Source organism: Apodemus sylvaticus, chromosome 8 (assembly GCF_947179515.1).
Source record: "Apodemus sylvaticus chromosome 8, mApoSyl1.1, whole genome shotgun sequence".
In the NCBI taxonomy this organism is placed as follows: Eukaryota; Metazoa; Chordata; class Mammalia; order Rodentia; family Muridae; genus Apodemus; species Apodemus sylvaticus.
This window is the reverse complement of record NC_067479.1, coordinates 87173391-88307061: the sequence shown is the minus strand read 5'-3', so window position 1 is coordinate 88307061 and position 1133671 is coordinate 87173391. Positions and strand designations below refer to the sequence as shown.

Here is a 1133671-nt window from a genome sequence, read left to right as displayed (position 1 = left end):
TTTTAAGATTGGGCTTAAGATCATTTTCTTGTGTTTCTTTAGTGTTAGGATATCTATGGCTTGATATAGTGGGGTGTAGCTGTACTTTGGAGGTGTCATATTGCCCTGGCTCTTGTTTATTGTGTTCTTTCCAGGGCCCTTAGCCATCTGGACAGTTTTGGTCCCTGGATGTTCTTGTTGTAGTAGGCAATGGAAGGGGGATGAACTTTAATGGTCCTAGTGTGTCAGGTCTCTCATAGAGAGACCTCTTATTATATTTTCAAGCACAAATTATGTTTCATGTTATGTATAATTCAAATTCTATGTAAATTTGGATACATAATTCTCTTTAAAATAGCTGTAAGAATTTTTCATACTATATACAAAACTTTCAAATTTGGAGGAATTAAAAAAATTCACAATATAATAGAGTGAGGAGGTAGAAAATAATGTATTGTTCATATAACACTTTTTAAAAATGGCCATTGAAACAGCAGTCAATATAAAGAGCAAATAATCTTACCAATTCTTGAAAAATGTTAACAAGAACATAACATCCCAATAAGAAAATCAAAACCAAAACATCCAAAAGCAAAACTCCCCCCAAAAACTCAAACACAAAATTAAGCTAAGCAGCATTCTCTCACTGAAGATTTAGTAGCACCGACCTGGACCTGCCCCTGGTGTTGAACACTTAATGACTGGGCCCTCACGCCAGTTCTCTCAATGGGAGTTGTCAGAAAATCAAAGGGAAACAGGCCCAGAAGCAGGCTGGTGGCTCACTGGCTACGTAAAATTAGGACCTAGTCACACTGAGGAAACAAAATATGTGGAATAAAATCCATCCAAGGGATTCTGTGGTTGCTGGGGGAGGAGGGAACTCAACAGAGGGCTCCTGATACAGGTTATTCTACAGAAGGCTCTCTTCCTGGGCTGTGGCCAGTTCCTTCTCATGCTGCAGTTTCTCAAACCTTTAAAAAGAAGGAAGTTAAGCCACTGGTAGGGACCTGCCATGTTAGCTGTCAAGCTGATACCTCCCACCACTTCCTTCACCACCAGTGACCTGGTCATTCAACATGGATCATTTACCTGAAGTCATTGTTTATGCACCAAAAGAATAAGACTCACACAGTAGGTGGGCCTACAGATTATCTCCACCTTAAACACATGACAGAATTTGATCGAGCTACTGTATGTTCTCTGTTCTATTAGAAAGTATAGGACTTTCTCCTGCAGTCCAGGAGCATCATTTTGTAAAGGCAGCCTACCACAGTGGACGGCATATGATATGTGATTATTTATGGTGAGTTAATGATGTATCACAGCATTAGAGAGACATAATAGTCTTTCATCCTTGGTACCTGAGCAAGGTCACGAGGATAGCTAAGTCCTCCTGCTCAGGAGGCACCTTGCACCCAAGCAACATGCAAGATAGAGCCTGTCATTCTGAAGCAAGTTTCTGGGGAAGTAATCACTGTTTCAAGGTAGAGACTGGAAAGAAAGAAACCCAGTGTTCTCCTCTAGCCAATGAACACATGCATGAAGCACTACAAGCATACACAAAGAACTGAGCAAAAAGCAAGATCATTGGAGATACGCATGGGAGTTTAGACAAAGCACTCCAGGTCTTTCAGAAGAAGTTCAAATCTCTGCTATCCATCCCTTGGGAAATCTGCCATGGGAAGTATGCTGTGTTTGGCTAGACTGTGTTGAGGTGATTAGAGAATGTTTTCCTCTGAATCTACAAGTCTCCAAACCAATCCTTTAAAAGACATTCTTGGTCATGTAGTCAATTCCAGATTGGAAGTTCCTGGAAAAGAGAACAACACCCACAAAAAACACAGCTGAAGAGTTGCTACTATGGCTTCTGTCACTGTGAACCAAGAATTAATCCAAGAGAAGAGACCTTCTTGGGTTCCAGGAAGAAATGAGAAAAACCACAGGACATACAAATACCAAAGAGAAGCACTTATTTGACATTTGGACTAGGCTCTTCCTGCAAGCTGCTTTCTACCTGTGATATTGATGACACCTTGGCTGGTGTCCCATGTGAGGAACTTCTCCCTCCTCTTGATGGAAGAAGGCTGACAGGCTAATTGGTCTGCAGGTGAGTGTACCCCCATAAATTATGGGGCAGTTCTCATCTAGGTCTAACCCACCCGCTGAGTCCTTACCCCCATATGATCAATTAAAGAAGGCATTATTTACTTTAAATATTTTTAAAAGAAAGTTCCCCATTTATCTCCCTTTCAAAAGCACTGGACCTCTTCCATTTCCTATAGCTTGATTATGGGTCAGGTGGAGAGACCCACTGACTGGAGCTTGGAGAGGGCCAGGCCTGCTCTTGACAGCCAAAAGAGAGTTTGGATGTGTGTTCCCCCCAAATAGAAAGACCAATCTGGATACCAGCCAGAGACATAAAATACTTGCCCCAACAGGGCAATGATGATAATAATCACTCCAAGGAAATGCCCAGCCCTGAGATCCCTCCTTCTGCTTCTCCCACAGATTTATCAAGAAAAAAGAACGAAGACTTCCCTGTTGTTGTTGATGATGATCCTCCAAAAGATTGATGGGGGATTCAATGATCCACGAAAGGCCTGGGGTGTCCTCAACAAACATATGGGAGAAGTGCTGTTTCTATGCTAACTGATCTAAAATTGTTCAAGATAAGATCAAAAAGCTCCAAGAAGACTTAGAGAAGAGAAGCAAAGAGTTTCATGACAACTCACTGTGGGCTGGCCTCTACGGCTTCCTGCCCTGCCTACTTCCCCTCCTTGGCCTATTCTTCCTCCTCACAGTGGGGCCATGTTTACTTAATAAGATCACACAATCCGTCTAACAGCATTTAGAGGTGATAAGGTTTCATCAGGTCAAGGTCCATTATCAAAGGCTCACATCCTGAGAGCCAAAACATATGATTGGCCCTTAAGAGTATTAGCAACCCTCTCCTCTCCATTTGACCAATGATGGTTAAGATCTCAGACATACTGACATCACCCAAGACAGGTCTTAGAGCCAAAATTTGAGCCAGTGTGAGATGTGGTATCCAGAGACGGATAAGATTCCCAGGCGGGGGACAGCCTAAGACAGGTGCCACAGAATCTGCTCATTAAAAAAAACAAAAGGGGGAGATGCTGAGCCCTACTTGGCCTTAGTTTGGGCCTTGAAGACAAACCCAAGCCTGGTCAATTGTCGAGAACAATCATTCTCCTCTGCTTGAGAATGACTCAGCATGGGCTAGATGAAATTGCCTCTGCCTAGCTACCACTGATGTAAAAAATTTTCATAGGCCCTGTGAAGTCACCCCAAGTCCCTCATCATCTCACACTACCCCATACGTCATCTCACCTCATACCCCTATTCCCACCTCTTTGCCCTGTCTATAAAACAAATAGCTGCCTCATTAAAGCGAGTTCCTGCTTCGACAAGACTCCTGGCCTGGCTTGGTTCTTTGTGGGACACCAACACTCACCATTCTGCTCACCCTGGCTTTTCTCCTCGAAGCTATCTACTGGCAGAGAGTGGACGACCCCTACCATGCAAATGACTCACAGGACCCAGAACTCACCAAAGCTCAGGGCTTAGCACCCAACCTATCATGGGCATACATGTACACGTATGACATGTTTGCCCATCTCCCTCACTGGACTGCATCTTCAAGCAGGGCATTTGGGTATGCTTACCAATAATTCATTTTCTCACAAGATACTAACTTCCCAGAACACATGTGCATACACAGAGAAATGAGCAATCACATTACAGGAGGTAGGTGGCTGGTTGGGAGTGTGGATTAGAAAGGGGCTGGGTTGAAGCAGAGGTGGTTCTATGAATAGACAGGAAGGTTAATAGACATATGGCGTGAGACATTAGCCTGACCCAGTTGCCTGTCCCTACCTGCTCTTGCTGTGTCTGGTAGTTGCTGGACTCCTGTTCATTATTATAAATGAGTTTTAATTTCCCTAAGCGCTGCAGCAGTAAGGCACATTGCCACGGTATTTTTTGTTTCCTTGCCTCAGTATGTCCATCTTCTTCTTCAGCTGAGACTACTCCATCAGGAGCTGGTTGTGTGGGTTCCTGGAAACACCCTGCATAGTCAGACTCCACAGCCAACTCCTGCCATTTCTACTTCCAGATTCCATTAATCTTCCAGGCCCATAATTCCCATGAAGCCCTACAAAACATCCCAGTAAAGCCCTGACAGTACACAAAGAAGATCAGAAACAAGAGAACAGTCCATTCATGACAGAATAAACAAATTCTGAAGTTCCACAAACCAACAGGGATCCATGTCCCTCCAAAACAAAGATGAATCTCCACCTGTCCATGACCGGCCAAGGTATGAAGTTCTAACACGACCTGCTTATGCTCCATTTTCAATTTCAAAGATGGGATTGGGCCTGAGGTCCAGGCTGCCCCCAGGAAGATCACTTAGCCTGTGCCCAGGACTGCCACAGCCCACAGATAGCCACTTTCTGTACCTATATACTGGAACATCCTAGTGCCTTTGAACCTTGTTATCCTAGCATCAGACAAGGAGAGGCTAGCTGTCCAGATAGAGGGTACCCTGCCTGCATGAACTCACTCTGTAGGCTTCAAAGGGCAGTCTATCACACTATTGTCTCAGGAGTCTACAACACAGGTCTTGGCCCACCAGAAACTTGTAGTTTCATTTCTCCTGTTTTCACAACAGCATTTCCAGATCCTGGGTAATACTACAGAGGCAGACAATGCAGATAATTCTGTGTTAAGATCCCAGCATCAGGAGAGCTTTATAAACTTATGGAAGAATTCAAATATGCCAAAAATGTGACCACGTAGGCCAAGAACAGTGCTGTTTAAAGAGGGGCTCCCAGACCTCAGCACTGTCATCACCTTGAAACTATGAAACAGACAAACCCTCAGGTCAAGAAACAGACCTCTGGATTCCAAAGTCTGGAGGAACACAACATCATGCAAACATTTAACTGGGCTTGTGGTTGCATGCATGAGAAAACACACACACACACACACACACACACACACACACACACACACACACGGGGTAGAGATGGAGACAGAGTTACAGACACAGCAGAGAGAAAAAAAGAGAGTAGAGTGGGATGCAGAAGAAATGTATGGGGCAATATTGTCTCAGAGTATAAGCCAAAAGACCAGAGAAGAATAGTGATGACCCCGAGCCTTGTAGTCAAGCACAGGAGAAAAAGTAGGACCAGGCTCTTCCAAATGCTACCAGGAGCTTTCAGCTTTCAATCTTTCGCCAGGCCACTAGAAGACTCACCACAAACAACAGCTAGAATCTCACACAATCCATCATCTGCCAAGGTCTTTCCAAATATAACTGGGAACTCATTCTCCAATGCCTCAATCTGCGAGTTCTGTTACTCAGACAACAGGCTCTGGTTTTCATTTGAGGAAAGTTGAAGAGACCATTTCCCATCTCACTCCTGCCCAAGCTTCAAGTATGCCTCTCTTCTGAGAAAAATTTAGGGTCATGAGGTTGGACACAGGGACATCTCGGAGGGGCAGACTCCTAAAAACCAAGATCTTAAAAGGATAAGATGAGGGTGATATTGCAGACCCAAGACTTCCAGATACCACAGTTTGAGACAATGAATATTTATTGTCCAAGGATCCTTCAGTGATGAAGATTAGGCGATCTCACAGCTCATTTCTCTCACTGGTCATCAGGTGAAACTGTGTAGTCAGCCTCTCCAATTCCTTCTCCACCTCCTTGGTGAGGAGGGTTGGGATGTGTGATGGTTTGAATATGCTTGGCCAAGATAGTGACATTATCAGGAGGTGTGGCCTTGTTGGAGTAGGTGTGGCCCTGTTGGAGGAAGTGTGCCATTGTGGGCATGGGCTTAAGAGCCTCATCCTAGTTTCCTAGTCTTCTCCTAGAGGACTTCAGATGAAGAAGGAGAACTCTCAACTCCTCCTGCACCATGCCTACCTGGATGGTGCCATCCTTCTGCCTTGATAATGGACTGAGCTTATGAACCTGTAAGCCAGCCCCAATTAAGTGTTGTCCTTATGAGAGTTGTCTTGGTCACAGTGTCTCTAAACAGCAGTAAAACCCTAATTAAGACAGGATGGGTGGTGGCTGTGCTCCAGCCTCTGTAGGAAGAAGACCTCAGTGAACTTCCATAGTGAAAAGGCATAGAGGATAGACAGACCACCTTGAAGCCTAAAGAGAAAGAGCATACCTGAAACCCAGTTACAACCCAAAGATTTTGACCCAGGCCAAAGATGCCTCCTGTATGGATCTCAGCTCTCCCATTATTCTGTAGCGAAGAGAGTATCAAAGCATCCAGGTATTTTCTCTGCCTCCCTACACATGGTGACCACAGAGATATCCTTTCCACCATTACTAAAAAAAAAAAAAATGCACCGGATGCAATTTGGCTTTAGCACTCTCAAACCCTGTGGTTTTAAAAGCCAGGAGATAAATGGTACATTGCACAAGGACTCAGATGCTGAGAAGATGTCCAGATCTCCAGCCATGTCACTCTAGGCCTGTAACTATGGATTAAAAGTCATGCAGTAGCAGAACATAGCCAACAGACTGATCAATTCACCCCACTGAAAGACCAAAATAACCATGAGCTAGCAATAGAATCTCCTTTCTGTCTTAGTCCACAGCCTTTGACAGTTGTTTGGCTGCATTAGAGAAAAGCCTGCCACCCACAACAGCTTATTCAAAAACCTAAGAGACTACTATCATTGAGAAGTTATTAGAGGAGTTCTGATAATATAAAGTCATATAGCCAGAAGCACATTCCTTTCGCTATTACTACAGGTCAGGAAGCCACTACATCTAAATGAAGCCATTGGGAGTAAAGTTCAGTGATGTTCTGCCTAAAAGTGGGAACCATTAGTTTGTCCCTGACCTTGATGGTCTCCTTTTGTCCCCATGTTATACCCCCAATTCCCAGTAAGAGTAAAAGCAATGAGCTCACAGTAGAATACCATTGGTCTTGCCAGATTCTGGATTTGTGCTAGACAAACTAATGATTTGGAATCCTTGACTTTCAGCAGTTATGATAAGTACCAGAAGGAGATTTACTTCATAGAGGCCCCAATTCCAGTGTCCCATTACTGGAAGACCCAACTCAAGCCCACCTCCTCCAGAAAGTTTGGCACCTTGTTACCAGGACTCACTGTGCCTTCCCTCGGACCACTTCTTTTTTGCTCGACTATGCTGGGATGGAAGTCCAGCTTCCTTCTGCCTTGCTTTGGTCTCTCCATGCTCCCCCATGCTCTCTCCAAAGTATACTCCTCAGTTTTGAAAACATGACTACAGCATGCAACTCTGTATGCATTAATTGAATGTCCTGAGACCGGTTGATGTTGTCACAACACTGGTGACATCACAGGGGATGCCATGGACTCTCTGGGATACAATAGAATGTCCAGAGACTAGACATTCTCTGGTGTCATGGGGGAACAGCCTTTGCTTCCCTGATAATGTTCTCCCTGTACTCGCCAGAAACTGAGGTGTCCTTTCCAGAAGACTCTCCTGTATCTTGGCCATTGAACAAAGACAGACTGCTCTACACTTGATTGAAAATACCTTAGCTCTTCAAAAGTGGGAAACTGAGTTGTTACTTTCCAAACCCTGCCCAGGAATATCTCATTCCATAATTGAATACCTCTATTCAGTGATATGAGCAAGAAAATACTACTGAGAAATCACACCAGGGTGAATGTGGAAGAGGGAAGATCGCCTGTATCATAATCTACAGGTGCTTGAAAGCACATCTGGAAAGCACCTGCAGGGCTTGTGGCAATGTGAAATTTAAGTTAGGGGTGCTGTTAGAGAAACCATGTGCTTAACTTTTAAAAGCTGCTCCACGATGCCTTAGCAGGTAGAGAATTCAGCCATCATGGCATTGGCATCCGTGTGAAGAACTGTTGGCAGAGGAAACTGAAATAGTGGAGCCACCAAGAGAAAAGCCCTTGGGCCCAGTGTGGTAGTGTGGTGCCTTCCTCTCTGCACCAAAGATCCCAAAGCAAGACTGTTTATAGATCTAGGTTAGCTACACTGGAGATTCTGTCTGAAAACAAAACAAAACAAAACAAAACAAAACAAAATAAAATAAAATAAAATAAAATAAAACAAAAACCATCTCCCAGTGTCAGGTGATGTGTGGGACTGTGAAAGGCAGCCTGTGTTCTGGTTGAGCTAGGTTTAAACCCCGAAGACCTACCTGATAATTCTGGAAGGGACAGAAGGCCGTTTGCCATGCTCCCAGACACTAGGCTCCTGACATGAGGCCTCAGCTCTCCATAATTCTGTGGCCATCAGTCATTAGGGCAACTCCCCAAGTCCCTGGCATTCCGTCTGGACTCTATCCTCACAGTCACCTGGCAACAGCCATGGATGCCTGGCCCACTATAAAAGGGGCTTCTTGACCCCTTCTCTCTCTCTTGCCTTGCTTCCCCTCTTACTCTTACTCTTGCCTATTTCTCTCGCCCTCTTGCTCCTCTTATCTCTGCATTCCCTTCCCCCTCTCTCCACGTGGCCATGGCCTGCCTCTATCACTCATCACAACTCTCTGCCAACAAAAACACTTCAAACCATGGATTGCTTCTTCGCATCTGGACCCACTGTGCTGGAGCAATGGAGCAGGTCTTCCTCTAAAGAACCTCATCTAGTCTCTCTCAGGAAACCTATCTCGCTTCCAGACACGGTTTCTACCAAACCAAGCCAAGCCGCTGAACAAGCCAAGGACTCTTGTCTCTGTGGAATCAGCCAGAACTCCCCTCCATACCCCTTTATCCTTCAGCCACAGGCTAGATCCAGCCTGCGGGACCCAATTCTGTTCTCATTTTGTGGCATTCAGCAGCATCGGCAGTGCCCAAGACAGAACCTGTCACCCCTGGCCTCTGTGTGGCCGGGGACCTATGACCCCGGTTTCCACTGTTTCCCCAGGACCTCAGACTATGCTTCCTCACCCCTGGAGCAGGGTCCTGCAGCTTCCCACAGCCTGATGCCCACCTAGCTGCCTCATGGGGTGCGCACAGTCAAACTTCCGCATCTGCCTCACCCAGTGGCCCTAGCCCTGGCCGGACACGGGCCACCATTTTAACCCACAGTGATATAGGACAATACTGTAAATATAGCTCTGTTGACTGAGTGACTATCTACCATGTCGAAAGTCAAGGGCCCAGTGACTAGTGATGTCCTCACTGGATTTGGAGCTCCCACTTGTAATCTTATCTCTTGTGAGTAGAAGCAGGATGATCTAAGCTCAATGTAAACTTGCAAAGCTAATTTGAAGACGGCTTGGGGTACATGAGAATCTGTCTCAGAACAACAACAACCCCCTACACACAAAAGAGCCCTTCCTACCTCCAAGGCCTCACCCACCAATCCTTTTATACTGAAAGGAACTTACCATTCTCCCTACCACACGTTCACTCTAGAAAGACGGAGAAGTGGAAGTGCTCTTTCTAGAATAAGGACCTTGCTCCTGTCTTACCTTAACTTTACACTGAGACCAAATGAAGTTCACCATCTGAACTTCTGAGTAATAGCCACTGCTGCTATCATAGTATGCCTATGACAAATTCTGCCTTCCTGGAGTGATGCTGTACCAGCATCAAGTGTCAGCTGCTAAGGCCAACCCATTGATCTTTTCAAGAGACTAGACAGAAGTCATCAGAGACATTCCACTTCCTTGGCCAGAGATTGCATCAAGATGACCAACCGTAAATTTGGTGGGCTAATTTTTCATTAATTTTATTTATTCACTTTATAACACAATATTGGCCCTTCCCTTCTTCCCAGTGTCCCTCACACAAGTCCTGCCCCCCATTCCCTTTAGAAAGAGAAGCCACGTCTTGGTTTCAAGCCCCATGCTCACCATGCCCTACACTCCCTCTTTTCATCCTCATACCACCCCCCTCAACACTCCATCCATCCTACACTCCATCCCTGTATCTCCCCACTTCACACATTAGGTTCCTCTGGGACTAGGCACATCCTTTCCCACTGAAGCCAGACAAGGCTGTCTGTTTAGGAGAGCAGGATCCACTGGCAACATGCAATAGGCTCAAGGATAGCCCCTGCTCCAGTTTTGTTGTTGTTGTTGTTGTTGTTGTTGTTGTTGTTGTTGTACCCACATGAAGACCAAGCTGCTCATCTCCTACATATGTACAGGGGACCTAGGACCAGTCAATGCTTACTCTTTGGTCAGTGATTCCGTCCCTGGGTGACCCAAAGGATCTAGGTTATTTGACTCTGTTAATCTTCCTGTGGAGTCCTTGTCTAATTCAGGTACCACAATTATTCTCCCACCTCTTCCTTAAGACTCCCTGATCTCCATCTACTGCTTGGGTGAGTCTCTGCATCTCTTCCCGTCGGCTGTTGGGTAGAGCCTCTCAGAGGACAGTTATGCTAGGATCCTGTCTGCAAGCAACACGGAGTATCATTAATTGTATCAGGGATTGGTTTTTGTCAATGAGATGGGTCTCAGTATGGGGCAGTCATGAGTTGGCTACTCCCTTAGTCTCTGCCCCTTCTCTGTCCCTGCACATCTTGTAGGCAGGACACATTTTGGGTTGAAGGCTCTGTGGGTGGAATGCTGTTCTTATCCTGCCCCTGGGAAGGTTACAGGAAGAGGACGCATAAGTATCCATATCATCCACTGCTAAGAATCTTATCTAGAGTTACCCCCATTAGACTGTCTATGGCCTCTCCCATGCCAAGTCTCTGGCAAATCCAAAAGATTACCCTCGAATCCCAGGCAATCTCCATTCTCTCTCCCCTGCTCTCCCTACAAACGATCTCTCCACTACCTCATTAGCATCTCTGGTGGGCTACTTAACCATGAATGATATCCCCACAATCACCCTTCAGATGTCAGTATTGAATGGACTTCAGGTACCTCCATTCCTGATGAGTACTTTGGTATACTTCCCCATAGCCAGATTTATTATCAGACTCAGTGTAGACAAGCAACTGGTAAGAGGTGACCAGTGACAACAATGAGGTGACAATAATGTATTCACTTGAGTACATCAGTGGAAAATCCTGCATAATTGAGGCGTTCACTGCGTCCTGGCCTACGTGGGCCTAGACCTGGTTATGCCATTCTCCGTCATCCTCATTTCAAGTGTGTAATCCAGGGGTAGTATGTACTGTTTGTCATTAGGGAAAACGTGATTAAGGGAGCTGTGACCAGACCTACAATCATCTTGAAGAGAGAGGAGAAACTAGAATAGAGCACGGAGAACAAAGTCTAAAAGCTAGCTGAGGTTTTGGTAAATGAAGAGCCTGCCAACAACCAAAACAACCCAAGTGTGACTCCTGGAACCCAGAACTGGAAAGAGGGAGCCGACTTACCACAAGCAAACCACACATTCCCATGCCTCAAAAGAAATGAAAACTAGAATAACCCCTTGGGTAAACAGCCTTGAAGTACTGAGGTGCCATCCATGCACTCATCCAAGCAGACGAACATTTGTCAAAGCCTTGACAGAAGATCAATCTCATTCCCAGAAGGTCTCAATCAGAATGGCCTGGTGTTTGCCCCACTCTATCCCACTGTTCTTGCTGTAGTGCATCTGTGTGTTCCTGAGTGTAGCCAGGCTTGTTTCTTCTTCCTAGACAATGACGCATGGAAGCATCTGTGTATACATACACATGTGAAACTCTGTAGCTTTCTGAGATCACGCTGGAGGAGAGATATATCCATGGGAATGGAAAGCCTGAGCCAACCCTTAATTCATGGCCTGGATCCATTGTTATTACTCCATGAAGATCATTTGGTAGAAAATAAAGAAAAGGGCATTTCCCCATCACTGATTCTCCGAGAGGTCAGCCTGGTGAATGCAGAGAAAATACAGCCCTTGACTATAAATCTCAGGTCCTGATAAGGCCTTCCTCTGTGGGACAGCCTTGCCTTGATCTTAGGCACTCCTTCGTCCACGAACAGTGGGATAGAATTACAGGTGTATGTGTTCACTCTACACCCTCTGAAGTTTAATTTGAAAACTACGCCTTGTATATAAAAAAACGGTCAGGTCAGGAATTCTAATTTTAGAGCTATGTGTGGTTTGTAGAAGCCTGCACTCCCAGCACTGGGAAGGCTAAAGCAGAAGCATCTGGAGCTGAAGAACCAGCCTGAGCTGGAGAATAAGCATTCTATTGTAAGAGAAAGACATACTCCTTGGCCGTTCAAACACCAATGCCCACCCCGAGCTCCTTAGAGAACTGAACTCAGAGATTAGGAAGTCAACTTAGGTGAACTCTGAATAGTTTTTTTTTCTTTTTGCCACATCTGTCTCTTTAATCATTCAATACATCTATTTAGCTAGCCCGGAACTCTGTGTATACTCTATGGCTTCAAACTCATAGAGATCTGCCTAACTCTAGCACCCATGTTATTTTAGGCAGGTGCCTTTACCAGGATAGACTATTGTTTCTTGCAGGCTTGGGAAGATTAGATCCCCCTGGGTCATTACAGAAGTGAATCTTGGGAATGCAGAGCAAGAAAGAAGGATCAGATCCCTGCTTCTTACATCATTGTCCAGACAGGAAGAATTAAAAAAGAGTAGTCCATGTGGGCAAGAGACAGAAGGAGAATAGACTCAAAGATGCTCCAGAGGGAGGGGGCTGGGACCATGCGCGTATCTTCCTGGTCTTGGGCCAACCGCACTGAACTCATCCAGCACAGAGTGCACATTGTCTCACCAGCAAGGCTTCCAAGACAGTGACTGTCATTGCTCTCCCATGCTGCATAGACCCCCAGGCCCCAAGAGCTCTCAGAAGGGGGAAGTAATTGTTAGAAGCCTAAGAAGTGATAGAAGAATTTGTCCAAGTGTTCTATCTGCCCCACACACACACAAACACACTGTCCATTTTCTCTTGTCAGAATGATTTACTCTTCCAAAAGCCTACTGTTTCTCTTCTGCTTTGAAACTGGTTGCTGCCTGAACATAGGAGAGTAAGTACTGTATGCAACCTTAGGCTCTGGGTGTTTGGATAGACTTCTCCCATATCAGAGGTGTATAGAGGACAGCATACAGCAGTCAAGGTCACTGGAGCAGTTGGGCAGCATCATCCTAGCAACCTAAAGGATGCTCAAAGCTCCAGTGAGAAGTCTCCAAGTCACAGAACCTGGCTTGACTTTGGTCTTAGGAAACTGTCTGTTTTAGACACATACAATAGTTACCCAGGAGCTATAGAAGACCTTTTGGAGGAATTTGAACCCCACAGATTCTGGATGCCCACATTCACATAACCTGTTTCTCGGGGTATGTATGCTCTGAGGCCAGATTTCATGGTCCCTATAGATTCTAGAGAACAAAACTAAAATAACCAAGGTCCCAAATGCATCAAATGGAACAAATATTAAGGGAACACTGAACTATGCGTCACGATGGAACTACTAGGAGGCACCTGGTGGATGTCAGTGTCTGGAAGACCTGGAGACACAGTGCACCTCATCTCTTGCTACAGTGACCACCAGCAATACATCAAACCCAGGAAGGCTTGTGTGCTATCTGGATCTTGGAGAAGAGCAGGTCAGGGAATTGTAATCATTCACAATCAAGTTGTAGAAAGAATAGAAGGAAACCTAATGGGCTGAGTTGAGCTGTAACAACTGGCTCCACAACCTGGTCAGTCACTTAGCAACTGGAAGGAGTACAGTCTTTGCTCTCCCCAGTGACCCCTGACCAGCCCACCTCCTGCCTGCCTCTCCAGGAGATGAAGCTTTGCCTCACCTTAGGGACATCAGCATGTAATATATGGAGCTCTTGTGTTCTCCGTAGTGTTGATGCGCACCACAGCCTTGCTAAGCACAGAAGCTTTGCAGGTTTCAGAGTATAGTAGAAGTAGCCCACCACTTCAGTGTGTCCAGCAAAGTACCCAGAGACATTAGCAACAAAAGTCTGCAGAAGTCCTCAACAGTTGTTTCCCCATGGTCTTCTGAGTCAAATTTTTAAAAAATTATGGTTGGTTCATGGATACACACACACACACACACACACACACACACACACACACACACGCGCGCGCGCGCGAAGCCTAGACGACATTTGTGGGAGGTTTCTTTTGTCTACTGTGTGGGTCCCCAGGAAGGAACTCAGGTTTCTAGACATGGCACTAAGTACCATTGCCTGTTGCATCATCCTGTTGTCCAATCACCTCAACCAAGGAGTTTCATAAGCACTTATCTATATAAATGCTCTTTGTAAAATATATCTGTATCTCTCTATATAAATATCTAGAGAGAGAGAGATTTGTGCTTTTTGATGACATGCAAATTTCTTCCACCCCAAGAATGAATGAAAATATATAACAACAAATGGAGTTCATTCAGGGAGCTGTAGGACTCAGGAGGTTAGAGTGACTTAAAAGCATCCATGGGGACTCTCATGTTGTTGTATGCTATACCTCAGATGTATGTTGCTTTTTCATTTTTCTTTCCCTGGAGCCTGTAGGGCTAAGACTAAACCTAGGGCATTGTGCATGTTAAGCAACCACTCTACCACCGAGCTGCATCCCAGGTACTGAAGCTCATTCACCTTCTACAACGATTACACAGCAGGTTGGATGAGGAGACTCAGCTGTCAGTTTGACACCCAAAGAACTCTCCTGGAGAAGAAGCTGACAGAACTCATTCAAGGTTGAGCATGTTTAGCACTCTGGGAGAGGATAAGAGATGCCTCCGGTCACACTGTGTACTAAGGATCCTTTAGACTAAGAGTGGCTGATAGGAAACTATTGCCTACCAGCACATGTGCCAGTAAAAGATGCCAGGTTAGTCTACCCATCTGGGCACATTTACCAGAACAGCCATACACTATGCTGAGGGCCCACAAGTGAGTAAGGCGTAGCCAGCCACAGGTTCCTCTCAGGTACTCAAATGGACACAGACACACACTCAGTATAGCAGTAACTTGGGGAGAGTTGATTCAGGAATCAAGACTCACCTAGATTCATCATGTCTAAAGATGGCCCTTTCTCTGTCAGGCACAGGATGTACCAACCCAGTATCCTATGGCAGAGACTAACCAAAGCTTCTGCTCTGGGTCTCTGGACATTGAAATTGTAAAATCTCTAGTTTGCCAGCAACTGTCTGGAGACCCACAGGATTATGCCCTCCACACTTTAACACTCTGGCTTACCTCCAATCTCAGAAAGTCAGTTCCATCCAATAAGCCATAAAGCAATCACCTGGAACAAACACTTTCTCAATATACTCTGAGACCTACCATGTTAAAAGGGCAGCTTCAACTGTCCCTATGTTCTAGGCTTGCACAGGGATGCTCTCCACCAGAAACATGTGGTCACCGCTACAAGTTCCCTCCGCCCCCCACAAACACTGCTTAGATGAAGGTACTTTTATTGTTTTCAAGAAGGATTCATTATCCTACTCCATCATCCAGGATAATCTCAATTCTTTATCAGATGTGCCTAAACTAAATTTCAACCCAGATGAGAATTGAGAGATCTGCTCCAAATTTGAAAATAATTGATGCTGAACTCATAAAAAGCACTGGCAACAGCACAGGTCTGCATAAATGTCTGGCATTCTAAGACTCCTAGAATATCTACCCCGTGCACCTGGCCCGACACATCTCCAGAGACTTCTTCAGTTAACTGGGGGTGACCAACCCAACTAAAACTTTACATGTGGTCATCATCTCTAACAGGGTATCTGATTCCCTCTGCTGACCTGTGAGGGAACTGCATGCAGAGGGGCCACAGACAAGTCAGTCACAGACCAAGTCACCAAAAATAAAAATAATGTAAAAATGTTTTTTTTTTTAAGTACACGAATGTGTGGTCGAGGCATACAACCTCCATAAAAAGCTACTTCACAACAAGACTTGAAATGTGATTATCTCTGTTGTGTCATTATCCCTGATGCCTCATTTCAAGAAAAACTGAATCTCATAGCTCTGCATTTCCTGATTTCTTTTAATAACCACATTAATTCATTGACGTAAGCATTTTTACATTTTATGTATGCGAGTACGCTGTAGCTGTCTTCAGACACACCAGAAGAGGGCATCAGGTCCCATTACAGATGGTTGTGAGCCACCATGTGGTTGTTGGGAATTGAACTCAGGACCTCTGGAAGAGCAGTCAGTGCTCTTAACCACTGAATCATTTCCCCAGCCCCCCTGTTTTCTTTTATATACTCCTTTGAATGTTAATATTTCCTGAGACACTGAAGAGCACTAGGGGTGTATTTCTCAATAATTACTTCCACAAGGTTTATAAAGAACATGTGCTATAGAGTACTATATTTTATGGGCAGCAAAATACATGACAGCAAGGATACAGTATGGTACTGATTACATCTTAAAGTGTGGATCCATGGGGTGAAGCATGTTGTCCATAAACAAGATGACATCTGCCTACATGGCCCTGGCTGGCTGGGAATTCACTATGTAGCCAACCCTGCCTGGAATTTACAAAGATCCATCTCTGCCTGTAAGTTCTAGGTTTACAGGAGTGGGACAGCACACCAAATATAGAGGATGGTCCCCAGAGTGAAGAGTTAGAAAAGAGTTTATTATTCATAAAATATACAGTAAATTATAGCAATTTTTGAAAAATAATAACAGATAACATCCCAAAGAGAAAACCAAAACCAAAACATCGTAGAGCAAAACTCAAAACAGAAACCTGAACACAAAATTATGCTAAGCACTATTCTCTCGCTACAGATTTAGCATCACTGACAGACTGTCCCTGGTCTTGGACACAGCGACAGGGTAGTCACCTCAGTTCTCTCAAGGGGAGTTGTCAGAAAGCAGATGCCAAAGCATGGTAGGTTGCTCACTGCTCTACATAAATCAGGGCCTATTCACTGAGGAAATAAAAGATGTGGAAGAAAATCCATCAAAAGGACTCTGGTTTCTAGGAACGGGCTCAACAGGTGACTCCTGGTGCAACAGGTCATTCTGCAGAAGGCTTTTCCTGGGCTCGGACCAGTTCCATCTCATGTTGCAGTTTCTTAGACCTGGGAGAGGAAGGTAGTTAAACCACAGGCTTGGTAGGGGTAGGGAACTGCCATGTTAACTGTCAGGCTGCTACCTCCCACCACCTCAACGGTCCTGATCACTCAACGTGGATCGTTTACCTGAGGTCATTGTTTATACCCTCAACAAATAAGACTCACATGTTAGCTGGGCCTACAAATATTCTCAGCCTTACACACAGGTCAAAATTTGATCGAGGTACTGTATGGTCTCTGCTCTACTAGAAGGTATAGAACTTTCTCCTGCACGCCAGGGCATTACTTTGTAAAGATAACCTACCATACTCAACAGTATATGATATACAAGTTATTTAGGGTGAGTTAGTGATGGATCCCAGCATTATATAGAAAGACATAATTTTGAAGCTTTGGCACCTGAGCAAGGTCACGAGGATAGCTCAGTCCTCCTACTCAAGACTCAGGGTTGCATGCGCCCAAGCAACACACATTATAGAGCCTGTTAGGCAGGAGCTGCATTTATTTCCCCAGTGGTGTTTCTGAGAACAATAGCCCTGCATGGGCTCTGGAACCAAACAGAAAGCTGAAGTTGCTCAGGACTATAGAGGGAAACCTGCACCCTGGCTCTCTATGGGAGTCTGTTGTAGAACACTCCTGGGAAGGGTCTGAACAACCCACCAGCAAAGGCATCTGCTTGGGTTCATCCTGGAAACTGCTCAACCTATCATATCCAGAGACCTCTTATCACAGAAATGGTTAATCACTGGAGAAAGCAGTGTTAAAGAGGTAGAATTTGTTCTCTACATGAGGATGTTCCTAACTAAAATGTAATTTCAGCCAGGGATGGAGGTGTACACTTTGAGAATCCATGACTTGGGAAGGTCAAGCAGGCAGATGTATGTGAGTTCAAGAACAGCCTGTTCAGAACATACTACAGATCACAGAAGGCAGTCCCAATGGCTTACACACAGAGACTATCAATCGTGTGGTTTCCTGGACAGAAGTTCTTAGTCAATTGACTAGACCACCAAAATACATTGAGTCATGCTTTTCCAGGCAGCGGTTCTTAGTTCTACTGTTGAGCAGAAGCCTATATAAGAGAGAGATCCCAGGTACAAAGGACCCAGGCGGCTCTATCTTCTCCTTCCAGCCTGGGATCCTACCTCATTTGGAGGACCTCAAAGTGATACTGCAGCTTTCCTGCTAACTCCTTTTCCTTGAGGGCCATCTCCTTCTGCCTCAGCTCATATTGAAGCTTTTCCTCCATCCTTTCCATGTACGGTTCATTTGAAGATGGTGTTATACACAGGCATGCGTAGACTTTCATACAAGAGCAAACACACACACAGAGTATCCCAAGAGTTCCTGGTCATCCAGGCAAGCCAGAAGCTTCCCCCAGCAAACTTCTGGAGAAGTAAGAATCCCTGTTTCAAGGTTAAGAATGGTAAGAAAAAAACCCAATGTTCTCCTCTAGCCAAGTCACTCATCCAAGAAGCACTACACACACACACACACACACACACACACACACACACACACACACACACACACAGAGAGAGAGAGAGAGAGAGAGAGAGAGAGAGAGAGAGAGAGAGAGAGAGAGAGAGAGAGAAATAGAGAGAGAGAGAATATGAATGAATTTAGGGAAAAGTAACCTCATGTTCACTGAGCACAGGAGTTTAGATTAAGCACACCAGTTCTTTCAGAGGTGGTTCAGAACTCTATCCATCACCTGGGGGAGAGTGCTGTTCCTGGCCAAACTATATTGAAGTGACTAGAGAACTTTTCCCACTTGATTTCCCAAGTCTTCAACCCAAAGTCCCTTAAAGGTTTTTCCCACATCCCTGGTCATGCAGTCAGGTCCATACTGGAAGCTCCAGGAAGGAAAAACTGTCCTGCAACAGTCACAGAAAAGAGGGCTGAAAGGTCGCTCCTCCAGCTTCTGTCAATATGAACCAAGAATTGAGTAAATGGAAGACACCCCATTTGGGTTGCTGGAAGAAAGGATAAGGCCACATGCCACCCAAATAGAAGACAAGAAGTAGCACTCGTTTGACATTTGCGCTAGGCTCTTTCTGCAAGCTGCTCCCAACCTGTGGTGTCCCATGACCCATGCCATACAGATGAGTCATAGGACCCAGAACTCAGTCAAAGCTCTGTGTATAGCACTCTGCCAATCATGATGACACGCACATGTAGACGCACAATTCACCCATGTCCCTCCCTGGACTGCAGTTTCAAGCAGGACAGCAGGGATGGCTTGCCTATAATTTATTTTCTCACAAGACACTAACAAAGAATATTTATGCATAGACAGAGAAAAAAACAATCGCATTATATGTGGTGGGTGGCTGGTTGGGAGTGTGGATTACAGAGGTGATAGGTGGATTATGAAAGGGATTATAGAGCAGAGGTAGATGGGTAAACAGAAAGGCAGTCCAATGGGCAAAAGGGGCTACACATTACCCTAACCCACCTGCCTGTTCCTACCTTTTGGTGCTGAGTCTAGAGGTCACTGGCCTCCTCCTGTTGCTCCTTATAGGTTGACTTCAAGTCCTTGAAGCGCTGCTGTAGTCGGGTACAATTGCTTCGAATTTCCTTGTTTTCCTGCCTCAGCATTTCCACCTTCTTCTTCAACTGACTCATTTCTGCCAGGAAGCAGCTGTGCAGGTTGCTGGAAACAACCTCTGCAAAGTAAGTCCCTGCCACCCTCCTCCTGCCACCCCTATTTCAAGGTTCCATTAACCCCAACAGGAGCCAGGTTCCTATAAAGACCTGGGAAAGAGTCCAATACAAACAAAACAGCTGTACTCAGAAAACCCAAAGCAAAGAGAACAGCCAATTCAGGAAAGTATGAACAGATTCAGAAGTGTCCAACACCAAGAGGAATCCATGTCCTTCAAAAGGAATCTCCACCTTTCTTGACTGTCCAAGAAACATCAAAAAGTAGTGGCTAAATAACCTTACCATAGGACAGGGCACACAAGAGGGGGGCATCTCTGCAAGAGCTCCATAGTAATGGGCTCTGTAAAACTGTGCCTGCGCCCCAGAGGCCCAGGGCACCTGAAATCACCAACGAATAAGAGTCACACAGTGGCTGGGACTAGACACTTTCTCAGCCTAAAAAAAAAAAAAAAAATCAGCATTTCTCTATGTACTAAATGTTCAACATCCTACTAAAGGGAATAGGACTGACATCATTTTGTAAAAGTAACCTACCATTGTCAACAGCATGTGTTATTAAGTTATTCACGATTAGTTATTTATGCATGATGTCATTTTACAGATACACAGATTAAAACCTTGCAGTCTGGTACCTGAACAAGATCAGGAGACTAGCTCAGTCCTGCTGCTCAGGTGGAATGTATCTTGCACCCAAGTAACATGCTGCATCATGCTGGAGCAGCATTTCTCCAATTGTGTGACTGAGAACAGTGGTTCCTGCACAGGCACCAAACAGGAAGCTGTATTTCCTTAGGACTAGAGCTGAGAATCCACAACCTGCCTCTCTATGGGAGTCTGTTAAAGATCATTCCTTTGAAGGTTCTAATCATCCCTGCAGCAGAGGTATCTGCCTGGGCTCATCCTGAAAATTTCTTAAACTATATTATCTATAGAACTCTTTTCACAGAAATGGGTAAACATGGCAGAGGGCAGGGTTAATGGAGTGGACTCTGTTCTGTAAAAGGGATGATGGCAATAAACTATGAATACAGCCAAGCATGGAGGTGTCCATGTGGAGATCATATCAAACTGGGGGCAGAAGCAGAAAGATCTCTGTGAGTACAAACACAGCCCGCCAAACACACAAGAGAGCAGAGAAGGTAGTCACAACAGTTCAGGCATAGTTAGGATCAAACATATAGTTGTTTACTAAACAGAAGGTCATATTAACAGCACAATTCACTGAGCTTTTTTTTCCCTGGCTATGGCTCTTAGACTTGTTTGTGAGCAGAGGCCCATAAAACACAGAGATCCAAGGTACAGTGGCCCCAGGAAGATCAACACTATCTTCCAAGCCTGAGCTCCTACCTCTTCTGGAGGTCCTCAAGGTGATACTGCTCTTTTTCTGCTAAATTCTTCTCTTGGATACCCAGTTCCTTCTGCTTGGGTCTATCCTGTAGCAATTCGTTCATTCTTTCCAGATCCTGTTCAGAAGATGGAGTTATTAGTGGAGGGTAGTACACAGACACGCAGAAATGTTCATACAATACCAACCACCTATACAGGATCCCAAGAACTTGCAGGTAAGCCAGGCAAACCAGAAGCTTCTACAGTATGCTTCTGGGGAGGTAAGAAATTGTGTTTCAAGATAGGGATTTAAAAGAAAAGAACCAATGGTTTCCTCTAGCCAGTGCACACAGGCATGATGCAATACACTGTCCTCTGGCTTCATGCTGATGACCATGAGAGTTTAGACTAAGCACACCAGCTCGTTCAGGAGAGGGTCAAAACTTGCCATGCCAACTCTTGGGAACTAAAACTACTGCAGAATGTTGAGATCAGTATAGAACATTTTCTCCTGAATCCCCACATCTCTCAACCCTTCAAAAGACTTTTTCCACATCCCTAGTCACATGGCTACCTCCAGAGTATAAGCCCAAGGAAGGGAGATGTCTGCAGCAATGCACAGAGAACAACAGACTGACAAGCTTCTCTTCAGGCTTCTGTAGGTGTGAACTAACAACTGGGTAACCGGGAAAGACCTCACTGAGATGCAGAAAAAAAAAAAAAAATAGGAGAAGGCCACATGCCACCCAAATGGATGACAATGAGAAGCACTCATTTGACACTTGCACTATATTCTTCTCCCTGCAAGGTGCTTCCCACCTGTGATGTCACACATCTCCTGCCACATAGATGAGTCACAGGTCCCAGACTTCACTCAAGGATATGGATTGAACACCCCACCTATCATGAGGACATACATGGGTGTGATATATTTGCCTCTCCACCTCACTGGACTTCAGTTTCAGCTAAAGCCTCAGGCTATGCTGCTTGTAATCCAGTTTCTCAAAAGAAACTAACATCCCAGAAGACGTGTGCATAGACAGAGAAATGAACCATCAGTACATGAGGTTGGTGACTGGTTGGGAGTGTGGATTAGAAAGGGAATGGGTGGAAGAACAGACAGGAAGCCAATGGGAAATGCCAAGCAACACTAGCCTGACCCAGCTGCCTGTTCCTACCTGCTGCTGCTCGGTCTGGTGGTCACTGGTGTCCTCCTGATTGAACATCAGTTTCAATTCCCCCAAGTGCTGCTGTAGTAGGGCACATTGCTCCTGAATGTTCCTACTTTCCTGCTTCAGCACATCCACATTCTTCTTCATCTGAGAGTGTTCCATCTGCATCCAGCTGTGCAGGTTGTTGGAAACAGACTGTATAGTAAGCACTTACACCCTCCCCTGGCCACTGCTACTTCCAGATTCCATTAACTGCCCCAGATTCCAGTTCCCATGAAGACCTACAAAAGGGCCCAATACAGCCATAACAGCGGCACTAAGATTAAAAATAGAGAACAGAGTGGTTGTACCAATTTGCAACCCCACCAGCAGTGGAGGAGTGTTCCTCTTTCTCCACACCCTCTCCAACACCTGCTGTCTCCTGAATTTTTAATCTTAGCCATTCTGACTGGTGTAAGATGAAATCTTAGGGTTGTTTTGATTTGCATTTCCCTAATGACTAATGAAGTTGAGCATTTTTTAAGATGCTTCTCCGCCATCCGAAGTTCTTCAGGTGAGAATTCTTTGTTTAACTCTGTACCCCATTTTTTAATAGGGTTGTTTGGTTTTCTGGAGTCTAACTTCTTGAGTTCTTTATATATATTGGATATTAGCCCTCTATCTGATGTAGGATTGGTGAAGATCTTTTCCCAATTTGTTGGTTGCCGATTTGTCCTCTTGATGGTGTCCTTTGCCTTACAGAAACTTTGTAATTTTATGAGGTCCCATTTGTCAATTCTTGCTCTTAGAGCATACGCTATTGGTGTTCTGTTCAGAAACTTTCTCCCTGTACCGATGTCCAGTCTGGCGGTTCCTCCGAAAACTGGGCACCTCACTTCCGGAAGATCCTGCTATACCACTCCTGGGCATATACCCAGAAGACTCCCCACCATGTAATAAGGATACATGTTCTACTATGTTCATAGCAGCCCTATTTATAATTGCCAGATGCCGGAAAGAACCCAGGTAGCCCTCAACAGAAGAGTGGATGCAAAAAATGTGGTATATCTACACAATGGAGTACTATTCAGCCATTAGAAACAATGAATTCATGAAATTCTTAGGCAAATGGATGGAGCTAGAGAATATCATACTAAGTGAGGTAACCCAGACTCAAAAGGTGAATCATGGTATGCACTCACTAATAAGTGGATATTAACCTAGAAAACTGGAATACCCAAAACATAATCCACACATCAAATGAGGTACAAGAAGAAAGGAGGAGTGGCCCCTGGTTCTGGAAAGACTCAGTGAAACAGTATTCAGCAAAACCAGAACGGGGAAGTGGGAAGGGGTGGATGGGAGGACAGGGGAAGAGAAGGGGGCTTACGGGACTTTCGGGGAGTAGGGGGGGCTAGAAAAGGGGAAATCATTTGAAATGTAAATAAAGTATATCGAATAAAAAAAAAATAAAAAAAAATAGAGAACAGGGGGGCTGGATAGATGGCTTAGTGGTTAAGAGCACTGACTGCTCTTCCGAAGGTTCTAAGTTCAAATCCCAGCAACCACATGGTGGCTCACAACCATCCGAAATGAGATCTGACACCCTCTTCTGGGGTGTCTGAAGACAATTTCAGTGTACTTAGAAATACAATAAATAAATAAAATTATGGGGGCTGGAGAGATGGCTCAGAGGTTAAGAGCACTGACTGTTCTTCCAGAGGTCCTGAGTTCAATTCCCAGCAACCACATGGTGGCTCACAACCATCTGTAATGGGGATCCAATGCCCTCTTCTGGTGTGTCTGAAGACAATTACAGTGTACTCATATACATGAAATAAATAAATCTTTAAAAAAAAAATAGAGAACAGCCAATTCAGAGAAGAATAAATGAATTCTGAAGTCCACAACACCAATAGGGATCCATGTCCCTTGATGAGAAAGAGGAATCACCACCTCTAAACTGTCCAAAGTAATGTGGAAACATCAAAATATAGTGGGCACATAACCTCAAGGGAGAGGCAAAAGGAGGACATTCTAAATACCTACTCCATAAGGTCAGCCCTGTAAAAACCCAGCCTGAGCCCCCAGATGACTAGTTTCCACTGACACCATCTCACAGTGTGAATCACTTTTCTGTCTAAAGGCTCCCAAGCATGGCAGGACAACACTGGGAGGAATGAAAGTCTCATTTACACTTTGCTAAACCGAATCCAAAAGGCCCAAGTCATGCTGATCACTAAGAAGCAAAGGGGATAGAACCAGAGCTAGGGACTCTTCAATCCAGGACCAAAGAAAGACAGAAATGGCCATTCCACCCTGTCACGGGTGCCTGGCAGGCACTTACTGAGAGAATTCATTCTCCTCGAGCATCTTGAAGTTCTTGGAGGCCTTGATGTTCTTCTTGTTCAATGTCTGCAGCTCTGACAGGATGTGCTTATGTTCCAAGTGCGATTTTCAAAAAATGTATTTGGCCTGTGGTAGGGTCTGGCCCCAGGAGGAAAGATTTCCATGAACAAAGACTTATAAGATCACTCAGACTATGCCAGGACTGCCCCAGCCCAGGCAATGCCACATTCTGGACCTATTTAGTGGGATATCTGGGTGCTCTGTAACCTTGTTATCCTGATCAGGGCCAGCAGAGCCTAGGTGTCCAGGTGGAGGCTGCTGTGACTGCATGAACTCACTCAGTAGGCCTGAAGGGACAGTAACCCATTATAGTCTCAGAAGCCTATGACATAGGTCTTGGCCCACCAGAAATTTGTTTTCGCTTCTCCTGGTTTCACAACAGAGTTTCTAGATTCTGGGTAACTATTACTGAAGAGGTAGATATTGCACATAATTCCCGGTTGAGACCCCAGTATCAGGAGAGTTTTATAAACTACTGGAGGGATTCAAATGTGCAGTAAATGTGATCACATAGACAAAAAACTGCTGTTTAAAGAGGGTCTCCAAGACCTAAGCACTGTCATCATCTTGAAAGTGTGAGACAGACAAATCTTCAGGCCAAGAGGCAGATTCCTGCATTTCAAAGTGAAGGGAGACACACAAACACGCAAACATGTAGTTGGGCTTGTGATGAACATGCATGACCATACACACAAGGGGGAGAAAAGGAGACAAAGTCAGAGACAGAGAGATGGAGAAAAAGAAGAGTACGATGGGATGCTGAAGAAATGCACAGAGCACTATTGTCTCAGAGTAGAAGGCACAAGGATCAGTAGGAACAGTGATGACCTCAGGCCTGGTAGGCAAGCACTCACAGGGAAAAAGTAGGACCAGGCCCTTCCAGGTGCTACCGGGAGCTTTCAGTTCTCAATCTCCTGCCAGGCAACTAGAAGACTCACCACAAACTTACAACAGCGAGAATCTCACACAATCCATCACCTGTCAAGGCCTTTCTGAACACATGCTAGGAACTCAATCTCCAATACCTCAGTCTCTCACTTCTGTTACTCAGACCACAGGCTTTGGTTTTCATTAGAGGAAGCTGAGGAGACCATCTCCCATCTCACTTCTGCCCTTGCTTCAGATATGCCTCTCCTCTGAGAAGCATTTACAGACATGAGGTGTCATGTCACAAGGCGCAGGGACACCATCGAGGGGCTGTCTCTTTAAACCAAGATTAAAAAAGAATGAGGGTAACATAGCAGACCCATAACTGACAGCATGCAGTTTGAACCAATGAAAATGTATTGTCTAAAAACCCTTCAGTGATGAGGATTTCACTTCTTATTCCTCTCACTGGTCATCAGCTGAAGCTGTGTGGTCAGCCTCTCAATTTCCTATTTCACCTGTTTGTTGGTAAAGACAGGTGTGAGGGATGATGGCTATCCACCAGCCTCTGTAGGTAGAAGATCACATGTGAATTTGTATAGTGAGAAGGCATAGAAGATGGACAGACCAACTTGAGGCCCAGACAGAAAGAGTGCATGCCTGCAAACCCAAACCCAAAGATTTTGGCCCAGGCTTGAGATGCCTCCTGTGTGGATCTCAGTTCTCCCATTGCTCTGTAGAGAGTAGATTATCAAAGCATCCAGGTGTTTCCTCTGCCTCCCTACACATGCTTATGATGACCACAGAGATGGCCTCTCTGTGCTTATTAACAACTGTGTAGGGGGTACTTTGGCTTCAGAGGTCTCAAGCCTGTGGTTTCAGAAGCCAGGAGAAAAAGTATATTCCACATGCACTCAGGTGCTGAGGAGATGTTCAGATCTCCTGTGATGTCACTCTAGGCCCATGACAATGGATTAAAAAGTCATGCAGGGGCAGAACATGGTCAACAGACTGATCAATTCACCCATTGGAAGACTAAAACACCCCTGAGCTAGCACTAGGATCTACTCTCTCTCTTGGTCCACTGCTTCTGACAGTTGTTTGCCTGTCCCAGAGAAACGTCTGCCACCCACAAGAGCTGATTTGGAAACCTAAGAAGATAAACTCTCAGCTAGAGCTTGTCAAAGGAGTTCTTGAAACTTCAGGTCACATAGCCAGAAGCACATTCCTCTCCCTGCTACTGCGGTCAGGAAGCCACTGCACCTAAATGAAGCCATTGGGAGTAAAGTTCAGTGATGGTAGGCCTAGAACTGGGACCATTAGTCAGTACCTAACCCTGGTGGTCTCCTTTTGTATCCATATTATACAACCAATTCCATCTATGAGTAAATGCTATGAGCTCACAGTACAACACCTTTGGTTTTGTTAGATCCTGGCTTTGTTCTAGACAAACTAATGCTTTGAAATCCTTGGATTTCGGGAGTTACGATAAGCTACAGAAGGCCATTTGCTTCCCGGAAGATCCAATTCCAGCGCCCCATACCTGGAAGACCCAGCTCAAGCCCACCTCCTCCAGGAAGTTTGATACTCCCTTCCCAGTACTCACTGGGTCTTCCCAGGACCACTTCTTTCTTGCTGGATTACACTGAGATGGAAGTCCAGCTTCCTTCTACCTTGCTCTGGTTCTCAGTCTTGAAACCATGACTCAGGATAAACTCTGTAGGTACTGATTGAATGCTTTAAGAGCAGTTGGGGGTCACCACAACACTGGAGACAGCGGATGCCAAGAGCTCTCCAGGATACAATTGAATATCCCGAGAATGGACTGCTGATGTCATGGGAACAGCCATTGCCTCCCTGATAATGTTCTCCCTGTACTCACCAGAAACGGAAGCGTGCTTTCCAGAGGACTCTCCTAGATCACACGCAGCCTCCTTTCAAAGGAAACCCACCTTTCAAAGCCAGAGCTTTGCTCTAGGCATGATTGGAAACACCTTAGCCCTTCCAAAGCGGGAAATTGAATCCTTACATTCCAAACCCTGCCCAGGAATATCTCATTCCTTCCTCAAAAACCCCTCTTCAGTGATATGAGCAATTCAATAGTGAGAAATCACACCAGGGTGAATGTGAAGGATGAAGGTCACCTGTATCATCATCTACAGGGGCTTGAAAGCACATCCAGGAAGCAGGGTTCGTGGCAATGTGAAATGTGAGTTAGGGGTGCTGTCAGAGAAGACGTGTGCTTAACTTTTAAAAGCTGCTCCACAATGCTTTAGCAGGTAGAGAATTTAGCCATCATGGTGTTGGCATCCGTGTGAAGAACTGTTGGCAGAGGAAACTGAAATAGTGGAGCCACCAAGAGAAAAGCCCTTGGGCCCCGTGTGGTGCCTTCCTCTCTGCACCAAGGAAACCAAAACAGGATTGGTTACAGACCTAAATTAGCTATACCTGTCTGAAGAAAGAAAAAACTCAGCTGGCGTGAGGGGTGTTAGGAAAATACTGTATAGCTCAGTTGACTGAGTGATTGCCTAGCATGTAGGAAGCCAAAGGCTCAATGACTAGTACTGTCCTCACTGGCTTTGGAGCTCCCACTTGTAATCCTAGCTCATGTGAGTAGAAGCAGGTTCATCTAAGCTGACTGTAAACCTGCAAAACCAGGTTGAAGACAGCTTGGGATACATGAGAATGTGTCTCAAAAAAAAAAAAAAACCTGAATAAAAACCTGTCCTACCTCCAAGACCTCACCTACCAATCCTTTCCGACTAAGAGCAACTTATTCTCCCTACCACACTTTCACTCTAGAAAGATGGAGAGGAAGTGGAAGTGATCTTTCTAGAATAAGGACCTTGCTCTTGTTTTACCTTTACACTGTGACATTCACCATCTGAACTTCTGAGTAATAGCCACTGCTGCTAGCACAGTACTATGACTATGAAGAGGATCTTAAAAAATGTTCAACATCATTAGTCATTAGGGAAATGCAAATCAAAACAACCCTGAGATTTCACCTTACACCAGTCAGAATGGTTAAGATTAAAAACTCAGGAGACAGCAGGTGTTGGTGAGGATGTGGAGAAAGAGGAAAACTCCTCCTCTGCTGGTGGGGTTGCAAATTGGTACAACCACTCTGGAAATCAGTCTGGCGGTTCCTCAGAAAACTGGGCATGACAGTTCTGGAGGACCCTGCTATACCACTTCTGGGCATATATACCCAGAGGATTCCCCGGCATGCAATAAGGACACATGTTCCACTATGTTCATAGCAGCCTTATTTGTAATAGCCAGAAGCTGGAAAGAACCCAGGTGTCCCTCAATGGAGGAATGGATACAGAAAATGTGGTATATTTACACAATGGACTACTCAGCAATTAAAAACAATGAATTTATGAAGTTCTTAGGCAAATGGTTGGAACTGGAAAATATCATCCTAAGTGAGGTAACCCATTCACAAAAGAACACACATGGAATGCAGTCACTGATAAGTGGATATTAGCCTAGAAAATTGGAATACCCAAAACATAATCCACATATCAAATGATGTACAAGAAGAACGGAGGAGTGGCCCCTGGTTCTGGAAAGACTCAGTGTAGCAGTATAGGGCAAAACCAGAACAGGGAAGTGGGAAGGGGTGGATGGGGGAATAGGGAAGGGGGCTTATGGGACTTTCAGGGAGTGGAGGCCAGAAAGGGGGAATCATTTGAAATGTAAATAAAAAATATATCGAATAAAAAATACATTAAAATGAAAAAAAAAGTCAATGGTTCTTGAGGAACAGCAGCCAAGGTTGAGCTCTAAGTTCCATATTCAGAAACACACCCACATGATTAAGCACCCACGTATACATACAACATACAAGCATATCAAACCTTTGTGGCAGGTAGAGTGAAATAGCATATGAATCAAAATGAAGAAAACACACTTGAGATACCCTCCCCTTCAGGGACGCCATTGTGACTGTACTGGCTGGTATTGTGTGTCAACTTGACACAGGCAAGAGTTATCACAGAGAAAGGAGCTTCAGTTGGGGAAGTGCCTCCATGAGATCCAGCTGTGGGGCATTTTCTCAGTTGGTGATCAAGCGGGGAGGGTCCATTGTGGGTGGTACCATCCCTGGGCTGGTGGTCTTGGGTTCTATAAGAAAGCAAGCTGAGCAAGCCAGGGCAAGCAAGCCAGTAAGTAGTATCCCTCCATGGCCTCTGCATCAGCTCCTGCTTCCTGACCTGCTTGTGTTCCAGTCCTGACTTCCTTTGGTGATGTACAGCAACACAGAAGTGTAAGCTGAATAAACCCTTTCCTCCCCAACTTGCTTCTTGGTCATGATGTTTTGTGCAGGAATCGAAACCCTAACTAAGACAGTAACCCATGGTATAGTTTATTTTTTGGTTCAGACAGTAACAGATATCTACTGTGAACGTGCTCTCTACATCTGAGTTTCACCTCTGATTCCTAAAAATCCTCTACAGCAGTATTGATTTATCAGGGAAAGGTCATGAAAAACCTGACATACTACAGTATAGGGAGGAATCAAATACTCTGCAGCTTCTACTACACCTGAGAAGCAAGCTCCTTCTCCCCTCCCCCTCTTACCCCCTCCCTGTGTGTGTGTGTGTGTGTGTGTGTGTGTGTGTGTGTGTGTTGATGGGGCTCATACTTAGAGTCCATGCATGCTAGGCAAGCACTCTACTGCTGAGCTATGTCCCCAACCCTACTCTCTGAAAACTACTAAACAATCAGCACAATAATAGTTAGGGAAACAATACTCCAAATCACAATGGGCATCCTGGTTTTGGCAATGAACAATTTTGCTGTAGAATAAGACTCAGGACATGGGAAAAGCTCTGTTCAAGCATTTCTCTTCCAAAACTGTCTGGGTTAAAATTCTCACACTGGAAATTTACCATTACACCCGACTCCATCTACATACTTAGACTTTTTGATAGACACTTAACTTGTGTCCAGGTCAGTTCTCACACCAGTGTGCTTTACATGATACACAAGCTCTATGGCTCTGTTTGCTAGAGGGCGGGTTTCAAGATCCCCAACATTGTGGGGCTACCCTTCTCTCATACCCTACAGGCCACCTGGTCAGAGGACAGCATCACCTGTCTCCTGAGGATGCTCATGCCACGGCGATCCACTGTGTACTTGATCATTGATGACATGTCTTTGCACAATGTCAAGGCCACAATGCCCAGAATGCCTAGTTCTCCAGAACTAGGAGTGAGCGGAGGCAGCCCATTCTGGGAGCTGGCCTCCATGCTCATGTCCCCGCCCCCCCCCCCCCCCATCGCAGGCTGCACAGGCACACTCTCCAGGTGACCTCTGCCGCAGGTTACCTCCACAGTAGTTCTGCCACATCCCCAACACAGCAGAGAGGAAGTCTGATAACATTTTCTTCTTATCAAAGGGGATTCTTTTCTCAGAAGGGTTTTCTCAATTCTGACTCTTCAAGTTGCCATGGTGACACAGTGATTATTTGGAAACCCTCACATAAATCACCCACTGTGGTTTATGCCAGAAGCATTTGGCTCTAGTTCTTGTGTTGGGGACCAGGATTGTTTTGGTTTGATTTGGTTTCCTATTTATTTACTTTATCTCAATTGTTTCCCCTCTTCTTCCCTTTCCTCCCATCACACAGTCCCTTCCCCTTCCTCTCCCCTTCTTCTCTGAGATGGTGGAGCCCCACAATGGGTATCCCCCTATTGCAGATTGGTTCTAATGCTATTTAGGTTAATTTGGCACCAAAAATGATGTGGGAAGCAGCACATCCACCTGTGAGGTTCTGAGGGTCCCTGCCCCTCGTTGGCTTTGATTGGTGAAATGAAGTGGCAGCAGACACCAGGTCTAGGCAGGGAGACAGAGGCAAGGGAGCAGAAGGAATATTTCGTTTTTAGAATCGCCATGACTGGGAGCATGCAGGAGAGAAAGTGTACAATATGTAAGAATTGGGGAAGAACGGACCCCCAGACTGGGTCTTGAGTAGCAGAGATGTAATAAAGATTTTAGAAAGCCAGAAGAAAAAAGAAAAAAAGAAAAAAAAGTAATAATTCAGGACTATCGGAGGGGAAAGTATACAAATGCCCAGCCATTGCACTGTTTAAGGCATAGTAAATTAAGGCTGCGCATGCGCGCGCACGCACATGTTTTTCATTCATGAATCCAAAACATCTGGCAGATGGTGAAAAGCGCATGCACACCTGCCAGGGAGTTTAGAACGGATTAACTAATTCTGCTTCATCCCGGTAACCTTGGCACATCAAATCTCTGCAGGGCTAATCATAACCTCTCCCACTGAAAGGGAGACAAGGCAGCCCAGTGAGGGAAAAGTGACCCAGAGACAGGCAACAGATTCCGGGACAGCCCTGCCTCTTTTGCTGGGAACCCTGCATGAAAACCATGCTGCATGTCTGCTACGTACGTGGGGGAAGCCTATGTCTAGCCTGCGTATGCTCTTAGGTTCCTGGTTCAGTCTCTCAGAGTCCACAAGGGTCCATGTTAATTAACTCTGTTGGTCTTCCTGTACAGTCTGTATCCCCTCTGGGTCCCCCAGTCCTTCCTTCAACTCTCCCTTAAGGCTCCCCAAGCTCCATCCAATGTTTGGCTATGGTTCTCTGCATCTGTTTCAGTCAGCGGCGGTATGGAGCCTCTCGGAGGACACTTAGGCTAGGCTCCATTCTGCAAGCCTAAGAGTATCATTAATAGTACCATGCGATGGGTGCCAAGTTGGGCCAGGTATAGGTTGGCCATTCGTAAGTCTCTGCTTCATTTTTGTCTCTGCATTTCTTGTAGACAGGACAAATTTTAGGTTGAAAGGTTTTGTGGGTGGGTTGGTGTTTTTATCCTGAATTAGGGTGCTGCCTAAAGACAGGAAATGGCCACTTAAGGTTCCATATCCCCACTGTTAGGAGTCTCAGTTAAAGTCACCCCCATAGACTCCTGGGAGCCTCCTCCATCCCAGGTCTCTGGCAGGTCCATGAGATTCCCACCCCCACCCCCAATCCCCACCAAACAGCCAATTTCCAATCATTCTCCTGGCCCTCTGACCCTCTCTCTTCCCACACCTGATCCAATACTACCACCCCAATCCTCCCCACGCCTTCTCCTACCCAGTTCCCTCCCTCCACCTGCCTCCTATGAGGATTTTATTGCCTTTCTAAGTGAAATTCATGCATCTTTGTTTGGGCTTTCCTTCCCTTTAGCTTCTTTGTTGGTTCTATGGATTGTACTTTATGGCTAATAGCCACTTTTAAGGAGCATATGCCATGCATGTCCTTATTGGTCTGGGTTACCTCACTCTGGACGATCTTTTCCACTTCCATCTATTTTTCCATGCAAAATTCATGATGTCCTCATTTTTAATAGATGAGTAGTAGGATTCTGTTGTGTAAATGAACATTTTCTGTGTCTATTCTTCAGTTGAGAGATATCTGGATTGTTTCCAGTTTCTGACTATTAAAAAATAAAGCTGCTTTGAACAAAGTAGATGATGTGTCTCTGTGGTATGATGGAGCATCTTTTGGGTGTCTGCCCAGATGTGGTACACCTGGGTCTTGAGGTTAGAACTAGTCCTGATTTTCTGAGAAACCACCAGATAGATTTCCAGAGTGAATGTACAAGTTTGCACTCCCATCAAGAGTGGAGGAGTGTTCACACTCACATGAAGAGTGATATTACTGGCTGGAGAGATGGCTCAGCAGTTAAGAGCATTGACTACTCTTCCAGAGATCCTGAGTTTAAATCCCAGCAACCACATGGTGCCTCACAACCATCTGTAATGAGATCTGATGCCCTCTTCCGGTGCGTCTGAAGACAGCTACAGTGTACTTACATACAATAAATAAATCTTTGGGCTGTAGTGAGAGGGGCCAGAGCAGGTGGGGCTGGCAGAAATGGGGGGTGGGAGAGTGATATCACACTCCAACTTAAAACAGTATCATAGTCAACTCATTTCTGATGTGTATGCTGAAGAAGTCGGCCAGGCCTGTTTGGCACTGGAACATCCTGTATGGCTTGAGAACCTGGTTGTTTGGGTTTTATTTTTTTGCTCCAGGAGGCCAGTAGACTGGGTCAGAAGTCCTGGAGCTAGAAATTAAGACCATTGTGAGCCAACCAGTTCAAGTACTGGAACTTAATCCAGGGGCTTCTGGAAGAGCAGCAAATGCTCTTAGCCATTCAGCCAGCTGGGATATGGTTCTGGTATCCCTGAATATCCTACAGCCATTATGTTCCTCCTGGGAAGTAGATGAAGGAAGGATCAAAGAAGTGATGAAAATAACATCTGTCCATACCAGGGTCTCTGCCTCTTCTTTTGGGAGGGGATCTCTGTCTCTTCTGGCTGAGTTATTAACTTCACAATAGACCTTGGGTTTGGAGCCAGAGTAATAGGCACAGAAAAATGAGAACAAGATCTTTCTAGAATGAAGTCAGCTCCAAGATGACTTGATTTCTTCACCATCTGGTATTGACTTAAAAATACAGTCACTAAGACCTTCAAAAGGTACTAGTGTAGAAATGCACATCGGAGCAGAATGAAAAGAAATACTTCCTTCCTTATGGCTTCTTTGCTGAGTTTTTCCAAAAAAGCTACCAGCACACCCAGGTCATTAATATATCACTTACTGCTGACTTTCTTTTTTAAGCTAATTTATCCTCTCATATGTTATATCACTCCTTCCACAATACCTCCCTTCTCCCCATCCACTCCTCCTCTGTTTTTCTTCAGAAAACAGCAGGCCTCCCAGGCATATCCACCAAGCATGGCATATCAAGTTGCAATAAGATTAGGCACCTTCTATTATATTGAGGCTGGATAATGAAAGCCAGTAGAAGGACAAGGGTCCCAAATCAAGATAAAACTTCATGAACAGTCCCTGCTACCTCTACTAGGAGTCCCACAAAAACACCAAGCTACACAACTATAACATATATAGAAGGCCTAGTTAGACTCCTGCAGGGTCCCTGTTGTCTGTTCAGTCTCAATGAGCCTCTAAGAGCCCAGGTTTGTTGATTCTCTGGGTTTACTTGTGGTGTCCTTGACCATTCTGGCTCCTAACAATCCTCCTCTTCCTCTTCAGCAGGATTCCTTGACCTCTGTCCAGTGTTTGGCTGTGGGTCGCCATATCTGAGTCCATCAGTGGCCGTTTTAGCCTCTATAATGCCATTTGGATTAGGCACAAATCTATGAGTTTAGCAGAGTATCATTAGGCGTGGTTTTCATTGACTTGCTTTTTGATTCTTTGGTTTGGTTTGGTTTGGTTTTGATTTGTTTTTGTGTTGTTTTGTATTTTGGTCAATTGGGTCTAATTCTATCCTCAGTCTCTGGGTCATCTGTCCTCTGATTTCTGGCCCTCTAGGTGTGGGCTCCCTCTCTTGCCATAGATATCAAGCTGGAAACAATCTAGATGACCCTGAACCAAAAAAATGGATAAAGAAAATGTGATACATTTACATGAGAGTATTACTAAGCTATTAAAAAAATAATGGCATCGTGAAATTTGCAGGCAAATGGATGGAACTAGATAAAATCATCCTGAGTGAGATAACTCAGTCCCAGAACATAGCACATACTCCTAAGTAAATATTAAATGCAAAGTAAAGGATAATGATGCAATAATCCACAGAACCAGAGAGGCTAAGTAACAATGAGGGCTCAAGGAGGGATGTAAGGAACTCCATAGAAAGAGAATAGATATGTGGATACACTGCGGGACAGGCAAAGGAGGGGTCAGGTGAGGAAAGGATGGAGGAAGAGATTACTAGGGGACAAGTGGAACTGGGGGACTTATTCAGGGGTGAATAGAGACCTAGTGCAATGGAATTTTCCGGAATCTATTAGTAAGACTCTAGTTAAGACCCACTGTACTGCAGGATACAGACCCTACTCAAGTCATCTCCGACAGCCATGAAAGACATCTACTGCAGTGTTTGAACACCAACCCAGCTACAAAATCTTTGGCCTACAGTTTGTCCTACCAGCATGATACCCTAGGGGTAAAGATGGCACCTACAGTTTGTCTTACCAGCATGATCTACTGGGGTAAAGGTGGCACCTATAGTCTGTCCTACCAGCATGATGTTCTGGGGTAGAGGTGGCACAGAATTTGTAGGAGTGGATAAACAATGGCTGCTGACTATCAAAAGGTAATGAAGAGGAAACCAGTTACAGGATATGGGGTTCTTTGTTATGTAATAAATCTATTGATAGCATCATCACTGCTCATCTCTCTGTCAAAGCAAATCTCATAAGTTCATCTGAAGCACTCTGGTCTTAATGGTCATTGTAACTCTAATATGAAATCACGTTGATATGCTCACATTAAACTCAACTTTTGTTGACTGCCAGTCACCCTCCTCCCTAGCTTAATCCCCCTTAGACAAAACGCTTCCTAGATCTGAAGATCATACAGACAGCTGTGGCAGGAGCCCAGTCTCGGAACACCAGCTGGACAAGACCACAAGAGACAACTTTGTGGCGAGATTACAAAAAGCAATGAGGGCCTGTGATCAGTCACCAGTCCCATCAAATCAGACACGGATTAGAGGGTAGGTTGTGAATTCAGACTGTGTTTTCGGTAAAAATGATGTTAATGGTCACCCCAGCTGCAAACAGTTAGTGTACCATGTACCAGGCATACAAAGATCTGTCAACATATGATTCCCTGAACCCCTGTGATGAAACTAAATTAATAATGAATAAATTAATGAAATCATTAATCTCTCTATTTAAAAAACAAAACAAAACTCTTATATGAATCACCTGAAGTGCACTGGTCTTAATGGTCACCATGACTCCAAAGTGGAGCCTTATGGAAGGAATCTTTCCCTTACCCTTCAGGCGGGTAAGGGAAGAACATGCTTGACAATAAATACTCTCTCACCTAGGATTTGAGTCCTCACAATGATTGTGGAAGCCAAAGCTACAAAGAACTCCAACCAGTTGGCAACTTCTATTCATGGGGGGACATCACTGGGAGCCCAGTTTATAGGCTTAGCAATGGGATGACAGTCATATGATTTGTAAAGATGACTAGTGTGATGGTTTATGCTCGGCCCAGGGAGTGGCACTATTAGAAGGTGTGGCCCTGTTGAAGTAGGTGTGTCACTGTGGGTATGGGCTATAGGAACCTCATCCTAACTGCCTGGAAGCCAGTATTCTGCTAGCAGCCTTCAGATGAAGATGTAGAACTCTCAGCTCCTCCTGTACCATGCCTGCCTAGATGCTGCCATGTTCCCAGTTTGATGAAAATGGGCTGAACCTCTGAACCTCTAAGCCAGACCCAATTAAATGTTGTACTTATAAGAGTTGCCTTGTTCATGCTGTCTGTTCACAGCAGTAAAACCCTAACTAGGGCAGAAGTTGGTACCAGGGACTGGAGTATTGCTGTAGTAGGCCTAACCATGCTTTTGTTTGGAAGAATATGGATTTGGGGACTTTACATTTGGAAAGTAGTAGAATGCATTAAGTGGGGCTTAATGAGCTATCCTAGTAGGAATATGGAAGACTTTGTTGCTGTGAGTTATTTAAACTGTGCAGACCAGGCCCAAGAGGTTTCAGAAGAGAAATTTTCAGTATATGGCATACAGGTATTTTGTTGTATTTTTATAAGGAATGTGGCTGCTTTTTGCCCTTGTCTGAAGAGTCTATTTGAGGCTAACGTAAAGAGATTTTATATTAATTGCATTGACAAAGGAAGTCTTAAGCCCAGCAGACTTTGTTCTCTGGTTAAATCTCATGAAAAGCATTTTGAATAAGTGTATCAAGCTTAGAAGGAAAAATATAAAATATATGGTTCAAGAATTAAAGGGGCACCAGGAAGTGAAATGGAGTTGGATCCTAGTTCTAGGAGAAAAAAGTTTAAGGGATTTGGGGGCAAAATTCCATGCAGCTAAGTTTAGATCCAGGCATGGTGGTACACACCTTTAATCCCAGAAGATAAAGCCAAACAGATCTCTGAATTCAAGACCAGCTTGGAACAAGGAAGGTTCTAGGTGAACAAAAACCTAAATCCAGGTATGGTGGTATACTCTTTTAACCCCAGAATTACAGGAGACAGAGCCATGCAGACCTCTGAGTTCAAGGTCAGTCTACAGAACAAGTTCCAGGACAGCCAAGTTTAGGCAGTGAAGGGGTTAGAAAATAGAAAGCTGGTAATAAAATAGGAGGGCCGTGGCTCAACCCTGGCAAGCAGTAGAACTTAGCAGCTTCAACCATGTGTCTCTGATTTTAGGGTCCAGAATAGAAGGGACTATTGGGACAATGGATGCTGGTTATCTGGAGCTAAGAAATTAGTGGCGATTAAGAAGAGACCAGTATCACTGAGGTGCGATCTTCTGGGAAGTGTTTTCTGAGAGCACGAAGAAGCTGTGCTCCAGAGATAGCTTAGGTTTTTACCTCGTGCTGCAGCTGTACTTGGTAATGTGTAAGAGTCACCCAGGTGGTACTGGTTTTGAAGGCACGAAGGGGTCATAAAGAGCAGTTGAGGCTCAGAACTGAAGGGGTCATACAAAGGATTTGAGGCTTGGCACCATGAAGAGAGCCTATGAGAGGCTATTGGTGAAGCCTAGTTGCAGTGGAAGACCCCTGTATATTGGAGATGCCAGTACCATGGGTTGAGCACCAAGAACAGCAGCAGCAGTGGACTGAGGCAACCTGAGTACTACAGACGGCAGTGCTGGAGAAGAGATGCCAGCCCTTTGAAGGAGCCAAGATGATCATGTGTGGATCCCAGACATTTAAACAAGAAACTGTAACATTAGCTGGGCTGTGGTGGCGCACGCCTTTAATCCCAACACTTGGGAGGCAGAGGTAGGTGGATTTTTTAGTTCAAGGCCAGCCTGGTCTAGAGTAAGTTCCAGGACAGCCAGGGCTACATGGAGAAAACCTGTCTCAAAAGAACAAAACAAAACAAACAAACAAACAAACAAACAAAAAGCTGCCTTGGGGACCCCATGATTTTTGAGATGCCAGAGCCATAAGATATCTCCTGAGAAATGCTGCTAACAGGGAGTGGAACCAGCCCAAGAAAAGTTTGTTGCTATCAACAAAGATGAAAAAGGAGTTGGAGATCTGAAAACTGCTTTCAGACATGGAGAAGAAGAGTTTGGAATTTCCCCAGCTGGTTGCCTGTCTTAAGGTATTACAGTTAAGTAATTGGATGACTCTCAGAAGAGACTTTGAACTTTGGACTTTTAACATTGTTGAGACTGCTATAGACTATGGGGACATTAGCAGTTGGACTAAATGTATTTTTTATTATGCTAAGTTTATGTATGAACCCCATAGACATATGTTTGGACAAGCCTATGGGGGCCAGGGAATGGAATGTTATGATTTGTATATGCTCCACCCAGGGAGTAGCACTACCATAAGGTGTGACCCTGTTGAAGTAGGTGTGTCACTGTGGGTATGGGCTATAGGAAGCTCATCATAGCTGCCTGGAAGCCAGTATTCCTGCTAGCAGCCTTCAGATGAAGATATAGAACTCTCAGCTCCTCCTGCACCACGCCTGCCTAGATGCTGCCATGTTCCCAGCTTGATTATAAAGGACTGAACCTCTGAACCTGTAAGCCAGCCCCAATTAAATGTTGTACTTAGGAGTTGCCTTGTTCATGGTATCTATTCACAGCAGTAAAACTCTAAGACAACCAGCCTGGCCCTTTGCTCAGAGTATATGCTAAGCAGTCTCTGTCTAAGATGAAGAGGCCATAAAGGGACAGCCTGGAAGCCAGAACACCACCCACCAGTGTCAGAAGGACCTCTCTCTTCAGCTTGATGGGACCTGCCGCTGTGCAGAGCCTGTCTGCAGGAGAAGGGTCCTGGATGCTGCAGCAAGATCTGAAAGCCACAGGGTGGGAGAGTGAATGACACACAGTGTTTATATCAGTGCACCATGTTTGGTGCGAAGGGGTGTGGCTGTGACTGGGAGGTAGCAGCAAGCCTGGTGATGCCAGGAAGGTACGTAGGGGTGATGTCACATTCTGTGATGTGCTCCTTCCTGCCATCACACTGGCCCATGCAAACTAATTCCCAGAATGTCACACACTGGCTTGTACACAAAGCTCACAGGAACACACCTGTGCACTCCTCCGGAGGGACACTTGTCAGGCACCTGTCATGACATACCTCTCATTTAATGTGGGTATAAAGCAGAATGACCAGGGGTTTGCCCTGCTCCTTTCCACATGCTCTTGCTGCAGTGCATATGCATGATCCTGGGTGTGACCAGACCTGTTTCTTCTTCCCAAATGATAGGATATAAAAGCAGGTGTGCATACATGCACATGTTTAACTGTGAGTTTCCTGGATAACACTGGGGGAGGGATATGCCCATGAGAATGGGAAGCCTGAGCCAACCCTCAGTTAAGGGCCTGCATCCTTTGTTGTGACTCTGTTTAGAGCACTTGGAAGAAGAAAATGAAAAAGTCAGGCTGGAGAGATGGTTCAGCGGTTAAGAGCACTGACTGCTCTTCTGAAGGTCCTAAGTTCAAATCCCAGCAACCACATGGAAGCTCACAACCATCTGTAATGGGATCTGATGCCCTCTTCTGGGGTGTCTGAAGACAGCTACAGTGTACTTACAGATAATAAATAAATAAATCTTTAAAAAAATAAAATAAAGAAAAAGTCATTTTCTAATCACCGATTCTCTGAGACTTCAGCCTGGCAGATACAAGGGAGAGCATAGTCCTTAACTACAAATTTCAGTTCATGATAAGGCCTTGCCAGGTAGGATAGCTTTACCTTGAGCTTAGGCAATCCTTCTTCATCCATAAACAGAATAATAGAATTACAAGTATGTCCCTCCACTCATAAACCATTATGTTTAATTTGAAAACTATGCCTTGTGTATAAAAAGTAATCAGGTCAGGAATTCCTGATTTAGAGCTGTGTTTGGTTAGTGAAGCCTGAAATCCCAGCACTGGGGAGGCTAAAGCAGAAGGATCTGCAGTTGAAGAACCAGCCTGGGCTAGGACATAAAACAGTATCATTGTAAAACAAAAACATACTCAGTGGCTGCTCTAGACTGCCATGGCCACCCTGAGATCCTTAGTAACTTGAGCTCAGAACTCATGAAATCAACTAGGGGAACTCTGAACTTCATATTGTCTAGAAAATATTGCTTCAGTTTTATATCTTGTTTTTGTTTTTGTTTTCTTTTGCCATATGTCTTAGTTAGGGTTTTACTGCTCTGAACAGATACCATGACCAAGGCAACTCTTATAAGAACAACATTTGATTGGGCCTGACTTACAGGGTCAGAGGTTTAGTCCATTATCATCAAGGCAGGAACATGACAGCATCCAGGCAGGCATGGTGCAGGAGGAGCTGAGAGTTCTACATCTTCATCTGAATGCTGCTAGCAGAGTACTGGCTTCTAGATAGCTATGATGAGTTGATGTTGTTGTTTTTTTCCCCACAGAAGTAGATACCAAATTTATTATTCTTTCCAAAGAACAAGTTTTGACTTCCTTTATTCTTTTTTTCTATATTCTATGTTTACATTCCAAATGATTTCCCTTTTCCCAGTTTCCCCCCCTCCCCATAAGTCCCATAAGCCCTCTTCCTTCCACCCGTTCCCCAATCATCCCCCTCCTACTTCTCTGTCCTGGTAATCCCCCATAATGCTATATTAAGCCTTTCCAGGACCAGGGCCTTCTCCTTCCTTCTTCTTGGGAATGATTTGATATGTTAATTGTGTCTTGAGTATTCAGAGCTTCTGGGCTAATTAATATCCACTTATCAGTGACTACATTCCATGTGTATTCTTTTGTGATTGGGTTACCTCACTTAGGATACAGAAAATGTGGTATATTTACACAATGGAATACTACTCAGCAATTAAAAACAATGAATTAATGAAATTTTTTGGCAAATGGTTAGAACCGGAAAATATGATGAAGTTTTTAAAGCCCACACCCACAGTGGCAGACCTACTCCAACAGGGCCACACCTAATAGTGCCACTCCCTAGGCCGAGCATATACAAACCATCACACCATATTTGTCTCTTTAGTCATTAAACACATTTACTGACCTGGCATGAAACTCTAACTACACCAGGTTGGCCTCAAACCTATAGAGACCTGCCTGTCTCTACCTCCCATGTTATTAAGGCATGTGCCACCATACCAGAACAGACTATTGTTTCTTGCAGGATGGAGAGAATTAGACCATCTGGGACATTACAGAAGTAATCCTGGGGCACACAGAAGGAAAGAGGGACCAGATCCCTACTTCTTGTCACATAACTGTCCATGTAGTAAGGACAACAATAATAATCCATGTAGGCAGGAGACAGAAGGACAACAGACTCAAAGATGTGCTCCAGGGGGAGGGAGCTGTGACCATGAACATTTCTTCCTGGCCCTGGGTTAATCCCACTGAACACATCCAACACAAAGGACACATTGTCTCAGGAGCAAGGCCCCAGGTTGATGGTTTTCTTTGCTCTCCTGTGCTGCATGAACCCAGACCCCAAGAGCCCCCAGGAGAGGGAAAGAATTGTTAGAAGTCTGGGAAGTGAAGAATTTGTCTCTACCTGCTCCCTCACAGACCACTTTTAGTGTCAGGGTGATTTACTCTTCCAAAAGCCTACCATTGCCAGCCTGGTTAAAGGCCTACATGTTCAGGTCTCTTCTACTTTGCAGCGGGTGTCTACCTGAACCTAGGAGGGCTAGCGCTATGCATTCTTTGGCTTTGGGTGTTGGGATAGACTGTCCCCATATCAGAGGTGTGTGGATGACAGCATACAGCAGTGCAGTTCATCTGGCGCAGTTGGGCAGCATCATCCAGGTCACCTAAAGTAGGTTCCAATCTCAAGTGAGAATGCTACAGAACACAGGGACTGGCATGACTTTGGTCTCAGGAAACTGTCTCTTTTAGACACTTGGAAGCATACAATAAAAATCATTTAGGCAGGCAGCTTTGGAAGACCTTTTGGTGGAATTTGGACCTCACAAAGGTTTTCCCTCAATTACAAAATACAGATGGCCACATTTACATAACCTGAGACTGGCTTTTTCAATTTCTATAAATTCTGGAGAACAAAACTAAAATAGCTGAAGTCCCAAATCCATCAAATGCAACAGATATTAATGGTACCCTGATCTATTTGTCAAGAAGGAGACATCAGAAGACACCTGATGGGTATCAGGGTCTGTAAGACACAATGTGCTTGATCTCTTGTCACAATGGCCTCCAAAAACACACTTAACTTAGGAGTGCTCAGGCATCTCAGGGAACTGTAACTATTCACAATTAAGATAAGGAGAATAGAAAGAAACCTCATGGGCTGCACTGGGGTGTGAGAGCTGAAGCAAAAACCTGGCCACTCATTTAGCAATATGGTCATGAGAGAGTGCAGCCCTTACTCTCAATAGCGACCCCTAAGAAGCCTATCTCCTGCCTGTGTCTCTATGAGCTGAGGCTTCACCTCACCGTGGAGGTGGCAGCATAGAATACATGGAGCTCTTGCTGCCCCATGGTGGTGATGCACACACAGCCTCGCTGACAACGGCCACAACAATTGCCAGGTTTCAGTGTGCAGTCTAAGAAGCCCACCATTTCAGTGTTTCCAGAAAAAAGTACCCTGAGACATTAGTGACAGAATTCTGCAGGCCTCCTTGCCAGTTGTTGCACCATAATCACCTGAGTCATTTTTATATAAGTTATGGTGTGTTCGTGGATCCACATGTACACACACACACATGAAGATCAGAGTGCAGTTTGTAAGAGGTTTGTTTTCTTATCATGTGCGTTCCAAGGAAGGAAGTCATGTTTCTAGGCTTGGGATTAAGTAGCTTTTACCTACTGAGCCATTTCTTCAGCTGATCACCTCAAGCAAGGGTTGCTATAAGCTGTTTGTCCATATTTACCTTGTACCAATATACATATATATCAATATACATATGTTACCGGGAGATGGTGGCACACACCTGTAATCCCAGCACTCTGGGAGGCAGAGGCAGGCGGATTTCTGAGTTCGAGGCCAGCCTGGTCTACAGAGTGAGTTCCAGGACAGCCAGGGCTACACAGAGAAACCCTGTCTCGAAAAAAACAAATCCAAAAAATCGATATACTATATGTGTGTGTCCTTTATTGATAATGTACAGATTCCTTCCACCCCATGAACTTAGTGAAAATGTGCATTTAGTGGAGTCATGGAGGGAGCTATGGGGAGGCTGGAGGTTAGAGGACTTAAAAGCCACTATGGAGACTCCCTTTTGTCGTGTGCTGTACCTCAGATGTAATTAGGTTCTTAAGGCTTCTTCCCCTGGGTCCCGTAAGGCTAGGTTTGAACCTAGGGCACTGTGCATGCTAGGCAACTACTCCACCACTGAGCTACGTCTGAGATCTGGAACTCTGTTCATCTTCCACAACAAGTACAGGGAATTCTGGATGAGGAGATGAAGATGGTAGGGTTTTTTTTCCAGCCCAATAATGATCCCTAGTAATGACTAACAGAATGATATCAACATTGGGAATATTTAGCTATTTGTCTACCTGCACATGTCCAGTAGAAAAAGTCAGGTTAATCTACACATCTGGGAGAATTTACCCAACCAACCATACACTATGCTGAGGACACACAGGCCATTAAGGCATAGCCAGCCACAGGCTCCTTCTAGCTATGAAAATGGACAAGGACACGAACTCAGTCTAGTAGTAACTGGTAGTGTGGACTAAACCAAGTCTCACCTAGTTCCCAGTGTGTCTCCAGATGCCCCTTTCTGTGACAGGGTCAGCTCAGAAAGACCAAGTGAACCATGGAAGAGAGTAACCAAAGCCTCTACCCTGCTTCTCTGTTGAGGAGGTTTAAAAGCCCTTGTTTGCCAGGGACTGTCTGGGGATCCACAGGATTACTTCCTCCACACATTAATACTCTGACTCATCTCCAGACTCAGGAGTCAGATCCATTCCATTCATCAGAAATCAGCCACCTGAAAGAAACCCTTCCTCAGGATATTCTGCAATCTGATATGGCAAAAGGGCAGCATCACCTGTCCCTCTCACGTCCCAGGCTTGCACAGGCATGCTCTCCACCAGAAACACGTGGCCTGTGCTGCAGGCTTCATGCACTGTGGCTGCTCTGTAGCTTCCTCCCAACACTGCTGAGCTGGAGTTCTTTTTCTTGTTTTCAAGCAGGATCCATAACCCCACCCCAGCCTCCAGGAATGTCATTACAAATCTGTATTTTATCAGATGGGCCTAATCTACATTGTCATCCGAGAAGAGTTCTGATCCAAAACTGAAATTAAATGATGTTGGGACATGATCCCGAAGCCAGAGAGCAGTGGGGACACCTGAACCCTGCACAGACGCCTGGCAGTCTAAGACAGAGTGCCTACCTCGTGCACCTGTCCCTCCATGTTTACAGATGCTTCTCTATTTAATTGGGGGTGATCCAGTCCAACTAACAGAGCACACGTGCTGGAAGGACAAAAAGTCAGGTGCAGGAGCTGGAGTGAGGCTCGCAGGTTAAGATCATTTACTGTTCTCTCAGAGGATACACATGGCTCCTAAAAATCATGTATTAACAGGGGATCTGATTCCCTCTCCTGGCCTCGGAAGGAACTGTATGCAGGGATCCACAGATAATAGAATAGGAAAAACACCCATTCACGTAAGGTAATAAAAATAAATCTAAAGAACAACAAAAGAAGCACATTAAATACATGCACAAAGCCAATAAAATCTATAAAAAAAATTTTCCAACATGACTTGAAAGGTCATTATTTCTATTGTCTGCTGATCAGTGATGCTGTATTACAAGAAAAACTGAGACACATCACTCTGGGTTTCCTGGCTTCTGTTATTCTATCTTAGTGGATGTATTTATTTCTGAAAAACTATAAAGCAATACAGGTGTATTTCTCAATAATTGTTCCACAGGGTCAATAATAAGTGTGTATTATAGTGCACTATATTTTGGGGTAGCTAAATACATGACAGAATGGATCCAGTGTGGTACTATTTACATCATAAAGTACGTATCCATGGAGTAAGCCACACTGTCCACACACGACACCATCCCAACTGGGTAGCCATGCCTGGCTTGGAGCTCGACATGTAGCACAGGCTGCACCTGTGTTACAGAGACCCACCTCTGTCTCTGACTTCTGGGGTTGCAAGCATGGGACAGCACACCCAAATAAAGAAGATGGACTTAAGTGTGGAGAGTTGGAGAACAATTTTTGAAATTGTTTTATTTATTTATTTACATTCCAAATGTTGCCCCCTTTCCCAGCCCCCCTCCAAGAATTGTTCACCCCATCCTCCTTCTCTTTTGCCTCTGCGAGGACTACCCAACCCCACCTCATCCATCCCCCGCATCCCCCTTCCCTTGGGCAGCAAGTCTCTACAGCATTAGATGCATCCTTTTCACTGAGGATAGACAAAGCAGTCCTCTGCTACATATGTGCCAGGGGCTCTTTGGTTCCTGGTTTAGTCTCTAGGCAATCCCAGGGGTCTGACTTAGTAGATACTGTTGGTCTTCGTGTGAGGTTGCCATCCACGTCAGATCCTTCAATCTTTCCCCTAACTCTTCCATAGGGGTCCCCAACCTCAGTCCAATGGTTGGCTGTAAGTATCTGCATCTGTCTCAGTCAACTGGCAGTAGAGCCTCTCAGAGGACAGCCATGCTAGGTTCCTGTCTGCAAGCACAACATAGCATCAGTAAGTGTCAGAGTTTGGTGCCCGCCCACTGGATGGATCCGAAATTGGGCCAGTCACTGGATGGCCTTTCCTTCATTCTCTGCTCTATATTTCTTTTAGGCAGGAACAATGCTGGGTCTAAAATTTTGAAGATGGGTTGGTGACCCCATCCTTCCAGTGGGGGTCCTGTCTATCTACTGGAGGTGGTCTCTTCAGGTTCCATCTCCCTTATGTTGGCCATTTCGGCTAAGGTCCCCATAGAATCCTGGGAGCCTCTCACATCCCAGGTCTCTGGGACTTTCTAGAGGTTCCCCTCACCCCCACCCCTGCAGCTGTACTCATTCTCCTGAACCTCTGGGCTTCTCTCCACTCATACTTGACCCTGACCCCCTTTCCCCTACTTCCCCTCCACAATCCCATTCAAGTTCCTCCCCACTTCTGCCTGCCATGACTATTTTGTTCCCCCTTCTAAGTGAGAATGAAGCATTCTCACTTGAGTCTTTCATCTTGTTAAACTTCTTAAGGTCTATGAGTTGTATCATGGGTATTCTGTAGTTTTAGGCTAGTATACATTTATCAGTGATAAATACCATACATGTCCTTTGGGGTCTGGATTACCTCACGCAGGATGATATTTTCTAGTTCCATCCATTTGACTGCAAAATTCATGATTTTCTTGTTTTTAGTAGCTGAATTGTATATATGCATATTCCATTGTATAAATGAACCACATTTTCTGTATTCATTCTTCAATTGAGGGAAATCTGGGTTGTTTCCAGCTTCTGGCTATTAAAAATAAGGCTGCTTCGAACATAGTGGAGCATGTGTCCTTATGGTAAGGTGGAGCATCTTTTGGGTATATGCCCAGGAGTGGTATAGCTGGGTCTTCATGTAGAATTATTTCCAATTTTCTGAGGAACCACCAGATTGATTACCAGTGTGGTTGCATCAGTTTGCAATCCCACCAGCAATGGAGGACTGTTTCTCTTTCTCTACATATTCACCAGCATATGCATCAAAATTCCAACACAATTCTTCATAGACATGGAAAGGAAAAATAAAAAACCCAGGATAGCCAAAACAATTCTCAAAAATAAAAGAACTTCTTGAGGAATCACAATCCCTGACCTCAAGCTATGCTATAGACCAAAAGTGATTTAAAAAAAAACCCACATGGTATTGATATAGAGATAATAGGTAGATTAATGGAATAGAATTGAACACCCAGAAATAAACTCACACACTTGATCTTTGACAAAGGAGCTAAAACCATAGAGTGGAAAAAAAAGAAAGCATCTTCTACAAATGGTGCTGGTCTAACTGAAGGTCTGCATGTAGAAGAATCAAATTGATCCATTTCTATCTCCTTCTACAAAGCTCAAGTCCATGTGGATCAAGGACCTCAACATAAAACCAGATACACTGAATCTAATAGAAGAGAAAGTGGGAAAGAGCCTCGAATATATTGGCACAAGGGAAATTTCCTGAACAGATTGCCAATGGCTCAAGCTGTCAGATCAATAACTGGCAAATAGGACCTCATGAAACTAAAAAGTTTTTGTAAGGCAAGGGACACTATCAGAAGGACAAAGCAGCAACCTCGAGATTGAGAAAAGATCTTCTCTAACCCTACATCTAAAAGAAGACTAATATCCAAAATATATAAAGAACTCCAGAAAGGAAAAAAACAAATGACCTAATTTTAAAAATGGGGTACAGAGCTAAACAGAGAATTCTCAACAAAGGAATCTCAAATGGTGGAGAAGCAATTAAAGAAATTTTCAACATCCTTAGTCATCAGGAAAATGCAAATCAAAATGACCCTGAGATTCCACCTTATACTAATCACAACAGCTAAGATCAAAAACTCAGAGAAATCAAGTTGTATTCATTTTTTCAAAAGGAGTTTAGGAAAGTCACTATAAAGAGTGAATAGCCTTAGCAAATTTGAAAAACTGTATTTAGAACAATAAAAAATTGAAAGTAGGTGTGTAGAAGTGGGGGAGGGGAGCTGGGGATAGTCACTAGAAAGTCCCAGATGCCAGGGACCCAAGAGATTCCCAGGACCCAACAGGGAGGACATTAACCAAAATACCCAACAAAGGGGAGGTAGAACCTGTAGAGACTATATCCAGTGGGTAGGCATGGCCCCAGTTGAGGGATGGGATCACCCATCCACTGCAAAAATATTAATCCAGAATTCCTCCAGTCAAAAGGAAATGCAGGGACAAAGCGTGGAGCAGAACCTGAAGGAAAGGCCATCCAGAGACTGCCCCACCTAGGGATCCATCCCATCTGCTGAAACCAAACCCAGACACTATTGCTGATGCCAAGAAGTGCTTACTGACAGGACCCAGTGTAGCTGTCCTGTGAGAGGCTCAGCCAGAGCTGGACCAATACAGATGCAGATGTACACAGCTAAACATTGGACTGAGAGCGGAACCCCAACGGAGAAGTTAGGGCAAGGACTGTAGGACCTGAAGGGGTTGGCAACCTCACAGAAAGAACAACAATATCAACCAACCAGACCCCCCAAAGCTCCTAGGGACTAAACCACCAACCAAAGAGTACACAGGGGGTACCCATGTCTCCAGCTGGATATATAGCAGAGGATTGCCTTATCTGGCATCACTGGGAGGGGAGGCCCTTGGTCCTGTGGAGGCTTGATGACCTAGGATCAGGGAACACTAGAGCGCTGAGGCAGGAGAGGGTGAGTGGGTGGGAGAGCACCCTCATAGAGGCAGGGGGAGGGAGGAGGAGATGGGGACTTGTGGAGGGGAAACTGAGAAGGGGGATAACATTTGAAATGTAAATAAATAAAATAACCAATAAAATTAAAAAAAAAACAAACCCAAACACCAAAATTAAAAACCAAAATAAAAATAAAAAGTTATGCTAAGCAGCATTCTTTAACTGCAGAGTTAGCAGCAAAGACCTACAGCCCATGGCTGGACTGGAACAATCAGTGGCACGGCAGTCACCTTAGTTGTCTCAAGAGGTTGTCAGAGAAGGAATGGAATCAGACCCAGAAGCAGGCTAGCTTGCTCACTGCTATGTAAAACTAGAGTCTATTCACACAAAGAAAACCAAATTTGAGGGGAAAAAATCCATCCAGGGAATTCTGTGGTTGCTAGAGATGGGGCTCAGCAGGAGGCTCTCTTTCTGGGCTATGGCCAGTTCCATCTCATGCTGCAGTTTCTCAGACCTGGCAGAGGAACTCAGTTAGCGATCAGGGGACTTGACATGTCAGCTGCAACACTGCTACCTCCCAGCAAGCACTTAAACTGTCCTGGATAGTCAACGTTGACCTTTTAACTGAAGTCATTCTTTGTGCTCCCAAGCAATGAGCCACACAGTAGCTGGGTCTCGAAACTTTCTCAGCCTTAATCACATGTCATCAAGAAGGATTGATTAATCCACCTAAGCCTCGTGGAGGATCGTCTCAATTCTGTGTTTTAGCACATGTGCCTAATCTATATTGGTGTCTTACATGAGAGGTGAGAGATTGCTTGAAAATGGGAAAAAAGTGAAAGTATCTCCATCCCTGATTCCAAGCTACACCACAGAGCAATGGTAATAGAAACCTCATGGTACTGGCATAAAAACGGAGAATCCTTTTCACAGAAATTGATAAACAATTTTAAGGGAGTGGAATGTGATCTCTATAAGGGATGTTCCTAAATAAAAATGTAATTTCAGCCAAGTGTGACACTGCACATCTTAAAATCCCTCCCTGTCTGGGAGGCAGACACAGGCAGATCTCTGTGAGTTCAAGGACAGCTTGTTCAAGGACATAGTAGAGAGGACAAAAGGGAGAAAAAAATGGCTCAGATACATGGAAAGACAAACATGGTTTCCTGAATATCTCTCAGAATGAATAAATAAAGGTAATGCATTTGAATCAATGCATTAGTGTAAAATCTGGCATAACTTAGCAATGGGAAACCAGTACTGTGCCCTATCTTCTATGGGCTAGACCTGACTCACAGGCAGGTTGTGGGCACACCTTAGGATCCTTTGTAGAAACACAGTGAGGTGGCATGGGCCGGGATCAGGCTGAGCAGCACTGTTGAGTTCTCTCAGTGCAAGTAACAAACAGATTCTCAGTTCCCCATCCAAGGATCTCCTGTTGAAGCCATGGACCTGTCTGACCATGGTGAGTTCATGTAGACATCTGTCCTAGTGATTCGAAGTTCTTCCATTCGGCAACAGTTAGGACAGTGCGCCAAGGTCAGGAATGGTGACCTCTTGCCATAAACTATGTGACAAGTGGGATGTGGCTTTTATGCGTTTTAAAGACTGTGGTTTTCCTGGTGGTTTTGGGTCCCTGTTGGCCATGCGCAACAGTTTGAAGAGCCAACTTTTGATGTTTATTGGGATCCCCATGATGATGCACTCAGACATCCCTGGAAACAACCAGAACTGTGCACAGAGAGCCTCCCTTCTCTCACACCTTGTAGGTCACCAGGTCAGAGAGCAGCATCACGTGCCTCCTGTCGGTGCTCATGCCACGGCTGACCACTGTGTATTGGCTCTCATTGATGCTAGGTATCTGAACAGCCTTAATGCCTCAATGACCAGAGTTGTCGCTAAAGGGAGAGCTAGGAGTAAGCAGAGACAGCCTGTTCAGGGAGCTACCCCACTCCAACTTCTCTGCCTTATCTGACAAGCGCATAGCAAATTCTATTTCCCACTCTACTTCCCTTAACAGACTACTGTGTAATTAATTGTTAGGAGAAGAGAGAGCAGATGTCAGGGTCAGGTAACTGTGCTATAAATTGACTGAGGTTCCTAAGAAAATGGCACGTGTTCTTTGTACATCATAGTTGTTGTTTGAAGTGGTCTAGGTACATTTTACACTATAGGTGACCGTGACTCCAGGCAGGCTGTCAACTTCTACTAAAAGCTTGAAGTTCTCCTTCCTGTTCCACTAGTCAGTATGGATGACAGCTTAGACACCTCTGGGATGCCAGAGACAGTGTCCTCTGTGAAGTAACCCCATGAAGTAGTCCCTTCTTTGGACGTTCTATTAAATCCTGAAGAGTTTGTTCTGTCTCTATGATGTCACTATGGTTGTAGCAACACCAGCTGTCCTTAGAGCATCCGTTCAGTGACTATATGGTTCATGCATAGATACGTTGGCAAAACTGAGGAGTCTACTTAAGAGAGAATGGGTAGCATAGAGAGATCAGAGAGAGGCAGAAGAAAGCTGGACTTTCTCAGTATAAAACAGCTAAAGAAGAAGTGGTCCTGACAAAGGTACAGTGAGTCCTGGTGAGGGGCTGTGGAGCTTCCTGGAGGAGGAGGGCTTGAGCTGAGTCTTCCAGTGATGGGGCACAGGAAGCAGAGTCTCTGGAAAGCAAATGAAGTTCCCTGCCTATCATAACTACAAAAAGTGAAGTCTTCCAGAACGTTAGTCTGTCTATCCCCAAAGCCAGGAGCTTACATGGCTGAAACTGTTATGCTGGGAGACTTTTGCTTTAACTCTAAATGGAATTTGGGCTGTAATGTGGGTGCAAATGGAGACCATCACCACGGATTCCTTTAGATACAGTGGCTGTCGGACACTAGTAACAGGGAGAGAAAAGTTCTGCTGGCCAAGACCTTATGGTCTCAGGCTGTACAGAAGAATTCCTCTGACAACTTCTCTCTGCCAATGGCCCCTAAGTTTTCTGAATCAGCAGTTGGGGTGGCAGGGAGTTCTTTTGTGCAGACAACTGTCAGATGCATTGGACCAAGCCCGGACTTTTATTGCCAGCTCAGGGTTCTAGGCTTTCAGTGGTCACTCTGGTGAGCACGTTCTACCCTTGCATGACTTTTTAATCCACAGCCATGGGCCTAGAGAACAAGACAGGAGATCTGGGCATCTCCTCGGCACCTGAGTGCTTGTGGACTGGGCTGTTTTTCTCCTGGCTTCTGAAACCACAGGCTTGAGGGCTCTGAAGCCAAACGTCTCCTGTGCTGTTGTTAATAAGCACAAAGAGGCCACCTGTGTGGTCATCATAGGCATGTGCAGGGAGGCAGAGGAAACACCTGGATGCTTTGATACTCCCCCATCTACAGAACAATGGGAGAGTTGAGATCCACACAGGAGGCGTCTCAAGCCTGGGCTGAGATCTTTGGGGTGTCACTGGGTTGCAGGCATGCACTCTTTCTGTTTGGGCCTTGGGGTGGTCTGTCCATCCTCTATGCCTTGTCACTATGCAAGTTCAATTATGGTCATCCACCCACCAGGGCCTGCTGGTGAGTCTTCACCCTTCCCAACTCTCCTTACCAAGAAGCAGGTGAGCAAGGAAATGAAGAGGCTGATCCCTCAGCTGCAGCTGATGACCAAGGGAAATGAGCTACGAGATAGCCTGATCCTCATCATGGAAGGATCCTTGGACAATAGGTATTTGTTATTTCAAATGGGCTCTATCTAGGCGGTTACACCTCCAGGATGTCCCTGTGCCCTACCTCATGGCCCCAAATTCTTCTTGGAGGAGAGGCAGAACCTTTAGTTTGGGCAGCAGTGACATGGGGGGCAGGGACTCTTCCAACCTTCCAAATGAAAACAGGAGCCTGTGGTCTGAGTGACAGTACTCAGGAGTGAGGCAGGGGAGAGTGAGTTCCCAGAGTGCATTTGGAAAGGCCTTGACAGGTGATGGATTGTGTGAGATTCTCGCTGTTGTTAAGTTTGTGGTGAATCTTCTAGTTGCCTGGCAGGAGATTGAAAGTGGAAATCTCTTGGAAGCACCTGGAAGGGCCTGGTCCTACTTTTTCCCTGTGAGTGCTTGATTACCAGGCCTTTTACTCTGAGGCAATAGTGCTCCATTCATTTCTTCAGCATCCCTTGGTATTCATTCTCTCTCTCTCTCTCTCTCTCTCTCTCTCTCTCTCTCTCTCTCTCTCTCTCTTCTCTCTCTCTCTCTCTCCCATGTGAGCAGGCAGTCTGTGGTGTGGGGGTCTGAGGTTTTGCCCCAGTTTCAAGACGAAGCCAGTGCTGAGGTCTGGGAGCCCCACATTAAGCAGTACTGCTTTGGTCTTTAAGCTCACGGCTGGCACACTGGAATCCCTTAGAACGTTTATAAGGATTCCCAGTGTTGGGTGTCAATCCCAGAATTATGTGCAATGTCTAACTGTACAGTAATAGTTACTTAGATCGAGTAGGATCTAGAATCCCTGTTTTGAAAACAGGAGAAATGCCATCACAGGTTTTGAAGAGCCAAGACCTGAGGCATAGGCCCCTGGGAACACAAAGGGCTAGACTGCCCCCTCAAGGCCTACTGAGTAAGCTCATGAAGCCAGAGCGTGCTCTATGTGGACACACAGCCTCTGCTGGCCTGGAGCCAGGATAACAAGTTTTATAAGCACCAGGATGTCTGAATACGGCATCTTCTTACCTTGGATAGTGCAGGACACAGTCTGAGTTTGCTTGATCCTTGAGACCTATGTTCATGGGGTTCTTTCCTCCTTGGCTCGGTACCTACCATAAGCCAAATCCTTTCTATGAGAAACAGGTTGGAGCATAAGAAGGTCATGTCTGACCTGCAGAACTTGGAGAATGAGAACACTCAGTCCTTAGAGACCTTCAAGGAGCTCGAGAAGGGAACTGACTTCTACCAGTTAAGTGCCAGTTAGGGGCCCCAGCCATGGTGGAGTGGCCATTTCTGACTTCATTTCTGGACCGAAGAGTTTTAAGTCCCCAGGTCTGGTTCTAAGATTTCTGCCTCTTCACCGCCAGCCTGCCTTATGGCTCTGGGATGTGTGTTTCTTAGACTCAGTTTAGCTAAGTGTGAGACTGTTCCCCCTCACAGTGTCGTCCTGCCATCCTCAGGAACATGTAGATAGAAATATAATTTGCTCCATGAGAGTGGTTTCAGGCATCCCTGGGCCTCTGGGACCCAGGCAGAGTTTTACAGAGCTGATTGTTATGTGGCTAGAACGTCCTCCCCTTGGGTCTCCTGTCCTACCTTGAGGGTATGTGCTCCGTGCATGCTGCCATTTCTCGTTACCATGGACAGGTAAGAGTGGGGATGGGAGGGCTCCTCTTGTTCTTGCAGGTACATCGATTTCTCTTGCTTTTGCTGTTTTCTGTACTAGTTGGATCCTTTCTGGAATTAGCTGTTCTCTTGTTTCCATCTTCTGAGTGCAGCTGTCATGGTTGTGCTGTGTTCTTTTCCTTGGTCTTCCTGGGAACCTGGGGCCTGCTGGGGTTGATGGGGCCTAGAAGTACAGTGACAGGAAGAGACTGGTTGGGCCTTACTGTACAGAGGGTATTTGCAGCAACCTCCACAGCTGGCTCCTGATGGAGCAGACTCAGATGAAGAAAAGAGAGGACATGCTGAAGCAGGAGAACAAGAAAGTGTAAGGCAACTGGGCCCTGCTGCAAAGCGCTTTAGGGACTTGAAGCTGATCCCTAAGGACCAACAGAAGGAGATCAGCAACCTCCAGACCCACCAACAGCAGGTAGGGTAGGCAGCTGGGTCAGGCTAGCATCTGGCGCCATTTGCCCTTTGGTCTGCCTTCTGCTCATCCACACATCTGTGCTTCCAACCTCACCTGTCTGTCTCATCCACACTCCCAACGAGCCACCTGCCTCATATAATGTGATTGTACTGGCTGGGTTTGCATGTCAACTTGACACAAGCTGGAGTTATCACAGAGAAAGGAGCCTCCCTTGAGGAAATACCTCCATGAGATCTAGCTGTAAGGCATTTTCTCAGTTAGTGATCAAGGTGAGAGGGCCCATTGTGGGTGGTGCCATCCCTGGGCTGGTAGTCTTGGGTTCTATAAAAAGCCAAGCTGAGCAAGCCAGGGGAAGCCAGTCAGTACGTAACATTCCTCCATGACCTCTTCATCAGCTCCTGCTTCCTGACCTGCTTGAGTTCCATTGCTGACTTCCTTTGGTGATAAAAAGCAATGTGGAAGTATAAGCTGAAGTATAACCCTTTCCTCCCCAACTTGCTTCTTGGACATGATGTTTTGTGCAGGAATAGAAACCCTGACTAAGACAGTGATTGTTCATTTTTCTGTCTATGCACAAGTATTCTGGGAAGTTCTCCTCTTATGAGAAACTGAGTTATTGGCCAGCATACAGTGCTGCTCTGCTTGAAGCTGTAGTCCAGTGAGGATGACAGGTGAATAACACATCACAGACCTGCACGTGCTCATGATAGGTGGGTGGGGTGCTATACACAGAGCTTTAGGGGAGTGAGTTCTGGATCCTGTGAGTCATTTACATGGCAGGGGTCATGTGATATCACAGGTGGGAAGCAGGTTGCAGAAAGAGCCCAGTGCAAATTCCCAATGAGTACTTCTCGTTGATATCTGTTTGGGTGGCCTGTGACCTTCTCCTTTTTTCTTGAAACCCAAGAGGTTTCTCCCTTTGACCAGCTCATGCTTCATACTAACCCAACCCTGAGTAGCAATTTGTCAACCCTGGTTTTTTTTTCTGGATGGTGCAGTAGAGTTCTCCCATCCTGAAGCTTACACTCTGGCTCTGACTCGGTGATGAGAGATGTGGGAAGGGTTCTTTATAGAGTGGAGGGCAGAATGGAGCATTTGGTGTGTCAGAGGAAAAAACTTCTCTAGCCACCTTAACATAGTCTGGCTAAGCAGATCTTCTTTCTGACAGCAGTTTTCATCCTCAAGAGATGTATAACATAGTTCTGAACTTCATCTGAAAGAGCTGTTGTGCTTATGTAGTACGAGGTTGCTTTATGCTTATTTTTTTCTCTGTGTATATTGGTGCAGTGTAAGCACATGGGTGTTATGTAGCTCATGCATACATGTGACGGCTAGCAGAGACCACTGGGTTTCTTTCTTTTTGTCTCTACCTTGAAACCGGCTTTCTTTTCTAGAAGCTTGCTGTCTTGGCTAACCTGGATTGACCAGCAAGCTCTCGCTCTCCTCGGTATGTGCTTGCACTGTGTGAGGATATATTCGTGCCCATCCTCAGCCCTCCACTAAGAACAAATTCCTTTAATGAACAGGAGCAGAAAGACTTCAGTGCCTGCTAAAGCAGAGGGAGTAGCTCACCCAAGAAGAGGACTCGGCCAAAAAGCTGTGGATTCACTTTGAGGTCTTCTGGATGAAACAGGAACCCAGGCTCTGTGAGCCACGTGGGACTCCTGTGCCTGTGAGCTCTATCTTTCATGAGCCTCACTCATTGGTAATATTAAGAGCCACTGCCTGGGAAAAGAACACCTCAGAGTATTGAGCTGGTCCAGTCAACTTCTGTCCAGGAAACAATAGTTTTGATACTCAGTGTATCTGAGGCCTTGTAAGTCCCATTTGTGCACTCTGGTGTCCTTGAGTTCACAAAGATCTGCCTGCTTTTGTCTCCCAATTGATAGGCTCTCAAGGTGTGCACCATCATGCCTGGCTACATTTTACAGAAACTTCCTGCTGTAGTGCATACTCTTCTTGGGCCAGATAGACAAGGCTGTGTATATTAGACCAGCAGAGGGCAGTAATTGTTCAGGAAACATCACTTAGTGTCTCAAAGGGTGTTCTATGAATTACCAAGCAGTGAGAAGCCCCTGGTGAATAGGGACTACCAGTCTTTTGGCTGTGAAAGTTTAAAGTCCAGATGCTCAAGAGTTGCCTTGGGTGTTGTTGGATTATGCAAACATCAACTGAAAGGCATGTGTGTAGAAGGTGCCATTCCAAAATTATCTAGAGGTGGACTGCTACCCTATATCCAGCTCCAAGAGGTTGATTCATGGCCCCATAGATTATGAGGAGGCCCAGATGCATATAAACGAAAGGGGCACGGGACTCTGTTGTGGATCATGTGACCATACAACTAGACAGTAACAACAAATTTCACCTGCAGGCAGCATGGTCTGAGTTTGCTGCCAGTGTTGTGCCTACAACTGATGGGGTTCAGGCAGGACCCTCAGATGACCTGACTTTATCAGCTCAATTGTCACTTGCTGAATTTGGAGGGGGAAACAGACCATAAGGACCCTTCAAATTATTAATCACATAGCTTTGCTTCAAGCAGAGCGAATTGCAATATATTACAAGTCGTATTCTTAACCCCATAAGTAGACTGCAAACGGTGTCATTTGGGGGTAATAAGCTATGCTAAAGAAGCAGATCTGAAGGAAAGTGACCTGATGTTTTCTCTGCCAGTGTGTGCTTCTAAAATATGGAGAATGAGTTAGTATGACAAAATGTGGATGCCCACACACACATCCAATGGATGCTTGTGGGTGACAGAGCAGGATTTATCCAGGATCTGAGGTGTTATGTTAAACTCAGTGCCACAGAGAGGATTCAGGATTCCTGCTTCTCTCTGGATAAAACCCTTGGTTTACAGAGGGATGGTGATGTTTCAGAGTTCCAGAGCGATGACCTTGAAAACAGTGAGTCCCACTGCAAAAGAGCATTTCAGAGACTTCCGCTGCCTCAACATGGACCCCATCTGGCTGCAGATTTCATGTCTCGTGGCTGTAGATTAGGGCCTGGTGATGATTTGTACATAACTGTGTAGACACAATAAGAGTTTCTATAATTCTTCAAGAGTTTCTATAATTCTCCAACCTAAGAACCTTCACTATCAATACCTTAAGTTAAAAGCAGAGAGTTGTGAACCAACCAAGTGTTAAGTGCTTTAGGCTCAGAAGAGAGCCAGAGAGAGCTACGGCTACGTACAGAAGATCTTCATGACTCTGTGCGGGGATATGATAGAAAAATGAACACCACTGTGCGGTTCAGGGACAAAGCACCAGGGCGACTTTGCCTGGGGAGTACTGGAAACCAGGTGACCCCCAACAAAGGTGATGAGTCACGTACCCAGGACCTGGACCACATCTCTATGCTAATGAGGCACCTCAGTATCTTAGTTTTCAGCCAATGACCTTTTCCCACCCTGGATATTCTCACCCCCAAACTATATAACTCTGCTTCTCCCTGGCATACGGTGGTGTCTCTATGGGGAAGAGGCAGACGGTGGACCTGGCCTACTTAGGACTTCACCCTGTCTGTCCTCTCCAGTGTATCATCAGCATCTGTGCACCCCCAAATGAGAGGTGGAACCCGGGCTACAGCTAGGCTCCATTTGAAAAGACTTTTGCACTTGGTGACAGCCTTGCTTCTGCATGTCCAAGGAAAGCCAAATGCTGTAGATCTGTGGTGCCAACTCTGCAGAGAGAGAATCCTGTCTAGTATAATGTTTTGGGTTTTGGATTTGTTTTTCCCCATTGGTTGTTTTGGGTTTGGTTTGGTTATGTGCATGTTATTTCTCCTTGTTATGGTTTTTCATAGTTTGCTAAGGCTATCCACTATTTATATTGACTGCCTTTTTAAAGCTCTTTAGGAAATGAATGTAGTATTTGTGAATTTTTTAAAAGGTGATCTCCAACTCTTTACACTTAATACTAGCTTCTTTAGTCAGGTGTGGTATCACACGCCTGTAACCCCAGAACTCACAGAGATGGATATCTGCAAGTTCCAGGCAGCCCAAGCCACAAAGTGAGTTCCCAGTCAGCCAGGGCTACACAGGGTGATGGTGTCCTGCCTATGGATTAGCTTTATTTACTGTATGGATACACATTTATGATGAAGGAACATACTGACCCCATGCTGTCATGTATTTAGCAACACATGAAATATGGTGCTCTATATACAATTTTTCCACAAGAGGCCATGTGGACCAAATTATTGAGAAATACATTTGTTTTACTTTATAGCTTCTCAGGAAATAGAAACATTGAGAGAATATAAAAGAAGTTGGGAAGCCCAGAGCTTTCTGCCTCTGTTTTTCTTGCAATACAGTATCAATGACAAGCACACAACAGATATAATGAAATTCCAAGTCATGAAGAGATTTTATAAATGCTGTTGGCCTTGGCCGTGGATTGGATGTGCTGTTTGTTTTTAGAATTTTTTATTCTGTCTGATGGGGGTGTCTTGTGTACTGTATGGCTGTGGCTGTCCTGTTATTCCTTCAAAGGCCAGAAGAGGGAATCAGATCCCCTGTTATAGATGATTTTAGGCACCATGTAGGTCCTCTGAGAAAGCAGCAAATGCTCTTAACCTATGAGCTGTCTCTCCAGCTCCTGCACTCAGCTTTTGCCCTTCTAGCACATGTGCTGTGTTAGTTGGACTGGATCACCTCCAACATAATGGAGACATGGAGGGACAGGTGTGTGAGGTAGGCATTCTGACTGTCTTGGACTGCCAGGCATCTATGCAGGGCTCTGGTGTCCTCTCTGCTCTCCAGGGTCATGCCCCATCAGTACTTAATATAAGAGTCGGAGAAGGTCTGTCACCTCTCATCTAGGGTGTCACTGTAGATTAGGCACATCTGATAAATTACAGAACCGAGATTATCCGTCTTGAGGCTGCAGTGGGATAATGAATCCTTGAAAACAAATTTTCTTAATCTCAGCAGTGTTGGGTGGAAGCTGCGGAGCAGCCACAGTGCGTGGAGCAACAGCGCAGGCCACATTGTGTTTCTGGCAGATAGCATGCCTGTGTAAGCCTGGGACCTGAGGAGAGCATGCCTGTGTAAGCCTGGAACCTGAGGAGAGCACGCCTGTGTAAGCCTGGAACCTGAGGAAAGCATGCCTGTGTAAGCCTGGGACCTGAGGAGAGCTTGCCTGTGTAAGCCTGGGACCTGAGGAGAGCATGCTTGTGTAAGCCTGGGACCTGAGGAGAGCATGCTTGTGTAAGCCTGGGACCTGAGGAGAGCATGCCTGTGCAAGCCTGGGACCTGAGGAGAGCATGCCTGTGTAAGCCTGGGACCTGAGGAGAGCTTGCCTGTGTAAGCCTGGGACCTGAGGAGAGCACGCCTGTGTAAGCATGGGACCTCAGGAGAGCATGCCTGTGCAAGCCTGGACCGCGAGAGGGACAGTTGACGCTGCCCTTCTATCCTGGTGGATCCCAGAGGATATTAAGGAAGTGTTTCTTCCGGGTGACTGTTTTATGATTTATGGAATGGATATGACTTTCTGAGACTAGAGGTGAGTCAGAGAGTTAAAGTGTGGAGGAGGCAATCCTGTGGGTTTCCAGACAGTTGCTGATAAACCAGGGCTTTTAAAAGCTCAACATCCAGAGAAGCAGGGTAGAGGCTTTGCTTATTCTCTGCCACAGGACACTGTCTCTTTCTGAACTGACCGGGACACAGAAAGAGACACCTGTAGACACTAGGAAATTAGGTGAGACTTGGTTTAGGAGACACTACCAAGGTACTACTATACGGAGTTGGATGTCCTTGTCCATCTTGGTACCTGGAAAGGAGCTTGGTCCTGGCAAGCCTTCCTCATCTGCAGGTCCTCGGCATAGTGTGCGGCTGGTTTGGTGAATGTTCCCAGGTGGGTAGAATAACCCGACTCACACTTGGGCAGGTAGACAATAGTTTCATATCAGCCTTTCCCAGGCTAAACTGTCCTTAGCACACAGTGTGAGCTGAAGCCCCTCCTTATCTTCCAAGACAGCTAAACTTCTGGAAGCATTCTGTCAGCCAGTCTCAAGGACCATTCTTGGGGTGGCCAAACTGCCAGTTGAGTCTAATCTGCTCCACAATTGTTGTGGAAGATGAATGGAGTTCTCGACCTGGGATGTATCTCAGTGGTAGAGCAGTTGCCTAGCACTATAGAGTAAGAAAACGTAAGAACCCAGTTACATCCAGAGGTGTAGAGTACAGCAAAAGGGGAGTCTCCATAGAGGCTCCAACATCCAGCCTCAACACAGATCTATGGACACCATATATGAAACATGTATTTTCACCATGGCAAACGTTTGTTCCTGGGGTGGAAAGAAATCTACACAACATGAATAAAGGATAGATATATGGGTGTCTTCCCTGGGAACTTTGTGGTATCAAGAACTAACCTTGCACAAATGTCCTCTGGTCTTCCTGTGTGCTTGGGCAGGTGTGCCTATGAACATGCCATAATTTTTAAAATGTGACTCAGAAGACCATCTGTCAAGGGTGACTTCTATTATTAATGTCTCGGGGCACCTGGCTGGTAAAGCCAAAATGGTGGTCTACTTCAACTACACCCTGAAACCTAGCAATGTGGCTGCTCTCGGAGAGGCTGTGCATCACCACCATGGAGAACAGCAAGTACTTCATGCCGCCATCCCCAAGGTGAGGCAAAGCCTTATCTCATAGAGAGGCAGCCAGAAGAAGGGCCTGGGTTGGGGATCACTATTGAGAGCAAGGACCCTTCCCTTCCTGACTTTATCTCCAACTGATTGGCCAGGTTGTTGCGCCAGCTCTCACAGACCAACTCAGCTCAATAGATTTCTTTCTATTCTCTCACTGACTTGATTGTGAACGGTTACAGTTCCCTGAGCTGCCTTTCTCCATGACCCAGACAGCACACAAGCACTCCTAGGTTAAGTGTATTCCTAATGGTCACTGCTGGAAATAGATCAAGGCCATTGTGTCCCTAGGACTTACAGACATTGACACCCACCCAAGAGCTTCTTGGTGTCTACTTCTTACCACAGAGTTCAGTGTACCATTCCTGACCTTGGCTCCTTGCCCTGTCTGCAGCTCGATAAAAGCATTTGGTGCCCCTAACCGAAGTCTGGATAGCGTCACCTGTGTCCTAAGCACAGCTCCTCAGATGGGCAGCGGCTTCCGGCTTCACATGCCTGTACCATACTGAGGGCCACTCAAGGAATGCCTGTCATCTCACCTGTCTATGTTAGCACCATGAGCTCTGGACTGGAGCAGGCCCAGCCAAGTGTTCCTGCATTGTCTGTGTATCAACTGCCAAGGCACGTCCATACCTCCCTACCTGACGATCTCATGCAAATATATTAGTTTATGTTCTTTTAGAGGGATTTGGGATCTTTGTTATTTTACTTTTGCTCCCCAGCAGCTATAGAAACCAAGAAAGCCAGGCTCAAACTATCACCTGAAAAACAGGTTAAGTTAATGTGGCCCTCGAGAATTTGCAACAAGGACTGAGACCTTTGTGAGACCCAAACTCCTCTCTTCTATAACTGCCTTCCCAACTGTTTTTACTGTCTGCTTCTATGGGTTCCCAAGAGATGGTTTCCTGGGACCAAAGTCAAGCCAGTCCCTATGACTGTAGAAGTCTCACTGGAGTTTAGATCCTACTTTAGATGGCCTGGATAATGTACAACTGTTCCAGGTCACCTACAGTGTCTTCTTCTGTCATCCACACACCTCTCATATTGGATCAGTCTATCCCAATACCCAGAGCCAGCACTAGCCCTCCTAGGTTCTGCAGAGACCAGAGGCAAGGTAGAAGAGACCTGAACATGTAGGCACTTACCCAGGCTGGCAATGGTAGGCTTTTGGAGAGTAAATCACCCTGACACTAAAAATGGACTGTGAGGGAGCACATAGAGGACTTGGACAAATTCTTCAATCACTTCTCAGGCTTCTAACAATTATTTCCCTCTTCTGGGAGGCCATGCAGCACAGGAGAGCAATGAAAGTCGGTGTCCTCTGGAAAGTCACTAAACCCTGAAATTGTTATGGATTACATGATGTGCATACTGATAGGAGCCTGTCATGATTGTCTCATGAAGGACCCTGCCAGAGGGTCTTTTCTACAGATACAGAGGCTGATGCTAGTAGCCAACCATTGGACTGAGTGTGGGGTTCCAATGGAGGAGTTTGAGGGCAGACTGGAAGAGCTGAAGGGGTTTGCAGCCACATAGGAAGAAAGACAATCTCGGCCAACTAGATGCTCCAGGTCTCCCAGGGACTAAGTGCTCAGCCAAGGGGTACACATGATTCCAGCCAAAAGAGTGGCAGAGGAATGGCTTGTTGGGCATTAGTGGGAGAAGAGGGCCTTGGTCCTGTGAAGGTTTAATAGATGCCCCAGAGTGGGGAAATCAAGGGGGTTGGGTGAGAGTGGGTTGGGTGGAGGGGCATATTCCTGGAGGCAGGGGTTGGGAAGATGGGTTGGGGGTTTCCTAGAGGTGGGGGAGGAACCAACTGGGAAAGGGTATAACATTTGAAATGTAAATGAAGAATATATTAAATAAAAAAGAAACCAAAGGGGGGGGGGAAGAAAGAAAGTCAGTGTCCTGAAAAAGGGAGGGAGGGGGGAGATGGCTCATTTGTTAAGAGCATTGACTCTTCTTCCAAAGGTCCTGAGTTCAATTCCCAGGAACCACATGGTAGCTCACAACCCTCTGTAATGGGATCTGATGCCCTCTTCTGGTGTGTCTGAAAACAGCTACAATGTACTCATATACATTAAATAAATAAATAAATCTTAAGAAAACAAAAAACAAAAGAGTCACTGTCCTGGAGGATTTGCTCATGAGACATTGTACCCTTTGTGTTGGATGTGTTCAGTGGGATTGACCCAGGGCCAGGAAGAAATGTCCACGGCCACAGCTCCCTCCCTCTGGAGCACATCTTTGGGCCTCTTGTGCTTCTGTCTCTGCCCACATGGATTATTATTGTCCTTCTTCCCTGGACAGTGATGTGACAAGAAGCAGGGATCTGGTCCCTCTTTCCTTTCTGTGTACCCCAGGTTCACTTTTGTAATGTCCCAGATGGTCTAATTCTCTCCGTCCTGCAAGCAACAATAGTCTGGTGTGTGGCGCATGCCTTTAATAATGGGAGAATGGGGCAGGCAGATTTCTATGAGTTTGAGGTCAGCTGGGTTCACATAGGATTCACATAGTGTTCCAGGATTACTGCATGGGTGGGTTAGATGATTAATGAGACAGATGTGGGAAAATAAAATAAAAACAAGATATCACAAAACCGAAGGAATATTTTCTAGAACACATACATTATTCAGAGTTCCCTGAGTTGATTTCCCAAGCTCTGAGTTCAAGTTGAGTACTAAGGAGCTCAGTGAGGCCATGGGTGTTTGGAGCAGCCATGGAATAGAGTTTTCTTTTATGATGACATGGATGTATTCTCTAGCCCAGGCCCGCGCTTCAATTCAAGATCCTTCTGTTTCAGCCTTCCCACTGCTGGGATTACAGACTTGTACTAACCACACCTAACTCCAAATCAGCAGTTCCTGGCCCGATACTTTTTTTCCTGGAGGCACAGTTTTCAAATTAAACTTAACAGGCTGTGAGTGGAGGCACACACTTGTAATTCTATTCCTCTATTCTGGAGGAGGAGGGTGACCTAAGATGAAGGCCAAGCCATCCCACAGAGGAAGGACCTATCATAAACTAAAATTTGTAATTAAGCAGTGTCCCCTCTGCATCCACCAGGCAGAACTTTCTGAGCATTTGTGATGTGAAAAATGCCTTTTTCTTCATTTTCCCTTACTACATGAGCTAGCCTGAGTCGTAACAACAGATCTAAGCCATTAACTAAGGTTGGCTTAGGTTTTTCATTCTCTTGGACAAATCACTCCCCCATGAAATCCAGGAGACCCACAGAGTTACACATGTGTATGTCTACATAGCTGCTTCCATGCAAGAAGACACAGGCCTGGTCACACCAAGGAGCACAAATACATACTATAGCAAGGAGCAGTGGAAAGGAGCAGGAGGAAACCCAGGCTAGTCTGCTTGTGACCCCCTTGAAATGAGAGACAGTATGTCGTGTCAGGTGCTTGACAAGTGCCCCTCTGATTGGAGGGAGTGCACAGCTGTGTTCCTGTGAGCTTTGTGTACTGATCAGTGTGTGACATTCTGGGGATGAGTTTGCATGGGCCATTGTGATGGCAGAAAGGAGCACATCACAAGAGTGTGACATCATCCCTAAGTACCTTCCTGGTATCGCCAGCCTGCTGCCAGTCTCACTCCCAGCCACAACCCTCCCCACTAAACATGGTACACTGATATAAACGCTGTGTGCCATCCATTCTCCCACCCTGTGGCTTTCAGAGCTTGCTGCAGCATCCAGGACCCTTCTCCTGCAGACAGGCTCTGCACAGCAGCAGGTCCCATCAAGCTGAAGAGAGAGGTCCTTCTGACACTGGTGGGTTGTGTTCTGGCTTCCAAGCTGTCCCATTAGGGCTTCTTCCTCTTAGGTACAGACTCCTAAGGATGTGCCCTAAGCAGAGGACCCCCAGGCTGGTCACTCGAACAAAGCCTATGACTGTCATCCTACTTGGTAATCCTCTGAGCAGGGCTGTCAGCAAAGCCCCACCATGAATGGAACTTGACAGCTGGTTGGAGATCTTTGTAGCCTTGGATTCCACAATCATTGTGAGGCCTCAAATTCCAGCTCCTGTTTTCTTGGTGAGAGAGGATGGCCAAGCCAAGCATCTTCTTCCCTTGCCCTCACCTGGATGCCAATGCGATTCCATTTGGAATCATGCTGATTGTAAACAGAGGACTCCAGGTGAATTGGATAAGAGGGTTTTTTTTTTCCTTTTTAATAGAGACACAAACCATGATGTCATTAATACATTTATTACATAACACAGGAATCCTGTTCAGTGTAAGCTCCAAAAGGAATCTACTGGAAACTGCCTGGTGAATAGAGAAGCCAAGTGGCCAACCTTGGTCTATGAGATATTGAGTCCTGAATTTTCAATGGATTTCTAAAACTAGGACAAATAACATGAAATGTCTCATTTATAAGGTTTTATGCTGACTGTTGGAGAAATGACATTTTGATATGTCGTGTTAAATAATTACATCAGGATTAATTTTCCTAGTTCTCTCTTTACTGCACTTACTAAAACAATAATAAATAATGATAAGTATACTATGATTATATTTATATACTATATATAATACAGTATATATTATATGTCACATAATTACTATATAATTATATTAGATATATTATAATTATAATTACTATCATTATTATTGGCTTCTTCAAGACAGGGTTACTCTGTGTAGCCTGGCTGTCCTGGAACTTTTTAGACCAGTCTGGACTTGAATTCAGAGGTCCTCTTGCCTCTGCCCCCTAGTGCCGGAACTAAAGTGATGTACCAGAACATGTCTGTAATTGTCCTACAAGGATAGATTAACTCCACAAGGGAAGGAAGGGGCCATAATAAGCATTGTTCCATACTTAGCTGGTACTTGGGTGAGAACACAGTGGGTTGAAAATGGTGTTAGCTGCTGACTCAACACTTGACAGTCACCCCTTCCTTCCATCAGCCCAGGAATGTTTTAGGTGGTGTCTTAGATAATATTTCATTGTTGTGAAGAGACACCATATCTACAGCAACTTTTCTAACCTTGAATTGAGACTGGCTTACTATTTCAAAAGTTTAGTTCATTTATCAATCATGGCGGACACAACATGGCAGTGTCCAGGTAGGCATGGTACTGAAGTAGGGGCTGAAAGTTCTACATCTTGATCTTCAGATAGCAGAAGGGGACTACATATCCCACTGGGCATATCTGAACATATATAATCTCAAAGCCCCACCTCTACAGTGTCACACTTTCTCCAACAAGGTCACACCTATTTCATCAAGGTCACATCTCATAATAGTGCCATTTCCTATGGCCACACATTCAAATAAATGAGTCTATAGTGGCCATACCTGTTCAAACAACCACAGATGGCTTGCTATTGCTAAGAGAATGTGGTCTGATTTAAATGTCACCTATATACATACATACATACACCTCAGGCCTAACATTTGTAAGAAAGCAAAAGCCCTGGAAATGAAGCATTTGAGGTCTGCCTTACCTTTCTTTTCTGGAGTGGTCCTTGGTCTCACGTACCCCAGCAATGTTGCATGTGTAGGAGCATAATGTGACCTTTGTCAAGCCCAGAATGTGAAAGACTCCCAGGCACCAGGGGCTGAGATATGCCCACTTCCCACCTTCTGTCCCACTGTCTCTTTGCTAACACCAAGGCACCCTGTTCATAGCTAGGCACAGGGCCACCCATTGGTGAAACATTGTCCAGCCTCCCGTGATGAGGCCTGGCTACAGAAGGCCTGGCTGAAGGGATGTAAACAGAAGTGTCAAGTGACTCAGAGGACTCTCCTTAAAGGGCAAGGCCTCCTCTCTGTTTCTCAGGCTGGAAGGCTGGGCACTCAAGAGGCTCCTTAGGCCACAATGCATGAGGAAGCCCCTACCTCATGGGTGGTAGACAGTGCTGGTCATCCACAGTATGACCTCTAAATGGCTGCTGGAGGATTTGTTTAGGTTTGGTTTTTGTGCTGGAAATTGAGCTCAATCTACTGAGCCACTGACCCCTGACCCTCTATGGTTCTTTAATCAGAAAAGAATGTCTTATGTATTCAGGGCTGTGTCAAGTAGAAGTTTGGTTATCTTCCTACTTGAGAACTAGTGCCTACCTTCTTTCTCCTGGTATCCCTAGAAGAGACAACTCCACTATTTTCCAGGCAGAATATTCAAGTGCTTTCTAATTTATTTTACATGTATTATTTCTATATTGGTTTATGCTTGTCTATGTGTGCCCATGCTCACATATGTAGGAGCACACATGCCAAGTCTCCAGTGGAAGGCAGAAGACAACTTGCAAGGGACTGGCTTTCTCCTTTCTCTCAGGTCACTGGGCTTGGCAACACACACCTTTACAGGATGCGCCATCTTACCAGCCTCATTTAGTACATTCTAGGGGAAGGTCAGTTCCAAGATGGCTTGATTTCTTTACATCTGGTGTTGGCTTAAAATACAGTTGGCAAGACCTTCAAAACACCAATATCAATATATCATATATTAAAAAGAAAAATCTGGGTGGTGGTGGCACACACCTTTAGTTATCCAGGTATACACAGGGATAAAGACAGCACAGAGGATCCACACAGATGGCTCAGCTGACCGAAGTGCTGGCCATAAAGCCTGGTGACTTAAGTATGTTCCTGGGAACTCATGTAAAGGTAGAAGGAGAGAAATGACCCCACACAGGTTTCCTCTGACCTTCACATGCAAGCAGAGGTGTGCACACACCTGCACACAATAAAACTAAGTCCAAAGAGACCCTGGCTCAAGGTAGAAGGTAAGAACCAACAGATGGCGTCATCCTCTGCCCACACACACACACTCACACAAACATGTGTGGACATGTATGGACACATATCAGACACATGCAACACACACACACACACTTGAAACAACAAGGAAATGCTCTAACTAGCCTGCAATATACAGATGTCTCAGTTACTCATTCAGCCATCTTTAAATTACTACCTGCCAGATACAAATTTTTTAATTTGACAATAAACCCACTGGTCCAGCAGAAATGGATCTAGACCAGAATGTCAAGTCTCAAAATTCTAATTACCACTCTGCAAGCCCCAGGAGTCCCCCAGAGGCGGAAGTCTGTGTGTATGCTTAAGCAAAACTGCTTAAGCATACTGCTCAGTATCAAGTCTTGGCCAGTTCCCACCTCCCCTCCTCCCTCTCTGGAATTTTCTTGAGCCCATTACCATTACCATGACTGTGACCGTGACTGTGACTATGCACAGGCCTCCCAGCACTGGTGTCATTGCCGGCTACAGCCCATCTAGCCATCTTTAGTCCTCTAGCCATGATAATGGAGCCTCCATCTACGCTGTCGAGAAATTCCTTTGCCAGCTGTCTGTCTCCCCAGGGAGACATAAGCAAGGCGAGGTATGCTGTGCTGCATAGAGTTCATTCTCAGTACTAACTCGGAGCAGAGTGAACCACAGCACTTTAAAGATGCAGGACAGAGCCAGGCATGGTGGGGTCAAGTCTTTAATTCAAGCACTCAAGAAGCAGAGGCAGGCAAATCTCTGTGAATCTGAGGCCACCCTGGTCTACAGAGCAAGTTCCAGAACACCCAAAGAATATACTCTTAAGACACTGTGTTGAAAAGGAATACCAAAAGGGGGTCTGAGAACTGGCTGTAGTTAAGAGCACTGGTTGTTCTTGTAGAGGGCCAGTATTCAATTCCAGGCAACCATATGGAGCCTCGCTCGCAGCTGTCTAAAACTCCACTTCCAGGGTATCCAGCACCTTCTTTCAGTCTTTTCAGGCATACATGTGGTATGCAAACGTACCTGCTGGCAAAACACCCATATGCGTAAAATAATAAATATTAAAAAAGGAAACAAGAATAAGATAATTCAAGCCATGGGCTTATGAAATGGCTCAGTAGGTAAAGGCTTGCCGCGCAAACCTAGAGACTTAAGTTTGAGCCGCAGAATTTACATAAACGTGCAGGAGAAAAAAATGGACCCCACAAAATTGTCTTCTGACCTCCACTTGTGCACATACACAGAACAATAATTTGTAAACTAAAACTCATAAAGACGCATGTCTCTGTTATAGAGCACATGGAAGCCCTGGGTTCCATCCTTAGCACCAAAAATAAAAACACACAAAATACATGGAAAGAAGTGAATTCAAGACCCAACTCCCTCTGACTTTAGCATAAAGGCTCCCTGTGGTCTGGTTCCATAAAGGTCTGGAGCCCAGACCTTCCTAGAATCCCTGTCTAGTCATTTGAAGTTCCTAAGACAGTGTCTCTCATCCTGACCAGGCTCAGGTACCCACTTTGCCATGAAATCTCCCTATTCACAAACTACTATTCAAGAACAAGCCTTGAACTATCTTACAAAAGACCCCATTACAACTGTACCAGAGAGAGTGCTTCATGAACTAGATTCAGAAAAACAGGCTGTGACCCCTCCTCCCTCCAATTTTTGCCTGCAAGCCTGGGCCCCAATCCTGGCCCCGACACAAGAACCAGAGCCAAATGCTTCTAGCATATACCACTATGGGTGATTTATTTAAGGGTCTCCAAATAATCACTTAAGCGTCACCATGGCAACCTGAAGAGTTGCCATGGAGATTGGAGCAGGAAATGTCCCCATGGAGACACCTGGGAGACTCCATAGGAAATCATTACCAGGTGGAGGGGCTTGGTAAGGGGGGTGCTGAACACATAAGGGAGCCCTGTGGTCTGCACTCTCACAGGAGGAGGGAGGCTAAGGGGCCAAGGGAAAGAAAGCTCAGAAAGGCAGGAGAGTTCCTGATTTCCACGAGCACCATTCCATTTGATGCAGAGCTGTTAGAACAAGCATAAGGGAGCTCAGGGAGGAAGGTCAAGCTTGGGTGGCAGTGGTGGCCCCCAGGGCAAGGGAGGGTGACTCTTAAGTGCTTTGTCTTGCATTTGGATTTCTTTTACCAAGGTGCACCATATTAACTGTTCTTACAAATGTGGCTGTTGATCATTTATCATGTTGACTATGTTGTCTCCTCAAAGCAATCTCATATGGCAGGCAGGAGCAAGCTCTGTTTCAGGGGTGTGGAAACACTGTCCACACAGTGACCCACGGTCATCTCACAGAACAGAGGGACCAAACTTGGGCTTCATAGATGCCTTCAGTAAGTCTGCTTTTGAGGGCAACTATATTCCCACCATAGCACTGTCACAGAGGGCATGACTTCAGACTTGGCCTTCTGGGGTCAGTCCTTTTCTTTCAGGCATCGAAAAAAGGGGGGCGTCCTGCACAAGGTGAGTCTGCAGCTCCTGGAACCCAAAGTCGCCACGGCCTCCACCCATTTCATTTCTACCTGAGACTCCATCCTGCACTGCACCTGCTCCACACAGTCCCCACTCTCGCTTCAAAGCCTTGAGCTGGATTCCCAGTCACAGGGAGCCAACCTGTTGTTGAGGGCATTAGGATGCAAGCTGCAGGGGCAGCAGAAGAAGCCTGCCTCTCTCTCTCCTTTGGCCTCTGCAGCCAGCCCTGTGTGTGAGCACTGGGCAGACAGCTCAGCCGACCCACCTGTGCTTCTGCAGACAGTCCACACCCAGATGGTGCCGAGTAAAGCTGGAGAGAAAGGAAAGGTATCAGGAGAGAATTAAGGTGAGGACGTGACTCAGCCCAGTGCTAGCCTGCAGCCATCCGAGAGGAACTCTCCAGAGACAAAGGCCCTGCTAGGCTTGCAATCTGGCCTGCAAGTGTTGCTTGCTCAGTGGGTGAAGGGAAGAGCTAAGCTGTTGCCTTGAACCTGGCCCCCAGAGCAACGGTCAGGCCACACCGCCTCACTCCCATTAAGATGGCTGTTAGAGAGGGTCTGCAATCTCTGCATGTCGGAGGTTAAGACAAGAGGATCTCAAATTGAAAGTTAGACCCTGTCTCAAAAACATATAGGGAGAGTACAAAAAATAATTACTCTTGGAAGAAAAAGGAGAAAGTGGAACCCTTGTGCTTTCTTGGGAGGAAGATAACCAAACCCAGCTATACCCCCAGCCCCTAATACTTTGTTTAATGACAGAAGATAGATCTCCTTCCCTCATCTTACCCACATTATCCTGGACAGAGAGGAAGGGCAGGCCATGACATCTAGACATTATGGGTCAGCAATGACAATCTGTTGGCGGCTTGGTATAAAGTGCTATAAATAGGGACAGAGACAGCCAGGAGCAGAAAGAAACAGGCAGAAATGTGGATCATGGACGAAATGGGGCAGAGCTGAGGGAAGATGAGCAGATCTGACCAGACCAGAGGTTTCTGCTTCTCATACTTAGCACTTTTATGATGTTGCGGAAAATATCTCTGACCTCCATGGGCCTCAATTTCTACAACTGTAAAGGATAATAGAAATACCAGCTCAAAATAGACATGGTAAGTCTGGTAGGTTTTTACTATTACTAAAATGATTTTGTCCTTATTATATTTTGGTTCTCTTTGGACAGTGATTGCAGGTGAAGCTTGGGCAGGTTTGGATTGATGACAAAGAATCTTATATGGACAAGCTGAGATCAGTCGTGGGTCAGGAGCCAGGAGCCTTGGATGGTCTTTGTGGCAAGGACTTCAGATTTCTTTCAGTAGCATGTGAGTGTGTGCCTGGCCTAGATGTGTGCTCACCCAGCGATGCTGGTCTCTGAAGTGATGTTATGTGTCAAAGAAGCTGTAGGCGGGGACTCCTTAGAGAGGCCAGAGAGAAAAGGCCAGACGTGGAAAACCAGACAAAGACTGGAGAAGGAGATTGGCAAGAGCAGAACTGAAAACCAGGCTCTAAAAGTTGCCCTGGCCTGATCTTGTGCAGGTGATGAGGAGAGAGAGAGAGAGAGAGAGAGAGAGAGAGAGAGAGAGAGAGAATAGCAAGCTCAGAGCCCGAGCAACTTAGTGAGATCCCATCTCACATCTCACACTTTACAAAAAGCTGCCCCGATGTGGCCGCTCGCCTGCAATCCAGCACTCACAAGGCAGAACCAGGAAGATCAGGAGTTTGAAGCTTCACACCTCAAGCTCAAGGATGAAGTGTCAGCTTAACAAGACCCTGTCTCAAAAACAAACAAAGCCACAGTAGGAAAAAAGGGAGGAGGAAAGTAGAAAAGATTTTAAAAATTATAAAATGTTTGCTTAGCATGTATGAGGCCCTGGGCTTAATCCCCAGCATCACCAAAAAGAACACACACACATACATACACACATACACACACATACATACACACAAACACACACATGCAAACACACACACACACACACACACACACTTAACCACAGAAGGAACAGTAGAGGCATAGGCATTTCGAACTCAGGAGCTGATGAATGACTCAGTGAGTGAAGACACGGACTGCCAGGCTTGAGAGCCTGAGTGAGATCCCTGGGATGGCCATGGTGGGAGGAGAGAACCAAGCCCTGCAAGTTGTTCTCTGTACTACACACAATCATGCCCACCCACATATATACATCACAAATAAGTAAATCTACTAAATATTTTGGAAACATTTCAAAACTAGGCAACTCTAAACACTGTACTGTCTAACAACATAGACATTTGTGACCAAATGATGGAGAAAGCTCGGGCTCAGGGAAGAGGTGGATGAGGGAAGGAGAGGCTACCAGATGCTGCTAGAGACGGGGCTGAAGAGGGCTTTGGAGGTTCCGGAAGGTTTACCATGCACTGTGGGAAGAGGAAGACAGGGACCTATATATGACAGTATACACATCATCTATGTGTGACAGTATACACAACACCTATGTGTGACAGTATACACACCACCTATGTATGACAGAATACACACCACCTATATGTGACTGTACACACCACCTATGTATGACAGTATATACACCATCTATGTGTGACAGTATAGACACCATCTATGTGTGACAGTGTACACACCACCTATGTATGACAGTATATACACCATCTATGTGTGACAGTATACACACCACCTATGTATGACAGAATACACACCGCCTATGTGTGACAGTGTATACACCACCTATGTAGGACAGAATACACACCACCTATGTGTGACAGAATACACATCACCTATGTGTGACAGTGTACATACCACCTAAGTATGACAGAATACACACCACCTATATGTGACAGAATACACACCACCTATATGTGACAGAATACTCACCACCTATATGTGACAGAATACACACCACCTATGTGTGACAGAATACTCACCACCTATATGTGACAGAATACACACCACCTATGTGTGACAGTATACACACCACCTATGTGTGATAGTATACACACCACCGATGTGTGACAGTATACACATCACCTAGTTGTTACAGAATACACACCATCTATGTGTGACAAGATACACACCACCTATGTATGATAGAATACACACCACTTATGTATGACAGTGTACACACCATCTATGTATGACAGTGTACACACCACTTATGTATGATAGAATACACACCACTATGTGTGACAGTGTACACACCATCTATGTATGACAGTGTACACACCACCTATGTATGACAGAGTACACACCACCTATGTATGACAGAATACACACCACTTATGTATGACAGTGTACACACCACCTATGTATGACAGAATACACACCACCTATCTATGACAATGTACACACCATCTATGCATGACAGAATACACACCGTCTCTGATGTCTTCTGAATGGACAGAGACTTGAAGGAGGAAGCGGGACACCATCGTGACAGTATCAGGGACACAATGTCTGTGCCCCTTCCATCCCACTACCATTCAGCACTCAGGCCCTTCTGCTTGCATTACTGTTAGCTGTTAACAAGTCTGTCTTCTCTGTCATTAGTTCATTGATTCAACTGACAATTAAGGAATGTCCTTAACGTGTCAGCCACCATGAAGGGATGTCACTGAACAGCCGATAAAGAGGAGCCGCCAGGCATGGTGCTGTAGTGGCATGTGCCTAATCCCCAGCACTGAGAAAGTAGTGGCAGAAGGATCGGAGTCCAAGGCTAGCCTGGGCTACATGAGACCCTGTCTAAAACAATAATTAAAACAAAAATAAAGAAAACCCTGGCTTCACAGTGGTAGAAAGGTTGAGAGAAAAATCAATGGAAATGTGTGCGTTCTTAGGGCCTGGCTTCCGCGGAAAGCTTGTTCTGTCTGAAAATCCAGAGCACACCGATCCCTCCATACTCACCATAGGCAAGGCTATGGAGATGATTGTTTGGGCCTGGGGATATGAAGGCCTTAGGTGTAAGTCAGGGGCGACTCACCTAGCTTAAATGCAAGCACAGTCACAAACCGATTTGACTTTTCCTGGAGGGGACTTCATGGGATCCTGGCTCACTGGAGTCTGATACTGAAAAGATTCTCCACGGAGCGCGTGTAAGTTTATTATCCCAGAGGGCCAGGCCAGAGGGGTGGGGCCAGTGGGGGCGGGGCCAAAGCCTAGAAGTGTGGATGTCAGCAGGCCTCTCTAGTGTCATGTGCAGAATCTAGGTTTATATCTGCTCTGTGCTGAAGAAAGGACCTTTGAGGGTAAAAGGTTCTTGTGTACACACAGGAGCACTGGAGAAGCCAGGGAAAGTTAAGCAGGCAGACTTAACCCTTCAAAGAAACGAGGTGTTTTCTAGTCTTCCTCCAGGAATGCTGGGAAAGGAGGTGCTTTACAATCTGGTGATCCTTTGTACTCTGTAAAGGTAGGCTTTACCCATGTCACTCAGAAATTATGTTTTGTTTATCTCATACCCTTTCCTCCTAAATCCTGAGCATTGCTTCTAAGTTTAATAAATCCAACCTTACGAGAGGTGTTACTTGCAGTTGACAGCACCCTAAGTGACTTCATGTTATCTTCAGGCCAGGTCTATCTTGACTCCCACAGACATTGTGTTTACAACAGTCATTCTCTCCAGACCTTAAATCTTGAGCACTGTTTCTCAGGCAACAGTGCCCATCTGTATGGGTAAAGAAATATGTAGTTTGTAAAAAGTTTCAATATAAGCATGTCTTAAGCTTTGTTGTACACACATACTGAGTTCGTTGTTATCCGAAAACTTTTCCCAAAATTGTGCTGTGTTTCAATATGACTAAAATAAACGATCTGGTGTCAGACTCTAGAAGTTTTGAACCAACACTGAACAATTCAGTTGAACTGAAATGAGTTTTAGTCTTGTCTCTTCCTGAATCATTTTGCTTCTGGCCATAAAGCCTTCAGGGACCCCGTGTATATCTCTTTGTCTGAGAATCTATGTGTCTGTGAGACCAAAATGGACAAAGAATAGATGAACAAGAACCCTCCTTCCTCTGAAATACAATTGAATCTTTCAACTCTGGAGCACCCCAAAGAGTCAGAGTCAATTTGTGTATTCCTTTGGAAACATTCCTGGAAGATAAAGCGAGGAAGGAAAGAGCTGGACTTGGGTTTGAAAATTTTGTGGCTTCCACAGGTAGAAGTGTGTGTGTGTGTGTGTGTGTGTGTGTTTCAGTTTGGTTTGAATTTTTTTCAATGCTGAATGCCGAGCCCAAGGCATTGAGTATTAAGCAAGCACTCTACCATGGGCCCAAAATTTAATTCCCCCTTCTTCTTAGCCACGTTAAGGAGCCCCTCATGACTCAGTTTCCCCATTTGCTCAGTAGGCAGGCTAATAATGGTACATATGTCAGAGGGTGGCTCTGAGGATTAAGACTGAGTGATGGAAAGCTGCTGGGACTGGGATCACACTGAGCTACACACCGAGAGTTGGGGTCCCTTTGTTCTTATCTGATGGTGAAGAGGAGGGACGTGTTAGGTCAAAATTATTCTAGGGAGAGCATAGGGTAGGGTACAGCTCACAGTCTCTGAGACCAGAGGAAATCTATGACAAAGGAGAACAAAGCCCACTGACTAAGCCAAGGCAGACCTTTTCTGGTTGGGAAGTTTCCATAGTCCCTGATTTCTGTGTGTTGCTCCTCTGAGCTCTTGCTGCCCATCACAGGGTTAAGCTGAAACTTGCAGAGTTTCCCAAAAGGCTCATAAGTTTGTTCTTCTTCTGGCCAATCAGCAGAGAGGAAAGCGAGCAGTAAATCTGGTTGCTTAGTGACCTCTGGAGAAGCTCACCTGAAAAAGGAAACACATCCAGCCTGAATACCAGGCTCGTCAATGTAATAAAAAGGGAAGGAACTAAATCCTGGGCATGCTCAGAGGAAGAGGAAGTGGACTATATGGCAGCTGAACTGAGGTTAGAGGGTCCCAAGGAATGGGGAAGTATCAGGTGGCTCCCCAACTACCAAGGCTTTTTCCTCCTAAGAGACATATACTGAGAATTATGATCGTGGTTCAGAGATTAGACAACTGAGCCATCCGGTAGGAGGTATGAGAATAAATTTGAATTGTCTAACTCAAATGAGTTGAACGTAGCTACCTGTTCCCAGCTTGCTCCAGTGGAGGGGATAACTTGCTCTCCCTGGCCTTGGGTAAAGCCTTAAAGGACAGGCAAGCTGGTGGTAAAGATAAGAGCGGCTCAGGTGTGCCCTGTTTCTGATCAAGAAGAAGATGGGGTTAGACTAAGTAGACACAGAGTGTGCTGTGTGGCTGCATAGAGTAACAGAGTGGGCTTTTTCCATTTGTCCTTCCTGGGGCCCTGGCTCACTGGAGTCTTACTGATATGATTCTTCATGATCTAAGTTCAGGCTGATTTTTCCCAGGACCTGGCCTGAAGATATGAGCAAAATATTGGGAAAGCCGATGGCGGCGGCAGAATCTGGTGGGTGTTGATGAAGTCTTGGCCATTTGGGAGCAGTTTTTACAGGGCTGTGCTTTGGCATCCTGGCCTGGGTGTTTAGAAAGTGGGTAGCTTTGAAGTGGCGGCTGTGCTTAGCCAGGCACGGTGGCACACACCTTGAATCTCAGCACTTGGGAGGCAGATGCGGGTGGATCTCTTGAGTCTGAGGCCAGCCTGCTCTACAAAGCGAGTTCCAGGACAGCTAGGGCTTCACAGAGAACTTACAATGGTAGGCTACACCCTGTCTCACCAAACAGAGAGAGAGAGAGAGAGAGAGAGAGAGACTGAGACTGCGGGTTCATTTCTTTAAAAATATTTTAGAGTGGGTGGGGGGTGCAGTCATCATGACACAGACCTTTAATCCCAGAATTTGGGAAGCAGAGGCAGGTAAACCTCTATGAGCTCACAGCCAACCTGGTTTAGCAAGTTTCAGGCCAGTCAGAGCTACAAAGTAAATGAGGATGTAGGTGAGGTATTTTTGTTTGTTTGTTTGTTTGGTTTTTTTTAAATTTATTTTTATTCATGTGTGTGTGTTTGTGCACCACATATGTGTCTGGAAGCTAGGAGACATTGGATCTCCTGGAACTAGAGTTATAGGCGATTGCCTGACGTGGGCTGGGAACTGAATCCAGAGTCAGGTTGCAAAAAAAAATCTAGGACAAAAGTATAACTGTGGTGTCTGTGAGCATACCAAAGCGCACTCTGGACGCCAGGCTCACTCAGTCCCTGTAGCTCCCCTCGCTCTCCACTACCCTAAATCCCACCAGCCCAGGGGCCTTGCTTCCCTTCCTTCAGCCCTTCCCCCTTCTTGGTCCTATATAACGCAGCCATTTTAGCCGTGTGCTGTCTTGGTTCCTCTAGCTCTCTTGGTCTCGGTTCAGTCTGTTGGCCATGGTGAAGGTACTATTTTCTCTCCCTCCTCTGATGCCTCTGGCTGTACCCTCCCTCATATCTACAACAAAAACCGACTCCTCAACCACACCCTGGATGCAAAATGCCCTCATTTTACTCACCCAGGTCCTCTTGAAGAGCAGTAAGCGCTTGTAAACACTGAGCTATGATTCCAGCCCCTGGATCTTTCTTTTACTAGTATACCCTGGCCATTACTCTGTGTCTATTTGGTCTCTCAGAAGACTTCACAGCTCTGCACATGGGAGCACACACGCAACCCCTACCGCAGAGCTCCGCACCTTGTGTGTCTGGGAAATACCCCATCAGAATCACCATGCAATTGGCAGCTGCTTTCAGCTGTCGCTTCTATACAAAGGAGGCTTGCTTCGAGGGGTGACCTTAACAGCTTCCTGGGGAGTGTGATCCTATCACTTTCAGGCTTCTCCCTCCTGGTCCAGCTGACTGGCTTCGGTGAGCCTCAGTAGGGCATAAGGACAATTGCTACTGTCACATGTGGATGGAACCACATATAAAGAGGTTGGAAAGAAAGGGTCTGGGCAACATAGTTTCTGCTTAACTCCAGCCAGAGTCTCTAAGTTGCAGCAATTCTTTCAGCAGGCTCCTTCTGTCTGGCTCTGCAGCCCTTCAGCACCTCTGAGAGCCTGACTGGGATCACATGACTATTTGCATCTGGTTTGCATATGTCTACACCCACAGGACGGGCCAGCTCCGGAGTTTTAGACAGTTCCTCCGGAGCTGGGCTTCATTCTTTTGAAAGCAGGGGCTGTTCTTACTGTATTACAGAGTTCTTGTAGACTTATCAGCCATGCTCTGCAGTAGAGAGTGCTGTTTGTTCGTGTAGGATAGGAGGTACACTCTGCCTAAACTGTGAGAAGGGGTCAGAATGCTGAGCCTTGGATTACTCTTCCGGTTATTCTGCCTGTGCTGTCACTTGGGCAGAGGCATTGGAGGCTGCAGAGAAAGGATCAAAATAGGGTCTGCCATGATCTCCGCGTTCAGAAACAGGTACTGCTCTGACGGCTCACGGCCAGAGCTGTGTTTATTCTTAGAGTCACTGGGTTTCAGAGCTGGGTTCTTGGTTGTGGTGGTTTGTATATGCTTGGCCTAGAAAGTGGCACTATTAAGAGGTGTGGCCTTAGCCGGGCGTTGGTGGTGCAGGCCTGTAATCCCAATACTCTGGGAGGTAGAGGCAGGCAGATTTCTGAGTTCGAGGCCAGCCTGGTCTACAGAGTGAACTCCAGGACAGCCAGGGCTACACAGAGAAACCCTGTCTCGAAAAAACCAAAAACCAAAAACCTAAAAAAAAAAAAAAACCAACAACAAGGGGTGTGGCCTTGTTGGAATAGGGTGTGTCACTGTGGGCACAGACTTTAATACCCTCAGCCTAGCTACCTGGAAGCAGGTCTTCTTCTAGCAGCTTTCAAATGAAGATGAAGAACTCTCAGCTCCTCCAATACCATGCTTTCTTGGACGCTGCCATGCCTCTGCCTTGATGGTACTGGAATGAACCTCTGAATTTATAAGCCAGCCCCAATTAAATGTTGTTTTTTAATAAGAGTTGCCTGGATCATGGTGTCTGTTCACAGCAGTAAAACCCAAACTAAGACACTGATCTACATTAGAGAAATGGGGGTGACCTCATTGGAATTCTTGTCTGTATTTCTGAGCAATTAACACGGGTCATCTCTCCTTCCCTTGTTCATCCTTTCAGTAAAAAGCCCAGAGCCCTGCTATGCATGAGGCCAGGGTTGAGGACAAAGGCCAAGGCATCAGTGTTTAAAAAGATGACAAAGTAATAGTCAGTTCACAAGGGAAGGGACACAATTCCCTCCACTGAAGATTACAACAATGAGAACCTCAAAGGGAAGTGCTGGCTTTAATCCCAGCATTCCGGATGATGAGGCAGGCTGATCTCTATGAATTCGAGACCATCTATAGAACAAGTTCCAGGACTCAGGGCTGTTACACAGAGAAACCCTGTCTAAAAAAAAAGAAGAAGAAAAGAAAGAAAAAGGGAAAAAAAGAAAAGAAAAGAAAAGAAAAGAAAAGAAAGAAAAATAATAAAAATAACTACAACAAAAGGAGTGAAAACAAACTTCTCCAAAAGACAGTAGGAGGGTTTTCTTTGGACCTAAGAGTGACAGGAGTGTTCTCAGGAAACAGAGAAGCTGGTAACATAGCAGAAATCACATTATTTTGTTCTTAAGATGTATTCATTCTATTTACTGTATATGAGTGTTTTGCTTGCATGTATATATGTGCACCATGTGTGTACAATGCTCAAGAAGGCCAGAAGATGGTATCAGATCCCCTGGAACTAGAGTTATAGATGGTTGTAGGCTGCCGTGTAGGTGCCTGGCACCAAAGCCAGGTCCTCTGGAAGGATGGCAAGTCCTCTAAACCCCAGAACAGCTTCTCCAGCCTGCAGAAGGCGCGCTATGTGCGGTGGGGTAGAGTAAGCCCCACTTGGAAGCAGTAACAGGGGGAAGCCTGCTTTGTCCTGGTGGCCACCGGGAGCTAGCAAAGACAGAGGAATCTAGAAGCTATTGTTTGGTCTATCTAGACTGCTTTACAAAGAAGACTGATAAGACCTCACTTAGTTCAGCTTACAGTTAAACCACCAGTCCTCTTGGGAGAATTACCTAGGAAGACACTCTTAAAAAGAGCTGCCCCTCTGGAGGAGTGTGACTTCAAATGGGACTCTCAAGAATACACTCCCACTGAGTGGAAAGATAACTAGGGGTCGGGAGCCGAGGATGGGTTGGTGGTGGTGGTTTGTGTGAGTGCCTGCGGGTGGGGGGGATAAAACCTGACTGAGACTCCAGAGGAAAGAACAGGGAGTTGAGTGAGGAACAATAATTGGCTTGGGGTTAGCAAGCTGCTTCTTAGCTCTACCGTTGCAAAGTGCAGTGGGTAGCCTCGGGGCTAGCCTAGTGCCTGGCACTGGGCAGGCACTCAATCAATAATTATTTATGGAGTCATTAACCATTGGGTAATCCTTCCTCTGGTTTAATCCAAGGTTGTCAAAGACTTCCAATCTCTGATTCCAGGATTCTGCCCTGTCTTGTGTCCTCTGGGCAGGATTCTTTACTGGAAATGCGCATGCCCTAGATTCATCTTTTAACCAAGAGCACTTGGCTTCAGGCCAGTTTCAAACTAGGAACAAAGCAAGAGGTAGAGAAATGTCTCCAGGGTTCACAAAGCTTCAGAAAGTCGAAGTAATTCCCCCCCCCCCCCCAAACAGGCCACAATCATTTCAGATAAAATATTCCTTAAAAGTTCTGGGAAACATGGCTCACTCTTTCTTTCTTTCTTTCTTTCTTTCTTTCTTTCTTTCTTTCTTTCTTTCTTTCTTTCTTTCTTCTCTTTCTTTCAGACTTATTTATTTATTTATATGAGTATACTGTAGCTGTCTTCAGACACACCAGAAGAGGGCATCGGATCCCATTATAGTGGTTGTGAGCCACCATGTGGTTGCTGGGAATTGAACTCAGGACCTCTGGAGGAACAGACAGTGCTCTTAACCACTGAACCATCTCTCCAGCCCAACATGCCACTTTCTTACAGAGAATTCCATTCCCAGGGCCCTGGGAGGGAGTATGTGTGCAGGAGGGGGATGAGGGGGGTCCTGGGGGGGGGAAACTCATTCCTTTAAGGGGCACTCTCTAGACTAGACGATACTGCATTTCCCAGGTGGGGTGGATGGGGAAGGGGCCCTAAGAAGGATGCTTTTCCACTCACAGCCTCCATACTCCTGAACTTTGTACCAATTCCACATGCACAGAGACAGCCTTCACCTGTACTTCTGCCTGTCCTCTTGCACACACACACACACACACTCTTACAGACAGCCTGCTTACCTCTAGAGCAGTCACTCCTGTGGGATGTCCTCTAGGGACACCTGAAACTTATCCATGAAAATGCAAGTTCTGGGTCAGAGGCCCCTGCACCTCATCTCACTCAGCCTGTAGGAAGACCTGGTGTCTAGAGTTCTTTATTCAAAAGCTTCTCCATCGATCCATTGAGGATGCTGGGTGCTGCCATTGAGTCCAAAACAAGACCTAGTGAGAGCCTTGTGTCCTGGACTACTTTGAGAGACTGTCAATTACTAGACACTGAGGATTCAGAAGTTATGGGAACATTTTCTGAAGAGAGAGAACAAAATGAATGCTTGCCACAGACAGGGCACCAAAGACAGAAGTAAACGAGCCCATCCAAGTGTAACTTAGTGTGACAACAGGTTTTACTGGGGCTATTTAACAGGAGTATGGACAACTTATGGGTGACTATACTGTTGAGAAAAAGAAATCTCTCCTACCAAGTGTTAAGTGCCTATAAATGTTCAGTGGAGGGCGGGCCTTTTGAGTTCCTCACCAAGGGCAATCTTTACCTGTCTATAAATTCTCAAGGGGCAGGGCCTAAGAAACTCCTCCTTCCAGCAATTGTTAACTACATCTCTACCCTCAAGGAAGGGAGGGAGGTGCTCCCTAAGCCCCTCCCCATGACAGAACTTCAATGGAACCCATGAAGCTTCTACAGGTCTCTTACAGTCATCACAAGTGCTGCGACTTCAAGAGGGAACTGCCATGATCAGGGTCTATCTTAAGGCAGAAAGCAGAAGGTCAAAGGTCAGCTAGGTCCCTGCAGAGTTAGGGCTGAGATTCCTTTTCCTTGTTGGCTGGGAACTGCTATCTCAGAATCTCTCCTGGTACCCAGATCCCTCCATCTAATAGCCAGTAACAGCCAGACCAATGCTTTCCATCCTAGAAAGCTCTTTGCTTTCCAATTTTTTTTTTCCAATTGCTTTGCAATTAGATTGGTCCCTCCTCCGTATTCCAGAGTACAGAGTAGTCTTTCAGGTTGTTTGTTTGTTTGTTTGATTGGTTGATTGATTTTGTTTTCCAAGACTGGGTTTCTTCGTGTAACAGCCTTGTCTATTCTGGAATTCCCTTTGCAGACCAGGCTGACCTCTGGAACTCACAGAGATCCACTTGCTTCTGCCTCCCAAGTGCTGGGATTAGAGGCATGCAATACCACACACCCAACTTTGGTTAATTAAAACCTCAGTTTTAATTAATCCTATAACCTTATCCATGCCAGCAAAAGCACTTTAACCACATAAAAAAATGTATTTGTAGGTTCCAGGAACTTAGGACATGGGTATATTGTGTGCTTGTGTGTGTGTGTGTGTGTCTGTGCGCGCATGTGTCTATGCCAAAGAAAACTAAATCGGCAGTGGTGTCAATAATAGCTGACAAATGTTAATAAAAGGGGAGGGGGGCTAAAAGGTTGAAATGAAAGTAACTAAGAATCCACACACAGCCTTTGCAAACTGGCTGGTAATGACTTCCTCAGGCAGAGTACCTTATAAGCTAAACTGCTCAAAAGGACTCTGAATCAAAGGGTTAACACTCCCAGACAGGTCTGGGCCGGCAGAGAACTTAGAGACTCCCCAGAGCTCCATTTGCCTAATGCTTAGATCAGATCTGCATTTCTGAACAGGGGCACCTTTAGACAAATCCTGTAGCCTATCTGTCTAGGCAGGGAAGAGGAGTCCTGCTGATAGTCCTGCGGTGGCTGCTCTGAAGAATTCTTGGTGCTGTGGCAAGTTTCAACCTGCCATCACTTTAGGGGACATCAGAGAGAGTTTGTGAACCTCCTCTGGGTTGCTTCTGGTGCTTCCTTTTGTAGCAGGTTCCTTCCCTGAATTTCTTGTGGCATTTTTAATTATTAATTATTTTTATTTTTATCGTTGTTTCTTTGCAGTACTAGGGATCAAACTAGACCTTTTTATATAGAAAGTACATACTTCACCACTAAGCTTCAGACCTTGTCCACCAAAAGTGAGCAGTCTTAGTTAGGGCTTAATTGCTGTGAAGAGACACCATGGTCACGGCAACTCTTATAAAGGAAAACATTTAATTGGGGCTGGCTTATAGTGTCAGAGGTTTAGTCCGGTGAGAAGCATGGCAGTGTCCAGGCAGCCATGGTGCTGGAGAAGGAGCTGAGAGTTCTACATCTTTGTTCACAGACTGCAAGCCACACTGGGTAGAGATTGAGCGCGAGACCTCAAAGCCCACCTCCACAGTGGCACACGTCCTCCAACAAAGCCAAACCTCTTAATAGTGCCACTTCCTATGGGCCCAGCATTCAAAGATGAATCCCACAGATGAACCTATGGGAGTCATTTCTACTCAAACCACTACATGGGTCTTCAATTCTAAAAACACTTTAGTTCTTTCATTCACTCATGTGTTCAGTGAGAAATTAAAAAAAAAAATCCATTGGCACGTAACATGAACCATAGGTCAAAGACAACACATTTCCTTAGTTCCTGTGACTTGTATATGAGTTTTGTGATACAACTATACAGACAGTGGTAGGGAGATAGAGCAGGCAACAAGGGGAAGGTCCCCTCCCCCATACCTGCTACCTGAACACTGAGCTAAATGGATCTCTTTCTTTCGGTCCCAAGTCAGTTACTCTTCTGTCAAGAAACTGAAATCGTTTGTGCAAAACCTTCTGCTACCTGCCACCTGGCACTCTGCAGTCTTTCTCAGAGGGAGGCCAGCAGAGCGCCTATCTTAGACTGAGCCCTGGTCTGATACCATTGTCACCATCCCATTTATTTTGCACACAAGAGAACTGAGGCACAGATGGTTACCCAGCTGGGGCATTGTAAAGTCAACCTTTCAGTCAAGCACTCTGACCCAGCAGAAGTTGCTTGCATGAGTGCTGTGCTGAGTTTGAGTCCGCCAAACCTTAGGCCTTGTCAAGGGCTTTAGGGACGTCCTATCATTAGTTTCCTAAGGACTCTACTAAAGAGTGGGAGCGCCCAGGTGAGCGAACTGGAGCCTCAGGAAAGGTAAGTAACCAGCTTGAGGACACAGCCAAGGAGTGAGTGTCCGGGCTAGCTCCCAAATGCTTTCTCTGCAGGAGGGAAGGTGTGTGAGGAGAAAGGCAGAGGACTGGAGCCAGCTATGGAGACAGAAAGGGCCAGTGCAGAGTGGGATGATCAAGGGAGAGACAGAGAGATGATGTGAGGTGCAGCAGAGGCCGGAAGAGGGTGTCGATCCCCTGAAGCTAGAGTTAATAGGCTGCTGTGAACTGTCTGATGTGGGTGCTAGGAACCAAAGTTAGATCTTCTCCAAGAGCAGAGAATTAATACCTGAGTCACCTGGCCAGCCCAGAGAATCATTTTCTGTGGGAACTATAGTCAGAAGATAGATTGCAAAGTGCCAGGCTTGGAGCGCTTTTGCACGGGATGAGATCAGGCAATGATTTCTTCCTGAGGAAAAAAAAAACAAGGCAGGGCAGAAGGCCTCTGAGAATGTGGAGACCTAATCCTGTGCAGGCAGGAGGAGGCCTGGAGGAGCACAAGTGGAGAGGTGTGTGCTCCTGTGCCCCTGTGTGGAAGGTTCAGAATGTGGAATGGCTTCTCTCAAGTAGGAGAGACTCTCCCACACCTTTTTAAGAACTGAAGGCCGGGCAGTGGTGGCACATGCCTTTAACCCCAGCACTTGGGAGGCAGAGGCAGGCAGATTTCTGAGGCCAGCCTGGTCTACAGAGTGAGTTACAGGACAGCCAGGGCTACACAGAGAAACCCTGTCTCGAAAAAACCAAAAAAAAAAAAAAAAAAAAAAAAAAAAAAGAAAAAAAGAATTGAAGGCCGGGGTTGGAGAGATGATGGATCAGCCATTAAGAGCACTGACTGCTCTTCCAGAGGTCCTGAGTTCAATTTCCACCAACCACATGGTGGCTCACACCCATCTGTAATGTGATCCAATGCCCTCTTCTGGTGTGTCTGACAGCTACAGTGTACTCATATAAAAAATAAATCATTCTAAAAAAGGAAGAATCAAAGGGAAGAAAGGTAGATAAATCCAGAGAGAGAGAGAGAAAGAGAGAGAGAGAGAGAGAGAGAGAGAGAGAAAGAGAAAGAGAAATATTTAGGCTGTTGAAGAGTGAGATGATAGAGGTGGTTTCGAACATAAAGACAGCATTTTTTCCTTTATACTTCTCATTGTGATTTGGCATGTATGGGTTTTCTAGAGCTTCCATAACAGTTGGACACAAATTAGGGTTTAAAACAATGGCTTACTGGTTCATAGTTCTTAAGGGGAAAAGTTCAAAACAAGGGGCTTGCCAAGATGGTTCCTCTGAAGGCCACCAGGGAGAATGTGTCCAGACCTTGCTCCTGGTACTTCCCACCATCTTCTCTGGCTTGTATACCCATTATTTCAACCTCTGCTCCCCACTCATATGCTGTCTGTCCCCATGGGCATTTGTTTTTGCTGGAGGTGGTGATACATACCTTTAGTCCCAGTACTCAGGCAGATCTCTGAATTCAAGGCTAGCCTGATCTATAGACCGAGTTCCAGAACAAGCAGGGCTACACAGAGAAACCCTGTCCTGAAAACCAAAACCAACCAACCAAACAAACAAATAATAAATAACAAATAATGAACAAACACATAAGCAAACAAACACATGAATAAAAAATAATTTATTTTTGGCCCAGCAGTGACAGTATATACCTTTAATCTCAGCACTTGGGAGGCAGAGGTGAATCTCTGTGAGTTGGAGGCCAGCCAGGTCTACAGAGTAACTTCCGGGACAGCCAGGGCTATACAGAGAAATCCTGTCTCAAAAAAATAAAAAAAAGTTATGTGTGTTCTCATGTATGAGGGTGTAAGTGTGCCATGGATATGTGTGTACGGTGGTCTGAGGAAAACTTTTATCTTGTACCTCATTGAGGCAGGATCTCTCACATTGTTTGTTGCCATACTGTGTACCCCAGGTTAGCTCAATTGCCCTTGACCTCTGGCAATTCCCTCATTTTACCTCTTGTCTGAGATTATAGCCATGTGCTAATGTCATTACTGTAGGTTCAAGGAATCTGATCTCAAGTTGTCAACACTTGTGCAGTAAGCACCTTCTCTCCAGCACAAAACTCCCTTCCTTTAAGGAATATTTATTTATAAGTGTGTGGTGGGGGCAGGGTTCTGTGTGCATGCGGCACATGTTTATGTGGAGGTTAGGGGATAGCTTATGAGAGATGGTTCTCTCCTTCTACCAGGTAGTTTCTGGGACTTCATCTCTTGTCATTCAGGCTTGGAAGCAAGTGCCTTTGCCCACTGAGCCAGCCCAGCAGCCTCCCTCTTCCTATAAGCACATCAGTCTATTCTAATGACCTCATTTAACGTGATTATGCCTACACAGACACGATATCCAGGGAGGGGAAAGCTATAGAAATGAGTTTATGCCAAGGTGATTGGTTAAAACAACTCTAAAACATTCAGTACGTCCACGGGCTCTCTCATCTAGAATTTATGTTCACATAGGCCTCAAGCATCTTATAAGGGGTTCAACAAAAGCAGGGTGCACCACTGCCCAACCCCTAGGAGGAAGTGCTCTCTTCAAATGCTTCCCCACTGATTCTTAGGAAGGCTTCCTGGAACCAACTCCAAATCTCTTCACCATCCGTTGAGTGTTTCTGGGAGACCATAGCTCTTCTGTTTTAAACACCCTTTGGACATGGAACTTAGTTTGTCCTCTAATCATAAAAAGATTGGTGTCCAATTTTCACCCCTCCCCTCTCTCCACCTTCCCTTCTTCACTATTAATCCAAATAAGAACAGAGATGGCAACCTCAGGGATGAGTTAGGATCTGTGGCTGCTCTCTGGTTAAGTAATGACCAGCCAGAGAGAAGGTATCTTAAGGACAGGGGATTGAGGAAGGGACCAGTGACTCTGTGCAAAACCATGGCACCATGATAACAACCAGTCTCCATTTCCCTAAATCCTTGGGTTCTAGATAGAATTAACTGTCAACCAGATACAGCCTGAACGACCTGGAAAAAGAATGTCAGGGGAGTCATTGTCTTGTCATAAGGTGGGTTTGTGGACATATCTGTGATATGGGCTTGTCTTCATGATAACTGGGCAGGGCAGCCCCGCCCACTGTGGGCGGTACCATTCCCTGGCAAGTGGTCCTGGGCCATAAGAGGAAGCTAGCTGTGCATGAACCTGGCAAGGGAGTCAGCATACCCCATTCCTCAGAGGCTCCTGCTGTGTTCTTCCCTGACGCTAAGTAAGAATTCCTGTCTTGACTTCTCTCGGCAATGGGTCTGTGACCTGGAAGTGTAAGTTAAATACTTTCTTTCCCAGATTGCTTTTGGCCATGGTATTTGCCAGAGCAATAGAATATAATTAGGGCATCTTCTTGGTCACAGAAGCCCAGACTTCTGAACAGAGAAGGGTCTTCAAATAGTTTTGCTCCAGCATATTGGAATCCATGTTGGGTTATAGAAATCTTAAAAAATGATAAAGCTATCAAATTTAGCCCAGAAAACACATGCTCACAGTAATGTTGAGGTTGTTTCAGCGCTGCCCTGACCCTGCTGAACTTGTTCATGAAGTCACAGCTGAGAATCCCTGGTCCGATGCTCTTCCCATCCCGTCTCCTGGGAAATACCAGGTGAGGAAAAGCAATTGGGTCTCTTCTACGTTGAACATAATTCTGAGGCACAGAACCTCAGGGTCTTCTTGTTCTAATTACTCTTCAGAGTTTGTTTCTATAAACATGGCTTCTGTCAAAGAAGGACATTTGAGAAGCCTTTACTTTGGTAACAGTGACACAGAAAGAGTTCTTGGCCCGTAAGTCAGTGGTTGCAATGCAAAAGTTTGAGTCTTCTCTGGGGATGCAGATTTCGTTCCATGTAAGCAGCTGTGCAGAGAGAGGGCTATCGGAGAAGGTAGATGGTCTTGAACTGAAGTCATTATGGGAAGCAAGGTAACTCTGTGAGTTGATATAATCTTGGGGCGACACCGACAAGACGGGCACTTTTCTTGCCAGAAATCTCCAACAGCCCACAGCAAACAGCTCTTTAAGTACACCCAGCTCTTGCAAACACCCACTGCCTTTGACTCTGGAACTCTGATACAGGTGAGCAGGATGCTATTAACTGTTAGTCAGGTTAGGGGATTTTACTGGGGAAATTTTCTAAGAGAATCTTGGAATGGGGACCGATTCTGGAGAGGTCTTTAAGTTGGAGATGTCTAAATTTAGTGGGGGAGGGTTTTGCATTGTGTCTTGGTTTAATTTAGAATTCTCAGAAGACCCTGGATTAGGGGCAGTATGTGAACAGGGTGGGAGATGTTTCTATAGGTAGCTTGTGGGCTAAGGGCCGGTGGGGTCCGGACCCTTCCCTTCCACCCAAGCTTTAGTTGCCTGCTACCTCCTCCAGGCCAAAGGCGGGCCGGGGAGGAGAGAGGCCAGAGGGGCGGGCCGCGGCTGTGCAGGCGGCGGTGCGGGAGCTCGGGTGAGCCGGGCCGGAGCCGTCGGGCGCCCGGCGCCTTTTTCCCCCCCGCGTCGATCGCAGTGTGCGGCGGGGCGGTGGGCGCGGAGGCGGAGCTGGAGGGGGCATGCCTGGCTGTTGCGAGGCCTCCGGGCGCGCCCCGGCCGCCGTCCCCACCTCCGCCTCCTCCTTCTCCTCCTCCGTCTCCTCCTCCTCTTCCAGTCCCGCCGCCGCCGCAGCCAACATGGCTGCGCCCCGGAGCCCGGGAGGCGGCCGTTGAGAGCTGCCCCGATCGTCCCGGCCCCGAGGCGCTCAGGCCCCGGCCCATGGGCCCCGCCGCCTCCCGACTCCCGGCGCGCTAGGCTGCCGCCCAGCTCGGCGTGCAGCCCGCCGGCCTCCGGGAGCTCCGGCGCCGTCCGGCGGGGCGGGGCGGGGCGGCGCGGGCCGCCACCATGGAGCCGCAGCGCCGGGAGCTGCTCGCCCAGTGTCAGCAGAGCCTGGCCCAGGCCATGACCGAGGTGGAGGCCGTGCTCGGGCTGCTGGAGGCAGCAGGAGCGCTGAGCCCCGGCGAGCGGCGGCAGCTGGACGAGGAGGCGGGAGGCGCCAAGGCGGAGCTGCTGCTCCAGCTACTCCTGGCCAAGGAGCAGGACCACTTCCAGGACCTGCGCGCCGCCTTGGAGAAGACTCAGCCTCACCTGCTGCCCATTCTCTACCTGAACGGCGTCGTCGGGCCGCCGCAGTCTGCAGAGGGCGCGGGTGAGTGGCAGTCCCGCGCGGCCCCTCCTGCCCTCCAGCCACTGCTTCTCTCTGCAGCTCACCAAGGGGGGTTGGTGGTGGTGGTGGGGGCTGAGGCTCTGGTCGCGGCCACCAACTCTACCTGTATGGCGCGGTGACACCTTCTCTCTTAACCTACCCGGGGAGGGTAGGATGCCTGGAACCGAATTCACACCTCCTGCCCCTGTCCTGCGGTTTTCTGGGAACAATAACGCCTCACCGAAAGCCTTGTCTTTTCCTCTCCTGTTGCTACTACTGCAGAGTCCTCCGGAGGCCGCTAGGTCCGGTGGCGGGCCGGAGGTCGGACGACACCTCGGAAGGATGTCGGTCAGCCCCTTTTCTAAGCTTCTCACGGTCGGCTAGTCCTTCGGGAGCCCGAGGTTGCAATCAGCAAGAAGGGAATATAGGCCAGGGGCAGATCCCCTACGTTTTGATCCCTGCCACTCTGTTTAGATCACTCGTGCCTTTTCACTTTGTATCCGTGTCCGTTTCCTTCTCGTCCCCTGGATCTCAGTCTCCTAACTCGCCCAGATTTGCTGTGAATTATGCACAACGCCTTCCTCGGTTTCTTTGGAAATTGTGGGCCCGGAAAAGTTGAGGAAGTTGCATTGCACCATGGGAAAATCTTAGTAGTGGTTGCTGTGGCTCAGTTCCCTCCCGGAGAGAGTTCTGAGTTCCCGGTGGAGGAGAGCTGGTGACTGATTCTTCTGAGTGGTGCCCTTTGGAACCCCTGTGTTCTTGCTCTTGGAAGTGACTGATTTGTAAGTGTGTGTAGGGGGAGGGGTACTGCTGGGAGTTTGTGACTAGTGGTAGGCTTGTCCTGACTGGGCTGTGGAGAGAGAAGCCAGCCTCTTTGACAAGGAAGAAGGCAGAGTACAGAGGAAGGATGAGGGCTGGCGTGTATGGTGTCTGTTGTGGCAGGAACTCTGCCTTATCACATTTAATCGCTGTTAACAGCATGTGAACTATCTAGTATTCCTGCTTTGCCAGAGAGAAAACTGTGGCTTGCAGAGGTTAAAATGCTTAAGAAAGATTGAATGCTAAGAGTTCTGACTTACTGCCTATTGCTTAAAAAACAAACAAACAAAAAACAAAAAAAACCCAAACAAACATTCAGAGCCTGGAGACAGCAAGTGGGTCTTGTGTAGGTCTTGCCCTTGTTTTAAGTTGAATCAATACATATAATAAAATCAATAAAGACACATGTAAAAGAACAGTGAATGAAGAGAGCTGGAAAAATAAAACTGCCTTTAGCAACGTGTGGGCCAGAGGTTGAGGAGACCATTTATGGGACTGTTAAAAGCTACACTTATAGAGGGAGTGATTTTATTAGGTGTCTCTGGTAGCAGTTCTCATCTCTATGGTCCAGGCCATCTCAACTCTGTTTTCTCTAGCGGAAGGAAACTGACATGCAGAGAGGCTAAAACTGCAGCCCCACAACAGAGCACTTCGTGGGTACCCTTCTGACTTCCCTTTGGACTTTTACATTCTCCCTCAGACCTGCATGCTGTCCCTACAAGTACGGCTTATTGGAGTTCCTGGGCAAAGCCAATAGTCTGTCTGAATAGCCTATCGAAGTTGCTTGGAAAAGGCCATCACATGCAGCTAAGAGAATAAAGGACCTCATCAGATACCTTTTCCGTTCTAATTACTTCTATTTATTTTTGAAGAAAGAAGTTTGTCAAAAGATTTGCTTCTAGAAGTCTGTGCGAGGAAGCACAGAAGTCAGAATGCAGCCAGGAAGTCCTCACGGGGATGTACACGTCTAAGCCCTAGGATTAATCTCTGGACTAGAGAAACTAGAGGACAGATGGCGATGCGTTAAGCCCATCCTCAGGTCCTGTAGAGAAGGTGGGACCTCTGGGCTGATCTTTAAGGTTTGTCTCTTGCCCTCCAAGGAATGGGATACCATAAGGTTGAGGTTTATCCCTAGGACTGCTGATTTATTATTTTTTTAATCCATTTCCCCACACTTCAGAATTTTATTGCTTCAAAGAGGCTCATGAAATCCTTAGAAAAATACTTGTCAAGGAGTTTAAGTTCATTTTATTAAATAGCTTAGAAAAAATTGGGGTAGCACTTGATATGTCAAGACAACATCTGGAGGCTTTGGTGAATAGTGTGACATGGTAGGGGGTCAAGGGGTGTCTGTATGTCTTTATAATGCTGTGACTGGAGAACACGGGGTTAGGTTAGGGGGAAGCAGGGGCTGCTTTCCTGGACCTGATGTGCTGCTGTGGATCATGGTGTGTCTTATCTTCACCAACTTGTGGCCACCCCAGTGTCACAGAGGGGTGTCTTTACATCTTCATTACATAGAGTTCCCAGGGCTAGTGTCAGGCACCAGGAAGATCAGAGGGCAGGAAGGTGACAGACACCAGGAGCCTCTCTCCTGGGTGGTTCTTCCTGTTGGCTGACCAGGTCTTCTCACTGCCCCTTCAAGAGATTATTGGTCTTGAAGAAATCTGCTGTCTTGCTCACATATGGGTTTGTAGGGAATGAAGCGATTTCCTTTGCCCCAGCTGGTGACAAAGAGAGGTGGGAACTGCCCTTGACTGGGTAATGGGGGTCTCCTGTGTCTTTGATTAGGTCAGAGTTAAATTTAGTGTTTCTCTCGTGAATTTAATTGCAACTTCTGATTTCTCTCACAGAGATCCTTGGGTCCTGCGTCTGCAGTGGGCCTCAGTGGAGCCCAGGGCACCCTGCCTCCTGTCTCAGACCTGGGGGGGGATGTCTTCAGGGAGGGATGGGATCTCCTGCTCCGGGCACTTGGCTTGGGGCCTGGAGTGAGGCAGCCAGGAGTCTGCCCATGTATCTTAAGGTCTTGTTCAGGCAGTGTGACCCTTTAGGGGAGACGGATCTGTTGAGTGACAGCTACAAGAGCAGGCTTTTTGCTTTCTTACAAACTGTGTCCTGTATGGCTTTCTCTAGTACTCTCATCTGGACCTAGTGCGGCTCTGAATAATTGCCATCTAAATGTCAAGGGCTTCTTAAGTTATCTTGTGCCAGGCTTCTCTTGGAAGTCAGCAATTGGCTTCCTGCTGGATCTCACCACCCATGTGCTTAGAATTGTCTTGCCTCTTCCTGTCCCTTCCCTCCTCCTGTGCCTTTTCTTCATTTCCTGCAGAGAGGGAGAGAGATGCTGTCACTAACATGAAGAGACTGTCATAGGATCATCTGCTGAAGAAGTGGAGGGGAAATTGGAGGAGAGACTGGCACTTGAGCCAGAGCTGAAAGAGAACCCGCCATCCATCCATCCATCCATCCATCCATCCATCTATCTATCTATCTATCTATCTATCTATCAATTATCTTTCTATCTATCAACTATCTATAGAGAGGATTTCTTTGTATAATAGCCTTGGCTGTCCTGGAACTAACTCTGTAGACCAGGCTGTCCTCAGACTCACAGAACTCCTCCTGCCTCTGCCTCCCAAGTGCGGAGATCAAAGGTGTGCGCCATCACACCTCATTTTTTTTTTTAAAAGATGTATTTTCTGTGTATATGTGTTTAGCCTGCACTTTGTAGGTGCACCATGTGCATGTGGAGGGCAAGCGAGAGCATCAGATTCCCTGGAACTAGAGTGGGTGTGAGCTGCTAAGTGGGTACTGGGAACTGAGCCTGGATTCTCTGCAAGAGCAGCAGGTGCTCTTAACCACTGAGCCACCTCTCCAGCCTCCTGGGGGACGGGGCTTGGAATGCAGAGAGGGTTGTAGGGAGGACACCGAATACTGCAGGGACTGTAGAGGGTACAGGCTGCTGGAACAGAGAGGATTGCCTTTAAACATGCGGTGAGGAGGCCTTGGGGGTCCAGGGAGAGGTTTGCACGTTCCCTGAAATATAGGCATTGTAGAAGGTGAGGTTGGAAGCATTTTTTGTTTTTTTTGAAATGGAGTGTTCCTTTGTAGCCTGAGCAGGTTTCACACATGTGGAGCTGCTCCTTCTTCAGCCTTCAGAATGCTGAGCTTACAGGTGCGAACCCTCATGTCCACCTAGACCCCCTCCCTGTCTTTCTTTTCATTTAAAAGGGAGTAACCCTGCCAGGCTCTTCCAGAGACTAGTGTGGATGATCCTGTGTTGCCAAGTGTTGGCTATTTTTTATTCCTTGGTGATTACCAGGGTCTTTTGTTTCCTCTGCTGCCTTTGGCCAGGGTGTCCTCTGCCCTGGGGGAATCAATAGGGGAAGAGATAGAAGTATAGCTCAAACCAGCATTTATCTTTCAGAGTTGTGCTATTTGCTGCAGAGGAAACTGAAGACCATGGTTGAGAACAGGTTTCTAATGGGCAGGTTGTAGTTCTCTCCATTCAAGGCACCAGGACAACATAGCTCAAATCATCTCAGGCAGAAAAATGACAACTTACTGATATATAATACAGTTATAATGATATTTCTTAGGGGTCACATGTCTAACAGTGGTCCCATAAGATTATATTAACCTAGAGTGACATTTCTGTGAGTAAACTCCATGGTGGTCATGTAATGTTCAATCACCTAAAGATGCATGTTTAAGAACATTACCCCAGTGTTAAATGACATATAGCTACATCCTCAAACCTTAGCATGATGACCCTTGCCTCCTGAATCTTGTAAGCCTTTCCATAGGTCTGAGATGTAGCCTCAGGTCGACCCTGGGCAGGGAAGGAAGGCAGCTCTATCCAGTCAGCCCGGACAGAAAAATCTTCTGGAAGGATTCTGATTGTCTTGACTAGGGCTGTGCGCGCATTTGAGGCAGAGTGGTTGTCGCTGGGGTTAGAAGGCTAAGGTTGGTTTGGCTTTGTCCCCATTATTAGTGACCTGTATCGGCGCAAGGCAGTTTTTAAAGAAGCAGTTTCTCCAAGGTAGGGTGAGCAGGAGGGGTAGTGTAGAGAGAGAGACATCATGCTCTGCACTGTCCTTGGTCAAATGAGTAGGCAAGCTCGTCATCACTGGCGTGGGCTGTTGGTGGCCAGGCCCTGAGCAGGGCAGCTTCTCTACGCATGTCTCTTGCTGAGTTTAAGTTAATTTAGACAGTTGCTGGTGGTGGGAAAGCCGGTGGTCATCTGAACTTGTAGAATCTTAAATACACGTACCCCTAATGTCAGGTGGCTTGGAGTTTCTGGCCTCGCCCAGCCATGCTGCCTGTCCATCTAGCCTTTCCCCCGGAGGACGTTGTGTTCTGGGCCATAGGCAGGGTCTCTAGGATGTTAATGCTTAGGTTAGCTCTCCTTCATCCCATCACCTCACCCTGCTTCCTGCACCTCCTTGAATCCCCTGGCCCAGGAATGATGATGGCTAAGAAGATGCAGGAGCAAGAAGAAACCTCAAAAAAAAAAAAAGTTGCAGAAACAGCCCAGCCTGGCAAACGTCCTTCCTCTTTCTCCTCATCCCTCTTTCCATCAGTGTCTGTCATTGAACAGGGCCTGGACTGTCCCCTTGAGACTTCCCAGTCCTGCCCTTCTGTCAGTGACCTGGGGAAACTGAGCTCTGTCCTTGACACAGGCAGTCGTCCCTGTTTGGATGGATCTTAGCAGGGGAACTGGATGTTTAGAACTGGGGCGTCTTCTGAGCTTAATGTTAAAGATAACTTTAAGATTCATAAATTAGGATTTTTTTTAAAGTTTCCTTTTGTGATACATGCAGATGGGAGTTTTTATGGAGATTTTACAATAAAGCAAAGCCTGTTCCTTTTTTTGCACACTCAATTTTAGCAGTGCACGCATTTCCCAGCAGGCCTCTTATCAACCACACTGTCAGCAAGCCTGCTAGGAAGTCCAGTCCAGTGGGTGAGTGAGCCCTGCCTGCCATTTTGGAAGCTCTTCTTCCCTCCTGTGTCTCAATATGCTGTCTGGGGTCCTATTCTCCTTCCCCCCAGAGCTTGGCCCTAATACAGCCATTATAAAAACACTCACTGCTTCAGGGTGCTGTGTGATAAATCAATGGTGATCACAAAGGAAGGGCGTTGGGTTAGTGTGGTAAAAACATGCCACATGATAGTGACAGGAGGGACCAGGAATGGACAGATTGCTGCAGGTCGGTTGCAGCTCCTTGTGAGCACTCTAAACAGGTATCAGGGTTGCCCGCTCTGTGGCCATGAGTCTCTCGAGCAGGTGTAATCTCCTGGAGCTACTCCGCTCTGCCATACACTCCCTGCCCCTTTGAGTGGCTCACTATGTCTGCGATGGAAGCTGGTGGTATGACCTCGGTGTCTGAAGTCTTCAAGGTCACTCCACCAGGTCCCAACTGTGGAGGATTGGCTGCTCTAGACCTGTGAGGCAACCTTTCCTTTTCAGATTCTAATATCAGCCAACCGTCCTTGAAGGAGCCCTGTGTGGGATCTGTTTCTAAGTGCTGGCCCTGACCTTGGCTGAGCCTCTTAGCTCCCTGGCCCTCGTTCAACAGCAAACAGAATTAGTGAGGCATTGGATGTGGAGTTTCTCAGTCCTGTGGGGTTCGGAGCACTCCCCAGATGGCTGTTAGTCCCAAGGATGTGTGGCAGTTGTGTTGGAGTGGGTTTTTGGGGACGGTTCCAGCTCTGTGTCGTGGTCCTGGCTACCCTGCTTTAATGTTAGTCTGCGGTGGGTGTTGATACTCTACCTCCACTTCCCGAAAAAGTGAGAAAAGTAGGGGAAATATTTTGTCTCATGTGTGTGTGTGTGTGTTTGTGGTTTTTACCCCTACTTCAAATGAAGCACCTGTTCCTTCTGCAGGCCCAGTGGGAGGGAAGCTATGCAGTGATTTCCTGGGAAGATGTGGGCTGTAGAGACAGCCAGCAGGCACAGAGCAGGAGCACTGAACTACACTCCTGGCTGGAGCTGGGGCTGCCCGGTGTGTTTAGCAGGGAATTTTAAATGGGATAGAAGCAGAGATAACTGGATCTTTTTTTTCTTCTTCATCATTTTCCTAGAACCAGTTGTAAAATCTTTGCACTGTGCCTCAGTTGATATTTTTGAGGTGGAATTCCACAAATGTACTGCAGAAACATTTTTACCTGAGCCAAGTATCTGGAGTATCCCGTGTAGACTATCCAACCTTAATCCTGGGGAGGATGGTGGCAGAGGTTCACTTTAGCCTAGAGCTCAGAATGCATCTGCTCTGAACCGTTTTATTTTTTTAATTGTAGTCAGACTTCCATACCATAAGATGTACCTTGAGCCCTTTTGTTTTCACCCCCACAAGGTGTAAGATGTGGGAACAGCTAGTCTGAGTGTGCCCTTCAGGGGCATCTAGTATTTTTAGACTGTTGGACAACCGGTATCATCATCCGTTTCCAGAACTTCGCCATCATGTAGAAGAGCATCCATTAAACAGTGGTCTGCTGCTCCCTCCTCTCAGCCCCTGACGACCACGGTCTCCTTTCTGTTTGTATGAATGTAACTAGTTTAGACATCTGTTATAGGTGAACTCAGTGTATCTGTCTTCCTCGTGTGTGTGTGTGTGTGTGTGTGTGTGTGTGTGTGTGTGTGATGTATACTCACACATGTGCAGAAGCCAGAGGAGGCTATGGAGTCTCTTCCTCTGTCACTCTCTCTCTGTTCTCTTCTTTGGACCATGCAGCAGTTCCAGATGCAGGCTTTTAAAGAACTGCCATATTGTTTGCTCTCTGTCCTTAACACCTTAGTTTGGGGCTGGGTGGAGGCCTAGTTTAGCATTTTTTCTTTTGTATAAAATGTAAGTGCATGTGCATACATGCAAATGAATGTTCCTACACACACACACACACACACACACACACACACACACAGACCTCCAAATACATGCTGCTAAAATGCGGGGCAGCTCTTTTGGATTGCAAAGGAGCAAATTTCAGAATTTGTCTGTGAGTGACTCCCTTGAGGCTGACCTTAACTGTACCATCCCAGCAGAATTCAGAGAGGCAGTCTTTCCCACTCCTTTGCAGTGCTAATAGCTCCACCCCAAAGGCCTTGACCTATGCTGGACATTTCTGCTTCACAGACCACTCAGGCTTGGTTTGCTTTCTCATTTCGCATCCAGGGTACCAGCTCTATCAGGATGTTCTTTCAAAAGGCCTGGGTCAGCGTTTCCCCCAGGAAACGTCTTCTGAGCACTGGCTTGATGGGATGCAGATGGATGGATGCTGTTTTTGCTTTGGCCCAGCTCTGTGGTCCAGTGCATTCGGATAGTGCTGCTTTGAGCAGGCCTAACTTCTTATTGTTAGGCTTCTGAGAACAATTGTGGGCCAGTGTGCTTTGGGGCTTGGCTAGAATGGCTTCAGAGACAGATTTGATGACAAAGCCCTTTTCTTGGGGACATCTTCAAGCATCTATGTTCACTGGAATACACACGGGAAGCCTCAGCTTTAGACATGGTACTGGAACACAGCTCGGATTACTTATTTTCATTTCCCCTGATCCTCTCGTTTAGAGCACCCAAGGCATAAACATTTCCCTTACATTAGCTTCTGATGCCAGCTGCACGAGACACCTGGGCTCTGGGGCCAGCAGCTGCCAGACTTTAGGTTTGTGTGCTTGCTGGGCCTGATGGGGCTTAACCAGAATGAAGACTGATTTCATGGGCATTTAAGATGCTTTTCTTGAGGATCAAAGCAGCAGGATTGGGTCTTGGGCCTTAGCAGTCAGGGCTTCTAAGGTGCCTTGGAGGATGTGTGGGGAGTGCTCTGGTGGTGCGACTGCTGCAGGTCCGGGGAGAACAAGTGATAATTGTGAACCGAGAACAAGTTTTTGCTGCGCCTCTGACACAGTTGGTCTGGAGAACAGAGAAGAAGGTCTCTGTTCTGAGACTGTCATGGAGGATGATGGGTGACTGGATGAAGGAATGAATGCATGAACGGTCTAGGTGGCTTGGATGTTGTAAGTGGGATTGGAGCTGCCTAACCTTCAAGACTTCCTCTTCCTCATTTGTGAAAGGGATCAGTAGCGTTCTCTGAGGGCTTTTGGTGAGAGCTGCCGTCTCTGTGCCTGTTGGGAGTGACTTGCCCTACAGAGGAGCAATAGCCTCAGACAGTATGCAACCCAAAGCGTCACAGGACACAGGCCATGAATGGGGTTGGCATGACAGAAGCTGAGGGGCGAATCTGGGGTGTCTACCAACGAGGAGAGAACCTGGGGTGTCTGTCAGTGAGGAGGCTGTGCCACTTTGGTGGATTAGTTTCCTGAGGCTTTGGTCTTAAGGAGGTCTCACTATGTCCTTTGCAGTCACCTGTCCTCAGGTGGACACTGCAGAGATAGTGAGGCCAATGCTCCTTGGCTGAGAGAGAAGAGTGCAGGGAGCCCAGGGAAGACATTGGGAGGGAAGAGGGGACTCAGGTTAAACAAAGCCTCTTCTTCCTTCTCTTCTGCCTTTGTCTTTTCGAGCATGTGGAAATGGACTAGATGATACAAGGAGCAACCCTGGACCTCTACTGACCTCTTCCAGCAACCGTAGAATCCTGTAGTAGTTTAAAACAAATCCCCGCTAGCATCTCACTTCACTCAAAAATACTTCAGGTCTGTCTTGAGAAAGCTTACTGGAGCTGATCCCAGTATTGCCTGTTTGTGTGTTGTCCCACAGCCCTTGGTTAAGGGGCAATCCTTACAGATTCAGTCACAGCTTTATCTGTCTGTGTGTCTGTCCCTTCCATCACTTGTCAGTATGTCCTTAGTCCCTGCTTCTATTCTCTTGGCTCTGCTAAGTGCTGGGCTCACAGAGGTCCCCCATACCAGTCGGCATGGTCCATGAAGGGACTCTGAGTCCACTCTGAACACCCTGCTGTGGATGTGGTAAGCCGCCTTATGCCAAGCTGGTACTCAGTTGTCCTTGTGTCACCCGGTAATTTGTTTAAATGCGGATTTTAACAAGATCTAGCTGTTACATTTGACTGATGCCATCATGAGACTCTGGGGAGGTTAGAGGGCAGGGTCTTCTCATGTAGGCTGGTCCTGGAACTCAGGGAGTATCATGCTTAGCTGGAGTCCCCTCCCCCAGCCCCATGCCTGGGGAGGAAGAGCTGCCGCAAAGCCTTACCCTCCTTGTGGGTGGGGGGTGGAGGGGGGGAGGTGAGCCATTTTAAAAATGACAAATGGCCCAATGTGCCTAATGAGAACCCAGTCCCTGCTCCCCGGGATAGTGATGCACGGAGAGGGAACTGAAGCCCTGTTGGACATCTGCTCTGTCATTGTCATTGTGAGGACTGACAACACATTTATTTATTTATTTATTTATTTATTTCTGAAAAATTCTTCTTGAGCTCAAAACAAAACAAAACAAAAAGCTGTCCCTATCCAGCCCAACCCTACATTGCATAAGAGAACCATTATCCTGTTGACACATTAACCAGCCCCTGAGAACTGCCTGTGTAGGAGGCAGCCCCGCTGGGGACAATTGCCTGTGAAGGGATCTGACTTTGGCTGGAGGAACCTCTAGGTGGCTTTCTGTGACAAAGCAACTCTTTCCCCCACCCCCAGCTGCTGCCCTGCTTGTCACTAAACAAAGGTGTGTTGTGGCTGTTTTTATTTTTTTAAGATTTATTTATTTTGCCAGGCAGTGGTGATACACGCCTTTAATCCCAGTACTTGGGAGGCAGAGGCAGGCGGATTTCTGAATTCAAGGCCAGCCTGGTCTACAGAGTGAGTTCCAGGACAGCCAGGGCTGCACAGAGAAACTGTCTCGAAAAAACCAAAAAAAAAAAAAAAAAGATTTATTTATTTTATGAGTATTAATGTTTTTGCCTGTGTGTGTGTATGTTAACTAGAAGTGTGCCTGTTTCCCACAGAGATCAGAAAAGGGGGTCACATCCCTTGGAACTGGAGTTATAGATGATTGCATACTATTACGTAGGTGCTGGGAACTGAACCTGGGTCCACTACAGGAGCAGTTAGCCTTCTTAACCAGTGAGCTGTCTCTCTAGCCCTGTGCCTGGGTTTCTATAGTGCAGTGAGTGCTCTCTCAGTCTACAAGTCTGCATGGTGCGCGTCTGGCTCCTTAAGATTGCCCTAGGCCTGCAAATACATCTGCCTTCTTTTGACTATTGACAAATGTTTTCCACACATGGTGAAGGTCTGTCTAGACATTTTTAAAAATGACAGCATAGCAGAGAGATGGAAAGGAGCGCAATGGTCTGTATTTCTGTATGTGGGGTGGGGTGGGATCATGTGTGCGTAGAGGTCAGAGGACAACCGGGAGGAGTCCCTTCTTTTCGTCCACCGTGTGGATTTGAGGAATAAAACGTTGGTCAGCAGACCTGGAGGTAAGCGCCCTTACCTGCTGAGTCGTCTTGCCGGCTCCCTTTATACATGTTGTGTAATTTAGTAAAGATTTCATAATATTCTGGAAGCAGCCTGCTGACATTTTCAGGAGCTGCAGCCATCTCTGTTCTGTTCTTTCCAAGTCACCTTCATTTTTTTCTTTCCTGGTCAGACTTGTTTTCGTGGTTTAATTTCATTTTAAGTATTTATTGTTTATTTACTTAGTTACTTACTTAATGTGTTTGGATTTTTTTTTGTCTGCATCTCTGTGCACCACATCCGTGCCTGGTGCCTTCAAAGACACCGGATCCCCTGGGACTAGAGCTGCAGAATGTTGTGATTTGCCATGTGGATGCTGGGACTTGAACCTAGGTCTATCAGAGCAGCGTTCAGTGCTGAGCCCATCTCTCTAGCCCTTAGCACTTTCTCTTAAGCGGCCTCAACTGTTGAAGACATGGCTGGAAAGGATCTCGGAGGCGAGTCCAAGTTCCCGTTTTACACTGGAAACCAGCAGTCCAAGGGCACAGAGGGGCAGATCTGGGGCTAGGATCCCCTTTCAGAGTTGGAGTAGCGTGGCTGGGGAGTCAGGGTGTCTGGAAGTCTGGACTGCTTTTTCCTCATGTGGGCCAGGCTTAGCAGCAAGTAACAGGATACCCCAGTGTGGTCAGCTGCGCTCCAGCTTTATTTCCAGGCATTGAACCCAATCCTTTACCAGCCCATGCGCTTGATATTTGTCTTCTACAGTTGGGCAAAGTAGGCCAGTATTGAGCGTTCCCCCGCTCTCTCAGGCCACCAGCTGCTCCGAGGCTGGCAAGCGCTGGAGTCCTTGTCCCTTTCTTCATAAAGGCTGCGTTTGTTCTCTCCCGCAGGCCTTCCCGTGAAAGTCCCCATTGAGATTTCTGGGTCCTGAGCCTGGGATACCCCTCCCCTTTGCATCCCATCACTGAGGCTTTAGCACCTGGGTTCTGAGCACCTGTTGCCACATGGGGATTTTGGATAGTCCTAGAACATGCAGTCTAAATTTGGTGCTGAGTCAGAGAATGGGCCTGACTTTGGCAGGAGCATCTGTGTGGCTTTCTTCCTGTGACACAGCAAAAACCCCCTGTTACTGACGCTCCTGACTACTTGGTGCTTAGTCACAGGTCAAAGTTCAAGCAGGAGTGCTTTCCTGAGTCTCTGGTCTCAGAGGAAAAACTTTTTCCAAAGATAACATGTTGGAGGCCCACAGACCCTGAGTCAGAGTCCACTCAGGTGGCTAGCTCTAGGGGGATGGATCCAGAAGAAAGGGAGAAATTAAGCATAACCCTAACTTGGGGTTCTGCACCTTCCTCCCTTGAAAACAATAGTTAGATCTGGGGGAACCCAATGTTCAGGGGCTTCCTGTGAATTCCCCCAAGTCCATGTTCTCATTTCTGGTAGAAAATGGTAGGTGACCTGTATATATCTTGTCATAGGCCTGCTCTCTTTTACAGACCCATGGAGAGGGAACAGAGTAGTGTTAGCCACCTTGATTCTGTGGGAAGTGGTCAAGCCTCATCTAACTCTCCTGCCCCCAGCTTCCCACATACAAAAAAGCTTCTCATGAGACTAAGTCTAACTGGTCACCCACCCATGTTGGCCTCTTGTACTGGATCCATGCTGGAGCCTAGTCCTATCAGATTTTGTCTGCCTCTCTGTGCCTCCCTCCATTTGTCAGCCTACCTCCTGTCACTGCTTGGTAGTAGACACCTTGACGTGCTAGGCTGTGAGCATAAGAAAGTTTCCAGTACCACCGATGACCCCCATGACCTCTACTGAGTACTGATCTGTTCTCATAGGAATGTGCGTTCTGTTCTGCCAAGGGTTCCCTTCTTCAGGCTCTCTACTTTAGAAACTTCTGGAAGCTGCCAGCCTTGCTTATTGTCTCCTTGCTTCTCACCTATTTTGTAGTTTCTAGGCTATGGGAGGGGCTTTTGTGCGGAAAAGAAGGCTCTTGACCTTCCTCCCCTGCATAGTTTATCATCTCATTGGATGCCCCAAGTGAATGAGTGGCGTCTAGCAATACTGATGCGTGTCTTGGACTCCTGGTCAGGTACCTAAGGAAGGGGACACGCGCAATAAGCTGAGCGGGATGCAGGGCCTGAAGGCTGGAGGGTGCTGGAGAGGAGGAAGGAAGGAGCAGGCCTGGTAAGGATGGTGCTCAAGGCGAAGGCTGGGTGTTCTTGGAGATACGACAGAGAACTTTCTTTCTGTGAATAGAAGTCGGTAGGGAATCCAGGGCTTCTGAACAGGACATTTACTTGGCAGACTTGGGGAGAATGAGGCCAGGTTCACCAGCCTCTGGCTGCAGCCTGTGGAAGATGCAGGCAGTTCAGGTCACCATGTCTAGCCATTCTCAGGGGCTGGATGGGGAAGGATTGCAGTTGCTGTGGTCTGTGTTGTGTGAAAGGAAGACCAACTGCCCTTCCCAGTCGTCTGAGGGGTCTTACGGGCCATCTGTGAGTTGTGAGTGGATTGGAACAGAAGCTTTTCCTAAGTTTCAAGCCTGACACTGTTGGTTGCAGTGTTGGGATGTGAGTATCTATGAATCCTCTGCAGAGACTGTTTCCATGTAGGGATCTTCTCTCGGGGCCAAAGGGAGTGATGGATGGAGCAAAGGGAAGTGAGTGACCAGCTCTCTAAGACTTATCCCCATGATCACTACCTGTAATCTCTCTAGGTCTTGGTGTTCTGATACTGGAAATAGAATCTATTCTACTGCCCCCCTTCAGCTAGGAAAGGTAGAGGGGTTTGTCATAAGTGGCCCCATGCCTCTTGGTGGGGTTCTGAGCAGGTATGCATTAGTGCTGCATGGGTGCCCATTCAGTTATTTTTTGCATTCCTTTTTCCTCCTTCAGTCCCTCCAGCAACCCAGCAGGATTCTTTACCCAGCCTTAGAAGTGGGGTCACAGATGAGGGATGCCCCGGGTACTCTGGAGGTAGTTTGATGGGTTTGAGCTGAGGGTCTGGTACAAGTGTAAACTGTTTGTTTTCCCTCTGTTTCTGTATTAGCCAAGTAGAAAGAGTTATGGAATTTGATATTGTGAGAATTAGGAGAGTTCCCGTCTGTGAGGTTTTGCAAGTGGTGCCTGGCAAATGTAAATGCTGGGTAAACCCAGCTTTTATCTTTGTTATTGCCACAAGCCTGTGGCCCAGTGCCACCCTGGGGACACATGTGTCTATAATGTCACATTTAAAGCAAATTGTTCACCCAGATAATGATTAAAATACCTGTGTTCCCTCCAGCCCCCATACATTCACATTGCAGAAGTTCTGATCCGTCAGAAGTAAGCATAGAGATTATGTGTATTTTGTGATCTTTAGCAGGATCTGACCTTGTGCGGACGCATTGAACAGGTGTACACCACTTTAGGTGTTGGCAGATCATGTGGTGAGTGGCATGTGATATGAGTTTCACGTCACAGGCATTGGTAGTAGGACAAGATGATTGTAAATAAGAGTTGAGCCATTGCTGCTGGGTTCAGCAGTTGGCCTCCTTGGGAGGGGCTTGGTCTTTTGGAGCAGATGGTATCAGAGGCTGCTTGTGGGTCAGTCAGTGTGTGATGTACTCCAACTGCCTGAGGCAACTCAAGGCCACACTACAAGTCTCACAGTGGAGACTTCCTTTTTAGATTTATTTATCTTATTTTTTATGTGTTTTACATGCATGTATGTATACCACATGTAGTGCTTTTACTACACATGGAGGTTACAAGAATGTCAGCTTTCCTAGAGCTGTAGTTACAGGTGGTTGTGAGTCGTAACATAGTGCTAAGAACTGAATCTGGGCCCTCTATAAGAGCAGAAATTCTTTATCCATCGAGCTGTCTTTCCAGCCTGTGGTGGTTTGAATGTGCTTGGCCCAGGGAATGGCACCATTAGGAGGTGTGGCTTTGTTGAAGTAGGTGTGGCCTTGTTGGAGGAAGTGTGTCACTGTTGGGGGTGGGCAATGAGACCTTCCTCCTAACCACATGGGCGCCAGTGTGCTCCTAGCAGCCTTCAGATGAAGATGTAGAACTCTCAGCTCCATGCCTGCCTGGACACTGCCATGTTCCCGCCTTGTTGATAATGGACTGAACCTCTGAACTGTAAGCCAGCCCGAATTAAATGTTGTTCTTTGTAAGAGATGCCTTGGTCATGGTTCACAGCAATGAACCTAAGATACAGGCCCAACAATGGAGGCTTCTCTTGCTTCCATTCTGTGCTGCCAGTGCTTCTCAATGACAGATGCCTCTCTTGCTGTTCTCAGGAAGGTGTGGTGAGGAGCAACACTGAACTAAGCCTTGAGCTCTGGCCCTTTCCTGTCAATGAGAGTGGCAGGGAATGGGTAGAAATTGTCAGTGACTGTGGCAATAGGGCTATGGGAACTCCTGCCTCAGCTGCTGGGGCTGCCCCAGAATTACTTCAGAATGCCCCAGAATGCCTTTACCAAAGCCTTGCCCCAGGGTTTCTGTCCTAGTGTCATTGGCTCTCCTGCAAGTCTGGAGGGGAAGATTGCCATGTCCTGTGTTGGAGAGGAGGCAGGGTGGGTGGGTGTCCATCCCTGCAGAGCAGACTATGCAGATGGATGAGTTTGAGCTTCTAGCCACCAAGGTGATAGTACCATGGGACAGGTGAGATGCATACGTGATAGGCGACAGTGTGTCCCTTAACATTAGTGCTTGCCAAATGTTGTAGTGCACACATTTAATCCCAGTACTTAGGAGGCAGTGGCAGGCAGATCCTTGAGTTTGATTCCAGCTTAGTGTATACAGTTCAGGCAAGCTAAGGCTACACAGTAAGCCCAGTCTTAAAACAACAATGGCAACAAAGAAACAAACAACCTTACTGCTTGGCAGAGGTGTAAGCAACCCAGGAGATGGGGGATGCAGGAAGCAGTAGGGTGAGATGGCTGATACAGACGCCACCTACCTCGCAAGAACACAGACGGTTCTCACATCTGTGCTGCAGGCAGGGAGCTGGGCTGAAGAGGAAATAAAAGGCCAGGGGAAAGAAACACGTTGCTGTCTTGTTGCTGTCCTCCAGAGAGGGCCTCAGTTTGCCCTGTTACTAGCCTCTGACCCTGTGGCGCCTGTGGGACTGGGCTGGGCTGACAGCCTCAGGCAGATTGCTCACCCCAAGGGCCTTACTGTAGTCCTGGCCATGGCTGATTAAGGCACCCAGAAGACGGGTGGAGCGGCTGTGGTTTGCAGGACATTAGATGCAGTGGCATCAGACGCGTTTTAGATAATCATCCAGGCGACTATAGTGCGAGAAGTGAACGGGTGTCACTTTAAACCTGGCATTGTGAACGTGTGTCACCCAGACTTGCAAAACCCGCATTCTTATGGAGGCCATAGTGGAGGAGTATGGCGGTCACCCTTTAAGACATTTCATTGGAGAAACAACTGCTCACTGTCACATGTGGGTCAAGCTCATGATGCTAGGTACTGTGAGGTGTATAACACCTTGGGAAATTTTAGCTCGGGGATGATAAATTTCTCCTCAAGACCAGGAACAGCCTTTTCAGACTCCAGAACCTTGTACCTAGTGCTTCTGGAGAGGGAGGGAGCTCCTTTGCTGGGCATCCTCAGACAGAACCCCAGACACGGCAGGGAGGGTGCCCGCCATGGTCTTGAATAGTAGATATCATTTATGATTCCTCCAGATCCTTTATCACCAACTGAACTGGGTTTTGGGTTTTACGTCATCTGATGCTAGTAATTAAAGTGAAAAGATTTCTTGTTTTAAAAAAATAACCACAGGCTAGATAACCTTGGACTGAAATGTCTGGGACCAGGAGTGTTTCAGATTATAGAGTTTTCCTGATTTGGGAATATTTATATAGGTTTTACTGTTTGAAAATCCCAAATTTTTAATCAAAAATGCTTCAGTATCTAAAGCTTTGGAGTCAGGATGCTCAAATTAACAATGTTTTTTTTAGAGAATTTGCAAGACAGGAGGAACCAAAGGAGAAATAAAGCAGATAGTTTTATCTCCCCCTCTCCCCCCAAAAAAACACTTTTTCTTTTAAATGAAACAAGGTGAAGTGGGCTGGACCATACCTGTAGCTCTAGCACTTGGAAGATAACAGCTCATAGTCCAAAGGCAGTTTTAGCCATATGGCGGGTTAGAGGCTAGCCTGGGCTATGTATCACATACATATGCATCACCCTGTCTCATCAAAACAAAACAAAAAGCCAAAACAAACTATAAATAATTCTTAAACGAAGAAGAAAACCAAAACAAACCTGAAAAAACCAAAAAACCAAAAAACCAAAAAACCAAAAGGACTGCTGGAGAGATGGCTCAGCAGTTAAGAACACTGGCTGCTCTTCCAGAGGTCCTGAGTTCAATTTCCCAGCAACCACATGGTGGCTCACAACCATCTGCAATGAGATCCAATGCCCTCTTTTGGTGTGTCTGAGGACAGTGATGGTGTACTCACATACGTAAAATAAATAAAATCTTTAAAACAAACAAACAACCCTGACCGCAAAGAAGAAAAAAAAAAAAAAACCAGATTGCATCAAAGATGTCTTTGACTAGAAGTTGCTCAGGCTCTGAGGAAGTGAGAGCTCAGCTCCTTACCGGTGGGTCCTTAACCCACATCTTTCCTCCTCTGATACGCCCTGGAAGCAGCGCTGTGAGGTCAGCTTGTGTGCATGTTTCGAGGATGCAGGACTAGATTGCTGAGCTGGGAGCTCGATGTCTCCTCAGCCTCTCCAGGTTCACTCAGTCTTTGGACTGACTCCTTCAGGATCACTTGGGAACTTCTGAAAGTCATACTGTCAAGCTTTCCTGAATCAGAACCCAGGAGTGGGCTGTTCCTCGGGAAGTCATTTTGCCTGTTTGATTTGCAGTGATGTTGGGGATCGAACCGAGGTCTCAGGTGTGTTATACAAGTGCTCTGCTACAGAGCCACACCCCCAGACTCTAGCCCTGGTTGGGATCTGAAGATGTGCGGCATCTGCTCAGTGCCTGCAGCCATCTAAGAAGGGATGCAGAGGTCATGTTGTTCTGTCATGCTCATGAGAGCCTTGGTTCGGCTACCAGTCCCAGGCTAGGTGGATGAGGCCTGCCCAGTCTGGGGACACGGTTCTGCTTTCTGGGAACTGGACGTTTCAGAGTGGCTTGATCAGTCTGAGTGCTCCCGATGTAAACATGACTTTGCTCATTGGCATCACCAGGGGAGAAGGAAGTCACAGTTGGCTTTGGTGCGGTGCTGCCAACTCTGGGAATTGAGCTCAGAGAGAAGTGGGTCAGGACAGAGGGCTCGTCTTTCTGTCTTTCTACCTCTTTCCCCAAAGGGATCTCTGGCTTATACACCACTGGAGCCAGGCACTGTGCCCTAGGCCTGCCTACCCTGGCCTCTGTCACTCTGGCGTCAGAGTAGCCGCATCTACACCTTGTCACATCCTGTGTTAGGAAAGAGGGTGGCAGGGCGCCAGAGTAGGAGGATGCAGAGGAGGCCCCGAAGCCCCTTTCAGGCACGGCTCCCACAGTTCCCTGGGACCACTTTTCTCCTGGTGTGAAGGGGTTTCCTTGGTGACTACAGCTTCATCACTTGGACCCTGCTGTTGTTATTCAAAAGTTTAGCCAGCCAGTGCTGAACTCTGCCAGTGTAACTTCTGGGAGACCAGCCACTCTCTCTAATGCTTGTCTCCGTGAGTGTCAGGTCTGCTGTGCCTGCCCTGAGTGATGGGGTTTGTAAGGCTAGAGGGGTAGCATATGTTTACTTATTCTACAACAGAATGCATGGCAGTGGTGGTGTAGAAAATTTTAATCCCAGTCTAGGGTTTCTACTCTACCTTTGACCATTTAGTTCCCGGATAAAAGACACACAACTTTTTATTATTTATAATAAGCCTTAATCAGCACTAGAGCTGGGCAGATATCTACCCGCTATGCTATAAAATCTATTTTCTATCAATAACCCCAAGTTATTACTTGGTAGTTTCGTTTGGGCTGCTCTTAGCTCCAGTTGACCACCCTCATGTGGCCACTGTTTTCTTGACTTCTAACCCATGGCGACTTTCTCTTCCATTCTTCTCCTTCTCTCCCTTGTGCATCTCCTCCACCTCCCTAGGTCCGGCCAGCATCTTTATTTACCAATCAGCATTAACTTGGGGGCAAGGTCACATAGGTCACCTGGGTCTACGTGCAGACTCTCCTGTCTCTGGGGCCACCTGGCTGAGGAACCAGTATTAGCATTAGAATATAGGCAGCATCAGACCTACAAGGTGGTGTCTGAAAGGTCTATCCAAAGCAGGAAGCTGATGAGGACCAGGCAACTGGGGACTGAGTTGTGCTCTCTTGAGGGTAGAGACAAGACACCTGTGAGGAAGAGGTTTTTTGTTTTTGTTTTGTTTTATGTTGTTTTAAGACACAGTCCGGGGGTGAAGCTCACTCTCATGAGGGAGGTAACTTGAGAGCTGGCCTTTGAGGATTGACAGGTAGGTGATTCAGGCAGAGAGGAAGATTTCTGAGTGTACAGTGGATAACCAGGGCACCGAGATGATGGAACAGTGGCTGGCATGGGCAGGGAGGGATGAGTTGGAGTAGGAGGTAGGGGCCTTGCCTTGCACCTGGCATCCATATCTGCTGCTGCTGCTTCTGGGCCGCATGGCGTAGGCACATGGCTCTCACCTGTAGGATGCAGGTAGCAAGACAGATTGTAGAGGGCCTTTTAAAGGATGTAGTAGACAATACACAGTAATACACAGCAGACGGTCAGATGCTCATCATTTGCCCCTCCTTTCAAATGCTTGGTGACTTAGTATTCCAGAGGAAGCCATGGGAGGCTGTGGAAGAGCAGTTTGATAGTTTGCCATCTCTTTTGTATTGTGCTCAGGTGTGTGTGTGTGTGTGTGTGTGTGTGTGTGTGTGTGTTAAAGACAACCATGGGATCTGGGGGAAGAAGCTGTGGGGCATAGGGTCTTGGGGCTTGTGCTGGTTAGTTTATACCAACTTGACACAAGCTAAGGTCATCTGAGAGGAGGTATCTTCAATTAAGAAAATGTCTCCATAAGATCTGACTGTGTAGTCAGGCCTGTAGGGCATTTTCTTGATTAGTGATTGATGGAGAAGGACCCTGCCCATTGTGGGTGGTGCCATCCCTGGGCTGGTGGTCCTGGGTTCTGTAAGAAAGCAGGCTGAGGAAGCTGTGAGAATCAAGCCAGTAAGCAGCACCCTCCATGGCCTCTGCATCAGCTCCTGCCTCCGGGTTCCTGCCTTGCTTGATTTCCTTTGATGATGAACTGTGATGTGGCATCATAAGCCAGATAAACCCTTTCCTCCCCAAGCTGCTTTGGTCATGGCGTTTTATAATAGAATAGCAATCCTAAGAAGACAGGGCTGAAGACCAACATCAGGTTGGTCTCATTAGCCGGCCTTGACTCTGCTGGCCACTGCAGAGTGCTGGATCCCTGGCAGGGGTTTTGGTGAGAAAGCCTGGGTTGGATATGTATCCCTGGTAAGCCAGCTACTCTTGAAGTAGCCCACAGAGCTGGATACTTGCTGAATGGGAATCCAGCCATGACAAAGAAAGACGAATGTCATCGGTGGGTAGAAAGCTGGGCCGGAACCTATGCACATAGGGCACGCTAGTATGATTGGGTCGTGGTTAGCAGTCTGTGCTGCCAGGAACTCATGTGGACCCTTTATTAAATCCTCTAGCGTTGCTGGAGAAAAATCTGTACTGTTCCAGCTTCACAGATGGGACGTGCTCATCCCATGCTAGTGGGGTCATGCTTTGTCTCCTGGCTCCTGGGGTTCAAGAGCACCCCATTGAGCTGGGGTGGGGATTGAACTACTTAGGGGTGGCGTGAAGTTTGGAGTTGATTTTTTCCCCCTCTGTCTTCTTTTGTTGGAGACAGTGTACCTCACTTTACAGCTCTGGCAGGTCTGGAACTGACTTTGTCAGCTCATCTCAGGTTGACCTTGAACTCTCGCCTGTTCTCCTGTGTCAGCCCTCCAGTGTTGGAATTATAGGAGCGAGCTACATGCCCAGCCAGGGTTTAGAGTTTCTACCCACCGGTTTCTGCTGGCAGGATTCTGTGACCTGCAAAGCAGAGACATGTGGTGGAGTTAGCTGGTCGTTGGTGGGACTGTTACCTCTGGAAATTTCGAGCTCCTCAGCTTGAAAGGCCTGGGTGGCTTTCTGTCCTGTCCTAGCTATTACAAGAGAGGGAACCGGCACCTGTGTGGCCAAGGTGACTGGTTACATCTGGCCTCATCCTTGCTAATCTCAAGACTAAACTCATCCATCCATATGTGTGTATGCACACCCTCTCTCAAAGTCCTTGGCACTGTGCTGTAGCCCGTTGATGTGAACAGGGGTATCCCACTGAGCCAAAGAGATGGCTCAGTGTCCTGGCTAACTGGCTAACTGCAGGGACTTGAGTGGGACAGTGTCCTCCAGGCTGGCCTCTGATCAGCAGGCAGTGTGGAGGAGCGGCCACCCAGGCCATTCTGCTTCCTTCTCTCTAGTCAGTGAGGATTCTCAACTCTGCCGGGCTTGTGTGCCTCTAAAACCCAAGCGGCAGAACTCCAGGAGGAAGATCTCAGAACTGTTACTCAGACCCTTCTGGGGTCTCCATCCTCAGATCTTGGTGTTCAGCCTTCAGTGATCCTGCACAGCCCAGGAGTCTGTCCTTAGAGGGTCAGGGACCACTTCCTCAGGTCCACACAGCAAGGTCCCTGGCCCTGAGGAACAGCCCTGGAGTCCAGCCTGGTGACTCACGTGCCCTGGGGAGTTGCTTCTGCACTGATGCCAGCTGGTGTCTTCCGGGGTTGGATTAAAAGATAACTGTCAGAGGGCTGAAACAAGCTTTAGTAAGCACGCCCTGGGCAGCTCTCTAGAGTGCAGCCCTGTTCCCGTCTCTCTGCCCCCCCTCCCTCGGGCTCCTTCCTTTGCTTCACCTAGAATCCAGTCAGCCAGCCCATCTCCAGATGCTGTTGCAACCTGTCTCCCTCAGTTTTTTTTTTTTTTTTTTTGTCACCAGCCTCTTTGTGAAGGAGTTCCTCAGTCTTAGGGAGCACTTCCAACAGTACTGGTACCCTTTCCCGCTTCATTCCAGGTAAAGCAGAGGCCACAGGGTACTAACTTCCAAGTGTGGTGGGGAATGGCAGTGTGGAAAGGACTCCATTGGGGGAGGGCAGGCTGCAGGGAAGTGCTGGGTCACCTCAACCAGGCCAGGCTAGGTCTGGTGGTCAACTGGCACCATTACCTTGAGGATTACAGGTCATGTGATTTAGGACAGAAAAAGCCAGAAGCATCTTTCAGTAATCTGATGGCGTTCTTCTGCCTTTGGGGTCTGGTAGCTGATCTTAGTCTCTGGTTATCTTGCTTGGTCCTTGATGGAGCCTTTGAAAAACAGCACACAGCCTGGGGTGCAGGAAGGACTAGATGGAAGAGAGGAGGGGGGGAGAGGAGGGGAGGGGAGGGGAGGGGAAGAGGCAGGGGAGGGAGGACATAAGCCTGCTTGGCCTGCTGCATTGAATCAGAGGCCGCTCTGTGTCACTGCTGGTGAAGCAACATGGAGTAAGCCACCATAGGACTGGGTCATTCTGGTGCTGTCACTGTTTCCCTTCCCTTCCCTGACCCAGGGTCACTTCTGAGAGGCTACCCTCAGGAGAACCCAAGAAGAGATGTGGAGCAGTATGTCTTAAGCACGGAAATAGGATGGTGGCCTTGCTCCCTGGGTGGGAAAGATCAGAGAGGGGACATGACGTCTAGGGCGGGATGGGGGGGCACACATATCAGTGGAGTGGGGGTGGGGTGGGTGCAGCAAGTTGAAATTGTGTTCACCAAGAGAAAGAAAGCTGCCAGGCTAGCTAGGGGAGCTCCTTGAAGCGGGAGGGGATCCTGGAGTCTTTGTGGGTGGGTGGGCTGGGGTAGGGTGGGGGTTAGAGAAGGCCTCACCGACTGAGGGAGCAGTGAGCCAGGCTTGCCTCTGCCGGTAGAGCTTAAAGCCTACGGGGTCCAATAGGGGGAATGAGCACTGACTGACAGGGCTGCGTATTTGGAAGAAAGAGCTTACTTGGGATTCTAACTTGTTCTTCTCAACAACAGCAACCAAAAACCATTCCTGTAGGACAATGACACCCCCTCCCCCAATAAAATACATGAAACCCCAGAGGGAGCTGTTTACAGTGCCTGAGGAGGGGAGGGTGGCACTTTAGTGTGTCAGGCATCATGCTAATTGTTTTCTTGGTTTCCCAGCAGTCCCCGGCTGTGGCTACCGTGGCATCCCTGTGTTATAGGTGAAGAGACTAAAGCACAGGTTGGTTAAAGAACGAGCCTGTGATGGTTGGCTCACGAACTGGGTGGGATTCCTCACCAGGTTCTGGGCTCCAGAGCTCACCCCAGTAGCAGCCCCAAGATCCTGGCTGCCTTTGCACCCTTATTGTATGGCTACATGTCCTGGTTCCAAGTGGGTGGTGGAGCCCGTGGACCACCAGGCACTGGACATGATGGACCTGGCGGATCTACACTGTCTCAAGCTTCCTGGAAAGGCCTGGAGCTAGTGACTTGGTGCTTAGGAAGGGGGTTTTTGACCACTTTAGTTCCCAAGGGACAGAAAGGTGAGAAGGACCTGAGATGGGTGCTGTTGGGGAGGGGTGGTGGGACGGGGAGACTCAGCTCAGGAGAGTGCCCCCCCTTGCAGTCTCTGTTACTCATATTCCCTCCGGAGAGAAGTAGGAAGCAGGTGAGACCCAGCCCACAGGGTGTGGTTATCACTGCTCCTTTGCACTGAGTTTCTGGTTCTTTTGTCTCCAAGCATGGAACAATCTGTGGTCATACTTGTCTGCTGCATCCAAGAAACTGGCTGTGGGCATTGCTGCCCAGCCAGACATGGCTTGTGGGCACTGCCAGTTGCATATAGGGCCTTTCAGAGCTACCTCCTAAGACCCAGGTTTCAAGTAAGAATTAATGTGTGTATGGGGAGGGGGGCACTGCAGATCTACCTCTGAAGCCTATTGGAGCCTGCTTTCCCGTACTCAGTGAAGTGGGGCTGATGGTGTCTGGTGTCTGTGCATTCTTATTGCTCAGCAGGATCAGAGAGAAGACATGGTAGCATTACTGGGGCTTTGAGAAGGACTGAAGCAGACGTGTGTGTGTGTGTGTGTGTGTGTGTGTGTGTATGTATGTATTCCTCACTGTACATTTGTGTTTCCTTCTTTCTCCTTTCTGGCCTTGATCCTGGCAGGTAAGAAGGGGAAATTTATCTTCTGATAAAGAATACAAGACACTGAGGCTGAACCCAGATGGCTATATATGATCAGCATCTTAGTGTCAGAGGCAGGATGGGAGCCTGGGGTTGTCCCTGGGCCACACAACCATTCTCACAGTCTTTTCTTCACCCTCTTGTTCAGCGCCCACTTTGCTCAGGCTGAGGAGGAGAAAGCCATGGCTCCAGACTGAGCTTGGCTTCCCCATGTCACTGGCCAGCTGTCTGGGTCACCCATTCACACAGCACCCTGCTTGAGATTATATTTATAGTGCTAGGGAGAGAGCCCAGAATCTTTTTCTTGCTAAGTACTTGTTGTACCACTGAGCCGTACTCCCAGCCCTTAATTAATCTGTAAGACCCTGGAAGATAAGAAATCATGTCTATAATTGTACACAACATGCTGTTTTTTGAACCACAACTACCTTGTATTGGGTACCTGCAGGCTCAGGGCCCTGAAAGAAATGCTGGAGCTATAGAGCTAAATAAAGAACTGCCCTGATGTTTAGGAACTCATTGGAGTGACAGTGGCTGGTTGAGCAGTCAGAGGCAATATGGGACAAAGGTGTAGCATTCAGAGGGGACCCCAGAGGTAGACAGCATCCGGTCCTTCTGGGATCTGTTTCCTTCTCTGTCAGATACCTATACTATATTATTTGGTCTTTGGAGACCTTCTTTTCTGTCTTAACATTCTAAGACTCTCTGGTGACAGTGTCCTCTTAGAGGTTAGGTTAAGTTTTCTGTTGAAGGTACTTCCCAGACAGGAGAAGGAAGAGCCGGGAGTGTTCTAAACTTTTATCTGCCCCTAAGCAGGCTCCCGTTCTCTGGTAGGTCAGCTACACTGCTTTGCCTGTGCAGGGTGTGTCTTTTCTCAGTGCACCTTGGCATCTGCCCGTGTCTCATGCCAGCTTGCTGCTTGTGCTTATGAGCAAGGCAGGAACAGATATTATTTTATTAGCTGGGGCATCTCCTGCAGGCTGCTGCCACTCCTCCTTCCTGAGATCTGGCTTATGAATGTATGTGTGTAGGACCTGGGGCACCACAATTAAAGACCGAGAGGGCAGGGCGAGCTGGACACTTTGGACCCATATTGAGGGGCTGACCTGTAGGGAGGTATAGGGTTGCAGAGGGTTCTGTTCCTTTCTGACTGTGCTGGGAGACTTGGTCCCTGCCACACTGTCAGCAGGTGGTAGAGCTGTCGTGTTCCTAAGTCCTGTGCCTGTGCACTAGTGCTGTGCAGGGTGAGCTGTCTGTATACCTTCTCACCATCCGCTGCAACCCTGTTGGAGAACTCTTGCAATGTTTGAGATGGAGTGCTGGGCTGTTGAGTCTCTCCCCTTCCCTCTCCTCCACTCCCTTCCCTTCCTCTCTCTTCCCTTCCCTCCCCTTCTCTTCCCCCCCCCTCTGTTTCTTAAGGTCTTAGTATCAGTCTGAGTCCCTTCCCTCCAGATTCTCCCTCTCCCCTCCTCTCCGCCTTCTGTCTCCTTCCCTCCTCTCCTCCTCCCCTCCCTTCTTTCCTTCCCTCCTCTCTCCTCTCCTCTTCTTTCTAGTCTTCTTCCCTCCCCTTCTATCCCCTTGCGTTCTCTTCTTTTCTCTTCTCTTCTCCCTGAACTCAGAGTTTTAAGTGTATTAGACAAGCACTCGACCAACTGAACTATATCTCCAGCCATGACCTCGGTTTCTTCTCCTGCGTTCCTAGTGTCTCAAGGCACCATGCTTAGTGTGTGGAAGCAGAGGTGCTATAGCTTGTAATTAACCCCACTGACTCCTTTGGGTGCCTGGAAGCAGAATCCTGCCCATACTCCTGCATGTCAGGTGAACTGCTAGACTGTGTAACTTAATACTACTTGACTAATTATCTGGTGTGGCCACAGTGCACCCTTGTTACCACCCATCCACCAGGGTCACAGTTCCTGACTGGGCCAACTGGTTCCACTAATGCTCTAGGCACTCATGGGAAACAAATGGCCTTTGTGGTCGGTGGAGGGTGTTTCAGTCTGACCACGTGTCTGTACTTGGGGCAGCCGGCTGCGAGCAGGTACCCTGAACAGACTGTTTTTCTCCATGATGCTAGTGTAGAGTCTCAGAGGTTGTCAGCCCTTTTCCTTTGCCACTGAAGACTGTTTTCTGTCTAGAGACTTCATTGGTTTCCATACTCGCCCTCGTCTGGGGGCCCCTGGGTGTTGTGATCTTCCTGGTCAGATGCCTAATCTGTCCCCTTGAATGTAAGGAGCTGAGACTTTTGGAAACTCACCCTGTCAATTTTGGCAGCGCTTCCTCTTAAAAGGGTCTCTTCATCGTCTCCCAAAGCAGTAATGTTACTCACTGGGAAAGCACATGCATTGCAGGTGAACTTTAGTTAGGATAAACCATTAAACTTGAGGAAAATGTCTTTATTAACAGGTCAGGCTGGATCTCAGGAATGTCCTCACTGTAGAATCTATTTTCTCCAAGTGTAGTAGTAGTGGTGTGGGAGTAGATTTTCTGATCATTTCAATTACCTACCAGTGAGAATCTGAGATATTACAGTTGCCACATATCATTTATTTTAGCGCTTTCTAGTATATATATTTTTTGAGACTATTTTAGGAGGAGCCAGGAAAAGGTCTTAGGAGAAAAAAGTAGTGGGCTCTTTAAAATAGTTCCAGAAGAATTGGTGTCACTGACAAACCTTGTCTGTAAACACTAGAGAAATGTTCATCATTCCTTGCCTCTCTGTCTGTCTGCCTCTCTGTATCTGTGTCTCTCTGTCTGTCTCTGTCTTACTTTCTATGTCTCTGTCTCTCTCTGTCTCTCTCTGTCTCTCTCTGTCTCTCTCTGTCTCTCTCTGTCTCTCTCTCTCTCTCTCTCTCTCTCTCTCTGTGCTGCAATTGCTGTCTATATTACTTTTTGATTTCACTAGACTGGGTCATGGACAAGCCCCAGGGATTCTTCTGTCCCCGTCTCTCCCATCACTGGGGTTACGGGAGCCTGCTCTTCTTCTAGCTGTTTGTGTGGATGCTGAGGACCAAATGAGGGTTCTTATCTCATGCCTGTGCAGAAAGCACTTCACTAGCTGCACTCTCTCTGGCCCTATTGGTAACACATTTATTCAAGATGTTCACTATCCTCTGTCACTGTTTGGTTTTTCACGTTCTTTTGTTCTAGCTCCTTCTGTAAGACCTTGCTAAGATAGGGGGTGGGGTGGGGAGGCTGTGGGAGGAGGAGAAGAGCAGGGGTGGCCCCTATATTTGTGCCCCCAGCCTGTGCAGTGTATTCAGCTCTTTCTATATGCAGTCCTTGCCTGCTCTGTGCTGGCATCCTAGAAGCCCTTCCTACTGGCCTGTCTCGTCCTTGATGCGGCCACCTTGTATAAAAAGCTGTCGGAAAACGAAAGAGCAAGTTGGATTCTCGGAGTGTTTGCCCCCAAGGAAACTGCGTGTTTACACAAAATCCTATCTGACAGTTTCCATTTAAGCCAAGAAGCCTGGAGCCCCGCAGGCCCTAGGAAATATGAAAATTGGCACTTTGTAAGGCGGCTGCCGATGGTGCCTCGCTGTTGGAGTCCGTCTGCCATGAGAGATCTGAATTTGTCAGATGAAGGTCGCTGGCGGGCTCAGGGTGTCTGCTGTTGCTTCAAGCACACCCGTTGCTGGTCACTGTGGGACCTCTTTGTCCGCCCCTCAAGGTCTTCTCTTTGTTTTCCTGAAATGTGATGAAATGGGACGCACTTTTAAAAATAGATAATTTCTGGTGATGGCCTAGGCCGGCTTCCTGGCCTCCGTCACCACACTTCTGCCTCCTTTATCTCATTTCGGCTGATGTAACATTGGCAGTGACAACTTGGATTTTTTTTCTCTCTCTTATTCTTAGTAGTCTTTCCAGATACATTCCTTTTAATCACCCAATTTCTTTGCACAGACGCTGAATATCTGAAAGCATATTTTAATTATGTTGGTTTACAGCTCCTACTGAATTTCCCCCCTTTCTATTACTAAAGCAATATAGTGTTAATTAAAAGGAAAAAAGAGAGAGTATAGAATCACTCACAGTAAAGAGCTTTCTGTATGTGTGCGCTTGGGGCTACACCGGGTTGGGGGGTGGGGGTGGGGGGGCTGGGAGGGTGGGGGTGGGGGTGTGAGGCGGGGCAAATGGCTTCAGCCACTGCATCCCTCAGGAATAGCCTGCCAGCCTTGTGGGTGAGGGACAGACTAGGCTAATGCGGGGCTTACAAAGCAGAGGCAGCTGGGTGGTTCCTGTAGACTTAGGGCTAGGAGGACAGTGCATCTAGTGGCTCTCAGTTTTTAGAATCCTGGGTAATTCTGTTAATCTCTGAGAGCCTTGGGGTTCTTAGCTATAGAATGGACCTGGGGCAAGACCCCTCTCCCCAGCACGCTTCAAGTTGAAGGGCGATGCTTCTGATTGACTTGTGTTTTATGATGGGCGTTTATATTAGGGTGGGCTACACACAGCCCGGAGTGCCTCTAGACTCTGAGAGGAAAGAAAGACCAGGGCCTGTCCTCAGAGGGCCAACAGGCTCAAGCTATAGGATTGCTTTGAGTCTTTGGGGACTGGCATACTGTGGTTTCATTTGCTGCCCTTTGTGGTTGCAATGTGGGTTTTTGGTTTTGATTTTTTTTTTTTCCTTACACAAAATAGGGAACTATTTTCATTTATTGCACAAGATCAACCCTCCCTCCCTAGGGCCCCATGTAAAAGATAACCCACATCCTCTTGCGCATTTGAAATACTTCTGCTCCCCTTCCCCGTTTCCTGTGGTTGTCTCTGGGCAATCTGAAGACATGGTGGGGTCAGATTTTGCCTGAGATGGGTGGAGGCACTCCTTTTTTTCTGTAATGGGAAAGAGTGGCTGGACCTGTCAGGGTCCCTGGAGGGTGAGATTGGCCACGTCCTAGGATCACAGTGAGCACTTGGGTGAAACTGGAACTTGATGGAACTTTGCTTTGGGTTTTAGGAAGGTTCTCACCCTGCTTTGGTGGGGCAGGAGGATGACCAGCACTGCTGTGGCCCCTGCCTGAGGGCGTGGGTATGGCAGCACCCCCCCCCCACCCCCCAGTGCTCACCTGGAGATTCCTGCTGTGAACATAGCTGAGAAAACAGGGGGGAGCTAAGTGGATTTGTCTAGGGCTCTAGGTGTCCTTGAGTCCTGCGGTTTTGGGAATGGCCTCTTTTCTCTGAAGCCTACTGTTTGAGAATTCATGCCAGGTGCTAGATAATTGAGAGTGGTGATTTCACTGTCACCTTATCTGAGAGAAAGGCTGGGACTGTGTGCTTTGGCCAGGGCTTTACAGAAAAAAAAAAATCAATGCAAAGAGACAGGTACCATTTTCTTTTTCCTGGAGGATTCCTTTTACTCTTGCTCCTTTAAGAGGTGTGGAGAGGGTTGGGGAGATGGCTCCCAAGTTAAGAGCACTTGCTGTGCAATCACGAGGCTAGAGTTAGGTTCCTAGCACACACCCTGGTGGCTCACAAACACCTCTAGCTCCAGTTTTACAGAGTTCCAATGCCATCTTCTGCCCCTTGTGGGCACTTGCACAAATGTGTGCATACACTCACACAGACCCAGTAAATAAGATAGAACTTAAAAAAGAAAGGTTTGGAGAACAGATTGGATTTTGGAGTTTAATTCCAATTAGCAATTAATTACAGTGAGCCTACTGGGCACTTTTAAAGAGCTTCTGGAGGGGGGCCAGCCCATATAAGCCTGGGGGTGGCACTCAGTTCTCCATCTTGCCCATGATGGAGATCACTAATAGCACTGGGTTCCCTTCCAGATGTCTGCCCAGGCTTTTGGAGCACAGCACTTTGGACAAGGGCACAGTGGTTCTTTCTAGATGCCCCTTTTTGGTTTCTAGTTTTTAACATAAACTCTTTCTGTCCCTGGTGGGAAAACCAAGGCCAGTCAATCATCTACTTACCTGCATCTCTGGGAGAGCCTCTCTGACTTTCGCACCACTAACTCGAGTGTCTTTTGCATATGTGTATGTGTGTGGAGGCCAGAGGACAAGCTCCTGTGAGAGAGGGTCTCTCTGTGGCCTGACGCTGGCTTGAGGAGGGTGACTGACTGGCCAGTGAGTCCCAGGCATCCACCTGTCTCTGCTTCTCTAGCACTGGGATACAGTCACGTGACATCATACCCAGCTCTTTTCTTTCATCATAGATTCTGGGATGGACTGTGCAACTCTATCTTTGGTCGTCATGGAAGTATGGAAGCACATCGCTGACTGAGTCGTCTCCCCAGTTCCCAAAGCAAACTTTGCCCCCCTCCCGACCCTTTGTAGTGTGTGCTGATGTACATCAGCCCTCCCAAGCTCTCCCATGGAGCCTTCTAGAACATTTCACTCTCATTCTTTCTGTGCCTTTTCCAGAGAGTCTTCTTTCTTCTGCCTTCATAAGTGCATTTCCTGGAAGTCTGTCCCCTGGCTTACGCCAGTGTCACTGCCCATCCTGCATCTGGCCTTTCCCTCCTCCGCTTGTGTTTACCAAAGGGCGTCATATCAGCCGGAGGTCTTGGGATTGTGTTGCACATCCTCCACAGTGGGTTGCCGTAGGCTGGCATGGTCTGGCTAGCGCTGGCCTCCAGTGTGAGTGTCAACAGGCTGTCTCCACGGGGGTCTCTGCTGTGAGTTGTTTGCAGTGCTGAGCAGTGGAAAGCAAAGTCTCACAGCATGGGAGGCGAGTGCTTCAGCCTGAACCACCTACCCAGCGTGGTGACATTTGTCTTCAGGTGATTTTATCATTGCATGGACCCGGCCTCTTTTCAGCTCTCTGCCCCTGCTAACTGTGTGCCCTTCTTGGACATCAAATCCTCAGCCTGATGCTCATAGCTCCCTCCTCTGCTCTCCCTCCCACCCCGTCCCTCCCTTCTCCCTCTCTCTTTGCCCTTTGGCTTTTGGACCCCCCTCCCTGTACTAGCAGTTTAGGGGAACATCCTGAGTGGTCTTCTTACTCCCAGGCTCTGTCTTCCTCTCTCCTGTTCTCTTGGAGGCCTAGCCTGTCTCGGTGCCGCCTCCTCCTGCCTTCACTGCTCACGTGCACTGCCTGGCCCTGCTCCAGCTCCAGCTGCTGCTCCTCTTCCTCCCCTCCTCCTCTTCCTCCTTCATCATCATTATCTCATGTGGCTCAAACCTTGAATCTCGACAAGGGCTGGGTTGTAGACCCGGGCCACTCTCTGCTGTGTGTGCTGCTGGGGATTGAATCCAGAGTCTTGTGCATGCCAGACAAGCACTGGTCTAGTTCAATTATGCCCTTGGCTGTTTTTAGTTTTCCTTGTGTGCACGTATATGGGGGGAGGGGTTTTGTTTTATATTTTGAATAAGTATAGGAAGGAAAAGGGGTTACTAGAAGAGGGGTGGGGGGAAGAAATACACACTTTCCAGAGGTTTCTTATCTTGCTCAGAGGAAAGCTTTACATGCTCTTTTGGCCTGTAAGGTCACCTGAACCTGCACTGTGACCTGCAGCTTACTCTAGCCAGACTGTATAGGTCTTCTGACAAGCTGGCCCCAGGGCCTTTGCACTCTGCCCCTGCTGGGAACAGTCCTCTTCCCGCCTTCGACATTTGCCTTGGGTCTTTGCTCAGGTATGAGGTTTGTAGAGAGCCTGCCTGTAGACCTTTATTTCATTTCCTCACTGCTCACATGAGCTCTAGAAGGGCAGAGATTTATCTGCCTCGTTGTCTGTTGAATCCCCATGAACTCCCAGCGTTCTCTGGAAATGTGCATGCTAGTGTGTGTGTGTGTGTGTGTGTGTGTGTGCACCAGCTGTGGCTGTGGTGTGGAGGTCAGAGGGCAACCTGAGGGAGTTGGTCCTCTCCACCATGTGGGTCAGGCTTTCTTGGCCTGTGCCTTTCTTTACCTTCTGAGCCATCTTGGTGGCCTTCTCTGAGCATTCGAGTGAGGACCATCTCCCAGGACAGGCGTGGCCACCAAGGGGAAGCACCGTGGATAGCACAGCACTCCTTCTCTCTTGCTTTGATTGGCCGATGCCCACATGCAGGTGACAATGGAGGGCTGAATTGGAAGGTAGGTTTGTTCAGCATGCAGCAGAACAGTGGGAAGACAGAGCTGGCCTGGAGCTAGCCAGGCTGGCGGAGTGGTGGAAGGGGAAAAAGGCCTTTTGTCTTCTTTTATCTTAGTTACTCTTGCTGTTGCTGTGATAAAATACCCCGGCAACAGTGACGTAAGGGAGGAAGGGTTTGTTTCGGTTCATAGTCTAGGTTATAGTCCATCACAGTGAGGAAGTCTGAAATGGCTAGTCATATGACCTCCAGGGTAATGGCTGCTTGTGCTTACCTCAGTGTCCTCCTGCTCTCCCCCGCCTCGTCTTCTCATTGCTAAATATGTGTCTGGATCATCTTTATCCCAAGTTTCTCCTTTCTTTACAGCTGACGATCCAGCATAGGGAGTGGTGCTACCCATAGTGGGTAGATGGTCTCACCTCCATTAACGCCATCCAGATAATCTTCTATAGGCGTGTCCAGAGTGATAATTGAGAGTAATCATCATCTCTTCCTAGCCTGCAAGAATAGGCTTTGATTTAGACAAGGAGAGAAGGTTGTAATCGGTGGCTCACGGGCCCTTCATAAAGGACTTTCTACCAGCGACCCCCTAGGAGTAAGTAAAGGCTGGATCCTCTGCCTGAACCAGTTCACAGGCCCTGACGTCTGTTTGCTGTTCCCTTGCAGGCATTACCTAGGAGGCCGCTGAGCTGAGATAGGGTTCTGGTGAGCTTAATGAGTGCCCAGCCTTTCTGAAATCTTCCTCATTGAATCCTCTTATCACCCAGTATTCTTCCTATTCAATAGGCATGGAAGACTATGGGAGCAGCTGACTTTGGGCCACACAATGGGCCACACAATGGGCAGGCCCCCAGCCACTTGACATCCTGAGCTGAAGGAAGGCAGTGGAGTCTGTGGGACAGGCAGGCCAGAGACCCAGGGAGGTGTCCTCTTCCCTTGGTGGCCATGGGAACCGAGAGCAGTCTGGGTGCAGAGGCTGGCCAAGTGGAGACTGTTCAGGGATCATCATTCTTTGTGTGTGGCTCCCAGGGCTCTAAGTTTATTTCAAGACATTGATCATTATTAATCATTGATGATACGGACTGGGGCCTGGAGGAACTCGGCTGTCACTTCCCACCTGATGCAGTTGCAGGCCCTGGTCAGGTGTGGCTGCAGTCATCACTAATGAATTCTGGACTTTTTGCACCTGACCCCTGACCTACCTCCCACACTCTCTGTGCCCTCATGCTCCGCCATGCCCAACTGGTTCATAAACAGTGGTCTACCCTCTTCTGGCCTCGTCCCAAGACCCTGGAACCTCTGGTACCTTTTGGGTGCCTATCCTAATGTCACCTATCCTAATCAAGAATGACAGTGGGAAACCAGGCTTGTTTTCATAGTGAAGGCAGTATTAAAGGTTGTCCCTCTGGTGCTGGTGACAGCCTTACACCTTTCTCTTCACCTCCCACATAGAGCTCAGCCTGGTGACACTACAGTGTTCCCAGGCACCTGACTGGGGTGGCTGCAAAGCCTTCTGTTGGTGGGGAATAGCTATCTAACCTGACCTTTCATCAGGATAAAAACAGACACCAAACATCCCGTCCCCACCAGGCCACCAAGTAGCAAGCATGAGGTCGTATGTGTCTCCATTAATTCTGACCTCACTTGCTTTGTTTTCTCCACTGTTTCATGTCATGGCTTCTAAACTGGAGAGGACGTAGAGAACCAGGCCTCTGGGTTTCCTGGAGTCCTGTCTTGCAGCTTCAACAGTACAGTGCAGAGCTCCAGGCACACTGTGCTACAACTGCTCCCCCGTGCCACTGCCACCCCACAGGTGGATGCGCCCACTGCCTGGGCAGTGGACACACTGCCACCTTTGCACGTTAGATTAGTAGTCCTTTCGATGACCCCCAGGGGGTAGAGATAAGCACCATTGCTGTGCTTATCCAAGCAGAAGGTACCTGTCCTCAGACATTGCAAAGAACACTATAGTGTCACCTCTGAGGGTGGAGAACCTATATCAAATCCTCATGTACAAGGTTTGGGTGGGATGTGCACACGGAGGACAAATCAAACATGGACTGAATCACTAGTTGCTGTGCACAGAGGTGGCCAGCATCTTTTCACCCTCAGATGGACCCCTAAGCTGTGTGTGTGTAGGGTGGGGGTAGGGAGGGATCCCTTGACTGACATGCCTTAGTCTGTGCTACATCCTGTAGCCATAGTCACCTCTCTTGTTTTCTGAAATGCCCGAGCTTTGTCCGCCTACAGTGTTGGATCTCAGTAGGTACAGCCTGGAACAGGGGCTGCCCTCAGTACGGTTCCTTAGGAGGCTTCCCTTGTCCAGCACCATAGGACAGGAGTAGCAAACAGTGACTCTCTCCACCCACATCTTCCTCATCTCCATAGCCAGGGAGAGAGGGTGGCTCACCAGTGAGGCTTGCTCAGTCTTCTCCATTCTTCTCTGGGATGTTCTGCCTCCTCAGAGCCCCAAGAACCCGGACTCGAAAGGTAGCATGTGTGGATTATGTCCTTTTGCCATTGGTAGCTCTACCTTAAACAAGCCGAACAATTGAGAGCCTTGGTTTCCTCCTCTGTAAAATGCACCGAATGAGAACCTCAGAGTCATTGTGGGTGTTGACTGAAGCATTGTCTGCAGTGTGAGCCAAAGCAGGCACAGTCCTAGCACCTACCAGGCCGGGGACCCATTAACCGCTGTCATTAACTATTAGAGAGTGCCGTGCAGGCTACAGTTTCTTTATGGACTGTGTCTTCATCACCGTTGTAGCAGTCTTCCCTTTAGGTATTGCAGGAGTAGAGAAGGGCAGGGTGGGAAGGGCCTGCTGCGGGCTGGCTCACCAGAATCTCATCTCAACAGCCCTGTGCTTGGGGCTGGCTACGTTAGGTGTTGTTTCAGACAATCTCTGTGGAGCAGTTCAGTTGATCCTCACAGGACTTTCTCGAGGAAAGCATTCCCGTCATCCCTTATTACAGTAAATGTATGGACACAGAGAGCCTGAGGGCGAGGTACGGGTGGATTTGGGAGAGAAGCCCAGCGGAGCTGCTGGCGCTGGCCTCTGGGCTCCAGTCACTCCATCTCCTTTTGGCTTAGAGGCTCAGATGGGAAGGACTCTCTCTTAGCCCTCCTGGCAGGCGTGCAGCCTCTGGAGCTCCTGAGCCTGTTTCCTCTCAACTGACCGAGTGCCCTGAAGAGACGTGTGTGAGTCTGGAGTAATTGGACATGTGGGTTATAGTTCTTCAGGTGTGAGCGGGAGGAGGACAGCAGGGTGGGGCAGGCACCTGCTGCTGACACCTGCTGCCTTGGGGCCTTGGAGTCCCCTGGGAATAGCAAGCCCATTTCCCAGTGGTTGAGTGGTAGGGGCTAGCCTGTGTGTGGCCATGCTGTCTCAGTCGGTGCCTGGTGGTCATGGACCTTCGCATGCTAGTTCAGCTGTTTTGAGTTTCCATGGCACAAGCATGAGTCACCACCCAGCCCTTTACAATTGCAGGTGACTGGAGGGTGGGTGCCGGGACACTCCCTGGCCTTGCAGGCCTCTGAGAGGGGCCTGGGAGTCTGGGTTGTTCCCTTATCGCCACAGTTCTGGAAGTTCTTTTGAAGTCTTCTTGGTGACCCAGGAGGACTGAGTCACACAGTAAACAGAATTAGCAGGCCTGAGCACCTCTTAAGGATGTAGATAATGCTCGTGTGTGGGGTGGGTGTCAGTCTCCCAAGTGTCTCTAGGTCAGCTGTTTCTCAGAGGTACCTACTTCCCCCATGGCTTCTGTGGAAACTTCCACCCATAGCCCCACTCTCATCTCCCTGCTAACTGTGTTTCTTGCCCTCGGTCCCTGCACTACTGGTCAGTACTGGTCTGTGTCTACAAGTCCCTGGGGCGTCTTAGGAAGGCAGTGCCAGATCCTATCTTGATTTACCATTTAACCAGGTCTTCAAGCAATTCCTCAGATGGCAGACAACTCACATAGGTGACCCTCAAGCCCACACATCCATCTGAAACTGACCTCAAGCTTGTCTTCTGTGGTAATGTTCAGTCTGTTTAGGATCTCACAGGCTAGCCCTCAGGTAGCACATGTAGGGGAAATTGGCCTATTCTACAGTGGCTGGTGGTCTGGGCTTCTGAGCAGAGTATGTTCCTCCACTACAGAAGCTTTCTAGGATGCCTTAGGCTTCAGTTACCTGCAGCAGAAGTCCCTTTGGGGAATTCAGGAAATTGTCACATTTTTATGGCCACTGTAGACAGACAGGCTAGACAGGACATCTGAGTATACTGGGCTGAGGTGGGATTCCTGTTGACCTTCAGGTTTGATTGTAAAACCCCAGAGGGAGATAACACCAGACAGTTGCCCCTTAGGAAGCTATCAGCTTTGAAAAGACACTGTGTAGTGTGTGTGTGTGTGTGTGTGTGTGTGTGTGTCTGTCTGTCTGTGTCTGTGTGGTGGGAGTGGTAGTGGTAGGGGGAGGGGGCTAACTCCTCTGCCTTCTGCTAACAGTTCGGAGCACATAAGGCCTTAAAGACAATAGTTACGAAGACAAAACACTGCTTAGACGGTGCCATCTTTGGGCCCTTTCCCCCAATGACGTCCAAGGCTCTAAGAACATTGTTAAAACTGGGTCTTGTTCAGTCTTAATCAGTTCACAGGCCAGGAACCCTGCCAGCTGCCTGTGGTGAGGGGCCAGGATGATGCCCAGAGACTCAAATAAAGATGTCACTCTGCCCCAGGGAAGGCCTCATAGCCCAGTCAGGGCTTTGGGGACAGGAAAGAGGAACAGAATGTATTGGTTGGAGAAATGTGAAATGTACTCCTCCAGCTAGGGAGGACACCAGGCAGGGAGGAAAAAGTGCATCTGCCAAGCTTAATTAACAGTGGAAATTCGCCATGGGGAGGAGGCGGTGGCGTGTGTGTGTGTGTGTGGGGGGGGGGGTAGTGGTGGTGGTGGTGGTGGTGGTGCGGATGGCTGCTTTACTGGAAGATGGGACAGTGCGGATGCCAGGAAGAGAAAGAAGCGAGCGTTCCATTCTGGCCGTGATGTTTCCAGAGCTCAGGCAGAAGTGCCAGACTGGGTTGAGTTGGGCACAGATTTGTGGGGGTGTGACTGGGAGTGTATATCTGTGCCTGCTTTCCCAAATAGGTGTCTTTTGAAAAACAATCCACCATATAGCAGCTGGCCAGCCTTCCTGATCCCATAGAGAAAACGAACTGAAATATGGTTGTGAGAGTCTTGTGTCTTACAGCTGTCTGCGATAGCCTGGCTGTGCTTGACTTCAAGGGTGCAATCATAAAATCGAGGACTTAAAATCTGCATATAAGTCATGAACAGACCGATTAGCTTGCATTTCTGCATTATACATGCAGGAGCTCACGAGAGAGAGAGAGAGAGAGAGAGAGAGAGAGAGAGAGAGAAAGCACACACTCACACAACAACAACAGTTAAAAAGAGAGACAGGTATAGGAAGGAGTCATGGGGAGGTTTGAAGGAGGAAATGGAAAGGTAATGATGTAACTCTATTATAATCTCAAAATGGAAAAAAAATGTACTGAAAGATGAGAATTATGAGACAATGGACATCACCTGCAGATGATGGTGATCAACCTGTAGCATAGCTATGTGCGTGTGCATTGAAATATCACATTGTACACTATACATGTGTCTAATTAATATTCTAACTCAAAAGCTCTGCGGTGTTCTCTTTCTGGTGTAAAAGCGCACAGATGTGAAGTGCACAGCAAAGCCCTGTTGTGGAGCTGGAAGCCCAGCTCAGTCGTCCAGGTTGCACAGAGCTCTGGGTTCAGGTGCCCAGCACTGCATACACAGGCTGTGACAGTGGACTTAGGAGACAGAGGCAGGGGGATCAGGAGTTCATGGTCAGTTTCAGTCACGTACTTGTAAGCCAGTGGATACAAGGGTAGGTAGGACTTGAGATCCAGGAGCATGAACATAGCTTTTTCCTTCTTTTTTTTTTTTTTAAGTTTCTTTTAGCAGGATCATGGAATTTCACAGATGGATGGAATATTTCTGGTTCTAGTGCCCTGCAAATGATATCATGCCAGGAGAGCGCTAAGACCCCTGCTGCCTTTCCTCCCTCTGCAGATAGCATCATCGCATCATCGCTTGCTGTGGAGTTGCTAGAGGACACATTTCAGCCTAGGACTGTCCTTTTGGAACACTAGATAGCTACCCGCTCCCCTAATCCTCTTACTTCCTGCTAAACACCCAGACTCCCCAGACTCCTAGAACATTCAGTGACGGGGCCACTGGTCACTGCCGTTCACTGGCCTGTTCTTGCTCCCTGCCCTCTGTCCCCAGCCCCTCACCCCTAGAGTATTTTGTTCTGTTTTTTACCTCCTCTTTATCTTGTCAGATATGGAGGCCTGCTGAGTCCCTGGCAGGCCTTGGTATGCGAGCTCCTGATCTCCACTGGGAACCTCATCCCTACTCAGTCTCCTCTGTCAGGGGCTGGGCCTTTGCCCCCATGGCCGCTCCTCACTAGGTGGAGGCTTCCTCACCAAGAAGCTACGGCTGCCCCAAGTCTCCCATCCCTGTTCACCACCCACCCCCACTACATCTCTCTCTTGTCTCTTTTTTCCTTCTGAGAGTTTGTGGGTCTTGGGGACGCAGGGAAGGGTTGAGGTGGAAGACGGGAAGAGACTTTTGCTTCTGGCCTCTTCTGCCCCTGGGTAATTCTCAACAGTGGTCTGTGTCGGAGCCCCAAGGCTTGTTCAGAGGCCCTACAGCAAGGCCACCCTGTGCTCAGCCACCTGGCTCTAGGAACAAGACATTCCTCCTGGTGCCCGTGTTGGGTAAGCTGCCACCCCTGCCTGGCATGCTTTTCTGCAAGCCGCGCAGGCTCCCCTGGCATCGCGTTGGCTCCTTCTTTAATTTTGCATCAGCTGTGGCCTCAGAGAGCAATAGGCACACTTGGTTTTCACTCCTCGGTGTGACATGTCACTGATGCAAGAGGACAGGACCTTGCGTGAGGCCCAGCCTCTTCTTCGCACAGGCTGGATCCAGGGTCCAGCAGTCCAGGTCTGTGCTCAGTGTGCCAAGGGCTGCCCACCCAGCATCTCAACACATAGCTTACTTATTCCCGAGGCTGGCAGGCTGCACCTAGTATTGAAAAACATTTGAGGCCAAATCCTGATGGCAGTAGATTAGTGACACTGGGTGCCCACTTGCCCCCAGCTCCTGTCCTCCCCAAGGTGGGAATAGCACCAAACAAAAGGTGCTGCTCTCGGTTTGGGTGACATTGTGATTGCTCTTAAGTTTTTAGGTAACTTTATTTTTTTTTATTTTTATTACATTTATTCAATGTGTAGGGATGGCTTACCAGTGTAATAGCATGTGGCTGGAGGTCAGAGGACAACTTGCAGGGGACAGTTTTTCTTCCTTTTCGCCTGTAGGACCTGGGGATTGAACTCAGGTCATCAGGTTTGGTGTCAAACATTCTTTCCTTTTGAGCCTTTTTTGTGACCATGTTTTTACTTTATCTGTCTGTCTATCTGTCTATCTATCTATCTATCTATCTATCTCTCGTTTGTTTGAGCCAGGGTTTCTCTGTTTGGCCCGAGCTATCCTGGATCTTGCTCTATAGACCAGGCTAGCCTTGAACTCAGATAACCACCTGCCTATGTCTCCTGAGAGCTGGGATTAAAGGCAGGTGCCTCCACTGCCTAGCTTACTAATTTATTATTATTATTATTACTATTATTATTATTATTATTGTGTGTATGTTTATGTGTGCATGGGCATGTGAGTGCCGGGTGCATGTATGTGTGTGTGGGTCACAGGATAACTTTGTGGATCAATTCTCTCCTCTCTGGAGCTGAAACTCAGATGGTCATGTGGGACAGACGTTAGCTGGCAGCCCTGGTTTCCCTCTACCAACTACTCAGAGCAGTAGGGTGTGAGTGTGAAAGAGAAAGGTGGACACAAGGTGCCAAGTCCAGATACTGCCCACCACATCTCTCCTTGACCTGGACTCCAGGTTCCCAGGCCTGGTGCAGCAGGCTGACATGACAGCGGGCTGTGGCTGAGTGGCCTGTCTGGTTAGTAACTTTGCTGTCCTTTCTGTCCCCAGGCTCCACCTACAGTGTCCTGTCCATCATGCCCTCAGACTCGGAGAGCAGCAGCTCCCTCAGCAGTGTGGGTGAGTGCTTCCTTCCTGGGGACCATGGCTGGGCTGTGGCTGGGATCTTGAGCAGGGATGGGCTGGGAGGGGATCTCTGGCACAGGACAGCAGCCCTCTAACTGATTATATGTGAAGTTCTCCTCTGATAGTACAATTCTCATTTTCTCTTGTCAACAGCAGTCTGGGTTTGGTATTAGAGAGGTGGGTGTGGGAGACACGTCTGTGTTCTTTATCACTTCTTTAGTGAGCAGTTAGTCTGGTGTGAGCAGTTAGTCTGGCCAGCCCCCCAAAGCTCCTTGTTAAGATTGACCCCTCGTGCTTGCCCTCGGCAGTAGGGGTCGTGTGCTGTCCTGGGAAAGAGGCTAGGCTGTGCCGAAATAGATGTTTCCCTGAGCCTAGGAGAACGAGACAGACCAGCACTGACTCAGGTCCTGTGCTGGCAAGAGGCCATGCGATTTTCTAACCTTCCCAAGCTGCTTCCCAAGCTGTGTGTGACCTTTGCCCTGTTTACACCCCTCTATTGGACACCCCAATGTTTTATATGAGTGTGATGGATGGACCCCTCTAGTGGGTCCTGGGGTTTGTAGACTTGAAGGCGCACAAGAGATCTTGGTCTAGTCACTGTGCTTCTTTGCTACAGGGAGATGGGGAGGTTGACACCCACAGAGGGGAAGTATCATGTCTTAGTTTCCCAAACCAGCTGGAGCTGACATCCCCCATCATTTCACGTTCTATAGTGACAATTTTGGAATTTTGGTTTCTTTAAAAAACAGAAATATCATAAGAATGTGTTTTTGACTTAATCCCAGGTATGGGGATATGGGGTTGCTTCACACTGTCCACAGCAGCTGACTATGATTTGTCTCGTGCTGTAGGAGAGGCATGGTTTTGCCAGCTGAAGATAGTTTCTTCAATTGTGTGACATTTGGAATTCTAGGACCTTTTGGGGGTACATAAATGTTAGGGCCCCGTAGGTGAGGTTGGCTGGTCATTCAGAGGGGTTGACTGTAGTTTGTTAGTAGCCGTGCTCAAATAAGAAATAAAATAAGAAAAAAATTTCTCACTGGGCAATGGTGGCGCATGCCTTTAATCCCAGCACTTGGGAGGCAGAGGCAGGCGGATTTCTGAGTTCGAGGCCAGCCTGGTAGGTCTACAGAGTGAGTTCCAGGACAGCCAGGACTCTACAGAGAAACCCTGTCTCGAAAAAAACAAAACAAACAAACAAAAAAATGCTCTCCCTCTTCTCCTCTTCTATCCCTCTTTCTCTCCTATCTAGTATAGGGGGTGAAACTGGGGGGTAAACAGTGGGAAAAGGAAGAACCCACAAAGTAGCAAAGACCAGCTACACCTTTCTGAACTCTTCATACCAGGTACTGTGTAGGGCAAGGGGTGGTCCTTTGACTGCTGCATCTCAGGATAGAAACTAAAATAATCTCTTAGAGCATGGGAGGGCAGTATGATCAGAGGCAAGCCGGTTCCAGGAATGGGCTCGGAGTGGATCTGCCTGGGTTGCCTGAGTGTAGTCTCACGGGATGGGACTTCAGCCATGGCCATGTGTCTCACAGATCTCAGGGGTCAGAGTCCAAGATCAGAGACTTGGCAGGGCCTTGTGCTCTCAAGGGTTTGGGACAGAGTTTGCCAGCAATTCTTATGGTCACCTTCTTCATGAATTGCCTTGCCACCCTTCACCCCTCTTCTCTCTGTCTATCTTTCTCTGTGGGCATGTGTGTACGTGTGTGTGTGGGGGGGGGCGCACACTAAGGACACTAATCACACCAGGTTCACGACCTGTCTTGTCCACCGCCAGCCTCAGGCTGCTCCTTTGTAAAGCACTGTTTCTAAATTTCTAAATAAGGTTCACATTCTCCTTTTCTTGGATCAGGACTCACACATCTGAAAAGGACACAGTCACCTTGTACCTGTCATGGTGTTTAGAATTCAGGAAGGAGGTTCCAACGAGTCTCCAACTACAGTTTGACTGTGGCTCTGGCTCTGGAGGACCAGGCTGTTAGGATAAATAGGAGGATGAAGTGAACCGTGTGCTTCCTCCGCCGTGCTGCTCTTTTCTCCAGTAAATACTGCAGACACATTGGCATTGCCGTCCTGAGCTGGCAATGACAGCTTTCCAAGGAACATGTATGATCTCACAGCGGTCCAGAGAGAGGCTCTGCTTCTTAAAGCATTTCCCGCTCATGTCAGCATGTTGAGAATGAGCAGGAAGGTGAGATTTATATTTTCCTGTGAGGGTCTCTGTGTAGCACAGGCTGACTACAAACTCCTGGTTGGTCTTCCTGCTTATGCTTCCTGAGTACAGGGATTCCAGGCCACGCCTAGGTGATGTACTGCCATGCCTAGCTCAGCGGGCTGAACGTGAAGGCAAGTTAGCCCTTGTGCTGAGGGTCAACAGTGTCCCCAGACACTTGAGAGGCATGAACAGGCTGAGAGCAAATCTTTGATGTGTGTCCCATCTCGAGCTCAGCCTGCACTGGCTGTGCCCAGCTCTTTCACGCAAGAGCTGGTTGTATTCCTGTGGTCAGTCCTCTCAAGCTCACGGGGACCAAGATTCGCTTTTCTTTCTCTTCTGTTCACAGCTGAACACCCACATCCACTCCCTTAACCAGTAAGGAAACGTGTGACCTCATATAGCAGTTATGACTGTGATCAGGCTGTACATGAGGATGGGTCTCTGCGCCCTCAGGCATTGGGCGAGCTGCCTACAACAGCAAGCTAGCTGTCATAGCCAGACCTGACAGCACCCAGGGCTGTGAGGTTCAAGATGGAACTATTACCAAGTGGCTCTTTCCATATAAATGCCTTTAAATGTAGTGACATTTCTAGTTTCTCGTTTTACACGAGTCACATGGAATTGATTCTGTAGCCACCTATGGCCAGGAGTTTCCATCTTGGATATCACAGGTGACAATACAGACGAACACAACAGCTAGTTCTTGTAATGGCTCCATATGATCAAAGACACCTTCCCCAGAAGCCCCGGGAAGGGTCTTTTCTCATTGAGAGCAACAGAGTCACTGGTGTGGCCCTACACCTGTGGCACAAGCCTGACCCTATGCCACATGCTTGGGTACTCACGACGGGTAGAGGCTCTTGACCATCTAATGATCAGAAACTCTGGGGTAGGGCTGTCCATCTGCAGTTAGTCTGCCATGCTTGGGTGAGAAGTGAAATGTCTGTGATTGGCTACATTTATTCCACTGAGAGAACCAGACTAATCTTCCTCGTGGCTGGACAGTTCTTGCTGGGCCAGTGTCTTCCAGTGAGAGGCAGAAGTTGTCGTTGGCACACTGGGGTGGTGGTGCCCAGTAAGGCCAGATGGATGCCCACTTTTATTTGGTCTTTCTATGTGCACCTTAGGAAAGGTAAGAAAAGGTCCTTAGACTAGAGAGGTCACGCCCACTTCCCTGCTTCATCTGCGGATGAAACAGTGGAGAAGGGCAAGCTGTGTTCACCAGAGGAGGCCTTGGTAGGCTAAGCCTGGAGGTAGAGGGCTTTTAGTCACATTCTGAAACAGTCTTGTCGCACTGTGATGAACACTCCAACCAAAAGCAGCTTGGGGAGGAAGGGCTTATTTGGCTTACACTTCCAGGTAACTGCAAGTCCACCCCAGAGGAGCTCAGGAACTCAGGCAGTAGCAGAGGCAGAATTACAGAGCGAGGCTGCTTCGTGGCTCCTTCCCTGCTGCTCCTGGCTAGCTTTCTCACACAGCCCAGGAACAGTTCTGTCAGCAGTGGGGTGGGCCCTCCCATGTCAATCAGTAATCGAGACAGTTCCCCCACAGACATGACAGAGTCTGAGCAAGACAGTTCTTTGATTGTGGGTCCTTTTCCCAGGTGACTCTAGTTTGTGTCACGTTGAAAATGAAAACTAACTAGTCTAAGTGTCTTGTGTATCCCAGGCTGGGTGTGAACTTGCTGTGTAGACACAAATAGTCAGGAATTTCTTACCCTCTTGCCACTACTTGATTAGTGCTGGGGCTTGCAGGTGCAGCACATCTAGTGCACGCTAGCGGTGGGACCAAATGCAGGCCTCCCTACGTGCTGGCAAGTATGCTCCCAACCAGGCCTGCACTTTGTCTTTTTTAAAACAGAATCTTACAGTGTAATCCAGACTGACCTCTCATTATCCTGCCTCAACTTCCTAAATCCACACTCTGCCTAGGAGTATTTTGTTTATTTTTTTTCTAGGTGCATGAAGGCTTTCTTCAGGTTTTTTTGTCAGCGGTCATGGTGGCCACAGTGTCCTTCTGCTGGAGGCCTCTTGGGGGATGGCTTGCATCAGCTTGTCACGTGGCTTTTCTGAGGACCCCCACCATCATTGTCAGTTGTGCCCAGAGCTTCCCTAGGCTCTTAAGCTTCTGACCCAATTCCTCACAAGTCTTTTGTTCCTCATCTTGAGTGAGTGGGGAGGAGACAGTCCTAGCCACTGTCTGGGAAGCCTTCAGCTTCCTGCAGATGGAAGTAGTGGGAGGTTTCTTATGTACCAGAGAGATGGATCCCTGGCTCGTGGGAAGGTCTGCTGTGGAGGGGTTTCCTTGTGTTCCAGGGAAGGTTCCTGGAAAGGGTAATGTGGCTTCTGTTGAAAGAGGGGCCAAGTCAGCCGGGAGGCAGGGAATATTTCCTGTGGTCTCAGCAGTTTCTTCCCTGGACAGCCTTTAATCTCCCTCTCTCTCAATCTCTCTCTCTCTCTCTCTCTCTCTCTCTCTCTCTCTCTCCAGGGCCTCATATAGCTTAGAGTCATCATAGGATGACCTACAGTTGCGATCCTTCTGACTTGTCCACTCTATGACACTGGTTTCTACAGTGCTAGGACTGAACCCAGGGCCTTGTGTGAGCTAGGCAAGTTCGCTACCAGTCGGCTATGTCCCCAGTCTCTGGACACACATACACTCACACACACATACACACACTGCGCGCGCGCGCACACACACACACACACACACACACAAATGCACACACATGCATGTGCGCGCGTGTACACACACACACACACACATACACACCTACCTCACACACACACCTACCTCCTAGTGGTTCTGCTATAAAGCCCCTGTACAGTCTATTGTACCCCAAGGGAAGCTCTTGACATTCTTGCATTTTTGATGCTGTCTAGTCTTCTGGGAGCACCTTCTTCTCTTGCAGGAAGTGCCTTGTCTATAAGGATCACATGAGCATGTTCACAAGACCACACATGAGTGACAGATTTGAACCCAGAGAGACCTGAGAGAGGCAGAAGGAAGCTGGCCTTCAGTCCCTGTGGAATATCGCAAGAAATGCATAGTTCTGGGGAAGGTGCAGCATGTCCTGAAACACAGACCCCAGGAGGATTCCAGAGCATTAGTGTGTCTGGCCAGAGAGCCAGTGCGTGGCAAGGCTCCAGCTGCCGTGCTAGGGGCTCCCTGCTTTCCCTGACTCCAGGAAAGAGGCCAGCAGGAGGCACCTGCATTTCAGCCAGAGGGGATTCTTTTAGGTATAATAAGTGTCTGATGCCAAAACTTTATAGCAGAACCACTATAGGAGGTAGGTGTGTGTGTGTGTGTGTGTGTGTGTGCATGCATGCATGTGTGTTTTTGTGTTTGCTAGTTGTGTTCCCTCAGACTTCTGAGTCAGCGGCTGTGGGTGGTATGCATTCTCTAGAACAGCTCAGGAGCTACAAGAAGCAGTTGCCTAGGAGAAGGACCATGTCCTCCCTACCAGCTCTGGGTGGTCCTGAGATGCCTGTAAGGCTGGTTTGGTGAGTCTGGTGGCCATGTTCTGTCCCTGCTTGGTGTCACCTTCAGCAGCCGGGGCCTAGAGCCATCCGCTCACCTGGGTTTCCCCCTGAGCTGACTACTTTTGGCTAGTGCTAGTTTTAGACTTGGCTTCTGCCACTACAGGCTCAAGGAATCCGAAGTCAAACCTGCGGCCTGCAGTGAATAAGCCTGAGGAATCCTCAGGGTCACCTGGAACATGAACTGAGGGGCGAGGGAGACAGAAGCAAAGAGCCCACAGCCGGTCGTCTATCCCACTGCCTGGCTGCACTCTGACCCTCAGCAGTGGATGGTGGCAGGGGAGCTAGGGCTCTGCAGGGCGGAGGGTGGGACCTGTTTTATCCCTTCTTCACTACTGTGCATGCTCGCTCGCTCACTACCGTGCAATGTTCGCTCACTACCCTGTAATGCTCACTACCGTACAATGCTCGCTCACTACCCTGTAATGCTCACTACCGTGCAATGTTCACTATCCTGTAATGCTCACTACCATGCAATGCTCACTCACTACGCTGTAATGCTCACTACCTTGCAATGTTCACTACCCTGTAATGCTCACTACTGTGTAATGCTCACTACTGTGCAATGCTCACTACTGTGTAATGCTCACTACCCTGTAATGCTCACTACCGTACAATGCTCGCTCACTACCCTGTAATGCTCACTACTGTGTAATGCTCACTCACTACCCTGTAATGCTCACTACCCTGTAATGCTCACTACCGTACAATGCTCACTCACTACCCTGTAATGCTCACTACCCTGTAATGCTCACTACCGTACAATGCTCACTCACTACCCTGTAATGCTCACTACCGTGCAATGCTCGCTCACTACCCTGTAATGCTCACTACCGTGCAATGCTCGCTCACTACCCTGTAATGCTCACTACCGTGCAATGCTCGCTCACTACCCTGTAATGCTCACTACCGTACAATGCTCGCTCACTACCCTGTAATGCTCACTACCGTGCAATGCTCGCTCACTACCCTGTAATGCTCACTACCGTGCAATGCTCGCTCACTATCCTGTAATGCTCACTACCGTGCAATGCTCACTCACTACCCTGTAATGCTCACTACCCTGTAATGCTCACTACCGTGCAATGCTCACTCACTACCCTGTAATGCTCACTACCGTGCAATGCTCGCTCACTACCCTGTAATGCTCACTACCATGCAATGCTCACTCACTACCCTGTAATGCTCACTACCGTGCAATGCTCGCTCACTACCCTGTAATGCTCACTACCGTGCAATGCTCGCTCACTACCCTGTAATGCTCACTACCGTGCAATGCTCACTCACTATCCTGTAATGCTCACTACCATGCAATGCTCGCTCACTACCCTGTAATGCTCACTACCGTGCAATGCTCACTCACTACCCTGTAATGCTCACTACCGTGCAATGCTCACTCACTATCCTGTAATGCTCACTACCGTGCAATGCTCGCTCACTACCCTGTAATGCTCACTACCATGCAATGTTCACTCACTATCCTGTAATGCTCACTACCGTGCAATGCTCGCTCACTATCCTGTAATGCTCACTACCGTGCAATGCTCGCTCACTACCCTGTAATGCTCACTACCGTGCAATGCTCGCTCACTACCCTGTAATGCTCACTACCGTGCAATGCTCACTCACTACCCTGTAATGCTCACTACCATGCAATGCTGATGTCAGCTAAGCACGGTAGTACCAGCAAGAGGCAAAGGCAGGCCGGCCGCAGTGGCTTTGCACTGCCGCAATCCCCACCCCTGCCTCTTGATATCAGAACTGCAGTCCACAGAGAGCGGTGGGACAGGTCTTCTCTATTCAGCTAGTCCTTCCTAGAAGTGCTTCCTCAGACCCACTGAAAGGCATGGCTCTTAGTTTATTCCAGATTCAGTCAAGTTCATAGTCAATTAGGATGAATGTATTTTGGGAGTATTAGATTCAGGGGATGCTAACATGTGCTGGGGTAAGAGCTTGAGGCGTCTACCTCACACCATGACAAATTCAGTTCCTCTGACCACGTGGAATCCCTGTCCGCCCTGGGGCCCCTGGAAGAGATGAGGCTCACTTTTCATTTAATTGACATCTGCTTTGTGTGAGGCATCAGATAAGAAGGATCAGAAGGGGTTTGGTCAGGGCCTTACAGATAGATGGTGAATGTCATGCTCTTCAAATGTCTGGTGCCACTGGGGAGGCAAGTGCCACACCTCGGGGATGAGTCAGCCCCACTGATGACATCCACGAAACGAGATAGGTGCTCTGAGCTCCTCTGACCCGACTCCAGATCTCCAAGACGTAGGTGAGGTGTTAGGTGGACGTGCTGACGGGGCTAACCTAAAAGGGCCATGGTTAAATTCTTATAGATGAAGTGTTCTGTCCTTGGATTCTTAGAGATCTGTTTAGATCTGGTCAGAGACAGCAATGACTTTGTAAACACGTAAGGCATTTGTATGCTTCCGGTCCTTCAGGTGCTTCAGGCACAGGTGATGAGGGCATGGTGTGGCTTAATCACAGATGCCTCAGGATTTACCTGCATCACATAAGCTGTGGACTCTCAGCATCCTCTAAGCCAGCTGGACTGGGCTGGGCTGGGCAGGTCCAGAGGCAGTGGATCTGCAGTAGGGACTGAGTTGCATGCATAGCCATGGTGAGAGAGGATAGGGCTATGACTCGTGGGTCGCAGCCAGCCTGGGCCAGTTGCCCTGCTCCTAGAGGCTTCACTTTGCTCCAGTATGCCGTCTTCCTCAGGCCTCTGTTTGGGGCTCAGGGCCAGTCTGTCCTGCCTCCTTTGTCACATGGGTGATAAGAGCGTGTCCAGATGTCAGGGCAGGTAAGGGTTAGCGACATAAATGATCCATCCTAGAGATGTGACATCCAGGCTGGGGAGGGAGTGAATATGCTCAGGGTCTAGACCAGCAGTTCTCAACCTGTGAACCACAGCCATGAGAAAACACATATTCCTAATGTTCTTAGGAACTGAGATCCTGTTGGTTAGCAAAATTACAGTTGTGAAGTAGCAATAAAAATAAATTTAGGGTTGGGGGTTTCTAAGACCATCAGAAATATATGATTTTTTTTTCCTGATGGTCTAGACCCTGGTGTCAACTTCATCTGTGAAGAGAGCTTGAGGGATTCCTGCTTTTGCAGAAGTGGCGTCCCTGCAGCAGCTGGCAGGGCCTGGTCCCACTTGGAGCCTTGTAATGAGCAATGGGAAGGCCTAGGGCTCATTACTGTTCACGAGAAGCTGGGCAGGCCATGATGTCCGAGCAGTGCTGGCACCTTGGGAGTGTGCCCGAGTGCATGCCAACTTGTGCTTACCTACCCACAGGGACTACAGGGAAGGCACCGTCCCCACCACCCCTCCTCAGCGAGCAGCAGGCCAATGACAAGGTGGAGAACCTCTCCATTCAGCTGCGCCTGATGACCCGTGAGAGGAACGAGCTACGCAAGCGCCTGGCCTTCGCCACCCATGGAGCCACCTTTGACAAAAGGTAGTCATTGTCCCAACTCCCCAAAGGCCATCCAGACACCACGGTGTCACCTCAAGCTCCTTCCCCTTAGCTCCTTGGTTTCTGGAGGTTTCAGCCCCAGGGTTGTGTCCTGTGTTCTAGGGACCTTATGCCTGGGTCGGGGGAGGCTCTCTCTCTCTCTCTCTCTCTCTCTCTCTCTCTCTCTCTCTCTCTCTGTCTGGCATGTGTCTGTCTGTCTCTCTGTGTGTTATGTCTTCTCGGAGTGAAAATAAGAGCCTATGACCTGATCATACAAATTAGGGATCAGGGAGGTCATATGTGTGCTTCCGTCACACATTTGCTGTAACCCGGATAAGCAGTAGCTTCTGGGATAGACCAGCTCTGGGAGCCTGTGATAGAGGAACTAGGCGAGCCTTCCTCCCATTGGTGTTGCCTCACAGGTGACTGTGTGGCAGCTGCTCTCTGGCCCTGCCAGGCCTTCGGGGCTCTAGATCTTCATTCTGCTGCACCCCGCTGTGCATTTGAGTGTGTACGTATGCACAAGCATGCACACACACACACACACACACACACACACACACACAGTCTCTCTGAAGGCTCCAAGCCGCTCTTTTCCCGGAAGACCCCAGCCTACTACATTGCTGACTAGAGCTTTCTGTGCTTTGAAAACCCATATGTCAGTTTTGGCATATAGGTATCTTAATAAAGGTACCTTTTACCTGGTATCCTTTTGTTCTGGAGAAAATCTTCTTGGGAGATTTAGTATCTGTTCCCTTTTGAAACTGTTTGCTCAGCCGGATGTCGGGAGCCATGCAGCAGCGTTCCCCAGAGAGCCTCCTGAAGGGCCGGGTGCAGAGTTCCCTTCTCTGCCCCCCTGATCCCAGGAGTCAGGTTTCTGCGGCAGGGCCTGAGGTTTTGCCTGTCTCTGTTTTCACGTGCTGCCAGTGCTGAGGCCTTGGAGCTTCCGTTGGAGCAGCACAGCTCTCGGTTTGGGTGCTCGATCCCCTTGGCGCCACATTGGAATTCCCTGGGGGGCTTAGAAAACTGTCCTGTGATGTTGAGTCTCCTCCCTGGAAATCCTGATTATGTGTTCCGGGCACCCATGTCATCATAGGCACCTCGGGTGGACGGTCCCTGTTCTGAAGACAGGGGAAGCATCATTACAGTTTCCGATGAGCGCAGACCTGTGGCATAGACGCCTGGGAACTTAGCTAGTCTGCCCCTCCAACTTTCTGAGGGCACTCAAGGCGCCATGGCTCCCTTCATTGGTACCCCTGCCTCTGCTGTCTGAAGCCAGGATAACAAGGTTTATAAGCACCAGGAGGTCACAGTGCATAGGAGCCAGGATGTGGCAACCCCTGGGCTGGGTAGTTCAGGACACAGCCTGCGTTCCCGTGATCCTCGAGGCCTGTGTTCATGGGGTTCTTTGCTCCCGGGGCCAGACCCTACCACAGGCTGAATCCTGATTATGAGAGGCTAAAGATCCAGTGTGTGCGGGCCATGTCGGACCTGCAGAGCTTACAGAACCAGCACACCAACGCCTTGAAGAGGTGCGAGGAGGTGGCCAAGGAGACAGACTTCTATCAGTGAGTGTTGTGCCGGGAGAGGCCCCAGCACTTGTGAAGTAGCCACTTTTTGCCCTTCTCCATTTATGGACAGGACAGTCCAGGCCTCCGGTTTTCCCACTTAGCAGGCGGCCCTCCTGCAAGAGGACTTGTGCCTCTTAGACTCAGTTTTGCTAAGTATGAATGAGACTGTTAGCCCCTCCCAACGCTGTCTTACAGTCTTAGAAGCTGGCAGATTAAGAAAAGAGAGAGATAGATTTAAAACATGAGGCAGGGGTCAGCTTGCCCAAGACCTCTGGATCTCTGGCCTGGGGCTTTACTGCAGCTTAGTTATGAGCCAGGCAGATTGGGTGTTCTCTCCTTGGGGCTCGTGACCTCCCCCAGAGGGTGCTCGCCCTTTGCCTGCCCTGTCGCACTAGGCCCCATATAGGCATAGGTTGGGACTATCTCCTTTCCTTGGGGATATTTGTATCCCCTTTGGTGTTGGGGTTTTCTGAATTGGGGTTGAGTCATTTTGGAGTTGACTTGTTCACTGGGTTTGGCCTCCCTCTGAGCGCTGCGGGCCTGGCTCCTATGGCCACTGTCTTGATCTCTTTGGGGACCTGGGGTTTGTGGTACCTGAAGATGGGGTGTGGGGGAGAAGTCGGTTGGCGCTAATGTTTCTGTGGGGTTTTAGCACCCTCCACAGCCGGCTCCTGAGTGACCAGACTCAGCTGAAGGATGACGTGGACATGCTGAGACGGGAGAACGGGAAGCTGCGGAGGGAGCGGAACCTGCTGCAGCAGTCCTGGGAGGACATGAAGCGGCTCAGAGACGAGGACCAGAAGGAGATCGGGGACCTCCGGGCCCAGCAGCAGCAGGTGGGACGTGGCAGCGGGGGGCAAGGCCGGAGTCTTGAACCTGGTGTGATTAGTGCGCACGGACACACACACACACACACACACACACACACACACTCACTTAGCTTACAATCATTCCCCTTCCCTTCTTTTCACTTTTGTAACTCACTTTTGTGCCCAGTTCTAGCACAGTTGTTTTTGTTTGTTTTCAGTGTGGCCCAGGCTGCCTGAGAGTTTGTCTTTCTCTCACTTTAGCTTCCTGGGTGCTGGGATTACAGGCTCAAGCCCCCAGGTGCAGCACCTCCTGCTGATTACGCTGCAGGTCCCCTGGGTGTCCCACCCCTCCCTCTGGAGCCACCCTCCCCAGGCCCTTTTTGTTCTTTCTGGGTCCCGTGCTCCCACCTCACCCACGGCTCTCCACCCCAGCAGGTTCGATTCCTTGGTGCCCCCGTGTGCAGTCTCCTGTCCTCTTCTGTCTGCATCATTGAATGGTTGCAAGATTCAGTTGTTCAAAAACTCAGAGGGGCATAGCTTTATCTTTGTATAATTTTTAAATATTTTTGTGAAATTAATGTTTTTGAGAAATAGCAAAGGAGTGACTCTGCGGGCGTTCTATAAATAAAAGGAGAGCTTGTACCTTTTCAGTGCGCAGAGGCGACGCCCAGCATGCTTCTGGAGTCCGGAGAGCAAGCTCTTCACATGTGATTTGTCTCACAGCCCGAAATCGTGCCCAGTAGATCATGTGCGCTATTCTCTCTTAGGACAAGGTCCCTCTCATAGGCGATGTTGAGTTCTGGAAAAGTGTTGCAGTTGGTTTAGCTGGCCTCCTACCGATTGATCCTGAGGCCATCTTCAGAATTTTCCCCTGTTTACTACTGTATTCTGTTGAAAATGTGCTTCTGTGGATTGATCGTTTTCTGTCTCGTTCCTCTGTGGAGAACCCAGGGTAGGGCTCAGCGCGGGGAGCACATGTGTAGTTGTCAGAAGGTTCTGCTTGGGGACGTGCTCTTGCGGGATCCAGTTTAGCTGTGCAGAGGTTGTAACTTCCTGTAGCCTCAGCGGGTCTAAGGACCAAAGAAGCTTCCTGGAATGGAACTAAGAGCAGCAGAGCCTGGCTCAGTCTAAGAGCCTTGTAGACAGCGGCGGGGACCCACTACCTCGCCCTGCTGCAGAGAAGGGGCTGCAGCAGGCCAGTGCATGTGTGTGCGTGCGTGCATGCGTGCGGTATTTGTGTTTGTGCATAAGCACTCTGCCAACTGAGCAACAGCTCCAGACACTCTTTGAGAAATTCTGAACGAGGTTGTGCTTCTGGCTTCCTGCATTTCTGTCTAGCGACCAGGACCGTCTCAGGGTGACCCACTGGGTCTCGTGATTGTGGTGGGTGGTATGATGTCAGGTCTAAAGTACTCACCCTGCGCCGTGAGTGTGGTACCCAGTAACTGCTTCTATTCCAAATGTGTTCACTCTGAATTAAAAGGGACGTCTTACAGAGTGGGCAGAAATGAGGACCCTCAGACATTACTGGTGGTGTAAAATACAGTAGCCTTGTGAGAAGCCATTCGCAACTCCTCACAAGTTTGAACTGCAATGACCAGATGACCCAGCCATTCCAGAATTGGAAGTAGGTGTTCATGTAAAGCTAGGGGCAATAAGCATTGCAGTAGCATTGTTCGGAGCAGCCCTGACGTAGACATAACCAGGTGTCCATAGCGAATGGATGAAAAAGTACGATATGGTCCGGCCCTTCAGTGGGGTATTATTCCACTCGAAAAGAATACATTTGGCATATTTTATTTAAAAAAAAAATCTTTACTGTACATGGTGGCCCATGACTGTAATCTCAGCACTTAGGAGGTTGAGGCAAAAGGATTGTGAGCTCTAGGCTAGCCTGAGCAATGTAGTGAGACCCTGTGTCAAATACTTGATGATGATGATGATGATGATGATGATGATGAGGAGGAGGAGGAGGAGGAGGAGGAGGAGGACGACGACGACAACGACACACGTTCAGACATAATCTTTGCCCATTCTCTTTCCTCCCTTTCCTGCTTGCCCCACATGTTCTGGGAAGGCCTTTCTTTTTCCTCCACTCTGGTGTCATTATTTGCTTCCTTTTCTTTGGGGATAACTTTGGTGGCCAGGCTTGGGTGAGCGTGTCGTACCTGGTCCTGGTCCTGGATGCTCCCAGGTCAGGTTGATTAGACCGTGTTCTCAGCAAGTGCCAGCCTGCGACCCCAGCAACAGAGACAGCTGTGCTTCCAGAAGGAGAGGAGGAGAAGGAGGCCAGGAGCGGCTGGGCCCCTTGTTCTACAGGGCTGCCCTCCTCCTCGCCCTCACAGACACTGCCCAGGAAGTGGGAAGAGGTAGCCTTACCTTCAGAGGCAGGTGATGTGGGATGGCCACAGGCTTGCTCCCCACTGGACCTGAAGGCGAAGGTCAGGCTGACTGGACAGGGCCAGTTTTGTTGCCAGGTTCCTCCCACGCCTTGTAAACCTGAAGAAGCCCTTGCAGGGTAAATGGTGCTGTTTGACTTGTATGTTTGCCGGAGGGATTTGTGGGGCCTTCCAGGCCTCTGTATGACTTATCTCAGAGGAAATGAGGCCGCCCCCAGTGAGAGGGGTGGGCCTGGGCCTGGGCCTCATCCCTCGAGAGCTGCAGACAGGTGCTTTGTCCTGTGTGTGGGCTGTGGGGGAGGGGGCGGGCCGGGGGCTGGCCCCTGTCCCATTTCCTTGGTGGGAAATGGGTCATCTTGGATTCTTCTTGGGGTGTGGCAGGCACGCTGAAGAGCTCCTAGGTTGGAAAAGCAAACTCCAGGGGTTTTTGTACCATTTTTCCTTTACTAAACCAACACACAACCCTTGCTTAAAAGAAGAACATTCTAAAAACAGCAATGAAGTTACCCTAAATTGAGTGTGGTCCTGTTTTACAGAAATGACCAACTTCTATCATGTGCACATTGTCCTTGTGACATTTTCTCCTATTCCATGTGTAGCACACACATGAAACTTTCTTTTCTCTCTCATATTTGTCTTTGCTTTTTTTTTTTTTTTTTTTTACTCTGCAACGAATGTATCATGGGCCACCTTACACTGTTTTTTTGAACATCCGGACACCTGTACTATTTTACTGTTAGTGGTATCTGACCTCCATTCTGTGTGTTGACTATTTAAATTGTTAGAAGTCCTGCCATACTAAGTCAGTTGACACAAATGCACACTGTGTGTCACTCTCAGTGTTTTGTGCATGCATTACATTTTTATTATGATAGTTAATTATGTACTAGTTGGAGGATGCTAGATGTGTCCGCAGGCCACAGCGCATGTGTGGGAGTCAGAGGATAGCTGTAGGAGGAGATTCTCTCTGTCCATTGTGTGTGTTTCTGGCATTGAACTCAGGGAGCTAGACTTTACAGCACTGCGTGCTTTTACACACTGTGCCATCTGCTGGCCCTCAGGTGTATGTTAAAATTTTGATTGTTATAAAATATCTGCATCAAGGCAACATATTTTTAAAATCAATTCTACCAGATCATTTGAGTTTCTGCTCTTTGCTCTGTGACTAGTTTTAAAATGTTCTTTTTTGATCGGTGAAAGTTGACTTTCCCCCCAAGCTATCCCAGATATTTTCCTCTTTAATTAATCTAACTGGGAAATTGAACATGTATGGTATGGTATGTATGTGTATCTGTGTGTATATATGCGGTATGCTTGTGTATTTGTGTGTATACCTGTGTGTGTGTCTGTGTGCATGTGTATGTGTTGTGTATGGTGTGGTATGTGTATGTGTGTGTATGTGTGATGTGGGAGTGTGTGTATTTGTGTGTGCCTGTTTGAGTGTCTGTGTCTGTGTGTATATGTATGTATGTGTTTGTGTGCATGTGTGTGTGCACATGTGTGTGTGCATGTGAGTGGGTACATGTGAGAATGTGTATCTGTGTGTGGTGTGTGATTTGTGTATCTGTATGTGTCTGTATGTGTGTATGTGAGTGTGTATGGAGTGTGTGGTATGTATGTATCTGTGGGTATGTTGCTCGGTTTTAACTGTCCACTTGATACAACCTAGAATCATCTGCGAAGGGAATCTGGGATTGTCAGGATTAGTTGGCCTGTGGGTATGTCTGTAGAGGATTGCCTTGATTGTTGATTGACCCAGTGTCTTAGCCAGTGTTCTGATGCTGTGAAGACACATGGTGACCAAGAGAAGAACTCTTAGAAAGAATAACACTCAATTGGGGCTTGCTTCCGGTCCTAGAAGTTTAGTTCATTGTGGCAGCACGGTGACACAGGTAGATGTGGTGCTGTAAGTTCTACCTCTGGATCCAGATCCGCTGGAAGCAGGAGGAGAATGTGACACTGGGCCTGGCTGGAGCATTTAAGACTTTAAAGCCCACCCCCAGTGGCACACTTCCTCCAACAAGGCCCCACCTACTACAACTGGGCCAGGCCCCCTAATTTCTTTCAAGTAATGCCTCTCCCTAATGACCAAGCATTCAAATATGTTAGCCTATGGGGGCCATTCCTACTCAAGCGTCCACACCTAGCCTGCTCTGGGGTGGACCGGTCTCTAGGTCTCTAGCCGGGCCCTGAGCGGAGTGAGAGTGAAGCAAGCTAGCTGAGAACAAGCAACCAAAGCCCTCATGCTCACTTGACCTCTGCCCTTGACTGTGGGTGTGGTCTTTCATGGCTCCGCGTTGCCTTCGGCTCTATAGTGGACTGCAGCCTGGGGTTGTGAGCCAAAGAAACCCTTCTCTTTCCTAAGTTGCTTTTGGCCAGGGTGGGCTTTTATTTTCTTTTATTTATCACAGCAACAGAAAAGTAAGCATGCACCAGTGTGCATTTGTTCCCTTCCACTAAGAACATAATCTTCTAATGATGAACAGGAAACGCTCTAGACTGGCAGATAGCATCTTTTCCAGTTCTTGGGAAGCCACATGACTGCAGCTCTCCCTAGTTTCTGTGAGGCTCTTGATGATAAAGCACAGGCTTGAGTCTGAGCCCTGGTGCGAGAAGTTGAGAAATGCTCGGGCCTGGGGGCCTCTTTGAAGGTCTGGATCCTGTCTTGTGGAAGCCAATGCAGAGGCCGGGAGGTACCGGGAGGTGGAGCTGGGATTGCAGCAAGCAAGACTTACCTCTGCACTCAGGGTTTTCCACCCAGGGAACCCCACTGTGCCCTGGAGGTAACCATGGTGGAAACAGGATAGATCTGCCCTCTCTCACCAGTCTCTTGTGGCCCTACCAACTCACCGCATCGTCCCAGCTGCACTGAGCAGCTTAAAGGACACAGTTGGCTTCAGCATTCCTGTCTTACCAGGAATCAAAGCAGATGCCGACAGCCCGGATCGGTCAGCACACTTGGCTCTAAGTTCCTCAGCGTTAGGGCGATGGGAAGCTGGTTCTCAGTCAAAGGAAGGCCTGCAGTGGTGCAGACTCCAGAGTCTTGTGGACTGGTGAAGACAGTGCTGCTGCCAAGCCGACTGCCTTGGAAAGGAGGGATGCTGAAGGAAAGCTGGAGAGCCTGTGTGCCCACTGCTGCCCTCTTGTGGGGAACTCAGACTATGGCAGCTCTGCCTTTGTTTTGAGTTTTACCATAACCACCTGAGACAGAGTATTGGAAAGCGAGACTTAGGATGTCAGTTTTGTTGTTGTTTTGCTTTTTCTAGACAGAGTTTCTCTGTGTAACAGCCCTATTATAACTCACTTTGTAGACCACACTAGCCTTAAACTCACAGAGATCCCTCTGCTTCTGCCTCCCGAGTGCTAGGATTAAAGGTGTGCACCACCACACCCAACTATGAAGTCTTGAATGGAGTATCTGAGGTATCTGTCCAACACAGCAAACCACTGCAGAAGCCAGACCCTCTGCAGACACAGGAACCTGGAGAGTTCTGGCCCAGGTGGTGGTGAGATAGTCTCATATCTCAGCAGTGGCACTGCTGAGAATGTCCACGTTGTCTGCTCCTGAATACTTCATACAGGTGTCCTTGGTTCCGCATCTTCATGCCCCGTCTACACTGCTCCATGTTTTGTAGGAGAGGAAGAGGATATTATTCTCTGTCCCTCTCAAGGTTTGAATAGAAATATATTTAAAAGAGTTAAAGGGTTTAAATGGTGAAAATAAAAAAGTGCTTTTTAGAAGTCATAACAAGAGGATATGGTTATGATCTCAAGGTAAGAGGGAGAGGCTTTCTCAGCATATCTGAAGCACAGCCCACCCAGGGCATCCTTCTGCTTGGAGTTTGCCAACTCCAAGACTTTAGCATGAAAGACACCGCATGCCACATATGCAGAGGATCATGTGATACATCCACCCAGGAAAGGCAGCTGGAATGTAAAGGTAGCTCCCAGAGGGCTGGTGCGGCTGGCCATACAGTTCTGACCCAGCATACGAGAGAGCCTGGAAAGGAAAGGAAAGGAAAGGAAAGGGAAGGGAAGGGAAGGGAAGGAGAAGGGAAGGAGAAGGGAAGGAGAAGGGAAGGAGAAGGGAAGGAGAAGGGAAGGAGAAGAAAGGAGAGGAGAGGGGGAAGGGAGGGGAGGGGGAAGGGAAGGGAAGGAAAGGAGAAGAAAGGAGAAGAAAGGAGAGGAGAGGGGGAAGGGAGGGGAGGGGGAAGGGAAGGGAAGGGAAGGAAAGGAGAAGAAAGGAGAAGAAAGGAGAGGAGAGGGGGAAGGGAGGGGAGGGGGAAGGGAAGGGAAGGAAAGGAGAAGAAAGGAGAGGGGGAAGGGAGGGGAGGGGGAAGGGGGAGGGAGAGGGAAGGAAAGGAAAGGAGAAGCCAGAGGTCAGAAATGGGAGTTCCTCGAAGACAAAGATAGATAATTCATAAACACAGAAAAGGTGCCCATTCTTGCTTGAAGTCAGGAATAGAAATTTAAAACCGAAGGACCAGTGCTGAAGAGATGTTTCAGCAGTGGAGCACTGGCTGTTCTTGCAGAGATCAGGGTTCTATTCCCAGGACCCACATGGTGTCTCATAAGCATCTGTAATACCAATTCTGGGGATCTGGCGCCCTCTTCAGGTTTCCACAGGCAATCCACACATGTGGTACATATATATTCATACATAGAAAATAAAAATAAATCTTAAAAATTTTAAATGAAGAACTACTTATTAGCTAGTAGAACTGACAATACCTTAAAAACGTGAGTACTGTACAATAGCTTAGAGATGAACGAAAAGTTAGGTGACCACTGACTGTGGAGCAAAATGTGGACTGTCCAGACAGCGAAATGTTCTTAAGCCAGAGAAAGGCTAGAAACCCACCCTTGCCCCAACAGGCATGACTTCCTGCTAAATGATATAAGTTGGAAACCCTCTTTTAAAACCTTTTAAAGAGATGTCTTCTTTTAAAAGGTTTATGTATATATGTGTGTCTGCATGAGTTTGCATGTTTGACATGTGTATAGGTGCTAAGAGAGGATCATAGGTACTCTGGAACTGGAGTTACAGGGGTTGTGAGCCACATGACTGTGTGTGTGTGTGTGTGTGTCTGTGTGTTTCTCTGCAAGAACAGCAGGTGAGCTTAACTATTGACCTATCTCTCCAGCCTATGTTGTCATTTTTGTCACAGGGTCTCATATGACACAGGCTGGCCTCTAACTTCCCATGTCGCTGTGGATGACCGTGAACCCCTGATGGTCCTGCTTCTGGTTCTCTAGCGCTGGGATTGCGGCCTTGCGCTACCAGGACAGAAGTTGCTGCTTCTCTCTCTGTCGCAGCTGCTGTTCCTCTCCCCTCCCCTCTCTCCCCTCCCCCCTCCTCCTAAAAAGAATTTTACTGTCAGAATGGCTCCCAGTTTGTGTGTGTGTATATCAGTGTATGTCTGAGAGTAAAGTGTTTCCACAATACAGTGAGGGCTTTACCTTCTACTTTGTAAATAAGTTTTGTATTTCAATGCACCAAGTTTTCCTTTTGAGAGGAATAGTTTCCGAAAAGAATAGGAAAGAAAGTTAGGGGTCATAGCACACGCTGTAATCCAAGAATTCAGTAAGATGAAACGGGGAAACTGGAATATGTTCAATACCTAGGCTCTAAACATTATAACAAATAGAGGAAAAAATGAAAGATGCAGAGAGGTGAGTGGAGCTGGCTTCTGACAGCCTTGCAGCCCTGGCTTCTGAGCCGGGGGGTGGGGGAGGGGGGAGGCAGTGAGGGGGAGAGGGAGAGAGGGAAAGAGAGAGAACACAGAACACAGAAACACAGAGACATACAGAAATCAGTAGTCTCTATGATTATATTTTCTAAAATACATTTCATTTTTTTTCCTGTGATGTGTGCATGTGGATGTGTCTGTGGGTGTCCACAGAGGCCAGATTAGGGTGCTGGATCCCCTGTAGCTGGAGTTACAGACATTCGAATAGGGACCGGGATCTTCTACGAGAGTCGTGAATGTTCTTATCCTCAGAGCCGTCTCTCTAGCCCCCTGATTTTTTCAGAGATTTATTTATTTTGACTTTATGTGTATGAGTGTTTTGCCTACATGTATGTATGCGTACCATATATATGGGGAGTGACTGTGGAGGCCAGAAAGGGGTGTTGGCACCAGAACTACAGACAGTTAGGAATCAGCATGCATGTGCTGGGAACTGAACCTCGGTCCTCTGCGATCACAGAGCCATTTCTCCCTCTTGATTCTGACTTTTGAATCACTTGTTCCTTCTATATAGATGTTCTGTCTCTGGAGGAAATGTCCCACGGTTCACGGTTGTGGCTGTCTGGGCCGCAAAGATGGTGTTGATAACTCAGGGCCCACACGGTGAACAAGGTTGTTCCCGGGCTGTAGGAGCTGCAGGGGCTAAGCCAGCCTTTCCGGTTTTGTCCTGTTATTTGAGAAATAAGGAAGCAGAGCCACAGAGGTGGTGAGTCACCAAAGAGTGGCGCTCAACAGGCAACCCTTGAAAAACTCAGTCTTCTCAGGTTTGCTAGTGTTTTGTTTTGTTTTGTTTTTCTCGTCTTAAACAGCGTCCCTGGTGAAGCCGAGCCCCTGTAATTCACAGTAGGATGGATTCAGGTGCTCACAGTCTGTTTTTCTGGTTCGGGTTGTTTGGTTGGTTTGGTGGTTTGTTTTTTTTTTTTTTTTTGGTTATTGTTTTTAGGACAGAGTTTGGCTACAGAGCCGTGGCTGGCATATTTGCTTTGTGGCTCAGTCGGCCTCAAACTTAGATCCTGCTGTAGCCTCAGCCTGCTCGAGTCCTGGGGTGCCAGGCCCGCTGCACTGTGCTCTCCAGACTCCTGCACCCTGCTGCACCCTGCTGCACCCTGCTGCACCCTGCACCCTCAGGCTTCGGTCTCCGCGAGCACTGGCTCTCTCGCTGTCCCTTGCATGACCTTGTGAGTCTGCCGTGGCCTTTGTCCTCGCACCCCTGCCTTTGTCCTCGCACCCCTGCCTTTGGCTGTAGCCTTGCTTTTGGCCAGGTTCTTTTCTTTGTTATCTTCACTTTAGAGTTCACTTTCTTAGAAAGTCATCCCCAGGTGGTAGCTTCCCTTACGACCTTCCTCTTTGACCCTGTGCTGCTCAGAAGCACCCTCCTGTCCATGGTACTCTCTCCCTTTTCATTTTCTTGAAAGTCCATGTTAATGTAGGAGGATATTGTTCTTTCTCCAGAGGTGGGTTCATTTCCCCCAGCGCTGGCGCTGAGATTAGTGGACCATAAGGCACAGTCGCTTCCTCTCCTGCTCCATACTGACAATGCCGAGAACAATATTGGACATTTTCCGCCCTTATTAAGTGCCTAACACCATCTCTGAGGTTCTGTGACTTGCTAGGACTCAAAACCAAGACTCAATACATAATCGTTCCCACTGACTAAAATTGTAGCCTTAGGACGCAAGGCGAAATCAACACAGGGAAGAACAAAGGAGAAGGGGTATGTTAGGGGAGATCAGGCCCAGGTTCCATGTCAGTAGCCAGGGGAGTCACACCAGGTACCTTTGATCTTCAGGATGGAGGTGTGGCAGCTCATACAACACTCCCACTTGGGAAGCACCGTAGACAGACCGTATGTAGATTTTCCTGGGTGCTGGTCACAGTCCATTTCTTCTTAGTACAGACCAAAGTTGCACACTTCATGAATGATGACAACAGCTCACCATCACCATCAGGGTCCTGGATGCCAGTTATGCAGGAGGCAACCATGACCCTGGGCCTTTCTAAACTCAAGTCTCAGGCTGGCCACCATAGCCTTCCCATACATAGAATGGTTTGCTTCGTCGTACTTGGGAATTCTCTGTAACACAAATGTTTGAGAAGGAGTGAATCTAAAAGGATCAGCCCCCTGTGAGTATAGCCTAGACAGACAGACACACACACACACACACGCACACACTACCCTCTGAGAGCTGAGATGAACTCTTGCTTTCTTAGAAGAAGGGGCACACTTGCTCTGTCCACCTTGCTCTTTGGTAAGCGTGAGTCCTTGGGGTCCCCAGGTGCTGAAGCACAATGGCTCATCAGAGATCCTCAACAAGCTGTACGACACGGCCATGGACAAGCTGGAGGTAGTCAAGAAGGACTACGACGCTCTGCGCAAGAGGTACAGCGAGAAGGTTGCCTTGCACAACTCGGATCTGAGCCGCCTGGAGCAGCTCGGCGAGGAGAACCAGCGCCTGCAAAAGCAGACGGAGATGTTGACCCAGCAGAGGGACACGGCCATCCAGTTACAGCACCAGTGTGCTCTCTCTCTGAGGAGGTAGGAGGCCGGGCTGGCCACGGGGCAGCGCACATTGTGGGAGGTGAATTGGGTTCTGTTTGTCTAAGGCTCCTGTCTTTGTGGGCCTCTTATTATCTGCAAGGCTTCCCTGAGAGAAACACCTCAAAACGCTGTGCTCCAGTCAATGAGAATATTGAGTTTGATACTGCACTAGCCTTGAAATTATTTCCTTTCCTCCCATGTAAGCATCCTGCTGTGTCCTTAGCACCCTGACTCTTGGATTTCCCTTTAAACTTCTTTCTTGGTCATGGCCATGCACCTTGCATGGGAGTTGGGAAAGGTAGTTATTCTGGGCAGTATGTTCCTTGAAATTTCACTTTTATTAAGAACCATTGGTTTTAGATATGTGATTCGCACCCTGGACAGTATTGTAAGCAGGACATTCCTGCCACGTGTGGGTTCTCTGTGGTGTTCATTGGTTTCCTGTGAAAATTCTCTGGATAAAAACCGAATAGCCAGATTGAACCCAGACTGGTGGTGTCTCTGCTGCAGGATTCAGGAGATGTGGCTGTCACTGTTTGGGGCTGGAGCTCCTGAAGGATGGGTGTTCTCAGGCACACAGCTCAGAAAATGCTGCTGTCCTGTGACAGGCTTTATCTTGCATATTACCTGGGTGCAAGGTGCCTTCTAAGCCTTGTTCAGGTGCCCATGTTGCGTGGTTGTATCAAGCCTATCTATAAGATGAAGTGATTGCTATAAGACAGCATGAGGCCACACTTGTCTTTTTCTATGCTGTGACTCTGGTACTGTATGCGTGTGTTTTTCCCTAGTTATGTAGCCTCATTATAGGAGAAATGTGCTGTTCTTTCTAGTAGAGTAGGGAGCATGCAGGCCTTAGTTCAACTTCTGGCATTTGTCAAAGGCTGAGAAACATTCCAGGCCCAGGGCACTCGGACTCCGTGACCATTCTCTCTAGGGGTGAGAATGACCTCAGTCAAAATTTCATGCTTGACCGTCTCGCACCTCGGGGCTGACGCCGGGGGTAGCAGCCTCCCAGCTGACACGGCAGGTCCCCGCCCCTCCCACCTCACATTCTCCTCCCCAGGTTTGAGACCATCCACCACGAGCTGAGCAAGGCCACAGCCCAGAACAAGGACCTCCAGTGGGAGATGGAGCTGCTGCAGTCTGAGCTCACGGAGCTGAGGAGCAAGCAGGTGAAAACCGCCAAGGAGTCGGAGAAATACAAGGAGGAGCGGGATGCCGTGTACAGCGAGTACAAGCTCATCATGAGCGAGCGCGACCAGGTCATCTCTGAGCTGGACAAGCTGCAGACAGAGGTCGAGCTGGCTGAGTCTAAGCTCAAAAGCAGCACGTCCGAGAAGAAGGCAGCCAGCGAGGAGATGGAGGCCCTGCGGCAGGTAAGCGGTGGTCTAGCAGGGACGATGACCACGGGGTTCTCCAGGGCTGGATGGAAGGTCTGAGCGGCAGGGCCGTCTCTTCACAGGCTGGGTTGTGAGATACCATGGGGTCTGTCTCTGCAGAGCTCAGGCTTGGTGTTTGACATTAGTCTGGGGGTCAGAGAAGAAGTGGGTCAGAATGTCTGGCCATTGTCCTGGATACAGGAAGACATCAGAGGACATGCACATAGGTTACAAGGCTATATTATGTCTATCTATAAATGATAATAGAACATTAAGTCGTCACAAGGCCATGTGTGTCTTACCTGTGCTGTGACACTAACATTGGTTTGTTTGTTTCAAAATAACATAGTTTGATTATAGAAGGAATGTGCAGTTCTTTGTGGTCAAGTGGAGAGAGCTACATAGGAGTAACCAGAGAGCATCTTGAATTGTCTCGGACTGACTCTGATCAAGGTTCCGTGGCCCTAGAGTTCCTAGCTGCGTAGAACTGATAGCCTCATGGGTTCAGAAGAGTATCCTCAGGGCCTTTGTCTGCCAACCATTTGTGTACTCAGAGGAGCTTCTGGTCTCCTTCTTAGGACACTCCAAGTTCCTGTGTGTACAGCTTTCTGCTGACTTGAGCCTTAGGCCTTGTTCTAAAGCCTTGCTCCCTGGGGCTGCCCCTCAAGAGCTGGAGACTGAGGTATTCAGTAGCAGCAGGACCGAAACCTTTAGCTTAACTCCGTGTGCTCTCCTGCCTGGCCAGCTGTACCTCACCACCGATGTCCTTTCTGGTCTAGGTGTGCCCTGATGGGATGTGGATGACAGGCGTGGAGATTGGTCACGGTGTGGCTTTGAAAAGAGTCTGTAGACTTGGAAATACTAGAGTATCCCTCTACCCCATAGAGCTGTTTCCGATCCGTGCTTCTGTGCTTCTCACTTTCTGTGTAGGTCTGTTAGGATGCCGGTGAGCAAAGCGGTGCCTGAGAAGTGGGAGGACGGCCGGGAAGACTGGCATGCTTGCCCTACAGCGATCACTGTACCAGGGCCGAGGCAGGGTGGGTGGTGTGGGGGCGTGGACAGCCAGGGTACCTGCCTCGTTTTCTTTCTGTTGCTGTGATAAACACCATGGCCCCAAACCTGTTGAAGAAAAGGTTGGTTTCACCTTACCGGTGTTAGTCATGAGTGTGGGAAGTTGGAGCAGGAGCCCCAGCAGGCCGGGAGCCTGAAGTAGAGACCCCTGGGAAGTGCAGTCTGCTGGCCTCTTCCCAGGCTCACATGCAGTTCAGGACCACCTGCCTAGATGGCGCTGTTCATAGTGAGCCGGACCTTCCGGATCAATTACCAATCAAAAAAGTGACCCAAAGAGTTGGGAAAATGGTTCAGCGCTTAGAGCACTGGCTGCTCTTCCAGAGGACCCCACACCCACATGGCAGCTTACAACCATCTGCAACTCCAATTATAAGGGAGCTAGTGTCCCCTTCTGGCTCTGTGAGCACAAGGCACACATGCAGTGCACATACATATATGCAGGCAAAATACTTACACACACACACACACACACACACACACACACACACACACAGAGAGAGACCAACACACCAAAAAAAGTGAATCTAAAAAACAATTTAACAAAGAAAGAAATTTTCCCATAGCCATGCCCACAGGCCAATCTGATGGAGGCAGCTCTTCAATTGCATTTTCCTCTTTCCATGTGTGTCAAGTTGACAACCAAGATTAGTCATTCCACGACTGGCCTTTCTACCTGCAATGGCTCCTTCTGTACCCAGGTAGAGGTGAGGTAGTGAGAGAGGGACTGAGGCCCCTCAGCCACATCCTTGCATCTCTCTTTCTTTCCTGCCTCTGTGCCCTTGTGCGCAAACTGGATATATATGATAGTCACATTTGCCCTTGCGGGACGGTTTTCAAGTGACACAAATAGAAAACACAGCAACTGAGTCTTCAGAGAGTTGGGGTGACAGAAGTCTGTTTTATTATTGCCCATTTAGGATGAGCACACCCATGTAACTATATAGGTGACATGGATTAGTAATGACAGTTCCATATAGAGGGGTTGATGTTCCCCAGACCATTGAGGTGAAGGCCACTGCCAAGAGGAACATGTAGTGTGTGTGTGTGTGTGTGTGTGTGGGAGTGTGTATCTGTGTATAAGTGTGTGTGTGTCTGTATGTCTGTGAGTGTGTGTGTGTGTCTGTCTGTGTATGAGTGTATGTATGTCTGTGTGTGTCTACGTGTGTGTCTACGTGTGTGTCTATGTGTGTGTGTGTGTGTGTGTTGAGGACAAGGCCTTGCTTGCAGCATCACCTGCTTTACCTGCCTCACCCAACTTTGATGAAATTTTAGAAAAGAGAATTATGTAAAGGAACCTGCTTTCTTCCCTCCCTCCCTCCCTCCTTCCCTCTCTCCCTCCTTCTTCCTTCCTTCATCCCTCCCTCCTTCCCTCTCCCTCCTTTCTTCCTTCTCTCCCTCCTTCCTTCCTTCCTTCCTTCCTTCCTTCCTTCCTTCCTTCCTTCCTTCCTTCCTTCTTCCCTCCCTCCCTCCCTCCCTCCCTCCCTCCCTCCCTCCCTCCCTCCCTCCCTCCCTCCCTCCCTCCCTTCCTTCCTTCCTTCCTCCCTCCCTCCCTCCTTCCCTCTCTCCCTCCTTCTTCCTTCCTCCATCCCTCCCTCCTTCCCTCTCTCCTTCCTTCCTTCCTTCCTTTCTTCCTTCCTTCCATATAGAGTCTCATTTTGTAGCCCGGGAACGCTATGTAGGCTAGGCTACCCTTGAACTCACAGTGATCTGCCTGTATCTGCTTCCTGAGTGTAAGGGCTGGGATTGTAGGCATTCACTCCCGTGCCAGTCCACAAGGGAATTTTCAATAAGTCAATTTAATGCTCTAGAGCTTGGTAAAAGTCCTAGACATCCAGCCCATCTGTTCCTTTGTGGGTCCTAGTATCTGAGTATTTTCTTATTGCAAACGGGGGTAGGGGGGTGGGGGTATTTAAATATCAAGTCAGAAAAACCACAGTGATAAAACAAGAAAACAAAACAAACCAAAAAACACTTTGGAGAATGACCAAATTGGTCAGCAGACTACAAAGGTCCTGGAATGTTGAATACCCAGGAGGTGAGCTTGTGATAAGACAGCCTGCTCCACGGGCTTCAGATTCCCGATGTTATCAGTGTAGGCTGTGGTCATGCGCACAGAGAAGCATGAAGAACACCCAGGACCCCCTCCCCGTGCCGGCCTCCAGCAGTGAGCATCGTTAATGTGGAGGCCTGAGTACTAGCACCCAGGCAGGCAGGCAGGCAGGCGTGCCCTTCAGCCTGGAGTCAGTCCTCTGAGGCTATGCAGGGGGTGCTGGCTGAGTGACAGGTGGTGTGTCAGCTGAGGCAGGAATCTTTTCCAGGCTTGTTCTGAGTCAGCAAGCAGCAGGGGAGAGCCCGCCGCTCCACTCCTACCCGCTGCCACCAGGATTGACTTTTTCAACCGCTCTGCACTTTGCTCTAGGTTCATCCGCCAACTTGACACTAGCTGAGAGGAAGCCGACTTGTGCTTCTTAGGTGTCATTTGACTCTAGGGAATAATGGCTACAATGCCTGGTCACCTGTTCAGGGCCAGCTGGGTAGGCCTCTGGTTCCCCTGGTTCCCTGATGGTAGAGTGTCTTCATGGAGATTCTTTTTGTGAAGTTTGCCCAGGTCTTGCGTGTTCCCCTAAGTAAAGCCCTGTGCCATAGAAGGGCTATCTGAGGCACCATGGCTGGCAGTGCTTTCCCCCTGCCCTGGCTGCAGCTGTGTCTTCATGAGGAGCCCAGCTCAGCTGAGTTGTGCAGCCAGTGGTGCTTAAGAGGAAAAGAGTCCAAAGAGAAACAACCCTGTCCTACCTGGAAGCCATACTCTCTGCCACACACCACTAATACCATCTTCCTAGGGCCCTTGGGTGGGCAGGGCACCTGCTGGGGAGTGGGGTGCAGCCCCTGGGTCTTCTTGGTGGCCCCTTTCAGGTGAGGTGCTTCTGAAATGGCCCATGTCATCCCAAGCACAGACTTCAGCAGCACCGGGGCCTCAGGGCCACTAAGGATGGCCACGTGAGACCCAGGCTGAGGTCCTGGAGGCTGGGAAGCAGCGTAGAGGTCAGCAGAGAGGGCGGCCGGTGAAATGGTCTCTCAGCCTGGGAAGGACTGTGGGCACGGCATGGCTAGATTCCTGCAGTGTGGCACCTACACAACTGAGGGCAGAGGTCAGGCAGTTGGCCTGTCGTGGCTCCCTAGACCCACAGCCACTTTCAATCTTCCTACTTCTATCTCACTAAAGTGTCAGAGGAGCAGTGGTGTTAGGGTAATTTGTTTCAGTGGGTAGGAATTTTGAGGAGCCCAGTAGGAATCAAAGAGAGGCAGACATGGATGGGAGCTACCCCGTTCTCCAGCAGAGCTCGCTGTGCCCCGGCCCTCCAGGGCTCGGTGAGGCCAGCATCCTTAATAGAGGGGAGAGCCCTTCATGGAGACAAATGCTGGTGTGTTTCAGATGTGATCACCTGGGCTTAGTGTTTCCCTTGAGCCCCCAGCCCCACCTTGAGCCAGTAAGCTTTGCAGCTTGGAAGCGTGGGTAACCCCTTTCACTTATCTCGGAAGTGTGGGTAACCGCTTTCACCAACCTCTTTCCCTTAGATCAAAGACACGGTGACCATGGATGCTGGGAGAGCCAACAAAGAGGTGGAAATCCTTCGAAAACAGTGTAAGGCACTGTGCCAGGAGCTGAAGGAAGCCCTCCAGGAAGCGGACGTGGCCAAGTGCCGGCGGGACTGGGCCTTTCAGGAGCGGGACAAGATTGTGGCGGAGCGTGACAGCATCCGGTAAGGGTGTTCTTGGCTGGCATGGTCCTGTGGTTTTCTTGTCTGTTAGCAGGCTCACCCTCATTGGCCATGTGTCCAGATAAAAAGACAGAGAATGGTTCCTCCCTTCTCCCCCTCAGCTGATTCTCACCTCACCTCTTGGCTTTAGAGATTTCTATTGCATTTCCTTCCCGATTCACTTCTAGACATCTTGAGTGTGAACTGTGTTTCTAGAAACCATTTTTTTGTGAAATGTGTTTTGTTTTTTCTCTCTGTGTTGCTAGACGTCGTCTGTGCCGGCATCTTAGGCTCCTGAGCAGCAAGAGCTCAGAGGAGGCGTCTGTGTGTCTGTACCTAGGGGGCTCTAGGTCAGAGGGCAGTGACAGTACATGAAGGTGACATCTAGGTCCTCAGGCTGTCATGGGCCACTCAGGGTGGAAGGACGTCTCCCAGGCCCATTTGAGCTAGAACTGAAGTCCGAGTGCAGTTTCTTCAATAGGAGAGGAAGTGTTAGCATGGCAGATGGAAGGGGCGGTGCCTGCAGTCTCTGAGGAAGGATTTGGGTGTGGCCAGGTCCTGGTCTGGTCATAAAGAGCTGGGTGATGATGTCCTTGAGTTTCAGTTCTGAGAGTCAGCCGGGTGGTGGTGGTGTATGCCTTTAATCCCAGCACTTGGGAGGCAGAGGTAGGTAGATTTCTGAGTTCGAGGCCAGCCTGGTGTAGAGTGAGTTCCAGGATAGCCAGGGCTACACAGAGAAACCCTGACTTGGGGGGGGGGGGAATTCTGAGAGTCTTGAATAGAAGCAAAGGAGTGTGGATAAGATCCTGTGCCAGGCAGAACCAGGGATGGTGGGAAAGGTACAGTAAGCTGGCCATTGAGGGATTCTGGAACACCCCTGAGACTATGAGGACCTGTGCCCTGGCAGGGAGGCTCAGAAGGTGGAGATAGATGTTAAAAATATTTGGTGTGTGGTATGGGAGGAGCACTAAGGTCTTCTGGGTGCTTCCTGCTCTGGTTCTGGCTCTGGCTTGCTCTTCGCGCTCCTCCTGAGCTGGACTATGACTGAGGCAGTAAAGGTCTTAGGCTGCAGAGGTGTGAAGACCAGCTGTAAGGCACATTATTTAAGAGATGGCAAGCACAGGCCCTTCTGATGTAGGCTTGTGTATCCTGCCTAGGAGATGAATGGTTTGGGTCCCCCACCCACTTCCCCGGGGTCCCATCAGGTTTCTCCATTGTACCCAAATGGGGACAGAGAGCTGAGTCCCGGCTGAGTGTCCCTCAGCCGTTCAGTGGCATAGGTAGAAAGGCCTGTGTATAGTCAATTAAGGAACTTATGGCTGTTGGCTAACTGAAGCTCACCAAGTGGACTGGGTCTCACTGCAAAGGAGAGCGTCCCCTGCTGCCACAGAGCTCCTGCTAGAGGAGTGCGTGGAATGTAGGCCCCATTCTCCGGGCACGAGGGTACTTAGGCCTGGGTGGTGTCTCTGGGTACATAGCAGGCTGGTCTGGGTGGGGTCATACACTCTTTTTGTACTTGCTTTGTTTAGACTGAAACTCAGAGGTAGGGGCTGACAGGTGGCACGGTACAGACCTCAGGCCCTTCCTCCATTCTGGCTGTTCACAGTAACCTTGACCTCAGCTTTCTCTACTAGGACCCTGTGTGACAACCTGAGGCGAGAGCGAGATCGAGCCGTGAGTGAGCTGGCTGAAGCCCTTCGAAGCCTGGATGACACTCGGAAGCAGAAGAATGACGTCAGCCGGGAACTTAAGGAACTCAAGTAGGCTTGGGTGTGACCTGTCTGGGATGGGCTCCGGTCTAATTGTGTTAGAGGGCATGTGGTGGAGGACAGCTGTTCACTTAATGGGGTTTAGGAAACCTCTAGGCAGAAGCAGGAGGATCTCTGAGCTCAAGGCCAGTGCGGTCTACAGAGCAAGTTCCTAAATTACTTTAACCCTCTAGATAAATTTGGGGAGAGCTTCTGTGTTTAAAAAACACTACTATGAGAGCAAAGGGACTTCAAGAAGATGCTGAGGCATAGCATGGCTTGACCCCAAAGCTATGATCCCAGTGACCCAATTGCTCTAGAGTCCCCCACTTTCTACTCTCCACCACCTCCCAATAATGCCATCATATTAGGAACCAAAGAAAGGGTTGGGGCCTGGAGAGAGGGCTCAGCGGTTAAGAGCACTGACTGTACTTCCAAAGGTCCTGAGTTCAAATCCCAGCAAGCACATGGTGGCTCACAACCATCAGTAATGGGATCTGACGCCCTCTTCTGATGTGTCTGAAGACAGCTACAGTGTACTTACTTATAATAATGAATAAATCTTTGGGCTGGAGCGAGCAGAGGTCCTGAGTTCAATTCCTAGCAACCACATGATGGCTCACAACTATATGTACAGCTATAGTGTACTCATATACATAAAATAAATAAATAAATCTTTAAAAAAAGAAAAGAAAGGGTTGATCTGTAGATTAAGTTATCTCATTGTCTTTAGAGATACCCTCATAGACACACCCACAGTTGATTAATCAAGGCATTTCTCAGCTGAATCAAGTTGACAATCTAGACTAATGCCTTGGCTGGAGAAATGGCTCAGCTGCTAAGAGAATGCATTGCTCTTGTGGGGTACTCATGTCAGGCTCTTCATCATCCCCTGTGACTCCAACTCCACGGGGACCCAGTGCTCTTGGCCGCCCTGGGCACCTGAGCACATCTCCCTACCCATAATGTGTTTAAGAAAGACTAATCAGCCAGGTGTGAGTGGTGGTGACACACTCCTTTAGTCCCCACACTTGGGAGGCATAGCCAGGAGGATCTCTGAGTTCAAAGCCAGTGTGGTCTACAGAGCAAGTTCTGGGATAGCCTGGTCTACACAGTGAGACCCTGTCTCCAAAACACAACAACAACAAAAAAACTAACAACCATCATGGTTTTACCTCCGAGCCTTGTCGATGCTAGACAAGCATTCCACCACTGTAGCAAGAGGCTGCATCTCTAGGCCTCTTGCTGGCCTTTGACCTCAATTACTTTGGGCCTCTAGATAAATTTGGGAAGAGTTTCTGTGTTTAAAAAAAACACTACTATGGAAACCCACTGATAATTCTCGAAAGCCTTAACCTAGTTTATCAGGAAGCTTGAATACCAGGAGAAAGAGCCCTGCTTCAATTTCAGGAGTGGCTGCCTTAGTTTTGAGCCGTGATTCCTTGGGATGTTCCCCTTCAAAAGGGCCACTTCCACAGTTCTCCTGTTGACAGGGAGCAGATGGAGTGCCAGCTGGAGAAGGAGGCCCGATTCCGGCAGCTGATGGCCCACAGTTCCCACGACTCGGCCATCGACACGGATTCCATGGAGTGGGAGACAGAAGTCGTGGAATTTGAGAGAGAGACGGTAAGCTGCTTGCTTGGGTGGCTGTGCTTGTCCTCTCTCTTGAGTGGGGGGACTTTGGGGCAGTAGAGGATGCCCCTGGTGGTTCTTGTTTCATGGCCACCTCCCCCAAGTAGTATGCATCTTTTCCTTGTAGCCATCCATCCCAGTTGGGGTTGCTGTTGCTGGGATGAATCACCATGGCCAAAGCAACTTGGGGAAGAGAGGATTTATTTGGTTTATGTTTTCACATCTTTGTTCATCATTGAAGGAAGTCAGAATAGGAACCCAAACAGGGCAGGAACCTGGAGACAGGAGCTGATGCAGAGGCCATGGAGGAGTGCTTGCTGCTTATTGGCTTGCTATCCATAGTTTGCTCAGCCTGCCTTAAATAGAGAACCCAGGACCACTACCCAGGGATGGCCCCATCCAAAATGGGCTGGACTCTCCCCCATCAATCACTAATTAAGAAAATGCCCCATTGGCTTGCCTGTGGTCTGATCTTGTGGGAGCATTTTCTCAAGTGAGATTTCCATCTCCCAAATGACTGTCCTATGTCTAATTGACATAAGACTAGTCAGCATACTATCCAAGCTGGGCTACTTCTGTGCCTTATGGTGGTGCTGACAAATCCCATGGAAGGCAGAGGCCCCAGTGAAAGACCAGGGGCAATGCTCACAGGGATGTCTGCCGTGGCTAGAATGGGCAGGCACAGCTGTCCGTTGATGCCCATCCCAAGGCTTGAGTGCCTTGCTTGGGGTCCAGGGTCTTTCTTCTCTCTGCTTTATAAAGATCTGCTGGTGCTGTTTTGACAGGAGGATATTGACTTGAAAGCACTTGGGTTTGACATGGCAGAAGGTGTGAATGAGCCCTGCTTCCCAGGGGATTGTGGCATATTTGTTACTAAAGTGGACAAAGGAAGCATCGCTGATGGTCGCTTAAGGTAAGAGCTGAGGAGGTCCCGCCCTGAGAGGGCAAGAGGGGCTCCAAGGAGGACAGCTGGCAGCAAAATGAACATGTCCTAGTATCAGAGGACTCACAGAGCCGTCTGAAGCTCCAGCCTCAGCTGGGATGGTCTTAAAGGAGACCACCTCCTGGGTGCCCCCTAAATCTGCCTTTTCTCCAGGTAGCAGGAGCTGTGTTTTTGCTTCTGTGGGAGATCAGGGCTCAGGAGTATGTGATGAGAACAGGTCGTGGCACTGCCTGCTCATTCCGTGAAATTCTGAAGAGGACAGAGTGATAACGCTGTCCTAACTACTGTCAAGTACTGCTGTGCACACTGTATCTTTTAATTGTTAATCTTTATAAATTGAGGCAAGTGCAAATATTGCCCCACCTTACAGATGAGGACACAGAAACACTAGGTGCCACGGCTAGTGAGTGGCAGAGTCAGGATTCGAACCGAGGCAGTCTGTCTTTGGCCAGCATCCGTGAGTTTTAGAACTGTGTACTCTGGAGGCTGCAACCCTTTTGAGTTCAGATGCAGGGAACCTGCTCGCTGACAAGTGAGCCTGGAAATGGGCTAGTGAGAGGCGGCTACTGGCCCCAGGGTCTGAGCGGGTGCCTGACTGGCCTTGTTCGTCCTCAGGGTCAACGACTGGCTGCTGAGAATCAACGATGTGGACCTCATCAACAAGGACAAGAAACAGGCCATCAAGGCACTCCTCCATGGAGAGGGGGCCATCAACATGGTTGTGAGGCGGAGGAAGTCCCTGGGTGGGAAGGTCGTCACACCTCTGCATATCAACCTCAGTGGACAGAAAGGTAGTAGGCCTCAGATGAGGCAGACACCCCGTCGCTGGAGGGGGACTGTGTTTGTGGGGTCACCTTGTTCCCAGGGATGCATGTTGGTGGAGCCCAGGTGCTCTCCTGGAGGGAGGTCACCCGAGTCACCAGTTAGGGGTGTGACGAGCTCCCCGTGGGGATGGCACAGAAAGGGATTCAGTCCCTTTGATAAATTTAGGCAGCAGAATTGGGATGGGGCAGGCAGGCCAGGTCATCCAGTACCCTCTGTGACTTGTAGATAGTGGCATCAGTTTGGAGAACGGAGTGTATGCTGCCGCTGTGGTGCCCGGAAGCCCGGCTGCCAAAGAGGGGTCCCTCGCCGTGGGAGACAGGATTGTTGCGGTGAGTCTCCTGAACAGAGCGGTCGGTCTGCTACGCGTAGGCCTCCGGGAGCCTTGAATAAGAGGTCATGGGCATTGCACTGTATGAACATTGAAAATAATCCCTTTTTCCTAAGGAAAGTGCTGAGTCCTGCGACAGTGAATGTTGTAGCACATTAGGAAGAGCAGAACAGTCTAGGAGGAAGAAGACAAGTGCTCACTGAAGGCAATCAAGCCTTTCTTAAGCATTCCTCAGTATGTGGATGCCTCTCTATAATGGATACTTTTCCATCAAAGAACATCTGGGATTTGTTTTTCAGTCATTTATGTATGTATGTATGTATGTATGTATGTATGTATGTATGTATGTATGTATTGAGAGGAGATAAGGCAATTCAATAATCGTCCTGCCTCAGAGTGACTGTGTCTGGTTTAAATATACTTCTTTACTGAACAGTATGCCTCCTCTATTAACCTTTTTTTAAAATTACCAACATAAATCCTGTTTGCTATAAAATGGTCACATGGTTTAAAAAAACCCACGTAGAGCAAAAGTAGTCGTTCCTGTTGTGTTTTGAATCCACTCCTAGAGATCTGCCCCACATGGAAGGCGCTCCAGCCCAGACCTCTAGTGCTGAAGTAAGACTCTATAGATATATATAGGGTTCTGGCTTTGTGTTTAAACACATCAGTGGGCTCTGCGGTTTGCCTTCTGCCTCGTGGGTGCTCTCTAAGTCAGTCTTCACTAACGGTACCTACCTCACCAGGCTTGATTATGCACACGGAAAACTGCCTCCTCTCGATGATGACGTATAGTCATCATCACCATCTGTGTTGTCCCAGGTCCCACAGTGAGCCTCACCCGTAGTACAGCAGTTTCCAGACCCTAATCTCAGCACTAGATGAGAAATGTCGAACATTTGCTGAATATCAGGGCTTGCATATGTCAGTCTTCAGACCAACCCGCTGATGCGGGAAGCACATTGTGCCTTTCTGTGGCACACATGTAAAATTCCAGTTCGGTGCAAGGCAGTAGTGACAGCCTGCCATCCTGTTCTGGAGCCATCTGTGGACTCCCATGGTTAACAGTGTACTGTCTTTCCTCCCAGCACTGCCCCAAGCATGCCGTCTCTGCTTGTACTGTATTGTATAGCTCTGTTTTACAGCTCATTTGGAACTGCAACATCCTCATTTGTTCACCCTGCCTTTTCCTTTTGACCTCATGACCTAGAGAAATTCATGTCTAGGAGTTCCTTCTAATTTGATACACTTAATCATTTCCTCCTGCAGTTCCTTCTAGATTGATATAATTAATCAGTCGGTGGTATTGGGATGGTACCTCGGGTGTAGACTGTCATGTGTGCTAGGCAAGCTGTCTGTATACAGAGCACATCTTCAGCCCCCATGTGGGTCCTCAGGGATGTCAGCTTATGTTACTGGCCAGCCAGTCCAGTGTGGGCATCTTTACATCTATAAACAGTGCTCAATGGCAACCAGTAACCTCTCCTGTCAGCCTCACCAGAACTTGATGGAGAGAGCTCATCACTGCATACCCCTGCCAGTGTTCCTCGGGTTTGAGGAGAGCCAGTGCTTAAAACCAGCATGGTCATATGGAAAGCTCTTGACACTGGTACCAGGTACCAGAAAATGCACATCAATTGCCCTTCCCAACATAATCATATTCCCTAGATACTTTCTTTTTAGTTTTTGTGTGTGGAGGTGGCAGTGTGTGTCTTTGTATGGGTACATGTATCTGCAGGTGTGTGTATGCATGTGTTCCAGAACATGTGGAGGTCAGAGGTCACCCTTGAGAGTTGCTCCTCAAGAATCATCTATCCTTTTCTTGTTTTTGAATTGTTTTTTAAATATCATACGCAGCATTGTGAAGGCACAAAGGATCTCTGATGCCATAAAAACTTGGCATGTCTTGTTGAGCATTGTGATAAGACGACACATTATGATAGTACAACCGAGAGGTGTTATATAGCATTGTGGCCGCGTACTGTGAAAACGCAGTAGAGCCCTCTGATATCACGGTGGAGCTGTAATGTCACTTGCAGTGTTGTGACAGCATCATGGAACATTGTGATGCCACTTTGGAGCAATGTGATGTTCCAGTGGAGCAGTGACAACACTATGAACCACTCGAAACAATGTAGAAGGTAAAGTGATTTACAAACAGTGATGTGAAGGTTAGCATTTAGTATTTCGTTGGCACACAGGAGCATTGTGATGTCACACACTGGAGCTATGATGTCACAACATGATGTCTTGGCACATTTGCCCATTTGGATATGGCTGTGTATTGTGCAAGACTTTTAAAAAAAAATCTTTTACTTATTCACTGATGGTTTCAGACATGTATACAATCTATCTTCATTCCCCACCCCTGCTTCCCCCGACAACTACCGCCCACATCTGCCATGTCATGTTCAGATGACAGGACTTCACAGCATTGCTCCCTAGCCTCCCCCTTAAATTCTGTCTCCTCTTTCCATGTTCTGAGACTCGGGTAGTTGGTATAGATGATCAATTTAAGGCTGATCACTCAGTAGCTGTTTATTCTCTCCACTTTGGTCAGCTGTGAGTCAATACATTACCCAGTATCTACTGCAGAAAGAGGCTTCACCAGCTAAGGTTGAAAGCAGCATAAAGCCATAGATGTAAACATAAGTATTTAGAAGGTAGTCAGACAACGTGACCATTTAGTAAAACAACAGACCCTCAGAGCCATGAGCTTTGAGCAGGTTTACGATCTCAGGCTTGGATTCCCTTCTCTGGAGCTGACCTCACATTCAATCAGAAAGCATTTAGTAATCCTTCAGACACACAGAACTGTTTCTTTATCATACAGGTTCCCCTTCTGTGCCCTCTTTATAGTTCTCCTCCTGCACACACAGTCTGTCACCCTGGCGGTCAAGTTGACCTATGAATGACACCATACAGTATGTGACTCCATCGAGGCTGTATCTACTCAACACCACCCTATGACAGCCTCCAAGTGTTCTGGGTCCCAACAGTTAGTTCTTTCCATTAGCAGGTGTTTCCGTGGCTTGGGTGTACCACACACAGGCATTCATCACATGATGTGCTTTCTTTAGAGAAAGTTTGACCGTGTCTGTGAGAGAGGAGGACAGATTCCAGGAGAGGGAGTTGAGTCTTTCTCTTTGATAATGGCAGCGCTTCATTTCATGTGGTGCTTTCTGTGTCACAACAGTTTCTCCTTTCCATTCTCCACCCCCCTCCGGGAGGCAGATATAATTCATGAAGGAGTGGACTGGTAGCACACAGTAGGATGTCTCCCCGGGGTCCCTGTTCCACTTGCTTCAGAAGATACTTGTCTATGTCCAGGTGTTGCTGGGGAGGGTCCTGCTTTCCTTCTCTAATCCCTGAGTTTGGCTCCTTACATAAAGAGCCCTAGGATTGGCAGGTGGGCCCAGCCCCTGGCCTGGCAGCCTGGGACCACTGAGGCCACCCCATCAGTAGGCCTGACAACTCTCTCTCTGGCCCTAGATCAACGGTATTGCACTGGACAATAAGTCTCTGAATGAATGTGAATCTCTGCTGCGCAGCTGTCAAGACTCCTTGACCCTCTCCCTCCTGAAGGTGGGCACTGGGCACTTCAGCTACGGCTGGGAGGGTGAGAAGAAGCCTCAGCTTCGTGCTCCTCAGCTGTTTCTAAAGGGTGCCAGGAACTTTGGGGGGGGGGCTATATTGATTTCCAAATGCAGGGGGTAGGAAAACTGACTGGATATAGGTTGAAAAACAATACTGTTAAGAACAGCTGGGCACATTTCAACGGGGACTGGACATTCTGATGGCCCTAGAGATAGGTAGGTTCCTTAGGTCTGGCACCGACCTTGGAATTTAGTGGAGAATGGTCATCTGTGATGGTTCACTCAGAAGATCTTAGCTGAGGAAATACCAAGATATATGGACCTTTCCAGTGCTCTTCATGTCAGCATTGGTGAATATGATAAAGGCTATCTGGTAAAATGGTTGAATCTGGTGGGTGGGTATGTGGGCACTCATACTGCTATATCAGTTCTCCTACACAGTTGGAAAGGTTAGCAATAGAAATTTAGAAACATGAGTCTGTCCGTTTCACTGTGAGATGTTTTCTAAGTTACTCTTTTAAACTGATGGATGTTTGGGGACTGTTTTAGGTCTACAGAGCATCTGGGCTGGCAGGCAGGCTGCTCTTATGTGTTCCTTTGCAAGGGTCTTCCAGCCTAGGCTTCTCCTGGTATTGACACCTTGCATTTGCACGGTCCATTTGGCATAGATGATGAGTCGTCACTGCTGCCTAGCTTAACGGGTTCCCTGGTGATGCTGTATATTGGGTGGGTTTGGACCAGTGGTTCTCAATGTTCCTGATGCTGCGGCTCTTTAATACAGTCCTCATATCGGGGTGAAGAAATTATTTTCCTTGCTACTTTATAACTTCATTGCTGTAGTTTTGCTATTGTTATGGATTATAAGGTAAATCCCACAGGTTGAGAACCACTGGTTTGGACACGTGTACACTAACACGTGGTCATCAGTAAAGTATTCCACAGGTAACTTCACTGCCGTGAAAGTCTCCTGAGTCCTGCTAGGTCGTTTCCATTTTTCTTTTTGCTACCAAGAACCATCAATCCAGATGTCTGCCTTTCCTAGAACACCATCTAGTTGGATCCTTTTCATATATGCTTACTCATTTACCAATGGTTGTTTCTGGGTCTTTTTGTGATGTGAGAGCGCTCCTCTTAGCCCTGGTTAGTTTTCTGTTGCCTGGGTTACCATGAATAATTTACCTTTATGCTTACTGATTCGTACGCAGTGCGCAGGTTGGCTGCAGATGAGTGCTCAAAGCCAAGAGGATTATTGCTCTTATGAGTTTTGCCTAGCCATGCTCATCAGAAAACTTCACTGTTAGACTCTAATATGCACATTCATCTGTATGTACCTGTTGTCTGTCTGTCTGTCTCTGCTGAGGAGCTGTGGCCGTTCTTTTCCACTGCTCCATTCTGGGCATGGTTTCCAATGGCAGTTAAGTAACCACATCTCCCCTCCTCTCTCTCTTGCCCCTCTGTACCCCTGGCTCAGGTGTTTCCCCAGAGCTCCTCATGGAGTGGCCAGAACATCTTTGAAAATATCAAGGACTCAGATAGGATGCTGAGTTGCCGAGCCCACGGCCCAGAGGTCCAGGCACATAACAAGAGGAACTTATTACAGCACAATAACTCCACGCAGACGGACATTTTCTACCCAGATCGGCTGGAGGATAGGAAGGACCTGGGTCACTCTGGGGGCAGCAGTTCCTTTCTGCACAAGCCCTTCTCTGGAGCCTCCTCTCCAGCCTCCCCTCAGGCCTGTCCTAGCGCCTCTGAGCGCAGTCTGAACTCATTTCGCTCTGATACCTCGGCAGAACGTGGCTATGGGCTGGTGGACGTGCAGAGCCAGCGGCCACTGCTGTCTTTTGAGACTGAGGTAGGCCCCTGTGGGGCAGTAGAGGCTCCCCTAGACAAGATGGATCCTGAGGGCTCCCATAGCGGTGGGACCTGGCCCAAGGCTGTGCTTGGCTCCACCTCAGGGCCTGAAAAGCTCTCTGTGTACAAGAAACCCAAGCAAAGGAAGTCCATCTTTGACCCAAATACTTTCAAGCGCCCACAGACGCCCCCCAAAATAGACTACCTGCTTCCAGGCCCTGGCCTTACTCACTCCCCTCAGCCCTCCAAGAGGGTAGGGTCTCTGACGCCCCCAAAGCCCCCCAGGAGAAGTGACTCTATCAAGTTCCAACACAGGCTGGAGACCAGTTCTGAGTCAGAAGCCACTTTGGTGGGCAGCTCGCCTTCCACAAGCCCTCCCAGTGCCCCGCCCCCCAGCATGGACCCCGGCGAGCCCATGCAAGCTTCACCTCCTCGGAAGGCCAGGGTCCGCATTGCCTCCAGCTACCACGCTGAAGGGGACGGAGACGCCTCCTGCCTGCCCGCCAAGAAGCCCTGTGATGAAGACCTCACCTCCCAGAAAGTGGACGAGCTGGGGCAGAAGCGGCGCCGGCCCAAGTCTGCCCCCAGTTTTCGGCCCAAGATCTCTCCAGTAGTGATCCCTGCTCAGTGCCTGGAGGTAGAGGTTGGGCTGGGGCGGAAGCAGTGGGGGTGGAGCCTGCAAGGCAGCCCCCACAGTTTCCCAGGCCTGTACAGGGCTGGTGCCTTTGGTGGCGGTGTGAGCCTTCAGGAGTGCATAGGGCGGCAGGTGGATGCCAGTGAGCACCAGTCCCCTCTAGGAGATGGGAAAGGGTCACGGGACATGCATGGCAGTGGGACACGGCCCCAGGAGAACACTTATCCGAACATAGTGTTTGGCTTGCTTTCCACAGAAGTTTTTGAGCTTGTTAAAAAACAAACAAATAAACAAATAGAAAACCAATAGCTAAGTGACAGAATTGCCCCAGAACATCTGGGGAGATGAATGGTCTACCTGAGGCTGGTAGTTGGGCAGAGCAGCTGCGAGTGCTCGTTTCAGGAAGGGAGAGGGCTTCCTTTGAGCAGGGCACAGCGCACGCTGCTCGCTGCACATCCAGTCTCTGACATGCCTTCCCACCCACCATCCCACAATCTGTTTATTTGAAAGACAAGATTCTTTCTCTGCATTTGCCTTCTGATGGGTCTGGAGAGGAAACCCTTTGTCTGCGTAGGTGGCAGCGTGAGGGCAGTGTCTCCTCGCACTGGTCGGTCTCTCCTCAGCCTGAGTGGGAAGAGCTGGTGCACAGGCAGAAGGCAGCCTCCGATCCTGCTGAGTGGCCACTCTCTGCAGCAGACACCTTTCATTCTGCAGGGACAGGAGTGTGTTCCAGCCAGCGCAGAGCTCTCCCCAGAGGGTCAGGAATGGTCCCCGTACTCACCAGGGCACGCTAGCCGGCATGGCAACCCTCTATTCTACCCCAACCGGCCATCTGTGGGTAAGCTGCTAGGACAGGAGCTGGGAACAGGGTTATTCTGGGCTCACGGGGAAGTCTAGTCTGTGAAAAGAGGGGATATTGTCACACATATTCAGCCCGTAATTGTGGTTGTTGGTCCCGTCTCTGTGAGATGTGTTCTTGGCTCCTTGTGAGGGTCAGTCCTCTCTGACGGTTGGGGAAAGCCCAGAGGTCAAAGCCATGCAGCAAATTCGGTGGCTAAAAGTCTCACCTAGAATCCTTTTCCTTGAAGATGGCGACTGTTGGGTGTTTGTGGGAGGGTGTGGGCCAGTCCAGCACTGGCTGTTCTGGAACCACTGTTCTGACCTGACTCATTTCTAGGCACTGTTCCCCGGAGTGTGACTCCCAGCACCACTGTGAGCTCCATTCTGAGGAACCCCATTTACACTGTGCGCAGCCACAGGGTGGTTCCCTGTGGCTCTCCGCCTGTGCCCCGTGATGCTGGTTCCCAGAGCTTGTCTCCCAGGTATGTCAAGGCACCTATGCTATCCTGAGTACCAGCTGTCCAGCCTCCTGGTTGGAGAGCTATTCACATAGAGGCCTGTGAACAGAGGAGCCTCTTGGCTAGCTAGGAAAGGGCTGAGGAGGCAGAGCAGGGCTTAGAGGATGCTGAGTGAGCTCACGCTGGGATTCAAAGAAACCTGAAATTAAGAAACATGTGTGAAGGGGCTCAGGATCCCCCTAGTCATTTGTTTGGCCATTTTTTTTTTTTAATGAGCACCTACTATGCCCTAGTGGTTGTTCTGGTTTTGAGGTCAGACAGTGGTAAACTTGAAAGACAGCTTTCTACTCATGTGGAAGACAGACAGATTGTGGTGATAAGTGGCCCTGAGACAGTGAAACAGGGTGACAGCTGTGCTGTGACTGGAAAAGGGTCTCTAGGACAGAGTGGTCGCAGAGGGTACTGTGGCATCCGAGCAGCTGTTGTGATCAGAAGAACAGTAATGGTCAGCCATGGGGCCTGGGATGTGGGTCAGTGGTAGAACACGTGCCTGCATTCACAGGGCCCTGGGTTTAATGCCTCAGTGTGAAAACAACAACAACCAACAGTACCAATACAAAAGTTTGGGAGGAGCCTCTGGGAGGAAGCTGCAGGGCTGAGGGCTGGGTGCCTGGGATCATAGGCAGAGTTGCCACAGAGTCAGGAGGAGACCTGGGCAAAGGCATGAACTCTGAAAGACCTACAGGGGAGGCCACGGCAGGGGTTAGGGGGAGTTTTAAGTGGGGGAAGAGATGTTGTCACTACACAGCCTGAACCACTTTGTTGGGACTGACCAGGCCAGTCGGTGTGGATAGTCCCTGGCCGATCCCTGCTAGCCCCAGCTTCCTGGGCATGCTGCCCTGAGGCACGGCCCTGCTGTATCCAGGACCCTCAGTGCACAGCCAGCCTCCCCGCCCACGCCCACTCAAGGCAGAGTCTTGCTCTCCTTGTCCATCTGACCCCAGTATTGGCCCTTGTGTGGTTCCTCTGCGGCTGACAGGTCCTGAATAGATGTTGTCTGTGAGAAGCAACTAGTGCTAGTCTGCTATCCTAGGCCAATAGCAAGGACACCTTTACTCTTCTGTCTAAGGGAGCTCCAGGCCGCTTACTGCGTCTCTCCCTGGTGGTCATGTCTTAGCCCTTCTCCAGGGCCCCTCACCTCTCTGATTCACTCACAGTGTCCAGCATCAGGGACGCCTCAGCCTGGACCTGAGCCACAGGGCCTGCAGTGACTACTCTGAGATGAGAGCCTCCCAGGGTTCCAACTCTCTGCCCTCCAGTGCCCGCCTTGGTAACTACCACTGGTGCCCGAGTTTTGGTATCCAGGACTTTGGGTGGGCTGCCCACGTGACTCCTTTCCCTCCAGAGGCAGAGCTCAGCTCCTTCCCCTGGATGACTGATATCCTGCGAACTGTCCATCTTGTCAATGTTCTCCAAAGCGGGGCCTTTGCCTGCAGGGTCTATGATGGTTGCATGGTTGTTCCAGGTGACTCCTGGTTGGAGTCCTGTTTCCTGACCCTGAGTTAGTCATTCTGGGTGTCCTATGTGGATACATACTTGGGGAAAATGTAACCCAGAGGGGGGTTTCCTGTTGCCTTGTAGCAGGACCCTGGGAGAAGTCGTTAGGGCTTCAGAGAGAAGATAGAACATCCGCTGCAGCAGCTAGGTGACTGTTGCATTTGGGGGCATGTTCTCCTGTTCTGGAATATTCCGGGTCTGCTTCTCTGTAGTCCTCCTCAGATCATGTCCCTCAGGGATAGTCAACAGCCTCTCTGTGTTACTCCACTGCTGAGTGGAGGTGAGGACCCAGGGCTGCGGTATAGTCGCGAGGCCCAACACCTTGTCTCCTCCTGGAACAACAGGGTCTTCCAGTAACCTGCAGTTCAAGGCAGAGCGGATCAAGATCCCATTAACACCAAGATATCCCCGGTCTGTCATGGGCTCTGACAGAGGTAGGAACTGGGCATTCCCTCCTGTGCCTGTCCCCCTGGGTCCCCTTCCAGTCATCTCTGTGGGCTGGTGAAAGGTGACTGAGCCTGTTGTGTGGGGACAGTAAGCAATGACTGACCTAGACAGGGTCCTGTCACAGGGTGAGACCCACACAGCCTGTGTCTAGATGGCAGAGCCAGTCACGCCCACCTCTTCTCTCTTGGCAGGCTCACTGTCACATTCTGAATGTAGCACTCCTCCCCGGTCCCCGCTGAACATCGACGCCCTGTCCTCCTGTAACCAGCCTCAGACCTCAGCCTCCACTCTGCCCAGGATCGCCGTCAACCCCTCTTCCCATGGGGAGCGGAGGAAGGACAGGTGCGTGTCATGGGCACCTGTGGCTGGGGTAACCCAGGGCACTTCCTATCTGCTCCAGTGATGGGGTAGTGCAGAGTGCCTGAGGCCTACTGTAGAAATAGTGGGTGCTGGAGACCTTGTCGATCTGGTGTCGATGGCAGGGACAGAGCAAGGTGGGCTCTTCCCCCCAGGCAGTAACTAAGCAGGATGCTGGAGATGGTCTGATGGTGACAGGGACACCCACGTGCTTGCTGCTTAACTATTTGCCAGGCCCATTTGCAACACTGTTCTAAAAGTCTGGTTGCATGAGTGTTCCTACGATTAAGTCCATTTCACAAGAGTGAGCTGTATCCCAACCATGTGCAGGAGTTACAAACACTGACTGCACTGACCTCACGAGAACAGAACTCATTCTCTTTGACCCCCATGTATAGTTTGCTGCAGTTTTTGGTTCTTTTGCCCTGCCCCAAAGTTTATTTTATTTTATTTTGTTTTGTTTTGTTTTGTTTTGTTTTGTTTTTTATTTTATTTTATTTTATTTTATTTTATTTTATTTTATTTTATTTTACTTTATTTTATTTTATTTTATTTTATTTTTGGAGAAATGAAATGCGCACAGGCAAATGGATCTCGGTGAATTCCAAGATAGCCGAGTAAGACCCTGTCTCAAAAACAAAAACCAAAAATCCCCTAAATCCATAAATAAATAAAATAGGTCATATTTGATTTGAAAATCTCAACCTGTGAGAAAGGAAACTCAGCAAGTATTACCCCGAGAGCCCAGGGGAACAGACACACTAACCCCAGGGCCCTGTCCCAGGGCATCAGCTGGGAGACTAGGGCAGTGTGCAGGGTCCTTTCTGGCTGGCACATGTGAGAATGTGGAGGGATATGCTCAGCTCCAGCTCTGGCTTCTCCAAATGAAGTGTGGCCTCAGAAGTAGAAGGGGCCTTGTCACCAGCACCCTGCTTCAGGAGAGAGCCAGGTAGGTGTGGGTGATCCCTGCCCTGCTGGGGCTCCCAGTAAAGTGTGAGATGAATGACAGGAGGATGGAAGAAGGAGACAGCGGCTGCTCCTCCTCAGATGGCATTGCTCAGTCTTCATGAGGCCCTCCCTCGAAATCTGCCCACGCATAGACACAGACCGGCTTAGTTAGGGTTTCATTGTTGGGAAAAGACACCATGACCAAGGCAACTCTTATAAACATAAAGAAAGGCAAGCATTTAATTGGTGCTGGCTTCCAGGTTCAGAGTTTTAGTCCATTATCATCACAGTGGGAAGCATGATAGCATGCGGGCAGACACACGGTGCTAGAGGAACTGAGAGTTCTATACCTTGACCCAAAGGCAGCCAGGAGGAGATTCTCTTCCATACTGGCCAGAACTTGAGCGCTAGGAAACCTCAAAACCAGCCTAAATAGTGACACATACTTCTATCAACAAGCCACACCTCCTAATGGTGCCATTTCTCATGGGCCAAACATATTTAAACCGCCATACTGACATAACTTAAATAAAAACAAACCCACTGACATAAACATGCATATAGGTCACTAGGAGGTTCTCCCACCCAGAATTTCTCTGTCTTTCCATGTCAGGAAACCCTGATTCATAGGATCATTTGGAAGTTTCTTGGGTGTGTGTCTGTGTGTGTGTGTCTGTGAGTTCGTCTATGTCTATGTCTATCTGTGTCTATGTCTATGTGTCTGTGCCTATGTTTATATTGAGGTATAGGCACATGAGTGCTGGGGTGCCCTTGGAGGTCAGAAGAGGGTATCAGATCCGGTGACACTGGAGCTACAGGTGGTTGTGAGTGGCCCAACATGACTGCTGACAACTGAATCAGGTCCTGAAAGAGCAATACACATTATTAAGAGTGAAGGTAATCTCTCCAGCCCCAGCCTCTTAGCTTTATTGTGACATTATTAGATTTGGTCACCCACTTGTTTTGTTTTTTTGGCTTGTTTTTTTTTTTTTGGAGACAGGGTTTCTCTGTGTAGCCTTGACTGTCCTAGAACTCATTCTGTAGACCAGGCTGGCCTCAGTCTCAGAAATCTGCCTGCCTCTGCCTCCCAAGTGCTGGAATTAAAGGCGTGCGCCACCACACTTACAAGATAAACATACTATGTTAATGTGAACAGAGGGAACTGTAGTCACTGGATGAGGATGGACTTTGCATGGAAACTAGTTCTGCTTCCTCCTTGGTGTGACTCTACTGATCCATCTTTTTAGGCTGGGCTATGAGAATGGTCTTTCATTGGTGTCTGTTTAGAAGGGTCCTTGTGACTACTTGGCACTCTACATGTGCAATGGCAGACCTGACTGCAGAGCTAGAAGGTCGAGGGGAGACCTGTGGAGGGGCGGCTTTGGGAAGTAAAACCACCTGGCAGGGTGTCAGTAAAATGTAAGAAGAATTTCAGGGAGCATGCGTGGTGAGGTGGCTCAGCAGATAAGGCATTTGTTGCCAGGCCTGGCGACCTGAGTTCGATCCTCTGCACCTACGCTGTAGAAGGATAGAACTGACCCCACCCCCACCACAAAAGTTGTCTTATCCCCGAATATGCACATGGCATGCACATCTGTGCGTGCACACACATACACACAAATAAATAAATAAATATAAAGATAAAATATGTTTGTTTTTTTTAACTTAGGGGAAAAAAGCATTTTAGTCACTGCTATTTCGAGACACAGCTGTAGAGACCCAGGCTGAGGTCTTCTGAATGTGTGGGTGTTCTGTTTGGCTCATGGTAGTGACAGGCCTGTCACAACCTGGAACTTTCCATGGGCTCTACAGGGTAATCCCCCCTCCTCAGCCTTTGATGGAGACCAAGAGGCTCTGGGCTGGGCTGGTGAAGCACAGCGAGGGGAGAACGTGGCAGAATCCTGGGTCTTCTGTCTGTTCAAGTGTGTGCTCTTCCCCGAGTATCCCTTCTCTCTAACCTTTACCGATCAATGTGTCTCTTCCACCACAGAATCCTTCTGAGGCTGCCCGTGGCCTTTAGGCCCAGGTCCTCCTCGCTGAGGAGTCTGAGGTTGGCCTGACTTGAGGTTCTCACACCCTTCATGCCCTTGGGTGTGGGAGGCAGCTCCCCGCTAGTAAATGCATGGGCACGTCCTTGCTCCAGTGTCCCTCAGCCCTCTTCTCATGGCTTAAAGCTGCTTCATTTTCATCCTAGGGACCCATAAGTATAAGAACTGGCTATTCCTGTCACTTTGGGAGGGAGAGATTGTATCTGCGGAGCTATCATGGTTCCCCAGTGGGTGTCTGCAGAATCTCCTCCACGGGATATGTATAGTGCTTATCCTGACAGGATCTTTTCATCAAATACAAATGTGTGTGTGTGTGTGTGTGTGTGTGTGTGTGTGTGTGTGTGTGACAGAGAGAGAGAGAGAGAGAGAGAGAGAGAGAGAGAGAGACTTATAGTTCACATGAACCATTCTCTATCTTTTCCGTGTTTGTTTTGCATGCAGATTCAGGAATGTGTGCCTCTGCCCAGAGCTGGTTTGCCATTCTCTGTCACGATCAGAACACCAGGGCTCAGGCCCTCCCTCGCACCGCTGGCTGCATGCTGGACCTCCGCCTCCCCGCTCTCCTGCCTTAGGTCTGAGTCCCTGAAACCTTTGGCTCCTTTTTCCAGGCCTTTCGTGGAAGAGCCACGCCATGTGAAGGTGCAGAAGGGTTCGGAGCCTCTGGGCATCTCCATTGTGAGTGGAGAGAAGGGTGGCATCTATGTCTCCAAGGTGACCATGGGGAGCATCGCCCATCAAGCCGGACTTGAGTATGGGGACCAGTTACTTGAGGTAAGAGGAAGTGCCCCTTCCTTCCTTTCTTCCTTCCTTCCTTCCTTCCTTCCTTCCTTCCTTCCTTCCTTCCTTCCTTCCTTCCTTCCTTCCTCTCTTTCTCCCTACAAAGCGATGCTCCCACGCCCGTGTTCACTGCCTCAGTCACTGCCCTTCGCTGACTCCACCCTGGGCATCTTCCCAGTTCAATGGCATAAACCTGAGGAGTGCCACTGAGCAGCAGGCCCGGCTCATCATTGGACAGCAGTGTGACACCATCACCATCCTGGCCCAGTATAACCCACACATCCACCAGCTCAACAGCCACTCCCGTTCCAGGTGAGCTTCCCCGGGGCTGATGTCCAGGCTGGGGTGGAGAGATGGGTACAACAGGTGAGTACTTACCTGATGCCAGGTCCGAGTTTTTGAGATGGCTCTAGTTAGGGAAGATAAATCACCTTGAATTTGTAGCAAGGGGTATCCAGAGACAGGGTCCTGAAACACTAGAGTATGGATGGCTGGGTTTGAGGGGTTTGGGGGGTGGGGGAGGCTGTAGTAACCAAAGCTGAACTCCTGGCTTGGGATTCATACTCAGTGGTTGACTGTGTGTGAACAAACACTGGACACCTGCCTGTACCTGCCCCTAAATTGTGGGTCCCAGGATAGGCGACAGGAGGGACAGCAGGTCCTGTGCAGAGCCACCAGACATGGATTGGCAGAGAATGAAACAGACAAGAAGGGAGAGTGGCTTTGTGTGTCCTCCAGGCTGGACCCCTTTGGAGAGGGTCCCTCACTGGAGTCAGGACTCGGGGTGTGAAGCCGGGTTCCCTAGCCACTGTCGGTCTCGGCCTGTTGCCAGTGCAAGAGGGGTGGCTCTGGCTGCCTGTGTCATCACGTTCCTCCTGTTTCCCACCCCCAGCTCCCACCTGGACCCTGCTGCCACCCCTCACTCTACTCTCCAGGGCAGCAGTGCTGCGACCCCAGAACATCCCTCTGTCATCGACCCACTGATGGAACAGGATGAAGGCCCTGGCGCCCCGCCAGCCAAGCAGAGCACCTCCAGCTCCAGGTCAGCATAGGCATGCTGAATGCCCATCTGACTCCCCAGCTCCAGTAGCACAGAGCCCGCACCAGGCCTGTCGTTTTCCTCCTCCCTTCCTCCTTCCCCTTCTCTACCTCAGCTGTCTGTCTGTCTGTCTGTCTGTCTGTCTTTCCTACTCCCATTCTGTTTCCAGACATGCCACCTTCATCAGCCCTGGGGCTCTGGCCAGCAGGGGCAGTGCTGATGTATGGCCAGGCCCTGTGCTGGGAGAGGCAGCCATGGCTGAGATCTGTGGCTGACAGAGTTGACAGCTATGGGCATTTCCTGTGAGCAGGCTGGGGCTCTTAGAGAAGCCTGGGAACAGAATGGTATCAGGAGCAGGCTTTTTTTATGGGAGCCAAGTGTCAACCAGTGTCATGCAGATTGGGGCAGTTCTGTGTGGGGACACTCCCACTGGAACTTAGCTGCAGGCTTGTCACCAGGGTTGGGCTCTACCTTCTTATCCTGTTCCGTGTCTGCCTTCCTCACTGTGTTCCCAGCCTCACCTGTGCCTCTTGATGGTGAGAACCTTGCATGAGTTGGCATAGAAACTGCTCCAGTGTGTCACCGAGTGAGCTGCCTCTGAACAGGGAGGCCAGGGCAGGCAAGCTCAGTCCAGGAAGGATGTCTCCTGAGACAGTGAGGGACAGATGGGCCGGAAGCATAGCTCTGTCCCCTCTGGCTTTCTCATTTTCTCTCTGGTTCCTTGCCCTCTTTCTTCTGTCTCTCACAAGGCTCCCCTCAGCCTCTGATTCGGTACTGACCCAACAGAAGAGAGCCCGTGACCAGCTCACCCTTGGCTCTCAGGAAGCCCAGGCCTGTGAAGCAAGCAGGCGGGGCATTGGCCATGACTTTCTCCACTCGGTCCGCCTCTCTCCTTCTACATGTTAAGGACTTCATTTTCCTTCCCAAAAGGATTGTGGGAGATACCAGCAAGAAGACCCCAGATCCCCGAATTGTTTTCATCAAGAAATCCCAGCTGGATCTGGGGGTGCACTTGTGTGGTGGGAACCTGCACGGAGTGTTTGTGGCCGAGGTGGAAGATGACAGTCCTGCCAAGGGTCCTGATGGCCTCGTGCCAGGGGACCTCATCCTTGAGGTGAGTGCTTCCACTGTGTGTGCCAGGCCGTGTTCATGTGTTGTCAGCTTGTGTCCTTTCACATGACACAGGATGTAGAGCTCCCCTTCGCCCAGCAACTTGTCAAGGGAGGTTATTCGTGTCAAAAGCGATGGGTACTACCAAGCCCCTGGGCAGTGAGGTGGGACACTGAAGCATCCCAAGGGCTCAGCCTTGCCTCCGATCTGGGACAGGCAGAGGAGGTGCCAGTCTCATGAGCCCTAGGTCTCTGAGGTGACTAGTGTGGCTTTCTCGCTGCCTGGGGGAGCTAGCACATAGCTGGCTGGCTTAGTTAGAGTTACTATATATAGTTGCTGTGATGAAACACCATGGACAAAGCTACTTTGGGTGGAAAGGATTTATTTCAGTTTACCCTTCCAGATAACAGTCCATCACTGAGGGAGGTCAGGGCAGAGCTCACACAGGGCTAGAAGTGGGAGCTGGTGCAGACAGAGACTGTGGAGGAGTGCTGCCTACTGGCTTGCTCTCTGTGACCTGCACAGCCTGCTTTCTTATAGAACCCAAGTCCAGCAGCCTCACCCAGGTGGGCTGTACCTTTTCCCATCAATCACTAATTAAGAAAATGCTCTTTAGGTTTGCCTACATCCCAGTTTTATGGAAGTATTTCCCCAGCTGGCGTTCCTTCCCCTCAGATGACTCTAGCTTGTGTCAAGTTGATATAAAATAGCCAGCACAGTGCCACAGATACAGTTTCCTAAGCGGAAGTCGAGGTCATCACTGCTAGGTGGTTCTATTCACTCTAGTAGCCATGAAGTCATATAAGGCAGGCGCCCTGGGGAGACCTGTAGCGGGGAGGCAGGCAGAGTCTCAGGCCAGGCACCATCCTGCAACCTTCTGCGTACCCAAGTGATCCCTGCCATTGTCTTTCTGATCCTGGTATCCTGTCCCTGGTCAGTATGGCAACCTGGATATGCGCAGCAGGACTGTGGAGGACGTCTACGTGGAGATGCTGAAACCTAAGGAGAGTATCCGCCTGAAGGTGCAGCACCGCCATGAGGACTTCACCCGGGTCAAGGGCCTGCCTGGCGACAGCTTCTACATCAGGTGCCAGCCTGGGTCAGGGCGCTCTGTGGAAAGTCATAGGGTGACTGAGATGCTACTGCTGCTGCTCCTTCTCCTCCTCCTCCTCCTCCCCCTCCTCCTCCTCCTCCTCCTCCTCCTCCATGGGAGGGATTAAGACTACAGGACTTTTGAGACCTGAAGCCACTTACCTTGTAGGTTGTGTTCCTCCTTCGCTCTCCCTTGAGTGTCTGTCTGCTGTATGCATGGATCCCAGGTGCCCATCCATGGTGCCTATAAGTTATGTGGGTGTCCTGATGTGGGATGGCACCAGGCATCCTCTCTAAATGTTTCGGGGTATCTGTCATGTCCCACAACCTGAGACCATGGAGTCAATGGAAACTTGCATGAGTGATACTCTTCTCACTCTGCAGGTGGAAAGTGACATGTTTTCCTTCCTAGGGAGGTGACAGTTTGCAGGAAACAGTGACGTTGACTTCAGAGACAGGCAGATAGAAAATGTCTGTTTGAAAGGACAGCATGCAGGCAGTCTTTTTCCAGTGGAAATGAGCTCTTAGCATTAGGAAAGGAAAGAGGATTACTCTATCCTGCTCTGTAATGTATGTGAGGGGGCCCCTTTGGGATGCCCCCAAATCCTTTTCTTCCTGATGTCTGGAGGCCATACTGACAGCTGCCAATGGCTTCTTCAACCTGTGTTCTCTATTCCATGGTCCAGGGCCCTATATGACCGTCTGGCAGAGGGGGAGCCTGAACTGAGTTTTAAGAAGGATGACATCCTGTATGTGGATGACACGTTGCCTCAGGGCATGTTTGGCTCCTGGATGGCCTGGCAGCTGGATGAGAATGCCCAGAAGATGCAGCGTGGGCAGATTCCCAGCAAATATGTGTAAGTCTTCTCCATCTCCAGGCAGGGACCACAGGGCAAACCAGTGTGGAGCGGGACCTGCCTCACAGGGGGCCACTCACCTGACTCCTTGGGAGCTGCAACTCCAGCCCATGTGGCCAGATCACTGCCCAGAAAGCTGTTCCTCACAGTAGTCAGTGTACAGAAGTATTACGGCGGATCCAGATGCTTAATCTCTTCTTCCAGTCATGAGGCTAGTTCTTACATCACGTGAGTCTATCCAAGTGACTGAAATGGGAGCCTGTATGTTCACAGTATGTGCAGTCATCTCCACCCTTATTTTATTTACTTACAGGCAGGCAGGCAGGCAGGCACGCGGGCTCGCAGGCACACACACACACACACACACACACACACACACACACAGAGAGAGAGAGAGAGAGAGAGAGAGAGAGAGAGAAAGGGGGAGAGAGAGGAGAGAGAGATTGGATAGGTCCTCATGTAGCCCCGACTGAACTCAAACTTGCTATGTAGACAAGGTGACCTTGAGCTGATTCTCCTGCCTCCATCTCTAAGGCGTACCACTCCTCTCAGTTTGTGTGGTTCCCTGAGAGTGCTAGGCAAGCACTTCACTAACTGGTCACAATCCCAGTTCCTCCAGAGTTAATGTCAAAGTGTGTTCATAACCCCTGACAGAAACCCAGTTAACTGTTACCTGTGTTACCTGGTGACTGTTTTTGGTTGCTGTAACAAAATATTTGAGACGGAGAAATTCACAGGAAAAAGAGGTTTTATTTTTCTCTTGGTTCTGGGGGCTGAATGTGTGAAGTCAGGTGGCCTCATCTGTCCAGCATCTGGCGAAGCCCTTGGTTACGTCACAACATGGTAGGGAAGCAGAAGGAAAGAAGAGATCCTATGGCCAAACAGGAAGTGCCTTAGTGTTCTATTGTTGTGAAGAAACACTATGACCATATAACTCTTATAAAAGCAAACATTTAATTGGGGCTGGCTTATAGTTTTAGAGGTTTAGTCCATTGTCGTCATGGTGAGACACACGGTGGCATGCCGGCAGACATGGTGCTGGAGCAGTAGCTGAGAGTTCTATATCTGGATCCGCAGGCAACAGGGAGGGAGAGGGAGAGAGAGAGAGAGAGAGAGAGAGAGAGAGAGAGGGGGGGGGGGGAGAAAGAGAGACCCTGAGACTAGCTTTGGCTTTTGAAACCCCAAAGCCCACCTGCAGGAGCGCATTTCTTCCAATAAAGCCACAGCTCCTAAATTCCTCTCAAGAAGTACCACGCCCTGATGTCCAGGCATTCAAGTCTGAGTCTCTGGGGGCTGTTCCTATTCAAACCACTACAGCAAGCACTGCTACAACAACAGGCTAGCTCTTCCTTTAACAACCTGCTATTGGGGGATCCTTTCTGAGGGTAGAGACCTAACCAATCTACACAGTCTCTTAAAGACACCTCAGCACTCTAATACTCCTGCAGCATGTGGACTCATATCCAAATCACAGCACACTCTCTTGCTTACACCCCCAGCCCTCAGCCATTCATTCATCTGCACTTAAAATCTGTGGGTTTCTCTTTAGGCACTCGTGCAAATACAGTTGCACGGCACATGGCCAGACTGTAGTGTCTATACTTTCCATGGCAGGAAGCACAGCTAGCAGTGTCTCTGGTGCTTCCTGCCTTGAGCTTCCTGTTGGTAGGAATTTACCTGCTCTGAAGCTGGACCCCAAACTTCTTGTTGCCATGGTGTTGGGGAGGCCTGAGGGTAGCTGGGGGAACCTAGCTTCCTCCCTTCCCGTGGTCCTCCCAGCATTGTCATTCTCTGTGACTGCAGGATGGACCAAGAGTTCTCAAGGAGGCTTAGCATGTCCGAGGTCAAAGATGACAACACAGCCAAGACATTGTCAGCAGCCGCTCGCCGTTCCTTCTTCCGAAGGAAACATAAACACAAACGCAGTGGGTCCAAAGATGGCAAGGACCTGCTGGCCCTGGACACCTTTTCCAATGACTCCATTCCTCTCTTTGAAGGTAAGTGCTGGGCTCATTCCGATGGGCTCCAGGGGTGGGGGTGGTAGGGTACCAAAGCTTCACCATGAGACTTCACACAGCTTACACACCTTTTGGGTTATTATCTGTGGGTCTCCCTGCCCCCATCGGCCAGTTTGGTCCACACAGGCAAGGGAAGCAGAGACATCCTGCTGGGGGTTTGAAAACCCTGTGAGTATATGCTGTGAATGACCACACTGGGACCCGCTGTCAGGAGGCAGATCAACTTTATTTAGGGTGATTCAAGACTTATAAAGTTTTGGGGATCTGAGGGTAGGAACATCCAGGATGGGCAAAGGTCATAGGCTGGAGGCTTAAGGTACCTAACATACCTCAGTAACATGGGGAAGCTTTTCAGGAATCTCAGGTGCTGCTTGAACAAGTTTTATCAGGAGAAAGGAAATTGATCCTGTTAGATTATTGAGGCTACGTGACATTCCTCAGGCAGAGGCATATGTGGCTGGTGGGGGAGGGGAGGGCTTAGAATTCCCCAGACAAGGTCTGTGCTCATAAAGGGAGTCTCCCATATTGCGCCAAACCCAGAGGCTTTCCGGCATGGGGGACTTCGACCTTAATTAGCAGTTTTCCCATACTTGTCTGCTGGTGGACGTTCCGGCTACTAGGGTGGTCCTGAGGGTCTGCCAGTGCAGCCCTGTGAGAAGGGATCCTCAAGGTCCCTTCTCAGCCACCATATTTATTTGGGCCTCCAGTCCTGCTTCAGAAAGGAGAAAGGCAAGGCAAAAGCGGCAAGGGTTTGGGGACTGGAGAGACAGCTCATTGTGTAAAGTGTTCTCTGTGGGAGCTCAAGGACCCAGTTCGGGTCCACATAGCAAAAGCTCACGGCCAACCAGCCAGCTGAACCGTGAGACTCCAAGTTCAGCGCAAGGCCCCGGGTCAGCGTCAGCGGATGTGGTTTCTGCGCCAGGCATGTCTCCCCTGGCTTGTGCTGGCCACGGCTCATCCGGTCTTGCTTCATTCACACACCCATCAGTGATCCTCACAGGATCCTTCCCAGTAGGATGCTGAGGCAGGCTGGAGCTCTGTGCACTAGGAGTGTTAGAGACTCTCCTGGCTGATGGCTCTTTTAGAAGGAGGCCATTGGTCCTGAGAGGTAAGTGGTCCCTGTCACCAACACGGCTCCTGTGACTGGGTGTGTGCTCACCATCCTGGGCAGACAGGCTGTGGGCCCCCTCTCCCCGGGCAGTAGACTGTGGGGATGGGTTTCTTCTTTCCTCCCTCCTCCTTTCCTTCCTTCTCATCTTTTAGATGAAGATCTTGCCAGGCTCTTAAAGGCTTGGTGGTGCATGCCTTTAATCTCCGCATTTGGGAGGCAGAGGCAGGTAGATCTCTGAATTCAAGGATAGCCTGGTCTACATAAAACATAACCAGGTCAGCTGGGGCTACCTAGTGAGACACTATCTCAAAAAACAAAACAAAACAAAAAAACCTAGAACAAAACAAACAAACAAATTAAGCATGCTGACTGTTCCCTGTTGGTTTCCACAGGCCAGCTGATAGACACAGCCCACAGGGAGTCCTAGTCTATTCTCAGTTTCTGTACAACCTATAGCTTTAGTGTGGGATTGTATGCATATAAATGTTACATGTGTGTTTAAAAATACGTAAAAGGCTTATCTTCCCGTGACAATGTTGGCCTCGCCTCCCCTTTTTACCTCTAAAGCTTGAAACATCCTGACATAAGCAGAGTAAGTTGCTGTCATGTTGCTGCGAGGTTTCTCTTGTGGTTCTTAACCGGGTCCACACTCCCGCCCCCTTCCTTCTTTTGGGCTATGCTCTCAGACGCCCACTTCTTTATTCCACAGGCGCCATCTCTCATGTGCTCAGTAAGGGGCTGGTGGGTGTGTCCGTATCAGTTCTGTGGAAGGTCTACACTGATTATTTTAAAAAAAAAATCTTTTAAATATTTATTTTGTATGTGTATGAGTGTTTTACTCGAATGTACTATGTGCACCACGTGTGTGATGTGCCTACAGAGACCAGAAGAGGGTGTGAGATCTCCCAGAGGGCTGGAGTTACAGATGGTTTCGAGCCACACGTGGTGACGGGGAACCTGGAAGGACCCCTGTCTAGTAACCACTGAGCCATCTCTCTAGCCTCACCTCTCATTTGGAACTGGTTTTTATACCAGATGCCTTCTGGATTGTTCTATTTTCCTGCCGCGACCCTTCTGTCACTGAAAAAAACTGTCTTATTTCCAGTGATGGCCTCTTTGGACAATCTGCAATCTGTGATGTTTTCATTTCTAATCCTATTTCCTCTCGCTTAGTCTCCACCCACTTGACCTCTTTCTGGCCACCAGAGTTCATTCCTTGTAGTTTTGTTTACTGTTCCTGGGATAGGGTAGGGTGGGGCTGGGCAGGACAGGACAGGGCAGGGCAGGGTGGGGTGAGCTGGGGAGGGGCAGAGTAGGGCAGGGTGCTTTTATTTCACTTACTGTGGCAGGTGGTGTTTTAACTTGTTGTTTCCAAGTGTGCCCTGAGTCACAAGTGTGGGTAAGTGGTGGACCGGAATGTGAGCACAGCACAAATCTTCTATCACTGTGTAATCAGGATGTTTGAAGTGTCCCTGCAAGTGACCCTGTCTTTTCTTTGTGATCACCCCTTCCTTATACCCTTGTCTATCCTTTTGCTCTACTTTGGGAATAATCAAGTATTTCTATTACCTTACCAGTTTTTAGTTTGTAGTCTGTTGGGGATTTCAGTGGCCTTCACCACCTACCTCTGACTGATGGCCGAGGACATCTCGTGGGCTGGCCCCGCCCCTCCACTCACCAGCACCCCAGCTTCCGTACCATTCCTGTGGTCACCTCAGCTAGTGCACTGGCTGCATTCACAGTTCTTCTTCACCTCTCCTGCTGCTATTCATCCCTCCCGCCCGCCCGTCCGTCCGTCTGTCTGTCTGATCTTGTCATCTTTCTGCTCTTCTTCAGCACTTCTAGGAATGCTTAGTGTACTTGGGGATGCATTTTCTCCGTTTTGTCCAGTGGTGTTTTACCACTTTGCCCTTCTGGATAGAATCTTAAGTTAGCATTCACAGGCACATTGTGGTATGTCGGGAGGTTGGTACCAAGCCTCCACGCTATACCCACATCTATAGGTGTCCTGGTAACTCATGAATCACTGGGACGGGGTTTGTATATGGCCTAAGTTCATCTCTCATATACTTAAGTGCTCTAGGTTACTTATAAGACCTGATTTGAATATTTCTATCTCCAGTTGATTGAATCCATGAACTCAAAACTATTAATGCAAAGGATGGACTGCATTTTATTTAAGAACTTTTAATTACCATTCTAAAAGCTAAAAGAGATGGCTCAGTGTGTAAAGGAGCTTGCGGAGGAAGCCTGGACACTTCCTTGATCTCACATAAAGGTGAAAGGAAAGAACTAACTCTGAATGTTTCTTCTAACCTTCACTCGTGGCATGTTTGCCCATGCACACAGATGGCATGCACAATTCAAAAGATGCTGTTCAAAGCTGACAAGTTGCTCCACAAGGAAAGCCAGTGCTTTACCTGGCACGTGTGGAGGGCCAGAGTGCAGATCCCCAACATTTATGTAAATGCATGGGAGAGCTAGCAGGGAAGACAGCCAATGTCAGCTTCTAGTGTACATATACACGAGAGCATGCATGCAGGCACACACACAGTGCAAGGGGGTATATTTATGGCGACTGTAACAAATTACTATAGTTTAAAACCATGCATATTCATTCTGAAAGCCAGATGTCCAAGACCAGTGCCACAGATCAAAGTCAAGGTGCCAGCAGTCGCCATTGCCCTGCAAAGCTGTAATGGAAGGTCTGTTCCTAACCTCTGTTGGTTCTGAGCAGTGGCTGCCAACATTCTTTTGCTTCTGGGCACATCACTATTGTCTCGAAACCTCTCTTTGCTCCTTCCTATCCCCTTCTCCCCTGTGTGTGCCTCAAAATTCTGTGTTCTGATGGGGACACTTGTGATGACATTTAAGCTTTTCCCAGACAACTCAGGAGAACTTTACCTCTCTAGAAAGGTAATAGTCATAGATTGTTGGGACCAGGAAGTAAGCCAGCTCTCGGAGCACATTTGGACGTACTAGATAATGTTTCTATGAGTGCTGCCACCAATGTTTTCATGTTTAAGGTAACGTGGCCTAGGCCCAGGGGGTTTGGGCATTGTCTCGATCCTGGTATCAGGCCTCGCTTGGCTGCCCAGGCATGCTTTCCTTCTTGTGCTGAGGTCTTCAGCTTATGTTAGAGAAAGTACTAGGCCATCATTTCCTTCAAGCTGCTTCTTTGGTGTCTTGGTTCTCTGACCAGATCTTGTTGGTCTCTGTCTTCTGCTTTCCCGGTCTTTCTGGCCCCATTCCTCTCCCTGCTTCAGTCGGCCGGGCTCCTTCCTGAGGACTCTGCCCTACGCTCTGCCCAGCTCATCCATGCTCGCCAGTGTCTTAATTTCAGAAATTGCCTTATCTAGTGCCAGAGTTTCCATTTGATTATTTGTAATAGGCTGCCGTTCTCCTGCCAAGACTGCACAGATCTTGTTGTCTGTCATAATAAGACTCAGCACTGGTGAGGATTGCCTGGCAGCTGTCCTGACTGGGCGACTCTGAGTCATCTTTGCTCTGCTCCATCCTGCTTCAGTCTGCTTCGTAAACGTGCCTGGAAATTGTCAGTTGAACTTTCAAGAATGCAGAATGTTAAGGCTGAGAGTTAAGCCTTCCAGCGGCACCTCAGGTGCCAGCACTGGTGGCCGCCTATGTCCAGGGAGAGGCTGAGCTGACCTCGGGCCGGACTGTAGCTTCTGTGCTGTGTGCAGTTCACCCTGGAGCTGGCGCCTGGGTCTCAGCCTCACTGCTCTGCAGTTCTGTGCCCTTCTTACACATTCAGCTTCTCGTTTCATAGAGCTTTGGAATTTGGCAAATGCTTCTGGAGACACCTCTAATTTAGACTTAGATTTTTATTTTTTAAATGTTCTTTGTATTTATTTGTGAGTGGGGAGATATAGGTATCTCTATGCACACACATGGCATGCATGCCCTCCCCCTACACACACACACACACACACATACACACACATCATGCACAATTAGAAAAATGCTGCACAAGCAGCTGGGGAAATTGTTGCCTGAGTAAAGCATGTATGGCATGTGCACATGCGTGTTTATTGTTGAGCATGCATGCAAAAGAGGTCAGAGAAATCTATAATCTATTTCTCTGAGACAAGGTCTCTCGCTGAACCTGGAGCTAGGCTGGCAGCCCTCAGACCTCTGTACCCACAGGGCTGTGGTTATAGCCAGGTGGCCACGGCTCTTCACATGGGTCCCCGGGACGTGAGGTCAGGACTCATGCTTGCATGGTCAGCTTCCTGGACTCAAGTCCTCGCCCCTCCCTTTCCACTGCAGTTTGGCTCTTCAGGTTGTGGCTGCTGTGAATACCCTAAACTCCAGTTTTGTCTCACTTGCTATGGGTATAGCCTGTGCAGTCGCCTGAGGTCCAATGTCGTGACAGCAGCTCTCTGCCCAAGTTTACATTTTACCTGTGCATGGAATATTGCAGAGTCCTCAAGAGAGGGACATGACTTCCTGTGAAGCCTTTCAGAAATAATCTGAGAGGGAGATGGAGCTACAAGCCTTTTATGGTATCATGTAATTCTTGTTGGATGTTAGCAACACATGACACACACACAAACATGGGGGGGATATTTACTAGAGTTTTTTTCCTCAGTGTATAAAATCAGTAATTAGTATCATTTGGAAAGACATTCTTCCAACATAATGGCAGCGTCTGAGGAGGCTAGTGTGGAGGGATACATCAACAACATTGGTTATATCTGTGCCTCTAATTGTTTAAAAGAGAAAGTGTGTGGGTGTTCCAAGGTCATGAATGTAGTAGACTAATTGGTCCCAGCGTCATAAGCAAGTCCATAGATGGGCGATTTCAGACAAGGCGGCACTCAATCTTTGTTCTGCCCTTGGGATTGGTCTCTGTACATGGGTGTCTGTGTTTCCAGAACGCTGTGCCACTGCCCCCCACAGAGGTGTGCAGACCCCACAGAGTCCTGGCTTCCCCACATCTACCTGTTACAGTCACCTCCCGTCTTCTTCCAGCCTGCTCTTCCCTGCCGCCATCTTAAGCCTGACCTCATCCAGCTTGAGGCATCTCGCCTCAGCATGCCCTAACTTTTCACTCTCATAGCAGGAGTCCTCATGTAGCATTTGTCTGGGTATCTGGTGTTGCCCTCCTTGGGGGCCCAGTTAGGGTGAGCTTCCGAAGGGCAGACACCAGGCACTGTATCTTTCTGTATTTCTGAGAAGCCAGTGTACACCGTCCGGGAGTCTCTAGGAGTGCAGTTGCTGGCTAGCTTTCTGACCAAGCTTCCTGTGAGAACTTTGTGGGTCTGAGGGTAGGGTTCACATTGGGTTAACTAGGAAGGTGGCTTGATTACTAAAGCTAAACCAGACCAGCAGCTGAAGCCTCACAGAAAGTTCATCCATCTGCAACATACACTCTGACCTGGTGGGCAGCCCAGGGGAAGTGGTCCTGTGTTCAAAACCCAGGTCCCCTCTGTCTTCCGGCTTAGACATTTCCAGTCTGTATGGGCAGAGCTGGCTCAGAGCACCACCTCTTCTGGTCTCTGGGCAGGGGCCAAAGATGTACCTCATCACCTCTATCCTTCTTGTCTATGTCTTGTGGCTTCTGACCCTTGGAGCTGTGTCTCAAGTGAGCGGAGAACAACATGAAGTGGATGTGGTGGGCATGGGATGACTGAGGCAGACCTGGGTCCTCAGAGGCAGAGGGAACTCCTGAGTGACTTCATAGCAGTCATACTCTGGTGAGCCTGAGATGTAGAACTGGCCCTGATAAAGCTAGGCTAGCTGGCCACTATCCCTGGCCTAGTTTTGAGAGAAAAAGAAGACAGACGTGCCCAGGTGAGTAAGGTCAGGTGGGCCTATGTGGATGAACAAGGTCAGGGCATGGCTGCCCAGTTCTGCTTTCTTCTGTCCAGGCTGGGCCCATGACCTGTCCCCCTCTCTCTTAGACTCAGTGAGCCTGGCCTATCAGCGGGTCCAGAAAGTGGACTGTACCTCTCTTCGGCCTGTCCTCATCCTGGGACCTTTATTGGATGTGGTGAAAGAGATGCTGGTAAATGAGGCACCTGGCAAGTTCTGCAGATGCCCGCTTGGTAAGGGATGCCCCTGTGCCCACTGGGTATGTCTGCCCCTATTTATCTGCCTTCCTGGCCATGCAGAGTAATTGGCATACAGAGTCTAAGGTTCTTACTGACCCTAAGACCCTAAGGGCCTTACTGGAGACAGACCCACCTGTGGCCCCTTGTTCTCTCCAGGAGAGCTGATAGTAGTTTGGGTGTCTGTGCTCAGTTGTGCTGTCTGCATTGGGGCCCTCCTGTGTACCCAGCACCTTGACTTTTGTATCTTACCATTCAGAGGTGATGAAGGCCTCCCAGCAAGCCATTGAGCGGGGTGTCAAAGACTGCCTGTTTGTGGACTACAAGCGGAGGAGTGGCCATTTTGATGTTACCACTGTGGCTTCAATAAAGGAGATCACAGAAAAGGTACCTAGGGCTTTGGCCCAAGGACTGAGCTCCTCTGGTATCTGGAACCCTGTGCCCTGGCTCTTAAGTCTCAGCTAGCTCATCTGTCTAGCCTTCTGCACTTGGCCTCATCCTCCTGGATACTCCAGAGTCTCTGCCTTCACCACTAACACACAGATTCCTGAGAAGGACCTAGGTGTTAGCAGCACTGTGGGTACACACAGCTCTGCTTTCTGAGGGGTGCTGAGGAGAGCTTTACACTCTGGGGAGGCCTTCTAGACCATGCTTGGATGGGTCACTGAACACATGGATACAGAGAGCCACCCACCCAGTCCCTGACACCATAAGGCCAAGAGTGTCTCTCCATGCTATTGACATCCTGGAGTCCATATGCCAGGGAGCGAGTTAGCTTGCAAGGCATGCTAGCAAAGTCGGCACGCCTCACTGCTGCTCAGCCCTCTGACCGCTGCCGTCCCAGCTACCGCTCAGGTCTGCAGTTCCCTCTCGCAGACAGTGTGAGCCGCCCAGAGTTGGCAATGCCCGTTACTTTTTTGATGTGGACAAGCTTAGTTAGGAAACACACCCGTCAGTGTGGAGAGAGCTCTATGCAGGGTTTGTCTTAGGCTGAGCCCTCCCTGGAGGCTGAGGGACTCATGGGGTCTATTTGTTACAGCCCTGCAAAGCTGTGTGCTCCCCTCCCCCACCACAGTTCCCCATTCTTGTTCCATGAAACAGATTTGTGAGGCCAGGGTAGGGTGGGGCTCCTAGAAAGTGTCCACATTGAGGTGTGGCTTGCTGGCCAGTTCCCACTCATACCTCAGTAGCCATCGGCAGGTGGGGAGAGAGAGAGATCCCCCAGTGAATCCTCCCTTCCTGTCTTACGTGTTCTTCCAGAAACCTTGCTGACGTCTAGTATTTTTGAGTGTAGAGGAAGGTAGAGGCGTATGGGATGGGGTGGGTCCTCTTCCCTGCCATCCGTGCTCACTGTCTGTCACTGTCCCTCAGAACCGTCACTGTCTCCTGGACATCGCCCCACATGCCATCGAGAGGCTGCACCACATGCACATCTACCCCATTGTCATCTTCATCCGCTACAAGAGCGCCAAGCACATCAAGTGGGTGTCTGGGCCCGCAGGCTTCCTGCCAGGGATGGGGGTGGGCCCGGTACTGGAGCAATAGGCCTCCCCTCAGACCCAGGACCCATGTGCCAAGCTGGGCACAGCCACACTTCCAGAGTATGGCTGGCTCTGTCAGCAGAGCTCCCTTTCCTCTCAGTGCAGCAGGCCAGAGGCACTGGGGTCGCCTGAGCTAAGTCCAGCTCGGCCGCACTCACCGAGGCTCCCTCTCTGCTTGGCATTTCTGTGCTGGTGAGCTCCTGGTGCCAGTGTTTGGAGTCAGCTAGTATCTCTGCCAGCTCTGTTTCTATCCCGGGTCCTGAGGCGCCCAGATTCCCTGTCAGTCCACAGTTCCCCATACAGCCTAGAGGTTGTTGATTCGGGGGAACTCCCTAGATCCCCTGCCCTATCTAGCCAATACCTGTCTTCATGGAGACTCCTGACACCCTGGACCAAGGAAGGAAGAGGGGACCCAGGGGTAGGTTCAGGACTCATCCTAGTTCTCTGCCTGCTCCTGCAGGGAACAGAGAGACCCTGTCTACCTGAGGGACAAGGTGACCCAGAGGCATTCCAAAGAGCAATTTGAAACAGCACAGAAGATCGACCAGGAGTACAGCAGGTACTTCACAGGTAAGTGTGTCTGAGCCCAGCCAGCCAGGGGCTTTCCTCAGGTGACATTCCTAAGAATGACATCAGGGCCACTTTTGCAGACAGGCTGAGCTAAGTTACCCCAAACCCTTCATTACAGACAGTCAGGCCAGGGTCAGAGCTGTTCCAGGTGGCAGAGCTCCACAAACCAGCCTTTGGACATGGTCTGACCACAACATGCAGTAGGAGCCCGCTCAGGACAAACAGCCAGCTACATGATCACAGTGACCCCAGACAGGCTGGGGTGGTGGACCCAGGTGGACCAGTAATGTCGGCTTCGGTCTAGTTGAGCATTTCCAGAGACCCTGGTCTTGTCTCATTATCATTTCTAGCTTATCACAGACCAGAAGACCAATAGAAAAAGGAAAAGGTTTAAAAGAGAAAAAAAAACCCTCCAAACTATATATACTGATTTGTTTTTAAATTAGGTTGAACAGAAGCAAAATTACATAAGCTTTGTTACATTCTAAATGTACCTGGCTCTCTGAGGTTTATTCCCTGTGCCTTGGAGTAGCGCTAGCCTGCCAACCAGGTCCTCCCTCACCTCTAGTCTGTCCCTTGCAGCCTGACCCCCTGCCTCCTAACAGGCCCCCAGGCCGCTTCTCTAGTCCCCAGAACGGGCGAGCCAGCCTCTGCCCCTCCTACCCCCAGCCTCTGCCCCTCCTACCCCGGGCAGTTTGTGAGCAGGTGACTGGGGTTTCTCCTTTGCCCAGGTTCCTGCTGAAAGCAGGAGAGGCATGGGGGGGGGGGTGAAGAAGAAGCCCACACAGGCAGCAGGAGCACGCGCGTGCCAGGCCCTGTCCATGTGTTTCCCTTAGTGGGCAGGAAGGTCTTCCTTAGAGCTGGCCTAACCCGCTTGTGTTTGGTGCACTTCTCTGCAGGGGTCGTCCAGGGTGGAGCCCTGTCCAGCATTTGCACTCAGATCCTGGCAATGGTCAGTCAAGAGCAAAATAAAGTCCTGTGGATCCCGGCTTGCCCACCCTAGCAGCAAGCTGTGCGCCGCCATGCCCGTGGGTGCGGAGAGCTGGCTGGCTCTTTTCCAGCCAGTAGGAGTCTGTCTGTCTATGGACAAGCTAGGAAGGACCCAGAACCAGGACTCCAGGAACACTTCCTTCGTTAGACGGAGAGCCACAAAGATTCGGGCCAGCTGGTGGACAGCACTACTCACATGTGCGCTTTAAAACAAAAAAAAAAAAAGCAGAAACACAGAAGACTTGACCCTCCCGTAGCCAGCCCAGCAGAGGTGCTGCTGTGCCCAGGACCTTCCTGATCACAAGTTTACAAGCCTTTTCTAAGTATTTGGTTGTCTATGTTTACTTGAATGGCTCCATGTCGTCGGTGCCCAGTCCCTCATCCCGACCCCTCTGTTACTCCTCCCTGTTGGTTTGAGGTTACTGTCCTGAGCAGGACAATTCTGGAACCTCGTTGTGGGGTAGGGGATGCTTTGCTACAGGAGGTCCCTGTCAGTGGGACCAGAGCTTTGACAGACTTCCTGCTTCTCGGTGGCCCCTCCCCTGGAAGACATCACAACTGCAGGTGCTCAGACCACTGTTGGTACCGGAACCAGTGCCTTGGTGTGGCCATGTTGCACCGCAGCCCTCCCTCACTGGGAAGGCAGCGTCAGCGTTCTTGCAGATTCACCTCTCAGGCCTTTCTCCTGCCTCCTTGGCCTCTTGTTTCTTCTCCAGCTGCAGTTTCTATTTAAACATCACATTCTAGTTAGTCCTAGACTTCCTCAGCAGGGGGCGCATTACTTCCCCATGGGTCTGAGATGCTAGGCAGGCTGCCTTTGTCAGTGCAAGGTTACAAGGTAGCCCTTACACTGGTGTGGGTGTAGCAGCCCTTTCTGACTTAAAATTCTCCATGTCACAGACTCTGAAACAAGAGCTTCTAGTGGGTACAATGGTCAGAGTCGGAAGAAGGAATCCTGGGAGCTATCACATCTTGATTACAACATTCTCAGCCTGATTCCACAAGGACGCTCCCATTCTTTGCTGGGTTTTCGTTTTTGTTTTGCAATCTATTTTTCTCATCCTCCGCCCCCGCACTCCCCCCCCCCCCCCCGTACCCCCTCAGCTGCACTTCTGATGTCAGACCTATGTGCTAAAGAGCTGATTCAGTCCCTTCAATTGTGTGTCCTGTTAATAGGTACTGTACTGGGTTCCGTGTGTCATTGGGGTAGGACCTATATTTTAATACTGTTCCTAACATTTCATTTTACTAGCAAGAAATCTTTGATTTCATTTTATTCTTTATAATTCTAGACATTAGATTGTAGTTGGCCATTATTGACTTTTTTTTAAAAGGGATATATTTTCTTGCACGGCTGTTTAAGGGGCGCGAGAGAGACAGTTGCAGCCCTCAAGGCTGTTCTGTGCCTTACAGGCACACATTTTCTAGCTCAGACAACTGAGAAGAACCGCAGACCACTCTCAAGGTCTTACTCTGCACAGTCACAGGACAGGGGCTATCTCCCTGGTCATAGGCCCTGTTCAGTGTTCAGCAAGGGGGCAGGTATGGATCTGACAGGTGGGACATGCTGTACTAAAATGTTACTTTGTATCAAAAACAAAACAGACTTCAGTACAACAAATAAAGGTCAGTTTGTGTAACCCCTGTGTGCAGATCCTGGTGGATACAGAGCCTCTGTTCTACTCAACCTGTTTGTAGTTTCTTCTCTCTCCTGGCCTTTCTTCCAGAACCAGGCCTGCCCTGCGCGCCTCTGTGACTGGAGGCCTTGTGTAGTGTAGCTGCTCTCCACTGGGACCCATGTAGTGCTGGAGCCTGCCTTCCTCTGGCTGACGAGGTTCACTGACAATCGGTACTGTTACCTGATGCTCCCACCTCTGCTGAGTCCTGTTGTGCCCTGCCATCTGTCTGCCTAACCCTGCAGCTTGACCAGCCCTCAGGGCCTCATGTTCAAGTCTCCAGGTATCAAGCTGTGCTATGAGAAGAAAAGGAGGAGCATTTTGGGGGGAACACAGAGTGTCCACATTTGTTGTGCTATATGAAGCCTCAGGTTGGAAATGTCCTACCTGGATTGGACCCTGTTGTAAAAGAACCTCAGAGCATCACATTGTAACACCCATAGCAACAGGCCCCAGAAGCAGCTTGCAGAGGCCGCAAGCCCCAGGTGCTGGACAAACTGGGGGAGTAGATGGAGAGGCATGGCCTGTGGTTACATGGAGGCAGGGCTCAGACCTAGAGTGCAACCTGCCTCTACTACTCGTGTTTATTATTTGTGTGTGTGTGTGTGTGTGTGTGTGTGTGTGCATGAGCACACTTGCCTGTGGATGTGTCTGTGAAGGTCAGAGGTCAGCATCCAGAATCTTACCATTTATTTTTTTTCCCCTTTGAGACAGAGCCTCTCATTGAACCTGGGGCTTACTAATTTCTGAGACTATCTGGATTCTCTTATCTCCACCTTCACAGTTCCAGGGTTATAGATTTACATTACCACCTCTTGCTGAGGATGGGCCTGGTGCTGTTTGTATGTTGATGCTAATTCCGCTCTCCTGGAAGGGGCTGCAGACAAGGAGTGAGTCGTGCTCAGGTAACTTCTTGTGAACCAATCCTCTAATGAATAAAGGCACCAATCACAGGACTTCTGGGTTGGAGGGGGAAGAGAGGAAGCAGGAAAGAGTTAGGCCCTTTTAGATGGGGATAATGTGAGGAAAAGATGTAATTATAAGTGTCTCCCCAGTTTCAATGGTGAATCCATCAGGATTTGCCACCAGAGGATTTAGATTTAATGAGGCTTACTAGATTAGGATTTTAGTTGCTGTGCCTGGCTTGTATAGGATGTTTTATCCAGTTTCCCCCAACACCGTTACGTATTGAAGGGGATTTTTCCAACGTGTAGTTTCTGACAACTTTGTTAACGATTACATGGTTGTAAGTGTGTGGGTTTGTTCCTGGGTCTTTTGCTTTATTCACTGGTCTGTTTTTCTGCCATAGCCATACTGCTTTTACTATTATAGCTCTGTAGTGTAACGAGAGTGGGCACTGGGGTACCTGTAGCACCCCTCCTTCAGCTTAGCATTGCTGTGACCAACCAGACTTTTATTTTTATTTCATTTTTTGCTTCCATGTGGATTTTAGATTTTGTTGTTGTTGTTCTTTAAGAAAGTATCATTGGGATTTCAAAGGGACCCCATAGAATCTATGTTCCACTTTAGGTAAGACAGCTATTGTCAGGATTAATTCCATTATTTTTGATTCTGTGAATGGCATCATTTTTCTTCCTAATTTCTCCCTTGGCAAGTTTATTATAGATGTCTAGAAAAGTTATTAGTGTGTTTTCTTTTTCTTTTTCTTTTTTTCTTTTCTTTTTCTTTTTTTTTTTTTTTTTTTGGATTTGGTATTTTCGAGACAGGGTTTCTCTGTATAGCTCTGGCTGTCCTGGAACTCACTCTGTATACCAGGCTGTCTTTGAACTCAGAAATCTGCTTGCCTCTGCCTCCCAGAATGCTGGGATTACAGGCATGCGCCACCACTGCCCGGCATGTGTTTTCTTTTTTTAAGATTTAATTTTATATGTTTGGAAGTTTGCTTGTATGCATGAATGTTCACACGTGTGCATGTTATGTGTGTGTGTGTGGGGGGGGTGCCTGCAGAGTAGAAAAGAGCTTTAAGTCCCCTGGAACTGGGGTTACAGATGGTTTCAAGTCACCATGTGGGTGCTGGGAGCCAATCCTGGGTTTGCTGTAAGAGAGGCAAGTGTTCTTAACCTCTATTGATCTCTTTGGTGTCTTTTAAATATGGGATCATGTTGTCTGTAAATGGAGACAATTTCTTTCCTAAAAGTATCATTTATGTTATTTTCTTGCTTTGTTCTAGGTAAGAGTTCAAGCATTGTTAAATCAGAGTGGAGAAAGTAACATCCCGTCTCATTTTTATTGTAGAAGAAATACTTTGGTTTTCCCCATTAAGCATATAATGCTGGTTACAGGTTTGCTTTGAGATTTGTCTTGTGTTTTTTTTTTTATTTAAGACCTTGAAATATACACAATGTCATTTGAGATTGTGGTGGTGGTGGTAGTGGTGTGTGTGTGTGTGTGTGTGTGTGTTGCACTCTTCTTTGCCTGCATGTGTGGAGGCCAGACTGATGCCAAGAGTCATCCTCCATCACCTCCCACCTCTAATTTTTTAAGACAGAGTCCGTCCGTGAACATGGATCTCAGTATTCTCACTAGACTGGCTGGCTGGTAAGTTCCTGGGACCCACAAGATTGCACCCTCACAGCTCTAGGATTATAACTTGTGACTCCATTCCTGGATGTTGAGTGCTAACAATCCAGACTTAGCCCGTCACTCTTGTGCAGCAAACACTTCACCTACTGAACCACCTCCTAGCCTCAGATTGGATCCTCCTCCCCTCCTCCTCCTCTAACTCCTCCTCCACTGTGTAGCCACAGGTTACATGAAACTCACTATGTAGACAGAGCTGGCCTCAAACTCACAGGGATCTACCTGCCTCTGCCTTTAACTGCTGGGATTAGCAGGGTGCACACCCAACCTGGCCTTGAGATGGTTTGTTTTATTTTGTTTTAATGTAATCATACAGTAAGCTTTATTCTTAGAATGCCCTCGCTGTGTCACACGAGTTCTAGTAAGTTGTGCTTTCATTGTTGTTTGACTCTGGGAATCTTTAAATTTTCTACTAGGCTTCCTCAATGATACATTATTCATTCAAGAGTGTATCCGCGGGCTTCTGGGTATTTACACACTTACTCTGGTCTCCCTTATAATTTCCTTCTATTTTATTTCCCTACAGTCTTTATGAAATAGAAAACATTATTTTGATTAATTTTGTATCTGTTAAAAATTTTGAGGCCAAAAGAATCTGATCTATTTTATGTTCTTTGCCCGTGTGAATGTCTGTGTACCACATGCATGGGGTACCCATGAAGGCCTGAAGCGAGTGCCACATCCCTTGTTAAAGATGCTAAAGACCAGGCTCTCAGATGGTCATGTGCTGTCACAGATGGAAGCTGGGAATCCAAGCTGTGTCCCCTAGAAGAGCAGAATGTATTTTTAACTGCTGAACCATCTCTCCAGTCCCTTGTCTATTTTAGAGGGCTCTATTGTCTTCAGAGAAGTATCTATATTCTGTAACTGTTGGATGGAATATCCTGTAGACATCTGTTAAGTCCATTTGGTCTATTATATAGTTTAATTCTGAAGCTTCTTTGTTAATTTTTAGTCTGGATGGCTGTCTAGCAATGGGAATGGGGTATTGGTGTCTGTCATTCATTACTGCTATATCAGTACCTGTCTGGCCTTCTATGCCCACTGGTGTTTATGAAATCAGAAGCCCTGGTGCTTAAAAGCAGCTGTGTTGTTGTTTTAAATTTGAGTGTTTTGCCTGCGTCTATGTATGTGCACTTCATATGTGCCTGATCCCTGTGGAGGCCAGAAGAGGGAGCTGGGTCCCCCAGAACTCGAATTATGGATAGTTATAAGCTATGCTGTGGATGCTGGAAACCACTCTCATGTCCTCCACTCTTGACTGCTGAACCATCTCTGCAGTCCCGTGTCTGCATTTATGATTATTCTCCTTCTGAAGTCTGTCTTGTTAGAGACTGGAACAGCTACATCAGCTTGTCTTCATCCCTTATTTGTTTTGATCCCCAGTCTGTGGTGGTGGTTTCTAGTCAGATATGGTTTTTGGAGGCATCAGATAGTTGGATGGAGTTTTTTAATCCACTCAGCTAATGTGCGTCTGCCATTTTACTGGTTGCTTTTCTTGGGGTGTTTTGTCCTGTGCCCATTAGTCCTTGGGGTTTTGGAGGCCAACTGTGCCAGGCATGATGGATTCCTTCCAAGTTCTCTGTGGCTTCCCTATCTCTCACAAGCTTTTGCTGAGCTGTTTTTATAGTCTTCCTTCCTTCCTTTTTTTGTGTGCCGTGTCTCTTTAAACATCTTCTGCAGTGCTGTGGGTCACTAGCTGCTTTGGCCTGTGCTTGCCTTGAAACGTCTCCATTTCTCTCTCAATTGTATAGACAGCTTTGCAAGGCACAGCAATCTTGGTTGGTGTTTATTTGCTTGCAGGGCTTGAAATATACCATTCTATTCTCTATTGACTTCTGGTAGAGGTCTGATGGATTCTGATGTTTTGCCTTGGTAGATGAGCTGACATTTTTATCTTACAGGTCCACTCTGTTCCTGCCTGCCCTCTGTCTTGGGGCAGGGATGGGACCCAGGGCTTGCACAAGACGAGATTTTGTTAGAACGAGAAAGCTGATGCCTTTGAGTACTCACAGGTCTGTCTTGTTCCCTGTGCTCTGACGTCATTTGGGAGGGTCAGAGTCATTTGTCATACTTTCAGGGAAGGTGAAGTAACCATGGCATCTCCCCTTCATGTTCTAGCCTTGTTTTATGACCTGGAATTTTTATCACTGTGTTTTTTTCTACTTAATGTTGACATAGATATTGAGGAGAAAGCCTTCAGCTGGAGGCACGGTTGGGAGAAGGAAGATCTGTGGGTCCTTGGCAGAAGGGCCTCGTGGGGGTTTCCTTCCCGTCTCCATACTCTCTATTCTGATGAATAAAACTTTTGCAGAATGGTTAAGGAGACTGGAGCCAAATACCAACAAAAGCAGGATAGCCAGCACAGGTCTGTCTAAGGGAGGGTCCCAGGTGATAGAGGATGCCACAGGGTAGGTTTGAGTAGATGAGAGAAGCTGGATTAGAGAAACCAAAGATGCTCACTGCTCTGCTGTGTTGCAGTGGCCAGAGAAACAGGAGTAAAGTTATATTACATCTCTTGGGGAGGCCGTTTACAGAACAGTGGTTTAAACTTTTAAAGATTTTTAATTAAGTTACTTGCCCCCTTCCCTTTCCTCCCATATCCTCTCTCTCTAGCCTCTCCTGTGTATTTCTCCTCACTCTCTCTCAGATTGATAGCCTCCTTTTCTTGTTATACATGAGTATGTAAATGCATAAATATATAAATACAGCCTGCCGAGTTAACTTAGTGTAATTTGTTTATTAATTATTTCAGTATTGGATAACCAATTAGAGGGCTCATTCCTGGGAAAAACCAATTCTCCCCCTCAGCAGTCAATCATTGCCTGTAGTTCTTTGTCCAGCGGTGGGGCCCTGTGGGACTGACTCCACCCTTCCATATTAGCACATCTATTGGTAGTGCCATCATTCAGTTCTTGTTAAGTCAGCCATATTATTAAGTTATCACAGGTATAATTTACTTGGTATTCCTAGGAGATACAACCTCACAGCAGGTTTCCTTTTCCTGGTTCTCTCGATCTTCCAATGTTTCATCACCTTCTGTAATGTTGCCTTAACCTTAGGGGTGGGGGTTGTCTTATAGACAGATCTGTTGTATCTTGGCACCTCAAGTTCAGTTATCTCTGTGTTATGACCAGTTGTGGCTACACTTATTTATAAATTTTAAAATCCCCAATTGGGAACTATGTGGGCCTAGTAAAGTGACAGTCTATGACCTCACTAGCCTTGGGTAACTGGTATCTAGTATCTGGCATGACTTTCCTCCATTTGAGTAGGCCTTAAGACCAACTAGACTTGTTTGGTTATTGCCATGATAGCAGTGCCACCATCGTACCTAAAGCACAACTGGCCATACCAGCCAGTGTCATCATCATCCGTGGGCATTGTCACGGGGGAGGACTCTTGATTATTTCCCTCCGTTGGCAGCTTATACAGCACCTTCTGGTACTGTCAAAGCTAGACCACAGGAAAGAGCTCTAAGGTCAGAACCAGCTGAGTCCTGAGTCCAAAGTGTGTACTGTCTTCAAAAGTAGGGACTTGCCTTTAACCTCTGAGAGCCAACCAAAAGCAGCAGCAATAGTTGATATTATCTTGGGAGCTGCTTAAATTACCTTAGCCAACAACTTGAAAAGAGATTATTCATACCTGCTACTGGGGTTTTTGTTACTCTATGGCTGACAGGTAGGAAGCATATCAATCTAAGTGGGATAATTTCATTTAAGCTATATATGTGTATACACATATATTTATATATGTAAGTGAATGCATGTAATTTGTGTAAATATAAAATATGATTCCTTAAGATGCTTTCAAACATCCTTAGCATTATTGGTCTTTCTTCCCTCCCTCCATTGCTCTTTTCCTCTCTCCATCCCTCTCCTGTCTTAGTCCCTTTCCCCTCACCAATTAAAACCCCCTTTACATGTAAAGGGGGCCTTTACATCATGGAAAATAGCTTTAGGCCCTTGAGTGGCTTCTAGGACACACAAAGTCCAGTGATTTCCCTTTTTCCTTGGAGACTTTCTCAGGGATCTCAGTATTCTAGGGGTTTAGGTGAATGTGATAAGACTCAGGAGTCCAACCTTGCCAGTGTAAGAAAAGGGAGTATCACCGCTGATCATCTACAAGATCCCTGAGGAAATCTTTGACAGCATCTTTGGGAATGAGGCTAGCTGGGTAATATGAATAATGACTTTTGTGGATTTAGATTCTAGGGCAAGTTTATTGGTTAGAAATGACCACCTACTCAGAGTCTCAAAATGAATAAGCCCTCACTTGTCCTGGGCTGTTGGGGCAGTGCTTCTGACGTACATTAAGGCAAGAGGCAGGAGTAGGACCTATGATGAGTGGGGTTCTGATAAGTATTTTACTAGAAGTTCTCATGAGGTGCTGGAGAGATGCAGCAGTTAAGAGCCTATACTATTCTTTCTGAGGACCCAAATTTGATTGCCAGAACCCATGTGGGGGTGGGTCACAGCTGCCTATGACTCCAGTCCCAGAGGGCATCTGGCACCTCTAGCCTTGACAGGCACCTGCACTCATGTATGTAATTGCATACACAGACACATATTCATAATTTTAGAATAATAGTAAAAATAAAAATTAATAAATCCTTTTAATTATATTTTCATATTGGGTATTCAAGAACACATTCCTGTGTAAAATTAACCATTTTTTGTTAAGGCTGACTCAAGTCTAGGGAGGAGTAGCCTCTGTTAGCAACATGTCTTATAATCCTCTGTAATTATCTTGACCTTCGAGGGCCATGGCAAAGTAATTCCTTTTGTCCTTCTGACTATATTAACATAGGCCTCTGGGTTATTGAACACCTAAAAGGTAAGTTATATCAGTCTGGTACTTCTAATTTCTGTGTAACATTTTCGATAATGTTTGAGCAAAAGCCAAATGCATTTAATGAAAATCCCAATTTACACATACTTTTGTTCTCTTTAAGACGTGGGTCTGGAATCTCAAGAAAATGTTCACACAATCTCAAGTATTTGTGTAAGACAAAACATTTTACTTGTGCAGAAGGGCGCCAAGCGAGCAAGCGAGCGAGCACAACCATCAGAGAGCCCATGCATTTTTATTCCTTATACAGAGGGGTCCTGTGCCTTGCTCTGAGTCGTCAGAGCTCAGCCTCATTTTCTTATGTGATTGGCTAGTTTAAAGAGACCAGCTGATAAGCAGGATGCAGTTTTCAGTCCCAAGTGCAACCCTGAGCACATGTTTGGATTTCAAGAAATGCTAACCCTGAAGAAATTTGAATTTCTTCTTAAAAGAAATTTCTTTCTTAAAATTGCCAGTTAGCTTCTTAAAAAATTGTCTTATTTAATCCTTATTTAATAGACTAGACAGTACATTTTTTTTATTACTGTTCACATTTTCTAAGCCAGTGTTGGCACACACTGGCAAGAGCTTGTACAATAGTGGCACAAATGTTGTGGGAATAACCAGCCATGCTGTAATTGGACATAAGACCCATTCCATGAAATGGGATCCATGCATGACACCTGACATCCATCACTGCTTGGGTGGCTAAGAACCTGAACCTAGATGGGTCATGGGCCTCAGGAAGAACTAAAGACTTGTTCTGCTAACAAAACCTAGCAATAAAATGACTCCTGACAGCATTCTGCAGTACCCATAGATCCTGTGCCTCACTCATCCATCACCAGAGATGCTTCCTCTTGTCGTAGCTAGGAACTAACAGAGACCCCACAACTGGACAATGTGCAGAGAATGACAGATTCTGGAACATTCAGTTATAAGTGGGATGTCTTCACCAAACCCCTCACCACTTGGGGCTTAGGGAGCTCTGCAGAAGATGAGGCAGAAGAATTGTAAGAGTCAAAGGAGACAGATTATGTCAAGGAAATAATGGTCAGGTGCAGTACACATACGAACTCACTGAGACTATGACAGCATGCACAGGGCCTGCAGGGGTTCAAGCCCGATGAGGGCCCCAGTCCTGAGAGGAGGAAGTGGGCATGTGTTCTTGCCCCTAATCATGAAGCTCTCCCCAACTGCCATCAACTTGTAAAGGAATAATTCAGTTTTTCCAGTGGAGTCTCACTGGATATTAACCACACTTGAAGGTAGGCCCACATCCAGGAGCAGATGGCTAGCACACAGTTAACTTAGTGGTTCTTTGAAGACTTTTGTCCCATTTTGCTTTGAGCTGTGTGTGTGTGTGTGTGTGTGTGTGTGTGTGTGTGTTTGTGTCTTACTGGTCTTTTGCTTGTGCAGTATGTGCAAAATGTAAAGACATAAAAATGTAAAAAAAATTGTATTTTATGGGTTTTGTTTTCATGTGTTTTTCTGTTTTTAATCTTTTTTTGTTTGCTTGTTTGCCTGCTATTTATTTGAGAGAGAGAGAGGACATGGAGTTAAGTGAGTGGGGAAGTGGGGGAAGATATGATCAGAATATATTGTATTTAAAAAAGGCAGGTGGATGTCTGCAAGTTTGAGGCCAGCCTGATCTACATAATGAGTACTAGGCCAGCCAAGGCTACAGTATAGATTTGTCTATATCCTATTATTTGCTAGGTCTTCGTTGGAAAAAAGAGGTTGACAAGAAGGTCAATAATGGTCTCCCTACCTGGCTCAGGGTGCTTTTAGGGAGGGAACTCTTGATTTTTGGAGAGTTCTCTCTTGATAACTTATCTTTTGAGGTCATGGGTATGGACAGACCCCATAATCAAGAAGGATCAAACTTACAGAGGCATCTGCCTTTACAAACTGTGTCTACCCACCAGCTACACGTGTTTGTTTAAAAACTGGTAACTGCAATCAACTTGTGCCTATAGTAAGGGGAGATGGAAGACCTGGCAAATGGGATTAATACCCTTTTTACAAAGAGAACTTTATAAAGTTCTAGAATTGATAACATTATGGTTGATAGCCTCTAAAGGTCATTTTTCCTTTTTTCCCCCCTTTCAAATTTATGTCAGACTCAAGTGCAAAAGGACAAATAAATAAATAAATAAAATGTCAGGCCTTTTCTTATAAGGTCCTATGTAGCTCAGGATAGTCTAATTCATTTTTTTTTTTTTAATTTTTGGATTTGTTTTTTTCCAGACAGGGTCTCTCTGTATAGCCCTGGCTGTCCTGGAACTCACTCTGTAGACCAGGCTGGCCTCGAACTCAGAAATCCGCCTGCCTCTGCCTCCCAGAGTGCTGGGATTACAGGTGTGAGCCACCACTGCCCGGCTGATAGTCTAATTCTTAAGGATATAAGCAAAGAGTGTTCCATCTATAAGAGGAAGTGAAGAGATGGGCCTGGAGAGGTAACTCAGCAGTTAAAAGATCATAGCTAAGAGAAGATGACACTGGTTTGATCCCTAATACCACGACTATAACTCCAGTTCAAAAGAACTGGACCATCTCCTCTGGCCCCCTCCATCACTGGGCACACACAGAGTGCAAAATGCCCATTCACATTCAATTTTAAAAATCAGAGAGATGGAATTATGGGCACTCCCTTTAGTCCTGAATCTATTTTCTGGCCTGCATGTCCTGAGTTAGAGGAGATTGCTCTAGGTGTGGCCTAGAAAACATATCTCCTGGGAGACCCCCTACTGGGTGTTGGGAAAAGCCTTGTCTCAAGAGTCAGGCCCCTGCTATTTTCACTTGTAGTTTAAGTTGGCTTTAATTGATTCTCTTTGCATTTTGCCTGGTTAGTTTGCATTTGCCTGTGCAGGACCCACCATCCATTAAAATTCTCTGGAGTAAACATTAGGTCACAAGTGTCAGGGTGTCAATCAATTGATAATGATTAGATGGGGGAATCTTAAGCTTCCATGTGGGTTGAACCTTCAATATTCCCTTCAAATGTCCACTTGGTCCTTTCTTTCAAACTTATCTCTTAATCCATATCACATTTCTCAGTCTAGGTAGGATGCAATCACATCATGGCTTAGGGTGGAATGTCTCATCAGAGACATTAAAGAGGGGCTATCTGTTGGGCTACCTGGCTTAGGACAGCCTCTTTGTAATTTACCATTTTTATCTTGGATTCAATAGCCTGTAATCTAGCAAAGAAAACATAAGCCTAGAAAACAAAAGCACTCCCATGAGAACTCGAATGGAAGTGGTATCAGAATGTTCTCTTATCGGGTCCATGTCACAGCACTGCAGGTGAATGCATAAGCAAGGGTACTCAAGGCATGATGGGAGAAGAGTGGGTAGCAAGGCTCCCATCTCAAAGGGGATCATACCAGCTAGATTTTGGTCAACTTGATGCAAGCTAGAGTCATTTGGGAATCAGGAACCTGAACTGAGGCAATGCCTTACCTATAGGTAAGTCTGTGGGATGTTTTCTTGATTAATGATTGGTATGGGATGTCCCAACCCACGATCAGCCTTGGCACCCCTGGGCAAATGGTCTTGGGAGCTGTAAGAAAGCAGACTGAAGAAGCCGGAAGCCGTGAGGAGCAAGCTAGTAAACACCAATGCAACAGTTCTTGCCTCCAGGCTCTGGCCTAGAGTTCCTGGCCCTGACTAACTCCCTCCCTCAGGAAGTGATTAAATGTGACCTGAGAATTGTACAATAAAATAACTTTCTTTCCGGAGTTTCTCTAGGTCATGATATTTTATCACAGCAATAGAAAGCAAACTATTATAGGGGTAGATGTACTATTTTAGTCAAAGTTAAAGCAGGAGTGGAGACATTGGACAGAGAGAACAAATATCAGATCACAGTGAAACTGGCAGCTTTAGTCTCTCTCTTGTCTGAATAGGTTGATCCTGTCACCGCAGCCATCTCATAGAGGCACTTGTCCAACATTCGGCAAATTATTTTTTGAGTCCCAGGAAGGATCCATATCTTGACCTAGATCCCCAACAGGCTATGAAGTTGAAGCCTGATATTAATCACCACACCTGAGGTTGTCCCTTTTTTTCTTAGTGACAGAAAAAAAAAGAAAAAAACTGGACAAGAGAAGCTAGTTGAATCATCCTACATGCTCCCCATTGGTCCCAACTAGCTCATTCATCTTTGAGGCAAAGGTCATTTATGGGAGGGAGTGGGACTCTGGTTTCTAGTTGATGTCTCTGAAACTTCGAGAAAGGAATGACTAAAGTGACATTTCCCTGGAATCAGGTAAAATACCAAGAGATACGATGCTTCAGGGGTCCTTAAGCAATGGCCTTAAATTTTAATCTGGGTCCAGGAGAGAACAGGAGAGCCAAAAATAGGTCTCCAGGACCTATGAGGGGTGTGTGCCATGGTGCCTTCCCACTGTTAAGATTGTGTGAAAGTCTTCAAGATAGATGGGGGAGACTGAAGCCTAGAGGTGAGGCCCCAGAGCTCATTATTGTCCTTCAGAAAGACTGCCGACACATCTGTCTAGCCTTCTAAGGGTTCCTCCTCTTGTAAGTCATACAGGATCTAAGGCCAAGCCTCTCTCTACTTTGTGAGTTGTCAGAGAGTTGTCAGAAGTAAAGTGACCTTTCAATATTCAATGGAAGCACATTCTTGGGTTGGGCTCAGTCCCTTGGTTGGAAAGAACCTCATTTAGCAGGTTTGGTCTACACAGTGGTCAAGAGTTCCCTATGCTGCTTACCCCACCTCACCCACATTCCACCTTCTCTGGTCCCAATTAGAGAAAACTTCATAGCAGCTTGGACCAAATCATCCAATGATTTTCCTGATTTAACCAATGGCTTTTGGTGCTGAGCTTTCTGTGAATGCTGAGACAGACTAGGTTAAGAATGTAGAGTTAGTGACCCCTGGTAAATGATCAGAGACTCAATCCAATTACAAGTAAAAGATTTTGATTAGATGCCAGCTGGACCAACCAATCATCTGGGCCAAATTTGGGATTTTTGTGAAAGAGGGGTATGGTGGTTTGTATATGCTTAGTCTATGGGAAGTGGCACTATTAAGAGGTGTGGCCTTGTTGGAGGAAGTGAGTCATTGTGGGGGTGAACTATGAGATCCTATGCTTAAGCTCAACCCAGGGAAGAAGAGACTCTCCTAGCTGCCTGCAGAGAAGAGTCTCCTCCTGGCTGCCTTTGGATCAAGATGTAGAACTCTCGGCTCCTCCAGCACCAAGTCTGCCTGGACACTGCCATGCTTCCTTCCATGATGATAATGGGCTGAACCTCTGAGGCTGTAAGCCAGCCCCAATTAAATGTTTGCCTTTATAAGAGTTGCCTTGGTCATGGTGTCCAGTTCACAGCAATAAAACCATGACACAAGGGGTATGGGTAAGGATTTTTAAAGGGTAAAATCACATGGAGACCTTCAAAATCTGTGCAAGCAAGGAAAAATAATTTTGTTTGTCTAAGTTCGCAGATTAAGGCAACTCAAAAAACTTTGGGTATCTGTGGAAGCATGTTACAGAGGCAAAAAAAAAAAAAAAAAAAAAAAAAAAAACAACCAAAAACCAAAAACCAGTCATGTAACAAGTATGTAGTCACTGCTATACATTTTTGAGTGGAGAGTGGAGATACTGGGAACTTATCTTCCAAGGATTGGAGTCAGAGATGAATGACTGATGGGTATCAAGATGGATGCCTAGCATAAAAGGGAAGTTTCTTTAGCTATCACAAATGTCTGAAGAACAGATCTCAGACCAGTATTCCTGATTCTATCATGCCATATCTAAAGATGCAGCTCTTTGAAGCCTTTGGGGGAAAATCACCCCTGGTTCCTTTTTTTCCAGACACATTGTCACAAGTTAGGCATGGTTAATGGTCTTGATCTTCTATTCTCTTATCCCTTCTATAATGTAATATAAGAAATGACACTGGGAAGTGGTAGTATAGCCTTTCATCCCAGCACTTGGCAGAGGCAGGCAGATCTCTGAGTTTGAGACTAGTATGGTCTACAGAGTGAGTTCTAGAACAGCCAGGGCTACACAAAGAGACACTGTCTCAAAAAAAAAAAAAAAAAAAAAACCCCAATAAACAAAAGAAAGGATTCATCCCCAGTCCCTATAGGTCCTGGAGTAGTCCATGGTAGTTCCCAACTGGTAACTTCAAAGGCAACTTGACTGTTAGCTCATGGGAACATTGCCATGTTCCTAGACAGCCACTGGAGAGATGGTACTGATAGTTGTTTGAACATATTGGCCAGGATTATCAGTGAAATTTCTAAGGTCTTTATTTGAGTCTAAATAGAGAAAAATAAGATATGTTTTGGTTTGGACCCCTTTGGGAGAAGTGAGGACCTAGAGCAAGGAGGAGGGTTATAGCTTACTTGAGGGGTCCCTGGATACAGTGCAAGGAGGATACAAATTGTGGGCGAGTGAGTCAGCAGATAATTCTCCCCAAAGGGACAGAAGTTACCCACATTGGGATCTCCATGTGTCCCTTCTGGTACTGAGATTGACTGTACAGAAAGGACAAGGGACCTGAGGAGGATAGACAGCCTCTCAAATCTTCATGGCTGGCCTCCTAAGGACACAGTCATTAGAAGAAACTTAATATTTTACATTCATAAGAAAGAGAAAAAAATCTGCTTGGGAGTTCAGCTGAGATTCATTTAAGAAGTAGTGAGGGGTATAAAAGATCCCAAGTTGGTAGGCCTTACATTTCCTGTAGCTCATTATGAGAGAGAAAGAGAAAAAGAATCGGCCGTGAGTTCCGCTTCACTGATCACAATTTTCCTCTTTGGATCTGAAACCCACAAAGAGAATGCTGGACACTCCTGGTTCCTTCTCCTTATTCCATGTCAGTTAGGCTCAATCATTTTTGACCTTGTATGTGAAGAGGGTTTGATAAAGTATCTTAGGTAAGCATCAAGGGCCCATGTTGAGTGTCAAGACGACACTGTGTGGCAGCATCATTCTTATGCTCTGTCAGTCAATCAACTATCAAACAGGAAAAGGATTGAGGGCAAAGTCCAAGTAAAGTTATTGGCAAATACTACAGACTCCTCCAGCCAAGGAAGGGCTCCCCAAGTCAGACCATGGCTTTAAAAGTGGGTGGGCTCTACTCTTTTATTAGATTTTCCTCCTCTCTCCTATTGGTCCTAAGATGCTTATATGCCTCCTACACACACACACACACACACACACACACACACACACACACACACACTCTGACCTGATAAGGAATTGGGTCTTCCACTTTTATCCAGGAACATGGAAAAGTTATACGGTTACATAAACAACTGCTGATTGCTTGCATTATAATACCAATTCTCTCACGTCCACTATTCTCCCTTTTCTTTCTGGTGTAATGGTGAGATGGTGACTTATTTTTGGGGAGATGAAAGCTTATTGCAGGGAACAACAGCAATAACAAAAAGTAAACAGAGAGGGAAAAGGTCACCACTTTTCCTTTCTCTTTTCCTAGGGCTCTATGGCCTCAACGTGGCACTCAACTTGCCTGCCCTGTGTGTGGACCTTTTACTACTCAAAGGTTCTTGTTAGTGGCTAGGGTCAGTCTGTGGACCTAATCAGGAAGGCCTAGGCTTACTATGTTTCTCTTCAGTGGGCAGATCTGTTCTTGGCCCTCCTTCCTGAGCCTCTCACCTCTCTAGTTCGCTTGCATCATCCAGCACCAAAGAACCCCTGCAGCCTGGACCTGAGCCACAGGCCTGAAGAGACTATTCTGACATGAGAGCCTCCCTCCACTCCAACTCATGCCCTCCAGTGTCCAACATAGTAACTATCACAGGTGCCCATATCGCAGTGCATTCGTGGTGGTTTCTCTTCCTCCATGGGCTAAATTTACCCACTCGGAAGTCAGATGCCTCTTAGTCTATTTGTCATATCTAAACTGCCCAAAGCCTCTGTGGTAGCTATGTAATTATTCTAAATGACTCCTTGGACACACTCTTTCTCCCTGTCCCTGAGATTTTCAGTCATTCTGGGTGGTCACTGACTGCTTATTCTAAGAAACTATATCCATGAAAACATTCATATTGCCTGGCAGTAAGACCCCTGGGGGAACTCTTCATGGGCCAAGGGAAGAAGAAAGAGCAGTTGCCTGCATCACTGCCGTTTTTGTAAAGTTTGGGTCTGGAAATGAGGCATGTATACTTGTTTTGGGACAGTCCTGTCACGGTCTTATTAAAATTCTGTTAATGTCAAGATAACCCATGACTACCTTGGGCTCCAACGATGGTAACACCCCTCCACCCCCAGAACCTAGCCTCCCTCTGGTCCCCTGGGCAAGGCTAGTCATCTCAGTCAGTGGGTGAAGTTACCTGAACCCAGCCCTCACCTGTTGCTATGAGGATGTGAGACAATATGGATCCCAGTATCGAAGAGTATTAAGTCATGTGATGAGGTCTACTTAGGGCCCATGTGTAGATGGCAGATTCAATAGTGTGCTCCCAACTTCCAACCTATCACATCCCAAATGTGAAACTTCATCAACACCCTGTCCTCATGTCACTGGCCTCAGCACTCAGCCTCAACACTGTTCCGAATTGGTGTACCTTGTATCCCGTCCCCCAGGGGAGCAGAGAAAAGCCAAGTGTGCATGAGTGCCTCTGGCTGGGGACATTGATTGAATAGCACACTAGATTGGTGGTAGGGGCTTGAAAGCCAAAGGACCCATATCTGGAAAGTACTATTTGTTGGAAACAAGACCCTGGTGCCTATAGTTTGGGTCCTCCCAGCATCCCATGAGGGTCATGTTCAGCATATCACTTTTCCACATCCCATGGGATATTTTTTTTCAGGAGCTATAACCTGCCTGGCCTCATAGAGAGGTAAACCATGTTTAGAAATAGCAACAGGTACCTGCTGGCTGGCAGGGCCAGAAGTTCCAGACTGCAGGAAGAAATCAGGTGTTCAGCAGTAGCCACATTGTGTAATTGAGGCCTGTCTTATCTTTCAGGTATTGATTACTATCTGCAGAAAAAAAAACCTGTTGACCCCTGAGTTTCTAGACTTTGCAACCATGCAAGTTTCCAGCCAGCCATGGCTTTTCTCTGCACAGCACATTGTTACAGTACTTATAGGCTGCCTATAGAATTCACAGTAACTATCTGAGAAGGGTTCCCCATGAACAGGCCAGCCCAGGATAATGGCTGGGCCTTTAAATCAGACTTTACAATCCTCTCCCTGCTCTGAGGGCCATCCACCATATCATCCACCCTACCCCTAGATGTAGAAGTGAGGCAAAGGAGGCTTGCTCTGCCTACCTTGCTTCTTGGTAAGCAGGATTACTTCCTGTTCCCAGATGCTGAGGTATAATGAGTCATCAGACAACCACAACAAGCAGCATGACATAGCCATGGCAAAGCTGGGGGAAGCCAAGGACTCCATTGCTTGGTGGAAAAGGTACAGCAGGAATGGCACCATGTACACCTCAGATCTGAGTTTCTTGGGGCAACTGGGAGAGAGCTAGAGTCTGCTGAAGCAGACAGACCCAGCAGAGAGACGTGGTGTGCTGTGAACTCTTTCAGAGGAGGTAGGAGCCCAGGAGAGAAGGAAGAAAAGAAAGGAAGCCTAATAGGTCTTCTTTGCCCAAGACCTTTATCCTTTATGTCTTCTGGTCCTCTTCAAGGCTCTCGGTCACAGCCAGGGAGGAAAAACACTTCAGAATATCGTGTTGGTTCAGTCACCAAGAACTTCTGTCCAGGAAACAGTTTGTTCAGCCCTTGATCCATCTTGTATTTTTGTGCCATTTTTCTCAGCTGGGCTTTCTGAGTGTTCTGAGCATTGTATCACTTACATATCCCCATAAACCTTCCTTTCTAAGGTGGCTGTCCACCTAACAGGTGGGATTTGTCAGGGTAGTGTGCTCCCTGGAATTTCATTGCTTTTAGGGATGTGGTGCTCAGCCTCGGGCAGTCCTACCGACCCTGGATTCCTGGGGATCTCTCTGTCCTCAGAAAGCTTATTAGTTTCCCCCTGAATTGTGTTCTCTGTGTAGGAGTAGCTTGGGGGGACTTGAACTTTTCTCAGAGTCTTCGCTGGAGTGTTGTGTAGCTGATTCCCAAAGAAAGGCCAGGATGTGGTTTTCCAAACTCAAGTCCTCAAGAGACACTACTGGTTTTGTTTGGTGCTGGACCTCATGCAAGGTCAGTGTTCCCAAGCACACATTTGGGGAAATGCTGTTCTAAGTGTGGCAGTCTAATCTTACATATTGCCTTGGTGTCTGGAACCCCATAGTTAGGAGAACTAACCGAAAGACCTATGCCTTTGGCCAGTTGCCCAGGTTGTAAGAAGATATATGCAAGAGGAGGAGGTTGGAGAGTAAATCTGGAAAATGGAGCAGAGGCTGCCAAAAAAGAGAATGCTTGCCATGGGATGTAGGCTATCCAGTGGAAGTTTCTGGAAATCCTATGAAAGCAGTGCAAGATACTGTGCCAAGACAGAACATGCTGTCTGCCATATGCAGCCAGGTAACCATGAGCAAGAAGTCATGGGTTTTGTACTGTGTGGATTTTTGAAAAAATATTTTCCCTGATAAATGCTGAGATATTGACTTGGTGCTCTAGAAAACTAGGAAGTACAGAGGCATCTAGGAAGGGAGTGAGCATCATTTCGATTGCATCTGCTCACCCTCAGTATTTAAGTATCTCAGGTATTTCTCAATGTGTGGATGCCTATAATGGATGGGTTTTCCAAGAAGGAGTATCTGTGTGATTTGTTTTTTCCAATTGTGTGTGTGTGTGGGTGTGGGTGTGTGTGTGTGTGTGTTTGAAACAAGTTTTCACTATGTCTCCCAGGCTAGATTCAAACTCTTCATCCTAAGCAATCTTCCTGCCTCAGATTCCTGAGTAGCTAGGACCACAGGTGTGCATCACTCCACCTGACTTCAGGATCTGACAGGAGGCAGCAGATCCATAGAAGATAGGTAGATCCTTGTTTCATACACGTTGTAGACCACTTCTTCACCTAGCTTAGAGGTAATCCACCAAGAACTGGCCAAGGCCATACCCTAGAATAAGGATGCTGCTAATGGGAGCTGGAGCTACTGCAGTCGGAACTGACAGAGCTTGTGGGGGGCAAACTTCAGCATGCTCAAACGTCAGTACCAGCAGAGAAAGACAGAGGTCCAGACACATGTATACATCGAATGCCAGCTCAGAATGAACCAGCATCACCACGTTATTCTTGAGCCAGACAAGCTGCAGACAGAGATGAAGAATCAATGGTAACGTGACATGGACCCTAAGAGAACCAAATGGAAGATTCTGGAAATTTGTCCAACAGCAGTGCAAGATACTGTACTGGGGACTGAAGAAAACCCCCACCCCACCCAGAGGTGCATATGGCCCAGTACAAAGACTAAGACTTTCAGAAGGGTAATATATGATTGATATAAATTGTGACAACATGTGGGACAGGTGTCTGCAGGCAGCTGTGGGCCTATGTCTGTTGGTAGCATCATAATTTGCCATGTGTCCAGGTAAGGAAACAGTGACCATAGTTCCTACCTTCTCTCCCCTAGTGATACTTGCCAGCCTTTTGGCTTTAGAGTTTCCCATTGTGTTTCCTGTATATACATACTAAATTTGTGCTGTATCCATGTCAAGGCCACATTTCTTTGAAGGTGCTCCAAGAGAGAGCAACATAGGGGAAGTATATTTATTTACTGAGCACCTACTGTGCCAGTATCTTAGGTCCTTAAGCAACAAAAGTTTGGAAGATGCCCCAGTAAGTATATGATACCTATATGAGGGGTTCTGGACCAAAGATTAAGATAACTGGTGACAGAAAAAAAGTGATGTCCAGGGCCCTGGCAAAGGCTAAGATTGGATGTGCCTGGCCCTCAGTATAGAAGAGAATTCTCAAGGATAGATGCCCATTTGAGCTAAGTCTTGAAGCAAGCTTGTGAGTTCTGAGGAAGACCACGTAAGTAAAAACTATTTGGGGGTCAGAAAAGTACAAGGAAGAGCCAGATATACATGAGAACAGTAAGCACAAGCTCGTAAAAAACAAAAGAAAATCCAAAAAACAAAAAAACTGCCCCCCATAAAACTACAATAAAAACAACAACAACAACAACAACAAAACCAGTGTAACTGGGTCATCCCTAGCCAGACAGGCTTCAGCTGGTGGTGGAGATCAAAGACAGTGGGGCCAAGGAAGAATGAACAAGGCGGCTTTGTAAACCCTTTGAAAACATAAGACATCGTGTTAGGAGCTGAAGGAAGCCCTGAAGGAGGCGGATCTGGCCATCTCTGAGCATAACCTGGTCTCTGTGTATGTGTGTGTATATAACAAGATCGCTGTCGATTGCCACAGTGTCAGGTATGGCTACCCTCTGGGCAGGCCCTGCTCTCCCCCATGTCTCAGCTAGCCTTCCGCTGGCTGGAGACAATCCATAAAGAGAGTGAGTGAGTCTACAACCAAACGACATTCTGAAGTTGGGAGGTGGTGTGGCTGTGGCTGGAAAGGGCTGAACTGATGACCAGGCTGGAGAAAAACTGGCAGAGAAATGAAAAGCGTAGGTGGACAGTGTGGGCAGCAAATGCCAACAAGTGAGCGAGCCAGACCAAGTCCTCTCAGAGCTGGACAAACTACAGACGATAAATACTGGAGCTAACCAAGTTCCATCTTGAGAGCAGAACTACCGAAAAAAATCAGCCAGTGAGGGGATGGAGACATTGAGCTGTAGGCAGTCCCACAGTGGTGGGACTGTGTGAGAAGGCCCGGGTTAGGGCAGGAGCTCCTTATTGTCGGCCCCAAGGCCTCACCTGGGTCTCTCCTGACCTTGTGTTTCATGCCTGGCTTTAGTATAGGTTCCAGAGGGGAAGTGGCTGAGTATCCTGTCATGGTCCTGGACTTCCAGGAAGATCATCAGAGGACATACTTAACTACATAGTACATTGAAACCTATACTCCAGTAATCATGGGTCATCTTGTGCTGAGTGAGAGTCAGTGATATCTCAAACTGACTCTCTGTGACCAAGATGCCACGGCTCATGGTTCTTGGCTTTACAGACTTGGTAGCCCAGTGAGTTCAAAAGTGCACTCCCAGAGGCATTGTGTGCTGGCCTTCCGTGCTCTCGGTAGGCCTCCTCTTCTTTGACAGAGATGTTCCAGGCTTTTGCTGGCACCATGACTGAGAACCAGCCTCTGGAGGCCAACATACAACAGTGCCTGCATCCCTCCCTTTTCAATACTTCTACACAAGAGAAAGTTTAAGAGAGGTGAGGTCTTAGGTAAGGAGAGAGCCCCAGTCTCAGAGGCTCCAAGAATTCAAACTTGAAGGGAAGTTATATAGTACAGTTAAGGACAACCGCAGGAGACACAGAACTCCATATGATGTCCTGAGGAATCAGGGATCTTAACAATAGCTGTGTGGCCTTTGTTATGCCATGCGCTGTCCCAACCTTCATCCCAGCTCTGTAGGCTTTCTTGGAAATTCTGAGGCACAAAGAGGTTGAGGAACTTGCCTTAGGTCAGAGGTCAGGTGGTCAGTAGCAGGGCCAGGGTCTTCACTGCTTTCCTAGGATGCCTGACAGGGGTGCTAAGAAGGTGGCTATCCTTAGATAGCAGTGCTGAGCCTAGAAGGGCAGCAGCATCTTCAGAACAGGTCAGGTGTGCTGATCTTCAGTGGCCACTGCAAGAGGAAGTCACAGGAGAAGGAGCTATCCATCAGGACCAGGGACCTGTCCTTGAACTAGGGATCTCAGCTAGTCTCAATGGGGAACACAGATTCTGAAGCATGCTTATGACTGGTCCTTAGGACAGTGCCAGTTGCCTTTGTGGTTAGGAAGCACAATCCTAGTCTGTTAGAGTAGTTTCTGTGCTGGCTGGCTAATATCAGGGTCAGAGGCCAGGGGTTGGCAGCTCTGTTAATGCTGTCTGCAATATGGAGGCAGGGTTGCCATTTGCGAGATAGCATGGCACTGCAGTGCACTGTGACCCTGTGTACTGGTAATGTTGGTGCAGTTAGCATCCTGTAGCGTGAGAGGCAATCTCAATTAGGATAACGATGCAGTTAGGATAATGGTGAGAGTTCAGCTGGTCCACTGCAGGCCCTGAGGTTTGGGCAGTCTGTGGTGGCTAACCCCCTCTCCTCTTCTGTCATTCCATTATCATCCCCCAATGGTATGTGTTTCTACAGTGGCTACCACTGACTATCGTGAACTAGGGTTCTAAACAGTCTTTCCATGGGCTTAATTCTAGAAGTTTATGTTAGACTTTACTGTGCCATGATAACCAGCTATCCACATAGGCAGCTGGCTCTCTGGCTGTGCAGATATTCTTTTCAAACATTTTATCAACAAAGTTCTAGTATTCCAACACTACTTCTGGGTATAGGTTGGAACCTGGGTCAAGATCTTCGACTATAGGAGAATGTCAGGAGGGGGAAAAGTCTCTCTTAAATATCTCCAAGTGAAAGGAGAGGGAAACCTCAGCTTGCATTTCACTCGAAAGACTTGGACAAAGCTCTGAGCTCCTGGATACAGGGCACTGTGATTCTTCCTGGGAGGCAATGTTCCCTTGGGTTGAGTCCTAGACCTTATAGCTGAGTAGCACAGCAAAGAAACTGTTATCCAGGGAGGTGATGTGTTAAAGGGGTTTTGGTACCACAGAAGAGCCAAAAAGACAAACTGGGGTGACTCAGTTTAAAAGGGATTGCCTGTGAGCTTTGTACTCTTGCTGGGGGATCTGAACCATCAAGAACACCATCCTATTTGCTAGGAAGCATTAGCAGCTTGCTGTTTGTGGTTGATGGGGAGCCAGGAACTTGGCTTTGAAGCATCTCTAGGTCATGTTAGTGGCCTAAGGCATGGCAGCTGAAATCCCTTCACCACTTAACTTTCTTGCCAGGGGATGCTAAGAGGCTCAATTACTTCCTCAGGAAAAACAAGGTTGAGGTATCTTTGAACTGAAGAGGGACTCTCCAGCACCCCCCCCCCATCAGTGTGCTAATTTTGGACCCAGAAGAAGGCCCTATGGGTTTAAATCAAACACAAAGTGCGCTGTGAGCACTCAAAGCACAACTGACCCCCAAGTAATACAACACCCCAAAGCATTTTAGGAAGACAAGGTAAACACTACAAATACCCAAAGGTCCATCAGAGCCATTCCCCAACTCTAATCAAGTTCCTATCTGGATTTTCTGGTTTCACTTCCACATAGGACTACTCTAGGAAAAACACAAAGACCCAGGGGTACCCTGCCCGAGTGCTCCTCATTGGCTATTTTCAAGTAGGCCACTCTTTGTCAGGGATGCATGGCACTGTTCTTTTTCCTTGTGCCTCACAGCTATACTGTTGTGCCATCCTGGCCATCCAGGAAAGAAACACAGGGCATTCCAGGTCTTCCAACCTTGGCTCCTAGGAATATGGGTTTGAGTGGGTAGAGATCAGCCCTGCTGGGAAGAGATTAAGACCATGTCCTAAGGTGACCGCTGAACATCATACACATTACAACTAAAACATCATCTTAAGTTCTAATTTAATTGTTGTTTCTCAACAGAGCTATTGAAAAGTAGGAGACATGATAGCAGAAAGTACTCCTGGTGAGCTTCCTCCCAAGGCTGCCTGCCTGAGAGAGCTACAGAGCCACAGAGCCACACTGTCGTTTCATCAGTAACTCTGTAAGCCAGCCTGGGGAGTTTGAGGGGTTCTGGTTATGCCCAGGGCGTATCTCATAGGAACCTACTGCATTTGTTGCTTTGGATGCAGCAAATATTGCTCCGAGGACAGAATTCCCTTCTGGTACTAGATCTTTTTTCTCACTAGGACTCAGTAATGAGGGGTCCTTCTTGTGACCTAGAAGGAGTCATCTACTTCCATTGTCTCGGGGATCCCATCCATGAAGACAAAACAAAGAATGCTTGGATTTAGGGTGTGGTAAAGCCCAGAAACGGTCCCAAGGGGAGCATCCACCTTCTACGGCATTGAAGGCTTCATGGAGTTCACTGAGGAACAGGTGGGACGTGTCATCAGACTGCTTCCAGCTCAGGCTGCTAGGCCTGTACCTGGGTCACTGACATTCAGTGGGAAGGCCCCTGGTCTGGGCCCGGCTGAGGTGGATTTCTGGGACTAGCTGCTCAGGGATGAGCCGTTGCATTCTCACTGTGCAGCCAGGCAGGAAACTCAGCAGGTCTGACTCAGCACCCCAACTAGGTCAACTGTCTCATCCTCTGCCCCAGTGCACTGAAGACCCCATTTGCCACCCAGACCCCAATTGCTTCTGCAAGAGACTCTTCCCATAACCTTAGTGCACCCCGATGGGGTTTCTGCTCCAGCTGGTAGGCCCATTAGGCTGAAGAGAAGCATGATTCTTGACTTTTCTTAATGACTAAGACAAGAATGTTGTGTATTTATAATAAAATTTCTCTGCCCAGACTTTTCTGTCCAGCCTAGCAAAGAATAATCCTTGATCAGGACACAGTTTATGTCAAATGTTTGTCTCTGGACTCTCATGGCAAAATAGCCTGAGCCATAGGTTTGTGTGTGTGTGTGTGTGTGTGTGTGTGTGTGTGTGTTTTGAAGCTGGAATTTTTAGACTGTAGAGGTAATAGATATCTGTTGTGGGGCACCAAGACAATATAAAAGAATGAAAAGAGTCAAAGGGAAGAAGTTAAGTTCCAGAACCCTTCAAAGGAAAAAATAAAATAAAAAACCCTCCTTAGTAGGGGGGCTCTGTAGTGACCTGCCCAGATCTCAGTGTAGGCATATACAAACACTGGATTATAGTGTACTATACTTACTTGCTCTTATTTTTTAAAAGGCGAAACTTAGTTTATGTGAACTTACTGCAGTAAGTGTATCACTGTGGCAATGTTTCGGTGTCTCAAAAGAAAAGGCGAGAGACAGAAAGAGGCTGGAGCTTTGGGGGTCTGGGTTCAAGTGTGTTCCTGGCAAAGGTCTGAAGCATATGCTTTAGAACTGCTCAGCAGAGGCAGTGCTGATGTGGGTCTGGGTAAGCAAATGGCTTGCTAAGGTGTGTGAGCCAGTGACCTGAGGAAATGGCCTCACTGTTGCTCTCCTGTTCACACTGTACAGGATCTTGTTCTTGCGTGCAGATCCCTATTTCCATGCAATGTGATGTTCTTTCTGCTTAAACAATTTTCCGCAGCCTTTCCTACCATGTAGTTCTTGGACTTTGTGTGACTTTGCTCAGCCTTTAGTTATTGGAAAGCCACTCTCTTCGTTCTTTTAAGAAATCATTTCAGGGCCTGTGGAGAGATGGCTTAGAAGTTAAGAGCACACACTGCTCTCCCTGGAGACATGGATTTGGCCTTCAGAACCCATGTTGAGTGACTCATGGCTGCCTGTAACTCCAGCTCCAGCATATCCGACACCTTTATCAGGCATCCGTGGGCACCTGCACTCACATGCATATACCCACATAAAGGCACACATATACACATAATGAAAAATTTAAAAATCTTTCTAAAAAAAATCACCTCAGTAAACTTTACTGTTAGGGTTTCTTTGTAGGCATTTTAATGCCAGGAGCCATTTTCACATAGATCTCAAAACCTCCTCCTTTTAGCCATCTTATATGTTTTAAGCCTGTTTTTAGAAGAAAAATACTAGCTCTCAGGTTTGTCAAATAACAAGGTAGTCAGTATATACAGAGCTCACCTGAGTTGGTTAGAACAAATAGAGCTCACCTGTAATTAGGTTATCATAGCAACCTCTTTCCACTTCACTTCCTCTTGTCCATTTTACCTAGCCAACTTCCTGTAGCCATAGCCAGTTTTTCCATGAGATTCTGAGAGACAATTTTGAGAAACTGTTCCCAAGAGACAATGCTTGCCCCCTGAGATTGTTCTCTGAAGACACTGTCTTGTCCCCTTTTCCTCTCCCTATACCTTGTTTTGTTTTGTTTTTATATTGTAGCGTGTGAAAATAAAATTAGACAGCTTGATCAGAATCCTGTCTTGTTGTCCGTTTCTTATGTCTCTCTTGTCCCCCATTTTTTTCTAGGTGGTCTAGGGAACCCCGTTGACTGTCCTGTGGGTCAGGATTTTAAAACCAACCACTATTTCTTAAGCCAACTCTGGTGAAGGCACAAGGCTGTGTATTCCCACAGAATTCCAATGTTTATTAGCTTGAGAGTCTGTACCTGCTAACTCTTAAAGCAGGAAGTTACTAGAAGTTTCTACCCATGACTTTCTATACAGTCCCACTGAGGTAAAGCACGGGACATGAAATCAGGTGGGCCTCCAAGTTACAGCTCAGACACATTGTATACATTTACAGCAGCTGTACTGTCACCTCTGTCTAGTCATAAAACTTCTCCACTTCTACCCCTGGCCCCTGCCCCCATCCCAGGCCTTAGTAGCCATGAAATTTCAGGCTCTATGGGGTTTACCAATTTTGAGTAGTTCAAATAATGGAACTGTATGCATTTTGTTGTCTGGCCTCTTTCACATTTTAGAAGTCCATATGCACTGCGGCATTTGTACCTCATTTTTAAGGTCCATTGTGTGGGTATAACACACCATCCATCTACCAACAGGTGATGTATCACCTTTTTGCTCTTGAGTATACTGCTGCAATCAATGAGCTTGCCCCTCCCCATATAGATTTCATTCCAAAACTGAGACAGTGGGATGAAGTAGTTTACAGCTGATGTAACCATATAAGAGGTCCAAGAGCACACATCTATCAAGAAGGTGAGCTTTGAGCTGACCGTTTCCCCTCCCCTACACCTCCAGGACAGAGTCAAAGAACAGATTGAAGGGCTGGAGGAGACATGGTGCAGTCAAAGTCAGGAGGTTTTCTTTTTTTCTTTCTTTCTTTTTTTTTTCTTTTTCTTTCTTTTTTTGTAGGCTGCAGTTTTTAAGGTCACTGCAATGACAGAATGAAAAACATTCCAGGCCATTCTATACATTGTGTTCACAAAAACGCCCTGTACTGAATTTTATTCAGCCGCAAAAGAGAATGCAATTATGTCATTTTCAGGACAATGCACGGAACTGGACACCATCATGTTAAGTGAAATAAGCCAGACACAGAAAGACAAATGTATTCTTTTATATGCAGAATCTGTGTGTATACATAGAGATACACATACACATATTATGTATATTAACACATATAAATATGTGTGTGTGACATAAAAGCAGATGGGACACTATTTGAGAGGAATAAAGAGATTAGGGAAACAGGAGGAGGGTAATAGGGAGTAGGTGTTTAAGAATCATATATATATGAAAATGTCATATACATATATGTGTGCGCTAACTAAAAAAATAACCCCAAACAAATCCCTAAAGTGATGCTTTCAGGTCGCATGCTGACCCCACTCTGTGTCAGGGGAGAGAGGCTCTTTGGTTGTGGCTTTCGAACCAGAGTTAAGATTCTAGACCAAGTGTTTGCTCTTTGTGCTAATTAGGGTAACCTGACTAGAACATCCTTTACCTCACCTTCAGGTCCCAGTGGCCTGTGTAACTTTTGCTCAGTGACCAGCTCCCAGCCTACCCTCCCCCACTCCCACAGGGAACCTGGTAAGTTCAGACTTAAGCATTCCTGAGGATGATGGGGCCTTTCCTCTTATCCTGGTGGGGGAGGACTGAAGCTGTCTGGCTAGGAGATTATTGCTGAGAAGTACAGCTAGGTCTCTTGGAAGAAACTGGTAGAGGAGTCCACAGGCTATGGGTGTGCTGGAGAGAACCATTTCTATTTTATTGCTTCAGAATACTGCAGGAGAGATGTCCAGAGAGTAAGCTATTGTTTGAGACTGGGGGCTAGAGGGAGTCAAAACTTTAAAACAACTCAATGGGCAGTGGGAAATGTCTCTCTCTTGGTTATTTTGTTTGAGTAGTTGGGATCAAACCAGAGTCTTCCTCAAAGTGTGTTAGGTGAGTATTCCACCCAGCCTCCACACCGCACTGCCTTCTTGAGTTCTTGTCTTCATGGGTTTTAGTTTCTTCTATCCCTAGGGTGGGGTAGCTGGTTCTAGGAGAATTCTTCAAGGTTTGACTTTTGGAGGAGTTTTATCATCTTTTTCCAAAGATGTCTTTCTTGTTAAGTCTCCCCAGGCTCTTGGGTGAATTTTCTTCTGTTACTGCAAAGACAGCATCTGGTCAGCTTCTGAGTTGCAGGGGGTATTGGAGTGTGTAGTTTGAATGTATTTGGAGGGGTGGGGGACCAGAACTGGCCACTACTAGTTCTTTGAATATTTCTGTTTAAACTCTTTTTGAAGCTCCAAATGTTTTAGGCCATCAGGCATGATGGTGAGTGCCTTTAATCTAGCACTATATAGGCAGAGATGGGTGGATTTCTGGAGTTCCAGGTCAGCCTTTCTATATGGAGAATTCTAGGTCATCTAGGGAGGCATAATGAGACCCTGCCATTGTATATACGTGTGTGTGTGTGTGTGTGTGTGTGTGTGTGTGTGTGTGTATTCTGCCAACTCTTTGGTATTATTTTGTGAGTTATTGTTTTTACCTTTGTGTATCAATTTAGATGTCCTTTTTCCTTGTGTATTTGTGTGTGTGTGTGTGTGTGTTAGAAACAGACAACAAAGTGTTTGGAATGTTAAGTTCTCACTAAACTACATCCGGACCCCACAAATTAGATCATTCCTATTGATGTAGTCTTTGAGTTTACTGACTTTCTCCTTACTTTCTGGCCCTCTGCTGTGATGAGTATCAAGTCAATTCATCTCAGACATTAAATTTATGACATCCAGTATTTTTTTTCTTGGTTCTCTTTCCCTGTCTGAGCTGCTAAAGAAGCTCTCTTCCAGTCCTTTGCAAGTGGATTTTATTTTGTTGTTTGAGGCATGGTTTCTCTGGCTGTAGACCAGGCTCACCTGGAACTCCACAGACTACAGGTGTGTGCTACTAATGCTAGGCTCAAGTGAATCACTTACCATATCTGTCTCAAGCATTTGTGTATCTCATCTGCTAGTTTCAAGGTCTTTGTTACCTCTAAGTTCCATGTTGTTTATTATCTTTTAAAAATAACAAAAATTAAAATTGTATTATAATTTGTCAATAAAAAGCATCGTGTATCAAGATTAGGCAGTCCCAGGGTCCACCCATATATCTATATTTCTATACAGTTAAAAACATTTGAAATTTTAAAATTTTTATTGTGACTGTGTATGTGTGCATATAGGGTTTATACAGATGTGAGTGCAGGTTCCTTGCAGAAGTCAAAGGTGTCTGGTACACTTGGAGCTAGTTATAGGCGGTTGTCATCCAGGTACAGGTGCAAAAAACCCACTTCCCATCCTCTGCAAAGGCAGTGCCTGCTCTTAACTCCTGAGCACCCACTGAATTATCTTTGTCAATTACCTTGTAATTTTCATTTAACATTGGTCATCAATTTAGACTGGAAAATTGAATGAAGTGTGTGTGTGTCCAGAGACACCTCTTCTGCCAACTTAGTGTGGAAGTCTGGGATAGCTTCTCCTAGGCCATTTCCCTCAGTAGACTGCAGGCTTAAAAGTCAGCAGAAGCAGACTGCTATTTGCTTTGAGGGACATGGGGGCCAAGAGCATCATTGTGCTCCTGCTCCCCTGGCAGCCTTGTTTGGCCAGATAGGCTCTCTGTCCCTGCCTCCACTTCTTCAGTGGTGGTCAGCTATTGCTTCTTGCTTCTTGGGCAGGCCTTGGATGTGTCTGTCTTTGGAGTGGTCTCCTTCCTGCCCCTGGTAGTTTTGCTCTTCTTGCCCATGGTAACTAATCTCTGCTTCCTGTTTGTGAATGGCCATGGCGGGACCACTTCCTTTCCCAGGGTGGCAAACTCACGTTTGGTATAGAATTCAATTTTTTTCATTGCTGATTAGCATGCCAATACTTTTATGTGTTATAGTCTACTTAGTGGTTCCTCTGGTGATGGAAATGCATGGCACGAGATGCTACAATACTGATAATCAACATTTCACTTATATGTGACTATTTCTCTAAAATGTCCTGAAAGAGAATTTTAGGATAAATAGCCACAGTTTAAATAAACACTAAATTCCAATTTAACAAGGTTTGATTTTTTTTAACCTATTAAAAATGCACTTTTGAGCTGGGCAGTGGTGGTACACGCCTGTAATCCCAGCACTTGGGAGGCAGAGGCAGGCGGATTTCTAAGTTCGAGGCCAGCCTGAACTACAGAGTGAGTTCCAGGACAGCCAGGGCCACACAGAGAAACCCTGTCTTGAAAAGAAAAAAAAAAGCACTTTTCAGTCTTAATTTTTAAAAGTTTTAATATTTTCATTTTAATATGTCAAATAATAAAGATCTCTAAAATGTACACAAAGAGAGGAAATATGTGTAGTTTTTTTCCCTCTCTATTTTCATTCCAAGTCTTCAGCTGGTCTGATGTTCTTATCTCCCCTCTTGAAGATCTGAAATCTCTTGTCATCCTCACTGGTACAGACAGAAGGTCATGGTCACCATTATTCCTTGTTCTCAGCCACAGGCAAGAGCCCAGAGCCAGGACCCCACCCTCCACATACACAGCCCCCAGGACCCCACCCTCCACATACACAGCCCCCAGGACCCCACCCTCCACATACACAGCCCCCAGGACCCCACCCTCCACATACCCAGGCCCCTTTGCCTCTTTGTATCATGCTCTGAGTTCCTCATGCTGCATGGTGACGCATGCATGGTGATAGACAGATGCAGGTCTGATCAAACTCTTCCATGTTAGTATTTGTTATTTTTTCAGTATGGAGGATTGAACCCAGGACTTTGAGCACACTAGACAAATACTGTACTACCATTGAGCTACACTCTCCAATGTTGCTACTAGCATTTTAAGTAGTATTTTTTTCAATTAATTTTTTATGTGTGTGTATGCACGCGTGCGCGCGCGCGCACACACACACACACACACACACACACACATTTGGGTGCCTGCAGAAACCAGAAGGTGGCATTGGATTCCCTAGAGCCAGAGTTACAGATGGTTGGGGGGTTACTTGTATCTTCTGGAAAAGCAGTACACTGAAATACCAAGTCATCTTCCAAATTCCAGTTATTCAAAAATTTAAAAGAAATCACAGAATGTCTTACTTTATATAGCATCTGAGAATATGTAGTGACACCTCATTTGATTATCTTGTCAAACGGTCTGAATTATCTGGAGTAATCCAAAGGAATTGGAAAAAGAATGCTTTTTAAGGCTTGCAGGTGAACACCCTGAAGAACCCTCTCATTAGATGGGACATTGCCTGTAGAAGCCCTCCCAGACCCTTGGATGGCCTTTCATCCTTGTGTTAATCACTGTCCTTGTGTCTCACTTCCAAGAGAGTTGGGTGAGAAAGAGGTTGGCAAGGACTGTCTCAGGTTCCCATTCTCAGCTCTACAACAGCACTGTAGACAGAATGCACACTAGAGACACGATTTGGCTCTCTGGCCTGTGTGTGTGTGTGGGGGGGGGCCTACCTAGTCGCATCTCGCTTACCTACGGCAGGAATGGTATAATTTGGGAGGTCAGTGTGGAAAGTGGCATTGGGCACATATGGCTGCCTCTATTTGGTCTAATGACAAGCTAGTTAGCGCTTGCTATATTTTGTCTATTCAGGGCCCACCATGTGCTAGGCATTGTATACAGATTACTGTAGCCCCACCATGGCTTTGGAAAATAACTGCCCTTTATTGTCATTTAGTAAAAATCAAACCTATGGGCATAAAACTAACTTGATCCTAGATCATTTCTTAGGAAAGTAGGAAACATGAAACTCCAAGGCTAGTATAGTTTTCCCCTCTTCTAGCACTATGGTTTGGAAAAGAAACTGACAAAAGGGTGCCAGGTCCTAAAATGGGAGGCAGGGATTATGCCTGGGGCCTCCAGGTGGGAGACCTCCATGCAGACCCAGATGCTATAAACAGGAGCCTAGGATTCTCTCTTCATCAGAGAAACAGTGATAGATTTGCCTGTGCCCTATCCTTTGCCATAGAATGGTGTGTGTGTGTGTGTGTGTGTGTGTGTGTGTTGAAAGCCACAGTTTTCTTAGTCTCTAGAATCTCCAAATCAACTGTGAAGACATAGCCACAGAAAATACGAGGTCACTATCAGATTACAGTGCTCTTGTCTCCTAGTGAAAGGTCCCGTGTCCTTACCGGAGATGTAGGCAGTGGTGCAGGGTCTCTAGATGGCCCCAAGCCAGCAGAAAAGATTCATAAGTGTTTCCCCCACAGGCTCAGGCTCTTCTCAGACAAGAGGAGGTCAGGATGGGGACTCTGTTTCCAGAGCAGAAGCAGTAGAAGCCAATTGTCTTCTGCTGGAGCTCCTAGATACCCTGACTTCATACTGAGCCAAATTCCCACCCCAGGACACTGGGAGCCATGGCATTGGCCTGGTCCAGCTTTCTTGAGAGGCATATTTCCTGGGTTTTGGAATCCACGCCCCCTGGGGCACTGTCTACCTTCTGCTTCCTGAGAAACTGAACCATTCCCTCAGACAGTGAAGCATTCAAGACTACCTGTGTATCTCTGCATTCCCTATAAGTCAAGGAAGTCAGCATATTAAGGTTTGGCAGGCCAATTCGTCTTAGACATCTTTGTATCCTGGCCACCACCATTGTATTCTGTTTCTGATAAGGGTATAAGAAGTCTGATTGCTTGCAATAAACTTTTTCGAATCCTCAATCTTGCTGACACCCCTTACAACACTGGGCTGTTTTCATTCCCTCTGACCATAGTTGGGAGACCCTGCTAGGCCAGCACTTAGACCAGAGGATGGGGACTATCTTCGCTATGACCTTTAATACTCAATACTCCTGGACCTTGGGTATCAATTGTTGCTTCTCCTCGTTAAACACCTGCTGTGTGCCAGGCACAGAGGGACAAAAGTGAATAAGACATAGTCCCCATGCTTAGAGGTTCATGGTCTTGAATATGGTGCAATGCACCAGCAATTGACTGTCTTCCAAGGCCCAGCATCTGTCCAAGCCTTCCAGGCCTCATCTCAATTTCGCAGAGCTCTTCAGCTTGGCATATTCTGTCTGGGTTTAGAAGCTTCTTCCTCTTTCCCAGAGGAGATAGGAGGCTCATTTCTATTCTAGGATTTTTTTTTTCCTGCTGTTGTGTTTATTCTAGACATGGGACAAGTAGCCAAAGTCCAAAGTGGTTAACCCTGAGTGGGGTTCCCTCAGTTATTAACAATAACCCTCATTGGCATAGGTTTCATTCGTAGAACCAGACAAAAGGTAAAACACCTTAGAAACAAAGGGCCAATAGAGTGGTTGGGGAATGATTGTTCCCCTCCACAAAGCCCCCCGTTTGTTATCATCCTGTGGTGGGTTCCATAGCACATGTGGAAGCGCTGACATAGAGAGTGGTAGTTGAGTTTCTTGGCTGGGGAAGGCTAGAGGGTCTTAACTGTTACTTGAATCTTGGTTAGTGGCAGCCTTTGGAGCATTCTGACGCCCTTAGAAAGGTCACCCGCCAGGGCAACACTGACTTGTGTCTGTATTTAAAGTTGCATCAGGGTCCTCCAGTTACAAGTTTTGTATGGATGGGATACCTAACTATCATGACCAAAAAGAACAAAGGGAGTCTAAGTCATTAGTCTCCTGAGGAGGGGATGAATGTGAGGAAGCAGGGATTCTCTTACACCTTTTCCTTTTCCTGAAAGTGGGTGTGCAATTTGACAGCAATGACTTTATACAAGGGACTATGAGATTTGTAGAGCTCCCAGTGGTGGGAACTAATTCTCATGTGTATTAAGATTTCATAGCTCATAAATGCTCCTCCTTTTCCTTCCCTGCTGTGCTGCCCCCTTCTTTTTCACTCCCTAGTATTAAAATTTTTAAAGGTCTATGTCTAATTTGGGTTACAGGGCAACTATTGCCACAGAACTAGGCAGAGCTAGTTGAGGGAGTCCAAGGTCTTGTGAGCATGGATGCATGTATCAACAAGAGATGTTGATCCAATCCCACTCTTGGCCCTGCTGCAGTTCAGTTTCAGTAGTCTTGTCCATGTTTCTTTAAACACTTGGTATCAGCCCAGCAATCATGCCCATGACTGGAAATGCACTTCAGTGGATCAGGCTTGGGAATGCTAGTGTCACAGCACCAGTAAATCCTACCTCAGAAGAGCCTTGTGTATGTGTGAGCCATGAGACAGGTGGATGTGGTCAGTATTGGCAAATTCTCCCAAGGGGTCTCCCAAGATGCTGTTGGCTCTGGATGCCCATTATTGTGGCATTCAGTGCCCTGCTGTGTATCAGCTTTCTTTTCATCCCTGCTTCCCTGGAAGTGGGTTTGCGGAGCTACATGTGTGGACCATCTTGGGTCCAGAGAGTGATGGTCCCATGCCTTGTGCCTCTCCTCAGACTTGGTTTGATTGCCTAGGATACACCTTGACTATCTGACAATACCAATTGGCACCAAGTGCTCAGGAATCAGACATCAGCTCTGCCCTCCAGATGCTGATTGTTATCTAGTGATACCAATGCCCTCCAGGAGGCCAGTCATTTCACACCCGGAGCAAGGGGCAAGGAGCAACATTCAGTCTCATTCCAGAGTGTCAAAAAAATGCACTCCATTTAACAAAAGGCTGCCAGGAAAATAAGAATGAGAGGAGAGAGAGAGAGAGAGAGAGAGAGAGAGAGAGAGAGAGAGAGAGAGAGAGAGAGAGAGAGAGCCTTAGCCTTCTTTATACTGTTGTTTCCTGTACCCTTTATATTCACCATTCTTGGCCTTTTCAGATTCTGGGTGATTTAAGAGATTCTCACTGACCCTTTTCTACCCACATTTTGAACCCCAGGATTTGGTCCCTATCTCCTATGGTTCAGGTTTTCTACCTGAACCATAGATCCAACAAGCAGTCAAATGATAATCATCTATTGAGGCATTATCTGTCTTGGGCATCAATCATAGCTTTAAATAGATCAGCTTCTCCCTGAATGCTTTTTCTCTCAGACACGGTTGGTGTCCTGTCAGAGAAGCAGATGGCTAAATGCATTGCCAATGTTGGCTGAAAGAAAGAAAGAAGCAAAAATAAGTCCTAAGAGCAGAATCCAGGAGGCTTGCGCCTTAGTCTTGACTCTGGTGTGAGCTGGCTCAGAGGCTTTGTGAGACGCATCAACAAGCAGGAGACTGCAAATGAGAGTATGTTGCTTATGTAATGACCCTGTGTGGTCCCCAAGTGCAAAAAACGCATGGGAAGGGCAAAGAATTCAGTAGCCCCTTCTCAGGAAAGAAGGGAATACATTCTTACAAGTGGAATTCTGCTTTGTGACACGAGTGTTCAGTATTAAGCAACAGTATCTATATAGGAAGAAAATACCAACCAAGGGCGGGTAGCTTGTATAATATGCCTTTCCCTCCTTGGGCTTTATCTGTGGGACTCCTGTGAGACCAGGTGGATCCTAGAGAGCTTTCTGCTCACTTATACCTGGCTCTTTAGGAATATGATAACCTCAGAGATAGCCCAATAGATAAGGCTAGGTGGTATTAAAAGTCCAAACTTTCATAGACACTCTCTGGGAAAGGCTTCTCTCCTCAGAACCCAGACTAAGACAGACAAATTCCTGCTTCCCTGTGTAAACCTTTAAAAGCTCATTCTGTGTCAAGGTATTGCTCTGATTGAGCTCCAATGTTTTGATTTTTGTGTGTGAGGAACATCTTAGTTCCAACAGGCCTCAGCCATGCAGGAGGCTTTTGCTTTCTCCCTGGGTCTATTTAAGGTCAAGGCTTCCATAATGACATCTCCGATCCTTCACACTCCCTCCCCAACCTTTTTAGCAGCTGTCAATAGCTACTTACAACAAGCTGTCCATAGTCCTCATTCCTTCTCCTGTCTAGTTCCTAAGTAGGTTAGTGGTGGTGGTGGTGGTGGTGGTGGTGGGTTCTCTTACCTTCCTGCAGGCTCAGCTATGCATTAAAGTTAGGTTGTTTAAAGAATATCCCAACATTTTGCAGTGTTTTGTTAGACAGTATCGTGCTTGCCCTGATGGCAGAGCAGCAGCTCCCTGGGTTACAAGGGCACTAGGCTGTTGGAAAATGATCCAAAACTGAAGAAAAAAAAACTAGTGAACTTTTCTTGAGCTACTTGGGGTGTGTATGTGCATGGGCACTCAGCCCCCACAGCCTTCATGTTCCATAAATAGAAAAGAACCTTGCTGTCTGACTAGGGTCCCTTTTCTCGGTTTCCAGTTGAGAACAGCTACAAGTATTTGCGCACATTTCCAACCACGCATGGAAAAAGTAAGATTCTTTTGTGCTGACTTCACTGATGCTGGGCGATAAAGTTACCTGCCAAATCTCCAGGGAGCTGTAGCCTCTTACTTTAGGCTAGATGTCTCTGGGCTTATCCAACACTTGGCCTAGGGGATGCCATTTCTTGAGAACCACACCCTCCCCACAAGGGTACAAGATGACTTCTACCTCGTCACAACCAGTCCAACCTCTAGATATAGAAGTGAGAGGGAAGAGGTCCGCCTCACCCACCTGGCCCACTGAAAAGCATGGCCTTCTCTGTTTCCAGGTGATAAGGAACAAGGGGTCATCAGAGAGCTGGGTGGCAGAGCCATGGACAAGCTGGAGGTGGTCAAGACAGACGATGATGCTTTGCTGAAGAAGGTTGCTGTGCACAACTCCCAAACCTGAGCTACCTAGGCCAGGCAGAGACGCTGGCTTGGCAGAGGGGCAAGCCATCCAGGTCAAGCATCCGTGTGTCCTCTCCCTGAGGATGTAAGAGAGGCCTAGAAAAGGAAGAAGGCATCAAATGGATCTTCTCTGCCTGAAGCCCCTATCTTTTGTGAGCTTTGGGTCATCCCTGTAAGGTCCCCAAGTCGCAGCCAGGAAAAGAACACCTCAGAGTATTGCACTGGTTCAGTCAACAAGAGCTTCTGTGTAGGAACTATGTTTGATATGTAGTTTGTCTAGGGAATTGTGTCCCCTTTGCCCTTCTGAGCTCTTTGATGTGTTCTGAGTATCACATCTCTCAGGTCCTCCTTGCTGTGGCCACCCACAACAAGGTGGGCAGGGAGGCGTCCCCTGAAATTTCACTTTGATTCTGTAACATCTTCTTTAGAGGTGGTCCCCACCTTCAAGACAGTATTGCAGCAATCCTTGTAGAGCACAGGCTTTCTGCAGTATTTATCAGTCTCCAGTGAGAAGCATTCTTTACATAAGTAGGTTTGGGAACCATCAGGTTGAACTCAGGCACATGTCTCTGCTGCAGGGCTCATCAGAGCCTTCACTGTAGTAGTGTCCTGAGCGGACCAGGATGTAGTATCCCAAACTCAAGTCCTAAGGGAATATGCCTGGTTATGTTTGGTGTTGGAGTCCTTGAAGGACTAGTGCTCTCATGCATACATCTCATGAAATACTGTGCTAGAGTCATAGGCTCTAACTTACATGTTGCCAGGGTGCTAGGGCCTCCAGGCAGGAAGACCAAGCTAGTTTCATGACATGGCCTCTTGCCTTTCTTACAAAGCTCTCTTACTGCTGTCTGCAAAATGAGCTGGTCAGACAGGCTGGAGAATAGCGTAGATGCTGCCATTACAGTGACCAAAATCTTGTTACCAAACTTCATTATGGGAGACAATATAGTTGTGATGAGTCTTCCAGGGCAGGACAAGCTGTCTGCCGCATGTAGACAGGGAACCTTGAACAAGCAGTCATGGACATAATTTTCATGACCCCTTCTGTTCATGGGAATTGCACTACATAAACATTTAATTTTTTTCTAAAAAAAAAAGTGTCTCTCCAATGGTGCTTAAATATCACAGTGGTTAATGCTATAGAAAGGAAGAACAGCAAAATCTAGGAAGGAATCAAGAGCTATTTCTGTTATAGCCACACACAGATTGACAATGAACATCTCTTATGTGTTCCTCAACTTATGAATGCCTGTGATAGTTCTCTAAAAGTTGAGCAACTGTGATTTCTCTCTCTCTCTCTCTCTCTCTCTCTCTCTCTCTCTCTCTCTGTGTGTGTGTGTGTGTGTGTGTGTGTGTGTGTGTGTGTTGTGTTTGAGACAAGCTTAAAGACACCTTCTTGACTCAGACTCGAGTAACCAAGATTCCAAGTGTGTATCACCGCACATGGCTTAAAATCTAGGGGTTAGCAGCCCCAGAGCTCATGGGGTGAGCCTCTACCCTTCCCATTCCCTGGCTGCTTCCTGGACCAGGTTTGATATATTACACTATCTGAACAGGGCCATGGCCCCTAACAAGGACCTGCTGCAGTCAGAGCTTACAGAAGCTAAGACCAAGCCAGTAAAAAAAAAAAAAATACCCAGGAAGTACTCCCAGAGTATAAAAAGTAACATGCTGTATGTAGCAAGTAGAAGATCACTGTGGGTGAGCAAGTGTGACTAGGTTATCTCAAAGCTGGTTAAGTGGTACAGAGGGGAAGGGGGATCAAAGACAATATGAATGTGGTCTTTGGGCAAGTCTAAAGGAAGTGAAAACCTTAAAAACAAAAAACAATATAAGGCACTGTGCCTGGAGCTGGAGAGCCCCCCCCCCCCCAACTAAAGAGTGGCTGTGCTCAAATGCTAGTGCAACTGCCTTTTGTGGGAGGGTGACAAAATTGTGGCAGAGTGTGACAGCATCTGACGTGGGTGTCCTGGGCAGACTTAGACTTGCAATTCCCCAAGGGTACTGAGGACTATTGCGGGGGCCACATTGTTACCTACATATAAAGGGGATCTTTGTGCTTGTCTACAATGTTATTGGGGCTCTGAACTATCAAGAACACCATCCTATTTGTAGGAAAGAGTTGGGGCTTGCTGGTCATTGTTGAGAGTGAGCCAGAAACTGGCTAAGCAGCAGCTGTAGGTCGTGTGAACCATCACAGCTGCTGACATCTCTGGACTGCCCAACTTTCTCATTGTGGGAAGGGTTCATTCTCTACCCCCTGACCCAGGGAAAAACAACCCTTGAGAGGCCCTTGGACAATTGAAGTGTACCACAGGGGTCTCCAGGAATGATTTTGGACCTTTGTACTAATTGAGGATGCAGAAGGCCCAGTGGGTTTAAATCCAACATAATATACCCCTCAGTGCAGAGGGCAGCTCATTTGGGCATTAACAGTGAAGTCCCAGGTGCCTTGAGGATCACCCTTCCCCCAGAGGCTTTGAGCCACCTACACTCTGCGACAAACCCTGTGGTTGGGAATGAGATAACCGCTACAAATACCTAAAGGCCCACCTGATCCCTCCTCCTTACTCCATTTCTGGTTGCGTCTTTCAAGTCTAGGAGACTCACAAAGGCCCCAGGAATGCTGGCCCCATGCTCTTCACTGGCCATTACAAAGGAGACAATTCTTTGCCAGGGATTCACAGTGCTTGTGCCTTCTCTCTGGGCCTCACAGCCTCGATGTCTCACCCTGGGCTATTCAGGACAGAAACTCGGGGCTTTCCACTCCTCCCAGCCTTGGCACCTGGGAATGCTGATTTGAATGGAAGGAGATCATCAGCCCTGCTGGGAAGAGATCCAGACAGTGTCCAAGGTAGATATGAGGTTTGCTCCATGGGAGGGCACCATTTGAGGGAGAACTTGAAGCGTTTGAGTGAGGTTTCTTCAAGTAAAACTGTGTGGATCAGAGAAGGAACAAGACAGACGCATGTATAGTGCGTCCTAAGGACGGGTCCCCACTACTCCAGATGAGCTGCACACACAGGCGTAGATTAAAGGTAGTATAGCAGTCGGGCACCAGGAGAACCAGTGAACAGTTTCTGGAAATCTTGGGAGAGCAGCGCAAGGTGTCGAGCCGAGAGTTGCAGGAAACCCTTCATGAGGCAGATGTAGCAAAGGGCCCATGTAACTGGGCCTATTGGGAATGGGACAGACAGGAACTGTGGCTGAGGTCCACAGTATGTGGTTTAACTATTTTGACTTTTTAAAAATTTTTTAATTTTTTATTTTTAATTTTTTTATTTTTTATTTTTTTATTTTTTTGCTATTGCTTTTCACAATAAAGCTGGACCCTGGGAGAAATGCGCTGTTCTAGTGAAGAGAGGGCCTGTAGTCCTCTGAGAAACTTCTGGCATGTTTAAATGGCCGAGGAACATTCCAGACCCAGGGCGCTGTGACCAATCTCCCTTCAGGGTATAGGCTCCAGCTAACACAAAAGATCATTCTTGGCTATCTGGCACTGTGGAGCTTGTTGGAGGTAGAAGCTGATGGGGCAGGCCTCGCCTCTCCCACACCCCAGCCACCTTTCTCCCTGGGAAATTAAGGCTGCAGGCCACAACAATAGCCTGTGGTTAGAGATGCTGCTGCAGTCTGAACTGACTGAACTGAGGACTGAGTAGGAGATGGATGGCCCTTGCAAAGCAAGCGGTCTCAGAGGGCACAGGAGGCTGCATGGGCAGGCTCAAGTTGGAGAAGGCTTCTCAAAGTAGGACAAATGTTCAGTGGGGTCAGGAGATACTCTCCAGGCTTGGCATCTTTCTCCAGAAGGAGATAGGGGAGAATGTGTTAATCCACAGCCCTTCCAAGAAGGCCTACAGAAGACACACACAGGCACTTATGACATCCCAACACATCCAAGAAATCAGACTATTTTGAAGTCATTGATGTCTCAGACTGATTCTCTGTGAACAAGATCCCAGGGCTAGGTTCTTGGCTCCATAGATCTAATGGCCTTGTGAGTTCAGAAGAGCACCCCCAGAGAGCCTTGTCTACCAACCTCAGCCACTGGGGTTCACTGAGAAGTGGTGGCAAGATGGCATCAGGGTGCCCTCCAGCTCCAGGCTGCTTGGCCTGTGTGGGGGTCGCTGACACTCAGTGGGAAGGTAGTGATGCTTTATAGCCTCACCTGGGCCTGCTTATAGGGAGGGTCCTGAGGACAGATGATCAGAGGATGAACTGGTGGCATCCTTACTGTGCAATCAGGCCAGGAGACTGCCCACGGCCTCTTCACGCCAGCTGGAGCCAGCATACTAATTTTGATCCAAAGCCAGAGGAGATGTACCTTTGAAGCTCTGCCCATTCTGCCTTGTCCCCTTAGTATCACTCACTGCAGGAGTGGTTGGAGTCCCTCACAAACGTTTGGGGACACTGGACATAAGTTTGTTTGTTTGTTTTTTTCCAGAAAGGATTCTAAACTAGAAAGGGAACCTAGTGATTTTTGCTCCAGTTATGTTGCGGGTGCTGGGAACTTGCCTCCCTAACCTTTCATAATCAGGAAACTAAAGGGCATCTTTTCAACTGAGGTCAGTTGAGAAGAGCCGTACACGTTGAGGCAGATGTCCGTCTTCACTAGAGGAAGGTGGCGTTCTTTGATGTTTGGATGAAGAGCCTTGCTACAAGGATGCCGGACAAGGTTTCGCTCACCAGAGGGATGGGCAACTTCCCGAGTTTACCTGGGGCTGGATGCCTGCGAGCTTACTCAGCACTGGGAATAGGGAACCCTATTCCCCAAGACACCCCTGAGGGCCCGAGATGACTTCTGCCTTGTCGTTAGTCTTCCTCTCAGGCAGGGAAGAGGGGGCCTGCCCCGTTCCCCCTGCCCAGCAGTAAGCAGGCTCCCTCTCGTCCCTAGGCACAGAAGCAAAATGACGATCAATAAGATCTTCAATCCATGTGACAAGGCCCAATCATCCGACACCTCCAAAGAGGCATATTGACATGGCTGCCACATACAACTCAGACCTCAGCCACCAGGAGCAGCTGGGGGAGGAGAGCCAGTATCTGCCAAAGTGGACAGGATGCTGAGACAGCAGGGGACAAGGTGATCCAGGTGGCATCCATTACTCCTCCTTCTGGAGTAGTCTGCTCCTCTCATACCCCTTGGTAAACCAGTGACCCTTGCCAGAGCTACATAGAGGGCCCAATGGCCATTCAGTTGACTTAAATATTTCCATTCAAAGTTTCAGTCACTTTAAGTTCTTCATTAGGGACCTGGCTACATGACCAAGATCCTTTTCTGCTCCTGGTTGAGGATAGCGGATAGCCTTAAGTGTTTGGCCTCATTTACGTCTGAAGAGGGGCAAGGTGGGAGTTCTTTGGAGTGAGACCATTTTAGTGATCAAGAGATAAGAGTTCTGATCCATTGATAATGAACAGATAAGTCACTCAACAAAACCTTGGGGGGGGGGGACTACGGTCCCTTATTTAGAAGACTGGATGCCTGTGAGCATATCCAGCAGTTGATGTAGGGAGTCCCAGGGAACCGAAAGCAAACCAGTTCTTCTTGCTAGATGGGTCATCTTATCCATCAATGCAACAGAGTTGGGGGAAGGAGATGAGCATCGATCCTATCTGTGGCCTTCATGTCCTACTGCATGTGGGTGGCCAAGTGGGACTAAGCAGCCAAGTTACTTTGTTCGGTGTTTCTTCAATTTATGAAGTCAAAGAAAATTCCTACAGCATCGAAGACAGTCAAGAAGAGAGTAAAAGTTAGAGCAGCGTAGATTCAGTCTCTGTGGGGTGATGACCATTTCTAAGGTAAGTGTTGGGGAAGATTACAGGTTTTGTTTTTGTTTTTTTTGTTTTTGTTTTTCTTTTTGTTTTTTTTTTTTTTGTAAAAAGTATGTGACCTACTGCTTGCTGTCAGTTTAAAAGGTTATCAAGCCTTGTGGGATTTCAGAGTTACCCTTGACGGTGACGACTTTTTCTCTGAAATGCCTAAAATGAACACTACATAGTACAAACTGTATTATGTGTATTTGAGCAAGTTCAAAAGGGATGTTCTGAAGCACACAATCTCCCACAAATACACTTTAGTGGTAGAAACTAAAACATATATACACATACACTATTCTTGAGATGAAGTCACTGGCAAGGTTTGCCAAAAAGCGTTCTCCTTAGCTGGTTGCTTAGAACGCATTTGCAAGTGGGAATGTGGGGTTTTGCCTCACTTGAGTGTAGTGTGATGGACTTGTCCGTCCCTCTCTGGGCCCAGCTGCCCACCTGTCTTCTGTCCACCTCTGCTCCCAGCTTCATCCCTACCCTCCTCCTCTTCAGCTTCTGATGCTCAGTATAGTATAGAAATTCATCCCGGACAGAGTACGGAGCATGAAGAAGATTGTAGTAGGTCCAGATCTACTCTCTAAGACCAGACTAGCTCCACATCCTCCCAATTAACACCACCAATGAAAACATGGTTTAGGGTTCCAACCCACTCCACCACCTCCTAGGAAGGAATGGAGACTTTGCCCCACGGCCCCTCTATTCCGTGAGCTGCATCATAGCTGCTGCTATCTGGACCATTCGTTTTCCTCAAGGTTGTCTGACCCGAGGATGCTTGTGACCTCTAAGGACGCTATTCTCTTCAGATGAGTCTGCTGTTTGCAGAGGGACACAGTGGAATAGGAGAGAAGAGGATTACCATGTGGTAAATCAGGCCAGCCATATAAACATTGGAAAGATGGCGAGGCCCAGAGCCCACAGCCCCTCTCCTGGATCCATGGTCCATTTGTCCAGCGGCCAGCCTCAGGCTGGTTCCACTACGTTTGCTTCTGTCTTTTCTCATTTGAGAGTCTACATTTAATTCTTCAGAGGGACCACCTATCTTTTACATCTTTTATATCCTTTTTGATAGCCAACATAGAGCTGGATATGCCAGAGGTTACCAATAAGTGTGTGTTGAATGAATAAATGAATTATCTAATGTTTCTACTCTAGCCCTGAATTCTCAGGCATCAGATGGCCGTTTCTAATGCCCAAATGTCTCAAGCCATCTTAATCCCCCGTGTTCTTGGAGTCCCTTCCCTGCCTCAGTCCCCAAATTCCCCAATCCCATGCAATGGGTTATTTCTATTTTCCTGCACATGGCTACAACCTGGGTTTCCTCTGGTACCTGTGCGCAGGCCCCCTCCTGGTCTTTGTAAACACATCTTACTTGAATCATAAAGTTAGCCTAGGCTAATGGCGTTTAAAACTGGAAACTCAAATCACTGGACTACACTTAAAAATAAGGTCCACAGCTCCTATCATCACTAAAATGTTCAGTGGGTGTCTGGACCACCTAGACTTCCTTGGTATATCCGTTCCTTGTGACATTTCCACCCGGTCTGCCTTGCTCACTGTCTCCCTCTGTAAGTGTTTGTTGTTTGTTAAGCCCTGCACTTTTTCTGCCATGACTGCCCTTTTTACTTGGTCTTTCCAAATCCTCTGAGTCTTCTACCATTGATCTAGACTGAGTCTTCTTTGACATCCATACTGGTCACCTGCTAAGACCAGTTTATTTACACTGAACCTTATGCTATCAACTGCCAGGGAGAGTCCCACACTTGCCAAGCCCAGGCTGGACCTTATGTTTTATTTATATCATATGTATATCATCTTAGGCTTCTAATCCACTCCACCTTCTCCAGAAGATCTTCCAGTATACGAGCAATTCCACAAAAACATGTGCCCACCCCTGCTCCACATCATAGTGTCTCCTGAACTATGGAGGGCCGTCACTTCTAACTTCTTTGATCACTGGGATCAAATTCCCAGTGGCTCATTGAGTGCGTACCTTGTGCAAGATTTAAGAGCTTCCAGATGTTGAAGCAGGGAGGGCTTGGCTCTTGGTATCAAGACACACTTTTTGGGAGTGTCAGGTACTAATAATTGTGAAAGGAGACCAGCAAGGGGTCTCCTTAAAAGGGGTGGAAATACCTCCCAACCTAACTTTTCACATGCAAGGCCATTGGGCAGAGCATTTACTCTTTTCAATCCCCAACCATGTGGGTGAACTTGAGTTTACAAATTCAACCAAAAGAAAAAAAGCTTTAAATGTATAGAGTTTGCCCTGGGGGTGGGCAGAAAGAAGGAGGTGACTCTACTGGGGAATGTTCCCAAGTCTAGAGGTTTGGTATGAGGAATGGGGCCTTGACTTTGGGTCTTACTGTTTTGCGTTTTCTGTTGGGACCCAACCCCACTGTCACTGTGCAGCTAATGTTCTCTTGGCTACTGCTGCTGTGTCAGGTGGGAAGGAGCACAGGGAAGCTGTGGCTCATGCTTTGCTCAGAACTCAGGAGGGTGGTGTCTTTTCCTTAAAAAATAAACGGTGCAGAGGCTTCATTCCACTAATCAAATTATCCAGTGTTACTCATTTGACACGCTCTCTGGCCGCCAAGGAGACGTGAGCCGCACGGTGCACTGTGTAAGGTATAACTCCCACCTCTTGAAGCTAGTGCTTCAACTGCGTTCAACTGCATTTCCCTCCCCCCTTTCCACTTCCGTTTCCTGCTTTCGCACTTTGTTTTAGCCCCCCCCCCCCCGCCCGCCCCTCCCCCAGATTTTTTGTAACAAACTTTGGTTCCACTGTATCTTAAGACTATTCTTATAGATCATATTCAAACACTGTTGAATCTCCATGTCAAGACCAAACTGTCACGGAGCAGCCTTCCCTCCAAGGCTGTCCTCAGCTGTGGCTGGGAACCAGCTCTTTTCAGGCTTAGCAGCCTTGGCCCAGAGGCCTCCTGCGGACTCGCGTGAGGCGCCCGTTTTTTACTGGATAGCTGTTAGGGTCTGATGCCCTAAACCCTTGAAGAAGAGGGACTCCTGCCCCTAGCTTTGCCTGGCTTGGATGGGGAGCAGCAACCCCTGACTCCCTTTGGTAGCTTTCTAGTCTTCTGCTCTTTTCCACATCAGGGAGCTTTGCTTATGAACCCAGGAGGTGGGGCCAGTGCCTGCCAAGCCAGGTTGCCGAGCAACGGAGGTGGGACTAAGCCTACTAACTGCCAATGAATGATTAACAGTCATTCATTGACTTTTCAGTTGCTGGTCACCTGAGTGGGCAGTGACTGTTTAACTGCAGCCTTTAGATGAGGAGTGTGGCGCGGTGGTCAGCATCATTTAAACTGGCACTTGGTATCCTTGCTCTGAACTCATTTGCGGTCCTCACACTTTTCTTTGCCAGCTCCATCTCCAGTACTGCTCTCATCCCTAAATTGGAAATGGTGGGTTTGAGGGAATCTCAGAGGCCAGACGAGATGCCTAAACATGACCTGCTTCGTCATGAAAGCGGAAGGAGATGTAATAATGGTAGGGCATAGGGCTCGTTTTCCAAAGTGCGCTCAGAGGACCCGAGCCAGACTCCTCCAAGATACCTGTATGGAATGCTGAGTCCCAGGCCCTTTTACACACCAAGTTTGTGAAGAAAAGGAGTTTAAGATGAGTTTGACTTATAGAGTGCAGATATAAAGAGAAAGTCGTGTGTGCGTGCGTGTGTGTGTGTGTGTGTGTGTGTGTGTATAATTTTATCGAAGTGTTGAGGACTAAGCTCTATTGAGCTACATACCAAACCCTCATTTATTTTTAGAATATTTCTATGTTGTCCAGACTGGCCTCCAGTTTAGGATCCCCCTGCCTCAGCCTACTGAGTATGTGCTTACCATGCCTGGCCTATGGTTAATTTTTAAACACCAATTTCGTTTTTCTTTTAAAAGATTTTATTTTATATATATACTGAGTACACTGTAGCTGTCTTCAGACATCCCATTACAGATGGTTGTGAGCCACCATGTGGTTGCTGGGAATTGAACTCAGGACCTCTGGAAGAACAATCAGTGCTCTTACCTCTGAGCCATCTCTCCAGCCCCAAACACCAATTTCTTTATCTAGGTATAATTTACATACAGCAAATTATATTCATCAAAAAATGTAGCTTTTGGGGCACAGGGGAGATGGCTCAGAGGTTAAGAGCCCTGGCTGCTCTTCCAGAAGACTCAGGTTTGTTTACTAGCACCCACATGGTGACCTGTAAAGTACCTGTAATTTTAGTTCCAGGGAATTAGACACTTTCTTAGACAAGGCACAAAAGTGCTACCTAAGCCCACATCCATAGGAAACGCCCAACACATACTAAAATTTTAACATACCATTTGAAATAACCATCACTATAATTGAGATAATTCACTTGAGTAATATTCTCCAGCTGCCAATAAGGGCATTGCCTTTCCCAGAGCTTAACAACAGAATTATACAGTGTTTTTAAGTATTTTACTTGACTTATAAATACTGGGTTTCATTGGTCAGAACTTTTTTAAAAAAAAATGTGTATGCACCTTACATTCTCAATTCTAACTACGTGTCCAAGCACTTTGTCTGCATGTGTGTCTCTATACCACGCACGAGCCTGCTGCCCTCAGAGGTCAGGAGAGGGCAGTAGGTCTCCTGGAGCTGACATCATTATAGATGGTGGTGAGTAGTCCCATGTAGACGCAAGAGCAGCCAGTGCTCCTAACTGCTCATGCCCCCCTCCAGTTCAGAAGCCTGGCTTTGATATTATTCATGTTGTACCTGCTGATGATCCACCCCTTTGCTTGCTAAGTGACATACTATTGCTCCCACACAGGACAGTTGATCTGTTCACTTATTACGGCTTGGGTGGTTTCTCATGTGGATGATTATGAATGCAGTCCTACCACACAAGATCCAACAAAGAGAACTTCAGGCCAATTTCCCTTATGAATATCGATGCAAAAATACTCAATGAAATTCTTGCCAACCGAATCCAAGAACACATCAAAATTATCATCCACCATGATCAAGTAGGCTTCATCCCAGGGATGCAGGGATGGTTCAATATAAGGAAATCCATCTATGCTATCCACTACATAAACAAACTCAAAGAAAAAACCATATGATCATTTCATTAGATGCTGAAAAAGCATTTGACAAAATTCAGCATCCTTTCATGCTAAAAGTCTTGGAAAGAACAGGAATTCAAGGCCCATATCTAAACATCGTTAAAGCAATATACAGCAAACCAGTAGCCAACATCAAACTAAATGGAGAGAAACTTGAAGCAATCCCACTAAAATCAGGGACTAGACAAGGCTGTCCTCTCTCCATATCTTTTCAATATAGTACTTGAAGTTCTAGCTAGAGCAATTAGACAACATAAGGAGGTCAAAGGAATACAAATTGGAAAGGAAAAAGTAAAATTATCAGTATTTGCAGATGACATGATAGTATACTTAAGTGACCCAAAAAATTCCACCAGAGAACTCCTACAGCTGATAAATAACTTCAGCAAAGTGGCAGGTTATAAAATCAACTGAGAAAGAAGTTAGGGAAATGACAACCTTCACAATAGCCACAAACAATATGAAGTATCTTGGTGTGACTCTAACCAAACAAGTGAAAGATCTATACAACAAGAACTTCAGGTCTCTGAAGAAGGAAATTGAAGAAGACCTCAGAAAATGGAAAAATCTTCCATGCTCATGGATTAGCAGGATTAATATAGTTATAATGGCCATCTTGCCAAAAGCAACATACAGATTCAATGCAATCCCCATCAAAATCCCAACTCAGTTCTTCATAGAGCTAGAAAAAGCAATTCTCAAATTTGCTAAAACTATTCTCCACAGTAAAAGAACTTCTGGGGGAATTAGTATCCCAGACCTCAAGCAATACTACAGAGCAATAGTGTTAAAAACTGCATGGTATTGGCACAGTGACAGACAAGTGGACCAATGGAATAGAATTGAAGACCCAGAAATGAATTCACACACCTATGGTCACTTGATCTTTGACAAAGGAGCTAAAACCATCCAGTGGAAAAAAGATAGCCTTTTTTTTTTTCAACAAATGGTGCTGGTTCAACTGGAGGTCAAGCATGCAGGAGAATGCGAATTGATCCATTCTTATCTCCTTGTACTAAGCTCAACTCCAAGTGGATCAAGGACCTCCACATAAAACCAGTCACACTGAAACTAATAGAAAAGAAACTGGGGAAAACCCTTGAGGACATGGGCATAGGGGAAAAGTTCCTGAATAGAACACCAATAGCTTATGCTCTAAGATCAAGAATTGACAAATGGGATCTCATAAAATTACAAAGTTTCTGTAAGGCAAAGGACACTGTCAAAAGGACAAAATGGCAACCAACAAATTGGGAAAAGATCTTCACCAATCCTACATCCAATAGAGGGCTAATATCCAATATATACAAAGAACTCAAGAAGTCAGACCCCAGGGAACCAAATAACCCTATTAAAAAATGGGGTACAGACCTAAACAAAGAATTTTTACCTGAAGAATTTGGATGGCTAAGAAGCACCTTAAGAAATGCTCAATATCATTAGCCATTAGGGAAATGCAAATCAAAACAGCCCTGAGATTTCACCTCACACCAGTCAGAATGGCTAAGGTTAAAAACTCAGGAGACAGTAGGTGTTGGCGAGGATGTGGAGAAAGAGGAACACTCCTTCACTGCTGGTGGGATTGTAAGATGGTACAACCACTATGGAAATCAGTCTGGCGGTTCCTAAGAAAACTGGGCATGACACTTCTGGAGGACCCTGCTATACCTCTCCTGGGCATATACCCAAATGATTCCCCAGCATGCAATAAGGACACATGCTCCACTATGTTCATAGCAGCCTTATTTATAATAGCCAGAAGCTGGAAAGAACCCAGATATCCCTCAGTGGAGGAACAGATACAGAAAATGTGGTATATATACACAATGGAGTACTATTCAGCAATTAAAAACAATGAATTCATGAATTTTTTAGGCAAATGGATGGAAATGGAAAATATCATCCTAAGCGAGGTAACACAACCACAAAAGAATACACATGGGATGCAATCATTGATAAGTGGATATTAATTAGCCCCGAAGCTCTGAATACTGAAGATACAATTAGCATATCAAATGATTCCCATGAAGAAGGAAGAAGAGGGCCCTAATCCTGGAAAGGCTTGATCCAGCATTGTAGGGGAGTACCAGGACAGAGAAAAGGGAGGGGGAAAGATAGGAGAATGGATGGAGAGAAGGCTTATGGGACATATGGGGAGGGGGGAACTGGGAAAGGGGAAAGCTTTTGGACTGTAAACAAAGAATATAGAATATATATATATATATATATATAAACATTCTATGAGCCTTCTCAAGTTAATGCTCATGTGAAGTAAATAAAGGTTGAGACCATTTCCCCACCCCACCCCTCCCCAGACATTTTCCATATAGTGTCCCAGGATCAGTCACTGAAGTATCTGGCACTTTTGAATCAAGCAATCATACATATTTGGGGGCCATTTGGGGACCGTATATCCCACTAACTGCATGGCTACCCTTGTCCAACTTCTTACTCTGGCTCTACAGAAAATCTGAAGATCAGGCCGGGTATGGCAGAGCATGGAGCTCACATGGGCTCTTGGAAGGCTGGGTTCACAAGAGTCATAAGTTTGAAACGAGCATGGGGCACCAAGAGCATAGGCTAGCCTTGGCTACACAGTTAGACCTTATCTCAGAAAACTCAGGAAGTGTGTATCTTCCAAATGATGTTCTAGGTTTGTTATACTTTCATATGACTTTGAGAGTCAGATGGTTTTATTTCCATATTTTAAAAAAAAAAACCAAACAGCAGCCTGCTAAGGTTTTGATAGGTATTGCATTGACTCTGTAGGTCAATTTGGAAGAAATTGACAAAATTTGATCCTTTGGTCCATAAATATATACCTAAGTGTACCTAACATTTAAAAAAAAAATCATGGAGGTTTCTTTTAGGAGTCCAGTGTGCAGACTTGCCTGTATTTTAAATCATCTAGGAATGGTTCCCACTTGGCTGCTGCCATGCCCTTGGACACAATTGCTTAATATTAAATGTGTGTAACCCGTGGAAGTGCAGTTGCTTTTTGTGTGTTGACCTTGTGTCCTATAACTTTGTTAGCTGTGGCTGCTCCACACATGTCCCTCAGGACTCCAGGTACATCAATGAGTATAGACAGTTGCATCTCTAATCTGGTGCCCTTTCCTATCCTTATGACCTAGTGTAGTGGTCAGGACCTTCAACAGGATGCAGATGGAGCTGAGGGCCTCCTCCCAGTCTCAGGGAAGGCAATGAAAGACTGATACACCATCAAGTGTGGTATTGGCTCCAGGGCTTTCTCTAATGTCTCTCAAACACAGCACAGTGGAATTAATCTGATATTTTCAGGTTCAGGGTTCTGGCCCACGATTCCTCATTGTATTCAGTAATTGCAAATCTTTAGCATCCTTTCATTTTGACCTGGGTGTCTCATTCTTGTGTTCTGTAACGTGGGCTTGTCTGGAATTTTCATGATTAGTCTGAGATTATGTAGTTTGGGCAAGAGCAACACACACACACACACACACACACACACACACACACAGTCTGCAGCCCTCTCAGTGCATCTTGTCAAGGGTACAGATGTCAATACATCAACACCATGATGTCACCATGGAACTATCGTGTATCCTATAAACCACATCCACTGATAAAATACATAAAAAATCATACTGCTGTACAACACACCAAAAAAAAAACTCTGCAAGGAGAAAAGTAGGTCACAGTAAAAAAGGGTCTTATGCCTCTGACCAGATGCCCTCTGACAGTGAGCATTCCACACCATAACAGCGGTTGATAATGGGAGTCATCACCACTTCAGTCAGCAGGCTTCTGAGATATAGGTTATAGGTTCAACACTCTGCAGAGTGTGTAGCTGAGGTTCCCCTACTTTGGAGATTTTTAGGAGTAGCTTTCCCCAGGAGCCTTTAGGTCATAGAACCTGGCAGCTGGGGATCCCCCCACTCCCCACCTTCTGGCTGAGCTACCAAAAGGTCTTAATTCTTGAGTGGAATTTGAAGGTAAGGGGGTCCTGGGCTGGGGGTGGAGGGGCAGCTCTGGAGAGGGCCCTGGCAGGGAAGAAAGCTCGTTGACAGCTCCAGAAGAGCATCCATCCCATTGGGCCACGCGTAGTCTGCCTGGGCTTGGTGCCATCTCTGGGCACAGCTCCACTGGGCTCTGGGGCAGGGCTGCATTTGCTGCTAGCCATGTCCTTTGGAGCGCTGTTGCTGTTGACTGCATAGGTGTCCATCACTTCAGTGGGGAGCTGTTGCCCACAGGGGTCACCTGAGTCACACTTCCTGTTCTTGCCTTCTTACTGTCGTCGCAGGGCGGGACGCTGGCATCACAGCATGTATGTAGAGTCGGAAGACACCGTTTTGTATTGGTTCTTTCCCGTCACTTGGTGTTGCACCCACCCAGCTCAGAGCACCAGGCTTGTCTCCATCCTTCATGCTCCCCACCAAGCCCTTGAACCACTGAGGCATCTCAGCATCCCATCTGCACACCTCCCCACCCCCGATGTTTATCGTCAGCTTTTGGCTTTCTCCCTGGGATCTGCTTGTGTCATCAAAGGTCATCTACCTGTGTCCCATTTGTGCACTTTCTCCTTAGCTGCTGTGACTTTGGCTCCTGGCATGTGTTGAGCCCTCTCTGCAATGTCGTGGGCGGCATTTGATGATCCTACTTGGGCTTTGTGGGAGCAGCATGTGTACACACCTGCGCTCACAGAACTTGTGATAACTTCAAAAAATGTATATATTTCACTTGTGTGTCCATTTCTCTCTCTCTCTCTCTCTCTCTCTCTCTCTGTATGTGTGCACGCGTGTGAGTGCGGTTGCCTACAGAGGCCTGAAGGGGGTACAGGGTCCACTGGAGCTGGATTTACAGGTAATTGCAAGTGGTGTAACATGCAAGCTCAGACCCCAACTCAGGTCCTCTACCAGAGCAATGGTGCTCTTCACCATTGAGCCCTGTCTCCAGCCTCCCCGTCCCTGACCCACCACAAAGTGATCTTTCTTAAATGGTGCAGAATTTATCTTATCCAGCTGAATGGTAACACTCCCATCCTTAGAGCCTAAAGAGCAGGAACATACACCTATTTTAACACTGTGCCAGTTCAAGTAGTATTCATACTGCATACATAATCTTTGATTTTAGTAACCGACACAAATTCCTAAAATCAAAAGTTTCATTGAAGAAAAAAGAAAGACGGCTGGGATTTAGCCACATTCCAATCTTTGTGCTGAGCAAAACACACATTTATTAAAACTAGCTAAATAAATGCCCCCCAAGCACCTTCAAATTTCAGGGCTCCATTTCTAATGAACTGGAACAAAGCCAAGAATCCCCTGTAAGACTCGGGTCTTTATCAGTTCACATCTGGTTCATTCTATTTTGTATTAGACAGACCTAATGACCATTTCATTCACTTAAGAACCTAAGGTTTAAGATGGACTCATGATAATCCAGGCCGCCCAAGGAATTTGTCAGTTATCTATCTACAGGGCAGCTCTGACTGGGAGGTAGAGGCGGCTCATTGAGCAGGTGGAAAATTTCCAGCTTCCAGCACAGGAGCTGATTAGAGATTGGCAGCGACACATGAGCACAGTTTACCAAGGCAGCAGATAAGTTGTTCAGCCTTGGTCAGCAGCTGTCAGAAAACTCCAGTGCGCAATTAAAATGCCCGAGTCTGTTTTACTCTAACCCACCTGCCTGTAAACTGAGGCAGGGCAGTCAGAACGGCTCTCGCAATTGTAGCTAACACATTCATTAGATTTTTATACTAAAAGCCAGTAGTAAGAATAGACATTCTGAAACCATGTATCCTGCCATATTGCAAAATGAAAGCAATGCTCTATTGAGTTATTTTACCTAATAGGAATCGACGTAATTACAATTGTGAGCCAATGTTTATAAGATGCTGGTTTTAATTGTCTGCTTGACAAATCCACTTGGGATGGAGTCTCAAGGCGGACTGACTCGGATCAGGTTGCCTGTAGACTGCTAGCTGTCTGAGTGGTGTTTCTTCATTGAGGTAATTGAGGTGGAAAGGCCCACGGTGAATCTGGGATGCATGTTTTCATCTGTGGGGCCCTGATGTGCATCACTACAGTGGCAAGAGCAAGCTAATGAGAAGCACACACGAGGTCATGTCTCGCTGCTCTGCTTCAAGCTCCAGCAGATGTGGTGACCCCACAGTGACGGACCTGGAATTGCAAGCTACAACAAACACATCCTTCCCTAAGTTGCCTTTTGCTGGGATATTTTTAACATTAATTTTGTTACATTTTGTTATGTGTTTTTCTTTTCTATCCTATGCAATGACATGACTAAGAGGTGCCCAGCCTGGGGTCATGGTACAGACCTCAAAGTAGAACTGTGAGTTAAGCATCCTAGTCTACCCGACTCTCTCTCTCTCTCTCTCTCTCTCTCTCTCTCTCTCTCTCTCTGTCCCTCCCTCTCTCCTCTCTTTCTCTCCTCCCTCTCTCTCTTCTCTCTCTTCTCTCTCCTCTCCCTTTCCTCTCTCTCTCCCCCTCCCCCTCCCTCTCACTTTCTTTCTCTCTCTCTCTCTGGCTCTCCTGCTCTTTCTCTCTCTCTTCCTTCTTTCCACCCTTCCCCTCTCATCCTAGTCTATCCGACACTCTCTCTCCCCTCTCTTTCTCTCCTCTCTCTCTCCTCTCCCTCCCTCCCCTCTCTCTCCCTTCCTTCTTTCCTCCCTCCCCGTCTCTTCTTCCCTCTCTTTCTCTCTCCCTCTCCTTCCCTCTCCCTCTTCTCTTCTCTCTCCCTCTCCTTCCCTCTCCCTCTTCTCTCTCTCTCTCTCTCTCTCTCTCTCTCTCTCTCTGGCTCTCCTGCTTTTTACTCCTCCTCCTCCTCCTCCTCCACCACCTTGTAATACCAAGGCAGCCCAGGTTTTACTGTTTTCTGAACAGAGTATTTGTGTTAAACTGCTATAAATTCTCCATGATACCCTTGGTAGAATTTAGTGGTGACAACATCTGGGCTTAGAGATTTATTTTGAGGGGGAGTTTAAAGTTAGGAGGTTTTGTTGTTTTTGTTTTCTGTTTTTTTTTTTTCACTAGTTATAGCACATTGAAATTCTATGAACTGAGTGGAAGTAACTTGTGCTTCACCAGGTTATCAGTTAGACCTCCATCACTGTAATATGTGCGGGGACAGCTTTAGGGAGAATTTATTAGGATTCATGTTTCAGATGTTTCCATTATTTGTGATGGGCCAAGTGTCCCAGAGCCTCAGGACAGAAGGATGTCAGTACTTCTTTCTACCAGATGGTGGTGCAGCCTATAGGCCTGGTGGCAGCTGTAGGCAGTATAGCTTGTGCCAGTTTCTGCTGCAATGGAAATGACAAAAGCCAAAGGAAGAGGAATTCATGAGCTTTGTATCAAGGAGGCAAGGGACTTGCTTTCTCTGGATAGCCAGGGTGACTGGGAAGGCCCAAATCAGCAGGACTCAGGGTTGTGCTACCCTCTACTGGTCACCTTTATGAAAGCAAGTACTGTGTATAAGGATAGTTTAAAAAACCATCATCACCACCACCACCACCACCACCACCTACCATCACCTACCACCACCTACCACTACCACCACCACCACCATCACCACCAACTACCACCACCACCACCACTACCATCACCACCACTAACTACCACCACCACCACCATCACCACCAACTACCACCACCACCACCATCACCACCAACTACCACCACCACCACCACCACTACCATCACCACCACTAACTACCACCACCACCACCATCACCACCAACTACCACCACCACCACCACCACCACCACCACCACCACCACCACCATCACATCACCATCACATCACCTAGCAGCTGTGGCTTCTCACAGCCTGAGGAGGCAAGAAAAGCTCTTCAGACAGAACCCCAACTACACAAGGACTTTGCATATAGTTTCCAAACCATAGTATGAGTGCAACCCGGGATGGAATATGAGATGCCCAGGCTAACACAATTTCACCTGTCAAAACACAGGCATTTAGGATGCAGCATGGGGACAGGGTGTGCTCCATGCTAGAGTGTATGTATAGGATATGAGAAGCCCTGGGTTCTAGACCCTAACTCCCTCTTCCCCCTCCGCTCCATACTGAAAAATGGAAGGCATGCAATATTTTAGGTAGTCAATTGTCATGGTTGGCTTCAGTTTGACACAGACCTTGGGCCGCCCGGGAAGGGGGAACTTCAGCTGAGGAATTGCCTCCATCACATTGGCTTATGAGCATGTCCATTAATGTAGGCAGGCCCTGCCCACTGTGGGCGGTGCCATCCCTAGGCAAGTGGGCCTGGTCTGTATAAGAAGAAACAAAACAGGGCAGCAAGGAGTGTTTATAATTATAAGCATGTGCCTTGGGTTCCTTGAGTTCCCTCGATAATGTAAGCCAGATCGACCTTGTCCGTTCCCGAGTCGCTTTTGGTCATGCTGTCTATCACAGTCACAGAAGCTGACCACTAACACCAGTTAAGACTGGTTTCTTCCTTTCTGGATAAGCGGGGTGCCTTGGAAGACAAGCAGCTTGAGCCTCCAGCTACTTCTCGGAACTTTGTGGTGCTAGCGCCCTCTGCTGTCCGTCCCTTATTCTGCAGAAGGAAAGTCAAGGCCCAGCATTGGCCAGCATTCTTCCCTGGGGATTGTAGCTCCTGTAAACTCACTGCAGGGGCAGCTAAGCTCCTCTCCAGCTGTCTTTTTTTTTTTTTTCTTTTCTATATTCTTTGTTTACATTCCAAATGATTTTCCCTTTCCCGGTTCCCCCCTCCCCATAAGTTCCATAAGCCCTCTTCCCTCCGCACATTCCCCAATCACCCCTCCCACTTCTCTGTCCTGGTAATCCCCTACAATGCTGGATCAAGCCTTTCCAGGACCAGGGACCTCTCCTTCCTTCTTGGGAATCATTTGATTTGCGAATTGTGTCTTGGGTATTCAGAGATTCTGGGCCACGTATCAGTGACTGCATTCCATGTGTGTTCTTTTGTAAATGGGTTACCTCACTTAGGATGATATTTTCCAGTTCCAACTATTTGCCTAAGAATTTCATGAATTGTTTTTAATTGCTGAGTATTCCATTGTGTAAATATACCACATTTTCTGTATCCATTCCTCCACTGAGGGACACCTGGGTTCTTTCCAGCTTCTGGCTATTACAAATAAGGCTGCTATGAACATAGTGGAGCATGTGTCCTTATTGCATGCTGGGGAATCCTCTGGGTATATGCCCAGGAGTGGTATAGCAATGTCCTCCGGAAGTGTCATGCCCAGTTTTCTGAGGAAACACCAGACTGATTTCCAGAGTGGTTGTACCAACTTGCAATCCCACCAGCAGTGGAGGAGTGTTCCTCTTTCTCCACATCCTCGCCAACACCTGTTGTCTCCTGAATTTTTAATCTTAGCCATTCTGACTGGTGTGAGGTGAAATCTCAGGGTTGTTTTGATTTGCATTTCCCTAATCACTAATGATGCTGAACAATTCTTAAGGTGCTTCTCAGCCATTCGAAGTTCTTCAGGTGAAAATTCTTTGTTTATCTCTGTATCCCTTTTTTTTTAAAAAATAGGGTTATTTGGCTCTCTGGAGTCTAACTTCTTGAGTTCTTTGTATATATTGGATATTAGCCCTCTGTCAGATGTAGGGTTGGTGAAGATCTTTTCCCAGTTTGTTGGTTGCCGTTTTGTCCTTTTTACAGTGTCCTTTGCCTCACAGAAACTTTGTAATTTTATGAGGTCCCATTTGTCAATTCTTGATCTTAGAGCATAAGTTATTGGTGTTCTGTTCAGGAACTTTACCCCTGTGCCCATGTCCTCAAGGGTCTTCCCCAGTTTTTTTTTTCTATTAGCTTCAATGTGTCTGGTTTCATGTGGAGGTCCTTGATCCACTTGGAGTTGAGCTTAGTACAAGGAGATAAGAATGGGTCAATTCACATTCTTCTGCATGCTGACCTCCAGTTGAGCCAGCACCATTTGTTGAAAAGGCTATCTTTTTTTTCCACTGGATGGTTTTAGCTCCTTTGTCAAAGATCAAGTGACCATAGCTGTGTGGGTTCATTTCCCTAATTTCTTTCTCAGCCTGTTTATCCTTTGAGCATAGGAAGGCTACTGATTTGCTTGAGTTGATTTTATATCCGGCCACTTTGCTGAAGTTGTTTATCCGCTGTAGGAGTTCTCTGGTGGAGTTTTTTGGGTCGCTTAAGTATAGTATCATATCATCTGCAAATAGTGATAGTTTGACTTCTTCCTTTCCAATTTGTATCCCTTTGATCTCCTTATGTTATCTAATTGCTCTAGCTAGAACTTAAAGTACTATATTGAAAAGATATGGTGAGAGGGGGCAGCCTTGTCTAGTCCCTGATTTTAGTGGGATTGCTTCAAGTTTCTCTTCATTTAGTTTGACGTTGGCTACCAGTTTGCTGTATATTGCTTTTACTATGTTTAGGTATGGGCCTTGAATTACTGCTCTTTCTAAGACTTTTAGCATGAAAGGATGCTGAATTTTGTCAAATGCTTTTTCAGCATCTAATGAAATGACCATGTGATTTTTTTTCTTTGAGCTTGTTTATGTAGCGGATTGCATTGATGGATTTCCGTATATTGAACCATCCCTGCATCCCTGGGATGAAGCCTACTTGATCATGGTGAATGATCATTTTGATGTGTTCTTGGATTCGGTTGGCAGAATTTTATTGAGGATTTTTGCATCGATATTCATAAGGGACATTGGCCTGTAGTTATCCTTCTTTGTTGAATCTTTGTGTGGTTTTGGTATCAGTGTAATTGTGGCTTTGTAGAATGAGTTGGGTAGTGTTCCTTCTGTTTCTATTTTGTGGAATAATTTGAAGAGTATTGGTGTTAGGTCTTTTTTGACGTTCTGATAGAATTCTGCACTAAAACCATCTGGTCCTGTGCTTTTTTTGGTTGAAGACTTTCTATGACCCCTTCCATTTCCTTAGGGGTTATGGGACTGTTTAGATGATCTATTTGATCCTGATTTAATTTTGGTATTTGGTATCTGTCTAGGAAATTGTCCATTTCCTCCAGATTTTCCAGTTGTGTTGAGTATAGGCTTTTGTAGTAGGATCTGATGATTTTTTGAATTTCCTCAGATTCTATTGTTATATCTCCCTTTTCATTTCTAATTTTGTTAATTTGGATACTGTCTCTGTGCCCTTTGGTTAGTTTGGCTAAGGGTTTATCATTTTCTTAAAGAACTAGCTCCTGGTTTTGTTGATTCTTTGTATGGTTCTCTTTGTTTCTACTTGATTGATTTCAGCCATGAGTTTGATGATTTCCTCCTGGGTGGATTAGCTTCTTTTTGTTCCAGGGCTTTCAGGTTTGCCATTAAGCTGCTAGTGTATGCTCTATCCAATTTCTTTTTAGAGGCACTTAGGGCTACGAGTTTTCCTCTTAGCACTGCTTTCAGTGTGTCCCATAGACTTGGGTATGTTGTGCCTTCATTTTCATTAAATTCTAAAAAGTCTTTGATTTCTTTATTTCTTTTTTTGGCCAGCTCCTCTGTCTTAAGAATGGAATTCTAGAGAGCAACAGCAGCACAAAGAGAAAGGTAGCCCTCTCCTCAGTGACACCGGTAATCTACGAGCAGCCCGTGGAGCTATATATTTCTTCTCGCAGGGTCTGTTGAGCACCTTGGCAAGGCACCTTACTGGGTCTAAAGACAAAGCAAAGGACCCAACAGACAGGCTATACCTATCCTGTGGGATCAGAGAGCGATCAAGATGCACACTATTAATAAAGAAGCCACAAACAGGACCAAATAAGTAACAGCGCAAACTATTGCTGCCCATAGACACAGGTTAGTCAGCACATGGGAGGCCGAGTGAGAAGCTGTAGGTTAGACGCAGGTGGTTATAGGCAAGAAACACCTCTCCTGAGCCACTGCCCCTCTAGCTGTCCATGTAGTTCTGCTGACCTGTGTGTCTGAGCTGGCTGGTATAGCACTGCCCAGGAGGGTGGGTCACCGGAAGTTGGTCTACTCTCCTGCTGGGCTCTTCATTTCTGTCTCTGCCTGAGACACACAGCTCCCACTGCCACCCTCCTTGTGTCTCCAAGATGCCCTGGTGGATGACCATGGATGGGGTGACCTGTGTCTGCTGGTGTTATGCGGGGACTCCAATGACTTCTCTGGAAGGATGGAGCAGCTGGACAGACTCCCAGGACTCACACACAGTCCTTGTCCCGACAACCTTGTTGTCCTTGTCCTTGTCCTGGGTTATGACCCCAAGCCTCTTCTTTGGTCCTCAGTGCTGTACCAATGAGGGGATCAGCATATATGGCTAGTATATAATGGCTAATTTCATTTCTTGACTGGATAGTATTTTTAAAAACAAGCATCTCGGGCTGGAGACAAGTACAATGCCTAGGAGCACTTGCTGTAGAACAAGAGATCCGTGTTCATATTCCCAGTGCCCAACAAAATGTCAAGCAAAAAGTCCATATGTGCCTTTAATCCCAAAGATTCAGCAGTGGGAATGACAGGCAGACAGGAGGATTTTGCTGCCTGCCAGCCTATGGTGAGCCCCTGACTTCATAAGAAGAAGGCAGGGACACCTAAGAGAACACTGCCATCCTCTTTTGATCTCTGTGCTTGCCCGCACACATGCACACACCACACACCCACAGATACACATGGACACACACACAAATGAACACAGGAAAACACAGTCATAGACACACAGATGCGCATAGACACATGCACAAGCACACACACACAGACATAAATGCACACAGAGATGTGCACAGTCACACACAGATACATGCACATACAAGCATACACAGAGACTCAGACTCAGAGACAGATACACACACACACACACACACACACACACACGAAATGATTTAAGGTAACACCATCCTGTTCTGACTCTATTTTGTGTTTGGTTAGACACTTCTCAGCCCCCTCTGTCTCCCTCCCAACTGTCACGTCTGCCTTGGCAACACATTTGAATGGACTTGACCATGGTCCAGGTGTCTTAATCAAAATACTTGGCAAGTTATGTCTAAAATAACTGCTCTGCTCTGCTAGAAATGAAAGGTTTCAATGTTGCTCTGACCCTGATCTAACTCTGAAGTAACTTGGTGGTTTTTGCCTTTAAAAATTCTCTGTCCCCATGTTTGGGCACTAAGATGCATTTCAGAGGCTCAAGCCTGTTTTTGGTCTCGTCATCAATATAAAAAACTTAAAATTTAGCCGGGCGGTGGTGGCGCACGCCTGTAATCCCAGCACTCTGGGAGGCAGAGGCAGGTGGATTTCTGAGTTCAAGGTCAGCCTGGTCTACAGAGTGAGTTCCAGGATAGCCAGGGCTACACAGAGAAACCCTGTCTCAAAAAAAAAAAAAATCCAAAAAACAAACAAAAAAAAATTAAAACTTTTAATTGGTTTAATTAGTGTGGTTGTTAATAACTATCTTGTGTGGATTATTGAGAGAAAGGGGAGGGCAGTCATTAGTGATGGGCACCTTTGTCTGTTAGGGTGACTCCAGAGATGACTGACTTTAGACTTGTTTTCATGGAGGGATGCTCTGGGGTCCTGGACTGAACAGAAAGGGAAAGAGGAGAAACCCAGGTAAGTTGAGCCATTCCCATCCATAGCTCTGCCTCCCACTCCCTGAGGTGTGCAGAGTCCCACACACATGCTCCCTCTTGCGGCTATGCAGCCATCTGATGCCACGCCTTCCTAGTACTGATGACTTTGTATCCCATGAAACCACACACCCCACTCAACCCCTCCTCCCTGAAGCTGCTTCTTGTCGTATATGCTGCTGCTGCAATGAAAAGGAATCACACCCAAGTGGCCTGGGAAGAATGAGCTAAGCCGGAGGTCTGCTGGGAGCAGAAGGAAGGAAAGAGGGGCGGGCCAATGGGCCGGTGGGGGTGACAGGAAGGGCAGCTGTCCTCAACAGCACTCACATGCGCCTCAGAATCACCCCTGATACTGCTGCAAATGAGCCTCTGCCTGATCCCAGGGGAACCAAGCCAAGGCAGAGTCACCCCTCGGATGGCGGCTGTCATCCTGAAACAGGAATAGAGGTTCAAGCCTGTCCGTTGGCTTTTGCCCCCTTTCCTCCAGTGTGCATCCTTTTTAATGCAGTCAAGCATAGTGAAGAGCACTTGTAATCTGAGCACTTGAGAGGCTGAGGCAGGTGGACGGCGGATGGCAGGCTTGAGGTCAGCCCAGGCTGCCTCTGAGACTCCATTTCAAAGCAGGCAAGCATACAACAGGGAAAAAAAAATAACCATATCGTCACATCAATGTCAAAATAAAATCCTGAGATTCTCCACCCAATGAAAAATACTTGGCAAGTGTCTTTCCAGGGTAACAATGCCCCAAGGTATCTGTTGGCTGTCATGGTCTCTGTGGCAATCTGCTACCTATCTTGCATTCTCATTCTCCTTGGTAATGGGACTCAGGGCAATGTGCCCAAGAGAAAAAAAAAATCATTCTCCAGCTCGGCATCCTGGTGGCCTGCACCTTTGCCCTGATTTTTCACACCTGTGACAGGCTTCTGACTGTAGCTTTCTTCTGGCCAGGCTGGATTTCCAGTAGTCATGACTGGGCCTTGCAGATGGTGGGGCGGAGGGGCAGAATGATCTAAAACCTCTGGTGAGTCTGAGGAGTTGATAGAAGCTTGTGTCTATTTTATGTGAGGGAAAAAACCCTTAGCCCATCTAAAATGTGTATATTTTCTGTTAACACCTGAAAACTATTTTTGTTGTTTCTAGGGTCTCATTGTGTAGCCAAGGCTAGCCTTGAATTCACAATCTTTTCTGCCTCAGGCTCCAAATACAGAGATTATAGACAAGTGCTACCACACCCAGCAATATCTTTTTTTTTTTTTTTTTTTTTTAAAAAGAGTTTAAATAGCTTCAGAATGTAACTCTGACTTCTTGAGACTATTAACATCCCAAAGTGATCACCCCCTTTCACCTACTCACTCACTCCCAACTCACCACTCTACTCTGGGGCATCAAGCCTCCACAGGACCAAGGGCCTCCCCCCCATTGATGCCAGATAAGGCCCCTTCAGCTCCTTCAGTCCTTCCCCTAACTCCTCCATTGGGGTCCCTGCGCTCAGGCCAATGGTTGGCTGTGAGCATACACATCTGTATTAGTCAGGATCTGGCAGAGCCTCTCGGGAGATGGCTATATCATGCTCCTGCCAGCAGGCACTTCTTGGCACTTGCAGTAGTGTCTGGGGTTTGCATCTGCGTGTGGGATGGATCCCCAGGTGAGGCAGTCTCTGGATGGCCTTTGCTTCAGTCTCTGCTCCACTCTTTGTCCCTGTATTTCCTTTAGATAGGAGTAATTCTGGGTTCATATTTTGGAGATGGGTGGGTAACTCCATCCTTCAACTGGGGGTCCATACCTAATCTCTAGATATAGTCTTGAAAGGTTCTCCTTCCCCTCTGTGGGATATTTCAGCTAATGTCATACCCGTGGGGTACTGGGAGGCTCTTGACTTTCCTGGCTACACCTAGTTCCCCAACCCCCATTACTACAGACCTCTGTTCGATGCTGTTCAATTCCCTGACCCTCTGTACATCTCCTCCATCTCCTCCCATATCTGATTCTTCCCCTCTTTTCCCCTCCCCCTGTCATCCTCCCAAGTCCCTCCCACCCTCTACTTCCTTTGATTATTTTGTTCCTCCTTCTAATTAGACTGCAGCATCCACACTTTAGTCTTCCTTCCTCTTGAGCTTCCTATGGTCCATGAGTTGTATTGTGGATATTCCATGCTCTTGCCTAATACCCACGTATCAGTGAATACACACCATGTGTGGTCTTTTGTGACTGAGTTACCTCACTCAGGATGATATTTTCTAGATCTATCCATTTGCCTGCGAATTTCATGAAGTCATTGTTTTTAATAGCTGAGTAGTGGTCCATTGTGTGAATGTACCACATTTTCTGTATCCATTCTTCTGTTGAGGGACATCTGGGGTGTTTCCAGCTTCTGGTTTTATAAATAAGACTGCTATAAATATAGTGGGGCATCTGTCCTTATTACATGTTGGAGCATCTTCTGGCTATATGCCCAGTAGTGGTATAGCTGGGTCTTCAGGTAGTACTATGTCCAATTTTCTGAGGAACTGCCACACTGATTTCTAGAGTGGTTGTACCACCTTGTAATCCCACCAACAATGGAGGAGTGTTCCTTTTTCTCCACATCCTCACCAGCATCTACTGTCACCTAGGTTTTGATCTTAGCCATTCTGAGGTGTGAGGTGGAATCTCAGGGTTGTTTTGATTTGAATTTCCCTGATGACTAAGGATGTTGAACATTTCTTTAGGTGCTTCTCAGCCCTTTGTGTTTCCTCAGTTGAGAAGTCTCTGTTTAGCTCTCTTCCCCATTTTTTAATAGGGTTATTTGATTCTCTGGAGTCTAACTTCTTGAGTTCTTTGGTAAGGAACTTTTCCCAATCCATTGGTTGCCATTTTGTCCTATTAACAGTGTCCTTTGCCTTACAGAAACTTTGCAATTTTATGAGGTCCCATTTGTCAATTCTTGATCTTAGAGCATAAGCCGTTGGTGTTCTAGTCAGGAAATTTTCTCCTGTGCCCATGTGTTCACAGCTTTTCCCCACTTTCTCTTCTATTAGATTCAGTGTATCTGGTTTTATGTGGAGGTCCTTGGTCCACTTGGACTTGAGCTTTGTACAGGGACATAAGAATGGATCCATGTGCATTCTTCTCTATGTTGACTGCCAGTTGGCCCAGCACCGTTTGTTGAAAATGCTGTCTTTTTTCCACTGGATGGTTTTAGCTCCTTTCTCAAAGATCAAATGACCATAGGTGTGTGGTTTCATTTCTGGGTCTTCAATTATATTCCATTGATCTACCTGCCTGTCACTGTACCAATACCATGCAGTTTTTAATCATTATTGCTCTGTAGTACTGCTTGAGGTCAGGGATGGTGATTACCCCAGAAGTTCTTTTGTTGTGGAGAATAGTTTTCACTATCTTGTGTTTTTTGTTATTCCAAATCAATTTGCAGATTGTTCTTTCTAACTCTATGACGGGTGGAGTTGGAATTTTGTGGGGATTGTATTGAATCTGTAGATTGCTTTTGGCAAGATGGCCATTTTTACTCTATTAATCCTGCTGAGAACATAGATTTTTTAAAAAAAAAAGGGCAAGTAAAGTAGTGTGCACCTGTCATCCTGCTGGGGCAGAGGCAGGAGGATCCCTGGTACCCTCTGGCCAGGCAGCCTATCCTGATTGGCAAGCGCCAAGTCAATGGAAGGCCCCGTCTCAAAGGTAATGGCTGACGGAGAGGGACAGACAGTTTTCTGCAGGGACATGGCCCCTGGGAGGCCTCCCAAGCTCCAGTGGCTGGTCCCATACTCATCATATAGGTAGTGCCCAATATGCCTCAGTGGTAGGAGGGAGAGAAAAAGAGGTGTGTGTGTATGTGTGTGTGTGTGTTGGGGATAAATCTAGACCAGAAGTTGGAAGGAAAAAGTAGTAGTGGGGATAGGGGAGAAAAGGGTGGATCTGATCCAAACCCATTATTAAAGAGTTTAATTTAAAAATGTAGATGATAGTTGATAAATGTCACAAAAAATTGTTCCCTCCATAAGAGCACACACATGTACGCAAGTGCCCATGCACACAGGAGCACACAAAGGATTCAAAGGAACATAAAATTTACAGCAATCCGTTATTTATTGTTGGCTATTTGAAAATGCACAATGTCTCAACAGTTGCATTTTAAATCTTTTCTTTGTGAATTCCTTTATAGTCTTTGTATAGCTGTGTATTTTAGGAGGACGTGTGCTCGTGTGCACGTGTCTGCAGGGGGTGGGGCAGGGGGAGGGACAGGAATTGATGTTTGGTGTCTTAAACACTCTAGGTCTTACTTTGTGACAGTATCTTGCTGACCTGGAGCTCATGGATTTGGCTAGAATGGATGGCCAGTAAACTCCACGGATCCATCTGTTTGTGCCTTCCCAGCACTGGGACTTAGAGACTTTTCTGTGGGCATTGGAAACCTGAACTCTAGTCCTCATGCACTTTACTGATTGAGCCAGCTCCCCGGTACTCAGCCTCCACATCTTGCAGGATTCTCTTAGCACGTATTAGCTGGCATATTAGACACACCTGCATATTAAAACACTTTTCTAATTTTTGAAGCCATCAATCTTGAAGGATTAAGACTGTGTTTTAGAGGACCAGCAAGATGGCTCAGTGGTTAAAAGTACACTTGTTACCAAACTGGACCACGTGAATTCAATCCCTGGGATTCACATGGTGGAAAGAGAGAACTGACTCCCACAAATTGACCTCTGACCTCCACCTGTGCACCACAGAGTGTATGTACACACATACACATACACAAACAAAAAAAAACTCAATCTTTTAAGACACATTCTTAAATATTAAGAGAAGGTGTTTTAGATTGAGACATATTACAACATGAATATACATAATCTCAAAACAGCATAAAGGTATATTAAAACTTTATAAAACAAAACCCAAAGTGGCCAAGTTAGGAACTACATTAGCTGATCAGAAGAATTGGGGACCTTTTCCCAAGTGATTAGTTTATTTACCCATAGTGGAATATAACCTGTGGCTAGACTAAGGCCAGGTCCACCCTTTTCTCTTCCTATTGTTTTTACAGACAAAAGCATGAAGAATCCTGTTTGCAGAAAGATTGGGATATGTTTTGTCATGGCTGTTTGAATTTTTAATAATCTATATACTAAAATCACTTGTGGGATCAGAAATTTTTTAAGGATAATTTAATTTCATGCGCATTGGTCTGAGAGAACCTGAGTTACAGACAATTGGGAGCTGCCATGTACGTGCTGGGTGTTAAACCCAGGTCCTCTGGAAGAACAGACAGTGTGCTTAACCACTGAGCCATCTCTCCAGCCCCACTAAAACAAATTTTAATACTGCATCAGCCATTAATTTGATTAGGTGCTTCAATTTTGTTTTAGTAAGGAAACCACTGACTTACAAAGCATTTATAAACCAGCCATTAGAGTAATTCACACTCTCAATTTCTGGGTAAAATTATCAAAACGACTATACCCCATGCTCTGTAAGATGGCTATCAGTTGCCCTGTTTTCCTTCACAAAAGAGCACTGGCTTTGACTATTATTCGCACACATGAAAAAAATAGTTGGGGAAACTGGAAACATGAATTTCTATTTGCTCTATCAGTGTAGTATTTTTTTAAATGATATGGTAGAATGTGAGGGAAAGCCCTTTTCATATTTCACTCAAGCCTTGGAAAATGTCCAGCCAATATCGTAGCTGGCAAATCTAGCTCTCGTGCCAAGCCAGTTAGACCTGTCGAGTTTGCTGATTTTGACAACTGGCACACATTCATAAAAGTGCCCTGAGAAAGCTCGTGCAGCTCAGTGAAGTGTGGCAAAGCAGCCGCGGGCCGTTGTCACATTTTGCCAGCATCCACCGAAGAAACATCTTTCATGGTCCTCGGAACAATATAGTTTGCTTAATTGTGAACATTAATTTTTTTAAGATTTACTTTTAATTTTAAGTGAATGGGTGCATGCTGGGGAGTATAAATAATGCACCACATGATGCAAGCGCTCGAATGTGCCAGCAGATGGCGTCAGATCCCCTGGAACTGGAGTTACAGCTGATTGGGAGCCAGACACCCATTCTGTTGCCGATAGTTGGCTCTCTGTTTCCATGGATTCTGAATCCACAATAAACTCTTGTGTCATCACTGACTCACAGCATAACCTTTATACATACATACATATATATATATAACTTTAATAGGCAATTAAACACAAGACATAGTGTAATTGATGTCTATTGCTAAACAGAAAGTAGCAACACTAGGATTGGCTATGACAAACTGGATAACTATGCTCGACAGCCACCTAGCTGCCTGACAGTGCAATTATAACATTTCAGAGAATTAAAAATCTAAAACTGAGCCTCTGTGACTTGATAAGATATGTTTATTAGTATAATTACAATAGCATTTTAGTCACAAAAGCCTTTCAATATCTCATAATAGCTAAGTTAATAAACAGATGTACTTTTGTAAGAGGGGTGAGGACATTATGTAAACTGGCGTACAAGTAAGTCCACAGAGCATTGTGAAACGGAAAGTTTTCAGGTAAAACAGAATAGCGAAAGGGGAGACAGGAGAAAGAAATGGGGTCTTGGGGGGCTATCCTGCCATGTTTTTATCTTAGATGCACCATAGAATGGTGATAGTTTTCACTTGAATTCACTAGAATGCAAATATTGTCAGGAATTACCTAGGAGGTAAGCCTCTGGCACACCTGAGAGGGATCATGATGATTAGGCTAGCCCCCGGCACTGCTGGGAAGGATTACCTAGATTGGGTTAACTGAATTAAGAGGCTCGGCCTTAATGGTGGGCGGCACCATAATCTGGGCTCAAATCCTGGGCTGTAAGGAAAGGGAAAAGGCAGCAGAGCAGCCATGTTTACAGCGTTCTTCTTTCTGACTGCAGACACAGTGTGATGCACCAGCAGCTGAGGTTGTAGGTTGTGTGCTACCACAGCTGGTGCTCCGTACTAAGAAAGGGTATTGAGCCCCTACGAAAGGGTATTGAGCCCCTACGACAGTGCCTGGGATTACAGGTGGGCACCTCTCTGCCTTACTTCCCTGTGGATCTGTAGAGGTTTGAGGCTCTAAACTTAAACCCTCATGTTTGCTCTGTAAACACTTTATCCATTAAGTCATCTCAGGCCTGGACTCTGTGTGCGTGTGTGCGCATGTGTGTGTATATGTGTGTGTATGCGTTTGCATGTGTGCATGTTTGTACGAGTGCGTGCATGTGTGTGTGTGTGTGTGCACACGCGTGCATGCACGCATACACAATACACACACATATATGGATTTTTGTTTTTGTTTTTGCTTTTGTTTTTACAAGCAGCAGATGTACTCAGCTTAACATCCTCTCAGGGTGACAAGAGGGCAGAGCTGAACGCAGAGGTTTAAGAGGTGACACAAAGTGGTCACATCTTTAAGTCCCTTAGAATTTCCAGGTCAAGTGGTACAACTTGATGTGGCTATTTCTCAAGCCCTGGAATTCTCAGAAAATGATTTCCTCTGGTAGATTCGGATCTGACATATTTGTGGGGCAACCCACCCCTGTCAATGGATGTAAGGCTCCGGAAAGGATTTTTTCCCCTCCCTTGAGCCCTTGAGCACTCTGCAGACATTGTGCTTTTTTTTTTTTTTTTTTTTGGTCACCTACATCTTAACTGAGATGTGTTGGAGATGGCAGAATGTCGTGAGTCATCGTCTGGGACTAGGAGCTTTTGGTTTGTGGCACTTGGATTATGGAGATGGGGAGATGCTCAGTGGGTAAGGGTGCTTGCGGTGCGAGCATGGGGACCTGAGTTCAAATCCCTGGCCTCCTGTTAAGGCTGTGCATGGCTATAAGCACGTCCAGTGACGGGGTGGAGAGGCAGATTCCTGGAGCGTATTGGTCCAGCACAGCCAAAATGGTGAGCTTCCAGCCTAGTGAGAGGCCCCGCTTCAGTTTCCGGCTCCACATTTTCTCCTCCGCTTCCCTTGATGGCAAATTGTAAGTTGAAAGCTTTCTTCTCCAAAGTTGTTTTTGGTCAGTGTTTTTATCAGAGCAACCCAAAGCAAGCTAGGGCATGGAATAGCCTCTGTTTTATGAAATTATCTTTATAGGTTTAGTTTGACAGTTTGTAAGTCTGTTAACAACTAGTGCTTGTCATATCGTTAGAATGTGACAGCTCAGCCACAGATGAGTATTCACTTAGCTACTCATTCTGAGGCTATGGCATACCCCGCTAAAGTGATTAAGAGAGAACTACTGGCAGAGACAAAGACCATAAGCTGGTGAGGCTCCACCTCAACCCAGTCCTTGGTAGCTATGAAACTTTGAGTCTCAATTTTTATCATCATTGGCCTCAAATTTCCTCTCGATTGGTCAGGAACTTGAGTGAATTCAGCATCAGACTGAAGTGCTCTAGAGTGTACAAAGAACCCTTAATGTCTTTCCAGTCCTAGCACTAAGATGCCTCTCAACACTCGTGTTTCTGCCCTTTTACTGATTTCTGTCTCTACTCGTCAGTTCTTGCTCCAGTCACAGCTCCTCATAGACACTGGAATATTCTCCATTACAGAGTGGGGGAGGGGTCAAGGAAGAAGCGGACAAACAAGATCAGAGATGCTCCTTGGAGCATCAACGGCCCTTTCCCTGGAAGAGGTACCCTTTCCCTGCCTCCCAGGACACTGCTGCTTGACCAGCCATTCCCAAATAGTTTAAAAGGTGGATGTGGTAGCAGGCAGGAAGAGCATAAGAGAATACGAGAAGATGAGACAGGCCCCCATTTGGTTCATCTACATTAAGAAGAAAGTCCCGGTGTGTGCTGGTTGATTTAGTATGTCAACTTGACACAGGCTAGAGTCATCAGAGAAAAGGAAGCCTCAGTGGAGGAAATGCCTCCACGAGATTAGCTGTGGGACATTTTCTTAATTAGTGATCAAGTGGGGAGGGCCCAGTCCATGGTGGATGGACTCATCCTTGGACTGGTGGTCTTGGGTTCTATAAGAAAGCAGGCTTAGCAAGCCATGAGGAGCAAGCTAGTAAGCAGTACCCTTCACGGCCTCTGCATCAGCTCCTGCCTCCAGGTTCCTGACCTGCTTGAGTTCCTGTCCTGACTTCTTTGGTGATGAACAGCAATGTGGAAATGTAAGCTGAATAAACCCTTTCATGCCCAACTTGCTCTTTCGGTCATGGTATTTTATTGTAGCCATAGTAACACTAACTAAGACACGGTGTTTGTAGGTTGTTGGTCCTTTTGCCTCTCAATTTATCTCTGTTTTCAACCTAGAGGAAGCTGCTATTCAACCTTTAAACTTGAACAGAGTGGTTGGCTTCCATTGTTTGTGTCTTTCGTCACTACCTACCTCTTGTGAGGGTTTACTCGAGTCATGGCTACGCTTCCCACATCCATGCAGTTTTGTGTATGGATTCTTTCTGATTAGTCTCGCATGTCATCTTTCAAGCCTTCCTGTGGATGAGATGTGATTACTGAATGAAATGAAGAGATGACCTGTCCAAGGTCTGGTCAACATTTTTATAGTAAACATGAGGGAGAATACAGCCAGAAGCATCTGGAAGAGTTCAGAGCAGGGAGAGAAAGTAGCAGGCTAAACAAGGCTAATATTTTGAATTTGGGTCATGAGGGGTTGGGGAGGTGGCAAGAGAGGAAGAGGATAGAGAGGGAGCGAAGGAGTCAGGGAAGACCCCAGAGAGAGTCAGGAACCAAGAGAACATACCGCCAGAATGGCAGAGTTACATAGGAATGAGAAGCTGGGGGAAGGGAAGCCCACAGCCTGGAGAAGGTTGCAGGAGGGGTAAGAAGAGTCAGAAGAAGCTAGGATTCCAGCATGGGACTCTGACAGATATTTGCTGAGAGATCCTAGAGGCCAACTTTCACTTTGGCATGCTAGGCACCACAGCTAGCCGTTTGTCTTGAGTTTCTCCTTGACATGACTTCTTTTTATAATATGGAGACTGAGGCTTGGAGAATCTTAGCAGATGGCTCTTTGTGGAAAGACAAGAAGGGATCAGAGGGCTGTAAGCACAGGCTCATCGGCTATCCTAGGAGGAAGGTCCCAATGAGCCGCCCTGTGCTAGCTGCCCAGGGTCTCTGTAACCCTGACAGGACTTGTCTCAGCACAGGTGGTTAAAGGGAATCTGCTGGGGCCAGTTGTGGTGTGGCCACACTGTGTTAGGATTGGAGAAACAGCATCTGGTTGACTAGCAGGCATCACCAGCAACAGGTTCTGACAGAAACCCCTGGCTTCCTGTAGAAACAGTCACGGCCCACTTGCCCTGTGTTGAGGGATGCTTTGAACAAAACCTCTGGCAGCTGTACTTCAGAGATGGGCTCCAAGACCAGAGAATGCTTTGTGCTTACAGGAGACAGATCCCTCTAGAATCTAGACTTGGGCAGTCAGTCCTACACGTGCGGCCTAGGCCTGAGCGTAGCTTCTCAGTCAGCTCATGTGCTTGGAGGTTGGGAGTGGGAAATATGTTTATACTCATCTCTGTGGCAATGCTTGCTGCAGGGCTCCGGCTTACACGGCACTCACAGGCATGTCTGTGGCCCGGGTTGGAGCTTGGCGGTGAATGAACAGGTGCAGCTAGACACTAGTTGTCGAGTCCTAGGCAAGTTATCTGTCCGTTGCGGTCTCCGCTTCCTCAGAGGTGGTGAGGAGAACCTACCTTAGGGGGGTGTGGTACGGGTTACATTGGAGAGCAGGGAGGTTCCTGCCTGGCCCGTCAGTGGTGGCAGGAGTTACTGAATTGCACAGCTTCAGGGAGATGATGGGGCTAGCCCAGGATACGAGATGATGGGGCTAGCCCAGGATATGGGGCTGCTCAAGACAGGCCTCCCTTTCAAGTCCAGTGGCCTACGCCTACCTTAGACCATGCGTGTGAGATCTGCCAGCGGCAAATTGCAGGGTCAAAGTTAATTGCTCAGAGGTCAGCCTGGAATTTTTGTAGCTCAGAAACATGGGCATTTTATGTGATAAATATCACAGCAAGAACCCAAAATAAAATATAAACAGAGCCAGCACCTTCTGTTAGGGGTAAGGACTAGTAAATTAAACAAAGAAAAAACTTTATTTTCATCTTTTAACCAAAGAAGTTTTAAAGATTTAGTGTGTATGTATATATGTGTGTATGTGTGTATGTGTGTATGTGGGTGTGTTTGTGTATGTGTGTATGTGTATATGTATGTATGTATGTATTTGTGTGTATATGTGTATATATGTGTATACGTGTGTTAATGAGTGTGTATTTGTGTGTGTGTGTGTGTGTGTATCCCACTCCCATTTCTGTTTTTGGGTTTTCCATCTTCTTTACCTAACAAGCTCCTGGTGAGACGGGGGAACCGGAAGCCCTCTCTCTACATCGTTTTATTCCTGTGCACTGCCTTTGACTGCATCCCAGAGAAAAAGATTGACATACCACCTGTAATGGGAGGGGCGCCATGAAAGATGAAGGGGAGTGTCTGGGTGGGCCATCTCCACAGTTAGGAAGGAAACAGTTTTCAAATGAGAGACTCAGGAATGAAGGGCATTCTACTTTGAGAGCAAACTTCATGGAGCTTGGAGAAGAAGGAAAATGAGTTGCCTGTTCTCTGCAGTCACCCAGATTCATCAGTATCTCTCCTCTTGGTATCTAGTATCTAGTCCAGTTCTGTGGTTGCCATTTACAATGGGCAGTATATCATCATCATCATCATCATCATCATCATCACCATCACCATCACCACCATCATCATCTGTCATTGTTGCGATGCCTTTATATAAATTGTTTCTCTTAGTTGTCATAACATCCCAGCATGGCAAGTACTAGTTTATACTGAGTCACAGATAAAAATGCATCATATTATCAAGTTACATACCTGGTGAATGAGAATCCATGGAAGTCATCTGCCTTCCTTGTTGCCTCCCATTCTGATGGAAGGGAACGAAGGAGCAAGAGACAGGGAAGGGAAGGAAACACGGAGGAAGAATGGTCCTCATCCATGTTGTGAGGATAAAACGAGAGATTGCGTGTGCGGCTAAGGATTTTATACAATGGGAAAAATGTAAAAATGGACTACTGTATTGTGCTAGCTAGGCAAAGGGTGTCTCTGGAGAGCTTGAAGCAAAAGGGAGGAAAAGGAGGGGGTTTGATGCTGCTTCCAATGAACACATACCACTTCTCAACAGTACCATACTGGAAATACTTTTATTTTTTTGTCACTACATTGGCCTTTGCAGACATTCGGCATTCAACATCCAATCAATAGCACAGACCTCCACGGATGCTTTGCTGATAGCCCTGATCTTACAGTGTGCATTACAGAAGATTTGGATCAAGCTTGAACAGCAAAAAGCTGGGAAACTGTGGTCTTCTTTTTGCTTAAAATTCTGAAAAGGGTAGGGCTAGAAAGATGACTCAGGCAGTAAAGTGCCTTTCTATACAAGCGTGAGGACCTGAGTTTGGAGCCCTGACACTCACATAAATCCAGGGTGTGGCTATGAACATCTGTAATTGAGCACAAAGGAGGGTGGTGGCAGGTGGATTCCCAGAGCTCCCTGGTCAGTCACTCTAGTTAATCAATAAGCTCTGTGTTCAGCTACAAATCCTTTCTCAAAAGATAAGGGAGAAAGTGGGCCCATTCCTGATGTCAAGATCTGGCTTCTACCTACACATACGCACACGCGTGCATGTGCACACACACACACACTCACACACAAAACATTATGGAAAAAATATGCACAGATACATATTTTGTATTTGCTTCAGAGAGGGGGAAGAAAAAGTTCAAACAGCAAAAATGAAGTACAACTCTTTGTAACTGGGGTTAGAAAATTCTAGGTACCCATAGTCTACCCTATGTTGAGAGCCTAGATGACAGGGACTGTGACTGCCTCTGTCCTGGTTGACGATGGCCTTATGCAGGGGTCTCTGCTACCACCCCAGTCAGCAGAGTAACAGTCCAATCCCTCAGAGGCAAGAAAGTGGCAGTTTGCTTCGGCAGGACTCAGCAGCTGGTGTTGGTTCACACTCTGACAGTCTGACCCTGGTAGTTTATTTTAGGCATATTTAAGCACAGCATAATGTGGCCAAAAAAAAAATTCCTGGTGAAAATTAACTCAATACCACGTGTACAATAAAGCTTAAGATGTGACTACATCAAAACTCTTTGTAAAGTACGTTTTCCATACAGAAGGGTTCTATAGATTGACTACTGATGACACCTTCCATAAGATAGGTTCTATAGACTGATAAGGTCATGCTAAGGAGCTGGGAGAGTATCTGGTATAGTCTCTGGTCTCAAGGTCACCAGGTTATTAACCGCATCAGCTTCCAGCCTTCTGGGCAGATAACAGGGTATGTGTCCCTCTCTTTGAAGGAACAGCCCTGTGTATTTAACATTCTGGGTTCTGCTAGTGCTTATCTGTGAGCACAAGTACCTTTGTGCTGCCTACAGCCTTAACTGCCTTCCAGTGGGTGAGGGAAGGCACACTGCTGGGATAGAGGTGGGGACAAGGGACAAGGATAAATGTCATAGCTCAAGGCCAAAGACATCCTGAACCATCAAACAGGATGGAGGATGGCTTCAGTGCCCAGCGGGATACAACTTATCTGCAAATCCTGGAGCCTATTGTGCCCCCTGCCTCTAGTCTGCTCACTTTGATGTGCACTGATTGACAGCTCAACCAGATGAAAGCAAAAGACACAGGGCAGCTGAGGACACTGCAGCCAGGAAGAAGTCCTGTAGGGGCATGGCTGGGAGAGAGACTCCAGGTGCTGCTAGAGGTAGTAGGAGGTTGACAGGAAGGAGATAGGTGGGATGGGGCAGGGTCTAAAGGGTCACCTGGTACCAGAGGACTACAGATGCCCTTGAAAATGCAAGTCAGTGGTTAGCAAGGCAGGCATCCTTCTCGTGAGGCAGATGTAGCAAAGGAGCCTCTCTGGGCCCATTGGACAGGGCCATGTGTGTGTTGTGTAGTAGAGAAAAGCAGGTGCTGGCCCCAGAGCTGTAACATACTTCTATACCAGAGCCCATGGTTGTTATTTTGTCAACTTGGTATAAGCTAGTCATTTGGAAAGAAGGAACTCCAATTAAGACCAGACCTCCTCCCCCTGTCCCCCACATCAGATTGGCCATTGGGGAATTTTTCTTGATGGTGTGCGAGGTCACTGGGCAGTTGCTACCCTTTGGCTGATGGCCCTAGGGGGGGTCATAAGAAAGCATGCTGAGCAAGCCATGAAGAGTGAGCACACACACACATACACACACACACACACACACACACACACACACACACACACGCACGCACACACACACACACACACACACACACACACACACACACACACGGAGCAACACTCCTCCATGGCTTCCGCATCAGCTTCTGCCTCCAGGCTCCTGCCTAGAGTTCCTTTCCTGATTTTCCTGGATGATGGACTACAAACTGTTAAGATGAAGTCGGCCCTTTCCTCCCCCATGTGGTTTTGATTAGGGCATTAGAAACCTCAACTCAGACAAAGGTTCACACAGAAAACTAGGATGCCTGAGAAGAATGTTCAGGAGTTTTAGGCTGTCCCTGCCCATTCTGGGTTTTTCTCCTGGGCTAGCAGGCGCTGTGGACAGGAGTTGGGACCAGCACTAACTTCTCTGTGACAGTGGGTGAGAGCCACCTCTGGGAAATTCTCCAGGAAGTGAAGATTCCTGAGCCAAGTTGGGAGGGATGTTAGAGATGCTAAGGGCCCTGGTGGCCCTGCAACCAGAGGCCGTGCTGGGCAGCAGGGGAAGTGCTGGCTGTAGACTGGTGGAGATCTAAAGAACAAGTGGTCCAGTGGCAAACCGGCATGCTGGTGGCTAGTCTTTGTCATCTTGATACACTCAGGGAAGAAGAAACTCACCTGAAGAATTGCCTGTCTCAGACTGGCCTGTGGCCATATCTATGAGGTGTTTTCTTAATTGCTAACTGTTGGGGAGGGTTCAGCCCACTGTGGACTGTGCCACCTTTCTGCAGATGGGCTTGGGCTGTATAAGAAAGGTAGCCGAGCACACAGAGAGGGCAAGTTAGTAAGCAGTGTTCTTCCATGGCTTGAGTTCCTACTGTGGCTTCTCTTTATGTAACCTGTAATATGACGTGAGCCTCCCCCACACGTTGCTGTGGCCACGGCATTTATTACAGAAGCAGAGAAACAGTCCAGAACACATGGTGGCCACACATGGGGTCACACTGGAGGGGGCCATTCAGCTCTCAGCTCATTCCAGACCATTCTGATAATACATATAGAGAAGTCTTAATTGGAAAGAATAAAGCCCTTCACGTGGAGGGAATCCGCTCTTAGCACTTACCATCGAGTATCTCTAGGTTGGACTACAGAGCAAGGAACAGTGACACCCACCAGTGCTGGTAATGCTGTTCCAGTTTGTAGGGGAGTGGTGACCTGATTATGTACCATTAATAATAAAAAATAATGGTATAATAATCCATACATATATTACATATATCTAATATGTAATATCAACATTATATATCATATATCTTTTACATATATAATGATAGTAATTAATCTTTAAGAATGCACTCTTTTGGACAAAATAAATATATGTTTCAGAAAAATTGAGACCTATATCATGAAGGAAAGGCAGAATAATTGTAGCCTTAATTTCACAGCACAAAAGCAAGTTACCACAGCGCATGGCCTGCAATGTCCTCTCTCACCTCACTCTGACAAAACCTACAGGGTGAGAAATAGATAAAGCAGGTTCCTTGTAGCTGGAGCTCCACTCAGCTATCATGAAACTTGTCCAACTAGGGTTTGAAATCCTCTTTGGTTTTTACCTTATTAAAATATATGTTTTTCATATATTACATCATGATTTATTTTATCCTTCTTCCTCTATCCTTCCCACTTTCCTCTCCTTGTCCAGATCCACCCCTTTTCTGTCTCTGATTAGGAAATGAATAGACTTCTGAAGGATAATAAAATAATAAAATAAAATTAGACCCAAGAACTGGGCGGCTTGGTGGGCCATCTGTGTGTCAACCCGCCCAGGAGATTGTTAGCACAGCAGACTCTCCCGGAGCTTTCGGGGAGCGCAGACGCGCACGCCGGCCATCCGGGTCACCTGGTGGACCCAATTAACAGTCATAGCCCTAGGGGAACTTTGCTCGGACCTTGGCCTCCCAGGCTTTTGCCTGGACTCAGGGCCTGGGCGACAAGGCTAACCTTGTGTGCGCCAGCCCGGTTGGGGAATCGGCTGCCCAGCGGAGTGAGCGGAACACAGAGGAGGTCACAGCAGCATACACCTTCGGCGCTCCCTGGGGGTGCACACAGGCTCCATCTGGTCCACAGACACAATCTGGGGCAAGGCCTCAGGCAGAAGCCCTCAGCTCAACTCTCTCCACTTCAGATCAGCCTTGGCGGCCGCACCACATCTCCAGGTCCCTCAAGAGGCTAACGGGGGCTTCCGGGCGGCCAGCTGGGAGAAGTCGGTGTGCTCCAGTGAATCCAGCGGGCCCCAGAGGGAGCCTTCGGGTGCCTGCTTCGGGATCTGAACAGCCTGGACAGCAGCACCCTGTCTACAGGCAGTGCAGGGTGTAAGCTGTGCACCAGAGGCCAACGGGGAAGGGGCAGCTTGCATTGGTGAGTCCAGCACTGACAAGACCAAGTAACACCAGTGAGAGCTAGATGGCAAAAGGCAAACGCAGGAACGTCACTAACAGAAATCAAGGCAATATGGCAACATCTGAACCCAATTCTCCTCTACCAGCATGTCCTGGATACCCCATCACACCAGTAAAACAAGATTTGGATTTAAAATCACTGGTCATGATGCTGGTACAGGAACACATGAAGGACATACTTAAAGAAATTCAGAAGAAAATGGATCAAAAGTTAGAAGCCCTTGCAAGGGAAACACAAAAATCATTGAAAGAAATCCAGGAGAATACAAAAGCCAACAAGGAGGAAATGCAAAAAACACTTAAAGAAATACAGGAGAACTTTGGTCAATAGGCTGAGGTCATGAAAGACGAAACACAAAAATCTCTTAAAGAAATACAGGAGAACTTTGGTCAACAGGCTGAGGTCATGAAAGAGAAAACACAAAAATCTCTTAAAGAATTACAGGAAAGCACAAACAAGCAAGTGAAGGAGCTAAGCAAAACCATCCAGGATCTAAAATCAGAAGTAGAAACAACTAAGAAAACTCAAAAGGAGACAACTTTGGAGATAGAAAGCCTTGGGAAGAAATCAGGGGACAGAGATGCAAATATCAACAACAGAATACAAGAAATAGAAGAAAGAATCTCAGATGCTGAAGATTCCATAGAAACCATGGACTCAACAGTTAAAGAAAATGCAAAATGCAAAAAGCTTGTAACCCAAAATATCCAGGAAATCCAGGACACAATGAGAAGACCAAACCTAAGGATTATAGGCATAGATGAGAGTGAAGATTTACAACTTAAAGGGCCAGCAAATATCTTCAATAAAATTATGGAAGAAAACTTCCCTAACCTAAAGAGAGAGATGCTCATGAATATACAAGAAGCCTACAGAACTCCAAACAGACTGGACCAGAACAGAAATACTTCCCGTCACATAATAATCAAAACACCAAATGTTCTAAACAAAGAAAGAATATTAAAGGCAGTAAGAGAAAAAGGCCAAGTAACATATAAAGGAAGACCTATCAGAATCACAGCAGACTTTTCACCTGAGACTATGAAGGCTAGAAGGTCCTGGGCAGATCTCATGCAGACTCTAAGAGAACATAAATGCCAACCCAAACTACTATATCCAGCAAAACTCTCAATCACCATAGATGGAGAAACTAAGATATTTCACGACAAAACCAAGTTTACCCAATATCTATCCACAAACCCAGCCCTAAAAAGGATAATAGGAGGACAACACCAATACAAGGAGGGAAACTTCACCCTGGAAAAAGCAAGATAGTAACCTTTCATCAAACCCAAAAGAAGTTAAGCAATCAAATTTAAAAAATAACGTCAAAAATGATAGGAAGTAACAATCACTATTCCTTAATATCTCTTAACATCAATGGACTTAATGCCCCAATAAAAAGACACAGACTAACTGACTGGATACGTAAACAGGACCCTACATTTTGCTGTTTACAGGAAACACACCTCAGGGTCAAAGACAAACACTACCTTAGAGTAAAAGGCTGGAAGACAATTTTACAAGCAAATGGTCTCAGGAAACAAGCTGGAGTAGCCATTTTAATATCAGATAAAATTGACTTCCAACCCAAAGTCATCAAAAGAGACTCTGAGGGACACTTCTTGCTGATCAAAGGAAAAATACAACAAGAAGAACTCTCAATCCTGAACATCTATGCTCCAAATGCAAGGGCACCCTCTTTCATAAAAGAAACTTTATTAAAACTCAAAGCACACATTGCACCTAACACAATAATTGTGGGTGACTTCAACACTGCACTTTCCTCAATGGACCGATCAGGAAAACAGAAACTAAACAAGGACACAATGAAACTAATTGAAGCTTTGGACCAATTAGATTTAACTGATATATATAGAACATTCTATCCTAAAACAAAAGAATATACCTTTTATTCAGCACCTCATGGTACCTTCTCCAAAATCGACCATATAATTGGTCACAAGACAGACCTCAACAAATATAAGAAGATCGAACTAATCCCATGCCTCCTATCTGATCACTATGGAGTAAAAGTGGTCTTCAATAGCAACAGAAACAATAGAAAACCCACATACACGTGGAAATTGAACAATACTCTACTCAATGATACCTTGGTCAAGGAAGAAATAAAGAAAGAAATTAAAGACTTTTTAGAACACAATGAAAATGAAAACACAACATACCCAAATCTATGGGACACAATGAAAGCAGTGCTAAGAGGAAAACTCATAGCCCTGAGTGCCTCCAAAAAGAAAATGGAGAGAGCATACATTACCAGCTTAATGACACACCTGAAAGCCCTAGAACAAAAAGAAGCTATTTCGCCCAGGAGGAGTAGAAGGCAGGAAATCATCAAACTCAGGGCCGAAATCAATCAAGTAGAAACAAAGAGAACCATACAAAAAAATCAACAAAACCAGGAGCTGGTTCTTTGAGAAAATCAACAAGATAGATAAACCCTTAGCCAGACTGACCAAAGGGCACAGAGAAAGTATCCAAATTAACAAACTTAGAAATGAAAAGGGAGATATAACAACGGAAACTGAGGAAATCCAAAAAATCATCAGATCCTACTACGAGAGCCTATACTCAACACAACTGGAGAATCTGGAGGAAATGGACAATTTCCTTGACAGATACCAAATACCAAAATTAAATCAGGACCAACTAGACCATCTAAACAGTCCCATAAAGCCTAAAGAAATAGAAGGAGTCATAGAAAGTCTTCCAACCAAAAAAAGCACAGGACCAGATGGTTTCAGTGCAGAATTCTACCAGACCTTCAAAGAAGAGTTAACACCAATACTCTTCAAACTATTCCACAAAATAGAAACAGAAGGAACACTACCCAATTCCTTCTACGAAGCCACAATTACGCTGATACCAAAGCCACACAAAGATCCAACAAAGAAAGAGAACTTCAGACCAATTTCCCTTATGAACATCGATGCAAAAATACTCAATAAAATTCTTGCCAACCGAATCCAAGAACACATCAAAACGATCATCCACCATGATCAAGTAGGCTTTATCCCGGGAATGCAGGGTTGGTTCAATATACGGAAATCCATCAATACAATCCACTACATAAACAAACTCAAAGAAAAAAACCACATGGTCATTTCATTGGATGCTGAAAAAGCATTTGACAAAATTCAGCATCCTTTCATGCTTAAAGTCTTGGAGAGAACAGGAATTCAAGGCCCATACCTAAACATAGTAAAAGCAATATACAGCAAACCGGTAGCCAGCATCAAACTAAATGGAGAGAAACTTGAAGCAATCCCACTGAAATCAGGGACCAGACAAGGCTGCCCCCTTTCTCCTTATCTTTTCAATATTGTACTTGAGGTACTAGCTCGGGCAATTCGACAACATAAGGAGGTCAAAGGGATACAAATTGGAAAGGAGGAAGTCAAACTATCATTATTTGCAGACGACATGATAGTCTACCTAAGTGACCCAAAAAACTCCACTAGAGAGCTCCTACAGCTGATAAACAACTTCAGCAAAGTGGCAGGTTATAAAATCAACTCAAGCAAATCAGTGGCCTTCCTATACTCAAAGGATAAGCAGGCTGAGAAAGAAATTAGGGAAATGACCCCCTTCACAATAGCCACAAACAGTATAAAGTATCTTGGGGTGACTCTTACCAAACATGTGAAAGATCTGTATGACAAGAACTTCAAGACTCTGAAGAAGGAAATGGAAGAAGACCTCAAAAAATGGGAAAACCTCCCATACTCATGGATCGGTAGAATCAATATAGTTAAAATGGCCATTTTGCCAAAAGCAATATACAGATTCAATGCAATACCCATCAAAATCCCAACTCAATTCTTCACAGAGTTAGAAAGAGCGATTATCAAATTCATCTGGAACAACAAAAAACCCAGGATAGCTAAAACTATTCTCAGCAACAAAAGAAAATCTGGGGGAATCAGTATTCCTGACCTCAAGCAATACTACAGAGCAATAGTGTTAAAAACTGCATGGTATTGGTATAGTGACAGGCAGGAGGATCAATGGAACAGGATTGAAGATCCAGAAATGAACCCACACACCTATGGCCACCTGATCCTCGACAAAGAGGCTGAAAACATCCAATGGAAAAAAGATAGCCTTTTCAACAAATGGTGCTGGTTCAACTGGAGGTCAGCATGCAGAAGAATGCGAAATTGATTTATCCTTGTCTCCTTGTACTAAGCTCAAATCCAAATGGATCAAGGACCTCCACATAAAGCCAGACACTCTGAAGCTAATAGAAAAGAAACTGGGGAAGACCCTTGAGGACATCGGTACAGGGAGAAAGTTTCTGAACAGAACACCAATAGCGTATGCTCTAAGAGCAAGAATTGACAAATGGGACCTCATAAGGTTACAGAGTTTCTGTAAGGCAAAGGACACCATCAAGAGGACAGATCGGCAACCAACAAATTGGGAAAAGATCTTCACCAATCCTACATCAGATAGAGGGCTAATATCCAATATATACAAAGAACTCAAGAAGTTAGACTCCAGAAAACCGAACAACCCTATTAAAAAATGGGGTACAGAGTTAAACAAAGAATTCTCACCTGAAGAACTTCGGATGGCGGAGAAGCATCTTAAAAAATGCTCAACTTCATTAGTCATTAGGGAAATGCAAATCAAAACAACCCTAAGATTTCATCTTACACCAGTCAGAATGGCTAAGATTAAAAATTCAGGAGACAGCAGGTGTTGGAGAGGGTGTGGAGAAAGGGGAACACTCCTCCACTGCTGGTGGGGTTGCAAATTGGTACAACCACTCTGGAAATCAGTCTGGCGGTTCCTCTGAAAACTGGGCACCTCACTTCCAGAAGATCCTGCTATACCACTCCTGGGCATATACCCAGAGGATTCCCCACCATGTAATAAGGATACATGCTCTACTATGTTCATAGCAGCCCTATTTATAATTGCCAGATGCTGGAAAGAACCCAGGTATCCCTCAACAGAAGAGTGGATGCAAAAAATGTGGTATATCTACACAATGGAGTACTATTCAGCCATTAGAAACAATGAATTCATGAAATTCTTAGGCAAATGGATGGAGCTAGAGAACATCATACTAAGTGAGGTAACCCAGACTCAAAAGGTGAATCATGGTATGCACTCACTAATAAGTGGTTATTAACCTAGAAAACTGGAATACCTAAAACATAATCCACACATCAAATGAGATACAAGAAGAAAGGAGGAGTGGTCCCTGGTTCTGGAAAGACTCAGTGAAACAGTATTCGGCAAAACCAGAACGGGGAACTAGGAAGGGGTGGGAGGGAGGACAGGGGAAGAGAAGGGGGCTTATGGGACTTTCGGGGAGGGGGGGGCTAGAAAAGGGGAAATCATTTGAAATGTAAATAAATTATATCGAATAAAAAAAATTAAAAAAAATTAGATAAAACAAAAACTAACATTAGCATTGGGCAAAACTGTAGGAAGGAACCAAACTGAAGCCATTTTGAATAAAACTTTTATTTTGAATAGGGGTTGTCACGCCCAACCTCACAAGGAAAGACGCAACACCGGGGAATTTCTTCCTTCTTGCAGTTTATTTTGGAAACCTTGAACAAAGCTTGTTTTCTTCTTTTGGCGGCCCTCTCCCTCTCCCCGCCTGACCTTATATAGCCTACTCAGCCCTGCCTGCCATAGAGAGATAGCCCGCCGCTTCCTTATAGGTAAACTAAGTGAATTCTTCATTAGCATGTAAATGTGATAATGAATACAGCACACTGCACATGTACTAAAGTGATTTAATACCAGGGAGCTGCATCTGGCCAGCGCCATCTTGTAATGGGGATGAACAAAAGGTGGCTTACTACAAGGGGTCAAATACAGTTTAAGTTCCCAAGACCTCCCTGGATAACTGATATCCTGTTTGTTGGAAAAAGACTTGTATGTGGGTAACTGACATCCTAGCTGGCAAGTTGAGACAGGAATGCTAGGCAAGTCACCCCGCCACAGTCAGATAAACCAACTGATGGGAAAAGGGTAAGTGTGCCACAAAGACATGTTCCTAAGGAAGCCCCCATCCCTAAATCCCGATTGATGGAAAAATGTAACTCACTAGGCACAGATGTTTGTGGTTTTCAAGCCTAAAAGCTCTGTAACATTCTGGCTTGAGGTCAGACTTCAGCTCCCTAGTCTGGCTGGTGGCCCTGATGGATCAACAGCAGTCTCATTACAATACATTTTTGTCATCTGCACATTACTTTGACCTGGTGTGTGAGTTGTGCTGAACCTAAGCAGAAGCCATAAAGAAACAAACAGACAGAGGGGAAAGAGCCCATGAAAAGGCACAAGAAACAGAAACCAACTCATCTGCACACTCAGGAATCCTATAAAAACCACTCAGCTGGAAGTCATAATACTTTAGGATAAAAATAACACAGAAAAAAAAATAAATTGTATTGTTTGGGGTTACTAGTACTGTGATGAAACACATGACCAAAGAACCTGGGGAGGAAAGGGTTTATTTGGTTCACACTTCCATATCATCATCAAAACAATTAGGACAGGAACTCACAAGGCAGGAACCAGGGGGGAGGAGCTGCAGCAGGGGCCATGGAGGGGTGCTGCTTACTGACTTACCCTCATGGTTTGCTCAACCCACTTTCTTATAGAACCCCGGACCACCATCCCAAGGATGGGTCCGTCTACAGTGGGCTGGGTCCTCCCCATCAGTCACTAATCAGGAAAATGTCCTCCAGACTTGCCTACAGCCCAATCTTATGGAGGCATCTTATTAATCTTGTGGAGGTTCCCTCTTCTCAGATGACTTTATCTTGTGTCAAGATGAGATAAAATGATCCAGCACACAAATAAAATAAAAATAAAAATGATAAGCTTTTTAGAAAAGTCCTGACATAACACGAGACAAGGGACCTCCAAAGATAGCGCTGAGTGTGTTTTCAATTGGCTGTCTCCTGATGGGCGTGCAGGCGACCCTTAAGAGTACTTTGTTTCCCCAGTCAGACTCCTTTGAAAGAAGCTAAAGTTTCATTTGAAAGTGGTTACCAATTGTAGATAGCTTCTGAGTTAGGGATGAAGGCATGTGTCCACTTAGCTCTAGGGCCTCATCTGGTACAGACCTGTGCAGACCTTGTGCATGCTGCCTTAGTCTCTGTGAGTTCATATGTACATCAGCCATGTTGAATCAGGCCTTGTTCTCCTGATGTTCTCTATCCCGCTGGCTCTTATACTCTTTCTGCCTCTTCTTCCAGGGGATTCCCTGAGCATTGGATCCTGATCCCTGAGAGGAGAGATTTGATAGAGATGCCCAGTTTTGGGCCGAGTGTTCCAAGATCTCTCATTCTGTGCATAATGTCTGTCTGTGGGTCTCTGTATGTGTTGCCATCTACTGCAGAAGGAAGATTCTCTGGTGATGGCCAATCAAGGCACTGCTCTATGAATACAGTAGAATACCATTAGGAGTAATTTTTTTTTGCTACATATTTTTGTTTTTAGAATAGTAGTATTTGATCTTCCTGTAGGTCTCTGGGTTATCTAGTCTCAGATTTTTGCTCACCCAAGCAGTGTTAGATATGGGTTTCATCCCATAGAGTGTGTCTTTAGTCAAGGATTTGAAATCTTTATTGGTCACTAGCTACCTGTGGTGCTCATCCCTAGGTATTCCAGGAAAGTGTGGGCAAATCCCAATGTATAACAGAGTTCAGGGGCAGAGCAGGCATGGTGGGTGCAACTGGTTGTTGTTGGGAAAATCAAGACAGTAAGCATTTCACTGCTTGTTTTAAAGCCAAGACTAGATTAGTATTTGGCAGAGGTTTTGTTGTTGGTGTGTGTATGTGTGTGTGTGTGTGAGAGAGAGAAAGACAGAAAGGCAGAGAAAGAGACATACAGAGACAGAGAGAGACAAGCAGAGAAAGAAAGAGATAGAGACAGAGATGGACAGAGACAGACAAACAAAGACACAAACACTAAGAGACACAAACAGACACAGACACAGAAACAAAGATAGAGAGACAGAGACAAAGATGCAGAGTAAGATACACAGAGACACACAAAGAGACACAAAGACAGAGAGATGGGGTAAGATTCAGGATGATGAATCACATGCCCATCATAGATTTGAGATACATTAGTTCCCCATCCCAATCATTATATATTTTGATATATCTGTGACTCGTTTAATTATTTATACACCATTTTCTTTGTAAGTAACTCACTCTTTTGGACACAAGTCATAACATGTTCAAGGAAAATGCAAAATGCATACCACAAATGAGGGCCCAAATAGTTGTGTCATGGTTGAAGAATAACCCTTACACCTACAATCCCCAAAGGGCAAGCTGGAGCAGCACAGCCAGAGCGAGGCTGTTGTATGCTACTGTAGACTTGGGCAAATAATGGTTCCCTTCATAAAGGTTGGGAATGAACCAGTGGTGAGCACCCTCTCCCAGTGTGACTTACCAGATGCCTGGTGGTCCCCATACCAATTTGCCAGTGGACCACTTGTACCTTAAGTGTATTCTTCACGCTGGAGTCTCATCCCTCCAGCTGTAGAATAAGACTGTTGATTGGATAGCAACGGTTGGGTTGCCAGCATTAGCATCTTTAACATTCTTCCCAACTCGACTTGGAAAGCTTCTTTCACTTCCCCGTTTCTCAGGCATGAACCTTCACCTGAGGATTAGGGGGAGTTAGTGCTTGGAGCTGCCAACTGCTTCTTCCATCCCAAGCACCTGCTGAGTCCATGTTTTAAGACCTTCTCAAACCTTTCTGTTTTCCCCACCTTCCTGGCTCCAGTCTGGCCCCCCTGAGAGCCTCACATGGGATAACTGTCAGTTTGAAAAATAGGATTCCATTAAAAGATTACTGTCTGCCTCCTTACTCAGGCTGTGAGATGGAGTCTAGACTTATTTGATTTGGTTCCGGGCCACTTTCTAAGGAATGGGGAAGGGAGTATCCATTTGTCACGGAGAGTGAGACGGGCAGGAAGCTGGTTTCATTTGGGGCTTTGTGGATAACTTGGCACTCATGCTCTGAAATGTTCCCACAGGCAGGTGGTCAGCAGGGGAGATGTCTGAATTAAGCATCTCACCTGCGCCAGAGTCCAGCAGCATCTGGTCTGAAGCAAGTTCATGTTGTGAAGATGAAGCCAGAGGTGCAAAAGGTAAATTAGTAGGTGATTATGTGCTGTGTACGAGAATCAGTGCTGGAAGGAGTTCTTTAAGCAGGCATCCTGGCAAGGTCTGAATAAAATTCCGCAAAACCTCCCCAACTCCAGGTGTGGTAAGGACTTGCTAAGTGGACATTTGGTTTCTACCAGATGCATTGCTGGGATAGGATTCATCTTTAAACTGCAAACTGCTTTCTGCCTGTACATATTGGCCCCTTCTTAGCCTTTAAAAAATTATCTTTTGTGTGTGAGTGGTTTTACCTGTATGTGAGTTTATGTACCACATGTGTGCCCATGAAGGCCAGGAGAGGGTAACAGACACCCTGAAACTGGCATCTGGATTTTGAGTTACCACGTGAGTGCTGGGAACCAAACATAGGTCCCCCGAGAGAGCAGCCGGTGGTTGTTTTTTTATTTTTTTATTTTTTTATTTTTTTAACCATGGAGCTGTTTCTCTACCTTACTATCCCTCCTTTCTCCTTCCCACCCCTACTCTCCCCTCCCTTCTCTTCCTCTTCCTTCCCCTCCTCTCCTTTTACTTTCCCTTCCCTCTCTTTTATTGAAATGAAGCTATTCAATATGTGGCCTTCATGTCAGGTTTCTTCCACTTAGAATCACACTTCCAAGGTTCACTCCTACCCACACTGGCCTTCCCTCACTTGTACGGCTGAAGAATCACGGTCTATGGCACACTGTCGAGATGTTGAGAATTTTCATTTGTTTGTTGGTTCATTGACATTTTGATTGTTTCATGTTTGGGGGAATAACACTGTTGTTTCTATTTGTGCTTACATCTCTGTGTGTGAATATTTGTGTTTTAATTTTGGGGATTGCTAGCTCATAGGGTAATTCTGGGTTCAACTTAAAAACAAAACATAACAAAAACTCAAAACATTTTCCATAGCAGTTGTACCCACCATCCATCAGAATGCAATTGGGGGTTCTAGTCCCCGCCTCCTGTCCCTCTACACCAGCCCTGCAACATGCCCTCCTCCATCTTGTCATCCTGCTGCCTGGGGAGTGATATTTCCTTATGGGTTTGATTTGCATTTTTCAAGTATGCATCTGGGTCTTCCCAGTTCTCTTGATTCCCCCAGACTCTGCTTTATCCACATATCAAAGGACAGAGATGAAGAGTGGTAATCTGGGGAAAGGAGCTGTCTAATGTTATTTCTGTTACAACCAAAGGGAGAGAGGCTTGCTCAGGTTCACTGTGTAAGCATTACATTTAACATAAAGGGACAGAAGAGTGTGTTTAGATAATACAAAACACCGTGGCAGAGAAGATGTCATAGAAGTTCAGATCCAGCTAATTAAAATGCACTAGTAAAACAAAATGAAGTGAAATTCATGTTCCTGTATTTTCACCCTTGTCTAAACTCTCCAATGGTTTGGATAGTACCAGATCTTATATGTGCTATGGTTTCTCCTATGTGTATGTACTTATGGTTTAATTTGCAAATTAGGCATAGTAAGAAATTAACAACAGTATCTAATAATAGAAACATTTATGCTGATACCATGAAGTCATGACATGTAAACACAGCTCCTCATCTGTCAAACTATCTTCACACACTGTACTTGCTTCTATTCCCTATCTTGGGATAATATAAGATGGAAGGAAGCTTATGTTATGCGATTAAGTGGGGTGGATGCTGTGCATGCTTTGATTCTGCATTAAGCATCTATGGAGGTGCTACTAGAACAGAAGCACTGGAATACCAGGGCTGATGATCTGAAAACTGGGCTCCTAAGGGGGTTAGTACATATAGCAAGAATACACTGAATGAAGAGATCACACAGGTCCTGGGAAGGACAGAGACAGATGACAGGAGATCCCATCATGCCACTCAGAGCAGCACATAACTTAAAAGTCTGTGAACTATTTATTTCTGAAACTTTTTTATTTATTATTTTCAGACTACTTTTGAATAATGGAAACTAAAACCAGGGGAAGCTGCCTCTCAGGTAAGGAAGACTCCTACAGCGTCCCGGAGAGGAGATGGTGTGTATGCACACCGCTGATTATGTAAATAAGCATGGTGGTTCTGAAGGGCTCATCCATCCTTCCTTCTGGCCTTCCCAAAAGGCTGGTGTGCAGCCAGCTCTCGTTGGCTCGGGCCTGGCCCCTCAACATGGTTAGGGCAAAATCTGCACCGAGTCTATGGCTATCCTGGGTAACTGTAATTCACAGAACAATTGCGTTTCATTATTTTACAGATGAAGTGTCAATTTTAGTCCCAGAGGGCAAGTAACATTTCTTTTTAAATCTCTAAATCCTTAGTATTTGGATTATAGATTTTTTTTTTTTTTTGCTGAAGGTCTCCGTGCATGCATGCATCCATTCACTTATACATCTATAAATACACCATCCATGAATCCTGCCATCCATGTGTCCTATCTATCTATCTATCTATCTATCTATCTATCTATTCATCCATCCATACAAATATTTAATGATCCATTCATTTACCAATCCACCTATGTATTCATCCATCCATCCATCCATCCATCCATCCATCCATCCATCCATCATCCATCCATCCATCCATCCATCCATCCATTTTTCCATCCATCCTCTCCCACACACTTATCCATGCAAGTATTTAGCTATCAATCCATTATAACACATCTTATTGGGAAAGCTGGAATGTGAAGCCAGGTACATACTACAGACTCATGTGTTTGACCACCATGATAAGGGCCCTGCCTATGTAAATTTTGCAAGAGTTGACTTATGTGACATAAAAATTGGATGGCACAGAATTGATTCAAAAGATCTGCTCTGCTTGGTGTGAGCCTGAAACATCTAATTTGGCCACAATCGAGCCAGACAATTAGAGTAAAGGTAAGGAGAGTCTTTAGGGACCCACTTGGCCATCTTTATCCTGTGAGGCCCATGACCTTATTCCCTTGAACCTAGGTCTCTCTTCCAGCTCCCTTGCTACCCTCCTCCTAAGGGACTTTGTGTCCACATCCACTGCTATGGCATTGAGTAGCTGCGTGGCTGTTTGGAGGCATGTAAAAACAAACTGGAAAACTTCCAGGAATCAGGTGTCTGGACCCCAGGGGAGGTGCAGCATGCTGCGATAATTTAGATGCCATTTACCCTGCTAGAGTTCATGTGTTGGTAGCATGGTCCTTAGTGTGGGGATATTGAGAAGTGGTGGCTTTATCTTTAAAGCTTAAGGGGAACCCACTGATGCCCCCTTCTTCTGTTTCCTGTATTTCAATGATATTGCTCGCTCTCCAGTGGGCCACTGAGGTGACACCCACTGTGAGGGTTTCATGGTGCTATGCACTCAGAACTGAGTTAAATAATTTAAAAAAAATTAAATAAGCTACCCATTCCAGATAAACTCTAATAGAAGTAGAAAAGTTACTGCTGTGTAAGGAACCTTACTATTAAGCTCCTAGAGCATTAAAGCTTTCAACTAAGCTGCAAAATGAAGTTGGTATAACTTATTTACAGCTCTACCTATTGCCTGAGCTATGGAAGCGCGCACATTGGATCTCCATCTGAATGGGAAGTAGATTCTATCTAGTCCTTTCATTGGAAAAAAAGTCGACTTCTTGACCTTTAATCATGCATATTATTATGTGTCTGTGTGTGGGTGTGCATAAGGAAGTGCAGGTGCTAGTGGAGACCAGAAAAGGGTGTTTGAGTCCCTAGTGCTGGAGTAGCATGTATTGAACTCAAGTCATCTGCAAGACCACAAAGTCACCTTTCCAATTCCCAGTCATCAAAGAACCAGTAAGGAACAGGAAAGGGAAATAACTTGGCTTCAAATAACAAATATGAGAACCAGAAAATGGGGTTCTTTCTGTGGCTTCAGGTGGCACGTGTCCTTGGGATACATCTAGGGAGAGCCATGCACCAAATCCCTGCCCTCCCCCGGCTCTGAGATCCAAGCACAGCTGCCAATTAGTAGTCTAAAACAGATAGCTGAGAGGCAGCGAGTAGCCGGCTAACCCTTGCAGTGTGAAATGCTTTCATGGGAGGAGGGGATGGGGACAGTAATAGTAAGGGCTATGATTTATTGAAGACTATCACTAGCCAGGCATTTCAAGCCAACCTCTTTACACCTGTCATTTTTGATTACTCAGCTCTCTTAAGATCTATTAGTGCCCATGATCACATGATTCTGGGTGCCACTTTAATCAAAGCAAAGCAAGGCAAAGCAAAACAAACCAAAGCTCCAGATATTTTAGACTTTAATATTTGCCCTCAGCTTTTCTACATGGATGAGAAATTCACAGTGTGGCTAAGATAGCTCACTAGTTACAGGAAATGTGTGCTCTCTTTTATGCTGTATGGAGTTATCCAAGGAGAGGCTGCCAGTGGGGACTCCATTATAGTGGGTGAAGCCATGCGTCTAATATCCCAGCCAAGGGACTTTGAGCACAGATGATAAACACTACTGCTAAGCCTGTCCCATTGGGACTTCCCATCACCTCTCCTTCATGGTGCCCAGAGAAGGGCTATCTATGCAAACCTGGCCTGTGATATAGGGATGAGAATGTCTTGTTTCGACTGTTCATTCAACATGACCACTACATTGAGTCTTGACATCTTAGGCCTTTTTTGAATAAGTAAAAAAAAAAAAATAGCCTACTTGAATTTATATTCTATATGATTTTTAATGTTATACACTTACTATTTTTATGTGTATGTATGCCTTTGCACAAGTTTATGTACACCATAAGAATGCCCACAGAAGCTGGGCAGTGGTGGCACACACCTGTAATCCCAGCACCTTGGGAGGCAGAGGCAGGCAGATTTCTGAGTTTGAGGCCAGCCTGGTCTACAGAGTGAGTTCCAGGACAGCCAGGGCTACACAGAGAAACCCTGTCTCCAAACAAACAAACAAACAAACAAACCAAAACAAAACAAAAAGAATGCCCACAGAAGCCAGAAAAAGCCTCGGTTCCTTTACAAGTGGAGTTCCAGGCGGCTGTGAGCAGCTATGTGGGGGCGGGGGGACCGGAGCAGGGTTCTCTGCAAGAGGAGTAGGCACTGCTCACCTCTGAAGCACTGAGCCTTTTTGTCCAGCCTCACTGACTTTATAGTCAGATATATTTAGTGTTTGTTTTTGGCACTCTCTATTATTATCCTTTATACCTGTCAGTGAACTTTTAAAAACATGATCACTGTTTCAAGGATTTGTAGGTCTTATGTTATATTTTGAGAGAATCTGTATCTGAAGATTCTTTGTAAATCCATCACGCGACCTTCTTTCTTCTTGATGTTAGGTATGGTCAAACCCAGACCTTTGAGCACGCTGGGCGACTTCTCTACCACAGAGCTAAATCCCTAGCCACTCCTCCCAGGTCCTTCTAGATTGTTTTTTTAAAGTGTGTATGTGTGTGTGTGTGTGTGTGTGTGTGTGTGTGTGTGAGAGAGAGAGAGAGAGAGAGAGAGAGGGGGGGGGGGTAGCATACATTGTTTGTGAATGTTTGTGTATAATGCACTGATCTGTTCTAGTTATTGTAGGTCTAGGACAGATACATTTGAAAAATCTGTTAGGGCACTGCTCTTCGTTTTCTCTATAATATTTCAGGATATTTTCATTTATTTGTTTTTTTCCCCAGATAAACTACAGAATAAGTTTGTTTAGTCAAAAGAAATTGTGCTGACATTTGGTCAGAATTGCTTTGAATGAGAATTATGATATCTCTATAATACTGGAAGTCATATCCAGGACTATGTATCTTTTAACTTCTTTAAGCATCATGGCGATTTCTAAGCAGAGGTTTAACATTGTTTTCTTTCTTTTTTTAAAGATTTATTTATTTATTTTATGTATATGAGTACACTGTAGCTGTACAGATGGTTGTGAGCCATCGTGTGGTTGCTGGGAATTGAACTCAGGACCTCTGGAACAGCAGTCAGTGTTCTTAACCACATTGTTTTCTTTTTAGACCAATATTGCACTGTGCTTGTAAATTTATCCTTAGATGGGTTTCTTTTTAAATCCTTTTTATTCTTATTACAAATGACATTTTTCCCTTCCAGAATATTTTCTTAATCCTCTGTGGTTTGTACCACATGATTCAAATGATTTTTTTTTCTCCTAAAGTTTTTTTGGGCATATGATCAAATCATTTGCAAACCGGGCTAAATTTGCTTCCTCCTTTCTAATACATGTTCCTCTTATCCTTTCCTTGTCTAATTGCATTGGCTTGTGCTTCCTGAACAGTGTTTGACAGTGAAGCTGGTTGTTGTCAGGTGGGGAGCTTGCTGCAGGGGGCCTCAGGGAATGCAGCGGCCCTAGCCAGGAAGGTCTTCTCTGGGAGCTGCGGAGATGGCTCACCAGTTAGGAGCTCTTGTTGAGGACCTGGGTTGGGTTGGCTGAACCCATAAAACCATTTGGTTACTACTACCAATAATCCTAGTTCCTGGGGATCCAATGTCCTCTTTTGGCTTTTGTGGGCACTGTATGGATAGCCACTCAGGTAATACACACACACACACACACACACAAATACTTTTTGAACATTTAGTTTTATGCATATGATTTTGCTAGTATGTATCTCCGAGTACCATGTATGTATGGTGCCAGCAGAAGCCAGACGACGGTGTCAGATCCCCTAGAACTAGATTTACAGATGGTTGTGAGCTACTGTATGATTGCTGGAATTGAACCTGGGTCCTGCAGAAGAGTAGCCAGTGCTTTTAGCCCTAAACCATATCCTCAGCAAACAAATCTTCCTTTTATAAAGGTTTCTCATGAACCCTCACCTGAAGTTGCCACATGCGTCCTTAATCTCTGTGTCTAAGAGTTCAGCTGACTGAACATGTTCTGTAAACATTTGTATCTGTACTGAACACAAACAGACATTTTCTTAACTTTTCACTTTTGCAGCATTCTTGTGTCTGAGCATAATAAACTATCTAGACACAAGTTCAAATACACACATTCTGTGCACACACACACACACACACACACACACACACACCTCACCTTACCTTGTTACGGAATATTATCACCCAAGGTTTAGATGTTCACAGAAAGCCCTGGAACAATGGCAGGTCCTTCATGAACACACACACACACACACACACACACACACACCTCACCTTACCTTGTTACGGAATATTATCACCCAAGGTTTAGATGTTCACAGAAAGCCCTGGAACAATGGCAGGTCCTTCATGAACACTGTGGAAGGACGGTCTCTCCCCTTCACTATATTAATTACATACCCCTGTGACTGTGTCTTTCCCCCATTGTCACTGTGCACATATGGAAAAGAAAGTCTGGAGAGGTTAAGAGACTGGCTTAGTTTGTGAATGGCACCACTGGCTTATGGTTCTTTCTATTGGGTTTCTTCTTCTTCTTCTTCTTCTTCTTCTTCTTCTTCTTCTTCTTCTTCTTCTTCTTCTTCTTCTTCTTCTTCTTCTTCTTCTTCTTCTTTGTTTATTTTAAGTCAGGGTTTTTCTGTATAGCCCTGGCTATCCTGGAACTCACTGTAGACCAGGCTGGCCTTGAACTCAGAAATCTGCCTGCCTCTGCCTCCCAAGTGCTGGGATTACAGGTGTGTGCCACCACTGCCCAGCTGCTGTGCTGCTTCTTAATTGATTGTTCCTTAAAGTAGCAGCTGTGGAGATTTCCCACTTTGACCATGCCTTTTCTTCAGAGATGCCGGCTGAGGGGCAAAGAGGAAAGACATCTTGTCTCTTTCCTCTTAACTTAGCTCTTGCCTACAAAGAGTAAACTGTGTGAAAGTCGGTAAGGCAGGCGGGTCTTCCAGTGGTAAGGTGGCAGTGTGACAGAGACAGAACACGAAGCAAGCAGCCTGGATGTAAGCCTCCACTGCTGGTGCCTCTGGAAACAATGGAACAGATTTGGTGACATTGTAGAGAGTGACTCTGACCTGGTACACTACTCACTGGTTACTTGGTAACCTGTTTGGTTGTTCTAAGAGGGATTAAGGAGCACCCAGCCTTTCTCTTCAGGGGTCTGTGTTCTCAACAGAGAAATAACAGCACCTACTATGTAATTGCCCCCCCTCCCATTTCAGTTGCTCTCTAGTCTATGTCACAAGTTAGCTCTAATGACCTTGAGAAATGCAGCCTCAGAGATGCAGGTCCTTCCTATGTGTAGTGTCAGAATCTGGGGTTCCAAACTAGAGATTCTGATGCCCACGCTCCCCATGGTATTCATGATTCGGTACAACAGGGGGGCAGTTCCAACAGGACAAAGTGAGAAGTGGCTACCCACCCTCCCGCACCCCCAGGTTAATGGGAAGGGAAGAGGTGTTAGGAAAGTCATCAGAAAGAGAGCTAGCTCACCAAGGACAGGGTGTAAACAGTAAACAGTTTTGTCTGGCTGTAAGGAGAGATGAGAGGGATTAAACTGAGGCTCTGCATTAAGGCTAGCTTCTGAGTCAGCAACACTGAAGGCCGTGCTCCTTGAGGGGTGACCTTGGCAAACAACGATGCCAATAAAAGTTAGCCTGTGTGTCACCGGCCATTCGGGGCCAGGCTGGATTCTGATCTTGCAGAGCTTTTCACTTACTGGCATTTACCCTCTCCTCTTAGTCCCCAGCCTGCATCTTCTCCTAGACCTTGTCAAGCTTACACACCCCATCCTGACTTCTTGCATGCCTCTGCAGGTTTGTGTGTCCTTGGAAGTTCCCAGAGCCCACCAAACAGCCCGTGAAGGAGAGATCAGTAATGCGGGCATCTGTCAGGAAGGTCTCCCAGCATCCTAGAAACCTGCAGGTCCAGGAAGATGCAGAGAGTGCTCTACTGGTGGCTTTGAGCTTCCTCGGACCTGGTATAAGACCTTCTGCTACCACTAACTCCTCTCGAGGGAGCTAGATGGAGTGACCACCCTGCATCAAAGCCCTCTGTCACATGCTTCAATGTCACCATCAGACTGGAAAATCTTGCAGGGCTCTGGCTTTCCAAAGACTCTGGCTGTCTTCCATTCCCATCTCCATCAGTAGCTCTTTAACACGCAATTCAATAGTCTGGTGAATGTTGCTGTGAAACTGAACCTGGTGTCAGCCGCCTGGCCCTAATCCCTGTCAGTCTCCTACCCTGCTCAGAGCTGACCCAGCACTGGACTCCTGTGGTTAGATCTGAAAATGACTTGGCCGGAAAGTAACAGTTCATTCCTACCAAGGGATGAAAGGACTGAATGAGAAACCGCTGCCCTAAGGAATCTGGATCCTTTTAAACTAGGTGACAAGTGATCTACAAACTACACGCACAAGCCCTGGAAAAGGTGAAAACCCCATCAGGGAGCATCATGACAGGAAAGGACCCTGCCAAACTGGAAGTCACAGGCTGAAGATTATAGAATGATAATGTGCAAGTCTGCTACTCTCAAGTTTCCTGAGGTCAAGGGCAGCAGGAACTCCCTAACCACAGCTCCTTACCTTTAAATCATGTGTGCTCTGGCCCATGAAGGCACACGTGTGGACTAGAGGTTGACATCAGGGTGTCTCCCTTTCTCATTCCCAGGGGTCTTCAGTGCACTGGAACCTTCTCTTTTTCAGCTGGATTTGCTGGTCAGTGACTCCCCCCCCTTACCCGAGATCCACCTGTCTCCCTCCCCTCAATGGTGGAGTCACAGAGGAAAATCACATGCCTGGCATTTTCTGTGGCCCCTGGGGGTCTGAGCTCAGGTCCTCATACTTGTTCACCAGGCACTTACCTTATCTCTGAGACATCTCCCCCAGCCTTTCCTCAACTCTATCGCAAAGAAACAGAAGCTCACAGAAGCATTATGAAGCCCTATTGCACATACATGCATGCATGCACTTGTGTGCACAACCCCCCCCACACACACACATGGACCTGCCCCTCACTTCCCCAGCTAATTTCCTTTTTACTTCTGAGACAGATGACGACCCTGTGAGGCTATTTTTGCTGAGTAGTTTATCCAGAGGGACAGGGTTTTGACAGATGGGCAGAGCCCTTGACCTGACCTTCAGAAGAACTTCAGTTAATGCCTCCTGTCACCTTACACTCGGCTTGAGGAACCAAAAATAGCACTTCTTCTTGTCACCCAAAGAGTTTATGTAACGTGCAGGAGCATCTCCATCTCCCCACTGCCTTGAACCCCCTTCCTCTTTGCACACTGCTGTTTTCTTTCCTCTTCTGTCCCTCCCTCTCCTCCCTCCTTCCCCCTCCTCTTCCATACCTTCATTATGGTATCCATACTCCTCTTTTCCTGACTCCTCTCTCCTCGCTCTCCCTTGTAGTAGTGAATATTCTTGTTGTGACCAAATACCAGACACAGTTTAAGGGAGGGTGGGAGGGAGGCTCTGCCACAGCTCACAATTCAGGGGTTGTGTCCCATCACACCATCAGGGAGGCAGCAGGGTCCTTCTCACACCAGGGCAGGGGAAGGGGGCGGGGAGCTGGTGCTTGGCTCAAGGGGAAAATGGCTTTCTTCTTTTATTCATCCTATAGATGGTGCCACCCACAGGCAGGGGAGGGCCTTCCTCCTTCTCACATCCTCTCTAGAAACCATTGCAGACAAGCACAGATGGATGTGTCCCCGAGGTGATTCCAAACCTAGTCAGCAGATAATGAGAGCGATCACCACACTGCCTCCCTCTTCTCCCTCCCTTCTCTTCATTCTCCTCTCCCTCCCCATTTCTCTCTCCCTCTTTCTCCATTTTGCTTCCTTCTTAAATTGAAGAATGCCACGGTTTTGTCCACATTGGGCTTGAGACAGTCTTAGAATCTAGAATTGGTCCGCACATTGAAAGGCACAAGTAGAGGCCCTCCAACATCCTTCTTCCTCCGTATCTTTTCTGTCTTCTCATTGTCTTTCTTTCTTGTTCATTCTCTTACATGTTTTTCTTGCCCAGAGAGCCCATCATATGTCTAGTCCGCTCTCTTCTCAGTGAACCTGGAGCCTTCAGAGGTGAGCACCCCCTCATTTCTCCCATTGATAACCTCCTTCTCTCTTGCCTTCCTGGGACACATGGTTTAGGCTTGGAACACACACAAGGCACTCAGGGAATGCTAACCAATACTTTGCTGAGAATTTTGGTTTTAAGAGGTCATTTCTAATTGATTTAAAAAAGAAATATGACCAAAGTGAAATAGAAAAAAAAACATAAGCAGGAGGCATTGAGATATAGGTTATAAAGTGTTGATAGAAAGTTCTGCTTACACGTGCATATGTGTATGTACATGGTGTGGTGTGATGTAAGTGTGGGTGTATGTATGGTTTCTGTGTGTTGTATGTGCATGTGTGTGTTCTGAAGTGCATATATGAGAGGGATATGTGTTTCTATGTGGTACATGTGTGGTGTATGTGTTTGAGGCATGAATATGATAGGTACATATGTGTGCTTGCCCTCGGAAGCATTCATATGGTACTTTAGATCCAAGGCAAAATTAGGCTCATTAAAATGTTTGCCGACCACCTGTGTGTAGGCATGTCTACACAGTCCTTAAAGTCTCCTCATTTAGAATGCCCCTTTTTCGCACAGTAACAAGCCCACAGTAATGATGGAGCGGAGACTAGAATACTAATGAGCTGTGCTGAAGAAATGATGCGAAAGCATCTTGCAGACTGTAATTAACACATGGCCTCTATTATATCCTATCAGAGTCCTGTCTGCCTGCTGACAAGTGATTCCCCCCAAATAATCACGGATCTTTCAACATCTCCACATGAGGACTAATTGCGAAGAATTCCTGCCTAGAAAGGCCACTTGGAGCAATTTGAGGACAATTAATCGGGCACAAGCAGCCACTGAGCACAGTTACCTGGTCTTGAACACATGGTGAGTGAGACGTGGCACAGGGAATGAGGCTTTGAGCTGCTCTTCCGGCCACACCTGCTCACTGTCCACTTACGTAACAATCCTGCAGCCACTGTAGATGCACGGGAGTAGGGGGGGGGGATGGGATGTGCAGATCTGAAGATGGTCGGAATCAGAGGGGTGGCCAGGGCCAGCCCTGGATAAAGCCGTCTTTGTTGTGTAGCTTGTGTACCTAGCTCTACGGCTTCCCTTACTGCACCGGCTCTGTCCACTTTGCTTCCTTCTTAAATTGAAGAATGCCACAGTTTTGTCCCCATCGGGCATGTGAGAGTCTTAGAGTCTAGAATTGGTCCTCATGTTGAAAGGATCAAGTAGAGACCCTCCAACATCCTTAATGTCTACCCAGAAGGCCAGCCAGGGTCCCTGCTAGGCTTGGCTACACAAGGCCCTGACAGAAACCTGAGAAATTAATTGAACTTCTGTTGGGCAATTCTCTGACCAGGCAATGCTCCAGCCCCCTGTGGCTTTTGCATTTGTCTTGGAAGAGGACCAAGCAGGAGGAGAGTTTGACCAAAGTAGGTAGAATCATAAGAGCCAACCAGGGCGGGCACTATAGTCCAGAAGAGAAAAAGATCAGGTGGTGGGGGAGAAATTGCACAGCCTCAATGAAGACACGCTTTCCTAGGAAGAATGCACAGCCACACCCCAGGAGAGGACAACTGGCAGCCCATGCACAATGCTTCATGGGGAGATGAACTTGGGCATCCATCCATACACTGCGAAAAATCCTTTCCCACCCCAGCGAGGGCAACTTGGATCTCTGCTGTCAGGCAGAAATAACCAGGCCATAGAGCCAGGCCCTGCATCTTACATCCAGACATCTTGTGTCCAGCCAACAGGGAGCACAGGGAGACAGTGATTAGCATCATGCTCAGCTCTGTGTGGCAGTCCTCTGAGAAGGGGGCACCAGCAGCTCCACACTTTTCTTCCTCAGTGCTTTGCATTGGGTATCAAAGAGGTGTCAGTAACTCCTACCCCTAACTCATGAAATTGCTGCAGGGCTATACGGTAGAGGGTGTCAGGAGGAATGGCGTTTGCTCTTGGGTGGTTTGGGCATGTACAGAACAGTGTAAGCATGAAGGTTACTGGAGAGAGAGTTCCTCAGTAGAAATGAATGCGTGTATGCTTAGGAAATTCAACTGCTGAGTTGCAGCACTGAGCACAGACTTAATTAGCTCTGAAAACAAACAAACAAAAAACCCCACACCAATATGTATAATTGGGGCAATAGCAAGGATCTGCCAAGATACTAACCAGGGCAGTGGATAGGGTCAGCACCGCTAACTTCTATTAGTTTTGGTTGAAGGTGCCCTGGCTCTCTCATAGTCTCTGGGGACACACAGATATGGAAGGGAGTGGTACCATATTTACTGCCCTCTCTACTCAGCCTCTTGTACACGGACCCTCTGCTCTGTCCTCTACAACCTCCAAATTGTCATAGAAAATTGACAGGGACAATTCGGTTCCAGAGCTTGACTTGGTCCCTGGAACCTGAAGGCCAAAGTCTCCATATCACAGTGTGACTCACAGGTGCAGAAGGCCACTTTAGGTGGACATTACCTACTTGGGTGGGTCTTTATGGAGTTAAACAAGACCCCCTGATGATTTTTACCATAGTAACAGGCCCTGGCAGCCCTTGAGATAACCCAGCCAGTAGTTCAGCACCGATACCCATAACCATCATTGTTCAGGACTGAGACAGGAGGAACTCTTTCTCTGAGCCTCTGACCTAAGCACTTGCTCATTTCCCCTTCTGTCCTGCAAGTCAAGGTCCATCGACGTCTGCTTGCTCCCCACCTGCATCCCTTCTGTCTCCAGGGCAAAGATCCTGCTCTCTCCCTGCACCCCTCATTCCCACCCCTCAAAGTGCTCGATGAGGATCTGGAAGTGAGGGTTCATGAAGGATATTCCGAGTGGAGAAGAGCAGCCACCAGGATGTGCCTGGCACGTGTATAGCTGGAAGAGCACACGGGGGTGGCAAGGAATAGAATTAAAACCCACAGGTGGGAGCTGAATCGGGGCAGCTTCTAGGTCAGCTTAAAGGCACCAACAGCTCCAGTGTTAGGAGTCAAGTAGCCTTTCAAGGGGCTGTCTCTAGACTGTTGCCCACAGTGCTGCTGCCACTGCCTTCCCACTTGCTATCGTGTCTATGAGCACCTGCTCTTTCTAATCTTCCTGTCTCTAACAGTGTCCTGTCCACTTACTGACACCTTATTCTCTCTCCCAAGCTCCTTCTCCCCATCCTCCACCCCTATAGCTTGTGAGCCTCAGGAGCTTAGGGAAAAGAGCCATCACAGACGGTAAGGTCCAAGGAGAGGGCACGGAGGGTGAAGGTGTGCATAATGAACTGCTGGGCTTAAAAGATAAAGGATTTTCTGGTTGCAAAAATAAATCCCCTATGCTATATCTGCCGTCTAGACTCGTCCCTAGTCAAGGAAGAGGATAAAATAACTCATCTGGTTCCACAGTGCCTTCTGAACCCCTTGGCCACACACAGCATGAGATAGCCCACCACTGGCACCCTTCTCGCACCCTCTGCCAGCCCACACAGAAAGCTACATATAGAGAAGGGAGTGATTTACAAGTTTATGTGAAAACTGCAGTTCCTCTTTCAGGAGAATGTTTTTCCTCCAAGCTTGCTATCTCATCCTTCAATGGAAGTTTTTGTTCTTACTGAATGATTGTTTTGGTTCAGAGTGCAAGCTGGGGGCACCAGAGGAAGGATATCGGAAGGTCCTGTTCCCTTTTAGTCACACTACCTGAGCACTTGCCAGTATAAATCAGAGTGGGCTGGGGGTGAGGAGCAATGGCCAATGAGCATCAAGTCTTAGTCTGGGAAGGTAAACCAGTCAGGAAGAAGACAGGATGATGGTTCAGTAACATTGCAAATATACTCACTGCTACTGAATCACATGCACGCTTTTAAAATGCCAAAGACAAAAGGAAAGCGAAGAAACAGTAGCCACTGTTAGCATCTGTGCTAACAAAGTTAGCATCTGTGGACGTGAAGGGAGGGTGCTTGGTGGAAACAACAATGAAGAATCTTTAGATTGCTTCCTTACCTGGTGACTGACAGAGTGCCAAGGGCATTAGCTTGCTTTTCTGTCTCTGATGAGTGCCACGGCTGTAAATGACTTGGGAAAGGAAATGTTTCTTTGGATTGTGAGAACCAATTATAGTCCACATGAAGCAGAGATCATGGAAGAGTGCTTCTTACTGGCTTGCTCAGTCCACTTACTTACATAACCAGGCATGGTGCCACTCACAGTGGTCTGGGCCCTCCCACAACGGTCATTAAGAAATGCTCCACAGATTTGCCTACAGGCAATCTGATAGAGGCAATCCATCAGTTAGGATTCCTTCTTCCCATATGACTCTAGCCTTTGTCACGCTGACCAGAAAACCAAACATAGCTAACCAGCCCAGGCACCATCCCAAGGGACAGTAGTCAGCAATGTTGACTAGGGCCACAGGGACTCAGGTGCTTTGACTTAATGGCTACACTCTGACAGTTTACTCATTTGCCTTTATATGTACAAAATGACAATGACATCTTAGCAATGCCAGGAACAATAGAAGACTGACTTTGGAAAGACCCCAGGTGTTTATATAGGGGAATCTGTTCAAATGTGACTATGGAATATGATGTAACTGTGTGTGCATGAAAGGGAGGGAGAGAGGGAGGGAGGGAGGAAAAGACTTCCTGTATTAATCTTCAAAAGTCTTCAGTAGGATCTGTTCAGAGTAAGAAGCATATAGTAAAAACAAAAATCCCATGAGCAGAATAGAGACACATTGAGCATGTTTGTTTGCAGAAAGGAATGTGGAGGCTAGGAAGGGAGTTAAGGCAGTACTGCACGAGGAGTTGGGAGGAGGGAGCGGTGTATGCTGGCAGAAGTGGGGGGTGAGCTAGACTCTCATCGCATAATCATATATATGGAATTTCTGAAAAAATGGGGAGAAGAGACGCTTTTAAGCTTTAATTTTGACATCACAATCCAATTACATCTCTCCCCTTTCTTTCCTCCCTCCAAAGCCTCCCTCATATCATCCTCCCCTGCTCTCCTTCAAATTCATGGCCTCTTTTCTTACCAATTGTTATTCTAGGCATTTATGTATGGGTTCTTAAATACAACCTGTTCGGTTTGTACAATGTTACTTGTATGTATAGTCTCAGGGCTGACTGTTTGTCACTGGACAACCAATCAGTGTGCTCTTTGCTGGGAAGAACCACCTCTTCCCCTCCCAGTTTTCCTCAGCTGCCTTCGGTTTTTCATGGAGGGCCGAGGCCTTGTGGATGACATTGCCCCATCTAGTCTGGCATATCTATTGTGCTCTCTTTGTTTTGCTTACATTTGGGCTGTCATGTCGATGAGACTTCATGGGTACAGCTTCTGATGTTACTAGGAGACACAACCTTACAGCAAACTCCCTATTCCTTAGGCTGTTAAAATCTTTCCATCCTCTCCTCCACAATGTTCCCTAAGCCTTAGGTGTAGAAGTGTTTTGTAGAGGTGTAGATTGGCACTGGGGTTCACAACTCTGAACTCCATTTGGTGTGGTTTTCTGTACTGGTCCTCTCATCTGCTGCAAAGAGAAGTCTCCTTGTTGGGGGTGGGGTGCAGATCTCACTCATCTGTGGGTATAAGGACAAATGCATAGGGTTTATGCTTGTTTAGTAAATTAGTGATTTTAGATTCTCCCCTAGTCTTAACTAGCACTGAGTAGTTAGCTAGGGTTCCATTATCAGGCATACTTTTCCTCTTGTTGAACAGGTCTAAAGTTCAATTAGAGAGCTGTTGGTTACTGCCAAGGTGTGCTTGTCACTATTGCATCCTCAGAGTTAATTATCTTGCCATGTTGGTCATTGATATGGTTCATATGAGGTCATATCTAGGTAGAACTCTCAGTTGCATGACCTGTTGGTACCATGAAAACTTGTCCCCAGGGATGAGACATTCAGCTCAGTTCCAGCTCAGGGGTCTCTGAGCCCTGTTGGAAGAGTTTTAAGGAAGCCCTAAATTGCCTTAGACAATTTGGTTGTTGCAGGAACATAACTCTGAGATCACAAGACAGTATCTCAAAATGCGATCATTATCAGTGATATGGTCCATTATTGGCTGAAATGTCACTCCATTGTATATGACTATACCACCAGTTACTACTCTCAAGGGCTTACTAAGCTCCAGCTGCTATGTTATGCCTTTCTATTGTCTTCTCCCTTATATAACCCTAGGACATAATGATCTTCACTCTTCTAAATATGGATGGAGACAAACCAGTTAATTAGGCTGTCCAAGGTTCTTTCTCTAAAAGGCCCTGCGCTGGGATTTGAACCCAGATTCATCTGACTATCAGTACATGCTCTTGTTTCTCCCATCTGTTTATTCATACAAATCTACAAAAGCAGATTTTCTAGGGGAACTTGTTTTGGTTTGTTTTATATTTGACAGGACTTCTCTGACTTGACAAGGACGGTTTCCAGGAAAACACACCTCTTTCGGAGTTTTCTCCTCCCTTGGAGCATTCTTGGAAAAGCAGACTGACTCAACAGTGGCCAGTCTGCCACAGGCCTTGTGAGCATTCTATTTTCAGGAGGTTTTTAATCCTCATTTTTCTAAAATATCTGGATAAGTATATGATTAGGGTACAGTGCGGCTTGCGGTTGCTCTAGGCCCTCCTCAAATGCCGGTCCTTCACCATGCTAGCTCGATTACCCTCCATGGGGCCCAGAAGATGATGTTACAGGAACACATCTGTAAGCATGATAATGGTTTAATAATAACTCAGCATGAAATGGTTCAAATACATATGTATGTGCGCACATACATAGGTACACACATATGTACATACACTCACATGTACACACACTCACACATATGTGGCTTTTTCCTGTGTTTGATGATCTCAGAGCCAGGCCCTCAAAACTGCAACTAGAGTCGGGTAATTACATAATCCCAGAGGTGGCTCAACCGTCCAATAAAAATTTGGTCATAAAAATAATTAGATTGCAGACTATTTAAAACTGTGGTCCCAAGGGCACAGCCACAGACTATTCTCTGACAGACTGCAGAGGGAGGGATTCCAAGTTGAGAATGAGCTGAGAAGTTAAAAAAAAAAAAAACAGTATTGAATTAGGGATAGAGATAGCAAAATCTGTGTCTAGGACATAAGCCTATTACTGGTGGGGTTTACAGAAGGACGCAAACCCTTCTCTAAAGATTCTGTGGGGCTGTGAACTGCAGTGGGTGCATGCTTCTGTAGTAAAGCCCTAGCTGGAGGCTTCTAACAACAGTTTACACATGTGATCAGAGATCAGGGTACCTGGCAGGCTAATGATCCCCTCAAGAGGAAAGTTATAGGCTGTCTTCTGGAAGCTGAAAGGCCTGTTTGTTTCAGGATCAAGGTCGCTATTGTGCTGCACAGTTTTCACGTCAGCCACTTTCCCACAGCTGGACCAGTGCAGGTGTAACTTGCAGAAGAAAAGAAGTGCAGAAGAAAAGGGTGTGTATTTTTTTGGTGGTGGGGGGAAGCTAAAGTCAGCAGCTGAAGTATCCTGAAATGTCATCTTTCCCTGGAGCAGAACTCTCCCTTCCCCCAGGATGAAGATGAAAAATCGCCATCCAGCCAGGCTGTCTAAATCAAGTCTCTTGTACGGAAGAAACCTCCTGATGAGATTTGTTCGTGGCTAAGTTGGCTTTTCCTCTCGGTGACAGATATCTTGAGACTCAATGATGTGTTCTACAAAGATGTCAACTGTAACTCTGTAATAGGACACATCAACTCTTTTTCTTTCTCCATCCTCCCTGGACACCAAATATTTCAACCTCTAGACACCAAAATGTGTATTGATTTTTCTGCCTTTATACCAGCCAGATCTCTGACCCCAACTGAGTGTGCTGTAGTTCAATTCAGTTCTGACACTATTTGGAGTTAGAATTATATCTACCAGCTACCAGCTCATTCCTGTCCTCTAGAATGGATACCAGTTGCTTGACCCATGTTATGACCTCTGCCCCTGGTCCTCTGGTTACAGATTTGGTGGTTCCAAAGCTGCTCTGTGAGTTCGGTACTTTGCTAGATACCTCACAGAATTCAGGGATGTATTTTCTAGTTTTCCACTTATTATAAAGGTCCTTGATATAAGGAACAAAAGGAAAAAGAAGGGAGGAAGGAAGGGAGGGAGGAAGGAAGGAAGGAAGGAAGGAAGGAAGGAAGGAAGGAAGGAAAGAAGGAAGGAAGAAAGAGCCCCCAGATGGAGGAGATGCACATGAAAAGATAAGACATGGGGCCTTGGGACATGAGGCATGTGGTATAGAACTACAGAGTCCCCTACAATAGAAATGCCACCTGCCAGTCACCTCCTAGTGTTCAGCAATGTGGAAGCTCTGTGAACCCAGAGGCCTCATGTGAAGCACAAATGCCCAAATCACTGGACAATGGAAACCCAACAGCCCCAGTGGGCTTCTTCCTGGAGGTCAGGGAGTGGAGTTGCAGCTGCCCACCTTCTGACTACATGCTCATTTCTCTTGGCAATTAGCCAGCCACGACAGTGGTCCAGGAGCCAGGAGCGGGTAGCCAGGATTCATCTCATTAGCATACAAAAGAGCTTCATTTTGGAGAAGGTGGAATAGGAGCCAGGAAACCACTTTGGGGATGAAATATCTATTTCTTATTTTCAACAATATTCTCAAATGCTCTGATGGAGACAGGAAGGACTCTGATTAAACAAGACATTCTATCTGCATATTCCATTGGGGATTTTCACTAGAAGTGTTGGGAGTCCTGGCTCCCTTTGTCCCTCTGTTCCTGTTCTGGTCTGTCACTAAGGCTCGGAGGTCCCCCAGGATAGAGGACATGGTTCCTATTTGGCTCGAGCTGTGGGCCATTTCTCTTTCCTATGGCAAACCCCTCAGCACAGTGCTGAGCTTGTGACATCAAAGGTTCTTGATCTTGTTCCCCTCCAGCTCCTGGCATCTCTCTCAGGGAACATGCCTCTTAAAGATGGAAAGTGAAACGGCTGTACAGACACCATTCCACCTGCAGCTTTTTAGCTTAAGGTGATCCTATTCGACTGCAGCAGTGCTTGGTAACACCTCCGAGTTCTTCCTTGTGTCCCACTGCAGGCTATCCAGATAAATCACATCCTACAAAGACTGCTGGTTGTGCTGCTTCCTGGGGATGTTTCTCTAGGGGATGTCTGTGTTTCTCTAGTTTGGGACCAGGAATGCCGAGGAGCTGGGTTCCACGAGCGAAAATAAATTGCAGCTGAGAATGGACGTGGCAATCTGGCTGGGAGAACCAGCGTTCTCTCTGGGTCAAGGCCGACCTCTCCCAGTTCCTTCTGCTCATCCAGTGCAGCTGTGCTGCTGTCAGTGCTGCAGGGAAGGCAAGGCTACTAGGAAGTGTTAGTCTCTTGCTGTGAGCCTTTGTCCCCTTGGCTCCTTGCAGTCCTTGAATTCCAGCCTCTCAACACTGTTTCAAACAAGTCCTGAGTCCCTTTTTTAAAAGTGTGTTACATTCTTTTAATTATTTTTAATTAGTTTTTATATCTTGACTGCATTTTCCCCTCCCATCTCTCCTCCCAGACCGGCTCCATTTACCTCCCCTCCTCTTCAAAAAATAGTGGAACTCCCATGTATATCTACCAAACATGGCATATTAAGTTGCAGTAAGACTTGGCACCTCCCCTTGTATTAAGGTTGGGAAAGGTAACCCAGCATGAGGACAAAGGTCCCAAAAGCCAACAAAAGAGTCAGAGACAGCCCTTGCTTCCACCATTAAGAGTTCCACAAGAAGGCCAAGCTACACAACTGTAAATATCAACGAAGAGGACTCACGTCAGGCACGCTGATTATTGGTTCAGTCTCTGTGAGCCCCTACGAGCCCAGGCTAGTTGGTCCTGTGGGTTTTCGTGTGGTGTCCTTTGAAAGAAGGGGTCTTTTTGGTTTTGAATATTGTTTAGCAGCACCCATCATCTTTGCTTCTTCCTGCAAGATCCCAGCAGCAGCAATAACCTGGCAAGCAGAGATATCTCCACACACGGCCAGGCTGGAACCTGGGTGAGAACCCCTGCCCTCATGCTCTGATGGGATGTCCCGGTGAGTTGCTGGGCAGGAGTTTAGCCTTGACCCTTGGCCCTTCCAGCACACATGCTTTCTTCCTCCCTGTCCTTCCATGGAGACCTTCACCTCAGGGACCCCACTCTTTGATGGCCTCTCTTGCTGATGTCCCCTCTGGACCTTTGCTTCACTCCACCTCAGCATTCACAAAGAGGTTGCCCTGAAGCCTCAGCTCATGAGTCTGTTTTGAGCTTCTAAGGATCCAGGACAAAGCTTCATTGTAGGAAGCAACCGCCCTGGGACCAGTTCAGTACATGGCATATAGCTATACCAGGTGGCATTGCTTAACTGGTCCTGAACAGGAGGCCCACATAGCTAAAAGCAGAATATGGAACGTGTGCTCTCTGAAGGGCTGGCACATCCCAGCTCCTTAAGATGGTTGACTATGAACGGGCCGCCATCTTTCTGAACTGAGCAGAAATACAAGCCTGGGGCTAAGAAGATGCCTCAGTGGGGGAAAGTACTTCCTGTCCAAACAGGAGGCCCAGAAGCTGCATCTCTAGCATTCCTGTGGAAGCTGAACAGCAGAGCTGGAGGACATCTAACCCCGGGGCTAAGGGTGGGCAGGGAAAACTGGATCCTGGGGCTTACTCTCCAGTCTAGCAAAAATGTTGTGTTCCAGGTTTACTGAGAGACCTTGCCTCAAAAAAAAAATCCCTTCTTTATGAAAAGTCATTACTTTGTAAGCTAATTAAAATATTAATTTAAAATGTTTGAACAGAGGCACCTTGCATGAGTGGATAATGTTCTTCCCAAAAGCTTAAGGTTATTAAATGAGAATTCCCGTACCAGGTGTGAGGTACTGCCTTCTGAATACTTAGATCTATAGCCAAAGATGGACTCTGATCTCAGCGTTCATGAGGGAAGCTTTCCCTGTGCAGTGGGTGGTGCTTGATGCAGAGACTTAATAGTCCGGTGCAGAGAACAAGTGTCTGCAGAGGGCTCACGCAGTCTTAAACAGAAGATGTAACTCACCGGTGCCCTTGGAGACTCAAGGACCATTGTGGAAGAGGCGCAGAAAGACTGAGAAGAGCCAGCAGGCAGCCCAGAGTACTTCAGAGCAACACCTTCGGATCATGACACGGCCATGGCACTCAGGAACCCACTACAGCTGTGGTTACTTTCAACAGGATTTGCCTAAGACTAGGCACGTTACCGTGTCACCATGGATGGGAGAGGGCCTGACGGGGCCCCATCCCTCACTGAGGAACTATGGACATTAGTGGGAGTTGGAGGAGAGAGCGTGTCATCTTTTTCAGCTACTGGAAAGATGCCAGGGTTCCAGTAAATAGCTCCCCACTCACGCGAGCAGCCATAACTAAACCTAGGAGATTAAAAAAATATGAAAGGATTTCAGAGTAGGTAGCTTGCTGGGAAGAAAGATTTCAGTGGGAGAGAAGGGGAGGAGAAACGATGGTAGGAAGTGAAAATGACCAAGATTTAACACACACATGAAGTCATTATAGGATAAAAATCACACACACACACACACACACACACACACACACACACACATTAAATGAAATTCTATTGGCTCTCAAGTTCTTGTTCTAAAGATTTTAATGACTTTGAAGAAAAATTGTCAATTTTCTCCACATTTTGCAGTGACTTGAGCACTATTAATCTGTATGTATCTCGAGAATGTGCTCTAATGAAGTTCTGAGTTTGATACTTGCAGAAAGAATGCAGCATTTGTAGGGGGAATAAAATGATGTGACTTCCCACCAGTTCTGTTGTGTCAGGAGCACTGGGCTCTTTGGGCAAGTCCCCTGACCTCTAAGACCTCATTTGTAAATGAGACCAGAAAAATCTCTTGTGGTTTTGAGTAATCTCTTTCTCCAGTAGAAGTGGCTCCTTCTAACACTACCGGAGGTTGATTGTGGGCTTTGATCGTGACCACCCATGCTCTAGGCTGAGAAGGCATTTGACCTATACTGGGCCCGTGATCAAGCCTTCTGAATTCAGCACAAGACGGAAAGTGAGCATATAACCACAGAATGGCCCAACAGAGTCTGTCATCGGGGTTTCTGTTAGGGGCAACCGGCATCTCTGTCTTTACTCATAGCTCAGACTGATTGGAAGTGGGTCTCTGTCATCCATAAAAATTACATAGAACACAGAGCACCTGCATGGCATGGTTTATTTTAGTGATAGCACGAAGATGCAGCCGGCATTTCCATATGTTTGGCTTCTGTGTATGCAAATTCAATCAACTCTGCATTAATTTTTTAAAATAAAAAGTATCTGTACCAAGCATGTACAGATATTTTTCTTGTCATTAGTCCCCAGACAATACCACACCCTATGACAGTTTAAATGGCACTAAGCATTGTGAGTTAATAGGGAGAGCATTTAAAATAGGGAGTGTCGTGTGCAAATACTATGCCATTTTATTTAAGGGAATTGAGCATCTGTGAAGCTTGGTGTTCTAGGTGGATTTGGAACACAACCTCCATGGATTCTGAGGGATGGCTATATATAGGATAGCTGTCTTGATGTCTGCAATCTACATACCCAAAACTATACACTTAAAGAAAACCACAATGGGCTGGGGAGATGATTCTGTGGGTAAAAGTGCTTGCTGCACATGCCCGAGGACCCGAATTGAGGTCCCCAGTCTCATGGGAAAGCCGGGTAGAGCTGCATACATCTTTAATTCCATTGTAAGGGGCGGGGGAGGGCTTGGAGACAGGAGGATCTCCCCGGTCAGCCAGTAGTGGTAGAAAACACAGCAAGCTCCGGCTTTACTGAGCCACCCTGTCTCAAGAGGATATGGTGGAGGGTGATAGAAGACACCCAGTGTTCTCTTCTGGTCTCCTACTGTGTAAGTAGAAACCTGTACCCCACAGGAGCATGCATGCACGCGCGCGCGCGCGCACACACACACACACACACAAGAGGAAAAAATAGTATACTGAGGATTGTAAAATTTAAAAGTCACCTGTGGTACATACCAAATATCTATTTTACACACAAAACAAAACCCCAAACAGACAAACTACATACAAAGCCACCACAACCCAAACCCCACATGGTGGTAGAGTAAGGCAGAGCCGCCCTCTCAACTGACTTAGAACTTTGAGACGTGTTAGGCCCCTTCTTTTACAGTGTCTTAGGTCATAAGATTTTCTCTTCTCTCCATGACTCCTCCTTTCTCAACCATCATTACATTTGCCCATTCTATATCCTTGTGTGTGTGCACACGTGGTATATGTGTTTGTGTATGGTATAAGTGTGTGTGTGGTATATGTCTGTGTGTATGATATATGTGTGTGGTATACATGTGTGCATGTGTGTGTGCAGTATATTTGTGGGTATGTGTAGTATATGTGAGTATTCATGTGCACACATGCATGTGTATGGTATGTGCACATGCACATATGTATATGGTATATGTGTATGTGTATGGTACAAGCATGCGTGTGTGGTACCTGTGCATATGTCTGTGGTGTACATACATGCATTTATGTGGTATATGTGCATATGGGTGTGGTTTGTGTGTGTGTGTGTGCGCGAGTTTGTATGGAGGTCAGAGGTTAATGTTGGGTGTCCTTTTGCATGGCTTTCCATCTTATCTTTTGAGACAGAGCCTCTTCATTGAATCTGGAGTTCACCAATTCAGGTAGACTCAGGCCAGTAAGCCTCTGGGACCAACCCCCTTCCCCCAGCTCTGAGGTTGCATGCAGCCATGACTTTCTTTCATATGGTGCTGGAGGCCTGAGCTCAGGGCCTCCCTCTGCTCCAGTAATTCTTTACCCACTGATTCATTTCTCCAGCACTACGAATTTTTTTTGTGTGTAAAACTTTATTTATATGTTTATTAGTGTGTAAATTGTTTTTTTAAAGATTTGATTAATTGTTATATGTAAGTACACTGTAGCTGTCTTCAGATACCAGAAGAGGTGTCAGATCTCTTTACAGAGGGGTGTGAGCTACCATGTGGTTGCTGGGATTTGAACTCATGACCTTTGGAAGAGTAGTTGGTACTCTTACCTGCTGAGCCATCTCTCCAGCCCATGAGTGTGTAAATTTATGTGGACCACATACTTGAATAGATGCCATCAGAGGCCAGAAGGATCCCCTGGGAACTGAAGTCACTGGCAACTGAGAGAGTGCTTAATGTGGGTGTTGGGAGTCAAACCCAAATTGTCCGCAAGATCAGTAAGCATTCCTAGCTGACGAGGCATCAGTTCAGGCCTCTGTAGTTTGGTTTTGTTTTGGCAGGGACTTGTCCTGCAACTCAGGCTAGTTTGGACCTCACTATGCAGCCCTGACTGGCTTTGAACTCATAGCAATCCCACTGTCTCAGCTTCCTAAGTATGCATGCACCATAACACCCAGTATTTCTCTGTATTCCTAAAGTTTATCTGATCAGATATGGGAATTCTGAAACTGCTTTCTGTTGGTTCAGATTTGTCTGGTGTATCTTCCCCCCAGGTTTCTGCTTTCTACTTTTCTGGGTGCATAAGTTATAGTTATATTTCTAGAAAGCAACCCATTGCTGAGTGATGCAATGCTAGGCAAACATTTCTTTTGGTTGGTGAGATGGATCCATTCGCATTTACTATAACCTATCTTAGCATTTTGCCTTATTTTGTTTTATCATACTGTGGGCTCTTTCCCTACCCTCTATTTTGCTTTCTTTAACATTTTCTTTTTCATTGCCTGTAGATTTGAGAGTCATACTTTTTTTTTATTATTTCAGAAGTTCCTTCCAAAATCTTAATGTGTCGACTGACCTCACAATATTAACTCCATTCATAATTTAACCCTAATGTAGTAACCCTCTCTTTAGTAGGCTATTGCCAACTCGCATGCTGGTTCAAATTTGTTTGACATCACCTAGATCTTTGCTTAATATCATTACTGCTTTAGAAACCAGCGCTGATTCATGCTTCCTGCGGTTATCTGAGCTGTGCACATCCAGGTTCACACTGCCTGCGGTTATCTGAGCTTTGCACATCCAGGTTCACACTGCCTGTGGTTATCTGAGCTGTGCACATCCAGGTTCACACTGCCTGCAGTTATCTGAGCTTTGCACATCCAGGTTCACACTGCCTGTGGTTATCTGAGCTGTGCACATCCAGGTTCACACTGCCTGCGGTTATCTGAGCTTTGCACATCCAGGTTCACACTGCCTGCGGTTATCTGAGCTTTGCACATCCAGGTTCACACTGCCTGTGGTTATCTGAGCTGTGCACATCCAGGTTCACGCTGCCTGCGTTTATCTGAGCTTTGCACATCCAGATTCACGCTGCCTGCGGTTATCTGAGCTGTGCACATCCAGGTTCACACTGCCTGCGGTTATCTGAGCTGTGCACATCCAGGTTCACACTGCCTGCGGTTATCTGAGCTGTGCACATCCAGGTTCACACTGCCTGCGGTTATCTGAGCTGTGCACATCCAGGTTCACACTGCCTGCGGTTATCTGAGCTGTGCACATCCAGGTTCACACTGCCTGCGGTTATCTGAGCTTTGCACATCCAGGTTCACGCTGCCTGCGGTTATCTGAGCTGTGCACATCCAGGTTCACGCTGCCTGCGGTTATCTGAGCTGTGCACATCCAGGTTCACACTGCCTGCGGTTATCTGAGCTTTGCACATCCAGGTTCACGCTGCCTGCGGTTATCTGAGCTGTGCACATCCAGGTTCACACTGCCTGCGGTTATCTGAGCTGTGTACATCCAGGTTCACGCTGCCTGCGGTTATCTGAGCTTTGCACATCCAGGTTCACACTGCCTGTGGTTATCTGAGCTGTGCACATCCAGGTTCATGCTGCCTGCGGTTATCTGAGCTGTGCACATCCAGGTTCACACTGCCTGCGGTTATCTGAGCTGTGCACATCCAGGTTCACACTGCCTGTGGTTATCTGAGCTGTGCACATCCAGGTTCATGCTGCCTGCGGTTATCTGAGCTTTGCACATCCTGGCTGTCTGCTCCTTCCCTCTGGGTTTTGCTTCCTTCCTCCTGAAGTTTGTCCTTTGGATACTTTTTCATTTCTGTGGGTGATAGTCTGCTCACATCTCTTTATCTAAAGGTGCTTTATTTCAAGCCTGTATCCATGTAGTTGAGCACAGATGTCTAGGCTGGTGCTGGCTTTGCTCTGTCCTTTGAAGGGAAGTGCTGTTCTCTGCCTCCCTGGCCGCTGCTATTGTCCTTGTGCTGTCTAATTGTCATTCCTTAGATGTTGTTTTGTTTTGTTTTTGAAACGAGGTTTTACTATGCAGTTGTGGCTAACCTGGAACTTGCTATGTAGATCAGGTTAGCCTGAACCTCACAGGGATCTGCCTGCCCCTGCTTCCTGGGTGCTGGATTAAAGGCACATGCTATTGTACCCAACAAGGTAGCTCTGTTTTTACCATGTGTAGTTTTGTTGTTGCTACCTTTTGCTTTTTGTTTTGTTTTGTTTTGGGATAGTCTCACAATATTGCTCAGGCTGGCCTTTAGCTCACTGCCCTCCTATCCCAGCTTCTATAGTGCTCGGGTTACAGGTATGTGCCATCACACCTAACTCTATAAGGTTTTTAATTTTACTTTCCTTAGAACTTGTGCCTAGAACTTACTGGCCCTGGCTTTCAGCTCTCAGCCACCATGCATACTATACTCCTTCTGTAGTCATCTCCGAGCTCTGTCTGTGATGTGTCTGGCTTTGCTCTCCTTACCTTTAAGATTCTATTTGCTGAGGGTATGTTTCTCAGACGTATGCCTCTTTGACCAGTCACTGAAGGCCAACTGGGATCTAATATGCTAATTGTTATCCTCTGTGGTCATATTTTAAAAGTCTGTAATTCTTATTTGGCATGTTGTTTTCCTTTTATGGTTCTAAATAATTTTTACTGTGCTAGTTTTGTGGTCTCCCATCATATTCCTGGTTTGCCACAAGTTAATGGCAATCCCACACAATTTTTGCTTTCTTTCTGTATCTAGACATTGGGTGTTTCCCCAGTGTTGAGGATATTTCTCCATGGGCTTTTCATCTTAGATTGAATATGTGTCCTCTCCATTTTTATTTTTATTCATGGTAGTTTAATACGTGTTTGTGCATACGTTAGATGCCTAGGAGATACTGGTGCTTGTTAATGACACAACAGCTTCAAAAAGACACTAGATCTGTTGTGTAGCTTTTTGTTCTCAGTTCAAATTAAAGCATTCCATCAAGGCTCAGGAAGTACACACAGCTTGTAAGCCTCATGGAGTCCCTGAAGCTTAGAAGATTTATGATTCCCCTTTCAGCAGCCATCGCTGAGGAGAGGAGATTCTCTGACCAGAGGAGCTGCCTGCAAGTCCTACAGGGAGCTCAAAGGACAAAGCACAAATGCCCACCATGCTGGGGTGGGCATTTCAGTGATACAGCTGCCACGGAGTCATCTCTACTCCTGTAACTAACACCTTATTCACAGCCCCATAAGAAACCCAGATAAACCTACTGACTTACTAATGGTGACTGGGTGAAATTGTTTCTTTATACTGTCGGTGCCCTATCCCCAGGGTGAATAGGTTCTTGTTCTCCTCAGCAGAAGTCACACAATAAACTTGGTTTCTCAACCACATTTCCTCTCTCTCTTTCTCTCTCTCTCTCTCTTTGTGTGTGTGTGTGTGTGTGTGTGTGTGCGCGCGCGCGAGCGCGCACACATACACAGGTATGGGTTCCATCTCAGGGAGCGAGACTTTGCCTTTGCTTTTGATTCTCTAGGAGTTTCATTGTTGTTGAGACTTATGCTCTATACACAAAAGGGAGAAAACATTCTGGAAAAGAGGACGAAAGAATCTCAAAAGCCTGTAGTCACAGAAGAGAAAAATGACACTGAGCAACAAAAGCACGTGGGTGAAGACTGCTACTCGTGAGGTGAGGCAGAAAGTTGCCACTGCAATCCATGTGGTAGAAGACAGCACTCCTCTGCGTGTACCAGACAGCAAAGATGCAGAGATGTGGCAATAGATTTTTAGAGTCATTATTCTGCTTTTACTAGCAGTGGTCAAGGGCACTGAAAGACCAACATCTACCATGTACCAAACACCAGACTGAGAGCTGCACCTGGGTTCTTCTATCTGATCCTCACACTAGCTGCCTCAGGGAGGCCATTTTATTGTCCCTGCTCTGAAGAGGACATTGAACTGTGAGGAAGCAAGAAACCCAGTCTATCCCCTCTAGCTAGAGAGAGGAGCAACAGTGACGTCTGAACGTCTGAATGTAGCTGTGTGCAGAAACACACAGGCTTCAGTTGGGTTGTGATGTCATGTATTTTACTTTACAAGGCTTGGGGCTCTTGGTTATGGTGGGAACATCAGCTGTGGACAGAAGATCCTGTTCAAGGAATCTGTTAGTGCCAAGCCTGAGGAACAGTGTAGGTTATTTAATAAATCTATTCCTAATAAATAAGTAATATGTTTTCCTTTGTAGACCTGAGGACTTCATGCTGGAGCAGCAGAACAGGACATATGGAGACAATGGCCTCCTCTTCTTCCCTTGGTTGTAAAGCACTGCCCACTAACCTAGAGAGACCAATGTTCTGGTCACTTTCCTGGCAAGGAGGCCCAGGCAGGTGGGAGTCCCAGGAAAGGTGTCACCCTTGAAGTCACTGATGCTGGGACAATGCCTGCCTGGGCTGTCTTTTCTGGATGTTGTTTCTGCTGCCTCTTGCTCTTACCAATCCTCATCCTGGTGATGCAAACACAAAAAAGGGAATTCTTGCTATGTCCCCACCTCCTAATACACAGCCCAGGAGTCCCCATCCTCCATTCACAGCCCTGAGGCTGCCCATGCTGTAGGGGTACCCCAGGATGTGCTTCGCAGGCACACCCCACATCTCAAGCATGCATTCTTCCGGAGAAAGAAGAGAATGAGAAGAGAGAGATCTAGCAGTGAGAGCAAGGCAATGATGGATGGATGGATGGATGGATGGATGGATGGATGGATGGATGGATGGATGATAAATAGAAAAACGTGTCAGGAATCTGCCAGCAGCATTCTGTGATTTACTGTGAATACTTGTCTCATCCTTTGGACGCTTTGGGCCTCATCTATTCCAGCCACACACATCTGTGTTACTGAAAAGGATGTCAGGAGGAGGTGATCAACCCTGGGGTTCTATATCCCCTTTTCTTTGTTTTTGGGGCTCTCTAGTTCTCTCTGTGTGTTTTATTTCACTTTTTACCCTTGTTTCTTTTCCTCTCTGTTCTAGAATGTTACCCCATGCCTGCTGCCTCCCCTCCTCTCTGTTCTAGGATGCTGCCCCTTCCCACCACTTTCCTCCAAAGGCACAGTGGGACACCTGCCCTTTCATCCCTCACCATTACCAGCCTCCTCCCCAACCTAGAGAAGATCCTGATTTTCCTGTCACCCCAGGACCCACCCACAGAGGTGCTTCAAAGCTCTTGCTTTGGTCTGATGCTGCATCCGACCCAGTTCAGGGGAGAAGCTCAGAGCTGAGCAGCCAGCTGTACCCACTGTGTTTAAAGCCCAGTGGAGGTGTGTCCTGAGGTTCCTGGGTCCCTGGCCTCAGCAGGTGCTCAGAGTCCCAGATGACATGGGAAAGGACTCCCTGCATGCCTGCTACCAGCCTGGGGACTTGTGAGGCTCTGCATGCTGGTGCACAGCTGGGTGTAGCCACACTGGGGCTCTGTGGGAGCAAAAGGGTCCATGAATTCCAGAGACCCAGATTAGCATTTTAAAGAAAAGTCAACAAGAAAGGAACTTGGAGACCTGCTGGGAACAGGAAGGAGAAGAGGAAGATTCATTGCACAGGCCCCAGCTGGCCCATATGCTGCCCAGGTAGCATTAGAGAGGGCACAAAGGGTACAGGAAAGGTTTCTAACTTCAGCTTAGGTGTGGCAGCAAAGAGGCTTTGGACATTCTGCCAATCATCTTCAAATAGCACTGTCTCAAGTCTAAAAAAGGACATGTCAGACAAAAGCCTCACTGCCATGCCTCTCTCCCTGAGGAGGTCTCCGTGAAGTAGAGAGCAGAGGTCCTAGGGGCCACCAGCCCTGCTGTGCACTGACCTCAGGGGAAACACCTCTGTGAGCAGGAGCTCTCTGGGTCCAGGTGATGTACTTGCTTTACTTGCTAGTGCTTGGCTTTCCACATCTGCGGAGTGGACCCAATAAGAACTCAGCCCAGTAGGAGAGTTCAACCTCTCCCCAGAGCCAACACATGAAGGATGGTTTCATTGTATATTCCCATCTTCGGACTAAATGAGAACAACACACCACATTTTTATCTGACTTGTTCTCAGTTCTTCTATCATGTCCTGTCTTGGAGACACAGTACAGAGACAGATTGGCAACACATAGTCTGTCTAAAGTCCAATGGTTTGGGTGGGAATTCCAGCCTCTTTGTTGTGTGTTCGGGAGCCCAGTGCTTCTTAATCTGCTAGCCTACTGAGATGGTTTTCCCAAACCCAGTTGCCCTCAAGGTGGTCTTTGCCTCAGGTTAGAGGACCCTATGTTCAGCACCGAGTTCTGATGCAATGACATCTTTCTCCTTTATTATTCCAGCTTTTATACTGCCATCATGGACGTTTGTTTTCAAGACATCCATAGCCTTTTAACTCCTATGTGTGGCAGAGCCGATAGTCTTAAGATGTGGTGTCCAGGAATCCCTTTTGAAGCAAACTAAGAGTGTTGGCTGAGAACCAGTGTGACCCAAGCAGTGGTGTGTGTGTGTGTGTGTGTGTGTGTGTGTGTGTGTGTGAGGGGGAACAGGAGAGAGTGTTTGCATTCAATCCAGGAGTCCATGAAGAGTCCATGGTGGTATCCAACCTCACAGGTGGGCTGCCAGCCATGTTTGTGCTGGCCTGGAAGGAAGGGTGTGCTGTATCTTCAGATGATTTCTCTGCCTGCCAACTCTGCTCCAGGAGTTTTCACATAAGTCTCTGTGGAGGAAGCTAGGAGAGAGGGGGCAGAGCCCTCTGGACTGTGTGATGGGAGAGATAAATTCTATATAGTCTTTAGATTGGTTCTCAAATGGACTCAAGTACTCCCATGACTTTAATGGGAAGCCATTTCAGGAGGCCCCACCCTAGGATGAGCCATTGGGTTTAATGGACAGTCATCTCAATAGGCTAGCAGAATAAGAAGCATTGGGCTTCCAAACACATAACAGAGAGCCTGGAATTCCCACCCGAACCATTGGACTTTAGACAGAATATGTCTTGAAATAAAAAGCCATGAACACATACTTGCCAATCTGTCTCTGTACGCTGTCACCAAGACAGGACTTGATAGAAAAGCTGAGAGCAAGTCAGATAAAAAGCTTTAAGCCCACGACTATCCATCATTCCCAGAGTTCCCAGGGCAGCTAGGGCAGTCCGTGGCTTACTTGGCTCAACTTACAGCTTTCAATTTTGTGATAAGGAAAGAACAAAATGAGAATGATAGATGACCAAAAGGAAGCGTCTGCATGCCTTTCTCCAACTGAACATCTTCAGGAAAACTGATGTCACCTGGTGTTCTTAGCATCCATCAAACCTGTTGTTCCTAAAGGGAAGCACTGCAGCCTGTGGGCAGCTTCTGTCTCTAACTCCATCTTGTCCTACCTGTGTGGTGCTGAAGGCATCTTTCTGGAAGTACCTAATGCTTGTGTTCAAAGCTGATGACACTCTCTCCATAGATGTTGCCAAAAGGCAAGGTTTTAGCTCCTGGAATAGGCAGAGTTCATATCTCTCCATCTCTGTCTTTCTGTCTCTGTCCATTTTTGTCTGTCTCTCTGTCTCTATCTCTCCGTCTCAGTCTTTGTCTCTCTGTCTCTTTGTCTCTCTCTGTCTTTGTGTCTCTGTTTGTGTCTCTGTCTCTGTCTTTGTGCCTCTATCTGTGTCTCTGTTTTGGTTTCTCTGTCTTTCTTTCTCTCTCTCACGTGTGTGAACTTTCTCAAGAAGGTCTATACAATTGACGATGTCACCTCTATCTAACTGTCCATTGGATTTGTAGGATAGCCACACCATATACCCTGGAAAATGCCCCAATGCTAGATTTAAGGATGCAAATCTGGGGTAAAGGTGAGACCACCTCTAACGTATCTGTGCACAGGAATAAGCTCTGCTTTTTAAGCTGAATACATTCTGGGATGTTCACAGCGATCTTCTGTGGAAACATGGCCAGTTCCTCGCAGAAACATATTTGATGAACTTCCCTCTGAACTCAGAGACCAGTTTATTGCCGCCTGTCCCTTTTACAGCTCATTCTCTTACATCTCCCAGGGTGCTGCTAAATTGAAATTTTGTTTGGTTTGTTTTAGAAAGATCTAAGCAAAGCTGTGTTTCTTGGTTTCATACAAACAAGCTCACCCCTCATAAAACACCATGGCTCATAACCTTTCTGAGCCATTACAATTGTTCTTCTCTTCGGAAAATAGGATGTTTGATAACTGCGGGGATACTGAAGCCAGGGGTGGGGTAGACTTCCAAGGGAGGGAGCTGTTGCAGATACCAGTGTGTGTGTGTGTGTGTGTGTGCGCACGCGCGTGCGCGCGCAGGTGAATATGCATGTATGTATGTGTGCAAACATATGGTCAGAGGCTGACCATTTAGTGCCTTCCTGCATTGCTGGCCACCTTCGTTTTAAAGACAGGGTATCTCTGCGAACTTGGCATTCAAGCATTCACGTAGCTAAGCTGGCCAGTGACCCCCATGGATTCTGTCTCAGCCTCTCCAGCACTGGGATTACAACATATGGGTTTCTATGTAGATGCAGGGGGATCTGAACTTGCTCATGCTCCAGGCTTGTGCTGCAGGCACTTTATCCACTGAACCAACTGCCAGGCCCCTCAGACTGTTATCACAAAACAAGGTAGGTGCAACACGTACAAATCAGAAGCAGAAGCCAGGAAGCCCATCCCCAGCCACCACGGACATGTTTGACTTCACGGCTTCTTATTTCCAAGAGGGTTTCTAAGCAGGGAGGTTGCTCTCAGCATCATTCTCATCTGAGGAGCAGGAGTAAGTCCTCTGCCCCATCTATATGCTGTCTTGTGTCCCAAGGACAAGGAATTGAGTGCTGGACTCCCCACCTCTTGAGGGAGAGCTTTTGCACAGATGAAACTAGAAACCCTGAAAGAACGAAAAAGAGTAGCCAGTGTTTTGGTCTGGAAGCCTGAAACACAAGGGAGGCACAGAGAGGCTCTTCCTTTGGTTTTCTCTCAGCATCATAGAAGAAAGCAGACTCTCTGGCTCCGGAAGCCTCTCAGAGGCAAAGCTCAAGATGCTAGTAGTCTGCTAGACAATCCTGGCAGAGTTGACAGGGACAGAGGGATGAGCAGAATGTCTACTGGCAGTCCAGCAAAATGGAAGTGGAAGGTGCCTTCCAGCCAGGACGTGGCCCCTGAGTTGACTCCATCAACCAAGACCCAGGCATTGGCGCCATCTTGGACAAGGAAGAGTATATGTTCCTGCTTGTTTCCATCTGGACCGCAGAAGGGTTTATGGTTGAGGACCTTCAAAAACATGCTACTCTTCTCCAAAGACCATGGTTTCTCTCTCTGACACAGGGTTTCTCTCTGTAGCCCTGGTTATCCTGGAACTCACTCTGTAGACCAGGCTTGCCTGGACCTCAGAGATCTATCTATTTCTGTCTCCCGAATGCCTCCTGAATGCATAAGAGAGTGCACCACTATGCCTGACTAAGGCAATAATTTTGATGAGTTAGAAAAGGAGGCAATTACATTGAGACTCTCATGCCCTGACTCAAATTCTTTGCTTGGTATCAGTTGATCTGAGGTCTGTGATGTAATAAGGGGCTGGGAAGGACCCTGTGGCCAGCCAGTCTCAGCTAGACATCTACTGAGGCCCGGATACAAGAATATCAGTGGAGGCCTTCTGACATCTCTCAGCTACTGTAAGAGTTTGCACACAATATTTTCCCCCTTTTTAAAATTTATTAGATATTTTCTTTATTTACATTTCAAATATTATCCCCTTTCCTGGTTTCCCCTCTGAAAACACCCTATCCCATCCCCTCTTTCCCTGCTTAGCAACCCACCCACTCCCGCTTCCCTGTCCTGGCATTCCCCTATACTGGGGCATTGAGCCTTCTCAGGACCAAGGACCTCTCCTCCCTTTGATGTCCAGCAAGGCCATCCTCTGCTATATATGCAGCTGGAGCCATGTGTACTCTTTGGTTGGTGGTTTAGTCCCTGGGAGCTCTGGGGGTACTGATGGTTCATACTGTTGGTCCTCCTACGGGGCTGCAAGCTCCTTCAGCTCCTTTGGTCCTTTCTTTAGCTCCTTCATTGGGGGACCTTGGCTCAGGGAGATAGCTTGCGCACAGTTTTAGAGCTTGCTTTTTATATCAAATTTTAGGATAAATCACACGTCAGTAGTATGCCATCAGCTGCTCTGCCACTCAGGTGTTCTTCTCCGTGTTTTCCAGGCTCTTTAACGACAGAGAAAAACTTTTACAGTTTGATGCTAAAGGAAAGTAGGGTGAACGTTACATGTTCAGACCCATAGGAAAAATCTGAATATATAAAATGTCAAATGGTTAGGTGATCTGTGGGTGGTAGGATGCTAGGGAGATTCAGTGCCCTCTTATGAAGATTCTATAGTTGGATTCTTTGTAATAAGCCTGAATTAATCATATAAACAAAAATAAATGTAAAGCAAGTATTAGTTATGAAAAAAAACCTAACCTACTCAGACCTGCTTCTTAGTCTCTCTTTTCGCCCAGTGAACCTTTTGGAACTCGAAGGCCCTTGGATATGGTTTTGAGGGTTGGGCCACTGTCCTCCTCCTCCTTTGTCACAAGTCAGAAATTGTTCCAGAGGTAGAGGACTCTTGGCATGTCAAGGAACCCGATGGAGAACTCAGCCTCCGTTTCTCGGAGCTGTAAGGAGGCAGAATGGCCACTTCCCCTTCTTCCACCACAAGTAGATGTTAAGGAGGTGAGAAGGAGGGGCGCACCGTAGTAATTGTGTATGTGTGTCTGCCTGTGTGTGTGGGCACATGTGTGCTTGTCGATAGTATGCGTGTATATGCCTACATGTGATTGTGTACATGTGTATATGTGTACATACATGCTTGGGTGGCCACACTTGTATGGGCCAGAGGACAACAACCTCAAGTGTCCTCCCTCGGACACCATCCCACTTTTCTCTGAGAGTTTTCTTATTCCCTGACTCTCATCTAGTGGTCCAGTCTGACTCCCAGGGATCTGCCTGCTCCTGACTGCCCAGATCTAAGATTTTAAGTGAGCCTCATGCCCAGCTTTTTTTTTTTTTTTTTTATAAATATGCACATGAGTTCTGAGGGCCAGTCTCAGGTCCCTGCGCTTGGAAGGGAGCCACTTTGTTGTCAGCTCTCTCCAGCTTTTCAATCATGGTAGTTATGATGTTTAAGTTTAAGGAAGCGTGAAAACACCAATGACAGTCACAGCTAAGATGGAGCATCGGAAAGAACACCAACTGCGTCATCCGTGCTTCTCAAGTATACCAATACTTTATATGGTATGGAACTCATAAATGGATAGTTGCTATCATCCTGGATGTTCTCTTTACTTTTACTTAAAACATTTAATTTATTCATTTTCTAGTGAGTGTTTTGTTTGCATGCATACATGTGAACCACATGAGTGGTTGATGCCTTAAGAGTTCAGAGGAGAGCAAGTGGAGTTCCGGATGGTTGTGAACCGTTATGGGGTTGCTGGGAAACATAGCAGGGTGTCTTAGGAGCAACAGGTGCCTTTCACCGCTGGGACATCTCTCCAGCTTTAACATTTTTAAACGGACAAAATTGCATTTCTTGTATTGCACAGCATTATTTGTAATGTTAATTCTTCGTGGAATGGATAATCAGCAAACTCAAGCTGATTACATATCACCTTTTCCTTGTGTGCATCTGTGGCCAGGACTCTTAGTGTCCCTTCTCAAGTATACCAAACACTGTTAGCTATAGTCAGCAGTGTCCTCGAAGGACTATCATCCAAACCCATGGTTCCCTGTCCTGTGGTTACATTGCTTGTTTGACTATGAAATGTTCCTCAGGATTTTCAAGTCTCAAATGAATGAATCAGCCCCTTTTTGAATAGTCACCAAGTTGTGGTCTACCAGAAGATGCCACCAGAGGGCGCCACATCACTTAGGGAGGCATTACTGAATCCAACAGATTGGTATTTTGTCTTTTTAATATGAGTATCAGGATTCATTAGGTCCAGGTTGGGGCCGGAGAAAAGAGAGCTCAGTGCGTTAACTGTGATGCTCTGCTGACATCTGCGTAAACAGCCTTCCACATTCTCTTTGGACCTCAATCATTTCGCTTTTTTAGTTTGTGTGCTTGTGAATTTTGTCTCGTGAATTTCTTTTAAGTCCGGACGGGAATGCCTAATTTAGGATAAGTAACAGACTTGAAAACCCAGCCTTGCTCTGAAAGTGACCATAGACACAGGTGCATTTGCTGAAGAGTCTGAGAAGCTTTTAGATGTATTTACAGGCAAATAAATGGCCCCTATTGTAAGTTTCTACTTTTGTTTCTGCTGCTTTTAGTTCTTGTATAATGGCCCTAGATACCCAACCTGTAGACACACCTACCAAAGGTAGAGCTGGTGCTCTGGGGTTATTTGTAGATACTTCTAGAGCTTCCCATTTTCCAGGCTAGTGAAAGAGTGCAAAGAGAATGGGTAGGCGTGGGTGACAGATCCTATGCAGGTTGGATGGGTTCTGTCCCTCTGTAGCTTGGCCACAGCCCAGTATGTGGCCCTCTGGGATAAAGGCTACATACAGCAGAGCTCAGGGATTCCGGCAGCTGTGTGGCCCTGCTCTAACTCTGTCTTTCTGAGGGGCTGTGTGGGTGTGCAGAACAGCAAAGTGGAGGAGGCGTAATCCCTTCCCTTCCCACAGACTGCACTATATGAGCAAAGCCCTGGGCCAGAAGATCTGGTCCAAGTTTGTCCAGTTTATGGTGTGTGTGTGTGTGTGTATGATAGGCATAACAATCAAGGTATATATGTTTTCTTCTTCATTCTTCCAGATAACCCTTTGAAGGAGGCCAAGTGGGGTGTGTGTGTGTGTGTGTGTGTGTGTGTGTGTGTGTGGTGTATCCTTGCCCAAGGCAGAGTGCTTGCAGGTCATACATAGGTAAATGCCAGATGTTTTCCTTAATCAGTCTTCTACCTTAATTGAGGAAGGCTCGATTTGGGGCTTACCCCTCCTGGTTAATTTTGTTTTTGTTTTTTGGCTTTGCTGTCTGTCCAGCAACCCCCCTGGTTTCTGCATTTCTCTCTACCTCCCAGCCCCAGCGCACCTCACCATGACTGAATTTGATGTGGGTGCTGGAGATCTCAGGTTCTCATCCTTGCCTGGCTCACCACGTTCCCTCTCCTGCTTCTGCTTTCTGTTTTTGTTGCAGCTTTCAGAGTGAATAGCACAAGCCTGCGATGTCCAAGGCTCCTTTGAATGCGAGGTTCCTCCATGGCTAGGAGGAGCCTCTTCCTAAAAGGCTGGTCAGAGCTGGGCAAAGGCCCGATGATATCTCCTCCTGGTGCTCCGGAATACTTTCATTCTGTGCCTATATCCTGCATGCCCCGAGTCCGCTCAGGAACAGGTGATAATATTGACCCGGGGGTCTCCGATGGATTCTGTATAAGTCATGGTTTTGGACAACACTGGAGATGCTGAAAACTTCAGTCAGGAAAATTAGGATTGGTGAGAGAGCAGACAGAGTGGCGGCTGGGGGTGCCTCATGGGGTTTCCGGGACCCTTTAGATGATAATGGTGACAACGGAGTGGGGACTTCAAGTGTGGGAGGACTGAAGCACAGCAGCCACTAGCCTCTTGTAAGTCACTCTGATAATAGTTTGCAGGAGGATCTAGGTTTTAGGTATTAGCTAGGACGAACTTAGAGGGGGCCACTGGTTGCAAAGGTTCAACTTTTGCTCCTATGGGAATACATTCCGAAGACTCACTGACCCATGGTGGGGCAGGAAAGCACCTGCCCTTTGCTGACTTATGCTTTGAAAGTCTGAGTTTTAAATGTTAATCTTGGACTTAAGGAAAGTCCCCCAGGCTTGTGTTGAGGCACAGACACAGCTATTGAGAAGGCGGATAGAGGAATCTCAGTACCGCAGCCACTTGCACCACTCCCCTGCCTTTCCAAGTTCAACTACCCCAGCCTGATGCTGGAAAAGAGCCAGGGCCATTGAGTGAGTGGGGATTGGGTTGCAATCCTCTGAGCACAAAAGGACAGACAATGCTGGAGGAACCACTGGATGATTTGAGGGGAGACTGAGGCAGTTTCTGCTTCTAGAAATCACCACTTATAGCTCTCTTCTTTAAAGCATAAACTACCTGTGTGTGTGTGTGTGTGTGTGTGTGTGTGTGTGTGTAAACTTGAGTATGCCCCATAGCATGGACATGAGAGAATGGTTAACAGGAGTTAGTTTATTCCTTTGACTATGTGAATTTCAGGGATCAGGCACAGGGAGTCAGGTTTGGAGGCGAGTAACTTGACCAGTTGAGCCATTTTGCTGGCCTTCTGTTGTGTACTATTTTATGGGGAATGTGATTTTGTCCTTACATCTTTTCTAATGGATATGTATACTGAGCCCAAGGAATGTACCAACCAACCTGAGACTCACATATTTTCAGTGTCTGCCAGCCTTGGCCTCCCTCAGCCCTTCTCCCGTATCCTAGGGCCAGGGTGTGGCTGACCAGTGATTTAGGTAGAGACACTTTGCTCAGGTAAGGAGGCTCACTTGGGCCAGTTTACCACGTGAAGAGTCTTGAAAGGAACCTGAGAATTCCAATTAGGCGCTAACTAATGAGCTGGAAACTTTAGGGAAATCACTGTGGGCAATGAGGGGAGAGTGATCATCTTGGTTTTAATTAGCACAGGAAAAAGTTGTGGTCCAGCTGCCAGTCTGGAGAAGTGTCCAGGGGGAGGAAGTTTCTGTGTGCATCGAAAAGGGGACTGGAGGTAGGGTGGGGGACAGGAGCTGCTGGACAAACCCGGACTCCTTCCCTTTAAAGGGAAGAAGCGGAGAAACCAGAAACATAGAAAGGCACGCCTGAATGCAGAATACTCATCATCCAGTCGCTCTTCCCACAGGAGTCTAATGAACAAGGAAGCGACCCTTTGTGAAACCCTGTTGTCCACTCAGTTTGCTCCACACCAACAGCCAGGCTGCTCACATGTTGCTTAATAAGAAAACAACAAACAAACAAACAAACAAACAAACAACAAACAACACACCCACCTGCAGCTGTCGGAGGTCACAGACTACCAACAGACTTTCAGATGCCCCTATTCATTAGTAACTCACATTGTGGCATCTAGGAGACTATCAGTCAGCAGGTGTACTGTACTGGCTAGGGTCTCCCTTAGTCTCCGTGCCTGAGGATCTAGGGGCAATAAGCCCTCTGAATCGAGTTGACAGCCAGCCACTCCTCCCCTCTCCATTAGGGGCTCCTTTGGGAAAACCGGCCTACCCCAGGCACCTGGTGGCTTCCTCTTCTGGCACCCCGCTGAGCCTAGGGGCGCACAACACCTGCTAAGTACTACTTCTGGGCTGGGGGCGCTATACTCTGAATCCTAAAAGGTGTGGGGGGGGGGCGTATGCCCGACCACTACCAAATGACCTGAGGCCCCTACTCAGCCCCAAGCCCTGGCGAGTCAGCCCGGTAAGCCTCCTCCCCTCCCGCTTCGGGCTGCTTGAGCCCGCGCCCGCTCCAGTTGCTGCAGCTGCCACTGCTGGCGGCTGCGGGGAACGCGGGGCGCGCGCCGAAGAGGCTCGGGCCGCGAGAACGGGGACGAGGAGGAGCCCGAGGAGGCAAGGAGGAAGAAGCGAGCGGAGGCCGAGGAAGCTCAGGGTCGCAGAGACCCGGCCCGAAGGGGTCCCGCAGAGGATCGGCTAGCTGGTCGCCGAGGCAGGGCAGACAGTCGCAACCAACCTGCCGCGGCCCGGCGAGCACAGGAGGCAGCGATCGAGGAGCCGAGTGCAGCCCGGGGGAGGAAGGGTAGCGCGGGCACGCCCGGGCAGGAGGGCGCGGATTCTCCGATCCTAACGAGCTGTCGCCTCATCACCCGAGAGAGCTGCGCGGGAACGGGCGGGGGACCCCGGGCCGGGGCGCAGCGCACACGCGTGGCGCACGCCAGGCGGGCCGGGCGGCGGCGAGGGCACGCGGGATCGCGCTCACGGAGCTTCGGGCCGCACAGACCCCGGGCGCGGACGGCCCGCGGCGCCCCCTGGGCTCTTGGTGCTCCGCGCAGCCCCGGGGGCGATCGGGGCCCGGGTCCGGGAGTGGGAGCCACCCGCGCTCATCCCCTCCCCCCCGGGCCGGCCGGCAGCCCGGGGGAGGGCGGGCGGCGGCGCTTGGCTGTATATATCTCCGCACACCCCGCCAGGTCGCGCACAGCGCCCCGAGCCCAGGCGCCTCCCCGCCCCCCTCCCGGCGCTCCGCGGCGGCGGCGGCGGCAGCGGCAGCAGTAGCAGCAACATGGCTGTTGATGGGTGTTCGGGGTGGCGCTGGCGGCGGGAGGAGCTCCCTCGAGCCCCTGCGCCTGCCGCCCGTTGCTAGCTATGGCAAACGGTGGCGGCGGCGGCGGCGGCAGCAGCGGCGGCGGCGGCGGCGGCGGCGGAGGCAGCGGTCTTAGAATGAGCAGCAATATCCACGCGAACCATCTCAGCCTAGACGCGTCCTCCTCCTCCTCCTCTTCCTCCTCCTCTTCTTCTTCTTCCTCCTCCTCTTCCTCCTCGTCCTCGGTCCACGAGCCCAAGATGGATGCGCTCATCATCCCGGTGACCATGGAGGTGCCGTGCGACAGCCGGGGCCAACGCATGTGGTGGGCTTTCTTGGCCTCCTCCATGGTGACTTTCTTCGGGGGCCTCTTCATCATCTTGCTCTGGCGGACGCTCAAGTACCTGTGGACCGTTTGCTGCCACTGCGGGGGCAAGACGAAGGTAACGCGCGCCCCGGGCGCCCGCCCCTGCGCCATCCCAGCTTTTTCTCGGCATCCCCTGCAGCCCACCTCTTAGCTCCGCACCTTGTCTTGCCTCCTGCCGTCCCTGCCAGCCTTGTCTCCGCTCCCTGCCCTTCTCTCCCCTCTCCCTGCGTCCTCGGATTGGGACAGCGGTCTGTGCGCCAGGGGTGAGGAGTTGACCCCAGCTGGTGCGCTCCGGGATGCAGACCCCCGCTTTAGTTCTCTGTTTATTGTACGGTTATTGGTGGCTACGGCCGGGTGGGGGGGACATGTGTCTCTCCGGTACGTTGTTGCAGAGTGAGGAGAAGGAACCTTGCGGGGACACAGAAAGCTGAAAGACCCTGGGTGCGTGCTGGGCACCACTCACTGGCTACGGCCAGGCTCCTCACGGTGGGCAAGTTGGGACAGATCAACTCATACTTTTTTGTTAGGGAAATCAGTTCGTGGGGTCCCAAAGAAGGGAACTGTCCTTTGAGCAAGGGAGAAAAATCTTTTGCATTTGGGAATTCTTGGGGAGGAACATGGCTGGAGAAAGTGGGGGGCCCGGAGATGAACAAAAAGTTGGGAGGACCCATCCTAGAATGGGGTCAATCTGTGGAGAGTCACTTTCTAAACGTGGCATGGTTGCAAGTCTGATGTCACCGCCCACTCGATCCCTTACATTTTCTTTGTGGAACATTTGTCCCTACCCCAAGTACTCTTGCCACCTCTACACTCCCCTCCCAGGCCACCCACTTTGGATCCCAGCAAATTCAGCCAGAAGCTCTAATCTGTAGCACCAGGGCTGCACGCCTCAGAGTCCAAGGGACCTCGGCTCCTCGCAGCCCCCTTTTGGCACTTGATGTGGCTAGGAGTCGCCTTAAGCTATTCCTGGCAGAGTCGCCCACAGTGCTAGGGCTCACTCACATCTCAGATGTATGGTTGCTAGGCTCACTCCTGCGCTGTGGCCACATCCCTAGAGGGGTCCCTGCCCACCACCTCACACTGGCTGGGGGTGGCGGACCAGGGGCGGCCAATGTTTGAGAGAGAACTACAGAGTGAATGGAAGAAAGAACTGGGAAGAAAGAGGCAGTCGAACTGGGTGCCTTCTTTTAGAGAAATTCTCATCCAAGAGGACTGCATAGCAGAGGATATCTCTAGGGGGCTTGTGCAAGACACTCATCTTGGTTCCCAAATGTTCACACCTGCTCTAGTAAAGTTAATCCTGGGACCCTCCTGAGACGTCACAGGGCTCAGCAACTTGTAGCCACGTGCAGCTGCTAAGGAGAAGAGTTAGGCTAAGGGGGGGAAGGCTGACTACGAAACCCAAGGGCAACTGAAGCACTCTGTGTCATTAATTATACATCACCGTAGGTGCTGGGCTCAGCTGTGTTTTGTGGCAGCACATTTGTGTTTTGGAAAATACTGGTGTGTTGGAATAAGGGAGGAAAAAGAAACCCCACCCCCCTTCCTTCTTTGCTTCCTCTTGGCATTGCTCTGAAAGCCTCCAATGGTGAGAGGCCAGCTTTGTTCGGAGTCACCTTCTTGACGATGGAGGTTCCCCCTTCCTTTTCAAGGAGAAAGATCACTGGCCTTCCAGAGAAGCCCTCAGATTAAGCAAGGTTCCTACAGCCAGACCCAGAGATGTTTTCTGCCTGATCAGACTTCACCATAGCCTGGTCATAGCATCCCATTCAGCATTCTTTCTCCTGCATCTTCAGCTTGTCCTGGGAGTGTCTCCCTCCCATACCGAGACTGGGTGACTATCTTTAGTTGCATGCATCTCAATTATTCTCTATATAAAAGTAACTGGGGTTGGCTTTAAAAAAAAAAACCAAACCTACCTTCTGTTTTCAGACAGTGAGAATATTTGATCATAATGAAAGCTTTTTGTCTTTCTGAGGTTTTAAGTGGCGTGCCTAGCATCCTTTTACTCTAGGGGGTACCCTGTGCCAGTATAGTGATCGTCACGAAATGTTTTTAAAGAATTTACACAAAGGATCTCTCTTCTAAATAATGATCAGAGTAGCTTTTTGCCAGTTTTCTCAGAAAATAGGTTTTGTGTAACAGTAACTTAAAAAAACAATCCATACCTATCCGTCTACGTATTTTTTTTAGCTTCAACACCAGTGGAGTGCACACAACTGAGAGTTTCAATACAGAATCATCCTGGAGGGAAAGATGATTGTGGCTGGTCGGAAAGACTGAAAGCCAAAACAGTCAGGATAGCATCAAGCTATTTTTGGTGCTATGATTTAGAATCATGCCTAGTTTTCTTAATACCTGCCTCTTGGTTAGTTCAATTAAATTGTGTGTATACTCAACTCCCTTTACCTAATGATGGTGAGGATTTTTAGGAGTTTCCCCTTCTACCTTCTGGCCTCTGCATTTGTTTTGCAGTTACTCCTTTCCTTTTTGCTTTCCAAGTATTCTGTAGTTTTGTCAAGACTCAGAACAGAATAAAGAGTTCAGCTTGAGTTTAGAACACGTGTAACTGCAATCCTCTGCCACCTTCCCACAGAAATGTCTACCCACCCTCAAGCCTCTTTGCCCACCCTGGCCCTTATCCAGGTCTACTGTGGCTTACTAGGAGCTGGAGTTCCGGGGGAAGGTGTCTTCCCAGCATCTGAAATTCCTGGGGAGACATGTTTCAGCAGGAGCCTGGAATCCTAGACATCTGTTCTCCAGGTCTGCATCATAGATTTTTTTGGTCAAAGGAACCCAAGACTGTAGACATATACCTTGTGGGTCTCTGTTCATTTGTGTCTTTGGTCTCCAAATAATACATAGCTAATGACTTCATTGTTATTATTATTTAAAGGATTGTAAACTTTTGGGGAGAAGTAGGGGAGTAACGAAGAATATGTATGCTAGCTCTGGTGGCGTGTGCCTATAATTTCAGTACTCCAGGACAGTGGCAGGAGGATCGTTAGTTCTAAGTCAGCTTGCACTAGGAAGCCACAGCCTGTCTCAGATAGTAGGAGAGTGAAACGAACAACAGGCGCACACAGATCTCACCACCCTACCTCTCCCTGACTGGAGCACCGTTCTTTGCTGAGGTTTTTCAAACTGCTGCTTCTCTCTACTACCCTGGATTACGTCAGTGTGTGCTGGTCATTTGGCCATGGAATTTTGGGGCTCAGTCTGGTCCTAGATTGTAGCGAGCTGGGAAACTTGTCCAGGCAGTCTCCAAGCCATTTAACCTCTCAGGTCCCTGGGAAATCTGAGGATTGGACCCGGCAAGTCCCAGTCCCCTCCCTGCCTTGAGCTCACACACAGGAGAATGGAAGGACGGAGGGGTTTGGGGATCTTAAGCTCAGCTTTACGGTGGTTCCCGCTCCTTGGACACCTATGAGTCTTCCCTCCTCTCCCCTTGTTTTATTTATCCGCTAGCGTGTGGTCTACTTCTCTTTAAGTGTTTGGGGACATAGGCCACTTGTGGATGGGCCTTTGCTTTGCTGCAGGACCTGCATGTGGCAAGGCGTAGACAAACTGATAATCTCAGTCAGGGCTATCATCCCTATAGAACCTTGGTCTTGGTGGAGGATGGTCTGCATGTTGTGAATTATTGAGGTGTTGTCTCCATGGCTATGTCTGAGAAAACAACACATTTTCTCTGACAAGCTCGTGACTAATATAAATATCAGATCCCATTATGACTTGGTAATTACCCAGGGTCTGGTCTGGTGCATTCAATCAGGACTGCGGCATCAGCACCCTGGAACTCTAGATTCCACACTGGCCTCAGTGCCTGGCTTCCTCTTGTCCTGGCAATTGCCAGCATCGATGACCTCCATGTACTCTTTGGTGGTCAAATCGCTTAGGGCGGCCCTGGAGATACTGTCAGCCCCCAGTCCTGGGGGATCGGACCTGGTCTTGTCCAGACAGCTTGTTCTCATTGGTTATAAAAAATTTTAATTTTGTTTTAGTGTATGTACCTGAGTATATGGAAATGCATCAGGTGCATGTAGGAGCCTGTGGAGGTCAGAAGAGGGGTTGGATTCCCTGGACCTGGAGATTCAGATGTCTGTGAGCCACCACGTAAGTGCTGAAAGCCAAACCTGGGTCTTTTACAAGATGAGTAGGTGCTTCTGACTGCTGAGCCACCTCTCCAGAGCCGCCACTGTATTGCTTATTTTTATTTTATTTTGATATATATTTTAGAACCTACAAATAGACCGAGAACAAAGGCTGTTACCACTCAGGAGGGTGTCTTTGGCTGACAGTGAACCTTATTTCCTCATCTGCCAGAGGAGTCCACGGACACTCACTTTGCAGAATTCCTAGAAGAAGCATCAATACCAAGGGCGTCTAGTGCCCAACAAACACGTGGCACTAGCAGGCCTCTTGGAAGTGAGAGTCACCACAGTTCTACCAAGTCTGAAGCTTGTTTTCACTGATCCGTTAAACAGAAGCTGCAGAAGGGCACGGTCTAGAACAGATAGAATTTAGGAACCAGAGAAGCCTCCAGACCTGATGACGAGAGCCCAGTAACCTGTCCAAAGTCACACTGAGAGTGGGTTTCCTGGCTTTGGATTGCTGTGAGCTAGGGTGATTGGGATCTGGTAGGTGAAGAAAGACCTAGATGCCCTGGCAATATGGTTGATGTGTTGTTGAGGATGAAGGCATGGGTCAGCCCTTGATGGTGTTGGTGTCTCAGAGAACAGGGCTGGCAGAAGGAAAACACTGTAACAGGCACCTGCAGATGTAGCTGTTCAACACGTCCTTGACGAGGGTACAATACACCCCTGGTAGCCCAGGCAGGTCAAAGCTCCCAGAACTACCCTCCCCGCCTCGCAGTATCCTAACCACGGTGCTGTGCAGCCAGACCAGCTTTTCCTTGGCAGTCTCGACAGCAGGATTTCCCAAAGGATGTTCTGGCCCTTGCCCTTGAAGTTACCTTGGGAGAAATGGGTAGTGAGGGCCCTGGCTGAGCCTCTTCTGGGAGGATCTCATCGTAGGCTTGCAGAAGTCTGGCTGGTAGGGAGCTTGCTTTAAGCATCTGTCTACCCCCCCACGCCCCCATCCCCCATCCCCCACCCATACTCCTTGTAGTAGCCAAGAGTCAGCCTGTGACCTTGGCAAGGACTTCAGTGGAGGTGCCTCAGTTTCCTTCCTGTCAGACTGAGACATGATTCCTCCCCTAACTTGAATGCAGTATTCAGGGAAGACATGGGGTTCATGCTTTCCTTGTAAGCCTGGGCCTGCTGCTTCTTCTAGAGGAAAGGCAGAGGCGCTCTGCTGTTTGGCCTGAGAGAGAAGGGAGGTCAAGCCTTTGCCCTCCTTCCCTTGGCCTCTCCTCTTTGCCACAGAACGAGCTTCTGTGTCTTTGGGCTGGGCTGTTCCATAGGTGCATAGTCGTAGGCAGTAAGCGCTTGCCCTAGGCCTCACTTCCACCACCCCCTTCTCTCTCTGCCTCTCTTTGAAGCAGTTGAGATGGCATTGGATTATAATGCCAGGCCTCTTTCCCGAAGTGGGTAGCAGGGGTGCCCAGGCGCTCAGTGGCAACGGCTGTGCTAATCTGTGAATCACAGCAGCCAACACTACCTTCTCAGGACTTGCGAGCTGAGGAGCCTCTAGAGAGACTCCTTTTTGGTTCGTGGGAAAGGGTTGTGTTTGTGCAGTGACACCACAGCCCTGGGGCATCATGGAGAACTCAGAGACTTAGGAAGAAATTTTTCAGGGTCAGGTAAGGCCAGTTTCCCGCAGAACCTCTGAAATTCCATTGCTGTACACAGCAGGAGTAGGCCAACAGTGCCTCCTCCTTCCAGATGTCCCGAGTTGGTGTGTTCCTGGCTTTGGGCTCAGTGAGAAGAAAATTCAGGGTCCCACCCTCATATGCCTAGCTTTGTGAGAAGAAGGTCTGAGGAATGTCAGTTGGGCTCAGGTTTCTGTCTGCAAGGGCTGAAGGAGGAATCTCTAACTTTCATGTACACACGGATTACCTGGAGGGCTGGGGAAAGGGTCTGACAGAAGGCCCAGGGAGCAGCCTGAGGGGTTTTGTTTCCGCAGGAGGCAGGCATTGCTGGTGCTATGCAGAGCTTGATGAGAATGAACAGCTAGGGCAGGTCGTCTCTCAAAATGGCTTATCATGGAGCATGCGCATTCCTAGCTCTCCTATGGCATGAAGGGGCCAGAATGGGCAAGACGAGGACGGTTTGCTAACATCAGGCAGCCAGGGTGAGAGGGTTAGAGGAGGTGTTTTGGGGTGGAGGGTGGGCCTGCTGCCGGGGTTGGATGTTCAGTATTAAGCTGTCTCTTTGGGTGTCCTCTCCCAAAGAGCTTTGGAGCTGGCTTTGTGGTAGCCAGGGTGGCTTTCTGTAGTTTACAGGGAGTGGCATGCCAATGTGTGGGTTCTTCTTGCCAGTTTGGTCACACTGTGAGGGGTGTGGCTTCCCAAAGTCCAGGGTAGCAAGTTAGCCAAACCACCATCTTGCAAAATTAAAGGCTACATCCAGTGCCACATGGTGTGGGGTGGTCCAGGGGCTCAGCTGGGAGCTACTCCTACTGGAAGGGGTCAAGTCAGGGCATTTTCCACAGGGACACAGGGTGGACTTTACCAAATGGGAGGCAGCCTCCACCTTAAAGGTATCTTCGAGGGGAAAGAGTGCCATCATCCTTTGTACTTCAAGGATTCTAGCAGACAACAGTGAAAGTAGTGTCCCCTCCCCGCCATACCCCCCTCACTACTAGAAGGGATTTCACAGCTCCAACTGTCCCGGACTTTCCTTGAGATGTTCTCTTTAGGCTGTTCCACTATCAAAGGAGGGGAACTTAGAAGGAGCGTTCCTCAAGTCTCTGGCAGCCACATGAAGAATGGCCCTGTACCTGCCCCTGGCCCTGGAGGCCCACAGGACTTCTGGTTAATGTTAGCACCGCTGGTTTTGCCTTTATCAGAGCATACGTACTGTGCCAGAAACTGAGCCAGGTGCCGAGGGGGCGGGGCAGGGAATAATGAAGACCGGTTCTGGTTCTCACCTCTTGTCCATTTGGACGCAGAACCATCAGACTGAGCTGAGGCAAAACCAGGTCCCTTCTTGTGGGGTGTGTAAGGCTGTGAGTGACCCTGAGCGGTCTTCAGATTCCTTGAGGGCAGGAATTGAGTTATCTAAAAAAAAATCACAAGGCACTTAGGGTGGTGGGGATAATGGTAGGTGCAGAATCATGTCTCTGCTTGTGTGTGTGTGTGTGTCCAGAGCACAATCTTGAGTCATTAAAAATGATATTTGTTGTTGTGTGTGTGCGCTGTGGCACACACGTGGAGGACAATCAATATTCAGGAGTCTGTCTGCCTTTATGTGGGTCCCAGGGACTACACCCGGGGGTCAGGTTTGCTCAGCCACCACCTCTAAATGAGCCAACTCATCAGCTTCGCCTTGTTTTGATTGAGACACTTTCTCTCTAAGGTCTGAATTCACCAAGTAGTCTATGCGAGGGGGCCAGTATGTCCCCAATGAGCCCGACTCACCCTCTCAGCAGCAGGAGTCCAGGCGCACACATAAGCCTAGCTCTGTAGGTTGGTCCTAGGGATCTGAACTCAGGTCCTCATGTCTGCATGGCAAACAACTTACTGACTGACTGAGCCATCTCTCCAGCCCCATCTTTTGATATTTTGATGCCAATTGTCAGAGAAGCGCTGAGGGGGCGGGGAGGAGACAGAGAGGGGGGGAGGGGAGAGAGAGAAGGGGGAGGGGGAGGGGGATGGGGGGGAGAGAGAGAGAGAGACATGCAGGCTTGATATTTGATGATAAGCTTTGGTGATGAAATTATAGATTACTTGAGTCATCCCAGGTTTTAATTATTCACACCACCCCAGTGTCTTGACCAGTAGGTGAAGAAGGCTTGGTTCGCTTGGGCAACTGTATGTGAGGTGGGGATGAGTTGGGCAAGGGGCAAAAGGAGAGCTTCAAAAGAATTCTTTCATTCAGATGGAATTTGCATTGTGTTTGGCATTATTTGGTAATTGTCTTTGGGACATTATGTCTAATTGCCAATTTGGAAATGTAATTGGCACTCTAGGGCCAGAATGGATATACTTAACGTCCTCAAGCCGAGCCTGGGACCCATCTTCCTGTACAGTCTCATTACCTGTGTGACTGATGCTTCTGTACGTGGCCAGTACTGAAATTATTTAAAACATCTTATTTACTTTCCTTCTTTTCTTTTTTGCCTTTGTTTTTGAAGTACCGAACATAGAACCTAGGGCCTGGAGCATGCTGGGAGAGTACTCTACTATTTGAGCTATGCCCTTAACTGTTTTTCCATTTTAATTTGTGAGTGTGTGTGTGTGTGTATGTGTGTGTGTGTGGTCTTTTCTGAGACTGAGTCTCACTACTATGTAGCCCAGGTTGGCCACAAATTCATGCTCTTCCCACCTCTGCTTCCTGAGTGCTGGCACCACAGGTGTTGCCAGCAACCCTGACGCCCCTGTATTTAGCCCATGCTGTTTCATTTCTTACTTGTTTTTCTTAAGAGCCCAGCCCCAGGGACTTTCCACCTTAAAATGATCACCAGTGTTCCCCTCTTCTTCTCTGCCTTCCATCTGGTTGCGTTCCCCCTCGCTTTCTTTTTCCACAGTGCTCATCCCGGGACACTTCTGTGGAACCTGGTGTCATTTAGTGTTGGTCTTTAAAGATACACACTAGAGCACGATGCTACCATTCAGGCAGAGAGAGTTACAGGAAGGGCCACATGAGCCCTCTATGGCCAGAGTTTAATTTGAAAAGCCAAAGATTGTTTTTTAATGAAAAATTAAATTGTAAAGTTGGGTGTGGTGGTGTAGACCTGTAATTTCAGCACTTGGGAGGCTGAGACAGGAGGATCATTCTTTCTAGGTGGCTCTACAGTGAGACCTTGTAGTGGGAGAGAGGGAGCAAGATTGTGACTTGAAATAAAATCTCTCCCATACGTGATGATATCTGGAGCCATAATTTATATTTTAATATTACTATTTTAAATATTTATCATTATTATTTTTATTTATGTATTCTCACATGTGTCTGTGTGGATATATTCTACCTACAGAGTCCAGAAGAGGGTGTCTGATACTCTGGAGCTGAAGTTACAGGTAGTTGTGAGCTGCCTAATAATAGTAATAAAACTCAGGTCCTCTCAAAGAGCAGAGAGCAGCCTTAACCACTGAGCCACCTCTCAGCCAACCACAATGTCTGCATAATTTTATGAGATATTCTTTTCAGAATTGTAGAGAGCCATTCAGGCATGATGGCTCTGCCTTTGACATACATAGATTACAAGTGGAGAGTCTGAATATTGGTCAGTTCCCTTGCCATATCTTGTTTTTGCTCTCCTGTCCTCCTGAGAGCAGGAAATGCTCTCTCCTTGTTTGGGAGTGAACTTGGGTATGGGAGGACTGGTGTGGATGGTGGCTTGTAAACTAGGGGTTTGGTGGGCAACAAACAGGGACTTTAAGCAAGTGCAACCACAGCTCATGGTGGGTCGGGGTTTGGAGGTCTCCCCAAGTGCTGGTGCTTGTCTGCTTCCTCAGCAAAGTGGGCAAGTGCCCATGATCTCCTGAGGCCACCACTGCCCACCTTAGAATGGACCTGGCAAGAGCTTTCCCATTTCTCTTTGCTTGTGATCCATGACTGGGATACCCAGAACAAGTCCAGACAGAGTAGTAGATTTCCGACCCTGAGTGCATGCCGGGATGGCAGAGACAGGTGATATATGGATATCGCCTACTCTGTGGTGATGTCAAATAACCTGACCTGGGATGCTTCTGTGCAGGCATCTTGTCCTCTCTGGTCATTTTTTGGGTTCCCCTTCTCCTGAGACAGTGAGGTTCCTTGTCTTCTAGTCCTTGACATTGGAAGCCTTTAGTCTCCAGTCTGCCTGATAGCTGTGATTGTGGAGATCAGTTTAGTCTGGCTGCAAGAGTTTGTGTGTGTGTGTGTGTGTGTGTGTGTGTGTGTGTGTGTGTGTGTGTAAGGAGAAATGGGATTATGAGAGGGAGGAAAAGGTCTGAGGGGAGAAAAAGGGTGTAACAAGAGAGGGCTATATAGGTGTATGTGCCATAAAAGCCAAGGGCAAAACTATTTAGAGGGAGGAGGCGGGGACCAGCAAGGGTGAAGAGGAGGATGCCGAGGGAGGACAAACAGGAAGTGGAGCACAGTGGAATATTTGTGTGAAAACAGTGTCACATGGAACCTATTTCTTGGCATGCTAACTAAAAATTCAGTTTAAGGAAGAGCTAGAAAAAGAGAAAACAGACAGACACCCCCAGGAGCATACAGGAGCCAGTAGGTTGTGCAGGATAGAGAGCCAGTCACACCAGCAGCAATGATACTTCTCTGGGAGCTAGCTGGAGGCTGGATCTGTGTGAGACTGGCCGAATTTGTTTCCAGCTCACTCTTCTTGGTCCTATTTGAGTATATTAGGTCGCCTCACCTCCAAGGAGTGGAGCGGAACAGTGGGAAACCGCTGGGCACCAGGATTTTGTCTCTGCAGCAGTGCAGGTTTCCAGGACACTTTGTTCAATTAACTGGGTCCTGTGAGGATCGCCCTTGGCCAGTGGCAGCTCCCCTTTGTCTTCTCTCTGTGCACTTCCTTCTCAGAGTCCACAGGAGCTTGGTGCCTGTGAACCACCGGCACCACAGCAGAACAGGTGATGAATTTTTAAGGGGGCAGGAATGATGTCTCTAACCACACCCACAGGAAAATGCAACAGTTCTCGTAGCTCTTAAAAAGAAGAAATCCGTTTCTTATATTCATTTACAACCTATTTTCCTCATAAGATTTATTTTTTGATTTCAGTGTTTTACATCTTTACTTAATCCTTAGTACTACATGTTCTCTGTACAATGTAGAACATTGTAGAAATGAGGGTGTAGGCCAGACAGAAGCATTTTTTTTAAAGATACTTCACACCTGCTAGGATTAGTATTGTTAAAAAATATCCAGAAAGTTCACAAGTGTTGGAGAGGTAGTAGAGAAATTAGAACCTTGGAAATTAGAAGGGAAGGTTTTCACAAAATTAAAAATTAGCTATCATGGTTCAGCGTTTACATTTTTGGTCTATGTCCCATACCTTATGAACAAGGACCTGAATGATCTCTGTGTGCTCACACTGAGATCTGTGGTACTCATAATAGCCCCAAAAGGCAACCAAGGTGAAGGGAGAAGCCAAGTGTAGCGCGGGCGGGCACACGAGGGCTGTTGTCCGGCTGTATGAGGCAAGGACCTTGAGTATAGACCTCCATTGCATTGAGCTCGGTGATGTAACCTAGACATGAAAGACTGGACTCTGCTCTGGCGAGGCACCTAGGATAGCCGAACTCACGGAAACTGGTGGTTCCTCGGGGTAGGACGATCGCTCATATAATAGACTCAGAGTTTCAGCCTTGCAGATGATAGCGTTCAGAAGAGACTTACACACCAATGTGAATATATTTGTTACTACTGAGATGCTGATAAACAGTTAAGAAGGTAGACTTTACATTTTTGTTTTATTATTTTATGTGTAGGTGTTTTGTCAGCCTGCATGTTTCTGTGTGTGCCATATCCATGCAGTGCCTGTAGAGGCCAGAAGATGGATCTCACTGGGACTGGAGTTACAGAAGGTTATAAACAGCTACGTGGGTGGTGGGCATTGAACCTGGGTCTTCTGGAAGAGCAGCTAAACCATTTTTCCAGCTCCAAGAAGGCCAAAGGCCATTTTATTTGTTTCTAATACTTTTTAATAATTGTTTTTGTAAATCTAACATTTGGTAGGCTGTGGCAGAGGACCTCGATTTCAAGGCTAACCTGGGTGGAGAGGTAACTTCAAAACAGGGCCCGGGGATGCAACTCAGCACTTGCCTAACATGCAGAGGCCGCCTGGTTTAATCCCCAGCACTGATAAGACACACAGACACAGACACAGACACAGACACAGACACACACACACACACACACACACACACACTCACCACACATGCACACTTTTTTCAACAGGGAAAAAAAGTTTCTCCAAATCGAAACACGTCTCTGGAGTTAACAGTACTGTCTGTGGGTCTGTTTACTTCCCTGCCCCCTTCTGCTGTGACCCATTGATCACAGTTTTCATTTTCTTCCTATGGGCATTCAGGCCCTGGAGAGCTTTCTGGCCTTGTTGGGTTGGGTCCTCACAGCCAGCAGCAGAATGAGCAGTGGCCCTCTTTCTGCCCAGAGTGTGTTTTCCTGAGGTTTGCTCTTTGTATTTTTCTGCAGTTTGGGGCACTCAGCTCAGGGTCTTGTGTCAACCACTGTTCCAGTGAGCGGTAACTCCAGCCCACCTCTGCCCTCAGGTGAGAGTTAAGGGCTCAGAATCTCAGAATTTTGATGTTGACACAAAACATAGGGCAGTTATCATGTCTCCGACAAGGCGTTGTCTGGGTCTTGGTCTTCTTAGATATAAATTGTTCTTGATTTAATGATTTTTAAAGTACAAAGCCACTTAGGTCTATTTCAAAGATAACATTTTTACCTGTTGCGAATTCCATTACTTAAAGCTGCAGATCCAGGGAGTGACTTTTGCTCTACTAAAAATCAAAAAAGTAGACTGTGATTGACGTGTTCCCAAAACTTTAGTGCTGACTTTGATGAGGAGACATGGTTGAGGATTTCAGTGTGAAGCAGTATTACAAAGATGCTCGGTGACTGAGAGCAGGAGCTGCTATCGAAGGGAACTGACTTTGGTCCCAGTCCTCAGGCCCTGCCATTACCTGTCGCTCTGGCTCCGGGGGATCTGAGGCTCTGGCTTCTGTGGGAACATGCACTTAAGTGCATGTGCCCGGTGCTCCCACACCCAGGCACCAACACACAATTAATGTGGTATATTTACACAATGGAATACTACTCAGCAATTAGAAACAATGAATTCACAAAATTTTTAGGCAAATGGCTTGATCTGGAAAATATCATCCTAAGTGAGGTAACCCAATCACAAAAGAATACACAAGGAATGCAATCTCTGATTAGTGGGTATTAATTAGCCCAGAAACCCTGAATACCTAAGGCACAAATTGCATAACAAATGACTCCCATGAAGAAGTATGGAGAGGGTCCTGATCCTGGAAAGGATTGATCTAGCATTGGAGGGGAATATAAGGACAGAGAAAAAGGAGGGAGGTGATTGGAGAATGGATGGAGAGAAGAAGGTTTATGGGACATATGGGGAGGGGGGATCTTGGAAAGGGGAAATCATTTGGAATATAAACAAAGAATATAGAAAATAAAAATATTTAAAAAAGCAGTAAAATATAAATATTAAAAATTTTAATCAGAGGACATTGGAAATACTACTATGCCTGCATTTAGAGAAAAAAAAAAACCCAATCAGATCTGGGGTAGAAGGGAGGTGTGTGGCAGGGACCTGGGAGGAGTGGAGGGGGGTGAAGGCTGGGCTTGGGATGTATTGTGTGAGAGAAAAAGAAATAAAAAGAAATATTCAGAGTTAGTTGTTTGTGACCCTATTATTACCTCTGATGACATAGCTGTGTGACTCCTGAAATTTTGTTTTGACTCTTGGTGTAGGGAAAAGTCAAAGTCATCTTAGATTGTAGTCTATAAATAGGCTGGGATTATAGGCTAGCAGGGTCTGATTGAAAAGAAGGCCACGAGAATCAACTCACTTTGAAGTTTAACCTCAACTCATCTTAAAAGGCAGGCCTGAGCCAGACTGATCATCTCTGCACTGCTCAGTGGAGCCTTCCAGCTGCCGAAGCCTCTGTGGCAGGAACAAGCACAGGGAGGGGTGATCCCCAAAAGTCTGAGTGCTCTCCGAAACAAAGTTCCCTCCAACCATAAACAGCCAGCACAATGGGACTTCCTGGAATTACTCTTTTAGATTATATAATATCCATTTGACGTTACCAGGGCCACGTATTAAGTTTTCACTTGTCACAGATAAATGATGTTAACAGTTTGCAGATTCACAGAGTACGAGGCTGCTCTGGGGCACACCAGTCAGCAGCCCACAGCCCAGAGCAAACAAACAGAAACAAAGAGAAGCAAAACCCCTCACACCTGCACAAGACCCTTCTTGGGAAGGGAGTTTAGCCCTTCTTGGGTATGTGTGTGTGTTTGTGTGATATATGTGCATTGTGTGTATGTATGTGGTATATATGTGGTATTTGTGTTTGTGTTTGTGTTTGTGTGTGTGTGTGTGTGTGTGCACAGGTGATCTTGACTATATATTTCTTACAGAACTAACTAAACATTTTGACAGCAGAGACGGCAACCGCAGAATGGACTGCTTGGTTTATGGGAAGGAGGCAGATATGATAGAGATTTTCTGTTTTCATTTTCCCAGTGACATGACGACGTGAGCACCTCATTTTTTTTAACTGATCCCTTTTTTTAAGTCAGCAGCTGAAATGCTAGCATGCTAATCTCTCCTGAGTTGCATGGAAACTAATAAAACCACGAAGGTTTCTATTTGTGCTCTGCGAACACAGACGGTAATGAAACCAAAGCAGCCATCTCCAGGGGTGATGCTATTTAAATGCCAGGCAGGGCTTGAAAATGATTTTAATGGTGGAAACAGAAACCAGCTAGTGAGATGTTGGTGCTCATTCTCCCCAGTGTCTGTTCACCTGTATCTTCTCAGTCAGAATACTCGCGCGCGCATGCACACGCACACACACACACACACACACAAATACACACACCACAGCAGTACTACCACCACCATACACACACACAGGCAGACAGACAGACAGACAGACACCCCCCCCCCACACACACACACACACATACACGAGAGCATGGTGAAGCAGAAAAATTGGATGGCCCTTACCAGCCAAGTCTTCCTGTTAAGCCACAGAGCTGTAAATCCTGATGTGGAACAGTGTCCACTGCTCTCTCCTTTCTGTGTGCTACCCAAGTCTCTCTCAAACTCCGTTCTTTCCTTCTCTCACATGGGTTCTGGGAATCAAACTCACAGTGTCAGGCTTGGCATCAGATGCTTTATCTGCTGAGCAACCTCACTGACCCCCTCTTTTAAACTCTGAGGCTATTGGCGATGGAGGGAAAGTCATGCAAGTGAAATGGATCTGAGTTCTCTGGCTTACTGAAATGATGTCACAGGACAGGGAGGCTCAGGAAACCCCTCAGTGGGTGTGGTCCCCATGCCCTGGGAGGATCACCCCCTGTTCTCTGGACCTCTTTAGCCTGGACATACATTCTTGTACCTCTCCCTCAATCTCTTTCTAGATAGTTGGGTGTCATGACCTTGTGTATTCCAAAGCCTGTGGGCAGAATATTTGGAAGTGTGAAATGGATTGGTCAGTTGGTAAATCTTTACAAACAAGACTGTCCTTTTCCCAGGGAAGTGGGGATCATGTGAGACCTTTCTTTTCTAGTAATGCCAGTGGTCACATTGCATGATTGCAGGGATCCCCCACACATTGTAGTTATGAGCAGTGGCCCCTGGAGCTCTGCAGTGTCCAACTTGTATACCCACATGCCTGTTTTAGCAAGCAACTAGCTGGGCTGGCACAATAAACTCCCAGAAGAAATAAGAGATGCAGTGTACCACCCTCAACCCTTACTGTCAAAATGATTAGGCAGAACACCAAGAGCTTGAGATCCAGAGGAGGGGGAGGGAATGGAATTGGTCAAGGAGGGAGGGGCCAGAGGAGCCCATTGGAACTGTAGGGTTGGGGCCACCCTCCAAGCCTTGCCCCTCAACAGGCTGTTTTTGTGCTTTCTGATCACCATTCTCACGCCCTGGCACAGCAGGCTTCCCTGGTTTTAAACACAAGTTTTGAGGAGGCCTCATGTATACATGTCAGCCAGGTGTGTCCCTATGGCCCCTGGGCGAGGGATAACAAGACCCCGAGGATTTAAAAGGCTCCTCTGCAGTCATCTCTGCTATTTTCAGCTGCCACCCACAGCCTCTCTGCTGTCCCAGGTGGTTGTCAGCCCAGCATCCTCTGTATGAAGCGGAAGTAGCTATCAGAGGCCAGGGCTTTCTCATCCAAGCAACGACTGTCCCCTTCCCAGCCTGGATAGTCAGGATGGTCCCAGAGGCTGGCGGGCTGTAGCCAAGCTTCTCTGAGTTGGGTGAAAGGGGCAGGTGGAGGCAGAGAAAAGATGGTTGTCATTTACCACCTCTCTTAGGTCCTGAGGTGCTGGGTAATTCTTCACCCAGCAGTGGCTTATCAGTCTGCTGGCTGTGGCTACATAGTGCTGCCGAGCTGAGCTCTGTCGCTGTTGCCGGGAGACCTGGTGATAGCATGGTAGAGCATAGTCCAGCAAGGTCCAGATGCAGTAGAGGGTAGAGGTGGCCTTGCATGGCCTTAGGTGGCCCAAGTCTTCCCCTCCAAGCTCCCATCTTCTTACCCCTTGCAGATTAGTTCCACTTATTAGGAGTGTACCTCCCAGGGGGCCATTCTCCCTCGCTTCAGCGGCCTTTCTTTTCCCCCTTGACCAGAATGGGCATCTGCAGCAGTAGGCATCTCTACTCTCATGTGGCGTGCTCCATGTAGACAGAGCTGCTATGTTTTCTCTTTGGCTCTATGCCTGGCTGGTGGTCCTGAAGGGCACTGGTGTCCCTAGGTGTTGGTAGATGACGTGGCTGTTGGTCTTCACAGCGAGCCACGGGTGCACCTCAGCTCTCTCAGCTCCTCTGATTTATGCGATGGCCTTGTTGCTTCTGAATCAAGGCTGGCTGTGAAGTGCTCTGAACCAATGGAATGGGGCAGAAGAGACTTAATATAACTTTCTGGGCTGAGTAGGAAGACACCTTGGTGTTTCTGTTTGTCTCTTGAGATACTTGCTCTCCAGACATCAGTGGCCCTGTGCAGGGTAACTAACTGACTGCTTTGAAACCACCATGTTTAAGTCCAAGGTCCCAGGAGAGGCCCTGAAGGAAGGGATACATATCAGCAGAAAGGAGACAGGAAAAAGACAGAGGAGGTGCAGTGAGTGGGGATGGGGATGGGGGAGTGGGTAGGGAATGAGTACGTGTCTACTAGATGTGCATCTTGGAATTGCATCCTTTAATTCCCACTCATGCAAAGCACACACAAACTACTCAGCTGATTGCTCCGTGCACTCTTGCTTTCAGAATCAGACCAAGAACAAAATGAAATGATTAGTTTTAAGCCACTACATATGTATCGGGGCAGTTTGTCTGCAACAGCTGACTGGAAGAGGCAGTAGTTGCTAGGGCCTTTCCTTAAGGTTCAGCATTTGTTCTTCCACACAGTGCCCTTTACACTGTGCCATGATACTCCTCTGTGGAGAACTGGCGGCTTACCATAAGAGAAGGCAATATGGCTACTGGACCACTCCGCTGCTTCTACATCAGGGCTCTCTCCATGCCATTCCTTGAGTTGCTTCCTCTTCTTATCCAGTCTGTCACAATTACTGATTCCTCATGGATTACATTATAGTCTCTGGTCTGTGATGTGTGCTGTGCTCATGAAAGCACTGAACTAGCTGCAAATATTAGTCAGGCTAGGTCAGCTGCTGTAACAGACAGCCCCATCAGTCCAGTGATCTAGGGAATCTCTGCTCGCACCCAAAATGCAAAGAGGCCTCATTCTGAGCTCGGGCCTCTTAAATTCAGAACATGTGAACCTGGTGGTCTGTCTTGCAGTCAGACAAATGTGACCTTAAAACCCACTCCAACCCTCTTTGGGGGTGTTGACTAATGTCCACTTCAATCTCCGTGCATAAGCTGAACTCCACAGATACCAGCCCATGGAAGTTTTGAGGAAATTTAGAAAGCATTTAGCATCTCGTAAGTGCTGAACAAATGGCTGTTAGTTTAGGTCAGCCGTTCTCAATCTGTGGGCTGTGGACCCCAGGGGGGTTGCATATCAGATATCCTGCATATCACGTATTTACATCACAGTTCATAACAGTGAAATTATAATTGTGAAGTAGTAATGAAAATAATTTTGTGGCTCGGGGTCACAACATAAGGAACTGTATTAAAGGATCTCCATGTTAGGAAGACTGAGAACCATTGGTTTAGATGGTTCCTCTCCCTCAGTCACCATGGCCTGGATAGCCCAAATGAGGAAGAGGAGGGCCCTTCAGGGGACTTGGCATCTAAAGGGCAGCAGAAAGGTGGGGTCTGTCCTCTGGGTGTTAGGAGCAGAGCCACAGCTTTCCCTCAGCTTCTACCACCTTAGAAAGAGAAAAGGAGGGACTGTAGGGAGAGGAGAGGAAAAGGTTTGGACTACAAAACACCTCCTCACTTTAGGGCAGGGGCCCTAGCTCAGTTCGTAGAATCCTAACACTGCATGCAAGCCTGGGTTTAATATCCAGCACCCTATAAACCAGATGTGGTGGAATATGATTGTAATCCCAGCATTTAGGAAGTGGAGGTGGAATTATCAGGAGTTTGAGGCCAGCCTGGGCTACATGAAACTTTGTCTCAAAAACTTGGCTTTAAATGGGTTCAGAGAACTTCAGTTTGGCTCCACCTGATGATTCTGAAGCTCCCCTGTGGCTTTACACATTGCCTGTGTTTTGTGTCAATCTTGATTTTTTTTTCTTCTCCTGAATGGTCTGTGCAGTGCTGCCACCTTCCATGTTCTCAGGCAGATGGAGACCACAGCCAAGGGAGGAGAGGGGAGGCTTTAGAGGGCAGAGGTGCTTCTCCCATAGGACAGAGCTTTGTTAGGTTCTGGAGTCTGGACACCAGACTAAGAAGGGCCAAGTGGCTCTGTGAGCCTCAGGAGCTGTGTTCCCATGGGATTCTGAGAAGGGAATAGGGCAGAAGGACCCTTGGGCCATCCAGGCAAGGAAGACTCGGGCAGTGCCCTACTTAGAAATCTATCTCTGACTCACAGAGCTGGGTCAGGCACCTGCTGCAAGGTCTGCATAGCACCTGGTATTTGTCCTTAAACTTTGCTTCTTTGTTGGGGATTATGTGTACTGAGACACACAAAGCTTGTTTCCATACACTGAATTCCAGGAAGACTTTCTTTCCCACCTCCAGCTCCGTTTCATGTCAGGTTGGCATTGGCACTGTCTGAATTAAGCAAATATTCTGCACATGGGTCTCTTGTCCCACCTTTGGGCCAGCTTGGGGAGAGGGTCCCAAGAGTGTTACTCACAGTGCCTTCAGGGAAGCCTGCAGTAGACTTGAGGCTGTGTGATAAATGGTCAGGGTGGTCTTCTTCATCTGTGTGGTAAGATGGAAAGAAAACACGGTAGCTGGATTAGTTCTCACTTCCTCTGCCAGGGAGCTGATGGGTCCTTACCAGCCCTCCTTCAACTCCCTCTTTCTGTAGCTGTGGGGGAAGACCACAGAGTTTCATGCAGCATGGGAGATATGCTCAGAAGATGGTGACCACCATCAGTATGTTTCCACATACAAGGTAGCACTTAGTGGAAGTTGACTCGAGGCCACCTCATGCCAAGCACTGTGTAGGCGAGGATGAGGCCGGTCCTTGAGACTCCAGAGCACTTCCTGTGCTTAAGGCCCTGGCTAGATTGTAAGCTCCTAATGGGACCCAGTGTGGACTCCGCACTCTGGGCTATGGGGTGCAGAGCCAGGCAGGATGTGTGCCTTTATTTGTCTCAGTGTTCTCAGCACTGAGCATGTGACATGACACAAATGGGTACTCAGGAGACGCTGAGTGAGTCAGAGAACAGATGCATATTCAGCAGTCGCTTGCAAACAGTCCATGTTAGTTACATTTATCTTTTTGGGCGGCGATCCCCCTTGTTGTCCGAGTAGTCTTGAGCTTTGAGGGTATCGAATTCCTTCTGGAAGCCAGAGTACAGTCTTTTTAAACCACCTTCATCCGACTGCAGGCTTTAAGAAGGCAAGACTCTCTCCTGGGCATTAGCAGGATGTGTGGGTATGTGTGTGTGTATGTATGTGTGTGTGTGTGTGTGTGTGTGTTTGAGAGAGAGAGAGAGAGAGAGAGAGAGAGAGAGAGAGAGAGAGAGAGAGACTGACCCGAAGGTGGAACTACAAAGCTACCTTACCTCTATTTGCTGATAGCTTGGTAGAATATTCTGGAAGTGTCTTGAGCTTGACTTGCCCAGAAGAAAGACTGCTTTATGTGCTTTTTTCAAAGTAAGTGTAGGATAGCTGTTCCCACCAGCAGACAACCTTCAACTGTATTAGGTAAAGCCACAAATTTGTTTTCTCTCCTCCACCTTATTCCCACCATGAAGAGACCTCTGTCCAGCTAGCCACCCGCCATCACTGGAAAAGGCCAAGTTCCTCCTTGCACTGTCCTGAGCCCCTTGGATGGGGAGGGGGTGAAGTTAGCCCGAAGAAAAACATCCTGTTGGAGATGAAGCCATGCTGGGCTTTGTTACACATTGGGAAATCAGAGCTGAGAGGTGAGCTGTGGAATCTGACTGGCAATTAGCCCCTCTGTGCAGGCCCCATGAGAGTCTGCAGCCAAGCTCCCTCCTAAGTGGTGCCCACTTGCCAGCCCAAACCAGCCCAAAGGCCTCAGTGGTCTGCCTGCTTCACTGGCTGCCCTGTTGGGTCTGATTTTTAGATCAGAGGATTGCTTTGATGCCAGAGAGTTCTTTAATGGAGAACTGGGTGCACTGGACAGAGGCGGAGAGTGTCACAGAGAGCCGAAAGGTGCATAGAGCTAGCCCACTTGTAGGAGGCCAGAGTTGGTAGAGCTTCAACTTTGCTTCTGATGGGTTAAAAAGCACCCTTGAAGGATAGGTACTGAGTAGCTGACGTCCATCACAATAGCTGCCCCAGAAGGTAAAAAATGAGCCAAGGCATTGAAAAATTCAGTCTTAGTGTGTAAGCAAGAGCTCCAGGCCGCTCGTATTTTGTTTGCACAATAAACAAGTATTGAATCCCCATTGCATACTTGTGTGCAGTGTTGGGTTAGAAGGTAAGGAATTTCCAGAAATGAGTCAGTACCAACAACTTTGTCTTTCAAGGAGTAAATGGCCAGTGTTCCTTGCTGTTGTTGTTGTTGTTGGTGGTGGTGGGGGGGGTACCGGGAGCTGTGCTCAAGGTCTTTCTTGGCTGTTAAGAAATGATACCCCTATTTGAAACAGGAAGTATGGCAAAGATGTTATGGGTCTTTTGCAACGGAAGCGTCCTGTTCATACAGGGTACCTAACCCCAGTCCTCAGGTACAGAGGCTGGGGAAGATCATCTATATGAGTTCACAGGCAGCACTGGTCTTGGGAAGTGAGGAGTCTGGGTTATATCTGGGTGGTCATGTGAGGACTGTGAAGGGTCGGGAGGCAATGGAGTCATGAATGTTTCTCAAAGCTGCTTTCCACAAGGGAAAGGAAGATGAATATTCATGGGCCTTCCACTTATCTTTTGCTTTCCCAAGCTGAAGAAATAACTGTTTCATGCATTCAATTCCTGCAGCGCGGGGAAGGGGTTGGGGGAGGGAGGGAGAAAACAGAGAGGATGGTAGATTCTGTGAGCGGCTGAGTGACGTGGCACCCTTGACCTTGAAGAATTGTGTTTCAGTCTCTGGACATGTTCACAAACTACACATATGACCTTTGGAATTTGTGGGGGCTTGGCTTGTTGGCTGGCCTTTGCTTGGTATCTGCTATTCACTGTAGGGAGGATGGTTTGGCCTGGCTTAGCTAGGGCGTGAGCAGCGGAGCCAGGAGATACCAGGAAGGTAGTGGGATTCTCACCTCTTGAACCCTTTACCTTTTGCGGCCAGGTCAGTAGGATAACACTTGCTTTACTGTTTTGTGGTCTTTGAACTTATCTGGTGTCTTCAAGGACCTACTTTCCTTCTGTTCCTCTGATGTGCTTTCATGATAATTGTCCTCATCTGGAGGCTGGCTTGCCACTGTGGCTCCAGCAGGCCCATGTTCAATTGAAGCTTGACCGGAAAGGAAGCACTTTTGTCCCAGCATTCCTGGTTCGGGATCTGAGGCTTGTTCTAATTGGGCGAGCTGAGACCAGGGCTCATGGACTGTCCTATCTCTTCAGAACTTTAAGGACCCCAGATGGAAAACAGGGCGTTTAAGTGGGAAAGCACAAGGTGGGAGCAGTTGAATCCATTATACATGGAGGAGGTTTGTGAACCCCATGGTGAAGAACAGTTGGGAATGGGGGTGACTGGCCCCTTTAATTTTAATTTCCCCAGTTGGGTCATTCTAAGCATCACCATGATCTGAATCTTCTTTGGATGTGTGTGTGTGTGTGTGTGTGTGTGTGTGTGTGTGTGTGTGTGAGAGAGAGAGAGAGAGAGAGAGAGAGAGAGAGAGAGAGAGAACAGAGAGAGACAGAGAGAGAGACAGAGACAGACAGAGACAGAGAGTCAGAGAGAGGGGAGGAGGGGACCGAGGGAAGGAGGAGGGACAGGAGGAAGTGGAGTATGCTCATCTAAAAGGATGTGGTGGCTCTATGGGGCTTTATCTCTTGTCTGTGGTTAGTTTTGAAATTTAAGCTCTGACATCCTCACATGATTAACTTAGGCTGGAGTGCTGAGAATTTTTTTTCTTTTGAGACAGGGTTTTTCTGTATAGCCCTGGCTGTCCTGGAACTTGCTCTGTAGACCAGGCATGCGCTGCCACTGCCCTGAGAGAAAAATTTCTTTTTAATGGACAACTTGATTGTTCACATTTATGTTCTTTCTCTTAGATATTTGTTGTATTGGCTAAATTTTAGTGACTGTAACCTAATACAAATAAAAATATAGCATCTTGTTTAATTTTTATTTTATTGAAAAATTGGTTTTAAAACTTGTAAGTTTTCAGGGCTGGGTCTGAGATGGCTCAGTGGATAAAGCACTTGCAGCACAAACAAGAAGACCAGAGCTTGAATTCCCAGCATCCATGTAAAAGCTTGTGCGGATAGTGACCCACATGTTATTCCAGCAGTTCGGAGGTAGAGTTAGTAGATCTTTGGGGCGAGCAGGCTAACTAGATTACCTATGACAGATCCTGTTTCAGTAGCTAAGGAGACGAGTGGTCCAGAACAATGCCTAGCATCCACCTCTGGCTGTTGTCAACCACACATAAGCAAGCATGTATATATGCATACCAGACACACCACACAGGTAAGACAAATGAAGGCGACAGATAAGAACTGTAAATGCTTGTCACGTGTACCATGATTGTTGTGTGCCAAAAATGTCTATTTATCCCAGATAAGACATTGACAATGAGGGGACTGGAGAGATGGCTCAGCGGTTAAGAGCACTGACTGCTCTTCCAAAGGTCCTGAGTTCAATTCCCAGCAACCACATGGTGGCTCACAACCATCTGTAATGAGATCTGATGCCCACTTCTACCAACGAGTTTGCTTGGGGTACTTACAGGACCACAGGTAAGGAGCTACTTTCAAGAACACACACACCTAAGAGGCAGCTACATCACTGAAAAGCCTAACCCAGGGTGGGTAGTAACTCAGGAAATCTGCATCCCTAGATCTCCCGAAGAAGTTACAAGGTGCCCAGGCCTGTGGAAGAGGGACAGAGAAGGAAACAGATGCCTGTGAGCTATGGAGAGGTAGAGCGCCATCTGTTAGTCATCAGTTGACCTTCATTGGCTAGAGCCATACAGTTAGTGTGAAGTGTTTCCCAAGTGGGCACCAGTTTCCCTCCCGTGCTGTGACCAATGACCACAGGCTTCAGTACATTAACACAGTGTGATCGCGGGGCATGGTGGTGTATACTTGCAACTCAGCCACTCAAGAACCTGAGGCAAGAGGATTGCAAGTTAACGGCTAGCCTGTGTGATTAATGAGACCAATTTCAAAATAAAAATAAAGAGCTGAGAGAACAGTCCAATTCAGTGCTTTATATAGCCTGTCCAGACCCTGGGTTCCATGTAGTACTAGATAAAAAGGAGAAGATTACCCAGGTCCTACAGTTCAAGAGGTCAGTTTTAAATTGGTTTCACTGGACCAAGGTCAAGGCATCTGAAGGGAGGATTTCCCTCTGGCCTTGTATTTTCTCGTCTCCAGGCCTCTTCCTCTTACCTTTGAAGCACAAGGCTCGGGTCTCCACATCCATCCTAGTTTCTCCCACCTCCTGGTCTAGGCAGGATCTGCGACCACAGATAGGGTTCCCTGTATAACCAAGCTGATTCCCACAAACGAAGATCACTGAAACACATCAAGTGGCACCTTGTGCCAGTCCTAGCCTCCTGGAGTGTGTTAATGGGCCTTTTAGTTGCTGTAACAAAACATTGGACACACATAACTTACAAGAGGAAAGATTTATATTGACTCATGGTGGAGCCTCGTGGCCAGGAAAGGGAAGAGCGATGAGAAGGAAGGTGAAGGGACCTGTGTTATCCAGCGTCCTCCTTCCTCACCCTTCTATTCCCTAGGGACTCCCAGCTTGTTGGATGGTGCTCGATCCATCCAGGATGGGTATTCTCTGCTTAGTTAACTCTCTGGAGACATCCTCACAAACACACCCACAGGTGTACTTCACTAAAGTTTCTGCATATCGATCAGATCAGCACAGTCAAGTTGATAATCAGGATTAACCTAGATTAGGAAGTGGGCCTTAGTGGTACCAGGGTCCAGCACCCTACTGTGTGTAAATGAACGCCCTCTTGAGTGAGTGAAGGGGCTGAGTGGGTGAAGGAATCAGGAATCCTTGTGAGCTGGGGAGCAGGGCTTTGGAAACAGGTCCTTCACCTGGCAGTCGTTCAGCTGGCAGTGACCAGTAGTTCCATGGTGCAGCCCACCACCCTCCACAGTCACTTCTCTTCAGCCTCTCACACCCAGTGAGCCTGGCTGGCTTCTTCAGGGTCTCCCTCCCTCTTCACCCATGCACCTTTCCAACACAGTTCTCGTTCCTCACCCCATGATTTTCCTTTCTGTCATTTTGCCATTTCTAGCAGATAAACCCTACTGAGTAATTTGACAAAGGTCACCTAACAATTGTATTACCCTCTTGGCTGGTTAGGTGAGTCTGAACTATGGTCTGAGGCAGAGTGCTTCCTGGGAATGAATGGAACCCACCAAACCCTGCTTCTGAGGGTCTGTGAATATCACTTTACTCAGAGGCTTTTTACCACTGATTGGGTGTCACAGAGGAAACTTGTCAAGAGTGCATAGGCTGGTTGACATTGGCCCCAGAGAGGTCTTCCTGCTTCCAACAAGGAGGGCTCTGTGTGTTATCCAAGGAGACCCAGAGGTGGGTCGATACTGTGCTTTCTGTCACTATAACAAATACATGAGATAATCAGCATACAAAGGAAAGGTTTATCTTGGCTTGAGATCATTGAGGTTTCTGTTTGTGGTCAATTGGCTTCATTGTTTTGAGCCTGTGTTGGGTACACTGTGGCAGGAACTTTTGGTTAGCAAAACTCATCTCATCAAATCCAGGAAGTAAACAAGACTGAGGAGGTTTGTGGGCTCTCTGATTTCCTTCAAAGATACCCTCTAATGCTTAAAGATCTACAGGAGTCCACCCTTTAAAGACCCTATTCGTTCCTGATCGTATCCCACTGAGATTCAAGTTTCTATCATGTGGACCTTTGGAGGGCACTCAAGATCCAAATTCCACCATACCGTCCTTGGAGGCGTGTCACTGTGGATGCAAACTTGTCTTTCTAGGGTGTTTTGGGTACCTTCTAAGGGTAGGTGGGGTTGCTGCTGCAGGCCTGGGTCTTTCTCTGGAAGAGATACTTGTACATAACTTCTCTATCTCTGTCTTGTAAAGAAGTGATAGAACACTGGTGGGCCTGGGTGACTCCCATACTTGAAGTAAGCCTGGCCTTTTCAACACTTTTGAAAAGACCTAGGGAGAGAGGGCCAGGGCCATTAGCGATCTATGCTCAGAGTGGAGATATCCTATAGATCATTGCTGTGGTCACTGCAGAGGGACTGGACTATGGGAGCGCAGCAGAGTGACAGCTTATCTGTCCCTGATTGGGGAAGAGGAATATGGGTCCAACCCCAGCTCAGTGCTTTGTAGCTGACTGATACTGTGCAGCTCGCATGTCTTGTTTTGTGTTATGTGCATGAGTACTTGTCAGCCTTGGGTGTTACCCCTCAGGTGCCATCCAGCTTGTTTTTGGAGACAGGGTCTCTCATTGACTTGGGGATTGTCAATTAACCAGGCTGGCTGGCTGTGAAACCCGGGGGGATCTGCCTGTCTGCATCTTCCCAACACTAAGATGACACAGATAGACTCCACCTTGTTCTGGGGATTGAACATAAGCTCTCCTGCTTTCAAGGTAAGCACCTTACCAAGCGAGCTATCCTCCAGTTCCTGGAGATCTATGAATCTGGTTCCCTATAGATAGCAGCTTGATCATAGCAACATTTGGTCCACAAAATGGCTGCCGTCTGAGAAGGGCGCTAGTAGTTTGGAAACCCTCCTGAAGGTGAGCTGCTTTCCTTCCCATCACCACCTATGGGCCAGCCCCAGCATTTGTGGAGCCTGGTCTGGAGTGGAGAGGAGGTCTGCAGAAAGTAGAGGAGATGCTGGTGACTAGTTCTATGCTTCAGCTAGGGCTGGAGTGTGGGAGGCTTCTCTGGGCTGGCATCCTATTGAGACACTGCTGGGACTGTCTCAGCCTCAGAAGGAGGTTTCCCAGGAGATCTGGATGTCCTGTGTTTGGAAGATACTAGGCTGAGTCCCTAGTACCTTGATGGCCTATCCTCTAGCCTCCTCAGTAACCTGGGGGCAGAGCACAGCTGGGCTTTAGTATCCTGGCCTGGAGCCCAGCTGCTCCCTAATTGTGTGGCTTTTCAGGATCTTACTTTTCTCCTCTGTGAATGGGAATCAGGTCCAACCTGCTGGGACACTTACAGGGATTAGGTGGGGATGATGAAGGGGACATTTTATAGCCCTTCCTATCAGAGGGCATGGTGCCAGCTCTCTCCTGTTTTCCTCTTGGCCTTCCAGAGTGCTGTCTCCTGTGCCTGGCCAGCATTCAATAAGAAAACCCTTTTTGCTGGGTGGCACTGGAGGGCCTCTCAAGCCTGTGTTGTAACTGGGCAGGGTCTCTCAGTTGGGGAACAGACCTGTCTCCAGAGTTCACAGGGTGGCAGCCAGTGCAGCAGCCAGCTGAGGTCTCTGCTGCCAGAGCAGTGGTTTGTGGCCATTCTGGAGTTCTTGGCCTCAGGGCTGTTTTATGGGGTTCTGTGTCCTTGGAACCACACCCATGATTTGCCAGCCCCTTTATAGGCTGCAGTGCCATACGGTGGGCATCTGAGGCTACTTGCCAAGTGGGAGGTGGTGGTGAGGCGTTGAGAATGATCTGGTGCCAGGTGAGTATCAGGTGGCTCAAAGGAAAGTGCTCCTTTCTAGTCGCCCACTTCTTGTCTGCTAAGTCTTGGGGAGGGAAGCAAGTTGTATGAGCTCTGACGAAGTTACTATCAGGGATGGAAGGAGAGACTGTCAGTTTTTACCACGCTTCTGGATTATTTATTATTATTATTTATATTATCCAACAAGGAAAGCCTTTTTTTTTTCAAGTGATGACCTCATGCAGACTAGTAGTCACCAGCCCCAACCTAGAGCTGAAAAATAACCTGATTCAAATCCTGTCCTCAGTGTCTAACTGCTTTTGTGTGTGGAAATACATATATATTCAAGTGTGTGTGTGTGTGTGTGTGTGTGTGTGTGTCTGTGTCTGTGTATATTGTTCCTTAATAACCTCTGTTTTTGAGACAGGGTTTCCCACTGACCTGGAGTTCATTGAGTAGGTTAGGTTGGCTAGGCAGAGAGCTGCAGAAAGCGGCCTGTGTCCATTTCCTCTGTGCTGTGATTTTAAGTGCCCAGCATAATGCTTGGCTAATTAATTAATTAATTAATTAAGCAATTAATTAATTTGCGTATAATGTGGCTTTAGGGGACTTAATGCAGGCTTCTGTGCATAGGTGGCAACACCTTTACCAAAACATCTTGCCAATCCCTTCAACTGGTTTTATTGATGTCACCCAGAGTCCAGGGAGAGCCTATGTCCTGCCAGGCAAGAAGTGGCTGGCTGAGCAAGAATTTCTGCCTGGCCTTGGATTATAGTTGCGTTTCTGGAGAACATGCTATTAGCAGATCCCCAGTAACACTGGGCGGCAGTTACACATCTGTTTGATCTTCCCACAGTGGCCCCACAAAGTAGGAAACATCATGGGTCTCTCGTTATTAGCGAAAGAACTACAGTTAAGAACCTTGTCCAAAGTCACTCATCTCGAAAGAGGCAGAGGCAGGATTTGAACTCAGGCAGTCCAGCCCTCAGTCACCAAAAGCTGTGTTTGTCACCCAAGTCTGTCCTTGCCCCAGTAGACCATCACTTACTGTCCCAACACAATACTCTTGTGTTGGGGCGAGTAGGGGGTCTGGACCTAAGGAAAGGACTTTACTGTCTTGTTTTGACTTGGTCTGGATGTGAGGTCAGACTCTAAAGAGGGCGTGGTGTGTCTCTTTCCCTTTCGTCCAGCTCTACACACATGCTTAGACCCTGCTCTACAGGGATGCTATCCTTCTTCCACATTTGTATCTTCATCCTCTGGCCACATCCATGATGTGAGACCTCAGAGGGAAGTCCTTCCAGCCTCACGACTGTGTATACATCTCCACCAAACCCTTTCCTGGCAGTACTCTTAAATGGCAGAGGTAGGAAGCCGGGGGGAAAAGGAAGAAGAAGAGGGCCCTTCACAAGTCTAGCTTTGCAGGAGCTCCTGGGAACTCTACCATTGCAAATACCATTGCTTGTTGCTTTATTTTTAGCAATATGAGGGGCCCGGAGGGCAACAGGGGATGTGGGAATCCTATTTTTCGCTCTGTCTTGCTAATGGAACCTCTAGCAGGTTTTATGCCTGATTTACTTCCCTCTGTAGTCGGCCATGCCTGCAGCCCTGAACCAACTGCACTTTCCCTTCCTCAAGGAGGAACAGAGTCGATGATGTCAACCACTGGGCTTGCAGTCTCTTTCCCTCCTGGCTCTAGCTTCTCTGAGAAGGCAGATGGCATCATTCCTGGCTTTCTCCCCTTAGCTCTGGTAAATTCTGGTTGCTAAAGCATAGTCAGCTTCTCTCTAGGATGAATGACTATTCTTTGGAGATATCCTGGGCAAAGGCAGGTTGATGAGGGGGATTGCTGGCTCCACACTGTAGGTCTATAGTGGAGGAAATGGGATACAGTGCGGGAATGACAGTGATAAAATGTGGAGCAGGAAAGTATCTTCTGATGGTTTATCCTCACATCTTGTCAATTAGAAAAAGCAGTCACTCTATGAAGACATTAACCAAATGCTATAAAGCTTCCACAAACTGTGTAGCCACCATTATCTAATTGTGGACCATGTTAACCATCTCCCTTCCCCCAAAACAATCACTTCAAATTCTCTCTTATCTCCAAATGCGGTCACCAATCTGTTTCTAGTCTACCGTTCACTGTGTGGTCATCTCATACGAATGGTGTCTTGTGTTATGTGGCCCCCTTGGTCATGCTACAGTAGTGAGTCCTGTCACTGAATGTAGGTGTCAGTAGCAGACAGTAGAGCTACTAGGACCTGAAAAGCTGGTGACTTCCTCAACCTGGCTGCAGAACTGGGGTGGGAGGAGCAGGTATGACATTAGTCATTGGTGGTTACATGTGTCTCACACACTGGGGTATAGTTAGAAAACCCTTCCGGTCCCTCAAGAGGGTAGGAAATGTATGAAGGGCACATCGTTCTCAGAACACTGGTGTGGGGCAGTTTTGATGGCAAGCCAGGTTAGTATTTGAGGTGGCCTGGATCTTGCAGACAAAGGGACAGAGAGGCTGCATTCTTTTTGCCTTTGTTGTTCAGTTTGGATCGAATCATAAGCATCGTCTGTGGCACCTGCTTTGGTGCTGGATCCAAGTAATTTGCTACCTCTCTGGTCTAGTCCATATCCTTGAAGACCACAGCTTTTGAGGTCCACATGATTTCTGCTTGAGTCACTGACAAATAAACTTCGTGGGAAGCGGAGGCACCATGGTAATGACCTCCAACAATGAACAGATTAGGCTGTGGCTTTTCAAGGTCCCATGACTCCTCATTTGGAACCAATAGTAGAAGCCATTTTATTCTGGGGCTGATGGGAATAACTAGTCCTTAGATATTTTGGTGTCCAGATTTTTAAAGGAGGAAAAAAATGTCCGTTCCAGGTGTCCCCACCTAAGGTGACGTACCAGAGTATGCATGTGGAAGTCAGAGGACAGCTTGCAGAGAATCTGTTCTCTCCTTACACCCTTAGGATCGCAGAAACCAAGCTCAGGTCTTCAGGCTTGCTGGCAAGTATATTTTTTACTAGCTGTGTTGTCTTATCAGTCTGAATCTTTGCCTTTAAATGACACCGTTAGATGTTCTTCCTTTTTACCCAGAGGGCTCTGGAATGCACTGAGATGGTATTTGCTGGCTGCGGTTGCTGGAAGTGAGTTACTGGTCCAGTGTGGGACTCGGGATAAAACCTTCAATGTGATCTTCCAAGGCATCCCAGTCTCTTAAAGGTGCGAGGCTGCTCTGGGCTCCTGGGCTCCCTTTTCCGATGGTGTTTTGGGAAGTGGAGAGGGTTGGTTGTGAAAGCCTTCTTGTCAGGCTTCCCTGTGTGTGAGGGCAGGGATAAAGTCTGGGCTTTGCTTTGCAGATGAGAAAATTGCCTTGGCTCCGTGGGAGGCACCTTGCCCTTGTCAATCTGGGCATGGCCATTAAGCCCCCATTATGTAGCTGATGCTGTATTAAGCAGCCTGACAAGCGGGTTGATTTCCTGTAGCTTGGGAGGCCAAGAGCTAGAGTGGAGTAGGTGTAATGATTGGGATCTGGGGTCCTTGATATCACCTGGGTTCTGTCACCTACTGACTCCGGGACCTTGAACAAGGCTGTTTACGTCTTGTGTTTTGTAAGAAGCCAGTGTATCCTAATGTCTACAAGAGCAGTTTGGAGGACTGAAGGGATGTCAGGTACTTAAGGATGCTAAATCAGTCCTGCCTGCCCTCTTCCCCTCCCCCTCCCCTCTCTCCTCCTCCACATTCCCTTTCTCTTTCCCTCTTCTTCTTTTCTCTTCCCTCCTATTCATTTTTCTTGGCCTCACTGCCACCATTACACAGCTGGGGAGACTCTAGGCCTTCTTTATTAGCTGTAAAGATCTCTTTGTGACAGCGTCCAGGAGGGAATGTCCACCCCTCTAGAAGTAACCAGGAGTCAGAGCGATCTCTTCTGGTCCTGAGAAAATGATGCCATCAATTGCTTTCCATGGTATAAATAAGTTCAGGCTATGAGGGTGGGCTGATAGTGACCTGCATTTGGACTCGGTGTTCCAACCACAGGCTAGGAGGCCTATGGAGTTTTAGGGGCCGGGGAGAGTTTAGGATGGAAAGAAACGAGGTATAGTGAGAGAGGAAGGATACATGCAGATGGGCTGATGATGGTGGGCTACGGTGACTAAGGGAGGGGTGACAGTTTCTCTGGGTCACAGGGCCTGCTCAGCATGACACTGAAAGCCATCCTATCACGTTCTAGGGCTCTACTAACCCAGATGGAGGGAGTCTACCCATGTGCCGATCTCCCTAAGTGTGAGGAACGGTATTAAAGGGTTGCAACATCAGGAAGGTTGAGAACCACTATCGTAGAGGAAGAGAAAGGCCTGGGATGTTAATACCTCCTTAAGGACATGCCCTCCTTCCCTAGTGATTTACCTTCCTTCTGCTCACCACCCAATATCACACAAGCTGGGAACTGAGCCTTTAACACAAGGGCTTTCAGGGGACACCAGGATCCAAACTGTAGCACATTCCATTCTAATTAGGAATAAAACAGTGCCCAGTATCACCTCTCTTTCAACATTGGACTGTAGGTCTGAACCAGTGCAATGAGATAAGAGATGAGCAGGAGAGGCATACACATTGGAAAGGAAGAGATAAGGGTGTCTTCTCTGGCTGCTGATCTGGTCATGTGGCTGGAGGAAAGCCGAGACTCCAAATCTATAAATTATTAGAAGCAAATGGAGTTCAGCCAGGTAGCCAAAGGTCGAATGCCAGATACATGGCTTCCTAAGAGACTGAGGCTTTGTGTAGAGTAGGATCTGGGCATTGCCTAATGGGCCGTTATCCAGGCCATGCTTCCTGACTTCAGTGGGACAAAGTGCTGTCTCACATATATCCACTCACCCGACAAGACAGATTATGTAGTGTGTGTGTGTGTGTGTGTGTGTGTGTGTGTGAGTGTGTGTGTACAGGCTCTTGCCCACACGTGCACTGTGGCCATCACAGGTTGATGTTAGATGTATTCATCAGTGGCTTTCTACCTTATTTTTGTGACAGGGTCTCTTAGTAAAACTGGAAATTTTAGCTAGACCAGGTGGGCAATGGGTCCCAGGACCAGCCTCTCCCCCTTCACCCCACAGCTGGAGATACAGTTATGAGCTGATGCATTTTGTTTTTTATGAGCTGTGGGACATCTGAGCTCAGGTCCTCATACTTGTGTAGGCAAGCATTTTGCGTACTAAGCCATCTCCAGAGTGTGTTTAATTCGCTTAATTGTTTATCTAGTTTTTAGATAGTGTCTCACTATATAACCTTGGCTGGCCTGGAACTTACTAAGTAGACCAAGCCAGCGTTGATTTTGTCGATTTGTCTGTCTCTAGCCCCTGAATACTGGAATTACAGGTGCATGACACAAGGCCTAGAAGACACAGTTTTAGTTTTACAGAGGAAGGACCTGTGTTCTACAGTGGTTACGGTGACCTTGCCCAAGGTCAGTTGGTGAAGAGGCACGGCTGTGGCCTTTCTGTCTGGTCTCTCTCCCAGTCCGTTTTAGACCTGACAGGTTGGAGCGGAGTCTTGTCCCACCTGGTCTTTGGGCTCCATTTCCAGGAGTAGCAAAGATGGAAGGAGGCTAGTCTAGGTGTATTGCTTTTGGGACTGGCATGTACTCTGTGATTGCTTTTGGGACTGACATGTACTCTGTGATTTCTTTTGGGACACTGCAGTCAGACTCTCCTCTTAAAGTGGGCTGCATTTGATGCTGACGAGGTCTGCTTTTCTCTGAAAATGCTGGGCTGAGGTGCTTGAGGGAAGAGGTCTGAGCTCTTCATTTGTCGGCCTGTTTATCCCCTGCCTCTTCTTACTCCTGCTTATACTTTGCTTACCTATGCGTCTCCTACAGTCAGTGAAGTTGGTAAGTCATAATAGTAATACATAGTAGCCTAATTTCATCTTCGATGATTGCTGCTGTATTACTCCTTTCCTAGGGAGACTTCTGTTAGAGTCTTCCACTCAGTTCCTCAGGCTTGAGATATTTCTGTAGGCTTGCCACCCAAACAGTGAGAGTTGTTGAATGTCATCTGCTCTGTGCTAGGTGCTGGGGATTCTGTAGGGAGTAAGATGGGCAAAAGTCCTTTCCCTTACAGAGCTGACAGTCTCCAGGGCAAAACAGCATTCAGAAAAGGGTCTAATGTGCTAGTGAGTGCTTTAGAGAAAGACCAAGGAGGCAAAGACACTTCCCCTTACCTTTTTTTTTTTTACATGTATGTATGTATGTATGTATGTATGTATCTACTGTGTGTGTATGTGTGTGTTCTTCCTCAGGCTTGCAGGCCAAATGCCCTTACCTGTTGATCCATCTTGTTCCCTCTTGTAATTTGAGTTGGGGATTCAAGGGTGGGAATCACCGAGGTAGGTTCTTATGGAGGCTAAAGGACAGGCAGAGGGAAAGCGGCACAGATCTCTGGGAAAGGAGACTTGGGGTCAGTGCCAAAGTCAGGAGGCAGGAAGATACCTGGTCATGACTGGTTCCCTGGAGCAGAATCAGGAAGGCAGAGATGAGGAAGGATGAGAAAAAGCAATAGGAATGAAGTCTCAGAGGAGGAGGAAGTGGAGGAGGGCAGAGAGGAGAGAGCCCAGTGGGAAACGGTCTGGCAAACTTCTTCCAGCAAAGTCTGTTTCTTATTTAATCACCAAGGGCTCTCTTTTCCTTCCAACAACCACAGAACCTTCCTGGGGCAAGTGGCCAGCGTGCCCTCACTCCTCTTTCAGTGGAGTTTGTAGGGTGCCCTCCGTTTCCCACTGAGGCAATGCTGGTACAATGAACAAACCTGCTGGTACGTGCCTTCCCACCTGGTACCTTCTTCTGGGAGAGGCACCTCTGAGTTGAAAGGTGGGTGTTTCTACTTCATTCTAACAGATACTGAAAAATTTCTTCCCTGAAAGGTTGCTGCTGAGTTGGGGGATCAGCTTCTGTCTGTGAGTTCAGCTGCCTGGCTTTGCTACCAGATTTGCAGACTAGCCAGTCTGTGCTGAGCGCTGTTCTGAGGGATGGTTCAGACTCCTTCATCTGGGGGAAGGTGTGTGTGGCCTTTCGAAGCATGCTACTGGGGATGACATGGCTTGTTCATTTTTGGAGCTTGTATTTACTGGCTGTGACGTCAGGACAGTGAGGACGAGGGAAACACAGCTGTTGCCGTGTTGTCTGCATTACGGCTAATGTTCCGTGTGCTTAAAATAAGCACAGCAGCGAGGAAGCTCATGGAGACACATTCACACCTTGTCAAATACTGAATCATGTTCCTGGAGTGTCTTCGGGGTAAGGCTGCCTTGCAACATCCTGACTGGAGGACCTGTGAATGCTGAGTGCCTGCAGACTCCTCCCCCACCCCTGGGTGTTGCAGAACCAGCTCTTGTAAACTCGGAGGTAGACTTTTCATCTGTTTGATGTCCTCATGTGGATTGTACCAGCGGGCATTTAGGCTGTTTTCCATCTGTTGCAGTTCAAACAATGATTAATCTTGCATATGAGTCTTTTCACACATGCACCAGGATACATGTTGGGTCAATTTCTAGGAGATGAGTAGACTGAATTGAAAGTGATTTTCTGGTTATATGCTGATAGACACGACTAAAGTGACCTTCAGAGAGGTGTTCCTATTGGCTGCTTGTACAAGTGAGTATCATCTCCCTATACTACATACAACTTGGAAGGCCGTCCAGTAATTCAACGTTTGAGAATTTGATAAAGGAGATGCCTGCTGTGTGTCATTTCATTTTGCATTGGTTCCTTATGACCAAGGACAATCACCCTTTCCGATGTCCCAAGCAATAGTAGGGGCTGAGGGTATAACTCAGTGGTTGAACGGTTGCTGAGTGTGAAGCTTTGGGTTTCATCCTTAATGCTCCCCAAATAACAATAACAAAACATTAAAACCTGTTTGTTTTCTACTGTGAGCTGCCAAGTCTTTGTATCTTTTTTTTCCTGATAGATTAATGTTCTCTTTCTGACTCCTTGCAGAATGGCTTGCCGATGTTAAAGGGGTATTCAATAGTGTGATCAGAAATGCTAGCTCATCAGTAGCTAGGAGTGGACGTCTGGGTGTTTGAGAACATGAGACCTGGTAAGCTGTAGGTCTGAGTTGTGCTTCTGTATAGTGTAGACTAATCATCAGAGAAGCTAAAAGCAGGCGTTGAAAACTCTTGGCCTCTGGAACCCATGAGCCTGGGTTCGTCTTCTACAGGGTCTCATTTTTTCATCCCTTTACGGGCTTGAGGAAGTGCAAGGAAGCTTGGCTGTTTTCTATGAAATCCCTTTTCTTGTTTGATTGAATTCATAATCACACTAGGTTTTTCTGGCAACCACTTCTGTTGAGTTAATGGGCTAGGCCAGGTGACACAATGACTTTAGTGAATGACCCTTAACTTCGGAACAAAACATGACAATAGAGTGTATGCCACCTTCCTGACACCGATTATTCTCACTAGCTTAGATGCTCCTGAAGGGACATTCTTCAAACATCTAGTGGAGGATGCAGGCTCCTGCTGTTTGGGGATCTGCCCTGTCTAGGTCCCTAGTACACTTAGGGTCCTTGTCTGTAGGAAGGAAAAGAGAGAGGTCGTGTGTATGTGTGTGTGTGTGTGTGTGTGTGTGTGTGTGCACTCATAGCTGCATAGCCCCCAGGCCAGGACCATGATCTGCCTCCCAGAAGAGCGGAGTCCATTGCTGTGTCAGGCCATCAGTCTTGACCCCAGACACACAGTATGCCCTGGTGTTTCAGTGTGGCATTTCTATGTGGCCCTTAGAAATTTGTAAGTGTTTCTTCCAGTATGGTTGCACTGTGTCCTCACAGTTCTGTACAGAGGTAACATCAGTGCTTTCTACTCCATTTGGAACCCTGGAGACTGATATCTGGGAGACACTTATCCTATGGGATAAGCTCGACGCTTAACTACCCACACCAGCTTGGTGGCCAAGCGTTCACACCAGCTTGGTGGCCAAGCGTTCACACCAGCTTGGCGGCCAAGCGTTCACACCAGCTGGCTTTTCCAGGATGACAGTTAGTGGTCATCCACTTTAGGCCTGCCTGGCCAGACACACTCTGTTGATGATGAGTGAGGGGAACTGGGCTGTCTATGGGTGGGGAACTGTAGGCTGGCTGGAGCACATTCCTTATCCTGTGGGAGACAAGAACGGAAGTAGTCTCATGTCCTTTACAAAGAGCAGCCAAATGGTGGAAGGTGACAGAGTTACTACTGGTGGGAAGGCTTGGCCAACTTGTCCTATCATGGTGGGACAGAATAGCTTGAAGCCTGGCATCTCTGTGGGGAGTCGGCCCCCTCCTCCATGCTTGGCCATCTTTCTTTTCTTGTCATTGTGTGGGGTACTAGCATTGCAATCGGCGCTTTTCCTTTACACTCTCACTTCTCTTTATTTTGTTATTTTTGAGACATCTGATGCTGCAGGAGCTCAGCTGTGGTGTCTCATCGGTTCTATTTTGAGCCACAGGGGAGCAAAGGCAGGGTGTTTTCATCTCTTCTCTGAGGGGACAGTGCTCTCAGGGGTCCATTGGATGGACAATGTGACACAGCGTAGGCACCCTTTGGATGCCTTCCTTTCAGATGAGGGAGCACATTCCTCGGTTTCCCTGCGTGAATTAGCCTGGCCACATCCTGTCAAGACAGAGCAATGGGTGGTATCATGAGTGTTAGGGGCTATTGTCATAGCAAGATGGTACCGGGCATTGCGTTACCCATGTTCTGGGATAAATAGTGGCACTGATAATCAAATTTCTGTCCAACTTAGCTTTCTTTTCTGAGCAAGAGAAATGACATATTTCCTGCTGCTCTCACAGGATGCTTATGAGGCTCACATGAGATAATGTGTATAAAAGGGCCATATAAATGGAAATTCAATTCAAGGTATTATTATATTAATAGTAATGATTGTCATCTGTGATTCCAATGACTCACTTGGGGTGGGAGCCCTTGGAGCTTGTCATGGACACTGTCACAACTCCACATTTTACCTTTCAGCTACATTTACCATGCACAATTTCATTTGATATACTCCTCATCACATGATGGGAGAATGGGAGTGGGTCTTGGGGTGAACTAATTGTAGCCTGTTGCTTCATAGATGGAGAACTGCTACCTGGCAGAGGGAGATTGGACAAGGCCTTCAGACAAGGTTTGAGGCTGTCAGCTCTCAGTTGTGGGCTGTTTTGTTTTCAGATTACATCGTCCTATCTTTTCTAAAGGTCGCGAAATTGGAAGCTTTGGGTGGAACGTTTATCCTTTGTCATTTGGTGGAGTTGCAGCCTGACTCATGAGGTTCTGGAGAAGGGTGTGAACAGTGCCCAAAAGAGAAGCTCATATGCTGAGAATATTGGGCCATAGGATCTAAAAGAGATGGAAGAAGGAACATAAGGGGTTTCTGGAAAGAAGAGACCTAAGTTGGTTCCAGACAAAGAAAGAAGAAATGTTTGGCTGTGCACCTTGTTAGGCTCCTGTCTTCTTTATATATTATCTCTGTCTTTTCTAGAGGCTTCATGCACATGGGACACAGCTTAGCACTGTGGGGTTCCATACAAAGAGAAAATTGATCAGAATCCAGCAGAACTGGCTCGGCCTCATTTGCCAAGCCTTTGGTTAACACCTCTGTAGAGAGAATATCTTGTGTAGTCTATGGATGCACCTATCAATTAAAAAGCCTATGGCTTATGACTTAGGCAGAAAATAGAAGGTGGAACATCTGGGAGCAGAAAGAATTCAGGGATAGAGCCAGGCACAGGAAGGCTCACCCAGAAAGATGTGAGGAGACATATGCCTGGTACCCGAGCACAGGTAACCAGCTACATGGCAGACTATAGATCAAAATAAATGGATTATCTTAGGCTATGATTTTAATCAGAGAAGAGCCTAGCCTAGGAGAGTCTTAGGGATTTGTACATATATTTTGAGTCTGAGTCTTATTCTGGGAGCGTGGGGCTGGGAGGATGAACCAGACTTAACTTTTACACATCTCTCCCTGCTCAGGGTCTTGCTCATATGCTAGATGAGGCATCCCCCTGCTTAAATACACAGTTTGTAACAGCTCTTTCTCCTTGGTTACTGCTTCCTTCAGTGGATTCATCATCTAGAGTTTTATCCCCCGAAGTTACCAATTTTAGTAGAGACATCTGGTATAGCCTTTGGCCAGCTTTCCTTAAAGTTCATATCTTATGCAACTGTGGAGCCTGACAGTACTGAAACCAAGGATTTCCCATTGGTGTTAAATTGCTCACCAAAGCCATTGTCTGCAGCTTCCTTGCCAATGCCTTTCCCAGGTTCCACAGCCCAGGACACCATGCAACGTCTACCTGCCATGTCTTCCAAGCCTCCTCCCACCTATCTTTTTGTCCATGGCTTTGACATTTGCTGAAGAAGAAGAAGAAGAAGAAGAAGAAGAAGAAGAAGAAGAAGAAGAAGAAGAAGAAGAAGAAGAGGAGGAGGAGGAGGAGGAGGAGGAGGAGGAGGAGGAGGAGGAGGAGGAGGAAGCTTGTTTCATAGAATGTCCCTGGGTCTGTCTGTTGTCTTTTATTCAGTTGGTGTAATTTAATTGGTATAAATTGGTATAATTTTCGATTGGTATACAAAATAATGAATTTCACCATCACATTTTTTTATACATGTATGGCATTGTGTTTTTGCTGCATCCACTTACTTCTTATAGTTCATATTGTGGCTTATCAAGAGTATTGGCTGGTTTTTTTTTAACAGAATGTCCTTCAGTGTAGGTTTGTTTTTATCTTTAAAACAGTTTTTACTAGTATCTAAAAACAAGTTCCATATAACCTTTTCATACACTTTTCATACTCTCTGTGATTTGCTCCTGTCTGGTATCTTTGCATAGCTGATGTATATGAATTTGATTATGTTTATTGGGTCTTTTGTTAATGGGAATGTCAGCACCTTCAGAGTAAGGATCTTAGTCTTTCTGGTTTGCTTATGTTCACGAACATCTGTGTGCCTGGCACCCACTGTCAGTCAATATTTGCTGAGTGACTGTGGAGGCGGTGAACTCCTGATGCTGGCAGACTGTCTACTCAAGGAAGAAGAAACAGAGGCTTGTCCTTGGCAAAAGCCATATGAACAGCGAGGCCTCTGGGATGTGCTCCCTTTGTCCTTACTGTGTGAGGTCAGTATTGCATTTCATGACATCCTGTGTGTTGGTGGAGTGTGAGCTCACAGTCACCACTCACCCCAAACAAGCTGAGGTATGGATACGTACCTGAGAGCCAGGCCAGGCCATGAGCTTATTCCTTGGCAACCAGAAACAGAGAGATGTACTGAGAAACACCTGTATCTAGTTGCTAATCCAGACCTGGGGCCTCATTTAGCCTTCCTGAAAGCCCCAAGCCTGCTTTTGAATGGCAAGAGAATATTGTTGAAATGTAGAGTTCTGGGACCCAATGTTTGAATACACACTTTGTGAGCGCTGAGGGGCTGAGAAATTGCATTCCCAGTGACTTCCCTGGGTTGTCTCAGTGGCCCTGCCTAATTACAGACACATATTATTAACTGTTCAGAGGGGGGAAAAGGTTACCACCAATAAGCAGGATCCATGAAGACTTCCTGGAAGAAGAGGTTAAGCCTGAGTGGTGTCTTAGTTAGGATTCCATTGCTGTGAAAAGACACCACGACCATCTTATGAAGGATAACATTAAGTTGGGGTTGGCTTACAGTTTCAGAGTTTCAGTCCAATCATCATGGCAGGAAGCATCCAGGCAGACATGGTGCTTTAGCAGGAGCTGAGAGTTCTATATCTTGCTCTGAAGCCTGCCGGAAGTAGATTGTCTAGCCAAGAGGAGGCTCTGAAATTCCACACTCTGAATTCCAAAAGGAGACCTAGCGCTCTAAGCTCTGCCCTGACAGTGACACACGTCCTACAAGGCTGCACCTACTCCAACAAGGTCACACTTCCTAATAGCCCCTGTCCTGGGTCAAGCGTTCAAACATCAGAGTCTTTGGGGCCATTCCTATTCAAACCACCACAAGTAGGGGAACATGGACTGTAGACCTGTGTGCAGTGGCTTGCTGCTGCTGTATGGCCTCTGTGGTGTCTCTTGATGGCATCTGCCCTTACTTGAGGCCTTACCCAACCCTCTTGCACCACGAGCCACCTGAGCCAGGAGACTATGAGCCCCCAGAAAAGGAGGCTGACTAAGGCTCTGATTAAAATTGACCTTGGCTGGGGTCAGTGAAGTCACTCTGAGTCCTGGACGCATCCTTTATTTTTTATGGCTTGCCTTAACGTGTTTATTTGCCCATGCCTGCTTCCTGCCCGTTGGCTCTGACAGAGGTGGTGCGGTTGGGCTCTCTGACTATTTCTGTTTCCATGTCTGGCTCCAGTGCAATGGGGCAGATGAGGCGTGTGTCCATGCTTGCTTTTCTAAAGGCGAGCATCTGAGCTTCACGAGTGTCCTGTATGGAAACAGATGGGCCTATTTCAGGAGGCTCCATGAAAGGTGGAGAACATCTTTACAAGGACGAATTCTTAAGTCCTGTCTAGCTTAGACCATGGTGGTGATGGGTGGTGCTTATATGTGAGGGTTTTTAACTTCTGTATCAGACAGGAAGTTTTAATCCCTCTAAGAGATATTCACACTTACTGCTAGAGGGGGAAAGCAGCAGCTGGAAGCTCTAGAGTCACATTGTACAGTTGGAAGATTCTGGGCCTCAGAATCTCAGGTCCCCTACTGGGACTTTCCTCCCCACTGGTTTCTATCTGCTTTGAACTCCTAGAGATCCCACTTATGATTAACCTCCATGGGGTCAATATGAATGCCTGTCTCATCTTAAAGTTAATAACACTTAACAGCTACTAGTAAGGACTCAAATATTTACTGTAGTATTTTACGTTAATTTCAAATCCTCCTGACTCTATTTTAACTTTTAAAGCATGCTCCTAAAATGCAGTTCTGACCAAAGTTTGATGAGTATTAACTTAAGAGTGCTTACAGCATTATTTTTCTTTCCAATTGGACTATTCCTTGTGTCTCCAGATATACTCTAAACATTTTGCATAGGTAGATCTTCCTTCTTTTTAGAATAGCGTATCTGTACACACCTAAGGACAATGGGATGATTAATATTGTATATGGTTGGCACCTAGAAAGTGTTTGTTGAAGGACACATGTCAGGGGGGTCTTTGGGAAGTCTTTTCAGACCCAGGACTTTACGAGCCTTACATCAGTCGTACTAAACAGGTACTCATTGCTGGACGCCCAGGAGCCCAGAGCTCAGGCACAGAGAGTCCACTTGCTGAGATTCCCCAAACCAGCTGACTCTGGCATGCTGGCTCTGTTCTCACTACTTTGATCTGCAAGCTTATGGAACAAACTTCTCCCTCCCTCCGCCCCAGGCTGGTTCTAAATACACAAAGCCATAGAAGTGCATGCTGTAGAACAGAGTGTGTTTGGACCATTTAGACCGGAGTAGAGGGGTTAGCTTGTAAAATGACTTTCGTTTCCTCACTTAAAATTCACAGAGAAGAGCACAAATGTTCCATGTCTATCTAAGAGTCACCTAAGCCTCCTGTTTATACAAGCCTGTTCTGGGAGGCCTCAGAGGCTTCTCGCTTGCTCGCTGTAGGGTGTTACGGTGCAACCTTGGCATTGAGCCTCTAAGCTAAAGAGGGTGCTTGGACCTCACGTGGCAGAGGGCAGCAGTCCAGAAAACACAAGCTCAAATGGTACTTTGTTTGGAAACATCATGTAAGGTTGTTTAGAACGTGCCATGCCATCATTTTATTAAGCAGGGGGGAAGATGGAATAATAAAAACAGACGGAATAAAAACAGAGTTAGGAGTCAACAGTGTAGGCTCACTTAAGGAACCCCTTCTCCTTCCTTCAACATTCCAGCCATCCAAGGAGAAGATGCTTGCACTCCGGCCAGTTACATTCCCATGGCAGGTACCTTCAAGTTTCAATCTGCTGATTCACCAGCACTATTGTGTATGAGGAAAACATTGCAGATACTGGAGCCCGCTTCCCTCTACCCCTGCTATTCCCCTCCATTAATTTTAGGTTTAATTAGTCTAATTAATTATATTGACTTTTTTGCTTAACTTCAAAAACGAGATGGGTTATTAGCTTCTTAATAAACAATAACAGTCAACAGCTACTAGTAAGGACTCAAATCATTTAAGTCATTATCATATCTCTATTTTTGTTCATGAGATGGGGCAGACATTGTTACTTATCTGAAGTTGGACTTCTTGACCCTTCTGTGACTGGGATGGTGGAGTATTGTCCGTGCAGGATCCAGGATATATTTCATGTGGAGCATCAGAGGAGGCCGTCCAACATACAGCAATCCCCTGCAGCAGTGCTGTTTCTGGTTCACGATCCCCAGATCCATGAGTGCTGAGAGGAGCTCAGTAGAGTGACCATGCAAAGCTGGGTGGGGATTGGAGTCCATACAGTCCCACTGATGACTGTGGAGGGTAACGATTTTCCATTAGATCCAGATGGAGAGCATTGTATGCTCACTTCAGCCGGGTGAGCACCAGGCCCCTGTTAAAACGAGAATCTGGAAAACTTGTATTGAGAAGGATGCTGCTTGGCTTTATTATCACACTACATGTGCGCCTTTAGACTGGCTTCTGACCTTGGAAAACTTGAGGTTCCTGAAGGCCATGCTGACACACGTGCTATGAGAAGTGAGTCTTAGGGGGACTTTTGGAATGTGTCTTTGCAGGAACATCACTGCCTAGTAATAATGATTCTCTCACTTGGCACTGAGGAAAGAGAGCAAGCATGAGACCTGGCCACTGATGTCCAGGTAACATACCTGCACAGAAGGCTGCAGAAAGAGGAGTATAGATCCAGGTCTCTGAATGCCAAAACCAACCACCCAATCTACCCATCCTCAAACACTACAGGAAAGCAGTCCTGGGTGAACTGAATCCTGGAGCCTGTAATTCTCCTTAGAGGATAGCTGAGCTTAGCCTGGAAATGTGTGTGGACATAGTTTTACAATCAGCGGTGGAAGAGGGGATGGAAACAGAACACGCTGGGTACTGTGCCAAGCATGGGCAAGTCAGGTTAATGTGTATCTTAAAAAAGTTAAATAATTGTCTCATTAATTCCATGATAGTTCTACCCAATGAGTTATGATTAGATTCACACCTCCCCAGTCCCCCCAGATCCTCCTCCACCTCTTATTCAATGTCATGTCTTCCCACCTTTAAAAGGCAATGAAAACAAAAATAAAAATAAACAAACCGATCAGTTGAGTTTTCTTTGTCTTGGCTGACTACTCTGGGGTGTGGGGCCTGTCTGGAGTGTGATTGAAATTCCAGGTCTCACTGGAGTGAAGAAAGCTAACATTGCCTGTCCCAGCAGCAACCAGATGACAATGGCTCCTCTGCAAGTCACTCCCACCTGTCCTCCTCCATGCTGGGCTTTTTGTCTGGATTGAATTTGTGCAGGTTTTGTGGCGAGAGAGAAGCATCAGGGCTCACCCAAGCTCCTATTCGCAGGTTTGATGGCTGTCACAGGTCCCTGGGGTTAACTAGGCGGATGGTGAGACACAATGGTCCCTGGGGTTAGCTAGGTGCATGGTGAGACGCAATCTGCCTTAGATCCAGCAGCCGACACAGACTGAGCATCGCTGTGGACTGGCATCATTCTTCTGACCCGAAGTTGTTTGTGTTCAGGGTTACATACAAGTCCTACTCCTTGGGTTTTTATAAGTAAGCTAAGAAATTGAAGAAACCAACAAATATTTACCAAATGGTGTCCTTGGTGAAGTGTAATAAAGCATGACATTGAACCAGAACACGGAGACTACTCAGCCTACTCCATAGATCCAGCCTCCAGCATTAAAACCTACGTGTTAGAAAAGAAACTCCTATTTGATCTACACAGGGTCATGTTCCTATCAGGAAATCATGTCTCCCTGGGTGGAGACCATTGTCTCTCTGTTGAGCCAGCCCAGAGGCTGGAGTTAGAAGGAGAGTGACAGACAGGATAGCTGCCCCTGGAGTAGCTCCACAGCCATGAACAATTAACCATAAATGTATCTCCATATGCTGTGCCACAGTCCAAGGACATTATGCCGAGGGGACCTGGGATCTTTGTTTTGCTTGTCTTCTCAAGTTAGAAGTTCTCAAATCAGTTTCCTTCTTCTGGGCTCTGGAGCTGGTCACCACTGTATTTATATTAGAGATCTTAGAAGATGACAGCAGCCTAGGATCTCAAGGCCATTATACTATTATAATGTTTAAAAATTATCTTTACTTGGGGAAAAACACTCCTGAGCTACCACCTGGTCTCAGAGCTACGATCTGCCTCTGGAATAATATTCCATGTGACATGGGACTGTCCGGTGTGTATCTGCCAGGACGTGGATTCCACCGGCCATGTTTGCCCCCAACCATCTTTCTGCACAACTGGAACACTGAGTGGTTGACCTCAATTTTTGGTGAACCTCAGCTGCTCATTGTGGGATCTGCTGAGGTGAGGTCAGAATCGAGCTGATCAGGGGAGGCTTAGTCTGCAAGTCCAGGGAACAAAGATCACACAGCCAGGGAGGAGCTGGAAGAATGTGAAGTCCAAGAATGAGACAGGCTTTGCTCATGAGCTTGGGGGTTGGTGCCTTTGACCATGATGGTTCTGAGATTGAGTGGTGTAGGTAGCCAACATGAAATTGGGGGTCCCATGGTGTTGGAGACTGAAGCAGGATGGCTAGAAGGTGCTGGGACAACTTTATCTTGCCAAAGCCAACGTTGTCCGTAAACATTGGCACTTGGCTTTGGTGGTAGGTATGAGTAAGGAAAAGCAGGGCTCTGTGAATTTTCTTCTTGAGAATCCTAGTTAGGGGAAGTACTTGAGAGGACCGAGGAAGGACAGGACTGCTTGCTAGTCCCGGCACCTTCAGAGGGCAGTGATTTTTGAGCATATTAAGGTTGGGATTACTTCCTGTTTTCGATACTTTTATTTAAGACCCTACTTGGTGCTGTCTATTGGACAATTTCTCAGCTTATTTAAATACATGCACTTTTTAGTGCATCATAATAACCCCACAAGGCAGGTATCAGTCTATCTGTTTTGCAGGGGAGGAAACTATGCAGAAGCCAAGAAACTTTTTTTTAAGGTAACTTGCTGTAGATTAGGCAAATCAAGACTCAAACCCAGGCAGACTAGCTCCAGGGCCAGTGTCCTGGGCTTGGTGTCAGCAATGACATCATTGGTGACTCTGCTTTTGCTCTGGTGGGTCCAGGGTAAAGATACATTCCCTTTGATCTTGCTGGAGAAATTTCCAGTTTTCTCAGCACTTGGAAACTAGGAGATATGGAATTTCAGAGCTATGTCCTGAGGGCATATCTCCTGGTTTGTGGAATGTTTAAAAGGAGGTTTTATTCTGTGGCAGGCTTTCTTGTCCAGAGGTCAGAGGTGAATGGCAGCTTGTCGCAGCATCGGCTTCTCGGCTTGCTTTCTCTCCCATCCTGCAACTCAGATACTGTTTGAAGTCTCTCTTGATCTATCAAGGATGGAGGTGTCTACACTCAGAGAAGAAGGCAAGCCTGCACATGCATCTTCCAGAGGCCACATCCCAAATAGTAGTGCTGTAGTCAGCAGCATCCTGGAGCCCCCTTGGACTAAGCAGAGATTATGTGCAGAAGGACAAACTCGAAGAAGGCAGGCATATAAGGAATGAGACAATGGGCCACAAAGCCTAGATTGGCCCAGGCCATGCTATCTTTGTCCTGCCTCGGTTAGAAGTATAGATTTGGGTGTCAAATAGGTTCTGCTATCTGACCTGGCATTGCCTTTTGGAAGGATGGAATCAAGCAGGCGCTTGAATGTAATCGCTAATGGTGTCATGGCTGGACACCAGGTACTGGTATCTCATTGCTTGGGTTAACTCCAACAGTACTGCTGATGAGCCCAGACTGAGAACCCCTTGAATGAAGGGAAGGTCAGCTCTCTGTGACAAAGGATCTTGTTATAATACCATAGAGTTTTAGCCTTTCTCCCCTTCTTCCCCAGAGGAAACTATGGCCTTTTACTGGGGTAACTGTATATTGAGGGGGGTGGGAAATGAAACAATCAGACTTTATGGAGTCTAGTGGATACGCATTCTGAATTGACTCTGGTTTCAGGAGACTCCAAGAAGCACTGTGGCCCTCCAGTTAAAGTAGGGACCTGTGGCCATCAGGCAATCAACAGAGTTTTGGCTAAAGCCTAACTCAAAGTTGTTTTAGTGGGTCCCCAGACTTAGCCTGTGTTTATTCCCACAGTCCCCTAATGTAGAATTGAGGTAGATATATACCTAGAAGTCAGCAGAATCTCTGTGTAACCCAAATTGCTTTACTTTGAGTGGAGTTGAATGCCCAGTTTGCAGGGGTCAGAGCAGAATCCAAACAGGGGCCCTTGATCAAGATTCATTATGATTACCACTATGGTGACAGCCAAAGAATATTGAATCAAGCATGGGACATGTATGGTTTTGGGACATGTATGGTTTTGGGACATGTAGGGTTTGGGCCCTGTATGGTGACATGGGTTGTACCTTAAATGTCAGGAAAGCCACAGTAATGGCCCACCTGCAGAGGCCGGTCTAAGCTTTGTCCTGTGTTCTTGGTTGTTTGGCATTTGGGACTTTTTTTTCTTTTGCCAAACACAGATGCCTCACCTGAGGGAGCAAGGGGCATCTCACTGTGCCCAGTCGGTACTGTTCATAGACATCTACCTTCCTGGGCTCTGAGAGGGAGCTCAGGATAGACCGAACCTGCCCTGCATTTACTAATCTGCAAATCTGGAGAAGAGCTAGTAGAGAAAAAGTCAGCTAACCAATATATATGGCATTTTACCCTTTACACTCTTTGTGCTGAAGCTTTTCTTGTGAAAAGTTGATCCAGGTGTGTGGAGAGAAGAAAGATGATCTGTGCTGAGTTACTTTGCAGCATGAAGGGCTGTTACCCAAATGCAAGCTTGGCATGCATGTTCATTTTTAATTTATCACTCATAGGAGGTAGTGGCTTATGATTTTGGCAAAAATGGTTCTGGGATACCTGTTCTCACTCCCCCAGTAGGAGATAAAAACCACTGCACAGGGGATAGCTCTAGGTTTTATTTGCTTTGCTTGGATCTTTCCCTTTACTTAGGCAAACCATGGTAAAATCCTCCAGGGAGTGATGGGCATGGGGTGGGGTGGGGTGGGGACTGGCAGAGGTAGACTGACTGCCTCTCTCTGTCTCTGTCTCTGTCTCTGTCTCTCTCTCTCTGGCCCATCCATGAGCTAAGAATGGTTTATATATCTTGAAATGGTTGGGAAAAGCCAAAAGAAGAAATACTATTTTTTGACACATGAACATGAGAAATTATAATTCCTGTGTCTATAAATAATGATTTATTGGAACACAGCCACACGCATTCAATTTTATATCTTTATGGCTGCTTGTGCACCACCGTGGCAGAGTTGGGCAATCAGAAGACGTCATTATGGAAAAGTTTGCTAACACCTCGGGCTGTGGGATAACATTGTGACTCCTTGGACTGGCTTCTGAGGCCTTCTGTCCCTGGCACTGGCCTCTCTCTTCAGGCCTACCTGGCTCCTGTAATTCTGCAGGTTCTCCAGAGCTGCTAGAAGCTATGAGGTCCCTGGGCTAGCCTGCCCTTGTCTCTATTTTTTTTTTTCTTCAACATCTTTCTGCCTTGGCTAAACACCAGTGAGTCATTCCTGAAGAAAGCTCCTCCCTCTTGCCCTTCCCTCTCTTTTATTTAGTGGCTCTCAATCTGGCTGAGGAAAAGAAGGGAAACCCTTAGAGAGTCTAAAAACTTGATTCTTTTGGAGGGTTCTGAGGGAAAAGTCCTGGCGACTGAGATGGCTCAAATAGTCAACAGTTGGGAACCAGTGCCTGGCACCTGTAAGGTGTTCTAGAGATGAGGCTCAGCCCTGGCCTCTGCCTCATTCACATTTCAGTGGGGGAGAGACTGTGCGCACCAGTGTTAGCCTCAGACCAGCACACAGGAAGTGGTCGGGGAGGGCTGTCTAGATGTCCACGGAGGCCCATGAGGTGACCCCTGAGCCCCAGTGAACTCGGGCTTTGGGATGGCCAGAGCCCTAGGAGAGAGGACAAGGTGTGCCAGCTGTCTGTCCTGCTCCCGTTGTTTGTGGAGATGGCTGGAGGCTGGCCCGTCTTTACTGCTGGAGCTCATGGTGCTGGGGACCTGAGTCCTCTAGTCTGTCCTTGCTTGTTTGTGGTCACACCGCTCATATCTTCACTGTCCTTGCTTGCCGTGATCAGGCTGCTCAACCTCAACCCTTCTTTGGGTCCTCTTGATCTTTCTTCCCCCTCCAAGGATTTACCCGCAGTCCAATGTTGGTTTTTTTTTTTAACTTTTAAATTGTTTTTATCTTTAAAAATTATTATTCTTTCACAACTCCATATATATGTATATGTATATATATATATATATATATATATATATATATATATATATTAATGTGTCCATTTTCACCTCTTCCATCACCCTTTTTTTCTCTTCTACTGAAATTCTCCCCAACAAGCCTCACCTCCTTTAACATCTTTCTATGTGACTCACTGCATTTACTAACAATTCTGGTTGTTCTCATGATCATTTACTCTTGCTCAGGTAACTTATTATCGACCACTAAAGATAACATTCCTTTCCCCAGCAACTGCTCATAGGCTCTGAGGGAGGGATGGGGCCCCCCCAAATCCCTCCCCTGTGCATGATGGGATTCTGACAATCCCAATCTTCTGCAGGTTATCATAGTTGCAGTGAGTTCTGGAGTCTAAAAAGCCATGTCACATCCAGAAGACACTTTTCCAGAACTCCCTATCCCAGCTCTTACATTTCCTTCTTCCTGCTCTTCCTCAGTGTTGTCTGGGCCTCAAGATGGAGTGTTGATAGATATGTCTGGTTTAGGGCCCAGAACTCAGTAGTCACTTGGTCTTAGTCCGTTGACAGGTTGTGCGTTCTGAATTAACAGCTGCTTATTACGAACCAAGCCTGTGCTGGTGAAGGCTGAGGGCAGCAGTGGTCTGCAGATGTGAACACAGGGAGTCAGAGAACTGTGATGATGCCCATTGGGGAGAACAGCTACGGGCTTTCTCTTAGGGCATTCCCAGCCACAGAGTTTGACAAGGTTTTACAGTATCAGGTATAAGCTCCCTCCTGTTGAACAGCCTTAAGTTAGAAACAGAAAATCATTGGTTGCTTCTGTTGATGATAGTCATACCACTGTCATACCACTGGGCATATCTTAACAAGCAGGTGGTTTGGAAGCATGTGAGGTAGGACCAAGCTGGTTAGGACCATTGATACATTTTTCCCCTTAGCATATTATATATATATATATATATATATATATATATATATATATATATATAGCCTCCAAGCTGTCCAGTAGGGAGGAAGCTTGCAGTTTAATTCCAGCTTGGTTTTCTCTTTGTATGGTTTATTCAGTGGTAGGTCCTTACCATCTCATTCTGGTGGGCAGCCCCACTTTTCTGGAGGCTTCTCTAAAAGCCATGGTGTATCTGTGCTACAGGTGTTCAGTTGTACCATCTCAAGCTGGGTACCTCTCTAACCACTAATAACTAACTCACTTAATGTACGTCTAGTCTTGAGGGAGGCTTGCTGCCAGCTTATCATGCTGTCAGTAGCTCAGGTGTACCCCCACCCCATTTGCAGTGAGCATTTACCAGTAGACCCACCTATCAAGGATTTACCACTGGACTGCACAGTTCGTGTGTATTATGTAAGTATGATTTAGACTATCTGAAATGTTAAGAGGAATGAAACTTGGTTATTAACTATCATAGGGAGCGGCATAAGAACAGCTCAGGATACACACTTCCAAGGAGTTCGTCATCTTACACCAAAACCTGGCTCTTAAGATCAATGAGATGACATGGGTGAAGGCATGTGCCACTATGTCCGATGACCACAGATTGATTCCTGGAGCCCACACTGTAGAAAGAGAGAACCAACTTTCCCAATGTATTTTCTGATCTTCCCTTGAATACTGTGGTACTCCATGGTACACCTTGAATACATGTACTCCATGCCCCAGACACATTAAATAATACATTAAAAAGGCTTAGTTCTTGGAAGGACATAGACTTTAGTTCCTCCTAGTTCCCCTCAGTCCTGATTAAGGCAAAGAAGGCCATGTGGCATCTGAGTGTGGGTTCTTTAAGTTGGAATTTAGTTTCTATTCTGCTGTAGTCTGTTTGTTGGTCCCATCAAATCTCTAAGTCCCGTTCCTCCTCACGAAGCGCCACAGTGCTGTGTGTTATAGGAGGTCCCGGTGGGACCCACGGAATCCCACATAGAGTGAAAGTGCAACATTGGTCTTGCCCCTGTGTATGCATGACATTGGTAAGTGCAGCATCCAACCTGCAGATTGGGGCCAGAACCTCAGGAGGAAGAGGGCTGGTAGTCTCAGGAAACTGAACATAGGGGTCTCTGTCTTTTCCCTTGGGCGTCCATCATTCCGGCTGTTCACCCCATTACACATTGGGGCCCATGGTGCCCTCTCTTGCACTGCTGATTGCTCTCTGTTTCTATTTTGGGCCCAGCTGGGGCTCTGAGCAGCATGGAGTGTAAATAGCACATGCTAGGCACATAGGAAGCATGTCCCAGTTCTGCTGTGACATAGAAAGAAGGAAAAGGGATGGAGGGATTGGTTTGCTTTGTGTGGAGGAAGAGAGACTTAAAGATGAACACTTGGGTGGCTTTCCTGTGTGACAGACATAAATGCTCTCCTGTGCCTCCAAGGAGGTCATGAGCATGTAATCATGATCATGTAATCATGGTGGCCTGGACAAGACTGCTTGCAGTAACAGGCTGTGGGGAGCATGTAGACCTAAGAGCCAGACACTCCTGTCCAGAGCCTTGCTACCCACAGTACAGTTGGGTCGGCAGTAGGGGTTGTACTGGCTGGTTTTGTGTGTCAACTTGACACAGGCTGGAGTTATCACAGAGAAAGGAGCTTCAGTTGGGGAAGTGCCTCCATGAGATCCAGCTGTGGGGCATCTTCTCAATTAGTGATCAAGGTGGGAGGGCCCCTTGTGGGTGGTACCATCTTTGGGCTGCTGTTCTTGGGTTCTATAAGAGAGCAGGCTGAGCAAGCCAGGGAAAGGAAGCCAGTAAGGAACATCCCTCCATGGCCTCTGCATGAGCTCCTGCTTCCAACCCTGCTTGAGTTCCAATCCTGACTCCTTTTGTGATGAACAGCAATGCAGAAGTGTAAGCTGAATAAACCCTTTCCACCCCAACTTGCTTCTTGGTCATGATGTTTGTGCAGGAAAGGAAACCCTGACTAAGAACTTCTGGAACCTAGTCAGTGTTCACCACATCCCCAGGCATGAACATAGAGCACCGGGACCAGGGCTTCTCAAGCCAGGACGTTTTCTTCCCGGTCAGAGGAGACAGGGCAGGCAGTCCATGGGCCCTGGGTGCTGATTCTCAATGTTTTAGTTCTTTCCCTAGGTCAGAAGTATCAGCTTTGTTTGGGAGCTTGTTAGAAATGAAACTCTCAAGCCTTACCCAGTGCCGTGAACTGGCCCTCTGGGGTAGGAACGGAACTCACAGTCAGGAGGGAGAGCTCTTCTGCCCAGCTCTGCTGTACACTGGCATCACACAGGGTCTATGAAGCAAATGGCTGGATGGAACTCAAGAGTATCTGGGTGTGTAAGGAACACTGGGAGTCTGAAGAGTTTCCCATGGTTCCACTATGCATCCAGAACTGGGCATCAACACTTTAGGTGGTAGCCTGAGCCTGTTTCCTAGGCTGTCAGTTGGGTTAATGAGTTCCTATCTGCCTTCCAGTGACATGCTGATACCTTGGGGAGCATGATCGTTGAGTTCACTAAGACCAGAAAAAGGCACGAGGGACAGGTTTCCTTCTATACCAAAGAGACAGCTGTGAATCCTGCTTGAGGGAGACCAGATTAGATACCCACTGTGGCCTCAGGGGAGACATACATTAATATAGCTTGACGATTCAGGGATCAAGTATTTCCAAGACTATCCTACTTTATGTAACTAATAACCCTGCTGGAGGAAGGAAAATGCCGGTGCCCAGGGATCTCAGCTTTGTTTGCATTCTCTTTTTACCCTACCCACTCTTTACCACCAATGGGAAGTTCTGGGATTCACTTTGAGTTGGGGCATTTGCTCCGTAGCATTTCATGTTCCCTTAAATTAGGATGATGGAGCTGCTGGGGAGAACTGGCCCACTCGCTCAGCATACTGGGGATGGATGGTGGTAAAGAATGAGGTTTAGAAAAATATTTACCCAAAAGTAATCCCTTTACCATTGCCACCACCCGTTTCCCGGGCAGCTGGGTAACAAACACAGAGGCTGGTCATCATTTATTGACCAGGGTAAGTGGGTCAGAAGTTGTGGTGTGGTCTCCATCTTAGTTCCTCTAGCAGGCAGAGGCTGGGGTCTCCCAGGGGAAGCTACGAAGTATGACAATCAGGAGGCAAGCTGCAGACTTGACGCCAAAGCTCTTGAAATGCCAGATGCAGAAAGACTTCATAATATTATTTTAAGTCGGGCACGGATCTACGTGCCTGGGACTCCAGTAGTCAGGAGGCAGAGGCAGGTAACTGCGGATCTGAAGCTACATAGCAAAGCCCAAGCCTGTCTGGACCATACGTAATGGCCTTTACTCTAAACAAAAACAAAACTAAAATCTTTGTGAGAAACCAATCTGCTCTTAGAATCTGAAGTGTCCAGTGTTCTAAGAACAGACTTGTGTGATTCCCAACCACAGCTGTGGAAGCCAGGACTCATGATCTCCCCTGTTCTACACAAACAGTGCAGACCTTCAGGGGTTCATCTCCACATCTTCCTAGCGGGAAGGCAGAGGCCCGGAGAGCAGACGCATGCGCATCACAGAGACGAATGTCAGGGAGGAAATGAGAAGTCAGGTTCCAGTGTCAAGAGCACAGGCTGGGAAACAAACGATTTGCTGATATCTGCTGATTCTGTTTTTGGTCTGGGATGGCTCTATGGCAGAGGGCTTAGGCTATAGAGTATCTACCCCACCTCCCCCAAAAAATCAACACATCAGATATTTGTGCTGAAATAGTCAGGAAGCCATCACTTGGCATAGTAAAGCTGAGAGTTTTTAGAGCTCATCTTAATGTAGGAAAGCACGTTGCACATTGTGCACCTTGGTATACCAGTGTACATTTATACATACATGCATACATACATACATACATACATACATGCATGCATGCATGTACTGTGGAAGTATATACCATGCTGCAGCTTATACACACACATTGCTCTTAGGGAAACAGCTCATGAGACAATAGCTGATCCTCACATGATGTGCAGCTTGACCTAGCTTCTTAAAAATGACTGGATTATAAGGGATATACACCAAGGGCCAGATGAGGAGTATAGCTTGAGTCTAGGACCTGAGCATGGCAATTTCTCTTCTCATGGAGCTGGGGTGGGGAAGTACTCCATGCCTTCCTACCCTACCCTACCTCATCCCACCCCCCTCTGTCCCATTCCATATCATCATCACTTCATTCCATCCTATCCCATCTTCTTAAAACATGTTGCTTGCAACCCATTTAGTAGACTCCGTGATTGCCCACGATGCCAAGGCCTGGCTGTTCGCAAACTTGCAGTATGGTCCTGCTCTCTACAGTTTGTAAAAGAGGAAGCCAACCATTGGGTCTTACAAGCCATATCTCTTAGTCACAAATCTTGGATAGAATGAAGCTGTCCTGATTGCCATCCCTATCCCCAGTCCACACACACACACACACACACACACACACACACACACACACACACACACACACACGTACCTGAGACGGCTCAGAGTATCCCTGGGCCATTTTCTGTCTTCTCTGTGGTTCTCTGCCTACATGTTCTGTCTCTCCTGTCATGGATACCTTGTATACTGTAGTTCCTGAACCTGGTCGTCCTCCCTCTGGCTGCTGTCTGGTCCAGGCTTCTTTCTCCTACTGGTCATGTTTTCCCCTTCTAAGAACCTGAACATGGCTTTAGAGAGCAAGTTCCCCACCCCCTGCAAAACACAAGTATGAGGTATTTTGAGTGACAAGGTATTTTTGGGGTGTTCAAGCCACCCTATTCTCAACTCTGAAATCCCCACAAACTTTAAATGTGAGCATTTTTACTTAGTTCCCTGGTTCTTTGTGATCTTCATGGATCAACTTAGTCATCTAGATCTTCACGGAGGGGCCACTGTCCAACCACAGCTCAGCTCAAACCTCCAACATTCACTTGATTCCTCAAATCAGAAAGAATGAAAATTCAGAAGCATGTACAATCTGGGAAGTGTGTCCACTTGAGTGCGTTCCTGATGGTGGATATCTGTACTGTGAAGTAGCAGCAGACAGCAGAAAGCACCTGGACCAGTGTTTAGAAAGTTGACTCTGTGGGCTTTTGCAAGCACAGTTTGAGTGACAGGTGTGAAGCTCTTTGGAGAGTCACGATTGTTACCTGCCTACGTGGGGCTGATACCCTTTAAGAATTCTCAGCTATCAGTTCTCATCACACAGCCACTGCTGACTTTCCCTGAGGCCCACTGTGTGCTGTAGGAGAAAGAGTTGCTTTGCCACAGCTGAAGCATGCCTGAAGTACACAGCGGGGGAGAAGGGTGTCTGCAGGCTGTGGATTCTCTACCTCCCTTGGTTTGTTTTTATACATTGTGGTTTTTTCTTTCTTTCTTCATATTTCCATACTTCTTAACTGGGTCTGCACATTCTGTAGCTGCCATTAATCTGTGGGTCCTCAGACACAATCCCCTACTGCTGGGCCTTTCTCCTCCTGCCAGGTCTTCAGATGTTGGAAGTTAGGAAGTTTCTGAGAACACATGGGATCCTGAGACTAGAGAAAGGTGAAAGGCTCTCATCTAAATGTCTAGAAGAACTCAGATTGAGGGTGGGGTGGTCTTTACGTCAGGAGTTAGTTCACTCACAGAACCAGACCCCAGCTCTGGCCGGTGGGGGAGGGCGCTGGAAACTTTAGGGGGCAGAGGCTGTGTCCCAGGAAACAGTTGGTCTATTTTTTTTAAAAAAAATGAGGAGGAATCATTATACTAAGTCTTAAAAATCCTTGGAGGTTTGAAGGAAAACAAATAGAACATCAAGATGTGAAAAACATATGAGCACACAGAAATTATTCCCTTCAGCAAATGGTATATTGGTTTGCCACTTATTCTTTTTATCTTAAACATTAAGATAGGACTTCAATCTTAATGACCAAATCTTCCAGAAGTTTTGTGCTTCTACACTTAAGTGTGCGGTGTTTTGAGTGAGGGGGAAAAAATCTACCAGGGCTTATGCCATCTTGTTTCAAATTCTGAAATCTCCCTGAACTTTGAATGTGAGTCTATCATTTATGACCCCTATGCGGTCAGCTTAGTGTGACACATACTTTCATGGACATTTCATTGTTTGATCATGGTGCATTTTACTCTCCTAGAGTCATCTGATGAACGTCCTAAAACAAGAAAAGGATTAAAATTCTAAGGCATGCATGACCTATCTAGGGATAGGTCAATGCCTTGTTTGTTTGTTTTTTGTTTTAAAGTTAAATATATCATAGGGATTGGGAAGAAAACAGAGTTTGGTCCCAAGAAGGCCTGGTCCCCAACTGCGTGTTTCCCTTCCAGGCTAAACAACTTTCGATTATAATAACTTAGATTATATAGCTTAGATTATAGTAACTTTGGGTTCTCAGTTTTTTTCTTGCATAACTGGACTCTCTACATTTTTGGGAAGAGTTTGATCTAGGCAATTATTCATTTCTCTTTCCCTTTACATCCTTGATTTTAGAGTCTGAATGACCCCACCTAACTCTTTCTGCCCTGGGAAGAACCCTGTAATTTTTGTTGTTGTTGTTTTGTTTTCTGAGACAGAGTTTCTCTGTGTAACAGCTCCCACAGCCCTGGGCCTCCCTCTGTAGACCAAGCCTGGCCTCACACTCCAAAGACTTCCCTGACTCTGCTGCCTGAGTGCTGGGACTAAAGGTGGCCCCACACTGGTCAAACCCTGTTATTCTTTATGTAACTGAATTCACTCCTCAGACCAAGGACGGGAATATTTCCATGATTGCTAGTAGCAGCCCCTCCCCCACTCCAGGACTTCAAGAGTCACTTGTGTTCATCCTGAAGTCAGTGGAAGAGTCTGGTTACAGGGCAGGCTGTCCGCCAGAGAGCCGGCCTGGGGTGGTCAGGCTTTGGCCACTTTTCCCATTCCGGGGAGGTGATGGATGGCGGAGTTGTGATTTTTAAGAGGGACCTGAATGTGGTTAACATGGTGACAGATATGGATCTTAACTGGGCACAGCTTGCAAATTCCAATTAATCTGATCCCAACCCTTGGGAAATCTGCTCTGCATTGAGCTTGCTCTCTGGTCCAGGGCTCAGGGCCCAGTCTGTTACAGTGCCCTGCAAGCACTCAGAGCCTGTCCCCTCAGTTAGGTGTTCTGGAGGACAGGTTCTGCCAGGGTTGTGTCCTCACTACAGTGCCCTAGTCAGGGAGAGGAGGACGAGAACAGAATCTCTTCCTGCGTGTCCTTCCACCCTCCTCTTCCTTTGTCCTCTTTGATTCCCTCTTTCCTTATTCTCTCTGTAGTGGAGAAATGGAAGATTATTCTTTTTTTTTCATACCATAACAGCATCCAGTAAGAAACCAGGGAGTCTCCTCCATCAAGGCCTGGGCCCTGGGCAAGACATGGTACATGGTAAAAACTTAAAAGCAACCAAATTCATTGTCTCAGACAAGTGGAATACTCTTTGACACTTTCCTGTTGTGAGTCCGAGCTGTGATAATGGAGTTCTACCCAGGAAAGAAAGAGCTTATCCCCAGCACTCCCACCTTCCTCTTACCCCAGGGACAGGGGCCTGTGCCTTCAGGGAACCTTATGCTAAGCACAGCTTTGGAACGCAGTGTGGTTAGGCCGACAGATGACGTCACTGGCTTTCCTGGGACAGCTGCAGTCAGCATCAGGACACTACAGGCATGCCAGTGGTAACTGGAAACCCTCTTTTCGAATGCCTCCCCAGCTTTTGTGCATGGTGACAAGTGCTTCTCTTAGGGCGCAAATGCTGTCCCTAGCAGGGTCCTAGGGAGATCAGGACCCTCTGAAGACTAGGGCCGGGGCTCTGTGAGGGTGGGAGGAGGACATTTCCCAGAGGACTACCCTTCTGTCAGTGGGATTCCACTTGAATAGGTCTATGGTGAGCCCAAGGGATACATTCCTAGGTGGCCACTGACAAGGCTGCTTTCTGCAATTTCACTTACAAAAATTGTTTTTTTGTGTCAATCTATGGCCACTGCCTATCTTCTTTGTGTATCAGGGCAGCAGAAGAGGCATACAGCTGGAGACATGCAAGGAGGAGGTTTTTTTTTTTTTTTTTTCAAATTTTATTCTATATGTATAAATGTTTTGCCTACACACACACACACACACACACACACACACACACACTATATTATATACATACATATATACACACATATATATACACATACACATACACATATATACATACATACATACATATATGCAGTGCTTATGAAAACCAGAAGAGGTTTTTGGATCCTCTGGAACTTGAGTTGTAGATAGTTGTGAGCCAACATGTGGGTGCTAACAACTGAACCCAGGTCTTCTGGAAGGCAGCCAATGTTAGTGCTCTTAACTATTGAGCCGTCTCTCCAATCCCCCGCCCCCCAAAGGAAAGTTTTAGTGATCCATAGCCCTATACATGGTTGAGGGTGTGCAAAGCACACGAGATGTTAGATACCAGCTTGTTCATGTGTCTTCAAGATGGAAAGCACAGTGGTCTAGGAAGCCAGGAGAGGGGACCAGGGCTGGGAGGCTCACACTAGGGGAAGTGACTCACAGGACTTCAGTTGCCCAAGGTCACCCAGCTGGTTGGCACAAGGCCTGTTTTGGAACCAAGATGTTCTACTGTGGCCCCGCCAGGATCTATTTCTGTGTATATGTGTGCTACTGGCCATGAAACCCAGGGCTCTGCATATACTAGGCCAGCCTCTGCTCTGGTACTAAGGCCTGCTAGGTCACAGTTGAATCCTCCCAGCCTTTCAGCTTCTCAGTCCATTTTCTTTTGCTCACTCGTGCATTAGCACATTGCTTCATAGAACTGTTGAAAACAAGCACTTGGGGTAAATGGTTTTAAAAGTGGGAACTTTCCCCCCATTCCATTCTTTAAATGACGGGATGATTGTCAGGGCTGTCTGAAAATGCAACTGGCCTGACCTAAACCAAGAACAAAGACGATGACTTGCAGGACCCTGTATTTGGCAGGGGTTGAAAGGACATTCAAGGATCAGTCTAGGGACAGTCCCTGAGGCGGCCTTTGAGGATTTTGCTGTGGGATAGTGGTCCCTCTCAGAGCCTGGCTTATGTGCTTCCTTTTGTAGGTTTCCCTGTCTGCTGCTGCCAGAATCTGCCTCCCCAGAGAGCTGATAATCTGATGCTCCTGAGTTTCTTCACTGCCTCCTATGTTCAAAAGTCTGAGCTCCTCTGACCCAAAGTCCAGGCCTCTGTCCTCTGCCCTCTGCCCTTTGCCCTCTGTCCTCTGCCCTGGGGCTTGCCTCTCCAGATCCTCCTCTTCCATGCTGCTGTGAACACTCACTCTGATGCCCACAGCATGCCCTGTAGGTGCTTTCTAAACTCACATGTGTTTTCTGGGGTTCCTCTCCCCCGCTAAGCTATCCGGGTTCCTTGTTTTCTTCAGACTCTATTTTTTTCTCCAGTTTGCGTACCACTCATCTTTTATAAAGCAGTGTGATTCATGGGGGATGCTGGGAAAACCAGGCTGCATAAAGACAGACAATCTCCTGCCTCTGAAGAGGTCTGGATCTAGGAAAAGGACATGCCTAAAGTACTGAGGCCAGTGCTATGTGAGTCATAGCTATGTATAAGGCCTTCCTCTTACAGGAAGCCTTTCCTGATTGTTTATTGCTGTGGAAGTGCCCTTGCTTCAAGCCCTGTGGATCTTATTCCTTGTTTTCTTTTAGCTTCTTGCATTTTGCCTGATATAAGCCATGTTCTTTATCCATAGTATCTTTTGGATTTTATCTGTAAGGAACAAACTATGCTCCCTAGCTCTGTCCTGTATGCTGAATAATCCAAATGAGTTTTTATTGAACTCTGATTACGAAGCCCCTTCAGATCCCTGATTCCTTTTGTTCGTTATCACAGTTGGTATATATTCATGTGTGTATGTGGGGAGAGGAGATGGAGAGGGGATTTGCACACTGGAGTGAAACTCACTGCCAAGTTTAGAAGAAGCCATTGGATCTTCTTGAGCTGGAATTACAGTGGTCATGAACTTCCCAGCCTGGGTGCTGAGAACGGACTCTGGTCTCTGTAAGAGCAGCACAGACTCTTAACTGCCAAGACACCTCTCCAGACCCATTTTCATCCTAAGTCTGTGGGCATTCAGGACATGTGCAGTGAGTCTGGTTTGTCAGGAGTCAGTGACATATTCACAGGCACACAGTTCTTAAGTGGCATGGTCTTGATTGTGAGTTTGCCAAACAGCTCAGGGTAAGGATGGGTGACAGTGGAAACCCCTCCTGGGCCCTAACACATCATTGAAGGGATGTGTTAGGATAAATGATAAGTCGAGGGGGCAGGATCTCATGGCTGCAAGGCAGGTAGTTCACTGAGGATCACATCAAGTGGGCGGCTGGGTCTGTTTGGGTCAAGGGTGATTCGCACCCGTATTTATTTTTCATCCAGCCATTGCAGGCCTTCCCTTCCTCCATGAGTCTAGGACAGCTGATTGGGGTAAGGGGGGGGGGAATCACAGCACTGGGGTGGGTCTAGAACTGGAAAGGCTCGAGGGGCAGAGAGCCATCTGAGACAACTAACAGTGAGAGGACCCGTCAGGCCGCTCTATGGTACCATCTTGGTGGAGTTTTGGGAGGATGGACGTCAATCAAAGATAAGGATTCCTTGTCATCCATGCAGAGGGAAAGCTCTGGTCCAAGCATTCTGCCAAGCATTCTGCCTAACAATGTCAGCCAGTCTTTGAAGTATTTAGTGGACCTGGGGACAATGTGGACAGACAGTGGAATCCCAGCTCCCTCTCAGCCTGGCTGTTGATTTCAGGCAATGAAAGCAAAGGCGCCACCCTGTGCACACTGGCTGCTTAGAAGGTTTGGGGCTTTTGAAGCTCGGCTGTTTGAGCTACCTATGTGTTTAAAAAAAGTCTTACCTCGATTTAACAAGAACAAAGCCCGTTTCTTCAGCCTGGGCACGAATCAAAAATAGTTGATTTTTTTTGGCTTCAGTTTAAAAATAAAAAAAGTCACCTTTGGGTTGAGATCGAGAATGGAAAATTTCAGGGCATAAGAGTAATTTTTTTTTTTCTGTGTCAGTTCTGGGTGAGGGAGGATGGAACGATTTCACGAGAAGTTGTGTGTATGTATAATACTATGTACCTCACCTCTTCATTGCCCTGTGGTGTCCTCTCTGTCAAGTCGACTCTAGTAAGGGATTCCTCCATCTGTCTAGCACAGCAGAGTGTTCGGAGTACAGGGGACACATATGAAATTGGATATAAGCAACTAATTGGAAGGCAAAGGAGATGATTAAAATTAAGCCGTAGCTTCTACCAAGGTGGCTTTATCGCATAAAGTGTGTTTTAGCACCCGAAATGAGCAATGACTCAGGCTCCCAATTAGAGAGGATGAAGGGCCTAGGGGACTATATTGACAAATGGGATTAAAAATGGAGACTCCTTAGGAGTTCTACTAAAAAACAACAACAAAACAAAACAAAACAAAACAAAAAAACTAAATACAAAGGCATGAACTCCGGCTGGAGTGATAGATCTGTGTAATGTCTGCAGACAACTTTGAGGACACAAGTTCAATTCCCAGAGCCTATATTAAAAATTAAAAAACCTGAATGTGATGGGTGGTGTTTGTAATCTCAGCAGTGGAGTCTGGGGGATGGAGACAGATAGGTCTCCGAGGCTCAGTGGACAGCAGGAGTAGCCTCCTCCCCTCCTGGGTAAACTGCAAGGTCAGTGGAGCAGGGGCGAGGGAGGGAGGTAGCCTGAACCTTAAGCACAATGCCTGAGGTTTCCCAGTGGCCTTCACTCGCACGTGCATATACATAGCCGTCCCCTCTTACGCGTGTACATTTGTCCACCTCCGCAAGTCCGGACGGACCCTGACAGCAGGATGGCTAGAACCTTGTTTGTTTGTGGTCCTCTGGCTTCACAGCCCACTGTTTCCAAGGTGTGAAGAGACAGTTGTTTTGTGTCAGTTTTACTGTTTCTGACAACTGTTCCTGAGGAAATATACATTTGTGCAACAGACCGCCTCCTATGTCAGTTCTAAATTTAGAAACCACCTCCGACAGGTGCTAAAATCAGTCACACAGAATTCAGGGCGGTGCACAGAAATACTGAATACCCATGAGGCTATCGTGGCCCCTGGTAGAACTTCTGTGTCTTAGGCCCCCAAGGTTGACAGGGTGTGGCATATTTTCTGTGGGCCAGGCACCACACATGTATGTGCAGGGATTTGTCTTCATGAAACTGAATCCACACGGCTGGGGGAAGCCATGGCTGGTATGACCCTTTGCTCCCACCTGGGTACCTGCACTTTCATCTCTTCTGTAATACACCATCCGTGGGTCTGGAGCATCCTTACCCATAGATAGAGAGCATTGAATATTTTTTAAATATAAGTTATTTTTGTTTCATGTGCATTGTTGTTTTGCCAGCGTGTGTGTCTGTGCAAAAGTGTTGGACCCTCTGGAATAGAGCTACAGATAGTTTTGCACTGCCACATGGGTGCTGGGAATTGAACTCTGGGCCTTCTGGCAGAGCAGTCAGTGCTCTTGACTGATGAACCAGCCGTACTGATGAATCTTACTCACTGCAGGGTCATTTCCTGAACCTGAGCTCTATGATTAGTATACAACATTCAGGTTGGGAAGAAGAACTTCAGCTTACAGTTCCTTGGGCTTGTAGGGGTCACAGCTGATAACACATTAAAAATTCTTGGTTCTGTCAAGTGGATAATGCCCTTGGTTTTGCCTAGTTTCTGCCCTGGATGCCTACCTGTGAGACAGCACAGCAGGGAGCCTGAGCCCATGGGTCTATTCTTTTTTTTTTAATATTTTTTTATTTACATTTCAAATGATTTCTCCTTTTCTGGCCTCCCACTCCCTGAAAATCCCATAAGCCCTCTTCCTTCCCCCTGTTCTCCTATCCACCCCTTCCCACTTCCCTGTTCTGGTTTTGCCCTATACTGCTACACTGAGTCTTTCCAGAACCAGACCACTACTCCGTTCTTCTTGTATCTCATTATGTTTTGGGTATTCCAATTTTCTAGGTTAATATCCACTTATTAGTGAGTGCATACCATGATTAATCTTTTGAGTCTGGGTTACCTCACTTAGTATGATGTTCTCCAGCACCATCCATTTGTCTAAGAATTTCATGAATTCATTGTTTCTAATGGTTGAATAGTACTCCATTGTGTATATATACCACATTTTTTTGCATCCATTCTTCCGTTGAGGGATACCCGGGTTCTTTCCAGCTTCTGGTTATTATAAATATGACTGCTATGAACTTAGTGGAGCACGTATCCTTATTACCTGCTGGGGAATCCTCTGGGTATATGCCCAGGAGTGGTATAGCAGGGTCCTCCAGAAGTGTCATGCCCAGTTTTCTGAGGAACCGGCAGACTGATTTCCAGAATGGTTGTACCAATTTGCAACCCCACCAGCAGTGGAGGAGTGTTCCTCTTTCTCCACATCCTTGCCAACACCTACTGTCTCCTGAGTTTTTAATCTTAGCCATTCTGACTGGTATAAGGTGAAATCTCAGGGTTGTTTTGATTTGCATTTCCATGGGTCTATTCTTGATGAGTGTGTCTGCCTTACATTTTTAATTTTACTAACTACTTTAGAGGAGGTTTTGAGACAAGGTTTTGTTCTACATCCCTGGCAGGCCTTGAACTCACAGCAGTGTCAGCTTCTTGAGTGAAGGCCCATTTTTTTTGACAGGCTCTCATGTATGTAGGCTGGCTCAGCACTTACTTTGTAGATGAGGATGGGGCCTTTCAACTCCTCATCCTCCTAAGATGTGCACCACTACATGTTTAATTGTTTAATTGTGTGGACCATTCTGGTATATAGGTATACCCTCCTAGTGGAGGGAGTCTCTACAAATGATGTGGTTTTTCTGTGTCTGTTTTTGCACCTGTAAATGAAACTTATCATAGGCAGGGTATGGGGATGAGGGGGCAGTCTAAGTCTGAGTCTAGATTTTGGTCTTTGTTACTTATTAGCAGAGTGACCTTGGGCAAACCATTGAAACCTTGTTCAACTCAATTCCTTCCTTGTGTGTGGGGGTACCTGACAGCACTTTATTTGAGCTAGTGGTGAGACCCCATAATCTATGTAAAGTATTTACCATATAAGAAGCGATAGCACTGTGATAGTTCTCTGTATGTTATCAACAAGGACACGCCTCACTGGGCTTTGTTACAGATGGCCTGTGTAGGTTTCAATGTTACAGACGGTTCTTGTATCCTTCAAATCCTCTATGCATCTCTTGCAAGGCAAGCAAGGTAAGTGTTGCATAAGTAGTTGTGATACTGTATTATTTGGGGAATAAGGACCTGAAAAGGAAGTCTGAATGTGTTCAGCATAGGCACAATTTTGTTGCAACCATTTCCAATCCTCAGTTGGCTGAGTCCGCTGGTGGAGAATTATAGATACCAAAGGCGGCTTGTATACATCAAGTGCGATAACTTCTTTCTGCATCCGGCAAGATAATGCATGTAAAACCCCTAGAATAACTCTTGACAATCAGTTCTCAGTGAACGGTAGCAGCTCTTATCTAAGCAGCTTCTATTGGGAAAATAACAGTCATATTTTTTTGTATCATTTTATTTCAGTTTGTAGCTTATCCAGGATCTATACTAGCTCTGACCAGAACAACACAACACAAAACAACATGACAACAACAACAGCAGCAAAACAACCAGGATTGCCACATTGTCAGGAGAAATTTTCACCTGTTCAGCTTCTCGTCACACAGATGTTCCCTTCTTTTTCTAGAGGGCACTTGGAGATATGAAGTCTGGCTACAGGGCAGAGGGCTTTGGGGAGGAACTTGAGCTGTGAGGGTGGGGAAGGCTCCCCTGGGGCTGTGCTCTCAATGCTTTGTATAGGACTGTTCAGGTTTGGAGGGGGAGCTGCGTGGGAGGAGCTAAGGTCTGGCTGTGGGAATCTAAGGCCTTGGACTGGGTACCTTTCCCTTGGGCATCCTGGCCTCGGCTAATGAGCCAATTGCTCAAGTCTTCTCTGCTGGGGGCAGTCTCAGTGGCTCTAGAGACCACTTGAGCACAACTCTTGGGTGCTGAAGAGCCAGCTACTTAGCATCCAAGAAATCTGATGCCTATGTTCAGAGCCAGGGCCACTTAGAAAAGAAGGCTGCCAGCTGCCTAGACCGAAAACCACCTTATAGGGTTCCACACACTTTCCCCCTATTGTCTTAGGTTGCCCTAAGAGACCACTGCGGGCCACAAACTCTTGTGACTAACTAGGAGAAATCCTTGAACCTCCCAAGTGTTGTCAGACAGCAGACTGGGCTGGGCTGACTCAGGGCTGATTGTGCTCTAGGGCTGAAGTCCACCAAGAAAAATAAGCCATTAGGCCTTAACAAGCATATGGCCGGCTACTCCCTCACAATCTGCTGTATTCTGGATCTTAAGTGTCCCCCAAGTCCTGAGTGTTTCAGGCCCTTGGAGAATCACTATAGAGAGGTAATTATGGGGTTCTAACCCTTTCCTCAAATTCATCCTCTTTCTCAGCTCAGTGGGATGTGTTGGTTTGGCTCTTGCTGCATGTGACCTGCTGACTTGTCACAGGCCCAGAGCAACAGGGTTATTTGTCCGTGGGCTGGAACCCGAAGCTAGGAGATGGGCGTGCTTTCCCTGTCTACACGGTGGCTGTCAGATATTTGTCACAAAGAAAGGTAACGAAGTCATGTTAAATGATTTTTGACTTAATTTAAATGAAGAGAGAATGATGAACATTTCAGGAGTCAACCAGACTTGGCCTCTCTGAGCCTTTCCCTTAACTTCCCAAGGACACCAAGAATACCCACTGACTGATTGACTGTGAAGGCCAGTGGGATCGAGAGCTTGAGAAAGCTTTGCAAATTATTTCTCCCAAATTAAAAGAAAATATTTTCTTGTGATTCATTGAGTTGCTGTTATGTAGTAGTATGAGTTAGCATTTACACACCCAAATGCCTCATGCCTGATTGCCTTTTGGGAACCCAATTTTGGATGTTAGTTTACTTACTTAGGGGACTGTATAACAGAGGAGGTTTTCCTAGGCAGTCTGATTTTAACCAACCCAGATAACCTAAAACATTTTGACTGCATGGGCCTGGGAAGTCCGGAATCATCCAGCCCTTCTTCTGGGTATATCCTGGATGGCTACACGTACTTTCATGAGCTGGACACACTTTGGGTAAGAGAAACTTGCATCCTCCAGGTTGTAGAATGCCCCTAACTCATGAACCCTACATCACAGGGCTAATTGTGTGCCCTGATTCATAGTGGGTCTGAAAGCTCTAGGGCAATATTAAACTGTCCATTGACAGTGACTGACAGCTTTCAAGATTGAAGTAATGAGCCCAGAGCCCCCTCTTGCCTGAAAAGCACTGTGGGGCTAATTTCCTTGAGTAGCTCTCTTTACCTTTCAAAAACCTGCCTCTTGTGCTCTCTGCACTCAGTGGGTGTCACATTCATCTCCCGCTCTTTGACCAGAATTAATTACCAGCATTATCCAAGGGAGTTATTTATATTAGTCTCAAACCAATGAGCTACTGCAGCTGGAGGACCATCAAATACAATGTATGCTGATTGCCTCAGTGACTTCTAATCTGCTTTGGCAGGGGCTATTGGAGACCACTGAGAGGCACCAGGCTTTTTTTTTTATTATGTTTATGATTGATGTCTGGAGGCTGGGGCTGGGGAAATGCCCCGGAATTCTCCTTCTTAGGGAGTCTGGCTTTTATGTGTGAACATCACGATGTGGTTATTGCAGGTTGATGGCTGGTGATCACCTGTAGTTGGATGTGAGGTCCCAGATTGGGAGTCTTCATGCCCTGGATGCCTGGGCTCATCTTTGTCCTCAGAGCTCAGTGGGTCTGCTTCACATTTCCTTCCACGGTCCAGGTTTCTACCCGAGCAGGTATAATCATTGTAGTGCGTCACTGGAGTGACGTGGAGGTTCAGCTCTGTGTCTCTGTCTTCGCTATCATCCCCACTGCAGAGAGCACTTTTGAGGCATTAGCACTCTGTCACATGAGTTAGAACTTTTAATCCCTCCTAGCCACTTCCAGAACTATCCTTACATTCTCATGTGAGTGTGTGTGTGTGTGTGTATGTATATGTGTATGTGTGTGTATATGTGTGTGTATATGTATGTGTGTGTATTTATGTATGTGTGTGTATGTGTATGTGTGTATGTATATGTGTGTGTATGTCTGTGTGTATGTGTGTGTATATGTGTGTATGTGTGTGTATATGTATCTGTGTGTGTATGTGTATATGTGTGTGTGTGTGTATATGTATCTGTGTGTGTATGTGTATATGTGTGTGTGTGTGTGTATGTGTGTGTGTGTGTGTGTGTGTGTGTATGTATGTGTGTGTGTGCGTAGGTCAGAGATTGACACTGGGCATCTTCCTCTATCATTATCCACCTTATTATTTTTTAATATAATTATTTATAAATATTTATTTTTCAATATCTATTTTGTGTGTGAGGAAGAGGAGCACACCCTGGCAAACCCTGATTGATGGTGAGGGAGCTGGTTCTTTCCTTCTGCCATGTGGCTTTGGGGAAGTGGAACACGCATTGTCAGACTTGGTGGCGGGCGCCTTCCCCCACATGAGCCAGCTTGCTTGGCCCCTCCACCTTTGCCGCATGCGAAAGGCCAGTACAGCTGGGTTTATTTCCTGTCGGTGTTCTCTCCCGACAGCGTGGGTGGGAGGGTCAGGAGACCCTCCCCTGAGTGTGCAGCCATCCTTCACAGCCAGTTGAATGCAGTTCTGCCTTATTTGCATGTGGCTTTGGGGTCTCTGAGAGAGGCTAGACGATATGGGGGGGTAAGGGTGGGAGGAGAGTCCCCCCATTTACATAGCCATGGAGAAGTCATCAGTTCTTCCCCTGAGGCTGTTTTAAAGTTAGCCATGCTCTTGCTTGAAACCTCTCCCACACTTTGCTGTAAGGAAACTTAAAAAGCTCATGGGCTCCCCAGAATGCACTGTGGTGGGATCTTACCTAGGTGTATTGTGGGGACTTGGGGAGGAAGGGTAGATGTTTACATCTCCACAACAGAAGGGATTTTAAGAACAGGCACATGACCCAAGTGTTGTCTGAAAACTGCGTGCGGGCTCTGTAGATTCCCACACAAGCCTCACCGAGGGGAGCTTAGGAGGCCTCTGGGAGTCTGCAGTTTGGTATGGGCCCCTCAGAGCTTCCACACTGGTTAATTTTCATGTAGTGATTCAAGGCTGTAATAATGTAATGAGTTTTACCTCGCTGATTCATGAAAACCCCAAAGGCTCCAGAATACAGCCAGGATTCCTGGCTTTGCCCAAGCCATAATTTCATTGGCACAGGGGTCTAACTTGAGCCCCTGTACAGTCTTCCTTTCATTAGTTGTTTAATCTCTAGACTGTTAAACTATACTTTTACATTGATTCCATACATCCCTTCTAAGCTCAGCAAAGGGTTCTGTGCTCCTCTGTGTCACGGTGAGCCACCTGGGAAGAAGGACTCTTACTCGATTGGCTTGTAGCCTTGCCTATCTGTTGTTTTCTTGATTAATGATTGGTGGGGGAAGGGCCCAGCCCATCGCCAGTGGTATCACCTCTGAGAAAAATGGTCCTGAGCAAGCCATGGAGAGCAAGCCAGGAAGCAGTGTTCTTCTGTGGCCTATGCTTCAGTTCCAGCCCCCAGATTCCTACTCAGAGTTCCTGCTCTGACTCTTCCCTTGGTGATGGATTAGGAAGTGAAAGGTTGAGTCATATTTTATCATAGGAATGGAAAACAGAGTAGGACTGACTCTGATTGAAGCTATTGGGAGCTTTGTTGTTGTTGTTGTTGTTTTTAACCAAATAAGCAAAACAGTATTACAACTGATTTTAAAATCCAGTTCAGAAGCAAGCTTGAAAAAAATAATATGTCATAGTGGTTTGCCACTTTAGTAAGTATTTTTCTTTCCTTCTAGAAGGAAGCTTGGTTCTTTCTTGAACCCGATTTTAAGGTCACTTCTTTAGTCCCTGTGTTGCTGGCCCCCTCATCCATGCCCACTTTGCAGGTTCTTTATCTTTAATGCCACCTTTGTAGAATAGCCAGAAGTGATCTTTGATCTCTTGAATTTTATTTGGGCTCAAATCAAGTCCCAAGACACTCTACAGGGATTTGTGACTCTGTCATGGGGTTCCCGTGGCTTGGGAGGGCAGGCCCTCTGACTCCTTCCAGAAGTAGGTCAGTTGTGTGCCCCTGTTCCTCTGGATCCCCCTGCCACCAGGCCACTCCTGCTCCAGGGAAAACACCCTCCTGCATTCTTGATTGGATAGAGGATTCTCTGTTTAAGACATTTTCTTACAGTGGCTACCTGCATGCATATGGAGGGAAGCCACAGTTTGCAAACCAGAGGTGACTAGGCACTTCTCCCCAGGGAATGTTTTTTTCCTTTGAGCAGAGCTTGTGATCACATGATCCTGGTAGCTGAGAACAGCAGTGGCTTTTCAGTATAGTCCCTTAGTTCCTCTACCCTCCTTGTTTAATGTTTTCTACTTTCTCTAGGACTTTTAGGCCTCACTTTGTCCACAGAGTTGTGATGTCATGGTTTTTCTGTATGCAGAGTCTCTGAACAAAATGACCTTCTAGGAGCAGGCAGCCTTGGGAAGGTAGGCTGTCCAGCCAGAGGATTGGGGGTGGGAGGGTCCTTGAACTTTTTCCTTTCCAAACTGCTCACAGGATTTCTGTGTCATCTTGTTTACCTTGCTGGAGATTAGCTATTACATTCTTGTCTGGAACCCTTTGCAGGGAATCATGGTTGTTTCTGTGCTGTACCCCATAGTATCACCCAGGCTTTCAGAGGGTGAAAAATAGCAGACTTGTCATGGTTATGGAAAATCTGGCCTGGCCTGGCCCCAAGGAATTTGTTAGGTCTGCTTTGAAGAGCTGGTGTTGCCAGCAGAGGAACCCTGTGGGCTCCTCCCTTCAAGCGTCCATTCACGGTGACCTTGGTTGGTGGTTCCCTGTGTCCTACTGAAACAACCACAGAGACATTGATCCCTACTTGAACCCTTTCTTTTGGAATGCTCAGAGTGAAACATGAGATCCGTATTATTTAAACTAGATCTACCAAGGCTTCTGTGCCTGGGTAGATCTTCTCCCCCTCTAGGCAGCAGGGGAGGGGAGGGTGACTCTTGTAGGAAGGGACTTTTGTGCTTTTGGTCACTTTGAGTTTGGCTCCTGATAGTATAGTTGTTTGCTGGAAATGCCTTGCTGCCAGTGTTGATCTAAAGGGTTTGGGGACGCTGGGACTCAGTTCTCAACAGGGTAGGACTTGGAAAGAGCCCTGGGCCAGTCTGCTTTCTGGAGGTGGGGTGTCCTGGAGACATGACTGGTGGGCTCTTGACTGAATAGTTCAGGGGTTTCCTCTGGATCAAAGTGTTGCCTGGCCCTGAAAAGGTGTGCACTGTGTCCCAACAACTGGGTTCTCAGTCTTGGTCACCTGGGGACAGTCTAACAGGACACTGCTGTGCACCTTGGGCCTGGCATTTGGAAGCACTTCACCCAAGAGTGCCACTGTCCTCTGTTCTTCCAGATTCTATTGTTCTAAGTGTGGCAGGAGAAGTTGCTTACCTGGGCTGAAGGGCGATTAGCTCATGAAGGCAACGTGGGATCACTTAAAATATGAATGTGACAACTTTTCATAAATGCAAATCAAAAACAGGTTTTCCAAAGGGTCAAAAGATTAAAAAAAGTTTATAATTTAGCTTAATGAAAGACATATGGAAGATGACTGTGACTTATTTATCACGGCTGTGCCAGTGTCTGTACTATTTGTGATGAAGTAATACAATCACTGCTTCCTGTCTTTCTTTACTGGGAATGACATCATGGGCTACCCCAGGAACCCAGGGCACAGTGGTTCTCCAGTCATCTGGGATGAAAGAAAACCATAGAAAGGCAGGGAGGACAAAGCTCTGTTCTTGGAGGGGTGCGTGTTTGAAATTCATAGAACAAAGCAGGGTGTGATGAGCAGGGTGTGCGTCTGCAAGCTTCTCACCACAGCTGCCCACCAGATAAGGCCAGGTGTGGGCTCCGGATTACCTGCGTCCAGTGCCCCCACACTGCACGAGGCATATTGTTTCTGTTTCCCGGAGAGGAACCAGACCCAGAGAAGGACATTGAAATCACAGAGCAGAGAAACAGAGGCCTTAGGGTCCTAACTCAGGGGTGACCACCTCCCCAGACTGCTTGGGTTTCACCCACAGCAGTGTGCTGTCTTTTCCAGAAGCAGCGGCCAGACTTGGTCCAGGCTCCTGCTGCCCACTTCATACCTCCCCCATCATGATTTCTGGCCCCTTTGCACAGGCACATTCTCTAGTGATGGAGTTTCTTTCTCTTCTCCTGCCAGCTAGGCTCCCGGCCTTCTGTACACAGCACCTTTCTGGGATGGTACGTTTGCCTGGGGGAGGGGAGAGTTACCCCCAGTGACTCCCAGCCTCCGCTGCTGACATTTTTCTTTTTGCTCCATACTCCTTTTTTTGCTCCTCTCAGTTAGGCTAGGCCGTGCAAGTACGAATACGTGCAAATGGCTGTCCATGAGAGATGGATCAGATGAGAACTGTGATGTCTCTCCTTTGTGGGAATGGACTTCTAAGAGCTGTCCCCAGGGAAGCTGAGATGGACTAGGTCGTGCAACTGCGACTGCTCTTGGGGAATCTATGCAGACCACCCTGGGGAAGAGGTTATCTATCACTCAGAGACTAAAAGTGCCAGGCACACTCTGTCTAGAATCTCCAAACATTAATGTATTCAAGCAGAAAGATATAATCAAGGGGGTATCTTGGCCATACACTGGCCTCTGGAGGGGGGATAGGAAGGTCAAGGGATAGAGATAGTGATAACAACTGAAAGGGCATCCCGTAAGGTTCAAGGTCTATGGGTCCAGTTTGCTCATGTACTTCTTTTTAGTTGGGGTGAGGGGCTCCTCAATTTCCCCATTTGTAAAATGACCCATAGGAGACTTGGAGGTCTCTAGGACTTCCTGCTGGTGAACATGTCTGTGTTTTTCCATCATGACTGAGAGAACTCTGCATTTCTGTTGCTGACACTGGATAAATTTGAATTTGGATACACACAATTCTGTAAGAGGAACTGGGAATGAAGGTGAAGTGCCCTTCCTCCCATCCATCATTTCAAGTTTAGTGCATAGTCAAGTCTTCTATGCTGTGAGCAGCATTGACTTAATGACTTGTGTATGGGGACAGACACACACACACACACACACAAATACCATTTCCCTGTATCTTTGCATCAGTTTTATATTCCAATATGCTTCAGTTTCCCCCCTGAGTAGCTTCCTATGTTCTTGGAGGCAAAACTTAGGGGCAGAGCCTGTGGCATTGCTTAGCTTGTGGGGGCAACATATAAAAATAGCACTCCACACGGAGTTCTTGTCCTGCACGTCTGGAGTTTTATTTCCATCTTTCCTTCCAAGACTCAACAGCTATGCCAGCGCCTTAGCTTAAAAATGCTCCCCCTCCTCTGAGAATGTGCTCTGAGGGAATCCACACAGCTGTGCTTCTGCCTATAACCAGCCAGCCTCCCCCTTCCCCACAATCCCAGCCCCGGGAGGGGGCATGCCTGCATCTGGAATGCTTGTTTGAAAATGTTCTTGAAGGTACCTTTCAGCTCTTGAGTTCAGTGGGTCTACATGAAGTCACAAAGCTAAAACATGCAGATTAACAGCCTCACAGATGTTAGATGAGGATGCTAAATCCAGAGATAAAGACAAAGAGAGGAAACAAAGCATAGAGTTTCCAAAGGAGCACAGGACCCCAGAAACGTCTCCTTCCTTCCAGAGGCAGAAGGAAGATGGTCTGTCTACTGTGACACTGCTTGGTAGCAGCCAGCGATGTCTACACTATAGAGGCTGGGAGAGGGGTGGCAACCCCAATCAGAGCTCATGTCAGATGGAGCCTTTAGGTGACTGATGTACACCATCTTCTTCTCCACCCTCCTAATCTGGTACTTATTCCCCCCTCATCTCCTTTTTCTGTTGCTTTATCCTGGCTCGGAGTGAACGTTGAAGAGATGAGCCTCTTCACCAGGCTTAGAAGAGTGGCTGGGATAGGAGGTGTCCCTGTGGCGCCCCAGTACTGCACACAGTTCTGCAGGCCTTGTCTTGTCATCTGTCTTCCTCTTCTGAAGGAGAAGCAGTGGGTTATGGGAATATACCACTTCCTGCATGCCCCAGCATTGACACTGGGAACATGTTCTCCGATGTAGTTGAATAGGACCCAAGATTTCACTTTTGCCCTCCTCTGGAAAGTTTCTGCTATCACTGCTACCATAGGAATGCTGGTTTGAAGGTAGTGTCACCTGTCTCAAGCCCTAGTAGTCTAAAATGGCTGCAGGACTTTCCAACCTGATGCCTTAGGTGTTGTCAATCTGGCTGGGACATTTCAGTAGGGCACCACTGAAATCCTGGGGAATAACAAAAGCGAATTAACTGAGGATAGTTAACTCAACTTCTGTCACGGTACCAAAATGCCTGACACAGGGTACTTGTGAAATACAGGGGAGTTTATTTGGGCTCACAGTTCTGGAAGCCCAAGGTCAAGCAGTCCCGTGGAATTGTGAAGCACATGGCTATGGCATTCACAGCATGAGTCAATAAGGGGAGAGCCACAAGTCTTCTCCCGGAGCCCCAACATCTGACAGACTTCCCACTAGGCCATAGCTCTCAAACATCATATTACCCCTCAATTCCTCTGCCCTGGGAACCAAGCTTGAGGGGCAACCATTCCAACCATCAGATAACAGATGAAGGATTTGACACAACTTGAGTTCGCTACTGCCAACCAGTACTGAGATAACCAAAGGATGGGCAAGCACTGGTATTCCTTGTATCGAAGGCAGGGGATCATAGCATTTAGATATATGTGCCTGGTAGCCCGGCTGTGCCTGACTGTCACTGGCACCCCTCTCCCTTTCCAGCTGTGTGATCCTGGAGACCTGGCTTTACTGCTGTGGCTTTAGTGTCTTCCCTTGCTGAGCATGATACACAGAGACCTATCTCAGTGCTGGTGGCTGTGACATTCAGGTTCAGACTTCTATTGAGTTTAGAACTGTCTCCAGTCTATTTGCTCCTTGAGGCCTTTCTTGAAGCTACTCTATCTCAAGTGCCTAAAAAAATGGTCTGGTTCATAGGAGATGCTTTGATGACTTGAGAGCTGGGGATAAACTATCCCATGTGATGTGAACCCATTTGAATAAATAGAAAACTAGAGCCTAGAATCATAAGGGCCAAAAGCCAGGCTTCTCTCAGTTTATTTAGCTTTATGGAGGCTGATGTTTTCAGTTGTCAACTTGACATATGGGAAAAGTGAGAACCTTAACTGAGGAGTTGCCTTCATTGGAATTGACCATGGACATGCCTAGAAGCCATTTCTTAATTGCTAATGGATACAAAAGAGCCTACCTAGCCTGCTGTGTGCCATCCATGGACAGGTGTGGTCCTGGGTTACATAAGGAAGGTATCTGAGCAAGCCCAGAGGGCGCAAGCTAGTAGGCAGTGCTCCTTCATGGTCTCTGCTTCAGTTACTACTTCCAGGTTCCTGCCTTGTGTTTTTGCCACTGTGGTGGTTTGAATGAGAATGGTCCCATAGCCTCATATACTTGAATGTTTGGTGTCTAGTTGGTAGAAGTGTTTGGGAAGGATTAGGGGGTATGGCCTTGATTGGTGAATCCTGGGGGTAGGCTTGAGGTTTCAAAATCCTAGACCATTCCCAACTACCTCTCCTTCTCTGCCTCTCACTTGAGGATAAGGACATATCTCTTAGCTACTGTTCCAGTGCCACAAGTATTTGCCTGCTGCTCTGCTTCTTGCCACCATGATCTTGAACACCAACCCTCTGGATTCACATGTGATCCTTGCCAAATGCTTCCTTTGCTGTGATACCTTGCCATGATCATGGTGACTCCACACAGCAATAGAAAAAGTAACTGAGACAGGCCCCTATGACATAACCTACAAGTCAGATAAACCCTTCCCCCTCCAAGTCACTCTTGGCCAATGTTTATCACAGCAGCAGAGAAGCACACTAGGACAGGGCCTCCCCATGTGCATATCGACCAGAGTTGCTAGAGCTGGTAGATTGTTGTTCGCTGAATGAAGCTCTGCTAAGGGACAGCTCTGGGAAAGCCTTCCTCTGCTCCTGAACTAAGTGCGCATGGAACATGCGATCAGCTGCCCTCCTGAAGCAGGCACCACCTGCCTTAGGCTTCCAGATGCTGAGTGGAGATGGGTGTGGTGAAGCTGTGCTTTAGAACAGGCACACACAACACTTGCTCATCTGGGGTGGAACAATGATCTTTGTGAAGCCATGTCTGCATCCTGAAACCCTAGGTACCAGGTACCTGGTTCCCCCTTTTAGTTTCCTGTGTGGTTGGAACAAGTCTTAGAAATCATCGTTCCTTATCCTTGTCCTGCAATACCAATATATCCTAGAGATAGTATTTACCTTAAAAGGCCCAAGAGGGCTTGGTGAGATGGCTCAGTAAGTAAAGCACTTGCCATGCCACTGTGAGGACCAGAGATCGGATCCCCAGCACCCACATAAATGTCGTCTAGACATGGCTGCCTGCTTTTAATTCCAGGGTTTGGAAGGCAGAGCTAGATGATTCCATGGAGCAAGCTGGCTGACTAGAATTCTAGTGAGGCCTGGGTCCAAAAAAGAGACCCTGACTCAATGAATAATCTAGAGAGTGATCTAGGAAGATCCCTGACATCAGCTTTGGGCAGACACACATCTCTCCACAAATCTACATATGTACACGAATACCACACATGCAAAAAATCCAACCAGCCAACCAGCTAACCAACCAACCAACCAACCAACCAACTAACCAACCAACCAACCAACCAACCAACCAACCAACCAACCAACCAACCAACAAACAAACAAACAAAAATAAAAACCTTAAAAAGCCTCTCACTGAATAGTCCTAACTACCTCTGAAAGTTTTGTAACCCAAGAATCAGCTATTTATTTACTTATATAAAAGCCAGAACATTTTCAGCTGTTGTGGGTCATGCTTCTGCAGCTACTCAGCAATGTCTTTGTAGCATGATATTGACAGTAGACAGAACGGATGAATACAGTTGTTCTAATAAAAATTCATTTCTGTCCAAAGATTGCAGGCAGATTTGGTTCACAGATTGTTACTTTGCTGACCCCTACTTTGATGGTGGTTTTGGGGTCAGCCTATTTTGGCTTGCTATTCTTGGGTATGACTTGAGTCAGATAATCTAAGGAAAAGGCACAGTCATGTATTGACTTTGCCCTTGGACTCTTCTCTACAACCACTTCCAATAAATACACTAAGGAGAAGGTATTGAAGGTTCTAGAAATATGTGCCTTCTTTGAAGACTTGCTATGTTTGGAAAGGCTGGCTTTCACCCCAGTTTCCAGTTTATCTGGAAAGGCACATAGGTGGGCCTGGGTGGGAGGACCTGTCTTGGGTGAGGTTTGGCCACTATAAATTTCCAAATGCTTGGATTCTTGGCCAAGATGAATGAAAGGCGAGGGTTGTTTGAGCCAAGGCATAATATTTAAGGTTGTGTGAAATATAATCAGCCAGTTCTACTCACTTGGCCAAGACCACGACATTCCTTAATAATTTATAGTAAGATGTGCAGGTCTCTGGGGAAGCAACGGTACCCTTTAGCAGCTTGAGTGGATGGCTGGATGTTGGAGGCACTAGCTTCCAAGAGAGAAATCCAGCTCACCGTTGCACAAGAAGTTTGATGGAAACATGGACACTCTGACTCAACACTCTTGCTATTAGCATCTTTCATTTTGATGGTCCTTTGCCCTGGTGGATTGTCTAGGCTGGGATGGTCTCTTGGATCAAGCTATGGGCATGTTTTAGAAAAGGCATTTGGTGTGGTGGTGAAATCGTGGCTTCTAGAACCAGATCGATTCATGGCTGTGTGTCACTTGTGGTGGCCCTCAGGTCCTCAGGCCTTGTCTGAATGAAGAGGGAAGAGGGATGTATGAGATGTGCCCTCATTGCTCTTGGACATTGGGTAGTTATTTGTCACAAAGCAGAGTGACATGTAGCAGATATTTGGGTTCTTACCTGACAAGGAACTACACAGTTCTAATGTTTCCAAGTAGGAATAAGGGTGAAACACTCAGCAGGCTACTATTCCATGGTGAGTGGTCTCTTGTGAGTCAGCTGCCTCTTCAACTCCTCTCAGAGATACCGGGGTATGGGTGGGTGAACCAGGCAGCTTTGAGGAAGGAGATCATACCTGAGGATCATACATGACCTTGCATGAATTAGTTAGTATAAGGAGACAACAGTTGCCAAAGGCCATGGACATTAGAAGCTGTCTTGCCCTGTCCTTGTCTTTGTAGGATCCTCAAGGCTGAACTTTGCCTTGATCACCCCTCCCCCATATGGCAGTCCTTCTGTCTAAGCACGACTTGAATCTTGCTTCTTATGTCTATATTGGGGTTGATCTTTTACTTCCTCTCCTTTTGGGTTTCTCAGGGTTCTCAGTGATGCTGGAGGGGATGGAGTATTTTTTATTTTATTGTGAGTTAGTGAACAGGATCACCATGGAAGAGGGAGGTCTTGAAGGCTTGGAGGAGGACAACAGGGAGGAGGTGGAGATGGAGGAGGAGGGGGAGGAGGGAGAGAAGGAGAAAGCTGCTGTTTGAGATCGCTCTCACTTACGTAGACAGTGTGTGATCACAGCCAGCCCCGCACTGACTTTCCTTCAAACAGGAGGAGAGTGAGAAAATGCAATTTCAGCCTGTGGTTTCTGCCTGACTCCTGTGGAGGCTCCTTCTGGGCTGTGGCTGGTAGTGTCTCCCTATTTTTCCAAGCCTAGGAAAAGTGAGGAAAACAGGGAACCTTGCATATACACTGGGGGTCTTGGACTTTAGGGCACAAAGGAGATGACAGCAGGGACACAGAAGGCAGGATTTAGAGACAGGGGAGCCAGGTCAGTGACCTGACTTAGTCTGGACTGAGCTATATTGGGTCTCGGTTCCTATGCCGAGGCGTGCTCTCCCAGGCATGAGACCATGTTTTCCAGGCCTGGGTCCATAACCCTGTTGCCAGCACAGGTGTGCATTTTGATGGAGCGCTCTGTGCAGAACCAACAGAGTGTAATATTTATGTAGAATTGGGCTTCCCAGAATAAGACCCTGCTGGGAATCTTGCAGTCCTGGGAGAATGTTCCTGGTCAGGCCTGGAATCTATGCCCAGATGCCTTTGATGTTGGCATAGGAAACACCAGACGGTGTGTGTAGCCAGCTGGCAAGGCTGATGCATCTCTATGTGAAGATAGACTCTGGGGAGATTATAATTCTGAGAGGGGCCCCTCCCCCACAACCCTGCAGGGTCTTATCCCTTCCTGCCTAGCCAGAGAGCAAGCACTCAGCAGTTCCTTCTTGGAGGATTCACAGTTGGTGGAAAATGTGCTTAGCATCTTATCCTACTTTCTCCCCTTCACTGTCAGTCAGGGGTGTTATGGGAGTAGAAACACATTTAAATATGAGTAGCTGAAAAAAATATCATTAGGAAGATAAATTGGAAAATGCCTATAATACACTTCTGTGCTAGATATAAATGACTCTTCGCACACTGCCGCACCTACCCATTAACCCGGAGAGCTGGAAGATGTTTGTGGTTTGAAGCTCTCCTAGGAATGGTTCCCAGGGAGCCCAACTACTGGGTATTCCTCAAAGCAGAATGTAAAGGGCTGCATATAGGTAAATGCATGCTGGAAACATCATGATTTTGATTAAATATTTCTCAGTGATCTCGTCGCTCATCAGGAAAGAAATGCAACCTCTTTCCAGTACCTTTTGCATCTGTCATGGGGTCTGTTGGCAAGATGGAAGATCGGCAGGCGAGAGCCTTATGATTTATGACCTTGGATACTAGAAGGCTCCTCCCATTTGGAGGAGTTTAGACCTGCGTTCTCAGAGTCCCAATTACATGACATTAGTTCAAAGTTACAGAGAACCTGGACTGGTTAGGGGTTGGGGTGACGGGACAGAAGACAAGCAAGAGGTATCTCAGCTCTGACTCTTGTCACCCTCATAAAAATCTGTCCATGGCAGCATGTGTCTGTGCCTGAAGGTCTGCCTCTAACCAGCTGAGGACCTTGGGGGGAAATTCACTTTTCTGGACCACTGTTCCTTCCTCAGAAAATTCATGAAACTCTCACAAATCTTCATAACTCTATAGCTTTGCTTTGAGGGTCCAAAGGAGAATATCAGCAGACACCCATAGCTGGTAGTGAAAGGCCACTCATTAATGGAAGGGGTTTTCACCAGGAGGTAGTGGCCACAGCAGCAGCAGCAGCAGCAGGGGACTCTGCAGGGCTGTGACTAGGAGGTTACTCAGCAGTGGACTGCAGCCCAGAGAACTGCCTACAAATCACACCACTGTAGTTTGGGCAATAGCTTGGTGAGTGGCTTCTCAGAACTGTAGTTTGGAGATTCACTGGTACTCTTGCTAAGTCATGTTCACTTCAACCATTTAGAGATGATGAATAAATTGGTTTCAAAATAGTTACTGTAAGCGAGTCAAGCAACAATAACATTCAGGAAGACACTGAACATTCAGACACTGAGAGACAGTCACTCAGTACTTCGCCCCATCCACCCCCCAGTTTGTAAAGTTGGAAGGTATATCTAGATACTTAGATTACAGATTTGTGGAAATAATTTTACAAGAAACAGATTACCTACTACATTTTGATCTTGACACCACATATTAACTTACTTCTTAATTTTCTAAGAGAAAATGAACAAACACACTTGAAGGAAGTTCTGATCTGGGTAAATGTTCTTAGTTGAAATAGGTATTTTCAAAATATGTCACTGTGGTTATAAAAAATATTAGGAAGCTGAAGTAATTGCTTTCTCTTTCTTTTCTTTTCTTTCTTTCTTTCTTTCTTTCTTTCTTTCTTTCTTTCTTTCTTTCTTTCTTTCTTTCTTTCTTTTTTGGATTTGGTTTTTTTCAAGACAGGGTTTCTCTGTGTGGCCCTGGCTGTCCTGGAACTCACTCTCTGTAGACCAGGCTGGCCTCAAACTCAGAAATCTGCCTGCTTCTGCCTCCCAGAGTACTGGGATTACAGGCATGCGCCACCACTGCCTGGCAATTGCTTTCTTTTTTAAAGTTAATTTTAAAATTGATTTTATGGGTTTGGTTTGGCATTTTCATACACACTTTGTTCTTTTAAAAACAGAAATTTAAAAATTGTTATTTTAGGGGGGCGTTTCATATATGCATACACTATATTTTGGTCATAGTCACCCTCCCCACTCCCCCTAACACCTTTCTATCCACCATTCCCCCAGCCTCCTAGTTTCAAGGCCTTAAAAAAATCCAGTTGAGTCCAATTTGAGCTGCCCATATATTCTTGGTGTGGGCCCATCTGCTGGAACATGGTCAGGCCACAGGTGGTCAAACCCTTAAAAAAAAAAAAAAACGGACTCTCCATTCCCTCGAAGCCAGCAACGGTCAGTAGCTCCTTTGTTGGTTCTGGTGTCTTGAGTCTTCTCTTTCCTCCTGGAATGATGGCTGACTCGGCCTTGTGGAGGTCTTAGGTAGGCAGTCAGCTTTTGCCCTATGTAGGAGACAATATTTCACCTGGGTCCTTCAACACCTCTGCCTCTTACCTTTTTATTCCATTTTCCCTGAGGCTTTGGGAAGGATGAGTGAGACTGATGTCTCATTCGTGACTGAACACCTCTTTTCCCTGTGTGTTCTGACCAGGTGTGGGACTCTCAGAACTGATGAGGACGGAGCAGGACAGATCTAGGAGCAAATGCACACATTTCCTGTAGAACTTTGATACTATCTCCATTCTTTATTCTTTCTCGTTTTCCTCCCCAACTCTGTTCCCCCCCATGTCCCTACCCCTTTCCTCCTCTCCCCTCCCCTCCAATCACCTTCTTTCTACTTTGATGTCAAAAGTCACAGCTTTCTGTTAATAACCTATTTAGATTTAAACTTTGGAGATCATGCTGTGCAAGATGAAGTAATTAACACTCCCAGACTCCCCTATCTCCTCCCTTTCCTTATCCAGAAATGGCTTGAGTTTTCCATTCTTAAGATGGACAGACAATACTGGTAAATCCCAGGCCCTTGTTTCTCCTGCAGGAGTTCAATGCCTAGGAGCAGTCTTCCTGTCTAATTTGTTTAGCAGCCTGAAATGTTGTTAAGTTGGTCTATGGCTTGCTTCTTTGACTTGCAGACTAGCTTGTTTCATGACATTGATATTCTTGCTAATTTCTTCTAGAGCGCTAAGCAGTGAGAGGGGGATTTATTGTGTCTTTAGCCTGTTTTCTTCAGGAAAGAGCTCTTCAGCTTTTACATACAGTAGGTCTTATTTTCCCCTTACAAAATATGGTCCAAGTGCTATGAATGCTTTTATCTTTTCTTTTTCTGGGAGCTTTATGTAGTCATAATTGCTTTGATACCATAAACAACTATGTTATGTTCCTGTCCTAAAGCCCTGGCCTTGGTTCCTGAGCTGATTTCTGATGCTGACAGGGGTTTAGGGGAACCTGTGGGGGTGAGGTAAGAACTAGAGATGTGTTCCCTTGTGTGGACCTGTTGTCCTGTTCCACTCTTCACTAAAGCGGAAACACCTTGGGCTGCCCTAGTCATTTTGACCATCTTCTCAAAGAAGCATTGAGCCTGAGCTGCAGCTCCATGCGGAGGGGGTCCTGATTGCTGTTCGCAGTTATCTACCTAACTGTTTTCGACTTGTCTCAATAATTTTTCTCTTTTGAAGGTCAAAATGAGGGCAGTGTGTGTGTGGGCTGTGTGTGTGTGTGTGTGTTAATAATATAGCCACAGTTTGCCTCTCTCCAAAGTGTAGCCATCAGTAGAACATGTTTGGACATGATCATGGCTAATGAACTGTGTGTGTGTGTGCCTGACTGGCATGCCCACCCCTACCTAGTCTTCACTTCAGATCTCAGGACTGTAAGGATGTGGCAGTCCCTTCTTAATTGCCACTAGCCTTCCTTCTTGGTATTTGCTTTTTAAATTTTGCTCAATTATGTATCAAAAAAGGTGGTTATAGTAAACTGGCTCCACTCTGTCATCTTTCCTTATAACTTTCTGAGTACCTTGTTTATTGAAAAACTTTTCTCCTTTATGTACATATACATACACACACACACACACACACACACACACACACACACACACGCACACACACACACACACCTTATAACTTTCTGAGTACCTTGTTTATTGAAAAACTTTTCTCCTTTATGTACATATACATACACATACACACACACACACACACACACACATACACACACACACACATATATATATTTAGATTTGTGCCCCATCCCTGGGGCACAGAGATTTTTTATTTTATTTTATTTTTATTGTCCCAGGCAATTCTATCAGTTAGAGAAGTTTGATATTTTAGTGTGAGGAGCTTCCCCTTATATTCCTTCCAACCCTAAGGTTCTGTGATTCATTGTATTGTCTTTAAGAAGCAGGGATGGACCAGGCATGGTGGTGTACTCCTTCATTCCCAGCTCTGGGGAGGCAGAGGCAGGTGGAGCTCTGAGTTCAAGGCCAGCCTGGTCTGCAGAACTAGTTATTAATAATAGTTGTTAGCACAGGGTTATTTATTTCTCAGTGTGCTGGAGGTTGGGATGCTCACGATGGAGGTGTCTCAGTGTCTGGTGGGAGCTTATGTCCTGCTCCATGGATGGTACCTTGCCGTGTTCCCACAAGTGGAATGGGCAGGACAGCTCACTTGCGTGCCTAAAAGGAGCCTGATCCTGACCCCAAGGGTACTCAGCATACAACTTTGCTGAGTACATTAGCATTCAGATCATAGCAAAGGGGATAACATTGAAGGATCATGTAGTTTCTGTCCTTCACGATCCCAAAGCACTGCCTGCATCTTATAACAGACTTACCCTGGAGCTTGGTGCAGGCCATTTGTGTCAGGGGTGAGCACACTTGTAGGCACTTTGGATGTTTCTTCAAACACTGATTGTCACCAGTGGAGGAAAGTCACATGGTGGTTTGTGGTGGACTCCTGGCAGTGGGACCCATTGCATTATGCAAACACATGGGCAGTGAGAGAATAGGATTGGAAGGGTAATATATCCTCTGAGGACCTGCCTTGGTGACTTTTCTAAGCGAGGCCTCACCTCCTTAAGCTTTCACAGCCTCCATAGACAGTACCAACCAGCTGGGGATCAAGTGTTTAAACACACGAGTCTACGGAGACATTTAGATTCGAATCATAACAGATGGCTTTTTCCTGGTCAGAGGTTACTGAGTCAGGGTCTCCTGCTCCTGATGTCCTAGCCAATAGATCCTCTTCCTTATTTCCTCAGTGATTTAGGACCCATTCTTGACTTTCATTACTCATACTCCAAGCTTTTGCTAGGGGATCATGTATTTTCTACCCACTGGATAGTTCTGAAGGACATGTGGCTGTTGTATTGCAAGCCTGATCTTTGGAGTAATGGAAACCCGAATGTGGATTATTTCCTTGCCCCTGCTGACTGTGTGATCTTGACCAAGTAATATAGCTTCTCTGATCCTCAGGCAAAGTGTAGGGATTTCAATTCTGTCTTGCGAACCAAAATTAATTTGGGGTGCTATTAATTATGAGTGACATCAAGTTTCCTTTGGTTGATAGAGTATTTTTTTCTTCATTGTTGACTGTATTAGTCAGCATTCTCTATAGTAACAGCTTACAGGGTTAATTTCTCTCTCTCTCTCTCTCTCTCTCTCTCTCACACACACACACACACACACACTATTTATTAGAATGATTTACAGAAACAATGGCTGGCTATAAATGGCAAGTTCAAGAATGCAGTAGTTGCTCAGTACTCAGGGCTGGATGTCACAGATGGTCTTCAGAATATGCTGGAATCCCAAAGAATCAGGCTCTAATGCCAGGGAAGTAAAGGACTTGCCAGCAAGGTGAGAGCAAACAGGCAACAGGCAAAAGGCAAAAGCTTCCTTCTTCCATGTCCTTATTTAGACTTCCAGCAGAAGGTGTGGCCTAGAATAGATTAGAGGTGTGCTTCCATACTTCAAAGATCCAGTTTAGAAGTAGATCATCCCACTTCAAATTAAGTAGAAATCCCTCACAGGTGTGTCCAATTATTAAGGCTGGGTTTTAGATGTGCCTTGTAACCAATTTTGTTTAATTTGAAAATCTTGTCTGATGATTCCTATCTTCAAACAGGGAATCCGTTTATGTTTATTAAGATTATAGCCCAACCGTACCAATTTTCCCCTTTTTTTGGGTTATTTTACTTGAGGTGTCTTGGCTTTTCATTTTCTCTGTCCTGGTTTCTGTTGAATGGAGAGTTGCTTTGCTTGCTACAAGCTAAGGATTGTATTTTGTTTTCTTTGTGATGTCTCCTAAAATTTGGAGATAGGTACTTAACCATAAAATTTTCTAGGAACACTGAAAGCAACACAGTTTATTTCTTAAACTAATGTACATAATCTCTAGCACAATGCCTGCCTTAGAAGGCGTAAAGAGTCCAGTGACTCAAAGTCTCTCTTGCTATCGCCAACACTATGATGAATATCAATATCATCATTTTGCCCAGACACACTAAGCCTTATTTTTATCAATGGATATGTTGTAAAGAAGTTGAGAGTCATACACATTATACAGAAGAAATTCAGTCCTGAACAGTACCATTTTTTCCCAAACAAGGGAATGCTAGGAAGGACAGGACCATATCCTACTTCATTTTGCTCCTAAGCTCATGATAACATCTCTCATGAGTTCTCTTGTCTGCAAAATGTTATCCTGAGCTTTTGATAAGTCAGTGTGTGCATGTGCATGTACACGTTCATATATGTTCTGTGTGTAGGGCAGAAGTAGATGTCGGTGTCGTCCTTGGTGCTCTCCACTTTATTATTTAAGTCGCTATCTCTCACTGAGCATCTAAGTTGTAGATTAGGATTAGGCTAGACTGGCTGGCCAGCAGGACCCAGGAATCCTCTTGTCTGTGCCTACCAGAGCCGAGATTACAGGTGTATGTCTCCATGCCTGGATATTTCACATGCACCCTGGGGACTGACCTCAAGTCTTTTGTCACAAGCACTTTACTGACTGAGCCATCTCTTCTGCTCAGTGTGTCAGATGCTCTACTGTACTACATTGCAGGCATGTAATCTGGTAGCTTTTACACAGCAATGAACTGAACTTTCTTCTAAAAGCATCCCAATTTTGGCTAGTTCAGCTAAAATCTGATTCTGCACCTGTCATTCTAACCTCTGACCCAAGGTTGGGGCTCCTCCATACTGCTCTGGCTGTGGCTCTACCTGGCAAGTGGCCCCCTGGGGTGGTGAAGTGGATCTTGATGATTCTGGGAGCAGTTGCAGGCATCTGTGGAAGATATTTTTACATGATGCATCATCTAGGTGTCAATTCTCCACCACCATTGTCCCCCGGGGGCTGATGGGGAGCCAGGTAGGAATCAAGTTCTGCACCTGTACCCCTACTGTTCACCTAGGAATTCTAAGTGGGAGTGAGGTGGCAATGAGTCTCTTGTGGCCCATGTCCTCCAGTGGCCCTGGCAGCACAGATAGTCTGAGGGTAGCAATACTCACATCTGGAACCACTGGGTGAACCTAGGACTGAGAATTATGACAGACATTTATGCACACTGCCCCATGATAGGGGCTGCCAATCTTTAATAGTTCTTGGAACGGCAAGACCTAGGAGTAAGATGGGGGTGTAGTACATTCTGCCAGATGGGTGCCCTCTGTAGGGTTTCCTTTTGAGCCTCCTCTATATCTTACCCATAATTCATTAGGCAGATGTGTTAGTGAACTGGGGTCAGAAGACTCCATGTGTTCTTGGACAAGGCACTCAACTATGGGTGCTTTGTAACATGCACAATGTGGGCTTGCTTCCTCTTCCCGCACCCACTCACAGATGGATGGAGAAGACCAGTGGGAGAATAGTCCTGCAGGCTCTAGAAGGGGAGGGTCAGGCTGACCTGTTGCTTATCTGGGTGAGGAGCTGGTAAATGGATGGAGGAAAGACTCAGAATTTCCAGAGCTTCTTTGAAACCCTTGTCTTCAGCCTGCATTGCATCCATCCATCCCCACCTACTAACAAATGCAGGACTTAAAATGGTGGCATCAGGGAGCAAATCACTGTGAATCAAAAGGTGCCTGGGCTTAGTAGTGCCTGCTGGTAGCTGCTGTACTAAGTGTCCCATGTAGTTAGTACCTGAACAGCCAGTGCTCACAGGTAGGGCACAGCACATTGGATACCATGTGTGAACCTAGAACTATGCCCTAGAACTGCGTCCTCCACTCTAGGGTCAGGGGCTAACACTTGAACTTCTATGTTTGGAGGAGACACAGGGAGTCCCTGGGAGTACGGGGTGCCTAGAGAAGGAACTTCCCAAGGGCTCGTGGCATTCAGGACTAATCATGAGTATGGCTGGTGAATACTAACTGATACTTTCACAGATGTACTTGAGGAAACAGGCTTGGAGAAGTTATTTGACTTTGCCAAGTCCATTCAGCTGATAAGCAGGAAGCTTAGATTCTAACGCAGATAGGATAGACGTACTCAGGAGTCACACAAGGATCAGGAAGGTTCTACAGTTGGAAGAGGACCTCAAGGGGGTCCTCATTGCTTTGCAGTAGCCAAAAATCCTGTTAAGGAATTTGCCCCATGGGAGTGTTGTAAGTTTTCCTGGGAGCTGTTGGCATGAAAATAGATACAAATGTATTGGAGAGTTTAATACTCTATTCTCTCTCTCTCTCTCTCTCTCTCTCTCTCTCTCTCTCTCTCTCTCTCTCTCTCTCTCATACAGTGCCTCTCAAAGTTTCCAAACTGCCCACAGTTTGTTCATTTGTCATAGTACCTAACCCAGAAGCCGGTTTCTTCCCTGCCTGACCCATTAAACAAAACAAAAAGAAAACAACACACACGTGCACACGCACACACCCCAAAACCCCAAACCAAACTAAAGGAAAGCAAACTAAAGAATGCTCAGGGTTGCAGAGGTGCTGACTGCATTTTATGGTCCAAATGGCCTATCATGATGATTTGAGTGACAGGGGAGCTGGCTTGCTTTGGGACTCTACACTTGATCTTAGCCAAAAGGCCGAGAAGCGATGCTTTGGGACTCTAATGGCTTTTTTAGGAGTTGTTATATTCTTAATAACAGACTGTTCCTAGGCTAGTTTTTTTTTTTTAAATTATAGTTCATAAAAAAATTGTATCTCCACTTAAAGGCTGATGAGAGTGGAAAAGAGCAAGAGGCAGTGAGTGGGACGGAGAGATTGTAAGTGACTCCAGGGACAGTCCCATTCAATGACAGAAGAGGACACAAGCTCTCGGTGATTTCTTACTTGGTGCTGGTCCCGAGACTATCAACGTGCACAGTCTCTCTCTAGGTGAACTTGTATCTGAGGTGATGGGAGCCCTTCATGCGATTGTTGGATATTTGTGTGTGGCTTGTGGGAGAGCTGGGATGATGAGCTACCTCAACCTTCTCCAGGGCTATGGACAGGAACATTCATAGTTGGTTCAGACTTGCTTGATGGTGTCAGGGAAGCAGGGGAGGGGCAGAGCCTGCTATACAGAAGCGTACTAGAGGCAGTCAGTGAACTGTGTCTCTAGTCCTCAGGATTCTTGCCTCCAGCCTCGGCTGTCTCACTTCTGGAATGCTGTCGTACTTTGGGGTTTGCAAATGAAGCACATCCCGTGGAAGAGAAATGACTTGTCTAAGGCCATGTAATCACAGAACAGGGATGGGAATCTAGACTAGATGCCTCAGATTCCAGGGTTCCATTCCCTATATCATGTAGGCTTTACAATGGGTTGGCTTGTCAGTGTTTCCTCTAGATTTGCTGTCTGGAGTGAAGGATGTATCTGAACTTCCTGACGCCCATGTGGATGACAAGACCTTGTTAGGACACCATAGACCTACTGACAATGCTCAGAGATTCTCAGAGTAGAGAAGGCTTGGGGTTTTCAGGGCTTGGATGACCAGCCTAAGACTGTCAGCTGCGTATGAAAATGGAGATGGAGACATTTACTCAAAACACACACACACACACACACACACACACACACACACACAAACACCACATTTTCAATGTATCAACCAGTAAAATTTTCAACAGAAGTTATAAGATTAATTAGTACAGATGGTATCAGCACAAGACTAAGAGTGGTTTAGTGTTTTCAGGATAACTTATGTAGAGGACCTGACAGCCTTCTGCGTCCCTTTCAACATCATTATGCTGCTTGGGCTGGAAAGTCAAGGATTCACAATATCAACTGATACTTGCCTGTGTCTTTATTTTGATGCTTGATTTTAGCTCGACTACTGACCATGTGGTTTACTCTTTAAAATGTCATTTGTTTCTTTAATAATGTTTTGTTATATCTGTCTGTCTATCTTTGTCTATATCTATCTATCTATCTATCTATCTATCTATCTATCTATCTATCTATCTATCTATCTAGTATGCAGGGGTACACATAAGTGCCAAAGTGTGCCGGTGTGTGTGTGTGTCTCTGTGTGTGTTTGTGTGTATGCATGTGTGTGTTTGTGCATGTGTGTGTGTATAGTGGCAGAAGGATGACTTGTAGAGCTCATCTCTTTCCTTTAACTTGTGTTGGTCCTGGAAATTAATCTCAGGTTTGGTTCCAAGCACTGTTACCTCTTGAATCATCTCACTGGCCCTGTTTGCTTCTCCATGTGGGTGCCTTGCTTTAGCTCCAAAAGGAAGAGACTGTGAAGACCTGCTGGAACCATCCACCACTGCCACGGTGGAAACAAATTTAGGAAGTCAGAACCCTGCCTTCAAACCATGAAATTCCTGGAATTATTTTCTGTTGTGAACTAGGTAGACTCCCTGGATTACATGAGTACAAAATGGGAGCTTTCCTCTGTTCTTTTCATTTGTAGGACAGTCCCTTCTCTCCTCCCAGCCTCTGGTTCTCCTGGGAGCCCACTGAAAGCACACCTAAGGGTCTCTGGTGTTGGAATCAAGGGGGATGCCTGTTGGAGATCCTTCTGCAGCCGGCATATTGCATGACCAACAGGGGAGTCTCTTCAGGCTGAGATGGTGGCTAGCATCTCTCCCCACAGGCAGGACTCGGTGCATCTTCTTGCTATTGTTCCTCCTCTGGACTATTTCTGATGCTTATTGACTTGCTGCTGGAAAACACTTCCCAGGGATAATGAACTAGGCAGTTTTCCCTCTTCATTTTTCTTTGTTGTTGTTGAATGCATATGGGTAACTGGGGCTCTCCACTTACACTTTATCGATTCCTGAATTTACGAGATAGTGCTGTAATTGACAATTTCATCAGTGCCTCATGGGCAGAAATAAGTGTGGGACCTGTGGCTGCTAACTCTGCATGAAACTGGGACATTCCACGCCTGAGCTATGGCCTAAGATGGCATCACTTCTTTCTAACTGTGCCCTGACGCTTCTAAGTGTCCTTGGGCATGTCATGACTGCCCTTTCTTGGATCTGGCTTTCCCTTTACTGGTTTATGAGAGGTTATATAAGATGACCTTGACCAGCAGCAGCCTTTGTGTGCTGGTTCCTGCGTTCCAGGCTGAGACAGAAGCCCTTTTTGTGGGTGGTTCTGTGCGAGAAAGCTTCGGTATCTCCGTTTTTCAGATGATATCCTTGAGCCATTCATGTGTTCTTGTCTTTGTTTTCTCTGGGGACCTGATGGATGTGGCTGAGTCATGTGCTGGCACAGCCAGAATCCCTTGTGACTAAGCTATGTGTTTGGGGAGGGCTGGCAGAGCCACTGTATAGCATCTGGATGGGGACAGCCTGACTCTAGCATTGCCCTGATGGGGAATAAACCTCAACCTTGCTGGCACGTAGAAGTAGCACCTGTCGCTGTTGTTACACGGGTCAGGACTCCTCCAACACACCCTTCTGATTATGCCTGTCCATGGGCTACAAGCCTGGCCCATGAATACAAGGATCTGTCTCCTTCCAGATTATTGTGGAAACTTTTGCTGTCAAGTTCTTAGGATGGGGTTAAGTCGAATGTGTGATAAAGGTCGGTGCTTGACTTTTATCACACCTGTAGCCTGCAGACAAGCCAGATGCTTACTCAGAAGAGCAGCAAAGTCTTGGGATTTGGAATCAGGCACACATGTATTTGAAACTGAGCTCACTACTATTGCTGGAGTCACCCAAAAGTCAGCCTCTACGCTACTCGGAGTGTATTTTCTAGGAAGGTAGAAAACAGCTTTGATCTAAGGACATTACCATGAAGACCAAGTGTGCTCCTCTTGGGATCCACAGCATCACCAAGCCAGTGGCACATAAGGTGCTGTGGGGAAGGCCACAGACACCTTTCTTATTATAGTTTGTGTGTTTGGATGCGCTTGTGAAAAAATAGAAGCAGCACTTCTGAGCTTGTGATTTCACAGATATTATTGCTCAGGACAACATTATTTTGAAAAAAAACGGAGATAGTTTTGAGTTGATTTAAAGGACAATGTGTAGTGCTTCTTAGAACAGGGCAAGCAGACATGGTCAAAGCCAGTAAGATGGTCACTGCTGTGCTAAGTGGTTACAAATGCCTGGTGTAGACAACACAATAGGAACAGATCAAAATGTCTTTCCATTCTTGTCAATTCCCGGAGGAGGGGATGGGTACTGCTGTAAGAAAGCACAAGAGCAGAGATGGACAGTGGACCAACCCTGGACATTCCATTAGCCTAGCAGGGGACTCTGCCTGGTCATCCAGGCACTTGAGGGTTGCCATAGCATCAGAGCCTGAGAGCTAGGAGAGGTCTTGAAGATGATCTGTTGTTTTGTGTAAAACGTAGGTGGTTTTATACATAGCTATTTTATGAATGGGAAACTGTAGAAAAGACCCAGAGAGAGCTTGGCTCGGCTAAAGACGTAGCAATAGTGGCATAGGTGAAGTGATCTTTCTGTCTTCTCCCGGGGAAGACATTATTTCCTGTCTGGCTTACTATTGTGGTCAGCAGCTTTGTTGTTTGAAGGTCTTAGTGCAAGACCCATCTAGACTCAGATGCATAATCCTATCTACTCTCCATCACTGTGGGCCCTCTGGCCCGCACCTGCTGGAAAGAGGGTGGACAGCCAACTGTGGGAAGAAGCAATGAGCTGTAAAAGTCTCTCTTTTAGTGCCTATGATGTTGAGTCATGAGCTTGTGAGCCAGGATGCCATTGGCCTCTGATTTCTCCCATCTAACCTCTATAGATTTAGGTTGGATCATGGTGGGAGAGGCCAGTGCTAGGTTCCCCCTAGGAAAGGAGTTGAGATGGAATCTGAGGCCAGGAAGACTAGATGAAATTACACATTCAAGCCTCACTTTACTCTCAACCATGACCTTCCTGTCTCCCAGGTCCTCATACTCTGTGTGACATTTTTCAGTTTGAAAGCAGGGGTGGATTGAGAACTTGGACAGAGTGTCTCAAGAGGCCAGTCTTGTCCCAGCATATTCTATGTGCCTAAGAGATACCATTCCAACACTGACATCACATGCTGAGCTCCTGAGTCCTCCCAGTTGAAGCAGGAGGCTGTGTGGAACCCATGTGAGACCCCAAGGCCCAAATAACAGTTTCCCTTTTATGTTTGTTTTCCCTCCTCCTCCTCCTCCTCCTCCTCCTCCTCCTCCTCCTCCTCCTCCTCCTCCTCCTCCTCCTCCTCCTCCTCCTCCTTCTTTCTTCCTTATTACTTACTCTTCTCTCCCACCAGCCACAAACCTGTCTTTTCCTAAGTGGAAAAGGCTCATGGATGGATTCTTCTTGGCATAGGACCATAGAGAGCTCCTGAACTCTGTTATCTTGGAGGGAAGTAGAGGGTAGTGAGGTGTGTGCCCCTTCAACAGTTATTCCAGTGCCCCTAGAACTTCCTCGCCTATGGGGCTGCTCATGGTACTTTAAGGCGACTGCAGAGGTGACACGCTTTGCTCTGACACTGGTGTGCCAGGGTACCTTCTTCCTACCCGATGACCACTACAAGAGAGTGTATCTCCTCCCCAGTGTGTGAGTAGCCCACAAGGAGGACACTCTACCCTGGCATATTAGCTGCTGTTCCAAAAGCCTGTATTACTCTGTATGGCTGAAGGTGGGGATCCTTGGAGAAGGGTATGGCCTGGCCACAGATATGGAGAGGCCCCCTATGGAAGGGAAGAGGTAGCCCCAAACAAGTCTGTCCTGTGGAAGTTGGCTCCAGTGATTATGGCTGGCAATGCAAAGCTGGGAGGGTGCCAGGGCGTGTTAATACTGCATGAGGCAGTAAGGAGACCTGGGCCTTGAAACCAGAGATGTGGCCTAGAATGGAATTGAACAGTGGGCCTCCTCTTAAAGGGGCATGACCATGACGTGCTCACAGAAGTATGCAGTGGCATTATTTCCCTCTAAGGCTACTCGCTGTATTTGCACACAATGCTTCCGGAAGGGCAACGGCTGGATTAAGGAAGGTGTTTTGAGGGAGGCACTGACTGATTGACTGGATGATTGTCTTGTTGCTTTGGCTAGCGACTGAGGAGGAGAAGGAGAAGCAAGGTAGATGGAGGAGGAGAGGAGGCAAGAGGAAAAAAGCAAGCAAGAGAGAGATGGAGCAGAGAAGGGGGCCTGCAAGCTCTTCTTGATTCTGCCACAGTCTTAGCTAGTAACCTGATTAAGAAAGGATGGAGAGGGCTGGAGGTCAGAAGGACCCACACGACCGATTCTGGCCTTCTAGGTGCTGGCATCCACGTTCCCGCTCCTTTCCTTCAAAGAAGGGTTGGGGCCCTGCTCCCATCCCCGTGGAGAGGGGCTAGTCGGTGCTGTATCCTTTGAGAATGACCTAGCTGATCCCACTTGGCCAGGATCCAAGCATTTAAAGACTGTCAGGATCAGACTGGTACTACTGACTGATGTCAAGGATTTAGCAGTAGGGTGGTCTCCATCTAAATGGTGCCTCAGGGTCTTTTCTAGGCATTTGGTGTTAAAGATTCTCCAGAGGGTTTGCATTCTTTCCAAACTGGTGGCTATCTGCATTAGTATGGATACTTTTCACTACTGGGAAACACCAACTCCTATTAGCTAACAATAATAAAGCTGCACTGTGACCCACACCATTACATCAGCACTCTGCCACTTTTTCTTCCTTCTCTGGGAACCCAGAGCATCACATGCCAATATGCAACATTTTAAAAGGCAGCCTCAGGATCCTATGCACATTTGAGTGGTAGAAACACCTAGACCTGTCATGATGCCCATCGGAGACAGGGGACAGCTCTCTCAGACTCAAAGCAAACACCATGCGCAGTCTTGGTCTTTGAGCTCTTGCAGGTTTGAGTGTGGCGCATCTCTTGGAGCCTCTCTTTTTGTATCACAGGGAATGTTCTTGGCTCTTTGATGACTTGAGCTTTCCAGCTTTCGTTTTAGCATCTCACATGCTCCTGGGGTCATCTTTCCTGTAGTGTGTATAGAGCTTAGCCAGATGGAGAGTTTTGCAACATAAATCCCATTCTTCTTATATTAACGCCACTTGGACATTGAAGAGGGAATATAGTTAAATCATCTATCTATCCATTCACCAGTTAATCCACCTGTATGTCCATCCATCTACCTACCCACCCATTTACCCCTCTAGATGGGATCCCATGATTTCTAGGCTAGCCTCAAACTAGCTGTATAACAGAGGGTTATACAGCTTCTGAACTTCTGGTCTCTACTTCCTGAGTGCTGGGCTTAAAGGTGTGTACCATCAGGCCCATTGATTGATGATTGGTTTATTTCCTTTGAAGACTAAGTTTACTATAAAGCCCAGGGTGCTTCTTCAAACTTGAGAAAAAAAGAACAAAAACTCCCAAACCACCACCACCACCACCACCAAATCCTGAGTGAAATCAGACATCAGATCTTCCGCCTTTCCTGAAGACAGTATTTCCATGGAGATGAGGAATGCCTGTTCTTTCATTAGCATCCTTATACTCCATCTTCTCCTCCCAGACTCCAGCCCTGCCTGCACATTGCCCACGTAGGAGTTCCCTACTAACGAATCCTGGTTTAGCTCGTGTCTTTGTCTTCTCTGATCAGCTTCATCCAGATAGGCTCAAAGTAGGAAAAGCAGTGTTTACCAATGGCTTATTTACCTGAGGTAAGTTCTAGGTAACAACACATTTTGTTTGTTTCTATTTTTTCCCCCTAAACATGATGAGTCCCAAGGCAACTCACTTGCACAAGCTATGAATCTTTATAAAGCCCAGCATTCTGGTAGATACTGTGTGTTTGTCTGTGCTATTGATGATGGCTTATATTTTGGTGCTGATGAGGCTGGACTGATGACTGTACAGGGGTTCTAGGACTGCTCTTGACTCTACTGCCAAGATGGAGTGGTGGCGGTGAGGACTAGTGGGGTAGGATGCCCTAGTCTAGCAGAGGAGATGAGAGGCACACTAGCTTCATTGTGATCCTGATCCCTGTGGAAGCTTTGGCTTGAGAGATTTCTGAGCAGGAAAGAGCCACCCCACCTGTGGGGAGAAGCTGTGGAGAACTCTGTCCCTCCCTGGGACCTGAGCTTACACTCTGATGGGAAACATACTATGTTTGGTGGTGGATGCTGGGGTTGAGTGTGTGGAGTTCACTGTAGGAAAAGGCCATGGCTTTAGTTGAACCCATTAAAGCTCTTTGCACTTGTGGTATATTTACATTCACAGTGAAAAGCAAGAGCTTTACGTCAACTATTGGCTGCTCTGAGACCCATTTATTGTGGGACATGTATTCAGCAGAGCTCAAAACTTTGGATAAAGACAGAAATAGGCTGAACACCAGCCCTGCCTCCACACTTGCTTATTGCAGCCCTTTGGGAGTGACAGCTGTGAGGTGTGAGTGAGGGGATGCTGGGAAAATGCTCTGATTTGCTTCTGCTGTCTCACATTCAACTTAGCACTCTTGCCTGTAGCCCCCAACTGCTCCCCGGATCTAAGGTTTCTGGAGACTTGAGGCAGGTAAGGGGTGTTGAGGGGGAGGAGAGGCAAACTACAAAGCAAAACACGGTGGGGGATGCTAAATCAGGGAAAAATTATCTAGGGCAGCACATGACTAGATAGGTGCATATGGTCTCCAGACTAGGGAATTCTCTGATACTGATCTGGCTTTTCTAAGGTGGGAGAGAAAGCCCCTTGAAGTAGGCAGCTGGAAATGGCTCCTCAGGACCTCTGGGAAGTTCTGGGATCTCTTTTAAGTTTCTTCAAAATCACCATAGAGAGTGAAGACTTGGAACTCGGGTATGTGTAGTGGTAACCAAGGCCAGGGGTCTGGGATTTATAAGTTTGGGGAGGGGAGCACAAGGGTGTCATTTATCCATCCAGACTTCATTCATAGGGCACTGGGTAGAAGGCAGAGACTCTGCTGAGATGGTAACGGCCCCAAGAGGGAATAATGCTCGCTCTGTCAGACACCTTCTGTGTGCTGGGGGGCTGAGTGAAAGTCACCAGTCTTGAGAAATGGTTCTCAGGTAACCACAACTGACAGGTGAGGAAACAGGCAGAGAGAGGTTTGGTTGCCTTAGCAATGTCACTAAAGCAGGGACCCTGGTTCCATAGGTCCTAGCATGGAAATCAAGGAAGGCGGAGGAGAGCAAGACAAGGAGGGAGATGGGGGCTCAGAGAAGTTACCTCAGCTGGAGATGGTCCTTTCTGTGGCTCCATGGAGACTATGTCATTGGGTGAGGATGATAAGAAACATTAATCAATCATTAGCGGTGCTCTTTACCTCTAGAATGTTCCACTGAGCACATGCCGTGGTCCATGTACCCCAGAGCCTTTCTGTCTGGCTAGAGTCCTTGTTGCTCCTATTCTTTGTAAATTGGTTTCTTCTTCCCTGCCAAATTCTAATTTAAAGTCATTCTCTATAAAGCCTGGTAGATGCTCAGCAGAAATCTGTTGAGCAAATGAACCAGAAGTTCTCAGGCTTTGAGAGAATAACTACGAAGAGAAGTTGAGAAGACTATTAGAACCGTTTGGCACTTTGATGTCTTATGTAGGCCAGAACCATAGAAGTGAAGATGAGGTTGAAACCAACCTGGACTTTCTTGGTCAATATGCAGACTAAGCCCCTTGCCCTGCTTTCCCCTGCTGATCCTGAGAAAGGTTGTTGTGTGCCTCATGGGCTGAGGCTAAAGTGAGGCTGGAGTGAACGTGGAGACTTGCATGTCTCCTGTAGTTTATGCTGTGTGGTGGCCAGAGCTTTCCTAAGGGACACAGGACCCCCCCCCCCAAACAATAGCTAGAGACATCCCATTTTGAACTCTCTTCTTGGGTTGGCATGGGAACCAGATGCAAGTTTGTCTTTCCTACCTGAGATGTTTTGTGTATTGCCACACAATAGTGGCAGCAGATACTTAGAGGCTACTGTGTATGCCAGGCCTTTAAAGTCTGCCATTTTGCTGAACTCTGCCCTGTCTCCACACAAGGACCTGCTAAATAGCCTGACTCTCTGGGGACGGCCCCGAGCCAGACTGGACCTTGCAAGCTATTTCTTCATGCAAAGTCCCTGTCAGATTTATAATACCACTAAGCAGAAGGCACTTCTCTTGCCAGAAGACTCCAAGCTTGAACGTTAGAACACTTTTTTTCCATCCTATGTGTGACCAAGCAAGTTCTGGCTGCTGTAGTAACCGAAGAATTCCCACCTACCCTCCCATCCCTCCCCGCTTCATAATCACTTGCATTATTTATTGTCCTGGTTATTAGTAATAAAAGCCATAATGATTCAGCCTCGAGGTTGGTGAGGCAGCAGCAGGCGGTGCCTGACCTTTGTGGCGATATTAATATACTTTCACAGCCTCCCTTCAGATGGTCCCAACTCATGCAATGGGAGCCAGCCCTTGAAAATAATCATAAAACAAAAGAATCAATTATCTCCCACTGGGGTGTTGATTGGCAGGTAAGAAGTAAGTGTTTTACAGGAAGGCGTTCAAAACAGGACCACATCTCTGGCCAACTTGTAGAAAGTGTGAGACATGAAAGCAAGGCCGGGGGAGCTGTTGTTTGCCTTGGCCTGTCACCTCTGGGTAGAGATGGTGTGTGGATAGCATCAGCTGCCTTAGTAGGGCCTAGATCTTGTCCCTTTCCCGAAGGTGTTATAGCACGATGTTTTAATCCCCCCTGAGCGTTTGGCTGGCTGTCGAGGCTGCATGGAAAATGTCAGCCTGATGGCCCAGGCCAAAGCCAGCATGCCTCTCGGCTAGCTTTGCAGGGCTGACGTGGCGTGTGGCTGGAAGCTAATGGAAAGGTCACAAAAGCCCAGGACAAGGGAAGGGACGGGGCCAATAGCACTGCCCTGTAACGTGATCTGGAAGATGAAATTGTAGCGTGGAGCTGAGAGATGCAGGGCTGGGGAAAGAGACCTCAGCATTTTCCATGATTAACTTTCTAATAGTAACCCTGTGTGTACAGCGAGTGCTTAGCAACGGGAGGCATCTTCTCAGAGAGTGCATTAATAAAGTGCATGTGGCTTCCCACTGTGATTTGGTTTTCCCCTGCTTGCTGGAGGCAGAGAGATCAGACCACAGACCTGTAGCCCTCGAGGCTGAAGTCAGGAGGCAGCTGAGTGTGTCCCCTTTCCTAATTGAGTTGTCCCTTCCCTGGAGAATCCAACAGAACTGCTCTTGCCTCAAAGTCACAAGGAAATGAATGCTTAGGGAATCCCTTATAAGTTGGGACAGAACCTCGGCTCCTAGCTTTGTGTGATGTGATGTGATGTAATGTATGTGCATATGTTTGCTTGCATATGTGTGAGTGTGTATATGCATATGTTTGCATGCATGTTTAAGCTTGTGTGTGTGTGTATTGCCCTTGTGTTTTTTCAAACCTGTGTGTGTATGTATGCCAGAGGTTGATGTTGGGTATTTTTACTCTTTCATTTCTCACTTTACTTAAGAGGAAAAATAGATATATTTATTTTACATGTACAAGTGGTTTACCTGCACATAGATAGGTGCACCATAAGTTTGCCTGGTGTACTTGGAAGTCAGTCTGGGGCATCAGATCCTCTGGAACCGGAGCCACAGACAGTTGTTATCTACTGTGTGAGTGCTGGGAACCAAACCCAGGTTCTTTACAAGAGAAATAAATGCTCTTGAGTACTGAGCCATCTCTTTAGAGCCTACCTTACTTTTTATTGTTTGATATAAATAGACTTGCAGTAGTTTCGCCCCCTACACCCATCTCTTATCTTCCTTTCCCCCACGCCTTATTTGTCCATCCCAGCTGTTTAACTAGGCCTGAGGACCCTCCTGACTCCACCTCGGCAACACTGGAGTGGTGCCACTCCTCTAAGTTTTTATGCCTGGGCAGCAAGCATCTTATCCACCAGCCATCTCTCCAGCCCTTAGCCCTTAGGGATACAGAGCTTATCACAAGAATATGATAATGGATTGATGTGTTACGCAGAATGCCCAGGCTGGCCCAGGGTTATTGGACCTGGGTTATTGGAAATAAAGAAAAGGTCTATGATGGCATATGGGCCTGAGGCCTTGCTATAGCTTAGTCTGTTGCAGGTGCTAGGGAAGCAGGGTAAGATAACAGACAGGGAGTCATTTGAACTTATGAACTAGTGTAGGAAGTCACAGCATGGCAAGCAGGCAATGGTTTCACTTCCTTTGATATGAAATGATGTGGAATATGAAGCAGGCCATGGGGTAGTCATTCGAGTGTGTGAATGACCAGTCGGGTTCTCTTTGAGGACCAGGAAACCATGAGAGAACTCTCAGCCTGAGGGAACAGTGTATTCAGGTATGTGGAATGATGTATTCTGCAGTGGTTAGAGTTTGGTTGCTGACTGTCTGCTGCCCTGCCCCCTCCCTGTCTTCCTCCTTGTTTTATTTGTTCCTGAGGTACTTGTCATTGTCAATGAATACTTTTACATTTGGCACATCTGTGTGCGTTGTCACTTGCTTCCATGACTGTCCCCAGAAGGCTCCATTTTATCTGTTCTGTCCACTTCCCCACCAAGGAGGATCCCAGAGAGCTGATTCTCTGTATCTTCTGGCTTGAAGAGGAGATGAAAAAAGTTGATGGACAGGAGAGTGGGTGGAGCCGAGTGAGGGGTGAGGAGGTCATGGCACAGGAGTAGAGGAAGGGGCTGGAAATGGGGCCCGCAGATGTCTGTGTCTCTGTCTCACTGCCACTGGGAAGGTATGGCTAGGAATCAGGCTCCTGGGTCTGTGAGCCCTGCCTTGGGCATCTTCAAGTTCCTTGCTTCCAGCTGCTATGAGGCTCCTATGGTACTCCTGTGCCCTGCAATGCCATGATGCTTCAGCTGCCGTGTACAATCTAAATCTGTGATCAACCCTGCTGTCAAGTCAGCGGAGGCTTGGAGCCCTTTGGGAGGATGCCAGGACTCCACCCAGGCTCAGTGTGCTGAAAATGTCCAGATGCAGGGGTTGCTGTACTTCCAGAGGCACTGTGTGTACTTATGGGTACTGTGGTGGCCTAAGCCAGTAGCATCTTTTTCCTGTGCAGCTGTGCAGAGGCCAGGCAGCAAGTGACACAGGGACACATTCTTGCTCACGATCCTGGAGCAGAGGTGTCTGTGGCTGCTGACTCCAGTCCGTGTTTATACCAGGGAGTCACACTTGAGTGCCCATTACCCCTTTTCCTGTCCTTTTCACTGCACACACCTGTGTGTCCTTCAGTTAGTAACCCTTTGCTATCTGCCCCAGCTGTTCTGGGACTGTGTCCATTTGCACACTCGTGGGCAGCTCCTCGAGATGAGAATGGGGTGGCTCTCTTTCTGGTTTTCTTCTCCTTCGCTCACCTCTGCTACTCACATGGGAGAGTTTCCGATCTGCACAGCCACACTGGAACACAGAAACGTGATGAGGCCAGAGTGGAAAGTTCTGTAGGCATCCTGTCCCCTGAGAAAGGCAGGAGCCGGGAGGGGGAGAAGGGAGGGAGAAAGGCAGGAGCCGGGAGAGGGAGAAGGAAGGGAGGAGGGGTGGCAGGAGTCCACCTGCGGCTCAAGCACAGGCTTCAGCTTTGTTCAATGCTCTTTAGAAATTTCTGACTTCTTCATGTCTCATACATTGTGTAGCCACCGTGTGTTTGGGCCTGTCAGAGGCACTGGACGCAGGCAGCAGAGAGTCATGCAGTCAGTTCTGCCTTGGAGAGCTTGGGGTTCCTGCGGTAGGAACAGGCCCTGGACAGAGTGAAGAAGACAAGATGTGGTCAATGGGGATGGCACAAAGGGACCCCTGAAACAGGGATGGGGAGCACTGTATACACGAGGATGCCTTTGTGTCCCATAAGGGGCCTCTCATCAGCCATTGTAAGGACTAGGGAGGAGGAAGCAAGCCTGAGAACGCTGAGATGAGATGGTGTGGTAGGGCAGCAGGGTGGAGTCTCCTTCAATGGAGAGATTACCTCAACATTTGCAAAGTCTGGTCTCTCCAGAGCCCCCCCCCCCGACTGTATGGGGTTCCCTTTGGGCTGGAGCTCAGAGATCATTTGCCTTTTGACGGAGTTACTTGGTTCTGCTAGGAGCTGCTCCTGTGTTTTACAGGCTCTGGGTGTGGCTGCAGGGCCGGGAGTTGGAAAGCCCCACCCTTCCTTGTGGGGCTCCCAGCTGGTGGGTGCTTAAGTGGATGTGTGGGCCCTGGAAGTAGGGTATGTGAAGGAGGATCTGCTGGTGGGGCTGTTGAGTACTGGGAGGGGGAGGAGCCAGTCTTGAGTAGGGCAAGCCTGAGGAGAGGCGAGCCCTGGGCAGTGGCACCTGCACTGTGAGTGGTGATGATTCCCCTTGGGTTCATTTTGAACCTCAAAGTGGATGGAGCTGTGATTGCAGGCTGTCATCTTGGTTTAGATTTGTATGTTTAGACTATAGCCAGGAAGGCCTCCCTAAGGAGAAATAGAGGAGAAAAAAGGCTTTAAAAGTCTTCTGATCATTGTAGGACCACTGATACCCCGACCTGTTTCCTAGGGAGCAAACTCAGGCTCTGCAAATGTATTGGTGGTGTTGGCACAGTAATTTTTTTTAATGAATTCATCATTTCTACTTACAAACCAGAGTTTTTGGATACCTTATCTGGGATGTTCACTTTCCTAACAAAAATGATTAAAGATCTGCACAGATGGCCTGTATCCCTTCATGGCATCTTGACTAATAGGCACAAAAGTTACAACCTACCCCTTGCTCCTGTGCCTTTAAAACAACACTGTCTTTGGATTAAGGAAACAAATGTGTGGTCTGTATATTCTCACAAATGTCTCCTGAGCACCAACGTTCTGCTGACAGCCGGGATGGGAGCCAGCACTGTTTGACTGGCCTCCTTGCTGGAGAGTCCCAGTGAGTCCCTTCTAAGGTCAGAAAGAAACAGGTAGGGACAGACCTTCAAGTCACATCCCTGAACAACACAGAGAACATGTCTCTCATGTCTGTAACAATGGCTTCTACATGTAGGTGCAGGGGGTAAAGGTCAGAGGTCAAGGGCATCTAAAAGTTTAAGCATAGGGAATAGGAAGATGCAAAAGACATATAGAGGGGATGCAGCTTTGAGGGGCAGGTCCCCTTTTCCCCTAGCTCATGCTCCTTAGCTTTTCTTTGGCCTTGTTCTTCTCAGTAAGCCAGGGCCCAGTGTTTATTGAGAGGAGTGGCTAAGATCTGACACCTGTCAGCACTGAGTGTCCTAGACTACTTCCCTTCCCACATCTGGGACTCCTCGCCTTGCCCAACCTACCTGAGGTTTTCTAAACTGCAGGGTTAGAAAAGGCTGGAAGCTTCAAGGGCCTGCCCTGGGCACCTGCTTCCCTTTCAAGTTGGTCTCTTCCTACTGGGCCAGGAGCTAAAGAGGATACTAACACCACACGCTTGGGGTACACTGGCCTAATGTGACCCCATGTGGATCCGGTGACAGAGGAGTGGGCCACTTGGGTGGGTGGGCATGCAGAATGACTTTGTTTCCCTGTTGGCACATCCAGGATTGACTCTTAGCTTGTCTATAGCTTCCCCTGAGACCTGGCTAGTTCCAAAGGATAGAAGAGCATGCCTTGGGGTATAGTGGGGACTGCTGGACCTCAGACAGAAGCACTGTCTTTCCCTTTGGACCTCACAGAAGGCCTGATGTACCAGGGTGTAGCGAGGGAAAGCCTCATATTGCTCACTGATGTTATCAGGAAGCTTCTGGCCTGCGTGCCAGGCAGGTAAATTGATTTTTGTTCAGTCTGTGGAACATCTAAAGATAGGCAAGCTGGTGTACTGCTAGCATTGAGAATGACAGGCCATCTGTGAATCACAAGCCCGCCCACCAAGGTTGTGCAGGCCCCAGGCTGGTGGCAGGAAGGAAGCTCTGCTAGAAGTGGCCAGATGCAGGTGGGTGCCACTCAGGATGGGGTGGGGGTGGAGGGTGGAGGGTAGGGAGAGGGAGGGAGTTGGCCTTGCTGAGTGAGTCTGGAATCCCCTTTCTGGTTCCTAGGAGGGTGCTTAGCTGCCTGACTCAACAGGACTGGAGCTATGGTAGTCACTGCTGTGTGTGCAGCTTCTGTGACTGGATGGGACAGGGTAGCGCCAGCAGGGGTGTGCCTCAATGGGGCTGTCTGTCTTCCAGGTTCAGAGGCCTCACACATCCAGCCTATGGTTGCTTAGTTTATTCCCTGATAGATGTCTTTCCGTCTTTGAATCATTTGGCTAGTTTTTTGGAGCATTTTATATTTTTCAGGGATTTCTCACTCCATCCCCCTCCGTACAGGCAACATGCACTAAGTTCCTTCTAGGCAATGGGCAAAGTACTAGATACAGCACATGCTACAGTACATTAGGCAGCAGTGGGGCATGGCTTTTCGGTGGCGATGTCAGTTTCTGTTAACCTCTGGGAAGACAGCCAGAGAGATATGGAGTAATGGAAACTATTTCCTGATGGTGGGAAAGGCCTCTCTGAGGAGGAGATATCTGGAAAGGAAGACATCCCAGTGGAAATTGGAGGGAAGAGTCTCTCTTGGTAGAACCAGCCTGTACAAAGGTCCTGAGGTAGGAGGGGGAAAGCATTTGCCCTTTTCAAACTGCTCAGACACATCTCTGAGTGGAGTGTATAGCCTATGGTGCTATGCTAGGAGGTTTCCAGGGGCTGTTTTTACAGATCTTTGTGGGCGACAGCAACGAGGTTGACTTTCCACGTCAGTACTAGGAGTGCCTTCGGAGGGTTTTAGCTAGCCATGCATGCAGCCTAGTTAGAACTTGCTAAAGCTCAGTCTGTAGCAATGAACCTGATAAGCCAACAGGACAGGCATGGGAGCAGAACCAGAGCAGGATACTGCCCAGTCCTGGTGAGAGGCAATAGAGGACCACACTGGAGCCCTCTCAACCTGTCCAGCAGTCCCATGGGAGGAAGAAACAGCTCCTCAAAGTTCCAAGGATATGCTCCAGATCGTGCCTACCATCTTAGCTCAAGGACTTCCTTGCCTCTCCTTGCCTTATCCTGGGGTCTCAGGAGGCTAGGTTGCCGTCGCTGTCAGATGGGTGATTGGTTTTGGCTGGGAGCCATGCCTGGGGAGGATGGACGCTGTAACACAGTGCCCAGGAGAGGAGCTAGAGCAGCACAGTTACCTTCTTCCTACTCTGGAGTCCCAGGTCAAGGTGTTGGTGGGGCTGAAGCTGCATTCCTGTGAGATCCGTTTCCTCGGCTCCCAGGTGGCCTGGCTCTTTTCTCTCTGTGTAGTCACATGGCCTTCAACATGGTTCCTAGGACAGCGGTGGTACTGGATGAGGATGGACTCCAGCGACCTTGCTTTGACTTGGTCTGTCCTTTACAAACCCATCCAGTCCCCCACCGAGAGTTAGAGTATACACATACAGTACATGAATGCACTGTGTGGAGACCACACCCCCAGACTGCCTCTCCTTACTGAGCCATCTCAGTGGGTAGTGTGGGGCTCACACATGCTGCTCTTGTCCTCTGAACACTCAGCACACTTGTTTAGTTTATCTCCAGGACAGTGATCAGCCAGCACTAGCAGATCTTTGTGGGTGGCCACGTGCAAGAGTGCCTTCTGAGGACCAGCGGTGTGGGGTGGCAGATAGGGTTGGCAAACACAACAGGTGGGGCATATGCTGGCCCCCGGGCAGTGAGCGTGAGAAAGAACCAACGCGCTGCTTTCATTTAGCCACCAGCTTTAAAACATGTCTCCTGTAAGCACACAGATGTTGTGCTGTTTATCAGGGGAGGTGGTGAGAAACAATGTTATTAAAAATAACCAACACTATCAGTCATTTCTAGATGCCAAGACTGTTGCTGAACATTCTGTGTCATATTTATCTTGATACCAAAGAAATTCAGTGAGCAGGTGTCACCCTTAGGAGTCCTATCTTAGAGATGGAGAAATGACAGCTTGGGAGGAAAAAACCCATAAAAACAAAACTCATCTCTGGTCCCTACAGCCAGGCTCAGGTAGAGCTGGCATCTGCAAACATCAGAGTTCCTTTCCTCTAACCACTATGCAATTTGGACTTAGAGCACTTCCCCCACCCCCCACCCCCCAGATAAATTCCCATGTACCCACATGGCAACCTTACAACCACCTTTAACTCTAGTTTCAGGGATCTGACGTCATCTTCTGGCCATGTAGGTGGTGCATAAAATATATGCAGGTCAAATACCTGTATGTATTAAATATTTAAAAAACACTTAAAGATTTCTTTTTCACAGAAAAGAATGGATGTTTCAAGTTCTTCATGAGACTTGACTTTTCTGTGGTGTGCCATACAAGGCAGGCAGATTGTTCTTATGGTTGTGTATTTCTCAAAATCTGCTCCATCAATTAGCAACTTCTTCATTCTGTGTGTATTTCTTAGAAAGGTATGTTGTCAGGCCCCACTCTAGCTACTAGAACAGATAGTGACCTGGGACCTGGGACTCGGGGTAACTGGCTTTCCATGTAATTCATACCCTCTCTCTAGATTGACAGCCTTGCAGGGCTTTTTGATGCCCCTGGTTCACAGCGATCCTGTTGTACTCCCTTGTGTTCATATTTGCAAATCTGAGGCTGGGTATCTATGGATTCCCCAGACCAAAGGAAGAATTCATTTTTAAGAATTTTCTATCACTTTCCCAAGTTGCTTTCCAGAAAGGTTGTACAGCTTACACAAAACCTTCACCCAAAGTGGGTGAGAAAAAAACAGCCTTTCCAAAGGGCTCTGTCCCCTTTCTTGGGGACTTCAGGGGCTAGGGGGTGGGGAGGATACAGAGAAAGAAAGGCCTGTTCTCAGCCTTAGAGCTGGGGTGCTGCTGCTATGCCCTGAAGCCTGTGAGTGCTTCTGTGCGGAGTTGGGACAGGACTGATTAGCGTGCAGCCACTGACCTCTCAGAGTCTGCCCACGGGAAAGAACAGCCAGTTCACAGGTAATCCCTTGATATCGAGCTCTGGTTCCAGTCTAGCGATTTTTATCTAGACTGATTGCAAGTTCAGCCCTGGCTGGGCCAGGGATGCTCGCTCAGTCCTCAGATCACATTTCATGGCAAGCAGCAGGGAAGGTCCCCCCTGTCTCTCGCCCCTATGCCTGGAGATGCAACATTTCAAGGGATGAGAACCTGGTTCCTCCGACTCGTTCTCCCACTGGACAGGGACCATTGGAAAACACGTTCATTTCCTATTGCTCTTTCTCCCACGCGTTTGCTCTCTTTCGCTTTTTCACAAATGGTTTGGTTGTATGGAGTTGAGGTTTGCAACGTGACTGTGTGAGATCCACTGAAACATCTTTGCCAGCTTTCATAGGGACAAAGGCAACTTATATTTACTGTTAAAGCAGAAACCTTTAATGTGTAGATCTTTAAAGAAAAGAATACGGACACTAGATCGTTGCAATGTGTTTACTCTGGTATCCTTTGACCTTTGGCCTATACTTTATAATTTTCTTTCCCTTCCTTCCTCCTTTGCTGGAAACCTTCATTTCATATTCACTGTGGATTCTAGTGTTTTCTCTCTCTCTCTCTCTCTCTCTCTCTCTCTCTCTCTCTCTCTCTCTTTCTCTCTCTCTCTTCTTCCTTCTTTCTTCCCTCCCCTTCTCTTCTTCCCTCCCTTTCTCTCTCCCTCTCCTTCTCTCTCTCTCTCTCTCCATTTCTCTCTCCCTCCCCCCCCTCTCTCATATCTATTTGTGTGTGTGGCATCATACAATATTTTTCTTGTCTTACCTCACTTGGCATACTGTCCTTTGTATCCATCCATGTTGTTACCAAAGCCACTCACCCTCTCAAAAACAATGGAAGCCCAGTTGGGACTGTGCTTGCTGTGCAAACACGAGTTTGATCTCCAGAACTCATGTGAAAAGGGCTGGGCACTGTGCACATGCTGGTGATCCCAATGCTGGATCAGAGGCAGGGGAATTCTTGCTGCTTGTTGACCAGCCAACCCAACCTACTTGGTGAGCCCTGGGCAAATGTGATGTTTTCTGACAAAACCAAACTGGGGGAATTCCCTGGGGAAATGACACCTAAGGTTGGCCTCTGGCCCCAAAACACAGGCTGCTCCTGCTCCCCAACACACAGAGGAAAGCGAAGAGGCCAGTGGGAAGAAGTGAGAAAAAGGAGGGAGAGGAGAGGGAGGAGAGGGAGGAGGGAAAGGAGTAGAGAGAGAAAGGAGACAATTTAGAAGTTATATAGTTTTTTTTTTTTAAGAAAAATTTAATTCTTTTTGGCAGAATATAGAAATAAAAATTGGCTTCCCACAACCTGTTGGAGAAATAGCATTCTGTCCTTATTTCGAGCTGACAGCCTAAACATTGGTCTGGATTGAATGGACCATTCTGGAATGAAGCTCTGTGATGGCCGTGGGAGGAGTGAGGAAGAGGGTGAAGGCTGGAGATGCAAGTCTGCAGGCTCTCTTCCTCCTTTCTTCCTCCTTACTTGTCTTTTTCTCTCTTACACAAATTCTGTATATAAGAACACATATCCTAATGATGTCCATGGTTTCTCTTGGGTGAAGGAATCCCTGACAAGACTCCATCTTTTGATTCTGGAATATTCTAGAAAGATGACAGACAGGCAGAGTGAGTCAAGGGCCCAACTCTGTCCTTGAGGCTCCCTACTCAGGCCTTTAATTTTGCCGGAAGAAAATATAACTAGCTCTCCATGTGAGTCTGAGGGGTTAACTTTACCAAGAGTGACAAGGGGGCAGGGCACACTACATTCCCTAGGAAATGGTTTTTAGGATTCCCTTCTCAATGTCCACTGAGTGTTCAGATCCTGGCTGCACATCTTTCCTCTTCATGGTGCTCTCTGTCCTGTTGAGGCCTCTATGGACCTTGCTCAGACCATTGTAGTAGTCTTCCAACTGGGCCCCTGATTGTCATGTCCCACCAGCCAGGAGGATTTTTCAGAAGGCTGGCCATTTCATATTCCTCGTTGATGATTCTTCTATAAGCTCCTTGTTAGCTGACGGGAAATAGAAACCCCAGGTTTCCTTTCTTGGAAACCATTTTTTTCAAGGGTCTTAATAATTTCTTCCTGTTTTATCTCAGTCTTTGACTCCAGCTTCTGTCTATTACTGCCCCCTGCCTTAGTGCATTCTACCCTTTTGTTTCCTTGTTTGCTTAGTTTGAAATCCCACTTGTCCATGGCCAGCTTTCCCCAATAGTTCAATTCTGACATTCCAAGAATCAACCTCTTTCTTTATTCTAACAAATCGGCCTTCCCTTCCATAGCCTCTACACCATTTCCTCTCTCAAAGCACTCATCTTTATGCCCTTTGTTAGGAGTCTGTAGACTCCAACCTTACTTCCTTTCATTTTACAAAGCTCTGGTCCGTGTGTGAGTGCTGCACGTTGCAGGATAAGGTACCTTGCACATGGTCAGTAACCCCGAAGGGTTGCTGCATTAAGGGATCCATGACTGAAGGCGTCCTGTGTTGTCCGCTTTTATCTCCATCCTTCCCTGCTGCTTGACTTGCACTAGGCTTTACATGCATGTCCTGTGAGATGTAGCATGGATATGGATTGGGTTAACCCAAGCACAAGGCAGGTAGTGATACCTGAGAGAGGTAGAAAGGGAGAGGGGCTAAAGGCCTGCTGACTCAGGTGCCAGGCCGTGTCTCTTCTGGGCTCTGAATCAATGAGCAATGATGGCATGAATGAACAGATAGCCACAGGCTTGTCCAGGACTCTGGTCTTCTAGATCTGTACTTTGCAACTTTAGAGGTCCGCAGCCTGGGGGTGGGTGGGTGGTCTTCTGGGTAAGGCTCAAAGATGGCAGTATTAAGACAACTCATTTTGCTGCAGAGAAAGATCTTTTGCAAAATTTAAAAATAAATGTTTTAATGTTGAGTCCACTTGATCACAGCACGGAGAAGGGTGAGATTCTTGTGCTTTTAGAAAGACAGACAATACTCTAGACTCTTCCTGCAGTGGAAGATTCACGTCCCTGCTTCCAGCTCCAGGCTGTACCAGAAGCTAAGGGAGGGATGATCATTCTTTTCTTTCTGGATATGAAAGCGGTGAGCTGACTGAAGCCTTCTACAGTTACTAGTTTCCCCGTCTCCAGCCCCCTAGCTGTGGCTGTTTGGGTGTAAGATGCAGCCAGTGGTCACAGGTTAGATGTAGAGGTGGATAGAACTGGGCTCAGATTCCTCCAGCTGTGCAGACACTGCAGGCGGAGGACAACCGGGGTGAAGGGGGAGGACTTTCATTTTCTACCTTCTTTCCAGGACAGAGAAATGAATGCTGAATCTGTGATGCCTCTGCGGAAAAATACATGTGATTACACAGCTGGTGTAGCCCAGGTCCCTGGGTCAGCATCAGCAGAAGAAACTAGCTTTTGTGAGGCAGGAGGATAACAGAGATGGGACAACTGGGAATAATTTGGCTGATAGTGATGGTAGATTGGACCCCAACAAGGAGAAACTTTCTATTCAGCAACCTGTGCCCTGCCCTCCAGTACCTTCCCATGCCTTTTAGTTAAAGCAAACATTGGCACATAACATGCACCTCCTGTGGTGTCTGAACTGTTAAATTACAAACCCCTATGCAGAAGATAGTTGCAATGACAACTCCAGTAAAATATGACATTACAGACACTTGATTTCCTGGTGCTAAGGGGATGCTGACCCCGCCCAGCCATAGACAATTTCATAGAGCCGACTTTGAGTACAGATGTGGGAACCACCAGCCATTTGCTTTTTTAGAGTTCTTAGAAGCAGTTTCAAGGGTGGTTTTGGTTTTCAAAACAAGATCTCATGTAGCCCAGGCTGACCTTGAACTCACTGTGCCATCAAGGATGAGCTAGAACTTCCTACCTTTCTGCCCTCACCTCCCATGTGGGGATTTCTGGTGGGTGTTGTCTTGTTAGTATTTCTATTGCTGTGAAGAGACACTATGACCACAGCCACTCTTTATAAAAAGGAAAACATTTCATTGAGACTGGTGTATAGTTCAGAGGTTTGGTCTATTATTGTCATGGTGGGAAGCATGGCGGTCCACAGGCAGACATGGTGCTGGAGAGGTACCTGAGAGAGTTCTAAATACAAATCAGCAGGCAGGAGAGAGAGAGAGAGAGAGAGAGAGAGAGAGAGAGAGAGAGAGAGAGAGAGAGAGAGAGAGAGAGAGAGAACAGAGACAAAGAGAGACAGAGAGACAGAGACAGACAGACACTAGGTAAGGCTTATTGAAACCTTTAGGAAATACAACATTGTGAATTGACAATGTCATTACCTTAAAATGGAGTTACTGGAATTTTCTGGATCCTTACTGAGGCTATAATTGAGATTTGGATCCATGGAGTACCTCTGCTGAGTACATGGACAGAACCTACATAAAAATGTTTTGAATATGTGCTGGAATAATCATATACCCCAATCCGGTCCAAGATGGAGAGGTAACACGATTGCTCTAAAGATCTGACCCAGTGCTGGGGATAGAGCTCAGTTAGTAAGATGCTTGTGTAGCATGCATTAAGCTTGGTCCTTAGCAGTGCATAACCTGGATGTGGTAGTCCACACCTGTAATCACAGCACGTAGGAGTAGAGGAATAAGGAACAGACATCTAAGGCTAACCCTAGCATATATAGTTCTGGGTCTAGGTCTAATACTTCTTTCTTTCTTTCTTTCTTTCTTTCTTTCTTTCTTTCTTTCTTTCTTTCTTTCTTTCTTTCTTTCTTTCTTTCTTTCTCTTTCTTTCTTTCTTTCTTTCTTTCTTCCTTCCTTCCTTCCTTCCTTCCTTCCTTCCTTCCTTCCTTCCTTCCTTCCTTCCTTCCTTCCTTCCTTTCTTTCTTTCTTTCTTTCTTTCTTTCTTTCTTTCTTTCTTTCTTTCTTTCTTTCTTTCTTTCTTTCTTTCTTTCTTTCTTTCTTTCTTTCTTTCTTTCTTCCTCTCTCCCCCTCTTTCTTGGAGAAAAAAAGCCTCAATTCAGGGTAGTTTTTGTTTGGGAGGTAGATTTTATTATTACATTTTTAAAATCAAAAGTCTGTTATTGCCTTTCCCCTGTGGCCTAAAGGGTTTAAATCAATACACTGACAGTATTTTAGCTGAAGAGGCACCTTGCCTTCTGCTTTAATAGCATTGCCAGGAAACTTTGGGAAACTGAATGGAAAGCCTACATTGTGTGCAAATGGCCTTTTAACCATCATTATTAATCTCATCATTTTTACCAGGTGCCATCTAATTTACCTTTTATTCTGTAGCCCTGGGGACTGAACCCAGGACCTCAGTCTACAGAGAGACATGCTACTACTACTGCCCTCAATCCTTAAAATTATATATATATAATTATATATATTTTACATAATATATTTATATATTATATTTTATATAATATAATACACACACATAAATACATATATGTATATATATGATATGTTTATGTATATACAAATGATATGTGTATAAATGATATATATTATATTATATTATATTATATTATTATATTATATTATATTATATTATATTATATTATATTATATTATATTATATTATATTATATTATATTATATTATATTATATTATATTATGTGTGTGTGTGTGTATTTGTCACTTTTGACACAAAATCTCTCTATATTATCCAGGCAGGCTGGCCTTCGATAAATTCTGTACACAGGCAATGTTTGCCCTTGTGATTCCCTTGCTTCAACTTCCTCAGTGCTGAGATTAGAGGTTGCACTGCTGTGCCCCATTGGTTGGCTGATAGGCCAGTGATACCAGGCATAGTCAGCCCCCTTTGCATTGGAGATGCTTGGAGCTTGTGTACATCTGATCTCATAGAATCCTCACAGTGGTCGAGGAAGATGGTGATCATTATCATTGCCTTTCCCCAGGAGGGTAAACTGAGGAATGGTGATACTATATGGCATGCCCAATTGCAAAGGAAGAATAGCCAGTTGAGGGAAAATTTGAACTCAGGTCAGGATTTCCAACCCTTAGTGTTCACAGTGTGCTAGAGATGTGACCCCTGGGGTCTCAATGTCTTTTTATGGAACAGACTATATATAGGAAATATAAGGATATATTATAAATATAAAGATGTAGGCTATAAGTATTAGGATGATCAAGTCAGATGATCATCTTTTCAGTCCTCCAATGAATCTGGGTTGAGGATGGCCAAGGGCAAGGAGGAAGTTTGCACAGAGAGCTTCCTGGGAGAATAAACTAGTTACATGGATAAGGTGGGTAGCCAAGGGTAGGGACAGACATCCCAGGAGAGGAAGGAGGACAGAGGTAGGTGGCTTGAGGGCTGGCCTTCAGTCTCCCCATCTTCCTCAGCATGAGTGCCCATGAATGAAGGGGTGCTGAGGTGGATTCCCCTTGGAAAAAATCGTGCAGCAGAGAAGAGTCGCTTCCACTGTCAGCTGACATGTGGAAGTGTGTGGGGAGCAGGCCTCGTGATTTTTCTCTTCTCCCAGGTGCCTTGCTGCTAGGTTTTAATGACAACACTAGGCAGGAGTTGGAAGCTTGCTTTGGAACTGGCTGTGGGGTGTAGACCTCACAGGTGGCTCATTCAGTTCTGTGACATCAGTGCTGCTCGAAGCATCTTCAGAGCTTCCTGGCTCTCTTCTAGCTGGAGAGGTCATCCTGGCGATCCCTGTGGGCACTTGTAGCTACGTGTGCGATCTCTGCGTGGTCATACATAGTTGGCAGCTAAGAAATCCGTGACACAGGTCAGATGTGAATTGCATTCTTCTGAACTGAGAGTCATTTCCCGCCACGCAGGTCATTTTGGTCTAACTAGGACACACCCGACCTCAGTCTGCTTACAGGTGCAGAGAATCTGTTGTGCGGTCTCAGCTTCAGTCTGCTTTGATCCCTTCCTGTGTGGGCTGCAGTGCCTGTTTATCACCCGTTCAACCCCAGTGTTACAGTGAGATGCTCACTGACAGCTCCCTCTGATTTCTGAGCGTAGGGCAGAGAGGAGCCTTGAACGTAGCTGTTCTTCCCCTCCCTACCTCAGTGAACCCTCTTCTGCACCAACTCCTCCATGCCCCAGGAGGATGTGCCACCTCTACCCCCCTCTAAGTTCATTTCCATGTCAGGGCTGGTCCTTTGCCTATTGCAGAAGGCAGTACACGAAACCTCCCAGACAGGGCATGGGGTGATAACTCCCTGTCCTCCTAAGGGACCAGCCTTGGTCATGGTAGGACACTGCAGATCCACTGTGCCGCAAGAGGGGAGGACCTGAGTGGGGAGGCAGAGATAGAGGCCGTGTGGGAGGGGAAAAAGGCAGAGATGACAGGATCTGTGAGTGAGTCACCAGCTTCAGGCTCCAGCTGGAGAGCCCCAAGGAGGGGGGGATAAGGCATTGCCTAATGCAGCAGGCAAGGACCCAGGGTGTGTGTGTGTGTGTGTGTGTGTGTGTGACATTCTCCTGGGGCACGGGCACAGAGGAGTGAGTGCAGAAGAGCTGGGGGTGGAGATAACAGTGGGATTCAAGACTGTTCTGCCTTGCACTTGGAAAGCAGAGGGAGGTGTGAGTGAGTACACCTACTGCAGGCTGTGGTTGAACGAACCACACCACCCACACAAGAGGAAGGGGCTAGTGTTGGTCTGCTCAGGAATGGTGGATCTGAGACCCTGCGAGGCTGAGCAGATTGACTGAAGTCACCTAACAGTGGCAAAATACGACGTGATTTAGCTCTGGCCCTCCTGAAGCCTTGGGCTTCATTACTGCAGGTGGTTGGCAGCCTGGAGTCTGCAGCAGAAGCGCCTGGGTAGTGGTTCTCGTGGAGTCTGAGCTATGTTTCCACATGATGGCCGTGTCAAGGTCTGCGGTCCCCCTCTTCTTTATACTCCGTATTCAGCTTCCTGTCCCAGGTTCTCCGTCTGCAGAACACGCTAGGAGCTTGGCATCTCTGCACGCTCTCTCCAGACCACTGGTTAATTGAGTTTCCCATGAATGGCATCCTTCGCAGCCATTCACAGCTGTGTCTAGCTTGAGGACCTAATTTAGGAAAAAGCTGTAGGTGGAAAACATTTTTTTTTCTTGTCATCTGTGTCTTTGGTGTGGAAAGGTTCTGGGCTTTCAGACACTCATTTTGGATTATACTCTAATCAATATGAAACACCGTGCATTCTCTTATGTGATATATTCATTGGAAATCTATCTCTGTGTATTTATACATAGGCATATATAATACATATGTGTGCACACCACACATAGGCATGTGCATTCTTGTGGATACCTAAGTGTGTGTGTGTACAGCTACATCATGTGTGCATAGCTACATCGTATGTGCACAGGTATACTCTGTGTGTATATGTGTGTGTGCATGTGTGTGTGTGTGTTTGTGTATGTGTGTGTGTGTGTGTGTGTGTGCAGGACAGAGGTTTACTTTGAGCATTGTTACTACAGTACTGCCGACTGTCTCCAGCTTGTTTGAGGAAGGGTTTCTTACTAGTCTTGAGCATGCCTGGTTAGCCTGGCTGGGCAGTGAGCTCTTGTCATTATTTGCCCAGTGCTGGGATTATAATGCACATCACCATGCTTGGCTCTTTATATACATTCTGGGGACTGCTTATCATTTATGATTTTGAGACAGTCATTCTATGTGATCAGGCTGGTCTCAAACTCTTGATCTTCCTGCTCTGGGTTCTGGGGGCTGTACTGACAGGTGTACATTCCCATACCCTGTTTCACGCCATCCTACTTAAAATCCACTGCCCTGAATTTTACTTGCTCTGACTCCAGTAGCCCCAATCTGGCACTTAGTTTTTGCCTGACATATTGTATTACTTTTAACCTTATTTTATCTCTCTGTGCAGGGTACATTTCTTACACAAAACACATAATTGCATGCATTAACTTGCTGTCTATTATTCAAGCCATTTTATACTTCATAAAAATGTCATTTAGTTGTATTATTCCAGCGGATACATTTTTGTCCCCCTCCCCCCTTTTAACTGGTTTTCTGCAGCTTCTGTTATGTCTGTGTAATGGGGCATTTTAAAATTTCATCTTAGATGTCTCTCTAGCAAACGGTAATGTTGGCTCTACCTCTGTTACTCTTTAGGTGTGAGGGGTACTGTTTCGCCTCGTTCTGGTGGTGGCTTCTGTACAGGGGGCTCTTGTGGCTTTTTTTCCCTGCCACTCCACCTCTGAGAAGATTGCAGTCAGGGTTGTGCTTTACTGTTTGGGCTGATATTTTAAACTGCTACTGTATAGATATTAGATTGTATTTATTATTTTTATGATCTCGTCTTCTCTTAAATCTTAGCTTTTGTGTTCATTGTTATTTGTGATGTCAGTGTTGACAATTATTTATACTTAATGGGACTTCAGGCTCATTGCTAAGGTTTCATTCCAATGGACATGCATACTGAGCTTTGATCAGTGTCTTAACCGTGCACCTGAAACACTTACCACCTATAGAACATTCTGGAACAGTTTTTCTGGCTCATTGCTCTTCCCCCTGCTTTTGTGGCACTGCCAGGGATGGAACCCAGGACCCCCTCCAGGCAAAGCTCACCCTCTGCCACTGAGTCAGACCCTCAGCCTCTGCATTTTGTTTCTTCTAAGGTTCACGACAGTGTGTGGCCCCACAGCTGTGTTTTGGGAATTAGTCAGACGCGAGCTGATTTTTCTTCCTTTCAAAGGTCAACAGACATCTTCTGCTTGGGTGCTGTAGAATGCCACCATGGAGTCGACAGACATATCTGCTTAATAGCCTGGCTGTCCCTGGATCTTCATAGCCAGGTCTACCCTACGGTCTGGAAAGTGGTTTTCTGCTTTTGTTTTTGTCTTTTCCCAGGTTCTGTTCATAATGATCTGGCTGCCTAGGCCTGTGGTGTATGATTCAGCACCCAGCTTTCTCAGTGCTTTGCCTCTCTCAGAATTCTTCCCCTTCCTCTCGGGAGCGCTTGTGCATACGGTTTCAGGAGCAAGCACTCCTGGCTTTGGCTGCTGACAGGGGCTTGACGCTTGAGTCCTTTCTGAGCCCCGTGCTGGGTGTCTTACCTGCTGCATGTTCCTTCTTGAGTTGGTAGAGCGAGGCTGACAGCCATGTGCTTCGGTTGTGCTCACTCTGTTGACTGGGGAAATGTGTGCTGAGAGACCTCAGGGAATCGTGTGCTGAGAGACCTCGCCTTACTCCTGCCCCATCCAGACACCAAGAGGTAGGCGGACCTGTGCTCTGGGCTGTGACCATAAGAGGTTTCTCTGAAGTCATTCTTTTGTTATTCTTTTTGTTTTCTGAGACCTTATTTTTACTTATGTGCAGGTATGCGTGTCTGTGTATGTGTGTGCGTGGAAGTCAGAATAGGGTATCAGATCCCCTTGGAGTTGGAGTTATATTTGGTTTCGAGCAGCCAAGTGTAGGTTCTGGGAGTTGAACACAGGTCCTCTATGGGAGCAACAAGAGCTCCTAACCACTGAGCAATCTCTCCCGTTTGCTTTTTGAGATTTACTCTGTAGCCCAGGCTAGCCTGGAACGCACTGTGTAGTCAAAGCTAACCTCCTTAAAGCAGTCCTGCCGAGATTCCAGGGCTGCCACTGGAGCCAGCTAAACAGTCATTTTGTTCCAAGTCTTTCTCTGAGTTCTGTGTTCTCTGCTTGGATGTTTACACATGTCTTTACAGGATTGATGGCTGCTTTTCGTGGCTTTCGTCATGAATACAGACAGCGTTTGCCCACGATCAGCGAGAGCCAACTCTCCCGGGCCTCTTTGCTGTTCACCTCATCCCAGGAGAATGCTGTGTGGTTCTGCCATCAGAATGCTGGCTAAGGAAGGGCACCTCACATGGTGCGGCCACCTGTGAGGCCACCCCTGAGAGCCACAGCCATCTGCAGTTCCAGTGGGAGCTCAACCTCAGGACACTTCTCGGACTTGGTAAAGCCACTGCCCTGAGTGCCAACTGTTTTCCTCTGGCTTGCTGTTTGACTTGGCCACCATGCCAGGTACAAACTGTGCTCAAACTTGTCCTCCTTCCTGGAGCTGCCACCTGCTGTGTCAGGGACAGGCCCCTTGTCCTCAGCCAGTGTTCTTCTGATCTACCAGCCATGTGATTCTTGGGGCTTCCTAGTGTTGCTACACACACACACACACACACACACACACTGATAGAGACAGAGAGACACACAGAGAGACAGAGATACACACAGTGGCAGAAATACACACAGATACATCTACACAAACATATACATACATACATATACACACATGCACACACATATACACACACATATACAGATAAATCCAGATATATCCGGACATATTCAAACTCAGATGTATACACATATGAGCGGGGGTGGGAGGAGACAGAAACAGACAGAAAGAGACAAAGAGACAGAGACAGAGAGATACAGAGAGTGAGAGATAGATATGCAGAAAGACACAGATACATCTACACACATACATACACATGTATATATACAGATTATACATATACATATATGTATATATACAGATTAAACATATACATCCAGATACTACAGACACACCCAGACACCCCCCCCCACATGCTTGTGTAGACCCACAGATCCACAAGGACAACAGCACTCTTGCCAGGGCTGTGTCTCTCTCCTAGCCTGGTTGACCTCCTTTCGCAGACCTTACTGACTGGGCAGCTCTGCTCTTTCTTAGCCAGAGACGGATGAACAAGGTAGCCTTTATCTTCTTTATTCAAACACCATGGGGTTTCTTCTAGGTTTGGGGCACATGGATGGCACAGGTACCCAGCTTCTTCTGGGTATTTTAGGCTATCTGTCTTCACTGGACAACTGTCTTCCCTGTAGGTTTCTCAGAGGAACATTCTAGATGTAGATACATGGAGACTTAGCTTTCTCACCTATCATAGATCTTTCTAGAATGCAAAAGCTGAGAGGTCATGAATACTTGCTGGCTAATATTCTTATTGGTCCAGATAACAAAGAGAGAGTCACAAAAATATATTCCTTGTCCAGGCCTTGGGTACCAACCAAGTCCTGCAGAGCAGGACACCTTAATCTTGGACCATGGAGCATCATAAGTGAGAGACAGTGCATATGAGATTTAAGCAACCCTATGTGTATACTTAGTGACTGAACCTTACAAGTGAACACACCGAGCTTGCAAGAAACCCACATCTATTGGTATCAGAAGATCTGTGTGATCTAGGCCCTGAACTGTTTAGATCACAAGGCTACTTAGCTATGTGGGAAAGTGCTCTCTGAGCTACCAGGACTCTGGGCAGCTTCTTTAAGCAGAGAGCACACACCGTGGCCTGTGCGGAAGTCTGTAGACCTTCCTTCCTGGCTCGCCCTTTGAGCAGCTCTTCCCCAACTCCTTTAGCTGGGGTCAGGGGTTAAGGAAGTGAGACTGCACCAGAAAGAAATCTGTATGTCAAGCCCAGTCAGGCAGCGGGGCCACCCTTCTGCATAGCCTTCCTTAGCAGCCACCAAGTACCTATCCTGCCCAGATTAAGGCTGGAGGGGCTACTGAATCATGATATTTGACTCTGTTGTTGAGAAGACACCCAGATGAGCAGAGAGTGCCTTTCAAAGCCAAATACAATGTGATGATGAGTCTCTTTAGCATTGTAAACATCTGCCATGGCTGCCTTGTTGTGGTTATCTTTTATCTGTGTGTGTGTGTGTGTGTATGTGTGTGTGTGTGTGTGTGTGTGTGTGTGTGTGGCTATGTATGACAGTATACCTGTATTTAGGTGTGTTTGCATGAGTATGTGGTGTGTGTATGAATGTGGGGATCAGAGGTTTACAGCAATCAGTTGACTTCATCATTTGCTGTCTTCTTTATTTGTGGAGGCAGGGTCTCTTGCTGATCCCATAAGTCTCTGGTTTGACTGATCTAGAGCCAGGCTGCCCTGAGGATTCCTTGTCTCTGCTTTTTAAGAGCTGGGATTATAGGCTGCCACTCCTGTGAGGCGTTTACATAGATGCTGGGGAGCTGCACACTGCTCCTCATGCTTGTCCAGCATGCATGTTACCCACCGAGCCATCTCTCTAACCTGTGGCTGTCATTTTTGCAATGTTAGCTGCTCTAGTTGATCTCTGCACTCCTAGATAGCCGGGTCCCTCTGTGCATCGGAGAGGAGCATTTGCTTGCGACTATCTCCCTCTACCATCTGCAGCAGAACTGTGCCAGGTGTTTACTGGCATTGCCCAGGGAAGGTATCACAGGCTCTGGGATACATAAGGTCCCCCTGGAATATAATAGGTTCATAGAAAAATGCTAAATTAATTGGCATCACATTGGAGTTTACTGCAATGAATGCTCCCAGAGGCGCTGGCCTTTTCCTTGGCCAAGATCCTACACCAGGAATGACTTTCTTCCTTCAGCTCCTGGCCTCCCTGCTCTGTGTTGGGCACACTCTCCTTCCGGATCACCTATGTTGATTGATTGGTATGGTGTTAAACTTTTGGCTTTTTGTAGGCAACTGTAGGAGGGTGTTGAGATTTACAAATCTTCCCAGTGCCTAAAATTGAACTACACACATAACTCACTCACACACATGGCGCAGTTGGACTTTCCTTCCCCCTTCCTCCTGCCTCCAGCTCACGTCCCATGCCTATCAGGTTGGACTTCTCCTTCATACTGTGGTGTCTGTCTTGGCTGGCTGGCACCAGATTCCTGACCTTTGGGCCTTGGATCTCTGTGGGTACTTTGTTGTCATCCTGAATCCCAGTGATGCTGTTCTAAGTGTCCTACCACATCACTTCTGCATTTTAAGACTAGGACCTGCTTCTTCTGAGTAGAGAGGGATGATGGGCCAAAGGTTTCCTGGAAGGGGCTGCAGGTCTTTAGCCCACAGTTTCTGTTGTCAGCTAGCCTTGCCAGAGCGCACAGTTGTTAAGTGTGTTTAACGGACCCAGCTCAGTGCCAGGAGCAGTGGGGAATCTGAAGAGTTGATGAGTTTGCAAAGACAAGCAGCAGAGAATTTGGGTTAATAAACTCAGACTTGTGTCCCAACTGCTTGGTTCAAATTTCCACCTTCTAGCATTGACCTTAGGTGAACAATTTTGCTTCTCTAAGCTTGATTGCTCTGTAAACTTCTACAAGGTCTTTTGAGCTTCAAATAAGATAATGCATGTGGAATGCTTCAGAATCTTGACTGCTTCATTGTAGGTGACCAATTAATCATACTCTAAACACGCCAGTGCCTCACCTTTACTGCTGTGTGCCAGGCAATGCCGGCAAAGGGGTTTTGTCAGAGTTGGCTGATCCCTTCTGTGTGGGAGCCCAGAAAAAATGGGCCATGAGAAGCTTACCTGAGGTAGAGAACTGAGTTTTAACAATCCTTCTCTGAATTAGTGACTTTAGTGGCCTTGCTACCTGGGCTTGCATAGAGACTTGCCTGCAAGAAAGCTCAATATAGCTTCCCCAGGCCCAGTTTCCTTGTTCTTAAATTCTCTAGGGGAACTCACTGAGTTTTGTAAAGGATTTCCAGTGATACCTGACCCATGTTAAACACTCGGTATCCAGCAGCAGTTTCCTCAGGATTAACTTCATACAGGTGATCACAACTAAAAGCTAAGTCAGGGCGGTGGTAGTATGCACTCGGGAGGCAGAGGCAGGTGGGTGTCTGAGTTCCAGGCCAGCCTGGTCTACATAGAGTTTCAGGATAGCCAGGGCTACATGGGCAAACCCTGTCTTGAAAAACAAAACACTTATCTAAAAAAAAAAGCTATTAGATGACCCACACGGATAAAGCAGAAATTTTATTTTATTGTACATGATAATTCTTCATCCTTCAGGACACAGTGTGGTGTTTAATACACATGAAGTTTTTCTGTTGATCAGATGGACATAATTAGCATACACATCATCTTAAACATTGGTCACTTCCTTATTGGCAGGCCTCCAATATCCCATATTTTAGATAGTTGGTACAATTCAATGCTGCTCTTGGTAGTAACCATGTTGGACAACAGAATACCACAACATGGGCCAACAGTGACAGATATTTTATGATAAGGGGTCGGAGTGTGGAGATCAATGGGAGCTGAGTTCTGAGAAGTGGGAAGACAAGCATTCTCTGTGAAGGCTCTCTTAGGTGAGGGAAAGTGGAGAGTCAGAGGCTGGTGTTCTTGGAGCAGAGCCTGGGTAGAGGCCAGGAGGGATCGTTGTGTGGATTTTGACCTACGAGCAGGCCCTAAGGGTTGTCATTAGCAACGAGACTGTCCCAGAGCAGAGCTGTTTCCGGCAGGCAGCCCATCTGCGAGCAGAGCAGGAGCCACCAGAATGATGGAGGTGTTGAGGCACGTGAGATGGTTGCTTTTCCCCTCCATCTAAATGGGGCTTGGGATTATTCTGAGGGACTAGCCCTTGGCCCCTGGATGCATCCAGAGCTATGGGTTAACTGCCTTTCAGCTGCTGTTTGTGTCATAAATGCCTGTCACACGAGGGGCCTTAAAAATAACCCGGTGGCTAATAGCATTTCTCAAAATAACTGCTTGCGAAGTGCTTTGCTGGGCTGTGTGGCTACTAAAATTACACTCCCTACCAGTGGGGATGGTTTCAGTATGTGCGTGTATGGTTTGTAATCCTATATTTCCAGGGTGAGGCCCACTCTTTATTGTCTTTTGTCCTGTGGTCCCTCTTGCCATGGCTCTGTGTCCAGGAATGGTGTCTTCTAGGTCACTGTGCAGTTCCCTCTGCTGTCCCGTGGCTCTTGGCAGATCGGAGCTGCTCTCCTACGTGGCCTTGTTGTCCTGCCTCAAGGAGCAGAGTTTTGAAGAATCTTGGAGGGCGGGGTGGCCTTATTGTGGTGCTGGCCTGATTCCTTGGTGTGCCAGGTAATAATAGCACACCGTGGGGGGCAGATCTCACTGTGCTATCCAAGGGGGAAACTGGGCCACAGAACAGTATGGCAGCCCCACTCAAGGTGACCTAGTAACTGAAGGTGTGAACACTTGCATTTTCAGAGAGGAGCTCCAGGAATTCTTCAGGGGGTCTCCGAGGCCAATCCTTTGGGTCACCCGGCAACTGGGTCACTCAGATCCCCAGCTCCCCACTTGCAATTATATCCAAGGGGTTGTGGAACCCTTCAAGCAAGCCCATAAAGCTGGGGAGTGGGACTATTAAGAATTTAGGGTGCAGGGCTCAGGTCACTTGAGGGTGGCAGCCAGTTTTCCTGTAATCACTGCTTACATCCGGAGAGGTGGGTCTCCATGGGGAGTACTTAATACAACTAACATGTTCATTGTGTGGGTCCCTGCTGTGGGCATGGCTCTGTAGTAGGTGCTGGAGTTACAAAGAAGTTCAGGGTAACACCTAATCAAGGAATGCTTGCAAGTTAGTGCGTTGTTTGGACACCTAGCTTAGGGTGTTGTGAAAAATGATCTGCATTCAGCAATCGCTGTCCTTTTTATCTTTTCCCAACGAGTGATATGTGACATGAATCTGCCCCATGATGCCAGGCAGCAGCCATGAGCCCTAGCTCCTGGCATGGCTCTCAGGTGACTTGATCATCTATCTGTACTGTCATTAGCTCAGTGTCTAGTAACTGATTTAAGTCCAGGACTTCCAATGCTCTCCAGACCCTGCGTGCTTTTAGCTATATTAATTGTGTGTCCACTCTGGGCTTACATTCTTGTGGGGTATTCCCTGGATCACGTGTGATAGCCAGCACTTACTACTAAACTGGCTTCATATTAGATAGTTCTGCCCACGTATGAGTGGATGTGTGTATTCTGGATGGCTGAAATCTGGCTAGGATGAACCCCACTGCTTGGTAGTGTATGGACATTATGTGGTATTTTTACATACAATATTTTTACCTTATGATGTCTTTACTGAGCCACGACCCTGCCATAAGTAGAGGATGTCTGCGTGTAATATCCTTATAACAAGTGGGGTTCTTAGTATGGTAAAGGTGCCCTCAAAATGTTTGCTGGACCACTGTTTGCTGGACCACTGTCTGCTGGATTCATATAATTCTGGAGAGTAAAGCCCACCCCTGAGATTTTACCCAGAATGGGAAACCAGGAAGCTCCCAGATCCTGCTCCTCGCAGAAGCCGTACGTAAAGAGCACGCTGCTGTAGTGGGAGGATTTCCTGGTTTCCAAATTTAGGCTGACTCTGTGACTTTAGGCAAAGTTTTTAACCTCTCGGAACCTTTTCTTCAACTGTTAAATATAATTTGGCATAGTATCAACTTCTCAGAGTTGTTGGAAAGATTAAATGACCCTCATTAGCCAGGTGCAGGCATAGCTGTGGCAGCACCCTGAAGATAGCTGCCAGTATTGTCTTCATATTAATTGTGAACCCGTAGAAGCTGGTTTTGAAGCCTATGTCATTGCTTCTCATCAGGGTATTGGTAATTTCATGTTTGAATATTGTTAATCTGGGGTGAAGCTCTCAAAGAGTTGGGGCTATTTACTGGCCACTGGCTGGCCACTTCTGGAATGCTGACTGAGGAGGAGGTGAATCAGGCAGGGGTACACGTTGTAACAGTTTGTCATGTAATCAGACCTTGGTAATTCACATCTTATATCAGGCTCCTTGTAAGAGTTCAGGAATGAAGAGGAGTCTTTCCCACAGATCTGTATCTACACGTTGGATATACAGCTGCTCTGTGCAAGAGTTCCTAAGCCGGCATAATGGTCACGTGGCATAATGGTCATGTGACATGTTTGGCACAGGTGAGTGAAGGGCTGCTAGCATCCGATGGGCGAGACACTAGGGATATTGCTCACTGTCCCATCATGTTGAGACAGCTGGCACTGTGAAGGACCCCCTGGACCAAATGGCAGCAGTGTTGGGGTAGACCCTCTACCTGAATCCAGAGATGGAGAATAGCTCCCTAAGGGAAGAAGATGACTTGCTAGGATGAGGAACATCTCTGAGTCAGGGCTAGGAAACAAAGTTAGAGCTAAATATCTGAGGTCGGGACTTCTTGTGTTTCTGGAAGCCCCTGTCCCATTGTGGAAAAAGAAAATCAGATTTCCTTTTATTCATGAGGTTTTGCTCTAGGTCATTGTAGACCATTTCTCTTGTGCCTTCCTAAGTTCTGCTCTGAGAAGGACAGTTCTTGCTGTCCTGGGCTTGCTAATAGGACACAGTTTGCAGAACAAGAGGATGAAAGAGGAGATGGCTCTCTGTCTTATTTGGGTTTCACATAAGTAAGATGTGTTCTTCTTTGTTGTTGTTTCTGTTGAAGTGATGGATGGTAACCCTGAGAGGTGGGTAGTTAGCCCAGCTCCGGGTTGGCAGGCTCCCAGGGGAGAAGCTAGCCATCCATGGTGGGCCAAATCTTCTGTAAGTTGAGAGGGTGGTGAGTAGTCCATTTTTATAACTGGAGGACAGTTCAAGTGAAGTGTCAGCAAGTGACCTGTGTCCCTGGAACACTAGAGCAGATGGAAGTCATGGCAACTCTGTTACTGAACCAGGAGTAGAATGTCCTCTCTTGCTGGCTTCCAGGCCATAGGGGCTGAGAACCACCTGGTTACAGCACCTTCCAGGACTGGGTTGCTGTCCCCATGTGGCCCTTGAGGTTGCAGCTTGCTTCAGGGGACAAAGTTGGACAGCCAGCAGCAGCTGATCCAGAAGGAGAGGACAGCACAGCACAGGGTGATACTCCCTCTGTGCTCAAGACAGCTCCTGTTGCCCAATAGGATCCTGGCTTTTCCTGCTGGGTCCTCTGCATGCCTTGCTTCCTCAGCAGTCCAGACAATGGGCTACAAAGTGGGCAGGCAGGCAGGACCTAGCAGCCTCTGGGCAGCCGTCTCACCTGAGCCTGCTCAATAGTGCAGACAGAAAGATGCTTCCCGGAGGAGCTCGTGTCTACAGCCACTCCTGGAGAATAGCTCTGTCTAAAGTTCCAGCCTGGTAGCATTTCTTCCTATTGGCTTGGAGTTGCTTTAAGAGGGGATTTGGACTGAAGGCTTCTCAACATTCTGAATGGCACACGATGGCTGCTTAGAGGGGTCATCACACTGCCTGCTGTCTTGTGACTGTACATATGATGCCCAGGTATCTGACTGCCATTGACCTTTATGGAGCAGATGTTCAAACATGAGGGAGTGAGTACTTGCAGAAGTCAAGCATTCTAAAGAAAGTGTCTGACAGTACAGGATGACATCACTGGCTTTTAAGTCTAAGAAGGCACCTACACTTTCAGGAGACCATGCACAAACACACAGCCCTGTGTGTGATTATCAGGACTCTACAAATCATAGATCTGGGATAGGAACTGAGATCCTGAATATTGCTATTAATTTGCATATACAGCTACTGCTCCAGGGTCACACTTTGTGAATGACCGCCTTAAGTTAGTGCTCTTTTCCAAAGTTCCTATAGTTCAGGTTTGCTAATTAGTTGACATATTTAAAAGAAAAAAAATCACAGGATATACATCATGTCTCTTGTACCAGATTGTGATGCAAATTGACAGCAGTGGCCCCAACAGTGAGGGAACTGCAGGTTGAGAAATGTTGAAGAGTCTGGTGGTGCACACTTGTAATCTCAGCATTTGTGAGGTGAACTCAGGAGACCTGGTCTTGGCTATTTGATTTGCGGTCAGCCTGGGCTACATGAGAGCCTATTTCAAAACATGAAAAGCTAAAAACTAAAAAAACTAAATGAACAAACAAGCACACAAACAAAAAGCAACTCTCAAAAACCAAAACCCCCAAATTCTGACCTGATCTAATTGCTTTTACTAGGACTTTGTGTTGAAGATGTAACACAAAATGGAAATGTGGGAGGAGTTCAGTGGAGCGGAATCCTTTATCCAATATCTATCCCCACCTTTGTCTCCCATGTAGCTTGTCTCTCCAGTTGACCCACGAGACTGAAGTGAATGCTTATGATGGGAATTTAGCCCTTGAATTCTACTCCATTTGTCTAATTCTAGCACTGGCCTGCAAGGAAGGGACCCTCCTTGCTCCTATCACCAGTGTGTTACCTGAGGTTTGGGCTAATAGTTTACATACAGGGCTTCATGAGACCAGTATCTTTGCTCTGATGAGGCTCTTTTCCAAGAGAATTAAGTCATCCTGAGCTAATGTTTGGCTGGGGCTTGGGCTCATCATGGTCCGAGAGGACAGTTCCTAAGGCAGAATTTTGTCTGTAGTCCTTGGGGCTGGCGAACCAGGAGAACCTCTCTATGACTTGAGCGGAATACTGAGTTCTCGTTAGAAGTTGAATGCATGTTTTATCTGCTCTCAGACTTGGCCTGGCTTGAAGCTTGGCTTTCCCGGCCTCTCTCCTCTTACACATCATTGGCTGACTTTGGGAGTGACAGGTAGGAGCAGTCCCCAGTCTGCGATACTGATTTTAAAGGCTCACTAGTGTGAAAGTTTTTGGTGGGAAGCACTGCCCCTTTAAATTACTCCAGGTTTGTGAATAGATGGAAGATGGCAAAGAACAGTGGAGCTGTACGGAGCGTGTTATCTAAGACACCATGCCAAAGTGGTGAGTGAAGTAGTCAGGTGGGTGTGGTTCTATTTTAAAGACAAGAACACTGAGGCTGTGGAGTTTGAGAAGGGCAGCAAGAGGTTGGATCTGATAGAAGGTCCTATTCTGTTGTCGTCAATGGAGGCAGGAGGTGGAGGGAGTTGCAGGTGAACTGGAAGAAATGTTGCGGTCCATTTGTGCTCATTCTGTCTCCTGCATCCCAGCTTCCTTTAGATCATCCATCCCAGCCAGTTCAGCCTGCCTTATGACCTCTTTGCAGCATCTGTTTTTATCTGATATTGACATTTGATGTGCTGCATGACTTATTTTTATTGTTATATCAGTTCTATCTTCGTAGGATTAGGTCCCCCTTGAGAGCAGCCACCCTCCAGCTCTCTATGAACACCTTACAGCAGAGGTCAGGGTCAGAGTGGAGCTGATAAACACTCCATCACCTGGACCTTGCTGGGTACATGATCCACACTTAACATCACCAATTGCTTCAACTGGCTGGAGCTCTGGGCTGCTAAGGCTTTAGCATCCAAAGTCAGGCATATTAGAAGACCCCTTAATCCTGAGTAACCCAAGCCATATGGTCACTGTATCTTATTTGGCAGCCAAGGATGCTAGTGTCCTAGGGCACACGGTATTATCTGAATGTCGTCCATTTTGTACTGGAGGAGATCCCAGAGACTGCTCTTCAGTCCCCGACTCAGGGATCCTCCATGCCCTCTGAAGGAGGAAGGGTTCCATGTCCTCCTGTCTGCCTTCCGATGACAGGTTTTTAGAGGCAGGTGTCGCCTTTATGTTTCTCATCCTCTTTGGAGAAATGATTCCATGATAAGGAAAAGTTGGCTCAATACTTATAAATGCAATCACTGGATTTGAACTCACAGCAGAGCTCAAGCATAGGGTAGGGCTGATAAATATCCAGTCACTGAACATTGCTAGGTACATGACCCACACAGTTACCAGTTGCTCCAGTTGCATCTAAAGTCTGGCATCCCTTGAGAGACCCCTCAATCCTGAATGAGCCTTAGATTGACATCATCTTTCCTCCAGGGCCTTAACTAATAAGGAAGAAATTGCTTTCCCTCAACCAGCCCTGAGATGTTGGTCCCTACGGGCAAGGGGCAGTTCACAGGCTGTCAAGCCAGTCCTTAGACAGACATAGCAGCACTGAATTCTTGACTAGCACTGTTCAAAACAGGATGTATATGGCTATCTTTCAGAATATAGAAAGAAGATATTAAAATACCAGTTTGTATTTCCCATCATCCTTTTAAATAGATATTTCTGTGTGCATTGATTATCGTATGCATCTTGCCACAATATAACGATATGTGATGGGGCATGGGGTAATATGTGATGGGGCATATGTGATATTCATTATTACATGTTCCTTATCTTTCCAAAATTATGTTGTAATGAGAAAGACATGGTTCATCTGGAGAAAGTGGACATTGCACTTCCTTTTAGAAGAAAAGGAGTTTTAGCATGTATTGGCTCAGCATATCCTTAGGCTGGTACTTACAGCCTCTGGTGCTCAAATGTCATGCATGGATAATGCTGTTTAAGGGAGTGTCTTGTGTTCTAGAGAGGGAGCTATCTGCAGTCATACTTTAGATGGCTTGCTCCCTCACTGCCTTAACTGGATTTTCATACTAAATATTGAATGACAGGGACAGAGTAGAGAGGGCAGAAGGTCTCCAGGGGTAGGAGTGGAGTCCTTCGCTAGTGTTATAAGCATTGACTATGAACCCATTGTCCATGTAGATTCTTAGCCCTCCCCACCCCCCAGCAGGCATCCAGAGACTCTGGGTGTGGCCAGCATCCTTTGACCAGACAACCATTCTTTTGGGTTATTATAATGGGTGCTGTAGATGGAAGACCATTCTGGTAGATATTTGAGGGAGGAGCAGGGTTTCTGTGTTGGTTCTGCCTCCTGCTACTTCTGTGGCCTGGGTTAACATCCTAGGTCCTTGAACATTGATTTCCCCATCTGATAAATGTTCACCACACCTCTCTACGACCTTTGATGTAAAGCTCAAAGCAGGAGCTATCACTGGTATAAAGTCCCTAGTGCTGGGCAGGGCACAGGGGAAGTGGCAGGTGCCTTGGTTGGTTTTATTATTCCTGCATTATGACAGGCTGCCTTTTGTAAGAAGGCCAGAATTATGACAGAATTATGACAATACACATGACATGTCTCTAGAAAATACACCCTCTTTGTAGCCGCCACAGGAGGCTGGGACCCTGTGAGCTTTTCTGGCCTGTGAGTCACAGTCTTCTCTCCCTGTGGTATCTCTGTTCCCGCTGTCCCTGGTCATCTTAGGCCAGATTATGGCCTATCTTATACTTCCCCAGTAGTCCCATATTAGTCCCTTATGAAAATGTCACATACCATTCAAGAAAAGGCCTTTTGGTTTCCAGGATGAGAGGATGGCGACGACATCTCTTTCTGTCCTTTAGCCATTATGATAATTGCTTAGACTGTAGTGCCAAGACAGCAAATAAATTGCCTGCTCTTTCTGACATCCCAGTGCTGTTTTTACAACATGAATTGTCCCAGTGCGGAGATAATCCTTGCTCGTAATTTCACCAGCTTCTTAAGTGAGGAAAATGGGCAAACAGTTTTCTGTTCTCCACACACCACTCCCAGTGTTTCCACAGCAGGGTCCATCTCCAGTGAGAGGCCCAGACTTGCCGGTCCCGGCTGCAGGAAGGTTGCGGTCTAGGTTTTGAGTCTGGAGGGCCTGAGAGGTGAGTACAATGCAGAGACCGGGCGGGTGCATGGGGGCAAGAGAGTCACAGCCCCCAGCTTTCCCTGAGGATGGGAGCATGTGGCTTCCATATACCTGCTTCTACAAGTCTGCCTTACACACCCACCTCCACAACATACCTGCCTCCACAATACACAACTGCCTCCACAACACCCCTGTCTCCACAACACACCTGCCTTATACACACCTGCCTCCACTACACCCCTGCCTCTAAAACACCTCTGCCTCCACAACACACCTTTCTCCATAACACAGCTGTCTCCACAACACACCTTTCTCCACAGCACACCTGCCTCCACAGCACACCTACCTTCACAAACCCTGTGCTGATGAAGTGGGTGATTCTACAACCATTACATCTCTCTATTAAGCTGCTGATGAATAGGGATGAGGAGAAATGAGTTGAGGTCTGCAGAGACATTTCTATACATCGCTAGAAAGCTGCTGAGACATTCATTTCCTGGAAGAGTTAGAGGGAACAGGGAAAGGAGAGTTGGATCAGGAAGATGTCCCTTAAACTTTTTCATTTCCAGACAATTAAAAAGACATTAAAGCTGAAGTGCATGCTGACTGCTGGTGTGAGAGTCTCCTCTACAGCTCCTTCGAAACCCAAACTGTCTGGGTGGATGTTGATCAGATTCTTAGATACCAGCTGTACCATGGTAGACAGAGTAGGAAGGAGAGAGAGGGATGTGGGATAGAGGGAGAGGCAGGAAGACAGCCGGGATACTGGCTTATCATAGTAGACAGAATAGGAAAGGAGGAGGTGGGGGGATGGAGGGAGGGAGGGAGGGAGAGCAAGACAGAGACAGACAGGTATACAGACATACAGACATACACATGCACATGGGAGTAGGTCATACATGTCATGAGTTGAATTTTGGAGTGGAAGAGGCAGAAATTCCACTAATTCAACTTGGAGACTAATGAAAGGGCTGGGGATTCTGCAGTGGAGAGTGGGTCTGTGTGGGACTCATGGCTCCAAGTTATTCAGAAGAAACTCATGACGTATAAGAAAGAAGAACTTTGGTGGGTGGGAGCTAAGCTACTGGAAGAGCTTGAGTGGCCCCAGAAGGACAGGAAGTCTTTCCCCTTGTGTTCTATAGCACATTCTCATGGCCAAGTGGCTGAGAAGAGACAAGAGGAGAAGAGAAGGCTGTGTTCTTCTGAAGAAAGGGAGCTTGGGTCCCACCATGATTTGTGATGACTTTAGCTTGCTGTCCCTAAATTGTATCTTCTCTTATGATTTTCATCAGGAATTCAAGAGGCGTCCACTGTAAACTTTAGCCTTGTATCCCAGCAGCAGTGTCTCAGCCCAGGGAAGATGCAGCATGTTGCAGATGCAGCATGTTGCAGATGCAGTATGTTGCAGAGTCTCCTTGTGTCTTCTGCACTTCTGGTTTCCTTGGCCAGCTGCTCTTCTTCACCAGGAAGGGTGGCAGCCTCCCTGAGAGATCTTTTCTCCACTCACTGGAGCCATAAAAAATTAAACTGCAGGGTTATCAAATATTAAATCTGTCTGATGAATGACTACTTGTGGATTCTTATGAATTCTTTGCTTTGATTAAATAAAAGTGAAGAATGGGAACCGTCTAACCAGCAGTTTAGCAAAAGACAACTCAGGGCAGCCCTTTTGCCTGGCCCCAGCTTCTGAGTCCTGTAGAGTCACCAGGTTCACAATTCCCTTCTCGGGCTCTTGATACTTTGAGTTTTGTACTTTGATGGAATTATGATTAAACAAGACAGTCCTCAGACCGATAGCCCCTTAGTGGTTTCTAAAGCTCTGTCTTGGTAGCTCCCAACTCCAGTGTTCTCAACCTTGGGTATCCCCCCCCCCATCTTTATTCTCTAACCTATCAAATAGAAGGGATAACGAGGATGTTGTCTTAGTCATCTGTATGAGTAGTGCATGCAGAAGACACCAAATGACTGGCATCGCGCAGCAAGAAGGTCCTAAGCAATTGCTAATGCTACTGTTGACTTCTTTTCCAAAGTATTGTGCTTGAGTTGGGCTTCACCTTGGTCTTTCCCTGACCCACTGACAGTGACAAGTGCCTTCATTTGTTTATTAATCCAACGCTCTTAGGTCCCTTCTTCAGTGGGATGTAAGAAGTAGAAAAGATCACCCCTTACACCTAAGGAAAATGTGCTCTTAGCAGAAGAGCACTGTGTTGTTGCACAGAGGTGTGTTAGGGGCTCATCACACAGGTGCAAAAAGTTGGAGAACTGTGGGCAGACAGGGTCATCAGGGAAGCCAGGAGAGGAAACTTTCACAGGGTGGGCAGTGGTCTAGAGTCCCTGAGAAGTTGGCAGCAGTCCCAAAAGACCTTAGCTGGCACTGTTGTTCCTAGTCTTGCTCCCACGTGGAGCACCTTGGGGCATGCTCAAACCTAAAGGATGTCAGCATGAATACCCTGTGCTCTCCCCAGACCTGTTTCTGTTGAATTGTCTGTTCCTAGAGAGTGTACTGTCTCCTTTATTGCACAGTGCTTCAATGGCCTCATAAAGAACACAGCCCCTTCTGGCTGTCTTGGGCTCAGCTGGAGTTACATGGTTCTGCTGGGCCTGCTGGAGGTCCTGCATGTCGCAGGTTCATACCAGAGGTCTGTGACTTGTTTTGACCTGCAGGAGGCCTAGTTCACTGCGCCAGACACTCAACTGCAGATTAGAAACTGGGAGAGAAACCCCGCAGCCAGATGGGAATCAGTGTGGTCAGGCCCTTCCTGTCTCTGACCTGTAGCCAGCCCAGGTCCAGTGGAAAGTAAGATACACATTCTGATTTCCTGGTGTCCTCTTGTTTATTGGTCAGTGGCAAATTAACAGCTTCTATGTTAATTTGTGGGCCAAAATGCTCATAAGGCCATTGTCCTCTTTACCCTGATTTATCAGCTAATCAATGAGCATGTGTCCCCCAAGACTTGAGCTGGCAGGCATTTAAGAAATCTGCAAGCAGCTCTGTGGGAAGCCTAAGGGATTCTAAGGCATGGGCCCTCCAGTAGAAGGAAGCAAGAGTCAGACAGGTAGACGTGAAAGGTTGCCATGTCCTATCATGGAAGACAAGACCCCTGGGGAACAAGTCAGATAATGTTGTAGATAGCAGCAGCTCAGCAGGAGGGCATGGAGTGCCTTTTGTCAATGGCAAACATCCAGAATGAAGAGTGACTAGTTGAGGCCCAGAGGCTACGGTGTACCGTATGGATGGCAGGCACATTTGACACCTTCACTACCTGTCTTGACTTGGAGTAGTCTTAGTCTCCAGTTGTCTCAAACAGGCCCAGCAGTGTTCGCCTCAGGGATGTGGCAAGGATTTAATGGCACAATATATACATACAGAGGACAGACAGAATTCCCTGACAGAGACACAACTGTAGTTTCTCACTGCTGCCCGCTGGGCTCAGAGAGTCTTTCAGGGCACCCTTGAGATGCAGACTGAGCCATGTCTGGCCTCACTCCCTTTGCTGGCTCGTTTTATGTCAACTTGACACAAGTGAGAGTTCTTTTGGAAAAGGCAACCCTAGTTGAGAAAATGATCCCACTAGATTGGCCTGTAGACTAGTCTGTGGTGTCTTGTCATGATTGATTTTTGAGGTGGGAGGACCCAGGACATTATGTGTAGTGGCACCCCTGGGCTGGTGGTCCTGGGTGCTCTAAGAAAGCAGGCTGCATAAGCCATGAGGGAGCAAGTCAGAAAGCAGTACCCTCCATGGCCTCTGCCTCAGCTCCTACCTCTAGGTTCCTGCCCTGCTTGAGTTCCTGTCCTACCTTTCTTCTGTCATAGACTGTGATGTGGAACTTTCCTCCCCAAGTTGTTCATCATGTTTTTATCACAGATATAGACACTGTAAGATATTAAGATTCTGGGTAAGGTAAGAATGAGGCTTTATAAAGAGGAAGATTGGATGTCTCTTGATCCCTCTCTAAGTAGATCTTATTACAGACCTGCTATTTACTTAGTACTGGACTGGTCCTTGGCACGAGAGGGCGTTTGCCTGCATTCATGGTTGGCATTTTTGTGACCAGCTGAACAACATAGAGAGACGCAAATGATCTGTCTCTTTATAAACATTAACAAGGATGGCCGATGTCTACTCACATTCTTTTCTGTCTCCTATGACTGTCCCATTATTTCCAAAGGTCTTGTGGGCACACCGGGAACCACATACAATAAATAAAGGAATGCAAAGAAGCAGAAATAAACAATTCCTTCACAGTCATAGCAGAAACATCTACCATTTTCCATGCTTTGCTTTATTTTCTTTCCGTGTTACTACTGTGTCATTTTCTTTGTAATGCTAAGATCCTAGAGTACATACAATTTGGCATTTTGCTGTTTCTATTGACGTCCTCTGGTAAGCAGTTCCACCTGTCACCAGGACTCTATTTTTGAAATGCTAATATGTTATATAGGTACTCATCTCTTTTCTTTGTTATTGCTTTTTAGTGGTTTTTTGGGGGGGCGGAGAGAGGGATCAGTTATGAGTGTTAATGTGCTATCTTTTTCCAGAGTTATACACATTGTCCTATTTGTTATTGCAATTCCAAGTGTATTCAGTGTGCTCGAAAATGTGCTTTTTAACTCTAAGGAAAATACTTGTCAATATTCAACATTGGCATTGAGACATAGAATGTGAAACCATCTGACATATCAAAAAAGAGCAAAAGGGTACGTAGATAAGATTTAGCTCACAGCATTTTGAGATGCTGCTATCTGTTAAGCATCCCTGGCTCACAGTAGGAGGGTGGGCAGGTGCATCTGGTCTCCATCTGCATTTCAACTTGTGAGGTTTTACAGCTGGCCCCCACCCTGTGCCTGTGGTTCCAACCGCAAGGTGTAGGATTGGTTACTTATGGAAGATACTTGTCCCCCCACTCTCATGACTCACCCAGGCTGTTGATTTGCAGCATTCCTGGGGCACAGATGATGTTTCGGATGGACTTGGACACAGTCTGTTCCCTTTCCTCTCAGTCAGGATCAGAGTGTTCATTTGCTCCGCTCTCCTTCTCCGTGGGGCTGACTGCAGGCTGGGCCTGCCGGCAATTGGTACAGACACCTCATAGTTGTATAAAACCATAAGCAGAACAATTAAGGAAAGACAGACTCTTCGCTGCATCCTGTTTTGCCAAGCGCTACTTACATTTTAAAATACAAACAGTTACTACTTGGACAAATAGAGGAACTCTTGTTATGCTAAGCTTTAATTAAGTTCGGAGAACATATTGTCCTGAGAAAGACATAAAGGCAGGAAGTAGAAAAGTCTTTTTAAAAAAAATGTCATAGCATTTACAGTTCCAGGGCATTTGCTATATGAAGAAACGTACTTAGCTGGGTAGTTCTGTATAATAGTGCGCAGCGACCATGAGCCTCGGATGGTGGACCCAGATTTTCACATTGTTGTTCGCAGCTCATAAACAGCATGCTTGAGACCACCTGATACACATCAACAGGGCCTGAGGGACGACTCATTTTTCCAAAAATAGCTCTTTCTTGCTAGGGGTATGTCTGGCTTTCCTGGGTGAAGCAACTTAATTGTAGTGGGATATAGGTCAGGGGATTGGTAACTATACCTCACTCTTGTGACTAGAGGCTTTAAGAGGAATACGGAAATGTCACTTGCCTAGGCCACAAATGACCCAGGGCCATTCTCCCATTCCTTGCTCGTAACAGTCATTCTTCATTCATCTCTCCTTCTGACTGAGGCAGGATGGGATGTGAGCCCTAAATTCTTTTTAACACATTGCTTTAGCAGTCGTTACCATACTCCAGAGCCCATTTGCTTGCCACTGTAGGCACAAGAGATGTTATTTTGGCTAGGTATCATGGTGTGGGGGAAAACAGATCACCTTCTAGAACATTCTTTGGCAAGCATAAGCAAGAGAAACTGCCTTTCTTACATGCTTGTCTAAAGAGCTGGATGCTTTCAAAATAAGACTCACATGTATGAAGAACACAGGTGCTCTTTCAGCTTACAGCCAGCAGTATCCACTGGGTCATGGGATTGGTGACGTGTTATGTTATCTGTCCTTTGCAGAAAGCCTGTTATGTTTGATTGAGTGTTTTCTATAGTACCATTTATAGGATCTACAATGTCGGGATGGTCTCTGTAGCACAGTTCATAGAGGTTGAGTCAAGACATGTGATGATGCAGAGGCTGAGAATTGTCTCTGCGATGGGTCATAGGTGTCAAGGTCAAACACGTGGTCTGTGGGACATGTGCCATACAACACATAGCTCTTCCTGAGACAATAAAGGATCTACTATTGTTGATTTCCTGTGAGTTACCAGAGGGTGGGACTGTGGCTTAGTTGATTCTATATATTTGACTATTTCAACCTTGAGAACTCTAACAGCTAAGAAATGCTTGAAAAGGTATCAATGGCTCACAGGTCAGCAGAAGACTCAGCCATTGAGCTTCAGGTACTAAAGCAACAGCTAATGATATCATTAGTCCACTGGAGATGGTTTCTTCTCCACAAAGAGGCCAGTCTTTATAACCCTATAGACATCCCAGGACAGCAGCCATGATTACCTCTACCTAGCTTTTCATCTGGATTTAGAGCTGACTGCGTCCTGAGTAATGGCCACCCTGTGCAGAAGGCCCTTGTCTGGGCAGCAAGAGGAGGGAACTTGGAGAGCAGAGACTCCCATGCTGGGACAGCACAGGGCAAGGACATAGGACAGAGGCCAACACTAGCAAGAAGGAATGGGGCTTACAAAGTGGGGATCAATTGCATTCAGGCCTGCAAGGAGGATCAGGAGTCTGAACACTCAAGGTTCCCTGTCCCCTTTCTGAGTCTATCTTTGTTTTCTGGCTTACAATGCATTGCCGTTGGGAGTGTCCTTTTGACATGTGCTAATTATACATTGTCCTTTGGTTCATTTGAGAGTTCTAATAATTAGAATTTCTAATTCCAGCCTTTTGAGCGACTCCCAGCAGTCTCATCCCTGTGAGGGTAGCACTAAGTTCATTTGCTTTCTTGTCCAGAGCAGGAGGCCTGTTTCCTGTGCAGAGTGGGAAGCTCCAGGTTCAGAAGTAGGGGTAGAAGTTTCTCCTTGCAGCACAATACAGGTATTCCAGGAGACCTTGCTCTCGGTGTTTTGTATTTTGTTAAAGAGGAAGCTTCACAACTCAAAATTACAAGGCAGTGTAATCTGGAAATAGAAAGATCCCTGGCCCTAGCCTGCCAGAGACTTGCTGTGGCCCCTGAGCAAGTGACATTTTGGGCCTCAGTTTCCTGGCCAAAATACTGGGGTCATCAGATCTGTGATTGCCAAGAGCCATTTCAATTTGGAGATTATTTCAACCCACCAAATGTTCAAGTGGTGTGTTCTGGGTCATTGTGTTGTGACTCTGCCAATTCTTGCTACGTGATTTTTCTTTTCAAATTATTTGGTAACAGTATATTAAATATCTCTGTTCTAGGTCAAGGTAAGATTCACAGGGTCATTTTTTTACCCTTACCCAACTACATTCTTTTGCCTAGCTTCCCTCAGCCTTAGCTTCTTCATCTGCAAAATGGGCATTGTGACTCCTCGGTGGTAGTGTTACACCCATGTAAAACATACAGTGCTAAGCTTACATAGTGCTGACTCTCTGTAGAGCACTGTAGACATCCCTGGCACCATCTGAAGGGGCTCACTGCAGTGTCGTCACTTCCTCCCTTGGGATGCCCGGATGCTGCAGTATCTCTCAGAGTGTAGCAGTTTAGCAATCAGATCTGTGATGGACCAATGAGGACCATGCCAACTCTACCTTCCTCTGAAAGTTTATCCTGCTTGCTGGGGACACTTCCAGATGTGGTGTCAGTCCTGAGAAGCTTTTAGACACCCACCCTTCCTTCTTGTCTACTCATAAGGGCAAAGGTTGCTTGACTGTTTCATAACTCTGACATTTCTGTGAGCCGGTTTACACATATGCTTCAGGGACATGACCAGGTACTGGGTAGCGTGGATAGGAACTGATGGTACTAGAACTTAGAACAGTCATGACCTGTCACAATGACCCATCATATCCCACTCTCTGCCACAGGGTGTCTCCCATCTGGGTTCAGGTATCATAGCTGTCTTTACTGAGTCTACAAAGCCTCAGAATCGGAAGTGTGGAAGGTAGAGGTCATTTAGTTCAGATTCTAGCTAACTGGTGAGGTAATGAGGACCGAGATGACCACCAACCCTGTGAACCCACCAGCTTTCCTGACTGAGGTGCAATGACCTTTTTCCTCTACCTCCCCTGGACTCTCTTTTCCCTGAAATCACCTCAGAGAGTCACACACAAATTAAGATACAGCCTTTGGAAGAGAGAAAGGGAGAAGTTAAAACCTCCGGATGAGACATGCATCCGCCGCATGTGAGTTTGCCAGGACTGCCTTAACAAATGCTACCAGTGTGCATGGTGGTGATCTTAAACATAGACTTCTGTGGCTACACAGTAATAGAGGCTGGAAGTGCAAGGTCCAGGTCTAGGCAGAGTTGGTGTCTTGTGAGGTCTCTCTCCTTGGCTTGTAGGTGGCTGTCCTCTCTCTGTCTTCACCTAGTCTTTCCCCTATGTATGGGAAAGACTTCCTATAGTGACACTGGTTATGTAGGATTAAGACGCACCCTGTGGCCTCCATTGAATTAATCATTTTTTAAGGGCCCTGCCTTCAAATGCAGACCTATTCTGGGGTCCTGGGTGGAAACACAGCAGAGTGCACCATACCTGTTCATACTACTGGATCTGATGCTCATATTTTTGCTTCCCCTATAGACCATGGCAATTGTGATTCTATCTACTTATGGAATTTCTGGTGAATGATCAGGGGATATTGTGAAATACCAGCATAAAATGAAAGTCACAGCTTTATTAGAGAGGAGAAGGTAAAGGACTGCTCCTGAAGCCCACCTTCATCCCTGTGACTTTTCCAAGGACCGCAACGGCTAAGGTCAGGGAGGAGACACAGCCTGTTTAGTCAAGACCAAGAAGAGAGCTGGTGGTCCCTTCTAGTGAGTATAGCTGATTAAGATAATTATATTAGCTGGCCCTCAAAGACACATATTTATAGCCACAGTGATACGTTATTAAGGAGCTAATTTAGATCAGGGATATGGAAATCTTATTTTTAGACCCAAAGGGGAGCCTGGCAGGCAGGTGACTGGAGGTCTCCAGTGGCTTTCTTATTCTTTCTGTTGAACCAGAGGCTTTCAAGGTTGGAAAGAAATCGAAAGGTCGTGCTAACCCACCATCTAGTGCTTATCCCCAGTGTCCCACTGAGGGGTCACCCAACTCTCCTTTCTACTCTGACATCATATCTAAGAAGTCAGGTTCTACTGGAAAGCAAATCACTGTCCCTTTCTAGACTGCCTGTGCTGTGCTGGAAGCCCCTCAGCAAGAGAGAGGACAGATCTAACCACTTGAAACTCGTCTGACCTTGATGAGGTCAGGGCCACTGGTCCCCTTGACCTTTACAGTCTAGCCGAGGGCTTCCAGTTTAGGAGGGAATTGCAGGAGCTCCTGGCCGCCTATGTTTTTATAGGTATGAATGTCCCATTCTAGGTCCAGCAAGCCCACTGGTGTTTGTTCTATGACAGCTTTGCTCCATGTGCATGTAGAACTTGGTTGTTTGAAGTCAACAGTCTTCTTTGAAAGCCTTTTTGGGGAAACAGATTACATATGAAAGGGCATCAACTAAATGGTCACCTACTGGGGAGAAAGGGTGGTGTGAAAGAAAAAGAAAGCCTGGCTGGGTGCTTACAGACAGGTGTCCCTTCCTTTCTCCCCTGCCCCGAACAGCAGCCTTACCTGGTGACCCCAGTCGGGCCACAGCAAGGCACGAATATAAGCCAGATGCTCTGGTGTATACCTCTCTGGGGAATGAGTTTGATTTGAGACCCTTAATTTGCTCAGCCCGAGAGTGAGGAGTTTCTACACAGAGCCCATGTTGGTCCTGTGGTGCATCCTGTGCAAAGGTGAATCTCCTAGATCACAGTGGACAGAACTGTGTGTGTATGTATGTGAGCATGTATGGTATTGGCATGTATGGTATATGTATATTTTTATGTGTTGGGTTTCTATGTGTGTGAGATAGATAGATAGATAGATGTGGGTGAAGGAGGCATCTTATGTGTGTGGAGCTTCTATGTGTATAGCATACACATGTAGGGGTATAGATAAAAGTTGTTTAGTTTTGTGTGCTGTGCAGTATGTGGTATACGCCTGTAGCCAAGCCAGGGGTGTGCCTCTGGGCAGGCAAGCCCTCTTGCTACCTCAGCCAACACAGTGGTATCCCCGCCTCTTGTGACTGGCATAGCCATGCTTAGATTATTTTGAGAAACAAAGTAGGAGACTCCAAGTTTTGGGTACAAAGCAAGTGTCTAGAAATCATGTCTCCTGGGAAGTAGCTTTTGGTGGCAATTTCAGAGAGACCTGGTCACTTCAAATAAGATGAGAGTTTCCCAACTTAGACCCCAGCGAGGTGGCAGATCCTGTGGACGGGCTTTTGAACTCGATTAAATGCCTTGTTCGGTATGATCAGGATTAGTGTGCAGAGGCTTCTTTCTTCTCTCGGGCCCTGCTTACAGCTAAAATAAGACTTGGGAACTAGTGTTTCTTTTCTCTTCACAGAGGACCCTGTGAGAGCTGGCCAAGTGCTGATGCGACTCATGCTGCAGCCTCAAGTGGCACAGACTCTCTTCCTCAGTAATTTGCTTGGGGCATGGTGGTAGCCTTCGATGTACATTCCTGGGTGACATCTCTTCTAGGACCTGTGTTTCATGGGTGACACTGCCACACCTTTCCTTTGATGTACCCCATGAACAACCTCAATGCCGCTGCTGTTCTGCCATTACCTCCTCAGTTTGTCCAATCGGAATTGTTGCTGGATCCTGAGCAGCATGGGAGCTGGTCCTAGCTTCCTTTGACTTCAGAGGGTGTGGCCTCGTATGAGCTACCCACAGCTATCTGAGGGGTAAACATGAACACATTTCCATTGCTGTGGCCCTCACCACATTAGCTACTTCATCTGCTTTTCTTTCCTGCCTCTCTCTCGCTGGGGGCCAGTGAAGATCTGCCTGTCCCCCAATCTGCTTCCCTCCAAAGATGCTCAGAGAGCTGGGAGCCCACTGCCAGGAGTGTGAGGAGCCCCCAAACCCCGCCTTCGTGCTTAGCATGGCTGGTGAGCCAACAGCCTTTTGGCAAAGATCCTTGGATCTTTGCTATTAACTGATTAAAATTAAAAAAGAATGCTGTGCTGTTCCTTGCCTTAGATGCAGACACTAAAGAGCCCTTAGCTACTTCCTGGCTTCTGTGGCCAATTTTTGGCATCAAATCCATTGTGAATTGTCATTCTTCCCCCCACCCCCATGATCAGGAAAATGCATTAACAAATTAAAATTCTTTCCTGAGTCAGAATGGCTTTGGTTTCTGGGTTCTAAATGACCTGAACTGTAGTCACCAGAGACATTCGGTTTGGGAAAGAGCCACCGTTGCTCAAGCCCTTCTACTTGCTGAGGCAGCAAAGTGCCGGGCTTTGAGTTTAGCCGACATCTGTGTTTGAGAGTGATGTGCCCAGACCTCATTGCCTTCTGAAGGTCTTTGTGCCCCTCCCTTTACAGGCCTGTTTTCAGCTGTTCCTTGGTCAGATGTTCCTCAGTTCACACAGCCCTGAGACTTTCCCACGACCTCTACTAAACTCATTCTGGTCCCTAAGGAGTCCCCTCTGTCAACTTTCATAGTCAATACTCTGATCAGCAAGGCCCAGGTATGATGCTGTCACTACTAGTTTGCCTTGTCCTAGAACATCCAGGGAGTCACCCAAGTAGGTATCAGCTCGTACTTCTCACAGGAACTCCTAGGGAAGGCTTCCGTTTCCAAGCTTCTGTGGGAGGCTTCTCATTTCCATGAATTGGAAGACATGAATAGCCCAGGTCCTTCAGCTGCCTCTGGAGACAGGTGATGTTGCTAACCTGATGATGTGCAGCAGTGGTAGTGATGGTGGGGGCCGGGGGAGGGGTGGTCTTTATTGGGCCTTGGAAGACGTCAGGTGTGAGTCACACTGACATGCCCTATAGCTAGGAGGAGAGTGAGTGCTTGCAAGACAGGAAGTCATATTCTTTGGTTCTGAGAAATGTAGGGTGGAGGGGTAGTGAGGGGAGGGGCTTATGAAGGAATTGGCGATGATCCTGCTCCATGTTATGATGTAGTATAGAGTGGTGCTATTGGCCTTCTTGAATGAGGAGAGCAAGAGAAACTATGTGCAGAGTCTTGGGCAGGTGAAGTCTCATTAGAAATAAGATCACAGGGAATGCATATAGGTTCCTGCTGATTGCCCTTCACCCATTTCTATGAGGAGGGTGCCCTGTGGGATGGCTGGCTATTGTAGAGGTTTGGGGTCTTGCTAGGCCTGTATAACACAGCACTGTGTATGAGGGGCTTACACGACATAACTGATTTTCTTACACTTTACAGTTCCACAGCCCAAGATAAAGGAGTCAGTGTTAGCAAAGGTGAGGACTGTGAGGGAACATTTGCTGCAGGTCTCTCTTGTGGACAGCATCTTCTTGTAGAATTCTGTGTCCTGATTTCTCTTATATAAGAATACCAGTGATGTTAGATTAGAGCCCACCCTATCAACGCCATTCTGACTTACTGACATCTCCATGAAGTTCTAGTCTTTTCACATAGTCACATTCCAATAGATATGGTATGTATAGGGGGGAACTTCCTCATGAAGTCTTTGCAGTGATATAACAGCACAGAGAGGACAAGCAATTTGTCAGCTGTCCCAGGATTAGGAGTCAGCCAATGTCACTGAAGAGGCTCCTGGTTCTTACAGGGTTAACAGAGGAGGAAATGCCAAAGCAGACCTCCTCAAATTACAGGAACAATTCTGGTTTTCACATGGTTAAATAAATGGGCTCTTTGAAGAAAGAAAAAACAAAACCTGAGACACAATAGGAGTATGTTTAGAGAATAATCACCATTTCCAGTCTGGCTGACAATGTGCTCTGTGTCTATCCTGGAGGCCTAGGACAAGCACCAATAGCAGCAGAAAACATTACACTTGATGATTCCCATCTATTCCCCATTCCATGAGCATATCTCTGTGGCTTCATTACTAACCTGAGTGGGCTTATTTCAAGGTCACTGAGGCTCTCGTGGAGGTAGAACTTGGCCAGGGCTCTTCTGTGCCTCTTTGCCACTTAGAACAGCTTTTCTGAAGCTCCTGGGTTCCCTTACACTCTTATTTCTGACTACTGATATGTGACAAGTTGCCCTGACCTTGCCAGGCAACAACAAAGACCATAGAGAGGACTCAGTACTTCGAGCTGACTTTCCCTCCGGGCAAATGAAGGCTCTGGTGCAGAAGATGACCTTTATGGACCTGAGCAGCTCTAGATATCCACACACCTCCGCTGCAGCAATAGAGAGTCCCACTCTTGGGTTGTAAGGATGAGAGTTAAGTTAAACTAAATGCCCATGCCTGGGACCCTGCTGAATTATACTCTGGTTGGCAGTACCCCGCCCCCCACCTTCTACCCAAAGAGAAATTAATTGTATTCAACCTCACATCCACTGAGCTCTGTTCAGCCAACCTGATTGTAGGTGGTGGCTTTGGAGACAGACTTACCATTATGCCCAAGTGCAGTTGATAGGGAGGGATTGAAATGTACTCATTTGATAAAGCCTGGCCCTGCCAATGATGTGGCCATAATCTGTAAATGCAGATGAAAACTGACATGTACACATTGAGTAGAGGCCTCTGGGAAGCATCTGGAGTGGATGGCTCTACCAGGCCATGAGCCCTGGAGGTGGTGGTGTATGCCAGAGGTGGCCCTGGCTTTATAACAGGGTGCCTTGCCCTGTCTGGACTAGAGGTCCCCTTGAGGTCTCTGTTCTTCCAGGTGGAACCACAATGCATGTTCACTGAGACCCAAGTATGGTGTATGGACTCCTCATCTTGTTTCTTCAACCTTCAGCAGAATTGTTTATGCCCTTGGGAAATGCATGTCAGGTGGTCTGCCGTAGAGCCCAAAAAGCTGTAGTCTTGATCAGGGGTCTCAGAACTTGAACCTCACATACCCTTCCTCCTGCATCCCACTTCCCCCCCCCCCCCCCCCGCTTTTACTCTGCTCAACAGCACAACTCAGCTGGTTTTTGGTGAAGCCCCCCAGCCCAAGAGTCTGCTGCTCTGGGCTCATAGCTCCCTCTCCATGGAGAGTTGAGTGCTTGAATTAACTCTCCTGGAGCAGTGAACCACCCTGAGTGCTAACCTAGTTTGTATTTTTAGAGTGTGCTCCATCAATTACTTAACTTGCAGAGCGACTCCTCTGTGCTCACTGGGGAAGCACTGCCAGAGAATGTTCTTCCTCAGGCTTCTGTAAGGTGTACCTTTCCTGGTCCTATCTCTTGGGAAGGAGGTCAGATGGAGTCCTCTCTCCATGGCATTGTGCTCTCAGTGTTGAAGATGGAGAGTTTGCTTCCCTGCCCTGACCCTGTTTTGTACATTTGAAAAAAACTGGGGCCCAGGATGGTATAGAACCAGGTCTGGGTCGTGTAGCACAGCATTGCTATGAATCAAGCTTCCTAAGGCCTGTACTTCTATCCTGAGTCGGGGAAGTCAATAAAATTAAGAATATTTTCCAGCAACATAGGATTCACTCTTGGGCAAGATGGTGCTCTGAAGGGAAGCTGGGCACTGGGGGCATGACCCATGTCACTCTCAGATAGAAGTGAGGTCCAGGCTTGTGGTTTTTATTTGTGGAGAAATGCAGTGTGCTGGGCCAGGGCCAGGACTGGGGCCACATTAGCCAGTAGTTTTTGCCATGTCCTTGCCAGTCCAGGAGACCTTTTGACTCTAGCTCCAGGCAAATGGCCAAATGACTTGGTTTGAATTTCATCATGGTTCTCCCACTTCCGGTAGAGGTGTTAGTGAGCAGCCCTCTGCCAAGAGGCTGAGGTTCCCAAGCTAGGCTGTGCAGGAGAAGGCCCTCATGGGCAGGGCCCAGTACACTTGCTTGGAATCCCAGACATCCTAACTACATGCTTTCCATAGACCTAAGGCCAAGGAGGTGACAGCTTTGCTGATTTAGTTTTGAGTACCAGATGAGCTCATAATACCAAGTAGGATGCTATGGGTAGTACAAGGCCATGGAGAGTAAACAGGATCCAGTTTCTTTCTTAAGGGACCTTATATTTCTTTCTACAAAAGCATAATGCATCTGTCTGCAAGGGAAAAGTTAAAAACATTAGGCAGTAGTTGAGTGTGCTTGTGTGTGTGTGTGTGTGTATGAATAATATGTATGGGTCTCTATGACTGTGTTACTCATATAGAGTTATATATGTGAACATAGATGTATTTACATGCTTCTGTGTGCATATGTGTGTTCATGTGCACATATTTATGTTTATAAGTATACATATTTGTGCCCTATTATGCATGCGTGTTTATGTGTCGTTAACATGTATATATGCATGACCTATGTGTTAAGTGTATACATGTGCCTGCCTGTGTGCTTGTGTAAATGTGTGTGCTTATGCTTAAGTTTGTTTGCCCATGTGACTCTGTATGACTATGTGCATGTGCATTTGTGTTTGCACCTGCACATTTTTCATACAACTATGTACAAAAATGTATGTGCGTGTCTGTGATTCTGGGTCTAATGTATCTATGGGCAAAATACTTTGGACTAGGGTTGTAAAGTCTCCCTCAGTGGTGGGACTGCATTCCCAGCCTACAGGTTCTCTAGAATTCACCCATGAAAACTTGACTATAGGATGGAATAAGACCTCCTGTTCCCTCTGGGCTGTTTCTGTTTCCTTTGGACTCAGTGGACGGGAACAGAGGATGCACACAGAATGCACACAGACTACACTCAGCTTCATTCAGCACACACCAGGACCTTCACAATTCACAACAGATTCAAAAGTGACTTGGGCCTATGCTATGTAGGGAATAAGCTTCAAAAAGTGCTTGACATTTGCAGAAAAGCTGAGGCAGGAGGTCAATGGGGCGCTAAGCTAAGGGTGGGATATCCCTGGGAATGGACAAATTGTGGGGCAGGGAGATCACACTGCCCAGCGATCAGCGCCTTCTCCCTTCCAGTGTGGAAGCTTTGTGAAGTGGAAAGCTACACTGAATTAAGAATCAGGATTCCTGCACTAGTCTTGTTTTTGTCCTTGCTGTGGGACCTTGAGATGGTCACTTGACTTCTCAGACTGTGGCTCTCCTGTCTTTACAGTGAAGACATTGAATAATCTCTTGAAAACAGCAACCAGATTCTCTGATGGAGGACATCATGCTACAAATGGTGGGGCAGGGAAGCACAGAGCAAGCATGGTGCTCTGGGATATGGAAAGGCTTGAAAGCTAACCAGAGCAGGAGGCAAAGGAAACAATGCAGATAGAGTCCGAGAAGCAGGATAGCACAATATACTTTATTATATTGACAAGCACTCATGCAACACCCAGTGGACAACAGGCACCATGGGAAGGGGTTAGCAAACTATTGGCCCTCATGTCAAATGGCCCCCACTGCCTGATCTATAAATAAAGTTTTATTGAAACATGTATGCCTGAGTTGATTAACTTTTCATTCCTACTAGATGCCAGAGAAAACAACTCAAAAGAGAAAGGTTACCTTGCCTCACAGTGTGAGAAGTTTCAGTCGAGATTAGCTGGCTACATTATTCTGGGCTATGGTGGGGAAATCATCATGGTAGAAGGACATGGAGGAGAAAAGCCAATTACTTCCTGGCAACCAGGAGCAAAGAAAAATCCCAAGAAGAGGCCAGGGCTGAGATATACCTTTCAAAGGGTCCTGCTTCCTCCAATTGGCTCTCACATCCTAAATACTTCCTATGACTACCCAAAGCAGCACCATAGCTGGGAAACAAGTTCCACACATGATCTGTGGAGGAGCATTTCATATTAAAGCTATAACAATGCCCGTTTCCCCCTATCTATTGTCTGTGGCCATTTGAGTCTACCATAGCAAAATCAAGACATCAGTGACTGATTCCAAAAATAGTTATAGTCTGGCCTGTTTTGGAAAGGCCTTGTCATCTTTGCTCTAAGATTTCTATGTATGTGAACTGAATACATACCACAGCACTACTGTGCAGGCATTAGTTTTCTGCCCAATTACAGACAAGATATTCGGGGGTCAGGGTATCAGGTAATATACCTAAGACCACAGCTAAGCCACATAGGAAAAAGAAGATGGGATTATGAACTTAGGCTTCCAGACTCCAGAGAGCCTATGAAGGCTATGGGTACCATGTTACGTTGAACAAGCACAGCAATGGAAGCCATGTTTGAATGTTGGTCCCCACAAGGCTTCCTTGTCATTGCCAGGTTTGTGACCAGGGTGGTTCTACTTCAAGGCCTGTTTCAGCAGTAACATGGCTCAGGCTGCTTAATGGGGCTACTCGGTCCCTCTGTGCATGTGAAGCAAGCTCTAGACAGTTCTTAGAGGCAACACAGAAACGCCATTGCTCCCAAAGGCTTGGCAGCATTCCTAATTTAGCTTTTCGATCAGTATTTGTGGTTGTCAACAGCTATAGCTCTGTGTCCTGCTGCAGATCACTATTCTTAGAAGCCTTGGCTGCCTTCCCTCTGTGTGTATCAGAGAGCAGGGATTCTTTATGTGTAGAAACATTTCCTGTGGACAAGGAGCTATGGAAAGAGGTGCTTCCACAGGGACTTTGACACAAGCAGCCATCGTGTGCCAAAGTGCTGGGAACTGAAGTATCCATCTCCCCACGCCCTGCAGCAGCTTCCATTCCTGTTCCAGTGCAGGGGCTTCCATGCTGCTGCTCCGCTCCACCAGTGTGAGCTAGTGAGCAGGACCAGGAGCAGCCCTGGCCAATGAAAGACGTCTACGGGAATATAAATGTATCAGATTCTACCCCGCCCTGGAAGGTACAGTTCTGAAGGACTTTATCCTACACTGGCTTGCCCACAGAACTTTGGTAAAGACATCCCTCTGCTGTGCTGTCTGGTATGGTAGACACCAGACGTATCCGGAAGTGTGACTAGGGTGACTGAGGAACCGAATTTGTTGTTTGGGTGTTTCCTTGAGATAGGGTCTCACTATGTAGCCCTGGCTTGATTGGAGCAATGTATATATATGTATGTATGTATGTATGTATGTAGTATGTATGTATTATGTACACATGTATGTATATATGTATTATGTATGCATGTATGTATATATGTATATATGTATATATATGTATATATATACACACATATACATATACATATACATATACACACCTATACATATGTATATGTATACACACACACACACACACCACACACACACACACACACACACACACACACACACACACACACATATATATATATATATATATATATATATATATCCAGACCAGATGGTGACTTACAGGGATAGATAGATTTTCTAAGCAGACCACACGAATCTCAGGTATGGATAGACCTCAGGTTATCATGTTTTGGGGAGGTACCTTCATGCTCTGAGATGTCTTAGCAGATCTTAGTTAGGACTGAATATTTTTAAAGTAATGTGTTTCATTTAGCCTTGTCTTTCAGAGGTCCCCAGTGTGGTTGAGCCTTGGTCATTTGCAGCAATGCCCTGACTGTTAACACACCCTGTATGGGCTCCTCTGCCTTCCATTCCTATTTTCTATTCTCCTCTCTTGGTTAGGAAAGCCATCCAAACAAACTACTCACTCACACCATATGAAATTTCCATTCCTGAAGCCTAAAAATAGCTGAATGTCAATACTTCATAGCTCAATTTATAATGATATTCTCATCTTATCCTCATCTGGGAGATGAGGCTCGCGCTTGCCCGTGTCTGCAAGCCATAGCTAGGTAGTTGAAATCTTTCCATTCACAGTCTGAGTTCTAACCTCAGCTCTGTCTCTGTATGACTGTGTGAGTTTGGCAAACTGCTAAAACCTTTCTGCATCCCAGTCCTCAGGCACGAGCATCCTGCCTACTCCCCAGCGTGGCGCTCGCCCTGCCTGCTTTAAAGAATTATGGGGAGGAAGAAGGAAGCTCCTAAGTGGGACTGTTAATGACAGATAAGCCAGAACACTGTAGGGGGACCCTGCTCTCTACCAGTGTACAAGAAGTCGCTATATATTCTGTCATACCCCCCCCCCCCAGTGACTCAATATACCTCAGAGAATCCAGTGTATGCCTTTGATGTCACAGGGTCTGGCTCTCCTGCCACACTTTACCTGGAGAGGGGGGATGTAAAGGGAGCGGGAGAGGGAGGAGAGGGAGAGAGAGATTGAGAGAGAATGTCCTGTTTTCATAATCTGGTCTTTTTTAGCAGGAGGTACTTAGCAGCTAGCATGAGCTCTCTAGTAAGAACTGTAGCCAATGTCCCTGGGCTGCAGCCTCATATGCCGGAGTCAGTTAGGTCTGTAGCTGCTTGGGGCCTCACTCATATTCCTCTCCCTTGTCCACAGAGTCAGCTGATAGCTCACTAAGATGGTGCCTGTAGAGCCCTTAAACAATAGCTACTCTTTTGGTGTTAAATCAGCAGGGATGAGGCTGGTCTATGTTCCGCTGTTGTACTCCTGTGAAGAAATACCAGAGAGAAGCTATTGTGAGGACAGAAGGAACTGGGCTCATGGTTTCAGAGGGTTGAGTTCAGCTTGGTGGGGAAGGAGTAAAGGAACAGGGCAGCCCACACAAGGGTGGCCAGGAAGCAGAGAAAAGAAAGCACAAATCAGGAAGAGGCCAGGACAAGGAACTGTCTCCAAGGGCACCCCCCCACCCCCAGTGACCTACCCCAATTAGGTCCCACCTCCAACCTTTTACCATCTCTCAATATGACATCACATTATGAATCTGTCCATTATATCAGAGCCCCCAGGATCTAACTGTCTTTGGGGAACCCTCACAGGTACAGCCAGAGGGGTTGATCACCTAGGTGTCTCTCAATCCAGTCTACCTGACAGTTAAGATTGTCAAAGGGACACGACACTTGAAGGCCCTCCCAACTTCCTGGGGTTCTTAGGGGTTTATTGTTTATTCATCTGTGTACCTGTTCCTGTGCTTGTCCGTGAGTATATATTGTTTTGTGAGTACTTGTATATCCGTGTGTGTACAGGACTTGGGTCAACATCGGACTCCTCCTCACTCTCTCTCTACCTTACTCTGTGGGACAGGGTCTCTCCCTGATCCTGGAGCTTGCCAATTAGGCTAGACTGGCTGTAGAGGAGGACACTGGGTTGCCCCTGTTCCTACAGACAGTTCTGTCTCTGGAAATAGTCCTGTTCTCCAGTCTCTTTTCCTCAGTAAACTCTGCACTTAGATTTGTAAGGGGGTTTGCTAGGTGCTAGGAGTACAGTGCTGATCAAGATATTATCTGTGCTTGGGGTCAGGGACAGCGTAGGAAAGTGAATAAGACAACAGCCACGTGAACACATGCTTTCTGATCCTCCCGTGGGCAGAGAAGATAAGCAGGGTAGATTGACAGCGTGAGGGTGGGGCTGCAGACTCCTTTAGAAAGGGAGAGCCTTGGGAATTGTGAGAGGAATGAGAAGATAATGATGGTTCATTCCCAGGTCCTGAGAGAAAGCCCATCAATGGGGCCAGCAGCCCACAGGAAGGCCTGGGGTAGGTGGGGACAGAATGAGGAAAGCAAAATCGGACAGATGTAGCTAAATTGCCTGAGAACTGCATTATGGGCTTTGACAGTCTGACTCCCCTCATTTTGGTTCATGCAGGCTTCTTGCCTTGTTGAGTGAGTGGGTGTCAAAGACCCTTACCCGAAGTCATGCTCCATTCAACCATGGCACGAGGCAGGTGGCAGGGAACTGACTTTCTGCCTCCTGAAGCCACTTTGGAATTCCTGCGCTGTTTCTAAGGTGCCCGGGGAAGACAGCAGATTGCTTCTGTTCAGTCCATCAGCCACACAAAAGCCCCAGATCAAAGAGCATGGGCTTAATTTATTTTGTTTATTTTCCAGAGGAAATAGTGCTTCCTTGGACAGAAAGCTCCGAAGACTAAAAGCTGAATGGAGAGGGGGAGCTTGGATTAAATGAATGGGCTGCCTCTCTCTGACCCAGTTTCTACCCAGTGCCACCGCAGTGAAGGGGGAGGGACCCATTGTGCTGCCTCTGCTCTGGCCCAGGGGCAGGCACTTCCTAGCCTGTTGTTTCCCAGGGAATGAGCCTTCTGCACAACCAGGCTTCGTGGACATGTCCTTGAAGGTAGCTCGTGAAGGGAGCAGGAGGGAATGAGTGTGGCAGCTTGTGCCTGCCTGATGCTACCCTGTCACCCTGGGGAGAGGTGCTGATCCTCATGGCTGTTGTAGGAACTCACTAAAGGGGATTGCAAAGGGGCATTCCCACTGGGGGGAAGTACAAGCACTTACCACCGTGGCCAGTTGAATGTTGCGATTATAGTGACCTGGCCTAAGATTCTTGCTTCCAGGAGCCCTAAGTTCAAGTTGTGGCTTCAGTTTTCATTTGCTGTGGGACCTGATATTCTTACTCTACCCTTATTCCTACTCACATAGAGGCCCCAGTTCTCACCTTCAAATCAGGGCTAATGACATCGGTTTGTACCTCCTCCCAGAATGCTGTGATGCTCTGAAGGTATGTGTGGTTGGTTAAAAAGCAATGTCCAGATACCAAAGAAATAATTTTCTGTTTAAACTAAAGAAGATGTGATGAGTCAAAGGAAACCGAAGCTGGCATGCTGCTTTCATTTGTCAGGACTGTGGTTCTCAACCCGTAGTTTGTGACCCCTTTGGGAATTGAACAACCCTTTCATGGGGGGGTCGCCTAAGATGTGGTATAGATATCAGTTATTTACATTATGATTCACAACAGCAGCAAAATTGCAATTTTGAAGTAGCAACAAAAATAATTTTATGGTCAGGGGTCACCACAACATGAGGAAGTGTATTAAAGGGTCACAGCATTAGGAAGGTTGAGGGTCACTGGCTTTTGACTACAGGGGCTGCAGATGATTATGACAGGGACAAGGAAGGAGTGTAGGTAGGTGGCCAAAGGGTGTTTGTGGGGGCCACCTCTCCACTGGCCTGGACAGCTATCTTGGGTGTTATCTTTGCAAGGAGACCCAGGGGAAGGGCAGGTTATATTTGATCCTGTCCACATGACATGGATGATGGAGAAACGGTCTTGAGATGCTTGGGCCTACCTATGGGGGTTCTTGCTGTTCTACATCATCCTGGGTCCAATAAGACCTTTAAAAAGGAACATCACCAAAGAGTGATGTAAGGCTCTGACCATGGCAGATTGAGTGCTATCCACTAATTAAAGAATCAAGTCACTAATGCACAGGATGAGAAAGAACACCTGAGGAGGAGACATTTATATGGGATGATCACTAATAAGCTGATTTTGATAGGCAGAGCTTAAATTTTGAGGACGAAAGTTTTTCTAACTAAAAGTAGGCAAAAAGAAACCAGTGATGACCAAGGATGGCTAGTGACATATATAAAATTCTAGGAATGGTGTTGGAAGATGAGTGTGATGGATAGCATCTCTCTCTTGGGATGAGTGGCAGTGTTACTGAGCAGGATGACTGGTATAACAGCAATAACCAAAAAAACAACTACTACTACAACAGAGCCAACGTCTTGCTGGGAGCTGGAGAAGTGCTTTAAAGTACATTTGTGGTACTAGAGAGGTTCTGTGTTGCAGGGTCTTGAACCATATTCTAAAAGTTATCATGAGTTAGGCAGCATTTATTTATTTAAATATTGATTGAGACAGAGTCTTGTGTAGTAGCCTCGTCTGGCCTGTAATTCACTCTTGTTCAAGGTGACCTCAGACTCACAGATCGTCCTGTGATCTCAACCTTGAAAGCGGGAGCCTTTGCATATCTTTTTCAATCACTGGCATAGAGTCTTCCTGATTCTTTGAGCGCTAGTGATTTTTGGTTGGATGCCAGACATTGAGGGTTTTACCAATTTGGGTGCTGGATAGTTTAGTATTCCTATAAATATTCTTGAGCATTTTGTCCTGGGACACTGCAGTTGAGCTGTGTGGCTGTGTGGGAACAGTTTGATCCTCTGGGGGTTTGCCTTTTTTTACAGTTTGATTCTCTAGGTTTTTTTTTTTTAAGGTGGCAAGACAGCACCTTCACCTAAGGCTTCCTTTTCAGACTGCAGTGCTGTGAGGATTTGACCTGGTACTTGGGAGTTTGGAGGTTTCTACTCTGGTGAGGGGGGACATAGACTGTTTGAAGCCCATTGTGAGTTCTGGCATTTACTCTACTCTGCCTTTGGTTGTTGTGATACATGCCTGGGCTGATGAGATTTAGCTGAAGGCTTGGGTCATGGTGTCAATCTCTAGCCTGTTGTCCAGGCCACTCTACTTTCTGGTGCTCCTCCCTTCAAACCCTACCCTCTTCGGCTCTTCTGGAATCCCTCCACCTTATCTCAGTGGTGATGAAGCCAGAGGCCTCTTTGTCTCTTTGTGCTATGGCCTGGATATCTTTTGGTGGGAAGCTGGTGCAACCTGCTCAGGCAGGAATTGCTGGCCTGCTCTGTCTGAATTCCCCAGGAATAAAAACTTGCTCTGAGTATATTTAATCTGATGTTTTTCACTGTATGAGGTAGGAAGGTGAGTCTGGCTCCTGCTGCTTCTTTTGCAGATTCTTTGACTTATAGTAGACTTTCTAACCTTACATGCTTGTGTCTGGTTTTGTCTCAGTGGGTGTGAGAATCTGGGCTCTGGAATAGCCATTCAAATGATCTTAGGCCTTACCTCAAAAATACTGTTTGATTGAATTGCTAAGCTCAATACTTGGGGATCCTGAGTAATAGTTATAGGGGTCAGCCTGAGGTCAGGGTACACAGTACAAGGCAAGATTAGCATTTATTATGGGATCTAGGTGAACTTGTGTGTGAGTCCTTTACCATGACTCCCCTTAAAATGTAACAGTGAGTGACTTGATGTGTAACAGGAGCTGTTCTCAAGGACCAGCTTTGCCCTGGGTGAGCTTTTGTCTTCACAATGTTGTTCTTTCATATAGGCATTTGCATCCTGTTCTTTAGATGGGATTACAGAACCTTCCCAAATATAAGGTCTGAGTTCCACTTTTCAAAGAATGTTCCAGTGTCCAGCATCTTTATCAATGTCTCAGTTAGCATAGACCTGGCAGTAGCAGTTAAATAAGAACCAGGAAAGCAAAATGAAGGGATGAAATACATCAGGTGCTAAAGTTCTGTAAGCATGAGGATCTTGGCTCAATCCCTAGAACTCATATCAAAAATGGTGGTTGTGGTGGTTTACACTTGCAGACCCAGCCTTGGAGAAGCTAAGACTGAGAGGTTCCTGGGGCTCAGTGGCCAACCAGCTTACCTGGCTTGGCAAGCTTCAGGTTGTTGAGATTCTCTGTCTCAAAACAAGGTGGATAGCTACTGATGAAAGACACCTGAGGTTGACCTCTAGCCTCTAGATTCTGATGTAACATGGGTACATGCACACTCATGTGAACTTGTATACACACAAATATATACAAATACACAAAGATGAGATGCTTCCCCATTTCCAAATAAGGATCAGAGATAAGTCAGCATCTTCAGAAGTGTAGAAGAAGATTGGTCACTTCCGGAGAAGTGTCACTTTTAGAATGGAAATTGGAGATTACTCCACCTCTACTGGTCAAAAGTCTGGTACTTAACAGGATCAGATACAAGCTTTCTTGACAAGGTTCCTCAACACCCACTTACAAAGGAACTATGTATTCCAAAGTATATAATTATCCTAGTTGCTGGATACAACCTTGTTGATTATAAATAGATTGTCACCTCGCCTCCTCATCACCCTCCAATATGTCTTTCATGCTCAATTAGATGAACGCACTTAGTGCATTTTCTAATCAAGTTTTGCAAAAGTTAACCCCTGAGGCCATCTGGAAAAGAACTCTGGTGAGATCCCAGTCACATTTCATCTTCTCAGCCTCTGCCTAACTGTTTCCACTCAATGTATCTCTCACCTTGTGATTGGTCATCCTACATCCCAATGTAGGGGCCCACTCATAGTTTAGGTATGACCCTGAAGCATGAGCTTAATGTAGCTTCACAAAGGATTTGGATGATACTGTCCAGGAGTAGAGACCATGACGAGAAGACTGGAATCTGGTAATGCTCTCCTTTTTGTGGGCAGTTATGGCTGAGAGAGGGGCATGGCCTTGTTGGACCTTGAGAGGTCTCCCAGAATGCCATCTCATGTTCAAGACTATGAAGATCACTGAGCAAATACAGGCTGCTTGCTTCCTCTCCACTTTGATAAGCACAGTTGGGGGTGAGGGAAGGAGACACAAACTAAGACGTTTAATCAGAGCCAAGAGCTCCTTAGGAAAACACTTGCTAGACTCGGTTTCTGATGTGGAGAGTCATAGAAATTTTCAATCATATTTTATGATCTGCACATCTATTTTCTCTGGCTTTGAACTATATAGGCAGATAGGTCCTTTAAAATGTAAGTGCCTTAATCTAGCTGTGTCTGACAGCATTCCCCACTTAATGGTAGGGCTTATACCTGGACCTATGGTCCACCAGCGGTGCAGGTTGCCTACACGGTACAGTACACACCTGTCCTATATTGAATGTACCTCAACTTCAAACCCAGTTCATGGACCAGCCACTCTGGAAAGCATTGCTGTGCTCTTCACTGGAAGGGAGTTTCCTTCTACTGCCCCAGCTGCCCACCCTTTCTCCATGAATCTTGAGGCCAGGGCTCTGGTCATTTCTTTTCTGGGGTCAGAGATTACTCTCTGTTTGGATTGTCTCTCCTTGGGGGTCAGTGTCCAAGCCACGGTCATCTCTTTGACCCTACACTACATCATCATGACCTCTCCCTGGTGGACAGATCCCCTGCAGGGCCTTGAAACTCATTATCTGATCAGTGTTCACCAACCACTATATTCTCAGAGTGATGTTGTTGCTTGTTTTAATTTTGGGACCGCTGAGTCAGGCTCACTTTGCATTTCATAAGGCCAGGGCTAAGGGACTATGGTTTCAGCTAGAATTCCAGCTAAGCCAGTCAGGGTTGGGTCTACTGTTTTTTGTTGTAGGTATTTGTCTGTTTCTGGCCCTGAATAGAGGATGCATGGGGCCCTTGTGGCTCTGAACTTGATCCAGTATGATCCTTGGTGAGTCTGATAGAAGACATAGCCAGAAAAATCAAAACCCATTTCTCCAACGTGATTATTAGAGAAAGGTAACTCTTTAAAAAAAACTAACAGAGCAGTTTAAAGTTTGATTGAGCCCTTTAATAACCTTTGAATGGATATATATATATATATATATATATAACCAATGCCATCTGTCATAACTGGGTGTGTTTTATTATGTAACAAAAGTTCCTCTGAAACTTTTTGAGTGGACAATATTATGTAAAACTTTAAAGAACTTGTTCATTAAAAAATCAGGGTGTTTTATGTGATAGTCAAATGATCAATAAAGTTTTAAAGAGTAAGTGAAACTTTTCTATTCTCTCCCCCTCACTCTAGCCTGCAAAGCCTACAGACTTATCTTCTTGTTCATTCTTCTAGGGGAGGGGAGTATGTACCATCACGTGTCTGTACCAATTCTCAGTTTGTTACATCCATTTATTTACTTTGGCTTCGGGGCTCTTACTCAAAGCTCTATGCTCACTAGGTAAGAAATCACTTTATATATGAGTCACAGATTCATCTTCTGTTTGATACATGTACACACGTGCACACACATGCACAACTGCATATGCATGTGCATACTTGTCCCTGCACATAAGAAAGCCAAAAACAGGATGTCAGGTGTCTTCCTCCATCTCTCTGTCTTATTCCTTTAAAGCAGAGTCTGTCTCCTTCTGAACCAAAAGTTTCCTCTTTCCGTATGACTAGTTGACTACTGAGCTCCCAGGATCAGCCTGGCCTTGCTTGGCTTTTTTACATAGGTGTTGGGAATCACACTTACGCAGGTCATCACACTTGCATAGCAATTGGTCTTGCCCACTGAACCATGCCCCCTCTGCCAGCCCATACTTTATTATTTTGAAACATAGAAGCCTGTGATGACATCCAATTGCTACTATTTCAAAAAGCATTTAAGAATCATCAGCACCCCACTCTCCACTGTCAATCACAAGGATATCCTATCTTCATTTTTTTGTTGAACTCTGAAGTTTTTCCATTTTGTTATTTTAGAGCATGTTTTCATAATGTTTTTGAGTAACACTTCAGATGGAATTAAGACACTGCATGCATGAAGACACACACACACAGAGAGAGAGAGAGAGAGAGGAGAGAGAGAGAGGAGAGAGGAGGGAGGGAGGGAGAGAGAGAGAGAGAGAGAGAGAGAGAGAGAGAGAGAGAGAGAGATCAGCACGGGCAGACACATACGCCTTTGTCCACCTCTGCTTCCTTTTTCAGGATAGATTTCTAGAAATGCAAGTCTCATGGCAAAGGATGGAAACTCTACTGTTGTGGGTGGATACTGTCAAGCTGTGACACATTTTTTTTTTCTGTAGAACAGGCATATTTCTCTTACCTCTGAATTATTTCAGTTGTTTTGAAGCTTTATGGAATCGTGTAGGAAAGCCTGCCCCTGCTGTTACAAAACATTTGAGTAATATGAAGGCACTCAAGAGAAAGGTAGACACCTCCTTTCCTTCCAGAAGAAACCCAGGCTAGAGCCTAACCAGGAACCAGAGAGACATGAGTTCAAATTCAGACGTTGTTGCTTCTCTTTGTGTCTCTGGGTTAGTTACCTGCTCACTCAACAGTGGTTTCCTTCTTCCAGAAATAAACACACTTGCTTTTTGTCTCAAGATAAGGTGACTGTGGATGGACAGCCCAGCCGCTGGTAGTTGTTATCACCATTGGTAATGATTGACCAGTTCCCTAAGTTATAATGTGCAGTCGTCGAACTCAGATTAAAATTGTGCTAGGAAACAATTATCTTCCTTATGATGCTAGCTCTTATTCGCAAGATCACTTCAAGATCTAAGCCTATAACAGCTCTATGGTACATGCTCCTAAAAGATAGCATTCCTTCTAGCATAGCCAAGTCTTCACGCTTTAGTTAGGTGACCTACCTCTGGTTAAAGGAGCTTATGGGCTCTAGGTAAACCAGTGAGCCATCCACCTCTGTTTTTCTTACCTCTTTGACAGGCTAGCTTTATGTCAGCTCCATGGGGACAGATACATCCTGTATTGCTATTCCTGAGAACTTTGAACTCTGGGAAAACAAAAGACTCAGACAAGATAAATCCCTGGTGACTGTGTACTTGTTATATGGCCCCTTAGAACATTAGTCTATGGTTGCTGTTCTCAGTTCTGTGAGCATCTTTAGTTGCCCTGAGGTTTGGCTTGTTTTAATGGTAGCTCGGTATATAACCTTTTTAGTATTTACAGTAGGGTCATGCTGTCCTGGTGGATGCTGTGACCAGCAGTGTTGAAGAAATGTCACTGAAACCAACCTTCCAAGGAATAAAAGGCTAGGCTATCACTTTAGACAATAAGGTACCAGGAAGCCAATGTTCTGGATCCTAGGGTCAGAGACATCCAAGAGGTAGTGTCTCTCCATGTGGCTTTCATGCTTTGGGATTCCTGGAATGCTGTCAAGGCAGGGCTCTTATGACTGTCATGTCCCTGGTTTCTAGTCACCTTATCTCCACCAAGAGGGATCTCTATGTGATTATTTATCAAAGACCAGTTCAACATCATCTGTGCATTTAACAAGGGACTGGGCCTGGTGTATAAACACATTCCAAGTTTATCGGGGTCAACAGCCAAGAAGCAGAAGTACCCAGAGGTATCCATGGCGTGAATTCTCTGAGTAACATTGATCTTTGGGGGCTCAAGTCTCTAGGCCTCTGTACCTACTTCAGCCACTTGCCGAGTATTCTGTCCTAGGAAGATGACTTTGAGTGAAGTCTCTCTCTGGAGCTGAGCCTGACACTGAAGAAAGTAACTGCCAGGGGCTATCTGCTGACAGCTTGAAACTGGGCCACAGATCCTGGGGTAGGGGGCGTGGCCTGCTCACTTTGCTGCAGGATCCTGTGGTCCGTCTGAGCCCTGAAGACAAGGCTCAGGAGAAGACAGAGAGGCAAAGGGGTAGCGGAAACTTCCTTACGGGCAGAGCAGTTGAGCAAAGGCGTGGAGGTAGGAAAGGGCAGAGAATGGAGCCCCCATATAAAGCACCACAGAGAAGACTGGGGTGGGAGGCTGTCCCACTGGGACATAGCCAGAGTCACTTCCTTTGATATCTTAAGTAATTTGCCTTCCAGATGATCTGTGAAGTCTGTTGTCCCCAACCCTCTAAAGAAACTCAACTAACCTGTGATGGACTTTCCATATGACTTAGAGTGACCTTCGTGCATTGTCCTCTGGCTAACTTGGAAAGCTGGGCATAGCATCTGCTTCTTCTCATGGAGTCTGACTTTCTAAGATGTAACACCTTCTGGAGATGTCTGGGGTAATTTTTCAGGCAGGCAACCAAGGCCTTTGAACCCCAAAGGTCCCAGCTACTCATTTCCCTTCAGATGTATGCACAGGGAACTTTAGGGTAATATATCCCTGGTCCTAAGCTTGGAGAGGATACTTGATCTTCATGGTTGACATCTGGATCCCTCTCTTTGCTGGGGATCACAAAGCCACTCAGGTGATGACAAACTGGCCTGTCTGAAAGTTGGACTCTAAAATTCTTCAAGGCTCTCATGTCAGAGGTGGTAGATGTTCTGTCCCATCAAATACCAAGGTTCCTTCTTCAGGTTCTTTGGATATCAGAAGTTCCCTTCCCTGGTTACCATTCATTTCCACTGCCTATGTTCCTTCTGCTCTCTAACCCATATTGCCAGACATGGGCCACACCTTGACTTCTGGCACACATAGCTGGGTTTCCTCTGTGTGTCCTCAGAGGACCTGGTTTGACTGCCATCAAGGTATTTTGGGATGTGACAAAGGAGGAGGGATAGAGTGACCCCACAGGCTGGCCTTCCTGATCCTTGACTGATGTCCCTGGTGACTTCTGTTGACAGTAAGCAGGTTCCTGGTGTGATTAGATTTCCTGTTATTCAAGATCAGCACTCACCAAGCCAGGTGGCTCTCTGCTAATTGCCAGTTTGCACCTGGGTGTGGGCTGGGCTTTGGGTCTCTTCTTACCTTTCCCTAGATGCAGGGTGATGTTGAGCCCTGTAAGAAAATCTGAAAGGCTGTGATAACTACTCCTGTACCCTTAGAGCCTCGTGGTAGAGCTTCTCTTAATACAGTCTGGGGAGATAACTCAGCCGGTAAAATGGTTGCTGTGTGAGCATTAGGACCTGAATTCAATCCCTAGCACCACTGTAAAGATTTGGGCCTTGTGGCAGGCAGGTAATCCTAGTGCTAGGGAAGCAGAGACAGGAAGATGCCCTGGCTCACTTGCCAGCAGACTGAGCCTACTCAGCTAGCCCCAGCTGTCCGTGGGGAAGCCTAGTATAAAAAAACCCAAAACACAAACAAGGTGGACAGATCTGGAGAAACGATACTCAAGGTTAATACACACCTGAATGCACATCTGCACATACTTGAAAGATAAACATATCCATACACACGCATGCACGCATGCACGCACACATGCACGCACGCATGAGGTTTCCCTTAATGGACATGTGATGAAACTGCTCTGTGAAGTACTGCTGGTGACCCTTCTCACTCCTCAAGGAAGGAAAGGACTCCTTTCTCATCCAGCAGGGCTTGTCCTGGTCTTGATCATGGCATGGAGGGAGAAACTCTAGGTGCATTTCTGTACTCTCTTGGTGGAGTACCCACTGCTTTGGAAGGTTGCCTAGCTGCTCCCAGAGCCCACCAGGACAAGAATCCTAAGCTGGGAGGGTGCCTGGGCAGTTTGGGGATAACATTCCTAGTGCTGAGAGCCTGGGATAGAGTAGTTGAAAACCAGTGCCTCTCAACATGGCGGACACGCAAGGCACAGTGCATGACATCCTGGCATTTACAGCACACAGCTCCATGGGTAAGACAGTGAATATAGTTGCCAGGTGGCAAATTAAGGGGAGCTTTAAGTCAGCTAGCAGGTGCGGCTTCATTATTAATTCCAATCACAGTGATTAGTTGCTATTTAGGGATCTGGCTGCTTGGTCACCTACACTGTGCTTCATCTGCTGCCTGCAGCTTCTGCAGAGAGATAGCACCCCATCCCCCCAGTCCTTTGCCCCTTTGCTGCTCTTCCTTGAAAGGATTTATTTCTGAGATGCTTCAGGTCAGTTTCAGAACTGAGCCTTTCCCCAAAGCAGGAGTCTGAATAAGTCATCCCAGTAACTGGGCATGCTGGCAAGGGCTGGCCCTAGCAAGTGACTATGTTATGTGTGCTTGTTACCCTTCTATACTGTAGCCTGGTCTCGAGATAGCCTCTTGCAGAAGGCATTTTTAGTGCTTATTATTTCTCAGAGGAAGAAAGTGACCCTCAGAGAGGGTAAAGGGATCCTGGTTTTTGTCTCAGCCAGGGAGTGGCACAGATAAGACTTGCCCCTTGCCCTCTGATTCCAAGCACACACCTTGCGTCACACCTATAGACCCAGATAGGTGCAGGTAAATGGTGATCAGTCTACACGCTAAGGTCTTGCATGTCACAAAAGGATGTCTTTCTCTTATGGCCACATCTCACCGATCTCTGGTCTTTGTGAAGCCTAATCCAACTGAAACCTCCCAAGGAGAGAGATTTTCAGATCATCACCACTACCCTTGGGAGCTTCATGGTGGGTCTGATGGAGATCTGTGGTTGACTCAGTCTGCCTGAACATAGGCTTCAAGATAGCGAGACCTAATCCACTACCTCCAGGCAGGACTCAGAAGCCTGTTGGACCATCACAGTCATCCTTCTGGAAAATAAGCTTGGATCCCTGAGGATACCCTTCTCCATTTCCCCAGCAGAGCCAGCTGGCTTCTCAGTGGGGCTCTAGGTGCCCCAGGAGGTTTTCACCCACAGGGTTGCCTATGGGGGGGTCACCTCTCATATGGAGCCTTTGCCATAGTATTATGTGACTGAGTAAGCATGCTATCAGAAAAGCAAACATGAAGTCGGAAGACAGGCTTTATACCTTGGTCAGCAGTGTGCAGTAAGGGCTCTTGAGCCAGATGGTGGGGGGGGATGTATTCATATTCACACCAAGGTCCAGGTACATAGGTCCAATATGTAAACCTTCTGAGGCAACCTGGATGGTTCTCTGGGGAGAGGGGGGCAGGGAAGAAGGAGAAAGAACAGTGGTTTGGCAGTGTGTGTATGCTTGGGCACAGTGTATCTAGGACTCCATGGGCTCTGGTAGGAGCCATCAATGCCGTACATTAATGATCACGTGGTGGGTGCCAGGCCTTAGTAGCACCATTGCCAGTCTTCTAGTCTCCCAACTGGTCCTCAAAAGCCATGTCGGTGGGGCGGGGGGGGGGGGGGAGGAGGGCTATATATATTGACTATACTATATATACTGACTAGATATATTGACTAGATGTACTATATATATTGACTAGATGAAGAAACAGAAACACTGAGCAAGCAAGACACATTCCCGAGGTCCTACTGCCAGGAAGCCATACTAAGCTCATTTGTGTCCTTGTTGAGGGATTGAGGTTTGGTGGCGAGAACAGCCTAGGATGGGGGACAACATGAAGCTGACTGGGGATGCTTTTCAGAGGCCAAGATAGTGAGGGAAAGAGCACCTCTAGACCCAGGCTTCCTCTTGCAGCCATTGGGGGTGGGGCAGGGTGTCTCCTAGCTTCCATAGCTTATTCATGGAGGGACCTACTCCCTGGAACAGCTGCTATAGTCTGGGAATGGGGCGATGCCAGATATGAACAAGGCAGTGTAGCTGGTGTTGAGGGAGACGAGCCATGGGTGACAGACTAGAATCAAATATGTAGAACCTATGGCTCTCGATAACCAGGAGTATTGCCCAGCACATTTTTAGGCCACAATACTTGTCAAAAAGTTGGACATTCTTGGCAGATCTTGAGCCCTTAAAGTACATGGACTTTTTAAGAGTCCTGGGTGATCTATTCTCAGAAGCCCACCCATTGTAACAAACATGAGAGGTCCTCAATGCTGAGCACTGTCACTTAAACCAGGAATAGGGACTCAGCAGATCTGGGGTGCTTTAGCAATCTGGGATTCAGTGGAGGGAAAATGGGTAAATGCGGCCCCTGGCTTTGTTTTCTAGACTGAGAACAAAGTCTGTTGTCCGGTACTTCTATTTATAGCCACCCAATAATTAAGCCACTCAGGCGGTCCAGGACTGAAGGGTCTGCTTAGCTGGTGGGCCATATGGTGGCTGTGCAGGGTCGGCGCCTGGCTAATGGGAGGAAGCGGGTGGGCTGGGAGAGCCTCATGCTAATGCACACGGTTCACTTCTTCCCAGTGTGTTTTTGGTCAACAGAAAGATTATAAATAGCATTCATAAAAGTTTTTTCTCCTGGATGTAACCTTGTGGACTGTCATGTTGTTTGTGCTCAATTCCTTAATGTCACACGTACCAACTTATACAATCCCACCTGAAAACCTCAGGCATCTCCCTCAGCTGGCACGAGGATTAGCTGCTGCTACGGGTGTATAGCAGGGCCCCTGCTCTAACGCTAACGGCCCTCCCAGGCCCTGGTCTTACTGCAGGGTGTTAACTAGGCCTAAGGCACGGAGAGAAAACTACTTTTTTGAATACTTGAAAAACATCCACATGACCTGGTGGGAACTACTCACACTGTATTCTGTGAGTGTCGTGTCCTGAGGACAAAGGAACCTTCGATGGAAATGTTGGTATTCATTTCTGTCTCATTCTAGGAACTGGCTTCTCAAAAGTGTAGTCTCTCAAGATACCCAGATGTGCCCTATCCAGCCCCAGCCCAACTCAGCGTGGCGACTGAGCCAGCATCTGTTAGGCAAATAGGTCCCAAGTTCTGGAGGCAGGGGTCAGGGAAAAGATATTGAGAATAAGATGAGCATGATCTCACTTTGCTCCCACCTCCAAACCAAAAAGCTATGGCTGGAAGTGGGGAGGAAGGGGCCAAGAATCCCAGCACCATCTGGGCTGATTCTTCGACAAAGCGTTCTTTCAGTGCCTCTGACACAGTGATTAAGTTTTATGAAGTCATTTCCAGAGTTCTGGAATTTTGTGTGTGTGTGTGTGTATGTGTGTGTATGTGTGTGTATGTGTATGTATGTGTGTATGTGTGTGTATGTGTATGCATGTATATGTGTATGCGTGTATATATGTGTGTATGTGTGTATATGTGTGTATACATGTGTATGTGTGTGTATGTGTATGTATGTGTCTGTGTGTCTGTGTGTATGTATATGTACGTGTGTATGTGTGTATGTGTATGTATGTGTGCATATGTGTGTGTATGTGTATGCATGTGTGTATATGTGTGTATGTGTGTGTATGTATATGTATATATGTGTATGTGTGTGTGTATGTGTGTGTGTGTGTGTATGTGTGTTAATTGATAGATATGAACTATATGTTTGGGACTCCAGAGATGGTTCAGTGAATAAAGAGCCCACTGCACAGGCCTGAGGACCTGAGTTCGAGCTCAGCACCTGTGTACAAGCCAGTTATGATGGCTTGGGTCTCGAACCCAAGCACAGGGGAACTGACAGAGGCAGTAGATCCCCAAGACTCAAAGGCCAGCCAGCCAAAATAGTGAAGTCTGGGTTTAGTGATGGATTGCCTCCAAAAATAAGGTGGAGAGTGATAGAGGAACACACACACACACACACACACACACACACACACACACACGAGTTACATAAGTTTACGGCATGCTGTGTACTGACACTCTGCCGTGAGTAGACAGTGGGCAGTAGTCTTGGTAATTAGCATTTCCATTTTTAAAAACATTTTATCATTTCTTCACGATGAGAACCTTGAATTTCCCCCATCCCATCCTAAAATATAAAATAAATTGCTGTGCACTATGGTCACCCGACTGTGCTGTATGTGGCACAGGACAGCTGTGGCCGTCTCAGCAGTTATGCATGCTCATTTTGGCAAACAGCTGTAGCACAGGGTGCCCGGAGGACAGGCTTGAGCCCAGGCTGATGCTAGAATGCCAAGGGCCCTTCCTGCGAAGGTCATGCCAGATGCTGCTGTGAGCAGCCCCAGTTCTGACTGCTGTGGTGGCTGAGTGACCTTCAGCCAGCTCACTCACTTCTCTGTGTCCATTTCCCCTGCTCTGTAGAATGTCGATGCTTAGCCCTGCTGGGAGGATTAATTGAACGGGCACTTACCAGGCAGCCTGCTAACCCAGTGGCGCAGAACTGGGATTTCTTCCTTTCCCAGCAAGTTTCCTCTAAAGTTTGAGATGCTGCCAAGTCGTTAATAATTTGTTAACAAACGTTCAAGTGTCCTGGGTCAGCTCAGACCACAATGCGTTGTTTTGGGTAAGTGAAGAATCTTTGTGAAATGTTAATGGTTAAGACCGACATGAGGTTTTTATCCTGGAAAGCCTCAAGTTCAGCCTAGTGAGTTTTCTCTAGCTCAGCAGTACCAGGGCTGTTGGGGAAATGGATGTGAGGTCAGTATGGATGGAGAGGTGGGGCGGGGACCGGGTGCTGGTTTCGAAGGCAGGATTTGAGGAGCTGTGCTGGGATGGGCTCCTGCAGGACCCTGGCAGGGCTGGGGGGGTCATTGTTTTGCAATACAGATGTGTTCTGTACCTATGGGCCTCCAATGACTGAATCATTGGCTTTTGTTGTTGTTTGTTTTGTTTGTTGATTGGTTTGATTTTATTCTTTGTCTTTTGGAGGAAGAGTCTTCCAGTGATCCTCCTGCCTGTGCTGCACACCCAACTTATCCTTATTTATTTATTTATTTATTTATAGACAAGTTCTTACTATATAGTTTTGACTGTCTTAGAACTCAACATATAGGCCAGGCTGCCTTCAGACTCACAGAGATCTGTCTTCCTCTGCCCCCCCAGGGTCAAGGCATACACCACCACATCCTGCCTCTTCTCCAGGGCTCCACCCCTCCCTCTGCAGGCCTAATCTGCATATCCTCTCTGTTTTTATGGTCCTTGACCTCACTGTGGGGCAGAGGATGGTGGACTGTGAGGTTAGTCACAGAAGCCTCCCTGGCCTTGTCTGTGCTCAGCATGCTGATTCCCATGGGCAGCCGCCCCCTTTGCTGAACCTGCATTATAGATGTGGCTATTTAGGGAAAATTAGAGTTTGTTTAAGGTTCGTGGCTTCTTGAAGCACACACTGCTGGATGTGACAGCTTCCATCGAGCACCTAGGAAATGGTAGCTACAGTCTCAGTTTTCTTCACTCTTGTTTGAACTCCGGGCACCTTCCTGCATTTTAGAACAAAGAGTCAACCTCCAGCAAGGGCTCTGTGCCACCTGTTAGTGACATCTAGCTGAAGCCACCCAACCTACTTCTCTTTGGGGCTATGTTTGTTTTGGAAGACTGTCTTCTATTTTGAAAAACTAATTTTGTAATCAAAAGTAATTATTTTGTGTTGTGAATGTGCGCATGTGTGTATGTGTGTGGGCACCTGCGTGGACCAACACAAGCATAGCATGGATCTCAGAGGACCCGTGGGTCCCAGGGACCATGATCAGGTCACCCTGTTCAGCAGTGTCCTTCTTCATCCACCGAGCAGCTAGCTAATAATTCCTTCCCTCTTAAAACATGCTATCAGTGCAGCCTTCACCCGTGAAAGCTTCAGTAAATTGTATTCTCTATAGCAAAGAGAGGACGGTGGTTAGTGGTGTGGGTAGTTAGTGGTGCAAGTGGTTGAACATAGAAGCTGTGAGACGTGCACGGGTGAAGTGCTCAGGAGACGCTACATCCTTCTGATTCAATCAAACCCTACTGGCCTAGACTCCTTTTCAGAACATGTGGCTGAGTCCTTCAGTTACGTCGTGGCTCTTCCACTGAGCCTGCACTTCATCCATGACTTTATTTATTAGACATGTGTTTAACGGCTTGTGTCCTCTGCCTAAGGTTCTAAGGTTCCATTGAGGGGAGAGGTATATCCTGGAAGAAGCTGAGAGGTCAAGGTCAGGAGTGTGTGTGTGTGTGTGTGTTTGTGGTGGGTAGTGGGTAAAGAGGGACATCACTGTCCATAAAAGAGATGCAAAGTTCATTTTCTCAAACTGAGTGCTTTTGTTATGTCACACAGCACGCAGGTTGGCCTGCTTCCCCTTGAAGGGGTGAGGGGCTCTTGATGAGGGGCTCTTGCAGCTGTCAGTCAAGTGCATGTGTCTCTCAGATCTCATTGCCACTGGTGCTCTTCTGCACTGCTCAGAAAGAGAGGCATCCACTGGAGCCCATTTTCTCCTCAAATAACAAAATAATACTTGATGCCAGTCCATTTCCTATTGGTCAGTTCCACCAAGGGAAGTATTTGTCAGGGTGTCTCTTGCTGTGAGAAAACACCATCACCAATAGCAACTTGGAGAGGGAAGGGCTTATTTCAGCTTATACAGTTCCACATCAAGTCCATCACTGAGGGACATTAGGGCAGGAACTCAAACAAGGCAGGGACCCTGAGGCAGCAGCTGATACAAAGGCCATGGATTGACTTGCTCCTTGTGATTGGCTCAACCTGCTTTCTTATAACACCCAGGGTCACCAGCCCTATGGTGGCACTGCCTACAGTGATAAGCTGGGCCTTCCCCCATTAATCAAGAAAATGCCACAAACTGGTCTACAGGCTAATTGCTGAGGACATTTTCTCACCTGAGGTTCCCTCTTCCAGAGTGACTCTAGCTTGTGTCAAGTTGTCATAAAGCTAGCTGGCTGTGGGAACTTGCTCCAGAAGGTGAGAGTTAGGCCTTTTGGCCATTCCTGGCCATGTGTCCAATCTTCCCATGGTCAACAAGACTATTGGGCTAGCTTGGGTACGTGGGTAGCTCCTCGTCTCCTGTGATTGAAGCTGAAGGAAGCTTGAGTCCCAGGGCAACTAGCAGAGGAGTTCTGTGTACAGGATAAGAAAGGGAGAACGTGGAGGCTGGGACACATTGTTGAAAAAAATTTCACTGGGAAAATTATTTAACACTAACATCGAGCCTGGGGGGGGGGCGTCCATTAACTAGAGGTGTTCATTTTCTTCCCACATAAAGCTTTTGTCCTAGAGTTCTTGACAACCAGAGGCATATGGCACAAAGACAAGCATACTCTACTTTGGGAGACATTTCATCTGGGACAGGTTCGTATGGGGGAGACATGGCCTAATATGATTCTGATCACATGAAATTAAAGCAGACACTGGGACTACTGCCTCCTCCCCTAATAGCCTCCTCTCTGACCAGCCCAGCTTGGGAACAGGAAGCTAAGCTTTCGCTGATGCTATTCTTTCCTCTTGGAGCTGGAAGAGGTTTTCTGAAGCTTTGTTTCCCTAATTTCTGATTCACCTGAAACTTCCCAGATCCTCTCTTGGTCCCTGTTCATTCCCTTTGTCCTGTTGTGACTCTATTACTGGGTCTAGGATAGAAGTCTTTTGCATTTTACTTACTGATTTCAAAAAATGTTGATTGCTTACCTTTTTTTTTTCAATTGTATCTAAACATCCCAGCCTCAAAGCGACTGTCAAAAGGACTGTGGGGCAAATACCAAGTCAAAGTCATGGATTGCAGGAATTTTCTGATGGTGGGCTTGGTACTGCATTGTGCCCACATCATGTATATCTGACTTTGCCTTTTCTGTTTTCTCATTTTTGAGTGGAATGTGTTGACCCCATGGGAGCCAGCATACTCAGTCCTGCATGAGGGTTTGCTCCCTGGCAGGAAGTGAGTCTAGCCAGTATGCCCAACCTTTTCTTCAAACAATTTTTTTTCATTTTGATTTAGGTTTAGGTGTGTCTATGGGGGTATAGACCATGATATAGGTGTTTAGAAGAGGTCACCAGGTCCCCTGGAGCTGGAATTACAGGCAGTTGTAAATCACCTGACATGGATGATAGAAGCTGAACTCAGGTCCCCTGCAAGACTTACATGGTCACTGAACCTCTGGGTTGTTTCTCCAGCCTGTACCCAATCTTTTAAGTGGGCATCTTTGCCATCCCTAAAGTTCATGCTCGAAAACTGTGCATTCAAATTATAAAATTAATCACAAAACATTTCATAATGTTTCACATGAGTTTAGCTGGGCTCAGACACACGTAGCCTACAGAATGCATTTTGGACAGTCTAAAGTGATCTTGGAGGAGTTGTGAGTCTTGCACACTCTCCAAGACTTGCATGTACACATGCCCAAGCTTACGTGGCTGTTCCTGATGGCTTTGGAGGTCTTAGGAGGGCACCATAATGGAACAGCAGCCTGTGGACAAGGGCCCTCTTGTTTTGGACACTAGCAACTACCTAGTACCTAGAACAGGTCAGTAAAAGGTAGCTGTGTGAAAGAATGCACTACAGTGGTCTGGTTCACTGCCCTCAGTCATCAGGGAGGCAAAGTCCCTCTGGCTTGTCCTTTGGTGTTGCCTAACTCTGGTCACCTGAAGGTGCGGGAAAGAGAGGAGGAAAAGAAGAAGGATCAAGGAAAGTCATGAATCTATATCCTGCATGTGAGAGTGAACCTTCTGCTCCCTGGCCCAGAGTCACAGCAGCAGCATCTAGTCCTCTGTCCTTTGTCCTTTGTTTGCCTTGCAACACAGGCTCCACAAAACCTGCAAATCACTACCATTTGCTGCTGCATTTACCAGGAAGGCTGGTCTCTGGCCATGGAGCCTTCAGCCTCCTCTTAGGGGCCTGCCAGTGCTGGCCATGTCCTCTGCTCTGTGGCCTGGCTGGAGTCAGGTAATGCAGGAGAGTTGTGACAACCAGCCCAGTGACTCATGTCCTTTGTATTTCTTATATCCTTGGAGCTTTCTGCTTGGAAAGGTTCAAGGGAATCGCAGAAATCCCTGAGACACTGCTGTCCTTCCATAGGACTGTAAGAAGACCCTGAGGATATCAGAGCTGTGGAGGTTGATTATATACCAATCCCTGTACAAAATCAAACGGCACCCTGTTTGGTTTATTTCCTTCCTAGACTGTTACTATTCTGCTTTGCAACCTGAGCATGGGACGTTATCTATGGCTTCTTCAGTGCTATGTGTTGGCTACTGAAACCATCAGTACAGTAAATAACCAGTCAGTGTGTGCTGTCTGGGCCAGAGTGGCAGAAGCCTGCACCCTGAGGTGCTGCTTTTGGGGTAGTGGACAAGCTGGTTTGAGTTAGAAATTGGTCTCTTATCTCTTCCAATGGCACAACCACAGAGGGGGACAGTGGCCATTCCAGGGATCACAGAGCTGCTATTGTAAAAGGCAGCGTTGTAGCCTGGGATATGATCCAAGAAATGTGTTATTGATGACCTGTGAATTGTAATCAAGGCAAGTTGATAGACAAGGCCTTGGCCTTTGTTGACTGACAGTTTATTACTTCCATCAGACTTAATTGCCAGCATTGTCACAAAGGTGTATTGTAGAAGGCTCATGGGAATTACTCTCAGATTGTCATGTAAGCAATGCAAGGATGAACCGTGAGCAGATAAGATCTCAAAGCCTCCTTAAGCTGGTGCCATAGGCAGGGCCTTCTCATACTACCCATGCAAGGTGCCTGCTTTGTGTGTTCTCTGAGGCAATCTGTAGAATGCTTAGTTACTAAGAAGAGGGGGCAGAAAGGAACAGAACTGTGCAGTGGCTCTGGGAAGATACTTTTTTTTTTTTTTTTTTTTTTTTTTTTTTTTTGCATCTTGAGTGCTGTGGGTAATACCTAAGTCCTTTGTGTACCAGGAGGGGCTGGACTGCACTGGAAGTTCTAGGCACAGCTTTGCTACACATTCACAATAGGGATTTTAATGGGTGTCTTACTTGTTGCAAGATCACTGGTCAATGAGGAAGTTGGGTGGCCTGGTATGTTATGTGTATCTAAGATTCCATAACATAGCCTTTGGAGCATTATCACCTTTGAAAGATAGAAGGAAATGTTTGAAACAAATATTAGGAATAGGTCCTTGTGGGAAACTATGTAAAATATGAGGCTAAACAAAGTTATGACACAGACTCTTCTTCTAGAACATTCCAAAGCCATTAGTATATTCATGTAACATGTTAATTATTTTTCTCACACCTATGACTAAAATATCTGACAGAGGGATTTGAGGAAGGAGAGGTTTTATTTTGCATCATTCTTGAAGATAGGATATGATCTACCATGGCAGAGAAAGGATGGTAAATAGATCTGAGATGCTGGACACATCACTTCAGCAGTCATGAAGCAATGAGACAGGACAGGAAGCAGGGCCAGGCAATACAACCTTAAGACCCATCCCCAGAGTGATCCAGTTCTTCCACTGAGGGTCTTTCTCCAAAAGATTCCACAGTCTTCCAAAACAGGCCACCACCTGAGAACCATTGTGTGTAGGAAATCATGAGTCTATGAGGACGTTTCACATTAGAACTGCAACATACACAGAAATCACCAAATTATACATAGGTGAGAGGACACTGTCATATCCATCTTTTGATTGAACTCATCTTTCTCGTGAACACTGGCAATCATGAGGCTGGTCTGAGCAAGGGGTGCGGGGGTGGGGGATGGGGGTGGAGGGTGGGGAGGGTGGGGGTGGGGGAAAGCAGCTCTAAAGTGGTGATGGCTTTCCTACTGAGGAGACATTGGATAATTACCAGAAACATTTTAGCTGTTATGAATGTAAGTTGGGGTTGTAACTATCATCTAGCAATGACACCCAGAAAATGCTGATAAGCCTCCTAGAGTAGAGAGACAGCTCCTTAACCTGCCTGTGTGCCGAGGCTGACAAAACGGGGCCAGTGTTAGGGTCTCCATACCTAAGACCCTAACACTGTGTGACTTGGTGACCCTGCACAACCTGATATACCACCTAGCTTACCCAGATGTGAAGTCTCTGATTTATACTCTTCCCTAGAAGGCAGGAGAGATGTGGTCCTCTATCTCATCCTTGCAGATATTCTGACATTCCTGGCTTAAGAGCCACATGCTCATGTGTCCACGTACTTAGTGACCACGGCCTGGCCCTTCTCCAGTCCAGAGGCTACAAAGAGGTGAGAAGGCCAGGAGCAGCCCCCTTCCCTGTCTGTGTTCTCACCCTAGTGCTAAGCTAGGGGCTGACCTTGTTCTGTTGCCTGAGAAACTTGGATTTCAAAGCTTTCTCCGTTTGCCAAGAGCTGTTCCTGCAGACAGAACCTGAGATTCCAAGATTCTGTCTCTCAGATTAATCATCCTTATGAAGTTTTGAGATCCCAGATGGTCTCTGTGAACACTATGGGTACTCAGGCATCGATGATTCTGCTGGTGCCTTTTTCCCCCTAGTAACCTAACCAGAGGAAGTTGTGGAAATCCCATCAGAGGCTGGCCTGCAGACCCAAGTGGGACCTGGATCAGTATGCGCTGCAGGGCTCTGTCAGGACAACTTCAAGGAAACCAGTAGGTGTTGTCTGTGGCTTCACTCTTAACTCGCTTCTCTAAGCCCTGGCTTCTGCTCCTGGTAAAGGCTTGTTCTTGCTGTGGGGCCATGCAAAAGCCAAGATGGCAGCTCTCTGCTTGACTGCCTGCCTCTGTATCAATCCTGGGTTTATTCTCATCAGGTTCTACTAACCTTTAGGATACCAGCCATCCATTGGGTGATTTGCTTTTCTCTTGAAAGGCAGGAAATGGAATAATTGACCCCTAGGGCTTGGTCACTAACCTGTCCTTTATCAGTAACTTCCAATGACCATAATCACGTTTGACATCTACTATCAGCTAGGAAACAAACCTCTGGATGTATTTGTGAGGGAATTTCTAGATAGTGTCACTATGGTGAGAAGACCTGCCCTAGATGGGGGTAGCAGAGTTTCATGGGCATGGGTCCTAGGGACCCAGAGCCCCAGAGGTCAGTGCCCCACTTCCTGGATGCAGAAGCATTGTGACTACCTGCCACTGTGCTTTTCTACCATGGCGGCCTATGCTCATCTACTGACAGCCAGCGCAAACCTTCCTTTCCTGAAGCTGCTTTTGTCAGGCCTTTTGTCACAGAAAGGAGATTCACCATCTGCAGGGCAGTGAGCGTTGTCAGAGGAAACTGAATGAGTGAAATTCACACAGCAGACTTTCTCATTCTCCAGGATTGGAGCGGGTGGTGGAAAACATCTTCCTTGGAAATATCTTCCGTGATAGATGATGATAGTGGGCCAAAGCCTGGGCTTCGCCTTCATGGGCTCAGGCTCTGAATGCACTCGTGTTCTGTGTTGCTATTTCTTCTGCAGTTGTAGAGTTGGTAACTATGGGAATGGGGGGGGGGGATGAAAGATGCTTGATCAGGTTTGTGAGAAGGTGAGAAGGGTGGGCTTTCCTGTACCAGCGACCATCATAGATTCAGCATTACATAGCTGCGATCTCTGGTCTCAACTGACCCTCAGTCACTGTCTACAGTGATTTTGAATACCACCCTTTCCCAGTAAGTTATTAACCTTTGAGGAAGGCTACAGACCTGTCTAAGGATGCATGAGTCAGGATGGGGATTTGAACCAATTTGGATGCTATAACTAAGCTCTGTATTTTATATCTCTCATGAGAGCTTCTTGGCATCCAATTGACACTGATTTTCCAATATCTCAGAGCTCTAAACATGGTTTGGTATTTCAAGGGGGTGGAAATGAATGGCTGCCCCGCCCAGGATGGCATCTTGATACTCAAAGACAGCCTTTAGGAAGAATTTCTGGGCATTGTACTCAGAAACTGCTTGGGCTGAATATTAGAACTCAATTCCCCTAGGAAAAATTGCCAAGCAACACCCCTAAATGGATTACAGAATCAAGTTAGTCCATTGAAACCCATGTTAATAAACAAAAATAAAAGATAGCAAAGAACATCCCTTAGAATAGGCTAGGCAGCATCCCCCGAATCCCGTCATATACTTACTGATGTAGAAGATATAGATGGATTGCCATGTAAGACATGCATTTTTTTATTTTGCTTTTTTTTTTTTTGTTCAATGCACAATGTCTGTACGTATTTATGGGGAACAGTGTGACATTTCAGTATATGCATTCATTATGTAGTAATCCAGTCAGGGTAATTAGCATAGCCATCAATTCATGCATCTTTCATTACTTTGTGGTACAAATATTGAAAATATTCTAGGTAGGGTCAGGCATGGTGGCATATGCCTTAAATGCCAGCACTCAGGAGGCAGAGGGCAACCTGATTTACTGAGCAAGTTCCAGACAAGCCAGGAGTGCATAGTGAGACCCTGTCTCAAAAACAACCTTCTAGGTATTTGGAAACTCTGAATATAGTGTTTGGTATCATCACCTTACTGCAAATAGAACCTCAGACCTGATACTTCTTACCTATCTGAAATTCAGGCCCGTAGAATGGTCTCCAGCCACGCCCCTCGTTCCCCCATCTCCAGTCTCTGACTACTGCTCTTCTACTCCCTGTGCCTCTGAGACTGTCTACTGCCTGTGCTCTGTGCACTGAATAATGTTCCATTAAGGATATATGCCATCTTTCCTCTTCCTTCCCACATCCTGGCTCTTGTTGATGCAGTGTGCGCTCCTTACTTAGGTCAAGTCAGTGGATTTAGATGCCCTGGAGGGAAGGTGGGCTCATGACAGATGTTCCTGCAAAGGTGTGTGGTGCTTGATCTTCCGGTCCCCACTGAAGGCAGTGATAGAGAAGGTATAAGGGGGCTGCAGGACATGAGACCTGTCGGGAAGAAAGCATGGGAGCCCCTCTGCAAGGCTCAGTGAGGTGCTGTGGGGCTTTAGAGGTGTCCCAGACGAGGACTCTCCCTTTTACATCCCTTTCCCCTTCTAGTCAGAGACCAGCTCTGCTGAAAAAGGGAAGAGTCTAGGACAGGAAACCTAGACCAGAAAAATAACACTCCGTGCATGTACCTGTGCTTCCCCATGAGCTAGAGGACAGACTGACTGCATGGGAGTGAATCTCAGCTGTGTCTCCTACAACTGTGTGGCCTTAGGCAGTCCAAAAATCTCCCTGTACCTAGTTCCCCTTCCTTATTGATACTATGTAGTGAGAGTTCATTTTTTATGAACTTATGAGGATTCCATGGATTGATATTTTAAGGAGGCCTCAGGATAAAGCATTGTCGGCCACCCTCTTATGTTGTTCTGTTGTGTGTCTCATATATGTGTGTGTATGTATGTATGTATGTATGTATATATATACACACACCAATAAGTAATGGTATATATATATATATATATATATATATATATATATACACACACACACACTCAGTAAGTTTTGAGTGTTTAGTAGAAAATCTTCTCACATCAAGCTGTCCATTTGAGGTCTGTCTTCTCATAATTAGTATCAATAATTACTATTTGGAGAACAGTAGGTATGTTCTAGATACCCTACTGAACTCTCCATGTATGTCCCATAATCCAGCTGTATGGGGAAGACATTGTGCCTACTCTACAGATGGGGAAATGAAACAAGGTATGGCAAAGCAGGCCCAGACTCTGGGGCCCATGACCTTTTCCCAACCATCCCAGCTTGCCCACCCCGTGCTTGTCTTTGATCTGCAGGGTAGGAGGGTATTACTGTCTCTTCCCCCTGCTGGACAGAAGGAGAGTTTGAATGCCCCTGTCCTGCACGATGCCCAAAGCTAGCTTAGAGATTTGCTGACGGAGCCAGTTGGCCCCGTTCCTCTGGGCTGTGGTCTGAAGATGCTGTACTGTTGCTCTGTTGGGCTCTTGGCTCCGCCTCTTTAGACTCAAAACCGCAGGCTCTGTCTGGACAGAGAGACTCATGACAAACAGAACTCTGTGTTATCCTGCCAGGATGCTCAGCCCAACAGATTCAGGTGTGTTCAGACCCTTGACTATGGAGGAAGATCCAGAAGAACTGCTGGACTTTCTAGGGCATTTAGCTAAAAGATTCCATACCGGAGAACTAAAGATCACCCTCTGTTCTCAGACATCTCGGGAAAGTTCATGTCTTCTCTAGGCCAGGATAAAGTGAGGCCCCACGGAGCCAGAAGAGAATACAGTGAAAGAATTCTCCCCAGCTTGGAGTCTGAGGAGGGATATCAGTGTTAAACAACTCAATCTGCAAATATGTCATGGCATTAAAAGTGCAGTGAGCCTGCAAGAGGAAATGGATGGCTTGCTATGAGGAGGAAGAATGAGGGGCCCTAATTTAGACTCAGCCGTGCTGTGTGCATCTGTCAGAACCAAGCCCATCCTTCAAGGCTTGCAGATATACCACCGCCCTCATTAAATCTGCCCACCGCCAACACTTATCTCCTGCCATCCTCAGGTCCCTCACCATGTTCTGTCTTCCTCGCCAATGTCACATTCAGCCTGTGTTCGGTTTGAAGCACTTGTCATATTTACCCTGATGGATCTTCAACTCCTGGAGAGAAAGAGAGACTGTGTTCCCTTGTATGTGAACCTGCAGTGAGCACCCTGGTTTTTGGGAGAGGCACAGCCAAATGACTAAGTAAACACAGGCATTCATTCCATAACTCCAGCAGTCCGTTTAGGAGAGGAACGGATCTCCATAGTGCGGGCAGAGGCTCCAGAAGCCACTTGCCTGGACTTGGCTCTGCTTCTCACAGTGTGATGAAGTACAGGTGACCTATCTGAGCTCCCAGGACCTCACTGGTCCAAGATGTCAGCAATGTTAGGAGGGGCAGAAAGGCTCCTCCAGGTGCATTGCTTAGACTCAGTCTTGGCACATAGTGCTTTACAAATTAGTCGTCACGTGTCTAAAATATCTAAATCTCTCAAAATCCTCCTAAAGCCACTACAATGTGTTTATAATTATTCCTATTTTGTAGCTCAGAAAACCAAGCTTTCAGAGGGTTTGGACCTGTTCTAGTTTGTGCAGCAAATTAAATTTAATACAAAAACAAACAAAACGAGGCCCAGGTGCAAACCCAGGAGCATGAGTATCTGAGTATCTACTAAAAATAACTTTATCCTCACCTTCCCCAACCACAACCCCAGTGCTGAGCAGTGAACCTAAGGCCTTACACATGTTAGGCAAAGGTCCTACCACTAAACTGTGACCTCTGACTTTTGGTTACTTTTTATTTTCAGACAAGATCTCACTAGTTTATCCAAGCTGCTTTGATCACTCTAGCTAAGCCAAGACTTAAAATTGTGAGCCTTCTGTCTTCCTCTCCCAGTTAGCTGGCATGGCCATCCCGCTTCCTGTGGATTTTACTGTGGTGTGCCAGTTTTCTGGGTAGCTAGTCTTTAATTCCGTTCTCAGAGGCTGGGATGTTTGTGTCTCAGAGGTCCACACTGCTGGCCAAAGACTAAGATTGTACTTCTAAAGCCACTGGATATTTGAAATGGATGCTGTTTCCAGGAAGCACAAGGGTTAGGGTTCCCAGCTACCAGGGGAAAGGGCAGGGGGTCTGGTCTATCAGTTTCAAAGTATCAGATCCCTTTCCATTTTCCCATGGGTCCTGAAGTGGGAGATGTACCCAGGAGTCCGGTGGCCTGCTGCAGTAGAGGATCATTGAAACAGCTAGAAGCTTCCAGGTTCCTGCAGCTGCGCGAGAGTAGCCACCTCTGGGTTGGTGTGGGTAGAAGAATGAGGAAGGCATTTGATTGTTCTGATTTCTTTATTCTGTGGCCTTCAGTCTTGAGCCTGCCAAGTCCCCACCTCTGGAGGTTTCCTTCCTCTCCATCACCAGTGACAAGCTGTGTCTACATTCTTTTATTTTGGATCCTTCTTAAGGTACCAGACCCATAGCTCTGTCTGCTCTAATCTTTTTGAGAATAAAAAATTATACCCCTTATTTTTTCCCCAGGAGGAGAGGGGTATAATTTGTGACTAAAACCAGGGTGCTCAGGCTGTGAAAATATCTACTGCTTAGCTGTTGCCATGTGGATTAGAGATGGCATTTATAGCTCAGACCCAGAGGACAAGCCGTGTCTTTGTCACTGAATATCCTCTCCTGGAGGTTCCCCATGAAAGTATAGCTTGCAGAGCACAGGATGAGAGACAGCCAAACCTCATTAATCTGTTCATTCATCCCCACATTCTCTCCCTCCCTTCCCCTGTTTCCTTCCCACTATGCCTCCCTTCTCTCCCCCCCCCAAAAAATAATAACACAATTTTTTTTGCTAAGTTCAACCTCAAGGTACAAACCCTACAGAACATCCCATTAATTAGATATCTAGTTTCCAAAGAGAGACGCCCATGCAAACACCCACTGGTTAGCTTTGGTGATAAAAGGAGGAGAGGACGAAGCCCATTGTACCTTTATCATTCACATGGTCTCTCAAAGAGGAAAAGGCACTGGTGTGCAGTACAGTTTCAAAGGAGAGTTCTGTTGCTTAGGGTTACAGCAGTGATATGCTACAGAGTGACGACTTCAAATCACAGAAACTTATTACCTTCCAGTGCTGCAAACCAGAAGTTTGGAAACAAGGTATGGATGAGCTAGTGCCTCTGGGTCATCTATAGAGATACTTCTTCCTGTCTTTTCAGTGTTTCTGCTGGTTGCAAAACCCTGGGCATTCTGGATGTTGTTTGGCTTATAACCTGTTTAATTCCCCTGTCTGTCCTTGTTACCTTGTGGTCTTTGTCTGGGTCTGTGCCTTCACATGGCATTATCCCTGTGTGTGCACCTGCATTTGTGTCCCGTGTGTGTCTTTTCCCTAGTAGGTTTGTATCTGAACTTGCTTATATCCATCCACAAAAGACCCTGTTTCTGAATGAGGCCACCTTTGTAGGTTTTGTGGGTTAGGATTGAGGCATATCTCTTGAGGGAATACATTGCAAACCATTATAGATAACATATTGGAGGGGTGGATCAGGGTTTCTTGTGCTAGTGAGGGGAAGTAGAAAGGTTGGAGTTTGTGCTGGTTTCTATTTTGTCAGCTTGGGACAAGACATGGTCGTCTGGGAAGAAGAAACCTCGACTGAGAAAATACCTCTATGAAGGCAAATCTATGGGGCATTTTCTTGATCGATGATCAATGTGAAAGGGGCCAGCCCAGTGTGGGCAGGCTTGGCCCCCAGCCCATGATGCTATTTGGACATGAAGGACCTGTAGAGGTAAAGCCTAGTAGAAAAAAGTTGGGATACTGGAGAGTTCTCCTGAATGGGGGGTTAAGACTTTAGCTCTTAACCTCTTGCTCTTCCTTTTTTTTCCCCCTGACTGCTATGTGGTAACCAAGCCTCCTCTGCCACATGCTCATACAATTTTGCTACCACAGGCCCAAAGCAACAGTCCAAATGACCACAGACTTAAATCTCTAAACCCTTGATCTTAAATACCCCCCCCAACCTTAATCTGATTATCTCAGGTATTTTGCTATAGTAACAGAAGCTGATTAACAGAGATACTAATCTTGTGTTTGCAAATGCTTTGAGAAAGTGGGAGGAGAAGTTGGGGACCATACAGTTGGGAGGCTCATCAAGTCCTGGTGATGCTAGAGTCGGTGGAGAGGTTAATATAGGTCTTGAAGACAAAGGTCTTAAAGACTAGGAGAAAGTCGATAACTGGGCTGGTTGGAGAAGGGGAGTAATGCATAAGGAAAATAGAGGCATGGGAGAAAGTTCAAATGTAGCTAATGCTCAAGGAAGAGAGACCAGACTGTTTTTATTATGAGATGTTCCGCAAATGTCAGTCACTCCAGAGCATGTCTGAAGAAGTTAAGTGTTGATGGCTAATCTTCATTGTCAACTTGACATACCTAGGAGGAAGGAGTCTCAACTGAAGAACTGCCTCCATTAGATTAGCCTGTGGGTCATTTTCTTGATTGGTAGCTGGTACTGGAGGGTTCAGCCCCTTGAGAGTGGTACCATGCCTAGGTTTGTAGGCCTGGGCTATACAAGAAAGGCAACTAAGCACCAGTATAACAGCAAACAGTAAGGAGTAGTCTCTAATGGCTTCTGCTTCAGTTTCTGTGTCCAGATTTCTGCTTTGATGTCTCTCAATGATAGACAGGTTACAGACTCAATGACTGTAACCTGTAAAAGAACCTAAACCTTTTCTTCCATGTGTGGCTTTTGAACATGGTATTTATCACAGGAACAGAAACTAAGGTAGGACCCTAAAGATCCTGACCTTCGCCCAGGGAATTATGGATATCTCTAAGGAGTATAGCACAGGTATGGGTCAGATGCTGTGAAGTCTCTTTTGTGCCATCACAAAGAATGGCTACAGCCTGGAGCAAGTGCGGGCTGAGTGGTCACCTGGGGAGGAAGGCAGAATGGACTGCCGATGTTCAGGCTCCTGATGCTTCTCTTTTTTTTAAACCATTACTAATTTTAATTTAAAATAACATAAATTAGATATCAATCATTAATCTTTTGCTAATTTTATTATACTACAATCTGTATTTCTTGTGATTCAAGAGATATCAAAAATCTAAAATTTGTTCTTAAAAATACAATATTGTACTTTAATTTTGGCAATTTAATTAAGGGATATTAGAGTAAAAAATCATATATGTACAATTTTGTCTTGATTTATAATCAACAAATAACTCTGTATTAAAGTAGAAGTACCCTGGATCAAATTACATACAGTGTAGACATAACATCTCACCTGTGAGGGAGGTCCACCGTTCTGCATGTATACAAAGACTGTCTGTTAAACTGAAGCGCCATCTATCCCAATTCTACTGAATGTACTTAAGCCAAAGGGTATGGATGAGAAATATTTCTCATTTGTCAAGATAACATAAACAAAGGAAGTTTGTTCTTAGTGCAGCAGTGTCCTGATGCTTCTGACTCTCATCTGTTGGTCTATACATCCCTGACAACCTGAAGTCCTTATTTCCTGGTCTCTGGCTCTGCACTCTTAAACTCCAACTTAATGATAAACATTAACTCCTTGTTGCTCACCTACTATGAAGGCATAGTTCCTGTGTTTTGACACTCTCCAGGGCATGATCATGACATTCTTCCCTGGTGATTGATGGATTTGGCCATACGACTCTAATATAAATGAGTTAATGACAGGAGACCAGGTTATACAGAGGGACAGGGTGAGTGGGGGTTGGGGGACTTTTAAGTAAACACCCCTGGGAGACATTGACTATGATCCAGATATCTTGGAAGCCTTTCTAGTAAGGGCAGTCTTTAAACTGTGCCTTGAAGAATGTGTACAACTTGGCAAAGGGGGAGTATAATAATTAATTCAACAGGTGCTTAATGACTAGTGACAGCATGTCACAATGGGTGCAGGGTCGATCTAGGGAAGCAATGAGCCTGGTCAGGGCTGCAACAGTGGTCCTAGGGCTCTCTACCTGGTTTGGAAATGTGAGGAGATACTTGAGTGCTTCATGTCATCATTGCTGTAATCCAAGGTGGCAGGAAGTGTCCACTCATGTGCTCCAATGCTCCTCCCTCCTCACCACCCAGGGGCGTGCTTGTTTCATTTCACAGCCTTCCCAGGCAGGTGCCAACCATGAACCACAACCTCCTACCATGAACTTGTTTATAGGCATAGCCCTTAGCAGGAGCCAAAAACACCTGTCACTTCTGCAAAGTCCTCTGGGGTCCTAGCCTATGACTTTTTGTCTTTACCTCTTACCTCTCAGTTTCCCCTTCTGGCTGGTGTCCTAGCCCCTGCCTGTGTTCTAGGATCAATGACTTTCATCGAAGTTTTCTCATTCCTACCCCTGCTGTACAGGGCCAGTACACAGGGTTATCTGTGTGTCTGAGCCTTCCATCCTATGCCAGGAGAAACTTCATAAATCCTGGCAGTGGATCCTGGATAAAGAGCAGTTTGTCCAGTTAATTTATTAAAGCCTTATAAAAATAGTGAAGTAAAACAGATCCACAGAAAGGAATGTTTTTAAAGTAAAAAATAGTTAATAATTATGAGAAAATTTAAGTCGTTATCAGCTGTGTCAAAAAATGCAATGCAGCTGGCTTTTTGTATCCATGGGTTCAACCAACAACAGACTGAAAATATTCCAAAGAAAATGGGTGTGTATTGGAGATATTTTTTCTCGTAGTTGTTCTATTGATATAGTATTTACATTGTACTAGATATGGAAAACAGCCAAGAGAAGAATCAATGTGTTCAGGAAGATTGTGTGGGTTACACGCAAGTACTATGCCATTCTATGGAAGGATTCATTCATTTTCTGTTCTACACCTAGGAGCTTTATAAAGATGGCATCTTAGCGTCTCTATTGCTGTGAAGAGACACCATGGTCATGGCAACTCTTATAAAGGAAAACATTTTAATTGGGGCTAGTTTATAGCTTCTGAGGTTTAGTCCATTATTATCATGACAAAAACCTTGGCAGTATGCAATCAAACATGGTACTGGAGAAGTTGCTGAGAGTTCTACATCTTGATCCACAGGCAGCAGAAGGAGACTGTAAGCCACACTGGGCATAACTTGAGCACATGAGACCTCAAAGCCCGCCCCAACGGTGACACACTTCTTTCAACAAGGCTACACCTCCTAATAGTGCCACTCTCTATGGGCCAAACATTCAAACACACAAGTCTATGGTGGGGGGGTCCTATTTATACCACTGCATGTGGCTCATAGAGATTCAAAAGCATCGGCTTGGCTCCTGTTAGGTCCCCTTGGTAGACCCCTAACATGGAGGACGGTATTATGATGGCAGCACATGGAAGAGCCAGAGAGTGCATGGTGATACAGGAGGGTGGAGGGGTTCAGGGTCCAGGCTTGCTCTTCTGTTCCATGTCACTATTAAGGGAACCAGCTTTATTTCCTTGAGACCAAGAGTAACCTAACTACTTCCTCCTTCCTTCCTTTTGTAAATGCTATCACATTGGGGACCAGCCTTCCAATAGACAAACCTTGAGGAGACAAACTGTAACAGAACATGAACATTTGAGGATTTGAGTATCCTGAGGGTACAGGGTCCAAGAACCAATCCCAGGTAGTGGCCAAAGGAGAGTTGTATTAATGACATTCTCAGAAGCTTCCATACAGACCCCTTCTTCTTGGCTGATTCCTCATGTTTGATGTTATAAGAGTAAAAAATATTAGTTGCCATAATCTTAGACAGAGAGAGAGAGAGAGAGAAAGAGAGAGAGAGAGAGAGAAAGAGAGAGAGAGATGGAGAGAGAGAGAGGAAGGAAAGCTGAGATTTAGAAGTAAAGCAGTGATCTGACTTCAGGAGTTACTCCCAGAAAAGACATCTTCCTATCTGTCAATCTTAGAGACAGGACTAGCAGTTGCTATAGAAACATGAGGCTGGTGGGATGCTTGCCCAGGTGATGCCCCACAGTGTTTAGACAGCAGCCTCTGTCCTGTCCGGCTTCTCTCTCTGCAGTTGTTACATGGTTGCAAGAGACTTTTGAGAGTTGAAACTTTCCCCATCCTGCCCTCTTCATCCAAGCACTCACAACCATTCTATGTCACAATAAACCATGCACCTTTTCTTGGTGTCTAGGGAGTTAGTGGGTCCTCACGTGGAAATCTGGATGAACAGACAACAGTTTAAAAATAACACACAATTAACTGGACAAGTTACAGATGGTTTGGAGACTGTATTTCTAACAGTTATGGAGGGGTTTCTCTGGGGTACAACTTGTTTTTGTAGAAGGTGCTGTATCTGAGCAGGAAGACAGCTTTCACAGGGACAGCAATCTACAGGGCTCTTCACTGACTTCTAGAAAAGGTGTATGTGCTCCATTTTAGAGCTCAGGTACAAAACTGCTTTCAACAGTAGCTCTTTTGCTATTTAGAATGGGTGTGCTACATACAGTGAGATCCACAGGTTCTCAAAATTGAAGAGAAGAAGGGAGGCTGGTGGAAGAAAGTCTCCGTAAGCAAGTGTGTGGGATAAGATCTTCTGGCTTCCCATTTTCTCTGACTTCATCCAAGGGTTGGACCCGCTACTTGGCAAGCCTGTCTTCCTGACCAAGGTCTGGAGACAAGGAAAGGGTTTTAAGTGCACCCAGTGTTGCAAACTGATGCCTCCAGACGCTCAGCGAGTTCTGTCTGGGTGGAAAACTTCATCCAAAGCCAGACTGAATCACATCAGTTTCTAAGACATTCCTCAACCATGTTAGGCAAGCTGGGTTAGAAGGAAACCTGATATAATTTTGGAAAAGCCTTCCTAGAGAAAGGACACTCACAGCTGCCTAGCTTCTTCCAGTGTCCAGGCTTGGAGGGGTCTCGGGCTCCACAGAGGAGCTCAGTGGGCCTGGGGCTGACAGGGAGACAGCTTAAGTTCTGAAGGCTATTCTTAGTCTCCTTTAAGGAATAGAAGTTTTCTGATCCCCATAGAAATGAAGGTCAAGTTACCTCTCCTCTAACTTTAAGTAATTGTTAAATTTTATAATAATACCAGAATCTCCTATTTGACTGCTATGCTAGGAATCTAGATTCAGTTAGAGTGAGGACTCAGGCTTTTGGGTAGCTGAACTTCCTGACCCCAACTAGAGCCTGACTGGGATAAGTTTGGTTGGCTTAGAGCAGTAGCTGCCTGCCTTCCATATGCCTGATCACTGATAGGGCCATCTTTCTGTCTCATCATGCCCCTTTGTCCTACTAGGCTTTAGTTTCCCAAATGGAAATGAAAGGAAGTCTGATGGGTAAACTATAACAGCTTTCTGACCTATATCCAGACCCCATCCAAGATCAGTAAATGGGAAAGATGGATAAATGCTCTGCTGGTGAGGCACATTTTTTTGACTAGGTCCTAAATCATAGTGGGAATTTTCCCGAGATGGGATGACTCCTTTTGTAAACAAGGGCATTCATCTTGTTGTGATGGACGTGCCTGGTGAAGCACATGCCTCTCTGAGGCTTAATGTTGCTTGATCATGCCTGAGGCAGGGTTTGTGTTGAACAATACAGTTGCAAAGGAGTGACAATTAAGGAAACAGCCGTAGGTAATGCTGGGAGTCCTGGAAGCTGGCCTGAATTAGCTAGGTGTTCACTGCTGGGGTCTGGGCTTGCCTCTTCAGTGTCTACTGAGTGGGAGTTCTAAGTTCATCAATGGATGGATCTTCATCATTTTGCTACATACCATGTACTTTGGTTGGATATATATGTACACATATACATATATATGTATATATGTATATATATATATATATATATATATATATATATATATATAATATGATAGTATATTATGACAAAGAATTAGGGAGAAAGCTCCTTGGGTGAGATTGATTGCTGTACAAACAAAGTCCTGCATTTGAATCCCTGGTATTTATGTCCAAAACATGGCATGGGTATATGTGCTTGTAACCCCAGTGCTAGTGAGTAGAGAGAGGTATATCCAGGGAGCTTCCTTGGCCAGCCAGTCTCACTAGAAAATGTGATGTACACCTCAGTGTGAGACCCTGCCTTAAAAATGTATGGTAGGAAGTAATTAGAGGAAGATACTGAGTCCCTCTTCATGTTGAAGAATCCTCACAGCCATGTGCATGGTATAGCATACTTGTCTGCATGGGCCCATGCGTGTGCACATTTGTGTGTGCATAGACACACTCTCTCAAAGAGCTTCCAGAATTGAAACATTACAACATGAAGACATGAAAAGAAAACAAGATCTTCTAGCCCTGTTTAGTATTGAAATACCAGAGAAGGCCGGGGGGCACTAGAGGAAAAATGGGAGAAGAGAAAGGGAGCTGTAGAGAAATGGATCTAGGTGGAGGACTTCATTGGGTCACTGGGATTTGATCAGGGAAGATGAAGATGGGGGGAAATGGAGAGAGGGTATCCCAAGAGAGGAATGACATACACAAAGGTGTGGAAGTCAGCTGGACTAGGTTCAGTCAAGTCATTTGAGACAGAGCAGTTCAGCACAGAGCTTGGGAGGGCACAGCCAGGCTGCATCTAGAGGATGTGCAGACTGGGCCTCAAGTACTTCTGGTTCTGAGCTTTGGACAAGAAAAAAATCTTTGGCAAGATTCCAAACAATATGAGTAAAGACTGGAGACAAGAACAAAGGAAGGTCTTCTACTCAGTCCTCTTAGCACACTGCAAGGAGCCTGCTGTGCTCCAGGGTCATGGTTCAGGACCCTAAGGATGTAGCTTGAACATATTAGGGAAAGACCCTAGCTAACCCTCATGGAGATTTTGCTTTGTGGTGATTTCCAGAGAATAAACAGTTGCAAGGATAAGAGCAAGTGTCAAAGAGGTGGAAGTCTCTGTGTCACTTTGGACACTGGGCATTGACTTTGATAGTTTATGAGTTACTCTTTTCCTTCTTTGTGTTCTTCCCTTATATAAAGGAGTCCCTCCTTGCCATTCACCATACTTGGCTGTGAGCTGATAAATACTTTATCACTGGTGCCTCTCAAATGATGGCATGGGACCACAGGGACAACTGCAGTGTTTACAGAGAAGCAGTCTTAGCTCTGCATATTTCCCTAGTACATCAAGGGCACACAATGCTGGAAACTGAGGACCCTGTAGAGTATCACTAAACTCTGGGGATTATGTGGTCTCTTCTCTCTATCCTGTGGGCAAGGTTCACCAAAAGTTCAAGCTCTGAGGCCCAAGAGTGTGTCCATGAGATTCAGACTTTTCTGGTCACGTCAGGTAACAGACACAGCCTGGGCTCCACAAATGTGGGTGTGACATCTGTGTGCCTTCATTTCCCCATCTGTGGAATGAGGGTCTGGACTATGTAAGTGATGTCTAGACTTTTCCTGGGAGAGTCAATTAAACTTTAAAACACAGAGAATTTCACAAGGCTGCCAGCTTCTTATTTTGACAAGCAAAGGCCTAACAAAGAAACTGTCAAATGCCAACTCCACCATCATTGTCATTTCCTTCAAAGGGCAAGTTAATACCCAACCAAGAAGTGATGGCCACAATGTCAGAGAAAAGGACAGTTCTTCCCTGGAGAGAGCGTCAGCTGTCTTTCACTGGCTTTCTGCATTTAGTTATTTAGCTATGTTGGCCTCTCCATTGTAGATAGCATCCTGGACAGTGCGGTTCTGTGTTCATGCTGCTCCTATAGAACAACCACACCCAAGAGCTTTTTGATGTGTAGCGTGAGGTCCCTTGAGAACCTGATGACCTTCATCCTAGTGGTCTCCCTGGGCTCACTTTCTTCTCTCCCTTTCTCACTCTTGACCGGCTCCCTGTCCCTATGACTTCTCTCTGGAGGCTGGCTGACCAATTGTCCGAGCGCTAAGAGAACTTTAGATGTGAGGAAGCTGTAGTCTTTCTGACACTGAACAGACCCATTTAATGCCCATAAGACTCCCCTGTTCCTCAGGACCTTCAGTCAGTCCCTCTATTATTTAGTCTCCTTGTCTCTGTGGCAGGATACCTGCCAAAATCAACTTAAGGAAAGAGAGGTTTGTTCTGGCACAAAGTTCTGAGGCACAACCCATCGGACAGGTCTGACATAGCAGCAGGTATATGAACCAGGCAGTCACATTACCTGTGCAGCCAGGAAGCTGAGATAAATCTAGATTCTAACCATCATCTCACTTCCTTTTGTTTGCATGAGGTAGGGCTCTAGTCCAGGGAATGCTGTCGCTCACCCTGGGGTAGGTCTTCCCACCTCAGCCTAATGTAGATAATTCCTCAAACCAGGGGACAAACCTTTGTAGTGTTATTAGATCTTGTCAAGTTGATAAATACTAGGTCCCACCCACATTCACACCCATGTTTTCACAATTTGTCTTTTCTCCCCTCATACTTGAATTAAAAAAAATGAATATGACATGGGCATGAAGATCCCTGATTTCTTTCCTAAGCATGTGACATTGAGATTTCCTGTGGATCTCAGTGGTTCATACTCTTGTTTATCTCAACAAGCTCTTGCTTCTGCTTTGAAGAATTTGACAGAGATCAGATTTGCTACTTGGTATATAATAGATTCTAACCTCTTGGTAGGCAGAGCATGGCCAAACTCATACAAGGGCATTGTCTGGCACTGAGAATGCCAGTTCCTTATCACAGACTTCTCATTCTCTTACTGTTATAGTCATTATGGCGACCCTCACAGGGACCACCTGAAGAAATATTGGGCCTGGTTTGCCATCGAGGAAATGAAGACTAGAATAACTTGAGAGGGCTTGATCAAGGTTGCACAGTTCAGTAAGGTGGAGCCAGGGATCAGGCCTTTAATGATTCTGATACGTCCTGGCTGTCTCACATCTCTTTTAGGCACTTTTCATCCGTGGGGACTCTATATAAGTTACTTATGAATACCTTATTTTCCAAATCTGCATCTCCTACATTGTTCATCTCATTCCTAAAGGCCACGAATGTTCCAAGGTCCCTGGTAGCTCTCTGTGTACAGCATGGTGACTCTGAGAATCATTTTAATTTTTTTTTCAGAAAAGAAAACAAATTTTGTAGGGTTACATGGTATCCTTGAGACAAAGAAAGTGCCCATAAAATGCAAATTATAAGGAAAAGGGATTTGTGGGAAATGAGCTTCGGGCAGCTTTGTAAGGCCACTGGGCTACATAAGGACTTCTTAGTACTCAGCTACTCATCTTTAACATGGGAAGAGTAGCGTTTCACTGTGGGCTGGGTAATCAGTAACAGCATTCACAGAGATAGCACAAAGCATTTGGACAATTGTCTCCATTATTAAACCAGCTGAACCTCTGGCTTTGCCCCAGACCTGCTGGGATTAGATATTGGAGCTGGTCTTCCAACTGGGGCTCTCAGATGGTTCTGTTTTTTAGCTAGTTTAGAGCCATTCTATCTGGGTGGTGCCCATGGGGTTGCCCTACAGATAGACAGTTTTGTGTCTGCCTCCTTGCAGGTCAGATAGCTGCCTTAGACTTGCCCAAGGATACCCTGACTCAGGAGTCATTGAAGATACATTTGTTAAACCATTCCAGATCCCCAAGGTCCCAACAGAGAACTCTAGACTTCCACTAGTATTATTAAAGGAGTTAGTCATCATAATTCTGCAAAGATACCTGTATTCACCACCAAAGCTTGAGGGATGACTTATTAATTGAAAGTAGCAAAGGTTGGTGTTTGAGAACATGTCGAATGTTTCATGGGTCAGCTTGGCGGTCCCTCTTTTAGGACATATCTCCAAATCCCTTTCCATATATGTCTGACTACAATCAAATTTAGGTTCCATACTATGTTGATCTTTAGAAGCTGTGAGGTGAAAGACAATCAGTGGTATTAACACCAGCCTCTTGGAGAGAACACCTGATTCTTGATACATTGTGTCTGTATGGGCATCATGGGATAGAAAGAAAAATCTGGCCTCTATACTTAGGTTAGATCAGATTTAAGGATCAGTTGGCCTATTCACGAGAATGGTCTCTCATGCTGATGTAAAACAACCAAGTAGAGAGCTTGACCTATTGCTGAGATAGAGGGGACCAAGAATTTTCTGAGGGCCAGCTGTCCCTTTGCTCTTTAGTACTGGGTGTAGCTTATCGAGCACTCTGAGAAGAACTGGATGGATTCCCGCCCCATTTCTTCATGACCCCAGTGAGGGAAACGACATGCAGTGGCAGAGCTGAGCCAGCAACAAGCACAGTGAGGGACCCGTAATCCAAGCTACAAGGTCAAGGTAGTTCAGCACCAGACAAGACCCTTGGGGAGAGTTTACACAGCTCCTTCGATTCTGAGACATGAGAGTGTGAGGCCCAGAGCTTTTGTTAAAGGTCACTCGGCCTTTCTCTACCTTTTTTGTTTTTTTATATACCACAAAGACTTCCGAAGTGCACTTGTTCAAACAGGTGCTTTGGAGAAAGAATGTCTGGTATACCTGGACAGCAGTGACGGAAAATGCCTGAAGCATGTGAGTTGTGGCAGGGATAACTGGTATACCCTAGTGCCATTCTAACTCCAGAACAGTAGGCTTTGTCTGAGCTTATTTTTAAGCTTCTGTGTTCCAGATCTGTAGACAAGGTGCCCATCCCTGGATCTGTAGCCCAATAGTTTGCAAGAACACCAGCTGGTCATTTGGGATGGCCTCATTAGATGTCCCAAGGATCACTGGGAATGGTTTTCTTTTCGGCTATTCTGAGGAACATTCTAAGCAGCCAGGGAGAGGATGCATAGGTAGGTTTCCCAAGGGCAGGAATGAATTCTGCTGCCCTCCCTCACCAGCTCTGGCTGGGACCTGAGGGCTCCTCTGCCCTACTTCTCTCCTGGAGTCTCCTGTGGCTGCCTCCTCTCAACCGTCCATTCATAGAACTCTGGCTAGGAACACCCCAGCTGGCGGCACCCACTTTGTGCTTGACTTGCTTGAGCTGCTTTTGGTAATCTGCCTAATGCCCTAATATGCAGGATTCCTGGTACCTGGGGAAATGCCCATGTTCTGCAGTCATCCCGCCCAGGATGTGTGAGAGGCTGTGGTGGGTTTTCCTCTCCAGTTTCTGGCCGTGGGGTGGGCAGGAAAGAAGGAGGACAGTTCTGACTGTAGGTCTTGGGGAACCCTAGGGGAACAGGATCAGGATGACGGCTTATATGGAGGCATGGAAGTATCTCCTCCCCTTGGGGGGGGGATAATGTGAGTCATGATATTTCAGGGTTTTCAGCCAAAATAGGCTGCAGAATGTCATGGTCATTCTTGTGAAATAAAGCTGAAATGGCTATATGGAAATTACAGACTCCCCCTTCCCTTAAAAATCACATCCACTTATGTGTAAATGGCACAGAGCCTTGATGGGGAGGGTAAGAGCTCAAAGATGCTTTGATCAGAGTGCCACAGAGCTTGGGCCTCCCTCCCCTGTCCTCCCAGCATGGCCCTCTGTAGTCCCTCATAAGACTGGGCCTTCTAGGACACAGAACTATGGGTTTAACTCACTAGTCCTTGAATCCCAGGTGAGGTATCTGCTCAGAGAAACCACTCAGGCTGACACTGGGATATGGACTTCCCAAGGACAGGCCCAGTTTCACCACCTGTCACCATCTGTCTGGCAGGACAGAAGCTCCTTGTGCTGTATGTCCAGCTGAGGGCATCTGTGTGCAGGTTCCTGGCTCAGCTTGAGAGATGGGGAGGGGGGCAGAGGAAGGCATGGGGTATGGCTGGGAAGGGGTTTAAGCAGATGGAACAATAAAACTCAGAGGGGAGCCTGTATGTTCAGGCTCAGGGAAAACAGTTTATTATGTAAACCTGGAAACTGTGAAAACACAGTGGGGCCACAAGGTCCCAGAGATGAAAGTTCCTTGTTCCTGTCTTCCACAAAGGCTCTCTGGAGCGGATGGTCTGGTCTATCCCTTGGTCCTAAGGCCCTAGGCTCCATACATTTCCCAGGATGGGAGATGCAGGTAGCCCCTTGGATGGTCTAGAAGGAAACAGAGAAGTGATTTTCTTTCAGACCACAGCCTTGGGGCATACAGGACCCAGCCAGGGAAAGAAAGGCCGAGCACACGGAAGCCCCGATAAGAGAAGCTGAGCCTCTGAGGATGTGAAGGACAAGGGATAAAGACAGATCTTCTCCTGCATGGAGCTCTCAGCAGGAAGGCTGCCCAGCCTGTCGGCCACCCATGTTCATTTCTGGTTTGACATTCAACTCCTTGATGTAGTAGGATTTATGGTTCCGGAGTGGTTCTTGGAGGACAGAGGATGGAGTTCTTCTGACCTTGGTTTAACCAAACTCCCGAGGTATAAGGACCTTGAGGAAGGTCCCCTGAGGTACACGCAGTGCCAGAAGTGGCTGCATGCAGTGCACACTTGGAATGATGACAGACTGTTCTCAGACCCTAACAGAGTCAGTCGCCCCCACATTCATTCCGTCCTATGGCCACCTGTCCCTGAGACGGCAGCACAGATTTGTGTGCCCGCCCCTCCTTTTGCTGTCAGACAGTGGGGTTTAAATTCTGACAGTGCCTTCTTGGGCCAGCTGCTTAGACCTGTATCTAGTAAATGAGGACATTAGCACCTACCTCATAGGACTGCTGCGATCATGCTCATAATGGCGGCCAGTGTCATTATCATTACTGTGCTTTTTACTAATATTAGCCAGATCCTGTGCCTGCCAAGAACTGACTTTCATTTACTGCGGCTCTCTTCCCTGCTCCTCCTTCTTCTCTCTTCCTCTTCGGTTCTCCCTTTCTTTCCTTCCCCTATTCTGCCCTTCCCCCTTCCTTCTCCTTCCCACTCTCTTTCCTCCCTCTTTCCCTTCTTTGATCCCCTTCCCTCTCTTCTTTCTCTTTCTTCCTTCTCCTCACCTCTTCTCTCCTCCCTCCCTCTTCTTCCCCTCCTTTGCTCTTCTCCAAACCCCCCTCCACCCTCCTTCCCAGCCCTCCTTTTTCTTCCCCCACCCCATTAAAATGGATCTGTCCTTACTGGAGCCTGCAGTGTTCAGGCTGTAGCACTGACTGTGGTCTCTCCTGTGGGGACTCACTGCAGTGTGAAGTACACCGGCTTCTAGGCAGACGTGAAAGTCTTAGCTAGGCAGGGATGGTGAGTCCAATAGGGTGGCTAGGAAAGGGTCAGGGATCAGATGAGCATCTCAGCCAACACCGAGTGTGTGGATACTGGGGCCAAGGGAGCTACCAGTGCTAACGGCCTCTATATAGGAGTAGCCCTGGACAGTTCTGGCGGCACAGGGAATCCAATGCAGCTGCAGTGAGAGGAGTGGGTTTCAGACCCTCTGATGACATATAGCAGTGGGTGGGACAGTGTGAGGACTGCCTTGTCTTCAGAGAAGAAAGGGGAACCTTCAGAAGGGTGTTAGGCACAGTGACAAAATGATCTGGTTAGCTTTAAAAATCTGTATTCTCCTTTCCGAATGGCCACTGCCTAAACCACTCTTGAGGCTACAGCTGGTCTTTGCTATTGCGTGGGTTCTTTTTCCCACTCTTTAGACTCCCTACCAGTTTCACACCCAACACTAGTAGACAGAAGAGAAAAAAGGATGGAGAGAGAGAGAGAGAGAGAGAGAGAGAGAGAGAGAGAGAGAGAGAGAGAGAGAGCGATCCCTGAAGCTAATTTCTTTCTTTTTGTTTCTTTGACTATGGCTGCTAACAAACCAAATTCAACCTCCCTAAATTACCAACAACCACATTCACCCTGCCTGGCAGGGACCCTAGCATTTATAAACCCTCTGAAAAGTTCCCAGAATTCTAAAAATCACACAATCACAGAAATTATCTGCAGCTGGCAAAACTACATGTCTGTTAGAGCACGAGGCAAATCATAGTCAGCTGCTGCAGACAGTCCAAAGCAGCCCCACATCCTACACCTGGGATTAGAATGAATGGTCATTCTTTTAATATTTCTGTGCTTTTTAAAAGAACCCAAAATTCCGGAATTGTCAAAAAAAAAATGTCACTATATCAGGCAGGGGATGGGGAGAGTGTAACCAAAGTCTGAGGTATAATTAACCCATTGCAGTTTTGCAGCTTCTGGCATGGTCTTTTTCAGTCACTTGGACCAGCTGTTTCCCCATCTTTGTGTATCTGCTGGGGCGTGGTGTCTATGGTGACCTTGGCTTCTGGCTGTGTCAACATGTGTCTATGTGCAAGTCCTGGTTGGGGGTCAGGGGGAGCCTGACCAGGCAAGGACAGGAGAGATGTGATGGCTGCTCCTACCCCACCAGGAAGTTCTGCTAGCACAAGGCCTCTGACTGCACTCATTGCAACATCCTGGTGGTAAGAAGAGAAAGGGCCCTACTTTATTATATCTTGCAGCAAGGTAGAGAGCTACATTTCAGCTTTGTGCTTTGTGAGGCTGCTGGCTTTGGGCTGCATCTTGTTCCTGAGAACTGAGAGCAAGCCTGTATCTGAAGGCAGGGGTGCTTGCCTGCCTTTCTCTTTACAAAACAGCTGTGTTCGGGGAAGTGCTTTTCTCTATATGACCAGAGGCTCCTCAAGAATCACTGGGCAGAGAAGGTGGGATTCAGGAGTTACAGATTTGGGGGACATGAAATGATTCACCTAAAGCTACCCAGAAGAACTGGCCTTCTGAAGGTCTCTAGTGTCTGGCTTCTCAGAGATCTTTCTCCTGATTCACAGACCCGAGATCTCTAATGCACTGTGTCCAATTCAGGAAGTCTGGCAGAGAGAGAGAGAAAGAGAAAGACTCCTCAGATCTGAGGGCTGGGAGCTGGGGAAGAGGGAGTCCTAGGTTTGAATCTAGATTTTTCTCTCATATGTCAGGCCAGGGTGGTCCGCACTTCCAGGAAACCAAACCCCTCCAGGAAAGGTGTGGTTTCTTCCACAGGCCCCACACTCTAAGACAAGGCTTCAGCCTTGGGTAGCATGGGGAGCATCTTGGCAGTGACTGTATCTGAAGCAATCCTCTTGCTGTGTAAACACAAGAGCTAATCGAGTCAGTTGAGGGGCTGTGCTTCAACTGGAGCAGTGTTTGGCTCGCCTGGGTGAGGGGCCATGTGATTTTTTCCGTAGCCTTCTGTCTCTCCTCTCTATAGCAAGGGAAAACAGTTGTATCCTAAGACATTGCCAGCCCATTTCCGTTTTAGCATTACTTTTAAAAACATTGACACACAAAGTAATAGGTTTCACCATGATGTCTTCATGTATGTATTCGTATATATACTTGCTCGCCCTTCTGCCTGGCCCCACTCTTCCCCTCAAATTGTTCTACTTCCATGTCATATTTAAGTATGCATATTCAGATCTAGATTCCATACATTAGAGAAAACGTGGTATCTATCTTTCTGAGTCTGGCTTTTTCTGCTTAACATTAACATTCTGAGGTCCCTTCTTAAGTTATATTGCTGTTTGGTTGATAGTCGATAGGCACAAATCCCCCAACAGATGTTCTGTATGCTGGCCACCAGTGACTGGGGTCCAATCAGGCCATTGGCCACAGGTGACATAAAAGATGTGGGTCCATCTGTGTCCATGCTGGTGGGAAGTCATTGTGAGAGCAACATTAAAAAGAATGGGGTAGTGCTCACTTTGGCAGGATATACACTACAATTGGAATGATGTGGAGAAGATTAGCATGGCCCCTGCACAAAGATGACATGCAAATTGGTGAAGCATTCCATAATTTTTCATGAAATAGTCAATTTTAACATGTTTTTCTACATATTTATTCAATTTTATCAGAGATATTCTCCATGTAAATCTTCAATTTTATCAGAAAATGTTTATTTCACTTTTAATCAACTTAGAAATATTTTATGCCTACCATTTTATCTGTATAATTTTCCATGATAATCTTCAATTTTAACATGATATTCTATATTTTTCTACAATTTCATTGGAAATATTTTCCACGTAAATCTTCAATTCTAGCATAAAATGTTTCTACTTCCCTTTTCAATTAATTTACCAATGTTCTTTATGTCTACCATAAATTTATGTCTACTATAAGTTACTCTTTAATTTTCCATGAAAATTGTCAATTTTAACATGTTTTTCTTTATATTTTTTCAATTTTGTCAGCAATATTTTTCATGTAAATCTTCAATTTTATCATAAAATGTTTTTACTTCCTTTTTCAATAAAAAATAAAAGAATAGGGTAGAAAAAGAAGAAGATAAAAGAAGCCATCACCCAATAGGGTGTGTGCCAGAGGGGACTGAGACCATTCCGCTCTCAGGTGTCTCTCAGCTTCCCATGCCTACAGTCTGGCTTAGAGACTTTCTCTCACCTCAGACTGCAGCACCCAGGTTAGCTGCAAGCCCAGCATGCAACTGTGCCTGGCTAAGTTGAGTTGTTGGGTAGGGCCTGGGACAGATAGGACTCAGGGGCCTCTGAAAGAAAGCTGAGTGACTTTACTGGGACTCCTCCTAAGGTGGACATTGGTGACGGGGAATGGGAGAGCTGTAGCACAGACTCAGGACTCAGGGTGGGAGCCTGGAAAGCACTACTGCCACACTGCCACGGGTTTCTGTCTCTTCTGTATGCTTCTGTCTCCTTTTCTAAGCATCTTTCCATCTGTTTCCATGTCTGGTGGTCGGTCCTCTTCAGGCTGGGGCCTTGTAGCCCAAAGTCCACAGCGAGCATCTTTCTTGGTAAGAGAGACGTTCACAACAAGGTCACTCTCTCTTGGCAGTGGTGGAGTCCTCTCTAGGGAGGTGGCGAGTTTGGGGGAGCTGGACAGCTGCTTTGCCATTCAGGACAAAGTGCGTCTCCCTTCTCATGCAGTCTGCCATGAAAGATAAGGGAAGGAACAAAGTCTCAGGACCCAGAAACTGCCTCACTGTGACCCCATCTCTCCTTGGAAAGGAGAGCTTGGTCTTATGCAGCTGAGAACCAGGATGCATTTAAGACAGCACTTGGTTTAGCATGCCTAGTGTGGGAACTCCTCCCTAGCTGTACTGGGTAGGGTTCCACAGTCTTTCTGGGTCCTGCAGAAGTTTTCTGTTCTGTTGTCACGTTACGGAGGCTTACTCTAGACCAGTGGCCCTCCCAGGGCCCAGTGGTCCTGGGAAGCAGTGACAATTGGGGCTTCACCGAACACTGCTCAAACCCTTGTGCCTCTCATACCTCTCCAGAGATGGGATGCTTCTCCCAGCTCTGCATAGAGGAGGCAGATGCTCAGAGTTAACATGACCGAAGGGAGTCAAGTGCACCTGAGTCCTCGTGGGCTCTCTGTTCATACCCTGAGCCCTCAGACTCTCTGCTGTCCTAGGTGACACCTGCTGTCAGTTAACTGACTCTGTAAAATGGTCTGTAAAATGCCACATATCTGCTGGATTTCTATAGAGCTTAAGAAAGATGAATGAGCAGAAAAATTTTATATCCTAATTGTTGAAACCCAGTTCTGACTTCATAAATGGGGACCATCACTGCTCTAATAAACTCTATTTACCCTAATACCTCACATCTCCTGCATGTCCCCCAGCAAGGCCATTCAACCCTCCAGGTCCCACCCCTTTCCCTCTGGTATTATAACATTAGTAGAGGGGTGTGGGACTTTGTCTTCTAAGCACAGAATCCCCCCGCTAACCTGGCAGGCTGGCACAGGGCTTGCAGTAGCTTTCTGATTCTGTGGCCCCTCCCCCAGTCCTGCCTCCCACATGTGGTAATTAAGCTCACAACATCTAGTGTAAGCAAATAATAACAAGGGCATTATCTTCTGTTAGTTTGTGTTTTTCCTTGCCTATCATAAAGCAATTAAAATAATGAATACCTTGTAAAACAATAGGTAAGAGGGTTGGTGAAATAGCGTGCTATGTGCTGTGTACCTCATGTGCAGTGAATTATAAATGCATTAAAACCGTGGCGGCTGCAGGGGACTCCCTGCCTCTGGGCCTTTCCAGGCTGAAAAGTGTCTGTCCTTTGAGACACCAGGCTCAAGCAGCAGGAAATTGACCCTCCGGGTGGCAGCCAGAGACCAGTTGGCTGGTGTTATGTGTAGCTCAATTGTTAGTGTGCTTGCCTAGTGCACAGAAAGTCCTGCCCCTGATTTTTAGTACTGCATAAAGTGGTAGTGATGGTGTGTGCCTATAAGCCCAGCACTCAGCAAGTAGAGGTAGGGGAGCTCAGAAGTTCAAGGTCATCTTAAACTTCTACATATCTACATATCTAATTTAAGGCACTTGAGGCTACCTGAGACCCTGTCTCAAAAACGTTGGGTGGAAAGCAAGCACATCTTTCCCTTAGCCCTCACAGTTCATTGGCCTGTTCTGAAAGCATCAGGTGATTCCAGCTGAAGAAGATTCTAGAAACATGCTGGAGTTAAGGTCTGCCATCTATTTGGGATGAATAAGGGCTGTGGTTCTCTAAGTTGACCTCTGGAGTGAACATCAGATAAAACTGTGGGTTCTGGAGCGGTCTGACACTCCGAGTAGCTGAATGCACCTTGCCCTTTTGATTTTGGTGCTAGTTCCAGCCTGAGAACCACTGCACCCCAGTGTTAATGTCAAATGTGAGGTGGAGGAGGTGGGACATTCTCGGACTTGGTACTGACTCCCCGTTAGGTACTGTTGGCCACGTTCTGGGGAGCAGGCAGTTTTGCCACTGTCCCAGTCTTCCAGGGCAGTCTCTGAAGTGGTAGGAGGGCTCGAATATGTTTTGAATATGTACCTTGTCTACCATGGCTGCCAAAGATCACATCCTCCCAGTCTTCCGGGAGAGCCAACCCCTGAGTCTCCAGGCACCAGGACAAGAGTTACAGACCCCTGAGACTAGCCTAGGAGGCTTGAGCAGCAGATGTCACACAAAGTGGTAGGTGGCCCAAGGCCTCCTTCCCCCAGGCTCCCGCTGGGGTTGTTCCAAATCCTGCAGCTTAAAACACTGGAGAGTAAAATACCATGCTCATCCAGTCCTACCACCCCAACTTCCCAGTCCTACTCTCTGAGAGCCAGGGTCAGCCAGCAGGAGAGAAGCAGGAGTCAGGGACCTCCCCAAGCCTAGCAATTCACCCAGTCCTCCTACCTGCACTTCCCCGGTCTCACTGCATCCACCCCTCTCCTCACAGAAGGTTTCCATCTCTGCCTTTGGTTCCCCCTCCCCAGTCCCACATTTGTCCAAAGCACAGTAATCCCCAATGTTTGTGTCTCTTTGAAAATGAATACCAGGATTATAAGTGATGAGTGCAATTTACTGACATCTTTTTTTTTCCATCTCCTTCTGCATTAATAATCTCGGTTTGTGTTCGAGTGTGGGTCTAGTTAATTTTGATTTTAATGTATGTATTTTTGGACATAGTTTTAGAGATGTTTGCTTACCTGAAATTTAAAATTTGACTGAGCATCCAGTATTTTTTACCTTGTATCCCCAAACCCAGGGCTCTGGAGGTGACAGAGAGCAGATGCTCAGAATTCTTTGTAGCTGCTCATGCAAAGCTTAGATTGCTTGGGTTTGTAGTTGTTTTCTTTGTTTTGTTTGGGTTCTGTGGTCCACACTGGCTTTAAAGTTGTAGATGATCATCTTGCTCCAGCCTCCTGAGATTACAGGCATGGGTCACCATACCCAATTTCTTTCATATTTACTATGCTAGCTCTGTGCTTAGGACTGTGTTAGGTGTGTGTCCTGACAGCAGTGTTGGAGCAGGGGATAGTAAATGAAATAAATTAGTGAATTATGGAATATAGATACAGAGTTCAAGAGCTACGGAAAACAGTGAAACAAACTAGTGGTGTTGGAAGAAGAGAGTTGGTGTTTTTCAGAGGGCAGTGGTTGAGAAGCTAAGAGTGCCTGGGTGAAAACGTAAGGAAACAGAGGCAGAAGCAAGTCTTGAGTACTGAAGGATGTGAACATCCTGGGCTCTGCACAGCATATGCACAAGTGTACTAGCTTTGCAAGGGCTCTGGATATCTGAAGGCTCCATTCTGTAGGCATATTTCACGTCTGGAAGGGGAAACTTATTGCCTCTTGTAACTCAAAGAGCTTGACTTTAGACACAGCTGGAGGCAGGCATTCAGATGATGACATTACTATTCCATCATATCTTTCCTCCATGTTGTCTTCCTTTTCAGAGAAGGGTCACTTTCCCTGTCTGTTCCCACAGATGAACCACACTTAAGCCTTATTGACTTGGCAGAGTCTCTCTGACTCTCCCTAGCCCAAGCACCAAGGCATGGAATGAATGATCCATCCATCTGCATCCTTGCTAGAATCATTGAGGGGCCATCCTGAGTCCCTCTCGATCCCTCTAGAATGGCAGAGATGGTGAGGGAAAGGTGGGGGATTAGTAAAGGGAGGAGGGGTGGCACTATGAAAGCAGAGTGACTCGTGCAGAGACTTTGTGACGATTGTGACCCTTCTTAACTGCTCTGGGACCAGAGACAGGCATGTTGCCTTTTTCTTTTCTTTCTTTTTATTTAAAGATTTTATTATTGTATCTGAGTACACTGTAGCTGTCTTCAGACACACCGGAAGAGAGTGCCAGCTCTCTTTATGGGTGGTTGTGAGCCACCATGTGGTTGCTAGGAATTGAACTCAGGACCTTCAGAAGAGCAGTCAGTGCTCTTAACTGCTGAGCCATCTCTCCAGCCCACCTTTTTCTTTAAAGTGGTCAGAGAAGAGTGCAACCTTCTATCTGTCCAAGGGCATTCTAAATGGACGTTTACAAAAGGGTTCTTCTGGCGCCATAGCCTGCACATGGAGGCCAGAGGACTATCTTGGGTGTCGGTCTTCTCTGTCCACCTTGTTTGAGACAGAACCTCTCTTTTGCTGGTCTTTGTTGTGTACACTACCAGGCTAGTTGACCTGTGAGCCTCTGGGGATCTGGAGATCCTGCTGTCTTGGCTTTTCCATCTTTGTTTAGGAGTGTCGAAGTTTAGATGTACTCTACCATGCCCAGCTTTTTCTAGGTTTGGAGGATTTAGTATCACGTCCTCACACATGCATGAAAATTGCCTCACCCATTAAGCAATCTCCACAACTTGATTTTTAAAAAAAAATTAAAGAAAATGAAATCCTTAGCAATCTCTCCTCCCCCACCTCTGTATCTTTATGCCACACTCCCTCATGTGGGAAACCCTTTAGGTTCTGATTCTTTGTGGGTGATCATCTAATTTAAATCCAGCTGTTTTTCTATGTCTCAACTCTGATTCTGTCTGTTTCCAGGAGGCCCAGAAGATAAACAATGGCTCCAGCCAGGCAGATGGAACTCTCAAGCCAGTGGACGAAAAAGAGGAGGTGGTGGCAGCCGAGGTTGGCTGGATGACATCTGTGAAGGACTGGGCAGGGGTGATGATATCTGCCCAGACACTGACTGGCAGAGTTCTGGTGAGTCCCTGGCCCCTCCCATACGAGGTGGTCTTGTATTTGCAAAGGGGTTTGCTTTCGAGAGGTGTTGATGCTCTGAGTTTTCTCCAGGTTAAGTGGGGTGAGTGGCCAGTGTTCCACTGAGCTCTCAGATGAGCACGGCACTCTTTATACATATCCAAGCCTGCAGTCTGGGGCTGTCTACAGAAAGTAGGCCAGCATTGTGCACTCACAACCTACTTGCAGGTTGCACCGTCAGTAAAACAGATGCACACATGTGGGCACAAAAACACTCATGGACACACTATACCTTTATGATCTCAGGATAAAGTGTAGGGTATAGCAATGTAAACCAGAACCATGTCCAAAGTTTGTCAGTCCAGGACCCAGGAGTCTACCTGTACTACTTCTGAGAGAGAGAGGCAGACAGACAGACAAACAGATAGACAGACAGACACACACACGCGCGCGCGCGCACGTGTGTGTGTGTGTGTGTGTGTGTGTGTGTTTGTAGAGAGAGAGAGAGAGAGAGAGAGAGAGAGGCAGAGAAACAGAGACAGAGTGACACAGACACATACAGACTCACATGACAGAGACAGAGACACAGACACATCAGACACATACAAAGACAAAGAGAGACAGAGACAGAGAGACAGAGATAGAATGACACAGACACACACAAACACACATAGACAGAGACACAGATACAGAAAGAGAGGGGGAAGGAGGGAGGGAGGGAGGGAGGGAGAGAGAGAGAGAGAGAGAGAGAGAGAGAGAGAATTTTTTTTATGTGTGTGTTTAGGCACATGCTCATGTATGTGTTGGCTGGTACAAGTTACTGCTGTCCTCTAGTGACTGGAAGAACTTGCTTGGGTACATTGGGTACATTGTGTACTGTGTGAGCTATCTCCTGAAGTACTCATATGAACTACTTCTGGTATGCATGTACTGGGGGTAGGATATAGTATATATGTGTGATGTATGTGTATATAGGGGTATAATGTGTATGTGCAAGATGTGTGTGTGTGTGTGTGGTATAGTGTGTGTATGTGTGTTATAGCATGTGTGGTATAGTATGTATGTGTGTGTGTGTGTGTGGTATAGCGTGTGTGGTATAGTGTGTGTGTGTGGTATAGTATATATATATATATGTATGTATGTGTGGGTGTGTGTGCATGTGTGGTACAATGTGTATGTGCGTGCATGTGTGTGGGTGTGGGTGTGCATGCTGTGTCCTTGTATTTCTTAGGGGTCCTGTTTCTGACTGTCACTTAGGCCCTGCACAATCAGGGCTCACACAGACACATCTTATCTCTCTTATCTGCTTATAGAGAGCTTGGCCTCACCAGTTGGTCTTGTGAGCCCCTGGTTTGGGTTAAGAATTGTGACTAAGTCAGGCTTGCTGGGGCCTAAGGACTACTGGGTTTAGCAGTGTTTCGGTGCAAAGAGTAGGGAAGAAGTGGGGACTGTTGCTTATCCCTGCCAGGCCCGTGACCCAGTCTAGGTGACTCCTTTCCTATCACAGCCCTGGCTGGTGGCTCTCTTGGGTCTGCTGTTGGACAGAAGTTTCCTGAGATGCATCCAGGTGACTTCTCCCAGTGACTTTGGTACGTGTTCTGTGCAGGTCACCTTTCTTGGGCTTGCGGTAGGGGTTCAGTCAAGAGCCAATTGACTCGTAGGTAGAATAAGCAGGGACTTCATCAGCTACTGGATCAAAGATCGAGCTTGGACCTGGGGTAGTATGCACTGTGCCCCAGATACTGCTTCTTCAATGAGGAGGTGAATACAAAGGAAGAAAGTGAGGAGTATCTCACTCAAATCCTTACTGGCAGTGTTTGGGATGGATGCCTCCTTCCCTGCTGAAGGGAATGGGGAAGGTACTCCACGCCCTGCTCAAGGAACTCAGGGGACTAGTGGAATAACCTGGTGGGAGAGCAGGACCCTGGGATCCAAGGAACCTTCTTTGAGCGTAGGCCAAAGAGTCATGTTGGCACTAGCTGAAGGCTGACTTTAAAAGAGGGGAGAAGGAAGCTGGTGCTTTTGAGGAGAGAAGCTGGCATGATCAGATGTTACAGGGGGAAGACGGGAGGACAGTTGGGTCCTTTGTGAACCGAAAGGATCTGATGGGGACGTGCTTGTGGCTTGCTGCTGGATGGGGCGGGGGAGGGTGAGAGGGAGGCCAGGGTACTGTCATCAGTTCCCCCTTCTCATTCTGTAGGTAGGCTTCTGTCGCTCTTCCACACAGAGATCTGAACAGACTGTGCCCTGGAGACAGCTGAGGTTGGGTTCTGGGTATGCATAAGCTTGTGGGACAGGGGCGAGGCTGTGCCTTCCACATATATGGTGGCTGTTCTGTACAGTCTTGAGAATTATCTACGATAGCCATACTTTGAATTTTGACTGAGTTTAATAATATAAGCCAAAGCAAAAGGCAAAGTAGCATGCAGTGGATAGATAGTCAAGTAACATGAAACATATACAAAACATCCAGGAGACATGGCAGACATGGACTGGGAAGATTGAAAGAGTCAGTTGGAATTCCCAAATTGAATGTCCCCCCTCCCCCCCCCCTCACCTCATGGCCAGACTTCTCATGGCTGTTGTTCCAGTTTCTCCTTCCCACTGTAGGAACTTTATTATGGGATGGACAGTAGTCATATCCATTACCACTACTAGTACTCTATTATTGCCAGTGTGACATCTATTAGTACTCTCAGACTGGTTTACCTTCCCTGTCACAGAGATTGTGGGGGCAGTCCACCACAGAAAAGGGAGCCTTGGAGGGCTCTCTGAGACAACCTGCTTGGGTCTGAAATAGGCCAGGAGCCACCCTGTTTCTGAGTCAGCTTCTCAGTGAGCTCATACAGCACATGATAGTTTACCAGTGTAATGTACATCACAATGGCCATGGCAGACACAGGGTGGCAGGGTTAGGGAATGATGTCATAGTTACACCTGTCTGAGCCCATTACAGCCAGTGCCAGTGTGTTCATCTGAACCTCTGAGGGTTCCCAAGCTCCAGCTCTGGGCCAAACGCTTTGTCTGATGAGATGGGAAATAAACACTGATATTAGCAGTAGAGTTCTTGCTTAGCATGTATTAGTCGCAAGGTTCAATAATGAGTACCAAAAACCAAACCAAACCAAAACAAAACTGGAGAAAGGCTAAATGTGATGTGCAGCATCCCAGGACTTGGGAGACTGAGGCAGGAGAATCACAAGTGCGAAGAAAGCCTGTGCTATGTATCAAAATCCTGTTTTAGAAACAAACAACAAAAATTTCGGACCAGAGGGAGGAAGGGACTTCTTGGTTGGTCAGCAGTCAGCTAGGAAAAGTGCCTAAGACAGAAAGCTTGCTCACTGTTTAGTTTCCCTTTCCAAAAGTAGGTGAGCATCTTAAAATCTAAAGGGAGGAAATGATATCTTCAAGGAAAGCCAGTTGTATGAGCAGCACACGGTATATCATTGGACTCTGCAGATTGGTCCAGCGAGATCAAAGGCCAAGAAGGCCAAGGCATTGAGTTCAAAGAAGGCCTGAAGGTTGTGTGGAGACAGCATGTCTGGCCTGAAAATACCAATGAATAATGAATACTAACTCTGCCCAAGCTAATGAATTTGGACAGAATTTCTAGGACAAGGAGATTTTGACAGTGGAGTACTATGGTTGTCTGTCCTATATCACCTGGGTCGGGGTGGCTACTTGGAGAGCAGCCTTAGACAACTAGGGTTGGTACCTTAGTAGTAGCACACTAGGGAAAGACAAGGCTTGAAGTGTAAGCAGGTCATGAGGTCAGGGAGGTAGATAGGAATGATGTACAATTGAGGAGCATAGGGCCAAGCACTTTCCAAACACATCAACACTGCTAATGCACCATCAACCACATTATGGAAAGTATCTTGTGAGCCCTGCACTGGGTCAGCCCTATTCCTTGCTATCAGTTGAAAAGGTCTGGACTCTGACATTGTATTCACTCACATATCCTACATAGCTGTTGGGTTGCAGGGTGTTCTAGTTTTATCCCTTTTGCTATGATAAAACACCCAGACAAAAAGCAACTTAAGGGAGAAAGGGTTTCTATGAGCTCGTAATTCCAGGTTATATACAGTGTGGGAAAGTCAAGGTAGCAGGAACTCCAGGAGGCTTCAAGACTAGAAAGAACAAATGCATCATGCCTAGTTGGTTGCTTATTTATACTCAGCTAGGTTTCTCCTTTTAGACATTTTGGGAACCTCTGCCTAGGGAATGGTGCTGCCCACAATGGACAGGTCTTCCCCCATCATTTAATTTAATGAAGACAGTTTCCCAGAGACATGTCCGCCAGCCAACCCACAGCAGACAATCTGTCATCAGGTCTCTTCCCAAGTGATTCAGTGTTGTGGCAAGTTGACAATTACGGCTAACCGTCACACAGGGGCTCATCACAAAGAAGTAAGCTAATCTTACCAAAGAATCTATCTCCTTTTCAGAACTGAAAAAATCAAGGCTTAGGGAAGGATTTTGTTTAGAAAGCAGAAAGTGAAGCAGCTGTTAGTGTCAAAGCCAGCTAGGTAGCTACGCGGACTTCAGACGCTCTGCTTACTGTGCCTTCTGGATTATAACTGCCCAAGTAAGGACGATGCCATTTCTAAGTCACTACCCAATGCTGCTCTGAGGGTGACAATCTAATATTCCTGTTCTAGACCCAGCCAGGTCTGAGGCCCCAGTCTTGACTCTCTTAACCCTCACAGGTAGAAACAGGTTCCTCCCAACCATTTTTACCAAGGTGTCAACTGATCTCTGGTCTCCTTGAAAAAAGTCCAGCCAGGGTGCTGGGTCCCATTGAAGGGACGGGTCCCTGCAGCACAGAGCGGTGTCTCTGAGGAGAATGCAGAGCCTGGCTTTGTACAGAACACAGATTTTACCATAACACAGGACAAAGCTGCTCAGCACATCCTAAGCCCAAAGCTGTGTTTGTTTTGAGTTATCCAGATGTTTATCCCTGTGACAGTGGGACCAAACCAGTACCAGACACTGGCTGTTCAGTTTCCTATTTCTGTTTTTAATCGGTTTTCCTTGATGCATGCTTAGGAGCTTGGCCTCACATCTGAGCTCCCTTTCACCTGTCTGATTGTTATAGGTGAGACGATTAAGGTTGAAATATGGTAGGTAAGGTCTAGCCATAGAAGGTTTAGCTAAGTAGCCTAGATTATCTGTAATAACTGATCTCGCTGGTCAAGTACCACGCTCATTTGATAAATGGTAATTTCTTTAACAGCTCTGGCTGTGTACTCCATACAGGTACAACATAGCGAGCAAAACCAAACAAAACCAAATGTAAGTTACTCATACTGTGGGATTAAATAGATAATTGTATAGATGCAGCCCAGGAATGACAGGTGGTCAGCAATATTCAGCTGTGCCTCAGCACCAAAGTGGTCAGTTCTTTGGCTCCAAGGTTTCAGGTCTCAGTCTCTCTCCTTAGGACCAAGCTTTCCAGACAAAAAACCTGAGATGGATGGATGTGCAGAGCTCTCTTCTGAAACGCAGGCTGAGCCATAGGATACCAGAATGATGCCATGCTGACAAGGCTGTCTCTTCCTTTGTTTCAATTTTTAAATTAAAGAATATTTTCTTTAAAGGTCTTAATTAAAAACAACGAGGTATGTGTAAGCGTGTGTGTGTGTGTGATATGCTTGTGAATATGTCAACTTATGTACCTGTGCAGCTAGATATAAAGACCAGAGCAAGACACCCAGTGTCTTCCTCCATATTGCATTGCCTTGAGAAAGGGATTCTCTGAACTGAGAACTGTCTGTTTGGGCTAGGCTGGCTCGACCTGGCAGAGCTCTTGCGATATGCCCATCTCTGCTCCCATTCTGCCATGTTATAGTTGAAATATGGAGCCACGCCCGGCTTTCTACCAAGATGCATTAGGGATTAAAACTCAGGTCCTTATGCCGACTGCATACTAGTTCTTAACTTCTCAGTTATCTCCCTAGCCTCCAAATTAATGACTGTGAAAATAAAATTGGATCTCTGTGACTGCAAGTCCATCATCAATGTATTCAATCAACCACCTATCGAAAGTATTGGGGCAAAACTAACTCAAAGAATGTGTATATCCTCTTTTTCTTTCTTTCATTTTCTTGGACATTCCTAATGAACATAGCGGAGAAGTTATTTCCATCACATTTACATTGTGTTAAGTATTACCAGTAATCTAGGGATAGTTTTGAGCCTACGAGAGGATGCGCGTGGGCTTTCTGGAAGTACTACACCATTTATATAAGGGACGTGTGCATCGTTGGATTTCATACCCACAGGGAGTCTTGGAAGCAATCTCCCACAGATGCTGATGGACAATCGTAGAACAGTACATGCTTATTTTAGAATTCTGGAACATGTTGGAAGAATCGCTGAGAAGTTCCATTTTAGGATGTAGAGTTGGCCTACACTCAGTGAGACTTCAACGTGAAGGAAGATGCCGTTAGGATTCTTCCCAAATGCTTGGGCGGAGCTGAGGGCCATGTTGCCTACATTTCACCTAATTTACTTCAGGCGCACACTCCTAGAGAAATTAGACAGTCTGCTTTCACAAGAAATCATGGATTTGTCAGCTAACACCATGGTTATTCTAAATTGGGAAAGGGGTAAATATCTCTTTGGTGGCTGCTTGATCCAGGCTTGACTGGTCCACAGGAACATAGAGAAACCCAGGTTTGAATTCTGTGTGGGCTCATTTCCCCCACTTTTCTCTAATTCTATTCTCTTTCCTTCTCTGTCTTGAGTTCCTTACTTTCCTAATTTATATATACATTTAAATATAATATATATCTTCTGTTAGGTGTTTCATACATTTTTTTTTTTTTGTGAGCCAGATCCTTGTGAGACTGAAGTTGTACCTCAGGACAGAGGGCCAGAAACACATGGGCCAGCTTTGTCTGTTAGATTGTAATTTGTAGACTCACAAACCTAAAATCAATATAGATGTTTTAGTTCAAGGTTGGCAAATGAACTGTTTCTGTTAGGTTTTGTGAACTAGGCAGACTCCATGTTAACTACTTCATCTGCCATTTTGATTTGAAAGCAGCCACAAACACCCACATTGCTTGTGTATTCCAATAAAACTTTATTGACAGAATGATGCAAGTGATGGGTGCTTTCTTTCTTAAGCAGCAGTTTATTCTCTTACCTTATAAAGCGATCAAAAGGTAGGAATGAGAGTCTTATAGAATAAGAGTAATAGTAGTGTAGAATCCATGTACAAGGAAGAAAGATGTATTCACACACACACACACACACACACACACACACACACACACACACACACACAAACATTTTTCCCCTCCCCCAATCTCCACAAACCTTTCATTCCTGAATAGTCACATCCATTTCTGTTGATCTCAGAGCAACTGTTTCTCTAAGAAATCTGTCCTGTGGCTAACAGTAGCTTTACCTCAAGGTCTGAGCCATGACTGCATTGCCTAGACTTTCTGTCAAATCTATGAAGGATGCACTGTTTTGTGATTCTCTTAAAAAGACCGATTTCCCATACACAGTAACTGGCTCCTTGGGCAAAGATAAAGCCCTTAGCATCATTCATATTAGTCCATTTTCCCACTTGCTTATGCTGTGGCACTTGAACATCGCTCCAGGAAACACGCAGATATAACTCCACCGACTGAAAACATTTGCTATTTGCTTTCACGTCTAGGGGAGGCTTTATCAACGTATGGAGAAACAAAATGCCAGTCTCACCCTTTATTGTTCCTTCTAAATAGGTCACATGGGTATCATCTGACACATTATATACCCAGCCTGAGCCATTTTGTTCTTATCTTCAGGGGTTCAAGGGAAAATACATGTTCAGCTTGCCTTTCAAGCAGAAGTCACTCCATTGGGTTAATGGGGTAGAGTAGCCGTGCTGGGCCTGTTGAACTGTTTGAACACGGCCCTTGATCAGTGAACCCGAGGAGGGGTGCGCCTGGGCACGGTGAATCTGCTGTGTGGTATATGTTATTGTCCTTCATTACTGACCATGGCAGTCGGGGGTGGGGAGGAGTGTTGGTGATGTGGCCTGTGCCTCTCGTGTGCATCCTCTGCCTCAGCAGTGAAGCATGGTGGCAAATTTGCACACAGCACTCATGCCCATTTTCTTCTCTCTTCCCCACATCAATCCTTTATCCTTTCATATTTTTTGGCAAAGCTATATAAAATTATCATAACATCAACAGTTACTCTATAAAGTAGACATAATAGGAATCTTTTGGGGTTGTGCTATGGGTAGTGACGTGTTACTGCTTCTTTTCAGTCCCATTGGAAACCAACAGGTTTTATCCACATGAACACCCTTGGGGCGGGGAGCTTTGGGTCAAACGACTCACATAGTAATTCACTACTAGGATTTAAATTACGCCTCTTTATTTTATCCTGTGTTTGTACGTTGGTGTTAGTCAAGAAATCAGAGATGATATATTACATGTTTATATGGTTAAGTAACTGTTTTGACTTTGATAGAAGAGGCACCGGAGTTATGACACTTGTTATTTGTGACCTAGTACCATTTATTCAGATGGAAGATTATGTCGCAGGAGCGGTTGGTTGCACGGAGCAGGCTCCCACCTTAGGGAACCAGCTGCGTGCTGCTGGAGATGGTCACAATTGCATTCTAACATAACTACCGACAATTGGTCAAGCTGAATCCTCATTGTTTTAATTAAGTGGCATTGAATACAAGAGATGCTTTGGAATAAAAACAATTCTCTGGGAACTTGAACAGACTTCATTTCCTATCTGATCGTGGAGATTGCCCATGCAGGCCAGCCTATAGATGCTCACAGGGGCATCTGGAGCAGAAGAGTAAAAAGATTCTGTTTTCACACAAACTTTTAGTTCTTTTTTTTTTTAATTAAAAAAGTTATATTTCTCCACATACAATATTCTGGGGGCAAGGCATGCCACACATTAAAGTCAAAAGACAACTTGTTAGAGTTAGTTTTCTACTTCCTATTACCATTTAGGTCCCTGAGATTGAACACGAGTGGTCAGACGTGGTGCTGAGTCCCTTTCCCATGGAACCGTTTCACTGGCCAGGGCAGCTTCAGTTCTGATTTCCCTGGGGGCTCTTCTCCCGTGGCACAGGGTGACACTGATGAACCCACCCAACTATCTGATTCTTACAGCGCATGGGCCAGAGTGGCTCCCTGCTCTGTTGGTATGGCATGGGAGCAAAAGTTAGGTTTTCACATTTTCAAACTACTTTAGAAAAATCTAAAAAAATATTTTGCAACACGTGAAGAAGTATGCAAAATTCAAAATTCATTGCCCTCAAAATTCAATTGCTATAAAAGCCGTGTAAGCTCATTTACGTCCTGTCTATGGCTACTTTTGTAATGTAATCCAGTAAAGACTTGAGGAGCATCTGTAGAGTCCCAAACATTCACCAGCCTAAAAACAATTACTGTCTGGGCCTATGATGAAAAAGTTTGTCACCCCCTTTGAAACTAGTGAAATTCTTTGCAAAGAATTTTCTCAGTTGCCCACTGCACAAGGTCATAGATAGGATGTAATATTTTTTTTGCAGTCTTTGAACCATGCACCTATATTACTCCTGTAAGCTCAATTTAGTCTTAAGTAGAGAGTAGGAAGAGATAGAAGCTGCGACTAGTGGCTACAGGCTTCAGGTTCAGCCTAGGGGCGGGGCACAGTCTGCTTCTGAGATCATCCTAGCAAAGTCAACCCTTGTACCTTCTCATGTGGCTGCTGCCCTCCTGCAGTCTGCTACCCAAGGCCCTTCACCCCAGACATTCACCCTACTGCTCTTCCCTCTCCCTGACTCCCGTGTGTGAGGGCTGTCCTGATGTAGGTCTATAGGGTGGGTACCTCAGCCCACACCGGCTGCTGGCCTGTAAGCTAGCACTCAGTGTACCCAGCTCCCCAGTGTGCCCTGTAAAAAGCCCAGCTGCTAATTTTACTAGCTGACAGGTTGGCTCTCCTGGCCTCCCCAGAGCATGTGGGAAAAGGAAGGACAGACTTAGAAATCAGACATCTCTGGAGAAAGGAAGATCCTAATGACTCAAAAGTCTCATGCTGGACCCCACAGTGTCCCCAGACATTGTTCAAGATATAGTAACCCTTCTACCTTTAGATGTCCCGGAAGGTGGCAGGGTAGGGATAATCCCTACTTTTGTCTCTATCTCAACCATTTGTCTTCACCTCTGGAACTAGCCCCACGTGTTTATTGGTATATTACAATGAAATGGCCCTTCCCGCCCTGCTTAGCCTCTGTTGGGTTGCAAGCTAGGGGCTCTGTCCTTCAAGCAGGGATCTGACTGGGGCCTGTCCTCTTTCCAGCTCTCTGAAACACTGGCCAGGTCATCAGAACATACCAGGAGGTGAGATGGAACACTTTGTAACAACAACTATTCTGTATTCCTGGCAAGGAGCTCCCGTGGTGTGATCCTTGGAATACAGAGGGCCTCTGTGTGTGCTGTGGCTGAAGCTGCAGCCAGACCACCATCCCTGTCTAACCTCTCCTCAGGGCTTTCATTCTGGGCCAGTAGCTTCATCTTTTGAAGCCACAATTTCCTCATCTTGCCGGTGGGGAGAATGTCAGACTCTGGATCTTCCTGTTGTGGTGAAGTTCTTGAATGCACGCCAGAAAAATGCCTCTCACGTGGTTAGTGCTTAATAAACATGGGCTCCTAGGGTTTGCCTTACCTATCAGCCAGGCACCATGTTACAGTAGGCTGTTACGAAGAGCCACAAAGGCAGGGAAGGGAAAACAAATCCTTTTCCAGAGGGAGGGAGGGAGGGAAGGAGGGAGGGAGGGGGGAGGGAGGGAGGGAGGGAGGGAGGGCAAGAGAGAGACTTGAAGCGTCTCTAAACTCAGTAGGACCAAGGAGTACTGAGCAAGGCTTTTGGATGGTTCTGGGTGTAGCTAGCCATCCCTAGTGTGGCTCTATTGTGGGTCTAGTCAGTTGATGTTTGTCCCCTGCACACCCTTCATTCAGGTCCATCCAGAGTCTGGCCTTTCTGAGACTATACTGGTTCATGCCAGCCTGACTCACCATTGTGAAGCTGGCCAGGAAATTCTCACTTCATGTATAGCCTCCTTGAGCTGTACAAGGGCCGGAGGTGGGGTTGTACTGAGCTCCCTGGAGCTGTCATTGTGGGCAAGTGTGTCACAGGAAAACCTTTCACAGAATAACAGATTAGTCTCACCGAAAGAGGGTCAAAAGCAGTCAGTATGGTCTCCGTGCTCACTCTTCCCTGGAGATAGAGTGATCCTGACAGGGTACATGGCTGATTTCAGTGGGCTTGGCAGCACCATGTGTGAGGCGTGTGTAGCAACCACGTTGGTGGCCACAGACCCACTGAAAAGACATGGAAAGGTGTGGTACTCTGGCAGAAGATGTGGGTAAACGTAGTATGTACATGAACATGTACAGCTACATGTTCTACATGAAGGGCATGTCCTCTGGGCTGTCAAACATCCTGGACAACTATTAGAAATTAGCCACCATCCGAGGCACCAAATACCTGTTGTTTCTTACAGACTAGAAAACTCTGCCATAGCACAAAAGATGCAGGATGCTCGTTGGTTTGGATTCTGTGGGGAGTCCTTCGAGCAGACCTGGGACCTCAATGTTTCTCATTCAAGTCACGGATCCCGTGAGTCCCTGCTGCCAGATACCAGGGGCTGAAAAATTATGGTTACATGATTAACATCAGCCAGCCTTCTGCTTCACTGCCCTTCTGACTCTTCCTTCCTTCCTGACCAGTAAGAGCTGGTGCCCCCTGGAGGCTCAGAATGGAATGGGAGGTTCGGAACTTTTCAGTCTGGGCGTGCAGTGTTTGTCTACCTCCTTTCTCAAGCCCTAAGAGGTTTAGCTGTGGCTATTTGTGAGAGGGGGAAAAAAACCCTTTTAGTGGGCTGTAACTGTCCTTAGAACCTCCGTTCCAGCTGCGAGAAAGTTTAGTAGAGAGAGACTCAAAAATAGAGACGGTGATGGTGATGAAGTCGCTCACACTAGGGACCACATGCAAGCTGACGCTTCCGAGTTTAGTTTGCGAGGCTATGTTTAGGAGGAGGCAGACGGACTCGTGCCTGTGGGCCCTAAACACTCCAATCTGGAGGACTAGAGGCTCCATTTTAGAGAGTCAGGTTCCAGAAAAAGGCATCTTCCAGAAAAGACAATTTTAGGGAAACGACACCACCCAAAAGCCACCATTTGGTCTCAGAACCAATTTTTTTTTATTATAAGAATTGTTCTTTCTAGTTTGTGTAGAGAGAGGAGGAAGGCTTGCCAGTTGTTTCTTGCCTGTCTTTCTTGAGGAATCAGAACATTCATAAACTTAATTAAATGCGCCCAAGCCTCTTGTGCACCAGGACTCTCTTTTTGCCCATCTAGTTAATTTCAGTTAATGAAATTAGCCATGTGCTGATATGGACAGCCAGGAGAAGGAGGAGGAAGAGGAGGAGGAGGAAGGAGGAAGGAGAAAGGAGGAAGGAGGAAGGAGGAAAGAAGAAGAGGAAGAGGAAGAGGAAGAAGAAGAGGAAGAAGAAGAAGAAGAAGAAGAAGAAGAAGAAGAAGAAGAAGAAGAAGAAGAAGAAGAAGAAGAAGAAGAAGAAGAAGAAGAAGAAGAAGAAGAAGAAAAAGCTAGAAACCTCAGGGTGGTGGCTTGGGTCACCATGTGTAAGCCTGCAAGGACATGGGTTTCTATTTAACTGGCGGCTTCCAAGGTGCCCTACATCTATGCGCCTTCACCATCACTAGGCAAGCAGACCATCAGACCTTTCTTGTTTATGAGAGATGGCTTAATTCAGAAAGAAAATGGACTCATCGCGCTGGCTCTTCCATAGGCATGGAAGCCCAGGAGCCAGTAGTCTGACAGGGTCAAGAAACTCTGACCTTGGCCGGGGCCTTAGCCCCCACCCCTCTTTCCCTGTTTAATGTCCCCCACCCCATCTTTTTGGGGGGACTGTGGCTAGAGCCACTTTCCTAAGGAAAGTAGGGTGTAGCTCACAGGGGAAGGAATAAAAACAATTGTCATAGTTGTCTGCAGTTACAGCAATAATGCTCTGAAACAGAGGTCAGATCAAAGAAAGTAGCTATCGCAAAGGGCAACGGTTGCTTGGTCTCTGGCTGTAATCAAACCCTGATAGATCTGTTGGCCTCTGAACTTTGTTTTGTTTGAGATGGACTCTCTCTCTCTCAGGGGCCCAGAGTTCATCAAGCAGGCTAGAACTGATGGCTAAGGAGCCCAGAGATCTGCCTGTTTCTGCCTGGAGTTTGGAAGACCTCAAAGAGGGGTCCTGACCATCCATCTTGCTTCTGGAGAAAGGTCTGGATGTGATGGATTTATTGGAGAGTCTATGCTGAACTGGTTTTACGGACTGGACACTCAAGAGAATATCTCTCTGGGTTTCTGTCTCTGCCTAGTGGACAACCCCTTGCAAAAGGAAAGCTGTTGCGTTCAGTAGCTGTTAGGGAAGCTACCATGATTTCATGGCTTCCCTCTAAGCTGGGATCTGGGTGACTTAGTTTCTTAGCCACCTCAGAGTTTTCCAGAAGGTTTAGATCGATGGTCTGGAGAGGTCAAGTGTTTGGCTCATAATGAAAGTGACCCTAGTTTTAGATCTGGGACCAGCATGAAAAAAAAAAAAGCCATGTGCTATGGTACATACTTAATAATCCCTGTGCTGGGGAAGCAGAGGGGCCACTGAGAGGGAGAATCCATCTCAAACAAAACAAAACAAAAAACAAAATGTGCCTGAGAAATGACCCTTGAGCCTGTCCTCTAGCCTCTGCAAAAGCATATTTCCCTGCTCGCTCCTGTGTGTGTGTGTGTGTGTGTGTGTGTGTGTGTATGCATGTGCCCCTCTCCTCTGGAACTCTAGGCCCTGTTTGAGAGCAACCCACATACAAAACCAGATCTCTTTTGTCAAAAGAACTGATGGTGACCATAAAGCCATCTTCTAAACCCACCTCTGCAGTAACCTTCTTAGGTGACCTTGAGCTAGTCAAGATCTCAGAGCTTCCCTGGGTAAAATGATGAGTGTCGGGTGTTTATGAGCAGTCTGTTCCTTCTCAGGCTCCCCAAGCTCTGGGCATCCGCATCCTCTTACTTACAATCAGAAAGGCTAGTGGGAACTTGCCTTACTTAGACCTGTAAGGCACTTGGCCTTGTGTTCAGCACTGGAAAAGCTGCACATTAGTCTTTTTCTTGGCTGTTGATCCCATTGGGAGGATGTGGGTAGATCCCAGAAGTCCCTTCCGGGCCTTCCATGCAGGTTAGTGAGTGGTCTAAAAATCTAAACTTCTCCTTATGGCTTACAGGCCTGAGAGATGGGCTACTGCTTTCCACGCACCTCCTTTGATCTTTTCCCTGTCTGACTCTCTCACACATAGGCACAAACATACAAAGAAGGGGAGCATCTCTCTAGAAAGGACTGTGACCATGGAGTTGACAGGAGGAAGATGCCATGGGCGGAAGGTCTTTACCTTCTGATTCTAAGGAGTTGGTCTCTTTTTAGATGTTTCAGCCTTGGAGCTTGCATTAGATATTAACTTTTTTTTTCTATGATAAAATCCCTGGAAAGAAGTGACTAAAAGGTGGAAGGACTTCTTTTACACTCATGGTCTGAGGAACCAGAATGTCTACTGTATCAGGGAAGGCCTAGTGAAATGCATGGCTCCTCACAGCCGTGGCAGCCAGTGCACAAGGCTGATGGTTCACAGCTCAAATGGATTGAGAGACAGAGAGCGTGGGCCAGAAGGGGCTAGGATATAATCCACAAGGCTAGCCCTCACAAGGATCCACTTCTTCCCACCAGGCCTCAACTCCTGAGGTTCTACAACTTCCCAAAACAGCATTCTAGATGGGGACCATGTATTCAAAACACGTGCTTGTGGGGAATACTTCACCCACAGACCTGCAGTAGAACCCCTTATTGAGTCATCTTCATGGAGTTAGCTTTCTCTAAGGGATGCTCACTATGACTCTGTGTGAAATGTGACAGTCCCATTGGCCTACAGGGATTCGAAGGGATGTCCTTCCACCAGCTTTAGGAGACCCCCCAGGTGACAGATGTCCCTCTCTACCACAGAAGCAGTTCTTGAAGGTTGTTTTTTGTCTATCTCAGAGGCAGAAACTTCTCTATCTTTGCACCTATGGTTGTTTTGTAAGTGGCACGTTTACTTGAAAGAATGACTGCCAGAGGCCATCAGAAAGAAGCGAGGATCCATTAATGTGGAGTAAGGAAGCAGACTCAGGGAGCCTAGCAAAACAAACAAACAAACAGAAAAAAAAGAAACCCTATGCGGACTACCTCCCAAAGTTATGTGAGGGTACCCAACGCTGTGGGTGGACCATGCAATTGAGACTGCGGTAATTTCCCAAATGAAGCTTCGAGTTAACTTCCTAGATGAGCTGAAAAAGAAAAAAGAAAAAAGAAAAAAGAAAAAACAAACCAAAAAACCCCAACCACAACATGCCCTTGGTGGGCTATTTCAAGTGTTTCCAATTTAATTAACATAATTTTAAGCAAAGGGTGTCCATGCTCTTGGGAGGAAGGGCTTTCCTTCCCTGGGTCCTCAGTGATGAAGCCTTACTCCTATCCGTTCACCTCCCCAGGTTCTTTGCCCCTGAGAGTTTGAGCACAGGAAGCCAGCTTTCATATTCCTCTGGCCTGAAGGGAGTTTCACTCTGGGACTTATGGCTATATTATTGAACAGACCTTGTAGACAAAAACTCAGCATGATAGTCAGAAATTTAATATATATATATATTATATATCTCCCTGGACTAAGATGGAGAGAGGAAGATGGAACTGGAATGGGGAGTGAGTGGGGGTAAGAAGTTATTTCTCTTTCATTTAGGTTTGTTTCTGCTACAGCCTCTGGTCCTAATAATTTCTGCTGTGGAATTTAATTTTGTCAGACTTGGATTCCTCGTCCTTTTGCCAAATGTAGTATATTCTGGAGATGCGAAGTGACAGGAGAAACAGCCCCTACTTCCTGCAAGATAATTTTGTGTACATTAAACAGACACATTAAACCATTTAGAGGAGAGGTGTTTGTTCTCAGGAGTCTGGAGGAAATCTGAATTTCTAATTCTGGACTCTTTAATAATTTTCAAAAGAACTTAGGGTACTAATTAACTGTCTTTGAACTTCTTTAGGCTGTCATCTATGCCCTGATCTCAAAGTAGGGATTGAATTCTCTACTTCTATGAGATTCTTAGACTGGCCACCAGACTTGGGGGTGGCGTTGAAATTAATATATAGAGGGTGTGTGTATGAAAACTAATATATAGAGGGGGAAAGACACAAGGTCACATTTGAACTCCCAGCTTTGAGACAAGGCAAGAGGCTTTATGCTGTATTTTTCCACCCTATTTTGGTTGCTAAATCTTGGAAAGAAAGCCAAAAGAGAAACAAACAAATAAATACAATAAAAATACAAAACAACAACAACAACAACATGGGGTAGGACTTGGGACTTAGTTGAGGGTGTCCAGGACACAGACTGATTTCTTGCTCTTGTATTTAAGGATTGAAAGATCTAATCCAGGGTTGTTTCATTTCCTGGGTCCATTCAGGTGGTGCCTATATAGAAAGCTTTGCCAAAGATTCACAGCTCACAGCTCATTCAAAGAGCCTGCCAAGGCTCTGCACTAAAGAATGTAACTGATTGGTAATGTATGCCACAAGAGAAGGCGAGAAGGTGGCCTGGCCAGCATTCCTGTTTCTGCCTTAGCTACTTGAGACCATGTCATTTAATGATTAAACTGAGGTTTGCCTGAAGTCATGCAGTTCATCCCAGGCAGAGTGTGGACTAGAACCTGTCTCCCAAACACGTTTAGTATGTAGATAACTCAGATCTGTAGGGCAGATCTCTCCGAGAACCGGGAAGGTTGTCAGCTTCCTGGGTGAGCCTTTTTCTTTTTCTTTTCTTTTAAAAATTTCTTTTCATACTGCAGCCTGACTTCAGATTTTTTTCCATCTGGAGATTTCTTTTTAGTGTTTGGAGGAGCAGAGGGGGTGGATTTCATAGCCACATTGCTTCGGCAGACAAACAGATATGCGGGCACAATTTGCCAGTGGGCTGTGTCCACTCCCCAAATTCTTTCAGCACCCAGCATGAGCCAGTCTCAGCCCTCCTACTCCAAAGTTCTCCCAGCCCACTCCTGGGGTCCATTCTCTCATCTCTACAGCTGCCTTCCCTGTGCCCCACTCCCCCAGTACCATAAAAAGCTTGTGGGGGCTGATGGCGCCATGGTCTCCTTCCTTCATAGCCCGTACCTCCTATTTCTTCCTGTTTCCCCTGCACCCCCTTCATGTTCTCTCTCGTCAGCTATTCATGCTCACATCTTAATGGCTGTACCTACAAAGATAAATACATTTTGCCTCTGACCAAAAGCCATTTCTGGTCTGACTTGAATTTCAGAGTCTGCCTGAGTTTGCAGGAAGGAAGCAGGGCCAGAGTCCTCGGTTTCATCTGGGGAGCCATAAAAGTTTGCTAAGAGTTTATTATCCCCATCAAGATGAAAATGGAATTCCAAGGCTTCAGATATGAAAGATAAATAACCAGGCAAGCTTCGGCTTCCGTGAAAGCCAAACTCCCTTTGCTGGTTTTATGAGTCTACCTGCTGTGCCCTCATCCTGGCATTCATCTCCTGGTGATGTTAGACAAAGCCTTCTCCGGGGACTTATGCAAAATTGGGATGGAACAGAGGATTTCAGGCCATTGGAGGAATTTGTAAGAAGGATGACTGATCACATTCTTGGACTGTAACTCCCATCTAACCTCAGTTCTTGCTCTTCCCAATATAATGGGGGTTGGACTAGAGTGCCTGTTAATTGGAAGACCTAGGTTAGCTTAGAGTCTAGGGTTGTGACTTATCCAGTCTCTGAGCAGTAGAACTGCCTGTAGTTCTGCATAGGGGACTGGGGTCGACTTTTACATTTGAGGTGTCTGAGATTCTTTCTCAGGTCTGACTCACATAAGCTGCCAGTGAGGGCAGCAAGGGAAGCTGTTGCCTGTTTCTGCATGCAGCGTGAGTGCTCACAGACTCCACAGCTGCAGTGAGCCTGCCCCTGTGCCACTCTGGGTGGCTAACAACATGCCAGTATTTCTCTGTAGAGCTGGCTTCTGGTCTTTGGAATTGGTAGAGCCTGGTGCTGACCTGTCAGCTCCTAGCTGTAGCCAAGTCCTCTAGGTATGCCTTCAGTGCTCCTTCAGTTACAGTCCAGGCTGAACCACTTGACTTCTTGTGTTACTTGCCCTACCAGACTGCGTGTCATGTGCCTCATGGGCCCCACTTAGTGTCCGCAGCCCATTTCGTTTGTGGTGACCAGCAAAATGTCCCCAAATCAAGCTTTATTTAGGTCTCCCCATTGGCTTTGTGTGGTCTAAAGTCAAGATTCTTTATACAAATGATCAATACACACTTTTTTTTCTAACCACCTCCCCCACCTACACTCCCCCATATACTTTGTGGGTTCCAATTTGACCCATCTTCAAAACTATGTCACAGGCAAGGAAGCCAAGGCATAGGGAGTTTTTAATATCCTAGGGAAGATTATGTGTTCAATAAACCTCAGGACTGGGGATCCTGGGATAGAATGGCATTGATTCCCTCCCCTCCTGAAATCTACAGTCTTGTCTATAATTCACCTGCATACATGTGTGGCCCACAGGCTGTTGAGCCAGACTGTCTGACCTTGGCTCTGCCATGTACTAGTTGGGCTAGGGACAGAAAAAATATAGCTCTTTGACAGGGTCATTATGAAGATTAAATTCCCTAATATTTGTAAAGTACTTAGAACAGTAGCTGGCACAGACTAGGTATTATATAATTTGTTTGTTAATCAAATATAGTAAGTTGTATGTTCCTTGAGGATAAGAAACATGTTTGTTTTATAATTCCCTTTGTCTTACATGGGAGATGGAGGAAGAGGGGATATTTCATCCTCATATCCGATGGATCTAGACAATAATCACAGTGCAGAGAGATCTGGTCTCTCCACTTAGTCCAAACCAGCACAAGAATGCAAGAATCCAAGTGGAATGAAGACAACTGATGAGTCTGTCCCACAACCTCATGTTATAGGTGAGGATGCCAAGGCATAGAGTTTGAATACCCCAGGGAAGATCACATGTCCAATGAACTTCAGGACTGGGGTCCTAGGGGGACTGAGTCCTCCCCCTGCCTCGTGTGCTTTTCTTATATTAATGAATGGAAATACCAGACCTGGTGCCACAGGCGTGCTGTCCTAACTGTGAGAGCCTGAGGTAGTAGAAATACAAATTCAAGGCTGATTTGGATAATTGAGTGAAATCCTGTGTCATAATAAGGAGAGAATGCTAACGATGTCATTCAGTTGAAGAGTGCTCCCTTGGGATCATATTCTCTCTCTCTCTCTCTCTCTCTCTCTCTCTCTCTCTCTCTCTCTCTCTCTCTCTGTGTGTGTGTGTGTGTGTGTGCCCTTGTATGTGTATAAGTTGATATGTGTGGGTATAGTGTACATTATGCATGTGTGGTCTGTGTGTATGGTACATATGGTATAGATGGTATTTGTGCAGGTGTTACGGTATGTATTTATATATGTGTATGCCTGCTGTGTGTCATGTATATGAGTATGTGCATGCTGTGTGTTGTGTATATGTGTTGTGCATATTGTGTATATGTGTTTTATTTGTGTTTTTATGTATGTGGGTGGTGTGTGTGTATGGTCTGTATGTACATGTGTGTGGGTATGGTGTGAGCAATGTGAATGTGTGTGTGTAGTAAATGTGTGTGATGTGTATGCATATGTATATGCATGGTCTATGTATATGTATGTGTAGTATGTGATATGGTATGTGTGTGTGTAGTGTGTGATGTGGTGTGGTGTGTGTGTGTGTGTGTGTGTGAAAGATACAGTATATTTAGGGAAGCAATCAAACCAGGCATTTGCTGTATAAAGAAGAGTTTTCCTGTCAGGTTGGGTGACAGCCTGAGGTCATAACCACTTACCTAGTGGGACATTTTCTGTAGTGGACACTTAGGACAGCTACCTTCCTTCTATGACCATGTCCAGTTGCCTCCACGTCACCCCTCTGCTGTCATCATTTAATCCCCCCTAGCCGTCTCCCTCTATGGCAAGGCTAGTTTTGTCATCTTCTCCTTTGAGTCATTTCCAGGATAAAACGTGGCTGCAACTGTGAATAGAAAAGCTACGTCATCCTTTCCTCTTTGATCTGCTTTCATCATAATGGGCCCATTTGGAAGGTTTCATAGGGACAGACACAATGCTTCTCCACTGGACTCCATCAGCCACTGAACGATCAAGGTGCCAGGGAAAACTCTGGAGTGAGGCTAGCTGGTTTCCATGGCAACTGCTTGCTCAACCCTGCATGCATGCTTCCTTCTTTGCACGTAGGTGTGTGTTTGTTGATTATTGGCACAACCTGCCGATGCCCCAGCAACTACGTAGGTGCCTTCTCCACTTCCACCTCTGAGGTCATTCTCAGTTTGGAGCTAGCCCCCAACACCCACCCCAGGTGGTGGTGGAGGCACGAGTTCTGCTTGGCTAGAGAATATTCTCCCTCCAGCCTTAGACCCTGTTTCATCTGTCAGCGCAATGATGGTGATCTCTGGGGGTGCTGGAGATGCCGTTTTAGAACCTTTAGAGGCAGACATCATCTTGGCTCCTGCATTGAGTCACAAACCAGCTGGAGAGCTGATGTTGACGCACAGGCCTGCACAATCATGTGTGTGTTGTTGTTCCCTGGGGATGTCCATGAACTGATAGTAGATAGGAACCAGAGAAACCTAAACCTGGGTACTCCCCCAGGGTGACTCTGAGCTTCTGAGGGATGGTAAATTAAGACATCCTGGACCAGGGAAATTTAGCATGACAAATAGCACTGATTTGATATGGGTTTCTTCTTAAAATGATTGCATTTAAGTTAGGTTAGTTAGGTAAAGCATATGATTATTATTTTTCTTTTTCCTTTTAAATTATTAAAAATATCTTTTATTCTTTAATAATTTCATACATATATACAATATATCATGCCCCTCCCAACTCTTCCCTTGTACACTCTGGACACTCCCTAAAAGGTTCTTTTCTGTCTTCATGGTCTCTTCTCTTCTGTTTTATTTATTTATTTTTAACTAACATACTTAGTCTAGTTTCTTTTTGTTTTTAAAAGAAGTGTCTCTTAAGTAGATGGAGTAATGATCATACCAACAAATTATATTGTTTAAATTAAATTTTATGCGTATTCTACCACAGGAAAATATACATATTTATATACATACATGTGTATACGTATATATCGTAACACATATAAAAGTCTTTCAGGAAAGGAATCACCTCTTCCAGGCTGCCTTTAGAGGTATGGATAACATTTCTAGAAGCCTCCAGCATACCTTCACATGTAGCTGGCCAGCAGAACCGAGTCACCAGCTTGATCCTTAGTCCATTGCTGATGAATGAAAAGGGACACAGAAACTGACTTGACTGAGGTCTACCTAGGAGCAGTGTTCAGATGCTTCCCTCCACCGCCTGCATCTCGGAACCAAGTCAGTATGCTAGGAAGAAGGAAGCTGGGGGTGAGACTTATCTGAGACAGATACCAAGACACCCTTTAGCAGTGCTTCTCAACCTGTGGTTTGCAACCCCCTTGGTGTGGTGTATCAGATATCCCAAAGATCAAATATTTATATCACAATTTATAATAGTGCCCAAATTACAGTTATGAAGTAACAACAAAATAATTTTATAGTTGGGGGGGGTCACCACAACATGAACTGTATTAAAGGGTCACAGCATTAGGAAGGTTGGGGATCAGTGTCTTATAAGAAAATCCACAAGGTGGTTAATGTGTACTGGTGTCAGAGGACACGGGTTGGCTACTTCTTACCCTACCTGAAGTTAAATATTAAATATCTGTCTATAATTACAAATGAATCATCAATAAAATGTAAAACTAAGTGTCTTACAGGAAAATGTATGATGGACAAACCAAGAGACAGACAGGCAGACAGACAGATAGACAGACACATACACACACACACACACACACACACACACACACACACATATCCAGAAACATGGGCTTCATGGCCTGTCTTGTATTTCTTTTGAGAGCACTGGTTTATAGCATTCATGGTTGAACACAAAGCCAAGCTATTCTGCCTCAGTCACAGGCTCTGTGGCCTTGGCTTGTCTGAGTCTCACTTGCTTCACCTGTAAAACCAGACTAACAGTAGCAGCTGCTTCCTGGAACTGCCAGTGGCTGATTGCTTGTTAATATGTATATAGCACCCAGGAAAATGTGTTCATGTTTAACACTCATGCACCAACATCAGTGGTCACCTGGGACTACTTTGGAGACAAGTGGTCATTCTTGAAGTCTTCCAGACCTCTCTCTAACCTGCCTTCTGCAGTGTCTCTAGCTCAGATGTGGAGGAATCACCCCACAGGGAGCATTTGGTTGGACTTAAGTGAGGACCCTTGGCATATGGTTTTCCAGTTGATATCCCAGCAGAGGGATTTCCTCCCTAACACCGAGGCAGCGCTGTGGAAGAGAATAAATGGGGAAAATGGTCTGTGAAGAGAAAGCCCTTTGCTGACTGCCACCTCAGAACATTGGGAATTGACTGAAACTGAGCTGGCCACTGTATTCACCCAGCTTCAGGACAGAAGGCATTTGCAATCAGGTTGCCTATTGGTCTCGCACTCGGAGCCCCACTTTAAGACCTATTTTTAGGAGTTAGTGTCTGTCAGGGGAGGATTTGGAGAATAACCTAGGGAATGGGGGTGTCCTGGATTTAAAGTCCTTTTACAGTCAACAATTGTGATGAATTTGTGACTTTTACCAGTGTTATTCTGGCCCAAGGGCACATATGGTGGGCTTGTTAAGAACCCCAGGCAATGCAGTTCTTGAGTGATTTGTTTTCGTGTCATCATCAGATCTGAACAAGCTATTCACTTCAAATCTCTCCTTGTTGTTGAGAGAAATTGAAGCCCAGTGATACAAGGTGCTACAGAGACACCTGTGATTCCACTGTGATCTACAGAGAAGGGCACAGAGCTGGGGAGAGTGGGTGACACGCCTCCAGTGCCCAAATTAAAAAGTATGTCAGAGGATAATACAACATTCAACATTCTCCTGATCTGTTATTTGATTTGTATGCATACTTCCATCTTCTCCTCTGAGTAACTGTCTGTAACTCTTAGCTAATTACTGATCAGGTCTGTAGTGCTGAATATGAATGACAAGTGTTACCCTCATTTTCCATTTCACATACATGTGTGTGTATGATGTATATGTGCACATGTGCTTTTATGCATGTTAATGTGTGCCTGTGTTTATGTGTGTGTGTGCACCAGTGTATATGTGTCTATGTATGTGTAGACTTGAGGTTAATGTCTGGAGTCATTCTCAATTGTTCACTTACTTTCTTCATTGAGTAGTGGTCTCTCAATCAAAGCCAGAACTCACCACTTTGTCTAATCTTACTGGCTAGTTTGATCGAGAGATTCCTTGTCTCTCCTCTATTTTATTTTATTTTATTTTATTTTATTTTATTTTGTTTTGTTTTGTTTTGTTTATTTTATTTTATTTTATTTTATTTTATTTTATTTTATTTTATTTTATTTTATTGGCTATAGTTATATTTAGGCTGCCATGCCTTCCTATCACTTATGTGGATTCTGGGGAATCTAAACTCTAGTCTTTGTGTTTGCCAGGAAAGTGCTTTAACCACAGAGCCGTCCTGTAGTCCCTGCACTACAGGGAGAGAAGGTTCCGTACCCCTCCCCAGGCGAGGCAGCCAGTGTAGGTGGCTAGCCTACTTGTCTTAGTAGTGACAATCCCAGTGGCAATGCTAGACCAAGTGGGCACTGGATGCTTACTGTTAAAAATGGCCCAGCATTACACGATGGGACACAAGGTGAGGCTAGGCATCACCAGCCGTTAGCTGGGCACGGTCTCGACAAGACTTTACCTCATTAAGGAGGCAGTCGGCCAGTCATGCTCTACTGTCTCAATGATAAAAAGTCTCAATGGGCATTTTTACTGATAAGCTTTCAAAGCCTGACCATCCTTCAGGAGAGTTTCCTCAGGGCTCTCTTTCTGTCTTGTGTTTTCCTTCACATGCGTATTCATGGTTTTCTCATCACAGCCTCTCTAGATGCCTTTCTCTGTGTAGTCTCTCTTTACACTTTTCAGCATGACCACACCTATGTGCCTGCATGCATGTGTGGCTGTGTTAGCATATTAGATCTTTTGATACTGGGTCTTATATAACCCAGCTTGGTCTTACACTTGCTATATAGCAAGGGCTGGCCTTGAAATCCTGATCTTCCTGCCTCCATTTTCCAAGAGTTAGGACAACATGCATGCATCACCATGCTTGACTTATTTTCTTTTTCATTATTTTTTCCTCTTTCCTCTCCATTCCTGTTAGTGCTTTGAAACTATTCATTTAAGTGAGCTCTTCTGTGCTTACTGGATAGAGGAGTATTTTAGACTTCAAGTTAAAACAGCTAATGATGTGAAAGTCTGATGACATCAAGTCATCATTTTGCTTAGTTAAAAACCTTCTGTTTGCCCATTGGACAGTAGATCTTAATGTGATGGGAAGGTCTAAAAACCCTGCTGCCCCTTGTTTGGTTATTGCCATTCTTGGTTATCTGCTATTTAATCTAACAGGGAAGACCTTGTTATTCCCCACATAGATGAAATATATGATTCTTCCCTGAACCAGGGACTTCTGATTAGAAACCAGACAATTACCAAGGGTGTCAGAGTATCTCATCCTGGAGTTTGTAATTGAACAATAAAAATGCATATACATGCAGAGGCCATGTAATAAAACTTTTAACTTGAATCAGAGAATGAGGAAAAGAACTGTCTCTTACAACCTGGCACGGATGATCTCAAGACGAATAATGGCCCTGTCCTGAGATAACATCCTTACTGCCAAGCAGTGACTGTAGATGGGAAGGTTAATGGTGATGATAATTGTGTCTCGCATTTGCATACAGCACCCCCTCCCAGCAGTTGTTGACGCAGTTGTCTTCAGATCTGGCAGGTAAACACTCCAAAGACTTGTCTTTGGAGGCGGAGTCATGAGAGGTCACCAACCCTGGATGGATCCTAATCACATGGCTCCTTATGGAAGGAGCCACAGGAACCAAGCAGGAAGAGCGTTTTCCTTCCACGACTTGCTGGCTTGGAGCTGCCCTGGACTGCGTGGGCTGTGTGGATCAGAGTGTTTCAAGCGAAGGAGTATATAAAACAATTACAGGCAGTGGCTTACTTTTTCAGGTCTTAAGTGATGTAAATGATAAGGAATTGTGCGACCTGAAGCCCCTCTGCCTAGAGAAAGCAGCTCATCTTTTGTTCTTTATGCTAAAAGGGCTTACTTATGTGCCTCTAAAAAACAGCTCATGTTTCTTGTGCTCTGCAAACCAGGAAAGGAATAAACTTCAGTGAGGGCTTTATCTCGTTTCTCCCTCAAGTAAACTAAGAGCTAGCCATTCCTGTGTTCTCTATGCAAAAGGACCTTAGCATCAGAATAGTTGAGTAACTTGCTGAAGGCTGCACAGCAGCTTAGTGGTCTGACTCTCTGTAGCCTGCAGATCTTCCTTAAGAGCCAAAGCTTCTGAAGTGATGGTTTTTATTCCCTCAGAGGTCTGAAGCTCTGTGCAAAAGGATAAAACTCTAGTTACTTTGAATAAAGGACTGGAGTCCACGGAAGCTGCCCTCCTATCCAGTGTCCCACCCCAGGAGTTCTGTGAGACCGAGAGCGGTTCCACAACATGCCCACGATACCATGCCAACTCCAGAAGCCCATCCTACCTGAGCAAAGGGCGTGCCCACTTCCCAGGAAAGTTCATGCCACTGTCTTGTTCATGCCACTGTCTTGTTCATGCCACTGTCTTGTTCATGCCACTGCTTTCTTCCTGAAGAGTCCCAAGTACCTGTTTAGACAGAAGCCAGCATTCAACAAGGATTTCCCCAAGGCCCACTCTTCTTTTTGTGAGCCAACTAAAAGGCATTCCTAGGTGGCTCCGTGTCTTCCATGGGAAGGGAGCTGTCCTCAGCTAGATGTGGATGGGTAGTGCCTCTAGGCCTGTGCTGAGACAGAAGGCTTGAGGTTAGGTGGGAAGTGCTGTCCCCTGTGTAGCCGAGGGTCAGGGCAATGTGAGTCAGAACCTCTGGAGTGTCAGCAGGTTCAGGCACACGATGAGCCCAGGAGCAAGCTGTTCTGGAATGTGCTCTGGGCAGACTTGCTTAGATCCCATTAGCTGGCCTTCTCTCCAGATGTTTCTAGCTAAAAAAAAAAAAAAGTTTCTGGTTTTTCTGATGTTAGTAAGAACCACTTGCTCTCCTGAGATGGCTATTCAACGGATCCCCCAAGTGATGTTTGGCATCATTTACTTTTGCCTAAGACTTTTATCTGACTACCTCTGGCTCCTGAGCTAAAGTATGTGGAGATAGTGCTGTGCTATTGCAGGGCCTTCTCTTGGAAGGATCCACAGATATACGTTCTCCCCACCCAGGGCTGATTCTCCTTGCTATGCATGGAGATGATAGTCTTGGAGCATTTGTGATAAGAAAGTATATAGAGCCTGACCTCCACTTAGAATGTTCCAGACTCAGTAGGAAGACATAAATAGCGTCTGTGTTCCTGAGGTTGGATCCAGGCTGTCCTCTGGTCACAGCAGTACCCTATGCATCTTAGGTTACACCACTTCCAGCCATGTTAAGAGAAGGAACATCTTGAAGATGCAGAAGACAGGACAGGTTCCTGATCCAAGCATTTGCAATTAGCAGAAGGGCTCTTGTTTCATACACTTGTTCAGTGCACAGATACAGACCAGAAGTGTTACAGGTAACTTTTAAAAGGCAGCCTCTGAACAGAGCTAAAAGTGGATGTTTATTAGAGAATCCTTGCTCCTACTCTAAGGGGACGTGGGGACGGTATGAGGTACACAGAGGCCAAGTGTGACACAGGGTTAGGAAAACCTCCACCAGTCCCTGGGGAATGTGGGAACTCAAAGAGTCCATAGTCACAAAGGACCTAACACTGAATGTTATCCTCAGTCAGCAGAAGGAGATAGGCTGCCCCCAAAGGGTGTGGCCTCTATTGCTCATCTCTCTGTAACTGAGCCCCACCAATGCTTCCTTGGAAGGGCCTTTGCCCATACTTGGGCTTCATCAAGGTTTTATGCAGTATGCCTATCTGAAAGGTGCCCGTAGAGCTGTGGCTCAGACCCTGGCATCGCAGGGGCTCATGCAGAACTTGGCAAGGCAGCATATCAATAAACCCAGGCAGACATCAGATCTGCAGCTGCCAGCGAGTACCTATACCCATTCTGCTTTCCTAAGGAAGTAGGTGAGACTCTGCCATGAAAAGCTATGCCCAGGAACCATACAACCAGCTAGGAAGACCTCAGGATCCACATTCACATCCCATTTAAAAGGCACTTTGTTTATCCAAGTTTAGAATAGTTTATGGCACTGATGGCTGAGCAGGGGTGGTAGAGGAATCGTTAAGGTCTCCCAGCCATCCCTTGCCACTCTTGCCCATCTCCAGTGTCACCTCTGTTCTTTGCCTCAGCAGTTACTACATGTGCTGTATCGCTCTCCATCCTCTACGGAGTCCTCACTACTTCCCCAGCCCACTTGCCTTCCTTTTCATGACCTTTCTTAGCACTCTCCTATGTTGGACATAGTTTTATTCTGATTGCTACACTCTGTAAATACCTCCGTTGTCCCCTAGGAGACTGAGACTGCATACTCTCAAAGGGCAGGGCTGTTGCATGTGTATAGTTTAGGACTGTGAGCCTAGGGAAGCCATATTTAAGCACCCCCTTTCCCTAAAAGACACCGTGTAAACCTCCTCCTTGGGAATCTGAGTATTGAGATTTGTTGGCACCCACCTCAAGGATCACAGAGATACCTCCCCCCACAGCTTCCCATAGAGCTCAGTATAATATGGCGACGTATCTGTGCCTTTAGGGATCCATGTTCCTTCCAACTCATAGACCTATAAAAGGACATACTGCATAGACAGATCACGTATGACCTAAGATGCCATGGCTCAGCAGGCATGGTCCAGGTTGCTCTAGCCCAGAGTATCCATGATCATTGCATTCACTAAGAGGGAATTGAAACCAATGAAGCCAAATTTGGGAAAAATCCAAAGATGGCTTTGAACTCAAAGTCTTGCTGCCATCCTACCCTTGTGATCTGCCACTTAACCACATGGCCAAGGATGTATTAAGAGCTGCAGAAATGTGTAAATGTTTAGAGAGCAGTGAGCTGCAAGCTGTAAATGGCCGTGGCATGTTTATATGAGACTGGCAGCTCAGAAAGGAGACTCTAATAGCTTTGTATTTTATTGTTATTTATTTTTTGGTGGATAAAATTACCAAACTGATGGATGGAAGGATTATTCGGGTTGTTAAATATTTGGGATTTACCAGTCTTTTGATGTAACATCTTCTGGCAATTACTTTAAAATAAACCCAGACTAGCTTAGATTAGCTCAGATCTGTGGGCTGAGCAAGGGAGCTGGAACTGGAGAGGAGTCCCTTTACCTTATTTGCAACAATACCTTTTGAGAGGACAGACTTTAGTTGTGCCTGGAGGAGAGTTGATCTCTGCTACATGAGTTCTCAAGGTCTGGTGGCTATAAAGAAAGTAGGTAGAAGGGAGAAACTAGAGATACTGGATTAGTTGCTGACATAAACAGAGGCCCATTGGTCCCCGTTTCTGCGTCCTGTCACCAAGAGCACTTCTCATGTCTTCCCAGTGGCTTTCCACTATGGTCCTCTGGTCATTATGTGGATCTCCTTCCTTCCCTGCAAGGCTTTGGCTGTGGCTCCTTCTGTCTGCTGAGGAGGTTTGTTGATTCATCTATAAATAGCCCAGCTTGAATCAACAATGGTGCGCTCAGAATGGCGACGCTCCCACCAAGGCCTTCTGAACCACCAACTGTGATCTGCAGGTTCCTCTTCTAAAGGCCATCTCTGTCCATGGGAGCAATCTAGCTTCAAAACATGGAGAAGCATACAAGTGAAAAGTGGGATGGAAGGAAACATGAGAAGGGAGGAGTAGGGTGTGGACCCGCCCCCAAAAAATGAGGTTTCAGCCTTCTTCACTCATCAGTAATTAGGGCTGGAAGCAACAGCCTCATACGTTGTTATTTGAGAATTAAGTGGGGTGCATGCTTGTATGTCTAAAGCTGTATGAATGTTAGTTGTTGACATTGTTGTATTTGAAAATCATTCTAGGTGATGTTCAATAGTTTGTGGAAATTAATTTCATATTCTGCCTTAAATTTAGAGACTCCCAGTGCTTTTACAGTCTCACCCAAGCTCATTTTTTGTTTGTTTGTTTTTTTTTTTTTTTGAGTGAGCTCTTTTTACAAACAGGGTTTGCCCACATTCAGAGTTGGCAGCAGGCTGGGTGTCGGGGTATAAGAATCAAAACATTGGAAATGTGACTTACGCAAGTATAGAGTGGGCAGTAGCAGACAGTGCCCTTAGCTTACTGCTAGGTGATGGCAAGGTGGGGTTCTTAGTCACTTGAGAAAAAGTGTTAGATGAATTGGTAGATTAGGAAAAAAAGCAAGCTGATGTCTTATGGTTCGAATACAGATATAAACTTTGAGATTACATTTTCTGTGGAAATGAATCTTTTGTGTTTCTATTACATGAACCCAGTGTTAACATTTATTCTTCAAAAACTGAGCATTTTCACTCACAATATATAATGAGCTGAAGGTTCTTTCCCCTAGAGAATTCTCTGAATGGATTGGTAAATCTTGTTCCACCTGTGACATTAATAGGGCATGCTACCTTTCCTTGTCTTAAACTGATGGGGACATCAAGTCTTCCCATGGGGAATTGCCCCTGTGCTTCCTATTTTCTGCTCTCCCACTGGGCACAGAGGCCTACTGACCTCCTCCCTTCTATTCTTCACTGGAGAACTGAGCTTTGTGACAACTATGTCAGAGTGTTCATGCATATTTGTGACTTAGAACTGGGCAAGGCTGTGGAAGAAGATGACACAGTCTTGGACACAGAAGAGCTTGACATGCAAGAAAGAGAGGGACCTTGACAAACAGTTGTGCTGCCCTTTGACAGGTAAAAGCAAAGAGAAGGAAGAGGCCAGTGAAGGGCGTTAGGTAGGGAGCTTGGTCAAGTAGATGGGGTAGGAAAGGACTCAAGGAAAGGCACAGGCCTGAGAAGACAGGAATTCTGGGCTCAGTGCACTGCCGGGGTAGAGTATAAAATGCTTTGCATCAAGAGTACAAATGTTGAGCCTTCTATCACAAGTCACCTTCTGTGATTAGCCTGGGGGAATGCAGGGAGTGCCTGAGGTGACAGAAAGCCATCCTGGTCCATCTGCCATGGTATCAGGAACTGGCACCTAGACCAGATTGAGGAGCAGGGAAGGGGAAGCGGTAACATGGAGAGGTTGGTAAGAGTCCAGCTCTTTTATGAGTGAATGTATGGAGTCACTGACCAAACAGTTCACCAGTGCCTAGAACCTTCTGTGTGACAAGTTCCCAGCCTTCCTCTGGGAAGGCAAATAAGCCTAACCACCTGACAATGTCCTAGGGAGGTTGGCGGTTTGGCTGAGGACACAGAGCCTGGGCATGGAAGAGCTGTGTGAGGTGGGACCATGTGGTACGGTGGCCAGGGGTCACATTTTATACTGAGCAGAGCTTACTCTGGCCAAGAATTCTGAGGCCAGAACAAACAAGAGGGAAAGGAAAAGAGGGAGCCAGGACATCTGACTCAGAGTGAACACATAGCCTGTGATTTTTTTGCTGTCCAAAATGCAGATGGAGCAGATCCATACATTCACTCATAAAAGTATGGACTTGACCCTGGACTCTACCTTGCACTCATGAGAAACTTAGAGAGCATTAAGCCTTTGACCTTATATAAAATTAACAGTTTGAGGCTTTGGGGGAAGGAGAGCATTTTATCACATGCTTGGCAAGGAGGGATTGCTGGAGAAAGAATGAACACATTTGTATTGGATAGATCACAGAACGTGGAGGGGTTGTAGGTAGGACCTGGTTCTTGGTAGCACCTGGAAGCTTGGAGCTTTACTACTGTAAACACTTAAAGAGGTACCATGGGTCAGGTGATGGAGTTTCCTGCTGAGGACCTTGATTTCCTAATGGTGTATGTAAGCCAGGAAAGACTTGCAGTAAGAGGCCTGCTCAAGGTTGATCAGCAAAACAATGATCTTCGCAGCTGTCAGAACAGCTGCCTTGGAGACCTGGTTAACTATGGCTATTTGGCCAGTTGGTTGTATTTTTCCTCTCAGGAATGCCAGACATCTGCATTTTCGTGAAGTCTCCTGGTGCTTTGCATGTTGTCAATAGTCAAAACAATCTATGGGTTGAGAGATAGGCCTCTTATCTTCTTCTGGGATCCCAACCTGTGGCTCCTTATAGCTAGTGCAATCACTGAAGGTCCTTAGTGTCACAAAGTAAGGTGGCCTGAGGGACAGTGTGAACCTGGGAAACTGAATAAGGAGCCAGGATCAATGGGAGCAGGGCTATGTGGTGTGGTAGCCAGGGGCCAGATATGCTTTGTAGAGTTCACCCTGGCCAAGAACCTCAAGGCCAGAACAAACAGGAAGAAAAATAAAGGTGTGGGAGCTAGGACCTCCAGCTCAGTGTGAACAGTGTAATTCCAGCTTCTTTTCCTCAGTGTCTGTAAAGAAGACCAGGCCATGTTGGCCTGCTTGTGAGCAGCACAGGGGTACTTAGCCCTTAACCCAGATGTCTTTATTTGGGTGATTCAGTGGCTTCATAAGTAATACCGTGACAAGAGTTCTAGAAAGCCTAGAGGTGGAGACATCTCTCACAGGTGTGCCCAGAGGCACTCTCTTTGCATCAGGTACTCTGTGTGTGTGTGTGTGTGTGTATTTTAGTCATTCCCCTAAGTTGCCCTGTAAAGCACACAATACTGTGCCTCTTCTTCTTCAAGGTCAAATCCACAGAGATGGTCATTGGCTAGACTTGGGATGGAACAAGATTGGGTTGAACTGCTTTCCAGAAGATCCTGCCATCACACTGACCCATGCTGAGTTGATCTTACGCATGCAACCTTACATAGGGCATCACCTTCCTGGAGAAGAACAAGACAGAGAAACCCCAGGGCTTCTCTGACTCAACCAGCATCAGCACGATTTGCTTCTGCCAGTGAGGCCTTATCTATATTGGGATTCTATGATTCTAAAGGCTTTTTGAGTGCTAACCCCTACAAGAGTCAGGAATTGGGACTGCCTCAGGTAGGCAGTGGCAGAGGTATGAAGAGTGTGTTTTCATCATCTGTAGATGAGCTTTGTAGGAAACAGGCTCATGGATGTCTATAGAAGAAGCCATACAATCAGGCTACAATCGAGGTCCTGGTTTGGATGTCTTACCTGCAGCATTTGTTTCTCCGCATCATTTTTTTGTTTTTTTGTTTTGTTTTTTTTTTCCTCCTGTTCTTTCTGAATGTTCTCAACCCCCACCTCGAATGGCCCAAAGCTTCAAAGAGAAATATTATTGATGTAGTTAAGTCTATTTTTAGCCTGCTTGTGGCTGGTGCACATCCAATGCTTGAAGCATTAAGTTTTATATCTATTTTATCTACATCAGCAACTCTTTCACCCCCCAAAATCCATTAAAAGATAACAGAAGCAGCTATCTTCAGACAACATTCAACCGGTTCATATTTTGGTTGCAAATATGTCATACCCCATTTTGCTGTAGCAAAGACATGGATTTAACAATTTCAAGGAACCACAGAAAGAAACAAGGGCAACTTTGATTGTTTGTAGAGATAAGAGGGGGCATATCCTCTCTACTGTGCTGTGCTCTTAGTAGTAGAGGGAGGTGGAAATAGAAGTAAAGATGCCCAGTTCCCATCAAAAGGTATTTGGGGTCACAGATCTTTTGGATTAGATGTTCCTCATGTGTTCATGTGTATTCTTTATCTTCTCTGTTTCTTATTATCTGTGACTTTCAGAGACCCATTCAAGAAGATAGGAGGCAGCCAAACCATGGGCTTGTGATGTTGTTTGATTCCTTCATCAGGCAGAATAAGGAACTCTGAGGTATGAGGAATGTTTTGAGCCATCAGAGAGAGTTTGGCAAATCTGCCCACCAGAATTGCTCCATGAGACTTTGCAGTAATGGGACCCCTATCCTTGAAGGAGGCTAATGAGTGATGAGTACACAGCATTGAGAAGCCACAAACTTGGGGAATTAATCAGATTGGTTTAATGAATAAACATGGGAACAGAGCCACAGGTTCCTAGACTCTATCCCTTATCTGGAGCTAAACGGGGATTCATAGCTGGAAAATATAGGGGAAAAAAGCAAAAAGCAAAAAAGCCAACCCCCCAAATAAACAAACAAACAAAAACAACAAAAAACCCACCCAGGCTCAGTGAATAAAATATTTGTCATGCAAATACAAGAATCTGAGTACTAATCCCAAGAAGCCATGTGAAGCTGGGTGTAGAAGCACACTCCTATTCCATGCTCCTCTGATAGGATGGGAGGCAGAGAGAGACAGGAAAATCTCCAGAGGCTCTCAGGTCAGGCAGGCTGGCAGTGATGAACAGCAAATCGATCCAGCTTTAAACAGGTTTAACCAATGCCTGAGGTTCTCCTCTGACCTCTACATTCACACCTGCAAGCACACACAAGTATACATGTACATACACCAGACACATTCATGTATACATGCATCATACACATACATACATGAACATTTTTTTAAAAAAATATGTCCTAATATATAGTTCACCTTTAGAGCTTGGTCTTGAAAGAGCCGGACCTCCAATCAGGAACAAAAACAAGCTTCAACCTAAACTTCACATTTTATATAAAAAATTATTATTCAACCTGACTAGTAGTTGCAGATGTAAAGAACAAAAATCTTCTAAGAAAGCCTTAGGTACCATGCCAAAAAGATGATGCATGAAAGATAGATGATGGGTCAATGGGACTTCATCAAATCTGAAATTTATTATTTTGTGATGGTGACTCTTAAGAGAGTAAAGTCATATGCATATCACAAAAAAGAAAAGCCATTTGCTCCCAATTTCCCCTCCCTTAGACCATACCCCACAGTGGTGCGCGTACCCTCATTTGCTTGCATTCTGAAGTAGCTCTTCCCATCCATCCATACAGGGAAGCAAGTTACTTCTTAGTCATAGGCCAACATGAAAGATGCTCTCTCAGTGAAGCTATCCTTGTCCCTGCCTAAAAGCTACTCAAAATTGCTCCGTTGACCACTCTGGGAAGTAGTGCTCTCTCAAATCCTGGGAGTGCCATAGATTCTTTGTTCTTTCTCTGGCAAGCTCTTGGTTTGTCTGTCAGCTGGTATAGAGCCAGTGGTTCATAAAATGGGGGAACTTACTCAAAAGTCAAAGGTTTTAGACCTCACCCACAATTAGAACACTGAATTGGGACCCCAGAACTCTGTTTATTTTTCTTTATTTCCAGATGGGCTATCACTCTTTATGGCTCAAGCTATGAACTCGCTGCATAGTCCAGCCTGGCCTTGAATTCATAGTGAGCCTCTTGCCTCAGCCTCCTGAGTGCTGGGCTCACAGGCATGAGCTTTCCCCTGGCAAAAAATGTGTTTGTACACCTGTCCTCACTTCACATGATTCCTGTAGATATCAGAAAGATAAGAAGCAATCATATAGAGGAAAAAGGATTTGGGAGGAGGTGAGATCTTTCTAGCACTGTTTCTGGAATCTGGGAAAGGGCCCATCAAGTGCCTACTCTGTGCCTTTTGATTTCATTACTTCTTACAGAGAAGATTGAAGCCCTCAGATACTTACCTGTGGCTACCTGGCCAGATGCAGGTTGGATCTCTGTTTGTTTGCCCTGGCTGTGAAGGGCACCATGACTAAATTGCATTCAGGGCTCCAGAGACAGGATCCACCCCTGTTCATTCAACAGCCATATTTCCTTCTTTCCCTGCTGCTGTGTTCTTTTGTTCCAGAAACTGGTGTTTAGTTCTCAGTCTCAGGGCTACATAAGTTAGTTTATGTATCTTGCACAGCCTTATAGATGGGGGTCATTGTAACCTTCACTTTGGAGATGAGACATAGTGCCTTTCTGAGGACTCTAGCTCAATATCAGGGCCTCTGAACTTATCCCAGAAGATACATCCCATTCTACATTGAAAATCAGGTTCACTTGCCTACATAAAGATGAGAATGTGAAGAGCAGAGCTACAGTGGTATTAACTATATCAGACCATTGCCACCACTGCCACATCACTGCTGTTTGTTCCAGCATCACTGTCTTCACCAACCTACCACCACCACCACCATAACCATGCCATTGCCATCATGAAATCACATTGAATCAATCTCCTAGAGCTTTCTGCACTTTTTATGACATAGTAAAGGTAATCAGTTCCAATAACGAAATATCAGTGATCCCTGGCTTGTGGAGGGCAGGGGCTCACATTCATACCCAACCAAGACAGGCTGCTCTACTTACCCACCTGTCCTCGGTAAGTCAGGTAAAACACCAAGTTAATAATAAAAAACTAGAAAAGGAGATTTGGTCAATGTGTTGACGTCAGGACAGACAGAGATTCAGGGATCCCTGCCAAGTTTCATCTTTGGGGGTCTTGAAATGAAGTGAAGGCTTAAGTAGAGAGTAAGAGTCACTATACCTAAGCAATACCCAGTTAAAGTGTGATTCTGCCCACCACTGACCCATCACAGTCTCTTCTGTAAGGTGATCTAACAAGCTGTGAATTTCTTATGTGAAAACTTTCCTCTTTGACTGGCATAGACTTTATGTGCTTTCTCTCCTAGCATGAGCTCCCTGGAGACAGTCAATTTTATTGGTATCCATTGATTGTTTCTATAGTCTGAGAGCCAAAATGAGGGGTGCAAGTATCTTTGAAAGAATATATTCTTTCTGGCCAGGTCATTTATAGCAATAGATTTAAATCTCAAATGCCCAGTACCCAACAACTCACAATGTACCTCCTTGCAGCCGAATAAGGAGGACACACTAAATTATTCACCTCACCACAGTCTGTCTGAGTTGATTCTATTCTCTAAATCCTTACTTATCATTCTTTTTATAATTCTCATACTTATATATGAGACCTAGATAGAATCTTTTCCTTACTCCCAAATACGTAAGACGTGTACTAAAGATACATTGTGAGTTAAGGTTAGAGAACGTAGTAGTCCAAGCAGAGAGGGGGAGTTGATTTTGAAAAGTTGGGCTCACCATGATTCCCACAGAAAGTGAGGTGAATGGCCTGAACCATCTGTCATAGAGCAAGCACAGGGAAGGGACAGAAACTCAGGACTCATCTGGAAAGCAAGCTATAAGTTCACATACCAGGCTGAATGTATAACAAAGTGAACAGAGACAGATACAGTGGAGATAAAAGAAAAGTTAGCTAATGTGGCAATATAACAGGGGCACACGCATATAGTGAAGGTAGTGGTATTTGTTTGTCTATTGGGTAATCTGCAGTAAGCCATGCTGCCACTACTCCAAATGATCTCTTTGCCTGAACTGAAGGAGACTCTTTAGCTTCAAAACATCTGGGCTTCAGTTCTACGGAAGTGGTCACCTACTATATAGTGACTGAACATATACCCATCTCTAGGGTATTCCTGGAAGATTATTTGGGGTGCTTTAAGTTAGAGAGATACCATTGCCTACCATAAAATAGTGAGGGACAGTGACAGGTGCCCAGATTGTCAGGTTGAGAGCTAGACTCTGAGGTTGAGTCCTCTCTACCATTTGGTCCAGTTATCTCTGCTTTCAGCTTCTTTGGGTCACCTTAGTTGTTCCTCTATGCGGATGGCTCTTGACCCTCACTTTTCTTGGCAATCACTCTCTGACAGTGCTCTCTTAGCTGCAGAAAATCTCAGATAATCCTTCATTAAAATGCCACAGAAAATAAAAGCCCCTTGTTTCCTTTTCTTCCCCAAGAAGATTGGATTTATGGTTGGCTCCATTGGAACAGAAGTCAGCTCTGAAAGCAGATTCAGATTCTAACCGAGTTCCTGTTGACTATATAGCCCAAGTGATTTCAGCAACTGCTACCAAGTAGAAACTCTGTTTAAGCAGAGGCAGGGAAACAGGTCATTTCAGCCTTATGGTCTACCCAGCCCACTCTGCTGGGATGAAGGGAGAACGCTATGCTGGAAGCTAATATAGTGAAGTCTTGTTCCTTAATTCAGGCTGGATTTAGGCTATAACAAGTTGAAATGAGTCTGAGCTTCCAATTCTGGTTTTACTACTCATTAATTGTATGACTTAGGCAGGTTATGTTATATGGCTTCCTAGAATCAGGATTCACTCATCAAAAACAATCATCATGTTGAAAACCAAGAGATAGCTTAGTTGGTAATACAAATAAGAGGACCATCTAAAAAAAAATTACATGCACTTGCAGGCACTTGCAATCCCAGCCCTTGGAAAGCAGAGATAAGTGGAACCTTGGAGCTTTATGGCTAGTAAATACTAAGCCAAAGGAGACTCTGTGGGTGGATACTGACTGAAGTCTGCTTTATGGCTGCCACATTCACATGTATACAATGGCACATGCACCCCCACAAATATGTCCACACACATTGTGATGGTTTGATGTGAATGGTTCCTATAGGCTTATGTGTTTGAATACTTGATTCCCATTTGATTAAACTGTTTATGAAAGGTTGGAAGGTATGGACTTGTTGGAAGACGTGTGTCACTGGAGTGGACTTTGAGGTCATCCTCCATTCTCACTTCTCTCTGCTGTCTGCTGTGGATCAATATATAAGCTGTCAGCTAGTGCACTAGCACCATACCTGCCTGCCTGCTGTGCTTCCCACCATGAGGGGCACGGAACGCACCTTTTGAAACTGTAAAGCACCAAATAAACTATTCTGTAAATTGCTTGATTGTGGTGTCTTATTAAAGCAATAGAAAACTAACTAAGACATTTGGGCTTACACACAAAATGGTCATGTTACTAAGTACTGGTTTTAGCATCATGCTCACCAGACATCAGCTTCTTTATTCGTGGTTTGGGGAAACCTTGCAAATTGGCCTTTGAATTCTAAGTGACTGAATGGAGGCAGACATTGGGAAATTAAATATTTTTTTTCAGATGAGATAGTTGAGGATCTGTGGGACCCAGTGTATTGTTGTAAACTGGTGGATGGAATAAGATCTTGTCCCTGACCTCACAGAGCTTATCTGGTGTGAAGGTGAAGGTGAGAACCAAAAAAAAAAAAAAAAAAAAAAAAAAAAAAAAAAAAAAAAAAGCATGGGGATAGGAGCCCTTTTAAATGAACGGGAAAGGAGGAGAGAAAGGAGAAAGGATGGGTAACTGGCCTGAGGGCGTGGCCAGGCAAGTGTCTGTCTTAGGAAGCAACTTTGACCAATGGGAAATGGGCAGTGCAGAAAGAGGGAAAGAGTGGGAGTCTAGGTCCAATGTAAGAAGAATTGCACAGGCTTCAGTGAGAAAAGTTAAGACAAGGAAGGCTGTATCAAGACACAGCCAGTAGCCTGGTGGGTTGGAGGAAGCAATTTGCAGCTTTGTATGGGCAGCATGGAAAATTGTGAAGGGTTTCAAGGAAGGAGGTAATAGAGTAATTTTGCTTATTAAGACCAGATGGAGTCGACTTGAAGAAAGGTTACTTAGAATATAAATGCCATTTTCATGGGGAGAGCTTATGCACTCTCCCAAGGGCCAGCATGAGGCAGCAGGGTCTGCTAGTGTCTTTGGCTCTTCCTGGCTCCAGGCTCAGTGGTAGAGCTGGAACAGCTCATTGATGCTAAGAGTCTGTGCGGATTGGGGATTCTGCTCTTCTGAAGCTCTGTAGGCCTTCTTATGCCTTTGTGGCTGAGAATTCCAGGGAGAAGATATTTCAAAAATGACAGCTGTATCAGAATTCCAGATTGATAACTTCATTTCATAATTGGTTGGAAGATCAAGGAACCAGAAGTGTCAGGCAGGTTAATGGACAGGGGTTGGGAAGCTTACCTTGTCATCTGCAGAAAAAGACTTTTTAAGAAAATAGGTTATTTTCACCTCTCACTGAAAGTAAGTTTTTGAGTTGTTTGTCTCAAGGTCTGGGGATGTTGGTACTCTTAGAAATTTGCCCCCATTGAGAGACTGTGTAAGTTTGGTGAGCATTCCATCTCTTCTGCACTGGCAGGTGCAGAAGCAATTAAATGGGCTGTGTGTGACTCCTTGCTGCTTCATCTTGTTGAGTATAATGGTTTTGGCCTGGAGGGCAATGGAGACAGCTTCTCTTCATACAGCCCCCTTTGTAGGTGAGCAGGTGGTTTCTGGAGAGCATGAGGTTCATTTTACTGTTGCATGCCTTTTTATGAGCTAATCATTAGACAGGGTCCTTGGGTGAGGTTGCACAGAAAAATGGATCTAAGCATGTACAGAAAAATGGATCTAAGCATGTAGACAGTGGCCGAGACATCCTCCAAGCCTTGTTCCATGGGCTACACAGCCAGGTCAGAGACAGCTCTGTAGAACTTCCCACATTTATCGATTAAGAGCCTACTGCTTTCTTGGCACTGTTCATTACTTTCCCAATAGTGCTCCCTTACACAGATGAGGCAACTGAGGCACCCAAAGGCATGAACATGCAGATAGAAATAAATCTGAGATTTGATTGCAGGTATTCCCAGCCCATCCCCCCTTGTTTCAAAATCCATCCCTGCTTCTTTAGTGTGTGTGTACACATGGGGCAGTGTCTGAGATTCATTCTTCCCCAGTATATGTCCTTGATCTTGAGGGTGCTGTGGGAAGGTCACAATTGGCTTCTGGCCCATCAGGAGCCATTCTCTCTTTCATGATGCTGTGTCAGTCTGCCCTTCTCTTTCCCAGCTTCCTGGGAGCTGAGTGAAATAATGGAGCTGAAGGGTCTTCGGGGAGTAAGTGTGCTGCAGTGGTGGCTTATGTGCTAATGGGCAGCCTCTCTTGCCAGCAGCCCGCTGAGGGAGACCCTGAACCTGGGTCAGCTACAAATGGGCACAGCTCCAAGGCAATAGAGAAATGGGTCATTTTTGCCTGGGCTGGGTCATAAATTTTGTCACCTGCCTAAGCTGCATCTCTGGCTCTTGCTTGCAGGGTTGAGTAGGTGCCTGGGTGCACTGCTGCCAGCTTACTTGTGGTTGTTTATGCCAGTATGTTACCCCTGCTTCTTACAGCTCAGCATCAGCCCAGGCTATACTTTGACCTTAATAAGTGGCAACAAGGAGATACGTAGGGGTGGTGGGGCTCCCATTTCCACCCGGAGCAGAAACTCTTAACAAGAGCCAGGCCCATTCACCTCCCTCCTCTCTGCAGCCATGGCTGTGGGAGTGGGAGGCAGCAGGAGAATTAGCCAGGAGCATCTTTCTTATTGCTTCTGTACTTTTAGATTCTTGACTTTCTTACTTCATCTACCCTTAGTAGCAGCAAATCTAGGTACAGCCTTGCTACTGGTAGGCCAACAGTACTCTAAGCAAGTGGCACAATAGCCTTCTAGCAAAGAAGGACTCATAGGGGAACACAGTCTTGACTGGCGACTCTTCTAGTTCTAGACCATGCTAAGGTTGCCATTCTCATTCTTACCTACTGAGGCAGGGGCATTAGAATTCAGAGTTGGAAAGATGAGCTTGGCTTGAGCTATGTCTGATGATGATGGTGAGGAGGAGGAGGAAGAGGAAGAGGAAGAAGAGGATGCAGGTGATACTAATAGTAGTTAACATAACCAACAGTTTCCACTCAACCGGTTTTCACCAGCAGAAACTTAGATATCATTGCATATAATTCTGCCAGTTTCCCTCACTAACAAGTGTTAGCATCACAACAGAGATGGGAACACAAATACTGACAGAGGTTAAATGTTCTGGCCAGGGTCAAATAGCTGTAAGGATACTGATTTAAAGCTTGAGCTCTCATCCTGATAGGCCCAAAGCAAAACACCACCTTTCCTATAACTTGGGAGCCCAGGGTCCTTTAAGATGCTCTAGGCATCATTCCAGTTCTGTCACGAGGGTGAAAGACCCAGACCTTTGACTGGGCCAAGACCCTTTTTCCCCAACCTCTCCTTGTGACTTGCAGAAATTCTGGCTGCTGCCGGTTTTTTTTTTTGTTTGTTTGTTTGTTTTTTCCAGGTTTTTTGTTAATTTCCAGGCTATGGTAGAGTCAAAATGACTCCACTCAGTTTCTTACAGTGTTCTCCTCTGGACATACATGAAATGCACGTGGTGTCTTAGTTAGGGTTTTACTGCTATGAACAGATACCATGGCCAAAGAAACTCTTATAAAGACAACATTTAATTGGGGCTGGCTTACAGAGTCAGAGTTCAGTCCATTATATCAAGGCAGGAACATGGCAGCGTCCAGGCAGGCTTGGTACAGGAGGAGCTGAGAGTTCTACATCTTCATCTGAAGGCTGCTGGCAGAATGCTGACTTCCAGGCAGCTAGGAAGAGGGCATTAAAGCCCACACCCACCGAGGTCCTCGATGCTCGACCCAGGGAGTGGCATACCTACTCCAACAAGGCCACACCTTCTAATAGTGCCACTCCCTGGGTCGAGCATTTACAAACCATCACACATGGGGACTGAATGGCAAGAACTGAGCCTCGTGTGAGGAAGATTGAAGACCTCTGGGCTTGGGTGAAGGATGCTTGAATTCCTAGCTGCTCCAAGTGGCCCTCCCTACACTCAAGGCAGCATAAGACTCTGCTAAATGTGGCTGCCTCTGCTTCTTGGAGAGTTCATGGGCCAAAGTAAAAGTGGCTCCCATAGCTTTGCTGTAGCGGAAGAGGTTGGGAACCCACACTGTTAACCTTTGCATCTGGGCCCGAAGGAGGAACAGTACTAAACACTGCCTGTGAACACTGGCTCCCAGAATCCCCCAGGCTCCCCTTTTCTGCAAGGTCCTCTGGTTATCAGTACCTCTGAAAAGCTGCTAGGATTTTAGCCCAGGCTTTCCCAGATCATTTATTCCATTGCATTCTATCTATTGGTTAATCTTTCTTCTCCAAGACAACAGAAGGCATCCCTCTAAGCCTGGGGTAGCCTCCCCTTTTTCTGTATTCTATGAAATATTGCAAACACCAGGGACATAATTCAGGATACATAATGAAATGGTTCTCTTGTGTACTTTCATCAGATTATTTCCGTCCTTGTAGTTGATGTCTCTAATTATTCTTGTCATTTCACTCTACATCGTGTTCTTTTTTTTTTTTTCATGTCTCTGCATCTCACCCCCTTTTAGTTGCCTTGCAATTGTTCTGTTCATTCAGCAGCTGTCCACCAAGCACCTACAAGGTACCTGTGAGGAACACCGTAGATAGGGGATCCATGTATATGTGTGTGATCTAATCAGGACACACAGAATTAGAGATGACTCAGGATGATGACACATCCTAAATTGGCTCACCTCCATCCCTGACTGATATTCCCCATGGAAGGGGGATTAATTGTAGGTTAACTGAGCAGTTATGTGGGGTGAGACTGGGGTTCTCGTTTCTGGACATACCTCAAGCATCTCTTGAATGAACAGCTCATCCACTGATGAATGAGGCCACCCAGATACACACACACACACACACACACACACACACACACACACACTTATTCCTGGAGCCACCTTCTAATTCTAAGGTTTCATAACGAGAACATGCTTTCTTCAGGGGAGCAGGTGTCTGGTAGACTTGGACTCCTACGCTGTTCTTCCGATTATTCCCGGAGATCGGCACCTCTCCACTCTGGCTTGGCTCCGCTTGTTTCTGTCACCCCCACAGGGCTGTGTTGTTTGTTCCTGGAGCAGAGAGACATCTGTCATCCTCACTGAGCCTTGACAGATGCCACATTCAAAGAACCAGCACTGGTTTGAACACAGAAAGCAGTGGCTGTGCTGGCGCCACCAGGATGGCTCAGATATAACTATTCCCACTGCCTCCTCCCAGGGCACGACCCTTCCTAGCAGTTCCTGCAGAACCAACTGTACTGGGATGCTCTGAAGATTTGAGCTAAAAGGATTCCAAGCTTTGGAAAAGCAAAGGAGAGACAAGCAGCAGGATTACAGGCTATGATGCCTTTTGGGTGGCATATACCCCCACCTCTCTGGGCAGGGGGGAAGGCGAGAAGACGGATCCCAAGCACAGTGGGGAAGACCTGGCAGGATAAAACCTCCTCATGGGTGTGAACAGTCTTCTTTTGTCTGCTGTAGAAAGTGCCTCATCTGAACCTTGCCATCTCCAAGATCCAGAACTTGGGTAAATAGTATATACATACACAGAATGCATGGATGACATTGAGTATTAAGGACTCCAGCTATTGCATAAGAGAGATGGATGGCCTGAGATTACTTCAAAGGTAAAACTTGGAGCAATGAAGATAAGAATATATGTGTCAGGGTCAGAGGAAAATGGAGAAGCAGAGATAAAATCCTTTAAATTAGTAGGGAGACCTTTGAAATAATTTATATGATGCATTATGTTCCTTCTTTTGGGTGTCATCTTATTTTGACCATTTATTATCAGTTCTCTATGAATCCCAACTGATAAAGCCTGAGAGTGTTTGTGGACTTGCTTTGGTGAAGGCTGGGTTGAGAGTAGTCCTGTTTGGCATGCTCTGGACAGACTGTGGCCAGGAAATGATGTTGGAGCCAGATCTGTAAGCCAAGGAGGGAAAGGGCATTATATGCTTTGTGTAGGGAAGGCTGTCAGGTTTGAGATCTCTCCTAGCTCCTTCTGATTCTTCCATGCCTCTGCCACTCGTGTCCTGGGCACCAGCCTGCCTCACCTTGTTTTGTTTTCCTTTAGAGCCACTCTTTTCTTTTAGAAGCTGACATTTGCATTCCCCCACTGTCCTCTCTGCATTTCTCCATATCATACGTGTGAGTCATCATTCTCTGGTTCTTTTAGGCCAAGAAGGGACTCTGTACCCATCAGTGCAACTGAGAGCTGTCTTCACAAGAGGGACAGTCTCTGCAATCTACAAAACATCAATTTGAATAGATGAAACAGGACTTTTAAGAAAGACCAGCCTTTCCTTTAACTTAAATTACTGTATCTCAGGGGAAAGTTAATTTTTAAAGTAGTTTATATATTCCAAAAAAGCAAAGAATGCTGCTAGACAAACAATGAAGAAGTTTGCTTTAAAAGCATATCTTTATTCAACTAGCAAGGAAGCAGGGAGATAGAAGAGATAGAAAGTGATGAATGAAATAACCATGAATGGATTTTGACACCAAGGCTAAATTCATCATTCCTGTTTCTCAGGGGGGTCCCATCTAAGCAGAACCAGACAGACGCCTCTCAATTCTTAGTCTTAACTCTGACATCCCCTTCTTGAGCACACTAACAGGAGAAATCCCCACATCCATGAGTGTCAGGTTCAAAACCAAGACCTGTTAACTACAATAAAGGCTTATCTGAGTGAGCTTCATATGGGAATTCTGCCTGCATCTGATAGAAGGAAGTGATATGGTTGAAGCTGCTTAAGTTAAAAACTTGAAGAGAAGGTGATTGAATAGTGGATGTAGTGAAGTTGTAAATGTGTTCTTCCCATCCTGATGATTGGTGCTTTCCATCTGTGAAATAATCTGGCAATGGACTGATAGTGAGGGAAGTAGGCACGCGTTTTATTGTATAACTAAGGCATAGGGATATGAAACATGAAGATGGACAAGTTGGCTGAAGGTAAAGAGGTGGGGTGGGCTTTGCACTTAGATTTATGGAGGAAAGGGTAGGCTGTGGCATCTTTCAATGTAACTGGCTCCTTCCTGCCTTTCTTTGACAGCTCACTTCTGCTTTCTTTCGTCCATGTTGGTCTAATGCTCTCTGGCTCTTTTCTTGTGAGGTGCCATGACAGAATCAATTGTATGGCATATCCATTTCTTCCTTGATGGAAAAAAACTTGGTGAGAAAATGGCTTCTCTTTCCTATACAGCTGTTGTAGCCAAGTCTTGGAACTGACATTCATTGGTTCAGGTCGATTGGCATTGGTATTCTAGGATCAATGAAGATGGCCTCAGGATGACAGATCTGGTGGTCTGCCCGGTATTGGTGAGCCTGGGCAGGTACTATAAGGGTAGAGGTGGGGACATTCCTGAACCAGAGGGATGAAGAGCAAAGAATAAGGTCAAGTTTAGTTTCTAGAAGTAGCACTAAACGACTATCACTAAAGATAAGCTATCTACTCTGTTACAGTTTGGTCACAGGAATCCAAGGGGCCAGCCCTGGGGTGACCCACATTTACATTAACTTTTCTTTCTGTCTATTTCATTTCCTGTAATATAGCTATCATTGGCAGGCTTCTTTTGCCACCCTGTCACTATATGTTGAACGGGCCTCCAGAGCCAGTTTGACAACATGGATTTGATCCTATGGACCAAGGCAAAGACAAGTTTTAAGCCCACACTTCTTTCCCGGCCATAGACTGAAGAGATGGCGTGTGTCTTTTAGGCTGAATGGTAACTTTGGGCCATCATCACTGGGCTGGTAGTTTTGGTAAAAGTTTTAAATATATTACCCTATCAACTTAATTTTATTTTTATTAAACAAATTTCAATGAAATTCCTATAATTGCCTATTGCCACATGCTTACTAGTGACCTGGCCAGCTGATCGACTACTACATGTGAAGTCATGTCTTCGTAAGAGTCCACTCATGCCTATTTTGTAGGAGAGGAAACATAGCTAGAGTGGCATGTGGCTGTCTGAATTCATGCCAAGTAGTCTTCAGCATCCATGTTCCTATGTGTGGTTTGATGCATGCAGAGATGAAAAAGACATGTCCTCTACTCCTGAGCTATGTATACTTGCATTGCATTAATATTTATACAAGCAAATGAGTAATGCATTTCAATGGGGATAAAGCAGAAGGAAGTGATTAATTTTGCCCCAAGTCTAGTCTAGGAAACTGAAAGGGACATTGGAGCTGGGCCTTGATGGATGAGTAGGAGTTTCCCTTGTGGATATGGTGTGGGAAGTATCTGTTCTTTAACAGAGTAGGGCATGGGTTTTGTATGAGACGGAGCTGTCAGGTTCAAGGAACTGTGAGATCACTCTTGACTTTTCTCTGCATTCCTCAGATGCATGGCCCAAAGATTCACATTTGTATTTGCTCAGGTGCTTTCTGTCTCAAAGAATAGAATCCTAACAAACTGGCTGCAATCATCAAGAGGATTTATTATCTTATCCAATAGAGAAGCACAGACTTGAACAGACTTAGGGACTTATTGTCTAGATAGTATCTATGGCTAGTTCTCAGGGTCTGATTTTTTCCTTTTCATTGTCTGGTCTAAAACTATGATGTTCTCATCAAATACTGGATATTTGGGGTGGGGTAGGGCTCAGATGTTTTGGAGGTCATGTGCTTCTATTGTACACTTTCTTTACAATGCTCTGCAGGAAAGAAGTCCATTTTTAATCCTAGCAACACTAGCACAGGACTGAGAGACACTCTGATTAAAATGGCTTGGGTTATGTGACTACCCCTGAACCAAACAATCCTTCTTCCCATAGGATAGAAATCATTGAGAGACTCAGTTGTCCTTGCACTGGTGGGATCCTCATGTGGAATCTGGGGTACTGGCAGGGAGTAGTAGGTCCTGAGAAGGTATCCAGACTGAGGGGATGGCATCAAAGAAGTGTTCAGCAAGGTCTATGTTCACACCCATGCAGTCTTACCTTCCTGGGAAGTCAAGGAGGTGGGTCTCACTGTCTTGTGATCATGATGCTCAATCTGTACCTTACCTGCTGGGTTCACCATGGCAAGCCCACCCTCGTCACTCATCACTCGTCACTCTTTGTGGTCTTTTGCCTTGTCCAGGAAAATCCATCCATTCTCTGTTGATCTGTGATAAAGTTTGTAGCATAATGGCATGAGGAACATACAGGATGATCTGAAATATTGTGCTTGGACTTGTTCAGAGGTACCTTCAAAGAAGACAAGTGATTTGATACTTACAAAGTCACCACCACCCCCTCTCTATAGGGGGGTAGCTAAATTCATTTTCAGTCATGGAGTGGCAGGAATAAAAAAGAAGAAAAGAAAAAAGGAAATGTTTTCCAAAATGCCTTCCATTAATAATGAGAAAAGTATCTGAGACTGTTGTTAGCTCTTGTGACAAGTTATGCGTGAAATACAACTGAGATATGATGGCCCAAGAGAAGGCATGTGATTGGAGGTAGCTTTCAGCCTGACACCATCACTTACTAAGAAACAGTAATGTCTCATGTGGAGAAAGAACCCCTGCATGCTGACTGGTCTGTTGGTAATCTAGGCCTTGGTGAATGTTCCACTCTACCACGAAGCAAGGCTGAGTCAGTCATTCATTCAACATGTGACTTTCCCCTTGTCCTTCCAGCTTATCTAGGAGGGTAGAGGATGGTGGCTACTTTTGTCCTTAGTTATTTCATCAGTGAATGGTGGGATCGGTTGTTGTGGAAACATGAGGTTGTTGTGGAAACTGGATGAGCCCATCCTCATATTACCAACTGGCAAATATTTATTAGTTACTTAACTGTTGTTGTGTTAGAAACCATGATGAAGATAATTTATAGAAGAAATAGTGTGTTTTCACTTCTGGTGCCAAAGGGTTAAAGTCCAAAATGGTGAGGACAGCATGGCAGCAAGGGACAGGCTTTGTGATGTACCTAGAAAGCTGAGAGCTGACTTATTCAACCTCAAGCACGAAGCTGAGAGAGAATTAGAAGTGAAATGAGGCTTTTAATCTCATATCCCCCCTCCAGTGAGGCATGCTTCTTCCAACAAGGCCAAACCTCCTAAGCCTCCCTGAACAGCACCACCAACTGGAGTCCAAGTGTTTACATACTTGAGACTGTGGAGGACATTTCTCATTCAGACCACAACAAAATATGGATAATGTCTAACTACAAATAACTGTATTTCAATTAGATATATAATAATATAGGTAATTGCACACATTCATCCCTATTCACCTGCATAATATGTAGAAAATATTTGCATTTCTATTTACTAAGCACAATAAGTATGGATAAACAGATAACAGCATGGAGTGTTGCCAAGAGCCTTAGAGGCATTGCATATAGATTGTCTAGCATATAACAGACTCTTGATAAATGCCAGCCATTATAATAATTATTATGTTGATTGAACTGCTTAATAATAATGGGATTCATCTGAACAGAGCTGTGTGTGCGTCTGTAGTGCTTAGTGCCAACACTGTCCCCTTGGACCTTATAATTGCTTAATGACAAGGCTCCTTTTCTGTCTTGTGGATCTCAGAGAAAGGCTGTATGTTCTCTCTGTGTCTCATGTCCAGGGGTAAATTGCAGGGTGAGGATACATACCGCTGTAAAGTGTTCCCCAGTTCAGGGCTCCTGTTGCCTATTCTGGAGGCTTCCCAGCTATTTGTCACAGTCTCATTTGAAATGCATGTAGTTTTCATCCGTAATATCTTGATTGTCCCATTAATCTCCTTTAAGCTTCATGAAAAATACAGAGGGCTGGATCCCAAATAGTCACCAAGTTGTAATTTCGCATTCAAGGGAGTGTTTGCCATAGATGTGAAGAGACTGATGTTCCCCGTTTGGCAATTGGCTTTCCAATGATGTCCGAAGGGCTGTTGCATGCTGAATTAACAACCTGTTGGCGGGGCTGCAGCTCTATTTTGCTTCTAATATGTCTCTATCTTTGGCTGATTCGTTATCTCCAAGTTTTTTCTCTTCTTCCCGGTGGATGCTCTGTAGTAGTACCTGGAGGAGTATTCAGAATAGCTTTTGCTAGAGCAGCAAGAAACTTGGTACAACCATTTACCTGTATTCATGGCTATATGCAGTGCTCACCCAAAACAGGCTTTGTTTGATCAAGGTGCACACATCATACTTCAAGGTTCTGAACTTTAGGCTTAGTTCACTGTTTAATGTAGCGATGTTAGCTGTATGTTATTTGTATTTTAATAAAATGACATGTTTGGGGGTAGGAGGCATTTCTCAGCCCACAAAGTGATGGGAATGTAAGAATGAAGACCTGAATTTGATCCCCAGCACTGTTGTTTAAAAAATAAAACCAGCCGGGCGGTGGTGGTGCATGCCTGTAATCCAAGTGCTCTGGGAGGCAGAGGCAGGTGGATTTCTGAGTTCGAGGCCAGCCTGGTCTACAGAGTGAGTTCCAGGACAGTCAAGGCTATACAGAGAAACCCTGTCTCAAAAAAACCAAATCCCCCAATAAATAAATAAATAAATAAATAAATAAATAAATAAATAAATACATACATACATACATACATACATAAAAAATAAATAAAAACCAAAAAAATTAAAATAAAACCAATGCCTTGTGATGTATATTGATAGTTCAGATCTTGGAAGGTGGAGAAAAGCAGATCCTTGGTGCTCACTGGCCAGCCAGACAGCCAAGCTTAATGAGGTAAACTCCAAAATTATGAGAGAACTTATATCAAAAACAAACAACAACTAAGCAAGCAAGCAAGCAAACATAGAAACCAAGGTGGATGGATCTTGAGGAATGATATTAAAGGTATATGTGTGCATGCTCCTGTAACACATGTACCATCACACACACACACACACACACACAGACACGCACATATACACAGGAGTTACAAGTTCTATTCCTTATTTGCACTACTTGTTTTTCTTTTAATTAATTAATTTTTTACACTCCATATTTTATTCCTCCACCCCTGAACTGTTCCACATCCCATACCCCCTCCCTACCCCATATCTCCACATGGAAGTTCACACCCCACACCCCACCTGATTTCTAAACTTCTTGGGGTCTCCAGTCTCTTGAGGGTTAGGTGCATCATCTCTAAATGAACACAGACCATGCAGTCTTCTACTGCATATATGTTAGGTGCCTCATATCAGCTGGTGTATGCTTCCTGGTTGGTGGTCCAGTGTTTGAGAGATCTTGGGGGTCCAGATTGAGACTGCTGGTCCTCCTACAGGGTTGCCCTTCTCCTCACCTTCTTTCAGCCTTTCCTAATTCAACAACAGGGATCTGCTGCTTCTTTCCATTGGTTGGGTGCAAATATCTGTATCTGACTCTTTCAGCTGCTTGTTGGATCTTCTGGAGTGTGGTCATGCTCTGTTCCTTTTTGTGAGCACTCCATAGCCTCAGTAAAAGTGCCAGGCCTTGGACTTCCCCTTGAACTGGATCCCACTTTGGGCCTGTTGCTGGACCTTCTTTTCCTCAGGCTTCTCTCCATTTCCATCCCTGTAATTCTTTCAGACAGGAACAATTATGGGTCAGAGTTATGACTGTGGGATGGCCCTCCTCTCCCTCATTTGATGCCCTGTCTTCCTGTTGGAGGTGGGTTCTACAAGTTCCTTCTCCCTACTGCCAGGCATTTCATCTAAGGTCCCTCCCTTTGAGCACTGAGGGTCTCTTATCTCTCAGGTCTGTGGTATATTCAGGAGCCCCCCACCAACCTCCTATCTCCTGAGGTTGCCTGTTTCCATTCTTTCTGCTGGCCCTTAGGGCTTCAGTCCTTTTCCTCACACAATACCAGATCAGGTTCCTCTCTCTCCCCCTATTCTCCCCTCCCTCTCCCTCCCTCCACTTTCAATACTTGTGATTGCCTTTGATGGAAACACACATTAATGGAAAGGTGCCCAAGCCAGGAATCAGTTGGAAAGACAAAGGAGTGTTGAACATCCATCCATACCATCACAGACCGCCAAGGGTCCAGGCACCATTTTAACTTTTTTTTTAATCTGTGTTTCTCCTGCCAGCACCAATCCACCTTTAGACTGGGAGAAATAGCTTCTTTCCTGACCTATCATCAACACTCAATGAAAAGATGAAAGAGTCATCATAGAGAAGGTCAATGAGTAGTTTTCTTCCTAATGTGCACACCACCCTTTGAGAGCATAAGACATATGTTTTCCCTCATTGGTGACTGTCTTGGGTGAAGTGAGAAAGTCTGGATGGAAGAATTTTGTACTAGAATCTAGCAGAAGTATTCAGGAGTAGTGCCTGAGATGTCAGCTCCTGTCAAGCACATTTAAGGAATCCTACCCAACCTGAATGTACCATTTTCTGCCTGTGAACCACTCTGGTGGACAAATCCACTACACGTAACTTGGTCTAGTCATTCAGCTCCAAAACACAGAGCAGACATTATTGGAAGAATAGACTTGTTTTGGATAGCCTGGTGCTACTGTTTGCTATTGTTTCATTGCTAAATGTTAATAGATTACTCAATGATAATAGATCCAAGTAGATGAACATGGCTGCATGAATATTTCAAGAGGCCTGTGAATCTCTTGGGGACCCTCCAGACCTATTTTTGAGAGTGACTCATTAAGTCTGTTTGCAGAGTTGAGTTTCCCATCCTCAGACAAGGCTTCTTAATTTTCTTAGCTTGGGAAGGGAGGAAACACAGGAATGGCACTGGCTGGCTAGATAGACTGATGAAAAGAGAGAAGCATGCCACCTGCCTGGAAAGATCTGAGATCAGAGGGACTGAGCCTGGGTCATGTAAGGGATGATGTGTCTGCACGACAGGGCTCAGAACTGCTAACAAGTACCAGGGGACCCCAGTGTTCTGCATCATCTATGACTGGCTTACCAGCAGGCTGGTGTCTGGCAGAGAATGTCTAGATTCTTCCAGAGGTTAGAGTCTCAGAACAAGAACATAATTCCCCCAAACAGGGTAGTTGAATACACCGAGGCCACATGAGAATCTCAACTTGTGATAGGGTCATGTTTTGTGTCCTTTGGCTTTTACTCATCTCTATGTGAAGTGATCTCATGAAAATGAGGTTTTGGTTCTTTATTTTTCCCCCTAGCATCATTACCAAGAAAACTCTTGAGAATTTACAATACTCTCAGCATATCTCAGGAATAAATACAACCATGTCTTATATTTTTTTTAACAGTTACTTGAATAAAATCTTCCAGAAGCTTCTTCTTGGGGGTTTTTGGAGTTATTTCTTGGTCATTCAGAATCTTGGTCCACATGACATGTTAAGTAGATAGATATAGCAGGAACAGCTAAGAAACTGTGGTTGAAGGGAGGGAAGGGTGACGCCCAACCTGCTGGACTAATGTCCCACCCCCACAAGCCTCCCCCAGCAGCTGAGTCAGCCCCTGAGTCACCAATGAGCAATCTGTACATCCCCAGAGCGTCAGTGCACTGAGTCCTGACAATCACCAGGTATGACTCTGAGAGGCTCACAGTGACTCTGTGAGAATGTTAACGAGGCTGTCTGTCCCTGGCATGAAGGAGACAGCCAAGGAGGAGAGAAAAGTCCCAGTGCTGTTGAATCCAGTTCAAGAAAATGTAATTACAGGAATGCAGGGGAAGGGACTTGTGGAAGCTCACCAAATGCAGGAGCATTTGGAATCTTGAATAGGGTCTTTTCTAGCTCAGGGTATGTTTCTTTTGTATATGTGTATGTGTAAATGTGTATACACCTGCATGTGTGTACAGGCCAGAGGACAACCTCAGATCATACTCCTCAGATACTGTCCAACTTATTTTTGAGAAAGACTAGCCTGTCATTTTCCAAGTAGGCAAGAAAGTAAGTCCTATGGATCTATCCTCCTGTCTCTGTATCCCTAGAACTGAGATTAGTACTGCAAGCTACCATGCCTGGCTTCAAACAAACCAAAAAAATATGTATTTTGGAGTAATTAAACTCAGGCCCCCATGCCTTCAAGGCAAGAGCTTTACTGTGTGATCTATCACCACTACCCTGGAGCATTAATAGAAACCAACGTGACTTCTGGGTAGGTTTCTGGGGGTTAAAATTAGAATTAGTGAGCACAGGCTGCTGGAAGGGCTCTCTTGAGCATATGTGAGCTTCCTTCTTGGACAGTGTGCTCCAGATGTGCATGAGAGTTTCTAGCCTATCCCAAGTTCTCTTCCTTAGCTTCGAATAACTATAGTCCCCATCCAGCCCAGTTTTAAGGCTTAAGGTCCATCTAATTATTCAGCTACTCTCACCATGACTAGAGGCATCAGCTGTGGGCATCATATAGAAGATGCATTTGTTTTTAACAAAGATGAATAGTTGTCTTTTGCAGACTCATTCATTCTCATGTCTATTACATGTTTTTCTTCTAGGTGCCTTCATTTTCAGGCCTGTATGATGGGCACATACAATGTATGACTCACTTGAAGATTAACCCTCCTAAAAACTGGCAGTAGCCAGTTTTCCCAAATGTTGATCTTAGGCTCTGCAAGTTGGAAAGGCTACCTTCTCTTCTCAGAGATGGTGGCCACTGTGCTCCTAAGATGCCATGGTGGTCTTAATCTGACCCGAAACCAGGGAACCAAAGCCAAGTCTTCCTTGTAACCTTGGCTAACAATTTCTCTATTGTTCCCTAATGTGAAAGAACTGTTGATCATATTCTCATAGAGAAAAAGGATGAGAAGAGGGACTGACTTCATTTTCTAGCCATAGCTTTCCTGTGAACTCACCTATGGGTTTGAAGGCAACATGCTGACTCCCAGTGTATATAGATATATCACAGGAATGGTTCTTATACCCTCCTTTGCCCATTTATGGGAAGATAAGGAGTGTTGGCTCAATGTGGCTGCTGATACAAAATACCATAGACTGGGCAGCTTATGAACAAGATAAACTTATTCCAGTTCTGAAAGTCCTGGGAGTCCAAGGTCAAGGTTCAGGAAGCTTCCATTTCTGGTAAGGCCTTTATTTCTGAGTCTTAGATGATAACTTGTTTTATAGTCCGGGTGAAGGACAGCAAGGTAGACCTTCAGAGCCTCATCTCATTCACAGGGGCTCTGTGTCTTTGGCCCCATCGCTTCCACAAAGCTTGGTCTCTTAATGCAATCACAAGGGTGATGATATTCCAGTATATGAACTGGGGACACACTCTCATTCAGACCATAGATGAGAGCATTTCAGGACTGTGGTAGGAAGTGATTGCAGAGCTCACTTTCTAAGTGAGCTCATTTTCTAAGGCCAGTACCATTTTGATGTTTTGAAAAGATTTCCGGTTTTGGTATTTAGCTTCAGCAAATTTATCCTCAGATTTTAGATTTGCTGAGAGGCAAGGAAAGTATGGACAACCATTGTCTAGAATCCTACTGCTGTTTTGAATACAGCCAGCAGTACAAAGATGTGCTCCAAAGCATAGCCGCAGCCCATCCTCAGAACAGAATGCTAACTGTCTATTTGTAACCATCTCTGGGAGTCCTTGGAAAGTTTGATAACTGATGAACTTGGCCCTGGTTTGTCAGATCCCTACTGGAATATTCAGTATTTTCTTTTGTATCTTCATCTGATAAGGGTATCAGAACTACATTTCAGGAGCATGCTGGTGTTAAGTGTAAGAGATATGAAAGCCTCATTTCTCACAGGCGAATACCCATCATCCCAACTGGATGCCATGCTTATATTCAAAGGGCTATTGACCTGGGTCTTACCCAGCTTGTCAGACCTGTGTCAGCCTGAGTGCCCTCGGTCCCTGCCTTTCTGGGACCTCTTGGAATTCTGTTTAGTACGTGGCCAGCAGACAGGCACATTTGTATTGATCTGGCCCATAGATGGAAGGCAATAGTTACTTACTCCTCCTGTTTCTCTCCTCTTACCTTGTGTTTAGTACGTCTAAGAAGTGATGGCGGTGGTTCTCTATAGAGCAAAGGGCTCGGACATGCTATTTCTAAAATCATACTGATGGGTATGCAACTCCTTTCAAAGTATGGAGAAGGCTACAAACCACATCCTTGGGATTTTTCTCCATCTACATTTGTGTTTTGAAGGTCCCACAAGTTCCAGAGGTTTGTCTGTTTCCTGTTTGTTAGTAGTGTTACGTTAATGTTACAACTCCTGGATTTCCAGAGGAGGAAGGGGAGGCATACCTGAGTGGCAGAGGTGACAGCTGGCGTCACACATCACATTTAGAACTCAGTCCCAGGCTGCTGGCTCAGAGCCCAAGATCTGGAACCTTCTTTGTAGAGCTGTCCAAGAAGCAGCTCTTCCTGACCCTGGGACCCAAAGATCAGATCCTAACATCAGCTCTGGAAGGAGGCTCCTCCTACATGCTTTCTCAGGTTGTAGGTTAACGGGGCCTGAGATCAAATCCTAATTTACCTCCCAAGCTTCCCAGCCCTATGCCGTTGTACAGGCTATTAACTCTTTCGAACTTCAGTTTGTTATGAAAAGGGGGTAACAATATTCATTTACTGTAGCTATTGACCAGATAATGCTGTAATGCTTGAACCAGATAATGCTAGGTTCAAGCACAAGGCCTAGTATTTATTTAGTGCACAGTAAGGATCGAAATCAATGACAGGTTTGTCTGGGGCCAGTTTCCATGCATGATCTCATGGCATCTTTGTGCCATCACCAGATGGGCACTCTTGATTTTTCAGAGGGAGAAACAGGCTCTGTGTTAATAAGTGGCTCATTCAAGGTCATAGAGCCTACACTGTGGCTATGACATTGAGATTCAGACCCTGGCAGACTGGACCTATAGAAATACCTTTGTGTATTTCTCCTCTTTACAGTTCCATGCTATGGTCATTGTAGCATGCACACATCACCACTTTCCATGATCAGCAGAGCCCTTGTGATGGGCGTTAATCATATCTATGCTGGGTAGTGTTTTCCTTTGAGCCCGAGGCCAACCTTCCTCTTCCAAGATAACACAGCACACATCTAGTTCTGGTTTTTGAGTGTGTTAATTTTGTCACAGATGGTTTCCCATGTCTTTGGACACAGTTGGCTGGGCCCATTCCTCTATTTAATAGTCAAGGTGATTGGAAGAGACATTTTCACAAGAGGCTGTAAGGAAGCATCCCCATTCTCCAGCTGAGTGGAGGGTTCCCATTGGATTGCAGGATAGATGAGTGTAGCAGAAGAGAAGCAAACCTCATCTGAATTCTTCAGAGAATTCTAGTTAACAATTACCAAATGAGATGCCCTTCAGGCTGGGGGACAAGAACACAACAAATGACCGGAAGTACAGCTGCAAGGCACTTTAATGAGAAGGGAGGGAAGGAGCGTCCAAGATTAGTAACCAACATGCTTCTCTCAACTAAATTGACTTTCAGAGCGAAGGGGAAGAGCTGAGGGAGAATTGATTTGGATGTGCTAAGCAGCCGGTATGTTTTTGTTTCACGGTGGTGCAAGCACACTTGACTTGCATGGCTGCTTTGGAAATTGTTCAGCCGAGCAGCATCACCCGGAGCTGCCCTGAGTCTGTGAAGTAACACATTCAATAAGAAAAAAACTATTTTTGCACTCTACTGTTCTATAGCTTCCATTGTTCTTCCTATGCACCCCCACTTTGTCTTTCTTGCCCCAGTGTTGTAGAAAACATCCCTGCCATGGGGGATTGTAACATACATCTGATATCAGCAGTCCAGGAACATACTCAGTGGATCCAAGGGTGTGTCTGTGTATGGAATCAGATGTTACCGTGAAGTCATGGGAGAACCAAGTAGGGAGATAGAAATCCCTTATCTAATAAGGAATTCCTTATTAGGAACTATTTGCTGCATGCTGACTGTATGGCACATGTTGTTTAAGTCATGAATACAGAGCTGCCATCAGTGAGGCCAAGCCACAGAAATGACTGTGGGGAACAGTGTGTTGCAGAGCAGTGAGTTTAAGTACCAAGGACCTGCGATGCTATCACATTTACCACCCCCTTGGCCTATCTCCATTCTACTAGCTAAGTAGAAAGAAGACTTTGTTCTTTGCATCTCTCCCATTCTATGACCTATCACAGGTTCTTTAGGACGCTTGCTTTGCCTTTGTCTGTTGGACTGACGGGTAGACACTGGCATGAAGGCCCTGCTTCATGTTTTTACTGGGATTCAGTTTCTTGAAGGAAGCTAACCCAGGTGACCTAGTCCCACTAAGTCAGAATCCCCTCCTTCAGAGTCTTCAGTTTGTCCTTTCTCGTGAAGATTCTAATGCATAGTTTCAAGTCATTGAGGCAGAGCTGGAAAGGGATGGATGGCTCTGAGTGCTAGCCTTTCAACAGGCCCTACTGTGTGCATGGCTGATGGGAGTAGGGTACAGCCATGTAAAGTTTCGGGTCATGTCCTAAATTCCCAGAAGCAAAATAGAAACTGCCAAGCATCCATTGTCACTCATTCATTTCCTCAGTCAACACTTAACTTCCTAAAAACAGAAGTCAGAAAAGTAGGATTCTCGAATCAAGTTATCTGGTTTCAAATCCTGCCAGTTTTATTTACTATCTGTGCATCTTTGAGCAAGGTCCTTAAGTAGCCTCTATACCTCAGTTTCCTCATATGTAAAGTAGAAATGTTAGCTAACATAAAGGGAAGTTGCTGTGAGGACATTGGGAGGCATGTGCACCGGTGTTCAGTGTCTTTTGCCCACTGATGCCTTTACACCGTAGTCCTTTATGCCATCAGCCCATTGGCTGCCATCGGTCTGGCGAGGGGCTGGGAGTCAGCGATGGTATGTAGGTTCTTGTGTTTACTCATCCATTGTGCTCAGTAGAGGAGTCAGGTCTCCCGGAAGCATATGAATCAGTATGGAAAGTCAGTTAACAAGTGCTTCGACAGAGACAAAGGATGGCAGGAAGTAAGTGACCATGGGTGAGGACCAGGTCATTGGAATTTACCACAGTGCAGTGGAAAAAAGAACAAAGAGAGCAAGGGGAAGAGGAGGGGGAGAAGGTGGGATGGTCAGAGAGAGAGAGAGAGAGAGAGAGAGAGAGAGAGAGAGAGAGAGAGAGAGAGAGAGAGACCCAGTCAGGGAGACACCAACTCCTTGGATTTCCAGGAAAGAGATGAACAGTTAAATAAAAATTGATCCTGGGGCCAAATAATCTTCAAGATAATTGCTTCTCCTGGTGGCAAATCATTATGTCTCAGAAATGAATTCATCTTTGTAAGTTTTCAGGACCAAATGTCCTTGATATATTTATTAATCCTCTTCACTTCTCTTCCTTCACCTGATCCGCTCACCTCTGAATTGAATTGAAATTAAGGATCATTAGTTTGGAAGACCTTATGAATTCCCTGTTAGTAAGTGGCTGACTTTCTACTCAGCACACACACAAGCACATAGGGAATGAATGCCACTGGCCAGCAAGGCACCTGACTCCTCCCATTCCTTCCTCCGTGCTCCAAGGTAGTGGTGTGTCATCTCATGTAGGCAGGATCATTGGAAGGACCTACTTAAGAAGATGAACTTCAGAATCAGGTTCAAATAAAACTTACTACATGTGTGACCTCAGATAAATGGATCACACAGTTTATAATTCTCAGTAAGGTGTCTAGTTTATGAGAAGAGGGCAGTATCACTCTTGTTACTAACTTCTGAGAAAGAAAGCCTGCTCCCTGTCTGGGTCATCCATGACCTTGGCATCTGGACTTACCACTCAGCTAAAGTAGCCTGGGGATTATATGGGCAGAGCCATACCAGTCTCTGTGCATAGGATCAGGAATCATAAACCATTGAGCTTAGAGGAGAGACCGTAAGGTAAATGGCCAGCCTATGTGGAAACAAGGCCTTTCTTTAAGATAGAAACTTTCTGAGGCCTGAGGAGGCCCTGTCCCTCAGCCTTCGATCCTTCCCATAGCCTTTTGGCAAGATTTTCATAACTGTATTAAAAGCCAATGTGTGCTGGCCAGATGAGTGACACTTGCCAGTGGTGGGGCTTTGCTCTGCTCCTCGGGCATGGAGAACTCGTTCAATTATGCACCACCCCTGTGATGGGTGCAATCACAGGCACACACATTAGCTTCTGATTATAGCCTTGTTGTTGAGTCTTTCTTGACAGGAGGGAAATGAATTTACCTCATGTCACCTCTGCAGTTTGCAAGCAGCTTTGGCCTCTGATAAGAGCACCTTTTATGTTGTTGTTTTTTTTTTTTTTTTTTTTTTTTTTTTTTTTTTTTGAGAGAAAATATTCAGTTAGTCCCAGTGACATGCACATAAAGGCCTGAAGGTGAACTTGAACTGATTCTTCACAGTGAAAACAGCCTGTAGGGGCTCAAAGAAAATAGCCAGGGGTATAGAGCTGACCCTGAAAGGGCAAAGGCCATGACTGCTGCAAAGAAAAGAGTCCTAGGGTTACACACATCACATCTTATATTAAAACAGTACTAGACTATGTGTTCCTCATCCCTTCCATCCATTCATAGAACAGGAATACTAATAATAGTTACCCTACAGGCACAATAGAATTAGTGAGCTATTATATGCAAAATACTTAGCACAGCGACTCGAATATTAATTGCTAAGTATTTTTGATAATTAGTAAAATTTATTTTGACAGCAATGTTGCTGTTTTGAGGAAAGGGGTGGACACCAGTGTTCAATAATATCTTCTCCACTTAATAGCTGTCTGACATTGAACATGTCCCATCATCCCTGGGGGGGGGGGAGGGTTGTGAAGTGAGAGGAGAAAGGACTAAAGCTTAGGGTAGCTGTGAGGATCACAGTGACAGATCCCACTGACTGTTCAGAGAAGCTGGTTTCCACACAGAAGTTGCCTATTTATTAGCTACTTTCTTTTATTGGGATGTTGCCTCCCTCATATGGCAGGAACTTAGAGAGGAGAGGGGAGGAGTATCCAGGGTTTGAGTCTTGGCCCTAAGATAAAAGCCTTGCTTTCCTTCTGGACAGTTGGCTTCTTAAGATGGATACCTTCTAAACACAATACAGGTAGCATTTGGTGAGGTATCCTGGAAAAGTCTAGGAGGTAGATAGGTGTCCTGGAGATCCTGTAACTTTAACCTATGCTTTTAGCACTGGCTATGAGTCCTGTTGGGAAGAGCCATGGCTGTAGGAGACTAGTAGGTCTCTTTCTGACTTCTCCTTTTCCACTATGACATACTCTTTCTACCACAGGATGTGACCCTGCCCCCTCTGGACCCTATTACTGTCATGTCAGAGTGGTGGAGATCTGGGCACATCTGAATCTTGAGTGTTTACTCAGGGAGGGCTGTCTGATAGTGGACAGGATTCTGTGATGCCTCTTCTAGAAACCAAGCCAATAGTCTCTAAAGAGAAAATGGTTTGCATAGGACTTGCTACTTGTCTAATGTTTCAATTTTTAAAGTCAACACATTTCCTACCCACAGTTAATTTTCAGAGGCAGTGGGAGTGACATTATGCTGAGGATACCCTCAGCACATAGTGGGCAATGTGGTGCTGAAAGGCCCTGGCACTTTGATCTGATTTCAGATTTAGAGGCTAAGCCAGGTACAAGCTACAAGTCCTGTCTGCCCTTTGAAGGCCTTCAAGGACATGACACATTTTAGAAGCATGTCCCATACTGTGAGTACCTTGAGGGTTGAAGTGGCTATAGCAAGAGCCCTTGTTTACAAAGAGGGCAGGGCCTGCTGTGTCTGGGGATCTGGTACTATGCCCAAAGGGAATTGCTTTGTGCCTCAATAGTGAGTCTGAATAGGAATAAGGCAGGAGGGTGAAAGGGGCAGACAGAGACACATGTGGGAAGATGAAGAAACAGAAAGGGAAAAGAGCTAGGGAGATCTGGGAACTGGAAAGGTTTTAGGAAAACAAACAAACAAACAAATAAACAGGAAATGGAAGAGGCAAGTTCAAGACAGATCTGTCAAGGGAAATTAGAGAGCCAGCATGACCACTAATATGTACAGAGACTGGAGGATGATATTGATTTTGTCATCAGCCCTGGACTTGTCATTAATATTTGCTAGTATTCCTATGGAGGAAGTACTATAGTCAACATCATGCTGTAGTAAAAATTATCTATATTTATAAAGACAAAGAAGCTTACCTAAAGTCACACAGTTTTGTAGGAAGTCAGGCTAGAACTCAGGTCCATTTGATGCTATCCTCAGACTATTGCAAAGAGGCCCTGATGATGGGACCAGAAGTATGGCAGACTATCTATGGGACACATGTACCCTAGATACTGAGAGACACAGTGTCCATGCCTCTTACTCATGATTTCAGTGTTAATTAAGAGACTTTGAGCTACAAGTAAGGAAGAACATTTTTTCCTTCACAAGTGGAAGCCAGAGCTGCTACTATATCATGTTAAGGGTGGCATCTCTAGATCTTCTCAAGTCATTGAGAAATAGGCAGCTTTGCAGTTTTTTAGAGGTGGAAATAAGAGGGGAAGGAAAATATCAGAGTAAGCTGTTTTGTCTTCCTTGTCTATCATATTTCGCAGATGTCTATCTATAGCCTTCCATATTCCTAGCTGCAAGAGAGGCTGTCATGTGATTATTGAGTCTTCAAGTCTTTAGGCCAGACAGCTTGGGAATCCCACTGGGGAGCCAGACTGTAGTGTCTACTATATTCCAACAAATCATCATAGGCCCAGACCCATTTTTATCCTTTACTTAAAGGAGAAGCAATTAATTCTTTTGGTAATTACAGGTATATCTTGACCCAAGGAACCATTCTGAGTTGACCTGGTATGAGAATATGGAGGAGGCAGAATACTCATTCCCACCCTGGTGTTGCTGGAAATGATATGAACAAGTTCCACATGTCTGTCAGGGCCTGTGTTCTTGTTTTCCCTATAGCCACCTGCATAGATCAGCAAAGAAATAGAGGCTGACAAGGGTGTAGAGGAGGGAAAGATGCCTAACTAACAGAATTTTCTGAAATATGTTACTGATTTGGAATACAGTTGAGAGAAGAGATGTAAACAATGGCAATAAGAGACTCATATGAAGGGGCCCAGAAATCCTGCCTGTGTTTGGATTGGAGATGTCTTTAGATCAATGTCTCTCAGCTCTTGTTTCATTATTGCCCACATATGGGGTCTTGGTAAACATGTTTTTCCTCTAACAGTGCTCCCTACTGAGATTTCAATGTCACAGATGCATTAAGTATCACACTCCTTTTATGCAGAATCCAGCATGCTGTGTGTCTGTACTTCTATATAAAAGGCATAAAGTGTGTTTTACAGTGTAGAGGAGACATTGCTCGTATGTAGAATGAATCAGGGACAAAAGATCTTCTTACCTGAGGAGGGAAGAGCTGGACCCATCCTTTAAGTTGGCAGTGTTGGCACAAATTTTGAGCATCTACTATGTGCCAGACACCCAGATAGACACTTCAGATTCATCACCTCATTTGCTGCTGTCAGACCTGCGCCCTGTTTCACAAATGGAGGCCATCAAGATTTGGGGTATACACTTTTCTAGGAAAAGACTTTCTCTTTCCGGAGCAAGGAACACATTGTTGTTGCAAGATATTTCCTATCCATTTACATTGAGGCAGTGAGAGGCCAGTGATTGGAGGGGAGAGAGGAGGAGCAAAGAGAAGTGAGGGGCAGAGAAAGAGACAGAGATAGGCTCCGTGGTACACACGAGCAGAGAGAGAGAGAGAGAGAGGGGGACGCAGACATCCAGATGGTGTCAGACATATTTCTGGTGTTTTAGAGGGGTTAGAAATATTGAGATAAGACTTTATCATTGTAAATTGGCATCATGTAATTGGGAGTCTTAGATACATAAATATATTTGGTTAGCTATTCAAGTTTAAGAGTCATGCTTTACCGGATACTTGGAATGAGTGGGTGCTGGGCAGAAGCGTGGGACTCCCACCATTCACAGAGTCTGTGGCAAAGAGGAAACACAGCTGGGGTGCTGTGAGAGCTAGCTGGGAAAGATTGACTCAGCTGCGACAATGAGAGTCATCCAGAGTGAGAACCACTGGGACATGGTGCAGAGGCCTGGAGAGTGGGACCTTTTTATTAATAATCACTACACATTGCTTCTATTATGGGTTATATTCATAGAAAATGGCATGGGATGCATCAGATTGAAGTTCACAGTGATACTTCTGGTGGGATGAGAACTGGCTCTGAAGAAGCAGCCCAAGAAAGAAGCATGACAGAGGCAGAGACTGTGTGGCTAGAGGGAACTTTGGATGATAAGGATGACTCTCACTGCAGAGCTAAGAGACACTGCAGGCTAATTGATTAGGGTTCCATTTGAGCTAAAGATCCAGGCTGAGTTAACTAAACACCATTTCTATCAGGCACGAAGGCATTCTAAATAGCTTTGAACATGAGACAGAGACACAGGAATTTATGGTCCATTTTTGGAGTGGAGTAGAGACCAGTTTTGGAGGAAAGTACAATCTGTGACCAAAAGGAAATAGAATTCTTGTTTGGTTTTCATTCCTGAGGCAGTTCTGGGTTCTTCACCATCCCTTGCAGACATTTTTCTGCAGCTCTTACTGATATGCTCAGAGCAACAAGGATGTACTCCAATAGCAAAAGAGCCCCCAACCTTGGTAGTCATTACAACAAAGCTCTACTTTCATGAACTTGCTTCACACAATGCTCAGGATATATGGGAACTAAGGTCTCTGGTGTCTACATTTCCTACCTCTAAAGCCTTCCTTTTAACATGTGTCTCCATTATCATTGAAGCAGGGATAGAAAGCACCAAGAGTGGCCCACAGCTAAAGTGTGACACATGCCACATCTGTTGACATACTGGCTTGATAAGTTTGAATTGCCAACCTGGAACAGCCTAAAGTCAGTTGGGAAGAAGGGAACCTCAACTGAAAAAAAATGTCTCAATCATATTGGCCTATGTCTACGTCTGTGAGAGACTGACTTGATGATGACTAAGGAGGGAGGTGCCTAGCTCACTGTGGGTGGCACCATCCCTAGGCGGGGAAGACCAGGCTATATAAGAAAGTTAAGAGCATGAGATATTGAGTAGGCCACTGGGCTGCCTTTTTCCTTGGATTCTGCTCTGGGTTCCTGCCTTGAGTATCTGCCCCAACTTCTATCAGTGATAGATTATTACCTGGAAATAGAAGCTGAAATAGCCCTTTACTTCACTTAATTGATTTTAGTCATGGTTTTTACCACAGCAATATAATCAGACACACATCATTGGCCTAGATAGATTATATGATTGAACCTAATATCAAAGGGGGCATGGAAATATAGCCTTCCTGTGTACCCAGAATGTAAAGATTGGGAGGTGCTTACTAGCAACACTAAGAATGACAGCAACAATGGTGATGAGTGAAGATAGCAAATCAATTTCTGAATATCCAGTTGCAATTATTTTTTTCTGTTGCCTTTCTCTCTGAAACACTCCAATTATTCCTCCATTTGTACCTTATCATACTGTTTGGTAAATACTGATTGGTTGGCTCCACCTGAAGTTAACACCCCTATTGCAAGGAGTATTTTTGATAGGAGAACTACAGCTATTTATTAGAGTCCCAGTCCCTATATATTAGTCAGACTGTCAGGTATATGAAACAAAAGCTAAGCCTCCAAAGGTGCTAGGTCTAGGAAAGTGACCAATGACTTGCCTCAGGGTTGTGAAACATTCTGTGAAGATACTAGGATACCATTGAGTAGTTTAAATGCTTGTTAACTGGCCCTCTGATTAATAAAGCAAGTGGAGAAGCTCATAGAAGGAGATAGCTTGTTAATCAGTGACCTAACAGAAGTATGACCTAGCATATGTAGTGTGTATATGATATAATCTTACCCAATATGGAGCCTTGATGATCTCTTTCCTACTAATTCCCAGAAAGGCATATTGTTTCTGTTTCATAGATAGAAAGAAGCAAGTCTCAGAGTGGCCTCCCCCAGCCAGGTCTTCTTAGTAACTCATGAAAAGACAACTAATATCTACTCTGGGTGCATCTGCTGAGATGAACCTGGAAGTCCAGCCTTCTCATAACCAAGCTCTGAATGCTCTCCATCAAGTGTCTTCAGATTGGCGGAGCCTAAAAAGATGACAGCCATTTGAAATAGAGTAGAATTGAGTATTATTAAAATAGCATTCTAAATTGTAATCTTTTGCATTGACTTTTTTTTTAATAGCTTCTACTTTCACTGAAAATTCAAGGCCAGGCTCACAGACATTCAATTTAAATACTGTCAGGCAAGACTGATTTCTGTTCCAGCAGAGCCAGATTTTTCTTTCTTTCCTCTGAAAAAGAAAAAAAAATAGCCTGAAGGATTTAAAAAAAATAAGGTGCCACATCTAACGAGTACATATCTTTCTGTAAATCATCCTTTTAATTCTCTATCTTCTGTCCTCCAGACTTTTCAGCTCTCATTGATGAGTAAGCCAGGTGATGACTATGCTGTTGTCTAGGGTACCTGTATTATCACTACATTGTTGTCATGGTGCCAAACAAGGTCAGCCTTGCTTCCTCCTTCCATGTGCTCTTTCAATAAAAAGATCCCTTGCCAAGGCTCCCAGGAAGTATTTAAGAAGGATTTTTTTTCTGTCTGTCCTCAGCTTGTTATGACTTTTTGTCAACTCTCTTCCGCATCCTTTCAGCCGGTTTGTCTTCACTATTTCACTTCCACTCTGGTTTCTTACCTGGAGCTAAGGTTGGAAGAATGAAGATGAAGGGTACCAATGGATGATAAAGATGGTTGACCATGACTGTTGGGACTCAAACTTGACTATTTCACTTCCACTCTGGTTTCTTACCTGGAGCTAAGGTTGGAAGAATGAAGATGAAGGGTACCAATGGATGATAAAGATGGTTGACCATGACTGTTGGGACTCAAACTTAACATGGCCTGAATTTCTTGGTTTTCCAGTTGTTGTAAACTTATTTAGCCTATGAGAACACTGACTTTTACACCTATACACCATGTTGAGCTGTGACTTTCCCACTGCTTAATCATGGATACTATGGGAACTGGGATTGAGGTATGATATTTGACACTTCAGTTAATGGCATCTAGAGCTGAGGGACCATCTTTTTTCTTCCTCTGCCACAGAGTCCTCAGCACAGCCTAACAGCTCTCAGTCTTAGATACACATTAGCATCATCTAGGGAGCCTCTGAAAGGCTCAAAACCTTGCTCTAGCCCGATGAAATCCCAATCTGAGAGTGTATGCTTGTGGCATCTTTACTTTCAAAATTCTCTTCAGGTGAATCAGATGCATGCAAGGGTTGAGAACAACTCTAAGTCCCTGGGGTTGCCTGAGGCCTGAATATAGTTTCCTTTTGAGATCAGAAGAATTCTATTTTATTGCTCGTGGACACAGATCCAGATCTCTCATCAGTGCTGGGATGGAATTTTATCTTTCCTAGATACCTAAAAGAATGTAGATAAGAAATTGGGGTAGAAAAGATACTTGGTGGGTTGGACCAAGAATCACTTGAGATCTCTGTATCTTCACACCCAACTTGAGGGCTTGTGTTCTGTGTCTGTGTCTGTGTCTGCATGTGTGTCTCTAACTCTCTGTCTGTCTGTCTGTCTGTCTATCTGTCTGTCTATCTGTCTGTCATATGTCATGCCAGATGTCTTTCTCTGCTACTCTCCACCTTCATTTTGAGATAATGATTTTTCCTGAATACAATGTTCATAAATTGCCTTTACTAGCTGACTTTTAAAGCTCCATGGGTCCTATTTCAGCCTCCCAACTATGGGATTACAGGTACTTTGCTTTTTATGAGGGCCCCCACTTGCTTGGGCAACAGGCACGTTATACATTGAGCCATGTGCCCCACCTCACAGGTTCATTGTTAAATGAGTCTTGAGTCTCCTTGCATTAGTTTGGATTTTTAGACGTCAGATTCAGGCTGTATTAAATGGCTTTCTTCTGAGCCTGATGATTTTCTTCTTTTAGCCCTCCTCCCTTCCTTGCTGTCACCCCCATGGATATGGGACAATGTGCTCTGCTTCTCTGTTCATCAAGTCTCCCAGCTCTGCCTACTATCACCCTTTATCCACCCCTCCCTGTGCCCCATGCTTGAGAGGGTAGGAAGATGACAAAGTTTCCCATCCTGCCACTCGGGGACACTGGTGACACCAACTAATGTCACAGCAACAGGTGGGGAGGAGGTTTCAGAGCTGACTTAGCAGGGAACATCAAATTCTCAGTGCCTCCTGGGCAGAATACCTCACCTGGCACCAGCACTGTTGGCAGAAGGTGCGGCAGCTGGCTCTGCCTCAGCTCTTGACCAAGCCAAGGATAATGGTGGGTGAGCATGTGAGCTGTTGCATTTAGGGCAGTTTAGATTGCTTCACACCCCCTAGCTTGGTGACAAATGGGGTTTTGCCCATGTGTTCCTCTGATGCATTACAACTATTGTCCCCTTCCCTCTCCTTTGTTGAACTCTCAAATCTCATCTTCAGATCCCAAGTTGAAGGAAAGTGCTCCTCATTGGTGCTCTTACAGCCCCAGCTACCTAGCTCATGACAGTTTTATACTCATCTCTATAATCTTTCTGCCACAATGAGCACTTCCTTCCTTAACAGCAGAGCCTGCTTCTCAGTATGGGTATATGATCTTGGAGAGTGCCTGGAACTGTCAGTATTCGTAGATGTGAGTGGTTCTCATCTTAGTGTACAGCACCATTTAATTAATAATAGATCTATCTTATCTTGCTTGTCTATGGTATGAAAGACACTGGCAGTTATGGTAAACCAAATGATCACATAATCTGAAACATATTTCTTTAAGGCCTCAAAGCAATCCCCAGGGGAATCTGGGAGAGGACACAGGTTATCTGTCTTCTCATTCCTATTTGTTAAGTAAAAATGAGAACTTAAGTGCTATCTGAGCATCAATAATTATAAAATGCCTTTCACTGCCTCCCTCTTTGGTATCACTTCATCTATATAGGCTCTACCTAGCCAAGGTAGGGATGGTTGTTTATGAAAATGGACATATTGCTTATGGAAATCGACATGTCTCATTGACCCACTGTTGCCAAGATACCATATATCATGGAGCAGTGTTGTATAGAGCAGACATAAGGGTGAGTGGGTTATTGCTTGTTATTATGAACTCTATTTCTCATGCTCAGACTTCTTGCCAGTCAGGTTTAGAGGTCTGGGAAAGTGCCAAAGCAGTTGATCCAGGCCAGCATGAGATTGGAAAGTGCTCCAGGGAAATCACATGTGCTAAATGAGCTCTCTTGAGGATCCTGCAGGAGGCTGCAGGTGCTCTCTGGTCAAGGACAGCAAGGCTCAGGAGTGTGGGTGAAACCAGTTTGTGTTGCTGCTTCCCTTAGTTTAGATTCCATGTGACTTAGTATATTGAAGAGAGAATGGGACTGGCTAAGCCAACAATAGGGCTGATAGTACCAGCATCCTCCTCCATCTCTGTGCTACATTGCTGTTCACTCTCAAGCATCCTGAGATAACGGTTATTCCACTTGAAAGGTGTGGAACCCAAGTCCTCCTTGCTGGAGTCAGTTTCCCAAAGTCATGCAGGGAACAGGTGGCAGGATTGAGATTCGGCGATGTTCTTACCATTTGCTTCACCAACTGACCCCTACTGCCTTCACAGCTGGCTGCCTAACCTAGACTTGACATTAACTGGTGGCTGTGTGAATTGTAAGTCACAACAGTCCCCACAGAAACATCTATAAAATGGGGATATTTCTGGCTTCTTGCTGTTGAGGGAGGCTAAGAAGACTGAAAGAAGAAAAGTGATCAGCCAGGTCGAGAAAAGCTTAGGACAAGAAGGCCATTTGAACTGTTCTTCCTTGCTGACTCCCAGAGTTTCTGGGTCCTGGCTGACAACCAACATTCTTTAAAAGTGCCTGCCAATCAAGGCCCTATATCCTGCATGGTGATCTATTCAACTTTGAGAGCTTTGGACTTCCTGTAGTCCCCAGAGGCTAACAGAGGGATGGTGAGGCAGCTGGGGGTGGCCCCAAGTCTGTCCAAGGAAGATAGCAAGCTATTCTGTTATCATACTGATGGAGGTCACGAAGCATGGCACAGCTTTTAGAGGCATTGTGGCATGTGTGGTTTCTACCTTCCAAGGTGAAATCTTCTGGGAAATATTTTCTGAGAGCACAAAGAAGCTGTGTTCCAGAGGCAGCCACATTTGTACTTCATGTTGTCAACCAGATTTGTTAATGTATAAGAGTCACTGAGGTAGTACTAGTTTTGAAACACAAAGGGGTAGCAGCTGATGCTTGGCACTGTGAGAGGCCAGGAGAGGCCATTGGTGAAGGTGCAGCCTCAGTGGCAGTTGAAGGCCTGGGACTGAAGGGGTCATGCTGAGAAGTTGAGGTTTAGCACCATGAAAAGAGCCTATGAGAGGCTATTGTGAAAGTGCAGTCCAGTTGCATCAGAAGACAGCAGTATTTTGGAGATGCCAGTACCATGAGATGACCACCAAGAACAGCAGTAGTGGAGTAAAGGCATCTGGAGCCTAGAAGACAAGGTGTTTGCTACAAAGGGCAGAGCTGGAGAAGTGACCCAAGCCCTTGGAGGAGCCCAGAAGATTGTGAGTGGATCCCAGACACTGAATGGTTAGAGTTTGATTTTGCTTTTGATTGTGACTGTGACTGTGTGCCCTGATATTATTCCTTCTTGAAGTAAGAAAGTATTTTTCTTCCTTCAAGAACTATAGAGCCCATAGTTAAGAGAGTTTGAATTATAAAAAGACTTTGAATTGTAAAAAGACTTTGAATTTCAAAAGAGATTGGATATTTTAAAGGGATTGAAATTTTAATATGTAAGAATTTGCAAAGACTGTGGGATTTTTAAAGTTATTTAGCTCTTGGGGATGAATAAGAAAGTAAGGGTTGAGGCTTTATGTGTTTGTGTGTTAAGTTGGCAAGGGGTCAGTAGTACTGACTGGTTTTGTGTGTCAACTTGACACAGCTGGAGGTATCACAGAGAGAGGAGCCTCCCTTGAGGGAATGCCTACATGAAATCTGTCTGTAAGAAAATTTTCTCAAGCAGTGATCAAGGGTGGAAGTGCTCATCGTGGATGGTGCTATCCCTGGGCTGGTAGTCCTGGGTTCTATAAGGAAGCAAGCTGAGCAGTCTACGGAAAGCAATATAGTAAGCTGCACCTCTCATGACCTCAGCTCCTGCCTCCAGTTTCCTACCCTGTGTGAGTTCCAGTCCTGACTTCCTTTGATGATTAACAGCAATGTGGAAGTGTAAGCTGAATAAATCCATTCCTCCCCAACTTGTTTCTTGGTCATGACGTTTTGTGCAGGAATACAAACCCTGGCTAAGAGAGGAAAGAAAGGGTTTATTCAGCTTACATTTATATAAAATAGCATGTTTTGTACAGTACCTATACACATCTTTCTCTGTGACTTATAGTATTTGAGATAATGTAACCACTTTGTAAAAACCTGTGATGCTGTGCTGTTTTATGGAGTTTGGAAGAAAAATGTTCAAATATTATTACAAACATATCTGCAACTGCTTTTTCATATTTTTCCTGTGGTTTTGCTCTATAGTTCCTAAAACTGTAGATGTAGAAGCTTGGGTATGAAGGTGTAAATATTGTGTAATAGTAATAATAATAACAAATGTTCCTACTCAGGGTTACACCACGTGGCAGTACTTTCTGTTAATATGTTGTGTGACTGTGAGTGTGTGTGTGTTTGTTTGTTGCAACAGTGTGTATATGTATAGATCAGAGGACAACTTGGGTGGAACACAGATTTGGCAACTATAAACCTTCTCCCATGAGCCATCTCCTTGGGCCAAAGGTACATTATCTTATTTGGTATATTAAAAATGGCATGAGTAGATTATTGGTTTTTTTATTATTGTTACAGAGGAGTGCCTTTGAGCAAGCCAGGATTAAACTTCAGACACCAGTGTTGAAATCCTAGAGTCTGACTCTTAGTAGACCAACTCTGCCATTTCTTTGCAGTGGGTTAGAGAACAAATTCAGAGTACGAGATCGATGTGTGCTTTATTATATGAGTCAATGGAAGGAAATTGTCTTAAGTCCATTTGGTCTGGTATAACAAAAACTCCATAGAGTGGGCAATGTAAACAACAAATATTTACTTCTTGTGGTTGGGAAATCTGGAAAACCCAAGAATATGGTGCAAGCAGAATTAGTGCCTGGTGAGGGCCAGATGGCTTCTTGTTGTGCCCTCTTTTACATGTCTTATATAAGGTCACTAAGTCCATCCATGAGGCTACCTCCTTGTGACCCAGACATTTTCCTTAGGTCCTACTTCCTAACAGCACTATGCCTTAGAATTTTACCTATGAAATGGGTGAGGTGTATGCATTCTGTCTGTTCAAGAACCAGTGATTTCCCAAGTGATCCATATTAGCTCTGTGAACCGTTATAAAGGATGTGTGTGTGTATGTGTGTTTGTGTGTGTATAATACATTTAAAATTAAAAGCACAATAGTAAAGGATTGGAAATCCAATTCTTAATTCAAACCATGCCTGTTAGCAATATCTGTTTGAAGAAGTCTTTCTTTTTGCCTTCTTTGCAATCTCTAGAACTCATGTTGGACATCAATGTGTGGAGAGGCCCTTGGGCCTGAGGGTGTTCCATGCCCCAGTATATTGGAATGCCAGGGCAAGAACAGGAATGAATGGCTAACACCCTCAAAGAGGTTGGGGGGATGGGATAGAGTGTTTCCGAAGGGGGAGATCTGGAAAGGGGAAAACATTTGAAATGTAAATAAAGAAAATATCCAATTAAAAGAGAAAGAAAAAAAACTCACTTGCCCACCAGCCTTTGACTGCTTTTCTCTTTCAGGACCATGGACAGGGCCTAGGGCACTAAGCCTGAGATTTTTAGTTCCATTTATATTTCTTGGCATTTTTCTAACCCTATAGGACACCACAGTACCCTTCTGTGTATGGTATGTATGTATGGCACTTTAAGTCATTTCTGAAGATAATGTGCAGAGTGAATACTGCCTCACTTCCTGCAGCCTTTGTTGGGAGTTAACGATCAAGAACACCATCTCCACCTTTACTATCATTCTCACCACTATTACTTCCACAGACACCAAACACTGTCATTATCACATTGTTGCCAATGGATCTCTCCATCACCAACCCTATGTATACTACCCACACACCCCTGCCGACATGAGCACTATCACCATCATCAACTCTATGACTTACCATCCCAATCACTATCACTAAGATTATTTTCACCATAATCATTGCCATTATCACGAATGTCATCCCCATCATCATAACTCTCCAATACCATCTCTACCACCATCATCACCACTATCACTATCATCTCTAAAACCACCACCAGTAGAGATATTGATATCATCATCATCATCATTATCATCATCATCACTAATATTGCATGCAATATCTCATAATTACCAGTGCCAACTAATCATAACTATTTTCAAAACTACTCCCATCTATTACCATCATCACTATTATCACTATCATTAATGCTAAGTTCATCATTCCAGTTATCCCAAACACTATCCCCTCCTTTATCAGCAATAACAGCACCACTATCACCCTCTCTACACCATCATCATCAAACACTCCTATTGTAAGTGCTTACTAAGTGCCAGGCTCTATGTTATATGCTTTATTTCTACCATATCTTTTTTTTTTTTAAGAAGTGGGAGGCCACAGCTCTATGGCAAAGCATCCACCATTTTTTTTTAAGATTTATTTATTTATTATATGTAAGTACACTGTAGCTGTCTTCAGACACACCAGAAGAGGGCATCAGATCTCATTGTGGGTAGTTGTGAGCCACCATGTGGTTGCTGGAATTTGAACTCAGGACCTCTGGAAGAGCAGTCAGTGCCGCTGAGCCATCTCTCCAGCCCCCATTTCTACCATATCTTAAAGCTTATTGTCAACTTATTATTAGTTTTATTTTTATAGATCAGTTTCAAGGATCTTTATTATGAATTCCTAATTTGGGATGCAGATAATTGGGCACAATAGTAGCTTAGAAAAGGCAGAATAGTATAAATGTTTTGTGGGTACTGCAAATGTGGTAGGAAAATAGCATGAATCAGCCAACTACAATTAGGGCCATGGAAATAGAAAGGATGATGAGGATAGCCACACACAAGGAGCTCTCTGAAGGAAGTCTGACTTTCAGATTTGTGAACAATGTGGTTGAGTGAATGGTTGATCTTGACATCACTGCTGAGTATTCTCTTCCAGGCTCTGAGCATGTGGTTAACAGGCAGCTCTATACTCTGTAGTGAAGGAGACCCCAAATTCAGACAGTCACCCTCCTACATGAAAAGGACTAGATGAAGGCCAACCTCGGAGAAGCTTTTGAGATCATAGAATGAGGTCAAGTTCAATAATTAGTGCCAAGGGTTTGGCTTCATATAAAAAGCCAGAGGAAGCCATACTAAGATTTGTGAGTTAGAGACATATATGGTTGGGTCATTTATGTAGGTGAAACTGCTGGTACTGTTGAGAATAAGATGGAGATAAGAAAACCCCCAGATTAGTTGAAGAGATAGCATGAAAGTATGTGCTGCTCTTGCCAAGGACCCAGATTTGGTTCCCAATATCCTCATGATATCTCACAATGATGTGTAATTCCAGTTCTCCGGAACCTGATGCCCTCTTCTGGCTTCTGTAGACACAAGGCATACACATGATATACATGCATAAATGCAGGCAAACACTTACACATATAAAATAAAAACAAATCACAAAAAAAGACATTTGGAAGGGCTGGAGAGATGGCTCAGCAGGTAAGAGCACTGGCTGCTCTTCCAGAGCTCCTGAGTTTATTTCCCAGCAATAACATTGGTGGCTCCCAACCACTTATAATGGTACCCAAATGCCCACTTCTGGCACACAAATGTACATACAGAGTATGCATATACATAAAATAAATAAGTAAATAAATAAATATTTTAAAAGACATTTGGAGGCAGGGCAGGCATGCAGAGCAAATCACAGCCAAGGCAGCATCAGTATCAATGCAGAGAGGAGGCAGAAGGGAGGGAAGTTGGTGGTGGGAGGGTTGGGCATGGGCTCCAGTAAACAAGCGTTCATGACTAGTTCATTTGGAGGCAGTTGAGAGCTGACCTGTGGATGTCATCCTTCTTGCCATTCCTGCGTATTCTTTTCATGGGAGCGAGGACTGGAGACTTATGAATGCCATTCTCTGGCTTGCTCAGCTGCCCAAGATCAAAGCTCCCTAGAGCCGGAGCTCATGACCGCCAAAGGCTATTTCTGCAACTGGAGCAGTTCAGTTTGCATTAACTTCCCAGCCACGACTGCTCTCTTCAATTCCCTGTGCTGAGGTTAGGCACTGCTGAATGGCAGGGTCCCCTTCCCAGAGCCACAGTTCCTGTGCAGGGGAAGAAGGGGAGAGAGGCTGCAGACTCCAAGAAAAATATTAACTTGACATTTAGCGAAAGGGTAAACTGGTTTATTGCACTGCAACAGAGGTGTTTGCATTCTGAGTCGGTTCCTGCTTTCCTCTTCTTGGTGGTCTGGCTAGGATGTGATGGCTATGTAAATCAATGTGGTAATGAAATAAGGCAACTATTTAGTTCAAAGTCGATCCCCAACCCCACCCCAGCCTCCTATCTCACACACCCAGAGTCCCTCAAGGTTTTAATGATTGCTGAGAATTAATGGCATTTTATTCCCTGATATTTCTAAAGTTGTAACCCAAACCAAACAACGTGTACAGTTGGACACGCATGTTGTAATGGGATTCCTTGGGTTTCTTTGCTGCCTCCACCCTGTCCTGGATTTCCAGCTACCAACAGAAACCACTTGTGGGCAGGAAGGAACACTGAACTGTGCATCAGGAGTGAGGGAAATTAGAACAAAATGTCTCCCAGGGCTACGCAGGGCCTTAGCTTTAAAGGGCCTCTGTTTCTTTATGATCTCACAGTGGCTCATTGAGATGAACAAGGCAGGTCCTGTTCTACGGAAGAAAGCAAAGCCTTAGGCTCTTGGATACCAATAGTGTGCCAGGCTTGATACTACTCTTATGTATCTATAAACCTCCTTCCAGCGAGTTCACCTTGTCACTAACAGAAAAGTTCAAATCCCAGCAATCACAGTTCTCAAGTAAGACCACTTTCTTTTGTTGAGTCATGATAGTCTCAGGATAGAGACTAACTCCCATGCTGGTGGGAACCTTGTGGTCTGTTGAGACAATGGGATAGATCAGTCTCTACTGAGCCTTCAAGAAGTCTATAGTAATACCAACGCTACACTATTCCTATATACTTGTGGGGTGGATATTTGTGTGGGAGCAGGTACATGTATCCACACATGTCCATGCAGAAGCCAGAGCCAATGTTAAATATCTTCCCCCATGACTCCTCATTTTTGAGGTGAGATATCTTACTAGATAGTTCACCATTTTGGCTAGACTGGCTGCCCAGGACATCATGAACCTATTTTCTCTGCCCATATCTCTAGCATCGTGTTCACTCACTCCTGTCCCTGCCTTTTATGTGGGTGCCAGCGATCAAACTCAGGCCCTCATACATGGGCAGCAGGCTCTTCACTCACAGCATAGTATTCCTAGTCCCAACATGAATTTTTTTTATTATTATTTCTTTTTTTTTTAAGGGACATGTGCCTATTGGAATAGAGTTGACCTTACTTGATCTGCGTTCACACTTTAATATCATTGTTGATCCTCAGGGAAAACCTTTTCAACCTTTTCATGTTATGAAATTCCTGTGATAGTGAGAACCTTAGATATCAGTATAGTGTAAAGGCTACAAAATGGCTGAACATCAGAATGCTCTGGGGAGCAGTGGTGTCACCAGCTTGGATAGACTGAATTTACATGTGTTGAGCTGATAGTTTATTTTTAACCATCACTCTTCCTTCTAGCGTTTAGAAACAATGGTCTGGTTTATCTGCCAGCTCTCAGGCAGATGAACGTTTACAATGAGATTCCCCCAATGGGGATGCTCTTGGCTGCCCTCACACCCTTCCTTCTGTTTCTAAGGAACATGGCTCTTGCCCACTCAAGGTGACCGTGTATAATTTCTCTTCTCTTTTTAAAGCACAAAGGGTAGTTCCTGTTGGCAAAGAGAAGAGCAGAAACATTCAGCTTCTCATACATCTGTACATGCATCTGTGTTTGGTCCCCCTCGCCATCTCTGGCAATTGGCTGAAGTGAATAGAATGCAGGGTGTCTAGCAGAATAGCACCATAAGGTTTCTTAACCTCTAATAATTCATAATAACTATAGAAATATACCAATAGCCATTAGATGACTATGATCTTTCCTACATTACTTATGTCTCTGACAGTTGGGTGACTTACAAGTAAAAATGATGGGCATGGGCTTTACTGCTAACCCGAGTCAATCTCCTGCCTCTGCCTGATTATCTGTTCCTTCTCTTGTTCTTCTTGTTGTTCTCTTGAGTATACGTCCTCAGTTCTCTCTCTGTTATTTTTGCATCTCTGGTCCAGAGTGTGGGATGGCTGGACAGCAAGAGCATATAGGTCTGCTGTGGCAGCTGCAGGACATCAGAGGCAGAGAGCACTAGATGGCACTGGGACACCCACTTCCTTCTCCACATTTGCCTGCTATCTTAGCCTCGGCTTCTGTATCACCTTGAGATGATGGAGGCCAGATGTCAAGATGGCAGAGCCACAGGACAAACCAGCTTTGACCCCCCCCAGGTCATTTCTTTTGAAAGACATAAACTTGGAGAGTCATTAACAAAAGGAGACTTTACAATGATTAAGAAATAAGGAGTAGGGGCTGGAGGGATGTCAGCAGCTAAGGGCACTCATTGCTATTACAGGGGACCCAGGTTTCTTTTCCAGCATACACATGGCAGCTCAGAACTGTCTGTCTCTAACTGCAGTCCCAGGGGATGCAACACCCTCTTCTGATCTCTCTGCAGAGCACAAAACACACATGTGGTACATAGACTTACATGGAGGCCAAACATTAAAATATATAAAATGAAATTAAATCTAATTTAAAAAATGAAATAAGGATTAAGTTTGAAGTCTTGGGCTTCAGGGGTCACTTTGTTTCCATGGTATAACCTTGTCTATCCTAATCACTACAGTTGGTATCTGCCTGTGGCAGACCTCGTGGGTGAGGCTTTCAATTCTATTATTTGCAGGTTGTTTCTCCTCTTAAAAACTGAATGGAACTAGACCTTTCCAGGAATCCTCTCAAGCTGCAGTAATGGTTTACTGAAGCAGAAAGAACATGGTTATTTTGAGTCACAAAAGAAATAACAAAGCAAAACAAACTTAGGATGGTTGCCTTTCCTCCTAAAATGTAATTAAAAAAAAAAACAGGGGCATATGGACAAGGGGAAAATACCAACAACACTGCCTGATCTGGTGTGGATGTGTTCCTGGAAAGTATTAATTACACGCTTATGCCATTTAAAAATATTAATTCAGATGCATGCAGCTTGTAAATCTCTTCTTGTTCTGTCTGCTGGATGACTCGGGACAAAGCTAGCTGTGAATTAATTGATTAATAACAAGCTGTGCTATGCATGTTTTCACTGACAATATCCTTGGGACGGCCTCTTGGAGCCAGGCTTCTGCTTGTGGGAGAATTGGTTTTAGTATAGTGTATGTTTATTTTCACCCCTATGCTCAAGCTGGAGCTATGTCATGTTACACACAGGGAAGTGACTTGTCTGCCATCCTAAAATATGGTGGGTCTGGTCAAGAAGGAGAGAAAGAAGGCAGAGTGTCAATCTGTCCCATCATACATTCTTGCCCAGGGCGTGGGCTGGCTGGAGGCCAGGAATAGGCAGCCTGCTAAGACTATGACAAATGTATGACAAGAGTTTGGCTCAGAGGTCCTGAGCACTGGACACCATCTGGAGTCATCCTTTTCTCCCCATGCTTGCCCAGGGTCTCAGCTCAGCTTTAGCATCCAGAGCCACATATAAATGATATGCTTCAGGGATTGCCTTCTCTGCAGAATGTCTACACAGAGGTTAAGGGTAAGACCTGCCCAAATGCCAAGCCTTGCATTTTCCAGCACAGATTCTGTTTCTTGAAGAATTTTTCATCTGTATGTTTGCGAATTAGATGAGAATGAGTTTGTTTGGAGGCCAGGGCAAAGCTGGAGTGCTCTGCATCAAAGAAGCTTGTGTTAGTCAGGTTCAGCTAAAGTCTGCTATAATAACATATAACTTCAACAGTAGTGGTATAACACAAATTCTATCATTTTCTACCCCCTTCTTGTTCTTTTTGTTCTTCTTGTTCTTATTCTTTCCCACACCCCCCCCCCGCCCCCATCTCTCTGTCAACACATCTCATTAAGTACCCATGGTTGGCTAGAAATTTGCTATGTAACCCAGGCTTGCCTCACACTTATGGCCATCCTCCCTACCCCTACCTTCAGAGTACAGGGATAACAGGTGTGAGTGCCATTCCTGGTAAAGATTTTTTTTTTTTTTTTACCAATTTTAGGTATATGTTATTCATGAATGTGTGAGTGGGGACAGTATGGAAGTTCTTTGTTATAGTCCCTGATCTAACCTTTCCACAGTATTTATACCTATAGCTCCATCTCGGCAGGAGGAAATGATTGACCAACATTGCTCATAGCACATTGGCTAAGAGAACCACTTGATCATACTTCACTTCCAGAGAGTCCTGTTGGCTACCTAGAAAGAGGGAAGAGTTCAAGTGCTTGTGGGCATCACTGTTGACTTCTGAAAAGAGAAAGGTGAGGGTTAAGGAGGATTTGAGGGAGAGTCAGGGAGGCTAAGCTACCTGGGGTCACATCTCTATCTGCAGCAGCTCTGGTGGGAAGGATTGGGGAAGGAAAAATCATCAGTTGTATCTTAACCTGGAAAGAACTCAGAGTAACTGTAAATCTCTGATTTCTCATAAAGTGTGCAACTCATATCCCTGAGAGAGTCAACAGCTTGTGTTGTTTCTAAATCTCACTATACGGGAATGGAAGTAAAGTAGTATCCCACTAGTGCTCTGGGGACAGAAAGAAATGTGTCAAAAAAGTGTCATAGTCAAGATGCAGATCATTTAGGCCAAGTGAGAAGGCCATACACTTTGGACAAGGCACTGGATGAGCCAAGTTCACACACCTGACATTTTCCCTCCAAGGTTATGCATTCATCAACGTCAAGGATTATTTCTCTTCGTATGTCACCTGCAGAGTCCCAAATGGCCCTTGACCAAAGGGATGCTTAGTTGCTCAAGATAGGTCTTCAGGTGACCAGATGCAGGATGAGCATGTGTCTGCTTCTCACTGTGGGCCAGGAGCCAGGGAGCAGCTCCTTTGAAACAATCTCCTTGGTGCAGTTGGCTTCTGTGCCTCTTAATTAACAGGGCTCCCATTGCTCTTAGAGAAGGACACAGACCTTCCTCAGATGTCCTCTGATGGTCAAGGGGACCAGCCCCACAGATTATACCAATGGCAGGGGCAATGCAGAAAGCCTAAACAGCAAGATGACGGGGTGCATCAGGCAGGCAAATGACAGCCACATGAGGAGGCAGTGGGCATATGGGTAATGGTCTGGACAGTGCCATGGGGGGGGGTCTCTGTTTTTCTTGCCTATTCATTCAATTATTCTCATTTACATACTATTAAAAGCTTACTCTGTCCAAATGGGACTGTAGTGCCATGGTCACACTTTGTGGGGCAGGGGTCATGTAATTGCATGTGCATGGTCTTCGTCGGCAGTATTTTTAGTAGTATATGTATTATATGACAGAGTCTCAGATAGAGCTAGGGACCAGTGACAGACAGAGGCTCAGCTCTCAGGGGGCTGCAGGACCTAATGTGGTTCTTGACTGCAATATGGAGCCGCTCTGATGCCTACAGCTTCACTTTTCTACTCAGCTATGGTCTTTCGGTATTAAATGGAAAATTCCAGAAGTCAACATCTCATGTTTTAAATAACTTTTATTACAGTGCATTCCTATAATTGTCCTATTTTATTTTTTGTTATGGCTATTAATTTCTTACTTGTCTCATGAATAAATTACATTTTATCTTAGGCATGCAGCACAGGCAAATACACAGGATAGTTGGTAGGGTTCCCATGTCTCCAGGCATCTGCTAGGGGTTGTAGGATGCATTCCCTGGGTTTAAAGACATAACTGTGTTTATAATAAGCTATAAAACCTACAGATATTGACCAAATGGTTTTAGTCCACAGGGAGGCACAATACACATGTGTGTGGAATGCAAAGCCTGAGCTTAGTGGGGCCACATCTCTACCTACAGGAGCTCAGATGGGTGTATGAATCCCAAGGGCCAAAGGTTAAGGATTGTTGGTTCCAGGTGAGAAAGCACCCGTGTGTGGTATGGTAGATGGACAGCAGAGGATTTTGGAGGGAAAGGGTAGATTGTAGATGGCTGAACTTTTCATAGCTGTGCAGCTGTGGGCATGAGTCCCTCCTGTTTCCTTGAATCCCTTATCAGTAAGAAGTTGAAAGGTTGGTGTGAGTTGCTGTCTTATGCCTCCCTACCCCATGTGTGCATGTGTGTGAATATGTATGTATGTGTGTATGTTTGTGTATGTATGAGTGTATGTGTGTGTTTGTGTATATCTGTGTATGTGTGTATATATGTGTGTTTTTGTGTGTGTGTATATATGTGAGTATATGTATTTGTGTATATGTGTGTGTTGTGTGTGTGTGTGTATGTGTGTGAGTATATGTGTTAGTGTATGTAAGTGTGTGTGTATGCATGTGTATGTATGTGTATGTGTGTGTTTGTATATGTTTGTATGTGTGAGTGTGTATGTGTGTTTGTGTATGTATATGTATGTATGTATGTATATGTATGTGTTTGTGTTATATATGTGTGTTTGTATATGTGTGTATATATGTGCTTGTGTATGTGTATATATGTGTACGAGTGTATATGTTTGTGTGTTTGTATATGTGTGTGTATAGGTGTGAGTATGTATATTTATGATATGTGTGAGTGTGTGTATGTGTTTGTATATGTATGTGTATATTTGTGGGTATATATGTTTGTGTGTATGTATGTGTTTGTGTATATGTGTATTATGTATATATGTGTGTTAGTATGTATGTGTGTGTGTGTGTGTGTGTGTGTTTAGGTGCAGATGCATGTCTGTATGAGGATGAGTGAGCATGTAGAACCCAAGGGTCAGTCTGGGGTGTTACTCTTTACTATCTACATGGATTCTGAGACAAGGTGTCTCACTTGGACCTGAACCTCACCAGTTTATCTAGTCCAGGGGTCCTCCTGTCTCTGTTCTGGGATGACAAGCACATGTGACCATGCTACTGTAAATGCTGTTCTCATTGTTTTATGTAATAACTGGCTTCTAAATTAGTGGTTAGACCCTCAGCTAAGGGTTTGAAGATGCAGTAACCCAGTAACCCTTGCCCCTTCCTGCCTAATTTTCCAACCTACTGAATGCCATTTGTCAGCTTCGGCCTTTTCCCAAGCTACATTGAGGGCTCAGTGGGGGCCAAGTGGACCCCTAGAATTCTAGGTAGCAAGTTTAGGAGTCAGGGCATAGATACTGGGAAGAAATGGCATTCAGCATTCCAACCATCCTCAAGATGCATCTAGACCTTCCTTTATTTTCCTGAGGCCAATGATGGTCACTCTTGGCATCACTGTCAAAACCACCACCAGTGCCATGTTCTTCTCTAGTTACAAGAACCTTGCTTTACCACCACTTGATCCCATCACCCCACCTGCACCCTATGGCTAATCTCAGAGGAATCTGAATATGGTCCCCATGCAGTCTCCACCAAGGGCTTTCCATAGCTCATGTCCATGACACAGCTGCCTATGTGAGACAAGGGGCATGATGGCCTAATGGCCAATGTTCACCACCAGGAGTGACCTTCTTCCTTTGGTGGTTGGAGAACCACTCTCCTTAGTGATCAGTACCACTTCTTGGAGGACCTTTGACAGGACTGGACCCACAGCAGGAAGAACCTACTTTGCATCACTGCACCCCTGGCCTCCTGCTTGGGTGATCTTGTCTCTGATTACTGGAAGTGTTTCCTTGGATCCTACACTCATTTTGCTGTTTTTGGATCCACTTTGAGGGGCTCTGGGTTGAACATGTTATTCTTACTTTATAGGTATAGGAAAGGACATGACTTGTTAAAATGATATCTCCAGGGATGCCTTGTCCAAGAACTACAGTTTGCCTCTAAGAACCATGCACTCCCTGATTTTGACCCATGTACTGTAGACATATCTCTCTAAGTCTCAGAGTTATGAGAAGGAACCCAAATTGGCGATGTGTGCCTATCTTGGTATGATTAGGTATCATCTAGTCAGTCACATATACTGGTTTGGACAGAAACTGTGTTTCCTTCTCTGTTAAGTGGCTGCCAAGCCTTTCCCTCACTAGTAGTTGTTGGCAAGACAGTAAAAGCATTCATGAATTAAAGACGCAGTGAAATGACACTTGAATTCTCCAGGGAACGATTTTGCTCTGATGGATAAACATGTTAATTACTCAGAATTTAACCTCCAGCTGCTGCCTTTGTGGTACTCTTCCTCACAGCCTACTGAGTTTGGGGCCTTGCAGGCTGGAGCCACAGGAGCTGTCTGACCCTGAGGAATATCCCCCTATCCCTTAATTCTGGGCTGTTGTGTTCATGGGGCACCTGGGCATACAGCTCAAGCCTGTTCCTAGGGGGCAGCAAGTATAGACAGCAAGCAAGTATAGTCCCAAGTTTTGTTATTCTGTGTCTTGGATTCAAATCCCAGTGTTTCTGATTAGACATTTGCTTTGCCCCACAATTCCTAACCATTCAATGAGTTGTTCTAAAGGTTAAGTGTATTTATATGTGTAAGAGACTTCAGGGGAACCTGCTGTCTAAGGGAAGCACTTGTTAATTGTGTTGTGTATTGCTTTGCCCTTTCCATAGGTTTTGCTGGTTTTTCCTTTTTTTTATTTTACTGCCAACTCCTTTCTTCTCTTGGGTAACCTGAAGCTCAGCGTTTTATTCCTGAGCCTGATTTTAGCTCTCTCAACAGAAAGGACTGAGGGCGTGAGATACTCATATAGACTTCTAGGATGCGAGTGGAATCCATTCATTCCATTCACACATTTCACAAGTGTCTGTGATTTACCATACAATCCTGAGGGCTGGAGTTCAGATTCCTAGAACTCCAGTAGAGAGTAGGAAGAGACAAGCAATTCCCAGGGCAAGTTAGCCAGCTAGACAAGTTGAAATTGGCAAGTTCTAGGTTCAAGATGAGACCCTGCTTCAGTAAATAAAATGGAAAACAACCAAGGGAAATTCCCAATGCTGTCTTTCAGTCTTTGCCTGCACATCCGTGTGTGTCTACACACACATACATGCATTATGCGTGCATTTTTTCCTTTAAAAAGAGAGTTAAATATATGCTAGGTCCTATGTCAAGAAGTGTGCCTACAAACTCCATGAAGACGTGGCCTGTGACTCTCAGTCCCTCCCTATGGGGAGCAGAATTACAAACGAACCACACTCCACAGCATGGAGTGAGTCATGGATGTTTTGCTAGGAAAGAGGATTTTTTCCACTGGAGCTGCCATGACCCCTGAGTATCATGACAATGTGTAACACTTGAGAAGCACAGGGTCATGGGGTTCATAGTCTGAGACCTGTGACTGGACAAGGCTTTGGTGTCTCATGTGTGACGGTGAACAACCCTTTTGGCCTCTCTAAGACTCAGTGACCAACTCTGAAAAGTGGGGATGTCTACTATAGGCTGATTGTGAAAGTTGAAAGTGGGCACATGTCTGAATCACTCAGTCCGATCACACTATCAACCAAGGAAATGAGGCAGGAATCCCTATTAACCCAAGTGGGATGGTCCTCACCTCCAGCACAGCCTGCACCACTGATACCCAGTTTAAGATACCTCATGCTTTGGAGGTGTGTCTTAGTTTGGGTCTCGTTACTGTGAAGAGACACCATCACCAAGGCAACTTTTCTAAAGGAAAACATTTCATTGGGTCTGACTTAGAGCTCACAGGTTCAGTCTGCTATCATTGTGGCAGGAAGCAGGGCACTGTGAGGGCAGACATGGTGCTGGAGGGATCACTGAGAGTTCTATCTCTTGATCCACAGGCAGCAGGAAGTGACAATGACACTGGGCATGTCCTGAGAATCTGAGACCTGGAAGGTCACCCCCTAGTGACACACTTCCTCCAGTGAGGCCATACCTCCTAATAGAGACTCTCCCTGTGGCCTTTGAGGCTCATTTTTATTCAAAGCACCACAAAGTGTGAAATAGCACCCTCTTTAACCAAGTCCCCTTGGTTGCTACCTTTCCCATCAGATCCTGCATCTCATAAGCCAAGCAGCTGGAGAGATGACTCCAACCTCCCAAAAAACTAATCAAGGGCTTTCCAGCTTGCAGGCTGCATTTCGAAGGACTGTGAAGTCTTGGCTCATGGTGCTGGGATGGTTCACGACTGGTAGGATTGTTAAGAGTGCCAGGAAGATCAGTTTCCACAACAGAAGTGCATTAATATAACCTTGATTTTATCTTCCCTGATGGGGAAATTTCATCAGCATTAGGTAAAAACAAACAAACAAAAAATCAATCAAACAAACATACAACATCCCAGTACCAACGAGTGAAGTAAGCCAGCTGCTTGCTCCCTGGGAGTTTGTACAGGGGTGGGGGGGCACTCAGGGGTGGAGGAGGATACAGTGAGGCTAAAGGAAGCAGCAGGAAGAAGGTGTTGGGAATCTTGGTATGGAATTTGCACTTCAGGCTTGTTCTGAGGCTTGCCTGTCCAAGACTGGGCTTGGAAATGAATTCAGAAACTAGTTTCCCCAGCCACCCCACTCCCAGAACATGGACTCCCCTCCCTCCTAATCCTCCTGTGTATTTATGAACACAGCAAGGCATATCCTCAGTAGACATCTGATGATGCCCAGCTCTCTAGAACACAGTGAAGATCATGACCACAGAAGAACAAAGAATAGCCTTGGGAGATGAGTGGAAAATGATCATGGTGACAAAAGAGGACAATATTGTTAGATTGCAATCAGAACCCCCCTTTCCCTCCCTCTCTTTCCTCCCCATTCTCTCTTTCCCCCTCCCTTTTCCCCCTTCTTAACCCTTTATCTCCTCTCCCTCCCTTACCCACTCTCTCTTCCTGCCACCCCCACCTTTCTTTCTCCCCCTCACCTGCTAGTCCTAATCTTCTTTCATGTTTAAAAAGTGTTATTCCTTTCACATGCTTCACTGAGAAGCATGCCAGAGTAGTAGTTCTCCCTACTGTGGGTATCTCCTGTCTCTCCCTGCTATCCTGTTGTAGGAGTATATCATTACACACACAGATATGCATAGATACACACACACACACACACACACACACACACACACACACACACCATTGTTTCTGTTCTTTTGTGGGTTCTGGGGATCCAAACTCAAGTTGTTACACTTGCAAGGCAAGCCCCTTATATATCCCATTATCTCTCTAGCCTATATTAGGGTTTTATGCAGCTAGAAAGATTCCACATTGAGTTGTCAAGGAAATGGGTCCCTTAGATGACACGAGTAGTGTAACATCAGGTAGAATTCTGGAGCTACACAAGAAAAACCTGGTGTGGGTTGTTTTCAAGTCAGAGTAAAGTTATTCAGCCAGAGTGTAGCAGTGGGAACTCTGAGGTCTGGTACCAATGTTCAGAGAAGTAGTTCTCATACATGGTGGTATATAATACAGTCAGGAACAGGGTTCTTTGGAAACATAAATTGCCAAATATCCTCATCTTACGAAGGAGGGAATGAACCCAGAGGTCACATAGCAAGTTAGTAGTGGATGCACTAAAATTGTGATACTATCCAGCTGTCCTGTCCCAGAGTCTTTCTGTCAGACCACATCCCTGCTTTTCTTCCCTAAGTGGTTAGCTATCATCAAGCCTCTTTACCTGTCAGCATCCCACTAAGGAGTGATAATCTTTGACCTGATAGGAAAGATATTCTTGGGCAATTTGGCTTGGCATTGGCATCAGGAGTCTGGAAGAGCTGAAATAACTTGCTTCCCATTATAAGCTTGGGTAGATTCCATACTCCAGTTGAGACACTGGACAGTCTAAACCAGTGCTTTCCAAAATGGGGGTACCCAGGAGAACAGCATCACCTGGCAGTTTTTAAGGATGCAGACTCCATCATCTGAGTTTGATTGCTTGGCGATTCTGACATATGCTCGGCTTTGAGTTGCTCTATGACAGTAAGCTGATGAACCTTCCAGGTGTGCTGCAGCCCTTCATTACTATGCCTTATACATCAAATCACCCAACTTCTTACCAGGAAAGAAACATCAAGGTCATTGGCACTTCTTAGCAGCTCCATTTCTGTTGGTCTCTTTTGACCATGGGAGTCTTCAGGAAGCCTAGCACGGGTGCCCTGCCACCCAGTGGGGTCTCTGAGTCTGAAGGCAGCCTAATTGGTGTTGTTGAACCTTTGCGGTGGGGGGGGGGCAGGACTGAGGGGATTTTGTGAGTCCTGTCTGCTTTCATGCAGATTTGAGCAGTTTGACCCAGTCGAGCAGAAAATTAAAAAACCAGAATGGAAGGAGACATAACTTGAGACACCAAATGTTCATTGCAATCAGGGCACTTCCTGACTTCTATACACTGCACTTGGGAGACCACGAAGAGAGCTACTGCCATCTCCTTCTTGATTCACTGGGTTTCTGTCTTGTGCTTTCCAAATGCTAGACACTTGAGTTTAGCAATGGGTATATAAAGATGGAGTGATATGGTCCCAGAGACCACAGGGAACTCACTGTCTAGTGTGATGTCTGATGGCAGTAATTTCTATCAGAGAAAATGTAGTAGCTTTTAATTGATGCAGTCAACCTACAAGGTCTGGCCAATAGAACATGGCATAAAAATAATCCTCTTATTGCCCCGTTGGCGAGGGGTGGTTTTGCACATCGAGTAAGGCAGTGCTTCTCTGGTAGGGTATGGAGTAGGATCTGATAAAGCCCAATGCAGGGGGGGGGGGAGTATCTGATGAAGACTTTCTTGTTTAATGAACCATGCCACTGTGAACAGATGTGGTGTAACCCAGCCAGACAACTATGCAAACCAGATGATGTCTCCAGTGGATTGAATTGACTTTGATTTGGTTTGGTTGGTTCTCCAAAGGCCAATTCTTCCAAGTTGGGTGGGGAATAAGCAGCAAAATCACCATCCCAACTTTGCTTTTAACTTTTAATTATTGGATGGCTTTTACTTTCAAGTCTTCAGAGAAAGCAGGGGATGGCTGCTACCCAGTTAACGGCAAGAGAGGGCCAAGAATAATCATGTATCTGTAATAGCTATTAGTGTACTGTGCATAAGACTCGCACTGTGTTTTGTTGATGAGCTTCCCCTTGGGTCTAAAAGAGACAGACTAAAACCAAGACCATTCCTACACGATTCCTCAAAACAGCAGGGCTCTAGCTCACCAAGCTGTCATCTTCCCTTACACAACACCAAATGTAAGTACACAGAGAACATCATGAGTGGAAATGGGCTTCATGTGAAACTCTTCCAGTACCCTCATCTCTGCCATTTTTAAGTGCCAGTGTCACTGTGGGTCCTCAATAATGTCATAAAAAATCAAATAGAATATAATGTCATAGCACATCTCTTCATACCCAGTCAGGTTACTACTGCTTCATGAAACTAATTTCATTTGTGTATCTATTTTGGAACTACATTGTACAAGCCATTGATGAAAGCTAATGGTCACTCAGGCTCCTTTTCACATCCAAGGAAGCAAGACACTTCTGTTTGGCTTGCATGTGAGCACAAATTTTTGGACTGATGGTATAAGGGGTGTCCAGAAAGATTTAAGGTCACCTGGATACAAATGGGATTTACCAAGTCTGTAATCCACACCAGTCATAGCACAGAGGCAGGAGTGATGTTTCCATGGCTATCTGTGCCTCACTGCAGGGGTCACTGACAAGTTTCATGTGCTAGCACGACCAAGCTGGCTAATGAGCAGATATAAAGAAACAGCTTTGAAGCAGTTCTGGGAAGAACAGGGTCTCTTCCTGCTATTTTCCAAGCTGCTTAGCAGGGGTACAACTGACCTTTCAAATCTCTGAGTGTCTGTCATGAGGGAAACCATTAGATCTTTTCTCAGTTAGTTCAGCCTATAGAAGTTTGCCTCAGAGTGGGAGACCTTTTCTTTCTATGGTGTCTGCATCCTTATTCCTCAAGCCAGGCCATCTATAAAAGAAAAAAGGGGCTGGGGATGAAACCTTTTTCATGCAGTATAATGTGTTTCAAAAGCTGGTAACTCACTTATTGCAGATATGAATGTGGATGAGGTATAAAGCTACCCCATCAATGGATTTCAGCCTTGGTAAGACTCTGTATATCCAGTGTAGACACCCAGACCCACAACTACAAGTCTAGGCTTCCCTAGGCTTCCCCGTACTACTTGTTTACATCTGATATATTTTGATAGTTTGTTTTCCAGAATATTATTTTTTACTTTGTATTTATTATTATTAACTTTAAAAAGATTTATTTATTTATTTATTTTATGTGTATGAGTATACTGTCACTGCCTTCAGACACACTAGAAGAGGGCATCGGATCCCATTACAGATGGTTGTGAGCCACCATGTGGTTGCTGGGAATTGAACTCAGGACATCTGAAAGAGCAGTCAGTGCTCTTAACCACTGAGCCATTTCTCCAGTCTCTATTATTAACTTTATATTGATTCTTTGTGAATTTCACATCAACCACCCTAGTCCCGCTACCCATCCCGTTGTATCTGCCCTTCACCCTTGCAACCTCCTGCACAAAGAAAATAGAGCAAAAAGAAACAAAACCAACCATCTAGTCATGGATGCAGTATCGTGTCACACGGTAAACTCTCTTGTATATACATTTTTATTTACAAATGTTCATTGTAACAGTCATTGTTCTGACTCAAGGCCTCTGGTCTCTGCTACACTATCAAGACTGGATCCGCGCTGGGATGCCTCTTAGATATCCCATTGTTGCCCTGTGTCATGGAGATCCTGCAGCTCTGCACCTGCAGGACCAGCCTGTTCATGTGCTCCAGCAGTTCATAGATGGGGTAGATGTTGGGGTGGGCCAGCTCAAAACCCAGGGTCTTGGCCTGGGTGGCAGCTGACTTGGTCAGCCTGCCAGCTCTCCTGCACTCACACCACCAGGACTAGCTCTGCAGTGCTTGCCCAGGCTAGCTCACCCAAAGCAGCGGCAGGCAAGGGGTTGGGCTAGCTCTCCAGCATTCATCTGTTTCACTCTGTTCTGTTTTGTTTGCTTCTCCTCTCCTCTGTCCTGTCTTCATCCCATTTGTAAAATGGCTCACTAAATCAATTTAATCTTCCACTAATGGGTTGCAACCCTAGACTTAAAACAACAACAACAACGAAACACCAGATCAGATTATATTAAAACTCACTTTCAATCCCTAAATCCTATGAGTACAATGTAAATCGCCACTGTAATATTAGGGTATAAAATTTTATATGCAGCAGGCTTCTAGTTAAATTGTTGGCTGACTGAAAACCATCTGTTATTAATTCACTCATTCATTGGGTCTATCATTCATTTCATTCATTACTTAGGAACCAGGTATTGTGTTAGGCCATGCAGTCCTCAAGGAAACAAAACAGAGGAGCCCTTGCTTTCGAAGGCAGGTTCCCTGGGGCTGCCATCTGATCAGCAGCTCCTTGCTTAGTGTTTCCTTTGAGAGAGAAAATCCTTGAACAAGGCGGCCATCACACCACCACTGTGCTGTTGAGTGAAATATTTAGCCCTGAATCCTGGTCCACAGGCAAGGAGCATCACGTCCTGCAAATGACCTCAGAATGAACATAAACCAAGACGCACCCACCGTGCTATGGAAGCCCTGTTTTTCCTCCCCCTCCCACCCCTGTGCAAGTAGCTTAAAGGGAAGAGAAATGTTCCCTAATTACTTGTTTTATATTGATTTGTCTTGTCCATGGACCACTAATCCTGCAGACCAACTTGCAGGGCCTCATAAATGAGATTGCTAAGAGCGGAGAGCTAATCAGATTTCTCACATTTAGCTCAGCTCTCTGCTAGACTTTAGGGAAGCTCAGCATACAGGCTCTGTTAACCATTTCCCAACCTGAGGTGACCCTTTATAGGGCCACAGTGACACAGATGACTGGAATGTGAGATGAAGGCTGGAAACTGGATCTTCTTAGTGCCTCAGCATCCCCAAGCCGATCCCCCAAGACCCCTTCCTTTCCCCTCTCTCCATTTCTGGATCCACCTCTGCCACTCTTTACCTCCTTTGTGTCTATCCTCTGTACCCTTGTTTCCTGCTGCTCCTCAGTTCTCATTTGAGCAGTGAGACAGCAGTTGAAACACTCCCTTAAGGGGCTCTTGTGTCTGCAGGTCCTTAGGTGTCCTTTTGTCTGGAATGCCCCTCCTTTCCACGCTTTCCCCTTACTGCAGCACTCTTAACACCAAATAAAGTGAATGCCCTTCTTCTCAGAGTCTTCCCCTGAGTGAACAGGACTGGCTGCCATCTAGAGGGCTGTGCACATCTGAATTGGCTACTGAGCTCTGTGATATCAGTCATGGATCTGGATGTGGCACTGTGACATTCTGGCTCAATTATTATGCTAACAGAGAGCCAGAAAACCCAAGCCCTGTCAGGGGTGTGTCTGGTGGGTCCCCTGAGGTAATCTGCTGGAATGACAGCTGACTTTAATCGATAGGAGAAGGACCTGGGAAACAATCAAGGTTTAGCTATCTCAATATTTACAGAAGACCATGTTCCTCCTGTGCCTGACCTGGGGAGGCTGAGCCTCAGAACTTGAAATGATGGGATTGGCCCTGTGACTCAAGTGTGCTCCAGCCTTTTTCTTTGACAGATGGACAAACCAAGGTCCAGAGCTATCTTCACAGCTTACCCAAAGTCACTGAGAAGGTGACCACCCAGATAAGGGAATTGGTTGCTATGGCTTTGAGGAACAGGGCCTAGTCACCATTTCTCCTTCCTCTCATTTCTACTGTCTTCTCTTGGGTATCCTTGTCCTTCCCTAGAGCTGAAAGACAGGGATGAAGGAGCAGCCATTGCCATGGAAACCAACTGAAAGCACAGTCAGACTGTTCTCTCTGTGGCTGTGGCTCTCTGGTGGCAGCTGCAGGCTCCAGTGCTGGGCCCTAATGGGGGCACTGGGACCATTCACCATACTTAGTGAGGAGAAGGCTGCTTAGGAACCTTGACGTACTCCAACATAAATCACATGGGTGCGGCGAACAGGGACCATGCAGGCCTCGAGTTCTCTTTGCCTTCTCAAAACAATCTCTCTCTGCCGGGCTCCCAATAGGATGTATGGATCCTCCGAGAAGACTTTGGTCTTTGGACACCAGAATCAGACTTCCAAACAGACAGTGGCTGTGATGAGAATGTTCGCTTTTTCAGTCTAACAAGAAAATCTAAAATGAAGATAGAGTTGGGGGAAAGAGGAAAGGAGAGACCAGAGAACCTATTTCAGTCTCCAGACCTTCTATTTATTTCTCCTGTGCCTGTCCCAGTGCCCCCATTAGGGCCCAGCACTGGAACCTGCAGCTGCCACCAGAGAGCCACAGCCACAGGTCTATAGACCTTCTATTAAGGTGGGGCTTTAACAACAAATAGTCTGTCTTGTTCACATGGTCCTGGGAGTAGAGGGCCAGGTTTTGTGGACTGCTTCTATCTGGTCATATCTCTCCTTCTGCCTCAATGCCTATCTTGATCTCTCCTGTTTAGAAAATGCTCTGGAGACGCTCCCATTCTAATTCATTCCATCATTTCACAATGCCCCAATTTAAAGCTGTCCTCCTAAGAGGAGAGGTGGGGTAGGGAGGGGAGTGTGTCTCTTGTTACCTCTGAAGCTCAGAGCCAGCTGAGGTTGATACACTGAGCTTTGAACTTGGACTTCAAGTTTTAGGCTTTTATGATGATGAGGAGGGTGTGTGTGTGTGTGTGTGTGTGTGTGTGTGTGTGCACATGCATGCACACATGCATGTGCCCTATCATGGCACATATGTGTAGGTCAGGGGACTCCTTTTGAGAATTGGTTCTCATTGGTTCTCTCCTTTTGTCCTGAGTTCTGGAGATGGAAGTCCAGTTATCAGGTCTGTGTAGCAAACACTTTTTACCTGCTGAGCCATCTCACTGGTTCAGGTCTCAGTTTCCTCTCTCTCTGAGATAGGGTTTCTCTGAGTTTCTCTGTATATCCATGGCTGTCTTGGAACTCATTCAGTAGACCAGGCTGGCCTTGAACTTGAGATCAACACTCTACCTGCCACTGCCTCCCAAGTGCTGGGATTTCTTATATAACCAGGTTGGTGTGTTGCTTCTAGAACATGATCTTTATAAGATGCGTGTTTGGCCTCTGAGGCAGCTGCTCAAGGCTGACCAGGAGCACCCTTGGATCAATACCTCTGACATTAGCCCTCTAGTGGTTGAGTCATGGGTCTGGAGTAGGGGTTTAGGATTGCGGCAGGGGTATTAGAGAGTCACCAATGGAACTTAGTCACTGGCTTTTTAACAAGCAGCACAGTGTGACTGTGACTGCACACTGATCTAAAGGATCAGCTCCAGAAATTTCTTTCAAAAGTGCCAAGTGAAGCCATGTCTCTCCATCTTTGTGCCAGTCACCCACACCCCCCATGTTGTCACTGCCTCTAGAGTCAGACAACCCAAGCACTGTTTGATGTGTGTATCCGATGGGGTCTCCTAAGGCAATCTGTTGAAATGACATCTGACCTTTATCAGGTGAAGGACCTGGAGGTTCACTTCTCTGGGTGATGCATAGACAATTCATGAAGATACAGTTCAGATGCATCTACATCTAGCAATGTGCTTCAGCTCCAAACTGTATATCCTCTGCTATTAGGTCCTATGGGAGGGAGGGAAGGAGGGAAAGGAGAAGTTTTTCCTATGTGGCTAATAGAGAATTGTAATTGAGTTAAGTAATCAAGGCCTCAGATATGGCTTGGGGAGATAGTTCAATGGATAAAGGCTTGATATACAAGCTTGGGCACTGAAGTTTGGGAACAATGTGCCTGCATGTACTGCTAGTACATGGGAGGTGGAGACAGATGCTTGCTTAAGACAAGCTGGGTAGGAAGACTAGCCAAATTGGTGGCCTCTGGATTCAGCAATCAATGAAGTTACTGGCATCAACCTCTGGCCGATGCTGTTGTGGGGACTTACTTTATGATCAGATACTTAAGGCCAGTCTTTCTAGGCACCTGTGTGTGTGTATGTGTGTGTGTGTGTGTGTGTGTGTGTGTGTGAGAGAGAGAGAGAGAGAGAGAGAGAGAGAGAGAGAGATTTGTTTTTACCAAGTTTCAAACGTGACTTAAACAGCACAGTGCTTAACCCATTCTCCTGCCCCCTCACCCACCCACACATAGTATACCCCATAGACATGGACACACATGCACACACCTAGCATGCATACATACACAAGTCAGAAGGGAAGAAAAAGAGGTCTCCGAAGCTCTTAGATTGTAGGCAAGGGACCGAGAGCAGAGGACGGTGCTGTACTGCTCCAGCCTGGAGAATAGACTACGAGGAACACTGAAGCTAGGCAGAGTTGGGATGGGAGGGGCCTTCTCTGCAAATCACAACTCCAGCCACTCAACCCTCTTTGGGGCAGTAGGAGGAATGAAAGGCTTAATATCTTTCTTATTCCTCAGGGAACCATGCCTAAGGTTTGGTAATATGTTGGGAAAGAGGCAATTTTACTATTGATACCTTGGTTGGTATGTGTTTATGAAAGTATGCATGCATGCATGTATGTATGTATGCATGTATGTATGTATGTATGTATGTATGTAAGTTTGTATGCCCATGGAATCATGGAAGCATAAGATAAATACTGCTAAATGGTCCTTTTCTCTTTTCTTCTCTTCTCTTCTCTTCTCTTCTCTTCTCTTCTCTTCTCTTCTCTTCTCTTCTCTTCTCTTCTCTTCTCTTCCCTTCTTTTCCTTTCTTTTCCTTTCTGTTTTTTTCCTTTTCCTTTTCTCTCCTTTTCTTTTTGAGGGATAGTCACTCACTGATCTAAAAGCACAGAGATCTGCTGGTGTCTGCTTCTCCATCCCTGGGATTATAAGTCTATGGGACCATGCCCTGGTCATATACAAACCTTTCCTTCTCAAAGTTCAAGACTTTCTTTATACATGTTTAAGGATTAAACACAGGTCCCCATGCTAACAGGACAAGCACTTTGCTGACTGTGCCGTCCCCCTGGATTTGTTTTTGATTTTTTTTTTAAATGGAAACACCTAAGGACTTACTTTGCTATTGGGGGAGTACCAGCCAGCCTTCAATCACCTGGAGAGTGTCATTTAGGCTCAGAGGCTAGGAACATGTGAGGACTTGTGTGTTCATATGTGTGAGTTGCACATTTCCACATGGCATCATGGAAAAATTCTTCTTAAACTAAATCACAGGCGCAAACGTGCTGATCTTACTGGATCCAGTAAGAAAATACAGTTTTGATAAGAACAACAACAAAACATATTTATCTACTCGATTGTGGTTGTTTTGGGTGCAGAAAGGACAATTGAGATAGCTAGGCTTCTTTGGGTGAAGAAGAGAAAGTGGCCTTTATAGACACGGGCAATAGCATAGCACATGGGCACAGGCTGCATTGTCCATTTGCAGGATCAGAATCCAAACCTTACTTTGCTCCCTTTTTATTTATGACCTTCAGCATCTTTCTAATACTTTGAACGTGAATGGGAGTGAGTTCGTTCAGTTTTTCCTTAAGACCCTTTCAAGGATAAGGTAACTTATTGAGGAGTAAGGCCTGCAATATTGAGCCCTCTGGTCTTAAACTCAGATCGGCCTGCATGTTGGTGGAAGGACCCACACACACAAAGTGACCCCCTTGGGCTGCTATTTTGGTGGCATGTCCGTGTTAGGAAACCACCAGCTGGGTGGCTTCATCTCCCCAGTTGTGTCTGGGCAGCAGCCGGTGTCGTCATCTTCATTGTGGTGATCTGGAACAGCTGCTGGGATTTAAGCGTGCACTTAGAGGAATTACCTGGGATCATAGCCGGCCTTACTGAAAGGGAACACATTTCTGTAAGCCGAGCTAATGTCTGAGGCTAGAGCACAGGGGCTTTCCTTCCACAGCAGGAGATATGTCAACAACAGGATCAGGCTGCCTGAAGAGTCTGCCCTAAATAGGAACCATGATTTCTTCTAGGATGCACTTAGCTTGGATTCAGGCTGGAGTGCATGTAAAAAGACTGGGTATGGTCCAGAGATGTATTTTTCGTTTCAAATGCCTAAAGTGTCAGTAGTTCTAGGCACCATAACAGATATCTTGGCCACACCTTGAAGATTTCTCCATAAATACATTCCATGTTGTTCCCTTGTATATCTGTGCCACAGTGGTCCCCTGATATATCTCCACCTCTTCAAAGTTGCTCATCACCTGTGGCCCTACATAGGTGCGGGCCCACACCCATCTTCTGGTGACTTTATCTTCTTGTGAGGTGTGAATGACGAACATGCAATTACAAGACACAAATAAAGAGTATAGAATTGCCAAAGTAAAATTTGGCAAAGTAAAATTGAAGTAGATGTGTAGACGTCTGATAGAAATGCCTCCTGAAGCTCGGAAAAGCAGAATTTGGAAGCCTGGAAGATATTGTCCTTGAATGAGCCTAGTATATATCTCTGTTGAGTAGTGCAGCAGATTCAAACAGCCTCTCCTTGCAGCCAGCCCTGCAGCCAATGAACCTGGAACCTCCTGCAATATAAAATCTTTTTATAGATTTTATAGAAAAAGAGGAAGACAGTGGATTTTTCTTTATGTGTCATTTTACAGATTAAAAGAGAATAGATGTATGATGTTGACCAGGCCAGGTCAACTTTGTACCAACACTGGCCTCTCAATGGCTTCCAGCTCTGGCCTTGGTTGCTGAGTTGTTTCCAAGCACGTTGCTCTTCAGGAGCAATCTGCTGTATTATTGGTACAACATCCTTTTTGCATAAACCTAGGCAGATAGCTCTGGGCAGCCTAACCTGTGAGATGCCACCACTGCTCCTCTGGTTCCCTAGCCCAGGCCACCACCACTGTTTGTGTAGGCAGCTGTGATGGTATCCTAAAAGCCTATTGGCCTTCCCTCCTGGCTGTCCCCTTTCCCCTTCTTTCCCCGTTCCCCCCCCCCCCCTTCCTGGTAAGAGCATGCTTCTTGCAGCAGCCAGTAAGGATCTGTCTAAGATGCTTTTCTGGTCACGTCTGAAAGCTTGCCAGTTGTCCCCATTGTACTTAGAAGAAAATCCTTGTCATGCAAATCCTTAAGAAAGGAAATCTTCAGCAAGAGAATCTTACTGGCCTTACCGTGGCTCTTCTGACCCAGGTCTGTGTTCTGTGTTGCTGCTAAAGCAACCAAGCTCTGCCCCTGGGGCTCACTAGATTTGTGGACGCTCCCCTTTCAACCTTTGTGCCAGTTTTGCTTATAGCCCTCCAGTTTACCCTTTAAGGATATCACTATCAGCATGCCAGGTTGGCCACTCCTGTTCAGGGTGTTTTCTTTTCTTTTGTTTGTTTAACAGTCTATCTATCTGCTATGGTTTATATCTGGAAAGTTTCCCCAAGTCCTATGAGTAAAAGGCTTGGTTCCTTGCCCATGATGGTACTGAAGGAAATGCAACCATGTAGGGTGTGCTCTTGAAGAACATTGTGAGACTCTGATATATGTCTCCATCTCTGTCTCTCCCTCCATCTCCGCGTCTTGCTTCTTCTGTTGAGTAGTGCAGCAGATTCAAACAGCCTCTCTTTGCAGCCAGCCCTGCAGCCAATGAACCTGGAACCTCCTGCAATATAAAATCTTGGAAAAAGAGGAAGACAGTGGATTTTTCTTTATGTGTCATTTTACAGATTAAAAGAGGATGTATGTATGATGTTGACCAGGCCAGGTCAACTTTGTACCAACACTGGCCTCTCAATGGCTTCCAGCTCTGGCCTTGGTAGCTCGTCCTACCCCAGGTCTATGAACACTGGGTCCACAGATTAAAATCTCTCAAACATTAGAAACCTTTTCTTGTATAGTTAATTTTTTCAAGGTATTTTGGTATAGTAACAGAAAGCTGACTAGCATGACTATGTACACATGAGAGCTGTCTGGGAACAGCCACACATGGACCTTGATTTACATTTTTGTACATTATACTGAACCCTGAGGTCCAAGACCACGAGGAGATGTTGCTACAGGACAATTCAGAGATGGATTACCCACCATGTTGCCTCCAACCACTGCAGGATCTTAGGACATGTTCACAGGATGCCAATAATCAAGAGACCTTCAGATTTTAAATTTTCCTGGTAGGTTCTGGCATGTTTACCACTGGCCAAGACCACTAGTGGCAAAATGAGCTCTGAATAACTCAGCCAGATGTTTCCATCTGTAGAGGAGGATTATGCCTAGGCTCATAGCAGAGGAAACTTTTTACTCATAAACAGTGCAAATTTATAGTGGAAATCAGTGGGAGGGAATAAATATGACTCCCCATGAAGTCATTTTGCGGGCTGCTTTATAGATTGTAATCACCCATTTAGAATTTGCAGGCTATTAATTTTGTTTGGAGTGAACTTCAGGACTCTTGGGGGCAGGATTTATAAGTCTGTAGTGTCACACTCATAGATCTAGGCCTTGAACCCCTGAAAGGTTTGGAAAGAAATTAACAAGCTACCTCCAGAGGAGTTGGGGCTCCAGCATCCTTTTCCTGCGGTTCTCTTGGACATGGATTTTAAAAACACACTTGGCCAGCGTGTACTCTCTTTATTTTGCCCCAGGCTGTAGCTTCTCTCTGTGAGTTGAGGCTGTTAAGTTTTACTTTCAGCAAGTTGCAGTAGGAGTCTGTCTTCTGAGAACAGCCTGAGTCAAGCAGGTCTGGGTGGACTCCGGCTAGGTTATTTGGCTTAAGATTGCAAGATAAATTTACCGCTGTTAAATTTGTTCAAACTTCCCTTTCTTTCTCTGTAAATAAGACCAATGCCCCAGCCTCAAAGGTGAAAACAAGGATAAAGGAGCTGAAATAGGAAAATCACTTAGTATTCAAAATGACTTAGTTCATACAGTGATGCAGCTGATTGGTGATTCAAAGTAAGTCTGGTACAGCAGGAACAAAGGGGAATGTAAGAGCTATGATGCTGGTTCCCAACTGTGTCGCTGATGTGGTTGGTGACCTTGGGCATCATAACCTCTCTAGTCCCAGATCTTTTACATTAGTGAAATGAAATGTTTGGCTCAGATTGTCTCTGAGCTGATGGTGGGGTCTATGGGCCAGTATCACCTTTGGGACCAGTTGGAATTATAGATTGTAAGGGTCTATTCTAGTGCCCTTGGGGAGGGATAGACTCCAACTTCTGCATCTGGATGAGTTTTCCAGGTGGTTGTAGGCAGACTGAAGTCATAGCATCATCACTGTGATGATTCATTGTGGCTATGATACTGACTCTCTAGTTTTCCTGGCAATGCCACTTCTAGAGCCTCCCTCCTTGGGGTCTTGGACCAAAACAGGAAGTGAAGCAGTATCCTAACCAAGGTTCAGTTGAGGTTGGGCTCAGAGGGCTTGATGTAGTGTCAGAGTATAGAGTCTCTACTTTCTGACTTCTCAGTGGGATGGCCTCTGTCTCTTCCTTGCCTAGTGACTTTAGATGAGGTAAAAACTCATCTGTCATTTGGAATGCACACTGGCATGTGGGGTATAAGGGTGCTTGGAGGTGGGACCACATGTAAATACTATCATATATGAGAGATGGGCTGTCTCCCTCAGCATCAACCTTAGTAAGTTGTTAATGACCATCATGTTAGTTACCTAGACTCCAAGTGTATTAAAGAGCTAAGCGTTGTTCATTTGCTTGCTGAATATGTGGTTGACTCCTCCTCGGGAGGCATAAACACAGCTAAGAGCTGGGTCTGCCTGGACAGCACCATGTCTGATAGAACTATTTGCTATCCACCATGCCCTCCAACTGGTGGGCTCCCCTGTCCTGTTTTGGGCCATCACTGCAGCTTTTTCTGCAAAGCTGCTGTGACTTGATCCAAACTGTCTTTGCCCATTACTGCTTATTCTCTCCCCCTGTCCTCTTTTGTTTTCTTTTGAGTTTATTTTTAGCGTGGCACATGGTTACATTAGGTGTATTAGGGGTTTGCTGAGGCAGAAGGATGCATCCGTAGAGGCAGGAATGGAAGAGAGCAGACCCCTTCAGGTGGTGATTGTATCATTTGTCTTTGGGAAAGGTGGATTAAACACTTACTGGGGCATTGTACTTGGCCAGACCCTTGAGCTGACTGTGTACAGGGGAAGTCTACTTTAACAATGGGAAAGAGGCAGATCACCTGTGAAGGTCATTGCAGAGCACTGTATGGACTCTGTTTGCAATTGCAGTTTGTTCATTCTTTCTATCAGAACTTTGTGGATATCTGTTCACAATTCACATCTCAGGAAAGGTACACATGGGAGAAAATGAGGTCTTGGGCTCTCCATTCCAGGAGTTTGCTTTTCTAGGTGGCAAAGTGAAAATAAGTTATGGGGGGAATACACCACCATTCATAAGAGACCCAGTGGAATTTGGAGTTTGAGACGTACAGGTAAATGGATAGGAAATGCTGTCTCAGACTGAAATAAGGGAGAGATTCATGGACTGGGGCAAGGTCTTAGAGGCTAAAAACATAAGAAGGTGAGCTTTGTAAAGGAGAAAAGGGAGAAGTCTCCGCCAGTAGGAGGCCACTGGCAGATCCTTAACTGCGCTTCTTATAGAGGTTGACATAACTTACAGCTTGGTGGACACTATTTCTTTTATTTTTAAATCTTCTGACTGATGCTCCATAGGGAGTGAGTAAAGTCCATAGTGAATGTGAGTCGCTTCATGTCAAGGACAGATGAGAAATTGGTAAAACACAGCCCCACCCCCTTACTCTTTCATCACTCTCTTCCCTGACCAGTTTGAAACCAGTTTATCCCATACCACCCTACCATACACTTGCTGTACATAATAAATGTACAACAGCACCAGACCCACAATGTGTCTGACTCAAGAACACATCTGTAGGTGTGTCTGTCCTTTCTTCATTCTCTCACCACAGCAGCCTGGTTTCCAGGACCCGAGTCACAAAGAATGCAGTATATTTATGTGCTCACTGAGACATCGCCCCCTTCAAGATTCTACAAAGATGACAGGTCTAAGAAAGCTACCAGCCATGGTAGCTTTTAAGGATGTTCCCACCAAGGTGGCCCTTGTACATTTCAGAGTGTATTTAGGCTACCCTTGGGCTACATAGGGACCTGAGAACTCCCAAGTAACTATGTATGTATACTATTTGTACATCTCCCAAGGTGCCATCAAGTGCCTTGTCTTCATTGCTAAAATCCCGACAACAGCCTGCCTCTCTTTATTCTGGAGACAGGTTTTAACTTTGACTTCAGTTGTTCCCAAACCCACTTGATAAGTTCCTACCTCTCCAACAAGCCCCAATTGAATCAACTAGAGCCTTTCCCATTAAGCTATCCTTCTTCTCCTGTCTTTGCATATACTTCCAGTAAAACTACTGGCTGAATCTGAGTAACCTACATAGAAGATAAATGCATACTGGACATAGTTCTGTTCCCCTCTACAGAGCAAGGATATATATATATCAGCGAGTCTTCATCTTGGAGCAAATGTTAACTAGGTTTAAGTATTGACTCATTCATGAGCCACTGACAACCAAGAGGGGGCAGCTTTCAACTGTTGGGTGAACTTAAGACAAATTTAAATATAATTTGCCCATCCACTTCTAAAGTCTCCACTTGTAAGTTTACTGTCATAACACTCACCCCCCCCCCCAGAAGATGTGTGTTCTAAAACCAAGCCAGCAGGAAGGGTCCTCCTCCCATTGGCTCTCATAATGATCTCTGCTTCATGGCCTAGGGACTCATTGCTCTGAGGAACCAGGTTAAAAAAATGTGGGGATACTGGTACCAGAACCTGTAAAATATATGTGTTGACTCTCTTTTGGTATATGACAGATGTCAAGGTGTACTCTGTCACTTCTCAGAGTCCCTGGCTGATGAAGACAACTCCAGGTGAAGAAGATGGCTGTATTATTTCTCAGTCTCTTTTTCCCCCTACTGGCCCTTTCCCACTCACACATTTTATCTTCCTGGGCAGGAAAATTGGAGAGTTGGTTAAGATAGCCTTGGTCTATTTGCATGCCCCATTGCCGCCTAGTGTTGGTTTGTGGCATCATTCATTCTGGACAAGTTGTGATGATATGACGGAAGATGACAGTCTGGTCTCTAGTGCCAAAGATCATATCCAAAAATGCCAGTCAAGTAATTTAACATAAAAACTGACACCGCTCAATACAACGGGGTGGGGGTGGCGTAAGAACTGGTGAGGCAGACAACACAGTCTCTTATCCTCCATTTCACTGTCGATGAAAACCAAAGAGATATATAGAGATTGAGAGCAGGGGTCCTGGAAAATCATTTCATTGGCTCAAACTCTGTGACCAGGGTCCAGGAATTTGCTTTTCTATTGGCTCCAATGAACACTGATACAGATGCTGCTGGTCTGTGCACCACAATCAGGGAAGTTATGTTATAGGAGTGAGGGGCTGGCCTTGTGCTGCCTGTCTTTGGTTCCCATTGGAAAGTTAAGGAAAGCCAGGGAAGCATGGGGTTTGGACCAACAAACTTTGCTTATGGGTGTTCTTAGAATGAAGGTTGTGCTGTGGAAGTGGACAGTATATTAGGTAGAAGTCTTTGGGGGGACCCTCTCCATTTAATAACTACCGTCACTTGACTTCAGTATGTATCAGGAGACAAAGCTGGTCAAGAGAAGGGCACCCTGAAGAATGAGAAAAGATACAGATCTACCCTATAGAGGTGTAAAACAGGATAGTCTAAAAAGGGTACACAGTATAGCCTTGAGAGATAGGGCTACTGTTTACTTTGAACATGAGAGAAAGAACAGTGCATTCTGCCCAGGTTTCTCAACACCCTCAAAACTGAACTCCTATGTTCACAGCAGAGTAAATACCTGTATGATTTATTTCTGTCTGAAAAAATAAATGAAGAAAGTGAGGAGTTAAGTAATGTGCACAATGTGTGTGTTGGGGGAAAGAAAATTCAGAGGCATAAACCTCCTCAGGTCTGGATTTACAAACTAAGAAAAAGTTGGTAAAGAGGGGCTTTAGGAATCGGAGGACAGGCGCTGGAGAGATGGCTCAGCAGTTAAGAGCACTGACTGCTCTTCCAGAGGTTCTGAGTTCAATTCTCAGCAACAACATGGTGGTTCACAACCATCTGTATTAATATCTGATGACCTCTTCTGGTGTATCTGGAGACAGCTACAGTGTACTCACATAAATAAATAAATAAATAAATAAATAAATAAATAAATAAATCTGAGGACATAGGGATATCTCCTAGGTCTTTTCTGTGCTAACATTATGGACCTCAAGGATGTCTGCATAATATTTCTGCCTCCCACTTCCTTGAGAAGACAGTTAAATGAGCTAACACTTGGGAAGGACCCACCCATCACTGGCAAGCACATGGTGCACCCTTAAGATTTAGTCACCCTTCTCCACTTGACTCTGTGTGACCTGCTCCCATCCTTTGTCTTTAATTGGCATGGCCTAGCCACCAGGCTTCCTAAACTTACCTAGATTGGGCTTTCAGACAGACTGAGGACATTAAGGTGTGGTGAGATACCCCATTACTGTGATGTAAAAGCATCTCTATGCCTCTCATTTCTTTCTTACTGGATTGCCAGTTTCTCAGAGAATTAAATATTAAGTGCCCAATAAGATATTTTCCTATGCTGAACACACATAGAAATGTACACTTATCCCCGAGGGGCTCAGTTAGAGTACACTCCAAGCCTACTCCTGCTCATTTTCTGATGTAGGTGGTGTCTTGGTGGTTGGTGAGATGAAAGATAATGGCTGAAGTGTTTCTCTGGAAGTGGAAGATGGAGAGAAGCAGTCTGTTATAAGGAGGAAGACTAAAAGTGGGCGCACGAGGAAACCTACGCCCTCTGAACCGATTGGGTTCACCTAGAAACAATTTACAGAGAGCCTTGGAAGAAACTCATCCCTGATGGTGATTTCCATCCTTTCTCATTTCTTATGGAATCGAGCTCGAACTTGAAAGGTCTTTCTGTTTCTCAGCACAGCTGCTTGAGAGAATCAGGTCATTTGTAAGTCAAAATTTCCACAGAATTCAAAATAGGTAAATTTGCAGGTATGGAACCTTGACTGGCTGAGAGGATGGGCTCAATTGAAGGCAGGCTTCCTCAGCACTGCCTTTGAGGGCTTCTCATCTCACAGCAACAAAGGTGCAGCAGACAGGGGACGAACCTTCCATTTTTATAAGTCAGTGAAGTCTTGATTCTCTGAGAATTCACACCGGGTGTGGCCATCTTTGTGTTATCTGTGGGCTGTCTGGGAATTCAGACCTACACACTTACTGGAGATATTTTGTAAAGCCCAGTGCCCAGGGCCACTAAGTGAATTGGGATCCCACCCCGATCCCCATGACCAACCAGTAAGCTCTGGTGTTGTGAACCAGCCAGGGTTGTGAGTCATCGGGACCTGGACAAGGATCTCAGGAGTTTTGTCTCAAGCAGCCAGGCCAAAAGGAGGTGCTGGCTTATAAGATCTCTCTGCTCCTATGTCTGTCAGCAGAGAGTCAGCTGCAAAAGTCTTTACCATGGTAGGTGTTGTGAACTTTGAATCTGTTACTAACAAGTAGACAGTAATTGAAAGATCATGCCCTCTTCATTTAAGACTGCCTTGATTAGTAAGATGCACTAGCAACTTAATATCTGCATTTTGGGCAAGATTGGAGTGAGAGTAAATGGTATTAAATATATATTAAAATATGCAGAGTATGAACTAGACTGCAATTTCACAATCACTGTATATTGGAAAATGTGTGATTCTTCGAATTGAGTTTAACTACATAATGATATGGTGGTTCACCTAAATTAGCTCATTTAATCTTCACAACGCCTCTACCTGTGAACAGGTGCTCCAATCTCCCCATTTTACTGGAGAGAGTTGAGGCTTAGGGACAGATTACATAACTCATCCAAATACACAGACAGTCCAGTCATGAGAACAGAATTAGAAGTTTTGTTTTCAAAAGCAGCTCAGACACTCCATTGAGAGCCAAGGCCCAGACTTTGTTCAGCTTACTTCCTTCTCATTGTCTCTTAGTCGGGGCTCTGGGCCCGCTGAATACCCACAGATGGCACAAATGCCAACACATTGCACTGCAAGGAGATACCTGACGTGGGGAGTATCTAAGATTGAAATTGAGCATTAGACCCCCTCACTTGCCCTTGAGCTTCTGGGATTGCATTCTTTAACACTGTAAAAGCCGACCATGAGGCATACAGGGAGTGACCAATCTGAGGAGAGTGCTCAGGACACCAAGCGGGGGCCGATTCCTCAATTCTTGGATTTTGTCTTCATGTGTCTGAGTGTTTTCTTGAATATATGTAGGAGAACCACAATGGGCATGGTGCCTGTGGAGGTCACGGTGGAAAATTCCCTCCCCTGGTCCTGCTGTTGTAGGCAATTGTGAGCTGCCATGTGAGTGCTGGGAATGGAGGCCAAGCCCTCTGTAAGAGCAGCGCGACTTCTTAACTTCTGAGACATCTCTTGAGTCTCCTACTTCTCATTGGTTGTATGTGTGTGTGTGTGTGTGTGTGTGTGTTTATGTGTGTATATGTATGTGTTTATGTGTGTTTATATGTATGTGTGTATGTGTATATATTTGTGTATGTGTGTATGTATGTTTATATGTATGTGTGTATGTGTATACATTTGTGTATGTGTGTATATCTGTCGGTGTGTGTATATGTGTGTATGTGTGTATATGTATGTGTTTATGTGTGTGTTTATATGTATGTGTGTGTATGCATGTATATTTGTGTATGTGTGTATGTGTGTATGTGTGTATATGTGTATGTCTGTCAGTGTGTGTGTGTGTGTGTGTGTGTGTAGTTGAAGACAACCATGAGTGTCCTCTTTCTCTGGTACTATATATATAATTTTGAGACAGATCGTCTCACTAACTTGAAGCTTGTCAATAAGGGTAGACTGTCTGGACAGAAAGTACCAGGCCTTGCCCTGTCTCTGCTTCTCCAGTACTGGGATCACAAACATGTGTGCACGCACCTGCATTGTTTGTGTGTGGTTGTGGAAACCAAATTCACGTCCTCGTGTACACACTGCAAGCACCACACTGATGGAGCTCTCTCTCTCTCTCTCTCTCTCTCTCTCTCTCTCTCTCTGACCTCCAGGAATTCTTTTTCCTTGTTGGATACAGCTTTTGAACATGAATCTTTTTTAATGAATCTGCTTGTTGCTAGGGATAAGGGAGAAGGCCCAAGAGCTTTCCAGTTCAGAGCTCTTGGTGCTGATCTGAGTCTACAAGCTGCATGGAAGCAGATCAGGGTGGGAGACTACAGGGCCTTCCCATAGTGAAACCTGCCCGGGTTTTTGAGCCAGCCCCTCTAGCACAGACCTGCTCTGTCTGGTTATCTGCAGTCATTCTGCGGTGTCTTGAGCTCCTTGTGAGGCAGGGAAACAGAGGTGCTTTCGCACTGCATTCCAGAACAGTCTGGGTAATGGAAAGTACAAAAACAACTTAAACTTGTTTCCAAAGCTACATGAGTTATGCCGACTTCTCAGAAGTTGTCCATTTGGACCCAAAAAGTGAAATACCATTTTACCATTTTTTTGAGGCTCACTGGAGAGGAGTCCAAGGGTGACACAGCTGCAAGCCCTGGCCAGATGAGAAATGCAGATGCTGCGATTAGCCACCTCAGTGAGTCAAAGCAGCAGACACAGTGGAACACCCACCCACCACCACACACACACACACACAAGCTTTAAAACAGGGACTCTGGGGACTCTGAGAGAGGAATAAAAGGATAACAGCTCCTACAGCATGGGGCTGGCATTTTTTAGCAGGGGTGGGGGACAATACATGGTAGCAATAAGGCAGAAAAGGGGTATCTCTGAGTTTGATCCCAGCTCCCTGCATCTTGTCACAGTTTAACAGTTCCTGTATTTGAACATGCAATTGCAATGGAAATACTAAGCTGGCTTTAAAATAAGCTACCAGCTGCCCTGCACAGGAAGGGCAACATAGAACTGGAACTAATAAAAGTGTGTGTGTGTGTGTGTGTGTATGTGTGTGTGTGTGTGTGTACTCCCAAAGTGGAGAGGACCAGGTAATGATCTGGGGAGCAACTGTGCAGATTCCCTATGTGCCCCTAGGTTAGGTGTGCAGGAAAATCTTTGCCCAGGCCAGCCCCTGCCTTAGCTATGCACAGTCTCTTCCCCCTCTCCCATATAAAATGGGGCACCTAGTTTAGTTGTGAGTTCCAGGCCCACGAGAGATGGACACAGAAAAGAGCTGAGGAATTTGTTGCCTCTTCATCAAGGAATGGCACATCTCACATTGGACACCCTTAGGACAGTTGTTGCTCTGGCCTATAACTCAGCTAGGTATGTGATTTATTAAAGGGTATGTGTCTAGTCAAACATCCTTCCTTCCTGATTATAGTAATTTGCTGTTGATGCCAGGACTCCTGTGTGCATCGGTTTGAGGGACAGCCCACACTGAGAGGTCTTCACTTGGGTGTACCTCATGGACTGTGTGTAGGAGAAATGAAGCAGTTAGTGTCACATACCTTCCCTTCTCTCTCCTCGTTCTGTTCAGATCCTGGGACTAAAGCTCAGGTAGAGGAGATCAGGGGATGCGCCTTGTTGATTCCAGTCTGTCTTCGCATAGGTGCAAGCTGTCTCCTTTCTACCATCTGCTTTAAAGAGCGAGCGGATGAATGAGGAGTGTAGTTAGAGCCTTGGTAGCCTTGCCTCCAGACATGTGCGGAGCGTCTCGCAGCTTACAAACTAGGTTCCCAAACTAATCTCGTTTGACTTAATGAGACAGTGATTCAACTGGTTATAAATCAGCAAAGCGGCGCCATGCACCATGCATGGCAACCGCAGAGCCAGAGCGAAGCTGTCAGTTGAATGAAAGGAAGCAATAAAGACGCGTGTTCCCCAACTGGAAAAAGAAAGCAGCAGTTGAGCTTTCATTCAGGATCTGGCATCAGTGTCTTTAGTGTTTGAACACATTCATATTGAAAATGCCTGAGAATGCTTGCTACACCCTGCAGGTGAAACTCCAGGGCTCCGGATTGTGTGAGGCTCAGTGTGGTGCTGCCACTTGGTATGTCTGTATTCCTGTGGCATGAGATAGTTGCACTGAGTCCTGGCTTTTCTGCACTCTGGAGACCATTAGTAGGCTGTTCCTTACCTCCCTACTCATAGATCTCCAGAATCCCAGTTGGGCCTCCTTCACAGGAATGAGGTCTTCAGCCTTTACAAGTGGGGTGATGTTAACTTTTGAAACGAGGAAACGTGGATTTTGCTGGAAACTCTTAGGGCGCAGTAAGGGAAGTGCAGAAGAAGCCTTGTTCTTCTTGTTAACTCCCCACGCTTGCCTCTGACAGTTTAAACCCCACCACCACGTAGGCAGGGAGGCTTCTCATCTGTTTCGCTTATAGCACCATGTCGCCTGTTTGACATGTGGGACTAACACACTATCTAGGTAGCCAAGCTGTTCTGCTGTGTGCCGAGAGCCATGATGCTGGATTCCATACCACAGTGGACAGGGATGACAGACTGCTCTCTCTTTAGCCAGCCACAGGCCCACCATGTTCTCCCAGAGCTACTGTACCATAGAAAATCTGCGTAATGAATCAGGAGGTTGAGGAGTTGCCACTGCGGCAGGCCTAACTGAAGGCCCCCCTCTTGTCATGTGAAATAGGCTGCTTTCAAAGGGGTACTTTGCCGTGAGCTCCCAGCCTCTACTATAACAAATCACCAGGAGCTCAGTGACTTTAAAAACACAAACTCAATTTGTAGTGTTAGCCATCAGAATCCTCTCAGCAGTCTCTGTTTCCTCACATTTCCTGGCTCGTAGAGACCACTCGCACTTCTGTCCTTAGTCTCTGCCTGTGTCACGCTGACTTCTGATCCTGCCATCTTGCTGCCTTCTCTGGCTTTAAACCTCATGCCTAACTTCTTAAATAGGTGCTAATACCCAGATCCTCCAGAATAGCTCCTCCTGCCCCCAAACTGAAGATGCTTAGCTTAATTTTCCTCTTTGCCTGCCATAAATTGTAGCAGTCACCTGCAAAGGAACCTTTGGTTTATATTAGTTCATAAATGGAGTGGCCTTCCCTGCTGTGAAATAGACTGTGCTCAACTGAACCAGGCAGCCAAAGTGCACTTCCTACTCAGAGAAGGACTCAAAGGAGCAGAGGGAAAGCAGAAGCTGTTGGGTTCTCTGGCAGCTGCTTTCTCTGTAGGGTTAAAAACATTCGAGACTTTCTGATCATCAAGGCTCAAATGGATTGGGCCTCCTCTGCTTGGCATCTGTCAGTCTCCTGGGTTTTTGTTTGTTTGAAACAAACCCCACATTCAAATTCATTTGATTTATGATGTCTACAAGGAGTGATCCATTCTACAAGGGTTAGGTCTATACCTCTCTGTTTTATTTAGCCTTGTTTTCCAGAAAGTCTGGTCAGTAGTTTCTTGGTGTCTTGGGGCACTTGGTTTCACTATTTTAAATAACTAGTTTTTAAGTGATGAAAGATGTGCTTGTACTAATGGAAAAGAAACTGTTGAACAGCTAAACATAGCTTTTTATCTCTTGTTTCTGGGGTGGAATGCATGTCCTGCTTCCTAGAGGTTAAAACTGTTAATAATTTGAGGTATTCTCAATGGAAGGCATGCACAGACAAGCTTATAACTCACATGTGCATGCATTTGTATATTTGCATAGATTTTTTCATTTTAAAAACAAATGATAGTTTGGAGCTGGAGAGACGGCTGAATTGTTAGGAGCATTTGCTGCTCCTGCTGGGGATCTGGGTTTAGTTTTCAGCATTAATATGTAACTTACAATTATCTGTAACTGCAGTTCCAGTGGATCCAGCATCCTCTTCCGTCTCTGTGGACACTAGGCATACATACAATATGCTTATATTCATCCATTCATGAAATTCATACACAGGAAATAAAAACAATTAGTTTATAAAACCCACAAATGATAGCTTGTTTTCCTCCTGCTGTATCTCCTGGTGACTTGTTTGCAGGATCAGTAAACCTGTTCATGCCAAGAGCTATTCAGTCTTACAGCTTCAGGATACCAGGATGCAAGAACCTGTTTGCTGGGGGTAGAGTTGTATCCAGACAAATTCATCACATTTAAAGAATATGAAAGACAAAAATGCATCTAATCTAGGTGCTACTGACCATCATGATTCATCCACAGAAAACACTATAGTATGTGTTTCCATTTGTCATTGGTAGAGGATCAGTGATTGTGAGTTGGGTTTTTAGTCCAGCATTGTGAGAAAATATGATTCCCCATTCAGCACTCATATGCCAGGGAAAACTAGCTATCAGAGCCATGTTCAGGGTCTGATGGCTAGTTTCTGGCAATGGGATACATATAGCTTTAGCATCTGTGAAATCCAACCTGAGTCATGGTAAACTCAGGACATAGTATACCTGTAGCTGACTCTTACAGGCTTTAATTGAATGCCATTTCTAACCTCTAGCTGTTCTTAACACTATAGCAGTACAGTCTTCTTATATTTGTCTTTGTGCGCACATGTCACTGTATCTATGAGCAAACTCTCAGGGACATTATTGGATCCAAGACTATGTTGGTACCACATTTTTCCTTTTCCATTTCCATGTGTATATACATGCACCTCCCTAAGTACATATGTGTGTGTATATGTGTACATGTGAGTGTGCATACCTGTATAAGTGTGTGCATACATTTTTGCATGTGTGTGGGTAAGTGTGTGTGTGTATGTGTGTGTGTGTGTGTGTGTGTGTTTGGGGGTGCACATGTATGCAGAGCCCCAAGGTTGATACTAGAAATTACCTTTAATATCTATTTTCCCTCATTTAATGATGCAGACTCCCTCAGTCAAACCCAGGGCTTGTCCATATGATTAGCTTCACTAGCTCGCTTTCTCTGTGGATCCTCTGTCTCTTCCTCCTGAGGCTGAGATTAGAAGCAGACTGCCACTGCTGCCCATCATTTATGTGGGTTCCAGAGATCTTGATGCCAGTCCTCAGGCTTGTGCTATAAATTCTTCCATTATTAAGCCATCTCCAGGGCTCCTAAATGATACACTTTGATGGCAATTTCTACCTTCATGCCTTACTCAGCAGTGTTCAGCTGTGCCAGTCACTGATTGCCCCTGGGCATCTCATCATAGACATATCAGGCTTAGCTACTTTGCCCTCTAGGAAGTAGCTAACGACTGGAGGTATAGAACCAGGGTTGCATGAAACCCTACTGGGTTACACTGCAGACCCATAGCAGAGTTGCAACGAAGACCTGTACATTGACAAAAATATTCATTATATACTGTAGGTACCAAGGCACTATGTCATGGGCTATGAACACACATCATATCATGACACTTTGTCTCTCTGAGTTGCAGAATGAGACAGGACAGAGACTTTGATTGAAGAATTGTGGTGGTGGCCCTGAGCTGGGTCAGATAGACCTAACGTAGGTATTCCATTTGCAGGGAGACTACAGCCATGCAGGCTGGGGCCAGACTGCTTCTATGTGACACCACTATTGTTTGTGAAAGAGATTTGATGCTTCATTAGAGAAATACTGTGTACAGAAACCCGGCAGAGATATCTTAACAGCCTTCTGATTAAAGGTGCAAACAAGCCAAATGCCGATGGGTTGCATCTCTGGGAAGATGGCTCTACAGAGACCGAATTACTATTTTTTTTCTCTCCTTCAGCCTTGTATGGCAGTATACATTTGTTACTTGGAAGACTTGAGAGAGGGCCTGGGCGATGCAGCAAAAGAGTTATAGAAAGCAGAATAAAACCTATGGACAAAGAGCTGCACATCTCGCAGTGGTTTCTTTATAGAGTGTATTAGACTCCTGGTCTGGAGCACATAGCATGTTTCCTCACAGGGTAAGGTTTTGCTGGCATGTGAGTCTTCTCAACAAGAAGTCCATATAATACCAACTGGCTCTGAAAATATCAAGTCCACCATGCACACGAATAATTACCACTCTTTTTTTTTTTAACTTCAGGACTTGATTATCACTCATATAATGTGACCTAAAAGCCTCATAAAACCATACCCCCAAAGCTATCACTTATCTTCTTGGTCTCTGTACATGGTAATCAGGAGGTGGTGGATTAGTTCCCTCCTGGATGAAGCAATTGCCTTAGACAAGAAAGGAACCTGGCAGAGTAGTATTGAAAATCTGTCCATGGACAAAGAAGAAAACTTACTATACGTTGATCAAAGTGATCTTCGAAGATAATCAATCAAGGGCTGAGGCATTGCTCAGTCAGTAAAGTGCTTGCCTTATAAGTGTGAAGGATCTGTTCTCAGATCTCATGTGAAGGTTCTGGATGTCATGGTATGAGATTATAATCTCATTTCTGGAGAGGTGGAGACAGAAGGGTCCCTGGTGCTCAGTAGTCTGCCAGCGAAGAACAATTGGTAGACTCTAGGCCAAGAGGAGAATGTATTTCAAAGGAGGTGAACAGAATTCCTGAGGATGACACCTGAGGCAATCTGGTACACAGAGACACACACATGAAATGTGTCAGTTAGACTTGGCCTGGTAGACCAGGCCTATAATCATAGTTGCTAAGGAGGCTGAGGCAGGAAGAAATTTAGTGCCTGCCTGGAACACAGAATCTGTTCAAGGTCAGCAGCATAATGACACCCTGTTTCAAATAAAAGTAAAAGGCTAGGATTAAAACTCAGGAGTAGAGTGATTACCTAATATCCACAAGACTCTAATATTATAAGTCTAAAGAGACCCAAAAGTCAATCAAGTCAATGGTAAATTCCCCATGCCCTGCCATATCTTAACCCTGATCCAGTCTCACATTTCATTAGCACACTGCTTAGCTTCTCATTGCCTGTGCTCTACCCCTACGTTGGCTGGCTTGCAGGTTAGCTCTGCCTGGGGAACTTGGTCCTGCTGTATTGTAATGCTCAAGCCCTGGCTTGCCATAAGTGGATTCCATTGTAATCTTCAGATTTCAGCCATCTGGAATGTCCCCTAGTCATGACACAACTTGTCCCACCCCACTGTTCCTGCGACCAGGGTACTGCTTTCTTTCATATCCTCATTATCTGTAGTTCCAAGAAACTATTGCTTGCTTATTTGCTTTCTACATGGTCTGTCACATTTTGTTTGAGGGTCAGTTTCAGAAGATAAGGATCTGGTCAGCTTTATTTTAGTTCCTGTAGAACTCAGGTTACAGCTAGTAAAACCAGGCAGTTCCAGAGAGGGACTGTCAGTGGGCATCTAGACACCCTTGCTTGGGAGGAGTAAAAAAAAAAAAAAAAAAAAAAAAAAAAAAAAAAAAAAAAAAAAAAAACCAAAAAACAAATAGGACATCATACGTCTTATTAGGAGAAGGGCTGGAGCTCAAATTTCAGAAAATGGGTGCAGGGAGGATCATGGAGGAGATCCATTATTGCTAAAGAAGGAAGAAGAGAAAGTAGGCTGACTCCAGCTCATCCCTTCCTTTTGGGGGCTACCTCCACTGGCTGAACCAAAGCAAACTGTTGGCAAGGGTACCTCAGAAACAGTTCTGGTGGTTTAAACTCTCAAGTCAAGAGCCAGATAAGGTGGTGGGGGACCAGTGTGAGAACAGTCTAATGACTGGGACTTCATCACCAACTTCACTCACAGTCCCTGACTGGCAAACAATGGTTCTGACAAAGTAAGAGGTTTGATTTTTATTGTTCAAGACAGTGTCTCACATAACCCAGACTAACCTTTAGCTCTCTATGGAGCCAAAGATGACCTTAAACTACTTCCATCCCTTGCATGCTGGGATTATAGGCATGGACCACTGCTTCCAAGGTCTTCTTGCATGTTCCAGGCAAGCACACTATCAACACATCTGCACTCTGACATCCTCAGTAAGCAACCACAGAATGGATGAAGACATGGGATACACCTGCTCTGAGTCAATTCCAATGTCAGCTCTCACAAAGGACCCATTCCATCTCGACAATGGCACCCCAGACACAACCCTCCACCCCCACCCCCAAGTTCTGAGTGCTGGGGTTCTGTAGTATCACTCTCTTGCCCTAGCAGGCTGCAAGCTTGGTATACCTCCTGGCTCTTCTTCCCCGAGGAGAGAGAAGGAGTCTTATTTCTGGAAATACTGCTGTGTCATGAGCTCTTTCATCTGAGCCCACTGATGCTTTTATACGAGCAGTATTGTGTTCCTTAAGGGATTCCTTTGAAGACAATTTTAAACTTGCGTTCCTTGGTTCAGTTTCAAAATTTGCAATGTTTGGGAATCTTCCAGGAGCCCAGGATTTTATATCCTTGAAGGCAGGGTGTTACGGGAGGAAGGCAACTGGGGAATGAACCCCAGCCACACATTTAGGCATTATTATCTAGGGGGCTTCAAGATATTCACCCCACATGCAGGCTTCTGGAATTACTTATAAGGTAGAAATAAGAACACTGTGACTTCAGTATGAAGTAATGAATGAAAACATCCAAGTAAAGTGATAGCACATCGATGCACTTGAAAGTGGTCGTTCTTGTCCCCCAAAATCACCAGGAAAGAGGTCAGGGGCCCCACCCCTAGGTACCAATAGTAGCTCAGCCCATTCTCTGCATGTATGGCAGCTCCCTTTCTGCTGGTGTTCCTTCATGGATGCCTTTGATTAGAGCAAAGGAGGTTGCTGACATTTTTTTTCTTTTTTCTTTTATTCGATATACTTTTTTATTTACATTTCAAATGATTTCCCCTTTTCTGGCTCCCCACTCCCCGCAAGTCCCATAAGCCCTCTTCCCTCCCCCTGTTCCCCCATCCACCCCTTCCCATTTCCATGTTCTGGTATTGCCCTACACTGCTGCACTGAGCCTTTCCAGAACCAGGGGCTACTCCTGCATTCTTCTTGGACATCATTTGATGTGTGGATTATGTTTTGGGTATTCCAATTTTCTAGGCTAATATCTACTTATCAGTGAGTGCATACCATGATTGATCTTTTGAGACTGGGTTACCTCACTTAGGATGATGTTCTCCAGCTCCATCCATTTGTCTAAGAATTTCATGGATTCATTGTTTCTAACGACTGAATAGTACTCCATTGTGTAAATATACCACAGTTTTTGTATCCATTCCTCAGTTGAGGGACACCTGGGTTCTTTCCAGCTTTTGGCTATTATAAATAGGGCTTCTATGAACATAGTGGCACATGTACCCTTATTATATGCTGGGGAATCCTCTGGATATATGCCCAGGAGTGGTATAGTAGGGTCCTCCGGAAATGGCATGCCCAGTTTTCTGAGGAACTGCCAGACTGATTTCCAGAGTGGTTGTACCAATTTGCATTCCCACCAGCAGTGAAGGAGTGTTCCTCTTTCTTTACATCCTCACCAACACCTCCAATCTCCTGTTTTTAGTCTTAGCCATTCTGACTGGTGTAAGGTGAAATCTCAGGGTTGTTTTGATTTGCATTTCCCTAATGACAAATGATGTTGAGCATTTTTTAAGATGCTTCTCAGCCATCCAAAGTTCTTCAGGTAAAAATTCTTTGTTTAACTCTGTCCCCCATTTTTAATAGGGTTATTTGGTTTTCTGGGGTCTAACTTCTTGAGTTCTTCATATATATTGGATATTAGCCCTCTGTCAGATGAAGGGTTGGTGAAGATCTTTTCCCAATTTGTTGGTTGCCAATTTGTCCTTTTGATGGTGTCCTTTGCCTTACAGAAACTTTGTAATTTTATGAGGTCCCATTTGTCAATGCTTGATCTTAGAGCATAAGCTATTGGTGTTCTGTTCAGGAACTTTCCCCCTGTACCAATGTCCTCAAGGGTCTTCCCCAGTTTCTTTTCTATTAGCTTCAATGTGTCTGGCTTTATGTGGAGGTCCTTGATCCATTTGGAGTTGAACTTAGTACAAGGAGATAAGGATGGATCAATTCGCATTCTTCTGCATGCTGACCTCTAGTTGAACCAGCACCATTTGTTGAAAAGGCTATCGTTTTTCTAATGGATGTTTTCAGCCCCTTTGTCGAAGATCAAGTGGCCATAGGTGTGTGGGTTCATTTCTGGATCTTCAATCCTATTCCATTGATCCGCCTGCCTGTCACTGTACCAATACTATGAAATTTTTAACACTATTGCTTTGTAGTATTGCTTGAAGTCAGGGATACTGATTCCCCTAGAATTTCTTTTGTTGTTGAGAATAGTTTTAGCTATCCTGGGTTTTTTGTTATTCCAGATGAATTTGAGAATTGCTCTTTCTAACTCTATGAAGAACTGAGTTGGGATTTTGATGGGGATTGTGTTGAATCTGTAGATTGCTTTTGGCAAGATGGCCATTTTAACTATATTAATCCTCCCAATCCATGAGCTTGGCAAAATTTTCCATTTTCTGAGATCTTCTTCCATTTCCTTCTTCAGAGACTTGACATTTTTTGACATAGCTCTTGTATCTGGTGACACTTTGCCCCTCGAAAGGAGCCATCATAGATTTTTCTATGAATTTTCACAGAAGGCTTCTCTGCATTTACAAGAAAAACAAAAAAAAAACTGTTTGTTTGCTTCAATGTCATTTATAGAGAATTTTTTTTTTCTCTTCATCTCCTTATACTAATGTTGGGTACCTACATGGGGAGCTGCACATATAAGGGTTGAACACTGAGAAGTGATAGTTTTTCCTTTTTAAATGTTAGGTTTGACTGGTGCTCTATCAAAGCTTTGCAAGTACCATTTATTATAGAAAAATCTCAGTAGGTTAGTGGCCAGAGACTTCAATGGAAACCTCTAATGACACAATGACACCAGTCTGTAATTAAGGCATTTCTTGGGAAGTAACTCAATTGAGTAACAGAAGTGAAGGTGACAGCCTGTGGGACTGGAGGTAAAACCAGGAGCAATGAATGTGACTGAAAGAGGAGAGCAATGTTCCTGGCTGGAGTGGTGTGTGTGTGTGTGTGTGTGTGTGTGTTCATGCATGTGTGTGTCTGCTTTGATTTGTGTTGTCCACATCGCTAATATGACAGTGGGGTAGATGAAGGACTCATTTTGAAGAATGCTATGTGTCTGGCAGATACACTGTGTATTGAATCTCTAGACCTTTCTACTGGCTGTCCTGGACAGCCTCGGGAGACACTGGTGAGAAAAGCGCTATACCTTTCAAGTCAGTTCACCTCTCCCCTGCAGATCCCAGCACCACCTTCAATCAAGCTTAGGATGACACCCCCTTCTCAGCCTTTCAAAAGGACCGGTTGAGTATCTTTGTTCCCTGCATTTTCAAAGGCAGAGCCATTGAGCCATTCTTCAGAGACACCAACAGAGCCACCGGAAAGTGGAATTTCCCACAAGACCACAATCTCATCAGGCTTCACTCATGACCTTAGTCCTTGCAGTTTTGAAGGACAAATTTGTCCTATTTAGAGAGTTGGTAGAAAATAGCTGGCTCTCAACTGTGGGCCTTTGAACTTGAATAACTGCGTTAAAATAATGCGTAGGAAGACTTACCTCTTCCTAAAGGCCTCTTTCCTTGTGCACAGACACTAAGGTTCAAGGGAATTGGATCTCTGGCAGGAGGATGGGTAACACAGACCTTGGGCTATCTGTCCTTGGGTGGGAAGGCACAGACCAATCTGACTTCCTGTGGCCCCACTACCACACCTCTGCCCTCCTCCATGCCCTTCCCATTTTAAAACCACTTTACTATGTCATCTCATCTAACCTCTAGATCAACTGCATCCCTTTAAAATCCTGAATATCTCATCTGTAGTGTTCTAAATGTTAACTAATTTTAAAAACCCAACAAGAGCAGTCAGCTCATTCATGTGCTTTTTAAGCATTTTCATTTTTTTTAAAAAATTATTATGCAGTTAAGAATGACTTATGGGTTTTTCCTGTTGTTTTATTTATTTGTTTAGTATGCCAGTTTATGTCATTTAGCACATCTGTGTGTGCCTGTGGCCTCCACCATGATCAGCATGTAAACATTGAAGGATTGCTTTATCCACGCTTTAATCTCTAGCAACCATACACCACTATAGTTTTGTCTTTTAGAGAATTTCAGTAGAATGTAGTTGCATGCTTATAATACTGGCACCCGGGGTCTCTGGATTATGGCTTTCCTCAAAAGCTTTACTGTACATATAATGATAGTTAATAGTTGTTCAATAAATGAACAAGTAGAGACTACAAAGGTCAAATAACTAGAGGATACAATATGTAACCCTTTGAGGCTAGCTTCTTTTATGGGTTTTTGTTTGCATTTTTGGTGCTAAAATCCATGCTGAAGAGAATCAGTAAAATTCATCTACCTGATGGCAGAAATTGGAAAAGATACAATAGAATACTCATGTTGGGCCATGTGTTTTATTATGATGGAAAATGTTTTTATATGATATGTGTTTTAAGGATTCTATGTAAAGTCTCTACAATTTATACTACCAAACTATGTCTGCTAATTCTGTTCCGTGTTGAAATAGCATCCATTAAACCATAACAAAAAGGAGCCTTGGTAATCCTCTAGGTCAGGCCTTGGTTAGATTTGCTGTTTCTACATTTAGAACAGTAGACATCCTTTGGAGGTCCTGTGTAGTGGGTCATTGTTTGTTCCTTTTGCTCAAGCTTGGGAGAGTTTGGATGGCATCTTAAATGACATCTTCCTCCAAGACTTGATTCTTAGATCTTTATTTCTGTCCCAGATACTGACACCTAGTGGCCCCAGGTAACTTTGCCACTGCCCAATCTTTTACCTGAGTACAGTTGGCAGATGCATGCACACAGGGAGGCCAGCTGGGGTTCCAGATGTCTGTTGGTAATCAACATTTGGAACTCCTCGATGCTTGCTGGAGCCTGGACATCCTCTCACACTTCCTGGGCATCCCAGCCTTTGGGAGAATAGAGCTATCTGCATTAGAATAGGAGACAGATTGGCTCCAGGTGGAAATAGACCTGTTTCAGTGAGTTTCGCCTGCCACAGAGGTAATTGGGAGAACAGATCTGGGGAATCTCTGTCTGACAGCCACCAGAAGACCTCCCAGGGAGCTGGAAGAGATAAATCTGTCACTTCATTCCCTTCTGTTTCAGGTTCAGGGCTGTCACTGCTGCCAAGCGTGGATTTGGTCCTCCCCTTTATCTCCCCCGCCCCCCCAAAAAAGGATGGGTAACTGGTTCTTTCTCAAAGCAGGCTCCAAGGCCATGTCCAGAAATGTAGACATGTTACCTTGTCTTTGATAACAGCAATCATCCTATACTCATTTTTGAGACACACTCAAAAATATGTGTTATGAAACTGTATTTCTTTGCCTCCCTAGAAAGCTTGTTGTGCAGTCAAAATAGCCCTTTGTTTAAAGCCTCAGATTTTCTTTTGTTGGTTGGTCAGTCAATATACTACTACAAATAGTTATTTAGTTACTCTTTTAATTGTGCATGTGCATATGTACATGCATGCATGCATGTGCGCATTTGCGTGCACACACACACACATACATGCACACACATCTGTGGTATTGTATATGTATGTGTAGAAGCTGGAAGTTTATGTCAAGTGTCTTCCCCAGGCATTCTCTGCCTTAATCTTTGAGACAGAGTCTCTTCACTGGACCTGGAACTCACCAATTTGGCACAACTGGCTGACCAGTGAATTCTGAGATATCCCTATCTCTAACTGCCACGCCTGGCTCTTGTGTTGCTTCTGGGATCTTGAATCCAGGGCTTCATGCTTCTGTGGAAAGCCCTTGATCAAATGAATCATATTTTCTACTCCATGTAATCCTAGAGAGTCACTAGATTCTGAGGTGTGTAGCTGTTGGGGAGCAATTCTAGATAACAGACTGTCTGCTTGCCTGATGACTGGGTGGATCTTGGCTCCACTGCCAACCTTACTGAGCCCTGGCCTCCCAGACCTGTTAAATGGGGATGGCAATCACATGTCCCCCATTTGGCTTACTATAAGATCAAATGAGTCAACAAATGTACATCAGGCAATGAGCGAATACCAGACCTTCACTAGAAGCTAACTTGGGAGCCTCCAGATTTGGCAACAACTACTATGTTGTCCTGTCCAGGTTGAAAACTGATGGTCATCGGAGGAGCTCTCTCTGTGGGGTAAAAAGAAAGGTCTATGAAGACTCAACGATGTGCCCAGAGTCCTCTAGTCCTGGAGTGTTTCCTTGATTCCGTACCTGTTTCTTTACACTGCAGAGGAGCCTGATTAGTTTCATGGACAATCTCTTGGACACTGTTGACTGGGAATCTCTATTAACTTGAACTCTCCTGCCTTGCCCAGACAACAGTAATGAAAGGTTTGGTGAACTCGACCCCAAATTGCTAGCCAGAGACATTGCTTGGTTTTAGATGGCGTCTGTGTATTGACTATATTTCTGCTGTGTTTATTTATCTGTATGACACCCCTGTCTTCAGAAGAGGCATTCTCTTCACTGGACCACATGTTTCGCCAGAGCTATCCATTTCCCAATGGGGGGAGTGATAACAGACTTCTTTGTTACTGGGTCAGTAACACTCGCCAGTTCATCCATGCCATTTTGTTTTCCCCTGTCGGGCCTTTCTGTCAAATTGTCCTTGGGACTAACAACCTGGCTTAGTGGTGACAAGTTCGTTAATAAAGAGCTGAAGATAAGGCAGTGGTGACTCCCTCTGCTGAGAGCTTGCCGCCCACACGATGAGGGATCCCAGGATCTGTCATCCCGTTGAGCCAACACATGCGAGGTGCTAGGAGATGAGAGGACCAAGAGCCTCTTGCTTTTGTTCATGTGCTGGGCTTGTGCCCCCTGCCCCTGGAAACCTCTGTCTCCTTGTAGACTCTCCTTCTGTTGACACTGTCTAGGAAAAAATGTGACTCAGTAATATATTTTTGTGTATGCTCAGAGAATGTTTTGAGTTTTGCCTTTTGCTCTGTCCACAGGCCAGATAAGGAATTCCCATTTGTCCGTATGAATGAACTGTTATCCAACTGAGCATCCCAAATTGGTTTCTCCGTCACCTATCTCCTTCCTGGACTAGACATTGTCACATGCTTTTGCTAGAGCATATGTGACAGGTAGGGGAGGTGGAATTCAGTTAGACCCAGCGCCTCAAAAATTCCACTGCAAACAAAATTGGAAGGAAATTAGTCTACATGATTACGTATGCAGGAAGAAACTCGTAAGCATGTTGTCAGGGTGTGAGGTGTGTGACAGCTGGGGAAGGCCGTGATGATCATTAGATTTTAGGGGAATAAGAGCTGATTCCTCCCTCCAGCTGTGAACCGCAGCAACTGTCACCAGCAGGGCATATTTCTAAGTAAGCACTTTTTATGCATCTTGTTTACGCATTGGGCAGCCACAGTGAGATGTATATTGTACCAATCATCTTATTTTAAAGAGAAGGAGACTTAATTTTCCAATGACATATGGTGGTTGAGGAACAGAACCAGCATGTACTCATAGGCAAGGTGAGCTCTCTGCCCGGCACGCTTCTGTCACCTTCTGGGATAGCATAGCTGGTGGGAAGTGTGCTAAGAGAAGATTCAAGCCACTCCAGCTTGTTTCCAAAGTCATTTTTTTTTTTCAATTTGAGAGTGTAGGGAGGGAAAAGAACAAAACTGTGTTAAAGAAAAGAGGGCTGTGAAGATAGATTGTTTGGTAAGTAAATGCTTGTCTTCCAAGAATGATAACCTGAGTCAAATGCCCCAGAACCGGTGGGAAAATGTTGGGTGTGATGCCATATGCCTGCAACCCCATGCTGAGGAGTTAGAGGTGCAAAGTTCCCTGGGACTCACTAGCCACACTAGTTGGTAAGTGAGAGGTTAACGAAGGAGGTGCAATGTGTTCCTGAAGACCTCCGGCTTCTACAGGCATATGCTCATGCATGTACAGGTACACGGAAAATCATCCTGAAAGCATGCACAAACATGTAATGTTTTTATAACAAGAAGAAAGAAAAAGCTTCACACCAACCTTACACTCGGGTGACTGAGCCCAAGGCTAATGTCTGCACGACATCCCGTTCTTATCTCCAAGTCAATGTCCCCCTCTCTCTCGTCACTGCCTATTGAAAAATAAGTCCATTTCCTGAAATCCCCAGTGGACTCATTACATGTAGATGAGGTTTTATTACTCTCTCCTCGAACAGTCTGGACAACTAGAGCCTCTGGGCTCCGAAAATTGTTGGCTCAGGTATGCATCAGCATTTATCTGTTGATAGGAATGATTTTTTTAAAAAGGGATTTGATTCAAAGTCTATCAACCATGTTCTTCCCTATTCACTAGGTTGTAGATTATAGAATATATACTTCCTATGAATACACTCATATTCAGCTAAGCCAAATGCATTTATGCCTTATTTTAAAAACTTTCCTGAGCTAATTCCGAGACCGTCGGATTATTATTTAAATTGGTGGATCTTATTAAACCTCTAAGAACATAATTAACTCATTCTACAAGTTGTTAAAGCATCCTGAAATTCATGATAAATGAGGCCACTTAAACCCAATTCATGAGACAACAGGAAAATATTCGGTCTGCCATGCCTATTCTCTGATATTGTAAGAAATAAATGAATGTTTATCATGAGCTATTATAACTCTAATTTAAGGATTCTTTAAAAGGCAATTACAGATGTTTGTGGGAAAATAATGCAGGTATTTCATTCAATTTTTTCCCTTAGCATAACAGTCTGTCCTGAAGAAGATTTCAGAACTATGCCCCGCCCTTCAGATAAAAGTTTGGGTTGGTTCTGCTTTAATTTTAGCATCATAATAGTCTTGTGTCAATGTTAGCCCACTTTAAGGAATGACTAGCTGAGGCTGTAGAGCTGGCACCAAAATTAAGAGCACGTGTAGCCCTTAGAGAGGACCAGGTTTGGGTCCTTGCACACACACAGGTGGTTCACAAGCAACCATCTGTAACTCCAGTTCCGGGAGACCCAATACCCTCTTCTGGCCTTCTGTGGGAATTACATGCACGTGTATGTTATGATTCAGGCAAGAACACTTTAGTGTCCTCTGTTTCTTCTGATCATGCCTGAAGATCAAGCAATATTTGCAAGCCACTGGGAATCTTTTTTGGCTTTCCCCAGACCTGTGAATCACGATTCCTCTTATTGTGTGGGCTCTGGGGCTCTGGTCATGCTGACTTTTGTCCAAATTTCTAATATACTCTAGTTTTTCTCTACACTGGTTTAGCATACACTGTTCCCTGTGTTTGCATCTGTTCCCTCTTTCTCCCCATCTTTCCCTTTCCTGGTCCCCAGTTCACATCTTTCAGCTACCCAGCACTTGCCTTCACAGGCCCACTCAGCTGCTCTGTCTCCTCCCTCATCACCAACTCCGCTAGAGCTCTGTTCTACTCCACACTTGTCTCGCCTTTGGGGTCAGACTTACCCAAATTATTGAGTGAATCTCTAGTTCCCTCATTATAATAAGTTCCCCCAAAGTAGCCATTGTTGATTTCCCTGTTACCCTTCTTAGGATCTAGCACACAAGAAAGACTCAAGCACTTGTGAAATGCTAAGGGGTGAGGATTCACTCACATGTGTCAAGGCAGTCTTCCCCAATGTGAAGGATCCTGCTCTCAAACACCTTCCTTGAATTCTTAGCCAAGCTACCTGTGTGAGTGTGTCTGTACAACTAGTATATAAAGAGTCTCCGGAATGTGCTCGACTTTCTCAGGAACCTGAAAGGGAATGGTGTCCTTGTCAAGCTGTCATGCCCAGCGGGCACCATATTGGTTAGTGGGGCCATTGAGGTTTCTTGTTGGCAGAATATGGTTGGCTGCTGGCTGAAATGGAAATGAGCACCCATCTGCTTCCTCTCCTTGTCCAGTGACAGTCACGTGGCTTGAAGTTCTAAGCAGGCAATTTGGGGACTGGTAGAAGAGAAATATGTGTGCTTTATGGAATGAATATGTTTGGCCAACGAAGATGAGCATCTCTGGCTGGCAGAGACTGTGCAGGTGTATACTCATCTCTTTCAATCCTTTCATCATAAAAGCTTAGAAAATAGAACCAACAGTCTAGCTAAAGGCTGGAATTTATATGAAGCTTGTGTGTTCCAAATCTTTCATGTTTTCCACTATGATTTCTTCCAGGAAAGAGCTGTGGTCCTCACTGGTCTGACCTGGAAATTGGGATACACTTCTTTCTAAAGAGTGTATTTAGCTTCAGGGACTCAATGATGGTGCCATTTATGTTTCTTAGTTACCCTCTAGCTTTGTTGATACAGGCTGGAGCCTGGGACTGGACTGGGGAGAGGGGTATAGATCAGGACCCCACCAAGGCAGAATAGATGCACAGCTATCTCATAGAAAAACCGACCTAGTGTCCTTGGTAACACCTAGTCAACAAACAATCCCTTATCTCTTTAACCATAGGAGCTTAAATATGCCTGTTCACACACAGGTGTATTACATGCTGTGAGAGCTGAGGGGTCAAAGGTCATCAAAGGCTACTAAGGAGAATCCCTGGGCTGTAGATCAGGACAATAAGAGGCCTGGCCAAAGGAGGAGAATGAGAACACTCCATGTGGAAGAGGAAGCGCTTGTCATAGGATATATTTAAGGATAGCCCAATATGGCCTGGCAGAAGGAAAGACTCTAGAAGCCGGGTTTCAGCACCATCATAGCAAGTGAGCCTGTTCTCAGATCTGTTCTCTTACTACCCTGTACATTAAAGAGGAATAGGATGTAAGGTAATGGAAGGAAAGTGGGAAGAAGCTAAGGAGAAAGGCCAAGTGGTAGTAATTGATAATAGGAGTGTAGGTCCATACTGTAGTAAGGACTTAAAAACAGAACAGAACAAGGGCTTCCCTGTCTAATCACCTATGTCAGGGTCTCTCTGCCTCTTGGCTCCTTCAGTACTGGCTGTCCAGTCTTGGGTGCCCACTCAATTCTTTCTACAGACATGCTCACTCTGAATGTCCACTGTAGATAGAATATATTTTCACACCCTCAGTACATATTATAGAGTATGTACTCTTCTGTGTCTTTTTTTTTTCATGTAGTGTGTAATTTTTTTCAGTCTGTCTGCACTGTATCAAGTATTGGTACTTCATTTCTTTATGTTACCCCCTCAGGTACTCATGTATATCCATATGCCTGTGTGTGTGTGGAAGTCCCTGCTTATATACGGCAGCCAGATGAAAACATCAAGTAACCTGTTTTCTTACTCACTCTCCTTATTTCCTTGAGTCAAGGTCTCTCGTTGAACTCAGAGCTCACCATTTTGACTAGGCCTCCTGGCCAGCAAGTTCTGTGGATCTGGAATTTTCCTGGCTTCACCCACAATGCTGAAGCTACAGGCATGTTAGCCATGCCTTGTTTTTATGTGTACCCTGGGGATCAAACCCAGGCTCCCATGCCTGTGTGGCACTGAATCGTCTCCTCCACTACTCATAGACTTCTTGACTCTTCAAAAAGTGTATATGGTTTCTGAGTGGTCATCATAGTCAGTGACTTTCATCAGTCCTGTACCAACATTCAAACCTTACAGATTCTGTTGTCCCTTTGAGCAGTAGCTGTCTCTGGCCTCATGCTTTTGTTTTATTTCCAGATTCTGAATTCTGAGTATTCTATCCAGACCTAGTATGTGGGACTGTATTCAGTCAAACAGTACACAGATGTGCATAGCTAAAGGCACAAGTGAGGAAGGGACACAAATACCAACCATTGGATAACAGAGAGGGACTGTCTTCCATTTGAAGGCTTCATAATGGCTTGTGGCAGTCCTCTGAATGACAGTCTGCCAAGCCCCAGGCAAAGTAAGGTCTTGAGTACAATTAACAGGTCTTTTATTTGAAGGAAAATTGAGGTGGTGACAAGTTAGAGGACCAAAATAGAGAGTGTCTCTAATCTATGGATTAGATGAAGGGGGCTCTCGCGGAGTTCTCCGCAAGCAAGGAGAGTTTTAAACCTCTCCGTTTCTTCCACCTGCAATCTGAGTTCCAACATCTGTCTCTTCCTGCTCCCATCCATGTTTCCAACTTTGTAGCATTTCTGAGGTCTCATTGATGTTAAAAATATATTTTTCACAAAAGGTCAACTCACCAGTTCCAGATAGCAAAGGCAATAGATGCTAAAGATTCTATCCTGTTGCTTGGTCAATGGGCAAACCAGGCAGATATCATAATTGGCTAAAGAGAACAGACATGTAGATAGATTAGGAATATTAAAGTGGATTGGGAGAGAGGGGAAACTGTCCCTGCACCGGCAGATGGAGTGGCTACTGGAACCACTCCTGAACAGGGCACAATTTTCAAGCCTGTAAATAGAAATTGTTTGAGGTGCTGTGATCTATCTCTGATACACAGAACTGTGAAATGACTTCTATAAAGTAAGAATCACATAGACAGAGGGGTATGACCTGGCATCTACCATGTCTTCCTTTCTACAGCATCATGTGTCTCCAGGAATGAGTCATGGGGTCATGCCTCCAGCATTTTGAATGCATTAGTTGACAAATCAATGTCTGGTGGGAAACATCTCAATTTTACTCTATTTTTATAAAATATGTTGTTGTAAATTTATGCATATGAGTATTTGTCAGTATGTTTGCATGTGTACCCTGGAGGCTTGAAGAGGGCATTGAATCTAGTGGCACTGGAGTTACAGAGAGTTGTAACATACCATATGGGTGCTGGAAGTCAAACCCTAGTCCTCTGTAAAGACAGCACGTGTTTGTAACTGCTGTACCATCTCTCCAGCCCCTGGGTTTTATCCTTAAATTGCCCTGACCTTTCTTTTATGAGTGTTGGGCTTTCTATTTATCTCTTTACCTCTCTGAGTCAGTAAAATACATATTTTAAATATTGTTTGTGAAGTTCATTTGAGGCTCCCTGGTGAAAGGTACCAGTTAACAGCTAGGTATTATTGTTGATTATCCAAGCCTTGCCCTTTAACCTCCTATGGGCAGTTTGGACAGCCTGGATGGAGTTGTCTTCTAGATCTTCAATCTCTTCTTTCTTCCCACTATTAATTTTTCCTGTAGCGGGCAGGTAGTCTTCATGGAAATGTTTCCAAATGCTATACTCTCTGTGTGTGTGTGTGTGTGTGTGTGTGTGTGTGTGCATACTTTGAAAAAATATATCATAAGAAGCCTCAAGCACTCAGCCCCAGCTTTCTTTGCCTCCAGTATTAGCTAGTTTCCCCTCCCATGATGCTGTGATCAAATCAGCCTAAGAAGGAGAGATTTACGATGGCTCCAGCTTCAGGTGTTAGTCGTTTGGTCCTGTGTACTTGGAGAGGACCTTGTGGCAGTGGGAGTGTGTGGAAAATGACAGCACGGCCAACCAGGAAGCAGAGAGTAGGACAGTGACCAGGAAAAGGATATCCTCAATGATACCCATGTTCCAAAGACACTACCTCCCCCCAAACATTTGAGAGCCTTCTAAAGTAGCACCAGTATCTGGGACTACACATTCAAAGCCTGAGCCTATTACAGATTTAAGTCATAACAATGGTTAATATGATCATTATTCTGAATGTAGCAGAGTTCACATGGTCTTCATAGACTTATCAGACTGCCCAAAACTAGTCTCACCAAAGCTTAATGGAATCTCTCAGCTGTACTTACTGCTGATGGCAAAAAGAGGAGGTATGGGTTATGAAGAAGAGATATGAGAATACTTCTGAGGCCACCTTATCTAGAATTGACTCTTCCTATTAATCACGATGGGTTTCTTGGGTATAATCTCACTCTATGAGGAAAAGCCACTTCTGTGGAAACATCTATAACTGATCAGCCGTGTAATATGCTGTGTCCATTGGATCTGCTTCACCTAAGAAAAACGGGCAGCAGAGGGATGCAGGCTCACAAATGCAAGATTTACTTTTCTTTCTCTCTGTGATGCATTCACAACTTTACTGTCCTTTAATTTCCTTCCTGGAATATTCTTGAACAACTCAAGTCTTTTGATTATGAACTTCCATCACACTACATCCTATACACTGAGCCTTAATTGTTGTATTTGGGTGGTGGGGGCAGTGTGGCAGAGAGAGCAAATTTGGTCTTCATAGTGACAGTTCTGTCATGGTGCATTTCTAGAATCCTAGGTTGAGACTAGGATTTGCAAGAGCATTCAACTACAGAAGCCTTTGAGTTCTGAGCACTCAGTTTGGCTGCCTTTGGGGAGCTGGTGCTAAGACTCATTTGTATATCACATATTGATCACCTTGCTTGTGTTAGACAGGGAATTTCCCCAGCCAGCCAGCCTGGCCACACTGCTGTTTTGCTTCTCAATTCCTGAGGTGTTTATCATCTAGCTCTGTGCCTGATATTCCCATTCAGCCCTACACAATCTGATAAGGTTGTCTGTGCATCTGTGGAGTATTCATTTGTCTCCCCATGGGCGATGTATATTCTTGGAAGGACAGAATTACATTTTATGTTTCTTTGTTGTGCTTTATAGCACCTAACAGGTGTCAGAGTCACAGTAGGTGCTGAGCAAATTCTTTTCCAATTATCTACACTCATGCCACGTTACAAAGATAGCCATAAGGATTTGCAACAGAGCATGCAATTCTATACATATTGCCAGGAGATAGGCAGGAGGAATATGTGGTGCTCATTTTGAATGGGAATGGCCGTGGTGGGATGTGAGCTGCATGAATGTCTCTTGACATTGATTTGAGGAAGGATAAAAACCTGCAGTTATTTATATGCAAAGTAAAGAACTCTGGTGCTCTGGTTTCCTTTCAACCCTTAGAAAAAGGAAGGTTCAATCACTTGTGTCCATGGTAGATGATAGTAGAAAGAGGCACGCTGAAGAATCAGTACCAGCAACACACTGCTGCCCCATTACTGTAGCAGTTAGGGTCAAGGGCAGGAGCAAGGACGGCTTCTAGGACACTGCAGAAACTCTGTGGAAGATGACGGTGACATGTGTCTGTGCCCGTGCAGTGGCGAGAAGCTGGCCTGAAGGCACTATTTTGGTGGCAGAGTCAGTTATGTGGAAAATTGCTCTGGGTCTTTTTAATGACTGCAGAAGTCCTAAGTTCCAGGATGAATATTACCCTCAACTTCCTGGACACCAGATGCTGGTAGCATAGCTTGAGTATTGGTGTTCGGATCAGTCACAGCATCTCTGGAACTCTGACAAGCAGTGTTGGAAAAACAACTGAGCTCCCCCTGTGAATTTCTTTCCTTTCAGAATTGGCACTAGACAGAATATCAAAAAATACAGTTCATTTTCTGGACAGCTGATCCTATCCAGGCACAGCCACATCATGGAGACGTGATCATGGAATAGCTTCTATATTATGCTCGACATTGTTGTGAGCCTCTGGAATCTGAGCCTCACAAAAGGGTCATCTTCTTTCAATCAGTCTTAAAAACATTGGGAGGATTCTATTGGCTCCTTTTCTCCCCTCGTCTTCTCTGGACACAGAAAAGCCTTCTCCAAGGGAGGGCAAAAGTGCGGGAAGGGCTGGGTGAAAGTCCTAGGTGTATGACATTTGATGGCTGTGAGGTGTGGGGGGAAATTACCTGACAGTCTTGAGTTTTAGTTCCCTTAGCCACTCAGTGGAGATAGTAAAATATTTGTGGTGGTTAAATGAGGTAACATGAATAGAATATTTAGAGTAGGGTTTGGTATAAAATGTGTACTATAGTTTGGTTTCTATTAATGTTATATAATAATGTTATATATTTGTTATAGTCACTCATATTTATATGTATTGTATTGTTAGTATATTATCAAACCAGGCCAATTTACAGCCATTTGGATACCCTCCCTCAGTGGATTGAGTTCTGGGTTGATACTGGTTCCATCTGCTTAAATCTTGGATTGACAGTACTCGTAACACCTTGAATCCAACACAGTAATGCCCCCCTTATTCTTTCTACTGTTTCAGTTACTAACTTTATTACTTACTTTTCCTGTTGCCATGACAACGTAGCTGAAAACAGCAACTTGGAGAAGACAAGTTTTATTTTGGTCCATGGTTTGAGGAGATAGCTCATCATGGCGGCTGAGGCAGGGAGACGGGAATGGGAGGCAATCGTTCCCATGGCTTCTGCAGTCAGGAAGCAGGGAGAGATGGATGCTGCTGCTCAGTCCGTCCCTCCCGTTTTACTCAGCCTAGGGCTCTAGCCTATGGAATGGCCCCACCCACACTGCATAGCATCCCTCCTCAGTTAACCTAATCTAGAAGGAGAGTCACAGACATGGCTAGAGGTTGCTGCCCACGGTGATTCAAGATCCCATTAAACTGACAAAATGAGTCTCAGCCACCACACCCATGTCAACTGCTTTCCGAAAATATTACATGGATAATTACAGCAATGAATGATATTGAGAAGCACAGTGAGGACAAAATCCATGTGCCTTCCTGCCATTGGTGGAAATCAGTGCGTCTAGTATGTCTGTAATGTCTGTATCATCCCTCTGTTGGGAACCTAGTACCCATCTTGGTTATCTGATCACTGTCTTGTACCATGGTGCTTGTGCTCAAATAACTCATTTTACTTAGCAATGGCCAAAGCACAAGGATGGCAATCCAAAGGAAAGAGCAGGGCACATAACATAGAACAGTGTAAACATAGTACTAAGCCGCAATGCCGTGAGGAATGTGGGAAGAACGGGGCATATGAAGGGCTCAGTATGGGCTGAGGGTTGTCAAGAACCTCCTTGGATGGTGAAGTGATGCTACTAGACCTACCAAGCCTTGATCTATGTTGAAAACCACATCTATGACCCTACATCTCTGATCTGCAAATCAGAGGCGCTGGTTTTAAAAAGAACCTGAAGGCCAGATGGTTAAATAAGATACACAGGGCCAAATGATAGTGGCTGCCAAGTATATGTGACATCATCCTGAAGATGATCCCATGTGTGTGGTGGGTTTATATGGCAAGGAAAAGGTTAGGCCAGGCTTTCCCACTCCAGCCTGTAGCAAGTGAAAGACAGGCCCCCTGGACCTCTGGAACTTTTCCTTTTCTTTTGGTCTCCAAGTGTCTAATTCATAATAAGACATGGTGTAAATCCATCCTGCACTGAGTGTAGGTTCCCCTTTGACAGTACAGGCCTATGGATAGGTGATCTGACTCCTCTAGCATTCAGTGGATTTGGGATCCAAACTGTGTTACTGCTTGGTGTTCGGTTCCTTTGCCTTTGTGAACATATCCTCCTCTGTGGACTATGAATCAGGAGCTCAGATTTTTCCAAGGTTCCTTTCCTTTGCCTCTTGCCCCCAGCAGTTCCCCAGTGCCACTCTGGACACAGTAACACAGTCAAAACTGGGATCCAAAAGCAAACCAGAAGCCCATGAGCCTGCAGTTGGCCTAGCCCCCTGGAGGTATCAGCCTTCCACATAGAAAGGACCTCCTTCTATGTAGCCTGCTCAGTGAGTACCCCTGAAATTCTTGAGTGAAAACCCCTTCCTTCTACACCTAAGCTCCTCCTTGCCCAGGAGTCCTGCCAAAGCATAGACCTGATTTCAATTAACCAGACCTGATTTCAATTAACCGAGGTGTGTTAGCTGCAAGGGAAACAAGGAGAGTCCGTCAGCAGTGACAGCAGCAGAGGAAAAGGCTGGGCTTGTCCTACCCTCCATCCTCCCTTCCTCCTTTGGTTCTGTAGCAGTAAGGTTTGCCATCTAATAGAAAAGAAGAAACCCTGTGGCCACTGGCTCGCTGACCAAATTCACTCCATTTCTCCCAACAGTAGATAATTATTAACCACCCGCTCTCCCCTAACTCCTGAAAACCAGCCTCCTGTTGTGTCCCTGGGATAGTAAATGAAGTCAGGGGTAGCAGACAGGTTTGCAGTAGTTCATTTGCTTCTGACTCAGGCGGGCTGCTTGTGCTTGGATAAGACAGTGGGCTTCTGCCACTCTGCGGCCCTGCTTCTGTTTGCTTTATTGGGCAATAAATTAACCCAGAACACTGCCAAGGAAACAGATAAATTAGGGCAACAGTCACATTTTTAACAAGAAAATTGGCTTTGTTTCTCGGTAGCGTCATGTGAAGGATGAACTTGGTTATTGTAGGTTCCAGTACTGCAGATGGGACAGGATCCTGACTGAACACATTCCTGAGAGGGATGGTGTGGGGCATTTGCTGCCTCCAAGGGGTGTATGGGTAGAGGGGCATGTACTTGGGATCTTAGGTCTTGGAAGAAGCCTGCATTTCAGTCATGTGTGATATACATTCTATCTGCATTTTAGGAATATTGTGAATGGGTCAAGGCTGGTCTCCCCTGCAGGCTGTTATTGGGAGAGTCCCACTTGTGAGACTTCGGAGAAGTCTTTTATGATTTGTAATGGTTGTTAGCTGCATCCCCGTGGTTTAATAATGGTGCGAACAGAAGGAGACTCTGAGAAGAGGCTTCCCTGTTTGTAACTCAAATCTCAAAAGCCAAGAGGAATTCTAGCCATTAGCCCAAAGGAAAATCTTCAGAACTGAAGAGGAAGGCTGGATCCCTCCCTGTCTTCCATCCCAGTTAGACTTGCAAGTTGTGCCCTGCTCTTTTGAACTAGTGGGAGAAGGGGTGAGTCTTTGCCCTACTACTATCAGCTGCATGGGGAGGGGGTCCTTTCCTTGCTCTGTAGCATCCCTTGCTCTGGGAATGGTACCCAGCATATAATGAGAGATCAATATGTATGTGGGGAAAATGCAATTATAAGCAGGCTATTTTCTACCCTTTGTCCGTTACTCCCTTAGAGCTCAGTCCCACTTCCACCAGCTCTTCCTGTTAATCCAGCCCCATTGATAAGTCTTTCCTCAACCACCCCTCCCCCACCTCCTCTTCTTCCTCCTTCCCCTCCTCCTCCTCTACTTCCTCTTATTATTCTTTCTTATTAGTAATAGAAGGCTTATTTTGTTCATATTTTCTGTTGTCTCAATTTGAAGTTAACATCTCATGTATTGATCTTTGTTTTTTAAAAAAAATCAATTCTACAAACCTTTCAGGTTGATTTACAATTTTTATCTATTTCTCTCGGAATAAATGAGTCACATGAATGTGAATTCAACTCATTCTCCAAGTGTAATAGGTTATCTAAATAAACTCTTCATGTAATGAGTCATTTTTTTATGTTTTAGAGTTATTTTAGAAAATAATTCAGCATTCACTGGATTTTATGGCCAATAAGGGGGATTTTATCCTCCTTCACTGCACATGACCAATATGTCTCATCACTCAAGAATCCAGCTTTCTGAGATAAATAGAATTTGTGCTTGTATGTTACTAGTCACTTACTTATAATCTTAGAAAGACAGAAGAGAGAGGCAGGAAAGAAAAAGTAAAAAAAAAAGGAGAAAGAAAATAAAAACATATGTTTAGGGACATGATTTAATTCACAGTAAGTCTTGGGGAAGAAAACTACAACGAATTTAAAGGGAGAAAATAGGGTGTGCCCTGACGACCTCGTGCGTGCTTAGAAGACTGTCCTATCCAATAAAGGCAGCCTTTCGAGCTCCCTTGTCTCTGCTGCTTATTAAGTTTTCATGTGTTTTTCCCCCCTTAGGAGATTTAGAAGAAATGTCAGCTCTGTGCTCAGGGATTGCTTTATTGGGACCAATCACTTGCAGTGGAAATGTGTTTACTAAGATAAGTGCCATTTTCAGTATAGAGTTAATACCCATGGCAGAGAATTTTAAAGATGACTCAAACCTTTTATTTTTTTAAGCACTGCCTTATAATTAAAGAAATCTAACTTTGATGATTTAACATTTATCATGATTCTTTACAGTTCTACTCTTAGACAGGAAAACAGTTGCAAAATAACATCACTTAATTAGAATGTGAAATATAGCAAACATGCAGATATATGTACCATGCGTGTGTGCGCACACGCACAGACACACACACACGGACACACACACAGACACATACAGATACACACACACACACACACACACATTGACCTTTTTATAAAATGATTATTTGTAGAGATAGTTCTCTATGTGTGACCGAGAAAATTAATTTAAGGCCTCACTTTATTGTACTCATTTGTTGGCAAACATTTATAGGCCATGGCTTTTAGGCTGGCCATCAAGAGTCTGTAATACTCAGCTTCAAGCTGTGACATGGTATTAAGGGGCTTAGGGTCTCCTTGGAAAAATTAGAAATACACAGATATATAGCTAAGGGTTTACAGCAGATTATATGGAATTGATGGCTCTCAAAGTGTAAAATGGAAAGTGTTTTGAAATAGCAAACAAACAGAGGCAGAAATCCAATCACTAGAGAGAGCGTTCAGTGAGTTATCTGTTCATTTACTCAATGATTGTATTTACTTGTTACAATGTTGAGCTCTAGCTACTGGGTCCCGACTATAGAGTAGGGAGGAAACAGTTCAAATACCACTCCTTAGAGAGTGCTCTTGGGATTATATAATACTCAAGAAGCAAATAGAGTTATGTCAGAAAATATGTCAGAATATAAGTCAGCAATGGAAATATGTGGTCAGGACCTAGCTGTGTGCACCTCTGTGTGTGTCCATGCTTGTGCACACACACAGCTCACACATGGCTTCAGGAAGGCTATAAGAACCTCTGGACTGAGTCAGTGCTGAATAAGCAGACACCACCGACCCAAAAGGTGGCATGTTCTCCTCACACTGGGGGAAACCTAGCATCTGCTCTTTGTGCAATGCAGAAGGACAGACATTCTAGGACACTTCAGATGCTCAAGGCATGGAGCTGCTGAGCTCTGCTTCAAATAAGAAGTCAGGTCAAGAAAGGAAATGATAGTGACAGGGAGAAATACTGTTGCTTTTTTTCTTCAGGTGGGAGATGGTTTGAGCATCTTCTGATAAGATTACAAAAACCTCAGTGCTTTCAACACTGGTTTTGGCAGCCATGGTGCTGTGTATTTGTTTAACAGTTTTTTTAGCCACCTTACTGTGTGCCAGGCAGTGTTTTGAGCACTTCACTGGTGATCAAGAGCCGTCTTCTTAAATTCACCTGGTCTGTTACTGGGTCGTGTTCTTTGGCCTGACAACAGGAAGACACATCCTTGTTCTGAGCATGGTCACCTCAACTGGTAGAAAAGAGTCAGGACCTTTTCTGTTTACTTATGGGCTCTGAAAACTGTCTGTCAGCCATGATGAAACGTTCTCTATCAGGCTGCAGGATACGGTAGCCATAGCAACATGGGCCCTTTGAGCACTCCTGAAATATGCTAGAACAACTGAGTTGTTTTTATTTGACTTTAATTCAAACACAGTCCTGAAAATGAAAGTAATACAAAATATACTTCCTGTTAAAAAATGACTTTGTCATTTGGGCAAAGCTACTTTTCATGCGACAGGACAATTGTTATGAGGTAGAGTAAGCGGTTAAAGTGTAGTGGGGCATTCATTGGGCACATGAGTGATTTCTAGTATCTCCTTAGTTTTAATATTATTGCTAAAATAAAATATTTTTAGTGTATTAGGCTAAATTAAAATTATTTTGAGAATGAATATTATCCTGATTTTGTTTAGAATTTATTTTACCTTTAATTACGTGTGTGTGTGTGTGTGTGTGTGTGTGTGTGTGTGTGTGTACTCACACACATATAGGAATGTCATGTGAGTAATGGTACCATCTGAGGCCAGAGAGGATGTCAGAGCCTTTGGATCTAGAGTTACAGATGGTTATGAACTGTCCAATGTCAGTGCATGGAACTCAAGTTCAGTTCTCTGGAAGAGCAATACATACTTTAACCATGCAACTATCTCCCTAGCCCTTATCTCTTGCTTTTAAGATAACAATTGGGGGCAATTAAGATGACTTGAATTCTATTTATGCTGGAAGTTCATCCTTATACCTCTGGGAAATGGGTTGAGTCCAGAGTAAATCCCCACTGTTTGGATGGCATTGAGCCGTCCATTTAGGAATCTGTTCTCCGTGGACCACTGTGTTCCCTCTGAGCTCACTCTGGTTTCTGACTCTAGAACCAGCAGTTGTTGCTGCTTCTTGGGCTTTCCAGATAGTATGCCAAATAGAGCTCTGTGGGAACTCGAAGGCATTATGTGTGATATACATTTGCTCCAGAAAACATGGAGCTGACCTCGGTCTTTCAGACCCCCTCAGGTACGTTTTTTCCTCTTGACAATGTCATGGTTATGCTTTTGATGCTTGCATTGCTGTTGGCAGGAATTGCTGTTGGCAGGGAGTGACCTGGCCATCTATCATAATGTTTGAGGATGGATAATTGTCTTAGCAGACCATGTATTTGGTTTTAGAGGTGCCCAGAAGCATGAGATGACAGAACTGTGCTTGTTTGAAAGAGCTACACAGTCAGGGAACAACAGCATGCTCAAATACCTTGGGCTTCTGAAATCCAGGTGGCAGGAAATGGCCCACTCACTGCAAAGTTCTGACTCAGTCCCAACATTCACTTTGGTCTGAATCTCTAGGCCCAGATTGTAGTTGTCATGATGTCAAGGAACAGTGTGGGCATGTATACAGGGAAGGTTTGTTGGTTTCCCATCATCTGTGCTAACTGATAACCTTGCTCCAAGATCATGATATAGAGACACTGAGACCTGATCCTCTTGGACAGCCCAGTCTTGTGACTGACCCTGGTCCTGTTAGCTGCTGTGCATGTGGCTATGCCTTTCCCAAATGTGTAACCACCTACATACTGCAATTTCTTCCTTCCTTCCTTCCTTCCTTCCTTCCTTCCTTCCTTCCTTCCTTCCTTCCTTCCTTCCTTCCTTCCTTCCTTCCTTCTTTCCTTCCTTCCTTCCTTCTTTCCTTCCTTCCTTCCTTCTTTCCTTTCTTCCTTTCTTTCTTTCTTTTTTGCTTCCTGTTTTTATTTTTATTTTATTTTACTTTTTTATTTTCTACATTCTTTGTTTACATTCCAAATGACTTTCCCTTTCCCGTTCCCCCCTCCCCATAAGTCCCATAAGCCCTCTTCCCCCCCACCCACCCATTCTCTGATCAACCCCCTACTTCTCTCACCAGGTAATCCCCTACATTGTTGCATCAAGCATTTCCAGGACCAGGAATTGCTTCTCCTTCCTTCTTCTTGGGAATCATTTGATATGTGAACTCTGTCTTGTGTATTTAGAGCTTCTGGGCTAATATCCACTTATCGGTGACTGCATTCCATGTGTGTTCTTTGTGATTGGGTTACCTCACTTAGGATGATATTTTCCATTTCTTGGGTGAGTTTCTTGTGTGGGTTTCTTCTCTGCTCTTCTTTTTTCTTCTCTCTTCCTTTTCCTCCCCTTCTTCCGTTTTTTTTGTTTGTTTTGTTTTGTTTTGTTTTTTGTTTTTTGTTTTTTTTTTTTTTTTGAGACAAATCTCAGAATGGGCTAGCCTCACTCTCAGAGTATAGCTGAGGATTGATCTTGAACTTCTGATCCTTTTGCTTCTACCTTCCAAGTTTTTCTAGCCAAGAAAATACCAATGTGTGATCTTGCCCTTGGAGATGCTGACCAAATTACTTTGAGGTGAAAATTGGGGTTTAAACCCCTTAAGGTCTTTCCCAGGGGTATGGTACCTCCACATGGTCACCATGCCTCCACAGCCTACTTGAAGGGCTTTGAACTTTTGTTTTGTTGTTTTCTGGTGGGGGAGAATTTACACATCTTTTCTATCTTTCTTCTGGGAAAAGCCTTCAGAACCCATGATCCACAAAGTTTATGGCTCCTTTTCAGATTAATCACTGGCCATATAACTTTCACTAGTGGGGCCACATAGCTGCATGCCTGTACTCTAGTCTCTGCGTCCTAGGAGGGCAGTGGTCATGGGTCTAAAGTTCCCTGCTATTGAATTAAATATTTAATTAGATCCTGGTGGCGCAATGCTACCCACCCCAGTGATTTATGCTCCCAAATGAATGGCATACACACAACCTTTATATTTTGATAGGCCTTCAGCAAGCAGCACAGGGGCAGCTGGGCCACTCCCTAACCTCCGCATGGCTAATCCACCTCCCTCTGACAATTCCAAGTTATCACTTACTACATTCAACATTCTTCCTTGGCTGCCCTGGACCCAGAGGACTGCCCACCTGGGCCACACTCTCCTGGCTCCTTCATGTGCCGATTATGCCTCCCTGTCCTCCGCTCCTGTCAGGCATGGAGATCTCCTCCTTCCCCCTCCCTCTCTGTCCCAAGCCTGAGAATCCTAAAAGTCCCCCTCTGCCCTGTTCAGCCATTGGTGCCCACAGGCATCTTTATTTACCAATCAGAACCAACTGGGCTGCAGGGTCCCTCAGTGAGAACTCTCTCATGCAAACAATTTGGGGCTCACAATTAACGTAAGAATACAAGCAGCAGCACCCTGCTGTGTATGCAGGTCTAGTACCAAGCTGGGTGTACAGTCACTATTCAATAAATATATGTTTAATGAATAAATAAACACTAAATTAAAATGTAATACCTTCCAGGCATTGTCCAGCCTATATACCTAGACTCTAACAATGCCTCTTAGTCGAGGCAAAGAGGGCTGCAAGCCTCTTTCTCCCCCCACTCATAAGTTTTTGAAATGTCTTCCAACATGTTTTTTGTTCACCACAAAATTGGAATTTATTAGAAACCGTTCGTGGGTGGTACTAGAGGGTGTGATATCTCCTAATAAAGGATTGATCTTTTAATAGATACCTGAAGGGGATTTTTTCTAAAGAGCAAATACCTAAAATTAACAATGTAAAATGTTTTTGAATCTATGTCAAAAAAAAAATAGCAGGTGTCTTTAAAGAATATTTTTTCCCTTTTGTGTTGGTTTAATTTACAAAACATAGTCCTTAGATGGACAGCAAAAGCCTAGCCTTGAATTAGGTAGAAATGCAGATTCTGGGCCTGCCCAGGAGCTCTTAATGGGAAAGATAGAAAGAATGTGGTCATTTCCTTCCAGGTCATTCTCATGGAGATGTGGTTTTGAGAACTACTATCTTGGGGCATATAGGCCAAAGGAGATTTGGTATGAAAACCTCATGTTGGAGTTTGCTGCCCTGCTGATAGAGATGAAAGTTCAAGTTGTGTGTAGCAGGGAACTGTGTGAGTGTGTGTGTGTATATGTGTGTGTGTAAATGTGTGAGTATAAGTACATGTTTAATGGCACACAATTGTGTGTGTTCTTCATGTGAGTGTGAGTGAGCACATATGGATGAGTACAGTGTGTTTGCAAGCACATGTGTGAGTATGCATTTATAAGTGTTTTGGAATGAGTACACACAGGCATGTGTGCTTGTATCCTTGTTGCTCAGGAACTACTAACACGCTTCCAGAAGCTTCCGAAGTTCTCCTGACTCCATCTCCAATCTCATAGAAAGCTCACTGGGATTGCAAGTGCACACCACTGCACCAAGTTCTGTGTAGGGTCTAACAGGTCATTAGTCCCTGAGCTGTCTCAGCCTGCTTGGGGCTCTTCTTCATCCCTGTATCCCATGTCCTGTCAGCCCTTTAGCTTACAATGATTAGACGCTTGGCAACTTCATGCATCGAAGGCTGAATGAAGAACTGTAAGGTGGCCCAGAGGTTCATACAGATGAGCTCTTCTACCTGATGATCTTTTAGTGGATCGGATGGCGGGGAGGAATTTAGCCCTCAGGCCAGGGCTGTGCTGAAATATGTGACCAGGTTGTTACAGTAAGGATGTCTAGCCCCTGAAAAGTGACATTTTCCCTACATATGAATTTAAAACCTAGAAGAGAAAAAAATCTATGCCATAAGCCTGACTATATTCTGTTGTTTTTTTTTCTGACAACTGTGTCAAAACTCTTAAATCTATGACATAAAAAATTCTTCACATATCTTCTGCCTGCCGCTTTGCTGATGCCTAGCTCTGTGCCTGCTTGACCTGTCAAAAGTCATGAGGTATGAGATGGGTCTGACCCTCATTCACCTGCCCTTCATCTAAGTATCCTTGAAAGGAGTGTAAGTGGTATTCCACCGTTTACACCATTTATTCCTCCTTTTGCCTTCTGTGTGAAAAAGAAGTGAGAAGCTGAATGTATACGAAGTGAGAAGCTGAGTGTGTATCTCACTGCCACGTTCACATCTTTCCACCTAAAACACTTGTCCCATACGAGTGGTGTGTGCAGTCTTTTCCATGCCTGTATCCAGCCAGTCAGAGCTCAAGCTTCCCTGTGCAGTTAGCATCTTCCAATCCTTGAGGGGTGATGTAGATTCATGACAAGGTCCCAAGAATCAGGGTGGGAGCTAGGACTTTGGTGGGGTGAGGGCAAAGTCCTCCTTCGGGGCAAACATAACTGTATATGCCTGGTTGTACGCCTCTGATCTCACTTCCAATTTCCCAGGTTGTGAGAACTGGGATTTGTGAGCAGCGTGAAGGTTGCTATCTCTTGAAAAATTCTACTTCAGAAAGGGTGGCTTATCTGTCTAAATTTAATAATAAATACAGAAATATCATTCTGAAGGAGGGAGAGATGCCAGAAGTGGATGAACCAGGGAAGCTATCCTCTGGAGATCTGGTTTTCTCCCTACTGTGTACTTGACAAAAGGACTGGCTGGTGTCATTCTCAGCCTATCCAGCACTGGCCAGGACCTAGTTTGCTAGAGTCAGCAGAAGGCTCTGAAGAGGAGAAAATCAACAGAGGCACTAATGGGTCTTTGTGGATGTGCACATTTGTGATCAGGCCCTGCCTGGGGCAGGAAGGCATTTTAAAGCCTATTGGATGTTGGCACCAGGGTGGGACATAGAGTTGAATGATGTTGATCATCTTTGGCAGCTTCCTTGACATTGGGGGGGAGGGGAGGCATGGTGGCATTACTTCCTAGAGTACATCAATAATCTTTTTTTAAAACAAGGCCTTGGATGGCTAAAATTATTCCTCTCAAAGAAGGAGACTTGTGATTATTTCTAGCAGTACATCTAATGATCCAGTAACCTATGACAGGGCTATGACTATACATTACTGCAAACTGGCCTTGAGGAGACCAGGAGACCAGATACACTGTGTCTATTCCATCCTCTTTTGAAGGGATGGTTTTATGTCTGAGGGTCACTTATAGGATTAAGGGCACGGTCTTCTCAAACACAAAATCACATTTGGTCTTTTTAGCTACAGATACCAAAAGACAAAGGAGCTTCTGCTTCTACTCAGAACCTTAATTCCCCCACACACTCACAACAAGCTCTGATCCCTAGCCATGGACCAGAAAGGGAATGGAAAGGAAAGCTGGGGTCCCATGCTTGTCTTTGTGGCTATTGGAAAGTAGATTCAGCTTGCTAGGTTATAAGACACAATGTCTAGAGATATACCACTTGCAATTAGTAAATTTCTCGGAGGTTCCCACTACATTCAGAAGTAGAATTTCTTAGATTCTTATTGGAGAGTGATCATGCAGACATTTTTAAATATAAATACATTTCTAGATTCTATATGCAGATGCTCAGAAAAATGTAATCAAGTATACATATGTGTATGTTGGCATCCATACATGTGTGTGTTTATATACATGCATGATTAATTCATTTCATCCCTTGGCAAGTCAATACATACACATCTCAGTGGGAGTAGGCACATGTTGATTGTAGACTCATCACCATTATCCACATATAAAGCTCTTTATCTTGTTAAATCAAAACTTCATTCTCATTTATCAAACAATGATTCTCTGCCCTCTCTTCCCAATTCCTCTGTAACCTAATAACATTCCTTAGTAATCGCCATTCACCTTGCTATCTCTTTGAACTTGAGACTTCTAAGGGGGACTCATATGCTCTGTCCATTTGTGGCTGGCTTCTTTCACTTAGCATAACAGCTCCGGGCAACCTTTGTGACATTATGTATTATTACATGGATAGCCTTTTGTGTTGGTTAGCTTTTGCCAACTTGCCACAAACTAGAGTCACATGGGAAAAGGAATGCTCAGTTGAGGTATAACTTCCATCAGATTGGCCTATGTGTATGTGTATGTGTATGTGTATGTGTATGTGTATGTGTATGTGTGTGTGTGTGTATGTGTATGTGTTAGGGAGTAGGTATTTTCTTGATTAGTGATTAATTTGGAAGGGCCTACTGTGGGTGGTGCCACTCCTGGGCAGGTGGTCCTGCGTTGTATAAGAAAGAGACTGAACAACATGGAGAATAAACAAAGAGGCAATATTCTTCCATGGTTTCTGCTTCAGCTCCCTCCGCCAAGTTCCTGACTTGGCTTCCCTCCATGATGGAGTCATACAATGAAATAAAGCATTTCTCCCCAAGCTGCTTTTTGCCCATGGTGTTTATCATAGAAACAGAAGGAGAAACATGCCTTTATTTGATACTGAAAAGCATCCTAATGTACATGTACGTCTCAACTTGTCTATGGGCTTCAGTCTGTGGACCCTTGGCTGCTCTGATCTTTTGCCGGTCATGAATGAGTCCCTTCTGAACCCGAGTGGCCAAAAATCTATTTAAATCCCTTCTCAATCCCAGCTTTGCCTTTAATATAATCTAAGAGCTGGCAAGATTTGAGAAGTAGGGCAGAGAAGGCTGTAAATGTAATCCTTGGTGACAGTGAGTGGCAAGTGTTGACCTGGCAGGGATACCCATGATTTCTCATCTTATAAACCTAATTAAATTAAAAATCCAGTTGGCCAAACCCACACTCACTTAAGCCAGGCAATTTCTCACAAAACTCATTAACTAGGACTTGGGAGTTTCATCAACAGATGGAAGTTTTCCCCCATGTTTTTCAATGATTAGATAGAAAAGGACCTTCAAACTTCAGTCCTCAAATGGAAGATTTTGTGTTGCTTCTGGAGGCATCGGTTTTAATGCTTGTTGGTAAAATTAGTCAAAAATGCATCCTTTTAAGTATTGTGAGGCAATGACATAAAATTTCAGTGTCATAAATCTGTGACTGTAAGAAGGACAGGAATTTAGGGGACATTTTCTGACTCATTGTTACATTTTTTTTTCATTTTAGGTTTATTTTTTAATAGTTATAATAAATAGCTACATAACCCAAAGGAACATATTATATGGACAAAATGTCACGATTGTTGGCAAGCAAGGCCAAGATTTAGGAGCTCCCCTGCATGGCCCGAGCCACTAACCTGTATCAGCTCTTGTCTGAACCCGGGGTTAGGTCAATCTTCACTTTAAAGGGGGAAGTTGTTAGGCATTTAGCTTGTAATTGAGGTTCCAGATTCTTCTTTGGGGAACATTTAAAGCAAAAACAAACCCACACCCTCTACCTCTGTCTGAATTAGTCATATTTATCATATTTATCTGTGTCCTCCCACAAGCCTGCTTCTGTCTTCACTCTGTCTCTCTAGCAGTGGATGGATGATTTATAAGAAATCATTCTGCATATTGTTCTGCATAGCTTATGTTAAGAGGGACTCCGCTGTCTTCTGGGCTGGTCATTTTGAGCTGACATGACTTAAAAATGGACATAGACGCATTGCTGTGTACATGCTTGATTAATAGCTATTGATAGAGATCCAGCATTTGAGATCAGTAATGTGTTCATATAAGAACCTGGCAGTGTTCATATATGGGTATATGCTATAGATGCCTACACCAATTTATTCACTTATTACATATGGATGATATTTGTGTTTGGTTGTGTCTTGTGTGGTCACAGATTCCTGGTTTTCACCCAAATCTGCATTCTCTGCTTCTTCATTTAATGTACCCTGTGCTCACCACCACAGCTGAATCTGTTTTTCCTGGATGCCTAATAACTCTTTCATCTGTCTCTGGACCTGTCTTGTTTCTCTGTAGTGAGGGACCAGTGAGCACTCTACCTTCCATCCTTGTTTAAACCCTTTCCTCTTGAGAAGTTTGTCATTCAACTAAATCCTGTTGGTATCTGTCTTCCTAATGGGCTATCTCCCTCCCTCCAGACCTTTCTTGCTGTTCTGGAAAGGTGCGACCATCCACTCTGTCTCCTTGATCTCAGCTACAGTCCTCAGCTTCTAAACCATGCACACGGCTTTTGGGCATGTACACTGCACTCTCCCTCTCACTCACCCCATACACCAGGGTGCACTTAATCCCCACTCTTTGGTCCCTGGGTCCTGTGTCACCTGGAGCCACATCTCACTTCTATGCAAGGCTCCTCCTTTTCGAATCTCATCCTTGCCCTTCCGTTCTTCTTCTGTTTCCATGGCATTTAATCTCCAGACTTGTTCTCCATCCCCTTTTCTAAGTACTCATCTCTTTAATGAATACTGAGAGAGCCAATGTGGTTGATTTCCTGCCAAAGAACATGCATTCTGTCATCAGAGCACTTGCAGTCCAGCCTTGGAGAGACACACTGATCAAAATATAGCAAAAAATCATGTCACTGTTTTAAGGCAGAGTATCACAAAGAGACTATACTTGCAGATAATTTCTTATAGCAACAGGCAGGAAATAATTGTGGAATTGATTGCTGATGGTTAGGCAAGCCCAGGAGAAATTCTAGAAAGCTAGAACTGGTTGTTCAAAGGCCCTGTGGTAGGACGGGGTGGGAGAAGTGAGTGGTTAATGACAAGACTGAATGTCCATAGTAATTGAAGTTGAAAGAGGGAAGGAGTCTGAGATACAGCTAGAGGAAACAGATCAGAGTTTTCAGTGAGTTGACCCTGTCAGAGGTTTTTTCGTTCCATACAAGAGTTTTGATTTGAAGCCATTGGTTGGAGGTCCCTTCTCTGTGTTCTAATATTCCAGATCATCATGGGTTCATAGGTTTGCATTTTGGAAAAATCACTCAATTCCCATAAATGCCTGTAAAAATCCTATAAAATCCTAGCCATTTCTGCTAGGTTATTTTATGTATGAATTTGGGGCCAACAGTATAGTTTGGTCATAGAGTGTGTGCTTGGCATACTCAGTGGTAGAGTTCTAGTTCCAGCACTAAATACCAGTGATAACAGCAAGTCTTACACCCAAACCTTACATATGAAGAGAGCAGTCCTGTGTATTTCCTTAAAGGCATTGCTGCCTCTGGATTACAGTGACTCCTTAAAGGCATTGCTGCCTCTGGAGTACGGTGACTCCTTAAAGGCATTGCTGCCTCTGGCTTATTTCTTTTTGAACACATTTCTCTTTCAGTCTTTCCTTGGAGTTTGGATTTCCACTGAACTAATTTATATCACGTTTGTTTGCATGTATCTGTAAACTAAATGCAATGTGTCAGACTATCAGAGGGTAAACTTAAGAGACCTTTGGCTATCTAAATGACCTGGTCAAAATACCTCTTCTATACTCTGTAAATCATTTAAAATTTATGGTCACTGGAGCACATTTTTGGGTGCCAATATTATACCCACTTAGGAGAATCATTAAAGCTTTAGGAATGAAAAATGTTACTTGACAGATTTGTTATTAAAACATGTCCCTCCATACTATTTATCTCCTTAAAATTAAAACACACACATACACACTGAGATCCAGTCTGAGCTTTAGGTGTTAAATATACGGGAAAAAGGTACAGGCTTTTCACAGATGCCAAGAAGCACAAGAGGAAGAGGCTGGCATAGATCCTGTCTTGTTTTTTATAGCAATGGCAGAGGCCTGGTCCTGGGAAAGAGCTGATCTATAGTCCCTCCAGAGTCCCTTTTCATTATGTTCTGCATTAGTTTGGGGAGCTCACGAGCTGCATGAGCAATCGATTTGGGTGCCGCAAATGCACATTGTGAATCAGAGCATCTGTGGTGTCCACCCATCTGACTTAGCGAGAGAAGACTGAGAGACACAGATGTAATGTTGGCTATTGTCATCATCCTGCATTATGATTGTACACAAGAGGTATACAGATTGCAGATAAAAGTGCTGCCTTTTCCAGATGAAAACACTTCACTTATACACTGTGGTCAGTAACCTCCCAAGATCCCCTCCTAACAAGTTTCTCTTGCAATCCTGGCATTTCACAGACTGGGAAACTGCCACCCAGGGAGATGAAACGGCATGCTCCACAGATCTCGTTCATCCGTGCTGCTTAGTGAGACCCCACCATGATCCCGCTGCCTTTCCTTGCCGCATGTCATCATACTCCAGACTTGCAGTCTGGCCTCTCTAGCACAGACCCACCTGGAACATCAGGAACAGTCTTTTTTTTTTTCTTGGGTGGGAGAGGGGTTGGTTCACCCTGTTCTCTCTTCCTCTACCATTTATGGGCTTTGGCATGGAAATGACAGTGTTTCTACGCTTGGTCTTCTCAAGGAGTCTGTTTATGTGTGGGACATTTCTTAAATTCATGAGACATTTGATTCATTTCAGCTCTTGGATTCCATGCCTGCTGAGGGCAGCTTGAGGAGTTCAGCTTGACTTTACTCTTTGGTCTCATGTTTCCCTGTCTCTTACTTTATGCCTTGCACATCACGGTTCAAGAAATGCCCATTGGGCTTATTAAATTCACTAGCCCCAGTTTTGCAATTGAGATGTTAGACTGCATACCCCTTCTCAGAAACAATCTGTTCCCAGATGGTTTTGCCTTAAGAATTTGCTCATCTATTTTTTTTCTGTACATAGTTAATTTTATTATATATAAATTACAGTTTAATTTAAGGGGATAAAAAGGCCACATACTTTCAGCATCAGATAGGGAAAACTGTCCTTTTTCCAAGAAAAGTCTCTGTTGCCGGTAGTCAGATTTCTCTATCGAACATATAGCATCATTAATTAGGGTCATTTGTTCTGCTGGGAGCTGAGGAGAATGCATAAAAGCCCGCTTAGGAAAGAATTAATTCCTCCTCCTTTCTAGACATTCTGGAGCATGCCTAGTAGATTCTCCAAGCCTGTAGGCCTCATACGTATGTTCTAGTGGGCTAATTGTTAAGGCTACATTTGTGAATTAGTCTCTGACTTGAGCTAAGTTGTTTTCCCTAAGGACTTTAATTCAGGAACACCCACTCATAGCCACATGTCAGATTTTTGACACAAGCCTAACAAAAATGGAGGGCCTCAGCTCCCCTCTCATTGTTCTGAGTTTCTCTGGCACCAGGGAAGGGGCATGGGTAATCCTTGTTCTTCTTTATTTTGTTTTGCATTTATTTGGGGTACTAGACATATGTGCCTCCACCTGTCTGTGGAGGTCAGTCACAGGAAAGTCCATTCTCTGTTTCTACCTTGTGGGTTCCAGGGATCAAACTTGGACTGTCAGATTTGGCAGTAAGCACCTATGCTTGCCGAGACATCACACAAGGAGACTCTCCTGCAGCCTGTAAGGAAAACTCCCCAGGGATATGATTCCTTTGAGTTTCAGCTCCAGGTCCATCTCTGAAGGCCCACATGGCCTCATGTGTCCATTGATGTGGCTTAGCCTGTTACTGGAGTCCTTAGAGTCAAAGCCCAGTGCCCTGTAGCCCTACTAGGTGCTCTGCTACCTATCCTTAGCATGTCAAGTAAAGTGATAAGTAATAGTGAAAAACAGAGAAGAGATTTTTCTATGACCACCCTGGGAAGAGGAACAAGTAAAACGGTTTAGAGACATTCTCAGCTCAGTTCCCAGTCAAGGTACTGCTATGAGGATTATGTTTAAATAGAAAGCTAGAGGCATCCTGGTCAAGTGTGGTCCTACCCAACGTTGACCCATCAATGTCTGGCTCCAGTCCATCCTGCAATATGGTCTGACAAGTTGTCAGAACTATATGAAACCTCTCTCTCTCTCTTGACTTGGTGCCTGTGTTCATACTGCTGTTGGCTCTAGGGAAGACTTAGTTTCTTGTGTCCCTGAACAAAGAATTGGACAGAGAAATATCTAGTTGCTAGCCAGCAGTGATGTGTTTATAAAAAGATATAGAGGTAAAAGATATGTTCTATGGGGGTGGTGAGGTGTGGGGGAAGGGGGTGCCTCGGCGGGCCCATGCCAAAGCATCTCTTCCCCCTGAGGGACCAGCCACACAATGGTATAACATAGAATAGAGTTTATTCGGGGCATAGGGAGGGGAGTTAAGAGAGTAGTAGAGGCAGAGAAAGGCAGAGAGAGGGAGAGAGTAGAGAAATAGAGGCTAGCCATTACCATGTGGAGAGAGGGGGGAGGCAAGGTAAAAGGGAAGAGCCCAAAAGGGTAAGAGAGAAGCAAACAGGAAACAAGAGTAAGAGAGGGTAGATTGGGCAAGCAGTCCCTTTTATAGTGGACCCTGTCTACCTGGCTGTTGCCAGGTAATTGTCGGGAGGAACATACATACCTGACTGTTGCCAGGTAACTGTGAGGGTGGAGTTTAGACAGACTGCTAACAAGCAGACAGAGATGATATATTAAGGAAGTGGGCTAGATCAAAGAAATTTTGTGTCATAAACTTCATATCCCATAATACAGGCATTTTGATCATAATGTGGCTTTTCTGTGTATGCTCCATCTGTTACGTGTAGTTCTGGGTATAACTCCATGTGTCTAATGTCTCATTAGTGTCTTAAGTCTCCATACAGGATAGACCTGTTGAATATCAAAATGATCCGAGGGTCACCTTCAGACACTGGAGTACCTTACCTTTGCACCTGTGCTAGCACAGGTTTGTTGGCCTCAGCCAAACTTTCTCCCAGCCTTCATCTTTGCCAATTTGTTCTTTTTCTATGCTAATTTCTCATTCCTAGCTTTCTAGCTTTCTGGCCTCCCTCTGCGAGCTCTCTCTGCCTGCCTTTCCCCAGGGGCTTTGGTAACTTTGATAACTGGTATAGGCTGGGCTTGGTCACGGTGTTTCTCATTTCCATGCCATGTTTCCTCACAGGCATTTGAAGGATCTCCATGGCTTGTTAGGATTCTATGCAGAAAGACAGCTGCTGATATGTCTTGCTCTGAGCTCATGCCTAGACTCCTCATGATGAGGAGGATGGACTTTTTTGGGTGTATTGTTTGAACACACTGTGTGTGTTCCTGGCATTTTTTGGTACAAACACTTGTCATGTTTCATTTCCCATTCTGAAAATTGATGAATCATGCTCCATTGTCACAATACTTGTCAAGCTGCTTTTCTTTTCTTTGCTTTTCTTTGCTTTTCTTGTCTTGTCTTGCCTTTTCTTTCTTCCTTTTTTTCCCCCAGCACTCTAGAAATAGACTCAATATTTGTTATTGCAATTGGGATTTTTAATCATGTACATCTGGACTCTAGAAGCCTTAAGGAGGCAAGCTCAGCCATCCTTCCCCAATTTGCTTAATATGGCCACATTGAAAAGAGGGACAGATAAAATGGTCCAGTTGACCCCTGTGTCTTTCAGTGATACTGAGATAAGGTTTAGACTTAAATGGAGGGCAAGAGATGTGCATGACAAAGCAGTCCTGGCCAAAGAATGGTCCTTCCTATCCATCATGGTCTCACCTCCTGTTCTACAAGGGAAACCTACAAAGTGGTCTTGAGAAGGCAGTAATCTGTCACTCACTGTCACCACGGCTGCCTTGGGAACTATCTGATTTCAGCAAGATGATCTTACCTTTGTTCTTGAGCTCAGCTTGACCCTCATGGATACTTGTCCTTATCTGGGGAGTGGTCCATCTTGAGAGCATTAGCTTCTTCCAGAATTCAAGGTGATTCAAGACAAAAAGTTGAGGACAAATAAGCTAGCTCTGTATGTTTAGCCAGAGCACAGACACTAAACAGAAGCAGAGGTCCCAGGCTCTCATCTGGCTTTCAGTGTCCTCTTGGATTTAAGTCAGGAGTGAGTGCAGGGCACTAAAGCTGTCTCTAAGTTCATGTGAGTGTTTGCAGTTAGTCTGAGACCATAACCATGAGCTAAGCTGTCAAGGTGCTCAGCTGGGTACCATTCAGGAGAAGTTGGACAAACTGTACAGACTGTTACTATCTAGCACAACCCGTGTCATGTCATGACAGACGGGAGCAAATGACCTCTTGGATCATACCACAAACTACACCTAGGCCCTTGTGTGGGAAAGGCTTGGCCATTTTAAAGGTTATTCTATGACTTAGCTGCTGGAAAACACATGCATTTTGCTTTGTTGGGATTTATTTAGTGCCATCTTTCCCTGTCCCTTGGATTTCTACCTTCCTTATCACTGGGGCTTTGGGAGTAGGCAGGATCTTCAGTGGCCCTGAACTGTCCCGAAACGATATGAGAGTAGCTGTGACTTGTACAAAGAATGGCTACTTGGAGAATGAAGAGACACTGAGGCAAGAACCCATAACATCCCCACTCTCCTCTAGCTCCTCCTCCATCTCTTGATTAATGATCTGCCTTCAGTAGCTTTAGCATACATTCTCTGCACCTCATTTGGACAACTGACTGTAATTGTGGAACCATATAGGACTCTCTGTCTCTCTGTCTGTGTGTGCGTGCCCGCGCGCGCGCGTGCGCACAAATGAACGTATACACCGCAGCTCAGATGCAGCAGTTAGAGGGCAGCTTCACAGAGTAGTTTCTCTCCTACTTTCAGTGCATTTGCCAGACTAGCTCAGCAGCTGCCTTTACCTACTGGCCATGGTTTTCCTTCTCAAAACACAAAGAAAAAATTTGGAGTGTGTTTTGTTGAAAGCTGGAGAAAGAGAGTGAGCCACCCTCTGCTCGGGTGGCTTTCACAGAGTCCTGGAACAAGTGGCTGAGTCTGTCACGATCACATTTTCTTGGCTAAGTTTCTGTATGAGGTGAGTCTAGGGTAGCGGTGTAGTCAGGCCTGACATGATGACAAGGCACATTAGTACATTTGAAGTTTACATGCACAGTTCACCTTCTTACTGAGTACTACTTTATTATTATTATACTTACCTACATGTACAGTTTACCTTCTTACTATTATTATTATTATTTATTATTATTATTATTTTATTTGCTTACATGCACAGTTCATCTTCTTACTAAGTACTGTATTATTATTATTATTATTATTATTATTTGCCTGTTGGGAAGCAGTAGTGGCTCCTGGTGGTTAGGACAGTTTGGATTCTCTCAGTCGCTCTGAGGGAACATCTTGTGGCAGGTCACAGGAGCCAAGCGTAGGTCCAGCCCCAGGGGCTCTGTGGGACCATTTTCTTTCAGTCTTCCTTTTGCTCTCACCCTTGAAACTGCTGCTGTTTGAGTCTGAAGAGGCCAGTGGGGTGGACTCCAAACTCTTGTCACTGATTTGCTTAAATAAGTGACACATTATCCCAAAGTGGAAGCAACTCAGACAGATGAGTGTTAGTGACTCTGGCCATCCTGCTTCTGGGAAAATACTGCTTTCACAAGAGTGTTGAGATCCTGACTTCTCACAGAAGGAAGGTGCCATTTGCAAGGACTTGGATTTTTCCTTTTATAAGACATAGCATTTGGTGGCTTAGGACTGACAGCAGCTCTGCGTACACACGGAGCTACCTGGACAGGGAAGGACCTGTGCCTGAGCAGCTGTTTATGAATGAACGGGACCCTCCCCTCTGCAGTCATCACACCCTTCCCTCCCGCTGCAGCTTCCTGAGAACGAGGTCAGGACCAGGATCTAACTGCTTATGGCTTAGAAATAGAAGCCCAGCTCCAAATTAATCTGACGCTATTTGTCGTAAGATGAAAAGCCTGCTTATAGCTTTGTTTCCGGTATATCCTTGCACACAAGCTGTGAATGAACCCACGTGAAGAGCGGAAGCAGAGGCAAGCCAGCCAAGAACTAGGCTATTGGTAACTGGGGGTTACAGACAAACTGCAGGAGCTGTCCTGCATTCAAAGAGAGCCTTGGTCTGAAAAGCAAAGAGGAAGAAGGAAATAATCCCAGTGGTGTAGTACTCTAACCACTGCTCTTGAGGAAGGAATGCTAGCTGTTGCTGAGAACACACCGTTCCTGTGTGTCCCTTGTGTTGTGCCCAGTTATTTTTCACACTGTGTGTCCAGCTGATCATCTCTCTCTTGTGGTTCCTTGGGGGTGGGATGTGCAGTGCTTTAAATGAGTATTATATACACACTGAATTTTATATCAACCTTATTAACATACACAGAAAAACTGGAGTGTGCAATTTCCTCTACACACACACACACACACACTAATGCACCACAGCTTAATCATACTTAGTCTTAGCAAAAGAAGGGGTTACTTTCTGTTCATCATCCCAGGCCAGTCAGATTTCTGCATATGGATCCCAAGGAGACTGGAATTTCTAAGGAGCTTCCCCTACAGTCTCTTTAGGGGTTGCGTGTTTCTAAAGGGCAGGGTTGAGCAGCACGTAGGCAGGCAGCCATTGTGGAAGGTGTTGGTGTCTTTTTGGTCCCCCCCCCCCCCCCCCCGTGCTCAACCTCAATTGCTAGCTGGTAGTGTCTTTTTTTAACTAGGACCATTTTTTATTGGCATTAATCATCTCCTCTGTGAACGATGAAAATAAACACATTGGAAAGTTGAAGGAGGGCTAGAGGGGTCATAGCAGCCTGATCTGCTACAGGTTCCTTCAGTGGACCTTCATGTGCCAGGTGTGCACTGAGGGAGATGTCAAAGCTGTCTTTTATATTTGTGATGATTTTTGAACAAGGGCCAAAAAGCTTAAAGACTGTCATGTAACTAACCGGTCAGATGTAAGACCTAACTGGCATTTTTTGCATTAATGTTTTCACTCTGGGCTTGAGAAATCTTATAAACACACTCAGAATTGAGCAAATTTATATTGATGTAGAAGTGTGTATGCATGTGTGTATGTGTGCATGCTCGCACATAAATATTTCGCCAAACAACTACCCTAAGGTACATCTGTAGTAGCAAATGTGTGCTTTTCAAACGGATATTTCTTGTGTAGACAGAAAGCAGATTAGTGACTATCTGGTCCCAGAGGATAGAACTGGGATTAATTTCACAAGCCAGAAAGATCTTATTGAGATGATAAAAATGTTCTGAAACTGGATCATGGTGATGTCAATAAGTTGGTAAATTTTGCAAAAGTTATTAAAGAATTATATGCTCCAAATGGATGTATTTTATACCTCAACAAATCTGTTACAAGTGATCATTTTCTTTAAGTCCTAGGGTCGGTAGAGGATGAAAAAGTGCATCCTTCCAAGTCTTTTGACTCTCTCTTTCCCTGCTGAAGTTTGTTTAGTTCAGTGGTGGAGGAGCTGGTCCTCAAGGTGACAGATCAGGATCAAAATCTAAGGACACAGGATGGAAAAGTCTGCCCTGACCCCTATTGGCAAGGGGCAAGTTTACTCCCACTGCTGGGTGAGGAGTCAATGTCTGGGTTGTCACAGGGCAGGGAGCCCATGAGCACATGAGATACAGAAGCAGTTGTTAGGGCCACTCAGAAATGCAAGCCTTCAGCTCCCAGCCCTTAAGTGATGGAGTGTCTCTCTTCTTTTGCAGGTTGTGTTAGTCTTTGCTCTCAGCATTGGTGCCCTTGTAATATACTTCATAGACTCGTCAAAGTGAGTATGCACATATGTTGTCTTGCCCCTTGTTTTTCCCGGAGGGTGATTATGATCCCATATATTGACCAGCTTATTTAACTTAACACTAACTAGCCTTACTAAGGATCTCCTGAGTGTCGAAGACTTGGAGGAAGGCAGGGCTTCCCGGTGCTTCATTTATGAATGGGCAAAAGTTCTCTCAGAAGAAAGGCTAGGTTGATGCTGATGGTATAGAAGGGAGAGGCACTTGGGGACCAAACCTTCTTGTTGGGTATATATTTGTAATGAGCTGTTTCCTGATTATTTGTACTAAACATGCCAAAAAGTTAAGAGGGCTCCTATGGGAGCCTGCAAGCTCTGAGAAAAGGTGACAGAGTTCAGTAGATGAGTCTGGGCCATTCTGGCCACAACCATAGGATCTTTTATTCATGCAGAGTCAGATCATATTAGAAGATAAATTTGAAAGCCCAGTGCTAGGATTCCACCTGCCAAATGAATATGTAGCTGAATCAATGGTCACTATGCTTCTTCAGTTGTGAAACTAAGGAAATGGCATAAGGCATTCATGAGGACTCCCAGAGCGGGACGCCTATGACTCTCTGAGAATTTGTAGAGAGTGGTGGTACTCATGCAGACCCCTGGAATGGCAGTTTAGTGATCTGGAGCTCCAGGGTAAGCATGGTTAATGGATGGTGAACCTTTGGGGAGGCTGAAGAGACTGGTCACCATGGCTACCCTTAATGCTATGGAAACCAGTGCTGAATACATCACTCTTTCCAACTATCCTACTGAAGTCTCAAAGTTGACAGCATCTGAGATGCACAGATCTGTGAATAAACTAGTTTTTCTCTTGTGATGCAAACTTGATGGCTCTGGCCAAGGACAAGAGCCCTTGAGCTTGCAGTCCTCATTGTTTACTTTGGGAGTGCTTTCCAATCCTCTAATGTTAGTCCTGCCTAGGTCCTAGCCTTTGACAATAGGACACCTGTCTTGTGTTCCTGTTGGATTAGACACTCAGGTATGCCTTGGATTTGGGCTCAGTGCAGGATGGTGGCAATTTAATGCACACCTAAATTCTGAGTTTCCCAGAGATATCTGGTCACCAGTCAGGGGATTGTGTGCATTTGACTATGAAGGCCAAACTGTCACGTCAAGGAAAAGAAAAGAAACACGTCTACTCACCCGTGTCTGAAATCTGCCAAGAGTAAGACTTTCAGAAGTCACCTAGACTACCTCAGACACAAGGCTGGGCCCTCACCTATCTTGAGCCATGAGTCCTTTAAAGGACCTCAGGGGACAAGAACGTGCACGCTCTCTTCATCTGAAATTGCTAGTCAAGAGAGAAGAGTGTCATTCAGTCCGGAAGTCTTCACTTTTCTTGTGAGTGAAGGTAAGCTCTCTTTTCGTACTTATTCTGAGATTCTGGACCACATTTGAAATGAACTTGAACTCTCAAGCCCTTGGTCACCTTTCTCCAATCTCTCTCCAGGGGTCATGGGGTACATACCCTGCCAACGCCTGTGCTGGGGCTTAGGAAAGAGGTTCGGATATGTAGTGTGTGTGCCCCCAGAAAGTACACACTTATGTGAAGGTGAGTGTGGCAGTCTGCTAAAAGGACAGAGACCTAGACTGTGCTTTCATTTCCCTTTGTCTCCCTTTCTCTCCCCATGTATGCCATGGTAATAAAATATTTCTGGCAGATGGATTTGGATGGTGTCTTTTTTATAAAACTGTGTCTACTATGAGTCAATCTTTGGCTTTGTAGAGTCTGGTCTTCCTTGGGGGAGGATGGCAGGGCATGTTGCTTATCTAGACTGACACTCTTCACAAGTGCCTCCCCAGCCTCCTCCAGTCCTTTGGGGTTAGTCCTGAAATTGTTTAGTCTTTTTGAAGCTGATATTTGAAACCCTCAGTGACTCTGGTTCTTTTAGGGTCATTCAAAGAGTCTATACCAAGGCTGATCTTCAGTTGGTTTTCAGTTTCCCCAGAAAAAAAAGCCAGTGATTGTGGAGATTAGATTGTCCTCATTCTCTACGGGGGCTGTGGCCAAGCCTTAGCATGGATTCAGCCTTTCTCTCCACCTAAACTAAGCAAACTGTGTGGTTTTTATGTAACAGAATTTGTTTAGCAGAGCCCCTGTTGCTCCATACGTGACTCTACTTTTCATGTCTGCTTCTTCATCTGGCCCTCAGACCATAGCCTAAGATTCTGACTTGTGGAGAAGCCAGTGAGAAGTCTACACTGAGAATCCTCCATTTTCCCGTCCACGTCGAGCACACATGTTCAAGCTAAAGAGATGAATTAAAGTAAAATCTATAATGTTGTTACCTTTATGATAAGTCTAGAAAGTCACAGTTAGAACACCAAATGCAATCCATTAATCAAATTGCAGTCAAGTTTAGTAAATAAGATGAAACTCTACATGTAAACTATACATGGAACTAGGGTGAGAAAGTAGAAGGCAAATTCTTGAAGCCTACCTTTTTCATTCAAAACTTCTTCTGGCTTTAATAGAAATGGCTTGGCTGGCCATCTTGGAAAGCAGGACCTAGGTCATTAGGTCCTAACGAAGGACTTAAAAATTATACCAAGTCATTGTCCTAAGAAAAATACCTGGTATTCTGGAGATAAATTTGCATTAGTGTTAACCTTCTGCAATTAAACTGGAGTGATCTTTACTGGATTGACAGGGTTTGCAAAATTGTTCTCTTATTATACTTAACTAGAGCTATCTTTGCCTACTTGGTAGATTGGAAGTGTCCTAGTTACAGAAGCTCAAAATGCAAAGCTTTCCACACGTGATACTTTGGGCAGTACAAAAGGGATTGGGGAGATGTCCTGTTGGGTAAGCATCTACTGATGCTTATGAGGACCCAAGCTCAAATCACCAAGGCACCTCTGAAAAGCTGAGAATAGCCTGTAACTCCAGAGCTTTGGGGGATAGAGACAGGAAGACCACTGGGCTTGCTTGCTGTCTTAGCTCTGGGCTTGGTGAAAAACCCCGCCTTAAAGGAATAAGTCAGAGCATAAGAAAAAAGGACATTCTCTCTTGATCTCCTCTTGCACATGCATCACACATGCATACACCACCCAGAGAGAGAGAGAACTGCAAAAGGTACAGATAGGCACATAAAACAGGTCCCAGGGGTGGACTAGGCCAGCTGATGTCAGAGAGGCTGATTTAGACTGTGCACACAGGCAAGCAGAGTGGATGCTTATTCTATCTTAATGAGTCAGCAGAAAGGCAAGAAAGTTCAGGTTAACTTTGTGATTGGCAGGTATAATTGTAATTGGTGATGTCCCTTACCTTTCAAATTTCACTCAAATATGGTAATCCCACACATTTTGGCTTTTCAGTTCTTAGTCCAAGACAGACAGATCCCCAAGTGGGTCTTTTTCAATGAGGTGTTTGAGAAGCTCTCCTTTGGGTCTTTTTTTTCTTTATTTCGTCTCTATGGGAAGAATCATTTGAGTCATCTCCAGTGATTACCATCTTTCTGAGAAAGATTGTCTAGGAACCTACAGATAAAGAGAATCATATTAAAATGGGTTCAAATGGTACAGTGAAAGATGCTAGAAAGATTCAAACAAAGGGGGACATTATAGAAAGACTTGGTTGAGATGTCTGCAATATCAATGCCTTCAGTAGATCTGTAATCTTAACCTTTCAAAGGTCCATGTTCTCCAGATTCCCCACTTGCTAATTCTGGCCCTGACTCTGAAGGTATTCCTTCTCCTATGTGCCCTGATTTATAAAACACAAAGACTTTTTAAAAAGTGTATAACCAGGGTCTCAGCAAGTAGAAGCATCTACTACATAAGCCTAACAACTGGAATTTAATCCCTGGGACCCACATATTAAAAGGCGGAAGTGGTGATGTGCTTCTATAAAACTAGCATTCCTGTGGTGACATGGGAGGCAGAGACAAGAGAATCCTCTAGAAGTACATGGGCCAGTTGGGCACAACATGAGAAACAAGAGAAACTCTGCCCCAATGTGTTGGGAGGTGAGTGCATGCTCCTGAAAGTTTTCTTCTGACGCTCACACCTGTACTGTGGCATATATGTTCCCATACTCACACACATATGACACACATAAACACACACACACATATATATACACACACTAAGTAGTTTTTAAAATTGTGAAACCAAATTAAATGCCTACAATGTCCTATGACTGTCAATGTCACTTTTGCTTGTTCCTTCCCTCTCCTTGACACCAGACCAAATACTTATGGAATATATAAGTATTGAGGAGACCTTATAAAATCAGCATGGGGGGCGAGACTCATGGATGGCATAAGGCAGCAGTCCCTGCTGCTTTCTTCCATAATTTTAAAAGAAAGTTGGAAGAGACAGCCACTCTCAAAGCTCTGTGCATCTGCATTTTTCCAGTGGTATTCTGGGAAAGGGTGACTCACATGTGGGGAGATATTTATTCCTTTGATTCATGCTTAAATGCTGCTCCTTCTTATGCTTCAGTTACGTGGATTATGAATATTTAATGCTGCATATACTGGAAATGAAGGTCACGTCCTGCTCACTGGCGACTTCAAAGCTGCCTCGATTCTGAAAGGCATACCACCTGCTGTTAGCAGAGTGAAGCAGAAAAGGTTATGCATTGTTAAAAATCTTCCTTAATGACTCTACCTGCACCAAAATGGCTGGTGCACAGTTTGGGCTGCCTTTTCTGGCTTTGCCAGTTTTTGCTCTTGGCTTCTGGTTTAAGGCTTGCCACCTGAGTGAGCAGGACATTTGCAAGGTAGAGGAAACCATAGCACAAATTTTGTAGCACATCCTATCCAAGTGCTCCATTGGCAGGGAATGAATGACCACTTCGTGGTCCTCATAAATTTCATTTATTTGTTCATTTTGTATTCATTCATTCATTCATTCATTCATTCACTTTCACTTTTACATTTTTCAATGTAAGAGTCTTAAATACTTTCCAGGTAGTGACAGTGCTTATGGTTAAGCATGGTTGCAGATGTAAATTTGCAATAGAGGCTGACCAGATTGTTTCCATAGTCTCTGGAAACACAGGTGACACTGTTACTGTAATTCAGAAATCCAGAGCCTTAGCTCAACCTGTTAATGATTTTACAGTTTTACCTTCCACTCCTCTTCATATCTAGCCTAATATTTCCTCTTTCATCTGACAAATTTCCTTTCCAAAGAAAAGAATCAGGGGATCTGGAGATGGCTCAGTCAGTAAAATGCTTGTCACAAAAGCACGAGTCCCTGAGCTCAGATGGTCAGCAGCAATGTAAAACTGAGTGGGGTACTGTGCGTCTACAGTCCCAGTGCTAGGCAGTAGGTGAGGCAGGTGGGTCCCTAGAATCCTAGCAACCTCTTTGAATACCAGGTTAGTGATTAGTTCTGTCTCTAAAAGGAAAGTGGGAAACAATTGAGGACCATACCTGATTTTCAATCTTTAGCTACCTCGTGCTGTGCACACATGTACCCATACATCTGTGTGCATATATCCACACAGACATATGCATGTAACCACACACACTTCCATACATATTTGAATAATAACAAAAGGCTAGAGGGAATTTGTGTCCCCATTGTTGGGCTGCGTGTGAATTAGAGTGCTAAGCACATTACAGATAGTATTAATGGCTTCTTCTAATAGCCTAGGTAGAGCTTTATAATTTCCACTTTACTGACTAGAAGTCTGGAACCCTAAAATTTGCTTCAAACTATATAACTAACAAGTCCTGCCGCCAGAATCTCACTCTAAGGTGCTACCAGTCCTCCCACCCCACGCCTGTCACTTGCAAATGTCAAGGAATAAACTTCCAGACTGGAGAAGTCCTAGAAAGAGCTTGGTGAAGACATAAGAATGGGAGCTGCTGTGCCTTGCCCTGTGAAGTCCTCTGCCTTCTTCCCTTTGTCTTCTCTATCTCCCATTCTTATTCTGAGAGCCAAGTCTACAGTGGATAGCTCTTGGGAAAGCCCCATCACCATCCAGCCCCATCGCCACCCAGCCCCATCACCACCCAGCCCCATAACCATCCAGCCCCATAACCATCCAGCCCCATAACCATCCAGCCCCATTGCCACCCAGCCCCATCACCACCCAGCCCCCTCACCATCCAGCCCCATCACCATCCAGCCCCATCACCACCCAGCCCCATCACCACCCAGCCCCATCACCACCCAGCCCCATCACCACCCAGCCCCATCACCATCCAGCCCCATAACCATCCAGCCCCATCGCCACCCAGCCCCATCACCATCCAGCCCCATCACCATCCAGCCCCATCACCATGCAGCCCCCTCACCACCCAGCCCCCTCACCACCCAGCCCCCTCACCACCCAGCCCCATCACCATCCTGCCCCATCACCATCCAGCCCCATCACCATCCAGCCCCCTCACCATCCAGCCCCATCACCATCCAGCCCCCTCACCATCCAGCCCCATCACCATCCAGTCCCATCACCATCCAGCCCCCTCACCATCCAGCCCCATCACCATCCAGCCCCCTCACCATCCAGCCCCATCACCATCCAGCCCCATCACCATCCAGCCCCATCACCATCCAGCCCCATCACCATCCAGCCCCCTCACCACCCAGCCCCATCACCATCCAGCCCCATCACCATCCAGCCCCATCACCATCCTGCCCCATCGCCATCTAGCCCCATCACCATCCTGCCCCATCACCATCCAGCCCCATCACCATCCAGCCCCATCACCATCCAGCCCCATCACCACCCAGCCCCATCACCATCCAGCCCCATCACCATCCAGCCCCATCACCATCCTGCCCCATCGCCATCCAGCCCCATCACCATCCTGCCCCCTCACCATCCAGCCCCATCACCATCCAGCCCCATCACCATCCTGCCCCATCACCATCCAGCCCCATCACCATCCTGCCCCATCACCATCCTGCCCCATCACCATCCTGCCCCCTACATCTGCTGTGGATCATGGGGAAGTTGATGGTTGTTTCTCAAGAGTCCTCTTACCCAGCAGATTCTTTCTCAGGAAGGAGTCTCCCTACCCATCCCCACCTGCTTTGCTGTACACACTGAAGCAGGGAGGAGAGATGCCTTTTCCCCTTAATTTAACACTTTCTTTTATCCTTTAGAGAGTCACAAGGCTTATTTTTTTTACATTTTTGCATTATATTGTGTGAGATTCACATATATAGTAAGTTCTATTAAGCCAACAAAGTATAGGAAAAGTGGACCCCCAAAAAGGTTTGTTAGAAGGTATTAAAAATTATTTTAAAAAAAAAAACTAGCCTCTTTCTTTCATTACTTTTGTTCTATGTCACCATGCACAGATATTGACTTGGTGCCTTCAATGTGCCCAACCACTTGGCCAACCACTTGGGGACAGCATATGTCATGGTTTCCCTTGTGATCAGTGGTAGCTTTCTGTTTCACCATTATGTAGCCTTTCAGCTGGGCAGCTAGGACATAGGGAGAAAGCGCCTGGGCCTATCTTAGCTGTTAACTTCCTTTAATGGATCAGGGTCATTGTAGGTGGTGTTCTGAATAATTAGCTCCAGCACTCCACCTTCTTGCTCTGTTTGAGAAGGCACGGCGTGTGCACTTAACCTTTGTTGAAGGAGTCAACACAAATCACGGGCGTGTGTGAAGCATCTCTCTCTTCTCTTCTTTTTAAAGATACTCCCCCCAACAATTTTCACCACCCCTCAGTGACATTTTTATTGCCAGGCTTTGGTTTGCAAAATTATGGGTAGGGAAAGTTCAAGGGCAGGGCGTTCAGAACAGCACTGCACATCTGTGAGGGGGAACACAACAGGAGAGCCAGCAGCTGTTGAAAGAATAGAGTGTCAGATGGTGGAGGGGCTGAGCCGCAGAGAGATGGAGACGAGACTGGCTGCCTTCAGGGTAGATGCCATAAATAGCTCCCAATGGGAGCCTTCTTTTCCTTTCAGAATCTAGCCTCTCATGGCACCTTTGAATTCTGTGATGTATAAGGAACGTTGACCCAGTCTTTCTATATCATCTAGTTTCTCATTTTTCCATTCTCTCATTAGTGGGGATAGACTTGGTAGCAAAGACAAGTAGAGAGAATACAGAAGGATAAAGAAGGTGTATTCTTTACATGTCTGTCTCTATGTGGATGGATTTAGGGCACAGGGTCTTTTCTTTTGGTTATACAACACCACACTAACTTTATTTTTCCCAAGTGTTCCTCCTCTACCTTCCAAGCTCTAAGATAGTCTCTGCCCTCACTCATCCTTCACTGGGTACCATGATGAGATGGCATCTTCTAGTGTCAAAGAGTATGAATGTTCCTCAGGCAGCTTATTAGAAAGTATTGGGTACTCTGTTGGGATTAAGAGAAATGAACAAACTAGACCTTTCAGGTTTGATAGCAAAGACAACTTGGGAATAGAGTTCCCTTCTATATCTGAGGATTCAACCATGGATTGGAAATATTGTCTAAGCAGATCCCAGTTTTACAGATCATACATAGATAGATTTTGTTTCTATTTTTCTTTACACAACAGTTACTACTAATACAACATTGACATTGTGTTAAGTATTATTTATAATCTAGATATGGTGTACAGTATAAGGAAGGATATATATAAGTTATATGCAAATGTGTCAATGATTCTAATAAGCAACTTGAAAGTGTACAGAATTTTGATATTCATAGGGACCCCTTGAACCAATTCTTCATACAAGGAAAATATGCTGCCACATCTTAAAAATCCCTTGGTACCACTAATATCTGTGTCTCAGCATCCTCTCCTTTAATTTGCAGGTAAACCTGGCAGAAAATATACCTGGTGAAGGTACAGGGGGCAGAGACAACTTCTTTGCATGCTTTTACCTCTGCGTGGGTATATATAAAGGACTAGGTCTGTTCTTTGGTTGCATAACATTAGGTTGAGTTCATTTGTCTCTCAGAGTTTCTTCTTCTACCTTCTAGATGTGACTAGAGGTTAAAAGTTACAAGCTTGGCCGGGCAGTGATGGTGCACACCTTTAATCCCAGCACTTGGGAAACAGAAGCAGGCAGATTTCTGAGTTTGAAGCCATCCTGGTCTACAGAGTGAGTTCTAGGACAGCCAAGGCTACACAGAGAAACCCTGTCTCAAAAAATCAAAAGAAAAAAAAAGTCACCTGCTCAAGGACACCAAACCAGAAAAGGAAAGTACTATAGTCAAAAATTGAAGCCCTTTGAGATAAAGCTCCTTTCCTTGATCTTTTGTATCTTTTCTACCAAATTTAAGCCATGAGCAAAGATTTCTCATGATTTACTGCCTACTAAAAATAAATAAATAAATAAATAAATAAAGCATATTGACTTTTGGTGTTAGTCCAAGACTCTTAGGTCTTCATCGAAGTATAGACTTTTCATGCCAGGAGAAAGTAGAACTGATACCAAGTGGAAAAGATCAAACCCAGAGAAGGACTTTGGGGCCAGTTAGCTTAAACTCTTTGGTTCTCTCTCTCTCTCTCTCTCTCTCTCTCTCTCTCTCTCTCTCTCTCTCTCTCTCTCTCTCCATATCCTTCTCTTCTCTGTCTCCCTCTGTCCCTCCATTCCATCTCCTTTTCCTTCCATTCCTCCCTCCCTCCCTCTCTCCTTCCTCCCTTTCTCTGTTTAACTTCCTTCCTTCCTTCGTTCCTTCCTCCCTCCCTCCCTCCCTCCCTTTATCTCCTGTCTACTCCAGTCTGTCCATCTGCCTTTCTTTTCTTTCTGCTTTCCACTGCCCACCCCTCAACCTCATTTCAGAGTTGGAGAAGTCAGCATTCAGCTGTATTGTGGAAAGCTGACAAGGCTGGGTCCATTGGCTTCAACTCTTTGGCATTTGCTAGGCATTACTTTTGAGAACACTGTGCCCAATGGCTCATTTGTTTTCCCTGTGAAAACACTATCTTCTAACTATGCCTATAAATCCACATTTCCCCACCCTTCACAATTAGAGTAGACATTTTCTGCCTTCCTCACCACTCTCCAGGATTTAAAAGGAATGTTTTGGATGACCCAGCACTCTCTTAGCACTTTGGCAACCTTTTAAGAGATGGTTTTGTTGGAGGACAAGTGAAGGAATGCATTCCCTTCTAGATTCCACACTTACCCATGTATTCTGTAATTAACTTTGAGGCACAGGCTTCTGAGTCTTCTCCCCAAGTCACATCTTAACCTAGTACTGTCCCAAAGTCACAGCAAACATGCATTTACGTATTGCTGAAAGCCAGAGTGGGATCCAGCTGGAGATGAACTGGCTTAGAATGCTGCAATCCAAACAGAAGGGCAGTGCTCATGACAACATAGCCCGTCAGGGTGGCACTAGGTGGCAGCAACTGTGATCGCTTCATCTTGGGATTTATGAGGACATGTGACCTCTTTCTTGTCTTTTACCCCTTGTCCTCTGTCCTGACAGCTTGAAAGATTGTCACTTTGGAAAGACCCTGACCAGTGGTGAGTCATTTGTGATATAAAAATAGAATCATTTGCAGTCAGAATGCCCTTGGGACTTTTTGATGTATATGTCACTTGTCAAAAAATTTGGAAGGTATGAGTGTGTGTGTGTGTGTGTGTGTGTGTGTGTGTGTATGTGTGTGTGTGTGTACATGTACTTGTACACATAATAGGGGTAGTAGTTTATAATTCCAATAGAGTATGATATAGCATCGGGGCATTGGCCCCAACCTCATCACAGTACTAGACAGGATGGGATCTATGTACATATGAACTTAAATATATCAATCAATCTCTTGAGTGTCAACCATGTTTGACATTGGAAAATACTGAATACCATGGCTAAGTCCAGGTTTTTCTCATCATGATGTTTAAATCGTATATATTTTGTAAGAGTTAGGCAGTTCAAACTTCAAAGGGACCAAATGGACTAACAAAGAGATTTCATGAGGCAATATATTCTGATATTCCACTGACACTAAATGCTGGGGGGCTGATAAGCGGAAAGACATCCCCTTGCAATGGAATATTTGGCTCTCAGAGATATTTCCAATTGAGGAGACCAAAATTCCTCCAAAAATTCCTGAGGGGACTCTAACTATGGTATGCATACTGGTATGTATCAATGCACTCTTGATTTTTATTTCCAGTTAATAAAGTAAAACCTTATCTTGAAATCAGTCTTCTAAGAGCAGAGATTGGCTTTAGCCAGGCACTGGTGTAAGCTAGTAAGCCTAGTAAGCTGAAAGCCTAGTCCTTGTAAGGTACAGACAGGAAGAGCAGGAGTTTGTGATAAGTCTCGTCAACATAGTAAGTTCCAGACTATCGTAGGCTACATGAACCTCTCTCAAAAATCACAAGGGGGCTGGTGAGGTGGATTGGCAGGTAAAGATGTTTTCCACAAAGCTTGATAACCTGAATTTGATTTCCAGGACAGACATATTTGAAAGAGTGAATCAACTCCCATAAATTGTCTTCTGACCCCCACATTTAAACCCTGGCTTTTACCTCAGTATTTGTCCTACATCCCCTGGTGATTCTCCTAGATTCTAGGCCCTCTTGTCTTTTAGACTCTTCTTTTCCAGAAAGAATATTAAAAGTTATATTTACCATTACCTTGATAGGACTCAAGGGTAATCAATCTGAGTTGTATTAATTATCAGTACTATAACTACTTAATATTTGTCATTATTTCTTCTATCTGATATTAAGGGAATGAATATTAGGATTACTTTAGATCTTTAGAAATGTAAGCTTGCCATGTCCGATAGAAAAGTTGGCTGTGTTTTCTCCACCCTGTCCTTTCCACCCTTCTAGAGGTATCCATGGTTAAACAATCTCTGAGCTAGATATCATATGGCTTACTCATCCCAATGTCATAGTTATAACAAATTAGATAAAGCAAATATCCCATTTCTAGCTCTTACTTTTGTTGTTGTTGTTTGTTTGTTTTTTTCTAGACAGTTGTTTGTTTTTTCTCTGTGTAGCCCTGGCTGTCCTGGAACTCTCTCTGTAGACCAAACTGGCCTTGAACTAGGAGATTTGCCTTCCTCTGGCTCCAGCTTTGGCTTGTAACTTGACTTCATGATGTAGTGACTGTGAAAACCCAGGATTGCAAGCTGGTACAACCACTCCGGAAATAAGTCTGGCGGTTCCTCAGAAAACTGGGCATGACACTTCCAGAGGACCCTGTTGTACCACTCCTGGGCATAATACCCAGAGGATTCCATGGCATGCAATAAGGATACATACTCCACTATGTTCATAGCAGCCTTATTTATAATAGCCAGAGGCTGGAAAGAACCCAAATATCCCTCAATGGAGGAATGGATACAGAAAATGTGGTATATTTATACAATGGAATACTACTCAGCAATTAAAAACAAAGAATTCATGAAATTCTTAGGCAAATGGTTGGAACTAGAAAATATCATCCTAAGTAAGGTAACCCAATCACAAAAGAACACACATGGAATGCCGTCACTGATAAATGGATATTAGCCCAGAAGCTCCGAATTAACAATTAACATATCAAATGATTCCCAAGAAGAAGGAAGGAGTTGGCCCTGGTCCTGGAAAAGCTTGATGCAGCATTGTAGGGGAGTACCAGGACAGAGAAGTGGGAGGGGGTTGATTGGGGAATGGGTGGAGGGAAGAGGGCTTATGGGACTTATGGGGAGGGGGTAACGGAGAAAGGGGAAATCATTTGGAATGTAAACAGAGAATGAAGAAAAAAGATTCGGTGGCTCAGCTTATGTACCAAAATTTTAAGAAAACCCAACAATCCTGTCATTTTGCTGACTTTTAGGCAAGCATGTGCTTTTCAGTCTCTGTCTATGAAAAGAGTCTTCATGGATGAGGTGGTGTCTTCATTTCTTTTGCTGTTGCAGAAAAGTACCCTGAAAAAAAAAAAGGGTCTCAAGGGAAAACCGGTTGATCTTTGCTCACAAATCCCTGGTATAGTCAATCATGGCAGAGAAGTCATGGGAGGAGCTTGAAGCGGTTGGTCACATCACAGCCACAATCAAGAAACAGGGCTGTGCTCACTTTCTTTCCCCATATTATATAGTCTAGATGCCCAACCAAAGGAATGGCCTAAGTCACAGTGGGGGATTCCTACTTCAGTTAACCTAATTTGGATAATACTGGACAGTAGGCCCAGAGGTGATTCTAGACCTCATCAGATTGACAATTGAGATTAACTACCAGAAGTTTATGCCATCATGAGAATTCTTCATGAGATTTCATGAGTTTTCAAGTTCATATATACTGTTGTTAGGAGCTCTTAGAAATGGATAGGGTAGATCTGATGAGGAATATGAGGTGCTGAGATCTTGGGTGTCTAGTAAAGTAGACCCAGCTGCTGCTAATGGTTCCCATGCAGAAAAACAGACTCATGTGATCAGAACTTGTGATGCTTCAAAGAGAAGGGAGAAAACAGACCTTACAAATTGAAACTCCAATTTAAAAGCACTGGCCACTGCCATAAACCTCTCCCAGTGCCGAGCAAGCCAAGGAAAACACCTCTGCAGGCCAGATCTTGTTTTCAGCCTCTACTCTAAACTCTGTCTCTCTGTTCTTGAATTAGCTCAGCTCCAGGGTTGCCAGGAAATTTTCTTAACTCTTGCTCCTTCATTCCCCAAAAGGTCCCTTCCTCTCTCTAAGATGGAGAAACTTTGTTCTCTACGTGCCCAGGGATTATTTCTCATAAAGCACATTTTCAAACAGTGCTTAATTAAATTCCCAATTTTCCCTAAGCAAGTACTGTATGCCATAGTAATAAATCAGCTACAACTTACTGTAAAGCCCCAAAGCTACATATCATAACCCCTACGTCATCTCTGAAAATAACATCTTTAGAACCCCATAAACATACTCCTTTGTTTGTTTAAGGACTGCAAGAGCTTTTTAAACATGGTTGCTAAGTCACAAGGGAGTATTTTCCAGGACATAAATGGAAAGGAGCATAACCCCCTTCAATTGTCAAATTCTTTATGAGAAGCCCAAATCTGTCTATTCTGCTAGTGGATTATCTTGACCAGAACAGACTTAATGATACTAAATGTGTAAATGTCAATGATGACTGAAGACTTTTCTGCCTTATTTTGCTAAATGGGCACACTATACAAAGGTCGGCTTCATTTCCAACAAAATAGATAGAAAGTACAGATTGTCATACATAAATCCCAACCACAGTTTTCATCAGCCTAAAAATAACATTTTTTGAGTATTGCACATAATGTTTCCTGGTAATTCTTAAGCTATTGTCCTTTCAAAAACAATGGAAGTGTGTCTGGGAAATGTCCCCTCAGATACAGTACCCATTGCAGGCTTCACTTCAGTGACTGAGCTTGCATAGAAACTTGGCAGTTCAGTTTAGTGTAGCAGCAGACTTTGAATATGGAGCCGGGACTCAGATATTTTCAGAACTAGGAAAAAAAAGATGATAATCTTATGCCAGTTCTGATTTCTGTACAACTATTCCATCAGGCTGGTTTCCGGATGGAAAATACCCAAGCTTCCTTTCACCTGTTGTCACACACAGGAACAAATTGTAGGCAGGGCACAAGTCATTTAGTATTGGGATTCAACTTACCTATCCTTCCTGGAAACATTCTGCCCTGTTTCCTGAGTCCACACCATGATAGAATATAAGCGGATGGCTTTCTATAACCTCCATCCTTAGCCAGTGCCAGAAGATGCAGAGATTTCGAGATACACTTGATCTTGATGTCTCGAGGAACTGCAGAGACAGGATGCAGAGAAAGGTGAAAAGACCATGGATGCAATTAGGAGTCTCCACCTGTGCTTTTCCTCTGGCAGCAGGGGGAACCGAGCCAGGAGTGCATTAAGGGCCATGCCCTCTCCATAATAGCACGGGCAAGAATAATCAAGCAAGTTCTGTAAAGCGCTACATCAATAATTGAGACACGTGCCAGGCAGCCACGTAGCCTGCTGGGGAACTTCAAACACAATCTGTTATCAGGCGCAGATGAGACTGGGGAAGTCGGAAAGGAGGCTGGGCATCTGTGTGCACACACATATACAGGCTTGGAGGAGGCAGAAGCTCACAGTCAGCACTGCAGTGAGTGGAAGTGGAGAAGGCAATGTGTATAGCTTCTTCTGTAGAATGTGCATGGCCGTTTTTGGGTCAAGCACACCCCTCTTTGGGAATTGGATGCTACAGAAATATTTATTGGCCAAGGACCCTAACATTCATCCATGGATCCCATACCGAGGGCTTCCTCTCTCACAGCCTGTTCCTATTGCTAGTTTGCTGCAGTTTCTTCTACCATGAGGGTCCTGGAGGTCCCAGAGTCTTTGAACTCAAAGGTTGAATAAAGATCTATTGGCAATAATCCACATATTAAATGATGTCCAAAAAGAACAGAGGAGTGGCCCCTGGTTCTGGAAAGATTCAATGCAACAGTATAGGGGAATACCAGAACAGGGAAGTGGGAAGGAGTAGATGGAGGAACAGGGGGAGGGAAGAGGGCTTATGGGACTTGCGGGGAGTGGGGACCCAGAAAAGGGGAAATCATTTGATATGTAAATAAAGAATACATCGAATAAAAAAAAAGGACAGGCAACCCCTGTCTTTTCTACCTGCAGACTAAGTTCACGTGTCATTCTCTCTGCTCTTGTAGCCTTGGGATCTGGGCCATGCGGCAACTGTTGATAAAACCAAGGAAGAGAGAGGTCTTAGATTCTCTAGCTTTCCCTCCTTGCACAGGCAAGGAGAGCCAAAGGGTGCATATTGCTGGCCAAGTCTGAGATCTCTGCTTTCCGCTTCTCTCCTGATTGTGAGCTTCTACATTATCAGAAGAAAAGATCCTCCTTTGGCTGTGATTTGGAGGTTCAGGCAATTAGCAGCTGGTCATATCACCTGAGACCCATATGCTGTGCCAAGACTCAGGCACCACCGGGTACAAACAGATACAAATGACTACCATTTCACCATGTAGCCATATCTACTAACCACCTTGAGGGAGAAAGAGTCAGGTCTGGGGAGTCACTGGGGAGTCCTGTTGGTTCATCCACAAGGCCTCAGACCAATTTGACAGGAAACAGAAGAGCAGCTGGGGCTGAGAGGCCCCCTCTTCTACGAAACCCCACCTCTTCCAGATTCCTTCCTGTCCTCACCTGTCTCCAAGCCAGCCAGCTGTGACAGTTTAATTGGTGTGGGGAAGGAAAGGCAGTAGGAAGCAGGCAGGGTGACCAGTGTTCTGGAAGAAGGAGACTCCTCCGGGATGAGTGCACGGAACCGTGACAGACAGGCCTGAGAGAGCTGTGTACTGGCAGGTCAGGGAGCCTGGCTCCACTGAATTAGGAATGGCTCTCCGGACTCTTCCTCTTTGGACCGGTAGGCACAGTGTTGCGCATTCCAGATGGTTTCTCGGTGCCCCTCTCCACTGAGGGGCCAAGAGCTATGCTGGGAGGGAGGCCCCGTGCAGAAGTGAAGATCAGTGCAGAAGATGCCTAGTGGGTGAGCAGCAGGACTGAGCCCTTTCCTGGCTGAATTCTGTTCTTCTCTATGCTGTGGTGCATCCCTGAACAAAGTAGTTAACCTTTTCAAGATGTCAGCTTTTCCCTTTGTAAAATGAGGTGACTGTGGTGACAAGGGATAGAAAAAATGACACATGTGAAAGCTCTCAGCATAGGACTAAGCACACGGGTAGGACATTAGATGTCGTTAGTGCTGTCTTTTTCCTTTTTCTTTTTCTTTTCTTTTTTTTTTTTTGAAGCTTTCAACTGGTTTTATTAGGAAAATGTATGAACAGACAAAGACTACAAAACTAAACAATACATATTAGAAAGTGGTTATAGTGATCAATTATGGGGTAGTGGATACTACAAGGCTTCTGAAATGACACATCTCGACTCATACATGGCTCACAAATAGAACAGATCTCAAAAGATACAGCTGTTTCACAAAATGAGACTGAGCCAGGAAAGACCTAGACCCAGCCAAGAGTGCGGGATGATCTCATGTACCTTTGCTTCAGTTATGGAGTTAGATTCATAGACCCCGCTTTCTGATTTGTGATGGAAAACATTTCTGACCTTGGGATTGGCTATTATGTAGCCTGAGAAACACTAGCTTGGAGTCTAAGAGAGAGTGTACCTTCTGGGCTCCAGGAGTTTAGGGAGCCTTTGAGGAAGAAGGCAGGCAGGCAGGCTAGCACTGGGTTCAGAGCCACTGGGTAGGATTACCCAATGCAGATGCAGGGAGGGGTAAGGCAAGTAGCCCTAGACTCTTCTCAGCTTTTTAACTTAACTGCAAGTTAGGGCAAGGGCGCTTGCCCCAAGCTACTTTCAAGCATTAATAATTCACTACAAGGGGCCCCAGAATTCACAAAAGTAATTGTGTTCATGGTGACAGTTTATTACAGGGAAAGAACTAAGGTTAGATTGGCCAAGGGAAAGAAGTGCACAGGGCCCAGTCTAGGAAGGTTCTACACGTGGAGCATGGCATCTCCATTGTTCCCATGTAACCACAGGCCATCCATACATGCAGTCTGGGAGCCCAGCTCAGCCTGAGAGCTCAGTTCTACTGGGCTTGGTGATGTAAATCTGAGTGTTTCTATCCATGGCTAACTGAACTTAGTCTCCACCTGCTTTCCCAAGACATCCTCTTAAACACTCCAGTGTGTTCAGCCCCCATCCTGAATCAGACCATGACCATCAGGTCAGCCCAACACCCCAGGTGAAGATACTTTGTTGTCTGCTAAGGTCCTCGAAAGGCTTAGAAAATGTCTCCCAGAAGTGGAAGGCAAAGGTTGGAGCTTTCTTTTTGAGAAAAAGCCATGCCTATCTATGTAAGACATGTAGCAAGGCCAATATATAGACTTTTCCTGGGAAGTCTGCAATTGGCTTCTTCTCCCACTTATGCAAATAGTAGGAAAAGAAGGAAACCCAGTTTCCTGAACTCCAACGCCCACAAGGTTTTGCTCATGTGAGCACCATCACTGTTGGAAACATACATGGTGGAATCCAGCCCTTTAAACCCTATATTCCTGTAGACAGGAAAGGGAGCCTGAAGCAGGGAGAGTCCAGCCTGACGTATGCTCTTGAGGCTGGAAGTATCCTTGTCCCAGGGATTCTTTGCTGCCTACCCATGTGCTGCTACTCTGAAGGGATGAGGACATTTCTTGTGCCTTGTTTCTCTGCAGACCTGGTGGATGGTTCTCCAGTAATCCTCAATGGCCTTAAAGGATAATACCTGTCTCTCTATTCCAGTTTAACTTCTGTAGTGTAAGACTGGATAAGGTCAAAGCCATATAACTCTTGAAACCTTTAGCTAAAGAATAAAAAAAGCAGATCAAACCTGTCATTGGGCCATACTATCTCTTTGTAAGCCGACCTCTAACTAGGGATAATTGGAATTCGACTTAATGAATTCTTAATGTCTCACGTGGATGAAGCTATGTCCTAATATTTAGAGATGCAAGCTGATCCCAGGAAAGGAGTGAACAGGCTGTGGTTACTGTCTATTAGTATGCATTGCACTTGGAAAGCTTTTCTATGCAGATAGGTGAATCATCACTTTGCAATTCATTAGCGGTGTGATCTTGTGTTGGTGTCAACTCCTCTGACATTTGGTTTCCTCAACCATCAATATGGATAATAATTCTTTACTGCCCACAGGGTACTTACTACTGGGCACATGGAGCACTAGGTACTTACTTCTGAGTCTGGGGCACACTGGTGTTTATTCAACTGGATGACAATGGGAGCACAAACATGAGTCTTCTCAGTTGGAGTGACCTGTCAGCACCTGGTTCTGCTGTGTTTCTGCTCAGGTGATTTTCTGCCACGGTCCATAAACCAGACAGTGGAAAGAACATTTTGTTGGAAACGTCTGTTGAACTCTGAATTCCAGGGCATATTTTTTAACTTCACGGGATCTTAGCTTTCTTAGTTGCACAATAAGCAATTTATTCTTCTCTTTCTCTAACATTCCTATTTCATTTCTCCCCCTTGAGATGTGTCTTTTTATAGTGAAATGTGTGTTCTTATTCAGGAAGACTGGCCACAGATCATCACTTTGTAATTCATTAGCTGAGTGATCTTGTGTCAGTGTCAACTTCTCTTACCCTTGCTTTCCTCAACCATCACTATCGACTATAATTTATTACTGCATGCAATGTACTTACTGATGGGCACATGGCATCATAGGTTCTTACTGGTGGGCATGGGGAATACTAGGTACTTGCTGGGCACAGGGCACATTGGTGTTTATTAATCTAGATGAAAATGATGACACCAACATGGAATCATTTCACAATGAATTACGCATCAGTAGTTTGGTGTCATTAATCTTTATTTTCATCAAGCTGATGGCTTATTCTTGTTTAGAAATGACTCATGACTTAGTAGCTCAATGTTTATTGAATAACTATTATGTGCCAGGCACTATCTGAAGCTTTCAGTCCTTATAGTACCAGAGGGGAGATGAGTGCACAATTGACTAATAAATAAATGTGATGATTTCCTCAATAATAAATATGAGGAAGATAAGATTGATAATGTTTTTGTGTATGTTCAGGATTGCTTTAGAGATCTAATGAAATCTATGGCTCCCTTATCAGAGTATTTTTAACTTATAAATATGTATCATACAAACATTAGATTGCAAGGAAAACAATTATCTAACTATACAGTTATTAGAATCTAAGAAACAAACTTATGATGCAGCATGCTTGATTCTTGATGATCATATATTTTATCAATAGCTGTCAACACACCAGTGCAACTCATCAATAGCATTAATGTGTCTGAAGAGTTGTGTCACATTAGTAATCTTATCTGTAAATGATATCGGGGATTCTACTGTCATCAAAGTCATTTATAGCTCCCACTGGTTGTCTCTGTTTTGTAAAGAGGTAACACCACAGATTTGAATTAAAGGATAATGAAGATAGAGATGCAGTTTTTCTCATTCAAGTTTGAGGACTCCCTCAATGAACCCCACAAACTGCTGCTCTGTGGCCAAAGTCAGGAACCCAGAGACTATAGGTTGTGCTCTGGTTGGAACTCTAACTTCAGACAGATGAATGAAGCAATTCCCAGCTTTCAAAAGTCATTCTAGATGTAAGTATCAATGGAATAAACTTGTGAATCAAGACATGAACCCATATTGCTATAGCTGGATACACTTTCCATGAGTGTAACAAGATCCTCCAGTGGGGTAAAGGACAGCCAGTGGGTGCACAGTGCTGGGATAACTTGGCTATCTACATATAAATGAACGCAGACCCTTACCTTATGCCATAACAAAATGAACTCAAATCAGACCAGAATTTTCCCTTCCAGAACAAAACTGTTATACAGGCAGGCAGAGTTGAACCTTTGTGATGTTGGGTTTGACAACAAATCCTTGAACATAATACCATAAGCAGAAGCAACAACAACACAATAGATATATCAGTAAGAGTGAAATCTTTTGTGTGTCAAAGGATCCTACGAAGAAAAAGCTGCAGCTCACAGAGCTAGAGAAAATGTTCAAAGAACATGTATTTAATGATGAACGTACTGGGCTACATAAAGAGCTTTTCTTTCTCAGCAATGAAAAGATAGCCTGATTTTAAAATGGACAGAGCTGATGAATAGCTCTTTCTCCAAAGAAGATGCAAACATAACCCACGAGCGTATGAAGGAAAATAAATCAGCCACACTCAGCTTTTAGTCATCAGTGAAATGCAAATCAAAACTACAAGATACCATTTCACATTTACTAGGACACCTACAGTACAACAGATCAGAATGAACAGCCACAAGGGTATGGACAGATTGCCATCCTTGTGTGTTGCTATTATGATGACATGAAAGCTCTGGAACATTCCTCCAAAATAATTTTTCCATCCAAGTCTTTACCTAAGAGCACTGAAAGCACCTGTCTGCACAAAACTTGTACCGAGTGTTTGTGATTACTCATAATAATTAAGTGGTGGGAAGTACCATCAATACCCATAAATGGGTGATTGGATTAAGAAAAAGGAAATCTGGGGGAATCAGTATCCCTGACCTCAAGCAATACTACAGAGCAATAGTGTTAAAAACTGCATGGTATTGGTACAGTGACAGGCAGGAGGATCAATGGAACAGGATTGAAGATCCAGAAATGAACCCACACACCTATGGCCACTTGATCCTCGACAAAGAGGCTGAAAACATCCAATGGAAAAAAGATAGCCTTTTCAACAAATGGTGCTGGTTCAACTGGAGGTCAGCATGCAGAAGAATGCGAATTGATCCATCCTTGTCTCCTTGTACTAAGCTCAAATCCAAATGGATCAAGGACCTCCACATAAAGCCAGACACTCTGAAGCTAATAGAAAAAAAACTGGGGAAGACCCTTGAGGACATCGGTACAGGGAGAAAGTTTCTGAACAGAACACCAATAGCGTATGCTCTAAGAGCAAGAATTGACAAATGGGACCTCATAAGGTTACAGAGTTTCTGTAAGGCAAAGGACACCATCAAGAGGACAAATCGGCAACCAACAAATTGGGAAAAGATCTTCACCAATCCTACATCAGATAGAGGGCTAATATCCAATATATATAAAGAACTCAAGAAGTTAGACTCCAGAAAACCAAACAACCCTATTAAAAAATGGGGTACAGAGTTAAACAAAGAATTCTCACCTGAAGAACTTCGGATGGCGGAGAAGCATCTTAAAAAATGCTCAACTTCATTAGTCATTAGGGAAATGCAAATCAAAACAACCCTGAGATTTCATCTTACACCAGTCAGAATGGCTAAGATTAAAAATTCAGGAGACAGCAGGTGTTGGAGAGGGTGCGGAGAAAGAGGAACACTCCTCCACTGCTGGTGGGGTTGCAAATTGGTACAACCACTCTGGAAATCAGTCTGGCGGTTCCTCCGAAAACTGGGCACCTTACTTCCAGAAGATCCTGCTATACCACTCCTGGGCATATACCCAGAAGACTCCCCACCATGTAATAAGGATACATGTTCTACTATGTTCATAGCAGCCCTATTTGTAATTGCCAGATGCTGGAAAGAACCCAGGTATCCCTCAACAGAAGAGTGGATGCAAAAAATGTGGTATATCTACACAATGGAGTACTATTCAGTCATTAGAAACAATGAATTCATGAAATTCTTAGGCAAATGGATGGAGCTAGAGAATATCATACTAAGTGAGGTAACCCAGACTCAAAAGGTGAATCACGGTATGCACTCACTAATAAGTGGATATTAACCTAGAAAACTGGAATACCCAAAACATAATCCACACATCAAATGAGGTACAAGAAGAAAGGAGGAGTGGCCCCTGGTTCTGGAAAGACTCAGTGAAGCAGTATTCAGCAAAACCAGAACGGGGAAGTGGGAAGGGGTGGGTGGGAGGACAGGGGAAGAGAAGGGGGCTTGCGGGACTTTTGGGGAGTGGGGGGGCTAGAAAAGGGGAAATCATTTGAAATGTAAATAAATTATATCGAATAATAAAAAAAAAAGAATAAGCTATTTTTGTTCAGCCAGATCTATAGATACACAGAGAAAAATTGTATTAGTGTGAATGTGTATGATAAAAGAAAATTAAAAACTTCCTTATATCATGAAACTAAAAAAAAAAAATGGGATATATACAAAGAATGATACATGAATCTACTACATGAAAAGTAATGTAGTTTCCATATATTCCACAGCATGAATGAGCCTAGACACCACTATACTAATGTGAAAGAGTCAGGCAAGATCATTCATATGAGACTCCACTGATACTGACTATCAAGGACAGGGGACTGCATAGAAACAGCAATAGATTAGTTCTAGCTTAGGGCTTCCAGGATGGCGGTAGCAGGCATAGCAGGGGTTGATAGTGGAATGGTACTAAGTTTCTTTTTGAGGTGAGGAAAGAATTCTACAATCCATCTTAGGGGTGTTTATACAGCTCTTTGTATGCTAAAACAATTGAACCATATACTTTAGCACATGGATTGTATAGTTATAACATGAGTTATAACTCAATAAGTTATTATAAGATAAAATCCTGGCTGGGGGAAATGTAAAGGTAGGAAAGATACTCAGAAGGCTGTCTCACTGGTCTTTGCTGGGAGATTGATGCTTCCACTGGATGCATTATGGACAGAAGAGCCCTTCAGTTGAAAATTGGAAAGAAATAAGAGGGACTCCAAGGTTGTGGAGTTTTCTCTCAAAAGGCCTGAGTCTTAGCTACAATCTATAGAAGTATTGGGAGTGCTAGAGTTAAAATCCAAAATGTCTGAGTACCATGTTAAAGTGTTGGTAGGCAGCCCAAGGGCCTACTGGGAGGTGCTCAGTCTTTTAGGAGTTGGGTCTTTGGGCCTTTGAAGAATCCATGGACACCATGGTACTTCCTTTCTCTGTGTGCGTTCCTACAGCCATGAAGTGAATACACCTCCGCCCCAGGCTGCTCTGCTATGATGTTCTCGCTGCTACTGACTGAAAGGGACAGGAGCTATGACCCAATAAACATTTCTTCTTTGAAAAATTTTCATTTATGCCTATTCAGTTGTTGTTGTTGTGTATATATGTATGCATGGAGGCATTTGTTTTATACAGCACACATGTGGTAGTGTGTCAGAAGACAATATGTAAGAGTCAGTTTTCCTCTTCTACTGTAGGTCCCGGGGCTTGGACCCAGATCTTCGGTCTTGCTAGCAAACATCTTTGCTCACTAAACCATTGTGTTAGCCCTATATTTCCCCTTATTAAGTTGTCTATCTCAGGTATTTTGTTACAGCAATGAAAAGTTAACATAGAGGTCTAGAAGCAAACTTAAATACCAGCAGCCCTGGGGAGAGCTGCTTTGGAAGCTGTTGGGATAACTTATTTCATGGTACTATCTAATAAATAAAAACACACATCTGGATACATAATCATACACATCTGCACATGCATGCTCATGTGCATACATACAATGATATAAAAAACAGAAATCATAGTCAAGGGAAAAGCATGGTCCTGCCTTAACCCCAGGCTGCGACGGTTCACATTCATGTTCTGTTTGTTCGTGGCAGCAGATCTCAGAATAACTAGGAAAGACTCACTTCAACTCACGCTCCTAAACTGTGCCCACCAAGTATAGTTTCCCTGGCCACATATATAAATGGTAAAGGGCAGGAATGTGCCTTTGCATAGGCACTGCAGAACTTAGTGTCAGAAAAATAATGGAGAAAAAAAGTCACAGCTCCTCCATCCCTGGATCCCAAGGGAAAGCCTGCCTTTGTGACTTGTCCATCCAAGTGTGTTGAACTGAGTTGCTTGGTATAGTGGATGTAGCTGGGCTTTGGTAATGAAGGAACTCTAGAAATTTAAAAAGTAATCCGATTGTACAGTGAGGTCATCTGCTTCATCCCGAGAAGCAGCAAATCTAATACACTCTCTGAAGGCAGAAAATGCACTGCTGGGAGCATCAGTGGTATTCCTGGATCAGAATCCTTCTGCAGGAATGGGTGGGAGGAGGGGCAGGTTTCGCCTGCACTTGAGAGCCAGGAGCCAAAGAGGCAGGTGCTGGGTGGCTCCCAGCAATGCTGGGTGATTTATATCCCTCAATGTCATTCTCATTTTCAACCACTGCTCCCCTGGGAGCAGTCCCTTAGGGGGGAAAAAGACAATGGGCTGATTTTTAATGGCGACAGTGCCAACAAATCTGGATAACTCCGGGCTGCACTGTAAGATGAACGTAAAGAAACATGTTTCTTCTCATCTGAAAAATATGCAGTGCAGTGCAGTGCACACATGGAAAAGCAGGACCTGCCATGCGTTGTCACCCTGAAGAAATTGTGCACACCAGTAAGAAAGAAAGGATGGGCTTCTGACAGTTTTCACATCCCTCTCCTTAGTCCCGTGGGTTGGACCTCACTATTGAGCCTATTCTCTGGAATGGATTGCCATACCAAATCATGGTTAACTAAATTTTAATATGATTATTCTATGGTGCAGTTGAGGGTAGTGAGAGAGACAGTGCTAGATAAGGAATCCCAAAGCTAACCTGATGGAACCATTATAGTTTCATGCTATTCCTACATGGGTTTACTTTCTATCTTGTCCATGGTTAATATTGATGCTCACGTTCCTTCCAAACACACCCTTCTTATTCACTGTAAAACACAAAAGCTCTTGGCTGCAAGTACCTTTCTTTGTAGGCGTCAATGGTGTCTATATTACCTATGATCCACATTCAACCCAGTGTGACTTATAGCCACCCACTAAATCTTGGTGATACTTTCTTTGTAGCATGTTCTGTCCTAAGAGCCTATTGCAAATATCCTTTCTTTTGAGCCTCATGATAGCCTGGAAATAAAGCTGAATGCCATTCGTATTCTAAAGATGAGGAAACTGAGGCACAGAGAGGTTGGAATGGTGTTTAAAGTAAAAGCAAGTGTCAAAAGATTGAACTCACACTTTGAACTTTAGTCTCTTCATGTAGTATTGGCTGTAATCATATTATTTCTTTTAAAGTTAGAATTTCACATCTTTGAAAATGACAACAAAATGAGATCAAACAGAAGGCAGTTTTGTGTGAATATATCTCATGCCCCATACTTGGTGATTTATAATTGGTGATCCAAGACTTGTGTAGCAATGTTTCATGACCACGTGTGACTCTGAGGTGGGGTAAGAACTACACGTCTATGAAGAAGACTCTTTTGGGCCTAAGAAAGTTACACGATAATTTACATATGGCTGCTCCTTCCACATCACTGTCTGATGGCAACATTTCAAAACCACAGAACCATGGAAACCCACAAGCATCTTCTATAACTTACTGAACCCACAAACCAAAACCTAGGTTCGGGCAGACATTCAATAATGAATGATATATGTTACCTTTTCTATATGTTACTAATTCTCTACTCCAGCAAAGGCAAAACGTTAGGAAATCTCTCTGCTTTTCCTTGTCTCCACGGTCCTCAGATTGCCCAATATTCTGTTTCCAGAGTGTTGACGTCAGTGGAAACAGCACACACATAGTAATTATCTAATATTCTATAAACAACATTCTATGGTCTGGCAGAGAAAATAATGCCCAAGGCAAAGGGGAAGTTGAATTATGAAAAAGCAATAAGCCTTTCCATAATTACACACTAAGAGAGAGAGGTCTGGCTTTTAAGCTAAACAGAAAGTACCAAGGGAGCCTATTTTGATGTGAGGAAGATGCACCTCCCCCAGTGACTTGCACAATCCCACCTCTGAGTAAAATGGAGAGCAGAGTTGGTCTCTCATTGTACATCCTGAAGTACGGAATGGTCGTCAAAGCCCATCACCTTTTCCATGGAATCCCCTGGGTACAGCTATGACTGATACTCCTTCCATGCTAAACATGTCCTGTCTTAGGCTGGGCAAGGAAAAGATGAATGAGTCCCCATGGTCATGCTGTAGATTACTTAGTGCCAGTTGTCAGTTCTTCTCTCCCAGGGAAGGGTTTGCAATGAGACTTTTTCGACAGACTGTCCATGATAAATGATTTTCCCAGTAAGAAATTGCTTTTCTGCTAAACCTCACCCAATCGTGCTGACAAATGTTTGTGGCTACAGAGATCCCTGCTACTGCTGTTTCAGAAATGGGGGATGGGGATAGGTAGTGCCTGGGATCTGAAGCCAGCATGGGTCAAATAGGAAATCTTCTGGATGAAGACAAAAAGAGGCAGGGAATTTGGGTTCTGGCATACGTGTTTGATTTGCTCCTATCCGCACAGTTTAGCACAGTTCAGAATGTTCAAGATCTCAGAGGAGGGGGCGGCCTCAAGGGCTGCATGCGCCTCTCAGTTCTGGTTGGTGGTATTTCCATGTTTAACTGTGTAGGAACACAGCAACTGATGGCAGCTATAAATAGAACAGAAATGCTTACACATAGCAAGGGCAAGAACCTCCAGGCAATGTTCTCAACCTGTCATTAGTCTGTGACCCTTTCTGAACCATCATAAAAATAGCATGCCTTCCTTTAATATTATTTGGCATTTCAAAGGAGATTAAAATACCAAATCTAAAATCATAAGTGACTGCTAGAATTTTGTCATTTCCAGCTGAACAGAGTCTCTCTTCCTCTTCCACATACTAGGAGGGGAGGAGTCTGTTGCAGTGACAGTTTGATCTTACATGTTGTGTGTCACTTGGCAACAGAGACCCTGGGGTCCTGGCAGATTACTACCTGTAGACTTAGAATCTGGGATCGGGGTTGGTGCCATTGTAGAATTGTTATGCTGGGGCCTTGGTCTTGTAAAAGGGAACCACAGCACTATTGGAAGGGACATGGGTGGTGCCGGGTTCAAAGTTGCAGTGCTTCTTCACATGCAGCCTTTATTTCAATGGTCTCTAGTGCCTGCTGGCTCTTGATTCCTACCATTTCCTGAGACCTCAGGAAGGACAAATCCTGATGTGCTCATCCCATGGCACAGGCTGGTCTTTGAGCTATGTCTTGAAGGCGAGGTTCAGAGAGACGGGGTGACTTTGCTGCCATACTAGAACATTTGCTTGGGAGGAAGAAGCTCCTCAATAGGAGAGGGAGGCCAACTAGTGTACCCTAAAGGATTGCTGGGGGCATTAGAATTAGCTTTTCCTATGGTTTTCATCAAAGGGCCTCCTGAGAGGTTCCCGCTTCCTTCTCTAACATGAGAAGTCTCCTTGAGCTGATAGAGTTGGGTGGGCCATGCTGTGCTTCCTACTTTTTCTTTCTGGAAAAGGCCCCATCTTTCCTTTAACATAGATCCATTTCCCCTTGTCCACCCTCACATCCTCACATTGCTGGCTTCCTCCTTGTGCAGCGTGCCACTGGTGTCTCTGGGCCTTCTGAACGCCCTCACGGCCTTGCAACGCCCTGTATAAATAGTTCAGTACCTGTTTGCTGTGGGTTTGCTTTGGCTCCTCCTCCATCCACTCATGGCGCATTTACTGAGCCTGAGTATATATCATACTATCCTGGGGCCACAGAAGAGAATAGACAGATTTTCCTGCTGTCAAGAAGGTCACAGTTTTACTGGGAGTATGACAAGTGGTAGCATTGGAACAATAGCAATGACAATGTATTGACTGTCCTACTACTTCCCATATCTTGTTTCCTTATTAATTCATAAAACCTCATCATAAGCCTGTGAGGTGCTTCTGTGAGAATCAGAATGTTCTGGGTGAGAAAGTCTGGTAATGGAAGATAAACTCAGGACCATACAAATGATGGGTGACATCCTCAGAATCTTCATCCTGGGAACTCTGGCTTCAGAGACTCTGTCCTCTGTGTGGGACTCCTGTGGCAGCTGGAAAGAGCTAGTCCTGAGTCATCACTGAAAGGTGTCCTGGTTTCCTTGTTGTCAGGGAGCAGCCTGGCTGTCCTGATGCTCGGCTCCATCTCTCTGCAGTAAGGTTTCTCCACACTTGATGTCTTGTCCCTTAAAGACCTGAATAACTATATGAGCTTGCCTGTGCTCTCAATTTGGATCCAGGGACTTAGACACTGAATTGTAAAGAAGAGGCGATGTTGAAACCCATGGGTCCATCTGCATCCTCCAAATGCTACTTTGAAAGTCAGTCATGTCAAGTAGAAAGACTTTAAGGGACCATCCAGAAGAAATGTGACTCTTCTATCCAATCAGGAGCTAGGAGCAGTGGGACCAGGCTCCTTCTTACTGGTCACGAAAAGAACTGGAATAATTGACATCTGAATTTGCATCTGAACCTAATCACAGCTTCAGGATCTGGGTCCATGAAACTAGCTTCTACACATACTGCAAATATAAAAGGAGTAGGGTGGTTAAGTTTGACTGACCCCTGAAAGGCAATGATGTCTTTAGGTAGCCGTGAACATAGCACATACCAAGCACATAGCAGACATATGGTGGGCAAAAAGCTCACAGTCTTCTGGGGCCACTAAGCTTATGCTGGCCATCTGCTTCAGGAATTCTCTCTAATAGATATTCTGGAATGGTGGCGAAGTATAGTAACTCACAGAAGCATCCCACAGCAACTTAGTTGATCTCCAGAAAGTGAACCCATACAACCAGGACTTGTGCTCCTCAGTCTACTTTGTATATGACCTCTGGTTGATGTTAGTGTATTCCTTTTGCACTGTGCCTACTTATGAGGCTGACCTTGGTTTGCTGATTGACACCTCAAGCGAGGAAGGGAGGGGAGCTTGTGTCCAGTCAGCGTGAAAGGGAGGCTAAAGGATCCATAACAAAGAGTATGAACTCATGAGTAGCCTTTGCCTTAGCAGAGGCTCCTTGTGTCTTAGTCCAGAGACGTCTGGTTCCTGAGTTTCCAGTCCTAATGTCTATGTGGCTAATAAAGGAGGTATCCGTAGAGGCTCCCACTGTTCTGAGAGTCTCACTTTTGGCTGAGTCTAGACACATCTCCATTTTGCTGCATTTTCACTTTTGTGAAACAGACAGCTAGCTGCTATAACTGAGGAGTGAGATTTATGGAAAGGACTTTACAGTTGAAAACCTAGATGTTCAAGAGTCATTTGTGTGGCATCTGTGTGAACAAAAGACAATGGTTAGTGTTATCTGAAAAGGCAGCATATTTTGGTTTACATTGTGAGATTAAAAGAAAAACCTATTCCCACTATATATAGTTTCCAAAATGGTAATTCTGTGCAAACAGTGAGAAATTCTAACATTGTTTCAATATGGCTAAGTCTTGAGATGGCATCCCTCGCACGCCTGCTCATAAGGTACGGTCAGTTACGGAAAGGACTGCAGGCATCCATCCTCAGGGCCCTACCTCACTCAGCTCCTAAGGCAGATGCTCATTTTTCCTGGGGGAAGGAACGACTCTACCCCAGGCAGTGGAAATGTCAAGGATGAGGACCTCTGGTCTCAATTTTCTCCTGGCCCAATCTTTCTGAATCTGAGTTCTGGTCAATAAAATACAAGCCGATTTGTCAGAATTGTCCTGGAATCATTGCAGCTGTGCTGGTGGGCCCAGGCACTAGAGGATCTAGAACTTTCCCATTGACATTAAGCAGCCAACTGGCCCAGCTGAATGCAAGCTGGCTGCTGACACGGGATCAATCGGGTCTTGCAGCGGGTCCCTAGCACCTAGTTATGAAGGTTGTCCTGGGTCACCTGAGTGCTTCATGGGGCAATTCCACAGTTAACCTGATTGAAGTGGCCAACATTGTTTGTCCCATGTTGCAATTAAAGGCAGAGTAAGGGAAGAAGTAGGGGCTAGAGGCTTATTTTGATTAAGCTTACCATTTCACTATAAAATCTATAAATGGAAGTTAATACACTTTCCAATGCTCAAAGATGACTATTTTATTTGTATGGATTTCTCAGAGGCTTTAGCAATTGTCATTGTAGCACAGGGACCTGAATCTTTCACAGAGCCTCTGGTGCATTTCCCAGACACAGCAGCTTCTTTTCTGTGACTGAGCCTAGCATTGCCTCTTTCTGTCTCCCAGAGAGAAGTTTTCACTCCCTAAACACTGTGATTTGATTTCTTGTGTTTTCTTTAAGTGCCCCACAATCCCATGGTCTATCATCCATCAGAACTATAGCTCAGAGACTTTATGACATTTGTCTCAAGTCACACAGCTTGGAAGTGTCAGAACTGAAATTTGAACTCTGACGTTTTGTGGCTACATGGTTCTCCCATGCTGTACTATGAATATTCTTGGATAGAGTTAAGATGGCATGGGTTAGTCCTTTGAGGCTTAATGTTCTTTTCTTTCTTTTCCTTCCTTCCTTCCTTCCTTCCTTCCCTCCCTCCCTCCTTCCTTCCTTCCCTCCTTCCTTCCCTCCCTCTTTCCCTCTTTCCCTTCTTCCCTCCCTCCCTTCCTTCCTCCCTCCTTCCTTCCTTCCTTCCCTCTTTCCTTCCTTCCCTCCTTCCTTCCCTCCTTCCTTCCCTCCTTCCCTCCTTCCCTCCCTCCTTCCTTCCCTCCTTCCTTCCCTCCTTCCCTCCTTCCCTCCCTCCTTCCCTCTTTCCCTTCTTCCCTCCCTCCCTTCCTTCTTCCCCTTCCTTCCTTCCTTCCTTCCTTCCTTCCTTCCTTCCTTCCTTCCTTCCTCCCTCCCTCCCTCCCTCCCTCCCTCCCTCCTTCCTTCCTTCCTTCCTTCATTCATTCCTTCCTTCCTTCCTTCTTGTTTGTTTATTTTAGTTTTTGAAACAAGAGTTTCTCTGTGTTCCTCTAGCTGTCCTGGAACTCACTCTGTAGATCAGGTTGGCCTTGAACTCAAAGATTCTCTGCTTCTGCTTTCCTGAGTGCTTAGATTAAAGGTGTGTGCTGACACTACCCACCCAATGCTCTTTTCTTTTTAAGATGTCTGTATTGGGAGATGTTGGACTCTAATAATTGAATGAAAATCTTAAACTGTGGGTGAGTGCATAGAAGTGAGGCACCCCCACGCCACAGTTTTGCTTGCCTTCCATGGAGTCCACAGGACCCCCAAGATCCTCTCCCTCTTTCCCTCTCTCTCTCTCTCTCTCTCTCTCTTTCTCTCTCTTACTAAAAAAAGATCGTATTTAAGAGCGTGGATGATTTTAGTTTTGCAAGCTTTCTATCCCACCATAAAAGGAAGGGGGAGACTCGGTCAACCTCATTCATTGTTTGAGTATTTTTTTTCTCAGTGCTATGACAAATGCCCAGGAAGGGCAGCTTAAAGGAAGAAGGACTTATTTCATCACAGCTTCAGGAAATACAGCACATTGTGACAGAGAAGGCTTGGTGGTAGGAATGTAAGGTAAGGGAGCATAGGGAGTCCATAGTCAGGGGGCAGAGGAACAGGGAATAAAGTGGGCTCCGTTCTGCATGCCTCTGGCTTTCTTTCATTTTTGTTCTGTCCTGTGACCTCTATGCTCATGGGATGTTGCTGCCCACACCCAGAATGACTCTCGCTTACTAAATTGGACATCTTTGAAAATGCCTTATGGAAATGTGGAGAAGTGTAACTTCCAGGTGATTCCAAATCTAGTCAAATTGACAGTGCAGGTTAACCAGTTTCCTCCTTCATTTTGTGTGAGGAGAACATACCCTGAGACAGACCCCTCTTACAGGGGCCCCTGGAGACATACATGATGCCCTGCATTCCTTTCAGGTTTCCTGTTTGTACTGGCTAGTTTTGTGTTGTCAACTTGACACAGGCTGGAGTTATCACAGAGAAAGGAGTTTCAGTTGGGGAAGTGCCTCCATGAGATCCAGCTGTGGGGCATTTTCTCAATTAGTGATCAAGCGGGGAGGTCCCCTTGTGGGTGGTACCATCTCTGGGCTGATATTCTTAGGCTCTATAAAAGAGCAGGCTGAGAAAGCCAGGGGAAGCAAGCCAGTAAGAAACATCCCTCCATGGCCTCTGTATCAGCTCCTGCTTCCTGACCTGCTTGAGTTCCAGTCCTGACTTCCTTTAGTAATGAACTGCAATGTGGAAGTGTAAGCTCAATAAACCCTTTCCTCCCCAACTTGCTTCTTGGTCATGATGTTTGTGCAGGAATAGAAACCCTGACTAAGACACTGTTTAATTCCCTGATACCTTGGAAGCATGTTAAAAATGTAACACTTCCCCCAGCCTAGTTCTAACAAGGACAGCCCTTCCATCCCAGATCCTGCTGGCCAGTTCCTAGAGACACTGCAGAAGAGACTTGAACCCACAGAGAACCACCGGGAGGCAGAAAGCTCTGATAGCCAGTGGACTCCTGGGTCTGGCCTTGATCAAGGCAGGGCTTGGAACAACTCAGCCTAGCATCAAAGCACAGCTTTGATGACCCAAAGGATAGGTTATTTACCTCTAAGTTCCTTACTCCAAATCGCAAAGCCTCTGAGAGTAACGGCCACAGACCTCTAATTCTTGGCTTCACGTTATTTTCACTTCTAGAAAGCAGCCCCCTTGCTTCCCTTTTTGGTTAAGGAATATATTTAAAGTTTTAAGGAGATGCCTGTGCAGGGTAGATAGGTAAAATTGGCAACTATTTATAAAGCACTTTGGTGCCGTGATATGCCTACACACCAAGAGCACCAGATGGATATGGAGTGAGTCTGTATAGGTGGGTGTCAACCTAAAAGGGAAAAAAGAACTAAGTTTAAAACAGAGATTGGGAACTGGCACTTCTCAGCATAGATGAGTTGGGTTTTTTTTCTTCTTTATTTCAGTTCAAAAGTCAGCACAGCAAGGTTCCATAATAATACACTTGCTTGGTTTATAATATGAGTTAGCTTGTAAGTAAACCCGATCTGTATATCACATTCATGGAAACATCTGCAACACATACGCTTGCAATATCTGCCCTTTGTGTTTAGGTGGGCTTTTCCCCCATTTCTTCTGGGTCATCATGAAGCACTTCCATGTTTTTATTCTTATAGCTGGTTTAAAGAACGTAACTCACTTGGGGAATTCAAAGGTAGCCAAATAATTTTCTTATAAAAATTAATTAATTAAATTAAAAACAGTCAAAATAATTAAGCATGGTGACATGTCCCTGGAGTGCTAGCTACAGGAAGGGCTGGGGCAGGAAGAGCTTGTGAACCCAAGAACTTTAAGCTGGCCTGGGAAGTCTAAAGAGACACTGTCTCTGAATAAGTGAGTAAGTAAAGAAAATAAGTCTCTTATGATGAATGAATGCTTGCAGCTCGACCTGCTACCTTTTTGTTTCTTGGTGGTATATAAAATAATGCTTCCTTTTTTTGGTCAGTGCTAACTTCAATTAATAGAACTGAGTAATTTACATTTTAAAAAGCTGAGCAGATGGTTGTACATTACTTGATTGTGAATCTCTGGGCGTCACAAAAACCACTTGGTCTGAAGCCATTTCACATGGCATTGGTAACAAAGGGACATGACTTTTTTTTTTTAATTAGGCCTTGGGATATTACCACCTAACCTCCTAGAAGGAAACTGTTTGGTTTTCACAGCTGTGAAATTTAGTAAGGATGCCTCACAGGATTGTAGAGTGTTTGAAATGACCTGATTGGATGTCTGGTTCTATGCACAGTCTTAATCTCTTACCCAATCCTCTTCCTTTTCTCTAATTAACTAACCAGGCCCTGAGATTGATTGGTTGGTTGGCTGGTTGGTTGGTTGGTTAGTTGGTTGGCTGGTTGGTTGGTTGGCTGGTTGGTTGGTTGGCTATTTTGTTGGTTGGTTGGCTGTTTCGTTGGTTAGTTGATGTATTAGACACTTTCATATGCTTATGTCACAATACATTTTACATACTCCATTCTCCTCCATCATCCCTCTCCATCTCCTGCTGGAACCCCTTCTTCTTAGCAAGTCTCCTTCCTGCTTGCCTGCCTTCTTTTTGTGTATGGCCCACTTTTCCTGTTATGGAGACAGTACCTGACACAAGCAGTCCAGGAGTTTATTTGAGCTCACAGTGTTAGGACAGGGCAAGGCAAGCAAATCGGCTGATGTGGCCAGCAGGGACATTTGGTACTGGAGTGAAAAGCAGCTGATCACACTGGGAGACAAACAGGAAGGAAGAAGGAAGTGGGATAAGGTAACCCTCAGTGTCTTTGCCTAGTGAACTGTCTTAGCTTACCATGCCTCCCACTGAAAAGTTCCACAACCCCCTGCAAAACAAGCCTGTGAGGAACACTTCACACAGAACTATTAACAGTGTCTGTTAACAGTGTCTGGGGATGATGATGAGAGTTTTTACTAATATTTAAAAGCAGAATGAAGCAGGATGAACCTGGGTGGGAACCTGAGGAGGAACGTAGCTGAAAAGAGCGAGATATCCAACAGGAGACTGCTTTGTGGGGGAGGAAGTGGCCACCTGCCAAAGGCTGGGAAGACAGGCACTCAGAATTCCCTGTGGAGTTGGCCACATGGATATGGTCAGCGTCCCTGACAAGTGAAGAGTTAGTGGGTGACAAGGTGAGCACTCCAGGCAGGCTGAGGCAGGGAGCCTGTGACAGTCTTCTGGAAGGAAGCCATTGCATGCATTCACTCCAGAGCTCTATAGCAACCCTGACAGTGCAGGCTGAATACCTGTGTAGGGTGGCCTGGCCTCTCATCTGAAGAAGGAGGGATAGAAGGCAGTGCTTGCAGAAATATGAGTGCAGGGTTGCTAATGGAGGGAAAGAGTGAAGCTTGGTCCCGTTGCTGGTGTGGCTTTCATTGGCATTATGAGCAGAGCACCAGCTGAACTGGTGATACAGGAAGGAACCAGGAAGAGGAAAGACACCCTGCGCTTTGGATAGCATTTGTCCCCTCTGAGGTCCCCTCTGTGTTAGGAGTGTGACTTTTAGTGTGTTGATGCTGAGAAATGGGAGACAGTTTAGAGGTGTGGTCAAGTCAGAGGTCATAAGATGGGACCCTTCCCAGTGCACTGGCTTTCCCTCCTGACCCCTCTGTGTAGCATGTTCTTCCACTATTGGGATACCGCCCTCCTTAAGTGCCTTACCAGAGTAGAGGTGATGCCAGAGTGATGCCTGGAATCTCTCAAACAAAGTTAAATAGTTGATCTTTAGAAGGTTCCCAACCTCCGGTATTTCCTTATAGTATAAATAAATAAATAAATAAATAAATAAATAAATGCAAGGAAAGAAGAAAAATGAGACTAGCAGCCTTGGTAATTTGAAAAGCAAACCAATTTGAGAAAAAAAAAAAGCAGTCTGACCATTATTAGTACTTAGGAACACACTGAAAGCAAAACCAGTCATTTGGCCCATTGCCTTAGCTGGAGGTATGCAGCTCTGGGGTATTCATGCAGCACAGGGAGAAAGGTTGGTGGGCTGCAGAAATATACAAGGAGGACTGTGTAGTAAGGTCAGAGCTGAGGGCTGCCAGCCAGGAGTGGAGGGGACTCTAGGACTTTTAGGGTTCTCTGAGCTATTTCAAGTGCGGAACATGGACAGTTAGGAATGTCACAGTTGCTTCTGCTCACCTGAGCCAGCCTGGGGAGCAGGAAGGGAAAGAGCCTGCAGTGAAGTTAGGGCTCACTGCCAACTAAAAGACTAAAGACTGAGCTAGCACCTTTTTGGTGGTCTGTCTCCATACCCCTATTAAACAAATAATGGGTATTTGTATGCCAAAGATAGACTGAGCCAGTACTTCATCCCCAGCCGTCATCCCTATGCCCACTTGTAATTGTGTGTGTGTGTGTGTGTGTGTGTGTGAGATCATAAGGTACTTTGCTACCTGGTTTTATGTTGTTAAGGTTTTTTTGTTGTTGTTGTTTTTGTTTTGTGCCTAGATGAATTTTTTAAATTAAACACAACCATGAACTGACAGTTTTAGGAACCCACAGTCCATTCTGTGCTTCAGGGACAGCAGTTTGGTAGTTTGGGTCTTGGAGCATCTGACCATATAAGTACTTCTCCAGAGTTGATGTTCCAGAGTGTCACTCTCCAGGGTTAGATTAGCCGTTAGTGATCAGAAGTCCAAGTTGAGATCTTGACAGCTGCTTCCCAGGGCCCAGTCCTCTGCTGAGTTCCAAGAGGCCAGGAGCAGGCCACCTTCTTTTCAGGCCACCCTGTGAATGCCCCCCCATCATTGTCCCCCATCATAATTGTCTCATTACACGTCATAACAATGGCATTGCAACAGTTATTACTGCACATTCTAATTATGTGATTACTCAGTCTTTCACCAATTATATAATTAGATTTAATTATACCAATTGCACAAACAAACTATAGTCAACTACACATTACTTAAAATAAAATCCAGAACTGCGCGCGTATGTCGGCAGTTGCCCCGCAAACAAGAATAGAAAGGAAGAGAAGAAGGTTTTTTGAAACTGAGTTTTAAGTGGAAGGAATTATATGATCTGTTAGATCTTTAAGGATAATGGCAGGAAATTAACTTATCATGAATTATTTAAGAAAACATATTTTCTTCCAAGAAAATATGAAGGGTGCCAACCAAGTGAAGGATGTCTTGTCCCTTGTCATGATTTATTCCACTACCAACACAGCTTACTGAGAATTGTAAAAAGAAAAGAGCAGAAATGAGGAGGAGAGAGAGGAAGAGAAGTTCCTATGTAGGAGGAGGAGGGGGAGGGGGATGGGGAATGGGGGGATGGGGACAGAACAAATTTGATACTTAGTGATTAAAAATCACACTGTGTAATTTGAGGCAGAGCACATTATCATGCCAGCACAGCTCAGATTGATAAATTGAGCCTTAGACCTCCTTACCTAACTCTTTCTGGTATTTGTGAGTTCTTCCTTGCTTCACCATCAGTTCATTCCCCCCTGGATAAGAAGATTGAATATAGATACTGAGAATGACTACCTAGCTCTCCAAATCAACACAAGCAGGGCAGAAAGGTTTGTCTTTGCAGGTTAAGACTTCAGGGCCAGTACCCTCTTGAGCTGCCTTTGAGTATCATTTGTGAGACAAAATTTGAATAGGCAGGTATTTGGCATTGGGTCCAATAATCCGTATCATACTCATGATTGTTTGCTCTTATATAATCTTGGGCTTTGAAGAACTGGAACTTAGCACCATAATATATAGGTGACCTCTCTTTCCCTACTCTGTGGAAACAGGTGTCCTAGAAGCACACTATTTTCTGGAGAGTAGGTTTTTCTTTGGATTAGTTCTAAGAACCCAAATAAACCACAGCACTGCAGGCTGGGGATGAAGCTTAGCTGACAGAGTACTTACCTTGTGTGCAAGAGGGCCTGGGTTCAATCTCAAGGACTTAAAAAAAATACAGTGACACCTATACAAAATGAAATATGAATCAGCCTGCAAAAGAATGAAAATCTGGTCATTTGGAGCAACAAGGTAGACACTGTGTTAAGTGAAATAAGCCATGCGCTAAGAGATCAATATTGCCTATTTGCACTTGTATGTAGAAGCTAAAAAGTTGATATCAATGCCCAGAATAATGATTTCTAGAGAGTAGGAGGACTGATGGAAATAAAAGAAGGTTAGATATCAGAACAGCCAGATAGGAGGAATAAGTTCTGGTGTTCCAGTGCACAGTGGAGTAGCTGTAGCTCACAATAACCTGAGATGATGTAAGGTAGTGAAGTTCAAAGGCTCCCAACACAAAGAAATGACCGAAAGGAGGAAATGCTAATTACACCGATTTGATCTGTGCACACCAGACACTCTACACTACAAATATGCAGTTAATACATGTTAATGAGAATGAAAACAAATAGAGAAGACTGACTATTGTCCTAGTTGGCCTCTACCTTGTGGTGGCTGCTTCTGCACCCTGATGGAGAAGAAAGGGTCTTTGTTGTTAGGTGGCTGGTAAGAGCACATCTGGAGTGGTGGGCATACCACAATTGCACCCCACTAAAGACATATGTTTGGTAGGTTGTGCTTAAGCACATACTTAAGGGAGATTATCTGCCGAGCTCGGCTGAGTACCAGAGTGGCTCAGCTTCTGCCTTGGGATCCTCACAGAGGTTGACAGGATAAGGATGGCTGGAAAAGTACATATAATATCTGTGGTGTGTGCTTAACACTGCTATAGAAATAAGACTTGGTGCTGTTCTGGGTCACAATGGGCGTGCAGCATACTTGGTAGTTCATGCATGAATGAAAAGTTTACCAGCTGTAAAGCTGTCGTCACACACGTGAGGAGGAAGTGTGCTTTTAAGTCTCTGATGGAGGCGTGCATGTCTATTTTATTCTCCAGCATAGTTGTTCATGTATGCCTCTGACAAGGACATGGAAGTTAAGTGAATTTTCCCCCTGGGTATTTCCATCTGCTCTTCGGTTTCTGTAGTGCTCTGGGACACTGTTACTTGGCTTTGCAGTCCCACAGAAGGCTTCCATTTTTGCACATAGATTTATTTGTCCAGTGGGAGGTTAACACACAGCTCTGGAAGGTGATGCCCAGCACGAGGAGGAAGTACAGTGATAATGGAAATCCCAGCAAGCCAAACCTGGAAAACTGAAGCTTAGAAGGGGAACAGGACCGGCATGGTACAGCTCACACATCCTTCCTCATCTTCAAAAACTCTGCACCAGAACCAATAAGGACAAACTGATTCTTATCAGCAGGATTGCAACTTGCTGTCGTTTTGCAGTTCACTTGCTTAGGAACTGGGAATGTACAGAACAGAAGATGGACTAATGCCTGGTGTAAAGGAACCTTAGCCATGTTCTAAAGTCCAGCAAAACTACACCAACTGCTTCTACAAAGGAGGTGAACTTATCTGCTTTCCTAATTCTCAGGTTCCATTGGATCAAGGCAAGAGTCTACGGAATGCCCTCTGCAGGAAATGTCGTAGATCCTGAATAAGCATCAGTGAAGAGGGTTGAATGAACTGCCACATGGCCAATACTAACTAGGTAGTCAGTGGCCACTGTGGCCATTCATATAGCGGGTGCGTATCAGATGGTGACTAGTCAGGTACAGACCTAGAGGAGAGCTGCTGGGCCTTCTGGTCACATAAGTTGATCTCTGTAATTCTACAATACTTATATCACTAGCTATTGGGAACTTACTCCGTGTAAATTGCCAGTCTGTCTTTACCACCCCATTCAGTAGCACCACTGTGATTTCCTTAGAGAACCTAAGTTGAGATCATGTTGTAACTCTTTTGCTACTTTGTGGGTTCTTTTTCCTTCCACCCTTTTTCTACCCTTTCAACCCCCTAACACTAGATAAGGAGAAAAAAAAAAGGATAGAAGGGAAAGGGAGCGACGATATCATTTGGCTACTTCCTTGTGATTGGGGTATTGGAGTTCCTTGGGACATTTGATCTTTGCTGTTAGGATATCTAATTTCTTCTTTCTTCTTTGCACATGACTATTTAACAAACCACAACTACCAGCAACCAATCAATAACCAAATGCTTCCCTACCGTAACAACCCACACCACCTCTGGGGCCCTAGCATTTATATGCCCTCTTAAAAGTCTCCAGAATTCTAAATATCATACCATGTGAGTAGTAACTGAGACTAGAAATTGAGCCCCTGATCTGTATGAGGAGTTCCTAATCCTGGCATGACACATTTTGCTAGAGTCTGCAATCTATGTCATCATCCTAAGCATACTTTAAGTGTAGGTAAATATTGAACTCCTCAATGAATTGTACATAATACGGAGATCTTGGGAATAACATTGACCAGACTGTCAGTGTGTTCTTTGCCTAAACAAGGTAAGCAATTGATAAGAAGATAATTCTGTTTTACTTTGGAATGAGATCAGGAGTAGTGGTTAAGTTATAACTCAATATTAGATGCCCGATGCCTTCCCAAGGGTGTAATAGAGATGGTTAAATTATCAAATGACTTGTGTTGGTGCAAGAAAGATGAAACTCCTTTCATGTGGGTAAAAAAGTCATATATAGATAGAATTAGAGGTTCTTCATGCAGATACTGAAACCAGACAATTAAAGTACTTGCAAACTAATACTGACTTAGCTTAGTAGAATTGGACAAGGACTTTAACATTCAATATTTCCCAGAATCCCTTCTGCTCTGCCCTCTGTCTCTTCATGTGTTTATTTATGGAACATTCATGTTGGTTGGAAGTGACATCCAAGCTTTAGTGAAAGATTTCTGCTTTTGTGGAGCTTCCTTTTCAGTAGAGATGGTCCAAAGTTGGGGCCTGGAGAAAATGACAGAGGGTTACTGTGGTTGGAGCTTTGTGGGAAAGAGGGATATTTGGTGTGGAAAAGTATGCCAAGTCCAGAGTTATACTCTCTCTGCAGAGCAGGCTCTGCTGTCTCTTCCCCAGAGCCAGGAGAAGCTTTATGCTCAACAGTGATGACAGGTAGCAGGTAATAAATAAGTGTTTTCTAGATGTCCTTTGTCAGAATTTACAGTAGTCTAAATAATTTCAAAGAACTTCCCAGTGAATTTTAAACTACCTTTACTAAGTTGAGAGAAAGAATTTTTTGTCATGTTGATAATTTAGAGAACTCTTTATATTGAGTGAACAGTGAGTTTTAGGACACAATGAGATGAAAACTTTTGATTTCAGCTTCACCCAGCAATGAAGCAATCCTAAGTTGCCTTAGTGCAACAGATCACACATTAAGCGAAGGAAAAGCATCTTATTGATAAGATCATTGTTAAGGCTTAACTAAAACTGTGTGGTCTCCCTCCTTATGGGGAAACTTTATTTTTCACAACACCTCTAAGTAGGGCTACCTTGAATTTACACCACGACGTCATGTTTCATTTAAGCAAAAGTGGTGCATGAATTTGTACCATTGTATTGCTGCTCATGAGAGGTAAATATAATTAAAAAACTTCCTGAATAGGAAAAATCATTTACTCAAAAGTTAAGGGCAACATTGTTAGTTCTCTACTCACAATAATTACAAGTAGTTCTTTCAGAAGGGTCTATTAACAGCAGACTATTTCAGGAGCTAAGGAAAACTTCACAACTTTGGTAGTTATTTTACAAAGTGATCCTGATTTGTACATATGGCATTTAGAAAGGCAATGATAAACTAAGGTGGAGACATGGGGAATTTAAAAGGTTTTGCCACATAAACACAAGGATCTGAGTTCAAATCCTACAAGCCTAAAAACATGGATATGTAGCATGTGCATTTGAGTTTCTAGAGTTCTAACTGAGAGATGGAAGGGAGGGAGAGAAAAATTGTAGGCCATATAGCTTGATATATGCAAGGGACAAAACACAGAGAGACTCTGTCCTAAGCAAGGTAGGAATATTGACATCTGAGGATGTCCTATGACCTAGAACATGGGCTATCCCTTGTATGAGTCACAATCATACACATATATGCACACTCACCAAAAAAAAAAAAAATGAAAAAGTAGTAACCAAAAGAAACTGGCCATCAAACTCAATCCTGACCTGTAAAGACAAATAAAATCAAAAAGCCAGTATTTAGTGATTTATGTGTATGGACTTAGTAGTAGAAGCTCCTTCTATTCCAGGCATCTTCTTCACCTATGTTAGATTGCATAGAATATAGAGTATATCATATTCAGCTTACTTGAATATTTACAGCATGTTAGTTTATACCCACTAGCTTAGTGTCTTCCCAAGGAGACCCTGCAGATCCAAATCCTTACCTGAAATACTTCGCCATGTTTGGGTTTTAATGTACCTTCCCATTGGTGGTTGGATCCTTGTCTCTTTGTGGCTGATGTCTCAAGGAGTGGTCCAGTCAGATAAAGTTCACTTCCTAACTTCTGATGTATGCATATCTCTAGATTTCTAGGTTATACTTCTAGTATGTTTAGTGTCAAGTTTTGGTCCATCTTTCTGAAACTAAAGCACAAATAAACAAATGTAATTCTAATCTAAATCAAAGGGAGATACATTTTTCATATGTTTTTATAAAGAGGAAATGACTATCGTTTGATTTAAGAGAAATTAATTTAGCATTGTGATGGCTAATGATGCAGACCCAAAACAATTTAGGACATATTCTTCCTAATATAGGATTCAAAATCTGCCACAGTATCTCAGGGCTTTGGCCTTTCTTGCCTGTTAAGAACAGATGGACTGGTTGGGTGGTGAATGTGGCTATCGACAAGGTCATGCTCCCCTTTTATCCCCAAGTGTGTTGTGTGTTAGGTAAAATAACCCATACATTCCATGGGACAAAGAAGGACTTCATAATTCAGTCTCTTAGGGTCATGACAGCATCTGAGGGTGGTATTAATGTGGGTGATGCAAACATCACAGGGCTTAGGTTTTGATCTATACATGATTCTGGGGCTACTTGGAAATCACTTTGGAAGATGACATTTCTTGACTGGGTTTAGTAACTCACAGATTACCGATCTGTTTTCTAGAGTCTGCCTATTTTTTTCCTCCATCCTTTAATTTCTCTCCTCCTCTTTAAAGCCTTATTTAGGGCCTACTGTGTAAACGTGTACACCTCCATTAGAGAGCTCCATGTGCAGCAGGTAAAGGAGAGACAGAAACAAATTACCTCTGTGTCAGTGAGGGTGCTAGGAAAGACATGCTGATGAAGAAAGAAAAACCCCAGAAAAGGCCTCAGTGATTCTAGGTGAGAGGGGGATGCAGGACGACTTCCAAGAGGTGGCAACCACAAAGCTGAGTGTTCAGAGTCACGTGGGCTTGCCTTTGAAATGTTCCAGCATTGGAGTCAAATGGGTGAGGCAGCAACTAGTCCTTCGCTCGTGTGTATTCTTGTAGCTTGCTAGATCCCTGGGATCCTTCTCTTATTCACTGCTTAAGACATTTCTTTAAAAAGTTATTGTCATTTGGAAAGGCCCCCTTCTTCACAGCAGACGGTTCCTCACGGTGTTTTGGGGGAATGCTTTGTATAACTAACTAGCTTGTTCCCAGGTCAAGCTGTTCCGGTTGCTTACCATTTAAGCAGGAAAAAGGTGGAAGCTCCAGGCTTTTTAAAACCCCCAGCCACCTGCAGATGAAATTCCAGGTGGCCAACCGCAGTGGCACATGTTCTATTTCCAGAAGGAGGCTGGCTTTGCTCGTTCTGGCTGCTCATCTGCTAGGTGTTCAGTTCCAGGAGCTCACATATTTCTCCGTTTTTTCTTTCTTTCATCTCTCACAGAAAGATGGAACTCATGGCCATGTTCTTTGTAGTCTTTGGTTGTCTAAGGATTCATCTTTGTTGCTTCGTTTTGGGCATTGACTTTACTTCCAACAGTATTGGCCAGAGCAAAGGCAAAGTGGATACTACCCACGGCAATGGCAGAAGGTGTTGTAAAATGCCTAATGCTTCTAAACTTTGCGTTGTCTCTCCTTCTGTCTTGCTGCTTATCTGTGATTCCATGATTAGCTTTCGTTGTTGGAGCAGTTTTCAATGGTTACTCCTCCTGAGAGTAGACCTTCATATCTGCTTGCATCTTAAGTAGACATCAGTTTTCCACTTCTTTGTGGGGTTAGCATTGAATTTTTGACAAGGAAAGAGATAAACTGGAATAGCAAGTCTAGGGTAGCCTTCTGGGAGGCTGACTGTAGTAGCATTATTCAGCCTGGTACCGCCCAGCATCTCCTTACCTGGGCAGATTGCCACGATTTCTTCATCCCAGGAGTTACCTTATCACACGCGTTAATGGCTTCATTTGTTAACATTTAATTTTCTCTTGAGGAAAGTCTCAGAGACTTGGAGACACTGAGAATCCATGTGGTAAGTAAAGAATGCTTTTGTTTAAATTAATGTCCTTTTTGAGACCATTGATACTCTCATACATCTCTGTAGCTTCCCACTCCTCTTTTGTGTATATTCTATGTGCTACTATACATGCAGCGGGTATCTAATACAGGCTTTCTAAGGAACCCCACTTGTACATTTTTTAATAGTCCCTGCTCTTTAAACCACAAATAGAGACTGTATTGGCTCTTCAATACATTACAGATTTTTAATGTGGTTTTTATCTGTATGTATGCATGTGCACTCTTCCTGTGCAGTGCTTATGGAGGCCAGAAAGAGTGTGTCAGATTCTCTAGAAATGGAGTTATAGACAGCTGTAAGTTGCTGGGAACTGAACATGTATATTCTGCAAGAGCAAACTTGTTGAATGATAATTTTACTTCACCATATCTTAATACCTACACAAGGGTGGGGAAAGCTGCTGTACAGCATTTCTGGGTGCACCACCTCATCTCCAATAATTCTCTGTTATATAGCCACGGTTCAATGTCCTAACTTCTGACACATGCCGCTAACTTGAAGGAAATCTGCCAGCTGTCTCCATTTTTGTTTTGCTTGTTTGCCTTATAGATTGACGATGATTTATCCCTTGCTGATTTGTGTCACCAACTTCCCACTTGGTAAACAAAATTCTCCTCGCAGGACCACATAATTCCCTTATGAGAAACTGAATTTGAAAAAGAGAAACATCTTTGAAAAGACACACTAAAGTTTATATTAAATCACATGAGTAGATTTTTGACATGGTGCAAATTCCAAAATCTTGTTTAAAATTCAACAATAAGAAATAGTTGTTATTAACACAACTAATTTTAGACCCAGGATTATAGATTAGAAATTTAAAATAGACACCTATTTTTACTTTGTATACCAAGCCATGAACAATAAAAATGTCCATGAATCCTTGCTTTTTCGGTTAATCCAATAGGAAGCTGTTATCAACTGACTAGTGATTTCTCTTTGATATGTGCTCATCGGGAACTCCTAACAAATACATGTGTGTGTGAGGAGGTCCTTACTTTCACAATGAGACAGCCAGGGAGGGAAGGCGTTCTCTGTTGATGGTGCTGCTCAGGCATTTTAGTAGTCTTTGCTGGTTGCCATTTCTAGCCCAGACACACCATTGTCACTTGGGGAAGGTGGCAGTGCTCTCATGTTACTTTACATTGTTTCATTTGGTGACTGTTCATGGGTTTGTCGGTTACTGGCACCAGCAGGGAGGAGGACACAGACTCTGTTTAGGTTTTCCCATTTTTATTCACTCCAGAGAGGAAGGAGAAGGTATCTGGTAGCCCAGAATAATCACACTCTTCTTGAACCTGGAGAGACTTCCTCCGTCTTTTAGAGGTGGCAGGTGCAAAGGTCAGATATTTTCAACTTAAGATTTGTGACAGCAATGGTTCTCAACTTTCCTAATGCTGGGACCCTTTAATATGGTTCTCATACTGTGCTGACACTCAACCACAAAATTACTTCATTGCTATCTCATAACTGTAATTTTATTATTATGAATTGTTATGAATTTTCTGACAGTCTTAGGCAACCCCTGTGAAAGTGTCATTTGACCTTCTGACCCGAAGGGGTCATGATCCACAGATTGAGACCCACTGTGTTACAGTATCCTGGACAGTGGAGGTGGGTGGGGACAAAAGACCCAAAAAAACCATCCTCCAACAATGTCCCTTCCCCTTGAACCATCCCTGGCTGAGTGGATACTGAGCCGCATAGTGGTTGTGGCCATGGGCAATCTCAGTCTGTTTCCATGGTGAGTTCAGGGCATCATGTCTTCTCTCGAAAGCCATGGCAGAGGGACTTAGGGCAAAGGTAAATCCACACGGACAGCATGATTGCATGGTCTTGGCAACAGGGAGACAATACTCTCCTCTTTCTGCACCATGAGCTGTGGGGGTAGAGCTCCCATCACCCCATCACGGTTATACTTCCAAGTTGAACTTAAATGGACATAAACTTACTTTGTTATTTTTTTTTTTAAAGATAAAGCATTCTCTGAAAAGTATCACCTTCCCCCTTACTCTTCTGACCAAAAGAAAGTCTCTAAGAATGAGTATTTTCAGTATTCTTCTGGGAGCTGAAATGCCCAAACCCCAAATTGCCATTACCAGTTGGTTTCTGTCCTATACATACCATTGTCAATGATGGTTCTGAGGATATATGTAAGTCATACCTCCTCCATATACCTAAGTTTGACCACATGCAGTCTACCTCCCATTGTAGGCATGAGCCTGTCTGTATAGATGTTCCTGTTCAAAGCATAGATGCAAGCCTCTCTTGAACGCTTTTCTACTGTCATTTAAACACTGCTTTTGTCGTAGCCTCTTAGTAAGGTAGCTTCTTTCAAAAGATAAAAAGCCATGTGCTTTCATTTCTTTTTGACACTAAGACCACAGAAGTAGGCGTGGATGGCCATTGTGGTTCAGGGAATTGCTTTGGTGGTATTATGAGCCTATCTCTAAAAACCCTGACAGTGCAAGTCACTGAAGAAAGCGACTTCTTGAGGTGGACTAAGTTGTCCTGAAGCAAAGAATTTCACTGTATCATAAGCTGGGGCTAAAGTGATGGAGTAGAGGTCAGTAGTACTAGATGCTCTTGTAGAGGACCTGGGTTTTGGTTCCTAGAATCCACAAGGCAGTTTACAACTGTCTGTAACTCCAACTCTGGGATCTGATGCCTTCTTCTCGCCTTCTTAGCTACCTGGCTTGTGCCTGGTATACATACATCCATGCATGCATGCCTTCATGCATACATGCATGCAGGCAAATACTCATACACATTAATAAAAAATGCAGTTACTTCTTTCTTCTGGGATTTAATTTGATAAATTGGCCATTCCCCTACATTTTAGTTTTTGCCAGTTTCCTGCTTTCTCTAGGATGAAAACCAGGCATATTAATGTTACAGATGCTTCACCATCTTTGTCTACCCTTGGTTCTTGCCAGTTATTCAAGTCACTAGGCTCTAGAATAGTGTGAGGCTCTGTGCCCTATTGTATACCCAAATCTCTACCCACTCAGATCTCCACTCCTATGCCTCAACTCGCCTTCTTTCTCAGATAAGTGTCTATTTATTACTGAAAATCCTTCTCAGCTTACCCAGAAATGGTCCGCTCATTCCAAAGATCTCGGGTTTATTACTTAGGTTGGAGTCTTAGAGATCATAGTAGGCACTGCAGACACAGCATCGCCAAAGCTGGCCATGATCACAGCACTTAACATCTACTCTTTCATCTCTCTCAACATCCCAAATGAGATATATTTACATGTTAGTGGGGATTTTTAAGCGCAGAGAGATTCATAGCTTGTCTATAGCCAGAAAATGTATTTAGTAGAACCCCAAAACAAACCACTCTTGAATGTATTGTTCTGGAGTAGCAGCTGTCTGTCATTGAATGTTATGTCCTTCCAACATGTGGAGTACCTGCCACTAAAGGATGCTGGAGATATCTGTTGAATGAGTAGTCTCCTGTGTCCAGTCTGGCTGTATTTATCTTTATGTTCTGGGCTGGAACTCAGGTCCTAGAGGGTGTTCTGCTGTCAGCAAGGGCGACAGGTGAATACTGCATCCTGTTTGTTTACAGTGTGTCCAAGTCTTTATCACAGCTGTCATCATGGTCTGCGCAAACTATGAGCACCAGAATAGCATATTAAAAGGAGTCATTTGCCAACACTATATCCCTCACTCTCCTTCCAGCTGGGAAGAGCTATGGGAGAGGACTGCATTGCCAGGGTTATAGCACATACCTCTATGAGCTGCATTCAGTATCTATGAGATCGCAGGAGGCAGAACAAGCCAGAAAAAAAAAAAAAGACCAGGATTCTGTGAGGCAGGTAGCTAGCTAGTCAGCACCCTTTAGCTAGCTGCTCTGTCACTGAGATTAGAAGGGAGCTTGATGCCCCTTCTCAGTCAGTACTGTTTTCTTCCTTCAAAACACACAAACAAAAATACAAAACAAACAAAGACAAAGACCTTATATGCTTGCCTTGAAAATGATGTCCATGAACCTACATTTAAAAAAGAAATGGAGCTGGTATCAGGTGTTTATAATCCCAGGATCGGGGTGGGAGACAGGCAGAGCCTGGCGCTCACTGGCCTTCACAGCAAAGAATGCACAGGTATATACAAAGAGAGACAGAGATGGAGACAGAGAGACAGGAAAAAGAAACCAAACGTTTCAAGTGTTTGCTTATTTGCTGCTTCATCATATTTAATTAAAGAGCGTATCAAGGCATGCCACCTCTATCTAAGGTTCCTTCACTGAGTATTGCATAAGAAAAAAACTGGCTTTATTGTGAGTGGGTTAAAGTTAAGGACATAGGTGGCTTTTAGGGGTGATTTTGCCTTTCAAATGTTTTGGATTCTCAACACGTTGTTCTGCCTGGATATTCCCCGTAAGCTCTGAAACCACAATGTGGAAGGTGTTGGCACTTATGTATCTCCCTATCCTCAGCCCTGCTTTTGAAATAAACCATCCCAACAGGAAATCATGATGTGTATCTTTATGTCACCAATGCCTTGCTCCTCCCAAACATTCAAAACTTCTAAGCAATTATGGCAGATGTCATGAGGTTATTTTTGAAATCACATCAAAAACCCACTGTACAAAAAACACATACATATGAAGGGCTGGCCACGGAGACCATCTCACCAGAGTAAGAGTCAGCCTGTGCTCCCCTCCCTGTCTGTCCCCTCCTGGGCTCCAAAGCTGCCTCTTCTTGTGTGAAATGCCAGTGCTCTGTATGGTGTTCTGTTTATAGTGGTTTGAACCTTTTTCTGCCCATGTCTGTCACTGCTGAAGTAACTCACCTCTCTCATATCGACTCTCACCCAGGAGCCGCACAGCAGACTCTTTGATGTAGGTCTTCTCCGCATGGCAGCCAAGAAGACCAAGTGTGGTTTTCATTGCATGCTGCAACCTCACCCTTTGGGTTGTTGCCTCCAGGTTAACTAGATCCTCTCCCTGCACTGCCCATGCATGCGACATGCTTTACCTGGTAGCTCTGAATGTAGCAAGCACTGGACGCATGCATGGAATTAAAGCAGCGAGCATTCCAGTACACTGAAGAATTGGGATATACAATTCCTCTCGGATATTCTTGTGGGTCTGAAAATTGTTGATATTCCCCAAAGCCACTCCATGCCACGAGAATTCAAACGAGAGCATTGGGAAAGAGAGAACTAAGCCTCATGTTAGACTGTTGCCCACTGTAAGACTCATGGCCAGGGATTTAGAATCTAAGGTCCATTGTTAAGTAGCAGCTTAACCCAATGGTTGGTTCTGTGCCTTCTGAACTTGGCATGGGTATGCTCAGAGTGCCCAGGGATCCCACCACTTCTCGTGGCTTCCTGAACAATGTTTCCTATTTTGGTTTGCTTAGATCTGATAAATATATCAACTTAATAAAAACCAACTGGTAAGATAAATTTTTCCAAGAAATACAATTATTTGCCTTGCACGTAGCTTATTGTATCTAGCAATAACACTAATTCAACTTTAAAATACATAAAAGGATAGTACTATAGAGGTTATTTATATTCACTGGAGCACGCTGACACTACATTCAGCATTATTGATTAATAACTGTGATCGTTTCTTCCCCATCGCAACACATCTTTTACTATAGGGCTGGTGACGACCTTCTTTAAATGCGCTTTTAATTCTTTTTTATTGTTGTTATGAAATGTCTACCTTGTCTTTCTGTCTTGTATTCTCTGGATGGGCTTTTGTAAAATCTAATTGCTAGGATCTGGCTGGATCTGTGGCTGGTGTTATTTCACACGAGAAGGCATTTTAAGTAGCAGGCATACTGGGCTGTGAACTTAGGAAAACAAAAAGTAGAGTGTCCTCAGGCTCTGATAATCTCCGGTGCGACAGAAAAGCCACATAGTAGCAGCTTGCCAGTATACTTACACTAAAGCTATGCAGTTCCTCCGTTATAACGAAACAAAGCCGCAGACCCCTTGCCTCTCCGCCCCTCCCCCCTGGAAGTCCAGTTTTCTCATATCTGGGGGCTTGGCAGAGTTAAGCCCCTTCTACCTTCTGTTAGACACATCCTGTTCGCCCCACTGAAACCGGGACTTTGCTTAGAATTTCAAACATGTTCTCTGGGTAACCACTAAAGAGGTCCTTTGAGTATATTTTTCTTTCTGAAAGGAGCCTGGATGGAATTAGAGGACCGCCCTGCCCAGGCAGGTGATTCTGACCCAGGAGGAGAGAAGCACTCATCATCAGGAGAGCTTCTATCTAGGCCTCCTGGAAAGGAACCAGCTGAGTCTCCCTGAGAGGCTCTTCAGAAAACAAAGAGTTCCCTTTGTTCCTGGAAACCGGCAGTGCTTCCTGCTATAGTGACAGAATGGCTGCAGGGAGACAGAGTTGGGATGAGAGGCTCCATTCACAGGGTAAAGGCACCAGTCTTGACAAATCAGACCGGGACCATGCTGCTGTGCTTTCACAGTGATGCAGGAAACAACACCAGAGAGAACAGCAGAGGCAGCGATAACACGGCAAGGAGACGCAGCAGCAGGAAGAAGCTTGCTGCTTTTAGCTCACAATACCCCTCTCCAAATTTAGATTCAAAAGCCCAGTGCACACCCTCCGTCCAGACTGTGGTAAGAGTTGTCTTTATAGCCTGAAGAGATAAAATGAATTTTGATAAATAAAGGACTTCCAAGTGTGAACCAGCAGCAAAAGGGAAAGAAAGAGAAATATGAAGGAAAAGAATTCTTCCCAGGGCAAAGACACTGATCCCATGAAGCAGATAAAAGAACATATACTTGGAAATATGCCTGTGTGAGTATAGGGTTTAGTAAGGAATTCTCTTCGGTGGAGAGGACACTTTGAGTCTGAAGGTAATTTATCCCACTGACTCCCTGTAGTTTTGTTGGTCTCTACTGCCCAGGTTGCCTTATGACATTCCTAAGAAATTACTCTCCTGCCCTTGAAGTCAGCAGATTCATGCCCGCTAATCAGCAACATCTCAGACTGTCCTTTTTGGCTGTGATGCTGCAGGCTCTGTGCAAAACTCCTAAATAGGAATACTTAACAAAACATCCAAGCCCCTGCTGTCAGCCAAAAACAGAGCTAACACATAGCTATTTTATTTCTTTGTGCAATAAAGGTATAATTGTTTTCTATGCTAGATGTCAATAAGACTGGTGCCAGCTCTCTCCCAATGTCTTAGAGAAAAAAAAAATCCCCAGTAACAAAACAACCTCAGGATACCACAAACAAAGCTATCACCAGCCATTAGTGTCAAACAAAATTTGTCCAGGCTGGGTGTATGTGTTACTGGTTATTGCCTTTTTAGTCTTCAAGGAAAAGCAACAGATAAAAGAAACTGGTTTTGCCTGGGCCTGATGCTAGGACTCCTCTGCACTGAATGTCTTTGTTGATGTAGACCTCAAGTGGACTGCTCTAGAGAGGCATCAGAATTGGAACTATGCAATCAGTCAGTCAGTCAGTCAGTCAGTCAGTCAGTCAGTCAGTCAGTCAGTTATTTGGATGAGCTTCCCACCTTAAGTCCTTGCAGGTAAAATCAGAGTGAGGTGACAGTGCCAAACACATGGTATCAAGGACATGTGTCAAAGTCCAACATGTGGAGAAGGCTCAAAAAATTGTTTTGATTTCTGCCTATAATAACAACTGGAAGCCATAGTTATGTGAAAGCTTACTGTGACAAAATGCCAGCTCACCTGGTCAGACTTGCCCTCCCAGGTTGCTTTTGGGGTGTAGAGGGCTCATTTTTCTCCCCAGAGCTCTCACCATTTTCTATACAAATGTGATGCCCAGGTATCTTAAAACTCTTTTCTTTTTCAGGCTATTTTCTTCATCAATAGTGACCCTGGATCATTGCTTATCAGTGTGCAGATGTAGCTGCCTATTAGTTATCGCTGTTTAGAGATGACTGTGAATCGCTTAGTGCACGTGTGAGAATGAGTGTCCAGAGAGAAGCCATGTGAGCAGAATGCACAGCAGTTTGATGAATCCTCTTGTCCAGGTCAAGATACCTCTTGCCCAAGGCAGCTGTAAGAGGAGCCTGTTCTTGGGGGGCAGAGCCACGCTCGAACCTACCCACCTCATGCCTGGCTGTGTCTCAGTGCTCAGCTCTTTGTCCTGGTCTGGGATTTTTTTTCCTCTGCCCTCTGTTTCTACTAATTACCTTACCTAAGATATCCCATTTGTCAGATAGACCAAAGGTGGAATTGGGTTTGGAGCAGAATATATGTCTGTGCTGGAAAACTCTGGAAATGTATGTGCACATATCATTTTTGTGTCCTCAACCCATACCTACCTATGACTCTTGAGCAGTGCCCTTGAGTGGGCTCTCTCCATTTGTATCTGGAACACACATCTGAGTGAAGATGTATTCAGTCCTAATTAAACCATTTCTTTTGTATATCCCCTCTTCTAGACAACTGAGACTGCTAAAGGGGAGAGGGCTAGAGTCCATGGAGGTAGAGAAGTGGGTTTCTAGAATGTATCCGTTGTGACTTCACAATTTACTAAAAACTGCAGCAGGCAGCTCTTGTTCGGCAAGACTCTGTTTTTTTATGTAATAGCTTAACTCTGATTTATTACATAAAAGTTGCTGGCAAATATGAACACTAATTCCACTCTGGTAACAACTGTGATTGAAATAATTGTAGTCTGTAGTCAAGCTAGAGAAAATAAGCATTAGTGGGTAGGTTGTCTTGGACATCATTCCAGGATTCCAACAGTGAAGAAATACATTTATGGGAGTCCAGCTAGAAGAGATTACTTAGGAAGGGTTTGGCTGGTTCATTCTTCTGCCTCTCTTCTGTGTGCACATTAAAGCAAATAGGACAAATGGAGCCAAAGACCTGGGAGGAAGAGCATCCAGCCTCCCATGAGCCATTCTTGAAAGTGACTCATGGCTTTTGCTGTTAAGAAACCTTGATTAATTATTTAGTATTTATGATACAGTATGTCTGTCTTTCTGGGATTATCATTTCCCCATGTTTCTTCTTTAATTTTATGTCAAATTAATATCTTAAAATATAGAATTTCACCAAATGGTAGTAAGCTCTCCAATCTAGAGTCTATCATATGTCCTATTGAGTATTTGAATCACATGGGTGTATTTTACAATGACTCAGCAATATAGACATGAGTGGGGAAATAGAGCATGAACATCACTAATGCTCTCAGTTTTCATTCATTTGCATCATTTCCTTTCGGAGCATCTTCCATTGGCAGTTGCCGCTACCATCCCCACTCTTTCTTACAAGTATTATTGATTGAACAGATAGTCAACTTATTTTCTCCTTACAGAAACCTTTAAATTTTCTCTCCTTTTCCCCAGTTTATAGACAAGAAAGTCAAGGTTTGGAGAGGTCATGCAACTTCTATAATGCAATACAGGTCATAGGCGGTAGAGCTAGGATTTCAGGCTTTCGAGTCATCTGTCCAAGTTCAAACCCATTGTCCATTGCTGGTGAGGCTGACTTGTAATGCCAGTGTTTTGCTTTTAATTGATTCAGGTACATTTGAGCACAAATGAAGGTAAGTATAAACACAAATAAGACACTGTTCTGGTTTTCCTTGATGTTACCAACCAAAACAAAGCTTGGGGAAGAAAGGGTTTGTTTCACCTCACAGGTTATAGTTTATCATGAAGGGAATCCAGGACTCAAGCAATCTGGAGGCAGGAACTGAAGCAGAGACCATGGAGGAAGGCAGCTTACTGGCTTGCTCCCCTCGGCTTGCTTATTGACCTTTCTTATATAGCTCAGGTCCACCTGCCCAGGGTTAGCACTGTCTGTCATGGGCTGGGCTCTCCTATATCAATTAGTAATTTACAAAATGCCTCCATGACATGCTAGTAAGATGGAGGCTGTTCCTTGACTGAGATTCTCCTTCCAGATGCATCTATGTTTGTATCAAGTTGACAGAAACTACCCGGTGTAGATACTGAATTCTTTTTTAGAGCAAATTTAAAAAGCTCTATAAGAAAGTAGCAAGGCTCTTAACCACTGGAGTTTTGTGATAACAAGTTATCTGTGTATTTCATTGAGGAATCCAACATGTAAGGAACTGACATGTTTTGTCTTTTTGTCAGCAATCTGTGTCATTTTCTTTGTCTCCTAGAAGAATGCTTTATTCTTAGGACTAATTACTAAGGTAGACACCCTGTGCCATACAATGCTCTGAGATCCATTGCAGACAATGTTGCTTAAAGCTCAAGATTACAGAGCACACAAGGACTCAACAGTGCAAGGAGGGTTCACATATCACCCCTCTGTATACCCCTGTTTATCTCAGCAGTCTGGATGATCTATGCATTTATTGCTATTGAATCCCATTTTATAATTGAGCACAGGCTATAATTAAAAGCTGTTGTCAGGAAGATGAATAAATTATCGACACAAACCACAGTGAAGGACTTCCCGACAAAGCCATTTAACAAGTGGGCTTAGATCCATACTATAGAGCAATGAGTGTTTTCTATTTACATTTTAAAAAGTCCATTGTCCTTTAAGAAAAATGCAAAGCAAGTGTAGTGTCTAAGAAAATGCTTCAAGATTAAATGAAGAGTTTATTTGATGTAATTATCATTGGCTTTGATCAAGTATTGATTACAGCCCATCTGTCAAAGAGAATGCTGCAGAAGACACCTTTCTTAAAGATGTTTTTGGATGAAGTCCTAAAATCAGTAGACAGAAGAGACTTAATTCTGTGTGTTAGAAAAGAAACATAAACTATACTACTTATCAAATGTATGCCCCACCCTGATATTAGAAAGGTAAACCTTTTTTGTTTTAGATATACTTAACTTTTACTTTATGTATCTGGCTATGTTGCTTGAGTGTATGTCTGTGCCCCACATGTGTACATGCAGTGCTGGTGAAGACCAGAGAAAGGCTTGAGCCTCTGGGACTGGAGTTACAGGCAGTTGTTAGCCACCATGTGGGTTCTGAGAACCAAACCCCTGTCTTCTAAGACAGCAACACGTGCTCTTAACAGCTAAGTCATCTCTCTATCCCTGAAAGATAAACTCTTAAGTGTATAAATGTGAGCAGGTATTTAAAAGGGGGTACTAGGAAAAGTAAAAAGATACAAAGACAGATAGAATTTGGGTTGTTCCAGGACCTGGGATGCTGTTCAGTTTAGAAGGTAATGGTCAACTTAGAGATGTAAGCTGTCTCAATGATTAATTAGTAACCTGTCACTCACAATAGTTCCCTTATTCTTATGAGTTCACAAGATGTTTTTTGAGATCTGAAGTTATATGAATAATATAATTGATTATAGGCTGGGATGCATTGCAAAGACATCTTTCTCTTTTAAAACTAATGTAGTCTGGATAATCAGGTACATTTTATCCTCATTAGTACACAGGTAAAGTGAGGCACTCATCTTGACCAATATATCCAGATATCACCAAGGAAAAATTTCACATTGGTGAGATCTATACTCGCCAGTGCCTGTAGATGACTTCTATAATCCATGTCTAAATGCCTTCTTCTTTTTTTACTTTGATTAGAGAAAATGGCATGGAAAGTTTATTAATCCCCTAGTCAATAGTTAGAAATGAGTATTGAAGAGTTAAATATTATCAGCTTTTACTATATTCATTTTTCTTTAGAAAAAATGGACGGGGTCTCATGTAGTCCAAGAAATCCTCTAATTTACTAAATAACCAAATGACTTCCAACTCTTGATCATCTTGTAACCTTTGGGCTATAGGAGATATAGGTATAGGAAAGAGAGAAAAAGAGAGAGACAGAGAAGAGAGAGAGGAGGGAGGGAGAGAGAGAGAGAGAGAGAGAGAGAGAGAGAGAGAGAGAGAGAGAGAGAGAGAGAGAGAAATTGAAAGTATGAACTGGAATTAGACATTAGGGAGGATTTCTTGGGATGATTAACATTCCATATGCCCAACTTTACAGAACCATGTTGGATTGGATATAGTTTAGACAGGCCAGCTTCCTTTGGATTTTCCCAAACAATGCCTCAAACATATGAAGTCTTACTGGGGCAGTTTGACCTCAGTAGTCCATCAGTACCCCCTTGTTTTTACATGAGCTTCTTGGAATGCTCTGTTGATACTGGATACTGTGTCTTATACACCTTGCTTTCTAAGGCTATGACAGCACTTCTGGAAAGGTAGCATGATTTTACAATAAAGTTGCTTGATCCGCATCCCAACCCAACCCCTCAGTTATGTGAACTTGGGTAGATACTGGACTCTCTGAATTTCTGTTTGTCAATCAAAGAATTTTAGCAAAATACATATCTTATCTAATCTTTTTATAAGGATTAATTCATTAATATTGTGTATATGCTATACAGTTGAGTTGAAGAAGACTTGAATATGAAATGAATGAGGCACTTTCTGATCCTGGAGCTGTATAAATTCACCTGTAAGAGCCTGGAGAGATGGCACTGGGGTCTGGAGCATTTCCAGAGGACCTAGGTTCAATTTCTAATACCCACAAAGCAGCTAATAACTATCTGTGATTCTAGTTTCAGGAGAGCTGATCCCATCATCAGGCCTTTACAGGTAAAGGGTGCACATGGTACAGAGATCTTCATGTAGTCAAAAATACACATATGCAAAATAAATGTGAGTAAAAAAATTTAAAGTGTATGTTCCAGCATCCATTAAAAAAGAAACTCATAGATGAAAGAAGATCTGTAAAGATACAAGTTATCTGATGAGTCAAGCTTTTAGAAAGCCATCTGAAGTCTGAATACAGAGACAAGAGCACTTGAAGAGGTCTCACAGCACAACCGGAGATTTAGAGTTGGCAATATCCAGGTCTCATTCCTGAAGGAACAAAGGCACAAAGTAACAAAGACTTTCAGCTAAAGCAAGTAGCAAAAATAATTACATTGAGAACTCTAGAATGAGGCTGGGTTTTAGAACTTCTTCTCAGCTGGGCTCCAAGTTGATACTTGAGACAAAAGGATCCCTTAATGTTCCATGAGTGACGTCTTTTAATTAGATTAAAACAGCAAAATTGCAGAGGTGAGTCGGAGGAGTCTGCCATCATTAAGTTTATTGAATGGATTCACATCTGCAATGCTTTGAATCTGACCTCCAGTGGTCTGTAATCCTGGTGGGGATCGAGAGGGCTCCATTCAATTTTAAAAAGGACTAGAACAAAAAGTTCATATAGTCTTCAAGACTGAGGAGGATTTGAATGATAGAATTGTACAAAGTGCAATTCTGTTTCTTGACCAGTCCCTTCCCTATTATATTATCTGGAATACTTGCTGTTGTATTCCAAAGTTGCTTAGCATTTCCTTACTGTCTGTAAACTACTGTCCCCCTCCCCCCCCACCCCCCACACCTCCCTCCCCCATCCAGTTCTCATCATTTCCCATGTAATCTAGAAGTGAGAATGTACTCAGCGGGCACTCTCTGATTGCTAATTGAATGTCTACTGCCAAAGCCTATAAGGTGGTGTTCTAATTATGTCCCTCTATGTTTTTAATTCTTTCCCTCTTGTCCACATCGGAAACTGAAAATATCTATTCAAAGCCTTGATGTTAGCAATTAGTTAAGTGGTATGCAGCCGGTTATCTGAGGGCAGGCTCAAACACTTAGCATGTCTGTTCAGGTTTGAATGGGAGTCTTCTTGAGCAATGACACCCATAGCTAGTGCACAGTTGCTAGAAAATTCTTCAGAAGTAGTAGTTCTCATAGTGGGATCCCTGGACAACAACGTCAGTGGAATTTGGGAGAAAGGCAAAACCCTATATCCCCAATCCAGAGCAGTAAATCAGAAACTCTGGAACTGAGGCCTAGCAACTTTTGCAAAGATCACCAGGTGTAAGCCAAAGTTTGAGAACCACAGTCTGAGAGAAATCTCTTCATGGAGTTGGACAGTCAACAGCAGGAGGTAGAAAAACAAGAGTTTAGGGATCTGAGGGTAAGTATGTCGCAGTGTGTCTCTCTGGGGGATGACATGGGAGTTAAAAAGAGAGGGGAAGGGCAGGAAAGACCTTGCCTTGAGTTTTGAAAAGTTCCAAAGCCAAGTCCAGAAAGTTCCATCTATCAAATCCTCATGCTCAAGGACATATCATTGCTTAGTAGATGGAGATGCCTCCTTCAGAGACAACTCTATGTTAAACATGTGCTTTCAAGAAGTTCATATTCCAACCGATGTCCTATATTGTCCCATCAGAAGGAACAAATTATGGGGAATCCTTGGAAAGATCCTCTATCTTAGATTATTGGTCAACACACTAAATGGTCCCAAAGCTTCAATATCACAACCAATCAGTCTAGACATTAGGAACTTAGGAATAAAAAGTCTATCAGCTACCAAGTATTACATCCTCAACTTACCCAGTCGATGGTCAGCCAGGTTGACTTGATTGCTCCTATGAGAATTAGAACTGGTGTCTTTCAATTCTCAACCCCATTCCCCACCCCCAGTTGGTATTGTACGTTCACCTCAAGCCTTCTCTGATGTGGGCCTGCCTCATCAGAATGGCAACCTAAATTTAAGACTATGACTCAGAGTCATTTTCTTTTGTAGTTTTAAATAGAAGTACCATTTCCCCCACTGCCATCTGCGGATGTAGACAAGGAAACTCTGATGCTTCACATGAGACAGAAGAGGCGCTTCCATTTCAGTGCACTCCTGCAATGAGTATTAATCACTAAGAGAAAGGCTCATGGGGAGAAAAATAAATCCTGATAGGCCAACCTTTTGGTTGTTGAGTTATGGATTCTCTTTTTTAAAAGATCAATGAACGCCATGGTTTGTTTCCATTTGGGGAGTGAAATAATGGGGCTTTGGCACCTCTACTCTGTGGTCTCTGATTGTGTGAGAGCATGAACTATAAGTACTCAAGAGGATTTATCTCAGATGGTATCCTGATAAATAGTTCTGTTGGCAGTTGAAAGACCATGTAGGATGCTGTTCCTGGCATGTCTGTGGCAGGGAGAAGTTGCTGAAATGGATATAAAATATATTCTCAGAATGCTCTGATCCCACCTGGGTTCTGAGGCTCAGTTCAGTTTTTGTCTAATAATTTCCTACTTCTTGCCCCTCATCCAAAGCATGGCCAGAGTTCAGGGTGTGTTCCTATTACTTTGTGCCTTAGCCAGAGGAGCAGCCATTCAAAACGGCCACATGACTTCTATTTTACTATTTGAGTTCAAAGTGTAGAGCTCAGTGAATGGCAAGGAGGTGATAATTATGTCAGTTCTAAAATTGTAAATGACCAATGGCAAGGTCTATTATATTTTCTCTATTATTTTCTGTGAATGGGGGTGGGGATTGTTCAGTTTTCAATATGGCGCCCTTTAGATAGAAGCCTTTTCATTATTGCACTTAAACACTGAACAGTATGAAAAATGCTAGAACAAAAGACATGACTAGGAAATCAAGGATCAATGAAGATGAGTTGCTTACACTTTCTTAAAAATATCTTATTCCACTTATTGAACAAAAATAACTTCAGTGACACTAAACTATCATCATGCTACAATAGTCTAGAAAAAAAAAAACTCCTGAGGAAATCTCCAAACAAACCACAAACTCATGGAATTAATATGGCCTAGAGAAGTCTTGAGATCCCTCAGATGCCACCAGTGTCTATTGGGAAGGCAATATGGAGCCTATTGCTTGGCCTTAGTCAAGCAATCTTAGATTTTCCTTGATGAATTTGGACCCAAGGCTTTCCTTTAGTTCCCTATGTACAACAAAATAGTGAATATATACTTTTAGTATAGATGCCAACTTCCTGCTGGCACAATCCAGCACGTGAGTGCAATGCTTATTTGCAAATCTCTCATATACTCACTCATTTATTTCCTTACACACACCTGTGCTTAGACACACACACACACACACACACACACACACACACCCCACTTGATTTTCAGCATACTGTCCACTCAAGGTCCTTGAGATCTGTAGTAGCTCTTGCCCCATCAACCTTCATACATATCTTAGGAATATATGATGTACTCCTACTATTCTTTATAATACCCCACTATAGCTTAAGAATTGGAGACCTGTCTCTTGTTGACTACAGGCCCTTGTTTTCACTTAAATGCATGCTGGCAGTAGTGTAGGGGGGGGTGGGGCAAGCTAAGTACAAGCGTATAGGCTTCTTCATAAGCCTTTGTTCCTGCCTCTGTTCAGCACTAGACTAACCAGATTCCATTCTGTCTCTCCCCTCACTTTCCTGCCTTAGTGAGAACTCAGCAGTTGTCACTTCTTTTAGAAAAAGAACCGTGTTCTGTTGCTTTTGTTCAGAGTGCTTACTTTGTAAATGCAGGAATAGGTTACTCTTCCTTTGTGTGTGGTGGGTTAACACATATCGATGGTTTGGGCTGCAACAAAGGGCATGTTTGATTTGTAATCCCCAGGAAGAATGGAGAAAGCCAGTGCATGTCATGTGACTGGAGTTTCCCACAGACTGACCTACTGTGCCTCTAAGTAGCCCTGCACTCCCAGGCTGCACTGATTCCTGCCTGTTGAACAGCCAAGCATTACCCTTATTGAAGTACAGCTATACTAACTGGTATCCAAATACATTTCTGAAGTGGCCTAGCTGCTCAGCAATCTTTCCTGATGTACCTCTCCAGCTCCCTCTCTCCTAGGGGGAGAGGTCCATGCTGCTTCCCATCTGAAGAAGGATCTGGGGATATCTCCGTATGCCCTCCCCTTTGCTTACCTCGCTGTCTTCTAGTCCTGGCCCGGGTGCTTCCATTATTTACAGACAGCAGTATACTGGAGTTTCTTCTATAGATTTGAGGTGTCTGTAAGGCTTTGCTGCTTCCCACCTAGCCCAAACTTTGGAACTACTCCCATACTGATTCTCTGATCAGTTTGTAGTGGGAAATCTCATGGAGGCCACATACCAGTTTGTATAGTAGTACTCTTTGGAACTGCCTACACTTGAACAAAGTAGAGTGCTAGGGGGTGCGCATTTGGCTGCTTGGCACACACATGAAGCCCATTAACCTGCATGCCAACTACAACACCAAACAAAATTAACCCTTAGAGTACTGCTTCCATATGTTAATTTGTGGTTTTTGAGTCTTATCATTGAACATTGCTTTCTTCCCCAGGGCAGAGTACCACACAGAAAGTCCGTGCTTATTTTAGCCAGAGAAGTAACCAGGATCCTCTCCTCCACAGCTTTCTTGAGCTGTTCCTGGGTCCTTTCTGAATATACTAACAGCTTTGATAAGATCCAGATGTGGCTTCTGGAAAATGGGCTCTACTTCTAATGCGCTGGAGGAGACAGGGTCTGATATTTTAGACTTGTTACAAGTCCTTTTAATCGAAGATGTCAGTTCTTTAAGGGTTAATATGAAATCAAGAAATTTGGTAATCCTTCCTGCTTGTCCTTCCTCCAAGGTGTCTGCATGATCCTCCTTAGAATCTTAGATCAACTCCTGAATGATGATGAAAAACAGTATATAAAATTATCACCAACCCCCCCCAAAACAAAGAAAAGAACAAAACACTGAATGGTTGAATGGAGAGCCCTTTGGCAATGCTTGCTTGATGGTCATAAGGGGTAGAAAGACCAAATGTTGTATTCAGCGAACATTCATTTTGTCCTCTACCCCACACAACGTTTCTTGGCATTGTGGAAGCTATGGCGCTATTTTCTTTGTCTTTTATTTACCTCTTGCCTTTTCTTCTTCCTGTCCAATAGCCCAATAGAATCCTGCCAGAATTTCTACAAAGATTTCACATTACAGATCGACATGGCTTTCAACGTGTTCTTCCTCCTCTACTTTGGCTTGCGGGTAAGTTTGGCAGCATCTCCCATAGTACCACAATGGGGCATGAGAATCTGAAACTCATGGATAACCCTCCATCCATGACTGCTTTTCTAGGCAAGGTGAATCCTGAGGACTCCATGGTAGACAACCCACCTGCGTTCTGGTTTTGGATCTGTTGACAAGCTCTTTACTTAGCTGAGAGCTTTCTGAAACACGGGTTCATTTTGGTCCAAGGAAGGGTTTGAAGCAATGGTACACTGACTCATTGCTTCTCAGTCCTCTATCCAAACATGAATGTGGTTTTATTTCTATTACAAAGTACATTGAAAAAAAGAACCCGTAAGCTCACAAATGTATATTTAGCAGTATTGAGACTGCAATTATTGGGGTCAACTAGGAGTGAAGGCTGTTGGGATGTGGGGGTCAAGGAGGAGTAAAGTCTGGTGGGATTAGGAAGTATATACTAGATTAGGCTTATGGAGAGTTTTGTGCAAAATCTGAATTGTGCCCATGAATATGAATGCACATCTATGTGCTTTATTCACAGTTAGATTTGTATCAGAAAGGCCAAAAAAGTGAGATGACTAACACCTTCTCCATAAAGCTTTTGGGAACCACAGGAAAAAAATCACATTTGCCTGGTCATTCCCTAAGGCTATAGTCACTTCTAAAAAAGGCTGTGCATTCTCCAAATCAAGCTAATGATTGATGTACCGGACAGCATGAGACAGGGTGAAGGGCAGAGTGTCGCCCGGCAGACCCCACAGAAACCCAATGTTTATCCTTTGGCAAAAGGACATATATTAAATGCTGACCCCGTGCTTCTCATTTTGTTTTTCTGTCTTATTTTCTCTCTCTCCCCCAGTTTATTGCAGCCAACGATAAGCTGTGGTTCTGGCTGGAAGTGAATTCAGTAGTAGATTTCTTCACAGTCCCTCCCGTGTTTGTGTCTGTGTACTTAAACAGAAGTTGGCTTGGTAAGTCAGTCTCTCTTGCCTTTTTACTGGCTCTTAGTCAGAATGGATTAAGGCTATGTAGGGTCTAGGAAGGATTCTGGTGCTGCTCTGTGGCTATGCATAGACAGGTTTGAGTGTGGCCATGGACGGTGCTCTTGGGGGTGTCAGAACTGGATGATGACAGCCCAGAAGGATCTGCTGAGGTGGAGCTTTAGGCAGCACGGTTTTATCATTGTTGAAGTCCCGTGGTCATCACTGTCACAGCTGGGACTTCTGCAGTTCACGCTTCTGTCACTTGTCATTCAGGAATTGAGAGTCAGGACTAGTTAAAGAAGCCCCTGGGAATGAGACCAGCCTTCAGAGTGGCAGGTTCTGGTGCCCCAGAAGACCCCCCTGCTACAGCTGGGCTTTGTCTCCTGGTGGGGTTTATTTACAGTTACAATTTCTGGGATGAGCTGTACAAGATGAAACATGTCAAGTCACTCTGGAATCGTGCGCTACTCCTCTCCCTTGCTGGGAGAGTGTTCTTTGGTGCTTGGCTTAGCAGGTCACTTCCTGAACCAAGACCAGCACAGTAAAACAATCAGTCATTAAAATTAACTAGCTCTTAGAAAGATTATATGGACAGCTCCAAGTTCCTCTTTGATGCTATGTCTATGTTATAATTAACACAAAAATAATTTTACTTCCATTATTATATAGGACTTATTAAGAATTTCCTCTATCTTTACTTATAGGTTTGTTTGCTTTGGTTTGTTTTGGTTTTTTGGTGATCACGAGGGACAACTTCATATTTTTCACACACACACACACACACACACACACAAACATATGCATGTTGTAACTGTTGAAAACTTTCAACTACCAACAAAGAAAGCAGCAGCAGGTCATTTCTTCTCCTTTTGTCCTCCCTGGGTCCCCAACCCCACCCTGAGATGCCCACTGTTAAAACGCGTTTCTCCAAACTCATCCCATCCCATACATAAATAAATGGATATGCACTTATGACAACACATTAGAGGGGTACTTATGTTCCTATGAGAAATTGTTTCAAATAACCATATTCCATGGCAATTTAGCTCTTAAAGTAACACGTGGTGGACATCCCTTCAGCACCATGATAAGGTAAATTGTATAGCCATTTGGGTAAAATTCCGTTATCTGCTTGTTGTATAGTGGACCTCGTCATGGGTCCTAATGGATCACCTGGATGCTTTGTGTGCTACTTTGAATGATATTTTCATAAACTGTCCTCCATGTATTTGTGAAATTCCATTTCTATAGATATTTCCATATTGCCAGAAGAGGCATTGCCAAGTAAAAGAGCATGAATAATTTATTTTGTAGACATTGTTAGATAATGTTCTAAAAGTGTTGTGTGAAGATGTACTTGCATCCTGCAAAGCCCAGGGTTTGAAAACAACTGTCATATACTTAGAACAGAAGCATCTCTAATATATAACATGTAGTGGTCACCTACACACTCTTGGATGCGTGTGTGTAAGTGCACCTGTGTGTGTGCATATCCTCAGTTAGATGCCGCCTACCCCCCAGATTTCTCATTCAAACCATATTTACTTATTGCTGAGTGGAAAAGTTTTCTTCTTGGCTCTGAGATGTGCTTGCTGAGAATGGTTTTCTGGTCAGTATGTCCAGATCATGAGAGCCACATGCAAACCTGTGTCCTGAGGAGGTCCATGAGCTGGTACACCCTAGCCTTCTCAGTGGAGCTGATGATTGGCCTTGTGATCTGGATCTCTTGTTCTCCACTAAGTCTGTGAAGGACATTGACAAAGTGCTGCCTTATCATTCTGAGGAGGGAAGGAACCTAGGGACCTTAGAAATCAATAAGTGATGCAGCCTGGTGGGAAGCGTCAATGTCGAACCTGAACAATGGCGTGTTGGACTATAAAACTAATAATAATCACAATAACAACAGCAACAACAATAATAGTAACAACAACAACCAAACCACAACAATCAAAAGAACCTGTCCACTCTTGCAAGAGAATACATTTAATAATATACTTTTGATTCTTGGTAACTGTCCTTGGGTGGGATCTCAAACCTTCCTGCCTATTATGGAAGAGTCATTTCAGTCTAAAGTTAGGAGGTTCCTCTGTCTGATTTAATAAATAGGCTATCACCCTGGGAAACAACCATTGTACTCATGAACCACCACAGAATCTAGTGAATGTTCTCAGGAAATAGGACTACAAAGAAGAAAAAGGACCATTAGGTGTGAGCATGTTGGACAGCTTTTCCCTTATCCTGGAAAGTGGATGTATACTGCCTTCACTGACTGGGATTTGGGATAAGAGACAAGAAATAAGACTACTGAACTGTTGCACAAACTTTTGAGGGTGGGGGCATGCTGACACCACGGTGATTAAAAACCAGAGTAAATGCCAGGGGCCTGGTCTATATCTTTTACAATCCACAACCCATACCATGTTGCCATTCCTGTTCTCAGTACAGGATTGCATATTCTATAATAAAGCGTATATATCACTTTCATATGTCAGCTTAAGACATTCAGTAACTTTCATAACAATGGTGGGTATTCAAATGCTTCAGTAATGGTCCCACCATTCAACCTCTTACCTATATCACCTCCATCTTCAGATCAAACCCATGAGACAGGAATTGTTAATTTCTTCAAGGTTCCAGACCAGGCACCTGAAGCTCAGAGAGGTTGACTCTCTTGTCCAAGTTCACACAGCCTGTCTGGACAGTTTACCCCAGTCTGACCTGATGTCTACACTCTTTTGCTGATCTTGAGCTCCTGACCTTAACCTTGGAAGATTGGGAGTTTTGAGGGCCGATTTGGGAAAGGCGGCACCCACTCCGCAGCTTAATGTTGGCATCTCTCCATCCCTACTTACTCATCTCGCAATGATTTGCTTGGGCCAGGAAGGGAGGGGGAGAGATCTTATTTAAGAGTACACACTCCTATATCTCTTCTTTCGCACTCCTCCTTCGCCACCCCCAGTTTCTAGAAATGCCACCGGGACCAGAGAAGCACACAGAGGCGGCATGGTGTCTCCCAAGTTCCAGGGCACTTTGTCAGCTTGTGAATCTTGCAGAGGACCAAGGACTTCCATGTGATCTCATTCAGCAGAGAGAACTAGATCAGAACCCAGTTCTCTGTTCTGTCCCAGTTCAGTTAGGTCTTCCTCAGCCACTGGCCCATGGATCCCTTTGCGCAAGATCACACATTTCCCTGTCTCCAGTCCTTCTTAGTATTATCCCCTGTAAAAGGCTGGTAGCAAGGGCCGCTCCCTCACAGGGTCACAACTGGGCTCTTGTGTGGTAGTTACGTACTAAGAATGTAGTGTAAGCTTTCCTAGCAGGACAATAGCTATCCCGGCCTCATTCTCTAAGTTGCCCTCCATACTTTAAAGTTCCAAAGAATCATTCAGAGCAGAATGGGACCCCACAAAAGGCAGCAGGATGGGAAGGCACCTATGTCTGCAGACGGCAAGGCTCTACTTGTTTTAATTCCCATTTCCACACTTGGGCTCATTCCTTTACAAAATCCCCACCCCCGACCGCTAAAATAAGAGTTCCCTGAAATGAGAGGTGGATCTTATTTTGAGACTTGAACAAGATATTCATCTGTCTGTTCTTTTAGGAACTCTACCCCCAGCAGTGGTTAGCCATGCCACCTTTGTGTGAGTAGATGTTTATGAGGAGAGTCATCTCCTGTGGTTAGAGGGATAGAATAGGAGAAGCTTACTCACTGGCCAGTTGTCTGGTGTACCTCTTAGTGCTGGAGTTGTAACCCTGGGCCTTGTCAATGCTGGACAACTGCTTCCCTGCTGAGTCACAGTTACAGCCCTGCCCAACCATTTTTTAAAATTTTTTCTTTATTGATATATTTTTATTTACATTTCAAGTGATTTCCCCTTTTCTGAGTCCCCACTCCCCGCAAGTCCCATAAGCCCTCTTCCCTTCTCCTGTTTCTCCATCTACCCCTTTCCACTTCCCTGTTCTGGTATTCCCCTATACTGTTGCACTGAGTCTTTCCAGAACCAGGGGCCACTCCTCCATTCTTTTTGGACATCATTTAATATGTGGATTATGTCTTGGGTATTCAAAGTTTCTAGGCTAATATCCACTAATCAGTGAGTGCATACCATGATTGATCTTTTGAGACTGGGTTACCTCACTTAGTATGATGTTCTCCAGCTCCATCCATTTGTCTAAGAATTTCATGAATTCATTGTTTCTAATGGCTGAATAGTACTCCATTGTGTAAATATACCACATTTTTTGTATCCATTCCTCCATTGAGGGACCTGGGTTCTTTCCAGCTTCTGGCTACTACAAATAGGGCTGCTATGAACATAGTGGAGCATGTGTCTTTATTGCATGCTGAAGAATCCTCTGGGTATATGCCCAGGAGTGGTACAGTAGGGTCCTTAGGAAGTGTCATGCCCAGTTTTCTGAGGAACCACCAGATTGATTTCCAAAGTGGTTGCACCATCTTGCAATCCCACCAGCAGTGGAGAAGTGTTCCTCTTTCTCCACATCCTCACCAACACCTGCTGTCTCCTGAGTTTTTGACCTTAGCCATTCTGACTGGTGTGAGGTGAAATCTCAGGGTTGTTTTGATTTGCATTTCCCTAATGATTAATGATGTTGAACATTTCTTAAGGTTTTTCTCAGCCCTCCGAAGTTCTTCATGTGAAAATTCTTTGTTTAGCTCCGTACCCCACTTTTTAATGGGGTTCTTTGGTTCTCTGGGTTCTACCTTCTTGAGTTCTTTGTATATATTAGATATTAGTCCTCTGTCGGATTTAGGGTTGGTGAAGATCCGTTCCCAATCTGTTGGTTGACGTTTTGTCCTTTTGACAGTGTCCTTTGCCTTACAAAAACTTTGTAGTTTTATGAGGTCCCATTTGTCAATTCTTGATCTTAGAGCATAAGCTATTGGTGTTCTATTCAGGAACATTTCCCCTGTGTCCATGTCATCAAGGGTCTTCCCCAGTTTCTTTTCTATTAGTTTTAGTGTGTCAGGTTTTATGTGGAGGTCCTTGATCCATTTGGAGTTGAGCTTAGTACAAGGAGATAAAGAATGGATCAATTAGCTTCTGCATGCTGACCTCCAATTGAACCAGCACCATTTGTTGAAAAGGCTATCTTTTTTCCACTGGATGCTTTCAGCTCTTTTGTCAAAGATCAAGTGACCATAGGTGTGTTGGTTCATTTCTGGGTCTTCAATCCTATTCCATTGATCCGCTTGCCTGATATTGTACCAATACCATGCAGTTTTTATCACTATTGCTCTGTAGTAAAGTTTGAGGTCTGGGATACTGAATCCCCCTGAAGTTCTTTTACTGTTGAGAATAGTTTTAGCTATCCTGGGTTTTTTGTTATTCCAGATGAATTTGAGAATTGCTCTTTCCAGCTCTATGAAGAACTGGGTTGGGATTTTTATGGGGATAGCATTGAATCTGTAGATTGCCTTTGGCAAGATGGCCATTTTAACTATATTAATCCTGCCAATCCATGAGCATGGATGATTTTTCCATTTTCTGAGATCTTCTTCGATTTCCTTCTTCAGAGATCTGAAGTTCTTTTCATATAGGTCTTTCACTTGTTTGGTTAGAGTCACCCCTAGATACTTTATGCTGTTTGTGACTATTGTGAAGGGTGTCTTCCCAACCATTTTTTATTGAGCATGTGTTATGTGCTTAGCACTGGGTTATGAGTATCACAGACACAGCGTCCCTCTTTGTTAGCTGTGCCATGTTTTTAAATAGATTTTTATCCATATTCTCTGACAGAATGAGGAACATGATTGGGGTCACCATTGACTGGAACTGTAAGTAGAACACTATGCCTCTGTCTTATCCATTCTAGGTCCAACATTAGATCTTAACACCTTCAACAAATTTCACCAGAAAGCAGAACATTCTAGTATGAAATAAAAAAATGACCTAGTGGCCAGTCATAGGGAACAACAACAACAACAACAGCAACAGCAACAAAACAATTGAGGATATCTACTTAAAAATATATAACTTTGTATTTCTTGTGTGTGTGTGTGCGCGCGCGCGCGCGTTCCAGAAAACAAGAGCAACAGGACAAAATAGGACAACACATAGTTCCTGTTTGAGACTGAGGTTGAATCTTATTTTAGAAACAAGATAAACAGACATGAAATGGCACTAGGTAACATTGCCTACTATATAATTAAGTTCAGAATTGCCAAGTACAGCAGAAAGCATGGGGCAGGAGGGTGGGTGGTGGTCAGAGAAGAGAGAGCAACACATGCTTGTGTGTGCATGTGTGTGTGTGTGTGTGTACATGCATGTCTGTGCCAGGGATATAGAGGATTCTGTGGAACTCTGACCCCCAGATAAGACTGGTAGTGGAGGGTGGAGCTGGGCGTGGAAGAGGAAGCTAACTCTCTGAGGGGAGAGGACTCCACTCAGAGTAGTATGTACCAATGGAAGATAGTATCATTGATTGAAAGTCGCTTTCTTGGGCTCATATCAGTCTCACCACCATAAGAGATGGTTGTAGTTGTTTATTACTGACATAGAAACCCAGCACCACAATGCTGTGCCTCAAGACAGCTTCTGTGCCTCATCTCATAATGTTTCAGCCTGGAAGTCTAAACCTGGGTAAGATAAAGGTGTCTTCAAGGAAGATGCCTCCCTTACTAAAAATGCTCTCCTCATAAGCATGAGGACCCGAATCCAATCTCTATCACCCGCATATAAGTCTGGGCATGGCAGAGTGTGATTGTAATTCCAGCAATGGGGAGGCAGGATAGATCCCTGGGGCTCAGTGGGCAGCCAGCCTTGCCTGCTTGGCCAGTCTCAAGCCAGTGAAAGACTCTGTGTTTGTGTGTGTGTGTGTGTGTGTGTGTGTGTGTGTGTGTGTGTGTGTGTGTAAAGCTGACATGCTTGCATATAGGCCAATCTTATGGAGCCATGTTTTCATGTTTTTTCTCAACTGAGAGTTTCTCTTCCCAAATGATTCTAGCTCCAGTCAAGGTAACAAAATAAATAAATAAATAAATAAATAAATAAATAAATAAATAAATAAATAAACAAATAAATAAAAATCATAAAAAGTGCAGGTAGGACAGGTGTCACTGTAGATTAAAAATGCAGTTCTTCAGCAATGTTACCTACATTTCAATAACTTAATGATCCCTTTAAATGGTGGCTCCTGTGCTCTAAATTGTACATAGAAAGCTTTTAATCATTCTGGAAAGTTCCATCTGCTCATGATGCTAGTGCGTACCCATGATGGGGAAGCACCACGACTTTTCACCTTGGTATGAAGGACACTTTTACATACAAAGGAGCTTAACAAAAGTTTGAGTTGATTTTTAAGAAATTGAATGGAAGGGGCTGGAGAGATGGCTCAGCAGATAAGAGCACTGACTGCTCTTCCGAAGGTCCTGAGTTCAAATCCCAGCAACCACATGGTGGCTCCCAACCATCTGTAATGAGATCTGATGCCCTCGTCTGGTGCATCTGAAGACAGATACAGTGTCCTTACATATAATAATAAAATCTTTAAAAAAACCAGAAGAAATTGAATGGAAAAATTAAATAAAAAGGAAAGGAATAAACATGACTGCTCCTAGGCATGGGGGAAGAGAAAGTTTACTATAGATGAGTGGTATAGATGAGTGGGAGAGCGTAGCCAGAGGCAATCATATCTGGGAGAGTCCAGAGTAGACACAAGTCTGTGCTGTGTGGGGAGAGGAGGAGGGGAAGGGAACCGGGAAAGAAGGCATTTGATACAGCAGCCAGGAGGCCAAAGGTACAAAAGGAACAGGTAACCAAAATGTCTGCATTATATAGGGAAGAGGCTCTGGGGAGAGGGAAGCCCAGCCCTTGTGCTGAAGAGTTCAGTGTAGTGGGTGGGGTACTGAGGGATGCTGGGCGAGCCCAGAGGCAAGGGTCTGCTTTGGCATGTGAATAACCATCTCAGCCGTTTGCCCCAGGTTTGAAACTTAGTAGTAAGTCTATCTTTTAAAGAATTGGATAGTTTTCCTGGGATCATCACCAAGAGGGCTCAGTGGGAAGAGATGCTTGCCAACAAGCCGGGACTCATGGGCGGAAAGAACAAAATGGCTCCCACAAGTTGTCTTTGCACATGGAGGGAGGGCAAGTGTCCATGCACACACAAACACAGAGAGACAGACAGACAGGCAGACAGACAGACAGACAGACAGACAGACACACACACACACACACACATACTTTAAAAGTAATATTAAAAATAGTAATTTCTAAAGAAAACTTTCTACCTGGGTAGTACTGGCACAAGTCTTTGTTCCCAGAACTCAGGAGGCAGAGGCCGGGAGATTTCTGAGACAACTGAGCCAGACTGGTCTACAGAGTGAGTTCCAAGATGACTAGGGTTATATAAACAAATCCTATCTTAAAAAATCCAACCAACCAAACCAACCAACAAACACAAAAATAAGGCAAAATAACAACAAGGACAAAAGCCTTTCATGAGTAGATGATTGAGAAAGCATTAGGTAAAAATCATTGTTGAGAAGGAATCACTCAATGCTTGAATTAAATCAAGTACATTTAAGACATTGATATCTTATATGTCTTATATTTTATGATGTTATAATATATGATATATAAAATACATACAATATTTACACAAGCATATACATTAATATTTTATCTAAAAATAGAGACAGAGACAGAAATAGACATATGAAGCTGGGACCTGACTGAGTCTCTGCTTTTCAGGCTTTCTGCTCTGGTATAAAATGGCCCTTTAGGTTCAGAAAAAAAAGAAAGAAAGCTCCCTAGCTCCCCCTAGAGGATGGCTCTGGAATTTCTGTATTGAGAGTAAGTAGTGGGTTAGAGAATACTCTTGCTTCAGTTCATGAGAACACTTTGCAGTTAGTAGAGATAGGTTTACCTTGAACTCACACTTTGGTCTGCCATCTATAACCATAAGGCCCCTCCTTTATCTCCATCAAGAAGTCCCAGCACTGGAAGGGCAATCCTCAAAGCCCTCATGATCACCTGCACCACCTACCTAGGTGGATTAAATTCCAGTTTTAGTCTCTTCGGGTTCTAAGCCTAAGCTTTCTAAGTAAGCCCCTCCCTTTAGCTTGTTTCTTTGTTTAAAAATACAATATGGGAGTCAGTCATTTGTAACCCCAACAGTAGGAAGCCTAGTGTCATGGCACACGCCTTTAATCCCAGCACTTCGGAGACAGTGATAGGCAGACTTCTGTGAGTTTGGGGCCAGCCTGCTCTACATAGTGACTTCCAGGGCAGCCAGAGCTACATACATAGTGAGTCTCTGCCTCAGAAAAATAAAACAGGACAAAAACAAACAAACAAAACCTCAAAACAAAACCAAAAGACAAAATAAAACAACAAACAGGAATAATAAATAGGGAAAAGGAACAAGTATGGCTTCTTTTCTTGGTATAAGTGTGCCTGTTTTTAGGGAAGAAGGAAAAAGAAGGAGGAAAGAGGAATGCACAATATAAAAGGAAAGTTGCTGTATAACCAAAATAAAGCTGTATTTGTGCATATGCATGTATATGTTTGTAATTGTGCATATAATTAATTGGATTAAGCACTCTGCCAAACACGTCTGAAATGCACGTCATTTTAGGTCCATTTATGAAATCCAAGACTTGTAGATGTTAAGTTACTACTTGCTCAGAGTCACAAAGTTAAGTAGCCCAAGCCAACCTCTGGACTCAGGTAACACACCTCCAATGTCCAGGTTCCTTGGTGTAACGCTATGCTGCAGCTCAAATGATAAGCACACCCAACTGTTAGAGTTACACACAAAAGGAGTACCATGCACTGAAACCAACTGTGAGGTGCAGCCTTCCCTTGCTCCAGTGACCTGACAAAACCAGAGGGACCTTCTGACAGAGTGTCCCACGTGGTCCCAGCTGACCAAAAAATAAGGAAGAAAATTAGAAAACGCAGTTTACTTTTTAAAGCCTGAATTAATTCTATTTCTATGACTAAGCTGGCTTTCCACAGATCCTTCTCTTTGCAGTTGGCCTTGTAGAGTAAGAAGGTTTGTTTTAAATACATCTACAAATTAACACAAAAAATAGTTGATGTCATTACTGTTGGTTTGATTTGAAATGGCATTGGAGATTTGTGCTTTTGCCTTCTAAATATTAGTGTTCCCCAAATTCACATGTAGAAGCTTAACCCTAGACCAACAGTGTTAGAAGGAGTAGCATCTAGATGGTAACTAGGTCATGACAATGGGGCACCCAGAATGATATTACTGCATGTGTTGGTACCTTTACCCTAGGACACTTACCCTCCAGAATTGTGAGCAATACATCTATGTTGTTACAAATTATCCAGTCAGAAGTATTTTGATGTAGATGCCTGAAGGGACCAAGACATAGAGCCACACCCTTTGTTTGGAGAGAGAGAGAGAGAGAGAGAGAGAGAGAGAGAGAGAGAGAGAGAGAGAGAGAGAGAGAGAATTCAGTGATACTGTGAACCTTAGGAATGGCATTGAGATTAAAGCGTGACTAATGTTGCTAAAGTGTGGTGAGATAAATAGGCCCATGGCTAAGCTCTGTCCCCGTGGTTGGACTTTGAATGAAGGCAGCCCCAGCAAAGCAGACTGGTGAAAGTTTGGATGCATTTTAGGAAGCAGATTGCCATTCTGGTAGCTGCTGTAGTTGCTAAATCTGCTCCTGGAGAAATTACACCTCTCAAAGAGATTTCCAGTTGTGTCCCCCTTGATATTGCTTTGTCAGGGATGTGCTTTAAAAAAGATACCCTCTGTGAGGAGCAGGGATTCTAAATCCTCATTGACTTGCATGGCTAAATTGGAAATAACTTTCTAAAATGAATGTCTTCAAGGAATGAATTCAGCAGGAGGTTTTCACGGCTGCCAGCATCTCTTCAGATGGTTCCGCTTGACCAGGGTGTTATTAGAACAATCTCCTTGGGTAAACTAAATCTCTGGGACTGGACATATTTACATCTGCAGCATCTAAAAATGTAGCAATAATAAAAATTTCATTGTTTTTTTCTAAGATCTAAGCCTGATGGTGTAGCCTGGGGAAGGAACCGGGAACTGAAGACTGAATGCTAGTTAGGAGGAGCTCAGGGGCAGAATTGCAGAATTCAACTGGTCCCACGTGTTCATGTGACTTAACCATGGGGAGGTGTGCATGTTGCCTTGTGAGACACCAGCGATATATTGAAATGTATTCATTATGATGCGGTTACGGCAATGTGAAGGAAAGCTAATATCCCAGTGCAGAGTGGGTTGCTCTAAAGGCAAATGTTTTTTCCTAGGGCATTAGAACTGAAGCTATCCCCAACCTGCCTGCAGACTTAGGTAGTGAAAACTGTCAGCCTAAACCCAAAACCTTCAAGCCTGTCTTTCCTAGTAGAGAACAAAGGGTGATTTTACAAACTGTTTCTTATTTAGGCTCCAATGATCTTATCAGGATTGTAGAATATCCTGGAGAACATAAGCACCTCCTACTACTGAGGCTAGACTGCATGTGTTTCAGCTTGACTATATCCCAATAAAATCCACCAGAATGGTTTCAGGTTCCCTAAAGAAGTCCAATATGCATCCAGCATTGAGGCATCTCTTTCTTGATGCTTTTAAAATGAGAAACACCAAACCTTAGGAAAAAATTGCACACACACACACACACACACACACACACACACACACACACACACACACATATACCCCTCCTTAAATCTCTTATTAGATCCTCTAGAGGCAAGTAAGGAGAGTTTCTATAGAGCATGTATGGATGAATATTCTAGAGTTCTGTTTCTAAATTTTCAGTGTCTCTTAGAACCACTCAGAGGTCTGCGTCAACCCCAGGTTTATGACCAGTGTATCTGAGGTGGTGTGTGTGTAAGGGCGGAGGAAGAGGGTTTTCCTACTGAGTCCCAGCGATGAGGGTCTGGGAACTGTGCTTTGAGGTCTGTGGGTCAATCCTACTAGGATAGTGAACTTGAATTCTAGCAGTGCCTGCTGTGCCAACTATCAAGTTTCTCTTACTTCCAGAAACAGTGCTGTTTTAGCCTTCTGGATGTCAGGTTTTACAGAAATCCTGTACTTTGGGGATGGAAGTCTAAGCACACACATATAGAGACATATCTAGCATATTATATCCCATGGTATAACTCCGACTGGAACAGTTAAGCCCTTTTAGAAAGCCTTTTGATTCCTCCTGTGCAGTTCCCTTCAAAGGTCCTCCAAGTCCTGGCTTACAGCAAGAGGGCAGCCCTGGCTCTTCTTTCTTTCCACGTTTGGTTGATGCTCCTCCTCCCCAACCTCCTGAGATTGGGTTAGGGCCAGTTGATGGCATGCTGGAGATTATGGAGGGACCACCGCAGAGGGAAGTTCCAGACTCCCTTCTTTTCCATTCTCTGGGGTCTGAGCTGTCTCCTCTGCCAAGGGTAGATCCCCTGAGGCTTCTAGGGAAGAGTTCTTTTAGGGCCCGGACCCTCCTTATTCCTCGGATAACTCATTTTAACTAGCTTTGTTCTTTTCCCCTTCATCTTCCCTAGGGATGCCTAGGCCTGGACATAGAACTGCATGGTGGTGATAACATCTCCCTTCCTTCTTTTTTATTTGTTGTTAATGAAGTATGAAGTTAATGATGTATTTGTTATTAGTGAAGTTCAGTATTGAGATAAATGACTCTTTGATTATGTATCAGAATCCTAGAGTTCAACTTTCTGTCTCTGTCTCTGTCTCTGTCTCTGTCTCTGTCTCTCTCTGTCTCTCTGTCTCTCTGTCTCTCTGTCTCTCTGTCTCTCTCTCTCTCTCTCTCTCTCTCTCTCTCTCTCTCTCTCTCTCTTCTCGTCAAACAGCAGTGTATCAGCCTGTCTTACAAAGGGTAAAATTAACTTAATACTTCCATATTTCCTAATATACTGAAAAAAAAATTCACCCAGCCAGATTCTAGGTACGGCAGATGAAAAACTTCTTCCTTCTCTTCTCCTTCTCTTGCCTCTCCTCACTCTCTACCCCTTATTCCCCATTCTCCCTCTTCCCTCTCCCTCTCCCCCTCTTTCTTCTCTTTTCATACTGGGCACTGAACCCCAGGGTCCTGCTCATGCCTGTTCAACCATTAAGATAGATCCACGATTCCCTTTTTACTTTTTATTTTGAGACAGGGTGTCACTAAGGTGTCCAGGCTGTCTATGAACTCACTAAGCTCCGTCTTTGAATGAGATCCTCCTGCTTCTGCTCCTAGGGCAGCTGGGATTGCAGCCATGCGCATGACCAGGCTGTGCTGAGCCCTTCTTTTTCTGTCAAAGCTCCAGTCTTTCTCTTACACTGTCCGCAGTCCCCTTTCACCTTTATTAGTTGCCTTTCTGTGGATCTCCCATCTCAGAGTCCAGCTATCTGCTTAGGAGTTTCCAGTTACTAAGCTCCTACTCTGCTTGCCCACATACTCCTTCTCTGTGACTTCCATAGTCCTCCATTGCTCATTGTGTACTTGAACTCAACTAGACTAGCTCTGGCCTCATTCTGAACTGTCAGTCTTCTCATTGTAAGTTGTCTTTGATGGGGCTGCACATCTACAAGTGATGTATGCATGTCCAGGTCCTCAACTGCCCCACTGCCTTGTGTGTGTGTGTGTGTGTGTGTGTGCGTGTGTGTCTGTGTGTCTGTATTTATAAGAGAAGGATAGGAAGGGAGAGGAGAAAAGAAAAGAGAATGCAAGTGGAGTTGCTCTCTAGTTTTACTATTTAAAAACCATCCACCTGCTTTATCGACTTGATAGGACCTAGGCTCCTTGACTGGGCTCATTTGGCTGACTAGCAATTCCCAGAGATTCCCATGTCTCAGCCTCCCTGGTGCTAGGATTTGCAAGTGTGAGACACTGTGCCCAGCTTTTCAGTGTGGGTGCTGGGAATTAAACTCAGGTCCTCACGTTGGTGTGACAAGCACTTCCCACAGTGAGCAATCTTCTCGGCCGGCCCTTCACTGTTTATTTTTGGAAATAAGATTTTATTGGGACACAGCCACATTCGTTCATTTACATATTGTCGGTAATCTGGAGACCTGGGGTCACAAAGCATAAAATACCATTTACTTCTTTGCTCTTTACAGAAAGCCTATTGATAGCAGATGCATTATATAGTCCTCTGTGTTCCTCTAAATGCCTGGCACAGGATTTTGCTTATAATAGCTACAAATCAGTTTTGATGAATGCAGCATGAACTTTTCTCTGAGATCATTGGTACTGCAATAGTGATCAAATAGGAATGTGTTTTGGCCTCTGTTATTATACTACTGTGTATTGTATGGCAGGTATCAGAATGAGATCCTTACGTGTCTGTCTCGTTTAGCATCCCTGCAAGCTCTGATGATAAGTGGGGGGACCTGGGGGAGGCCAGCTGTCTTATTCACTGAGACATTGGCACAGCAAGAAAGTGAACTGAGGTCTCTGCAGTCTCAGCGCCTAAATTTTGAATTATTACTTGAAATGTACCAATCAGCCCTAGCCCCCATTAGTGCCAAGAAACAGAAATCTTGGAAAATCCATTTCAATGACATATGACACAGAAACCGAACAAGTCTAATAGAGGCTAAGCCACGAGTGCAGCACGAGATCTCAGAAGGAAGGGCTCTCGCCTTGTGTCTTGGGTGTTTCGCCCAACACACGCTAGTGTAAATCCACGCCTTTAAAATCCCGCATAGCTGTACCATTAACACCAGCATCAATTTAGTTGTCCAGTCACAGACTTTAAAGCAGCTAGAGTTATAATGTGTTAGTTGCCGTACTCGGCTTGAGTTTAAGGTGTGAATGCGATTTTTCTGCTGTAGGAGAGGAATATGTAAACTCGGACTGCAAACCCAGATACTTATAGGGAAAGAGAGATAACAAGGGGGTGGCACATGAGGCCATGGGGCCATTCTCTCTAGCAAGGGAGAGACATTGGCTCATTTTTCTCAATGTCCATTAACTACCATTCTTCCTCCATTTCCTTCTCTATTTTAAAGGCTGGTGTGTGTGTGTGTGTGTGTGTGTGTGTGTGTGTGTGTGTGTGTGTGTTTATGTTCGTGCTCATGCTTGTTAGTGAGTACCCATGCATGCAGATGACTGTGGATGCCCTGGAACTGGAGTTATAAGCAGGTATGAGCTGCAAAATGTAGTTACTGGGAATTGAATTCTGATCCTCTGTAAGCACAGCAACGGCTCTTAACCCCTGGGCCATTACTTCAGTCATCTAATCTCCCCCCTTTCTTTTTTCTTCCTCCTTGTCAATTATCCTTGGCACTTACCTTTGGGAACTGGGTAGGCTGAAGCATCATTTATTTGCTCAAGATAGGTGACATCCTGGTGTCCTGTGTATGGGAGCTGTCTTCCTTCTTACCATATCAGTTGCCCAGAATCTATTACCAATCCTGTAATCTGGTACCTGCTGGCAGTGCCAATCGCCTCACATCCTATCACCTCACATATAATTAAACCAACAAGCCTTCTTACTAGGTGAGTGTACATTTTCAATGAATTTGGAGACAGGATCAAATGCTGCCCCCACTCCCAAATGTTATGGGCAAAGGACTCATTGTCTGAAGACCTCTTATTCCTGGTTTAACAAAATAGCTTTGTGTTTATTTTCTCTAACTGCAGTCCTCCTTATACAAGGACTGGCACTTCTCATCTGGCAGGAAAAACTAAAACTTGGCTGCACTAGCCTCCTAGAGGTCCTATGGAAGACACAGGTGGCATTAGTCCTCTGGTGCACTGACCTACCCTGGGGAGCTCCCCTTCCTGCAGCCCAGGCTGTTCCCAGTCCCTCACTTCAGCTCTGTTGCCAAGGTGCACACCTCTGTATCTGTTATGCCATTCTGCCATCTAGTGAGAGAAAGCAGGAATGGCGTCCTCAGAAGTCTGTGTCCTTTGAATCCTGACTGATGAACCTTAGATGAAATTTTAACTTTTAGAGCGCGATTCAGGAGAGTCCCCAGCCTACAAGAATCCCCCCCCCCCAATTAAAAAAAGAAGAGAGAAAAAGACAGCATGTACGTGGCTGGGGTTCTGAAAGTTGGTGGCCTTTGTGCCCCTGCTGAGCACAGACTGGCACCCCAACAGCCTTCCCCCACCCCCCACTCCATCTCTTTCTAAACCGACACCCAGGGCAGGGCGAGGGCCAGCATTCTAGACTGACTCCAGATTAAAGAGCACACTTGGTTTTACTAAAATAGATCACTCTTGTCCAGGTTTGTGCAGGTTTAAGTCTTCCTTCTGTCTCTTGACAGAAATAGTTCCTAGTCTGAGAATAAATACTGTGGTGAACTGTTGCTGCTTCTCTTGTGTCAAGTTATCAGTTCCAAAAACCCCAAAAGGCCAGGGAGCAGTTTCTCAATGGTTGATTGCTTCTCAAACCTAAGCAGAAATAGGAACTTGGTAAAGCAGCAGCAAAAGCCCTGAGTCTATTCACAGAGTTTCCACCCCAGTCCAGCAGAATAGACTTCACGAGCCAGAACTTCAGCACTAGGATGGAGCTGTGTTTTTGTAGGTGTTATTATTTCAGGCATTCTTGCTGGGAGGTGTGTTAGTGTGGTATTGTTATTGTGTACTGTTTGGCTAGGTCCCAAAGGTCTCTTTGGGGGAAGATAATGGTGCTTTTCATAGATAAGCTAACAGCACCATAATACAAGGGAAAAAAAGTTGTGACTATTGTTACCCTGAGTTGTCACCATTCCTATCAACTTGTTTATAGGAGAAAGAAAACCTATTTCTGCTGCTTCGTTCATTATCTCTCTTTCTCACATACAAACAAACATACACACACATGCACACATGAACAAATGCACACATGCACACATGCACACATGCACACATACACATGTAGATGCCAGAGACCCTGGGACCTTGGGTTCAGTCGACTTTTCTTTGAAATGGTCTCTTATGAAATGGTCCATAACTCAGTAGGCTAGCAGTGAGTTTGGGCATCCATCCATCTTCTGACCCCTTGCCCTCCAATACCCAGCCTTTTAAAAGAATGTTCTGTTTTTTTCTTCTTTTTTTCGTTTTCATTTTTTGATTGGATATTTTCTTTATTTACATTTCAAATGTTATCCCCTTTCCCAGTTTCCCCCTCCCGGAAATCCCCTATCCCATCCTTCCTCCCCCTGTCTCTATGAGGGTGTGCCTCCACCCACCCCACTCCCTCAATTCCCCTACTCTGGGGCACCTATCAAGCCTTCATAGGACCAATGACCTCCCCTCCCATTCATTCCTGACAAGGCTATCCTCCACTACATATGCAGCTGGAGTCATGTGTACTCCTTGGTTCATGGCTTAGTTCCTAGGACCTCTGGGAGGTCTGGTTGGTTGATACTGTTGTTCTTCCTATTAGGTTGCAAACCCCTTCAGCCCCTTCAGTCCTTTCTCTAACTCCTCCATTAGAGACCCCGCCCTCAGTCCAATTGTTGGCTTCAAGAATCTGCCTCTGTATTTGTAAGGCTCTGGCAAGGCCTCTCAAGAGACAGCCATATCAGGCTCCTTTCAGCAAGCATTTCTAGGTATCCACAATAGTGTTGGGGTTTGGTGACTGTAAATGGGATGAATCCCCAGGTGGGACAAACTTGGATCTCCTTGCCTGTAAGTCAAATTCTTTCCCTACTGAGCCATCTCGTAGGCCTGACTATTACCCACTCCTGGTGCCTGAGCCCTGCATTTCTATTGGTTTCTTTGACTACCTGCCTGGCACAATGCAGGGGGAAAGAATATATTTAAGATGGAATAAAAGAAGTGGCAACAAAAACGGTCAGAGCCATAACCCAAGAACCTTCTAGATTCATTGCTGTTATAAGGAAAGTGTGTGACTTTCCAGGGAAATGTCCTGGAGTAGTTGGCTTCCTTATTCAGGACTAGCAGGAATCCTAAAACCAAGAACATGCCAGAATAAGAAAAACACATGCCTCACGTGTGCAAATATACTTCAGTAAGACAACTTTCCTAGGTCTGGATAGCAAAGGAAAACAAGTGCTTCCAGAAAGACATGGGTCTTCATAATATACGTATAATTAATGTATAAATTATATATTTATAATATATATAATATGTATTTTATGTATAATATGTATATATTATATACAGTCTCCAAACCCTGGCACTATTGTGGATGCCAAGAAGTGTTAGTGGAAGGGAAGTCTTCATGATGGTTAGCTTTAACAGGCTGATTACAGAAATCAGTGGTATCTTTTCCCTGCTGCTAGGTGTTCAGCCTGGCCACCATTCATGCCAAAGACCTTGAACGATCTTGGATAAAACTCCAAGGTTCATGCTCTGTCCGTCACACTGATCTGTGGGATGCATTGGTGTGGTCTGCCTTGCCTTAGGCAGGATTCTCCGTGTTTTAGTCTCACAGCTGGGTAGGGTATTTAAAAGGTACTGAACAAGAGTCATTGAGTGAGCAAGGGAGTGGTAGTATAACCAGAGGGCCTACCTTATATTCTACATGACAGAGATCAGCAAAAGTTTCCTGTGACTTTCCAGGCAGTAAATATCTTCAACTCTGAAGACCAGCCAATTACCATTACCACTATTCAACCTTTCACCATGGCCTGGAATCAGCTCCATACAATATGGTCTGAATGAGCAACAGGAAATATATAATTATATAAAAATGTCCATAGGTGACGTTATACCATAAACAATGAATATGTACAATGACAATTAAAAAAACATATTCTTGGACATTTAAGTTGGAAGTATGTATAACTCCAAGGTTTAGAAATAATCCTTCTGATTTTTTAAAGTTATTTAAAAATGTGAAGAAACACATTTTTAGCTTTCACTCTGTGCACAAGGTGGAGGTGGCCTAGATTGTGCTCAAGTGTCACAGTTTACCTGCCCTTCTGTAAAGGGCTATATATGTGGTGAGGATGGAGATTGTATGAAGCTTTAATAAACTCATTCATTCACTCAAGGCTTTATTGAGTACTTGTGGCATGCCACACTCTGTCCTAGGCACTGGATGTACCGACAGACTTCTGATTAGTCACCAGCCTGAGGAAGAGGTCCTTATCTTTGGCAGCTCAGGACTCAGAAGGATGAGTCACAGCATGGTAGTAAATAGGAATCCCTCAGTCTAATGAACGCGCATGAAGTACTTTAATGAACTGGGCATTTCTACCCAGTGCCTGCCATGTGTCTCCAGCATCTTTCAGCCATTCCTTATTTACAGACTGGAAAATTGGTGGAAATGGAATGGTTTCCCCATGATCTCTAACTCAGTTTGATGCTTAACAATTTGCTGCTGGTTCTAGCACATCAGATGTTCCCTCAAGAGTTCTAGTGGGTTTGCAGATACCTCCCCTTGAAGATCAGGAAGACCTGGAGGGGGGGGGGGCGGGAAATCTCTTTCCTTCATTTGGCCCCATTCTCTACTTCAATCAAAACCAGCAATGAGAACAAATCCTCTCTCCAGATTGTAGTTAGAAAACAGTGAATTTTTTTTTTTTTTGGTCTTGTCTGTTTCATTTCCTGAAAACAAAAATAGCTTAGGAAACTATTAAATACAACAGAAGCAAGTAAGATTGGAGCCTTGAAAAGCTTGGCATCATGTTTTTCCTGCTTGTCTGCTTTGGGCCTGCCTTAATTCAATAATCTATGCAGCCTGAGCTCCAGCTAGCAATGACTTCCTCTGCCACCAACAATTTTGCAATCCTCCTGAATCCTTTAGGGGATTCTAAGGCAAATGGCCTTAAACAGGAACTTAATTGTCTGAGAGATTTTATTTGCTTATTAGAACAGTTTGGTCCATGGCATTATCTGTATGGGGAATAATTCCCTTAGCTGCATCAATTTTATAGTTTCTAGCTCATTGGATTGCAGTTTTTCCTACATAAAAGGATGCCTGGCATGGAGCCACTCAGAGTGACAATCTTGGGTTCTCTTATCACGGTGCAAAGTAATAAAAATGTGAGCAGCATGGTGTCTCTCAAGAGCTCGAGAAGAAGGCAAAAGGGGAAAAGGGCAGGATTTGAAGATGTAATTTGGGATTAATAAATGATTCATCCAAAAGATCAGTATTGATCACAGCTCTATGGTTGTGCATACTATGAGATTGTAAGACACAGTTCAGCCAGGAATAGCCTGATCTAGTTATGGATATGGGAAATCAAAGCACCATGTCTACAATGGGAATTTAACATCTGGTGAGTAAATAGAACAGAGAAATGATAAAGTATTCAGTAGTAACACTGAAAACGAGACAGAAGAAGATGTGCACTTAAATGCAGACATATGTTTGCTTTGGCTATAAGCCATATGCTGGTTGTGTGATACATACAGATATCTATGCACGCACATAATAGAGTTCAGGTTGGTAGAATCGTAACTGGAAGTTGGAATCATGTGCTTGGCTTTTTCTTAGAAGTGATTGGCACAAAGAGTTAGTCAATATTAAACCAATCATCCATGAGACCCCAAATGAAGGAAGCTTACCTACTCTGCTCACTATACTCTGAATGAATAAATACAGGCATCAGTAAAAACAGGTGTTATTTATTTTCTTAGCCCAGACTCTTTTCTTTAAAAACCATCATGCAGGCATGGGTCCTGGAGCAAGCACACACTGTTTCCTTCAAAAATGGAGTGACGGGGAAGGACATGACCAGATAAGGGGCCAGATAATTCGAAAAGGTTCTCAGGATACCTAGAGGTTCCAGCGAGTAGCTTAATCTAGAGATTTGCGCATACATGTAGGGAGGTAGTTGATAGAGCTGTAGTGTTTCTGCCCAGAGCCATACCTGATCATATTCAGTGGATAAAAGCACCATGTAGAGAATGGACAATATTGAAAACTAGACTCAAAAGTCAAGAGCCTGGGAGGATCAGCTCCCTGTGTGTGTATTTCCTGGTGAGAGTGAATGCAGTCCTAAATTATGGGTTGTTGAGTCTCCTGCTTGGATCTCTTCAATTGTTAATTGGAAAGAAGGCTTGGTGCCAAGCTGGAGTGGCCTTGATGACCAAGAGAAATCAGGGATCATTAGGACTGCTTGAGTTTACTTAGGAGCATTTATAAAACACAAAACATCCACACAGATGCTCTATCTAGAAAACATTCTGGGAAAACCATTATAGTTTGATTGGCATTTTGAAGTGAGTTTCATTGTTCCCTTGATTTGGCAGATACAGACAAAGATATTTTAAGAGGTGATCAGCCCAGGAAATTAGACAACGAGTAAATAGAATTACTGGGTCTATCATTGGCAGCCTGATGAACTGGTAACCTTCTTAATATGCCACAGTTCTTGCTTACTGCTCTGCCAGTAAGAACTAAGCATACCTCCTAGGTAGAGAAATGGATGGGCAAAGGACAACATGACAAGATAAGAGGAAAAAATACACATGGGAGAAGAGTCTCGCTTGGGCTATGTAGGAGACCCAATGAGTATGTAATCTAGATTATTTTTGAGTACCTATAGAGGAGGTACTTGATAGAACTACAGTGTTTCTTCAATGATCAGGAGTGTATGAGTCTGGGCAGGCCAGTCAGTCCGTGAAAATCACTGGGGAAAATGAAGACAAGACTTTCCTGAGACCACCATTACATCCCTCCCTTGAAATCCCTTCTGTAGATACATAGTAGGAAGAACTCTACTACCTGTCCACCCCTCCAATACTGCATTTCACATCATCTTGGTCCATTTGATAGATACTTATCATATCCCTACTAAGTCTCCAATACTATGTTAAGTCTCAGGTAATGACTAATAGGAAATCCCTATTCATGTTTGGTGAATTTATAGAGAAATGAAAGAGCAAAAGTAGAGAGATCTGAGTTATTGTCTTCATTTACAGGAAAGAACAATTCTACTACAGTTTCAGAGAATGGCAGGGCAGGGCTAGAGAGCAAGGGCAACAGAGACAGCCAGGGTCCCAAGGAAAGGATGGGCAAAGATCGACAGTATTTGGCTTCCTGGATGCATAGATTCTAGGACTTGCTAGAGAAAAGAACAGGAAGATGGCACCAAATACTAATGCCTTCCAGTGAACCAAAAGACATAAAAATGATGAGGAAACAAGAAAATAGGTGCAACATAGGTTGAGGGGAATCAGAAGGCACAGGAGAATGTTTCCATGTCAGACAGAAGAGGACCATCTGGTCCAAGGTCATCTCTTCATCTCCTTAGGCAAACCCTGGACAGGAATGATGCAGCTCTGGGAAGCTTTCCAACTCCAAGGCCAACTCAAAGCCCATCCTTCTCAGAAGAAGGCCAAGGAAGCATCTATCCAGAACTAGATGCCTAGTTATTTAAAAAGAAAGAGAAATGACCACAAAATGCTGCAGAAAGAGCTGATGGAGTTTGGAACTGTCATTCTCCTAAAACAGAAGCCAGAAATGAACTATCTTTTAATAACTGTCTTGGGATTTTATTCTGGGGGCTTAGGAGAGGGGAGAAAGTATATGAGAAGATCTTCAGACCTTGGATGGTTTATGGTAACGTTTGAAATTACTGGCAAAATTATGACCTTGTAATTCACAGCTGTGTCATATATCCCAGCCCAAAATATAATTTATGTACTCAGCCAGGTCCTTTGAAAATGAAGGGTGGGGGGAGTCTCACATAATACATAGTTTATAAAGTAGGGCTGTTTTAATGTAAAATCTCCTTGGCTTAAATGTGTTGTTTAATGGGGTTTATTGTTGGTCCAGGGTCATTACTGAAGTTCCTGTAGAATGGGATGGGGTTTTAAGGAACTCTAATAACATGATCATCTTAGCCTGTGGGGCTGCTGTTCTCAAGAGTTCTCAAGTCTCCCTCTTTCCCTGTCTGTATCACCCCAAAAGAAGTATCACAATAAAAAACCTTCTCTTGATACAAAAGCTGGGAAACTAGAGGAGCTTGGCCTTAGCAGAGGTTTTAACCTGACCAAAAAAGCTTAACTTCCTTAGGAAACAAAACAACTGTTAGATGCTACAAGTTACTCAAGTCAAGCTCCTTGCATTGGCTTGACATTGACCCCAGATACAGTGCTGGAGAGGAATGCAATTAGGAGCGAGCTAGGATTGCTGGAGTCAGAATGCTAGGAGCATCTCACCTCCCTGAGCAGACGGAAGGGACAAGAGAAGAGAGTCTTCTGCCCTGCAGTCAAGAGAGAGAAACCCTGCATCTGAGACTCAGAACCTCCTTGAAGGCCAGGTTATAGAGCCACCCCTCTGGGATGATCTTGGACAGCAAGGCAGAGACTCTGGCAACCTGCCATCTTTGCTACTTGAAGAGATCATTGTTAGGATCAAGGAAGAGTTTTGTAACCCTGATGCAGTGACCAGAGTCACCTCTTTCCTCTTCCTGTTTACCGCCCCCCCCCCACACCCTGTTACCTGTACCTCAATAGAGCTTAAGGACAATGGCCTGACTCAGACTGCCTTCTACCTCGCCAGTTCTGTCTGATCTCCTTTCTGTCTTTGCAGTCATTCTACCCTGATTCTTCCTTTTGAAAACTTGTGCCCATTCCTGTCTGCACCCCGACCCCTGCCATGATAAGGCCATCTGCTTTTCTAGATCTGATTATTCGATCCTTTCTGCTCTCTCTTTGCCTGCCTCTGCCCTCTGAGTGCCAGAAGTGATGATAAGAACTGCAGCCTGAAGCAGAGAAGGAGAGAGGTGTCAGTGATGCAGTGGCCAGGGCCTCAGTCATCTTGGAACAGGCCCCAGGGTACTGTTCCCATTAAAGGCAGTGGAGCTTAGAGGCACTGCAGCCTTGTGCTTGGGAGTTCCTAGGTGTCCACTGAGGTGTTGACCTTAGCTTCCTTAAGGGTAGGACAAGGGATCAAGTGTTTTGTTTGATTCATAAAAGTAGGTCCAGCTCCACTTAGCTCAAGTTAAGTGAGCTCTTATTTTTGTTCCCTGTCTTTTATTTTATAGGGTTAAATAAGTCTGGGCATCTTCAATAAGTATTTTCAAAGTACTGTTTTGTACTTTCCTTTTTTAAAAAAGGAGAGAAATGGAAGTGGACACAACAAACAATAAAAAAAAATTGATTCCATCACTTGGAGATCATTGTATATGTAGAAAGAGAAGGAAGCTAAATAAACTATGACCCATTCCTATACCTAGCACTTAGGGATTGGAGGAAGGTTGAAGGCTTAGAAGACCAACCTTGACATATGAGACCCTATCTCAAGCTAAACCGTTAAACGAGTCAATGAAAAGATCGTATAGTGTATTGTAGTATACCTGGCTTTTAGAAACAAAAATGTCAAATTTGTTTCCTTGAGCATAGAAAAAATAGAGAAATAGGAATTGCTAGTTTTAGAATTTTTGTTCTTAAGACATTGCTTATATGGATATAGGAAAGCACTTCAGAAAAACAGTATAGCAGAGTCACGTTTTCCTTTAACTGTCGTGTTTGCTGTGCTATGGTGTGGGTGGACTTTGGGCTGTGAATGAAGAGAATATGGCTGTATTTTGCCTTTCCTTTAGCTCTGTCCCCCACTTTCTACTCATACCATCTTCTTTACTTTGGCCAGGGTCCTATAAGCTTCCCTTCAGGTTCTGTGATTCCCATTTTTATTTGGTCTTAGCAAAGTATTTTTAGGTATGCAGCATTCAAACTAGGTATATTTTCTACAGCATCCTCTACTGATTCCACTTAACTCCTTATGGTGAAGAACCTCCCTGAGGACAAAGGTGCTTGTCTTAAAGTTCAGGGTCATGAAGGATGAAGTTTCTGGAGCATGATGAGAGAGGTATTCTGAGCCATAAATGAACATGCTTAGAACAGGCCAGAGGTCAGCCAATAGCCTCTGGAGCTGGACCATGTAGCCTTGAATCCCTTTCCATCCTCTGATATCCAGGTAACTGAGATAAATCTGTTCCTTCTTCCTTTGTTCCTCCTATAAGATGATCTAAACCACTGTGGTGGTTTGAAGGTCCTTGGCCCAGGAGGTGTGTCCTTGTTGGAGTAGGTATAGTCTTGTTGGAGAAAGTGTGCCACTGTGGGGTGGGCAATGAGACCCTTCTTCCAGCCATGTGGGAGTCAATTTGTTCCTGGCTTCCTTTGGATGAAGATGTAGATCTCTCACCTTCTCCAGCATCATGCCTGCCTGGATGCCACTATATTTCTTACCTTGATGATAATGGACTGAACCTTTGAAACTGTAAGCTAGCACCAATTAAATGTTGTCCTTTGTAAGAGTTGTCTTGGTCATGGTGTCGGTTCACAGCAGTAAAACCCTAACTAAGACAATCACCTCTCATAAGATGTTGTGGGGATAAAGAGAACTCTAAAAGAACAGATTGAAGAAGGGTTCAACCACAATAAGAGTCTGGTGATTACTCTTCATTCACATACTGGGCTGGGCATGGTGGGCATCAGCTCCTTGTGTAGTCACTGAGTGCTGCCTGTGGGCCTCCTATAGGTCATGGTCTCTAAACTCCCTAAGCAAGAACAGGATGGAGGTAATCAGAGATGGAGTAGCACCCTGGTCCCTAGACCCTGCAATTGGAAAGCCACACACATGTATATGTACAGTCATGTGCAGAAACTGGCTGCTGCAGTTCCCCAGGAGCATGTTGCTTCAGTTGCTTGTGATGACACTTGTTTGCAAACGAATTCTTTATTGCTACTTTCCCATCTCTCCTTTCACTTTCCCATCCCCTTCCTGGGTCCCCATGAGATCAACTCCCCCTAAAACCATAATTAGATCCACGTTTCAGGTTCTTCTTAGTGGGAGGCAAACTGCAACTTCCCACTTTCTAAAACGATAACCATATATGCTCACACTCACACACACACAGAGGGGGAGGGATTATAGAAGGTTCTCTAGGTCTCTGTATATAAATAGTGGTAGGTCTCTGTATATAAATAGTGGAACCAAGATTTCAATGTAATCAACACATCAACTGAGTCCATATTACATGGCTTTTGTTATCCAAGGTGATAAAATGACAAGGTGTAAGAGATGGCCTTGAACCCCATATCTTTTGCAATATACAGAAATAAACAAGTCCAGACCTGTTCTTCATCGTCTTTGCCCTTAGTCACAGTAATGACTCAGTTCTAAAAACTCTCTATTGATTGTGATGGGTATTTGACCCCTTTTAAGACAGGGAGTCCCTTTCTGGATCAGACTTGTACTGACCTCCATATGAGAAGCCATGATATTCAGTTCCTCTGTGGCTCCAAGACCCCAAGAAAGCAACTCAGCACATTGATTTCAAACCAGATTTCCATTCATGAAACATGCAGGAGAAAATGGCAAGATTTGCCAATTTGATGATTTTACTGCCTGGGACAATAATTAATAATAAAAAAAACCTCTCTTAATTAGCAAGTACAATTAGCATTCATAAAAAAATCCATCCACAAGTTAGCAAATACAATTAGCATTCATAAAAAAAAAATCCATCCACAAGGTGAATGCACTGAGATGTAACAGCTTGTTGCTGATGCTGTGGTGCCGGGGTAAGTGGGATCATTCAGGAATTAGGAATTCTAATGAGCCAAGTGCTTCAACCTTCAAGTGCATCTGGCCCAGCTGGGAAGCCAGAATCTGCAGCAGCCAGGAGCAAGTTTCCATGACTGATTCAGTGCTCCAGAGACGCCTCTTGTTTGTTCCCAGTTGCAAAGGAGCCATAGAAACTGCAGGTTTATGGGGTTGCTTTTTAACTTGTTTTTTTTATACCGTGGCTATGTTTAGTACTAATATTTCTTTGTGGGTCGAATGACCTTCTGAAGCAGAGAGCTGCATGAGTGGAGAAACTTGATCTTGTGTTAGCTTTTCATTACTTTGACAAAACACCTAACACAAGCGACTTCAAGGCCAAAAGGTTTATTTGGTTCATAGGTTCCGAGGTCTCATTGCATGGCCTGCTGGTTCTGTTGCTTTTGAACCTGTGGGGATGTAGAACATCTGTGTAGCCGCATTCAACAAAATAAAACCAATCACCTTCCGGTGACTGGAAAAGAAGGGAAACAGGAAGGGGGTTATGATCTCAATAGCCCCTTCAAAGGCAAGATCTCAAGGATCAAACAGCTTTCCAGGTGCTTCAGCTCCCAAAAGCTTTGCTGCTTCCCAGTAAGGCCACATGTTGGCAGCCAAGCCTTTAGCATATAAGCCTTGGTGCTGGGGAGTCATTCTGTCGAGTGGTTGCTGCACAAGCCTCAAGACCTAGTGTGGACCCCCCAGTACCAAGGCCAAAACTGAGTGTGATAGCACACACTGTCAACTCAGTGTTTGGGAATGGGAGATGGGTAGACCCCTGGGGTTTACCAACCACCTCCTCCAGGCACCAAAGCTTTTAAACTATCCTCCAGATCCAAACTACCACAGATCTAGAAGGGACATTTCTAGGACATTTCAGGTCATCTATCACCAAAACTCTCAGGTCCTTCCTGCCTCTGAAACTTAAATCACAAAGGTTGAACATGGCTCGGTGAAGGCAATGCTGTGAGCTGAAGCACTCCTGAGAGGCCACTTATTTCCTCCCGTTGCCATAGTCACCAGAGACCTCAAGTTTACTCTGGATTGTCTTTTTATTTCCCTCGGCAGTGCTGATCAAAGAATTCCATGCAAAGACATTTGAATTGCCAATTGCCCTATGGTTTTGCAGCATCTGCAGGTTTTGGACAGCTCTTAGAACACAGAGTGTGTTCCAGTGAGTGGCTGATCATTATTATTTGCTTTTTGGGGGGTTACTATTTATGCTTCTTACAGTGTTTCTCACAGAGCAGCTCTCAGGAAAGAACTTAATGTGTAATACGGATGCTGCAGCTTAACACTGATCAGTTCATTTCTTCTGGCTCTACGAATCCTCCTGCTTGACCCTCCTGCTTGGCCCCAGTACCACTGGGTTTGAACTGCACACGCATTGATTTCCTCCCTGAGTCCTCCTTGCAGTCAGCACAATGACTACCAGGCAGGCATGTGATGGAGGAAGAAGAAAAGGGTGGCCTATTTCGTCCTTTAATTGGATAAGCAGTCCAGAATACTGGTGGTTTGATTTGATTTGCAAGCCCACACTGCAGGCTGTTGGTAACACACACAGTAGAAACCACCACACGAGTGCGGCACACATTTACACCTGCAGCTCCACTGGGGGTGGGAGGGCCGACTCCACTCATCGAGACTGATAAAGCAGTAAGTGTACCTGATTCATCTTCACATAAGTCATGGCTCAACAGGTGTTTTCACTGTCTGAGCCCAAGAAGCTGGAGGGGTTTTTTTTTTTTTTTTTGTATCTATGAGATTCTTCCTGTCACGTGTAGGTTCTACACCAGGATCAAGAGTCAGTGCTGAAGAGTGATCCAGCTTCATCAGTCGGGCAATAAAACATGAGGACATCTGAGATGTCACCTGTTGCCACATGACCTTAAGGCCGATGCTCTTGGGCCTCTCCCCCTGGCTCCATGAAAGGATAGAAATGCCAGTCCCCATCTTCACTGAGTGGGTAGGGCAGACAGATTTGTGGGTTAATGGAGTCTGTCATTCAGCTTGAGACTCCTCACCTCCTTACACCCAGGGCCCAGCTAGGATACAGGATACAGGTTGTGATTGGATATTTTTTGAGGTAGTGCTTAGTGGGTTTGAACACAGCATCCCAACAGTGAAACATTTAAGCAGAACATTTTAACTGCTTAAACGAGTGTAGAAAACATTTAATAACAAAAGGTAAGCCATTGTATATCTATTTCCTCGTTCCTCAAACACTTCATGTATTTATTTAGAGATCCAAAAATCACTGTCTCTGTGTCCTGCTGCCTTGGCCACCCCAGTGCTGAGATTACAGGTGCACACCAGTAAACAGAGCTTTAATATTCAATTAGTGAATGCCACCAAAAAGTAGATATTAGTGACATGAGTACAAATAAAAATTGTACACTTATTATATGAAACACAATTGCTGAAATAAATACATGATGCAAAGACTTTAGTATCAAGAAAAGGGACTTCTAGCTTTGTTTGGGAATTTTGAAAATGTTATGAGTGTGTTTTGCCTGTGTATGAGTAGATATACCCCATGTTTGCCTGGTTCCCCTGGGGTAGGCAGGAGAATGTACTAGATGCTTTAAAGCTGGAGTTGTGGAGAGTTGTGAGTCACCATGTGGGTGCTTGAAACCAAACCTGGGCCCTCCGCAATATCGACGAGTACTCATAACCACTGAGCTATTTCTCCAGCCCCTCTAGCTTACTCGTGGCTGGAACTAAATAGAACCTGCTTTTAACACATTCAAGACCAACTAGAAACCTAGACCCCACACTCTGAGAGGCAGCTGCCCATCCTGTGCGAGAAACCAATTCTCCTCTTATATTTTACATTACTACAAAGATAGCACAAAAGTTCTCGTGTATAGAAATTAGAGGGGAATCACTCCAGTTCAGCAGGCTGACTTATTATAAGCAAATACAACGTTCCTGACTGTGCTTACTGCTGCGGGTCTCAAAGTATTCAGCACTGGCACGAGTGAAAGTTATTTATTTGTACCTGAGTTGTGCTAGAAAAACTAAATAAGTAGATCTTAGGTGCTATAGTGGGTGTTATAGGAAAAAGAAGGAGTTACCAATAGGTGGTCATGCCCAACATCTTTCTTAGGAATGCTTGGAATACCTTGTTGATTCCTAGTCACTCTTTAATCCCTTAAGCATCACCTTCATCAAAAGTTGACAAACTATGACCCACTGGCTAAATTGGAACGGCCAATCTGTGTGAGGTTGGCACATAGCCAAACTCTTCATTTTCATATTGTTTGTGGTCAGTTTTTGCATTCCTAAGGCAAGGCTAAGTAGCTGTGGTCCAGGTTGTAGTATATAAAGTCAGGGTTACTCACTATCTGTGCTTTCTCTCTCTCTCTCTCTCTCTCTCTCTCTCTCTCTCTCTCTCTCTCACACACACACACACACACACACACACACACACACACACACACACACACACACACACACAATCAGTTTGGATTTTCTAGGATGATGGAGTTAATGCAGAACCTTGGAATACACTAGCAGAGTCAGCCAGCACAACACCTCCTGTCAACTTGGTCTCCTCCCCAATTCCCAGTTCACCCAAAGTTAATTTTGAGCATCAGAATTAAACTTAGCTTAATCCTATAATAACTTGGGGCTCTTGTGAAATGTTTTTTTCTGACCTAAGGCTCAGTGTTCTGCTTTCTGCCTCTTTTTTTTTTTTTAAATAGAGAAAGCTAAATCAAGAGTTCCTACTTAGAAGGATCACTTCTGTTCTTTGTAAACTGTAATTGAAGCCATAATTCAACCAGCTCCTCGGTCTTTATTCAAAGCTTCTGGCACAGACATTCTGCTTGAATTTAATTTTAGGATAAGGTTGATAGTTCGATTGGATTTGTAAGCTTTTCCTATTCAAGATTATTATAACCCAATATTCTTCGTTCTTGCCATAGTTGACAGGAGGTGTGAGACCATTTCAGAGATGAACTTCCACTATAGACTCATTGTCCAAGCAGGGTGAAACCAGGGTCAAGCAAGGGAAAGGCCTGGATGTAAGCTTTAAAGAGGCTCCCACTCAAGACTATTCAAGTTCAGAGTCACCCTGAAAAACAGAATGCTTCCTTAAATTTTGTTCTTGAAGTGTCTTCTTCTTATTCCTCTCCCAGCTCTAAGGCACCCAGTAATGACCAGCCCCCCTACAGTTAGAAAGTTTGGGGTTTGTCTTTTTGTATTCCAAGACATGTTTGTCATTGTTGCTGGTTTTTAATCATGTAGATACATTTGGGTCCTGCAGTATGCTGAAGTACAGATCTCAAAAATCTAATCTATGGGTACTTCGGTGACCTCAGATGGCCATCTGTCACTTATAGGTCCAAATGTTAGTCCGGAGGGAAGCCTGAGCCATGTGTCAGCTTCCCAGTTGGGGCTCCCTACAGGAATCAGATTAGAGAGGATTATAACACTTTTTTTTCTTGATTTCTCAGGGAAGAGGAGATTGGATGAGTTCAGATTCCTTTATCCGCAATATCACACATACTGTGCCAGTCCTCACAGTGCCTCTCAGGCCCTTTCCTTGGAAACAGTAGCAACAGCAAGGACCAGCAAGTTGGTGATGTTTATTGCCACCTGATGAAGAGAGGGATGAGGAATGTGCTGACTATGATGTACTAGATGCTAAGTTAGTCAAGGGGGTTATTGTTCAGGAGGGAAGGAGGATAGAGCAAAAGAAGAGAGGAAGACTTGTGGGGTGGGTAGGCCATGTCACTGGAGATGGGGCAAGAGTCTCCTGAATAGTTCAATCAAGGATCGAAGAGGAGAAGCATACTCTCCCTTGTATCCCCAGGGCTAGGTAAACAGTACAGGTTCTCGGTCCCTGGTTTTAGTGAGAGAGAAAAGGGGTGGACTCAAGGCATTGAAGCTGACTGAACCGGAACTCTGGTAATAAGTCATAGCACAAGTAATACATGTTTGATTGTAATAGATTCAGCCTTAACACTTGTGTTCTCTGCTTCAAACCACAGACACTGAGTGACTCTTGTTGGCTTAGTGTAGAACTCACTTGCTAGCAGCAGATATAGGTTACCAGTTCACTTCTAGCTGCACAATCGTCCTCCCTCGCCCCCTTATAGATTTCTTTCTTTATCCACATTCCTCACCCACTGATCAACAACTCTCAGAAAGATGTTTGCTTTAGTGGGGACCAATCCATTGGAGCCAAGGAAAAGGGGCCACCTGCAAGGGACCTTGGAGAACGGGAATGACTATGCAGCGTGTTCTACATGGTGAGACATTTGAAAACACACGTGAGATCCACTAATCATCATGGTCTCGTCCTTAGAAGGATGATGCTGCCTTTAGTGGTAAAGGCTTACAAACGTCATAGAACCAGCCTTCATTCTCAAGAGGAACAGGGCTAGAATTCAGTATAATTTTCTGACCCTAGATTTACCACCTGCATAATACCATCTCTTCTGGTATCAGTGAACATGCAAGGAAAGAGAACTAAGGTGGATAGTGCCTTAAGACAAAACTTCAGGTGATCCTCTTTGTGATGAGACACCTGATATCGCTAGGCTTATTTCTAGTTCAGGGTTTGGGAACTCAGTCCATGACCCACTGCTTTCAGTCTGTAAAGAGGAAGCACACTGTGACAGAGGCATGTAGCAAAACCGCCTACTCCATAGCTAGGAACTCTTAGGAAAAAGAACCCAGACAGTGTCCTACGATCCCCATCTGTCTCCCATGACCTAAAGACCCCTCACCAGATGCCTACCTCTTAAAGGTTCCACTGCCTCCAGTAATGTCAGCCTGAGGACCAAGCTTTTAATACATGGATCTCTGAGGGACATCTGACATCTAAACTATAGCACCAGGCTAGCTAAATACAATGATAGATTATAATGTTTACTACAAGATGGGAAGTTGCTTGAGAACTATTGATAACTATTTGATAGCAACTCATGTTTGTATCCATAGCTTGCCTGCCACATATCTGCCTCATATTAATAGCAGCAGCAGCAAGCATATCTGGACCTCTTGTGTTATGTGCCAAGGACAATTGTGATGGAGATGTGTTTGTTCCTTACAGCAGCTCTACACATTAGGTGACTTCTATTCTCATTTCATAGTCAGGGAAATTGAATTGAGAGAACTTACCATAGTTTATTCCCAAATAATGGCTGAGCTGGATATTAGGGTTTTTTTGTTTTTGTTTTTATCCTTTTTGTTTTGTTTTGTTGTGTGGTTTAACTGATGTTGTTGTTTGTTCTCAGTATAAAGTATTGAGCCCACGGCTTTGAATGTAACAGGCGAGCACCCTACTGGTTACGTTCCTAGCTGTTAAATTTTTCTTTTATTTTGACACAGGATCTCACTAAGTTGCCAAGGTTGACCTCTAATTTACTATGTATTCCAGGCAAACCTTGCACTTATAATTCTCCTGCCTCAGACTTTTAAGTAGCTATGAATACAGGCCTATACCATTAGGGTCCAACAAGCTGGAATTTAAACCTCTTAACCCAGATTTTAAGCCTTTCCTCTTTTTTGCCTTTGGCTGGCTTTTTAACAAAAATCTATGGTTGAATGAATGAACCATCACTTTTACATGGTCTGGGGAGATAGTATGACTTCATCAAGGTGCCCAACCATATCCAAATCCACTCATTCATCAATATTTTTCAATGAATGAATGAATATCCTCCTGTTCTTTTGTCATGACCACTGTTCTCTTAAAGAAACAAATCTGGTGCAGAAGGGAAAGGCCAGGGATTTTAGCATAAGGTCTATGGGTGAAGGTCACCATTGCATGTTGACAACTGAATGCTTTACATTTGAGATATGCTGGGAGGAAGAGTGCAAAGTGCGTGTATACATCAGGGTTTGGGTTCCTTTGCTATTATTGTTATTTTCCACTATAGACACATGTTCAGAGCCATCACTTCTTGTACATGTACATAGGTCAGAGAAGTTTCTTTTAAACATTCAAACATTTGTTTATTTGATTGTTTATCATTTTTTGATCCAGGTTACCTGGCTTACTCAAAATTCATGATCCTCCTGCCTCAGCCTCCCTAGAACTGGGACAGTTGGCTTCTCCCTCTGGGGTCTCCCTTTTCAAAGTTTCAGAGAACTTGGATTTATCAAGGAAGTTCTTTGTTATTTTGTTTTTTGGGGTTTTTTTGGGGGGGTCTTGGACTGCAGACAAGGTTTGAAAAACTTTGACCAACCATGTGTCCAAGATGACATGCCTCCTCAATGATCCGCATGGCATGAGCAGCTTCAGATGTTAGTGACATCGCCTAACTGATAGTCATCATCGGAAGAAGGCAGGGACTTGCCTCATGGGGATGACGACGACGACGATGATGATGACTTGTGTTGTTGATAGAAGAGCATTATATTGTCCAGTTATGGCAGAGCTTCTGTGAACAGCACGTGGGGTCTTCTGACTGGACTGAGAGCCTTGGTATACAGATGGAGGAAACTGCTGGGAGTAAGTTCCTGGGTAGGGAACTGTGCAGCTCTTGTGTTTAATCTGCATGGGGGATGCAGCTGTATTTCAGTGCTAGAGTGCTCCTCTACTGTAAAGTCCTAGGTTTGATCCTTGGTCTCTCCAGAATATGAAGCCTTTAATGTGTACAGTTATGGGTAGGGGGTGGTATTGCCTAATTTTATAGCCACAGCAATGAATTACTAGCTGTATCTATCTACTTTTATTTTGTAGCTCCATAAGCTATTTGATATATCAATTTATCATAGATATTTTCTCATGGTTTTATTTTAACAAGTTTTGAACCTTATTAAACATGCAGTTCATTATATTTCATCAATAAATAATGCCCTCACCAGGTTTTGGCATCCTGGTTCTTCTGTCCATATGAAACAAGTTGTGACACTTTTTATTTTCCTTTGTTCTCTGAAAGAACCCATTAAGATCCATAAATATTGAGAGATCACTCAATATGAAGTTTTTTTGATATTTGTTTTTTTTTTGTTTTGTTTTTGTTTTTTGATGAGTATGTTTATAATTGAAATTTGGATTTCTAAAAGAAAAATTACTCCTGCTTACGATTTCTACTCCTTCTTATATCAGTTTGTACTTTTAATGGAACATAATCCATTCATTTGGTTGTCAAAAATTGTATATATAGTGTTCTTCATATTTTTTTAATTATTCCCTTAGTTCCCATAGGACTTACATTTCTGTCCATCATTTCTGACTTCTCTGTGTTACAGTTTGCATCCTGACATTTGTATGTCATTTTTCACACCTTGAAGTTTGTTTTTATTTTTTTAAGCCAAGAGAGCAAGGGTATTTCTTTCATCTTCATGATATTTGTTATGCTATTGTCTCTCTCCTAGTCCCTGCCTATTTATTTATTTATTTATTTATTTATTTATTTATTTATTTAGAGACAGACTCTTATTGTGTATCTTTAGCTGGCCTGTATCTTTCTTTGAAGACCAAGATGGCCTTGAACTGACAGAGATCTGCCTGTGCCCCTGCCCTTGCATGCTGGGACTAAAGGCATGTGGCAATGTCCTTGGCTTGGCCATCTCTATTCAACTGCCTCTCTGTAACTTAATCATTATGATCCAGAAATAATGTTAAGCCATTCCTAGTAGGCACATCACAACATGTTCCACAGGCATACACATTTGTGTAGCATGCACATATGTACATAACTCAGACCCACAAAAGGAAGACTTTAAGCAAGTCATTAAGTAAACCACACTGTAGGAGAACCTTTCTATTCTCCTGTCTCCTGTAATTTGACCTCTCCTGGACTTCTGTGTTTCTTTTCAGATTGCACAATCACTCAATATCCAACATAATGCTCTGTATGTCACAGATGCTTTACACTTGGTGGTTAGGTAATGAACTAACCTGGGATGAAAATTCCACCTGGTTATTATTTATAGCTCTCCTAGAGGTTCTGGAAACAGTGATGGGGAACAATTGTGGCAAGCTACAGATTCTAAGTGTTCCCTTGTTTATATCTTAGTGCTTTCCTTCTTGCTGTGGCTGCTGTGTTTCTGTGTACCCTTTGGTCTGGAGATACAAATGCAGTCTCCTTGGGTTGCCATGGCACCGTGGACTAGCGGGCTCAAAGAGCACAGACTTATTTTCCCACAGTTCTAGGGACTGGAGTCTGAAATCAGGGCAACAGGGGATGGACTTCTCACAGAGTGCTGAAGTGACAGAAAGGAGGAAGGAATACCCTCCTGGTGTCTCATCTTAAAAGGGTGCTGATTACATCCTGGAAGTTCAGCCTTCGTGGATTCACCTAAACCCAATTCTCTCCTTAAAGCCAGAATCTGTAAATACTGACTAGTTGAATTTAGAGCTTGAGCACATAGTTTAAGGGAGAAAGACTGAAACCAAGACTAGGTTAGTAAGAGAGTCCATGCTGAGGACTGGAAGTATTGGGGAATGGGATAGGTGCACCGTCTTCTGGCAAGCAGAGGGCCTTAGAAGATTTTCATAACTGAGTTATGTTGATAAAAGGAAGGTATAATAGAAGAGTTGGAGTCTTTCTGTTTTTCTCTCCATGTAGCACATATTATAAAGAAGTCCTCCCTATGAGCCCACCACCAGTGTTAAGTAAGGTCACTCACATAAAAGTGGCAGCCCCTCACACCCTGTTCAATAGCAACTGATTTGAAGGATTATAGCCCTTTTCTCTTCCCATCCCCTAAGCCATGTCCAAAGGAGCTTACATGGTAATTCCCAGGATGAAGCTGATGGATAAGCTTGTAGGACATAGTGTGTCTGAGCATTCCCCCACCCTTCTCTAGCCTTCCTGATATGGCTGGCACATCTGAGCCCACTTGCAAATGGGTTGGTGGTAGGAGAGGACATAGATGCTATTGAAACACACTGTGTGGGCAAAAGAACTTGTCCGTGGGACAGGTCAGAGGAGCATAACCTCCTTCCAGATCTTTTCAAGAACATCAGCTTGAGCGTGAACAGACCCACAGAGCATCTACAGCTCAGGCCTCCTCTCTACCTCTACCATGATCCCCAGTAAAATTCTGGTGTACCATCTCCCACCCAGCAGCAACACCACAGAGGTACACACTCCTAGCAGACGTCGCAGGAAGTCTCTGGGAGATTTGTTCCACAAAGGCTACAGGGTGAGGTCTTGGCCAGCAGCTCCTGAGAAGGAAGAACCAGAGAACTTCTGGCAGTCACTGGTGGCTTGCGGCAGGGTTTGTGCTTCTTGGGGTAAGGTTTTTCCTAACTATAGTCATTCTTTCAAAGTATGCCATATTCCTAAAGGCAATGCCCTTCAGTGGCACAGCATTTAAGGAAGTGTTGTGGTGTACATGTGGGTATGTATGTATGTGTGTGTATGTATGTGTTTGTGTGTGTCTGTATCTGTTTCAGAGTATGCTGCATGTGAATGGTGTATATGTGTGTGTGCATATTCATGTGAAATGTGTATGTAGCTATGTTTGTCTATATTCTCTGTGTGTGCATATTCATGTGAGATGTGTGTATGTATCTGTGTGTGACTGTATGTCTGTGTGTGTGCATATTCATGTGAGATGTGTGTATGTATCTGTGTGTGTCTGCATATCTGTGTGCGCATATTCATGTGAGATGTGTATGTATCTGTGTGTGTCTGTATGTCTGTGTGTGCATATTCATGTGAGATGTGTGTGTGTATCTGTGTGTGACTATATGTCTGTGTGTGTGCATATTCGTGTGAGATTTGTGTGTGTATCTGTGTGTGTCTGTATGTCTGTGTGTGCATATTTATGTGAGATGTGTGTGTATCTGTGTGTGACTGTATGTCTGTGTGTGTGCATATTCATGTGAGATGTGTGTGTATCTGTGTGTGACTGTATGTCTGTGTGTGCATATTCATGTGAGATATGTGTGCATATCTATGTATGTGTGTGCATGTGTGCCTGTGTGTTGGCAGAAAGTAGCCATCTCCTTTTCCTGTTTTGTTGGCATACCAAAATGTGCCAGGCAAGACTGAAATCTCTGCCTTCCTCTTTAGATGGATTTAACTAGCCTCTACCTCTCCTGGATGTTATTGTGCTTTCAAAGAGAGCCCTTGGGAGAATTTGGAAGGTGACTGGAGCTACCTTCTTTTACAAAGTGGCAGTAATTTTTAGTGTAAATTTCAGTGTTTCCTGAAGAGGCACGGATGATGTTTTTTTCAGACAGGCAGAAGGGCTGCAGGTTACTTTCCTCTGTCCTTTAGTGGGACTCTGGCAGTGCGGTCCTGCCTGCCTTGTGTGATGCTTCATTATCTGTACCCAGTAGGAGCCAAACCTTTAGGCGGATTTTTCTTTCTCAACTACCTTCCAATAATAGGGATTTGGTTTTGTCTAGCCATCTATAATGCATAACAGTTTCAAATAAATGGCTTAAATTTACATTTTCAGACAAAAAAAATTCTCCATTTTAGCTCTATTTCCAGAACATCAGCAGTACCGGAAGCTTCTTTAAAATGAAATATTGCCCCCTTGGAACCCAGCTAAGAATTCTGATGTGGATAGGCTCAGCTCAAATAACTCTGCATAATCTAATTATGCCTAGCAAAATTCCAATTAGCAAGCAAGAGATGGGTGAGTCTAGTCAATCTTTTTCATTAGCAATGACAAAAAGGACGTCTTTCAGATGAACTGTCTAGAGTCAATATTCATGTAACTGTGTCCATTGGCTTAGTTTTATTCCCTCTCCCTTTATTGCAAAGAATTGCTAGGGGCTCCTGCAGCAAGCAGCATTGGTAAGGACCAGTGTGAAAGTCACTAGCAAGAGGGGTATGAGCAATGGGATGTTCAAGAGGAAAGAAATTGTTACCCAAGGAATAGTTAGTGATCAATTAAACCTATGGGTTTAAACTTACTGTCTGGTATGCTTCTGACTTTTCTCTTTAGAGCATTTTTCATGAGCAAAGTCATCCATTTTCAGGGGACCATTGATATCCCTGTTCTTGGGAATGATGAGGTGAATGGTCTCCCATGGAGCAAATGTGGTTGTTAGAAATTGACAGGAAAACCAGTTAGATGGAGATAAATGTTGTGAAGATGAAGAAAGTCATGAAATTGAGGGATGCGCTAGATGGACTGGCCACAGGCTTCTGGGATCCAGCCCTACCATGAATGGGAGAAGAACAGTCCAGGGAGAAGCAGGAAAGAAGGCCTGGTGCTGAAAAGGAACCATGGGATGTTCCTGGTGCAGAGGCAGAGTATGAGGGGCAGCGAAATATTGGTCCCTGAGAACTTGGCTTAGGGAACACCCTGAACAAAAAACAAACTCCACAAAGCCCTCTAGTTCAAAAGAAGGACGAGTGGCCATCAGTGAGATGGAAGTCATGTGAGGGTTTTGGCCAGGAGACACGTACTCTTAACACTATCAGAAAAGTTACATCTTTTTCTGTGAGGTGGCTGAGGATCCAGGTGGGTTGGTGAACTACGTGAAACATGGAGAGCAGCTTTCAGACTCTTGGCTCAGTTAGAGGTTACTGTGAGTTAGAAAACTCCGGAAGTAGATACTCCATCCATGAGCCTTCATTGACTAGTTTGGTACGGAGCAAGAAACCAGCACAACTACGTTGGTGAATGAGTCATTGAATGGATCAATGGATAGGTGTCAATTCCACTGTGACCATGGCCTGATGTTTAGTATCTGTCAGACAGGAGTCAGGGCTGAGAAAATGTAAAGAACAAAGCAGCCTGGATTATCTCCCTGGGAAAAGATTTCTAATCATGTTACACAGGCAAGGAGTATTTATAGAACACGTTTTCTGGCTGGAGGAATAAAGGTCTAGGAATGATTGGGAGCGAGAAACACAGGTCCTACACCTCTGCTTAGGAAGGAGAGGCTTGAGTTTAACCATTGGTTGGGATAAAAAAGCAGGTGACCCCAGTAGCACCCAGGCTGAGGACACAAGGTCACCTGTAATGGCTGAGCTGTGGGAGACGCCCTTGGAAGATTCCCCCTGTGCAGGGAATAGTCCTTTTCACTCTGGTACTTACAGTTTGGATTTGCCTTCTCCTGGTCTGCAAGGCCAGATGACAGTGACCTTGTCAGATGCCACAAAAATAATTGCTCTCTGGGATTTGCATGGGGCTGTAGGGATTGGAAACTACAGAGGTTTATTAGAACCTTCCAGCTCTGGATTTAAAGATTAAGGAGTGGAAGGGAAAGGGAAATAGTAAATTGCAAAGCCTGGACAGGCTTTCTGCCTCAGGCCAGATGTGTTTGCTCATGTGATTTCTGCCCCATGTTATCTCAGGACCTCAAACCTACAGAATTTCTGGGATACCAGGGATCTGAACAATGAATGACTAATCAACTTCCCACTTACCTGGTTATCTCTTCCAATTCCTCATCTAAGAGAGGGCACTTAAATCTCTCAATCTGAGCTGTTACTCCTGAGATTCCATAGCCCCAGTTCTCAGGTGACTCTAACCTGGAGCCATCATACCTGCCACCAAATTTAACCCTTCCAGAGGAGATAACCCTGACTGAGGGGCCTTCTGACCTAGAGCTAGTTGCTTCAAGTGACAAAATCTTGATACAGGACTAAGAACAAAGAAAATAGAAGCTACAGTCCTGATCTGCCACTGACTTCACAACACCACCACAAAGAAATTATGAATTGAAATCTTAATATCTAATTTTAAGACATCAAAAAATGAAAAGCATCTCATTTTATGCTTTTATATATATATATATATATATATATATATATATATAAATCTCATTTTATGCTTTTATATATATATATATAAAATCTCATTTTATGCTTTTATATATATATATATATAATTTTTATATATTTATATGATATAGTTTTACTGGGAAATATGTACTTTGTGTTTTATCTTTTTGAAAACCACATTTCCAAGTTGCTACTTTTAAGAAAAACTTCTAAAAAATAATTAGGAGGCTGGAGAGATGGCTCAGCAGTTAAGAGTATGTACTGCTCTTACAGAAGTCCCTAATTGAGTCCCCAGCACCTATGCCCGGTGGCCCACAACTGCCTTTAACTAGCTGCAGCTCTAGAGTCTAATGCCCTCTCTGACTTCCTCAGGTACCTGCATGCATGCATGAAGACACACATAACTAAACATAATTAAAAATAGAAGTAAATCTTACAAAATTAATTTTTAAAAGTTGTACGTGTGGCTTATGTGTGTTCACACGCATGTGGTTGTGAGGTGCTCACATGCATGTGTGGGGTGCCCACAGGAAGCCAGGGGAAGATGTTCGGTATCCTCCTGCTCTGATGCCCTCTGCCCTAGACCTTTGAGACAGAGTCTCCCACTGACGCCGTGGCCGGGCTGGCAAGCCTCGCAAAGCTTCCTGTCTCTGCCTGCTTCCCACAGCACTGGGGTTCCAAAAACCTGGGTGTAGCCACACATGGTGTTTTAAGTGGGTACTTATGTTGTCACAACACACATTCCTACCCACATCTCCACAGTCCCTTGAAACATAGAACTTATAAGAACTTATAACCACTTTTAAACACACTGTTTGGTAGTGATTTGCATCCTTGCAAATAGATGTGTAAAATATCATCCAAACATTAAATTTTTAATATGTAATTTAAATAATATTATTTATAATAATAAATAGCATATATTTTAATTAAAATACAATTGCACCATTTCCCCCTTCTCTTTCCTCAGTCATGCCTCCTTTCAACATTCATGGTCTCCTTTTGTTTATTGCTATTGTTGCATATATGAGTTAAGTACATAAGTGTATTAATAAGCCCATTGAGCCACCCCATCAAGTGTTACTTGTATTGATATGATTTCAGGGCTCATCACTTGTAATTGGGATAACCTATGAAGGGCCTCTTGCCCTGTGAAATCTTAATTCTCCATCTCTCAGCAGTCAGTGCATGCCCATAGTTTTGTCTAGGGCCCTGTGAGATTTCCCCCCTTCTATGTTAGCATACTGAGAATTGTTGTAGTTTTTGCTCTTTTTGGGAATCCATATTGTTGAGGCATAATGGGTGTAGGTTCCCTGACATTTCTTGGAAACATACTATCACAGCCGACTTCCTGGATCCTCTGGCTCTTGTAATCTTTCTACCCTTTTTCTGTTTGCTCCCTATGTCTTAAGTGTAGGAGTTGTGTTGTAGCCATTGGGCACAGGAACCCCATGATTGGTTGGGCTCTGAACTTTGACCGATAGTGGTTTTCTGTAGTGGTTCTGTCTGCTGCAGAGAGAGCTTTTTGATAAGGGCTAAGATCTACACTTACCTGTGGGTATAAGGACTGGTATTAAGAGTTCAGGTAGAAATTAAGCAATTCCTGTTTTTGTCCTTCCTAGCTCTTGACACCTGCCATTCTAATTGCTGTGTGTTTCTGTAACTTAACACTACAAGCATGTCCCTTGTTCCATGTTTGCGCGTGTGCAATATCTGTAAAGAAGATGTGCTAATGCATAAGGAGACCCACTTGTAGTGCTAAGCTGGTTTCTGCTTTCCTTAATGAATAATTTGGCAATGGATATCTTTGCTATTACAGGATTTGTTGTAACATCTTGGCCTTTATTACCAGATACAGAATTAGTTTGATTCATCATGTTGAATTACTTCTAAAAAGGTTTTCTATCAATTTGTAATTCCATCCTCAAATTATTATAAGACTCATTGCAGAGTCACCTTCCTAAATAAAACTCAAAGATACAGCTAGTGGTATGTAATGAATATGGTTCTTATTGTATTTTATATAATATCATATTTTTCTTCAACCTTTCAAAAGTATCTTCATAGCACATGTATTGATTGTAGCAAACACATTGTACAGTATGTCTCTTGAACTGATTCCTCATGCCCAGCTGAAATTTTATATCCAAGAGCTGCATCAGACCAGTTGCCTCCTGGCTGCTCCTTCCCCCTGAAAACCCTCTGTCTAGTCTCCAGTTCAATGAGATGGACTTTTTCAAGGTCAGGGAAAGAGTGAGACCAGGCAGTATTTAGTTCTCCCTATCTGCTTATCTCATGTAACATCACAGCCTCTCCGTTTGTCCAAACAGGCTTGTCTTCTGCTATTCCTACACTGTATCCCATTGTGCATATGTACTGTTCAAAATCCACCCACTCACACTGGAACATGGGTGGCTCTTAACTTGACTCCCTATCTAAGCCTTTGGTCTGCTTTGATTGGAGTTTTACATGGGATACAATTTCTTTCACTTCAACCAAACATAATTGATTCGAATGACTCTTTCCTAGTTATATTTTCTGTTCCGTGACTTTCTGTTTTGATATTTTAGGCATAGAGTACTTTTTACAGTCAAAGAAATTACTTTTTATTAAAAAAAAATACCTGTTTGATAGATCTCGAGGGTCCAGGTTAGTTGAGACTTCTGGTCTTTCTATGGGGTTGCCCTCCTCCTCGGCTTCTTCCAGCTTTTCCCTAAATCAACCGCAGGGGTCCCTGGCCTCTCTCCATTGGTTGGGTGTAATTATCTGCATTTTTATCTGCCCCTAGGGCCTCTTGCAGGCAGCCATGCTAGGTTCCTGTCTATAAGCACCCATAGTATCAGTAATAATGTCAGGCCTTGGAGCTTCTCCTTGAGCCGGATTCCAAATGGTGCTGGTCACTGGGCCTCCTTTCCCTCGGGCTCTTCTCCATTTTTGTCCCCGCAGTTCTTTTTGATAGGAACAATTCTGGGTCAGAGTTTCTGACTGTGGGATGGCAACCTCATCCCTTCGCTTGACGCCCTGTCTTTCTACTGGAGGTGGCCCCCGAGCTCTCTCAGATGCCGAGCCACCAACCAGGCAGCATACACCAGCCGATATGAGGGCCCAACACATATACAACAGAGGACTGCCGGGCCTGGCCTCAGTGAGAGAAAATGTGCCTAATCCTTAAGAGACTTAAGGCCCAGAGAGTGAGGAGGTTTGGTGGGCTGGGGATATAGGGACATCCTCTTGGAGACAGGGTGCAGGGGAGATTTGGAATGAGGAACAGTCAGAGGGAAGACTGGGAGGGGGATAACAACTGGACTATAAAAAAATTAAATAATAATAATAATAATAATAAAATTAAAAAAATTTTAACCTGCTTGGAGTACTAAGGATTTAGCCAAGGGGCTTGCATATGCTAGGTATATGTTTTACCAGTGAACTGTATTCCTAATTTGGAAATGATCCTTGCTGCACCGTTATTCTTGTTGTATCATTTTTCACTGGGAATCTTTGTTTTAAAACTTGCAGAAATTTGATCTTGCTTCATATTCATGATCCTGATATTTCAGTTTTCAGCTTCTTTTCACCTCTCGTTTTAGATAGATTGTCTAGTAAGTGTGCACGTTTCATTATTTTTCTGTGTTAGTATTTACACTGGGTTTTTAATTCATCTTGAATCGTTTTCAATTATGATAAAAAATGAACTGAAGTTCTTTCCAGCTGTTGACCAGATATCCTAAAAATTGATCCTAAAAATTGATAGACTCACACTCGACTTGTGATTACTTCTTTATCAAATACTAACTTCTTACATAAGAATATTTTTATATAAGAATATTTCTCTGCTGTCTACTCATTTTTCTGTCCTTTCCCTCCCTCTCTCCATCACTCCCTCCCTTCCTTCCATCAATCCATCCATCTATCCTCCCTCCCTCCCTTTCTTCCTTTTATTTGTTTGTTTGTTTGTTTGTTTGTTTGTTTTAAGTCCAGTAATCACTGTGTAGCCCAGGCTGGCCTGGAACTCTGTCTATAGACCAGGCTGTCTCTGACTCCAGAGAGCTGAGCTTAAAGGCATGTGCCATTATTCTCAGATATGCTTATTTATTTTTCTTATTCTTTTTTCATTGTTTGTGGTAAATCTAACTTAGATGGTTACTGGGAGTTGAATTTAGTAAGATTTCTTTGTGGCTAAATAACGTGGTCATTTTTGGTAACTGTTCAATGGTTATTCAAGAATAGTTTACTAAGTAATGAGTGTGAATGTGTGTGTAGGTATACACACATCCCAGGATGTCCTCCCTTGAAGGGAGCAAGGCACCAGCGGTGCCATCTCTGTCCTTGTCCTCTTGGTTTCTCACTCCCTTACTTCACTTTCACTTTTGTTAGGGAATTTAACTTTAGATTACTGTTATTTATTATTTATTTTTTAAAAACTCATTCCACACACAATCAGTTGCTTCTATGGTTTCTCTTACTGCGTCTTATATCCAATTTCTGCTGGAATTATTTTTCTTCTAGTAAACTCAGTGTCTATATCACTTGGCAAAAGCAATTTCTTCTGAGGACTGTGAGGGGATCTGTCCCTTGCTTTCCTGCATCTATTGCAAAAAAGTGTATTTTTACATTTAGAAATGAATTAAATGGGTATAGGATCCTTGAGTAGGAAGAGATCACGATATTTTTCAATTCATTTCTCACTTACTCACTTATAGTGGTTTCCTTTGGTCGTCTGAAGTTCTAGAGTTTCTGATGTTTAGAGCCATCCCCACTAGCATAATTTTTAGTTTCATAGGTACATAATCTAGTCTTGATTTTATTATTGTTTTCTTTATTATGACTTGCCTTCATATGATGACTCAGAATTTTTATCAGTTAATCCATATTGCTTTTCTAATATTCATCCATAAATGTGAACTAAGAAGTGTTGTTCATGCTGTTGACCATCTCTGCCGCCAAATCTCTGCCAAATGCTGAATGCTCTGTTCTATAAGTAATAACGCATTGCACCATTGATTTCTTTTTAAGTGGCAGCTAAATAGCATGTTCCTTAGAAATTGAGTTTACGTGTACAGGTAGTATGCTGAGTGGGTGAATTATTGGCTTTATTGGCTTTTAAGTGACTCAGCAATTAATTACTCAGATATCAATAGGGAAGTTTGGGGGGGGGCATGTCAAAATAAAGAATGCTTCTTTAGGCAGCATAAATAAATGTGTCAATATGGAATGATAAACTGAAGGTTTAAAAAGAAAAGGTACTCTAAACCAGAGGTTCCCAAACATGGCTGCATCTTAGAATCTGAACTTTAAAATGCTCTATACCCAAACGATACCCCTGACTATTAAATTAGAATATCTTGAGCTGGGTGGCAAACTGTGCTGGCTTTCACTCTTCAGCCTGCAGATGTAGCAGGATGGCGCAGCAGCTGCTGATCGGCAGGCTGGTACCTTGGTGTGAGCCCCCGAGCAACAGCCCCGCCTCAGCTGAGAGCTTGTGCAGAGCACAGAGCATCAGGCCCCTCACAGACACACTCAGGCTGAGTGTGAACACTGTGCTGACTAGATTATACCAGGATGCCTCCACAGCAGCTGTAGTCAACTACTCCCCGTGGTCTATGTATATGAACAGAATTGCACAGCAATGAAGCTGTACCGCTTTACATCTTGTTCACAGCAAAATTAGTCATTGGACAGAAACTAACGTCTTTATTAGCCTCTGACCTCTATAGCCATGTGCAGACACACATTATAACACACACACACACACAGAGAGAGAGGGGGGTAGGGGAGGGAGGGAGGAAGAGGGAGAGAGAGGGAGAGTGAGAGGGAAGAGAGGGAGGAGAAGAGGGAAGGGGAGGGGGAAAGAGAGGGAGAGGGAGACGGAGAGAGAGAGGGAGGAGAGGGAAATCCAAATAGGCTCTCTCTACTAACACCACCCCCACCCTTGTGGTGGTGAACTGGCTAACTACAGGCCTAAAGCCAGGTGGCAAGACAAAATACAAGTTTTCTTTATTGTGTTGATTGTTTCCATGATGTTTTGCCACAACAGTAGAAAACTGACACGGCTTCTGTGAGCCCAGTTTGAACCTGGAATGGTCTGATGGTGATCTGGTTCAGAGAAATGGCCACAAGTCTGGGGTTTGGGTACTCTCCACTCCAGGAATGCTTCTTTGAGAGCCCAAATGTCCCCCTCCCCCATTTCCGTAGACTCTATCGGCTTTGTACTGTCTTCTGGGTAGCTCCCGTTAGGAAGACACTCGGGGCTAGCTAAGTCGGCTTCCTTAACAAGATTATAGGTTGTTTATGTTTTCTTTCTGTTGTCATAAACACTGCAATCAAAAGACATTTAGAAATGAAAGTTTTTAGACTTTATAGCCTATTATCCAGGGAAGCTAAAGCAGGAACTCAAAGGAGCTTAAAGCAGTAACCACAGAGGAATGTTGCTTCCTGGCTTACTCCGCTGTGGTTTGCCCAGCTTGCTTTCTTATACAGCCCCAGCCTACCTGCCTAGGGATGGTACTGCCATAGTTGTCTGGTCCTTTCCACATCCATTAACAATTAGCAGAATGCTTCACAGGCGTGCCTACAGGCCAGTCTGATCTGGTCATTTCTTCAGCAGATCTCTCTCTTCTCAAATGACTCTAGGTTTGTGTTAAGCTGACAGTTAAAGCTTACCATGATCTAAATGGGCTCTATGTCCCCTCCACTTCTTGTCTTCCTAGCTTCATATTCACCTACCTCCATCGAAGAAAATCCTTTGTTGTATTATATTCTTGGAAGTCATTAGTATGTGGCAATTTGCAAACATCAGCATTTAAGAATAAGTCTAGGCAGCAGTAGTTTATCATTGGTTCAACAAAATACACACACACACACACACATATGCACACCCAACTGTACACACAAACACATAAAGAAGACCATGTATGTGTAGCTAAAGCAGGAACAGCTGCCATGTTGCTGTCAGGTCTATCCCAGCTGACTACTTCAATCTCAGTACTTGTCACTTGTCACAGTACTTGACATGGTGCTGTGAGATCACCAAGTCGCCTGAAGTGTGAAACTGTATTCTCCAACCTGTTATGTCTGACCAGATTTAATGTCTTGTTTGTTTGGTTGGTTGATTAATTGAGTGATTGAGTGATTGATTGATTGAGTGAGTGAGTGAGTGAGTGAGTGAGTGAGTGGCTTGCTCAACTTGAGAAAACAAAGATGGGCTATTCGAAAATGTTTTAGCTGCTGATTTTAGTCTTGTAGAGCTACTGAGTAGTTGTCAAAAAAATGCTTGTTAAAAAATTCTGAGTTTTGCCCAGGTGTTATCAGTGTTAGCTTTTCAGGTGAGACAAACAACTAAGACGTAGGAGAGATGGATTTGGGGTTGCAGTTTTGGAGGCTTCAGTATGTGGTCATCTGGCCGATCGCTCACCTGGAGGAGGCTGGGAAGTGGGGAAGAGGAGAGAAGGCTGGGGTTTCAACATCATTTTTCAGAACACTCCCTTTAAGGCCCCACCTGTTAGAGGCCCATGTCCCACTGGTGCCACAGCTGGAGACTGAGCCTTTTCGACATGAGCTTCAGGGGAACACTTAATGAGAGCATCTGACACTTCCTGTTTCAATGCCCTCCCCAAGTCTGATGCTTATATTTTGTATTTAACTAATTATTATACTTGAAACTTGGAAACAAACAAACAGGCAGATATGTCTTGGCTCTTTTAAGCTCACACCCGTTTTTCATTTCTAGAGAGTTCTGTTGTGTTCTAGCTATTGTTTCTGACCTTGGAGTTGTCTGTACTTCCTTTTACTCCTCTTTGAGTCTCTGTGATCTCCACGCCAATGCTATTTACCTGCATTCCATCCTCCCCCTGCTCACACCCTGCTTCTTTGTTGTTCTTATAGAAAATTTTAATCCAAATCCAGGGTTTCTACCCTCACCTTTGATAATTCAGTTCCAGGATAAAAGACACATATCTTTATATTTATAATAAGCCTTAATCAGCATTAATGTTGGATAAATATCTATCCTCTTGCTATTAAAATCTATTTCCTATCGATAACCTCGAGTTATCATTTACTATGTTTCATCTGGGCTGCTCCTAACTCCAACTGGCCAGGCCTCAGGACCGTGCCATCCTGACTCCTAACCTAAGGCATCCTTTTCCTCTTTCCACCGTCTTTTCTCCTTGCTCATGGTCTCCTATGACCCTAAGGCCAGGAACACTAAGCCCTGCCTGTCTCAGTTCTGCCCAGCTATGGGCTTCATTCAGCAATCAGAAATTACTTGGGGGCGAGATCACTTAGCCTCTGTTGGGTCTTCATGTGGAAAAGCACTCTCTCGCCTTTGAGGCGGCCAGGTCTTGGGGGCTGCACCTTAGCATTACAGCACAGAGTGACAGACCAAACCTTGTTTTCACTTTTTCAAGGCAATGTCTGTTCAGATGCTGATTCCACTGTGTAACCTTCCAGCAGTCTGTGTTCTCAGTTTCCAAATCTCTTTCCTCTCACCTACCTTGATGCTCAGACCTGCCTGTTGTGGTCAATACATTTTAGAGAAGTAGGAACACACTTTCTGAAAGATCACGTCTCGTTCACAATGATAGGTTCTTTTCTGATGACAAATGCTCCCTCTGAGGAGCTGTTATCACTTTCTCCTTCTTTCTTTGTTAGTCCAACACTCCCATCTCTGGACTTGTTAGCACAACAGTTCTACACTGGGTCAGTTTTGTTCAAGGAAACCGGTACCCAGGGCTTCTCTGTGAAGGAGCAGAGTGAGCTCCAGTGGTGCTCTCGCGGCCTGCTCATCTCACCGTGCACATTAAAGTTCTTTCACGTTCTCCCTTAAGGGGAACAGGATAACTTCTCACCCTGTCCATGTAGCTAGCAGCTCCGTCCACTGGGCTCAGGGTCACACCTCGCACTTGAGGTGCTTTTGAAGGCAGAGGAGAGGTAATCCCTCCGGAAGGGGCTCCCCAGTGCCTGCTGGAGGCATTTGGTGAGCAGGTCTCCAGAGAGGTGGTGAAGGTCCTAAGGTCAACGCCTGATTTGGATCATTTTTTCGTCACATGGCTTAGACAGAAATAGAGTGACCCTTGAAGACAGAAAAGGAGTGACTAAGGAAGAAGCTGGCTGTGGCAGAGGACCTCTGTGACCCGCCACTTAGGCTGCAGAGACCAGAGGACCAGGAGTTTACTACAGAGTGTATTTTGATTTTGGTTTGGTTTTGTTGTTCTTTGTTTTTTTTTTTTTTGTGGATTTTTGTTTGTTTGTTTGTAGCCCGCCTGGGTGCCCGACACCCTGTTTCTGAAAAGCAAAACAACATCTAAAACAACTCACTGATTGTCGTCCCTCTCCACTTAGAAGCTGTAACTCTTCCATGCAAGAGAAGCTATGGATGCACAACATAGTTGGCGTTAGTGAACATGGAATTGTTAAGATTCTGAATCACAGAGTTGTGAAATGTGATATCCTAGTGTTCTGTGCTCTCACCTACCTTGATTCTCAGACTCTCTTTTCTCTTGTTTTTTTAACTGGGAGAGAATTAAAAATACTGTAAAACACAGGTAACTCTGGGCTATAGTCTTTATCGGGGCTGAAAATAAAGATTAAAAAAAAATCTCAAAGACATAAGGTGATCCGATTTATTCTTAATCTGCTCTTAAGCACAAGGGTTGCCCTAAATGATCCCAGTTCCCAGTATTTTTCAGAGACCCAAATTCTGCCAGACTACTGCATAGCTCAGGAGCAGGACTTTATGTCAGAGCTCACCAGAGGGGACAACCCTTCTTAACGAAGGCCCCTCCCCCAGCTTGTCCCCTTGTGTGCTTTCAAACAGCTCACATTTAACTGGAAAGCACCTTCACTACCTGAGATTAAACCAGTGAAGAATCCAAATGAAGAGACAGGTCCAAGGTACTGGAGCATTCATCTTCTGCAAGGCCTACAGGGCCCTCCAAGCAGACCTGAGGGCCCTGACTCAGGCAGCAGGCTGTGAGCGAGACAACCAAGTCTTAAGAAGTAACATCTCTGTTTTGTTTCTTTCCAGGCTTGAGATTTTTAAGAGCTCTCAGACTGATACAGTTTTCAGAAATTTTGCAGTTTCTGAATATCCTTAAAACAAGGTAAGCTATTTCTTCTTGTCCTCTGCCCATCTGGTTCCTTCGGGCAGGGCTGTAAATACCAAGTGTATGTTTCCGCTGTGTTAAAATGATAGAGTTATATTATTTGTAGGAAGAGCGTATCACTGAGCTGGAGAGCTCACCTACCCAGGTAAGGCTTCTGCATGGTCAGGGAGAGATAGGAGAAAGGCAGTGATGTGGTTCTACACGTGGGGAAGAGGATACAGTTCAGCAAGATCACATGACTGGCATCTAGGCATCAAGTCGGTCTACAACACGGGTATCCTGGGTCCAGCCATCCATCCTGGATGAGAGATGGACTTGCTCACTGACTGGGAAGTCCTTGTTGCCAGGTCCTAGCCACCCCTTTAGTTACCACTAAATAAGAATTGAACTTGGCCATAAAGGCAAGAGAAGCAATGTGCTTTGACAGGCAATCACAAAGCTCATATGGCAAACAGAAAACCATCTCGTCCCTACATCCATTTGAGCTGTCTTGCTTTATATTCATAGAGATCAGAGGGTGTGCTCTGCAAACTGCCTGGTGGGGGAAACTCTAAAAGCCTCCAGTCAAATGCACCATGACTGCTTCTGTTAACTGCATTATGATCTGGAAAACACAGCTAGGAAGGGCCAGAAATTCCTTTAGGGGACCCCTGCCTGATGACCTGTGGGTGCCAGACCGGTGCTGGTAAGCACACTAATATAAGGGTCAGGAGCGCCCTAATGGGGAGCAACTACAGCTCATAAACGTCTCTACTAGGAAATCACATTTTAAGAAGACCCCTCCTAATGTTCCATTTCTTCTTTGTTTGGCTTTAATGTGTCTGATGAGTGACAGAAAGCAGGACACTTCTGGGTTGTGCCGTGTAAACTTAATGTACCTGCTGCTCAAGGGCTTGGATTCTCTTGGTTTCCTACTTGTGAAATCTGGAGCCCAGCTTCTCGTGTCCAGTATATCTGGCAAGTGTGCTTTTATGTTGTTATTGATCCTTATTTTAATTCCATATTTGCCCCCTTTCCAATTATTCATTTGTATCAATAGGAGATAAAATTAATGTTCTATTGACAGGGCGAAATGTACAAAGGGCCACGAAATTCTCTTAAGTTATGCTTTATCCCTTTATATTTTATCTTTGGAGGTAAAAATTTATTGCTTCTCTATTTTTGATTTATAATACCATTCATAGAGAGTAATTTTTTAAATGTCCTTTGAGTAGCCATATCCTTAAGTTTTACCTTTTAATAGATCTTCTAAGCAGTAGGCTTATATTGCTTTTGAAACAGAAGTGATGAACGAAGCTAGTGTATCTAACTAGACCCTTTAATCCCAGAACCTGGGAGGTGGAGGCAAGCAGATATCTGTGAATTTGAGGCTACCTGGCTCTACATAATAAGTTCCTAGCTAGCCAGGGCCACAGAGGGAGACTTTGTATCAAACAAACAAACAAACAAACAAACAAACAAAACATATCTATTATGAATGTATACTGAACTTGCATTACAAGGCTGATCCAGCCTCCCACCCCCACTCCCAGGGAGAGTTACTGGGTATCCAATACCAAACTAGGGGGTCTGTCCTAAAGATTTGTGCTCCAGCAGGGATTAGGCTGGGGGTGCTATAATGGAACCATATATACCCTCTCACATGTCCTGGGGTCTCTTTCTTCTGCTTGTCACTGACCTCATAAATCAATGAGACTTTTGTTCTATGACACTGGGACTCTCATAAGATCCTAACAATAATGCAGAGAGCATGTGTTCCTGCCCTCCTCTTCCCATGCAGACCCCCTCTGGTGACCAAGATGTGCCATCCGAGTATTTTTTACCAGCCTTGTGCTAGGGCACTCACCCATTTCCCTCTAAAAGACCAGCCACAATGGCCTTTCTTTTAGATTCAGAGGTTGGATATGGTTGCCTTGTAGAACAGCCTCTTCGTAGCTGTGTAGTTATGATGCTGCTTAATTTTCTGAGTAAAGGAGGAATAGAGTAGAAGTTTCTGTCTGGAGGAAGAGGGGGCTGTGCTTCTGGGGGGCAGCAGCTCTCTAGCACAGTAGCAGCAATTGGGTATCTGCAATCCTAGCCCTCAAACAGCATTTTCTCAGGACTACCACTTCCCACACAGGAAGTTCTACTCTCAGAGGATGTCTCTCCTCAGAGAGTGCATGTCCTGGGTTGCCATTATTTGCAGTTACAACCAGGTGGCCACGTGACCCCTGTGAGTCTAAGGTGAGCATCTAAATATTCAAAAGTGAGTGTGCATGGTAAGTGTTCCAACAAATACTGTAGCTAGAGGTGTCTGAGAAGTAGGAATGCAAAAGCAGACCTCCTGCCAGAGTGTAGGGGTTAGAAGTGGAGTGAGCACAGGTCTGGGATGCACAGAGGTGCTGCGCCAAGCCTGGCAGGAGCTGTGCAGCAGGAACCGGAGAAGAGGGAAGCCTTGAGAAAAATCAAGTGTCTGTCATTGTAGTGGGGCTGCAGGATGGTCACATGAAGGGTAGGGAAGATGGTCTGAGTTCTCTCAAGATATTTGTAGAAAGCACACAGTAAGAGAGAAACTATGACACCTGAGGGACCTTTGAGCCATTCCATGTTCCTGAACATGTGGTTGACAGAAGGAGGGTGAGTTCAGGATAGGGAGGCAGAGGTCACATCTCCAGGTCCAGAGAAACACTTCCTTCAGTTGCAGGAACTCTAGAAGTGTGGGGACACTTTCTCCTTGGTGTGGCTGCCTACAGACACTCCTTCCTTCTTCCTTCAGACACTCCAAGATTATTTCTCAAAGCTCTGTGCAAAAAATGAAACCCTGGGCTTTTAGGGATTTGGCCTTGGGCAGGTTCTTTTGTGAGTCCTATATATTCTGATGCTTTCATGGTGACTTTATAGCAGAAGGTGGGGTAGGGAAGCTGTGTCATCATTGTTAGGAAAATCCTGTCTGGATTTCTCTTGTAGTGATCCCCTACCAGTCTGAGGTATTAGGGAAGGAGGGAGACTTTACAAATATGATAAAAAAAATAATGGTTTAAAAACTGTGGTTTTATTTTGTATTCTTCCATTGCTTAGTTCTTCTTAGAACTGAAAGAAATGGGACACAGCAGTAAGTGTGACCGGGGAGGGGGAAAATTAAGGGAACAGAAGGAACCAGAGTAAGCAGCAGGACAGGCAGGGGACTATGTAGCCAGAATCAGGGCAAGTCTTCAACCTGTAGGTTAACAGGGGGCCTAAGATTCTCTGTATCCTGAGATGGCCTGTTTAAGGAAGACCAGAGATTCTGGGTCATCTATGTGAGCTTCTGGAAATTCCTCAGTCATTCTACAAGCTGGTGAGTCAGTTTTCAGTGCTGGGTCATTTGCTCCACCATAAAAGCCAGATGAAATCTGCTTAAGAGCTTTAATTCCACATCTCATTCAACGTAGTCAATAATGTTTATTAAAACATGGATTACCTAGTATAGTTTTTTTCCCAAGATAAAAATGGCCTCATGGTTTCCTCTAATTGTTTAAATAACAAGTGCTTCCTGTGATCATTTGTACCATATGTAAGAGTGTAAAGGGTGCAGTAAAACACTCTGCCCTGTGCTGTGCTCAGAAAGCCATTGCTCTCTATTTGAGAAAATATTATCTCCTGTGTAGCCTATGTGCGCCTCTACTAACCAGTGACCTAAACAATACATGCAAATTACCTTTACTACGTATATAACCATAGAAATGGCTCCAAGGCTGTTTGTGAAACAGGATATTTGCTATGGAGATTACAGGGGGTATAAGGTAGAAGCCTGACTGTGAGGGTTGCTTAGATTGACGGGTTATTTGGAGAGCAAGATGCAAATGTTCAAGGATTTTTAATTGGGGGAGGAAGTATGGACATAGCATTCTGAAAAACCCATGTTTCCACTGGTTGTATAGAGTTGGTCTGAAGTATCTAAGGTTTAATAGGTCTTAAGACCAGAAAGGAACAGTAGTCCAAGGAAGGGCTTTTGAGACCAAGCCTCAGAGCAGGTCAGATGGACAAGGGGGGGATGGATACAGAGATAACTTAAGAACAGACTGTAGAGATAACTTAGGGACAGACATGACCCAACTTGATTTTGATTTATTATGTATCACAAAGTTCATTAATCTCAGCGTGACCTGGTCCAGTCAGTGCTCCAATTTAGGACACTTCTTAGCTACCCAGCAAGTGTTTCAATGAAAAGATAAAAATGGCTGTTGGCTCCTGGCTATGGCCTCAACCAGAAGCAAGGTAGCACTCAGCAAGAGGGCAGAATTTGGGCTTTCTTGGGCAATGTGACTGGCATTTCCAGGGCTAACGAGATCGTGTTCTGTTTTCTGAGGGGCAGATAAACCCTTGGTAGCTTTGGCTTTATTGCTATAATCTTCAGTATCATATTTTCTCTCCCAGCACCCAGGGGTCCTGGGAAAGGTCACTGATCAGTCAAACTCTCGATTGCCTATTGATAAATCACTGTGTCCACCCAGATCAATGACTGGAGTCCAGTGTTAGTCAGTCTGTGCCAAAATTCCTGAGAAAACAACTTAAAAGAGGAAATATATTTGGGCTCAGAGTTTCAGAGGTTTCTGACCCATGGCTGGGTAGCTTTGCTGTTCCTGTCTGGTGGCAGAGGATCCTGAGAAAGCAAAGTTGTTCACCTCATAGCTACCTGGAGAGAGGGGAAATAAGTACATAATGGGAGTAGACACCAGGAATACACTGCTTCTGATGCTTATAACATACTTCCTCCATCTAAGCTCCATTTCCTAAAGTTTCCAGACCCTCCCAGAATAGTATCACCAGCTGGGGAACAAATCCTCTTAACATATGAGCCCTTGGGAAACATGTCTTGCTGTGGTGGTTTGAATAAGAATGAATTCTAGAGGCTCATGTATTTGAATACTTGTTCCTAATTTGGTAGAACTGTTTGGGAAGGATTGAGAGGTGTGGCCTTATTTGAGGAGGTATGTTACTGGGGGTGGACTTGGAATTTTTGAAAGGCTCGTAATTCCTTTTCTCCTGCATAGTAATAAGGATGGATGCTCCCAGCTTCTGCCCCCAGCCATGTCTGAGTATCTGCTGCCATGCTCCCAGACATGGTGGTTATGGATTTGCCCCCAATAAATGCTTTTTTTCCTATCAATTGCCTTAGACCTGCTATCTTATCATGGCAATAGAAAAATAACTAAGACATATACTAAACCAGAACAGCCATGGAGAATTCATGGATGGGAACTCAGAAGTTTCTATGGAAACGCAACAATGACATTAAAAAAAAAAAAGGTCAGGTTTTCATGATAGAATCATGATCTCTCCTTCAAGGCAAGGAGCTAGACTCTGTATGATTGGTGACATTCTAACTACTGATGATTTTATGTTTGATCTAAACCTTTGGGCTTGGTCCTGAAGGCTATCCATAGCTATCTCCAATGATACTTTTTGCATAAACACACAACTTCTTCTCCTGGCAGCCTCTCCCCCCCACTTCTAAGCAGTCCTCTTCCAGATGGCAAAGTCCATATCACAGAAGACAGAGAACATTCATTGGGGTTAATCTTGCAGGTTTTCTACATAGCCTTCAGATATTAACATGGTCATAGAGTTCAGTTTGGAAGTCTACTTCCTCATTGAAAACAATCTGTGACATTGCTGATGTCATACAAATAGTCAGATTTCAGCAACAAACCTGGTCTGCCTCAGCAATGGTGATTTAATGTTCTGCACTCAGCAAGAGCTCCCTTAAGCACCATTAATATCCCAGTGATAATCATTTAGAGATTAATAATCACCATATTTAAGCCATTTTCCCAAAGCACCAAAAGATGTCAGTAGATTTAATATCTTGAAAAGATTCCACATGGTTGTTGATGCCACAGTGCTTTTTCAGGCCCCGAGGATTTGGGCGTCTGTAAGTGACTCAATTAGGTATTGAATTCTCCCCTGGGAAGACAAGCAGCACATGCCTCCCCTCTCTTTGTCACAAGCTACCTGTTCTCCCTACTTGCTTCTCTTCAGTGTCAGACTGCATCTTAGGGGACTTGCAAGGTAGAGGCATGGAAATGGGCTGCTCTATTTTGATTTTCCATTGAGAAACTTGCTGGGGCCAAGATTTAGTGATAACCTAGCTGATGAGACAGGGTGAGCTTCTGGTTTTGTTTTTTAAGTTTGTAATTCCATTGTCAGTCAGAGAACTTAATTTGAGATGGGGTGAAGGATGGAGTGACTCACTGAGGTGTCTGGAAAAGGCTTGGAGGTCAGGATTTAGTACAGCCCTCCTTGCTTGCCCTTGGGAGTGCCAACATCAGACCACAGCATCTAGAGCCACAGAGCTAACTGCATCAGGACAAAGTAGGCAGATTAGGCCAATTAGTATGTTCTTGGGAACAGTCTGTTTGTGAGCCATTTCTGTTCTGTATAGGCAAGTAGTAGAATGACTGGGCCCCAGAGAGAATGGCAGACTTTCTGTGTATCTGCACTCAGGCTGTCAGCAGCCCTCCTTGGGATTTGCCTCTCTTCCCATCTCACAAGGACTTGTTCTCACAAGGTCTTCTCTAGGGTAGATTGTTCAAAGTATTGTATCTGAGAAGGACCGGAACTCTCTTCCATTTAGTTCCTGAAAAGTGTGCCTAACAGGCTTATTGTTGGCTGATGTTTATGTTGGCTACATTCCACTGGACTACTTAGTAAAAGGAGTGCTCAGTTGACACCTTGGTCTCCCGTGTCAGTAGCTGTGGGGAGATGGGTCCTTAGGAAGTGATGATGGGCAAACTACAGGGTAAGGGAAAGAAGGTCCCTGAGGCATCCTATACTGTGTTCCCAAGTTCCTCCTTATATGATGAGGTCTGCCACTTGCCAGTGGTGATTCCCAGGCAAGCTCTGTAAGCTCCCTGAGGCTTCCCTAAGCTCTGTAAGCTCTTCCAAGGTGGGTGAGTGACAGTTGTGTTCTCATCTACCACCTGCATTAGAGGAAAAGGTGAAGATGAGGAGGACTCAAGAAAGTACTTAGTACATAAAGAGGCTTCAGCAGTTCTCGGGAACTACCCATGGTAATCCTGGCGAGGACCAAGATGCACAGGATGGACAGTCTGTTGTTTCTCCGGCATATGGTTTCAAACCCAGAGGATATCATCCCACACACCTCAAAAGGCCAGTTCCGCCCACAGCTTTGGAAGTATTTACTCATTCTTGTCCCAAGCTGTCAGAATCAACTCCAGGCAGACCGAGCACTTGGATTCCTCTCTTCAGTTATATAAGTATAAGCAGAAGAAAGCCCCATGCTTCATGCCTCACCCAGGAAAAATGACCACAGCTTTTGTTAGGAGACCTCCCTTTCAAAGTCCCCAAAGCTGAGCAGTGATAGCTTCCATCCGGGCCTTTTAAGCAGGATGCCCAAGACCCCAAGTCTAGCGGCCATTGATGACACTGACACTACACTGCGGCTGTGGTGTCATAGATCTGAAAGCAGCCGAAATGGCCATAGTTCCATCTCCAACAGCGTGGCCTACTGAACGAAACTTCTGGGTTTCCCAATCCCCAGATGATCTTGAAAGATCCTATGAGAAGTTAGTCAGTATACATCGAACATCAGCGTGGCACTGCAGGTTAGCACTGCATACATACTGTGAAAGCCTCAGAAGTCACCATTGTTAACTTCCTAAGCTGTTAGAAAGTGGATAATATATTACCCAAGAGAAGAAATAGGCAGAAAGAGGGCAGTGGTATCATAGATGGATTACCCAAAGAGAAGGGTCAGTTTCTTCAGGGCTGTGTCTTAGGGTTTCTATTGCTGTGAAGCCACACCCTAGCTGCAGCAACCCTTATAAAGGGAAACATTTAATTGGAGCCGAATTAAAGTTCAGACTGTTCAGCCCATTATCATCATGGCGGGAAGCACAGCAGCATGCAGGCAGATACAGTGCTTGAGAATGAGCTGAGAGTTGTATGTTTTGATCCACAGGCAGTAGAAGTGATTGTGTGCCACACCGCTCATTGCTGGAGCGAATGAGTTCCCAAAGCTCACCCCTACAGTAACACACTTACTCCAACAAAAGCACACCTACTCCCATAAGGCCACACCTCCTAATAATGGCACTTCCTATGGGCCAAGCACTGAAACACATGAGTGTGTGGGAGCCATACCTACTCAAAGTACCACAGGCTTCGTTGGGCCAGTAATGGGAGAACAGGAGGTAGGAGACTGAGTTCTTTTCTGCCCAATGAAAGTGATGCAAACATCATTAAACATAACCTCAGGACAACCAGCGTTTAAATCGGGATTGTGTGCTGGATCACATTGCTGAATTCAATTCGTTTTCTGAGACACAGCTGCATCCCACAGCCATGATTAGAGGTTGTGCCGTGATGTCCACAACACAATGGCTCAAACAAAACAAACACAACCGGAAAGAATAAACACACTGAAGAAAATAAGACAGACTACACAGAGATGACAAAAGCACGGGAAAATATCAATTTAGGGGAAGGATACACAAATTGTATTTGCTCTTCTTTCTGGTTTCTTTTTAATATATGTTTGAAGGGTTTTGTTTTAGACAAGTAAAGTTTCATCGAAGTTTGAGGGGTTAATGTAGCGTCCGGCTGTGATTTTCCTACAGACTCTGTTGAGACCCTCATTTCTGACCCATGTATCACACCTGATTCAAATTTTCTTATGACGACAGTAGCCTGCCTCTGCCCCCAAAGGGCATGCTGTGGCAACCTCAGGCAGTTCCAAATGGGTCTTCTCTCTGTAACGTTGGGACTCTGCTTGTCTCCTTTGCACAGTAATTCCATCAAGCTGGTGAATCTGCTCTCCATATTTATCAGCACGTGGCTGACTGCAGCTGGATTCATCCACTTGGTAAGTAGTCATGGAGACCCAGACTCTGCCTTCCTGGCTGGCTGGGGCAGGCCCTTGTTAGGCCATTTTATCACTTAACATTTGCTTCTTTGGAAAGAGACAAGTTTATTTGTATATACAGGAAAGAGGGACAAGCTACTCGACTTTCAGAATTCCCTACCCTTTATTCCCACCCCGCAAACTAGTTCCAAATGATGCAATGTTCCTAGGATCAACCAATATTTTTCAGCTGTACCTGTATTTCTTCAGGGAGACTTGCCTAGTTTTTCATTCTGTATGCAATAACCTCAGAAGGCCACAAGATGGCAGTGCTTCCACAGCAAACGCCCAGAACAAAAATCTGGCACCAATGTGATACTGCTGAAAGTTTGAACCTCAACAGCTCTTTGTAAACAACAATTGCAGATCTCAAACAACAATTGCAGATCTCGGGATGTGTCCCTACTTCTCTTGCACAAAAAAGCTGCCATTGACTTTCTTGCTAGACGACGACAACTTCTCAAGTTGTTTCTTCTCAAGTTGTTTCAAAACCCCCAAGTGTTTTTGTTTTTGTTTTTGTTTTTTAATTAATGGCTCTTTGAAGCCAAACCCTTCATATCTCCCTACATCAGATTTCTCTAGCCTGCTTTCAGAGAGCATAGTTACTATGAAATGCACATTTCATCTGCTCATTAACTGTCACAATCGGACGGAGCCTCCATCAGACTATAAAACTTTGAATAAATGACTTTGTCTCCATCTGCTAAGCAAGATAATTATGGATTTTACACAACGCTATATATACTTTAATTATCTGTATGCTTGTGTATTAGTGTAGGGATATGTGCACATGTGTGAGTTTACCCATGGAAGGAAGCAGAGGGCTTTAGGTTTTCTAGAAGTGAATGCTGGGAACTGAACTCCAGTCTTCTGCAAGAGCAGAGGTTCTTAACCATAGAGCCACTCTCCAGTCCCTAAGAGTAGTCAAATCTCACTCACCCTTTATCATTCAATTCCTTCTGAAGCCAATTGCCAGTTCTGGGTTCAGGTTCCCCAAACCCTGCTGTGACACCCACTCTCTGCTCCCTGCTGGGCTCCAGCCAAGCTCACAGGGCTAAGTAGCTGTGCAGACCCCCAGGAACTCTGCAGTTCAAGCAGAAACTGTTGGCTTGATGGCCCTTTACTGAGGATGTCTGCAGCCATTTACTCGTGTGTGTGTGTGTGTGTGTGTGTGTGTGTGTGTGTCTGCAATTCCCGAGAGGTCACTCCTCTTGTTCCAAAGGAAACTTCCAAACCTAGAAACTCAGAATTGCTGGTGGGCTCTGGTGAAGAAAGACAAGCAGTCCCAGAAGCAAAGATGATGTTTGGGATTCAGGATGCAGATGTGAGGTTCGGTCTGGTGTCCTTAGTTACAATAATGAAAGGAAGTGTGGAGCCCTTTGTGGAAGGTCTAGAGTTTCAGCAGGGATTCCCAAGGGACCGGCAGGAAGAGGCATCTCGCACCTGCCTGAAAGAGATGCTGTAAAGGGTACCAAGCATCAGAGATATGCAGGAAAGCACACCAGCGATGCTCCTCCCATCCCTGTTCTTTCCTTGGTGTCCTCCTCAGACAGAGGGCACTCCCTATTGCTACATCTACTTCCTCTTCTCTGATACCCTGAGGGTTTCTGGTGCATTGTGCCTTAGTGACTGGCAGTGAGAGTCAGCTGTGCTGTACTGAGAATAAGAAGCTGATGTAAAAACAGCTTTCTGGAGCTTTCTGGGGCTCTGGGCATCCTGGCTGGAAAATACTGTCCACATGAACATCTGATGGGTTTCTTTTCTCTCCCTCCCTCCTCTCACTGTAGGTGGAGAATTCAGGAGACCCATGGGAAAATTTCCAAAACAACCAGGCACTTACGTACTGGGAATGTGTCTACTTACTCATGGTCACAATGTCTACAGTGGGTTACGGAGATGTTTATGCAAAAACCACGCTTGGACGCCTCTTCATGGTCTTCTTCATCCTCGGGGGACTGGTAAAAAAAAAAACCTATTTCTTATTGTGTCCATTTTAATAATTAATATTTGCCAATACCCACTTCCTTAGACATAGCGGTTTTTATGTGTTTTGCACTGGAAGCAAGTAACTGCCTTAATGCAACCAGGCGAACTAACTCCAAATACTATGGTGACTTTGTTGCATATTTCTCTAGTGTTATGCTTGTCCCTTAGAACCAGGCATATTGTCCTCTTTGGGGACAGCCATGTAGCTAGGAACAAACCCAATTAAGGGAGGCATGCAGTTAATAAATGAGAGTGTCCTTTAGTAGTGGGATTCAATATCAGATATAGTAGCCGCCGCTGATTCTGGTAGATGCTGCCCAGACTCTACAGACAGATGGCGGTTTCAAGAGTTCTCCTCCCCTTTATGTTCCTCCCCAAACTACCAACAAACACTGTGGCTGGCCCCTGCCCCTAAAGAGAAGGGTCCCTTCATGTCCTGACAATTATAGTCAGGACACGACTGTGTCCAAAGGCCGTTCCATTCCTTTCCTTGCAACAAGTTCCACTGGTTCCCTATGTAGCTAGAGACCACCACATATGATGCAATGTGTCCAGGCAACACATTGGCAGTTGCTGCATTTTCTCTTTCAAAGTAGCTCATAACAAGGTATGATTTTTTTTCCCTTCTGGGTATGAGGTAAGTGACTAAGATTCTAGTCCACACACAGCTGTCACATATGTGCACCTCACACACATTTATATGAGGCAATGCATACATTTCTTTCTGATTTGTATGCATAGGACATATACATTTTGTAAAATGTATATAAATGTGTGTGGGGGTGGACATGAGCATCCCTGCAGGGCCCCGTAGTTAAGGAGACCCCATTATCCAGCCACAGGACAGTCTTTGTTGGGCAAAACATGGCAACTTCCTGTCCCCCTGCTCTCCTTTCCTCTTGTGTGATTTCCAAAATGGACCTCGTATGCTTTTTAGTCATTTTTAAATGGAAACGTTTATTTTTAATCCTCTGTTAGTGTTGAGTGTCTTTAGCCACTCAAAAATTCTCCTTTGAGTATTATTTGGAAGGACTTTTTGACAGAAATGTATACATGTGTGGGCGCATGTGTGTATTTGCATGTGTGCATGTAAGTGTGCCCATGTACGTGTGGGTGTGTGTACATATGTGTGTATGTGTGCACATGTATGTGTGTCCATGCACTGTGTGTCCGTGAGAGCATGTGGTGAATGCGCGTGTGTGTGTGTGTGTGTGTATGTGTGTGTGTGTGTGTGTGTCTGTGTGTGTGTGTTGAGAATACTTGGCACAATTCTACAAACCTCTTACTACCTACTTCTCTTCAGGAAGATGTCAGCTCATTTACGCTTGTCTTCTTTATATTTTTCTTGACTGTGGTTTGTTGTTTTCTACTGTCTAGGTTGACCATTCATGTATGTTTCATTCTGTGTATTTTCAGGAACTTTTCCCTTTGTCCTGTTATTGTTGTATAATCCGACACATGAATCCGCACCTTCGCAGGTCTAATCCTTTTGTGTTTTCAGATCTTAGTATCCCCCTTCTGAAAAGGTCACCCTTTCTTTGGCCTGTCTTTTTAGTCTCTCTCTGTCTCCCCTCTTCTCCTCAGGCCATGTTTGCCAGCTACGTCCCTGAAATCATAGAGTTAATAGGAAACCGCAAGAAATACGGGGGCTCCTATAGCGCGGTTAGTGGAAGAAAGTAAGTATGCCAAGAGGTTTGGCGGCCTCCGCGGCGCAGGAGCCTCTCTGCATGCCATTTCTGTTCGGCTCTTGTTTCTTTGTCTCATGCATGTAGGCAATGTTTGCCCGCTACGTGCCCGAAATTGCTGCTCTCATCCTGAATCGGAATAAATTCGGCGGGACTTTTAACAAACACGGAGGCAGAAAGTAAGTCAGTTGCACCTGAGGATGTGCTTGAGTGACTTGAAAAGTCCCTGCAGCAGTGGCATTGAGTCACGCCCTTCCCACCCTCCTGCCTGCTTTTTTAGCGAGGAAGGGTACACATCCTGGAGGAGAATGGTTTCAAAGCATGAGAGATGGTTGGACCATCTTGACGTCTCGTGGCCATTCACCATTTCCAAGAGATAACAGTACATTTATTCAAAGGTGTCCATGTGCACCTGGAACCATATCTTCAGCTCTCAAACCTTACCATACACACCAGGCTCATTTCACGAGCTGGTGATATGATCAAATTCTGGTCCCTGCAACTGAGGTCCTGATAGGTTTGGCGTGTGCAGTAACGGGGGCTAGAACTCTTTTCCCACTGTCCTTCATGTCAAGCACAGGGCAAAGCCTGGCCCATACTCCCTACTGGAAATGCCAGTGGCTGCAAGGAAGCCTCATTGTTAAACGGTGCTATTACACGGTGGAAATGCTCCCCGGGCAGGAAGTATTACAGTTACGGTGTCAGGGTGCCACAGGCAATTAGTGATACAGTTTTTTTGTTTGATTTCTCAAATGTGAAGGTTTTCTTCTGGGGAACTATTTAAGTTTCTGCTCAGGTGACTTTATCAGCATCCATATCATCAGTATCAATATCATCAGCATCAGTATCAGAGCATGAGTCCAGCAGGGAACAGAAGTTTTGTTCTGAGGGTGATGCTGGGACCTTGTTCTTCTGATCCTCTAACAGGGCTATCTCAATAGAGAAGCTGAGGTGGCAGTGTGGCATGGTTGGGACCGTCTTCAAAAGTTAATAAGTGCTTGCTTTGAAAGCTCTCAGGGGGCCATTCCACTTTGTTCTTAATTCAGGGTATGATGTGCATAGAATAAAATGGTCAAGCATGCTGTACACCCCTAGGAGAATGTGCACTGACATGCATACCAGGGACTGACACCCCCATCTCTATTAAAATGCAGAAAACAGTCCCATTCATGCCAGTCTCCTGTCCCCTATCATGGAACTGTTTTATCTTGTTACTTATTCTAACTGATTGCCAAATTATTGCCTTAGTTTGGTGGTTAAGAAACCCAGAACCTGGCCTGTAGGGCCTTCTACCCACGGCTGCCCCTCCCACCACCTGCTGGATTGAACCCAGTGAGGCTCGCTCCGGATATTGAGTCCAACACATCCTGAGCTCAGGTGTCCAGTCCTCTGTTCAGAAAATGAGGAGGTGGAGAAAGGGCTCATTTCCTTGAACTACCCACAGGACAGCAGTTTCCTTTCATACACACAAAGGACAGTGGGAAAAGAGGCCAGTTGGCGCCTTCTCAGTAAGGCGGCATGTCTTTCCATCTCCCCCTCTATAGGCCTCTCCTCTTCCTATTATCTTAACAACCCTGGATGAGGTTAGAACCAAGCTGTTCTGATGTCTGGGCCATTGGTTGGTTCCAAAAGGCTAAATAAACCCAAAGATTTTCCTCCGCCATTTATCTCAAGCCAAGAGGGAAACAGCTTCCTAATTCAGTGTGCCTTTAAGATATGGACAGGTCTCTATAAAGCAGACGGCATTCTGAGAGTCCCAGGCCCTCATTATAGCTGTCCCAGCCTATTGGTCTCGGCCAGCATCTCTTTATCCCTATCCCCAATGAAGTCAATAAAATCAATTGCTTTGAAATCCAAGTTGAAAGTATTTTTTTACTCTAATTTCTAGGTGGGATTTTTTTTTCAGAGTAGTGTTTGTAGCCCAATATGGGTGGGCTGTTGGCTGACAGACTTTGTTGATGAGTAACACAAAATGAGGGTCTGAGACCACCACTTGCTGCCCTGCCCTGGTCTGATCTGGTCAGGTTAAAAAAATCTGGCGTGTCCACCCAAAGCCCCACCTGCTGAGGATTTCAAATCATGGACCCTCCTCCAGTTTTGTTCTGGCTCTGTAATCTGTTATCACCACTTTTAGCCTGCCCCCCACTCCCTTTCTCTCCCTTTGCCTCTCCTTCCTTCTCTCTCCCTCCCTCTTTTCCAATGCTCCCACTCTTACTCTGTTCCTCTCTCCCTTTCTCCCTCCCTCTCTCTCCCTGCCTTTCTGCCCCCCTCCCTTTCTCCCTCTCTCCCCTCCCACCCTCTCTTCTTTGTGAAAGTGTGTTTTGCTTTTAATGTTCTTTTGGGTCTCCAAAGTCCCCAGACCCTGTGGGATATAGTGTACCTCCTGTCATCAACACCGGGGCTGTTCTCGTTACTTTATGCATTGTTTCCTGGTTCAAAAGCTAATTACCAAGTAGTTTAAAGAAGCCCTTGGTCACTTAGATCTTTCATCAGAAAATATAAGCTTGGGAAAGGAACGGTAATAAAGGACCATTAGCACCCTTTGTTTGATGTTGGTTCTCCAGTCAGTAGAACAAGATTGATGAAATGTTATGTTTGGCCAAAATTTGAGTTTTCATTTGGAATTCAGTGTTGAGAGAATGGGCTGTCAGAATCAATAAGTTTCCTTTCGCTTGGGATATGGGCATGTGGTAGTAATTAGCAATATAAGGTCTTTACTTGAGCAACGAAGCATGGATTCTGGCAGCAAACATAATGAGAAACTACAGTTGTTCTATCCCGAACGTCAGAAAGTTTCCAGATAAAATTAAATGTGTTTGCAAAAGAAAAGGGGCTTAACTTTGTTGGGAGCTGGAGTTCAGACTCTTAAAATAGCAGGCAGCACTTTGAGTTTTGCTGCATGCAAAATTGCATGTGCTGTCCTCATCCACACATGTAGACACACTACGCCCCACCCACAGGACTGAATTTAGCAAATACCTAGAAAACAACTTAAATGTATACATAGTTAAAGTTTTTTTTGGTATGTGCATATTTTCCTCAGCAGTAACTACTCATAACAATATATTAACTTGTCAGATAACCGAACAAACAATGACATGCAAACTACAGAGACAAAAATGTGAAATCCAAAGATCATTCAGGATGGAAAATCAGTATGATAGAGCAGCGTAAGGCTTGAAAGACACAACAGGTACTGTGCGGGTGTTAGAGAATATGGAGGTGCCCTTGGCGTTTCCTCATGACTTTTAATCAATGTGTTTGGCATAACTATTTCCTGTGGCATTCCCAAAATGTTCTCCCTGTCCACAGGAGGCAAGGGTCTGTCGAGGCCTTCTTCACACTTTTCATTGCGTCATCTATCCCAGCAGTAGGTGTAGATACCCATACATATGCCGGCTGCTGTGTCACATAGAAGAATAGAGACCAAAGTGTTAATAAACAAAGGGTTCAATCAGGGACCAAAAAAATTATCCATGTTGGAAATATTGGGGACAATTAGCCCCTTGTGCTGAGACCCTAAATCTTATTCAGTATAGTAGCCATCCTAGAGCCCAGCCTGCTTCCCAAGGCCTCTGACTCTGCCTCTTTCATTTCATCTACAATGAAAACCTCTCAGAGGTGGTGGAGGCATGGGGGATACTGAGACTCCCATGGCCTTGGGGTTCTTGGTTTGCTGTCTTTTCCTCCCACAGCCTCTTAAGGTTTCCCCAGAGGTTTCTTCTCTGAGTGTAATTCATTTTACTCCTGGTTAGTTTATGAGAACTGACAAGATCATGGTCCAAGGTCATATGGCCAAGGGCCATGGAAAATAATTGGCTACAGAGAGGAATCCATCAGCTGTAACCCCCTGGATAGAGACAGCACAGCTTGGGGGCCATTCAGATCTTGTGTTTCCCATGATGTGGCTTCAGTGGCCCCAACCTGAGGTAGTTCTGGCCCAGGTGTTTGGGACAGAGAGAACAGGGTGGATGTAGAGGGCTCTACAGATTTTTGGTAACTAGAAGCTGAGAGGACATGTAAAGAGGAAGGAATAATAAAAGACAAGGAGTAGACAAAGGAGAACAGGAAAGTGAATGTAATTAGCATGGAAGGAAAATCCACAGTGGTGACTTCTCCATTCTAGAATGGGGAGTGGTTTCTATAGCCAAAGGCTTTCTCCAGAGCTTCAGTGTTGATCTTGTACATACAAATACCATACTGTTTTGTCTGGGTCAGTTTCAGCATTTGTAGCTTGGTCCATTTTGAAGCTCTTGGATTTCCAAGAGGTAACAGTGAATTTATTTAAAGACCTCCATGAGTACCTGGAACCATATCTTCTACTCTTATCTGGACCCAATGCTCCAAGAATTCAGAAAATAACTATATCTCCTTCACAATCTCCAACTTGCCTGGGCATTTCCTTTCTGCCTACTAGACATGGGGCTGTATGCATGTTCTTCTAATTTCTTATAATTGCAGTCTAGTTTAGCTATTTATTTAAAATAGACTCTCTTCTCATTCATATTCATTCTCTCTCTCTCTCTCTCTCTCTCTCTCTCTCTCTCTCTTTCTCTCTCTCTCAGATCCTATGTGTTCCTTCTGCCTACTTACTATCATCACTTGGATCATGGGCTGCCCCTCCATCTTCTCCCTACCTTCAGGTTTTACCCACAGTGATTTCAGGCCGCTTTTAAAGGCCATAATATGGTATTTCCTTACAAAGATTCTTTTTATTTGCCCCCTCTATGGTCCACCCTTGCCTGAAGAGAGTCACCACGTGCCATACCTTCATGTTTATTCATCCACATGTGTTTATTGAGTGTCTGCTCTGAGCCAGGCACCAGGGACAGATGCCTTCCAGCACACCTATGAAACTTTCCAGCCTTACCTCACCTTTTGCTCTCTCTCTCTCTCTTGAGCCCTGTGCTATCTGGCCACCTAAGTGGTTGGGAAGTTCAGCTTCGGAGTGTATTTAAACCTGCCTCAGATCCCAGGGAGTCTTCCTGCATTGCTGTGGCTGCTCTCAGCCTGGCCTCCAGTGTGTAAGAGTGGGATGTGGGTTGATTCATGTGGCGCTATCTTGGCTTGATAGGAAAGGGCCCGCTTTCCTTTCCTGTTTACTTGGATCTTGGGTGATACTTCCTCTCACTTCTCTGAGGCCCTCAAGGGCTGGACTGCTCTTAGGAGGGATGTTTCCTATAAGATGTCATTTACAATTTCTCTGCCTCAGACATTCCTCAGGTTGAAATGGGACTGAAGTCTTGTTTTTTACGCAATCTTTGATCCCTTGTCAAGAAAGGCATTGAGTACTTCTCTCATGGCCCACGTGACTCCCCTGCAATATCTCAGGATTCCTAGATTTTAAAAACCATAAATTAGCAAATCATCAACATATCACCGGGGAGGTTCATCTGGTAGCGATTGTAGTCAGAAGGAAACATGGGCCCTAATAACTGATTTTCACAAAGATACAAAGAATTGTAGACAGACAGATACGGTAAATAGGAAGACAAATAGATAATTCAAGCTGACAGACCATCTTGAATTGATTAAGCATTCTGCTTTGATTAGCATTAAACTTTTTGTGGAAAGAGGAAGAAAAAAAAAGAAAAAATGAGATTGCCTTCATACTTTGGGGAAATGACCCCTGATGACTTCTGAAATTGGGTACCAAGAGGCAGATCACAAAGCATTTGGCATTAGATGCCTCCCATGATATAGTGTCCCAAGTAGTCCTTTCCAATGACAGGGGTCTTGGTGGGTGTGGATATGGATACTTCCTCCTTGGCATCTGCTTTGGATCCTTCTAAGGCACATCTTCAGTCCTTTTCAAACTTGAACATCTCCTAAAAAAAGACTTGGCTGAATAGTCAATCAAACTCCAGATAATGCGGATGGGATGAAGGCTTCCCCTCTGCCCCCCTTCCCTGCTGTCTTTCTTCCCTTCCACACACTTAGCAGAACGTTCTACCTATTGTTCTCCAAACAAGAATAGAAATGTAGGTGGGAGATGAACTGGGTACCTTGTGGGGTGGGGGCACATGCAAGCATAGACTTTTGCTTTCAAATATTCTTACTTCCATTTACAAAGGAATTCTGATTATGAATGTTCTAATTATAATCCCAAAAGACTCTTTCTGCTCAGCCTCATGTTTGATGAACTGGGTCCTTGCTGGGTAGATTTAGAATCCCAGGAACAAATGCAAGCTTCCAAGGCTAAGCTGCACCCTATTTTCTGTCTTCCTGCCATGCCATTCATTCTGATAGAAGCCTTTCCAGCGTTGTGATGAGCAGTTCCTCATAGACTTGGGGTTCTTTCCACTACTGCTGTCACCATGCTCTGAAAATAAAACAGCAAACTTTCTAACTGGCCAAGTCCAGTGTCTCTTTGTATTAAAATATAGCAGACGCCAATGCAGAGTGAAGGTTGTGGAAATCTGATTCTGTTGCTGTCAGAGTTGAGCCTCCATCCAGATCTGGTATTACATAGCAGTGGCCTGCTCCCTCCCCCACAACCGTGGAAACTTGCTCTGAATGTGGGTACTGGTTGTCAGTAAAGGTCGTTGGCTCTCCCTCCTCTGTGCCATTCCAAAAAGGAGATATGGAGGCAGATCAGAGATACATGTATGCCATTCTACGAAGGTTTATGATGCTTCTCACAGATGCCAAAGGGTCATGCCAGCTTGCATCTAAAGTGGATTTGGGAAAACATCCATTCCAATGCATTGGCTCAGCAATTATTCAAACCCTCCTGTGAGCCAGGAATCATACTGGACTCTGTGGTGAAAAGAAGGAGTTAAGAGAAAGTAATTGTTGCTCTCCTGGAGAGTATGTAAGACCTTGTCCAATCTGAGCTATCCAAGGAGCCAGTGGCAAATAACTGGGAAGTTGATTGTGTAGAGACATCACCCCAGTGAACTGTTATTTTGGCTGGAATTTGGTACAATAAAACCAGGAAAGTATGAAATAATCATGAAGGCAGGAAGCATATTAGAGAGAGTGCTCCTAAGAGCACATGATAACTCAGATTGTTGAATGATCTCGCTGGGGCTGTTTAGGGCAGAGGTAACAGCAGAAAGCCAGTGTGCCTAAATATTTTAGAGATCTAATAAGGAACTCATGAAAGGGGCCTGTGGAGACATTTGGGAGGGCCTGGGACCTGGTGATATTAAAATATTTGGTAGTCTGATTCTTCTCAGTCCATTCAGTTATCCTTCTGTAACATGTCATGCCTCAGCAGATTTTTGATTCTATGGTTCCTTCCAAATCCCCTGGGAGTTGCAGATACTGGAGACTGATGCCCGTAGAGATGCTCTTCAACATCAGATGGTTGTTACATCCTGCTTACATCCTGATAGGTCCATTATAATTGGAAAATAACCTGTATATCAAATGTACTCAGTATATTTAACTTACTGAGCATACTAGTTTAAACCTACCTACTTTAAAGTCTACATTAAAACACTAGTTGGGCAAGGTCATCTAACACAAATCAGGTAATGTCAAATTGAAATAGAACAGAATGGCTGTACAGGTAGTCTTTGGAATCAGTCAAGTACAAAGCTTCTATGTGGACCCCGTCTATTTTGGAGAGCATCTCTGTGAATTTTGAGTATTCTTAGAGAGAATAGCCAATGGCTTTTGCTGGCTGAGGCAGCACCCTTTGTGTCTCGTGGGGAGTAAGGGGAGGATGCATCAGGCTGTCACAATGAGACAGCCAATCCCAGTAGCAGACAGAGGGCATATGACTTGCCAAGTGTGTTAGGGAGAGAGGTTGGACTCACCTTACAAATCAATATCCTTCCCAAAGATAAAACTATAAACATTTTCTATGTTAGGAATTATCTTTTTCTAGTCCACCTTAATTCCCAATGGGTGAGGTTGGCCTGTCTGGGTCAGTGTTCTCTGTGTTCGTCCAGGTGCAGCAGCAACAGGCAGAGGCAAAGAGAACCTAAAAAGAGAAACATGCTATCCAGGAAAAGAAACTGCCTAGGATGGAAAAAGGTCACATCAAAGGTGCCCTGCTCTATTGAGAATGGCTAAGGGTCACTGCATCCCAAGTAAGAAGATAAACGAAATGAGGGCCCACAGTGCATTAAGGAACCCAAGGAAGAATCAGTGTAATTTGTGGTCATGTCATCATGGTATAATTACTTATTAATAAGGCTGTCTAAAGCTTAAGACAATGGATAGTTTGTAGGGTACTTGCTGCACAAACATAAGGTCCTGACTTTTGGATCCCTAGAAAGTATATTTTAAAATTCAGACACAGGAGCACATACCTATAATCCCAGAGCTGGGGAGTCAGAAACATGTGGATCCCTGGAATTTACTAGTTATCCAACATAACCACACCTGTGAGCTCCAGGTTGAGTGAGAGTTCTCACTTCAGAAAACAAGGTAGAGAGTGAATGAGGAAGATGCCCGATGCCAACCTCTGGCTTCCCTGTGCACACACACCCACCTGTGTATGCCCATGTACAGATTCCCCTCTCTGAAAGGAAATGAAGGAGAAAAGAAACAGCAAAATGGCAGTGATGTGATAGTACCTGAAGACTGGATATTTGAAAAAAACTAAATGAGAAACTAAAGCAAAAGTCAATCAATCCACCCTTAGGGATCTATGGTGGATTTTTGCTGACTAAGCAATTCTTTAAAAATCCACTAAAATAACTTAAAAATCCAGGGGAAATATGAAGAGCAAGGTCCCAGAAAGGACAGAAAACAGCCAGAAATGAGGCTGTGTGATTCAGGATGCAGAAATTAGTGGTCATTCATTACAGAATTTGGCTACCAGCACGGTTCAATTCCTACCATTATCTTGACCAATGATTAGGCTCCCTTGGATACGGAAACTTGATTAGAGAAAACAAAACTATGTATAATTAAGAGTGAGATGTTTTTGACAGAATGAATGGTGTGTGCTTGATAGGTGGAACCTGCCTACGCTAAGGCTCTCTTTGTCATGAGTTGATAGTTCATGGAGGTTACAAGCTACAACAGATGTGTAGTCCTTTCTTACCTATGGACTGACTCTGATCCTGTGTCCTGTCTGATTATGGAGATCTTATGATGGTTTAGAATGGTGGCTTAGTTCTCAGCTACAGATAACAAAGTGCATCCATTTTGTGGGTCAAGTTCTGAGAAAGGGCTCCCCAGTCTCTTCTGCTTGTTCAATGCTCTGCTCTCTGACCTTGGAGCTCTGCTTCATGAAGGTGCCTTTGCAGAGCTGTTTGGATCTGTTTGCTCCTCTGTCTGCCCCATTTAGTGAAGCAGTAAAGCAGACTGCCTTTTACAAAATACTCCTGTTGACAGCTGCATAAGACAATTGCTCCCTTTTCTTCCTCACCAGGAGGCAGATCACATTTCCTTCCTTTCTCATTAGCAAAGCAGTAGATGTGGCCAAGATTAGATGATCTTAGCCTTAACCCTTCTTGGAAACCCCTTCTCTTTTTCTTCCTTCCTTCCTTCCTTCCTTTCTTCCTTCCTTTCATCTTTTTCTTCTTCCTTTTTCTTACAGGAAATAGTTATAGTCAGGTTGGGATTGTGGGCATAATAAATATTCTGTGGTTTTGTTTTTTCATTTTTTCCTCCTTTATGGACTTGGGGAAGATTCCAGGAGGCTGAGTAGGACAGCCATTCTTACAGTTTACTGTTAAATGTTGACCATGTGTCCTCTAACTTAGTGTCCAAGTCAAGCATACTTTTTGCAACAAATAAGTCTTGAAAACAAATGGCATGAGTCTATGTGTGTATGCTGAGCTAGAGCTAGACGCTGGGGTAGGATGGGGAGACATGAACAGCAGGCTCTACTCGGTTTGTTTTGATTGTTGGTGACAGTCTTTCTCCATAGTCAGCACAGACTCCCGGGAACAGATTTTTTAATAAAGAAAAAAAGAAAGAAGGTTGGAATGGATGAACTTTTTATTCTGCAATGGGGTCACAAGGAAAGAACTCAATAAAAACTGTTCTGAAGGCACAACTCAAATCAGGGCTAGTTGCCTTAAGACAAAGCAGCCAGAAAGACATAATGGTGATATGGGAAGTGAAGTCCAGCTTTCATGAGAAAGCTCAAGTTTAACACAGTAGGGCAAACATGAGCTTGGTACTGACTACCATGAGGCTGCTTGCAGGGTCACTAACCACCCAATGTCTGTGTGATAAAATGTTACTCATTCTCCTTGCCAAGCACTCCTTAAAATCTAATCAACTCACGCCTGGGGCTACTAGTGGTAGGAGGTGCTGGGAAGAGGTGGGATAAGAGAGGCGTGATTAGAAGGCTCAGCAGAAAGACAGAAGAAAGTCTAGCATATGTATTTGATATAAATATTATAGTTTCACAGAGACATCTAGATCAATACATGCCACATTTCATCTACCTCTTTGACAAAGTGAGTGCAATGTATTCAGAAAAAGCTGTATAGGATTTTCAATTTACTCTGTATGATTTATTGTGACAGGATGGCTATGGGTTTCTTAAGTTCTTTATACTTGTTCCAGTAAAAATGGATATAGTATCTTTAAAAATAAACAGCCCCGAGACATGCATTTTATACTATCTTCCTGGTGTGAGGCCTAGCTAAGGAGAGATCTAAGACCTCCCCAACCTTGGAAGAGCTGATTGCAGTCAGATTTGCCTCTGTCTTTGCTCTTTGGCTTTTGGGAGACTGAGGGAGGTAAGGGGAGTAAACAGGGAAATCAATCAGGAAGGGATTGCAGACGTCTAGACAAGATAAAATGATGACAAGAACTAGCATATAGGCAGGGAGCAAGCGCCCCGTAGGGATTCATGAGGGTCAGGTGGGTGAGGCCCTGTCAAGACTCTTCACTTATGGTGACTGGCTCCAGGTCACAGAGGCCTGCTCCCCAGACTCTTGATATCTCTCCAAGGTCCTTTCCACCTCATTCCATGATGCTTCTTTTTAGAAGGCATCAAATAGAAGGGGCTGTTCTGCCTTTCCTGGGTGTTTAGCTTGCACCAAATGGCTAAGCATGTCTCCTCATCAAACGAATAGAGGCATTAGACAAAATGTGTGCCATAGACCCTCTGAAGTTAAGACATGTGAGCGGGAACCTATCAGCAGTACCCTGTCATGGTGAAGCATGTAATGTTTCAAAGGTAGTTGAATCTCAGAAATACTGTATGGTGTGTGTGTGGAAAGTGTGTAGATTTTTGTTCTCATCGAACTAAACTGACTCTCAATAACTCCCTGTGGCCCATCATCGGGACCTTAAAAATCCCTGTCCTATCTTCTTCTTATACCTCCTGCCCTAAAGCCACCCTAAAACACAGGCATGGAATTGGCTTCTGAAACAGGTTGCCACTCAACTCTGGAATGTTGGCCTTCCTGGCCCACCAGATCAACAAAAGTAGAGTGACTGAGGAGAACATAGGTGACCACATTCTAGAGGTGGAGGTGGCCAGTGCTTGGAGGAGCACAGTCATAAATATTTGGTGATAAACGATGAGATATGATAAGTAAGTGGCAGCTCCCAGTTACCCCTGAGAGAGTCCAGGGTAGCTAGACATTGGTCTCTTATGATGCAGTCACATTCAACCACAAGATGCCTCAGTTGTTGTACATTGGGCCTATGTTATCCACCCCTAATTAACTCACTGTCTAGGGCCCTTACTCAGTGCCAGTACTGGATAAATAACTCCCTTCCACCAAGTCATTTGCTACCATGGTGTTAATATTTAAACACACTTCCTTGTACATCTGAGATGGATCTGTCACCTAAGCCATTAATATTAGCTTACATTTATGTTACCTTTGCCTCAGAAATATCTGTTCATCCATCAAGTTTTGTCCCACCTACAAGTGTCAATTGGATTAAAGTTGAAATGACTACTGATTAAGTCTGTTGTCTCTCTTCAAAGTCCAAGGAATCAGGGCCACATAGAATCCAGGCATGAAGATTGACATTGGGCTCAAAGAGCCAGAGCCACAGATGAAAATTATTTAGTTTCTTTCAGCGTGACCCACTTAAATAGCTTCTGCTGTACATGGTGATCTCTGTTATCCTTCATATTCCTGGTCTGGTGGGAGAGTCCTCAGTTCCATAGGAAAGCAAAGTCTGATCCAGATACTGACATTACTTTTGTTTGTACCCCCTTGTCTTCTCAGAGTGTATGACTAAAGATAAAGTTTGGTTTAGAGTCTGTGCACAGAGGCATTGGTAATTTCTGTGTCCCTTATTATTTTGCTGTTGTTTATTTCCTTGATCCTTCTGGGCCAATTGAGTGGGTATAGCCTAAACTAGAGATACTGAGAAGCTGTGATGCCTTCGGAAGTTTTGTCTCTGTCCACCCCATTCCCACAACATACCTATCAGAACATCTAAGAACTCTTGCAGTACCTCCTCCTCCATGCATTGGCCAATCCTGCCCATCCTAAGGGAGCAGAAGCTGACAGGTACCAACAACTGTCAGATTCCTTCCCTTGAGCACTGAAGTCTCAACATCTGGGCTATATCCCAAGTCAGTTACTTTTACTTCCTGTGAACATAAGAGCTGCATCTCACAGAAACTTCAGAGGGGACATCTAAAGAGATGTTGATGGTAAGAACCTGCCATTGTTTGAGGATTAGATGGAATTATACAAGCCACATGCCATGTACTGATACAAAGATGTCGCACAGTCCCTACCCTTTAGAAGGCTGATGGTGGCTCCTTTGCTGACCCATCCATCTATTAGCTTTCCAAGTAAATCTTGGAGATAACCTCAAGAGTGAAGCACTCTTTACAGTACCTGTATAGCTTCTGAGTTGTTGTTCCTAAGATGAAAAATTGGTGAGGCCTGTTAAAGACTATAATTAATTGGTATCTGACATCAGAGTATGAATCTCACCAGACATGTCTGTAGGTACTGTGGAAGCCAGCAGAGATCATTTGGACAGGAATCTTTGACCTTCCTCAAATCACGCCCTATAAATATCCATTGCTTCCAAGGAGTCCATACTCTGCCATAAACTATTTTCAGTCCGATTGAATAGATGGGATGATACATATCGTCTCTTCTTTCTGAAACAATATTCCTCCCCAAACTACTGCTTGCAGGATTATCTCCATTTGCCAACCTTTCTCCATGCTCCTGTAGGGAGTCTGGCGCTTCCTCAGACACGGGCCGCCAGGTCTGATCCTCCAGTGCTGATGCAGGCCTAGAGAAGCAGCATCTCCCCATCCATCAATTCTGACGACATTCAAACATTTTCAATATGTGGGCTCCCTGATAACTTCCATTGTATGGAAAACAAAATGGAGGGAAATGATTATTGGCACAAAAGGGAGGAAGGCTGTAAATCTTCAAATCAGATATGGGACAGATTGGAACAATATGGCTTCTTCAAGGTTGCCATGATAATGCACCTAATAACTCTCCCTGGGCAAAAAGGCAATCTGCTTTCAATCAATCCCCTACCTCCAGCCATCCCGCCACCCTTTTCTTCTGAGCAAAAATACCAATTATGTTGAAGGAAGATTTTTTTCTTCCTTTTTTGATAAGGACTGCTCTCCACCCTAGAAATCATGCTGTGGCTAAAAGATATATATTTTCAATTGTCTAGCATGGTATCAGACAGCTAGTACCAAATGGAAAAAAAAAAGTCAATCTTTTTACCCCCTTCCTCTCTCCTGCCAGCATTTGTCTACTTACTTCTTAAAAGAAGTGAAAGCTAATTAAAGGCTTAAGGGATAATATTGATTGCATTGGAATATATTTTATATGTACCCGGCACACTTTCAAATAATAGAACCATGACTTTTTCTAAGGCTAAATAAATCAGCTGGCTGAACCTTTGATTCAAGGGTGATGTGTTGGGGCAGGGCTCATCTCCCCTGCTTCCACTTCACACATATCTCTCTCAGGATGAATGATTTCAGAGCAGCCACGGGAGTCGGGTGTTGAGGTGGTGGGGGAAGGATGCTCACTTCATTCTTTGTGTACAGGACAGGAAGGGTGAGAGCTCATCTGTCTCAGCCACCATTCATTTGAGTCTGGCCTTGAATAATAAGCAGGCATATTCCAGCATAGAACTCTGAAGTTTGCAATATCTGATACAGAGGCTGACTAAGTGGGATGAACTTCTCAGCTTCTCCTCGGATGGACTGGAATAAGGAGCTTGTCTGGGATATCCTCTCTTTGCTATCAAAACGGGGAACTAGAATTCTTCCTTACCTGGCTTGCTATCTCAGCCAAGACACAGACAGCCTCGACTACAGAGATACCTGCAAGGTAGATTCCTGTTGGAGCTTTTTCCAACCAAGTATCTTTGTGCAGGACATTAGAATGCACCGGGTAACCCTATTATCACTTGTGTGGAGTTCAAGTCAGGAGGAAAATCCCATTTCTTGGTCATTTTCTAGACATAATTGTCATATCAGAATGATAAATCTCTTTTAGAACTTGCATACCTACTTAACACTTTGCCCATACATGCACTTATGCTACAAGAAACATTTTAAGGTATAATAAAAATGGGGAAAAAATCCTATAGTTTGTTTATTTCATGAATTTAGTTACATAGTGTATTTTGTAGCCTTATAGTCAGAAGGGTTCTGTGATATGGTGCTTGGGGGCATTAAGTTTGGATGAGTGGCTAAGTGACCCCCCCCACACACACACACAACCTAGCAGGTGCTGTTGAGAGGGTAATATATGATCATGTTAGGATGTCTCTTCTGAAGGACCCCACTGTCACTCTCCCTTCACCTTCATGACTATGGCTTGCCTGATTGCTAAGTGCACCACCGTAACAATAACAGTCCATAATGGTAATATTATTAACTGTACCGCACATATTATTGATTTACTCTTTGTTCTGCACCATTATCCTTTCCCCAATGAGTATACTGCATTATTCTCACATCTTTAGTCAAGCACCAAATTACCACAAAAGGGCAGGCTCTTGTAATGACATCTAATGGGACATCTCATAAACCATCATCACCGCCTCCTTTAATAAGCTACCTCTAGCCAATGGGTTTTCTGCTGTATTACAATGTGAACAGAGAAATTATAAAGAGCAAAGGACCTGGGTATTCTGAATTTTTCTTGAAAAATTGCCTTACTGCATGTTCACCACCCAACCTAGTCTTAAAACACACTAGAGACCTATCCTCTGTTACCATCAGCCTGAGATAGAGACATATGAGTTGAGCCATTTAGCACAGTGTCTTTGATAGAAGCCAATGCTCACAGCCAAGCTTCAGCCTTTGGTCTTGGGACCAATTTTCAGATCACGATCTTGTGATTGAATATCATGAAGTAAATGTAAGTGAGCCAAGGATATAGTGATGGTAGGTCACATTGGTTCAGGAGAAACTGCAAGTCTTAAATGCCCTGGAAAAGGATCTCACTTCCTTGGGATGAACAGATATTTCTAGAAGCAGAGTTCAAACTACTCTATAACAAGAAATGTAAATAAATTATATCAAATAAAAAAAAAAAAGACAAAAAAAAAAAAACCACATCTATTATATCCCTGGCTCCTGCCTATTGGAAGGGTCTTCAGGGCTCATGAGAGGCTCAACGCCCAGAGGCAGCAGCCCTCTAGGGACACGGTCCCAGCAGGCAGCTTGATTGTCCATTCCAGGGGCGTCTCATCTCCATTTAGCCCTGAGTGATGCTCACTTACTGTAAAGTGTTACATGCCCCCATTGTTGGAGAAGTTATAGTGGAAAAATGCAAAATTTCCTTTTTACTGTTTATGGCCAGCCGAGCCTATAACGTGTCAAGCCGTACATTAGCCACCCTGATAAAAGTCCGCTTTCTTACACACAAAATCATCGTTTCAGCAAGATTTGTTATCTCATTACCTGATAAGCTGTATGTCATAAACCAAGACTGCAGTGGTAAATCTCCCAGGAGGACGCTTTGTGGGCAGAAAGGGGGAGATAGGAATCTGCAAGGGACTTGATAATGTAGCATTTAAGCACGAGTATAATGTCACTTATTGTTAAATGCATAAAACCACTTGGCCAAGTGGCTGGGCTTTTAATAGGATTTTGTGCAGCATCAGGTGAGCAGCCATATGCTTTTTTTTTTCTCTCTGTCCAGGAGCCTCTGAGCAACTGTTAGTGATATTGCTTTGCCTCATGACTCTCTGGGGATGGGTGCTGGGTTTAGTGGGGCTGAGTGGGGATGTGTATATTGTTCTCATAGCTGCCTCGGTTCCTCTGCCCATCAGGGATCGAGGTATGGGGACATGTCGCTGGGTCTGGTCAGCTCTAACTACCTTCTCCTATACAGGCACATTGTAGTCTGTGGACACATTACTCTGGAGAGTGTCTCTAACTTCCTGAAGGACTTTCTGCACAAGGATCGGGATGATGTCAACGTGGAGATTGTCTTTCTTCACAAGTAAGAGCCCGCTGCTGTCACCAGACCCCTCCATCTAACCTCATGCTCCTTTCTGAGTGCCTGTAGGTGTGGTGGAGATGGAGGTGGTTGGGAATTGGGACAGGGTTGAATAAGGCATGAATGTTGCTGGCTCCTTAGGTTAGTGGAAGGTTTTTCCAAAAGAATGGGGAAGTCAGTTTAGAACCCGTGGACCATGAAGCAACACCCTAGCTCAGGGTTGAAAAAGCAAACTCCAGTGAGGTAGTCTAGGACTATATCTGAGTTTCTTTCTGAAAGATTTGAAGGTTGGGTTTTCAGTGGAGTGAGTGGTTCTATGCTCTTAAATGAGTCTGTCATTTAGGGCATGGAAGGAGGCTTCTCTGAAGGTTGGGGCCTTTGTTTACATCTGTATGTGGAAATTAAAGCTGAGGGGGCCATGGAGTCTGAGATCCCCGCTCTGTTGTTTTAACGATGATCTCTCTTCTGTCTCTGCAGCATCTCCCCTAACCTTGAGCTTGAGGCTCTGTTCAAACGGCATTTCACTCAGGTGGAGTTTTACCAGGGCTCTGTCCTCAATCCACACGATCTTGCCAGAGTCAAGGTAAGGAGAAACAAGTGTTTTCATTACTTCAGGGGTGGGGCCATGGTGCCCAGGTATGCAGACTTGGAACCATCTCCTAACCATTAATGATATAGCTCAGATGCTACTAACTCCAGTACACTTGTTCAATGGCCCCAGGATGCTGCCCTGCTGGGGGCTCACTCAAGATCATCTGTAACTATCTCACACTCAGGTTAGTTTTAACATAGAACCTAACTCTTCTGACTTCTTCAAAATCAGCCATTTCCAAAGTAGGACTTACTCAGGGCCATTTCATCCCAGTAGTTCAGGGGGAAAGGCACTTGCTGCAAAGCCTGGTGTCCTGAGTTAGATCTCCAGGATCTGCTTGATAGGAGGAGAGAACTAACTCATACAAACTGTCCTCTTGCTTTAATGCACACACACACACACACACACACAGAGAGAGAGAGAAAGAGAGAGGCATAGATACACACTTATACACATACAGATACACATATATACACAGAAGCACACACGCACACATACACAAATAAATGAGAGAGGAATAAGCATTTCCAAGAAACTGTAGAAAAAAATAAAGCTATAGTTACTGAAGACAAAATAGGACTAAGAACACAAAGAAAATAAAACAACAGCAAAACCACATACTTTTCAGTAATAACTTGAAATAGGAATGCCCTCAGCTCTACAGTTGAAGGACATAAATTATGTGAATAACTTAAACAAACCATCTCTCTGTTTTCTGCACAAATCTCATCTAACTTTCAAGGATGGTCACCACTCTAAAGTGAAAGAATAGAAAAACCATCCTAAGCCAATGGGAGTAGGAAGCAAACAGATGCCAATATCCTAATACCCCTCCTATAGACTTCAAACTAAAACCAATCAGGAGAGACAAGGAAGGACACTTCATGCTAATCAAAGGAACAATTAACGAAAGAAAATAGTATAATAGTAAGCATAGATGCACCAAACTCTGGTATGCCCAATTTCATAAAGCATACAACTGGACTGAAATACATAGAACTCCAACACTATAAGAGTGAGTGACTTTAATACTCCACTTTCTCTAATAATAAATAAATGTAGAAAAACTTAAAGTTGAGATGGATTAAAAAGGCATGCACAACAGAACATGATGAATGATTAGCTTTCGCCAGATTGAACTCAGTATGACTCCCAAATCTATTGTTATATCTAAAAGAAAATTATAGAAAGCTGTAAAACATTTGAGTACCCCTTTTTCAAAAAAAGACTACCTATTCATTGGTGAGAAGCTCATGATATTCTTCTTGCACCCCTCTAAGCAGGCCTCTTCTCTTAGAGTACATGCAAGGTTGTAGAAAAGAAAGGGGCACAGTAAGCTCACAGCTGCTATTTTATCTCTCTAATCCAATTGTCAGAGTGTGTGCAACACTTGAGGTTCATTAAAGGAAGTCTAAATGCTTACTATGGTCACCAAAGAGTTCTATAATTGCTATAGCAGCAAACATAGAAAGTTTGAAAGGACGTGTGTAAAAGTCTTTACATTATTAAGCAATGTATGGCATAGCATTGAGGGAGCCAGGGCCCTCCTAACAAATGCTGGAACAGCCTAGGAAATGTAACATTATGAGCAGAAGAAAGTGCAGACCCAGGTTAGCAGGAGAATTCTCATGCTTATGAAGGCTAGTTCATCTTAATATTATCCAGACATGACCCAAGTCATAAGTGCAGAGAAAAATGCTTTTGTTCACAGGCCTAATTTAAATGCAAGCAATTATTAGCACATCAAACCCATGGTCTGTCTACAGAACAAACCCCCTTTTGGCTCACATTAAGATAAGTCAGTAGGTTGCCTTTTGGATCCATCTGCAACTTATCATTTCATTTATGTAAATTATTTGCCGTTTGAATACCTGAGTAGCAATGAACAGAAAACAGCATAGAGCTGTCGTCTATTGAAGGCTCTGATTTCTCACTGGGACACATGGAATGAAAATGTGCATAAGGTTTGATGAAGGAATTTAAAAAAAAAAAGACTTACTTATTTTAATTTTCTGTGTTTGAGTGTTTTGCCTGCATGTGTGCATGTGTACTGCCTGTTGCCTGAAGCTTTCAGGTCAGAAGAGAGAGTCAAATGCCCTGGAACTGGAGTTATCAGTGTTGTGAGCTGCTACGCAGGTGCTGGGAACTGAACTTACATCCTCTACAAGTGTCGCAAATCACTGAAGATGCAGCCTCTAGATGACTCAGTCCATGTTGCTGAATGTGCAACTGTTTTGTTCACATGCTTACCTCAGGGAAGGGGTTTACCCACCCACCCCCACTTCCGGGCTAGAAAACCTTGAGGATGAAGACATCAGGCAGTTTAGAGAGGAAGTAGGGATAAGACTGAATGGCCTAATTAAGTAAATTTGAAGGAATTTGGCAAACATGTCATGAGCAGCTAGGCCAAGTGAAGAACATAATTACTCAGGTTCAAGCTGGAATGTTTATCCTCTAACAAGAACCTGACCTGCAACCTACACTTTTAACAAAACTATAATTTTTCTTTTAATATTTTTTCCTTTTCTTTCAAAATATCAGGTTCTCTAAAATGCTCATAACTAAGAGAGACTGTAGTTGAGTGAGCTATTTATATGTTTGCATTCGTTATGGTTTGTTTTCCTTTTGGTTTCTCAGATAGAGTCAGCAGATGCATGTCTGATCCTTGCCAATAAGTACTGCGCTGACCCGGATGCAGAAGATGCCTCCAACATCATGAGGTAATTCAGGGGGTCAGGTCCCAGGGAAGGTCTTGGGGTGATCTCCCAACCTTTCTCTGGGTCTACAGAGGACTTTCTCTGTGACCCATCTTTCCTTCATGAATGACCCATCAATGGCTCTAATACAGAGCTGGTAGAACTGAAGAGAGTGCTGACATTGCTGACATACGAGGTACCACCAACAGAAAGTTCAGACTTACAGATACCATGTCTGATGCTGATAGGTACTCTTGGATTTCAGATTCCTAGAGAAAGAACTGGAAAAGGAAAGAGAGCTGCAGGTCTGAATTAAAATGGTATGCTCACAGGGCTGGGAAGACAGCTCAGTTGGTGAAGTGCTTGCTTTATAGAATTTGAACCCTAGGACCAACTTTTTTAAAGATGAAACATGGTGGCACCCTTGAGTCTAAACAAGCAGTGACAAGCAGATCCCTGGGAATCACTGGCCAACTTGCCTAGCTTAATTCGGTGAGTTCCGGGTCACTGAGAGACCCGGCCTCAAAAGCCAAGGGGGTCCACATTGAAGAAACAGCACTCCGTGCTGACTTCTTACGTCCACACATACAGATACATACCCATAAAACCTTCATTTTTTTAATAGTTTTTTTTTTTAAAAAAAAAAAACTATGTTACCTGAAAGGAACTAGACTTAAGATGTCTTTATTTGGGATGGTCTTACCTCCAGCAGATGTTTTTGCAGCAGGTGGAGATCTTTGCTCTTGGCACAGCTGCAGAGGGTGTTGCTGGAACCCTGTGAAAAGAGACCAAGGATCCTGCCAAGCTTCCCATAATGCTTAGTACATCTCTATCTAGAAGACTGTCTGACCTAAAATGCTAATAGCGGAGAAACCCCTGTTAGTGCTTCCCTCCTGTGTCTGCATCAAGTTGATCATTACTTCCCTGAAAGCAGTTGGTCAGTGAGCTTGTCTCAGCTCCCTCAGATGGGTATTACACAGTGTTTTAACGTTAGCATGAATCTCTGAGATGCTGAATTGTAGAGATTATTTCTTAATCCTATTTGGATTGAAGTCTCCCTCTCCCCCTCTCCCCCTCTCCCCCTCTTCCTCTTCCTCCCCTCCTCCTCCAGCTCTTCCTCCTCCTTTCTTTAATAGATTTTGGTCCAGGGAGAAAACAACCCAGACCACCACTAGTTTGTACCTTTTCTGCCCACAGGCTGGGCCTCTAATAGCTTAATTTTAACCCCAACTCTACTGCCTTAAGTTACTCTCATTTCAGAGAAAAAGTTTTGTTTAGCAATTATTCTTCCCACAGATTTGTTATCATATCCTGTATCTGTAAAATAACACACACACACACAGAGAGAGAGAGAGAGAGAGAGAGAGAGAGAGAGAGAGAGAGAGAAAGAGGAGAGAGAATAGAGAGAGAGAGGAGAGAGAGAGAGAGATCCAAACATCATTTTTCTCTCATCACATCAGCTAACATCCTTTTAGAATTTGTCTTTTCTCTGGTGTAAATTACAGAATAGTCATTTGAGGTAGTTGGGGATAATAAAAAGAATCTTCTGGAGAATGCATGGACCAAGGTAAATACTTCACTTCCACTATTGCCAACAATTGTCCCTTATTAGTGAATAGCTGTCCTTTGGACCAGGCATGATCCAAATGCTACCTGCCATTTTGCTTCTCTGGGGCCCAGGAGTTGGGAAGTTGCCATTGGGTCTTTATAATGCTCCGGAGTACTTCCTCTTGGCTTTAATGAGTATTTACCAGGTATGTGCACTGTCCCATCAATAACATGCAGAGGAATTCCTCTGGTACATTTGGGCTGCTCAAATATTCCCATCAGTGTCTTAGGTCTGGAAGGAGCCATCTGGCATCATTTCCTCTCTTTCCATTCACGTTCCTTCTGCAGTAGGCTTGGTTCCATGTTTTAAGGAAATCTGTGCATAATGACTTGGTTTGCATGGGGACTTCACACAGGAGCACATCTCCTTACTGGTCCTCATTAGAAAGTGATCACAAAGTTTGGTTCAGTTTAGAATGTCTCCCTTGTCGTTTTCCCAACGGACTAAGTAGCAATTCTACCTTTTGATGCCTCTTTTTCCCCCTTGTCATTCGAAGTGATAAAAATGTAGTCCTTCAAGGGACAAGGCTCCATCTTTTTCCATCTTGCTAATAAACCAGGAGGATAAAGCTCATGGTCTTGACCTCACAGAGAAGTTTCTGGCATACATACTTTATTTCTTCTGTATGGTGAGAGAGAGAAGGGAATGGTAACTTTGAAATGGACATTGTTCATAACTGGAATATTTTATTCAAACCCTGAGCATGAAGGGGTTATGAGAGTACACATGGGTACCAGGGGGAATGGTGGCATGTCAAGGTATAGAACTCACTGGGTCAGGGCCATAACTAAGCTGTCCACTAAGGAGAATCAGGAGGAAGATCCAAAAGAGAGTGGGAAGCTCAGGGTTAAACGTGGTCTCAGCTTTTCTTTTATTTGTATATTCCTCCTTAGCTTAATGAGACCAATCTGCTGCTTTTGAAATTAAAATGTCAAAGAGGCATTTGAAATGAGCTAATGCCGAAAGCTGCCTGGCACTGTAGGCTGCTCCAAGAGGCTGACAGGCTCAAAAGCCTTGAGTTATAAGCAGAGGCCAACATGACACTCTCTCAAAAATAATAGAGGAAGTCCTTCCAGTGCACAGTGCAGAGTGGAAGTGTGCAGGGAGAGGCTTTCGGGGACTGTCTCCCCACTTCACGGGCTGCAGATTCCTCAGATGCTGCTGCTGTCTGATTGCCCTTTTTTCCCCCTCCAATTTTGTAGAGAAAGGTGGCAAAGTGAAGAGCTAAGCTGGGTGGGAAGTTTGTGTGGGCGGTCGAGATAATTGTGCTTGCACTCCTGATGAGGCTTAGGAGGTGGGCCTTTCTCTGGAATTCCATTCTTTAGCCTTCCTTGTCACAGAAGGAAATGTACAATGTCACCTCTGACAGGGTTGGTAATGACAAAAACCATAACTTACACGTGGAGACAGGGCTTTTTATGATTTCAAAGCATTTTAACATCTGGCCTCCCATTTGTTCCTCATACCAAGCCTGTGAAGTAAACAACGCAGGTACTGTTGCCCCCAGTGTCCAGATGAGAAGACAGGAACAGAGAGTCCAGGGATTTCCGGAGGGTCACACAGTTCATTAGCACAATAGCTGTGCTGGAAACCAGGTGTTTTCATTCATGAGCTCTTTACATCTTCCCCGTGGTAGTGTGATTGACAGGAGAAGTGACGCCAGGGGAAGGTTGACTGGTGGGGTCATCCAGGCTCAGTAAAAGGACTGAGGGCACCAAGAGGGAATTTTCCACCAGATCCCCATCTCTGTAGGGTGCTAATGTTTAACTTGAACCAGTGGTCAAGTCATCATTATGCTGTGTGGAAGGCAGAGTCCTTGATCGTATTCCAAGAGATCTGCTGAAAAAGTTATATTATCAGAATGTCCAAAGGGTTTGTGATAATGGGAGCCATTTGTCAGGTGGCCTGTTGGAGTTGTCAACATTGTCTCAAGTTGTTAACTGGAGGTCCAGGTACTGGGAGACTGTAGACCCACAGAGGCTTAAGGTCTAGGCTTGCATTACCTGTCTATAAGCATCAAAAGCACTCATCTCAAGTCCGTTCAGGTTCCTACTCCATCTCCCAGGCAACACAGAAGTCCCTTGTGTTTGTGTGCTCATTTTTAAGGCAGAGTCTCATGGAGCCCAGGCTAGCTTTGTATTTGCTTTCTAATCAAGTCTGGCCTTAGAGTCCTAATCACCCACTTCCATCATCCCATGGTGTGGTTACAGGGTCCATTACTACTTCTGCCTATCTCTGGTATTTGAAGTCCCTGGAATATATGCCAGTGACTGCCTTGCCATTTCTTTCTTAATAGGTACAGTGAAGAGAACACATTTCTCCCTGGGCTAGTACCCAAAGCCCCCCTGGATGGCCCTGGTTGATCCCTTAACTGTGGTCACCTAGTCAACTAAATCTTTCATCACACTACAGGTTACAGAGCCTGCTTCAGTTCTGTTCTTTCTCTTTCAGAGTGATCTCCATAAAGAACTACCACCCGAAGATCAGGATCATCACTCAGATGCTGCAGTATCACAACAAGGTAGGTGCTGAGACTCTTCCAGGCCTGAAGGCATCTTCAGAGCCCTACCTTCTCCCTCCCCACACAGCCTCACATAAACATACTCACATAAGCACACACATACATATGCCCCGAGGCTTGGCAAAGAAAAGCCATAGTTAAAGTTTAAATGTCCCATCTCCCCAGGATAGTTCTTCATGGAAATCAGCTTTTTTTTTTTTTTTTTTTTTTTTTTTTTTTTTTTTGTGGTGGGTCATTGGGAGGAAGTTCCTTTGTTGCCTTCTTGTGCTAATTCATTCTTTCAGGAAGAAGTCATTGAACCCCGTGGTTCAGAAATATTGATATGTTCTTAGATCCTGTCCAGGCCTAAATTCCAACAACTTGTGTTTCTGTGTCCTGCAGTCATTCAGTCAATAGCTATTGAATACCTACTCTATAATTAACACTCCTCCTGCTATTCAGGGGGTAGGATAACTGTGAAGATAAAATCTGATTTTGTGTCCTTAGAAACCGATCAAGGAAGGTATAGAGAGTGTACCAGATAATTGAAGGACTTCTCTATGTGTGACCAGGTACACGTGAAAGAACAGAGTATAAGTTGGATAGAGAAGGCGTTACATGACATCATCCTCAAATTCAGAATGGCAATCTTTCCAGTTATACTTGGGGAAGTAGTAGTTTATCTAAAGGTTATTTATAATAAATGTTCCCAGTGTTACAGCTTACATTGGTAGCTACTTTAGAAAGAACATGAACATGAGAATTAGTATTGCTGTCCTGTGATTTCCTCTCACTGAATCAGAGGTGAAGGTCTCTTGTCCAAAGATAGCACTCCTTCACTTGGCTTGTGGTTGAGCTCTCTAGACAGCTTCGGAGGAGGGAAAGTGGCATCTTGTTCTACTTGATATGGTACCAGTTGTCTTCTTAACGGAGCTTAGACACTGGAGGCCTCTCAGTACCTGGGGCCAGGTGTCCTGACTGAACAGAAATAACTCTCTGCAGGCTTATGTGTGATAGCATGCCCCATCTTACAGGCCATAGTCTCTGCAAAACAAGCCATCAGGTGACCTAGAGAAAATCCCACTCTGCCAAACGCCACCAGCACCATTCCATTATTTCTTAATTGCTGGCAAGTGCTGGCCCATTTTGCTGTGTGGAGGCCCATCAGAGGCCATTGCTGAGTGGGTCCTGCTGTCAGCAACTGGCCCGCTGCTTGGAACTGCTGCCCAGTGCCGACCATTGTCCAGCCCTCGGCAGGTGGCTCTTTTGGAAATTCTGTTACTCTCCAGCCAGTGGGTTTGGTAGTGGGCACTGAAGGTGAATCTCCTGTTTGTCCCTGAAAACTCGAGGATAGGATAAGGGGGCTCTCAGGAGCTCGCAGGCGTCAACCTGGAGAAGTTCTTGACTGAAGCCTCTGTGGGTGGAGGTGGATTTTATTAGTGAGGCTGTGACTGGTGACAGCTCCCGCTGCAAGGAACACTCCTTCTTTCATTTGTGACTTGAAATCTCATTTAGTGTGGGAGTGCTTTAAGCGATTGTTTAGATTTTTGGCTGAATTTAGACTGAATAGGAAAATTAATGTTGTATGTTTAGAAAGAGATGTCAGTTCTTTTTCTTCTCGTTCCAACGGGTGCTGATGTAGCATCTTCAGAAAATGAAGGAGTATTTCAGCTGTGTAGTTCTTGTCAAATTCAAAGTGATATGAGTAGCCTCAGAGCCAGATGGTACCTGGTGGGTATTCACATGACTACAGCCACCCCAATATCTTGGACAGAATCTCCAATACAACCATTGAGATATTGTAATGCAGACATCAACAGACCCAGGAGTATTTGCTTAAAAGGCATCTCGTCTAGAACCATCCCACTCTACTTGGTTTTCTGGGTCAGGCAAGCTCATTTTCAGAACACTGTTAGATTAGTAAGGACACAGGGATAGAGTAACTTTGACAGAGGGCAGTTTCCTCTCATTCTGCATCTCCCTTTTAAAGGGAGAAGTTCTTTTGCCTTTATTTTTTAGATCATTCTTAGATTTTTGAGTTGGCAATTAGTCCTCCTGCTTCATTTCTTTGAATTTGCCCAAGAGCCTCACACCTACCTTTCCCACACACTCTCCTTCTCTTCCTACCTTTCCTTCTTCTTGTGGCCTTTTCTCTGTACCCATCTGAGAAGGACATAGAATGCCACCCACTTACACATGCACTTGGGAAAGACCTGGTGTGTGTTTGTTTGTTTGTGTGTGTGTGTGTGTGTGTGTGTGTGTAAGCTATGCCACCAGGAGCATATTCTGGAGGGTGTAATTGCTCCCACAGTTAGACACAAGGCTTGAAATAAAAACAATGTCAAACCCCTGTGATGTAACGAGGGTGATATTCTAGAGCCTAGAGGGATGCAGGGAAACTGCTGGCCTTGAGTGTGTCATCGTAATAATTGCAGACATTTGGGTCCTGTTTTATGATTTTAAAAGAGCTTTGACATCCATTATCTCATTTAGTTCTCATTGGGCCATCTGTGCGTTTTAGCATCCCAGTGTAACTTCAGACTAGCAGGAGTCAAAGCGCTATTCTAGGCCGATGAGCTCTGGTAAGCAGAAATTCATGGTCACTCGGCAGCCAGCAGGCTAGGACAGTATAGCCAACTGCCACCTTCTATGTGAATGGGACAGTAGCCCACAGAACTAAACTTGGGTTCCTGAGGGAAGGATAGTGTTATCCAGAATGGATCTCTTTACAGTGGCTAAGTTTCCCAGAGAGAACTTTCAAAAACCTGGCCATCTCTGAGTACAGAGGGAGGAGGTATGTGGTTCAAAGCTCTTCAGACACAGGATGGTGATATGACGTTGGAAAAGGTGTTCATCCTAATAACTCACCTGTTAGTGCATTTCTTATTTCCCCCCAAAGCACTCTAATCAAAGAGGCTCTTGTCTCTGATTTGGAAACTAAGCCCCAGTACAGATGCCAGTTCTTTGAGGATCCTTGTTGCCTATAATGGCATTTGGGACATAGCCATGTTAACTAGTTCCTTTGTAACTTTCCTATATCTGTGATGAAATACTCTGACAGAAGTCCCTAAATGAAGGAGGGTTTTGTTTCAGCTCACAACTCAAGGCTCTGTCACAGAGGGGAGATCAAACTACCAGGAGTGTGAAGTAGCTAGCCATGTCATATTACATAGATCAAATCCCATTATCCACTTATACAGTGCAGGATCCCAGCCAGTGAATAGTGCTACCCACAGTGGGTGGGTGTTCCAACCTCAATTAACAGAATAAAGATAATCACTCACAGGCATGGCCAGAGGCCTGTCTCCTAGATGACTAGATTTTATCAAGTTGATCACACAAATCATCACAGGCAGCTTTCTGTCACTCAAACAAATGCATGCCATAAAACTTTTGGAGGCTATGGGCCTTGATGAGTTGGCCTGGTTTAGTTGTGCTTGTGACGAGGCAACTCACCATTCTGGGAGATACTGAGGAAAAGCGATGAATCGATTCCTATCCATCAAGCCAAACAGAGAGGGCTGATTGGTGTGCTAGCCTCTCACAAGGATAACTATGCTATCAATGACCCAAAGAGTTTTTTTTTTTATTAAACTCTACCTCCCAAAGGCTCCACTTCCTCTTAAGAGAGTATCACTCCAGTGTTGAAGCTGTTAGTATATGGTCCTTTAGTGGGCTTTGACAGAAGATGCACCCTACAGAGTACTATTGTCGTTCCATCGTTAGACTTTGCCATTTTTTGCAATATTTCTCCAAGGCTGAATATATAGTGAAAGAAAGAAATGTGACTAGAATTCATTTCTTCTTCCTTCCTGAGGCAGCACATTTTCATAGTTCTTCTCCATGAAATGAAGGTCGGTCCAGTAGCATAAATGATGTGAGGGTGTGGTTAATGTTGGACCTACTTTTTCTTTTTGCCAAGTTAGGAAGAATTTGCCTCCTGATTCCTGGGTAGAAATACTGACAATTTTTTTTAAACAGACCTAATTTCTCTCAAATGAAAGAGGATGAAGTTTCCAAAAAAAAATTGGAGTTCCTGGGTCAAAATCCTCTCTTGGCTTCATGCACATAACCTTCCTTCACTCTTGGTCATTGGCACTTCAGCCCTGCTTCCTGCCACCACATAACTGGAGAAAATACAGTGGCAGTGAGAGGAGACATAGGAAGCTTAAAATGAATATGACTTTCTACATAGGTTCCAAGGGACACAGGGGATACAAGGTACCCCAAGGGACCCAAGGGACCCAAGGGACCCAAGGCTTACATGTCAGAACTACATGTTTTGGAAGGCATGGAGGTAGGACAGACTTTCTTCAAGGTTTTCCTTGTTTCTTTGAAGATGGCATGGAGGCTTTGTGGTGTCTCTGTAGGGACCAAACCACCCAAATCTCTTGTTCATTACTTGGATATAATTGATCATTCTTCTCATAAGAGTATTTTTCCACATGGATGAATGTCTTTTATACCATGCCAGGGAAGTAAAATTGAAAAGCTAATGTCTTAAGCCAGGGAAGAATGGGGAAAGAAATGGGATTGGGTGTGGGACTATCTGTTGGCATTCAGTGTGTGATGTGCAGAAACCCCTCTGGTTCTCAGCTCCCCACAAATCACACTTCTCTTTGGCCCCCACATAGGCCTGTTTAACCCGGGGTTAGGAACAAGCAATCATTCTTCCAGCATTAGCCACTGCTGGCTCAGGATTGGAGACTGACACAGGGGTGGATTTTGCAAGCAGGCATTTCACAAGAGTGGGGTTTCTCCAAGCGGAGCAAAGAGGTCTGGGCTCTGCCCTTTGTTTCTGCAATGGAGTCATCCATCCTTCTATTGCAACTGGTCTCTGTTGTTCCAAAAGTAAAGGAAAGCCTCTTTTGCTGCTCCAGTTTGCTCGTATATGGGGAGAAATAATTTTAGAGTTATAGAATCTTGGACTACACAGGGACTTAGAAAGACTCTGGGTCAACTTCCTCTACAAAGCATGATTTATTATAGCATCTTGGAAAAATGCTAAGAGTTAGGCATAAAGACCTCATGCTATTTTAAAAAGAAGTATTTTCTATTTATTATACAAATTTCATCCTTAGAAAGTTCCTTTGTGAGACAAGCCAAAACCCTTTGCTGTCTTTAACATATATCAGGAAAGTCCTAGAACTGGCTTCAAGATCTGAGAATCGTAAAGCTAATCATGACATAGCAGGACCTGAGGTATCCAGATGTGATGACCATCCTATGTCCCCAAAGATGTCCCTCTGTATCTTGAGCATTTCTGGATCTTTTTACTGTTTATCAAGAGATCTTTTCCAGAGCACTTGTCTTCCTAGTGTTCTCTGGTCATTATTCAATTGTTCACTTCCTTCTTCAAGTTTGACTGTTAAAACTGGAAGAAATCACTGGGCAGTGTTGGTGCAGGCCTTTAATCCCAGCACTTGGGAGGCAGAGGCAGGTGGATTTCTGAGTTCAAAGCCAGCCTGGTCTACAGAGTGAATTCCAGGACAGCCAGGGCTATACAGAGAAACCCTGTCTCAGAAAACAACAACAACAACAACAACAACAACAAAAACAACAACAACAACAACAACAAAAACCCAAAACAAAGCAAAAACAAAAAAAGCCTAAAACTGGATCAAATTCTGTGGAATGAATGTGGCCTATTTTTATAGAATAAAGAGACTTTTCCCTTTGTTCTGGAGACTGTGGCTGTCTGTGTCTTGTGTATCCCATGGTCTCCAGTAGAGGATTCAGTTAACTATTCACATAACTGCTGTGCCCTGCTCTCTCCTTCTCTCTTCTCTCTTCTTCTCTTTCCTTCTCTCTCTCTCTCTCTCTCTCTCTCTCTCTCTCTCTCTCTCTCTCTCTCTCTCTCTCTCTCTCCTTCCCTCCCTCCCCTTCTCTCTTTCTTTCTCTCTCTTATACACTTTCTCAGGTCTGTCTTCTTGTTTCAAACTTATGTAGTCAGCATTGTTGAATGTAAGTGTTGACCCTGACATCCAGATCTCGTAACTCTCTTCTCTTGTTATTGTTGTTATTTGTAAATCCCCAAACACTAGAGAACTTCCTGAATTTCAGTCTTTTCACTCATTCTGCCATGTACACCTCTCCACTGCACAGCACTGGCAAATAATTGTGTGAGCATGCCTTTGGGTTTGGGAGTTGGGCTCAACCTAATTATGCCATCAGACAGTCCATCTGAGAGAGATTGTGGGATGTGTGTATCTGTGCTGCACAGTGGCCTCCAGAGAAGCAGCATTTCCTCCCACGTGTATCGTTACAGGTTCTCCAACTCCACCCCAGATCTACTCAATTAGAAACTTTACACACTGGGGGGAGAAACAACCTGTAGTTTTTGTACACATTTCAGGGTATGCAGGTGTTTGAGACATCCATTTAAGTTTGAGATATCACTAATCTAGATTATTGAGAAGGCAGGAAAATTATGTAAGAGAATGCAGACACACAAACATCTGGTAATCTGATAATACTTGAGAGCTACTTTAAAAACAAGCTAACTAGACTTCTTAATGCTGGGGGCTGGTGTGTCTCACAAGAGAAAAATCCTCTCTGGAGCAAATCTGGCTAAAAGCAAACTTGAGAGGAGGATGTGGGCCTGGTAAGTGTAGAAGCAATGTTGCCAAGAAGCCAAAGTCTGCTCAACCAGAAGTGTAGAACCTAGCAACAGTCCTTAGAACCAGGCAGAGAGAAGAAAGGATGAGTTTGGATGACCTGGTGTCCTTGGACTATGTGGCAGTTCCCAAAAGAGATTTCAGACACTCAGACATGGAGCAGAACAGGGTCTCATACCTCTTGTTATTCCCACAGGCCCATCTGCTCAACATCCCCAGCTGGAACTGGAAAGAGGGTGATGACGCAATATGCCTTGCAGAGCTCAAGTTGGGTTTCATAGCCCAGAGCTGTCTGGCTCAAGGCCTCTCCACAATGCTTGCCAATCTCTTCTCTATGAGGTCATTCATAAAGGTAACGTCTTGTCTTATTAGAGCACATTAGCCTAGGATTCCATTTGTCGTGGGGTTGAGTACAGCACAACTTAAACTCAAAACAGATCGACGGGCTTTAACTTCTCTGGTTGAGAAGAAATTCCTTGTTACAGATTTGGGAAAGAGGCCAGCTCCTTTCAAAATTATGTTTTTATTTTTATTTGGCACATCCGTGGCCATTAAATGATTGTTCAAAGCGCAATCCTCTCTTTCTCTCTCTCTCTCTCTCTTTTTTTAGATAAACCACATGTTTATCTATCAACAAAGCCTCCGCTGTTAAAACAAAAATATGATTTATATACATTCCATATGGCACCAGAGTGCCTAAAGAAAAGAATTATCATTTTCCTCTTTTATATCAAGTGGCTGGTGGACCTCTCACTGTGTGGATAAATGCAGACCATGTGTTTGTGCCGAAGCCCAAACCCCAACAACATAATTCATTTATTTACTTCTGCACAATCAAGGAGGCCAGTAAGGCTGACATGCCATGGCTATTTGAATGGAGAAAGAAAAGATGAACTGAGTCTTTACCCCAAGAGACATGCAGTCTGGATGTGTTCATCTCCCTGTCAGAGCTCACTGGGTAGCCACGCCCAGTCTCCAGATGGCTGCTGGACCAACTTGTGGGGGAGAGAATGAACCCGTTCTGTTCTCTAGGACCCAGTGCCTTGAGTGCCTCTGCATCTAGGTGACTCACTAAGAAACTCTCTGGAGTGTGGATTTAGGCAGTCCAGGTGGCACACTGCATCCATGAATTGTGTTCCTTAGAGCTGGGATATGTCTGTCAGGTCTTTAGCTTTGTACCAATGCCACTGGCCTTGTTTAACCAATTGTAGTTCTCATAGTATGACTTAGAGAATGACTCCTGTTGGACCCTGCTTGTCATCATTGTAGCAGTGCTCATAGTGAATGACAACTTGATTGAAAATATGTTCTCCCGTGCTTACTCTGGGCCAATAGACTTCAACTCAACAGAACTTCCAAGTTCAAACCCAGTTACAAATCAAGTCACTGCATGCCTCTAGATGTCTTCTTTAATCCAGGCCCCTTTTGTCCTGCTTAGATGAAACTAAATGCAGGCGAAATGGGAGTCACAGGGAGGTCTGTGTTTAGAGATGGGACACCAAAGCCAGATGTAGCCATGTGTCTCCCAGGACTTGTCTGTCCAATCCAAGGAGGCCAGACCTAGGATAACGAACTGTCACCAGGAGAACCATCCTGGCTCTTTTAGTGAAGTCTTGGTGGTTTTCTTCCAGCAGAGGTTTCCTCATAGGACCCAGCACATGTTCAGAGGGACTGGATTCTGCCTTCCTTGTGTTGATGTGACATGGGCCTTGGCAGAGCCCCACCACAGATGGGGCCACTTGACATGCGTATGTTTTGATTTTGTGGTGCCTGCATGGTAACTAGATCTGCCTGTCAAGAAAATTAATAAAATGGATATGACACTGATTCTACAGTGTTATTACCAGCAGGGAGAACTTCTGCCTGACTTTCCTTGGGACTCTGACGGGCCTCACCTCTAAAGCCAAGGACGTTCCTTCCAGCTCTGCTAATCCCATTGCCAAGTTCCTATTTAGGAAGAGCCTGTGGGAAAGGCTGGACTGGGCCCTGGTATAAGTGGAAACACATTTGCCTCCCAGAGTTACATGACTGCATTATTTCTGTACAGGGCCAACTCTCCCATGTTCAGAGGCAGCTTTTTGGATATGACCTTTTGACATGGAAGTGGTCTTTGTGTTAGACTTTGCTAAGGGCATAGCCTACAAATAACTTGACTTCCTTTCCTATATTTTAAATTTTAGAGTAGGGACAGTCTTATTTAATGCATTCACTATTTTATATTGTCATCTGTGTATGTTTATCCCTCAATCCTAGAACCATGTTAGGACCTGGCAAAAATCATACTGTTATCCAGTCTTTGGTGTGTTTTCTATATTATTGCAAAGCATTTGCATGTTTTTGTTTGGGATGAGTATAGGTATAGAAGGGAATATGTAAATGGATTCTTGTTTACAGAAATCATTTCCTTCCTCAATGCCCTCACATCCTATGGTAGCAAACTCCACAGCACTTCCACCGGGACAGGGTTTTGGCAGCACTTTATCCTTTGTGACCATTTAGTGTTTCTAGAAGCCAAAGGGAGAAGTGAACTAACCTCCCTTGCCCTGTGCAGGTTGTGTCTGTTTCCTGGTTCTGCAGAAAATATTATACTGTGCTTCTGCTTAAAGGAGTAAGATAAACAAGACTAGGGGTGTAGATGTGTCACAGGCAGAAGTACAACAGTTATCATAGGAGCCTCTTGTTATGTATGTGACCAAAAGTCCAAGAGCAAAACTGAAGATAGCAAGGTTTGGCAGAAGAAAGGGCTGCTACTGGAATGGATATAGGATTTGCAAACAGGACCTAGACTGGAGATGAGAAAAAAATACATGTGAATAATTAATTTTTCCTATACCAGTCACTCTCAAAGATCTGAACCTAGAGTCCCCTAACCCATTACCTTCTAAAACCTAGTCCTTGTTTAGATATGTTACCTCTGAATTGACCTGAATAGTTTGGAACTTACTGATATTTTAACTTACCTTTTTAGGAGTGATAAATTCCTTCACTTCGATAATTACTGTAGACATTTTGGGCTTTTCATTTTCCCCATCATGGTTGTTCATCCTTAACCTATTCCATTTATGCTTCGATGCATTTCCCCTACTGTGGTATGTATAAATCCACACTAACAACACATCTAATACCTTTCTAAAAGAAGCCCAATTTGGTACCCAGGAGTTCTATAGCTCTGTGGATTTTTGTAAGGCAAGCTAAGCATTTTTTTTTCCAGCAAGAATTCATTTTCACCCTTGATGTCCACTTAGCAGAGCCAGCAAATGTTCTGGTGCCTGTGACTTATCTCCTGGCTTGGGACGTCCTGTTTACTCCCTACTCTCTGATCTCCTTTCACTGGCCTCTCAGATTTCAGGGAGAGTCTCCTTAATGTCTTCTGGAAAGACCAAGACAATAGACTTGTGTAGCCTGTCTGCCATCACCTCAGCCCTCAATAAGTGGGCCACACTTTAAGACCATTGATTTGACGTGGCGGGGGTTGGGAGGGATGTTTTTGTTTTTAGTCTATGCAGCTTTAAGTTCCTGTTCTACCTATAGAGTTTTGAGTTGGGCCTTGGCCTTCCATTTTTATGAATTGAGCTATTATTCTTATTGGAAGAAACAAACTCTGCCAATTTTTCATTTCATACACACACACACACACACACACACACACACACAAACACACAAACACAAAAGAATATACCTCGTAGCATGGCATTTAATCTGCAGTATCTTTGTCAGGAAGTCAGTTGTGAGAATGGAGAAAATATGTAATGTTAGTGTGGTGTCTTAAAGGAGAATATGCCCTCCAGGAGCTTGGAGAGTTGAACACCTGGTCCCCATCTGGTGGCACTGTTTGGGAAGGTTGTAGGAGATGCAGTCATGCTGGAGGAAGTATGTCACTGGGGGACAAGCTTTGAGAGTTCATAGCTTCAGTGACTTCTGATTTGCCAGCTCGGTTTCATGCTCATGGTTTAAGATGTGATCTCTCAGCTTCCAGCTCTGGCTGCCAGGCTTAGTGCTTATTGCCATGCCTTCCCACCATGATGGACTTTCCCTCCGGCAGTGCAAACCAAATGCTCCCTTTTACTAGTTGTCTTGATCATGATATTTTATCATAGCCATGCCCAACTAAAGTGAATCATTTTAGTATCTTTAGTTTGGATTGTATTTATGTGCTGCTTTGTGTTTATATAAGTTCATGTATAAAATCTGGTCTAGGAGCTGGAAATAAAGACCTTTGAATAATTGCCCAAATATACTGAATTCTATCCACTTTTAAAGCCTTCAACTTAATATTGTGTCAATATTATTTTTACTCTCCTAATGGCATATATACACATGGCACTGTCACTAGTATCACTTTATGATGGCAGACACTATGCAGTAAAAAAGGAGCAGGCAGGTAGCCTAGAATTGACAAACCCTGGGAATCAGTTCCAGATTTGTCCCCAAGGCCACCAAAATGAAATAAAGGATGAGACAATTCCTTAGCATGTATAGCCACCTTAGTATGTAGCTTTAGTTTCTGGGTTTCATTTTTTTGGAAACCATTGATTCGATAGAGATTCCAGAAACACATATATCTCAACTTTATTTCAGGCAACACACAAGCTTATGGCTTGGAAGCACTGGTAAGATTCAGGAAGCTTCTATTCTGATGGGAACGGTATGGACACGTATGTGCACAGTCTTGCCAATGAGTCTTGTTCACCTTTCTCTCTGGCCAGCTCTTTAAGGGTCAGAGTCATTGTATCCAACAGGTGAGAAGTTTACTTAGGTTAGACCATAACAAGTTCAAGAATGATCTGGGCTCTCAGGAGGCCTGGCTTAAGGACTAGGGCTATCTGTAAAAACCAACGAACGGAGTATGTGATGTGTGAATGTGTATGTATGTACATGTAATCATGTATCATATAATGGTATTTCATACATTGACAGACTGCATATATGGTAGGAGTCCTATATCATGTAGTGTTGTCTATTCTTATTTTGGTTTGGATACATACATACTTTGATGTTCACATGATGAAATTTCCCACTAGAGACTTCTCTGGATGTGTACCCATCATTAATCAATGCATGCCTCTATCATCTCTTTGTCTGTAACCAAGGGAGGGAGATATTGATTAGAACAAGTTGATTCACTTGGCATGAAAGCTAAGTGACAATGTCTGCCCTGGAGCTGCTGGAGAGCCACAGGGATGGTGTCAATAAGTTTGAAGCCCTGAGAATAAAGAGGCTTAGTACAGGTTTCAGTCCTAGTTTAAGCAGAGAGAACACATTCCTAATGACTCCTAGTTTGTGTTCCATTACAGCTTCTGATGGTCTGGATATGGCAGACCCACAGAAGGAATATAATCTCCCATGTTTTGCCATCTCAAAAATATTAACTGTATCCAGAAATACCTTCACAGTTTTGTTTAGAACAATAATCAAATATCTGGGAACACCATAACCCAGTAGAGTTAACAAAACTATCTATCACACCAACCTACTCTTATTTCTTGTTGGGCATAAACTTGACAGCCCATTTCTAGGTCAGCATGTGGGAGTGTGGGGACTGTCGGGATTTCTGGTCAGGCCAGAGTTGCAACTGATAAGGCTGGGATCAAAGAGAGAATGGTAAGAAAGACTTCTTTGTCTTGGAACTTAAACTTGCAGAGAAGATTGTGATAAACAAATGTTGGCTCTACCAACCATGGGTGAGGCCAATCAAAGTAAAAGTGGCTTCATGAGAATGGGATGTCATCACAGATTCTCACCTGGGTAGAGCAGTTACCAATGCAGTTACCCTTGCTTCTTTGGGAATATACAATAGTTTGATATCATTTAGATAGACAGATAGGCTCACAGATTTATGCCTCCAACTACAACCCAGTAATATTGGTGTAGCTATGATGCAGCATTCCCATTTGAATGCTGCATCTCCTTTTAGATTTGGCATTTCTAGAGTCCCTGTTCTTGCCTGTGAGCCTGCCCTGTCCCAGGTCACCATCCACAACTGGCAACACCATCTTTCCCAATACTTATCTTTAGGGTTACCTTTGGCTCCACCCCAACCCTCTTCAAGCACCATATTCAATTCAGGCAGACACCCTGATTAGACCTGGAAAGTAGGGGCAGAATCTGAGTACTTGCCAACAATTTCATTCTTACTGATAGATCCAAAGAACCATCATGTTTTCTGTGGCTTCGAGCCTTCTAGATGCTCAAGTCTAGACTCAGCTTGTTTCTTCAAACAAGTTTCCCAAACATGAATGAGATCATGTCAACCTTTTGCATAAGTCTACCATGTCATCCAACTGACTCAAAACCAAATTCATAGCATTGACTACCAGGTACTAAGCAATCAGGTTTCTGTGATCTTGTTGACCCTAGTGGACCAAGTGCTGTCCTGAACCTTGTGTCTCTCATATTCCCTTTACTGCATTAGGATTTATACTTGCAGGGTTCCCGCTATCTAGAATGTTCTTCTCCTAAGTAGATGCTTGATTTCGACTAAACCCTTCTGCCTTTGCTAGAAATAAAAATTTTCATCAAGGCCATCTTTAAAAACATCAGACAGTTTTTATAAAAGGGTTAAAATCAAACTTTTATTTAGAATACACAAACAGAAAAGGGCATTTGTAATAAATGTTTAATCTGTTAAACATGTCAACACTCCCATTTATCCATGGTACAGATTAAAAAATAGAACCTTATTGGTACCATAAGAATCCTCACTTATTTTCTAAGTCAGATAATTAATATTGTTTCTGAATTGTCTTTGGACATTTTTTATTCCACACTATTTTGAACTCCTCAGTCTATAAAGTTTGTATACCACCTCATTTTTTTCCTTTTGCTACTTTGAATCTTTTTTTAAGGCTATTATATGTATGTGAGTACAGTTTCTCTCTTTAGGCACACAAGAAGAGGGCATCTGATCTCATTACAGATGGTTGTGAGCCACCACCATGTGTTTGCTGGGGATTGAACTCAGAACCTCTGGAAGAGCAGTCAGTGCTCTTAACCACTTAGCCATCTCTCCAACTATGTGCTTTGGCTCTTAAACTAAGACCTTGTACATGTAGGCAATCTACCATGCCTGTATGGTTTTCTTTTTTCTTTCTTTCTTTTGTTGTTTGTCTGTCTGTCTGTCTGTTTTAGAATCAGGGTCTTACTATATAATTTAGGTTAGTACAGTCTTCAACTCATGATCATCTGTTTCTACTTCCTCAGTGCTAAGATTAAAGGCACGTGCCAGCATCCCCAACAGGACACCATCTATTAAGGGGCACTTGATACTTCTATTGCTTCTCTGGGAAATTGTAGGGAATCAAGAAGAAACTAAGTCTAGAACATTTTCTGGGGCTCTGCTGGCTTCTTAGAGAGCAGATATCATTCATCTCTCTGTTCCCTGGGAAGGATGTAGATGTTCTTCTCTCCCTAGGGTGATAAGATTTCCATGGGGTAACATAGCAGGATTGCATTTTAGAAATTTCCATCACCCTGGCTTGCACAGTCCATACACACAGATCTCCTTCCTCTTAACTTTGTACATTTGTCAACTCCTCCACCATGGTATTGTTTCTTGTTTATTTCTCTTTTCCTTCATTAAATGGAGGTACTGGGAGGTCAGGGCTACTTGAAGGAGCCTCTGTAAATACATATTGAATGCATGGATGGATGGATGGATGGATGGATGGATGGATGAATGAATGAATGAATGAATGAATAGATTTTAGCTTAGCCTAACTAGTCTGTGTGTTAGATAGCTGGGTGTGGGGCCCAGACTAACTAGGACTTATAATTTGGTATGATTTGGGTTCTGAAATGTCTTCCTCTGCTACTGTATGTGGTTCACTGGCCCAATTAAAGAGCTTCATCTCAGCGTCGAAGCTTGAAAGGCAAAGCTTTATAATCCTTGGCAAGGCTTGCAAAGAAAATGGTTAGATTTGGTTATAAACGATCGTGACTGCCAGAAAATATAGTCACTGTGTTGTTTAAATTTACAAATCAAAATAAACACCCTGAAATTGAAACACATTTACTAAATCCCAGTACCCCATTTGGGCCCACACCATCATGTACCCTTTTCTTTTCCTTCCTACTTTAGTCTCTCTAGATCAGAGGCCTTGCCACAAGATGTGGCCTCCGCCAGCATCACCATCTCTACCCACAATCTCTCATGCCCAAGTTAAAGTTGAGTAGCTTCCATGCAAACTATTTCAAATAAAGAGAGAAGCAATTCGTGGTGCTATTAACAGGGATTCCATTCCCCTATGGCCTTGGTAATTTCTAGAACATTGAATTAAGGAGTTCTCAGACCTTTACAAATTCTCAAGGCAAACATTATTAGCAAAGAGAAGGCCGTGCAGCATGTAAGAAGATTGCCAGAAAATGTCAATGGAACTTCTGAATAAAATAAAGAAGCTTCAGCGCTCGCTTCATCTTCCCCTACCCCCTCCCTCTAACACGATTAGAAAGTTATTTCATGTGTCTTATGTGCTCGGTCAGTCAAAGGCAAACCTACATGATTGATGGTGACAGGGAACACATTTAACTCATTATTCTTTACTTTGCAGCAAAATGATTTGTGTAAACTGTCTGCCTAGCATTAAAGGTAAAACAAACTTAGAAACCCCAAAATGTTATATTTTCATCTAATATTTTCCTTTTGGTTTTATAGCTGTAATCGCATATGGATTCTTTTATTTAGCTCTTGGCGTGGACCGAACAAAGGGGAAGGCAGGGAAGAAAGATTACATAACACACACCGAGTCCGTGCTCAGGGAGTGCGGAGCCACAAAAGCCACAACAGTCAAGACTTAATACGACAACCCAGGAGAAACTGTGACTCTCTCTGGCCCCCATCATCTGCCAGGATCTTGTCACTGATGTACAATGAGGACGATCTCCTTGATCAAGCTTGTTGACATTAAATGGAGCCTTTTCAGAAACTATTAATTGATTGCATATGTTCCTATGTACACCTAGACGTCACAGGCTCCCCTGTTCTTCCAACTGCTGCATCCTCCTCTCCCCCTTTCTTTTCTTTCTCTTCCTTCTTCCACATTACTGTTTATAAATTATTCAAGCAAGAAATACAGAATATGACTTCAGATTCGCTTAAGTCTGATGGTTAGTAGTACAGCCATACCAAGAGTGAGTCCATGCAGAGCAGTGAGGAGGAGTTTGAACTTCCAGACAACTACTCTGCATGGAGGAGTACAAACCCAGGAGTTGCCATTGAACTAATATGGTGGGTGTTCTGTCATGAACTTTAGATTATCTGAGTCCTCTCAGTTTTCATAGCCCTTTTGGGGTATAAGTTTAACAATTTTTTTCTTTAATTATCTATTTTCTTTCTTTTTTTGGTTTTTATTTTGTGTGTGTGTGTGTGTGTGTGTGTGTGTGTGCATCTGATTGTCTGTGTTTTTAACTACATGTATACACTGCCTGCAGAGGCTAGACAGAAGAGGGCATCAGAGCTCCTGGAGTTGACCTTACAAGTAGCTGTGAGCTTCCCAATATGGGTACTGGAAACAGAGCTCAGGCCCTTTGCAAGAGCATCTAGTGCTTTTAAACTCTGGGCCATCCATCCCTCCAGCCAAGGCAAACATTTTTATTGAAGTTAATTTCTACTTGACCAGAGAGTAAGCATGTTTTTTTTTTGAATGACAGCTGGGAATTTTGACAAGTGTAAAGAAGCTATGATCTCTGACCAGCAGAAAGTGACTTGGGTTCTGTCATTCTTTGAGAGTCAGAAGTTACTAAAGATTCTCACTTTGGTCTATCCAGGTGGTTGGGGAATGATAGAGCCAGGCCTTGCAGTTCACCACATGATGCTAGCTCATGTCTCTACCTACTGGTGTATACTGCTTTCCCTAGAGAAATGTCTCAACTTCAAACACTGCCCATATACAATGAAATCAATAGCTCCTAAAAACAGAAACTACTTTGCAATACTTGTAAAGGCAGTACCCTAGATTTTCTATCAACTTGGTCAAAGTATTGAAGTATAAAAATTCAAATAGTTTTCTGAGATAGAGAAATAGCATGGCATTTAAGATCATATGCCGCCTTTGCAGAGGCCCTCTGTTCAGTTTTTAGCACCCATATCAGGCAGCTCAGGACATGTCTGCACCTCCAGTTTCAGGGTATCGGATACCCTTTGGCCTCTGTGGGCACTGCACTTGGATGTGTATATACAGGCAGGCAGGCATGCCTCCCCACACATACACACGTAGATACAATTTCAAAATACAAGGGAAGCTCATGTTCTTTGCCCTTTTCTATGTGGGCTTTAGTGTGAAAATGACCCAGGAATGTATTTCTTCTGAGATTATGACGCCTTCTCAGATGGAAGGATTTTCTGCGTAAGTCAAGTGCTTTAACCAAATTGGAAGGAGTTTGGTAATATATTTGTTCAGAGAGTAGGATTGAAAGGAAGATTAAATAACCCAGGCTTGACCATCTTAAAGAAGGGTGAGGGCATCAGAGTGCAGTACACGAAGCTTTTAGCACATGGAAGATGTCAGAGAAGGGGAAGCCAGAGCCAGAGGGCTAAGTAGTGTAACAAAAAAAAAAAATAGATTTTTCTAGAAGAAGAAAATATATGTCCAGCTTTAATCCTCTCCAACCTCTTAAGATCATAGGAAAAACGAATTCAAGTGACTCAAACAATTTGGGGTAGAGAGGGTGAAGCTGTCAAATAAATAGAAATCTGCTTGCTAGATCCAGCATTTCTCTGGCTGTTCTCCATTACAACAAAATCCTTAAGTACATGGTCTCGTGAATGCTCAGGGATGACTGTCGCCATCCAAGTCTAGTGCCATATGTTTTGACACACATGCGTAGGGCCATATATCACCTCACTACAGAATACACAATAGTTTCCAAGCCCTGCGTTCCCTCTAAACTCTCTGAGGATCTGGGCTCCATTCTCTTTCACTATAGTTCCATGTTTTCTAATGAGTCTTATGAAAGTGTCATGCAATAAACTTTTTTTCTTTCAGAGTCATTTTTTTTTTAAAGCTCCTTCTATGTTGTTGCAGGTATCAAGACTTCATTCCTTCTGATTACTAAATGATCCAACATTTTTATGGCTGGACCAAAATTTGTCAAAAGTGATGGTATCATCAATTCATTCAGGAAATAGGCACAGTGATTAGCTTCTCCTAGTTTCTTGGGTGTGGTGGTGGGATATATATTTGTATGGAAGCTTGTGTGAGCAAATGAATAGAAATAGAATTGCTGATTTATAAGGATACGTTTCTGTTTAACTTTAAAAGAAACTGCCAAACCATTAGTCATAGTGTTTATACCATTTATGTCCCCTCAAACTAGGAACCCAAGTCAATGCCTCCTTTTTTAAGTTGTCTTGGCCAGGATTTTTGTCCTAACCTTGAGAAAACTAATATAGATATGGACTCAGTCTGCTATAGTTTGGTTCATACATCATTTAGAAGTGCGTTGCTTAATTTCCAGTGTGGGGTCAAAAGAGTCCTCCCACGGTTTTTCCAGATTTTAGAATTTTTGTACAGACATACTGAGCTATCTTGGTGATAAGATTCAAACCAAACCACAGAATTCACTATGTTTGACATGTATTTCGGGCATATGCCCCAAAGGCAACTGCATACAGTTCTCAATTGAGTCTCGACATGGAAGAGTTTCAGGAAGGTAGGTTTTCTCTTACTTTTCTTGGGATGTCATGTAAGTGTTCCACATTTTTCAGATTATGGGGTACTTTGGCGGTTTTTAGATTAGGGGTATTTAATCTGTGAACATTTGTATTATTGAATTGTTTTGGTGGACTTATTTCTCCCTGGGGAAATTTTGTCTCCATTTATCCTTGTAATTTTGTTTTGAAGGTTACTTCAGATATGAGTTTCTATAGGTTCTAAACCTTTTATTTCTTAGTGTTTTGTCTACCCCCTCCTCTGAACTATTCCCTCACCCCCAAATTCATATCTATTCCCTTTTGGTATCATTTGAACCCAACTACATGTTTGAATTCTAAGTTACTTCCTTTTATAACCACTCCCCACCCCATAGGTAGGTCATTTTTTTAAAAGTCTACTTTGAATTTTTGTTAATCCATGAGTTGCAAAATGGATTTGGTCTCACTATTTTATTGGTTGCTTATGATTGATGACTGTGTCTTTGTGTTCTCTCCTCTTTTATTTGAGGTTATTTGGCCACTGTCTTGAAAGCTATTTAATTAATTTATTTATTAATGCAGCTAATAAATGTGAGACAATATACTCATTTTCAATATTTGTGCACATACATATTGCACATCTTATGTAGTCATTATATAGATGAGCCCTGCAATTATTGGTGTCTGTTTTCATTCTGGAATTTTAAGGTTGTATTTTATCTGTGGTGTTTCTCTAGCAAATGTCGGGTACTAACATTTACCTGTTCACATGTAATATAAAAACTTTATCATCCCGGTCCCTTATCATCTCCATTAGCATGGTCCCTATATTGTGTTCCTCGCTATATACTTGGTGATATTATTGGCCAAATGCTGTCTTTTGCATTAATCCCGAAGCTTAACCACTCTGTGTTTCTGTATTTTGCTGGTGGCCTAACTCTCCTATTGTCATTTCTGTTCTGTCAGCTTTGACAGTGAGCTCCCTTGGAGCCTTTCCTGACAACTAGCACTGTCCTCTTTTGCCTGAGAGGGCCTTAGGTCAGCCTCATCCTGGACAACATTGTTGGTGGAGATAGAATTCTGAGATAACAGTTCTTCTCTTCCAGTACATTAAAAAAAAAAATCTTGCTTTCTTTGTCATGAGAAATCCCTTCTCCTTTAGCCCCTGCAGGTAGCTGTCTCTGGATCCCATTGGGGACCTTCTTGACTCCAGGTTTCTGTTGTCTTTCTGATGAGTTGGGTTGGCCTTGTTCTTCTGGGTTCATCCTGTTGGAGTTTACTAAGATTGCTGAAATGCTAGCTTTGTCTTTTGGTGAAACTGGGTTTTAGTTGTGTTCTTTTCTGTACCACCCCTCTCCTCTGCTCTCCCAGGATAACCAGGCCACAAATGAGGAATCTTTTGTTTTCTTTCTTTTTTCTCTTTTTTCTTTTCCTTTCTTTTCCCTTTTTCTTTTCTTTTCTGTTTCTCTTTTTTCCTTCTTTCTTCCACAAACTTTCTGTTTGAATTTTTAAATGCTTTTTTTTTCTGTTTGAATTTTTTAAATACCTTTTTCTCTGTTGCTCAAACCACACAGTTTTTATTTTTAGTATTTAAAGTAATTGAATCTTTATCTTCAGTCTGTTGAATCTATCCATTTAGTATTTTAGTGACAATGTTTTTCAATTCTGAATTTTCCATTCGATTCTTTATTAACATTTATTTGCTTGCTTGTTCATTTATTCATTCATTAATGTGTGTGCATGCATATCTGTGAATGCAAGCAAAGACCAGACATGGCACTGAGTCCTTCTCTGTAACTCTTTACTTGATTCCCTTGAGACGTAGTCTCTCCCTGAGCCTGGAGTTTGTATTTTGGATAGGCTGGAATCTAGCAAGCTCTAGAAATCCTCTTGTCTCTGTTCTTTTCTAAGATCTTGAGTGGACCATCCATCTTATTACATGGCTGGAGTCTGAACTTTAGTGCTCATGATTACATAGCAAGCATGATTAACTGTGGAGCCAGCTTTTGCTCATTGCAGCAGAATCTTTTGTCATGGGAATACTGGCATCTGCCAATTATGTTCCCATGCTAGCTTTCTTGGTTACTCTTACTTTTTATTGTGTCTTAGATATTTTTACTCTTTTATTATCAATTTCTGATCTTTTTTAAGTCTTGGTCAGCATCTAATTGAGTCTGGTTTAGGCTACCCATGCTTCCCCGACTTCTTTGTATTGTTAATTCCAGGTTTGCTCTTTACTTTCAAGTCTTAGATATGCAGCTTGGATTGGTCTTGTATCAGCCTCAGGGTGAATGATGCTTTTAATTCTCAAAGTCAGTATCTGCTATGAAGAGTAGGTGCTTCCTGGACACAACATAGGGTAAACCTGTGAGGTCATAAATTGTTCTCTGAATCTTTCTCCTTGTTCTCTACAGTGTTATCAGATTCCAACAGTCCTTCCTTGATGCTCTAGCCAGGAAACAGTGAGATTTTTGGATATTCCACTTTGTTGTATATTTTCTAAATCCATGACTCTATTAGGGGTTGCCTAGTAAAAAGAGAGAGACAAGAAGCAACAGGGGTTGACTTTCCCTCTCCCTGGACCAAGGTCTCATGACAGAATCTCCTACCTCCTTTAACCTTCTGGCTCACATTGTTACACCTACTACTGGTCCCTTTGGGTGACTTGGGCTCAAGGGACAAAAAAGAAGTAGCTGGAAAGAATGGACAAACCACTCTAATTTCCCCAATTCTTTTCAAGTATAAATCATTCCTTTCTCTGTTCCTGGAGCCAGAATAAATACTTCTAGAGCTTTCTCTGTCCACAGTATCGTGGCTACTTTCAGATTGTGAGTTGCCTTGATGTCAGTCTAGAGGCTACCAGGGGAAGCAATGGCAAATGCACTGTTGGTTTGGTGATCTTTCTAAAACAAAGAGAACATTGCCTCTTTTGCATTGCCATCAACACCATCTATTCTAGTGTGTCACTAATCATTCTCTTTGGGGGAACCTTTGAACTAATCCACCTTTGGCCAGAGGCTAGTAATGTCAAAGCTGGACAAGCTTGGGAGGGTATCATCCATAGCTAGTTGCTGTTGTAGCATCTACCTCCTTGTCATCCATGCAGTGAACACTTCTCCATAGTCTGTTTCTTCCACTAGTGAGTCCTAACTGTACACACAGAACCAAGCAAATAGGGACTCAACCCCCAGAAAGTATAAGCCAAACCTCTCAGTTTGTTTCTGCTGGGTATTTGGTTACAGTGATGGGGTGGGGGCGGGGAGCAGCAAGCAGACTGCAGAGTGAATGTTAAAATCTCTTATTTAGCAGATTCCGTGGACACAGGCATACTCCTTCTCAAGGGGGCAAAACCAACCTGTCTATAAGGATATGGAAAAAATAAAAAGTAGTATTTCTAACTCAAACAGTAAATTCCATCCACTTTCTATCTCCTAGTGTGCACAGGCTGCAGTCCTCAAGACAGGATAGCAGTATCTCTGTGAACTTGAAACGCCAACCAAGGGGACTGCAGTGCTCATGTTGCCATGAAATACGTGTGGTAGTTAATGGTAAAAAACTATATAAAACTTATCCCTAGTTGAAAGATTTTATGTAGTGTCATTTTTCAAGATGGTGGATGGATGCTTAAATTGACCTCAACCCTTTTACTGATGTCCAAACATTTCTCTATGTCAGCCAAATGGGTTTGCAGTTGAAATAGCCATCTTACATGGGTCTACCAGGAGCTATCTTGCTGCCACTAGTCCAGAAGCTTGTCAAGTTTTGATATTCATAGCTTATGGCAAAGCATGGATTAGTTCAAGGGTTCCCTAAAGACAATGATTATTGACACACTAGACAGCAATGCAAAGAGGCAATGTTCTCTTTGTTTTATGTTTGGAGGGGGCAAGCAAGAACAGTTCCTAAAGAGACAGGTGGGTTCCTAGTTTTGGGTAAGATGTAGAGAATACAGTGTACCTAAACTAAATGCAATGATAAGTCCTGGATAGGATGCTTTAAGCAGCTATGTCAAGACTCTGAACAATACTTAAGAGCAAGGAGGTAAAGGAAGAAGACTACAGTTGGAAATATCACAAAGCCAATGGCTGCTTCCCTGGGATCCTCTGGGTTGATGTGAAGGCAGTTTAAACCCTGAGGGTACATACTCCTAATGACGTAACTCTTCAGATAGGTCTCAGAGCTCACATTTTGACAACCTTGCAAAACATCCTCAATAGCTAAGATCTAGGGGTTCATCAACACAAGACTTGTGTGATATTTCATACCATTAACAAGTCCTCATGCACACATCTGTGTTTATTCTTAGCTTCCACATGTATAGCATTTGTCTTTAGGACAGTGGGTCCACTCCTTTTCATTTCTTTTTGTTTTCCTTTCCTACAGGGTTTAATGTTTTGCCTTCCTGTCTCAGATAATATTTGCTTGCCAATATGAAAGCCAGTTTCATTACATATATGTATTTTCCATTTCCCTGTAATTGATTAGCAAGGAAAGACCTAGCAAAGGAAGAGACTTGGTACCCTTTTCAGAATGGATTTAGGTATCCAGCCGAACTGTGATCACCCGTAGGTTTCTGTCCATGTATATCTGTTTTTCTATGCATATATATCTGCAGAACAGGGTGGTATCCAAGTCTACCACCACAGCTCACAGCCTTTCTATTCATATGTGCTTGTGAAGTGTGAGCCTCTTGGATGTCGTACTCTGGGCAAGCAGACAGGCAAGGCGGGAAAAAATGGCCAAACCAATTAGGATGTCATTATTTTCTGTGAGGTTTTGAGTGCCTTGTTTTGTTTCTAATCCTTAATTGTCCAGCAAAATAAAAGGAGAAGCTTAAGGTTGGTGGAAAATTAGCAATGCATAAAAACTCTTAGCCCCTGGTCCATAAACTATGTCCTTCTTGGGAGCAGGTAGCAAGCCCTGCTTAGACATGTCCTTTCAATGAGACCGGAGACTAGGTTAGCATTGAGTCACTGCTGGGAGAAAAAAACCAGACGAAACCTGATAGCTAACTATGCTCCAAGGTGGCAAGAAACATCTCTACTTATAGTCCTTACAATCTTATGTCACCATTTTTGTAGATGATTGATATCAAGCAAGTTTCCTTAAAATCTTTTTGGGAAGAAATAGACTTGAAGAATTTTCTGGCTGAGTACATTTTCTTAGCCAGCAGTATGGTTCACCAGCCTAAATGGTTCCAGTTCTCTGAACCCCTTAATCTTTCTGTCAGTTCCCAACCTCCTCAAGGGTTCATAATTGTATCTGTGTACTAATTTGGTGAAAACAAGGCATGTCTGTTGGCCACCCCTAGTTCCTCCAGGTCTCTGAACCAGTTGAGATTTGCTGAGTGTCCTTTCCTCCATGCTAACGTGAACTCATCCAGCACGTGTAGCCTCTGGCAGGGAAAAATAGCTGTATGTTGGAAAGAGCCACCTGCTGAGGAGTCAGAGAGATAGGTGTGATCTCCCATGCTCTACCCCATCACTGAAGTACAGTATTCACTTGAACTTGCTCATGGGTCCAGTGAGCCTTGGGGATAAAACCAACCCTCCTTGCCAGATAGGATCATCAAGAATTCTCCCTATCATCCCATGGAATGCCAGCTGCACAATGCAGCCTAGTATGGTAGTTTCCTTGGCATATTAAACTGTAACATGTGCTAAAATCCTCCCAGAAATGACACAAGGGGGAAGGAGAAAAATATACTCCTCAGAACTTTCTTAGGAGGCATAAAATTTGTGGTTAGATAGAACACTCCAGTAAGCTAACTAGGGCGGGAGGGTTGAGTCTTCTTATTCTAAGAGGCATGTAGCAATAAATATTTTCTCCCTTGCTTTCTAGGAGGCTCGAGTTGACTACCCTGCAAACCTTAGCTGAGAGGAGAGGGCAAAGGGAGTCCAGTATTGAATTACCCAATCAGTAGAGGCTGAAGTTGCTGACCATTGCTGGTTTTTGAAATGATATTTATTTTTTACTTTTACGCAGTCTTCAGCCTCTTCTCAAAATGCAGCAAACCATAAATGTAATAAAATAATAGTGTTTGAGAACACAGGAGATAGTTAAGTTAGTAAAGCAATGAGTACCTTGTTCTAATCCCTAGAATCAAGTTTTTATAGAAGGAAACTAGAAGCTAGAGAGATGGCTCAGCATTTCAGAGCACCGGTTGCTCTTCCAGTGGTCCTGGGTTCAATACCCAGCACCTGATGATGGCTCACAACTGTCTGTAACTCCAGTCCTGGAGGTTCAATGCCCTCCTCTGGCTTTCTTGAGCACTGCACACTCCCAGTTGCAAAGACATATTTGCAGGCAGTATATATGTGGAAGGAGTGGGTGTGGGGGCAAATACATGGTAGCACATATTTTGCAACCATATCTCTGGGGAAGTGGAGACACTGGGGCTTGGTGGCCAGCCAGTCTAGATGCTTGGTGACTCCCAAGCCATTGAGAGACCACGTCTCAAAAAATTGTAGATGGGATCTGAATAACAATGTGCAAGGTTATACATACATACATACATACATATGCAACATATATACACAGGGATATACCCATACCCACAGTATTTGGGAATTTGCTGATTTATTAACATTCCAATCATGTGAGGTAAAGAGTTGCTGGGTTTCAGTTCAACATGAGCCCAGGAAAAAAAAAGCTGGATGTAAGGGTTAAGGCCACTGAATAGAGAGATGAGAGCTAAAATAGAGCAGAGGAATTACCGATTTAAAGTAAGGGCAAGAAGCATCATAGCTAAGTCCAGGTTTATTCTATTTCATTCTGGCCATCAAGGACTTGTTAGCTCCAGGCTTCCTTTGGAAGTCTAGGCTGGCCTTCCCCAGTTACTGTTCAAAGCAGAGAAGGCTAGGTTAGGCCAGTCTGCATCATCTTAATGGGGCTGTGCATATACTCTGTCTCCTGTTTTGAGAGATTGTCATCTTTTCCTAACTCCCCTTTCAACATCACGGGTGCTCAGGGCCATTAGAAAAGTCCATGGAGAGTTAGAAGTACCTCTGCAGAGTTCTAATGTGTTCTTCCTTAATCCAGAGAATCAGTCAATGATCAGTGCTAGTCCAGACCTTCCTAGCAACCGCTAAGTAATGGAAAGTTGTGAATCAGAGGCCCAGCATCTTACTGGCTTCCATTCATTTTAACACTAGGAACATCTTCATAATCCTATCACCATCAGCATCACCGTCATTACTATTACTCATCACCCGCAATGGCCACTGACATTTATAGAACATCTACAAAGTGACACTCAATAAATGACACAGTATGACTCTGCCACATGCATCTGCCAGGCCCTGTGGCTCTATTTGTATCACCTCGTTTGAACTACATTTCATAGAATCAAACACTAGTGCTGCCTCATTTTCCAGGTAAGCAAGGTTATGCAGTTTGGCTGAGGGACAGTGAGGCTGGGATTTGAAGGCAGAGTTTTCCCAGGCTTAGGCACTTCCCACTTCCATTACTCCAACCAGTGGGCACCCAGAATTGTAGCTATCCTGCTCCCCAAAGAAAACTGCTAAGTCTAGCTAAATATCTCAGTAATTTGTATAACACCTACTTCCACTCTCTGAATCAGATGGCTTTGTGATGAGACTGGAAACCTATTCTAGGAACCTGCACAGTAGTCACTTCTAACTTCCTGGGAAAATATTCTCTAACTGGCAAGAGATTGTCCAGATAACAATGCGTATACAATAAACCTGTGACTCTGCCTTTGATACCTGGCTCACAAATAACCCATTTGGCTTCCCAATCACCCCGATGCCTAAAACCAGCACAATTTATGCTTGAGGCTGCAATGGCTCTGTTCAGCCAGAAAGCAAAACTTTACGACCAAACCCTTTGCTCTGAAATGAAATCTAGTCTCTTTGGCTCGACTTTATTAGGCCATATTGTACAGCGATAGGAGACATAAGTATCCAGAATCTGCTGTCACTAAAATGGGACTGGGTTGGCAAGCATCTTCGTCCTCACAGTCAACACTGTGTCCTAAAATGGGAAAGTTGAATAGAAATTAGGGATGCAAATCAGGGCCATTTTCTGAAACTTTATTTTTAATTGAATTAAATATAGACATCTATATAGCTATTGAATCTGTGCAGCACATACAGATGGAGACTGAGCTATTAGCGGGGTCATCGGATCAATGGCCAGAGACTAACTAGCTGAATCTGGACCCTGGAAATAGTATTTAGACTAATTACCACAACAACAACCCAAACACTTGGAGGCCCCTCTTGTGCCTGATTATGCACAAGCTTCTTCCATAACTGCCTCCAATTGTGTTTTATGGCCATAATTTTTTCCTGTCTTTAACTCAGACCCTTTAGGCTGCCATGGAGGTTCTCTGATCTCTAGTCCATGAAGGCATAATGGAGACTCCTGGTTCCTTGTTCTTCTCTGCCCATGGGAATAACATTTTGCCATTTAACATGTAGTCTTCATGCCTCAGTATCAGCCAGGAGCTTCCCTCAGGACTGTGGCATTTGTGGCTACATATCTAGTCTCCTTGAGCAAACACAAGCATATCAAAGTTTAGGAGGTCCTGGACTTGGTGGGAGGTTGTCTTTGAGTCTATTTGAAGTAAAATATCAGATATACCCATTAGTTAGAAATTGTTGTTAGTTGCAGTGGGTTTTCATCAATGTGTCTAAATTACTCAGAGTTTTCTCAAAGACCTAGGCAGCACTCTAAATGTTTGTGTCACCAAAAGTAAGCTTACAAGGTTGGAGAAATGTCTCATTCAATAGAATACTTTGCACATAAGCATGAAGACCTAAGTTGTAATTTATAGCACTCATGTTAAACAAATAGCCACACGTGCATAAATATAAATACAGCCAGGTATGGTCATGAGCAATTGTAATCTCAGTGATGGAGGTGTGGATATAAGAAGATCCTTGGGGCTCACTGGCCAGTCAGCCTAGCCAAATTGATGGGCATCAGGTTCAGAGAGAGATCTTGACTCAAATAATAGGTAGAAACTGACATAGAATACCCATGTTACCAACAGTCTCTGTTGGTATACATGCACAGCACACACAGTGCCTATCTGCACCTGTACATGTGCACCAACAACATGTAGATAACACACAAACACACAGAAGTAAGACCATAATTCCAATTCAAGTGTTTTGTCTAATTCCCTCTTTTCCAAGTCATTGTTGTCATTATTGTTGTTGTTGTTTTGAAGATACATAGAGGGAAGAGCACATTCATTTTCATAACTTAGGAGTAATGACATTGCCAAATACAGTTTCCTCTGGGCTCAGTCTGTTGCTACTGATTACTGTTTGAGTTGACACTTGAATCTGAACATCAAAAAGGTAAAGAGAGCCTAGTCCCCTGGGGACTGAGGCAAGGAGAACAGGACTTCACTCCGAAGGGATGAAGTGGGACACAGGAGGAAAGAAAGTTAAAGCACCTGTTTTTGAGCTGCCTTCTCTCAACCCCAAGCCTCTAAATTCCTAGATCTTAGGGTTTAGAAACCATAAGCTACCTGCTAAGTAGCCCAAGATCTTGTACAATGACAACATTTCCCAGAAAATAACTACTCATAGTCACAAGTTTCCTGGGACGTTTCACAATTAGCCAGTTATGCACACCTCCTCGCTAGAGCCTCAGATTGTAGGCTTTTTCAGCTTCAAGGGGCCAAAGATTAGTTCGTTTCATGCTCCAACACTAAAGGATACAAAGCCATCCATGCTTACTTAAGCTTAGACAGCTGGAAAAATTGCGCATGCTACTCTCTGACTCCTTCTCTGATTTTCTCATGCTTACATCAACTCAGCACATATTGACTGAGTGCTTCCTAGCTGCAGACTAGCATACTGCTTGTCCTACTGAGAGAAGACAGGATTAATGAGACAGCCTTCCCCTCCTGTAAGGGAGAGCTTTGTACTCTTATTAAATTTCATTGCTTTTCTGGTCAGATGTCTGATGCATCACATGACTTCAGATAGTTGGCATAACTGATGCCAACTAGTATAGATTTAGCACTTGCTATGTGCCAGATATTGGATCCCCATGTATTGGATATAGACTATCTGGTACTCATGACTTGCTTGGACATGGTAGGTGAATATTCATGAAAGCAGGCAAAACACATTAAACTATGGACATGAGAGAAATCAGGTAGCATATAATTCAACAGGAAAGGTAGAAGATTGATGATGAAAGCTAGCCGCAGAGAGATGTGTAGTTCTGATAGAAGATTGAAGGAAGTCAGTCGTGCCAGGGTGGGAAGCATTTAACTTAGCACTTTTCCATCTCTATGGCCCAGTCTGTGAAATAGAGGGTCCTATGACTGTGGGTAACATTTCTTCTCCCTCTGAGATTTATAGTTCATATTAGGAGTTAAATATGCTAAGAGACATTTCACTAAAACCACAAAAAGTTTGAAATTTAATTAGAAAGTTACTTTTATTAAATCCAGTGCCCCACATTTTTTTATTCATTCAAAAAATATCACCAAACTATTACTATATACCATGCCAGGTTCCAGGTAGTAAAGACTCAGGTGAAAATATTCTCATCAAAAGAACCTACATTCTTGTTGAGTATACCATAAAATTTTCTCACCATTCACCTGACTTTCACCTTGTAGTAAGTTCTGTCCAGTTCACCTTGTACTCTATCTCAGCTGAAAGTAATACTCCTTCTTTTTGAAATTCCAGGGATCTTGTATGTGGTGCCTAAAGATCCTAAGATAGGAGTGGGCAGTATTATAGGCCAATGGGGTTTCATATACAGCCCATAGTCATGGACAAATGCTGTGAGATGTTTATAGCTCACTCAACAGGAGTCAAGACACAGATGATGAAATAAGAATCTTGTAACATTTTGAATGATGGATTTTTTTGTTAGTTGGATTCATTGACTTAAGGTCTTGGCCCCTTACTTGCTGTGTTTTACCTTCTCATTTCTTTCCTATTGTAATTCACTTATACTCAACATTTCAAACATTTGGATCTACAAAAAAAAAATAACACATATCAGAAATCAAAACAAAGCCCTGCTTCTATCCTCTCAGATGTGTTGAGAATGGCTCCTTGGAAAATCCTGTGTGCCAGGCTTGACTGTTGGGGTTAAGGCTGGGGATTGGGGGTGTGTGAGCAATTCCTGAGAATGTTCACTTCCTGCTCCTCTACACCAGTTAGAGGGATTTGGGGTGCTATTTTAAGAATATTATTATTTGAGCAGAAATGAAGATGTTATGAACTGTTAGCAAGATTGTAAAACTAAATTCCTACTTGGACAGATGGTGAATAAGCCAACCTTTAAAACAGCTTGACATGTCTTAAACACAAGCACTGTTTCTACATTGGAGAGAAAACCAAGAGAGAAGGAAAATCCTACATACAAGCAACAGTACCAGCATCCTGACGTAGCGATAACAGTATCTTAAATAATTTCTCCATAGTTATTGTTTTGAAAAAGTTCCATGTTGCCATTTCTCTTAAACCTTCTTTTACCTTCAAACCCTTTGGCACTTCATGACTTCCCAGAAATAGTCTGTGCTGAGGTAACAAAATAGGGGGAAATAACATGAATTGAAATATATTTGCATGTGGCGTGATCGGTTAATATTTCTCTGAATGTCTTGTAGGGGTTGATTTTTTTCTCCATACTGATTAACAACAACAACAACAATATTAAAAAACTTACTTTATCTGAAAATAAAAATCTCTGGCCTAAGTTCATCTCACATTAACCTTTGGGGTTGTGTATTTACTCCTTTGAGGTCAAAGCAACCACATACTTGGCATTCCATCAAACCTCAGATATGTGTTTTCATTTGCATCGTTCTGAAGCCTTTGGAAAAACCTGAGATTCTTTCATTCTGTCCCCTCATTCTGAAAATCATGCCCTGAAATAGACCATGAAAACAGAATGCCAAATTGTGATAAAGTCCCTGAAATCCAGCATAACTCCCAGATAAGCCTGCTGACCCTATCACCATCCAAGGAGTATGGCACTGATAGGACATTTCTCCAGGAAGGAAGAACATTCCAGAAAGGCAAATGTTAGGAATTGGTTTTAATGCTTTGTATTATTTCGGGTCCCAAAAGCCTCGTTTCCAGACCTGAGGGTCCCTGCCCCAGGCTCACTTAGATTGACAATAAAGAATTGCTGTACAGCCATTGGCTGGGCAGGGAGACAAGTCAGGACTTGGAGATTGCTCCTGTAAGGGACAAAGCTGGCAGAGGCTGCAGAAGAAGAGGAGATTTGCCATGACTTGGAGGGAGAAGGATCAGATTTAAGAGCTGTAGGAGAGAAAGCATCCTACAATGTAAGTGGACAGGGAAAGTGGCCCTATGGAGGTGGTGAGGGCTGCCGAGAAGATAACAAGGCAGCAAACATAAAATAGAGATTTAGAAGGTATTAAGCCAGGAATACTGGAGGGCAGTGTGTGCTATGGGGAGGTTTAAGTGTCCAACTATTGAACTAGTCAAGGCATATCAAAATTAGCTGGCGTGTGTTTGTGTTTCATTCGTGAATCCAGAGAGCTTTTGGGTCGTGCAGTGCTTGAATGTGGCCTAACTACTTAGTAGCAACAAGCAAATCATCTTTGCCTCTGCTTTGGTCCTCTCTCGCTTTCACCTTACCACCAGCATATCCACCTACAAAGCTGCACAGGCAACCATTTTGTGAGTTGGCACCCTGTGGTCCTAAGCACTAGTCTCTCATTTGGCTTTTTAATTCTGTGAGTTGGTGGAGCTGGAGGGGTTGTAGATGATATATCCACATGCCCCTTTGATCAAAACTGGGATATGTTCATGGGCTATGAACACAGAGGGAAACAGAAGACAGGAGAATAGAGCCCTAGTGATGGGGCCCTGTTAACACCACAACATTGTTGTTTCCAGCTAGAATTGAGAGCATGCAGAACTCAATCAAGCATTCCCCAGGGACAGCACTCCATTGAGGAATGAGTATAAATGACTCTGCTCATTTTAGTAACAACTCCACACACAAGTCAGCCAAGAGCCCATAAATTCTGATTTCATGTTTATTGTTGTAGTAAAATGCTTGACATGTTCTGTGGGTGCTATTTCTTTTATGTCAGAATAAATATGTTTTTAGGGGAGCTAAGATAGTGTTGGTCAGTTCATGTCACCACATTGTTGTAGAATACCACACTGTAAAATGACAGGGATAGCATACTATGTAATTTCTGTGTGCAAGTATTCATTTATATGTAACTAACTTGTTTTGATTATATATTTCTATAGTTTAAAATGGCATTTTGCCATGGAAGGAATATGCACTGAGAATTCAGATAGACTTTGGAAAATGAAGTAGAGACTTGGTATACTACCCCTACCACCCCATGGGGGGGCATATTAGCATGTAGATGTTATGGGTTATTCCATCATATTGCAGCTATTAAGATAATGAACATCAGTCTCTATAATTTTCTTTCAGTTCTTTATTTTTAGGTATATAAAATAGCATCTATTTGAATTAAAGCAGTACACTTATTTTCAATTAAATAAGGATGGGTGTTTGATAACTTTCAGGGTCATTTGTATGACTCCTGAAGCAAGGATGGATTTTTTTTTTTCAAAATTGTTTGGCTCTAATCTACACAGTTACTCACTGGCAACAGAAATCACCGTGGCTGTTACCGATCCAGCCAGGAGGGTTGAATTGTTCACATTCACCAGACTGTTAGCATTAGAGAAACACAGTTTCTTTCTAATCAGGGGAAGCACAAAAAATAAAAGGCGTCATTCTCAACCTATCATTAGGAACACATGCAAAACCCGGGATCAGGAAGGAGTGAGTCTGCAGAGAGCCAAGGCTTGTGGCTGTGGATGGAAGGTGCATTGATGGTGAGGCTGTCTGCCCATGGGTTGGTGCAAAACCATTTGCTTGGGAGGTTCAACTCGACTAGTTGAAAAATTAGATTGTGAAGGGTAGATAAATAAAACCATAAGAGGTGTAGACAAGCTAGGCCAGGGGCTCATTCTCGTTTCTCACCGAGGCTTCTGTGCATGTTTGATGAATAAGGACCCAAAGCACATCACCTGCTCCTCTTGCTAGGAACTCTTCTGAGACAGCTGGCGTTTGATGTGACAGCCAGGGGATAAATTGCTGCCTCAGGAAAAGCTTTGCCTTTGACTGATTGCTGAATGGCTGGAAAATTAATTTTGGCACCTTTCCTTAAGTCACTTTGGTCCCATTCCTTCATTTTTCTGCTGGGAAATGTATCTTCACTTTACAGTTAAAAATACGTTGACGATACCAATGTGGGGCACAGCATGTACTATTTACGGAAAGAAGTTGTAGGCTGGGACACTGCTACTTCATATAATAGAAACGATGAATTTTTCTCTGAACTCCCCTCACAGCTGAGCTCAGTATCAATGGTTCTCTTCGCTGGCTGCTCACACTAAGGAGTTCACTGCTGACCTCCTGAGTCCTTGATGAAGGGCTAGGTTGCTGTTTCCACATTGGGTACTTGTATATAACAAACCCTCTCTGTCCATATACAACCTCTCTGGGCGCCCACCATATTATCACTTAGCAAGAGATATTTGTGTTGGGTAGTTCAGGGCATGGACTCTAATTACTGTTTGTGCTACTAACTGGCTTTGTGACTGACTTTAACTAGGTGTGTCTCAGAATGACAACGGATGCCTCAACTCTCTCTAAATTGCTTTATATTCTCTCTCTCTCTCTCTCTCTCTCTCTCTCTCTCTCTCTGTGTGTGTGTGTGTGTGTGTGTGTGTGTGTGTGTGTGTTAAACACACAGTTTTAAAATTCAACACCTATTTTACATTAACATCACCTCTTTTGTGGTGGTTCCACTGACAAAGGTAGGAGGGATGTGAATTTTTATTCACATGCCTTGTTCACATGCTTAGGAAGTCAAACCATAATAAAATGTCAAGATGTAAGCCCTGATGCTGGTCAGGAAGAGTGAAGTTCCATTTCCCTAGACTGGGATATGGCACAATGTCATAGCATTATGTAGTCAGACATTAGCAGAATTGTATGTCACAGAGACCAGCTGAACTCTTCCATCTTACTCGGCAGCTTAGAAACCCAGATACTGTAACTTTTGATTCAAGGAATATGGTCTGATTTGGGGTTGTAGCACAGTTGGTTGAGTGCTCACACAGCAGTGTTCCATCTTCAGCACCCAATAGATCAATAAACTGGGTGTGATGATGCAGTCCTATCATCCCAGCACTTGGGAGGTAGAGGAAGGAAGGTCAGAAGTTTAAGTTCAAGGTCATCCTTAGTTTCATAGCAAACTCAAGATAGTTTGGAGCTTTTGAAGACCTGTCTCAAATTGTAACAAATGGGATCTAAGTTTGATTTTGAGGGGCCTTAGTGACATGATGTTTTGGTCTGCCATCAAGCTCATGTTCCTGTCTGGTAAAAGACAAGGCTGCATACTTACTATGCATTCATGTTAACTCACATGGTTCTGCAATCACATGAGCAGAAGAAAGCTCTTTAGAATCAGCATATAGCCTTCCTAAGATTCAGATAAACACAATGGCTCTCTTGGCCTTTATTAACCCTTGGCTTTTGGGAGTGCTTTCTAAACTCTACCTGTTTGCATAGCACCCAGTTGTCTCCTCTGAATTCTTTCAATGGAGATTGCAAGGCCTGAGGAGTCAAGGAGAGTCAAGAATGAGATCCTGGTACCAACAGGGCTGGTTCCCAACCCTGGCTCTTGTGTTAGGATTCTCTTTAAGTTCTTTCTTTAGCATGGTTAGACATCCTTGTGTTTAGGCATTACAGAGTATTAGCATCTATTAGCATCAGAAACACATAACTCATTGGCATGAAGTACATTTGCATGGCTATGTAACTGACACTACCACCCATCTTCAGATTTCTTTTTAGCTTGAAAAATCGACACCTTGTGCCAGAAAAGCAATTACTTTCTACACCTGTGAATTTCAGGCATGGATATCAAGTAACTGGGCCCTACCACCAATATTTGTCTTTTGTGATATTGTGGTCTGTTTTGGCATATGTTGTCAGGGTTTATCCATACTAAAGTATGTGTCAGAATTCTATTTCTTGAGAAGGCTAAACAACAGGCCTTTGTGGGTCTGCACATCCTCCTGTAGACACTTGGGTTCTTCCAGACTCCAAGCTGTCATATAGAATGTTGTTCTGATCCCTTCCTATTTTCTCTAGTTATGTATTCAGGAGTGGAATCGCTGCTTGTAGAGCAATTATATTTGGAATCCAAGAACTGTTCCACTGTTTCCCATAGTGGCTGCACTAGTTTACATCCCTGACAAATGTATGTCTTTTAGAAATGGTATTAGTATAATTAAACTAGCAGTTTTATAGTGTGTGAGTATGTGTGTGTGCTTATGTGTGTAATACCTTGATTAGAAATCTTAAAAGTCATTGTAGGCTGTGCTTGTGCAAACCGCTCCAAAGTCTTAAAAGAGAACAATGAATTTCAAACTCCTTACCACTTGTACAGTTGATTTAATGCTACTGTGTTCAGCCTTGTACATAGCATCTGAGAATTTACATATGGATGTAGAAGAGGGATTTTTGTTTTATAGAATGTTTTGAACATTTTTCTCAGTTTTTTGGCTTTCAGTCCGCAAACACTGCACATTTGCCACAGTGACAAACTTCTGGGGAAAGAGGCAAGGAGAATCAGTGAGGTCCAGATGGTGGCTTAAATCCTAACCAGGTAACATAGTGCACTCTCCAGTAGCAGGAAAAATATGGGAAAATAAACACCAGTTTAAAATCAGATCTAATCAACCTCTAGAATAAGTCTTGCAATGTAGAATATATTCAGTAAATACTTACTGAGTAAATGAATCAATGAAATATTTTTGCTAAGTTTAACAAAAGTATAACAATATTGTTATTCAATAAAAACATCTGTTTCTACTTATTTACCAATTTTATTGATTAACCGTTAATTCATTATACACATAGGCATGCAACCAATGACTCTAATTAAGTGATCAATATGAAACCTATCTTAATTGAAGAGTACCAGTAATGTTAAGATAAGGTTTATATTGTCAGTATTTTTGAAAATCACTTGCAATATTTAAATTAGAAAAAAATGTCCAATATGTTATTAGAGAGCTGTACAAGCACAAGCCAGACAAAATCCCAGCATGAAGACAGGAGGTGGGCATAAAGTTGCATCCCTAGCTAAGGAGATATTGGCAATTGATAGCTGTTGGGAGAGGGAGCATCAGTTTTCATTGATGTGTGGCTACCTGATAGGCCAACTACCAGGTGAGGACCCTAGTAGATCAACCATCCTCCAGTTGAGGATGAAGACACATCCAAGATTATATGGGAAGCACAAACTGGACTTGATGAGTTTAAACAAAGAAAAAAAAAAGAAAAAGAAACAAAGGTAGGTAGGTAGGTAGGTAGGAGGGGTGGATCTGGTAAGACTTGTAGGAGGGGCTTGATTATGCTAAAAACATACTGTATGAAATTCTCAAACAACCAATAAATGGTATTAAATGGCAAAAGATGCTTTAATTAAAATGTGTCTGTTTAAAAACAAAGAGGTAGAACTCTTATACCTTTGGGTAAACTATTTTTCTACAAAGCTCTGTTTAGCTAACACCTGACATACAGAGGAGACTGAAGCAGTTCCTTCAAAGGAGGTTAACCTATGGCCTAATTGCTCAGGCTGAGGTGAAGCCAGCAAACAGCTCAGAGGGAGGGACCATCCCATCTACTTCCTGCTATCCTCCAGTCACTCGTCATCACAGGAAGTGAAGCCTGTGAAGCCACAGGACAGAGCCAGCCAAGGAGGTCACCGAGACTCCTCAATGCACAGAGTGACTCAGACTTCTTGTCTGCAAAGATTGGCTGCAATGAAATTACTGCTTAGAGATGGTTATCTCTAACCACCTAGACCATATTATTTAGAAAAAATAAAAACATGCTTTTTAATGAAGTTTTGGGCATGACTCTATTGAAACTATATTTTGTTTACTGTGGTATTCTTAGTAGGGTGAGAAAAAAAATTCCCCAAAGGAGAAATATGTAGATGAAATGTAATGCATAGTATGTGCGCATGTGTGTGCGCTCATCCATACCCACTTATACACGTGTACATGTGCATGCATGTGTATAAAAGTCTTCAGACAATACGTAATTTTAAAAGCCAGTGTTCTGCCACTCAAAAATAGTTGTTACTGTTCTGCTATAAGTATTTCTAGACTTTTTCATATAGCCCTATAAATATAAAACCAGACATAACTTTTAAAAATAAAATCACAGTGGGGCAGATGACCTTGTGGTTAAGTGCATTTGCTGCCCTTCCCTATGATTTGAGTTCAGGTCTCAGTACTCATACTGTGTGGCTCACAACTACCTGTAACTCCAACAGATCTGATGTCTTCTTCTGGCCTGTCTCCATTGGTACCCATTTCCATGTGGCATTCACTCTCTCACACTCACATATACAGAAAAACAAGCAATCAAAACAGATAAAAAAAATTTCATTGTAATCCCTCATTGATTCTAAAATGTGACATGACCTGTGCTCATTTATAATAGTTCGTGAATAGAAAAGGCATGTTTATGTGCTTATGGTGTGGAAACATGTTTCAAGAGTGGCACAAACCTACCATTCCAGCGTTAGCTTACCTGTTTAAATAATTTGTTTCTTTATTATAGATGTTTGAAATGGGAGACCTGCATAAAAGAGTATATGGTTCCATGAAGTTTGAAAATGCCTGAAAAATTGTTCTCCAGATTTGTATCAGTTAACATAAATTTGTCCTTCATTGTGGAGGGGTTCCATGTCCCCTTAGCCTTAGAAATCAAGCAGGTTCACAGCAAAGCAGGGACTTAGAGGCCTCTCTTAGTCATTATGAATATTTGCTACATAATCATGAGGATGAGAGTTTGGATCTAAGACTCACATAAGAAGGTGTGTAGTCTTCAAATGCCTGTAACTCCAGCACTGCAATATCCAACACCTTCTTCTACCTTAAAAACCCACATACACACATGCCTTTATTCTCACCCAGACACAGACAGAAAGATACACACACAGTCACACATACAAGCACACACACATATACAAATAAATACACATATACACACATACCCACATGTCCATACTCTCACACAGACACACACACACACACACACACACACACACAGACAGACACCCCCATACTTTCACACAGACACAGAAAGACACACACAGTCACACACACATATGCAAACATATTCATATATACTCATACACATGCCCATATTCTCACACAGTCATAGACACAAAGTCTGTCTCTCCCCTCTCTCTCTCTCTCTCTCTCTCTCTCTCTCTCTCTCTCTCTCACACACACACACACACACACACACACAGAGCACACAGTCACACATAAACACAGAGTCACACACACATGTAATTATTTTTTTTTTAAGCAAGGCAGTGCTTTGAAGGAATACTACCTGAATTCACTTATCTCTGGGGTCACTGGAAGCTTCCGGTGACCACCAGGAAGGTCATTGTGTCACTATTGTATCTGTTTCTTTAACTAAGGCTGTAAGTCCAGCTCCTCTCTGTCAGTGTTTGTCTATGCTTTAAACCTTCTTCCTGTGTACTTTTCTCTTAGATTGAGGAAGACACATGGCAGAAATACTACTTGGAAGGAGTCTCCAATGAAATGTACACAGAATATCTCTCCAGTGCCTTCGTGGGTCTGTCGTTCCCTACTGTTTGTGAGTAAGTGACCATTCACTGGATGATGTTTGCACCTCGGGAATGTTGAATGGGTCTATAAGGACTGCCTCCCACCTCTGCTGACATTGGTCAGGAAACATGACACTCATTGCAGGGTCCTTGTGGGCTCAGTCCTTCATGTCTGTGGACAGCAAGGCATGTCCTGACAAGGTTCCTGCCTTTGGGTTTTATTCTGGCTCCAATTTATCCTCTAAGTCTGAAAAATCTTGAGATGAAACCTGGTTTATACAAACTTACAATGTGTACAATTTGCCTGGACATCTTAAGTAACACTGCTATGAGGTAGAAGCCCTTGAAAAGTGGCAAAAACTGATTTTGCTTTGTTCCATTTCATCTGTGTCTGTCTGTCACTGGTACTAGGCATTGAACCCAGGACCTCATCTTTGGCTCCTATCTGCCTTTAATAGAGGAAAAAAAGCAAACCTTGCCAGTTCCAGGACAAATGAATTTTATGTTCTAATAAAGTCCTTCAAAGCACCTTTGCTATCTACTGAGGAACTATGCTGCCAAGTGCACAGAAGAAGGCCCTTTTTAAGGCCTCCAAGGGCTTTTTGAGCACTTCTGTACTCAAACAGTAAGAACCTGAAGTGGTTCTCAGGGCATCTGCAGCAGGCCATGCCCCCTGCCCCTGGAAGAACAGGTATCCTGGTCTTCAGAGTTCCAGGTATTTACCTTGAAGCACGACAGTAACCCAGATTTACCACTTAGCATCTCTGGATTGAAGTAAAATCAAACAAAGGGTGTGTTCCCCATGAAAACAGAAACTGACAGTGGTGGACCTCTAAGCCTGACCCACTAGTACCTGACACCTTAGCAAAAGTCAAAAGTGCTCTCACAGATAAAAGCTGGGAAGAAGCAGGTGGATCTGAGCTGAGGGTGAAGAGCCACAGCTTTACACCGCCTACTTAGCAGCCAAGCCTACTATCTGGGCTTCTAGAATGGGAAGTGTAAAAGGTGCTAAATCAAACCTGAGAGCCCTTCAGAGTAAAGGAAAGCTAGGGGCTTTGGGACTCTTGTTCTGTTCTCTATGCAGAAGGGAGGGATGGAGATTCCTGTCAGAGAACACAGCAGGTGTTCTCTGCAGTCCCTGAGCCTAAACCCCTAAGCACTCTAAAACGGCTTGGTTGTTTACAGAAATTTCTCACCCTGTCTCTAAGCGATAGTTTAAATGCTAAATGGACTGGAAAAGTGAACAGGTAATTGATTCGGAAGGAGTTCTTTTCTGGAAACAGAAGCCCTATTGTAACTCCCCTGAGCACCCTCCCTGAGAATGATTTCCCTTTCTGCCTCAGGGTGAAGTTAACCATTCAGAGAGACTGGGAGGTTGTCCTCCTTTGTAACTGAGCCTGCTTCTAGTGGGACGTCTAGAAAAGTCAGAACTTCCAAGGAAAGCAGAAGAAGCTGGCTTTTTAAGAAGGCTCTTGAAGCCCTCTATGATCAAGACAGGGGTGGTCTGAGCATCAGGGCCCAGTTGGCAGCACCCAGAGGAGGGCTCTGTGATGTTAGGGATGTAAGATGGAAAGTTTTGAAGCTCTCTTCCTTGGCCATTAATTTTCCTGATTTAACTAGTGTTCAGCCTGACGGGAAAGCTCCAGCGAAGCTCTGTCACTTCCAGACTCTCCACCCTCCTCTTCCTTTGTCCCTGGGGAGCCAGGATGGGAGTCAGTTTTTTGTTTGTTTTTGTTTAACTAGAGGCAAGGACTGTGCCTCTTATACTTACAGGGTGCACTGGACCTGTTGATTTGGCATGGCTTAATTTGTTCAAGGCTAGTTACCAGTATTTCTGGACCATGGTATTTTCACAAAAACAACCAAACCAAACCAAACCTGTATACTTTCTTTAACATCAGAGTTGGCCACACAGATTCAATGTTTCTGATGAACACTAACTCGATCCCACTTGTTTTAATGAAGGGGCTGGATATGCTTTCTCCTAAACCAGGATGGAGTGACCTGAACAGCCCAGGTCAACCCCACCTGCTTCCAGCCCTGGGAATCTCCATTAGACTTCTATGCCTGCTCAGGAGTCTGCAGTCACACACCAGCTGTGTATCCCAGTTTCAGCCTCTAGGGGCACAGCAGTTCTAACCATTAGTCTTCAAAGGAGTTGACTTTTTCCAGGTGCAGAGAGATAGAGGAGGCTGGCAAGTTAAGAGTGACAAGACAGCCTCCTTCCTTGTTGAGTCAGGCACAACACTAGTAAAATATGAATTATTTCCCTTGATTGATACTCGTCTTTAGAGCATATTCTAATGAGGGAAAAGCTATTTTAGATCTACCTTGTTGTCAGAGAATTTAGTATCTGTTCAGTAAAGTGTCTTGGATAGGAAGGAAAAAAAAAGCTTCTGATGTGAGTGAGAATGTGTTCGGCTTGGTGCTATTATTCCTTTAATGCAGCAATTCGGCAGAGGTGGAACTAATCAATAAAGAAAGGACATTTAATGAGATTTAGGAACAACCCAAAACATTGAAGCTCTCTTCAAGCATTTGATTATCTTGAGGCTTAATTATCTGTGTTTTCTACTTTAAATTAAAGAAAAGCCATAACTCAAAGTTACCAGCAGTTTAATGATAACACTCTTCAATTCAGGTTAATTAAAGCGCAGCTGTAATTAGAGTGTAGTGTTGTATATCACCAGGCTGCCGCGTAAGTATTTTCATTACTGTAAGAATTGGCTATTCAATTTCAAGATGACATAAAGGACGCCCAAATATATTTTAAGCCGGTTCATGGAGATGGAAAAGAATTGGGAATATTCTGGGTATAATAAAGCACAGATAAAATATACAGATTTTCAGAGTAGTTTCCATAATTATGTACCACACTAAAACAATATGCAACCAATGATGTTGCAAAGCATGGAAAGAAATAAATTTGCTCTTCCCCTAGGCTGGCAGCCTGCTACCCAGCAGGTGGTATTGATACTCAAGAGAACCTAGAGTTTTCTCAAAAGCTAGATAGAGGCATCCTATGGAAAGATAAGGGGGCAGGTACTCAGGTGGAATTGAAGGTCGTCTCTGAAGAAAATGGGAAGGGCAGGGACAGTGTTGGAGAGGCAGAGGCCCCCAAAGGTAACTTCTTCAAAATTTGAAGCTGATAGGTCTCCAGGGTGCAGAATTAGATCCCAGACACAGTGGTAACCCTTTGATTCTGCCTTATGTATGACCAAAAGGTGGGGCATCATTCCCAAGCCAGATACTAATTTAGATAAAATGCACAATCTTACCTAACCTTCCATCTGCATTGTATCCCATATACCCCAAACAATGAAGTGATGCTTATATTAAAAGGGCTAAGGGTGTCAGAATAATATAAACATCTCATGCTATATACAAGAGACACCTTAGCTAGAAATTTTGAGACTCAGATGACCTCTAGGCACCTTTCCAAAACCACCTGGAAAACAAAGGACAGGACCAGGGTTCTGGGGCTGCCCCAGTCTTGTGCAGCTAGGAACAGGTAAAAGTAGATGACAGTTGAAGACTGGCTCATTAATGCTTTTCTGGGAACTATAAAATGATATCCACACTTCATCCCCAGATATTAAAATCTGGAGTAAGGCTTAAAAATGTACACTACTTTTTATTTTTAAGAGAACAAGTGAGGTGATCCTTACCTGAAATCTGAGGATGGGAAGCTGCTCTGTCCTTTCTGCACCCCACCCCACCCCACACTCTGCCTGACAGCCTCTGCAGCCTGCTTTGAGCCCCATCACTCAAGCAAATCAGAGAATCTCCTGTGGGTTTGCATCTTGCAAGCTTATGTTAAGATCTGGGCCTTTGGGAACTAGAGAGGTGCCTCAGAAGCTAGGCTGAGGGTGCTTGCTGCTCTTGCAGGTCAGAGTTCAGTTCTCAGTGCTCTCTCCAGCAGCTCCCAACCACCTGTAAGTCCAGCTCCTGGGGATCTAATGCCCTCTTCTTCCTTAGTACCTACACCCATATTTCTATATACTTGCAAAAACTTAAGTTTGAAAAAAAGATCAGAGCTTTTGCATCAACTTGTTCCTCAGCATCAGCTTTGGGATCTAAAATACCAGCAACCACCTTCTTCCTCCCTTTCTCCTTCTCCTCCTTCTCCAGCAAGGGCGTGTAAAAAATGCAGAACTCCAGTCTTAAGCCTACAGCAAGGTTAGAGTATTGAAGCTGCATTTGCCCTTGAACAGTCTTATTCCTATAACATGACACTGCCCAACATATTGAATGAAATGACAAAGGATGGGCCCTCAGGTCAGCCACTTGCTGAGTTAAAATTCTCTGTATTTCTCCTGTGGTAGCACCAGATATCTGGCTTTAGACATGGCACATGTCGTGAGGTTCCTCAGGTTCCCCGGGTCTCAGTACTTATTACTGATCTACCCTACCTCTTGCCTCTGCCCTCCCCCGCCCCATTCTCATCAACTATAAGAAGGAAGGAAGGGAGGGAGGAAGGGAGGAAAGAAGGAAGAAGGGCAGGAAGAAGGGAGGGAGGAAAGGAAGGAAGGAGGGAGGGAATAGACATATCAGCAGTTCCTGTTTCTTTTACTTTTATTGTTTAGTAGAATTCTCCAGTTATTATTAGCCACAAATCCATAGGTCAGAAATGTAATGAACTGGAATATTTTCACCACTGTATCAACTTTGTTGCCTTCAATTTGATTAACTATTAAACACGGAAACTTGATTTGTTTCCCCTTTAGTGCTGTCTTCAGAGTTTGAACTTGGGCTGAGTGAGCTCATGCCTGTATTCAGGGAGCTCTAACACCTTTATGTGCTTGGTGGACGTAGACAACTGGAGTATAGGTGTCAGGGCACTCGAGGCTTCCTATAGACCAAGGAAAGATTCCCAGAGAAGACGCCTTTTTATAGGGCTGATCCTGTAAGAAGCTTGTGTTCAGATGATGGGAAATGGGAAAGTCCCCAGGGAATAAAGAAGCTGGCCCTCACAGTACCTTAGGCAGTTTTTTCAACACACATGTTGAAAAATCCTTTGGGGGTTTTCTGATAATGACTCTGCAGGGGAAAAGAGTCACAGTGGCTGCAGCTTGACATGTGATGCTTTGGGAGGCAATAGTGATAGCTGTTTCTTTGTGAGAAAGGTAAAAATGCCCAGGTAGGTGGGGGTGGGAGAAGGTGGGCAGGATGACCTGAAAGGAATCAGGCTGAGCAATCAGGTTGGCAAGAACACAGAGTTCCAGGTCTGTTGTCACACAGCGAGCCTATTAGTCAGTCAGTCATCACTTGCAAAATATAAAAGCTTAATTGTATGAGGTTTTACAGCTCAGAGGGGATTAGGACAAGAGGCATGTTTAAAATACGATGTGTCTCTCTGTGTCTCTGCAGCTGATGGAGCAGTTAAGATTCAGCTTTGATGCTGAACAGTTAGTGCTTGAGTAACTTGGGGAAATGCAGTGAGCTGTGATGAAGGGCAGTTCAACCCCCAATCTCAGCTTGCAAAGTATGGATGCTACTGAACTGGCTTCCGGCAACGAGGAAGATTCTGGGGAAGGGGAACTCTCCATTTTCTCACTTTATCCACCTGCTTTCTGTATGCCTAGAATTCAGAAAATTGGACTCTCTGTGCCATCTTGTAAGGACAGATCTTTCAAAAGAAGCCACATGAAGAAAGTCAAAATTGTTACAGCACAGGCAAAGAAGGGCCTCTTGCCCAGTGCCAACTTGAGCTCTATAATTCCACTGATTGTTTTAAAAGGGTCTAATCTCAGTGTGAAACACAAAGAGACCGGACAAGCCCACTTGTTCCATGGTAAACTCATGTCGCCTAACTTCAGAAACACTTGTGCCAACAGAACTTATGGAAAAACTTAAATCTTGCCTTAATTTTTTTCTCCCTGTCAGAGATGGTGCTGTCCAGTCTCCTATGTTGGAAATTTTGTAAATAGGGTTGAACATATATGAACATATATGTGAGTGTAACATTGGTGACTATTTCTGCTACAGGAACTTAGAAAGTGGCAGCTAGCTCTTTCTGAACCGTTAGATAAACCGCTGGCAATAAATGCCACTGAAACCTTCGTGCAAGGCTATAGAGGCTAATAAAGGTTTGGAATTCCAGACAGAGGCGTCAGGCAAAGAATCCAGCTGGAACTGATCTTACCTGGTAGTAGAGTGAGCAGAGCAAGCACGGAACTTACGGTGTGTGTTCTAGGGGAAGGACAGTAACACATTCTCCAAAGAGCGTTTAGGAAAGCTCTAACAGCCTCCATCAAAGAATTAAAGTATTTTGAAGTTTAAATGCCGTAGGTCTGCTAGGGAAGAAAGGCACTGTGCTTGGTGTGTACATGTGTGTGCCTGGGTGCTGGGTATGTACCTGTATTTGAGAGTAGGTATGTTCTGAAAACTGTTCCTTCCATCCTTATCAAAACTACAAAGAAATGTAGTCTAATATCATTTCCACTAACAGTCCAAAATCACTTCTATTTTCTTGGTGCTCAGTATTATATGTATATATATATATATATATATATATATATATATATATACACACACACACACACATTAGATCTTCTCTCCAGAAGCCATCCTTTTCAATTAAAGTTAAATGTGGTTGTTTCCTACTCTAGCCCCTTGTTTTCCAGGACACGGTGTCTACACCACTTCTGTTGTGATTATGGGAGCTATCCTGAGGTCCTTGGGCCTCTGGGTAGCTGGCCAGGAGCTAGTGCTCACAGGGGGAGCTGGGTTTAGAAGGCTTGGTGGGTTGAGACCCTTTAGAAGCTGTTCTTTCTTTTTTTCCTGCCACTTTCCTGGTGGTAGTCCTTTGCTCTAAGCCCCATCTTTGTATCCAGTTTGTAAGCATACTGGAAAGGTGCAAACTCCATGACAGGTCTCTATGCTTAATTCACACCAGCAAGTAATCTTTCCAGTCAAGGGGACTGATTTAATGGCAGGGACAATTTATTTCTCTCTGGGTAGTTAGAGACAGCTGGACTCTAATTCTTAAGAGCCTTTGTTCAGGAACATCTGGGTTGAAAACACTATAGTTAACAGATGATGCTGGTAATAAAAGAAAGGGGGCTTTGTATAATGGCATTGTCAAATTTGCTAGACCTCTACTTAATAATTATCAGGAAAGCAATCTAACTTGTTATTACAACAGTTTTATTGCAGATTTCTGGTTTAAGACCCTTTTTTGTGACAAGTGGCATTTTTCCCCTCTTGGAGGAAAAAAAAGGGGGGTTGTCATTTTTATTCCCCTGTAGTTTTTGCAGCCAGTGACAACTTCCCACACTGGACATATTGGGCGATTTCTTTTTGGAAACTAAGAATTAAAGTCTCGCTAACTTATGGCTGGCTTTATCTTATTTATTAGGCTGTGAAGGCTTTCTGGCTTTTTTTTTTCCTCATTCTTTCATCAGCCCTGATTGGGTTTCCCCGATTCTACACAAATTCTATAAACATGGAGATGCCACAAGCTGAGTAAGCAAGAGGAATGGAGATATCTGTTTGAGCAACTTTTACAATTTAGATGCATAGAGAGGCAGACATCAATAAAGATGGAGAGGGAAGAAAGTTTGAAGAGTAGGAAGGGGTAGGCACCAAGGAGTCCCTTTTAGCTCCATGAAGGATGGCTCCAGTGTGACCATATTTGGTTTGCCAAGGACCACTGAAAAACTAGTGTTATTGTTATATGAAATCACATGCTGATATCTATTTCCAGTATTCCAGGGAAAACTATGGTGGTCAAATAGTTTCGGTCAATTGCACGTTGGACTGCACTTGGGTCTCCTCCGCTCGTCCAGGGAGTATCAGCATCACACAGCACATGGAGACTGAGCTTCCTCCCAATTACATTTTTTAAATGCAAAAGCCATTTGACCTTGAGCCTGTGGGTTTTCCCTCCTTGGACTTCAGTTTGTCTTCTATCTAAGAAAGCTCTGAGGGCTGAAAAGATGGTTGGTCTTCTGGACGTCAGTTTGATTCCCAGCACCCATGTAACAGCTCATAACCATCTGTAACTCAGCTCACAAGATTGCTTGGATTGGATTGACTAATGAATGAATAAAATCTACTTTTAGCTAAAATTCTGTAAGGCAACTGAATGCACACTTAGTAGCAATCATTTCCCTTCCCACCAGTAGGGTTAAATCCATACAAACAATCAAGATCTTTGATTCACTGAACTACCCAAGAGTCCTAGATAAGAATGACAGTTGTCCACAGGACACAAGCAAATTAATTTTACATGATCCCTGCTGAGACCAGTTGTCTGAATTTTTTTAGATACTGATTAGATTCAATAGTGTGTGCTTTATTCAGTAATTTCTTCAACAAACAATGAATAAGGTATATGATTTTTTTAAAAACAGTTTGAACCCCAAGAAGAACAGCTATACAAGTAGCTAATGGAGAGCTATGGAAATAAACTGAGAGAACCATTTCCTTGCTATAGTTGGTGATATTTGGGTTGGTGTTTAAGGATTGATTTGCTCTACCACATCAAAGTCCAGATCATTAGACCACTGGTAGGAATCAGAAAGCCTTCAAATCACAGGGAGAGCCCAGATACAGTATATGGAAGTGTTCCTCTAAAGTCTGACTATCAAAGGCAATACTGAGGAGCTAGGACCTCCCATGTAAGAAAAACAACTGATCTTATTTTCTAAGGAGAACATGAGGCTCTCACCCTTCATCAGTACCTTTCTTTCAAGCCACACATCTCTATATCTCTATGCCTAGCAGATCTCTCTTTTTTTTTTAGAATTTTCAATTTTTTTTAATTTGATATATTCTTTATTTACATTTCAAATCTTATTTAGCCATTTCTTCTTTGTAGACTAACTCCAGGGGGTAAGGTGGTTTAGTTGGTAAAGCACACACTGTGCAAGCATGAAGACCTGAGTTCAATCCCCAGGATTCAGGTGAAAGCCAGGTTTGGTCTATATGCATTTGCCATCCTAATGCTGGGGTGGTGGAGACAGGAAGATTCCTAAATCTCAGCAACCAGACAGCTGGGCAGAACTGGTGATCTCTACCTCCAACTGAGAGACTTTGTCTCAAAATAGAATGTATGAGGAGCAGTCCTCAAATAGACCCCTGGATCTTTCACCCACCTTGTTTTCAGACCTGCCCATGATTTATCTTGCCTTTCTCTTTCAATGCCAGCTTTAAAGGCTCTGTGTCAATACTTAGACCTTTTCCTGCCTCAGGACTTTTGTTTTTACCATTTCTACCCCACACCTGCCCCCAGAGATCCCATTCTCCAAACCTTCTCATTCCCATCTCCTCAGCTCTGGTGCTCTCTGCATCTCCAGGATGGTCCTCTTAAACCCCCACAAACTGGCACACCCATTTCCCAGTTAGTCTTTATTCTCACAAATTAAAACAATTTCTACATTTGTCATAACCTAGAAATTTATTATTGATTCACATGCATATTGGCTTATAATTGGTTTTTTTTCCCAATGAAAAATACACATTTCTGGAGAGGAAGCTGTATCTCCCTCCAGGGGACAGCAAGAGGCCTAATATTTAACCACTGAATGGGCTGTGTGAGTGTTGTTGGTTTTAGCTTTAGCACCAGTCAAACTGCACTATTTATAAGGGGCAGTATCCCCCATTAAGGAAGGTATGGGGAAGACAGTAGAGACATTAGGGAAAGCCGTACCCTTTGACCTAATAGCTGCTTCCCTTTACAGCACTGAGACTAAATAAGCAGGGCTCATTTGTCATTATCACTTGAGCAATGTTTCATTATTTAAAATCTCCTAAAATATACCATAATGCTTATTGTAGAAACATGTGATGTATAACATATATGGTTTGTTTTTAGTTCATCTCTTATCTCTTTAAATAGTCAATGCACATCTTAATCTAAATCATACTATATGAATTCAGGTTTATATCTTGTTCTTTGGCCTTAACATCTTAAAACATTTTTTTTCAAAATTCATTTTTTTAAAAGGTTCTACTCCACATGAATAGCACTATCTTGAATCTCTTTCTGCACAAGCATGCTATGACAGCCCTTTTTATTTTCTTTGGAGTTGAGAAACCCTGAGTAGAATTCAATCTCCTTATGAAGTTCCTCTCTATTAGCAACTCCATTCACTGTGCACTGTGGAGAAACTCCAAACATCTTGAAGAAGTTTCTGTGGCCAAGGGGAGAATGTTCAGATGTGCAAAACTATGAGAAGCAGCCACAGCTATTGTAAACTTAGTTAGGAGCTAAATGACTCCCATATAGAAAAGGAGGTAGTGATGTTTTGGAAATAAATCTGTGAAGGGAACAGTAGTTGGAATACTGGTTGGAGCTGGAGAATAGATATGACCTGGGAAGATGGCTGGCAAGAAAAGAGAAGAGGAAATATTGGGGTGCAAAGGGGGTACGACTGTAAAGCCAGAGAGTCAGAGAAACAAGCCTGCAGGAAGCAGTCTGGTCTGCGGCCCAGAACTGTGGGCAGATGAGGTGAGACAGCTTGGATGGAGCCAGGAGTGACAAAGCTGTAGTCATGTGCTGGGCACTTAGATGGAAGCTAAGTATTATTACCATCATTCCAAGCACACAGGGGTCTGCTCTGAACAACAATATAGGCCATTTGTACAAAAGACCGAAATGGAATCCAAATAACAGGTTGCACTGCTCCAAGTCTCTCCCTCCCCCTGTAGTTAACATTTTACTACCCAACTGAGTAACTAATGAATCTGGCGGGTGTAAATCCCCAGGCACAAATCTCTGCTTGGGGTCTGTGTCTAGACATCCAGACCAGAGCCTAATTTGCACTTTGAGCATCCAATACCTTATCACTTGTGGGGAATCAGGTTTAATGGGGGATACAGGAAGGTGTCATTTTACTGGCCCTGCCGTTGGCACCTGGTGGTAGACTGAGGATCCCCTGGATAATGACCATGTTAGAGAACTGGAAGTTCATAGGTTAAGTCTGTTATGTGGCTCTGCTATCCAGAAGTACTGACTGGGAGGCCTTTCCTTCTCATTGCAGGCTGTGTTTTGTGAAGCTTAAGCTCCTGATGATAGCCATTGAGTACAAGTCTGCCAACAGAGAGAGCCGGTAAGTTGAAATTCACGTTGGAAGTGTGCATTCTGGGAAGGTTTGTCCACATCCTCTTTCTCGAATATGATTTATTTGCTTGGAACCCAACCCAGCACCTCCCTGACCCTGAAATACATTTCAAGACATGGAATCTTCTATCTGTCATCCCATGTCCCACTGGGCATCCAGAGACAATTACCCTGGAGGAGAGGAGAGCCATTCTCAGTAGCTCCACCCACTATGCTATGCATTCTATACTAGAAAGCAGGAGCAGACTCCCTCTTGAAGCCCCTTTTACTGCTGTAAGCAAAAAGCAGGTGGCCTCTGGCCTTCTTTACAGCAGCCTGCAGTAGAGCTGTGATGGGAGGTGCCAGCTCCCTCAATAGCCAAATTGCAAGCATCCTATTGTGTACCATATGTGTTTCTCCCACTGCAGCCGATATCCAGGTGGCAGGAATATCAGCTTCATGTAAATTAGCCAGGAGAGAAGAGCTCTGAGGCAGGAGCTCTCGTTATTTATTTATTTTTCCGTTAATGATGTGCAAATCAGACCGATGAGGGATGGGGTCTGTTTGAAACAGATAACACCCCAGTCGATACATGACCTTACTGCTGGTTGATGGCAACATTGTATGAACAAGGAATCCAGTCAAGGAGGGTCCTACATGCAGTATTGATAACATGGGTGATCTTTGATCCTTGACTCTTAGTCATAGTTTTGGAAGAAAGAGAGCTGGTTGAAAGATAGCCTGGCTTTTGTTCTCTGAAATGATGTATCCAGGTACTGCCTGTGCTCTAGGGAGTCAGAGGGCAGCCCACCCCAACACACACCTTCATAACTGAACACAATGCAGAATAACACTTGCTAGGTCCTGCCAGCATTGTTTAAGGAGTATTCATGCACACACACAAAAGCCCATTTTTAACTGTGTGTCTGTGATAAAAACAAAACAAAACAAAAACCACTAGATGACAAGCAAGCGGATACTATGTTTTCTCTTCCCTTAACTGTAAGATCAGATTGTCTACAGTCAATCTGATTGAATGCTGCATTCCTCTGAAAAATCCAAATCAACCAGACAACAGAAGATAAAATGGTAGATTTGGTGGCCATGTGTAGAACATGGTGGTAGCAATAAAAAAAAATACATGTGTGGAAGGATATGTTTTTCTTTTCCTTATTGGCAATGGAAATAATATTACAGTATCATTTGAGCACAAGAGAGGTCCAGCCACTTGTCTTTCAACTAAAGTGGAATTTTCTGGGGTCACTCTGTTCCTCTTTGTACCCAGCTTCACATGAACCCACATATGTGGAGGAAAAACTGTGGGTCCTTGTTTTTTTGGTTTTCTGTTCTTTTGAGTGGGTGAGCATCACAAATGGTAATCTTTGTGGTGCCAAGTCATACACTTTTGCGGATATAAGCGTTCTCTCTCTATCACCTTTATCCATCCCTTTCAAAGCATAAAAAAAAGAAAGAAAAGTGTCATCATGTATGTGGTGCTGATGCCCACAGATGTTTTCTGAACCTTCTAGATTAATCTATGGCAAGAGAGGACTGCACCAAGCCACGAGCATCAGCCGGTCAGCTCATGCATATCTCCCTCTGGTCACAGGAAAAGAGAGGGCACTGCTAAGATCCAGGCACTGTTTTAAGAAAACAGATTCCAGGTTCCATAGAGACACAATCTGCCCTCTCATTGGGTGATCAACCTGAGCTGTTTTCAACAAAGCCATGTATACCGAAATAGGTTGTGGGTTTTGTTTTTCCCCCAGTGCCTCAGAAAAAAAAAAAAAAAGGATCTTGTTTGGCTTTGTATTGGCTTTCTGTGTGCAGTTGCCAGCATTAATCCTCAGTGTGGCTTGGTCTCAGTGTGGAAGCACAGGAGTGCTTGTGGAAAAGGTATGCTGTAGGGAATGTGGATCATAACCCCCAAAAACTTATCCAATGAAACATTTTAAGTCCCAAACCACACTTTTCTCTATCCCTGTGAGAAACCTGATCCTGTTCCTCTCCAATTTTGTAATGGAGCAGGTATGACAATGTAGAGAGGCCGCATCTCTTCCCCACCCTCCTACCTCTGACCTGTGTAAAGGACGTTCTCTGTTGTTGGTTCCACCCATGATACTGTTTTCATGCTTTGCTGATAAACCTTGTTTTCACACACATCCTTCAAAGGCTTTGAAACAAAGGTTTTATTCCTTCCTTCCTCCTGGTGTCAGTCAATTTATTATCAAATTGTTTGATTTGAAATTCTTTTCTTGTCGTTTTTGCAGAAGCCGAAAGCGGTATGCATTCTTCGTTAACTTTCTTTCCAACCTCCACCCTCTGTCTTCACTCCTAACCACAGGACTAACCATTGCCAAGAACTCAAGAAGAGAGAGATTATATATATGTATATAGACATATATATAATCTGCTTCCCTTGTCTAGTATATATATATTATATACATATATAATATATAATGTATAATATATAATATCTATATTATATTATATATAGATATAATCACCCATCTCCAACTAGAATGCATCAAAGTAGCCTGCTGTTGTCGTTGTTTGATTTGTTGATTATTTTGGTTGATGCACTAACTTCTTTGCAGGACAATAAAAATAAATAAATAAATAAACAAAACAAATAAGTAAGTAAACTAATGGAAAGGCAGAGTCCTATCTTCAATCATAGTACCAACAATGGGAACAAATCATATTAAAGTTGAAAAGGAGGACATTTCTCTCCAGCCCTCTGTGTCTGTTATCTGTATTGTCCCGATGTTGTCCTGGTGTCCATCAGATACAGGCACCATTTTGTCTTCATCATACATCCACATTCCCAGTGACCTCCCTGTCTCTCTGTTGAGTTTTCACTTTGTAGATTAGTTTTTGTCCTTTATCCACAAAACAGAGACCAAGCCCTTGCACCTCTCCCTCTCCTTGTACTCATTTGGGTTAATTTCATTTTGACTATCTAACATCTTGAGCAGTGCCAATACTGAACTGCCCAGCTATTATGTTTATGTTCTATAATAAGCATGTTTGTTGGGACAAACTTGTGGGTTTCTTTTTCTCCTTGTGTGTTTGGGAATCTTTCTTAATGGGAAGTATCTAAGCTTTCACCATGTGACGTCATCCTGTTTTGCCGCTGTTTTGTGTTGCATGGAGCATGACTAAATTATCAGAGATGCCTTTTTTTTTTTTAAGTATTTGGGTTTAGTGGTGATTGGTGTTGTTACATTTTTTCAGCACAGTTTTTTAATAATGCAATCTCTAAGACAGTGCTGTTGAAAGTGCAATGCTAACCTGTTCATGTTCTCTGTGATTGTAGTCACTGTCATGTGTTTGTGTATATACTTGTGTCTCTGTGTGTGTGTGTGTGTGTGTGTGCCTGTGGGTTTGTGTTGTCTGGCACTCTTTCCAATGTCAGATATTTTGTGATTTTTTTTTTTTTAGTAGATGTGAATAGAGGTGGCTTCCTGTCAGTTTGGTATTATTGACATGATCCAACTGCGAGAAGTTATTGCAACACTATGCATCTTCAAAGGTCCACAGTGGTTGCACCTCTGCTGTTGGCTTTTGGCCTTGGGTCCTTTTACTTTGTGGTGAAGGCATGTTGTGATATAGGCATGACTTGTCTCAAAGTGTACCAGAAGGTATGGCTTGCTCCCAGAACCACATATCCAGTGTTATCCGTCCTAGATCAGCTCTCTCTATTCTCTCTCATGTAGTTAGTCTTTTCTGTGATATAAAACAATATATTGAAATTTAAGATGATTAATGTAGAAATCACATTATACCAGATCTTGCCAATATTGTTGTAGACCACAGTTATGGCCATTTGAGTTTGGCAAACTGGGAGCAATCTTGATTATGGTGTCTCTGTATGTAAATGAACTAGACCTATGCATATTGAAGCATGGAATACACAAACTGTGTCTTCTACACATAATCTAATGGAAACGCATGTGTCTAGTTGTGTGGGACTACAACAGCACTTATTTTAAAGCCCAGAAGAAATGGAAAATTCAAGAGAGGTGATAAGGTTTGATATTTGGTTTTTCCTACGATAATACAGAACAAGCTGCATTGCAGTTGAACTTCTTGAGAGGGGACACAAATTGGTCCAAATGAAATTCCTGCTGACAGTAATTGTATATGCCCATGAATGATTAGATAGATCTCTTCCCAGTGGTGCGATTCATCTGGACATAGCATGAACTGAACTCCTCAATGGCTTGGATTTGCTTACTCTGTTTAATGAAGTCCCATTTGCTTGCTAGACACAACTAGGTTTACAGTGTTTTCAAGTATAAACTATACCCTCACAGAAGTTGTGATATTTTCTTAATTGATTGGGGAATGGTACACGATGCCTTGAGGGGATGGGATGTTGGGACATAGACATACTTGTACACACACACACACACACACACACACACACACACCTATTTATCCATGGTGGATTACAATCTCCTTTAAGATATCTGTTTTAGTTGAATTACCAATCATTGGCCATCTCCTCAAATAGTAAGTAAGGTTTAGGAAGATTTAAAGATGGGCAACTAAATACCCTACAGCCGTTGCACCTTAAATATTAGAGAGAGGAAAAGGAAGATTTCTTCCTAACCTAGTCCTGATTTTCTAACCTGCCCCAAGTTCAAGTATGAGATGGCCAATGAAATAAATTACAAAATAGTATCACCCTTAGGACCTTGTTACAGATATCTGCTGTTGAGTAGAACTCATTCCATTTGGATGTGTTCTGCAATCACAAACATGGGTTTCAGTTCTAAGTGAGTTCTGCTTTCAGTATGGAAACCAATTGTTCCAGCTGCCTAAGTGATTCACTGTTTACATATTTGCATATTTGCATATTTATACTTCATGCCTGTGGGATCTTGGTGGCCAGTTCACAAGAACTTGTGGTCACTCCTTTGATCAGCCTGACTAATGTGAACTGCAGTTTGCATTTTGGAAAGAACAAAGTTGCTGCTTTCATTTACTTAAGAGGGAAAGAGAAACTTTGAGAACTGGGGCCAAAGGACTATGACTTAGGCTTTTCACTCATTCTATAGCCCCAGAAAGTCCCAGTAGTATGTAGGACTCTAAACTCTACTATGAGAAGATCAAAAGTAAATAGAGGGATCCTGTTTATCAGTATTTTAACCAACAGTGGTTCCTTATACCTCATAGAAAGTATACATTTTGTTCTTAAGAAGGCTATTTAGACAAAAACTCAGCCTAGCTGCAGAACTAGAAAAAGCAACAAGCAAAAACTCTTAGAGAAGAGACCATGCAAGCCCTGTGTGGCCAGCTGTCACTAGGCATTTTCAATTAAAATCAGCAAGGTCATGGTAAGAAGAGGATAATTTATACCTTCCTCAAAATGAGGAAATGTCTTCTCCTGCCAAGATGTACTTGTTGGAATTTTGCTAATGGATAAATGGAAAAGGAAGGCTCTTGATAGGAGCCTACTCTTTGAGATTGCCTTGATTCTCTACATAATACATCTTGAGTTTTATCTCTGATAAGCTCATGACTTAGACCAAATTGGAAACAGAGAACTGATTGAAAGTGATATTTGGGGAGGAGGACTTTTGGTAACCCCTAAGAACAAAACAAACTTGACATTGAATAGTCTCTTTAAAAGATCCGAGGTATTTGGAAAGATTTTAACATATTCCTAGTAGGTCAATAACAAACTTTAAGTCCTTTCGTTGGGGAAAGAAAAAGTTATTCTTGCCTAGAATTCTTATCAATTTATGTTTCCAAGAATGGGGTGGGGCTAGCATTTTATTTAAATATTTTAGATTTTGAATGTAGATAATAGTTATAACATCTGAAAAGCTAAAATCAAGAATGTATTTCTCCAAAGAGTCTTTGAAGCTCACAACCAACACAGGAGACAACCTATGTTGTGGACCTCAGGAATCAGAGGCCTACTCCTCACCACTCTTAGAACTAAATCTAGTCTATCTGTCATGATGTTCCTTGTGAGCATGGACTTCTTCCATTTACCTCAAGGGCTGGCCTCATTCTTTTGAATCTTTCAGTTCCCCAAGCCTGTCTCAGTCTAATCTTTAAACCTGCCTCATACTTCATAGGGATATAACTTTAATCTCAGCCTGTCCACAGGGAAGATGAGGGAATTCTGGGATCGCAAGCTCTGGGGATAGTGAACCTTCAATTTCTTGTATATCACTATAAACTCAAGGGATGGGAGTGACTCTATGTGTAACCCAAAGTGAATCTACAGTAGCCCATTTCCAGATGTTGCACAGAGAGCACATGTTCACCAGAGTTCAATTAACATTGAAGACAAAATGGCTAGCAGGCTAGTGAAGTTGTGACAGTTTGTTTACTCTCCCTATTTTAACCACCTGTTAATATTTATCGGAACCAAAGATTAAAGGCATAATGTATCCTTAACATATTGAGCATAGGCCGTTATACTCTTAGACACTTTGTCACCCAAATATACTGCATTTCCTAGATTAGGAGAGTGAGGCTTAGCTGCCTCCAAATGACCAGAGCCAGGACTCAACGGTTTCTGGATAATGTACACACCTACGTACTTCACTAATATTGCTAGGGAGCCTGAGAGTTGAATGCCAGGTGACCTCATCCAGCACTAAGCAAGCCCTCTTCAGAGCACCGAGTCAATTAAAAGGCATTTGAAGAGCATAGTATATTCCCTTCATGTGCATTTTCTAGACTTCAAATCCTGGGATGGCACTGACCTGCATTCTCTAGACTGTCAATCCCTGGATGTCACACTTATAGACCAATTCTTGCTCAGTACACATAAAGAATGAAGGAAATAAAAGAAGCCTCTCTTGTTGGGAACCTTGAGATAACTGCGTCTCACAATAGCACTGTGGGCTGCATTGATGGGTACAGATAATGTGACACAAAGCATGAGGGAAGGAAACTGAGGTCTTCGGGCATACACATCACCAATACAACCTGCGTCACATTTTATCTTTCAGATTCTGTTAGATTCTGTTGCTCAAATCATGATAGGTACCCACCCAAAATCCAGGAACTCTTTTCCAATTCTTATGTGAATTCTTAGCAAAATGGAGCCTTCCCAACTTTAAAGAATATACTTTCAATGTTCCAGAAGTGTGTGGGATTTTTTTTTAAATAGATGAACTCATGTGTTATTCTGTCATGTATAGTTTTTTTAAAACCCTATAACTTCATCTCACAAAGTATTTTTTTTATAAGAAGCAGTGCTTCAGTCCATCAAACCAGGAGAGCTTAATGAAATACAATATACTTGTGCACTTTTGAAAGGTATTGAGCCATTTAACATTACCCTACTTAGTTTTTGACCAAAAAAACATTGTGCTCTAGGTTCGGGGACTGGACCAAACAAAGTTACCACCTGGGTGCTAGAATATGGACCTCACTCTTCATTACAAAGGCAGTCACATAGGAACTGCCTTTTAAGAAAGTAGGACAAAAATGTACATCTAAAATGCCTTATTTAATTGACTTGAAAAGCAAATCAGTATGAACTGTTCAGTGTCACATACACTTTGAGGGACAGAAATACAAATTTTCATATGTATTTATCTGTAAAAAAATTGTATAATCTCAAACCTCTTCCCCTCATGATTGTGCTGAATCAGAGGGCTTGTGATCTAAAAGTGGGGATTGGCAGGGGAGTAATTCATTATAAGGTCTCTTTGCAGTGTGCCATTAGTGCAGACTGCTGGGTCATTAGAGTGGGCTTATGGTTCCTGATTCAGAAGGAATCTCATTGCTGCTAGGGATTCTGAGGTAGAGCAGTGAACTCTTCACACTCTGCTATTATTTAGTGTTAATAAAAACAATAGCACAAGCCCTGTTTCCTGCTATCAGGTCTTGTTACAGCTAATGGTGGGTGCTCCTGCAACCACAAACAGTCATTTCAGCAGTAATGATCTGATTCCAGTTCTGCCAAGAGAACAGTAGTTTTCCTGGGTCCTCCTGGTTTTGCTACAGATAGAGGACTCCTTCAGCAACAGTGGGTTTTTTTTTTTTTTTCTAGAATGGTCTTACCACTAGACAAAGGTCACATGTTAATAACTACCATTCATTTTGCTTTGGGTAGCTAGGGGATCTTTTAGCTTGAGCCCAAATATCTCTTACCTTAATCACCAGCTTTTCAGATCAAAGAATATTATCATTGTCTTTTGCTTCAAGTTGCTAAATTCAACACCTGTTAAGCTCAAAGCCTGCATAAGACAGTCTAGTATTCTGTTTTTGATCTACAGAACTTGTTTGCTTCTTTCATTCTCTAGAGTGGGATGTATTTATATTTACTGCTATCCTAAACATATCTTGGTCAGCTAATCTATTTCTGGCACTAGGAGGGCAGTGCATATTTCAATTCATACCCCTCCTGCAAGACAAGGTAATTGTTTTGTTTCTTTCTTTTTTTAAGAAATAATTTTTATTTGTCGTTAAAACACAGTGTGACCCAATGAAGGAATGCCATCTGTATATCTTATTCACACAACCCATGCAGTTTTATAAAATGCAGACTGGAGTCATTGAGGCTATCCAACAGAAGATAGCTTTCTTTATAACTATATATAGATCAGGTTCTTCATGGAGTCTACTTCAATGTCCTTATCAGGGTTCCAAAAGATGTCCAGTTTCCTTCTACGTTAAATATAATATAGGCGTCTTGTACCATTCCCCATGGAAATACATGGTATGTGTATATATGTATGTGTCTGCATCCATATAGGGGTCCCATCAATGCTACATCATCTAAGGGAGAATGGGTGTGTGTAGAGCTTTATTAGGCTGACAGTGTTTCAACACTGGCCATCAAAATGAGTTTCAGAATGGGGTACATCCTGAGGAACTGTGCTTCCAGTCAAGTGTATCTGGGGGCTGCTAAACAGCTCTGTTAAGCAAACCCAGACCCTAAGGCCCAGATCTGCTTTGATTTTCCTGACTTGGAGTGTATTACCTGGAGCTAAATGATGCCATGGTTGAACTAGATCTGTGGGCCAGTAAAAAATCAGTCTCTAAGAAAAAAAAAAAAAAAACCTGGAGGAGGGAGGGAAGCATTAGACTAGTGGGGCCCCTATCAAAACAGCAGGATGGTGTTAGCATCAAGGTTTTATCCTAAACATGAGCTCATACTTGTGTCTTCTTTGTTTGTTTCTGTTCACTGAGCAGAATATTAATTAACCCTGGGAACCACCTTAAGATCCAAGAAGGTACTTTAGGATTTTTCATCGCAAGTGATGCCAAAGAAGTTAAGAGGTAAGAGTTTATTTTCATCTGCCTTGTTTTCTGGTCCAGCCAGGTACCTTGATGTAGCAATCCCTTCCTGTTCTTATGTCCAGAACTATTGCTGCCCCTTCCTTGAGCAATCTCTTCACACAGACAGTATCAGTCTTTAAATTAGAATATTAAAGTTTTAGAATCAGGAAACCTAGTTATCAGATCTCTCTTCTTACAAGAAAGAAAACTGAAACCCATAGAAAAGAAGTGACTTCAGGCCATTCTGATTCTGAAGAGGATTCATGAGACATCTGGCCTCTTGTCTGAGGTTATTTTCTTAATACCATCTGGGTAAAATATCCCTGAATATTACAGATTTTCTCCTGTAAGTGCCAAGTAGAATTTCAGATAGTTTAGATTAATTTCTGATGGAACGTTAAACTCCCCCTATTTGTGTTAGCAACTTTCTAAGCAGTGGTTAAAATTGTCAGTCTCAGTAGTGAAGCATCTATGGGTTCAGTGTGAGGCTAGCACCAGGCTCAATGTTTTATGAAATTTTTATTAGTGTCTTTATTCCTGTTTAAGTAGCTTAGGGACTCATAGGGCTTTTGCATATCAGTATGAACTATCATTATACGTGATTTCATTCTGCCCACTTTGAAACAATCACTTTCAGAGACAAGTAAGCCAAACAGGTTACTCTGTCAAACAATTGTGTTGCGCATTTTAAGCAAATATTGACTATGAGGGCCTTCACTTCTCTGTGGAGGTCTGCTATCTTCTGTTACATTTCCATTCATAGCCAGACCTGTGATAGATGTGATTTATTCTACATGTTAACCCTCAAAAATAACTCCAGGATAGAAGTCACTTTTATAAAGTGCTCAGAACTTTGGCTTTCTCCTCTATAAAAAGTTAACATGCCCTTATGAGAGCCTACTATGTGACATTGCTAATACCCCCTTATCTACCCACTATCTACCATCACTGCTTTGGGTACTAATGGATTTCTTTATGTTTAATCTCCTTAACTAGTTGCCTGTAGCCTTACAAATTTCTTTTTTACAATTTATTTTTTATTTTATGTGAATTAGTGTATTTCTGTGTGAGTGCTGTGAATTGAACCCAGGTCCTGTGGAAGAGCAGACAGTGCTCTTAGTTGGTAAACCATCTCTCCAGCCCTACAAGTTTCTTCCTTGTCTAGGAAGTAACTAAAACATGGCTTGGTTTACCAGCTTGTGCAAAGCAATGGTGTTAGCGAGAAATAACAGCACGTATTTGCAAACTCTTGCTATGCCAGTATAGAACAATGATATTTGACAAAACCAGGCTTATGAATTTCTTTCTTCCTATTCAACTGTAGCAAATAGGGCCATACTAGTTTAAAAAGCTTGCAGGGAAAAGAGCACATGGGGTTGAGGGATTTATTTCTTTTCCATCTGAGATCTCTAATAAGTTTATTTCTGCAAATTGGAGGATGATTGACATTGTTAAATTATATGAGGGAAACACATCTCTATCCATTTTGTGGGTAGAATATCCTGATACAGCAGTCCATCAAGACTATCCTAGATGGAAGTTCAGCTGAGAAAGGGAAGTGGGGTGTCTGGGCAAGCCCCACCCCCCAGGGCCTCTGCAATAATTATGTCCTTATGCAGATATGGGACACAGAAGGCTGAAACAGCATCTCTGCTCTAAGCATGGTAAACTGGGAGCACAGCTGACCATACATCATGTACACCTCCCAAACAGCAAATTCAACCTGAGTTCCCATTTGTGTAATTCTATTTCCTATTGCGTCTCTCACTAATGAATGTCACAAATACCCGGCAGTCCAGGAAACAAATTACCTCCTATATTAGGGAATGTAATATGTCTCGTTTCTGTGCTTTATGGCATTCACAAATACATGCTGACACCATCAGCTACAACTCCAGCCTGTAATTTTCCATGGTGTGTGATGTGTTAGAGCAAATGTTGTCAGTTAGGGGATTTCAAATAGATGGAGAGTGCAGAAAACTATAGAAAGGACATTGGAAATTTGAATAAAACTAAACATTTTTTTTTTTTAAAAAAAAGAGAAATAGATTATGATGATTTCTTATTGGGTCTTCACCCTCTACTATGGCTGAAGAAACAATACAAGATGACAACAGCAATAACAACAAAGGACACACACACACACACACACACAAAGAGGAGAAGTTAGTGGAGTCTGGGTCATAAAGATTTTGAGGTACAAGGCTTAGAGAAAGAGAAGTGAACCCATCTAATCCCATGAAAAGGTTACTCTGAGATGAATATTTGGTCATATGTTTTTAATTTGCTGTTCCTAAATGCTTCTCTTTTAAAGGTAAGTCCAGTGTCTCTCTTACCTTCTTTAGCAGATACATATTTTGTTTGAGTCATAATTAAAAGTAATAGATTAGTTGCTGAGTTAAAAGAAATTGACTGCTTTTATATTAACCTTTCTATTTCTGGTTTCTTCTGAAAACATGAAATAAACCAATCTGAGAATCATTCTCAAATTTATTCATTCACTCACTCACTCATCCATCCTTTCTTTCTTTCTTTCTTTCTTTCTTTCTTTCCTTCCTTCCTTCCTTCCTTCCTTCCTTCCTTCCTTCCTTCCTTCCTTCCTTCCTTCCTTCCTTCCTTCTTTCCTTCCTTCCTTCCTTCCTTCCTTCCTTCCTTCCTTCCTTCCTTCTTTCTTCTTCCTTCCTTCCTTTCTTTCTTTCTTTCTTTCTTTCTTTCTTTCTTTCTTTCTTTCTTTCTTTCTTTCTTTCTTTCTTTCTTTCTTTCTTCTCTTTCTTTCTTTCTTTCTTTCTTTCTTTCTTCTTTCTTTCTTTCTTCCTTCATCAAATATCTATACATTAATGTTTGGGAGGCTCCAGAAAGTTCTATCTGCAGTTCTGAGGTTCACATTCTATCAAGGAGAGAATTTCAGGGTTTTAGAAAATTGGAAAGAAAGGGAAGGCTTTCAGTTGGGCATCATTGAAGGTTACTCCTCCAAGGTGGTAGCATCTGAACAGAAATAGAAATGAAGGGGGCAGTGTGGGAATCTTTTATGCAATAAAAGGGTGGAAAAGGGAGATAGTAGTAAGATGTCATTGTCTTTAGACAACAGGAAACAGCATGGCCAGGAGAGGACCAGAGGATGGGAGTGGTAAGAGATCAGAAGGAAGGCTATATCTGGTTCTTTGGACATTTACAAAGAGAATGGCCTCATTATGGATGGAATCTTATTGATGCTTTAATGTAACTGTGATATAATCAGAAATATATTCTCAAAAGATTGACCTACCTGCCTGCAATGGGGCAGGAGAGGAGTCAAAATATCCAGAGACTGTCACATAGTGAAGGGAGATGCTGGCAGCTTGTGGAGGTGGAGGCGAATGACTCCCTTTGGATCAGTCTAGGCAACCTGTAGTATGTTCTCAGGAACTTTGTAGAAGTGAAGGATGGCTAAGAATCACAGCTGAAGCCTAGACCTGGGGCCATGATCCATGAGAGTGAGTGGCAGTGGTGATGATCCTTCTTGCTGAGATGGGAAAAACTAGAGGAAGATGGAGGTGGTAAGAAATGAGGAATCCTACCTGGGCCACAGCAAATGAAAGGTTGGTCCTAAACATACCATGGAGTCATCATAAAGGCAGGTACACCCAAGCGACGGGAGTTCAGGAGAGAAGAGAGCTGGAGCTACCAATATGGAGCCACATCAGTAGGGGTTCCTGGTAAGGAACAGATGACCCGCCTAAGTGGAAAACGAGAGCAAAGATTTATAAACTTGTGGACAGCAAGATGATTAAAATCAGTGAGAGACAGCAAAGCATCTCACCAGCAGCTGCAGATGAGAGCAGCTTTTAGCATGGAACTGCAGGGAGAAGGGGACAAAGGCTTGATGGAAGCTGAGGGGCAGTGAAGGCCTGGTGTGGGGAGTAGTGACTGCTCAGTGGGAGCTTTGCCCTCCGATAGAGAAATGCTTCTGCTGCTTGCTATTCCACAACCAGCCAGAGAGCAAACTCATTTTTTCCCACCGCCAGCCACCTTCTGACTCTGACCAAGCACCGCAGAACAGAGGACAAGGCCTGCCTCAGGATATGGAGGGGGTCTTTCTGTTGTTGTCCAAGCTGGGCATGAGGACAATGGGAGTTGTTTTGGAGTGAGGAGATGAGCAGCAGGAGAAGACAGAAGAGAGCAAGAGTGGGCGAAAGGAGCCTGGAAGCAATAGTCATGGACTTCAACTGAGACCTGTGGGATAGTGTTTCCAGGATCACTGAGTTTACAAGGACAAGCATGTAGGTCTACTGGAAGGGCATTGCCAAGAGTATGTGGTGGAGGCTTCCATGAGTGAGGCAACTCCCAAAGAATGGCCATTTGGCAAAAATAAACTTGAGGTTTAAAGAATCTCCCTATTTAATCTGGAGAATTCATGGATCCCTTTAGCCCCTTACTCATCTCTCTCATTAGCCTCATCTGTCTGACTGAAGCAGCTATTTAGCTAAGTGAAAGAAGCCAGGCAGAGAAAGACAAACACCACACAATCTCACTTTATATGTGAAACCTTAACAAGTCAAGTCCATAGAAACACAGGGTAGAAAAAGCTGGGGCAGGCACACCTCAGGGGATAAGGGTCAAGGGACAGAAAACATTAATTTAAGTAAGAAGATAAAGTCGAGAGATCATTGCAGACCGCCATGACCATAGTTGGTTTAAAATAGGCTATTTTTGCATTTACTTATTTATTTGTGTTGAATAGATGTGAGAATTTGCTCACCTTGAAGGGAGGTGAGAGGACAGCATTTCTCCTTCTGCCACATGGGACCCAGGGATCAAACTCAAGTTGTCAGACTTAGCATCAACTGCTGTTTCCTGCTGAGTCACCTCCTGGCCTATAGGTGGTAGTTTTTTAAGACAATCTATTGCATTCATGAAAATTGCTTTTAGCAATTTTTCTTTTCGGGTAGATTTTAAAGGCTCTCACCTCACATACAAAGTAACAAGAGAATATGTGTTGGTTTGCTTGATTTAACCACTCTATAACAGAATTTCAAAGCGGCATGCCACTCTATAACAGAATTTCAAAACAGTGCATTGTACATCTCAGATATACATAGTTGTGTCAGTTAAAAGTAAAATGTTTAATATAAAGAATTAGGCTTTAGTTGGCTCATCTCTCTATCCCTTTCAGAGGATCACATTAAAGATTTTTGGCTCCTGAACTTGAATCTAGATTCTGTCATTGAGCAGTGTGACAGTGAACAGGTCATTTAATCTCTCGGTCTCAGTTTCCTTATCTATAAAACTGAGGTAATAATTAAGCCTCTTACAAAGGGTTGCTTGAAGATCAAATATGTTAATGCTCTTGAAATGCTGAGAGCAGCAGCAGACCTAGAGTCCGTACCCTGTGAGTATTAGCTGTTCTTACTGCTGCATTGTCGTCACTCATGAAGAGCATCTCATGGGAAGAAGAGGGCAGAGGAAATAGATGTGAACTTACTTGCCCCAAGTAAGAGGATGCCTCTTCTTGTCTCTCCTGTTGTTTCAAGGCAGACCATCATCTATTGAATTTCCTAACCACAGTGCCTTGTAGAGCCAACAGTTGCCTTTTATGATTTTGTAAAGAGTATATGCCATCTGATATGCAAAGAAATGGTGAATGAGCCTCTTGAATCAAAAGAGCTTTGGGCTTGCTGTAGAAATGCAAACCCCATGGAAAACATAAAAGAACCTGGAACTGTGTTTATTTCTTTAGCCTCCAATCGAGAAATGGTCCTGTTTATTCCTGGCACTCAATTTCATTTTGGGAGCGGTAAAGGCGTTAAGCCCAGGATTTTGTTAGTTCCTGGATCCAGAGGGTTGGAAGGTTGTTCCAGTAAATTTTATTACCTTCCCAGTACAGATGCTTCTCTATTTATGATGGGTTTACATCCCAATAAGCCATCATAATTTGAAAAGAGCTTACGCCAAAAATGCATGTAACCTACTGAACATCACACCTTATCCCAGACTGGCTAATCTGTTCAAGTGCTTCACATTAGTCTATAATTGGGCAGAACCGTCTAACACAAAGCATGGTTAATATATTTACAGAACATTGAGTATCTCCTGTCACCTATTGACTCTGGTGCTGAAAGCTAATAACAGAGTGGTTGTATGGACGCTCTTCTGCACCACCTCAAGTTGGAAGGGCACAACCCACCCACCAGGTCCCCAGGTTATTCCTCTGGATATTGCTGCTGAGCAGTGCTCAGATCATCTTAGTTCTTCTCACCCAAAGTGTCTTTGGCACAACTGAAGTTCACTTTGGAGTCTCAGATTGACACTGAAGTCAGCCAAGGGGACACTGTTGTTACTGTTGAATGCTTCTTCTTCGGGCCCATTCAAGCCAACCGTTCCTTTCCTTATCCCATTCCAGAGGTCAGCTGCATCTTACACCATAAAGAAAAGAAACATTTACCCATTATATATGCTCAGAGAAAGACATAATGGGAATGGATCTAAGGTAGTGGACAGGCTTTGTCTCAGGAGTTGACAGGAACCACTGCATTCATTGTTTCTGTAGTCCCTCCTCCCTCTAGTGATTCTCAAAGCTTTCTTATTTTAGCTAATAAGAAATGGTGCTTTCAAAGTGACAAAGGGTCATCATCCTTGCATCCCCTTAATATATACTCAACTAGACTGTTGGGATTTCAGAATTGTTTTTAAAAATACACCCCAAAGACTCAAGGATTGTTGACCATGTGCTCCAAGGGCCAGTACTCAGTGCTCTTCTCAGAAACAACAGTCACAGACTCAGGATGTGACACCAGCAGGACCTTTCTCCCCGTTCGTTTTCAAATAAAAGTTTATAAAAAGAAGCAGCAACTCCAATCACAGAATCCTGGGTTTGAAATGAATGGTCTTACAACAAACATTTCTGTCTGCAGATGTCTAAACTTTTCAAAAGATGAAAGGAAATTAGGGCTGGCATGTTTCATTAATTTGGCACCACCTCAGGGGAAACGTGGTACTCATTTTACTTGGGTGGATTATGAGATGTGTCAGTTTTTCCATTCTCTTTCTCCAGGGCATTTTTTTACTGCAAGGCCTGTCATGATGACGTCACAGATCCCAAAAGAATTAAGAAATGCGGCTGCAGGAGGCGTAAGTAGTATTTCTTTCTCCCTCCCTGCCCTGTTCCCCTTCACCACCCCTCAATTCCTTTTTCCTTCTCCATTTCCTATTAGAGGGACATTAAACACCAAGTGCTCTCTTGAATGTGTTTATATATTTCACCCAGCAGTTTAAAGAAACATGAAACAAATACCTGTCCTTGCTTCAAGCAGAAGATGAAAAAATAAATTACAGCCAGTGCCTGGGTGGGAACCTAGTACCAACTGTCCACTTCTCTAGAAGTAGACATCTCTGGCCCACACAGTTAAGCATCATGGGAAAAAATGGAGGATACCTACAGCTGTGGAGAGGAGGATGTTCTTTAATACCATGATTTCTAGTAGCTAGTATAGGCTATACATAATCTTAGTAGGAAAGTGAGTCTCAGAACTTAATCTAATCTCAAAAAGAAAAGCACTGGACTGCCTTTCAGTTAGATTTCTTGTAGGTTCAGATTTAGATCACCCCAAACACAAAACTAGTGCTTCCAATAAAGCAATCAGCCACCAATGTCCTGAAGGCCATCCTTTATGACTTGAGCCTCAGCATGCCCCCACATAAGGCACATTGTTTTATGCGGTGAACTGTTCTGGGCTCAGAAGCTTCCAGCATAGTCTCAGTTGTCTTCTATCAAACCTTTCCTAGGGAGCCTCAGTGGAGACTCAGGAACACTGGCTTATGATCTCCACAAGCACCACACTGTGAAGCTGGTCTTTGCTTTGGGGAGGACCAACCTTTTGCAGCAATTACCACACACACCCTTGAATATATTGTTCTGAACACTAAAGAAAAGTGAATGTCACCTCTTCGATGGTGACTTGAGGTTCTAAAAACTCCTCCTGATGGTTGCTTTGGTCCTCACCATAACCCTACATAATTATCAGGGTTATATTTAATCAAGTTAGAGAAACAATGACCCTTCCATGTTTAGTGAGAGGATGAAATTGCTGATAGCCATGCAGCCAGCATTTATAGATTCAAGTCCCCCAACGCCTATCTCGGTGTTGTGTAATAAGGACTCCTAACCTTTCTGACAAGAAAAGGATAACCTTGAGTTATATGAGTGGGAAGAGAGTTATGAAAGATCACCCCCATAAAATACATTTTTACATGCAGAAATTAGTCAAAAGGCCACCATTTCTAGGGTATTCCACCTGAGGGTCTTGTCACTGGACTGCCTGAAGGGAACGGATTAAACCAGTAAGATGTAAAGATGGTACTTCCTAAACATTAATAAATTGTTTTCTTGGGAAATACCAATGGGCAGTACTTGGTCTAGCAAAGTTTCTGTAGAAATCCTCTGAGATTCCCTTCCATACACCAGCTGAGGCCAACTGCTTAACATGTTTGCTTCACTCAAACTCTGTCGGCAGCCCCAGAACAATTCCATGATTCTCTCAAACCACAAGGAAGAGCATGTGAGTATGAAGAATCTGGTCAACTGCCAGGCTCCAGGAATCACTTAGTCTACACCACTATATGTCTGACAACTTAGAAAACCAGCAGACATCCTCAGAGTCATTCCTGTTAGAAGGAACAGGGAGAGCATCCTGAGAATGGATGTAAACAAGGGAGAGCACCAGAACAAGGTGGTGAGCTCTGCAAGGAAACTCTCACAGTGGTGATGGGGGTGAAATGTCTAGGGGCATGTTGAGGTCAATAATCCATGCAAGGCTTTTTGTTTTTTTTATAAGCAAGTTCCTCCTTTGGGAGCCTTAGTGAAGTGGCAAGACTATGGGCTGCAAACTGAACAGCCATTCAGTGTGCTTGTGAGTAATCTCTTCATGATGCTCTCTTCTTGGTGCCAATGATGGACTGGTGAATGAGATTCCTTTCAAGCCTTTTATCTAGAAAATACAGATAAGCCCATATCATCTTACCAAATATATAAATTCATTAAGGCCCACTTGCTAAGAAGAGGGGAAGGGCTGTCTGAAGATGCGAGAGCTCTTTCAGGATGGCGACTGCTTCATAGCTTGGCAGGTTCTTTGGGAAGTGATAGTGGAGATGAGATTGGGGTTGGGGGGAAGAGCAAGGGAATTAATTGACTCGAAGTCAGGAAGCCATTTGTAGTGTTTAGAGGATGTATAGAAGGCCGCTGGGGCCTGAGGCACTGGGGGAGAGAGACACAAAGTGAGATCACACGGGAAGGCAGAGAAGGTGCCAACAAGCTAGATTTCAGTCCTCTGCTTGAGTACTGCCAGGTGATTTGGGGAAAGCAAATGGTCTTCTCAGATCTCAGTTTAAAGGATCTCCTTTGCATCTGGATGGAGAATTCACTTAGGAGGACAGAATAGAAGAGGAAAGTTAAGGAGAGAACTTCTCTCACTCTCTCTGAAATTAGAATGTCCCTTGTAGGATACCATAGTACATATGGCATAGCCCTTTTAACATCCTGACCAAAAACAATTGACTGCCAGGGTAATTTTTTCATCTTCTTTCCAGGCAAGCAAACAGCAATAAACTTTTAGCTTCATCCTGTTGTGAAAAACACACTATAATTTACAATACCTTTATTCCCTTAATTTACCTTGTAGTAGGTTAAGCTAGTAAAATGTTTGGTCTGCCATCATGCATGAGACATGCTTGCTGCAAAAGGATTGTCTCCACCAAGCTACTCTTAAATGTGACAAGGCCATGGTTAATATTTGATACTAATCAGAATTGTCCAAATGTTGTTTTTCCCAATTAGAGAGTCATAGCCCAGAGGGCAGGAGGCAGACATGTATGGGAGGACTAGAATAAAATGAATAATTGAGTATAAGCCTCCCCCATGAAGGCCAGGCACTCAAGAAATCAAAGATATGTTTGGCTGTAAAGAAACTTTCACAATAAATAGTTATCATTGTCAATATATAGAAAAGGATGCTAAAGCACCAGCCAGGTACATCTTGTTTTTTTCAGGATTGGAAAGGACAGTTGACTTGCCCAGTTATTTATCCAAACCTCTCAGTGCAGCAATTAGTAATTCACTATGGGATGATACAACTGCACAAAGGCGAAACTACTGACAGTCTCCAGACTCTGTGTTTTCCCAACCTCCTGTCCCTATCCAGTTTCTCCTTCCCAATTCCTTCCTCCCTGCTCCATTCCATTTCATTCAATAACCTTCAATGTTTCATATCCTCTATCAGCGAAGTATGGAGTGTGGACATTCCATTGTGGAGATCCTGTTCTGGTAGTATAGTTTAATTTGTGCATCTCTTACCATGTCTTCCTAGCTCTCCATCCATTCAGGAAGCAAGTCCAATCCAGATGTCTAGCCAAGGAGCAATCTCTCAGACACTAGCATTTATTCATTTTCTTTTTCTGTGTCACAAACCTGGTCTAATGATTTATCCTTTCCCTCCTCCCAGCCTGTGAAACGTTGCCAAGGGTAGACTCCTAAGGGACAAGTCATGTCTAGATTGATGTGTGTGAAAGAATTTCCTTTAATTTCTAATCATTGACATATCTTTGATTTATTTTGTTTCCTCTTTGCTGCCTTGGAATACGGCCCCTACTCTATTTTAACTGCACCCTGGTAGTGATCTATTGTGAGTAAAATGGGCTCCCAGCAGCCCAGAGTCTAGTTTTCCTGGTCTTTTCTCTAGATGAGATACTTTTTTTTTCTGTACAGTTTTAGTTTCGTTTTACTTTTGGTATTCGTGTTGCATGTAGCAGTTACATCATGCCCCAACTCGCTCATGCCCTACACAGTCCTTGTAGAGTAGCCAGGAGCTGGAGAGTGCCCAGAGCCTACTCTCGATGCTCCCACCCATCCCCCAGCCTCCAACAAGCTCTGGACACGGTCTTATTTTTCCATCCGAAAATAAGACCCTGACAACAGTGTGTTTCTCTTGAAGGCCTTTGCTCAGGACTTTTAAGGGACACTGATTAGGCTAGAGTAATTGCCACTCTAGCTGTAGGTGCTTTGTCCATTGGGGGTCATGGTCATGCTTGCCTTATGATAAACAATACTTGTTTTTCCCTGCTACAGAGCTTGAATTCCTCTCTTGAAGGAAACACATAGGCTACATATATATTCCTGAGTTGTGATATATATATGATATGCCCCTGGGTGGCTTATATGTAAAAATGTATATTTATATAAATATATAATCATAGAGATATTCTATAGAGAAATACAGCGATCACATTACATATGCGTCTCTGTACAAGAAGGTGCTTGCTGGAGATTTAATTGAATACTCCTTTGGGACTGTAAGTATCTGCCTTCCTGGAGATAAGTGGTAATTACTTCCTATGGTCTACGGCACTTCCTTGCTTTCAAAACTTCTCCTTTCAGCAAGACTCAGTGATTCCTCCACAGTTCCTCTATGAAAGTTAGGCACCCTGGAGGAGCCACATGCTTATTTCAGGGGGAAAAAACCCATTAGTTAATTCAAGGAGATTACTCTTTTTTTTTCCATGAATGAGCCATCTAAGCAAGCCTCTACCCTTCTCTAATTTACTCAAAGCATGGGATCCCTGTCGTCCAACCGGATATAGTTTTTCAGACCAGTATTTCTCTGTGTAACCTACAGCTATAGTGCTCTCTTGGGCAGCAGTCATCAACTTTGGGTCTTGGCTTACAGAGTTAAGACTCTCTGGAAACAGGAAACCTGCTCTACAACTCCCTGAATTCATTGGCTCTGGACTATGGAGGTGTATCAGTACCCAGGCCTCCCATATTCCTTTGCAGAAGAAGAAATAAGTTGACCACTCCAAGTTGAAGTTCTGGTAGCCTTCACTGTTTATAAAGTGTACAGTGTTCTGGGTAAAGCCAAAACAAAATAGGAACCTTCTTCATTACAACACACAGTTCTGCCCAACTTGACTCTGCAGAAAGTATGTGGAAGCATCACTGCCACAGCCCCAGAACTTTCATACTCTAGCACTCTTTGAGAACCAGAGGGCTGCACAAAGCCAATCAACACAGCTCCAGAGACAGTCTCTCCCACCTTCGCCTGCCACAGAGTGGCTGTTGTGAGCCAGATAAACTAGCTGGGTATACACTCCAGGTGGCTGACTTTAAGCCCTGTCCTTCCCTTTTTCTGATCATAGAAAGTCATATGTAAGACTTTTCTTCTTCTCTAAAAGGTAACAGGAGGAACTGTGTTAAGGGAAGATACCATTTCTCATTTATAGGATTTGAAAGACCCTCTGATTCCTAGTGTTCCATCTAACAATATACCTCAAATAAAAGGATTTTTCTTCTGTAGAGGATTTTGCTTATAATTTTGGTGTATACTGAGCCTTTGAAGAATAGCTTTACATTAAGAAATAATGCTTCCCTGCCTTGGACTGATTTGGAAAGTGGGCTGTGGTCTAAGAATGGTGCCTTAATTTAATGGCATTTTTTCCCTTTCACACCAGTCTCCTCTTACATTCGCTCCCTTGAAGAACCTAAATTATTTTCACTCTAGCATCTGGAAACCTCCATTTTGGCCTCTTCTGCAAGGCTACTTTTCCTCTCCCTTCCAATCCACCCCTCAAATTAAGATTCTGCGGATTGCAACTTGGCTGGCCATTGGGTTGCTGATGCCGGAGGCAGATGGCACTGCAGACAGCATGGGCTGCAACCCTTCCATTCCAGACTTGGCTCAGAAAGGCCAACCAGCAGAGGACCTGAGGCCTGACACCCGATTGCATCAGTGTACCCCGAGGAAAGAGACATGGCCATGCTCCACCCGCAGCAGGTTTCATTTCTTAGCAGCACGACCTTTGACAACAGAGGAAAATCCGGGCAAGTGTGTGTCTGAGAAAGTCCTCCATTGTAAGCATTCAACAGTAAACAGATAGCTTTGATGTGTCCATTAGGGCAGTACTTCTATTTTGTCTCTATAAATACTACTAGGAAGTCATAATGGAAATATTGGATGGATATCCATTTTATTGTAGTGAAGAAAAGCACATGAAAACTTTCTTCTGAAGCAATGAAACTGCTCAAATACAGTTATCTTTTTTTTAGGGGAAGGTGAGACCCAAGATCAGATTCTTGGCACTGACATGACCTCTTCACATCATTGGTACTGGTCCAAGAACAAGCACATTTTGTGGGCCAAAGAGAAAACGAACTCCCGGGTGACTTATAAATTTTTCTTTCCCCGAGTTAAGTTGACCCATGGGGGCTATTCATAGAGCCCAAAGTTCCAAGAGCCCCAGGACAGAGTGACAAGTAGCCACACCAGGAGCACTCTGGCTTCATCTCTCTCAGGAAGCTGCCGCACGGGGACCCCCATCCGCCAATACAGTTAAACCAATGTGTTTGCAAGTTACCACTGTTGCCCACCCCAGGATCCTGTCCCAGGACCTTTCAGCCATTTGTCCTCACTGCCCCTAAACATCCACAGATTGGAGCAGCCATTGAACTGAAATAACACTACAGGCATTTCGACTCTTAGAGAGGAGACAAGGCCCTTTTCTCATTTGAGGAGAGATGAGGCTGCAAGGCTTCTTCATGCTGTTAAGGAGCTGCTCTCCCACAGCAGTCCACTAGATGTCCTCATAGACCTACTTTGCTTTGCTCTCACAGTCTACGGAAAACATTTTCACTGGTGACTGGGAAGAGCGGTGGATGGCTACTGCCTAGGAAAAGAAAATCAGCAAACCCCAGTGGAGAGAAGACTTTTTTTTTTTTAATGACCAGGAATACATGAGAAACTTGTGCTTTAAATAGATAATGAAATGCTGCAAGTAGGTCTGTGAAACTCAGCCTTAGGAATTTAAAGTACCTCTCTGATATAGGAAATGCATCCTCTGACCCCAAATCGTCTGTAGAAAAGAAAATGGTCACCAAGAAGGCTCTGGGAATCTGTGAGTCACTGAAACCAAAGTGAAAGTTTAGGAAGCTGTAGAGTTGAAGAAGGTGACAGAGAAATAACTCTAAAATTAGGAAGTCTGTGATATAGTACCTGTATGACTTTATTTTATAACCTAAGAATAGAATGCCCACATTTTCTGGGATACCTACTACAAGGGAGGCAAAATGTCAGGTCTTTGCTAATCTTGCCATGTAATAATTGCCCAGAGGGGGATCTCTTAACTGAACATACATCCCTCAAGCCTGATGGATTGCTCCATCAGATACAAAGTCATAATCACCCTCCTTGGCTTAGAAGACAGACCCAGAAATACATAGGTGACAACACATGTGACTGGGGTGGTGCTGAAGGGGGACACACTCTTAACTGGTTATCTTTGCTTTAGTTCTTGTGGTTCATGAAGGTTTGTCAATATGTGGGGCTCAATCATTTTTAACTGTTTTTGTCTTGTCTCTGAGCCTCATGTTGATCATCCTTGCTGTGTGTGTGTGTGTGTGTGTGTGTGTGTGTGTGTGTGTGTGTTGCTCTTTGTCTTTTGAGATTTCTTTTCTGCATTTGGTGGGAGTGTGAAATGACTGGGCAGGAGTGTCGAGTAAGAGCATGTTTTCTGTTTTATGCATATGCCGCTCTGGAATGTGACTGCTTATAATTAACAGTTAATCTTCTTATAGCAAATGGGTTTCTGCTGCCTCAGTTACCAGTTGCAGCCTGTTACTGCATGCGAACAATATGAAATTTTACAGCAGTGCATGGTCTCTGGAACAGCCAACCGTCGTGACAGTTGCAAACAGTCCCTGAGAGCTGCTGGTTTGATGTTGTGCTCCTTCCTGAACCTTTGGGAAATGGGAGGTTTCCACTGCCCATAGTGATCGGTTGACCTCTGTGGGGAAAAAAAAAGATTCCAATGCTACCTATTCCCATCACCCTCCTCATATATATATATATATATATATATACATATATATATATATATATATATATATGAACTTTCTTTCCCCATAAATGTGTCACATTCTATTACCATGCATGAACCCGAAATGGCAGTATGAAAATGAAAACCAGGGACTGTTGCTAATGAGAAACATAGCATTTCTGAGTTTGATGGGATTTTCTGCTACAGCATTTGATTTAAAAACAGAAGAAAAAAAAAGAAAACAACTTTCAAAATAATGTATCTACAGTGAAACAACAAACAAACAAAATGAAAAAAAAAATCATCTCCGTTCTCTCTCATCTCGTCTTTGTAAGTAACAAGTCCATATGCCCAGTTAAAGCATTAAGACAGAAAAAGCAAGAGATCAACTTTCCGAGTTAAACACCAGATCTTGATACGATTCAACTAAACTTATTTTCATGTCTTCCCTTGAAGACTTTTTTCTTATCTCCCATTCTTGACTTCGGCCACTGTTGTTGATCGGGGTGGCCTGGACATTGGCTGCAAGCCTTGGGCTTCCTCTGACTCAAATGCTATAGCAGATTCTTATTTTTATTTATTTGTTTGTTTGTTTGGTAACAAGCTAAGCTCAAAAGAATGACACCCTTCAAGTTGAACAGGGCTGGGGTTGCATGTTAATCAGAGCAACAGCCTTAGTTAGGACGCTAAAGGACCACGTCACTGGGAATGTGAGCCTGTTCACAGGAACGGAGATGCTGCTGGAGGACTCCCATTCATCTCCCCTCAGTGCCTGCTCGTCACAGTCATGATGCTCCCCTTGCCTGACAAGCCTACTGTATGGCAAGTCATTAAGGTCTTAGAACAGGGCTTGACCCATGTGAGAGATTTAAACCCTTTCCTGGTGACTGTAACATTCAAAGAGAGCAAAATCACAAGCTGTATTTTAAAGTGAGAGGGCAACCATTCTCTACAAAGGAAAAGAAAGAGGGATAGTGTGGAGGACAGGGTGGGAGTAGGTGTAACACCTCCTGGGTCCAAGTTCAGTGATTGACTGGGATGCTTAGAAGCTAGATGAGTTTTTCTCCTACCTGTGAGAGGAGAAGGCCGGTTCCTGCTAAGTGAGAAGTAAACATGTTTGCTTATTGTAGCATCAAAACCAAGTGCAGTGGCTTCTCTTGTGCTGAATTATAAATTGACCACAAGGATAAAACAGAAAACACTGGGGGCATTCCATTAACGAGCTTTGCATGTCAGTATCTGAGGTAGCTCCCAGGTCAATACCAAACCTTCACACTATGCCATGGTCTTAAAAGAAGCACTGAGAGCTCCTGAAAATGCCAGCAAGCTATTTCACATGCCAAGTATTTCATGTTTTGTTGTTTATAATGTCTCTTGGCTAATATTTCCTGTATAAGGAAAAAAAGTATGATTAAACCAACTAATTGCCTTCTAATTCCCTGGTGGGCAGGGAGAGAAAAGCAGCTCTCCCCACTGATACTCCCATGAGTAGCTAAAAGCAATCCAAGAAACCAACATCTCATATTGCTCTGGGTGATTTTTTTGTGTATGTGAACTTCCTTTAATGTCATATATTCAGCGTTAGCCCTGAGTAGCGGCATTTCTTATATGGACAGATTTGGATATTTGTTCTGTCAAGAGTAAATTTAAATTCCTGTAGCTATCATGTAAACTCATTCCCGGGAAGTTCAGCAAAAGCATCCTCAGATCTGATATTAACACGTAATCGTTTCACATTTAATTTGTTGGAAGCTTGTCCCAGGTTCTGCCTAATGCCCAGAAATAGATGAAAATGAGAAAAACCTACATATTAGATATGTTTATATCCTGCAAAAAAACATTTATTGTACCAAATAAGCAATTCATTTAACCGATTGGCTGTGTGTCTCTTTTGCCCTCCTGCATTAATTTTGCCAGGGGGAGAATGGTGGTTACCTCTTTTTTTTTTTTTTTTTTTCTGTCTGTAATTTGCTCTTTTTTTTTTTCATCCAAGAAATGGGATGTGTTCAGTCATGCCTTCTTCCTATGGTCATCGCTCCATCGAGGGGATAAAAATAATATGCAACAGCCTTGGGGATGATAAAGGCAATTTATATTTTCACCGCTTTTTTTTTTATTTTAATGTTCAACCAAACTGTCACCGACAATCACTGAATTTATTTCTTTTCTGGGTCAAGACTGTTAACGTGAACTAAGACCTGTGTTCAATCCTCCAGCGCCCTTCCAGCTGCCTTGCTGTATGTGACCTTGCCATTAACTGCTGCTCTTCCTCTCCTCCCATCCAACCACGCGGTTATAGCCAAGATGTCCATCTACAAGAGAATGAGACGAGCATGTTGTTTTGATTGCGGGCGTTCTGAGCGTGGCTGCTCGTGCATGTCAGGCCGTGTGCGTGATAACGTGGACACCCCTGAGAGAACCTTCCCGCTCTCTTCTGTCTCTGTTAATGATTGCTCCACCAGTTTCCGTGCCTGTAAGTTTAACCTCAACACACACAGTTCCGTGTCTGTGCTCGTCTGTGGTAACCGGCCCTGTGTCTTGTGTTGTACCCTGTGGCCCTGTGAGTCTGTTGAACTCATGTTGCCATCCTAAATGTGGTCTTGTATGTGAAGACGTGTTACCTGTGCTCCTGTGTATGTGATGAGAAGGCTTTCCCTTTTGCCCCATTCTGTGCTTCTTGTGATAGTGAGCAAGACTGGCATGTGGCAGCCTGCTGAGGGCCTTCCTCTCTCTTGCCTAAATAGGTGAAGATGGAAAGCCAAGCCATGAGACAGCAAGCACTATTTTAATAGAGGATATGGGAAAATGCAGAGATTCGGATTTAGAAGTGACCATTAATTGGGGTAGAGCAAAGGGATGGAAGAAAAGGAATAGGAGAAAAGGCTTGCTAACATTTCAAAATACAACAGCATCTAGATGCAGATGTTTGCTCATATGTATGTGTTGTATGCATATATACATATGCATATGTGTGTGTATATATACATATACATATGTGTGTACATACATATATATATATGTATATATATACATATATAGATATAACCCTATGTATTTCTTATCACAGTACCAAATATTATTTTTAGTTCTTGAAGAGAATATTCATTTTTAAATCTGCCAACCTCCACAGACTGGTAATTTCTAGTGCTTCCTTTCAAAAAGTTGGCTCGTTCAAAGGAGGCTCCTGAGACACTCATTAACATCATATATTTTCCCAACAATTTAGTCCCAATTTACTAAGGTATTGTGCAGCAGTCATGAATCAAAATATGGAAAGATTTAGCTCCCTAATTTCCAGGATTTCCTTCACTTTATGGCTTAGGCCTTCATCGCTGCCAGGCCAGGCTCTTCTCTGTGCTAGAGGTCAACATAGTTGTGCATTTGACAGCTGCTGAGTCTGATGAACCAAATTCCTGAGGTCACTGTTTTTTGTTTCTGTTTGGCTGACATCTTGGTAGGTGATGTGGAACACTTTGGTTTGAGATGCTAAGACGTCTATCCTTGTCTACTGGCAGAAGAGCTTGAATTCTGCACAAGGCAACTATGATCATGACTTTGAGCTCCCATTAGTGATAGTATAGGAAGTAGGAGATGATGATTTTCTCTCTGTGCTTCAACCGTTTCTCTTTAAAGAACCCAACACAGTTCTTGGTGCTGTGTTGGCATTCTGTCTATCCAGTTTTCCCCTAAATCATCAAAAGCTGTTGGGCATTTTCTTCCTTGTGGTTCATACCCACCACAAGGGAGAAGAGGAACATTTAGTTTCTGAGCATTTGTTCCTACAACAAATGCATGTGGCTTAAGTCACCATTGTCTGTGTTGAAGATAGTCCCAGTTCAATGTACTTGAGACCACAGGTCAGTATCTAGCTGGAAAGAGAGCACTACCTTCACTAGCTAGATTGCTAAGCCATGCCAGGTACTGATGTTCAAAGCTCCAGTTTGTGTTTGAAGTCTGTAAGTTGTGTGTTGAGGTATAGATTGACACTATATATTGAAGAGGCTTGATCTGAGACCAGCAAGCCATCCCTTCTGATTCACAATGTATTGCTCCTTGAAAAGTGCTGAGGGACCAGACTGACTTAAAAGTGATACTTAATGGGAGTTATACCAAGAATTATTATGCATCAATCACCTTGGCCCAAGAATTTAGAAAGGACTCTTTTGTTTTAGTTTCCTCTGGTTTGGTTTCAATCTGTTTTCACAGATACTCAGTAAACCCATATCCCTTTATTTATTTTTCCTTGCAAGAATTTTTCCTAATTCATGTGCTATGTAGTCTAGGTAACCCAAGTCACAACTATACAAAGAATGTGTCTGTGATGTGCAGCAAGAGCTCTAGTTCAAACCTGAGTTGGTTAGGAAGACAATGGGGTAAGCTAAGGTGGCATCATTGGGTCACATCTCTGATTGGCAGCAGGGGTTGTGAATACCAGCCCTCTTCAGCCTACAGCACAACTTCTTTTCTCAAATAACTGCTTGGCCACAGATTTTTGGGAAAAAAAAAAAAAGGAGCCAGTCTGGCTCTGAGCTAGGATCCTGTCATGAGCTGTGGTCATGTCTTAGCCCACTGGCCTTCTGCTCTAATCACAGTAAAAAAAATCTATGTATGTCCCTATTTGAAGCTCATGGTGTCCAGTGTGTGCAGTTTGCATTTTACTCAAGAAAAACCATAATTAGAGGGATTTCTCTGCTCTGCAATTTAATCCAAACAGTGGTGGAGGCCAAGAGAAGAAAATCTTGGGGTAAGAATGTCCCATCCTCTCAGATATATCCTGTTCACAATATTTTCATCCTTCCTGCCCCTCCATCACCAACTCCACTGTGAGAGACAACAGGATTCAGGCCCTAAACGGTATTGACAGCTCTAGTGGTGGCTTGCCTTCTCTGTTTCGTCATCTTCACTTCATCACACAAAGGCAGACTTCATCCAACCCTGTGTGAGACCACTCACCTTTGACCACAAATAATAAGATAGAAAAATCCACTCCAAGTTGAACCCCTTTATAGGACTATGTCAGCCCTTCTTCTTCAATTAAAAAAAAATACTTCAGTCTCTGCTGAATCCCCCTTGGCAGTGTGCCACGGCAATGTCCGGGCACCCCACCAGGGTGGGTAGTGGGTTGGGTGGTGTCCATTTGACAGAGTGAATAGACCCAGAGCAGTGGTGAGAGTGGGCTTTTCATTAAATATGAGCAGACGTGAAACGGAGAGGGTTTGACAATTAGAGATGGCAGGAGAAGGGCCCTGGAATCAAAGCGAGGTCACATGGGCAGATCAGATTACTTCTCTTACATTCTTTAGTTGTTCTGAAGATCATTTTGAATTAGTGTCAGCGGAACCGTGATGGGTTTTGCCCTTTGTCTTTTACGCTGGGACTGTATTGTTTCCCAAGACACTCATTAAAGGTCATTACACTATTACAGGGTTTGCTTTGGTCGCCTGGTTTCCAGTTGAGCCAGTTGCGCTTTGGAGACTGCCTAATTCGTTCCCCTCTTGCCTAGTCTTTCCCTCCTCGCTTTTTTTTTAAAACTTATAAAAGAAAGGATTTCCGTTTTTAAGGGACTTTAAATTGAAATACAAAGCCCCATTACATGTTTTCTGAAGTGGGAAGGGAAGTAGCTGGTTCCCAGAGGTGCTAATATATTAACAGTGTTTACAGGGATTTGAAGACCTGTCTTCTAAGTGCTGTTTGACACACCTCTCCTTGGAGGCGTGGCCCCTGACCGAGGAACAGTCCTTGTTAAGGCTGGTGCTAGGAGGCCATTTGTCTAATATTGTACTCACAAGGAGATGGGAGGCCAAGACATTAATATAAAGACCTTCAGAGTGGAGGGACTAATTTTACAAATACTTTTGTTTATAAGTATCAGGAGCCTGGGGAGCTAGCTCAGTTGGACTTGGTATATAAACACAAGAATCTTGAGTTTGGATCCCAGAACCCACATAAAAAGCCAGGCACAATGGTTCATACCTCTAATTCCAGCACTTGCCGGGCAGGTAAAGGGTGAAAACAGGCAGATTCCTGAATATCATTTGTCATTTAGCCTAGCCAAATTGACTATCTTCATATTTAATGAGAGACCCTGTCTCACACATGCATACTCCCCTACACACACACACACACACACACACACACACACACACACTACATATACCCACACAAAAACTAGGGTGGATAATGACCATAGAGGATGCATGAGTAATGGCTCAATATTTAAATCTAGACCAGATGTTTATCTTTTGAGACTAGAATAGGGTTCAACACTAAAATCTAGTGCTCAGTCTAGAATTACAGCATCATTTTCTGATTATGTAGGTTTTATTTCTACTTCAGACAGTTTTAGCACTGTGTCAGCTCCCTTCAAAGACACCAGTATACTGTGCATCTGACTTCTTCACAAGTCTCTGTTCTAGTAATGAAAAAAATTAAAAAGAGTAAACCTTACAAGGTTAAAACTCATATACGTCAATATAGATGGAGGTTTTAATCAGTACCACTCTGTGCAATATAACTTTGTGAAATGAACATTCTCTTGCTTTGGAAGTTTATCCTTGATTCCAGTCTTGTCTGGTGTCTATTTGCCAAGTGTAATAGAAAGGGACAATTAAAATTATGATGTAGTGACAATGAAAGGCCCTATTGATTTGGATCTGCCTAGACCTGCCTGACGTGATTCTGGTGACAGTCCATCAGTAACGCTGGTGTAAGCAAATTAATCAAGTGAGGGAAGAAAAGCAGGCCTTTGGGTTTGCACTGGGAACTGGTGTTAGCTCCAGCATACCTGTGATTCCTCAGACCATCTTTCTTTCACCCACCTATGGTAGTTTACCTGAACAGTTAGTTGCCCAGAGGATTCAGAAAATTACTGAAACTAATTTTAAACTGTGCATGACTTTTATGTTTTGTGCAAGTAGATCACAGACATTCAGCTTGGATGGTTAGTTTGAACGGAGGAGTCCAATAAGATTATGTGGAAAAGAGACATACCAAAATCAGTTTAGAGTAATCTTGAGTCCTGTCAGATAATAACCCAAACCTTGCTTACCCTCAGTGGTCTTTGGTTTGTGCAGGGATAGAATTAACATTGTCTACTGAGCTGAAGTCTTTCCATCGAACTAATGGCATTTTGAGGAACATAAAGGCAGATACTAGGGCAAGATACTAGCAACAGCTATAAAGTCTTTCCCAGGACACACCTACGCCTACAGTCTTCAGAGCCCTGGAGGAGACATGAGGTTTAGCAAGCTGCATTTAAACACCACCAGTCTGTAATCATGGCATCACCTTGATAGACAGTTTGGAGGGACTCCCCCATTCCCCACCTCCTAAGTCTTCAGTGTTATACATTTTACTTCTGGGACTCAAAGACTCCTCTTCCTGTCATCGGTGAAGAAACAGGGAAAAAGAAATCTAGAGGATACTTGGCACACAATTTAATTTTAGAATTTCACATGTGTTTTAATATAATATATATATATATATATATATATATATATATATATATATATATATATATATATATATATATACAGAAATATATGGGATACAATGTGAGTTTTCTATGTGTGCAAACACAATGTCAAGATCTCATCAGCCTAATTAGCATGTGTGTCACCTGAAACATCATTTCTTGTAACGAAACCTCCGTAATCGTCTCTCTAGCTGTTTTGAATGACACACTCTAAGCATCATCACCTGGAGATAGCCTGCTCCTCAACCAGGCTCTTCCTATTTCATTACAACTTTTGCTCAGTGACCACCTCCTACTCCCTGAACTTCTCAAGAATTCTCTTTAAGTTCATGAATCTGTGTCTCCAATGTCTCCTTCTGTTTTCATACAGCTAATGCCCGTGTCTTCATATCCCTTTTCATTCACTCTCTCTACTTCCCTCAACCCCCTGTCATACACATTGATAACAAGCACTAATAGAACCTTTGGATTCTCTGGCTCTTTAGCCAACCTTGGCTATATATCCTGATGTATCCATTTGCATTGCATTGTGGGAAATGAAAATAAGATAAGGAAGATGGATGGGACATAGCTACCATTTTATTTATCACATGTGACCAAGATTAATAATGTTCCCAGGAAGAGCCTCTTCAAATGCAGTCATTGTCCCAAACAAGGCCTCTAAAGCCAACACCTCTTGCTTAATTTCTAGTAGGCACATTGGATAGAAAGTTGACTGGAAAGCTGTTTCTCTTCAGATAAGGGGTCACCTCACGCAAGGTTGTCAGCTTCTACAGTGAGTAATGTCTGAGGCAGAAATCAACCTTTGTGAATAAGTTCCTTGGAAAATAACTCCTGAAATTGATCGTCTTCTAAGAACACCAAACAAAGCCCATTTTCACCCAGTATGTGATGTTTACAAGTCCCATGTCAGAGGAAGTAGATGATTTATAGTAAGATTTATAGAAAGAGATCCTGCACCTTCCCCTTACCCACAGACAAGATGTTGAATCCCTTTAAGAAATAACCTGTGAGAATGTACTGTGTTCAGATGAAGTAAAAGGCCAGAATGAGGGAAGAAGAAAGGGCCCATTCTATGTCCACTGGAACTTAGACACTTCTCTTTCCAGGAGCTCTGTGCTATAATAAATGACCCTGTCTCTTTAACAACAAATGAAGAAATATGTTGGCACAGGTACCCCAGAAAGAGGTCCTTATTCAAGGTGGCATGGAAATTATGTTTGCATTTTTATCTTAGGACAGTGGCCGGTTGTCAGGATACTGGTCTTGACAGTTGTAACCACAAGGCAGTGAGTTCTTCTTACCTCCATGGTAGAGGACAGATGGAACCAGCTAGCACACCATTTCTCCTCCTCCTGCACTATCATAGGCGACAGATGCCAGAGCCAGCCTGCTCTTCACTTAAGCCTTCTTGTCAAGGCTCTGCCTTGAGCCCAAATTCTGACCTTTACTTGATGAAATAAATTACTGATGAACAAGCAGAGGTTTGAATTAGAGCAGGCTTGGAGCAAATGTCAAGTCCATCTCCCTCCTCCTACCTACACCAGGAGCACGGATTAGACCAAGTCTGGAGTTTCCAATGCCTTAGGCTTTATGGGTCTGGGGAGATATAACTTATTAACAAAGAGTTATTAAATTTTTATCAATTTTACAACACAATGTAAATGCCTCCTATGAATCTACATTGTATTCATTATCATTTAAAACGTTAATTAAGTCAAAGTTGCATTTAATTTCCCTCTAAATGGGCCTCTGGGAAGAGGCTTTTAGAAACATCTGTGGGAGCATGCAGCTATGGAGCCGGGAATCCCCTAGCCTACATTCAGAAGATGCTCCTTAAACTGATTGCTATGGTGCGTCTGCAGTTAATTTGTTGTGATATGATTGGGCATTGTCGCAATTTAACATCAGAGTAACCGTGGTGGAAAGCCCGTGGAGAGACACTGTGGGCCTCTGCTCAGGCTTCCTTCTTTCTGACACCACCTCCATGGGAAACGGTTCATGTGAGGCACCTCTGATCTCCATAGTGCACTGAGATCTTCCCCATCATTTAAGCTGTTTAGACCTTCATCTGAGATAGAGACTTGTTGTCTGGCTCAGTCAAATTAGGTCATTTTCTGGGGCACTCACAGAAAAGATGTTCCTCTTTGATTTCCACTTGAGCCCAGAAGTGCAGGTCACACCCTTTGGTAAGAAAAGGCATGGTGGGATTTGATGAAAACTAGCATTCCTGATTTTAACTGGCAGTGGTACCCTTAGCTTATGTGAGCACAGAACTACAATCCCACATGTCTTTACTTCTATGCATAACATGGGGACTAGGCTTGCTAATCTGATACTAGGGCATGGCTACTTGGTTAATTTGGATTATGTTCAGACTAGACAGTGATGTCACTACTCTAAGGTACTCTGCCGAAGCAGCAAGAATGGACAGCTGTGTTGTTTAATTTAAAACATATATGGTCTTTGCTTCCTGCCTTGCAGGTGCTACTGCTGTTGACAGATTCTAACTCACCCCTGCTACAGGCAGTTAGCACTCCTGGCCACTGCAGCTGTAAACTGAGGCAGCTGTAGTACACCTCATCTGTATAGTTTCAGTCATTTGATGAGGAAGCAATGATAAAGCTGACATTTGAATACAGGTTGGCATGGCTACATTTTCCCTGGGTAAGTTGAGGCACTTAGATCTTTACCTTAAGGAATAAGGTTCATAACCCATTTCATCTCTGTGGGATGAAAAAAGAGATGCTCATGGCAGTGATGGAATCAGATATGGGCAAAATCAGAGTCCTTGAAAAGCAAGTAGCCACCAGCAAGGCTTGGGTTTCATTCTGTAGCCTGTGGGGAGAGAAGAAGAGAAGATTAAATAGGCCTTGGTAGAGGCCAGGACAAGGGTGCTGCTCTTCATAGTCAGTCCAATAGGAAACAATGGAGATGTCAGATTGGGAAAACAAATCAACAGGACCATTGTAGTGAGTTCCATAAAGAGACCAATCATGGTGAGACGACTGAGAAATTCTCCCACCCCCATGCCCCAAAAAGGGAGAAAGGCCAGAGGCTGCGATGGGAGGAGGGAGAATGGAAGGGCTCTTAAGGAACTTTTGAAGAGAGCCAGCAGGGTCTCCTCAGATGAAGGCCATTACCAAATACTAGTCCAAGAAGTGGCCTTAAAGACAACTTAATTCATGACTCAGGAGCAGTTGGATTCTATTCTTTAGTGACATTTCTTAAGCCAAATTTTCCCAGACTGACTAGTAGCTGGTAGAATTCTTATTTGAGATTTTTTTTTTTGCAGTTTTCTTTGGGGGAGAGGCATTTACTTAAATTTGATTAAGGATTGGAGGCCTACCTGGCTGCACTCCATCTAGTTCCTTTTCTTACCCAGTGTTTCTTCCCCCACACACCATTCTCCCCGATTGACTAAGCCTTGAATGTGTTGAAGGTGACAGAGGTGGTCAGCTCAAGGGCTGGTGTGATAGTATTGGCTCAGGCAGAGCAGCAGACAAATGGGGCCACCAGCCGGGACACATGACCAACCCCTAAGGGTCCTGGCTTCAACTGCATATAGTAGCTTCAGTTCCAGATCATGGAAATTATTTTTGAACATCTCTTAGTAGGGCAGGGACGCTTTTCCTCTCCAATCTGTTTCAGGGAGACAGCATGTCTCCTTCCATCTACAGAGGGGAAAATAATAAGTACTTCACAACCTGCTCACTAAAACCCAATGCAGTTTTCAACTGCTTACCCTACTCCAGTGGAAACATGAAATACATTTCCTGTGAGGTCCTTACTCTCACACACAACACACACACACACACACACACACACACAGAGAGAGAGAGAGAGAGAGACAGAGACAGAGACAGAGACAGAGACAGAGAGACACAGAGAGAGAATGAATATCCTAGGACATTATGTAGCATTTCTAAGGATTGTGGCACAGTTTTCTTTTCCATTTTACTTCTTTCTGTATAAGACCTTTCTCCCCTCTGTATTCATTGTCTATGTCCATAACTGTGACATCTATGTGCACCATCAGCCCTAAAGATTCATTAAAGCAGCATGAGAAAGCTCTTGTACCTTGGATTTTACCACAGTGGTAGACTGTTCATGCTAAGGTTGCCAACTTCTGGAAGTAGAGTGCAGCGGAATGCACTCAACCATCTAGCTGTCTCCTAGCTTTCACTCTCTAGGGTTTTGCCTTTAACCAGTAAGCCAAGCCAAGTGATTTGCTACAAGGGCTCTGCTCCTCCTCTATACAAAGTCTGCAAAGATGGACAGAATGAAGGCAGCCATTTTCAAAACAATGGAGACTGAAGAGACTTCTTTGTTTGCCTAGATAGTGCCTGTTTTGAAGGAAGATTGCTACATGCATGCAGAGTCTTGAGAGGAAACAGGTTTCTTATGATCAGCTTAGAAGGGCTGGACTAAACCAAAGTTGGCCTACCCTCATAGGCACACTTTCCTTCCTTCCTTCCTTCCTTCCTTCCTTCCTTCCTTCCTTCCTTCCTTCCTTCCTTCCTTCCTTCCTTCCTTCTTGTTTCTCCTCATTCTTCTTCCTTCTTCTTCCTCTTTGGCCATTTCATTTGATGATCATTGGTCAGTACATTTCTCTCACATCCAAGGACAACACTACAAAGTACAAGCAAATTCTCTTGGAGTCTTCTAGTTTGCTAGGAAGAACCTGTCCTGGCCCCTTGAAGCAGAATGTGAGTGCCAATCATCCCTAGGCTACAGTGGAGATACTATACAAAATCCAAGTGAACTCTTAAGGCTCATCCATCTCAAGATTGATCACCTTTCACAACTTTTAAATGAAGTACGACAATTCGTGCTTCAGAGCTAGAACTGTACCAGCTGTGTGGATGGTGACAGAGGGGACAGAGCAGTGCCAGATATGTAGACAGTAACCCAAGCATTTGTAGACCAAGGCACATGAGCCAGCTTCTGGGAGCAGTGTGGCCTCCTTGTATGGCAGTGCTGTTTATTTGGGCTAACATTAGCTTTCTGGGCTGGAGCCTGTTGGATCTTAATTGATCAAGAGTGGACTTAGGGGTAGTCTTCCTTCTCTACACAGTCATAAGTATAGCATGCTAGTGTCATTGATTTGCCATCATGTACTGACAGGAATGCTTGTATAGAAAATGGCCTAAAGGATTCCAGTTCAGTAAAAACTTCATGAGGGAAATATGAATAAATGAAGGGATTCTCTTCCATTAAGGAGTAGATGGCAGGCAGGAGCAGGCTCACCCCAGATCCATAGAGCTCCTAAAGCTCTTGGAGCAGCTTACCATGCAGTATGTCCATGCACATGTAAAAGCTTGAATGCCCAAGGAACAAAAGAGGGGAAATGGAATAAGGAGCAAATAGCGTAACTTGAATGTTATCAGCTTGTGTATACAGTCAGCATTCTTTGTGGAGGATAAGCCCTGGAAGAGAAGATCTAGAAATGATGCACAGGAATAAACAACAACAACAACAACAAATGGGTAGGCAAAGATTCAGTTACCTTTTTTTTTTTTAAATCAAGAGAGATGAGGATCCTACCATGTACAGAGCATTCATTCTAGAATACCAGAGACTTGTGATGCTCCATTTTGTTTTCTTTATTTCAGTGGATCCGAATATTTTTCATAGGAGTCAGGGTGGACAAAATGAAGCAGATAGGGGTCAGCATACGAACAGAGGCTTACCTGTCACCATCTTCAGAAAGCTGCCGCTATCTGGCCAAGGGAACATTTGGGACTCTTCATGACTTCATGGGGAGGTAGGCAGATCTAATCTATCATTAGCACTTAGGTGATACTTTTATTCCCTCTTTGGAGACTTTAAAAGCCAGATGCTTATACCTACTTTCTGTGAGAGCTGTTATTTGGCTCATTCTATGCAAGAGAAAGAAGGGACATGCTATACTCCAAAGTGAGAGAATGCCTCCAGCATGAAGGCTTCAAAGGCAGCCCCAGGAGCAGGCTTCAGGAGGAGGTAGGGTGACCTGCCATGAAGAAACAGGCAGTGGAAATGCATCTATGAAGTATTCTAGAATACACGCAAGGGCAAGGAAATTGTAATGTGGTTCGTATCATATAGACAGACATCTTCTGTATCTTCCAGTTTCAGTATAAGTGGGGATTCTAGGCGCTCTTCACTAGTCAGTGAGAAACTTAGCTCACTGACAATTGAAATTTGAAATCCTAGGAACCTCAGAGCAGCAGAAGACAGATGAAGGGTACAATCTGTGGGGTGTTATTTTGTGGGGTGGGGAACTGTCCCACTGTGGTCCTGTTTTGATATGGCCATCAAGCATCAACTTAGCAGATACTGATTGCTGCAGTAAGAGCAGTGTTGTATGAGGGTATGAAACATGATACTTCTCAAGACAATGATATTTCATCTGGGCAGCTTCAGAATAGACATCATCTATTTCTGCCCAGGGTCTCTAAATAATTTCCAGAATGACTTTCTTCCTTATCTTTCTCCATCAGTATGATGAAGTTAATAATAGGACTTATCTCTGGGACTGCAAGGCAATACCTAGGTGTAGAGCATGCACAAACCCATTCTCTCTCTCGCTTTGTCTCTATTTCTCTTTTTCTCTCTTCCTTTGTTACATGAATGCCTTGCACATGCTGAGTATTATGGTCTCTTATTGTTATTATCATCATTCATTAACACATGAAAAGATGAACTTGACCAAAATCACATAGTGAGTGACTAGATACTTAGATCGAAAGCACATCATCCTTCATGGTATGGATGGGAATAATGATAAGTAGGCACTTTGACTAAGCTAATGCATTTCTTTTTCACATGATGGAGTCTTGTCCAGCTAGCCTTTTGAAAGGACCAATCAATTACAGCAGAGGCAGCCCATGGATGGGCGCTGAGAGTTGAAAAGCTTAGCATGGCAGGCTATAAAATTAAAATAGAATCAATTCACTTAATTTCCAGATCAAGGAATCATAATCTCAACAGAAATAAGCTTATAAAAACTGTAAAAGGCAGCTACAGACTCCCTAGGAAGTTGCTTTCCATCTTGAATGCCCAGAAATCTTTGTCATATTTGTGTAAAATAAAAGAACCAAAAGATGTGATGCCTAACATCCCGAAACTCCCATTCTCTATTTTTCTCACTTAGTAGAACTCAGAAGTTTTTGTTTTTGTTTTTTTAAATTTCAACTCTTGCTGGTATAAATCTTTCCAAAATGCTGGAACGTCTGCCTACCAACATTCTAACAAACCCACTAAGGAAAAAAAAAAAAAAGAATGGAATTATTTGAGTACTAAATGATTGTACTATCTTGATGTTGCTTTTAACTTCTGAGTCCTTAGCCACTGGCTGGGCGCAGAGACTGAGAATGTCCAGATATCTGTACTTTGTGATGAGCTCATTCAAAAGTCTCACCTCTTTTTACCCTGCCTTGAGGAAGACTGGACAGAGGAAGTCCACCTCTATCATGTGCTTATCTAAGTCCCAGTGACCTGAGGGTTATCAATAGTTGTACCACACAGCCTCTACATAGTGAATGACTGCCACCAAGTGTCCCAAAGGGCCTCCCCAGCCATGTTAACTGTGCCTTATCATGTTTCCTCCCAGTGTTCATTCAACAACATAATTTGTGGAAGTTTGAGAAGTATAAAACAAGGGCACACATATTCAGGCAAAAAGTCTTTTCTAGACTGGAAGATGTGTGCCTGATAAGCTCCCTGGCTAGCCCTACCGCTAGGATACTGGCAGGGGATGTTTAGGTACTTGAATGTTCAGAAAAATGTGACTCTGGGTCTCCTCCTTCCTGGTCATACTGGAGCCCTGTCTCTGTGGCTTTTCTACTTCCAAGATGGAAAAATCAGTAAATTCAATATGTTCTTGGAAGATCAGAGAGGAAACTAGAGGGGGACAGACAGGGCAGGGCAGGTCTTAGCTTTCAGATTCTGAGAGTTCATTTTCATGGTGTTTCTTTGCCTCTGTGCAATTGTGATAACAATTGGTATAGGGGTTTCTTGCCACCACCACCCTCTCGTTTGCTCTGGCTATCTCTTCCTCTTGTCAAGTTTCTTGGTAGGGATATTAGTGCCTTTACCTGTGCCTTACACTGTTCCCTTTGAGTAGACCTGGCATAAAGACAGGATTATTAGCTGAGTAGATATCTGTGCACATTCTGAAACTATAAATCTACATACTGTCTTGCTCTCTTATCTATTCTAGCAATAGCTGACTTGGCCTTTGGGCCTTATTTCATATACTGTCACCATTGTTAGGGGGTAATGAGAGCTAACAACATTAAGGCTCAGTCTTTCTTGCTTTATCTACCAGTATTTCCCTCCAAATGGTCTTTCTTATCCTAGACTACTACTGAACTGGATAGTATAGTATAATACAATATTTATTAATGTATTAAGTGTGCCATACTTGAAATTGAACCCAGGACCTAACTTATGCTGGGCAAATACTCTATCCCTGAATTAAATACCCATCCCCTAGTAATATTATTTTAAAGTACAAACTTATAATTGTTGCCATCTCATTTTAAAGAGGGAGAAGATGATGAGCTTTTGGGTTCTTTGGGGTCCTAAAACTCATCATGTAGCTCAGATTGGCCTTGTACTCTTAGAAATCCCCCTGTATTGGTCTTGAGGGTACTGAGATTATAGGTCTGAATCACCAGGCCCAGCTATTAAATTTTCTTTTTGATGGCTTTACTGACAACCAGTAACTTGTCACATTAGGAAGATCTTGAGCTTTCACTGATCAATGTGGCATGGAGATTCCATAGTGTGGTCTCAATGGGCTTCTGTACTTATACTTGTACATACATTTTCTCTAGGTTACTTCCAAAGTGGTTCTTCTGATATACATTGGTATGATATTTCCCTATGACTTATTCTTCCCCTAGCCTCTTCAAGGTAATTAAAACTTACCTATCAGTAAACTGAGGCCCGAAGGCCAAATCTGGCCCTTCACCTGCTTTCCTGAGTGAACTTCAACTTCATTGCAGCTCATTCATTCACCTACCATCTCTGGCTATATTTGAGGTTTGCAGCAAAATGGAGTAGTTCCAACAGAAATTTGGCTACTGAACACTAAAATGCTTACCATCTAACTCCGTCAGGGAAACTTTTGCTGATGTTGCTTTCATGGTTCAGTTTTCAAGTATTGCTAACTCTGGCAAGCTCTCTTGTCTGGCTGTACCCAAACCTCAAGTCAGAATTGGTGAGTCTTTCCTGAAAGCCAGCAAAAGCCCAGAGCAACCCATCGTAGGGTAGCTTTCATGAGTTTTATAGAAACAAATGGTCCTTGAACTCTGGTCATACAGCACACAGTATCCGAGAACATAGTAGGAATTCAGCAGACACTTTGGGAGGGACATGGAAAGTGTCAAGAATGTGCTTTTATAGTTCATTGAGCATAAGTTTCTTCATGTTTTCCTATATTGCCGTGAAGAATGTATTTGTACCTGAAGAGCTGGTTTTCTTAGGCTGTGGGACAACTCTTAGATCATTCTAGAACTGATCTCTGCTTCTTGTGACGGGAACACATCTCTGATTCTCTCTTTTGACAGTCATGTAGTGTTTGGACTCTGGGGTTGATCTGAAGACGCTGCTGTCTTCCCTTCCGTGTTTGTCATTGGGTTGCCTGAGTCTTTGTGGGTAGAGAAGTAATATTGGAAAGGCAAGATTTCACTACTTCCAGGATGATGTCATGTTGAGGTCTTTCAAATCCAGACGTCAGTTTCCTAATACAAACACACTGATTTTATCTACCAAATATTCCTCATTGGTTTGTATTCACCACTTTTCTCCTAAGGAAAGACTTGCTCCAGCTATAGCTAGTTGCCTTAACTCTACTGGCTTATCCCACTGGCTAAGTAGAGTCAACTCAAAGCTTAAATCTTGAGAGCTCAGGACCCCTCTAGAACCCCTAGGCACCCACCTTTTCCACTCTTCCATGCCTTCTGGGAACTCCCATGGTAACTCTGTATTGCCAGGCCATATGGTAGACAAATGTCAACATTTGCCCATGTTTATGACCTTCCTGGCTGAATTCCCGTATAGCCGGTGGGAAGGACTATGTGCTCAAGTCAGGTCCCCCGACACTTGATTCTCTTGATCCAAGTGCCTTACTCAGATTGTGGAGAGGATATGAAGTGATTTTTTTTTTTTACACAGACACAATTGCTTCTGAGTGTTTAGAACCACCCTTTTGGTTGTTGCCTGAACTATTTTTGTAGTTGTTAGAGATTAAATCTCAATAACTTTTTGAAATTAGAGTATGCTTCCCTCGGCTGAATGGGTCATGGCATTCTTCTGCTTTCTCCAGCACCTGAAGAACAGTTCTACCATCCCCTAAAGCCCCCAGACTGTTATCATGTGATAGTTTGGCTCGAGGTCAGATCAGGGGCGACAGAGAAATTGTCATTTTTCATTTCCTGGGGCCCTTTGATCCCATTTGGGGTTTATTTTTTTTTTCTGAGTGAAAATACAAACCCCGTTGCATTCTCCTGTCCTTTAGAGTCTTTTGTTATTCCGTTCCCACCCCACCCCCCTGCTAGAGATCTCATCGGAGTCTTAAGTGGCACAGCCATTAGTTATCACCACCAGATTCACAGCCTGCCTGCACTTTAGTTCTCTTATTACTGAACAGAAGCCTTCCCTGATGCACAGCGACTGCTGGCCATGGGGCTACCATCCGCATCTCATGGGTACTTGGTGTTAATTTATTTCACAGTTTCCTTTGCAGATATAATCAGACACACTATCACATCCCGGCTTCTTCTCTTTATTGTGTTCCTTTGCTATCAAGTCTGTGTGATCTTCCCCACCCCATCCCCAGAAAAAAATGACAGGTAGTGTTTCTCTGCTCACAGTATCAGTGACATATATCCTCCACAACTTCCTCATTGCCATGTAAAACAATATAACATCTTATAGATGGAAGGTATTTACATAAATACCTATAAGGTATTTATAACTTAGACTCTGCTATATCAACATGTTTCCCAAATGGCATTGTGGCCGAGGTACCTGTTCTCCAAAAATGAGGGGCAATGTTCTTTCTCAATTGTAAATAAAGGAAGAGGCTCAGTTAATAAGGGGAATGCCTTGACCCTGATTCCTTGACATATTGAAATGCATGACTGTGAGTCTCATGTTAAATGATCAGTTGTTTTATTAATAGCGCACTGTTAGAATGAAAAGGAACTCTCTGTTGATGCATTTGGGTATTTACTGGGTGAGTTACTGTGCTTTGTGTATTAGCATTGGTTTGTCAACAATTAGCATGCTAGGATTTTATGTAACCTATACTTCAAGTAATAGAAGATTATTAAACTTCAACAACTGTGTTAGAAATAGGCTGATGAGCAATATAATTCTTACGTATAACAGCGCTGGAGAAATACAGCTGTACAGATGCACATTTACACTTAGATTGTGAGATAGATGGCCTCAAATCAGGGGGGCTTGAAATGTGAGGTGACCAGAAGGTGGCGCCGCAACCCTATAAATGAAACAGTCCCTCCCAGATGGCGTCTAAATGCCGATCCTCCTGCCTCATTTCCTGCCTTTTCTCTTTCTCTTGATTCTCCTTTATTTCTCTAAGATGGATATCTGAAACTCTTTTTGCAAGAGATATACCTCCATTAAAACAACACCTCTCAACTGGCAATATTTCTTTTAAATCCAATTTGCCCAGCCTAATGCTCACTTGGTGAAAGTTCCAGCTAAATAAACATTCACTATATTTCAAAAGACAAAGACCCAGAAAGCAGATTCAGCCTCCAATCGCCTCCCCTCCAGCATCCCCCGGTTGCTGTGTGGGATGGCAATGTCTTTAATCTATTGGTTATCCAGGTCAATTCCCACAATACACATCAGGATACGGAGGGTGTGTTTATAAAGTTAATAAATGGACTGGATTAATATTCCACTGAAAAGTAATTCTAACTGGATGCTCTCTCACAGAGAATTACCAGTTTAGAATCCGTGTTCACCAAAGGGTGTTGCTTTTCTCTCTGTGGCCAAAACTAAATCCTGACAAGTGGGATAAGGGTTTATTTTTATGTCTTGTTTTAGATTTCAGTAAAATTATTCTTAGGAAAGTTGATTCATTTTTTAACCTGGGCATTATCAATGAGCCAAATATGACCATCAAAATAAATATTAGATATATAATTTTTAAAAACATACCTATAGGCAACAACTGTTCATTTCTTTTATCCATATGTATAGCTTATTTTCAAATTTTTTTGTTTAAACCTCAGATACATCTTTTTTTAAAAAAAAAAAGTACAACACGTGATAAATCCTGCCCTATTTAGGAGACAGGCATTTTATTGAGGTTGTAGAAACGGAACAGTCAAATATATCCTAGAGAGGATGATTTACCTATTTCTCTAGTAGTCTACCTATTAGAAACCTGGAAGACATACTTGTGTCATAAGTGAATAATGTTAAATCATTAGCTTTGAGATTCCATTAGGACATTTCTGTTTTGGGCTTTTTAAATTTTCAGGTACAGCTGGCGGGCACTGGCCAGTGCTGCTCACTCTTTGCCTTTGCCTTGCCTCTGTGGTTATCAAAGGGCCCAGGACAAAGTGTTATTGATCCAACCAAACCACACAGCTGAAGGCTGGGGAGGCAGTTCCCTGTCTAGGACTCTGCTTCCAAGAGCTGGTTTTGTTGACAGTGACTTTAGAGGAAAACAATTGTCATTAGTTTTTTTGTAAAAGTTGGTCCCTGCTGTCCTCCCTTCCAGATCTCTGCCCAGTTGCCAGGACCGACTGGAAGCTGAGGACAGGAAATAACCAGCTCAGAGTCAAGGTTAGGCTGATCACTCTGTAAGGCATCAGCTTCCTATAACCCACAGAACCCTTCTCCAAGAGGTTCAATAACTTTATCTTGCCATTACTTCCCCTGCTTGGGATAAAAAGTGTCCGTGGCAGAATCAAACCCTGCATTAGGTTGCACACACTTCTAATTATGTCTTCATAGGGTCATTTTGAAGCAGCCTGAAGGAAAGTAGGCTGACCTAAGCAGGTTTTCATTATTTTCTCCAATGTGATTATTTCCCATCCACTAGAATAAAAGGGAAAGAAAGTTGAAGACGATCTGACTTGCTCAGATATTACCCAAGGTCTGTCATTTGGGATGTCAGGTCTATAGTACCTATCTATCCATATTCCTTTAGCTCTGTGCACAGGTACCCTGGTTGCTATTCACAATGATTTTCTCAGAGTCCTTACATTAGCATTTTCCTTGTGTTGGCTTTACTCAAGTTGTTGCTTCCACCTGCCTGCCCTCTCCACACTTTATTATTGCCCCTTTCTACGTTATTCCCATGAACTGTGTGTATCTGCAGAGGACCATGACCTTTGGGCACACAGAAGCCCAGGCTAGTATGTCTTCCCATTTCATTCTTGTCTCTAAACTTACTTTAATTTTCCACTGCGTAGCACTGACTTTCTGGGGTATATATTGAGCTCTGATATGACATTATCATATAACTCTTTTGTATAACTAGCTTTATATAACTTGTGTATTACATATTTGGGGGTAAATCGGTCTTCTTTATCAAGCTAAACTTGTCATTCTCTCTTATTGGATGTCTCTTTTGGAGATGTAAAAGGAAAGTACAAGTAAAAGCAAAGTCCTGAGGTTTTGTTTAATTATTACTTCATTTACTTATTTAGTCCTGTATTTATTTATTACTTCATTCATTCATTCATGCATGCATGTATGTATTTAGGGAATGTTGGGAATTGAACCTAGGAACTTGTATTTGCTAGACAATTATTCTATACTTGAACTTCATCCTTGGCCCAGTGTTCCCAAGGTTTTGGTTGAATAGACAGGCATGAGACTCAAACATCGGTATTCTACAAATTTCCCTGGTTTATTTCCTTGGAAGCCAGGACTTTAATCACCAAAGCAAATCAGATTGTCCCTGGCACAGCAGTTTTTGTTTTTCTCTTTGTACACTTTCTAGGTTGGGTCTGGTAGGAAGTAATGGAGAGCTATTTTGTGGCTGGCTAGTTATGTGGCCTTTGGTCCATGGTGGCTCCAATGATATTTCCCACAGAATAGGAGACAGTGTTCAGGCTCAAATCATCACTAAGCAGAGCTGAGAACGTCTTACATTTCCTGAACTCCAATCTCCTAGGATGGGAAGTGTCTGGCTGATGCCACACATGAGATCTAGGCCTTGGATCAAGAAGCCAGGGCTCCTGACCATGAGACCCTGCTCCTTTGCTCTGCCAAGCTAGCTCTAGCCACTAGGATCAATTTACTAGTGAACCTCACCAGGGGCTCAAGCCTGTGGGAGAGTCATCGATGTGTGAGATGTGTGTAAGGACATTAGAGGGACTTCAAAGTCTAGCTGGGGAGCAGGACACGTTAGGACAGGAAACAAGTTAATAACAGAACTAAACAAGGAGATGACAGGGAGTAATATGAGAAGAGTTAAGAAAGTCTTAAAGAAAGACAGTCTACTTCATCTAGGAACGTTTTATGGGAAGGGAGAGGGTAGCCTGTTTTTTGAAGGTTCAGTAGACTAATACATTGGGAAGGAGGTATCACCTCCCCCATCCCAATACTTGCCTGCCCTGCCAATGTATGTCTATCACCCCACGGCCTCCCACCAGAAATCCAGGAAAAAGAGCCCCTCACAGTCAGACAGCACAAATTTCCTGTAATTTAGAGGGAACAGTGGGGTTTCTCCATGTTTCTTTCCATCTGAGTTTCATTTGCCACAGCCTCCTCCAATTGAGCCCATTGAAAAGTTTTCTGGCTTGCTTTGTTTTATGACACTTAGCAAACCTAATTACTTGGCCTGAACAATTCACTGGGGCCACGCAAATAAGGTCCAAGGGCAATTGTTGAATAATGCAAAGGAAGGGGGTGATACAGGACACCCAACCCATTCTCCCAGTTGGACAAAGGATCAGTTGCCTATGGGAGGCAGAAAGAGAGTAGGCGCCCATTTAAATAGAGCACTGAGACACTGAAGGACAACAGACATGCGTGTGGAGGATCCCATAGCAGACTTCCAAATTATTCTTCAAGCCAAGGAAACAGTGGTGGAGAAAGTTTACCCAGAGTTTCACAAGGGGACTAGTCAATGCACTTTGCACAGTTTCCATCTATTCTCAGAATATCACTGGCACCTAGGTACTTGGATTGTTCACATTGCATAGGAAAACCAATTGTAGATTTGTAAGCTTCCGAATGCATCGGTTTAGACCCAGTAGCGTGCCTACCAGTCCTGATACATAGCTCCTACCCTTCTTGCCACAAAGTACCAGCTGATAATTGGAGACAGATCATGCCTTAAGAATTTTCCCTATCTTGGGGATGTTATTCTTAAAGAAATGCCAGTGAGGACGGCCTGCCTCGTGCCGTGGGGTACAGTGCACAGCAGTGGGGGACTTGTCTAGTTGTAGAACCCACATCCTAGGAGACAAAAGAGTTTTGTAGAATGAATACCTGGTTTCCTGCAAGATTTTTAAATGTAGTTAGAAATCTATGGTTTTGTGGGTAAATTTCTGGCTGAAAAAAAAAATTGTCCCTCTACAAAATTCCCTGGATTAGCAGGATGGGACTAAGCAATTACTTCTTTTGTTTGTCATGCTATTATCTTGTGATCTCTGCTTCACAGAGCATCTGTTCTCTCAGATCTCTAGTAAGGAAGACCATAGATCTTAAAATGCCCAGTAACTATTCTGACACCAGAACCCCGAAAAGGCTCAGAATACCATGGAGATGGCTCCATTAAGTAGGGTTCTTGTCATGCAAGCATGACAGCAGAAGTTCGCTCCCCAGAACCTGCCTCAGAAATCTGGTGTGCTGCTCTGTACCTGTAATTCCAGCATTGCAACAGCAGAGGCGAAAAGGCCCCTAAGACCTGCCAGTCAGCTTAGTCTAGCTGTATCCCTGAAATTCAAAGATTAAGGGGAAAGAGATTGAAAAAGACAGTTAATGTTGGCTTCTGGCTTGTACACACACACACACACACACACACACACACACACACTGAAGTGTCACTCAGGCAAGAGAAGTACTTCTAAGATCCCCTATTGTATAGTTCTCCTTGATGAGTAGGGTTCTGTTGGCTAATGATCTGAATTCAGTGTGTAGAACCCAGGCTCTGCTTCTGGCTTTGATTTTAATGTAGTCTTGAACCCCAAAATGATGAGACCAGAGCACCTCTGGAACCCTTTAAGCCCAAGGATCTACACAGCACAACTTCTTTTCACAGTGTGCTGAGCAAGAAGGAGCCCACTACACATTTTTAAACTACTGCACAGGACGTATCCTGGCAATAAATTATAGTAGAGATGGATTATGATCTGATCATTCAGCAGTGTCTTTAGAAGGTGACTATGTCCTTAAGAAACATACCATACTAAATGTTGTGTTTAGTGTAAAATCACAATCCCAACTGTTCCTTGCCTCCCAAGGTTAAAAACATCCCATATTTCTAAAGGGCTCTGTCAGGACATTTTTCACTGGGTACCTGGATTGCACTAAAAAATCCATGCATTTTGCTTTTATCAGAGTTTCAGAGAAATATCGTGTTAACCATCTGGAATACATATTAGGATTGTAGGGGCTCTTGACACAATGGACTCTGTAGCAGATATGGTGTTTATGGATGAGCTGAGAATGATAATATTAATGATCTTTATTTGTATAATAAATACATGGTTTAGAAAACAGCTCTATATAAACACAGTTGGATTCAGGGCTAGTCTTCAGAAGGCAGAATTAGCGCCCCAAGCACTAATTTTCAAAAACAGAAACAGCAAAGTGAAAACGGAAATAAAAGTATGATTGGCATCTGCTAGTCACATTAGTGTGAAGCTGTTTAGAGGGAGAAGAAAAAAAAAAAAAACAGAAAGAAGGTGAGATATCAGTGAAAGCATACGAGCTAATAGGAACTTGCAACCCAAAATGAAATTGTAAACCAGCCTTGCAGTAACTGGAAGCGGTTGACATGGGGTTGCACTGGTGTCTGCAAGAGGCATGACATCATCTCGCTTTTCTGTTTCTCACCCTGGGCAGGTGGCAAGACTCAGGTTCCTAGGCAGTCCGATCCCTTCCCCACTCCTTTGGATATCTGACAATTTGTAAACCCAGGAGGAAGCCTGTGTTGCAAAGGCTGTCCTTAGCAATCTCACGCACACAGCGTGAAGTGATCCAAAGAAATAACCCACTGGTTATATTTACCTCATACCATTCTGTTGGGTGGTGGAAACAGCAACTCGAGTGCCCTTGAGAAATGAGGAGGGGCCAGGGTAGGGAGAGGGTGCAGCTAGTTTTAAGAGCATATCTGGAATCTCGGGAGTCAAGAATATCATCTAATACCTTTAATAAAAAAAAAAATAGAGGAAAGATCATAATGAAGAAAGTCTCATCTTTTTAAAGGATGACCCAGTGAACAAGGTTTAATGCCAGTGCTTAGCCAAGGAATCTAACAGGGAGGGAAAGAGAATGGCCAGCAGTAAGCCAGGAGCCTCAGTGACCCATGTGGGTCCTTTCAGTGTGCGAAGAGCAGTGTCTGGCACCTTAACAGGGATTTTCCTCATGACAATATAAATGAAACCTACAAAATAATAAGATAGATTAGAAGGAAGTCTGTCTTCAGGTACCCCACATTCCATTACATTTCTTTGTGTCTTTGTTAAATGTATGAGCTGAGAATTGCAAACCTGTCATTTACACTCATTGTTTTAGACACAAGGCTCAAATGCATCAGCACAAACCTTAAAATAAGTAAGTAAATAAATGAATAAATAAATAAATATGCCCATATATTACACGTCATCACTCTGTAAGCCCCAGCTGATGGTTTTATTAAGGATGCAGCAGGAAGGAAAGAATCAAAGATAATTATAAATTCATAAATACATAATTCATTGGCATGAGATGATTTTAATGGGATGGATGCTAGGTTGTCTCTTTCTTCAAGAAAATAACGTCAGTGCTCTGATTAAAGCCCATAATCTGGCCTCTATGAAATACTTGCCGAACTGATGGGGTGCATTTTCTTCTCTGAAACCATCTTTGATAAGAAACACATTACAAACTCATCAGTTTGGCTTCCTGTTAACAAAGAGACAGCAGCCGTCTGGATCATTCTGGATTCGCAGTGAAACTGCCACACCATGTATCCAACAACTAATGCTATGCCAGTTTGACAAGGGGCAGACGAATCCAGGAGTTACTATGCGGGGCTTTAAATCTATGCGGCAGCTGACGGTTGAAATAATCATCTGTATATCGCTCTGAGCTAGCCGGGGAAAGGTTGAAGCTGTATATTTTCAACATATCTACTCTAATGGTTAATCTGTTGTCTTGTACGGACTCTTCTTGCAGCGTGGACCGGCAGCACATACTGACAGCTTAGAGGAATTACTTACAGAGGATGGGCTTTTGCCTTGACTCTCAGAGTACCTGGTAGATGAATTTAAGGTCCCTTGATTGAAAAAGGTGGAACTCACCTGACTCAAGTCCTCAAAGCTTGAAGGGACCAGCTGGGCCCATAGCAGGTTGGGTCATAGGGACAGTAGCATCACAAAATGACCCCTATCTGTTCTCAAGTCCTCAGACTGTATGCTTTAATAAGACTCTGACCCTTATTGCATTGCTTGCCTATTTGGGCAAGTGGGAAAGTATTGTGTCCTTTAGAAAGGTCAGAAGATGGACAGATGTGCAGAGGAGCCTGCTGACAGCATTAGTACAGTTTTTCTGCCAAAGGTCAGCTGGTTAGTATCTTGAGCTTTGTAGGCTATGTGGTCTCTATTGAAGTTATGAAGTTATTCAACATTGTTATAGAAGGAGAGAAGCCGGGGACAACAGGGAAATACATGATGGTGGCTCTGGTCACATGTAATTTTATTTATACAAACTAAAAGTGGAATTTTGTCTTGTTTTGTCCTTGGTACTCTCAATAGAATCCAGGTGGGCCCCAAACCCTGATCCTCCTGCCTCAGCCTTTGAGGTGCTAAGATTACATACCCTCCCATGCCTAGCTAACACCGTTTTAATGTTTTAGGAGGTACTAACCTTATTAGCTTTCACCAATCATTTAACCATTGTGGGCTATACGGAAGCACGTGGGAGGCCACTGTTTGTCAATATCAGATATGAAAGTTATGAGAAGAAGGCAGCTGCTGGTGCCAGGAGCTGAGAAGACTTCATCCGTGCTCTAAATGACCTACCAAACACAACCATCACACAGTAGGACTACAAACAAACCATCAATTCTGCCTTTGGCCTGCAGGCCTTCCCATTTGGATGACTTGAGGATGAAGGTGCTGAGAGGGGAGGAGATGGCGATTAGGGTTGAGCTGATTATTTTTTGAGCCCTGTTCAAGTCCTGCCCTAGTTTAGTTCAAATGAATTCCAAGTGGTCTTCTTGCTCCCGTGGCCCTCTCTAGACTCCACCAGAATCCCTTTCTCATTTCACTTGTGTGCTTCCTCCCCCAATTCTGTTGTTCACATCTGGGTCTTTTTGCTGAGAGGCTAACACCCAGAATTTTCTCCTGAGCCTCCTTTGTCCTGGAGACAATGGAGAAGCCTGCTCTAAGACAAATAATAATAATAATAATAAAAATAATAAAATAAAAATAAAAAATAAAAAATAAATAAAAAAAGAAGAAGAAGAGGGAAAAGGGCCAAAAGCAACTAGATCTCTGACCGGAGGGCAGAGTGATGGGCAAATAAGGCAGGGTCAGAGTTCAGGGAAGATATATGACCTGAGATTCTAGATGCAGTGCTGTCTGAGGCACACGACTCCCCTACTGTGATGCAAGCGACTCTTGTTTGAGAGATCCAATTGGATGGAATTTGTGGGTACCATGGGGGGGTACACAGTCTGAGGAGCCTTTATTCCTATTTATAGAAAGGAATTACAGTGAAGGTCACATGGATCCTGTTAACATATTCATGTAGTATTTTTTTTTCTCCCTCTCTCATGTAGGAGCTGAATTCCTTCATTACTCTATATTGATGGACTCAAACATACACAATTCAGGTTTCCTAGGCAGTGAATAGAGCCAGAAATACACCCTGTGATTAACTTCTACATAACCTATTGTTCCTTAAAGTCTCCCTTCCTATTCTTCTATTAACACTACAAAAACCAGAAATGGAAAATCACCAACAAACCCTCCCCTCTCTGCCCTACCAGCTCTCCATGGGGCGGGTTTTCCCTGTGCCCGTTAGTAGAATATAGCCGCCCATTTTCATTTTATATAATGACATATTCCTTTAATAACCTACACCCTCTGAGTTTTCCAAATAAATCTGTTTCCTGTTTTTTTCAGCTACAGGTTGTGAGATTGCCCAGCTGGCTAATGTACAGGAAGACGTGACTGTTCAATTTTTGGGAGTTCTGTATGTTTGAGCCAGTATGGTGGTGGGGTAACATCCTTCATCTTGTTCTTTTTTGTATATTAATATCTTGCCGTGATCTTTCACAACCACTTTCCTTGATTGATCTTAGTAGAGGTACTTGTTCTTGGATACTGTGTCCCCTGATTGTCAGATCAGAAATCCTCATCCTAAGGATGACTTCTCTAAGTCCCCTGCCCTTTGTCTTAACCATGCTTAGTGCCCAGTCTCCTTGATGGGCTCATGGAAATTCCTAGCTCAGGCTTCATCCTGCATCAACAGTTGGGTAATAGCATGGACAGGTATGGTATCCACCCTATTCGACATGTTATCTGTCTGGGATTTGTTATCATTGCTTTTCAGTCACTTCTTAAGGATACAGCCACTTCCTGTTACCAGGCCCGTGTATATATGACAGGCTGCCAGGGAGTGAGCATCCTTCTGTCATTTAGGATCCATTTTCCCCTGGTATCCACATTATATAGACCCAGAGTGTTAGTTAGTCTAGACTCCTTGGTGGAGAGCAGGCTTTTACATTTCTCAGGGAATTCAGTCAGCCAAGGAGCTTTTGTCCACAGTGACTTCACGGCAGAATGACAGTATCACTGGGGCTTCCGTGGTTTGTCTTGGAGGAGAGGAAAGGAAGCTGTTATTGACCTGGACAACAACAGCAATTGTGCTTTTACTGTTTGCCCTCCATGTTTGCCAGAGAGCCGTTGTATACCAAACAGGAACCCTCTAGAAAGTACTTGTGTCTCTCTGATGGCACTGATGGTACAGATGGCCCAGAGAAACACGGCATATCACAATCTCCTGCTTTCTCGTGATGCTGGAGATAGAACGCAGGCCATCACTCATGCTAAGCAAGCACTCTACCTCTGAGCTCTACCCTGAACCTTCCAGCCATACTCCCCTTTCTGAGCGTCCTATGCATGGTATTTAGATTTAGACCAAGTTGAGCATGATAGCAAAACGAAGATAGCTGATCGGGCCTACAGTCTGGGATGAGAATCCATAGTTTAATACTGAGGGATAAAGACATAAAACATGAGCAGTATTGAGCAGGACTTTCTCCAGCACTTCCCAGAAGATAATAAGATAAGAAAGACCCCTGATCCTGCTAAGATACTAGTTTTGGTGTGTGTGTGTGTGTGTGTGTGTGTGTATGTGTGTGTGTTGTAGGGGAGAAGAGCAACTCTCTATATTTTTGGAAATTTCTACACAAAGGAAAGTCTTCTTAAGTTTTAGATGTCACCCTTTCAGAAAGTATTTTAGGTGGTCAATGGGGAGGGAGAAGAGAACCTGCCATTCAACCACCAGGGAGAAACTCTCATTCTAACTCAAAATGATGGTGGTATTTAATGGTACAAACCAGTTGGTAACTTTTGTAATGAAAAACTTCATTCGGGATTAATTTCAATTTTCTTCTCTCCTTATTGTTCGGCAGCCAAGGCTGAAGCTAGAGCACGCTATCACAAAGACCCATTTGTGCCCAAGAATGCAACTCCCAATGCTGGACATGTGCCCAAGCCAGGTGAAGGAGTGCTGGGCTTTAGCCCAATGTTTAATAATTGCCTGGTACCCCTCAACATTTCACCGTAACACACTAAGCTCAGTTGCAGAAGAGAGAGGACTACTGCGGCTTTCAGCATGCATTTAACTTCTTTGGGCCACAAAATTTGAAACAGAAAAGCCATTAAAAAAAACAACAACAACAACAACAACAAAAACAATGGATGATCATGAAAACAAGCCCATTCTCCAACTAGCAGCTTGCGCCCTGGCTTCAGTAGGAAGCCCCTTCAGTTTGATGCCTTTTTGTTCAATGCCAGTATGCATGCCATTTATTCTGAGTGACTCCAGTGTGAATATGACATTACTAATGATCTGCTAAGTGTGTGCAGATGTGGGTTACTCCAGATGTGGTCATTAATAACGTAATGGAGATAGCTGTTCTACTCATGTTTATGAGTTGTTACCTTTTATTACTTTTCTGAGTTTATTTGCTTTGAGCTATTTTTTTAACTCCAGCCAACAAACTCACCTTTAATCTCAGAGCTTCATCCCCCACCCCACCCCCATCCAGCCCTCCTTAATATCTTGAGGAAAACCCGGGAGAGGGAAGCTAGAGGGGACTGGTGGATTCATTCCATGTAAGTATCAGGCTACTTGGGCAAACTGAAAGTCATAGTCATTACCCATTCCACTTCAAGGATCCTTACAAGAAGCATCAGTGGTCTCTGGCATAATGCTTGTAGTCTGGAGAGAAAGACAAAGGCGGGTATTTCTTAAGAAAAAAAAAATCTTGTAAAATATCTGATCATTTTGAAGTAAGGCCGGGCCCCTGGCCAGCGTTTCTGGAAGATGTTGCTTTGCTCTTGCTTAAAAACAGAATGCTGATGGGAAGGGGGGCGAAATGTTGTTACAGATGTTCCGCTCCGCATTAAGGCTGTTGGAATTACCACCACATCTTAAATCAATTCCCAGAGCATTGTCTGGAGGTTATGTCACTGAAATAATGAATCCTCTTTAGTCAAGAATACGCAAACATGTTAAAACATCATTGTAAGTTTAAATTAAACTCCAGCACAAACCAGGGGATCTGAAGCCTCATTAGACCTGCCTGACATTTTCCTAACGCTGACTCTTCTCCCCAAACTGTAAAACTGTTAGATTTGGGGCCTATTAGACAAGAGAGCGCTGGGAAGTTACAACAGAACCAACAGAACATTAAGTGTTATACTTAGGGATGTGCAAAAACAAGCCCTTGAATTTTATGAGGGCTAGAAGACTAGGGAGAGTTTGGCTCCTATAAAAATTCCACATTAGATTCCCCAACTTGTTTGTGTTTTAAAGTTTAAAGAGTCAGGTTTCTTTAAAGGGGTGTGTCTTCATTCAGCTTGCTCTGTGTGGAGGCCCGGGAAAATGCTAGAAAGGTAGGTTGCAATTAGCCAGAAAGCAGGTTAAATACAATCCTACAACTCTTCATTCTCCCAAGGCAGTGTCTCTCTGAACACGTCTGTCTTTCGTGAAAGCAAGTAAACTTAAGTCTTTCTTTTAATTCCATTTTCATTTCTCATGTAGTCATAGAAGCCATGAAGTTAGAATGGTATCTGAGAGATAGGCTACTTTTCTTAGAACAGCTTTCTGTAAATTTGCAGAAATTGGCAGAACCCAGAGAGAGGATAATAATTAAATATATTTTATGTCCCTCTGAGTAAGGAGAACTTATCCTTGATCCTCTTGTGCAACCTAAGCCATGTGCAATGCTCTCCACACAGCGCTCTCTTACACAGCGTTCGTATATTTAAGCCGAGGACATTTTCCACCCCAGCTCTTCAGGGAGTAGATTTCCAGGCTCCAAGTAAAGCTTTGAACATGGTTCCATTGAAGTGAACAAATCCCAGTCTAAAAGTGCTATGATTATGACGGATGATCTCTCAGAGTCACAATGAAAATAAATAGTCTCCTTGCATCGAAACAGGCATTAGACTCTTTCCACAACGAGGTGTCTCCCCAGAGCTGGCTAACACATATTAACTTGCAGATCTCACATCTGAAGAGCCATGCCAGCCAACAGCAGTGGCTGGGTAAAAGGGAAATGTGTGCTTACCCACAGAGGGTGCTTTATTAGAAACCTGGAGCTAATGGGGAAAGAAACGTCAAGCAAAGAAGCCAGAAGCAGAACAGCCGGTGCAAGTGGCCAATAGAGAGGGACTCTTTCCACAATTTGCCACAGCCATGGTAACATGCAGTGGTCTCAGGTAAACCCAGCCATTGTCAACTAGGCTCCATGAAAGACCTTTTGGGGGGTTGCATTGTGAGCTTATGAAAGAAAAAGTACAGTTTGTACCTCCCAATAAACATACTCATGAACTCAGGTCAAAATTTATTGAAATGGTGTGCTAGCAACCATCCAGGTCACGCTGTTGCAGTGGAATGGTACCCCCGCAACACACACACTAAAAGATAGCCTTGTATTATGGGAATAATCAACATGAGACCTCCTTCTGCAGCCTAAGCCAGAAAAATGCAAATGTATACCCAGGCATGCGTGTGAGCATGCACACACACACACTCACACTTTATCCTGCCTCCAATTGCTTTGGATGCTTACCCTCGGTCCTCTGAAAGGAAGATGAATTCAGGTCAACCCCAGAGTGCCTGTTTGCTGGCTGAGAGATGCATATCAACTCTAAGTGATTTTTTTTTCAATACCATTTATGTGGCTTGTATTTATTTCCTTTAATCTTTTAAGTGCTGTTTAGTCTCAGTGTGATTTGCTGTGGATCCCCATTTCTGATAAGATGTGATATCCTCCCAGCCACATAGTGCCAGCCTGAAGCACTAAGTGACTGATAGGGTCTCAGCCTGAGCGGTGCCTAGGGTGGGCGGTGGGGGTGGGAGTGTAGGAGGGAGCAGGTGGGAGAGAGAATGGGGTTGTGCGCCTTCGCAGGTCCTTTTTGCCCTTGATTCCATCCGGTGATAGATACTCTCACCTTGACATTTTGCCTTGGGTCAGTCAGAATGAGGTAACCCCAAATTGACAGTAGAACAGCTATTCATGAGAAGTGGGAGATTCTGAAGACAATTCGGAGTACGGTTAGATTGTTCGAATACCTTTGGTGCCGTGTGTCCTAACTGCCTATGTTTATTTAGGGTTTTCAGGGAAGTACTGTAGGATGCATGTTCTGTTATGGTCTTCTGGGCAATAGCAAGCAGCTGAGCTGGTCTATCCACCCCTTACCCCCATCTAAGGCTCATACATATTAACATATACCAAGCTTCTTTTGATGTTGTCGCTACTAATATTTCTCTTCTTAGCTTTAAGGTAACTTCCATGCATTCTGAGTTTCAGGGCTGTTTCCTCCTAGTTTGTATGACAATCAACTCTAAAGAACCCGAGGATCCTAGATCTCCTTCTGGACTCCACAGCTTTAGCCTGGACTGTGTGGGGATGGGGAGAGCAGGACTAGAATTTTGTGGCAAGGGCCCCTGGATGACAGGCTGGGCGGCACAAAATGTCTGCTATTTATCCAGCACCTCTCTTTACATACCAAGCACGGTGCAGGCTAATCTATCTCCAGTGCTTATTAGTGGGTATTTTTGGACAAAATCAGCAGAGTGCATTGCTCTGTATTGTCTGTGAGTGAAGCTTCACCTTGCTTAGTGGTCTGCGTGGTTTAGACGTTTGGAAAGCAGTCTACGGTTTCTGGCTCCTCTCTGCTACCCTCTGTCCCCACCTGCCATATCATTAAGGAGCATCATTCAGTGACCACGTCTTCCTCCATGCCAATGTTCTTCACCAGCACCAAGTACCTTCCCTGGCACAGCTACAGGAGAGCTGAGCTGGGCTGGGGACTCTTGAGCTTATATGCACTGTTCCCAGCCTGCTGTGAACCATGGGCAGCCAAGGCCTGGAATCTGCCTCTCCTCAAGGCTCTTGTGGTAGACACAAGGATCAATCAGGAGCCAGTTAAGATGGTTCATCTGGAAAGGCAGCAGGCTGGCAATTAATCTGCTACCTCAAATACAACTCTATTTCTGATTTTGGTTCCAAGAAAATTCATTTCGATTGTTCACCCAAGCAAAGCATTAACTCTTAACCAAAATTAACTCAAGAATAATGAAGTGGGATTTTTTTTTTTGCGTGTGTGTGTGTGTGTGTGTGTGTGTGTGTGTTTGTGTATGTAAAATAAATCACTATTTCTCACCTTTCTTAATATGCCAGGGCATTTATGTATTGTCCACAGTGCATGCTCAAGGGTTGGTGCATAAAGCAATCTTGCTTCAACCTCCTCTCAGCTGATCTCTCTAACGCATCCAGTCTTTGTCAAGGGGGCATCTAAAGACAGCCCTGCCTCTCTAGTGAGTGACTGAGCCTTGAATGTGTGTCCTTTGATATCTTGCCTGTGTTTCACAGTCTGCCCTCAAACTGTTCATAATCTCACACGCTGCCTGTATTTGCAGTTGAAGATGAGCAGCCGCCAACACTGTCACCAAAAAAAAAACAACGTAATGGGGGCATGAGGAATTCACCCAACACCTCCCCGAAGCTGATGAGGTAAGCAGATCCCCCTCAACCCCAGCAGGGTCACCTCCCACCTCCTTCCCTGGCTTCCCCACCTGCCCAAGCCCAGGCCCAGACTTCCCTCCCCAGTCAGCTCCATGGGGGGAGGGGAGCGAGATCGTTAGAAGGTTTCTTAAAGGCTGGAGTAGTTATTCTGTCAGCTTGTCAGCAGTTAATGATAGAGCTGAAAAAATTCTGTCACGAAAAACAGTTTGAAAAGCTGTTTGAAAAATACATAGGCTTTAAAGTCTTAGCTGTCACCATGTCCTGTCTGTGTGTAGTTACTAAACAGCAGTGGCACTAATGACGCTGGGAGCCAATCAGAGGGACTCTGTGGTTAGTTTGCCTGCGGCAAGACTCTTTCTGCTGAAGTCCCTCTGAGGACTGGTTTCTGTACTTAAGGCCATATGTGAGATGTATCATCACAATAAAAAATGAACCTGAAGATTACCTTCCTTTTATCCTGTCGATGGAAATCAAATTTCTGTTAATTGATTTTGACTGAGAAAAAAAAAAGTCTAATAATCTGTGGGCTTGCCAAAGCAAAGTTCAGAAGCAATCCAGTTCCTCCACTCAGGCTAAAAGCAATATTAATTATGGAACTGGTTTGCTTCTTTTCTCCTTCCTTCCTTCCTTCCTTCCTTCCTTCCTTCCTTCCTTCCTTCCTTCCTTCCTCCCTCCCTCCTTCCCTTCCTTCCTTCTTCCCTCCCTTCCTCCCTCCTTCCCTTCCCTCCCTCCCTTCTTTCCATCCTTCCTCTCTTTCTCAATCTATCTCTCCTTCCCTTCCTCTTCCTCCCATTTCTAAACTATGAAATCATCTAAGAAATAGCAAATGCAACCGAATTTCAGTACAACTCTGCAAGTTCCTGTTTGAACAAATTCATCTTGTGTTGCCTTTGTTTCTTTGATTGTCTCCCAATCCTACTATTTGTTTTCACAGACATCTTAATTCTCCAACACTAAATGACAAGAAAGATTTCAGGGCCTGTGAAGATAGTCCAAAGGGTAAAAGTATTTGCCTTACAAACATAAAGTCATGAGTTTGATAGCCACAATCCACGGGTGCTGGGGAGAAGCCAGGTACAGAGGCTCATGGGTAATTCTAAAACTGAAGAGAGGGAGACTGGTGGATTCATGAGGCTTGTAGCCCAGTTATCCTAGACTACTTGCTTAGTTCTAACTCAGTGAGAGGCTGTCTCAAAAGAAAAGAAAAGAAAAGTTGTCCTCTGGTCTCTGTGTGAGTATGTGTGTGTGTGTGTGTGTATGTGTGTGTGTGTGTGTGTGTGTGTGTGTGTGAGGGAGAGAGAGAGAGAGAGAGCGACTGAGATTTCAGCACTGTACTACTCATCCTAAACAGTCCCTCTTCCTGAAATATTTGCCTCCCTGACATTATTTGCCTCTTGCCTGGCCATGGACCCCTCTTCCTGTGATTACTGGAATGCAGTATTGATTGTTTCTAATTCCCACTTGTCTGCAATCTTGCCTCCTCTGTGTCCGCCTGCCTGGGACATAGATGGGGACTTGTCTTGAGGACATGGGTCCTCCTGGCCCCGTCTCTCTCTTCTTTCACTCATGCAATTCTCCACTCCTGTGAAAAGGGCTTCAGAGTTCCGTGCCTCTTCTGTGCGGCCTTGCTAGGGCTCTACTGATTTACATGCGTGTTTACAGTTTACGAGAAGAAATAAAAGGCACCAACTGCCAAGTCACTGGGTTTTATGATACCAGTTGTCAGCCTAGCATACAAGTCCTATTTACTCACCTTTAGGTAATCGGCTTATCTAATGCTAATAGTTTTCTCCATTTTAAGGAGAGAAAAGCCCAAGTGCTTTCTTTTGCCTAAATTTAGAGAAGCAAATAAATAAATAAAGAGGAATCTGAAAAATGTGAAACCTTGGGAGCCAAATTCCCTGTCCCTGTTTGCTATGTAAAGTATGACTCGCCGCTTTGATCTGGAGTAATAATAATTCTGAGGAGTTACACTGTTTTCATATGCTTCAAAGCTGTGTCAAAGTTTTGCTGCTTAAGGGTACTTCTTTATTCTGTTGGCTCTTGGGTACCAAGATGACAGGTCTCCTGTAAGAGGTGGAGGCTTTTTAAAGTTGTAGCCTTCAGCAAAACATCAAATTACCAAATCCAGGGTAACATACTTCTACACAAATGCTTTTTCTGTAGATATATTATACCATATATATTAAATACTTTAGTGTTACGTGCTACATTTTATGTGCAATAGAAAGTGATGGTTGGAGGTAGCCTTGGGGGGACTCTTTTCCATAAGCAGAGAAAGCTAGTGTATACCGTATCAAGTATGGTTTTTACAGGACTTTCTGCCTGAAGGCCTTTGTAAATAAGTAATGATCAACAGATTGGCTGTGGGTTTTTGAAAAGCATGCCCATGTCAGATTGCATGATGGGGGAGAATTTTCAAAGTGGATCTTGCTTTCATTGCCTGCCGGAGAGGGGCTGAGGGAGACAGTCAACCCAGGCCAGAGCTGTCTGCTTCCCAGTACATCAGAATAGCTAAATGGGGGTCAGGTGGTGAGCCAAAACTTGCCAAGCTATAGAACTCAGGCTTCTCATGTTGGTGCCTATGGGCAGCTGATCCCACTAAAGTTACCTGCTGTCAGCCGATGTGTTATCTCACCTGTCTACAATGCTCCATCGTGGTAGCTTAGCCGAAGAGCACCATCCACACAAGTGGTTGACGCTCCTCTTTGTCCTTGAATTTTATCCCCTCAGGTGGTTAACATTCTTTATCTAATGTCAGAGGCAGGGTCTATGTTGAGTCTTCTCCATTTTCCTTCATGTCCAGCCTAACAATGAAGGACCGAACCAAAGGGCCTTCTGGTTGACCTTTGAATGTATAGCGCACTGTTAATAAAACTTCCAAATCTTTTTCTTTCAGATCTCTTTTGCTGATTCATACCTAGATCTTCTTTCCTATTTTCTCCTACATCTTCAAATGCCCCTTTTCTACTCTTCAGGAGATGGGACTTCAAGGTCCTATTCCTTATAACAGCTCCTCCCCATCCCCAAATCCATAAAGAAGCTAATGACTTGTTTGGAGTGGGCTTTCCAGCATGATTCCATGCCTTACTTTTGAGCAGAATCAATCATTCTGAGTGTGGACAAGTTTTAGTAGCCTATGGGTGGTGATATGGACAGCTTTAGAGAGCCCAGAATGGCCTGAGATGGTCTATAATTTACCACCCTTGGCTTCTACAAATAAAAGAGCCTCCAGAGTGACGCCTTTCTCCAAATCATCTGCTGGCAGGAAATGTGGGGACTCTACTAATGGTCCTGTGTCCCTGTTTGTTCTGGTTTTGTCAGGCTCATCCTGGTATTTTAGTGATACTTCATTCTCTGTATGATCATTACATTAATAGTCTTGTTTGTATGTGTGCATGCATGTGTGTGTGTGTGTGTGTGTGTATCTGGATATGGAGGTAGTAGATATTTTAGTCAGTCTCACAGAAACAACCCTCACATACATCCAGAGTCAATGACAGTAAGGATGGACATACAATGACAGACAACCTTTGGCGCTGTACCCACTGAGAAGTGAGCCGCAGTGGTCCCTGAGTCCCTTGCTCTGTCTGTCATCCCTTCTTTGCTGGTTTCTTAACTGAGTGTTACAGAAAGAACTTCTAGTTTTTAACCATATCACCAAACCTGTTGTCTTATTCTTCTCCCCTGTCGGATTGCTTCTTTGTAAATCCCTGGAGGGCAAGAATTTTGTCTCTAAATTAACTGACCTGAAGGAGGTCAGTCAAAGGTTTTTAACTTGAAGTCTCACAGACCTGATTTCATGAAAGCTGTCTAGAAAGTTAGGAAAGCAAGCCAACCTGTCCTGTGATGAACAGTTAAAACAGACCAATGTGTAGCTGAACCTACCCCTCCTGCCCCAAACACACACACACACACACACACACACAAAGAGAAAGAGAGAGAGAGAGAGAGAGAGAGAGAGAGAGAGAGAGAGAGAGAGAGAATCTGTAGCTGAATCTCCTTCAATTTGTCCACAGCCATATATAAGGAGTTGTGTTTTCTGGATCTCTTAGATGATGATAATCCATACCTGGGCTCTCACATGTGTTCACAAATGGAATTCTGGAAAGGCTGTGTGCCTCAGGTGACTGTTCATCTCCCAGATTAATTCTCATCGCACAAATGTTCCATGAGGGCCTACTGTGTTTAAAGTGTTGTGGGAAGTAGTGGTAGGGTAGAAGGGAGTCTAGTCTTTAAAACAAGACAGGCAAGTCACATAATCAAGTAAGAAGGGATAGAGTGTCTGTGAACATGGAAGTACTGCTGTCCCTCAGAATGGCCAAGGTTTATTTGTGAAAGATGGAGGAGGTCTAGTTTGCCATCACTTATAGGAGATTCTCTGCTGATGTTACTGCCTCCTCTGGTTCATGGCTGCCTGGGCATAATTTTCAGAGTACTGTGCATGTAAACTCATTGTTAATTGTAGCTCTGTGAGCAAGTATAGTTCTTTCATATGGCAGATGAAGAAGCTGGGACATAGAGAGGCGACATCTATCACATCTCAGGAAGCTTACATCATCAGAAAAACGAAGGAAAAAGTGATGGTGCTCAGACCACTGTACATGACCTAATATGGCTACAGTGGTGGATCCATAGAGTAATATCACAGGAATTGAAAATGTGTGTATGTTCTGGTCTCCCAGTTGTGGAGAATCTTGTCTGTTATAGGTAACAGGAAGCCCTTGCAGGTTTTTGAGGAAGTGGCTCCCTAAGTTATGTGTGGGAAAATCATTGGTAATTTTATAAGGGTGTCCTTGTAGTCCCCCATCAGGGCCTTTCTGTGACCATAAATACAAAGATGTGTAAAAAGGATCCTACCCAAACCTTACCCTCTGCTAGAGTTTTCTGGGTATCAAGGAACTCAGAGTTTGCTGTTGAACTCTATATCAGGCCCAAATTAGATGGCATTCCTAAGACGATCACATGACATTTCTAATATCAGTCCTGAGATTGGAACAAGGCAAAGAAGCACAGACATGAGGATTTCCATGTGGTATGTGTCAAATAGACAATATATATGTAGAGATAGCTCTCACCCAGGCTAGCACAGAAAATTGATAATGCCCAAAACAGAGGTATTGGGCAGTTTGAGGAGCACTTCATGTCATGAGACCCAGGAAGCATTAGATCTCAGTTTCCTGAGAGGGAAGGGAATATGATGTGAAGGAGCACATTATCCTCTTGGGCACTGACTGATCATTAGGTGAAATGAACTCATCTACTTGTTAAAGCATGTCCCTTCTCTTTTGACTCATACCTTTCACGGGGACCTTTTGTTAGATTTTCTCACATCAGACCCTGCCACTGTGACAGATTCTAATAATAGGAAATGGTAGAATGGCCTGCAGCCCACTCAGGGTTGGGGACAGAATGCCACCCTCCCAATTTTTCCACTGGGCAGAAAAAGAAGGAAGGCAGGGGCAGGTTAGCTAAATAAATTCTTCTCCTAATGCACAAACTAACAGCATGTGACAGCCCCCATGGGACCAGAGAAGGAAAAATCATGAGTGTCATGATTCCAAGGTTTGGATGGACTTGACACAGGAATCAGAACAAGTTAGTGCTCAGCAGAAGGTCATTATTCTGTCCTGTCACTTCAGAGGTTATAGAACCAAGGTTATAGAACCATGTACGCACTCTTGAGCCATTTCCTCTGGGTAACAGTGGTAACTTCCATTTTTCTCTGAAGATGCTGTATTAGGTGGAAATGGGAAATACCAATGCAATTAGAACCAAAGAAAAGGGTCCCATGTTTTCCCAGTGGGGTTAGAGTCTGGTATGAAAGTTTTGTGTAGGTGTCTCTGTGATTGGCAGTCTGGCAGAAGACGGCTGGATCCTAGAAAAACCATATCTCAGAGGCAATGGTGGTGGTTAAGGAATTAGAAGCAGAGCTGACAGATTCTGGCAGTTGCCAGACTACACAAATCAGGATCCTAGCAACAGAACTGAAAATGTTATTTACAGAGAACTAAAAGGCACCCAGGAGTAGTGGCTAGAACCATCTTCCTACTAGAACAAGAACCATGAGAGAAACTTGAAGTAATAAGCTCCATCTTCCAGAAGTATTCATATTTTATACTGGAGTCCTAAGTTCCTTTGTTAGTAGCATCTGTCTGCACCACCAAGGGCATTATACCTGATCCCTCAGTGCTGGGTAGTTAGGGCAGCTGGCTCCAGGCAAACTCCAGGCAGCCTTGATTGCTTAAAGACATACTTTATAGTCTCTTCCCACCGTGATGTCTGTCTTAATGACATATACTCTGTGTTAACTCAAATACACTGTCTCTATGTGAAAATGATTAGAAAAGCCCAGAACTAGTTATCATAAGATAACAAAAGAAACAGGCTCTTGCTAAGCATAGATTCTGGAAGGCATGCAGGGTGTAGTACTGCTCAGACAGCAGAACACTTTGAATAGTTCTTGTAAATCAGATTGCTTATTGAGCATCCACTGTGCCCTCTACTAGTTGCTGAAAATGTATTAGGTGTATGTGTGTGTGTGTGTGGGGGGGGGGGGGCATACAAGATGCTGGTCCTGTAAAAGTTCAGCATCTAACGAGGCAGACATAAATCCTTTTCTCTCAGTGGACAACTTACACCTCTATAGGGAAAGAATCACAGAACTCACTGAAGCTGAGGACGAACATTTGAACCAGAAGATGAAGTCTAAGAAACACCCTGCAGTTCCACAATGATACCACAAATGCTCTAGGGGGAAGCATCTGCCACTCAGATGGAGGGGTTGTGGGGGGCACCGTGTTCTCATTTCACCCTGATGCCCATTTCTCGTAGCTCACTGCAGGATGGGGTTGGCCTCTATCTGTGGGGGATGCTTGTGGTGATGGAAAAGGCCTTACCATATGATGGAACCTTAGGTCCTAAAAGGTTAAGCAGGAAGAAGGGTAAAATTCTGAAAGTATGTGGCAACAACTTCCTTCTTTCAGGAATGTCTTGGGTTCCATGTGTTTTAATGTGAGCCTCTGAAGTCCAGTGTTGAACTCAAAGCCATACAGTCAACTGGGATTTGCTGTATTGGCTGTAAGGGCAACTCTCCTCTTTAAAATATAATTCAACTTCCTCACAGCAGGTTTGCTTAGCCAAGGGATTTGCGGTTTAGCTTTAGGCTCCTGTCTTCAAGGCATGCTTTTTGTGTTTCTACTGTGGAGGGGCATTTAGTTCACTTCCTGAGATTAATTGATGGCAAGTGGCCTTCCTTACTCCGCACACCCTCAAAACAAAGATCTTTTATTCTCCTCTTAAAGTCAGACGCGCTTAATTTCTAGCTGTGGAGGTAGGACTTGAGAGGTGAGGAGCAAATGGGGTGGGGGGAAGCCTAGCTCACTGGGGCTGCCTTGTTATTAATAGTGGGCATTCCTAAACCAGCCTTCAGATCTTTGCTACATGACAAAGACTCACACAAGCCTTAATTGATTTTTGAGCCACTCCTTAGCGCATTGTCTTGACAAGGGGCTCGCAGGGGTAATTTTCTACTGAGTATTCATGCAAGCTGTGCACTTCATACATACCCTTGATGTTGTTTGCCCTCTCTTTACAGCTTAGGGCATTGTGACTTGGGCTGCAGGGGGGGAGGGAATAAGACACAGCTGCCTCCTGCAGGAGAGGGGGGACTTGAGGGCGGTGATGAACAGGACTGGCTTCTGGTCAAAGTCTTTCAAAACATAATCCCTCTGTTCCCTCACAGCACCACTGGAGCTATTCTGCCGCTCCCCTCCTCAGCTCCTCCCCCTCCCCAACTATTTCCCATCTATACACATGGACTGTTAATAACAGAAAATGCCTCTGAGTATTAGTAGGATGGCCAAATGACAAAGATTTCAACATATGGGAACTCCTCCTAGCTTCTCTTCCCAAGGGGAATCCACTGCTTCAAACCTGAAGGTCCTCTAGGCCCACCAACATTTGCAGTTAAATTACCACTAATAGGGCTATCCCTTGTACCCTGTGGGGGAAAAAAAAACCAACTCATTTTCTATTTTATATAACATTTTTCGTTTTGGGAAGCAGGGTGCTGTTTGTCTGAGTCAGTTGGCTCATCCTCTGTAGACTGCCAGTGCATAGCTATAAAACTCTCATACAACTGCTCTGAGGCTTCTGTGCCTTAAGTCAAGCAACAGGACACTGGACGTCTCCAGTCATCTCTATTGAGAACCATTTTGTGGCTACTCAGACCTTGCTTCTTTAAGTGGATTCTAATAGATGTTGGTAGAACAACACTAAAATGCTTAGCTTTCACGGCTTGTCAGTTATTCCTATGGCCCTCCTCTCAACAAGTCAACTGTTGCTGTCTTTCCCATCAAAGCTCCCCAGACCTCACACCAATAGGGAATAAGCATGTTCTTTCTGGAAGCCTTCACATGGTCCATCATACTATAGCTATTTGTTTTAGCACATACATATACACTAGTGTGCCATGAACTTTGACCTATATTTTCTTTTTTTTTTTTAATCTGCTACATATGAACCTCTATTTGACATTACTACATCTTTCTTTCCTGGCTAGGAACAGAGGTCTCATGTTTATTGATAACTTTACTGATTAAAGAAACCAAAGTTGGAGATTCAGATGCCACATCCAGTCTATAAAGTAAATATCCACATTCAGGGGGATTTTCTGTTTCTCAGGTCAAACCCTTCTGGAGAAGTCCTATACAATACATATTTAAATCATCCAGGCCAGACTCAGCAACCTATGTGGAGGGCGGAGTATATGTGGAGTTTCTCTGAGATTGACTGCCTGATTTGCCATGTCTCCAATCCTTAGAGTCATATATAGCTACTTTCCCTGAACTCCAACCTTAGTTAGTTTATAATTAACATTCACTGTCACTTTGTCCCCTCATAATGATGGTCAGCTGACCATCCATCTTTCTTGTAGGCCACTCTCACTTTGACATAGCTTCTAGAAAGAACCAAATAGTCCTAACCAAAACCACATCAATTCTTTCCCAAGGCATATATTTTTAATGAATTTTGGCCAGCCTGCTGTATCTTTAGATTGGCTGGTAAGATGTGAATTTAGTCCTAGATATCTTTTAAGACTAGAATGTCCTGGTAATAGGTGCCTGGCACTTGGAAGCTAAGAGAACATCTTCTTTCTGACCAATGAACAAGGGCAAGAGAATTTGAACTTGAGTCTGTCTTCATGGCAGGTCTAAGATTCCCTTGAACCACAAAACATGTTCTTTAAGGTTTGAAAGAGATTCTTTTCTCAAGCTCCTTCTCTGTAGTAGTTTTGTCTACCTACCTATGACAGATGCTGGATAGTTAGAAGACTGTTAAAGATTTCTCAAAGTTGAATAAGAAAATCTCTCATTTACTAAAGTGTGTGTGTGTGTGTGTGTGTGTGTGTGTGGTATAGATATATATGTGAAAGTTGGGGTTCATCACCCATGCATGTTCATAGAGAGGAGAGAGCTTTAGGTCACATATCTTTCTTTATTACTGTCCACTTTAATCTTTGATTCAGGTTGCACCAGGCACCTTACCAATTAGTCTGTGCTGGCTGGCCAGTTTTGTTTTGTTTTGTTTTGTTTTGTTTTGTTTTCCTGGCTGGCCAGTAACTTTCCGAATACACCCATCTTCTCCCACCATTTCTTGGGATGTAATCATGAGCCATGTTTTTGTAGGTACTGGGAATCAGAAGTTAGGTCCTTAAGTTTGCACATCGAGGTCATTACCCACTGAACCACAGTGCCTTTGACCCCGAAACATCTAAATATGCTTTCATTGTGTTCCATGACCAGTTCAAATCAGCAACCGCCTTTTTTTTTTTTTTTAGTTAATAATTGTACTCTTTTTTAGTATTTAAATTTATATTTATTTTGTGTATGTGAGGGGAAGCTATGGGTGTATCTATATTAAGTGGGGGTGGGAAGACAAATGCCAAAGTGTGTGTGTGTGTGTGTGTGTGTGTGTGCGCGCGCGCGCGCGCATGTGTGCATGTGTGCATATGTGTGTGTATGTGTATGTGTGTGTATGTGTGTCTATGTGTGTGCGTGTGTGTGTGTGTCTGTGTGTGTGTGTGTGTGTGTGTGTGTGTGTATGTGTGTGTGTGTGAAGGCAACCACAGGGGGTCTGTTCTCTCTATACACTTTACATGGCTTCTAGGGATCACACTCAAATGTCAAATGCTTGCACAGAAAGCACCTTTGTGCACTGATCCATCTCAGTGACCCTGATTTCCACACATTTGGACTCGACTTTGTATGTGAGAGGTGTCCTGGTAGTTTAAAGCCCCTCAAGACCTGTCAACAACTGGGCCACTGAGATGCTACTCTGAATTGGGTTGTCCTGCTTCTTTAAAGATCAGCTATGACAGTTGCTGCAGTAATCTAGCATGCTCCTTGAAGATGACACCACAGGATCGCATCACATGGCCTTCATCATCTGCTGTGGCCTCAAAGCAAATTGCCAAGAATAAAAAAACATGTAGTGAGTTTCCTGTCTTCTCCGTGTGTGGAAGGCATAATAGACAGGTCATGCTAGATGTCCAAAAGCTTAGCTCTGCAGAGAGATTGCTGCCCTACACTTTATAGTCAGAGCAAAAAGATGAGAAATATCAGGTATTTCTCAGGGAGAAACATTAATACATAAATAAAGATTATCCTTTATATAAATGTCTGAAGCAGATCATTTTAAGGGTAGCACCACTTCACTATACAATATTGAAATTTAAATCAGCTTCTATTTTCTGTCTTTGGTCAACAGTTTGCTTAAGGAAGTTAATTTTGCTGCAGGATAGGTCTGCCTGGGGTATCTTAATTGTACATGGTCAGTGTTGTAGATGCCGATGAGGGCTTCCCACATACTCACATGCTGACCATAGCAGAGCTAGAGCTTCAGACGATGAGTATAAGTTGGTCTGTAAGTTGTTTCTTATACTGTGGGCATGGTAGAGCTGCCTGATTTTATCGTAATTCCTTGGAATGTCAGTTAGATCCCGACATCCCACTGAAGAAAGACTTCTATGCAGCCATACTTCCAGAAGCAGAAGGTGTAGCCTTGAGAATTTCAAACGAGTTTATTAAGATGCATCTGAGCTGGAGGCTCTCACCCAAGGAATGCCATGTTGGGAAACGACGGTGGGGACAAGGGGCCCGTCACTGGACGGTTACGCACAAATACAGTTGTCAAGGCGAGGAGAGAGGGTGTTGTTTAGTATTGCAATCATGTATTCCAGATGTGGGCATTTGATAGTCAATCTGCTCTGAAGTGACACGCTGCTGAATCTTTAAAGGGCTTCAGCCAGGGAGAGCAAAATCTGATTGGGCAAATTGCTAAAATATTTAAAGTGCAGCCTGTTAAAGCTTTTACGGCGAAGAGCATCGCGTCAGAAGTTGTAGTCAGAAAGAGCGAGTAATTGGCTTTCCATCCTGATGCCAGTCAGCCAGCATGAGGCTCTATTCCTATTCCTTCCTCTTCATTGCCAATGCTAATAGCAACCCTTTGGGTGTGTGCATCTGTGTGCGAGTGTGCATGTGTGCATGTGCGTGCGTGTGTGTGTGTGTGTGTGTGTGTGTGTGTGTGTGTATGCTGGGAAACTGGATAACTGGTAAAATGAGAACAAGGAATGAGGTAGTCACAAAAAAAAGGAAGCTGAACCCACAAAATGGCATAAAGCCCATTTGCAAAATGGTCAGGGAAAAAGGCAGAATTACTACCTGACAAAGTCAAGTACCCTTCCAGAGGGGTACATGGTTTGGACAGCTGCCTTTCAAGGAATGTTCTCTGCAGGAGATAAGATGGCCATTGGTGACATCCACTTTCTCAGCGTCTGTCATCTCCTCTGAGATGTGACTCTTGAGGGACCCTTTGCATTTATAATTTATCACATTTTCCACTTAGGTTTTCCTGCCTTTTCTCCCCAGGCATGACCCCTTGTTAATTCCTGGAAATGATCAGATTGACAACATGGACTCCAATGTGAAAAAGTATGACTCCACTGGAATGTTTCACTGGTGTGCACCCAAGGAGATTGAGAAAGTCATCTTGGTGAGTGCTGTCGACGTCTGTCTCCTTGGCCCGGCAAGAGGAATTTCCTCAGAGTGAAGCTGCTCACTTGCACCAGCTATTTTTGAAGACTCAAATTCTGACCAGAGACTGAAGCAGTGAGATCTCTGATCAGAACATGCATTTAAAACAGATTTTTTTTTCCTCCGGAGAGCAGAACTTCCAATCTCTGCATTTTTATCGGGACAATAGTGGTGATTATGTGCTGTGGTAAGGTATCATGGGAGATAGGATACACATCATTCCTGATCCTCATATGGCTCTGGGGCCAGAGCCTGGTCCTGCCATCTGGTATTTGCACAGCCTTAGGCCAGTTTTTGAACACTGAATTTTAATTATCTCTTCTGTAGGACGATAGGATCAGAATGACCCCAACTTATATAAGATTGTGGTGCAAATCCAACCCCTGACTCCTCAGAGCCTCCTTTCTTTTGCCTGCTGTTATTATCATGGTTATTTGTAAATACCATGAAGAAATAGGAATATTACCTGAATTGTTATCCGTTATAATTTTGTTTTGTTGTATGTTCGCATTTATGGGCTTGCGGCACCACATCCAGCCTTTTCTTTTTAATGTGGGTAACAGGAATCAAACGCAGGTCCTCATGCTCACACGGCAAGCACTTCATCAACTAAACCATCTCTCCAGACCTCCAATAGTGTTTCTTCCCCCTAACTAGCATGGTCTTGCTCCTTCTTAACACATGATGCAGACAGACAAGCACATTTGCTGAGGGCGACATTGCAAGTCCATTGTTGTGATGCAGCTCAGACTTTGCTTGGGGAAGGCTTTAGGGATGCCTCTAGAAATAGCAGGCTTCTCCTGCTGGGGCCCAGGACCGGTTAGCCCAGACAAGAATCCATTCCACTGTCTGTCTTTGTCCTGTTAACAGCTTTAGGTTTTATGCCTACAATGGCATCCCTGGAGTTTATTGTCTTGCTAATCCATGGAAAGTGGGTTAATAGTCAGGAAGGCTGGCCAGACTGGGGTCTTCTCTCTTGTGCCTCTAATCCCCAGATGGCTATGGGCCTTCTCCATTTTCAGGTAGGAAAATCCTATCATTTTCTATTTCAGGGGCACCCTTCATTTAGCAAGGACTTTTCCAGATCCTTGGAGTGGTTCTGTACACTAATCCACTAGAATTCTCCACTATGTTTTAAATAGTGTGTGTGTTTTCAAATTAATTATAAATAAATAAGCATTGTGAGCCAATGCAGCATTGTGCTGGAAACTGTCTCAGATCTGAGAAAACTGCAGACACAAAGTCAAAATGCTCAGCCAACAGCTGCTATGTGATTTACCAGGAGGGGAGATGGTTCTAACCACTCAGATGCTCTGTGATTGGTCACCAGTGACTCAGTCACATGCTTGGTGTTAGTCTCTGAAAGTTCTACATAGAGTGTGCTAATTGACATATGATTAATATCCCTTTTAGAAGAAAAGAATTTAGGAATATGAGTTCATCAGTGAAAAACAGCATTACTTTTAAGGAAACATTGATAGCAAACACACCATGGGTTAGGTACTGTTCTTGTTCTGAGGCATGAAGCACAGGGCTTGTATTCTAGAGGGGCAAAGGGAAGGCCAGTGGGGTGGTGAATAAGTCTGTGAGAACAATTTAGATATGAATGAAGGGCAGGATCCTGGGAAGGACAGAGTCTAAAGGTACCTCTGAGGCAATAGGATGGAAGGAGACCTCTCTGCGGTAATGAGTAAATGGAATTTTTATTCAGTAAGTAGAGGAGAAGAATGGAGGGGTAGAGGGTGGAGTTGTGGTAGCACCTGTGGAAGATGCTTATGGAACTGATTTATTCACTGAGGGCAAAAATCTAATGGCTTTGGATGCTTTGGAAACCAAAGAGACAGTGCTCTGAAATGACAAAGAGATATAAAATTGAACCATGAAAGGATCTTTTTGGTGCCAAGTGGTATGAGATACAAAGTCTTCTTCAGATCCATGGACTAGGCATCCAGTCTGGGTTTAAATAGCCAGGGAGTCCCATCAAGTACAAACAGGTCTACTTAGGAGACGCTGAAGGATGCACAGAGAAACTCCTGAAGGAATTTTCTTTTGGGTCTTAAGCATGGGAAAGCCAGTCTCTCCAGGTTTGAGGTGCAGGACTGGAGCTTTACCCGCTTCTCTAGGAGATATAGCTCCGGCATCTTTGAGAACTGGTATTTGCCCCAGGTCTAAGCTTCTGAGGCTAGCTTCTGTCCTGGTCTATTCTGCCAATTGGTATCTACCTAGTGTTTGCATCCTTTGATTTCAAGCTTCCATTCTTCACTCCTTTTGTACCTCTCTGTTGAGGGGAACTAGCTTCTTCAGTGACTCAGACAATTGAAAATATTCAGGCGCCCCAATCCTAACACTCCAGAGGGCTTACCTCTCTGCTTCTGACTCCAGTCACTTGTATTTCTGTGCTGTCCAAGGAACTAACTTCAGGTCTTCCCTACAAAGTGGCAAGAACTGATGGGAGGTCTTGGGGAACCTTCTATGACATGTTTCTTACAGCTTGTGTCTCAGGCTTCCTTAGACTCTGGGAAACTTGAAATACCCAAGACATAATCCACATATCAAATGATGTCCAAGAAGAACGGAGGAGTGGCCCCTGGTTCTGGAAAGGCTCAGTGCAACAGTATAGGGCAAAACCAGAACAGGGAAGTGGGAAGAGGTAGATGGGGGAACAAGGGGAGGGAAGAGGGCTTATGGAATTTCGGGGAATGGGGAGCCAGGAAAGGGGAAATCATTTGAAATATAAATTAAAAATATATTGAATAAAAAAAAAGATATGCCTCCCTCAAAGCATTGTAAGCCCCTTATGAGCATGTGATAAGGAACAGGAGAGATGGCAGGCAGGTGAAGGTGTTGACTGGAGGAGAGACAAAGAGCCAGCCCCACCCTGACCTTATCTTGTTGACTTTTTCACAGGTATAATAAGAAAAATGTCAGCAATGGACAGATAGCCATTTGTATTTTCTGGGTAACTAGGGTCCCCCCCTACGTGGGAGTATTCCTTCCTTTGTCATCTTCATAGATACAGGTCTGGGGCTGGGGAAAGACTTTAGCCTGTGTCTTTACTAATTGACTGCTAGACCCTTATCATGAATATATGTGGGTTTTTATATGAGGCAAGCCCTTCTAAAAGTAATCCAGGAAACCCTAAAGTCTGAACATGGGGTCAGCATGTTTTTTTTTTTTCTAGAAGGAAATATTCAGTGATTTAAGTCTCACAGGCCATATGATCTCTGTCTCAACTGACAACTCTTGTTTTCCATGAAAGCAACCATGGAAAATACCTAAATATTATGTATGAGTTGGCTGTGTCCCAATTATACTTTATTGGAATATGAATTTTATATGATCATCATTCATAGTGACATTTCTAATGTTGATTTACTTTTTAGCCATTGTGAATTTTAAAAACCAGTTTTAGCTCAGTGGACATATAGAAGCTTGTAGGCTTGTATCATCAGATTGAGGCTACAGAGCACAGCAGCCAGCCTATGGTTTCAGATATCGCATTCTATCTACTGAGACAGTGAGGGGTCTGCCACCTCACTGAAGCAGCTAAAAAGAGAACCTCAAATTTCAGCTGAGACCAGCTAATTATCTTAGCAGAAGGACCTAATCCCACTTACTTCCTTCCTTCCTTCCTTCCTTCCTTCCTTCCTTCCTTCCTTCCTTCCTTCCTTCCTTCCTTCCTTCCTTCCTTCTTTTTGTTTTTATTGTTTTGTTTTGTATTGTTTTTTTGAAACAGGGTTTCTCTGTATATCGCTTGCTGTCCTGGAACTCACTCTCTAGATCAGGCTGGCCTCCAACTCAAGAGATCCATCTGCTTCTGCCTCTGAGTGCTGGGATTAAATGGTTTATCCCTCATTTCATGGACACTAAGACTCCCTTTCTTCCCACATTCCTAAACATTCCCTTTCCTTGTCTTTGTTCTTCTCTGATTCCTATCTCCTGTCTCCTGCTCACAGGTCTACATGGTGCATCTTTCTCAAACTTATTGTTCTAGAAAGTAGTAATGTATAAATATATGCTTACGGGAATTTATGATATAAATCAAATATATGCCCTTGTGCATATTACAGATATTACAGAGTATATAACATGTATATAATGGCAAAGTAAACATAATAGCTGTCCTGTAAGCCATACTGATACATTACATATTCTTTAATGGTAAAAAGAATCAAGAAAGAAAAAAACATAGTGCTTTCTTTGCTGTATGCTTGTTATATGTACTAAACTTATTAGAAAGATTCATATATTCTCTAACATGCTAGATATGGAGTTTTAAACCATCTTTTAACTTCCTAAAAGAAGCTGGTGTTGTACATCAGCCCATGTGGTGACCTGAGTTTTACGTTTTTATCTGGCTCCCCAGTTTCCTGAGTACACTTTTTTAGAACAGGTGCCTTGTGAAACTTCATATATGATGTTGAAGAATCCCTTCTTCTCTATTATTCTAAACTAAATTAAACATTTTGTTTTACTACAGTACAAACAATAGCTGTATTGGGTACCTTTGTGGTATTATAATAAAAATGTCTGACGCAGGTAACTCACAAAGAGAAAAGGTAGCTCACAGCTTCAGAAGTTCGAAGTGTAATGCTGAGCTGCTCCAATTGCTGGGTCTCTCATGAGGTGGTGGATGCTCATAGAATGTAGAAGCAAACAGGAGCAGAGAGAAAGGAGATAGGTGTGTCCATCTTTGCTCTTTTCATACTGATTGTCTTTGGAGAAGACATGGAGTCATGTGAATACCCAAGGCAGTTGCTCATAAACTGCTCCACACCTTCAACAATCTAAGGATCTCAACTAGCCTTCAACTCAACAAAGCTCCACCATAAAATAATGCTACTCTGGAGACAAAGACTTTAACCACAAAGGGCTCTTGGGTGACACTCTTTAGACAACACCTAAATTACAGCGTTGGTACACAGTAAGTGGTTAATGAGTGTTAGCTTTCTCCTCTGCATAAGTCATGCTTTCTCCCTGTATACCAATGTTGTGAGCACTTTTTTTCTGATACTCTTGTATCCCTTTCTGTTACAGACTCGAAGTGAAGCTGCCATGACTGTCCTGAGTGGCCATGTCGTAGTCTGCATCTTTGGGGATGTCAGCTCAGCCCTGATTGGCCTACGGAACTTGGTGATGCCGCTTCGTGCTAGCAACTTTCACTATCATGAGCTCAAACACATTGTGTTTGTGGGCTCCATTGAGTACCTCAAGAGGGAGTGGGAAACACTACACAACTTCCCCAAAGTGTCCATATTGCCTGTAAGTCAAGGTCACACTATTTGATGTCCTGTTCTTCATCTTTACATTCACAAGAGGAAGTCCCAGGTGGCTATAATTGTTGAAGCTTTGATCATGTCTCTGCTCCTTTATGTGGCTACCGGCCTGAGGATGTAGCAGTCCTTCCCCTGTGTTCTTTTCAGAAAGTAAAACCCTGGGAGGGCTTATTAAAAGAATTTGCAGACAAGTGCAGCCCCTTGTCAGGGGTGAAGTTGAGCTACCTTTACATGCATTAAGGTACCTCTGTCTAAAATCTCTTTCCTGGGTGAAATTTAGAACATTGCCCTATTTTGATATATATACCAAGAATTCACTCATAAAATTATTGTTGGCATTTTAATTTGACATGGCTAATGCTTAGAGAAACACAAATCTGTCACATCTTCCATTGGATATTGACCAAATAAATAAAGAGCAGATTTATCTCTACTATATGGAATTCTGTATCTCCTCTCTGGCCAGCCTCTATTCATTCTTTTTCTGGAAACCCAGACACGTTTTCCATGGCTTTGTATGTTTGTGTATACATGTAAAAGTATGTATGTATATGTGCTTATTGATTACAAAGATCCGTAGGACACCGATCTATAAAAGACAATTTGGGACGCCATAATTTAGTGTGAAAATAAGGGATGAGTGATTTAAAAGTCAAAGGGTTGGCAACTTTCTAATTATAATATATTCTCTACAAAATTTCAGACTTAAAGAATATTAATTCTTTTCAAAGTTTTATGTGGTTGTCTATGTCAGAAATCCAGGGAAATGTTACCTATCCTTCAACTATTTCAATTATCAAGTCATACCTAAAATCAAGGGATATGCAGCCCCTTAGCTGTCAAGAGGTTTGTTTTCCCCTACTTTTTATCAGCTTGCTGAGCAGCAGATGCAGCCACGAGAGCCAAGCAGTATAGTGTGTTAAAGGGTGTGTAAGGGACTGTCTGCAGCCACCACCCTTGTGTGCCTCATGTATCTCTCCCATAATGCCTCATCCAACAAGTCTCCTCAATGTAAAAAAAAAAAAAAAGAATTAGACAGATCTTCTTTGGATTCAGGACCAAACCCTGACTGCTTTACTGTATACCTGTAGTTAAAGGTGATCACCTGTCACAATTCACTCATTAAAGAAGCATAGCCATATACTGTATATATGCCATATAACTGTATATCCATTGCTAATTTCAGAAATATGACCAATTGATTTGATTATACCTTTCCTTGATTATCACTATCTTATATTTGCTATTCCACCTGACCGCTTTACCTCTGAAGGTATCTATGTAAAAAGTGAACTAATTTGCTAAGTGCACAGATAGATGTTAATGTAGGAAGGGCTTGTGGCATGATCTTTGGTGTTTTTGCTCATGCAAGCATGTGTGTGTGTGTGTGTGTGTGTTTCCTTCTGCGTGACCCCATTCACATTTTCTCACCTGCCTCTCTAAGTCAGGATGAGTCTTATATTTGTAGAACCTTTATAAATTCCCCCAAATTTAACACACTTAAGCACGGTGGGTTTGTACATTATTAGGCTTAACCCGTCTTCATTGTTTAAACTGTGTCATTCCTATAAGGGCATCCCAGAGAAACAAAAGCTTTCTATATATGACTTTGGTATTTCTTGTGGCTTGAAATAATATGCCTATAACTGGATGTGAGCTCCTTCAGATCACAATTACTGCTGGCTTTCCTACAAGGTGAAAATTAAAAGAACATGGACATCGACAGCTGTTGTTTATACACTGGCAATGGGATACAGAAAGTAGCTCACACCTAATTCTGTACCAAGCTATCGTAGAAGATGGTGTTTTTCTCTTTCTCCCAGGATACCACTCCAGTGCCTGAACCAACTATGGCCCCAAATGCCCTTTCTCCATGGCTCAACTTTACAGCAATATTTAGGAGCCCTAGAATAGAACCATGACTTCCACTGAGTCATAAAGACGAGCTAAAGGGCTCTGTAGTTATCCAGATCCTATTTTCCAAAACCCTATCTAGTTATGGGGATGAGGGGAGATGTGTACAGCAGCTCGCACACGCTTGGCCATTACAGGCTGAGACCGAAGGCAACTTGGGTGTCCATATACACAAGGGTAAATATAAATCCATCTAGAGGATCAGGGACACTTTCGGATGCATGGGGCCCCCAAAATAATGCTGCGTGGCTACTGGGGGCTCTGACACGGCATGGCCCGGGGTGCAAGAGTGCTCATCCAGTCCATCAAATCTACCCTTACACCCCATCATGAACCTTCCATCTGCAAAGGTTTTTCTACCATCTCACATTGTTATGGGAGTTTTTAAAAAAACTCTGTTTACTGGCTTATTTATTTTTAATTGCACCGGTAATATACAAATCTGTTCTTGTTATAAAATATTCAAACAATATCAGAGTACATAAAGTCAAAAGCAAACTTTCCACTCCATCCTTTCCTCTCCCAGAGGTAATTACTGTTATTAGTTTAGTGTATAGTTTTTCCCAAGTTTTCTTTTTGAATTTACATATATTTATAAATATATAATTTTTACTTCAAGTAGCTTCATTTATTCCAAATAAATGGAGTTATACTTTTTAAATGGTTCAAGATACTCACGTCTCCAGCACTTACTAATCCCTTTATCTTGGAGCTTATTCCAATTCAGTGAGTTCCTGGAAGGCGAGCTCGGGCTGTGCCTACAGTGCTCTTCCTTTATCGTGTGCTTGTCCCATAATATATTTAACTACGCTCATGTTGTTGGATCATTGTGTCCTTTTCTTGGCATTTTTTCTTCCTAAACATTATGCAATAAAATTTTATGGCCCGAAGCTTGCCCCCTTTCCTCTCCCCTGTACAAAATGCACACTAATTCCACTGGCTCTCTCAGCCTCTTGATCGAGGAGAGCCATGAGCCCACCTCATCACACCCGGCTTTGTGGATTTCCCCATGGCTGCTTTGGAAATTCTAGTTGGATAGGCTGTCTGTTGCCAGAGACAGAAGTGACCTGCTATTAAATAAACAGGCATTTGAAACCCACCCCCTCGTTATGTTCTGAAAGGCAGAGGTTGCCACAGGACAGTTACTTAAATCAAGACAATTTCCAGGCTGGAGGAAGATGGAGACCCTGGCATTATTCGTCTCGTGTTTGTTAGTAATAGCTTGATTGAGTATTGAGAACTGGCCTGAAATGCTGCCATCAGCACCAACTACCCTTTAGATTAGCGTGCAGCCCTTATTCCCTGAAATGTAGTTAGGCCAGCTTAATGTCAAGACATAAAAAAGATACTTGTTAAATAATGTCCCAAAGCTCCTGCTCAATCTTTAATTTGTTTTTATTTTTCTCCCCTCTCTCTCCTCTCTCTCTCTCTCTCTCTCTCTCTCTCTCTCTCTCTCTCTCTCTCTCCTCCAACACCCCCATGCCAAAGGGTACGCCATTAAGTCGGGCTGATTTAAGGGCTGTCAACATCAACCTCTGTGACATGTGCGTTATCCTGTCAGCCAATCAGAATAATATTGATGATACTTCGCTTCAGGACAAGGAATGCATCTTGGCGTCACTCAACATCAAATCTATGCAGTTTGATGACAGCATCGGGGTCTTGCAGGCTAATTCCCAAGGTAAGGACAGCCTGTAATACTTCTCTGCTGTGCCTATGGGGGACAGGGGCTGGCAAGAGGGATATCCTTCACTCAGTAATTCAAAGAGGCTCACATCAGCCTGTCGGGCAGTGAAACCTGTGGTTGCCACAATGGCTTCCAGAGGAGCATCTGTTCTTCCTGCCATCTGGAGATGCAGACCTGAAACCTGATGTATGTCTCCCTCCCCCAGTTCGTTGCCTTTTGAGGCAAAAGAAGCATCTTTAAAAGCCTACCCACTCTGCCCTTTCAAACAATGGGCTTTATGACCAGAGTCACTGACTAAGAGCCAGGGCAATGTATAAATGCCAGCTGCACCATTTCCTTCTCCTTTACTATGAGTACTTTTCCATGAAGCTGAAAAGGGAATGGTAAGGGTCACATCCAAGACTCTACTCACCTAAGGGTGGAGATCTCTAAAGAGTAGAGATGGTGCAGACACTTGATGTCAGATAGCAATGAGTGATGCTTGCTGGGCTGAACATTTTCCTGTGGTAATCGTGGAGGCCTGCAATGGCACACAGCTGCCTTCTTTCTTAGCTTCAATCTTCCCTGTCATTTGCTCTGAGATCCTAGACAGGTGGTTATAAGTAGTGATGTTATCTTGTAGTCTTAGGGAAGCTGCACAGCAAGTAACCCCATAATGAATGACCTTGGGAATCAGGATAGAGAAGGATAGGAAGAAGAACTATTTTTCTCCTGAGTGACAGCTCTATGTGGGTCATGCAAGGCTTACTGGATGAGTGTGATTGACTACTGAATTGAAGCCCTTACTCCCATCACTCCAAGGAGCAAAGGCCATGAGGCCTGTAGGTACTGAGGTAGGAAGCTCTTCAATAGTAGCTCCACATCCAGGAATTTCTGGAAGCTTGACTGGATCATGGAGCTAAGACCTTGATGCTCTGCTTTCTTCGGACAACCCAGCATCACCACCCATGTCTAGAGTCTGCTTAGCACTGCCAGAAAACTAAAAGACCATAGTGCCTGAAAGCCCCTCCATTGGAGGTTCTCTTCCTTGCACTGGCCCTGGTGGAGAACTAGCAGGACAGAGGGAGTGAAGGAGGGGGCGGTTAGGGCAGGTACCCTGCGGTGGTGATTGGAGGAGTGAAAGAAAAGTAGAGGCCTGAATGCTTCACAGTAGAGCCAGGAGCCACTGTGAGGTTCAAAGCCACTCTCAGGGGAGTGTCAGCCTTGCTGCTGTGGACCAGAAGAGGCAGAGCCATTCTTGGGGTTTCCAGCAGCTTTAGGCTAAGCTATAACACCACCCACTTTGCTGACTTGTGCTTCTACATCCTTTCTAAGAGTTGCATCAGTCTGTAATACTGAGTCATGTCCAGCTTCTATTTTTTCTGACTTAACCCTACCTCAGGCCTAACTTTGGCCTCTCCATTCCATCCTCCTGCCTGATGGTCCAAAATATAAATATTGGTGCCACCACGGAAAAAGAGAACAATGTACCAAAACTCTAAGAGACACCCTGAGTTCTACCAGGCTGTATACTCAGGAAACAGAACTTGCCTTCTGCCCATCTTACCCAGGGAACACTGGGGAGAAAGAATGTGGAAAGACAGTGAGCTGACCTTCAAGGAATTGTATGCAGCTAGCTGGCATGTGGTATCTTCCTCTAAGCAAGCTCCTGCTCTTTAATTTGTCTTCCCCACTCTCACCCTGATGTGAGCATCACCTAGGGCAGCTTGTTGGAAATACATCTTCTCATGGCCTACCTTGTAGTACCTGTCAGATGTGCATTCTAATGAGATCCCTGGGTGACTGGTAGAGGCTGTTCTATAGCAGTTCATTGAACATGCTGATGTTCAGACATGCCTCCTGTCCTGGGGAGGGAAGAGCAAAGGGCTGGGAAAGATTTGGAAGGAGCAGTTCTCTCCTTGGTTAGAGATGCAGAGAACAGGAGAGGGCAGGAAGTGCTCCCTTCCTCTGGCCTATCTGTGTCTTCCTGATACAATCAGGACTTCAAGGTCTGCAGACATGTAATAATACACCACCTGTATTATATGTATACTTGAAATAGGCATGTGTCATTTTCTTTCTCACCCTGTCTTCTCCTATCCTGTCATTGGCCTGCATGTCATCCTCTGGTCCCACTCTGGAATTCCAATGACAATGGTCCAGTGGTGTTTCACAGCACCAAGAACTGGCTCTTCTCTACCTAGAGCCCATGCAGTACGCAGTTCTTTGAGTTCTCACCATGGGATAGATAAGGGAGCTGAAGATCCCTGCTGTCTCCCACCTCCAAGACCTCTTTGACTAGCTGGCATGCCCAGTGACCTCAGATCCTTGCTTCTCCATCCAGGTATCTGGAAGGTCCACACTCCAAGGGAGAGGCTGGAGTTACAGGCAATAGAGGCATCATGTTGTTCTTTGAATTTTGGACAACATACCCCACGTGCCCTAAAAGTAAACCATATAGGTTCCTCACACCTACCAGGTTGGTTTCATCATGACGCACCACATGGTCCTTGACAGAACCCCCACAACCACCTTTACCTATGCACAAGCCATGTTTTGATTCTTCCAGAACCCAGCTGGGTCCAGAAATGTGGAGTGAGGACAGCTGCTCTGCTCTGTGGTGGAGTGCTCACGTGACCACGTGGAAAGTTGTTTTAACGTGCTACAATGGACCAGGAAAGGGGCCCATTAGCACTGAGAAGGTCCAGCTGTTATGGGAAGGATCTGCATCTGTGACTCCGCACTTGCCAGGGCGTGCTGTTGGGACTTCTCTCCTTTTCCCTTTGCTTCTCGTCATCTTCCTCTTTAGTGTCACTTTTCTAGCTCACATGGTGTTAGAACTGACCCAGCCTAGGGATTCTGGACCAGAGACTTTCTGAAAAGAGAGGAGATGTGATGGCTGCTTGTCAAAAACAATTACAGCAGAAGGTGGCCTGTTCCATGCGGGCCAGTATATCCGATGTGACATTTGGGTCTATGAGATGCAGTTTTAATATACAGCAGGCAAAACCGCACTGACAGTCACATAAAGCAGGTGAGGCTGCTTCTTGCTGGTCAGCAAACATCAGCTCGGAGCCACTTTACAGCTCTTTACCAGCGACTAAGTGCCTTTATTTGCAGAGTGCCTGTCATTTCCCTTTGGCTGGAGAGCTGGTGTATTATTTAGCACGCATTTATCTGGGGAAAACACTTGCATTTAAATCAGCTGGTACAATAGTGCCTCTTTGCCAGCCCTTTCCCCTGTGGTGCTAAAAGATGAGAAGGAAGTCTGATCTTGGGAAGAGTCAGGGTTCATTCCCAGAGAGCCTCTCGGATCAGCACCTACAATGAGAGATGTGGTAGAGTTGCTCTTTTGTTGTTGTTGTTTTGTTATTTTAAATATAAAAATGTGAAATGAGCCTCTTTGCACCTTATTTTCTCTTCCAGTCAAGGCTTCTCTTAGGGAAAAGAAAGGAACACAGGAGTGTCCCCCATGCACCAGCCTCTCTAAAGGACAACAGCAGCTTGGATTCAGTCTTTCCCTAGCAGTAAGGAACTCAGGGAGTGGAGGACAATGAAACCAGAGAGAAAGACTGGGTTAGCAGTAGAGGGACCCAGAGAGGGGCCTGATTTCATCTAGTCATGAGTCTTTTTAAGTCCTCCTAATAGAGGTGACAGTATGGCATGAGTTGAATGTAAGTGACTACTGAGCCTTTGAGATGGGACTGGCGTGAATTTTCCTTTTTCTTAACTTTTAATTGAAGGGAGCATAAAAAGAGAGGGAGGGGTTTAGGGAGTGTGGCATGGCAGTATGGGGAAGAAGGGGGTGCCTAAGCGGGCCCATGCCCAGGCACCCCCCCCCCCCACAGGGACCACACACACAGACATGGTATAGAATAGAGTTTATTTAGGGCAGAGGATGGGAGTTAGAGAGGCAGAGAGAGAGAGAGAGAGAGAGAGAGAGAGAGAGAGAGAGAGAGAGAGAGAGAGAGAGAGAGAGAGAGAGAAGAGAGCAGAGGAGTGGAGGCTGGCCATGACCACGTGGAGAGAGGGGGGAGGGGAGGAGAGCCCAAGAGGGGCAGAGAGGTGAGAGTGCCAAGAGGCAAGAGCAATGAGAGAAAGATGAGAGAGAGTGATGAGAGAGAGAGGAGGGGCAAGTAGCCCCTTTTATAGTGGGCCAGGTCTATGGGGCGGGGCATACCTGGCTGTTGCCAGGTAAGTATGGGGTGGAGCTTAGACAGAATACTAACATTAATAAAGTTACACTTCAGCAGCATCAGCTGTTCTTCTCATTGCTAGGACAAGGTATCTGACAGGGAGCAAGTGAAAGAGGGAAAGGGTTGTTCTGGCTCATAGTTCTCGGGAGATATTCCATTGTGACCCGGAAGCCATGGCAACAGGAATAGGAGACCAGTTGGTCACATAGCACCTGCAGTTCAGAAGCAGTGTGAACAGGAAGTAGGATCAAGCTATAAAACTTCAAGGTCTGCCCCCAGTGATCTCTCCCTAGCAAGGTAATGGTTCCACAGCCTTTTCAAGCACAGTCACCATCAGAGACAAGTTAGTATACATGTGAGCCTGAGAGGGGTAGGGAGTTTCACTCCCAGATTATGAGAAACAGTTCTCCATGGCTCGTGGCTGTATAACTGGTCTTCTTACTGTGGGGAGATAACTCTTTTGCCTCCCTAAGGGTTTTGATCTGAGAACATCATCCAAGATTTGTCAGATAATCTATCTTTAAAAAATACAGCTTGACTCTGGCTAAAGGTGGGAGGTGATGCAGGCATGAGTGGTGGAGAAGGGTTCTTGGGAAACCTGTTGTGACTCCCTGTGCAGCTTTGTGGTGTCTGAGTGAAGCAAGGCAGACATAGAGGCAGATTTGAAGTCTAGGAGAGATGGTCGCTAAAGACAATGGATAAAGGCAGAGGATGGGTCAGAAGCTGGGAGCGAGTTTTGAGGTTGGCTACTAGCTGATGAACTGAGGAAGAAGATAGGACCAACGAGGAGATGTGAGCTTGGGAAGAAGACAAAGAATTTAGTCCTGATCACTTTGAACCAGTGAGGACCACAAAGAACCATGACGATGACTTGCACAGCCTGCAGTGTGAATCCATCAGTGCTGATGAAGAGGGAAAGGTGACTCAGCTTTGGACTGAGGCTCATACAAAGCACAGGACTCCATTCTTTGACAGGATACAGATGCTCTTTCACTTGTACTGAGGTTGTATCCCAGTGGACCCATAGCACGCCACACCCTATGGAGATTGCTCCTCTGGTAAAAGAAACAGTCATAGCAGAAACCTGATGACCAAAGTTTGATCCAGAAGCTACTTAAAAAGCTAGATGCTGTAGTGCATGTCTGTGACCTCAACACTCCTATGGCTTTGGCAAGTGACACAGCTGAGATCCAACGTTGCCTTGATGTATATCCCAAAGCCTGCAGGACCCTGGGTTTAAGGCAAGCTGAGTCTCTCTATAGGAAGGAATTTCTCTTTGTATTTCAGTACCCAGGCTATGTTTGAACACTAGTTTTAAAGGGCCTTCCTTGCTCTCGTCCTCTCATAGGCCTTGCATTTGTGTGATTCATGCTGCATGTCCTAGATGTGTCCACCCAGTTCCATAACCATGTGCCAAGTATCTGTGTGTGCCCAGAGTGTGCGGTAGACGTTGTTGTTGAGAGAGATAACATGAAACCCATTCCTAGTCTGGGCCCTTCCAATACAAATGTAGGTTGTAGCAAGAAGCACTGCAGAATCTGCAAGGATGAGTTTCTTCCCTACCATTCTTACTGAGGTCTGTGATGCTAGTTTGCTACACAGGCTTGTGGAGGGGTGTGGGGCTGCGGGAGGAAGCAGAGTTGGGAGGGCTGGGTTTTAGGCATGCTTCATTACCTCAGGAACCTGATGGGAAATCCCAGGGAAGCTGAAAAGTGATGTGGGAAATGACCTCTGGTTCAGAAGTGCACAACTGCAATAAGGCCTCTAGAGCTCTAGAAAGGATGGGGAGACTTGGAGAGAGGGAATGGGCACAGTGGAAGAGCAGGGTTTGAGGACCACCTTAGAGAGAGGAATCTAAGGGCACTGTGTTTGGAGCTGAGGAGTCATAAGCTGAGGCCAGATACCCAACAAGCCAGGGAAGTGGCACAAAAATCAAATACCAGATGCTAATATTTTCCACTGTTCTATGCTTTGATATTGTTGTGTTTTCTTGTTTTGTGTTTTCTTTTTGAGTCAAAGACTCATGTATCCCAGGCTGGTCTGAAATGTAGCTGAAAATGACCTTGATCTTCCTGCTTCTGTCACACACACACACACACACACAAGCATGCACTCATTCATACACTCACACATGCATACACACATGTTTCCCCAGCCTTCCATTATATGAACCTGCAGTGACTTCTTTATTTTTCCCTTTGGGGGAGATGTTGTGGATTAGGACCTTTAACTCACTGGCCAACAAATGCAGACTTTCCGAGGACTTTCCCAAGCTGGAACTCAGGGACAGAGCTCACAGGAAAGAATCCAATATGGGTGTCTGAAAGTTCATTTGCAAGCTACCACCAAGGAGATGCTGCTAGATTAGTCTTGCTGGTGAAAGGATAATTTATTGGGAGCAGGGATCGTTACACCCCGGTCAACAGAAGGATTTATTAAAAGTCATGACAAGTTGAAGTGGGGAAAAGGACAAACAAAGAAATTGTGGGGAAAGGACATCCAGAATGAGGAATGCCTGAATGAGCCACTTACCAGTGGTTGGATGAGCCTATTAAAAGGCCTGTTGCATCTTGTCTTTCTTTACACAACTATCAGGACCAACAGCTAATAATAAAAGGACTAGGTTTTCCCTCTAACATAAGGTAGTCATTCCCAGGAAACAGATCAGGATCTGCAGAGATCGGGAGAATTCTACCATTGTGCACTAAAGGGACGTTATCTGCCACCATGATCTCTCTGATGAGAGGCAGATTGAATGGGATGAACCAGTGGTCCTTTTTTTAACTGAGCGTCTCTGGAATTTTCTTGGTTTTTTATTACACAAAGTTCTGCATCTTATAGGTTCTGTAGCCTTGCTCCGGAGGGAGAGCTGTGGTGTCTGGCAGGACTGGGGTCATGGGTCTCTTAGTGGAAGTGTTCCCATCCTTCCTGAATGGTGCTGGCTTTGTGTCTAAAGATGCAGTGTGGCCAGTGCCGGGTGAGCATCTACACATCTGGTGTTTCCATTAGAGTGACAAACCACCCCATCCCCAACTCCCATGTCACTCTTCGACATCTGCCCTTCCCACTCTCTCCTCTCCTCCTCCTCCTCTGAGCCTGGCTTCCTACACACACAGACTAAGGACACACCTATGCACACTTCCTCCCACCCAGCTTCCCTCCCTGAAACCAGAGAAGCCTTTTTTCAGCTGCTCCCGTATAGCATTTCATTACCACAATATTCTCTCTCAATTCTTAAATGGCAGTGGGGGAGCGCCATTTCTCTTTATGCCTACCGAATGAAGAAAGCTCAGCACTAAAATATTTTCCTTCCGTTGTAACTGAAATGGCTGTTGGCTTCCATCCCAAAAACCAGAAAGACAATTCTACTTAACTGTTTAGAGATTTATACATACCACACTGGAGTAGCCTCTAGGTAGTAACTTTAGATACCCAGCCCAATAATTTTCTTTTATTGGCTTGTGATTTAGATCCTATTTGGAATCCTCCATAATAAGAGTAGTACATTTCATTAAAAAAGCTTACTAAACAATAAAGGAAGGTCTGACTTAGGGCCCTGAGAGGGTCTCAAGTACAGAGAGGGGCCTGTGCTGTTACATTTCTTCTGCAGACTTCAGAAGATGAATCTCAGCCTACTAGTGCCGATGTGTTTGGCAAAGCAGCAGTTGCAGCTAGTCTGTAAATGGTTTCAAGTTAGGGGAGTTTTTCCTACACAGCATATTCTGTCACATGAAGGAACCTCTTAGGACCACCATTTGCTGTTCTGATGATACATTCCTAATGTGAGAAACAAGGATTGACAAGAGCCATTGCAATATGAGATTGAGGATGTCGCACTACTTTCTGACCCATACCGAGTGCCTTTCAAACATGGAGGGGGCGGGACATGTGAGCATGAAGGTATACATACATGCACCTATTAGGGGCATATGTGTGGAGATCAAAGGTTGACATGAATTATCTTCCCGAATTGTTCTTCCTCCCTGATTTTGAGCCATGGTCTCTCATTGAACCCAGAGCTCACACCTGGGATTGTTGGTTTATTCTTTCTTTGCTTGTCAGTTTTTCACTTGTGTAATCTGAATTCAGGCCTTCATGCTTGTGCTTTAAGTATGTTACCAATGGTACCTTCTTTCCCACTCCAACGTCTTTTCCTTGGGAGGTGAAAATGGAAAAATTAAGTAAAAAAAAATAAATAAAAAGGAAGAATCATCTTTTCCTTCCAGCTGAATACACAGAGAGAGGGAATCTTAGTTTTGGAGGCAGAAAGCAGATGTGGCATTGGGTCCAGAATGGACTCAACTCATTACCTAAACATCAGACTGTCACTCGTTAGGTAGCTCCTCCGAATGTGTGTTCGTCATTCCTGTCTCTTAAAAGTTGTAATGTCGTTCTAGCTTATCCAGGTAAGCCGTGACCCCTACTTTCACATACAATGTTATATAATCTCCCTGGAAACCTGCTGCGGCAGAGATTACACTCTTCATTTTAAGGACAAGAAAATAAGGCTCAGAAAATTGAGCATCTATTCCAACACCTGAGTTTGTTAAGAACATGCTGAGTTGGTCCCCAAGCAGTCTGGTTGTAAAGGTATTTTTTTTTCCAAACACACCAACCTGCTCCGATTAGGACAAGTGTTTACTGTGTTCTGATGAGAAAGGGCCTTGACTCTGTGTATCTCCTTTTAGGGGTTATCCTTGGGGATAAACATTCCAGGGAAGAAAGTTCCTCAAACAAAGCCTACCTTGCCCCTAAATTACCTCTGTGCCCAAAGGGCTGAAGTTAGTCTTAAAGTGTTTTTTGTCTCAATGAGTCTTTTGTGGGGTAGGGGTTCCTGACTCTTTCTACAGCAATGAGAATCACTGGGAATTCTGTAGGTTGAGTCTTTTGCTCCAGCCAACAACTGTGCAGAGAATGGAGTGGGAGGAAATGTGTAACATTATGCTGAGTCTTCATGAACAGTAGATTCGTCTGAGCTGTTGTTTTCCTATTAATATGGATTGGATGAGCTGTGAAGTTGGCTTGAATGAAGTGATTGCCATGCAAACATGAAGGCCTGAGTTTGATCCCCGACCTATGTGAAATAGATAGATATGGTAGAATACATTTATACTTCCAGTGCTGGAAGGCAGAGGAAATTGGTTTCCTGAGGCTCACTCACATGCTAGCCAACCCACCCTAATCCATCTGCCTAAAGTCAACTAATAGACCTTACTCAATAAACAAGGTAGATGACACTTGAAGAAAGACACCAAAGGTTGTTCTCTGGCTTCCTTACACATGCACATACACACACACACACCTATACACATCATGCCCACTCTACCAACCATGAATACATGCATACACACTCAATGTGGATTGACTGCTGAGATGTCAGAAAAAGTGTGGACCATTTGAGGCTTGACTTTTGTTTTCTTCTATAGAGAAATGTTCAAAGCTCTTTCCGTTTCCCAGAAGAGAAGGTTCCATAGGAAGCATCGGGTTAAAAAAAAAAAAAAGCTTCTATTCTCCAAAGCATATATAAATAGTCCATATAAATAATTGTATGGAATCTATGCAAAGATATATAGTCAAGGAAGACAGTGGAAGTCTGTCATCCCATGGATTCTGTCTCTGTTCTGCACCCCTTTCTTTCTCTTATGCCACCATGTCTTTCTCTCTTTCTTCCTCCCACCCTCCTCTTGTCAATGCTCCCCCTTCCTCTCCCTCCTTCTCTTCTCCCCATCAATGAAATTCTGGATGAGGGGGGATTGAGGATCAGCCAACAGTTCCTTTTCTGAGCATCGGTTTCCCTTACACTTGATGTTTTCCCCTTACATTTGAGATTAACTGTTCCTGTCATCAGGAATCTAATGGGATCTTTACAGACAGAAGTGACAGAGACGTGCACATTAAGCTGTATGGCATCATTTGGATGCACATAGCTAATGATACAGGGTTTGGGACATTCCAGAGCACCCTGTAAAGTTCCTAATGCGAGCCATTTGTAACTTCCTGAGACCTGATTTAATCCACATGCTGAAAATAACATGTGTGCCTCAAGCTAGCAAGAGAGCCTTGCCAAGCACCCAATGCATTTTTGCCTCTACCTATCTTTTTATCAACGAAAACTCAAATGAAGTCTCAAACCATCATTTCTTCTTTCCTAAGTGTCCCTGCAAAGAAGACATCAAATTTACACATGACTCAAGTTTGGAGATTTTTAAAGCTCTCATGAGCCTTAAATGTTTCAATTATTTTGTAGAATGTTCTTGAGGCTCCCCGCTCCATTTCTAGAGCAGTGTATTTATCCCTGGCCATCTTGTTACAGGTATCAAGTCTAGTATCTTGTATGTTCTACAAGGTATTTTAAGGTCATGCAGATATGTGGTGATATGTAATATGTCCTGAGATTGCTTTGGGTTGTGATTAGTTTTCATCATGGCATGTATTAGCTATTTTTGGATGAGTCTTTTGTGGGGTAGGGGTTCCTGGCTCTTTCTACCACAATGAAAATCACTGGGAATCCTGTAGGTTGAGTTTTCTTGCTCTAACCAACAACTGTGCAGAGAACGGGGTGGGAGGAAATGTGTAACATTATGCTGAGTCTTTCTTCATGAACAATGGATTCGTTTGAGCTGTTGGATGAATAGCTTGGGTTCAAATCTATTTCTGCCAGTGATGAGGCCCAGACTTCAATATCTCCAGGTCTCATTTTTCTCATTCTAGCTGCCTTTGAATCAAGTTGCTCTCAGAATGAAAATAATGTCTGAGCTTTTCTATTATGCTCATAGTACCTTTAAGTAAATCAGAAAAGAGTTTCTATTTTGTCAGGATCCCTCATTTCTCTCTGTTGGATCAACTCAGGTCAGGTTTTCATTTCATGAATTCATGAACTGTCCTGGCTTCTTATTTATTTGGGCTATTGATTATTGGCCAGATATCTGGTTATCAAGTAATTTTCCTTACTTTGTACAGCAGCTTTTCATTTGTTTGATGATTTCCCTTGCTAAATCGACACTTTTTAGTCTAAAACAGTTCCACTATTTATTCTTGCCTTTGTTACTAGAGCTTTGGCATTTTACCTAAAACCAACAAAGCACTCAACTCTACCTTGAAGAGGTATCTCCCTATCTCTTTCCTGCTAGAGGTCTCATATCCAAGTCTCTAAATAGCTCCAGGTTCATTTTTGTATGTGTTGGTTTCTGCGTTGACTTCTGTGGCTGCTGCCGCTGGCCGGGCCACACGCGTGCACCCCGGGCGCCGGGCCGTGGACCGCGGTGGAGCCGTGAACCGCAGTGAGGCACGCTAGACCAAATGGTTCCACGTGGACTTTATTTAAGAAGGGGGGGGGGTAGCTGGCGGGAAAGGGAGTGAGAAGAGAAGGAAAGAGAGGAAAGGAGCGCTGCTAGGTTATATAGTGGTGGTGACGTAATTACAGGTAAAGGTGGGCTATGGAATTCTGGGTAGATGGCAGCCGTTGCCTGGGCAACGGACCTATACCTTGCTTTGCATGGTGTCGCAGACCTCAGGTACTTACAGTATGGAGTATAGGAAAACTGTCTAATTTCATTCTTTGACAATTGGGAATTTAGTTTTCATCCTGTGTTTATTGAAGAGACTGTCTTGTTTCCTGTGAGGTGTTCTTGGTGCCTTGTTTTTACATTAGACAATCATGTATAGGTAGATTTTTGTTTCTGAATGAGCCTATTGGTATTCAACCTTAGTTGGACAATATGGTCACCTCAAGGATCTGTAAGAAATCTTGAGATTCTCAGTTTTTATCCCAGAACAATTTAATCAGGTATCATAGGTACCGTGCATCCTACAATGACTCCAGTACAAAGCCAGATTGAAAAGCACTAGTCCATTCCCTTCCTTCCCCACAGCCATAGTTTTCAAACTTCCTATCAGAATCAATGAGCCATGGAAGCTTACTTTCACAGAACTGGCAGCCTTGTGAGGATGGTGACTGGGACGTTTGGATGACATGTAACAGAACTCATTAAAATGCAGGTATAATGAGATCTAAACTTTGATTCACAAACTTCCACATGGTTCCCGGTCCACCCTACACATCCTGATCAAAGAGAGCAAAAGAAAGCAACCAGGGGAATTGCCACATGGGAGACCCACACAGATGGGCACAAGCGGTTCTTTGCATACCTGATGGGCACAGGAATGGGAAGAATTCTAAAAATTAGAGCGCATGACCAAAGGCAAGCAAGAAGGGAAAATGATGAGAGCTTCATGGCTGAGGTCTCACACTTAAACCTACTTTTTAAATAGGTCTCTGGGTGGTTCTAAATTCATGGTGACTTTCTTTTTATTGTGATTACGGGAAGGGCTGTTCTACACAGAGGAAGGAAGATGTTACTATCACAAGAGTGTTTCTCGTCTATTTATTTGCATTTAGGATATTGAGGAATTAAAGGGGGAAAAACAACCCTTTGCAAGGAGCATTAATTATATGCCACGCAAGGAAGCAATTGTGTCTATGTTATGAAATATTAAATCAAAATGCCTCCATTCTCACATGTCCCAGAGATAAATACAGCAGGATTTTGAAGCCCCTCTTGGAGCTGTTTTGCCTGCAAATTTATTGTTTTGTCTCTATTTTCAGAAAGCCCTGTTTTCTGTGAAGTATAGCACTCTAGGTAGTTTTTAAGGCACAAACTCCTCTAGAGTCGTCTACACTGGTAACAACTCTTATGTAGATGGCACACAAGGGATGGGGTTGATCGGCTCCTTTAAGATGACAAATGGACAGAGAGGGTTATTGTCTTTGATTGCAAGCCTTACATCATCTGTATGTAGGAATAAGAGGGCCATACTTTATCTTTAGCCATTTTATAAATATTTAAGTCTTTATAGTTGCCTAAAGATATTAAAGCATATTTTACAGTAGTCGGAGTATAAATATTATATATAGCACAAGATACCAAAGTCGTTTAATGAATTCATAATTTTCAGTTCACATTTATTGGAATGTGTTTTATGTTCCAAAAATCCCATTTAAAAAATAAGATCTCATTCTGCTCCCTGACAGTGTAGCCAGCACTGGCCAGCATTTGGGGTGGGGGCATCAGCTGCACCATGAGGTGGCTTGCCCTTAGGAAGCTGGATGGCAGGAAGGCAAGCCCAAGGAAATATTTCCTCAATCTCTAAGCTTAAAAAATATTCATCCAATATTCTTTGAGCAAACAACTTCGGCTTATATAGCATCTCAACAAGCAAAAGGAGGAAAAATAATTTTTTTAAAGAAAGTATTCTGACATAGTTCTGGCTGACTTTCAACTATCTTGAACCTCCTGCCTCTACCACCTAAGCACTGAAAGTTACAGCATGTACTACCTACTACACTTGGCTAAAAGAGAAAACTTTTTCATAAACAATCTCTCTGGTTTTGGTGGATTCCTTTGGAAGACTTGAAGTCAAGATGAAATCTGAAATTACTCTATTCTCCCCCCCCCCCCCCAACTCTGTTGTAAACAGGAAGGAGAACACTGGTCACTGGTCACCAGGACACAGTGGTGACTCAGAGTCTAGATTTGGACAAAGGCTTCCCAATGCATTCTGAATAATCCTCTCTAATTTAGAGAGTTCCTGGTGGGTTGTGTTTCCTTTGGTTTGGGGGTTTCTGTTTGTTTGTTTGTTTGTTTAGTTGTTTCTGTCTTCTACCCTTTTCCTTCATGCAAGGGAGTGGCATACAGTGTTTGACTACATCTCTTTTCAATTTTCCAGCAAAATATAAAGACTTTCCTCTTTAATATTTTACAAAGTTTCTCCAGCTCCCAGCGGGAGTCCATGCTGGGTAATGTTTGCTAATTACCAACAACAAAACTAGACATACAAGGCTGGTAAATTACCTGACCCTTTCCATTTTAATGAGACAACAAGGATTTCACCAAGTGATGTTGTTTCGCTGGTTAATGGTGTCAGCAATGTTGTAATTGTGGGTTGAGAAGCATTAGCTGAACAGCCACATGTAGAAAGGGCTTTCTCTCAACAAGCCCTTTGGAGACTAGCGCCATATTATCATTAAGCCTTTGTCGTTCGCATGCTGCTAATCACTTACTTTATTATCCCTCGTATCCATTGTCTTTCTTTAATTGCTCTTTAAATTAAAATTAAAAATAGTTTGAAAGCTCTCAATGGCTAGAATAGCATCTTGATTATGAAGATAACTTCAGGAACTTCAGAGGCTGGTGATATATGACCAGGATTAGGAGAGTCCTACAGCCGGTGTGCTGCTGTGCTCGAAGGCCTCAGGGGCCTGATTGTGGCAGTTTCTCTTTCTTTAGACTGTACTGTTTGTTTAATAAATGGTTATTTATGGCCCTTTTGGCCATTATAGAAACTTCTAAAAAAAGTACATTCGTTTCATAAGTCTAGGCACTGAGCAAAGGAATAAAACTGAATGGGAAAGAAAAGGCTGGTCATGAGAGTTCGCAAAAGCATCCTAGGAGACCCATGCTAGTTTATTCTCTGGATACATACTTTTAACATTTGGGTTCCTGAAAGAGAGTTACACCTCAGAGCCGAGAGGGGCTTTGGGGTCATTCCCATAGATGAAGGAACCAAGACAATTACAATTGTCATAACTATACCCACATGGCAGCAAATGAAGATGCTTTGTTAGTGGAATGAATTCAGGATTCCTTGAGGGAGAGGAGACCATGCCTGAAGGCTACTTCTAAGAGCTAATATGGTTCTGTGCCTAGGCCTGTAATTTGCCACCTGCTTGGCTGACATGGTACAATATGTGTCCCTTGGATGTATGTGTCAGTATATTTGTTGATAGACTCCTAAATACTACTTAGAAACAAACCAATCATCTCCAGTGAAATGTCATTGCTGACTATTGAGTGATCAAACCAAGAATTTAAAAACCTTCCAATGTTATGCATAGTGTGGCTCACATACTCTGGAGATTTGGAGTATTGCTTCTGCCTCTTTTTAAAGATGGGGAAATCAAAAATAATCTATGTGTTGAAAGTCCATATGGGCTCTTTAAGAGTTAGAGGTTGACCTTGGACTAAAATCTATGCCTTTGGTTTTCTCTGTCAGATCAATAACCAGTTGTTGTTGAATAATAAGTAGTTAAGAATAATAAGCAGTTAAAAGAGGCTTGGGAAATAGCTTGGTTAATAAAGTACTTTCATGCAAGCATAAGGACCTGAGTTCAATCCCAAGAAGAACTTGAGATGTAGAGAAGCCAGCCTTGGCAGTTAGTGTTTATAATCCTTGAATTGCAGAATTAGAAAATGTGGATCCCTAGGGCTTGCTGGTTGGCCAGCCTAGCTTAATTAGTGAACTCTAGGTCAGTAGAGACAGTGCATCAAATAAAATAAGGTAGAAGGCATCTGGAAGAAAGATACTTGGAATTGACATGTAACCTACATGTATCCATGGACACTTACACATGTGCATGCACACACAATCATATACCATACCCACCCCCCCCCACACACACACAAGAAGTTAGTATTTGGAAGTACTTTCTATAGTGTTGAAAGTTGGCTTATAGGGCTGGAGAGATGGCTTAGCAGTTAAGAGCACTGACTTCTCTTTCAGAGGTCCTTGAATTCAATTCCCAGCAACCACATTGTGGCTCACAACCATCTATAATGGGATCTGATGCCTTCTTCTGGTGTGTCTGAAGAGAGCTACAGTGTACTCATATACATAAAGTAAATAAATAAACAATTCTTTAAAAAAGAATCCAGGCCATGTGTGTGTGTGTGTGTGTGTGTGTGTATAGACAGATAGATAAGAAAGTTGGCTTACATTACCAACCCGTTTACAATCTTCATAGCATATTACTATTTCATATTATTTCATGAAGCAATTGAGGCACAAAAAAATAAATTACCCTAGGTCCCAAAACTAGAAACTGAAAGAGACAAAACTCGATAATCAGTCTGTCATAGCTCATTTCTGATTGTAGTTGTAGTCAAAGAATAGTTAGTGCCCATATCTTATGGACATGGGCAGAGTCCTGGAATGGACTCTCAGGGTTAAACTAGCACCATTCATATCCTCTTGTGATAATTACTATGTACATGCATACACACCATTCTTTCTAGATCCAAAGTGCTAACTATACATTTGTCCTTCAATAAAACCATATATGCCAAATATCTTTTAGTCCTTAAAAGGAAAAGAAAATTAAATGCTTTCATTTAAAGGACTGTTAAAGACTTGGCATCTTGGTATCTTTCTTGGTCTACACACCCTTTCTCTAGGGCAGTACTTCTCAATCTTCCTAATGCTGTTACCCTTTAATATAGTTCTTCCTGTTGTGCTGACCCCTCCCTCAACCATAAAGTTATTGTATTGCTGTTTCATAACTGTAATTTTGCTACTGTTATGAATTGTAATGTAAATACCTGATCTGCAGGGTGATCTTAGGTGACACCCGTGAAAGGGTCATTCGACCCTCAAAGCAGGTCTCAACCCACAGGTCAGAGAACTGCTTCTTCAGAACCTTTCAGCAACAGCTGGTAGAAGGTTGTCAGTGATGGGATTCTGCTTTTCTAAGTTGTGTGGCCAACCCTTTGGTCATCTGGTAAACCAGTCCTTTGCAGCCACTTAACTGTCATTGTATTTAAGATACAGTTGGTTGTTTGAGTTGCCTTGTGTGGTTTTGCTTGGCTATTGGTTCATGCTAAACAAAACAACTGGGGCCCATTTGGGATTTGATAGTTTTAAATGCAAAAGGACATTTGAACTACAAGACAAATGCTGGGAAGCAAAGCCTTCAGCCCTGAGAACGCAAGGGGACTGTTTATAATGAAAAGGTGGTTGCATTTCCAGTCAATCTATCACTTTAATGAGCTCTTTGTATTTCTTTGATTAATGTTCACAAAAGGGGGAGAAAAAATTTGATGTAATGGAAACAAAATGCTATATAATCTTGGCAGCAGGCAGGGGCGGATTTCTATGTGTTTTATTAGCACCCACGTCACATCACCCTCTTGCAAATGTATATGTCTGCATGTTCCCTGACATAGCAATCCTCCAGTTTGCTAGAAATGTAATCTGTCATGAAAGATGAGACCTTATGTTAGTAGCCAGACATCCTTTGTCCCATTATAGTGGCAGTAGGAGGAAGAGCTACCCAGAGCAGGAATAGAGAATAACTAATAATGGCGAAAAGCCGGGCTGGGTCTCTGCCATAATGAAATGAGGTGTCCACTAGGTAGATGACATTCAAGCGGAGCAGAAGGAAGACCTTTAACCATGGATAAGCATTAGCATGCAGCAAGTACTGTACCATCAGTAGCAAGCATGTCCTTTAAATAAGTGCAGGAAAGGGCATACTGAAATTCAGAAGACCCTTGTATGAAGCAACTCAACACATGGGCAAAATGTCTCTAAGGCCCCCAGAGGAAGCGACTGAAAAGCTGGTTGGAAATGGAAGGAGGGGACAAGAAGTTTGAAGTGGGTAAGCTGGGTGGAAGCAAGGTCAAGAATCAGGACATACGCTCTTGCTCTTGCTTTTGCCTTCTTGCTCCCGCTATCTCCCCATGCTCTTCCCCTCCCCCCCCCCATGCTCATGGCCAGCCTCTACTTCTTAAGTCTCTCTCTCTCTCTCTCTCTCTCTCTCTCTCTCTCTCTCTCCTCCCCCCCCTCTATTACCCTCTTAACTCTCCTTCCCATGCCCTGAATAACCTCTATTCTAGACCAAAAAAAAAAAAAAAAAAAAGAAAAGAAAAGAATCAGGACATGCCGCTCATCCCTGCAAAGCAGCCTCCACTGGCCCTTACTGCATCAGTGTACATGAAATATGGTGGCTTTTCATGAGCTTCTCAGCGTCAAAGAGGACTTGGTATGAGTCCCCTATAGCCTATGCTCTCAGGGATCTTGGCTCCTATAAATCAGTGAGATGTTGAACAACAGTGGCCTGAGAACCTGGAACCACCTCATCTCTTGTTTCACCCCAAGCCTTCTGACTCTTGTAGCCTTGGTCTGGCCAATTCCTTCTTGAAGCTTCAGCCTCTCAAAATGAACTTGTGAATCCCACAGGACAATAGTTTCCATGTCAGCAAAGCTATACACAGCCCAGAAAGACCACACGCACGCGCGTGCGTGCACACACACACAGACACACACACACACACAGACACACACACACACACAGACACACACATACACACACACACACACACACAGCTTTACAACGGCAGGGTTCTTCCCAACTTTGGTTAATTTATAATTCTAAAATTGTCTTTTATTACCTAAATGAGATGTACTCCCTTTAAAACACCCAAGAGCTCATATAAGTAAAATTTGGGAAGATACAGCGTGCTTATGCATTTTCTACCTATAGTTGTATGTGTGAATTTATAGGTTTATGTGTGTGCATGTGTACCTGTGTATACAAACATATAGAATCCAGAGCAACTTCCTACTTCCTCAGGCATTGTCCACTGTCATTTAAAATTTTCCTTTTTTGAGATGGAGTTTCTCACTGGCCTGGACTCTGCAAGAAGGCTGACTAGCTGGTTTGTAAGTCCCGGAGATTTCCCCATCCCCAGCACTGATTTTATGAGTGTATGCCACCACGCCCAAGTGATTTACACAAGTTCTGGGGATTAGAATCAGTTCCTCTTGTTTCTAAGTCAAGCATCTTACTGACTGAGCCATAACCCTAGCCAAGGATCCTAATTTCACTGCTCAAACATAAGAAATATAAAATATTGTTGTTTCCATAGATAAAAATACTTCGTAACCTTCAAAAATAGATCATACATTATTTTTCATTGCCCTCGAGTATTTTTCTATTACACATCGATTGGATGAATCCTTAACACAATCGATTTCCTAAAATTTGGAACAAAGCACAGGTATAATGTTAAGTCCCCTGATTCATACTGTATTGTATAGTTTTAAAAACAAATAAGGAAGCAAAAAAAAAAAATCTGTAGATGAACAGTAGGCAATCATAGGATGCCATGCTTATATAAATGAAATCACCCGACTGGGTAGATATTAGGCTCTTCCCCAAATCTCTGGTTTTAGTTGTATTTGAATAGTGCCTAATTCATCCTCCTTCCCTCCCTCTCCCTGACGTTCTTCCCTTTCACCTCCCTCCCTCCCTCGCTCCCTCGCTCCCTCCTTCCTTCCTTCCTTCCTTCCTTCCTTCCTTCCTTCCTTCCTTCCTTCCTTCCTTTCTTCCTTCCATATCCCTTTCAGAAACAAGTATTGTATCAGCACATACATTCATTAACAAGAAAGACTTCTTAAGGGATGACTCTTGACAGTACATTTGCTTTTCTTGTGTGAGATTTTTCTGACTGCTGAATGAATCTTACAAAGAATACTGGTCCAAAAGCTTTAGAGAAGGCTCATTTGATTGGTTGGTTTCATTGCCTGTGTCTCAAATCAGATCCCAGATGCAAAGTGGAAAAAGGATAAGGCACTTAATGCAGCGGGTGGCATCAGCTCCCCAACGTGCCAATGAAATACAGTCTCTGCAAACATCACACCACAAAAGAGTGGTGACTTACTGTTTTGTGGTGCGACTTACTGCAACGAATTAGGGTAGGGGTACTAACTCAGGTCATGTTACTGGTGACTCATAAGCATGTGGGAAACTGATTGAAGACGTCATATGCTTTGCTAGAACAATCTATAACATGGGCTAGAAGGATGACTCTGTTCAGAGTGCAGTTCAGAGTGCTTTCTGTTCTTTCAGAGTACCCGAGTCTATTCCTAGCTCACAAGTGCCTGTAATTCCAGCTCTAGGTTTTCAGATGAGATGGCTCACATAGACAGACATGTATACAAATAATGAATAATACACTTTCACAAAAGAAAAATCAGTGACATACAAACCACTCCATGGGTCTTTTCTCCAGTAATTGCACTCACTGGGGCCTTTGGGTATGATAGAAATCTAACTGAAAATGCTGCAAGAGTCACATGTCAGAACTTGGCTTAATTGTTTTTTATTTTTTCACCACCGGATTTATTTTCCTTGTCTCATTCACCCCAAGGTAGACTACTGAATACTAGTAAATACTGCAGCTCTAGTTTATAGTCCTCTGCATGTGTACTCTGTGTGTGCGCATGTACCATCATGTGCACACCTGGGTATGTGTTATACAAGCTTCCGTGTGTATACTTGTGTGTGTGTGTGTCTCTGTGTGTGTGTCTCTGTGTGTGTGTCTGTGTGTGTATGTATGTGGGTGGGTGGTTACAGAGATGGTTCTGTGAGACCTAAGTCATCATTACCCTGCAGTGACTCTCTACCAGTCATTCTACTCTAAAGGTATAGATTTCTTGGGATTTTCTAGTCAGCTACTTTAGACAAAGAGGGAGTATTGGGCCCTAAGAGAGACAGTGGGTATCTGTTGCTGTTTGCTCTCTTAGCTCCTTTCTCATAAGAGGATCCCTCTCTATAGCAGTTGTTCTTGGCATGGAGATATGGAGGTGGGCAAATTTGTCCTCCCTCTGGATAGTGTGGAAACAGGGATCAGCAAGATCTCTGAGTTTCTAAGACCAACAAGAGGGCCACTTGGTATTCTGACCTCACCATCAAAGGCCTGTGTCATTCTATCTTCCCTCTGAACCTCAGGTAGAAGATGGTAAAGGCACTGAAGTTAGGCTTGCGGTGCTGGCTTCATGGGTAAATTGTTTGCCACGCAAACAAGAGGGTTAGAGTTCAGATTGCCAGCTTTGCCCATAGTAAGTGGCTGGCCCACCTGTAATCACAGTGCTTAGGGCAAAGGAAGGGGATCATCCAGGCAAACTGGCTAGCTAAATTAGTCAAATTAGCAGAATCCGTTTGCTTCCGATTTCTTGAGAGACCTTGCCTACATAAGTTAATATGAAGAGCAACTGAGGAGGCCCCAACCTCTGACTGCCACACTCAGGGACACGCACAAAGGAACATGCATCCAGAAGCACATGAATAACACAGAGGCACACAATACATATGCACACATTCACACACACACACACACACATGTACATATACACATGGATAATTGTGTACTATGTGTATGACTGCAAACCAGAAAATGGTCAGTTGGAGTCCCCTTTGGGCAATGTCAGAAGAACTTGTTACCCCAGTAAATGATCTTTTTAACTTTTTAAAAATTGCATAAATCCTTGACACCAGATTCCAACATTGGAATCCACAGAGTACAACCTGTAGAAAGTAGATTAGTCTATTGCAAGGTTACTGTAAGGTTCTTCTCTTTGACAGGATTTTTTGACAATCCCTTTCTAAAACCAACCCTATAGGCATGGGCTATTTCTGCCCATCCAAGTTAGAAAGCAATCGTGTCTCTCCAACACGGAGTTTTCTTTACTTGGGCTGCTGATAAATTTGTTGGCATACACACTGCAGAAATGACTGCTGTGGCTATTACTGTAGTTGCTCAGGGGAGCTATTCAGATGCCTCATTTATTGGAGCTTAATAGATTAAAAGTCTAAATTGAGTCTCATGATATAAGCCTAATCAAGGTCTAATCTGCATAATTTTCCCATAAGCAGCAATGGGAAATTTGGATAATTGATGTTTCAGCAGCCGCCAATCATGTGTTAAATAGCACTGTTGCATTTAGTTATCAAAATATTTTTATTGATCCTCACTTCCTCTGACATTTGGTTTGGGGATTTTTTTTTCCTTTGCTGGCATTAACAGGAAATCTAATTCATCTCCTAGATGATGTAACATGAGATGTTTCTCTTGATTTTTAACATGTCTTTATAGATCATTTTTAACGGTGATCTTTCCTTTTACAACTTCATATTGAATACCTGTCTCAGTGAACCTCTATGACTGGGCCTAATTTATTTCCCTAGTTTAACGTAGCATATGGATTTCTAACCATCATTTATATGCACACAATAAAAGATAATTTGGCTCACCCTTTGAGCCAATTCCTTTATGTTAAATCCATGGGGGTGTGGGAAGCACTCACCTTCCCTTCTCCATCTATCCTAGGGGAGGTGATTGATAAGAATTTCCATCTCCCTCTCTCCCTGGGAAGGCTTGGGGATTTAACTAGGGAAGATTTAGAAAGTACTTTGTGTTTCCCCCATGGAAAAGTACTGTAATAAAGTATTTATTATATACACTGAGCTGTGCAGGCTGCTCTACAAAGCAGGTTAAGTCTGACTGCAATGGTTCCCAGTCATTGCTTGCTATTGTTTAAAAGTGAAAACAATTAAAAACAAAGTTAGGCTGACTTGTCTCTCAAACTTGCCTGCCAGGGGGTGGGAGAGGGGACAGGGATGGAGGGAGAGGAGGGGAGATTTCTTCACACAGCTAGGCCATGGAGCACACGGTTGGATTAGTTGTTAATGCTTAAAGTCTTAAGTCCAGCTATCTGGCTATGGCTCCTAGATCTGTCACTTTCCACTAGGGAGACTCCAGCAACTTCTCCATGCTTCTCAGTACCATTTTCTTTTTCTAAAAGTGATAGTGTAAACTGGTGGTCTCAACTCCTACAGCTGTGATGAGGAATGAAAGAGGTGCTCATGAAAGTGACTTTGGCGTAGTCTGGTGTACAGTGAGAAGCAAGAGCTGGCTTAGAGGAGCCCTGGGAACTCAGAGTGGTTCAGATTTGAGATCTGCTAGCGACATGCGATGCCCTTGGGCATCCTGCCTACCCTCTCTACAGATCATGGTTAGGCTCAAGATTCCTCTTCAATAAAACAGTGTTTGTTTAGGGGGTCTTGAGACCTAGGTTATGTGAACATAATTTCTTCTCCCCCTGCAGAGCTATCTTGGTCTCTTTCCATCAATCTCAGTTACTTTAATCAGTTTGACCCTATAGGTTCCTTCCATTTGCTTTGAGCCCCGTAAATGTGTGACATTGAGCCTTCACCCCTTTTCAGACCATTGAGCCTGCATTGCCCCACAGAGCTCTTATCTAGTCTTCTAGTTTGGCTGTGTCATATGTAGCTGGTCCCTTAGATGCAGCAGAAACCCCCATGCATGTATACAACAGAAATCAGAAACTTTTTTCTTTTTTTGCATTCTTATGCTAAGTCCCTTCTCTACTTCTTTTTTTTTTAACTCAATGGAAATTTTCTAAGTTTTAGAGATTATAATTTAATTGTAACATTTCTCCCTTGCCTTTCCACCCTCCAAGTTCTCCCATGTATATATACTACCTCCGCTTGCCTTCAAATTCATGGCCTTTCAAAAAATTATCGTTATTGTATGCATAATATGTATGTATACATATACATATACACGTAACATATACATTCCTCAATATAGTCTTTTCAATTGGCATAATGCTACCTGAATGTATATTTGTAGGCTTGACCATTGGCACTGGAAACTAACTGGTGTGCTTTTCTCTGGCGAGGGATACTTGTCATGTTTCCAGCTTTCTTTAGTTGCCCATAGTTCTTTTCATAGACATGAGCTTTGGCTGGTTCCTTGGTGCCATCACTGCTCAGTTCGCATTTGGCCAGACATATTAGTGAGATGTCATGGCTGTAACTTCTCACATCACCAGGACACAATCTCATAGAAAACTCCCTGATCCTGTAGCTTTTACAGTCTTTCCACCCCTTCCTCCACAATGTTCCCTGAGCCTTAGGCGAGGGAGGAAACATTTTTTTTTAACCATTGAAAACATCATTGATGTTACTTTTCCCTTTCTCTTCTCCTAGCTCTTAGCAGGAATCATCCAAGTGCTTGTGTCAAATTCTTTTGTTCCAAGCCACCCTCACTAAAGTACAATGCTCTGGACTTTTCATTAGCTGCTGCTTCCCCTTCCTGTCTTCTCCCTGAGGTCTTACTTGTCCAGCCTATGGAACAACCGATGTCCAGAGAAGGTCAGCTGCAGCTGTTCCTGCTCAGTTTAATTCAGCAGGAATGATTTGGCCAGAACACAGATGCCAGAAAGAAACACAGAATGGTGAAAGCAGTTTCAGGAGTGCCAAGAAGCAAATGACTTCCAGCTATGTAAGGGGACCAGAAACCAGACCTAGGAAAGAGAAGGTTCTAGAAAGGATCTGCAGTTGCTATTTGGAATTAGAGACCTTTCCTGCACGAACACTGGCCACCAGTTTCCTATAAACCTGAAGAAAACCCCACCTTCCTAGTGTCCAAATTCCTTCCTGAGAAGCTTCTAGCTTTATTATTATTGTTAATTATTAATTATTATTATTGTTGTCATTTATCATCATCATCATCGTCATCGTCATCATCATCATCATCACCACTATTGCAGGAATGATCTATTTATAACAAAAACATCTGCTGTGATTCTTGGCTTCTCTTTAATTTTCTAAGACGTTTTCTTTGTGAAAATTCTTCTTTTAGAAAATCTATCAAATGCCGTTCAGCTCTTTACCCATAAGAAAGGGTCTTAATGGGTACTGGACCTCTCTCCCAGTATTCATTGAGTATATCGTATAATACAGTCTTTGGTAGACAGCATTTCTGAGTGTTTCCTTCATCATAGCTATGGCAAATTTCACGTTAACCTTACAGATTCCCTGTGTAAGGATACTAATGGTTTTTCAATGAAGAATCAGGGACTTGGAGAGACTACTGTTTACTCTTTACTTATATCTACAAGTCATATATACCATCCTCTCTAAGGTTTAGGGGACATTGTAGAAGAGGGGGCAGAAAGAATGGGAGAGCCTGAGAATAAGAAAGGCTATGAAATAACATCTTCTCTACAAAACAAGGCCATCGCAGTCCCAGATTCACAACAGGGCCAGATGCCTGGACTGAGTCTATGTAAGAATGGAGCAGTCAACAGTCAGTCATAGATGGAGGAGGGACTTGGGGCTCTACCTCACTACTGAAGGACAGGTTGACATGGAGGAAGGGCTTGGGGCTCTTCCTCAATAATAAGTTACTCACTGCTGGTGGATGCAATGAGAAGAGGGAACTCACATAGTCTTAGTCAAGCAACCCCTGATAACCCAACTAAGCTCCAATGGACAGTCCTAATCCAAGAGTCACGCTGGAGGCCCTGATTAAACTAAATTGGTCACAAAATAAAACCAAAAGTCATGAATTTTAGAATGGGGTGGAGAAGCATCAGAGGGAAGTAAGAAATGGTACTGGAGAAAGTTACAAAAATTGCATATGGAATGGAATTGCCAGATAACAAAATAACTCAGTAAAAAAATATTTTTTTTAAAATGTAACAGACAGAGAAAGAAAATACCATAATTTGAACCCGTAACTACCAGCTTCAAGTCTAATTTCTTAACTGGTCCTATTTATTTATTTGTTTGTTTATTAATTAATTAATTTATTTATTTATTTATACAAGTCAAACCTGTCATACATAAGCTGGAAATACAAGTAAGCAAGAAATTCTCTGGCCTAATACTCATCCTACTGCCCATGAAATATGAATAGCCAGCCTGAGATAGCACCAGTTAAGGTGGTGGTTGCTTGATGCTAAGTGAATAAAAGAGATGTTTACCAGTCACAGCCACCACTGAGATTCAGGACAGGGGACTTCTGTGGAAGGAGAAGAGGTAGTCTGGGGAAAAGATTTCTAATTCCATGGAGAACAATGTTAGCATATTAAGGGATTAGAACCTAGGCAAAAACATAGGCAAGCCACAAATTCAGCTTGAACCTTTACTAAGTGAGGTTTCTTATTCTAGATTTCTAGCAATGGTATTCTTAACACTTTCTTTTGGCAAAATAAAGGGCTGTCTCTCATGTTAGAGCATTTCCCAGTTTTTCTGGTCTCTGGCTGAAGATGCCTGGTGTATATACCACATGTCCAGGCTTACACATACAGAACACCAGTGTTGTTCTATGTAAATATGTAAAGGAATCCCAAGGATAAAAGAGTGGAGACCGGAACATAGATAAGATCGACTTCTTGATCAACCATGACCTGATGATGACATCCAATGTCATCCTCCTGTCTTATTCCTTCAGGTGGAATACACCTGGAATTCTCTTCTCTTCAAGTTCATTTAGGGAGTCTGCATTACCCTGGCACTTCAGACCATGGATTTCTATATTAGGGTCCCTAAGGGGGGAAAGCATTGTCAATCAAGTCTGATTACTTGTAATACAACTATATGCAACAAAGGGGGAAAAAACCTATACTTTTAAATTTTTGCCCTACTCCTTTAAAGTGTGAAGGCAGAAAAATAGCAAAATAGGAGGAGGTGTGGTGTGCCTGAAGTTCTCTTGTTAACATTAATATCCTGTTCTTGGGGTCCCATGTGAAGGAGAGAGAGACCTTCAGTGAAAGAGTGTTTGTCTACCCATCACACTTTGTAAATTGCAGACACTGATGAAACCGGCCTTGGAGACTGTAGAGGAAATGGAATATGTGAGCTAAGTATAAGAGGCCTAGGAAACAAGTACCCCACTTCTAAATGAAGGTTTCGTGCAAAGGAGCTGAGTCTTGCCACAGCTGAAAAAAAAAACCGGAATCTTTAAATAAAATAAAATAAAGGGATGTTTTGGCTTGTTGCAGGCTCTGCAACAAAAGACAGCTTTCCTAATACTATATGGCCTGTATCTCTGCCTGCTTTCTGGGTGCTACTCTTTGAGGAGCACACCCATATTTTCTCAAGTCAGCATTTGATGATGGCTGTCAAAATACAGGCCATGTATTATGCATATAGCATTACTGATGTAAGGTGTTTACTTGTCAAGTTGAAGAAATTCAAAAAAACGTCACATCCACTGAATCTGCACAGCTGTCACTTGCAATTTTTCATGCTTTTGAATGCAACTTCTGATGAAAACAATTTATTTCTTCCCCTTCACTGTTCAAAGGGAAGGAAACAGCTAACATTTAAAATGCATGCTCCTGGTTATGCGGTTGGCTGAAAAACAGACAAATTCCAAAGTTTAGGAGGAAGAATGAACACTAACTCACTGAACATGAGTTGATCTGTATGAGGAGTAATAATATTACAACAAAAAATTAAGTGCAACCAGAGATTGGAAACTAAGTAATATTTTTGTTCTTCGAAAGTATAGCACTTGGTAGAATATTTATATAAAGGAGATCAGTAAATGAGAAGGCTTCTTATATGTCTCTTGTACTTCGGCTTCATGAACCTTCCAAGGGATCTGGAATTATTGAACACTAGACATCACCAAATGAATGGCAGCATCAGCCCAGCCTTTGTCTCATTACCAACCGCTGTCTACATTAGTGGTCCCTTGATCAATTTGAACTTAGATTTAGAAATGAAGTCACATCTCCTTGCCCCTTCATATCTCTCACCCATTGGTAAGCCCGTATAGAGATGAGAAACCAAGGAGTCAGGCATGGTGTTGGACACCTCTAATCCCAGTGCAGAAGAGGCAGAAGTAGGTAGGTCTTTGTGAGTTCAAAGTCAGCCTGGTAGACATAATGAGTTCCGGACTAACCCTGGCCACATGTTATCTCTCCAAAAATAAAAAATGATTTTTTTAATTAAATAAGATGACAACCAGAAAACAAACCCAAGTGAATGACAGTGCAAGGCTGACAGCGCAGTCACTGTGTGGCTCCGTTGGCAAATGATTTTCTAACCAGTGTGGGCGTGACACAGAGAACTCTGCTCCCTTTGCGTGTCTTTGCCGGCATCTGTAGCAGAGCACTCAGTGGGCTTGGCTGGAGGAAGCCTCACATTTACTAGACCTGACATCCCAAACCCTATATTTTTTGTCATAAATCTCATGATTTCTCACCAGTGCTGGCTTAGTTACCTCAGGAATTCAAGGATAGTTCTAGTAGTTCAGACAGTATCAGCAAGTTGCTTTTGCTATTTCAGCAAAAGTAACAAAGAAAAGTGTCCTGGGTGTAGGATCTGAGAGCCAATGAATACCCTGGGGGATCAAATGAGATGTTTTTCTGTTACATTTCTTCTTAAAACCAAAGAACAATTGTTGAAAGCCTCCATGCTGAACTCCCTCACTAAGCAGAGGGCATGCAATCAGCTGGCTTAAGAGAACAAGCAGAATGTGTTGAGTTAGGCTGCAGCAACAACCAACAAACCATCTCTGTGGTTTAAAACAGCCCATCACTTTCTTTCACTTAGACTGTTTAGTGGCTCAGGGCAGTTGTCTGGACTCCATCTCCATAGTGACCCATGCCTCCATATTAGATGTGGTTTGGACGAGAAGGACAAGACAAAGTCATACACCAGAAGTGATGTGTGATTCTTTGCTTGCATTTCGTTAGCAAGAACATTTTGTATGCCCTATAGTCCTTTCTACCTAAGGGCAACTTGGCACAGTACTCTTTGACAGGAGAGGGAAACTGTAAGCAGAATGAACATTGATATGGTCTGGATTTTTTGGGAAGGTGTCAGAGTAAGATAGAATTGCTTCAAGTGATTGCTCTATAATGACCTAAAAAACAAACAACAAAAAACTTGCTGAGTGTATCCTGTGTTACTTGGTGACCTGTCAATAATGTGTACATTGCATTTTGAAGGTTTTGTATGTATACTATAGTTTTTATCAGTTCCAGCTTTTCTATTCCTCTGATTTTTTTTCCCCACTAGGATTCACACCTCCTGGAATGGACAGATCATCACCTGACAACAGCCCAGTGCATGGGATGTTACGCCAGCCGTCCATCACAACTGGGGTCAACATTCCCATAATCACGGAACTCGGTAGGGGGCATCACTGTAGCTCAGTGGGTGGCTTTCTGTCTTCCAGACTATGGAGGATGTAAGGAGTTTGGCCTGTTCTTTAGCTTTTTAGGCACCATTAGTTGCTGTGGGACTTGGGGTGGAATAGCGAAGGTGAGGTTTGAGTAGAGATACAGCAGGTTATTTGAAGGAAAAACTGTTCTATCTTTCTCAAAAGACAAATAGACAGTTTCCTTCCTGCTGGTCCCTGTTTTCAAAGGAGCATGAGAATGGCTTTGAGATTGGGGCATCCATTCGGGAAGGGGAAAGAAAAGAGGCACGGATTCTCCAGGTAGCTGCTTCTTAAAGGTGCCTCTTCTGAGTGTTCTGTTTCCAAGGCTCCTACAGTTGCAACCCGCTCAGAACCTCAGGTCGAAGCCCATCCCGCCTAAGAATGGATCCCCTTTGAGAACAGGGGGGGGGGGGAGGGGTCACATGTCTGTTTGCTCTGCTACCTGGCAGCCCCACCTTGACCCTGTCCTAGTTGAGATTCTCGCCCAAGGTCATTTTCAATAAATGATCCAAATATGAATGGGTTGGGGATTTGCAGGGTTTGAATGTTGTAATTTGTAGCCAATAGAACCCAACTTCTGACATGCCCATGCCATTCTCTGGTAGCCTGTGTGAAGTTAGAAAAACGACTGAATGGCTCTTCCCCCAGACAATACCAACTGCCTATTATCCGGGTGGCTTAGCTTGAGAATGCTGCCTCTGTTTTTCCCTCACTCTTTTCTTCTTTTCTGTACTTTCCTCCACGCCCTTTGCCCGGACCCTTAAATGCTGTATCCAATTAGCTAAGCCGGGCAAGTTGCCTTTGGTATCAGTCAATCAGGAAAAAAACAGTGGGACGCACATTCTAATGATAACGGAGTTGGGTAAGAAGTGCTTGTCTTCCTCAACATCAGTATTTTCTTTTGTTCTGATCTTGGTGTTTCCAACTCTCATTGGCTCCCCCCACCGCCCCCTCCATTTCGCTGGCTGTAACAGAAAGGCTACCCCATGGCACTGCTTTGAATGTGTTTTATTTGTGGCTGTGGTTGGAATCGACTGTCTTGTTCTGGCCTTTCTTAATGATTTTTTTCCCCACACAGCATCAGTAAACCTTTGATCACACCCACCTGACCTGGCAGTAGCTGCCAAAGCATCTCTGGTCTAATTCATTTTCTGTGGCCCAAGCCCCTCTCTCTCTTTCTCTCTTTCTTTTAAATCCCACGCGTGCCCGCTCTCCCTTGCCTCCTCCCGGCATTCCTCTTCCAACACACTGTCAGTTTGACTGACATGTCTTCACAGCTCTCAGAGGAAGTCAAAGGAGAAATATAAAAATTTTAAGATAAGAAATCCTAGACAGTGCCTTCCCTCCAGCTGTTTATTTTTCTTTATTCTGACTTTATTTGCCTTTTTCCCCCTACCAGGCACTCTCTCAGAAGTTCTGCTTCTGAAGCCATAAAAAGCAGCTGGTTCCCAGGGGATCTTTTCTTTTTTAAGCCAGATTCCAAGAAGGGTGCAGAACAGGCTGGCAGCCCTACACTCTGACCCCCCCCCCCCATCCTGCTGGCCCAAAGCCTTCCCTGGGAGGTTCACAGTGGATTTATCTCAAAGATAAAGGCCCATAGTCATGACTGCATTTGTCAGACTCCTCCGTGGTTCCCCATGACTTGGTTAATAACCCACGAAGGGCACCCATCAGCAGCAGGTCTCACAACTGGAGATTGATCTTCTAAATAGACACAGCAAAGGGCTTCTAGGCAGAGACATAGGAGTAGACGTGAGAAGCACCTGCCTTCTCAGGACTCACAAAATGAAATGAACACTCCATTTTCTTGGCCCCCCAAATATATTTCAAAATAAGAGAGGAGGCTTTTAACACAGTAATCTTGCTTGTGAGGTGTCTAGAAACCAAGGAATAAATTGTCCACCATGCCGCCCTACGTTGTTGTTAGACAGAGCTATTTATCTGGGCGAATTCACTCAGGTCAAGGAATATCACACTGTTTTCAACAATAGGAGAGGTGTCTTTTTCATGTTTAGCGTGGTTGGCTAAAAGCCTGTTTTTCTCCATCGTTCTTCTGAGAACCGTAGGGCCATAAAAGACCAAGGAAGCTCATGTACCCCAGATGACTGTATTGAAAAATTCACTAAACATCTCTAACACAGATACCTACAGCACCCACGCCAAGAATTTCTCTTTTCCTCTAGAGTCTGTGTGCTATTAACTGATTAGAATATCCTGATTTTTGATTAGAGTAAAAGGAAAAGCAAAAAGTGGGAGGCTCTAGATACAAGGCAGTAATTTGGTTATCCTAAGCCTCTTTCATACCAGATTTATTTTCCCTCCAAGCTTTAGAGTTCAGGCGACTTCTTCCTCCTACACTTAAGGCCAGTTTCTCTAGGAAGCACACCTCTCTCCTCACACCAAGCCTCCTCCCACTTCACCCCTGCAAATATACACCCTTTGTCACCTGCCCTGGGATGTGTGCTCCACTGTGATGCCCCAGCTATATGCCCCTTAAAAGACACAGACTCAGGGCAGCAGAAATGGGCCTGGGGTAAAGTGCACAACCATGAGTGCTAATCCCCAGCACCCACGTCCAAGCTGAGCTTGGCAGGGTGCATCTGGTAATTCTGAAAGTCCTTGGAGACAGAGAGGAGAGGATCCCTGCAGCTTGCTGGCCTGGTAGTCTAGCTGAATTGGTGAGCCCAAAATTTAGTTGAGAGCCCCTGTCTCAGAAAATAATGTAAAAAGTAACTGAGAAAGACAACTCAAGCTAACCTCTACTTTCCATGTGCATACACACATGAACACATACATACATGAGCACATACAAAGGCACAGAAGCAACCAAGGCCAAGCACATTTTAAGACTGTACTATATTTCAGATCTCATCCATCTCAGTATTTTCATGATAAAGGATCCTGACATTTCCATGAGGGGAAAAAAAAAAACAACTTTGAAGCCATTTGATATGGCATTTCACAGCTATATTTGATCACCTGCATTGTGGGGCAATGTTGCACATTACATAATTACTTATTGGGAATGGTGTACATTAGGGCCTATGTAGTTGCTTTTCTGGGAAATGGGCATGGGCGACTTGAGCTGTTACCTTTCTAAGACTAGTGATATCAGAACTGTGGGCAAGCTTTTCACTGCAACATGACTCTTACCTTGACATTTTCTTCCAATAGCCTACATCCTTAGATCACTGAACATCCAGAGTTGTTTCTTCTACTTGGGGCCACACAAAAGTAGTGCTGTCTCTTACCCATCTCCCTATAAACAAGGAAGAGACACTGCTCCACTTGAAATGATGGTACAACCACCATTAGCTGCTGCTGTCAACAAATTAAGTCAGATGCTAATACATGCACTCTCTTTTTCTGATTCCCAGAATAGAAAGACTGTGATCATTACAACATACTTTTAGAATATCAGAAAATAGAGTAATAGACTTGGGACTTAGTTTAGTTGATATGGAATGCTTGGTTAACGTTAACACAGGCCTGAGTTCAATCCCTAGCACTGTATAAACTGCCTACACAGTACCACACCCACAATCCCCACACTGCAGAGGTAAAAGCTGAAAGCAAAGCATCAGAAGTTCACCCTAATCTTCCACCACATAATGCGTTCGAAGCAAACCTAGGATATATGAGACACTATCAAGAAGAGAGAGAGAGAGAGAGAGAGAGAGAGAGAGAGAGAGAGAGAGACATAGACACAGAGACACAGAGAGAGACACAGATTGACCAAGAGACAGATAGATGTTTTTAAAATCTTTTTAAAATCTTTATTATTCCTCTTGTATGTGTATGAGTGTTTGCTGCATATTTGTATGTGCCTCGTGTGTATGCCTGGGGCCTGCAGAGGACAGAAGTATATACTGGGGTTCTTTGGAATTACATTTACAGGTGAACCATTGTGCAGGTGTCAGGAAGCCGACACAGGCTCTTTGCACGAACAGCAAGTGTTCTTAATCACAGAGCCAGTGATTGTCTCCAGTGCCTGGTTTAGAAACCTTAATCTTCTTTATTTATAGTTCTAGAGCATAGCAGGGACCCATAACAAAATGGTTCCTTATATTTGGCCCACTATGAGAGCAGGGTATGTGTGTGTGTGTGTGTCTGTGTGTGTATGTGTGCCTGTGTGCCTGTGTGTATGTCTCTCTCTCTGTGTATCCATTTCCAGAGGAGAAAGGAAGTGAATATGAGAGAAGAAAATGATACATGGAAAGGCAGCCTGGTTGGGGTCACCAGTGGATGTCTTATTCGAATCTAGTTTGAACACAAAGCCACTTGTGACTGGCTAATCCCACACTGCTGTGTTGTTGTACCATTGATCCCAAGAATGTCTATACCATTTCCACATGAAGTAAGGCTACAGTTCATGACATATACTTTTTAGTCGAACATAAAGTTAGGTATGGAGACAGCTTAGGGCCTTTCATAATTCAATGTAACGGAACCATTTGGAGGGTTCATAAGTAAACCTTTAGTGATTCTGAGAGGAGCAGAGAGAGACTGGACATTTCCATAATGTCCTGCGTTGAGAGACAATCAAGATGCCAACCTCCATTTATCCAGGACACGGCATGGATCAAATCTGGGTTCCTAGGAGTCTCTGAGTTACTTCTTGAGAGACTGCAGACCTTTTCCGATTTACAGTGAGAGCAGCTTAGCTGCAGGATCATGAAATGATTTTTCAAGGAACTTAGTCCGAAACCAGACTGGAGACTTTCACCCACTCTCCTGCAATTCGCTTGCTGCCGATACAACTGGGACCCAAATGTGATCAAATTTGGATAAATCACTGAAAAGATTTGCCTCCATTCGAGTCATTTTCCAGGGTGGCAAAAAAGATGGTGTCATTTAAAAATAATTCCACGCCTAGCCTTTCATCCTATTATCATTTATTGTGACTCATGCAATAAACAAAAGGGTGGTGTTGTTAGTTTAAAGAAAGTTGTTTTTAAAAAGTCCTTTTAAAAAATTAAAACAATAACTCTAGGAAAGAGAATTAGCTGCAGATAGATTCAGAAAAAGACACAGAAAGGAAATCTCATCTGTTTTCTTCCTAAAACTACCTTAATTATTCCAGAAATGGCAAGTGTACTGCTCCCCAACTCCGCACACTTTCCCCCTGTTACAATTCAAAATTGATCATTTGTGAAGCCAAGATAGGAATAGAAGTAAATTTATCATTCAATTTTTTATAAGTTAAAGACATCTTACTTATCACCCATTTTATAAATTAAAGCACAACTCATCAGACTATACCCATAGTCTGTGGGTATATGCAGGAGGAGTCCTTAGAGGCTCCTCAGATGACAATAAAGGAAGACATCTCGCCCTGGCCATGTCTTCTTCGAGAACACAGAGGAGACAGAGCTGTTTAGAAGGGAAAGCAGAGTATGGGGAGATTTGCAGAGAAAGTCAGCAAACAGCAGGAGGCATCCAGGATCCATTGTTGAGTAGGACCCATTGAGCATGGACTTGGGTTCAGAGAAGAGGCACACCAGATACTACACAGGCCCATCCGAGGGGCTATCTGTAGGGCCTACCTGAGAGTAAACTGCTTGCCACTTGCCCCTTGCTGCATTTCTGGCCCATTGCTTTTCTTTCTGAATTAGTTGCTTTCTTTCCTTTGCGGCTAACCTTACCATCCCAGCATGGCTACTCATGGCTATGTCCCTCTCTCAGAGGACTTGGCTACCAAAAAATGCCCTAGGGTGTTTCTTGGTCACGATTCTAAAACTGTAACAAAGGACTGGTCAACACTACCAACTTGCCAGACCTTAGCAGTTGCCATAGAACAAACCTGCTTGATCTCATTGCTCTCTGGGTCTTAGAAGGTAAAGCAATCCTGTAGGAGCAGGCCATTTGAGACCCCCTGCTCGCCAACCCTGGGAACCATCAACAGCTTCCCCATGCTTGTTTCTTTTACAGTAACTAAAGTGTCTCTAACCCAGTCACTTAACTATCTCTCTGGCTTCACTAACCCCTGTGTAAACTTTAACACTAATTCTTATTTTCTGCCTTTTCTAGTGAACGATACTAATGTTCAGTTTTTGGACCAAGATGATGACGATGACCCTGACACGGAGCTGTACCTTACACAACCCTTTGCTTGTGGGACAGCATTTGCCGTCAGCGTCCTGGACTCACTCATGAGCGCGGTGAGTGGACTATCTTCTTTTTCTCCAATCAAAGGGTGGGGTACACACCCATGGACTGTCTTCAAGGGAGGAGATACTGGCGGGAACTTGAGCTGTGCATGGAAAATAGCAGAAGTTCATCAATGTTTCTCTTTAGAAAGGATGTTTATCAATCACACAAGTAAGTATTATAAATTCCTCAACACGCAAGGAAGACATGGAAAGCTATGGCCTGGTTTGGAAGATAAGAGAAACACCATTTAAGGAAATAAATATTTCATACCAAGATGTGAGACTCTCTCAAGGAAGACAGAAAAAAAAAAAAGCTGAGGCAGAGTGAGGAAGGGACAAGGAAGACATTGACAACCATTTTCATGAGTCTTTAGACTTAATACTGAAGAGTGATCAGGTTCATGTCTGAAACACTTGCCTTATCTGTGAGGTGGGGATATCTGGGTCAGGCAAGATTGGGGGTCGTTTCCATGGAAGAGGCATCTCTTCCAGCTGGAGGGAAGGTAGTTCTGACAGCGGTGCAGGCAGGTGGTTGAGACTGAGCATTCACTGGTAAGGCGGAACATTTGGGAATAGCCTGAATGTGAACAGAAAGGAGAAAGGACAGTGTGCCCAGGGTGACACCAAAGTCCCTGCCTGTCACTAAAAGACTAGACCTTGGGTAGTGACCAGGCACAGCTCTCTTCCCAGCTCAAGGGCAGAGAGAGAATGATGGTAAAGAGTTGTTGACTGAGACATCAGAAACAGTTGTTTCCCTTAGTAACTTTATGTGTATCAAGTGGTCAACCCTTCCCCTTCCCCCTGTTCTGTGACCCTCCAAATAAGTAACAATTAAGAAAGCATATTCCAGCATAGTGGCAGTATCATTCATTACAGCAGACAACAGCAGCTGTTTTAGAACAGGCCACAGCAGGTACTGGGAATCCTTCCCAATAGTATCTTGCTTTACCAGATAGACAATGTTCTTCATTTTGCAATAGTCAAATTCACAGTTTGTGAAAATGGGGGTGTGGGCTAGATAAAGACTGACCTTTGCTGAACCTATGGACCTGAGTGTTACTGAGCATGTTAAACTACAAACAGAACTCGGAAGGGGTTTTTCCAGATATATTCTCACATTCCCAAAAAAGGTCATTTTCTTGATTGTGTTAAGCAACTTATATGCTAATTATGCATTATTGTCCTCATTCATTAAAATGAATCCCCAAAGGATTACTCTGTGAGGAAAGAGGAAGACATGACGCCTTCAGAGATGAATTTAGTTTATTCTATATTACTGAATGTAGTGCAAATATAAGCATATCTTAGTGAAATATTGGATTATGGTTTTAAAATAATTATGAAATAACAACACCTGAGTTAGGGTTGATTGGTGACTTTCGTAGCCAGTAAGAAGAATCATTGGATCCAATAGAGGGGTCCTCCTGGCTTCCTGGGATACTGTGACTGACTTTAGAGCTGCTGCTAATGTTGACTTAGTTTATACAAACTCTTGAGCAGGTTGAAAAGAACAATAAACACTGCATGATTATGTGCAGAAAAGCACCAGACTCTCTGTAGGAGGTCAGATCTTGTCTCTTTAGAAATGTCACTTTAATTCTGATCCTAATTTCAGAGATTTTAGAACTCTGATCTTATTGGAATACAAGTAAGCTGTTTATGGCTTTTTTTTATTTTCAGAAGAGAAATTACCATTAAGATCTTTTTAAAACTCAAATTTATAACATTTGTATTTCTAGGCAGACAGTCAGTATGCTCCAGGTAAGATCAGATACATCATTTATAAAGGGTATGTTTCCCTAAATTACTGAGAATTCTGAAATAGTGAAGCTGTACAACTGAGCAGACCAAACACTTGAGAAATCAGTGATAATCTGAAGCTGATGGGATTGAAGCTTCCTCACAAAGGGACACGTGATTGACAACCTGGAGGTAGAGCATGTAACCATGTGGAATCAGGGCATATCTGCATATGAGTTTATAAGATTAACCATTGAATAGCATCACTAGGGAGTCAATTTTCGGAAACTTAGATGAGAAGTTGAAATGAACTGATCAGTGTTTTTAAAGGTCATCCGTTCTCACTCTCTCTTGATACCAAATTGAAGCATTTGGGACAAAGTGTCCTGTTTCATACAGATGTCATAGCCTGTAAGCAGTATTTTTCCTACATTCTAACTTAGAGAAAAATCGTTCCAGGAACTTAGAATTTGTTTTCACGTTTCTTATTAGCAGCATTAGTTATTGAGGGCCTGGAACTACGTAACACACTTCAACAACACGGTCTGATCTTTCAGACCACAGTGTGAGAGAAACAGGTTTAGATATTGGAGCAAGGCATTTCAACAGGCCACTGACAGTGTCTTTTCCTGTCATCAATCAAAGTCATAGCCAAATTATTCCAGACCTTACTCTGTTGTCTAGGATGAAAAAACTCCAGTTGAGGTCTGGCTCAATACACCAAATTAGAACCAGAACCTTTAACAAAAAATGTTACCTGTTACCCTGTTTATGAAAAAGAATGTAGATCTGCCAGTTACCAAAGCCATAGCTAGGAAGAGCTAAAATGAGGTTGCTCCAAAGTGCAGGAGCAGAGAAGGCTCAACAGCAGCCTCCAGCTATGGGCACCATCACAATACCTACAGACTTTAAGCACATGGAGTAACTGGGACAGTGTGACGCAGGGTCATGTAGACCTGAAGCTTCTGGATCTGATTCACCACCAGCCCTTGTTTATCTTTTCCATTGTCTAGGAATCAGTTGAGACCAAATGTTAATTAAGCGTGATGTGAACACCTCCTTGTGTCTTTGTAGTACTTGGATAAGGACAAAGGAATATGAAGGTCTTTCAACAAGCAGGCACATGTGACAATAGAGCTGTAGATTTGCTTTTTACATACGTGTGTGTGTGTGTGTGTGTGTCTGTATCTGGTTACTCATTCTGTAACCTGTTCATATGCATGTATGCACACATACTCAAGAACAGTAATCATTTTATTTGATATATTCTTTATTTACATTTCAAGTAATTTTCCCTTTCCTAGATCCCCCCTCCCTGAAAGTCCCATAAACCCTCTTCCCTCCCCCTGTTCCCCAATCCACCCCTTCCCACCTCCCTGTCCTGGTATTTCCCTACACTGCTGCACTGAGCCTTTCCAGGACCAGGGGCCACTCCTTCCTTCTTCTTGGGCATCATTTGATATGTGAATTGTGTCTTGGATATTCCAAGCTTCTAGGCCAATATCTGTTTTTCAGTGAGTGCATACCATGTGTGTTCTTTTGAGACTGGGTTACCTCACTTAGGATGATGTTCTCCAGTTCCATCCATTTGTCTAAGAATTTCATGAATTCATTGCTTCTAATGGCTGAATAGTATTCTATTGTGTATGTAAATAATTTTCAACATATAGGCTGAGACTCCTCTGGGGATCAAACAACTCTATCAAAGAGGTTGCCTCAAACCATTGGAAAACCCAGATATTTACATTATGCTTCATAACAGTAGCACAATTACAGTTAGGAAGTAGTAATGACAATAATTTTATGGCTGTGGTCACTTAAACATGAGGAACTGTATTAAAGGGTTGCAGTGACAGACAGGGCAAGAACCACACTTTAGAGAGATAAGACCCAGGAGCTATTGGATAGATAAGTCAGAAGTCTGCAGTAGAGATGTTTCTGTGTTTTCATGTCTCATATGAACTGGCCTCTTGGTGTCAGAAATAACTAGATTGGTGTTAGTAAGAGTCGAGAATGCACTCCTCTGAACCACAGGTCCACCCCACCTGCTTTCTGTCTACGCTGTAACTTCCTGAGGGGCCAAACCCTGGGTGAGCCTTATGTTGAAGGCTGAACTGTCAGCCCAGATGAACTGCTGCCACTCTAGTGATGCCAGCTAGTTACTTCTTGTGACGCGTCTCTTACACTCCATCCAAGAGCCCCCATTTCTTCTGCTCACAAGCAGACAGACAGTCCACAGGTGCAGCCGAGGCAGATGGGCTAACAGCAGTGTTGTGTCTGAGTGGCAAACAGCGGGGTGTCGTGCTGGACCCAAGAACATACCCCTCGCTGCTGCACCAGGCAAGGCAGATCCAGGAGAAAATAATTGAAAATAGTTCTCACTGCTCACGAAAGAAAAAAAAAAAGGCTAAAAATAAAAAATCCACACCGTGAAAACTAGCAAATATAAAAAATGGCAGATACGACATGGAAAATGACAATTTTAGTGCAATTATAGACGAAAGGCAGAGTGCCATTAAAGTTAAGGCAATGTTATTAAAAAATGTGTTAATTTTCAGTTAAATTTTCTATAAAAGACCAATTAGTTTAAAAGGCTTGACAGCATTAACTGTGAAACATAAGCTCCAGTAATTATACTTAAAAAAAAATGTAGAAAGAAGATGATGCTCTAGCGAGGCGGAGCATCACAGGCAGAGGGCCAGCACACTTTATGCTAGGTGGCGCTGCAGATTCAGCTCTTCCTCCTGCAATCCACCCCCCCCCCCCTTGTTCCAGCCTTTCACTATTTGCAGTGTGTCCTTCCAAGATCCAAGAGTCACTCATTGCTAGAGGTCAAGGGAACCTCAAGCATGCTTGAAGGCAGCCCTCTTTTATTAGAGATGAGAACAGTGGGCAGAAAGAGGGGCATAGTCTAAACTTGCTGTTTTGGGAGTTGACTATTCTTTTTTTAATAAGCTACAATTCATTGATTACTGGTTGCACATGGGAAATTACACACAAGCTCTCTTGTTTAACACTAGTCTATAAATTTGTGTTTTTCCTTTTTTTTTCCCTTGCAATATGGACGAGGGGTCCAAACCATAGAAAACTTTGGTAACTTTCCCATTATCATAGCTATTGAGTAGCCAAGAAAGGATTAAAGGGCATGGTGAGATAGTTTGGAGGCAAATGCACTTGCTGATAAATTATAGTGACCTGAGTTTAATCCCTGGGACTCACATGGAGGAGAAAATAAACTCCCCCAAGTTGTTCTCTGGTACACCATAGCAGTTTAAATAGGTACACCTCTACCAGTACACCATAGCACAAATAAATAACATAAAAAAATTTAAATACTCATAATCAGGATGTCAGCTTACTTTACTACAAAGAAAGTCTTCCCAAGAAAAGTGTCTTCACAGTGAGAAGAGACCCCTGAATTCTTTAGACTGCACAGGTGTCCTGATTGCGGTATCAAATAAAACTCAAGCTCATCCCCCATTTGCTCCCCAACCACCAAAGTGACCCAGGATGAGGCAGGATGTTTGTGACTAATACTTTCAGTCTACAGGCTTCATACAGAAGTCTTTCCTAAGGCATTGAGTACATCTGTCTAGGACTTGGTTCACAGTAGGGCATAGGAAAGTCTGGAGAGTATATGAACAGAAGACACAAAGGCTCATGCATGCCCTTCATAGTCTATAAACCCTCTACACCAGAATATACGTTAATCTACAAAATAATTGTGCATTTTGGCTACTTTATATGCTGCAAGGATAGTCTTTGGTAGTTAGTACTTGGAGTCCTAGTGTGTTTTGCACCATGATACTAAAACAGACCTTTGCTCTTCACAAGTACTATATGAAACCCCATTGACTACTTTCTGGTTGAACCACTGATGGACCATTTTTGAGACACTGCCTTTGGATCACATAGAAATGCAGCTCTGGGGATTATTAACTACTCAAAAAGTGCCAGTGTCTCTGTATAAATCATTTAAATACATGCTGAGGTAAAATCCAAACAATTCAACCAAACTCTGTCCTTCCATGTAGACCTTATCTGTGTATTCCAACAGGTAACTCTATCATATTCATTGTTTAAAATAAACAGATTGCCGTTTCATGTAGAGATAGATAGCCACTTTCCTTTTGGAAAATTTAGGAAGCACAAGAACATAGGAAAATATTTAAGTGGTCTGTATTCCCAATACTGCAGAAAAGTGTTTAATATTTTGGCGTGTGTTTTTTAGATAGACATATATATGTATGTATTTTTATAGATAGATAGGATAGACAGATGGGGATGAATAGATAGATATATAGATGATAGATAGATAGAAGTTGTAGTTTTAAATATTGTCTGATTATTTCTTTTTAGTTAATATATTGTTGAGAGAATTTAACATGTAATTTTTTTTTTAAATGTCACAGCTTGCAAAGCTTCCATAGGATTTCCTGATACTCTCTTTTAGGATATACCACAATCTGAGCTTTCAATCACTATCATAGATACCTGAAATAATCAAATTAGGTAACAGAAAGGTTGATTCAGCTCACAGTTTTGGAGGTTTCAGCCCCTGACTGGTTTGGTATGGCTGTCTTGGGCCTTCATTGAGCCAGCACACTGTGGTGCATGGTGTAGTGGAATAAAAATAATCACCTCATGGTTCTAATGCCTAAGACAGAAAGAGACTAAAATCCCACAGTGATCTATAAGGATGTGCTCTCAGTGATGAGAAGACTTCCCTCCAGGCCTCACCTGTTAAGGGTTCTACCACCTCTCAATAGCACCAAGCTAGAGACCATACATGGGCCTTGAGGGCGCATTCCAGATAGAACCTTTAATACCCAGGGCTTAAGCATTTGGAATATGACTCTTAGAAGGAGTAGCAGTTCATTTCTTTGAGGCAAACCTACTGTGTGTTAAGTAGATATAAACATTTGTGAAGTCTATATCAGGAACAAGTGTGCCCACACAGTCCCATTGTGGGTGTGCAAATGCCATCTCATGTCTGTGGTATTCTTTATTGCCATTTTCCCTAGGAAGACCTTTAACTGTTTTTATGATAGTTTTAAATATACACATTTTAATTAGTAGGTAGTCATGCAAATATATATTATTTTCTTTTGATAATTTCATTTTTTATCCTACAAGACTTCTTGCTATATAAATAACTATCAAAAGAGATGAATTATTTAGCTGTTTTTAATGTAATTATTTTTGATACTCCCTTTCATTTTTGATAATTTACAATAAATATTTTCATAGTAGAAAATGGAAAAAATTTCATATCAAGAAGTTATTTTCCCAAAATTCTGATATATGTCAGTTTAGATATGTGTTTTTAACATGCTTTTTTAAATCTTAATGCGTATTAGATTCTACTTTAAAAATTTTACCAAAATGTATTCTAACCATACTATAATTTTCTCAAAACAGGTTAATATATGTACAATGTACACTGCATGACTGTTTTATTATTTATTCAATCATTGCTATACTGCTAAAATGTTTTTCTAGATAGACAGTTTCCCCCCAAATCCACTTGTAGAAAATTCATCCAGTGATGTGTGATGTTTTCTAGACTGTATCAGCTAACCTCTCTGAAAGCCTTCATAGTCAGACTTTTCACTTCTTAAGAGCTGTAGTCTCAGGCATGGCTATCTGACTTAGCTGTTGTAGTCTTGAAGTAACCAAAGGTATCATGTAAACAAATGAGCATTTCTGAGTCCCAATAAAAGTTAATTAAAAAAATAATGACAGTGGCTATAACCAATCATACATCTTAATAATTATAATCACTGAACTATGGATTTGGCATCCCATTCTTGTTGATAGAATTTCTAATCCTATCCTTAGTGGACAGAAAATGTTTACTGTAAAGCTTGAGAGGAAATACAAAGCTCTCTTCAAAAGTTACTTAATGTAATTGTATCCAATTGTCTTTTGAAGTCCACATGGAGCCTTCAGTTAGGTATAGATCAAACTTAGCTTACTAGTGGTAAAATTACAAGTAGCTATGTTACGTTATCAGAAACAGAGATTGTCTTTTTTTTCCCTAACAGTCTGTTTCTTTGCAGATGATTCTTATTGTGGCTCATGCTTTAGAGCAAAACCAATTCTTTCTAAAAGATTTACTCAGTTTTAAAATTATGAGCATGTATGTGTCATTGTGTGTGGGCAAATGCATGCAAGTGAATTTGCCTATACATGTATGGGTGATCAGAACCCAACTTAGGCGCTGAGTAGTTGGTGTTTTTAATCATTGAACAACCCCATACAGGTATCATTATTCATGTCCAGAGACTGGTTATATAGAGATTGGCATTAATTATTTTACATACCTTACATGATATTCTCCTTCTAACTTCTGATCTTGCTGTTGTTGGTATATTTTTTGAAGCATTATTTTTAGATTCATCAATTCATTGAATATCCTCTTGCTATTTCATTGTTTTATGACCTCATTTTTCATCATGCTTCTTGCCTTAGGAAAGCATAATTTTAAAAAACACACCCATTTATAGCATAGTTTTATTCATTATAGTGATTTTGTCTTTAATCTACTTTTCTATTTTCAGGCTTATTCATGACATTTTTTGCACGTCAGAATCAAATATCCCTTAAATTTAAATAGTCTCTAGTCTACATTTCATTTGGATCTTGATCTGCTTGCTAGACAGTCAATATATTTAGACCCATGGTTTTCAACCTGTTGGTCGGGACCCTTACAGAGGTTGAATATCAGATATCCTGTACATTAGATATTTATACTATGATTCATAAAAGTAGCAAAAATTACAGCTGTTACATAGCAACAAAGTAATTTTATTCCTGAGCATCACCACAACATGATGAACTGTACAAAAGGGTGGTGGCTTTAGGAAGGCTGAGAACCGCTGATTTAGAGGCTCCCCTAAAACATTGGATAGTTGCTATCGTTTCTGATATATTTTATCTATACAAAGTTGGAGCTCTTTTGTAAATGTTTCTATTACCACTATAAAATGAACTCAGTATATTTTAGAACTTAAAATATATTTTGTTGTCCTGTTTATTTTGTATAAAAATACTAACCTGGCATTAATTTTGTTTTACCATAGATCTGAAAATTCCTTGCTATTTTATAGATTATCTAATTATGTTGTTATACTGCATATATCCCCATCTGTTTCGTTATTATTATAGTTTTTCCTTGATTCTGTGATTATTTTTTAATCATTCATCTTTTGGTATATAGGTTAATATTTAAATGCTTAACTTTTTATGTCTAGTGATACTTAAATTTGTAAATACTCAGTTCTGTGTTTAGCTCTAGTTAGTGTTTAATGGTCCCCTCTATAAATACACTCAAAACTGATATTTTAAGTATTAATATCTAGGAAACTTTGGCATCTCTTGTTTTTCTCCTTGTATAGTCAGTTTTAATGTCATTATTTCCTCTCTCCACCTTCCTATCTCATTTTTCAAATTATAAAATCCATTTTAATGATATTGCACTAATAGATGATTTTATGTTGTTATTTTTCTTTTCAGAATTTGTTTTGACATTTGCACTCAGTTGTTTGGTATTTTGTTTGTTTGTTTAGTAAAGTTTTATTTTTCCAAATGTATAGCTGATCAAACCTGTTCATGCATCTTCACCAGCAACTGGGGCGTCTCTACCTTTTGTGTTTCTGGTGTAAATGACTTGGGTTCTATGCTTCAAAATCAACTTGATGAGTCCTTCACTGAGTATCTCCTGAAGGAAGGGCTGCCCTGACCAAGGATCTGCGAATCTTCAGTCTCTCAGAGACCACAGCTGGAAAAACAAGCCTATAGTTGGGAACTTCCTTACAGAGTTCATTGTCTATGGCTTTGTCAAACAAGTTGAGACAAGACTGTTCAGCTTATCCATAGCACTGCCTTTGGACCACTTCCTTTGGGCCTTGCCACCAGGTTTATTTACTGGGTCTTCGTCGTTGTTTGGCCGACTTTCCATCATCTTTCTTCATGTCATCCTTGGGCAGCACAGTGAAGCCCAGAGAGTAGTGCCACCACTGCAGTCTCACCAGGATATGGGATGGGAGAGCTGCACTGTTTTTAAGTAGCAAATATGACAGTCTTTTGGACACACATGTACATTTGCACATGCATGTGCCTTCTTATGTGTGGAGAAGGCTAACAGTCAATATCATTTGTCTTCTATTACTTTTCACCTCAGTTTTTGAGACAGAATCTCCAACTGAACTAGGACCTCAAGGATTCCACAGAACCGGCTGGCGTGTGAGCTCCTAGCATCATCTTGCTTTTGTCTTCCCAGTACTAGGATTATAGCCATGCACCATCACTTGTCCTTTTATGTGGGTGTTGGGAATCTGAACTCAAATCCTCATGCCTGTAATGCGGATATCATGTTTCTCCAGCCTCATGAGAAACTTGCACAGTTCCATGTCTTGATATACCTCTCCATACAATTAGCATATCAAATGATTCCCATGAAGAAGGAAGAAGAGGGCCCTAATCTTGGAAAGGCTTGATCCAGCATAGTAGGGGAGTATGAGGACACAGAAAAGGGAGGGGGAAAGACAGGAGAATGGATGGAGAGAAGAGGACTTATGGAACATATGGGGGGGGGGGGACTGGGAAAGGGGAAGGCTTCTAGAATGTAAACAAAGAATATAGAAAATAAATAAAAAATTTTTTTAAAAAAAGTAGAAAAAGATATACCTCTCCAGTATTTTAAAAAAACTTTTAAGGTAAAAAAAAATGTTAGATTGTATTTCAGGAAACTAGTTTTTGGTTCTGAGTTTCTTTTTGAAAATCAGTGTCAGGCTGCAGAGTTGGCTCAGCAGTTATGAGCTTCATGCTGCTCTTGCAGGTGACCCAAGTGCACTTCCTAGCACCCTAGTGAGGCAGCTCCGAACTACTTGTAACTCCAGTTCCGGGGAATCCAGCACCCTCTAAGGGCCTCTAAAGGCACCCTGCATGTGCATGCACAATGCTTCCCTATAATAGTCTAAAATGAAATAATCTTTAAAAATGAAGTGAATAAGTTCTTCAGGACTCAAATATCCAGAATCATTCTAAGTGTTTTCACAGATTAGACTGACAGGTTCATAGCATATGTAATCCTTGGAACAAAGCTGGTCTTTCCAACTTAGTATTTCTTTCACATTTGTAATGAGAGCCTCCATGTACCTAATGTTCCTCCTCCTCCTCCTCCTCCTCCTCCTCCTCCTCCTCCTCCTCCTCCTCCTCCTTCCTTCTTCTTCTTCCTCTTCTTCTTCCTCTTCTTCTTCCTCCTCTTCTTCTTCTTCTTCTTCTTCTTCTTCTTTTTCTTCTTCTTCTTCTTCTTCTTCTTCTTCTTCTTCTTCTTCTTCTTCTTCTTCTTCATCTTCTTCTTTCTGAGAGCAGTATTGCCAGTCACTTTCCTTCTTCATTTAAATATTTAAATTCAGATATTCACTGGGCACAGGGCTTGGCATGGCTCTTGCTTCTTTGGTAAAGCCCTGAGTCTGCTTCTTAGGTTCATGTTCCATTTTAGGAGGGGTGGTGCTTGTGTGAAGTACTTTCTTGTCTTAGTTTCTTGAATTCTTTACATGCCTTTAACATATGGGCACTACTGTTTAGCATATCCATCTCTGTCTTCAGCATTTATCAGATTCTGGTTTTTTTTCTAGGACAATAAAACACTCTCCACCACTGACTCCGTGTGTGTGTGTGTGTGTGTGTGTGTGTGTGTGTACATATGTGCACATGCGCATGTGCATGTATGCATGTGTGTATGTGTGTGTGTGCATGTGTGTGTGTATGTGTGTGTACATATGTGCACATGCACATGTGCATGTATGCATGTGTGTGCTTACACACTTTTCAGTTTTGCAGCTTACTACTTCACAGATAAGAATTTAAGCATGATTATCTTTTAATCATGTAATTATCTTTTAACCAGTTCTTTTAAAAAGTGTTTTACTAGAATATTAATAGACTATAAAATTCACTCAAGTAAACAATTTTATGTTTTGTAAGCATATATAAGCATCCCCAAGGATCCCTTTTAGAACATACTCATAACTTTCAAGAGAAATCTACCCTCATTTTCCTAACTACTTTAGCTACTCAGCCCTGAACATCCACTTATATTTATACTCTTCTTCCTAGAATTGTCTCTTCTGGATGTTTCATATAAATAAAAACTTACTTTATTTTTCTGGTTGATCCATGTTGTAGCATGTATTAGTACTCTACTTCTATTTATCCACAGATAATGTTGATTCCACGGTTATAGCGCTTGGTGGTACATTCACTAGCTGATTGCCATTTTATTTGTTTCCAGTCCTTTTGTCAATGGCAAAGGATGCCATTATGAATCTCTCTGCTTGGGTCTTTTTTTCTGATGTGCATGTCATTTCTCTTGGGTATAGTTAGAGTTTCTGGGTCCCATGGAAACTCCAAGTTTGCTCACTGAGGAACTTCCAGACAGATTTCCCATGATTAGACTACCTATGGTCCTACTGGAAGTTTGTAAGAACTTCCGTTTCTCTATATTCTTACCAGTTCCTGCTATTTATCTGTCTCTTGTTTTATCACAACTATCCCATTGGGTAAAGACAATATCTCACTATGATTTTTGTCTTCTGTCACTCTGTAGCTACTGATCCTGGACCTCTTTGGGTCTTTTGATCACTTGTCAATATTGTTTTGAGGCCTCATCCTTTTTCTATTTTTCAAATTTATTGCTTTTTGGTTGTTGTGTTATTGAAGGGATTTAAACACTTGATACTACTCCCATAGAAGACACACTTTTCACTAATTCTACAGAGAATTTTCACTTTCTACATACTCTCCCCAATGCATGAGTTTAAAATATTACAAATTATCAAGATTTCTTATATAGCCTCTGATTTTGATGTCTTATCTAAGATAATTATCAAATCAAAAAATTATCAAATAATTTACCACTATTATTTCTTCTAAGCACTCTATGGTTTTTTTTATTTGATATATTTTTTATTTACATTTCAAATGATTTCCCCTTTTCTAGCCCCCCCACTCCCCGAAAGTCCCATAAGCCCCCTTCTCTCCCCCTGTCCTTCCACCCACCCCTTCCCACTTCCCCATTCTGGTTTTGCTGAAAACTGCTTCACTGAGTCTTTCCAGAACAAGGGGCCACTCTTCCTTTCTTCTTGTACCTCATTTGATGTGTAGATTATGTTTTGGGTATTCCAGTTTTCTAGGTTAATATCCACTTATTAGTGAGTGCATACCATGATTCACCTTTTGAGTCTGGGTTACCTCACTTAGTATGATCTTCTCTAGCTCCATCCATTTGCCTAAGAATTTCATGAATTCATTGTTTCTAATGGCTGAATAGTACTCCATTGTGTAGATATACCACATTTTTTTTTGCATCCACTCTTCTGTTGAGGGATACCCGGGTTCTTTCCAGCATCTGGCAATTATAAATAGGGCTGCTACGAACATAGTAGAGCATGTATCCTTATTACATGGTGGGGAATCCTCTGGGTATATGCCCAGGACCACTCTACGGTTTTAGCTGAAACATAAAGGTCTTTGATTCATGTTAAGTTTTGTATATAGTGTGAGGACTAGATCCAACATTTTTCTTTTGCATGTACATGCCCAGTTCTTGCAATAGTGTTTATTTATTAGATGACTCTTTCTTTAATAAACCTTCTTGATATCTTCATTGAATGTCAGTTGACAGCAGGTCTATGGGCTTATTGCTAGATGCTCAATTCTGTTCCATTGGTCTGTATCTGGGACATCATGCCAATGGTTGTAGTATATGTTGAAATCAGAGGTTGGGACTCCTTCACCTTTATTTCCAGTTGCTTTTTATATGATTGATATAACATTTATGTCCATATGAAATTTAGAACTCACTTTTCTATTTTTCCTAAATAAATGGTCTTTGATGTTGATAGGAATATTCTGTATCATGTTTAAGTGTTTTGCTGTTATTCTAATTTTATCTTCCAGTCCATGACCATGGAATAGCGTTCCATTCACTTGGATTTCATTCATATCTTTTGTGATTTTATATAGATTTCAGTACACCAGCCCTTGGACTCCTTGAACAAATTTCTTCTTAAGCATTTTCCTTAAGTTTTTTTTCTTGTTTATTGAAAAAAGTTTTGTACATTTGCATGTTGGTTGTTGAACCCTGAAATCTTACTGAATTGTTATTACTTAATGATCATTTGAGTGTGTTCCTTGGGACTTTCTTTATACAGTACCATTCCATCAGTAAATGCAGATAATCTTCATTCTTTTCCAATATGAATGCCTCTTTTATTTCTTTCAAACTGGCTAGAACCTTCAGTGCAATTTAAGACAGAAGTCATCAAAGTGGTTCCTTTTACTTCTAATTTTAAGGGGAAAACATCTGCCCTATATGCTCCTTAGTATTTTTCTTTTCATCCATATATAGTATATATTTTTTATAAATTTGTATAATAAATTTTATAAACTTATATAATATATATAAAATTTAATCAGTTCTACTTCCCTCTTCTCATTTCCCTGTCCTATTGAAACTCTTTGTTTCAATAGTTCACACTTCTACTCTTCCATGTTCATTTTGTCTGTGGCCCACTCACTTTAATTAGAGTTTCTTGCCTGAGCTTGAGTAGGATATTTACTAGAGCAAGGAAATTTGCCTTTAACTACACTACTAACAAAAATGATAGCCTTACCTCCAATAGTTTTTAACTATCCCCATTCCAGGAGGAATGGGGTCTCACTGGCTCCTCCCCATATCCATGATAAAATATTAGTTGGCCCAATTTTGTGTAGTTCTTGTGCAGATGACCACAGCTGTCATCACTAAGTGCATTGACCATGTAATGTTCAGAAGACCCCTTTTTGGTGTGTATTTCCCCATCTTCTAGATTATGTTAGTTCTGCCCTCTCCCTTTCCCTGAGACTCAGAGGGGGTATTATAGCTATCCCAGTTGGACTGCATCACTCTACCATTGCTTACTCTCTGGTGACTACCTACCCAATCAAACAGATTCTTCTGCATTTTTATCTTGAAAACTGTTTCTTTCTGAAAGAAAAAATGTTTATAAATATTTCTTTATATTTGGGTAGACAGTGTCCTGTGTCAGCAAATGGGGTTGTGATTGTTTGCCATCTGCACACTTACAGTTGGAATTATCTCCTGGCCATTGGTCTATAATGGTAATTGGAGCACAGAGGCACCTGTCAGTTTTGTGTCCAGCTCTGCCTTATTTAATATGGTAGATGGGACTTGGTGGGATATTCCCCTGATTCTGAGGGTAATGTATTGGACTATAGGGAAAACACTGGGAAATGTTAATAAGTCTTTAGTTGGTCTCCATGATGTAGTCTACAGGGCCTTCCCTGTGTTTTTCCTTAGTCTAGAACAGCAATTCTTAATCTGTGGGTCACAAATCTTTTGGGGTCATAATGCAAAGCAGATATCTACGTTATGATTCATGACAGTAGCAAAATACCAGCTATGATGTAGCAATAAAAATTATTTTATGGTTGGGGGAGGTTACCACAAAATGAGAAACTATATTAAAGGGTCCCAGCAATTAGTGTGTCCGAGAGCCACTGGATTGGAGAGATCTTGGGCACTGAGGCTGACTGAGAGATAAGAGGTTCAAAGATGAAGGACAATAATGGTCTTCCTGCTTCTAGGACAAAAACTTCAACAGGAAAGAGTATTCAAGGGATATTTGGGGTTGAGAGTCATCCACAACAGTCCCTTCCCCAATATCTTTGGGGTCAGGTCAGCCCCCATTGCCTTCTTCTGGACAGGCATGTTACGATATTCCAGGTAGGAGAGAAATGTACATGTAGGGGAAAGTTCTTTATTCAGCTACATTTGACTCAGACAGCTGAGGCTATTTGCAAAAAATCCAAGACATGCACACTAAGCTACTCAGCTCATAGATTTATGCAGCTGGTTTATTGGTGAGGCCTTCTGGGTCCAGCCATTATCAAGGCCTGTGATAAATTGTTGAGTGTGTGGCATCCTCGATTCTCTTGGCACCTCATTCTGTAGACAAAGAAGTTATGCCATTCGTGGGTGGCCTAACGTGTGTGTGACAGGCTCTCAGATGTTGCCCTCTTTTGGGTAGCAGCCCATGCATGCTGCATTTATTTGATCTCCAATGTCAGAATTGATGTTTAGGTTTACAGAGGCAAGGTAGTATTTGTATACCTGCCGATAGTAGGGTTTTTTTTTGGGGGGGGGAATTATCCTTTTAAGAAGAATCATCCTCTGAAAAAAAAGTTTAAGTAAGGATTCCATAGTAGAACCAGTGAGAGAGAAAAGACTAAAATGATTGGAGGCTGCTGTCTTTTCTCTTCCCCCAGAAAATTATTCTAAAAGGCAGGCCAGAATCTTTCATGATAGATACCAAGAAAAGTTGTAATGTGGATATCAGGTGTGGTGACTTTTAGGTGTTGGCTTAAGAACGTTTCATCTCTACCTTCTTTCTCCAGACATACTTCAATGACAATATCCTCACCCTAATACGGACCCTGGTGACAGGAGGAGCCACGCCAGAGCTCGAGGCTCTAATAGCTGAGGAGAACGCACTACGAGGGGGCTACAGCACACCACAAACACTGGCCAACAGGGACCGTTGCCGAGTGGCCCAGTTAGCCCTGTTGGATGGGCCCTTTGCAGACTTAGGGGTAAGTCTACAGCTCAGCTAACTCCCGAGCCCAGTGTCTGCAGCAAATGTGATCTGAATGAACTTTGTTGGATGGTGACAAGCTTGGCATTTGCGTGCCTCTCTTCACGATAATAGACAAAAGAGATGGAATTTGTGGAGCCTTATTTACCAGGCCCCACACTTTATTCCAAGGTATTCCTGCAAATTCACCTACCATATTTTTGATGTGTTGCTCTCTGGCAACTGAGGTACAGGGCATTTGCACCCATCATGACTTTGGAGCTGAGGGCCTTTCTTCCACTGCTGCCTTCCTCGGGTATTTTCTTCACAGAGATGAAAGGGGCAGGTGCTAACAAAAACAAAACACAGCCAAGTTTGGTAAGCATTTTAGCAGGGTCTTGATAACACAGCCACTCAGCTTTGACAGCTCTCATATTAAAGGGAAATAAGAGATAATTTATTCTGGAGCCATTTGGAGGGACCATGGCTAAGGAACACATCTTTACATACCACAAAATCCTTGTTTCTACATGAAGACAGTTTCATGAAGTTGCATAATTTCAAAGAACCAATAAAGCCATAAACTGAGGCAGTTTTAAAATCCATCAGTGGATACACCAGAAGCAGATACAGCAGGCTGAGAGATTTCCTATAGACACTGGATACTGTCTGGTAACATTTTTAACATTTGGGCTGGTGGCACTTAGTAGTCTGCTAATAAATAGATTTTGAAATGTTTGTATTAGTCACAAGATATTAGTTCTGACAGAGAGCTATTCAGACAGAGCAGGGGATAGCTGTTCTAGAGGGCTAGAACTAGCCCAAAGGCAATGAGCTTCTGGCCTTGCAGATTTCTAACCTTGCCATGGTACTCAAATTCTGATCAGTCACTGGTCTCTATAGACACAGTTTTGTGTGAGAATATTTTATTCATAGTACCATCCAGGCACTGGTGAGATTTGAAGTGTCAAGGCCATCCTGTGTATCCAGAACCATTAGCCAAAGTGGCAGGTTCTCAACTGGCACCTTCGATGCCTTGATGTCTCTAATTGGTCTTGGGATTTCTGAAACTAGACCCAGCCACCCTTTCCCAGGCCTCCTTTAGTGGAGGATTAGAGGGCCTCGTTGGATTCTGTGTACTCCCTTGGGTCAGGCACTTCAGGAAAAGCATGCCACCTTGACTTGTGTTCCAAAGTCACCTGGAGGAGTTTAAGGAGTTAAACCATGAGGCTTGGGGATATTTATACTTAATGCATAAAAATTAGTGTTACCCCAAATGTCCCATTATGGAGAATGTCTTTTTTTGTAACACACCAATGCCTCCTTGTGGGCTAGGACCTACATTAATCTGGGGCTATTTTATAAGGAATTCCATAACCAGTGGCTCTTTTCTTCATTACTTCCTTACTACTACACTTGAATCAGACTAGTATTTTCAACATTCCTAAGATGTTGGAACCTTTGTAGCATAGTACAATGTCCATCCTCCTGATTCCAGCTATAGCAAAGACAAATACAGTCTCTGTTCCTAATTCATTCACTCTGCCATCATGCTGTTCTGTAATAAAGTCCACTTGGAATCATGTGTCTGCATGAAGCCCAGAATTTTTTTTATTTATTTCTACATAAAAACAGTGTTTCTACCTTGTAAGTTGAGCCCCAGAGCCGATTGTGAACCGATTAGTACCTTGAATCCCAGTTATCTCGCCTGCAGACTCCCACATCCTCATTCCCCTAGACATCTCTGAGGTCTGCAAATTGTGCTTTTCACACAGTCCTCATCTGAAAGAGTCTTCTCACCCTAGGACTTGCAGGGGTCTCTTTTACTCTTGCTGTGGTTTTCATTATCACTTGGGCAGTTTTGACATCCCGGTCCCATCACAGTGGACACAGGCCAGTTGGGGGAGAAATAGAATCCTTGCTTTGTGGGGTTCCTTTCTTCTCTCTAGCTATACCATTGAGACCCTCCAGTATCACCCCCCCACCCCCAAGCTCAGATGAAGGAAAGCCAGAAGCTTGTTTGAGCTGTGGACAGACCTGTGGGGACACCAGAGGAAGCTCCCATGGTTGTCAGATCCCCAAGGTCAAAGTATACTGGGGCCAGGTTGTCAGCCATGCTGACCTCCTCAGCCACAGTCTCTTGGCGTAGACCCTCCAGCTCCAGAGACAAGGGAACAACCTTTGATGAAAAGCTCCTCTTTCCCCTAGACCTTGATTCCCAGGCAAATAAAAACTGATGTTTCTCTCACTCCCTTTGTCGTCTCCCAGGATGGTGGTTGTTATGGTGATCTGTTCTGCAAAGCACTGAAAACATATAACATGCTTTGTTTTGGAATTTACCGGCTGAGAGATGCCCACCTCAGCACCCCCAGCCAGTGTACAAAAAGGTGAGTGTGTCTTCCCACCCTGCCGTCTCACCCGAGTGCAATGTACTGATGCCTTCCTTCTCTTGTCTCCCCCAGGCAAACATCTCTGTGTGCATGCCTTCAACACACTGCCTGTATAAAATCTGATACTGAGCTTAGGACTTAGGAGAAAGATTTTTTTTTAATTACTAATAGTACATTTGAAGCCATTGAGGGAAGAATTGACGCTTTGTAAAGCAGTTCCTTTACCATTACAGAAGTCAGACTCTCAAGCTTCGGTTCCGTGCATTACCTTCCTTGTTTCCTAATGTGGAGATACTTCATATTGCTGATATTTTTGCTTCATATATTTTGTAATTGACTCTCTTTCATATATTTAATTCTGTGTTTTTTCTGATATGCCTTAATTTAATAAGCTCATGGCAGGAAAAACAATGAGGATGCATCTTAGAATTTCTCAAACCCATGAATTTGCGTCGTATACTCTAAGAAAGGGCTATAGAGGTGTTTCTCAGATCTATAGATTACAATTATCTGAGGGGTTAAAATAAAAATACTATGATTACGGTAATTTCAGGTGTGTGTAAGGAAAAACCATGCATGCACATTTAAAATTAGATAACAATGTTTATATATTTAATGCTTGGGAATTACAGTGCTTAGCCCGAGCTAAAAATTCTTTCTGACTAATGTATTTCTGTACCTTGGTAAGTAGGAGATTAACCTGCAGAGTTTCCAAAGACCAAGTTACAGAGCCCTACCCTGGGGATTATGATTCAATAGAACAGGGGGTCAGGTTACTAAAATTTTTCCCATTTGTTTTTTCATTTGTTCATTTGGTCCAATCACCTCAAATTCCCATTCCCATAATTTGTTCATTTGTCCCTTCCTTTCTTCCTTTTTTTCAGTGCTAGGGAATGAACTCAGGTCCTCTCATGTGCAAGGCAAATGTTCTACCACTGAGTTACATCCCTGGGACCAACAACCAGCATTTTTCTGAGGTTCCTGGGAGTCCCTGACCGTACTTTGAGATCTCTTGCTGCAGAGCCAATGTGCTGATGATCTTTGTAGTTATGGCTGGTGTCAGCCAGGGAAAGCCTGATCGAATCGGCAGAGGGTGGGCCAAACTCTCATAACTAGGGAGCTATTTTGTTAAAGAGGTATTAGGTATGACAGAGACCCTGTGGTATGTATCTGTGACTCTCAAGACATTCTAGAATGGAAGTTACAGTGCGATTGTGTGACTGTTTGTCATGAACTTGACCCTTGCACATTTGGTCCATGTCACGAATGATGGTGTGGCTTTTCCATTACCAGCTCTAACCTGGCACCTTCGCCTAGGCTTCTAGCTGCCTTGTTGAGTTAAACATGAAGATTCCTTTCATTTGGAAGCAAACTTGGGGCAACTGGACCAAGTACATCATTCAGTTCCTCAGACAGATTGAAGCAACCAGGCAATTAGTTCATTTAGGTTACAGGGGAGCTCAGTGGTGTGCCTGCTTGACCTGCAATACCTTTGCTTTCTCGGTCTAGGTACGTCATCACCAATCCCCCCTACGAGTTTGAGCTTGTACCGACAGACCTGATCTTCTGCCTGATGCAGTTTGACCACAACGCTGGCCAATCCCGGGCCAGTCTGTCTCATTCCTCCCACTCCTCACAGTCGTCCAGTAAGAAGAGCTCCTCCGTTCACTCCATCCCGTCCACAGCAAATCGGCCGAACCGGCCCAAGTCCAGGGAGTCCCGCGACAAACAGAAGTACGTTCAGGAAGAGCGACTTTGATATGTGTAGCCACCGGCACCCATGTGTGAAACTGTATCTGCTACTCATTTCCCCGATTGGTATTCCAAGAGTAACTTTCCTGTTCCCTATAGTCCCCTCTTTTTTTTTTCTTTTCTTTCTTTTTTTTTTTTTATTTTACACATTTTGCATATGTATGATAGTGTGCATGTGGTTGTCATTTTTATTTCACCACCATAAAACCCTTGAGCACAACAGCAAATAAGCAGACGGACCAAAAGTTATTTATGATTCTAGGGGGAAGCAACCCAAAGGCACCCTCCGGACATAAATAGCTCACTGCAGGGATGAGTTCACAGGTTAGAAGGGAGCACCTGAGAGTTAGGCAAAGCAGGTTTACTCTGATTTATCAGGATCATCAGAATGCTTTGGGTTTTTCTTTTTCTTTTTCTTTTTTTTTTTTCTTGTTTGCTTTTTTTTCTCTCTGTTTTTATACACACACAATAAGTTAGCACACAATCGTTTGAAACAAGCAACCAAAAGCAATGAAAACGCATTGATCGTTTCCACTCTGGGCTGAAGTATCGCAAAACATTTGAAAAGCTTTCCAAGTGTGTGCAAAAGATGATTAAGTATCTGTTTGTTGCAAGAGAGCATCAGAGATTTTTTTTTTTTTAACTTATTCACCAAAGCCTTTTTTGTCTCAGAGCTAGCATCTTTCCGGTGTTTAAGTGAATGTTTCTAACTTTAAAGCAGAGAGGAAAACAGGTTTCCACTCCTGGGTGTATCAAATCTTAATCATTTCATTTACCTGAAAAAGAGGTTTGATCACATATTAAATTGTTATTCTGTCTCCTTATGCTGCCATACACATAGCTAGATTTTTTTCTTTCACTTTTGACATTTGGGATGAAAAGCCATATGTATCATAAATATCAGATGTAAGTCATTAAGAACTGCCTTCCTGGGACTTTTACATCCTTTAAAAGGTGAATCACTTACCTTATGTACAGAATAAATAACGCTCAGAAAAGAGCAAGTATTTTTCCATGCATTCTCAAGGGACCTTTTTACTCCCCTTTGTTTGACTAACGAGGGCCCCAAAGCCAAGTACAATTCAGGCTGGGGTAATGGTGGAGCAGAAAGGAGACAGATCCAGTGGTAGCTAATGGATTCTTGTAGGAGCGAACCGTGCTAGATAAATCAGAACATAGGAGGATGGGGCCACAGTTGACTAAAGAAAGACAAAAACTAGAGGCCATAGTTAAACTGCGGCCACAGCTGCATGATGCTCTGTCCCAAAGTAGAAGGCTGGCAGGAAAGGTCTAACATAGGTAACCCTTTTTTTTAACACACAGCCAATTCCCCTTCATTTCAAGATTGGAAGGAGGCGGCTGTAACAGTGAGCCAAACACATTGCAGTAGTTAATTTTTTCTTTTGTTTCTTTTTCTTTCTTTCTTTCTCTTTCTTTCTTTCTTTCTTTCTTTCTTTCTTTCTTTCTTTCTTTCTTTCAAAAAACCTGTTATTCAGCAAGGGAGGGAAGATAGACAGATACCCTTTTCCCAATATGCAACTATCAGATGTTTTATGCATGCAAATTATGTTTTAGAAACATTGGAGTTCTGAAGAATCGGCCAACTTTACCATAACCAAATTCTGGTATGGGTAGACTAACCTTGGGCTCATATGAACTTATTTGAGATGTTTATTTAGAAATCCATTGATAGAACAGGGGATTGGAAGGAGGGAGGAAATCTGTCATATCTTTAGCATCTCTTTTCAAAAAGGTGTTTTTATGGTGAATGCTTTGGGTTTAGATTTTTGATTCCCTGTCCTCTCCAGCATGATGGTTTTGGAGATTTGCTTGCTGTGTGATTGACAAGCACTTTTACTGTCAAAAAATGGTGAGGCTCTGTCAGAACCTCCACCTCCCCCCACACCAAAGACAGGGGCAGTGCAGGATTCTAACCAGCAATGGGTGGGTAGTCATTGTATACATGTAAATTTAAAAGTCCTGTGAGTGGAAGTATTTTTTTTCAAATTATTTTTGTCCTTATATATTTGGTTTATATATGACATCTAGCTATCTCTTTATATATGAGTATATATATATATATATATATATATATAACTATATATATAACTATATATATATATATAACTATATATATATATATATAACTATATATATATATATACATGTCCCCTAGTTTTGGATCATGAGAGCTCTTCATGCATTCTTTGCTAAGGAGTTTATGAGGTTACGTCTTCAGAACATTGATAACTATAAGAATGTGCCAGTTAAAGTGCTCAACAGGAAATGACAGTTTCAAAGCATTGTAAAACTCACATAGCTTACTTCTCTCTCTAAAGTGCAACAAGGATGACTAGAATGGGCCAAGGTATGACAATTAATGGTTCTGCATGACCTAGCCACTGCTGGGGGTTTTCTTCTATAACGTTGTCCTTGTGAAACTTTTGTGGAATTAAAAAAAAAAGGAGTTACAAATTTTATTCTGTTATTGTTTATTTTTATTTAAATTGTTCTGTTTGTGGTTCTCTCTCATTTGTTTTGCTTCTTCACCCTCCCTCTTTCTCCTCCTCTTCCTTTCTCCCTTCCTTCTTCTTTTTCTTCCTCCACTTTCTCAATTGCTCAGCGCAATGAGGCTGTGCTGCTGCTATGGCTAGATCCCTTAGAGTTTGTTTTGGTGTTCTTGGGGGTCGGGTAATCTGGGGGTAACTTCTCTCCATCTGGCTTGCCTTCAAATCTGCACGTGGCCTCCCTGCCCACCTGGTACCTTGCCCCAAGTCCAAAAGCATTTTCCCATTGAAAAACCCAGCTTCTTCCACTGCCCCATCACCACTGCCCAAACCCAGCCCCCACTGGTCTGTTCACACCTCTGTGTTGGTCTTGGCAAGACCCACCAAATCAATGATGCTGGTTGACAGATGTTTTTGTAAGACATTCACAGCCATTCCATTTGGCAAATGTGCTTCTCTGTTCATAGTTGACCTTCCTTTGGTCCATAGGAGGAGGGTTATTAATGACAAATGCATTGGTCTGTTTTCTTGTTTGATCAGTAGGAACCAAAGTCAAAGCTGTTGAGCCCTGTGAATCTACTTGAGAGCGCATGCCCAGTTCTGAAGGGGCTGATGACTCAGTCTGAACAGAACTCACACGTGTGTCTCCTACCACCTGCCATTCAGACATTTGTTAAATCCCAATCACAAATGGGGCAGGCAGAAGACAATCCAAAGTGTCCTTTTAATGCAATTGGTTAGTGGCTCCAGTAGATGAGACTGTAACTGATTGGAATGGGAACAGACTGTGACATGAGATGACATCTGGGAGTTTTCTCTGGATTTTGGGCACATAATCCCCACTGGGTAATTATAAATCATTGAGAATCGATCAGAGGTGACTACTGATATATCTGGTGGCAACAGGATCATGGTGACTTCTCTTTTATTAGCTGAAACATTTATATTATACTCTTCTTAATAGAGTGAAGACTCTCCTCCACCATTTGCTATTTGACTCCAAACTCCCTTTTTCAGGAGAAGAGTTGCTCCCTTAGGAAGGAGTACACGGGTTCTTCATACATTGTCTCTTCCCTACTTCTCCCTTGCCCAAACTAGAAACAAACAAGGAATGTTAGAAAGTAAGAGAACACTGTGAAAAGAAAAACACACCCATTTTATAAGAACTGCAGCTTGGAGCTTGGTGATTCCCCCCAGTTCTGGAAGAAAAGCAATTTGTGAGCCATTCCGTCTGTGTTGCTCGGGCTTTGGAAAGGGCAAATGTTAAGTGAGTTGGGAGAGAGTAGGAGGAAAAGTTTTGCATCAGCTGTCTAATAACTGTGGTACTGTCAACATCTCTAAAAGCTGCTATTGGGGTCCTTCTCAAATCCAGTTGAAACAGACCCTTGCACTTTCCAGTCTCCCCAATAGTTTGGAGATGTTTCCAATTCCATTTGAAATAAAGGCTTATGAATCAGGATATTAAAGTAGGAACACACAATGTGTATTTGAAATTATTTTCACATCTTAAACTTTCTTATAATTTATCTGCAGCCCCTTGGTTTATTCTTGAAAAAGTGGCCATTAATGCCCCAGGTGTTGACATAGCTGATTTGCTGGTGTCAAGCTCTTGGAGCTAGATTCTGTTTCTAAGCAAGTGGGGACAAGCTCTGTGAGCTTAGGGACTAGAGAGACTGACTATGCCTGTTGGCAACATTATTGAGATCCTAGGTGACCATAGGAACCTTTGACTGACTGTCTTTCAGCATGAGGAATGCCTTAAAGGTGTCTATATCCCAAGAGAGACAATTTTATCAAACTTCTATGTTCCTATAGCAACAGGCTCCTTGAAGAACCAGAAAGTACAGAAACTTCTGGGAGCAGAAGATAAGACAGGGTACAAATCAATTTCTCCACCAGCTTCCATTGGCCAATCCCTGCTTTGTCATAATATGATAAGGGAGTAGCTGTGGGCATCTGTCACTGAGCTGAATAAGTAACTCCCAGAAGGAGACTGCGCATGGAAGTTATCAGGAGAAACTCTGTTACCTAAGAGGAAAGCGTATCCTCAGGGTTTGGCTGGATGCAAGGATGGACGCTCAGAGTGGTCCATTACTGAGAAATGAGATAAAAGGAAACTTGTCAAAGTCTGGTAGAAACTATGCTTATGTTTATGGAATGGCTATGTTCTGCTGAGGTAAAAGAGGAGGCTGGATGCATAGTTTTGCCTGGGAGGCATCAGGTTTTATAAGCGCAGGAAGCTTACCACACTGCCTATCAGAAATGCATTCCAGGGAAGTTGCCCTTACAGGTTGGAGCTCTTTGTAGCTATTTCTGTCTCGATGTTCTCTCTATCCAAATGGGATCTTTCCCTTCCAAGCCTTTGCTCTCAAAGCCTCAGTTTGTGGTGCTACAGAGAGCCAGTTATTCCAAGTGCCTTTAATGTGTTATCAGCTCCCCGATTCATCAGTCTTCTCTGGGGAGTAGTGATATCAAAAGGCTAACACCCACAGCGCTGATCACCCACAGTGCCAACAAAAGTCTCATGTTTACCACCCAATGGTCTCTCCCTCTGCTTTGGAAGCAGCCCTTCTTTACCATAATAACTCTCCTCTAGGAGGAAGTCAACCATTGTTCTAAATCAGTCATTTTCTTATACTAGCAATCGAAGACACTGGTGGTTTTCCAAGGGGCAGGACATCCATCAGATGAAAACTGGTGTCAGAAACAAGGACCCACTGCATCACAGCCCTGAACTCCCTAGCATAACACCATATTGCCCCTTCCTCCCATTCACCTTCCAGATGAAGACTACCCCCAAGATCCTTTTGAGTCATCTCTATTGCCACAGTCTACATTCTTCAGGGTAGCCCCTAATTTATACACCCTAGGTCTCTGCTTCTGGCTCCTCCATTGAAGAACTTCACTTGCAAATACAACATTCAGAAGGTACCACCCATCCCTATATCATACTCTTACCAATGCTAACCTTAAAGCTAATGCCTAAGGCAGTCATCCCAGCTGCTCTGCTCAGCAAGTTACAGTTGTAAACACATTTAACTCTCATGATCAAACCAGATGTAGGGGTTATTAGAATCCTCATATGACAGACATGGAATATGAAGAACACCAAAGTCTCCACACTAATCTCTGTCACTACAATACAGTGCCCGAATCATGAATCCCAGTAACAAACTTAGCAAATATTATTTGCTGACCCTGTAGCCGAATGTGTAGTAAGTCATTGATACCGGTTCCATTGGTATAGCCAACAAGATTAGGAAGGTTATTTTCTCAGCCCTACTCTATAGAGGATGAATAGTCATAAGATACTTTGCATAACTTTTTCAGAGCACATAGCATGTGAGGAATCCAGGTATACTTGACTGTAGCCCACAAGCTGGTGCCATTTCATTGCCCTCCCTCCACATAGTGTATCCAAAGAGTACACAGTGGCTTAGTTGACCCACTGTGGGACATTCACAGTAGTGTAGCCATCATTTTTACCTCCAGTTATTTTCTCAATTTATTTTGTTATACCAACATGCTCACCACATATAGGGATATGCCATTTCCTTCCTATCTCTACCTGTCTTATGACAAAAGATCCTGAGAGTCACCCAGTGTCCTCAGAATGAGGCTATGAAGTATATATTAACTACAAGAAATTTATGAATGAACAGGGTTGTTTTGTTTGGTTTTGTTTTGTATTTCAATTTTGGGTCTGGTACTAAGAAGGCCCCCAGAGATCACAGAACTTCTTGTCTCAGGTATGAAATATGGCCACAGAGAACATTGATAAGCCGAGCATTGAAGTGGAGTTGACTTAACCACTTCAGTACTTATTAGAATTCCTGGTTTGAGTCCATTTTTATAGTGATCCATTGGCACAGTTTTGTCTTTAAATGGCAAGATTCTGTGTGCCAAATTGTCCCCATCTTACCTGAAGGACATTCCACAGAAGTTTAGTGGCTGATGCCCATTAAAACATAACCCCTCTGATGCCGTTTGGGAGACCTTTGTTCCCAAACACTTTAGACAATGCCCAGAGCATCTTGCTAGTTTGATTTCCTCAACATCTTACTTGGCTATGCCTCCCACCTCATAGGCATTCAGAGCTCAGGAGACACTGGAATTAAACAGTGTCCTGTCAGGAACAATGAGAATCTCACCTCCCGATGAGGATGTGTTTGCGTTTGACCCTTTCCTTGCTTGAAGCTGCACTCTCAAACCACATGGGCTATACTGCCTAGGTTTGTTTTTTGGACAAGAAATTTAAAGAGAAATGAGCTTTAATGGGGCCAATAATGCCATCTTTCTAACAGGCAGCTGGAGGAAATTGATACTCTTTCTGTGGTGAAAGGTCAAAAGGCCCCCTTTGAATTGAACTGTAAATACTAAATTCTCAACAATTATTCTCTGTAGCAGTTGTAAAATTTTCAACAAATTGCAGCTCTTTGGTTTTTCACCCAAAACACATCCTCCTTTCCATCAGTGAGACTTACTCTTGTTACCTGGGATGTACAACCCAGCACTAAATCCCTTCAGCAAAATCGTTCCAGGTAACTGTTCGGCCAAGAGCCAAGGGCAGTTTGGGCAAACAGCATAAACACCAGGCTCCTCTCTGAGCACCATCTCTGCACATAAGCTGTTTGAGGAAGTCGTAGTTGGAAATTGTTTCAGAGACCTGGCAATGCTTTTAAAACATGATAACTATCACACTTTACTCTTCCCTGAAAGGTTAGTTTAATCGTAGATCACAAAAAAATTGGTTTCCACAAATGCATAATGGTTCATCTATGTCACACTTGAACTAAATGGTTTTTTAAATGGAGCTGAAATTATTTTGATGTGTACACAGTCCCAGATTTCTATACAACCTTTTTTAACCAGCCCATCAGGAGTCTTGCCTCTAAAGCCTCATTAATAATTCAGATGTGCTGATGACTTTAAAAGATCTATGGAATTGAAGCTCAGGGAAAGAAAAAAAAAAGAAAACCTCTGCTTGACAAAAAGATAAATGAATGTAGAAAGAAGCTGTAGGAGGCTGGCAAGCTGTAGATCATCTCAGAACAGATTGTAACTTTATCATTCTGTCAGGGGGAATAATTTAAAGCACTTAATCAGTTAGCTCCACTGTGAGGATGTAGCATTATGAATTCCTATCGTCCAATCTGTTCAAATCAAAGTGAACTTAATTGTAATAGGTGAGAGAGCCAGGGCAGGAGGGATCACAGAGGAGCACACAAGAGGTAGGAAGTGCCCTGTGGGCTAACCTGGGCTCTTGAACCCTCCTCAGGCTTTGCCTTAGCCCCAGAGGCTGCCACATTTGAGGAGCCAGGGCACCAGAAAGGGTGGAAAAAGCAGAGTGATCAAGAATGAATCCCAAGATGTTTGACATTTATGAGCTAACACATATATACATGCACATGAACACACACACACACACACACACACACACACACACACACACACACAGCTGGGCAATCATTTTAACAGGTAGGTCCACAACCACACACAAGGTAGATGCAAATGGTTCTTTAAGCAATAAAACAAACAAACAAAACAAAAGGAAGCAAGAGGAATCGTCTCTTGGGCAGTAAATATGTTTGAAAGCTGTTTTCCTTCCCTAAGCCACTGTATGAAGCCTATAATGCCCCACACTAGATGTCCTATTGCCCAGTTGCTTCCTATCTGTGCACATGGCTAATTTTTTAGGAAATTCCAGTTCCAGAAAGGGGCATACATTAGAGTTAGACCCTAGAAAACAGCGCCAGCCGGCTAAGAGGCTGCTCCTCTCCAGAGACACCCAAAGGCCCTGACTCAGCATTCTCGCTCATCCATTTCTGCTCTTATCCCTTAGTGGGGAAGTGAATGTGGCAAGCCACCGTGAGCTCTCTGCTCACAGCTCGGGCTATGATAGTCAGCTGAGATACTGCCACCTGCAACTCCTTCTGTGGCTTCATACCCACAGAGTCCTTGTTCTTTAAATAAAAGCCACTTCAAAATTCTCTTTTAGAACAGTTTTCTATTCTGATTTTCACTCTGGTTGGCCAGCAAATCCTGTAGGATTCCTTTAAGGGATGCAAACAGGACAGAGGTGGTACAGTTGACAGCTGCCTTTGAGTCTGCTTATCATAACAAAATCAAGACAAGGCTGGGAAGAGGTTAAACTGCAAAAAGATTCTGAACCACGTGCTCGGCGCTCATCTACTCCAGCAAAGTCTCTGAGGTCGGTCTCCTTCTAGTGTCTCCCAGTCCCAACAGCACATTCATTTCGTTCTTCACTTGCTACAGGGAGGAGAGGCATGGTTCAGGTTCCGGGGGCTTCTGTACACTGCATTTCTTAGCAATTACTCACTGCCGGCTTCTATTGATTATCTTTATGCATTTTCAATGAACTTTCCAAAAGCTCAACCTAGGACTAATTAAGCTTCTCATTTCTCCTTCTTGTTCTCTATCCATTTTGCCCTTTAGCAGAAAAGAAATGGTTTACAGATGAGCCGGATAATGCCTATCCCAGAAACATTCAAATCAAGCCCATGAGTACCCACATGGCTAACCAGATCAACCAATATAAATCCACAAGCAGCCTGATCCCTCCAATCAGAGAAGTTGAAGATGAATGTTGACTCCCAGGAGACCAGAACTATTTTTTTAAAGCCTGACAAACTTCATAAATGGTGACGTGACTTTTCTTCCTCTTACATGCTGAATCACTGGTGGAAACATTAGAATAAGCAAGAATCGCAAGAAAATAAAGTTAGACAGATCTTTCTCTTTGCCTTGAATATTGCTTCCATGTATTTTGGAAAAGAAAATGATTTCATTTATAAATGAAAATACGAAAATAGTCATGTATAGCTTCTAGTGTTTTAAATTATTTTTTATTTATTAGAAAGAAAATATATTTTTTCTTTTTTTCATTGCCAGATATCTTCCCATATATCACAGCAATGCAAAATCAAAATGAGTAAGTGGCCAGATTCCTTAATGCACATTTCTCTTCTTTCTCTCTTTTTCTTTGAGGAGAATGATGGTCACCAGTTTGTAAGGAAGGGAAATGGATTACTAAAACAAATTTAAGATGGCCAACAATGTACGCACATAGTTTAGTAAATTAAAATAAAAAAAAGTCAAAAGAGCAAGGTGAATATTTCCTTTTCCCCTGGATGGGTATCTGTTTTGATCTGCATTGACACCAGCTCTTAACAAATCAAACTTCATTATCTTCACAGTTGAAAGTCATACCTTTGTAGCTTAAGTTTTCTTCCAGTGTTTCTTATCCTTTGTTTATATATTTAGAAGAAAGAGCTTCTTGCAACTTTCCTGCAGTTGCCAGATCAGGTTTAAGCAACCAGCTCAGGATATGGGGAAGGGTTATAGGCACACCTAGACTGTGAAGGTCATGAGCCAGAGGCACCCAAGAGCAGGCTCTGTTGTTCTCATGGTGAGGCCTCCTCTGCCTTGCTTGATACTCTTTGTTTCCTACTTACAAGTAACCCAAGCAAATTATGTGGACTGTGGGAAGATCTTGTATGTTCTTTTCCCTGTTCAGAGCTTTGAGCCTGAAAGTTGGTGAACATCAATGAATAGTTTACCTTACAATAGGATTTAAGAATTATGCATGCTTATCACAAATTTTTGGTTTAGAAGTCAGACAATGTCCAACTGTCAAGCAGCCGACTTTTGCTCAGATTTTCATTTGCTGGCTTTCCTTGGTCGAATTGCTGGGACAAAATATTCAAACTTGCTAAAATACTTTCAAAAAAGAAAACAAACCAACCAATTAACCAACCAAACACAAGTAACAACCAAAAGGAAAGTAAGTCATGCTCTTAACATAGACTGTTAGAAAAAGGCCTTTGAAAATTACCAGCAATGAAATAAAATGTATCAACCACTTCAACCTGTGGTCAAAAGGTTTTTCTACCCATCAGATGTGACCATGATGTCTGAGCTCTGCTGTTGCATGCATGCCCAGTGTATAGTCACCTCAACAACTGTTTCATTCCAACGACTCAGAAAGTTTTTTCAACTTCACAATGATCAAACTTTGATATGATCATCAGGGTCTCTGGAGAATCGTGGGTGTGACTGTGATTTTTATTTCCTTAAAAATGTAAAATGTGGACACTTTTCCAAACTAACAAAAAAATAGCCCCTACAGTCCCATGACATCTCTTCCATGAACTCTTTAGGACATGATTCTGTGGTACCTAGTTATGATAGTACAAATCAGATCAGAGCAAAGCAATGTTGTCACCATGAAAACAAGTGTCCTTTAAGGACTCCAATTACCAATGTAGGCAAAATGAGCTTCCACCTCTGTCCACTCCCTGCAGAGCCAATATAGCTGTGCTTCCAGCTTGTAGGCATTGTCCTGCAGTGACTTGTCGGACTGTGGTTACTCTGTTGTCACACTTTGTAGAATTAGTTCTATAAAAGTATTGTGAATATAATGTGTGTCCAATTGGATTGTTAACACAAAAATATTTATAACCAATCACTAGTCTACTCAGGCTAAAATGATGTCAACAGTTTTATATTTGGGCTTATAAACATGTCTTGGTTTCCAACAGAACTCAGATGTGTTGGTGGGGAGAATCCACTGCCAGGATTTTGACAGCATTCCTGAGAGCTAAGACTTTCTTTAACATCATGATTTTGCATTGGGGTTACCTAAGTACATTCATGTAAATCCACGCTCTTCTTTCCTTCCTGAACCACAGTAGGCTCTTCTTTACACTCATTCCAATTAACTTGACCTCTGAATTTGTCTTAGTTCTTAATCTCCTATAGTGACCAATGTTATTTACCTAAATAATCTCTCATTAGAAAAATAATGGTCTCAAAACTCTACTCCATGCAAGGCAGGAACCAGAAGTATAATCCCCATTTCCCACTCTAGGTAGAGATTTAAATCTAAACTTGTTTCTCAACCACAATGGCTCTGATAGTTTCCTACAGTAAGGGGCTCCCTCCATTCACCAAGCAGCTTCCCAAACCCTGGATAGTAGAAATCTGTTTTCTTCTACGATAGAGTAATAAATGAGGAACAGATAAGCATGGTTCTCAGATTGTACATGTGGTGGCCCCATTTTGCAAAAACTCATGGCAACTCAATTGAAACAGAAATAACATTTGTTAAAAAGAACTGGAGGGCTCAAGGCAACGTGCAATGTTCCCTGTTTGATTCTGTTGGTTGAGTTCTGAGTATTCTGTAGGATAAAACACTATCATTCTATCCACTTTCACCTTAGGCCAACAGTGGTCCTCTTTGGAATGTTCCACATTGGAAAGTTCTGATCTTTAGTCCCTGATTAGGGTTTCAGAAAAGCTATCTTGGCAAACTAATGATGCTTGGGTGCTTTGGGAATCAGACTATTTGTAAAACAGAAACTACACGTGTATGAGTACATCATTGCCATCACCATCTTTCTCATGGATGTAGTTTGTCTTTGTCTAAGCAACTGAATTTTGAAATCACCCTCCCATGCTATAACTAATAGAAGACTTTCACTTAAGGTGTTTTATGTTTATAAATTGATTACGTCTAAGTCACCTGGAAGAAAAGCCTTTCTTTTACAAGTTATATTTTGCTTTTGTTGTTATTTGCTTGTTTGTTTTCAAGTGTTAGAAGACTTTAATCAAGGAATTAGAATGGTTTGGGTTGAACTGGAAGTTTAGAGTGGGAAAATGTAAGAAAGTAGAAATACTTTGAAAGGAAAACAGAAACTGTCCAACTATGCCTGATTTAGAAGTTCAAGAGCACTCACATATGATTAGCTATTAACTACAAAATTGTTCTTTAAATCCTTCAAGTTTCAGTGACTTAAACATGATGTTGGATTGTTGAGATGGTGAAGGTCTTTTTCAGAACAACTAAAGCAGTGATTGCCTTGTGTCAGCCAAGCCCTAGGAGACGATTTTTTTTCCAGAGCTGTAATTATTGCTCTTCAGGCCCTATTATCCATGTAGCATTTTTTTTTTGAGCTGAACACAGCATCCACTCTCTGTTATGGTCAAAGAACAGTCCATTCCTTTCTAGACTCTTCAGTTTGCAAGCTCTTAGAGTGGAGATGCAAAGGTTTACATTCAGATTCACCTCCACCACTGATGAGCTGGTTTTATTCATTCTAGTTTCTCTTTACAGCCTCTCTTCCCACCTTTCCTGTCTCTTGGTGCAGCATAGATTTGGATAGTCTCTTCATTTCTAGCCTACATCTCTAACAGTATGGAGAAAGAGTCTGGACAACCCTACTCTGCTGCTGCTATTCCATTCATGTCCTCCATCTACATTCACACTTCTCATTTTATTCTGTTTGTCTGGTTGTGCTCACATTGGCACAATGTTTTTGCTGCTTACATTCATAAGTGCCATTTTGAGTCATCATTTTCATCATTCAGGAGGACCTTGTGGAAAGAAAGATAGAAAGAGGTAGAAAAGTACTCAGAAAACCAGTATCAGATAAGTTACTCAGAGTCATCTTGATTACCAAGAGATCACACAAATTCACTGAACTTTGAGTTCCAGACCAAGACCTGTCCATTTTTATTTTATTCATATTTTTTTGCTTTTGGAATGGTGGTAAAGTCATAGATACAGTAGCCCTCACTACTTAAGGCTTTATCTATCATTTTCAAAAACTTAGACAAAGTGAAGAATCACTTTCAATTTTCCCACTAGATTCTCTTTCTGCCTCTGCTGTGTACCCCATATTTTAACAAGTATGTTTCTTTGATAAAACAATAATTTCTCATTCAAACCCAATGATGGCTTGATAAAATGAGGAGTCCCTTTGGACTCACTTAGGTCATTTAAGCCAAGTTTATCTTAATTGGTTGTTGCCCATACATGGCCAGGCATTAATAATTCCAAGATTACCACTAAAATAGGACAATACAGAAGACATTTTAAGTTTCATGTTTAAATACCTATAGTAAGAGTAATTTTAAAATATAAGAAAGGGACCCATGTGGCCAAAGACCCTTAGCCCTACACTTGTTAGTTTCCACCTGCATTCCAGTGTCTCATGGCTTCATGGAGAAATGATTCTCATTTAGACTTTTTGTTCTAGACCACTCTTTTTAACTGTGATTTGAGCATGAAAATGTATAACTCTGAGTATATATCAAAATATTAGAAGGAAGAACAGAAAGAGATAGATGCAACACTTCAAGAATCCCTGAAAAGAGGTGGTACCTAGGTAGAAAAGAAGAGGCTCTCTTGAACCATGAATGGGAAAAATTATAGGCTGGGCTGTGCAGATGTTCCAATAGGAAATACTTGGCTTGACTGGAGACATGGGATCATGAGGTTTTTTCCAATGAAAGGGGCCTTCAGGAGCTAAAATGCACTGGTACCAAGTTGATTTTACTATATGGAACAACTTACCTACAAAAATAAGTTTGTGACCATGCACTCATTGAAAAAAAGTGTAGGGTAAGAGTTCATGGAAGTAGCTAGGCAGTGGGTGGTTGAAGAGCCACATTTAAATTGGAGCATTGATTTAGAAAGTCTGAGAGATTCACTGAAAGGGCTGAACAACGAGTGATGGATAGTGGCGATTGTCCTTTGGGTGTTGAAGCCTTTGAGATGTTCTGTTCTTCCCGGAAGGTATCACAGAAATGTAGTCTCTCAAGCTGGATCATCTCTCAGCAGCTTGAGGTTCTGTGGTTGCTCTCAGCAACAGCTCACCATGAAGAATACCTACCCTCCTCCTACATTTCTACCCTGTCATGCAGTACTCAATTATTAAAATACCCAAGGGTTCACTGCACAGATTAAAGGAAAGGAATAGATTTTCAGATTTTTTTAAAAAAAGACTCCTGCTGGTTATATTATTTTACAGACATTAATATAATAAGAATGTCAGGTAGACCACCAAGACATCATAGTAGAATCAAGAATTCAGGATTTCTAACTATGAGTGAGCATTATGGAGGCATCTTGTCAGGTCCTCTGCTAACTGGGACTTAGTAGACAGCACCAGTACATGTTTGTCAGAAAAACTGATTCAGTTGGAGGGATGAGTATGACACATTCTTCCTTGCAGTAAGCTTAGACTAACTTAAAGGAGTGCCCTCAAGAGCCAGGAGAAAGAGTAAGCATGTATATATCCTGTCCTCCAATAAAGCAGGAGGTAAGAAACAAATGGTTTGAAGTGGTTAATCAGGCTTTGTAGACTAGATGGGGTTTCAGGGTTAGGTAAGCAGAGGAACAACATTCCAGCTCATTCAGGAATGGGGAAGGATCAATGATTTCATTAGTTTACCAAGTAGTCCCTTTGCACCTGTTGCTGGACACCTTGTGTCCCTTCTTGGTAACAGAAGACATGTTATATAAAACATTCACCCAAGAAAGACTTTTCATTGGATGGGCTACATAGCAAGTAACTATCATAACAGCTGTGGAAGTTTGACTTGGATTCTAAGGCTGGGTAGGAGTCTGAAAGAGTCTATAAAAAGGAATTGTTTACTGCAGACCCCAAGGACAGACTGTGCAGAGTGACAGAAAGAAGAGGAGAAGATGAGAATGTGAGACAAGAGTTTAGGCAGCTGACAAAGGGGCCATTTTCTTCCCTATAAAAAGGACGGGAGAGATCCATTCCCAATATGAAGGTGTTCTGGGCTGGGGATGCAGACAAAGCTGAGAAGTTGCTCTGGAACGTCCAGGTCCTAAGGAAGCCCCCTTTGCCCTACACACACACACACACACACACACACACACACACACACACACTCAACACCCCAGTTAATTATAAAGGGAGAAGTCTAGATGAGGTTTTTCATTAAAGGAGAAAGCATAGGCTTAGATGACAGGTCAGTACAACTGTCTGGGGGCTACAGCCAAGTTTTCAGGGTCCCAGTGGAGCAAACCAAGCTGATATGATGAGGACAGAATATCTATTTAGTATTGGGATAATGGAAAACATAAAGGGGGGTTTTAAAATAGAGAAAGAAAAGCATTAAGTGGTGGTTGAGATGAAGGGCATCTGAAATAGTGACTCAGAAGTAATGAGGCAGTCTGAAGGACCAACTTCCCCTTTGTCTTTATCTCATGTGGTTGCTATGAAGACTGGACTGAGTGGGAAACTAGCAGGCCATTCTAGGTCATCAGCATGCCTTCTAAAGTACCCACAAAAAGGTCTTGAGAGGTGATCTCTCCTTTCAGTTCATATCACCCCTCATCCTTCATACATAGCATACCCAGAACCTGTTCTAGTTGCAACAGTCTTAATACACAAAATGTTAAGGTCAACTTGTTCTGATGGCTTTTCTGCAATGAAAACTGATCTCCTTTCTAGGTAGAATATTAAATTGAAAAGAGCTTTCCCCTGGTCTGTTTATCCCATGAGGAACTTCTGTGTTTCTTCTTGTCCTCCAAAGCTGACCCCAAAGCTCTCCAAGGCCTGTCTTAGGAAACAGCACCTGTCCTGCTGTTTAGAGTCTTAGATGGAAATGTACACACACAACACATGTGCCTGTCAAAGCGTCCCAGAACTTCCTGCCCTAGGGATCCAGGAGGTAGTCATCCAGGAGGAGGTAGTCATGGGGAAAGGAGCCCCTTCAATGAGACAAGTCAAGCCCCAGGTCTACACTAAACCAGAGCCTTTCCCACTGCAGTACCTCCGTTCTCCGTTTCCTTCCGCTGTGTACACATTTGACCAGAACTGCAACATTTCAAACATAAACCCAGATCTGCCTGGAAAATCCTAATTAAAAACGTTCCGTTCCCAGGTGGTACAATCACATCCTGCCTAAAGTGTCTGGCTCACGTCCCACCATGCAGATGCCGAAAAGAGACTTTTTCCCACTTAACACCAAAACCTTCACTTGGGATTTCTTCAGGGGACAAAGGGAGAAAAAACAAAAAAACAATTCAGAGGTACCCATATGCAGAGGTCAGCCTACAACATGTTCATTAAGGGGGAAGAGCGTGGTTTGTTTCTCTGTCTTTCACACTTTGATTGCTGGCATGGAGACTGTGGCTATGATGAATGATGTAACCAGAAAGGAACTGGAGAAGAGAATAAATGCTGGTGCTCTGAAATGACCTACCCAACTCTGTCATCTGTAACAACCAGTGATAACTCTCTTGTCTTGTAAAAAGGGTTTGTACATAACTTGTACATGGTTTCATTTTGTATTTTTCGCAGATTAAAAATTTATGTATTTGTGTTCTAAAACAAGGAGTGTTTCTTGTGTCTTTGTAACTGTCGCATAGAGTGTGGTGGAGGGTTATCCGCGGCCCTATTTAAACCCCTTCCCTTGTGTGAAGGTGAAATTGCGCACCAGAAGCAGCCATGAATTTCCTTCTCCAGTTGCAATGTGAGTCAGGGTGCTGCCCAATATTGCCTCCCTAGCAGTGCTGGGGAGGAATGGCTACTGGTGTCATTGAAAAGCTTAGAGTCATACAGGGCCACACTGGGCTAGAGGGTCACATGCTGCTACAGATGGCTCCAGAATATAGGGCTCCAAAGATATGGCCTACATTCCCTAGAATAGCCTTGAGAAACAAACACTGGATCACTTCTGGCCCCTGTTCTCATGCTAGCTACCCTTCCTTGCTCTCTGTATGAATGAGCAAAGTCTCCCTGCCTTTTCCTCATCAAAGCACAGGGGTTGAAGCTTGCTTAAGGGGTGGGCCTTCTTGTTCCTCACAGCCATTGATGAAACTTTATTTCCAAGTCAATAATATCCAATAACAATACTGCTAGTTTGAGTCTTCAGATCTTCAGAATCTTACAGCCATGAGACTCCTTAGTCTAAGACTGACCTGGCTTCTGAGAAAAGAAGATGCTGATGAGAGGGTTCCGTGTATGAACTATATATAGACGGTCAAAAATTAATATCATTAGAGATTGTAACCTTCATTAGCCAAATGTTAGTGTTTACACTCCTTTATTGGGACTTGGTGACAAAACAGTTTGTAATTACATGATTCTGGGTCTCTTGTTGGGAGGACAGAAGCAATAAATAATTGGTTCACATATTAAAAATTGATCTGTGGGAGAGAGTGCAGCATGCCCTTACAGAGACGTAAAAGGTTTGCTTAGCTATTTGAAGAACAATCTAATTGATTTGATACTTTGAAAACTAAATCTCTGGGTACGCATGCCTATTAGTCTTTGTCAACTAGAACCATCTGGAAGGAGGAAACCTCAATTGAGAATTGCCTACAACTGCTTGGCCTGTGGGCATTTCTGTGGGACATTTTCTTGATTAATCATTGATGTGGGAGGGCCTAGCCCACTGTGGGCAGCATCACCCTTGGGCACGTGGTCCTGGATTGTATATGAAAGCAAGCTGAACAAGCCACAAGGACCACGCCAGTAACCAACTTTCCTCCATGCTTGAGCATATACCTCCGTGTTCTTCCCTTGGCCCGCCTCAGTGATGGACTAAACCCGTAAGTTAAAAAAAAAAAAATCCTCATCATTACCAAATGTACTTTTTGTCGATGTTTTATCAAAACAACAGAATAGAAAGCAGAGGCAGTACCTCAAACAAAATCAGCCCCGAACAGACCTGATTGCCAGGAGTGAGAAACTGCAGATTTACTTATCTTCTCCTGCCAACTCCTCACAGCTCTTTGAGCTCTAGAGTCTCAACTTGTCTTCTCAATATTTGCTAACAAATCTGAATGTTGTTGGGGAAATGTAATTGCAGAGCATATGGTCTCCATTAGTTAGGCAAACTCTACTGCCAAGTTCAGCTCCAAGGAAGGAGTCTGCATAAAGGATGAAATATTAGGGAAAAAACCACAGTGACAGAGAAGCCAAATGAAAGAGACGAGGCAGTGAGTTGCAAAACAGTAGGCTTGGACAACAGGACACAATGACTGTGCAACATGGTTTTCCATTTGGTAGGAAAACAAAATATCTGTGAATTTCTACTGAGATCTCTCTGTAGCAAAAAAAAAAAAAAAAAAAAAAAAAAAAAAAAAAAAAAATCAAAGGCGACCATTCACCAAGATCAATATTAAGTGTTTCTCAATGTCAGATGAGATAGATTGTGCCTGGGAGAAAATTGTAAGGGCAAACAGAATACACAGCTTGCTAAAAGAATAGAGCAAGGATAAGATCAAAATGTAAACATCACCATAGTGCTATTTTCAATGTTGCTGGGGCTTGGCCCTCCAGAAGAAAAACAGGTTCTCAGGTTTACAGATCTGCTGCATTCTTAAAATGTAGGGTGAAAGTCAGAAACTCAAGGGACCTAAGGTCAAGAAAAAATATAGAGGCAACATGAGCACTCTTGCCACAAAAATGAATTTGTAACATGCTTTTTAAAATAAAAATTATGTTAGTAAGTTGGTAATACTTCCAGGTTGATACATATATTTAATTTACCATTTTACTCAATGTATTGAGTCTAATAACTAACCTTGGTTGTCAACTTGATACACCTGGGAGAGCGGATCCTCAAGTGAAATTCTCTCCATCAGATCGGCCAGTGGGCATGTTTTGAAGGCATTTTGTTAATTACTAATGAATTCTGAAAGACCCAACCCATCATGGGCAGTGACTCCTTGTGCTGGTCTTCCTGAGTGGTATAAGAGAACAGGCTGAGCAATAGAAAGAGATGCAGAAACCCACAGTCAATCATTAGATGGAACTCAGGGAGTCTTCTGGAAGAGTTGGGGGAAGGATTGGGGGACCTGAGGACAGGGACTCCACAGAAAGATCAACAGAATCAACTAACTTGGACCCTTCGGGGCTCCCAGAGGCTGAACCACCAACCAAAGAGTGAACACAGACTGAACCTAGGCCCCTTGCAGGTATGTACCAGATGTGTAGTTTGGTCTTCATATGGGTGCCCCAACAATTGGAGCAGGGGCTATCCCTGAATCTGTTTCTTACCTGACTGCGGATCCCATTCCTCTAACTGGGCTGCCTTGTCTGGCCTCAGTGGGAGAGGATGTGCCTAGTCCTCCAGTGATAATGTGCTGGGGTAGGGTAGGGATACTCATGGGGGGAGGGCTCTCTCTCCTCAGAGAAGAAAGGAATGGGGGGAGGATTTGTGTGAGATTTGGAGGAGAGGGGAACTGGTATTGGGATATAAAGCAAATAAATAAATGTATTACTATTTTAAAAAAGAAAAGAAAGAAAAGGAAAAAGGAGAAAAGAAAAGCAGTTGAGAACCAGCCAGGGGACCCAGCAAATAAACAGAGTTCCTCCATGGTCTCCCTTCAGCTGCTCTCTCAAAGATACTACTGCCTTGGCTTCTTGTCTTGACTTCCATCAAGGATGAATTGTAACCTTTACCCCCACCTAAGGTTCCTTATGGTCAGTGTTTTATCACAGTGAACTAGGAAAGAAGCTGGTACCAGGAATGTGAGATTTTGCTGTGATGGACTTGACTATGTGCACTTTATGCCTTGGACTGTTGGGTTGGGGAGAGGTGGAGGATTTTTATGCTTTAGACTAGAAAAGCCATTGAATGCTAAGATCTTAATGATATGTTGTGGGAATGTGGATATTTCAAAGTGCAGTGCAGAGGAAATGGTAGAGACCTGGTCCTGGCCCATCAGGATTGTTTTCATGATTGTATTTTTATTAAGAATCTGTGGAAGTAAAATATTTGCTTTACTGTGACAAGCAGTGCTAGTAAGCTGGGGTTTAAAAAGTTAACTGTGATTAATAAGAGACCAGCATCATTAAGTTGAATTTTTCTGGCAAATATTTGGTCAGAGTTGACACACAGAAGCTGTCTGTGGTCTAGACAGGGCCAAGGCTGCATCTCAAGCTGGAAAATGACCATGGTGATGTGTAAATCTCCCATATAGTACTGGTTCTGAAAGCATAAAGGGATTGTGGAGAGCAGCTGAGGCTTGGTGGTATGAGAGGTTGGGAGAAGGCATTGATGAAAGCAGAGCCTCAGCTTCAGTGGACACTCCAGAACATTGGAGATGCCAAGACCATGGATGATCACCAATGACAGTAGCAGTCTGAGCCTACAATATAAGCTGTGTGTATTCACTAGATGGGTTTCAGTCATGGTGTTTGTCACAGCCACAAAAAGCAAACTAGATCACAACCATTAAAAACAATGAAGTGGGCAAGCTAAATTACAATAATAAAACACATCTAGCATTAATATGCTATATACTTAAGATATGATGTTCTAGAATTTCTGTTCTACTTTTATATATCATATGCATACACACAGAGAGACACAGACACACAGACATGCAACACACACACACACACACACACACACACACACACACACACACCTTTTAGGACATTCAGGTGGTTGGCCATTTTTTCCTGCCTTCTGGAGTTCTCCTCTTTGATGGATAGGACCATGATCCTGAAGAGGCATATTTAGCAAGTGGGCAGAATCAAAAAAGCAGTCACAGGAGAACCAAGTTAAAAGCCCCAAGGATTTTTATCTGAAGACCATAGTTGTTTCCTGTTCATCAAAACCTAAACAACTTACTAGAGGTGGGGGGAAATAAGTTATGAAGGGATAATGGTGCTGAGGTAGTTAAAACAGAGTATCTGTGTTCTGAAAGCTGAGAAAGACCACATTTAATACAAAGCTAACATGAGCATATACTAAGTGGTTAATATTAAGGAAAGACTGTAAGACAGTAGGAGTAGGAAACATGATGCAAAGTCTGAGATGGAGCCTCGTGTATAGAAAACTGACATATTCATGAGGCAGGGGATCTCTGTGGTGGCACACGCAGAACATGCTAGAGGTCCAGAGTTCCAACAATGAAATGAAGGGCTAACCTTGTTAACTTACTTTGTTCTTATAAAAAGACCCATGATATATGTGTAAAACCTGAAGTTAAGCTGTACAAATGCATCATCAATGAAAATAAGTTAGAATTCAGCTGGTGTTAACATAGCTACCGATGTAGCTACGAGTGAGAAACAATAAGCACAGAATAAACCATCTTAGCCAACAAATCCGAGAATTTAAGTGTACTTAAAATTTAAAAAAAAAGCTTCTTAAAACTGATTTAAGAACGAAGAAAAATTGAACTAGGCATAATACAGTTGATAAATCCGGTAAACTCTTGTGATCCAATTTAGTTTTAGAGGGTGTATGTGCAGAAAAGGCTTTACATTTTAGGAATAAATTATGCCAATAAAAAGGAGAATGGCCTTCCAAAATGAGAGAGGAAATTTGAATGCTAATATTTGATTTCCGGTATTGAGGAAGCCAATTTCTCTATTATTACTTAACTTGTGTGCGCTTTTGTATACCATTCTTTAAAATAACCTACCCAGCTTAAAATCATGAGGACTTATCTTCTTTTATTCCTGAGAGTTTTACATTTGCAGCATCTTCTTCTGGGCCCTTAGTTAATTCAAGCTAATTACGTTGTGGCAGTTTGAATGAGAATGTCCCAGGAGACTGAAAAATTCCAATACTTGGTCCTTAGTTGATAGCATTGTTTGGAGTTTAGGAGGTGAGACCATGCTGGAGGAAATATGTCACCTGGGGCAGGATAGAACCTGCCTGCGGTTCACTGTCTCTGCTTACTGCTTTAAGTTGAGATGTGGTCTCTGGGCTTTCTGTTCCTGTCACTGCGCCAGCTGCTTGTTGCCCTGAATCTCAATCATGATGGACTTGAGCCTCTGGACCAGGAAGCGAGCATAAACTCCTTTTCTTATATCCCTACATGTTACTTTTCACAGTGGTGTTTCATCACAGCAATAGGAAGTCGTTAATATATTTCACTTTGTGTGTGTGTGTGTGTGTGTGTGTTTTATGTCTGTCTTATTTTTCTTATCTTTACTACTTTCCTTAGTATTAAATGGAACATTTTTTAATTCTTACATTTTAACTATTTAGTATTTTTCAGTTTTTAAAATAATTTTATTAATTTCTTAATTTCTTACAATGTGTTTTAACTCTTTTCATGACTTCGTGCCCTGACCTCTTTTGTTTTCTTATCAAGACTAATTTGTGTTGCCTGGGTGTGTGGTCTTCCACAGCATCCTGGTTGACTAGAGTCTATACTTTTAGTGAAAACTCTCTCTTCATCTCCCAATAACTGACAATTACCAATAGGTGCATGGTTGGAATTTCTATATATCTCTCTCCACACTGGGCATTTGGTATGGCTGAGTCATTCATACACTCACAAACACTGAGTTCATATGCAAATCTGCCCTGCTCTGGCAAGGAAATACCGTTGCTATGTAGTCTGCTCTTACACTCTGTTTCCTCTTCCACAACGATCGCTGAGCCTTGGGAGGAAAGGTGCTGTACATGTTTTTGGCAGAGCATTTTGCAGTCTCTTATGTTCTGCACCTTGGTCAGTAATGCACTGAGGTATGCATTAATCTATGGTTATAACAGTAAGTCATTAGGTATCAGGTTAACAATAGTAGTAGGTTTGCCCCTCCATTAGTCATCATAAGTTTTTGGCTCAAGAATTGTGCCAGGTATGTGTTTTCTTGTTGAGCAGTATTTACATCTAATCTGGAAGGGACTGTTTATTTCCTCAATGTTTATGTCACTGTGTTATGCATCAGTGAGCCTGTCTGACAGTCCTGCCATTATTGTTCCTCTCAAAGGTTCACAGTTGGGTAAGATGGATTGCTACATTCCCACTCTTTAGTATCATGTAGCCATTATCTCTAAACTATAACTTAAAAAAAACTATTATGTTTGTGTGTCTGCTTATGTGCACACATGTGTGGAAGTACCTGTGGAGGTCAGGAGAGAGCATTAAATTTCTTGGTTCTGGCATCACACAAGAATTGTGAGCACCCCAGCATGGGGGGTTGGCAATTGAACTCTGGTCTGCCATCTATAGGACAGCAAGGGTTTTTAACCTCTGAACCAGTCAGTGTTCTAGTCCTATATTCATTTTTCTTCTTACTCTCTCCTTTGCACATATAATATTTACCAATGTCTTTTTTTAAATTTGATGTTTCTTCTGTCAATCAAAATCTACCCCATAGTTCTCCACACAAAAATTTAATTCTTTGATTGTACTTTTCCATAGCAGAATTTTGATCTAGTTACTTCTCTAAAAATACTTATATTCTCCCTATATTACAGCAATGCCCCCTTGTGCTCCCTGACCTCTTAAGTATTATTCCCGTTAGCTCTTTGAACTTTTTTACAGTAGCTGTGTTGAAATTTGTTAAAGTCACATCTTAGTCTTTTACGCATATCATCTGCAGGCCCCGTGACTTCTCTTGTGTAAAGTTCACTCTTTCCTCTTATTCTACTGGTCTCACAATTCCTATTGAAAACTGGATGGTTTTCGATGATGTATTTCATCAACTTTGGATATTGATTTCCTCTCAAGCATACTTTCATGTAATTACCACTTTATATAATTTTATATCTTACAAGCTGAGAGAAGAAATGAACACGTGTATATATTTAAAGAGTTTTTAAAATTAACCTTCTTAGTTCACTGCCTTATTCCACACTTTGGTTAATGTTGGCTTGCTTTATTTATTCCCTAGACTATTTTAGTAACAACTTTTTCTCTTTGCAACTGTGAAGCCTTAAAATTTTCTCCTTAGAGGTTCTAACCTGAGGTATCAGACAGTTATCTTGGGATATAATGTTTTCACTAGGACTCTCTGTCTGTCTCCTTTCCACATCTCTATTGAACCATCTTCCCCTCTTGATATCACACCAAACTGTTAGGCTCCAATAATCAAGATGATTCCCCCTCCATTTTTTATGAATGCTCTGGGTCATCATTTGTTTCATACTCTTATCCTACTGAATTAAAGCCTGTAATTTAACTGATATCCTAGGAGTCTACCAACCTATGAGTCTACCAACCTCCTTTTGAATATATATATATGTATATATATATATATGTATATGTATATATGTATGAATGACAGTTTTTAGAGCTCCTAGACTTGAAATTTTCTATATTTTGTCCTAAATATTGTCTAATGAAGACAATTTGTTTCTACAGCTTTTATTCTCTTCTGAGCAAAATTGTAAGGCTCATAGTCCTGGACCCGAGGACAGCTAGTGTCTCTCTTCTGAATGTTACCTCTGACTCATAAGCATTAGTCTGGTGGGGATCTTTAGCCTCTGACCTTCTCTTGTCTCCTTAAGCACAGAAACTGACTTTTTAAGTATGCTCAAGTGTGGGCAATCAGAACTTCAGTGTTCTTTACTTGTATATGACCTATAACCCCCACAGAAGGGCCATGTAGGGACTAATCTGCCACCATCATTTGAAGTTTCACACCATCAATGAAATCTTGGTGGCTTGTCTCACCAGAGTAATGGGCAATTTTTCACTAGCTGAGTGGAGATCCAGTCCTGTTTATCACCCAAACCCAATGAGTTGCCCTTCTATGAGGCTATGTTAGGAAACTGGAGGAAGGGGAGAAATCTCATGGTACCTTAGACTCGCTAGGCTTACCATGATTTAAAGATTTGTGTCTTGAAGACATGTTTCTTCATTTGCTATATATATGTTGTTCAGATAACTTCAAGAGATATTAAATGACTATTTTAAAATTACTATTATTATTATTATTATTATTTCCAAATTGTAGCTATTTCAGTTGGAATAACCGAGTAGTACTTTCTGGGCACTCTGTTTGAGAGATTCTTTCTCTTCCCCCTCCCCTCCCTCATTTTGTTTCTCTTACTTTCCTTTCTCTTCTCCCTTTCTCCTCTTGTTGACCTTATCTCTTTCTAACTTTCTCTTCCTTCCCTCCTCCCCTTCCTTTCCCCTCTCCTTTCTTCTCTCTCTCTCTCTCTCTCTCTCTCTCTCTCTCTCTCTCTCTCTCTCTTTCTCTCTCTCTCTCTTTCTTTCACTCTTTCTTGCCCTTAGAATCAAACCAAGGGCATGTGTGCTCTATGAAGTCACAACCAAGTCCTTGAGAAATTCGTTAGCAAGATGGAAAGAAAAGTAAGCCAAAAAAAAAAAAAATTAACTGCATTAAATTTAAGAAATTCTCGTGATTTAAAGAATTAAGAGGGACTAGTGAGATGGTTCCGTGGTTAAGAATGCTTCTTGCTCTTTGGTACCATGGGGGATCAATTTCCCTTACCTAAAGCAGTCTTTACGTCCTGCCTCTGAAGGTATTGCACTAATATGGAAAAAACACCCATTTAAAAAGAATAAAAATTAATCTTTAAAGTATGAATTTGTAAAAACAATAAAAATGTCACAGGTTAGAATAACCTTTCTGGAAAAAAATACAATCAAGTAACAGCTATGTTACCATCTACAAGTAATTAGAAAAATAGAAAGATTGTGGGAAAAATTAAGAATAATGTAAAAAGCTCATCTGAGGGAGCAGAGACTGACATATACAATGACAACCCTACAAACACTGTGTCTTTGTAGTTATTTATGTAAACAAACTGCAACTGTAATGGGACCATATTATATATTTCTCAAGTTTCCATGAGTTATAGTATTTTATGAACAACTTACTGTGCCCACATTGTAGGCTCCATATGCTATTTCCACTAAAAGAAATTAGGAATTATTGGGGAAGCAGAAGACTTCTGGTCTGAGCATGATAAAAAGAGGATGAGTATGGAATGTTCTTTCAACGTAAATATCACAGCTCTTAAAGGGATTCAAGATACAAAGCCAGACAGGCAGGAAAAGAATCCAACAAAACAAAACAAAAAAGACAAAACAAAACAAAACTACAAGCAAGAACTGAAATGGATTGGAACTCTGTATACATTTAAATTTACAAATTTTAATAAATATTTTATCATTATGAATTCAAAAGAACTCAAAATAAATTTAATAATCATCATTAGGAGATCATTGTAAGTAAAGTCAATTTCTTACATTTTATGGTTGTGAGCCATCTCTCCAGCCCATGAAATCAATTTCTTAAGAACTGGTAAATAAACTGAACAAATCAATTTTTGTTATAGTAACCTGATAGTAGAAAAGAATTTGTCTTTTTATAAAGTATTCTAGCTCCTCAATTAAAATAGAGGGAGAGGACTAGAATGCACCATCTCTCAGCACTGTATGAATTATGAATTCCAAGACTGAGCAGCAACTTCCAAAGTCACAAGGAACTAGAGAATCAGAAATTATTGTGGAAAAACACAACTTAAGCCTTTAGATTTAGCAACGTATCGGGACATAGCCAGTAACACGAAGAAGATAACAATTAGCAAAAAACTAGTCTGTAGGAAATTCTATAGGATAAAACTTTATATATCTCCAGTGAAAGTGAAGGGAGAAAAGATGGAAATCACAAGTAGACTAAAAAAGATGTGTGACACATCAACTAATTTCAGTATGTGAATCTTGTACGATTCTTGTCTTAGTGTTCTATTGATGTGAAGAGACATCATGACTCTTATAAAAGAAAGCATTGAATTGGAGACTTGCTTACATTTTCAGAGGTTTAGTTCAATATAATTATGGCAGGTAACATAGCAATAGTCAGTAATGGTGTCAGAGAAGTAGCTAAATCCACATGCTGATCTGTAGACTGTAATAGTATCTTTTATTCACCTGATGTGATTGTTATCCCTGAGTCTTACTGCCTCCATCTGCCAACTGAGGCCTAGTTTTGGAATCTTCTCATCTCTATAAAATCTAATCTAGGTCTAGAATGTTTTCAACCTCTGAGACTTGCTGCTGAATAAGCTCATCCTCTCTAGCTCGTTCTGAACTCTGGTTGGCTCGTTCAACTCAGCTGTTTTAGCTCAAACTCTTCTCCATACTGATTCAATCTGGTTTCTCTCTCAGCCTCTGATTTTTTTTTTTTTTTTTTTTTTTTTTTTTTTTTTTTTGCTCTCCTTGGCCTCAAACTAGCTCTGGCAATATGTTCTAATCAGGCACCTTCTCATTCTCTGGCTCATTATGTCTTCACCTGTCTCTAGCTTGTTCTCTCTTCAATCTGTAGCTGTAAAACTTTCCAGGTAAAACTGCCTCCTTTTCTCCCTCTGTGCTGTTCCCCCTTTTGGTGACTCTCTTTCCTCTCCTCATAAGAGTTGGACATATCCTATCCTATCAAATCTTTCTCTAATTCATCAATTTGTCTGCCACTCATTTAGACATCACTTTCAAGCATGGATGCTTCCTAGTTTACCTTCATTGTTTAGGATTAAAGGTATGTGCTAAGGGCTAAGCCATACCACAACTAGAAACAGGTTTTTATTTTTTAATAAATTATATGGATTTCACAGTGTGATCAAATATCCTGCAATAGCAGGGAGAGAGAGAGACAGACAGAGAGACAGAGAGAGACAGACAGAAAGAGAAAGACAGAGAGAAAGAGAAAGATAAACAGAAAGTGACAGAGAGACTTCCTCCAACATGGTCGCACCTCCTAATCCTTCTAATCTTTTCAAACTGTTCCAATTCCTGCTGACTAAGCATTCAAATACATAAGCCTATGGGGACATTTTATTCAAACTACCACAATACTGATTAAGGTACACTACTAATACATGCTCACGCCATGTGTGGTGGCACACATCTGTAATCCTAGTACTAAGGACAACTAAGCTGAGGATCAAAACTGTGGGGCCAGCCTGAGTAACAGAATGAGAACCTGTCTCTGAACAGGAAAAAACCACAACAAAACTGATGATGATAATGACCACAGTTTGCTATTTAGATATGACTTCTTAAGGTTTGTTAATGGTATTAAGGTCATTTATTAAATTCTCCTTATACCTCAGCCCAAAATAAACAATCTATGTTTTCATGATCCTCATGGGTCAAATATCCAGGAAGAGGATGTTGAAAGTTTGTAGAAGCCTCGAATCATGGAGGACTGCTGTCATTACCTCTGGACACAGCTGAACTAGTGTACTCATGAATTGAATTCACAGTAGCTGTGGTTATCTGCTTAAGATCTGCACTAGATCAAGCTAGTCAACATTGCAGCATGGATGTTTGAGGGACACACGTTCCATGCCTAGCTAAAGAGCTATTGGCAGTTGATTGCTACCCAGGGAGAAAGATCTTTTTTTTCCATGAGCATGGCTCCTGGTCAGTTGCCCATGCTTCAGTTGATAGCCCCATGCATACACACATAATTAGGTTTAGCAGATTTTTCTTAAGTACATGAAATGAGGAGGCAGATGATTTGGAGTGGATATTCAAGACAAGTTAGAGGTGGGAAAAAGGATGGATATGATCAAAATACATTGAATATATCTATAAAATTGTTAATAAATAAAAATATTTTAAAAAGATAAGACATAAAAATTCCATAAAGGTTATAAAATGATAAAAGAATTAAGGATTAAATGGTGATATTAAGTATTAATATTTGGACCTGGAGAGATGACTTAGTGGTTAAGAACACTGACTGCTCTTCCAGAGGTCCTGAGTTCAAATCCCAGCAACCACATGGTGGCTTTCAACCATCTGTAATGAGATCTTATGCCCTCTTCTGGTGTATCTGAGGATAGCTATAGTGTACTTACATATAAAAAAAAAAATCTTTTTTAAAAAGGATTAACCTTCTCTTAAAAGTTACAGGACAGGAAAATGGACATACCACAAATGACATTGACTGAGAGGTGATAATTCTTGACATTGAATGATAGAAAATAGAGAGCCCATTATACCTCTATTTTCTCCTTTAAAAAAAAAAGATTTATTTGTGTTGATGTGTGTGTTTCTCTGTGTGTGTATCACTCATGTGCAAGAAGATAGCGTCTGATCCTTTGGAGCTGGAGTTACAGTGGTTGTGAGATCAGTGTAGATGCTGGAAACCAAACTCAGGTCCTCTGGCAGAGCAGGATACATCTTTAACAGCTGATCCAGTATCATGCTTCTGTAATGCTTAAAAGTTTTCCATTTAAATGCTTTAGCATTTGTGTTGACTCCAACTCTTAGCACTGATCTACAGAATCTGCCACGCAGAGGCTTTAGGGAAGGAAAATGGATTCAGTTTGAGACACAAGTAGCAATTTCTACAGGGAAGCCTTTCTGCCTTTGCATCTATGCTGAACATAGAGGTAACCTCACAGAAATGCCCAGAAAGCAGGCAAAATATTTTCAGAGCAGACTATATTTTGTGTGCCAAAAATAGAAGCAACTTCAGTGGCCATCAACAGGGGAATAGACAGATTGTGTTATATTCATCAAATGCATTTCAATAGAGCAATAAAAGTTAATGAACTATAGCCACATAAATCAACTTTGATGATTCTCATAGCACAAATATGAGGTTGAACAAAGAAAGAGAAAATTTTAGAAGAATCCATATATTTTATGTAAAGCTTTAAACATATTTAACAATGCTATTCTCACACATGTGTGAATCATCAAAGTGGCTATAAAATTATAATGATATGCAATGGAATGGTAGGTACCAAATCACGGGTCTTAGATTCAGTAAAGAGGAAATGTGTCTTGGGAAGGGCAAAAAAAAAAAAAAATGAGCTTCAAACGAATTGATGACATGTTGATTTTTATGTTCACATATCATTTTTTATGTTCATTTATTTATAATTCTACATGTTTAAAATTTCAGAATCTTAGAAGGCCATTCCAAGCCACAATTTTCAACATCAGCTGTGGTCACCATCACCTGGATAAATGAAAGTTCACCAGTCATGCCATGAGACCAAGCAGGGACAATATTTTCAGATCCTGATACACTAAGGACAGTAAGAAGTTTCCCAAGGGAACATGTATTAGAAAGAAAGAAAGGAAGGAAGAAAGAAAGAAAGAAAGAAAGAAAGAAAGAAAGAAAGAAAGAAAGAAAGAAAGAAAGAAAGGAAGAAAGAAAGGAAGGAAGGAAGGAAGGAAGGAAGGAAGGAAGGAAGAAAAGAAAGGAAGGAAGGAAGGAAGGAAGGAAGAAAGAAAGAAAGAAAGAAAGAAAGAAAGAAAGAAAGAAAGAAAGAAAGAAAGAAAGAAAGAAAGAAAGAAAGAAAGAAAAAGAAAAAAAGGAAGGAAGGAAGGAAGGAAGGAAGGAAGGAAGGAAGGAAGGATAGGGAGGCAGGAAGGAAAGAAAATTCAGAGAGATATGCACGTCCTATAACTATAGTTCCTATTACATCATCTTTGGATACAGAGATGGAAAGGTGCCAGAAAACATGGCCGTGTAGAGTAAAACAGCTATTTATTCTACCAGGGGGGGGAAAAAAAAACAAAAAAAACAAAAAAACAAAAAAAAAAAACAAAAAAAACAAGCTATTGCCTTGTGTCTAGAGCCAACCACTTGAGGGCCAACTCTGCCTAGTTCTCTGCCTAGTTCTTGACACAGATGATGGTTCGCAAATCCACTTCACCTCATCTCATGGATCATTTCCTTTCCCGTGAAAATCCCATTTAGATATGGGACACTATTCCATAAATACTAGGACTGCCTCTCTATCAGTGTTTGCATCTAGTCCCAAGTCCCCCTTTCCCATGTATAATTTTCTAGCGTAATATTAATAATGGTTTATTCAGGCATTCTAGGACCTCCAACACATAGCCAGGAAGGCAGTCTCCTTGGGTTTCAATACTGTCCTGAGAACGCATTAGCCATGTAATCTCTGCTTTATGTCTGTTCCTTGTTTTCACTGTTTGAGGAAAAAAATGTCAGTGATAGTAATAGGACCTCAGTCATTATGATGAAGATGCATGAGCACTAGTTACTGTGTAACTAGTTACTAGTTACTTATAATAGTGCCTCATACAAGGTGCTGTGTTGATGTGAAAATAATGATACTAGTAACAGCTTATCTACTATTAAATCTTCTCTGCATGCAGCTGCTCAGTTTCTCTATATCATGTCTCCACTTTCACTATCAGAAAAGAAAGCTGTCTCCAGGATAATGACAGGGTGGGGAGGGCTCGAGTACAAATCTATCTGAAAGGAACTAATGACATTGCTACCCTATAACTCATCCCATGTAGCAGTCATATCTAGCTAGAAACTCTATTCAATTCACAAAAATGAACACAGAACTTTAAAGTGGGTCACAGCAGCAGGCTCCCATGGCAGGGAGGGACAAAATCAGGGAGGGGACGGGAAGGGAGGGAGAGAGAGAGAGAGAGAGAGAGAGAGAGAGAGAGAGAGAGAGAGAGAGAGAGAGAGAGAAGAACAAGTTTCTGTCCATTTAAAAAAGAAGAAGAAATAAAATGGAAGTTCCTTTTGTATCTACTGAGACACTTTCTAGAAGGAGGTGGCTGACTTTTTATCAGATGTGTCACTCTGAGAAATAATTGCTTGCAATAACAGTGCAGTGGCAGTCCCTTGGAGTAGTATTTATCCATGTCTGTTCTAGCTTTCAACTTCAAAGCACCTACTGCCTCACAGTGAACATGAAAATGACACCAGTGTTGTTAATGACAGTGGCCTACTGCATCACACAAGAGTCAAATGATTTCTCTGGATAGGCAAGAGGGGGGAAAGTGTGGTCTGGGTGCATATTCTGATACTTCATTTGAATTCACAAGTAGGGAGATGGCAGGAGATTGCAGATTTATTCACATTCAGGGAAAAGCAGAATGTGAGATGGAGCACGGAGGAAGGAAAGCAATTAAAAAACGACAGAAGAGGCAGTACTTCTATGTTTTTCTCTGTAATTTGTTTCCAGATTGGGAGTGGCTCAATCCCCTTTGTGACATAAAAAAAACAACAACAACAACAACAAAACTCAGAAAAACATGGAGGTGATTGTATAACAGTGAAGAGATCCAAAATTTTATTGCAGTCTACTTCAGGAACATACTTGGATCATCAGGTCATTATCTGGCCATCCCGTCACCCATCTCTCCTGTTATTCCCCAGGGGAGACTGTATCCTCAAATCCCTGAACTTCAAAAGCCACTCCTCATTGGTCCCTCCCCCACTGCCTGGACCAATTCTAATTTACCTGTTTGGGTAATATACCTCAGTTTCGACACCAACACTCAGAAGCTGCCTCTTAGACATCTCAGTTTCAACTTCTTTTTTGACTTTTTCCCTATGGTTCCTGCTAATGGGAGAAATCCTTGGGGAAGATGCTTCTCGATTCTACTCCAATCTATCTACACAACTGCTACTAAGGATTTAGTAGCTCATGACTGTCTCCATCCCACTATCCTGAGTAATGATGTGGCCTCTACAAAGATGGGAGGGAAGGCTAGTCCACTGACAAGGCCTCTGGTTAGGAGCTCATCACACTTGGACTATTGCACCCCATCAGCATTGGGGTGAAACAGAAAAGAAACAGAAGGAGCAGAAAGGGCTAGGGCAGTGGTTCTCAACAGTGGGTCATGACCACTTTTCAAATGACCCTTTTACAGGGGTTGCCTAGGATCATTGGAAAGCAGATATTTAAGTCATGATTCATAACAGTATCAAACTTAGAGTTATGAAGTAGCAACAGAAATAATCATATGCTTGAGAGTCACTGTAACATGAGGAATGATATTAAAGGGTCCCTTCATTAAGAAGGTTGAGAACCCCTGGGCTATGGACTACTCCTTGAGCAGTCTTGAAAGTAATGTTGAGCATGTTCTACTTGATTCTAGAAGATGAGGATATGCAACCCAAATGGAGCCAAATAGATATTGGCCTCTTTATAATACCCATTACTTCCTAGCCATGTACTCTATGGAAATCAGCTTCCCGTTCTCTCTGACTTGAAGTTTTACTGATTATTACAGGAGCAAACTTGCAATATGAGACCTGCAAACATGAGACCGCAAAGTCAGTAATGTGATGAATATAACTTCTCCTATCTTCCTCTGGTATATCAAACCTATTTCATGGCCAGGCAAGTGCTTAGCATTGAGTTTTCCCTTCCTTCTTCATGGTGCTGGCAAGCATCTCTCATTGGGATGAAGCCCCACCCCAAGCTTAGTCTATTCATGTTATCCCTTCTGTTGTCACAATTTCTTTGTTCTCAGGATTTCACACAGTCCTAAGGTTTTAATTAAAGATTTCTAATCCCAATAAGTCAGAATCCATTTAGATGATTACCTGCTAAGATGCCCATCCTCACCTGGCCTTTTATTGTTCGTTTATACATGTTCCTCTGAGTCATCCCTCATCCCCGAGACTGAGGCTCAACACGCCCCTGTCTGAGTTAGTTCTGTGCCTTTATAAATTGAACAAGAATCAGCCATTTGCTTCTGGCTTTAGAGTGCTGTAAGAACCTTGGTGGGGCTCATTGAGATTTTTCTCACCTTCATCCTTCCTTCACTGAACCCTCTTCCTTTCCTCTTGCAGGAACGTGAGTAGCACTGGAGATGCTTGTGACCTATCACCTTGGGCACATCATGGTACCATTTTTATCCCAGCCCTTCTTGCCTCCCCCAGCTCTGAGAAGCAGAGGCACAAACTTCTTTGTTCTCAAATTTCCTAATGCTATTTATTTTTGAAAATTGAAAGTCTAAGCTCTTTAAAATCAAAAGCCATTTTCTTTCAACATCTGTTCTGTGCTCCAATGGACGCCACATGGGAACAGGCCAGAGGATACAAAGAAATTCCAGGGAAATGTCAACTGTTATTTCAGAGCCTCACAATCACACATGTGAAGTGGGATAAAATTATTTCAGGCTTATGATGTAGCCAGCCTAAATGCCATAAGAGAAGTGAAATTCCTTGCAGTGTTTTGTTTAAATAGACACACGATAATCCCATTTCCTTACTGGGTCCTTTCTTCTTTGCTTTTTTTCCTTCATTGATTTTCTTCCCTAACTGTTCCTTATATTACTTAGTTCCTTGATTGTTATGTTGTCATCTCGGAAAAGATTTTAAAAAACACTTATGTGCATGAGTGTGTGTGTGTATGTGTGTGTGTGTGTGTGTGTGCGCGTGCGTGCGCAGGTATCATATGTGATGTGTGCACATATCTGTGGAGGCCAAAGGACAACCTCAAGTATCTTCTGTCCCCTTCTCTTCTAAGGCAGTCTCTCGCTTAATCTGGGGGCTCACAGTTTCATGCAGACTGACTGCCATGCTTGGGCCAGCAAAGTCCAAGGATCCTCCATCCTCTTCTTCCTCATCATGGGAACCATAAGCTACTACCTCCATACTCAGCTTTCTCTGTGGTTGTCAGGAAGTCAGTCTTCATGCTCATGCAACAAGCAAATTTCATCAATGTGGCTGTGGACCTAGCTCCTTGAAAAATACTTTTCCCTACTCTCCTAAATGTACAGATCCCCACATTTCCATATTGAGAACAATGCCCATCTTATATTCCAACTCTATAATTCTTCCTGCACTCTCCAGATCAGTAAGAGCACAGTTTTGACAGCTTTGCTTAAGAAAGAACCTGAGAGAAGGCTAGCTCAGTTTGAGCTACCCCAGCTATCCTCCCAGCTGGGCTCCTCAGCGTTCCATGCTCCATCTCTTGCTCCTCTAACTAACCACCCTTCTTCCTATTTCTGGCTTCCACTGGCTATTCGATGGCAATATTCTATTTCTAAAACTCCAGTGTGACCATGTAATCCTCCCAGCATAAGCATTTACAACAGACTTCATTTCCTATAGGTAATGCTGCTTAAAGGCCCATGCCTCTTGCTGCTGTTTCTCCCCTACAACCCCCTCCTCCAACTCCTTCTTCTCTGTCTCCCCTCCTTCTTCCTCCTCTACCTCCTCTTCTTTCTCTGTTTCCTTTTTATATATTTCTAAGCAATTCTCTGACTCATATTATAAAAATGTACTTGAAGTCCTGCCCAGTGGTGATGTGGCATTGATGTGGGTATTGCTACCACTAAGATATTAGAGGTTTGGGATATATGGAGAGAGAGAGAGAGAGAGAGAGAGAGAGAGAGAGAGAGAGAGAGAGAGAGCGAGCGAGAGAGAGAGAGAGAGAGAGATTAGAGGTTTGGGATATATGGAGGGAGAGAGAGAGAGAGAGAGAGAGAGAGAGAGAGAGAGAGAGAGAGAGAGAGTTCTTTATTTTTATGTACATATACAGTGAGTGAGAGCAAAGAGAGAGTATTCTTATCTTAGGTACTTCATTGGCTTCCGTGAATAGTTTTTTAGAATCATTTTTATTATTTTAATTTTCTCTCTCTCTTTTCTCTCTTTCTCTCTCTGTGTGTATTCTTGTATATATGTATTGTGTGTGTGTGTGTGTGTGCCCATGGGGGGGGGCTGCAAAGGTTTTAGATCATCCAGGAGCTTTAGTTGCAGGTGGTTATGAGTCATCCAAAATGGGTGCTAGAAACCAGACTTTGGTCCCTAGCCAGGGCACTATGTACTCTTCAACTCCTAAATCATCTCTCCAGTCCCTTAGAAGAGGAATTATCTTAAAAACCACTGAAGAAATGAAGATTTTGCTGCTGTGTCCTTTCTGCTTTGCTGGGGTATATCTATTGGATGAGGATAACCTACCATCATTCTGTTAGGCACCCAGTTGCATGCAATGGCCTTTCTGTACCCATTTGCCCATGTCTTCCTCCATGCAGAATCATTCTAATGTTTCAAACTCAGGGCAACATCAGCTCCTCCTTGAAACCTGACAGTCACGTGTCCCTTGTTGGAGACAGTATGTTTCTTCCCGTGCCATGTTGTGAGTGTGGTCTGCTGGTGCATTGGCTCTTAGCTTTGTTTCTATAATGTGAATTCTATATTATTCCAGTAGAGAGTGCAGAACCTTTCTTTCCTGGTTCCAGCCCTTACCACAGGCACTCCATAATCCTTCCCCATTTTTACCTGCCTTTGATTAAATAGGAAACTTAGAAGCAAGAAAACTAAGAACATCACATACATTGAGCAGAAATGCCTGAATGTAATTTTAAAGAGAAAACAAGGTGGTTCCCCAGTACAGTATTGCAGAATCACCATCACCTCATAATAAGTCCTTCTGTTTGCTCCACTGTCCTGTACACAGGAGAATCCAGGTCCATGTCTTCTTGGGGGTGTCAGTCAGATAACTCAGGGATTTCTTGCTTCCCAAACTTTTGATACTTAAGAGAACAGGGATACACATTTGAAGACTCTACCAAAACTGGAACATTAACACAGAAATGGCAGGAGCATAGCAGATAGATAGTCAAGGATAAGGACCGCTTTTCTTTATACACACAGAGCGTTAGAAGACAAGAGGAGGTGTGCTGTAGTTCATCAGACCCAGCACATGCTTTTTTGTTTTTTCTTCAAATGAATGAATGACCTAGGTGGTCCAATTTTTTAAAGGTACTTTTTCCTTGTCTGTCTTCCACAAAGACAGGGACAAACTCTTCTCATTTTTCTAGCCTCTTTCTCATCCATCCCCTTTGCTCTGTTGTTTCACTTTGAACTTTTCAGTTTATGTCCTTGTAAGGAGTTGTGGCAAGAGACATTAAAAATTTCAGAGAACAACTTCTCAAGATACTTTTCCTGTGGGATTCAACTGAAAGATGGTTGTATGATCCCCCAAGGTCCTGTAGCCCCCCAAATGCCATCCGCAGCCTGGCTAGTCCTATCTCCTGAATGTAGAAGCTAATAATCAAAGCCAAATCTTTCTTGATTTAAGATCTTTTAATGGACAGCTAGAAGCTTGTCCACTACCTTCCAGCTGCCACAGTGTCAATCAATTGGAGAGAAAACTATTTTCATGTCCATCAAGGATACCTTGGGGGATGTTGTAAGCTGTTATGATGTGTTATTATCTTCTGACCACTGTGACTTGAAGCCCCTGGCAGTAAAGAGCATGTGTTAGATATAATTAATTGTATTCACATGGAAACCGTGAATGTAGTACTGGAGTGTTTGTGCATTATGGAGAAGGAGTCCGTCATCCCTGGTGCACCACTAGCATCCCTCGCAATGAGATATAGTAGGTGGAGATTCAGAGCTACTGCCCTCGTGCTGCAAATATTTAATGCCAGTGTGATTACTATTATCTGGTATTAATGTTCTGCCACAAGTGTTAACAAGACCAGTATAACAAACTGACTAATTTTCAATGCCCTGAGCACCCCATGGTGAAGGAGATTAATTTTCCTAGAAATGGCCATTGTGGGAAACAGCAATATATTGGGCTGAGGCTGGCCTTACACATTTTAGTGGTTACAAAAATGTCTCCCCCCACCCCTAGTGAGTTACTGCTCACTGAGGTCTGACTCTGAATCACTTTATCTCCTTCAGTAACTGCCTCGTTGTGCCTGGCTTCGGGGATATTCATCTGAGTGACACCAACCTCAGAATCAGAATTTGGGCCCTAAATCTTTAGCTTGTGATGTTTTTCTTTATGGGTCAGATTTCAGCGAGGCCCCAAAGAAGAGAGAGCATCCCTAACATACACCTGCCTTGTACTTGTTCACAGCTCACCTCAGTCATCACAATATATGTCCTTAGAATGACCCGCTTTAAAAGGAAAGCTGAAGGGAATAGCAACAAACAAGAGAATGGTTGAGGAGTCAATAAAACAACAGGAGACAGGCAGGGTCTGCAAGACCAAGACCAAGCTAGAATAAAACAAATTCATTCTCCTGTAAATTGCTCGCACTATGTGGGGGTCTATGATGGGGAGTTCGTAAGAACCTAAAAAGGAACTATGGATTCCTACTATATTCTGAGCCCATTGACCACTTCCAAATCTTTAGGACCAGCAACCTCTAACTTAGAGTGGATTGTTCATAGTTAGGGAGGGCGAGTAGACAGGAGGTAAATTAAACTAGATATCCTGCCCAATGCGTGATGTCATTCTCTGTTCCTCATTTGGCCTTGCCATCCCCAGGGCCCAGTACAGGGCCAGCCAGAACATCTAGTCCTCAGTATATTTCTTTTGACTTCAAAAAAAAATAAAGATTGTGTTGAAGAGTTACAACATTTTATGTTTATCTGAACCCTGAATAGACATTCAATAAGTATCAGTAATTCAATAGCTGTGTTCTACCATGAATTTCTACCAACTGACCATCTCTTCTCCATTGTGGGTACATAATTTATATTAAAAATACTTTTATTCATTTCCCTTATTCATTCATTTATTCACTCACTAATTAATACGTGATAGCCCAATGAACATGCCTTAGGCACTAATCAGTCATCTGAAATTTTGTAAGAGCTTTGCCATTCAAATTCTGCTGTGATTTTCAGGGAATTCCTTAAAACCTCTAAGCTTCTCTTTCTGTTTTGCACTTATGGTGTTAGGGGAGTAATTGGGAGAAGAAAACATAGAATTGGGGCTAGCTAACTCACCTATCCGCTGCAATAGTCAGACATCTCATAGAGTGAGTCCATGTCTCCTTGGCATATATGACCTTCTAGATTATGACCATATAGCATATTTCCTTGTTTTAATTCTTTCAATGCCCATTCAATTCTACGATTTGGCAACCAACTTACTCTTTCCAAGAATGGTTCTGCTCTCTGCCCTAGCTCTGATGCCTTGACTCTCTTCATGTAACACCTTTGCTAATTTAATACAAGCTTGCCTGGCTCCCTCCAGGTCTGATTCTCACCACACATAGGCAATGGCCTGGGTTCATTTGTATCCTAAGACTTGTATGCAAAACTTGGGCATCTATCACACTTTATAAAATACAACCAAGTCAAGCCCCATGTGCATAGATCATGTCCTCTTTAACCCTTCAGTTCCACATATCAGTCCACAACAGCAACCTATGACAGTGCATAGCCTTATGGAACACCCACCATCTTCAATTTAAATAAAAAAAATGAAAAGTACTCATGAAGCGGGAAAATGGTTTTGTACACTGTGGTATATAATCAAGATAATAGCATGTATACAATCCAAATAGTACTTAGAAGGGATATTGGATGATAGATGAAAATATTCATGATTAAATAGTGGCCAAAAAAAATTCTGTACTGAATTGCAAAAGAAGTGCCTAAGAAGTGACATGGTATGAGACAAGGTATTTGACTTGTTGCAGATGTATAGGACTGTCTTGCTTGCCTCTGATGAATGCAGACAACTGCTACAGTGCTATCCATGAATCTGCATCCCAGCAGGAATGCAGAGAGTAAGTAAGGAGAAGGGAGAATTAAATCAATGAGGAAGGCAACAGTACTGCTTACTTGCCATTAACCAACTCTGCTATATGAAAGGCCTGGGTGGAAAGGATTGGAGGAAGAGGAGGCTGGGTATGGAAATGATCTCACCCAATCAGAAGTGATCCTCCCAGGTGGACACGTTAACTGTCTAACTTTGGAATGTGATGCAGTCTGTAAGGAGTAATGCTAAAGAGTCTTTTATAGACTGAAGAGGGGAACTGTAGGAGAATATTTTGTGCATTGTATGGATGTATCACCTGCCAATCAAAAAAAAAAAAAAACCCATGACATATAGAAAAGGATAGAATAAAAGTGGGACATCTGCCAGGAAGAAATAATTCTGGGATAGAGCCACGCACAAGTAATTGCAGGGGAAAGATGTGAGGACAGACACCTGGTAACAAAGCAGAGGTAACCAGTCACCTGGCAGAAGGCAGATAAATACAAATGAGTTATTCAAAAACTGTTCGTTAGTCAGGGAACGAGCCTAGTTATATGGCCTAGGTATTTGTAAATATGTTTTGAGTCTGAGTCATAATACCTGAAGCTTGTGGCCCAGAGGAAAAACCAGCCCACCACACAACAGCAGTTTCCATTGTAATCACTGGAGAAAGAGGATTTGAGGCCAAGATATGGCCTTCCCTCCTTCTTTTCCCGGAGCCCTGCCCTGAGTCTACATATTGTAAAATCTAGTATGTTCAAGATTGGTGTCAACACTGTTGTGTCTCATAGGACATCCAGGACCTTTGTGAATTCTGAGCTCCCTGTAACCACCAGAACTCTCCACTCTCCACCCCCAACTCTCAGAGAGAAAGCAAGCCCTCTTCGAAGCTGTACCACCTGCAAGCTATCTGGTCCTGACTACCTACCAGATTGCAAATTATTCAAACAGGCAGCATATGCTCCTGGTAAACGAAGGGCTACCTTACTCTCATGTTCCTGCAAAGACCAACTCCACAGAACCTCTACTAGGTTTCTGCTTCCAAGTCACCTGCAGATGATCCTGTCTGTCATGCAGTACTGTCCAACTCTGAACTGTGAGTACCTGTGACTATCAAAACATATTTTATTGTGTCTATTGGGTCAGGAGCTATGCATTCTTGTGGTTTGTGGCAGAGGCTTTTTCTGTAACCTCATTACCAAAAGGAGGTAACTAGAATGTTCTTATCTTCCTGACTTCCATCTACCATTCCATGTTTTTAAAATAGTGCTGGAGAACTCAGAACCTTGTAAATGCTAGGAAAGTGAGTGTGTGCATATGTGCCTGTGAGTGCTTGCGCACTTGTGTGCTTGCACACGCGTGAGCGTGCGCGCACAATGTATGTGTGTGTGTGTATGTGTGTGTGTACACAACCTACAGAATGGACTTAGTGTTGCTTATATTTAAATTTATTTAGGTTGGACCACTTGGGACTCTATAAACTCTAAGAGGGGCTTGTTCTTAGAGAAAGTGATTCATCACAGCAGCCATTTATTGCCCGTAGTTCTTTATCTAGGAGTGGTGCGTACTGAAATTTCCCTAATCCATATTGGCATGTCAACTGGTATTGCCAATGCCCAGTTCTTATTTAGACAGCCATTTTATTGAGATTTATTGAAATTCATAAAAAATGCTTCTCTTGTACATCTAGAAGATCTAGAAGATACTACATCACGTTCCCTGGCCCCTTGGCTTTTAAACCTTTCTGTTCCTTTACCTGATATTTCTGAGCTTTAGGTTAGGGCTGAGTTTTACATGGACCAGCTGGGGATGGGCACACCATGGTCACTTTTTCTCTGCATTGTTACCAGTTGTGAATCTCTGTAACAGTCTCCATCCACTGAATATGGCAGCTGATAGAGATGAGAGTCACACTTCTCTGTGGATGTAAAGATAAGCACGTAGAATAGTTAAAAACGGCATTAGTTTATGAAAATGACACTAGTGGGCTCTCTTCTAGAGTCTATGACTTCTCCAGCCACAGCTCAGATGACAAAGGAAAAACATTGATAGATGAAAGAAGACCAGCATTGATAAGCAGAATTATATTCATTGCTTAGGATGGTCTAGGAAGAAGTGCCTAATTATCTATGCTTAACAAATACAAAATCCTACTTATAAAGCATCAAGTATATTCTTATGGTCCTAGAGTCTGTGCTGCAGATAATGTCTTGGTTTGCAGTACTAGGGATGAATTCCCTCCTACTGAGTAGAACTTCATTCTAATTAGACAGTTCTCAGTTACCTCCAGTAAAACTGCAATCATTGCATCATGGCGATATCTTACCAGGCCATTGTGGTTCACACGTTTTTACAGCTGGTGGGGGCGGGGGGGGGGGGGAGGTATTCGTGATTGTTTTCTGGCCACTTTCACAGCACCATCTTATAACAGTCCTCAGGGAGCAGGCTTCCTGTATATTGTGTGTTTCTGTCTATGAGTGTGGTATGTGGGTGACAGAAAGTGACAAGCAGACAGTTGTGGTAGAGGTCTGGACAGAAGATTATGTTCTGAGCTAGCAGAAGGTCAAAGCTGCAGGGAGATGTTCAGGGAGTGCCTATGACCTCATACCGTTCCCTAGAGGAACTAAACCATGCCTGGGCTCTAAGTGATTTTATACTCAAGGCTTTTTAAAAATTCTTGCTAGCTTCAGGAAGGTCAGGGAAACAAAATTCCTCTGCTCCCTTAGAAGAAGGGTTCAACTGCCAATGATATCCACTGTTTCCTGAAACGTGACAACATGTAGAACTCTTCTTAGCTGGGATTAAAAAAAAAAAAAAAAAGAAAAGAAACACAAAGAAAACGAAGACAACCAAACAAACACCCTGTAATGTTTAACACTGGTAGAAACTCACGTTCCCATGCAGAGACAGATGATTTTGTCATTATCAGAGTGGACTCTATTGTGGAGTACCTCCTTATGGCTATGAGATGGCTGCCCATTCAAGGCACTGGAAAATATTACAAGAAAGGCTGTGCCAGAATATTCATAAGCTCCCTTCTCAGAAGAGCTACATTGCATATGCTCTTCCCAATGTCTTCTGCTAATTCCTAATGGAAAATTTCACCCCTAGTGCCTGGACAGTTACACTGGTCAGTCTCAGAATGGAAGAGTTGCTCTGGGCATCCAGTCAGAACCTTTTCACAGTGTTTGCAGCAAGTGCCTTGTAAGCCTGGGTTATATTTGAAGTGGAGAGGGAGAAGCTATGGAAGCAAGGATACAACAGAGGTCAGACACCATCATGAATTGCACGAAAGGTTTGCTGGGAAACTGCGTTTAAGAAATATATATGGTTAGGAGGAGTCCCTCAAAGCACGATCGAGTGATTTTCAGGGTACTTCCCTGGTTCTAAGTACTGTCACTTGTCTTCATGTCAGACACTTGAGTTGTTTCAAAATCACCAAGCAGGTCCACTGCTCTTAAATTATATAACTTGGGCATATATGGGCACACACACACACACACACACACACAGCCTCTCTGCTGGCTGCAACATCAACACCATTGATTTCTTTGGACAAATGCACTTCTCAAGACGAGAACTCAAGGGAGATGAAGACTAGTGTCTCCTGCAAATTCCTTACCAAATGAATGGAGTATAAATTCTATTCATTTTGTACATGTCATACCATTTGATTCTCATTGGCAAGCTGCCAAAGTAAGCTCTGCTCCCCAGCTTAGGAGAGGGAAGTAATCCATGGAAACACAGTGCCCTGCCTAAGGTCCTCTTGTTGAGATGAATTAGGCAGCACTTCCCTGATTCAGACTGCAGCTGCTTCTCATGCAGGATGATGCAAAAGACTTCCAGGACAAAGACAGAACAAGACCATCATCCATATCTTAGTTGTAAAGAAGTCAAAATGGAGAGAGGATGGTGACTTGTCTGTGGTAACAAAACCCCTAATAAGTAGATCAGGATTGAGTTGAGCAGTATAGCTCCAGTTATACTCTCCAACACTCTGAAGAGATTCAAGTTAGTAGGTCATAAAGGCATGAATGTACATGCATGGGTGATTTCTTGAGAATTCCTAAGTATGGGCCTAGAATTTACTAGTCTATAGAGTTTCTATCTAGACTAGAGGTCTATAAATCATGGCTGTGGAGTAAATGTAGCCAGTCTTTAAAAGTAAGATTTATTTTAAAGTGTGTGTGTGTGTGTATGTGTGTGTGTGTGTGTGTGTGTGTGTGTGTATGCATGCACTTGAGTACAGTTGTCCATAGAGCCCAGAAGAGAATGTGGATCCCCTGGAGTTAGAGTTACAGTATATTGTAAGTCACCTGACTTGGGGCTGGGAACTGAATTTGGGCCCTCTACAAGAGCAACTTGCTCTCTCTCATGACTGGACCATCTCTCTAGCCACCTACATGTAACTAGTCTTATTTATTATGCATTATCTGTGGCTCTTGAATAGAAGACAGAAGGACTTTGCTTTCAAGACATTTATGTTTTGGCTAAAGGAAATGCAATATTTAAATATTAAGCAGAGCCAAGAATGGTTGTCATGACTGTTCTGAAAGGCAGAGACAGGATGATTAATATCCCAGGTTACAGAGAATTTCTCACAAAAAAAGCTGTTTTAGCTGGGAATCCTGTTATTGAAGATAAAACATTTTAATAATAAATATGGAAACAGAAAAATGTATGAAATGATCATCTCAAAGAGAAGGGCAGACAGACAGCTTCCCAAGAAGTGTGGAAGTTTGGCCATCATCCTTGCACTCCCATGTGTGCTGAATAATGACAGGTATGCAGAAATAATTATGAGCGTGCAAATTTCTCTGGGGCAAGGTTTAAAGTCCTTGGGTTATAAACTAAGGAGTGGTGTACTTGGTAGTTATTCAGTAATTCTAATTTTCTTCCTTTTTTCCCTCCTCTTTGTTCTCTTCCTCCTCTTCCTCCTCCTCCTCCTCCTCCTCTTCCTCCTCTTCCTCTACCTCCTCCTCATTTTTTCTTTAGAAACTCTCATATTGGCTATACCACCATAAAGTCCCATCAGAATTGAATAAGGCTTGCTTTTACCCCCAGGTCCTCTCTACAATTTAGTGTCATTTATTTTCTTCCTTGTTAATCATTCTGGCTAGAAGGAGATTAAATCTGTAGTTTTAATTTACATTAAAGAATTACAGATTTTAAAAAGAAGTGTTCCATCATAAAACCTCTTGGTTGAAAGGAGAATTAAATGGAAGAATGAGTACTGGCATATTAAATCCCAAGTTTAAAAAAAATAACATTAGCAAAACAAAAACAATGCAAGCCAAAATAATTTACAAGGAAGTGGTATTAAGCATGTAATGTACACACTGAGAGTAGAAAAATTGTGGCTGTAACTAATAGATCCAATACCTACCTTAAAAATGAAACTATATGAATCACAAGCTCACATAATCAAGAAGGAAAAATACCAAGATTTCTAAACAAGTTCAAAGATGAAATATTTAAATTTTTTAATGAAATACAATTAGCAAAATTGACACTATTGGAAATAGAACACATAAAAAAAAGTCCAATATCCAACAAAAGAATTTATCAAGAAATGACTTCAGAAAAAGGAATTGATACAGATGGCATCATTGGTGGGGTGGCAGATGGTATCACAGCAAATTCTCTCAGACCTTCAAAGATCAAATCGTTCCAATATACATTGATGCAAAACATTGAAAATAAAGGTGAAAATGAATTTTTATAATGAAAATGTCACAGTGATACCCATGCAGAAGAAAACCAGTGGAACTAAGAAATTACAGACAAGCACCACCTGCAAGTACTGATAAAGTTTTAAATTAAATATAGGAAAAATAATTAAATTAAATATTAGCTATGAGAGTATAGTATGCCACTGCATGAAGAAAATAAATCACCATAGCTAAATGGCATACATTCCAGGAATGCAAAGTTGACTCACTAGTAAATCAATTAATTTATCATGCTACATTAGGAAGTCTCAGAAAATGTTGTGTCTCTGCAGATGGCAAAATTCATCACTCATTACTGATTAAGTTGACTGACTCTAATTATAAGAAAGGTAAATTCTCACTCCAATTCCACACTCTCTTTTTGGCAAAGTAGAGGGATTTGCCATGATAACAGAAACAAAGCAAGCAACACCACTATCTCCAATAAACTACCATTTATTAACACTAGCCAATGCAATAAGGCAAGAAAAAAATCAATTAGAAGTATTATAATAGTAAAGCAGAGCCAGGTCTGGTCATATAGATTCAGGAAGTCAAGGCTTGTTATTCTAGAGAAAGGTTTAATGCCAGATTAAGCAAATTGGTAAAATTTTATCTTGAAACAAACCAACCTCCAAAGGGCTAAATATATTCCTAAGTATCAGAGTACTTGCCTAATTTCTGTAGGTTCAATGGCCAATATTGAAGAGGGAAAAAATGGTAAAGAAGGAACCAACTTCTCATATTGTAAATGGTATGTTGATACAAGAAAAGGCAAACAGGTTTGTACAAAAAACTGGAAGCAGGTGGACTAAGCCCCAGCATGCTTATTAAGCTCAGCATGTTTATTATATACAGTTGAGCAGAGGATAGGAGTGAGGGTATTGCATACAGCTGAATAAGGAGTCAGTTTTAGCTAAGTATCAATAGGAGCAGTCCCTATAGAGGAGCAGTCTCTAGGCTGTAAACATCAGAGGTAGGATAGTATACACTTTTCTGCATGCATTATCAATATCCACTTGTGAAACAGAAGAAGGCATTGCCATCCTTCTGAGGTTCCCCTGTGGGGAAAGTTTTGCCAATTTCCCATGAGTCAGAGGCTTTGGCTCTTGACTTGCCAGGCTCATGTCAACAACAACAACAACAACAACAACAACAGCACACACATACTCAGGACTTCAAACACCCAGGGCTTCCTTTCTTTCTCACACTAATCCAATGACCTACACTATTTCTCTGTCTATCTATATCTATCTATCTATCTATTTATCCATCCATCCATCCATCTAAGTGTTCTACCTGTATGTACACCTGCATGCCAGAAGAGGGCATCAGATCTCATTATAGATGGCTGTGAGTCACCATGTGGATGCTAGGAATTGACCTCTAGACCTCTGGAAGAGCAGCTAGTGCTCTTAACTGCTGAGTCAGCCCCAATGACCTACCTTTTTTTTCAGCTTGGTCCTACCTCTTATCTTTCATCACCTCCCAAGGATACACCACAGTATGAACCTATCAAGGTATCTTATCACGTCATAGCCCTCATGATCTAATTGTCCTCATCACAGACCTCCATCACAGATGTTCCCAGAGATGGGTGTCACTAATCTACCAGGAGTTTCTTAATCCAGTTAAGTTGACAACCATCACAGCAATGCTTGAGAATCAACAGCCCTTATATTTACAAATAATAGTCAATTAGAAGATGGAGAAACTATAGTAAAATAATTAAGTTGTCAAAAATAAGCTAAATAGGAAATATGTGCAATGTTTTTGAGCAAGACTTTAGGAAAAAGACAGAAACTATACTTGAATTAATGTCATTCCTTCTTGAATAAAAAGACTCAACTTTCTATCAGCATGGGGGCTGCTAAGCTGTAATTCTGAAAAAGAGCAAAAAAAGTTTGAGGTAAAGCTAGTCTTGTTTATGTTGAAAATCAAACATGATAGCAGTCGGGAAACCAAGCATAGAGGGCACACGTGGATTAGTAATGGAGGCAGTAGTTAACTTTACCAGACATGTACATTTCCAGAACCTTTCTTTACAAGTAAAAGAACCTTACCAGACATTTAACTCTATAGAGGGCCTTTCGAATTCAACATGCCAGCAAGTCTCATAAGCCAGATATTTCCAAGGACTGGAGAGAAAGCTCAGTGAATATAGTACTTGCTGGACAAGCATAAGTGCAAGAATTTGAGTTTCCACTATGTATGTAAAATATCAGGCACTGTGTCACACTTCTGTAATAACAGTGCTTGGGGAGCAGAGCTGATCCCTGGAGCTCACTGGTCAACAAATCTAGGTCATCACTGAGTCCCATTGAGAGACCCTGTCTCAGAAAGTTAAGGTAGAGACCAACAAACAAATACTGAATGATTGGTATTTGATACTGTCTTCTAGCTTCCACATGTATGACACACACACATATATCACAGACACATGCAAACACATAAAAATGCAGACACACAATTTAAAAACAAATGAGTCAACTCGATATGGTAGCATATTCTTATAATCCTAGTACTCAGAAAGCAGACACAATAGGATACGGAGCCCAAGGCCAGCCTTGGCTACTTAGTGAGGCTATATCTGAAAAACAGAGTGTCTCTAATTAAGGAACTATATCACACATCAAAATGGATTTATTGATAAATTATAGGAAAACTGAGTAGCCTATTCAAGAAAGATCACTTTAACCCCAGACTTCACACCATACTCAAGAAAAAATTAAAGAGTTTATCTGAAGCAAAGATTTATATACAAAATTTCCATATTCTACTATATTTACCTTAAAAGAAAATTAACAAAATATGTGATTTAGGTTTAGAAATTATATAATGGATAAAGCAGAACTTGGTTTAGAAGTTAGAGAATAAAACAGGAATTTGCCATTCCATACAGTTATAAACAATCAACTAAATTAATTTAAAATGGGGGATAGGGGACTGCTTTGTCTTAAGGTTATATTTTAAGAAATAAACAAAATTGGTAGAAACAAAATCCATAGAAATCATTATATTGGATAAGATTCATTTGTGTTTGAGTATATTATATATATATGTATACCTATGTATACATACACATGTATAAATAATTATATGTGAAATTAGACAAAACCAAGTTGAGAGACAAATCATAAAATAACTGGCCAGCATTTTTAAACAAATCAAGCCATGAAACTCATGGGTGGAGAAGGTTTTTCAAATTGATGATTATTTAGAACAGAAGTGACTTAACTCAATGTACTATGTTGGATTGGATCATAGTACTATTCCATCAGTATTGATTTCTGGATTTTGTTGATTTTATTGTTGGCACCTGTGGGTTCTAGTCACAATTTATATTGAAATGCTTTGCCATGTTTTTGTGCATTCTTATGAGCTTGAAATTATTTCAAAATAAAAGTTAAAGACATGGACAAATCTAATGACCTAACTTCTCTGGAGTTTGGTGGCCAAAATTTATGTGATGTGCATAATAACATGTCATTTCTTTTTTCTTGGTATCCCTGTACAAGAACTTGTAAGGTCTTACCCCTGCTTCGTGCAAATTTCTGTGTAACAGTTGTGGGAAATGAATTAAAGTTACTAATTACTAGCTTTTACTAGAAGTATGCCCCATTTTAATAATGAATTTTTGTTATTAACTAAGAGGCTCTCTTTTAACAGCAAACTTCCTGGTATCCACTTAGCTAGAGAGAGTAAGGACTTAATTATCACCAAGGACCTTTCTAATTTTTTTGTGAATTGAACAAGAAAAATACACAGTTCCCTTTAAAAGTGTTATTCAGATAGCTTGGGGCTGCCTGGCAATTGCTTTTCTGGGGTAAACTGAAAGGTTGGAGTTAGCCACCTGTTTATGGCTGGCTAAATATTTCTTCTTGGAGGCAGGATGTGGTAGCTGCAATAGCAAGGAACAAACTAGAATCACTTCATTAGTTGAACTGGAGATTCCAAAAACATGTTTAAAGAAAACCACATCCTCAATAAAATGCTGAACTCTTTCACACCTTCATGCTGCTGCTGCCAATGACCGCTACCAGCCCCTCCTGCCCATCACTACAGCTGGATCAATACCTGTGCTGCATATAAAGTTATGTCTTACAGAATGTCGATATTAACCTTTCAAGTATGCATCTTTCATGATTTATCCATCAATAGCTCAACTAAATATGTTTTATATGCTACAAGCACTTATTTTTACCTGGCAGGAAAAGTGACATTTCATAGCTAACTTCCTTCCATCAAGACTATCTTCTGATAGTCTTGATCAGAGGTATATCTTACCTGGCTGGGCTGGAACTAGTCAAGCCTTTGGTCATATACAAAGGCTATGTTCAGCTTTAGTCATATACATATAGCTATGTAATCAGTGTTGACAAAATAATTCCCAAATTTAAATAATTACTTTTAAATTTTAGAGAGATTTAGGAAGGTTGATGATATTATGTTTTGTATACCCAAAGAAATAAGCCAGTGTAGAGCTACATCCCCAAAGTCACTTAGTGCAAATAGGAGTGATAGTCACTACAGCCATGTGTATTTTGGGCTTGGTATTCAATAATGATGGAAAATGGATCAAGTCATTTTATCTGTTGATGAGGACAGCTTGGACTTAAGTACAATGATAGATAGTTCAAGCCTGTCCTATAGTTAGGAGCATAGTGTTTTTCAATCTAACTGTTCAGCTAAGTCTGTTATCTCAGTGCTCCAGGGTAACAGATTTAGAACAGGAAAGCGCCCAGGAATCACTGTGATGCCTATACTAGTTTTCTGGTCCTGTTAACAAATCATGAGGGGTTGAGTCTTGGGCAATGTGTTACTGCTCCGGCAGGGCAGGGCAGGGATATTTTAAAGAGACATTTGCCTGCACCCCTCTTTTTGTCTGCCAATTAGCCAACTTAGAGTAATAGGAAAGGAAGTGACCAACATACCCAAAGTTTAGGTAATCTTATTAATAATCAGGAAAATGTAAAATTTAAAAATGGGTTTTCACAATCAGCAGTTAGTTGTGTGAGAAGTTAAGATGTGGTATGAAGTAAATTCAGTGGACCACAGGAAAAAAGAAGACATGGATTTAAGAGGAGGGATTGTTGAGAAGGATTCCTGCAAGACACAGGAATAAGGGGTTTGGGGAATGATAGTGACTAAAATTATATAAATCTATAAAACAGCCAGACCATATGATAACATTTAAAGAAATAGTAAATCACGTGTACTAATAATGAGAACCAAATTAATCCAATGAATTCCAGAGTATTTTGATCAATCTACCTTTAGACAGACCCAACAGATATAATCTTACTAGTGTATGTGGAGAAATGTTCAACCATGCTCACTAATGACCTGTGTATAATACCAAATTAAGGCATACTGTAAATCAAGATGAATGAGCTTTACATATTTCTGTGTAGAACATTATAGAACAAATGAAGAGAGTCAGCCATAACCCAGGATGTAAATTTACATCCCACAACCCACAGTACAGGCTATAAATTTAGTGCACACTTAAAACCAGAATTATCCTTTGGTAGGAAGCCACTCATACAGAACTTTACAAAGCTTAAACAATAGTATAAATTATGTGAATACAAGCAAGCACTAATGTGACAGAAGTATACATGAGTCAGATGTACAAAACTTTGCAGTAAGGTCATAAGTATGAACATGCATGAGTTATATTTTTTAAAGTTGGACTAAACACTCATCTGCCCATTATACTATCATGAGATAAATAAAACGTTTTTGTCCAGCTATAAAATTTCCTATTACTTCTCAATTTAGCTTCCCCCCCACATTGACTACTTGCCCTTCCCCTTATTGCACAAAAGCCCATAACTATTTTTCTGTCAGATGACCTGGAGCAGTTCAATATTGTGAGGGAATGTGCACCTTCTGAGATGTGCACCTTCTGAGAGGCATTGATCGGTGCCATTTCTAAGCAGTAGTTCACAACCATCTGCCTTGCTTCTGGGTCTGAGCCTAAACTCAAATGGTTAAACCAGAAAAGTGCACTCACTTTTCTAATACTTACTACTGAAAAGATCTGGCTAACAAACACACAAAGACCTTGTCACATTACAGTGCCTAAAACTCAGTGACTGTGTTCAAATCAACACTAGAGTTATTTTAAAAATAAAAAAACAAAATAAACAGAAGACACACACACACACACACACACACACACACACACAGAGAGAGAGAGAGAGAGAGAGAGAGAGAGAGAGAGAGAGAGAGAGAGAGAGTTGTATACTTTGGGGGAGAATGAAGACAGGAGGGAATTCAGAAAAAAGAACATTCCTTACTCTATCTATTGAACTACCCTATCATCAGCTATTATTTTCTGATCCTACAGAAGGAGTGCATTCTACCCCTGGGACTGGTGGTTTGCTGAAGGGCTAGAGTAGCGCCTGGAGAAACATAATCCACATTCACACTGCCACCCTCAGCTGTCTTCCAGGGTTATTAAACACCTGGCACTGTAAACTCCAACTTGTTTCTTTAAAAATTGTTAAAGCAGATATGCCAGCATGTCAATAGCAGAGTAATATCCAAACCATATATTATTCCTTTCAAGAGGCTGCAACAAGGTAATGCACATCGCCCAACAAGGACAAGACTAATCGAGGCACAGTGCGAAGGCTGTGGAGATTTCCCCAGGGAGCCCATCATTTCATCACATGCCACAGCTTCTCTCCATCAGCATGCTTTCCAGAGCTGCTCCCCTTTCCTCCACAGGTACCATGCAGAGGAAAGAGCTCTCTGATAAAACCCACCTAGCCCAGATCTGGCCCGATGCACAGAACCATGCTACCTGCATACTTAGACAGTAAAGGAGTCTGAGGCTGCTCACTAACAGGTGCTTTGAAAACTCACCAGCGTCCAGACTGGCAATTGGCAAGTGGCCATTGCTTTGTGTGTTTAAGCAAATCAGTACTGGCTGTAAAATGACAAGTTGTCTCATCTCCTCATATTTCAGGCTGCCTTCTTCCTGCCTTGAATGAACAATTATGACAGGCTTCTGAAATAGGAGTATACTCTCATGCATGTGTACATATGTGCATAAGTACACATAAGACCTATTTTGACATACACATACAGACATATTTATCCATATACAAAAGACATATTTAGATGTGCACATACAGACATATTTAGAAGGCAGGTCATAATACAGTTTGCCATTCTGCTTCTGAAATTCTGATGAGCTAGACCAAGACCCATAACTTTTAAAATCACATAAGGCTACAAGATTCAGAAGGATGGCTTTTCTCTCTCACTCAGAGGATTCAGATAGAGTTAAACACAGCACTTCTGCTGCTATTTGGGAAACACAATATTCCCTTCACTTTGCTGCTTTTGACTTAGCCTAGCAATTCCATCCATGAGAGGCATGATTCAACTTTGTGAGGATGGAGAATGAATGCTAAGCACTGCCAACTTAGAAAGTATTGACAGGTCACAGTCAAATTTGAGGTGACCAGGATCAAGAGAGGGTGACAAGCTCTAGATATCTCAAACACTGAAGAATCCCCCCCTACACACACACACACACACACACACACACACAAGCATACTGCCCATGTAGCATAATGCTGGCCACAGGGCTAGAGAATCCCAGGATTTTTAGGTATCTAGGGAATTGGCACAGTTCTCCCCAGCTCTGAAATCCCACAGTGGTCATTCTGAGTTACTTTAGTCTCAGCAGTCAGAGGAAGTTTTATGTTCACTGAAGTGGCATTGAGTTGACCTGGCTGGAGATGAAAATATACTTTCTATCCTTTGTTCTCTTGAAAATACCCTGCACTCCCTCAGCCCATGCTTCCTAGACAGCTAAGATGGACAGCAAGGAGCTGTTAAAACATCTTGCTGGCAATGAATAGAAATGAAGTGATTGTCTGCAGAGACCTGTGCGGAGGTGGCAGGGACGAAGGAGGGCAATTGTTTTGTGAAGTACAGTTGTCACTCTGTCTTAATAACTGAACATGACCTTTCTGTGACAACAATTAGTTGCTGGGATCTGTGCTGAATGATCAGAACAGTTTAAAATTTAAGCCCAGACAACAGGGGACCATCCATTTGAGAGAGCAGAACACCACACTTATTTCCTCCCAATCCGTTGCCTGTCACAGAAGCTCCTTGAATGGTATGGAGGGAAAGTGGGAAGTGACACTCACGCCTCTCCCCAGAGGATGCTGCTGCTCTTGACAACACTGCCATTCGAGTACTTTCTCAAGATCAACCAAGATTCCAATGCTTTTTGCCTTAGGTGTGAACAACAAAGAAAATAACTCATACATATTTGTTGCTCCCATCCACAGTCAGATTTAACTTCTCCTTCTACTGTAGAGTACCCCTTCGTGACAACGGACATCTTTCTTCAACCTCATCTCTTAAGTGATATCTCTGTCTGATCTTTGCTTTGCATTCCTCCTGCCTGGTTGCCAACCCATTCACTGTCTCTTGTACCCTGAGTATCTATCTTGAGGGCTCTGAAGATATTATCCTCAGCTGTCACTTTCCTATGATCTTCTCTTCTGCTTTGGTATACAGCCATCAAGCTTGTCTTCTCTAGAGGAACAATAAACTTTTCAACAAGAAAGGACTTACCTGATTTTCCCTGCTGTTGTCTGAGGCTGTATCAGGTCTCGGGGACTATCAGGAGTGAGTTTCAATAGCAAGACATTTGTGGTACCATAGCACACCAGAATATGAGCTGCTAGAACAGGCCATTAAATCACAAGGGTTGCTTCCATGCTGATGTGTACAGAAGAGGAGGAAAGGGTTCTAAATACTGATATCCTATCACTTTGCACATGCCCAATTAAGATCCCAAAGATAAAGGTATTGGCTCCTGGCAGGGTCCAGGCATTAGGACTGTGTAATGTAGTGGGAGCTGTTCGAAATGATCACAAATATACTGACTGCTTGTTAAGTGTCAGGTCTGTATTAAGAGCTTTCCAGGGGTAGGAGAAATCACTCAGCACTTAAGAGCACTGGCTGAGCTTCCAGAGGATCAGAGTTTGATCCCCAGCATCTGCATGGTAGCTCACAGCCATCTCCAACTTCAGTCCCAAGGGATATTACACCCTCTTCTGGCCTTGGCAGGCACTAGCCATGCACGGTGTATAGATACACAAACAAGAAATGTACCCATATGTATAAAATAAAAAGGAAACCATTTAAAGGGAATTTTGCATAACATCTCTCAGGTTATCATTACTGCAGCCCAGGAAACTGATTCTCTCTCTCTCTCTCTCTCTCTCTCTCTCTCTCTCTCTCTCTCTCTCTCTCTCTCTCTCTCTCTCTCTCGTGTGTGTGTGCACGTGCATACACACACACAGACACACATGCACTAGAAGTGGAAAAATGAAGACGCTAGAACATTTTCCCAAGAATCTAGGGATTAGATATTGAATGCTGTAGACAGAGAATCCAGTGTGCAGTCAGCACATTCTGTTAATCCTTGGCACACACTATTCTTCACATAACCTCAGTTAATTGGGAAGAAAATAAATCAACTAAAATGAAATTAAAACATCACCTGCTCACACGACTTTCTGATGCTGTATGAATCCCAAGAGCCTGGAGTCTTCTGGTGTGGATCCCTGGGTATCATTATAGTCATGCATGACAGGCAAGATCTTTCTCTAAAGGGCTTTGGTGTTCTCTCTTATAAAATGAGAGGGTTGGACCAGAGAGTCACAGTGGTCCTTTTCGGATCTTACAGCCTGGGATTTCAAAGAAAGATTTCCACCCTCAAAGCCTGTAAATTTTGACTCCTTTCTGCAGCCCTAAAGAGGGAATGAAAGGAAAAATGAATGGTACCTTTGTGCAAATATAAGTACTAGAGAATGGAGATGCCCCCCTGGTGAATTCTGAGGTGATATGCATGAATTGGGCAAAGAGAGAGAGAGAGAGAGAGAGAGAGAGAGAGAGAGAGAGAGAGAGAGAGAGAGAGAGAGAGAGAGAGAGAGAGCTTCATGCAGCACCAGAGAGGAACACCTTTATCTCAGCCCATCTTCTTGCAATAAAAATACACGTGGGTTTTTCAAGTGAGTTGCTTGATGTATCACCCTGTTCTTTCTCATCAGTCTTGCATGATTCAACCAACATTAGAGAGAAATCTTTCTGTTTAAATTCCTTCTTGCAACAGAGGTAAATATCTTACTTTTATAAAAATACATTTCCTAAAGATAAAATACAGTGCTCCAATGCTGTTTCGGATGGATTTGCCATAAGTCAGGTACCCTCATTCAAATAATAGACTATGAGCCCAATCCATCTCAGAGAGTCGAGATGTAGAGAGCTTGGTCTTATTAAGGTGTTCTGTTATGAGGCCCAGTCACTGAGACAGTGGATTGTTTTTCAACAGGCCTGTGGGCTGCCACTAGAACTCTTTGGCTTGAATGAAAAGGCAATTAAGAAAAGGATCTGGAAAAAGATTCAAACTAAATGCTCTCCTTTTTGAGCCTCTAACATAATGAAAATGGTGTAGTCACCAGTCACTAAAACTAAGTAAAAAATATAAAATTAAGTGCCAGATGTAAGACTAACTTTATTTCTAAAAATACACTTTCCTTCTAATGTCATTAGACCCTTGCTTTTCTTTCTTGCAGAAGTTCCTGCTAAGGGTTCTTAAGTATTCATGTGGGCAATAGAGAATACTGGAGTCTTCATCTGACTCTTTAAAACTCATAGCTCAAGTTACTACTCTCTGTTAGGAAAGCTTTAGACTCCCAAGAAGGTACCATATGGCATTGGGTCAAAGGCCATACTATCAACCTATACCTGCATAAACTACAATGTAGTAATTTAAAAATATAGAATTGTGGTGCCATAGATATGGTTTGGAAAAATACCTGCTGTGCAAGCATGAGGGTGTGAGTTTGGACATAGATAGATAGATAGATAGATAGATAGATAGATAGATAGATAATGGATGGATGGATGAATGGATGGATGGATGGAATGAGAGATGTATAGGTTGATAGGTAGATGATAGATAGATAGATAGATAGATAGATAGATAGATAGGTGGGTATGTGATTGATAGATAGATGGTTAGGTAGATAGGTAGATGATAGATAGAGGTGAAGGGGAAGATGAGCTCTTATAACACCATCTATTGGGGTGCAGAGAGAGATGGATCATGGGATTTTTTTGAGCAGCTAGCTTTGCTACATTAATGAATCTCAGATTGAGTTGGAGGTTCTGCTTCATAACTAAAGTACGGGACTGGAAAAATGAATTAGTGGTTAAAGGTACTTACTGCTCACAAGAGCAGAAGTTCAGTTTTGAATGCCACAGCAGTTTACAGCTGCCAGAAACTCCAGTTTGGAGGGATCCTAGATCCCTGGCCTCTAAGGGGACCTGCATTCACCTATGTCTCCACAGACACAAGCATGCTCACACACAAACATGCACATATATCTATATAGACACACACAAATACATGTATAATACAAACATGCATACAAATATAGAATTATCATTCCACAGTTCCTTTGGGATGGGAATCTGGACATGGCTTAGCATGGACCTTCAACTTTCAGGTTACATTAAGGCTCAGTTAATGTTCCCTGAAGTAAGATTTGCTTCCTAGCTCAGTCAGTGGTTGTTGACAAACTTCAGCACTTTGAAGGCACTATGACTGAGAGCCTCAGGGCTTGCCTGGGTGTTGGCTCCATTCTCAGCCTCTCCAACATGACAGCTTGTTCATCCAGCCAACAAGACTAACAGTCTGCTGCTGATCTTTTGTAACTTAATCAGAGAATTGGCCTTGGGTGAGTTTCAATATCACTTTGATTGGAGGTAAATCACTATTCAGTCCACACAGTCAATATTGCTCAAGTCAGTATTTAAGAGAAAGCCGTGCATCATAAAACTGTCTCACGGTGAGAGTCATGGGGGATTTGTAAGCTCTACTCAACACTAGCATTTATGCTGTTTTTGTAGATAACCACTCCATCCAATATGATTCTTTCTAAAGTTTCTTTACTGAAGAATAAGAAAATAATAAAATTTCTTTGCATTTTATAGCCATAATGTATAAAAATGTATTACCAAACATTTTATGATGGGCTTCAGGAACCAAGAAAGATGACTTGAAGAGATTCATCTTCCACTCTTTTCCAGGAGGTGCCCTGCTCTCAAGACATGTTTGCTCTTTGAAAACTATTGGGCTTTTTAAAGTTGATGATCATATTGGACACGTTGAAAAGTATCAGATCAAGATAACCTGTAATAACCCTGCTATACCTCTCCTGGGCATATACCCAGAGGATTACCCAGCATGCAATAAGGACACATGCTCCACTATGTTCATAGCAGCCTTATTTATAATAGCCAGAAGCTGGAAAGAACCCACATATCCCTCAGTGGAGGAATGGATACAGAAAATGTGGTATATATACACAATGGAGTACTATTCAGCAATTAAAAACAATGAATTCATGAACTTTTTAGGCAAATGGATGGAACTGGAAAATAACATCCTAAGCAAGGTAACGCAATCACAAAAGAATATACATAGAATCCAATCATTGATAAGTGGATATTAATTAGCCCTAAAGGTCTGAATACTGAAGATACAATTAGCATATCCAATGATTCCCATGAAGAAGGAAGAAGAGGGCCCTAATCCTAGAAAGGCTTAATCCAGCATTGTAGGGGAGTACCATGACAGAAAAAAGGGAGGGGGGGGGGAAGATAGGATAATGGATGGAGAGAAGAGGACTTATGGGATATATGGGGGTGGGAACTGGGAAAGGAGAAAACTTTTAGAATGTAAACAAAGAATATAGAAAATAAATATAAAAAGATAACCTGTAATATTTAGGATAATATATTTGAAGTGTTGCTTTTCATAGGAAACTTCAAACTAGTAAAATAAAATTGTTGAAGATGATTTAAGATTATATATGTGTATGTTTCATATCCTGCAGCTTTAAAAAAACATTGCCTGTTGGTAGTAAAATGTTTTAATTCCTTTTTATTAGAGGAAGCCAAGTTAGTAAAAAAAAATATCAGATTCTTATCCATTGGTCTGGCATTATAGCCCGCACACAAGGAAAGTGACCTCTGGTCATCTAGTCTACCTCCAATTTATATGTGAACCTTCTCCATGTTGCTGTAAGGGATCTCCAACATGCCTGCTATTATCAATGAATGGTGTAAAGGACTAATAGGCTTCTGTAATCCTATACATGCATTAATAAGTTCATAGATTGGACTAAGTTTGCTAATCAGCTGACAATATAGGGATGTGCTTTTGGACAGCCTTGTGGATTCCGTGGAATCAGGAAGATCCTTAAATATGGCAGAGGGGATTCAGTGGGTTGGTATATTCAGAGTTTTATGCAAAATGCCTTGTGATCCTAGCCCTGATGATGCCGAAGCCAGGAGACATCTCAAGTTCAAGGCTAACCTATCCTATATAGTGAGAGTGTCTTCAAAAGAAGAATGCAGGTATTCTAAAGAGGACAGAGATGGCAGAGAAGCAGAATCCCCTTAGAATAACCATGCAGAGACAGTTGACATATGGTGTTAGCATCTGAACAACTTTAAGCAATGTATCAACCTTAAGAATTGCAAAAGGAGAAATTCGGTTTAAGCTTCTGAATATACAGACATTTGTTGGACAATTTACATGAAACTAACATTGATAGACAGCTCTCTACTTTCACAAATATTGCCCACATTCCATATCTTGCTAGGAAATGTGGAATAATGGGCTTCCTATCTATATAACAGAATATATCTATCTGCAAGACACACTATAGAATACACCTTAGATTTTAATATAGCAGATTGTTCTATACCATTGTATGTGAACATACACGTTCATTATCTTGGTATGATTGTATTATGCTTTGGGTAGTCTTTCCAATGTGGTGGCATGGAGTGTCCCAAGTTCCTCTGCTTTCTTATAATTAATATGTGTAGATCAAGTTGTTGATAATTAAATTGTTTTATGGATTTAACATGTTATGGAACTCTATAGTGCTAAAGACATATGTAACTTGCTTGTAGTATGGAGAGATAGCTCAGTGGTTAAGAGCATACACTACTCTCGAAGAGAACTTAGATTCACATCCCAGCAGTTTTATGGTGGCTTACAACTGTCTATAACTCCAATTCCACTGGATTGGATGCCCTCCTCTGGTTTCTGCATGCTTTTGCATGCACATGATACATATAAACTTAGATATACACATGTATAGATATAAATTTAAAAAAAAATTTTAATCCCCACAAAACTTAACTTTGTAGCCTAGATACCTCAGGATAGACTCTCCCCGAGACTCTTCAGAGAGTGATGTCCTCCTTGTATGGTCTTGAAATCCTGAAATGATAGATCATAAGCAAAGAGGCTATCAAATTACATGGTTCTCTATTCATCACCAAATCTCAGAGTTGCTTATTATTATTATATTTATTAGAACTTGATGTACAAACTACAGTAGCCAGGAGTATGTAGATTGTTTCACATGCTCAGGGTCGCCACACCTAGGAATGTGGGTTCCATTTCTTTGTGTGCCCTTTCTTTATTTGCATGAACCCAGAGATGCCTTTTTTAATTATGGAAGGACATCAGCTGACGATACAACTGCTGGTAAGAGATTCCAAATTAAACAGCCAGAACTGGAGGCAACCTGGAGTTTTTTGAGAGCAATCTCAGAGCTTGGAGAATTCATAAACCAAGTAAACCTTCTGACATAACTATAAAATGTGGTATAAACCCTAGAAAAAAATGGCCATCTTGAAAGGGTAACAGCACTTTTACGAGAATTCCAGCCGCACCATGGCAACATCAACCCGTCAAAGCAAATGAAGGGTAGTAAAAGTAAAATTAAACATGATGAAGGGGACACCAGCTTGCTAACAGCTTTCCGAGCAGTAAAGCTTTCAAATGTTATCTCTTCATTGGTCTGTTCAATCACACATGCCTGCTACCAAGCTTTATCGCATTATGTATCTTTCTCATAGCCACAGCCTGCCTTGCCTGGACGGACTTGTCTGTCTGTTCACAAAGGAAGGCTCTAGGCTCTCCCCTTCCCTTCCTAGTCCATCCCTCTGTGTGTCCTCTTTCCTCTTCTGTGTGTATTTCTCTCTCTGTCTCTCTCTCTTTGTTTCTCTGTCTCTCACTCTCTCTCTGTCTCTCTCTGTCTCTCTTTGTCTCCCTCTGTCTCTCTCCCCCCTCTTTTGCCCTTGCTTTGGTGTCCAAGTCTCTACCATCAACAGCAGTGGCTGTGCCCTAGGAGCATGGGGGTCTAAATATAGCTCAAAGCCTCAGGCAGCCTTCAGCATCCTATAAATAAGATCCTGATTCTGAGTTTGTCCTTTTGTTTTCTCCAAAACTCATTTTATTTTTTTCCCTCAGGCCTCTTACAGTGATTCTGTCCCCCCACCACCCCTTGTACAGACTCCTGCAGGGGAGACTATGGGGGATTTTACCTGTGTGAACTCACAAACTAGCTGATCCCTGACTTGAATACATGTCCCTGTTTGCAGGAATAAAGAAGTCTCAAGGTTACATCTAGTTTCAGACTTGCTCAACCGCCAGGGACTCCCTGAAACAAAATTCTAGTGCACCCTTTCAGTGTTTCACACCTCTCCTTCATTCCATTTCTGTGTGTATGTGGTGCTGACACAAGTCAAAGTCCTCTGCCTTTAGACTACACAGGTCATCCAACTGTATGGAAAGCAAAATAGGAGATCACATGACCAAAAGGCCAACTTTGGCTTCCTATAGCCCACGTGGAGAGGAAGAGATAAGGGGAAAATCAAAGGCTAGGGTATCTTTCTGTCATTACAAATAGGAGGTGAAAAGGAGAAAGCAATACCATGAAAGAGGAAACAAGTGGCCATACTAAGTGCTAAGTGTCTCATGAAACTGCCAGTATTTAGCCCCTTAGTCCAAGTATATTGTCTATTAATGTAGTAACTGAATTGCTCTGAATTGTTCCCCCTCCCTCTCTGTCTTCTTTCTCTCTCTCTCTCTCTCTCTCTCTCTCTCTCTCTCTCTCTCTCTGTCGGTCTCTCTCTCTCTCTGGTATGTCAACCCACTTTTTTATTTATTTTTATTTTTTAAATAGATATTTGCTTTATTTACATTTCAAAGTGTATCATCCCCTTTCCAAGTTACCCCTCCGGAAATCCCCTATTCCATCCCCCTCCCCCTTCCCCTCTCCCAATATCCTGACTTGCATTCCCCTATTCTTGGGTATCATGTCTTCACAGTACCAATGGTCTCTCCTCTCACTGATGTCTGAAATGGTCATCTTCTACTACATATGTAGCTGGATGTAGCTCTATGTGTACTTTTTGGATGGTGGTTTAGTCCCTGGGAGCTCTGGAGGTACTGGTTGGTACATATTATTGTTCCTTCTATGGCACTGTAAACCTTTTTGGTTCCTTGGGTCCTTTCTCTAGCTGCTCCATTGGGGACCCTATGTTCATTCTATTGGTTGGCTGTGAGCCATGGGGATTTTGGTCTACTTTCCAATAAGGATCAAAGAATCCACACTTTGGTCTTCCTTCTTCTTTAGATTCAGGTAGTCTGTGACCTGTATCTTGGGTATTCTGAGCTTCTGGGCTAATATCCACTTATTGACAAGTGCATACCATGTGTGTTCTTTTGTGATTGGGTTACCTCATTCAGGATGATTTTTCTAGCTCCATTCATTTGCCCAAGAATTTTATGAATTCACCATTTTTAATAGCTGAGTAGTACTCCATTGTGTAAATATACCAAATATTCTGTATCCATTCCTCTGTTGAGGGACATCTGGGTTCTTTCCAACTTCTGCCTATTATAAATAAGACTGTTATGAACCTAGTGGAGCACTTGTCCTTGTTATATGGCCAACCCAGTTTCCTATGATCAACCTTGAAGTCTGTTCTCAGTTAACCAGCCCTTGTGATTTACTCATTTGCCCGTTAGCTTCCACCATTTGCAGAGTGAGACTTCCTATGTTTTTAAATTCTAAGAAAACGGTCATTGGATTTACCCAGTGTAGCTTAGGGGAGAATATTCTCAACCATTCTTAGACAGTTCCCACCTTTGATCTATATTTCTCTTTGGTTTGCCTCATAGAGCTCATCCTTAGGCACCTGGTCATACTATTTCGAGCCTCCACCGGGATCCTAGATATTTGTCCCTAGAGACTTCCCATCTTTTATTCTGTCCTTACACATTTACTAAATAGTTCCTTACCTCCCATCTACAGCTGATGCTTAAGCAAACATTAAAATCCATTCCTTAATACACTCAAGAAAAGCTTACTTCCCTTTTCTCCTATTAGGATGTCTATTGGTGGCCTCATTCAGGTGGCCATATCAGTGAGACTTCATGGGTTTAGCTTTTGACATTGCTAGGGGGTACTATCTAATAGTAAACGTTCTACTTCTCTGGCTCTTATAGTCTAGATAGCAAGATCAAACACAATGTAAATAACTGGTGTGTGTGTGTCTGTGTGTGTTACTAGGGATAGAACTTAGAGCTTTGATCATGCTAGACAAAGATCAGCTCCCAAGAGTTTATATCTTTTAGGAGCTGTTGATTTTTGAGGCAAGGTTTCTGTATCCAAGGATGATCAAGAACTCATTATCTTCCTGCCTTAGCCTCCTGAATGCTAGGATTATAGGTATGTAACATTACACTTAGATACTCTTCAAACAACTGGAATAACCTAATAATTACCTACTTCATTCTCTCAGACATACTTTCTCTTGGATTAAAATGAACTTCAGACTACATCTCCTCTAGATTTCCCTCAGGGATGCTCTATGACAGTTTTTTTTTTCAAATTTCAGAAATATACTCAAGAGAAAACAATCATAGGTCTTTCCTGTGTTTGTACAAGTTATGAGTGTTTTATAAGAACATAGACCCAGGAGCAACTCTGCCTGAATCTGAAGCATAGATATTTGGTTAGGAACCCTCCCTTGCTATACCACCAGACTTCATCTTATCTCTGTCTCTTCCATGTAAGTCAAGAATATTAATATTATCATTTGCTTATTCTAAAAATCAAATTCATTAGCATTTGAAAACTACTTCGGATCAGGTGACTGGAATACAATATATTTTGTAATTGTTACATCCATTTTCAACCTGACTGGAATTGGTTATCACCAATAGATACTGTTGGGCATGTCAGAGAGGATGTCTCCAGAGAGGTCTAACTAAAGAGGATGGAGTTTTTTGGAGTGTGGGTGGTACTGTTCAATAGGCTGGGGTCCAAGACTGGCTTGTTTTTTTATTAGGTATATTCTTTATTTATACTTCAAATGTTGTCTCCTTTCCTTGTTTCCCCCTCCCCCAAAAATCCCATAAGCCATCTCCCCTTCCCCAATCAACCCACTCCCTGCTTCCCTGTCCTGGTATTCCTCTACACTACAGTATCAAGTCTTTCTAGGACCACGGGCCTTTCCCCCATTTGCTGTCCAGCAAGACTGTCCTCTGTTGCTGATGTGCCTGGGGTCATGGGTAGCTCCAAGTGTACTCTTTGGTTGATGGTTTTGTCCCTGGAAGCTCTGGGAGTACTTGGTGGCTCATATTGTTGTTCCTCCTATGGCATTGCAAACCCCTTCAGCTCCTTTGGGCCTTTCTCTATTTCATCCATTGGGGACCCTGTACTCAGTTCAACGGCTGACTGAGAGTTTCTCCCTCTGTATTTGTCATGCACTAGCAGAGCCTCCCAGGTGACAGCTATATCTGGCTCCTGTCAGCAAGCACTTGTGGGCATCCACAATACTGTCTGGGTTTTGTAATTGTATATGGGATGGATTCCTAGGTGGGGTAGTATCTGGATGGTCTTTCCTTTCAAAAGGAAAAAAAGGAAAGAGTTGATTCGGCATTGTCTCTCTCCAGCTTCCTTACTGTGGGTGCCTGGAACCATTTGACTTATGGACCTACTGACATGCTTCCTAAACCTATCCAAACAGTGCCACCAACTGGGACTAAGTATTCAAATGCCTGGATTATGGGGACATTTATCATTCAAACAACCACAGTGCTACAAGTGTTAAGCAAGAATTTCTACAAAAGCATATACATAAAAGTAGGAATGAAGTCTCCATGCTTCCAGCTCTTATTCAAGTACAAACATATTTTGGAAACTACTCAGCTATAGATCAAAGTAATTGGAAAACTTATAATATTAATTCGATGTGATAAAGAATATTGGTTTTTCTGATCCTAAATCATGGGAGTTGAGATTAATTCTATAAATATTTAGCCTCAGATCTAACTCTACATTGAATTTGGTTCTATATCTCTGGTTTTAATACCATTAAAGGAAGTCTACATGTGTAAATAAGTTTCTCAAATGTTGTAAATGCCTTCAAGACTTTCCAATTCAGAGTAACCAAATCTAGCTTTTTATTAACATTCTACTGGAATGACAATTAAAAAAATTCTTTATTTTTGAGAATCTTGTGTATTCATATAACTCAGTATGATGACGTCTACTCCCCATTTCCCCCATTCTCCCCCATACTCCCCCATACTCCCCCGTACTCCCTTCTTCCAACTTTATTTCTTTTTGATTTTCTTCTTTTGGATAACCTACCAAGTCCAGTTAGTGTGGCTCACATGTATAAAGCTGCAGGTTTGGAGCCATCCACTGAGTCATAGGCAACCTACCAGTGACCACATCCTGAATAAAATAGTTGTCTCTTCCTGCAACAGTTGACTGCCATTAGATCCTCACAGTAAGGGGCGGAACCCAGAATGCCAATTTTAATTATAGATAATGCCACTATGAAAATGTCCTCTAATTTCCAGGCAGAAATCTGGAGGACATTTATTATTCCCACCTCTTTCTCCCCATTTTAGCCTTCACACCGTCACCTTTAAAACAGTCTCCGAGCCTGCATTCTACTTTCATCTGCTTTGTCCTTCAAGGCTGAGCAACTCTCCACTTTGATACTGTTTCTGTCCGGCCTCCTAACTCTCTGCCTGCTTCTTTTGCACATCCCTTAGCTTTTCCTTATATAATTTAACACAAACTATGCAACTGATTGTGGTGATAATTTTGTGCTCTATAATAAAAGATAAGAACCTTTGAATTAGTCAATTGTGTCGGACTTCAATTATGCCTCAATAAATAAACACTAAGCCACTACACTATACACACACACACACACACACACACACACACACTCATACTGACCATCTGAAGGGCCTAGTATACTGAAAATATTCCATTTTCCGAGTCACTCTAGGGTCATCTTCCTTATGAATTTCCCCCATACCTCCGTCGATGCCGGCCTGCATTCATTTCCTCTCCCACGATCAAGGCTTCAGAAGCCTTAAGTTGTTTGCTCATTCTCTTTTCTTTCTTAAGATTCTCCCTCCATAAAAATGGGTCCTTTTCGTCTTGCAGATGTTTATGTGAACATCATCTCCTCAGTGAAACTTTCTCAGATCACTGGAATGACATCATCCCATCTCTTGGATTCATTGTCAACTCTTCCTCTAACTGTATTGTCCATTTTCTTTCCTGACTCCTCACCATTTATAACCACAGATTTGTGTCTTTGCTTCCTGATTTTTCAGTCACTTATCTAAGAATGTTATCTTCAGGGCAGGCATCAGGTTGGATGACTAGTCTACCTGTAAATGCTTAGAGTGGTGTATGACCCATAATATGCACTTAAAATATTTGAGAAATAAGATCATTATTCAAACCCACTATCATTATGGATCATATAGGTTCTTTATCACAATAATTACAAAACGTTCAAGTTGGCACATGCAAAGACGTGGTTAAGGTAGTAAGTTTTGACATGTAAACAAACATTTGGAGAGATGACTTAGTGGTAATGAGTACTTTAGTGGTCTTGTGGAGAACCTAGGTTTAGTTCCCAGCACCCATATTGGGTTACTTACCTGTAATTCCTGTTTCAGAGACTTTGACTCTTTCTTCTAGCATCCTGGAGCATCTACATGCATGTGGTACACAGACACAAAATTTCTATTTTTTTAAGCAAACTTTTAAAAAACACACCAATTTAGGTTGTAAATTTAATATGGGCCTCACTGAGAACAATCAAAGTTCAGCTGTGTGCGATCCCTACTGGAAATTGGGGAAGAACCTATTCAGGTTCTTAGTGGCTGTTTCTGTACCTAGGCTCATGGTCCATCGTCTTTGGCCTCAAAGCCAGGAAAGAAAGCTGCGTGCTTACCCTTCTTGCTTTCCCTTAGCTGCTTATCTCACACCCACCACACAGTGCTTGAACCAGAAGCCTTTAGCTAGAGAGGGCATTGAATAACGTGAATAAAGCCTGAAAATACCATTTTTTTTCTGGATTATTATCTGCTATACCATCTCACATGTTTTGGTGTTGTTCATTGTGACCCCGAAATGAGTTCATGAGGAATTATCAAATATGATTAATAATACAATGACCAGAATTATTAATATTCCCACATTCTTCATTTGCTTTTCCAGGACATAGAGTGAAGATTATATGTTTCCCTAATGGGTTGCTTACTATGGAGAATATGTATTTGAACATGCATCATTTGTCAAACTGGTAAGCATTTGGTACAGGTTGTATTGTCAACAGCACCACTAAAAACCCTTTAATTCTGTTGTAATAAATAAGTGCTTTGTGGGAAAATTTTTCATTTTTATTGTTGCTGTGTGTATAGATCTTACTTTATCATCACCGGTTAGTTTCAAAGTCAGAGCAAATAGAAAACACAAGTGAATATATCATTTGTTCAATCTTTCCTTATTAAGTTACCTAGACCTATAAGACATCCCACCTACCTGTGAAAATATTACACTTACAAGACTCATTTATCTTGTTATTGTTTGGTAATTATAATTATTCTTACAATTAATGTGATAATTATTATAACTGATTTTTTATACACCTAGTACACATATGTGTATATACATGCATATACATATGTAATCATATATACTTGCTTAAACTATATATTTGTACAGTTAAATATGGTAACAGGTACTTTGCCTGTTTTATTCTCACTTTTATGATATCCAATCAACATTGACATCACCACTATCATCTCCATTCTAAAAGGAAGAAGCTCAGGCCTGGGAATATATTAGAAAGTCACACAGGAAGGTCCTTGTGCCAGAGTTGTCCAAAGGAGTCCTCCAAGCAGACTTGCTCAGCTCAGTACAGCTTTTCTCTGCCTGGATTTATCCTTACTGGGATGAGTCATGGCCCGTGCCCAGAACAAGAATGTCCAACCTGAAGGGAGGGCAGATAGTCGCCAAGTAACAAAGAGGAATATTTGGAGCTGAATACTGTAGCTGCAACTGGAGACCATCCAAGGCCCAGAGGAAAGGCAGACTGCCTAGAGCTGTAACAGGCATTTCCATGATGCTGATCATATGCCCAGCATTATTTTCAGCTTCGTTCCTTGTTCACCTATCCTCACAACAACCGAATGAGGGGTAGGATGACTCAAGTCATCCCCCAGCCAATGTGAAACAGAGGCCTGGAAGGCTGAGGCAATTTGCCTGAGGTCACAAAACAATTTAATGACCAGCTAGGGCACTAAAACTCAGACAAATCTAAGAACATGGCTTCTCACAGGTGCCAGTGGCTTCAACATACCTATTGTCTCATTGAATCCTGTTCTTTCCTGGTTGCCAAGCACCAATAAATCTCGGTGTCCTTCTAACCATGTTAACTGCCATAACCATTACATTGTGTTGGTTCATTAGAGTAACTGTTTCCCAAGTGGTTATGAGCTGACTGTCCCATCTGTGCCTCCACAAACTCTCACTGAAGCCGATGGGCCACAGGCATTCAGCTGCTCTCCCCCGCAGTCCAATTTTACCCATCCCCACTGCTCTAACTAGTCCCAGAGTTTTGCCTTCTGATGCAAGGTTTACAAGGGAGCCATAATCACACAATTACCCTCCCCCATGCAGCGCTGGCAATGCAATTGTCTGTCAGCAAATGACCTGCTCAGCTCCTGCGTGGGGTTGTGTGGACCACACTGAGCAGAATCGTAGCTATTGCTATGATGCCTCTCAACAGAGGAAAACAATAGAGTCCTGTTGATCAGAATAGGAGTGTGGTTTTGCCTGGTTTTCCTACTCAAGTACTGAGATCCAAGCATGAGCTGCAGAAGAAAGGGGAATTATCTGGAGACAAAATGTCTTTGTCCTACCTCTTTCAACAGAAAGAGTTGAACATGTTCTGCAGAAGGTTCTTGAAAACTGATTACAATAGGCTTTGTATGTCTTCTCCCGAAAGGGGTGTTCCTAATGTTACCTGGCAGGTTTGTCTTCCAAATAGAAAAAGAAATTAAGTGGAGCAATGGGGACACCAATCCACCCACAAAACCTTTGACCCAAAATGTATCCTGTCTACAAGAAATGCAGGCACAGGGGATGGAATGGAGGCTGAGCGAGTGGGCAAGCACTACGTGGCCCAACTAGAGACCCATCCCATGGGCAATCACTAATCCCTGACACCAATGACACCAACACTCTGTTATGGTTGCGTACAGGAATCTAGCATGGCTGTCCTCTGAGAGGTTCCATCCAGCAGCTGATTCCAACAGATGCAGAGACCACAGAAAAGTAGGAGATGGAGCTTGGGGACTATTATGAATGAGTTGGGGGAAAGATTGAGACCCTAAAGTGTGAATGAACTCCATAAGAAGACCAACAGAATCAAATATTCTGGATCCTTGAGTCTCTCAGAGACTAAATCACCAACCAAAGAGCATACATAGGCTGGATGCCCCCCCCCCATATATATAACAGATGTGTAGCTTGGTCTTCATGTGGGTCCTGAATAACTGGAGTGGGGTCTATTTCAAAAGCTGTTGCCTGTCTGTGGGGTTTGTTCTAGCTGAGTTGCCTTGTCTGGCCTCAGTGGGAGAGGATGGGTCTAACCTTGCAGAGGTTTGATGTATCAGGGTAGGGAATGCCCAAATGGTCCTCCACCCTCTCAGAGGAGAAGGGAATGGGATGAGAGGAGGACTGTGGGAGGGGGTAACCAGAAGGGAGGGAGGGTAGCAATCTGGATGTAAAATGAATAAATTAAAAAACCATGAAATAAAGTCATCTTATGTGGTCAATGGATGAGGGGAAAGACTGAGTTTGTGTGCTGTGGTTTAGTCATTTAAGGCCCAGAGCTCTGTTCAATGCTGACTAGGTAAGGAAGGGTTGATCCCTTTCTCTGATAAGAAAAATGAAGCCTTCTCCCCAATACTATGAAACGGTCCCAGAGGCAGAAGGGTTTCTACAGGAAACATCCATGATCCACCTTATAACCCAGCTTATATTTTATTATGATCTTGCCTTACAGACCATCTCTACTGCCTATCCCAATATCTACTTATCAATACATCCTATTTTCAAATGCATTTCTCTTCTGAGACAAAATTTCATGAGTTCCAGGCTTGTCTCAAACTCACTATGTAGGTGAGAATAGACCTTCCACATCTGATTAGGCGTGTACCATTCATGGTCTATAGGGTTCTGGGAAATCTACCCAGAAATTTCTTTGTGCCTACTGGACAAGACTTTAAAGTATACTTTAAGTTGCAGTTTTTTCCATATTTTGCCCCAAATATATATTTCTAATCAAATCCAATAGTTATTTATGCCTATCCCTAATATTTTAGCTTTGAGGTAAAATTTGCACATTGTGTTATATAGGAATCTAAAATGAGTCTTTCATGGTTCTTGATGCATGTATATTGTGTGTGTGTGTGTGTGTGTGTGTGTGTGTGTGTGTGTGTTAGATATAGGAATCTAAAATGAGTCTTTCATGGTTCTTGATGCATGTATATATATTGTGTATGTGTGTGTGTGTTATTGATCTATAGTATATAGTTATCACTCCAGAAAATTCATTCATAACATAATCCACTATATTCTTTCTTTTTTTAAAAAAAAGATTAATGTATTTATTTTATGTGAGTGCACTGTAGCTGTCTTCAGACACACCAGAAGAGGGCATCAGATCTTATTACAGATGGTTGTGAGCCACCATGTTGGGTGCTGGGATTTGAACTCAGGACCTCTGGAAGAGCAGTCAGTGCTCTTAACTACTGAGCCATCTCTCCAGCTCCATCCACTTATTTTCTGATCCCTGCTTCCCTGGTGGAAATTTTAGGGGTTGGTCTGGTGCTGCTTGTATCCAAATGCTAAATTCTGTGCCCTAAAATCTAGTTGTGCTAAGATGAGAGAATTCTCATGTATACCAGCTTTTGTTATGTAAACCTTGCCCCCACCCTCCCCCCTAGTCCTGCCTTGCTTCCAGTTATTTCTAACTGTTTAATAAGTATGCCTATAGCCAGTAGCTGGGCAGAAGAGATGGGGGCAGAGCTTTGGATCTGAGGCAGCATTGACTAGGGAAGATGGGGAGAAAGAAGGAAGAAGTCACCATGAAGTAGGTGGATTGTGAGTAAATGGCCAGGAGGGCCAGCTTGTGGGGATAAGGGTGACCCAGGTAGAGCATGGAGAGTGATACCTCAGGCTTTTGACAGGGAAGTAGACAAAAGAATACACAGGGTTGATATCTGCCCAGCTCAGGTGCTTTAAGACTTATTATAAATATAAAGGTGTCTCTTATTTTGGAACTAAATGATCTAAGTGGAGTAGAAATCTATGGAATAATATTTGCCACAAGCACAAATGCTATTTATTCTAGGTTTCCCACCACAGGTGGGATATATTTATTTGCCACAGCGTTTTATGATGGATCATAAAGTAGACAGTCTTTTTGTGTAAGATTTCTTTGCTTGCTGTACTTGGGGTTTATTCTTATTGATGTGTATATCCATAGTCTAATCCTTTTACTTCTGAGTAGTATTCTCTTGTATGTGTGTGTGTGTGTGTATGTGTGTGTGTGTGTGTGTGTGTGTATCCTTCACTTGTTGATTAATGCCTGGGTTGCTGTGAGCAAAGCTTCTGTGAATATCTGTATGCACATCTTCACGTGGGCATGTTTTCATTTCTCTTGAGTGAATTGGTGGAAGGACAGCGGAATGTGTCATTTAAGAAAACATTTGTCCGATTGGTGAGATGGCTCAGCGGTTAAGAGCACTGACTGCTCTTCTGAAGGTCCTGAGTTCAAATCCCAACAACCACATGGTGGCTCGCAACCATCCATAATGAGATCCAATGCCCTTTTCTGGTGTGTCTGAAGACAGCTACAGTGTACTTACACATAATAAATAAATAAATCTTTAAAAAATAAAATAAAAAAGAAAGCGTTTGTCTTCCTTGCAAAGTGGGTATACAGTTTGACGCACTTGCTAGCACTATTTTATAGATTATTTCTTCTCCATCATCACCATAGCTGAGTATTGCCAGTCTTTTTGGTTATTTTAGTTGTAACCTGTCTAGCTTTGGTGTAGGCACCTGCCTGAAGTATTAATTTATACTCTACTAATAAGGTGAAACTATTTTATCTGTACATATGACCATCTCTATAGCTAGTTTTGTGAAGTGCCTTTTCATAGCTTTGGCTCATTGTTTTTGCCCCCAAAATGAATGCTTGGTCAGACATAAACTCTCCTTTCAGAGAAACAGTGTCACATACATAGCTAGACAGTTCCTGGTTCATCCCCCATCTCCACCACAATGACCAGACTTTGAAGAACCTGAAAAACACATGGTAATTTTTTAATAAATGCTGGCTATACTCCTCAGTTACTGGGTGCTACTAATAGGCAGCAAGGATTGACGACTTGTTAGTAAAGCCTGGCCCCTTTGTGAGATGTTTGCAGAATGATTGATTTACAATAAAGTGGTTCCTGGTGGGTGCATGCAGGTGGAACTGATGCCGATCAATTCCAGGGGCGCTAACTAATCAGCTGTTTAAACTGGCGGGAAGAGTGCCTAGTGACAGATACAGTGCCACAATCATTTTCCCCCTAAGATTACAAATTAACTTGTTCTGGTGTGCTGGCTTGTGTGACAACCTGAGGCCAGCTTCAGAGATGGGGAGGACAGGGCAGGGCAGCTATGGCCTCCCTGGGATCCACCTTTCCTTTTAGGCTGGGTCTGGGATCACTCTCACTGATGAAAAAAAAACTCACCATTGAAGGTAGGGAATTCACTGAAATTCTCTCCACTTCATTATAGGTGCAGTTGAGTTTTGAAGGGCCCACATCTCCTCTCCTCTCTCTTTTGGTAGGCCCTCTCTCCTCTCCTTTTTGTAAATAGGGTCAACACAGAGGAACTCAATCTCTGCATTTGGAGAGAATTCCATGTCTTCAAGTGCAAAACCCATGGTTTGAGGAAGGTTGCTATTATTTTCTTGTTTTCTTTACAGTGAGATTTAGGTACAATATGCTTTCAGCTTGGAAGCCTTGCCTTTTATAATATTCACTGAAAGAATATTCTGGAAACCTGTCAGTTGTGGTCAAATGGCCAGACAAGGTGTGCAGAGCAATAAAGTTGTGCCTGGAGGGGCCAAAGTAGCTGAGGTCAATCACAGCCACTAAGAATGCTAAACTTGACACTTTAGCATTGGCAAGGGAACAAATCCTGCCCCACTGAAAATATAGTTCCTTAACCTTAAGGTCGCTCAGTGAAAGACACTGTACTTCCTCTTTATATATGATAAAATAGAAATTAAATGTCACTCTCTAGAAGGTCTAAAAGATCTAACCTCAAATGAAGCTCTTTGTATTTTAACATCTCCAATAACAGCCTTGAAGGACAGAATTACCAAGCCATGTTTTACACACACACACATAAGCACACACACACATACACACACACACACACACACACACACACACACTTTATGAACAGTCTGCAATGGAATGTTTTGACACCATTTGGTGCTGTTAAACTCTTTCCAGAGATAAGACTAGATAGCACTACAATAGTGAAATCAGTATGGTCTCAGAATAAACAACTGACAAATGAACTAAGAAAACACTGTGGTGTTTTCCATGCAAGATAGAATGTTTGATGTTGAACCCTGTAGAGAAGAGATGGATTAGAAAACATATGACTCATCTGGGCGGTGCTAGCACACAACTTTAATCCAAGCACGTGGAAGGCAGAGGCAGGCAGATCTCTGTAAACTCAAGGCTAGCCAGGTCTAGAGAGCTAGTTTCAGTACAATCATAGCTACACACACACACACACACACACACACACACACACACACACACAAACACACATACATACAACCACTATCTTGAAAGTCAAAACAAAATACAAGCAAACAGCACAAGATTTTAGAACAGTGATTCTCAATTTGTGGCTTGTGACCCCTTGGAGGTTGAGTATCATATATTTATATTACAATTCACAACAGTAGCAAAATTACAGTTATGAAGTAATAAAATAATTCCGTGGTTGGGGTCACTGCAACATGAGGAACTATATTAAAGGGTTGCAGCATCAGGAATGTTGAGAAACACTGCCCTAGAGCGACTGGAAAGCTGTTTGGAAAACTCTGTGTAGAAGCTTAACAGAAGCCAGGTTTTAAATATTAAATGTGTCCATGTAGAGACCAAAAGCCTAAAGTCTTCAAAAATATTTAGGTAACTATTCAAGACTTTGAAGTGCAATAACTCTAAGTAGAAAAACAAAGGAACAAACAAGAAATAAAAACAATCCATAATGCTAAAGTATGAAACCCTTGGTTTTGTGTTTTTATTGTTTCCATAAAATAATGAAAAGATTATAACCTAAACCAATTAGAATAAGAGGAATATTTACAACAAGGATGCTAAAGGGTTAGTACCACTTAAAATATAAAACGTTCCATAGATAAGAAAAATGGGAAATTCAGTGGGTACATTAAGATCAAGAAAAAAAGAATTAAGTTATAATAGAAGAAATTAAAATGCTAAATTGCCTTTTCTTTGCAAATTCACCAGTAAACAAATGATTAAAAACTGAGATGAGGTGTCACTTTTCATTAATCACATTAGCTAAGATGTGAATAGGATAATACTTAACATTAGCAATTGCATGATAGAATAAGCAATCTCCTGCCCATACAGAGGATAAGTTGCATCATTTCTGGCCACTGTGCCACATTCTTTTCACTGATGTGCTTGCTCTACCTAGTCTTAGCTCAAGCTACTTTTGCCTTTGTTCCTGTTCCAGGGCAAGGGGGCAGGGGGCGATATATTCTTCCTGAACATCGCATATATTTTATAAAACTAGCATGCTATCTACTATGTTAATCGGGCACCCCTTTCCATACATTTTAAATACCCAAGGGTTTCTAGTGTTCTCATCATAAGAGGGTTTCTCCTTTCACTAAATTCGTATATTTCTAAAAATCACATATGTGTGACTGGATCTCCAGGAAATCTTCTAGTCTCAGTTCTTGTCAGCCAACACTCTCCTGAGAGGACTCCGTGGCGATGGAAAGGTTGCAAATCCTTGTTGTTAGCAAGAGGACAGTTCCTTGAGCATTGAGAGTTCTTCCTCTTACTCTTTATTGTAATTATAAATGAAATGTGTAGCCTAAAGTAATTGGTTTTGCTCTTATCAAAGGTAAGTTGTTTTGCAGTGAAATCTGTGGCACTTCATGTGTGGGAAGCAACGTCATAATGGTTAGCAAGATTGTGACAGAGTGAGATGCTGTTCCATGAGCATGGATCCTTAATGGCTGGTCTTCCAATATAAGATAAAGTGACAGCCTTCAACTAGAATCTCTAATATTATAAAACTTGGATAATATTGGAGAGGTGGCATTTTTTTTTCTTAAAAGGCAAAGTCAACTCCCACCCACCCCATGATTGTTTGCACCAAGATGTAATGAATAGATTAGTGGCTATTTGCATGGAGATTTCTGTTTGCCCACATCAAAAATAACAAAACCAGAAAGCATTAGAAACAGTGAAATAGTATTGTGTAATGCCAATACAGTGGGCCAAGTCATATTCAGAGATAATTAAATCTTTCTGCCATAAAGAAACTGTCTCCTGGCTCGTGATCTTTTTTAAAAACACATGAGATTTGATGTTTTAGTACTGCTCTCAATAATGATATTTTTGTCTTTGTTACTCAAAATAAACAGCTTATGGGTCAACATTTATTTCACCTGACTTATTTCAATGGATTGTAAAGTTTCTTATTGTCATATAATATGTCAGTGTAAGATCTTTGTTAGTCAATGACTGTTAACTTCAACCAATGGAAAAATAAGACTCAAGGTTAAAGAACTCTTTAGTAATTGGAGGAAGCAGATGAGCTGGAGCTAATTATGAAACAATTAGTCAATGTCTATGCAAATAAGAAAGATATGAATAGTACAGTGCTGTATCTCATTAAATGAGTCATTCACCTATCATCTATCACTGTATTTTTATTAGCCCAGGCACCACCTGGGCCATGCTAGGAAGTTATGAACATTTAGATGGTAATTCATAAATAACAGTGTTATAGATTAGATGTTGATTACCTTGTATTTGTTTATAGTACATACCTTAAGATTCATATAGTAGCCACACAAAAGACAGAGTATGGTTATTAATACACTTTTAATATTCTATAAGATGTATGGAGAAATGATTTGTTATTACAGCTAACAACTGTATGTTTTCTGTTGTTGTGTAACATTCTTACATGTTCCATTGGAGACTAAGATACCTCATAAGCATGGAACAGCAGGTACAATAGATTCAAGTGAAAGAAATCAAGCCAGGTTGTGATTATGAGAAGCAGGGTGGTGGCAGTGAAGAGACTTTTAATTTGGGGTGGCCCAGTGAAAAGATGACTGTTGGCCTGATTCCTGAAGCATTCAGTCCTGTGATAATGGACAATAAAGGATGGAGATGCTAAAAAAAGGAAAAGTCCTAAAATTCCTTTGATTGTGATGTGCCAAAGGAAATAGTCTTTTACAACCTAAGTGTGCTGAAAGGTCTTGAGATAATGTTCTTGAGCTTGGACAATGAGCAGAGGACCATCTGCCTAGCAACCTGTCCTTCAGGGACAAGGACCATTTCAGCTAGATGGAAAGATCCAAATGCAGAAGCATTGCTATATGACTTTAAAGAGTCTCTCAGTACAACTCCTAAACCTAAGGCTCAGGGATCATAGCAGAAAAGGAGTCAGAAAGACTGTAAGAGGTGGAGGGACTCCTAGATATGTGAGAGAAGCTACACCAATGAAGTATTTGCAACATGGCTACATAAACAATGCATGAACATGGATAACACCAATACACATGCTAATGTGAACAATGGAAGTCTAGTTGGGGTCTCAAACCTAGACAGAGAATCACACTATTCTCTAGTAAGGAACACTGGCAGAAGGAGAAATAGTCCTCTCTAGGAAAGAGCTCTTAAACTGATTATTCAGTGCTAAGTGTTCAACCCTAAAATTATATATAGATAAGTAGTATACAGACTGAACAGGTTGTAATCACACATGCACATGCACACACAAACACATACATGAAAAATATAGGCTATGAATTTCAGAGAAACCAGGGGTTACATGTGAGGCTTTCACATACACACACACACACACACACACACACACACAGAGAGAGAGAGAGAGAGAGAGAGAGAGAGAGAGAGAGAGAGCAAGAAATAGAGGCCATGACTTATCCAAGTCTATCTTTGGTCCCTGGAATCCATAGAAATATGTAAGTAGAGAATAAATACCATAATGTATTTATGATTTCTGATCTACACAAACACATATAAATACCATGTGTGTGCATATACAACATACACATTATTATTTTAAAAAACTATTACTATTAATATAATAAAAGAAAAACAATAACAATTGTAGGAGTCAAGGCAGGGAAATGATGCTGCCTCACACAGGAATGAAGCTGGGTAGTGACACAGCAACCTTCAGAATATGTTTAGAAGGCAAATCTGAAGAGCCTTGATACTACAGGTGTAATAAACTGTAATGATAATGGAGGAATCAAAGATGATGTCATAGTTGTTATCTGGAGTGAATTTGGTGAATGATGGTAGTTTAAAATATGTAATTAAAAGACATACTAAGTTTAGGGGCTGGGAGGTAGAGACATGAGATACCTTACCAACTTCGAATGCTTGCTGCTCTTGCGGAAGACCTGGCATGCAAGCAGCCCACAATCTCCTGTAACCCCAGTTCTGGGGATCCAACACCATCTTTTGGCCTCCATCGGTTTATGTATACACAAATGGTGTGCATACACTTATATAGGTACCTGTATGCATGCTCACACACACACATACACACACATACACACACACAGCAATAAAATATAAACCAATAAAATATAAATCAAATCTTAAAAGTAAAAGATTAAGAGTCTACAGCTCCTACTGGCTACCATGCCAAGCTTTTGGTCAGAACTTACGTTCAGAGAAACTCCAAGGAGAAATGAACAGTCAGAAGTCAAGATGACATTGCTGTGAACTCAAGCCCAGCTATGTCTAAAAGCCAGAGACAGGGGGTCTTTCTAGTTATGTGAGTCAATAAACTCCGTGTTTACACAAGAGACCTTGATTTGATTCATTGCAAATAAAGGGCAATTGACAGGAACAGCACTTTACTGGATCCAGGGGAGAGCAACACACAGCCCATGGTGCCCACATGACACATGCAGATAGAATTTTAGTAAGTTAAAAGAACTTTACGTTTTATACTGAGAACCAAGGTTGAGAGAGCAGTGCTTTGCCTTGTGTTTTATGTGTTTAGTAGTTATTGTTTGGCTTCAATGTGTCGAGCTGTTTATTTATATTATACCATGAAGTCAGGAAGAGTATTATAAAGTATAATTTTTAGATTTCACTATATATTTTAAATTAGTTTCATATAGGATCCAAAATGGAAGCAGAGAATAGAGTTATTAGTACATTATAAAGATATCTAAATCTGTGTCTCCAAGATGTTTTACTAGACTCAGTGCATGTGTTGTTAGGCACCTGGTCATGGGTAGACACTAAAAAATGCCTGGAATCCTAAGGTGGAATGCTTCTAGCCTAACTGTCCACAGGCTAAAGCTAGAATCTACTGCTTTTATTCCCTGACTTAGAGCAGGCTTCACATCTATGCGGGTAGCATGGAGCCATGCACTCTCCTCATTTTTGTGTCTCTAAGTAGGGTGTCTGAGCTTGACATGGAAGGGCAAAGAAGGGATATAAAAATCACCATCTAAGATTCATGCTGCGGGAAGTCTCCTTGAGAAGCACATAGAGACAGGAGGACAAGAGGGGTTTCTTCCTAGGTGGAAAGAAGCGATAATTAAACATAATTTGTAGAAGAAAATTAATAGTGATGGACTTGAATCCTTTATAGCAAATGTAAATTTCAAAGCAATTTTGTGTGGAGAAGTAAAAAGCTATAATATATGGCTGAGTGGTATATGCTGACAGTAATGGTCCGCTTGTGCTGTGAGTTATTAAAGACTTTCATCGCGTCATTTTCAATAATGAAAGGAAGGCATTTTGGGGCATTTTCTAAGATATGTCCCTGGTGTTGATTTAGCTGGTGTGATCAGTAGGTTATCTCCACAGCTGTATGGAAAAGGTTAAATTTACTAAGGCTGTGGAGAAGTGCAATGTGAGAAGCATGTTATTTTAGGAAGACATACTGCTTCTTCTGATACGAACAACCTATAATCATGGGAAGTCGTTTGATCCCTCAAGGGCTGAGTCTCAACATCTTGTCCAAGGATCTTGTGTGCACAGCTCTTTCTAACTCTGATAATCTGATTCCTTCCTGTGATGAAAACATCCGTTTACAATAAGCTTTTTCCCTCGCTTTGCAGACAGATCACTATGAAAACATTTCAGACACATTTTTCTTTCTGTTCCCTCCAAGATTGCTTCTCTTACACTGGGCAGGGCTTATGGATTGTAAAGGACCATGACTGGATCACAGTGCTGGATCAGAGTGCTAGATCACAGCACCGGATCACAGAATGAGACTACAGCACAAGATCAGAGTGTCTGGTGTTCGTACTTTCACAAGGAAAGTATGCCTGGAAACCAATGGTCCTGATAATTAGGTCATGAAGTAAGCAAGTGAGTGTCTGGAATGTTCTTGACTATTCCTAGGACTACAGAGAAAGGCAGGATGCGGCCAGAGAAGCAAGAGCTCCTATGAGTCTATGATTGGTTGTTGTATTTATTAAACCTTGGGGGGCTGAATATGAAGCTTAATGTTAGTAGACTTATAGACCTCAGTAAATAATGTGCTTTAATGAATAGGTTAACTAGAGTCATCCTATAATAACATGATGCATTTGGTGAAATAAATTAACCAATATCAACCCATTATTGCTAGCTACAGTCCAAGCAGAATTTAGAGTTACTCATTATTTAGCCTAGTATCTTACACTTTTCTCAAATTTTATCTTACTTTATTTTTTACATTTTTTATTAAAATTTAATTACATAATTTTCCCCTTTCTTCTCCCCCAACCCCTCCCAAGTCCTCTTCTCCCCCCAACTCCTTCCGTGTACTTTCTCATTCTTGAATTGATAACCTCTTCTTCCCTAATTATTACTGATATTTATGTGTATACTTATGTACAAATATATACATACAATCCACTCAGACATTTTTATGTTTGTGTATATATGATTTCATGGCTGACTACTCTGTATTGGACAGACAATTAGGAGACTCATACCTGGGAGAAGCTGATTCTCCCTCTCTCTGCAGTCACCAGGTGCTAGTAGTTCCTTGTTTGAAACTATGACCTCAGGAGATACCACTTTCTACATTAGCATGGCTATTGATATCACCATTGTTTAGATATTGTTTATGCAGCCATTTCTAAGAACAATTGTTTTCTCAGAAATTAATTGGCATTCTGACTCTTAAAATCCTTTCACCCCCTTTTCAGCAATGTTCCCTGAGCATCGATGGACAAAGGGGCTGTGATGTAGATGTATGGACAATGTTGGGTTCCCCACTATTTGTAGATTTCTGCATTGTATCCAGTTGTGGTCTTTTATCATTTACTGTAAAGGCAAGCTTCTTTGATGAGGGGTGGTAACTACACTTATATGTGAATATATATATGATCAAGGTTTAAAATACACTTAGAAATTTTTTGGGTCTAGCAAAGTGGTAGTAGAAGATTCTTCACCTCACTAGCTCCAGGAAGATGGCTAAGCTTCTAGTACTAGGCATGGTTTCCTACCTGTTCAAGAATGTTAAGGCCAATTAGACAACTGTTGGTTACAACTAGCATGTGAGTGTCACTTATCACAGTTTTATGTCTGTCTTCTCATGCTAGCCATTGCCATGGTTCATAGGTGTCATTATCTGGGTAGGACTATTAATGTCTTCCATATTTTGCAGCTTGCAGAGTATGTTCTGGTACCCCAGAAGCTAGACCATGGAAGGAGGCTTTCAGGACAGACTCGGCTCTAATCATCCAAGTCCTTCATCCTAAGTGTGCAGTGTCCTAAGGAATGCAGGCTTCCTTCAACCTCTTAGAGGCTACAAAGGCAATAGGCAGTTTCATTGGTCAGTCACTTGGACTACTCCACTAACTATTTGAAAGGTGATTTCTTGTGTTGGGTATTGAGGTTTTTACTAGTTTATGATTCTTGTGGTGAACATTGTCGGCCCTTGTGGTATAACTTCCTTTGTGTGTGTGTGTGTGTGTGTGTGTGTGTATGTATGTGTGTGTGTGCATGTGTGTGTGCATGCATGTGTGTGTATGCGTATGTATGTGTGAAATTTCTAAGTGTATTTTAAATCTTGATCATATATTCACAGATAAGTGTAGTTACCACCCCCATACAATACAAAATATATGTATTGTATATAAATATATTCATATATATATATGTATATATATATATATATATGATTCATTAAAGCTTTATAAAACAGTTTTGGTGCTGTTTGTTTCTCCTCTAACCTTCTCCTTCTATGTTGAGCTTCTTCCCCCATCTCACTTGGAGCCTCTCCCTCTCTGCTTTCCCCTTCTTGTTGCCTATCACCTGTACCCCACTATTCCTCTCTCTGACCTCCCACACATGATCCTTTATACTTTCCTGGTTTGTGTGGTTGATCTACTTTAGTTACTCATGTAGGAAAATTTGTGGTTAGGAACCACAGGGGAGAGAGAACATGCGGCTATGCAGATGCTATAACTGAGTTGGGATTTATGGTGTCAGAGGGCTAGTTCGAGTCTATGATCGTCATGATGGGAATCATGGCAGCAGAAAGGCAGGCATGGTGTTGAAGCAGTAGTTGAGAGTTTCTATAAACCACAGGCAGAGAATGCCAACTGGGAATGGTGTGGACTTTTGAAATCTTAAAGTTGACTCTTAGGAACTCACTCATCTCTTCCAACATGCCTTCTAATTCTTCCCTAATAGTTCCACCAACTGAAGATCAAGTATTTAAATATATGAGCCTATGGGGGTGGGCCATTCTCCAAGAAACCACTGCAATTACTCAACACAATATTATGAAGGTCCATCCATTTACATGTAATTTTATATTGTTTTATTTATAGGTAATTATTATACTGTGTATATGTACCACATTTTGTTACCTATTAATAAGTTAAAAGTCATTTAGATTGATTCCATTTTCTGGCTATTTTGAATCAAGCAGCAATGAACATAGGTGAGGAAGCATCTGGGAAGCAGGATGTCAAGTCCCATAGATTTGTTTCGAGTTGTTTGAGGACTCTCCATACTGATTTTCAGAGTGGCCACAGCAATTTGAATGTTCACTCACAGTGAATCAGGGTCCGCTTTCCCCATACCCTCCCAGAATTTGTTGTCTCTGCTCCTTTTTGCTAATTTCTTTTTTCTTTTTCTTTCTTTTCTTTCTTTCTTTTTTTTTTTTTTGTTTTTGTTTTTTGGATTTGTTTTTTTCAAGACAGAGTTTCTCTGTGTAGCCCTGGCTGTCCTGGAACTCACTCTGTAGACCAGGCTGGCCTCGAACTCAGAAATCCAGCTGCCTCTGCCTCCCAGAGTGCTAGGTTTACAGGCGTGCGCCACCACTGCCCAGCAATTTCTTTTTTCTACTCTAGGATTTCATTTAGAGTAGAACAATACCTGTTATTATCATCTTCTCAGCTCTTTGCCTGGCACAGTGTCTTAGAAATTTCCTTGTTTTTGATGGCCTCAGCAATTTAGAAGAAGGTTGATGATAGTAGGTGTTTCTTAATTCACATCTGTGCCATTTTTAATCATGACAACTCTATATACTATCAATATGAGTTTCATTGATGATTTTAAACTTGATTTCATGGCTGAGAAAGCATTAGGTTTCTCCACTGAGATTTCCCTTCCTTTCCCTCTCCACTGGCTATTGCCATATTATTCGAAGGGAATTAGGGTAGGTTGCCTACATTTTTTTTGAAAAAATTTTTATTGGATATGTGCTTTACTTACATTTCAGACATTATCCCCTTTCCCACTTTCCCCTCCACCCAGAAAACTCCTATCCCATCCTCCCTCCCCCAGCTTCTATGAGGGTGTTCCTCCACCCACCCCACTCCCACCTCCCCACCCTTGATTCCCCTATGCTGGGACATCTATTGAGCCTCCATAGGACCAAGGACCTCTCCTCCCATTGATGCCTAACAAGGCAATCCTCTGCTACAAATGCAACTGGAGCCATGTGTACGCCTTGGTTGATGGCTTAGTCCCTGAGAGCTCTGGGGAGTCTGGAGGGTCGATATTGTTGTTCTTCCTATGAGTTTGCCAGCCCCTTCAGCTCGTTTAGTCCTTTCTCTAATTCCTCCATTGGGTACCCCATGGTCAGTCCAGTGTTTGGCTTCCAGCATCTGCCTTTGTATTGTAAAAGTTAGGTACTACTTCCAAACATCAATTACTTAGGAGACTTCTGTAAACATAATTATTCCCATTTTCCCATTTATTCATTTAATGAATTAATCATTTATCTCAAATTGGACTCAGTATTTGTATAAATTCTGAACTATACTATAGTATATGCTATTAATATTGGTTTTGTTGTTTAAAAGGTTCCAGCTGTAACCCCTGAGAGTTCTTCCAGTTGAGCCTGTGTGTCTCTGATAAAATCCCATTGTTTTGTTTAGTCTGAGACCATAGGCGTTTTCTGTCTGCCTCTCCAGATCTATAACTCCATTTCTCTTATGAAAGGATATTTCAAACCAAGATATGAGTGCTAGCTGTCATTTCTGCTAAGGAGAATCACTGATTCCAGACATTTTCAGGGGAAAGACTTTTTAAAAAAATGTCCACTAGCTTTTCTATGTACACATAGTTAGTTTATATTTATTCATATGAAATCTCTGTTAAGCCAAACTTAAGTTTGTGCTGGCATTGAAGATTTCTATAATGTATCATATACATTATAGTCTTCTCCCCTTGTTTATCTGAAACCCACATTGCTATCAAGGAGAAACCCAATTTTTACAGAAGGAAAGGCTCTCAGCCAACCATTGAACTGAGCACAGGGTCCTCCCCAGTGGAGGAACTAGAGAAAGGACCCAAGGAGCTGAAGGGCTTTGCAGACCAGTAGGAGGAACAACAATATGAACCAACCAGTAACCCTAGGGCTCCCAGGGACCCTGAACCAACCAAAGAGTATACATGGAGGGACCCATGGCTCCAGTCAAGTATAAAGCCTACTTGATCATGGTGGATGATCGTTTTGATGTGTTCTTGGATTCGGTTGGCAAGAATTTTGTTGAGTATTTTTGCATCGATGTTCATAAGGGAAATTGGTCTGAAGTTCTCTTTCTTTGTTGGATCTTTGTGTGGCTTTGGTATCAGCGTAATTGTGGCTTCGTAGAAGGAATTGGGTAGTGTTCCTTCTGTTTCTATTTTGTGGAATAGTTTGAAGAGTATTGGTGTTAACTCTTCTTTGAAGGTCTGGTAGAATTCTGCACTGAAACCATCTGGTCCTGTGCTTTTTTTGGTTGGAAGACTTTCTATGACTCCTTCTATTTCTTTAGGCTTTATGGGACTGTTTAGATGGTCTAGTTGGTCCTGATTTAATTTTGGTATTTGGTATCTGTCAAGGAAATTGTCCATTTCCTCCAGATTCTCCAGTTGTGTTGAGTACAGGCTCTTGTAGTAGGATCTGATGATTTTTTGGATTTCCTCAGTTTCCGTTGTTATGTCTCCCTTTTCATTTCTAAGTTTGTTAATTTGGATACTTTCTCTGTGCCCTTTGGTCAGTCTGGCTAAGGGTTTATCTATCTTGTTGATTTTCTCAAAGAACCAGCTCCTAGTTTTGTTGATTTTTTGTATGGTTCTCTTTGTTTCTACTTGATTGATTTCGGCCCTGAGTTTGATGATTTCCTGCCTTCTACTCCTCCTGGGTGAAATGGCCTTGTTGGACATCAAAGGGAGGAGATGTCCTTGGTCCTGAGAAGACTTGATGCCCCAGTATAGGGGATTCCAGGACAGGGAAGCAGGAGTGGGTGGGTTGGTGAACAGGGGAAGGGGGGATGGTTTAGGGGGTTTTCAAAGGGGAAAGCAGGAAAGGGGATAACACTTGAAATGTAAGTGAAGAAAATATCTATTAAAAAAATCTGTATTTTAAGCCAGGTATGGTAGCACCCACACCTTTAATCCCAGCACTTGGGAGGGGAGGCAGAGGCAGGTGGATCTCTGTAAGTTCAAGGCCAGCCTGTTCTACAAAGCAAGTCCAGCACAGACTGGGCTTGTTACACAGAGAAATCTTGTCTCAAAAAGCAAAACATTTGTCATCTATGGGCTGGAAACAGTTTATCAGAATAGAGCCTAATCTGTTCTCACAGTAGACCTAAGTTCAGTTTCTAGCACTCATGTCACAAGGCTCACAAACACCTGCAACTCCAGCTCCAGGGGAAGCTAACAATATTCTTGTAGGCTCTGCATGAAACTGCTGCACATAGCCCCTAACACACACACACACACACACACACACACACACACAATTTTAAAAATAAAAACTTAAAAGCAGATCTGTCATCTAGGTAGTTATTATTTGACTTCTTTACTATATGTTATCAATTTTACAAACTGAGATGTAGTACTCATAGACCTTAATTTCTTTAGTTTTATAGTTTCTGTTCATTTTCAAAGTTACTAAAGCCAGTGAGGTTATATCTATCATTCATAGAACAGTATGATCTGTTTGACAGTCTGCATTCAACCCAGTGTCCTCTAGCTTCCCAATAATTGTTTAAATTAGCATACATTAAGGCTCATTCTTTGTCCTGTTAATTTCTATGAGTTTGCAAATGTTTACCGAGTTATGTATCCATTGTTATGTTAGCACAGGGACAGCTTCACTGTCCTAAGAAATCTGCAGTTTCGTGTATTCTGACCCTTCTTCCACTATTGCAGGTCACTAGCAGCCAGAATCCTTGTGGAATAGAATGTTATTACATTTGACCATCATGGTACCCTTGGAATCTCTTGACAACATCTTTATCTTTGTGTATGTGTGTGTGTGTGTGTGTGTGTGTGTGTGTGTGTGTTATTAACAAAGTTTTGATCTACGTTCTAGGCTCCTGTTTTTTTTAAACTTTTTCCAGAATGCTGCATACGTTAGATCCATGCAGGAAATGATATTTTCAGTCTCATTTTTTTATTCAGCAAATGATTCAAAATTTACCCACGTAGTTATTTAGATTGAAAATTTACTCATTTTTATTGCTGATCCTGTTCCTTTAGAAATACTTGAATTATATAATGGATACAGGATTTCAATTTGAAATTGAAAAGTTTGGGGGACAGAGGAGGTTGATGGTTTTAAAAACATGAATGTAGTAAATGCCACTGAACTGTTTTCCTAAACAAGAATAAGATGACAATTCTTACTAGCAAGTATTCTTTATAATTTACAGCTATTTAGTCTAGTGTGCCACCACTGCCTTTTCCTATCTCCTCCTCGACCCTGATCTCCCAGGTCTGTTGCAGCTCAGTTTCCTCTCTCTTTTTTTTCTTTTTTTTTATATTCGATATATTTTTATTTACATTTCAAATGATTTCCCCTTTTCTAGCGCCCCACTCCCGAAAGTCCCTTAAGCACCCTTCTCTCCCCCTGTCCTCCAACCCACCCCTTCCCACTTCCCCGTTCTGGTTTTGCCAAATACTGCTTCACTGAGTCTTTCCAGAACAAGGGGCCACCCTTCCTTTCTTCTTGTACCTCATTTGATGTGTGGATTATGTTTTGGGTATTCCACTTTTCTAGGTTAATATCCACTTATTAGTGAGTGCATACCATGAATCACCTTTTGAGTCTGGGTTACCTCACTTAGTATGATGTTCTCTAGCTCCATCCATTTGCCTAAGAATTTCATGAATTCCATTCTGACTGGTGTAAGATGAAATCTTAGGGTTGTTTTGATTTGCATTTCCCTAATGACTAATGAAGTTGAGCATTTTTTAAGATGTTTCTCCGCCATCCGAAGTTCTTCAGGTGAGAATTCTTTGTTTAACTCTGCACCCTATTTTTTAATAGGGTTGTTTGGTTTTCTGGAGTCTAACTTCTTGAGTTCTTTATATATATTGGATATTAGCCCTCTATCTGATGTAGGATTGGTGAAGATCTTTTCCCAATTTGTTGGTTGCCGATTTGTCCTCTTGATGGTGTCCTTTGCCTTACAGAAACTTTGTAATTTTATGAGGTCCCATTTGTCAATTCTTGCTCTTAGAGCATACGCTATTGGTGTTCTGTTCAGAAACTTTCTCCCTGTACCGATGTCCTCAAGGGTCTTCCCCAATTTCTTTTCTATTAGCTTCAGAGTGTCTGGCTTTATGTGGAGGTCCTTGATCCATTTGGATTTGAGCTTAGTACAAGGAGACAAGGATGGATCAATTCGCATTCTTCTGCATGCTGACCTCCAGTTGAACCAGCACCATTTGTTGAAAAGGCTATCTTTTTTCCATTGGATGTTTTCAGCCTCTTTGTCGAGGATCAAGTGGCCATAGGTGTGTGGGTTCATTTCTGGATCTTCAATCCTGTTCCATTGATCCTCCTGCCTGTCACTGTACCAATACCATGCAGTTTTTAACACTATTGCTCTGTAGTATTGCTTGAGGTCAGGGATACTGATTCCCCCAGATTTTCTTTTGTTGCTGAGAATAGTTCTAGCTATCCTGGGTTTTTTGTTGTTCCAGATGAATTTGATAATTGCTCTTTCTAACTCTGTGAAGAATTGAGTTGGGATTTTGATGGGTATTGCATTGAATCTGTATAGTGCTTCAGGAGACAGCAGGTGTTAGAGAGGGTGTGGAGAAAGAGGAACACTCCTCCACTGCTGGTGGGGTTGCAAATTGGTACAACCACTCTGGAAAGCAGTCTGGCGGTTCCTCCGAAAACTGGGTACCTTACTTCCAGAAGATCCTGCTATACCACTCCTGGGCATATACCCAGAAGACTCCCCACCATGTAATAAGGATACATGTTCTACTATGTTCATAGCAGCCCTATTTGTAATTGCCAGATGCTGGAAAGAACCCAGGTATCCCTCAACAGAAGAGTGGATGCAAAAAATGTGGTATATCTACACAATGGAGTACTATTCAGCCATTAGAAACAATGAATTTATGAAATTCTTAGGCAAATGGATGGAGCTAGAGAATATCATACTAAGTGAGATAATCCAGACTCAAAAGGTGAATCATGGTATGCACTCACTAATAAGTGGATATTAACCTTGAAAACTGGAATACCCAAAACATAATCCACACATCAAATGAGGTACAAGAAGAAAGGAGGAGTGGCCCCTGGTTCTGGAAAGACTCAGTGAAACAGTATTCAGCAAAACCAGAACGGGGAAGTGGGAAGGGGTGGGTGGGAGGACAGGGGAAGAGAAGGGGGTTTGCGGGACTTTCGGGGAGTGGGGGGGGGCTAGAAAAGGGGAAATCATTTGAAATGTAAATAAATTATATCGAATAAAAAAAAAGGTGAAAAAAAAAGAATCAGCAAAAAAAAAAAAGATATATCGAATAAAAAAAAACTGAAAAAGAAAAAAAAAAAGAATTTCATGAATTCATTGTTTCTAATGGCTGAATAGTACTCCATTGTGTAGATATACCACATTTTTTGCATCCACTCTTCTGTTGAGGGATACCTGGGTTCTTTCCATCATCTGGCAATTATAAATAGGGCTGCTATGAACATAGTAGAGCATGTATCCTTATTACATGGTGGGGAATCCTCTGGGTATATGCCCAGGAGTGGTATAGCAGGATCTTCTGGAAGTGAGGTGCCCAATTTTCGGAGGAACCGCCAGACTGCTTTCCAGAGTGGTTGTACCAATTTGCAACCCCACCAGCAGTGGAGGAGTGTTCCTCTTTCTCCATACCCTCTCCAACACCTGCTGTCTCCTGAATTTTTAATCTTAGCCATTCTGACTGGTGTAAGGTGAAATCTCAGGGTTGTTTTGATTTGCATTTCCCTAATGACTAATGAAGTTGCTTCTCCGCCATGCGAAGTTCTTCAGGTGAGAATTCTTTGTTTAACTCTGTACCCCATTTTTTAATAGGGTTGTTTGGTTTTCTGGAGTCTAACTTCTTGAGTTCTTTATATATATTGGATATTAGCCCTCTATCTGATGTAGGATTGGTGAAGATCTTTTCCCAATTTGTTGGTTGCCGATTTGTCCTCTTGATGGTGTCCTTTGCCTTACAGAAATTTTGTAATTTTATGAGGTCCCATTTGTCAATTCTTGATCTTCGAGCATACGCTATTGGTATTCTGTTCAGAAACTTTCTCCCTGTACCGATGTCCTCAAGGGTCTTCCCCAGTTTCTTTTTTATTAGCTTCAGAGTGTCTGACTTTATGTGGAGGTCCTTGATCCATTTGGATTTGAGCTTTGTACAAGGAGACAAGGATGGATCAATTCTCATTCTTCTGCATGCTGACCTCCAGTTGAACCAGCACCATTTGTTGAAAAGGCTATCTTTTTTCCATTGGATGTTTTCAGCCTCTTTGTCGAGGATCAAGTGGCCATAGGTGTGCGGGTTCATTTCTGGATCTTCAATCCTGTTCCATTGATCCTCCTGCCTGTCACTGTACCAATACCATTCAGTTTTAACACTATTGCTCTGTAGTATTGCTTGAGGTCAGGGATACTGATTCCCCCAGACTTTCTTTTGTTGCTGAGAAGAGTTTTAGCTATCCTGGGATTTTTGTTATTCCAGATGAATTTGATAATTGCTCTTTCTAACTCTGTGAAGAATTGAGTTGGGATTTTGATGGGTATTGCATTGAATCTGTATATTGCTTTTGGCAAAATGGCCATTTTAACTATATTGATTCTACTGATCCATGAGCATGGGAGGTTTTCCCATTTTTTGAGGTCTTCTTCCATTTCCTTCTTCAGAGTCTTAAAGTTCTTGTCATACAGATCTTTCACATGTTTGGTAAGAATCACCCCAAGATACTTTATACTGTTTGTGGCTATTGTGAAGGGGGTCATTTCCCTAATTTCTTTCTCAGCCTGCTTATCCTTTGAGTATAGGAAGGCCACTGATTTGCTTGAGTTGATTTTATAACCTGCCACTTTGCTGAAGTTCTTTATCAGCTGTAGGAGTTCTCTAGTGGAGTTTTTTGGGTCACTTATGTAGACTATCATGTCATCTGCAAATAATGATAGTTTGACTTCTTCCTTTCCAACTTGTATCCCTTTGACCTCCTTATGTTGTCGAATTGCCCAAGCTAGTAGTACCTCAAGTACAATATTGAAAAGATAAGGAGAAAGGGGGCAGCCCTGTCTAGTCCCTGATTTTAGTGGGATTGCTTCAAGTTTCTCTCCATTTAGTTTGATGCTGGCTACCGGTTTGCTGTATATTGCTTTTACTATGTTTAGGTATGGGCCTTGAATTCCTGTTCTTTCCAAGACTTTAAGCATGAAAGGATGCTGAATTTTGTCAAATGCTTTTTCAGCATCCAATGAAATGACCATGTGGTTTTTTTCTTTGAGTTTGTTTATGTAGTGGATTGCATTGATGGATTTCTGTATATTGAACCAACCCTGCATTCCCGGGATAAAGCCTACTTGATCATGGTGGATGATCATTTTGATGTGTTCTTGGATTCGGTTGGCAAGAATTTTATTGAGTATTTTTGCATCGATGTTCATAAGGGAAATGGGTTTGAAGTTCTCTTTCTTTGTTGGATATTTGTGTGGTTTTGGTATCAGCGTAATTGTGGCTTCGTAGAAGGAATTGGGTAGTGTTCCTTCTGTTTCTATTTTGTGGAATAGTTTGAAGAGTATTGGTGTTAACTCTTTGAAGGTCTGATAGAATTCTGCACTGAAACCATCTGGTCCTGTGCTTTTTTGGTTGGAAGATTTTCTATGACTCCTTTTATTTCTTTAGGCATTATGGGACTGTTTAGATGATCTATTTGATCCTGATTTAATTTTGGTATTTGATATCTGTCAAGGAAATTGTCCATTTCCTCCAGATTCTCAAGTTGTGTTGAATACAGGCTCTTGTAGTAGAATCTGATGATTTTTTGGATTTCCTCAGTTTCCGTTGTTATATCTCCCTTTTCATTTCTAAGTTTGTTAATTTGGATACTTTCTCTGTGCCCTTTGGTCAGTCTGGCTAAGGGTTTATCTATCTTGTTGATTTTCTCAAAGAACCAGCTCCTGGTTTTGTTGATTCTTTGTATGGTTCTCTTTGTTTCTACTTGATTGATTCCTGCTCTGAGTTTGATGATTTCCTGCCTTCTACTCCTCCTGGGTGAAATAGCTTCTTTTTGTTCCAGGGCTTTCAGGTGTGTCATTAAGCTGGTAATGTATGCTCTCTCCATTTTCTTTTTGTAGGCACTCAGGGCTATGAGTTTTCCTTTTAGCACTGCTTTCATTTTGTCTCATAGATTTGGGCATGTTGTGTCTTCATTTTCATTGTGTTCTAAAAAGTCTTTAATTTCTTTCTTTATTTCTTCCTTGACCAAGGTATCATTGAGTAGAATATTGTTCAGTTTCCACGTGTATGTGGGTTTTCTGTTGTTTTTGTTGCTATTGAAGACCACTTTTACTCCATAGTGATCTGATAGGAGGCATGGGATTAGTTCGATCTTCTTATATTTGTTGAGGTCTGTCTTGTGACCAATTATATGGTCGATTTTGGAGAAGGTACCATGAGGTGCTGAGAAAAAGGTACATTCTTTTGCTTTAGGATAGAATGTTCTATATATATCTGTTAAATCTAATTGGTCCAAAGCTTCAATTAGTTTCATTGTGTCCCTGTTTAGTTTCTGTTTTCCTGATCAGTCCATTGAGGAAAGTGCAGTGTTGAAGTCACCCACAATTATTGTGTTAGGTGCAATGTGTGCTTTGAGCTTTAATAAAGTTTCTTTTACGAAAGAGGGTGCCCTTGCATTTGGAGCATAGATGTTCAGGATTGAGAGTTCTTCTTGTTGTATTTTTCCTTTGACCAGCAAGAAGTGTCCCTCAGAGTCTCTTTTGATGACTTTGGGTTGAAAGTCAATTTTATCTGATATTAAAATGGCTACTCCAGCTTGTTTCCTGAGACCATTTGCTTGTAAAATTGTCTTCCAGCCTTTTACTCTAAGGTAGTGTTTGTCTTTGACCCTGAGGTGTGTTTCCTGTAAGCAGCAAAATGTAGGGTCCTGTTTACTTATCCAGTCAGTTAGTCTATGTCTTTTTATTGGGGCATTGAGTCCATTGATGTTAAGAGATATTAAGGAATAGTGATTGTTGCTTCCTGTAATTTTTGATGTTATTTTTTAAATTTGATTGGTTAACTTCTTTTGGGTTTGATGAAAGGTTACTATCTTGCTTTTTCCAGGGTGAAGTTTCCCTCCTTGTATTGGTGTTTTCCTCCTATTATCCTTTGTAGGGCTGGGTTTGTGGATAGATATTGGGTAAACTTGGTTTTGTCATGGAATATCTTAGTTTCTTCATCTACGGTGATTGAGAGTTTTGCTGGATATAGTAGTTTTGGCTGGCATTTGTGTTCTCTTAGAGTCTGCATGAGATCTGCCCAGGATCTTCTAGCCTTCATAGTCTCAGGTGAAAAGTCTGCTGTGATTCTGATAGGTCTTCCTTTATATGTTACTTGGCCTTTTTCTCTTACTGCCTTTAATATTCTTTCTTTGTTTAGTACATTTAGTGTTTTGATTATTATGTGACGGGAAGTATTTCTGTTCTGGTCCAGTCTGTTTGGAGTTCTGTAGGCTTCTTGTATATTCATGGGCATCTCTCTCTTTAGGTTAGGGAAGTTTTCTTCCATAATTTTATTGAAGATATTTGCTGGCCCTTTAAGTTGTAAATCTTCACTCTCATCTATGCCTATAATCCTTAGGTTTGGTCTTCTCATTGTGTCCTGGATTTCCTGGATATTTTGGGTTACAAGCTTTTTGCATTTTGTATTTTCTTTAACTGTTGAGTCCATGGTTTCTATGGTATCTTCAGCATCTGAGATTCTTTCTTCTATCTCTTGTATTCTGTTGGTGATATTTGCATCTATGTCCCCTGATTTCTTCCCAAGGTTTTCTATCTCCAAAGTTGTCTCCCTTTGAGATTTCTTAGTTGTTTCTACTTCTGATTTTAGATCCTGGATGGTTTTGCTTAGCTCCTTCACTTGCTTGTTTGTGCTTTCCTGTAATTCTTTAAGAGATTTTTGTGTTTCCTCTTTCATGACCTCAGCCTGTTGACCAAAGTTCTCCTGTATTTCTTTAAGTGTTTTTTGCGTTTCCTCATTATTGGCTTTTGTATTCTCCTGGATTTCTTTCAATGATTTTTGTGTTTCCCTTGCAAGGGCTTCTAACTTTTGATCCATTTTCTCCTGAATTTCTTTAAGTATGTCCTTCATGTGTTCCTGTACCAGCATCATGATCAGTGATTTTTAAATCCAAATCTTGTTTTACTGGTGTGCTGGGGTATCCAGGACATGCTGGTAAAGGAGAATTGGGTTCAGATGTTGCCATATTTCCTTGATTTGTGTTAATGACGTTCCTGCGTTTGCCTTTTGCCTTCTAGTTCTCACTGGTGTTAGTTGGTCTTGTCAATGCTGGACTCACCAGTGCAAGCTGCCCCTTCCCAGGTGGCCTCTGGGGCTCAGCTTACCTCCTGCACTGCCTGGAGACAGGGTGCTGTTGCCCAGGCTGTTCAGATCCCGAAGAAGACACCTGAAGGCTCCCGCTAGGGCCTGCTGGATTCATCAGAGCTCACTGACTTCTCCCCACTGGCCGCCTGGAAGCCCCTCTTGCCTCTTGTAGGACCTGGAGATGTGGTGTTGCCGCCCAGGCTGATCTGGATCCGGATGCGGAGAGATCTGAGGACTCCTGCCAGAGGCCTCAGGACTGGAACCTAAGCTCCGTGCCACAGTAGCAAGCTGTGCTGTGAGCTCCCAGACTGCCTCTGGGTGCACACCAGGTCTCCCACACTTTCTGGAGACCGAATCTGTGGCCCAGGCTGTTCAAATCCCAAAGCAGGCGCCTGAACGCTCCTGCTGGGGCCGGCTGGATTCACCTGAGCACACTGACTTCTCCCTGCTGGCCGCCCGGAAGCCCCTCTCCAGTTTCCTCTCTTGATATTCTCCAATATCCTCTCTTCCCCAGCAGATATTCCTGGCCATGTCCTGTCTGCTTCTTTTTCTCTCTGCTCTGGACTTTCCCAGATGACTCTGTATATGTTGTTTCCCTTACCCACAATAAAAACCTTCCCCTAATGGAGCAACCATTTTGGTGGTTTCTTCCCTATGTCCTTGTCTACACCATTGATATGAGCTTACTGCCATTTCTTACACAGTTTGCAAGGGCAATGAATTGTATTGATTAATCAATGATGCTGAACTTGCCTTAACTTAGAAGTTATGTCTCTGTTTTTATTTCTGAAGTCTACTGACAAGTATTTTCGTAAGAACCTTCTTTTCTGTCTTTATGAGATGAAGTAATGAATGACTTTCTTCCTCAGATGCCTTTAGTTGGGTTTTGCATTACACTTTATGCAGGCCTTATAAAACAATCTGGGAAGTGGTGCCTTTTCTTGCCTTGCCTTAAAGGGATTGCAGATGATCGGTATCTTTTCTGTCTGGTGGAATTTACCAGTTCTACTGTGTGAAAGTGGTAGTTGTAGTTTTAAACCAGGAATTCAACTTCTTTACTGGTATGGTGCTGATATGTTTATGCCATTCAAGACATTGGTCCATTTCATCTATACCATCAGATGTCTCACTATAGGTTCTGATAAGACATTCTTGCTATCCTTCAGAAAGGGAGACAGCATTGAGCCCTGCTATTCCTGGCATTGGTACTCTGTATTATTACTCTTTTTATGTGACTTAGCCTCTTTATAGACTTACCATTTCATTATCTTAGATGATGATGATGATGATGATTATTATCTTAGCCTGTTTATAGGCTTACCATTTTTATTATCTTTCCAAAGAAAAACTTTAGTGTGTTGTTTTCAATTGTTTTCTTACTTTAACTTTTGTAGATTTCTACTTTGAAATCCTTTTTTTTTTCTGGTAGCTTTAGATTTAATTATTTTCTTCCCCAAATTTTTTTTCGGGGAATGTTTAGGTTACTGAACTTAAACTGTACTTTTAATTCATACTACACATTCTCCTCTGAACCCCATAAGTTTTGCTAAGCTGAGATGTCACATAATGTAAAACCTTTAAACTTTCTTTGCAAACTTATTTTATTATGTAGAAATGTGCCAGTTTACATGCAAATGTTTGGGCCCTGGCCAGCCATCTGTTTGTTAGGGTTTTCTGGTGTAATTCTGTTGTAGTCTAAGGGTATGCTTGGGTAACTGTTATTCTTTGAAAAATTGTAAGCTGCACGTGGAGAAATGGCCGAGTGGTCAGGAGCATGTCGCTTTTGAGGAGGGCCTGCTCTCCTTTCCAAGCACTAGGAAGGAGCTCACAATCAAATCTGTAATTCCAGTTCCAGGAGACCACATGCCCTCTTCTGATCTTTATGGGCACCAGATAAGCATTTATAGCATACATATATACATGCAGGCAAAACCACTGATACATATAAAACAATTAAATCTAGAACAATCTTTTTTAAAATATTAGCTTCTAATCTCTATTGTTGAATGGGTCCTATGTACTTAGAGAGTGAGTGATCTGATTCTTTTTTGGTGGATTATGTTCTACAGTGTCAATTTGATCAATTTGATTGTGTCATTCTGGAGGTTTTACTGATTGCTAGCAGACAGACCCATCTGTCAGTCACTCACAGAGGTGTGTTTAAGTCTCCATATATAATGGCTGATTTGTCTACTTCACTTTTCTATTCTGTTAGTTATTGCCTTGTCTACCTTTCCAAGTCTCTTACATACTTACAAGGCTATGGTGTTATGTCTTCTTGGATAATTAACCTCCCTCTGTCCTTCTGTTAAGCTTCTCTCTATCCTTCAAAATTGCTCCTGCTTACAAGCCTGTTTTATCTACAATGGAAAAGGCAATTCCAGTTTCTTTTTTGAGTCCTGTTAGGATTTTCTACCCTTGACTGTGTTTCTACTTTCAGCCAATGGGACAAATGGGTTTCTAATAATTATGTTTGTTCTTTCTCTCTTTTTAACTTCATCTTCCAGCTTTTTTACACCATAGGTAACTCTTAGAATAGCATTTGTACCCCCTTAGGCATGTCCCAAGATATTGCCTCAAGGTTCTCTATGTATGTGCATATTAAAATAATCAAAATCTATTTCAAATATTCTCACAGCCCTTCAAGTCCAGTATAGGAGTTTTCTAACAAACTCTTCTCAGTTCATTTCACCATCCTTGAAGTAATTTTGGTGATGCATTTTACTATCCACATGCTTCAGTTTCATAATGCATTAGGCTATGATTTCTTTTAAAAAGCAGTTTTCTTTGGGGTAAATTTAAGAGTAATAAAGAGTCCAGATTTCTGACTTATAAAATTTTCCAACAGTCTGAGAAATTTGTAATATATTTTTCAGGGCTATTCTGCTAGCAGCAGTTTCCTTTGTTACTCTCCCCACCCCCACTCCCCACCCCACCCCATCCCTCCATCTCTGTTCCATTTTTATTCCTGCACATCTTATAGGCAGGACAAATTTTTGGTTGACAGTTTTGTGGGTGGGTTAGCATCCTCCTTCCTCTACTGGACATTCCATATATAGGACTTTAGGAGGTGGCCACTTTAGTCTCAGTATCCCCGTTTCATAGGAGTCACAGCTAGGGTCACCCCATAGACTCCTATGAGCCTCCTCATCCCGGATCTCCAGCTTATCTTGGAGATGTCCTTCCCTCCCCCTTAATTTCCACTTTCTTTCCTAGCTCTCTCCCTCTCTTTCCATAGCCATCTCTATCCCCTCTCATCCAGTTATCCCCCTCCATCCACTCTACCACTGATGTCTATTTTATTTCCCCCTTCTGAGCAAGCATCCTCCCTTTTGCCCTCCTTGCTACTTTGGGTCTGCTAGCTTCGGGTCTGTGAATTGTAGCATATTTATTTTGTACTTTATGGCAAATGTCCATTTATAAATGAATGCATACTATGTGTGCCTTTCTAGGTCTGCATTACCTCACTCAGGTAAACTTACTTTGTTTATAGTAACTGAATAGCAATCTATTGTATAAATGTACCATTTTCTTTATCCATTCTTTGGTTGAGGGATATCTAGGTTGTTTCCAGTTTCTGTCTATCATGAATAAAGCTTCTATAAACATAGTTGAGTAAGTGTCCTTGTGGGATTGTTGGAGCATCTTTTGGCTATATACCATGGAGTAGTATACCTGGATCTTCAGGTAGAACTATTCCCAATTTTCTGAGAAACTACCAAATTGGTTTCCAAAGTGACTATATAAGTTTGCACTCCCACTTGCAATGGTGGAGTGTTTCCCTTACTTCATATCCTGGCCAGTATGTGCTGTCACTTGAGTTTTTGATCTTAGACATCCTGTCATGTGTCAAATAGAATCTCAGGGTCATTTTGATTTTCATTTCCCTTATGACTAAGGACATTGAACATTTCTTTAAAAGCTTCTGTGCTGTTAGAGATTCCTCTTAGAGACTCCTCTGTTGAGAATTCTCTGTTTAGCTCTGTATCCCCATTTTTTCCATTTTTTTTTGAGACAGGGTTTCTCTGTGTAAACCTAGTTGTCCTGAAGCTCACTCTGTAGACCAGCCTGGCCTCAAACTCAGAAATTTGCCTCTGCCTTCCAAGTGCTGAAATTAAAGGCATGGACCACTGCTTCCCAGTACTGTACCCCATTTTTAAATTGAATTATTTGGTTTGTTGGTGTCTAACTTCTTGGGTTCTTTAAATATTTTGGATATTAGTCCTCTGTCAGATGTAGGGTTGGATAGAAATTTTCTATAGACACATTATATAAAAAGTTACTTGAAGTCAATAAATGCACGGGGCAATCCAAGTTGATTGCATTAAAAGATGTAGAGGGCATTTTAGAGCAGAGTTGTAGAGGTGAAATGGAGGTAACTCTTGGGAAGGTACACATGTCATTCTATACTTAGTGAACATTTTTGCATGAATATTGAATCTGGTATGGAAATATTAAAAATATAGAAAAACACAGAAATAGTTTTAGTGGCCTTGTCCTGGGAAGTTCTACCTCAGGATGTAACTTTCCTGATGTTTTTTATTTGTCTAGTTTTTCTTCCTTCCACTATTCCTCCCAGGATCCCTGTACTAATTTCCTCATTCTGTTGCTTCTTTTTACTATGTAGATAATAGTTTATAGAGGCACCCTGGAGAATATTTCTCTTTCCCTAGTTTTCCTAGACTCTTAGCACTGCCCTTTGGCAAAGGAGTCTCCTGGAGGGTAACATTTTGTTGTGGAGATGGAGAAGGAAAGGAAACAGTCTTAGTTTTCTTTTCCTGTAGTCAGAGCAGAAAATGTGGGTGTGTCTCCTTCATCTTCTCCTTGAGCACAGACAGGATATCAAGGTTAAAGACCAAGTGTGGGAGCTCTCCCGTGATTTTTGTCCCCAGGAGCTATTCAGAATCAAGCTTGTAGGCTTATAACCTGCAGACATCTGGCTGAGTTCCCAAGCAAAGAGTTCTACAAATTCTGCTTGCCACTGACTTCTTTCCCCCCATCAGCACCCACTTCTGTCTCCATCACCACTGACGTCTGTAACCATCATCACCCACTCCTGTCTCCATCACCACTGACCTCTGTAACCATCACCACCCACTCCTGTCTCCATCACTACTGACTTCCTTCCCCATCATCACCCACTCCTGTCTCCATCACTACTGACTTCCTTCCCCATCATCACCCACTCCTGTCTCCATCACCACTGACTTCCTTCCCCATCATCACCCACTCCTGTCTCCATCACCACTGACTTCTGTGACCATCATCACCCACTCCTGTCTCCATCACCACTGACTTCTGTAATCATCATCACCCTCTCCTCTCTCCATCACCACTGACTTCTGTAATCATCATCACCCACTCCTGTCTCCATCACCACTGACTTCTGTAACCATCATCACCCACTCCTGTCTCCATCACCACTGACTTCTGTAACCATCATCACCCACTCCTTTCTCCATCACCACTGACCTCTGTAACCATCATCACCCACTCCTGTCTCCATCACTGACTTCTGTAACCATCATCACCCACTCCTCTCTCCATCACCACTGACTTCCTTCCCCATCAACACCCACTCCTGTCTCCATCACCACTGACTTCTGTAACCATCATCACCCACTCCTGTCTCCATCACCACTGACTTCTGTAACCATCATCACCCACTCCTGTCTCCATCACCACTGACTTCTGTGACCATCATCACCCACTCCTGTCTCCATCACCACTGACTTCTGTAATCATCATCACCCTCTCCTCTCTCCATCACCACTGACTTCTGTAACCATCATCACCCACTCCTGTCTCCATCACCACTGACTTCTGTAACCATCATCACCCACTCCTGTCTCCATCACCACTGACTTCTGTAACCATCATCACCCACTCCTGTCTCCATCACCACTGACTTCTGTAACCATCATCACCCACTCCTGTCTCCATCACCACTGACTTCTGTAACCATCATCACCCACTCCTCTCTCCATCACCACTGACTTCTGTAACCATCATCACCCACTCCTGTCTCCATCACCACTGACTTCTGTAACCATCATCACCCACTCCTGTCTCCATCACCACTGACTTCTGTAACCATCATCACCCACTCCTGTCTCCATCACCACTGACTTCTGTAACCATCATCACCCACTCCTCTCTCCATCACCACTGACTTCCTTCCCCATCAACACCCACTCCTGTCTCCATCACCACTGACTTCTGTAACCATCATCACCCACTCCTGTCTCCATTACCACTGACTTCTGTAACCATCATCACCCACTCCTGTCTCCATCACCACTGACTTCTATAACCATCATCACTGTTTTTTGTCCCCATGACCCCGGATTTATACCCCCATCAGCAAAGATGCACAGCAGTGTGTCTCTAGGTACACTCATCTTTTCGGATTTTGGAGTGCAGTTCACTCTACGGCCTGTTTTCAAGTGGATTTGTGAGCAGTTGTTGGTTTTCAGTTTGTCCCCAGTTTCTCTTGCAGAGCTCCCCAGGTGTCAGCTTTACAATGGAAAATGCCAGGCTGTTAATTTTAAAAGCAAAAGTGGATGTGGTCTGCATTAACCCCAGAGACCTCCACATAGGACAAATAGAAAGACAAATTAATTGAACAGTGAAATAAGTTCATGTGGCACACAAGTGCTTGAAGTCAATAAATGCACAGGGCAATCCAAGTTGATTCCATTAAAAGATGAAGGGGACATTTCAGAGCAGAGTTGTTGTAGAGATGAAGTGGTTGTTGGGAAGAAACACCCATCATTCTGCACTTAGTGAACATTTTTACATATATGTTGAATCTTGTACAGAAATATTAATATTAATAAATCTTGTACATAAAAACACAGAAGTATCTATTTTAGGAAATAAGGGCTGAATCTAAAGGCCTGTCAAAGTGTGGGAAAATTGCACACACTCCACAGGCTGTTGACAAAGTATCTCCCCTGTGTCCTTCTCACTTGGCAAATATTGCAGATGAAATGTTTTGATTCATTGAACTATAACCCGCAATTTAAACTTGTTCCATATGAGACTCTCTAACTAGAATCTGTGTCTAGAAAATAGGGAAATGCATCTTCACCTAAAACCATAATACTGCAATCACGTTCTAGAGAGTATTTACTTGTCTTAATGTTTATTTCTGTGGGAATGCTTGTGTGTGTGTGTGTGTTGTGTTGTGTGAAGTGTGTGTGTGTGTTGTGTGAAGTGTGTTTGTGTGTGTGTTGTCTTGTGTGAAGTGTGTGTGTTGTGTGAAATGTGTGTGTGTGTTGTGTGAAGTGTGTTTGTGTGTGTGTGTGGTGGTATGGGTGCTTTGTTGAAAAAGTCCTTACAAAATAAAGGAGAGAAGCTGTGTCCAGAAATCGATGTATAGCTTTTCTTAAAGCTGTTATGGCACCCACCATTAACCACACAATCCCTCTGAGTTCATTCTGCCATTCATTGTAGCTTTGCTTTCTTTTCAAGCCTGGAACTAGTTAATTAGGAACTCAACTTCCTCCAGAGCACTTGAATTTTTCTCAGATTTGTCTCTAACCTCTACCAAAGTGTGTGTGGCAAACTCTTGAAATTTTAATTCACATTATTATTAAATTCTTCCTAATACAATATTATTTAGATCCAACCAAAAGTGGTCTTCACTTTTGTGCTAACTGCTTTTTCACACGTACGCCTGCTTCCTTCTGAGTTCCTTTTTAACTCTCATTGTGCGACTCACCCTCTATAAAGGAATCAGCTTTTGACACAGTTTATAATTAATAGACTTCGAAATCAAAATTCAACTTTCAGTTTATATGTGGGTATAGAATTGTAGGGTCAAAATATTTTTTCCGTACTTTCAAGATATGAGTCTATTGTGACATTAAGTATAGTTGTATTGGTGACAAATTGGGCAGGAGTTCAATCTTTGAAATAGGTTGTGAGGCAAAGATAGGGGAGCAGGATGTACATTGGGATGATGATCCCAGCAATACTAGTGAGACCAGAAGTGAAGATAAAAGCAGTCACCATGTGGGCAAACAAGGGTGGTTCTCCTGGTCAAGGCTGAAATAGAATGTTCCCTTGAAACTATCCCACTTTTATTGAGATGAGAGAGAGAGAGAGAGAGAGAGAGAGAGAGAGAGAGAGAGAGAATGGTTCTGCACCCCTTTGTGACTGGTTGGCATAGAGCTGTCTCTTGGTGCCAAGTCTTGTTTTTATTACGTTGATGAACACTGAGTAGCTTGGGGCCCATGAGTGATTGTTGTAGGTGGCCATGTCTTTTTCACAGTAAGAGTTACCATTTTCTCCTTGCTGTTAATTAATGTGTGTCTGTGTCAGCATAGCACTCGAGCTATGTGTATATTTTCTTCCTACACTGCCATCACTTGCAACTTAGGAATATGTGTCTTTCTTTAACTCTTAGAAATTATTGATCATTTTTTAATATCAATTTTCTCTTATTCCCTCTATTCCTTCCTCTGAGCTTTCTACTACCCTGTACATGTTTAGAATTGGGTCATCTGTTTTCTTGGTGTGAAATACTTGACAGTCTTTATATATTCTGGACCCAAGTAGGGTATTAGATATGACTTATTAACATTGTGTGGATTGTTGTGTTTCTTAAAAGAACAGAATATTCAAACACAGAAGCTCTTAATTTTTATGAAAGCTGGCTTAGCTATCTAATGTCAAACCTTAAAATTCCCTATAGCGACCACAAAGCTTAGGTTCCAGTCCTGAGGCCTCTGGTGGAGCCTTCAAGTCTCTGCTTCAGGATCCAGAACAGCCTGGGCTACAACACCACATCTCCAGGTCCTGCAAGAGGCCAGAGGGGCACCTGGGAGGCCGGCTTGGAGGGGTTAGTGTGCTCTGGTGAGTCCAGCAGGCCCCAGGCAGAAGCCTTCAGGTGTCTGCTTCTGGATCTGAACAGCCTGGGTCACAGCACTCGGTCTCCAGGAAGTGCAAGAGGCCTTGTGTGCACCGGGAGGCAAACGGGAGCACACAGCTTGCTCCGGTGGGTCGGCACCACAGAGCTTAAGTTCCAGTCCTGAGGCCTCTGGCAGGAGGCTTCAGATCTCTGCATCGGTATCCATAACAGCCTGGGCTGCAACACCACAGCTCCAGGTCCTGCAAGAGGCCAGAGGGGCACCGGGGAGGCCAGCTGGGAGGAGTCAGTGTGCTCTGGTGAGTCCAGCAGACCCCAGGTAGGAGCCTTCAGGTGTCTGCTTCGGGATCTGAACAGCCTGGGCCACAGCACCCTGTCTCCAGGCAGTGCAGGAGGTCAGCTGTGCACCAGAGGCCAGCTGGGAAGAGGCAGCTTGCACTGGTGAGTCCAGCATTGACAAGACCAACTAACACCAGTGAGAACTAGATGGCAAAAGGCAAACGCAGGAATGTCACTAACAGAAATCAAGGCAATATGGCAACATCTGAACCCAATTCTCCTCTACCAACATGTCCTGGATATCCCATCACACCAGAAAAACAAGATTGGGATTTAAAATCACTGGTCATGATGCTGGTACAGGAACACATGAAGGACATACTTAAAGAAATTCAGGAGAAAATGGATCAAAAGTTAGAAGCCCTTGCAAGGGAAACACAAAAATCATTGAAAGAAATTCAGGAGAACACAAAAGCCAATAAGGAGGAAACACAAAAATAACTTAAAGAAATACAGGAGAACTTTGGTCAACAGGCTGAGGTCATGAAAGAGGAAACACAAAAATCTCTTAAAGAATTACAGGAAACCAAGCAAGTGAAGGAGCTAAGCAAAACCATCCAGGATCTAAAAACAGAAGTAGAAACAACTAAGAAAACTCAAAGGGAGATAACTTTGGAGATAGAAAACCTTGGGAAGAAATCAGGGGACATAGATGCAAATATCACCAACAGAATACAAGAGATAGAAGAAAGAATCTCAGATGCTGAAGATTCCATAGAAACCTGGACTCAACAGTTAAAGAAAATGCAAAATGCAAAAAGCTTATAACCGAAAAATCCAGGAAATCCAGGACACAATGAGAAGACCAAACCTAAGGATTATAGGCATAGATGAGAGTGAAGATTTACAACTTAAAGGGCCAGCAAATATTTTCAATAAAATTATGGAAGAAAACTTCCCTAACTTAAAGAGAGAGATTCCTATGAATATACAAGAAGCCTACAGAACTCCAAACAGACTGGACCAGAACAGAAATACTTCCCGTCACATAATAATCAAAACACCAAATGTACTAAACAAAGAAAGAATATTAAAGGCAGTAAGAGTAAAAGGCCAAGTAGCATATAAAGGAAGACGGATCAGAATCACACCAGACTTCTCACCTGGGACTATGAAAGCTAGAAGATCCTGGGCAGATCCCATGCAGACTCTAAGAAAACACAAATGCCAGCCAAAACTACTAAACCCAGCAAAACTCTCAATCACCATAGATGGAGAAACTAAGATATTCCATGACAAAATCAAATTTACCCAATATCTATCCACAAACCCAGCCCTACAAAGGATAATAGGAGGAAAACACCAATACAAGGAGGGAAACTTCACCCTGGAAAAAGCAAGATAGTAACCTTCTTTCACCAAACCCAAAAGAAGTTAACCAATCAAATTTAAAAAATAACATAAAAAATGACAGGAAGTAATAATCCGTATTCCTTAATATCTCTTAACATAAATGGGCTCAATGCCCCAATAAAAAGACATAGATTAACTGACTGGATAAGTAAACAGGACCCTACATTTTGCTGCATACAGGGAACACACCTCGGGGTCAAAGACAAACAATACCTTAGAGTAAAAGGTTGGAAGACAATTTTACAAGCAAATGGTCTCAGGAAACAAGCTGGAGTAGCCATTCTAATATCAGATAAAATTGACTTCCAACCCAAAGTCATCAAAAGAGACTCTGAGGGACACTTCTTGCTGGTCAAAGGAAAAATACAACAAGAAGAACTCTCAATCCTGAACATCTATGCTCCAAATGCAAGGGCACCCTCATTCATAAAAGAAACTTTACTAAATCTCAAAGCACACATTGCACCTAACACAATAATTGTGGGTGACTTCAACACTGCACTTTCCTCAATGGACCGATCAGGAAAACAGAAACTGAACAGGGACACAGTGAAACTAATTGAAGTTTTGGACCAATTAGATTTAACAGATATATATATAGAACATTCTATCCTAAAGCAAAAGAATATACCTTTTTCTCAGCACCTCATTGTACCTTCTCCAAAATCGACCATATAATTGGTCACAAGACAGACCTCAACAAATATAAGAAGATCGAACTAATCCCATGCCTCCTATCAGATCACTATGGAGTAAAAGTGGTCTTCAATAGCAACAAAAACAACAGAAAACCAACATACACGTGGAAACTGAACAATATTCTACTCAATGATACCTTGGTCAAGGAAGAAATAAAGAAAGAAATTAAAGACTTTTTAGAACTTAATGAAAATGAAGACAAAACATACCCAAATCTATGGGACACAATGAAAGCAGTGCTAAGAGGAAATCTCATAGCCCTGAGTGCCTCCAAAAAGAAAATGGAGAGAGCATACACTAACAGCTTAATGATACACCTGAAAGCCCTGGAACAAAAAGAAGCTATTTCACCCAGGAGGAGTAGAAGGCAGGAAATCATCAAACTCAGGGCCGAAATCAATCAAGTAGAAACAAAGAGAACCATACAAAGAATCAATAAAGCCAGGAGCTGGTTCTTTGAGAAAATCAGCAAGATAGATAAACCCTTAGCCAGACTGACCAAAGGGCACAGAGAAAGTATCCAAATTAACAAACTTAGAAATGAAAAGGGAGATATAACAACAGAAACTGAGGAAATTCAAAAAATCATTAGATCCTACTACAAAAGACTATACTCAACGCAAGTGGAGAATCTTGAGGAAATGGACAGTTTCCTAGACAGATATCTGACACCAAAACTAAATCAGGATCAAATAGATCATCTAAACAGTCCCATAACACCTGAAGAAATTAAAAGGGTCATAGAAAGTTTCCCAACCAAAAAAGGCATGGGACCAGATGGCTTCAGTGTAGAATTCTATCAGACCTTCATAGAAGACCTAACACCAATACTCTTCAAACTATTCCACAAAATAGAAACGGAAGGAACTCTACCCAACTCGTTCTATGAAGCCACAATTACGCTGATACCAAAACCACACAAAGATCCAACAGAGAAAGAGAACTTCAGGCCAATTTCCCTTATGAATATTGATGCAAAAAATACTTAATAAAATTCTTGCTAACCGAATCCAAGAACACATCAAAATGATCATCCACCATGATCAAGTAGGCTTCATCCCAGGGATGCAGGGATGGTTCAATATAAGGAAATCCATCAATGCTATCCACTACATAAACAAACTCAAAGAAAAAAAAAAAACATATGATCATCTCATTAGATGCAGAAAAAGCTTTTGACAAAATTCAGCATCCTTTCATGCTAAAAGTCTTGGAAAGAACAGGAATTCAAGGCCCATACCTAAACATAGTAAAAGCAATATACAGCAAACCGCTAGCAATCATCAAACTAAACAGAGAGAAACTTGAAGCAATCCCACTAAAATCAGGGACTAGACAAGGCTGCCCTCTTTCTCCATATCTTTTCAATATAGTACTTGAAGTTCTAGCTAGAGCAATTAGACAACATAAAGAGGTCAAGGGGATACAAATTCTAAAGGAAGAAGTCAAATTATCACTATTTGAAGATGACATGATAGTCTATTTAAGTGACCTGAAAACCTCCATCAGAGAACTCCTACAGCTGATAAACAACTTCAGCCAAGTGGCTGGTTATAAAATCAACTCAAGCAAATCAGGTGCCTTCCTATACTCAAAGGATAAGCAGGCTGAGAAAGAAGTTAGGGAAATGACACCTTTCACAATTGCCACAAACAATATAAAGTATCTTGGTGTGACTCTAACCAAACAAGTGAAAGATCTATACGACAAGAACTTCGGGTCTCTGAAGAAGGAAATCGAAGAAGACCTCAGAAAATGGAAAAATCTGCCATGCTCGTGGATTGGCAGGATTAATATAGTTAAAATGGCCATCTTGCCAAAAGCGATCTACAGATTCAATGCAATCCCCATCAAAATCCCAACTCAGTTCTTCACAGAGGTAGAAAAAGCAATTCTCAAATTCATCTGTAATAACAAAAAACCCAGGATAGCTAAAACTATTCTCAACAACAAAAGAAATTCTGGGGGAATCAGTATTCCTGTCTTCAAGCAATACTACAGAACAATAGTGTTAAAAACTGCATGGTATTGGCACAGTGACAGACAAGTGGACCAATGGAATAGAATTGAAGATCCAGAAATGAATCCACACACCTATGGTCACTTGATCTTCGACAAAGGAGCCGAAAACATCCAGTGGAAAAAAGATAACCTTTTCAACAAATGGTGCTGGTTCAATTGGGGGTCAGCATGCAGAAGAATGTGAATTGATCCATTCTTATCTCCATGTACTAAACTTCACTCCAAGTAGATCAAGGACTTCCATGTAAAACCAGACACACTGAAACTAATAGAAAAGAAACTGGAGAAGACCCTTGAGGACATGGGCACTGGGGAAAAGTTCCTGAACAGATCACCAATAGCTTATGCTCTAAGATCAAGAATTGACAAATGGGACCTCATTAAATTGTAAAGTTTCTGTAAGGCAAAGGACACTGTTAAAAGGACAAAACAGCAACCATCAAATTGGGAAAGGATATTCACCAACCCTACATCTGATAGGGGGCTAATATCCAATATATACAAAGAACTCAAGAAGTTAGACCCCAGGGGACCAAATAACCCTATTAAAAATGGGGTACAGTTCTAAACAAAGAGTTTTCACCTGAAGAAATTTGGATGGCGAAGAGGCACCTTAAGAAGTGCTCAACATCATTAGTCATTAGGGAAATGCAAATCAAAACAACCCAGAGATTTCACCTTATACCAGTCAAAATGGCTAAGGTCAAAAACTCAGGAGACAGCAGGTGTTGGTGAGGATGTGGAGAAAGAGGAACATTCCTCCTCTGCTGGTGGGGCTGCAAGATGGTACAACCACTTTGGAAATCAGTCTGGCAGTTCCTCAGAAAACTGGACATGACACTTCCGGAGGACCCTGCTATACCCAAAGGATTCCCCGGCATGCAATAAAGACACATGCTCCATTATGTTCATAGCAGCCTTATTTATAACAGCCAGAAGCTGGAAAGAACCCAGATGTCCCTCAAAGGAGGAATGGATACAGAAAATGTGGTATATTTACACAATGGAATACTACTCAGCAATTAGAAACAATGAATTCACAAAATTTTTAGGCAAATTGTTTGATCTGGAAAATATCATTCTAAGTGAAGTAACCCAATCACAAAAGAATACACATGGAATGCAATCTCTGATAAGTGGATATTAATTAGCCCAGAAGCCCTGAATACTCAAGGCACAAATCGCATAACAAATGACTCCCATGAAGAAGTATGGAGAGGGTCCTGATCCTGGAAAGGATTGATCTAGCATTGGAGGGGAATATAAGGACAGAGAAAAAGGAGGGAGGTGATTGGAGAATGAATGGGGAAAAGAAGGTTTATGGGACATATGGGGAGGGGGGATCTGGGAAAGGGGAAATCATTTGGAATGTAAACAAAGAATATAGAAAATAAAAATATTTAAAAAAATTCCCTATAGCATTGCAATGTCTTCCAAGCCTAAAAGTTAAATCCAACTTCACTTTTTCTTTTCAGCATTATTTTCATTATTCTAGAACTTCCATATTTCCATTGGAATTTTAGAAACCCCCCTTTGGAAATTTCTACCACAGTCTTTTCTAGAAGTTTAATTATAATTACAATGTGTATATAGTTTAATTTGGAGATAAGCACAGCTAAATGACAATATTTCTGGTCCACAAATATAGTATGTTTTCCAGTTGTGTTTCTTCCTTTCTCTTGGCTGAGAAGAGTTCCCTTCCCCTAGCTTGATGAAAAGCCTACACCTGATATCCTTCTTCAAGCAGAGAGACAAATGTTTTTCTTTTGGACCAGAATTAACCAGGAATGCCTGCCTTGTCTTTTATTACTTAGCATTGTGGGACCTCAGACTTGGGGATACCTCAGTCAGGAGGGTGCTTGACATAGAAACCCAAGATTCTAATTTTAACCCCAGAACACATAATAATGGCCTGGACACATGGGTGTTTGACCTCATAATCCCAGTGTTGGCAAGAAAGACAGACAGATCTCTAGGTTCACTAGAGAGTCAACCAAGCCTTACTGATGAGTTCCATGATATGGAAAATTACAGTACTAATGCTTCTGAAAAATGAATGATGTTATAGATATTGACTCCATCCCAGTCAAAATCACAGTAATTTATTTGTAATTGATGATGAAGTTTATAGAATGAAATAAATAGGTAAAAATACTGGTCTGAAAATGTTGACCATTGAAATATACAATTCTACTGAATTAAATGGTGTAATAGAGCTATCATTTGTAGTGAGGTAATCCCAAAATATCCACATCTGTCACAAAACATGTCACTTCTGTGACAAACTGATTTTCAACAAATATTTGTTAACAAAAATTCAACGGAAGAAAATTGTTTTTTAACAAAGATTTCTGAAACCATAGAGCTTCTATGGAAGGAAATGAAGATCAACCATGTTACGCTATATATAATATTTATGTCAACACAAATCATAGGGATGAAATTAAGAAATAAAGATATGTAATTTTGAGGAAAAATAATAAGGAAACTCTTTGTAACCTTGGTAAAACAAGGTTTTTCTTGTCACACATACAAATCCAAAGTTTTCAAATAAAACCTGTTAAAATAGATTTAATCCAAATTAATTAAGGATGTCTTTCTTAAAAAGAGAAGTCCCATGCTGATTAGAAATTTACAAAGCTGGTCTTTATATATTGTGTGTATATGTTCATTTTTAGAATGAATCCAACAAAGGGCAAATTACTTGAATGGGTTCTTCATGAAAGACTATAAATAACCAAATGAGCTCATGAAAAGGTAGTGAGTCTTTCTACAAAATACAAGTGGAATATTAAAACCAGAATTAAACACTACCACACACCCAGAAGAGCAGCTGGAATGGAAAGAACAGCAGTTTTGTGCTGGTGAGGTTAGGAAGTGGCATTACCACAGACTCATGTAACTGCTTTGAAAAGCACTTGATGATTTTTAACACAATTAAGCATACTGTTAACACTCAACCCAGCCTCCAAATGTTGAGCAGTAATTACAAAATATGAAAACATGCCTATCAAAAGACTTGCACACAAATACTCATGTCTACTTAATCATCACTACAGTCTGGAAACAGAGCGAGGGCATGTGGATAGTGAGGAGATAAACGTATGATGGGCCTTCAACTTCAGGAGCTGTACTCAGCTGTGAGGATGGGATTGAATCAGTTTCATGATATGTTCTGCATGCATTTTGTGAAGCCGAAGGACCCTGATACAGAAGCCATTGATTCTGCAATTCCATTGAAATAAAATTCTGGAAACTACAGCAATAGCTACTAATTTCATGGTTGTTTTGGGTTTGGGGTATGGACTGAACTGGTAGCAAAGGAGTGAAAGAGGCCTTTATGGGAGGAGATTAAAATACTCTGTTGTATAATGGAATAATGGTAGATCTTAGTCATTTTTATTATAGTGATCTTCCTTCCTTTCTTCCTTCCTTCCTTCCTTTTTTCCTTTCTTTTTCTTTCTCCCTACTTTTATACCATCCATATATCTACCTACCTACTATCCAGCAATCCATAAATAGTTCTACATATATCACATGATCATAGTTTTCAAGTTGATTTTTTGATATATAAAGCATGCCTTAATGAAGCCAATAGTAGAAAGCTAATATTTGTACCACGTGTACTTATACATGCATATAACACAAACACTCTAGAAGCAAAGATGGGAGAGTTGTGAGTTCGAGGCCAGTCTAGGTCACATAGATACAGGACAGCCTCTCACTTGGTAGTGATACCTTGACCCAAAAATGGGGGTGGCATTGGAGGGGGTAAGGTACCAGGAAGGCAGGATGAAGAAAATTCCAGAAAAATAAAAGTCCAGTTTTTCTTTGGAGGAAAATACTGAGTGAGGTAACAGGCCAGTTAGCAGGGTTTCATTATAAGAAATTCAAAAGTCATTCTCTTAGGAGAGTCCCCTAATTATCTACTTGTGCATTTTGCTTCAGACCAAGATTTTTATTTTCTTTCCATTTTTAATGTTAACTCTTCATTTCTCCCATACTTCAAAGGATCTAAATCTGTACATTTTTTAATATAAAAGATGAAATTAAATATTGGTGATTTCATCATGCCATTCCTATGCGTGGTCAATGCTAGGCTTTAAAGTCAAACTGCTGCAGGACTTTCTTCTTCCTCTTCCATATTCAGTCAGCACTTGCTTCCATTACCTCTGGGACTGAGGGCCCTGACTCTCCAGCCCAGCCACCACCATAATGTATGTAGGCAGGAACTCTTAGGGACCCGAGGGCAGTGTGAGCCTTCTTCTTAGTTGCCCTTAACAGTGGCCTAGGTCTAAAAGCCTTCTAACTATAAAGGGCTGATAACACAGGAGGCATTGTAGACTCAAGATATTTTTAAATATCATATTTTTGAAAAAACCAGATGTGAGGGAGATCTCTCCCAACCAGCCTCATTAGTTTCCCTTGCACGTCTTCAATGGCTTCATTACCAACACAGTCACACAGATGTATTTAAAAGTTTGCTGCTATTGGGAAAATCTTTAGCCCACACCTTTTATGGCTTTCCCATCTTCTGTAACTGTCATCTCCAGCATTTGCAGCCCTCCTGGAGAGAGAGGAGAAAATATGTGGTGTTTATAATCTATGATGGCTGAGCCCTCTCTCCATCACTCATAGGCATGAAGGAGAATTAGAGTATGAGTTATCCTCACCTCCTCATTCAGGAAGATAAAAACATAGAAATGTCAAGACCAGCACTTAAGCAAGACATACATGCTAAGCAAGGCGGGCGACAGTAAATTGCCCCGGGATCTTCTTTTACACTTTCAACAATAAAATGCTAAGATTGAAGGAGGCAACATAAGTTGAAATAAAATCACTCTTTTACCAAATTACTCTTTATATTGGTTGGGATATACAAAATGTTTGCCATTGTTTGGAGCATCCAATAGCCATGGGGTCCATGTGAAGAGCCAAATGTATCTCTCTGCATTTGAAATGTGTAGCTTCATAGTATCTGTCTATGGAGTAAGATTGCAAATCTTCCAAGAAACAATTCTACAAAACGTGTGACTTTGAGTCTACCCTTCACCTTGATTTACTCAGTACCAAGGTAGATACCATGGTCCTACTCATGCTATTGTCTATGTATTCTGCCTTTTCTTGGGTCTCAGCTTACCATCACCTGTGTGGGCCTCTGTACACTACACCAAATGCAAATGATTTCAGTGAAGAAAAGGGTTCTCTCATCAAAGTTCACCTCTACTAACTTGGAGTCTCATAGGAGTTTGTGAAGCCACCATATTAAAATCCCACATTAGAGTAATCCTGCACTATTTATTGTTTGACATATTCTTCTCTAACTCTTCAGTGAATAATCTTACAACATTCTGAAGCTAAACTGAGTGTCTTATATGAGTCAGCTCTCTCATAGGATATCCTTGCAATGCAGCACAGGTTACCATTCCAGGCTAGCTGCTCCTGTAGACTCTTGTTCATGGTGAGGGCATCTTTCATACTTACTGAGAGTGTTGGATCCATATAGGAGCCTTAAAGACTGTTAAGATGATTAAAAACTGCATTTAATAGTTGCTCTAGTAGCATCTTGACAAACATTTTCATTTTATATCTCTCAAGCAAGCCCATAAAACAGCATGATCTAAAAATTCTTAACAAACATATTAATAAAAAATTTAAAGATGTACGGATTGCTGATGCTGTTTTGAGTTAATTACACAGTGCTGTTGCCTTGTGTACACCTTAATTAGATTAAATATTGATCAGCACACGTGCCATTGATATTTAATTAGCACACAACAACTGTCTTGTTATATCTGAATGTAGCTTTAAATTAACTTAAAAGTCTAACCTAAAATGAAAAGTAATGGAATGATATAGAACATATAAAAAGGATTGGGAAACTCAGCTCAAGAATTAAAGAAGTGGAAAAATGAAGCCTCACCTATTTTAAGGTCTTGGGGCAGTGGTTTTCCACCTGTGGGTCAAAACTCACAGAGTTACCTGAAACCAGCTGCATATCAGATATTTACATTATGAGTCATAATGGTAGCAAAATTACAGTTATGAAGTAACAACAAAAATAATGGTATGGTTGGGGTAGGGATCACCAAAGCGTGAGGAACTCTATGACAAAGTCAAAGTATTAGGAAGCTTGAGATCTACTAGGTTTAAAGTAATTAGACAGAAGAATAACAAACCACAGTAATTTCCACATGTAGTCTTTTGCTCTTAGTGTCTGTTGCGCTATGTTCATATATCACTCTGTATTAAGGACAGCATTATGAAATATTGCACTATTCCCAAGGAGTATTGTCTTTGTTTATTTCAAAAAGAACTGAGGTTTTAAACGGCATCGTAGCCTTCCTAGCCTGTGATTAAGGCTGTTTATTTTCTAGCTGATGAGCTGAGCGCCATTTCACTGGGGAGATGCTGTAATTTTCCCATGATCTGGAAAATAATTCATAGCACTTTTATGTTGTCATTAACTGTCACATCTCTTGAGTTAAATATGAGTCCTGTCATTGGGAAGTCAGAAAGTGGCTCCTAAATTTCTCAATTTCATTAGCAATTGATTCAAATCATTTCCTGAAAATCGTCTGAATTGACATGAATTGCAGTGGTTCCTCAGCTCCGTGATTAATTAACCGAGCCATCAGGTTCACATTAACCTATTTATCAATCTTACGATTTCCTGCTTTTCAGAAAAAAATTAAAAAGCACTCTCATGTTATTTTATGAGTTTTGAGAAAAATTAAAATGGGGCTAGGAAAAAATAAAAAGGCGATCTGTCCTTCCTAATCCAGAAAGGCCATGTTACTAAATCCTATAAGCCCAGATGGGGCAAAAAGAGGCATAGTCAATTCATTTCTGCAAGTCCCAACTCCTTTAGGAAACCAAGCTGATAAATGAATAAAATAACCTATTGCTTTTCTAGTACCTTAAAAATTGTATTAGTTCACACACACACACACACACACACACACACGTGATGTTTTGTTACTGTTAGCTTCCATTACATGAGTTTAAAAGTTGTCTGTTGACTTTCAATTCAGAAACAAGCTTATGGGGCTTAGGAATGGTTCAGCCAATTATGTGCTTGTTGTGCAAGCATGAGGACCTGAGTTCTCATCCCCATAACTTACTTAAAAAAGAAAAGAAATGAAAGCAGAGTGTGGTGGCTGAGAGGGGGCAGCAGAGAGGTCCCTGGGGATTGCTAGCTGCATCAGTAAACTCCACGTTAATTGAGAAAGTCTGACTCAAATGATGGCGATGGAGTTTGGATGAAACTTGCTGTCAATCTCTGACCTGCACATGTATATACACATATACATACATGCACACATGCACAAGCTTACTAATAGGACTTCAGAGACTCCAAAGGAAAATTACAATTGGCATCCTGGAAGCCACATTACTTACTGTTACTATTTGCATTTGAAATGCTATTTTCAATTAAAGACCATGTTGTCTGGAACCCGTTGGAGCTATTATTTATAACAAGTACCCACAGTCAATTGCTTCAACCCGGAATGCCAGTATCAAGGCCTTCCAAGCTTGGGCCACACCAAAAGCCATTTGTTAGCTGAGAAAAGACCCAGCAAAGCACCAAGCTGTTTTCTTCTTTGAGTTCCCTCAGCCTTTGCTAGATTCAATTAATAATCGGTTCTTTTCCAAATAAATGTGTAGCCAACTGAATTCAGCCCCCTTTCTATGCAAAAAAAAAAAAATTACTGTGTGTATAACCACAAAATAAATGTCTCATTCAGCGCAAATTCCCCTGTTATTATTTGCAGCAAGCTGGGGTTTCTCTTTTAAAACTGTGTTTTGTGTGCCAGGCCTCCTCTGGTGATGGATAATGGTTTGAGCCACACAGAAGCAGTCACATATGAAGGATTAGAGGAAACACAGGAGTTGGTAAATCTCTTCCCTCCATTCTCTGCCTGTGGTGTCCTGAGAAGGACAAGAATCTGAGGACCTGGGCTCCAAGTTGACCACAGCACTTTCATAGCTTCCTCTGCTCAGCCACAGGGGTCAGGGAGAGAAAGAGACCTGGACCGTCCTTTCTGCTTCTTCTCATTCTCAGAAAAATCGGTGGCTGGTTTTCCTCACACTATGCTGTATTGTTGAGGCCTTGCTTAACCTGAGAGAGGACCACAGAGAAATCACCCCAAGAGTAGGTTCCTGAGAACCTTTGTGGAGTTCTCCCTCTCCTTTGATAGCCACAGAAGGACTCCTCAACTAAGAAAAGGGGAGTCTGACCTTTGAAGTCACTGGAGAGCACTGTACCTCTGAGGTAATCTTGCCATGTACCTCTGTACAAATTAAAGACCCCTAGGAAGCCAACTTCCTGGTACCAATGCTGTATTTCAATTCTTACTCTTTTTTTTTTTTTTTAAAGATGTAGAACTCTTTTTTTTTTTAATGTGTAAATACACTGTAGCTGTCTTCAGACACTCCAGAAGAGGGCGCCAGATCTCATTACTGATGGGTGTGAGCCACCGTGTGGTTGCTGGGATTTGAACTCAGGACCTTCGAAAGAACAGTAGGTGCTCTTAACCGCTGAGCCATCTCTCTCCAGCCCTCAATTCTTATTCTTAAATTTTTAAATTAATAAATAATAATCATGGGGCTGGAGAGATGGCTCAGTGGTTAAGAGCACTGATTGATCTTCCTAAGGACATGGATTTAATTCCCAGCACCCACATGGCAGCTAGCTCATAACTCCAAAATCTGACACCCTCACAAACAGATATATGCAGACAAAACACTAACACACATAAAATAAACATAAAATTGAAAGAAAACTTACATATATTTATGTGATATGGTAAGAGTTTACACACACACACACACACATACACGAATGAATAATTCAAACTCAATAATATATCTACCACCTCATACATTTAGCATTTCCTTAAACTTAAAAAAGTTATGTAAGGGCTAGGTAGGTTGATGGTGTGATGTGTAAAGCACTAGCTGTGCCAGTACAAAGCCCTAAGTCTGAATGACCAGCAACTGTGGTTGACATGGGCATGTGCTTGTAGCCATAAAGATGGGGACAGGGACAGGCGGAACCTAGGAACTTGCTGCTCAGTCAGTATTGCCAAGCCAGGGATCGTCAGCTACAGTCCAAGATCCTGCCTCAAGAATATCATGGAGCTCCATCTAGAAGAACACTTGGACTGACCTCTGGCGTCCATCCACACAGGCATGAATGAATAATACACTGGCGTATATAAATGCGTAGAGTCTCCAAAGGAGGTCTTTCACATAATGCATATGAGAATCAGGGGACATTTTAAGCTCACTTCATAATCTGAAACTTGTGTTCTATTATGAGATTCCCTACACCCTTTTACTTTTATTCATTTCTCTGGTCACCTTAGGCACAGCAAAACTGTATCTTTTTAACTTAAAGAGTTCATTTGTTTTGTATGACCATTTAAAACCCCAACAGGACTCACTCTCATCACCTTGCTTCAATGTTTCTTTGTCTCTGTCTCTGTCAATCTCTCTCTCTCTCTCTCTCTCTCTCTCTCTCTCTCTCTCTCTTTCTCTCTCCTGAACCTCTCTGATGTGCTTGCAGTCTTTATTTTAATCTGTACTGTGCTAGAGTTTCACCCTGTGGGAAGACAAAGCCTTGTCCTGAGGAAAAATAATCCACAGGAGAGATGCATTATAAGTACCAAAAATGAATGACCTAAGTCCATGCTACAGTTTTGGCACATTGCCGAAAGATACCTCCAATTATATTACTAAAGAGAAAGAAAGATCCCTTTCCCATAGATTATTTCCTATCCCTACTCTTTTGCTATAAAGCATCGTTATCCCCAGCCCTTTCTTGAATCTGCCATGCTTTCAAGCTCCTGCGCTAGCACCATGAGGATGGAAAGGGATTGCATTTGCAAATGTCAGCCCCCATCATCCATCTCCCCTCATTCCAACAATACACATTCGAGCTTCAGCAATCGCAGTTATATATTTTTCCTTAATGTTGTTGTAAGGTAATGGTTCTCTTATCTGAAATTCATCAGCCTGCTATAAATTTAAACTCCATTACTGCCAATAGAGAAAAGCTAAGCAGCAAACCACTTTCAATAAATTTGCACTTATGCAATTGAACTGTTATGGCCTCCTAGGAGAAGGTGAAACTCGTCGTGAGATATTTAAGTTAGTCTGAGTCACTGCTTCCTCTGGTATTAAATTGGATCCACCGAGAGATACTGGGCAGCACTTGTCAGTCTTGAGTTATAAGGAGAAATTTCAGCTCCCCCAGCACAGCTCCTCCCCCATTTCTGTCTCCAGCATTCCTTATTAGATAGCATAATGGCGAGGAATTGCTGTTACTTGGCACAACTAAATCCTACAAATGGAAACCCTGATGGATGAATCTTTTTATGAATGATGTTAATGAGGATCAGACCAGCCAAAACTCTGGGGATCCCTCATGTCCATTTATAAAGCTGTAAGAGAGGGCATGTATATACTCAAAGCCAAAGAATAATCACTAACATGTACGTGGGACGTCGCCCATGGAGCAAGAATATGGCTTTTGGGTGTGCAGCTGCCTGGCTACATTTCCTTACCTTCTTTGATTTCAAGGGAAGAAAATGAAGTTCTGGGAAAATGTCAGGGTGGGTGGTAATTATGTCTTGGTATCAGTCCTCCTGGTCTGTGGTTTTGGTAGGTCAAAACACATCTAATTCAGTAGCTTTAAGAAGACAGCTAAGAAGACCCATTGTTGAAAAAGAGCTCCTTAGTGCCAGGAGATGGCTGTCAGCAAAATGCTTGCCTTTCAAATGTGAGGGCCCAAGTTTGGTTCCCAGAACTTGTTTGTTTGTTTGCTTGCTTGTTTGAATAAACAAACTCTGGGTGTGGTGGTATGTGCTTGCACCTGCACTAGGGAGTAGAGACTAGGGAGGCAGCGTTCCCTGGAGCTAATTGGCCATCAACCATTGTTTATTTGGTGAGCTTCAGGTTGGTCAGAAAACCTATCTCAGAGAATAAAACAAAACAAAATTAAAACAGCAAGGTGTCTGAGAAACAATAGCTAAGGCTGTCCTCTGGCCTCCACATTCATATACATGGTCATATACCTGCACATTCACCTGTACAGACATGCACCTGTGTATTAACACATATACAGGCACCCACACACACACACACACACACACACAGAGAGAGAGAGAGAGAGAGAGAGAGAGAGAGAGAGAGCACAGCACAAGAGGGGAAGAGCAAGAGAGACAGGAGAGAGAGAGAGAGAGAGAGAGAGAGAGAGAGAGAGAGAGAGAGAGAGAGAGAGAGAGAGAGAGAGAGAGAGCACAGCATTAGAGGGGAAGAGCGAGAGAGACAGGAGAGAGAGAGAAAGAGAGAGAGAGAGAATACCTTTAATTGAGCTGAAAGGAGAGAATGATGTAGCCTTAGAGGGGAGTCTCTAGAGGCCACTCATCTTAAGCATTCCAGCTTGGAAGGGAAGGGAGCTGGCCAATTAGACTTGATGGTTTGCATGCTGGGGACAGGGTGACTGACCAACAACTAAGCTATTAAGGAGAAGGTTTGGGGATACAGAAATTTAAGATGAGTTCTATTTATTGTTGAGAAAATTCTCACATCTCTCTATGTACTTGGCATGGGAACTTTATCTCCCTGGGCATAATGAGCATGCTACAGGTGTCAGGAGTTTAGTTGTCACATAGAAACACATGCACACATGTGCACATGCACACACATTTGCCTCTCCAAGATGTATTTTTGCCCCCCCAGGCCTTGGTACCCATGCTAAGGCCAGAACTAACATTGCCTACCAGTCACAAGAACTGAACAGCATTTGTAGCTAATTGGATGATATACATTATTCATGAGCCTTGAGTCTATGATGCCTTTGGCATTTGTTGTCGCGGGTGTGTGTGCGTGAAATAAGGCATTAGTTTTCTTGGTATGAAACATTCCATATTTAAACTTCCTTTTACAATACACTTTTCAAAGTGAGAAAATTAGAAATACTCTTTAAGCAAAGTTAGGGACTATGAAGTAGATGGGAGACAAGCAGCAGAGACCTTAAGGAGAGAGAAAGAAGCAGTATGGAGTGAGAGTTTCCAAGCTCTGGGTACAGCCGAGAAAGACTTGGCCTATAAAAGAAACAAACATGTTGATAATCACAAATAATTTTATGGATATGTAATTCTATATTCATATTATTTATACTATATATATGAATACAGGTTATAGCTATCAAAACTTTATAAATCTATACATATAGCTCCTCAAAATTTATTTCAAGTCACTGAGTTTGGGGATTTTTTTACCCCATCTCACACTTACATGTGCTAAAAGGCATTGAAAGACAGAAGAAACCGACTTTGGGGCTTAGATGGTGTCTGCTTTCTTTTCATTTAGTATAAGCTTCAAACCTATCAGACTCATTTGCAGACTTCAGGTTAAATTTCATACTTTCCTATCCACAATGTATTCATGTTCCTCAGATGAAGATTACATAAAGAAATCACTTTCTTTCAGAAGGGAGGAGGCTAAGGTATAAGGAAGAATCTGGAGTCTCCTCTGTGTCAGTGGGAGAGAGATTGAGAAGTTGGGGTGTATTGTACTACTCTGACTGTATAATCACTGATTGCTGGGCAAACACATTTGTTTTGAAGTCAAACAAGTATGAGCCCAAACACCATGAAGTCTGGGATCATGGGTAAATTTCTTGGTTGTTAAGCTGCAATTCTTCAGTGGGCACAGGCTCCTGATGCTGTCTGATGAGCTGATTTCTATATCCAAGACCCACATGGTAAAAGAAATATCTGGCACTCACAAATTGTCCTCATACCTCCACACATATATAAACATATATGCCTGTATACATACACATGCTCACACATATATCTGTACACACAGATGTGCCCATAAACACATATACACATATGCTTGCACGTACACATACACATGCTCACACACATACAAACACATAAGCCTATACACACATACCTACATACACATACCTACACACACATACTATCTCTCTCCCTCTCTCTCTCCCTCCCTCCCCCCTCTCTCTCCCCCCACCACACACACTAAAAAATGAAGTTGATTTTTTCCTATGTTTCTTCAGTTGTAATATGAAGACAAACTATGTACTTTTGTCATAAGATTTAGAAAAGATAACTCCAGATTATTGTAGAATGGTGCTCAGGACACACTAGACCTTTATAAGCATTTGACTGTCTCATCTATTTTTCAGTGTTATTATAGAGTCTGAATATGTACCCCACTGGGATATTCTTACCATTACCATCCAATCAATGTGCAGTGGGGGCATTTGGCTAAATTCTGTCAGACATTAAGTTCTTCAGATCAAATATAAGTTCCAGTTGTATTATTGTAGTTTAACCAGGTCATAAGTCAGTCGATGGGTAGGTAGTCAGTCATAATATAAATCATGTTTTTACATCAAAGAGCCTTGAGTCAGATGCTATTTTTTATATGCCCCTGTTCAATGACTCCATCAGAAACCAGTGCCAAATCTGGGTTTTTGTGGTACAGAAAAATTGAATGTATGAGAATATTAATAAGACAAGTTTCTCTTAGAAACAGTGACCGATGTTCTTAAAACCAAGCAAGCGCCACGATTCCTACTTGTTAAGTAGGAATATGAGCCAGTTTTGCAAGGAAATGGTGATGAGCCTATACACCAGGCAGCAGAGGCTCAGGACTGGAAAAGAAACTTTGCCTAGCCATCCTATATTCACCAGCAGCCCTTCCTTCTCATGTAGACTCTAGGACCACTGTTTTGGTTGAACTTTCAGAAGAGCAGAATGAATAGGCTGCCACGCTGCTGAGCATTTCATCAGAGAAGTCCCCAAGCTGGAATAAAGTGATTGCCTGTCACCTAGCCTATGATGCATGGCCCAAGAGACTCATTGCAAGAGTGAAAGAAATTTCCTAGAAGTTTCCCATTAAAATTCATGTCCATTTACATTCAACTTTAAGGTATATGCCTGTTTACTTTAATGCACATTTGCCCCTTAAATCTCATAAAATAGGCATTCTGAGAAAATGCACATGTTTGTTCTTCACGTTAGGATAACCAGGCTCACAGCTGTGCAGCTCTGATTAGAACGGAGGGCTTGGAGGGGCTCTCTTCACTTGGGCTATTCCCCAAATCTCAGGTCAAGGCAGTGTATGCTGCACCTCTGGTTTATCATCACTGGGCACAAGCCGATCAGCCTCTGTGGGTGAGGGTGTGTCTAATGATGACCTCTGACCCATCTGTCAATTCTTCTTAGGGAACCGCAGAGGACACTCGCTTCCCTTCAAAAGCCTCAAGAGCAGCCAGACTCATTTCTTTTCTGTCCAAGCGTATTAATTTCTGCTTCCGTAATGAGATACAAAAGAGGAAAGGGAAGAAGAGTGATTGGGCACGATGAGTTATAGAGCTTGCCTTCTCATCAGCGATGTAAAACAGCCTGGCTCTATTTACTGCTGCTGTCAGCAAGATCAATAAATAACACTTCAATGACACAGGGAGGGAAAGTGTACACTCACAGAAACCAAGGGAGCCAGAGGGAAAAAGAGATGACATCCCTGTTCTCTTTTTAACTGTGCTGGGAGTCACCTGTTTCACAGACAAAGAAAGAGTGACATAAATTTAATTTTGTTTTAGAAAAGAAGGATGAATGTCTCCCTATCCCCCTCTGATCCCTACCCCAGAAGCTCCAGAGTGGACTTTGGTTTAGAGAAGATAAAATAAAGGGGTCCAAGTCTCAGTGACATCCCTCTGTATAGTCGTACCTCCTATGTGAGCCTATGAGCTCTCCCCCAAACCAAATACACAACAGACCCAACTATGGTGTCCTGATTGTTACTTGATTGTTACTTCCACTTTAGAAAATGTGCAGGGATAAGTTGGAGCCCAAAGGATGCACAATGGATTGCTGGATGGCCAGGAGGATGCTGACCACTAAGAAAGCCCTTCTCAGACCCACCAGTAGGATGGGTTGCAAGTTGGAAGGCAACACCGTACTGTCAACAAGAGGCTGGTAGCACCATCACGGAAGTCTCATGCTTTGTGACATATGGCCTCCGTGGAATTTCTGGCTGGGCTATCCTACACATGGAAGGCAGTTCATCCTCCGGCCTCTGCTCTGTGGTCAGCTGTGTGATCAACCTCCCCTGAGAGCAGATCAAGGAGACTGTTTCATGTTTGAAGAACAAAACCATTCTATCTGTTTTATTTGCATTACATTTCCTAATTTTGTTGACATTTTGACTAATATATACATTTGGGCTAAAAGCTGTCAGTGTTAGTGTATAGCTCTTATATATAACACAGCCTTTGTGGCATTTTTTAAAAAGTTTGGGAAGAACCCAATTGAAGTAATTGAGGAAGTATTTGGGAGATACAAGGAAAGAGAAGCAGAGAAATCATTAAGGCAAGCATGGTGACTTGAATAATGGATGGCAGAGAGCAGGAGAGATGGGTAAAGGGGCGGCATGGAAGCTAAGCCAGTGGTGGGGGGGGGGGGGGAAAAAACCTTTTCGTTTCAGAGTAGAAAGGAAAATTTCCAGCTAGTAGTACTGGGTGCTTACCAGAAGCCATTTACTTTTGAAAGTACCTCACAGGTACTGATGTTTCTAATCCTAAACTTGCATGCCAAGTCCATGAAATTGGGTCCTTTACCGCCTCTGTTTTTATCAGGAAGCACAGAGGCTGATGGACTGTTTAAGGGCATAGTTTTTAACCATCTCATGGCTGTAACACTTTAATACAGTTCCTCATGTTGTAGTGACCCTCACTTATAAAATTATTTCATTGCTACCTCATCACTGTAATTTGCTACTGTTATAAATCATAATATAAATATTTGATATTCAGAATTATGTTTCTTTTAAATTTTTAAAGAATGATTCTTATTTTTATGTGCATTAGTGTTTTGCCTGCGTGTGTGTTTGTGTGAGAGCATCAGATCCCCTGGAACTAGAGTTACAGACAGTTTGAGCAACCATGTGGAAATTGAACACAGGTCCTCAACCACTGAGCCATCTCTCTAATTTCATAGGATATCTGAAATGTGACAGACCCCCAAAGGGGTTGGGATGTGGTGGTCTAGGGCCACAGGAGGCAGGATTTGACCCCAGGATTTGATTGTGGGATGACCTCCTGGGACTGGCCTCAGACGCTCTGAAATCATTCATTTGCTCAGTAGATTCTTACAGAGCACCCACACATCTGTCACTTGCTTGCCAGGGAGATATATCTGAGAAAAGGTCACCATGATCTGAAGAATATTTATGCTGTTGAATGAAATTTTACCTTAACTATTAGCTCTTTGTTTTGGGGTGTTGATCTACACACCCCTAACGTGGTAAGATAGAGTTAGGAGGAAAGTGGAAGGGTTATAAAGGGAGCATTTTTCTGGGCAGTAAAGTTAGCCAGATAACCTGACTGAAAGGTTCCCAGGGAGAAGGCAGAAGGAGATGTCTTTAGGTGTCTTAGAGACAGGCAGTTGTAACCATGGGAGACCAGTGATGCTGAATAGGGCTAACATGGAGTTCAGAACAGGCCTGTGAATGGAGGAGGTGCAGAAGGAGCAATGGGTAATTCAAGGGGATAAGCCATCGTCAAGCCACAGCAATACAAGAAAGAAAATATTTCTAAAAGATATTGGGAAATGACTAAGAATTAGAATTTTCTTCTGCCAAGAAGTATGCTTCACACAGTACTTTAATGTAGTTGGCAGTTAATTTAAAATGACAATAATATGGGGGTTGGAGGAGGGATGGGATAACGTGTTTTAATTCTCTCACCCACAGCAAGCACTGCCAGAATAAGAGGCTAGTTTTTAAAGGTTTGGTTTCACAGGACCTGGTGAGCTTTTAACCCTCATCAGGTGTTGGAGGAGGAGCATCTGCCTCATCCTGAAAAATGTCAGGCCTTCAGCTTGTTAACCACTGATTTGGCCATCATTATGTCCTGTTTCAGCTGACTGGCCCGTTCATCTTGACTTAATACATTAGCATCCCAGCATATGATGGTCTCTAGGTGTTCTTCTATTATGCTCAAGTGCCACATTGGAACATGTTTCAATTTCAAGTGACATGCTAGTCTAACTTTCTCCATCCTTTAATTTGACTCAGTGGCAACACTGCCTGGGATAACAGGCAATACCCAGTGAGTTAGGATTGGAGTCTGTCATCTTAACATTCATTTAACACAGTCTTCCATGATCTAGCTGAAACTTGCCTGTGTCCGTGGATTTGGTTCCTGACATCTTGGGTGCCAAGCACCTCTGTCATGGAACATGAAATATGCATACATCCTTCATTAAAACATGTGCGAGTTGTGTAGTCAAAACAAAGATGACATGGCTGATTCTCTTCCAGTATGCATAATTTGACTGCATTGTTAACTGAGTAAGAGAAATTGCATCTTGAAGAATAGTCGGATTTTGTGTTTCTTATATTGTTTTTATAAGATTCATTTCGTTCTTTTGTATTTTTGAGGCAGTGTCTCACTTGGCTAGACTGGATTTCACCACATAGACTAAGCTTCATTCAAATTCACAGAAATTTGTATACCTCTGCCTCTTGAGTGTTGGGATTACAAGCATGTGCCACCATTTTTGGCTACATCTACATAGAGACACTGAGACGCATAGAATCAAATGTGTGCAGGTGCATCAGGTGGCCAGAAGATGGCATCAGATCCTCCAGAGCAGGTGTTACAGGTGACAGTGAGCTCCCTGCGAATTCTGGAAAACAAACTTGGGTCCTCTGGAAGAATAGCAAACATCATTTTACTGTTGACCCTCCAATCTCTCCAGGACTTGATGCCTTTTTTCTGAGAGGAAGAGACAAGAGAGATTGTTACTGGCCACCATACTGTGGAGGAGAAACCTTGCTTGACTTTTATGTGATGAAAGTAGTAAGGACAGTTTTGGTGGCAGCGGACAGGTATATAACTGGGGTGCTGGCATATGCACTTGAGTCAGTGGCAAAATGGATATTTGAGAAACCTGTCTAAGAGCACTGTTAATTCGATTAGCCACAATATCATCTCATAGATTTGAAAAAGAGATATGCAATATATTCATAGGTATGTCCACAATCATATCCATGTGCTCAGAGCAGTATATCTGTGTATCCCCAAGATCACTTTCTGTATTTATACCCCTGCCCTTTCATACCAGGATCATCTCTATACAGTATTCACTCTGTATGCCTACATGATATATACATATATCCAAACATACATACATACATACATGCATACATACATACATACATACATACATACTAATAGATGTAAGAGAAAGCTAATCTTCAACTTACCTGTCTTAATGTTGACCCACTGTTTTCAACTCTTTTCTTTTTCTCTGAAAACCTTGTTTCTATTCTTTTTATGTTTTTATTGGATATTTTCTTTATTTACATTTCAAATGTTATCCTCTTTCCCAGTTTTGTCCCCTCCCAGAAACCCCCTATCTCATCCTCCCTCCCCCTGCTTCTATAAGGATGTTTCTCCACCCCACTCCTACTTCCCCACCTTCAATTCCCCTACTCTGGGGCATCTATAAAGCCTTCTTAGGGCCAAGGACTTCTCCTCTCATTGATGCCTGACAAGCCAATCCTCCACAACATATGCAGCTGGAGCCATGTGTACTCCTTGGTTCATGGCTTAGTCCCTGAGAGCTCTAGGGGGTCTGATTGGTTGATATTGTTTTTCTTCCTATGAGATTTCAAACCCTTTCAGCTCCTTTTGTCCTTTCTTTAACTCCTCCATTGGGGACCCCACACTCAGTCCAATGGTTGGCTGTGAGCATCCACCTCTGTATTTGCAAGGCTAGGACAGGGCCTCTTGGGAGACAGCCATATCAGGCTCCTTTCAGCAAGCATTTCTTGGCATCCACAATAGTGTTGGGGTTTGGTGACTGTATAGGGGATGAGTCCCCATGTAGGACAGTCTCTGGATGTCCTTTCCTACAGTCTCTGCTCTACAATTTATCTCCATATTTACTCTTGTGAGTATTTTGTTCCCCTTCTCAGAAGAACCAAAGCAGCCACACTTTGGTCTTCCTTCTTGAGTTTCATGTGATCTTTGAATTTTATCTTGCATGTTCCAAGCTTTTGGGCTAATATCCACTTATCAGTGAGTGAATACCATGTGTGTTCTTTTGTGATTGGGTTACATCACTCAGGATGATATTTTCTAGTTCCATCCATTTGTCTAAGAATTTCATGAATTCATCATTTTTAATAGCTGAGTAGTACTCCATTGTGTAGATATACCACATTTTCTGTATCCATTCCTCTGTTGAAGGACATCTGGGTTCTTTCCAGCTTCTGGCCAATATATACAAAGAACTCAAGAAGTTAGACTACAAAAAAATCAAATTACCCTATTAAAAGTGGGGTACAGAGCTAAACAAAGAATTTTTAACTGAGGAATTCAAATGGCTGAGAAGCACTTAAAGAAATGTTCAACATCCTTGGTTATGAGGGAAATGCAAATCAAAACAACCCTGAGATTCCACCTCACACCAGTCAGAATGTCTAAAATAAAAAACTCAGGTGACAGCAGATGCTGGTGAGGATGTGGAGAAAGAGGAACACTACTCCATTGCTGGTGGTATTGCAAGCTGGTATATCCACTCTGAAAATCAATTTGGTAACTCCTCAGAAAATTAGACATAGTACTACCTGAGGATCCAGCTATACCACTCCTGGGCATATACCCAGAAGATGCTCTAACATGGAATAAGGACACATGTTCTACTATATTCAACTCTTTTCATCTTAAGCAGTCTCAGATGAAAGCCTTGTTTAAATACTTGCAATTATATATAATTTGCTGGGTGTTGGTTTTATGTAGCATTGAATGTCCCTCCTAGCATAGCAGGGTCATCTTTTTTGCAAGTATTTGAGACCTAATAGTAACATCTCACATTGAAATTCTTCAGTTTGCATTTATTTATCCTAGTTTGAAACCAATAATGGAAAATCAAGCTTGGGATTCTTCTGTGTGGTAGCGTCCTTCTCAGATAAGGTCTCTATTGGTGATTAGAAAGATGGCTGCTAGCACCCCCAGGCTTCGTTCTAATGGTTTGTAACATAAAAAGGTGAAGAACACTTTTTCTTTCAGTGTCATGTGTGGAATTAATTTTTTTCTCACTAGCTCCTCTTGGGTCAAATTCTATACAACTAGGTCCTATTATTTAACCTGGTGGTACTTTAATCCAACCATAGTGATTTCACTATAGCCTAGGGCAAGGGGAGTAAGTAGGGCTCCATGATTCTAGCTCTATCAGAACTATTTGGATGATGAGTGTGTGTGTTCCTGTGTTCCTGTGTGTGTGTGTGTGTGTGTGTGTGTGTGTGTCTGTATGTCAGTGTCTGTGTTTGTATGTTGTGTTGGAGATAGAGAAGGGCAAGAAGCAGGAGATCTCAATCATCAGGAGATCTCAGTCATCAGGAGATCTCAATCATCAATCCCAATTTCTCCACATGT

General features: G+C 44.3%; 2 protein-coding genes, 1 non-coding gene and 2 pseudogenes across 5 annotated transcripts; 3 read left to right on the top strand and 2 right to left on the bottom strand.

The window, feature by feature from the left end:
* Positions 1 to 16800: 16800 nt before the first annotated feature.
* On the bottom strand, positions 16801 to 30645 carry LOC127690795 (trichohyalin-like; annotated as a pseudogene).
* Positions 30646 to 89266: 58621 nt separating this feature from the next.
* Dlg5 (discs large MAGUK scaffold protein 5) lies at positions 89267 to 195369 on the top strand. 3 transcript variants are annotated; one of them, XM_052189882.1, is made up of 32 exons: positions 89267 to 89789; positions 130315 to 130383; positions 139457 to 139619; positions 141041 to 141184; positions 141840 to 142023; positions 152422 to 152681; positions 153748 to 154060; positions 158711 to 158895; positions 160527 to 160652; positions 162119 to 162266; positions 163058 to 163185; positions 163831 to 164006; positions 164266 to 164369; positions 167861 to 167953; positions 169436 to 170455; positions 171167 to 171290; positions 171630 to 171774; positions 172968 to 173080; positions 173652 to 173741; positions 173946 to 174096; positions 177716 to 177878; positions 178063 to 178196; positions 178777 to 178926; positions 179854 to 180037; positions 180972 to 181120; positions 181812 to 181982; positions 183786 to 183979; positions 191036 to 191179; positions 191442 to 191569; positions 192554 to 192663; positions 193184 to 193293; positions 194193 to 195369. In XM_052189882.1, the coding sequence occupies exons 1-32, from the start codon at positions 89486 to 89488 to the stop codon at positions 194294 to 194296; spliced, it is 5781 nt and encodes a 1926-aa protein (XP_052045842.1). In that variant the 5' UTR covers positions 89267 to 89485; the 3' UTR covers positions 194297 to 195369. The 3 variants fall into 3 exon arrangements, with proteins under 3 accessions (XP_052045842.1, XP_052045844.1, XP_052045843.1); XM_052189883.1 differs by having other exon boundaries at positions 89268 to 89789; positions 162134 to 162266; XM_052189884.1 differs by lacking the exon at positions 141041 to 141184.
* Positions 195370 to 323650: 128281 nt separating this feature from the next.
* Positions 323651 to 1016157, top strand: Kcnma1 (potassium calcium-activated channel subfamily M alpha 1). Its single transcript, XM_052189881.1, has 29 exons — positions 323651 to 324073; positions 522422 to 522583; positions 674373 to 674434; positions 735998 to 736091; positions 736933 to 737044; positions 787156 to 787231; positions 796004 to 796079; positions 797906 to 798076; positions 799689 to 799780; positions 816022 to 816132; positions 816607 to 816712; positions 819359 to 819441; positions 823478 to 823547; positions 830340 to 830495; positions 861377 to 861486; positions 872442 to 872510; positions 881675 to 881761; positions 888792 to 888868; positions 930429 to 930522; positions 942465 to 942588; positions 947667 to 947891; positions 951308 to 951500; positions 980142 to 980255; positions 986317 to 986447; positions 1002645 to 1002839; positions 1005089 to 1005207; positions 1006720 to 1006944; positions 1009302 to 1009330; positions 1015929 to 1016157. Exons 1-29 carry the CDS (start codon positions 323693 to 323695, stop codon positions 1016078 to 1016080), a joined length of 3696 nt encoding a protein of 1231 aa, XP_052045841.1. The 5' UTR covers positions 323651 to 323692; the 3' UTR covers positions 1016081 to 1016157.
* Positions 516845 to 516951, top strand: LOC127691823 (U6 spliceosomal RNA). Its single transcript, XR_007979395.1, has one exon. It is a non-coding gene; the product is annotated as a U6 spliceosomal RNA (small nuclear RNA).
* LOC127691103 (40S ribosomal protein S25-like) lies at positions 995791 to 996292 on the bottom strand (annotated as a pseudogene).
* Positions 1016158 to 1133671: the final 117514 nt, after the last annotated feature.

What these genes read in the sequence shown, in the direction of transcription:
- Dlg5 (XM_052189882.1), top strand. Translation starts at nt 89,486, where the DNA reads ATGGAGCCGCAGCGCCGGGAGCTGCTCGCCCAGTGTCAGCAGAGCCTG. An exon ending in AAGGAGACAGACTTCTATCA is followed by an intron (nt 141,185 to 141,839) that starts GTGAGTGTTGTG and finishes GTGGGGTTTTAG; the next exon opens with CACCCTCCACAGCCGGCTCC. An exon ending in GTACAGCAGGTACTTCACAG is followed by an intron (nt 193,294 to 194,192) that starts GTAAGTGTGTCT and finishes ACTTCTCTGCAG; the next exon opens with GGGTCGTCCAGGGTGGAGCC.
- Kcnma1 (XM_052189881.1), top strand. Translation starts at nt 323,693, where the DNA reads ATGGCAAACGGTGGCGGCGGCGGCGGCGGCAGCAGCGGCGGCGGCGGC. An exon ending in CAGCTGGATTCATCCACTTG is followed by an intron (nt 796,080 to 797,905) that starts GTAAGTAGTCAT and finishes CTCTCACTGTAG; the next exon opens with GTGGAGAATTCAGGAGACCC. An exon ending in CTATGAGGTCATTCATAAAG is followed by an intron (nt 830,496 to 861,376) that starts GTAACGTCTTGT and finishes CTTTTCTCTTAG; the next exon opens with ATTGAGGAAGACACATGGCA.